Raw genomic sequence first — 831799 nt, forward strand, 5'->3', positions numbered from 1 at the left:
AAAAATGAAAGATGGAACAACAGTTACTGTCAATTGTCCGGTGATGGTTTCAGATTATAACTCGAACATGGGGTTTGAGGACAAGGCTGACATGCTGAAGTCGGTGTATGAAGTAATCCGTAAAGGTAAGAGATGGTGGTGATGTGATGGCGACTACTGTGTGTGAGTCTGTGATATCCGTAGTAGATAATGGTGTAAGATGCAGTGAAAAATGTGGCAAATGCAGAAGAGTAGTTAAAAATGGGATTCTGTGTCGTAAGTGTGATGAATGGTACCATTTTCGTTGTGCAAATATTGTAAATAGGACTGATATTGAAGAAAGTGAGTGGCTGTGTCCCGAGTGTAAACAAACTGATAGTGAGGCAGAACAACAAGAAAGAGAGACTTATGAAACTATAATTAAGATTTTAGGAGTGCTACGAGAGGACTTATGCGCTCTGAAACATGAAAATGAATGCTTAAAGGACAGAATAAAGAAACTGGAAGATAAAGAAGACATTGGAGAAGAAAGATCGCCGTGGACGGAAGTGACGCATGGCCATTTTAGGCCTAATGTTAAACATATGGGAGAAACTACGTACAACTTAAAACCGGGAAAAAACCCTTTGCAGTGCCAAAATAGATTTCAGTTATTGCAGCAAGTTCCAGAAGAAGACACACCAAGTTTTCCAAATAATTTTAAATCCAGTGGAGGTAAGAAAACCAACCGAAAGTCAAGATCGCCAAAGATTCATCTCTACGCAGACAGTCAAGGGCGGGTATGGCAGAAGGCATCAAGGATGAGCTGCAGAATCCAGAGACTGAGGTTTTAGGACTAATAAAACCAGGTGCCAAAACCGAAGACGTCCTTTCAAGTTGTGATCCTGTGTCAGAGAAGGACAATTATGTGGTGATTGTGAGTGGTACAAATGACATTGCCGCAAATGAAGGTGAGGAACTAATTACGACTCTCAGAGGTAAGATTTCCAAACTACCTGACTCAAAAGTAATTGTAGTAAATGTGCCACCCAGGTATGACCTTTTAGAGGACTCATATGTGAACAAAGCTGTACATGATGTAAATATAAAAATCAAGAGATTATGTAAGAGTTTTAGAAATGTCTATGTAGTAGATACTTTAGGTCTTGGCAGGCAAATGTTCACTAGACATGGGTTACATCTAAATGGTAATGGAAAAGCAACTCTCTGTAGACAAATTGCTACAATTATCAACAGAGATTTGCAAACTAATCGGTACTTAAGAAAACCCATACCACTAAACTGGCACATACAGGGAAACTTGCCAGAAAACCCAGACCCTTAAATCAAGGTCTATGTACAAGGATCTGGGTTCCAGGGAAGTTCTCAACTCATGAGTCAAACGTTACCCAATTGCAACAGTCAAGCTTTAGGGAGGAAGGAGGTCTGAGATTGCTCTTGGTAAACTGTCAGAGTGTAGTAAATAAACATTTAAAATTCGGTACATTGATGGAATCTTATGAGACGGATGTGGTGATAGGAGTGGAATCGTGGTTGAGAGAAGGGGTGGGTAATACAGAAGTATTTCCAGAAGGGTATACAGTCTATCGTAGAGACCGAGGAGATAAAAAAGGAGGAGGGGTATTTATTCTGGTGAAGGAAACATATTGTTCGCATGAATGGTTTACTGATGAAAGGGATGAAATATTAGGGATAAAATTAGTTTGTGATAATATGAAGGAGGTGGGAATTATAGGAACATATAGGCCTGGAAGAGAGGAAAGAGATATGGAAATATTTGAGGAAATAATAGATTATACTCATAAAAACAATAATGATACGGTAATAATTGGGGGAGATCTAAACTTGCCTGAAGTTGAATGGAATGGAGCTGCAAGTGAAGCCCATGAACAGAAACTGGCAAATAAGTTAATTTGGGAGGGAGGATTTACACAAGTAGTACAAGAACCAACTCGTCTCAATAACTTGCTAGATGTATTCTTGGTTAAACCATGGGATATTGTTGATAAAACTGAGGTAATTGAAGGAATAGGTGACCATAAGGCTGTAATAATGGATGTAGGACTCGTACCAAAAATGCTTAATAAGAGGGTCACAAAAGACAAGAAATTATACAGAAAAACTAAAGTTGATGAATTTGGGACTTACCTTAAATCACAATTCAGTTGTTGGATAAGTGAAGGGAATAATGTGGATACACTTTGGGCTAAATTTAAAGGAATAATTTGGGAAGGAGAGAAAAGATTTGTACCTGTTAAGAAGGGTAAAAAGACCTCAGACCCTGTTTATTACACAAGGGAAATAAGAAAATTAAAAAGAAAATGTAGAATAGTAAACAGGAAAATCAAAGAAGGTAGGGAGAATAGAGAAACTAGAAAACAACTAATGAGGGAACTGAATAGAGTGAAAAAGGAAGCAAAAGAGAATTATATGAATGGCATTCTTCAAGAGGGTAATGACCACAAAGGGAAATGGAAAAAGCTGTATTCATATATTAGGAATCAAAAAGGGAAAGGAATCCAAATTCCTACAATGTTGGGAGAAGGGGGTGAACACTATTGAACAGATACTGAGAAAGCAAACCTCTTTAGTAGGGAATTCCGAGATTCAGTAGAAGATTGTCAGGACTTGGAAACCGTAACAGAAGATAGAGAGGGAGAGACACAGAGGGAAACAAGAAGCTTCTCATTCACAAATGAAGATATTTTCAGAGAAATCCAACTGCTTCAGCAAGGAAAAGCAGCAGGAAGTGATCAAATTACTGGGGAGGTATTAAAGACAATGGGGTGGTATATAGTGCCTTATTTAAAATTTCTCTTTGACTATGTCATAAATAATAGTGTGATACCAAAGGAATGGAAGGAATCTATAATAATACCAATTTATAAAGGAAAGGGTGATAAAAGGAAACCAGAGAACTACAGACCAATCAGCCTGACCAGTATAGTTTGTAAAATACTGGAGAGTTTAATAGCAAAGTACATCAGAGGGATATGTGATGATAGAAATTGGTTCATGAGGAGCCAGTATGGATTTAGAAAGAAATTTTCTTGCGAGGCACAACTGGTGGGATTTCAGCAGGACATATCAGATCAGTTAGATTCAGGAGGCCAGTTAGATTGCATAGCCATAGATCTTTCCAAAGCCTTTGATAGAGCGGAACATGGAATATTATTAAAGAAATTGGAGGGAATAGGATTGGGCGTAAGGGTTATACGTTGGATAAGAACATTTCTAAATTCAAGGGTTCAGAAAGTCAAAGTAGGAAATAATATATCACAGGAAGAGAAAGTCTGGAAGGGAATTGCACAGGGTAGTATAATCGGTCCGTTACTTTTCTTAATATACGCAAATGATTTAGGGAACAATATAACATCAAAAATAAGATTGTATGCAGATGATATAATTGTTTATAGGGAAATAAATAACATTGAGGATTGTTCAGAATTACAAAGGGACCTTGACAGTATCCAGGAATGGGTTGAAGAAAATAATATGAAGATTAATGGAGCCAAATCAACTGTTACAACTTTTACAAACAGGAGCTTTAAAACTGAATTTGAATATACTTTGGATGAGGTAGTTATCCCAAAAGATGGCAAGTGCAAATACTTAGGTGTGAGATTTGAAAGTAATTTGCACTGGAAGGGTCATGTTGATGACGTTGTTGGGAAAGCATACAGATCGTTACATGTCATAATGAGGCTACTTAAAGGATGCAACAAAGAATTAAAAGAAAAACGTTACTTAAGTATGGTTCGTCCATTATTGGAATATGCAAACAGTGTTTGGGATCCTCACCAAGAATACCTAATAAAAGAACTAGATAGTGTGCAGAGGAAAGCAGCAAGGTTTGTAACAGGGGATTTCAGGAGAAAGAGTAGTGTATCAGAAATGTTAAAGGAACTTGGGTGGGAAACTTTAAGTAAGAGAAGGGAGAAAAGTAGACTTATAGGATTATATAGAGCCTATACAGGAGAAGAAGCATGGGGAGATATCCGTGAGAGGCTTCAATTGGAAAATAATTATATTGGTAGAACTGACCACAAGTACAAAATTAGAAGGAATTTTAGCAGAAGCGATTGGGGTAAATTTTCTTTCATTGTGAAGGGCGTGAAGGAGTGGAACAGTTTACCAGGGGTAGTGTTTGATCCTTTTCCAAAATCTGTACAGATATTCAAGAAGAGAATAAACAACAACAGAGATAATAAATTAAATGTTAGAGGGCATTCGACCAGTGCAGGATATTGTAAATAATAAATGTGTGTGATTAAATTAATTCCATCCCCTGGTCTAAGGAGTTTGGACAGCCAAAGTAGGGGACTGCCTGTAGGGGTGAAGTACAGTGGGGACTTCGAGGGCCCTGGGACCGCTACGGTAGCTGTGAAGGCCCTTCAGGAACTCTGAAAAGTGGTGGCAAAAGGGGCTCTGGTTAAGACGCAGCAGGTCGTTATGCTACTTGGGTTCCAAAATGGGTAAAATATAAATATGTAAATAAATTCAATGTTAATTTTAAACTTATACCAGTTGTATAGTATTATTAGAAGGAATTTCACATACCGTACTGTATATGAGTTGACTATGTTTGTAAGATATTATAAGTAGAATTTTGTAAACAATATAAATTTATTAAGGATGATGTGTGTGTTTAATAGAAAAAATTATTAGCGTAAATTGTATAATATTGTATTCTAGGAAAATTTTCTTCGTCTCCTGTTAATTTAAAATTTAGTGCTTGACAATAATGTATTTTAGTGTACCATTTGCCACCGAGGTAGACACCTCATTTGCAAATAAAGAGATTTTGATTTGATTTGATATTCTGGCACTTCGTTGGTGTATGCATTGTGAATGCTTACATCCTGTTCAAGGAGAGAAGTGAAGGTGGTGCCACACTAACTCTGAAAAATTTCCGAATGTCAGTGGTTGCGGGAATGATTGGGGCCGTATCAACTCCAGCTAGAGGCAAGAAAACCCAACGCGTGGAGAACAAATTCAAGAAGTATGTGGCACCAGAAATGCGATTCGACAAAGCTAACCACATGCCAACTAAATATAAATCACGATGCTGTGCTCATTGCAGTACTATATCAAATCCCCACCGAACCAAATGGGCATGTCTTGTATGTGACGTAGGTTTGTGCCTGAACAATGAAAGAAACTGTTTTGGCGAGTATCACAAGAAGTGCAAAAGTGCACTATCTTCCCAGTGGTTTCCTGATGAAACCACACCTGGTATGGACACCCTATATTTGTGACGAACAAACTGAGTGTGCTTTATGATTCTGTGTACCTATTGTATAGTCATCTTGTGAATAAAATAAATTTTTGAACTTTAACTTCTTTTCATGGGGCTCAAAGGGTTAAGAGGAAAATTGTCCATCTATTAAATATTAATTCATTGCATCATATGTGTAAGGAATGTGTCGATATTTTTATTGACAAATGTCTTAATGTGATGATACATTGTTTTTAAATGAGGAAAAAAGACAAATCCAACCGTAAGATTTCAGGCAGCTATGCAAAAGCTAAAAAAGTAATGCATAAATGAAAGATCAAGCCATTTCACAGCAGTCCATTTCACACCTTGTTTATATGTCTAATTTCAGTCTTTGAATAATAACCTTTTAAATAATTCTTCATTAATTTATCTAGAATTGCTTTAGCAACGTCGAAGTTAATATCTCAATACCACTGTCTTTCTAGACGTATTTATCTATTTCCGTATATACATTTCCATTGATATTTGAATTTAGCGCGGTTTGTTCATGTCAAGTCACTAGGAGCGCCACCGTCGAATTGTCTCCCATTTTAGCAAGGCGAAATCCCTAAGTGTCGTGTATTGTCTCTACTGTATTTGCAGTCACGTAGCCGAGGCCAACGAGAAAGACATAGCAACTGTTTGTTATAGCGCCTGCATCCTCGTTGGTACTTATTCTTTGAAATCTCCATAGCAACGGCCTCGTACACTAGTGGTTCGCAGCTTCTTCGAGTTTTGTGTTAAAATGGAAGAGGAATTCAATAACTTCCTACAGAAAGTAGACGAAGTTGGTAAGTGACAGCTGTGTTCACTTCTATTTCGTATCACTTCGATCAGGGATTGTGTAGCCTCTGTCGGTTGCTTTGATAGTTGTAGAAGTGGACTATTTTGATTTATTCTCAAATGACTTGGCTCGGGCAAATATGTATTGCCACTCCATACGGAACCTTAAAGATAGCCCTAATTTTCATGTCATCGATCACAACTGATCTGCGTTTTGGGCAATCGGACATGTGGCAAATTCCCTATAATTTTTTTTTTTTAACCTCGTCTTCTCTTAAATGATTTCAAAGAAGTTGGAAATTTATCGAACATCTCTCTCTTCGTAAATCATTAAAATCCGTAACTCCTCTTCCCTTAAACGAGTAATTGTCGTAGTTTGTTCTCTCTATTTCGAACGTTATCTTCATATGATGTTCTTAGAATCATTCTTTATCTTCCTAGTTTGTACCAGAGGAAAGGTAGGCCTATGCTTCTATAGTCCTAATTACGACGCCAGAACAATATTTCTCTTTCGTCATTTTACTTGTTAAGAGCATTTTATTCAACAGCTCAGTGAACTTGGAATGAGATGGCGTTTTTTTTTTTTTTTTTTTTTTAAAGCCAAGGCAACTGCATAGGGGGCCTAACTCACAAAGATAGTGGATTGGTTAATATGTTTGTCTGTGTCCGTTGTTTTGCCGGCATTGAACACTGCTACTTTCTTTGCTAACAATACTGTACATCAGTGACGTTTTCTCAGCGTGTGTAATGTTGTGATTCAACGGCAAATAAATCGAAAGAAAAATATATTAATTATTCTAATTCATTTGTTTACATGTTATGTTACATCACAGGCGTGATTTTCTTTCGTTATCGTTCGTTATTCGGCTCCATATACTGTACTTACTCTCAGTACGATCTGCAACCCTCTGCTGACCTATTGAGATGACACCAAAAAAAAAAAAGCTTCATATAACACCCTTTAGTAACTGCTTCAGACGTAGCAGCTTCGTTCTGTGGAGTACAGTACAAAGTAGCTTATGAATCATGGAATAAACCATACCATAAAGCAACTTTTACAAAACTGTGGTCCGACTGCGATTGCTACTGCTTCCGAGTTTAGCCGTTTCGAAATGCACATCCGCATGTTGGTAGCATTGGTATTGGCGTGATATACGCGACATCTACTTTTTTTAATAGGTATCTTGAAATATAGAAGGCGCGAAATATGATTGTACGAATGAGATCACTTCTTTGATTTTGGAAAAGTAATTGGGATTGGCAATTGAACATACCTGTACTTCGATATTTTCCAGATTCTACACGTTTTAATACCGCACATGGATATTTTCTCCCCGTCAACATCGTTAGGAATTATGTATACTCTAGGCATATACCTAACCTCAATTTTGGTTTATAACACCTTTTATTCTTTCCTTCTTTCTCTCTTTGCCGTTTTGGCCTACTGAGGACCACGGGGCTCGCATCTACTCTTCGGTAAAGTTGTTGCTTTCTTCTGCTTTTTCCAATACTCCTTCATTTGCTGACCAGGAGACAACTTTCTTTCCTCTGTCCGCTCAGTTCCTGTAGTATTCTTGTAACGGACGTTGGGAGAACTCCCTGTCGGATGGCTTGATGGTACAGCAGTCGGTCATGAGTTTGTCCCAGTGGGATATCTAGTTGTTCCACATCTGACTTAACTGACATATTACAAGTAATGAAAATCATTGCAAACCATATTTAAAGTATGTATCTTATAATAATTGTAAGAAATTTATTATATTAACTGACATAATCAGTCACAACTGATCTGCAATTAGGGCAGTCACCCAGGTTGCTGATTCCCTATCTGTTGTTTTCCTAGCCTTTTCTTAAATGATTGCAAAGAAATTGGAAATTTATTGAACATTTCCCTTGGTAAGTTAATCCAATCCGTAACTCCCCTTCCTATAAATGAATATTTGCCCCAATTTGTCCTCTTGAATTCCAGCTTGTAACAGATCAAACACCGAAACAAACTAAATTCTGACAAGATTAATTGTCGTTATGATCTTGCTCCTCAATGGCGATCGTAATTAACATGCCCACGAGTTACGATAAAGATGTTTAGCAACAATTGTAAGTTGGGCGCCAGGCTTCAAAATTAAATGGAATTTGAAACTGAATTATGATCTAATAAAATACTAAACTTACTTTAATGAGACTATCCCGGTCGTGAGGTATAAGGATACTAACCATTAAATACCATGTGGGAAAACATAGGGAACCTACTAAAAAGTAAATTATTTAATGATGTACGGTACAAAGAATAAAGGTTTTATTCCATAAAAGGATGAAATTACGTAACAATGAGTTATTCCCAAAATTGAAAATTACTGACTGATATTACCAATTAAAATCTACATGCGCGGACTTGCGATAACAGGGCTAACAAATGTTCACCAGAGGTTGATCTTCTCGTCGTCTGCTTCCGTGGTTGATAGTTTTTGTCCTTTCTCCAACAGCATCATCCTCGGCATCTGCTTCATGGAATGGATTCCACCCTGAATCTATCACTCCCTATTGTGCCAAGTACCAAAAACATAGTACCAGCCTTACAATATGAAATTCCAAATCAGAATTAATTGAATAGAGAGGACTGAAAACATCCAATCCTTCTATATTATATGAACTTGGCTTTCTAAATAATCTGAGTAAGTCTCACAAAGCTGATAATAGATATTGAGTGTAAGCACATCACTCAGACAGCAGAGTGACTTTCTAATAAAACTGGAGACTACCTGAGAATTGCGACTCAAGAAAGCTGGATGCAGAATATCTTCGCCACGCAGTGTAGTTCTATATATATCCTCTTCACGTTCCCACTTCCTCCCTCGATGTCATATGACATGTCGTTCCAATGAGAGCTGATGTATGTCGCCACCCTTTCGATATATAGATGTGGTGTCTGTCCTAGACAGAAAAGGCCCTCCTGATAGGAGCATGTGATGTGAGGTGATTTAGCGTCCCAACAACAAAATTATGTATCTCCCTCTTGCTGTCACGTATGTTTCCAAGAACCGTCCAAAATTAACCTGCTGTTCCTGGACTATTGCGAGACACCAAGTAGCCTGTTGGCGCAAGACCTACTGTCTTAACATTACAACGGAATATTCTAGTATATTAAAATTAAAAATTATTTCTCGTTCTTATGTACCAATTACATAAATGATGATGATGGACATTAATAGTGAATAAAATTACATATGATACATGATATATATATATATATATATACACAATTAATTCGGGTGGGCAATCAAATTATGTAAATGTTGTGGCGACCATGATATTACATTCACCCCCCTGATTCTGACCCGTGTAACACATAGTATCAGAATCACCCATAACATATCTATATATAACATAGAAAATACACTAGTGTGTCATACATCAAATCATCACTCACAGCTTGTCAAATTTACACTCCTCTTGACGTATCATACAGTTCATCTTGCACCAGTCTATCATGTGGTATCACCTCTATCTAGACCGACACACATTATTTACCCAACTTTAACATGCCAACCATGTATACATATATCTCAGCCTCCACGCTCTCAAGTGTTCAACTGTCCAACTTGCATCGAAAATCACACCTTACTTAATTACTAAAACAATACCTAAAAATACCACTATGCAACATCTCCTCTGATTTCTTCACATTGAAGTGTTCATCAGTTTTAAGATTGTCTTCACCAGATTAAAATTGCACAAGAAAAACATATAGTGCAACCACACGCTATTCAATATGTGATAGCATCATTTCACCTGGTGTCATCCAATATCAAGTGTATCCCCACACATGAATCTACAAGCACTGTTACACACATTCACCCACACGTCGTTATAACATGTCACCGTGCTACCGCAAGTCCTCTCATGACACATCTGCCTGCGATGACTCTATTTTACAAAAACAAACTTTTTTATATGGCCTTCCTATTCAGCAGGTCTGAATCATCCCTTGACATTTACTAACAAAAAAGGAAAAAAACCACCCATGGCATCAAATATGCACCGATTGACATGACTCACATGCGCAGCAGTACAGTGAGCTCACTCCAGAAAGCACACCACGCCCCACACTTGTCTACAGATATAACCCGGAAAATCCACTTCATTCATACACACAGCTGATACACAAACACTTCAAAACAATAACCAGGCTGACTTCCCGTTATCTACATTCTATATGCTCGCCTACACTTGTCACATACCTCCGCAAACTACGAATGTTGTAGGACCCAAGTAAAACATTTTCCCCGTCAGCTACTTTATAGACACAAGGTCCCAACCTCTCATGAATACTGTACGGCCCCTGCTAGAAAAGAAAGAACTCCTTGATGACTTTTTCCTCACTGCACGACTGCTTGGTACTCTCAAAAGCACAAGGTCACCTACTTAAAACTCATCCAATACCCTGCGTTTCTGCTATTTCTTACATGCCTCGCCAGATATTACGATGTTTTCTCTGCCCAACCTCAAGTAAATTTCGGTGTCCCGCTGAGGTTCCTCAGTAATGCCTAATACCCTCACCAGTTCATTTTGGGGTTTCCTACCAAAATGAACCTGTAGAGGTGTAAGTCTGGTACTATTGTGTTGAACAGCATTTATCCATGTCTCGATGAGCGATAGTTGCGCCACCCAGGCTGAATGCTTTTCGTGTACGAGAGCTCTAAACATATGGCCTAATTCACGCATGACCCGTTCACTCGTGTTACCTTGAGGATTTCTAACAGACGACTGAACATGAGTAATCCCTAAATCTTTCATAACCGACTTCCATTTTCTCGAAGTAAACTGTGGTCTGCTATCAGAAAGTATGCGACAAGGAGTACCTAGTTCAGGTATGTACTTCTCTTGGATTATATGGCTACAAGCTTTTCCTCTTGCTTTCCTCATAGCGTATAATCTGACCAACTTCGAGAATGCATCAATCATGACAAAAACATACTGAAAGCCGAATTGTCCTTTAACAAGGGGCCCAAATAAATCCACCTACCGAGTCTCCCGGTTTATCGAAACTAATGTTTGACGTGGCCCCTCCAGGTAGCGGTTCAAAATTTTGCTCCGCTGACACAGGTCACAAGTGGCCAGAAGTTTCTTGATTTCTCTGCCCATCTTGTCCCAGATAAAGTTCTGCTGGATCTCATATAGAACTTTACTTGCACCGTAATGCCCTAATTCACTATGGATAAACCATACCAATAGAACACGGAATGATTTGGGTACACATATTGACCATTTGTCTTCGCTACACCGTCTAGCTAAAAACCCATTGATTAATTTATACATGTGTCGACCGCGTATCACCATAGCTTGCTCACTTCCCAGAAGTATAGACAATAGTTCCTGATATTCATCGTCTTTTGATTGCTCTACTAACAAGTTATGCAATCTTTTCAGAGCAGGCTCATTGTCCTTGCAGAGGCACGCACAGACTAATATGCCTTCCTGTGGCTTAAGGATCTCTCCTTCTTTATACAAGTTCTGATCTCTGGACAGGAGATCAGCAAGGAGATTGTTCTTTCCTTTAATATGAGACACCGTAAAGTCATATTCCTGTAAAGCCAGTATCCACCTACTAATTCTATTTGAAGATAACTTACAAGTAGAAATCTATATATATAAAATAAGAGTTTTGTCTGTACATTGCTCAGAATTTGAAAAAAATTGTATTTCTGTATCGGTCATGTCCATAGTAACAAGAAAATGCACTTTTTACTTTTCCGTAATTTCTGTCTGTCTGTCTGTCTGTCTGTCTGTATGTACACGCATCACGAGAAAACGGTTGAAGAGAATTTAATGAAAATCGGTATGTGAAGTCGGGGGATGAGCCTCTACAATCTAGGCTATAAATCATTTTACTCGCGCTGAGTGAAATGGTAGTTTAGGGGAAGGCCTAAAATTGAATTCTCAACTATTTATGTTATTAGTGGTCTAATGAAAATCGGTATGTGAAGTCGGGGGATGAGCCTCTACAATCTAGGCTATAAATCATTTTACTCCCACTGAGTGAAATGGTAGTTTAGGGGAAGGCCTAAAATTGAATTCTCAAATATTGTTATTGGTAGTCCTATCTTGATGAAAATCGGTATGCAAAGTCAGGAAATAAGTCGCTATATTCTAGGCTGTAAATTATTTTATTCACGCTGAGTGAAATGGTAGCTTAGGGGAAGGCCTAAAATATAATTCTCAAATATTTCTTATTAGAGATGTAATGATGAATGCTACATAACTAAGGTTATATAGTATTAAATTTCCTGTTATTCATGTCTTATACATTGTTACCGTACTGACTATGATCACAAAGATATTCATGAATTTGGATTTTTGTTACTAAGTCCATATCAGCGCCGAGTAACGAGAAAATGGGTAAACAGTATTTAATGAAAATCGGTATGTAAAGTCGGAGAATAAGAAACTACAGTTTACGGTATAAAATATTTTACAAATCACAGAGTCGAAAGAAAACTAAATGTGTAGGCCTACAATATGGAAAGCTCATAAAATTGATCAACAATAACATTACATTGACCATTGTTTGTCGTGATGTGCTTTGTGTCTTCTGTTGCCCCTCATCTCCGGTAGATAGGATTACTGCTGCGTACAGAGTATTTTTTATTTGATTTACATTGCACCGACATAGATAGATTTTATGGCGACGATGGGATAGGAAAGGGCTAGGAGTGCCTTCGGCCTTAATTAAGGTACAGGCCCAGCATTTGACTGGTGTGAAAGTGGGAAACCACGGAATACCATCTTCAGCGCTGCCGGTAATGGGGTTCGAATCCACTATCTCTCGGATGCAAGCTCACAGCTGCGCACCGCTAACCACACGGTCAACTCGCCCAGTCGTACAGAGTGTAACAGTCTGCCTGAATATTGATGGGAAGTAGCTGGGGAGTTAGATAACTTTCTGCTTTAGCATGCTATTCCCCTGGTTTATAAATTTTCTGATACCACTGGTACGTCACACACTGGATCATCATAGCATTCGGGCTATTCAATCCCTACTCTGAGGCACTGATTGGAATGAACAGTGTGCATATTTAGCGGAATAATGGCAGATGAGTGTTCATGGCAATCAGCGGCCTGGTCATCCCAGCTCTGGAACTTTGGACTATCAGATTGGCACCGCAATCTAACCGCAGCACTGTTCGTTAAAAGTGATAAAACGTGCGGCTTTCCATTTGATCGAGTATTTTATATGATAGCATTGCTTTTAATCACTACATTCATACGTACGTTTTTGTAATGACGTATGTTGATTTCAGTTAGGAAAACCACAAAGTCAGTCTTTCTGAGAATCCCGTAGCGAAGCACGGGTACATCAGCTAGTAAAGGATAAAGCATGAGGGTCCATCCTTATTTCAAATTTAGTGCCCAGGACGTACATCCTAAACTTGCTAAGGGAATACACAATACTAAGAAATTCCAGTTCAGTAATAGAATATCTCTTCTCTCAGGCACTCAACCCTCTAGACGCTAAGGATATAATTCCTAAATTTCCACCTCCATCTTCTTGACATAGAGCTCCTGGCACTCCACACAGCGATGAATCAGTGAGTAAAACATATTTCCCATTCTCCGTTGGGTACTTGGGTACAACAGCCTGCCTGAATCCTTCTTTCAGCTCCCTTAATGCAGAATCATGATTTTCAGTCCATTTCCATTTACTGCCAATTTTCAAGAGTTCTCCGAATGGCTCAAGTAAATATGCATATCTCAGTACAAACCATCTAAAACAATTACATACCCCTATGTAAGACCTAAATTCGTTGATATTTCTTGGGGTACCGTACTGGTATTCAAGATTTTCTCGATTCTCGTACTCTCAGCGTTACTCCCGCTGCAGACACACGGTGTCCCAAAAATGTGACCACGCGCCTGGCAAAGACGCATTTGGAGAGTTTAAAATTAACGCCAGTGCGTTCGAGCTTCACAAAAACCCTACCCATATGGTCTAAGTGCTCTTCAAATGTGCTGGAACCTATTACAATGTCATTGATATAGACTGTGGCAAACTCATCAGTATCCTTACCTAAAGCAATATTTAATGCTCTAATCAACGCCGAGGAGGAGATTTTCATCCCATACGGTACACGAGTGAACTGGTATAAATTATACCTATGACTGAAAGCAGTGAGATGCCTATCTTCCTTTCTCAATGGTATCTGCCAGAAACTACTACTGAGATCAACCATAGAGAACCAGCTTTTCCCATGGAAACTCTGAATGAGCTCTTCAATTGTCTGAGACTTTAATTGATCTCCCTGTATCCTCTTATTCATGCATAGCTTAACACAACCATCACCTTTAGGGACAATAATAAGAGGTGGGGGTGGTGATTATTGTTTTAAGTGGAAGTACAACTGGGCAACCATCCCTTATACAATAATAAGAGGATTAGAGTTCTGACTACTTGATGACTCTATCACGCCGTCTGATAGCATACTTTGTATTTGCTCGTTTACTGCTTTGGAAAACTTGTGTGGAATGCCATACCTCGGTCCACTAAAAGGGCCACTATCCAGTACAGAAAAAGAATGCTCATACACATGAGTTCTGCCAGGTTTCCCAGAAAATACATTGACGTGTTCAAGCAACACCGCCAACAACTCATCTTGTCGTTCTTCCTCGAAGCACTCTTGCTCACAGCTTCCCATAATACGTCTTTTTGACCCTTATCAATCAACACATGACACAGAGCGAAGCTCTCACTAACTTCTTCCCTGAAGCTCTTTCTAGCTTCCTCGATAACTTGTGAAACCCTAACAACGCACCTCATGGCACAATCACCCTGTTTTCTTTGAATGTCACCCTCAAAACTGACTTTAATATGAGCCTCGTTCCACTTTAACCATAGCTTCTTTGTAATCTTAACTGTGATGAATGTGATATCAGCCAGTCACATCCCAAAATAATATTAAATACAAGATGCAGAATAACTTTTTTTTTTTTTTTTTGCTAGGGGCTTTACGTCGCACCGACACAGATAGGTCTTATGGCGACGATGGGATGGGAAACGCCTAGGAGTTGGAAGTAAGCGGCCGTGGCCTTAATTAAGGTACAGCCCCAGCATTTGCCTGGTGTGAAAATGGGAAACCACGGAAAACCATCTTCAGGGCTGCCGATAGTGGGATTCGAACCTACTATCTCCCGGATGCGAGCTCACAGCCGCGCGCCTCTACACGCACGGCCAACTCGCCCGGTGCAGAATAACTAAACATATCTGAACCATAATAGAACCAACACTATTTATAGGTAATGCCACCTGCTTACATACTTGTTTGGATTTCTTGCTAACAGCAGTGATGATATATGTGCTCTTAACTGGCATTTCCTCCACATAAATACCTCGTTGTACAAAACTCACATACCACTCATAACTAATGCATGATCTCTGACTACCTGAGTCAATAAGTGCCTGAACACCCGCCCCCCACACTTCTAACTTAACAATGGGATTAACCACTTGCTCCTGTTTATTAATATATTCCTGCTCTGGCTCAAACATTAAATCATCTCTTACATCTAGGTCATAAGATAACTCCATAACAAAACTTCGGGTTATCGGTGGATACGGCTGAAATACAGACCCTGAATTACAGCCCGTACTTAGTTTAAATGTCTTACTTGGCCCTGACAATTCGTCCCACTAGTGTTCACATTCCTGTCTGCCTGTCGGTTACCTGTTTGCTGATCCGCTCATTCTTGGTTCCCATTATTCCTAGGGTTACCTTGATTTCTATTTTCGTAGTTCAGCTGCCTATGGTTTTCCCTGTGCTCATACTGCGGAGCATAATTTTGCGCGTTCCTGTTTCTACTCTCCATATTTCCCAACCCATCAAATTTAGTGAGCAGCTGTTCCATCTCCTGAATAGTGCTATTTTTCTGCATCACCGCCGCAGTTTTTACTTGTTCAGGAAAATGCCTGAGTAGTAGCCTTACTACGTCAGTATCCGTCGCTATCCCAGCTAAATTCTGGCATATCATGATGTGAGCCAAGAAGTACTCCATCATGGATACCCCCTCATTTGCCCTAAACTTGCCAAAAACGACGCTTTCCCTCTCACGACTCTGAATTGTCTCGCTCCAGTATTTCTCTTTAAATTTACTCTGGAACTCGTTGAGGTCTTTCATACTGTTACAGTACACCACGAACCAGGATCTTGTTTCTCCCACGAAAGCACTGCTAATAATTTTCAAAACCTGCTCCCATTGAATATACCCCTCTTTTATGTTTCGCTCAAACCGCTTCTGAATAGGGTTAAGGAAGTCCAGTGGGTTGGTTTGTCTCCCGTTAAACTTTGGTAACTACTTTCTCTTACGTAATTTCCTGCATGCTTCACCCCATCATAGCTACCTTGTTTCTCTCTTATCTCTTATCGCAACTTTGCTTCTACATTATTGACTCTCTCCTCAACTTTCTTATCTCTACCTTCTATCTCACTTAACATGCTTGTCTGTTTGTTTCTTAACGCTTTAATTTCACTTTCCTGTGTTTCTACTCTCTTCTTGGTTTTATTATTTTCCTTCCCAATAACTTCTAAAAGTTCTCTTTTTGCTTTACCAACTTCTTATCCACCTCTCCCTTATGTTGTTCAGTCTTCTCTTTCTGTTCCTCTAGCCATTTATCACACTCTTTTTTAACAGCTCGCTTATTTCCTTACTATGTTCCTTCATTTTCTTGTCAGTTTCTGCTTTGTACTCCCTTAGTTCATCACATAGCTCTTTCTTAGTTTTCTCTAGGTCTACCTTAATTTCCTTCCCCTGCTGCTCTAATTTTTCATTGATTTCCTTCTTCTGATCCTTGAACTCTTTCTTTAACTCTTTAAACATAGAGTGTATAAAACCTCTTAACTCGTTGCTATTTTCTTCGGTGGTAGGGATAACCTCTGCTGCGCCTCCCACTTTATTACCCTGTGAGTCATAATATTGAGCCTGGTTATCAGTCTTATCACGAGTTACGATAAAGATGTTTAACAACAATTGCAAGTTGGGCGCCAGGCTTCAAAATTAAATGGAATTTGAAACTGAATTATGATCTAATAAATACTAAACTTACTTTAATGAGACTATCCCGGTCGTGAGGTATAAGGATACTAACAATTAAATACCATGTGGGGAAAACATAGGGAACCTACTAAAAAGTAAATTATTTAATGATGTACGGTACAAAGAATAAAGGTTTTATTCCATAAAAGGATGAAATTACGTAACAATGAGTTATTCCCAAAATTGAAAATTACCGACTGATATTACCAATTAAAATCTACATGCGCGGACTTGCGATAACAGGGCTAACTAATGTTCACCAGAGGTTGATCTTCTCGTCGTCTGCTTCCGTGGTTGATAATTTTCATCCTTTCTCCAACAGCATCATCCTCGGCATCTGCTTCATGGAATGGATTCCACCCTTAATCTACCACTCCCTATTGTGCTAAGTACCAAAAACATAGTACCAGCCTTACAATATGAAATTCCAAATCAGAATTAATTGAATAGAGAGGACTGAAAACATCCACTCCTTCTATATTATATGAACTTGGCTTTCTAAATAATCTGAGTAAGTCTCACAAAGCTGATAATAGATATTGAGTGTAAGCACATCATAAGCGATGCACTCAGATAGCAGAGTGACTCTCTAAAATACTGGTGACCTGGTGACTACCTGAGAATTGAGACTCAAGAAAGCTGGATGCAGAATACCTTAACCACGCAGTGTAGTTCTATATAAATCCTCTTTACATTCCCACTTCCTCCCTCGATGTCATATGACATGTCGTTCCAATGAGAGCTGATGTACGTCGCCACCCTTTCGATATATAGATGTAGTATCTGTCCTAGACAGAAAAGGCTCTCCTGATAGGAGCACGTGATGTGAGGTGATTTAGCATCCCAACAACAAAATTATGTATCTCCCTCTTGCTGTTGTGTACGTTTCCAAGAAATGTCCAAAATTAACCTGCCGTTCCTGGACTATGGTGAGACGCCAAGTAGCCTGTTAGCGCAAGACCTACTGTCTTAACATTACAATGGAATATTCTAGTATATTACAATTAAAAATTTTTTCTCGTTCTTATGTACCAATTACATAAATGATGATGATGGACGTTAATAGTGAATAAAATTACATACGATATATATGCACAATTAATTCAGGTGGGCAATCAAGTTATGTAAATGTCGTGGTGACCACAATATTACAAGCTTCATCTTCATATTGTGACCTTTCCTACTTTTAAAGACGCCACATTAACTTATTCGTCTACTGATGTCATTCCACGCCATCTCTCCACTGACAGCTTGGAAGATACCACTTATACTTATAAGATTACTAATTCATTTATTATTTAAACCAACTATCCAATACATTTGGGTCTTATATAATTAGCCATTAGACATATATTAGACATGTTTCGCCTTATATAGAAGGCATCTTCAGTCATTGTATCACCTCAACATTAAATCAGCACCTGATTTAAATTAAAATATAATTATTAAGACAACATTTACACACTTAAAAATAGAAGCAGTCAAAAAGAAAAGTTGGTTAACAGTTTTGGTATTATCTTGAATAACAGAAATATACTATTTACTTTTGACACAACCATTAATTAATTACAGCTAACGGCTGATATGTTTTTTTTTAAAATCTCGAGGTGATACAATGACTAAACATGCCTTCTATGAAAGGTGAAACATGTCTCATATTTTTATAATGTAATAAGAATAAAATCCTAATTATTTAAGACCCAAATGAATAGGTTGTTAAATAATAAATTAATTAGTAATATTATAAGTATAGTAATCTTCAATACGGAACTACAATGATATTTATCACTTGCAACATACCACTTCCTCGAGCAGCTCATCTCCTTTCTACCAAGTCTTCCCAGCCCAAACGTTGCAACATTTTTGTAACGTTACTCTTTTGTCGGAAATCACCCAGAACAAATCGAGCTGCTTTTCTATGTACTTTTTCCAGTTCTTGAATCAAGTAATCCTGGTGAGGGTCCCATACACTGGAACCATACTCTAGTTGGGGTCTTACCAGAGACTTATATGCCCTCTTCTTTACATCCTTACTACAACCCCTAAATACCCTCATAACCATGTGCAGAGATCTGTACCCTTTATTTCCAATCATATTTATGTGATTACCACAATGAAGATCTTTCCTTATATTAAGACCTACGTACTTACAATGGTCCCCAAAAGGAACTTTTACATCATCAACGCAGTAATTAAAACCAAGAGGCACTTTTCCTATTTGTGAAACAACCTGACTCTTAACCCTGTTTATCGTCATACCATTGCCTTCTGTCCATCTCACAACATTATTGAGGTCATTTTGCAGTTGCTCACAATCTTGTAACTTATTTATTACTCTGTACAGAATAATATCATCTGCAAAAAGCCTTATCTCTGATTCCACTTCTTTGCTCATATCATTTATATATATAAGAAAACATAAAGGTCTAATAATACTGCCTTGAGGAATTTCCCTCTTAATTATTACAGGGTCAGTTAAAGATTCACCTACCACTCTAATTCTGAGTTCTATTTTATAGAAATATAGCAACCCATTCAGTCAACTCTTTTGTCTAGTCCAATTGCACTCATTTTTGCCAGTAGTCTCCTATGATCTACTCTATCAAATGCCTTAGATAAGTCGATCACGATACACTCCATTTGATCTCCTGAATCCAGGATGTCTGCTATATCTTGCTGGAATCCTACAGTTGAGTTTCAGTGCAATTACCTTTCTTAAAACTGAACTGCCTTCTATCGAACCAGTTATTAATTTTGCAAACATGTCTAATACAATCAGAAAGAATGCCTTCCCAAAGCTTACATGCAACGCATGTCAATCTTACTGGCCTGTAATTTTCAGCTTTATGTCTTATCATCCTTTCCTTTATACACAGGGGCTACTATAGCAACTTTCCATTCATTTGGTATAGCTCCTTCATGCAAACAATAATCAAATAAGTAGGCTACTTCAGATGTGGTACTATATACCAACCCTTTGTCTTAACAGGGTGTCCACCCGTATGGAAAACCTGGGAAACAGGGAAATGTCAGGGAATTCAATAATTAACGGGAAAACCTGGAAATGTCAGGGAATTCAGGAAAAAATCTGGAAATTCATTCTTCTGCCAGATAAAATTGACATACCGTATTTATCCGTGTAATACAAACACATTTTTCAGTTTTTATAACATTAATCTAGGGCATGTCTTTTATGCCAGGAATAAATTTTAATGAAAAGTTAAAGTGTGATCTCGAATGTGAAGTAATCAATAATATCAATAGCTATATGATTGATCGATCGAATTTTCAATGTTTTGATCTGCTTACTATTGATTATTCTGTGTTGTTGGGGAATGGTGAGCTCGATGAATTAGACCTATATTGCGTTCTCGGTTTTTTCCAGTAATGTTTCCAGACTCTGAAACAGCTTCGAAAGTTCAACTGCACAGAACAAAAGTTGCATATACAATCACTCATGGTTTGGCTCTCTATTTCCATAAACAAGTTCTTGAGATGGGTAGTAAGTGCACACATTTCACCATTGGGTTTGATGAGTCACTGAATAAAGTTTCTCAGATAGGCCAAATGGATCTTGTAGTTCATTGTTTCAATCCTGATACTAATGAAGTATGCACTTCTTATTTTGATTCCATGTTTCTTGGTCACTCTATCTCTTCAGATTTGTTAAATGGTTTTTTGCAAGGACTCTATCTAAAAAAATTACAAATTTCAGTGGATGGTCCAAATGTTAATAAAAAGTTCCTTCAGGATTTTGGTAATTTATTAGATGATCTAGATGCTCCTATTTTGTTGAACATTGGATCTTGTGGCTTGCATACTGTGCATAATTCATATAAAATGGCAGTAAAAGAAACCCAGTGGCCTAGGGAGCAAACTAGACTTATAGGATTATATAGTGCCTATACAAGAGAAGAAGCATGGGGAGATATCCGTGAGAGGCTTCAGTTGGAAAATAATTATATCGGTAGGACTGACCACAAATATAAAATTAGAAGGAATTTTAGCAGAAGCGATTGGAGTAAATTTTCATTCATTGGGAAGGGTGTGAAGGAGTGGAACAGTTTACCAGGGGTAGTGTTTGATCCTTTTCCAAAATCTGTACAGATATTCAAGAAGAGAATAAACAGCAACAGAGAAAATAAATGAAGTGTTAGAGGGCATTCGACCAGTGCAGGTTATTGTAAATAAAATAAAAAAAGATGTGTGTGAATAAATTAATTCCATCCCCTGGTCTAAGGAGTTTGGACAGCCAAAGTAGGGGACTGCCTATAGGGGTGAAGTACAGTGGGGACTTCGAGGGCCCTGGGACCGCTACGGTAGCTGTGAAGGCCCTTCAGGAACTCTGAAAAGTGGTGGCAAAAGGGGCTCTGGTTCAGACGCAGCAGGTCATTATGCTACTTAGGTTCCAGAACGGGTAAAAAAAAAAAAGTAAATAAGTAAATAAATGCAGTGTAAATATTAATCTTATACCAGTTGTATAGTATCATTTGAAGTAATTCCACATACTGTATATCAGTTGACTATATTTGTAAGCAGTACAGGAGATATTATAAGTAGAATTTTGTAAACAATATAAATTTATTAAGGATGAGCTGTGTGTTTAATAGAAAACATTGTTAGCGTAAATTGTATAATATTGTATTATAGGAAAATTTTCTTCTCTTGTTAATTTAATATTTATTGCTTGACAATAATGTATTTTAGTGTACCATTTGCCACCGAGGTAGACACCTCATTTGCAAATAAAGAGATTTTGATTTGATTTGATTTGATTTGATTTGATTTGATTTGATTTGATTTGATTTGATTTGATTTGATTTGATTTGATTTGATTTGATTTGATTTGATTTGATTTGATTTGATTTGATTTGATTTTGAATATTGCAGAGTTTCTTCATGCTCTTCACTTCTTGTTTTGCTACGCTCCTGCAAGTCGTGCTGATTATATACATTATTCAGGTTCAAACGTATTTCCTTCAAAATATTGTGCTATAAGATGGCTTGAAAATTTTCAAGTCATTGAACATGCTATAGATATCCTACCTAATGTCAAAAAATATGTGGAAGGAACAAACAGAAACAAGAAAATCCCAAGCTTTAACAGCTTCAAAATAGTATCAACTTCACTTAAAGATAAGGTTCTTAAGGCCAAGTTGTCATTTTTATTATCACTTGTTGGAGATTTGGAACCATTCCTAAAAGTTTCAGACAGATTTCCCATTTGCATCACTCCTTTATGAATCTTTCATTGATGATAAATATCATGACAAGGTTTGTTAAGTCTGAGTCACTGCAGTCTTCAGAAAATCTCCTAAAACGTATTTAGACAGTAAAGAAAATCTTCTGCCTGCATCTAAAATTGACATAGGTTATGCTGCTAAAGCAGCACTTCGTGGCAATCCTGGATTAAATGATAGAGATATATTAGTGTTTTGCACAGAATGTCTAAGAGGAATGGTAGCTTTGTGCAAATAGTTACTGGAAAGGTCACTGCTGGCATATCGTTGTCATCATCTGCAGTTTCCAGCTGTTGGCCACATCTGCTCACCGCTAGCATATAAACTGACTAAATTAATTTCTTGTTTCGATCCAAGTGTAGCCAAGTAGCCTCTAAGCAGCAGACTGCTAAGGATAGCTTTAAATGCCTTTGTTGAAAACAAATGGATCTCGGGTAATGAAGCTATTCATGTAAAAAGGGAGTTCACTTCTGTTTGTGAGAATGATACTTTGAAAGAAGTGAATTCTTTGTATTCTAAAGATGAGAGGTTAGATCACTTTTGGCTTTGCACTGTTCTTCCAATAATAAATTTGAAAACAGAAAAGTTGGCTTCATTTCTCAAAATGATACTAATATTGTTTCATGGAAATGCTTCACTTGAATGTGGTTTTCCTGTTAATAAAAAAATTATAGTAGAGAACATGCTACAAGTATCCCTTGTAGCACAAAGAATAATATATGATTCTATCCCAAACCCTGCTGGAATTGAAAAGGTCTCCATTAATAAGAACATGCTCCATGCTGCAAGGAGTGCTCATGCTTTGTACGTTCAAAATCTAAAGGAGAAACGTGAAATATTGGAAGTAGAAGATTCTTTGCAAAAAATAAGAGAAAGGCCGCTTTGTTGCTGAAAGAATTAGAAAAGATGTGGAGGGTGATGGCAGAAGCTTGAGTCGTTGGTGGCTACAAAGAAGTTTCTTCACTGAAGCAGTAATGGTAATACATTTTTTAAAAAACTTAAAGTGAATTTAATCAGACTAAATTAAACTTCCAAGTTTTAATATGCACATTAATTGCTCATTTATTTTTTTGGATGTTAAGTTTTAAAAATGTATTTTAATATTACTGACACTTCCTTTATAATTATGCTTTTTTGTCATCATGTGTCAGGGAAAAAACTGGTTTTTATGTCTGGAAAACAGGGAAATGTCAGGGAATTTTAAAATCTGGATTTGGTGGACACCCTGCTTAAGTATTTTCCCCAAAACCTTATCAATTCCAGTTGCTTTTCTAGTTTTCAACTTTTGCATCTTGATGTAAATGTTATTGTTATCATAGGTAAATATTAATACTTCTTTAGTATTAGTCACCTCTGCTATCTGGACATTATCCTTGTAACCAACAATCTTTACATACTGCTGACTGAATACTTCTGCCTTTTGAAGATCCTCGCATAGACACTCCCCTTGTTCATTAATGATTCCTGGAATGTCCTTCATGGAACCTGTTTCTGCCTTAAAGTACCTATACGAACCCTTCCATTTTTCACTAAAATCTGTATGACTGCCAATTATGCTTGCATCATGTTATCCTTAGCTGACTTCTTTGCTAGATTCAATTTCCTAGTAAGTTCCTTCAATTTCTCCTTACTTCCACAGACATTTCTAAGTCTATTTCTTTCCAACCCGCACCTCCTTTTCGGTCTCTTTACTTCTCTGTTATAATATAGTGGATATTTACCATTCCTTACCACCTTTAAAGGTACAAACCTGCTTTCACATTCCTTAACAATTGCTTTAAACCCATCCCAGAGTCTGTTTACATTTTTATTTACCGTTTTCCACTGATCATAGATACTTTTTTTAAACTCCCTCTTGCTTGTTTTATCAGCCATATGGTACTGCCTAACAGTCCTAATTTTAATATCGTACCTTCCTTTCTATCACATTTATTTCTAACTATGACAAAAACAACTTCGTGATCACTAATACTATCTATTACTTCGGTTTCTCTGTAGAGCTCATCTAGTTTTACTAGCACCACTCCAGAATATTCTTCCTTCTAGTTGGTTCCATCACTTTCTGAATCAGCTGCCCTTCCCACATTAACTTGTTTGCCATTTGTTGGTCATGCTTCCTCTCATTCACATTACCTTCCTAATTAACATTTGTTAAATTGAGACACATAAAATAAATACAAATTTTAATCCAGCCTGTCAATACTTAACAATCATGCGATGTTTAAAAAAAAAACATTACAATGTGCTATTACAAGGTACTAGTTTCGGTCCTATAAGGACCATCATCAGCCTAACCAAGATACATAAGTATATACCATAGTCCTAAAACAGAGTTGTCCAGTGAGATGAAAGATGAAAGAATGGACTGGGAAAGTGGTGGAATGATATACATATAAAATGGTAATATATGAACTGTTGTAAATATAGCAAAGTTATGTTGAACAGTGATATATAAAATCTTTTGATATATGTCTCGTAAAATTACAATATTAATCAACAATTATCTCAAAATCGAATAAGAAAAGCTTTAGTTGACGAGTAGTCCAAGGTTGCACATTTAAAAGTTGGGTTATGTCTGATTTTAAACAAAGTCCAATGTTTCTATAAAGTTCTAGAAGATATGAATTCATCATTGGCGCAGAGGGAATTAGTTGTCCAATAAATCCACAACAGAGGTTAAATGTTGACAAAGCTGTTGGACATATCTTGTGGTAAATTGAAATCTGTGATACAATTGCACTCAAACTGGCAAGCTTGTTTCACATTGCGCAAGGTTCATTTGGTTCCTATTGAATTGGGATTGCTCCTTTGTAACACAGCAAGATTTCAATTTACCACAAGATATGTCCAACAGCTTTGTCAACATTTAACCTCTGTTGTGGATTTATTGGACAACTAATTCCCTCTGCGCCAATGTTGAATTCATATCTTCTAGAACTTTATAGAAACATTGGACTTTGTTTAAAATCAGACATAACCCAACTTTTAAATGTGCAACCTTGGACTATTTGTCAACTAGAGCTTTTCTTATTCGATTTTGAGACGATTGTTGATTAATATTGTAATTTTACGAGACATATATCAAAAGATTTTATTTGTCACTGTTCAACATAACTTTGCTACATTTACAACAGTTCATATATAACCATTTTATATGTATATCATTCCACCACTTTCCCAGTCCATTCTTTCATCTTTCATCTCACTGCACAACTCTGTTTTAGGACTATGGTATATACTTATGTATCTTGGCTAGGCTGATGATGGTCCTTCTAGAACCGAAACTAGTACCTTGTAATAGCACATTGTAATGTTTTTGTAAACATCGCATGATTGTTAAGTATTGAGAGGGTGGATTAAAATTTGTATTTATTTTATGTGTAATCTTAACTCAATATGGAACCAACTATGAAGTTTATAACCTTGAAAAATTGAGATCACCCGCTACAATCACATTCCTTTCCATATCGTTTCCCTAATAGCTGATTGTCTTATCAAATAATTCTGTATCAGCATCAGCGCTACCCTTTCCCGGTCTGTACACTCCAAAGACATCAAGTTACCTGTTGTCTTCAGATGTGAGCTTTATACCTAGAATTAAATGTGTGTCTTCTTTCACTTGTTTGTAGCTTACAAATTCAGGAACTCTGAAAAATGGTGGTAAAAGGGGCTCTGGTTAAGACGCAGCAGGTCGTTATGCTACTTAGGTTCCAGAATGGGTAAAGAAAAGAAAAAGTAAATAAATGCAATGTAAATTTTAATCTTATACCAGTTGTACAGTATCATTTGAAGTAATTCCACATACTGTATATCAGATGACTATATTTGTATGTAGTACAGGAGATATTATAAGTAGAATTTTGTAAACAATGTAAATGTATTAAGGATGAGCTGTGTGTTTAATAGAAAAAATCGTTAGCGTAAATTATATAATATTGTATTATAGGAAAATTTTATTCTCTTGTTAATTTAATATTTAGTGCTTGACAATAATGTATTTTAGTGTACCATTTGCCACCGAGGTAAACACCTCATTTGCAAATAAAGAGATTTTGATTTTGATTTGATTTGATTTGATTTGATTTGAATTCCTCTATCACCAGAATTAATACGCCCCCTTCTACCATTCCTATCCTATCTTTACAATACACATTCCAGTTCCATTATATCATTTTTCAGCAAATGATTCAACTCCTATTACAATATCTGGTAAGTATATTTCTGTTAAATTGCTTAATTCTATTCCTTTCTTTACAATACTTCTACGTGTTCCATTTGTTCTTAGAAGCCCTTCCTATTCCTGTTACTGTGAATATCCTGTTGGTGAGTCTTTCAGAATCCGAATGGGCCATGTGTCCATGAAAGTTCAGGCGCCATTTCCTTATAGATGTGACAATGTCCTCCTGGTGTTCATACCGTTCATCATTATGGCAGATTCTGTATATGCCTCCTTTCTCTGTGATTGGTCCTAATATCCTCCTCAGGATCTTCCTCTCTTTTAACTCCAGCTTTCTGAGTGGGCCCTTCCTGTCCACTACAAGGCACTCAGAAGCATACAGAACAGATGGTTTGATAACTGAGTTGTAGTGTCTGAGTTTGAATTTCTTGGAGAGTCACTCACGACAGGAGTGATAAGCCCTTTCAAACTTGGTACATCTGGCATCTAAGGCTAGGTTCTCACTCTGATTTGCAGAGATCCATTCTCCCAAGTACTTAACTGCAGGTACTTTTCGTATCTTAGTGTCTATGAGAGGAATTGTAGATGAGTCAAAATTCAGTCTTCTGGGTGCTGATCTTCAAACCAGTCTAAACTGCTACACTATAAAGACTGTAAGTTGTAGGTAGCCTTCTCTATATTGTTCACCAGTAGAGTGAGGTCATCGGCTAAGGCTAGGCATGGGATTATGAGGTTGTCTCTCTTGTACCCAAGCTTCAATCCAGCTCCTGGTGGTAGTATCATTCTCCATTCCCTAATGATATTTTCCAGGACACAGTTGAAGAGAATGCAGAAGAAACCATCACCCTGTCTAACTCCTGTTCTGATTGGAAAGGTTTCAGATAGTTCACCTCTGAACCAGACCTGGGACGTCGAGTTCCTCAGAGTGGCTTGAACTAATCGTAGGATCTTCTCATCCAGACTAAGTTCCCATAGTATGGAGAAAAAGGTGTTTCTATCCACAGAGTCATAAGCTTTCTGAAAATCTACTAGGACCACCACCCAGGGATGTCCACCTCGGCTTTTGTAATTGTGAACTGTCTTAAGATTGTGCAGCTGTTCTGGACAAGATCTAGTCTTATGGAAACCAGCTTGGTATTCACCTAATTGTGAGTCTAGCTGTGTGGTGACTCTATTGAGCAGGGCTACAGAGAGGATCTTGTAGGTAATTTGTAACAAGGAAATACGTCTATAATTGTTGAGGTCAGTCTTACTTCCTTTCTTCTGGAGGGGGTGAATCACAGCAGACGTCCATCCTTCGGGTAGGGACTCTGTTGTCCATATGTCCTTGTTGATTTGATAGATGCTCTGCAAGGGCTGGTCGTCTGCCTGTTTCCACATCTCTGCAACTATGCCGTCTTTGCCTGAATCCTTGTTGTTCTTCAGATCACTGATGATGTCCATTATTTCTTCTCTCGTAGGTGGTTGAGAATCAGTGTTCCTATGTGAAGGCTCATGGAAAATAAGCTTTTCTTTAGGTTCCTCTGCATTTAGTAGCTTCTGGAAATAATCTGCAAGAGTTTTGATGCAGTCTTTATTGTTCAGTTGAAATTTTCCATTTGGCCCATTAAGGATGAGGGTAGGAGCTGTGTACTGGGTCATTTGCTTCTTAAGTCCTTTGTACAGGTCTCTTGAGTTGTTTCTCTGAAAATTATTTTCAGCCTGTTGCATTAGGCTTCTGAGGTAATTTCTCTTGGCTCTGTGGATGGTGTTAGCTGTAGCTTTTCTTTGCATGAGGAAGGCTTCATAATTGGCTTCAATTTTATGTTGGTTTCACCTAGTCCAGGCTTTATGCCTTTCTTTTATAATCTCATCACACTTTATATTCCACTATGGGTGTTTGCCTTTGGTTGACCAATAGTTTCCTGAGTGGCATCCAGCAATGTCTTTTGAAAGGCAGGCCATCCTTGTTTCTCTGTATTCTTCCTGAGGGTATCTTGAAAATCACAATCCTCATTGTGCAGTTGCAGAGTGTTGAACCTGGATATCTTATGACTACTTTGGAGATTTGGTGTTTTCCTAAAGGGTTGCATGTTAATCTTGACAAGTGAAAGGTAATGATCAGAATCTATGTTGGTTCCTCGTGATACCTTGATGTTCAGTATGTCCGTATGACGTTGCCATGCTATAGCAACATAGTCTAACTGGAATTCACCAACCATAGGATTTGGACTCTTCCAGGTTTTGGCCTCTCTAGGTAGACGTTGGAAGGCTGTCGATTTTAGGACCAAGTTGTACTTGTCACAGAATTCAATGAGACGTTCTCCATTTCTGTTTGTTCTCTTATGGGCTGGATAATGGCCTACTATCTTTTGGTACTCCCACTCCTTACGGACTTGTGCGTTGAAGTCTCCCATGAGTATGATGGAATGGTGGGGAGGGATCTTATCTAGAGTTCCTTCTAAGGTGGCCCAACATTGTTCTACGTTTTCCAGGTTTGTCCGGGTTTGTGTCATTCGTGGGTGCATGGAAATTTACGATTGTAAATTTACAATCTATTACGAGACCTGAAGGATGACGAGAAGGTCCTTCCGTTAGGTGAAGTGAAATCTAAAATATGGTCAACCATTTTGTGGTGTACCGCAAACCCAGTACCAAATTGTGGGAGTGTCTTGATAACTTTTTCACCAGGTTTCCCTTGTGGATTCTGTACACTCCGGACTCTATTGTATCCTCATTGGTAAACCGAGACTCTTGTAGTGCTTTTAGGCACATCAAGCGTTTGTTTGAGCTTATCTACCTTCAGTAGGGAATTAATGTTTATTGTAGCAAAGTACTCGATGTTTCTCTTTGGTTGTCGTTTAACAGAATTAGATAGAAATGGGAAGCATGAAGGTGCAGGTTCCTCAGAATACAATGACCTGCTTGCCCCAGACTGTGTATAAACGCATTCAGCAAGTAACCTAGATAACCCCGGCCTGCAAAAAACAAACAATCTCTCCGGTGAAAGGTTGATGAGGTGATTTACCCGTAATTTAGGTGTGCTGATTTCAAATATGTAAACCGTTTTGCCTATCATGTACAGTTGTTTTGCTATTTGAAATCCAAATTTGACATATTGTTGTAATTTTGGTAGAAAACACCATAATAGAGAATATAATTATGTAATTTACTGGGATATGATGAAATTGCAATAAATATACAAACAAGTAACATGTTATTTGCTAGAATGTATGAATCTCACTACAAGAATACTATTGTTTGCTGCACTTTGATGTGAATGAACGTTGTGTTGATTTGTGTTTGTGTTCCTCAGTAGTGTTATCTTGCACTAGACACCAACAGTAATCTGACATCATGGAGACATCCCATGGGCCCTGATACTTTCATTCTATTTCTTTTAGATCCTGATGGAACTGCTCACCATGTTCCTCACTGAATGCTCCTAAATTTGCAGGAAAATAATCCAGATGACTGTGCAGGAAATATAATTTTAAGCTCATGCAGGAACCCAATTTCTGGAAGTTGTACAGCGTGGTTTCCACAATGTGTTGCTAGTTGACATCTTTAACATTACCCAAGAATTTGCTACAAACATCCTTGAATGATTCCCATGCCTGAAGCTGTGTTTCATTTATCATCGTACTGAAAGTCGGATCATACACAAGCTTCCGAATTTGGGGGCCGTCATAAACACCTTCCTTAATTTTGGCATCCAACAATCCTGGAAATTTCTGACAGAGTTACCAAAAGCAGGGACTGCCTCTATCCAAACTCTTCACATACTGCTTCATAATTCCCTATTTAATATGTAAAGGGGGCAATAACACACTTTGAGGATCGATTAATGGACAATTTACAATGTTTTTTTTTTCTCCAGACACGAATTGTTTCCTCTTGGGCCACTCGGACACTAACCAGTGGCGATCTCTGTCCCGAGAGTCCCACTCACACAGAAAACACGGGAACTTTGTATATGCTGCCCTAATATGATACCACACACTTTTAAAACACAGCACAGTAATAATCTGAGTTCATTGTAGTTCAGTTTCTGCAACACCATAGATAAATTGTGATAGTTTTCACAGAGATGTTGAATGGGCGACTGGCACTGAAGCAAGTTTATTTCCATTGTGCAGAGGAACACCTTTGAGACTTCTTTTACTGGTATCAATAAATAGATTCCAGTCCTTTTCTTGGTAAATAGTTCCAAGCCAGGGAGATTACAGCAAAACACATGTTCATCTTTGTGAACAAAAAACTGCCGGAATTCTTCCTCCCGATTTCTGTAACAATATGAATTTGTCCCAGGAAGTAAAAGATTTATCTCATTTAATCTTGATCCTAAAAGTTCACTCTTTTCTTTAGTGAGGCCTAGGTCACGCACCAAATCATTTAAGTCACACTGATTATAAAAATGTGGAGTTTATCCTCAACATCCGGTACAAAGGTATCATCATCACCATCCTCTGCACTTGAAGATGATGAAGACACACTCTCTGGTAATTGTATTGGTGGTTCTGGGACCGGAATATCAGGTCCATGTGGTATGGGGGTTATGGCAGATGGAAGGCAGGGATACACAATGTGCTTTTTGTTTTTTGTATTGAACCCGGACACTTTACATACACAAAAATAACATTCATCAAAATGATTTCTTTGTTCCCGCCAAGCCATTGGGATTCTGAATGGCATTGATGGCAACAACCCGTTGTACCATTGCTGTAGGTTTTCTACACACATTTTACACACAATATGGGGTGCAAAATACTTGTCCTGATCACCTAACTTCATGTTAAAATATGCCAAGTACAGGCTTTTTATAACTGGCGTAATATTTCGCTTCTGACCTTTAATTGTATACTGGCCACATATATAACAGAAAGAGTTGGGATTGTTCGCACATTTTTGCCTCCAAACATCACTGTCACTTGCCATTTTAACACAAACTAACTCACTTATTCACTCAATCGACTTCAAGTGCACATTGTAACTTGTAGACAAAGGAGTGACACAGATTCTCCTCTCAGACTAGGGAGAAACATGATCTTGGTGTTTTGACCTTGTCCGGCATTGCGCATGCGCGAACTGCAACTGTTCTAATTGTTCTTCCAGTGTTCCTGTATGATTATCTACTCCCCTCCAAAACAGAGCACATACAATATTTTCTCTCAGGCATATCCATACCTGTATTCCATACAACCAATCCAAACCTCAACTACAAAGATCCAATAGCATAAACATGAGACGGGCTTGTGATGAATCTGTACGTGATACGAAACAACTGGTATTATTTTTTACATAAGGACACTAAATGTAACGTGTATCACATACAATTACTTTTGCCAGAAAATCTTTGCAGGCCGGTGTAATCAGTTGATTAACAAGAGTGTACGCTTTGGATAAAATATATGGCAATAATAAGGCGGAGGAGAAAATAACTGATATGAAATGTTTAATCTGTCTGCAATGTCATTGTTACTTATAAAAGGGGTCATTATCATATTCTCACAGTTGGACTGAATAATATAAAACATATATGGTACTTTTTGTATGATCTGCCTCAGGAGAAGTTTGTATCAAGAGCTTATTTCTTTTTATGGACTGATATTACTAGCTCACTTTTACCTCATACAGAAACATCCTAATTTTATATCACTATGTACGCTTATGGTATTTTTAGGGGGAAAATAAATGTTGCTGTCCATAAGTTTTATTTGTAGGAACGTCTTTCACAAGCATGGTAGTATTTTACATTTTCCTGTTTCATTCTTGTATGTAGAAATATGGAAAAAACCCCACATTTTTACTAGTTTTTCTGTATTCTTGGGGAACCTAAAAATGTACATTCACTCATAACTTCATTTTTTTAAAACTTTCTTACAAGTAGCACTTTTCACAAGCATTATAGTCCAGTGTCAATTCACTCAACTTGTTAAAATTTAATGTTACATTATAGTGTGATTTTCTTTTGTTATCGTTTGTTGTTCTGCTCCATATACTGTAGTTATTCTCAGCACCATCCAGAACCCTCTACTAGAGATGGCACAAAAAATAACTGATTGTCCAATAATCCCAATTTTATCACAAAGAGTACATGTAAATTTTTGTTTAGTATAAATCAGATCATAACTCCGCCGTTGTCCGGTCCCAAGTCCGGAATGAGAAAGGAGGAGGGTTTGCTGGTCTGGCACCCAGCTGTAAAACTGCCAACGCCGAGTGTTGGGCGGCGGGAAATAACCTGACTCCCTAAGGGGGCCAATGGCTTCGGGCGAATGAGCCCCTTTAGGTGGGGTGATGGTCTCCACAGTGGAGGAAATGCCACTGGAATCCATTATGCAGCATCTGTTCTCCAGGTTAGGGGCGGCTGCACAAGGCGTCTGTACTCCAGAGGAGCGGCCTCATTAGCACCTCACTGGATCACATCCAGAGTTGTAATTTGGGACCTAGTCCCACACAGGTGACACCTTGACAGTCAACCATGGAAGGTCTTTTAAGGAATACTCCACCGGCTGAACCAAGAGTTCAGAGAAGGCAGCATTCGGATACGGTGGGCTGCCACCTAAAAGATACCATGAAGTCGGAGGCACAGAAATACCCCAGTACTTCATACATGAACGAGACAAAATCAAGAATCAAACCAAAGCAGATAACATACTTCTCTACACACAATATAAACTCACTCATGCAAACTGGTAAACTAAAAGTGATCACCGACATAATGGATCAACACAAAATTCTTATCATGGGACTACAGGAAATTAGAAACACTGACTAGGATGCCTTGGAATCTCAAGGGTACAGACTTTATAAAGGTATACCCGGGAAGAGAGTGATGAAGAATGTCCCACAGTTTGGAACAGGATTTTTGGTCAGCCTTAAAATAATAAACTTAGTTCAAGAATTCAAATCACAGTCTCCGCGGCTCTCAATGCTCACCTTAAAGGCATCTACTAAAATCTATACTATATTAAATGCCCATGCTCCCACTAATGATAAAAACAGCTCCTCAAAAGACCATGAGGAAACAGAAGAATTTTGGGACCTATTGGACCAGACCATAGATAACATCCCCAAACACCATGTAAAATTATTAATAGACTACTTCAACGCTCAACTAGGCAGAGAAAGAAAATACCGTTACATCATCGGTAAATGGCCATCACACAAGAAAACAAATAAAAATGGAGAGAGACTAGTTGACCTGTGTAGAAACCATAATTTAGTCTCAAAATCTACATGTTTTAAGAGGAAACCTCAAAAACTCAAAACATGAAAACACCCTGCCTAAAGGAGAATGGCAACTGGATCACATCTGCATGGACAAATGCCATCACAAAGAGATCTATAACGTCAAAGTCCTCCAAGGAATAGACACAGGTTCAGATCACTACGTAGTTAAAATTAAAATTAAACTCACTCCCCAGAGGAGACAGCAAAAACAAGCCCTTAAAACTAAAAGAAAAATAGACCCTACCCAGCTAATCAACGACAAAAATTACCAGAAAATAACTGAAAAAATAAAAATCACAGATAAACTTGAAGACATAGTACACAACCTTAAACAAATTGCAGAAGACCTGGCTCCAATTAAACCACGTAAAAAACACCAATGGTGGAACAGTGAATGTGATGAAACAGTGGAGAAAAGACATCAGGCATGGCTATTACATCAGTCCCAAAAAAAAAAAACCAGAAATATCCTATCAAAATCTAGTACAACAGAGAAAAGAAACTACCTAAGTCTTAAGAAGAATAAAAAGACGACATCATAAGGACACACTGCAGTTAATTGAAGAACAATTCAATAAAACTCAATTAAGGGACTACTACAAAACCTTCAGAAAGCAGCACCAAAAATATGAACCCCCGACCCTACTGATGAAGGATGAAACTGGTAAGCTGGCTCATAACAATAAAGACAATGCAGAAATTCTGGCTAAATATTTCAACAAGCTTTTAAATTGTGAGGAACCTACAGAACTCCTTCATTTGGACACCAGCACCCTGATAAAAGCACCACCAGAGAACATCAATCCCCCAACAGTAAAGGAAGTCTACCAAGCTCTGAATAAATTAAAAATCTACAAAGCGCCAGGAGAAGATCAGACCTTTGCGGAAATCTGGACATGTGCAGGAACATCAGCAAAAGTTGCCCTCCATCAACAACTTGTCTCTATCTGGATTAAAGAAGAACTACCAGAACACTGGACAACAGCCCTCATTCACCCACTGCACAAGAAAAGGAGACAAAACCGACCCTAATAACTACAGGGGAATCTCGCTGCTAGGCATAACATACAAAATATTTTCAATAGTCATCCTTAATAGGCTAAGTTTATAACTTGAGAAAGAACTAGGAGAATATCAAGGAGGTTTCAGACCCTGGAAGAGCTGTCCTGATCAGATCATGAGTCTTAAGTTGATAATGGACTATAACAGGAGAAGAAATAGAGATATGCTGATAACATTTGTAGATTTCAAGAAAGCTTATGATTGCATCCATAGAGAATCTCTGTTCAAAATTTTAAGACACCTTGGACTACACCCCAAATTAATAAACATGATAAAATTGAGTCTCACTAACACCAAATCAAAAGTGAAGTTTAGGGGTGAAACATCTGAGACATTTGAAATTAAAACTGGACTTACAGCAGGGAGATGGGCTCTCACCACTATTATTTAATTGTGCTCTAGAAATGGTAATGAGGGAATGGTTTAGAAAATGTCCCCCTAAAATAAAGATTGGCCGAAAAATCAAAACAAATTGCCTGGGTTTCGCTGACGATTTAGCATTACTAGCAGTGGACATAAAAGAAGCAAAAACCCAGATATCAGAACTTCAAAACATTGTGAATAAAATTGGCCTCAAAATATCATTTGAAAAAACAGAAATTATGCCCCAAAAACCAACACAACCAAAAGAAGTTACCATAAATGGTAATAAAATCAAAATAGTAACTCAATTTACGGTAAATATCTTGGAGAAATAATAAGACATAACCTAAATGAAAAAATCTCAATCCAAACAAGAACAAATAGATTAGCTAAAGCACAAAAATTAACATGGGATATCTACAAAAAGAAATGTCTATCAATAAAACACTACAACACAGTTATAAAACTGGAAGCTATATATGCAGTAGAAACACTTTTTCACCTGAATTAACAATCAAAGACTGACAGACTTCAGAAAATTGAAAGGTGGATTGGAAGAACCTGTATCAACAAAAAATATCAGAAAGATGGACAGTGGCGGTTAATACCTAACAAAGTCGTATACAAAGAGTTAGAACCCATTGCAGATACTATGCGTAAGAGGAGACTGGGATTCTTTGGACATATCATGAGGATGCAGGATTCGAGACTTCTGAAACAACTAGTACAACACAAACTCGTCTCAAAAAATACCACAACAGGATGTAAATGGATCTGAGAAGTAAGAGAGGGTCTGAAGGAAATAGGCCTTACAACAGAAGACACCACAAATAAGATAAAATTGAATACAAAACTCAAGAATACAAACCTCCACTTTACCCTTACACAAAACAAACCAACTACACACATATTTTCAACTGAGGATAGGGCACGAAGTTTGAAGTGTCTGAAGAAGTACTGGGAGGACCGCAAAGCCTGAACAATCCCTTCAAAGAGACCTGAACGACGGACTGACTAAAGTGATCCTATGTGGTCATAAAAGAAGAAGAAGAAATCAGATCATAAATTTTCCCAGATACAATAGCATTAAGAATTTAAAAATCTTGATGGAAATTGAACAACTGTAATTGTGAAGCAGTCTCAATACTCTGCTACTATCAGTTCACAAATAGCAGAAAACAGAAGCAGACATAACCTCAAGCAAAGAGTTTCTACTGCTCTACCAGCAAGGGAACAAGAGACTGCTTCTTGAAGCTTCGGGGACGAAGGAGAAGCAGTTGAAGGTGCTTCAAGAGAAAAGCAGTTTATCCCATCCCTATAGTCTACCAACCCGCTAAGGCATTGGGTCTGTTTCCAGCAACTCGGCAGCTTCACTCCTTGGAATCGCGCATACAGGCGTACATGCATCAGTACACTTGCCTCATGCTTTCTAAACCTGGTCAAGGCATTGTTTCAGTTTCCACCACTTTGTATTGATTTTTATTTTTGAATTCCACTTGAGTGTACTAGCTTATGCAATCAAGTCAGTTAAATGTTTTAATATAGATAGTGAGAGCATTATAAAACAATTATTAAACACTAGTTTTTCATCATTTTCTTGTAGTGAAATAAAAAAGGAAACAAATGATTGACAGTGGCAGACAATGCCGAGTTATTTTCAGGGCTGCCGACAATGGTTTGTTCATTTTCTCTGCTTTAGTTTAGCAATATTATACTATTACAGTAGACACTATATAAAATTTTACAATGGTGAAGTGACTGAAATGGCCAAAGTACGTATTTCACCTTTGAAAGAAAATAATAATTCTCTGCAGATTTCTCTTTTAATTCCCTGTCTTTCTATTACATTAATTTATTTCATGATCTGAATAATCTGATAAAAGAAATGGGGGGAGGAGGAATATGCAGGCTTATATTTAATCCGATAATTTCATCTATAACAACGCCTGAACTTCTGGCCAGAAAACGCAACTGCTGTACATGAGTAGGCTTACGATATGTTATTGAAGAAGCTAGGCCGGAGGCAGATACGATTTACTTTTCCTTTTGTTACGTCGCACGCACCATCATAATCGCCAACAACATTTAAGCTAGTGCAACGCAACTGCGATCTGATAAAAAAATCACATAACCGTTGGACGGGAGTTGTTTCACACTTAACTGCACAGTTCTCATCCACCTGCCTGACTGCAATGTACGTTTACAAGTAACGAATTTTATCTTGGTCTGTGGTGGAATTATTATATATAACAAATTTCGTCTTGTACGATTGAGAAGTTCCACCTTTCCACCACTTTAAAATCTTACGAATTTTCTTAGATAAAAATAACATTAATTTATTTTAAAATAAAATAATAAATTAATAATTTAAAATTAAATAATTAAAATAAAATAATAAAATTAATTAATGTTATTTTAATCTAAGAAAAATCGTAAGATTTTGAAGTGGTGGAATGGTGGAACTTCTCAAACGTAGAATTTGGAATTTCTTATATGCAACGCACTTGCCGATCAACTTACGAATGACCAACTCACAAACGACTAGCTTGTCAGATGCGTTGCCCAACTCGAATCAGATGCTCCTGCTATTTCTCTCAATTCACTACTCGTATAATTCAATTGTATTATGTCAGATTGTGATCAGGAGTTGTGTATACAACTTGTAGATGCAATGGAAAAGCATCCATGTTTATTTAGGTATAGTTTCCCTGAATACTCAATCAAGAATGCTCAGGAAAATGCATGGGAAGCTGTAGCCAAAGAAGTTGATACGAATGGTAAGTACATGACACCAATAGCGAACATTTATTACATTGTAAGTACTAGTGTTTAATATTCTTCTGCTGTGCGGTGTTTATTGTACAACGTATATATATAAAGAAATAAGAGTTTTTGTCTGTACATGGCTCAGAATTTAAAAAGATTGGTATTTGTATATTGTGAAATGGTAGCTTAGGGAAAGGCCTAAAAAGAATTCTGAAAAATCTGTTATTAGTGGCCTTGTCCATAAATGTAACATATAACAAAATTTACAGATAATACACTTTTGTAGCCAAAAGTCATGCAGAACAAACCAGGCTGCTTTCCTTGGATTTTTTCCACTTCTTGTATCAAGAAATCCTGGTGTAGGTCTCATACAATGGAACCATACTCTAATTGGTATCTTACCAGAGACTTAATATGCCCTCCCCATTAAATCTTTACTACAACCCCTAAATACCATCATAAGCATAATATATGAAGAGATCTACAACCTTTATTTACAACATTATTAATGTGATTATCCCATTGAAGTAAATCACCCTTGCAAAATCCTGGCTGCCCCACTGTTTGAAACCATTCATAAATTAGTTGTTTTATTAAGTTATTTTTCATTGGTTTCATATTTTTATTTTCTGTTTTATTGTTTCAGTTGCTCTCTGCAGGGACAACTCGAGAAACATCTCGATGGTATTTTTCGTGAAATTTGAAACCGAGTCGTCGTGGAGGCAAACGAAAGGGACTGCACTATTTGAATGGCTTGCAACAATTTTAAGTTCCCTTTGTGAAGCCACCACTATCAAATGTTACTGGAAACTTGCCTCCTATACCTAAAGAGGAAAGTGAAGCTGTCATGCAATCCTATGACATTGATGAACATGAAGAATTCATTGAAGACGAGCCTTCAGTTCTACAAGTTCTCGGGCTAATGCACAAGCTGAACATGATTGATTTTCATGAATGAAAGCATGAACCAGAAATCCTGCCTTCTTTGAAGCCTTCTGAAGTATCAGTACACAGCGGCATCATTCCGATTACATACCGCATGGTTTGCCATCCTGGAGCAGACTGACAAAATTTTGATTTGACCATCACAGGAGAGTTGTATCAGTGGACAAAGAACTTGCAATGCAACTCTCATGCAACTGTCCTAAATAAGTTGGGTTTCTGAACTAAATAGAGCTTCTATTGCATCTCCAGAAAATCATCTAGTAAGAACACACAAGAACCGATTATGTAACGGATAAGACATACATTCTACTATAGATTTCACAGTTAGCGAGACCGTCTGCCGTCTCATTAGTCAGTTGTGAACCCCGCCATAAAAATGAGAGCACTAAGCAGTTTGAAACTGTAAAAATCTTTCTCACAAGACCCACACACAAAACTGTTTTGCTACTTTCTTCAGAGTACACTTCCTGTCTTTAACTCAGTGAATTTATTTCTGCAAGAAGATGCTCCAGTCATATATCTTCTTAGGAGGAAACTTACTGGTCTTTTAACTGACCTATTGGTCAGATTTGTTCAGCCATATTCTATTTAGACACTTCAGTTTTTCATGTTTTGATTCCAACTGAATTATTTTAACGTACTCGATGAAATCATCATTCAACCATTGGTGAATAGAAATGCACACAATCTAGATTGTTTTGCCGAAAGGCATTAATCATTTCTGAACTAAAAGGGATAGGGTCCTGTATCCACAGACTTAGGTTTCGATCCCATGAACCCCATACGAAGCTTCTCTGCTAGCTTTAGGATGTCATTTCAGTGACTGATCTTCTTCCCTGTCACTTTTTGAAAATGATCTAGGAATTGATAGCTGCCAAGTCAAGAATATTATGAAATACATGAACAGGCCATCTTCATGTAGCAGATCGAACAGTATATTTTCTTCCCATTTGATCCACCACATTCACACCATATTTTGTATTGTTGTAGAAGTCTACTGTTTCGGGAATCCTTTCGGGATTAGCTTGAAGTTCAACTTCTGAGTGCAAAGTACTGTATAAAAGGACATTCTTGTTTCGTTTACCTTGATAAACTGTAAGTGTGTCATTGGAATGTTTCAGGAGAGTTGAGTCGTAAAGACTAGCTTTCATAGCCTTCACAGCTTTAGGAATTTCTCTCCTTGATCGTCTAATGGTTCCAACAATACTCGTACCATTACTTTTCAACTTCCTACGAAGTTTCACTGTTTTGAAAAATTTGTCTGTAGTCACGTTTCGCCCCTTCCTTTGAAACAACTTCATCAACTTCATTACTACACTTTCGGGAAAAGTCTTGTCACGTGGTCTGAGGTCGTCTTTTCCTAGGTAAGGAAACCCATTGCATAGAAACTTTGAGTCAACTTCCACAAGAAGCCAAAACTGAATTCCAAACTTATTTGGTTTGTTGGGCATGTACTGTAAGAATGGACACTTTATTTTGCTTGGAAAAAGCTTCTCATCAGCAGTCAGGTTTTCACCTTGAATATAAGTCAATTGACAATTTTCAATGAATTTGTTCCATACTTTTGATACTAACGCAAATTTATCAGTCTTCAAAAGTTCTGATCTTATAGTTCTGATGTCAAAATGCAAAAATCTTTGGTTTTCTTGAAAACAGTTCCTCCTCATTGTTTCACTGAAGAATGGTGGCCCCCACTTTTTAGACCAGAGTTCATCAAGTTCAGTGTTACTGGCTCCAACAACACCACGGGCATACACTAAGGCAATAAATGCCTCCAGTTTCTCTAAGCTTTCAGGATGGTGGCCCCCACTTTTTAGACCAGAGTTCATCAAGTTCAGTGTTACTGGCTCCAACAACACCACGGGCATACACTAAGGCAATAAATGCCTCCAGTTTCTCTAAGCTTTCAGTCCACAGTTCATCACCTAGAACATGTTTTGCTTTTGTTTCTGTACAGCATTTGATGTGTTTCAATATAGATCCATCAATAAAATGATGCCATGCACTTGCTACGCTGTTGTCAGAAACATGTCGCTTTAAATATGGATAAGTTTCTGGATTTTCTTTCAAGATGTTGTGACAAGCCATCCTGCCAGGTGTAGTCTTCCCAAACTCTTCTACAGTCCACTCCGTGATGCTATCTGTACCTAGTAACGTATTACTTGGTCCTGGGAGGCTTGTGTTGATGCGTCCCCTCTTATTTCCAGCGTTTCGAATTACGTTTTTTGCTGCTGTAATAGAACAATTGAAAACTTTCAGTTCTCGGCCTGCACCAGGTATAATTGCAGTCTATATGCTGAATTCAAGTACCAAAATTGAAATGTTGGCATCAAGATAACATTATTATAACTCACCTGATTGTACAATTGGGTTCTCAGCATCAACTGAATCACTGCTTTCAGAATGGTCACTTGATTGGTAGTAATCTTCGTCTGCAGCTTTTTCTCGTAGGTCTTCTACATCTTGGTCACATTCAGTTTCAGACATATCATCTGGAATGTCATGCAGTAGAGCGAGCAATTCTTCATCGGTAAGAGATGGTGGACTACGAGCCATGTTCTGTGACAAGCTGACGAAGCTGTGGAGCCAGACTGCTGAGAGAGATTAGTGGACAGTTGTCCCAAGGTCGTGATTGGCTCACGGAAAGAGATGGGGTGAGGGAGGCCTTGAAGGGGATTGTGACAGCGGGAGAATGTTCGCTACTCTCAGAGGAGAGGAGAGCTCTTGTAGCCACCTTTTGATAAATTAATAAAGAAGAGAATGAACAATTGTCGTACATAGACTATCAGAGTTTCATTGTTGTGCTTACATTATTACAGGGAGAATAATTATAAACAAATTTTATCTCAACCAGAGGAATAAGCACATGTTTTAACACATTTTATTATGGTAATCAATACAGCGGTCAAAATGACCGCTCAAGCAGTTCTAGGCATACTTGTTACCTATGTCCTGTCAAATGATGCAAAATTAATTAAATTTGATATGGATGATTCTGACCGGTGACCAGGAAAAGTCACTGAAGTCTTTGCAATATGACAAAAAATGTGGTCAAAATAAGGCTTTGAAACAGTATAGCGGTCATTTTGACCGCTCTGGTGATTCTAGTGTTAAACATTGGTTTTATGATTGTCAGTCAATGGCATTAATTATTTCTGAACTAAAAGGGATAGATCAGAGACTTCTAAGCCTGTAACGAGGAAGTAGGCAGCAGGAATAGAGAACTTCTTTGAAAGTCTGATTACAAGAAAGCACATAATATAAAAATGGCAGCCGTGTAAGGATACTGCAAGGTTGTTGCTCTGATAAATAAGTGATATTTACAGATAAAATCAGCATTTCAGATGTAAATAGTGTTGTCAATATGCCATAAGGTGATACATTTCCTTTTTACAAAAGTGAAGGTGAATTGAGAATCGTTATACTTCGTAGTGAATAACTACTCAATGTATGTACATTCAAGACAAGCTAGAATTCAATTACAGAAGTTGGACAAAGACTTCAGCCCATCGCACAGTTCGACAGAAAACTACATTTTACTAGTGCCACACTTAGACACTTTATTAGACACTTTATGTTTAGCTGATAGTGCCTGAAGATAAATTCTCAGGATCAGTGAACTTTCAGTTATGCCGTTATTAGTTATTTAAATGTGACAATAGATTACTATTAATGAACAGGCTTTTTCCCAATAATAATAATAATAATAATAATAATAATAATAATAATAATAATAATAATAATAATAATAATAATAATAATAAACCTATTTTCATTGTGCATATTACCGAGTGTTGTAATTTCAGACGAAAATAGTGTTGTAAAGACGCCATAAGGTGATACATTTTCTTTTTACAGAAGTGAAGGTGGGTTGAGAATCGTTATACTTCGTAGTGAATAACTACTCTATGTATGTACATTCAAGACAAGCTAGAATTCAATTACAGAAGTTGGACAAAGACTTCAGCCCATCGCACAGTTCGACAGAAAACTACATTTTACTAGTGCCACACTTAGACACTTTATTAGACACTTTATGTTTAGCTGATAGTGCCTGAAGATAAATTCTCAGGATCAGCGAACGTTAAGTTATGCCATTATTAGTTATTTAAATGTGACAGTAGATGATTATTAATGAACACCTATCTTCATTGATACAGAGGAACAACCATCTAACTTTGAGCAAAATGACTTCCTGTGTTCTAAAAACAAGGTGAAGATTAAGAAAGATCCACATACTATGGTTGCTGGTTCTATTTTAGAGGATGTCAATATAAAAATGGTTAAGGAGTCATGTCAGAACATGAGACAACAGAGGAGGTTCATCTCATTAATTTGCTTGTCAATAAGTATGGAGGAGCCCCTGTTCATCAAATGTGAGCCAGCATGGCCTTCGGATACAGAAGAACAACCTTCTAACTTTATTCTTCAAAACTAATAGAGCCATGATTTTAACGAGGACATTTCCGTGTTCAATTTGACATATAATAAAAGATAACCTACATGTTAGTGTCTCGGTTGAAAGTGTTATTATAAGAGCGTTCTACTTTTTCAGCACAAAATACGACTTGAAGTGTATATGATTTTTATGGGTTATGTTAAAGGAATATGTAATGTAGTTTGTTATTCTGATCGAGACGAAAGTTTTACTTTCAAACGGGGCAGTTTGCAGGAGAAAAGTGCTCCTCACAGTCAAGTGAAGGTAAAGGTTGCTGTTGCAGATCTGAGTTCAGAGGAAGTTAACACAGAACCTTGTTCTAAAGAGGACTACGATGGAGAGTGCGACAACAGTGGAGATACATCTCACGATCTGAAGAATGATGCAGTGCCAATGCATTCATGTGTTACTTGCGAGAAGATATTTAACAGAAGATATGGTTTGAAGTGTCATCTGCTAACTCATACAGCAGATAGGCTCCACCGATGTAAAATCTGCAGGAAGGCGTTCACCCAATCAAGTCATCTCAAAGCCCACCTCTTCATTCATCCAACGAGTAAACAGTTTGAATGTACAATTTGTGGAAGTACTTTCAAAACGCCTTCAAGTCCTCAAAGTCATACTAGTACGCACTTCAAGAGTAGGTCATTCCGTTGAACGATTTGCCAGCAAACTTTCAGAACAATATCTCTTCTAAGGTGACATCAAGATATACATACTCAAACCAGGGCTTTTTCTTGTTCAGTTTGTGAGAATTCCTTCTGGAATTCAGCATATCTCAGAAAACACAGTATTATGCATAATGATAATAAACCATTCAAGATAATTCAAGAATTGAGTGCAATACAAGCAACATTGATTTCATAATGTCTAGGCCTACTCATAATTAATGAAAGTGATGAACTAAATATCGAGTGTCGACCTCAAGAGTAGGAAGTGCGTTAACTAGTATTCGTTATCGAATGATCTGTTGGAGTGACATATGTTCAAAAGTGATATATTTGAGTATGGAAACCACTCACAGATCCCTTAGTGACATTTTATTTTGCAATATGATCGGCTTCATCATGCATATATCTATGCAAAGTTCAATACACATTATTTTATATTACCATGGCAGTTTGCTTATGAATGAGAATTAGGACACTTTAATTAAATTTACCTTTCCACGGCAATCTATTCTAGTCCTACCCTATAACATATATGTAGACCTACTGCTGTTGGTCCTAATGAGTCCGTGCAAAGAGAAACCATCTACGCCATCTGGTGAGACAGCTGACCATGTTGATTGTAAACTCTGTGGGAAGACCTTTACTAGAAATGGTATTAACATAAATTTGACCAGAAGTCATGCAATGTGGTCCTAAACACCTAAACAGGGTGGAGAACCAGATACCGTGATGCCCAATCCTAAATGTCCCCATTGTGAAAAAATCTGTCAGTCCGCACATGGTGTCAACATTCACATTAGTAGAGCTCATCCAAAAGTCCATCATGCGAACCGTCACCAAAAGCACAAGCATGATATTTCGCTTCACCCAGATCAATCTACCTCAACACCTAATATACAGGTTATTGATCCAGTTCATGCTGAATCTCCAAATAAGTCATTGTAAAGACAGTATAAGAATTTTAAGATGAGTTCCAAAAGGGGTGAGTGTTATAACTGCAAATAGACTATCACAGTTGATTGATAAATATATTTCCCAGAACTCTTTGGAATGCTGGCAGGATCTAATGCTTTTTGCATACATTGCTCTTCGTGTCCCCAAGAAATCTAATGGAAGCGCGCAGCTGTGAGCTCGCATCCAGGAGATAGTGAGTTCGAATCCCACTGTCGGCAGCCCTGAAGATGGTTTTCCATGGTTTCCCATTTTCACACCAGGCAAATGCTGGGGTTGTACCTTAATTCAGGCCACAGCCGCTTCCTTCCCATTCCTAGGCCTTTTCTGTCCCATCGTCGCCATAAGACCTGTCTGTGTCGGTGCGACGTAAAGCAAATAGCGTAAAGGGAATGTAATGGAAAGGCTACTTCGCTAGTTTCTAAAATATAGGAAAATATACAAGAATTCTAAAGCCTTCTAAAGTTTGTTTTATAGAAAACAGGGTAGCGGATGGGGATATTCAAGGAGTGGTTAGGATTCTTTCATCAGAAAGTGGGATAGCAGAACGCACCTGTACCACCTTCGAAACCTTGGTAGATAAACACCCTCTGCCGTCATGCCCATTGTCGTTTCCCGGTCCCCCTGATCTTAGTGACAATTATCTCAGCGTGACACCGGAATTGGTGCTTGAAGGAATAAAGAAGTTCCCTAATGGTTCTGCTTCGGGAATTGAAGGTATCCATCCTCACCATCTCAAAGATCTTACCTCTAAATCAGCTGGAGATACTGGGAGAAGACTTCTCCAATCCATCACAAAATTATGCAATTTCATTTTAAGAGGGCAACTCAGTTCTGAATTGTGCCCAAACTTTTATGTGGCCATATTAATTGCCCTTCAGAAATCTGACGGAGGCATTCGACTTATTGCTATTGGGAACACCTTTCGAAGGCAGGTTGCTAAATTATCTTGCATGGCAGTAAAAGGGACCATTAGCCAGTATCTCTATCCTCACCAACTTCGCTTCGGTATTCCAAAAGGATGTGAAACCATTATCTATTCTGCACAAACTTTTCTACATTTAACTCGTTGAGTGCCATGCGACCCCATTTGGGTATGTGAGAGTAGTAAAATTGTTGAGCTTCACGTCCCCATATGGGGTCGTACGTTCGTTCGAAATCAAGAACTGTGCGTACCCATTTGGGTGCGCAGTATACCTGTGTTTCGTATCTGTATAAAGCCTCTTCCTGCCATCTGTCAGCCATCTATTTAAGTATGGTGCATATTCCACCTTCCATTCTTCAATTTCTGTTTTGGCGCGACCCCATGTGGGTACGTCAGGCGTGCATTGTAGGGTGACAAATTTAGTGTCTATCTTGCGCACGGATTGTTTATGTTGGTATACAGTGCTGTGAGTTTAGTGTTGTGTGAGTTAATTTGCTGCTTCTATTCATTACCACTATGAGTAAATTGAGCAGTAAGAGACTTAATGAAGATAGCCTGAACGATTTGTTGAATAATTTGGACAATGATGATGTAGACGAGGAATATAGTTACAGTGACTTTGATCTCAGTACAGACGATGACATTGCTGAAAGTAGTGGCAGTGCTGAAAGTGATTTTCAAAGTGAAAATGAGGATGGGCTTTCAGTGCAGGGAACAGCTAGGAATAATGATGATAACAGCAGCAACTGGGGACCTTACATTGGTGCTCAACGTCTTTCTTTTTAAGGGGTGGAGGCACTTCACACAGGGTTGGCGAATAATTCTGAAGCCTCACCTTATGATATATATTGTTTTTTAATTACTGATGATGTAATTAATCAAATCTACAAGAAACTAACAGAAATGCTCAGCAAGTTTTGATGTCTAAGCATTTAAGCAGATCAAGCCGCCTTAATGAATGGGGTGATACAACACCTGACGAAATGAGGAAATTCCTCGGTTTGCGCGTGTGGACGGGTCTTGTGCAACTGCCATCCTTTGCCTGTTATTAGAGCGAAAAGACAATGTTCTACACGAAAGTTGCTCGTAGTGTTATGAGCAGAAACAGGTTCCAGTTACTGTTGAGATTCTGGCACTCTGCCAACAATGAGCAACATGTAGGCAGGCTGCACAAAATACAGCCGCTAGTGAATTTGTTAGGAAACCGATTTCAGGAAGTGAAGACCCCTGGATGCAATATGGTCATAGATGAATCTATGGTTCACTGGCGAGGAAGATTATCGTTCAAGCAGTATCTCCAAGGAAAGGTATTAAGATGTTCAAGTTATGTGATGATTCTGGTTACACGTATAGAATTATTATTTATGCCAAAAAAGGAACAGTCCCTGCTATGGTGTCAGAAGGTGTACTCCATCTGATGGAGCCGTACGTAGACCAGGGGCGATTTTTATGCACGGACAATTACTACATTTCGCTAGAGCTAGCGAATGAACTTCTTGATCGCAAGACATATCTTGTCGGGACATTGCGAAAATAGAAAAGGCTTCCCGAAAGAAGTGACTGCAGCAAAACTGAAGAAAAACGAGTCTAGGGCCATGGAAAGTGATAAAGGAGTCACAGTAATGAAGTGGTTTGACAAAAGAGATATGTTGATGATCTCAACTAAACACAGCAATACCATTGAAGCTACAGGAAGAACAAGTAGAAATGGTGAAGTTATAATGAAGCCTACTATGACCATAGATTATAATCATATGAAAGCTAGCATAGATTTATCTGACACCTTGTCGTCTTATCACTCTGCTCTACGCAAGACAATACGGTGGTACTACAAAGTCACAGATGATCTGGTGTACGGTACGTGTATTGTCAATGCTTTTCTCACATATCACCAGACGCACACAAAGAAGATCCAGCTTTGTGACTTTCGCTAGCAAGTGGTGATGATGATGCTCTCTCTCCCAGAAGACCCAGTCAATAGGACACCTAAGAAGGACAATCATTACTTTGAACAGCAAGATCAACTCACAGACCTAAAATGTCGCAGGTAAGTTATATTTCACACAAGTAACACTGAACATAATCAATATTTTACCATAATAAAATAGATTTATATGACCTGAAATTAATTCTCTTACAGAAGAGTTTGCGGATGCTGCAAGTGATACTATGAGCAGCACAGAAGCATGCAAGAAAGCAACAAAAGTGTCCACACTCTGCAAATCTTGCCCTGACAAGCCCTACTTGTGCGTCAACTACTTTGAACTGTACCACAAGAAGAACTGGTAAGTACTTTCAGCACTTGTTTACATTCAGGATACTACAGAAACACAATTGCACAGGTTCACACATAAGTACAAGGGACTAATGATCGAGACGTTCCTAGTCCGTAATGAAGCAGTAACTACATTCTCATATAATGTTTCCGGACAATATTTGACTGCTTCTCTTTTTTCTTAGATAACTTCTGATGCGGATGATGTGGATGACGAAGAAGTAGTGCAATTATCTCCAGTTATTGCACCAAATACTAAACAATTCCCTTTCTCTGTTATTATGTTAAGTTACGTATATATCTTTCAAATGTTATGTATAATGAATTATTTAATTTCCTTTTATATAAAATCTTGTGTTCGTGAATAAAATTTGAGATCATGTTTGTCATTTAGTTGAAGTTTGCTTTCTTGGCCATCCTACAAATCTGAAAAACCCTTCAGCAATAGCAAGCTCATAGTATGAAAAAGCTAACACGTCACTCATAATTAACGACATATAAAGCATCGCATCCCTGCAAAGGAAAGGATAAGTATGGCTGAGCATCGGGACATAAACAACTGTTCAAGTGCGACTCCGTATGGGGGCGCGTGGATGTTTCCAATTCGTAATGACCAATACGACCTCATATGGGGTCGCAATATTTTACCTAATATACATAATAAATTAACCTAATATATCATAAATATATCCTCATTTCAGCGATTACTTGCTTGGTTAAGCCTGTGAATGTTTTGGCACCAGGGAGTAACTCAATGTTATTAGCTCACGGCACTAGACAGCAATCCCAAGAATTTCGGTCTGGCACTCAACGTGTTAAATGCTACATTGAATAAAATCTTAGTAAAAATTGACTTCAGAAATGCACTTAACACCATTGATAGAGATTCCATGTTACATGCAGTACAAGATAGAATTCCTGAACGTTATGCTTTCCTGTGGCAAGTGTATAGATACCCTTCTAACTTGTATTTCGGGCCTCATATTATTTCATCACAGTCTGGGGTACAGCAAGGTGATCCAACAGGACCTTTACTTTTTAATCTTTCACTCCAGCCTGTCATCGCAGACTTGAACAGTCCTCTTAAACTATTTTATTTGGATGATGGAACCATCGGCGGTGATCCTGATACAGTTCTTATGGATCTAAAGAAAATGATCACTCGGTGTAAAAACATCGGTTTGGAAGTTAATCCGCATAAATGTGAAATCTACTTCTGTTTCGCAAGAGATGAGACAACAGTTTCTGCATTTCAAGACATTGTTCCCAGTATTCACGTTACAACAAATTCCAGTGTATCCTTGCTTGGATCACCGCTTACAGTTGAGGCCGTGGAGGAAATTGTGAAGCAAATGTAACACAATTAATGAGGCTGTATGGTGGTCTCCGAGCGATCAATTCTCACATGGTATAGTTCTTATTGAAGAACTGTATTTTTGTTCCAAAATTTAATTACTTTCTGCGGACTACACCTCTATGGTTATTTCCTTCATTCCTTGCTCAGGCTGATAATTTGACAAGAAGTTGTCTCGAGTCTCTACTAAATATACCATTTGAGGAAAATAACTGGACCCTGGCATGTTCACCAATAAGATTTGGAGGCCTCGGAATTCGTAGATTAAGTGATTTTTACATTCCCGCTTTTCTTGCTTCCGCTCATGGAGTATCAGACTTTATCAAGTCTCTGTTCTCTGATTACGGTGATAATGTCGAGATATGCCATCTGGTTGACGCAAGATTATCACTGGAATATCATGACCAATAACTTGAGACCTCCAGCATCCCAGGATTCACAAAGAAGTTGGGATATGATAAACACCCGTCAAATTTTCGATTCTTTGATTTTGTCACATCCAACAGAAATTGATCGAGCATGACATCTTGCTATCCAGAAAAAGGAAGCAGGCTCATAGCTTAAGGCTTTTCCGTCACCCAATGTGGGCACACTTATGGATAACATGTTGTTTAAAATCACAATCGGCTTATGTCTTGGTTGTAAAGTATGCTAGTCACATAAGTGCATATGTAGAGCGGAAGTTGACGTTTATGGCCACCATGCGTTAAGTTGCCCTAAGAGTGCTGGTCAATTTTCAAGACACTGTTCAATTAATGACATTATCAAAAGAGCTTTTACATCTATCGATGTCCCTTCTGTTCTAGAACCGAGTGGAATTAGTTGCACAGACGGAAAATGCCCTGATGGTCTGACTTTAGTCCCATGGAACAAAGGCAGATCTCTCCTGTGGGATACCACGTGTGTGGATACATTAGCACCATCTCATTTGCCTCACACTGGCAAGGCTGCTGGTTCTGCTGTGGAATTGGCCGTGCACAATAAAAAGGGCGAAATACAGAGCAGTAATGGACAACTACAACTTCGTGGTATTCGCAGTCAAAACGATGAGGATGTGGTGTCAAGAGGCTAAAAGTCTGATTTCAGATATTGGCAAACAACCAACAGCAATCACTGGAGACTCTTTTTCAACAGAATTCCTGAGGTAGCGGATAGGAATTGCTATTCAGTGAGGAAAGTGAGTTCTCTTAGCCTCTGTCACCTCAATTCTCCAAGTTCGTACCTACGCGTGGTGCCCCTGTTAAGCCGAGCAACTCAGTGGAAGGTTGAGTACCCAACCCCAGTGGGAAACTGTGTCGGTGAGCAGTCAGGATTTGGAGGTCAGTGGAAGGCAACGGGAAACCACCACTGAAATTATCCCAAAAACCCCATGGCTTTACTCAAATTAAAATGTTCTGGAGTTTCAAATTCCCCGTTTGGATCTCCAGGGGGAACTAGGTTGAGAGAAGCCTCAAGAAGAGTGCAATGCTGCAAGGAACAGTACTGTTTGGGAACATGGAATGTGAGATCCATGTATCAAGGAAAACTTGATGTAGTCAAAATAGAAATGGAGAGAATTGGCATCGACATATTGGGAATAAGTGAAATGAGATGGTCCGGAATGGGAGAGTTTATTTCAGATGACTGCACGGTATACTTTTCTGGACAAGACAACAACAACAGTAATGGAGTAGCCTTCATAGAGTAGGTAAAACTGTAATGGATTGCAAGTATAAAAATGATAGAAGGATGTCCATCAGATTTCAAGGTCAACCTCTCAATGCCACAGTCATTCAAGTTTATGCACCAACCACTGATGCTGAAGAGGACGTTGTTGATCAGTTCTATGAAGATTTACAAGAACAACAAAAAAGGATGTCATTTTCATAGTTGGAGACTGGAATGCCAAAGTGGGAAATCCAAATTATAGATGGTATAACAGGAAAATTTGGTCTTGGTACAACAAATGAAGCAGGGCAGAGACTCCTAGAATTCTGCCAAGACAATTTACTGATTATTACCAACACACTATTCCAGCTACCCAAACGACGTCTATACACATGGACTTTACCAAACGGCCAATATCGGAATCAAATTGATTACATAATTTGTAATAGTAGGTGGAAGAGTGCTATTCAATCAACTACAACAAGACCAGGAGCTGATTGCAGATCAGACCATGAACTATTAATTGTAAAATTCCAGTTGAAGTTGAGGAAAACAGCTAAAACCACCTCATCGTACAGATATGACCTTAGAAGAATTCCTTGTGATTATACAGTAGAAATCAGGAACAGATTTAATGCATTACAGGTAGAAGACAAAAACCCTGAAGAGCTGTGGACAGAAGTATCCTCTGCTGTCAAGGAGGCAGCAGAAAAAGACATTCCCAAGAAAAGGAATAACAAGAAGGCCAAATGGTTATCGGGTGAGGCACTGCAAATTGCAGAAGAATGAAGGAAAGCAAAAGTCAAAGAGGGTAGATCAGCAATGTTTGAATTAAATGCACAGTTTTGAAAATTAGCTAGAAGAGATAAGAATATTTTCCTAAATGATCAATGCAAGGAAGTTGAAGAAAATAGCAGAATGAGGAAGATGAGGGATCTCTACAAGAAAATTAGGGACATCAAAGGAAAATTCCAGACAAAATTTGGAATGGTAAAGATCTAACAGAAGCAGAGGACATAAAGGAAAGATGGATGGAATGTGTAGAAGATCTGTATAAAAGAAGAACTGTGTATTATTGATAATGAAGTTCATGTGCCCTTAGAACTAGAACCAGATATTTTAGAAAGTGAAGTCAAAAGGGCCCTAGAGAATACAGTTAAAAACAAAGCAAGTGGACATGATGGCATTCCAGTAGAAATGTTCAAAGTAATTGGAGATAGTGCAGTGAAAGTTTTGCATTCCATATGTCAGCAAATATGGAAAACCCAGCAGTGGTCAAAAGACTGGAAAAATTCTGTATTCATCCCAATTCCAAAGAAAGGAAATTCTAAAGAATGCTCAAATCACCGAACAATTGCACTTATCTCACATGCTAGCAAAGTCATGCTTAAAATCTTACAAAATAGACTTCGCCAGTATGCAGACCGAGAGCTACCTGAAGAACAAGCTGGATTTCGTAAAGGAAGAGGGACTAGAGATCAAATTGCCAACATCCGATGGATAATGGAGAAGGCAAGAGAATTCCAGAAAGATGTGTATGTCTGCTTTATTGATTATGCTAAAGCCTTTGACTGTGTCTATCATAATGAATTATGAAAAGTACTAAAACACACGGGAGTACCAGATCGTATCATTAACCTCATACGGAATTTATACTATGACCAAGAAGCTACGGTGAGAACCATATATGGAACAACTAAATGGGTCAAGATTCAGAAAGGAGTAAGGCAAGGCTGTATATTGTCACCTTACCTTTTCAATCTGTATGCAGAACACATTATGAGGAATGTGGGGTTAGATGAAGAAGAAAGAGGAATCAAAATAGCTGGGTTAAATATAAACAACCTGAGATATGCAGATGATACTATCTGGACTATTGTTGAATGTCAAGAAAACAAAAATTATGGCAACTACACCTGTCAATTCATGGCATGTAGGAGGAGAAAAAATGGAGGTAGTCTTCGGTTTCAACTATCTTGGCTCACAGATTTCTGCTGATGGTGACTGTAGCCATGAAATCGAAAGACGATTGCTACTTGGTAGAAAGGCAATGACCAATCTTGACAATATCTTAAGGAGTAGAGACAACATTAACAACAGAGATCCATATAGTAAGGGCTATGGTTTTCCCAGTTGTGATGTACCGATGTGAGACCTGGACCATAAGAAAATCTGAACGCTGTAGAATAGACTCCTTTGTATTGTGGTGTTGGAGGAAAATCCTTAGAGTCCCATGGACTGCGAAGAGAAAAAATAGGTCACTTTTACAGCAAATAAAACCAGAGTGTTCCTTGGATGGCCTAATCCTGAAACAAAAACTAAACTACTTTGTACACATCATGAGAAGACACAATTCATTATAAAAGACCTTAATGCTGAGGAAGATCGAAGGCACAAGGAGAAGAGGGCGGCAAAGAATGAGATGGATTGATGGCATCACAGAAGTACTAAATTCCAGCTTGGAAAATCTTTGGGAGGCAGTGCAGGATAGAAGAAATTGGCATATTTTAGTTCATGGGGTCACGGTGAATCGGAATCGACTAAACGAATAGAGAGAGGAAATGCTGCCAGCGTTATGGGCACGTTTCCTGATAACGCTCCACTGGATGAAGTCTTTTATCTTACTCCTTAGACTTTAGAGCTGGAGCGAAGTTTGAAAAAAATGATTGTTGAAATATTATTTTGTATTTATAAAATATAGGGAGCCTCCGTGGCTCAGACGGCAGCGCGTCGGCCTCTCACCGCTGGATACCGTGGTTCAAATCCCGGTCACTCCATGTGAGATTTGTGCTGGACAAAGCGGAGGTGGGACAGGTTTTTCTCCGGGTACTCCGGTTTTCCCTGTCATCTTTCATTCCAGCAACACTCTCCATTCTCATTTCATATCATCTATCAGTCATTAATAAAAATCACTTTGGGAGTGGCGACCCCATCGTACTAATAGCCTATATATGATTCATTCATTTCATTCCTGACCCGGTCAATGACTGGAAAACAGGTTGTAAGTTTTCATTTTCATTTATAAAATATAAATAATAATAATTATAAATAGAAAACACAACAGTTTATTCATGAGAGCAGGAGATTTTCCAATACCTGTGCCACATACACCTTCAACATTGACCACGCAAACGAACTTGTCACTGGTTCGGTCGTAGAGAAGCCGTACCAAATTAGCCATTTAATCGGCGATCACTGTTACACTCCTCTCTGTTGGTCTGAGAGTTTTACATTCAGTTCAAAGTCTTTCCTTCACTAATTGGGAAATTCCGACGAACACTATCAACATTTTCTATTTAGGTTACCTGTCCAGAGTACTTTGTGATGGAGCTGACATTAGACCAGGAGTCCTGCCATATTCGTAACCGTCTGGGATACCATTCTCCACACCACATAGTACCGTGTGATTTGTTCTGACTAGCGGATTTTGTCTTGTGATAATGATGGATTTGATTTTTTAAAATGGTTGTTTTTCCTTGATATTTGGTTGCTACCTTTACTTTATTCAGACGATCAATTTCTGGGTTGTCTTCAAATTGCCTCTGTAGTCTTTTAACTTCATTATGGTTAGTCATCAGCTGTTATCGCAGTTTCAGAATTCTTGATCGGAGCCTCTAATGTCTGATTTTCTGATCACTGCTGTCATTCTTACTCGTCATCTAATGTATTTCCTGTGGTTGAAGAGCTTATTTCATCATGTATTTCTTCCGAAGAAGGATCTTGTCGCTGTCTGGTCTTTCGTGGAGCTATTTTCCTGGTTTGAAGGTAATGGGGATAATTCAAAGACTAACTAGGCATGCTCTCTGGCTTCAATATATTTTTCTTTTAGTTTTATCTCCATTTGTAAAATTCAGGCTACAAACATGAGAATAATTGGATGGAATCCATTGACTACCATTGGTTGATCCTTGCCTTGATATACTGTAACGTTAAGCCAATTTTCCCAAAGTTCTTTACTTGGGGGTATTTCAGGAATCCTCACACCTAAAAAATTTGGATTTCTTGCTTTGATATACAGAGAGGAACACAACAATTCATAATTTTACAATCAGAGACCCACACGTAAATGCTCGATGCAAATGCACTGTAAAACAACAATGTGGGTACGGAGATAAGTTGGGTGCGTTAGCTGGCACCCCTAGTGGAGGTTCGTGACACTAAGTGCTCACGCTGAGAAGCATGTGAACTGCATAGCATAGAGCAGGCAGTATGAAGGATTGAGACGGTGGTGATACTAACATTACGCATTTCTAAGAATTCAGAGGTATTATAAAATGGATTTTCTTTTAACCAATCATACAATTTCCTTTTAAAATTGCTTAAAGGAGTGGACCGTGCAGAATGTGGTAATTTATTAAATAATCTTAAACAACTGATTTTATGTAAGTGAGCAGTTTTTGACAGCCTGTGAATTGGGATGTCAATGTCTGCTTCGCCCGTAGTATCATGAAGGCATATGTTTTCCCTAGTACTGCATTCATTTATGTTGTTCTTAACATATGTCAGAGAGACATAAATATACAAATTTATATTTGTCAGTGTTTAAGCTTAATGAACAGAGGTCAACAATGGTCAACTGCACCAGACCTACACATTGTGCGGACAACCTTTTTCTGTATTAGAAGAATATTATATACATAAGAAGAATGCCCCCATAATAACAGCCTCTAAGTAATGTATGACTGGAAGAGACCAAAATATGCCATCCTTAGGTAGTCACTACTAACTAAATCCCTCAATTTCCATATCAAATAGGTCACTCGTGATATATTTTTTACAAACATGATTAACATGTGTTTCCCAGATCATTTTGGCATCAATATGAAAACCCAAAAGTTTGAATGACTGACTTCCAATATCTTTGGATAAACCTAGTTTGAGAAATTGAGTTTATCCTGATTGCACAACAGCCTATTGAATGAAAACCAATTGCATTTCAGTTGCAACAGCTGCCTGCGACATCTGTTGTAAACCTGAGATGCTCTGGTGTTTTGTAATTAATCAGGGTTCCCAGCGACCTGGGAAGTCAGGGATTGTCAGGGAATTACAAAATTGTCAGGAAAAGTCAGGGAAGTTGACTCAAATTTGTAATGTGTCAGATAATTCATACTGATGACAAACTGCAACCTGTGAGTCCTTTGAAGCAAGGAAAAGTGATCAATTGATAAGGCAAGTTGAATTTTTTAAAAAATTGTACATGTTTTGGGCTATGGCAGCATTAAAACAAGATGAGTTTGTTGAAATACTGAACAGTATGTGGCAGCTCTGGCCCTACCAAGCTGTACAAGTATTTTTTTTATCCCAACAAGGTATCTTTACATTGCTGAGATAATTGTATTTGTGCTTTGATATAGTTTTTGTGTACAATTAACATGCTTTTCTTTTGTTTCAGATTAGGCCTATGCATTAGATAAAATGGCAAGAAAAATAACTTTCAACTATCAGTGGCTGGATTCAACCCTTAATCCAGAGTTGGTAGATTGGCTCAGTGATGTACCAGACAATAAATTTGAAGCCTACTGTAATGTGTGCAGAAAGATGTTTAAACTCAGCAGTATTCATTCATATAGAACTGGATCAAAACACACTCACCTTAAGAATATTAAATCAAGACAGCCATCATTGTCATCATTTTTTGTCAAACCTAGCTCTAGTTCAACAGATTTAAGAACTGTAGCTACTAGTTCAACAGAAACAAAAAGTGTAGACATTGGACATGGATATCTTGATAATGCTGCTGTCAAACCATGAGTTAGTTCAACAGAAACAGTTAAGACTGAGGCAGGGATAGCAAGTGGAAAGTCGGTACACTGTGCTACTTCTTATTTTAATAACGATGAAGTAGCCAAAGTAGAAATTTTATGGGCGTTAAAAGTTGTTCCTAGTAAATACAAGAGGAGTTCATGTGCAGATATACGTGATACATTTAAACTTATGTTCCCAGATAGTGCAATTGCATCGAAATTCACCTTTGGGGAAAGTAAGTGATTAAGTGATATCAACACTCATAAAGTGGTTTCTAGATATATTGGAACAGTTTTTTTCTGGGTCGTGCTACTGTCCAAGGTCTGCTGCGGAAATGTAATCATGGACTGCAACCTCTTCAAAGAAAAATCTTGTTGCAAGTCTTAATGGATGGGCCTAATGTGAACTTGAGCTTTCTCAGGAAGCTTGAAGTGGAAGTGGAGACAGAAAATCCTGATGAGAAAAGTTATTGAACCTGCAAGTGCGTGGTTTGCATGTGATCAGTGGAGCTGTTAAAACAGGTTTAATGACTGTAAATTGGGAGCTTAACTCATTCCTGCATAATATGTATTATTTATTCAAAGACTCAACAGCTCGCCGGGCCCAGTTTACTGCAGTGACTGGTAGTACAGTGTTCCCACTGAAGTATTGTACAGTACGGTGGCTTGAAAATGTTCATTGTCTGGAACGGGCCTTAGAAGTATTTCAACATATCAAGGCATATGTTGCAAATGCTAAGTTGCCAGAAAGTAAGTCCTGTAAAAATATTAAAGAACAAATCCAAGACCCTTTAATAAAATATAAACTAGCATTTTTCAAAACCATTTCTTTGGAATGTGAGCCTTTACTCAGGCAATTTCAAGGTAACAAACCGCTTGCTCCATTTTTGTACTCCCATCTGAATGAACTATTAAGAAGTTTGATGAATCGCTTTGTCAAGCAAAATGGCAAATGCCATTGATATTAGGAGTGTGATTTTGCTTGGATACAGGACCCAAAAAACTTAATTGAGGAAGGTAAAGTTGATGTAGGATTTAGTACAAAAAAAGTACTTAAAGAACTAAAATTGTCAGAGAGAGAAATTCTTGGTTTTAAACACGAATGTCAGAAAATATTAATGGCAGTTGTGACAAAACTGTTGGATAAGAGTTTTTTTAAATATTAATTAGTGAAAAGTCTTACGAGTTTGAACCCACATATATCAGCAACCAAGTCTTGGTCAGACCTGAATGGTACATGTCTTGGAAGTGTTGCATGAAGCTAACAGAATAACTGAAAATGTGGCTGAAAGTGCTAAAGCACAATACATGTCTCTGTGTTGTGAATCAAAGGAAGCTTTGGAAACTAAATTCAAAGAATATATCTCAATATCTGATGATAGTATGGGCTTAGATATTTTCTTTGGTGATATTTTAGCAGAAAATCAACAGTATAGTGAATGTGAGAGAATAGAGGACTACCACGACAATCAGAAAGAGGAGTCTGTTCTTTTAATATGCCCAACGATTAGGAACCTGGATATATGGGGTTATAGAATACTCGCTCTTCAGGAAAAATGGAAAACTCATCCCTGTTGGCTTAAAGAAGTGCATGAAGATCTAAAGGAAGGAGGCATAAACAGCAAAGAAATTAAAGACAAGAACCATCTTCGGTAAGAAAGTTATGGATTTGAGGGAGAATCCAAAGAGATTTCCTGCTGAACCATATGACATCTCAATGGAAGAGCAGTAGAAGAGAAGCTTGAGATTGAAGAACCTTTGACTACAATGTAAAGAAAAAGGTGTAAGTTTCTGAAAGAAAAATGGCAGGTAGTATATGTAGCCATAGCCCGTAGTTGGCTGAATCGATTTAAAAATACTGTAATAATGATAATAATAATGATGAATTCCTAGCCTCTCCATCTGAATAAAACAGTTAATCACCTAACATCTTTGCAATTTTGATACGATAGGCTAAATGAGCAAATATTTGGGGTCATCCTAAATAAAATTAATTTTGATCTTTTTTTTTCTGTTTTAGGATCTATTATAAATGGCCTGTGCTCAAAAAATCCTCAGGAATTAGAAAAAGCTAAATGTAAAGCAGATATACTCCTCAGCGATGATAAGGTTTTTGATGAAGAGAGCCTTAAAGTAAAGTTGGATAAGACAGTAATTAACAAAAGATCATCATCGGAAACTCCAGGTGGTCCAGAAATGAGTCCAGGTAATTCAGTCTTCTATATCATTAGTAGTGAAATTCAATATTTTTCATTCTTCTCTTGCAGTTGAAATGAAAGTTGTTTACTTTAAGATTATTCTATGACATAATGGTTGAGATTGAAGCACTTATAACAATGATAAGAAGGGAGGTTTTCAGCAGCAAAGCTTTGTCTCAGCGATGTTTTTTTACAGGTTCAATGTTGATTATTATGTAGATGCAATTAACTCCACTCTTCACTGGTTATGTCATAATGGAGATGTTTGTTGATGGTAATTGTTGGCCTAGAGGCAGAGATTTTAGTAAAGATGGGCTACACTTAATAGAAAAGGAACTTCTAAGTTTAGTAAACTTCTTAATAGAACAACAACAAAAATTACCAGAAAGCAACTGAAAAAATAAAAATCACAGACAAACTTGAAGACTTAGTACACAACCTTAAACAAATTGCAGAAGACCTAGCTCCAATTAAACCACGTAAAAAACACCAATGGTGGAACAGTGAATGTGATGAAACAGTGGAGAAAAGACATCAGGCATGGCTATTACATCAGTCCCAAAAGACAGAAATATCCTATCAAAAGCTAGTAAAACAGAGAAAAGAAACTACCCAAGTCTTAAGAAGAATAAAAAGACAACATCATAAGGACACCCTGCAGTTAATTGAAGAACAGTTCAGTAAAACTAAATCAAGGGACTACTACAAAACCTTCAGAAAGCAGCTCCAAAAATATGAACCCCCGACCCTACTGATGAAGGATGAAGATGGTAAGCTGGCCCATAACAATAAAGACAATGCAGAAATTCTGGCTAAACATTTCAACAAGCTTTTAAATTGTGAGGAACCTACAGAACTCCTTCATTTGGACACCAACACCCCGATAAAAACATCACCAGAAAACATCAATCCCCCCACAATAAAGGAAGTCTACCAAGCTCTGAATAAATTAAAAAACTACAAAGCGCCAGGAGAAGATCAGACCTTTGTGGAAATCTGGAAATATGCAGGAACCTCAGCAAAAGTTGCCCTCCATCAACAACTTGTCTCTATCTGGATTAAAGAAGAACTACCAGAACACTGGACAACAGCCCTCATTCATCCTCTGCACAAAAAAGGGGACAAAACCGACCCTAATAACTACAGGGGAATCTCTCTCCTAGACATAACATACAAAATATTTTCAATAATCATCCTTAATAGGATAAGTTTACAACTTGAGAAAGAACTAGGAGAATATCAAGGAGGTTTCAGACCCTGGAGGAGCTGTCCTGATCAGATCATGAGTCTTAAGTTGATAATGGACTATAACAGGAGAAGAAACAGAGATATGGTGATAACATTTGTAGATTTCAAGAAAGCTTATGATTGCATCCATAGAGAATCTCTGTTTAAAATTTTAAGACACCTTGGACTACACCCCAAATTAATAAACATGATAAAATTGACTCTCACCAATACCAAGTCAAAAGTGAAGTTTAGGGGTGAAACATCAGAGACATTTGAAATTAAAACTGGACTACGGCAGGGAGATGGGCTCTCACCACTATTATTTAACTGTGCTCTAGAAATGGTAATGAGGGAATGGTTTAGAAAATGTCCCCCCAAAATAAAGATTGGCCGAAAAATCAAAACAAATTGCCTGGGTTTTGCTGACGATTTAGCATTACTAGCAGTGGACATAAAAGAAGCAAAAACCCAGATATCAGAACTTCAAAACATTGCAAATAAAATTGGCCTCAAAATATCATTTGAAAAAACAGAAATTATGCCCCAAAAACCAACACAGCTAAAAGAAGTCACCATAAATGGTAATAAAATCAAAATAGTAACTCAGTTTAAATATCTTGGAGAAGTAATAACACATAACTTAAATGAAAAAATCTCAATCCAAGTAAGAACAAATAGATTAGCTAAAGCACAAAAATTAACATGGGATATCTACAAAAAGAAATGTCTATCAATAAATACAAAAATAAAACACTACAACACAGTTATAAAACCGGAAGCTACATATGCAGCAGAAACACTCTTTTACCTGAATAAACAATCAAAGACTGACAGACTTCAGAAAATTGAAAGGAGGATTGGAAGAACCTGTATCAACAAAAAATATCAGAAAGATGGACAGTGGCGGTTAATACCTAACAAAGTCGTGTACAAAGAGCTAGAACCCATTACAGATACTATGCGTAAGAGGAGACTGGGATTCTTTGGACATATCATGAGGATGCAGGACTCGAGACTTCTGAAACAACTAGTACAACACAATCTCGTCTCAAAAAATACCACAACAGGATGTAAATGGATCAGAGAAGTAAGAGAGGATCTGAAGGAAATAGGCCTTACAACAGAAGACACCAAAAATAAGATAAAATTGAATACAAAACTCAAGAATACAAACCTCCGCTTTACCCTTACACAAAACAAACCAACAACACGCACATTTTCAACTGAGGAAAGGGCACGAAGATCGGAGCGTCTGAAGAAGTACTGGGAGGACCGCAAAGCCCGAACAATCCCTTCAAAGAGACCTGAACGACGGACTGACTAAAGTGATCCTATGTGGTCATAAAAGAAGAAGAAGAAGAAGAAGAAGAAGAATGTCTAGTACTGTAGTATAAACTTCTCAATAGAATATCTAAAAGAATGCTCTCAAGAAACTGATTAAGTAAAACTGGGATGGGGTGGGGGGGAGGGGTTGTACATCTTAATGGTCGAAACTTCAGTGATACAGAAAATTATTTTGAAAGTACAACCCACATCGATGAGATTGAAATACTTGCACACGTCCTTAGTTCCTGCCAGCACGGTGAAACTCTGCGCATCGCTAGGCATCATCAAATAAGGACTACCATTGCCCAGGCCCTCAGAAGAACCGGATTCACCGTTCGTGAAGAGATCCATGGTTTGGCAGAGAATGGAAGCACATGAACGATCAATATAATTGCTTACAAAGACAACAATGTAGGATATATAATTGATCCAACTGCCCATTTCGAATCCTCCGCTAATCAACCTGACGATATTGATCGTGAGAAGATGAAAATATACAAGCCCGCATTTTCTTTTTACAAGGAAGAATACAAGCTAAAAAATATCGCAGTCATGGGCTTGCTAATTGGGAGTTGGGGCATGATACCCAGAAAATTCGTTGAGTTTTGCAAGGCATTCCACCTGCCAAAGTCCTTGAGTATTGATATTGGACTTTCAGCCTTGAAACCATCAATAAGTATTTTAAGAAACCACCTTCGGTGATTTGCTTTATCATTCAATAGACTTCTATGTAGTTTTCTCTGTTACACAATATCAGTTGTTATTAAGTATACTTTGCTTTTAGGCAACCTCTAAATTGAGGAAGTGTTACTATGTTTGTTCAACCCTTGTTCCGTTTCCTTACGGGGTCGGGTATAAGGTGAGATTTTAGTAAAGATGGGCTACACTTAATAGAAAAGGAACTTCTAAGTTTAATAAACTTCTTAATAGAATAATGTCTAGTACTGTAGTATAAACTTCTCAATAGAATATCTAACAGAATGCTCTCAAGAAACTAATTAAAACTGGGATGGGGGGGGGGGGGTGGAGGGGTGGTACATTTTAATGGTCGAAACTTCAGTGATACAGAAAATTATTTTGAAAGTACAACCCACATCGGAGTTAATGAGATGAAATGAATGACATGACATATGATAGTAGGGAGAGGGTGAAACCCGGTACCGGCACATAGCCTACTGTCAAATAGCACCAAGGGGTCTGCTCAAAGCTTAACGTCCCCATCCGATGGACGAATCGCCACCAACAGCGTCATATGCCCTCACTTCAAATGAGCACTGCGGAGAGGATTGGAATTTAATCCAGGCTTTTGGCACGCAATCTAGTGATCAGAAATTGTATACCACAATCTCCCCTACTCTGCCAGCCAACATTCTGATGGTGAAATTTTTTTCGACCAACGGGACTCAAACTGGCTAACCTCGGTGTCGGACGACTTCAGCGCCTTAACGATCATGGCCAACCAGCGGGCTAGAGGAAGTGTTACTTTGTAATAAATATATATTACAGCATGTAGCTACAGAATCAGTTCGCAGTGGTCAAATGCATAATCCTAGGAAAGCACCAAGGACATCATTTAACAAATTAGTTGAAAACTTCAGAGAATATTATCAAAATGTCAATGGATTTCAAAGCAAACTCACTGAACTCAGAATTTCCTCATGTTTAGTTGACTATGACTATGGTATTATTTGTAACAAACTTATATGATGAAATTAGTGATAAGCAACTAGGACTCAAGATATATTCAATTTTCATATGTACTAGATCTTTTTTATAACAAGTACGAGAGCATTCCATGGTAGTCTAATGATCTGTATTAGTAAGAATTTTAAACCTACTCTGATGCCATGCAACAGCACAAATGAACAGTTGTTTGTGTCCCTGAATTCAACACCACAAAATGAATCATTGGTGCTGTATACATTCTACACTGGTCTCCTATCCAAAAATATTTTGACCATTGCATCACTGTTGAAATCCTTACATCAAAACGTGCCGATCCTTTATTACTCCTTGTTGGAGCCTACAATCTACCCCTGGGTAACTATGCTGAGCAATCCAGTTTAGCTATAGACACATTTTAATCTCTATTTAAATCAGTTTAATTATATCTCAAATTTTCTGAATCATTTTCTTGATTTGGTTTTCAGGGAGTCCACTTCCGTTGAAGTAAAATATTGTTAGAAAAGCTAACACTTAGCATTAGAGATTTTGTTACCAGCTAATGAGATATACAATTCCTTATCTGCTGATAATTGTTACCTGTCTCAGTTCACCTGGAAGTTGATGTTTCAGAATATATCAGTTGATGAAGCAGTAGAAACGTTCTATTAAGTACTAAATTATAGTGTGGAATTTTACATCCATGAGGCCAGGATGTCATTCAAGCACAGTTTAATGTCAGCGTAGGTGACGTGATCAGATGGCCCAATAAAAAAGTAGCATCATTTCAAGATTAGCTCAAACGACAGAGGTGCCCTGAACGAGCGTAATTTATGATTGTGCGGGCGAGTTATCAAAACTGACGAGCACCAGGTTTGAAACATCTATTCAGCAGGAGTCTTCGAAACAGTCAAGTCATGAGAAGAAGTGTCTACTTATTGCATGTGTGGAGTTAGAGAAGTCAGATATTATAAGTCTTGATCATGTGTTGGGACATTTTAACACTAGTTCAATATGTTCAGACTTGACTTATTCATCATTAAAAATATTTGTAGGCATGGGGAGCCTGTAAGAACAATGCTGAGATAGCAATTTGATCATTATGCACTAACATTTCTGGGAGGAAGTGAACTCCGATAAATTCAATATTGTAGTGTCTTCCAAATTTTAGGTGGAAAGAACAATTCAATATGAACATTTACACATTTCAAGTTTATACCTGGGTGGAGTAAAGTAGATTTTCATGCAACATGAACGCCTGATAGATAGCACAGTTTCTAGTCTAGCATTGTGTACTGTGACCATATGTAGAGTTGTGATATAATATGGGCAAAGTGCGGAGCGAAAGGGAAAATCGACATAGTTACAGTGTTAGATAAGCAGTGCGTCATCACGCGGCACAAATGAGAACTGGTTTTCACGGTCACGGGGAAGCTACGACCGAGTGTTGTAAATAGTACTCGTAACTGGCAGGTTGTATTGACCCCGTTGTAATATCATGAATGAACAGAATGTTGTAGTTAGGTTTTGAACCAGCAGAAGCAGCAAGACATTAGGAGTGTGATTTCTATGCCAGGATGGAGCCACATGGACTGCACAAATTTCAGTTTTAAGATATCACTGTGAGAATGGCTGCTCACTAACAGGCAGGATTGACTAAAGATGAGTATTATATGTACAATGTCATTATGTATTTGTGCACATTTGATGATTCTTTTTGCTATACCTTTTGTGTTTCATGTTTTATTGAATAAACATGATTTCCTCAAAACTGATGTCATGCCTCAGCTTACATCATTTATAGCTAGTAGTTGACCTCGTCTTGCCCATATTAGATATATTTGTTCCCCATAAAATCCAGGGTGTAAGTTTAAAAAAAAAATATTTTGAGTAGTTTGAATTGAGCATGCCTGGGAGAAGCTGACTAGTCTCAGGTAGATTACTTTGATGGTGGAAAAAGAGGACAATATCTCTTGAAAAATTTACAATAATATTATCCAACCATGCATTATTATGTGTACGTAGCTTGTTTGTGCAAGTTAAATTTAGAGTTCTTAGTAGGTTCAGAAAATTTTTTAATTCTGCCCACCTGAATTTGCCATCTCTATGTTAAAACAGCAACTTTTACCTTAAACTTTAAACTTTTTTCCATTACTAATTCATAATCCTTAAGGAATACATAAGCATCTGCATTTGGAGATCTATAGAAACTAACAATTATGAAATTCTGATCAATCAGCTTCATACAACTAAATTCTCCCTCTAATTCCAAAACATTTTGACTTAAAATCGGTCTTTAAAAATTTAAAACACTCTCTTACTAAAATCCCAGCTCTCTCATTTTTCTTATTACTCCTACAAAATATATCTGCAACAGTATATCCATGGAGCGCAAAATATTCTACTTCATTTCAGAAAGCCAATGCTCCGATACTCAAATCACATTAACTTTCTCCGTTTGACAAATGTGTTCTAATTCTAACAACTTATTCCTAATGCAATGGAAATTCACTTGCAATATTTTGAAAGATTTACCCTTGCTAGCCTTCTTTAGGATGGCATTTACCTCCCAGCAACTACTTTTTGTATCACTCATCATTGGTGAAGATTTCTGACCTGTTTCATGTACCGGTATTTAATGAATAAGAGAATAACATACGTCAGTTTGACTACTTACTAAACTAGCGTTGATAATGGTTTGATTTGATGACCTATCTGATTTGGGCACGGATACTAGTTTTGGTTTGCACGGCTTGTTAAAATCAACATTTTCTAGTTGACTGAGCCAGCTTGAAGTACAGCTGGCTCTTTCTACTAGTTTTCCTGGTCAGTATTATAACCCAAGGGAGTTGCCTTTTTCACAGTACATATCTTATAATTAATAAAATTGAGAATAATATTTACAATCTTTCATTTACCTGAATTGTTTAGATGAAGGCCATGTTTTGTGTAACAGTGTCTCTCGAAAATTCTGCATTCATTACCTGAGTGTTAAAAAAATGTTTACAAATTTTAATAATATCTGTATTAACTTTGTCTACTTCAATGTTCACTGAGCTCGATAGCTGCAGTCGCTTAAGTGTGACCAGTATCCAGTATTCGGGAGATAGTGGGTTCAAACTCCACTGTCTGCAGCCCTGAAGATGGTTTTCAGTGATTTCCCATTTTCACACCAGGCAAATGCTAGGGCTGTACCTTAATTAAGGTCACAGCCGATTCCTTTTGAACCTAGCCCTTTCCTGTCCCCTCCTCGCCATAAGACCTATCTGTGTTGGTGCGACGTAAAGCCAATTGTAAAAAAAACTTCAATGTTCACACACAAGTCTCTACTGAAATCATGCCTGTGGGGCATGTTCACTACAAAGTTGTTAGTGAGAGTCAGCTTCCCTAGTGTATATTTCAGTTCAGAACTTACATTCTTGGCGTCGTTGTGAGCTACGTCGTTCATCTCGCCGATGATCACAACTGCATCACGAATTCTGATATTTCTCGTTGCCTGCTCCATGTTTTCCAGTACCTTCTTGATTGGGGCCCCAGAACAGATGACAGTCAAAGCTGTAATATCTTCATTGTTCCTTTATTTCGCAATTCATCTCGCCTGGCTGTCACCAAATATCAGAATGTTCGACAGTTTCACTAGTGTACTGTGTGGCATTTTAGGCCTAACTTTGCCGCGTCTCATAACTGGGTTAGTGCTATCGGTTTGGCTGTTCACCCTACAGATAAATCCTTGCGTATCGCTTACTTCCCTCAGAGCTGAAAATCTGTTTTTGGTGTCAATTAAAAAGTTTTCTTTATCTAACTGTATACTGTTCCTCCTAGAATCTTTAACAATTTGACACCACATGTTTGAGTTCACAGAGTCACCTGTGGTCAGAGTGTTTACTTTCGATTCCAGTCAATGCACCTTCTCCTTTAGGACCTCATTCTCTGCTTTTAATGATTGTAAATCCTGTTGCAGTAAAGATAGGATTACAAGTACATTATCATTACCTCCATCCTCCAAGGAATAAGACACCAGCGATTCATAGACTGTTGTAGGCCTAGGTTTGTTACTGTTATTCAAATTGCACCCACCACAGCTCACACGGGTCCAAGTATCTTCATTTACGGCATAACCAGCACCACATATTCACTCAAAATGGTACCAAATTAAACACTTTTCACACTGGATACCAGTCTTCACTTGCTTCTTGTTTACAAAACACTTATTCCCAATTATTTCACAAGAGAACCGGGAGTTACCTTCACCTACATGCTTTGCCGATGCCATCTTGAAATATAAACCATTTACAATTTCATATAATTTTTTTTTTTAATTCCACTCGATTATTCTTGATAAGGTCACATCTCTCTTTAGTAATATCATTATTGATGAGCGACATGGGATTCCTTTTGGATTGGTTAACTTATAGCAATCTTTCTTCATTCTATCAGTTCCCCTTAGATGAAGTAGAGAATCATTTTCAGATAAACTGTACTTATGCAGACATTTCAAAAAGCTTTCAGCACTGTCAATCATTATATCTTACTGCAGAAGGTTATGGAATTAATGGGCTTCTCCTCTCCTAGTTTTCATCATATCTTTAAATTTGTTAAGAAGGAAGCTCTACTTTCCAGTTTGAACTTAAGCTTTTCAGTCTGTTGAACACTAATTATAATACCTATAACAATATACTATACCGTACCTGTAAAGAAAGAAAAAAGACACTCACTATTAAATAAAGAATGACATATTTTGTTATTGAAAGAAAATTATCATTTTATGTCAAATCACACTTTCTTTTAACTGATGAAGAAGGTTCAGAAATATAGAAACATTTATGTTTAAATTCTGTTTATATCCTTCCTAATACAAAACAACAACAGCAACAACAACAACAACAACAACAACAACAATAGCACACTTCCACAAATGGCATTGAGGACACTGGAAATGCAGCAGAAAATGACCTAATGGAAAATTACCGGTAAACTAGCCAGTTCACTCAATGCTCATTTAACAACTGCCTTATATACTTTCCAAAACAATAAAAATACGTTAATATATATTGTACCCTACCAGGCTTTGAATGGAAGACCCACACATAATAATGCCTCAGCATAACCTGGTAAACAACCACGGATGAGACTATAGTGAAGAGCAGCCTGAACTGCCAACACGAGCTTCAAACCGCTTCCCTCCTACTTTCTGTGCTAGCCTCGGCAACTTGAGCACTTGGGGGATAGTTACGTTTGAAAGAAAACAAGAAAAATACTTAAGATGGAGTCTTATCTAATGTGAAAGTAGGATTTCTGGGTTCAACTATCTACTGGATACTGCTTAGCACTGCTAGAAATGACAAGAATCATACAATGGGATCACGAACACTAGTTTATTCTGAATTGTGACATAAGAGGAACAACTATACAATAAATCCTCTTCCTACGGAGGAAAAGGAAAAGAAATAAGCACTTCAAAGTAACTCGCCTGAGGGGCGTTCACTGACCTCACTTAGCATAAACTTTATTTAGCAGGAAGAAAAGGTAATATTGAGGTCTGGCGATTAACATAGTCTATCTTTCCCTTATTAATTTCGTACTTTTGTCGACCACACCGTGTAATATGAGAAAATGTCCCCTATATAATACATTCTATTCTTAGCACATAATTAGCCAGTCCCTAAAATATATAATTGATACATTAGAAAAGTATTTACATAACACAAAAGAAACACGCAGCACTGAGCACGACTTCCTGGACAATCCCTAATCTGACACCAAGACGGACAGCGTTGAACATCAGTTCTGTTTGAACTCAAAGAAATACACAGTAAACACTGACCGGGCTCCTTCAGACTGAGAGATATATATCTGAAAATCCATAGATTATCCGTGGCCTCATACTACAGGATATCGGAGGATATGTAATTATTTATTAACTACCATCTAAATCATTGTGATATTATCTCTCAACACCAGTGTTCTTAGCCTGCACCATTGAAAAACAAGACACAGTGTGAGATCCAGAGTCCCGAGCCTTTAACTTCAATAAACATGGTAGGCCGCTGTGCTACAAGGGGAGAGGAAGCGAAAGGGAAGGTCACTCCTCTATTGACCGAACGAGCTGCCATGTAGTTAGGGGCGCGCGGCTGTGAGTTTGCACCCAGGAGATAGTGGGTTCAAATCCCACTGTCGGCAGCCCTGAAGATGGTTTTCCGTGGTTACCCATTTTCACACCAGGGAAATGCCGGGGCTGTACCTTAATTTAGGCCATGGCTGCTTCCTTCCAACTCCTAGGCCTTTCTGATACCATCGTCGCCATAAGACCTATCTGTGTCAGAGCGTTGTAAAGGCACTAGCAAAAAAATCCCTCTTTTGTCTGGGTCAGCCCATTCAATGGCCGCACGGGGTTCATGGCCCTTCACAATTATAACAGCCGGTTCCCCTCTCAAGATACACATATTTCTTGCCCAATTCATTTGTTTATTTGATTTATTTCGTATTACCTCAGAATTCCCAAGAAATATTCATTTATTCTCTACTCTCTCTTCCTCCACGTTGATTATCTTGGAGCAATATAACACACTCATTTCTCCTTTCACATCTCATCGTAGACTATCTTGGGCGTTCGGCCCTCTCATTACTTCTCATATCGAGTATCCTAGTTCCTTGGACATAAGGCTATCATTATTCCTCTCTCAACCTTTCATATTTCTGTTTGCTCTTCGCAAAAATTCTGACCCCTCCTTCAAGCCTCCAGCACCTCCGCATTTCACACTGGTTATGGACAAAGAACACACCAGACAAATTTCTGGTCAAATAATCAACAATCAAGGCAAATTTGCATATTGTCCCTAACAATTTACCTAAATAACACATTTCTGTATCTCAGTCAGGACTTCTTCTTTCCTGATGTTCATGCCTTACATATCAGCTAAGCATGCATTGTCTAACTCTCCCGAGAGCTCCCCAGCATATGCGATAAACATAGTGGACATTAAATAACAACCTTAGGACATGGTATCCCTTGCTTATTAACACTACTGTTTTCACCCTGCCTTAAGGGGAACTCGAAATACTCTTCTATCTTTGTTTTCTCATACTTGCTAGGATATTATTCATATTAACAATAACTACTACTCACGAAAAACTAATCAAAAAGAAAGGAATGGTTTGTCCGCAGATTTAGCTCCCTTGAATTTACATTATCATGACAAAGAATAATAAAATGTCCATATTAGGACAAGCATTATTTACAACATTGATGTATTACAAAAGAAAAATCACATCCTGTGACCCCAGTTATGCTTTATCATGCTAAGAAATAAAATGACATCGACTCATCTGTATGATGGTCGTTTTTCCTTCCATGGCAAACCCACAGTAGAGTTTACTTCTCCATCACCTCTGCGCTGGAGACGAGTGTGTTATCCTTCAATCCTGGTCTGCAACAGTCAATCATCCTGGTTGGCTCGTTCAATTGGTACAATCTTAAAGTAATCCAAAGGGGTGTCAACTCCAGAACTCGCCACACGTTTCTCTGTCTACAACGACACACACACAGATTTTACACCAGATTTTTCCTTATGCAGGCAGGTCATTCTAATCACAAGTGGCATGCGTTCACAGTATGAGTCAAGTGGCTCATAAGGCTTAAGGAACCCGGACTCTGAAAAGCGGATTGGATACCACCAATTCATTGATATCACGTACTAATTTAGGCCGGCATTGTTCATAGCCGGCTCCCGCTATTCATTAGCAAATGATTCTAGCAGCCTACCTAATTGACGCACTGCACTGAGACACTTGCCTAGGCTCACTTGGCTATTGTTTGACTTCCTACATACAGCTCACAAGATTTTTAGAAGTCACGGCTGTGACAGACACAATATCTTTGTCTTTGTAAGCAGTCAATAGACTGGGGATGGTTTACTGTAAAAAAAAACTAACACACTGTCTTCTCTCTCAACTGCCCTCTATGAACTTTCCTCATTGAGGGCTGGGCTGGCTTATATTGTCTCCACGCCGGAAGAACGAGGGTGGAGGCTCTTCATGCTTCATTAAGAAAATCAGCTCCATTAATCACGGGAATTTAATACATTTAAAGGGTGCGCATTTTAGCCCTCGACTTTCTCTTTCACTCGAGCCAAGTGCAATCGCAATCCGATCAGCAGTTCTTACGTAATCAGGCTTCCGCCATTAATTAAATCACTCGTGTCTCTTCAATGGAGGAGCTACATTTGAGAACAATTCTTGGCTTGGGAGATGCTATACATTTACACGTGTTAGCAATATATTACAGCTGGACATCTGGTGACCTCAATTCACCCCGCGAATAAAGTATTCCATATTTTCAGTCTGGGATACGCAGAAAATTCGGCTCTATTCATTGGTGTGCCTTACATAATTTTTCTATGTCTGGATCAAGATATCATATAATTATACGCACCAAAATTCGACGTTGGCATTCGTGGAAGTTGCATAAAAAACTGGAAGTTTCTTCTGTTAGTGCAGAACCCTGAGAAACTAGGCCACACCTCTGGGCATATTAGACTTTTGTTGCGTTGCGTCGTATCTCCAAGACTGTCTACAACTTGAGAGGGCTTTTTCATGTGTGCTTGGCTTCAGCCCCACCTTTCCTTTGTTTGCCAGGCTATCTTTCGCAGGTCTGGTTCTGGCCACACGCTGCTAGAGTCCCGGGGATGTTCCTTTCGCCCATCATGCTACAAACAATGTGACATTTGAAATGATTTTAATAGGGTAGAAAGACACAGATGCTGTCAATGAGCTGTACAGGACACTACGGTTTCAATATGAAGATATAGGAGTTTTAATGCAATATGTTTATTATTAATGCTATAAATAATATTATTTTCTTTACATCCCACTAACTACTTTTATGGTTTTCGGAGATGCCGAGGTGCCGAAATTTTGTCCCACAGGTGTTCTTTTACGTGTCAGTATATCTACTGACATGAGGCTGACATATTTGAGCACCTTCAAATACCACTGGGCTGAGCCAGGATCGAACCTGCCAAGTTGTGGTCAGAAGGCCAGCGCCTCATCCGTCTGACCCGCTCATCCCGGCAATACAATATGTAAAAGGTGACGAGATCTAATTATGATGAGAGATTGGAATGCAATGGTAGGCAAAGGAACAAAAGGAAATACAGGAGGAGAATTCGGACTGGGACAAAGGAATGAAAGAGGAAGTCAGCTGGTATAATTCTGCACTGATCATAATTTAGTCCTTGCTAATACTTGGTTCAAACACCACAAGTGACAGCTGTATACATGGATGAGACCTGGAGACACTGAAGGTATCAAATAGACTTCATTATGATTAGGCAGAGATTCAGAAATCAGGTGTTGGACTGCATAACTTTTCCAGGAGAAGACGTGGATGCTGACCACAACTTGTTGGTCATGAAATGCCATCTGAAGTTGAAGAAATTGAAGAAAAGAGGGAATGCAAGGAGACGGGATCTAGACAAGTTGAAAGAAAAGAGTGTGAGGGACTGTTTCAAGGAACGTGTTGCACAAGGACTAAATGAAAAGGCTGAAGGAAACGCAGTAGAGGATGAATGGACAGTCGTGAAGATTGAAGTCTCTAGGGCTACTGAGGGAACGCTAGGAAGAAAGGAAAGAATCATCTAAGAATCAATGGATAACTCAGGTCTGGACCTGATCGATGAACGACAAAAATATAAGAGTGTAAAGAAATGAAGAGGGCAGAAACGAATACAGGCAATTAAAGAATGAAGTGGATAAAAAGTGCAGGACAACTAAGGAAGAATGGCTGAAGGAGAAGTTCAAGGATATTGAAGGTTGTGTGGTCCTAGGAAATGTAGATGCTGCATATAGGAAAATTAAGGAAATCTTTGGAGAAAGGAAAACTTAGTGTATGACTATTAAGAGCTCAGATGGAAAACCACTTGTAGTGAAAGAAGACAAGGCAGAAAAATGGCAGGAACATATCAACAGTTGTGTCAAGGTAAAGACGTAGATGATATGGTTCTGGAACAAGAAGAGGCTGTTGATGCTGATGAAATGGGAGACCAAATTTTGAGGTCAGAATTTGATAGAGCTTTGAGAGACGTAAGTAGGTACAAGGCACCTGCAATTGATGACATTCCCGCTGAATTACTGCCTGCCTTAGGAGAAACCAGAATGATGGGGTTATTCTATCTAGTGTGTAAGATGTATGAGACAGGAGAAGTGCCATCAGATTTTTGGCAGAAAGTGTTACATCTATTCCCAAGAAAACCAGTGCTGACAAATGTGAAAACTACAGCACCATTAGTTTAGTATCTTATGCCTGCAAAATTTTAACATGTATTATTTACAGAAGAATGGAATGACAAGTTGAAACTGAGTTGGGAGAAGATCAGTATGGCTTCAAAAGAAATGTTGGAACACATGAAGTAATCCTGATTTTACGTCTGATCTTTGAGAATCGAATTTAGAAGGACAAGCCCACATACATGGTATTTGTACATCATGAAAAGGCATTTGATAATGTTGATTGGACCAAGCTATTTGAAATTCTGAAGGTGATAGGGATCAAGTACAGAGAACGAAGAATGATCTACAGTCTGTATAAAAATCAGTCTGCAGTGATAAGAATCGAGGGCTTTGAAAAAGAGGCTGATACCAGAAAGGAGTGAGGCAAAGTTGCAGTTTGTCTCCCCTCCTTTTCAGTGTTTCTATAGAACAGACAGTAAAGGAAATCAAATAGGAATTTGTGAAAGGAATCACTATCCAAGGAGAGGAAATCATAACTCTGAGACTTGCTGATGATATTGTTATTTTATCTGAGACTGCAAAAGATATGGAGAAATTGCTGAATGGTTATGGACAGAGTCTTGGGTAAGGAATACAAGATGAAAATAAATAAGTCCAAAACAAATGTAATGAAGTGAAATTGAACGAAGTTAGGTGATGCAGGAAATATTAGATTAGGAAATGAGGTCTTAAAAGAAGTAGATGAATATTGTTGCTTGGGTAGTAAAATAACTAATGATGGCAGAAGTAAGGACATAAAATGCAGACTAGCACAAGCAAAGAAGGCCTTTCTTAAGAAAAGAAATTTACTCACCCTGAACATTGATATAGACATTAGAAAGATATGTTCGAAGACTTTCGTCTGGAGTGTGTCAGTGTATGGAAGTGAAACATGGACGATAACTATCTCAGAAAGAAAGAGAATAGAAGCTTTTGAAATGTGATGTTACAGAAGAATGCTGAAGGTGAGATGGATAGATCGAATCACGAATGAAGAGATACTGAATCAAATTGGTAAGCGGAGGTTGATTTGGCTAAATTTGACCAGAAGAAGAGTTGGAATGATAGCATACATCTTAAGACACCGAGGACTTGGACAGTTGGTTTTTGAGGGAAGTGTAGGCGGTAAGGATGGTAGGGGTAGATCAATGTGACAAGCAGATTAGAGCAGATGTGGGATGCAGCAGTTACATAGAAATGATAGAGCAGATGTAGGATGCAGCAGTTACATAGAAATGAAGAGATTAACATAGGATGGGTGGCATGGAGAGCTGCATCAAACCAGTCTGTGAACTAATGACTCAAACAACAATAACAATTGTAACATTAATAATAAAGCTAAAAGTACTGTTCAAAGTAGTCGCTGACATCACCAGACAAATTAGACAGTTGGCCTCACACCGATGTCAGAGCATTACACCACCTTGCACACTTTGTTGGACTAGTAAGGTAACAGAAAGCACTACTGGAGTACTTCATTAAGATAAGTTTAAACTTTCAAGTATTAAAGGGTATAAACAGAATTTAAACATAAATGTTTCTACTTTTCCAAACAGTTTTCATCAATAAAAAAAAGTGTGATTTGATAAAATCTAATGATGTTCTTTCAAGAATGAAAGTATATTAGTGTTATAATTAGTGTTCAAGAGCCAGAAAGCTTTAAAGGTGCATTATATCTTAAAAATCATGTACCAATAGTTAAATAAGGAATTATTTTTCTGAACCTATCACTGTTACTAGTGGAGTTAAGGATCTTTGTTTCCTTACTTTTTACTCTCTATGTAAATTACATCAAAAATATACTTAAGAATTTAGAATTGCCTTACATTTTAAATTAAAGTTAGCTGCCTACTTGATTGTTTAAAACTCTCAGAAACTCCCAGAATTGTATTACAAGTAGTTTACAAGCTATTATAGTTTGAAAATTGTAAATACCACCAGTTGTCTGCTCCATGTGTCAGCACTAACTTAAGAAAGAAAGTGAATTAACAAATTCTTTAGATTCTAAAGAAGAAAGAGAATTGGTCTTCAAAGGTTGTGTTCAAAATGGCGACTACCAGCTTCAGTACAAGCTTCCAGTCTGCCATCTAAAGATTGATGCACACGTTCTGGCATTTGATAAAAAATTTCAGCATAACAGCAGTAATATGTCATTTCATATCATCTGGCATAGTTGGTATGTCCTTCTAAACAGTGTCTTTTAGCTTTCCCTGTAAAGGGATCAAATTTGGTAATGGCCCGGCCGAGGTACAGATTCCTTTCATCCAGTCCAGCTATTTGGAAACATTCGGTGAAAACAAGCTGTAGTACGTCTGCACTATGCATTGGAAACCTTCATGCTGATACCACTTTCTCATTTGGGTCTGCATTTTAAGGTCTTCTAACATCTGTGGATTTGGTGTGTTAGAAGGTTGAGATACTGGTGTATTCACAAAGATGCACACAAAATGCTGTCAGTTGCGTACATTAATTCATTTATAACTTAACTTCACATTAAACACACACATCATTCGGGAGATAGTGGGTTCGAACCCTACTGTCGGCAGCCCTGAAGATGGTTTTCCATGGTTTCCTATTTTCACACCAGGCAAATGCTGGGGCTGTGCCTTAATTAAGGTCATGGCCGCTTCCTTCCCACTCCCAGCCCTTTCCTGTCCCATCGTCGCAATAAGACCTATCTGAGTCGGTGCAACGTAAAGCAACTTGTAAAATAAATACACACATCAACAAACTACCATTTTAATAACTGCGTATCATGAAGCACAAGGAGACTGCAACCACTGCATGTCAACTACCAACTCTACATATATATATATTGCCTGGCCAGGCTTCTAGAAGGATGTTACACAACATATCTTCTCGTAAATTCTAGAGTGCCTAATAGTATAGTTATAATGTAAAAAACATTCTACAACCATCTAGTGTCAAAGATGCGTTATTCTGGATGTTACAGTGTGTTGCACAATGTTACTGTGGCTGATACATCTTATATACAGGTAATAATAAATTATATACTATTAATTACAGGTTCTTACATTTACTAAACTCATATAAATATACATACAGCACATGTTTTATGACATAACCTCACAAATAATACGATCGTCTGACTACGTAAATAATAATAATAATAATAATAATAATAATAATAATAATAATAATAATAATAATAATAATATGATGTAAACACTTCATAACCATACTTCACAAGTCATAATAATAATAATAATAATTCGAGCTCGAAACTTGTATTATCTACCCATGGGTTAAAGAATATTGTTTTCAAGTTATATCAGTCTATTACACTTGCGTCAATACTTTCGAGAATTCGGTATTCCTTCTATGAAAAACCTGACGGTTCACTATTCCACACCACACATTTGAACATTTGAACTCCATGACGCTGATGATGTCCCAATTGACGAAGCCAATGGAGAATGTTTACGGACCAGTAGTGCATGTTTCGGAGGTTTACTTGGTCATAATTTGTAAATATTGCTTCATGACTAAACAAAATACATTATAGATGTAGTGTATATTTTTTCTTAATGCCCAAGTACAATAGTTAACATGATTCCTAAAATTGTTTTCATGCAGCTCTTCATGAAGAGAGATATGATATGGATGGAACTTTTGACTGCAGAGAACGCATAGTACACTTGCCTGACTCATGCCACTCCACTATGAAAGGATAGAGAAGTGTCCACGTATTCAATACCATTAGCTTGTATATTATAAACTAGGACTAGTTTCGACCCCATATATATTGGGTCATCTTTTAATATGCCAGATATAGAATATAGATGCTAGATATAGATAAGAAGGGCACCATGCTCAACATATTGGAGAACTGTCACATTCATTTAGAACAATACTTTAATCCTAACCATAATATTAATGGAATAAATGAAAAATCTAATATTCTGTTTGATATAATCATTCCTATATACACAAAGTATAAACGGAAAAAAATGACACGTTAAGTCCACCAATCAGTTCAAACCTACCTACCCACCCCTCCTCACACATCCCTCCTCCAACCCCTGCCATCATAAGCTATACTCTTGCTCCCTCTCAACAGTCAATCTGGTGTTGGTGTCCGTACCAGGTGCATGCAACTTACAAAGAACATAGGGGTGAGTCTCATATAGCCATATATTAATCTCGATTTTCTAGTTTCCCTTCTTTTCTCAATAATTTACTTCAAATTATTTCTTTTCACTTCAAACCAAATTAAAAAATAGATCACTACATCTGATGAAAAGGAGGTACCTATTCAAGTTACAAATGTTCCCCTTCAGGCTACATGAAAGTTATTACCCATATTACTATTGAACAAACATAAATTATAAATCAAGTTGGTCACCGATGCAGATAGGGATGCCATCTCGCAGATCAACCCAGGAACATTTGGTTGCTGTAGGAGTGATGACATAGTTCAGCATCAACCACAGCAGTTTTGATGTGTCATTTGGTTTATGTTTTGATGTGTTTTTTGACTTCATCAATGTTTTAAATTAGATTGTAAATTTTGACATATTAGATTGTTTAATTTATTGTTGGTTATATTGGTTATATGTGTCTTCCAATTGGAGCGTGACTGAAGATGACCCAATATATATGGGGTCAAAACTAGTCCCAGTTTTATAAGACAATATACAAGCTAATGGTATTGAATAGGTGGACCCTTCTCTACCCTTTGATAGTGATCAATTGTCAATACAGAGCATAATGAAATTCATAACTTATGATCATGCCACTTCCTCGTGTAGTTGCACGGGAACTAACGTGCGGATCTACAGCATTTACAACATTAGTTTCACCATCTTCTCCAGCCACTCATTTGTTTATAAGTGTTACACACTTTCAGTTTCGTATAATTGGTTGAAGAGGTTCACAAATAATTGTCAACATGGATGCGTATCTATTGGGATATCATTACGCACAAGAGCAAACAGTATTCTTTCTACATTCTCCATACAACATTAACATGTTGGCTTTTTCAGACTTGGTAAATACCATCTTTCACCAGTCAGTGTACTATAAAGGAAATGAACACAAGAAAATCATAGCAATTGAATAGAGCTGACAACTGTTTGTATTTACAATTTTCAAATTATGATAGCGCGTAAACTACTTGTACTAGAATCCTGAGAAGAGCACTATTGACATTCTACTTTACTATAGTTTTATTCTGTCAATGTTCAAAGCATTGCTCCATTTGAAAATTGTAACTTTATAAAATAATACACATTCTAATAATTGTTAAAACCTGTCAATGGGCTACAATTTTGAGCCCTTGGTTAGAATTAATTTCTGTGAAAACAGCACATCAACAGCACCTTCCATTTCAGAAATATTTGGGGTTCAAGCTTTTAGGTGATTCACTTTGTATAGCCAATTTGTGGACAGTGCATGATTAAACCTCTTACACCTGTCTGGAACATGTAAATTTATTTTCCTAGGAGTGGAACAATTTTAAAATGAAAAGTGTATCCAGGAATTCATAGCATTGTGATAGACTATGCAGTTTTAATGGTTGTTCTAAGGCTATACAGGGTGAATTACCTAAAACTTGCGTTCCATGGCCCACTTGAAAGAATGGCAAAATCCCTAAACAAAGGGGATTGATGTATTTAACTGCTCATTGTAAAATTTGAGCAATCACTCCCATAATGTTCATAAGTGATTACTTATTTCCTGTTCTTACTTGTACCATAACCTTACATGATATTTGTATATTCTTCTTCTCCTTCTTCTACTACTTCTACTTCATTGATTATTTATTTCCTTTCTTGTTACCTTGTGTATTTTTCCTCTTGTGTTGGAAAATGGTATTACCATTAATAAAGCATCATCATCATCATCATTCAGTAAATTCTCTCAACACTGTATACTCATTGGAGTTGATTTTTTTTTCATTTCAGTAATACAATTAGAATATCATCATCATCATCATCAATACGGATAAACCACATTTAGCCTTGATTATGTTCACTGAGGCTTGTATTGTAGTTGAAAGCAAGTACAAATTTACTCATATGCTGACCTGCTAAGCCTAACGCATCTGAGGATTTTCTTTCGGGGTTTACTCCCTTAGTCTTTGAAGATCCCTCTTCTCCACAAGGCAGTGGTTTCTCTTCTAATTTTCCCTAGAGAGGATGGGTTGCCTCATCCACCATCTTCGCCATTCCGAAGTTCTCCTCCTCTGCCTAAGATGCTGTTAAGGTCTTCACCCGTAACCCTGGGCAGGGGTTCCACGTTATACCCTGTGAGACTGGGTCCCTGCCTGAACTTAGCTCTCCTTCACACCAGCCTACTGATGTGGAGGATACCCACCCCTGCAACGTGGATGCGCCAGGCAAGAAATACTCAAGTGAAGGATAGGAAAGATGACCCTATTTCCCTTGAGCTGGCTTAATGGTTGTGTATGATGCCACAACCAGTGAATGCTTAGGTATTTGCAGATTATTGATTTGGGAAAAGGGAGAAAAGGAAGTACAAAGGAAGTTGGACATTTGAAATGAAATTCTGAAGGAGTTTGGAATGGTAATTAGTAAAAAGAAAACTGTAGTCATGCACTGTGGAAAAGAGAAAAAGTGAAGCCAAGTGAACGTAGACGGAGAACGGTTAGAGAATGTAGAATAGTTTACATACCTGGGTAGCATTATTAATGGAAGTAATGAAATCAACCCTGAAATTAATAACAGATTAAGTAAAGGTACAACAGTTTATCATCAATTCAGAGAGCTTTTATGAGATGACAAAGCACCCAAGAGAACGAAATTAACATTATATAAACAGTATTTCATACCAATTGTAACATACAGACTAGAAATGCTGGTAACTAATAAGAGACAAGATAGTATGATCCAAGCAATAGAAATGAAATTTTTAAGAACATCGGTTAAAAAGACAAGAAGAGATAGAATTCAAAATATTAAAATCAGAGAAGAGCTAAATATAGAACCGTTAGTACAGAACATACAGAAAGCAAGACTGAGATGGTTCGGACATTTTAAAAGAATGGGAAAGGAACGGGTAGCAAGAAGGGAATTGGAAAGAGAAGTTAAGGGAAAGAGACCACTTGGAAGACCGAGAAGAAGGTAGATGGATTTTTGATAATGAGACAGTCTCTCGTAGTGCATTGGCACTGCCAGTGGCTCCAAGTAGCCTATGCAGTGGCCTCCACAGTATGCGCTAGTCATGCGTCTTGGTGGGTGTGCTATTTACCATCTGATGAGCCCAACTTAGCACATTGGGGTGAAATGCTGGCAACCAGGAATGAGTTAGCTGGAAAATTTATATTGTTCAATAATGGACCAACAATATTGGTATTATAAATTTACTCATTCAGGAAAAATATTTCAGATTCCCTATGGGAATCTATATCTATATCATCTGATTGCCAGGCAGGCATCAATTTTTGATAATGAGCAAAGTCTCTCATAGTGCATTGGCACTGCCGGTGGCTCCAAGTAGCCTACACAGTGGCCTCCACGGTCTCAGATCCATATCCAGTAACATCATATTACAGTGCCATGCATTAAGGACAACCACATCAAGCATAACATAGTGGTGTAAGTGCACTCAGAATCACGCAATTACCTATCCTGTATATGTATTCATAACATAATATTTGTCATGTATATCAGGCGTAGGATTGAAAACAAAAAAGCATCTACTAATGAAACAATATACTGCTGTTGAATGTCTTCACCTACTTTTATATATTTAATTATTTACCTTGTCTCAACAATATTGTAATCAATTATGAAACTCAATAAAACTTAGCCCACTGGCCATAAATTCCCCTTCCATCTCCTTCATTTCTCACATCCTTTACCCTACTCCCTTTTCCCGCACATCTCCCCAACCCGCCCGCATCTCTTGGCCAGAGAGAGGGCGTAACCCTCTAGGTGGCTTTCTCAGACAGACAGACAGACAGACAGACAGACAGACAGACAGACGGCCTCCACAGTATGCGCTAGCCATGCGTTTTGATGGGTGTGCTATTTACCAGCTGATGAGCCCAACTTAGCACACTGGGGCAAAACGCTGGCAACCAGGAATGAGTTAGGTGGAAAATTTATAATATCCAATAACGGACCAACAATATTGGTATTGTAGTAAGTATGTAAAGGAGAGAGCATATAAGTCTCTGCTAAAACCTCAATCGAATTAGCAGTTTGTAGAAGGGAATGAATCCAAAAACTGGTTACTGAGAAAGTAAACTAAAACTTCCTACTTCTCTTATTTATTATTTCTTAACCTAGCGTTTATGAGAGTTTCTTTACATTAACCTGATCTAGAAGATCTAAAAGATCTACAAGATTCAATTCAACGTGTTGCTAGTCATGGATGTTTTTCCACAGTTAACTCATCTTTTCACAGAAGAACTTAAAAAAAGAAAGTGTATTCAAACTTTAAACTAAAACCTTTATACAAAGGTCAATTGACATAGTGATAGTAACGTCACACATGACCCCAAGTTTTAAAACATGTATTGTATTTTATATTGTGAATATTTTTTGCATATTGGCTGATGATGACGTCTAACAACGTCGAAACTGGTACCGAATAACCAAATTAAAATGTTGTAGTTCAAACTGAACAACATAATTATTTTGTATTGAAAAGGTAGACCTTTTGCAATTTATAGTGCTTTTTGTTATTCTCTTTTCAATACAGACCCAGGATGAAATTTTTAACTTTAAATGATATGGCCTACCAGGCAAAATCAAAAGCCCATTATTATAGGGGCTTAAAAATTAAGTTTGGAAAATTGGGCAAGGATATAGAATTTATTAAGCAGTGTATGGAGCATAACTTAACCCCTAATTTCTTAAAAGGCATCATAAAAAAAACATCGCGTCCCTTTTCATCAACAGAAATTCCAACAAAAAGGTAATAAACTTTGGTTAAAGAACGATTATAAGTTACTCTATAAGAAAAAGTCTTTTTTGAGTAATCATATGTACAAAGCTCACCTCGAATCCGCTTGCTTACTCACTAGGGCTCAATGGAATTTATTTCAAGACCAAGTTCACAACAAGCCATTTAATGTACTATCCCAAAACAGTTAACCTTACATAAAAAACTTGAAGCACTTATGAGAAAAACAGTCTCACTCAAATCTATCTCAAAAACAACTGAAGAACCCAGTACTTCTGACAATTCAATTAAACAATTTCATCCTCCATTAATTAATCTATGTAACACTATCTAGATGACGAGGAGAATTTCTTTCTTTCGAAAGGTCTGAATCATAATTGGCCTAATACTAATGTAACTAATATAGCTTCCAAGCTTGTTATAGAATCAGAAGTAGCCATTAATAAAATGCTGCAGGACTTTCAAGAAGTAAGACTGGCTGTAAAATGGCAATAAAATAAAATATTTACTTCTTCCAACTCTAATAACACCAATGAAGGTTTCGCGGAAAGAAAATGCATCCTCAAACTTAAAAAGAAAATCAAAGACAATCAACTCATCATTACGTAAGCAGACAAGGGAAATAGAATGGTTATCATGAACAAAACTGAGTACATTGAAAAAACAAAAAAGCTTTTTCAGCGATAGTTCTTTTTCAGTTATTAGGAAGGACCCAACTCAATCAATCCAATGTAACCTAAAACAAACATTGAAGATTACTTCTTTTCTTTTTACTGAACAAGAAGAACTTAGATTAACTGACATGAATTCCATGAAACATGAAACCCAAAAGCGCTACCAAAAATTCATAAGGCCAATGTCCCCATCTGCCCCATAATTAAAGGCCTAGCCCCTTACATAAGCTATCTCAATTTGTTCAGAATTTTCTCAAGAAACACCACAAATTTTCTTCTAACAAAGCCATCAAGAACACTATAGAATTAATTGAGAAGCTAAATAGCTTTGAACTACAACCCTACCATTCTTTGCACTCTTTTGACATTGTCAATATGTATCTGAGCATAAGAATTAACAAACTTTTTCCCATCATTGAAAAGAACCTAGACACAAACAGCCAGTTAAGTAAACTCAAAATTCTCGATTTCATGTCCGTTTTAAAATTGTTAATCTACAAAAACTACTTTAACTTTGACAATGTCATTTACAAACCTCCGGAAATTTAGACGATATTTATTTAGATTTTCTGGAGCATACGGCTGTTGAAAAAGATGACAAATTTGCAAACATACATTTGTGGGCTAGGTATGTTGATGATACCTTTATAATTCTCGATGACCGCACCATTGACCGTCAGCCACCCTTATAAATCTTAATAGTATAGAATTAAATTCACCCTAGAATCAGAAACTAACCAATCAATTAACTTCTTAGATTTAACGATAACCAGACTTCCCTCTTCCTTCTCATACTAGATTCATAGAAAACCTACCCACACAGCGACAATGATAAGGCAAGATTCATCACATCCTCAAACCTATAAATGCACCACCTATAATAGTTTGGTCGATCACGCCTTCAAAATTCCTATGACCAAATTTAATTTAAATAAAGAGTTAAACATCATTCGCTCCATCGCTAGATTTAACGGTTTTAACGAGGCATTTATTGAACGCATAATTAACAAATTCAGACATCATCCTAAATCAGCATTATAAAAAGACAAACCTAGTCCTAGTATGTTTTCAACTTTTACTTTTAATAAAGACATATACAGCATCACTAACATCTTTAAAAAACATAACGTCAATATCTCCTTCCGCACCAACAACAGAAATACGGAGATCTTGCATTATTCCACTTTAATAAACAAAACCAACCCTTTTTTTAAATCAGGAGTCTGCAGGTTTCGTTGTAATGACTGTAATTGTTCATATATCAATCAAACTGGACGGAGCATCAAAACCAAGTATGCGGAGCATATTAACACAATTAACTACAACAGGTTTTCCGCAGTGGGCCAACACATACATGATTTAAAACACTCTGGTCATACAATATCTTTAACGACCTTGCTTGTAACATGCTCCACCTGTTCAATTACGATACACTATAGATCTAGAAGATTTGATTCAGCATGTTGCTACTCACGGATGTGTTTTTCCACAACTAACTCATCTTTCCACAGAGAAACTTTAAAAAAAGTGTATTCGAACTTTAAACTAAAACCTTGATACAAAGGTCAATTGACATAGTGACTAGTAACGTCACACATGACGCCAAGTTTTAAAACATGGCAGGGACTTGCTCAAAAATCAACATTTAAGTGTTTTCATTTTCATTGCTTTACATTGACTATTAAGATCTCATCTTCTATAAATAGAGGGCCTTTGCCTTCAAGAACAATCATTTAGAATTAGAGTAGGTGAAGCTTTATCTGACCCTGTAATAATTAAGAGGGGAATTCCTCAAGCCAGTATTATTGGACCTTTATGTTTTATTATATATATAAATGATATGATTAAACAAGTGAAATCAGAGGCAAGGCTTTTTGCGGATGATGTTATTCTGTATAGAGTAATGAATAAGTTACAAGACTGTGAGCAACTGCAACATGACCTCGATAATGTTGTGAGATGGACAGCAGGCAATGGTATGTTGATAAACGGGGTTAAAAGTCAGGTTGTGACTTTCACAAATAGGAGAAGACCTCTCAGTTTTAATTACTGCGCTGATGGGGTGAAAGTTCCTTTTGGGGGATCATTGTAAGTATCTAGGTGTTAATATAAGGACAAATCTTCATTGGGGTAATCACATAAATGGGATTGTAAATAAAGGGTACAGATCTCTGCACATGGTTATGAGGGTGTTTAGGGGTTGTAGTAAGGATGTAAAGGAGAGGGCATATAAGTCTCTGGTAAGACCCCAACTAGAATATGGATCCAGCGTATGGGACCCTCACCAGGATTACTTGATTCAAGAACTGGAAAAAATCCAAATAAAAGCAGCTCAATTTGTTCTGGGTGATTTCCGACAAAAAAGTAGCGTTACAAAAATGTCTCAAAGTTTGGGCTGGGAAGAACTGAGAGAAAGAAGACAAGTTGCTCGACTAAGTGGTATGTCTATATAGAAATAATATGAATCACCACCTTATCAATACACTATTTTATTTACTACCAAACTGGTAAATAGGGTCAATACCGGTTTCGACCCCTATGGGGTCATCCTCAGTTGACACATATAAATATCTATAAAAACATCACATATAATAGTTAAAGTTTAAAATTGATGGGTCATTAGTATACTGGTAAGTACATATGCATGTATTATGGAATTTATAAGATTGTTCTATTAGAGCTATTATGTAGATTTTTTGTTTCTTTGTAAACAGTATCAAAAGTATTGTATTGGATGTGGTTCATCCGTTTGACAAAATGCTAGTGGATTGAATATGTACATTTGCTGAGAGGTACATGCTATTCTATTTTACAATTTTTGTTTTACATAATATGGGGTAAAATTATTACATTTGCACATATGTGGTGATATTAGGTACAATGTAGGGTGTTAAAGATGTAGTATTTGAATTTTCAGTATCCTGATTAAGTTTGTTCTATTAGAGCTATTATGTAGATTTTCTGTTTCTTTGTAAACAGTATCAAAAATATTGTATTGGATGTGGTTCATCCATTTGACAAAATGCTAATGGATTGAATATGTACATTTGCTGAGAGGTACATGCTATTCTATTTTAATTTTTGTTTTACATAATATGGGGTAAAATTATTACATTAGCACATATATGGTGATGTTAGGTACAATGTAGGGTGTTAAATAATAGTTACTTATTATTTAAGTAATAAGTAATAAACTAAAACCTTGATACAAAGGTCAATTGACATAGTGACTAGTAACGTCACACATGACGCCAAGTTTTAAAACATGGCAGGGACTTGCTCAAAAATCAACATTTAAGTGTTTTCATTTTCATTGCTTTACATTGACTATTAAGATCTCATCTTCTATAAATAGAGGGCCTTTGCCTTCAAGAACAATCATTTAGAATTAGAGTAGGTGAAGCTTTATCTGACCCTGTAATAATTAAGAGGTTGTATTCAACAATTACTTGATTCACAAATAGGAGAAGACAGAGAAGGCAGATTCCCTATCTGTTGCTTTCCTAGCCTTTTCCTAAATGATTTCAAAGAAATTGGAAATTTATTGAACATCTCCCTTGCTAAGTTATTCCAATCCCTAACCCACCTTCCTATAAATGAATATTTGCCCCAGTTTGTCCTCTTGAATTCCAACTTTATCTTCATATTGTGATCTTTCCTACTTTTATAAACACCATTCAAACTTATTCATCTAATGTCATTCCACGCCATCTCTCTGCTGATAGCTCGGAACATACCACTTAGTTGAGCAGCTCTTCTTCTTTCTTTCTCTCAATTCTTCCCAACCCAAACATGCAACATTTTTGTAACGCTGCTCTTTTGTTGGAAATCACCCAGAACAAATCGAGCTGCTTTTCTTTGGATTTTTTCCAGTTCTTGAATCAGGTAATCCTGGTGAGGGTCCCATACACTGGAACCATATTCTAGTTGGGATCTTACCAGAGACTTATATGCCCTCTCCTTTACATCCTTACTACAACCCCTAAACACCATCATAACCATGTGCAGAGATCTGTACCCTTTATTTACAATCCCATTTATGTGATTACCCCAATGAAGATCTTTCCTTATATTAACACTTAGATACTTACAATGATCCCCAAAAGGAACTTTCACCCCATCAATGCAGTAATTAAAACTGAGAGGACTTTTCCTATTTGTGAAACTCACAACCTGACTTTTAACCCCGTTTATCAACATACCATGCTGTCCATCTCACAACATTTTCGAGGTCACGTTGGAGTTGTATTACAATCTTGTAATTTATTTATCACTCTATAGAGAATAACATCATCCGCAAAAAGCCTTACCTCCGATTCCACTCCTTTACTCGTATCATTTATATATATAAGAAAACATAAAGGTCCGATAATACTGCCTTGAGGAATTCCCCTCTTAATTATTACAGGGTCAGATAAAGCTTCACCTACTCTAATTCTCTGAGATCTGTTTTCTAGAAATATAGCAACCCATTCAGTCACTCTTTTGTCTAGTCCAATTGCACTCATTTTTGCCAGTAGTCTCCCATGATCCACCCTATCAAATGCTTTAGACAGGTCAATCGCGATACAGTCCATTTGACCTCCAGAATCCAAGATATCTGCTATATCTTGCTGGAATCCTACAAGTTGAGCTTCAGTGGAATAACCTTTCCTAAAACCGAATTGCCTTCTATCGAACCAGTTATTAATTTCACAAACATGTCTAATATAATCAGAAAGAATGCATTTCCAAAGCTTACATACAATGCATGTCAAACTTACTGGCCTGTAATTTTCAGCTTTATGTCTACCACCCTTTCCTTTATATACAGGGGCTACTATAGCAACTCTCCATTCATCTGGTATAGCTCCTCCAACCAAACAATAATCAAATAAGTACTTCAGATATGGCACTATATCCCAACCCATTGTCTTTAGTATATCCCCAGAAATCTGATCAATTCCAGCCGCTTTTCTAGTTTTCAATTTTTGTATCTTATTGTAAATGTCATTGTTATCATATGTAAATTTTATTACTTCTTTGGCCTTAGTCTCCTCCTCTATCTCGACATCATCCTTGTGACCAACAATCGTTACATACTGCTGACTGAATACTTCCCTTTTGAAGATCCTCACATACACACTCCCCTTGTTCATTAATTATTCCTGGAATGTCCTTCTTGGAACCTGATTCTGCCTTAAAATACCTATACATACCCTTCCATTTTTCACTAAAATTTGTATGACTGCCAATTATGCTTGCCATCATGTTATCCTTAGCTGCCTTCTTTGCTAGATTCAATTTTCTAGTAAGTTCCTTCAATTTCTCCTTACTTCCACAGATATTTCTAACTCTATTTCTTTCCAGTCTGACCTCCTTCTTAGTCTCTTTATTTCTCTATTATAATAAGGTGGGTCTTTACCATTCCTTACCACCCTTAAAGGTACAAACCTGTTTTCACATTCCTCAACAATTTCTTTAAACCCATCCCAGAGTCTGTTTACATTTTTATTTACCATTTTCCACCGATCATAGTTACTTTTTAGAAACTGCCTCATGCCTGCTTTATCAGCCATATGGTACTGCCTAACAGTCCTACTTTTAAGACCTTCCTTTCTATCACTTTTATTTTTAACTACCACAAAAACAGCTTCATGATTACTAATACAATCTATTACTTCAGTTTCCCTATAGAGATCATCTGGTTTTATCAGCACAACATCCAGGATATTTTTCCCTCTGGTTGGTTCCATCACTTTCTGAATCAGCTGTCCTTCCCATATTAACTTATTTGCCATCTGTTGGTCATGCTTCCTGTTGTTCGCATTTCCTTCCCAATTGACATCTGGCAAATTCAGATCTCCCGCTACAATCACATTTCTCTCCATGTCTTTTCCCACATAGCTGACTATCCTATCAAATAATTCCGAATCCGCGTCAGTGCTACCCTTACCCGATCTGTACACTCCAAATATATCAAGTTGCCTATTATCTTTAGAAATGAGCCTTACACCTAGAATTTCATGTGTCTCATCTTTAACTTTTCGTAGCTTACAAATTCTTCTTTCACCAGAATGAACACTCCCCCTCCCACCATTCCTATCGTATCTCTACGATACACACTCCAGTGCGGTGAGAAAATTTCTGCATCCATTGTATCATTTCTCAGCCATGATTCAACTCCTATTACAATATCTGGTAAATATATATCTATTAAATTACTTAATTCTATGCCTTTCTTTACAATACTTCTACAGTTCAACACTAACAATTTTATGTCATCCCTACTTGATTTCCAGTTCCCTGTTCCCTTATCACCGCTCCCTAGGCCATCCCATTTCCCTGAATGTACCTCCCTATTACCCTTCCAAACAAATTTCCTAACTTATACGTACCACTGCGGTTTAAATGAAGGCCATCCTAGCACAGATCCCTATCTCCTACCCACCCATTAGGATCTAGAAATTTCACTCCCAGTTTCCCACATACCCACTCCATAGTCTCATTTAAATCCCCAATCACCCTCCAGTCAGTATCCCTCCTACACAGTATTCCACTAATAACAATCTCCGCTTTCTTAAACTTCACCCGTGGGCCCTTCCATTAATTTTTCTTCATTACTTCCGTTTTGTAGAAACCTTCAGGTGTCTGCTGGGCTTTCTGTCTCCTTTCTTCGAGGACAGCAGTCGATGTGGTGGTATCTGGTAGCCCGAATGTTTGTTTGATGTCTTCCAGAAAGAATGTTTCGTCTGCCATTATGTATTACTTTACAAAAGAAAATATTTATAAAATCCTCCTATCAATACAATTCAAGTCATCTGTTAGATGAAACAAAGTCTATACATGTTTCAGCCTAATCTCAAGGCCATCTTCAGTAGTAAAACGATTGTTACATAATATACAAACAAATTAAAAAACGTAATGATGTGAAGTGACAGTGATCATGATAAGTGAGTTAAAAACACATTGAGGTGCAAAGTCCTCTCGTCTAATAGATCTTGCTGGCTGTTAAATAAAACATTATGCTGAGGAGTGTAGTGAGACCGTCAATACTACGAATAAAACGTGTAACATCTGTAATGAGAAAAAAGGAATGTATGAGTGGATGAAGAACAAGTTAAAAATGATGTACGAAAAGAAAACTCATATGACTTACTTGTAACTAAAAGTTGTCGTCTCGAATGGAGATGACCTTGTCGGTCTCAAGTCACATTGACAACTAAGCCTGTGTGTGGCTTACTGTGTATCTGTGTCGATGTGGTTGGGAGGGGTAATGGAGGGGGAGGGGCAGGGAGGGAGGGACGTTGTGGTTCGTGGAAGGAGGGTGGAAGGGCGGGTCTTGTTCTAGAATGTCGGTAGTGAAACTCTTTTTTATTAATGAACTGTTCGCAGATGAGCGGGACAAAGGTTTCCAATAAAATATTTTTCTTTTCGTTGATTTCATTTAAGTTATAGAGGGATTGTTATATTGGTCGATATCTATATATATATTCTCTAGTATATTAAGTAAGGGACCTTTCTGTTCGTAATGCAGGATCTTTAAATCTTGATCAATTGTTGTGTATTTATGATTTTTCTCTCTACAATGTTCGCTCATGGCTGAGTAGCGATTATACTTTAGGGCATTAAGATGTTCGGAGTATCTTACATTGAAACTGCGGCCTGTTTGCCCAATACACGTTGAAAGACATGATTGGCATTTTAATTTGTATATTCCAGAGTTAGAAATTTTTTTGCTGTTGACAATATGAGAATTAAAAAACATTTTTGTATTGGTGTGAACGGTCTTGAAAGCTACTTTTAACTTGTGCTTTTTAAAGATGTTTGAAATAGGATATATATTATTATTATTATTATTAAAGGTAAATGTGGTGAACTTCTCTTTATGGAAAGATTGTTTTTCTAAGGTGGTCTTGGGTTTATTTCTAAATTTATTGAGAATTTTATTCACGAAAGCTTTACTGAAACCATTACCTTCGGCTATTGCATAAATGGTGTTGATTTCCTTTCTAAAATTCTTACGGGATAAAGGAACATTAAGAGCTCTGAAAATCATACTATTGTAAGCTGTCTTCTTCTGTGTCCCTGGATGTAGAGAAGTTTGATGGATTGTGTTTACTGTGTGAGTGGGCTTCCTGTAAATATTAAAAGAAATGGTTTTATTCTGATTGCGAGTAATAGTTAAATCGAGATAATTAAGGGAATTGTTGTTCTCGGATTCTATCGTAAACTTTATGTGTGGATCCAGGTTATTAAGTAATTCAAGAACGGTGTTGCTGTCAGTAATGTGAGAATCCAGGATAATAAAAGTATCATCCACATACCGAGTCCAATGTTTGATCCCATTAATTTTACCTATAATGTGAGTGTATTCAAGGAAATCTACGTAAATATCAGCGAGGATTCCCGAGGCCGGTGACCCCATAGGAAGCCCCTTCTGTTGGTATATGATGTTGTTAAAAGTAAAGAAGCCATTATTTAATGTAAACTTGAGAATCTGAATAAACTCTTCTATCTCCCCTATAGTCAATTTACTGAATTTGGAAAGATTGTTTTTTACTATTTCGATGGTTTTATTGACGGGTACATTCGTGTACATATTTTCTATGTCAAAAGAGTGAAGGGTGTAATGTTTCGGTAACGTGAGATTTTTTATTCTATTGCAGAATTCCAGGGAATTTTTAACTGAAGGAATAATGTGTTTTAAGAAAATTGTGAATAAATTGGGATATTTTATACGTCGGACTACTTCTGAAGTTAATAACGGGCCTTATGGGGACATCCGCCTTGTGAATCTTCGGTAACGCTTTCGCCGTAGGTAACTTGGGATTCATGATGATCAGTTTTGATTTTTCTACGTCATTAAACAAAAATAAAAAATTCTTAATTAAAGCTTTCAGCTCTTTTTGTATTCTATTGGTAGGATCTTTTTTTACTGCGTTAAAGTTATTATTAGTAAAGAAGAATTGTGCTTTATATACGTAGTCACTTTTCTCCATAACCACAGTAGCATTACCTTTATCTGCTTTAGTTACTATTAAATCGTTATCTTTAATTTTCTTTTTGAGATTGCGTATGTTGGTGACTTGTTCTTTATTGGGTTTACCAGAACCGGTATGTTTCTGATCGAAAGATGAAAGTAACTTTCGCTTAACTTCATATCTAACCTCATTTTGAACGTCTGTAGGTAACCTATTAATCGCCAATTCAGATTCAGCCAACGTAATGATTAAATCGTCGTGGTTGAAGGACGTGTCCCAGTTATGTTTTGGTCCCTTATTTAATATCTTGAGGTCCTTAGGATCAAGGTCAACTTGACTGAGGTTCACTACCGGCGGGTGAAAAACGTTCGATTCCGCGTGATTCTGCGTGTTTGGGGTATTACGGGGAGCTTTTATTAAGTTATTCCACTTCTTGTCAAGAGTGCTTTGTTTTTTCGATAAAACCTTATCGAGTCTATTGGTGACGTGAGCCTGAAAAGAAGTCCATTCGAGAGGACATAATAAGGTCGAAACTTCTAAATGAGTGTCGTAAAGATTATTGTTAAGAAGAGCTTTTTTCTTTTGAAGGAATTTAATTTCCTCTCTTATCCAAATTTTATCCGTTTTTCGTTGAGTCGCGCGGGTTTTAGCCGTGTCTCTATGAGTTTTCTTCATAAATTTTAAGAAATTAGGTGTGACCTCATTAGTTAAGCATTTTCTTAAAAAACATAAATCTTTACCTAATTTGGCAACCTTTATCTTCAAATTACAATATAGGTTTGCTTTCTTACTAGCCTGGATGGCGTTACCATTGCAAGTTATGAATCTCATTCCATATTGACGGTTATCACTTTACAAAAGAAAATATTTATAAAATCCTCCTATCAATACAATTCAAGTCATCTGTTAGATGAAACAAAGTCTATACATGTTTCAGCCTAATCTCAAGGCCATCTTCAGTAGTAAAACGATTGTTACATAATATACAAACAAATTAAAAAACGTAATGATGTGAAGTGACAGTGATCATGATAAGTGAGTTAAAAACACATTGAGGTGCAAAGTCCTCTCGTCTAATAGATCTTGCTGGCTGTTAAATAAAACATTATGCTGAGGAGTGTAGTGAGACCGTCAATACTACGAATAAAACGTGTAACATCTGTAATGAGAAAAAAGGAATGTATGAGTGGATGAAGAACAAGTTAAAAATGATGTACGAAAAGAAAACTCATATGACTTACTTGTAACTATCTTGTAACAATCTTTCCAAATTCAGTAAATTGACTATAGGGGAGATAGAAGAGTTTATTCAGATTCTCAAGTTTACATTAAATAATGGCTTCTTTACTTTTAACAACATCATATACCAACAGAAGGGGCTTCCTATGGGGTCACCGGCCTCGGGAATCCTCGCTGATATTTACGTAGATTTCCTTGAATACACTCACATTATAGGTAAAATTAATGGGATCAAACATTGGACTCGGTATGTGGATGATACTTTTATTATCCTGGATTCTCACATTACTGACAGCAACACCGTTCTTGAATTACTTAATAACCTGGATCCACACATAAAGTTTACGATAGAATCCGAGAACAACAATTCCCTTAATTATCTCGATTTAACTATTACTCGCAATCAGAATAAAACCATTTCTTTTAATATTTACAGGAAGCCCACTCACACAGTAAACACAATCCATCAAACTTCTCTACATCCAGGGACACAGAAGAAGACAGCTTACAATAGTATGATTTTCAGAGCTCTTAATGTTCCTTTATCCCGTAAGAATTTTAGAAAGGAAATCAACACCATTTATGCAATAGCCGAAGGTAATGGTTTCAGTAAAGCTTTCGTGAATAAAATTCTCAATAAATTTAGAAATAAACCCAAGACCACCTTAGAAAAACAATCTTTCCATAAAGAGAAGTTCACCACATTTACCTTTAATAATAATAATAATATATATCCTATTTCAAACATCTTTAAAAAGCACAAGTTAAAAGTAGCTTTCAAGACCGTTCACACCAATACAAAAATGTTTTTTAATTCTCATATTGTCAACAGCAAAAAATTTTCTAACTCTGGAATATACAAATTAAAATGCCAATCATGTCTTTCAACGTATATTGGGCAAACAGGCCGCAGTTTCAATGTAAGATACTCCGAACATCTTAATGCCCTAAAGTATAATCGCTACTCAGCCATGAGCGAACATTGTAGAGAGAAAAATCATAAATACACAACAATTGATCAAGATTTAAAGATCCTGCATTACGAACAGAAAGGTCCCTTACTTAATATACTAGAGAATATATATATAGATATCGACCAATATAACAATCCCATCTATAACTTAAATGAAATCAACGAAAAGAAAAATATTTTATTGGAAACCTTTGTCCCGCTCATCTGCGAACAGTTCATTAATAAAAAAGAGTTTCACTACCGACATTCTAGAACAAGACCCGCCCTTCCACCCTCCTTCCACGAATCACAACGTCCCTCCCTCCCTGCCCCTCCCCCTCCATTACCCCTCCCAACCACATCGACACAGATACACAGTAAGCCACACACAGGCTTAGTTGTCAATGTGACTTGAGACCGACAAGGTCATCTCCATTCGAGACGACAACTTTTAGTTACAAGTAAGTCATATGAGTTTTCTTTTCGTACATCATTTTTAACTTGTTCTTCATCCACTCATACATTCCTTTTTTCTCATTACAGATGTTACACGTTTTATTCGTAGTATTGACGGTCTCACTACACTCCTCAGCATAATGTTTTATTTAACAGCCAGCAAGATCTATTAGACGAGAGGACTTTGCACCTCAATGTGTTTTTAACTCACTTATCATGATCACTGTCACTTCACATCATTACGTTTTTTAATTTGTTTGTATATTATGTAACAATCGTTTTACTACTGAAGATGGCCTTGAGATTAGGCTGAAACATGTATAGACTTTGTTTCATCTAACAGATGACTTGAATTGTATTGATAGGAGGATTTTATAAATATTTTCTTTTGTAAAGTGATAACCGTCAATACGGAATGAGATTCATAACTTGCAATGCCATTATGTATGCCATTCGATTCTCTGTAAATATTGAGATCTGTAGGATCCGTTTCAAGTACCTGGCCTTTACATTTTCTATTCTTTTCATGTTTGCAATAGTTAGTTTGTACCATATTAAATGTATCCCATACGTAACTACTGGGGCCACTTTAAGCTTGAATAGTGCCATTGCAGTGTTTATTGAATGGTTCTGCGGTTTGGGGATCTCATACATTGCTTTGGTTGCTGCCGCTGCTTTTTCCTTTACGTGCAGTGTGAAGGTTGAGCCTGTGGTCTGCAGTGTGATACTCAGGTATTTAAATGACACGATCTCGAGTTGTTCATTTCCGTTACGGAAGACGTCATATGTTGCCAGTTTTCCTCCCCTTTTTAATTTTATAACTTTTGTCTTAGCACTGTTGATGGTTAGCAAGTTTTTATCCACCCATGCTCTGAGGTTATTGATAAGACTTGGGAGAAAGGAGATTAGCTGCTTGATTAAACAGTATCTTCCGAGCTGTCGGTGGAGAATTGGCGTGGAATGACATTAGTAGACAAATAAGTTTGAGATGTGTTTTTAAAAGTAGAAAAGATCACAATATGAAGGTAAAGTTGGAATACAAGGGGGCATATATTCATTTATAGGAAGAGAGGTTGGGATTGGAATAATTTACCAAGGGAGATGTTAAATTTCCATTTTCAAAATAAAATTTAAAAATAATAATAATAATAATAATAATAATAATAATAATAATAATAATAATAATAATAATAATAATAATCATCGTATGGCCCCAGCTACTGTGTGCAGACATTTCGATTTGACGCCATCTGGCTGTCTGCTCGTCAAGTTCGACGTTCCGTTTTACTCTAGGCCCACTAGATGGCAGACAGAGTAAACAGGATCTCTCTTGGGCATCTATGGCTGAGATTTAATGAATTTTGTCGGGTAAACACCAAATGTGTCACCAGAGATCTTTTACATGCCGACATCGTATGACATGGAGTATCGAATGGACTTTTTTCCGCCCTTCAAAAATCCGACTACCTCGGCCGGGTTTGAACCCGCTATCTTGGGATCCGGAGGCCGACACTCTACCACGGATCCACAGAGGCATAAACAACTGATGGGGAATCTGCCACCTGGGCAACAATCCTAAATGCAGATAATTGGTGATTGAAATTAAATTATTGTCCTAACTAACATAAAATCTGATATGACTGGGAAATGCACTTCAACTGCTCGCATACAGAGGCCTGCAATGAAGAGGCAGAACAAAAATCTAATGTCATATGTGAAATAATTCCATAATATTAAGAAAGACATGAAAATCTTGTTGGATAGAATATGTTAGGAACTGATTTCATCATTGCTATCAGTTAGGATTAAAATATTGTAAGATGTACTGTACGCACTAACGTTTTGTCACCTCAAATGTATAAATAATTATGTTTGAGGATGAAAGCAAGATATATCGATGGCCGAGAATGAAAGGGTTACAACCCAATATCCATGAATTTTCGGGAGAAGAGTTAAATTTTAGCAGTTTACATCACTGCCCCTCAAAAATACACTTGTTACACAATTTTTATGAAAATTGGTGTGTACATAATTCTTACATCATTTATTATAATTTGAAAATAGTTACAACTCAAAATGTACCTTTTCGAATTAAGCAAAGTGACTAATGTCAGAACATTGACAAACATTAGAAGTGCTTCCTGGCATGAATATGTTAGATTTTGTGTTGTAACACTTTCAGAGGTTGTAGAGGTCGAAATAAGCTGCTATACATTGATGGTAAAATCTCAAAAATGTATTTTTTTAGTTCTAATCCTTTCGTTCTCAACCATCAATATCTTTTCTATTCTTTATTCATTCTTTATCTGGAATGAAAAGAACATTTCAAGTTCTTGAGTATGCTTTATAAGAATACTTAGTATACACTCTAAATAAATTTTAATCATACTTTGCAGACGCATTTATGGCATACGCTGAGAAAGATGCAAAGGAACGTGCTGAAGCGAGGAGAGAAAACAAAAGAATAGCGGATGGATTCACAAAAAAGGCTAACACTGCATTCAGAGAAGGAGATTATGATAAAGCACTGGATTTGTATACTAAGGTTCAGTATGGTTTCCTTTCTCCATAAATCCTATTTTAATATCAGTAAATTATGTGCTTGCATACACACACCTGTATGTATGATATAATGTTCTAAGTGTTTGATTTCATGTTTCAACAGACAGGCTACCGGGCGAGTTGGCCATGCGGGTAGAGACGCGCGGCTGTGAGCGTGCATCTGGGGGATAGTGGGTTTGAATCCCACTGTCGGCAGCCCTGAAGATGGTTTTCCATGGTTTCCCATTTTCACACCAGGCAAATGCTGGAGCTGTACCTTAATAAGGCCACGGCCGCTTCCTTCCAAATCCTAGGCCTTTCCTATTCATCGTCGCCATAACACATATCTGTGTCGGTGCAACGTAAAGCAACTAGCAACAAACAATCAACAGACTGGAAAAACGAATAACTTATATTAACTGAGTCAACTCCACTGATACATCACAACACGTATCAACTGCAGTTCTGTGGAACACCCAGCTAACCTCGTGCAACTCTGATATAAGTTAATGCTCCGAGTCACTCAATAGCACAACAGGTATTTGCTGCCATCTTCTTGGTATTCCAGACACATATTGTGATCCGAATATAATGGAATGTTGCATCCAACTGTACTCTTAAGTCTTTTATAGGAAGTGACCTGACAACACTGAAAAAGAATGGCTTCCTTAGTAACACACTGAGGTTGAAGGCTGTATGCTGTACGTACCGTGTCATTTATTGTGAAGAACAAAGCCCACATGACGCACGATCTCTGGTTTTCGCCATTGCTACTATGATACAAACGTACTTTGTACGTTGACTGGCACTGCAGTATAAGATTTGGTTCATATAGTTCTCAAAAAAATATAGATGGCAGCAAACTACAGCTCAACACATCATATTCTTCCTTTCAAATCATGTCAGAGCTGTGTCGCTTCAATAGTAGTATGCACTAATGGTGGCTGCGCACAAACATAGACTGAATGACAGTGATTTATATCAAATGAACACATCTAACAAATCACACATAATATTTATGTACTAATCACTAAGTAGGTGTATCTCTTGTACAAACAATTTTGAATGGCCTAAGAACCAAATAAACTCAATATCAGCCATATTTTATTACTTAAGGGTAAATATTGAACTTTTTAAAACAATGAAAAACCTACTAATTTCATGTTGCCATTGATGCTTTCACGGCCCGTACTTATAGACATGATGCTGTATAGGCTTTTGGGCTTATGTCGTGTCAAGAAAATAAGGTGAAATTCTTTACGTTTCGCAGGGAACTGTGTCCTGCGTCCTCAGAAGAAATCTTGACTGTACACGAGAAAGGCTACCACTTTTCCACTTCTATTATAACTTCTAAATTTTAGAGTCATTGTTTAGGAAGCCTTTCTCGTGTACAGTCAAGATTTCTTCTGAGGACGCAGGGCACAGTTCCCTGCGAAACGTAAAGAATTTAACTTATTTTCTTGACACGGCATAAGCCCAAAGGTCTATACAGCATCATGTCTATTAATTTCAGTCCACTATTTCCATGGTAAGGATCTATCAAATGTATTGCAGTTTTTACAGATATGAAGGAGAAATTATGAACTCAAATATAGTGACATAAAAAATTACCTAAGTTCAAAACTAGTATTTAATTTTTAAATCCAAAATTAGTGAAAAACACCCAGTCTGGAGGATTATAATATAAGTACCGTATTTTCTCGCGTAATTAACACATTTTTGACGGAAAATACAGGCGAAAACTTTGGATGCATAAATTATTTGAGGAATTCAGATATTTAAAAAAATATTTACAGTTCATTTACATTTAAAAGATACATCAAATATAATATACACACAAATGGTTCAACTCATTTGCAGTTAATCGTTATTTGGCGTAAAATTCCGGCATGAAACTTTTTCTGAAAAGTTGGACACGTGGGTTTGAAGTACTGACACTGGAAAATTTTCTTGCCATTACGAGCTGACAATACGACCTGAAGTGAAATAAACGTGTACTAATAAAAGTACAATTCATGTAAGTACATAATAATGATGTGCCAGCAAAAAAAAAAAAAGAAAACTTATCCAACACAAGAAGAGCTGCGCATCGAAGGAGGGACCCCTGATATATTTCCCTAGACCTTTCGTATTCAATCTTGTATGAGTGACGTATCCATCCACCCTTGTTCTTGGATACGAACGTGGATCCCTCGCGGAAATTTTATTTTAGGCATTGGCTTTTATTTTTGATCAACATAAGGTGCAAACTTTCTGCCATCACCTATTACAGCAAGCATTGCCAAAGAGAATAGCATTGCAGTACATCATTCTTTTTCACTTCCGGTAGCACTTACGATAACACTCGATGTCTCTTTCTTATTGAGTGTTCAACTTTGTGGCATACGGAAACTTATTGGTATCTGACCTGTGGTTCCTATTTGGAAGAGCGAATATTCCTTCACTTTACGCTTTTCAGTCACAAAGCGAGATAGTCCATTTCTCTTCATAAAATTACTCATCAAGCCTTGGCTAACCTTCAAATCCTAGACACTGATTCCATGTGCAGCAGCTATTTCTCGTCCTTCAAAGTACAGCATTTCTTGAGAAACAGCATATCCAACGTTGCGTAACGAAATCATATATTTAAGCAGATCCTCCCCTACTTCCGGAAACTTGCCGCGTTTTGGTCTGCGATATGCTTTGCAAGACTTGTTGGTCGCTTGACGTGCACTTCTCTGTTACCGTGGTAGCACATGTTGCATTTGGACGCCGAATACTTGCGGCCCACTGCCCTATTCCCGTTTCATGTTTTGGCGTTAACTGATCACCACGAGTTTATATGATGCAGTATTAGTCGAATACTTGCTCACTGTGGACTAACAAACAATTTTGAGATCAGAGAAAACGCATGTCCCATACTCAAAACACTCGTAAAATATGTTTGTACCAGACTGGAAAAGAGGGTCACTAGTGACTTCTGTGCTGATTCTCTTACTAAACTAGTGCAGTGGTATTTCCTGCCGGCTGATAACAGCACGTTGCCCAGTATTTGGAATGCTCGGTTTCGTAATAGGAAGGCTTCTACCTGAGTAGTTAACATCTTTATTTCGAAACGCATCCGGAACTGCATGATGGATGTTCGAAGAAGTGGGTGCATCAAATACGTGAACATTTCTTTTTCTCCACTTTGGACCCAAAAATATTGGGGTGCATAAATTATGCAAGGGTATTAATTATGTGAGAAAATATGGTATGTATGTACATTTTACACAGTCATAATTGCAAATGATAACAGTCTTGGCATTGATGCTTTCACGGCCCGTACTTATGGGCATGATATAGGCTTTTAGGCTTATGCCGTGTCAAGAAAATAAGGTGAAATTCTTTACGTTTCACAAAGAAGTCTTCTCTTGGAGAAGTCTTCCTCGTGAAAAGTCAAGATTTTCTTCTGAAGTTGCAGAGCAAAGTTCTCTGCAAAACGTAAAGAATTTCACCTTATTTCTTGACACAGCATAAGCCCAAAAGCCTACCGGTATATCATGTCTATAACAGCCTTGATTTAACATCGGTGCATATAAGACCTGTCCTTGATTGAAGCTTGTAACTTGTGATAGTCACCAAAACTGAGGTGTATGACCATGGATAATTGTGTATTGCAAGCAATCAATTTCATGATCCTTATTGATATCTAAAGTACTTGATAAATTAAAATTACAGTATATATTTATTCCACCTTATTGATAATTGCCTTATAGTAGTACATGTTTCATTTTTATACAAACATCATCAACTACAAGTGTCCGAAGTGTGCCAAAGTCCTTTGCAAGCATAATATAAAAATCGTGTTTGGGACTGTCATAAAAATTGCTCACAGTTTAGGTCAAAGCAAGGACAAATTGTCCCCACTATTACACCCTGGGGTGTACAAACATGCTGATACATTGGTACTTGAATCAAGGAACGCCACTGAAATATCCATCTCAACCAGCCAGACAAGTCAGCAATAACTGAACATACACAATCAACTGGTCATGATGTCATGTTCCAAGATGTTTGAGCTCTTACCCACTCTAAACACTACAGGTGTAGAATTATATGGAAAGCTGTGGAAATACATAAAAATCCTAATAATTTCAGTAGGGTCACTGGCTATCACTTAAGTAATAGGTGGTTGCCAGCCATTAAGGATTTTCTCTGTCCTTCCACTATTGTTATTTTGTTGAGGTGTTAACTAAATTCATACTCTCCCCATCACTAGATGGTTCACTTTAGGCTATGTGCTGTGGGTTATACTTTCTGTTACTGTCTTACTTTTTTCCACTCCTGTGTCTTCAACCTCTTTGTAGTACATTTTTATTTCTGCCCCTCCTCCCCCCCCCCCCCTTTCATTTGCCTGACTCACACTCATTTTTCTCATTTTTTTTTCTTGTGCTACACTTTTCTTTCCATCTTCAGCTGTATTCTATTCTCCTATCCTGTTAGTCTTTTATTGCACTTAATTTCATTTTTCATTTTATTTTATGTATTATTTCTTCTACTGCATTCATCCCTGGTTCATCTGGTGACCTTGCTGTTTACTTTGCACACACATACTGAACCGTATCATACCACGGACCTTGGGCCAGTATTTAACGTCAGACTTATATCGGAGGCTAGCGACTAGGCATGAACAGGGGGATGCGAGGGAGCCAGATTTTGTGTTGTTAGACAGGCCAAATAAAGAGCTCTCAGGTGTGTCAACTGTAAGAGAGAGAATGGTGCTTGGAGCGACCAGCACAGAATGTAATATTCTGTACATCACTATAATAAATTGTTGTTGTTGTTGTTGTTGTAACCTATGGCTTTATTGGGAAATAACTCCAATACAAAATTGATAGCGCTAAACAACAGTAATGTACAAATAACATTAATAATGTACAGATGTATTAGGGAACAGAGTCTTGTTTCATCTTATTCTTGGCTGTCCAGTACAGGGCTAGTAAATTTCCTTGTTTTTTTATTAGGATTGATCCTGTGCACTGAAGTAGGTGTTTCGAGCCCATCACTGATCCAGTAATTTTTCAGATGGTACACTTTTCCATCAGGTCAAAATGACTAACGATGGCAGAACTAAGGAATACATAAAATGCAGACTAGCACAAACAAGGAAGAACTTTCTTAAGAAAAGAAATTTGCTCACTTCGAACATTGATATAGGAATTAGAAAGATGTTTTTGAAGACTAACGTCTACAGCGTGGCATTGCATGGGAAGTGAAAAATGGCCGATAACTACCTAGTTCAGAAAGAAAGAGGATAGAAGCTTTTGAAATGTGGTGTTATAGAAGAATGTTGAAGGTGAGATGGATAGAGCGAATCATGAATGAAGAGATACTGAATCAAATTGGTGAGAGGAGATCAATTAGGCTAAATTTGACCAGAAGAAGAGATAGAATGATAGGATACATCTTAAGACACCCAGGACTTGTGCAGTTGGATTTTGAGGGAAGTGTAGGTGGTAAGAATGGTAGGGATAGACCAAGGTATGAACATGGCAGGCAGATTAGAGCAGATGAAGGATGCAGCAGTTATGTAGAAATGAAAAGGATAGGGTGGCATGGAGAGCAGCATCAAACCAGTCTATGGACTGATGACTCAAACAACATATTTTGTTTCTAGCTAGATATGCAGCTAAGCAGTTATGTCCTGTTTCCAATCTGAATATTGCCACTACTCCTTTCCTCGGCTTGCTTTTATTTTTGTCCCATAGGTCATTTATTTATTTTTTCCCATTTTTTCATCGTAGTAAGTTGGGTAGTTTCTTTCTTCCATATTTCAAGGTTTTATTTTTTATTATCTTCTAATTGAGTTAGCTGCCAGACGTTTGGTTCTCATGTAGGTACTAATGCCTTTATTTGCTAGTTCATCTGCCAGTTCATTGCCTTCTACTCGTACATGTGCGGGAATCCATTGTAAAGTGATGTGTCTTTTCAAAGTTTTTAATTTTGTTAGTAGATGTCATGAATTCTTGATGAATGGGGCTTGGTATTTGAGGATACTGTTTTTATGGCAGCTAGTGAATCTGTGAGTAGGACTCATTTTTCAAATGGATTGAGACTAAAAATCAGATTTTGTAGGGCAAGATAGATGGCTTCTATTTCTCCATGGAAGTTGTTATAATATCTGCCTACTGGAGAATATTGTGAGAATAATTGGCAGAAAACTCCAGTGCCTGCTACTCTGCCATCTATTTCTGAGCCGTCTGTGAGGTCTCTTAACCAATGATCTTCAGGATATTCTTCATTTAGCATACTAAGTGCTGAGCTGCTCAGCATTACTGGGATACCATCTCTTTTTTTGAGATTATCTGGGAGAGATAGGTTAGTTTGAATGGAGGTGTAGTCCAATGGGCTTATTGGTTCAGGGGTGGCTTCAATTTTGGATGGTATACTTGGTGATTTTAAAATATTTCTACTAGTGGTTATAGGTGTTTCTTGGGTTTTTAGTCATTCCTTGTGTTTTGTTCTGGGTATCCAGTTTGCTTTTTGTGATGCTTCCATTTTAACTTTATTGCAGCTTGTTTTTGTATTTCTCTTTGTATTGGTGGGTTATCTGTATATAGTTTTAGTGCTGAGATTGATGTATTTTTAACTGTTCGTAATATTAATTTTAAGGCATTTGATTGTATTCTTTCCAGTTGTTCTAGACATGTTTTATTTCCTGTGACTATTCCCTCAATTCCATATTTACAGGTTTCACATATGTGTTATAGGTGATGTTGAGTGTGTGTTGTGTACATCCCCATTTAGTGCCTGCTAGTCTCTCATCAGGCTAATCCATTTATTTGCTTTTCCACATGTTTTCCTTACTTGGTTTTTCCAATTTAATTTGTTGTCCAGTGTCACACACAGATATTTAGTGCTGTTGCTCTTTTCTAGATAGTTGTCTTCCAGTTTGAGTTCAAACTCAGTATTTTCATGTTTAAGTGTGAAAAACTGATATACAGTTTTTGTTTTGTTGGCAATCATATTGTTCTCAGTCATCCATGAGATAAGTTCCTACAAGGCTGCATTCAAGGTTTGGTCTAGCCTTTCTTTCTGTTCATTACTTTCATTACTGACTGACATCCAGATAACAATGTCATCAGCGAACATGCTGACTTTAATACCATTGATTTTTTTAAATTTGTTTGGTAGGTCATTGATATAAAGGTTGAAAAGTGTGGTGCTAGATGTCGCTCCTTGTGGTAAACCTATTTTAGACAGTTTGTAACATGATTCCATGTCTTCCCATCTTGTTTTTATCCATCTCTGATTTAGGAATCTTTCAATAATAATAATAATAATAATAATAATAATAATAATAATAATAATAATAATAATAATAATAATAATAATAATAATAATAATAATGATAATAATAATAATAATAATAATAATAATATATAATATATATAATATAATATATATAATATAATATATATATTATAATAATAATAATTATTATTATTATAATAATTATGTTATTGCTTTTACATCCCACTAACTACTTTTATGGTTTTCAGAGACTCTGTGGTGCTGGAATTTTGTCCCGCAGAAGTTCTCTTATGTGCCAGCAAATCTGCCGACACGAGGCTGACATATTTGAGCACCTTCAAATATTACTGGACTGAGCCAGGATCGAACCTGCCAAGTTGGGGCAAAAGGCCATCACCTCAACTGTCTGAGCCACTCAGCCCAGCAGGAATCTTTCAAATCAATTCAGCATGTTCTTTCTTACTCCATAGTTTTAACTTGCTGATGAGTTTTGATCTCCAAATGGTATTGTAGGCTCCTTTAAAGTCTATAAAGACTGCTAATGTACTCTTCTGGTCATTGAAGCCTTGTTTCATGTCTTGGAAAAGTTTTGTTACTGCATTTGAGGTTGACATGTTTGTTCTGAATCCTGCTTATTCTTCAACAAGGTATTTAGTTTCTCCAATTACCAGTTTAGGTGTGCTGTTACCATTTTTTCAGATATTTTGGCGAGTATTGGAATTAGAGTTATGGGTTGGTATGACTCCATTTCATTTTCATCTTCCCCAGATTTTAGAATTGGGATGATAGTGCCTTTAGTCTAGTCTATTGGTAGGGGTAAATCATTGAGCCAAAAGACATTGCAAATTTTTAGGAGTGTTTTGCGTGCATTGGGGCTAATATTTTTTATGAATTCTGGGAAGATTTTGTCATCTCCAGGTTGTTTTTTGTTTTGTATGTTATGAATTGCTTTATCTATTTCTTCCCTGACACCTTTAATCAGGAGCTGTTAAGGTTGGACTAATGTCTGTATAATGGATATAACAAATTAATATCCAGTTCCTAAGTCACGTTATATTTAGTGCAAGTACGGTGAATGTATTCAGAGACGGATCCGTATAAATTGTCTACACAAATTCCAGAGGTCATCCAGATGTCACAGTCAGGCAGATGGCATCAAACAATGGATGGTGTAGGAATGAACCAGTAGTCTTCAGCCATGGATTCCAGTAGTACAATGATGTGCTAAACTACCACGACAGCCTGAATGGAGAGCTGCGGCAACAGAGAAACCTATATAAGCTGGAAGTAATTTTATGCATGAAATGAAAGTAGATTGCACTCAACTCAAGGTTTCTTTGTAAATAATAGATTTAATTAAGCTCACAAGGCAATTTTCATTGTGTTTCTGTAAATATGTTTAGGGCCAAAATAATGCTTAGATAGTGTATTAGCTTTGTTTGATTTTAGTTTGAATATGAGGATAACCTGTTATTTAGAGTTGATTTCCATATGATTTATGAAGGTCTATTAGTCTCCAAATGCAACACACGGTAGGTGGAAAATGGTCTCTGTTTTAATGGAGGACGGAGTACCTCGCAAGCTTTCGAACTGGGAGTCTAGTGGATAGGAGTGATTAACCAACCTAAGATTTGTGTGTGTGTGCGTGCGTGCGCGCGCGCGCGCGCGCGCGCGCGCGTGTGTGTGTGTGTGTTTTTTACAGCTGGCAAGTCGATAGCAGATGTATGTGATTTTCCCCACCGTTGTATTTAGAAGGGTCTTCCAAGTAAAGTATACTCGAGAATTGAACCAGGGACTATGGTATATATGAGGCAGAGATGCACTGAGGATATTTTGGGTAGTCCATTATTGAAAGAAAGCATAGATGTTTACCTCACAAGGTTTATATAGTCTGTGTGAGTGTGTATCCCAGACAATGATGTGTATTAAGTGATTATTTTGAATGGTCACAGTGCCAAGTTTTGTTCTGCTATGCAGGGAGCCTGTCATAATACGTGCAGGTGAATGTAAGAGTCTCAACTGTGGTTATTTGGAGAATGAGAGGGAGAGCTAGTAGGGGATGCCTGGTCCATATACAAAAAGACAGTAAGCTCACCGGACAAAAAAATTAGTCACCCCAGTGTGCACGCACAGATGGATCATTACACCTGTACAGATGGCACAGCAAATGAGTCCCGTGCTTAACCGCAAATGCACTGCCTCTACATGAGCATAAGGCAGTTGCGATCAGTGAGACATTGATGTTTCAAGACAGTGTACATCAACATGGGTAGATATATGTGACAGAGTGGCAAAATGGGGCAATAGTGTTTGGCCATACCCATGGCCACACAGTGTGTGAAGTTGCTGGATTTGTTGGTGTTTTGCAGTGGACTTTTCAGCGTGTGGTGTACTACATGTGGCCACAAAACATGACGTCAGAATTGTGGTCAGAAAAAGATCCTGACAGAGAGGGACCAGAGACGCATTTCATGGCTTGTGCAATGAACATTTGGAGTCGGTTACCTCGCAAGAGGCCATTGCTCACACAGGCATGTAAAGCTGCATGTCTTCAATCGGCTAGAAATCATCAAACGTGGACAGTAGCTGACTGGCGGAAGATAATGTGGTCTGACAAATCACGTTTTTTCAATGACGCATGTCGTCGAGTGCACCGAAGGCCAAATGAAGCATTTCATCCTGGATGTGTGCAAGGTCAAGGTCAAGCCGGAGGTAGATCTGTGATGTTTTAGGGGGTGTTTTTCATGTCATGGATTGGGCCTGTTCACAAGGTGATCACTAACATTGTTGTAACTAGAAAGACACACACACGAAATGCTGTCAATTGTGTAAAGTTTTATTTACAAATGAAATATACAGTATATCCCACATGCACACACTAATAAACTGCCATCTTGAAACAAAACACTGCTACAAAGAAGGAGGAGAAGACTGCAGCACTTGCGTGTCAATCAAGTACCAACCCAATAAAATTCACATACTTGACTTCAAACACTCGGTAACGACTTCCACTACAAGTCTCGTTAAACAACTCCACACAACTCCACACAACTCCCAAGGCTGCCGCTTTATATACGTTGCCTGGCCAGGCTTCCAGAAGAATATGACACAACATGTTTTGTCGTAATTTTGACAGTCTCAAATAACCTATTTACAATTAATGTAATTTTCTGTAACTCTCTAGCTTCAAAGATCAATCAATCAATCAATCAATCAATCAATCAATCAATCAATCAATCAATCAATCAATCAATCAATCAATCAATCAATCAATCAATCAATCAATCAGTCAATCAATCATTCATTCAATCAATACTGATCTGCATTTAGGACAGTCGCCCAGGTGGCAGATTCCCTATCTGTTGTTTTCCTAGCCTTTTCTTAAATGATTTCAAAGAAATTGGATATTTATTGAACATCTCCCTTGGTAAGTTGTTCCAATCCCTAACTCCCCTGCCTATAAACGAATATTTGCCCCAATTTGTCCTCTTGAATTCCAACTTTATCTTCATATTATCATCTTTCCTACATTTAAAGACACCACTCAAACTTATTTGTCTACTAATGCCATTCCATGCCATCTCTTCACTGACAGCTCAGATCATACAACTTAAAGTCATAGAAATACGTATTAATGTTTAGTTAATTCCACCTAAGAATGTTGTTATACCTATTCCCAAGAAAGCCGATGCTGACAGGTGTGAAAACTACCGCACCATTAGTTTAGTATCTCATGCCTGCAAAATTTTAACACGTATTATTTACAGAAGAATGGAAAAACAAGTTGAAGCTGAGTTGGGAGAAGATCAATTTGGCTTCAGAAGAAATGTAGGAACACGTGAAGCAATCGTGACTTTACGTCTGATCTTAGAATCAAGAAGGACAAGCCCACGTACATGGCATTCGTAGACCTAGAAAAGGCATTCGATAATGTTGATTGGACCAAGCTATTTATGATTCTGAAGATGATAGGGATCAGATACCGAGGACGAAGAATTATCTACAATCTGTATAAAAATCAGTCTGCGGTGATAAGAATCGAGGGCTTTGAAAAGAAAGCAGCAATCCAGAAAGGAGTGAGGCAAGGCTGCAGTTTGTCCCCTCTCATTTTCAATGTTTACATAGAACAGGCAGTAAAGGAAATCAAAGAGAAATTTGGAAAGGGAATCACAGTCCAAGGAGAGGAATTCAACCTTGAGATTTGCCAATGATGTTGTTATTTTATCTGAGACTGCAGATCATCTCGAGAAGTTGCTGAATGGTATGGATGAAGTCTTGGGTAAGGAGTACAAGATGAAAAGAAATAAGTCCAAAACAAAAGTAATGGAGTGCAGTCGAACGAAGGCAGGTGATGTAGGAAATATTAGATTAGGAAATGAAGTAGATGAATATTGTTACTTGGGTAGTAAAATAACTAATGATGGCAGAAGTAAGGAGGACATAAAATGCAGACTAGCACAAGCAAGGAAGAGCTTTCTTAAGAAAAGAAATTTGCTCACTTCAAACATTGATATCGGAATTAGAAAGATGTTTTTGAAGACTTTTGTGTGGAGCGTGGCATTATATGGAAGTGAAACATGGACGATAACTAGCTCAGAAAGAAAGAGAATAGAAGCTTTTGAAATGTGGTGTTACAGAAGAATGCTGAAGGTGAGATGGATAGATCGAATCACGAATGAAGAGATACTGAATCAAATTGGTGAGAGGAGATCGATTTGGCTAAATTTGATGAGAAGAAGAGATAGAATGATAGGACACATCTTTAAGACACCCAGGACTTGTTCAGTGGTTTTTGAAGGAAGTGTAGGTGGTAAGAACGGTAAGGGTAGACCAAGGTATGAATATGATAAACAGATTAGAGCAGATGTAGGATGCAATAGTTACGTAGAAATGAAAAGGTTAGCACAGGATAGGGTGGCATGGAGGGCTGCATCAAACCAGTCTATGGACTGATGACTCAAACAACAACAACATTCAATTCATAAAGAGTGATTTTAATTAAGAATTAAATCTTATGAAGGAAATTATAGGGACATGTTTTGCCCTTTTTTTTTAAGGACATCTTCTGCCTTAATCTCAAACCTGAAAGATAATAAATGAGGATCCTGATTGTTCTTAATTGTAGTTTTTTAAGATACATTACAAATTATAAAAGTGAGGATGATATAGGTACATGCATCAATAAATGAGCGAGAGGGATGACAGTAGTTAAGATATTCTTATAATAAAGAAAATGTCCAAATGGACCGAGATTAGTTTAATTCATAGTTAATGATTTTCATTTCCATGTTGATGATTACTTTGTTTCGAAAAATATTACAAAGGATGTTTTACCAATCAACACTGTATAAGCACAATATCTATATTTAATATCTGAGTATCAGTTTCGGTCTCCTAAGGACCATCTTTAGCTCAACATACATGAAATTACAGAAAGCATTTGACAAGCACACTTACAAACAAATACACATGCACTTGGTTAAAAAATTGGGTATTTCACTAAAATTGTCCCGTCTTAGAAGCGAAGTGAATTGTCTTTCTTGTTATGGAAATGCATTATAAAATTGCGTGTTCAAGTCAATTGAACAAATTGATATTAAATATAATGCGTGACTCTTAGACTGGAGATCTTCTGTGTTCTAGATGAAAGGTGATTTATTTGTTGGCATGTAAAATTAACATGTATCTCGGGATTTTAGTTGATGTCAAATGACCTGTTTACTGCCTCTTTGTTGTCATCAGTCCAACTGGGAAACACTCACATTTAAATATTACGTTGCTTTAAAATAGTATGTTGTTAAAGAAATATGAGGAACTGTAGATGTTTAATGTTGGTAAAATGAAAATATCTCATTAACACTTATTGTGGTACACAGGTTTGTCTATTGATTCTTGAGGGAACATACTTCATGATTATTATTATCTGCAAAGTTGAGGTAGACAGTTGTTGCATTGAAAGTAGATATCTCATGCCAGTAAGTGACTATTGTGTGGGTGTAAATGTGAGAAGAATGGAATGTCTGTAAAGAAAAGAACAGTGGGTATTAAGTACGGTGTATACATATCATTGCTTCAAGAAATGAGTTGTTATTTAACTGTACTTACTCCCTTATTTCTTGACCTCATGACCTTGTCGCTAGTTGTGTCAGATGTGCACTGTTTGCCTGTGTTGGTGTATTGCCTGTTGCAGGAAGATGATGGAGGGGGACGTGCTTGGGAGGTGGATGGTGTTATATTCGTAATTGGCTGTGAAGTTTCAGAGGTGTGAGGGGACAGGAGAGTGACCCATTAGTGAACTGTTCTCTTTGAATATGTTTTAGAGATGGAAGCGTGAACGACCTCATATAGAATGTTCATCTTATCTATTGGTTCATTTAAGTTCTGAATATTATTTACTCGTTGGTCCAATGATATGAAATGAGCCTCTGAAATATTGAGTAGGGGTCCTTTTTGGTCCTTTCATCTCAACATAATCTCAAGATTTTTGTACATTTCTTGGCATAACTGAATTAGCAACGGGAACTGATGCAGGTTCGTTTTCATTGTGAAGAAGAACACACTTCAAACTAGGCTTGGAGGCATCAGTAAAATATCTCCGGTGAGCAGGGTCATAATGTGCAACTCTTAGTTTCAGCATAACCTCCAGAACATTGTTGCAGTAAACGCTCATCAGAAATGAAGGGTATAAATTATTCTTTGCGTTCTCTGTACCAATAGTACATCATCCCTGGTGTCAACATGTTCTTTTCATGGAGTCTGGACCCAAGTAGGCTACTTCAGCAGATTCTAAGTCACTCAGCGCACTTTGTAAGAAAAATTTATGTTCTTTCTCAGCAACTTCTGGTGAGAAATCACAGTCAAAGGTAGCACCAGCCATTTTTGCCTCATCTTCAGAAGAGGAACCATCATTTAATTGTTCTGGATGATGTGGTGATGGTACATTAGCGCCATGAGAAACAGGTAGTATTGTGGATGAAATATTGCTCAGATACAAAATTGTACCTTTTTTTCCTGCTGTTAATACCCCTGACATGTACCGAACAGAAGTAGCAGTGAAAACTGTGGTCTATAGGTTGTCGCCACACCATTGGTATTCTGAATGGCAGTGCTGTTCCCTCACCGTTCACCCACTATTGGTAACTGCTCTACACAGATACTACAAACTTTATGAGGTATGAGGTTTTATCGGAACGAAACTTCCACACACATAGCAAAATATATCTGGACTGTTCTTGCAGCCACGACATGACATGTTGATATAAGATCAATATAAAGATTAACACAGTATGTCACTCATGTGACATACTACCTGTTCTCATTAGCAAATGAAGTAAAACCCAGACTGAAGCATAGAAAGCACTGCAACAGTGTAATCAGTCCAGCTCACCCTGTTACAAATATCTTCAGATGCTCTTGAATATTCTTCATCCAACATATGGAAATAAACACCTTCAATTCCTCTAAAATTCTCCGTGGTAGTATTACTTCTTTATCGTCTTCTTATATATTACCAAACATAATTAATGCTTTATTACCAAAATTATACTTTGGTAGGATAGTACTGTGTACAGCATGATTCACCCGCCTCTTCCAATGTAGTTTTATGCAACCCACAATATTCATTCTGTCCTGAAAACATCTGCCCTGCCGGTATGCTCGGACAACACATCCGGATATCTTGGTATTTACCGCCTCACCATGATAGGACGCTGTGATGTTATACTCGTATTAAGCAGTGGAAGACGTGTGTGCCTTCTAGAACTATGAACCTGACACGCCGGTGAAACACTAAATTGATATTGTGACCACAGTAAAACTAATAATACTTGCTATTAGCTTCACAGTTTGCCATGCAGAACTGTTGTGTAAATGGTAAAGGTGTGGCGATGCGGGCTTGCATGTCAAGTGGGAGGTTCGAGTCCAGAGTGAAGATTACAAATTTTTGAAATATTTGTTTAATACATACCGCACGCAATGTAAGTTCAGTATCCACTTTCATGCAAATTATGTGTGAATGAATGTGTTTGTGACCAGACATATACAGACCAGAAATAATAGGAACACAACTGCCCAGACAAAGTTTTATCACAGCAAATGCTCGATGTGCTGACCATTTTGGTTTATGCACATTCTGGCCTGGTGTCCAATAGATTGTCTTGTGCGCTGAAGCATTCCAGGTATAATTGCTCGGCAGGCGTCCTTGATGAGTTGCTGGAGCTGGTCGGGGTTTTCCGGCACTTGAGTATAAATAACCTTCTTCAAATGTCCACACAAGAAGAAGTCTAGCGGCATTAAATCCGGTGATCTGTCAGGCCAAGGAACAGGCCCTCCTCCTCCTCTCCATTTTACTGGCAGTTCCTCGTTCAGATGATTACGAACGGGCAAAGTCGAATGTGGTGGAGCTCCATTCTGTTGCAACCACATCATCAAACGATCCTGCAATGGCACATCCTCCAGTAGCAGCAGTGGGAGTTCCTGACGCAGAAAGTGCAGGTAGCCTGGGCCTGTCCAATGGCCATCAAAGAAATAAGATCCAACCAGGCAATCCCCCAAGATTCCATACCAAACATGCACTCCCCATCGTACTTGATGGGCCACCCATCGCACCCAGTGAGGATTGTCCGGACTCCAATAGTGCGTGTTGTAGCGATTGATGTTCCCATTATTGTGGAAGTGCGATTTGTCCAAAACAAGATATGTGATACGAATGCTGCATCGTTGTCCAGTCTGCCTAATGGCCACCGACAGAACTCCATTCGAGCTTCGAAATCCCGCCCATGGAGTTCTTGGTGTAGCTCAAGATGATATGGGTGAAATTTATGTTCATGCAGTATTCGCCAGACAGAGAGTTGGCTGGTGTTCACCTGTCATGCAGTTGCCCTTGTACTGATGTGTGGATTACTACGAGCTCCCTCCAGAATGGCCTCTTCTGTTTCACCTGATGTAACGGGCCTATCGCGTACTGGTGGCTGGTTGGAAATCTCGCCTGTTGTCCTTAGGCGTCTTAGGTGGAATGTCGTAGCAGCCGGGTGCTGCCTGTCGGGATACTGTTCCTGATACAGACGTAGTGCCTTACACATGTTTTGTCTTGTTTCCCCATAAATGACGAGCATGTCAACGTATTCCTCTGTGGAGAACAAGCCGAGTGACAGCAGAGATTACTGTACATTCATGCCCTAACCAGCAGAGTATGCGCAGGGCACAAGATGAATAACAGTGTCATTCTACTGTTTGAATGTGGCAAATGTGGGCCTGTGTTTATGTATTCAAACATCATACCGATGCAAAAATATTTGAACGATGCAAGATTCAAACCACCGCTGGCATATTCCGTCGTTTGCTAGGCGAACGCCTAACCACATCCGCTACGCTACACTGCTGGAAACATGCTGGTAGTACAACAAGAGCAGAGTACCTACTCCATCCGGTTTGGTGTTTAAGACATTAATTACTGCACTGTTACCTAGTTTTATGCATTAATTCCCCTCTTTGTTACACCCGGCCACGAGGCACGACACATTAACATAGTTACATGGTAAAAGGACGTTGCAACATGATTTCAAGGTGTCATGTTTTGCGAACGGATGACATAACATTTTGCTAGAGTTCAGAATCGTGTGCAAAATGTGCTCACTGAACATTAGTACCATACAGTATGCCTGCATGGGAATAGCACCCCTATAACCATGTGCACGTTAGTTGGACTGCAGCAAACAATATTGGAAGGGCTGCTGTATCCCACTGTATATTGTTTTAACATCTCTTTCTTTCTCATCACAAGCTATCTTACTTGAATCTTTATCCATTAAACTTCAGAATTTTTTTATATATATCAAACTTTAATCCTTTCTCTTCCTTACACAATATACATCTTCAAACCATTATACAATCTCTATCTCCTTTACTTCCTACCAATTATACATATAACTTCCATCAACATGTCATCACCCTGGCAACACTTTCCTTTTTATTATAAAGGAATGCACACAAGTTGTGTATATATGTTACATAAGTTACTTAAGTTTTGGTGATACATTTTACCCTGCATTTTGATTGTACACATTTTAATGAAGCACAAAAGTCTATCAAGGGTATTACTCGTTTTTCACAAGTGGTCATGTGGTAACGATCATAAGGTTGATCGCACAACTCACATATACAGTTATTCCCGGGATCGTGAAAATGCTTGTTCTTGCATACTTTGTGGTGGTACCCTTGCACAGTTATTGAGGTCACCATGTGTCGGAGGTCTTGATTCGTGTTGGTCCAGGATCTATTTACAATAGCTTCTGTAGTATAAAAGTCCAGCCAAATTTTTCTTTGTTTCTTTTGTCTTTCAAGGAACAGTTTATTCGAGTTGTCGGTGGATGGAAGTCTCATACGCAGTTCTTCTATAAAGAATGGTTCTCTTGCGAGCTCATATACTAGCCTCAACTTTGTGTGTTTCAAAACACCTAGAGCGGCTTTCAAGAATCTTGATTTAACAGCTTCCAAAGTCATTAGATCTTTTAGACTTGACTTATCCAAAATAATATCTGTTCCGTATGTTGCGATGGGAACTATTTTTGCGTTGAATAAGGCCATAGCGGTTGTTAATGATAATCTGGATAATTCTTTGATGTCAAAAATTGCTTTTGTGGCAGATGCTGCACAGGATTACACGTGTATTCTGAAAGATCTGGCGGTGGTGTGCAGACTCACTCCCAGGTATTTGAAGCTGTTGACTATCACAAGAGGTTTTGCTCCTAGATATATCCTGTCCTCTGCAGCTTCTTGACCTCCGTTCCGGAATGTCATCTGTACAGTTTTTTCGGTGTTAATTTCTATTTTGTTTTCCTGTGCCCACTTCTCAGGTTGGTTTATAACTCTTTGCAGGTTGTAGATGGAATTCGATCCAATGACCATGTCGTCCGCATATATGTAGAATTTTATATCTTACGTCTCTTGTCTAATCATCTGTACAACATTGTATGTGGCGACATTAAAGAGTAGGGGGCTTAATGGGTCTCCCTCTAGGATACTGTTGGTCTGAGTTATTGTTTTCGATGTGGTTACGCCATCTGTGACCTGAATGAAATTGGCTGTCATTTTTAATACAAAGAACTGTTATATAACATACACTCTTTAATACCTCTACATTGAATCAATAACAGCCACAATATAAAATTACACAATTATAATAATTTATAAAAAAATTCTACTTTTGTTTTTGTTTTTTACAACCAGAACCATACCATCATAAATCAAACCACAGTGTATCCCTGCACTGTTACAACTGAATGGTGCTAATCAGCAAAACCTACTATGTTGTACAGTGATGTCAACTCTAAGCTGTGAGTGTAATTATGCAGGGTTGCCGAAAGGCTGTAGGAGTTTGCACTAATAAATCAATTCAGAAAATGTATTCAAGGCAACACTTCTCCTAACAAAATAACATATGCAATGGTGTATGTGCACAAAAGAAGAAATGTCGGATTTTTTAAGTGTACCAGATTTTTAAAGAAATGTGATATGATGTGGGAAAAATAATGCCGGATCCTGTTTCAAGATGCAAAAGCCATCCCAAAAACTATACAGTATGGCGGCAATGAAACCATCGCAGGACAGTGTTATTACATTTGCTTGTGTAATGTTATTTACTATTTCTTTAGGAATTTACCATTAATAATATCATTTTCTTGTGTAGTATTAATAACTATTATTTCTTTTGGAATCTGCTTCTAATAATACTTTAAATATAATAATCAGCAAGTACAGGAAACACCTCGGATCATAGAGCTGGGGCTGGGGGCAGCCTTAACACCTGCACCTAGGAGCGTCAATAACCTAAGTCTGTCCCTGACAATATGGTCATTCCATAGAGTACTGTACTATTTCATATCAACACAGTCAAGAAAGCTGGCACGTAAAGCAGTTGCACACTGTCCGTTGTTCATCTGCTATGAAGTTCTTTTGGTTGTTCATTTGTTGTACATTGTAGTACACATGTATCTTTGGACTTTTAATCTTACATGAAATAGAGTTAATGTAACGGTCACTGGTTAACTTTATATGTTGTATTAGTCTCTCTTGCTTCAGAAAACTGGACATTCTAGTTTAATATGTTAGATTAAACCTGTGCATAGTGGAATCCTGCTACGTTCTTTCAGCGGCACTAGTTATAACACAATGTTATTACTGTGGTAGCTTTGAATTTGTGACCCTTTGATTCATAAACTTCCTAATAACATTTTTGTGATACTGGTCAGTTCTTGTTTGTGGCTTGATACTGGGCAGTAAATAATATTCTAGTACTTTTGAAAATATTTCCTAGATTTCACTTGATTTTAATATCTATTGCAGGCTATTGAGGCAAAAAGAGATAGCTGGTTGTTGTATTCGAACAGAGCTCTCACTTACTTACGACTGGGACTTTATAATCGGACCATTGAAGATTGCGATAACGTTATCAAGCTGAATGAAAAGAATATGAAAGGATGGCTCTTACAAGCTCGTGCATATCACTTACTTGGAGATTTTAGTGAAGCAGATCACTGTATAAAGGAAGCAAAAATTAGGAATCCTGGTAGTCTTGCACACATTGAAGGTGAGGTAAAATATGTGTAATATCTTTATTTATTGAATTATTATAGAATGGACCAGCCCCATGGCATTAGGTTAGCATATCTGCCACTTGCCCACAGGTTCTGGTTTCAGTTCTCAGCCTGTTCAGCGATTGTAATTGAGGCCTGAGGGCTGGAGAAGAGTTCCTTTTTTTTTTTTTTTTTTACAATTTGCTCTATGTTGATGATGATGAAGATGCTTGTTGTTTAAAGGGACTTAACATCTAGGTCACTGGCCCCACTTTATGTTGCACCGACACAGATAAGTCTTATGGCGATGAGGATAGCAAAGGGCTAGGAGTAGGAAGGAAGCAACTGTGGCCTTAATTAAAGTACAGCCTGGTGTAAAAATGGGGAACCACGAAAAACCATCCTCAGGGCTGCTGACTAGAAGTGTTCACTCAGCTGCATGCTATCAAATGAGGAGCTGTCTGATATGAGAGGCAACAGACTCGATCAAGAAAACTAAGCAGTACAGCTGGTAGGATGACATGCTAAAATCACATGGCACTCCAATAACTGCAGTTCATCTGACTGGCCAGTCCAATGCTCTTAATTGTTAGTTTGTGGCACAGGGGATCAAAGATGGGAATTTTGTTTGTTGGGACTGTTGTGGTCATGAGAACCAGAAGAGCAATATAAGAGCATCTGACTGACACTCTATTTTGCACCACTCAGGGCAAACATGGTATCTTAAGAAGTGCTGTAGAGGTGGTTAACTTGGCATGTCCAACTTTGCCAAACCATGTGCATCATGAACACTACTTCCTGCTGCATTCTGATGGCTACTGGTACTCAGTAACATTTTACTTCCTCCCATCACAAGAAAAGCCTCTTGATTCATCTGTGGTTGAAGATTCCCGAGAATGACTCTCTTCCGATCCATGAGGATGTCCGTCAGCTAGGAACAACGAGACTTACATCCCACAAACTTGTGTAAAAAACTGTACTAGAACTGACATGTATATAACTTAGTCCTTGTGGGTGGGGTTAACTTCCAATAAGTAACCAGGGGAACCTGACCCCTACAGAGCGCGTTCCCAGGTGGCGGATGCGGATAGGGGGCCCCTACAGTATGTAGGGCTGGTTGAAATAACCAATACAACCCACGGACCAACAGGTAGCCCAATTCCTGGGGGTTTTAAAATACTGGGACACCCTCTCTCCAGGGGTCATAAATAAGGAGGGCCCTTGCCTTGGGTTAAGGGTGAAGACCTCAACGGCATCTACGGCGGAGAAGATGGACTTCGGTACTGTGGAGATGGTGGAAGAGGCAACCCATCCTTCTGGGGTGTACAGATGGAACCTACTGCCTTGTAGGATGAGGAAGGCATCCTCAAAGGCTAAGGGAGTAAACCCTGAAAGAAAATCCTCTTATGCGTAAGGCCTAGAAAGTCAGCAGGAAAGTATTGAGTACAGTTGCTTTCAATAAGAAAAAGAGCCTCGGAAAGAATATTATGGACTGGACTGACACGTCCTCTCAGACAATTGTAAAGTATGATGACCGTAAGGCTGATGATATACAATATTCGGAAAGGAAACCCCAAATAAAAAAGAGACCCAAATACCGAATTGGAACTATGAACATTCTATCATTAACTGGAAAGTTAGAAGAACTCCTAGACATGATGGATAGAAGAAAAATATCAATATTGGGATTAAGTGAGATGAAATGGAAAGGGATTGGAAGTAAGACACTTCGTGGAGGTTATAAATTATACTGGAGTGGACAGGAGAAGGTAGCGAAAAATAGTGTTGGATTCTTAATTAACGAAAGGACTGATGCTACAGCTGAAGTTATCTGCAAAAGTGATAGAATCATTAAAATGTTCATGAAACTGGAGAACACTAAGCACACCGTCATACAAGTGTATGCCCCACAAACAGGCTGCAGTAAGGAAGACAAAGAGAGATTTCGGCAAGACCTGGAAGATGCAGTTAATGAGGAAAATGTTATTATTATTGGAGATCTAAATGTGCAAGTTGAGGTAGACAGACTTGGGTACGAGAACATCATTGGTCCACATGGATTTGGACAAAGGAACCCAGAAGGAGAACAACTATTAGATCTGTGCAGAAGAAATGATCTTATAATAAAAAATACATTCTTCAAAAAAAGAGACAGTCACAGAATAACAAGGTACAGTTGGGATGGCCAGTATAGAACATTGATTATGTAATCACAAATAAATATGGTGGCAGGTACATCACAGATGTAAAGGTCATCCCTAGTGAAAGCATGGACAGTGACCACAGATTGTTGGTAGTAGACTTCAAACATAAGGCAAATGAAACGCAGAAACTTATTACGAAAAAACCAAGGGTTAAAACTTGGAAGTTGCAAGAAGTCCAAATAAAGGAAGAATACAAACTAAGGATTCAACAGAGTTTGCCGAAGTGTGAAGTAACCAGCATTTATGAAGAATGGAAGGCCTTCAAAGACACCTTTGTGGGAGAAGCCAAAAACCTATGTGGAGTTACAAGTTCTATCAAAAGAAAAAAGGAGACACCATGGTGGAATGATAGAGTGAAAACAGCGGTGAAAGAAAGAAACCAAATAAAGAAGGCACTGGACAAGGAAAAACAAAAACAGGGACAAGAACGAAATGAACAAGAAATACAAAGACTTCAAGGAGTATACAGGAATAAGAAACTTGCTGTAAAGAACATTGTAAGGGAAGAAAAAGAGAAGAAATGGAATGAGTTTGCAGACAAACTGGAAGAGGACAGTAGAGGAAATATGAAATTGCTATACAGAGTAGTGAAAAACAAGCGAAGGGACCAAGAGATCATAAAAGCAATAGAACGTGATGATGGAACTCTGGCACAAGAAGAGGGAGAAATTAAACAAGAACTCAAGATCTATTTCGAAAAGCTGCTGAATGGAGATACAGAAAACATAACAACGGATAGAGGAGAGCCAAGTCGAGGAACCACAACTGAACCACCAATTACATGGCTTGAGGTTGAAAATGCGCTCAAGAGCATGAAGAAAGGAAAGGCAGTGGGCATAGATGAACAGCGCAGATATGCTGAAAGCAGCGGGAATTCCAGGAATCCAATGGCTCTACAGATTGCTCAACAAGATATGGGAGAAAAATACTATTCCTGAGGACTGGAAGATGGGCATCACTGTACCTCTGTTCAATAAAGGAAGCCGACGAAAATGTACTAATTACCGTGGTATCACACTACTGTGTCATGTCCTGAAAATATTGAAAAAAATAATAGAGACCAGAATCAGAGATAATGTTGAATCAATTTTGGAAGAAGAGCAGTATGGTTTCAGACCAGGAAGGTCAACTACAGACCTTATATTTGCAATTAGGATGCTAATGGAAAAATACTGGGAGAAGAACAAGCCTTTATTTCTAATATTTTTGGACATTGAGAAAGCATACGATAGTGTACCAAGGGAAAGAATTTGGCAATGCATGAAAGAACTTCAAGTGCGAGACAGCCTCATAGACAAAGTGAAAATGTTGTATAGTGGGAACAGAAGCTGTATTCAAGTAGGATGTGGTTTGTCGGACTGGTTTGAAACAAAGAGGGGAGTGCAGCAGGGCAGCTCATTGTCACCACTTCTATTTATTATTGTAATGGATGTAGTAATGAAATCTATTAAAAGGAAAGAACATGGAGATATCAAAGCCTTCACATTTGCAGATGATGTTGCGATCTGGAGTGACTCAGAAGAGGAATTGGGAGAGAGAATACAAAGCTGGAATGAGGAGTTTAAGAAATATGGTTTAAACATCAGCAAGACCAAGACGGTGGTGATGAAAGTGTATGGGGAAGGAGCAGAACCAATAGTCATGTTAAATGAAGCTCAACTGGACAGCGTTCCAGTTTTCATACTTAGGTAGCGTTATATCAAATGACAACCTAGCAAAACATGAGGTGAACAATCGAATCAATAAGGCAACACAATTTTACCACCAGGTAAGACACCTGCTGTGGGATGAGCAAATACCCATGAAAACAAAAATGACATTGTACAAGTCCTATTATACACCAATCTTACATACAGTCTCGAAACCCCAACACTGACCAATAGAGATAATATCAAACTTCAGGCAGCTGAAATGAAATTCCTACGCACTATGATCCAGAAAACCAGGAAAGACAGGAATGAGAAAATTAGAGAAGAAGTAGGAATAGATGATTCTCTCCTCAATAAGATTCAGATATCAAGACTGAAGTGGTTTGGTCACATGAAGAGGATGCCAGTAAACAGAACTGCAAAGAAGGAATTTGACAGAAAGGTAGAAGGAAGACAACCCATAGGAAGGCCACGAAGGAAATGGATAGATTTAGTTAAGAGCGATGTACTGCTGAGAGGTCATGATTGGAACAAGTTGGTGGAGGAAAAATGATACAAGGACAGGATGAGATGGAGGAGGCTCATATACCACACCCGGGAAACTGGAGATGGTTTAGGATGATGATGATGATGATCACACAAGTTAAATATAGATATTACACTGTAATGTACCTGTTGACGAACATATTATTTAACAAGGAATAAAGAGAGACTATTTGTTAAAATTTTTTTTTTTTTTTTTTTAGATATCTTATATTGTAATATTTATATTTAACCTGTGTGTTCAACAGACTGGAAAGCTTTTATGTTACATTTAACTGAGTCAACACTGGAAAATATGGCTTCCTTCGTAACAAAGAACTGACATCGTGCCACTTCAGTCCCAACTGCTGGTGAACAGAGTGAATATAATCTTCTCTGCCAAACAGAAACTCCTCCAAACTTGCAGGCTTCAAACCTGCTCCATGTTTCTTAGAGAAAACCTAACAACATAAGATGTAGCTTGGGAAGAACTGCTGCTGCTCTTTGTAAGTTGGGTTAGGCACTCACCTTTCTCTGACTGCACTGAAGTTCCACATACACTGGAGTAATATAGTTTTGGAATGCGTCCTTTGCACCCTCTGATCAATCCTGCTCTATTCCTGTTCTATAAAATGGCAGTAAACCGTGATTTAATTTTTTCTCCGAGTGAAATGTTCGGTAATAATATATGTATGAAGTGTAATGGAACTAATCATGGAATTAACGATAGTATAGTCTGAATGCTTCTTATGCATGCGTATTTTAGAATACATTTGGTAGCAAAGTGTCGGATCCGGTAGACGATCTCATTTCCGATAACTTCGCTTCGGACTCCCCATATTTGAGGTTTAGAATAAGATATCTGGAACTTGAACTCTCATCTAAAGATGAAATAATCAAAATGTTATCCACTGATCTAGAAAATGCTCTACCCAAGTTGAAGAACTTTAAACAAAATAATGTTGAAATGCCGAGACAATGCGAAAATGATTTTGAAGAGGTTAAGTCAAAGAATGTTAGGCCTAACTGGAAACATGTTGCATTTAAAGATTCTGTAAATAATAATTTAGTGACACAAAACAGTTTTCAGGTGTTAGAATCAAATGAGCATGAGGTAAACTTACAATATGACTCAGCTGCAATGTCGGAAAGACAAAAAAATCCCGTCAGTGACCGGTACATAAACAAGCCCATACAGTAATAGTAGGGAATTTGATGATTAAAAAATGTTGGACCCGAAGTTGAAGAGGGTATTGCGTACTGCTATCCAGGCATACAAGTGGGTCAACTTGCAGAATGTGTGAACAGTGATAGTATCAAGGAAAATCCTGACACCCTGGTTGTTCATATTGGCACAAATGACCTTCATAATTTGTCAGCACCTAGTGACATAATGGCCGAAACTGATAGACCTATTACTGCGATGAAAAGGAGGTTTCCAGCGGCAAAGCTTTGTCTCGGTGGCATATTATATCGGCACGATGTTGATTATCGCTATATATGGATGCTGTAAACTCCACTCTTTGCTGGTTAAACCGTAAAGGAGATGTCCTTTTTGTCAATGCTAATAGTTGGCTTAGAGGCAGGGGTTTTGGAAAAGATGGGCTACACCTTAACAGAAACGGAACCTCTAAGTTTGGCAAACTTCTCAATAGAATACTGTATCTAGAAGAATGCTCTCAGGAAACTAATTAAGAAAATGAGGGAGGTTGCTAATCATAATGGTGAACCGAGCTCGATAGCTGCATTCGGTTAAGTGCGGCCAGTATCCAGTATTCGGAAGATAGTAGGTTCGAACCCCACTGTCAGCAGCCCTGAAAATGGTTTTCCATGGTTTCCCATTTTCACACCAGGCAAATGCTGGGGCTGTACCTTAATTAAGGCCACGGCCGCTTCCTTCCCACTCCTAGCCCTTTCCTGTCCCATCGTCACCATAAGACCTATCTGTGTCGGTGTGACGTAAAGCAACTAGCATAATGGTGATAACTTAAGTGATAGGCCTACAGAAAATGATTTAGGAAGTATAACCTACATCAGGAATGAAATACAATATGTAGATAGGGAATCAGTTCACAGAGGTCAGATACACAATGCTAAGAAAGCATAAAGACTTTACAGGATACTATCAAAATGTAAATGGACTTCGAAGCAAACTAACTGAACTTAGAATTTCTTCATGTTTAGCTGACTACGATTTCATGATGTTAACTGAAATGAATTTAAATGATGAAATTAGTGATGAGGAACTCGGACTCGAAACACATTCAATTTTCAGATGTGATAGGTCTTCTTTAACAAATATGAAGGCATCCCATGGGGTGTAATGATCTGTATTAGCAAGAGATTTAAACCTACTCTGATACTGTGCATTAGCACAGTTGAACAGTTGTTTGTGTCCCTGATTTTTAACACCACAAAATTAATCATTGGTGCTGTATACATTCCACCCAAGTCTCCTGTCCAAAAATGTTTCGAACATCGCATTGCTGTTGAAAAAATTATGTCAAATCTCGACAACCATTTATTGCTCCTTGCTGGTGACTACAATCTACCACATCTTAATTGGATAGTAAATGAAGAAACATTTTCTAGCCTTGTGTCAGTAGGTAACCACATGGTGCAGTCCAGTTTAGTTATAGACAGATTTTCTTATCTTTGTTTAAATCAGTTTAATGCTATCCCAAATTTTCTGAATCACTTTCTTGTTTTGGTTTTCAGTAACTCCAGTTCCATTGAAGTAAATTCTAGTAATGAAAGTATTGTCCCCCTTGATAGACACCACCCAGCATTAGAGATTTCTTTACCTAAAAAAGAGCTATACAATTCCTTACCTACTGATAGGTTTTATTTTGACTTTTAAAATGGTGACTATAATGGACTAAATTATTACCTCTCACAGTTCAGCTGGTAGGTGATGTTTCAAAATGTATCAATTGACAAACCTTCTATTCAGTACTACCGGTACATTATGGCATGGAATTTTACATCCCTATACGGAATTTTAAGACTCCCAAATCCCCAAAGTGGTATAATCATAAATTGAAGTCACTAATTATTGAAAAGAAGAAAACATACAAGCAGTGCAAAATATCAGGTCTCAATAGTGATTATCAGCATTTCTTGAAATTAAGAAATGAATGCAAGTCTGAATCCAAATCTTGCTATACAAACTATGTCTCCAACTGTCAACAAAGTATTACTTCCAATCCAGAGAAATTCTGGCAGTATCTAAGTTCTAAAAGGTTATGTAATAATATTCCTTCAACAATGCATCTTAACTCTCTGGACATCACGCCGCGGTTTTCGACTGCACGCATTCTTCTTTTGTTACTCTGTCTACGATTGTTACAGGACAGATTTCTCCCTCCACTATATCTACCCCACAACCTTCCTCTAGTGTTTATAGCTAGATAGCACCCCCTAATTGTTCTTCTGTTGTCGCTGTGTATGTTTATGTGAGTGCGCGGTGCTTTCAACCGCGGGCGACTACTGCTGTTTGTTGAATTTGGTTCTAACCCTGGATGCACAACTATTCATATACACGAATTGTTTGACTGTTTACTTGTGTTGTGAGTGAAAATGGATTCCGAAGAAGTTGATATGATAAAAAAATTGATTGAGGGTGTGGAAAAGGAAAGAGAAAGACGAAGACTTCATGTGCTACCTGCTCTCTGTGCATATGCCGGGAGCCTGGTCTGTCACCTGTCAAGCCTGCAGTATGGGGACAGCAGGTGAAGATGAAGAAAATGAAGATGACCGTTTTATTATCTAAAGACACAGTCAGCTCATGAGTATACTGAAGAATGACAAATAAATTGTCTTTAGTGAACAGTATATCTCTAATTGCTGTTACCCTTCTATCTGTTGTAGCCTTGCTCTTGCCATTGGACTGTATACCTTACTTAGATCAAAAGATACATCCAGTGAAGAAAAAGAAAGGGATGACAGATGATATTCTTGAACTAATGGAACAACGAAGATTAGTAAAAAATGATGCAGAGGAATACAAAAAATCACGCCACATAAGGAAAGAAATACATGCTGCGAAAGAGAACTGGATGAAAGAACAATGTGTGGAAATGGAAATCTTTCAGTCTAAACATGATCTGTTCAATATACATAAAAAATTAAAGGAATAGCTGGTATGTACAGAAAACGTAACCTTTCTGTACTGGTTGATGCCACAAACAGGCCTATTATTAATGAAGAAGAAGTTTTAAATACTTGAGAAAATTATCTGATAGAACTTTTCTGTGATCAGAGAGGTGAGGAAATTAACCAACGAGCTAATTGTGAAAGCCCTGACATTCTTAAATCAGAAGTGCTATATACTGTGAAAGTTTCAAAAAGCAAGAAATCACCAGGTCCAGATAACATCCCTGTTGAACTTCTTAAAATGATTGATGAAGACAATATCCAATTCTTGGTAAAGTTGTTCAATACTATATATAATACTGGAGACATCCCATCTGACTGGCTGTTATCTACATTCATCACATTGCCAAAGAAGCAAAAGGCATGTAAGTGCAATGATTATAGGCTAATAAGCCTCATGAGCTACACACTTAAAGTATTCCTTCGTGTAATACATAACAGAATCAAGACTAAGTGTGACGAAACACAGTTTGGGTTCAGAAATTCTTTTGGTACAAGGGAAGCATTGTTTCCGCTAAATATCCTAATTCAGAACAGTCTACATCTACAGCATGAAGTGTTTGCTTGTTTCATTGATTTTGAAAAGGCATTTGACAGATTACAACATCCAAAACTTGTAGAACTCCTAAAGGATATAGGAGTTGACAGCAAAGATATCCGCATTATTGAAAACCTTTACTGGAGACAAAAGGCCGTTGTCAGAATCGGAAATCAAACTACAAACGAGATAGCCATCCAAAGAGGTGTTAGACAAGGTTGTGTTTTGTCTCCATTGTTATTCAACCTTTACTCGGATAAAATTTTCAAAACAGCTTTAGAAAATCAACAATATGGAATAAAAGTAAATGGTGGCCTAATTAACAACATAAGATATGCGGATGATACAGTCATCTTGTGTGACAATTTTGAAGGTCTCCAACTCCTGCTCAATAATATTAGTGCAGTAAGTGAGGAGATGGGACTAAAAATAAATGTAAACAAGACGAAGTTCATGATCTTCAGCAGACGTGCCAATGCTGAGGCAATCTTACAACTAAACAACCGACAGATTGAGAGAGTAACCACTTTTAAATATCTGGGTGCCACTGTCACTGAACAACTCGATCCCGAGAAAGAAGTGAAACAAAGGATAGCAATAGCACGAAAAATATTTACAAAAATGAAATCTTTCTTTTGCAATGACTACTTAAATTTAAAACTTAGACAGAGGATGGTCAAGTGTTATATATGGTCAGCCTTGCTATATGGTGTAGAAACATGGACTCTCAAGAATATATCAGTGAAACACTTGGAAGCCTTTGAAATGTGGATCCACCGTAGGATGCTCAGGATTTCGTGGGTTGCACGACTAACGAACCAAGAAGTACTCAGAAGAGTAAGAGCAAGAGCAAGTCGGGAACTCGTTCAAACAATAAAACTCTGGAAGATCTCTTACCTTGGCCACATCCTTAGAAATGACCGTTACCTCATCTTACAGCGGATTGTACAAGGCAAAGTACAGGGTCGAAGAGGTGTCGGGAGTAGGCGAACATCATGGCTTGGAAACATCAAAGAATGGACTGGAATTCACAGTGTTGAAAGACTTTTCCACCTAGCAAGAGATCGTACTGCATTCGCCACAGTGATCGCCAACGTCAGGGGGACCTGATACGGTACTATGAAGAAGAAGAACAAGAAGACCTTATTTATATTGCTATAACTTTGTTTTGTACATATTTTCACTGATAGTTGTAAATTACTCGTACATTGCACTGTACTTCTTTTACCAGTTTACTTTTGTGAATTCTGCGAATCTATGTTCTTCCCATTTAACTGTTTTATGATGTGTGTTAAGTAGAACATAACGGTAGTTATTGTATTATTTTAAAGCACCATTTAAATGTAAATAAATAATATTTGTATTTTTAATGATGAAAAAATGTAGCAACATAACAAAAATAAATAACAAATTGAAATACAAAAACGATATGGGATTCTTGCGCGGTCTTTTCCACCGCACACGACGACTGACGTTACACTGCCTCGCGCGACATCCCGAGGGTTTATGAAGTTACATCAGATACTGGAGACAATATTGTCAATCTTTTTGCTAAACACTTTTCATCTGTTTATTCTTCTTATCAGAATAGTAATAGTATGTCATATGATTATCCTTTTTCTGTCAATCTGCCAGTTATAAACATTAGTAAGGCAGAAAAAACAACAAACTGATATCTCTTGAATTAAAGAAAACTGTAGGACCTGATGGTGTTTCAACTTACCTGCTCAAGTACTCCTCATTTATTTTATGTGAAACACTCTTTTTATCTGTTCAACTTGTCATTAAACCAAGGTGTTTTTCCAGTGGAAAGGATTTGTTAGTCCAGTTTTCAAAAATGGTGATAAAACTGACATAAAACAATATAGACCAGTTATAATTTCTTCTCATATTTCCAAAATTTTTTACTCAATAATTCTTGACAAGATCACACCTCTCTTTAGAAACATCATCATTGATGAACAACATGGATTCTTTTCAGGACGGTCAACCTGTAGCAATCTTCTTTTATTCTATCACTTCCTCTTGGATGCAATAGAGAACCACTCTCAGGTGGACTGCATTTATACAGACTTCTCAAAAGCTTTTGACACTGTTAACCACGATATCTTGCTGCAAAAACTAACAGGTTACGGAATTAATGGGCCTCTCCTCTCCTGGTTTGAATCTATCATAAAAATTGCCTGCAGATTGTTAAAATAAGGATTCATTTTTCTGCACCTATTATTGTTACCAGTGGAGTTCCTCAAGGGTCTCACCTTGCACCCTTACATTTTACTCTCTACATAAATGACATTAAAAATATACTTAAGAATTCTCAATTGCTTTTGTTTGCTGACGATGCAAACATTCTTGTGCAAATTAACTGTCCACTTGATTGTTTAAAACTTCAAGAAGATTTACATCATCTGGAAAAGTACTGTATTCGAAATGGGTTGAAACTTGATCATGAGAAATGAAAAATAATATAGTTTTTTAAAAACAAGAAGAAAATATCACTTCAGTATAAATTTAGTAATAACAACATTCTAACTCCTGTTTTGCAAGTTAATAACTTTGGTGTTTTTTTTTTCAGTTATAACCTATCATTTAATGAACATATTGAAAATATTTGTAAGAAATCATTTAAAAGATTGGGTTTCATTACTAGATTTTCCAGAGAATTTTCAAACCTACCTACCTATCGATTGCTGTATGTATCTATGGTACGCCCTATACTAGAATACTGTACATCTGTATGCAACCCTTCTCATCAGACATCTGTCCATAGATTAGATTCAGTACAACATAAATTTCTTTGTTTATATTCATTTAGAGCAGGATTCCCATATGAAAATGTTGATTATACAGCCCTACAACAGTCCTTAAATCTGCACAGTCTGCCACAACGCCGTGAATTCCTGGATACATTCTTCATTTTTTAAATAGCTTCATTCCTTGGTGAACTGTCCACAACTCCTTGAAAATATTAACATACATGTACCAGACAGACGCATAGCCCGCCTGGTGGCCATGTTCGTTAAGGCGCTGAAGTCTAAAACGGTCTAACACCGAGGTTAGCCGGTTCGAGTCCCGTTGGTCGAAAAAATTTTCACCATCAGAATGTTGGCCGGCAGGGTAGGGGAGGTGGTGGTATACAATTTCTAATCACTAGATTGCGTGCCAAAAGCCTGGATTAAATTCCAAACCTCTCCGCAGTGCTCATATGGAGTGAGGGCATATGGCGCTGTTGATGGTGATTCGTCCGTCGGATGGGGACGTTAAGCCTTGAGCAGACCCCTTGGTGCTATTCGACAGGAGTAGGCTATGTGCTGGCACCGGGTTTCACCCTCTCCCTACTATCATATATCACGTCATTCATTTCATCTCTCATTAACTCCTCTGATGAGGTTGACGTCAGGAAGGGCATCCGGTCATAAAAAACCGCCACGACAAATTCATCTCACCTCATACCCGACCCCGTAGGGAAACGGGACAAGGGTTGGTTAAACAAACCAGACAGATGCACGAGGTTTAAGAATACAAATTGGCATAGAACTAACTATCCATTCAGTGGGCCAATTGAACGAATGTCAAGATCTCTAAACAAAGCAGACATTGATATATTTAACTGCTCATTGTCAAAATTTAGATATCACTTACATAATCTCCAGAATCAACTATTACTTTCCTGTGTATATTTCTGTACATATTTTTCTATTTATACACTACTGAACTTTCTTTTTAATGTGTTTTGTTTTATTTTTCTCTATTATTATTATTATTATTATTATTATTATTATTATTATTATTATTATTATTATTATTATTATTATTATTATTATTATTATTATTATTATTATTATTATTATTATTATTATTATTATTATTATTATTATTATTATTATTATTATTATTATTATTATTATTATTATTATTATTATTATTATTATTATTATTATTATTATTATTATTATTATTATTATTATTATTATTATTATTATTATTATTATTATTATTATTATTATTATTATTATTATTATTATTATTATTATTATTATTATTATTATTATTATTATTATTATTATTATTATTATTATTATTATTATTATTATTATTATTATTATTATTATTATTATTATTATTATTATTATTATTATTATTATTATTATTATTATTATTATTATTATTATTATTATTATTATTATTATTATTATTATTATTCCTTTTCTGTAAAGCTTGGAAGACCTGAATGTGGCTATGGCAAAAAGTTGTGGCTTGATTAGTAACATGGACTATCAACTTACGAGTAGTAACATGGATGTCAGAATTTAAATTCTCATTCATGTTATTTGTGTAGCAAAATGATCTTGGTTATTTGTAACTGTGCATTCATGCATGCATGTATGTATATTAGCTCTTGACTTAGTCCTATCTGTACATACTTATGATTATACACTATATTCCAAAAAGTAACTGAGCACCTGCGATGGTAGGTAATTTAGTACGCCCGTTGACATGCGTGGTGTCATATGCTTCAGGTCATATTTTATTATTATTGAAAATGTGCACATGCTGTGCAGAATACCATTACATTAAATTTAAATTACTTTTCTTTGCTATAAGCTATGCTGGATTTCTGTCTATTCCTACATTTTACAATCATTTTAAAAATCTCACACACATTCGTCATTTGGTTCATGAAATAATTTGTTGCAGCACACCTTATGGTGGAAACCATGGATCGCCAATCTCATCGTCACATGTCGCATATCATGATTAGCTTCCATCCAGGTCCTGTCTTGCATAGCAGATGTTGAATAGAAGTCCTCCGGTATGTTGTTTTTCTTCTCATGCAGATCGTATATAAGCTGTTTGAAGCTGGTACTAGCTGGAAGTATGAGCTTGCATCTCAGATCCTCTATTAAGAAGGTCCCCCTGGTAAGCTCATACACTAGCTTCGATCTTGCATTCTGCGGGACTCCTAAAATTTTCTTCAGGTATCTAGCCTTTACTCACTCCAATTCTTCCAGCTGTTTGTACGTGAGGTATTCTCCCACTAATTCTAGGCCATACATCAGAACAGGTAGTATCTTTAACATAAACAGGTCCATAGCTGTGCTAATTGATAGTTGTGTGATGTTTCTGATTTCATTCATAGCACTAGTGGCCGCCACTGCTCTAGATCTTATATGTAAACTGAAACTCTTTCCCGTTGTCTGAATTGTGATACCTAGATATTTAAAATTGTTAGCCCTCTTGAGTAGTTTGCTATTGCATTTGACGTTCTCTGCTTCAGTGAGTCTTCATCCTTTCCTAAATACTAACAATTTCGTTTTCTCTTTGTTTATCTGGATGTCGTTTCTCTCCGCCCATTCACATAGTGTGTTTAGCGACATATGAGAACCAGTTGACAAGGAGATGGAACAAGGTACAAAGCTATCAGACTGCGATAAGGGCATGATCGTGGGCTAGCAGGGTGACTGCAGTGAAGTTTGACAGGTTCAAATCAGCAGTAGTATTCACCCTGCGCAAGTAGAAGATGGATGGGCATTGTGCCAATGGTGCACATTCTGGGCGACCTAAAATTTCGAGTGATAGAAATTGCAGAACTCTGAAAAATGAAACTGTCGACAATAGGACACAACCGATGGCTACTATTTAACAGGAGTAAGCTATCTGTTTCCATCAGAACATTGTGCACAGAAGCCCATCAACTTGGATATTCCAGAAGAGCAGCGCCACGTAAGCCCCATATCACGAAAGACAGTAAAGCTTGGTGAATCAAGTGGTGTTTGAACTGTTGCAACTGGACACTGGAGTAGTGGAAATTGGTTCTGTGGAGTAATGAATCCAGATTCACATTGTTTTTGGCCTGGTGGACGTATATGGGCACCATGACCTTGACGTCGGTGTGGGTGCTTGTGTGCTTCTTGATCCCAAAGGCTATGCCAGCTCAGGGTTACCCATCCTGGATTGGCCTGGGTGTAGGGCCAGACTAACAAGGTGTCCCCGAGTTGCCTGTACTCTTCATTCCTTATTTTTGTTTCTAACTTTCTATCCTAACCTTAAATTTTATTTCTCTTCCTGTCTAGCCAACCTCTGCCTCAGGTAGAATAAGTTTGTATGGAGGTTTCATCCTCTCCAGTCACAAGTTTTGGGTTGTGACAAGGTGCTGCATGGCTACTGGGAGAGTAGTTCTTAGCGCCCCCCTCCAGATACCAGGCGCCCTATGGAGTATATATATATAATTTTTTTTAAATTTTTTTTTTGCTATTTGCTTTACGTCGCACCGACACAGATGTGTCTTATGGCGACAATAGGAGAGGAAAGGCCTAGGAATTGGAAGGAAGCGGCCGTGGCCTTAATTAAGGTACAGCCCCAGCATTTGCCTGGTGTGAAAATGGGAAACCATGGAAAACCATCTTCAGGGCTGCCGACAGTGGGGCTCGAACCCACTATCTCCCGATTACTGGATACTGGCCGCACTTAAGCGACTGCAGCTATTGAGCTCGGTATGGAGTATATAGCCTTGCCTTTGGTACGTCAGGGCTCTGCCGAAGGCCAACCTGCTTTTCCTGGGTATTTTGGGATCAAAATGGATTTTATGGACTCTGGTATTGATTCATCTAAGGCAGGGCCTCTCAGCAGAGTGCATGCGCTTGGTGCATGCACTGTGCACGGTGCAAAAGACGACTTCGTTTGGTTGACCAGAGTGCAGACCCCCACTCCTCGATTTGGAGCAATAGCGCGGTCTCTCTCTTTCCCTGTCTCGCTCGCACCCCCTGTCTACCTCTTCCTCACTTGCTGGGTAGCGCTCCAGATGCGAGCCGAATTGAGCCGAGCTTAGCCGAGTAGCCCAGAGACGAAGCGTTGGTCCGAGCCGTGCCGAGCGGGAGCGATGCACAGTGCACGGAGGTCTTGCACCTCTATTTGCACGCGTGAGATTTTGGGCGTTTGAGAGGCCGTGATCTAAGGCTACCAGAGTGGAAACGGCGTCTTTTAATTTTTCGGTTAAGAAACGGAAACATTTCAACTGTGTCTGACTGCTAGTCAGGAAGCTGACATGAAAACTAATGTACAAACACACAATCAACATTAAAATCTGGGATGAACTAATTGTAAAATCTGAAAAATAAATTAAGCTCTAAATTCTTAGCATCTGGAGTATGCTCATCATCCAGACTCTTTCTTGTTTTGATACTCATAGAATTGTTAGTTCCATTGCTGCTAATCATTACAATTTCAGTTTCAAAACGGGAACAGGTAAATGTTGATTCTGTAGTCAGATCATCAATCACCAAATTTACTTGAGTGGTGTTAGCAGTGTGCAAGCCACTGAATTCCACTGTAAATAACCACCAGCTGATGCAGAAGCGCTAGATGGTGTTTCCACTCGACCACCGTAAATAAAATGAAATGTTCCCATAGTGCTTGTTAAAAACATGCTGAAATGCTGTATCATGACCAAAAATATTTCAGGTTCCCCATTGGAATCACATCTATATCACCTGATGGCCAAGCAGGCATCAATTTTTGGTAATGAGACAGAGTCTCTCATAGTGCATTGGCACTGCCAGTGGCTCCAAGTAGCCTACGCAGTGGCCTCCGCTGCATGCACTAGCCATGCATCTTTGTGGGTGTGCTATGTACTAACTAATAGCCCAACTTAGCACACGGGGATGAAACACTGGCAACCAGGAATGAGTTAGCCGGAAAATTTATAATGTCCAATAACGGACCATTTATATTGGTATTATAAATTTACTCATTCTGGACATATTTCAGGTTCCCCATGGGAATCAACATCTATATCATCTGCCGGCCAAGCAGGCATCAATTTTTGGTAAGGAGACATAGTCTCTCATAGTGCATTGGCACTGCCAGTGGCTCCAAGTAGCCTATGCAGTGGCCTCCACGGTATACACTAGCCATACATCTTGGTGGGTGTGCTATGTCCCAACTGATGAGCTGAACTTAGCACACGGGGGCAAAACGCTGGCAACCAGGAATGAATTAGCTGGAAAATTTATAATCCCCAATAACAGACCATTTATATTGGTATGATCAGACCAACTTGTTTTGCCACTTACAAATATAAACATCCACAAACATTTACAATCTACAAAACATATATAGTTCTGAAGGCCACACTTCAGATTGATTATTTCATATGAGTAAGATAACTGTCCATTCTTAACCTCATTTACATGAACAAATTAGCACCATCACAGTGGAATCAATTTACCACGTGTTATAACTGTACAAAAAAACAATCACAGTCACCTCGCTATACTCTGTTAATTAAGCTATGTAACTTCAAACCCTTGGCCTACGGTTTCAACTAGCCAATCGGTTCTGTGCACAACAACACATTACCTCCACATTACACATATAAACCATCTCACACATTGTGCATTGTCTCGGAGAGTAATAAGGACAAATGAACACTATACACAGAATACACACCGGGAATGACTTGTCATAACCTCGTAATACACTTGTAATGACTCTGTAATGCCTTCATAGTCTGGTCCATAATGGTACAGTGATGACTCCACAATCCAGGTTCTTCACCACTACTCACTCCATAATGGATAAGGCAGTCACTAGATACAGTAATGGCCCTGTAAATAATACTCAACGCGTCACATTTCTTCGGCGGGGGGTTGTCCCTGAAGCCCGCTCCCCTACGTGGCAGTCGACACTAATCTATATTGCCTCCGACATGCTATTAATTCTAAGGAGAAATAGATAGCAGAGAGGAGAGGGAAATTATGTTAGAGGAGTATCTTAAGTTATAAACTTCATGGTTCTGATCCGTATTGAATTGTAATTGCAATAATTATTAAATTAATGTAGTAATGGTTCATCTTTCAATACTGTAATATGCAATATTCTAAATTACATTAATTAGGGACTAGTTTCAGCTGGAGTTGACCATCATCAGCCTTAATGTACAACATCTAATAACTAAACAAATGTACGTGCACACAATTGACATAAAACAAATGAAACAAATATATACAAATTGACATTAAAAAACTGGGATGAAATTATGAGTAAATTTGAAAATAACTAGGTTCTAAATTCTTGCATCTTGAGTATGCTCATCATCGAGACTCTTTCATGTATTAATATTCACAGAACTGTTAGTTCTAATACTGCTAATCATTACTAATTCAACTGTAAGCGGGAACTGGTAAATGTTGATCCCCTAGTTCATCACCAAATTTATTTGAGTGGTGTTAGCCATATGCACGTCATTCGATGCCGCTGTAAATAACCACTAGCTGAAGGAGAACTGTTAGATGTTGTTTCAGCATCAATCAAAGTAATAAAACGAGATGTTCTCGTAGTGCTTGTTAAATTATGCAGAAATGTTGTTGGACATTGTCAGGACGGCACATGAAGATGTGGTTAAAACAGATACATTGTGTCTGGTATAAAATTTGCAATTTATTGCGGTGCCCATGAAGTTAACCTGAATAAATGAGATTAAATTAATGAATTGAATGAGAGAATGTGTTAGTTAGATGGCATAGGTTTAATTAATACATGAAAGAGTCTCAATGATGAGCATACTCAAGATGCAAGAATTTAGAACCTAGTTATTATCAAATTTACTCATAATTTCATCCCAGTTTTTTAATGTCAATTTGTTGTAGAGGAGTATCTGCCTGTTTGCACATCAAACGCGTTACCAGGAATGGTTTATGTTGGAAAGATAGTGTTGAGACGTGGTATTAAGGGTCAGGGAAAACAACATAGGCAGAAAAAGAAAGAGCCTACATGTAAAACCTGACAAATTTTGATAGCACATATAAGGATGTGATTCTGGAAAGGTCCAGGTGATTGTGTTAGTTGAGAATAGGTATCATGCACAAGTCACACGCCATATTCTCGCCAGTCCAGTATTCAGGGGATCAATCCTCCTGGGCATTGCCATGACTAGCGCAGTCCTTGCCAGTTACTGAGTCATGCTCCAATAGCAACAAGGGTCTGCCGCATCGCTTGGCCTCCTTGGGGTCTCTCGTACCCAGTCTCCGATTCCGGAGAATGAGGCCAAGTCCACCTAGGTAGGGGCCCCAGCACCTTTCCTCAGCAGCCACATCTTTTCCCACAGTCTTCGGCCCCGCCTTAATTCCCCCATTCCCCTCCACTCCCCTCTCCTTTCCACGACCTCTCCCATTGCCCCACCCCCTCTCCCCTTGCCCTGCCTCTCTCTCCTTGTCCCGCCCCTTCCTTTTCCTTTGAATCTCACAACCGTTAGTATGAGGCACACAACAATAGGCCACACACCACATGCCACAACGAGAGATAAGTCTTATATAACCTATGCCATTTGACTAACACGCTCTCTCCTCCAATTCATTAATTTTATCTATCATTTATTCAGATTAACTTCATGGACACCGCAATGAGTTGCGAATTTATACCAGCCACAAATGAAGAATATGTTGTTTTAACCATATCGTCATGTGCTGTCCTGACAATGTCTAACAGCATTTCAGCATGACTTTAACAAGCACTACAGGAACATTTTGCGTGCGGCTGTGAGCTTGCATCCAGGAGATAGTAGGTTCGAATCCCACTATCAGCAGCCCTGAAGATGGTTTTCCATGGTTTCCCATTTTCACACCAGGCAAATGCTGGGGCTGTACCTTAATTAAGGCCACGGCCGCTTTCTTCCAACTCCTAGGCCTTTCCTATCCCATCGTCGCCATAAGACCTATCTGTGTCGGTGCGACGTAAAGCCCCTAGCAAAAAAAAAAAAAAACAGGAACATTTCATTTTATTTACTTTGATTGATGTGGAAACACCATCTAGCAGTTCTGCATCAGCTGGTGATTATTTACAGTGGCATCCAGTGGCTTGCATACTGGTAACACCACTCAAGTAAATTTGGTGATTGATGATCTGACTACAGAATCAACATTTACCAGTTCTCGATTTGCAATTGAAATTGTAATGATTACCAGTGATGGAACTAACAATTCTATGAATATTAATGCAAGAAAGAGTCTGGATGATGAGCATACTCCAGATGCTAAGAATTTAGAGCCAAATTTATTTATTTTTCAAATTTTACATGTAGTTTATCCCAGATTTTAATGTCAATTGTACATACATACATACATACATACATACATACATACATACATACATACATACATTATCATTATAGACTGTTATGCCTTTCAGTGTTCAGTCTGATAGCCTCTGTGAATTTACTAAACGTCACCACAATCCTCGATTTGCAACTAGTGTTGTGGCTTCATTTAGTTCTATACCACTTATCTTTAAATCGTTAGAAACCGAGTCTAAGCATCGTCGTCTTGGTCTACCTCTACTTCTCTTACCCTCCATATTATTCTCCTAGGTAACCTATCCTCCTCCATTCGCCTCACATGACCCCACCACCGAAGCCGGTTTATGCGTACAGCTTCATCCATCGAGTTCATTCCTAAATTAGCCTATATCTCCTCATTCCGAGTACCTTCCTGCCATTGTTCCCACCTGTTTGTACCAGCAATCATTCTTGCTACTTTCATGTCTGTTACTTCTAATTTATGAGTAAGATATCCTGAATCCACCCAGCTTTTGCTCCCGTAAAGCAAAGTTGGTCTGAAAACAGACCGATGTAAAGATAGTTTCATCTGGGAGCTAACTTCCTTCTTACAGAATACTGTTGATCGCAACTGCGAGCTCACTGCATTAGCTTTACGACACCTTGATTCAATCTCACTTACCATATTACCATCCTGGGAGAACACACAACCTAAATACTTGAAATTATCTACCTGTTCTAGCTTTGTATCACCAATCTGACGTTCAATTCTGTTGAATTTCTTACCTACTGACATCAATTTAGTCTTCGAGAGGCTAATTTTCATACCATACTCATTGCACCTATTTTCAAGTTCCAAGATATTAGACTGCAGGATTTCGGCACAATCTGCTATTAAGACCAAGTCGTCAGCACAGGCCAGACTGCTTACTACATTTCCACCTAACTGAATCCCTCCCTGCCATTTTATACCTTTCAGCAGATGATCCATGTAAACTATGAACAGCAAAGGTGAAAGATTATAGCCTTGTCTAACACCTGTAAGTACCCTGAACCAAGAACTCATTCTACCATCGATTCTCACTGAAGCCCAATTGTCAACATAAATGCCTTTGATTGATTTTAATAATCTACCTTCAATTCCATAGTCACCCAGTATGGCGAACATCTTTTCCCTTGGTACCCTGTCATATGCTTTCTCTAGATCTATGAAACGTAAACACAACTGCCTATTCCTCTCGCAGCATTTTTCAATTACCTGGCGCATACTGAAAATCTGATCCTGACAGCCTCTCTGTGGTCTGAAACCACACTGGTTTTCATCCAACTTCCTCTCAACGACTGATCGCGCCCTCCCTTCCAAGATGCCAGTGAATACTTTGCCTGGTATACTAATCAATGAGATACCTCGATAGCTGTTGCAATCCTTCCTGTTCCCTTGCTTATAGATAGGTGCAATTACTGCTTTTGTCCAATCTGAAGGTACCTTACCAACACTCCATGCTAATTTTACTACTCTATGAAGCCATTTCATCCCTGCCTTCCCACTATACTTCACCATTTCAGGTCTAATTTCATCTATTCCTGCTGCCTTATGACAATGGAGGTTATTTACTATCCTTTCCACTTCCTCAAGCATAATTTCACCAACATCATTTTCCTCCTCCCCATGAGCTTGGTTGTTCGCAACACCACCAGGATGATTTCCTTTAACATTGAGAAGATGTTCAAAATATTCCCTCCACCTCTCCGGTGATTCTCTGGGATCTATAATGAGTTCACCTGAATTACTCAAAACACTGTTCATTTCTTTTTTCCCTCTCTTCCTAAGATTCTTTATTACTGTCCAGAAAGGTTTCCCTGCTGCTTGACCTAGCCTTTCCAGGTTGTTACCAAAATATTCCCATGACTTCTTTTTGGATTCAACAACTATTTGTTTCGCTCTGTTTCTTTCATCTACGTACAAATCCCTGTCTGCCTCTGCCCTTGTTTGGAGCCATTTCTGATAAGCCTCTGGTTCACGTTTACAAGCTGCTCTCACTTCATCATTCCACCAAGATGTTCGCTTTTTCCCATCTTTACACACAGTTGTTCCTAGGCATTCCCTTGCTGTTTCTACTTGAGCATCCCTGTATGCCACCCATTCACTTTCTATATCCGGAACCTGCTTACTGTCTACTGTTTGAAACTTCTCACTAATCATATCCATGTACTTCTGTCTAATTTCCTCGTCCTGAAGGAATTTGCAGACACATTTCACTTTCTCTACCCTAGGTCTAGAGATACTTAGTTCACTACAGATCAGATAGTGGTCTGTATCATCGAAAAATCCCCGGAAAACTCGTACATTCCTAACAGATTTCCTGAATTCCAAGTCTGTTAAGATATAGTCTATTATGGATCTGGTACCCCTAGCCTCCCATGTGTAGCAGTGAATAGCCTTATGCTTGAAGAATGTTTTCGTAACAGCTAAACCCATACTAGCCCAGAAGTCCAGCAAATGTTCCCCATTCCCATTAGCTTCCATATCTTCCCCACATTTACCAATCACCCTTTCGTATCCTTCAGTTCTATTCCCAATTCTCGCATTGAAATTGCCCATTAGCACTATTCTATCCTTGCTGTTGACCCTGACCACGATGTCACTCAATGCTTCATAAAACTTGTCAACTTCATCCTCATCTGCACCCTCACATGGTGAATACACGGACACAATTCTTGTCCCAATTCCTCCAACTGACAAATCTACCCACATCATTTGCTCATATACGTGCCTAACAGAAACTATGTTGTGTGCAATGGTGTCCTGATAAAGAGCTCTACCCCATACTCTGCCCTTCCCTTTCTAACACCCGTCAAGTACACTTTATAATCTCTTATCTCTTCCTCGTTATCTCCCCTTACCCAAATATCACTTACTCCTAGCACATCCAGATGCATCCTCTTTGCTGACTCAGCCAGTTCTACTTTCTTTCTTCCATAAGCCCCATTAATATTGATAGCTCCCCATCGAATTCCATTTTTTTCGCCAAGTTGTTTCCAAGGAGTCCCTCGCCTGTCAAATGGGAGTGGGACTCTGTTACTCCCATAGGTCTGAGGCTTGCTTAAAATGTTCTGAGCTTGTAAATTCATGAAACAGGATGCTACCCTACTTGCACATAGTCCAAGTGAGGATCTCTCCTCTAACGGGTTATGGACCACCGGTGAATTGTATAGTCCTAGCCGCCTGAGCACAAGGAGGGCCATGACTCAGGATATGTCCGAGATGCCCACTCTCATTCCATAGCAACTGGTATCCCGACTCTCAGGACCACTTCCTAGGCCACTCAGCTATTGCCCATGGTTCACGAACTAGGACGTGACTACAGTAACCCACAAAAATGAACAACATGTCAATTGTATTTTTGTATATTTGTTTTTATATCAGTTTTGTGTTTGTATATTTGTTTAGTTATTAGATGTATTACATTAAGGCTGAAGATGGTCAGCCAAGGCCAAAACTAGTCCCTAGTTTAGTAATGTAATTAAAAAATATTGCATATTATAGTATTGAAAAGGTGGACCATTACGATATTAATTTAATAATTATTATTGTGATCACAACTCAATATGGATCAAATCCATGAAGTTTATATCCTATGAGCTTGGAACATACCATTTCGTTGAGCAGCTCATTTCCTTTCTCCCAAGTCTTCCCAGCCCAAACTTTGCAAAATTTTGTAACGCTAAACTTTTGTCGGAAATCACCCAGAGCAAATTGAGCTGCTTTTATTTGGATTTTTTCCTGTTCTTGAATCAAGTTATTCTGTTTCCATGAATATATGATAGCCATTCATTTAAATCATACTATGATGATTGCTCTAATTACATTACATCACTTATTTCAATTTAAGTTTAGTTTCATACCTTTATTATGTCATGCTTTAATAATCTCTTTTGAGTCACCCTCTGCGAACCAGCTCTTTCAGTGATTCACTTAGACTGTAGCACAAGTTGCTAGTTCAATATGTCTACCCTCTGTTCAAGGTCTTTCTGTCCATGTCTTTTTTCTTTTCTCCAACCCTCTATTTTCTAATTTCAGTGAACCTTCACTCTTTCCCCAATGGTAGGATTTGTATCCTTATCCTCAATTATCCCTCCACAAGTAATCCTGGTGATGGTCCCATACACTGGAACTATACTCTAGTTGGGGTCTTACCAGAGACTTACATGCTCTGTATGCCTATATGTATGTGTGGAAGAAACAATGAAAGGAAGACTAGGCAAGAGAACTTGACGAAATATGAGATCTTATATGGTAGTACCAACAATCGTGTAGCAGAATAATGGGCACCAGTGTGTCCCATGAAAGTATTGTCCAGATCATCACATCTCCCTCAAGAGCCTCTTTCTGCCCGACTGTGCATCCACTTGCCATAGTGTCCAATGAAAATCTGCATGCATGTGCTTGGCTGTTGATGTGATGAACCAGGAATCTGGATTCAATGGACCAGGCGACCTTCCTCCAATCGTCCATAGTCCAGTGGCGATGATTTTGTGCCTACCACATGTGCTGCTTTTAGTGAAGTGCAGTCAGCACTGGGTCGTCAACTCCGCAGTTCTATGTACAGCAATATTTGATGAGCCGTGTGCTGAGAAACTTTGGCCTGTTATCACCATTATACCTGTTGGTGAAATCTCAAACGGTGACCCTGCTAATAGGAATGGGAAGCGTTTGCTGGATTTCTGTGCTAGTATGAGTTTAGCAGTTATGAATATATTCTTCAAGCATAAGACTGTTCACTGCTACACATGGGAGGGTAGGGCCACCAGATCCATAACAGACTATATATTAACTGTGAATTCAGGAAATCTGTTAGGAATTTGATGAACATCTGTGGTTTGACTTGGAGAAGTACGTTCAGACTACATCACCACTGCCCAGCAGTGTATGTCAACTGGAGGACCTATTGATGCACTTGTGGTACTAGATACCTCAGAATACCTCCTACCAACTGAAGAAATAAATGACGCCTAAACCAGCTCACTGAATTGATACCTCGCCGATTGACCATGGTTCTGCGGACAAAAGGTGGTCTTGCTTCGTATTAGGTTGGTGGTTATAATGTAATGACTTCACGGTGTATAGTCATGGACATGTTCCCTACACTCCTATATGTAACTAGGTGTTCAGGCATCTTATTGAAAAAGTAATTCACTACAATGATATCATTTACTGTTGCAAAGTCAAATATTCTTCAAGCATAAGACTGTTCACTGCTACACATGGGAGGGTAGGGCTACCAGATCCATAACAGACTATATATTAACTGTGAATTCAGGAAATCTGTTAGGAATGTGCGGTTTGTCCAAGGATTTTTCCATGCTACAGACCACTATCTGATCTGTAGTGCACTAAATATCTGTAGGCATAGGCCTAGGATAGGGAAAGTAAAATCAGTCTGTAGATGAATAAAGGTAGAAAATCTCCAGGATGAGGAAATTAGACAGAAGTACAGACGTTCAAAACAATGGATAGTAAGCAGATTCAGAATATAGAAAGAGAATGAGTGGCATACAGGGATGCTGTAGTAGAAACAGCAAGGGAATGCCTAGGAACAACTGTCTGTAAAGATGGGAAAAAGGGAACATCATGGTGAAGTAGCTTTTGCAGCTGTCAGGAAAGATAGGGCTGATCAGGAGGGGGAGGGGATCAAATAAGAAGGATAGGGTCAAGGCTCTGATTATGGGGAATTCTATTGTTAGACACATGGGGAAAGTGTGCGGAGGAAAGGGAACCAGGGCAGTGTGTTATCCAGGAATTAGGTTGAGGCAGATGTTGAGGAAAGTAGAAGAGAAGGTGGTAGTGTCTCACGTTGGTACCAACAAGCAGGTATAAGTACCAACATAGTTGGGGATGTACAGGATCTGGGGTAAATGCAGCGCAGGTGAAGTTTAAGAAAGTGGCGATTGTTATCAGTGGAATACTGTGTAGGAGGGATACTAACTGGAAGGTGATTGGGGATTTAAATGAGACTATGAAGTGGGTATGTGAGAAACTGGGAATTAAATTTCTAGATCCTAATGGGTGGATAGGCAATAGAGATCTGCGTTCAGATGGCCTTCACTTAAACCGCAGTGGTACGTATAAGTTAGGCATTTTGTTTAGAAGGGTTGGGGTACATTAAGGTAAAAAAAAAAGTTAATGTTGAACTGTAGAAGTATTGTATAAAAAAGGAATAGATTTAAGTCATTTAATAGATATATACATACCAGATATTGTAATAGGAGTTGAAACATGGCTGATAAATGATATAATGGGTGCAGAAATTTTCTCACAGAAGTGGAGCGAGTATGGTAGAGATAGGATAGGAATGGCAGGAGGAGGAGTATTCATTCTGGTGAAAGAAGAATTTGTAAGTTACGAAAAAGTTAAAGAGGACAAAGATGAAATTCTAAGTGTAAGGCTCATTTCTAAAGATAGCAGGCAACTTCATGTTTTTGGAGTATACCGACCGGGAATGGGTGGAGCTGACGCTGATTCAGAAATATTTGATAATCAGCTATGTGGGAAACGATTCTTGATACTTATTACACAATTAATATAAGCAATCACTTATTTTAGCAACGGAAAAATCCGTGCTGCCATTGACGTCAGCTGTTACCTCCACAATCCACAGACAAAATCTATGTGGATGGCAACGTTAGCTGGTACTGTCTCTAATCCAATAAATTTTCCTTTTTGACACAGACGTTAATATCCATATCCCTCTCTACCAAAACAGAGAATATCCGAGAGGTTGTTAATATGATCTCACTTTTTCACATACCATCACTTTGAATTGCCTGTGTCCTACATTGCTTACATAAATGCTACATTGGTTTGGATGTATGCTACACAGATTGTTTTGTGTATTATCGCGATTGTTTTGTGCATGCTATCACCCAGTTTACCATAAACCACTGAGTATGACATACACAATAAAATGACCCTACCATATTCACAAAACAAAACAAGCCATGTTCCCCCAATGCGAGTATTCCATGGGACTGAATCCCGTATTGCACATTAAAATCTATTTACACAAAAGAAAAATGTCCGCTTTTGAATGGTCGGCTAACTTAAGAAATCAATAAAGTAAATATTAAAACATGATTAATCCGAACATTCTGACCATATCAGAAATCCATCACTAAATCACGGAAAATAAAAATAAATGGACTCAAGTCTTCCATATAAAATTAAACACAGACTTGAACAACGAACTATCACTTGCAATCACTACCAGTGGACTTTCACGAAGTCTAGATTCAAATCGACATCGATTACAAGTAAACAAAAACACATCCTGGAAAAGAAATACACTGACTGACAGAGCAAATGCAACACCAAGAAGGAGTGGTCAGAACTTTATGCCAATTGCAGGGTAGACTGACGTCACTGAGGTATGCTCATGATGTGAAATGCGCCGCTGTGCTGCGCACGTAGCGAACGATAAATGGGACACGGCGTTGGCGAATGGCCCAATTTCGTACCGTGATTTCTCAGCCAACAGTCATTGTAGAACGTGTTGTCGTGTGCCACAGGACACGTGTATAGCTAAGAATGCCAGGCCGCCGTCAACGGAGGCATTTCCAGCAGACAGACGACTTTACGAGGGGTATGGTGATCGGGCTGAGAAGGGCAGGTTGGTCGCTTCGTTAAATCGCAGCCGATACCCATAGGGATGTGTCCACGGTGCAGCGCCTGTGGCGAAGATGGTTGGCGCAGGGACATGTGGCACGTGCGAGGGGCCCAGGCGCAGCCTGAGTGACGTCAGCACGCGAGGATCGGCGCATTCGCCGCCAAGCGGTGGCAGCCCCGCACGCCACGTCAACAGCCATTCTTCAGCATGTGCAAGACACCCTGGCTGTTCCAATATCGACCAGAACAATTTCCCGTCGATTGGTTGAAGGAGGCCTGCACTCCCGGCGTCCGCTCAGAAGACTACCATTGACTCCACAGCATAGACGTGCTCGCCTAGCATGGTGCCGGGCTAGCGCGACTTGGATGAGGGAACGGCGGAACGTCGTGTTCTCCGATGAGTCACGCTTCTGTTCTGTCAGTGATAGTCACCGCAGACGAGTGTGGCGTCGGCGTGGAGAAAGGTCAAATCCGGCAGTAACTGTGGAGCGCCCTACCGCTAGACAACGCGGCATCATGGTTTGGGGCGCTATTGCGTATGATTCCACGTCACCTCCAGTGCGTATTCAAGGCACGTTAAATGCCCACCGCTACGTGCAGCATGTGCTGCGGCCGGTGGCACTCCCGTACCTTCAGGGGCTGCCCAATGCTCTGTTTCAGCAGGATAATGCCCGCCCACACACTGCTCGCATCTCCCAACAGGCTCTACGAGGTGTACAGATGCTTCCGTGGCCAGCGTACTCTCCGGATCTCTCACCAATCGAACACGTGTGGGATCTCATTGGACGCCGTTTGCAAACTCTGCCCCAGCCTCGTACGGACGACCAACTGTGGCAAATGGTTGACAGAGAATGGAGAACCATCCCTCAGGACACCATCCGCACTCTTATTGACTCTGTACCTCGACGTGTTTCTGCGTGCATCGCCGCTCGCGGTGGTCCTACATCCTACTGAGTCGATGCCGTGCGCATTGTGTAACCTGCATATCGGTTTGAAATAAACATCAATTATTCGTCTGTGCCGTCTCTGTTTTTTTCCCAACTCTCATCCCTTTCGAACCACTCCTTCTTGGTGTTGCATTTGCTCTGTCAGTCAGTGTATATCAAACACATGTATCAATAAATACAATGGCTGTAGTTAATCCGTTGTAACCCGCTATCTTAGCGAGCTGTTGATCCCTGCTGTGCTCACACGAGGTTTGAACCTGAGTCTCTGGTCGTCTCCATCCAGGGCGCTATAATGCAAAACCCTAACTAAGCTAATCATGTCTCGTACAGTAGTTACTCTCTACATTGTTTTTCGGATCAAGGCTAATGGACAGTGTGTAGTAGTTACATAAAATTTGTGTCTTATTTCACACAGTAGAACGCAACATTCTACCAGAAACGTTTTCTTAACAAGGCGAGTTCTCCTTTTTTTTCTGGCAATAAATCCTGACCCAAATCCGTTCCCCTCTCGCACCACGGCGAGACTAATTCACCACGCTCCCTATCGGCCGTCACTGAGTCAATAACATCATTAAATTTAGCTAATGCAGGGTCACCTGCTCAAATTAGCTCATTACGATCATTATGACCAATAATTATTTATTTATTTTTATTACTCAGCCAGATTATATCAAAAACTCCCTCATTATACTAGCATTTGGAATTTAACCATTCATTTCCACTCGTATCCTCATTCACACTTCCGATCGCCTTTCCTCGAAGGACAACGTCTCCTAATTTCACCCGTGTGGGTATAGATTGTGTACCTGGCATAACATTAACTTGCCATTTAAATAGATCGGCATGAAATCATCGATCAAAATATATATAAAAGAAAATAATAATAATAATACTAAAAATAATAATTATAATAATAATTATTGTACCGGGCGGTACACCTCCACGCCGCTAATTTAAAATTTGCGCCAGTTGAAACTCCTCTGCTGGAGGAAGTCTGAACTTTATATACGCTATTAATTCGCTACCTTCTCAAAAGATGTCACCACGTGGAAAATTTTGAGTTTTTGAACTGTGTCATTTTTGATGTGTTTTTGTTTTGATTGAAGTAAGAAGTGTGAACTTTCTCTTCTAGAGGACACTACTGAAGATCAACAATAGTGCACCCTAGTGCGAAGTCAAAGAACTATTTTGTTGGAGAAATTTTTATTTCAAATGTTTGTCTTTGCTAAATTTTTTTCAGTTATTGTTTAAGTTGGCTGTATACCCCTATCTTTCCCCTTGTTTTGCATTTAACCAATCCCGAATTTCTGTTATTAATTTCTGACCAATCGTAGGTATCTTCCCCCAACTTGAATATGTTGCTGTATCCTACCCAATAAAAAGTTTGTGGGAGGGTGTTTTCATTCCCCTGACACCTAGAACCTTCCGCGAGAGGATATAAACTGCTGATTTTAGGGTCTCCGGGCCACTTCTGTTCCATCTTTCAGTGTATTAAGTACATAGCAGGAGGCGGGAAGCGCCTCCTTCCTCGGCAGCGATCAACAACAAGGTAATGGCCGATTAATAACTTCTTTCTTTTTTTTTTTTTTGCTAGGGGCTTTACGTCGCGCCGACACAGATAGGTCTTATGGCGACGAAACTTCTTTCTTTGCTTGCTCAGCAGTTTAACTCTCGGGGCGGGTTCTAAGCGTTCCACCATGTAACCTTTTCCTAAATGTAACTACTCTTTTCATATATTCTCTTTTAAAGCTACATACTGGGATAGAGAGTGCTAACCCTCTCGAGCTCCCACTCATATTGTTTTGAGGTGAACTTATTTTTCTCAACCTATTCTCGTTAACGTTAAACAAATTGTTCTTTTCTTAAGTCACCTCTTTAGTATGGGATTAGCCCTGGTATTATCGGCCTAGTGCCAAGTAGGTCTTAATCAAAGTGTATTAGGAGGGCAAGTTCGCCTCCTCTCAAATTGTTATTTTAGAGGTCATTTAATTAACCTTCTTTTCATTTTATAGACCTCAGTAGATTGGGTATTTTACCCCTGTGTTTATGTCCGTTGAGGACAACTTGAAGGTGGAGTTTGGTGTGGCCTGGGAGAGGCTTAAATTTGAGAGCGAGTGGCTCTTTTGAAAATTGAGTGTTGTATGCCTCGTGGAGGCTTTTCAGTGTAATTTGGAGCTAGGGCTCCTAGGCATGAATGGGGCTTTCTGCCTCTCTGTTGAAACTTGTGTTTGGAGGTAAAACTGAGCTGATTGCCCAGGCATTGTGTTTTCAGGGCTCGAAGCCCAAATCCTGTAAATATTGTAACTACCCTTTGACTTGCTACTTTGTACCTGCCATGCTTGTTATTTCTTTGTTTTTGAAAAGAAAATATAACCTGGTTAAATTTTAATTAATTTTACTTTAGTAGCTTGAGACCCGTTCACCACCCCGCACCTTCTTTCACGCATAACTACCACAAAACACGGTAACAATAATAATAAAAATTAATTTAAATTATTAAATCCTGCCAAACCACTACCAGACCTTCTACGTGTAACCTCACTATTAGTGGAGGACAGGGGTTCAAACCTTGGCGCTTCATTCCTTGAACATCTTCAGTTACAGCCAAAACTTATATTACCATGCAACAAACTACTAATTCTACCTTTACGAACATAGTGCTGATTCTAGCCCAAGTCTTTCTTTTATACGGGCACTTGTTAATGACTCTGTCACCTTGCTAATCCCTGCGTAACTTAGGCAATTGCTCAGATGAGATCTACATCATTAATCTACATAGCAGTCTACTCCTCTTTCCCCTCAATTCCTTCTCAGCACTAAATAAACAAACTATGATAGCATGCAGATATAGCCACTAAAGGGGGCCTAGAATTCTATATACTGACATTGGACCACACCCTTCCCATATCTAATTAATTACAACAAAACGAATAAAAGGTATCCCGACCATTCTCAGCGGTTCTAGCCTATTTAATCATATTCTTACTAACCCTATCTTCCATTACTATTATTTACAAAGGGAAATACTAGCATTGGAATAGAAACATAACTTTGTACTCAACGGTTGATGTCTTCGGCCCTATCCGGAGGTTCCGGAGGCCTATCCATGTTGGATTATTCCATGGTGCCGGATCCTGGAGTCCTGGGATTCAGAAGTTCCATATCTTGTCTCGCGTAATCCATTTGAGTAGCACACGGATCACTGAAATTAGATTGTAATTTACACAATTTACCGATTTCTTGCTCACGTGTCCCCATTCACTCCTACTACTTCTTTGTCTACCCACTGACAGTTACGTGGAGATGATTATACCGGCTACCTTTCATCTAGTCTACCTCAATTGCACTGCTAAGCCGAGCATTCCCAGCATCCGCATGGTTCGGAAATTTTCTCTCCCTATCTTCTATATAGTTTAATAGTTCTGGAACACTTCTCACTGCCTGTTAATCAGTACAATAATCTGACCCTACGCTTTGTTCAGAAAATAGCGTAGATTTATACAGTTCTTTGTCAGACGTCTACCTTACCTATTTCGAATAGGTCTTCGAATACTGTGATTCTATCCCTATCAATTGTTCACTCTTACGGCTATTGATTGTTAATCTACAAGAGCGTTCCCCTACAGAAGTTCTGCATACTATCATGTAGTCATTGCTATACACAATCCTACTTCATATTTCAAGAAGTTACAGTCTACTTCGCGGTCGATATCTTAAGTACGTCTCATTATCATACTCTTACGTTGTCTATCACCAAAGTACAAGAGAAAAACACTGAAAAATTCACTCCCACTTTGTTCACTTCATATACAAAGGAGCGGCAAATCCGATAGCGAATCGGCCGTCTTTTCACGTCGAAAGCTCCTTCCCGACTGCTGCTGCTCCTTGGGAAGTGCAAAAACTTATAGGGAAACTGGTGGTAGCGGTGGCTAGCGAGTTCATCCCCCACTCTTATTTTTAGCTCTCCTGGATAAACCAGCCTGTTGACATCAGCAATACGCTAGATTGTGTGACTACTTTATGCACAAGTGCGCTATGCCATGCGGAGTTGAATATGTTCGGCGGATCCGCAGTAATTAATTAATCAGCTTGGAGGGGAAGTAGGGAGTCCCCGAAGGCATCTGGCTTTACACTAAGCGTCCGTACGCTAACCCTGTTATATAAGTTGTTTACCAACGCCTTTCGCTTGGAGAGTATTTTCTATCAGAACTCCTGACTTTATAATTCCACCAAAATTCAGCACACTGCTCTGACGGATGCAGTTTTGTTAATCAAGCCTTATTTACGCCGAAAATACATTAAATTTGGCCCGATCGCTTTGGCATCGCTGTACGCTGGCATTTGTTTTCCAATATGGAGTCGCTAAATAGTGTTCTTCTGCTCCTTCTTCGATGACGTGTGCCTAGTTCGGGGATTCTTTAAGCCACCCAGTGGGCGTGTGAGGCGCCTCTCTGGCGGGCGTCCTATTGCACAACCTGATGCTACTCCCAACATCCACACAAAGAAAGCTTGCTGCCTGGTTCCTTACCAAGCATATCACTTGAAATAAATATTAATTGTGCCGGTACGGTCACAATACGTTGGTTGTATTAAGCAAGGCTGAAAAACACATTTCTTATGAGGAATATGTCCGTACCACAGAAAACATGACTTTATAGACGAGTTGTCACAGAAACCAATGTGGTTATAACAAAGTTCAACCATAGTTACAAACAGAGGACTGTGACAGCGTTTTGTAAATTTGCAGAGGCTTGCAGAGTGAATGCTGTATCATATGTATGCCATTCTACACATTACCTAGCTCTTGTAAAACCGTCTATAGGTATTGATAATATATTTTAATTATCTTTTATTGAATGCTAAGTACGACTATACCCTCTAAATATGTACTGCACATTTGTATAAGCTCAAATCTTCTTATTTTCCTACTGCTTCTCCCTCACATGTGCGAACTCTGTCGCACATGTGGATTTTGCCCTGTTTTACGGCCGGATGCCCTTCCTGCCACCAACCCTATATGGAGGGATGTAATCAATGTTGTGTGTTTCTGTGGTGGTTGGTAGTGTAGTGTGTTGTGTGAATATGAAGAGGAGAGTGTTGGGACGGACACAAACACCCAGTCCCCGAGCCAGAAGAATTAGTCAAAAGCGATTAAAATCCTCGACCTGGCCGGGAATCGAACCCAGGACCCTTTGAACCGAAGGCCAGTTCGCTGACCATTCAGCCAACGAGTCGGACTGTATAACCTCAAATACGTATTGTGAATACATTTTACCTCAAAATCTGTGTAGTCGAAAACGGTAGATAACTCTGTAATATTCGTATATTGGGTATAATCCACTATCATTCTGGTACATATGGAGGTTTATGGAAACTTACAATAATGATTTATTATCCAGATACATGTAGAAACATTAGGAATGTTATAGACTTGTCCATGTGGTTTGTGTATATGTAACAGAATATTCGAGTTTGATCTACTCCAATTGACAGGCCAGTCGATCGATTGTTCCTTTTATGCTTGGATGTGTTCCACTTAAGAGTGTTACAAGAACATTTCCAGAAGTCAATATTTCTAGACTGTTTGTCGGTCAGTATATATATCAAGCTGAGAGGCCGTGAGGCCGGTCAGAGTGGGAGTAAGTTATCCGTGGTGGAGCCAGTGTTGGTGCTGGACTTGGGGTCAGTGTTGGACTCCATGGTGAAATCAGTGAGGTGAGTGAGTGAGTGAGTTGAGTGAGTTGAGTGAGTGAGGTGAGTGAGTGAGTGAGTTGATAATTGTATTCGTCAGATTTGACTTGATTGAGAGGGTAGTCAGTTTTGCCTTGTGATGCTAAAGTTAATAAGCAGTATATGGACTTCCTGATAATGTACTGCCAGAATCGACTGTGTGATGGTCAAGTGAATATCCATGTGAGAACTTGTTGATGTCTGTATTTGACAGAATCGAGGGAATTGCTTGAGTGTGTTTCCCTTTATAGTGTAGTGTTGTGTACAACTGTGTGTTTTCAAGGATTAGACATAGCAGCAATAAAGTAGTTTTATGCAAGGAAGTGAACACATCACGTGTTATATATATATCTACACCAAAATTAAATCACAGTGAGAACGATAAATTGGCAAGCATGACAGGACTCTTGGACTCTATTTAACTCAAAAATGAAGAACGATCAGAGGACTGTGGCGATGTTTGAACAGTTAATTTCCTTGTTTCAGGCCCAGTCTAAAAAAACTTGATGGAATAATTGAGGTCCAGTACAAAATAACCGAGACCAAGTCGTCTCAGTCCGTGGACAAAAAAAGTGCCATCTCTAGAAACCAAGGCGATCACTGACGTCGAAAAGAACGACACTTAACTGGATGGGAAGTGGTCCGAAGTGATGCATGTCGTTGTGGAGTCCGTAGTTCGAGGTCCAGTGGAGGAGGCGAGTGCCCTGCGCGAAAGTACGGCGGCTGTGGACACGAGTGAAGCTTACAAGCAGAGATGGCAGCTCCAGAGTCGTGAAGGTGGCAACTCTACGGGACAACGCGATCCCTTCCTGGGGAACATGCCGGGCCCAGTTCAAGACCAGATCGACGTCAGAAGAGGGAATCGAATATCCACTTGCCAGACTACGTGGGTAGGAGGTGGAAGTATGACCAGCTCCCAACCATATTCAACCTGCGAGGAGGTTGTGGAAGAATTCATTGGGCGCGGCAGTGTCCACCAACCGAGAGCCGGCTACAAAGTCCAGCTGCAGGAAAGGACTCAGCGTGCCGATAGAACGCCGCCGGTATTCGATGCCGAGACCAAACAATCAGGCGATGCGACGGTGGAGGGCTGCACCAGTATGACAACAAGTGCAAAGCAGCTGCAGTAAGCTCCGCGGAGCCGAGGTCCGTCCAGGGAGGATTTTCGGCATGAAACAGAACTATGAGGAGGCTCAGATGATGTACCAGGTAATGGAGGTAGTGATGAAAACACGGCAAGTAGGATCCCCTCTACGGGACAAAGAACCAATGGAGTACAAACCGACAACTGACAAAGGACAGTTCCGCCTGACCACCTGACATTCGTCCCAGCACAAAGCCATATGCTGGTAAGAACATAGAGTTCAGCACCCCGGAAGAAAGGAAACCCAACAGGGCCAAGCTCGAGACGTGCGAGCCTGTCCTGTGCATCACACTGGTGGACTACGAAGACGTGTGGGCCCTGACAGAACATAAAAGTGCGAATGAAGGAAAAGCCAGCGGAGCTTCGAGTGCCACGCGAGGACGTGCAGATCACTGCCACCAGGAACGAGGACACCGTCGACCAGAACCAGTGGATCCACTATGGGAAGGTGGTGGTCTTCGATCAAACAGCCTGGCTGTAATATGTCGATAGCGACAGCACCGACAAGAGGATTGTGCGACTGAGGGAGTCTGTGTATAGGGAAGAGAGACAAGGACTTAGATATAAGGTCACCTAGATATAATTTAAGACCTTAAGTAAGGAATGTACAGGGTAGATACTGAAGGTTTTTGCTGTATGTACACCATCCTGCACATAACCTAACTCTTGTCAAACCAAAATAAATTGCATTGAGAACAATAGCTGAAAGGCATAACGGTTTATAACGATGTATGTAGGAATTCAACCTGCTGTATGTCTGATGGATCAGACCTCGAGCTGTGGCCAGTTTCAATTAGATGATTTGAAAATGACGACCTACATTTTCTATATTGCCAGTATTTCTTATGCTCTTTTATTTAGATGTACAATTTTCTTTGTGTTTGTCCAATATATTCTGATCTACAAATTGATCTTAGACTATACTTTGTTTGTTTTGAATGCAACTCTGAAACCCTATTTTCTCAAAATTCTTCCTATCTTTTCTGATAGCTACCCATAATAAGCAATCATTACCAGTTGCTTACTGGATTTTCTTTAGTTAGACTGGATATCTCTGACGTATACTTTTCTCTGGATACCTTATTCCAAATAGAATCTGTTCATTGTTTGCTGTAGCCATTACTTACCGTTATTTCTTTAATTATATATTTCTCTTTAATCGGAACACTTTCTGCCAATGGAATGGTCAACCCCCCATTTGATCATACTCTGAAAAGCATCATGTTTATGAGCTTTAGGGTGATTGGAAGAACCGTGGATGACAGTCTAACTGCAAGTCGTGTTTCTAAAAATTGAAAACTTATTTGGTTGATGCAGTCTAAAAATTTAGAGTTGCCTTTCAGTTTCTGACCACAGAAGATAAATATCATTCACATATCATTTGTAGTCATTAGACAAAATTACAAAGATGTTACGTTAGATCATCCGGATGTCTAATGAAGAATGGAAGTAAAATATATTGCAGTATTGTTTTGTTAAAATATTTGTGATTAAAGGTGGTGGTGATGGTTACAATAAACTAAAACCTATTGAGTGTACATGGATATGAGTACATTAACACATTAAAACATATAGGCCACAGTATAAAACACTTGAAAAATTTAACAAATATGTCCATTCACTTATCTTTGCATTCTGATACATCGATGTTGGTGAATAATCAATATAATAAATTTGGATTTGGAAATTTACTGAAAATTTGTTTTTTGATATAATCCTTAAAGATATTGTCAAGTAATGGTGATAATGGTAATCACATGGCTTCTCCCGGATGTATGGTATATTTTCCTACAGAAAGGAAATAATTTTGGTCCATACCAGCAAACATAAGGTTTATCAATTCCAGTTTTTCAAAAACTGAAAGATTGTATTTACAAATATGTCCATTCACTTATCTTTGCATTCTGATACATCGATGTTGGTGAATAAACTTACATGAATTGATAAGGATTTTACAATTGAAGGTTTAATATTTTCCAGTTTTCTAATCAAATCGTGTGAATTTAGAATGGTATGTTGAGGCCTAAACTGAATATTATCTCTAAATATCTAATTTAGCTTCTTTGCCAACTTGTAAGCCAGAGCAAATAAGTAAGAAACAACAGGCCTCATCGGTATTCCCTCTTCATCATCATCATTCTTTCATGTATTAGTCCTATAGAAGAACTGTTACGGTCTATACAAAAGATTTGCATTTTCACGCTATCTCTTCCTGGGGCGTCCCAGAGATCTCTTCGCACCAGGGCAGTAGCTTATGACTGCTTTGGGTATCCTGCTTCTGTCCATCCTGTTTAGGTATTCTAGCCAATTTGTCTGTTATTCATAAATGTATTCCAATATAGGTCTGCTTATTCAGCACTTCTGTATTTCTTTTGTGTTCCCACTAAGTGACTCCTGCTGTTCGCCGCCACATTTCATTTCAATGTATAGACAAGAAAAAAGTTCCACCGATCAATACTTATTTATTGTGAATGAATTATTACACTAGTACCGGTTTCAGCCTTTCATGGCCATCATCAACTAGTATGTAACATTTGTAGTCATTAGACAAAATTACAAAGATGTTACGTTAGATCATCCGGATGTCTAATGAAGAATGGAAGTAAAATATATTGCAGTATTGTTTTGTTAAAATATTTGTGATTAAAGGTGGTGGTGATGGTTACAATAAACTAAAACCTATTGAGTGTACATGGATATGAGTACATTAACACATTAAAACATATAGGCCACAGTATAAAACACTTGAAAAATTTAACACATTAAAACATAGTATATATTTTTTTAAACATCTATTAAAATTTGAGTTCATGTTGTGTAGCATTCATTCTTCAATCTTCTTGTGGTTCTTGTGCTAGTTTAGTTGTATTAGGTGATCATAGAGAATGTTCTATGGCTGATATACTTTATATTGATGTGTTGTAAGATCTTTTGTCATTAAAATTTTTTTTTGAAAATTGAGTACTGTGCAATTCAACTATTGATGTACTCCAGTAAGTTTTATATATACTGCGAGACAGGGTTTGGTTTTGGAGCAATTGGTGGCGACACCTCTCTTGTCTATGCACATTATGTGGTTGTTATCTGTAAAGATAAGTTAATGTAAGTATAGTGTTCGTATGAAGGAATGCCTGGTGTATGTATGAAAATGTAAAGGGTACTTACTATTGTTGTTGTGGAGGTTGTGTACCAGTATGTTTGGAGACGTGCTGTGTTCTGGGGCTCATGTTAGCTGTGGGGTGGGATGTAGGTGGAGGGGAAGGAGGAGTGGCTATTGTGGAGGTAGGGGCGGGGTTAGGCTTGTGATTCGTCGGTTTGTTAGGACGTGTGTTTACTATTTTGAGATAGTCATTCTTTATTGCAGGAATGGCCTTATCAACAATGATGCTGGTTTTCTCTGTAATGTCGTTAATGTTATGATTGGGGTTAGAGTATTGGTCCAGAGAAATATAGAAATCTTCGGTTATGTTGAGCAGGGGGCCCTTAGAGTTTATGTTTAATATCGTCATGTCATTATTGATGTCTGTGAAACTATGCTTAGATTCTTCTACATGTTGACCTATTGATGAAAAATGGTTGTGTTTTACTGCATTTATGTGTTCGTTGTAGCGGATGGTGAAGTTTCTGCCTGTATGTCCAATATAACTTGTGTCACAGTCGTTACATTTGATAAGGTAGACACCTGATTGTTTGTATTTATTATTATTATTATTATTGACTGTTTTGCTGTTGTGTATAGTGTTGGTGCTGTTGTGTGTGGTTTTGAATGCTATTTTCAGGTTGTGCTTCTTAAAAATATTAGTTATAGTAGGTATTGAACCCTTTAGGTCCATATTTAGGTATACCTACCTTCCTTACCTATCAGCAAAGTTCAGGAGATCTGTCTCTTGGGTCGTATCGGGTTCTTCGTCACTTGCTGAGGTAAAGGTAGGGTTCAGTAATTCTAATCTATCTACTTTGAATGAAAGGTCTGTTTAAAATATTCCAATTTTATTCAGGAAATTCTGAAACATTCTGATATATCAACGGTATTACTGGATTTACACGTGTCCACTGGACACCACAATCATTATATTACATATAAGGTTAGAACACTGATGAGCCTTTGGCGTGTCTGCCTGATGGTCATTCTTACTAGAAACCACTGTCTCATTTTTTTTATTAAAGAAAGGAAAGTCTGGAAATCCTTAAATTCGGCTTCCATGTGAGACCACATGTACCATCATAGTGATTCGTTATGGTCCAGCCCTCGTAACACGAACTCTGGACTCTGGGTATAATTAAGGCTGTCCAATCGGTGTGTGCCACACAGTGGTCATACGACAATCGATGTGACCTGCGTCTATGTCATGGACCGACATCTAAACTTCTAAGTTACTTTAAAGTCATTGTGGATGATGACCGCAAGGAAAATGATGCTACAGTGGCATATGGCCCTAATCTAAGTCACTGAGGTTGATGACCCTTGACCATCCAAGTTTCTAAGCTGAAGGCTAAACATAATTAAGTTACATCGGTTGATGACCAAAGTTTCCACTTTACTATCCCCAGCACATTCACTGCTCAATCAATCAAAGTTAAATAATTACAACAATAGCAATGCTCACACACTTTGTGGCAGTAAAATCCATTTCCTTCGGATCTGTCCCCTTAATCGTTACTTTACCATTTAAATATTCCCCAGAAAACAAACTAAGATTTCCAGAATGCATCTCCAAGTTATTCGCTTGATTAAAGTTATTTCAAAATGCGGTTTCACTGAATTTAATAATTAAATAAATTTAAATGATTTAATGAAATCTTAAAGAACAACAATTTCTATCTCCGCGGACTCTGGTTTCTTCACAAATTCCTACGCAGCTGTGATGTAAATTCAATCCTGTGATGTTTATCTGGCTGGAAAAGAATTGTTACATAATTCATGTCCAGTTATATATCTTGTCTCATGATCTCACACTTTAAATCTAATCTAATCCTAGCCATTATTAACACTTGGATATCCTAATAATCTACGTACAAACCAAAAGCAACTCGCCATATAATTACGATGTCATATCTCGTCATAACATTTTATAATGTTTGCGCACCCCACACAGACAAACAATCATCACTACCACCGCTCTATATTTTGGACAACCCTGAATTTGGTTACTAGTACACTTTATACTCTAAGTTCGTGGTTTCAAATGTTCATTACGTCCCCAATTAAACAAATTCACAGTATCCAACAACTCGCACGTTATTCCCGGATGGACATTTCAACTAGATTCCATAATTATTTATCTCCGTCGCCACGAATGAAATCTCAATCCTACACGTAAACCACTACATGTCCTATTACAACCTGTTTCCCTTTCGATCCGCTGCGGTCTCAGCTACAAACAACCCTTCCCTGTCTGTCAATCTCGATATGGAACATCTGTTCATCATGCCTGACTGACCTCAAAGAATGAAACGTTTAACTTCGCAAAAGACTAATTACAAAATACGATATTCCTGACCAATAAAATGCACACATCAATCAGCAAAATAGATAATAAAAATTTTTGGTGCAGATTTGTCGCCGATATCTTCATAATTATAGATAATAGATCCACTGATGCAGATACTATACTAGACAAACTTAACACTTTAGACCCCCAAATTAAATTCACTAAAGAAACCGAAAATAACCGTACCTTAAATTACTTGGACTTGGCAATAACCGGACACGACAACCACTTATCTTACAAGATCTACAGGAAACCTACACACACTTTAAATACCATAAAAATGACTCCATCCTAACACATACAAAAGAGCAGCCTATTATAGCATGATATATAGAGCTTTTATTATCCCAATGACAATAGAAGATCAAAATAATGAATTAAAATTAATCCATGATATAGCCAAACATAACGGATACAGCAAAGAAATGGTCAACAAAATCATTCACAAAATAAAATCCCAACCTAAAACTAAATTAATTAAAACAGCCAAACCCAAAAAAGATTATGTCCTATTTACCTTCAACAACACCAATAATTACCTACTATAACTAATATTTTTAAGAAGCACAACCTGAAAATAGCATTCAAAATCACACACAACAGCACCAACACTATACACAACACCAAAACAGTCAATAATAATAATAATAAATACAAACAATCAGGTGTCTACCGTATCAAATGTAAGGACTGTGACACAAGTTATATTGGACATACAGGCAGAAACTTCACCATCCGCTACAACGAACACATAAATGCAGTAAAACACAACCATTTTTCATCAATAGGTCAACATGTAGAAGAATCTAAGCATAGTTTCACAGACATCAATAATGACATGACGATATTAAACATAAACTCTAAGGGCCCCCTGCTCAACATAACCGAAGATTTCTATATTTCTCTGGACCAATACGCTAACCCCAATCATAATATTAACGACATTACAGAGAAAACCAGCATCATTGTTGATAAAGCCATCCCTGCAATAAAGACTGACTATCTCAAAATAGTAAACACACGTCCTAACAAACCGACGAATCACAAGCCTAACCCCGCCCCTACCTCCACAGTAGCCACTCCTCCTTCCTCTCCACCTACATCCCTCCCCACAGCTAACATGAGCCCCAGATATACTCGTAGCAGAACACAGCAAGTCTCCAAACATACCGGTACACAACCTCCACAACAACAACAGTAAGTACTCTTTTAATTTTCATACATACACCAGGCATTCCTTCATACGAACACTATACTTACATTAACTTATCTTTACAGATAACAACCACATAACGTGCATAGACAAGAGAGGTGTTGCCACCAACTGCTCCAAAACCAAACCCTGTCTCGCAGTATATATAAAACTTACTGGAGTACATCAATAGTTGAATTGCACAGTACTCAATTTTCAAAAAAAAAATTAATGACAAGAGTTCTTACAACACATCAATATAAAGTATATCAGCCATAGAACATTCTCGATGATCACCTAATACAACTAAACTAGCACAAGAACCACAAGAAGATTGAAGAATGAATGCTACACAACATGAACTCAAATTTTAATAGACATTTTTAAAAATATATACTATGTTTTAATGTGTTATATTTTTCAAGTGTTTTATACTGTGGCCTATATGTTTTAATGTGTTTAATGTACTCATATCCATGTACACTCAATAGGTTTTAGTTTATTGTAACCATCACCACCACCTTCAATCACAAATATTTTAACCAAACAATACTGCAATATATTTTACTTCCATTCTTCATTAGACATCCGGATGATCTAACGTAACATCTTTATAATTTTGTCTAATGACTATAAATGTTATGTACTAGCTGATGATGGCCATGAAAGGCCGAAACCGGTACTAATGTAATAATTCATTCACAATAAATAAGTATTGATCGGTGGAACACTTTTCTTGTCTATACATTGAATCCAATCAATACAGAAAATTAAGCTTATAAATAACATTTCATTTCAGCTGTAGTTATTCTTCTCTCATCGCATTTCCTCAGGGTCCACGCTTCAGTTCCACAGCAAAGTACAGGTCTTGCCAACTTATTGTAGATTCTTGTACTGGTGTTATTTTGAACTAAGGATGGTCTAAAAAATTTATTGATGATTCCCAAACATCTGTTGAATTTGGAGATTTTCTCAGGTATGTCCAGTTCTTCAAATAAAGACATTTTGTAGCTGAGGTATTTAAAATCATTTACTCTTTACAAAATGTTGTTATTTAAGCAGGTCTTGCTTCTCATGCTTCCTTGCCACAGAAATTCATTCTCTTAGTTTTATCAGGAGATATTTCCATTGAGTACTTTTCTGAGACTAGGTTTAGGTTATACATTGAATACTGTAAATCATCTTCTGCTATTGCGGATGGAACCGTCTTGTTTCTCTAAATTCTCGTATGAAGGCATTCATATAGATTATGAACAGAAGAGGGAAAAGACCATAACCCTGTCTTACTCTTGTGTTTATTGTTTTCCACTCTGATACCAGGGCTGATCAACAAAGACCGAGACTGATTTTTTCTCATGTTTATTACTCCATTTCAATGTTTACATGATCTTTTTCAAAGTAGTCACTCATACTTCAATGCAATTTTTGTAGCGTCTCTGCCAGTCCTTGAACACATGCTGCAGAACATTGTGAATTGCCTCACTTTTCTTGAGTACTGCTTCAGAGTTCTCAAATCGAATGCCCCTAAGCTTTGCCTCTAGTGATGGGAATAAAAAAAAATCACAGGGTGCAAGATCAGGGCTATAAGGTTGATGCGGTACACAGGTAATGTTGAATCGAGCTAGAAACTGCATGACTTGATTTGCGACGTGAGGCCGTGCATTGTCATGATGAAGTCCCCACCCAGTCCAAGAAAGCACTGATCGTTTCTTTGCAATGTGCTTCCTCAGTGTAGCCAATACAGACGTGTAGTAACAGTAGTGTGTGGGGAAACTGCATGCTGGTAAATCATCCCATTAAGGTCAAAAAATGTGATCATCATCACTTTCCCTGCAGAAGGAACAACTTTTGCCTTTTTTGGCGATTTCCACACTGTGCTGGCTTGTTTTCATTCAGGATCATAATGATGCTTCATCTTTTCATAAGTTTCAGTGGCTGTATGGTTTAAACGAAAACAGGATTTGATTGCGCTGTACTGCTCCTCTTGCGTTACCTCCATTGTCTGGTATGCGAAATGCACGTAGCGTCTACAAAATAGAGCATTACTACCAACCTACTGATACGAGAGTGCTGCCGCCTACGGACATTATACATAAAACCCGCTCTTTTCAAATATTTAGGTTACAGATAGGAAACTATCACGGAAGCTACAGGAAAAAAATCAGTCTCAGTCTTTGTTGATCAGCCTTCGTAATTTATCGTTGACCTTTATGGAAATCAGGTTATGTTTGTAAAGGTTACTTATGTCTGTACCATCTGTTGTGGGGTGTGATCAGATATTAAAATATTAAGTAAGGTATTGCAGTTTACTTTGACAAAGGCTTTTTTGAAGTACTATCTGTTGCGGGGTGTGATCAGATATTAAAATATTAAGTAAGGTATTGTGGTTTACTTTAACAAAAGCTTTTTTGAAGTCCACAAAGGCAATGTGTGTTTCTACAATAAATTCCCTGTGTTTTTCTAGAAGGATTTTCATTGTGAAATAGTCACTGCAGCAAGATCTTCCCTTTCTGAAGCTGAATTGCTCCTCTCCCAGAATGTTTTCATAGTGTTTGTATAGTTTATTTTTAATATTTTATAACCAGAATTTAATAAACATATGCCTCTGTAGTTTTCACAATCATTTTTGTTGCCTTTCTTGAAAATGGGTATAACTATTGCTTTATTCCAGTTTTCAGGTGGGTCTTCTCCTTTCCAAATTCTATTTAGGAACTGGCCGAATCTTTCTTGGAATGATTCACATGACTATTTGAATAACTCCAAATTTAAGCCATCTTTCCCAGGTCTTTCATTGCACTTTAGTGTTTTCAGGACTGCAACTAGTCTGCCATTGTAATGCGTTCGTTGTGTTGATTGTCTGAGTGAAGTGTCTGAATAGGTGAGACATTCTGTGACCATAAATTTTAAAAGTAATTTGACCAAGTGTTGCAGGAGATTGTGTTGATTCCGAGTGTGTTTTTAGTTTCCATATTTAAATTTTTCAAAATTTTGCAAGTCTGTGGTTGAGGTCTGGTTATGTAATTTTCTAAATGGGATACAAATTCTCCCCAGTTCCTCCTATGGTATTTGTGCACTTCTCTCTTTGCAGTTGCTTGCTTTCTGTGGTATTCTATTTTATCCTCATCTTTCTTGGTACATAAGTACTTCCTGTAAGCCTCCTGTTTGTCTTTGATAATTTCTTTGATATTTTCATCCCAAATTCTGAGTCCCCTCTTCCTCTGCCATTTCGTTTTGGTGCCAAGGCTCTCTTTGTCTGCTTGTTTTAAGATGGTTGTTAGGTATTTCCATTCCTCTTCAAATTTTCTACCATTGGAGTTGATTGGGTTAACTCAGCTAGTCGTTGTTGGTAGATTAATCTAATACTAGGATCATGAAGAAGTTGTATAGTACGCGAACCTTTTCTTGAGCCCTAGTTCCCATTCATTACTATGGAGCTCAGGGCTCAAGAAAAGGTTCGCGTACTATACTTTGTAGAGAGAGGTTGTATTTGATTTTGTTGGTTTCTTCATATTGCTGTGCCATCGATGTTTTATTCTAATGGGCCTTGGAAAATTCTTGTATCTAAAACCATCTCTGCTAGTCTGATATTGCAAATAGCATAATCTAGTATTGATCTCGTTCCTCTTGCCTCCAATGTGCATTTATGGCTGTCTCTGTGATTGAAGAAAATATTCATTACCTTTAACTGATTGTAAGTGAAGTCTATTAATCTAATCCTGTTGTTGTTACAGACTTGTTTGCCAAATGTGCCAATTGACTGTCCTACTTTTGCATTACCTACTCTTGCACTGAAGTCACCCATCAATAAGAGATAATCATTCCTATTAATTTTATTCAAAACCTGTTGCAGTTTGTTGTAGAAATCTTCGTTTTTGTCTTCTTCTCCTACTACTGGGGTACAATCCAATTACAGACAGGTATTCCCTAGATATTTTCAGACGTATCTTCTGTTATTCGTTCACTCCAGAAGGTGTAATCTGTAATGGCAGATTTAAACCGTTTATGAATGATAAGCATTATTCCTGCTTGTGCTTGATTTTCCGAAGTTACGCCAGCATAAAACTGTAGGTGTGTAAGGGGTGTGCATTCCATAACCTCTCCTACCCAGATCTCAACCTCACCTGCCCATGTTGCAGTAACCTGCTTTTACGGACAAGGCTCTGGGGACCGAGTCCTGGCAGTATAACCATTCCATCTCAGTACTGAGGAAATGCAGTACAGTGCAGCTGGTTCAGAAGCTGAAAGGTGACAGACCCACCACTGACCTCCTTCTTGCCAGCAACTAGTTGGGGGGAACATTTCCTTGCTTTCAAGTCTAAAAAAGATATAATTGCAGAATGAAAAAAAAATGGTATCCCCTCTTAATGAATTTTAATGCTTCCAATTTCACTTTCAAGGTAACAAATTTCCTTGTGTTTTGTATTTTTGCCAGCAATCATAATAAATAAAAACAAAACATTGTCTGCTCGAACAAATGTAATGAATCACAACTATTTGCACAAATTATACAGTCAAAGATTCAATTGATTTATTAGAACCTGGCGTGATGTAAGTGTGGAGGGATCGATGAAGAAGGGTAGGGGTAATGCGAGACTGCGTTCAAGGTCAGTATCGTGTGTGTTGTGTTCAGCTTTTGCCTCGTATAAGGCACTCTCACTAAAAACTGACGATATATTATTTTTTAAATTCAACATTTCTTCAGAATGTGAGACCAATTTCTTATTTGATCTCCCTAGGTCTACTTTTACTTTCAAAAACAGAAAGTTTGAGTTTATACATGTACATGTGTTCCTTTTCTGGCACAGTTTAATAGCTTTGTTTACAGGTATATTTTGTCTTCCAAAACCCTTTTAATTTTATGCACTTTGACATAACTGTTTGAAAGGTTAAAGTCCCTGCCTATTCCTCTGTAACAACCTAATTGTTGCATCTGTAATAACATCATTTAATCTGTCAATAATTTTGTACCATGTAGTAATACTATACCGTTTCAAATAATAGTAGGAAGTTCCAATTATGAACAATATGTTCCTAACATCTGTTGGTACTGATCAATACACCTATTATCAGTGATTTAGTTGGGACAAAATATTTACAGGAACTCACCTTATTAATTCAGCAATTTCAAAATGGATTCGTATTAGGTGTCGAAATCAGTGGCCTCATGTTTCCGACAAGTTGTTTCATCAGCTGAACGTCTGCCCTTTCGTAGCCATGACTTGACATATGGTTGTGGGTTAAATATATGCACAGGAGGTCCAGCGCTGCTTATGAAAATAAGTCTGCTTGATCTTGCAACCAGCAGCCTCTTTCTCTTTTTTGGTGTGGATCTCATTCATGGTACTGAAAGCTCTTTCAGCTTCTGCTGAAGAGATGGGAATGGTCTGTACAGTCTTGATTAATGGCATCAGCTCCACTGGAATTTCCCTGGTCTCGACATACTTTCTAAAAGTTTTAATGTACCTCCTCTTGTCTGACACGTGGAAAAAGTCACAAAGGTTGCCAACACTCTCATCACCATAGCAGATATCCAAAGTAGAAGTGGAGGGCCAATTATTTTTGTATAGTACCTTTGAATCACTGGTAACTTTTGTCATTCTCTCATATCTCAGCTGACTAGACCTGGAACCAAGATGAGATGATGTGGACACATTTTCCATAAGCCTGTTATTTAAATTGTTCACAAGACTTCTAAAAACTGCTTTCTGTCAATTTTTACAACTTTTTTTTAGAATCATGTAATCCTATGTTTCTAAACTTTTTGTTTTTTGCTGCTTTAAGAACTGTTCTGTAGTATTCTCCAGAAGCTGAGTTATACATATATTCAAACACTTTTATAGTGCGCTTGATTGCATTTTGAGCCTCTGTCAGACTTGTCTCTCTTTTCTGCAACTATAATGACAAGAGCATCATACATAATTGCAGTATTTTCTAGAAATTCTACACATGTTAACATATTTTCTAGACCTTGGAATTTTGCCCTTTCTTTGGAGTCTTTCTCGTGGTCATTTTTGTCCTCACTAAAATGTTTTACTAGTGTACTATAGTTTTCCCAGACAGCTTTTACAGTTCTCTGGCTTGATGCTACCCATCTTATTGTAAATATTTTCCCGATCTTCTTACTTTACTCTTCGTTCCAGTGAAGCAGTACAAATGTTGAGTTCCCTTTGATTTTTGGGAGACATGCAGTATAAAGGATACAATTTGTCAAAGAAAGAATGGAAATGGTTAAAACCTGTAACTTCATTTCTTGTATCAGAAACGGCCAATTCCAAGTGATGGTTTAAACAGTGCCACATTACTATATCTGGAAATAGGTTTAAAAACTGTGCTCCGAACTCCATTTTTTCTACCTAACATTACAGAGGCCCCATCACATGCTAGACCATGGGTTTCCAAAAGGTGGCCCGCAAAGCCGTATTGTGCGGCCCACGAGAACTTTAGAAAAATGATATATATATATATATTTTTTACGAAATTTGAAGTAAACGTACCAACAAATATTTCGTAGCTCATTCAAAATATTATCCCAAGTCAGAACTAATTCATTATTTAATATTATTTCCTGTTTTTAAGTACTCACTTGATCTGAATAGATTATTTTATTTTTTTAAATGTAAAACCCTCATTCTTGCGAAAGCATATGTTTTCGTATGGATATCATTTTCACTTGCATGTATATCTTGCCACAATATAAAATTAATATTTAAACATTTGAGAATATTTTTCAAAAACTTACGTTTGAATATTGTCATACATATCTTAATGATGACATAAAAACGTTTGAATTGTCATGCAGACATATACGATGTGCAACATTCAACTGTTCCATAATTTCCAACCTGTCTAAAAATGTTTTCGTAGAAATGCATTGCCTACTTGATACAAAGAATCTTTACATTCATGAGAAACCGGTCCCAACTCCTCAGAAACTGAACTATAATCGCCAATGTTACTGAAATATATAAAAGACACTCACAGTAGAAAGTGGCTGGTCTGAAAACAATACAGAAAAAATGAGCAAACAAAGTTGATAAAGAATTAAGTCAGCCGTTCTACGAGCGACGCGCCGTATCGCACAGGGCAGGATGCGTCAAGAGCGGACGTGTGCCCCTCCACTGACCTCCATCCCCTTCACTCACGCAGCAATAGACTCGTCCGGCAATGCTTGCTGGCTATTCCTCCTGTCTCCACACACTAAGTCGCGCTTGCTTGACGTGTAGTGAAGTTTCACAAGTTACCGTACTGTCCATTTTGGAGGTTTTGTTTAGTGTTGAGTGTAAAGTGCTTGCGTCTTTTACGTAAATAAAAAATGAGCGGAAGCTCAGTGAAACGCAAAATTGAAAATGAAAACAGAATTTACAAGGAAAGCTGGGAGAGTAACTATTTAATTACTAACAACAGTAGGAAGCTTCAGTGTTTGGTTTGCATACAAATAGTGTCTGTGCCGAAGGAGTACAATGTTAAACAACAGTACTCAACAATGCACGAGAAAAAGTATGCAGCATATAAGGAAGAAGCTCGACACGCACTGGTTGCAGACTTCAAAAAGAAATTAAAACAACAAACAGGTATGTTTAGTAAAGTCTTACAAAATCAGTCGTCTTCTCTGTACGCCTCCTACGCAGTGTCGCTTGAACTTGCGAAGGAAAAAAGAAACTTCACTGAAGGCAGTCTTGTTAAAAAGTGCGCTATGGAAATGGCAAAGGCTTTTGGAGATGCTAAAATGGCTGAGAAATTTGAATCAGTGCCACTTTCCAACCAAACTGTACAGAGAAGGGTCACTGACATGTGAGAACAAGTGGAAAAAGTGTTCATTAATTTGGTTAAGGAAAGCACCTATTTCTCACTATGCTTTGATGAAAGCTCTGATCAGTCAGATGTCAGTTAGCTACTAATATTTGTACGCACAATCTTTGAAGACTTAAGTAGTAAAGAGGAGCTATTTGATGTCTGCTCTCTTCTAGGAACAACAAAAGGGAGGGACATTTATGATGCTGTTAAAAGAACTGTCGACAGAGTTGGAGGCTTCAGTAAATCTTCAGCCATTGTGACAGATGGAGCGCCAGCAATGACAGGGGTGGGATTGCTAAAAGAAAATGGCGTAACATGTCCAATGATCCACTGTTTCATTCACCAGGAAGTGTTGTGTGGGAAATCAATTAAGAAAACAGAAGTTTTTGAACTTGTGGTTACAATTATTAATATGTTAAAAGGTGGGAATCGAGCCCTTTTACATAGAAAATTCAAACAGTTTTTGCTGGAAATTGATGTAGAATATGGACACTTGCTGCTGTACAAATATGTAAGGTGGCTGAGTGCAGGGAAGTGCCTTCATTGTTTTTTTGCAATTCGCAAGGAAATCCCCAAATTTCTTAATAAATTTTTCTCGTCAGATACTTCAGAACTAGAAGAGAAAATTCAAAGCCCAGAGTTTTTAAAGCAGTTAGCTTTCCTAACTATGACAAATCACCTTAACACCCTGAACCTAAATCTTCAAGGAAGAAACCATGAGGTGTCAGATATGGTGGGAAATGTTAATGGATTTCGAAACAAATTGAAAATTTTCAAACGTTCTTTAGAAACCAATGAATTGACTAATTTCCCCTGCTGTCTACAATTAGCGGTGGAGAAGGACCAAGAAACCATACATTTTTCAGATTTCAGTTCACACATTCAAGAGATCATTGAAGAATTCAACACACCATTCAAGGAAACTGAAATTCTGAAAAGCAGTATACAACCTTACGTGAATACTCTTGGTGCTGCAATCGAGGAACAATAACCACAACTACAACTTGAGCTGTGCGATGTACAAGCCGATATGTTCTTACAGACAACACAAGAAAAGGGATCACATGTTTTTAAACTGCTACCCAGCGAAAAATACCCAAAGTTAAGATAATTTGGACTAAAAATGACTTCAATGTTTGGGAGTATGAACATATGTGAAAGTCTTTTTTCATCTATGAAATTCATTAAAAATCGTTGATGATGATGATGCTTGTAGTTTAAAGGGCCTAACATCGAGGTCATCAGCCCACATAAAAAAATCAATACAGAATTCGACTTTCAGATTCTTCCTTGCTGCATCTTTTGAGATTAGCAACGACAGAGCTGGTGGTAGATGCAGCTGATCGACCACACTACTCCCACAAAATTGTCCTTCTTTAAGTTTTGTTTTGACTACATTATTAATATCAGTTATTCTTAAGGCGTTTTTTTCTTTTTTGTCATTCGTCAAATATTAATTCAAATGAACTGTCATTGTTGGGTGCTCTTCTTCAGAATTCAATTGTCCTGGGTATAATAGTGTTAATTTTTAATTTCACTTCTTTATGCTGATGTACAATAGTGTTTTAAGCAATAAAAATTATCAAACCTTCATTTCAATTGAACTATGAACATTATTTCATACTGGCACCTCTGTTCTATTTGTAGAATTTTACGAAAATTGGCCTATTATTAAAGTGCGGCCCGCAATCATACCTAAGGTTTCCAATGTGGCCCATGAGCCCTTACTAATTGGAGACCCCTGTGCTAACCAATTAAATATTCTGCCAGAAAGTTTTCATTCATCCTATATGAAGAAATATTCTTCAATATCTCTTGAGTAATAACATCTGCTGTAGTTGATTCAAGTTGCATTAAGTCCCAGAAAAAGGAAACAACTTCAGAATTATCTGAAAGAGCACATCTCAAACATAATACTATAACAGATTTTACATTAACTGTTGTTGATTCGTCAATCATAATATTGATTCTCCTCTGATTTCTGTTATAGATTTTGCTATTTTATTTCTCATTTCCTGTAAAATGTGTTCAATAATATTAGCACAACTAAAATTTGTATGAAGAACTCGTCCCATATCTGAACCATTTAATTGTTGAAGTTCAACATAAGTCTGTAGGTCTCAAAGGGTCTATTTCTTTTTGCAATTGAGTATGCTGTTCGAAATACTCGAACGGTGGTTCCTAGGTGTTTGACATTCATAGTGTCCAAGCAACTTTCAAATATCTTTTTATTAGATTCTGATTTTTGTAACATCGTTTTCTGTGAGATTTTGAATTTTTGTGCTCAAATATTTTTTTCCGAAGGCTTGTTTATTGTTGATTAATATTATTTCCGTTGGGATGAACCTTGCATTCTTTTTTTTTTTTTTTGCTAGGGGCTTTACGTCGCACCGACACAGATAGGTCTTATGGCGACGATGGGATAGGAAAGGCTTAGGAGTTGGAAGGAAGCGGCCGTGGCCTTAATTAAGGTACAGCCCCAGCATTTGCCTGCTGTGAAAATGGGAAACCACGGAAAACCATTTTCAGGGCTGCCGATAGTGGGATTCGAACCTACTATCTCCTGGATGCAAGCTCACAGCCGCGTGCCTCTACGCACACGGCCAACTCGCCCGGTACCTTGCATTCTACCCATACTTTCATTAGCTTAAGTCCTGCCCCTTTATAAACTCCTAATCCTAATTTACTTTCCTCTTTACACATATTGCAGCCTAAATTTTTATTTTCTGCAAATAACCACTTGTTCTCTGACAACAAATAACGGTACTGAGACTCGTTCCAACAGTCTGGAAAATCTTGTTTTCGGTAGCTGGGTCTTTGAATTTCACAGTTGATGGTAGAAGGTGTAGTACCGTAACCTAGGTTCTCCCTTTAATCTGCATCACACGTTACAGCAACATTTAACCCAGGCTGTGTATTTATACTCACATCTTTAATGAAACTAATGTTCTCGGAACTCCATTCAATTTCGTTTTTACTTGAGCCATCACACACCTTTTTAGTATTCTTTGATTCTTCATCTTCATCCCCAGCATGTTTTTTTGAACCCAGCCACTTCAGTAAATTCATGGTCACACTCACAACTCACTTTCACAGACACTGGAAAACTTGGAAGGTACTACGGGGCTACTGATGTTCTTTAACTGCAGAGAGATTCCATGATATCTGCTTCACAGCAACACATTGAGCAAAACATAAAATAAAACTTGGATTCACACAACATAATGAGTGGAAGAAAGTTGTTGTGCTCACTTCCTGCTCTCCGAATCCAATAGTAGTGTAGCCAACCTTAGAGAACCAGAAAACCACCAGGAGTGTACAGTAAAAGCGACCGTATCTTATGAACATAAAACCGTAAGGTTCGATATTAGTCTGCTAGAGTACACCCATGATGTTTCAGTGCTATGTATAGACTATAAGATTATCTTACTGAATGTAAAAATGTTACGTCATTTTAAAGCGGGAAAATACCATATTTACGCGAATAATCCCCGCATATATAAAAAAAAATGAGGAACGAACTTGGGGTGCGGGTTTTATTTGCGTCAATGTTGGCAACATGCTCCTGGCTTACCTAGTTTCCAATTTTGGGTGTAGAGTTATGCTTTGTGTAACCGCAGATGGATGATGCCCCCATATGTCATATGTAAACGGAAAACAATTCTGACTTTAAATTTTAAACTGCCTTTACATTTTAAAAAATAGTATTTTACGCAGTAATTTAAATTCAAAATTTCTCCGTGTTATGATAGAATGCATCTTTCGGCACGTGCAGGGGTAGATTTCTGCACTTTCATTCACTTCCACACTTCGGTGTGTCGACAGTTTGTTTCATAGCTGCTAAGTTCGAGTGTTCTCGTAATTCTTTTGTATTTAGTATTTTAAGGAACACCACAGTATCACGTAACAGGCAGTGTGCGAAGAAGCAGAATCCGCGATCATTGGCGATTCTCCTTGGCGATGCCCACAGTTGGCGAAAAATCAATTCGTACACAACGAACAATATTGTCAATGACAATGAAAGTGCATTGGTTATTTTTATGGCTAACTCAAACTGACTTTTTAAAAAGAGATGGGTTCACTGTACTGTGTTGCAATGCAGACGGGAGCGAAAGACTTCCTCCCCTTGTCATAGGAAAGTTCAATAAGCTACGATGTTTTAAGGGCATCAGGTACTTGCCATGCAAATACAAGGCATCTAAAAATGCATACAGTACAGTAATCCAATGAATGAAGTACTTGCACAGGTGAGCCAGCATAGACTTCTCGTCTTTGAATGATTTTTTCTTTCGTTGCATGAGGTTATGTTTGTCAGTGAGTTATCCACGTGCATTATTTGAATACTGTAAATGCACCTTGTTCGATACATTTTGGAAATAATTCTTTCCCATTGCATTTGAAAGGTTTAAACTGTGAATCAATGTTAACTGCATGCAGTAACGGATCTTAGAATATTCTGTTGAAGCGGCAAGGGTTGGCATTTCTGAAGTATGAGTTGGCGGTCAATTTGAAATCATGTAATTCCAAGTCCGATTTTGCGTCCTAATGACTTTGAATTAACAAGCTTTTACCATATTGCAAAACTAACATCTGAGTTCGGCGGTGTGTCACTTTCAACTGTTTACATTGCATGAAAAGAATTATCCACCACCGGTCATGTTAATATCCGTGTAAAGAAAAGACCGCGCATGAAAAAGGTTTTAGATGTAGTATGTAACGAATTTGTAAGTAATTTAGGAGATGATACTAGTGATGGAAGAGACAACGAATCTTTCAGTCTACAGGAAATCGAGCCTACTGGAAGTTCAGATTAATGAAATACCTAGGCCTACTTGATAATTTTCCTGGCAAATACAGTATATATTACTAGCATGTGCCCGCGGCTTTGCCCGCGTTTTTTAATTGAACAGTTAGATGTTTCTAAACTATTTATTTAAAAGCAAATTAAAACATTATATTTATTAACTCACATCATTTTGACGTAAATTGCATGAAATACATTATTTTATTTTTATTATATTGTTACTTTCAATGCTTAAGATACCGGGTTGATGGATGGTACAAATAATATTAAAACCATGTAAAAGACCATGTTATATAATACAAAATATATTGTTTCCTTATAGTGCTTCAGAATCAACTATATTAATGTCCTTCTATTTGGAGGTAAGATGTATACTGTATTGTGCTTGCCTTTCGAACTCTTGAACGATCCACGTACAGTTGACAATGGCAAAAGCACCGTTTTCGAAGACGGAGTCCTACAACTTTAAGCGATTGTCCTATGTCAAAATTTCAGATCTCTGTGTGCCATAGATTTAACTGGGCTTCGCACACATACACCCAAACACTTCCGAATATTACGGGCTGAGGGCTCCTCGTGTCGCGGACTGAAAATGGCTTCCTACTCAATGGACCCGAGGAATACTACTTCGCCCGCAGCATGCTCAGTAATGATGGTGGCTTCAATAATATTCGTCATCAGTTTCAGAGCCATGTTCATTGCAGAGCATCAACAGCGTCATATGCCCTCACACCACATAAGACCAAAAACGGTTTCCTACACCCTGGGGACTGTTTCATAAAGCTATAAGTCTACAAGTTACAAATAATTTTTCATACAAGTTGTAGGAAAAAATTAATTCCTGTTTCATAAAAGCACTTGTAGGTACAAGTGAATTTATACAAGTTACAAGACTTGTCAACAAGTCAAAATTCATGTTTTGTTTCATAAAGATACTTGTAGAGTACAAGAACTTGTAGAAAATACAGTTTTTCTTACAAGTTGTTTGAGACATGTAAGGTTGATTACAAGTTAGTGTAATTTGCTGTTAAATACCCAATAATCAATTAGTTTTCAAGCTTTGTGTTTATTTTTGTGTGGAATATGGATTTGTTATATAGTAGTAGTGATAGTGATGAAGATATAGTAGGGGATGGGCAAAGACGTAAAAGAACTTTCAGAAGTAGGGTTAACATGGCTTTCACAAGCTTTTATGAATATAATGAAAGGTTTAGAATAAGTTCAGTGAAACTGGAGTCACTCCTTCAAAATGTAGGTAATCAGCTTCAACATGCAACTAACAGAAACTGTGCTCTCCCCAAAACAACAGTTACTTATAGCATTACACTGGTTAGGAAATGGAGGGCAATATCATGCAGTAGGTGATATGCATGGTGTATCAAAATCTAGTGTGTGCAGAGCAGTTCATTCAGTTGTGAATGCAGTGAATATTGTCATGTTTCCCACAGTTGTTGACTGGCCAGAGGAAACTGGCCACATTGTTCGAGAGTTCCATGCTATTGCTCGCATGCCTCAAGTATGTGGATGTATTGATGGAACACTAATAAACATTGATGCTCCTGCAGTAGGACATGAGAATGACTTCATTGATAGGCATGGGAACCATTCCATAAATTGCATGTTAGTGTGTGGACCAAATCTTAAGTTTTACTATGCAAGTGCTAACTGGCCTGGAAGTGTGCATGATGCATGTGTACTAAGAAACAGCACTCTTTCTCAACGCTTTGATGTTGGGTGGCGTCCATTTCCAGGTGCTATTCTTCTTGGTGATTCAGGGTACCCACTTAAGGAATGGCTCATTACACCTGTCTTGAATAATATAAACGACCCTGCAGTTATGCGTTTTAATAAAGCTCATAAGTCAACAAGACGTATAATTGAAAATGCTATTGGGATCTTGAAAGAGAAATTTCCACGTCTCAATCATCTTAAAGTTAACCCTACCTTTGCAGCTAATATTTTTATTTGTTGTGTTACACTTTGTAACATTTCAAGAGAACTTCAAGATCAGAATGTGATGAACATAGAACCTGCTGAAAATGAAAACGATGAACCAGATTTTGACTATGTACCACTTCCAGCAGCACATAGGCACCTACAACAACTCATTAACCATTTTGCTTAAGATTAAGGCTTACCTAAAATATTCAGTGAAATAATGTCTTGTAAAATATATAGTGAAATAATGTGATAAAAGACAGTTATTTACACAGACAAACTATTTTAATGTTATTGTTTAATTTACATGAGAAAAATAATCAAACATAGATGTAAAATCATTCATTAGCTTCTTCAGCCACTCCATTTGTTAAATAATAAACACCCTCTTCTACATCATCATCACACTTTGTAATGTCCTTTGTATAACAAGACATGGGTAGGCCCAAGTCTCTCTCAAGTTTCAAAGCCTCCAATTTTGATTTATATATTTCTATTTCTGATTTATATATTTGTATTTCTAATAGCTCATTCTGAAGGGCTATCTTCTTTCTCCTCTGAATTTCCTGGTAATCTGTGTTGTGAAGTGTAGACTCAGAGGAAATTTTCTTCCTTTTCTGACCTGAAATGTTCATAAATGGTTAGAATATTATGGTTAAAGGTTAAAATATTGTTAAAATGGTTAAATATGGTTAAAATATTAGAATGTATCTGAAATTTATAAACAAATAAGAAACATTAACTTGCCTTTGCTTGAACATGGTGTTTCATCACCAACTACTACTGGTGTTGCTTCTGCATTGTTTTCACAAGCCCTAAACTTGTTACATGGGGGATTCTTTGCCAATTATATCAATTACTATATTATCTATATCTGCCAGCTTTGATGTTTTGCCACCAGCAGAACCAGTTTTTTTTTTTTGGCATTGTCCAATTTTGCCTGTGAAATAATGGAAAATGTACATGTATAACAAATTCATATTCTGACTGTGTAATAAATATATGAATACTATTTGTCTGAAATTCAGAATATTATAAAAATTATTATGTACAAAGTTGTATACAATGATAACCTAACCTTAAAATTTAAGAGATAAGAATATAGGCCTATGTGACAATATTTTGAATACTTACAACAGTGGTTTTCTTTAGATTCTGCCACAAGACATCTCTAACATAGGTAAAATCTTTAGTATCAGGGATAAGACCCACAGATAAGGCAATATTGTGGATATTCCTCCACTCTCTAACTTTATCTTCTTTTGTGAGTGAAGAAGAGAAGGCTCCAAACAAAATTTCTTTTGCATCCCTGATTTTATTCAGGATTAAAAGTTTGTTGGCAATTTGTTGCTGTTTACTACTCATCTTTGACTCCTTTGACTCCACTTGTCTATCTCACAGAAATCAGCTGACTTGTAAGACTTGTAGTGAAAAGTACCAACCTTACAATTGTAGAAATTTTGTTTATGAAACAAAAATTTCTTACAAGTGTAGGAACATGCACTTGTAATTACAACTTGTACACTTGTAGACTTGTAGCTTTATGAAACAGGCCCCCCTGGACGTAAAATAGCTACTTGAATACCATGTTCTCTCCCTATCTTATGTACGTTGCCTAGTGACAGCGTCTCGATGCATTTAATCTTGGTGACAGCACGTTGGATTGTCATATCCCAATGCACGTTTTCCGATGGTTTTTCGTTCATAACTCACCAATGAAAGCGAAAACGAAAATTCCGGCTTCGAGGTGCATTTGGACCCCTTTCCATCTACCTATGTTCAAAATTTCAGATATCTCAGTGCTGTAGATGTTGCTGGGCATCGTGCACAGACAGACAGACAGACAGACAGACAGACAGACAGACAGACAGACAGACAGACAGGCAGGCAGACAGGCAGGCAGACACTTCCTTTTATAATTATATAGATAGCAGTGATAATGTATTTCTCAAATATGTCCAGGCAAATCAGCTATATCCGTAAATTCACAGGTTCATATTTACGTAAAGATAATGTGGACCTCGCGGAGTGATATGAAATGTTTTTTTATCCCTATGTTACTCTTTCAATGGAAGGAATTTTAGTTCATTTAATTTTTTTCAAAATGAGCCTTCCTAAAATTAGGGTGCTGGGATTATTCGCGTGAATATGGTATTTTCCGGGAGGGCGTTCCGGCTCATTCTGGTCCAACTAAACCACTGCCTATCATGAGTTGTACAGTTTTACATTGGCTCTTAGTTGATGTCAAAGTAACAAAGGTGTCATTTCCAAGACACCAGATAAAATAGGGGAAAGGTCTCGACCCCTGATACTGGGTGTACTAAAGTGCATAAATGAAAGAAATATGAAGGTAACAAAACAGAATTAACAAGTACAATGCTGCCGTAAATACTGTTCATTTATGGTGCCTTATTCTTCAAATAAGTAGATTTAAAAAATATATTTTAATCCATACTTACCTCTTTTGCAGAATACTTACAGCAATGGAAAGAAGCAGAAACCTGAATCCTAGGTTACCTGTACTACCTACATAGTGAGAAACTCTTTTAGGATCATATTACTTCTATGAATACACCATTTTGAGCTTAACATACAGTCCTGTATACAAAAATGGTAAAGAAAGAAAAAATAAATATATTTGATTGAAACATCTTACTGTATTTATGAATGAATATTTGCCTGAATATTCTACATTCCTGCTGCATGGGTGGGGCAGAGCAGTTGCCAACTCTTTTCACTGCCTAATACAGGCTTCTCAACTGCCCAGCTTGCTGGCCTTGGAGAACTCAACTGGAAGTAAGGTTTGCACTGCATGGTGTTAGAGAGGGAAGTATATTTATAATATAGGCAGTTAAGTCCCATCATAAGAGAAAATAGGAGAGGTATTGAAAGACAGAATATGCAACCAGGTAGTGAGATAGACTATGACTAAGCACTGGACTAGCTGTAGTAACATTTGCTCAAAATCAGTGAGCTGGAGATGTTTGGCAAAATACAATTTCTTTAGGACAGTTTATTTTGTAACAATAATAGAGAATAGTCTTAAGTGATGAAGTTCTCACGTAGTCATTAAACAATGTTTATTTTTAACTGTAAGCAGTATTATTATCTATACTAATATTACAAAGAGAAAACATTTGTGAGTTTTGTTTGTATGTGAAGCATAATCTTAGAAACCACAAAACCGATTTGAGGAATTCTTCCACCACTAGAAAGTTTATTTCTTCTCTATTATTAATTATTCTAGCTTATCAGCAGAGTAGGCAGTTTTAAGAAATGTAGGGTAAGCAAGATCCTTTAAAAGTGAATATGCTGCCAGAACAGTTAGATTTAAGAATGGAGCTCACCAAGTTTGGGATTTACACAACAAAATTAATTAAAATTTAACCATAGGTTGCCCAGCACAGTTCTCGTTTCTCTGTCATCAGGTAGACCGAAACTGACAAGCAGGCAGCCTAAATGGTGTCAAATCAAAATGCCTGCTGAAGTTCTCACGTAGTCATTATTATACTGGCATAGCTGTGTGAACAAATATGCCCAAATAATCACAAACTATATTTCATATAAAAAATGCCACCACCATGTACAATTCATTATCACTGGATTCATCGGTGGTTCAGAGCAACTAGCATCGTAACTAGCATTTTTCACATTTCACACAAAAGCAAATTAAAAGTTTGCAATTTCTGGCATATTGCCTAGAACGCTGACAGCCTTTACTTTCCATGGTGATTTCTGGCATACACAAACTTTTCATTTGCTTTAGTGTAAAATGTGAAAAATGCTAGTTATGATAGTATTGCTCTGAATCGTTGACATATCTTGTGCCAACAATATTTTGTCTTTATGGTGGTGGTGGTGATTATTGTTGTAAGAGGAAGTACAACTAGGCAACCATCCTCTATATGACACTGATTAGAGAGAAAAATGGAAGGGATCCGACACTTCAAAAAATGGAAGACTCCCTAAGCCGCCATCCAATATCTTGAATTCTTGTATGTCTATTCACACCTAAGAGAAGAACAGCGCTTGTCACCCATGAGCTTGGACGAATGAACATTGATATTGCTGCCTTAAGTGAAACCAGGCTGTCCAGTGAAGATAAAACTTACAGAGTTCAGCTCAGGTTACACAATCTTCAGGAAGGGAAAATATGAGGGACAACACCGCATTCATGGTGTGGGATTCGCTGTGAAGGCCATATTGGTCAATTATTATCAGCTAACTCCAACCGCTGTCAGTGAAAGAATTATGACTCTCCAAATCCCACTCTTTAGAGCCAAATCTATCACACTCATTTCCGCATATGCTCCCACCTTGGGTGCTGATGTAGAAGCTAAAGACCAATTCTACAACCTGCTGAGCACTACCATCACCAAAGTACCACCAAGAGACAAACTCTTACTATTTGGTGATTTCAATGCCAGAGTTTGTAAAGATCACCAATTATGGGGCAGTGTGATGGGAAAACATGGACTTGGCAACTGTAATGTCAATGGTCTACTGCTCCTTGGTTTGTGTGCTGAACATGAACTCTTCATTACTAATACTCAGTTCCGCCTGCCTAATCGCTACAAGTCCACTTGGATGCATCCTCGCTCAAAGCACTGGCACATCCTTGACTATATCATCACCAGGCAATGTAATAAAAAAGATGTACTTGTTACAAGGAACGCAATAAACCTCAATGACTGCTGGACAGATCATAAGCTCCTTTTTTACTGGTTGAGAATCTCAATCTGTCGCAAACCAAAAAGATCCATCCACAACCTGCCCAGAAAGAAATTCAATACTTCTAAACTTCAAATTGAATCCATTGCTACAGATTACAGAAATGCAATCTCAAACAAACTGGCTAGTCATCCAATCAGCAGTGATATTACAAATCAGGAATGGGCCATGCTTTAGAAGGTCATCACTGAATCAGCTGAGGAAACAACTGGTTTTGGGAGGAAAACGACAGGACTGGTTTGATGAAAATAATGAAGAAATTAAATGTCTGATTAATGCCGAACAGGAAGCCATCTATCCTATCTTCAAGATCTGTCTTCCAATGTGAAGAAATCACATTTCTTGAAACTTAAAGGTAAATGTCAGACACAAGGTTGGGAAATCAAGAATAACTGGTGGCAACATAAAGCTGAAGAACTGCAAAGACTATCTGATGCCTATGACCTGCAAAACTTCTATTCTGGTGTAAAGGAGATATATGGTCCAATTCGATCTCCATCAGGGTCATTGAAGATTGCTGACAACTCCACCATTTTAACTGATAGTGGAGAAATTTTAGAGCGTTGGAAGGAACATTTCTCTGTGCTTCTAAATCGTGTCTCCAATGTTGCTAAGGACTCAGCAATCCCAACAACCATGGATGGCAGTTCCCACCTACATACAGAGACTTCACCAAAGCACTCAATCAACTAAAGCCAAGAAAGGCTCCTGGTCCTGATAACATCCCTCTGGAAATGATACAAAATGGACGTATACCCTTGAAGACTAACTTTTTACACTCATCCTCTTGATTTGGGAAACTCAAGAAGTACCTGACGACTTGAAGAATGCTACCATCATCACTATCTTCAAGAAAGGCGATCGTAATGTATGTGGGAACTACTGTGGTATATTGCTTTCGTCAATCGCGCGTAAAATTCTTGCAAGAATTCTATTAAACCGGCTCTGAGTTATCTCAGAGAGGATTTTGCCTGAGTCTCAATGTGGTTTCTGAACCTCCAGAGGCACAACAGATATGATCTTCTGTGCTAGACAACTCCAGGAAAAATGCAGAGAGCAACAGCAGCCTCTGTATTTAGTTTTCTATGACCTAGAAAAAGCCTTTGATTCAATACCAAGATCTGCTATGTGGAAAGTATTGAGACATATTGGATGTCCTGAACGTTATGTGGAATTGGTTCAAGCTCTTCATGATGGCATGAGTGGACAGGTTCTTCATGGTAACTCAGTATCAGATTCGTTCCCAATCACTCATGGATTGAAACAAGACTGTGTGCTTGCTCCTACAATCTTTGCACTGTACATGGCTGCCATGCTGCTTGAATCATCTGCAAACAACTTAGGCATGGAGATTAAATTTTGTTTTGATGGAGGCCTTTTTAATCTGGCAAGACTTTGCTCACAAAGATGTATTCTGGTCACCCGGGTGACAGAACTGCAGTATGCTGATGACACTGCATCTCCTGCAGAACTACAATAGTCAGTCAACTGCTTTAAAACTGCATGTGATCGCTTTGGTCTTGCCATTAAAGCGAAAAAAAAACAAACAAAAAAAAAAACAAAAACAAAGGTACTTGCACAACCTGCCCCAGGATTAACTTTTCCTGAGTCCAGTATCTCCATCTTAGCATCTTAGACACAACACTGGAACAGGTTGATCACTTTTCATATCTTGGAAGCATCTTGTCTAAACGGTGTACCTGCGAGCAAGACGTTGATAAAAGAATTGGGGCTGCTCATGCAGCGTTCGGACAGTTAATGCACAGAGTTTTGATGAATAACGACCTAAAACTGCATACCAAACTTATGGCGTACAAAACTGTTGTCATTTCCAAGCTGCTGTATGGCTGTGGAACTTGGACACACTATCGCCGTGATATCAAAAAACTTGAGCTCTTCCACCGGCAGAAAATGAGATTCATCTTGAATATTAAGAGGAAGGACTATGTGACCAACATGGCAGTTCTCGACAAAGTGAGCTAAATAGCATTGGGCACCAATCATCGCTCATCAACTGAGATGGTTAGGCCATGTTCACCGCATGGGTGATACCAAGCTTCCCCGCCAAATTCTTTATGGTGAACTTTGTTCCAGCAGTAGACCTCATGGAGCCCCTCTTAAGTGTTTTTAAGGACTAGCTGAATGAAATACATCATGAAGACAACTGGTATAGATATACAGACACGGGAAGTATGTGCTGTGGACCGTTCACTGTGGCGGAACACTACATCCACCGCTGTCAACTTGTTTGAAACAGAACGCCGCAGACACCAAGAGGCCAAGCGACAAGCAAGAAAACTCCGTCAATTACAAACCCGCCCTCCTCCATCCATTCAGTGTGATTTGTGTGGGCGTATGTTTTATGCCAGGATTGGTCTGTTTAGTCATCGCAAGCACATCCATAAACTGAGTCGAACTGGTCAATGTATGCAGGAAGAAGTTATATATACTCGGATCGAGTTACAGGCGATGACTCAGTTGAGCAATCAATCAGGAATATAAAGAAAATAAAAATAAATTAGGGCAAAAAAAAAAAAAAACCTAGGATGACAGCCACATTCATATTCATGTAGTGTGAAAAAGAGATGACATCATCAGAGAGAAAGTAAGATCATACGAGAAGTAATGCTCGAGACTGGTAAGTGCTCAGGAGGGGATGGGAGAGATGAGTGGACAGAGGAAATAAAGGTTAGTATCAAACAGAAGGTGGGAAGAGTAGGAAAATGTTTAGGTTCAGGTCTGTCCTGGACTGAGAGACAGGCTTATTAAAAACGTAGCAGAGAGAAATAGACAGTTAGCAATGTTACTTGCACTGTACTTATTCATTAAGTACATTTCCAGTATCAACATCACCTTCATAGGTATCACTACCTCTTTTGCGTTCCTGCTATTTGGTCTGCTTACAACCCAACGATAATATCTGTGAGGACATCTTACTTTTGGAAAATGATGATAACGATGATAATGCTTGTTGTTTAAAGGGTCCTAACATCTAGGTCATTGGCTCCCAATGATACGAGATGAAATGTAAAGTTAATTAAAAATTTTAAAATTTGTCCAATGACTAGAATTTAACTTTTTTTTATGAAGAATGAATACAAATTTAAAATAATCAGTGGTTCTAATTTGCAATATATTATTTCCTTATAACGTTATATAAAAATAGATTGAAATAGATTAAGGCATTGCCTTTGAAGTGATATCATATATATCATTCAAAATAAAAGTTAATACATTAAAATACACAAACACTAAAACAAAGTCAATAGAATAAAACATAGTTAACAATATTAACTATTTGCCGTACCCCATTTAAAGGCAGATGCCCGACCGTAATTTCCGTGTTTTCTGACAGAGTCCTTTAAATTCCAATAGGCATCGCAACATATACACCATCCTTTAAAAGAAAATAACTAAAAGTCGAATGAATAAAGATATAAATGTAATTTCTTTTGCATTTCGTTCCTAAATGATTAGTGCATATAAATATGTACTTGCCCTAATTTTGAATATCCACATTTTGCTCTGGATGGTATTCCAAAAAGCACCCCATTCTGCACAGTGGTAGATCGCACTGCTTACACTTGAATGTTGTTTGTTTGCCTCTCCCAGAAGCTGCCCTATTTTACATTTGTAAACACAAAGCACACACTTTGGCACGACCAGCTATCTTCACATGAGAATGAAATAATTTAAGATGGACAGCTGATGGGTAAACTTCTTTTCATAGGATATAAACTTCATGGTTTTGATCCGTACTGAATTGTGGTCACAATAATAATTATTAAATTAATGTTGTATTTTTCAATACTACTTCTTGTTTTCGAATGGGTCTACTATGGACCACGTTAAGCATCATTCATTTACGGTTCTTCCTCTTTCGATCGGCCCAGTACTTCTTCATCCTTTTGGAGTGGGCTTCTTTACGTTCTCGTGACCAGTTGTTGCCGGTCCGTTTTTTGCTACTTTGATCTTGGAATCCCTTAATTTTGTTGATGATTTTTCTGTATTCCTGTCTGTTGTATACTACCTGCTGTGATATATTATTTTGCTCCATATCCTCCTTGACCACTTTAAGCCAGCTAGTTTGTGTCTTCCTGTTCTCCATGTATTCCAGAATTCGCTTGGCTGTTCTCTCTGGTGGCATTCTTTTAATGTGTCCGTAGAAGCAGAGTCTTCTCTTCTTGAAGGATGTTGTGATTTTTTCGGTCCTTTTGTATAGTTCCTCATTTGGTCGCAGTCTAAATTCTTGACCCACTTTCCTGGGCCCTAGTATCTTCCTCAAGATCTTCCTTTCTGTCTTTTCAATGTTTTATAGTAAGCCCTTCCTGTTCAGTGGAATACATTCGATCGCATATAGACTTTCTGGTTTGATGACAGTGTTGTAATGTCTGATTTTTGCAGTGAATGAAACTGATTTTTTATTGTAGACATTTCGACATAACTGGTATGCTGCTTCCATCTTTCTTGCCCTTTCCTGTAATGCTATTCCTGGTAGTCCTGTTGGGGTTATCCATTCCCCTAGATATTTAAACTTCTGTACTCTTTTAATTGTTCCATATTTGGTGACAATATTTTGTGTCAGATCCTTTTTGTCCTGAATCATTAGTTCCGTCTTTTCGAAGGATATCTGAAGTCCCGTCTTTACAGCAGTCTCTTGAAGTGTTTCAATTTGTACGTTGGCTGTTTCAGTGTCTTCTGCCAGTATTGCCCCATCATCTGCGAATGCTAGACAGTCAATTTTGACTCCAGATCTTCCCAGTGATATTCCATTTTCCACCCCTAATTCCATCAGTCTCTTCCTCCACTCTCTGACCACTTTTTCAAGTATAACATTAAACAGGAGTGGTGACATCCTATCCCCTTGTCGGACACCTGTTTCGATCTTGAATGGTTTTGACAACATACCCATAAACTTAACCTGTGATGTAGTGTCAGTGATGGTTTCTTTGATTAAATTTCTATATTATGCAATATTATTGAATTACATTACTAAACTAGGGACTAGTTTCGGCCTTGGCTGGTCATCTTCAGCCTTAATGTAATACATCTAATAACTAAACAAATGTAAAAACACACAACTGATATGAAAACTAATGTACAAACACACAATTAACATTAAAATCTGGGATGAACTAAGCGTAAAATCTGAAAAATAAATTAGGCTCTAAATTCTTAGCATCTGGAATATGCTCATCATCCAGACTCTTTCTTGTATTTATATTCAGAGAATTGTTAGTTCCATCACTGCTAATCAATACAATTTCAATTGCAAAACAGGAACTGGTAAATTTTGATTCGGTAGTCAGATCATCAATCACCAAATCTACTCGAGTGGTGTTAGCAATATGCAAGCCACTAGATGCCACTGTAAATAACCACCAGCTGATGCAGAACTGCTAGATGGTGTTTCTACACATCGACCAACGAAAATAAAGTGAAATGAAATGTTCCCGTAGTGCTTGTTAAAACCATGCTGAAATGCTGTTAGACATTGTCAGGACAGCAAATGAAGATATATCTAGAGAAATGAATTCAATTTTATGGGTCTGTATTGAACTTTGATTAAACCAAATAAAATAATAAGCGAGTCATTCCACCTTTTCAATACAAATTAAATATTGTTTATTAAATAAACATTAAAATATTAAAAATATTAAATAAGCTAAAATATATAATATCCAGTAACAGACCATTTATATTCGTTTTATGAAAACTAATGTACAAACACACAATTAACATTAAAATCTGGGATGAACTAAGTATAAAATCTGAAAAATAAATTAGGCTCTAAATTCTTAGATCTGGAGTATGCTCATCACCTAGATTCTTTCTTGTATTGATATGAGGCACACAACAATACACCACGCACCACATACTGCAACAAGTTGATGGACAGAGGAGATTGTTGCCTAACAACATTGTCTATCGTGAATGTGAATCAATAATATCTACAATGCGTAAAAGAAGAATTTCCTTTTTCTGTCACATATCAAGATTACCAGACACCAGGATATTGAAACAACTATTTGATTACTTTTTGAAAAATAAAATCAATAATAATTGGTTCAAAGAAGTTCAGGATGATTTGAAAGATTTGAATATAACTCAGCAACAAATCAAAGACAGAAAAGAGAAAAGGATTTTGAAGAACAAAAGCATAAGTCTCAAACTAAAAACAGTTGAACGGAAACAATGTACTATATCGGACACACAAAGGGCTTCCAGGTCGGAGAGGATGAGAAAGTTCTGGGAGAAGAAAAAGAAGAAATGAACTCAAATGTATTGATTTAAGTGCTCCAATTGGGCGTAAAATATGTAAATAATAATAAATAAACATTGCACTGCAATAATATATTTGTTCAACTCGCATTTTACTAAGACAATACTTTGCATATATGCTCAATTCAGCATCTCATCAAGATTATAAATGAATTTAAAGTGTATCTACGCTTCGCAGTGATAAGAAAAATAACATAAGACTTCTTCTCCTCTACCACAACAACACTATGCATATATGCACATTTCCACATCCCATCAAGACTGTTAATTTTGAATTGTATCTACGTTCTTGAATACGGTGAAGAATATAAACAATTTTTCATAGTGTCAAACTTATATGTTTTAAGACCAAACAGTGTTTCAAATACTTTATTCTACACGCGATATGACAGAAGATGACCTTTAAATAGGTTGAAACTAATCCCATTTAATGTTTATTTGATAAACAAAATTTGTATTGAAAATATGGAATAACTCACTTATTATTTTACATGAAGATATGGTTAAAATTGCCATGCCTCATATCAATACAAGAAAGAATCTGGGTGATGAGCATACACCAGATCTAAGAATTTAGAGCCTAATTTATTTTTCAGATTTTACACTTAGTTCCTCCCAGATTTTAATGTTAATTGTGTGTTTGTACATTAGTTTTCATAATACCAATATGAATGTCAATCATTCAATCAATCAATCAATCAATCAATCAATCAATCAATACTGATCTGCATTTAGGGCAGTCGCCCAGGTGACAGATTCCCTATCTGTTGTTTTCCTAGCCTTTTCCAAAATGATTTCAAAGAAACTGGAAATTTATTAAACGTCTCCCTTGGTAAGTTATTCCAATCCCTAACTCCCCTTCCTATATATGAATATTTGCCCCAGTTTGTCCTCTTGAATTCCAACTTTATCTTCATATTGTGATCTTTCCTACTTTTATAAACGCCACTCAAACGTATTCATCTACTAATGACATTCCACGCCATCTCTCCGCTGACAGCCTGGAACATACCACTTATTACATGTAATATTAATAAATAATGTTATTATTTCAGTCACATACCACTTAGTCGAGCAGCTCTTCTTCTTTCTCTCAATTCTTCCCATCCCAAACTTTGCAACATTTTTGTAATGCTCTTTTGTCGGAAATCGCCCAGAACAAATCGAGCTGCTTTTCTTTGGATTTTTTTCCAATTCTTGAATCAGGTAATCCTGGTGAGGGTCCCATACACTGGAACCATACTCTAGTTGGGGTCTTACCAGAGACTTATATGCCCACTCCTTTACATCCTTACTACTACCCCTAAAGACCCTCATAACCATGTGCAGAGATCTGTACCCTTTATTTACAATCCCATTTATGTGATTACCCCAATGAAGGTCTTTCCTTATATTAACTCCTAGATACTTACAATGATCCCCAACAAGAAGTTTGAGGTGAAAGAAGAGTACTAAGGTTCATTGGGTCCATCCATTGAATTCATATCACCTGGAACGAGGAGCTCATCGTTCTTCTAGATGAACGTACCAGTGATTAAAAATGTTCCTTATTACTTTCGTATGAGTGGGAATTCGTTTGAATTGTTGTCAATCTTTGAAGCAAGTTTACAGCATCAGGACACTAGGTCTTATGGTGACCGTGGGACAGGAAAGGGCTAGCAGTGGGAAGGAAGCGGCCGTGGCCTTAATTAAGGTACAGCCCCAGCATTTGCCTGGTGTGAAAATGGAAAACCACGCAAAACTGTTTTCAGGGCTGGCGACAGTTGGGTTCAAACCCACTATCTCCCGAATACTGGATAATGGCCGCACATAAGTGACTGCAGCTATCGAGCTCGGTCCAAATAAGAAAATGTTATAATGTAATTTAATTGGAAGCAGTTCTTTTGAAATGAAGACTGCTAAAAAGAAGCTTGATTAATTATTTTTCAATGACCCATGTTATTATAATATCGAATAAATAGTTAACATATAACACATATAGCCTATTAGTGTAGTTATCAACTTCTCTCTCTCTTTGGAGTTGTCCATTTCGTCAAAATTTGGAATCACTTCATGGGAAACTTCATTCCACATTTGAAGCCTTTTATTTTATTTGAATAGTCCTTCGTTAATCCCACAGAGAAGGACGATGTTGAATTTCTATTATTAATTTTTCAGTATCTATGATGATGATGCTTGTTGTTTTAAGGGGCGTAACATCGAAGGTCATCGGCCCCTACAGTATCTATGAATGGAACAGACATTTTGAAACGAAATCTTCGAACTTGTAGCTCATATGTTGACCGTCTGAACGAGCTAATCTGATTTTGTGAGCGTCCGGTCGCCCAGAGTGGAAGGCACTTCAAGGCTGGTTGACAGCAACCTGCTGTTGACGAGAGTGGAGTGGAGTGGCGCGGAAAGCAGTGGATCGTGTAAAAGGCCCTTTAAAGTCACCGCTAAAACTGATCACGCCATGAAATGATATCCGCACCCGTAACTCACATTTTAATATTAATCAAGCCCCCAGTTAATAAAACTGAGGCATCCAAAAATTAATGTTGTTAACAACTTTATCTTGTTACAACAAATCTCACGATTACTTCACGAACAGAAATTAAAGCTATAAACTGAGAACGGAATGTATACCATCTAATAGTACTTTCAAGAAACTAATTATTAGCAGTCTTTACGAAAAACATCCTGTGACAACATGTATACTAAACAATAAAAATATTGATATTCACCAAACACGTTCAATAATTTTAACAGGAATGACTAAATGATCCAGCAATGAAGAATAGAATTTGCAAAATACACAGATCCGTTCACACTGTTCAATCTATGGAACCAACTTCGAAGTGAAAGTTTCCCCTGTTACATCGTTTTCTTTCAGTATTTGTCACAGGTAACGAAAAGCTGGCAGTGTTGAGACACGGCTGAACGTTGGAGGAATTTCTGCTTCTATAAAATCAGCGTGATTTTAATACAGACTACAGAGTCCTTCAATAAAGAGGTACACGACCAACTTATAAAAAGTCGTCCCCGTGTAAGGACGTACCCTAAGGGTGTATGTGTAGCAAAGGCTTTTCAGTCTATCAAACACATAGCAAATACAATGTAAATTAAAACACTAAAAGCATATCTGTAAAACACACACTAACATACAAAGAATGACATGTTTCGTTCTACAAGAACATCCTCAGATTCTATCAAATCACTTAAAATAAGCTTATATATGTACAGTATTGTTTACGTAGCGTAAACTTGTCAAAGATAGAGAGATAAGTGATAACATGAAACAGTAATGACAAAAAATAAATTATGTACAATTATAATATAGTGAAAAACTTACGTATTTATCTAGACTGCCGATGTTAAGTCTGTTGTCACCAAACACTATTTCAGGACTGTGGTCATGGAAAGTTTGTGGTGAGCCACGCTGTGCGTGGAGAGGGGAGGGCAGGACAGGGAGGGGCCTAGTAGAACGATGTGGATCTCTCCTATTGGATGATAAAATCGGGTAGACTATAGAGTGGAGAGGGGGGGAGAGATGTAGGGCGGAGCGGCTGGAGCGCTGTGGAACTTTCCATCAACATTGGAGGGGGGGGGGGGGGGAGAGATGTTATTGACCTATTTCATGTTAATTGTACCTGTATGTAATATGGATGAATGTAATTATTATAATTTTTTATTATTTATAATAGGTGAATGAAGTACGGAACGGTATTATTATTATTATTATTATTATTATTATTATTATTATTATAATGAAAAAAGCAATCCACCTTCCGTCAACATTGGAGAGGGGAGAGAAGTTATTGACCTTTTCCATGCGAATGTACCTTTATGTGATATGGATGAATGCAAATTAATAATTTTTAGTTGAATAAAGTAAGGGACGTTATTATTATTATTATTATTATTATTATTATTATTATTATTATTATTATTATTATTATTATTATTATTATTATTATTATTTACGATAGAAGCAATTTAAGGAGTAGGTGTTGTCAGATATTATGCGAGTAGAGCAAATAGGGGGGAATTATTTAAATGTGTATTATTATTATTATTATTACTATTATTATTATTATTATTATTATTATTATTATTATTATTATTATTATTATTATTATTATTATTATTTACGATAGAAGCAATTTAAGGAGTAGGTGTTGTTAGATATTATGTGAGTAGAGCGAATAGGGGGGAATTATTTAAATGTGTATGCTCATTCAGGTTATTGGCATTAGTATTTTTTGCGACGTAAATTTCTATTGCTTCTTTTATATTCAAAGATTTACTTTTATTTTCGAAGTGTAAAATTTTTAGATCAGTGTTGATGTCTGTGAAATGGTGTGAACAGTCGTAGATGTGCTCCCCGAAGGCTGAATGCCGATTATATCTGATCGCGTTTTTGTGTTCTTTGTATCTTGTATGGAAATTACGTTTTGTTTGACCTATGTATGTGGCGTTGCAGTTAGGTTCTTGGCACTTGAGTTCATACACTCCTGACTTTGAGAAAGGGTCCTTTTTGTTTAAGTTGCACCTGCTGAAGTGTCTCTGTAGTGTGTTATTCGTTCGAAAAGCTACTTTTAAACCTTGTTTCTTGAAAATGTTAGCTACTTTGTATGTGTTATTGTTAACATAGTTGAGAACCACATAGTTTTCTTTGTCGTGTGTGGTGCTTTCCCGGCGACTTTTCTTATGTTTATTTAAAAGTTTATCCACTGTGCCTGGAGGATGGTTGTTTTCTTTCGCGATTTGTTTAATTATTTGCATTTCTTCATTGAAATCTGTTGTGCTCATTGGTATGGAAATAGCTCTATGTATCATTGTATTCAGTCCTGCTATTTTGTGTGTGTATGGGTGGTTCGAGTTGTTGTCAATAGTGTGTGACGTCTGAGTGGGCTTTCTGTATACCTTGTAAGATAGGTTGTCATTATTCCTGTTGATTGTGATGTCTAAATAGTTTATTTTCTTGTTATTTTCTGGTTCCATTGTGAAGCTGATGGATTTGTGTAAAGAATTTAGAGTGTTTAATAACTGGTCTGCATTAGTGACGTCATTATCATATATGCATATGACGTCATCCACAAATCTGCTCCAATGTAAGATTCCTTTTGAAAGCTGGCCCATTAAGAACATGTTTTCGAAGTTATTGAGAAAAATGTTTGCTATTATACCTGATAACGGTGAGCCCATGGCTAGCCCTTCTGATTGGCAATAGATTTTGTCGTTAAATGCAAAGCAATTTTGGTGTAGTGTTGTTCTAAGAAGGTTAATAATTTCTTTGGTTTCTTGTAGAGAGGTGTTTTCCTTAAGAAGGTTTTCGATAATTTTAATGGATTCATCTATTGGTATGTTGGTGTACATGTTAGTGATGTCAAAGGATATCATAGTGTGGGGAGTTTAGGATTTTTGATTATGAGGCTTTCTTTTTCTTGTTTTGTGAAAATTAAGTCTGTTTCCTTGATAACTTGATAACATCGGCAGTCTAGATAAATACGTAAGTTTTTCACTATATTATAATTGTACATAATTTATTTTTTGTCATTACTATTTCATGTTATCACTTCTCTCTCTATCTTTGACAAGTTTACGCTACGTAAACAATACTGTACATATATAAGCTTATTTTAAGTGATTTGATAGAATCTGAGGATGTTCTTGTAGAACGAAACATGTCATTCTTTGTATGTTAGTGTGTGTTTTACAGATATGCTTTTAGTGTTTTAATTTACATTGTATTTGCTATGTGTTTGATAGACTGAAAAGCCTTTGCTACATTTAACTAAGTCAACACTGGAAAACATGGCTTCATTTTTAACAAAGTACCCTAAGGGTGCAACCTTACCCTTTCTCCCCTGTAAAATTAAGGTGTTGATTTATAGTGACTTTTCTTGCTGTTGGGTCTTTTTCAGTGTCGGTAACCATACAGTTTAGGGACCCTACTTGCCGATACGACGTCTTACTGTTACCGTTAATCTGGCACGTTGGCAACGTTCAGTATCTGTTCTAGCGTGAATTGCGTGTTGCCACCGGATCAAAGAGGATAGAATAGAATAATCAATGTTTTATTGCGCACAAATGTGCATGGAAAAAAAAATAGTAATAATTCTTATGAGCAGTCGTCTGTACAGAATTTTGTTAAGGATTCTATTCTCAGTTTACACTTAAGTACGTGATAGCGTTCACAAAGTTCGCCACATCTTTTGCACCTGCAGTCCGGAATTGGCTCATGAAAGCTCGCTTTAATACACAGGCGTTGGTGAAACCCATGGACTGAGAGTCTGGTCACAACGTGTCTCAACTCATAGCCTCCTTGAGTCCAGTTGCGGTTGATCATCGCATCACACTGGTAAAAGTCCCACCATATGCTGTCTCTCTTTTGTTGAAGCTCTTGTAGGAGTTCCTTATACGCTGGAGTGGCCGGGAGCAGTAGTTTCAAACGCAGCTCTTCCACAAAGAATAATTCCCTCGACAGTTGGTATACGAGGCGTGATGGAGTGTACTTTGACAGGCAAAGTACTTTCTTTAAATAGAATGCTTTCACCTTCTCTATACTATGTAGTTGCCTCTTTCCAAGATATATCCATATATTTTCTAATCCATAGGTGGCTACAGGACTAACCTTAAGATGAAATAACTCGATGGCACATGATAGTGAGAGATGGCTCAAAGATCTGATGTCGTTAATGGATTTTATGGCAGCATTTAGTCGGTCTCTTACATGTAAAGAGAGCACGTTCCCCGGTGTTTGAAAAGTGACTCCTAGGTACTTAAAATTTGTGACTGACTTTAGTTGTTGGTCATTGATTAAGAATGTTCCCCGTTTTCCTCCTTTTCTGAAGGTCAGAGAGACAGTCTTATTTTCATTTAACCTCAGCTGGTTCTCTTCTGCCCATTTCGTAACTTTATTAAAAGTAGTCTGCAAATCTAACTGAGAAGTTGACGTCAGAACCATGTCATCTGCATACATGAGAATATTGACATTTTCTGAACCTATTCTTTGTACGATGTCAGCTGTGGCGGCAATGAAAAGCAATGGGCTTAGGGGGTCACCTTGAAGGACGCCGATGGTTTGAAGTATCGGATATGACTTGGTGATGCCATCACTAATCTCTACCCAGTTATCTGTAAGGAGATTCTTGATGATTGGGAGTAGATAACAACTAGGCCCGATGATATTTCGCAACTTCTCTAATACGATAACTCTATTGATCGTATCAAAAGCCTTAGAATAATCAATAAAGATTGCATGAAGTTTTCCCTTTGGAATTGCGAGAGCTTCATTAATATACTGTTGTAGACAATCGATTGCTTGAATGGTTGATCTTCTTCTTCTGAAGCCAAACTGGGAATCTGGGAGCTTGTCGTCTATTAATATTGTGAGGCGCTTACATACTAACTGAGTCAGTGTCTTTAAGAGAGTGCATTCCAGGGCAATTCCTCTGTACGAATTAGGGTCTGCTGTATCACCTTTGCCCTTGTACATCATTTTTATTGTGGACTTAGCCCAGCTGTCTGGTATCCTACCCTGTTGTAAACATTCATTCAATAACTGGCAGATGGATTCTTTCAACACTGGGAATATCCCTTTCAAATGTTCATTATAAATGTTATCTGGACCACACGCTTTCCCATTTTTTAGGCTGTTAACAGTTTCTTCTATTTCTTTAAGCGTAAATCTCTCTGAGTCATTCGGGATAACTGTTGGATCGACATAAAAATTGACTGGCCGCGTGTCCCTCTCCTGAAGAATTGCACGAAGGTGCGCTTCCCAGACATCCATTGGTATATTACGAGAAAACTTTGGCTGTTTAGGACGCAAAGCTTTGTAAGGGTCCTGAGTAGCCTCTTCAATTAAACGTTTTTCTTCCTTTTCCAAAAACGTCTGACGGGCTTGTTTAACTATGGCTTTATATTCTCTTCTTAAATTAGCGTAGTACTCCAGCCGTTCTTTCGTGCGCTGCAATTTTGCTGCGTGCAGGGCTGACAAAGCTGTTTTTCTTGCTTTGTAGCATGCATCTGTAAACCATGGTTTTGCTTTTCTATTGTTAATTACTGTAGGAGGTATTGCCTTCTTAAGAATTTCCTCCAGTTTTAAAGCAGCCTGATTCAGAGTCCCTTTGTTTAGTGTATCGATTATTGCTTTGTTGTCTGAATCCTCTAGTACTGTTAAGTCCAATGTTTTTCTCAACTTTAAAGGCTGTAACTTCTTACTGTGCCTCATACCGTTTATTAGCAGCGTTGTTTTCACGGGCAGATGCTTCTTCTCAGCTTCCATGATAACACTTTGACATTTGGTGGTTATACTCGAATTTATGAAGACAAGATCAAGATCAAGAATAGAATAGAGATGAAACTCAATGATAAATTTCGGTTCCAAGCCACTTGGCGCTAGTAGTTTCAGTCTCTTTTCCAAGATAGCGCCACAGTCTGCATTCTGGTGCAATACCTTAGTATTACTATCAACAGATAGCGCGGAGAATTAACATCCGGTGCAGTGACGCACATCCGGATATGCTTACGGCTCCTCCCCCCTCCTTTCCCTGCCCCTCGCCGGCCCCATCACAAAACGGCGTTAATAATGTAGTTCTACTACTTCCATGCCCAATACATTGTAATTCATATATTTTTATTTCCAAGTACTTACTACGTTGTAAATAATGATCTGATACCCCTAGTTTGTATGGCATACTATGTTACTGAGAACATAACCACACACCTCAAAGCAGCTTTAACTTCAAATGAATGATTGACACATTAACACAAAGCTGATATTATAACAAATAAGAAATCCCTTCGAAAGCAAGACAGCAGAGCACACCATATGCAAGACAATGGGGTATCACATCAATATCCAAGTACCACATGAAAATAAAAATAACAAAATTAAATGCACTGAGACAGGAAATATATAGAACTACATTAATAGAACCATTCAGCTTTCAGCCCCAGATGTGTACTCAAACAGGAAATACAGGATTTCAGGAGGACTGGCGAAGATATATTTCAAATAAACAAGCACAAGGAACTAAGATTTACAGCACAAGCACATGAGCACATGGAATTCAAACAACACAAATACTGTAGCATCATGGGAACTATCGATTAAAATCGATATAAGTTCGAACAAGGTTAATCGATAGGGTAGAGTCGAATTCGATGCAATTCAGCAATATTATCTCCACAATGCTTGACATTTTATGACTAATTAATTTGTTAGAAGTGCCCACTGATTGAGGTTAGACTTGAAATACTTGAAATACTTCACTTCGAGACAAACTGCCTTTAATTATTAACAACGCTCATTTCATGCTTACTTGCGTGCCATCTACAGAACGTGTATATAACTATTTGCACGTTATGAATGACCTCCAGCGCCATCTAGAAAAAGAGACTGAAACTACCTGAAACTAGCTACAGATTGGAACCAAAAGCCCTATTAGAGTTTCACCCCCCTGCACCGGATTGCCTTTAAAGTCACTAGCGATACATTTGCGAGAATATTTAAAGTATATTTTCTTTTTCTGTGGGATTGTAAATCTATCTGGCTAATACCAGGTAAGTAGAATTGTGGCATGTTCGGATAATGCATTTAATAACATAGTTTGCGTGAAATGATGAGCACATCATTTTATTAATTACGTTCCTATTTCGTCCCATACTTATACGAACAGAATTCGATTGGGATGTCTAAGAAGGAAGAAAAATGAGTGCATTGCAATCTTTGGTTTCGTATGAGTTATCCTATAATTGGTATGTATACAATGTCAAGAGTCTCCTTTATATGCTTGATAACGTCGGTATTTACATAACTTTAGTATGGGTACCAGGTCATGTCGGTATTGAGGGCAATGAAAAAGTAGATTGTTTTGCAAAACAAGCTTCTCGTTTTCCTGTTCTGAATACCAACAATATTGTTCCCGCTTCTGATTATGTAGTTGTTATCCGACAGGAGGCACGCCAAGAATGGCAGCATGTTTTTCGACAGACTGCACAAGTCAAAGGTAACTTCTATTATCATTTACAACCAACACTTTTAGTTAAACCTTGGTTTCTACGAGGATCTTATACTAGACGACATATTATTAATATCATCCGGTTAAGGTTTAATCATGCCCTTACACCACAATATAGATCACGTTTCCATTTAACGCAGGATACAAACTGTTTGTGTGGTACCAATATTAGTAATGGCGACTCTAACCATATTCTCTTTGAATGTCCTGAATATGCTAACCCTCGTAAAAAACTTTTAACTAATCTTCAGCGACTCAAGCAGGTTTTTCCAACCAGTGTTTCTTGTTTGCTCAGTAATCCTACCGTCGAGATTATTCGAGTGCTAAATTCGTTTCTAGATGAAGCCAATATCGTGTTATAATTCTGTCTGTCATATTGGGTGAGAATTGATCATGCTTTTGAAGGTTCCATTAGAGTGATTCCTCATAGCAATAGTGTATTACTTGTGAGTGCTATTTTGGTTTCTTCGTGTGGGTTAAGCTTTAGGCGCAGTGTGATTGCAAGCTTGGAAGTTTCCCGTCTGTGAACCGTCTGCTATAGCAAACTAGGGTTATTATGTGATATAGTGAAGATCAGTGTTTTGTGTTTTCTACTTGCAAGCTCCAGCATCAATTATTGAACTGAAGTTTTCATTATACTAGTGTTTTTACATGAGTAAGCGAGTATTGACTGGGTGAAATGTCGTGGACACAGCCCATAAGCATCAGCAAGCAAGCAAGCAAGGAAGAAAAATCTGCAAGAACTCCTCCGAAAAGGAAACCAAGGTTACGTCCTTTACAAGCATCAGGTCAAGAAATGCTTGTACATTGCTACGAGCAATTGAAACACGAAGACGACGAAGAAGGTATCAGTCGTAGTGATACGAAGCTAATGGCAAGAGTTGTGTTATTAACTGGGGTAAGTGTTCGTTTTTATCTTGTTTCTATGATAAGTTTCTGGCATAATGACAATCAGTTGAAATGGAGCAGTATTTCATTCTGAACCTAACCTAACCTGATCATGTAGGCCTAGGCCTATACCATGTCTTGTGTCGACTTCGATACGGTTTGTAGACTTAACCTTTGTGTATTCCTGTTGACGTGTATGTAATATATTTCGGTAAAACTTTACTTCTCGCAGCCCAACGTTTATAACATTATAGGGAAGTGAAAATAATGTAAATCTTACTTGAAATTCCTTTTAAAGGAGAGATGTGTTCATTGCCATGTCTAGGAACCCACCAACCCGCTCCGAGAAATATATTTACTTTTATAACCTAATAAAGAACAGTAGCCGCCATCGTCCATGGCTCAAGTAGTTTCTTGCATTCTCATTGGTCATGGTGAACGGAATGTGACGTCATTGCCATCAATGCTGATAAATACATTGCGTTACCAACCCCGGCTGAATAAAAGCACAAACAAAAAAACACCATGTAAAATTACAATGCGGCTTTAACCGTCCGGACCAATGGTCTTGTCCAGGTCTTATCCTAACCGTCCGCACGGCAAGAACCAGTCCAGACCAATCGTGTTTCCACATGAAACTAGAGGCGTAGGGCCGCTTCGCGGCTTCTAACCGTCCAGACCAATGGTCTTGTCCACGGCAAGAATCCTAACCGTCCAGACCAATCGTGTTTCCACATGAAACTAGGGGCCTAAGGCCGCTTCGCGGCTTCTAACCGTCCAGACCAATGGTCTTGTCCACGGCAAGAATCCTAACCGTCCAGACCAATCGTCTTGTCCACGGCAAGAATCCTAACCGTCCAGACCAATCGTGTTTTCACATGAAACTAGGGGCCTAAGGCCGCTTCGCGACTTCTAACCGTCCAGGCCAATGGTCTTGTCCACGGCAAGAATCCTAACCGTCCAGACCAATCGTCTTGTCCACGGCAAGAATCCTAACCGTCCAGACTAATCGTCTTGCCACTAGCTATCGAAGCACCTCACTCATTAGTTCCTCCGTACAGAGGTTGGCAGCTCTGAGCATAGCTTCACAACATCCTTCCCGAGAAGGCCGCGAGCGTGTAAACAAAAGACAGTCGTTCCGCGCGCAGCTGAATGTAGCGAGTGCTGGGCTGCGAGAAGTAAAGCATTGATTATATTTCTGTGTGTGTATTCTTACAGTGTAGTTTCGGTTTAGTCCGAAAAGTAATAGGAAATTTCAAGAAGGGAGTTGAGTTTTCTACACCAGGTAAACGCCGGAAGCGTGAACATCCAGTGACCGGCATAGACAGTTATTCTAAGGAAGCGATAGCAAGGTTTATTTATGATAAATTACATAAAGGTAAGGTGACTTCATAAGGAATCTATTGCAACATTATTTATAGAAATTGGCACGCAGGTCAGATAAGCTCCCAGAAATGTTTTGTGCATGTATTGTCATACAGCTCCTTTGAGTCCCTTGTAACTCTCTTTTTTCTTCCCACAGGAGAAGTCGTAACTGTAAGAAAGGTTTTCGACCACATGAAAGCAAATTATGACACTTATTTGTACAAGGGCTCCGAAACATCATTAAGAAGAATTTTGAAGGCCATGGGGTTTGTGTGGAGTAAAGGTGATCCCTATGCGTATGTTAGAGAAAATGAAGACATTTGTTTTAAGAGATCCTGTTTTCTGAGGGAATACATGCGTAATAAGGACAGTGAGAAACCAAAACCTGTTGTTTTCTTGGATGAGACTTGGATTTTTATGAATGGTGAATATATATGTTATATATTACATTTTATATAAAAAAAATCTTGGAATAATTTATCTTCATCAAGTGTCTTTGGTTTCAGTTGTGCATTTCTCTTTCAGGGTCACCCACATACTCCTGGAATAAACCACACAAATCTGGATATGATGTTCAAGGAGTAATTCGTCGACCTGTGTGAGGGAGGAAGAATGGTTATTGTTCATGCTGGAACGAAAGATGGCTTTGTACCTGGTATGTTCTTACTTTATTTTACTTCATTTTATTATAGTGAGGTGATCTCTCTTTACATAGTTATGAGGGTATTTAGGGTTTGTAGTACGGATGTAGGGGGGGGGGGGGCACATAAGTCTCTGATAAGACCCCAACTTAAGTACAGTTCCTGTGTATGAGACCCTCACTAGGATTACTTGATTTGAAAACTGGAAAAGTTCAAAAGACAGAAGCACGATTTGTTGTGGGTGATTTCTGACAAAAGAGTAGCGTTACAAAAATTTTGTCGGGTTTGGGCTGGGAAGACATGGGTGAAAGGAGACGAGTTGCTGGGCTAAGTGGTATGTTCCGAGCTGTCGGTGGATAGGTGGTGTGGAATGACATTGGTAGACGAATACGTTTCAGTGGTATTTTAAAAGTAGGTAAGATCACAGTACAGTGATAAAGTTGATGAAAAGTGGGGCAAATATTTGGTTTTTTTTAAGAAGGGAGTTAGGGATTGGAGTAATTTACCAAGGGAGATGTTCAATAAATTTCCAAATTCTTTGCAATTATTGAAGAAAATACTAGGCCTATCCCTGAAACTACATCTTCCACCTGGGCGACTGTCCTAAGTGCAGATCAATGGTGACTGATTGATTGAAATTGACTGGCACTAGATTGGAAGTGGCATTATAACTTACCGCTCATTGAGCTCTGTATGTGGTTTTTGATTTTGACTTCTCCACTGTTAAGGGATTTCTTGGTTATTAAAGACTTGCAGGCATTCACTTTAGGCCAATGATTAACCTTAGAGAGGTACTTCAATCAAAACTTACTCAGTGTATTTTCATATAATATTACTGGATATTTGTATCAGTAAATTACTTGTATTGTAGGCCTATTTATTATGTTTATTCTGCATTCGACAATCTCCACCTGAATCAGTGCTTGATACCTGACTGTTAAACACCTTCCAAGCTTCTTATTTCTTACTGCCTGATATAGGTTCAGTGTTCGCAGCAATTACATTTGTTCTAAGGTATTGAAATGGGTGTTTATACTTATATCTTTAATGCAAGTGATCGTGGACTTCTAATAGGCCTACTAATGGAGATACATTCATGAGAGATGTTACGATAAAGTAGTGTAAGTAGTAATTCATTGACTTCATCATCAGGTGACTTTGCTACATAGTAGTTGGTTTCACTTAAAATCGGACAGCTTTTTGTATCGTTCAACAGCAATCATATTTTTAGGGAATACTTTTTTTTAGAAGAAATAACTTCATACTAAAACTTAAAATTCTTACAGGTGCTGATTTGATATTTGCTACAAACTTGAAAAGAAATCAGGATTACCATGGTGCTATGAACAGCGAGAAATTTCAGATGTGGGTGAAAATGCAATTAATCATAGGATTAAGAAATATAGGACCCTGTGTTATTGTAATGGATAATGCACCATATCACTGTAAGCTTGTTGAGCATCAACCAACAACGAAATGGAGGAAGGATCAATTAGTGATAATTATACTTCATTGAATATTTCCTTCCACTGAATGTGGTTTAATGATGTTACAGAAATTAATTTTGATTTTTCCTTTAATTTACAGTCATGGTTAAGGCAGAATTGAGTTTCTCCACCAGAAAATGCTACAAAAGATGAGCTGCAAAGGTTGTGTAATATGAATCGAAGTCACTTAAAGAGGTACAGAAGCACGTAAACATAAGTTTAGATAATGTTGTTTACACTCGTGTATTTGACTTCATGTATGCATAACAATATTTCTCTGTTTCTTTAAAACCAGGTACATTGTTGACGAGATGCTGCACAGTGAAGGCCATACTGTCTTACGACTTCCTCCATACCACTCATTTTTCAATGCCATCGAATTTGTATGGTCTGTGGCAAAACAGTATTATAACAAAACAGTGGCTTCAAGACCTGGTCACGGATTGGACAGAGCTACAGCTGTGTGGAAAGAATCTCTTGATCAGGTAGGCCAAGTGGAAATGTTATTTACTGGATATGGGCAAGTGGAGTTTATAATATACTTGTCAGGTTGTGATACTTCAATATATCTTATAGGTGACAGCAGAGATGTGGAGAAATGAAGTGAAACACACTGAGAAGAAGATTGTCGAGTTATACAATAATGAGGTGAGAGGTCTTCCTGAAGTGGAGGAACTAGTCATTCATCATGGAAGCAGTGAATCAGAGGAGGAAGATGAAGAAGAAGAAGATGAAGAAAGAAGAGAAGCCGAGGAGTTAGCTGTACCATTGTAAGAGCCATTCCATGAGATTAAGAATGTCATAACTTTGCTCGGAAATAATACATTTCTGATTGCCCCGTCCTTTCAGATATAACGAAGTTACATTTCAAAATTGTGGGAATTGTGTATCTACATGTTACAGGGCGGTATAGATGTGCAGGTGGGGATCAGTGTCCAATCGGAGTGAAATTATCTAGAACTGCTGTGGCGCAATGTGAGGAGGAGCGGGCGAGGGGGGGGGAGAGAGGGAGACAGCACTCTGTCACCAATACACGATGTAAACATTGTACACCTGTTAAAATACTGACATAACTCAAATTTTATACACTATCTAATGGTTTTCCACAGTTCTCTGAAAGTCACAACTCACATACATACTGTATATATAGAGAGAATTACATATAAAAATACCTGTGTCCACAATAAGTAGCCCGCATATTAAATATAAATCAATTTGCTTTACGTCGCACCAACACAGATAGGTCTTATGGCGACAAAGAGGATAGAAGAGATAGGAAAGGGCTAGAAGTGGGAAGGAAGCGGCCGTGGTCTTAATTAAGGTACAGCACACGCATGTGTCTGGTGTGAAAATGGGAAACCACCGAAAACCATTTTAACGGCTGCCGACGGTAGGATTTGAACCCATCATTCCCCGAATGCAAGCTCATAGCTACGCGACCTTAAACGCACCGCCAACTAACTTGGTCATCTTTGAAAATGTCTTTTTCTATCAGCAGAGGCTTTTTTAAAATCGTCATATTTTGTATAGGCTACAGGAGATGTACAGTAGCCCACTGGTTTTCTGATTAAACATCTTTTTTTGCTAGTTGCTTAACGTCGCACCAACACAGATAGGTCTTATGGCGACGATGGGACAGGAAATAGCTAGGAGTGGGAAGGAAGCGGCCGTGGCCTTAATTAAGGTACAGCCCCAGCATTTGCCTGGTGTGAAAATGGTTTCCCACTATCAACTTTTAGGGTTTTTTTGAGACGTCGAGGTGCTGGAATTTAGTCCTGCAGGAGCTCTTTTATGTGTCAGTAAATCTACTGACACGAGGCTGAGCACCTTCAAATACCACCGCACTGAGCTCGGCCCTGCCAAGTTGGGTTCAGAAGGCCAGCGCCTCGACCGTCTGAGCCACTCAGCCAGGCGTGGAGGCTAGAGAGCTGAGTTTAAGTAATTGTCGAACATCAACTAGTTATAAAGATACTGATTGATTAAACTAATACAGTAATTAGAATAACCTAATTGCCTACCTACTTACAACCTAGGTACTTTGGAATTGTGTTCTATCTTTTTAACACTGCAAATAAATCCATGTATTGTTTAAAACTCCCTGTAAGAAGAGGACAGTGAATGCGAGTAGGTATTATTTTCAAATGAGCTGAGCTCGAGAGTCCATTATAGCATACGATTTTATCAGTGTACCATGACTCTCTATGTATTGCTTCAGAGGAAGTTCAGCTCCCCGCCGAAGTCCAGTGTACCGATAATGAACCGTGTGTGTGTTGTGTCTCACTGATCCGTGACTGCGTACGATTCTCTCAGTGTGGCATGATTCACTGTGTCTCGCTGCAGCGAAAGCTCGGCTCCCCGCCAGTGTCCAGTGTGCCGATAAGGAGCCGTGTGTGTCGCGTGGCTCACTGAGCCGTGATTGTGCATGATTTGTGTGCCGTGAGCTTGCCGTTCCTGTGAATCGATTCACTCGGACACTTGAATGAATCGATACACTGCTTCGAATCATGCACTCAGTAGCCTACACTAGTACAGGTACATAGTACATTACCATTAAGATAGATAGCATTGCAAAGTAATTCGTCTTTACCATAATAATAATAATAATAATAATAATAATAATAATAATAATAATAATAATAATAATGAGCCACACCCTCCCCATCTATCACTACATAAATCAGCGATTCAAGCAATGACTTAGTGAAATATTCACGGGGAACAATATTTGAGGCCCGGATCGTGTCGACTGGGCAAGGCACATACATAACCCTGAGCTGAAAACCCCCCCTTGTAATCAGGCAACAAGGGCAAGACTACATCTAATTGAAATAAAAGAAGAAATGGTTTAAACCAGGGGATTTATTAAATAAATATGAGAGAAAAATTAAAGCAAGAAAAGAAAATCACACAAAATAAATAGGGAAATTCATCGTAATACTGATGGACATACCTTGTTCTTTCTCACATAGTTGAAACATGGCGTGAAAACTCACTAATACTATTTAAAAAAATGATACGTAATTTAAAATGCTCACTGCTCCTCGACACATCGCTATTACAATACCAGCAGCTTCCTTTCATCATAAACTATTCAACTAGGTCGCCCGTTCTACCAAGATTCAAATATCCAAGGCACTGCATCATGTATTCATTAGGCAACTAACAATGCGAAAAGTTCGCATAACAATAAGCCGTGCCGGGGAACAAAAGGCAGATAAGAATAACGACAGATGAGACTGGGCACAGCCTCCATGGACCAATCAAAGCCAAGACAAGACCCAAAGAATACAATAGGTACGCCCATGCGCAAATATGAAACCAACATGGCGGGTACTCAAGCTGAGCATCAGCCATGAATAATAAATAAATATAGCTCTGCGCTGAAAACCAAACAAGGCGCAGAATTTGAAAGACAAATACAACAGGTCAACCGGCATATCAACCTTTCCTCTCCCACACATTCGAACTCACATGCATACCACATTCACGCACACACAATGAGGGTATCGGGAAAATAAAACACGAACGGCCGTTCAGATTTCGTGGTCAAATACAAACCATAAATTATGACTCCACGGTCATTATCAGTGGGTCTCACGTACTCAAATGTTTGCGTGCGGCGTGCAATTACACATAAGGTCAGAATTGGACATTACTTTATTCACATCACTGGCATGTTGCGCCTTGTACAACCAGGATTGGTCTCTCCTGCGGTCGAGACAAGGGGCACATCATGAGGATCACGCAGTATTAAAGCACGCAGCGCACCAAATCATAACCAAAGAGACCCTTTCTCAATCATAACAACAAGACCACAAATACATTCATTCAAAGCACATCGTATGACGGAGCGGAAAGATGTATGCCATCGACCGTAACATACGGGAATAAAACGTCACCAAATTTAAATATAAACCAACTATCACGTACCTGTGATTATCAATGGTAAAATCGAATAGCAGTTAGCGTGAAAGGTCCAGGCTTGAACACATTGAATGAATATTTGAGGCATAAAAATGCCACACCGAACATAGCGGCAGCCATTGTTAGTATCTGCCCCACATAGAACAGCAAAAGAACTCCACAGAGTAAAAATTATCGCTCAGCAAAACGAACGACCTCACAGATAAAAACATAGCGTGTGCTGCTCCCTACTGGACGTCATTAGACTGACACACAAAACTGAAGGAAGCTATTTACATAATTAAATGTCAAATCGTGGAACATGCGATAAGCATGGTTCAATAATAATAATAATAATAATAATAATAATAATCGTTTGGCCTCAGCTACCGTGTGCAGACATTTCAAGTTGATGCCATCTGGTTGTCTGCTCGTCAATTTTGACGTTCCGTTATACTCTAGGCCCACTAGATGGCAGACCGAGTAAACCGAAACTCTCTTGGGCGTCTGTGGCTGAGATTTAATTAATTTTGTCGGGTAAACACCAAATGTGTCTCCAGAGATCTTTTACATGCCGACATCGTACGACATAAAGTGTCGAATGGACTTTTTTCTACCCTTCAAAAATCCGACTACCTCTGCCGGGTTTGAACCCGCTATCTTGGGATTCGGAGGCAGTCACTCTACCACTGATCCACAGAGGCAGCTGTCTTTACCATGAAATACATCGTCGTCGTACATGACTGAATTACTATCAATAATGCCTTTGCTGGCGAGATGTAGTGTTTACAGTGCACTATGTCTTCTGTTATGGGCTATATCAAATTTGTTACTTTCATTGACCTGTCACAGTCTCATCCTTGGCTTTGACAATATGAAAGTGACTGAGGTATGAGTGATGCTAGTAATACCATTCCTTATGCAGCCAGTCCCTGTTATGAATGGTGTGAAAATATCGCTCATAGGGTCAGTTGGTGCATACATTTCAGTGGGCTTGGCAGACTGATATGTAAGAGCAACTGCTGGCTCGGTGAGGAAAGCAACGGGAAACTACCTCACTCCTCTTTTCCCTAGTACGCCTATTCTGTGACGCCTAGGCTATTTATGACAGCTGTTGGCGAAGCTGCAGAGGATCAAACCAGCCTTCGGGCTGATTACCCAACATACATACATATTTATATTAGAGAAACTGTAATGTACATGAAACCGAAATTGAGTTTAATTTCCACGATACCCAATCAAGAGTCTGTATTGGCTTGTGACAAAACCACTGTATTCTTCCGAAAACCACTGATAGGGACAGGTTTGGTTGTGATCCACCGAAAACAAATTATAATGACCGGTTAGGTAGTGATCCATCGAAAACCACTGATTGTCGCGGGGTTAGGTTAGGTTCGACAGGATTTGTAATTGAGCGACTGTTGTCATTGAAAGCAATGTCGTGACGACTGAAGGCAATAAACATAAAACTGAATCCATTGGTCTACAAAGTTTTCATTCAGTAGATACGCTAGGAACTGGCGAACCAAAACCGTACATACAAAGTTTACAGGAATCAACAAAACAGGATATTAATTCGTGGTACTCACTGTTCTTTAAAGGGAAGAAATATCCAGTCAACAATAGCTGCAGTGAACATGCTTTTTCACTATTATTGTCTGGCCCCATGGCTAAATGGTTAGCGTGTTGGCCTTTGGTCACAGGGTGTGGGTTTGATTCCCGAGAGGGTGGGGAATTTGAACCACCGTTGGTTAATTTCTCTGACACGGGGGCTGGGTGTATGTCGTCTTCATCAACATTTCACTATTATTGTGTAAAATAGAAACTTACTAGTTTTGACAAGTACAGTATGTTCAACAGCGACTCCTGAATGATGACGGGCAGGATGTCCAACGTCACTAATCTATGTTCCAGACTATTTCTACTTAAAAAATTGTATTTGTCCTCTAATGTGATTTTGCAATTTTTGCTGAATATTTATGTGGCTGAAATGAAGGTGGATTAGCTACATGGTCTCCTTTATATAGGAAGAATAAAACCCTCTTCAGGAATGCCAATCTCAAAGTCCATAGTCTTTTTAGCGTTGTCACACAGCTGAAATTCACTTTAGAGGTAATTGTAAAAAGTCATATATAGGCTCTACAGATACATAGTACATTACCAATTACATCTCGATTGCTATGAGACGCACACTGCATAGCGGTTTTGCTCTATAGATAAATCATATTATAGTGAAAAAAATTTGTTTAAAAAAAACATCTGTCTGGCATGAAGGTCCAGAAGGAAAATACTTTCATTGGAATTCTTATTTATGTGTTCACCACCCTAGTAGGTTTAAATATACCTTATAAATACTTTGTAAGACCCATTCTCGAACATGGATCTGCATGTTGGGATGCGTACAGGATGGGTTTAATAAATTCCCTAGAGAAAGTTCAAAGAAGAGCGATGCGTTTCGTAACTGGGAATAGGAGGAATACCATTAATTGGGAAAGTCTTGAATCTAGAAGAACTAGAGCTCGCCTGTGTGGTCTTTATAAGAGCTATACGGGAATGGCTGCTTGGAGTTGTATTAGGAATAGGTTAGAACCTCCCTCATACTTATCGAGAAATTATCATAGGCATAAAATTAGGGCCAGAAACCAGCACACGGATGTGGGCAAGTTTTCCTTCGTCAACAGGACCATAAGGGATTGGAATAAATTACCTGCGGCAGTCTTTGATAGATTCCCTTCTGGTATCAAGTCATTTAAGAAGACCATTTGTGTAAAATGAAAAGTAAAAGTTGTAAATTACGGGCACTGAATTTGTGATTTTCTGCTTGGTTTCGATTGTGAAACTGGGAGGCTTTTTCTTGTGGTATTCTCTTTCCAGGGAAGTGCTTGCTGTACTCATGTTTTTGTAATTGTTGTTGTTCTTGGTTAATTAACAATGTTTTTAACTTTATTTTATTATCACTTGTAACATTAAGCTAGTAGTAAGCTCAATCTATAGTTTTGTAAGCCATAGTAGCAAGTATTGGAAATAATTAAATTGTGTATGAAACTGTACATGATGCTGGATTTAGATGACTAGTAGTATTTCTTGTAATATTTTTTTCCATGGAATTCCTTTTTGTACTCGAGTTGTAGTTGTTGGGTAGTATGTTTTAACTTCATTATCACTTGTACTGTTAAGCTAGTAGTAAGTTCAATCTATAGTATTGGAATTTGTAGTGTTAAGTACTGGAAATACTTAAGTTGTGTGTGAATATGTATATAATGACACTGGATTTAGAAAGTTAAATTAGTAGTATTTCTTGCTTGTTGTAATGTTGTTGTTGTAGGGTAATTACGGTTTAACTTCACTTTATTATCACTTATAATGTTAAGCTAGTAGTAAGGTCAACCTATAATATTGTAAGCCATATTGTTAAGCACTGTAAATGCTTAAGTTGTGTGTGAATTTGTATATGATGTTGCTCGATTTAGAATATTAAACTAGCAGTAATTCTTGTTATATTTTCCTTCCATATATCTGCTTCTTGTACTCTTGTTGTTTGTTTGTTTGTTGTAGTTGGGTAATTATGTTAACTTTATTATCACATTACTGTAAGTGACCGTTGCCACCGGGATATTTCCCATTTGCAATTTATTAATACTTTATTAATAATAATAATAATAATAATAATAATAATAATGAGTGACAGGGGTTTAACGTAATTTGGAAGGAATGTTTTGCGTATGATAAATGAGTACCAGGTTAACTATTGGGGGCAAAGGCGGTCATGCGTCGAGCTAACCACTCCACCCCACCAAGTGCCAACGTTATGGCTAGTGGAAGCCTTCACCTTCCACCCTTCCAATGGCTTTCATGGTTTGTACGGAGATGACTTTGCTGTTTGCTTTTTAAATATTAGTATTCGTGTTTATTATGTTTGTTTATTCATACCCCTGCTTTGTAATTCAGTGACCATGGAATGGCTCTAAATGTTGTAAATTATATTTATATTTACTTGTATTTATTTCCTCTTTCCTTATTGCACACGTTTGTTGTTGTTATTATTATTACTACTACATATCGCTTAACATGTAAATAAACTAATATTTAATGCAGTAAATAATGCTTATCTCTTCGGATTCATTTCTTCGTTGCATATTCGTTTTGCTATGACAACATGACACCTTTATGATATAAATAAATATAAAATAAAAGTATTTCTTCCCAAACATATTTGTTATACGTGCACCAATCAGAGAACCAACTAGGGAAGTACCTACCTCTTACTAAGGTGCATAATGTTTTTGCATACATGTATAATTGAAGAATTGAAGATCCATATACAGGTAAGTGGGTCGCCCATGTGGTAGGCCTATTACGCGTCATAGGAAACTGAGTGAACTGGCTGTGCAGTTTGATCACATTGCTGTGAGCTTGGTTTCAGGAGATGGTGATGGATTCAAACCCCACAGTCGGCAGGTCTGAAGTTTTTTTACCCGCCTAGCCCTCTTTTCTATCCAATTCTTGCCTCACAACCTGTCTTCATGTGATTTAAGCCAATATATATGTAAAAATCTGGTAACGTTGTTTGACTCATAGTGCTCCTGTACATTGGTTTCTGTAATGTTGAAAGCTTGAGATACACCAACTTGTAAGCTGAAAATATGTTTAAAATGCCAAATGCCGAAAACCGTAAAAGTTCTTAGTGGGATGTAAAGCTGTTAGCATTATTATTAAAAGGAAGGACATATGTCTTATGTGGTAAGTCCTTGAACTTGCAGAAATCGCAACGGATTATACAATCTATATTACCTCCCCCCTTCCTTTAAGAATGCAGTCATAGTAATGCATACATCAGAATAAAGGCAGGAAATGTTTATAATTTAAGCGAGTGAAGGAGAGAATGTATGACTAGCTCAGGTTGGCGGATTCGAGTTCGGCGGTATTTGAAAGTGCTCAAATACGCCAGCCTCGTGTCTAGATCTACTGGTACATAAAGAACTCTTGCGGGACGAAATACTGGCACCTCGGTGTATGTGAAAACGATAGAAGTAGATAGTAGAACTAATATTCAATTCTGCAGTGAGCTTGAAAGCTGACCTAATTTCCGTTCACGTAGCTTGGCACATCAATATTCCTATATGTTTCCTGAAAACCGTGAAGATATAACCAGCCTGCAGGCTGAAAATATGCCCAATCTCACTCCTTACTGGTTACCGGTATTGAAGAGAGAAGGAAATGTTCGCGCAAAAGAAAGGGAAGTCACTGGATGTCTGGAACTTTCGAAAATCACACTGCAAAGACTTATTAAATAAATTGCATCGTTTAACACGCCCCTCTTTTCAAGAATACGGTTATACTACGCCTACTGTATATCAAAATAAAGACAGATATATGTAACATTAATTTGAGTGAGAAAGGGTGTTTATTTCCTTAATTTCTCATTGAGCGTGGAAACCGACTTAATTATGAATATCTTGATTTATTTCATCTTAGCTTTTATCATTTACTAGGGTAGGGAAACATTTATTATCGGTGTTTACATTGAGGTTAGTTTGTTATGGTTATGTCTGGTGATTTTAATATGTAAGCAGGCAGGTTGGCAGCAGTGATCAGCCATTACAAAAAAGAGAAAAGAAGAGCATCGGGCGGCGATATTTACTTTCTGGGGTATTTCGTTACGTGGCGATTACTATACGTTTGTACTGGTATCTAGCGGTGTTCGTTCGAACTGCAACAGTGCGCTACCTGGTGTTCAATCAATCAATCAATCGATACTGATCTGCATTTAGGGCAGTCGCCCAGGTGGCTACAAGACGAAGCGAAGTGCAGTTTTCAAGACATGTACATGTGAGCTTTGCAACTTTTCAACTTCGCACTTTTCACTTTTCAATTCTTGCAAAGTGCAAAGTCTTTCTGTTCCACCATGAACTAGGTTGTACTTTTCAATTTCTTCGCAAAGTGAAAAGTCTTTGCGAATGAGTGATCCGATCGAGTTTATTCCACGACCAAACTCTATAGGCCTATAATTGTCGTACCGTTAAAGTTTTTTATCATGGGAAAGACAGGTTATCATAACAAGCTGGCTGTGCTGGAAGTTGTCAAGGAGAAACGTGACATCCTTTTTTGACAACTTTAAAAGATAACCTCTCAAATGATGACACACATGAATGTTAACGAGACGAGAGTACCGTCAACACATACACACAGGACATTCACCCTTCATTAGAAATCCCGTCGCTGTATTAAGTGGATTATCAGGCCAACGTACTGTTAGGAAATATTACATTTACTATAACTTCTACGACTTTGGTAACAGTTCTGCAAATAATTGATTTTGATGCCCCATGTATTGCTGCTGCACAGTACAGCTGGGCACCATTTACTAAAAAATGTAAACATACGATATAAGAATTTGTTCTTTTTCGGAAAGGAATTTACTTCTTTATGTTTCAATAAATGACCGATCATTTCAAGAATATGGTCAGCCTCTATTGGGCTAATACGAAATCCCTGGCGAAATTCCGTCGAAGTGAGGTTATGAAAATTAATCCTGTCTTTGTACGTTCTCTTATTGGATTCTTCATCTCTGTCCTCACTTGATGCTAACAAAAGCTCACGTAGTAACGTGTTTATATCACTAAACCAAATTCTACGCCGAGAAACTATTGTCGCGGCCACCAAATTAGGCGGGTGAGGAAAACTGCGCTGTCGTCAGATATGGGAACGGCGAAACGACAGATGTTCGAGAGTAGCTTACCCCCGGGCACGGATTGGCAACGCTGATCGTGCAGTGCTGTCCAACTGAAGCCCATCCGCTCCGGGCAGTGTTGCCAACTGTACATCCTAAAATATCGCTAAATTCGTTGATGAAAGTCTCTAAAAATAGCCAAATTTTTGTCAAAGTCGCTAATAAATGTCGCTAACATAAAATTACCAGTAAACATGAATAAAATGGACATACCTATGCAGAAAAAATATTCCATCTTCATCGTCTTCCATTTCCTCCTCAGAAAACGATGTAGCCTGTGAAGTGGAAGGTTGCTGAGTTGTTGATGGAGCAGGTAATAGTTCAGCAGTTGTTGAATAAGCATTTTTAATTCCTATCTTCCTGACGACCTTCTCTGGAATTTCGTTGAAATGACAGGTTTTTCCCAGGCACATAAGCGCATTCCTGATGTGCAAGATGGATGCTGCTGTTTCGACTTTCATTCTGTTTCTCAATTTAGATTTCACAATACCAAGTTTACTAAAGAGCCTTTCTACTTCGGCATTTGAATGCGGGAGAGCCAAAACTTTCATAGCAAAAGTAGTTAGTTTCCTGAAGGGATTTTGTCTTGCCGAATCACCATACTGTAACACCTCTACCCAGAAATCTGTGGTATTTGAAACTTGACTCCATTTTATTGCGGTTAAATTACGCCACTGATTCTCAATGTGATCTATATCTGAGATACTGCAACCCATATCTTACGCTAACTCAAATATTGGGTTTTTTACAACATTCAGACAGTTTTTAATAGAAAGGAGAGCTATTTTTCTTAGGTTTTGAAAATTGTTCTGTAGTCTATTTTTTAGTTCTGTAATTAGCTTTTTTGTGAAGTTAATACTGCGGCCCCTAACCACTTCTACCTTTTCTACTGATAGAGTTTCCGCCAGTTTTTCGAACTCGTCACCCAGATAGGATTTGGGGTCCACGTAGCTATCAATCACATTTGATGGAGAAAACAGATCAAATCGAGCAGTTGGGTTTAGGATTTTCCTTCCTAAAATCTGTATACGATTCGTGAGATCATCAAGTAAACGAGTGGGGTCTGCATTTTCAGATTCAAATACTCTAATTACTTTTTGGACCTCATGCAGAATACTTTTTAGGTAAGTCATGAACAATCTGTTTGATAAATCAGAGTACATTTGGAATAACATCTCTGAAGTATAACTCTTTTCTTGTGTCCTTACTATATCGAAATGTAATTTGAGCTCATCCCACTGTTCAACAATTCGCCGCATTGTAAATTTGCTTTTAAATGCACTGTCTCTTGCTGGAATGAGCGATACAAAGGTAACTTTCACGGACAATGAAGTCAGCATACGCGGTAAAGTGTCTTCCGTAGCATGAGAAACAGCTAGCTGTATGGAATGACACACGCACCTAATCATGAGGAATATTAAACTCTTTTTTCATAAGTTCATATACCCCATTGTTCATCCCAGTGTTCACGGAAGGGTTGTCTACACCTATACCTAACAAATTAGCAGGCTTCAGTTGCTGTAAGAATATTCCTGGTGCTGTGCCATTTAGTAAGTCTAGCAAACCTAAAAATCTTGATACTATCCTTTTCATACTGGCGCTGAAGTAACGAATTATGACACCCAACAACTTGGTAACGGATATATCTGTCTCCTCATCTATTATTAAACTGTAACCCTGATCGCCAATATCAGAAACCATGTCCTCAACAAAATGTGGTGCTAGTACATATTTTATTACTTCAGTATATTTTGTTCTGTGTAAACGGAGATCTGCTGCTTTAGAACTATCGCCAAAATTTTTAACACACAGTTCTGACAAGTGATCTACAGTCAACAATGAGCAGTGCTCTGCAATAAACAATGCCAAACTTCCTTCAGTCCTAGCAGTACTTATGTTTACTTTTGCAAATGGTATTTTTTTTCTGCAGTGGTGAGGTAAACGGTCCTGATCGCATTTTATGTTTCTGAGTTTTAGAATGTTTCTTTAAACCATTATATTTAGCATACAGTTCTGTTTTACAGTAGATGCAGTAGGCTTTGGACTTACCAGAATCTACCGGTATAACCATTTAAACTGATGTTCCCAGTCTTTACGGTAGTTTTCCTGATACTTTGGCTTACCCATGGTGTTGAGCAAAAAATAAAAACACAGTTCACAAACAAGAAAATATGAAAATGAATATTTGAAATCGCACGTGTAAATTTGCGTAAATGCACCTAACAAACCATGAATGACTTCAAGAAAAAACACAGATCACAACAGAACTTATTATTATACTGATAGCTGCGAAGAGACCGATTCATTTTCTTAGCGCGCGCGCCTGAATCACCTCCGTCCGCTGTGTAATGTTACGCGTAACTAAGAGGCAAAAAATAAAAATAAAAAATAAATCGAATGACTGACTAATCTACTGCGTTAATACTGTATCAACGCTGTCTGTGCAACTTCCAGTGCCTACACATGATGTCATCCAGCAGATAAGAAGAGGAATTGCCGAAGGATGTCATAATGTGATTATAAAATCACATGAAATGATATACAAGGAAGTCAGATTGAAAAATAACCGGTCATAAACATTCACGTACTGAACTGCAGTTTATTCCGTTAAATTGATAATAATTTTATTAAACTATGAAATTCACCAGTTTTCCCTCTAAAGTGCTTGAATAATCCCCAGAAAAGTCGCTAATCGGAAAAATAAAATTTTGTCGCTAACAAGGTTCCCGAATTCCCTAGATTTAGCGACTTGTCGCTGAAGTTGGCAACAATGGCTCCGGGCCATCTTACCCGAGTAGAGATGGGGAATCTGATTCATTTTGAAGAATCGATTCACAAAAATGATTCGTTCATTCCATTAACACGTGACCGAAACTATGGACTCAGATGAACTATTCCGTTATGTTATTTATAACTGCTACTGCTTTACCAGTTACAAGAAGTGAAATGTAGGTAATCGCTAGTATTTTAACTAGAGTAATATCCTTTTTAGAGGTTACAGTCGAAAAATGCTACGCTACTGTCCAAACTTAAGAAACTACCATACGAAATTATACGACAATCGAATTTGAAATTTATAGTAGATATACGAACATTTTTGTGGTAATTCGAAAAGGATATTGACAGCAGCTCACCATCAGTTCTTTACTTTTATTTTTATTATTATTTTTTTTTTTACTGAAGAAATATTTTAAAAATATATAAAACCAAATGTAAACGTGATGACCTGACTGTGAAATAATCAACCGTGACAAAGCAACAGATAAGTTACGGTTTTTTGAACTTCGACTATTCTTAACTTTCCTTACAATTTTCAGTATGTTCGTAAGCTATACACACTACGTCACTAGATAGCAACTGTAGGCAACTCTCTGTAGTAGGCAGTGAAATAATAGGAAACAAATCTGTGCCCACTTGGGTGTAATGTCATCCTCAAATGGATCATGGTCAAATTGACAAGATTAACGGTTCATAAACAGTAAATACCGGAAGACTATGCCGGGCTGAGCGGCTCAGACAGTAGAGGCGCTGGCCTTCTGACCCCAACTTGGCAGGTTCGATCCGGCTCAGTCCGGTGGAATTTGAAGGTTCTCAAATACATCAGCTTCGTGTCGATCGATTTACTGGTTCGTAAAAGAACTCCTGCGGGACAAAATTCCGGCACCTCGGCGTCGCCGAAAACCAAAAAAGTAGTTTGTGGGACGTAACGCCAATAACATTATTATTTAATAGCCAATAAGGCATTGCGTCATCGACGTAAAGCATCCGACTGTCTTTAAAAGAATACAGTCTTCTTTACGTCGCACCGACACAGATAGGTCTTATGGCGACAATGGGATAGGAAAGGGCTATGAGTAGGAAGGAAGCAGGGCTGCCGACAGTGGAGTTAAAACTCACTATCTCCCGAGTGCAAGCTGACAGGTACGTGAACCAAACCGCGCAGCCACTTTCTCGGTGACTTATATATATATTTTTTTAGTACGGTTGCCCCTTAATATTCTGCCGCTCCTCAGAGTAACCATAGAAACCAGAAAGGCGAACGCCAAAGGGGGAAATATGGAACAATTTACGAAAATGCCTCAAAAATACTTGAGGTTATGACCTAACATTTTGCAACGACCTAGAAGTTGGATGTATATTACAGTTCCGTGAAGTGTGTGACATGAAACGACGTCATACATTCCTGTAAGGTTAGGTTAGGAGTGTTTGACTTGTGAGACTTTTAGTTCTGGTTAAATAAGAAGTAACAGAGTCGTTCTTAACATGTTGTCATTGATTCAAAAATGGCGGATTCCTGATTTGGCGAATGGCGATATGAATCAGAACGAACGAGGAACCAGGGAACGAGTTGTGGCAGCCATCTCTCGATTCAGATTTCGATTCAAAAATGAGTCGATTCATTTCGTTCACTGAATCATGATTCAATCGTTCAGTGCAATGATTCGTTCATTATGAATCACTCGTTCAGAATCTCCCCATCTCTATACCCGAGTGATTCCCTGTCAAGCAGCTGTTGAGCTCGCATCGTAAGTGCATTTAAAGATGGATAGTGAATGTGAATTGATTTGGGCTCAAGTCAAGAGAGAAGTGGCAGAGAGGACCAAGACATTCAAAATAAAGGGCGTAGAAAAACTCACGTCAGAAGCCATCGACCGTGTGACTGCTGCAGGTTGGGAAAAGTGCTTCAATCGTGCGGAAGATGTTCAGACGATTGAGCCAAGGAAATAGTAAGGGACGAAAGAAAGGAGCCATTCATCATCAGTGTAAAAGACGACTCGACAGATAGTGAGATGACTGATGACAGTGACTAAGACTGCCTTGAAGCCAGAAACCGATTCATACTTCATTGTAAACTAATGTAAACCTATTCTTTAAAGTAGTTATTTTCCTATATTACTCGGTACAATATACAGTATTCAAATATTTATAATGTAATAAAACTGATACGGATTAATATGTAATCCGAAAGTATTTACGGGGTCCTGCAGCCTGTGCTGGTGCGCGCGCCCCGAACTGCCTCAGCTAGGCGACAGTTACATGATCGCTTTCCGGGCCATTTTCCAGGAAAATTACAAGACTCACGGAAATATGTTTCAGATAAAAATATAAGTCAGGCGATTTTTTACATTTTTCCCGCAGACAAAATTTTATTGGCTGAAGAAATAAAAACTTTGCCGCTTACTGAAATTTTCAACACATGATTCTACGGATTTAAACTTACTCGTTCAAGATTTTATTTTTCATAATTATTTAAAGTGGTTTATATGGAAAATAGTTATACCACTGGAATCAGCAGTCTTTTCTGAAGCTTGTAGTATAATTTGTTTCTAACATTGTATGAAGTAACATCAGGAGCTTGAGAGAGAACAACTTGCCTCGCGCTCCGAAATGATGTGTTCAGTTAGACATTTCTTCGCCAGTTGCTACATAACCTTGGCAACAGCGTAATTTCTCTGACCCGCCTAATTTCGTGGCCGCGACAATAGTGTACATACATGTTAATTAACCCTCGCTGGTCACACTTCCTTAAATGAAACTCAAAGGTCACACTGGGGCCTGATGAACCCCAATATTTTAATGAATTCTAAATAAAAAATTTACAACATATTGCAAAATAGAATGCATGGATGGATTCAGAGACTAATTAAGAATGTTCTTAGCGATTTGTGTCATTGTTTTATAATATGAAATCGATACTACAATAAAAATAATTGTAACACTGAAATAATCTTATGTCTAATGAAGAATACTGAAAACATAATAATTGTTTGCAGTTTTCTTCAGTAATAAACAATTTACTTGTATGCACTTTGCTAACAATCACCACTGGTCTAGTAAAAGTAGCAATGTGCGTAATTAGGTTATTACATAATGTTACAGGGGTGTTCAAACTTGAGCGTTAATTCACTACAATCAATGCACAACACTGCCCGATGTTCATCGCATATCGCTCGTCGGCAAGACGAGCACATGAATTTTGTTTTCCGATCTTTTACCCGTGGACAGAAGGAGCGCCTCTGCTTACGAGCTAGTTCGTCACGTGGTGGAGTTTTGGGATTAATCTTCAAAATATCACTGATTGACAACCGAAGAGACCTGCTGAGTGTGGGTACTTCCAGACGTTCTTTTAGGAAAGATTCAATCAGTCCCGAAGCCAGATTCTTAATTCGTAATCATCTATCAAAAGTTCCCATGCTTGTAAGGGTGTTTTTACATATCTTGCAGGTCCCCTGCTCCCAGGAAAATGAGTGACAATGTGTCTTGCAACAACTCTTCCTTGTCTACCTGGTTCATCTACACTGCACAAATAACCATTCTTGCCCTTCAAGACAGAAGTATTTCTTATTCTCGCTGGTACTTCTTCATATTCTACCACACTCATTTCACTCTCCGAACTCGATTGCACAACTACAAAATCATCATGAGCATCAGAATAGTCTGTTCCAAAATCACTCACATTTTCGTCGTTATCTTCTAAAAGCACCTTACGGATATCTTCATCTGACCTAAGAGCCACACCTTGAAACGAAGACGCCATCTTCAATATTCAGTTTTACTAATCCTGAAATGAACAACACTCGTTAAATATTTCGCTCCATTCTAGTAACGAAACCAGACAGCAGAACAGGAATAATTCGAGTAAATTTCCAACTCGCATAATATATAAACTCACCCACAAAAGTCACACTGGGGTCCGACCAACCCCACGCTTGATTCAACCACCTACTAACCGGAACGCAGTTAAACAATGAAGCTGCTGGTTTGGCCTTGGCTCCACAATGGTGCCAACTTAATTTACGTAGAATGGCAAGGTCATAATTCCCGGGCTATCCAATTCGTTATGAAAATAAAGATCGCCAGGGTCTGAGGGACCCCAGTGTGACCATTGAGGGTTAACATATGAAAAGGGTATCATCTCTTTGCAAGATTTATGAAAACTTTTCACTTCATTTCTTTGCACTTTGCATTTCTGTACCAATGGAGGAACATAACAGGCTTGAAAAGTGAAAAGATTCCTATCAATCAATCAATCAATCAATCAATCAATACTGATCAGCATTTAGGGCAGTCACCCAGGAGGCAAATTCCCTATCTGTTGCTTTCCTAGCCTTTTCCTAAATGATTTCAAAGAAATTGGAAATATGTTGAACATCTCCCTTGGTAAGTTATTCCAATCCCTAACTCCTCTTCCTATAAATGAATATTTGCCCCAGTTTGTCCTCTTGAATTCCAACTTTATCTTCATATTGTGATCTTTCCTACCTTTATAAACGCCATTCAAACTTATTCGTCTACTAATGTCATTCCACGCCATCTCTCCGCTGACAGCTCGGAACATACCACTTACAAGTAACAAGTAACTATTCTCATTTTAGTTCCGTATTGAAGTTGACGTATGTTGACAATTGTATTGAACAGGTGGACTTATAATATTGTAATAATACTTGAGACATACATACCACTTAGTCGAGCAGCTCTTCTTCTTTCTCTCAATTCTTCCCAACCCAAACATTGCAAAATTTTTGTAACGCTACTCTTTTGTCGGAAATCACCCAGAACAAATCGAGCTGCTGTGCGAACTTGAATAAGAATAATCTCTATCTAAAGACGATGTTTATTAAGTAGATCTGCTTAGAAAATATACACAGGAAATGCTGTCAACAAGGTCCTGACAGCTTGCTGAGTCAAGGGAATATAGTATGGTTTCACAAGACCCTTCAATATCTCTCTCAAGACATTTCCAACGAATGTGTGACGAGCGCTTTGGAGCGTTCAGCACGGTAGGCGGGTGATAATATTTGAGCGCTCTGGAACGTTAGGGACTGCAAAGAGTTAAATAGAAAATACACTTTTATACAGTGCTGTACATGATAAAACAGGCCGCTATCCCTCATAAAAAGGATGATGAGGACTGCTGACTGCTCGTCATCTTGTAGGATGAGGGAGATGTTACTCGGAAGTTTTAGACTATGTTACAGATCGGCCAGGTTCATGCAAGGATGTGTACCACGGTACGTCAACCGCCACAAGTAAACACCGTGAAGGCTTCTCCCTTCTGTAAGTAGGGGAGCGTTGCTATACTGTTGCCAATCTGAAGACAACATAATACTACTGCTTCTCTCTGAGAAACTCAAAGGGATGTCTTACATACTTTCGTAGTTCCTTTCGTTGTTCTCAGCTTATTTGGATGAGGGTTGGTGCCACTCCATCTCCCAATGGGACATAACCAAAATTCTCAGATGAACCAATATCACTGTCTGGAACCTTGTATGGCAACGGGCAATGCGACTGCCTCTTTGGCAGCCCCATCAGCAAACTCATTTTCTGCTATACCCATATAGCTTGGGATCCACAAGAACATGATTCTGGTGCTAGCAATCCAAACACCAGGCCAGCAGGTCCTAGATCTGCTGCACCATAGAGTTTAAAGTTAAAACCTTCATAACTGTTCCGTATTGAACTGAGAATCACAATACTTAAAAGAAAGTATAGAGGTTTCATCTTTTTAATACACTGTTATTAAGTTGTACCAATATTAAGTTACAACATGTTAACTTTGAGACCGGTTTCAACACATTTAAAGTGTTATCATCAGACGATTAAGAAAACAGGGCAAAAGGACTAAATCATAAACAATTATAAACACAAATAACAAATATAAGACGTTATTCACAGTCAAAAGAGTGTACGTAGAGGAATCAACACTTTTTATGAAGAAGTAAATTCAGTTGAAGTTAATTTGTAACGTGACAGTTTTGTATATTCCTGCTGTGCTGTAATCACGTAAAAAGATGTTGAATTGATGGTAAGTAACGAGTTAAAAAGTTTGATCCAACATAAAATCTTGAGGGATGACTCGTTAAAAGATTGATCTTGAGAGATGCAGCTTGTGTACAGTTGTTGCTAAGCAAGGTCTTATAGGCATTTGTTTTATTGGCACGTTGAAGAGTGGAGAGCGACATACATGAAGTCCTAGGGTACAGTGTAGGACTTAAGTTCCTCAGTTCGATGCGGATATATGAAGTCTAAAGAAAAGGAGACTTAAATAGAAATGAAACAAGGGGAAAGAAATGTAGAACATGTTAAATTATGAGGCTCACCTGTATCAGCATGCTGTGATGATTGACATGTGTAGGGGAGGCAAAATGTGAAACAAATAAGGAAGTAAGGAATAAGTACAGGTAGGGGAGGGATAAAGGAGAGTCTGGGAGGGGATGGCAGGGAGGGGGGGTGTCTAAGGTGGGTCAGGGAGGCTTTTCGTAAGGGGCAAAGTGTATAAAACAGTTTTCAGTGATATCAAGGAGAGGGCCTCTGTTTAGGGTGCTGAGAATTTCGATATCTCGGTCTATCGTAGTGAAACTATGTTTTACGTCATGCATATGTTGCCCTACTGCCGAAAACCTGTTATATTTTATTGCATTAACATGTTCAGAGTACCGGTATCTAATTTTGAAGTTGCGACCAGTTTTTCCTATGTAAGAAAGAGTTGCAGTTAATGCATTTAAACCGGTATATGCCTGACTTTGAAAAGACATTAGTTTTGTTTATTGAATTGGAGTTATGCAATATTTTCAAGCTTCTATTGTTAGTTCGAAATGAAATTTTGGTATTATGTATTATGTTTTTGAAGATATTAGCAAAACTGTAGGCATTTTCATTGAAGGTAAAGGTGGAGTAAGCAACTGGTTTAGAATTATCTTCTAAGAGTGTTATTTTTGGATGGTATTCATAGATGCAACAAAAGAACAAATTAGAAAAATACAAAGCACCATGAATTCCTGCATTAGATTTGTGTTTTCGTTATGCTACGACATTCATGTCACACTTTATTACAAGCAACTTTCCCTGCTGAAATTTGAAGAACTCGGAAATCTTCATGTAGCCCTGTTGGTGCTCAGATCACTAACTGAGAGAACTCCCCAGTACCTGTCATCAAACTTTATATACCTTTCCTCTTTTCACCAGCATAATATACGCTCTGTTACTACACTTGTCATTTACTTTAGCAGGTCAGCTGCCTATAATCACTCATTTATTGTGACGGGAAGTAGATTATAGAACTCCATTCCAAATAACATCCGAAGTAGTAACTCACTACAGTCTTTCAAGTCTTCCTACAGAAGGTATCTCTTAGATGCATAAGCTCAGGGTGTGAATCTTGATGAGTGACTGATGGTGTGTGGATGTGTGCAGAGGTGCCAACCTTTGAAATGGCTTTTCTGTAATTCCCTTCCCCTACCCTCCGAAAAATTTTGGAGTCAAATCCAAAGCACACTCATCCCTTCTGGATAATGACACCCTCTTTGCCCTTCCCAACAACAATCTATTCTAAGATATATTCTATTACACCATAAATTTGCACATTACCAGTTAGTTCTGTCATAAAACATTCTTTGTAAATTGTTTCCCCACGCAGCAGGTACTTTTGTATGGGATTTTTCTTGTAGCATTCTTCCCCCTGCGAGGACATTTTCACCTTATGAACAATAGGCGATTCCAGTTTAGATAATTATTGTAGGCCTGAAGTCATTCTGTTTTTTCCTATTAACACTGAAAACTCTTTCTGTTGGAGACTTAATGTCAGGTACACTTAATACTGCAATAATACAAGATTACATTTTTTAGTGAATAGGAGAGTAGAGTTACTTCATTCACAATGAATTTCACGACGCTCACGGGTAGCAAAAGGAAGAGACGATCGAATAAGTATCATTGCCAACTCACAAAATTTGAAACAAAGAGAGTCGAGTACCAATGCTCGAAAAGATTTAATTATCCTTGATTCCTTATTTTTTCGTATAAATTTTATTTTCCGAATAATGTCACTTTTCTGTTATAATTTGCCCTTGGACCATAATGCCATAATCATCAGGGGAAATCCGTAATAATTACGGATAATCCGTAACAGTTAGCACCTCTGTGTGTGTAATTTAGTTAATTTTCTTTAAATTAATTTAAACTTATTTTTCATTAAATTTCATTTAGTAGTTTGACAAATGATATGTAAATATTGGTATAATTATGATGTTGCATTTATTTTGAATTTATGATACAAATTAGTTTCTTTTAAAACATTTCATATTCTCCACGGTTTTTCTGTGCAATGACGTGGTTAAGTTTATAGAGGACCATGAGTCCTAACTTTGCAACTAAGACAAAAATAAATAAATAGAAAAATAAAAATAAATATCCGCAAGGATCCCTGAAGCTGGTGACGCCATGGGAAGATTCATCTGTTGGTAAATTACATTACTGAAAGTGAAGAAATTGTTGTTCAATGTAAACTAGCAGTTTCCCGCTGGCTCCACCTGCAATGTACAAAGTATGGTGTTGTTCGCTACTATCCTCACGGATGTATTTGCAAAGTTTTGAGTTAATGAAATAAAGCACATGATCTGCTCTGGTAATAGAATGTAATATTATGTCAACAAAACACTTGAAAATACATCACACAAAGAAATTGAATTAAACATTCCTTGGAACAACACTACGTGTCGAACTGTTAAAAAGTCCTTCAAAGATCTTCGTCATGGAGACAAATGTACTCATAACTTTTCTCAGAATCTACCAATTTAAGTAGTTATTACCTCAAAAGAAAGAGCTTGATCCAATGAGTGTTCTTAGGTCAAAACAAACTCCTGTACCTCTATTAGAACCAAAGATATGCTTGCTTCAAAGAGACAAAAAATTGAAAAAAATCAAATAATTTGAGGAAGGCGGAAGTTAAGTGATTTATAGTACCTGATGACAAATTTGTGCATGAATTCCTTTCAGTAAAAAAACCCGAAGGAAATCGATGGGATAGAATGGCCGCACTGACTTTAGTTTTCATAAAGTTTTTTAATACATAGATTTAAGAATCTGAATAAATTGATCTATTTTGCCTCTACACTTATTTACTGAATTTAGAAAGATTGTTCTTAATCAATTGTACGGCGTTGTTAATGGGGACATTAGTATACATGTCAGTAATATCAAATGAATGAAGAGTGTGGTGTTTGGATAAATTAAAGTACTTAATTTTATTGCAAAATTCTACAGAATTTTTCACTGATGTATTGGCTTGAAAATGGTAGTGTGACTTAAGGAATTTGTGAATGAACTGAGATACTTCATAAGCCAAAGAAAATGTATATGACACGTAGTGGAAACCGCCAATGAAATTCAAATTTATTAAATAGTTGCACTCTCGAACGGGCTGACCTTCTAAAATTTAGCGGTCCCATTCTCAATGGTCGTGTTCAATGCTGGCTTAGCTGTGTTTGCCTCATTTTTAAATAGTCAGGTAGGTGGCAAAAAAATTGTCATTTTGAATTTTTTTTTGCTAGTTGTTTTACGTCGCACCGACACAGATAGGTCTTATGGCGATGATGGGACAGGGAATGGCTAGGAGTGGGAAGGAAGCGGCCGTGGCCTTAGTTAAGGTACAGCCCCAGCATTTGTCTGGTGTGAAAATGGGAAATCACGGGAAACCATTTTCAGGGCTGCCGATAGTGGGGTTCGAACCTACTATCTTCTGAATACTGGATACTGGCCGCACTTAAGCGACTGCAGCTATCGAGCTTGGTATTTTGAATTTTAGCTCAGTGATTTCGTCCTTGTTTTTTAATTATAACACACTGCAAGTTTTAGACTGAGGTCCACAACCTCGCCATAATCACTTATTGTTTGTTTCCGTCATGTCTCATTTGTTTTCATTCTTTTCTTCATTATGTTTTAACACAATTTTTAGCTTCAAATATGTAAAAACTCAACTTTTTTTCATTGAAGACAGCTCAAACAAGTTGATTATTACTCCACTTAATGATGGAGATGATGTATATATTGAATGGTTTTAATTCAGTCATCTCTCTTTTGTTTTTCATTCTCTTCTTCATTATGTTTTAACACATTTTTTAGCTTCAATTATGTAAAAAATCTAACTTTTTTTTTCACTGAAGATGGCTCAAATAAGTTGAAACATGTTTGAGTATTATTACTCCATCTAATGATGGAGATGTGTATGTATTGAATAGGAGGTCATATTAAATTTCCTTTGTAAAGTGAAAACCATTAATACGGAATGATTCTAATATCTTGTAAAGACCAGAGTCGCTATCTTAGAGCCAGAGAGCTCCTCACAATTGCTGAGTGAGCCTCAAACCAGTCCTCAAATCCAGGTAAAAATACCTAACCTGGTCAGGAATAGAACTCAAGGTCTCCTAGAAAGAGGCAGGTTTACTAACCATTGACCTGTCTCCTTCCCTGAGCATCAAAGCAGAAGTTCTTCAAAATCTAGAGCCATGAAGAACTTAATAAAGGCAATCTCTTCCCCGATAATCTTTTGAAGACTAGAAATTGCAAGTTAAAGAAAAAATTCCTATATTGGTTCTCTGTAGCAAAATACCATAAATATGTTTATAACTAGCTGTTACCCACTACTTCGCTTGCAAAGATTTTGTAATTTAATAAAAATTAATTGTTCCTCGGTACTGCACTAGGACATTAACTGAAAATCCCTCAAGTATAAAAACTTACTGAAAACTTGCATTTCATTTACCCCAGAACCTCTTTGTAAATCTAAGATGACCAGACTACTGGCAGACCTAAATCTGGAACATGTGACATGGAGCTCTTTTAAGTCGAAGAAAAACGTTTTCTTTATTTCTCAAGGAAATTCCAAATACCAGTTTTCATCCCTGTAACATTTTAGTTTTTGAGATATAAGTATCCTCATAAAGAGAATTCAACTCCTTCTTCACTTATTTTCGATCTCCACCTTAAGTTGATTTTCCGAAAACAAAAAGTACATGTTTCTTTATTTTTAAAGGAGATTAAAAATACCCATTTTCACGCCTGTAACATGTTAAGTTTATGAGATATACTGTAGATATACTCATTTAAAAAATTCCCCACTCCTTGGCTGAGTGTTCAGCGTTGAGTCCTTCGATTCACAGGGTTCCGGTTTCGAATCCGGGCTGGGTCAGGAATTTTAATCGTGATTAATTCTTCTGGCTCGAAGACAGGTGGTTTGTGTTTGTCCCAACAGTCTCCTCTTCTATTCACTCAACAAACCACATTACCGACCACAACAGGAATACGCAATAGTAATTACATCCCTACACATAGGGTTGGTGTCAGGAAGGGCATCCAGCCATAAAATAGCGTCAAATCCACATGTGCGACGCAGTTCGCACCCGCAACCCCACAGGTGTGAGAAAACCGGTAGAAGAAGAAGAACAACATACATTCACCTGCTTTTTTTTTTATTATTTCACCCCCTTAAATGGATTTTCCAAAAAAAAAAAAAAGTTCATTTATTTTTAAAAGAGATTCCAAGTACCAGTTTTAATGTCTGTAACATCTGAGATATATGTATCCTCATATAGAGAATTCAACTCCTTTGTCCTTCTTTTCACTCCCCCCCCCTCCTCTCGCCCCTTAAGTGGATTTTCTGAAAACAAAAATTTGTGCTTTTTTACTTTTAAAGGAGATTCCAAATACCAATTTTCATGTCTGTAACATGTTAGGTTTTTGTGATATATTGTAGGTTATCTCTCTGCTGTAAGAATACTGGAGATGATGTTGCCATGGTTACAGCAGTTCATTTCTTTATCTGATCCCTACAGCAGGGGTAGTGTGGTGCCAATATCTCCATAACAGTTGGTTTTAGGGCCTTAAAACATGGTTTTCGGGGCCATAGGGCTTACCAAGTGTTTTGTTCTTTGCGTCAAGGGGCTTAAATTGAGCTTTGTCTTGTCCTTGTACGACAAATTTGATATTTCGCCTATGTTAGCCTATTATTTTTATATCTCCCCATGTTGCCCCCCCCCCCCCTTAAATTGTTTTGAAAATAAATATAGCCTATAGCACTCAGGGATAGCGTATCTTTCTATTAGTGAAATAATTTTTAGAATCAGTCCAGTAGTTCCTGAGATTAGCCATTACATACAAACAAACTTTACCTCTAATAGTATAGACAACAGATGTATTTGTTTCTCTACTTAATACAGAAGAGGCCTAATTTAATTCCTGGTTCATAAAAACTAGCAAACTCATTCTCAAAACATGTACCATACCGTAGAACCCTGGTAATCTGAACTGACTGGGGTTGTGCTCTGGATTATCCAAAATAACACGTGATACTGAATTAGCATTATGCCACATAGAACAGCAAGCTACTACCACACTGACATGATTTTTATGCAATGCTGGTGCAATAGTGCATAATCAAACAGGTTTAGTTTCTAATGCAAAAGAAAATCACTGATTTTTCTACTTAAGTGACTTGTGTTTTCAAACAAACGTGAAAGTTACCTAAATTGAGAGGAAAATACAATATTGTTAACACAGCTTTACAAAATACTGTAAAGTGTAGTAATGATATTTTTATGCAAATGTGTTTTGTAATTATATACAAAATAAAACACAAAATTGCTTACACTATTTGTCATTTATATTTTATAGCTTGACTTCTATTTGAATTACAGTATTCTAGTATTGAATTAACAATGTACTGTACCATATTTGGATCCTATTCCACTGTTTGGATTATCTGAAATTTTGGATTTGCTGTGTCTGCATTACTGGGGCTCTACTGTAATTAGTGAATCAAATACATTATACAAGGATACACTTAATATGCAAATGACATTTTACTGTACCAATATGAGAAGGGTACTTATGCCTGCCAAGTGATACTTTATGACCATCATATTTTTAAGAATGATAAAGGTCTGAAGCAGAGACAGAAAGAAGCCCAAAAGTGCATATGGGAAAGAGGTAAATCAATATTCTAATAAAAGGGAAGAAAATGACAATTTTATTAATATCATGAGGTAATCCACTAATCATGAAGCATTTGACTTTACACCAAATATGCAGTTCACTAATGCAAGTCTCCTTCATGACCGTTAAACCGAAACAAGGCAGAATGCAGAATGATATACAAATTTTATTTGACTGATTCCAGAGACCTTTAGCAAAATCATCATGGTAATTATACTACTGAATGTTTGTCCCTCCTGCACTTAATACCATATAACACAGCCAAATGTTCTGATAAATGTATTATACAGTACTGCAACAAAGACAACGTATTACGCTATTACCGTACAACATTCCCGGACATTAATTATCACTGACACCACCACTAAGTTGCAATACCTTCACACGCACATTACACTATTTCAGCTGAAACACAACACTTCTGTCAAGCAGCGTACCAGTCTGATACGAAGATTCATCGATCTGTACCTTCCTCTAATGCTACCCGTCACAACTTTACTGCCAATCTTGCTCCACAGAAGAATCCAAATCCAGTATCAGTTGCTCAATGTTGGGCTTAGAGTTTCTATCACCCATCAGCAGGTTTGGAACACTCAATTCAAAGGGAACTCCTGAAACATAACCACAGAGTTTAAAAATCTAGATAAATAAAATAATGAAAAGATACAAGTATGATGTAAACACAAAATAATTTGTCTCTGATTATCAAACTTTACGGATAGAATGTAACTAGCCTTCACCCATACTTAAAGCAGGACAAATAGAAATTACTAGTGCAGTGACTCTTGTCAAATCACCTGTTAACAGGCATAACACAAATAATTCCTGCTGCCTGCAATGCTACTGTTGTTAAGAAGGTAAGGAGGTGCACGTTCTGTTGTTTTAAAGCAGTAGTGTGTTTGTAAACATTCTCTGATCATTTTTGTAATAGTAAATACATGTCATCTTTTTGTGAATTAAAAGGTATGAAGTATCAGATATTCTCTTATAGGGAAAGTAAGACTTCTGTATCAATGCCAGTCAACCAAATTAGATGTTCCTTCCACTCATGATTATTCCATACTGGATTTGCCTAGTGTTAGCTCCCTACGTTTTAGTGCTAGTGATAAATGCGTGGTACTAAGCTGAACCCAATACTGAAACATTCTTCTGTGGCAGTTGCTTCTCCTGAGGATCAAAGAGATCGGCGTGAACCTGTAAACAAGAAGATCGAAGAGTGGAAGGCTATGTTGGAGCATATAGAGAAGTACCCCCAAGTATGAAAGTCATTATTCACGAAGGGACCCTCAGAAAGAATACCTGAGGAGCCACTTAAACTTGAGAATTCTGGATAATGAATACAGAATGGAACATCAAAATGTTTTTTTTTGCTACGGGCTTTACGTCGCACCGACACAGATAGGTCTTATGGCGACGATGGGATAGGAAAGGCCTAGGAGTTGGAAGGAAGCGGCCGTGGCCTTAATTAAGGTACAGCCCCAGCATTTGCCTGGTGTGAAAATGGGAAACCACGGAAAACCATCTTCAGGGCTGCCGATAGTGGGAATCGAACCTACTATCTCCCGGATGCAAGCTCACAGCCGCGCGCCTCTACACGCACGGCCAACTCGCCCGGTCATCAAAATGTTAGCTCGTGTACTTATTTCAAGAGGTATTTAAGTCAAAAGGTTACTCATATAAACAATCACATGTCGATACATGCAACTCTTATTTATTGAAAATTAAGCAAAGCAATGATCCAAATGAAAAGAAACAGTTGAACATAGAATATAATCAACACAAGGAAAAGGCAGGTTTAGCCTACAAATGAGAAGATATTGAAGAAAATAAGGCAAAAGGAAACTCAACCATGAGGGTCTTAATCTTTGAATGGAGAAAGCCTTGGACACCCCTTCACTGACGGCGAATGATTCATTTAACATACGCCTCTGTTCAATGTAGAACTTGACAATCTGAGACTGCATCTCAGACGGAGGCACAAATTCACTGCTACATGTGACAGGAAGCAATTGGACATAGAGGCTCTTAAGAAATTGCAGCTGTGTTTTGAAAAACTTGAAAGCCTAGCAAAACAGAAATATTAACATGGCCTGCATGTTCTCATTATTTGTCAGCAAGAGCCGCCATATTTATTGTGTGGATCAGAAATTTCTGTTGCTTAGAATGCAATGCAGATTATGCTTACATTGAAAGGATAAAAATGACTGCCGAAATCCCAATCCCGAGGCTAGATTCAATTCGTCCAAACTGTGAGGAGCAAAATGCCATTTCAAGTTCATGAAACTAGTCAAGAAGACTTCAAATCATTTTCAAACCTTGTTCATGAACAACTGATAACAAAGACTACCAACATGGAGGGCAAGAAAGTGAACTGGCTAGAAATGAAATGGATCATGTATGAGAAAGCTTCCGAGATAACACTATTAAAAATTCACTTGATGAGAAATTCTGGGTACTTGAATGACGCCCATGCTGACGAAATGTTATGATGGTCCTTCACCCATCAATCCTCTTTAGAAGATGGATGTGCTAAGTCTTCTTCCACTAATTCACAGGGAGTGTCACAATTTTTATATACATCTGAAATCAAGCAGCAAAGAACCAGAAGATTCTGACAATGATATTGAGACAACTGAGTGATTTGTTCCCTGAAGTTGCTGAATAAATAAATACACAAGAATAAAACTTGTTCCTTTTTTGTTATATTCACAAATTTATGCCTCTTCAATTTGGAAGTCGTTGAAATACAATGAGAATTTCAGCAATCCTACAAACATTTAAAAGAGTCTCCTGGAAAATCAAGTTCTCTGACAATATTGGGTTCTGTTTCGTAACACAGAAATATAGTTATGTACAAATTCCATGTGAATGACATGGTGACTTTAGAGGTTTAATAAGTTTATTACAAAATACTGCACAGCATGTGCACTAAAGCAGTAAACATCTTTTTATTAAAGTTATAACTAATCATTGAAACTGAGTTTGATATGCAATCAGTTTTGTGGTGAATTACTGAAAGATCACTTAGTTCAACATAAATGTTGGGAGATATTGGGAGTTACTGACAAATCAATTTCTGAAGTAACATCATTAAATCATACATACATACATACATACATACATACATTATCATTATAGACTGTTATGCCTTTCAGCGTTCAGTCTGCAAGCCTCTGAGAATTTACTAAACGTCGCCACAATCCTCGATTTGCAACTAGTGTTGTGGCCTCATTTAGTTCTATACCTCTTATCTTTAAATCGTTAGAAACCGAGTCTAACCATCGTCGTCTTGGCCTCCCTCTACTTCTCTTACCCTCCATAACAGAGTCCATTATTCTCCTAGGTAACCTATCCTCCTCCATTCGCCTCACATGACCCCACCACCGAAGCCGGTTTATGCGTACAGCTTCATCCATCGAGTTCATTCCTAAATTAGCCTTTATCCCCTCATTCCGAGTACCCTCCTGCCATTGTTCCCACCTGTTTGTACCAGCAATCATTCTCGCTACTTTCATGTCTGTTACTTCTAACTTATGAATAAGATATCCTGAGTCCACCCAGCTTTCGCTCCCGTAAAGCAAAGTTGGTCTGAAAACGGACCAATGTAAAGATAGTTTCGTCTGGGAGCTGACTTCCTTCTTACAGAATACTGTTGATCGCAACTGCGAGCTCACTGCATTAGCTTTATGACACCTTGATTCAATCTCTCTTACTATATTACCATCCTGGGAGAACACACAACCTAAATACTTGAAATTATCGACCTGTTCTAGCTTTGTATCACCAATCTGACATTCGATTCTGTTGAATTTCTTACCTACTGACATCAATTTAGTCTTCGAGAGGTTAATTTTCATACCATACTCATTGCACCTATTTCCAAGTTCCAAGATATTGGACTGCAGGCTTTTGGCACAGTCTGCCATTAAGACCAAGTCGTCAGCATAGGCCAAACTGCTTACTACATTTCCACCTAACTGAATCCCTCCCTGCCATTTTATACCTTTCAGCAAATGATCCATGTAAACTACAAACAGCAAAGGTGAAAGATTACAGCCTTGTCTAACTCCTGTAAGTACCCTGAACCAAGAACTCATTCTACCATCAATTCTCACTGAAGCCCAATTGTCAACATAAATGCCTTTGATTGATTTTAATAATCTACCTTTAATTCCATAGTCCCCCAGTATGGCGAACATCTTTTCCCTCGGTACCCTGTCATATGCTTTCTCTAGATCTACGAAACATAAACACAGCTGCCTATTCCTCTCGTAGCATTTTTCAATTACCTGGCGCATACTGAAAATCTGAACCTGACAGCCTCTCTGTGGTCTGAAACCACACTAGTTTTCATCCAACTTCCTCTCAACGACTGATCGCACCCTCCCTTCCAGGATGCCAGTGAATACTTTGCCTGGTATACTAATCAATGAGATACCTCGATAGTTGTTGCAATCCTTCCTGTTCCCTTGCTTATAAATAGGTGCAATTACTGCTTTTGTCCAATCTGAAGGTACCTTACCAACACTCCACGCTAATTTTACTACTCTATGAAGCCATTTCATCCCTGCCTTCCCACTGTACTTCACCATTTCAGGTCTAATTTCATCTATTCCCGCTGCCTTATGACAATGGAGTTTATTTACTATCCTTTCAACTTCCTCAAGCATAATTTCACCAACATCATTTTCCTCCTCCCCATGAGCTTGGCTGTTTGCATCACCACCATGATGATTTCCTTTTACATTGAGAAGATGTTCAAAATATTCCCTCCACCTCTCAAGTGATTCCCTGGGATCTATTATGAGTTCACCTGAATTACTCAAAACACTGTTCATTTCCTTTTTCCCTCCCTTCCTAAGATTCTTTATTACTGTCCAGAAAGGTTTCCCTGCTGCTTGACCTAGCCTTTCCAGGTTATTACCAAAATCTTCCCATGACTTCTTTTTGGATTCAACAACTATTTGTTTCGCTCTGTTTCTTTCATCTATGTACCAATCCTTGTCTGCCTTGGCCCTTGTTTGGAGCCATTTCTGATAAGCCTTCTTTTTACGTTTACAGGCTGCTCTCACTTCATCATTCCACCAAGATGTTCGCCTTTTCGCATCTTTACACACAGTTGTTCCTAGGCATACCCTTGCTGTTTCTATTACAGCATCCCTGTATGCCACCCATTCACTTTCTATATCCTGAACCTGCTTACTGTCTACTGTTCGAAACTTCTCACTAATCATATCCATGTACTTCTGTCTAATTTCCTCGTCCTGGAGACTTTCTACCCTTATTCATTTGCAGACAGATTTCACTTTCTCTACCCTAGGCCTAGAGATACTTAGTTCACTACAGATCAGAAAAATCCACGAAAAACTCGTACATTCCTAACAGATTTCCTGAATTCAAAGTCTGTTAAGATAAAGTCTATTATGGATCTGGTACCCCTAGCCTCCCATGTGTAGCGGTGAATAGCCTTATGCTTGAAGAATGTATTCGTAACAGCTAAACCCATACTAGCACAGAAGTCCAGCAAACGCTTCCCATTCCCATTAGCTTCCATATCTTCCCCACATTTACCAATCACCCTTTCGTATCCTTCAGTTCTATTCCCAACTCTCGCATTGAAATCGCCCATTAGCACTATTCTATCCTTGCTGTTCACCCTGACCACGATGTCACTCAATGCTTCATAAAACTTGTCAACTTCATCCTCATCTGCACCCTCACATGGTGAATACACGGACACAATTCTTGTCCTAATTCCTCCCACTGACAAATCTACCCACATCATTCGCTCATTTACGTGCCTAACAGAAACTATGTTGCGTGCAATGGTATTCCTGATAAAGAGCCCTACCCCAGACTCTGCCCTTCCCTTTCTAACACCCGTCAAGTACACTTTATAATTTCCTATCTCTTCCTCATTATCTCCCCTTACCCGAATATCACTTACTCCTAGCACATCCAGATGCATCCTCTTTGCTGACTCAGCCAGTTCTACTTTCTTCCATAAGCCCCATTAATATCGATAGCTCCCCATCGAATTCCATTTCGTTCGCCAAGTTGTTTCCAAGGAGTCCCTCGCCTGTCAAATGGGATTGGGACTCCATTACTCCCACAGGTCCGAGGCTTGCTTAAAGTGTTCTGAACTCGGTAAATTCATGAAGCAGGATGCTGCCCTACTTGCACATAGTCCAAGTGAGGATCTCTCCTCTAACGGGTTATGGACCACCGGTGAATTGTATAGTCTTAGCCGTCTGAGCACAAGGAGGGCCACGACTCAGAATATGTCCGAGATGCCCACTCCCATTCCATAGCAACTGGTATCCCGACTCTCAGGACCACTTACTAGGCTACTCAGCCGTTGCCCATGGTTCACGAACTAGGACGTGACTACAGTAACCCACAAACATGAACCATTAAATCATTAATAACTATAAAATATTTCCACTGTATTTTTCATAGATTTCTCCCGAAACAATGAACATCTGATCCTATTTTGCTTCAAACACATATCATAAATAAACACAACCACAGGTCCATAAATAGAGTGTACAATTCAGAAACACATCAATAACGAATAGACTGTTTTAAATAATTTATTTAAACATGAAATTCTGAATTGAACTGCTTTACATCCCATTTCATGAGTTCATAGTCAGCTGTTCCATACTTAGTTACAGTAGCCATGTACTAAAGGAATATGTCAACCAGCACCAGTAGTATCACACTATTTTTTTTTTTTTTTTCTATTCGTCCTGCTGAAAGTGTTATATCAAAGGTTTTCAGCTCAGACTGAAAAAGCAGTAGAGGAGGATTGAAATTCTTTGTACTGTCAGCAGCACATTCATTCTTGAAATATTATATTAAGTCAGTCCATTTTCATAGAATTTATAACGAAGACACAATATCAGACATGGTTCTAGTCTATTTTCATTACTGATTATTATGTCTTACAACATTCAGAATGCAAGTATCTGTAATTTTAGCAAGCACTTTTATAATCTTCTATTCACAACCAATCACACTACAGATTCCACAGATTCCACAGTTGTAGTCAACAACAAGATTGGGTCTGAACTTTTTCTTGTCTGGTCTGCTATGTTATGTATATAGCATGTGCACCACCTTCTTGTTTACCCATTTCACAGCCCCATTACTGGAAACGAAGGTGAGTTCCCCCTTTTTCACCTTTGTGCTGCTGAGTTCCTTGGACATGAACTTCCTATTTGGTCTCACTGTACCAACAGCGTAAGTCTTATTATCCAGTAGATTTCTGAATAATGTGGGTGAACTGTACCAGTTATCTATGTCCAGTGTTCTCCAGCAACCCAAAAGCTCTCCACACATTTCCATAAATACTTTTTCACTTGAAAGTAATCCTGCTGTAGGTACTTCCCTGCCATTCTCCTTCCCAGTATAAATTCTGAAGTTCCAATAGTACCCATTATCAGATGCACACACCTTGTATATTTTGATGTAAACCTGGCTCTCTTTGATGGGTTATATTGTACGTATGAAAGCCCTTCCTTGTATTTCATCCGACTTTCATCTATAGACACTTTTTTTTCCAAGCACATAGACCTTTTGAAATCTAACTAAAAGTAAAACAAGCACAGGCTTTACTTTCCTAAGTTTATCACCAGCAGTTTCAGGGACATCAGTACATAAGTGGAGGAATTTATTTATAGATTTGAACCTCTTGAAAGGCATGGTTTCTCCAAAAATTGGAGTCTCCATAACCCTGCATTTAGACCAATTGTCTTGGAGTGAGGGCTTCTTATTTTGTGATGTTAGGATACACAGAGCAAAATGGGCCTTCATTTCATCCACAGATACAAGAAAGCAGTGTTCCTTTTCATATGACATTACCCTATTTATCTCCTTGGCAACTGATAGAAGACATTTACTTGCATAAGCATTTGTCTCTTTGGTTAGATGTTCCCAAAAGTCTGCTGTTCGAAATTCGTTCACAACTTGCGGTTCGTTAGGGCATTGTCCTAGACGCCTTTGAACAACACTATTTATTTAACCAGTTGCGATGCATGAATGATACTCTGGAGCATTACTTATGTGCTCCCAGATCCATTTCCTATTGTGTAAAAGATGATTAGAAGCCGTTGGTGTGGCATCAGATGTAGGCCTAAAATTCAGTAACACATTTGACTGCAAAACAACACTTTGTTCACCCCTACCAGCGCTCATGTCACTGTCACACAAACTACTTTCATTTCCACTAAATTCTTCGTCGCTTATTTCTACATCAATGTCACTCTCTTCTAAAAAATTCCCTTATAATTGCTTCATCACTCAACTTGGAGGCAGCCATGGTTTCACTTACGATGAGGTTACTAAGATACAGGTTATTCTTTCCAGAGAATAACGGCACAGAAGTGTTTATCGAATGCATCAATGGAATAAAACAGTGCTTCCATCTGTCAAGAGGTTACCTTACTAATATCAAATCTCTTCACAAAGGAAACAGGTTTGGAGCGGGCCCGGAAATAAACACTACGTGCGGACGGACAGATCCGTCTTTATACCGGAGTGCGGTTGAGAGCCAGGACGGAGAGATTTGTCAAAGCACCTAAAGTGGTTTAAAAACTCTGCGGCTAGGTTTCCTTCTGGAGGAAGGCCTCCTGAATGGCGCTCTCCAGCCTGACTAGATGATCGGTGGCAGATCGGTGAGAGTTAAATTATGAATAAGATGAAATTCATCAACTCTAGACCAGTGAGAGTGAAAACCACACCCATAGTTAGTCAAGAAACATCTCTCTTCCATGGCCTGCACAATTCGTGAGTATATCATCCTTTCAAATAGGTTACAGGTCATTTGTCAGGCATATTGGCCTGTAACTATCCACAAGCTGTGGATCTTTACCTGGCTTGGGAATTGGTATTATAATTCTCTCACGCCATTTAGAAGGAAACACTCCGTATCCTGTTGAGGAAGGCAAGGATATCCTTGATACCTGGTACCAGTGGAACATCATCTACATCGCTCCAAAGAGACCACTATACTCTTTCAAGCGGGTAACTAATTTTTTACCTGGTGTGCTTATCATTCAATTGAACTTCCTCACAGGCGTCTTTTAACAACCTTTACTTTTAAAATCTTGCCAAGTAAACTTAATTGTGCGACAAACTAACCCACATTTCGTCCATGTAGTACACACATATTGTGTCCCTGGAAATCCTAGTTATGCATATTCAAAATTAGACTGCTGTTCTTGATGAAATTTTGTCACATCTTTCCATTCAAAAATTTGGCAATATTTCAATATGCTTAATGCTGAGGAACCTTTCTAAGCTACTTCTCCCTCCTCAAAGCAATATAAATTTTATGAGCAGTTGGAAATTCTCCCCAACAGACACTTCTATAAACATACAGTATTTGTTGAATTCATCTAACTGTGCGATTCTTTTTAGAAAATAAAATACAGTCAAAATTACGAGGGGCGTACTATATTATTTTACACTTTATTTTTTGTACTTCCGGGTATGGTTCACATTTCATTTTTGAATGTGGTGACATGCGATGATGATGATGATGCTTGTTGTTTAAAGGGGCCTAACATCGAGGTCATCGGCCCCTAATGGTACGAAATGAAATAACAAAAAGTTCAAAAACCTGGATGGACATGAACAAACAAAAAAAAAAAACCAGTGGATCTGACTGAAAAAAGTCATAAATAATAGTATTACTGACCAAGGGACCACTTATAAAGACAATCCTGAATCGAGGATGCTTGATATCTAAAGGGGTCCAAAATCCAGGTCAAAGGGCCCTCAGAATGGTACTTATCGCTAATAAAGTAGAACCATGGTATTTGTCATGTTGGGGTACTGATCGAAAGTAGTGAAGACTCACGGTGTTCCACACATGATGGTACTACTCACAAGTATTGTACACCGTACAGGTAATGTAGACCTATGGTGTTCTTACACAATGGCACCACTCATAGCCAACGCAAACCAATGGGGTTCCTCACCTAGTGTACTAATCACGGGCGCCGGTATTCCCGTGGTGTTCCTCACATAGTGGGTACTAATCACAGGCAACGCAGACCCATGGTGTCCCTCATATAGTGGTACTAAGGACAGGCAACGCCCAGACCCGTGGTGTTGCTCACATGGGTACGACTCACGGGTACTGGAAACCCACAGTGACCCTTTCTCTGCTGCTACTAAGCACAAACCTATTGTGTACCTAACATAGTGGTACTACTCGCAAGTAAAGGCGACCCATGGTTTTCCCCGCGTGATGGTACTACTCAAAAGTATTGTCATGGTTCTCATACAATCATCCTTTGGTCGCCCCTTTTAGTCACCTCTCATGACAGACAGAGGATACCGTGGGTGTATTTTTCGTCTGCGGCCCCCACCTACAGCGGGTAGAGAGAGAGAAAAGAGAAGAAGAAAGAAGGAATCCGTCACTTCGAAAAATGAAGTAATGGACGAAGAAAGGCAAGGGCCACGAAGGGCGTGAAAATGAAACACTCCCTAGGCCTCGAATACTCTAATACCGTCGGTGTCGGAAAAGAACAAGAGTTGGCCAAGGGAGGCCGGACAGGATAGACGAAAGTGAGTAGTCTGGCACAAGTAAGTGGAAGCAATACCGGGACTCACCTAAGGGCCCCGTGGTCGCCAACCCACACTCCCAAGTTGAGAGCTCTTTGGGCCACTGTTAGTCGCCTCTTACGACAGGCAGGGGATACCGCGGGTGTACTCTACATGTGCGTCCCCCACCTGCAGGGGGTTGTGTGTTTGGTCCGTGAGAGGTATTTTATTTCCCTCAAGTCCGCCGGCAAGCCAGTTAGGACCCCCTCCTATCCGTCACCTGGGAGTATCACCTCTCCCCCTGCTACGCCAGCGTAGTAGGTTCGTGGTGGTGACATGTAACTAGTGTCTTGTTACACTGTTTGGTAGCAGCACACGCACAGGGGCCAACGAATGCACTCGTCATAGCCATTTCATAACAAGACTGTCAGCGTAGGCGCAGACAACATGCAAAGCAACCATCAAGGACAATGCTATACGACTTGATTCCTATGGAAAGAAGGCGTGTCTATTGCAGAAATTCATCAGCGCTTGGTGGCAGTCTGTGGGGAATGTGTGCTGTCATGGAAAATACAACTGGGTGGAAGGTTGGAAAACAGGGCACACATCAGTGGACAAGGGAACCAGTTCTGGAAGGAAGGTGACAGTGTCAACACCAGCCAACATTGCCCGGGTCGAATAGGCCATCCAAGGAAACAAATGCATCACATTTATGGAAATAGAGGCAGCCATGGGAATTAGCTGAAACACCCTGCAGCGGATCGTGCACGGCCACTTACGGTTGGGGAAGGTGTCATCTACATGGGTGTCTGCAGACAAAAAGCAGAGGTGTGTGGACGTGTGCAGAGAACTTTTGCAATTCCATGATCAAGATCCAGCCAATTTCATGGCTAGGCTTGTGACTGGTGATGAGACATGACCTAACACTAGCTGAGAGACCACCGCTGCCATTGATCAAATGAGGTTCACGGTGCTGCCACACCCACCATACTCTCCCGACTTGGCACCAAGTGATTACTACCTGTTCGGGAACATGAAGAAACCTCTGGGTGGTCGCTGTTTTGTGGATTTTGCAGAACTGGACACAGCTGTTAAGGCATGGGTACGCAGCACTCCGAAAGAATGGTTTCAGAAAGATCTGGAGAGACCAAAACATCGATGGCAGAAGTGCATACAGTTACAAGAGATTATGTTGAGATGGTGGACGTAAGAACTGATGTGTAATGTACTTCATTTGGGTAGAAAAAAAATAAAGTGTAAAACAATATAGTACACTCTTCGTAGTTTTAACGACTTTGATGGGACCATCAATTAACAGTCGTATAGGCGATAATCGCACATACTGCCTTTTCTTCCTATTGCTAAAAATGTTATATCTGTAAGTTTTAGGCTGCACACTCACATGGGTAATTAACAGAACAAAGTTAAAATTCAAGAATCATAAGTGAAATGAGTACTGAATATGTGGAGTGGGACTGAGAGGAACTTTTCTTCTAATGTTTATGCAGTACATACAGCAATAAGTCAGAAAAATATAAAATAATTAGTGAGGAAAGAAGTAGCAACAATGTAAATTGATCAATAATATCACACAAAGTCTTGGCTAATAAATGAGACGTTCTCTCTGTCCTTCCAAATTGTGGAAATCGTTGAGTGTGATACACCCAATTCCTTCACGATGCTGATGTTTGATTCCCTGTTTTGTAACGGCTTATTAAATGTAACTTTTCTTCAATATGAAACACTTTCTCCTTCTTTTGCAACAACTTTATAGCATTGCCTTGATTATTTAACAAACAGACTGCTTTGAAATCTACAATCTGCTGAAAAGAAGTGTTTGAAAATAAGCTTTACATAGTTGTCAGTAATCCCCAAACACGTAACAAAAAATAATCAACATTGGACGTTATATAGGATAGAGTTTGAGGGATGTTCCACCATTCAACACATTGTAAAATATATTCATTTTATTGGGCGAAGACCAGTTTCGACTCCCTTGGAGTCATCATCAGTTCTTGTTGAATATCAAATCAATGGGAATCTGATGACAAAATCATCATTAGGGTTGCCTACATACAGCTCGATTGGTTGACATAAGATATCATAATAAAAAATAATTATGTACATAAAGGCGATTGCCTGAAAACACATCAATAGGTTGCAAAACATTACCTTGAAGTGTAACGTACACGTGGTAAGCAACACCTGGAACTTAAAAAGTTCTTAGTTCTGGCTTAAACTGTATATTTTCAACACAAATATATATATATCTATATATATATATAAAAGAACTTGTCCTGACTGACTGACTGATTCATCATGGTCGAGCCTAAACTACTGGACATAAAGAAATGAAATTTTGGGGATACATTCATATTAGCATGTAGGTGCTCGCTAAGGGAGAATTTTTGGATATTCCATCGCTAACGGGGTTAGAATGCTAGAATGCTAGAAATTAAGAGGGCAGAAAAGAATACAGGTGATTAAAGAATCAAGTGGATAGAAAGTGCAAGGTAGCTAAGGAAGAATGGCTGAAGGAGAAGTGCAAGGATGTTGAAGGCTGTATGGTCCTGGGAAAGCTACATGCTGCATACAGGAAAATCAAGGAAACCTTTGGAGAAAGGAAATGTAGGTGTATGAATATTAAGAGCTCAGATGGAAAGCCACTTCTAGGGAAAGAAGACAAAGCAGAAAGATGGCAGGAGCATATCCAACAGTTGTATCAAGGTAAAGATATAGATAATTAGGTTCTGGAACATGAGGAGGCTGTTGATGCTGATGAAATGGGAGACCCAATTTTGAGGTCAGAGTTTGACAGAGCTGTGAGTGACCTCAATAGGAACAAGGCACCTGGAATTGATGACATTCCCTCTGAATTACTGACTGCCTTAGGAGAAACCAGCATGGCAAGGTTATTTCATTTAGTGTGCAAAATGTATGAGACAGGAGAAGTCCCATCTGATTTTTCGGCAGAATGTTGTTATACCTATTCCCAAGAAAGCTGGTGCTGACAGGTGTGAAAACTACCGCACCATTAGTTAAGTATCTCATGCCTGCAAAATTTTAACACGTATTATTTACAGAAGAATGGAAAAACAAGTTGAAGCTGAGTTGGGAGAAGATCAATTTGGCTTCAGAAGAAATGTAGGAACACGTGAAGCAATCCTGACTTTACGTCTAATCTTAGAGGATCAAATCAAGAAGGACAAGCCCACGTACATGGCATTCATAGATCTAGAAAAGGCATTCGATAATGTTGATTGGACCAAACTACAGTATTTATGATTCTGAATATGATAGGGATCAGATACCGAGAGCGAAGAATTATCTACAATCTGTATAAAAATCAGTCTGCAGTGATAAGAATCGAGGGCTTTGAAAAAGAAGCAGCAATCCAGAAAGGAGTGAGGCAAGGCTGCAGTTTGTCCCCTCTCCTTTTCAATGTTTACATAGAACAGGGTGTAAAGGAAATCAAAGAGAAATTTGGAAAGGGAATCACAGTCCAAGGAGAGGAAATCAAAACCTTGAAATTTGCCGATGATATTGTTATTTTATCTGAGACTGCAGATCATCTCGAGAAGTTGCTGAATGGTATGGATGAAGTCTTGGGTAAGGAGTACAAGATAAAAATAAATAAGTCCAAAACAAAAGTAATGGAGTGCAGTCGAACGAAGGCAGGTGATGTAGGAAATATTAGATTGGGAAATGAAGTCTTAAAGGAAGTAGATGAATATTGTTACTTGGGTAGTAAAATAACTAAAGATGGCAGAAGTAAGGAGGACATAAAATGCAGACTAGCACAAGCCAGGAAGAGCTTTCTTAAGAAAAGAAATTTGCTCACTTCAAACATTGATATTGGAATTAGAAAGATGTTTTTGAAGACTTTTGTGTGGAGCGTGGCATTGTATGGAAGTGAAACATGGACGATAACTAGCTCAGAAAGAAGGAGAATAGAAGCTTTTGAAATGTGGTGTTACGGAAGAATGCTGAAGGTGAGATGGATAGATCGATTCACGAATGAAGAGTTACTGAATCGAATTGGTGGGAGGAGATCGATTTGGCTAAATTTTACGAGAAGAAGAGATAGAATGGTAGGACACATCTTAAGACACCCAGGACTTGTTCAGTTGGTTTTTGAAGGAAGTGTAGGTGGTAAGAACGGTAGGGGTAGACCAAGGTATGAATATGACAAACAGATTAGAGCAGATGTAGGATGCAATAGCTACGTAGAAATGAAAAGGTTAGGACAGGATATGGGTGGCATGGAGAGCTGCATCAAACCAGTCTGTGGACTGATGACTCAAACAACACAACGGGGTTAAAGGGGGGTTAATTTTTAAAACGAGTGTATCTATATCTCAAAACTATAAAGATTTACAGATGTAAAAATTGGCATTTAGAATCACCTTTAAATATAAACAACACGAATTTTTTTGTTTTCGGAAAATCCCAACAGGAGGCGTGGAAAAGGGTGAAAAAGGGGTTGAATGCCTTTAATGAGGCTACTTATATTTCAGAAACTGAAGATATTACAGACCTGAAAATTGGTATTTGGGATCTACTTTAAAAATAAAGAAACACGTATTTTTTTGTTTTTGGAAAATCCAAATAATGGGGGGGGGGGGGTGAAAAGGGGGGCGAATTTTGAAAATGAGTGTATCTGTATCTCATAACTTTAAAAATTTACAAATGTAAAAATTGGTATTTGGAATCTCCTTTAAAAATAAAGAAACATATATTTTTTTGTTTTCGGAAAATCCTAATAGGAGGGGTGAAAATGGTAGAATGCCTTTAATGAGGATATATCTCAGAAAATGAAGATATTACAGACCTGAAAATTGGTATTTGGGATCTCCTTTAAAAATAGAGAAATATGTACTTCGTGTTTTTGGAAAATTCAAATAGTTGGGGGGGGGGGTGAACAAGGGGGTGAATTTTTAAAATGAGTGTTTCTATATCCCGAAACTTTAAAAGTTTACACATGTAAAATTGATATTTAGAATCTCCTTTAAAAATAAAGAAACATGTATTTTTTTTGTTTTCTGAAAATCCCAACAGGAGGGGTGAAAAAGGGTAAATAAGGGATTGAATGCTTTTTATGTGGACACTTATATCTCAGAAACTGAAGATATTACAGACCTGAAAATTGGTATATGGGATCACCTTTAAAAATAAAGAAAACATTTTTTTTGTTTTAGGAAAATCCAATTAATGGGGGTTAAACAGGAGTGACAAATTGGGGTTAATTTTTAGAAAGATTATATCTGCAGTATATCTCAGAAACGTAAAATGTTACAGACGTAAAAACTGATATTTGGAATCTCCTCTAAAAGTAAAGAAACATAGGTCATTTGTTTTTGGAAACTCCACTTAAGGGGAACTAAAATGGGGGCAAAATTTTAAAATGTGAATTTCTACAGTATATCTCATAAAACATGTTATAGAATTGAAAAATGGTACTTTTTATCTCTCTTAAAAATGAAGAAACTTTTTTTAGTTTTCGGAAAAACAACTTGGATGGGGGTAAAAGTGACTGAAAATGGGATTGAATTCTTTTATTTAGGATACTGATTTCTCAAAATTGAATATGTTACAGACGTGAAATTTAATATTTGGAATTTGCTTTAAAAGTAAAGAAACACGTATTCTGGGAAAATCCAATGAATTGGGGGGGGGGGGGAGGTGAAAGAATTGAAAAATTAATTTAATTAATTGTATGAGGATACTTCCATCTAATAAAAACTAAAGTTGTTACAGACGTGAAAATTGGTGTTTGGATCTCCTTTAAAAACAAAGAAAAACGCGTTTCTTTGGGGAGAGGGGGAGGAGGGGGGGGAGAATCATCTTGGGGGGCGGGAGTGAAAAGGAGTTAAACTCCTTTCATGAGGACACATATCTCAAAAACTGAAGATGTTAGAGTCATGATAATTGGTATTTAGAATATCCTTTACTATTAAAGAAACAAGTATTTTTTCCGGAAAATTCACTTAAGGGGGGTAGTGTGAAATGAAGTGAAAAAAGGTAATTATGTTTATGGGGATACTTATATCTCAAAACTGAAAGTAACAGACGTGAACATTGGTATTTGGGATCTCCTTTAAATAAAAAGAAACGCGCCTCCTTTTTATGGGGGGGGGGGGGGGGCGAGAATCAACTTAACGGCCGTGGGGTGAAAAAAGAGGTGAGACCAATTGATTTAACCGTCATAATATACAGTACTTAGCGGGACAGGTTTTTCTCCAGGTACTCCGGTTTTCCCTGTCATCATTCATTCCAGCAACACTCTCCAATGTAATTTAATTTCATTTGTCATTCATTAATCATTGCCCCAGAGGAGTGCGACAGGCCTCGGAACCCGGCACAATTCCTATCCTCGCCGCTAGGTGGGGGCTATATTTATTCCATTCCTGACCCGGTCGAATGACTGGAAACAAACTCTGGATTTTCAATGTATTTATTCTGATCAGAAACCAATCATTGTTAATCTTTCCTGCGTTCGTTTTGAAGAGCCATTTTTTCTTTTGGAGAATGTTCTTAGATTACAGTAGATTCTTCTGGCATATAAATAAAAATTTAAACACATTTGAAACGATCGGAATGAGATTGACCGTGCAATTGTTCACCTCTATAGTAAGGACAGTAATGCACGGAAGTATGTCATTCGTATCGCCAGAAATCTCGCGCACTTGCCTAACCGCGACGATGGTGCTGGTCAATTTTCAGCAATGACAATGGCAGCAGATGAATTTACCGCCAAGTAGCAGTCTTGCATCTTGCTGTGGGGTCCAGAACAACAACAACAACAACAATAATAATAATAATAATAATAATAATAATAATAATAATAATAATAATAATAATAATAATAATAATAATAATGTCTTGGACCGTCGTCAAAATTTGCGGACCGCACTGGAAATGTGTCCTGGATGGGTAATGACTACGAATGCAGTCCAGCCGTGGGTTTAGTATCGCCAAGGCACCCAAGACGACACCACGCCGGATCTCCTCAAGGATTTGATCCATATTAAAAATGCTTATAGGAAAAGATGGCAAAGATTTAGGGATCCAACTGACTGGGTGGAATACCTGGACGTAGCCCGGGAAGTACGAAATCGATTGCTGGAAAGAAAGATTGAAGAATGGGAGGAACTTTGCCGTAATCTCTCAGAAAACGAGTCAGATCGCAAATTTTGTCGGATTCTCAGAAAACGAGTCAGATTGCGAATTTCGGCGGATTATATATAAAACGTAAAGCATCCAATTACAAATTTCAGTATAATACCGTAGCAAAGCATGGGTATCTTGCTAGTCTATATATATAAAATAACTTGTCCTGACTGACTGATTCATCATTGCCGAGCCAAAACTACTCGACATAAAGACATGAAATTTTGGTGATACATTCATATTAACATGTAGGTGCTCACTAAGGGAGGATTTTCGGATATTCCATCGCTAAGGGGATGAAAAGGGGGGGAGGTGAATATTTAAAATGGCAATATCTATATCTCAAAAACTTAAAAGCTTACAGATGTAAAAATTGGTATCTGGAATCTCCTTTAAAAATAAAGAAACACGTATTTTTTGTTTTCAGAAAATCCCATTAAGGGGGGTGAAAAATGGAGAAAAAGGGGTTGAACACCTTTTATGAAGAGACTTATATCTCAAAAACTGAAGATGTTACAGACACGAAAATTGAAATTTGGATTCTCCTTTGAAAATAAAGAAACATGTACACTGACTGACAGAGCAAATGCAACACCAAGAAGGAGTGGTCAGAACTTTATGCCAATTGCAGGGTAGACTGACGTCACTAAGGTATGCTCATGATGTGAAATGCGCCGCTGTGCTGCGCACGTAGCGAACGATAAATGGGACACGGCGTTGGCGAATGGCCCACTTCGTACCGTGATTTCTCAGCCGACAGTCATTATAGAACGTGTTGTGTGCCACAGGACACGTGTATAGCTAAGAATGCCAGGCCGCCGTCAACGGAGGCATTTCCAGCAGACAGACGACTTTACGAGGGGTATGGTGATCGGGCTTAGAAGGGCAGGTTGGTCGCTTCGTCAAATCGCAGCCGATACCCATAGGGATGTGTCCACGGTGCAGCGCCTGTGGCGAAGATGGTTGGCGCAGGGACATGTGGCACGTGCGAGGGGTCCAGGCGCAGCCCGAGTGACGTCAGCACGCGAGGATCGGCGCATCCGCCGCCAAGCGGTGGCAGCCTCGCACGCCACGTCAACCGCCATTCTTCAACATGTGCAAGACACCCTGGCTGTTCCAATATCGACCAGAACAATTTCCCGTCGATTGGTTGAAGGAGGCCTGCACTCCCAGCGTCCGCTCAGAAGACTACCATTGACTCCACAGCATAGACGTGCACGCCTGGCATGGTGCCGGGCTAGAGCGACTTGGATGAGGGAATGGCGGAACGTCGTGTTCTCCGATGAGTCACGCTTCTGTTCTGTCAGTGATAGTCACCGCAGACGAGTGTGGCGTCGGCGTGGAGAAAGGTCAAATCCGGCAGTAACTGTGGAGCGCCCTACCGCTAGACAACGCGGCATCATGGTTTGGGGCGCTATTGCGTATGATTCCACGTCACCTCTAGTGCGTATTCAAGGCACGTTAAATGTCCACCGCTACGTGCAGCACGTGCTGCGGCCGGTGGCACTCCCGTACCTTCAGGGGCTGCCCAATGCTCTGTTTCAGCAGGATAATGCCCGCCCACACACTGCTCGCATCTCCCAACAGGCTCTACGAGGTGTACAGATGCTTCCGTGGCCAGCGTACTCTTCGGATCTCTCACCAATCGAACACGTGTGGGATCTCATTGGACGCCGTTTGCAAACTCTGCCCCAGCCTCGTACGGACGACCAACTGTGGCAAATGGTTGACAGAGAATGGAGAACCATCCCTCAGGACACCATCCGCACTCTTATTGACTCTGTACCTCGACGTGTTTCTGCGTGCATCGCCGCTCGCGGTGGTCCTACATCCTACTGAGTCGATGCCGTGCGCATTGTGTAACCTGCATATCGGTTTGAAATAAACATCAATTATTCGTCCGTGCCGTCTCTGTTTTTTCCCCAACTTTCATCCCTTTCGAACCACTCCTTCTTGGTGTTGCATTTGCTCTGTCAGTCAGTGTATTTTTGTGTTTTTGGACAATCCGAAGAAGAGGGGGTGAACAGGCATGACAAACGGGGTGAATTTAAAAAAAGACTATATCTGCAAATTATCTCAGACACGTAACATATCACAGATTTGAAAACTGGTATGTGGAATTTCCTGTAAAAGTAAAGAAACATATTTTTTTGGGAAAATCCACTTAAGGGGAATTGAAAAAGAGGGTGAATTTTTAAAATTAGCGTATCTACAGTATATCTCAAAAACTTAACATGTTGCAGACGTGAAAATTGGTATTTGGAATCTCCTTTAGAAATAAGGAAACACGTATTGTTTGGTTTTCGGAAAAGACCCTTAACGGCAGGGGGTTGTGATAGGTTTGAAAAATTAGTTGAATTATTTGTATGAGAATGTATATACACATACCAAAAAAATCTAAAGATGTTAAAAACGTGAAAACTGGTATTTGGAATCCGCTTTAAAAATAAGGAAACATGCAGACACGCATCTGCGGGGGAAGAATCAACTTGGTATAGGGGGAGGGGAGATGAAAACGGAGATTAATTCCTTTACGAGGATACATCTATCTAAAAAACTGAAGATGTTACAGACATGAAAATTTGTATTTGGAATTTTCTTTCAAGCTAAAGAAACAGGTAATCTTTTGTCTTTGGAAAAACCACTTAAGAGGGGTGAATGAATTAAAAAATTAGTTGAATTTTTTTGTGTGAAGATTCTTATATCTCAAAAAGTAAAAATTTTGTCCGGATCCATGGTTAAATGGTTAGCGTGCTGGCCTTTGTTCATAGGGGTCCTGGGTTTGATTCCCGGCAGGGTCGGGAATTTTAACCATCATTGGTTAATTTCCCTGGCACGGGGACTGGGGTATGTGTTGTCTTCATCATCATTTCATCATCACAATGCGCAGGTTGCCTATGGGTACCAAATCAAAAGACCTGCACCTGGCGAGCCGAATCAGTCCTGGGATTTCCCGGCACTAAAAGCCATACACAGTTACATTTTACATTATATGTCATAAACTTAACATGCTAGAGACAAGAAACTTGGTATTTGGAAAGTCTTTTAAAAATACAGGAACCTGTACCTTTTTGTTTTCGGAGAGGACACTCAACAGGGGGTGAAAAGTAGAGAAAAATAGTTGAACTATTTTTATGAGGATACTCATGTCTTAAAATCTGAAAATGTTACAGGCGTGAAAATTTATATTTGGAATCTCCTTTAAAAATAAGGAAACGTGTACTTTTGTTTTTGGAAAATACACTTAGATGGGGGTAAGGGAAGGACTAATCAAGGGGTTGAATTTGAATTCTTTTATGGGGTTACTAATGTATATCTCTAAAACTGAATATGTTACAGATGTGGGAATAGGTATTTAGAATCTCCTTTAAAAATATGACTTGAGAGAAGACTGTTTCTCGCATGTACAGTTCTATGTCGCATGGTCGTCTTAGCCCCAAAAGGTAATACAACAAACATGGTTTACAAAGAATTTCTGGGGTAAATGAAACTCAGTTTTTGGTAATGTTTTGCAACCTATTGATGTGTTTTCAGGCAATCGCCTTTATGTACATAATTTTTTATTATGATGTCTTATGTCAACCAATCGAGCTGTATGTAGGCAACCCTAACGATGACTGTTATCAGATTCTCCTTGATTTGATATTCAACAAGACCTGATGATGACTCCAAGGAGTCAAAACCGGTCTTCGCCCAATAAATTTAATATATTTTACAATGTGTTGAATGGTGGAACATCCCTCAAACTCTATCTTATTAGTTATGCGTCAACACAGAAATGAAGATTATAACCTACGATTGGACGTTGTAGTCGATACATTTTTCTGGAAATGTGATAAAAATACGCTGTTTTATATGATATGTCATAATAAGCAATGTCATTCAAAGAGATTTTTAAATACCTTGTTTATATAGGATTTAGACAGGACCGATAGATTTTGCCGTTATATACATCATTAAAAGCATCGTTGCAATAAACGGTTTCGACTTGATTTCCTGGTTGTTGAAAACACAGGATTACCTGGCAAGTTTCAGTTCTTGGTCTTCTGACACACTGAATACGTAACTTGGTGGATATATTTATGCCACATGCTTTAATTTTCAGAAATCAATTACAATAAATTCTTCACTGTTGCATTCTGTTATGATTCAATATTAACTACATAATGTCATTTTTCACGATTTCATCTGTATTACCGGTACTTGGTTTATTTTTTTAACAATGAAGTTTAAGATACACACACAACACACAAAAAAACATATTTTGTGGAAAAAATATTACTTCAGTTAACAACAGTACTGCAGACTCTCCTACAATGGATGAAGCAATAGACCAAACTTACAAACTAGTAATAAACATTTGGCCTATGGTTTCATCCAGCCACTATCAGTTCTGTGCACAACAACACATTACCTCCAGATTACACATATAAACCACCTCGCACATTGTGCATTATCTCGGAGGGGAATAAAGCAGAGCATGAATGACAAATGACATCAGAAGATGAGAAAGGATGTGACATAAGTAATATTCACTGTTTATTTTTAGATCTCATAATGCTGACAGGAGAAACATAATAAATGTATCCTTAAGGGATTTTTAACCTTCATGGCCACTTAATTCTTGATACGAAGGTCGATCAAATATAAACAGGATTTTTGTTCCTGAACATCAACAGTTGGTAGGACTGGCCCCGTACTTCTGCTACGCTTAGGCGGGACTGTTAGGAGTGGGGAGAGCGTGCTGTTAGATATTTCCCACCGTTTTGTCAGTAATGCTCACGATGTCGGAGCAACAAGTGCACCCCTCCACTGCGCATTGCATAATTATAAAATGTCTTGCTCGTGAAGGAGTTACAGTGGTGGAAATTTGCCAGAGACTGACTGCACAGTTCGGTGATCAAACAATGTCAAGGACGCGTGTGTTTGCCTGGCATAAATAGTTCAAGGACGAGAACGTGTCGAAAATCAGCAACACAATCGCCATCCTCGGATCAGCATTATAGATAAAAACATTCGTGCGGTTAAAGACATTATTGACGATGACTGACGGGCATGAGCGACATACAATCAATGCTGCTTACTACTGTGAGCTGTTGAACAAGGCGAGTGTTGCATATCGCCGCAAAAAACGAGACCAACTGATTCGCCAGGTCATCCTCCTCCATGACAATGCAAGGCCCCATACTGCAGCTCTAAATGTCTCCAAGCTACAGTAAATGCATTGGACTACAATTGATCATCCTCCTTACAGCACAAACTTATCGCCCTGCGATTTCCATTTGTTTGGACCGCTTAAAGAAGCTCTAGGAGGGCAACGATTAGAAGATGACGAGTGTGTGGAAGACTTTGTGCACAACTGGCTGATGACATGAACCTGTTCTTTTTATGATAAGGACATCAAAAAGCTGCCCATACAATGGGAAAAATGCACTTCCAAAGCAGGAAACTATGTGGAAAAACAAATTGTAATTGCCTTGTGTTTTTCAATAAATGAACTTAAATAAAAAATAAAATCCCATTTATATTTGAATGTTTATAAAGAAACTGCATACATGTTTCATTTCTGCTTCTGATCAATTGTGACAAGACCTTTTTGTTAAAATTGAGAATCTTCCTACTCTAAGTAGAACTCAGGACTTTCAAGATTCCATCTTGAGTAAAATAATTAAGTGTCGTTCTAATTGTGACTGTCAAACTCTATATGTGGTTCGACCCTTGTATAACATTTCACTTATGACAAGACTTTTTATTTATTTGAGAATCTTACAGTTCTAAGTCGAACTCAATACTTTCAAAGTTCTAACTTGAGTGAAAAGGATTGTGTTAAGTGTCGTGCTAATCATGACTTCAAGATTTTGAAATTGTGATTATTTGAAGTTTTACTCTCCAGATACTTTTAGGGGCATCATGACTCCCATCTTAAGAGTGTTTATATGTGCAATGATTTAATGATGATATGCGTATTTACGATTGCCTGTTCTCATATTTGGTTGAAGATGACGCTCACCAGCGTCAAAATTAGTTCCAAGTAAATGTTATAAATTTGGTTTAATATTAGTATTGAAAAGGTGAATTTTTAATTTTACTTATCTATCTATTATTCTTGGTTTAATATGGACTTAAAAATGAAATTCTTAAATATAAATATATTTGATCTTCCCTCGTATTAGATGGACTAGCGACTGCAGATAAAAATATAGGGATTTTACCAGTCCCTTGATATGTAACTATTTGATGATACTGAAACACAAATGGGTAATTTGTAACTTGTATAAAATATAAATAACAAAATTGAGTACCAGCTGCAAAATTGACTCTGCACAGCATGAAAGAACTCCTTCTGCCAAGGCGATGGTCATCAGACTGACGAGGCTCCAAACTTGCTTCATTACCTTACCTTCTACTATTTAACCATAAAAATAAATTTGGGTGGCATGCCAGGTTTTTCCTTACTCCACCAATAAAAGATTTACTATAAGTTTCACTACTAGAATTTACTGCTGGAAAAAAAAACACACACAGCAATAATCATCACATGATGAGACTAACTTGTTTTGACGCTTACAAAAATAAACATCCACAAACATCTACAATCTACAAATATACACAGTTCTGAAGGCCATGCTTGAGACTGATGACTTCAAATGGGTAAGACGACTGTCCATTCTTAACCTTATTTACATGAACAAAAATAGCACTATCACTGTGGAATCAATTTACCACGTGTTATAACTAAAAAAAATCCCACCTTTTCCCAATCACCTCACTATTCTCTGTTAATTAAGCCATGCAACATCACAATGTAAAATCACTACTGCGGAATTAATAAATAATGACAACCAAGTCGTATTATGTAGTAAGGAACGAACAAGTAATAAACACTTGGCCTATGTTTCAGCTAATCACAATCGGTTCTGTGCACAAAAGTACATTACCTCCAGATTACACATATAAACCACCTCACACACCGTGCATTATCTCAGAGAGGAGTAAACCAGAGCATGAATGACAAATGAACACTAAGTAGCATCTTTCACAGTATGCACACCGGGAATGACTTATCATAACCTTGTAATATATTCATGACGACTCTATAATGCCTTTGTCGTCTGTTCCAGTTCTTCGACACTACTCACTCCATAATGGATATGTACAGTAATCACTCAAAATAATGAACTCATCGCATTCGCACACATGTATATATAGACTTGCTTCACATGCTACAATCTGCAGTGCCTGCAAAAAGTCCACTGGTAGCAACACTCTAACTGAACCATCTTCAAGCGTCCCTCAGTCATTGCAAGCTCATTCAAAATCGGACCTTTCGGATTGGTTACTGAGCGACTGACATGCAAATAAGCAAACCTTCGCATTCATCCATATTGATGAATAACTATCTGTACCCCGGGTTTCCAAGCTACTTGTTGCAACACTTTCAACCAACTTCAACCGTCCTTACCGATATAGTCACTGTATCCTCATGTTGCACAATCTTCACTGCTAGGCCATGTGTACAGAATCTTACCCAAATCAAAAGTTATACAAATATAAGGATATAAATGTTTAATATTCCCTAACTAAAAATCCTTCTTGTAATGCTATGTTCTTACAGCTCAATTTTACAAACTCACATGATATTCACTACTTTTATATTACAAATTATTTTACAAAAATTTCCTAACCTAAAATCGGGAGATCATCATTTACAAATATATAAATTACACATGAACCTACAAAAAAAGAACTGGAGAGACAACACCAACAGAATGCTTCATATACTTCTGGAAGGAGTAAAAATCGAATCAGCTTCCCACTTCAAGTACCTCGGAAGCACAATCTTGAAAGACAAAACACTGTTAGGCACGAAATACTCAGCAGGACACAAAAAGCATCAAACTTCTACAGTCCAATCTGAAATCTTCACTGGGACTGCAAAATACCACAAAAAGCAAAAACAATCATGTACCATACTTACTTTGTACCAATCCTCACGTACGGTTTAGAGACATGTACCCTACTAAATAAAGACTTCAGTAGAATCCAAGCAACTGAAATGAGATTCATTAGAACCATGAACCAAACTATCAGAAAGGACAAGATCGGAAATGAAGTGAATAGGAAAATAGCTGGCATCGAGGTTCCTATCACCAGTGTCATAAAGAAATGCAGAGAATGAACAACCAGAAAATATTTTGACCTTTATCTCATAGGAAGAAAACTACAGGGAAGACCAAGAAAACACTGGAGATACAGTAGACTGTAATATGAGATGTGGAGGAGAGAGGACACAAATGGGAGGATGTACTCGAACAGAAGATGTATGAAGACAGAAGGAGGTGGCGAGCGCTTGTGCACCACATCCGGGAAACTGTAGTTGGGAAATGATGATGATGATGATGATGATTCACAAACATTTCCTAATCTAAAATCAGGAAGTTGCACTCTGTACAGTTACAATATAACTGTCCTCCACATTCATAGCTGACTGCATATTCTTATTGTTTTATTGTGAGAATGATTATCATCATCATCATCATCATCATCATCATCTACCAATCAAGTATTATTTAACGTCAAAAACATAATTGGTCCGTATTGATATAAGATTTACATTCAAAAATTAAGGGTAGGATTCTCCACCTGTTCAATACTACTTAAAATGTGATATAATTAAAATGTCACATTTTTATTGTCAATTTTTAGGTACCGGTTTTGGCATTTTTTATGTCATCATCAGCCTAGGGTTAAGCAAACAAGGACATTAAGTAAATTACATATGTATGTACACAGATAAACCTTCTCAAATACCTAGCAATTTATAATTGCATCACAACATAAAACATTTGACTGCACAAACATCTCCTAAAATATCATAATAAAGTTCTAGAAAAGAGGTAAAATTATTCTATATACAGCTCTGTGCATTTCTATCACCTGGTAATGTTAAATGCTGTAATTGTGTACAGAATTACAGTAGCCAACAAGTTTGTATAAAATCTTCTTGACTATCTAAACAGCTGATTAAAATTAGACTATTGACCTTGCAGCAATATATAAAATATTTTTTGAACGTTCTATCATGAGAGATTTTAGCATATATACATTATTAGCTAATTATTTTCAGAGTATTACTGTACAGTATAAAAGGGAAGACCATTTTACTGTCCGATGTTTGAAAAAAAAAAAATAGTTCCTCATGGATTATAATCAGAGAGCCATCATAAATAGGTAGGATTTTAAAAAAAACTTTCATGGCATGTATCTTGCTTAAATCTTACTGAAATAGCTTGACTTAGTAGAGTATAAAATAGTTTTTGAACCTATATTTCAGTAGTATATTCAAAAATGTGAGTGGACTGAGGCCGTAGGTTGACAGGTGAGATTTAATGAAAAACGATGTTTTCAGGTGGTCAAACGTAACTATGGAAAGATCTCGATTCAAACGGACCTAAAAGAATTGAATACTGTGTAAGTATGACATAAACGGATCAAGAAAGGTATTAGGCAATTTTAAGATAGAAACTCACCTCGAGCACCACGCTACCGGCGAGAAGTTAAAGAGGAACTAACAAGCGAAACTGCCGAGCGGTGTGTCAGGCAACAAGCCGCACGCATCAGCGGGGAATAGGGGGCGTGCCCGGGAGGGGGAGTGGAGGTCGCAGGCACAGGCGAGTAAGGGTCGGGGGGCGTGGATTTCGGTAGGGGTAATACGCCAGCATATTGCAAACTGTTTTATGTATTGGTTGATCGTTTGGAATTTTAAGCTTGCTGAAAAGAGTATATCAAATAGGATAGTAGTCCTGATATTTACCGAGTAACTAACATATTTAAAAAAACACACACACTAAAATCGCCTTTAAAACCAACAACAGAAATCTTGACACATTCCATAATTCTAGGCATGTCAACCTTCCCAACCCTTTCGATAAGTCAGGTGTGTACAGATTTCACTGTAATGACTGTTCCAGCGTTTATATTGGGCAAACAGGGAGATCCTTCAAAATCAGATATAACGAACACGTTAATGCCATTAAATACAAAAGATTCTCAGCAATAGGACAGCATACACACGATTACAAACACAGCTTTTACGGTATCAACAATGATTTAGATATCATCGAAATAATGAATAAAGGGCTTCTTTTAGACCAGTACTACAACCCTAATTTTAATCTTAATGAATTGTCCGAAAAACCTACTATCCTATTTGATATACTAATTTCAGTTATTAAAGTTTAAAATTCCAAAAGATCAACCAATATACCAGGTGGCTCCCGGACACCGTACTTTCTACTTATAAATGTCCGGCATGCATAAGTAATGTGTGGGGTGTCTACCAACTGATTTTAACAGGGGAACTACTGCCAGCGGGCAGGTTACGTCAGAATATGAAGAGATAAGAAACAGAGTCACACTCTCAGCATGTTACTCAGCGCTGCCGGTCGAATACATCCCTTGCATTCGTAAACGTCGTTTTCGACCGCATAGTTCTAGGCTGGTGTATGGTACAGCCGCACTATATTTGCTGTCTGCATATCGGCAATGGCTAGTGTGATCAGCAGCGGTGAATACATAGACATTATTTTAATCTGGACAATCTGGTCGGAATGCAACAGAAGCTCCAAACAGACGTACACTTTCTACACACATATTTCGCCGAACAGTATTCGTTTTTGTTCCATGCAATCATCTGTTTTATCGAGTTGAATGTCTACACGTGTCTAAATTAATAAGTTATTAGATTTCATTTACTGCATCTTTGGCGTGTCTACAAACAGTAGCGGCAGTTAGGGGGTGGGGTGAGGAGGGACAGTCGCTCCCACCCGCACTTTGTAGAGTAAATATGACATATATTCCATTTTAGCCAGCTGGAACTAGGAATTATTTTTAAAAAGCTATTTGTAAAAGCCTTGTTGTCTTATATGCTAAATCTTTCCTTTATTGTATAGTGCTACGACAAGTAGTGGAGACGTTGCATTTGCTGTGAGGAAGGGTAGTAGGGGTACACATTTTTGCCGAGGTCGTGGCCATGGAGTTATAATTCACCCGCTTGCCGTGCGCATTCGTCAGTCTGGCAGTCTCTTTATTGTCTGTTAGTTTCTTAGTGTGTATTCAAATACTAAATGATTATTAATTGCATAATCATGCCGTACATCTATGTAATTGTACAGGGCGATCTGGCCGTGGGGTTACAGGCGTGCAGTTGTGAGCTTGCACTCGGGAGATAGTGGTTTCGAATCCCATTGTTGACACCACTGAAGATGGTTTTCCGTGGTATCCAGTTTTCATACCAGGCAAACGCTGAGGCTGTACCCTGTCTTCAGGGCTGCTGACAGTGGGGTTCGAAACTACTATCTCCAAAGTGCAAACTCAGAGCTACACGCCCGTAACCCCACCGCCACCTCGCCCGGTATAATTACATAGAAGTACAGCATGATTATGCTATTAAAAATAATTTAGTATTTGAATACTCACTAAGAAACTAACAGACACTAAAGAGACTGCCAGATTGATGAATGTGCGCGACAAGTGGGTGAATTATAACTCAGTGGCCACGACCTCGGCAAACAATATATACCCCTACTACCCTTCCTCACAGCACAGGCAAAGTCTCCATTACTTGCCGTAGTGCTGTACAAATTGGTTAGCGGCGACGAACAGCATTTTGTGCGTATTTCCGTCAATAATTATGTTAATAATTAAATAAAATAAACGAAGGAATTAGCAGATAAGATAACAAGGTTTGTATAAACAGCTTTTTAAAATAATTCCTAGTTCCAGCTGGCTAAAGTGGAATGAAAATGTAATGTGTACTCCACAGAGTGGTGGTGAGGGGGGGGGGGAGAGAGCGACTGTCCCTCCTCGCCGCACCCCCTAATCGCCGCTACTGTTTGTAGACACGCCAAAGGTGTAGAAAAGGAAATCTAATAACTTATTTATTATACACGTGTAGACATTCCACTCGATGGAAGAGTTGCATGTATGAAACAAAAACTAATACTGTTCGGTGAAGTACGTATGTAAAAGGCATACGTCTGTTTGGAGCTTCTGTTGCATTTCGACCAGATTGTCCAGATTAAAATAATGTCTGTGTATTCACCGCTGCTGATCACATTAGCTACTGCCGATATGCAGACAGCAAATATAGTGTGACTATAGCATACACCAGCCTAGAACTATGCGGTCGAAAACGATGTTTACTAATGCAAGGGGTGCATTTGACCGGCAGCGCTGAGTAACATGCTGCGAGTGTGACTCTGTTTCTTATCTCTTCATATTCTGATGTAACCTGCCCGCTGGCAGTAGTTCTCCTGTTAAAATCAGTTGGTAGACACCCCACACATCACTTATGCATGCGGGACATTTATAAGTAGAAAGTACGGCGTCCGTGAGCCACCTGGTATAAAACAGTTTGCAATACGCTGGCGTATTACCTCTACCGGAATCCACGCCCCCCCCCCCCCAACCCTTATTCGCCTGTTCCTGCGACCTCCCCTCCCCCTCCCCCTACCAGGCACGCCCCGATTCCCCGCTGATGCGTGCGGCTTGTTGCCTGACACACCACTCGGCAGTTTCGCTTGTTAGTTCCTCTCTAACTTCTCGCTGGTAATGTGGTGCTCGAGGTGAGTTTCTATCTTAAAATTACCTAATACCTTTCTTGATCCCTTTACGTCATACTTACACAGTGTTCAATTTCTTTTAGGTCCGTTTGTCGGATCTGGTAAATGCAGCACGGGTGAAGTTTAAGAAAGCGGAGATTGTTATTAGTGGAATACTGTGTAGGAGGGATACTGACTGGAGGGTGATTGGGGATTTAAATGAGACTATGGAGTGGGTATGTGGGAAACTGGGAGTGAAATTTCTAGATCCTAATGGGTGGGTAGGAGAAAGGGATCTGCGCTCGGATGGCCTTCATTTAAACCGCAGTGGTACGTATAACTTAGGAAATTTGTTTGGAAGGGTAATAGGGAGGTACATTCAGGGAAACGGGATGGCCTAGGGAGCGGTGATAAGGGAACAGGGAACTGGAAATCAAGTAGGGATCACATAAAATTGTTAGTGTTGAACTGTAGAAGTATTGTAAAGAAAGGAATAGAATTAAGTAATTTAATAGATATATATTACCAGATATTGTAATAGGAGTTGAATCATGGCTGAGAAATGATATAATGGATGCAGAAATTTTCTCACGGCACTGGAGTGTGTATCGTAGAGATAGGATAGGAAAGGTGGGAGGGGGAGTTTTCATTCTGGTGAAAGAAGAATTTGTAAGCTACGAAAAAGTTAAAGATGAGACACATGAAATTCTAGGTGTAAGGCTCATTTCTAAAGATAATAGGCAACTTGATATATATGGAGTGTACAGATCGGGAAAGGGTAGCACTGATGCGGATTCGGAATTATTTGATAGGATAGTCAGCTATGTGGGAAACGACATGGAAAGAAATGTGATTGTAGCGGGAGATCTGAATTTGCCAGATGTCAATTGGGAAGGAAATGCGAACGACAGGAAGCATGACCAACAAATGGCAAATAAGTTAATATGGGAAGGACAGCTGATTCAGAAAGTGATGGAACCAACCAGAGGGAAAAATATTTTGGATGTGGTGCTGAGAAAACCAGATGAGCTATATAGGGAAACTGAAGTAATAGATGGTATTAGTGATCATGAAGCTGTTTTTGTGGTAGTTAAAAATAAATGTGATAGAAAGGAAGGTCTTAAAAGTAGGACTGTTAGGCAGTACCATATGGCCGATAAAGCAGGTATGAGGCAGTTTCTGAAAAGTAACTATGATCGGTGGAAAATGGTAAATAAAAATGTAAACAGACTCTGGGATGGGTTTAAAGAAATTGTTGATGAATGCGAAAACAGGTTTGTACCTTTAAGGGTGGTAAGGAATGGTAAAGACCCACCTTATTATAATAGAGAAATAAAGAGACTAAGAAGGAGGTGCAGACTGGAAAGAAATAGAGTTAGAAATGGCTGTGGAAGTAAGGAGAAATTGAAGGAACTTACTAGAAAATTGAATCTAGCAAAGAAGGCAGCTAAGGATAACACGATGGCAAGCATAATTGGCAGTCATACAAATTTTAGTGAAAAATCGAAGGGTATGTATAGGTATTTTAAGGCAGAAACAGGTTCCAAGAAGGACATTCCAGGAATAATTAATGAACAAGGGGAGTGTGTATGTGAGGATCTTCAAAAGGCAGAAGTATTCAGTCAGCAATATGTAAAGATTGTTGGTTACAAGGATAATGTCGAGATAGAGGAAGAGACTAAGGCCAAAGAAGTAATAAAATTTACGTATGATAACAATGACATTTACAATAAGATACAAAAGGTGAAAACTAGAAAAGCGGCTGGAATTGATCAGATTTCTGGGGATATACTAAAGACAATGGGTTGGGATATAGTGCCATATCTGAAGTACTTATTTGATTATTGTTTGGCCGAAGGAGCTATACCAGATGAATGGAGAGTTGCTATAGTAGCCCCCGTGTATAAAGGAAAGGGTGATAGACATAAAGCTGAAAATTACAGGCCAGTAAGTTTGACATGCATTGTATGTAAGCTTTGGGAAGGCATTCTTTCTGATTATATTAGACATGTTTGTGAAATTAATAACTGGTTCGATAGAAGGCAATTCGGTTTTAGGAAAGGTTATTCCACTGAAGCTCAACTTGTAGGATTCCAGCAAGATATAGCAGATATCTTGGATTCTGGAGGTCAAATGGACTGTATCGTGATTGACATGTCTAAAGCATTTGATAGGGTGGATCATGGGAGACTACTGGCAAAAATGAGTGCAATTGGACTAGACAAAAGAGTGACTGAATGGGTTGCTATATTTCTAGAAAATAGATCTCAGAGAGTTAGAGTAGGTGAAGCTTTGTCTGACCCTGTAATAGTTGAGAGGGGAGTTCCTCAGGGCAGTGTTATCGGACCTTTATGTTTTCTTATATATATAAATGATATGAGTAAAGGAGTGGAATCGGAGGCAAGACTTTTTGCGGATGATGTTATTCTCTATAGAGTGATAAATAAGTTACAAGATTGTGAGCAACTGCAACGTGACCTCGAAAATGTTGTGAGATGGACAGCAGGCAATGGTATGTTGATAAACGGGGTTAAAAGTCAGGTTGTGAGTTTCACAAATAAGAAAAGTCCTCTCAGTTTTAATTACTGCGTTGATGGGGTGAAAGTTCCTTTTGGGGATCATTGTAAGTATCTAGGTGTTAATATAAGGAAAGATCTTTATTGGGGTAATCACATAAATGGGATTGTAAATAAAGGGTACCGATCTCTGCACATGGTTATGAGGGTGTTTAGGGGTTGTAGTAAGGATGTAAAGGAGAGGGCATATAAGTCTCTGGTAAGACCCCAACTAGAGTATGGTTCCAGTGTATGGGACCCTCACCAGGATTACCTGATTCAAGAACTGGAAAAAATCCAAAGAAAAGCAGCTCGATTTGTTCTGGGTGATTTCCGACAAAAGAGTAGCGTTACAAAAATGTTGCAATGTTTGGGTTGGGAAGAATTGAGAGAAAGAAGAAGAGGTGCTCGACTAAGTGGTATGTTCCGAGCTGTCAGCGGAGAGATGGCGTGGAATGACATTAGTAGACGAATAGGTTTGAATGGCGTCTATAAAAGTAGGAAAGATCACAATATGAAGATAAAGTTGGAATTCAAGAGGACAAACTGGGGCAAATATTCATTTATAGGAAGGGGAGTTAGGGATTGGAATAACTTACCAAGGGAGATGTTCAATAAATTTCCAATTTCTTTGAAATCATTTCGGAAAAGGCTAGGAAAGCAACAGATAGGGAATCTGCCACCTGGGCGACTGCCCTAAATGCAGATCAGTATTGACTGATTGGTTGATCAAGATCTTTCCAGAGTTACGTTTGACCACCTGAAAACATTGTTTTTCATGAAATCTCACCTGTCAACCTACGGCCTCAGTCCACTCACATTTTTGAATATACTACTGAAATATAGGTTCAAAAACTATTTTATACCCTACTAAGTCAAGCTATTTCAGTAAGATTTAAGCAAGATACATGCCATGAAAGTTTTTTTAAAAATCCTACCTATTTATGATGGCGCTCTGATTATAATCCATGAGGAACTATTTATTTTTTTCAAACATCGGACAATAAAATGGTCTTCCCTTTTATACTGTATAGTAATAGTAATCGAATGGGTATCTGTTGAGAGACCAGACTAACGAATGGTTCATCGAAAGGGGGGTAGCAGCCTTTCGGTAGTTGCAAGGGCGGCAGTCTAGATCATTGACTGATACGGCCTTGTAATAATACTCAACATGGCTTAGCTGTGTTGATACTGCTACACGGCTGAAAGCAACGGGAAACTACAGCCGTAACCACCTCCCGAGGACATGCAGCTCTCTCTGTATGAATGTTGTACTGATGATGGCTTCCTCCCGGGTAAAATATTCCGGAGGTAAACTAGTCCCCCATTCGGATCTCCGGGTGGGGACTACACGAGAGGGGGCGATCATCAGGAAGATGGATACCGACATTCTGCGAGTCGGAGCGTGGAATGTTAGAAGTTTGAATCGTTGTGGTAGGTTAGAGAATCTGAAAAGGGAGATGGATAGGCTAAAGTTAGATGTAGTTGGTATAAGTGAAGTACGTTGGCAGGAAGAACAGGATTTTTGGTCAGGCGACTACCGAATTATCAACACGAAAGCAAACAGGGGTAATGCAGGAGTTGGTTTAATAATGAATAAGAAAATAGGGCAGCGGATAAGCTACTACGACCAGCATAGTGAAAGAATTATTGTCGCCAAGATAGACACCAAACCAATGCCCACCACAATAGTGCAGGTCTATATGCCTACTAGTTCTGCGGATGATGAAGAAATTGAAAGAATATATGAGGAGATAGAAGATTTAATACAATATGTCAAAGGTGACAAGAATCTAATTGTGATGGGAGACTGGAACGCAGTGGTAGGACAAGGAAGAGAAGGTAGCACAGTAGGAGAATTTGGATTGGGACAAAGGAACGAAAGAGGAAGTCGGCTGGTTGAATTCTGCACTGACCATAATTTAGTCCTCGCCAATACTTGGTTCAAACACCACAAACGACGGCTGTATACGTGGACGAGACCTGGAGACACTGGAAGGTATCAAATAGACTTCATTATGATTAGGCAGAGATTCAGAAACCAGGTGTTGGATTGCAAAACTTTCCCAGGAGCAGACGTGGACTCTGACCACAACTTGTTGGTCATGAAATGCCATCTGAAATTGAAGAAATTGAAGAAAGGAAAGAATGCAAAAAGATGGGATCTAGACAAGTTGAAAGAAAAGAGTGTGATGGATTGTTTCAAGGAACATGTTGCACAAGGACTAAATGAAAAGGCTGAAGGAAACACAGTAGAGGAAGAGTGGAGAGTCATGAAAAATGAAGTCAGTAGGGCTGCTGAAGAAATGTTAGGAAGGAAGAAAAGATCAACTAAGAATCAGTGGATAACTCAGGAGATACTAGACCTGATTGATGAACGACGAAAATACAAGAATGCTAGAAATGAAGAGGGCAGAAAAGAATACAGGCGATTAAAGAATGAAGTGGATAGAAAGTGCAAGGTAGCTAAGGAAGAATGGCTGAAGGAGAAGTGCAAGGATGTCGAAGGCTGTATGGTCCTGGGAAAGCTAGATGCTGCATACAGGAAAATCAAGGAAACCTTTGGAGAAAGGAAATCTAGGTGTATGAATATTAAGAGCTCAGATGGAAAGCCACTTCTAGGGAAAGATGAAAAAGCAGAAAGATGGCAGGAGCATATCCAACAGTTGTATCAAGGTAACGATGAAGATAATTTCGTTTTGGAACATGAAGAGGCTGTTGATGCTGATGAAATGGGAGACCCAATTTTGAGGTCAGAGTTTGACAGAGCTGTGAGTGACCTAAATAGGAACAAGGCACCTGGAATTGATGATATTCCCGCTGAATTACTGACTGCCTTAGGAGAAACCAGCATGGTAAGGTTATTTCATTTAGTGTGCAAGATGTATGAGACAGGAGAAGTCCCATCCGATTTTCAGCAGAATGTTGTTATACCTATTCCCAAGAAAGCCGGTGCTGACAGGTGTGAAAACTACCGCACTATTAGTTTAGTATCTCATGCCTGCAAAATTTTAACACATATTATTTACAGAAGAATGGAAAAACAAGTTGAAGCCGAGTTGGGGGAAGATCAATTTGGCTTCAGAAGAAATGTAGGAACACGTGAAGCAATTCTGACTTTACGTCTGATCTTAGAGGATCGAATCAAGAAGGACAAGCCCACGTACATGGCATTCGTAGATCTAGAAAAGGCATTCGATAATGTTGATTGGACCAGGCTATTTATGATTCTGAAGATGATAGGGATCAGATACCGAGAACGAAGAATTATCTACAACCTGTATAAAAATCAGTCTGCAGTGATAAGAATCGAGGGCTTTGAAAAAGAAGCAGCAATCCAGAAAGGAGTGAGGCAAGGCTGCAGTTTGTCCCCTCTCCTTTTCAATGTTTACATAGAACAGGCAGTAAAGGAAATCAAAGAGAAATTTGGAAAGGGAATCACAGTCCAAGGAGAGGAAATCAAAACCTTGAGATCTGCCGATGATATTGTTATTTTATCTGAGACTGCAGAAGATCTCGAGAAGTTGCTGAATGGTATGGATGAAGTCTTAGGTAAGGAGTACAAGATGAAAATAAATAAGTCCAAAACAAAAGTAATGGAGTGCAGTCGAACGAAGGCAGGTGATGTAGGGAATATTAGGTTAGGAAACGAAGTCTTAAAGGAAGTAGATGAATATTGTTACTTGGGTAGTAAAATAACCAACGATGGCAGAAGTAAGGAGGACATAAAATGCAGACTAGCACAAGCAAGGAAGAGCTTTCTTAAGAAAAGAAATTTGCTCACTTCAAACATTGATATCGGAATTAGAAAGATGTTTTTGAAGACTTTTGTGTGGAGCGTGGCATTGTATGGAAGTGAAACATGGACGATAACTAGCTCAGAAAGAAAGAGAATAGAAGCTTTTGAAATGTGGTGTTACAAAAGAATGCTGAAGGTGAGATGGATAGATCGAATCACGAATGAAGAGATACTGAATCGAATTTGTGAGAGGAGATCGATTTGGCTAAATTTGACGAGAAGAAGAGATAGAATGATAGGACACATCTTAAGACACCCAGGACTTGTTCAGTTGGTTTTTGAAGGAAGTGTAGGTGGCAAGAACGGTAGGGGTAGACCAAGGTATGAATATGACAAACAGATTAGAGCAGATGTAGGATGCAATAGCTACGTAGAAATGAAAAGGTTAGCACAGGATAGGGTAGCATGGAGAGCTGCATCAAACCAGTCCATGGACTGATGACTCAAACAACAGTAGTACTCTAAAAATAATTAGCTAATAATGTATATATGCTAAAATCTCTCATGATAGAACGTTCAAAAAAGATTTTATATATTGCTCCAAGGTCAATAGTCTAATTTTAATCAGCTGTTTAGATAGTCAAGAAGATTTTATACAAACTTGTTGGCTACTGTAATTCTATATATAATTACAGCATTTAACATTACCAGGTGATAGAAAAGCACGGAGCTGTATATAGAATAATTTTACCTCTTTTCTAGAACTTTATTATGATATTTGTAGGAGATGTTTGTGCAGTCAAATGTTTTATGTTGTGACGCAATTATAAATTGCTAGGTATTTGAGAAGGTTGATCTATGTACATACCTATGTAATTTACTCAATGTCCTTGTTCGCTTAACCCTAGGCTGATGATAGCATAAAAAATGCCAAAACCGGTACCTAAAAATTGACAATAAAAATGTGACATTTTAATTATATCACATTTTAAGTAGTATTGAACAGGTGGAGAATCCTACCCTTTATCTTTGAATGTAAATCAAGTATTAGGCCAGGTGGCCTGTTACGGTCTCAATCCATCTTTTAGCTGAACGTCCAATAAATTGGGGCCCCTAGGTTGGTATCATATGATCTTCCTTGGGACTCATTCATGAAGCATTCTGTTGATGTGGTCTCTCCATTCTTTTTTGTAGGTTTGTGTGTTATTTAATACACAGTCTGTCTTTAGTTCCTTCATCACATATTGGTTCCTTTTGTGGTCCCAACATGTGTATCCTGTTGCACATTTGATAAATTTAATCAGAGCAGCAATAATCCTGGTTTCATCTTGTCTCGTGATTGTCCATGCTCCATTTCCATATGTGAAAATTGGTCTAGCTAGTATTTTGTAGACTCGTAATCTTGTATCTCTTTGCACTAAAGATGGTTTCATTATTGAGTTTTGTTATTGAGTTTGGTTTTGTTGAACTTTGCTATCTTATTAGAAATATCTACATCATTGTCGAATGACAAGGAGTAGCCAAAGTAATTGATGGGGTTGACTTGTCCTAACAGTTTGTTGTCAAGATAGATCTTACCCAAATTGGTTCTTTATCCCCGACAGCAAGTACTTTTGTATTCCCTGTGGATATTTCCATGTCATATTCGGTGACTGTTCTATTGATATGATGTATGGAGCGTTGTAAATCTTCCTCTGTGCTGGCAAAGAGTACTTGGTCATCAGAATATACAAGCGTGTCTAATTTTAGGTATGTGTAATAGTGTCACCTGGTGTGGATGAAGTGAGTGTCGAAATGATATAGGCAGCAGGAAACCATGGACTTCACTGGCTATTCAGTTATAAGTACCATCTGAAAGGACAAAAAGATTCCAGAAGATTGGACAAAAGACATTATAATTCCTCTCTTCAAAAAGGGAAGCAGGCATAAACTACAGAGGAATTACACTCCTGTCTCAAGGATTAACGCTGATGGAACTTATCATTCGATAAGATTCCAGAAGATTGGGCAAAGTCCATTATAGTTCCCCTGTTCAAAAAGAGAAGCAGGCATAAACTACAGAGGAATTACATTTCAGTCTCGTGGATTAAAGCTGATGGAGAAAATCATTGACAAATGGTTAAGGAGCATCACTAAACCTCAGTAGAAGAAGAACAATATGCATTCCGGGGTAATAGAACAACTACAGATCTCATCATAACGAAATCTCTTATCAGAAAAGTGAAAATGCTCTATATATTGACTGTCAGAAGTGTGCTCATATAGAGAGTGGATATTCGGATTGGTATGTCACAACTAAAGCAGTGCAAGAAGGCAGTGCTTTGTCACCATTGTTACAACATTGTAATGGATGAAACCATTAAGAGGGTGAAACAACAGAATTCTGGAAACTATTTCAGGTATTTGCTTTTGCAGAGGATGTAGTGATATGGGGCTGCAGAGTCAAAGTACAACAGAAACTAAACACCTGCAACTACCAATCAGTCCTATCAAAATAGTAGCAATGAAAGTGAGCAGGCAATGAGGACATATGAACGTTATGCTGGATGGAAATAAATTAGAAGTTGATTATTTCCAATACCTTGGCAGTATTGTAACTCAAGATGGCCAAAGCTTAGCTGAAATCACCAACAGAGTTCAGAAAGGAGCCCATTTTTATGACCAAGTCAAGAACTTCCTTTGGGACAGTCAAGTGTCTTTGGTATCTAACGAAGACTCTGTATCAGGCCTACTTTGTACCAATAACACCATTTGGACTGGAAACTTATACCATCAACAGAAGGGATAATAGCAAACATTCCTGAGGCCAATGCTTCAGAAAACAAGACAAGATCAGAAATGAAATGATCCAAAAAGACACCGAAATGGAACCACTTTGTGCAACTCTTGCAACATCAAGATTGAAATGGTTTGGTCACTCTAAGAGAATGGATTCAAAGAGAGTAGCAAGGGAATGGTTTGAAAGGGACCTGGAGAGTAAATGACCTACAAGCAGGCCAAGGACAATATGGATATCGCAAATAAAAGAAGATCTGCAAGAAAGTGGCATAGAATGGTGTTACGTTGAAGAGAAAGGAATGTACCTATGCAGATGGAAATGGAAAGTGCTCTTACACCATACCGGGAAACTGGAGACGGTTAAATGACAATGACGATGATCTAATTTCAGGTGTCTGTTGATTGTGATACTACTGTGGGGGAGATGTGAAGAAAAATTCATGGATACGATAAAAAGCAGGGAGGATAGGCCACAACTTTATTGTACCTCTCTGCTTGTTTCCATGGAGGAATTGTATCATTAACCCTGACTGCAATTAAGTCTTTTGGACATAATTTTGATAATGCTTCAATCAACAGTTGTGGTACTTCATCGTTATGTAAGATATTTATTAATTCTGCTCTGTTTAGTCTGTCAAAGGCCTTTTTTGAAGTCCACAAATAATATGTGTGTGGATATATCGAATTCTATATGCTTCTCTATTAAAATTTTGAGAGAAATTTCTTCACCGATCGGGTTTGAGAGTAGTGTTTATATAGCTCATTTTTGATGAAATTAGTGAATATCTTATAGCCTGAGTTAAGGAGACTTATTCCTCTATAATTTTTGCAGTTTTAAAGAACACGTTTCTTATGACTAGGTACTACAAATGCACTCTGACAGCTTGCAGGAGGATTTCCACCTTGGCAATTCTGTATAACAAGCGAAGGAACCTACAATTAAAGCTTTCTCTGCATATCTGAATACTTCTAAGGTCAGACAATCTTCCCCTGGTGATTTGTTTCATTTCAGCTCCCGAAGAACTGCATGTTACTGTCTGATGTTTGGGATGTTGTGGCTATTTTGTGTGATGCCCACGGGTCGTGAAAAAACTGGAGCCATGTGTGCTGCGAGATAGGATTTATTCTAACATTTTCTCTGGTGTTATTATCCAGGTGCTTTAGGATTTTGTTTGTGGCTGTGGCCTGTAGAGATCTGCTTTCATGTGAAGTAAGAATTCATTCTCTGAGATTTTTCGTAGTTTCCCGACTTCACGCTTGGCAAGGGGCTTTTTATGGCGTGTCATCATTCCACTGTCACAGACTTTCCTTGTTCCTTTTCTTTTTGTTCCCATAATTATGCTATAATGTGAGATGCAGCTCTCCTTCCAAATAGGTGACACAGCAAACTTCTGATCTGGGAATGCTAGGACGAATGTCAAGATAAAACATTTGGGCTTTGAGAAACTACAGATTGCATCAAGTGTGGCGATTTATAGATCCATTTGTAGAGAAAGTGTTTGAAGGCCCTCATTATATGGCTCAGAAATAAGACTGGGTGGCAGGACGATGGATAGAATGCTCTGTTAGCAACCAGTTGGCATTTGATCTTCAATGACATACAACACTTAAAAGTACCAAATATACAATCAATCATTTATAAATATAATAGTTAAAAATACAGAATAAACAAATAAGCACTAACATAAATAGTTAAAAGTATTAAAGTAAATATACAAAGTGGACACATGTTATTGGGATGTTTTTTGTTTTGTTTTGCTATTTGCTTTACGTCGCACTGACGGAGATAGGTCTTATGGCGACGATGCGATAGGAAAGGCCTAGGAAGTGGAAGGAAGCGGCCGTGGCCTTAATTAAGGTACAGCCCTGGCATTTGCCTGGTGTAAAAATGGGAAACCATGGAAAACCATCTTCAGGGCTGCCGACAAGTGGGGCTCGAACCCACCATCTCCCAATTACTGGATACTGGCCGTACTTTAGCGACTGCAGCTATCAAGCTCGGTATTAAGATGTGAAGAAGAGGTGTTAACACTTCTGGGGAGTACTCTGCAGGAGTGAGTAGTGACAATCAGAACTGGATGTCCAGAGATACCAACCAGCTGATGGCTTCTTGGTAGCTGCATGCAAGTCATGATTGTTTCCCACAAATCTCCTCGGCGGGCAAATGTAGACTAGACTCCCCATGATGCACCCTGGGCAATGTGATATAGGTGCTTTAGGATATAAATGGTCTATACATCAGGCTGCTGGATATCGCAGCAATTTAGAGGATACACTTTACCGGGCGAGTTGGCCGTGCGCGTAGAGGCGCGCGGCTGTGAGCTTGCATCCGGGAGATAGTAGGTTCGAATTCCACTATCGGCAGCCCTGAAGATGGTTTTCCGTGGTTTCCCATTTTCACACCAAGCAAATGCTGGGGCTGTACCTTAATTAAGGCCACGGCCGCTTCCTTCCAACTCCTAGGCCTTTCCCATCCCATCGTCGCCATAAGACCTATCTGTGTCGGTGCGACGTAAAGCCCTTAGCAAAAAAAAAAAAAAAAAAAAAAAGAGAGGATACACTTTAACCTTCTTTAATGATTTGGTTGAGCAGCAATGTTAACCAGCAATGAGTATTTCATCACTGTGAGTGCCACTACTGCTCTTCAGCAAGATTGTCTGGGCCAGTGGCTTTTCCTTGCTTCACTTGCTTCAAACCAGTCTTAACTTCGGAGATGGTTGATTTGTTTGATGGCATGGGGTAATTCCTCAGTTAAGATCTTTTTATAGTAACTTTGGCAGCATTTTCTTGTTTTTTTTTTTTTTTTTTTCCCCAGTCAAGTAACAAATCGCTTGTTTCTTCACTGATGCTATAGATATATTGGATGGCCTCTGTTTTATGATGAGTTGGTAGATACTGCAGTCGTCTTTGTGTTGTCTAGTTTCTCACATAGCTCTGCATACCGTTTTTTTCACAGAGAGACAATTGTTTCATCTCCCTATGAGCTGCTCTTAGGCATTATAACAAGTCAGTGTTCTCTCATTGAGAAATTCATGATATAACAGTTTCCTTATGTGCATCGCATCTTTGACATCAATAATCCAAGAATGGTACATCAGGCTTTATAAGCAGCCTCTTTCACATTTGTCTAACTGTCTTCAACTGTGGTAATGGGCAGTATTATCATTTGTGCTGGGATCTCAGTCTCCTTTCTCTGAAGTGCCAGAATTTAATCCTCATTGGTTTCATTCATGTTTCATGTTCGGTTTTTTGTAGCCTGACTTGTAACTTGCAGATAATTAGTTGGTGTTGTGTTGCAATTGTTTTGTATGATATTAATTTTGGATCTAGCTTGTATTTCTGATCTGGACTTTAGACTAGGATGTAGTTGTACGTTGCCCTTGTGCTGCTGCAGTATCCGATTAAATGCGAATTACGCTTTCTGAAACAGGATATGGTGATACAGATTCTGTATGTCTACGTAATTGAGGCTTCAACTCACCACTGTTGTTCTTTTCTCTGCATCCTTGTCGGTCACGGACTGTATGATTTTCCCACCTATGTCTACCTTGTCCACTGCAATTGCTAGCAACAAGCTAGTCCTCTGGAGGTACAGTGAAACCTTGTTAGTGTGTTCCTCATTAACAGGTTTTCCCACTTCATGTCGTAAATTCAAAGTCCTGATTCTCATTGTATTAAATCTATATAAAAATACCTCATCACGTCATGAATTTTCGCTATTACCGCTTAGTACAATCACATTTTTCCTAGCCCTAAAAATGTTATTTGTCATTCCTTGTGGAAGGATCGTGATTTCTAACTTGGGTAAGAGCCCTTGCCACAGTTGCGTGATTATGGGAAAAGGCCTTGAATTCTTGAACTTCACAGGATAAATTGCACCTATGAGGAGCAAGCCATTAGCCTCAGAAATGCTCAGTTTTGCTTGCTGGTTAGCAGTGAAACTGCAGAATAACATAAGGTGCCTGTTTGTGCTTGTATTTCACACTCCATTCAGAAGTTAGAAGTGTATTTCGTGTTTAGTAGTACGGTTGTCGCGTGATAGTCTACATCTGGAACATAAAATCGTGTGAAATTGACTACCATGGTGCATATTTGTCTTGTGATAGCCTAATTATGGATATGGAAAAAGTTGTCAAATTCCTTACTAATCAAGACAAAATTAAAGTCTTGTCAGCAAAGTTGACTGGCACCCAAAATCTCTTTAAGCGTGCATAGCTGGCGAGAACGTTGAAACTCGCACCTTTCAGTTTCGGCTCGGATCAGTTGAAGTTTTGTTTGATTCAAAATGGCAGCCATTCTGTTGCAGTTGCACATGGCCGTGTATAACCTCCAATTCACTGTTTAAGTATGTGACATTTGTTTTAGAAAGAGTGTGATCTGCAATAATACTTTGATAGTTTTATGGGCCCCATTCAAATATTTTCATATTTGTTGTTTGGTGTTTTTAACACTTTTCAATGCATTATTGTTATTTTACAAGCCCCTACGTTTTCATATTTGTTCTCTCGTGTTTTCTCACATCTTTTAATACTCTCTTCTCATAGAGTTGTATTTGGTGTTTCAATATCCCTGTTGGATAGTTTTTAATCGTGTAGTATGTTTTCTCACTTAACACATTTATTTTCCTTGTCCCCTGCAGAAACGTCTTAACGAGGTTTAACTGTACTTCATTTTGAGGATTACCTGGAAGGCATTTTGGTTCTTGCAGCACATAGTCATAGGTGCTAAAGAAGTGGATTCCTCTTCTGTATGCGAAGTATATGATTGCTCCTCATATGACCAGACTTCAGAGACAGAACTGCTGATTTTAGCTATTCATCATCATCATAGGCATTTATTCGTCAAACAAATATAAATATGTGTTTCGGAATGTCAGTTGTGTTTTCTCAAGTGGCTGATTAGCCCAATTCTAGACCCACAGACTCTTACAATGACAACTACTACAACTATATTAAAGCCATATAGCCAAGCATTAAATGTTGTAAGATGTCTTCCTGCTCCAATATTTCCTGCACTCCACATCTCTTCTTAAATTTCTGATGTTGAATGATGTAAGACAGGATGCAGGGAGCCTAACTTGTTGAACAGTTTATTTCCATGTAACAGCAACCCTTGCATATTTTTTAAGTTAACTGGGTCTTGCAGACACTCCCTGTGGGTGGGGGCGGTAGAATAATACCCATGGTACCACCTACCTGTTGTAAGAGGTGACTAAAAGAGGCACCAGGGGCTCTGAACTTGAGAGCGTGTGTTGGCGACCACGGGGACCTTAGCCGAGTCCTGGCATTGCTTCTACTTACTTGTGCCAGGGTTACTTTCATCTATCCTATCCAACCTACCATGGTAACTATTGTTCTTTTCCAACCCCGACAGTATTAGGGTGTTCGAGGCCTAGGTTAGTCTTTCATTTTCACGTCCTTCATGGCTCCTGTCTTTCTTTGGCCGATATCTTCATTTTTCAAAGTGTTGGATCCCTCAGATAAATGTTAATAGAGGATGGTTGCCCTGTTGTATTTCCTCTTAAAACAATAATCACCACCACCACCTCTTGCACACACACACACACACACTCATACAGGAGACACCCTAGCCACTGACCAAAATAATTTAGACAGCATGCCACAGATATGTTAACACTAGCTGATGTACCCGTGCTTCGCTATGGAATTCTACAATGTATACAGAATTCTACGTTAGGTAGTGTACATGTTGTGAGTACGACTGTATTAAATTGCATAGCTCTTAACGTTACCCTTGAAATGCGATGGGGAAGTCACTAAACGTCTCTTCCTATGTGAAGACTGGGCTAGGGAATTTTCCTTGTAATGGCAGGCCCTCAGTCACAACCAAGTTGGGGAGTTTTCATTATAATGGCAGACACTCACTCTCCACTTGCCTTTTTACATCCTCGGAAAGACTGTCTTAGTGGTTTTACCAACTGAAATCAACATATGTCATTACAATAACGCCAGTAGGAATGTTGCGATTTAAAGCAATGCTGTCATATGAAATACTCGATCAAACGAAAAACCACACTCTTTCTCACTTTTGACGAACAGTAGTACGCTGCCAATCAAACAGTCCAATGTTCCAGAGCTGTAATGACCAGGCCGCAGAAAGCTGTGAACACTCCTCTGTCATTATTCTGTTAAAGGTGCACACAGCTCATTCTGATCAGTGCCTCAAGAGTAGGGACTGAATAGCTGGAATGCCATGATGAACCAGTGTGTTACGTACCAGCAGTATAAGAAAATGTATGAATCAGAGGAATCGTACGCTAGAGAAGAAAGTTATCTAACTCCCCTGCTATTTCCCGTCAATATTTAAGCAGGCTGTTATACTCTGTATGCAGCAGTAATCCCCTCTATCGGAGATGAGTCGCAGCATAAGAGACAAAGAACATCACAACAAACAAGGGTCAACGTAATGTTATTATTGATCAACAAATTGTATGAGCTTTCGATATTGTAGGCCTTCACATTTAGTTTCTTCCGACTCTGAAATACCACTCTTATCACAGTCGGCATGGTAAAACTGAATAAAACATAAATGATCGGAAATTGTATTCTCTATGAATTCTGTTATATAGCAGTTGTCGATAGGGCCAATAACATGGGTACTGTATTTAAAAATTACATTTTAGGTGCCTTCCCCTGAACTACCATTTCACCCAGGATGAATAAAATTGTTTATAGCTTACACCGTAGTTTCTTATTCCCCGACTCTACATACCAATGTACATTAAATTCTGTTTACCTATTTTCTCGTGGCTCAGCGCTGATATGGACTTAAGACACAAAAATACAAATTCATGAATATCTCTGTTATCATAGCTGGGACGGTAAAAATCTATAAGACATAAATGATCGGAAATTTAATTCTATGTAACTTTAGTTATGCAGTATTTATCGATAGGACCATTAATAACATGAATATTTGAGAATTAATTCTAGGCCTTTCCCTAAAACTACCATTTTGCTCAGTGTGAATACAATGATTTATAGGCTAGATTGTAGTGGCTTATTCCCCGATGAGTTTTGTAGCTGAGTACAAAAAATATGTAGAAATTTGTTTCGCCTCTTCTGCTTCACTGCAGAAGTCCTCCTTACAATTTCTAATCACTAGATTGTGTACCAAAGGCCTGGATTCAATTCCACTCTCTCTGCAGTGTTCATACAGTGTGTGGTCATATGCCATTGTTGATTGTGATTCATCCAACGGGTGGAGAAGTTAAGTCTTGAGCAGACCCCTAGGTGCTATTCGACAGGAGTAGGCTAGGTGCCCGTACTGGGTTTCACCCCCTCCCTCCCTACTATCATATATCACATTTTTCATTTCATTTCATTCACTCCTCGGTCTGGCTCCATGGCTAAATGGTTAGTGAGCTGGCCTTTGGTCCAGGGGATCCCAGGTTTGATTCCCAGCCAGATTGGGGATTTTAACCTTCGTTGATTCATTCCGATGGATTGGGGTGTGTGCCGTCATTATCATTAGAATTCATCGTAGACAGGGCCTCATCCTCACAGATGCGCAGGTCGCCTTCATGGCATCAACTTGAAAGACCTGTGTCAGGCCTCTTCGGAGGTCACATGCCATTATTATTATTATTATTATTATTATTATTATTATTCAATTCTCTGAGGAAGCTGGTGTCAGGAAGGGCATCTGGTTGTAAAAAGTCACTATGAAGATTCATCTCACTCCATACCCGACCCCGTAGAGAAAGGGGACAGGGGTTAGACACACACTGTTTATATGTCAACTAAGGTTAGGTTGAAGGAAGAATCCCACCTTCCAATACTTATTTGTTTTTTGCTGTTAGTCTATGTAATTTTAAAACATATTCCAGCTTAAAATCTAGTTACATTATATAAGATGTTACATGTTAGGAACAAAACATGTACTTTTTAAAATAATATAATTAGATTTTAAGCTGGAATAGGTTTTAAAATGACATAGACTGGCAGTAAAAAACAAATAAATATTGGAAGGTGGGATTCTTCCTTCAACCTAACGTTAATTGAGTTGATGCCAATATGGGGCAAAAATGAGATTTATAAATTGTAATTAAATTGTATACATATTTTTACGTGTTTCGTTCCTAATGCAGAACATCGTCAGCTAAAAAAAAAAAAGGTACAGAAATGTAATGTAATGTAATGTAATTTGCATATTACATCAAGTAAATTACAATTCACTCAAGGAGAACTTTGTTCAGAGCAAAATTGATTCAGAGAGAGACTGTTCTCTTCTTGCACTTCATTACATGATATGTAACACACTGTTCATTGCACAATACACATATACACTCCTGGCTGGCCCGGCGGTAGGATTTCTTGGCTGTAATGTATTCTCATCATATATACTACATAAATTGTCTACCTGTTCTCCTGCTTCATCGCCTATCATCATTGGCTGCCTGCTGCTACGTTTATTTCAACATTAACGTTGACATGTGATTCATTCTCCAAATTCTACTTTGTCTCCTCGGCCTGCTCGGTGTGTACTGTGCATGTGTTTACTCCCTACCCTGCCCTGTTCTACGTCACTGGCTACGTCACAGATCTTTCTCGATCTTCCTCGCCCCTCTTTTCAATCCGCTATGAATGAATGTGCTAGCCCCAGCTTGGCAGTCAGGAATCAAGCGAGGAATACTGTGTGTGGAGAGAGCATTGACCTTAATGCGACTCGTCCACGCGTACTTATCTCTTCTTGTCAAACTGGAACATCTCACGTGTCAACGCTGGGCTGGGATAGCAAAATTATTTCTACCTTATAAGTTCTACTGGAACTCTCTACTCATTTGCCCTTCAGGCAACACATGTACAGTAGTATAAACTTTATGCCATTTTTTTCAAGGCTTAGTGTGTTCTTTCCTTTTATAAGAGAACTTTGCTCTTAAACAAATAAACTTGGACTTGCGTCCTGCTTGACATTACGTGTGGGCAAGAACTGGAAAGACGAACAATAAGTGTTTCTAGGGAACAAAATGCAACTCACACTGGTGTACAACAAGTTAAGCAGCCAGACTCTTCCTTCCTATTCCCTCGCCCATCTCACATTATTCTCCCGTTTGGTCAATAATCTTATTATTAATTCATTTTGTATTTTTCTTGTTGTTAAAGTTTTGATTGATGGTTGTTGTTTAAAGGGGCTTAACATCTAGGTCATTGGTCCCTAATAATATGAAATGAAATGACAAATTAAAAACCCAAAATCCTCCACTGACCACAATTCAAAACATGAGGACGATGGATGGATGGATGGACGGATGGATGGATATGAATTTAAAACGATCAGTGGAACTGACCCACAGTGCCTCACATGCACAGAAGCTGGCGTAAAACAATAGTATTACTGACTAAGGGACTGCTTCTATAGCATGATACTGAATCGATGATGCTTGTAGTCGAAAGGAGTCCAAACTCCAAGTCATCGGCCCCTCATAATAGTACTTATTGCTAGAAAAGTAGAACCATGGTATTTGTCATGTTGCAGTACTAATCAAGAGTAGCGTAGACTCGCGGTATTCCACACATTATGGTACTACTCACAGGTAATGAAATTCGCACATGTATTACAGACCTACTGTGTTTCGCACATTGCGGCGCCATTTACAGGCAACGCAAACCTATGGTGTTCATCACCTAAGTGTACTAACCACAGGGACTCGTACTATCCCGTGGCGTTCCTCATATAGTGGGTGCTAATCAAAGACAAGCCAGAACCATGGGTTCCGTCATCTCATGGTGTCGCTCATATAGTGCTACTAATTACAGGTACTGTAAAAGCCGCCACACTCTCGTTTGCTACTAATCACAAACCTATTTGGTACCTAACATAGTGGTACTACGCGCAAGGAAAAGCGACACATGGTGTTCCCCGCGTGGTGGTAGTAACCACAAGGAGTTTCATGGTTCTAATTGGATCATCCCTTGGTCGCCCCTTTTAGTCGCCTCTTTCGACAGGCAGGGGATACTGTGGGTGTATTCTTCGTCTGCGTCCCCCACCCACATGAGGTTGTTAAAGTTTTACGAATAACCCTGGTGGTTTCCATTTCTACGGTGGCCTATAAGAGGATTGAATGTGGAAAGCTATTTTTTATATAAGCCTTTTTATTGTGTTAATGCCATGGCTTATGAACATTTGTGATAACATTTTGTGGCTGATCTAATCAATCAATCAATCAATCAATCAATCAATCAATCAATCAATCAATCAATCAATCAATCAATCAATACCTATCTGCATTTAGGGCAGTCGCCCAGGTGGCAGATTCCCTATCAGTTGTTTTCCTAGCCTTTTCTCAAATGATTGCAAATAAATCGAAAATTTATTGAACATCTCCCTTGGTAAGTTATTCCAATCCCTAACTCCCCTTCCTATAAACGAATATTTGCTCCAATTTCCCAACTTTATCTTCATATTGTGATCTTTCCTACTTTTAAAGACACCACTCAAACTTATTCGTCTACTGATGTCATTCCACGCCATATCTCCAATGACAGCTTGGAACACATACCACTTAGTCGAGCAGCTCATCTCCTTTCTCTCAAGTCTTCCCAGCCCAAACTTTGCAACATTTTTGTAACGCTACTCTTTTATCGGAAATCATCCAGATCAAATCGAGCTGTGGATTTTTTCCAGTTCTTGAATCAAGTAATCCTGGTGAGGGTTCCATACACTGGAACCATACGATCTATTTTATGTTTTATTCTACCTATTGTTGAACTTCTAAAGAATGAACATATACTCTGCTGTTAGCCTTGTTGTTATGAAAAGTGTGCTTATTCTAATTTTTCCCTCACATTTCCTCTCTTTAACTGTACCTACCACAGATAATGCTCTGGAATCCCAGCACTGCTTCGTGGTACTATGCTGAGTATTTGGGTGTATGGTTCGATCTCAAAATACAAGTTTGGTGCGCACTTTCTGACGAAACCTATTTGAAAGTGCCTTGCGGGCCTGGTAGTTTCATGTTATTCTTCACAAGATAAAATCGACTTGGTTTCATTCTCTCACTAGATAATAAAATAAATATTCTTTCTAACTTGACGGGGCTTTGGGATCGATATCTCATGGTCTCAGTGACGTTAACAAACATTGTGTGTTCTCTCTTTGCCTTAACCCATTAGTGCACAGCGTCCAAAAAATCGGACGTTATAAAAAATAAAACTGTGTGATATTTATGCACGGTTTGAAGCCTGCAATACTTTCTTGTGCTTCAGAAAGGCTGTAGCCAACAAGAACCAAGAATACATCATTCTTTATCCTTACCATTCATTGTTCAATCACACTAATTGCAAGGATGGCAGCAAGATAGTACAGAATTTTGTGGAACAGTTGAGATTTTTATATATGAATTAACAAATATTTCCAATAATTGTATACAATGGAACACTTGTTGACACTCCTATGAATCTACTGGCACACAAAGATGTCAATTATGTCTTATTATTGACGCAACAGAGGCATATAAATATAGTTGTCCTGAAAATCGGACGCTATGCACAGGGAGTCCTACTGTCTCAGACATTTGTATTCCCATACTAGTTTGAATGTAAGTAAAATATTGGAAGTTTTGGAGAAAGAACTGACATTTGGAGAGGAGCAGCATATCAGCATACCTTCTGATGACGGGTGTGAAATTGTTGATAATAATGACAGACGAGTATGAGGGTAATCTAAATTACGCTGGTACAAACCTACTTCTGAGTTAATGCGAAGAGCAAATTGCTTCAACAAAATATGAAAAAGGGAAGGCTAGGTCCATTTCTATTCAAAGTATTCATGAATGTTTACAGATGGAACGGAAAAAGGAAGCTGTCATATGAAAATAAAGAGAGTCGTACATAAGATTGGGCCAGTACCCCTGTTTTTGATATCCCTGATAGAACATTCAAAAGCATTAGTAGGTCAAATTGTAACACAAAAGAAGCAACTCCAAAGTGGACAAGATCACAATCTACATCTCATTTGGTCACTGTTTTCCTGTCCCCCCGCCATCAGATGATGCGCAAAATTGTGAAATTCCATTACACTTCTTTCTCTGCCAGTGGCTATAGGACACCTTTCCACCTTTCCAAATGTATACAGCAATGTAAAATGAAAGGCTGATGTAATTTGGACTTGGAGGAAGTGTAGTCCTGTCTCTCATTGATGCAGGTGGAACTGAATCAAACATGGCGCATACAATATTCCTTGACAACTATTTTACATTCCTGAAATTGGTAAGACAATCAGCTTCAAAGGGAATAAGTGCAACAGGGACATTGCAAGAAAATCAGACAGAGAAGTGCCCCCTTCAAAGAAAGGCAGACAAGAAAAAGAAGAAGGGGATCATACAACTGCAGGAGTTTTGGTGGTGCGTTGCTGGTGCACTGGAATGACAACAGTGTTGTCACTGCTGGTACAATGCTGGTACAAACTACAAACAGATGGAGAGAAGCAGGTGGTCCAGTGGAAAAAAAAAAAAATTGTCTCTACCACAATGAAAGCTTTTGTAGTCCTACAGTGGCACCCGAAGAGTGGATCAGCATAATCAGTTTGGACGTCACCTGAAATGCTTCTGTGGATATCATCATCAGTAAATACATAACCGTAAATAGCATATACAGTATTGTGATAAGTCTTTAGTGGAAATTGTAGATCTACTTTACAGTCTAAATTGGATAAGGTAATCCAACTCTCTAACACTACCTAGCTTGCAACATTATTGTACAATATAATGCTGAGTAACTAGTGTTGTTGTACCGACCTGAGTGCATAGCGCCCGATATAATGGACGGCCTTTATAAATAAAACTATCACTTGTATGAACTTTCTGATTGTTGGAATGTGTTTCTGCACTTATTAAGAGTGGGAAATGTAGCTAAATTGAAAAAAAAAACCCACACAAAAGAACTTTATGCAGGCATTTGTAGTCTTAAATCCTCTATCAAGAAGGTTTCCGGGCTAAAACATATACGTACCAGGATCGGGTGAATTTAGATACCCCTAGGACTCTTTTAAGGTACCTCGGTTTCATGCTTTCCAGTTCTCGTAGCTGTTTACGTGATAGGTACGCCCATATTACTTTTAATCCGTATGTGAGTATTGGTAGCACTTTGACCTGCCTCCAGTGACATTCTGTGCAGATGTTTGATTTCACTTATGCTCCAAGTGCAGCAGCTAGTCTATTCTATATGTGTACTGAGAAGGTCGTCCTGGAGACTTGTAGTGTGATCCCTATACATGTGAACGGGTTTTTCGGTGTTAATGTATGTCCCCCACGTACAATGTAGTCCCCTTTAAAAATATTCAAGACTCTATAGACCTGAAATTATCAATTCTTATGCTCTTTAACCTTTGCACCTAAACACGTATATTAAAGGAAAATATTGGATCAAAAAATTAATGAAACTATTGATAAAAAAAGGTTTCTGACCATTATTATTATATTGAGAAGACTTGCTTGGACTGAAAATAACAGAACGCAAAATTGACTAGCACACACAGTTTACAGAGGGAAGGGGAGACTATTATTATAATGCCATAAATCCTTATATTTTATTATCAAAAGAAAGGCAAACATACAAAAAGATAATTTTCAACAGCATGCCTATATACGAAGTCCTAACAGACTTATGAATGTGTTCCACTGGAAAGCGAATACTTGGTTGTATCAGCAGAAAAATTCTAGAAGGGAAACTTGAATTTTAAGGCCGAATAGTATTACAAGAAGTTTTCTTGAAGATAATATTTATGTTAAAGGAAACATACATAATAAAAGCTGGAATTACTACATGTAACACTGTGTAAATAGTGAGCAAGCACATTCCAGACTTTCAGCCATACTCAGACAAAAATAGCAAATATCAGTCTCACCTTGCTTTTGATAGAATAAAATATATGCATTGCTGTAATCTTCTTCCTGAGGTCTCTGCTTAATCACAGCTTCATCGTTATAATAATGCCATTCATTTGTTCGGGGGTTTTTACTATATGCAGTATAGTGACCAGCCGAAGATCCTGGAATAAGAAAAAAAAATTATACATCCTTACTGAATATAGTAAAACATCTCCTTATGGGCACTCCTTGAATACAGACAGATTTTATACCCCAACTGAAATAATATACAATATACTATAATGATAAGAAGATAAAGGTTTCAAAGTAGTGCTGTGTACCTGCTAGCCCAGTCACCTAGCTCTTCAGTATTGTCAGCTGGAAGCAGGTGAATAAAGAGAGTCATAAAATGTTGCCTGACTGATGAGTCTGATATCTGGTTACCATGATCAATTCGACAAATACTGCATGGTGTAGTCGACAAACAAGCCTGACTGACTGTTTTTAGGGAACTTGGTAATGCAGTACTGTATATTTATAACTAATTATATTATTACAGAGTAAACATCGCAAACTTTAAATACCGATAACTTACTTTAGGCCTAATTTCACAATATTTTCCTATCTTTTGATCCTTTTCAATTCAAAGTTTTAAAGCAATATACTGTATTTAAAATTGAAGTTCAATTTCATGCAAAGAGTGGAGGCATGCATGATGTACGTTATGGGGATGGGCAGACTGGGACAGTCAGTTATTCTGAAACATTAGGAGTTTGAGGTGAAGTGTTCTGGTACAGTGTGCCAGCACACAGCACTGTAACTGCGCGGTAGAGAGAACTGCACGAGGCAACTTGACATGTTCCGCGTTAGCGGGAATGTGCCTGTACCAGATGTGATGTGTGTAGTTACGGCCAGCTAAAAGCTGCAAGGAACAGTCAGAACACTGAAATTTGCGCCTAATGATCACAGTTAAAGGCAGCTTTTAGGTTAATTTTTTTTCTGTCAATATGAAATACTCATAACACAATTACAACTTACCAAGGGAGATGTTCAATAAATTTCCAATTTCTTTGAAATCATTTAGGAAAAGGCTAGGAAAGCAACAGATAGGGAATCTGCCACCTGGGCGACTGCCCTAAATGCAGATCAGTATTGATTGATTGATTGATTGATACAATGGCAGTACAGATGTTTAAAAGTAACTATTCAAGGATATTTTCACCAGTTGAATGTATCAGCCTGCACTGTGTGTAATTAGGGCCCGGATAAAAATTCACGGCACTTGAAAAAGCAGTCAGAACTCTGAAATACGCACCCAAAAAATCATGTCTAAATGTTGTTTTAGGATAAGAATGCTTTCATGTTATTGTTATTTTCACCAATTAAAAATATACTTGCACAATTGAAGAAACATTTGTCAATATTCTATTTACGTACACAGTATACAATGGAACATTAAAAAAAAAAAAACATACAAGCAGAATATGAAAATAAAAACTGTGGGATGAAGTTTGAAAATGTCTCATCATCGTGCCGGTTGAAGATCCCTTTGCAGACAAAATAGAGGAACATAAACTGCATTTCACTCTATCCGGTTTTATTCCAGTAAAATAAGTCCTAAACAGGACTCCGGTGCGACATTATGCAAAGTTTACCGTCCTTAGTACGGTAGGCCTATATATTACTAGGCTTCAATGAATACACTCTTACAAAACAGTTGAAAACAAAACAGAACACATTAAGTTATTCGCATGTACCGAAGGCCAGTTACTGGTGCAATGAAACTCACAGAACAAAGAGGATATGATAGAACACAGTACACTCCAGCACGCGGCGGCACACTGCCGGTATCGACAGTCAGGTAGTAGATTCACAACTAAGTATTTTTTATTTTCCACCTTGTCGATACACTAAATTTCTTAAGGCAACTTATTGGTCAAAAGTGGTACATGTTTCATATATTATAAACATGAATTTTTCATCTAAACAGTGTTATGTGGCTGAAGATGTTTATAATATATGAAACATGTACAACTTTTAACCAATAAGTTGCCTTAAGCAATTTAGTGTATCGACAAGGTGGAAAATAAAAAAAAATACTTAGTTGTGAATCTGTGTAAGTGCGATACGGACCATGAAGCTGATTTTATGTAAGTCAGGTAGTAGGCGAGGGGCGAAGGGCAGTGCAGTGGCGCTTCTGACAGATTAGCGAGTCACTGTTGTGATTTTGCTTGCTACATAGTAAATTTACAGTTAGATTAGGCAATCTATCTCCCAGTGAAGAATACCTTCCAGATATAGACAAATTGTTATTTGTCAACAATGTCTGTACTCATAAATTAGAGGTTTCACTGTAAGAATATATTAAAGAGTTTGAAATATTAATCTGACTAGTTATTTTAGTACTAGAATTGATTTTTTTTTTTTGATCTGAAGAGGGTGCCTTGAAAGAAAATGTGATTGATTTGATCTCTACTTAATGTGTGCTTTTACATCTTTTAAGACTACTCATCCAATTAAATTTAAAATTCACGTAAACATATTAACTCGAACCCACAAATAAATAAACAATAAATGTTTTAAGGAAAACAGACAACAATGAGACCAAGATACATGGTGACAGGTGAGAAGAGGTGGAAAAAGTTAAGTGGGGAGGGGCGAAAGAATGTACTTGTTCCAACCTAGCTGTATTATGATTACTGTTATGCTTTACTATGTTCAGTCTGGAAGCCTCTGTGAGTGAACCATGTGCCTACAAAACCCTATATTTGCATTGAGCAGTGTGTCTTTGTCTAGTTCTTACCATAAAATCAGCAAAGAACTCATTTCAACAAAGAAAAAAAGCAAGCTTGTAATTTTACATGACTGTTGATATCGTAAACACAGCCACAGGACCTCCCATTTTTTTGTTATCCTATACACAAGAAAGTTACTTTTCTTTTCAAAATTCCCACATGAATAGGCTGAAATTCCACTGCAATGGACAATTTGGCCACTGTAACTTCACAGAATTTTCAACAAGAAAAATATCGAGCCAAAATTGGCGAGTACTTGCACACCCTTTTCATATTACATTTCTTTGATTATATGAAACAAGAAGGTATTTTTAATACTTTGCAAATATTTCATTTCTTTAATGCATAAAGACTAATTTTCACATTTTAATACCTAAATATCCATTTCCTAGTTATTACAGGAAACCAAATGTTTTTCTGTTGGCAATCAGACTATAGTGAAAAGTGATGGCAGAATGAGTTTGTGCTTCAAATTAGCAGTGAGTCATGTTTGCTCATATAGTGTCGGGGATGAAGTGAGATGAAATTATATGGCAAGAAAACTACCATATCCATGTCCAATGTGAAACCTAAGAAGAGTGAATGTCAGTTAGGGAATACAAACTTGGAACAGACGAATCTTTGCAAGTACTTAGGATGCGGTTTTCCCCAGATATAGTACATAGATACATACATACATCTTCATTATAGACTACCGAGCAAGTTGGTCGTGTGGTTAGGATTGTGTAGTCGTGAGCTTGCATTTGGGAGATAGTGGGTTAGAACCCCACAGCTGGCAATTCTGAAGATGATTTTCTGTGGTTTCCCATTTTCACACCATGCAAATGCTGGAGCTGTATCTTAATTAATGCCACGGCTGCTTCCTTCCCATTCCTACCTATCGTTGCCATAAGACCTATCTGTGTCGGTGTGACATAAAGCAAAGTGAAAAAAATAATTATAATATAGACTGTCATGCCCTTCAGCATTCAGTCTGCAAGCCTCTGTGAATTTACTAAATGCCTCCACAATCCTCTATTTGTACCTATTTGTTTAGTTCCATAACACTTATCTTTAAATAAATAGAAATTGAGTCTAACCATCATTGTCCTGGTCTCTCTCTACTTCTTTTGCCCTCCATGACCAAGTCCATTATTCTCCTAGCTAACCTATATTCCTCCACTCACACCACATGACCCCTTTACCAAAGCCGGTTTACAGGTATAATTTCATCAAACAAGTTCATTTGTAACTTAGCCTTTATCTCCTAATTCTGAATACCCTCCTGCCATTGTTCCCATGTGTTTGTCTCAGCGATCATTCTCACTACTTTCATGTCTGTCACTTCTAACTTATGAATAAGATAACCTATGTCTACCCAGATTTCACTCCTGAACAGCAAAGTTGGTCTAAAAACAGACCAGTGTAAAGATAGTTTCACCCAGGAGCTGACTTGTTTCTTACAGAATAGTGTTGATCGCAACTGCAAGCTCACTCCATTAGCTTTGCTGTATCTTGATTCAATCTTTCTTACTACACTACCATCCTGGGAGAACGCACATGCTGAATACGTGAAATGATCTATCAAACACAGAAAGGCAAACCAGTCTCTAATGAAGATGCTTATGATCATTCCCTTAATAAAAACGCTGCTAGCTAGGAACAAATATGTTTGTTCTCCAGTTTACTCTTTACATCTCTCCGCATCTACCACCATGTATCTTGGTCTCATTGTAAATCTCTTTTGGTTGTCACAGACATAGCTCGGAATTGAGGGAACTCGGCATACTTCAGAAGAGAGATGTCACTAGGTGCTAGCCACAATGCTGGAGGAAAATCTAGTGTAAGTAACCATTTGGATAAATCAAATGAAGTCCCTGTTGATCCTAAGAAATCACTGTGTGTTTTTGATTTGCTTTTGTTTTTCATTGATCAAGAAGTGTGGACATTCTCTAACAGATGTCTCTACCAAAAACTATGGTAATACACTCTGGTGCAATGGAACGAACTCTCTTGAAGAAATTTTGTATTCATAAGTTTTGTCTTTACTAAATTTTGTTCTGTCATTGGTGGGTTGGCAATATTAAGTTTTCTTTCCGCCTGTTTTGAATTTAACCAATCCTAAATTTCTGTAATTAATTTCCCACCAATAAGGTGCTTCTTCATTGCCTTGTGAACAAGTTTTTGCTGTCAACCAATAAAAATTGAGTGGGTGTGTCTACTCATTCCTGAAAGGTCTCAAATTTTCCGCGAGGGTATAAAAACTGCTGATTTTCTTGTCTCCGGGCCACTCTTATAACATCTTTCTCAGTGTGTGAATATGTAGCAGGGGGCGGGAAGCGCTTCGTTCTTCAGGCAGCAGTTCTTCAATAAGGTAATGGCCTTTTAACATCTGTATTTCTTGCTAGCTCAGCAGTTTAACTCTCGGGGAGGGTTCAAAACCTTTACCCTTTCCACTCGAATTATTTGTAAGTCCTGATTTCTCCCTACTCGTATTTATTTCTGTCAGCATTCTTCATTTTTTTAAACCTTGTATTAAGTACTGGTTTTAACAATATATACAGGAAGGAACTACAAAATTAATTAATTTATGGTATTTACAATGCACAAAATAATGTTTTTCACTTTCTTAACGGTATGCCTCGAGTGTGTGGAAGCGTTCAAAGCAAATGCCTGGATGGAGCCCTGGTTGCTTCTCACAGGTTTTACAGAAGTGGACTGTCTCTCTCCTCCCTCCAACAACTTTCCTGTCACTGCAAACCTTGCAATCTTTAGTTTTTCCTTCAGGATGGGGGTACAGCAGGTGTAGCTTGCCATTCAGCCTCACTTCTACATCCGTTGAGGAAGGTCTTCCCCTTTTCCTGCTCTGTGTATTCCGCACATTTCCTACAAGTTGTCTTACCAAGTTTTTCCTGAACTTCAGATGGGTGATTCCATTGTTACCTTCTTTGAAGAGTAGGAAGGCATTCACTATTGTGATCTCCAGAAGCCAGAAGAACATTTTTCTCCACCACTTCACTGATTTACGTGTGAATGGGTATGAGCTAGCATAGTGGTCAGAAAGATCAACGCCCCCATGTATTGATTATAAGCACATACGACTTTAGGTTTCTCTACAATTTCCTCGACACCTTGACGTCTTATTCTTTGCACAGGCTGAGTGGAATCGTCATAGAAAGTAGACAGCATAGCAATAATTCGCTTGTCCTTCCAAACCAAGCAAGAAGTGTTGTCTGTTCGGAGTGCAATAATGTCATGTTGTTTCATTCTCTTTGTTGCGGCTTTTCTCACTTGTAATGGCAGACCTCTCCTATTTACCATTACAGTGCCTGTAATATGGACCTTTAGTTTCAGTAGCTCAGCTGCAAGGTCGTAACTGGTATAGAACCGGTCCGTAAAGACATGAAACCCAGTTTCGTTGGTGGCTTGCAAAACTTTTGTAACCAAATGAATAACTATCCTGCAAGTGAAGGGTAAATCTTGCCTAACAAGTGATTGTGTGGTTATTGAACCATAATATGGTTCAATAGCACATACGTATCCGGTACTCGAGTCTGACAGTACATAAATACGGAGTCCCCACTTTGTTGGTTTCTGCTTATTGTAACACTTGAACATGACACGACCCTTGAAGCCTACAGTGCTTTCATCAACACTCAGATTCTTTCCTGGAATGAAGTGTTCCCTGAATTTCGTGTCCAGGTACGACACTATATTTCTGACCTTCGAACCTCTAGATTGTGGGCCTGCCCTGTCAGCATCAGGGGAAGAAAGATGGAGATTCCAGAATATCTGTAGAAATCTGTCTCGAGAGAACACATCTTTGTAGAACACCTGCTTATCCAACCAGCATACCTGCCAACTTTACAAAACTAAAAATCAGGAGATTTTGATTTTTAAATCAGGAAAAATCAGGAGAAATCAGGAGATACAATTGGTCAAAATTGCTTATTCTACATGTCTTGCGCAACACAGTACTACGATATATTTATAACACTTATTGTCTCAAAGCCCGACTGTTGCTATACGAGGCTACAAGGCTAAAAATTATACATCTCTATTCCCTCACAGGAAGTGCGTGAGTGGGATGATCGGTCTCTGATAAGCCTACTGAAAATAGTATGAACTCATGCTCCAGATGTGTGAATCAGTCATGCACTTAGATGCCATTACTTAGCAAATGCATAGATTAATATATTGCATCAAGCACCCGCGCAATTATGCGAAGCGCAATGCTATTTGGATCAAATAACTAGCTGATGTACCCGTGCTTCACTATGGAGTTCTCAGGAAGACTGTCCTTATAGTTTTCCCAACTGAAGTCAACATCTCATTACAACGACGCCAGTATGAATGTCGTGATTAAAAGCAATGATTTCATACGAAATATTCGATAAAATGAAAACAGCACATTTTCTCACTTTTAGCGAAAGGTACTACAGTGTCAATCTAACAGTTCAAAGTTTCAGAGCTAGAATGACCAGGCTGCAGACAGCCGCAAACACTCTTGTGTAATTATTCTGTTTAAGTGTGCACACTGCTCATTCAAATCACTACCTCCGAGTAGGGATCGAATAGCTGGAATACTATGATGATCCAGTGTGTAACGTACCAGTAGTATCAGAAAATTTATGAACCAGAAGAATGCCATGCTAAAGAAGAGAGATCTAACTCCCCACTCCCCAGCTTCTTCCCGCCAGTATTCAGGCAGGCTGTTATACTTGAAACCCAGCAGTAATCCCGTCTATCGTAGATAAATGGCAGCAGAATACACAAAGCACATCACAACAAACAATGGTCAATGTAATGCTATTGTTGATCAATTTTATGAGCTTTCTATATTGGAGGCCTTCACATTTAGTTTTCTTCTGAATCTGTGATATTAGAGCATCTAATGTAAAGTGAGTCGTCCTTTCTTTCATGACTCCCTCTTGTGGTATTATTCAAGCGATCGTTCCTTCATGACTTTCTTCATTATTATAATCTTCAAAATTTAATCACCATCATCACCAATATTATTGTAGTCAGAACAGTAAAACTGAATAAGCAAATTATCACAAAAATAATTTATTCTATTATTACCACCTATTCAATACAAGCCACGTGCTTCGTGGATGAAATCTACATAATACTATATACACTTCTCAGGGACATGTTTCGCCCCTTGTTAACGGCATCATCAGCCTGTAGGTAACCTTAAGGTCAAATATCTGAAACATTATCTATTCATATATGGATTACAATGAAAAGTATGTTACACATTAATCCATGTATGAATAGATAATGTTTCAGACATATGAACTTAAGGTTACCTAAAGGTTGATGATGCCCTTAACAAGGGGCAAAAAATGTCCCTGAGAAGTGTAAGTTATACGAATCAATCATGAGAAGTGTGTCTTGCAAAACTGAATAAGACAAATAATCGGAAATTGCATTCTCTGTAACTTTTGTTATGTAGTATTTTTCAATATGACCACTAAGATAGATAATTTTTTTAAAAAAATTGGCACCTTCCCCTAAACTACCATTTCGAACAGAGTGAATAAAATTATTTATAGCATAGACTGTAGTTCCTTATTCCCTGACTTTACACACAATTCTATTCACCCATTTTCTCGTACATCGGCGCTGATATGGACTTAGAAAAAAAAAAACTAAATTCATGAATATCTCTGTTATCACAGCCGGTACGGTAAAAATGTATAAGACATAAATGATAGGAAATTTAATAATATATAACTTTAGTTATGTAGTATTTATCATTAGGGCCAATAATAACAAATATTTGAGAATTAAATTTTAGGCCTTCCCCTAAACTACCATTTCACTCAGCGCGAATAACATTATTTATGGCCTAGATTGTAGCAACTTATTCCCCGACGTTATATACCGATTTTCATTAAATTCTCTTCAGCCGTTTTCTCGTGATGAGCCTGCGCACGTACAGACAGACAGACAGACAGAAATTACGGAAAATTAAAACTTATTTCTCCTTGTTAATATGGCCACGACCGGTACGGAAATATCATTCTTTTTAAATTCTGAGCAATGTACAGACAAAACATTTTATTTATATTGAGATAAATTAAAATTAGTCAGAATTGTCTCCAAATGGCTTCTAAAATCTCTAGAAAAGTCACCCGTCGTTATCATTGAAATTATGTCACTATATTACTAAGAAAGCGACTAGTCTCTAGAATCGACCAAAGAGGATGGAATCAACTAGACTGACGTGAACGAACACGAACATCACACGAGAACGAGAGATTGACAATCGATATGCGCGTCGCGATATACAGGTTTCAATAAACATCGCACATTCGCGCACATTTCTCGCATTAATAAACTTCGATATTTCGTTTGAAAGCGGCCATTGAGCGAAGGACTTCCGGCCACTGACGTAAAAAAGCTGAAATGGAGGGATTTGAAAACAAATGTTTGAAGTTCACCAAAAAATCGGGAGAAAAGATAGAATATTCGGGAGGCGGGAAAAACTGTCGAAAATCGGGAGTCTCCCGCCTGAATCGGGAAAGTTGGCAGGTATGAACCAGTCTTCACTAAAATAATCCTGCATTTCTGCCTTACTGTTCATCCCCATGTTGATAATTACACCAATAAATGCCTTCAGCTCTTCTGAAGTCACAGCTTTCCAAGAAAACCAGATGGATCTCTTCTGTAGTGGCGTATTTTGCTGTATTTTCATTTCGGCAAATTTGTTCGTCTCATGGACAATAGAGGTTAGCAACTGATCAGTAAAAAATAGCTGCCAGTATTCTAGTTCTATTTTAGGTCTATTGCCACACGTTATGAATCCACTCACTATCCTGAAAGGAAATTTGGGTAATCCTGCATCACCAGTTCTCCACGATCTCCAAGGTATATTTGAAGTCAGCACTGTATGACTGGGACCGGGACGAGTCATAATACTACCGCCTCCTCTATGATTTCTTGCGACACCGATATCGATATCATCACTTGAATCACTAATGGATATATCACTTTCATCGCCAGATTCAAAATTTTCGTCACTTCCATGGTCACTATCAACAAAATCAGCCGAAATAGACGCAAGAATCTCAGCTTCGGTCAGACTGTGCGCCGCCATGTTGCTTCACGCGACTGCTTTCCATTGTCAAGGAAACGGAGCAATTTTGCCGAGCAAAGAGAAACTAAAACACTCGTATTTTGTTTCTTTCGGTTTCCGGAAGGGACCAGCACTTACGAAACGAAGTACAAAAGTCCTGGCTTGCCAGGTAACCTAGCAATGAGCGGCGAAACATTGTGTCGACTCAGGGTCGACACACGCGCTATAACGCTAAGTGACGGCTGTCGACCTCAGGTCGACACACGAGCGGAAAGGGTTAATATGTAACCCATCTCTTTAAAATGTAAATCCCTTTTAACTCTATGTAAAAACTACAATCTCTTTAACTGTAAAGCGGGGATAGAGAGTGCTTTACCCTCTCGAGCTCCTCTTCATTTTTGAATTTGAGGTGACTATGTTTTCATAACCGTTTTTCTCTTCCTTTTTAATGTGTTAAATTTATCTTGTATACTAGTCACCTCCATAGATTGGGATTAGCCCCTGTGTGATCGGCCTAGCACCACTTAGGTTTAAAAATGTGTATTTAGGAGTGCAAGTTCACGCCTCCAGTCCTCTCTGTACTTTGGGCCAGTAACTTAACCTGTTGTTTTTTTCTTTTTCTTCATGCGAAGGCCCTGTAGGTTGGGTACAAGATACCCCTGTTTCACTGTAAGTGTGCCTTGAGGGCAGTTAGGAGTAAAGTTTGTTGTGGCCTTTGATAGGCTTGTAAAATTGAGAGCAGGTCAGCTCTTTCTGGTATATTGGAAGGTGCCTCTAGGAGGCTTGACATTACTAAGCGGGAGCAAGAGCTCCATGTAATTAGGGGTTTTCTGCCCTTTGGTATTTTGTGGTTGTGAGCTGAGAGCTCAGAGATTGTAAAAGGTGGGGCTTGAAGCCCAGATCATTAATTTGTCTCTAAATCCTTGCTTTTCTGCTCTTGTACCTGATTGACTTGTTAAGTTTTCAAATTCTATGTAAACTTTTGTTAACTCTTGTTGTCTATTGAAAATATAACCTTTATTTAAGTTTTAAATTCATCTTTCGGACTTGTAGTTAGACCCATTCCAGCCCGCACCTTCTTTCACCTCTGGCTTCCACGGATAACTCCGTAACAATAATAATAATAATAACAATAATAATAACAACAACAATCACACAACCTATCATACGTCATCATACACACGAAACAATCACACAAAACAATCAGCGGTATTCAACAGGTAATCTCTACATGCAGTCTTAAATTTCGATATTGAGTTTGAGTACCTGACAGCAGCTGGGAGTGAATTCCAAAGTCGTGACCCAGCCACAACGAAGGATCTGTTATATATCGAAGAGTGATTGACGGGAATAGCGAGGGAAGTGCCAGATCTAGTGTTACAATTATGGAATGAGGATAATAAATGGAATTTTGAAGAGATGTATTTGGGTAGATTTTCCTTCTGAGTTCGATATATCACCATAAGTACGTGGAATTTCCGTCGCCTCTCGGGTTTCAGCCAGGAATGAAATGTGTAGCTAGGGGTTATGTGAGCATCGTAACTCAAGTTAAAAACAAATCGAAGACCAGAGTTCAATGCTCGTTGAAGTTTCATAGTTTGTTCATGGGTTGCATAATGAGGACAATGTAGCAGGAGTCAAGTGTTGGTAGTATCAAAGTTTGGAGTAGTTTTATCTTTACGTCTTGTGGCAAGATGTCCTTAGGTCGTTCCAGAGGGTGTAGCGTCGCATACATTTTTCTACATATATTTCTTACGTGTGCAGACCAGTCAAGAGTTTCAGTCAGGGTCATACCTAGGTTCTTCACTTCCTTACTGAACGGGATTACGGTGGCATTTAGTGTCACGGAGGAATAGCATAATTTTCATACATGATGTTTAATAATTTCTGAGAACCAATAATAATTGTTTGAGTTTTTTTGGGGTTGAGGAGGAGAGAGTTTTCACTGGCGTATACACCGAGTTGTTGAAGGTCGGAGTTAATATCTCTTATTGCATTCGATATATCATTTATATTAACGTGGCAGTAAATTTGGAAGCCGTCGGCAAAGAGTGATATCTATTATACTTTATTTTAGAGGAGATATCATTTATATAGAGGACAAACAAAAGAGGACCAAGAACAGAACCTTGGGGGGTTCCTGCCTTCTGGAGTCGCCACTGAGAAGCAGTATCTTGTACTGTAACACGTTGCATACGATCTGTAAGATATGCAGTGAAACATTTTAAAGCAACATTACCAAAAAACGATTTGAGCTTCGTCAGCAATGTCTGGATGTTTATCATGTCAAAAGCACTGCTGAAGTCAAGGAGTGTGAGTATTGTCACTTGCCTTTTGTGCATTGCTTGTCTGATGTCCTCAGTCACTTTGAGTAAGGCAGTGGCTGTGCTATGACCCTTCTTGAAGCCAGATTGCAGGGGGTCAAGAAGAGAGTGAGCCTAAAGGTATTCCAATATTTGCGCATGTACCAATCGTTCTAACGCTTTGAGAGCACATAATGTGGTTTGGTAGTAAGGTGAATTTTTTTAAAATTTTGCAGAAGTCTACTGAATTTTTTAAAGGGGATTTATTGTTAAACCTGTAATGCCTTTTCAGAAAATATTGGATATATTTTGAGGTTTTATATGTCGGACTATTTCTACAGTTGATGATTGGGCGTATGGGTGTGTTTTTCTCATGTAATTTAGGCAATGCTCTGGCTGTGGGGTTTTTGAGTTCATAAGGATTATGTTGTTCTTGTTCATTGAGGAAAAATGTGGAATTCTTTAATAGTGTTTTTAAATTTCATTAGATTCTTATTGTGGGCTCTTTATTGACTATTGTGAAAGTCTCATTTGTGAAAAATTCTTCTGTTTTTTTAATGCAATCTTTCTTATCTATTAGAACCGTAGTCCCTCTTTCATCGGCTTTAGTTACTATTAAGTTGTTATCTTTTATTTTGTTTTTTACCTCTTTAAAATTAATTTTGAATGACTGAGAACAGCGTTTTTATTTGAGCCTTCAATTAGAGTTGGACGTTTCTTTTTTATGTCATATCTAGTGTCATTTTATAATTCGATAGGGAGTTTTGAAATATTTGCCTCGACTTCTGCTATGGTGGTGATAACATAGTTTTCTATTTGTATACTAGGCCAATTGTGTTTTAAACCTTTACCTAAAAGTTCCATTTTGTTTTCTAAGAAGCTTGTGTTCGTCAAGTTAACTACGGCAGGAGAGTTGTTGAAAGAAGGAATCCTTTTCTTTCAGTGTATGAGTGCTTGTAGTTGATTTTCTTTTAAGTGAGCCAGTTTTTTATCTAATGTGAACTGTTTCCTGCTTAGGATATCATTTAATTTATAATCAACATGTAATTAAAATGAATTCCATTCTATAGTGTTCACATATTGAGACACCGATAAGTGTAGTTTGTACACAATAAGTGTAGTTTGTATTGTAACTTTAAGAGTGACTTCTTCTTATAGAAAGTTTTTATTTTGACCTTAAGCCACATTTCATTAGTTTTGTCTTGGGTTTTTAATAAGTTATGAGCTGATAAGATTCTCCTTTGGACATGTCTCAAGAATCTTGGTACTAGTTTTAGTCTTGGACATTCTTTTAGGAAGGCTATATCTTTACTTAAACTGCTAATCTTAACCTTCAGGTTGAGAAATTTATTTAACATATAATAGGCCTGGTTGGCTTTTACGTTATACATTATAATTCTCATGTTAGGTCCGTATTGAAATGTGCATAAATACAAAGTATGTTACAAGTGTTATTTTTAATATCCACCTATTCAATACAAAGAGATCTAGTAAGTTAAGAATTAAATCTTATTATAAAATGTTACAAGGGACATGTTTTGCCCATATTAAGGGCATCATCAGCCTCAAACTCAAACCTGTACGGTGAATAATCTTGGGTGTTAGAGGGATTTTTAAAGCTTTGTAGAAATAGAAATAGTAGAAATAGTCTGACATATAAAACCTCAAAATATATCCACTATTCTCTAATAAGGCATTACCGGTTTAACAATAAATCCCCTTTAAAAATTCAATAGACTTCTGAAAAATTAAAAAAAAAAATCCCCTTACTACCAAACCACATTATGTGCTCTTCCCACATTACTAATATGTATTCTAATGTAGCAACAAGGGAAACTGTAAATATTATTAAAAACAACCTCGCAAAACACAGCAACCTCAGCAAACTTGAATTAGAAGACTTCATAAAAATCCTAAATTTTGTGCTAAAAAACAACTATTTCACTTTTAATGGTAAAATTTACCACCAAGATGGTCTAGCTACGGGAGACCCCTTATCAGGTGTCTTAGCCGACATCTATTTGGATTCTTTAGAACATCATAAATAATAAATAAAATGAAAGGCCTTAGGTTATGGCTTCGGTATGTAGATGGCACATTCGTAATAATCAATAAAGATCTCAATAATAGTACCGATATTTTAAATTACAGTATTTAAACAACCGAGACCAAAATATTAAATTCACCAAGGAAAATAAAGTCAGTGGATCCTTACATTTCCTAGATCTCACAGTAACTCATATTAATGGCAACTCTGATTTTCAAATTTACAGAAAACCTACTCACACCCCATTAACAATCAAAAATACTTCTTTACATCCTAACTCCCATAAATTGGCCACTTTTCACAGTTTAACTTACAGAGCTTTAAAAATCCCTCTAACACCCATACAGGTTTGAATTTGAGGCTGATGATGCCCTTAATATGGGCGAAACATGTCCCTTATAACATTTTATAATAAGATTAGCTGATGTACCCGTGCTTCGCTACGGAATTCTACATTGTATACAGAATTCTAGTGTACACGTTGTGGGCAAGATTGTATTAAATTGCATAGCTCTTAACGTTACCCTAGAAACACGATGGGGAAGTCACCTAACATCTTTTCTCATATGAAAACTGAGTTTTCACTGTAATGGTAGACATTAACTCTCCACCTGCCTTTTTACATCCTCAGAAAGACTGTCTTAGTGGTTTTCCCAACTGAAATGAACATACAGTACAATGACGTCAGTAGGAATGGCGCTATTAAGAGCAATGCTTTCACATGAAATACTCGATCAAATGAAACATCACACATTTTCTCACTTTTAACGAACAGGACTATACTGCTGATCTAACAGTCCAAATTTCTGGAGCTGGAATGACCGAGCCTCAGACAGCCGTGATTCGTGAACACACTTCGTCTTTTTTCGGCGGGGGGGGGGGGGGGGAGGGTCGAATAGTGGAGACTCCCAGGGCAGAAACTATGCCCTTTTACTAATCTCTTTCCTAGGAGTACCCGATGAGTCGGAAAATATCAATTCACTACACTGGCGGCGGAAAAATCTATCTGACTTGGAAGCAAATTTTTCCTCCAAGCCAGAGGAGAAACTCCCTCTTCACTGATAATTTGGATTAAAATGAATGTAGAATTAATAAAAGTGAAGAGGGAGAAGCTTTTCTGAAGAAATGGCTCTTTTCAGGGTTGGATTTTGAGTTATTTAGTGAACAGTGGTGGTATAATTTGTTATACTACTACTACTACTACTACTACTACTACTACTACTACTACTGCTGCTACTACTGTACTACTGACGTGCTGCTATTGAATGGCTGGTGTTGTTTACAGTAGTGCTCCGCGTATTTGCTTAGTTAAGTGGTGTTTTAAAGGCTGTGTATGGATAAAGTATATTGCGATTATATGTGGAAGGGCTGCCCTTCAGAACACGGTATTATCTCTCTTTGATGAGCTAAAGAGGCATCCGTTTTCTGACAAGGTAAATAGGTCATTTATATTCCTTTAAATGATTTAAGGTTATGTTCTCAAAGAGAAAAGAGAGTAGAGGTACTGAGAATAGCAATGTCAAATCCAAAGAGGTTGAAATAGATGTAGAAAACCAAAGAGATACTATGTTGGATGAGGAGCTGGACGTAACCATGGAACTACAGAGTACGAAGACTACAAACCAAAGAGTAGGATTAGAAGAGATGCGACTAGAAATTGATAAGTTAGTCAAGTATAGTGAAGACTTATTAGCATTAGTTAAGATGACTCCTAATACCAAAGCGGAGATAAAGAAAGGTATTAAAGAAATGGGACAAATGGCAGAAATCATTCGTAGTCGTTCGTGGGAATGGGAACAATTTGATGTGAATGAAGATCCAAAGGCTAGGAGTGATTTGGAACAGGGCACTACCTCCAGTAAGAAAATAACCCGTGATGTTGGGACACAGGCGCAATTCAGTGACAGAGTGCTAGATATAGAGCAGACCCTGTTGGAAGCTACGTGCTTTGACGAGTTTGCAAAGCTATTGGATAAGGAATGGCCTGACTGTGTTTACAGTAACACGCACATCATCTCTGGAAATATAGGGAAATTGACTGATTGGGATATATCAATGGTTGTAAATCCCAAACATCTTACAGAGGAGGATGGAATTATGAGAAGCATGAAGAATATGCATACATAAATCTCTGACTTGCTGAACTCTAATCTGGAGGAAGGTAAGACGGAATTCCTGCGCACTGTTACGCAAACCTACACGAGTCGAGGAGGAGAGCGGGAGAAGCTGCGATATGTGTATGTAATACTATATTCATTTAATCAGGATGGAGTAAATGACCTGCAGAGCCTGTATTCATGTCTCACCCACTGGAGAGAGACAATTGAGACTCATGCAAGAAAGAAGGTGCTGATAACTATCCCGGATACCCTTGATCGGAATTATATAAGGAAAATCTTGGAATGGATGTTTCGTAAGAGTGATATTGAAATAGGGTGCTTGGAATCGGGCAAAACAAAGGTACAACAGGCTGTTTCTGTGGGATTAACATCGAAAAAGAAATCCTTAAATGATAATACTCAGGAAACAGTTATGTGCAAAGCTGCGGGCAAAACGTACGCCAAATTGCTTAAAACATTAAAGGAAGGAGTAAACATCGAAAAAATTGGCGTTAAAATAAAACGAATAAGGAAAACAGCAAAGGATGACCTTATACTTACTGTAGAAGGCAAAGGAAAGGCTGACGTATTACAACATGAGATAACTAAAAACGTCAAGGAAATAGAGGTTTCAACAAAAAGGAAGGAGACAACAATTCTAGTGTACGGTATGGATCCGGATTTAAATGAAAACTATCTTAGAGCAGCACTCTCCTTAAAAGCTGCTGTTGAAGAATCTCAGATCAATATTACGTCCGTAAGACCGGGGAGGTTCAGAAATCTGAATGCTATCGTAATCTTGCCAACGTAACCATAGAAAATACTGTTAAAAAAAAGAAAATAAATGTGGGATGGACAACCTGTATGGTGAAGGAAAGAGTTACAGTTGCAAGGTGTTTTAAATGTCTTGGATTTGGACATAAAGTGCCACACTGCGACGTTAACCCCTCAGCGCCGACCTCTATACGTGGTATAGACCCTCTTTTCTTCTGTAGCCGCCGACCTCTATACGTGGTATAGACCCATACATGGTTTCAAATTTACAGCTATAGCGCGAAGAGTTTTGGAGTTATTGATATGCAAATTGTTTTGCTTCCAAGAAGACATTTTCGGGTTTATCAGTGTTGTAAATAAGAATTGAAAATCGTTATAATGTAGTTGTTTTTACGAGGTTAAACATCTATCAGGTAAGTCTGAGCACCATTCTCTGCTTTTTTTAAAAATTCTGTTTGCTTCATTCTTTCCCACAGAATAAAATAAAGAAATGATGATCTGAGAAGTTTGTCTTTTCGCGTGATATTCTTTGCTCTATTTGTTCATTGAGAGTGCGGTTTATTTATTATATTGTCTTTATTTCTCGCCTTGTAATATTTTCGTAACTATCCACGAGCGCTCTGTGTAGGCATGAGTTAGTGCTGCTTTCTGTCTTACGATACGAGAACCAGTTGTTCATGGTATATATCTCGCTTGAAAGACGATGTCTCAACCTTTCATCGGGAATATGTATCGAGTTGATTTGTTTCGTCATAAATGTTATTCCCCTCATTCAATTTCGTCCTGCTGCTTTCGGTCTCGCTGCATCTTCATCAGTCCATGTCACGCACTGCTCTCAGCCGTCGTTTGAATGACAGTAACGTGCTTGAAATATTGTATAATTCAGATGAAAGTTTAGTCGGAAGTAGTAGTGACAGTATGAGCAGCACTGATATTGAAATAGATGATGTGACAGTGGTAAATCATGACAGTGACGATAAGGAGGAAACAGTACTTGGAAATTTCGTGTAGGAGACTATAGATAATTATACAGGTCAAAGGGAAGTTTTCAGCAGTGAATTATGATACCTAAATTCTCTAATAATATGCACACAGGTCACAGAGATAAATATTGAGCAATTACCTTATCGGGTTCAGCTGGTGAAAGGTTTGTTTATAAAATACGCTAGCTCGAGCGGGGAAAGAAATATTCAAGGCCGGCGCGCATCAGATAATACAGTTCCAAGGTTGCAGGAAAGATATTTTATCAGGAAATTACCACCAAAGGGTGAGAAATCCAAACCTCAGAGACGTTGTATCGTGTGTTCAAAACATGACGAAAAGAAGACGTCAGTGTACTGCTGCCAGGAGAGTGACATGGGTCTCCATCTCGAAGAGTGCTTCGAACACTATAACACGGAACTAAATTACTAACGAAATGTGAAACAATTATGTAATTATCTGCTTGCTTGTTGCTTGTTGTTTTAAGGTGCCTAACATCGAAGGTCATCGGCCCTGTAATTATCTGCATGTACTTAGTTCTGTCATAAGGAATTCCAAATTTCGTGAATATCGGGCTACTATTATACTTGTAGTAACACTTTAAGTGAATCAATGTATTTCCGTCGTGCGTACTTGAAATCTCATCCGGCCGCGGGGTAGGAAGCTCTTTAAATGGCTGCGACGCTGAGGGGTTAAGGATGACCGGTCACGGAGCTGTCTAAATTGTGGACAAGAAGGCCATTTGGCGAAGGATTGTGGGAACATTTCGTTTTGCACCATGTGTCAAGTGGAGGGCCACAGCTCAGATCAAATGAAATGCCCTACTTACAGGAAGCTAATATTAGAGGCAAGGAAGTTGAATGTAAACGACCAATAATGGACATACTGCAGGCGAATCTCATGAGGAAATCCGACAGTCATGACATTATGTATGCGACAGCCTTGGAAAAGAAAGTAGACTTAGTGCTTGTTAGCAAGCCAAACAGAAGGCGAGTAGCTGAAGGTGGTTGGTTCACGGACAAAATATGTGATGTAGCTGCATATTTTTTAAATGAGAAGTTAGAGGTGCTAAGCATAAGGGCAGAAGAAGGATATTTGTGTATTCAACTTCAGCAATATCAGATTTATTGTTGTTATATCTCTCCTAACATCCCTTTTGATATTTTCAAAGCTGAAGTAGATGTAATAGTTCAGGACTGTATGGCGTCATCATTCTCGGAGACCTAAATGTCAAGTCGCCTCTGTGGGGGGCACCAATTGCAGATCGTAGGGGAGAATATTGGGCAGAATGGATAGCGACCCTAGACTTGATGGTTCATAACACTGGAATCTTACCATCTTTTTCCAGAGGGAACTCAAGAGTCTTTCATAGACGTCACCTGCCCAACGCAGGGTATAGCATCATTCATTGTTGAATGGGAAGTTATGGAAGATGAATCTCTCAGCGACCATCGTTTTATTTATTTTCAAGTTAAAGGATCGAAGAAGCTTAATGATATCATGAAAACGGTGTGGAACTATAATTGGGAAACTTTTAAAATTGCAATCGAGTGGATGTCACAAACTGTAGATACAGTGTAACATACTCTAAAAGATGTAACTGCTATTCTTAAAGATGCTTGTAGGACCAGCCGATTGAGGGGATCAACAAAATATAAAACACGAGTCCCTTACTGGTGGAAAAATGAAATAGACATGCAAAGGAAAGACTGCAATCGCAAGAGACGAATTCTTACAAGATCTAGGAAAAAAATCAGCCAGATCAACTTAATACAATTAGAAGCTGACTATAAGGCATCAAAGAGGCAACTAATGAAGCTAATAAAGGATTCTAAGAGAAATCTCTGGCAAAAGCTATGCGAAGATCTAGACAGTGATATCTGGGGGGCGGGATATAAGATAGTGACCGGTCGAATAATCAACAGGGTACCAGTTCAGCTCCCAGCTGATAGAAGGAAAGCCATAGCAATGGAGTTGTTCCCTTGTACTAATGACAGACTTGAAACGGAATCAGATTTTTGTGTTGCAGAACCGTTTACTGTGGTTGAGTTACAAGAGGTAGCATGCAATATGAAGACTGGTAAGAAGCCATCAAGTATGCAGTTGAGGTGGCACCTGGTTGGATCTTATCAGTCTTCAATGATTTATTAACAGCGTGAATTCCCCGATGAGTGGAAAGTAGCCAAGTTAGTGCTGTTATTGAAGGCAGGGAAACTATCATTAGATCCATCAGCATACAGGCCACTTTGCTTATTAAACACCTTGAGCAAACTTTACGAAGGATTGATTAAAACTAGACTGGAGAAAGAACTTGAACAACAGGGAGGACTTTCTTCGAACCAGTTTGGATTTACAAAGGGTAGAACCACAACCCAAGCTATTGAGAGGGTGATTCAAATACAGGCAGAAAGCAGTGAGAAATGGGCTGCCTTGATAACGCTAGATGTCAAAAATGCTTTTAACACTGCTTCTTGGAGCATTATTTTGAGAGAACTTCGTAGGATGAACATTTCTCGGTATCTACAACAAATAATCATTAAGTACTTCAAAGGACGAAGAATACGATTTCATGATTTAGAAGACCTTGAAATGAGTGCTGGTGTTCCACAGGGATCTGTCCTAGGTGTCTTACGCCTGCAGCTGACAAAAGGGACAACATCAAATGGTTATGCAGATGACCTTGCAATAGTGGTAATAGCAGAGAATGTAGAAGAACTGACCTTCCGAGTAAATGAATCACTGAGACGAGTTAACCTTTGGATGGTAAATAATAAATTGAGATTGGCTCCACATAAGACTGAGGCTGTAATTTTGAAAGGTTCCAGGAATTGGAAAAATGTCCGTTTCTTATTAAATGATACAGTGATTTTCCCAGGGAGGTCTGTATGATACCTTGGGGTTCTTATTGACAGGAATTGCACATATGGTGCACATGTGAAGGCAGTAACCCAAAAGGCAAAGAAGAAGGCATCGGCATTAGCCAGACTTATGCCTAACATCGGGGGGACCAAGAACAGTTAAGAAACAGATTATGTGCTCTGCAGTATATTCCATTTTACTTTATGCTGCACCTATCTGGCACAATGCACTCAGGAGGAAGATTCACCGAAGAGCTATGGAAAGAGTACAGAGGAAAATGCTGCTCAGAGTTACCTGTGCATATCGAATGTTTCGACAGCAGCTTTACAAGTTGTAGCTGCCAGAATTCCCATTGACCTCCTCGTTGTAGAGAGAAAACTTTGGCATGAAAGGGGTGCGACTATATCTGCTGAAGAAAAGAAAGCCTTGAGGAACCAACTCTTACTAGACTGGCAAGACCGATGGGATGGCACAACCGATGTTGGCCAATGGACAAAAAAGCTAATACTCGACATAGGAGCCTGGCTTAAATGTAGACATCGGCAGGTAGATTACTATCTGTCGCAGATCCTGACAGGACATGGAAGATTCGGCGTATATGCCAATGAAGATGGGAAAGACGCAGGGAGATGGTTGTCGCTACTGTTCTGAAGTCCAGCTCCATGGCTAAATGGTTAGAGTACTGGCCTTTGGTCACAGGGGTCCCGGGTTCTATTCCCGGCAGGGTCGGGAATTTTAACCACCATTGGTTAATTTCACTGGCACGGGGGCTGGGTGTATGTGTCGTCTTCATCATCATCATTTCATCCTCATCATGACGCGCAGGTCGCCTACGGGAGTCAAATCAAAAGACCTGCACCTGGCGAGCCGAACATGTCCTCGGACACTACCGGCACCAAAAGCCATACGCTATTGCATTGCATTGCATTACTGTTCTGAAATAAAATGCTGCTCAGAGTTACCTGTGCATATCGAACTGTTTTGACAGCAGCTTTACAAGTTGTAGCTGCCAGTATTCCCATTGACCTCCTCGTTGTAGAGAGAAAACTTTGGTATGAAAGGGGTGCGACTATATCTGCTGAAGAAAAGAAAGCCTTGAGGAACCAACTCTTACTCTTATAAAATTGTTTATAGCTTAGACTGTAGTTTCTTATTCCCCGAATCTATATACCAATTTTCATTACATTCTGTTAACCCATTTTCTCATGGCTCGGCGTCGATATGGACTTAGCAACAAAAATACAAATTCATGAATATCTGTGTTATCATAGCCGATACGGTAAAATGTATAAGACATAAATGGTCGGAAATTTAATTCTATGTAACTTTGGTTATATAATATTTATCAATACAACCACTAATAATATAAATATTTGATAATTAAATTTATGGCCTTCCACTAAACTACCATTTCACTCAGCGCGAATAAAATTATTTCCAGCCTAGATTGTAGCGACTTATTCCCCAACTTTGCATACCAATTTTTATTAAGATAGGACCACTAAACTTTTGTTATGTAGTACTTTTCGATAGTACCAAAAGCATGGGTATTTAAAAATTAAATTTTAGGCACCTTCCCCTGCTGCTGCTGCTACTACGTCAGCCTGTGCCTTAAGTATGCACACTGCTCATTCAAAACAGCATGTTAGAGTAGGGATCGAATAACTGGAATACTATGAAGAACCAGTGTGTTATCTACCAGCTGTATCAGAAAATGTATGAACCAGTGGAATGGCATGCTAAAGAAGAAAGTTTTCTAACTCCCCGGCTATTTCCCGCCAATATTCAGTCAGGCTATTATACTCAGTACGCAGCAGTAGTCCCATCTATCGGAGTTGAGAGGCAGCATAAGAGACAAATAACATCACAACAAACAATGGCCAATGTAATGTTATTGTTGATCAATGTTATGCGCTTTCGATATCGCAGGCCTTCACATTTAGTTTTCTTCTGACTCTGAAATACCGCTCTTATCATAGTCCGTTTGGTGAAACTGAATAAAACATAAATGATCGGAAATTGTATTCTTTGTAACTTTCGTTATGTAGTACTTTTCGATAGTACCAAAAGCATGGGTATTTAAAAATTAAATTTTAGGCACCTTCCCCTAAACTACAATTTCATCCAAGGGGAATAAAACTGTTTATAGCTTAGACTGTAGTTTCTTATTCCCCGACTCTATATATCGATTTTCATTACATTCTGTTAACCCATTTTCTCATGGCTCGGCGTCGATATGGACTTAGCAACAAAAATACAAATTCATGAATATCTGTGTTATCATAGCCGATACGGTAAAATGTATAAGACATAAATGGTCGGAAATTTAATTCTAAATAACTTTGGTTATATAATATTTATCGATACAACCACTAATAATATAAATATTTGATAATTAAATTTAAGGCCTTCCACTAAACTACCATTTCACTCAGCGCGAATAAAATTATTTCCAGCCTAGATTGTAGCGACTTATTCTCCAACTTTGCATACCAATTTTTATTAAGATAGAACCACTAATAATTTAAATATTTGAAAATTAAATATCCGGCCTTCCCCTAAACTACAATTTCTATCAGCGTGAATAAAATTATTTATGGCTCAGATTGTAGCGACTTATTCCCCGACTTTGCACACCAATTTTCATTAAATTCTCTTTAGCCGTTTTCTAATGATACATGTACATACATACATACATACATACATACATACATACATACATACATACAGACAGACAGACAGACAGACAGACAGACAGACAGACAGACAGACAGACAGACAGACAGACAGACAGACAGACAGACAGACAGACAGACAGACAGACAGACAGACAGACAGACAGACATTACAGAAAAGTAAAAAGTGCATTTCCTTGTTACCGTGGACATGATCGATACAGAAATATCATTCTTTTCAAATTCTGAGCAATGTACAGACAAAACTCTTATTTTATATATATAGATTTAATTTGTAATTTACTAGATCTCTTTGTATTGAATAGGTGGATATTAAAAATAACACTTGTAACATACTTTGTATTTACGTAAATTTCAATACGGACCTTACATGAGAATTATAACGTGTAATAATGTGAAGTTTGACTTAATAAATGGCAAACTGCCCTCTATGTTTGGTTTAGAGACCATATCTTGAGCAATCTGTATTGAAGCAGCTCCTTCACAGTCAAAAACCTGTACTATATTTTTCACTACCTGGAAATTTTCACAATATACAAACACACATTTAAACATGTGCCCAAGGGTGTGATTGTATTGTGGTGGTAACGCGATGTCCGGAGCTTCTGCTTTGAATTGTACAACTTGTGAGGGGGCTTTTAAGAAAACCTTTTTAACGTTTGCCACAAACCTGTCTACAATGGGATAATTCGCTCGCACTTCTTCACAAACCCTATGTAGACCATGTGTTAGGCACGTGACACATACCAGTTTAGAATAAAGTGCCTTCAATAAATTACCTACTCATAGCTTATATGGAGCCATGTCTTAAAAATGAAAGCACATTATCGTGTTTTATGCCGTCAGGCCACAGAAGAAACATAGAACTGTCAAACAATTTGGATATTGTCAAGTAATTGGCCTTTTCTAACACTTCAGCAGTCAATAAAAATATTTCACGTAGTCTATCCAATTCCAATCACAATGCTGCTATATAGCGCCCCACAGCATCAGTTGTCTCATCGATAAAAATTCACAGAATCCTCCCACCAGTACCACAGATCATTTTATTTAATGTGTCTTTGTAGTACTGTAGTAAATAAATCTTACATAATGTCGACTCGTCTGGAATTTCTTGGTTTGTGTGTTTTACCAAAAATGCATGTAATTTTGGATTAGAGAGTTTAAATAGTGGAATATTTGCTGAGAACAACACATTGCACAACTCCTTACTAAACTTTGAAGACTTGGTGGGTTATACCAATATATATGGTCCGTTATTGGACATTATAAATTTTCCAGCTAATTCATTCCTGGTTGCCAGCTTTTCACCCCAGTGTGCTAAGTTGGGCTCATCAGTTGGTAAATAGCACACCCACCAAGATGCATGGCTAGTGCATACCGTGGAGGCCAATGTATCCCTATGGGAATCAACATCTGTATCATCTGATGGCCAGGCAGGCATCAATTTTTGGTAATGAGATAGACTCTCATAGTGCATTGGCACTGCCGGTGGCTCCAAGTAGCCTACACAGTGGCCGTCACGGTATGCACTAGCCATGTGTCTTGGTGGGTGTGCTATTTACCAACTGATGAGCCCAACTTAGCACACTGGGGCGAAATGCTAGCAACCAGGAATGAGTTAGTTGGAAAATTTATAATGTCCAATAACGGACCATTTATATTGGTATTATAAATTTATTCATTCGGGACAAATATTTCAGGTTCCCTATGGGAATCAATATCTATATCATATGATGGCCAGGCAGGCATCAATTTTCGGTAAAAGAGACAAAGTCTCTCATAGTGCAATGGCACTGGCGGTGGCTCCAAGTAGCCTACGCAGTGGCCTCCACGGTATGCACTAGCCGTGTGTCTTGGTGGGTGTGCTATTTACCAACTAATGAGCCCAACTTAGCACACTGGGGTGAAACGCTGGCAACCAGGAATGAGTTAGCTGGAAAATTTATAATGTCCAATAACGGACCATTTATATTGGTACTATAAATTTACTCATTCGGGACAAATATTTCACGTTTCCTATGGGAATCAACATCTATATCATCGACTTGGTGGATGTCAAAGCAAAAGTAGGTAGCAAGCATTGAACTGCAGCTTTCTTTGATGAACACTCAAGAGCACGCACATGCTTCTTGCGACCAATATGCTGCGTCACAGTATGTCTTTCAGCTGACACTATGGTTTCGCACAGTTTACAATATAGCATGCTTCCATCAGTAGAAAACAACCACACTTATCACCAAACTTGGCTACTATTTGTTTTAAATGAACTAACACGAGTGGTTTAATTTTTGGCATTTTCAAATTAGAACTTGAATGCTTCCCAGTACTGCAGGCTATCAACTGAGTGAAACTGAGGTAATACTATTCACGGAAAATCCATACCTCTCCCTTCCACTCTAACCTTTACAGCTGTTGGTGTCAGAGAAGTCTTGGTGACTCCAGATAACATTCCAATAATTTCAATCCCCAAATAACTTGTTTCTTAGAAAAGTGAGTAAAGTCTGGATCATGAAAGAAGAACAGTGACAGTTGTCAACCATTCCTGAGAGCGAAACAATTGCTCCGCTCACCTCAACATTGCACCACAGACATTTTAGGCCTGTACTTGTGCAGCCATCTACTGTAAACTTACGGGTTGTAAAACATTTCCACCAACAGTTACTGTGTTAGCAAAATAATAATATAATGAAATGTTTTTCTTCCAATATTTGTCCAACTACTAGTTAAGGCTTTCAGATGTAATTTCATAAAATAAGATGTTAACAGAACAAAGGGGACAAAATTACCTAAAGAGACAAAATTCTCCAAAATCAAAGAAAATGCTCTAGAAATCAGCGGATGCTACCATTCCATGCTCTGACGTTTGCTCTCTGGTTCGAAGTGGTAAACCCATGCTTCATGTCCAGTGATGATCCATTTTAGAAACGTTTCACCTTCGTTAGCATGACGGTCGAGTAGGTACTGACAGATTCTTCTCACACAATTTTGCTTCTGCTCTTCATTGAATTGTTTTGGAACCCATCTGTTATGCATGATTTCATATGCAGAACCATGACTAATGTGCATATGGTTTGCCACGTCATCAACAGCCACTCATCTGTTATTCAGGATCATATCACGCACTTGTTCAATATTAGCATCATTTAGGCTGCAAACGGACGCCCAGATCTTTCCTCATCCTACACGCTTGTGTAACCCCTTTTGAACTGTTCAATCTACTGGTAAACACTTTGCTGAGGCAAGTCACTGTCCCCGTGTGTGTGTACGTTCAGTCTGCAGACTGAAGGCTGGTTGGGAGGCATCACTAAAGAGGCGTACTGGGGAAATTGGGAGCGAGGTAGTTTCCCATTGCTTTCCTCACAGAGCCAGAAGTTGCTATTACATATCACTCTACCAAGCCCACTGAAATGCATGCACCAACCAACCCTATGAGCAACATTTTCATACCATTCATAACAGGGACTGGCTGCATAAGGAATGCCATTACTAGCATCGCTCATACCTCAGTCACTTTCATATTATCAAAGCCAAGGATAAAACAGAGACAGATCAATGAAAGTAACAAAATTGCTCTAGCCCGTATTGTGCTGAAAGTCTTCTATAAATTTCTGCTCCTGGTACACCCTCAGACTACAAAAAACAGATAACAGAACACTGTTCTTCCTTGGTTTAAACAGGAAGTGGCGCGGACATGTTTACGACGCAACAGCGCAAGCTGGACTGATCTAATAACGCTGAAACCCACCACAGACGTAGACAACGGTGCCATCTAGCGGCTGGTAAGCACACAATGCCATAGTGCCAACATAAAGACAATTAGAGCAAAATTGCAGAGACTTATTGACTTGCCTATGTATAGTTGTAACTGAGTAACAATGAACAGAGTTTGTAAATATTGGAGCACTGCACCTGACCACTCAATATAAAGATACCATGTCATCAACATACGGGCCCTACTTATAATGTCTAGAAGAGCTGTAGTTCAGAATGTACGAGAGAGGTAAATACTACGTATCACAGAAAGAAAGAAAGAAAGAAACAAAAGAAAGAAAGAAAGAAAGAAAGAAAGAAAGTGGTGAATCTCACGGAAAACAACAATGGCTTTGAGAAAGGACTAATATTTTTTACAATTTGTTTTACATTGCACCGACACAGAGAGGTCTTATGACAACGACGGGAGAGGAATGAGCTAGGAGTGGGAAGAAAGTGGCCATGGCTATAATTAAGGTACAGCCCCAGCATTATCCTGGTGTGAAAATGGGAAACCATAGAAAACCATCTTCAGGGCTGCCGACAGTGGAGTTCAAACCCACTATCTTCCGAACGCAAGCTCACAGCTGCGCGACCCTAACCACACGGCCAACCTGCTCGGTAAAGGACTATACTTGTAAATTGTTAATAAAGGACTATAATACTAATATAGTTGGTCCGTTATTGGACATTAAAATTTTTCCAGCTAACTCATTCCTGGTTGCCAGCGTTTCGGCCCAGTGTGCCAAGTTGGGCTCATCAGTTGGTAAATAGCACACCTACCAAGATGCATGGCTAGTGCATACCACTGAAGCCACTGCGTAGGCTACTTGGAACCACCGGCAGTGCCACTGCACTATGAGAGATGCCTGCCTGGCTATCAGATGATATAAATGTTGATTCCCAAAGAGAACCTGAAATATGGAAACGCTGGCAATCAGGAATGAGTTAGCTGGAAAATGTATAATGTCCATATTTCAGGTTCCATATGGGAATCAACATTTATATCATCGGTAAAGAACTATTCAAACTGTAATGTGGCACATACAGGGTTTGAGGAATAAATTCAAGGAAGTGGTATCAGCGGTTGAGAAACAGCAAGCAAACATTCTAGTTTTGACAGAAACGAAGAAGAAAGGTAGTAACTCATTAGCATGTTGGCTTTTTGCCCAGGTTCGATTCCCAACCAGGTTGGGAATTTCAACCTGAACTGGTTGATCCTACTGGGGATCAGGTGTTTGTGCAATCTTTTACAAAAGATGTCATCCTATGGGTAAGGCCCTATCCTCACAGATGCGCTGGTCACCTAAGGACGTCAAACTGGACCAGGTCTCTCTGGATGACAAACGTCATTATTATTATTACTATAGTTGTAATCTGGAATCTGAAGCAACAAGTAGGATGGATTAAGGAAATTACAGAAGATATGGACGATTTGTTAAACAAAACAGAAAATTTAATGAAACTGAGCAACATTAAAATAAGATTTAAACCAAAAATAGACAAAGAACATACAATGAAAAGGGTATTTATAGATGAGGAACAACGGAAAAGATCAGATCGAATGAAAATCTACTGGGCAATTTGGAAAGAAAACTTATTGAAGAAGATAACCAGAAAATGTTTGACTGACATGATCCAATGAGGTCAAAAAAGCAGACGAAGAAGCAGAAGTAGAAGAAGTTGAAATTATTTTATTACTGGCTATTTCAGTATTTATTGCTTTATTACAATAATTACAAGTGATATTAATCATTTCTCCACGTTACCATATTATTTTGTTCAATTTTTTCTGTTCTATATTTTAATTCTCTGTAAGTAGGGCTAAATGTATTTAATGGCAATGTATTCTGTGTAAGTAGGGCTAAATGTATTTAATGGCAATGTATTGTGATTCTTTTGAAATTACTGGAAATGTATAAATGTTCTTTTTTATGCACCTTTGAATGCTTTCCTAATTGAGAAAATTATGAAATGGTCTTTATTCCTCCAGTCTGTGTACTTGCTACATACAACATCCACTTGTTTTGATCGCTTAAAATATAGTAGACAAGGTGCTGAAGTGGACTCAAATATGGCAGTGCAACAGCCAATCTATATTCTTCTTTTTAGCTCGTTCCTTTTCTCAAATTGGTCCAGCCATTGGACGAATTGAAATTTTCATTGTCAAGAATGTTCACCACTGTACGTGCCTTTATCCTTCCAAAGAGCACACCATCAACTGGAATGCCTGCAGCTCTTGGCGTTATAAATCAACCTTTCACTATTTTTTTCCAATTCCTTGTATTTGAAATATGATGTATATCTGGACTTTGATCCTTATGATAAAGCACTTGATGTTATGCTTTCTCTGTTTTTTACCATTGTATTCAGAGTGGATACAGAAAGCGGCAACACATGTCCTGTGCCATGTGTGTTCCATGGAACAAATAAACTTTTTCCGAGATGCGAACCTTCTCTTCCATAGTGAATGTTTTCTTTTCCTTCTTTTTTTTCCATTATTAGCCAGAAAATCAAACATCAACAATAAAGCAATAACAAAGAAGGATTAACAAATATGTATGAACATAAACAAATAACACGAAAAGGAGGTCATGGCAAATTACTTGGGCCGCTCGACTCAGATAACAAAAACAAAAAAAAAGTAAAAAATAACAAAAATAATGCGATGAATCAATAAGTTTAAGAACTCCAACATCAAAAGCAAGAGTAAAACAATAACCATGAAATAATTTACTCAGGCAAGACGAATGCTGAATGATTTGATAATTTCACGAATGTACACCAATGTAGTTTCTCAAAGAAAGAACGTTCGCGGGTTACGTGTCACTGCATGCCTACACATGAGGGAAAGCAGAAGTCCCTCAAAGTTATTTGATTTGGTTATCACGCCGTGGTTACTCGAAGTCTGTTAGGTTAGCTGTGATGCCACTTTGCTTAGATTTTTGCCCCTCTTGAACAGACTGGCATGGCCTAAATGGCAGGAAGCATAAAATGTTGCAGACATATATTTCAGGATTTTAAAATGTTGCGAGCATAGGAAATATGAGGGAACCAACAAAAAATGTAAATGACAGGAAAAAATACAGCAATGTGAAAGAAGGGTAATACTGAATTACTACCACAAATATTCTAATGTTTTCCATTAGTATGGTTTACAGATTTTCTTTCCCTCATAAATCTATTACAGTGGCCAGTCTTTAGGTCGTAAGTGAGGTTCTTTTATTCAAATAGGTTTCTTGTAATTCAGTATTCTAAAATGCTAATAGACTCCTTCGGAACTCAATTCTGTAATATTTAGTTACCCAAGCTTAGCATAACTGTTCAGGATAATAATACTTTCATGCCAAAAGATGCAGTATGATGAATGAGAGAATATGGCCATCACCTCATACTGGATAACAACTGGTCTCAAATTATGGCAATTACTGTAGATATAAAACATACTAAGAGATAGAAAAGTCTACAGACTGTAGTAATTTTAGGATAGAGTGTGTACAACTGAACTGCATAAAGTGAACCACTGTATTCAGAAATACCATGAGTTAAAATACCATGAGTATTGTTATACGAAACAGGATTTTTGTTCCTGAACATCAACAGTTGGTAGGACTGGCCCCGTGCTTCTGCTATGCTTAGGCGGGACTGTTAGAAGTGAGGAGAGTGTAGTTAGATATTTCCTGCTGTTTTGTCAGTAACGCTCATGATGTCAGAGCAACAGGAGCACCTCTCCACTGCGCAACGCATAATTATAAAATTTCTTGCTCATGACGGAGTTACAGCAGCGGAAATTTGCCAGAGACTGACTGCACAGTTCGGTGATCAAACATTGTCAAGGACGCGTGTGTTTTGTATGGTATAAAAAGTTCAAGAAAGGATGAGAACATGTGGAAAATCAGCAACACGATCGCCGTCCTCGGACCAGCATTACAGACGAAAACATTCGTGCGGTTAAAGACATTATTGACGACGATTGACGGGCATGAGTGACGCACAATCAATGCTGCTTACTACAGTGAGCTGTTGAACAAGGCGAGGGTTGCATATCGCCACAAAAGATGAGACCAACCAACTCGACAGGTCATCCTCCTCAAGGACAATGTGTGGCCCCATACTGCAGCTCTAAGGGCCGGTTGCATAAACCATTTGATCTTGGATCAGAGACGAAATTGATCTCAGTTTCAAGCTAAACTCGGATATTTTGTTGTATAAACGTTAATATGAGACCAGTTCGCGCTGAACTAGGATTAACTTTGACTGGAGAAATTTCTCTGATTAAACTCTTTGCTCTCAGTTTAAGGAGTTGTTTTCTATTCGAGATACAAGAACAGCTGATTGTGAACATACTATTACATTTGTTGTTACGATAAATCATAAGAAAATACACAAAAGACTAGGCTAATACATTGTCAGCTATAGTTGTTGCCCGTATACAAGCTATATTACGCTTCGTATAATGCAATGGAACATAATTCTACAACATAACCTCTATGAATTGCTTAAGTTCGTGTTTTACAGATGTCTGATTACTGGGATATGGATGGTTATTCAGTTAAGTTGTTAGTTGTCAATCTCAAATAACATTATGGACCGTTCAAGATAGAACAGCGTCAGCATCCTTTGATATAATGCTATTTCTTTCTTTTTTAATCTGTTTACCCGCCAGGGTTGGTTTCTCCCTCGAACTCAGCGAGGGATCCACCTCTACCGCCTCAAGGGCAGTGTCCTGGAGTGTGGGATATTGGGTCAGGGGATCCATCTGGGGAGAATGGCAAGTAACTTGCCCAGGCGGCCTCACCCGCTATGCTGAACATGGGCCTTGCGGGTAATGGGAAGATTGGAAACGATAGACAAGTAAGATGGAGTGGCCATGGCCTTAGGTTAGGTACCATCCCGGCATTTGCCTGGAGGAGAAGTGGGGAAACCACAGAAAACCACTTCCAGGATAGCTGAGGTGGGAATCGAACCCACCTCTACTCATTTGACCTCCCGAGGCTGAGTGGACCCAGTTCCAGCCCTCGTACCACTTTTCAAATTTCGCGGTAGTGCTGGAATCGAACCCGGGTCTCCGGGGGTGGCTGTTAATCACACTAACCACTACACCACAGAGGCGGACGATAATGCTATTAACTTTGTTTTTAAAAACGGAACTGCACTGTTTTCTGCACTTAGCTTTAAATCTACAAACATTACGAGTTCAGCACTGTGATTTTTCTGAAAATAAATCCAAGTACTTCTCAACAAAATGTAATGTATTCAAACATGCTTCATTTGCCAACTGGGGACTGCTCTGATCGGTTCGCGCTACGTAAGAAACTTGAGCTAGTTATTGACATGCAGAGTTGCTTCACCTTTTCCTGACAGCTACGTATTCGCTCTGCCGACCTCATAAAAGCACTATGACCAAATTTATGATTTAAAACCTCTTTAAGTTAACATCGCTGTGGGTAACAGGTACCGTAAAGGAAAAACAGACATGCGATGAGTTCTATGTCACAACATTTTTATCCTGACGTGATAACTACACAAGACCAAACGAGCCATAACTGCAACTGGGAAATTACCCCTTCTTAATACAATAGATTCTTCAAATGAATAAAAAATAAAAAAAAGAATGGCCACAAAGGTCGTGAAAATGAAAGACTCACTAGGCTTTGCAAACCTAATACGGTGGGGGTCGGAAAAAAAACAAAACAAAAAAAAAAAAAACAACACAAGGGTTAACTGAGGGAAGTCGGATATCCGTTTTCCATTCATCTGTGTTCGCTGCAAGAAAAGTGTATGAAGAAATTCCAGTACATGCTGAAAACGATGTGCATTTATTGACAGTCAAGGCCAACTCAATTCAACCTGTATTATCCAAGGGGCAAAGCAATTTCATATTTCATTTGTTGACAGTCAAGGCCAAGTCGATCCCACCATTTAAGTATTATCCAACAGACAAACCTATTTCGTATTTAATTTGTTTTGCAGTGTTGCAACGTCTTGTGAACTCCAATTACATTTGAACTCCACATGTGTAAACCAAGTTCAGGTTTATACAACGCGACAAAGTCGTAATCTCAGTTCATTTTTGGAACTAAGTTCTAAATTGATCTCCAGTCAGATGCCTTTATGCAAACGAGCCTAAATGTCTCGAAACTATAGGAAATGCACTGGACTACACTTGATCATCCTCCTTACAACCCGGACATATCGCCTTGCGATTTCCATTTGTCCAGACTTCTTAAAGAAGTTCTAGGAGGGCAACGATTTCAAAATCAAAAGCTCTTTATTTGCAAATGAGGTGTCTACCTCGGTGGCAAATGGTACACTAAAATACATTATTGTCAAGCACTAAATATTAAATTAACAAGAGAAGAAAATTTTCCTATAATACAATATTATACAATTTACGCTAACAATTTATTCTATTAAACACACAGCTCATCCTTAATGAATTTATATTTTTTACAAAATTATACTTAAAATATCTCCTGTACTACTTACAAATATAGTCAACTGATATACAGTATGTGGAATTACTTCTAATGATACTATACAACTGGTATAAGATTAAAATTTACATTGCATTTATTTACTTTTCTTTTACCCATTCTGGAACCTAAGTAGCATAACGACCTGCTGCGTCTTAACCAGAGCCCCTTTTGCCACCACTTTTCAGAGTTCCTGAAGGGCCTTCACAGCTGCCATAGCAGTCCCAGGGCCCTCGAAGTCCCCACTGTACTTCACCCCCACAGGCAGTCCCCTACTTTGGCTGTCCAAACTCCTTAGACCAGGGGATGGAATTAATATATTCACACACATTTTTTAAAAATTTACAACAACCTGCACTGGTCGAATGCCTTCTAACACTTCATTTAATTTTCTCTGTTGCTGTTTATTCTCTTCTTGAATATCTGTACAGATTTTGGAAAAGGATTAAACACTACCCCTGGTAAACTGTTCCACTCCTTCACACCCTTCCCAATGAATGAAAATTTACCCCAATCGCTTCTGCTAAAATTCCTTCTAATTTTATATTTGTGGTCAGTCCTGCCGATATAATTATTTTCCAACTGAAGCTTCTCACGGATATCTCCCCATGCTTCTTCACTTGTATAGGCTCTATATAATCCTATAAGTCTAGTTTTCTCCCTTCTCTTACTTAAAGTTTCCCACCCAAGCTCGTTTAACATTTCTGATACACTACTCTTTCTCCTGAAGATGATGAGTGTGGAAGACTTCATGCGCAATTGGCTAGTGACACAACCCTGTTCTTTTTACGATGAGGGCATCAAAAAGCTGCCCATACGCTGGGACAAATGCATTTCCAAAGCAGGAAACTATGTGGAAAAATAAATTGTGACTGCCTTGTGTATTTCAATAAACGAATTTAAATAAAAAATAAAATACCGTTTATATTTTGATCCCCCATCCTAACAAATGTTACTGGCTTCCATGAGTATTATTTCTGGGACGTTGTGAACTTGAAATCAAATCAACTTACTTTATTTGCAAATTGTTTTCATTTTTACCTATTTTGCTACCTAACATGAATAACGACCTGCTGTGTCTTAACCAGAGCCCTTGGTGCCAAATAGTACATAAAAATGCATTATTCTCAACAACTACATTTTAAGTTAAAAAGAAAAGAAGATTTTTCCCCCCTAAAATACAGTATTATACAATTTACATATACATTTTTTCCTATTAAACACACAGCTCATCCTAAATAAATTTATATTATTTACAAAATTCTACTCATAATACCTTCTGTACTTACACACATAATCAACTCATATACAGTATGTGGAATCATTTCAAAAAATACTATACAATATTGCTATAAGATTTAAATGTACATTGTTTTCATTTTTACCTATTTTGCTACCTAACGTGAATAACGACCTGCTGTGTCTTAACCAGAGCCCTTTTTGCCACTGCCTTTCAGAGTTCCCAAAGGGCCTTCACAGCTACCGTAGCAGTCCCAGGGCCCTCAAAGTCCCCACTGTACTTCAACCCTACAGGCAGTCCCCTACTTCAGCTGTCAAGTCTCCATACACAAGAGGATGGAATTAATTTAATCACAAAATTCTTTGTTACAGTAACCTGCACAGGTCGAATGCCTTCGTAAAATTTCTTTTCTCTGTTGCCGTTTATTCTTTTCTTACCGGGCTAGTTGACCGTGCGGTTAGAGGCGCGCGGCTGTGAACTTGCATCTGGGAGATAGTGGATTTGAATACCACTGTCGGAAGCCCTGGAGATGGTTTCCCATGGTTTCCCGTTTTCACACCAGGCAAATGCTGGGGCTGTGCCTTAATTAAGGCCAAGGCTGCTTCCTTCCGGCTCCTAGACCTTTTCTATCCCATCGTTGCCATAAGACCTATCTGTGTCGGTGCGACGTAAAGCAAAAAAAGAAAAATCCCAGGTAAATTGTTCCACTCCTTCAATCATTTCTCCTGAAACCCAGTGTAATTTTATACTTGTGATCAGCCCTGCCGATATAATTATTTTCCAACTGAAGCCCCTCACGGATTTCTCCCCATACTTCCTCTCCTGTACAGGCTCTATATAATCCTATAAGTCTAGTTTTCTCCACTTAAAGCCACCCACCCAAGTTTCTGTAAAATTTCTGATACACTACTTTTTCTCCTGAAATCTCCTGTTACAAATCTTGCTGCTTTCCTCTGCACACCAACTATTTCTTTTATTCGGTATTCCTGGTAAGGATCCCAAACACAGTTTGCATATTCCAATAATGGACGAACCATACTTAAGTAACTTTTCTCTTTTAATTCTTTGTTGCATCCTTTAAGTAGCCTCATAATAATAATAATAATAATAATAATAATAATAATAATAATAATAATAATCGTATGGCCTCAGCTACCGTGTGCAGACATTTCAATTTGACGCCATCTGGCTGTCTGCTCGTCAATTTCGACGTTCCGTTTTACTCTAGGCAGATCGAGTAAACCGAAACTCTCTTGGGCGTCTATGGCTGAGATTTAATTTGTCGGGTAAACACCAAATGTGTCACCAGAGATCTTTTACATGCCGACATCGCACGACATGGAGTGTCGAATGGACTTTTTTCCGCCCTTCAAAAATCCGACTACCTCTGCCGGGTTTGAACCCGCTATCTTGGGATCCGGAGGCCGACACTCTACCGCTGATCCACAGAGGCAGTAGCCTCATAATGATATGTAACTATCTGTATGCTTTCCCAACAATGTCATCAACATGACCATTCCAGTGCAAATTACTTTCAAATCTCACACCTAAGTGTTTGCACTTGCAATCTTTTGAGACAATTACCTCATCTAAATTACCTCATTTAAATTCAGTATTTAAGCTCCTGTTTGTAAATGTTGTGACAATTGATTTGCCTTCATTAATCATATTATTCTCTTCAACCCATTGTTGGATACTGTCAAGGTCCCTTCGTATTTCTGTACAATCCTCAATATTATTAATTTCCCTATAAACAATTATGTCATGTGTATACAATCTTCTTTTTGATGTTACATTGTTCCTTAAATCATTTGCATATATTAAGAATAGTAATGGGCCGATTTTACTACCCTGTGGAATTCCCTTCCAAACTTTCTCTTGAATATCATCAAGGAACAGCACTGACGTCTTACCAGGTACAGAAAAAGTGAACCATCGTTTTACCCAACTGCTGATATAATGATCACAACTGCAGGAGTATCTAGGTTTATGTGGAATCTGAATCACACAGGTGCAGCTTTTGATATAAAATACTGCACATACGTTGACCAGGCTTTGAACTCCCACCATCCAAGTGAGAAGCTAGGGATGAATTAATTTGGCTATCATACCCCTGTAACTGTCAGGTCATGTACATCCTGCCACCGTATGCGACAGTAGAGGGTACTACCTGCAACTGTCTGGCTGAGGGTTGGGCGGCCGTTACCAAACCTGACAAACTAAGGGAGAACCAATGGCTATGGGCAGAGGAGTTCACCCTTAGGGGGCTTGTTAAAGCCTTTGTGTAGGAAATGACACACAAATTCAACAGGAAGCTGCTGCCTTGCAGATGTGGCAGGGGACTGCTAAAGGCTTAGGGAAATAACCCTGACAGAAAATATTCTCTAATGTTAGGCCTAGCAAGTCAGTTAGAGAGTAATTGCAATCGCTTTCAAGACAAATACGAGCCTCGGATCGAAGAACTCAAGACAGCGACAACAACTAGGTGCGTATGACGGCTTACAGCCTGAAGCTTCACCAGCTATGAAACCCAAATCAAGACCCAGTTGCTGGATTGGAACATTGAATATTCTAACACTGATGAATAGAACTGAAGAAATAGTTGATATAACAGAAAGAGGAAAATTCTTATCATGGGGATGAATGAAACCAAATGGAAGGCAACAGGAATAAGACACCTCTGTCTAGACAATAAACTATAACTGGTCTGGAAATAATTTGGAGTCAAGAAATGGAGTGGGCTTTATACTTCATAAAGATATTGATGTTTGTAGCCAGATTGAATTATCGGTGACAGAATTATTAAAGTGTCAGTAAATTGGAATGGAGACAAATATCATATAATCCAGGTCTATGTTCCACAATCAGGATGTTCAAATGAAGAAAAAGAAGCCTTCCTGTCCAACTTGGAAGAACATATGGATTGTGAAAATTTGGTAGTAATGGGAGATTTTAATGCTCATGGTCAGATCAGACAGACTGGGCTATGAATCCTCTCTGGGTCCTCATGGAATGGGGAATAGAACGACAGAGGGCGAACATCTTCTAGATCTTTGTATGGGGAACAGTATGGTTGTAAGCAACACTTGGTTCAAGAAAAGGGACATGCATAAGATCACAAGATATAGTTGGGACGATCAATATGGAACTGTGATTGATTATATCAACCAAGAAGTTTGGAAGATTGTAAATGATGTGAAAGTAATTCCTTGTGAAAATTTGGATGGAGACCACAGACTGTTGGTTGCAGATATCACAAAGAGAAGACCTCCTAAAGTCTACAACAAAAGAACACCAAAAACAAAAACTTGGAGACTTTCTGAACCAAGGGAGAAGGAAATGTTTCGAGAAAATGTTCAGAAGAAGTTAATAAAAGATGATCTGAGATCTGCAAATGAGGAATGGGATAACCTGAGGAGAGTATTGATGAAGACAGCTGAGAGAGTATGTGGAAGGCAGAGACAAATAGGAAAATCCAAAGGAACAGCATGGTGGAATGAGGATGTAAAAGCGGCCGTCAAAGCTAGAAATGGCGCAAGAAGAGCTTTGTACCATGCCAGAGTGCGAGTGTCTATCACCACTTCTCTTCATTACTATAATGGATAAGGTTACAAAAGCAATGAAAAATGAAGGATCAGACAACAAATGTACTTATATTTGCTTGTATTTTACAGAGAAAAAAAGATTACAAGTCAAAAGAACAGTTGACAATGAGAAAAGGAAATGCACAGATCTTGCCAATAGAATAGGGCAAGACAAACACAAGAAGCTCCTGCATAGTATTGTTAAAAACAAAAGAAATGATAATGAAATGAACACAGTAGAGCCCCCAAACGGAGAGGTAACTAGAAATGAAAATGAAATATTACATGAGTTTAGCAGATATTTCAATCACTTACTGAACTGTAAAACAACTGATGACACACAAGATGACCCTCTAAACCCTATAAATTATAATGTAGAAAGTTTGAGCTGGCTGGAAGTGGACACAGCAATATGTAACATGAAAAACAATAAGTCTGCAGGATTGGACGAGTTCAGTGTGGACAGGATCAAAGCATTTGGAGAATCTGGAATACAATCGCTGTACGGTGTACTAAATAAAATTTGGGAAGAAAATGAAATACCAGTGACTGAAGGCAAGGAGTGATTATTTCACTATTTAAGAAAGGTGACTGAAAAAAGTGTAACAACTGTAGAGACATAAACCTTCTATCTCTTACGTTAAAAATATATGAGACCATCATGGAGAGAAAAATCATAGAGGCGCGTGGCTGTGAGCTTGCATCCGGGAGATAGTAGGTTCGAATCCTACTATCGGCAGCCCTGAAGATGGTTTTCCGTGGTTTCCCATTTTCACACCAGGCAAATGCTGGGGCTGTACCTTAATTAAGGCCACGGCCGCTTCCTTCCAACTCCTAGGCCTTTCCTATCCCATCGTCGCCATAAGACCTATCTGTGTCGGTGCGACGTAAAGCCCCTAGCAAAAAAAAAAAAAAAAATCAGAAAATTTGTTGAACCTAAACTTGAGGAAGAACAACATGGATTTAGAGCGAACATATCAACGCTAGACCTCATTTCTTCAACAGGAATGTTCTTGGAAAATACTGGGATAAGAATAGAACAGTTATAGTTGTATTCTTAGATACTGAGAAAGCATATGATCATGTACCACATAAGCACACATGGGAATGTCTGAGATGTAAAGAAGTGCCAGATGAGATTATAGCTCGAGAGAAACAACTATACTGAGAGACAAAGAGCTGTGTGCAAATTCAAGGAGGCAGGTCAAACTGTTTTGAAACCAAGAGCGGAGTCCAACATGGAAGTTGTCTATCACCACTTTTCTTCATTACTATAATGGATGAGATTATAAAAGCAGTGAAAATGAAGGATCAGACAACAAATGCACTTGTATATGCTGATGATGTTATGCTATGGGGTGAGACAGAAGCAGAAGTTCAAGCTAAACAAGATCTTTGGCAAGAAGAATTTGAAAGAATGGGAATGATCATCAGCCAAACTAAAACCGTCGGTTTAGTGATGAGTTGAAATCCTGAAGCAGTCCACCTGCGAGTGCAAAATGAAGAAGTAGACGTTATCAATAACTTCAAATACTTAGCGAGCTTCATTTCTTCTGACAATACCATAAACCAAGAAATAGGCAATAGAATACAAGATGCATCAAAATTCTAGCACTCCGTTCGTCAATTACTTTGGGATGACTTATTTCTCCAAGCTTGCAAGCTCACGCTGAACAAAACATATTTTGTACCAATTCTAACATACAGACTGGAAGCAGTAATGTTGACAAGATCTGCACAAAGTCTCCTACAGGCCACTGAAATGAAGTTCCTTCAGTCATGTCTCCAAAAGACAAGGAGAGACAAAATAAGAAATGAAAGTATTCGGCAACAATTTGGATTGGATAGGAGCCTGTTGAAAACGTTAGAATTAAGCAGATTACGATTGTATGGACATATGAGAAGGATGGCTTCAATAAGGACCCCAAGAGCATACTATGAAAGGAATGTTGTTGGTAAAAGGCCCTGAGGGAGGCCTCGTGACAGCTGGGAAAAGCAAATTTTCAAAGACCTTGCCAAACGTGATGTAAATTGGCAGCAAAAGGTAGAACATCATCTGTGGATGGACGGGACGAACTGAAAGAGGCTCGTAAACATCCGCACCCAGCTTGCTGGAGCGGAAAATCGATGATGATGATGATGATCATGCCCCTGCAAGGTATACTATATAGCAGCTTGGAAGACTTTTTTTTTGCTATTTGCTTTACACTGCTCCGACATAGATAGGTCTCATGGCGACAATGGGACAGGAAAGGCCTAGGAATTGGAAGGAAGCGGCCGTGGCCTTAATTAAGGTGCAGCCCCAGCATTTGCCTAGTATGAAAATGGGGAAACCTCAGAAAACCATCTTCAGGGCTGCCGACAGTGGGTTTGAACCCACTATCTCCCGGATGCGAGCTCACAGCTGCGCACTCCTAACCGCACGGCTAACTTGCCCAGTGCTTGGAAGTCTATAATTGTGAATATTGCTTTTAAAAATATCAGTGAACATTAATCTCAACTACAATCAATCAATCAATCAATCAATCAATCAATCAATCAATCAATCAATCAATCAATCAATCAATCAATCAATCAATCAATCAACCAACCAACCAACCAACCAACCAACCAACCAAATTTAGGGCTGTCACCAAGATGGCAGATTCCCTATCAATTGTTCACCTAGTACTTTCTTAAATGATTTCAAAGAACTTGGAAATTTCTCAAACATTTACCTTGATAAATTATTTCATTCCCTAATTCCTCTTGCTATAATTAAATATATGCCCCAGTTTGCCCTATTGAATTCCAACTTTTCTTCATGTCATGATTATTCCTACCTTCAAAAATTCCACTCAAGCTTATTCATCTACTACTGTCACTCCACGTTATCTCTCCAATTACAAGTCTGAACATCATGCTTAGTTGAGCAACTCATCATCTCCTTACTTCGAAGTCTTCCCAGCTCAAAGTTTGCAAAATTTTTGTAATACTATTCGTTTAACAATCACAATTATAATTTTGTAAGACATCACCCACAACTCCACAGCAAACACACTGCATTCAAAGGGAAGGAGCATTGCCAATACCTTAGAAAACGCCGGATAACATGTTGGCAGGGCACTGAAAAATTGTAATATGTATTACACGCTAGACACTGGAACATTTTATTGCTGCGACTTTCGCAAACTGTGATAAAATAACTTTCTCTAATGTTTAAATCACGTTTATACAACAACTTCCAGTATTTTAAATTGAAAATATCCTTGCATAAAACCTTGAATTTCAAACGAAGCTGCAAAATGTTAATTTTGCCATGAAATAACTGCAAATTCTGGAGCAAATCAACAAAAGCACAAAAAATGTACAAATTTAATAAATAATAATACCGAGCAAGTGGCTGTGGCACGTAGCTGTCAGCTTGCATTCGGGAGATAATGGGTTCGAACCCCACTGTCGGCAGCCTTGAAGATGGTTTTCAGTGGTTTTCCATTTTCATACCAGGCAAATGCTTGGGCTGTACGTTAATTAAGACCACGGTCGCTTCTTTCCCACTCCTAGCTATTTCCTACCCAATCGTTGCCATAAGACATATCTGTGCCAGTGCGACATTAAGAAAATTGTAAAAGTAAATAAATAAATAAATAAATAAATAAATAAATAAATAAATAAATAAATAAATAAATAATAGAAACAAATCTCAATTTTGGACATCTACTCACGATACCAGAAAATGGGATCATTACGAGAATTACAGGAAAGTTATGGAAAAGTAAGAGAAACATTTGATGGATTACAGAATTCAAGGAAGATATGAGGGAACTACAAATTACAATAGAAGATTTAACAAACAAACCAGACAAAATCAAGAAACTTAGAAACAAACTACTGTAGACTACAAATGAACAACAACGGACAGACAATGGAACGGGTAATTTCAGACGAGGAAAGAAAATTAAGATCTGAGAGAATGAAGAAATAATGGACTGACAGAAAACTGAAATGAATGAATGAATGAATAAATAAATAAATAAATAAATAAATAAATAAATAAATAAATAAATAAATAAATAAATAAATAAATAATAAAATTACCCTTGACATGGAAGAAGTTCGTGCACAGTTCACCAGTCTCCAAAAAATTGCCCCAAAAATAGTATTACAAATATCCTTAGAGAAAACTGAGATAATACCCATTAAACCCCTAGCATAAATGAAGTCTTCATAAATGATAAAACAATTAGCATAGTTCTACAATTTAAGTATCTCAGAGAAATCATCGCACACAACTTAAACGAGAAAGAAACATAGATAAAACTGGACTAACAAAACGAAAAAAGCCCAATTTCTAATCCGGTCAATGTATAATCAGAAACATCTGTTAATAAACACTAAGGTCCAACACTATAAAACCATAACTCTCCCAGAAGCCACTTATGCTTGTGAAACCCTGTTCCAAATTAAAAACAAAAGAAGAACTGATCAGCTCTTCAAAATTGAAATAAGAATTTCAAAACCTGTATAAATAAAAAAATACCCGGTCTGTGACAAACCCAATACCGAAAGAAAACATCAACCATGTATCCAGGGCCGTCGCGTGGTATGTAGGCGCCCAAGACAAGGCTTAAATCAGCGCCCCCCCCCCGGTAAAACTCGTAATTTTGTTAGTTCCAGTTTTGGTTTGGAGGGATGATACCTTAGCTCTTTAGAGCCACTTCATTATCCACCACCTATGGACCCACCATGTTGTGGACTGGAAAAATAGGTAGCTATTATAAATAATAGCATCACGGACCACTCACCCTCCACTACATATCTGATATACATATACCAAGATTTGATTTATTTATATGCAAAATACAGTCTTTGATTTTTCATTATTTGTTCTTGTCTTTGGTACTCTTTTTTTGTCTTCTATATACAAACTTCAAACAATGAAAGGCATTCGCGTGGCCTTTGCATGAACAAATGTTGTCAGAATTTCTCTAAAGTCTTAAGTTTTATGCAGTGTCGTTTTCTATTGCTAGAATGGCGAGAGAGTTCAGCTTTTCCTGTGTCATTGGAGAGCGAAAATAAGTTTTTATAAGCTTAAGCTTACTAAGGCTTCGTTCGGCACTAGCAACTGTCACGGGTATTGTTATTTTTTTATTTTTTTTCCTAGGGGCTTTACGTCGCACCGACACAGATAGGTCTTATGGCGACGATGGGATAGGAAAGGCCTAGGAGTTGGAAGGAAGCGGCCGTGGCCTTAATTAAGATACAGCCCCAGCATTTGCCTGGTGTGAAAATGGGAAACCACGGAAAACCATTTTCAGGGCTGCCGATAGTGGGATTCGAACCTACTATCTCCCGGATGCAAGCTCACAGCCGCGCGCCTCTACGCGCACGGCCAACTCGCCCGGCGGTATTGTTAGTAACACTCTTAATGCAGTCCACAAGTTTGTAAACAAATCCTTACTGTTTGTGATTTTGATCATACGCAATACTTCTTTTGGTGTGACTGTGTTCTTTCCACGATACAAAATCGAACTTACATGTAAAAGTTCAAGATACAGTTCAATGCCGTTGATGTCATGCAATTTGGTTGTTTTGTCAGTTAAATGTCTTTCAAGGTCCAAACAACTTTGTTTTAGATCTTATTTTTCTGGAAGTTGAGCAACATTACCCAAAAATCCCCACACTTGTTGGTGTTCTTTCAATGCAGTTGACCTCCTCTTAAGTAAGTTCAAAACTTTATCCACTAATGGATAAAAAACTTCTCTCATAAAGGTTTCTTCAGGTGACGATTGCACTTCCTCAGAAGACTCATACAAAAAAAATCGTGTTTTCGTTTACAAATCCTTTTCTCGGGAGAAACAGGTTCGATACCAAGTTCAGAAGATTTAGCGGAGATTACTGCATCCACATATCCATTCTCTCTAAATCTGTTTTAAAACTCCAAACGCTTATTGAACTTTTCAGAACAGTCACTGATGTCTACCTCTTTCCCTTGAATACTTTTACTGATCAAATTAACTTCAAAAAGAATGTCATTCCACAAGATCAAAGTTACGATTAAGGAAAAGTCTTCCATCTGATTATTCAAAGATTGAGCTTCAGAAGCTGTTTGGGGGTCATCAATTTTGTCGCCTAACACAATCAATGCATCCCTAACTTCCACGTATTGGTATCTAACAGCCGGAACAGCACTTGTGCGAGATTCCCAACACGTTTCACACACTTGCTTTAAAGGAAGTATGGTAGCTTATTACACACCAGCACTTTGTTGAACTAGAGAAGATGGTAAAGAGGCATTGTAAAATACTGAATAAAATGAAGACTTAAATGATGATTTTGCTCCATCAGCAATTACTAGGTTTAGGCTATGGCACCCACAAGGAATGAACACAGCCAAAGGGAAGTTGGCCAGTACACCGGCTTGAATTCTATTATGTACACCTGCCATGTTGGCGCCGTTATCGTATCCTTGACCACGACCGTTTGTCTTGTTCAAACCACACTCTTAATTTTTTTTGAACAGCAAGTCAGCAAGAGCTTCTCCAGTGGTTTCTTTGGCAACTCGATAGGCTACAAAGCTTTCATCAACTTTGATCTTCCCATCACCATCTTCAGTGATGTAGCGAATCGTTAATGAAACTTGCTCCTTGTGACTTATGTGTGGAGTACAATCAAGGATAATGGAAAAATATCTGGCTTCCTTTATTTTTGTCAAGATACTTTGCTTTACTGAGTCACCTAGTATAGTTATTAGCTCATTTTGTATTGACACACTTAATAAATTAAATTGTGTTTCTTTGTTAGTTATACGTCTAGCGTTCCATTACTACATTATCAAATTTTCGTAAAAGTTGCACAAGTCCAAGAAAGTTTCCATTATTTTTTGTGAAAACTTTGGAAGATGACCCCCATAAAGCCATATTGTGCTCTGCTAGATATAATGTAATTTCCACTAACCGTCACAAAATTCTTCTGAACGCTGACTCTCAGTTTCAATTTGCTTCATGATGTGCTGGTTGGTTGATGTGTCTCCTTTAATACTTTTTCTGCTTCAAACCATGTAGCCATATTTTTTAAATGGTCTGGTGACAACTCATGGGGTTTTAAACGGTCTGCCAAATTTTTCTAGTTGTTAAAACCCATTGCTTGACCAAAATGTGACTTTGATGAAGAATTAAACAATCTACAACAGAAACAGTAGACAGAATCTGATTTTTTTCTGAATAAATCAACAATCGCCTTGATATTTTTTCTCCATTTTCCAAAAAATGATACCGAAATTGGTTTGAAAAGTGCCTATCTTCATAATTTTTTGGGTAATCATGGCCTTCTTTAGAATATTCAGTCGGCCCTTTCAAAACAAACTCATCAGGCTGAATGTGCATAATATGCGCTGGCCACGTTGTAGGATCTAAAGTAATCACCGGCACCTGCTCCGATTTGGAATTAAATTCAATTTCAGTTTCAGTGTCTGTTGACAGTTCTATCACTCTTTTATTGCCATTATCACTATCACGATCACTGTGGTCATGATCGCTTTTAACGGTATCATCAGTAGGGGAAGGTACAGGTACAAATTCTGTGTCTTTGGCCTCTTGACTGCTACTTTATGAGGAGGAACTACAGCTAGGTGCAGACGTACTGGTCGCAGCCACGGCAACATTTTGTGTTGTTTTAAAAAAATAGTTAGTTTTGGCACTTTACTTAACAAAGCCTCATTCACTAACTCACTTTACTTGTACAACTTTCTCCTTTGCGCCTCTGATAACTTTTTCGACATAATTCTTGAGTTTTCCCACTAATCACTATCACTATGCACTTCACAACAACATTGTTCAGTATTCATAAAGCTTGTAACGCACGGAAGAATAGACTATTAGCAATTGGCGTAACAGCGACGGTGTGTCTATATCAATGTCACTATAAACACAAGTAACCAAGACAAGTGTAAACCGTGTCCGACGCGCACTGCGGGTGGGGAGGGGTGTTGATGTTGACTCGCCGGCGCCGATGAGCCACGATCCTACTCCCACCCTCACCACCTGCTACCACAGTGGACAGCGCTGCTCAGTATACATAGATACTACAGTACATTATGCATAGAGAGAATTTGTGTGCACTCAGCCATGCATCCATTGTATTATTATATAACATAGCGACCAATACAGTCGTCTATAGAATTAGACTACAAATGCATAAAATATATTTTTTTACCCACGGCGGCGCCCCCCCCCCCGATCGCGGTGCCCAAGGCGACCGCGTCGGTCGCCCCACCCATGTGACGGCCCTGCATGTATCATAGGCAGAACACAATCGAAGTTAGCAGAAATATAAGTGTGGTGGTAACATACAAATAAAACAACGGGCCGTGAATTCCAGGCAGAACAAACGAAAACCTATGTAAAATTGGACCCGATACAAAAGCCCTTCCCCCCAAAACACCCAAACTGCTAGAATATTAAATAAACCAAAGCCTAGGGAAAGATCACAGAGTATAGTAATCAATAGGACGATAAAATAATGAATGTGTCTCGAGTGAGACAAGTATAAACAAGGAAAAATACTCACAGAAGCACTTTAGCACAATATTTAAATATCTGGCTTTTACAACCTGACAATGTGAACTCGCAGGTTTCACTCATGTATTTCAAATAATGGTAGACAAAGTCAACACTCTGTCTCGGTGTATTATTGTACCCCATATCAGGTTTTGTAGAATGAACACGAGGATGTGAAACATACGGAAAACATTTTAAAATGAATTCACAATGAACCAATATTACAAAGGTCCCAAGAAAAAATCCACCCACACTAACAATTGAAGATCACGGAATTCCTTTAGAATCTCAAAGGAGAAGAGAGGAAAATGGTGATGTATTACGAGACCTTAACAAAAAATAAAGGAAGGGAGGATGCCCTACCTATAGAACAAAGCATGGAGCCCTTCCTGACACAAAAGGGAAAATATAATTATCATGCCGCCTTGGATAAATTAAAAAGATACGCACATAAAATGCACAATCAAGACGGGAGAGAAATAACGCCTAGATTTAAAAAAACAAACAAACAAAGAAAGCGAGAGTCCCCTAACCATGTGTGTGCACAAAACATACACTCAGAGCCAGCAATAAAATGGAAAAGGTGTATTAATATAAACCACATTCATGAGCTAGGCACAAGCTCACGATTTAGAAACAGTATATAGAGGGAAAGGGCCCACATAACACATCGCAGACATCAATGTCATTTAAAAGACATCCACATAATCTAGATAAAATCACCGATACCGCTGTCACCACAATATATCTCATCAAAATAAAATTTTCTCCAGCAAACAGATTCAAGAAGCAGCAAGTCACTCCATAAATGTAATGAGATAAAATTTAAAACAGGCTTGAAACTCATGCACAAAGTTTCCTGGCAGAAAGAAAAGACTAGGCACCACGTAAGGCTCACGAGGAACATCATCACAGCCATACAATAGTAAATCGTACACAAATTGTTAGGGAAACACATAAAAATATGAACGCAACAGGAATGCAAAAATTATACACCTGAACAGATTCAGCTTGGAATAAAACATAGAAATGTATTAACAGTCTTATGAGGTGACACAATAACCAAGAAAAGAAAAATGTCATAGCACAGAATATATAAATGCAGAAAGGAAATGAAACACAACTTATGGTATTACCACTACATAAGCTGGTCAAAGTCAAGATATCTGTGACACCCAGCCCATCAGAGCATTTTAAAATGGAAAAATATCTGATAATAAATAAAGAGGATCATCCTCCCAATAAAGAACTCCATCTTGTTCATAGGAGGGCAGAAAGGCAACAACCAAAGAAAGTAAAATTAAACAGGGAAAGGAAAATAATCTGATACAAAAGACCAGAGCACTGGTGACATCTAACATCTGGGAAAAGTATTACTAAACCAATGGAATACACTGACGTTAACAAGGAAAATAAAAGAGGCTGATATGAACTATATGTAAAAGGAAGACGAGCCCAGCATGCAAAACATACAGACAGTGACTGGGACTCAGTACAGCTCGAAGGGGACTGGAGAATCCTTCCCAATGAAACTCTCTATTGGGAGACTGACCCAATCATCAGCACAATAAAAAAATAAAAGTATCTAGTATTTCTTTCACATCTTGCACCTGCACTATTTTACAACAACTGGTGATGAGAAATCTTGGAAAGAAGAGAGGACAACGGATCTATGAAATTCAGAAAGATCTTGAAGTATGGACTCAAGACCGCAGATGCACAGGACAAAAATAAATTAACACTCTTCTTAAAACTCACAAATTTTCTGCAGAAATTACACATAGGAGGGCTACAGAGATTTCAGACAGTGAGAAAATTATGATCGGAATGAATGAAAAAGTACTGGGCAGATCGCATTAACTGAAGAGTACAACCTGCAAAGAGAAAGTGAACATGGAACAACTGAAGTGGTCCAATGTGGCCAATATTAATAATAAATGTCTGACCCTGCAGAAACTGTTAAGTTGGCAATAAAACACAACCCTATTTAAAAACCAACTTTTGTTCCAATCTGAGTGAAAGTGCAACTATCAATGGTACGAAAGAATTGCAAAGTATTGTAATGGTCATAGCGTCCGCCATGCCAACTGGCAGTGGGCCCGGCCCGGCACCGTATAGACCCACCCCTTACGCTTCAACTGCGCCAATCACTAGCAGCACTTAAGTGTTAGGCCAGCACCACTCGCCGCGGTCCCGTAACAGAGGAGTATGGAAATGACTCCACGATTAATCTGGAGTGTTCCATCTCGCGAGATTCCTGGAGCCATCCAGCATCCGGACTATTGTCGAGGGCCAGCGCAGATATATAAGAGAGGAACAACCTGCCTGGAGTTAGTGAGAGACTGAGTTAGAAGTTGGTGTGGTTCAGTCATGAGCGACTAACAGTATAGTGAAGTATGTGAACTGCCGTGATTATCGGACTAGTGAGCTACAGTGCCGACTGTAAGCGAAGGAGAGAACATGTAGCCGTGCGATGCGGTACCTTGTGTGTGAGTGTAAAACTGTGTAGTGTGAGAACAAGCGAGAAACGAAGGGAGAGAGAGCGTGCGAACTGCGTAAGTGTGTGTTATGACCAAAAGTTGTGTGTAGTCTTGTGTAGTTTAGTGCCTAGCTAATAAATCTTAGTATTGAAGCTACCAGTCTAGTGTTAATTGATCCTACTACCCCGCCAACTCGTTACAACTGGTGTCAGAATCGGGATCGACTGGTAGTAGTAATTTCGTAACTAGGAATTTCTAGTGAATCGTAAAATGGATAGCGAACAGTTTCAGGCTCTCCTCAGTAAGCTCACCAAACTCTCATCCAAACAAGATGAAATCAAGAGCGAACTGAAACTGGAATTAAATGAACTTAAGGATGGACAAGGTAAATTATGACATGAAATGCGGTCTCTCGAAAGAAAATTAAAGAGTGACATTATGCAGAGGACATACAGGAACTGGTTGAAAAAACAGATCAAAGAAATACCGCAGGATGTGGAGTCAGGGGTTCGAGACCTGAAAGAAGAAGTAAGTGCCCTGAATACGAGAGTGACAGCCATGGAGACTCGTGCTAGGGCCACCCGCAGCGACAGCGGCTCCAGCACCGGGAAAGTAAAACCCCCGCGCTTCGACGGGACAACATCTTGGCGGACCTTCCGGGCCCAAGGGCCCAATTCGAGACCGTGGGCAGGCACAACAGTTGGACATCGGAGGAAAGGGCCGTGTACCTAATTGCTGCACTGCAAGGACCAGCAGCGGAAGTACTACACAGCCTTCAGCAGGGTGCCACTTACAACGAGATCGTTAGAGCGCTCGACAGCCGGTACGGTGACCACCAGTTGGCAGCCGCATACCGAGTCCAGCTAAGGAAGACGACCCAGCGCGCTAATGAGACGCTGCAAGAATTCGCGCAAGATGCGGAGCAGCTAGCCCACAAGGCTCTGGATCGGCTGCCTCTGGACCACATTCAGCGGGAGGCAGCCTATACATTGATTGATGGGCTCCACGACGCTGAGATCCGTCAAAAGCTGACGCTCAGCAGGAAGCACGACCTCAGAGAGGCCCCGACGTTAGCCCTGAGGGTGGAGGCAGTGAAGGGAACAGTGGCACTGTCACCAAGAATACATGAGAAGCAATGATGCGCCAGAGACCTGCGCCGTTACAGGAGAACGACGCACGCCACCGCTGAGACGCCGACGCACCAATGGGATCACCTGTTGGAATTGCGGTGAGCATGGCCACCTGCGGAGGAACTGCAGCATGGAGGCGGCCGCTGATCAGGGAAACGAGTAAGGGCCGACAAGGAGAGGGACTCGTTGGCACCGTCATTACCGTCCCCTCGTTTTACGCTAAATGTGGTCACCGAGTGGAGCGACGACAGCTTGATCGCCGACGGGTGGCTTGGAGACAGGCTGTGCCGAGTCACGATAGACACGGGAGAGGCATTGACCATCGCCAGGTCGGACATTGCTGAGGGACAACCAGAGAGGGAACCCCACCGCCCTTATCTGCTGCGAACGGCCTCAGGAGACACCATCCCTGTCTTGAAGGAGGCGTTACTTCAACTGACGCTGGGACAACGCCTACGAGTCTGGGCCTTCGTCGTCGCCATCATGGATAAGGTCATCGTGGGCCTAGACGCGCTGCGGAAATACGAGGTGACTGTCGACGTGGGACGACGTGTATTGTGGCTCGGCAAACACGAGGTAATGCTGCGACGCCCAGGGATGCAACCTCGAGTAGCGCGGTTAATGTTGGCCAGCGACGAAGTGATACCAGCCAACAGCGAGGTGATGGTTACGGCACGGTTAAAGGAATCCATACAAGGGGACAGCGTGCTCGTGGAACCCAGTTCGCCGACCACCAAACAAGGACTCTACCTGGCCAGGATGCTCGTTCCGGCACGAATACTGAATTTGACGTCACGGGAGCAGAGGGTACCCAGCGGGACAGAGCTTGGGACTTGTGAACCAGTCATGTGCATCGTGCCAGTGGACGACGAAGACGCACAGACCCTGGAAGCAGGTGAAGGATTGGATAAGCTCCGGAAGATTATATCCGATGCCCGGAAACATTTAGAGGCGAGACAGCTCAGGGAGGTTAAGGAACTAATCCATGAGTTTCAGGACATTTTCACTGCTACCGGAGGTGACTACGGAAAAACGGACAGAGTGTACCAACGCATTAACACCGGCGCCGCCGCTCCAATCCGATAGCCACCTCGTAGAGTACCCCTGGTGAAGAAGGTGGAAATCGACTAGATGCTAGATGACATGAAGCAGCGGGGAGTCATCGAGGAGTCGAACAGCCCATGGTCATCGCCAGTCGTCCTGGTGAAGAAAAAGAACGGTGAACTCCGTTTCTGCGCCGATTACCGGAAGTTAAACGACGTCATGAAGAAGGACTGTTTCCCGTTACCGCGGATAGATGACACCCTGGACACATTATCTGGAGCCCAGTGGTTTTCGACTTTGCAAGTAGCGCTCCATCCGGAAGACAAGGAGAAGACGGCATTCTCAACCGGCCAAGGGCTCTACAATTTCACCGTGATGCCCTTCGGCCTCTGCAACACGCCGGCGACTTTCGAGCGACTAATGGAGGCCGTGCTGAGAGGGCTAACTCACGACGCTTGTCTCGTGTACCTGGATGACATAATTATTGTGGGACGCACGTTCAAAGAGCACGTGGAGAACCTGCGGAAAGTGTTTGAAAGGCTAAGTGGGGCTCACCTAAAGTTAAATCCCGGAAAATGCCAGCTGTTCCAGAAGGAGGTCCGCTACCTGGGCCACATTGTGACATCAGAGGGAGTAGCCATGGATCCGGAGAAGTTAGAAGCTGTCAGGGACTGGCCGGTGCCGAAGGACAAGCGAGAACTACGGAGTTTTCTTGGCCTTTGCACGTATTATCGCAGATTTATAGCTGGCTACGCAGACATCTCAAAGCCTCTTACATGGCTCTTTTAAGGTCCATGTCTTACATGCATACAGCACCAAGGGACACATTATAAGCTGCTACAGGGTGAGTTTTAATTTTTGAAGAGCATTGCAGTCCTCAGTAAATTCTGGAAAGCAAAGTAACACCTGTTCCCAGGTCCCACCCTTGCCTTTATTTCCTTGCTGACGTTGTTGTCCTCAGTAATAAGGGCTCTCAGGTACTTACACTGCACTACTATCTCATACGTCACCTGCACATTCCAGTCTTATCACGCTGTGGAAAGTCTCGACTGTTCACCATGTACTTAGTTTTGTCCTTGTTGACCCGCAAGCCCAGATGTTGTGATCCCTTGCTCATGTGTTGCAGAGCTTCTGTCAGGTAGTGTACACTACTCCCAAGCAGGACAACATCGTCCAAGAAAGGCCAAGTACTGGACGGTTCTGTTAAAAATGGTACCTCTTGGGTTCAATGGTATTCTATGTATAACATGTTCCAGACAGAGGTTAACCCTTTGAAGTATACAAGGAAACTGCTGCTTACATGTTTATTTGGGACCAACTTAAATTATGAAATAATTTGTTTTGAAGGAAACATCCCCATTTCCGAAAAAATGATTGGGACATATATGTCCCTATGTAAGTTAAAGGTAACAAATTGGCAGGATTTCAGGAAAAGTAAATTGCTAATTTAAGGGTATATACTGTATTTATTATTCACTATTTCTATACATATCATTCACTAAATATCTCAACAATAAAGTTTTAGGCATGGTATTCTTGGAAGCAGTTCTGTCCTGCAACAAAGCAAAGATGAACATTACAGATTGAGCAGAGATTATTAGTGCGATTTTCTTATTCCTTTCTTGTACAATTCACACATCGTTTCCAGTTTTTGGCTTGTGTCCTGCAGTGTTCTGGTGTTTTACAATCTACACCTCTTTCTGGTGTTTACCATGGAGTAATGACCTTCTCCTGCCGATCAATCCCAGAGCGATACACTAGCGGAACTCCAGTGAAGTCAATAGTATTTCTGAATTTTGGCCAATATCCTTGCAAAGTCTGAGGTACACTACACATGAATTATTCACTACAAAGTCTGTCAGATCAAAGAAAAGTCTGACGTAGTAGTTAATTTTCGCAGTGCGGTCAATTTTGTAACATTTTTTTATTCACGACATCTACACCCCTACACATTTGTTATACTTAGTAACCATAACAGGACAAGGAACGATAACTGAATCAGAGGAACGCTGCATGCACCGTTTTACAGTAGTTACCTGAAGTAGTGAAATGAAATTGAACATTAGGTACACTGGCTTATTGTCCATCCACCTGAGGCAGGACATGCAATTACTAGTCAGAGAGTGAATATCCCCTCTCTTCATAACTTTGATCACCGGGAAATTTTTGGCATTTTTTTGTTCGTTATACACATCATTTCACAAGCTTTCAAATTTTTTCCGCAGGAATAAATTGTAGATTAGGCGAGCTGAAGAAGTTGTCCATATACATTTCACAGTCGTGATTCAATATCTTCACAATGAAGAGTTGGTCTTCATTGAAGGTGAGAGAGTCTTCATCATCACTGGTCTCAGCTTCCAGAGACTGAATTACTTCTTCATCCATTATAAGGAATTCACAATGTCTGGACATTTTATGGAACACAGTAACAAATATTTCATACATCTCTTCTGTATAGTTTTCAGTACTGTGATATAGTTCTTCAGGTAGGAAGTGCAAATTTAGAAAACAGAAATTACCAGCCTTATGAGTTTATCATCAGATTTATCTCTTGGTATAAGTATGAACACATACATTCAGTACATACATGCATTACACACTTATATTGATAAATCTTAAAAAGGATACAGTTACTTACCTTTATGGTACACAGGGACACCGCTGTCCCAATGAGTAATTTTAGGTGCAATTAACTGAATTATAGGTGTATTATCTTGAAAATAATTGAAATACAGTCTCACAAGACCGTTAGTTGTACAATGATCAACCTTAGTGTTAACAGTAGAACCAACAGTGAACCGTGACTCAAGAATGATGCACTTCAAGTAGATCGAATAATGCATAATTTCAGTTGTATGTAAAACATAATTATGAATCAATATAGTCAACAAAAGTGACTGATATATTAAATATGAGACTTCAGCATCACATCATTCACCAAGCTGATTAATTTACTGTAATATGTGAACTTTAAATGAAATAAAGCTTGGGACACATATGTACCTTGTACCTCAAAGGGTTAAACAGAGTGGTTGATAATATGCTGCTTCACCTCAACCCTTTCTTCACTTCAAACTCCCTGGAGAGGTGCCCCTGAATCTTCACTTTGGCCCTGGTACTCCTGCCAGTCATCAGGATCAGGTTGGTGATCTTCAATGGCACCTGCATCTCTTCCAACACCTGCTGCAACTTTGACCTGTCCATGCAGTAGCCTCCTTCTAGACAACGTAGTGCTGGTGAATGTTGACAATGTTCTCACGACACTTTTCAAGGAGGACCATAGCGATAGTATGTGGTCTGTTGCACCGGAACCCACACTGGCGGTCTTCCAACTGCATCTCTGCAAAGAGCCTGAGTCTCCTAGCCCAGCACCTTCAAAAAGATTTTGCAGACCACACTAAGTGGCGAGATTCCTCGGAAGTTGCTCACACTGTCTTGTCGCCCTTCTTGTAGATGGACAGATAAGCGCTGAGCCCAAGTCCCTTGGCATCTCCTTGTTTTCCCCTTAATTTCGAATCAGGGTGTGCATGGTATCTACAAGCCCTTCTCCTCCATACTTGAACTGCTCTGTTGGCAGGCCGTCCTCTCCTGGCGCTCTGTTATTGTGTACGAGGTCGATTGCCTCCTTCACCTTATTCCTCATCACTTCGGGGATTGCCTCATGCTCGTTGTCAACTGCTCCTGATAAGGTACCCTTGCCTCCGCTTTCTTGGCATTCAGGAGCTCTTCGAAATGTTCTAGCCATCAAAACAGGTTTTTCTCCTCCTCTTCAACCAAAAGACTCCTCTTGTTGTTGCAGTATGTTGTTTTGGTTGCTATCAGTTGTTAAGGATGCTATGTGGAAACGTTGACTGTGAACAAGTTTTTTCTATTTTGCAGTAACATTCTTTCTGATAAGCACTATCGTCTTTAGAAGGCTAATTTTTTCCAAAGATTTATTTTGTAAATTAAAATACCCTTTTCAGCCATCTCCTAATGTATGAAAATACTGAGTTTGAAGTATTCTGAAAATACCAAATTGTTTGTTTAAAACAACTGATTTTACCATTTCAATACCAGTTTTTGGGTTCCAAAGTCAGTGAAAAATTCCAATATCTACATATTACTTGCATAGGAGAGACAGTAGTGTATTTGTAAGTACTCTTGTTAATGGCTGACATACAGAAATATTGAATACATGTACTTATCTTAAGTTACTTACCTCCAAAGTGACATACACATGCATATAGATTGTAGGGAAGTGACGTGCCATGCTGCAAAATGGATGCTGGGGTTACACTCAAACCAGAGATGGGAAATGTCACTTTATTTTCTAGTTTGAGGCTCACACATTCATGAAATATAAACCTAGAGGAAAGAAATTAATTCAATTAATCCATGAAAAATACCAACGAATACACATGAACAGTTAGACTACTCTTATCAGAGTTATACACTATCATTTAAAAAATGAAGACATATTTAGAAAGAAAAATATTATGCACTAAGCAATAAACTGTCCATCTTCAATGGAAGGCTATTATGTATTTCAGCATTCAGCCTGCAAACCTCTTTGAATGAATTAGCACCTCCACAACTTCTATTTGCATACACCACTATTGCCTCCACTACTTCTTACATCTCTTACCTTGAAATCGTAACAATCACTTTAAACATCATATACAAGTCTCCTTCTGTTTCCCTTAACCTCCATGACTGATCTATTACAGCTCTGGGTTATGGATCTTCCTATATTTGGCTCAATGACATCACCATTAAAGCTGGTTCATACACAAAGCTTTATAAATCAAGTTCAACTTAGCCTTTGGTCTCCTCATTCTGAGTGCCCTCCTGCCATTATTCTCACCTGTTTTTGTACCAGCAATTATTCTTGCTATTTTTTTGTCTGTTACCTATGAATAAGATATCTTGGGTTGACCTAGCCTTCACTTCTATAAAGCAAAGTCAGTCTGAAAACAGAGCAATGTATGGGTAGTATCCATTGTTGGTTGCGCTAGTGAGTGGTTGGCTGTTCCAAGAGCTCTGTATTATCTTAGTGATAAAGTAGTTAATAATTGTAGAAATTTAGCAAATTTGCATTTGATATGTCTTAATGATGCGATATCACAACTTGATGACGGACATGACTGTTGCATGCGTTACCATTTCCAACAATACAAAATCATCTGACCAATCGGTAATAGGCTTGGAAAGTGCCAACTTCAATTAATGAAATACATTTGCAAAAATTAAAAGGCTCTTCATAACATCTTGCCCCCCTTGAAAGGAGTTCTTTCAACTAATTATTGTAATCTTACACCTATTGTAAAAATACTTATTCTTAACATATGCATTAATACAAAACTCTATACATACATATTTTTATCATTAAAAGAAAATAATATTGAAATTATATCTTTGATGAAAAATAACACTAAGTTTAAGATATCACAGGAAATCTTGAATTCAGTTCTCCTTGTCATCCATCCCCTTCAATGGGAAGAGGGCATATTTTCTTGATGCTTCGGGTGAAAGTTCCACCAGCCGTCTGAACGGTGACAACCCTCACCTCACCATCTCGTCCAGGGTGAACTTGAACTATCCTACCTCTGGGCCATTCTAGAGGAGGGATGTTGTCCTCAATTAATAGCACCAAAGAATCAACATCAATACGTCGAATGGTATCATGCCACTTGACACGTTTTTGCAATTCCTGCAAGTATTCTCGCTGCCATCTCTGCCACAACCGCTGCCGAATTTTCTGCAAGTGCTGCCAACGTGACAAGCGGTTATCGTGTTCTCTCAACAAATCCCTTTGCACGGGTTGCACGATCGAGTCACTTAGAAGAAAATGTGCTGGTGTTAAGACTTCTAAATCATTTGGATCATTTGGCAAGGGAGTAAGGGGACGTGAATTTAATACAGCCTCTATACCGCAAAGAATAATGTAGGTTTTTTCGAAAGTTAGTACGCGTCCCTATGTTCAGTCAGCAAATGTCTTTTCATCATCTTTACAGCTGCTTCCCACAATCCCCCAAAGTGGGGTGACCGGGGAGGAATGAAACTCCACTGTATCTGCTGCTGGGCGAGTGAGGAGGTAATGGTCGTTGACCCCTTTTCCAAAAAGTACTGGATATCTTGTAGTGCGTTGGCTGCTCCAATGAAATTCTTCCCATTATCAGAGAAAAGCTGCTTGCACAAACCTCTTCTCGCCGTAAAGCGTTGCAGTGCAGCTAAGAAAGCTTCGCTCGTTAGCTCCGACGCTAACTCCAAATGCACTGCCTTGGTACTGAAGCATGTAAATACAGATATGTAACTCTTGTAAGTATGAATGCGGCCTCTTCTGTGGCTTTCTCTTACAGATATTGGACCTGCATAGTCCACTCCTGTGGTAACAAAGGGTCGAACAACTAACGTAACCCTTTCTTTTGGTAAATCTGCCATGCGTACCTCTGGAACTGTAGGATGGTAACAAAAGCACTTCAGACACTTCTTGACAATCCTTTTCGCTTCTCTTCTGCCGCTGATAGGCCAATATCGTTGTCGAGTTGCATGTAGCAGTTGCTCTGGGGGACAATGCTTCAGATGACGATGTTCATTTTCCATGATCATTTTGGTGATGTGATGATTTGCTGGTAGAAGCACAGGATGTCTCTGTTCTGATGTTAGCTCCGAAAAACGAAGCCTTCCTCCAACCTTAATCAATCTGTCACTACCCAGAAACGGACTGAGTGACTTTAGAGAACTCTTCTTTGGGAGGTTTTGATTATTAATTAAGCAATGTTGTACTTGAGGGAATGCTTCTTACTGTGTCCATTTGACTACATGTTTCTCAGCTTTACAAGTTTCTTGTATTTCTAGTGAACCCTTTTTCCTTTCTGGTGGTTTGAGTTTGCAATTATAAATGAATCTTTGACAATATGCTACTATACGGCATAATTTCGGAAATGATGAGAATTTATTCAGTAGAATGCTGGTTGATGTTACTGTCAACGTAACTGCTGTGACCTTCAGCTCTGGTAGTTCTGTTTCAAATTCTTCTGAATGCTCTGGTTGTTGACGTTGTGTGCGAAGCCAAGAAGGTCCACTCCACCACAGCTTTTTATCTTCGAGTTCTGCTGAAGTAATTCCTCTTGAGAGAAGATCAGCTGGATTTTCAGTCGAAGGAACATGCTTCCAGGTGGTTGCAGCAGTGGCTTCTTGAATCTTTGCAATCCTGTTTGCCACAAATGTCTTCAACAGCCTTGGCTCAGTGTTGATCCATCCCAAAACAATTGTACTGCCACTCCATAATCTGATCTGATCAATTTTTTCTTTCAAAGCACTCACTGTTGTTTTGACAAGTTGTGCAAGAAGAAGGGCTGCCTCCAATTCGAGTCTTGGCAACAAAATGGTTTTTAAAGGAGCTACTTTCATCTTCGCTCAAAGTAAACTGGAAATGTAGAGACCACTTTGCGTTTGACAAACTGCATAAATGCATGCTCTAAAAGCCTTCTCTGAAGCATCACTAAATCCAAACAAATCAAACGAGCCAGAGTAATTCCCAGGATTTATGTTTCTCATAATTCTGATGTTGTTCAGTTTTTCTAATGACGTATAATACTCGTTCCAAAACTGAAGGTGCTCTCGAGACAATGGCTGATCCCATTCAAATCCATCTACCCATAAGTGTTGCATCAACAACTTCCCTTTGATCAGTACTGGACCCACGAGTCCTAGTAGATCAAAAATCTGTGCGATTTTGGAGGCGACTTCTCTTTTGGATCTTGGTGACTGGTTTGCCAGCTCAACTCGAAACTGAAGGCAATCTTGTGCCAGAGGAGTCCAAGAGTCTAACTAGCTTCACCTTTGTCTAAAACCAGTAAAATCCCTTCGTCGCTTTTGCCCTCCAAATCCTGCAAGATCTCTTTGCTGTTGGACCTCCATTTCCTCAAATGCATTCCACCACTCGAGTATATTTTGTATTTGCCACCGTAGCCGGATCACGGCTTCTAGAATGTCTCCTCCACTTAAGCAGTCATCCATATAAAAATCATCGTGAATAGCCTTTGCTGCTGCTGGAAATTCATTTTCATGAAGAGTAGCCAATTCATTTAGGCATCTCATGGCATGGTAAGATGCTGATGCTGTTCCATATGTTATTGTATTCAAGTGATAGATCCTCACAGGGGCTGAAGATTCCTCTTTCCACAAAATCTGCTGGAATGCTTGATCTTCAGGACGGATGAGGATTTGCCGAAACATCTTTTCCACATCTGCTGTCATGACGTACTTATGGCTGCGAAATCTAAGTACAATGTGAAAAAGATCTCGCTGTAAATTAGGTCCTGTCATAAGCTTATCATTGAGTGATGTCCCGAGTGATGTTTTTGCCGAGGCATCAAAAACCACTCTGACCTTTGTGGCGTCACTATCTGGACATACCACTGGTTGATGGGGTATGAAGTATGAATTTGGTACATCTTGATTTTGGTTTGTTTCAATCAAGCTCATATGTCCTAGTTTTTCATATTCATGCATGAAATCTGTATAAGCAGTCTTGAGTTCAGGGTGTCTGCTTAATCTCTTGACTTCGTCGCCATAAGACCTATCTGTGTCGGTGCGACGTATAGCCCCTAGCAAAAGAATAAAAATAAATCTCTTGACTAATGATTACAGTCTCTTTAGTGCGTGTATTCTTGATTCTCCGAGGATGACATCTGGCTTAATAGGGAGCCTTACGATGAATCTACCTGTTGTATCTCTCGAAACGGTGTCCGTGAACTGTCTTTCACATATTCATTCTTCTGATGTGTAATGTTGAATCTCCGGAATTGCTTCTTGTTTCCAAAATTTCTCCATCTGATCTGATAATTGTTGATTGCTAATTTTCATGCATGTTGTTGATCCTTGTTTGTTCTCAAAAACTTTACCGCCTATAATCCAGCCTAATCGGTTGTTTTGCAGAGCTGGTTGTCCTTCAGCTTCATTCTAGGGTGGACCTCTGACTATTTTCCAATAAAGTCCTGCACCAATTAACATAACCATGTCTCCAGGCTTGTTGAATGTGGGATCTACCAAGCGAATGTCCTTTGGAATAATAATCTTGCCCTTCTTGATCTCCAACTGTGGCAATCGTCCCGTTATAGTTGGCAAAACTAGGAATTCTGCTTCCACCTCAAATCCGTCATTCCTTGAAGCGAGGTGTACTCTCGTGATCCTTTTTGTTTCCACTTTGGAACAATCTACTCCAATGATCTGTGTGTTTGTCTTGACATTCGGTAAACCAAGTTTCTTATACAGACCTTCCTTTATTAGATTTGACTGAGATCCCGGATCCAGTAAGGCTCGGCATGTCATTCTTCTTCCGTGAACATCTTTCACATCAATTAAAGCTGTTGACAAAAGTATTGGTGATGTTATTCCTTTCGCCATGCTCACATTGAGTGAAGCAGGTGAATGCTAAGATTCGACACACAGGTTTATGGGCACTTGATTTTCTGTAACATTTTGTTTCTGTTTGTCATCTTGCTCAGCATGTAAAAGTGTGTTGTGAAGAAGTCCACATTTCTTGCATTTTGATCCTCTGCAATTTCTTGCAATATGTCCTGGTTTCAAACAGTTATGACACTGTCCTTTTTCTCGAAGCAGTTTTCTTCTGTCTTCAACTGATTGTTTAATTAATTCTTCACATGTAAAAATGGGGTGACTTCCACCACACAGATTACAGCTTGCCTGAGACGTCGTCATAACAACTTTCTTGCTAGGTTGTCTGTCCTTCGGATTTGCCTTAGTGTTCAATGCCTTGGTTTTGTTATGATTTAAAAGCATATATGATTGGGAACTCTCAGTTAAAAATTTCAAGAAATCATCCAATGTTGGCATCTTGTCTGGAGTGTTGCCTTTCACCTTTTCCTGCCAGTCTCTTTGCTCAATGAAATCCAGCTGCTTCTTTGCTAGATGAATAACCAATGTATCCCAATATCAAATCAAAATCTCTTGATTTGCAAAGGAGGTGTCTACCTTGGTGGCAAATGGTACACTGAAATACATTATTGTCAAGCACTGAATATTGAATTAACAAGAGAAGAAAATTTTTCTATAATACAATATTACACAATTTATGCTAACAATTTTTTCTATTAAACACAAAGCTCAGCCTTAATAAATTTATATTGTTTACAAAATTCTACTTATAATATCTCCTGTACTACTTACAAATATAGTCAACTGATATACAGTATGTGGAATTACTTCAAATGATACTATACAACTGGTATAAGATTAATATTTACATTGCATTTATTTACTTTTTTTTTTTTTTTTTACCCATTCTGGAACCTAAGTAGCATAACGACCTGCTGCGTCTTAACCAGAGCCCCTTTTGCCACCACTTTTCAGAGTTCCTGAAGGGCCTTCACAGCTACCGTAGCAGTCCCAGGGCCCTCGAAGTCCCCTCTGTACTTCACCCCTACAGGCAGTCCCCTACTTTGGCTATCCAAACTCCTTAGACCAGGGGATGGAATTAATTTATTAACACACACATTTTTTAAAATTTACAATAACCTGCACTGGTCGAATGCCCTCTAACACTTCATTTATTTTCTCTGTTGCTGTTTATTCTCTTCTTGAATATCTGTACAGATTTTGGAAAAGGATCAAACACTACCCCTGGTAAACTGTTCCACTCCTTCACACCCTTCCCAATGAATGAAAATTTACCCCAATCGCTTCTGCTAAAATTCCTTCTAATTTTATATTTGTGGTCAGTCCTGCTGATATAAATATTTTCCAACTGAAGCCTCTCACGGATATCTCCCCATGCTTCTTCTCTTGTATAGGCTATATATAATCCTATAAGTCTAGTTTTCTCCCTTCTCTTACTTAAAGTTTCCCACCCAAGTTCCTTTAACATTTCTGATACACTACTCTTTCTCCTGAAATCCCCTGTTACAAATCTTGCTGCTTTCCTCTGCACACTATCTATTTCTTTTATTAGGTTTTCTTGGTGAGGATCCCAAACACTGTTTGCATATTCCAATAATGGATGAACCATACTCAAGTAACTTTTTTCTTTTAATTCTTTGTTGCATCCTTTAAGTAGCCTCATTATGACATGTAACGATCTGTATGCTTTCGCAACAATGTCATCAACATGACCCTTCCAGTGCAAATTACTTTCAAATCTCACACCTAAGTATTTGCACTTGCCATCTATTGGGATAACTACCTCATCCAAAGTATATTCAAATTCAGTTTTAAAGCTCCTGTTTGTAAAAGTTGTAACAGTTGATTTGCCCCCATTAACCTTCATATTATTTTCTTCAACCCATTGTTGGATACTTTCAAGGTCCCTTTGTAATTCTGAACAATCCTCAATGTTGTTTATTTCCCTATAAACAATTATGTCATCTGCATACAATCTTATTTTTGATGTTATATTGTTCCCTAAATCATTTGCGTATATTAAGAAAAGTAACGGACCGATTATACTACCCTGTGCAATTCCCTTCCAAACTTTCTCTTCCTGAGATACATTATTTCCTACTTTGACTTTCTGAACCCTTGAATTTAGAAATGATTTTATCCAACGTGTAACCCTTACGTCCAATCCTATTCCCTACAATTTCTTTAATAATATTCCATGTTCCACTCTATGAAAGGCTTTGGAAAGATCTATGGCTATGCAATCTAACTGACCTCCTGAATTCAATTGATCTGATATGTCCTGCTGAAATCCCACCAGTTGTGCCTCACAAGAAAATTTCTAAATCGATACTGGCTCCTCATGAACCAATTTTTATCATCACATATCCCTCTGATGTACTTTGATATTAAACTCTCCAGTATTTTACAAACTATACTGGTCAGGCTGATTGGTCTGTAGTTCTCTGGTTTCCTTTTATCACCCTTTCCTTTATAAATTGGTATTATTATAGATTCCTTCCATTCCTTTGGTATTACACTATTATTTATGACATAGTCAAAGAGAAATTTTAAATAAGGCACTATGTACCACCCCATTGTCTTTAATACCTCCCCAGTAATTTAATCACTTCCTGCTGCTTTTCCTTGCTGAAGCAGTTGGATTTCTCTGAAAATATCTTCATTTGTGAACGAGAAGCTTCTTGTTTCCCTCTGTGTCTCTCCCTCTCTATCTTCTGTTTAAATTTCCAACTCTTGACAATCGTCTACTGAATCTCTGAATTCCCTACTAAATAGGTTTGCTTTCTCAGTATCTGTTAAATAGTGTTCACCCCCTTCTCCCACCATTGTAGGAATTTGGATTCATTTTCCTTTTTGATTCTTGATATATGAATACAGCTTTTTCCATTTCCCTTTGTGGTCATTACCCTCTTGAAGTATGCCATTCATATAATTCTCTTTTGCTTCCTTTTTCACTGTATTCAGTTCTCTCATTAGCTGTTTTCTAGTTTCTCTACTCTCCCTACCCTCTTTGATTTTCCTGTTTACTATTCTACATTTTCTTTTTAATTTTCTTATTTCCCTTGTATAATAAACAGGGTGTGAGGTCATTTTACCCTTCTTAACAGGTACAAATCTCTTCTCTCCTTCCCAAATGATTCCTTTAAACTTAGCCCAAAGTGTATCCACGTTACTCCCTTCACTTATCCAACAACTGAATTGTGATTTAAGGTAAGTCCCAAATTCATCAACTTTAGTTTTTCTGTACAATTTCTTGTCTTGTGTAACCCTCTTATTAAGCCTTTTTGGTACGAGTTCTACATCCATTATTACAGCCTTATGGTCTCCTATTCCTTCGATTACCTCAGTTTTATCAACAATTTCCCATGGTTTAAAAAAGAATACATCTAGTAAGTTCTTGAGACGAGTCGGTTCTTGTACTACTTGTGTAAATCCTCCCTCCCAAATTAACTTATTTGCCAGTTTCTGTTCATGGGCTTCACTTGCAGCTCCATTCCATTCAACTTCAGGTAAGTTTAGATCTCCCCCAATTATTACCATATCATTATTATTGTTTTTATGAGTATAATCTATTATTTTCTCAATTATTTCCATGTCTCTTTCCTCTCTTCCAGGCCTGTATGTTGCTATAATTCCCACCTCCTTCATATTATCGCGAACTAATTTTATCAGTAATATTTCATCCCTTTCATCGGTAAACCATTCATGTGAACAGTAAGTTTCCTTCACCAGAATAAACCCCCCCCCCTTTTTATCTCCTCGGTCTCTACGATAGACTGTGTACCCTTCTGGAAATACTTCTCTATTACTCACCCCTTCTTTCAACCACGATTCCACTCCTATCACCACATCTGTCTCATATGATTCCATTAATGTACCGAATTTTAATTGTTTATTTACTACACTTTGACAGTTTACCAAGAGCAATATCAGACCCCCTTCCTCCCTAAAACTTGACTGTTGCAATTGGGTAACTTGAAATTCCTTACTTTCCTGGGTTTCATTTTCTAGTTGACTGAGCCAGCTTGAAGTACAGCTGGCTCTTTCTACTAGTTTTCCTGGTCAGTATTATAACTCAAGGGAGTTGCCTGTTTTACAGTACATATCTTACGATTAATAAAATCTAGAACGATATTTGCTATCTTTCGTTTACCTGAATTGTTTAGATGGAGGCCATGTTTTGTATAACAGTATCTCTCAAAACTGCTGCATTCAATAACCTGAGTATTCCGAAAATGTTTACAAATTTTAACAATATCTGTATTGACCTTGTCCACATCAATGTTCACACACGAGTTTCTACTCAAATCATGCCTGTGGGGCACGTTCACTACAAAGACATTAGTGTGGGTCAGCCTCCCCAGTGTATGTTTAAGGGACACTGGGACTGAAATTTTGGCGAAATATATGTAAAATATTGATTTTCGACTTTTTCCATATTAATACACCCCTAACCCCCGCGGATCAGATAGCAGTGTTTTCATCCAAATTCCTCCATATTTAAAGCTCTAGTATAGCTTTTAAATGCCTGGCGTGCAGTCCTTTAAATGCCCACTTTCGTTCGACTTACGATCAGCACACATTAGTGGTGTATTCAAGCAGATTTCACGATTTCATTTCATAAGAATAATTCAAAAAGGCCTCCTACATCTGTCGGTCTGCATTTTGCTGCTTTCTAGTGGAGGAAGTAGGCACTTTTACTACGAAAACTATATAAGAACTACAAAAGTTTGAAAAATCTGAATGAAAATTACAGGTGGTGGTGTGGCCTTGCATAATATATTGAGTAAATTTTTATGCCTATTTTCAAAGACAGTGATTACTTATTAAAGAAATATTTATTAGTTTCAACATTATTTATGACTATTTCCGTACATACCATGTGCAAATCCTGTTTGTTTACAAACAAGTTGTTTTCCAGTTTGATTGTGTTGAGGTATGCGAGTATTTTCTACTTTTGTTTGGTGTTGTTCTGTGGTGAAATGCATACAATAAGTTCTCGGTGGCGTAAGCCAAAATCCAAAAATAGGAGAAAACAAGAAATTTCTTTGAGATTCTCAGCTGGCAATACAGGTTATGAGCATTGTCCATTATTTTAAAAAATTCCTTTTTTCTCTGTTTCACTTTTTCAGACATTCAAAATGTTACACGCATCATAAATCTTATGATATTGCTTTCAAAATTAGCATGTATTATCTTCATTGCATTGACTATAAACCTGCGGATCGATTTTTGGATTGCACTTTTGGTCTGGCTGCAAAAAAATTTCAAACTTAAAAAATTGAAGATTTTTTGTAGATTAAAAACTTGGATATGAAAAAAAATTATTTCATACTCATTAATGAAATTCAAAAAAAGAATCCGTAGGTTTCTTCCAATTGTATTAATGCAATAGAATATTACCTAAAAGTTACACTATCTTGATTGGTTTAATGCGGCAGACCTTTATAAATATTGAATAATTTGCACATGAAAATGTATAAAATAATTAATATCTCAAGAACTAATCAACTTGCAATGCTCAAATTTACCACAGTGGTTTATGTTATGACTATTCATAAGCATACAAAATTTCAAAGCTGAACCTCAGTTTATATAGAATTTGGAAATTTCAGTCCCAGTGTCCCTTAAGTTGTGATCTTACATTCTTGGCGTCGTCGTGAGCTACGTCGTTCGTCCCACCGATGATAAGCACTGCATCGCTGCTCCCGAAGTTCCTAGTTGCTGCTTCTACGTTTTCCAGAACAATGCTGATAGAAGCTCCTGGATATATTTCTCCGGTTGCTGCTATACTCTCGTCGCTAATCACTCCCGCAATTCCCCTTCCTTGGCTATCACCAAACACAGCTACCTTCGCTGATTTAGGCCTAACTGGGTCTTGAATCTGACTTCTAGGCCTAAATTTTAAACTCGGCACGGCAACGGCAGCGGATCGCGATGATTTGGTATCACGCGCGTGATCACTTTCTTCCAGAATTAAATTATTTAGGGCAGAAAACGTATTTCTGATGTTTATTTCTAGAAATTCAGTTGTAGATTTCTTAGCCGGCCATCCACGAACTACTTGACACCACGTGCTCGAGTTTGTTACTGGTACCGGTATATCACTCGAAGGGTCAGTCCCAAATTCTAGCGATCGCAGTCTTTCTTTTAATTCATGATTTTCAACTTTAAGAGTCTCATTGTCCTTTTTTAGAAGGTTTATAATTTCTAATACACTAAAATAAATCTTGAAATCTTGTCTTTACTTCTTTGTATGTACGTAACATCGAATCGTACTTGCCTGATTACTGATTTATGCTGCACTCCGTTGAAGTTGTTGGCCTCAGCGGTCTGATTTTCATTATGAACGAGAATGCAATATCCGTGAATGTTTCCACGAATTCGAGATGTGTTGTATTTTTACTCCGGTGCTTAACCTCAATTGCGACGCATTGTTTTCACTTCTGCATTTCACATTTCATGATCTTGCTTGTATTGAACATCTCAGGTTATTGAGAGCCGTGCTGTTGGGCGCCAATGTTTGTTTTTGATTTTGAAGTAAAGGAACTTGGTGCCTTCTATACTTTATTGCATTTGATATGTCTTAATGATGCGATATCACAACTTGATGACGGACTCATCTGACCAATCGGTAACAGGCTTGGAAAGTGCCAACTTCAATTAACGAAATAGATTTGCAAAAATTAAAAGTCTCTTCATAACAGTGTTTGTTTGTAGTAATCTGTGATTAGTAGTATTTATTTACAATTTTCACACCGAGTAGTTCTGTAGGCGTTCGTTAGATTACAACCGGTAATTTAGGACTGCGTGAAAGAAGAAATATCTCTTTCTTTTTAATATTATTATTAAAATATCAGTAGGTTCGTTAATAAAATACTTACAAAGACGGGATATTAAAAAGAGTCGTAACTTCGGCAGCGGTTATAGTCTATTAGTGCAGGCATTTGAAAGGGTATTTCAAATAGCAGTTCAACGGTTCCACCTATCATGAAGGTAATAACTTCTTTAAATAACGCAATATTGTAGTAAATTTTTTTAAAAGAAAGGATTTCAACAGAATATACAGCATTTCACTAGCGAAATATTTAACAGTCATATTATTATTTATTATTGTCGCTCTTCGTATTCAAATATTGGCATTGTTGGCTACAGTCATGAACAAAAGGTGTAGTGTATCAAGAAAATATAAATAAGATCAGCTGATTCATTTGTAGTTCTGAGTAGGCAGTTATAGTATCCATAATTTATATTTCACACCCTCGATCTTTCAGTATTTATGAGCGGATAGCTAATAATCAAGTTTCCACATCCCAATAATTGCAATTCAAGTCCCTGGCATAGTTTAGACAGAAATACTTTTGAGAAATTATTGTAAACAACCTCATATTTTTCAGCATTTAAGGACACTTTTAATCTCCATCCCGCGGAGTAGGGAAAATAATAGTAATCCACCATCTGTAATAATCACATAACCACATTTCAGTTGAGAATTGTAGTGTTTAGACAGTATCTTGCCTGTTATATTCATGTGTATTTTTGTGCAAACGGCAGGTTTCATTTCTATTACAGCACAGTAGGATAAAGTAGTACTAATATTAAATCTGTCTACGTGTTTAACTTTGTTGGTAATCTTTCAGTACCGGTATTGTTGGTAATCTTTGAGTACCGGTAGTTCTTGCGAATATCTAATTTAGGCCTAATCGGAATTTTCATTTCTATTTGTACTTAATGGCTTTTCTGGAAGGACCTAGTGTTTACAGTGCGATATGTCTGCTGGTGTGGGCTAGAACAATTTTGTTACTTTCAATGATCTGCCTCAGCTTTATCCTTGGTTTTGACAAAATGAAAGTGACTGAGGTATGAGTGATGCTAGTAATGCCATTCCTTATGCAGTCAGTCCCTGCTATGAATGGTGTGAAAATGTTACTCATAGGGTCGGTTGGTGCATGCATTTCAGTGGGCATGGCAGACTGATATGTAATAGCAACTTCTGGATCGGTGAGGAAAGCAACGGGTTACTACGTCACTCCTCACTTCCCTAGTACACCTCTTCAGTGATGCCTAGGCCATCTATGACAGCTGATGGCGGAGCTGTTGAGGATTCAACCAGCCTTCGGGCTGAGGACTAAACATACATACATTTGTGCTTAGTAATAACCTATTGTAATTAGGATCCGCCTGAACGTAGTTTAAACATTATTGTAGTGTAGCATAGTAACTTATTAGAAATTAGAGTGCCTATTTTATTATTTGAGTAGTTTTGCAAATTTTGAACTTTAATGGTAATTTTCTTTTCTGTTTGAGCTTGGTAATAACCTGTTGTAATTAGAATACGTCTGAACGTAGTTTAAAATACTGTAGTGTATTGTAGTATCTGAACTTAGTCTGAATGTAGTTTAAAATTATTGTAGTGTATTACAGAGATGCCAACCTTTGAAATGGGTTTCCAGTAATTCCCCCACCCTCTAATCAAAAAAGTTTGAGTCAAATTCAAGCATGCTCTTCTCCTCTTGATAACGACACGCCCTTCTCGACAGCAACGTGTTCTAAAGTATATAACATTACACAATAAAATTTGCTCATCATCTGTTAGTACTGTGAAATAAAATACTTTTTAGCTTATTTCGCACTCAGCAGCTGCTTTTCTGTGTAGGTTTTCTTGAAGCATTCTTCCCCACTGCGATGATATTTTTGTCTTCTGGACCATGAGCGATTCCACTGTAGGTATGTGCTTAATGTAAGCCTGAATACTGTCTAATTTTTCCTATCAACACTGAAAACTCCTGTAGAAAAGTTACTGTGAGGTACACTTAATACAGTACTGCAAATACATTACCTAAGGTTCTATAATGGACAAGAGAAGGTTAGAGCTCCTACACTCGCAATTAATTTCACAACACTCATGGGTAGCAAAAGTAACAGATGATCGAATAAGTTTAGTTGCCGACTCACAAGCATTTTATTTTTGTTATTAACATTTTGGCATTTGGTCTGTAAGACCATGCTGCCAGCTCTGTACATTTATAAAACAGGAAGGTCAAAGAGCAACATCTTTACAACTCACAAGCATTGAAAAGAGGAAGGTTGAGCAGTATGCTCAAAAGAATTGAACGTTTTTCTTCGTTCCTTCTTTTCGCAGAAATTTATTTTTTCGTGTTAATGTTGCTTTTCCTTAATAATTTTCCCTCCGACAGTAATACCGTAATCGTGAGGTAAAATCCGTAATAATTACGGACAATCCATAATTGATGGCACCTCTGGTATTATAATATCTTATTAGAAAATAGTGTGTTTATTCTATTACAGTGAAATACTTGTGTAGTATAGTACCGTATCTGTGGTATCTGTAGTAACTCTCTTGCTAGAATCCTGTTATAGTAATTAGGGTAGACATAACTGCAGTTAAGAATTATGTCATTCTTGTGGATTGTTATCTGTTTCCAGTAATTAACAGCAATTTTCATCCCGTTAGGGTGTTGTAGGAATAAAAAATCGTACAATTAAGTAATATTGTAGTCTAGTAGTAGCCTATATTAATTAAATTATCGTAATTTGATCTTTGTGAACTATCCTAGACAATATTTCTTTCCTTTCATTTTTGTTTTGCACAGAATAACTTATCTTATTTTTCCTTTTCTTATCATTATTCAGTAAAGAATGGCTGATGAGTGCAAGTGTAGGAACTGTGGGTGTGGCCGGGCATTAAGGAGTATGAGGGAGGAGTTGGAGAGCTTGAGGGAGATAATTAGGATTCTCTAAGAGGACAGGATGGAAAGTAGGCCTCCCTCAAACAATGTACAGGATACAGTAGGTGTAAAAGAGGGATGGGAAGGAAAGAGGGGAATTGTAGACGACAGGTGGTCTAATGTTTTAAGGGGAAGGAGATTGCAGTCTAAGGGCTTCATTCAGGATCAGAATTCAGGACAGGTGTCTGTGAGAAATCGGTACGAGTCACTGCATGTAGAACAACCGAGGGAAGATGAGGAACAAGGAACTGTTGCTGAGAAGTGTGGAAGTAGGAGAAAGGGAAGAGGTAAGAAAGGGAAATGTGGTGTAGTGGATAGGAAAAGACAGGTGGAACAGGGTCAGGGGATGGAGAAAAGGGAAGAGTAAGAGCTACTGCAGCTGTCAGGAAAGATAGGGCTGACCAGGAGGGGAGGGGATCAAATGATGTGGGTAGGGTTGAGGCTCTGGTCATGGGGGATTCCGTCGTTAGACATGTCGGGGAAGTATGTGGAGGAAAGGGTACCAGGGTAGAGTGTTACCCAGGAATTTGGTTAAGGCAGATGTTGAGGAAAGTAGAAGAGGAGAGAAGGGAAAGGAGAAGGAGGTAGTGTTTCACGTTGGTACTAACAACGTAAGACAAACAGGTATAAGTACCAACATAGTTGGGGATGTGTGGGACCTGGTAAATGCAGCATGGGTGAGGTTTAAGGAAGTGGAGATTGTTATCAGTGGAATACTGTGTAGGAGGGATACTGACTGGAAGGTGATTGAGGATTTAAATGAGACTATGGAGTGGGTATGTGGGAAACTGGGAGTGAAATTTCTAGATCCTAACGGGTGGGTAGCAGATAGGGATCTGCGCTCAGATGGCCTTCACTTAAAGCACAATGGTACATATAAGTTAGGAAATTTGTTTAGAAGGGTTTTAGGGAGGTACATTCAGGGAAACAGGGTGACCTGGGGAGCGGTGTTAAGGCAACAGGGAACTGGAAATCAAGTAGGGATGACATAAAAATGTTAGTGCTCTCCTGTAGAAGTATGGTAAAGAAAAGAATAGAATTAAGTAATAGATATATACTTACCCGATTTTCTCATGGAACTGGAGGGTGTATTATAGAGATAGGATAGGAATGGTAGGAGGGGGAGTATCCCTTCTGGTGAAAGAGGAATTTGTAAGCTACGGAAAAGTTAAAGATGACAAGCATGAAATTCTAGGAGTAAGGCTCATCTCTAAAGATATAAAGATAATAATAGGCAACTTGATGTCTTTGGATTGTATAGACCAGCAAAGGGTAGCGCAGACTCTGATTCAGAATTATTTGATAAGATAATCAGCTATGTGGGAAACGATACGGAAAGAAACATGATTGTAGTGGGTGATCTCAATTTACCAAATGTCAATTGGGAAGGTAATGTGATTGACAGGAAGCATGACCAGCAAATGGCAAGTAAGTTAATATGGGAAGGGCATCTGATTCAAAAAGTGATGGAAACAACTAAAGGGAAGAATATTCTGGATGTGGTGCTGGTAAAACCAGATGAGCTCTATAGAGAAACCAAAGTAATATGTGGTATTAGTGATCACGAAGCTGTTTTTGTGGTAGTTAAAAATAAATCTGAAAGAAAGGAAGATATTCAAATCAGGAGTATTAGGAAGTACCGGCTGATAAAACAGGCATGAGGGAGTTTTTAATAAGTAACTATGATCAGTGGAAAATAGTAAATAAAAATGTAAACAGACTTTGGAATGGGTTAAAGCAATTGTTGAGGAATGTGAAAACAGGTTTGTACCTTTAAAGGTGGTAAGGAATGGTAAAGATCCACTATATTATAACAGAGAGGTAAAGAGACCAAGAAGGAGGTATAGGTTGGGAAGAAATAGAGTTAGAAATGGCTGTGGAAGTAAGGAGAAATTAAAGGAACTTACTAGGAAATTATCTTGAATAAGGGTATGCTAGTGTACCATTTTAATTGTCAGATTAAACAACAGTGAAGTTTTACAATGCTGAAGGCCGTTAATGAATGTCTGACGAAGTTTGAAAAACGCATGTCTGATTTTGAAGTTCGCTTGGAGCAAGCCATGGCTGCTGGTGCGGCAAGTGCTGCTAAGCCTAGCAACACTTCAACTGGTCTTGCATCAGACTATGAGGCCTTCTGAGAAATTATATCTCTGGAATTATGTGACATAAAGAAAGAGGAAGGCCAGCTACAAGAACGTTTAGATTGGCAGGATAATACAGCAGAAGGAACTGCCTCCTCCTTCACAGTGTGAGACACCAAGCTAGGATACCTATGCTGGGGTGTTGGAAACTTTGAGAAGCAAGCTGAACGTTCAATTGTCTATGGACAGCATAGATTGGTGTCACAGACTGGGCCATATGAAGAGGACGACAGCTGAGGTGGTGTCTGCGGGGAATAGAACTACTATTATTATTAAATTCCTTCAGTACCATGAACGAAACCGCGTCTGGCTTGCCACGTGAGCTCTAAGGTACTAAGCTGCTCATCATGGAATCCCTGACGTTCTCAAGGAATGAAGTACTAAATAAAGCACAGGACTTGTGTAGTTTGCACAGGTTTCAATGCAGGATTGCCGCATTATTGTTAATCTAGGTGGATTATCGGAGTGTAAAACTGTTGCAATGTGTCTTCACAATATTATTGTTTCTATTAGGTTTATTATGTCTGTGTTTGTGGTTTGTGTGTGATATGATGTGTAAACAGTCAGCGGTCCATTTCATCAAGATATCCAGGTAAGATTTCTGTCTTATTTCAAGCATGCTCATTAGCCAGCTAATTACGGGACCACCCTCTGACAGTAACCGTAGCTCTAACAATAGCACTCCATCCCAGGCCATTGATGCCGGTAGCTTTCTGAATCAAAACTTTCATTGTATCCTAACGCTCTACAGTGTTGCCATTTGAAAAGCCTAAGCTTCCTCACACACTTGGATGAAATTAAGGGTATATTTAACAAAAAAAAAAAAAAAAAAAAAAGTGTCCATGTGATAGGTATCAGTGAAAGTTGGTCGTCTCCCTCAGTTCCAAATAGTATGGTTCATCTCGATGGCTATAATCTCTATCGTCATGATCGCACCTATAAGAGGGGTGGAGGTCTCACTCTTTATTGTAGAGATACTGAAGTCAGAATTCATATTCGTTGAAGTAATTGCAAATGGAGAGAAAACACTTATCGGAGTAGTTTATCGACGACCTAAAATATCTCATATTACCGAATTTGAGATGTATCTCCTTAATTTACTATCAGCGTATGAACATATTATAATATTAGGGATTGTCGCCATAAGACGTATTTGTGTCGGTGTGACGTAAATCAAACAGAAAAAAGAAAAAATAATAATAATAAAAAAAAGGGGGGGCTTCAACATTAATTTTCTTATCAAGACCTATGACACTAACAAATTAGAAGACCTGTTTTTGTCATGTGTATACTGCTAACTACATTTTGCATACCTTAACTGATCTTTAAGTGACTCATAACCCTCGGAAATTTGTAATTCATGGACTAATTTCAGTACCGACCGTGTCCACTCATGACGTTATATTTCTTGCTTACTCGCTTTGTATTCCAAAATATAAACCTAGATATGTAATGTGCAGGAATTTAAAAGACATCAACACGAATCAGTTAAGGCATGATGCCTACAGTCTTGCATGCATGACATTTTAAATCTACAAGATAATGACAGAAAAATTAGTAAATGTACATCACTAATACATAGCTTATATAACAAACATGCATCAAAGAGACATATGAGTGTGTCCCGGAAACCTAACCCATGGCTAACCAATGAAGTTAAAAACATGATGTCTCAGCGTGATGCTATTTTTCAGTGCCACAAATACACTTGTGACCAAACTGACTATGAAAATTATAGAATAATTAGGAATAAACAAATGATTTGTAACCTTAAATTTAAATTATGTTTGTGAATCAGTAAGCGACTTAAATACAGCTAGTGCCAGTAGCATCTCTTGAGTTATGGGCATGGGAAGAACGAGGGAAAAGAACCAGATATCAGACATTACACTTGATGAGCTGAACGCGTATTTAATGGAAAACAGGATTTAGTCTAATCCGCTTAACAGACAACATACAGATAACAGCCTCAAAATCACCCCTGCTTTACCTTTCGTACAGTCAGCACTAATGAAGTTAAGAAAGTCCTGTACTCTATTAAATCCAAGGTGAGTGGGGTCGATGATATTCCTATCACTTTTATACACAATATCATTGGTGCTGTTCTTCCCATTCTCACCCATATTTGAAATTATTGTCATAAGAATGGCACACTACCAACAATTTGGAAGTTAGCTAATGTAATTCCACTTCTTAAGAACCCAGGTTCGAAATTTCTATCTGATTACCGTCAAATTTCTATTCCTCCTGCCCTCTTCAAAGCTCTAGAATGTTTGATACATGTTCAAATACAGGAATACCTGCACTCTCACTCCCTTCTGGATCTGCTGCAGTCTGGCTTCAAGAAAGGCCATAGTACAGCAACTGCCTTACTTAACCCTCTACTGCATGAATTATTTTTCGTTTTCGTTTGGTGAAGAAAATATCAAGCTTTAATGTTCAACATACGTTCAGTGTATTAGATGTACCAGCAATTCTTAACTGGGGCTAATAGCTTAACACTCATATGTGATGTGGATTGCCATAGTTGAATATATATATGACTAGCTGATGTACCCGTGCTTCGCTACGGGATTCTCAGGAAGACTGACTTTGTGGTTTTCCTAACTGAAATCAACATAGGTCGATAGCTGCAGTCGCTTAAGTGCGGCCAGTATCCAGTAATCGGAAGATCGTGGGTTCGAGTCCCACCGTCGGCAGCCTTGAAGATAGTTTTCCGTGGTTTCCCATTTTCACACCAGGCAAATGCCGGGACTGTACCATAATTAAGGCCACGGCCGCTTCCTTCCACCTCCTAGGCATTTCTTATCCCATCGTCGCCATAAGACCTATCTGTGTCAGTGCGACGTAAAGCAAAAAAAAAAAAAAAAAAAAAAAAAAAACAAAAACACAACGTAAGTATGAATGTAGCGATTAAAAGCAATGCTATCATATAAAATACTCGATCAAATGGAAAGCCTATAATGATCCAGTGTGTTACGTACCAGTAGTATCAGAAAATTTATAAACCAGGGGAATGGCATGCTAAAGAAGAAAGTTATCTAACTCACCAGCTACTTCCCATCAATATTCAGGCAGGCTGTTACACTCTGTCCGACTGGGCGAGTTGACCGTGTGGTTAGCGGTGCGCAGCTGTAAGCTTGCATCCGAGAGATAGTGGATTCGAACCCCATTGTCGGCAGTGCTGAAGATGATATTCCGTGGTTTACCACTTTCACACCAGTCAAATGTTGGGCCTGTACCTTAATTAAGGCCTAAGTCACTCCTAGCCCTTTCCTATCCCATCGTCGCCATAAAACCTATCTATGTCAGTGCGACGGAAATCAAATAAAAAGTACTCTGTACGCAACAGTAATCCTATCTACCGGAGATGAGGGGCAACAGAAGACACAAAGCACATCACGACAAACAATGGTCAATGTAATGTCATTGTTGATCAGTGTTATGAGCTTTCTATATTGTAGGCCTACACATTTAGATTTCTTTCGACTCTGTGATTTATAAAATATTTTATACCGTAAACTGTAGTTTCTTATTCTCCGACTTTACATAGCGATTTTCATTAAATACTGTTTACCCATTTTCTCGTTACTCTGCGCTGATATGGACTTAGTAACAAAAATTCAAATTCATGAATATCTTGGTGATCATAGCCAGTACGGTAACAATGTATAAGACATGAATAATAGTAAATTTAATACTATATAACCTTAGTTATCTAGCATTCATCGACTACACTTCTAATAAGAAATATTTGAGAATTACATTTTAGGCCTTCCCCTAAACTACCATTTCACTCAGCGTGAATAAAATAATTTACAGCCTAGACTATAGCGACTTATTTCCTGGCTTTGCATACCGATTTTTATCAAGATAGGACTACTAATAACAACAATATTTGAGAATTAAATTTTAGGCCTTCCCCTAAACTACCATTTTTCTCAGCGTGAATACAATTATTGACAGCCTAGATTGTAGCAATTTATTCCCCAACTTTGCATACCCATTTTCTTTAAAATACGACCACTAATAACATAAATAGTTGAGAATTCAATTTTAGGCCTTCCCCTAAACTACCATTTCACTCAGCGTGGGTAAAATGATTTATAGCCTAGATTGTAGCGGCTCATCCCCCGACTTCACATACCGATTTTCATTAGACCACTAATAACATAAATAGTTGTGAATTCAATTTTAGGCCTTCCCCTAAACTACCATTTCACTCAGCGTGAGTAAAATGATTTATAGCCTAGATTGTAGAGGCTCGTCCCCCGACTTCACATACCGATTTTCATTAAATTCTCTTCAACCGTTTTCTCGTGATGCGTGTACATACATACATACATACATACATACATACATACATACATACATACATACATACATACATACAGACAGACAGACAGAGACAGACAGACAGACAGAAATTACGGAAAAGTAAAAAATGCATTTTCTTGTTACTATGGACATGACCGATACAGAAATACCATTATTTTCAAATTCTGAGCAATGTACAGACAAAACTTTTATTTTATATATATAGATATATAGATTTTTCACGATTTTACGCTAAGCTTTTAACATTCAAAGACCGAACATTACTACCTACTGGCCATGGGTACGTACTGCAAGGCGCAAGTACAACTTGCAGAACCGTAGGTCGGTAATGTCTTTGAGGTTGAGCCAGAGGTACTCCTGAAGCCTGTGGTAATGTGATGGGGAGGGCCCACGTAAAATAAACGGTGGTTGGTTCGAGTGGATGTTGACGGGGTGGAAGGAGTACCTTTGGTTACAGGGCTGTTTTGTCTTATGTTAAGTGTAAAAAAAAAACAAGGCATCACTGGGATATGTGCTTAATTGATTGTACAGTTGGAGGTGTGCTGTAAAACTACCTCTGTCTACAATATTTATCCATTTATACAGGTGAAAAGTTATTTGTTGCCTAATGGCAACAGTATGCAGTAGAGGGTTAAAGTGACTGACGACATCAGACAAGCAATGGACGAAAGACAAGTGACTATACTCACACAACTCTCCTCTTTGTCTTCTATGTTAATGATATCTCCTCTAAAATAAAGTATAATAGATATCATGTCTTTGTTGATGACCTCCAAATTTACTGCTATGTCAATATAAATGAAATATCAAATGCAAAAAGAGATATTAACTCCGACCTTCAACAACTCAGTGTGTACACCAGTGAAAACTCTCTCCTCCTGAACCGCAAAAGACTCAATCATAATCAGTTCTCAGAAATTAAACATCATGTATAAAATTGATGCTATTCCTCCGGTAACATTAAATGCAACCATAATCCCATTCAGTACAGACGTGAAGAACTAGGTATGAGCCTGACTGAAACTCTTCACTGGTCCACAACGTAAGAAATACATACAGAAAGATGCACGCGATGCTACCCCTCTGAAATGACATAAGGACATTTTGCCACAACACATAAAGATAAAACTTCTCCAAACTTTGATACTACCAATACCCAACTACGGCAACATTGTCCTCGTTGATGCGAATCGTGAACAAACTAGGAAGCTTCAACGAGCATTGAACTCTGGTCTTCGATTTGCTTTTAACTTGAGTTATGATGCTCGCATAACCCCTAGCTACACTGGCTGAAACCCGACAGGCGATGGAAGTTCCATATACTTACATTGATATATCGAACTCTGAAGGAAAATCTAACCAAATACATTTCTTCAAAGTTCCATTTATTATCCTCATTCCATAATTGTAACACTAGATCTGGCATTTCCCTTGCTTTTCTCATCAACCACTTTTCAATGTATAATATATCCTTGTTGTGGCTGGGTCAAGTACTTTGGAATTCACTTCCAGCTGCTGCCAGGAACTCAGTCAATATAAAAATTTAAGACTGTATATAGAGATTACCTGTTGAATACCGCTGATGTTTTGTGTGATTGGTGGTGTGTTATAGGATATGTGACTGTGGTAGGTAGCTAGTAACAATGCCATTTTACCGCAGCTGAAGAACACTGTTGTTTTTTTAAATAAATATTAGGTTGTTATTATTATTATTTTATTGTTATAATGTAAATGTGCATAATATTTAGCTTTTAACTCATGTACATAGATCACAATTTATGACCATACTAGTATTTCCATTACATTATTATGTACTGTGCTCTGTTTATACAATGCTTAAATTTTTCAGTTTGTATGTTCATTTTGACTTTTCTCTTTCTTTTTAAATTTCATGCTCCAGATTTCTTATTATTTTTAATTTGTTGAGCTTTGCTTTCTTTCTTCATTATATATTCTCCAAATCTGTTATTTAGCTTATTTTTGATTTTATAATAGAATAGAACATATTTTAGGTATTTGTATTATATTGTAATTTACGAGGTTACGGGTAATAGAGGGCCACCAGCCGTAATGTTGCATCTGCTAAGGTCAAACAAACAAACAAACAAACAAACAAACAAACAAACAAACAAACAAACAAACAAACAAACACCAAATAAATAAATAAATTTAAAAAATAAAACAAACATCATTTATAGACAGTATTGTATTAAATCTATGTTTTCATATATTATTTCAGTTTCTTCATCATCCGCTGAACTAGTAGGCATACACATCTGCACTATTGTGATGGGCATTGGCTTGGTATTTATCTTGACAACAATAATACGTTCACTATGCTGGTCTTAGTAACTTACCTGCTGCCCTATTTTCTTATTCATTATTAAATCAAACCCTGCAACCCCCCCCCCCCCCCCCCCCCCGCCTTGTGTTAATAATTATGTACTTAGCTGATCAAAAATCCTGCTCCTCTTGCAAAGTTATGGCTCATGGCCACATTATTAACAATACATATATTAAAAATTGTACTATTCTATTATAAAATCAAAGATAACCAATTACATCTAACTTTAGTCTATCCATTTTCCTCTTCAGATTCTCTAACCTACCACAACAATTCAAACTTTAAACTCGCAGAATGTCAATATTCATCTTCCTGATGATTGCCCCCCCCCCACGGCCAACTCGAAGTTCCGGCCTGCTACACATGACAATTCCATAGTGATGACGTCAGTTTTTTACTGCAGCGATACATAGGCACGAGTCTTGTTTACATGGTGGTTTCGTAGCCCGTTGTTGTTATTTCAACGTTATTAGAAGTGTTCGTTCGTGTTTAAAAGTCATAACTGTATGAAAATGCATCAGTAAAGGATGTATTTTCAGCAATAGTATGTGTTAAATACTATAGAATTCTAATCTGAGCAGCCTGATGTTAGGAAGTATTGCTAGGTTATGTGATAGGTTAAGTGTACCCAATGAGCTATTATGAATTGTCTAAAGTACTCTAAAGTTTATCATTTAATTATGATTATTACTATAATGTGTTAGTGTAGTGTATGCTCCTCTTTGTAAAATGGGACGAACGTGTAGAGTGCCTGGATGTAGGCCTAAATCCAATTACCGTTCAAATTAGGAGGTGGCTCTCTCAACATTTGCGTTTCCTAGCTGTGCCAACTATATTTCCTGGGCAGCCGTCATATATGTCTCAACCAACACCTGCCAAACGAAAATCGCCAGAAGAAGGAGACAAGATATCAAATTATGAGGACTTGTTGAGTAAGTTAACAACCCTAATGTACTTGAATTTTCTACCAAAATTGATTCATTTTAGAGACAACAGTTCGCCTACTGAGCATTAAATGATTTGTTATGGAGGGCTACATGTTAATTCCGGCCTTGATATCTGATTCAAAGATGTATGTTTAAACAGTGGAAATCGTAGGGATCTTTCTTTCAATGATTTGATAATGGAAGTTGAAAAACCTGGTAATTTCTGTGACAAGTGTGGGTGTGAGCTGCAGAGTTAATGAGTGTTGTGTCGAAGATTTATCATATCATGGCCAATATTTTTCCTAACTGTCATTCATATATAATTAATAGCATTATGTGCTCAAATAAGTGTAATGTGTAATATAAGGGCATTTTAGAGACAGCAACAGTTTGCTGAGTGACCATCATACTACTTTTCAAATTGTGAAAAATTACACATTAACTCAGACCTTGATATCTCATTCAGTGGTAATTGTAGGGATGTTTCATTCAATGTTTTGATAATGAAAGTTCAAATATCCGGTAATTTCTGTGAAAAGTGTGGGTGTGTGCTGCAGAGTTAATGAGTGTCCAAGATCTATCATATCCTGTTGGTAGCAGGCCTCTATATATCAAGATGGCCGTGCCCCCCCCTCTCGTGTAGTCACCACCCAGAGATCCGAATGGGAGGCCATTTTACCCAGGAGGAAGTCATCATCAGTATGTAACTTCATTCATGCAGAGAGAGCTGCATGTCCTTGGGAGTTAGTTACGGCTGCAGTTTCCCGTTCTTTTCGGCCACGTAGGAGTATCAACAAAGCTAAGCTATGTAAGCTATATTATTACAAGGCCATAGTAGTCAATCATCCAGACTGCTGCACTTGCAACTTCCAAAAGGCTGCTACCATCCTTTCGATGAACCATTCGCTAGTCTGGTCTCTTGACAGATACCCATCCGATATTGTTGCATCTATGGCTCTGCTTCAGTGGGACGCACAAGCCTCCCCATCATAGCAAGGTCACACCGTTCACAGGCACTATAAATAGAATTATTCAGTTGCACGAACAGACTGGCTCAATTTGACCAAAGAAAAGTGAAACTGTTTGTTGTGTTTGTTTGTCCAAACTCTGTCCCGTTTCTACGGGGTCGGGTATGAGGTGAGGTAAGATGAATCTGTCGTGGCGGGTTTTTATGACCAGATGCCCTTCCTGACGTCAACCTCATCAGAGGAGTTAATGAGATGAAATGAATGACGTGATATATGATACTAGGAAGGGAGAGGGTGAAACCTGGTGCTGGCATGTAGCATAATCCTCATTCAAAGATAAAGGGTAGGATTCTTCACCTGTTCAATACTACTTAAAATGTGATATAATTAAAATGTCACATTTTTATTGTCAATTTTTAGGTACCGGTTTCGGCATTTTTTTATGCCATCATCAGCCTAGGGTTAAGCAAACAAGGACATTGAGTAAATTACATATGTATGTACACAGATAAACCTTCTCAAATACCTAGCAATTTATAATTGCGTCAAACATAAAACATTTGCCTGCACAAATATCTCCTATATATATCATAATAAAGTTCTAGAAAAGAGATAAAATTATTCTATATACAGCTCTGTGCTTTTCTATCACCTGGTAATGTTAAATGCTGTAATTGTGTATAGAATTATAGTAGACAACAAGTTTGTGTAAAATCTTCTTTCTTGACTATCTACACAGCTGATTAAAATTAGACTAATTGACCTTGGAGCAATATATAAAATCTCTTCGAACATTCTATCATGAGAGATTTAAGCATATATACATTATTAGCTAATTTTTTTCAGAGTATTACTATATAGTATAAAAGGAAAGACCATTTTATTGTCCGATGTTTGTAAAAAATAGTTCCTCATGGATTATAATCAGAGAGCCATCATAAATTGGTCGGATTTTTAGAATCAAGTGAAAAACTTTCATGGCATGTATCTTGCTTAAATCTTACTGAAATAGCTTGACTTAGTAGGGTATAAAATGGTTTTTGAATCTATATTTCAGTAGTATATTTAAAAATGTGAGTGGACTGAGGCCATAGGTTTACAGTTGAGATTTCATGAAAAACGATGTTTTCAGGTGGTCAAACGTAACTACGGAAAGATCACGATTCAAACGGACCTAAAAGAAATTGAATACTGTGTAAGTATGACATAAACGGATCAAGAAAGGTATTAGGGAATTTTAAGATAGAAACTCACCTTAAGCACCACATTACCGGCGAGAAGTTAAAGAGGAACTGGCGAGCGAAACTGCCGAGCGGTGTGTCAGGCAACATGCCGCAAGCATCAGCGGGGAATCGGGGCGTGCCCGGTAGGGGGAGGGGGAGTGGAGGTCGCAGGGACAGGCGAGTAAGGGTCGGGGGGACGAGGATTCCGGTAGGGGTAATATGCCAGCATGTTGCAAACTGTTTTATCTTTTGGTTGATCTTTTGGAATTTTAAGCTTGTTAATAACTGAAATGAGTATATCAAATAGGATAGTAGGTTTTTCGGACAGTTCATTAAGATTAAAATTAGGGTTGTAGTACTGGTCCAAAGAATGAAGCACTGCTCTGTTAGGCCTAAAAGAAGCCCTTTATTCATTATTTTGATGATATCTAAATCATTGTTGATGCCGTAAAAGCTGTGTTTGTAATCATGCGTAGGCTGCCCTATTGCTGAGAATCTTTTGTATTTAATGGCATTAATGTGTTCGTTATATCTGATTTTGAAGGATCTCCCTGTTTGCCCAATATAAACGCTGGAACAGTCATTACAGTGAAATCTGTACACACCTGACTTATCGAAAGGGTTGGGAAGGTTGACACGGTTAGAATTATGGAATGTATCAAGATTTCTGTTGTTGATTTTAAAGGTGATTTTAGTGTTTTTCTTTTTGAATATGTTAGTTACTTGGTAAATATCAGGGCTAAATGTAAAGGTTGCATATGTTACCGATTTCGTTTTTTCTGTAAATTGGTTTTGGGTCGGTGTTTAAACTTGCATATTATACGTTCTATAAAACCATGATTAAAACCATTGTGAAGTGCAATACTACGTATAGTATTAAATTCTTTCTTAAGATCTGCTTTTGACATGGGAATATTGTAGGCACGGTGCACTAAACCGTCTAGAGAATGGTCAGTATGAAGTTACACTACCATTGAAACAGAATCATCAATCATTAGGGAGGTCCTTTGACAATGCAAAATCAAAGTTTTTGATATTGGAACGGAAATTAAACTACCTTATGGCAAGGTTGCAAACGTACAAGTCATGCTCACTTCATACAGACACATTGTATCAACTAATGGAGCGATTCTGGGCTGTAGAGGATATTTCATGTAGAACACTTACTCAGGAAGAGAAAGCTTGTGAAGCCCACTTCCAACACACAAGAAGTCTAGAGAATGGTCAGTATGAAGTTACACTACCATTGAAACAGAATCATCAATCATTAGGGAGGTCCTTTGACAATGCAAAATCAAAGTTTTTGATATTGGAACGGAAATTAAACTACCACCCAAAGATGAAGGAAAGGTATTGCATCACGAAGAACACTAGTATAGCCAGGATCTGAAAGTGGAATTAAAAAGCCGAGTATGAGAATGAAAAAATGAGGTAGAGGTTGAAGATAGTATTAGAAGTAACAAAATACTACTCATGCCCTCTTTCCTCCAGCCTTATGCTTGTGTAGATCAGGTTGGGTCGGTGTTGACCTCCACACTGACTGGCAATCGTTCTGATATTGCGTTGGGTGGGAGAAACGGCGGGTGAGGGGAGGGAGAGTGAGTGGAAGTATGGGAGGACGGAGCAGTAATGTGTGTTGAGATAGATTTAATTGAGCTTTGCTTAAAATCTTTCTCAATTATTGTGTCAACCACGATGTTAGTTTTTTTCTTGGATTTCGTTAAGATTATGGATGGGATATGATTTTTGATCGATGTTTATGTAAATGTTTTAAAAAATGTTCAATGAAGTTCCCTTTTTGGTTATATGTAGGATATTTAGATCTTTATCTATGATGGAAAATGAGTGATTGTGATCTTTCATGTGTTCACTCATAAAAGAAACTCTTTTGTATTTAGCTGCATTAACAGTTCTATGTAACAGATATGCAAGTCTCTCCCAGTCTGTCCGATATAGCTGGCGTTGTACTGGTTACACATCAATTTGTAGATCCCTGATTGCAAATGTTTGTTGGATCTTTTTTTTTTTTCTAGGGGCTTTACGTCGCACCAACACAGATAGGTCTTATGGCGACGATGGGATAGGAAAGGCCTAGGAGTTGGAAGGAAGCGGCCGTGGCCTTAATTAAGGTACAGCCCCAGCATTTGCCTGGTGTGAAAATGGGAAACCACGGAAAACCATTTTCAGGGCTGCCGATAGTTGGATTCGAACCTACTATCTCGCGGATGCAAGCTCACAGCCGCATGCCTCTACACGCACGGCCAACTCGCCTGGTTTTGTTGGATCTGTTAAGTGTGTTTGTGTTATATAAAAGTTTAGAAGTAGTGTTGTTGGTTCTAAAGATGACATTGAGGTTGTTTTTAAAACATGTTTGAGATTTGGTGTATGTTATTTCTGTTGAAAGTGAAGGTGACAAAGTCAGTATTCTCTTTCTGTTGTTTTTTAAGTGTGGTGGTGGGTTTATTTTTTATCTTATTGAGAATTCTGTCAACAAAAATACTGTTGAACCCATTAAAGTGTGCTAAAATGTGGATGCTGTTAATTTCTTTCTTGAAAGCTTTCTTGGACATGGAATGCTCAAGGTTCTATATATCATGCTATAAAAAGAGGCTTTTTTGTGGGAGCCAGGGTGCAGTGAATCTTGTCTGATCATGTTGGCTGCTTGGGTGAGTTTTCTGAAGATTTCAAATTTTAGATGGTTGTCACTTCTCCTAATTTTAAGATCTAGAAAATTTAAGGATCTATCTGTTTCAGATTCAACTCTAAATTTTATGTAGGGGTCACAAGTATTTAGATTATTGAGGAGGGTTGTACTGTCAGTGATACGTTGATCAATAATGGTGAAAATGTCATCCACGTATCTCGATCAATGGAATATACCTGGTAAATTATTGAGTATCTTGGTTTTTTCCAGATTGTCGATATACATTTCTACTAAAATTCCAGAAATAGGGGATCCCACATGAAGTCGTTTTTGCAGATAAATTGTGTTATTAAATGTATAATAACTTTTATTAAGAACAAACTTCAAAATATGTAAAAATTCTGTTATTTCAAGTTTACTTAAAAGGTTATGTTTGTTTAGGTTGTCTTTAACTAGGTTAATTGTTGCAGCTATGGGAATGTTGGTGAACATATTCGTAATATTGAACAAGTGCATAGTATGATTAGGATTTAATAGGAGTTTGTGATGATACTAAAATCTACAGAATTTTTGACAGAGGTTCTGTTGGAAAATGTATAATATTTGGCCAAGAATTTATGTATGAATCGAGAAACATTGTAAGTCGGACCACTTTTGAAATTAATGATTGGCCTGATTGGAACATTGGTCTTATGAATCTTTGGTAAAGATCTAGCAGTAGGGAGTTCTCGATTCATTAAAATAAGTTTGGAAACTTCTTGTTCACTGAAAAGGGTTACAATATTATTTAAAATTCCTTTAAAGCTTGCTTGAATTTTATTGGTGGGATCTTTAGTTACGATGGAGAAACTCTTATCGGAAAAGAAAAGCTCTGTTTTACCAATATAACCATTCTTATTCATTAGAACCGTGGTTGTCTCTGCTTTTGTGACTATTACGTCGTTATTTTTGATTTTTTTCTTTCAATTTTAAAATGTGTTTAGTTGGGACGTTGGTTTTTTTCCGCACATTTTTCTGTGAATGAATTTGCAGTTTTTTCTTTATTTCATATTTTTCATAGCGTAATGCTGATGGCCAATTCTGATTCCACTACGGTTTTGATTATGTTACTTTTATTAAGAAAGTTAATCCAGTTATGTTTAGATCCCTTGCTGAGGATCTCTAAGTCAATCTCATTCAAATTTAAATTCATAAGGTTCATAACTGGTGAATGAAAATCATGGTTGACTTCTTGTTTATGTTTTCTAAAAAGGGTGCAGAATTGTTGGTTTTCAAATTGTTGTGTTTTTTTGAAATAATTTGAAATAGTCTTAGGTTAACATGTTTTTGAAAAGAATCCCATTCCAATGGAGCTAAGGAAAGAGGAGCTGCTAAATGATCATCGTATAGTTTTGCACAGAGACAAGACCTCTTTTTATAAAGAAACTTAATTTGTCTCATACGTAATGTTTTGACTTTGGATTGCGTTTTTCATTCCCAACTTGTGCTTTTGCATTTGTTGAGATTGACACTTAAGAATTTTGGGGTTAGGTTATCTTTGAGACACTGTTTTAAAAAGCAACTTTGATTTTAATATTTAAAAACAAATTTGCTTTTTCATATGCCTGGTTAGCATTATCATTAGAAGTAATAAACTTCATCCCGGTTCTGTATTGACTTCAAATCCGAGTTAAAACACAGTCAACAAATGCAATGGGAGTTTATGTTAAAATGTATATATAGTAGCTTCAATATTAAAAATATATTCAACAAGTACAATGGAACTGTTAAAAACATACATGGAATCATACTTGGACAAAATAAGTTGATAGTGTGGGTTCAAACGTATTTAGTACAAATATTACTAGGCTGGAGGAAATACCGTACTTAAAAAAACTAGTGAAGACAGTTACATGTTCTAAACTGTCATATTTCTGGAAAACTGAGTGATGTTTATAAAAGATGCATTGTATTGCATCACAAAGAACACAAGTATAGCCAGGATCTGAAAGTAGGAATAAAAAGCCGAGTATGAGAACGAAAAAATGAGGTAGAGGTTAAAGATAGTATTAAGAGTCGCAAAATATTACTCACGTCCTCTTTCCTCCAGCCTTATGCTTGTGTAGATCAGATGTACCGCATGACTTTGACGCATGTTTTCATTGCGTGCGTCATACCGATGAAACTATTCACAAATTTGTGTGATGTCATCAGAGCTGCATAAGGCTTGTAGCCACTTCGAAGTAGAATCGTTGTTCTTCACTGACGAATTAGGTTGGGGGGTCTTGTATGCAAAATTTATTATTTTCATTTTCTTGGTCTTGAAAAGCCAAGGAGGGTCTAATACACGAGGGGGTCTAACACACGACTGCGTAGAAGGGGAGCAGACAGTGGATCACATTGCATATGAGTGTCCTTTGCGTGCTTATAGAGGCTCTATAGAGGACTTACACTGTGTCTCAAGCGAAGCTCTTTTCTGGCTCTCAACTTTTGACATGGATCTTTAGTTATGAACTTGAGATGGTAGTTGTACATATCGTATATAATATTGTATTCATTTAATGATAAATAAATAAATAAATAAATAAATATTGTCTACCAAGTAGAGCAGTATTGCAAATGAGTATGTTTATCATAGTTGGAGAACGACTGTTGAAACTGATCCTAGTCGACAACTATAGGTGAAACATACTTCCTAAGTTATATTTTTCAGACATAGAAGTCAATTAATTGTTAACCAAAGGTAGGGTTGCCAAAATTCTGCACCTAAAAATACAGAAATTTTTATTTTTCCAAAATTCACGCAAATTATTTTTTGGAAACTCATAAAAAATGATTTGCAATGTTTCTGAGTTCCCATGTGCTTATGTCTCTATGGCCACCAAATGCAATTGAAAATTGTGAATTACAAACAGTGCACATAACCTCATCTTCATTCCCACTTTCATCATTTCTATTTCACTTTAGAAATGTTCCTTTTCTCAGTTGAGAAGACACATTTCCTCTTCGACATTTTAAGAACTTGTTATATACACACGCACGCACAGAATATCAAAATCTTTGCCAAAGAAGAAAGAATTAAAGGAATTATGAACTTTGATGTTAAAATCCACAGTGTAGTATCTGCGGTTGCTTAAGTGCAGCCAGTATCCAGTATTTGGGAGATAGTGGTTTCGAACACCACTGTTGGCAGCCCTGGAGATGGTTTCCGTAGTTTCCATTTTCCCAACAGACAAATGCTGGGGCTGTACCTAAATTAAGGCCATATCCGCTTCCTTCCCACTTCTAGCCCTCTCCTGTCCCATCGTTACCACAAGACCTATCTGTGTCGGTGCGATATGTAAAAAAAAAAAGAAAAGAAAAAAAAAAAAAAGGAATATTTTGAACATTATGGGGAGGAGGAAAATGATGTTGGTGAAATTATGCTTGAAGAAGTGGAAAGGATGGTAAATAAACTCCATTGTCATAAGGCAGCAGGAATAGATGAAATTAGACCTGAAATGGTGAAGTATAGTGGGAAGACAGGGATAAAATGGCTTCATAGAGTAGTAAAATTAGCATGGAGTGTTGGTAAGGTACCTTCAGATTGGGCAAAAGCAGTAATTGCACCTGTCTATAAGCAAGGGAACAGGAAGGATTGCAACAACTATCGAGGTATCTCACTGTTTAGTATACCAGGCAAAGTATTCACTGGCATCTTGGAAGGGAGGGTGCGATCAGTCGTTGAGAGGAAGCTGGATGAAAATCAGTGTGGTTTCAGACCTCAGAGAGGCTGTCAGGATCAGATTTTCAGTATGCGCTAGGTAATTGAAAAATGCTACGAGAGGAATAGGCAGTTGTGTTTATGTTTTGTAGATCTAGAGAAAGCATATGACAGGGTACCGAGGGAAAAGATGTTCGCCATACTGGGGGACTATGGAATTAAAGGCAGATTATTAAAAGCAATCAAAGGCATTTATGTTGACAATTGGGCTTCAGTGAGAATTGATGGTAGAATGAGTTCTTGGTTCAGGGTACTTACAGGGGTTAGACAAGGCTGTAATCTTTCACCTTTGCTGTTTGTAGTTTACATGGATCATCTGCTGAAAGGTATAAAATGGCAGGGAGGGTTTCACTTGGTTGGAAATGTAGTAAGCATCTGGCCTATGCTGATGACTTGGTCTTAATGGCAGATTGTGCCGAAAGCCTACAGTCTAATATCGTGGAACTTGAAAATAGGTGCAATGAGTATGGTATGAAAATTAGCCTCTTGAAGACTAAATTGATGTCAGTAGGTAAGAAATTCAACAGAATTGAATGTCAGATTGGTGATACAAAGCTAGAACAGGTCGATAATTTCAAGTATTTAGGTTGTGTTTTCTCCCAGGATGGTAATATAGTAGGCGAGATTGAATCAAGGTGTCGTAAAGCTAATGCAGTGAGCTCGCAGCTGCGATCAACAGTATTCTGTAAAAAGGAAGTCAGCTCCCAGACGAAACTATCTTTACATTGGTCTGTTTTCAGACCAACTTAGCTTTACGGGAGCGAAAGCTGGGTGGACTCAGGATATCTTATTCATAAGTTGGAAGTAACAGACATGAAAAGAGCAAGAACGAGTGCTGGTACAAACAGGTGGGAACAATGGCAGGAGGGTACACGGAATGAGAAGATAAAGGCTAATTTAGGAATGAACTCGATGGATGAAGCTGTACGCATAAACCGTCTTCGGTGCTGGGGTCGTGTGAGGCGAATGGAGGAGGATAGGTTACTTAGGAGAATAATGGACTCTGCTATGGAGGGTAAGAGAAGTAGAGGTAGACCACGATGACGATGGTTAGACTCGGTTTCTAACGACTTAAAGATAAGAGGTATAGAACTAAATGAGGCCACAACACTAGTTGCAAATCGAGGATTGTGGTGACGTTTAGTAAATTCACAGAGGCTTGTAGACTGAACGCTGAAAGGCATAACAGTCTATAATGATAATGTATGTATGTATGTATGCAACCGGTGCACATAAAGTTATGCCGTCTAATAACTGAAACCAAGTAATCTTTTGACTTCCTTCCTAGATCCTGATGTATCCCAACAAGAAAATACGGACATTGTGTAATTTTAAAAAAGTACAATATGGACATGGACACTTGCCTTAAAATACAAACTGTCCATACAAAATATGAACGTCTGGCAACCCTAACCAATGGAGTTATTTTATTAAATCTAATTATTCATTTCATATTTCATGCTTTTCTTCTGTTTACATTAATGACAGTTGGAATGAGAGTACAATGTTTCTGAAAAATTCAAACGTACGGTTTCAGCTGGCTTACTCTGTATTGGAAGTATTTTATAATAGTAATGCTATTGGTTTTACGTCCTACTGACAACTTTGACATTTTTTTTTTTTGAGACACTGAAGTGCCAGAATTTTGTCCTGCAGGAGTTCTTTAATGTACCAGTAAAGCTACAGACACAAGACTGGCGTACTTGAGCACCTTCAAATACCACCCGACTGAGGCAGGGATGAACCTGCCAACTTGATGGAAGTATTTTATTCTTAAGAGCAAGCAGGTAGTTATTGAATTCATGGATGACAGTGACTAGGAGGCTGGGCTGAGCAGAATATGATCCAGGACTGATTAGGTTGTAGGGGAAAATAAAGAAAGAAAGAAAGGAGAGACAGGCAATTTATACACTGATTTATGAACAAAGTATAATGGCTCCTTTTCAAAGAAAATTTTATGTTCATTAAAAAAAATGAATTATACACTCACCTTTTAAGGTAAACTATCAAGAAATCAGGATAACGCCATACAGACAAAGTCTTTGTAGCACACTGATTCTTCTGACAAACAGGACAATACCAAGGATTATGCTCATCCAACTGCTCACTGTAAGAAAAAATTTAAAAGAAAATGATTGAAGATCCAATAATTGAGAAAGAGTTATCATGTTTGTTAACTCATGTTAATGGCTACGAATATCTTTGGTTGTCAAACCTTTCCTCCTCCTCCTCTCTCTCTCTCTCTCTCTCTCTCTTTTAGGCAAATGTATCATCTGATAAATTTCATTATTGTAATGTTTATGGAGGTTTATATAGTTATAATTATTTTGATCAAAGTTTGAGAAAGATAACATGGAACTTGAAATAAGATATTAAGCATATGGCTGAGTGAATATGGGAAATTTTATAGAAAACCCTTTTTAAGACAGTTGTCATATCCCTCAAGTTTAGCACTCACATCTAGCTTCCCAGTTCTGATGATGATGATGATTGTTGTTGTTGTTTAAAGGGGCCTAACAGCTAGGTCATCGGTCCCTAATGGTACAAGGTGAATGAAACGAAAATTAATTTCAAAATGTATACACTGACTAGAATCTAAAACGAATTTTCAAAAAATGATTGTGAAACAAAAGAATCAGTGGATCTAATTCACAAGCCTTCATTACTGGGATAATACTCACTATCTAAAGGGGTCCAAAATCCAGGTCACCGGTCCCTCATAATGGTACTAATCACTGGTAAAGCATAACCATGGTGTTCCTCCTATAGTGGTACTAATCACAGGTAACGTAAACTCATGGTGTTTCTCGCATGGTGGTCCTAATCACAGGTAATGATGACTCACGGTCACATACAATGGCACCACTCATAGGTAACACAAACCTATGGTGTTTCGACATAAGGGTACTACTCACAAGCAACACAGATTCGTGGTGTTCATGACATAGTGGGACTAATCACAGGCGCCAGTATTCCTGTAGTGTTCCTCACTTAGTGGAACTAATCGCAGGCCATGCGTATTCATAGTGTTGCTCACATAGTGGTACTAATCATAGACAATGCAGGCCCTAGACCCATGGTGACACATTAGGGCAACACAAACCCAGGCTGTTCCTCACATAATGGCACTACTCTCGAGCAATGCAGACCCATGGTTTTACTCACATAGTGGTACTGATCATGGGTGCCAGCCAAACCTATGGTGTTTCTCGCTTAGTGGTACTAATCACAGGCAATGCAGACCCATGGTGTTTCTCATAAAGTAGTTCTACTTACAGGTAACGCAGGCCCATTCTGAACACAGTGGAACCGACCGGTGGAATACACATGATGATACTTATCACAAACAATCCTCAGACCTGTAGAGTTTCTCGCATAATGGTACTGCTCCTATGTAACATAGACCAATGGTATTCCTTGCAAGGCGGTACTAGTCACAAGTAACGTCGACCCATGGTATTCCACACATAATGGTACTAATCACAAGTAGTCTCATGGTTCTAATGTCATTATCGCTTGGTCGCCCCTTTTAGTTACCTCTTATGACACACAGGGGATACCGTGGGTGTATTCTTCGTCTGCATCCTCTACCCACAGGGGGTCTTTCCAGTTCTGTCCTGGTGCTTCTCAGCATGCTCAACATTTTATTGAACTGATTATTTTATCAGTAAGCTCACTAAGATATAGATGGTAATATATTTAATAGATATTAAAATTCTTGAACACACCAAGTCATTGTTCCCTCCAATATTTATTAAAATGAAAGTTTTGACCGATGGAGATTTTAAAATAATGAATAATATGTACATCTGAACAGGGATAGTGTTGCTCACATAGTGGTACTAATCACAGACAATGTAATATGCACACTGCCAGATTTGTTGTAGTCATTTCATCAGAGCTATGATAGCTTTATATTGCCACAGCAGCAAAAGCAGCTTCTCTAGTTTGGCAGGTAGTAACAAAGTGAACTGTAATGGAACTGATATAGTCAGTCATCGCACAATTCATATAACAGTTAATCAAATACTAAAGCAGAGGTCTTCAATTATTTTTCCCTGGGGTCTGGTTTGATGGTTGTTGTCGGCTGCAACTTGTATCCGAGTATAAATATTTTTCAGTAGATAACATTTTCACACTCTCAGTGCTTTGTGAATATGTTTCATATGACTTAGTAGCCCAATCTTGGCATGAAAAATACGTCCACACAAATGAAATGAAATGGCTGGGAGAGGGCGGAGCTGAGCTTGGCCGAGTTTTGATGGTGGTTGTTTAGCCTCCTCACCTTCAAACACAATAACTGATGTAGAAACGGCCTTGAGTGTTGATTCCAGCTGTCTTCATAGTATAATTTAGCTGGTCCTTGAAAAGCTTCGGAGGGGCTCCACAAAGTCTTGTGTCGGAGCAGAGTTCATCATACAAGAGTTGACGAGAAAGCCTGGTATCACTCCTGTGATGGATGTGTCCTATCCATCTGAGACAATGGCCAATGATGGTAGCCTCAATGATTATAGCATGCGCTTTCTCAAGAACCGCAAGGCCAGTGACACAGCCTTTCCATTTGATGATCAGGATGGATCTCAATTTTTTGCAGATGGAAGTGCTCTAATTTTTTGATATCTCGTCGCTAGAGGGTCCTAGTTTCACAACTGTACAGCAGTGTCAATAGCACTGTACAGTAAACCATGTTCTGGGTATGCACTGTAAGGTCTTGTTCATCAAGAAACAATGGGATGAATGTCCAAATGATGAGTGGACAGCACCAATTCTCCTATCCACATCTTGTGGACAGTTAGCATTTGTTGAGAGGATACTTCCTAGATATAAAATAGGGTCGACCTCCTTGAGTGTAGTATCCGCAATGGAGATTTTGAAAGCTGGGAGGTTCAAACCAGGTAAAGATTGAGCGAGCACTTTGATTTTCTGAGACCAAAACAACTGCAAGCACTCTTAGAAACAATTAACTGACTGCTGCATTCCCTCGGGTGAGAGAGCAGGTGCTGCAGTGTCATCTGCCTATTACAATTCCGTAATGGAGGTAATCTTAGTGAGCTTTTGGGAGCAAAGTCTAGCCAGATTGAACAGACCCACATCAAAGCATTATCAGACCTTTACATCTTTGTTGTTTGTATATATTCGATATAGTATGGCAGCCATGTAAAGAGCAAAGAGTGTTGGAGCAAGCACACATCCTTCTTTCAATAGATGGGTGATATTTTCCTATGTTAAGAAGATGAGAGTAAGAAGTCTGGTCTTGAGGTAGGCCTCTACTTTGAATCAATTCCAGAGAAATGTTGTCTGGGCCAGGAGTCTTGTCAGGTTTCAGTTTAATGAGAGAGACATTAAATTTCTTGAATGTTGGCAGGTGGTTGAGGAGTAGAGGGACGTCGTTGATAAAACCTTCAGAAGCATTTGAAATCCGAATGAGAAGAGTGGAGAAATGTTCTTCCTAACGTTCTAGGATTTCTTTCTATCAGTAATAGCAGTAGCATTACCAGCAGCTTTCAGTGTCCTGGAGGAGGAGTGAGTTGGACCATATAACTCTTTTATTCCTGCATGGAAGCTTTGCAGGTCTCAGGCATCAGACATACTTTGTAGTTAATGAGCTTTCTGGTGCCACCAGTTGTTTTATATCTCTCTTGTTTGTCCCTGCCATTTACGCTTGAGTTACAGGAAATGCGCTTTCTTTGCATCTGGAGATGGATTCTGAAGTAGGGATAGATGAGCTTCTCGTTTAGCATTGTTGACATACAAAATTTCTTTGTTGTTGTTATCAATCCACTCATCTTATCTTTTGCTCAAAACCAATAGTTTTCTCAGCTGATTCTGTGATTACTTTCCACAATGTTGCCCATTCCTGTTCTACTTTTTAGTGCTGCAAGTATGCAAGTATGTCAGAGATCGTAATGTGGAAATTTATGGCAGTGGATCCATCTTGAAATTTAGATCTATCGAACTTCTGCCTGGATGGGATTCGAAGATGCCTCACTGATTTACGAAGACTGATCCCGAGTCTTGTAATCCATCCAGCAATCATCATTTCTAGCTGTCCTGGCGATGAGGACATTGTTCTTATCACACTGTTGGGTGATGATGTAATCAAAGATGTGCCAGTGGTTAAAGTGTGGGTGCATCCATGTGGTCTTGAAGCAACACGGTAGGCAAAACTTGTGTATCAAAGTGATATGGTGGGCAAAACTGTATATAGTTATGAAAACTTCATGTTCAGTACATAGACTAAGAAGCAGCAATCCATTGGCATTCTACCGAGTCCCTACTTGCACATCACTGTTTTCCATAGCAGATTATCCTTCTCAACTCTAGCACTGAAGTCACCTAATAGGAACAGTTTATCTTTAGTTGGCATTTTGGAGATGGTTGTGGAACGCAAGTTATAAACTTTAATCGGCATCTAATGTTGGAGAATAACCAGAGATGAGAGTCATGGAATTAAGTGGTATATGAAGAATCACAAGTCTTTCACTAATTGCAGTTGGGGAAAATGGGTGATCATTAACTACATTTGTCTTCACGGCAAATCCATCATCATGAATACAATGCTTTCCCTACTCCTTACCCTTCTAAATGATGGTACATCCTGAGCTGGACTCAATAACTTTGCCTTCACTGGATAATCTGGTTTCAGTCAAGGCAGCTACATCAGCATTCAGTCTAGAAAGCTTGTGGGGAACAAGAGCTGTTTTTCTTTTAGGTTTGTCATTCCCTTTCATGTCAAGTAGTGTTTGAATATTCAATGTTGCCATTATAATTTGTTTTCCTTGAAAATATGGGCCGCAAATGGGTGACCCGCTGGGTGCGGTCACCTAGCCAAACAAAAGTGTGACCTCCGATATTCAGCCCACCTTTCCTGGAGCCTTCCCTGTTTGGGGTGGGCAACGGTGATCCTAAATAGGCCTGACTAAACACAGGTACAGGACTGAATTCCCAAATAGTCACAATTCTTAGAAAGACGGCCATTGCACACCTGTTGCTAACGTGCAGGTCCAAACTGAAGGCTTCAAGTCTGACCCGAAAACCTGCCTTTATTGTCCTTATTCCATTGCCGTTGGACTTGGAGTGAAAGGAGACAGTTGAAGTGTCACTAGCATGGATTTATTTTTGGTAGATCGCAGCTTGGCAGGAACTTACCCCCACGCTACGATTTTAGAATCATTCGCCACAGCACATATGCACGAGACATGTGGAGCCAAACACTGAAAATGCAACGAACTGCTGCTGACTTGAGAAAAACCATTTTCTCTTCTGCTTCAATATAGTTGGTCCCTTATTGGACATATAAATTTTCCAGCTAACTCATTCCTGGTTGCCAGAGTTTTACCACAGTGTGCTAAATTGGGCTTATCAGTTTGTAAATAGTACACCTACCAAGATGCATGGCTAGTGCGTACCACGGAGGCCACTACGTAAGCTACTTGGAGCCACCGGCAGTGCCAATGCACTATGAGAGACTTTGACTCATTTGCAAAAACTGATGCCTGTCTGGCCATCAGATCTGCTAAACTGGGCTCATCAGTTGGTAAATAGCACACCTACCAAGACGCATGGCTAGTGCACACTGGGGCGAAATGCTGGCAACCAGGAATGAGTTAGTTGGAAAATTTATAGGGCCAACTGCAGAAACAGTGTTTAGACGATGTCTATGGTTAAACAATGTCTAAGTATGGCTGCTGCATTGCAGAGATGTTATTTATTACTTAGACACTGTCTAAAACCGATGTTCAACCGGGCATGTTTAAACACTGCTGAGAACACTGTTTAACCACAAATGGGAGGAATGAATCACAATCAGAAGTTATGTACCATGAAACATGTAATTTGTATTATCATGATGAGATGATTCTGAGAAGAAACGTTAGTCCGACGACCTCTTTGTGGGTCTTCCACTGCAAAATCTCAGCAATTCATTTGAAATGTATGAGTAGGTACAGCTTAAAATAAGATTTTGCTATTCAAAGGATTTGTTTATTGAGACTGACAAAGGGACAGTCCGGTAACTGTCAACTTGATTACAATTCTTGTCAACCAATATATTTTATTATACATGAGATAATTTCCATGGAATTATAGGTCACGTCGACTACATAGATGTCAGAATTACTTGTCTCAATAGTCAGAGGGCTGTCACGTACATCAACCGAGAGGGATTCACGTCATTTACTGCCAAGTAAGGACACATAATAGTGACAGCTAAAAAGTAGGGTGTATGTGGTTTTTTTTATAATTGTCGCGCTAATTCAGAAAAGTTTTCGGCAACTATGAGATAGGAAAAAGCAAGTGATGGTGATGGTGGTGATTATTGTTTAAAGAGGAGAACTGGAGAAGAAGAGCTGTGGCCATAATAACAGCCCTAGTACTTGCCTGGTGTAAAAAAAAAGGAAACTATGGAAAACAATCTTCAGGGCTGCCAATGATGCATTTCGAACCTATGATCTTCAGAATGCAAGCTACATCTATATGGCCCATACAGCATGTTCGGATACACAGTAGTATTGTTTCATCTTCCCTTCGTCAAAGCTATTTAAGACTATGTTATACTCACGGTAACAACACTATAATAAAAGCTACATTTCCACGTGCGGTGGTGTGTCGCTTCAGTGTCGATAATATTATGAAAGTTAATTTCCATCGAAAGCGATATTCTTATCTGCAGGCAAGTCATGCTCATGCGTAGCCATGTTTGAGTAATGTGTAGGAAAGAAACAGCTGACTAGCGTTCGGTACGTGCACCAATGAATTTCATTGGTTGCGACAAGCAAAGACTTAAGTGAAAGATACTTCTATCTCCATTTTGGAACCAATACTGAAACTTTAAACGATGTCTAATTAAACACCGGCTGAACATTGTTTATGCAATGGAAGACCATATAAAATTTAGACGTTGTCTAAGGATTAAAACTACTCATTGTTTCAGCAATCAGCCCATAATGTCCAATAAAAGACCTACTAAATTGGTATTACAAATTTACACATTCAGTACAAATATTTCAGGTTCCCTATAGGGATCAACATCTATATAATCTGATGGCAACCAGTGGAATGTTTACATATAATACATTCACATACAAACAAAATTTTAGATCAAGGATACCGTACTTTTTTAAAAATGGCGCCCGGTAATGACGACGTAGTGTTTTATCCTCCGAGTAAATTAACTGTAAAATGTGACGAAAAGTGCGGAAAATGTCGAAGATTAGTGAAAAATGGAATCTTGTGTGATTCATGTGATCGATGGTGGCATTATAAGTGTGGAAATTGCCCTAGAGATGTAAAAACTAATGAAAATGTTTACTGGATTTGCAAGCAGTGTGTTCAGAATGTAGTTGGCGACGGCGTTGACGATGAAGCACCGAAAACAATCGATGAGGAATATAAAAGTGCATTAGAAATTATAAACATTCTACAAAAGGACAATGAGACCCTTAAAGTTGAAAATCAAGAATTAAAAGAAAGACTGCGATCGCTAGAATTTGGGACTAACCATTCTTCGAGTGATATACCAGTACCAGTAACAAACTCGAGCACGTGGTGTCAAGTAGTTCATGGATGGCCGGCTAAGAAGAAATCTACAAATGAATTTCCGGAAATAAACATCAGAAATAGGTTTTCTGCCCTAAATAATTTAATTCTGGAAGAAAGTGATCACGCACGATACCAAATCATCGCGATCCGCTGCCGTTGCCGTGCCGACGTTAAAATTTAGGCCTAGATTTCAGATTCAAGACCCAGTTAGGCCTAAATCAGCAAAGGTAGCTGTGTTTGGTGATAGCCAAGGAAGGGGAATTGCGGGAGTGATAAACGACGAGAATATAGCAACAACCGGTGAAATATATCCAGGAGATTCTATCAGCAGTGTCCTGGAAAACGTACAAGAAGCAACAAGGAACTTCAGGAGCGGCGATGCAGTGCTTATCACCGGCGGGACGAACGACGTAGCTCACGACGACGCCAAGAATGTAAGATCACAACTTAAACATACACTAGGGAAGCTGACCCACACTAATGTCTTTGTAGTGAACGTGCCCCACAGGCATGATTTGATTAGAGACTCGTGTGTGAACATTGAAGTGGACAAGGTCAATACAGATATTGTTAAAATTTGTAAACATTTTCGGAATACTCAGGTTATTGAATGCAGCAGTTTTGAGAGATACTGTTATACAAAACATGGCCTCCATCTAAACAAATCAGGTAAACAAAAGATAGCAAATATCGTTCTAGATTTTATTAATCGTAAGATATGTACTGTAAAACAGGCAACTCCCTTGAGTTATAATACTGACCAGGAAAACTAGTAGAAAGAAACCCAGGAAAGTAAGAAATTTCAACCTACCCAATTGCAACAGTCAAGTTTTAGGGAGGAAGGGGGTCTGAGACTGCTCTTGGTAAACTGTCAAAGTGTAGTAAATAAACAACTAAAATTCGGTACATTAATGGAATCATATGAGACAGATGTGGTGATAGGAGTGGAATCGTGGTTGAGAGAAGGGGTGAGTAATAGAGAAGTATTTCCAGAAGGGTAGACAGTCTATCGTAGAGACCGAGGAGATAAAAAGGGAGGGGGAGGTGTTTATTCTGGTGAAGGAAACTTATTGTTCACATGAATGGTTTACCGATGAAAGGGATGAAATATTAGGGATAAAATTAGTTTGTGATAATATGAAGGAGGTGAGAATTATAGGAGCATACAGGCCTGGAAGAGAGGAAAGAGACATGGAAATATTTGAGAAAATAATAGATCATACTCATAAAAACAACAATAATGATATGGTAAAAATTGGGGGGAGATCTAAATTTGCCTGAAGTTGAATGGAATGGAGCTGCAAGTGAAGCCCATGAACAGAAACTGGCAAATAAGTTAATTTGGGAGGGAGGATTTACACAAGTAGTACAAGAACCGACTCGTCTCAATAACTTACTAGATGTATTCTTGGTTAAACCATGGGAAATTGTTAATAAAACTGAGGTAATCGAAGGAATAGGAGATCATAAGGCTGTAATAATGGATGTAGGACTCGTACCAAAAAGGCTTAATAAGAGGGTTACACAAGACAAGAAATTGTACAGAAAAACTAAAGTTGATGAATTTGGGACTTACCTTAAATCACAATTCAGTTGTTGGATAAGTGAAGGGAGTAACGTGGATACACTTTGGGCTAAATTTAAAGGAATCATTTGGGAAGGAGAGAAGAGATTTGTACCTGTTAAGAAGGGTAAAATGACCTCAGACCCTGTTTATTATACAAGGGAAATGAGAAAATTAAAAAGAAAATGTAGAATAGTAAACAGGAAAATCAAAGAGGGTAGGGAGAGTAGAGAAACTAGAAAACAGCTAATGAGGGAACTGAATAGAGTGAAAAAGGAAGCAAAAGAGACGTATATGAATGGCATACTTCAAGAGGGTAATGATCACAAAGGGAACTGGAAAAAGCTGTATTCTTATATCAGGAATCAAAAAGGAAAAGGAATACAAATTCCTACAATGGTGGGAGAAGGGGGTGAACACTATTTAAGAGATACTGAGAAAGCAAACCTATTTAGTAGGGAATTCAGAGATTCAGCAGATGATTGTCAGGAGTTGGAAACCGAAACAGAAGATAGAGAGGGAGAGACACAGAGGGAAACAAGAAGCTTCTCATTCACAAATGAAGATATTTTCAGAGAAATCCAACTGCTTCAGCAAGGAAAAGCAGCAGGAAGTGATTAAATTACTGGGGAGGTATTAAAGACAATGGGGTGGTACATAGTGCCTTATTTAAAATTTCTCTTTGACTATGCCATAAATAATAGTGTAATACCAAAGGAATGGAAGGAATCTATAATAATACCAATTTATAAAGGAAAGGGTGATAAAAGGAAACCAGAGAACTACAGACCAATCAGCCTGACCAGTATAGCTTGTAAAATACTGGAGAGTTTAATATCAAAGTACATCAGAATGATATGTGATGATAAAAATTGGTTCATGAGGAGCTAGTATGGATTTAGAAAGAAATTTTCTTGTGAGGCACAACTGGTGGGATTTCAGCAGGATATATCAGATCAATTGGATTCAGGAAGTCAGTTAGATTGCATAGCCATAGATCTATCCAAAGCCTTTGATAGAGTGGAACATGATATATTATTAAAGAAATTGGAGGGAATAGGATTGGATGTAAGGGTTACACGTTGGATAAAAACATTTCTAAATTCAAGGGTACAGAAAGTCAAAGTAGGAAATAATGTATTGCAGGAAGAGAAAGTTTGGAAGGGAATTGCACAGGATAGTATAATTGGTCCGTTACTTTTCTTTTTTTTCTCTCTTTTTTTTGCTATGGGCTTTACATCGCACCGACACAGATAGGTCTTATGGCGACGACGTTACTTTTCTTAATATACGCAAATGATTTAGGGAACAATATAACATCAAAAATAAGATTGTATGCAGATGACATAATTGTTTATAGGGAAATAAATAACATTGAGGATTGTTCAGAATTACAAAGGGACCTTGAAAGTACCCAACAATGGGTTGAAGAAAATAATATGAAGGTTAAGGGAGGCAAATCAACTGTTACAACTTTTACAAACAGGAGCTTTAAAACTGAATATGAATATACTTTGGATGAGGTAGTTATCCCAAAAGATGGCAAGTGCAAATACTTAGGTGTGAGATTTGAAAGTAATTTGCACTGGAAGAGTCATGTTGATGACATTGTTGGGAAAGCATACAGATCGTTACATGTCATAATGAGGCTACTTAAAGGATGCAATAAAGAATTAAAAGAAAAAAGTTACTGAAGTATGGTTCGTCCATTATTGGAATATGCAAACAGTGTTTGGGATCCTCACCAAGAATACCTAATAAAAGAAATAGATAGTGTGCAGAGGAAAGCAGCAAGATTTGTAACAGGGGATTTCAGGAGAAAGAGTAGTGTATCAGAAATGTTAAAGGAACTTGGGTGGGAAACTTTAAGTAAGAGAAGGGAGAACACTAGACTTATAGGATTATATAGAGCCTATACAGGAGAAGAAGCATGGGGAGATAGCCATGAGAGGCTTCAGTTGGAAAATAATTATATCGGCAGGACAGACCACAAATATAAAATTAGAAGGAATTTTAGCAGAAGCGATTGGGGTAAATTTTCATTCATTGGGAAGGGTGTGAAGGAGTGGAACAGTTTACCAGGGGTAGTGTTTGATCCTTTTCCAAAATCTGTACAGATATTCAAGAAGAGCAACAGAAAAAATAAATGAAGTGTTAGAGGGCATTCGACCAGTGCAGGTTATTGTAAAAAATAAAAAAATGTGTGTGATTAAATTAATTTCATCCCCTGGTCTAAGGAGTTGGACAGCCAAAGTAGGGGACTGCCTGTAGGGGTGAAGTACAGAGGGCCTGGGACCGCTACGGTAGTTGTGAAGGCCCTTCAGGAACTCTGAAAATTGGTGGCAAAAGGGGCTCTGGTTAAGATGCAGCAGGTCGTTATGCTACTTAGGTTCCAGAATGGGTTAAAAAAAAAAGTAAATAAATGCAATGTAAAGATTAATCTTATACCAGTTGTATAGTATCATTTGAAGTAATTCCACATACTGTATATCAGTTGACTATATTTGTAAGTAGTACAGGAGATATTATAAGTAGAATTTTGTAAACAATATAAATTTATTAAGAATGAGCAGTGTGTTTAATAGAAAAAATTGTTAGCGTAAATTGTATTGTATTATAGGAAAATTTTCTTCTATTGTTAATTTAATATTTAGTGCTTGACAATAATGTATTTTAGTGTACCATTTGCCACCGAGGTAGACACCTCATTTGCAAATAAAGAGATTTTGATTTTTGATTTGATTTGATTTTAAATTTAATGATTTAATGATCATATTATGCACGTTTGAAATATACAATTCACCCACCAAACCTCATCACTGGGAGAAGCGGCATGTCTTAACTCGTGAAATCTTCCCAAGTTTGGAATACAAAGTATTCCAGCAATCGTTAAGCCATTCCTCAAGTGATCATTAGAATATCTAGATCTGAAATTATTTTCATAAAATTCATATAAAATTTATGGTTCACGGTGTGGGTTACTGTAGTCATGTCCTAGTTCTTGAACCATGGGCAACGGCTGAGTGGCCTAGTAAGTGGTCCTGAGAGTTGGGATACCAGCTGCTATGGAATGGGAGTGGGCATCTTGGACATATTGAGTCATGGCCTTCCTTGTGCTCAGGAGGCTAGGGCTATACAATCCACCTGTGGTCCCTAACCTGTTAGAGAAGAGATCTCACTTGGACAATGTGTAAGTAGGGTAGCATCCTGCTTCATGAATTTATCAAGCTCAGAACATTTTGAGCAAGCCTCGGACCTATGGGAATAACGAGTCCCACTCCCGTTTAACAGGTGAGGGACTCCTTGGAAACAACTTGGCGAACAAAATGGAATTCGATTGGGAGCTATCAATATTAATGGGGCTTACGGAAATAAGAAAGTAGAACTGGCTGAGTCAGCAAAGAGGATGCATCTGGATGTGCTAGGTATAAGTGATATTTGGGTAAGGGGAGATAACGAGGAAGAGCTAGGAGATTATAAAGTGTACTTAACAGGTGTAAAAAAGGGAAGGGCAGAGTCTGAGGTAGGGCTGTTCATCAGGAATACTATTGGACGCAACATAGTTTCTGTTAGGCACATAAACGAGCGAATGATGTGGGTAGATTTGGCAGTTGGAGGAATTAAGACTAGAATTGTCTCAGTGTATTCACCATGTGAGGGTGCAGATGAGGATGAAATTGACAAGTTTTATGAAGCATTGAGTGACATCGTAGTCAGGGTCAACAGCAAGGATAGGATAACGCTAATGGGCGATTTCAATGCGAGAGCTGGAAATAGAACTGAAGGATACAAAAGGGTGATTGGTAAATGTGGGGAAGATATGGAAGCTAATGGGAATAGGAAGCGTTTGCTGGACTTTTGTGCTAGTATGGGTTTAGCTGTTACGAATACATTCTTCAAGCATAAGGTTATTCACTGCTACACATGGGAGGCTAGGGGTACCAGATCCATAATAGACTATATCTTAACTGACTTCGAATTCAGGAAATCTGTTAGGAATGTATGTTTTTTTTTTGGATTTTTCGATGAAACAGACTACTGAGAAAATGAAATGGCATATGGCTTTTAGTGCCGGGAGTGTCCAAGGACAAGTTCGGCTCACCAGATGCAGGTGTTTTGATTTCACTCCCGTAGGTGACCTGCACGTTGTGATGAGGATGAAATGATGATGAAGATGACACATACACCCAGCCCCCGTGCCAGCGAAATTAACCAATTAAGGTTAAAATTCCCGACCCTGTCGGGAATTGAACCCTGGACCTTTGTGACCAAAGGCCAGCACACTAACCATTTAGCCATGGAGCTGGACAACAAACCACTATCTGATCTGTAGTGAACTAAGAGTCGCTAGGCCTAGGATAGAGAAAGTGAAATCTGTCTGTAGCCCTGAAGATGGTTTTCCGTGGTTTCCCATTTTCACACCAGGCAAATGCTGGGGCTGTACCTTAATTAAGGCCACGGCCGCTTCCTTCCAACTCCTAGGCCTTTCCCATCCCATCGTCGCCATAAGACCTATCTGTGTCGGTGCGACGTAAAGCCCCTAGCAAAAAAAAAAAAAAAAAAAAAAAAAAAAAAAAAAAAAAAAAAAAAATCTGTCTGTAAGCGCATCAGGATAAAAAATCTCCAGGATGAGGAAATTAGGCAGAAGTACATGGATATAATTAGTAAAAAGTTCCGAACAATGGACAGTAAGCAGGTTCAGGATATCGAAAGAGAATGGGTGGCATACAGGGATGCTGTAGTAGCAACAGCAAGGGAATGCCTAGGAACAACTGTGTAAAGATGGGAAAAAGCGAACATCTTGTTGGAATGATGAAGTGAGAGCAGCTTGTAAACGTGAACCAGAGGCTTATCAGAAATGGCTCCAAACAAGGGCTGATGCAGACAGGGAATTTTACAAAGACGAAAGAAACAGAGCGAAACAAATAGTTGCTGAATCTAAAAAGAAGTCCTGGGAAGATTTTGGTAATAACTTGGGAAGGCTAGGTCAAGCAGCAGGGAAACTTTTCTGGGCAGTAAAGAATAATCTTAGGAAGAGAGGGAGAAAGGAAATGAACAGTGTTTTGGGTCTTTCAGGTGAACTCATAACAGATCCCAGGGAATCACTGGACAGGTGGAGGGAATATTTTGAAAATCTTCTCAACGTAAAATGAAATCTTCATGGTGGTGTCACGAACGGAGCTCATAGGGAGGAGGAAAATAATGTTGGTGGCATTATGCTTGAGGAAGTGGAAAGGATGGTAAATAAACTCCATTGTCATAAAGCAGCAGAAATAGATGAAATTAAACCTGAAATGGTGAAGTATAGTGGGAAGGCAGGGATGAAACGGCTTCATAGAGTAGTAAGATTAGCATGCAGTGTTGGTAAGGTACCTTTGGATTGGACAAAAGCAGTAATTGCACCTATCTATAAGCAAGGGAATAGGAAGGATTGCAAAAACTATCGAGGTATCTCATTGATTAGTGTACCAGGCAAAGTCCTTCACTGGCACCTTGGAAGGGAGGGTGCGATCAGTCGTTGAGAGGAAGTTGGATGAAAACCAGTGTAGTATCAGACCATAAAGAGGCTGTCGGGATCAGATTTTCAGTATGCACCAGGTAACTGAAAAATTCTACGAGAGGAATAGACAGTTATGTTTATGTTTCGTAGATCTACAGAAAGCACGACAGGGTACCGAGGGAAAATATGTTCACCATACTGGGGGACTATGGAATTAAGGGTAGATTATTAAAATCAAAGGCATTTATGTTGACAAATGGGCTGCAGTGAGAATTGATGGTAGAATAAGTTTTTGGTTCAGGGTACTTACAGGGGTTAGACAAGGCTGTAATCTTCCACCTTTGTTGTTCAAAGTTTACATGGATCATCTGCTGAAAGGTATAAAGTGGCAGGGAGGGATTCAGTTAGGTGGAAATGTAGTAAGCAGTCCGGCCTATGCTGATGACTTGGTCTTAATGGCAGATTGTGCCGAAAGCCTGCAGTATAATATCTTGCAACCTGACAATAGGTGCAATGAGTATGGTATGAAAATTAGTCTTTCAAAGACTAAATTGATGTCAGCAGGTAAGAAATCTGAGAGAACTGAATGTCAGATTGGTAATACAAAGCTGCAGCAGGTAGATAATTTCAAGTATTTAGGATGTGTGTTCTCCCAGAATGGTAATATAGTAAGTGAGATTGAATCAAGGCGCAGTAAAGCTAATGCAGTGAGCTCGCAGTTGCGATCAACAGTATTCTGCTCCTGGACCAAATTACCTTTACATCGGTCTGTTTTCAGACCAACTTTGCTTTACGGGAGCGAAAGTTGGGTGGACTCAGGATATCTTATTCATAAGTTGGAAATAACAGACATGAAAAGAGCAAGAATGAGTGCTGGTACAAACAGGTGGGAACAATGGCAGGAGTGTACTTGGAATGAGGAGATAAAGACTAAGTTAGGAATTAACTCGATGGATGAAGCTGTATGCACAAACTGGCTTTGGTGGTGGGGTCATGTGAGGCGAATGGAGGAGGATAGGTTACCTAGGAGAATAATTGACTCAGTTATGGAGGGTAAGAGAAGTAGAGGGAGACCAAGATGACCATGGTTAGACTCAGTTTCTAACGATTTAAAGATAAGAGGTATAGAAGTAAATGAGGCCACAGCACTAGTTGCAAATAGAGGATTGTGGCAACATTTAGTATATTTACAGAGGCTTGCCGACTGAGCGCTGAAAGGCATAACAGTCTATAATGATGATGTATGTATGTATTCATATTGGAAAACATACATTCAAACACAAATGTTGACCCGAAGATTGTGGGCATATATTTTGAAAACTTGAGCAAGTTTGGGTATGAAGGTTTATCAAGAGAAAGCCAAAATGACACATCAACTTTCTATGCCTTTTCTTCTGCAGCTCTAGCATTTCCATCTGTAACTCTGCTTTGGTACATTATTCTCCTTGAGAATCAACAGAAAATTGTTTTTCCACAGTCTGAAAATTGTTTTCTAATTTGTTGAAGAGCATAATTCCATAATTCCATTGTGCAGTAAGTTGTTCCCTGAGTTGTTTCATGTTAAAAAGTACAGAATGGTTAATATTTTATGTGAGAGATCACTGACACACACACAACCTACCTTGAAGAACTTGGTGCCATGCACACAGATCTTTCCTCACAACACTGTCGCAAATCACAACATTAATATTTTGATCTCAAATATGATGTACCAGGCCCCTCATATCTCCCACCATGCTACGAGCATCAACTGCTGCTACCGACAACAGGTTTTTCCATTTCATTTCATGTATGTCTTCGCATGATTGTGTTCAATAGCCTCGAAGCCAAGGTATTCTTCCACAAATTGAATACAAATATATACACACACAATTAAGCAGCACAGTCAGTTCTATCTGAAGATTTGTCCAGAACAAAAAGAGTACACAGAAGTATCACTTATTTCCTGCTTGAGTTTACAGTAGTATGAACATCAGTTCTACCCTGTACACATTCGCAGCAGTAGACAACAGTATACTTTTCAAGGCTTGAACCATTGTTGCATCACTTGGAAAGATTGTGTTGACTATTTCAACAAGACACCCCTTCACACTTTCAGAGATGGCAAATGATTCCTTCTTTTTCTTATTCCTGTCTTAAATTCAGGATACTTGAAATGATGCACATGTTGCCTTCTCTTAATCTGTGGTAACTCATCTCATGCATTGTTGACCGGCCCCTAATGAAACTTTCAACTTTTAACTGCTGAAATGCTGCTTTAAATTCCCACTCTTAATCAAGCAATAGTTTGAGTGCATATTAACACATTTGTTTTGCACCTGTACATTCAGGCAAAACTAAGAATTAGAGTTTTCGTACAGGTTTGAAGGTACAATTTTCAGATCCACTTTATATCTCTTGTTGCCTACTCATGACAAACAAGTTCACAAAACTTAGACTGATGTATAAACAACACATTATTTTTTAATTTGTGTACGAAGCAAGCAACAGCTAACTACTAACTGAGGCAGGGAAGAGACTGCAGACTAGAGAAAAACCAAGAAAAACTCACTGTCATCTTTGGAGCAAACAGAAAACCTGTTAAATCGGATATCTTCAAAATATGGTGCTGCCATCTGTGGAGCAAATATTGTTCTTGGACAGGGGATGTATGAGTCATACATTATGCTATATATATTTTCACCAATTTTAATTGTGATTTTTTCCTTTCTTTCTAACTCTTCATATTGTATAAACGGCACAGGTTCAGGCAACTGTCATCAGGATGCAGATCCGGACTGGAGTCCACCATTTGAAGATCCCTGTTCTAAAGTATTGAAGAAAGATATTACATTTTGAAAGAGGAAAAGTTTGATAATATTGGTATTATTAAAATAAAAACTGTCAACCTCTGCAGACAAAACAAAAGCATGGCAGGCACTGTATTCAACTTGAAACATTATTTAAAGGTTACATGTGTTTGAAAAAATGAAAATCACCTTTCGCTGAAAGCTTGTATGCAGTCGTAGAGAGAAAGGGGATCACGACATCTGAGATCACGCATGCTAGGATGTTCCACAGTGCTCGAAGTATCGCTAACCATCTCAGTAAGTCTTACAGCTAGGGTGTCCCCTGTCTGCAGTATTACTTCACCTTTAGGAGACACCTGGCAGCCACGGCAGTGCATGGTATAAATACAACGTGAACAATGGTAGCCCTGTAACATTAAAGAACAGAACATTTTACAAAATTGTGAACAGGCTGTTTTTCATGCCAAGACCATAGCAACAAGAGTGAACAGGACAACTATCCAGTGGAACCTTACGCTAAAGGGAGAGAAAATTGAATGTGGGGAAGCCTTCAATTACCTGGGAAGTACAATATCAAGTGATGGAAGTACCAAACTAGAAGTGCAGAACAGAGTAAGAAAAGGATCCAAGTTCTTCCACCAAATACAGGAGCTAGTATGGGATATGGGAGTCCTTGTGAGAGCCAAACAGACCATGTTTAAAACCTTTTTCCGGCCTTTCATGATATACAGCCTGGAGTGCTACATAATTAAAATATTTACTTCTTTTTTCTTTTTTTTTCTTTTTCTTTTTACAATTTGCTTTAAGCCGCTAACACAGATAGTTCTTATGGCGATGACGGGATTTGAAAGGGCTAGGAATGGGAAGCGGCCATGGCCTTAATTGCGGTTCAATCTCAGAATTTGCCTGGTGTGGACATGGAAAACCACGGAAAACAATTTTCAGGGCTGCAGACAGTGGGGTTTGAATCCATTATCTTCTGAATGTCGGTTGACAGCTACATGACCCAAGGCATGCAGCCAGTCGCCTGGTTATAATTAACAAAGGAGATTTGAGAAAATTACAAGCATGTGAAATTAAGTTTCTTCCAGCAACCATTCAGAAAACTAGATCAGAGAAAATTAGGAATGAGAATATCAGTAAAGAGATGCAGCTGGGCCTGTCAATGGCAGAAAGAATGAGTGCCGACGGCTGAAGTAGTTTGGACATGTAAAGAGGGTGAGGGAGAGCAGAACACCAAGACAATATTTTGATAGCAATATACGGGGAAAAAGGATCAACTGGATCAGATCAAATAAGACCTGACAACTAGAGGAGAAAATTAGGAAACTATAATAAGACAAGAAGTATATCTAGACAGAGCAAAATGGAGGCAAACTGGTCATAAACATCCTACCCAGCTCGCTGGAAGGATACAAAGATGACGATGACAACGAGAAATTATATACTAAACAAGCAGGATTCAAGCCATTATTGTAATATATTCAAGCAGACTATATTAATTTATAACAAGACACAGGAAAAACATACAACAAATTTGCTAATGAAAACAAAAAGGCCTTCCTGAGGGACCCATTTATGTGCTGTCAAACTTACAATCCAACAGCTAATAAATATACATTTATGGGTCATTATATAAGAAATTATAATTATGGGTGGTCATAATATGATAGGAAATACACAACAAAACCCCAAATATTATTAAAACAGCACCAAAACATTATGAAGTGAGGAATGAAATTGTTGAAGAAAGGCTTGTAGTTTATGATGTGTTCTACTGGGAAAGTGAGTTTAACCCTCTTAGTGCCACACCTATTTACAGTGGGTATGCTAAGAATGCTATCCACTTTACGACCAAATTGCAAGGCTGAACCACGATTCTCCTAATTCTAAATCCAGATAATTGATTATTGTCCCAAATTGCTCAGAAAGTTTGACTGTATTGATATTGATAGCAAATAATACCAACTAAGGTCACATTTGGTGAAGAAAATGATTTTTCCTGGGAAATTAGCATGGAACAGATTATATTTTTCAAGTTCAGACCTATATAAGTTACCTGAAATACTCACCTAAGAAAGATGTGTCAGAATGTCTTAAGGCGGCTACACACATTACTGTATAACTGTGCGATTTCACTGCACCAACCGAACTGCGGACATTTATCTCACGTGTGGATGGTAAATCGTTGCAGTTATTTCTGCTTGCACAGTTCGTCGGAGCAAGTTCATTTTTCTAACCAATAAAACTGTGTCGATTGGGTTTGCACAGTTTTATCGCAACGTGTAGACCGTGGCGACTGCCCATGGCTCAGTTCAGGTGAGTCACTCGTTAAGATAGTGCGCGCTACAAGTTTTCATAACATGTCTCAGGAAGACCAAAGCGGATATTGTGAGCATTTAGAAGCTTTCATTGAATGCTATAGAAATGGATCTTGTCTCTGGCAGACGAAGTCTAAAGATTATCACAATCGGAACAGAAAAGACGCCACCTACAGTGAAAAATATAAATTAATTGACTGCAAAGCCAACAGAGACGTAGTTGTAAAAAAAAGATTAATAATCTTAAGACTTCTTATAAAAAGGAGTTAAACGAAGTTAAACAATCTAAAATAACGGGGTCAGGCACTGACGAGATATACACTCCGCGCTTGTGGTACTTTCATCTATTCTTATGTGAACAACACATACTACATGTAACGCTAAGAATAATTTTCTCGTAAAATCAACGTTAAGGTGTCTACACACGTTACTGTATAACTGTGCGAAAGCGATAACTGGAATGTATTATCTGCAGCTGTCTTGGAGTCTCTTCCCCTAAATATAAGATGCTTAAAGAAAATTCTGCAATATCCTGTAAATTTCCACGTGACAGTTGTATTTCCAATGTTACGCCCTTCCGGGAATTGAACCCGGGACCCCTCTGACCAAAGGCCAGCACGCTAACCATTTAGCCATGGAACTGGACTGAACAGGACTAACGTGCTGTTATTCTGTAGTACAAAGCGTAACTTATTTAATAAATTTACGACCGAGCTCAATAGCTGCAGTCGCTTAAGTGCGGCCAGAATCCAGTATTTGGAAGATAGTAGGTTTGAACCCCACTGTCAGCAGCCCTGAAAATGGTTTTCCGTGGTTTCCCATTTTCACACCAGGCAAATGCTGGGGCTGTACCTTAATTAAGGCCACGGCCGATTCCTTCCCACTCCTAGCCTTTCCCTGTCCCATCGTCACCATAAGACCTATCTGTGTCGGTGCGACTTAAAAGAAAAAAAATTACGTGCCAATATTGCTTTCTCTGTAGTAGCCAATCTTTAAACCACACGCTGCTTGTCTTCTTTTGCTTCTTCATTATACACACACACAGGCCCAACACCGCTAGTATGTCATCATCGTCCGTCGATGACAGGTTGCTTTGATAAATGTCTGATGAGAACTGTCGATCGACGCAGTTATCTGTACCGTGTGGAGGCTATAGGGTTTTCAGTTTTACTGCGCAGTTCATCGTTGCAGTTAAATCGCACAGTTATACCGTAACATGTGTAGCCGCCTTTATGATGTGTACTTCTCGTAGTCAGATCTAAAAGAAACCCGGGATATTCTGCCTAGTATTTATTGAATTTTTTAAAACACAATTATAAGAAAATCAATCATGTACGTTTTTACACTTTTTCAGTCACTACCACTTTTAACACTTGTGGACCCCCGAGCATAATGGGTGGAACCCCCGTTTGTACTTTGCCCACTGTAAATTGGATCTCTTTATTACTGGTCCACCGTCTTTCTTGCTTCACACAGCAAATCGTTTTAGGTTATGTCCCGGAAGTTTTTCCAGTAGCACTCCGGGAGGACTTCGATCTATCGGATATTGTGCTGGAGACAAGAGGTTCTTTTCTGGCATCCACTCATTTTTGAAATCAAGAATAAAGGAAGATATAAATTTTAACCTCATCATTTTCTTGGTAGAGGAGTTTTCCTTATAGATAATATATGCATTTAGCACCATTCTCGCGAAAATTGAAAAGACAACTTTCTTCCAAAACTTCAGTGTTCTGTACTCATCTAGGTAAGTGTATAGCATCATATCCGAACCATCAACACCCTGAATAAATTTGTTGTACTGGTGTATAATTGTTGGTTCCGTTACCTCCTTAGGAGGTCTGTTCTTTCTTGGTTTAGTGGCAGTTTTGCTTTCGACAATGAAATGCATAGACAAGAGCAAAACTGGATGTTTTTAAAGATTTTTCTCTCAATAGCTAGCTAGCAGGATCTTGTCCTTTCTAAAGTACCTAGCCTCACCAATAGCAAATTTACCTTTCAGTTCTGAAGGAATATCCTTCCTGTTTCGCCGAGAGTACCTGTGAAGTATGTGCCCTTAGAAAACAAAATGTCGGGCCAGACTAATCGTAGTAAAGAAATTGACCATTACCACATGATAGCCCTTCATTAGGTAGTTGCCTATCGCCAGTAATTTAGTCACAACAAGAAATGCTAGTCCATGTTTATGTATATTTTTCTTATTGACATTGCTCTTTGCTCCACGGTAGCAGAAGAAATCCAAACAATAAAGTGACGGATTGGATACGAAATACGTTTCACGTTGCAAGGCGGGACATGCTTTGATATACATACAATTTGTTGGTTGTTTTGATCTACCTTTTCAATACAAAATAGTTTGTGTTGCTAGGTCGTAATGTTACAACACTAATTTACCGGGACACGTTTCGCTTTATTCTCAAGCATCATCAGCCTATACAATTGTCTCAAGGTTTGATGCTTGAGAATAAAGCGAAACATGTCCCGGTAAATTAGTGTAGTAACATTACGACCTAGCAACACAAACTATTTTGTATTGAAAAGGTGGATCAAAACAACCAACAAATTGTATGTATATCATAGCATCATAAGGGCAGAAGAAATCCAAACAATAAAGTGACGGATTGGATACGAAATACGTTTCGCGTTGCAAGGCGGGACATGCTTTGATATACATACAATTTGTTGGTTGTTTTGATCTACCTTTTCAATACAAAATAGTTTGTGTTGCTAGGTCGTAATGTTACAACACTAATTTACCGGGACATGTTTCGCTTTATTCTCAAGCATCATCAGCCTATACAATTGTCTCAAGGTTTGATGCTTGAGAATAAAGTGAAACATGTCCCGGTAAATTAGTGTTGTAACATTACGACCTAGCAACACAAACTATTTTGTATTGAAAAGGTGGATCAAAACAACCAACAAATTGTATGTATATCATAGCATAGTTCAATACGGGTTTAATCATGAGATTAGTTACATGTAATGGGACATGCTTTGCCGCCGCCGCCGCCGCCGCCACCACCACCATCGTTATCCTCATTCCCAGGACCGTCATTTGCTCCATCATAAGTTTGGAATCCTCCAAGCTCTCAGATATATTCGCAGCATTTACTTGCGTAGTTCCCGCCATAACCTCACTACTGTCACTGTCCGAGTCATTATTCTCAGAATCACTCCCATTAAAGGGTGAAGTGTTCAAATAGCCTACTCCACTAATTCGTCATTGTTCGCGAACACATCATCGTCACTATCATGCCTTGCTGCCATTTTCACTAGCCACTCAGCGGCACTTCATAAAACATACACCAATTTCAAACACTGATAAAACCCGAACAAACAAACATACTGACAATCTGCATGTAATAATGAAAAGTCTGTGCATTTATTACCCTACAAAAACCAGTTTTTTCAGCCATCAATGAAACAATACTCAATAATTAGTGTTTATTAAGGCACTAGCGAGAAGAACGCAATTGCACTCCTGGCAATTTTAGCGGGAGTCGGGAGGAACGCAATCACGCTCCTTGGCACTCTAGGGTTTAATATCATCATCTATCAAATAACATTCTGAATGTCAGGGGACTTAATAGATTCCCAAAAGCTCTCTTTAATGTGCTGAAAAAAAGGTCAAAGAGTTTACATTTTAATACCTTAAAAAAAAGCAGGACTGAAGCTGCTATGTTGGAAACAGAATGCTAGCTAACCAACAGTACCAAAACGTGCAATGTACATTGATGTATCCATAATGACGCACACAAAATGCTGTCAGTTGCATACACTAGTTTATTTACAAATCATTACACAAATTATATTTACTATACGCGAACTTTTTCTTGAGCCCGATTTTTACGGGGTGTGGGGTAAGGAGGGAGCGCTGACGGTTCCGGTTATACTGCCAACTGGATGGAAATGAAATCTGAATTGAATCGATAATATGATTGATCGATATGAATTTTCTAAACATTTATTATCTTACGCCAACAACTCTGTCACACATACATTATTTAACATTATATAACATTTCTCGATGCGAATCTTGTTCCTAGCATGAATTATATAGTTTGGCTTTGCTGTGTAAACAACATCAGTACTAGTTCGTAAAGTGTACGCCAGATGTCACATAGCGATACATAGTTTGTGTTTCAAAGCTTGCCAATATGGATGTCGAAGATAACCGAGGTCTACCGATTCAGCACTAGAGAGCTCAGAGCTCAAGAAAAGGTTCGCGTATAGTACATCCCCTACACACACACACACACTAATAAACTGCCATCATGAAACAAAACACTACTATGAAAGAGTAAGAAGAGACTGCAGCAAATGAATGTCAACTACCAACCCAACAAAACCAATTCACATACTTGACTTCAACTACATGGCTAACACGACTTCCACACAAGTCTCATCAAAACAACTCCTGGTAAACATCAAGACTGCTTCATTTTATATGTTGCCTGCTCAGGCTTCTAGAATGATACAACACAACATATTTTCTCATAAATTCTAGAGTGCCCAATAGCCTAGTTATAATGTAAAGAACTTTCCACAACTATCTAGTGCCAAATATATGTTATTCTGGATATTACAGTGTGTTGCAAAATACTGCAGTGGATTATACGTCATATATACAGGTAATATTAAATTATATTCTATTAATTACGTGTTCTTACATTAAATAAACTCATATTAATACATATATAAAGCAGATGTTGCATGACACAATCTCACAAATAATACAATCGTCCGTACATAACTATGTAAATAATAATAATACCAATTATTAATAGATGTAAACACTTCATAGCCATACCTCACAACTTTTAATAATAATAATAATAATAATAATAATAATAATAATAATAATAATAATAATAATAATAATAATAATAATAATAATAATAATAATAATTGTACCGGAGGTACACCCGCTCTGTGGATCTAAATTAAACGCCTTTGAGAAGGCCATCTATAACTTGGTCATTAAACTAATTGGTACAAGAAGTTTGGTCATTTTCTGACAGAGGTCTCTACTGTCAACTTAGGTGTTCCTCTGATGAGATGGTAGACAATAAAAATTAAAGATATTTTTTTTTTTTATTCATTACAGTAGAAAACTGAATTTTTTGTAAAATTTTATTTTTAATTTTTATTATATATATAATCTTCCTGCAACACCTGCAGGTTGCCCAATGGCAAAGAGTACATTAACAACAATGATGGAAGTAGATACAGTAGATAATGCGAGCGTATGATGTTAAGTGTAGGCAAACGAGTGAGGCACGTCAAACATTTATTTGAGGTTCGCAAGCATGGATCTTGAAGATCATGATGGACTTCTTGAGTGTGGTAATCGCGATGTTATAGATGAAATCTCTATTCAGCCCAAAGGTATTGCAGAAGTTGACAAAAAATGTAGGTATGGTTCCTTGAGCACCTAACATCAAGCCAATTACAGAGATGGATGAGAGCTTGTATTTTTGCTTATAGAAGTCTACCATTCCTTCATAAATTCTTCTTTTTTTTTTTCTGCATCGACCTCTTCTGGCTGGTTTTCGTTTGTCTCAAATCTAATTGTTGGATCTATGATGAAGCCTTCAGAACAGGGTGGCTTAAAAGCAATTATGTCAATGCGTCGGTTGCTTTCTCTGTTGGAGAGAACGTGTACTTCTTCACAGACGTTATAACTTTGTCCTCTCAAAGTGTTAGCTATCATAGATCTGGCTACATTATGGCGTGAGCTGCATAGTAATTCACCATGTGGACAGGCTCCCCAGGACACTTCTATCTCTTCCCGCCAACTTAATAGTTCAACCAATAAGAATATTTTTGATATTAATTAAATTAACCAATAGGAATTGTGGGTACGTCAGGGCCTTGGTCCAGAGAACTCTGGAACCTTCCTCTCCGCTATAAAAGCTGAAGCCATTCAGGCCCTGTTGTCTAAGTGATCGCTCCAGTCCAGAGGGTCAGAGTGTACTCATAGAGGAGGCGGGGCTGGCTCGTCCATCTCCGCAAGGCCCATCAGCTCAACGTAATGGCAGACTGTTTGTAAACATGTAATAGCCTCAGATAGTTAGTTTGAGGGGAACGTTTCAAATTTATAGTAATGTACCTTTTATTTTCTCAATGTAAATTTCAAACTTTAAATGTAAATTTTAAATAAGTCTGCAGACTCTAGTGGAACCAAGGGAGTAAAGAGTGGTACCCTCTTGTATTCCCCTTCAACTTAGTATAGAGGTGACTATGTTTTCGTAAAACTCGTAATTTTGTAACTTAGACATTTTTCTTTTCATTTGTCAGCTCCCTAGTATAGGCTTAACCTCTGTAACATTGGGCCATTTCGGTCAGTAACTTAAACCTTTTGTTTTTTCCATAGGACATGTAGAAAGGGTACTTGTTACCCCTGTTACAGTCAATTTCATTCTTTTCCTTTTAAGGTAAATCAGACTGTTGAGCATATCAGACAGCGTCTACTGTTTGTTTCTGTTAAATGTAGATTGTGCCTTTGATAGGCCTGAAGCGTGAATATTTTAGAGAATAGTCTCCTAAAGTGTAAATTTGTAGATCAAAGACACTCTTCCTACTGATGTAAAAATTGGGAGATCCGTCTCCTTGACTGTTGGTTGAAAGGAGCAGTAGAGCTCATGTAAAATTTGTAACAAGGGAGCTTCATGCTCAGGTTGTTAAATGGTTGTTAGTTGATTACTCTGATTTTTTCTAATATTGTTACCCAAGCTCACAAGCTAGACCTTGTACCTGAATTTTGTTATGTGCTTAGCAAAGTGTAAAGTGTGAAAAGAAAAGAAAAAAGAGAAAAGAAATATAGCTCAAATTTTAAAGTTTTAAATTAATCTTTTGACTTTTGTATATCCATCCATTCAGGCCCACACCTTCTTTCACCTCTGTCCACCATGGTATCCCCGCAATAATAATAATAATAATAATAATAATAATAATAATAATAATAATAATAATAATAATAATAATAATAATAATAATAATAATTATTATTATTATTATTATTATTATTCTTATTCAAGCTTGATATTGGCATTATTTACCCATGGGTTAAAGAATATTGCTTTCATGTTACATTAGTCTATTACACTTGCACAAACACGAGTTCAACACTGAATTTGATGGCAACTTTAAAAAAAGTACCCATAAACATTCAGAATAAAACGTTAAATGCATTTTCATGCATAATTTACCCTGATATGGAAATACCGTGGTTTACAGAGGTGTAAGAAGGTGCGAGCATGAATGGGTGGACAGAGAAAAGATGAAATCTTAATTTAAAACTCTAAAATCTGAAATATTTCTTTCCTTTTTTTTCTTTTCATATTTTAAACTTTGTCAAACAATAACAAATAACAGTTGGAGAGACAGAAAGGGAGCTCTTTGCTCCACACAATTACCTAGGAGACATTTCTCCAAAATTTACAAGATTCAAGCCTTTCCTAGGTACAGTCTTTTACATCAGTGAAAATACAACCAGTTTCCACTGTCTTATTAGCTCGACAGTCTAAGTTACATTTAAATAAGAATAGTTAAACATTAACCGAGGTAATAAGTGCCCATTCTACCTGGCCTTAGGGGGAAAAAAAAAAGAAGAAAAAAAAAGAAAAAGACAGAATTTAATATGCTGGCCGTAACCAAAATGTTAGGAGGCAAACACTTGCACACCTTTGAAGTTCATTTGAAAATTCTTAAAACCCTATGTGGGCTAATGGCCCAAAGTTACAGAGGCTAGGCCTACACTATGGAGGTGACTACATGGAGAGAAAATTTCAAATTACAAAAGGAAGAGATAAATTTTAAAGTTTACGAAATCATAGTCATCCCAATTCCAAGTTGAATAGGAATTAAAGGAGGGTTCACACTCTTTATTCCCAAGTTAGAATAAAGTCCTTAGACTTACTTGAAAATTTGCATGGAGAGATTGAAATTTACATTATGAAAGAATTTTGAAACCTTCCCCTATGACATGATTAAAATATGTCTGCCATTACCTTGAGCTGGTGGACCTTCCGACGATGGACGAGACTTGCCCCCTGCCTCTGACACTCTCTAAACCTCTTGACTGGAGTGATGGGAAAACCACAATTACCACATGGCCCAAAAGGTCCCAGCTTTTATAGCGGAGAAGAAGATTCCAGAACTTTCTGGGCTGACGCCTGTACACACCTACAATTTTGATTGGTTACCAAATTAAATACCGGAAATTCCGGATTGGCTAAAATTTTATGCAGGCGGGAAGAGATAGAAGTGCTAGTAACCGCAGAACACCAAAAACATTCTACAAATTATTCCATTTAGAAAACTTATGAATACAAAAATTCTCTTGAAAATTAATTGTCCATCCCCCACTAGATGGGGCACATAAGTCGACAGTAGAGATATCTGACGATAAATGTTCAAACTTCTTCCGTTTGAAGTACATGATACAGATGGCCTTCTAAGAGGCGCTCAGTTTAAATGAACGGGGTTGGTGTACCTCCAATACACACCTATTTACAAAAAAAGCATAAAAGATGTGAAAAATGAACACAAAAAAGAAAATTAAATTTGTTCTATATTCTTCTTCTGGTGCCTTCTCGATGAAGATTGGTGACCATCATGGAGTAATTACTCTTTTTTTTTTTATGATTCCTCTATCAGGGTTGTCATATTGTGGACACTGAAAAACTGTCAGAGGTCCTGCACCTTCTGCCTTGTCAACATTTCCCTTCTATAGTCTAGCTCAGAACAAGACAATCTCTCCTATCCCCTTCTCTAAGTAAGAGTACCTGCAAGTCACATAATAAAATCTGGATTACAACCCTGCTAAGCAGGGGACAGTGTAAACAGTCTGAAGGACACTCCACTCCTACACATTTGGCAATGCTGTATATCTGTCGTAAAACAGGGAGGAGGTGGAAGTTCACAGTTCCAGGAAATGGTCATTATGTTCTCAGCCAAACTATATCTTAGCTTCTATCATTAGTTGTACGAGGGCCGTTCAATATATAATGCAATACATTTTATTTCTCGGCCAATTTCAATTTTTTTTAAAATTGGGACATCTACGAATATTCCCGTTCCATAGAATTTCATTAATTTCGTCTTAGGGTGGGCGTACCTCTTTGCAAGACCAACATGCAAAAATGGGCCATGCTTCCAGCTGATGGACACGCATCCTGCGAGTGTGGTGTAACACAAGATCCGAACCACCTGCTCAGCTGTCCCCTACTAGAACATCCCTGCACTATACAGGACCTGATCGAGGCGAACAACAAGGCCATCGGAGTTGCTACATTTTGGAAATGCTGACCGGACACGGAATGATGATGAATTTCTGATAGGCGGCAGCGCTGTAACTAACCTTCAAAATGGGATCTGTAACAGAGGTTCATACCAAACAGAGAGCAGTTATAGTGTTTCTTTTGACGGAAAACCAGGGCATCACAGATATTCATAGCCGGTTGCAGAATGCCTACGGACGCGTGGCAGTGGACAAAAGCACAGTGAGTCGTTGGGCGAGGCGTGTTTCATCATCACAAGAAGGTCGAGCAATCCTGTTTGATCTCCTGCGTGCCGGCCGGCGGCACACAGCTGTGACACCTGCAAAGTTGGAACAAACGGACGCCCTTATTCGAGGTGATTGACGGATTACAGTCAAACACCTCGCTGCTGAATTTGACGTCTTTGTTGGTAGTGCTGACACACTTATCCGCCAGTTGGAGAACATAAAGAGCAAAGAAGAAGCATCTGTGTGGAATTGCTTGCTTGTTACGAGGCAGAAGGTGACAGTTTAATAAAAATATTGTTATTTGCTTTACGTCCCACTAACTACTTTTACGGTTTCTGGAGACGCCGATGAGCTGGAATTTAGACCCGCACAAGTTCTTTTTACGTGCCAGTAAATCTACCGACACGAGGCTGACGTATTAGAGAACCTTCAAATACCACTGGACTGAGCCAGGATTGAACCTGCCAAGTTGGGGTGAGAAGGCCAGTGCCTCAATCGTCTGAGCCACTCAGCTCGCCAAAGGTGACAATTTCTTGTCAAACATTGTCACAGGTGATGAAACACTGATTCATCATTTCAAACTGGAAACAAAACGGCAATCCACCGAATTTTTTTAATATTGTCTTTACGTCGCACCGACACAGATAGGTCTTATGCTGACGATGGGATAGGAAAAGCCCAGGAATGGGAAGGGAGCAGTTATGGCCTTAATTAGGTACAGCCCCAGCATTTGCCTGGTGTGAAAATGGGAAACCGTACAAAACCATCTCCAGGGCTGCCGACAGTGGGGCTCGAACCCACTATCTTCCGGATGCAAGCTCACAGTCGCGCACCTCTAACCGCACGACGAACTCGCCCTGTAATCCGTGGAGTGGAGCCACACCAACTCTCCCACGAAGAAAAAGTTCAAAACCGTACCCTCACCTGGCAAAGTTATGGCTACGGTCTTCTGGAACTCTGAAGGGGTTATTTTGTTCGTTGTCCTCCCTTGTGGTGAGACAATCAACTATGAAGTGCATTGTGCTACTCTAAGGAAATTGAAGAAATTACTTCAGCATTTTCGTAGCCATAAAAAAAGCAAGCAAACTTCTCTTTCTCCACGACAACGCAAGACTTCACACCAGTCTGAGCTCCAGACAGGAGCTCTCAAAACTTCAGTGGACTGTTCTTCCTCATCCACCCTACAGCCCAGATCTCGTGCCTTCTGACTTCCATCTATTTGGCTCAATAAAGGATGCACTATGTCGATGATGGGGAAGTTATCGATGCAGCTCCAACATCGACCACTCGAGTGGTACCATGCAGGTGCACCGGTCATCACATTACAATGGCGTAAGGGTGTAGCATTGAACGGAGATTATGTTGAAAAATAGGGTATTGTACAAAAAGGATTGGGGAATAACATGGTTTATTTGAATCCTCAATAAAACCAACCTGCTTCTAGAAAAAAAGTGTTGCATTATATGCTGAACTCCCATCGTACTAAGCTGTAATTGTCATTTCAGAAGACATGACCAAAATAGGTTGCTTTCCTGCATTTTCGGCTTAGCAAGATTTCCCGTAATGACTGAATACCTCCTTATTGGTGATATGGTCTACCCATGAGGTCTTGAACATCCTGAGATACATAGAAAGGTCAAAAACATGTACTGACGAAGCCTTTAGTGTTAAGCCCTCAACACCACAAAGCACCACCGTTAACACATAACACTTCATGACATTCTAATGAGTTTTGGATAGGAAGTGATGGCTGCACATAAGATAAGATAATTTGAGAAACACACCTCTAACATTGTTGATTCTGGTTTTAATTTTTATGCCTTGATCTCATTCTTGTGTTAGCTAACATTTAACGCACTTGAAATGTGACACCCTTTCAACAGTGTTTCTGCCCAGGGTGACAGCAGTGTTGTTGATTTTCTGCTAGCTAACTGCCAAGAATTTGTATCCTGAATGTTTCTTTTTAGGCCAGACCTTGTTTAAAAGGAATTGAAAGCTAATTTGTCAGCCAGTATCACAGTGTTATCTGCTTAAACAGTTGTGTTTATTCACTTCCCATTGACCTCCATACCAAACAGCTTAGAAAAACAGTGGTTAATCCTAAACAACTTCAACTAACTTGCAATATTTGGTGCCCTAACACAACTAAGAGCACTGGTACTGTAACATTACAGGCTAATATAATTTTATGCATTGGTATGTTTGACAGTTTAAATGGACTTATTTTTAACCAACTCGGTTGTCATCAGACATCATAACTAGCATTGTGCTCAGATTCTTATCTAGTTCTGTCATTGGTGTTACTGGTGATTTGGATGGCATAACACGTACTGAACTGTCTTGCAAGGTGTTAAGTGATATGCAATAACAGAACAAACTGACCTCTAGCACCTGCCATATAAATGCACATGTTGTCCTCTTTATTTATCCCCTAAACATACAGTAGTTCTTACTGCTGGCAGGAAACAGATTGTGCATTCCAGTGCATGGCAGCATTTCAGCACCTGACATTACTGACACACTCGCAGTACCTTTTCTTACAAATGCAACACGATGTACACTGGTGTCTGATCGGTGTTATCTGTTTGTGACAACAGACATTATTTCCTTTCATATATTTTGATCACATACTAACTTAACAAACCCAAAAACCCCATAGCACAAGAGCCCAAAGGGCAATGGCCTACCAAGCAACAGCTACTCAGCCCAAAGACTTACAGATTATGAGGTGTCATGTGGATGGCACGACAAATCCTCTTGGCCATTATTCTTGGTCTTAAGGTCGGGGTCACTACATCACCATCACACAGCTCAATTGTCATCACTAGAGCCTGGAAGTTAGGCAAAATGCCTATTTCATCTGAGTGGATACATTAAAGTGTCACATAGAGACAAACATGTTTCCGCACTTTTGGAAATGGTAAAACCAGTTATTATTTTGCCTTTTTTGCCTATTTAGCATACATAGCCTATTTGATAGTTTAATACATTTTTTGCCTTTTATAAAAGTTGTTGTGGATATTTTCTGCTGTTATTTATGTATTAAAATTAATCAATGGAAAGAAAAATATATAATTCCAATGTACTGTATTAGTAATAAATAAAAATGTAATAATGAAAAACAAATCATTTTAACATAATAAAAAAAATATTTACACAAACAATATTTTCATATTATATGAATCTCTACTGAAAACTCCACAAGCCAAATGGTCGAAGGGGTTTCCCGATCCTGTCCCTGCTACGTAAAATTAAGTGATGTGATGATTATTGCTTTAAAAGGAAGAATAACTTGGTAACCATCCTCTACTACCACTTATCAGAAGGAAAATGGAAGCGGTCCTATACTTATAAAAATGAAGCTATCAGCAAAAGAAAGGGAAGGACCACGAAGAGAGTGAAAATGAAAGACTCCCTAGGCTTTGCAAATCTAATACCGCTGGGGTCGGAAAAGAAAAAGAGTTGTCCAAGCAAGGTCGGTCAGGAAAGGTAAGATTGAGGAACCCGACAAGGGTAAGTGGAAGCCACGCCAGACTCGGCTAGGACTGCCAACCCACACTCCCAAGTTGAGAGGCCCTGGTCCCCCTTTTAGTGGTCTCCCCTTACGGCAGACAGGGGATACCGTTGCTGTTATTCTGTCATCCCCACTCACAGGGGGATGTAAGATTAAGTTCTAAAATGTGATGAAGATGTGTGTTACATAGCTTACTTTCACGCATCTTTATTATTTTAGTGCCCATTTATGTCATTATTAATGCCTATCTTAATTATTTTACTGCCTATTTCCTAAATGTTAAGTACTTATTCGCCTGCCTATTTTAGCAAAAATAAATGCCTGAACTTCCAGACTTTGAAGCAGCCCTCATATTTGGGTAGAACTGCCTGACCTGGCTGTGGTTTGAAGCCGGGGCCACCAGGCACTGCTACCCTGACATTGCGAGGCCAGCGTAAATGTTAAATTGAAGGTACAAGTAATCCACCAATCAGTCATTAGGAAAAGAATTTTATAAAACCCACAACCCATAAATTTTCAAACATACTTCACCATTCTCGTGTAACTTGTAGCTACATAATATGTTTACTTTCTGTACAAGTAAAACATCAGACTCTTCAGGATTATACAAAGTACACTGATGAGTGATTGAATTAGAGATAGCTATAATTTAGGCAAAATGGTGCTGTGGTTGGTCTGGTGAGTGTAACAGTAGAGCATGGCACACGATTGCGATGTCATCAGACACAGATCCCAGGGAATCACTGGAGAGGTGGAGGGAATATTTTGAACAGCTTCTCAACATAAAATGAAATCTTCGTGGTGGTGTTGCGAACAGCCAAGCTCAATGGGGAGGAAGAACATGGTGTTGGTGAAATTACGCTTGAGGAAGTGGAAAGGATGGTAAATAAACTCCATTGTCATAAAGGAGCAGGAATATATGAAATCAGACCTGAAATGGTGAAGTATAGTGGGAAGGCAGGGATGAAATAGCTTCATAGAGTAGTAAGGTTAGCATGGAGTGTTGGTAAGGTACCTTCAGATTGGACAAAAGCAGTAATTGCACCTATCTATAAGCAAGGCAACAAGAAGGATTGCAACAACTATCGAGGTATCTCAATGATTAGTGTACCAGGCAAGGTATTCACTGGCATCTTGGAAGGGAGGGTGCGATCAGTAATTGAAAGTTGGATGAAAACCAGTGTGGTTTCAGATCACAGAGGGGCTGTCATGATCAGATTTTCAGTATGCGCCAGATAATTGAAAAATGCTACGAGAAGAATAGGCAGTTGTGTTTATGTTTTGTAGATCTAGAGAAAGCATATGATAGGGTACCGAGGGAAAAGATGTTCATCGTACTGGGGGACTATGGAATTAAAGATAGATTATTAAAAGCAATCAAAGGCATTTATGTTGACAATTGGGCTTCAGTAAGAATTGATGGTAGAATGAGTTCTTGGTTCAGGGTACTTACAGGGGTTAGACAAGGCTGTAATCTTTCACCTGTGCTGTTCGTAGTTTACATGGATCATCTGCTGAAAGGTATAAATTGGCAAGGAGGGATTCAGTTAGGTGGAAATGTAGTAAGCAGTCTGGCCTATGCTGACGACTTGGCCTTAATGGCAGATTGTGCCGAAAGCTTGCAGTCTAATATCTTGGAACATGAAAATAGGTGCAATGAGTATGGTATGAAAATTAGCCTTTCGAAGACTGAATTGATGTCAGTAGGTAAGAAATTCAACAGAATTGAATGTCAGATTGGTGATACAAAGGTAGAACAGATCGATAGTTTCAAGTATTTATGTTGTGTGTTCTCCCAGGATGGTAATACAGTAAGTCAAATTGAATCAAGGTGTAGTAAAGCTAATGCAGTGAGCTCGCAGTTGCGTTCAACAGTATTCAGTAAGAAGGAAGTCAGCTCCCAGACGAAACTATCTTTACGTCAGTCTGTTTTCAGACCTACTTTGCTTTCCGGGAGCGAAAATTGGGTGGACTCAGGATATTTTATTCAAAAGTTAGAAGTAACAGACATGAAAGTAGCGAGAATGATTGCTGGTAAAAACAGGTGGAAACAATGGCAGGAGGGTACTCGGAATGAGGAGATAAAGGCTAAGTTAGGAATGAACTCGATGGATGAAGCTGTACCCATAAACCGGCTTCGGTGGTGGGGTTATGTGAGGTGGATGGAAGAGGATAGGTTACCTAGGAGAATAATGGACTCTGTTATGGAGGGTAAGAGGAGGGAGACCAAGACGACGATGGTTAGACTAAGTTTCTAACGATTTAAAGATAAGAGGTATAGAATTAAATGAGGCCACAGCACTACTTGCAAATAGAGGATTGTGGCAATGTTTAGTAAATCCACAGAAGCTTGCAGACTGAACGCTGAAAGGCATAACAGTCTTTAATGATAATATATGTATGTAATGTATGTTTTTTTCTGATTATGGCTGAAGATGACCCAATATAAGAGGGTCAAAACTAGTTCCAATATTTAATAAAGATAATAACATAAATCTAATTGGTATTGAATTGGTGGATAGTTTTGCAGTTTGTGATAGTTTGCATAATATGTCGATCATGTTCAAGCAATTTTTTATACTTTGATGATTGCTCCTAGTTTGTTTCTGGTAGTATATACAATTTGTTGATAGGATGCATGATGGTACCAGAACTGTTTACAGTAGTCACCCTGGAGAGACAGTCATCTCTGAGATGGACCATTTTCACCAATCCTCTACTCCATTGAAGAAGAGGCAGGTTGTCATCCTTGATGAGCACAAGATCGCCAGGATGTAAGTTAGGATGCTCTTGTGCGCACTTGTAACGTTGTTGAAGTGTGCTGAGGTAGTCCTTATACCATGTTTGGTTATAATCTTTTATTTCTAGTGTTGGAACATTATATTTTGACCTCAAGTTACTCTTCAGTTTTGAACAATGTGCTCTAGTGATAGGCTAACTTTCTGTCATGCTCTCGTCATTAACAATTGAAATCTTTTTCGTGGTGAGAACTTCTTGTTGATAGTTCTTTTGCGCTTTTCTAGCCTCTCATTAAATATCTTGAGTCCAGGCTGGATACTCTCTATACTTCCCAGGAATTCATCGCTTGATAACTCAGTATGTTCCTTTTTGACAATATTTTTCTACACCTGTTATGTAAATTTGAGGCTGGACCTGCTAGTTTATTAGTGGTAATGTTTATTGAAAAATGCTACCATGGCAACTAATTAACATTACAACAGTTGAAAAGATAAATGAAATCACACACAAAATATTTTCTTCAACTCACCGCATATTTAGCCAAATTAACATCACAACTGTCGAAGGGGTAAGTAATCTTCTCATACATCGTTTTTTCTTCGTTCTCTCCTTCTCCTTTAATTTTATTCCTTAACATTTCACTCTCCTCTTATTTCAGACATAACACCACAAGCTCTACTCAACTTCGCACATTTTCCTTTCGACTTTTAATACAAGAAGCTACAACCACGTCTACCAGCTAATTATAAATATAGCTACGTTTTCTGACAAGTACCTGTCCTCGCTCTTAAGTGCATCAAGAAGTTTGTCGTCTTATCTTTTCATATAAGATCAACAACTTCAACAGACAAACAACTTTGGATTTTACCTCATCTTTAACCAAATTAACATAACTGTCGAAGGGACATAACACTACCGAACACTTTGAGTCTGCTGCATTAATTACAACGCCATTGAAACCTAAGTGCTTTTATCGTTACATGGATGACACATTTTCGGTCTGGCCACATGGAAGGGTAACATTAAATGAATTTTTGGAACACCTAAATTCCATTAACAGTAAGATCAAATTCACGATGAAAGTAGAAAATGAAGGTAAATACCTTTTCTTGATGTGCTAGTATACAAGAAGAATGATGGTACACTAGGCCATGCAATGTACAGGAAACCTACACATTCTGAAAGATACCTTCATAAGTCCTCACATCACCACCCATGCCAAAAAGCAGCTCTCCTTCGAACGTTATTTATTAGGGTGAATAATGTTGCAGACGCTGATAACCGCTCGAGTGCATTAAGAGAACTGACAACATCCATGAAGAATAACGGCTATACGTCAGGAGACAGCACGAGCTGTGAAGATCAAGGAGCCTAACAGGGATATTACCAACCAGGACTACAGTAAAAAGAAGGAAGTATTCCTTCCTTACGCGGCAGGTATAACTGACAGAATAGGGTGCATTCTTAGGAAGCACAATATAATTCCAGTTTTCACCACAGACCAGAAGCTCAAATCCCTGTTTCGACAAAAAAAAACCCCACCATCCTGAAACACCGGGCGTGTATGAAGTTCCATGTGGTTGTGGTTGCTCATATATTGGCATGATTAAAAGGCTTGTCAGTACTAGGGTGAAAGAACACATTAGGTCGGTAAAGAATGTTGCTCTTACATCCTCCACGGAGAATGCCATAAGCCAGTCTGCCATAGCAGAACATTTCTATAGTACAGACCATGAAATCCTCTTCACCTGGCGAAGGTCATCGCGCCTGTAAAAGACTTCTATGCTCAAGTGGTAAGAGAAGTTGCGCCCAAATAACATCAACAGGGAAGACGGCTTCAAGTTATCATATACATGGAGACCTGTAACTGCAGAAATACATGCATAACACCACCATGGAACAGCGGGGGCGCTCACAAAACCGTCGACAGAGGGCGGTGAAGAAGATCCTTGAGACCTTTTAGTAGGGTAGGCCGTGGATAGTACGGCCATAACTTCCACGTTCCTTTGAATTTCTCTGCTCACTGTCGGAAGCAGAATTTAACTTGCCCTGATGAAGGCCAATGCAATTTGGCTGAGAGCTCGGCTTCATTAAATAAACATAGTGGCTTTAATCCAGTAATCATTTATTTATTTACGTTAATAAAATATGATCTTTATGGATTAACGTGTGACATAAATTAAATGTGTGAGTTAAGATCTCATAAAGATAATCAAGTGTTAGATTAAACTAAATTTGTTGAGATCAGAGTGATAACAGATAAAAAGAATTTAAGGTGAGAATTTAGCTCTGTTAATGAATAATTAACGCATAATATAGAAATGATCACTAAAAATTTTAAGATGATGAAGTGAATTAATAACGGCTAATTTTTGGAACTATTTTTGAGTACATAACTGGTAGATTCTGCACATCGTGTAAATATTGAGAATCTAAATAATAGGCATAGATTGGTCATCAATCACATGAAGTGATTTCCTTATTTTGAGTATTATTTGCATTAGTCTAGTCATGTATACCAGAGCTAATTGTTTTTGTCATTAAATAGAGATGACCAGTATTAAAATCAAGTTACAAATGATTTATTGAGAAGTAGGGATTTTTGTCACCTAATGTAAGATTTTCAGTCTAAATTACAGGCTAAGTTTTGTTTTTTTCTGGTTCATTCCAGACTTAACCCGGGTTTTCTGCCATCATCAAAAATATGTTGTAAAACTTCACTGAATAGAAAAGTGAGTGATTCAAAGAATAGCATAACACAAGCGACCATTCATTTTAATTTACAATTAAAAATGTGTGAAGTACTTATTTTTATAAACAAATGTCAGCCTTGTTTTTAACTTGTGTTTATTTTTGTGCCATCGTCAGCCCTATCCTATGCCTCTAATAAGTGAACAGCCCGCAAACGAATGGTCCACCTCGGGATCTCTTGCGTTGCTCGCTGAGTTAGTCAGGGAAAATAGCTCTCTCTCTCTCTCTACTTTTCTTTCAAGGAGGAAACATATATATTGTTCCGTTCGTTTGCAGCTTTACTAGCCAAGGATGTACACAAATATGCTCATAGATGGCAGAAGCTGTTCTTTCAACACTACTGATGAGGAAAATTTCCTCAGTATCTTGTAATATTTTTTCTCCTGTTCAAAACTAAATAATTTCCTACACAGTATGTCGCTGCCCTCTATCTGTTTCCTAGACTCCTGCTACCTTACTTAACTGATCATTCAAACCTAAATAATTTCAATAATCATATGACAATGGGGTTTGAGCCAACTATCTCTCAAATCCAAACTTGCAACTACACAACCCATACCGGCTAGCCAACTCACATGGTAAAATGTACCTCCGCACTGTACCAATGAAAACACAACTTTAAAAAATAAAATTAAAATTTATGATAACTTACTTGACCATCAACAAACAAAATTGAATAGGGCACTTTATATGGAATCAACTGGTCCACAGCCTCATAGAGATCTTGACCTGACAGCCGGTTTGGAAGGCGAACAAGTTTTGGGTGTCCAAATAACTTCATTGTTTTGCGATTGTTGTTTCCATCACCCTCTGTATCAAGTCTGAACACCACAGGTACATTGAGAAGCCTGGAAAAGAATTCACAAACATAATATACTTGAACCATTATTTCTCCACACTATTTATTGGTGCTGCAATATACAGGTAACTGTGGCAAAATTTGTAACAGACAATCAGTGCTATCAGAGTGAAAGAACATACGGGATGCCCTAGCGTGCTTACATTATACAGTCTACAATAAAAGAACACGTTAATATAGTTGTGATAAGAAAGGATTACAGACAAAATTTCAAATCGAATATTAGGATTGAAGATTTCTGCTTCACCTATTGGCTGATTAATTAGAATTATATTGGTACAACAATTGCTTATGTTACTATAAAGACAATGAACCTCTTCATTAAACATTGAATTATTTCAATTAAAGAAGAGTGGGTAGGAGATTAATCTTGTAATATTAGGCAGTATCTCCCATATAATGTTACCAGTATAGATAAATATATTGATTCTTGTCAATTTTTGCATAAAACATCTGCTGGAGTACCCCCCCTTGTTAATTAGGATCAAGTGTTGTCTCCACAAGTATATACGTATTGTCAGCAAGACTATCATTGAATAATAGGTTCACATTAACCAAATGCAAGGACAATTTTACGTTAAGGAAAGATTTTTTGAAGTGTATTTTAAATGTAACAAGAAGAAACGGATGGTGATTTTCTGTTCTTAAGACTCTGATCACTAGTTCTAAGCATCAATTTTTATTTCAAGTGCACTCTGTGAATGCTTGTTAAGTTTTAGGAATTTTAAATGCTTTTGACTATTCTATATTATCCGTTATGTCTACTTTAATCTAAACTATTAACAAGCAGCTGAAGATGTATTTCATGGGATGAAATATGTACGGATAATTTTGATCATGAAATTTAATCACAAAGTGTGATTAGAATTGTATTGAAAAGGTGGAAATCTTCAAGCCTTTTATTTTAGAGTATCTCACAGTCAATATGGAACAATTATGAAGTTTGCAACTTGTAATAAGTGGTGTGTTCCAAGCTGTCAATGGAGAGATGGCATGGATTGACATTAGTAGACGAATAAGTTTGAGTGGTGTTTTTTAAAGTAGGAAAGACCATAATATGAAGATAAAGTTGGTATTCGTAATAATAATGTTATTTGATTTACGTCCCACTAACTATTCTTAAGGTCTTCGGAGATGCCGAGGTGCCGGAATTTAGTCCCGCAGGAGTTATTTAACGTGCCTGTAAATCTACCGACACGAGGCTGTCGTATTTGAGCACCTTCAAATACCACCGGACTGAGCCAGGATCGAACCTGCCAAGTTGGGGTTAGAAGGCCACCGCCTTAACCGTCTGAGCCACTCAGCCTGGCAAGTTGGTATTCAAGAGGACAAATTGGGGCAAATATTTGTTTATAGGCAGGGGAGTTAGGGATCAGAATAATTTACCACGGGAGATGTTCAATAAAATTCCAAATTCTTTGTAACTATTTAGGAAAAGACTAGGTAAACAACAGATAGGGAATCTGCCACCTGGACGAATGTCATAAATGCAGATCAGTGATGACTGACTGAGCATTCAGACTGCTATTAGCTGTACATTCTGGTAGACCCATTATTATTTTGAAAAATGTATTACTAATTACATCTAGTTCCTTGTTATCTACAGTGAAACCTCGGAATGCGAGTAACTTGGTCTACGAGTGTTTTGCAAGACGAGCAAACATCTATATATATAAAATAAGAGTTTTGTCTGTACATTGCTCAGAATTTGAAAAGAATGGTATTTCTGTATCGGTCATGTCCACAGTAACTAGGAAATGCACTTTTTACTTTTCCGTAATTTCTGTCTGTATGTATGTATGTACGTACACGCTTCACGAGAAAACGGCTGAAGGAAATTTAATGAAAATCGGAATGTAAAGTTGGGTGATGAACCACTACAATCTAGGCTGTAATTTTTTTTTATTCATGCTGAGTGAAATGGTAGTTTAGGTGAAGGCCTGGAATTTAATTCTCAAATATTTATGTTATTAGTGGTCATACCTTAATGAAAGTCGGTATGTGAAGTCCGGGAATAAGTCGCTACAATATAGGCTATAAATAATCTTATTCACGCTGAGAGAAATGGCAGTTTAGGAGAAGGCCTAAAATTTATTTCTCAAATATTTGTGTTATAGTGGTCCTATCGACAAATACTACATAATTAAAGTTATATAGTATTAAATTTCTGATCATTTATGTCTTACACAATTTTACAGCACCAGCTATTATAACAGTGGTATTAATGAATTTTGATTTTTGTTGTTAAGTCCATATCGGCGCCGAGCCATGAGAAAATGGGTAAACAGAATTTAATGAAAATCGGTATGCAAAGTCGGAGAATAAGGAACTACAGTCTACACTATAAATAATTTTGTAAGATGCCCTAATATCACAGTTGAAAGAAAACTAAATGTGAAGTCCTACAATACAGAAAGCTCATAACATTGATCAACAATAACATTACACTGACCATTGTTTGTTGGAATGTGCTTTTTGTCCCTGTTAAAACTCATCTCTGATAGATGGGATTACTGCTGTATACCGAGTTTTTAAAAATTTTCTTTATGTCGCACCGACACAGATAGGTCTTATGGCAACGATGGGATAGGAAAAGGGCTAGGAGTGGAAAGGAAGCAGCCCTGGCCTTAATTATGGTACAGCCCCAGCATTTGCCTGGTGTGAAAATGGGAGACCACGGAAAACCATCTTCAGGGCTGTCGACAGTAGGGTTCGAACCCACTACCTCCCGGATGCAAGCTCATAACTGCGTGCCCCTAACAGCACGGCCAATTGGCCTGGTCGTGCCGAGTTTAACAGCCTGCCTGAATATTGGCGGGAAGTAGATCGGGAGTTGGACAACTTTCTTTGTTAGCATGCCATTCCCCTGGTTTGTAAATTTTCTGATATTACTGGTACGTAACACGCTGGTTCATCGTGGCATTCGAGCTACTCAATCCCTCCTCTGATTGGTTTGAGCAGTGTGCATATTTAACGGAATAATGACAGAGAAGTGTTCACGGATGTCTGCAGCCTGGTCATTCCAGCACTGGAAATTTGGACTGTTAGATCAGCACCGTAGTAGGCCTATTGTTCGTTAAAGTGAGAACATGTGTGGTTTTTCATTTGATCGAGTTTTTTGTATGATAACATTACTTTAATTAATACATTCCTACTGAAGTGTTTGTACTGGCCTTAAATTGATTTCAGTTAGGAAAACCACGAAGACAAGTCTTTCTGAGAATCCCGTAGCACGGGTACATCAGCTAGTTTTAAATAAATTGTAACTTGATAAGCGAGAGGGGTTCTGCAATACGAGCGTCAGGTGTGCCTATGTTTTCCCCTCTCCTGTGCATTTGTTGAATGGATGAACGAGGTCTTTGGTCCTGTAGTGAAGAACTACCTTTCAGAAAATAATCTGCCGCTCAAAGTCTTGCTGGTTATGGACAATACTCCAGCTCATCCTCCAGGCCTTGAGACCTTGAGGCCGACTTACTGGAGGAATTCAAGTTCGTTAATGTTAAGTTCTTTCCTCCCAACACTACTCCACTACTCCAGCCTATGGATCAGCAAGTCATTTCAAACTTCAAGAAGCTATACACCAAAGCACTATTTCAGCGATGCTTCGAAGTGACCGAAGGAACAAACCTTACCCTCCGAGAGTTTGGGAGGAATCACTTCCCCATTGTGAACTGCCTGAAGATCATCGATAAAGCCTGGGACGGAGTCACCAAGAGAACTCTCGCTTCTGCCTGGGGAAAGCTGTGGTCTGACTGGGTTCTCGGAAGTGACTTTGAGGGGATTGTTGGTGACAACGAGCCGCCGATTGTCGATGAAATTGTGTCCTTAGGGAAGACTATGGAACTGGAGGCGAATGATGTGGACATTCAAGAGCTGGTGGAAGAACATAGCCAGGAACTGATCACCAACGAACAGATGGACCTGCATCGCGAACAACAGGAGGAGGTTATGAAGGAGATCTCGTCCGGGGAAGGGGAGAAGGAAAATCAATGGAATCTCTCACTTCAACTGAGATTCGAGACAAGTGCAAATGTGGTAAAGGGTACACAATTTTGTAGAAAAAAAGTGCCCGAATAAGGCTGTAGCAGTGCGAGCGATGAATCAGTTCAATGACAATGCAATGTCACATTTTTGTGAAATACTCAAAAGAGGCAAAAGCAACAGTCATTGGACAAGTTCCTCGTTAAAGTTGCACGAAAAGAAACAATCCCAGCGAGCCAACAGATAGCACTGATTCCGTTAGTGAAATTCATGCTACACAGTAACTCTTCTCATGTCATCTTTCGTCTCCCTCGCAGCAACTATGATTCTATTGTAAGTGCACTTTAATTTCTTTTATGTTATATTTTGTTTTGGAAATGGTATGTGAATAAATATTTTTGTATTGTGGACAAATTATCCGCGTTTCAATTGTTTCTTATGGGAAAAATTGCTTTTATATATGAGCGGTTTGGATCACAAGCATGTTGCCGGAACGAATTATGCTAGAAATCTAAGGTTCCACTGTACTTCAATACCCCATATTTCTACCCTATGCAATGCTCTTGATATCACAAGAGCCTTTAAAATATTTTTATGTAACTTTTATTATTTCCTTTCCAGACATACCGTGCTAGATAGAGCGGCCAACCCTTTCATTTTAGCTTGTCTTACCTGTTGTTTCCACATTCCATTTGATGTTATAATTCCTAAACAATCTATTTTATTGACCACTTCAACTACCCATCCATCAAGATATTACAAACACTGAACATCAATGACTGAAATCAAGGAAACCACCTTGGCGTACAGCAACAGATCTTGAAAGAACCTCTTTTCATGTTAACAGTTTATGGAAAGCCCAGTGGAATCAGTCTTCAGTAGTCAACAAACATCTAGTTGAGAACCCTTCTAAACGTGTACAAGGATTTGATCTTCCAAGGCGACAGTGGAGAATCATCAATCGGATAAGAACTGGGACAAGGCAGATGTGGTTATATAATGTGCAAATGGGGTTGGACTAGCTCTGCAAATTGTGACTGTGGTGCCCCTTTTCAGTCAACCACATTGTTGCTGACCGCCCAATTTGAGCTTTCAAAGGACATTCACCGCACATCAGATGAAGCAGTTGATGGGATTTATCCTGAAACTATATATGTGTACATATATTCATCATACAATAAATAAATAAATAAATAAATAAATAAATAAATAAATAAATAAATAAATAAATAAATAAATAAATAAATAAATAAATGAATGAATGAATGAATGAATGAATGAATGAATGAATGAATGAATGAATGAATGAATGAATGAATGAATGAATGAATGAATGAATGAATGAATGAATGAATGAATGAATGAATAAATAAATAAATAAATAAATAAATAAATAAATAAATAAATAAATAAATAAATAAATAAATAAATAAATAAATAAATAAATAAATAAATAAATAAATAAATAAATAAATAAATAAATAAATAAATAAATAAATAAATAAATAAATAAATAAATAAATAAATAAATAAATAAATAAACAAATAAATAAACAAATAAATAAATAATTTTATTTGATACCACTATTCTAACCAGCCTCACAGTCCGTCTGTTGACTGAATCAAAAGCTTTTTGTAGGTCTATAGCTGTAACATACTCTACAACCTTTCCTTTTTATGTGAAAATGAAATGAAAACCTACAACCTGTTTTCCAGTCATTAACAGGGTTAGGGATGGAATGAATGAAGCAGATATAGGCCATTAGTACGATGGGGTCGCCACTCCCAAAGTGATTTATTAATGACTGATAGATGCTATGAAATGAGAATGGAGAGTGTTGATGGAATGAAAGACGACAGGGAAAACCGGAGTACCCGGAGAAAAACCTGTCCCGCCTCCGCTTTGTCCAGCACAAATCTCACATGGAGCGACTGGGATTTGAACCACGGTATCCAGCGGTGAGAGGTCGACGCGCTACCGTCTGAGCCACGGAGGCTTTCCTTTTTATGTATTTATCAATATTGTTTTAACTGGCTGTTGTTCTCATTCCTTTCCTGAATCCCGAATGGTAAATGGAATGTACAGAGTAATCCTCTACCCATTATCCACATATATATCTTGCTGAGTGTACCTTGTCTCTATTTTCTTCACAAATCTTCACAAGTAGTGGCCAGTTTTCAATGTAATATTGAAGGCAGTCAGACAATGTACTTAGTCAAACTTCTTGAGGCAGGATTAATGATTGCCCTTCTTCACTCCAAAATTTTACATTTGCAAAATGATTATTCCAGAAGTCTTTCACAATTTCTACTACATGTTCCTTTATGTTTGAGGTGCCCTTACTAAGATCCTGTGAGAGGATATTCAAAATATGAGCAGAGCAGCCATATGTAATTACATCAATATCTTCCGTTTCTCTGAGAGCACCCCTAATTTTTGCCATATTGTTTCCATTATTTGTAATGAAGCTTCTCACATTACACTTTAATTCACTCTCACAACTTTTCACTCAACTTGTTGCAAGTTCAATTAAGTAGTCATGTCTGTGGGGATGCCCAGACATATCAACTGTGTTGGACAGATGTACATTCCCGTTTTCACTAGTTACTGTAACACACTTAATAGGCTCATTATGCACATTTGACCATCCATCAAAGCTCAGATCTCTCTTGTTTTGAAGCTGAAGGTGAAACTACTGGATCTTTCTCTGAATTTTGATCTTCACTGCCAGATGTTGCAGTAAATAGAGATAAATAGAAATAAACAGGCCATTATGGTCAACATTATTATTAATAAAGATGTTGCAGTACCATCATTTCTTCCACGATCATCATTTGTGCTGGTATATTTCTGAATACTTAAATTTAATTTATTTATCAAACACAATGTATACAATAAAGTTTTTCACCACTCTGTCATTTCTGTGATTAGAGATTGAGGTCTGTTTACACATTCCACTAAATGGTATTTAGAGCATGGATTATTGCATTTCTTGCAGATGCAATCCTCCTTGGCTTCATGGAATGCCTCATTCTGGCAGATCCTTCCATGAAACCTGTGGACAGTGAATTATTATTATTATTATTATTTTTTTTTTCAAGTTGCTTTACGTCGCAGTGACACAGATAGGTCTTATTGCGACGATGGGACAGGAAAGGGCTAGGAGTGGGAAGGAAGCGGCCGTGGCCTTAATTAAGGTACAGCCCCAGCATTTGCCTGATGTGAAAATGGGAAACCACGGAAAACCATCTTCAGGGCTGCCGACAGTGGGGTTCGAACTCCCTATCTCCCGAATACTGGATACTGGCCGCACTTAAGCGACTGCAGCTATCGAGCTCGGTACAGTGAATTGTGTATATAGATGTCGAAGTTTGAAATTCGGTCCCTTCCAAATTTCTGACTTCATTGCATCAGTCTCCATTATTTCTTGGGGTATCTCGTCGGCTTTTTTCCGTCTCTCCTTGATGATAGTTTTATATGCCTGCGTTTCCGGTAGATCAAAAATGTGCTTTATGTCTCCCATGAAGAAGGTTTCCTGCGCTATTTTAGAGGCGTAGCTACTTCTTGAGAATTTTGATATCGAGAGAGCTCTCTTAATAAATCTCGCTTTGACGCTTTCTAGCTTCCTAAGGTTGTTCACCGTCAAGTAAGGCCAAATTAATTGAATACCATATGTGGCAGTTGGCATAACTTTAATTTTGAATAGTTTCATCGTTGTTGATAGGGATAGGTTTTGGAGTTTGGGGATGTCATATGAGACTTTTGTTGCTGCCGTAGCTCGCTCCTGTAACTAATCCCTGCAGTTCTAAACCACATGGTTCGCATTTAGCTTTTATGCCTTTTCCACTTGAAGTGGAAAGTTTTTTAAATTCTCCCCATACTGGATCGAGTTTTTGGCCTGGATTACTATTTCTTGCAACACTTAACACTTTTATAAGTACAATACAGCACATTCAATAAAGCAACTCTTCTGTTAGAAAATTACTACTTAACTCTATCTCAAAAAATACACATGGGAAATGAGTTGGAACAGCCTACCTTTCCTTAAAAGATTCTAAATACTTTATATGTTTAAATTAATGTTATTTCTAGAGCTTAACCAGCGTTTCATCTTAGGTCTGACACTAGACTCATCAGAGCTCTATTGGTGGAAGAATATCTAATTCCCTCCTTGGGAACTTAGAATTTCCATTTGGAATTGCTGGGCAGGCAATGGTTCCATTGTGGAGTTTTATCTCCCGTATGCAGTTGTCAGACTGTGCCTCTTATATAAGGCTTCTGATGGGTTCACCTGCATACAACCCAGCGTCAGTGGGTAGGGTCTGACACATCCCACTCTGATTTCTAGAGCTGTCAATTGATTAAAAAATTTTATCAGTTAACCGAATGCCTGTATTCGAATAATCAAATTTTAATCGGGCTCACACAGTATATAAGTTTGAGAAATATATCTGACACATATTTTGATACTGTAATTCGATAATGCTAGGACGCCCCCCACAAGGAACGCGCGTCGGCCTCGCTTGACCACTGTGACAAATGGACAAGGGTGGAACCAGCTAAAGAAGCTAGCTCAATGCAAATAACATTTACATATCACCCACCCTCTACATTGGGACTCTTACTGGAAGCAGTCACGAACTAGCAGCAATGCAGAAAGAATGGAAAGTGGACATTGCATGTGTGTAAGAAACACATTGGAAAGGCCAGAAATCTTGTGACATCGGAGATGGCCATAAACTGATCTACCATGGTACATCCAACAGGAATGATGTTGCCATCATCGTCTGCGCCAGCCTGCGAGATCGAGTTGCTGAGTTTCAGCGCTACTCAGACAGCCTTATGTCAAAGGAAAAGGAACAGTTTTGGCAGGAGCTCCAAGACAATGTTTCAGCGTGTCTTCAAGACGAGTTTCTACTTCTCTGTTGTGATCTTAATGGGCATGTTGGTCACACCAAGGATGGTTATAGCTGCCATGGTGGTAATGGCTACAGTATCCAAAATGGTGATGGTACTCAAAATTTGGGTTTTGCAGAGGCAAATGGCATGGTTATTGGCAACACATTTTCAAAAACCACATCAACCACCTTATCACCTACACTAGTGTAATTATAGCAGCCAAATTGACTTTATCCTTGTTCAACGCTGTGATCTCAGATTAGTATTAGATATAAAGGTCATACCATCTGACTGTGTAGCCCCTCAACATAAGCTGCTCACGGCAGACTTATGGATCTGTAAACATCGTAGAAGTGGAGGAATAAATGCCCCCTAAAAGATCAAGTGGTGGAAGCTTAGACCAGAAGGAGACCCTAGCAGACAATGTAAATTTTCCTCCCATCGACCTGAATGCGATTGACAGCATGTGGACCACATTCTGCAAATCTGTCACTGCAACCGCCACAGCAACCTTGGGTACAACAAAACCTAGTTTCCACCGTATTGACAAGCAAACACGGTTATGGATGGCCCAAATCCAAGAAAAGGTGCATGATAAGAAGAAAGCATATAGAAACTGGGTTTCAGAAAAGACTTCAGAGAGCAGGGAAAGATATGTCATAGCCAAACGTAAGGCTAAGAAAGATGTCTGTGAAGCTAGGTGCAGGAGAGAAAACTATCTTCCATCTGGCCAAAGCTAGAACAAAGTCTGCACAGGATACTGAGCACATGTGCATAAAAGGCAAAGATGATCAGAGATTACAAGACAAACAGAACATCATCAAACGTCTGCAACAACACTTTGAAGAGATTTTCAACAATGAGTTCCCACATCCGCCTATTCCAGAAAGTAATCCAACAGCAGGTCCTATCTCACACATCACACCAGAGGAAGTCACCAACCCCATCAGGAGTATGAAGAACCAAAAAGCGCCAGGACCCGATGATCTTCCGGCAGACCTCTGGAAATTGAAGGAATTAAAAGAACCTGCGATCACCTGGCTGAATGCCATAGCTGACTCTGGCTCTGTTCCCAGTGATTGGGCTATAAGCATCATTGTGCTTATCTTTAAGCAAAAAGGTAACCCAGCAGAATGTGCAAATTATCGTCCAATTTGCCTCCTGTTACATACAACGAAGAATTTTGAGAGAATCCTTGATCGACGACCGAGTGATATTGTCAGAATTAGTACCAACCAGTGCAGATTCATCAAGGGCGCTGGAACAACCGATGCCATCTTTGCTGCCAGAATGCTCATTGAGAAGCATCGAGAGAAACAACGGCCACTGCATACTGATCTTGAAAAGACTTTTGACAGTGTTCCACATCGTGTGACCTGGTATGCATTTCGTAACCAGGGTATACCAGAAAAGCTTATCAATTGGATCAAAATGCATTACACACAACACCACAAGTCATGTACGTTAAGCTGTTGGCATCTCGGAGAGCTTCCCAGTGAAAGTCGGTGTACACCAAGGCTCCGCATTGTCCCCATTGCTCTTTGTTCTTGTCATGGACACAATAACATGGGGCCTGCAGAGGAGTGTCCCTTGGACTCTCTTATACGCAGATGATGTCGCACTTGCTGATACCACCAGAAGTGGATTGCAGCATCAAGTTGAAGATTACAACAGCTGTCTCTCACAGTACGGTCTTAGACTGAATAAAAAGACGATCAGATACGTGGAAACCATCCCAAGGAACGGCTCAATTCAAGTTGATGGAGAGATCTTAATGAAGACAGTAATCTTTAGGTATCTAGGATCTTGCCTACAAACTGATTGTGGGATACGTGATGAAGTGCGAAGTAGGATTCAGGCAGCTTGGATAAGATGGAGGGAAGTCACAGATGTTCTCTGCGACAAAAGGATGCCACTACATCTGAAGTCCAAAATATACCGCATGGTAGTATGTCCTCTTGCTTTATACAGTGTTGAATGACAACCAGCTGACAAAGCTACAGAGCACCAATTACACACAATGGAAATGAGCATGTTCCGCTGGTTGATGGGCATCACACTCCTGCATCATGTCAAAAACGGCACCACCCACCAGCAAATGGCACTGCACCCATCACTAAGAAGGCATGGAAAAATGTCTCCAATGGTATGGTCACGTCTTGCGTGTTGCACCTGGAACAGTAGCCAATTTCACCCATACCTTTGAAATTAAGGGGCAACGGCCATGCGGATGTCCAAAGAAGCGCTGGCATGACACAGTGAATGTGGATGTGAAGACTCTGGACTTAAGACCACACGATGCCCAAGACCGTGCAAAATGGTCAGCCAAGATTAGAACTGCGGACCCTGCACAAGCGGGAAAACACTAGGAAGAAGAAGAAGAAGAAGAAGAGAAGAAATTAATATGCTTTAAAGTAGAAGATATCTCTCTTTTTTTTTTTTCAAATTTTCATTGTATAGGTGGCATGAAAATAATAAAATAACTAAAAAGCAGTTAATATTGATTATTTAATGATACAACAGTTTGAAACTGTGAAGTTGACACGTTACTTACAGTCCAGATCCAGGACTTCAGACAGGTCAGTACATTGACACGTTCAAAACTACGGGCCGCCCATCTCTTAGTACAATATTTCCAGCATCAATGAACTCCTCCTCGCAAGGAACTGGAGTAGTTGGAATGCAAAGCAATTTTTGTTTTGTTTCGCTATGCATGCAAGATGTGGAAGCTGGACGAATGTATTTTCCACCATTGCATTGGGTCTGCTAAGTCATCTTCTAGTTCCACCAACGACTTGTAGACTGCAATCCCCATTGCAAGTGATGCCGAAGTCGAAATCGAAATGGCATGGCCAGAATCTTGTTCGTCTTCATCAGTTTCAAAATTCAGTTTCCTCTTCTTGTGTCATTGTTCTACTTGCATCCACGTTTCTCTCCAAAATTATTTTCTCGGTCCTACTTTTTAATACATCTTAAGATATTTAAATCTAGGATCGGGAGTAGTACCTTCCTGGTATGTCTTTGGATTACACCAATCACTTATCCTAGACATTAAATCCTCTGCAAGAGTCATTTTCGATTTAAATCTAGGATTGATGTACGAGCAAAGTAAAGATAATTTCAAGTGCGTTACTGCAGGCAATACAACATTACCTGTCATATTTGCTACAACCACGGAGGGCTGATATTCCTAAACAATAATTTTTTCCCCTCTATCATCTGCCATTCAATTGTTGTTAAGAGTTCTGATATTAAAGCAGTGGGTCGAGAGGACCCTTTTAGCTTTCATGAGACTCTCGAACATGAAATGTGTGTTTATTCCATCGGGTAACTATGTTCTGTTTTAATTTACATCCATCAAGGTCTTGTTTTTTAAATTTTTATCAAGCTGATTTTCTAGATAAGGGCTGTGTTTAAAATATCACACTATTTGCCTGCACTTTGAAAGTAATGTTTCGATAGCAGCATCCTTGATAGCTTTATTAAAACTTAATTGTAGAATTTAGGCTGTACACCAAAAATTGTTGTAGTTTGCTCTTTTAACTCCCAGAAGGGTATTTCTTGCATTTCCGTGCAAACAGCGACAACTTCATGTTCCAACCTTTATTCAAGAACTACATTTTAAAATTCTTCTAAGCAGTTAGCGTCATTGTGGTGTTCTGTAACACAATTAACTTGTAATTTTGAATTACGGTTATTCCCAATTTGAATCAATCCAGTGAGCTATAGCCTCCAAGTAGCTACGGTTAGACACAGAAGACAAGAAATCCCCTTTGAGAATAACAAATTCTCCTTGTTTCAGTTCATCTAATCATTTTGGTCATTCTACGTCATACTATTTGTCTTCTTTATGTTTTTTATTTTGTTACTGTGTCTTGAAGGAAAATGGTAAGTATAAGATTTGAGAGCTTTCCGTGAAACCTCTTCAAGACCATGATCAGAGACAATGTTGATTGGCCTACTGTCCTGCACAATCCACTTCACTAGTCCTTAATGACAGTCTATTCAAGTGCCTTTCGCACATCCTACCCGTTATGCCTCCTGACTGTTTTGTAAAGGTCCACAAATATGCAATAGCCTGACCGATATTTTCTTTCCAATAGTTTGTAAAAGAAATGGTCATAACCCTCATTTTAGAAGAAAGCAATTAAGGTGGTATTATTGCTTTTACCTTTCTGAAAGAAAGATATGAACATCAGCTTACTTGAATGACCCCCCCCCCCCCCACACACACACACACACACACAAAAAAAAAAAAAATTCCTTCAACAGAATACTGTTTTAATCAGTTTGCTTGATCGGTTAAGCACACTGACTGGTTAATCAGATTTAGATTAATCAGTTAAATCGACATCTCTATTTATTTCCACATAAACGTTACAAGTATGTCATCTAATGCTGTTTAGCTTCATTTTTCACTTCAAAAACTAGTTGTTTCAATTCTTAATCGTGACTCGTGCATTAAAGTCAACCACGGGAAGAACCATGGCTATGTTCATTTAGTTAACATCCGATCCACGTGCGGGAAGAGCCCTCTGTTTATTGGTATGTGATGGAGTTCTTGTTGTGCTAGTGAATTTGCTTATTATTATGAGTTTCTTTCTTGTTAATATTTAGTAATTTTTAAGTTGGTATTCAGCCGTGCTAGTGAATTTGTTATTATTATGAGTTTCTTTCTTGTTAATATTTAGTAATTTTTAATTAAGTTGGTAGTCAGCCTTTCTTTTGGTGTTCAGGAATTAGTTAACTGTTGTACGTGAAACATTTCATTTGATTTTACTTTAAATTTCAAGTTTATGTTGTGTTGTTGTCAACTGGTGCAAAACTGATATGTACTACACTCGCCACTAATGGGGTTTAAATAAACAACCTCAACTGTCATTCACAGATCGCTCAATCTTAATATAAAAAATATTTCCGTATGAGATGACGGCATGTAAATAATTAGGTCTACAGCTATTGAAATCACTGAATATCCTGAGCTGTGATAATTGCTTTTACTACAAAACCTCAATTTTCATTCACTATTTGCCTTATCTTATTACCATGCATAATATTTTTACCTGAGTTTGACAAAGGCATGCTATAATTAGGCCTTTCTAACTAGTGATGTTTATTCAGACTTAACCACTGCTTCCTCTTAATCTCAATTTACATCCATCTTAGTTCTTTCTTATTATCACACAGAATATTTAAGAATACTGAAGACCCAGTGAGTTGGCCATGCAGTTAGGGGCGCAAAGATGTGAGCTTGCATTCAGGAGAGAGTAGGTTCAAACCCTAGTGTGGGTAGCCCTGAAGATGGTTTTGCGTGGTTTCATGTTCACATCAGGCAAACGCTGGGGCTATACCTTAATCAAGGCCATGGCCACTTCCTTCCCACTCCTAGCCCTTTCCTCTCCCATCGTCACCATAAGACCTAACTATTAAATAAGGTTTAGGTTGGAGGAAGAATCCCACCTTCCAATACTCATTTTCTTTCTATGGATACTCTATGTGATCACAAACACATTCCAGTTTAAATTCTAGTTAAATGACTAAAACAGTACATGTTTCGCTCCTCTGATTTGGAACATCTTCACCTAAAAACGTTATAACGATACAAAAATTGGTACTAGGGTTCTGCAGACCGGAACAGGGAGTTGTTCCAGAACATTAAGAGCTTGAGGTGGAGTGTTTCGGTATAGTGTGCCGGCACACGGCACTGTAACTGCACAGTAGAGAAAACTTTGTGAGGCAACACGACATGCTCCGCGTCAGCTGGAATGTGCCTGTACCGAACATGCTGTGTGTAGTGCGCCACGGAACACAGGACTGTAACTGAGCCCTAGAGAGAACTTCGTGAGGCAAGATGACATGCTCTGCGTCAGCAGGAATGTCCAGCTGTACCAGACATGCTGTGTGTAGTTACGGCCAGCGTAAAGGATCAGTCGGAACACTGAAATTCGTGCCAAATAATAACGTTTAAAGGCTGCTTTTAGGAAATTTTTTCGGTCAATATGAAATACACATAACACGGTCACAATGGCAGTACAGGTGTTTAAAAGTAACTAATCCAAGGATATTTTCACCGATTGAATGTATAAGCCTATATTGTGAGTAATTAGGGCCAGGATAAAACTTCACGGCACGTGAAAAAGCATCATTATCTATAAGTTTCATTTCCGTATTTATTGATTACACGTATATGGACAAGAAAGAAATTCCACCTATTAATACTATTTATTGTAAAGTAGACTTATATCAGTACTGGTTTCGACTGTATACAGTCATCATCAGCTGACAGAGAAAATATTACATCCATTAGGCATGGGTACATGTTACAAAGATACCGTCATCCATTACCGCATCCGAATGTCTAATGGGGTTGTGAGTTAGATGTTATCATCATTTCATTTGTGATTACGTGAGGTTAAAATTGTTTCTGAGATTAAAATATGGTAGTAAAAAGCTTAACTAAACTTAAAATAAATTGTACATGCACATTAAATGCATTAAAAACACAGAAAACATGTATATAAAAAACACTTTGTGAATTTATAAGTTTGTGACTTCCCCTTCGGAGAACAATCATTGAACGAGAAATGCAACCATGCAAGCTAAGGGCGCCAATCTTTAAGTTGATGACTTAAAGATAAAAATTTATAATCAAGCTTGGACGGACTCTTATCACAGGGGTGGGGTGAAAGTGCACTAATCATTAAGCAGGAGAATTAGAAATCAAAAGGCTAATTAAGGCAGATTGATTAAAGTGAACTAGAAAAATACTATTTATTATATTGAATATAAATGACGACGGTTTAACGAGAACTGAATTTAAAATAGAAAATGAATTTAACAAAAAGTTGAATGACTCTACTTCGCGAAAACTTACAATATTTTTAACTTGCTTGCTCACCATGTAGTCTTGTTCTGCTGGTCCTTGGAAAGCTTCCATCCTTGTGGCTGGGACATCACCGGTCGTCTTTGAGATTTCTTCATCTGCAGCTAAGTACCATTCCTGCCTTGCCAATTGCATCAACCACTAATTGGAAGATGGCTTCGACACTAACACTCCCTATTATGCTCTATCCCATATATTGGAGATGAGCCCTAAGTCATAGTTAGAAAAACCTCCTTGGGTTATTTGGAGAGGATACTCAATTAATAATCCTTCCAACTTTACTGAAAATGTGCCCTGAAGTTTCATTTCTATCTAGTTTAATACTACCTATTGTCTTAGACTGGTACAAACCGGTCTAGTAGCCGAGCTGTACGTACTTCCTGATGAGAGTGGCTATACACCCCTCATTCAGAAATTCCTAAGTACCACGTCGTGGTACCGAAGTAATTAATGTAGAAGTGATAAACTATCACACTAGTCCACTATGGTACAACAACCATAAGACAAGTTCTCAGACCTACAGTGATATACAAGATCGAAGAATCAAGAAGATTAATAATAACGAATGCAGAAGACGAATGCAGAATCGAGAAGAATAAAGAAGCCAAGAGCTCCAACACGCCCTTTTATAACCTTCTCTGGCGCTAATTACAGGTCGCTACACGTGGTCCAATCAGATGACACGTCTCTCCCCACTCCAGATATTAGAGTTGATGGGTCTTAACCAAGATATCAACTGTTCTTCTATTAGCCCTTTCACTCAGTATCCATGGCAACATGACGCTCCTTTGAAAATATAGGCGATGATCAGTTTGAATTATTCTGGTCGAAATACGGTAGTTGTCGTTACAGCGCTTGAACACGTGCTTACTTTTCCCAGAATTTGATGTCTAAATTTGTCCTTCCTTCTTCCTCGGTGATGTGGCAAGATAGAGGAAATCTACTGCAAGTTAATTTTAAACGAATGTCGCAAGAATCTAAGTGAATATTAGGATATTCAGCCCTCGTTTACAAGTCGTAGTTACAAAGTAATGAAATGATGGTGAGCAAATGATTAAACATGAATTATAATAAAATTACATACCAAGATAAATATCATGACGTTAAATTCCTGAATTAATTACACATAATAAAATTAACATAATTACACTGTGACGTCTGGAACGTTACAAGTTCATGTCATGCATGTTCTTTCTTCAGGCTGCCTCATTGGGTTCTTGTGCGCCTATGTTTATGTTGATTGATTTTGAGCTTGTAACAGTTCTTGAGGATGTTCTATTTGACTAAGAAATGTATTCATATATGCTTGTAACAAAAACACAAGTCACTGAGTGGTCAAATATTGTGGGTAGAGATAATATGTAGCTCAGCTGTGAACGTGCATTAAAAAATTTGAAGCGGATGATAAACTCTTGATTTTTAGATTTGGTTGAATATAGGTTTCTGGTGGTGACCTCTTCCTTGTCTATATCTGTGTACCGGAGCTATAGTTATCTGTGAAAGATAAACTAGTATGAGTAAAGTATAAGTTTGAAGGAATGCCTGAAGTTGTGTACGAAAGTAAATTGTACTTACTGCTGTTGTTGTTGTGGTTGGGTGATGTTCTGTTTGGGAGCTCGTTGCGCACTGTTGCGTGTACGCCTAGGACTTATGTTTGCTGTAGTGAGAGGTATGGATGGAGGGGTAGGGGGAGTGGCTATTGTGGGGGTAGGGGTGGAGCTGGGCTTGTCATTCGTCGGTCTTCTGGGGCGTGCTATGTTCTGTTTATTTACTATTTTGTGGTAACCATTTTTTAGGGCGGGAATAGCTTTATTGAAGATGATATTGGTTTTCTCCGTGATGTCATTAATATTGTAATTAGGATTAGCATATTGGTCTAGGGAAATGTAGAAATCTTCAGTTATGTTAAGCAGGGGGCCCTTAGAATTTATGTTTAATACACTGACTGACAGTGACAATGCAACACCAAGGAGGAGTGGTTCGAAAGGGATGAAAGTTGGGGAAAAAACAGAGACGGCATGGACGAATAATTGATGTTTATTTCAAACCGATATGCAGGTTACACAATGCGCACGGCATCGACTCAGTAGGCTGTAGGACCACCGCGAGCGGCGATGCACGCAGAAACACGTAGAGGTACAGAGTCAATAAGAGTGCGGATGGTTCCCCATTCTCTGTCAACCATTTGCCACAGTTGGTCGTCCGTACGAGGCTGGGGCAGAGTTTGCAAACGGCGTCCAATGAGATCCCACACGTGTTCGATTGGTGAGAGATCCGGAGAGTACGCTGGCCACGGAAGCATCTGTACACCTCGTAGAGCCTGTTGGGAGATGCGAGCAGTGTGTGGGCGGTGGGCGGGCATTATCCTGCTGAAACAGAGCATTGGGCAGCCCCTGAAGGTACGGGAGTGCCACTGGCCGCAGCACATGCTGCACGTAGCGGTGGGCATTTAACGTGCCTTGAATACGCACTAGAGGTGACGTGGAGTCATACGCAATAGCGCCCCAAACCATGATGCCGCGTTGTCTAGCGGTAGGGCGCTCCACAGTTACTGCCGGATTTGACCTTTCTCCACGCCGACGCCACACTCGTCTGCGGTGACTATCACTGACAGAACAGAAGCGTGACTCATCGGAGAACACGACGTTCCGCCATTCCCTCATCCAAGTCGCTCTAGCCCGGCTCCATGCCAGGCGTGCACGTCTATGCTGTGGAGTCAATGGTAGTCTTCTGAGCGGACGCCGGGAGTGCAGGCCTCCTTCAACCAATCGACGGGAAATTGTTCTGGTCGATATTGGAACAGCCAGGGTGTCTTGCACATGCTGAAGAATGGCGGTTGACGTGGCGTGCGGGGATGCCACCGCTTGGCGGCGAATGCGCCGATCCTCACGTGCTGACGTCACTCGGGCTGCGCCTGGACCCCTCGCACGTGCCACATGTCCCTGCGCCAACCATCTTCGCCACAGGCGCTGCACCGTGGACACATCCCTATGGGTATCGGCTGCGATTTGACGAAGCGACCAACCTGCCCTTCTCAGCCCGATCACCATACCCCTTGTAAAGTCGTCTGTCTGCTGGAAATGCCTCCGTTGACGGCGGCCTGGCATTCTTAGCTATACACGTGTCCTGTGGCACACGACAACGCATTCTACAATGACTGTCGCCTGAGAAATCATGGTACGAAGTGGGCCATTCGCCAACGCCATGTCCCATTTATCGTTCGCTACGTGCGCAGCACAGCGGCGCATTTCACATCATGAGCATACCTCAGTGACGTCAGTCTACCCTGCAATTGGCATAAAGTTCTGACCACTCCTTCTTGGTGTTACATTTGCTCTGTCAGTCAGTGCATTTTCATATCATTCTCGATGTCCGTAAACCTGTGTTTGAATTCTTCTATATGCTGACCTATTGATGAAAAGTGGTTATGTTTTATTGCACTTAAATGTTCGTTGTAGAGTATTATGAAGTTTCTGCCTGTACGTCCAATATAACTTGTTTCGCAATTGTTGGATTTAATACGGTAAACTCCTGATTGGTTGTATTTATTGTTGTTGTTAACTGTCCTGGCGTTATGTATAATGTTGGTGCTGTTGTGTGTGGTTTTAAATGCTATTTTCAGGTTGTACTTTTTAAAAACATTAGTAAACAAGGTAAATATGGCGTAATCTTTCTTGGGTTTGTCTATTTTTGTTAAATTGGTTTTGGGTTGGAACTTAATCTTATGAATGATTTTGCTGACCATTTCTTTACTGCATCCATTGTATTTGGCTATATCGTAGATTAATTGTAGTTCATTATTTAGATCTTCTGTTGTCATTGGTATGTTGAAGGCTCTGTATACCATACTATAGTAAGCTGCTCTTTTATGTGTGTTGGGGTGGATGGAATCAATTTTTATGGTATTTGGGGTATGTGTGGGTTTTCTGTAGATTTTGTAAGATAAATGGTTTTCATGTCTGGTTATTGTTAGGTCCAAGTAATTTAAGGTGCAGTTATTCTCAGTCTCTTTAGTGAATTTTATCTGGGGATACAATGTGTTGAGTTTGTCTAATATGGTGTTTGCGTCGGTGGATCTGTTGTCGATGTTTATAAAAATATCGTCAACAAATCTGCACCAGAAGAATATGTTTTCTATATTATTGATTGATGTATATTCTAGGTGATCTATATAAATTGTACTAATTGTATCATTAGAATTCTCTCAAGCTCACGCATTACATGTAAAATGTCCATTATGAGGTTAATGTGATGTATCAGTTGAAAAAAATTAGCAGAAGGTGAATTATATCCTTTTTCCATGGATATGACATTAAATAAATAAAAACCGACATCTACTCATTTTCTGCCATACGCAATGAATTTCATCCTCTGTACGTCATGACTGATGCATTTCAAAGAGTGGCAAGTTCAATCAATCAATCAATCAATCAATCAATCAATCAATCAATCAATCAATCAATCAATCAATCAATCAATCAATCAATCAATCAATCAATTTAGGGCTGCCATCCAAGTGGCAGATTAAGTATCAGTTGTTTACCTAGTATTTTCTTATTTCAAAGAAGTTGGAAATACATCGAATTGGTTCAGATTGGAAAATTATTCCAGTCCGTAATTCTTCTTCCTATAAATCAATATTTGTTTCAGAAATATATTTATTAGAAATACATTTATGTGAATGACCTTTCTATTACAGTGATCTCCCTAGGACCTTTCTAATGGGCCCAGCCGTTTTCACTGACCACACAGCTATCATAACCTAAATATGTGATAGTTACATAATATTTCAAGTTACTTTATGTCCCACTGACACAGACAATGGGATAGGAAAGGCCTAGGAGTGGAAAGTAAGCAGCTGTGGCCCTAATTAAGGTACAGCCTTTGCCTGATGTGAGAATGGGATACCACTGAAAACCATCTTCAGGGCTGCTGACAGTGGAAAATTTGAACCCACTATCTGCCGAATGCAAGATCACAGCCGCACGCTCCTAACTGCATGGCCTACTCAGTCGGTTTACGTAATATTAATACACGAGTCATTGGTGTTCCGAATTAAAATTTAAGTACTGTAAAACTTCATTTAAATGAAAAATCTTTGTTACTGTCAGCATAATTGCACGATTTATATCGGAGTTTAAATGTAGCTTATCACGTAGTGTCGTGCATGAGCGGTGTCTGGATAAGCTTGGAATCGCATGCGAGCACTCGATTTTGCGGGACGTAACAAACCGTCTGGCACTCCACAGAAACCGAGTGTTTATGAATGAGCAGTGGAACACTAGAAGTTCAAAATACCCTGTTATGTTTTTTACATAACATCATTAAAATAATTCAGTTTTGCAGTTAATGTTTACCTACTTAATAATATTGTTAATCCCTTGAAGGGAATACATTTAAATTTTATCATATTCATTTTTTATGTAATATTACCCGCCTACCTACTCATTCCTGCCACCCAGTTGACGAAAATTTCTGGGGAGAACACTATATTACCATACGCTTTTAAATTTAAATGCCAACTTCGTTCAAGAAATTTATTAGAAACATAACCCTGTCACGAATTTCAAATCTCTCATAACAATAATTCGCCTAACTGTATTGTACCTGTTTCACTTCAGATAATCTTTGTCTCTCAACAGCAGAATCGATTTGAAATCTCTGGTGTCATATGCATTTTCGTATAAAGCACATTATTAACACTATGCGCCCGGCGGTAGTAATATTACTACCACGCGGCGTGTGCCTGAGTGCCACTGTTAGTAATGAATACTACTACCATGAAATTTGAAATTCAGTCAATCGAAAGCTATTCATGTTACCGAATTAGTTTTTGTTTTAACGTGTTGTCGATTTCCTTTACTATTGATAGTTGGTGTTATCGATCAATAGTGATTGGTGGTACAACCTTGGGACAAAGTTTCGTAGCCATGTGCGCTCAGCTAGATCTTACCTAATTGTTGACATATGTACTCCTCCCATGCTCAGGTTCGATAAGCTCACATTTATGCGCACGTGTTCTAATGATGGATTACCGGTATATGACTTCACAGATTTAGAATGAAAGTCTAGTGAGTCAGTAGTCTGCAATCATCTCTCAAGTAGTTGATTGATACTGTATATCGAGATATGGATTCCGGACCTAGTACAAGTAAAGGAAATCCTACGCTTGCATACAGCCCACAGATAAGTGAACAGATTATTACGGAACTTGTAAACGATTCGGATTCTGATCTGTATGAAAGTGATTGTGAACAATAAAATGAAAATCTACAAGCCCCTCACAGGATGATGAATCATCAGATTCATCACCAGAAGAACCAGTCGCAAAAAGACGAAGGGAAGTGAGAAGCACGCGAACACAATGGAAACAAGATATTCCTCATGTGAACAGGCCCAATTTTTCTTCCCTTATTGAAATTTTGTGAACGTTTGGCAAATGATTTGGTGAGTAGTGTTGCTACTGAAATTACTGAAGAATCACGAGCATCATCTGCGGGAAGGCTAGTATGTAGAGATTATTTTCCACACAGAATAACATTGCAGTGGGCTTGGAGAAGGAAGGACACTCGCAGCGTACGTTCAAGGTTTGCTACAACGAGTCCAAACACAACACCGACAGAAATGTGAAGAAAATGACGACCATATATTGCCGTAAATATGATGTAGGTCTTTGCATAGGAGAATGTTTTGAGTGTTACCATACCAAAGCTAGGTATTGGGAATAACAATGTGTAATTCTGTTGTTCAGTGACGGAAAACTATCGAACATTTCTGAGTGAATTAGAAATTCAAATACGTGAACAATAAGGATAACAGAATGTACCAATACTGTAGCCTGATATTATTTCCAATACTGAAGGTACGCGTTTTTGAATTGATTTCATGTGATAGTCAACTTTTTCTAGAATATGTATATAAATTTGTTATTAATACTGCAAAAACTGACAAAACTGTGATTTATTCTGACGGTTTAAATCACGCCGGCACAGGGTAGGGACGCTATCTTGACTCGGCGGGCTCATAGTGTTAACAGTCCAGGGTCCGAAATCGTGGGGGGGGGGGGGGATGGGAGGGTTTCCCCCCCACCGATGATTTTATCTCAAAGGTTCCCCCCCACTAAAATTGTCCAGGGGGGGATTGTTTCATTATAAAATGAGGAAAATGTAACCCATATATTACTGCAATCAATGTATTTTACTGTGTATATTTTCATAAAAACATCAACAATAAAACAAATAAGTTAGAAATAACAGGATGACTGCCAGACCTTGAGCAATAAAACAACGCAGCAGTGACAACTCCGCACATGCAGCCTATTTTTCATGCTTCAGTCTGGCAAGTCTATCTGAAACCTGGGAATAATTTTCCATTGAACATCATTCTTGTTATAACAACGGAATTCAAACAAAAACATTTTAAATTTACATTTTTAAGGGGAGGGGGTAATTTACTTTGAAAGGAATTATATACCCCTATATACTGTTTGAGGTAAACACTAGTAGTTAAGCCCTACGATCCTTCTCCCCCCCCACCATTTCTTCCCGATTTTGCACCCTGGTTCACGTATTGTAAATGACAGTATTCTATATCAGTTGATACCTTGTCCTCTAATTTAAGAAAGAATATAACATTCACAGATAAAATAAATAGCTTTATCACTTTTGTAACTTTTTATAACCTTACTTTTAATAACCTCAATAGGTATAGTAATTGGGAAATGATGATGATGATGATGATACTTGTTATTTAAAGGGGCCTAACATCTAGGTCATCTGCTGCTAATGGTACAAAATCATCTGTAATTGGAGAATTAATAACTCTGCTGATGATAAATAAACAAATTAAATCAAATCAAATCGAAATGAGACAAAATGAATTGACAAATTAAAACTCCAAAATCCTCCACTGACCAGAATTCAAAATGTGAGGACAATGAATGAATGGATATGAATTTAAAACAATCAGTGGATCCGACAGGCAATGTCTCACATTCAAAGAAACTATTACTGACGTGAAATAATAGTATTACTGACCAAGGGACTGCGTCTATAGCATAATACTGAATCGATGATGCTTTTAGTCTAAAGGGGTCCAAAATCCAAGTCATCAGACCCTCATAATGGTACTTATCGCTATGAAAGTAGAACCAAGGTATTTGTCATGTTGCGGTACACACAAAAGTAGCGCAGACTTTCGGTATTCCACACAGTATGGTACTACTCACACGTAATGAAATTAATGTAATGAATGTAATAGAGACCCATGGTGTTTTGCACATTGCGGCACCATTTACAGGCAACGCAAACCTATGGTGTTCATCATGTAAGTGTACTAACCACAGGGACTCACGCTATCCCATGGTGTTCCTCATATAGTGGGTACTAATCATAGGCAAGCCAGAACCATGGTGTCGCTCATATAGTGGTACTGTAAAAGCCGGCACCATACTCTTTTGCTACTAATCGCAAACCTATCTGGTACCTAACATAGTGGTACTACGTGGAAGTAAAAGCGACCCATGGTGTTCCCCGCATGGTGGTACTAATCACAAGTAGCTTCATGGTTCTAATTCAATCATCCCTTGGTCGCCACTTTTAGTGACCTCTTACGACAGGCAGGGGATACCGTGGGTGGATTCTTCATCTGCGGCCCCCACCCACAGGCGGTTGTGTGTTTGGGCCGTGAGAGGTATTTTATTTCCCTCGACTCCGCTGGCAAGCCGGTTAGGACCCTCCTATCCGCCACCTGGGATGCGCCAGCGTAGTAGGTTCGTGGAATTGGGAAATGTACTAGGATGGGCACCAACACAGAGTTTTGGCCTTATCCGAAAATAATAGCTCATCAAGTACACGGAAAACATCCTCTCTAATGACAAATTTATCCTCAAATGTTTTAATGCACCCTAATGAATTATTTGTAACTATGAAATCATTATAATTCATTAAGTACACTTGATCTGAATGCGAGTGCAGCTGCTTTAATGTGAATTACATCCAGGCACACAATATGACAGTTCTAATATATCATATTAGTTTTAAAAGCCAAATTTCAATAAAAACTTCACTACACTAATCTTTCCTAATCAAATCAAACCAACAGAAAGAACTAAACTGATGCTTTGCACATGTTCATGCTCACGAACAAATCGAATGTGGCACCATTTTTGTTACCCCTGGTCGTTTCCGAGGCATTCCCATTTCTTGTTTCACTAAAATATGTATATTGTAGTTTAATATTATTTCCCTTGGGGTTTGCCTCTGGTAGTTCTGTATCACTTGAGGTACGCTAGACTTTGGATAACCTGTAAATTGCATTGTATTACTGCATTGGTAACTAGATGTATAGTTGTTTTGAAATTTGAATTTTCGCTGCTACGAAATAAGCTATGGATACCACTGAACTTATAGCTCGTAACTTCAAACGTATTTGTAAGATTATTTTGTAAATAATATTTTTCAAATCTAAGGATCACGGGGATTTATTTCGGAATCCGCTATCTAAGCCATGTCCATGCCTTTGGTAGGTTCCCAGCCCTTCCATCTTCCCGTTTTGTCGTTCACAAGTTGGCCCTACTGATAGTTACGTACTTGTTTTGTTGGAGATCCGCGTAATGCTAGCTACTGTTTTTCCGAGTGTGTAGTGTTTTCTTATATTGTGTATTGTACTCTCACCTTCCCCTTTTAACTGTGTTTGTGCCTCGTTTGGTGTTACCCCTGTAGGAGAGGTAACATTTGGTAGCAGAACTGCTACCAAAATGCTACCTCAGACTGCTACCAAAATGCTACCTCGACAAACGGGAAGATGGAAGGGCTGGGAAACTACCAAAGGCATGGACATGGCTTAGATAGCGGGTTCCGAAATAAATCCCCGTGATCCTTAGATTTGAAAAATATTATTTACAAAATAATCTTACAAATACATTCTAAGTTACGAGCTACAAGTTCAGTGGTATCCATAGCTTTTTTTGTAGCAGTGTAAATTCAAATTTCAAAACAACTATACATCTAGTTACCAATGTAGTTGTACAATGCAATATATAGTGATGTGAAAAAGGTTATCCAAAACTTAGCGTACCTAAGGTGATACAGAACTACCAGAGGCAACCCCCAAGGGAAATAATGTTAAACTACAATACACATATTTTAGTGAAACAAGAAATGGGAATGCCTCGGAAACGAACAGGTAAGTCCAGCTGAAAAACTAAGGCGTCATAAGTAACTAATTTGGTGAATCTAGGCAAGGTTAGGACAGACTCCTGTATGAAAAGCAAAACGGAACATTACGGAAATTTTAGCAGGAACGGAATTCAAGAGTGCTTACCCGAGGAGAGTGCCATCCCGGAAACCCGGGGACGTCATCCAGATAGGCTGCTCGCAGACAGATAGACCAAGACCGATAGATTTCAGGATACAGAATTAATTCGAACACTGCCTCGCTCACTATATATAGGAATTACTGACCTTGGAGGCAGCCAATCTGCGTGCACGTGTTCCCTATCGCCACCTAGATTCACCAATCACAACCTTACTTTCGATCGCGAACTTTGACTAACATTCTAGAATACGCATGATCACGAAAGTCGTATTTTTCCAGAATAGACAGAACACATTTTCTAGAACACATACCAACAAAGTAACACACCCTGTACAAAAGTTATGTAACTTTCTGGATCTTTCCAGGAACTATAGACAGAATTCTACTATTTACATATGCCTATGTTACAACATTATACAGTACAGGTTAGGTCAATAAAAATAAAACATCATATTGTATTTTACAAACAAAGACTTCAAAAAAAAAAAAAAACATTCTGCTCGCATTACATAGTTCACTTGTAACAATTTTAGCTGATATCGATAGCTGCATTAAGGTCTGATTTATTGTAGTTGGTCTTGGTTCTAGTGAAGACAAGTAACTACTATGCTAGGTTTTTTCTTTTTGCTACTTATTTAACATCGCACTAACACAGCAAAGGTTTCTGGCAATGGAAAGATGGGAAAGGGTTAGGAATGGGAAGGTAGCGGCTGTATTTAAGGTACTGCCCCAGCATTTGTCTAGTGTGAAAATGGGGAAACCACTGAAAACCATCTTTAGGGTTGCCAGCGGTACAGCCAGCTCTCTTGGTACTATGCTAGTCAATCGAGCGTCTACATATTGCTTGTGCCAACTGACTTATGAGCCACCCTGCATATCTGATGTTAATCTAGCAGAAGAAATATTGCAAAACTGTGCAGGAAGTGGAAAACAAACATTTTAAAAATGTACAAGCATCACATCTGAACATTCCTACAGAATAAGTTCAAATTAATCTTGATCTAGATATACAGTATGTCACTTTCCTATTTGTACACAATCCATTTTGTTATAAAGCGTTCCATGTGCCTACATAGTTATGGAAATTATTGATTTATACTAGTGTGTCGTGAATACAATAACAAGACGTAAACACTCAATGCACAAATTTTTTGTGAGTGCAAAGAATTTGTGTTTACATACATAAAAACTGCATACACTCCAAAACTTCACGTCAGTTTGTTATTCATATACAGTAGAGTCTCGATTATCCGACGTAAACGGGACCTGGAGTACGTCGGATCACCGAAAATGTCGGATAATACAGAATAACTTTGAAAATGAACTAAAACAAACTTCTTCTTCTTCTTCTTCCATGGCACTACAGCCCTTGAAGGGCCTTGGCCTACCAAGTGATCGCTGCTCAGCCCGAAGGCCTGCAGATTACGAGGTGTCGTGAGGTCAGCACGACGAATCCTCTCGGTCGTTATTCTTGGCTTTCTAGACCGGGGCCGCTATCTCACCGTCAGATAGCTCCTCAATTCTAATCACGTAGGCTGAGTGGACCTCGAACCAGCCCTCAGGTCCAGGTAAAAATCCCTGACCTGGCCGGGAATCGAACCCGGGACCTCCGGGTGAGAGGCAGGCACGCTACCCCTACACCATGGGGCCGGCAACTAAAACAAACAGGAAGGCTAAAATAATGACATATTTTACGATGCTCTATTTATTGAATTACCAATTCAATTGTACAGTATTAAACGAAAACTTTCCAGATGTCTTACGAAAAGAAACTTTTCTCCACAGATATTAAGCTACCTAATACCGTACCGTTTTTGCCACCGATCACGCCACCCAGCACTGGCAGGAAAATTAGGGTCCCCTTCATTAAAATCCTTCTGGAAATACACAGTCTTTTCCCGCAGAATGGTGCCAGATATTGGCAGGCCCTTTTCCCGGTGTTGAGATACCAAAGAAATAGTGCTTCACTTACTTTTTCGTACTGACATTTTTTCATTGTTTTTCTCTGCTCTGGTAGAGCACAACTTTTCAATTTCTTCCCTCTGTTTTTTCCAGTCTCCCACTGTAACACGTCCAACACCATAATATGAAGCCACATTTTGAAGAATTTCCCCTTTGTCCAGTCTCTTTAATGCACTCAGTTTGTGTTCCATAGAAACAGTCACTTTCTTCCATTTACTCGCCATACTCACAGAGGATATGAAAATTATAACATCCGCACCGAACCAATACTACAATGACTGAAGACTCACTGCACCTGTCCTTGAGAAAAACCCAGTCCTACCGCCAGCGTTCAGGCCAGTGCTTGCCCCATGGTCGCACCCTCCACAGCGGGTGTGCCTGAATTTAGTCTCCACCAAAAGTTGAAATTAAGTCTAACAGTGTCGGATAACACGGAATGTCGGATAAGCGAAGGTCGGATGAGCGAGACTCTACTGTACTAGTATAGAAGGCATCATCTGACAACTGAATGGGGCATACGTAAGTAGGTGTGGTGTGAGGAGAGGTGTTGCTGGTTGTCTTCGTCTTAGACTTGTGAGAGTGCTGGTAGAAATGGGAAAGGGTAAAGAGCCTGGCTATGAGTTGAAACAGACAATTGTCAAGATCACTTGAGGGTACTCCCTGTGAACAATAGGACTCAAGGTGAAGAAAAGTCATGCCAATGCTCAATATGTTGATAAACTTAACCATAATAGGTTGATATGGTTGTTTGATCCTGTATGACTTGTCTGAATCTATTACAGAACTATAAGTACTCCAAAGCTGCGGGCAGAGCTGGAAGCTGCTACTGGGAAGAAAATGCGTACTCAGACGGTCTGGCGGGTTTTACATCAACACGGTTACTATGTCCGTGTACCAAGAAAGAAGTCCTATGTTAGTAAGAATGAACTGTGCTGCAAGACTGCTCTTTGTGAAAGAACGTGTAAACAAGGGCTGGAGTTTTGGAGTAATGTCATGTGGTCGACGAAACTAAAATCGACCTGTTCAGTTCCGATGGTGCCCACGGGGTGTGGAGAAAGACTAATACGGACAACGATGTGGCCAATACAATTCCCACAGTGAAACACGGAGGTGGATCGGTTATGATGTGGGGGTGTATCTCAGCATAAGGTGTAGGGAATATACAATTTATTGAAGGCACGATGGACAAAGTAGTATATAATATTAATTTGAAAAACGATGTTAAACAAAGTGCTGAAAAATTGGGAATGCTACCGACCTACATGTTTCAACAGGATAACGACCCCAAACATACCGCTGCTCTGAACAAGGAGTGGTTAATTTGGAACATTCCAAAACAAAAACACCTCCCCCGTCTGCTGACTTAACTCCATTGAATATTTATGGGCATTTCTGAACCTTCACAGTAAAAAGGTTTCATCCTAAGATGCGTTAAAATGAGTGGTGACTCACGAATGGTACAGTATCGGCCATGAAACGTATGCAAGGCTAGTAAATTTCATGCAGCGTAGGTGTCAAGATGTCATTAAAGCCAAGGGTTACTCCACAAAGTACTAGGATTGGTGCTGTGGTTCATTTCATTCATATGTTTAGCTGAAGAACTGGCATCTGTATGAATAACACTGTGATGTAGAAAGAGGTCATGTTCTGTTATATTCTTGAGTATTTTGTATTATATGTTGTTATAAATATTATTTTAGTATGGCATTTAAAGAAATCTACCAGAAATAAATTTCTTAAAAGACAATTACTATAACATCCATTTGAATGTCCAAAATATACTGCTCTTATCGCAACATGAAACTGTATGAATGAGAAATTGACATACTGTAGGCTGCTACGTTAATGATCAATCAATTTCTGACAGTCTGAAATATCGCCTATTGTGTAACCCTGGACACCAGATTGGAAGCATGAATTTCCTGCGCAACATAATAACGGGCTTAAAAGAAAATCTCAAATGAAATGGTTGAACGATTTTCCTTGGTTAGCTCATAGTGACCAAATGGTGCATACTATTGATTCTGTGCATTATTCAGCAAATGCTGGGCTGAGTGGCTCAGACGGTTGAGGCGCTGGCCTTCTGACCCCAACCTGGAAGGTTTGATCCTGGCTCAGTCCGGTGGTATTTGAAGGTGTTCAAATATGTCAGCCTTGTGTCAGTAGATTTATTGGCATGTAAAAGAACTCCTTTGGGACTAAATTCCGGCACCTCGGCGTCTCCAAAAACTGGAAAAGTAGATAGTGGGATGTAAAGCCAATAACATTATTATTATTATTATTATTATTATTATTATTCGGCAAATGTGATGGGACAGGGGAGCATGGTAGGAGTTACCAAAGTCTTGCAGATTTTCTTGACCTAGGTCCATGTTTGTATTATAATAAAGGTTTATTGTATCTTCCTCATCACTGGAGATATTGTGGTCATCAATGATTTCTGAGAAGATAGTGCCATCTACATTCCTGAGCTCGATGACTGGAAAGTTTATAGGGGGCATGCTTGAATTTCTTATGGGATCTCTTCTGTAATAACTCTCTGCACACAATGCCTCACAAATGCATAACCGTATCACAAATGTGTTTAAATAAATCAAGGATGTAAGGCTTTTATCATTGTATAATTTCATGAAAACTATGTGGAAACTACTGTACATGCTTGTTGCATGATAATGTTTAAAAAGTATGCCTTAAAAATAAATACACTTTGCTTAGTGATGTATTTAATTACAAATGAGCCTACATGTCTTACCTGCACAAAGGTACAACCCCTACTAAGCCAAGAGGGGAAAATGCGCATCCAGGGTTGGGAGGCAGCCCATGCGTTTTTTCCAGCATTCTAGCCATGCTCGCTGTCAAATACTCTTCGATATTCAAATGTAGGGATAATCCCACCACAGTCTTAATTACAGCCCGAATGACTAACAACAAAATGAAGCAAGGACTATGCTCATTTCTTTTTAATACCTACATAAATGCCACTTGCTTCATATTCACTGGACACAAGACATTACATCACCATGTTAATGAAGATTTTAACAATTCTGTGCTTGAAGTGAAACTTACCACCAGAGATTCTGTGAAGGAAAAGTCTGTCTATGTGACAATATAATCATGCCGTAGTTTGAAAATACTGCACATGCAGTGCAAAAATAGTTCTGTATTCTGCATTAAATTATAATACTGTTACTTGACTGGCAAAAATACTCATGACTGAAATAACTGGGAAATTTTCTCATTACTTACCTCACTGTTGGCTTGAAGTCACCAACTTTATCCAGAGGTATAAATTCTGTTTCTGGTGAAACAGTGACACCACAAACAGGACAGTTCAGCTTATCCCCACCATAGTGCCGGCAAGATGTCTACAGAAAAACAAAGAAAGGAAACAATTAACTTAAATTTCTAGAACAATAAATTCAGTCTGATACTTCTAAATGGATTAAATGGTTGTTTACATCAGTGTACCACAACCAGTGTGCCCCAACAAAGATGCAAACTTTCATCTATTACCCTATTGTAAGTAACTGTCAAGTTTTATTTCTTAATTTTATCCCAGTTACAATGTTTCATGAACTTGTATTTCATTCTTTGATGCTGCACAGATTAAGTAGGATGATGCTTAAACATTCTTTGTTCAATGCCATGATTTTTTATGTTTTGAAAGAAATTAATTGTAAATTATTTACTCACATTTACTGTGATACAGAGTGTAGCCATAAGGTATGGCCAAACTTTCAGGACACATAGAAGACAAAAACGTTATATGGACATGGGTCTAGAAAGGTTTTATTTCCATGTTAGAACTCATTTTCTACAACTCTACATGCACTCACTGACAAAAAAAAAAGCAAAACACAACGTTTTTCAGACTAAATTTAATGTTAGTCCATTTGAAACCTTGTATAAATTAAATGTTTTGTCATTACAACAATATGACAATGTATAGCAAGTTAATTAATGAGCCCATTTGAGAAATTTCAGCACAATCATTGATAAACATTACTGATCATGGTAATCATAACACCAATACTGCCGTTTCCTGCCCTTTGACAAGAATAACCACAAACAGCTGTCAGAAGGTGTATTGCTGTGAATTCTCGTGCTGCTTATTTTTGTGGACATTATGGCTTGTCTACAACAGTTAGTCTCGCTTCTAAGTCAGGTTATAATGGCTCTTTCACCTGAAAACGCAGCAAGGGCCATAGCATTAGTGGCAGATGGGCGCAGCAGAGTCCTGTACAGCAGCCCAGCCCATGAGCTGCTTCGGCAATAGACAGCAATGGACTTTAGAAGGCTCGAACATAAGAAGCCCGTGACGTCATCACACGAGTCGAGCCAGACAGCGCTATGTCGTTCGTAGGTGGTGAACCAAGGAGAGCGCTGTGGTAGTGCTACAGGCTGACTGCTGTACCGCTTGTCGGCAGAGTGATATGCATTACCGTCGAGCAGAGATAAATCAATTTTGTTGCGGTATTCTATTTGACTTCTCCATCTATCCTGTTTTTGGAAATGAATGCGGACTGTGGCTTCAAAAGAAAAGAAACCTTGGCAAGAAAACGTGAAGTAAAGGAAAAACTAGAAATCAGACAATACAAGACTTCTGAAACGGATCCGAACATCAAAAGTCGTATTTGGTCGGTATTCATGCCTGTAGTTGACAGTGATGGGAAAGATGTTCAATTTGTGTACTGAACGATCTGAATAAGGCGTGTATGAATGACGAACACTGCAATCTTCCCGGGTCATCACCCTTCACACTATGCCATAATTTTCCAAAGTAATGAAGTTTGCTTTGTGGGCTGATGTTGAAGGTGGTCCTATTCCAATAGATGAGCTGGACAGATATTTAAACCAAAATTGTGTAATGGAAGAATATATAGCTCCTGATTGGAGGACAAATGGACAAAACAATCCAAACTTCACCAGATCGCCAAGAAAGTACTATGTATGCGTCAAGTTCAGCTTCAGAGGGAAAATTCAGTTCAGTGACCTTCATTCTCAACGCAGGGCGGTCTCTTCTGCACCCAGAGAATATTGATGCGCTTCTTTCTATTCACAGTAACTCCACCACCATTAATCAATGACCAATAAACTACATACACCAACTAAGTAAAATCCGTAAGTAAAATACAGGTTTTTTCATGTCGGTTTAGTTTGTATTTTAGTCCATTTTGAGTTTAACACCCGAGAGAGGCCCCTTGAATATGCACCCCATGTGGGTGGGGGCGGTAGAATAGCACCCACGGCATTCCCTGCCTTTCGTAAGAGGCGACTAAAATGGGCCTCAGTGACTCTTAACTTGGGATTGTGAATTAGCGACCATGGGGCCCGTTTCTGAGTCCCGACATTGCTTCCACTTACTTGTGCCAGGCTCCTCACTTTCATCTATCCAACCCAACTCGCTTGGTCAACTCTTGTTCTTTTCCGACCCAGACGGTATTAGGGCATTCAAGGCCTAGAGTCTTTAATTTTCACGCCCTTTGTGGCCTTGCCTTTCTTTGGCCGATAACTTCATTTTTGGAAGAGTTGGATCCCTTTCATTTTCTCTCCCTGATTAGCGTTAACAGGGGATGGTTGCCCGGCTGTACCCCCTCTTAAAACAATAATCACCACCACTACCTTGAATATGCTTTGTATTATTTAAATTCATTTTCAGTTAACTTGATGTCAATTGCAGACGAATATTAGAGTTTCTAATGGAGTTTCCGTTTGTGTTCTATTATTATTATTATTATTATTTCAGTGCAGGAGGGATCTTTATCGTTTTATTTCAAACTGCGATTCCTTACTTTAAAATTTGTAATTAGCATACAGGAATTCGTACAGAGAGCGATCCGCTTAAAAGTGTGAAGTGAACATTTCGTTGTACACGGTGCATGCGTTATTGCGAAGAAGTAGTCAAGGTAGACTATTCAGCCCGCCCAGAGCAATGGACTGTGGTGGGCTGAGTAAGACCAGTGCTGTGGGCCAGTAAGCGGCCGCGTCAGAAGAGTACGACACTGCATGGGCTGGGCTGCTGGAGTCCATGGGTTTACGAGTGTTGTGCTGTGGGTCTCACTAAGGATTCTGGGGCGCAGTATACGCTATGTAGCAGACGTTACAGGCATGTCTTGTTCTAACATGTACAAAACTGTTAAAAGGTACAGAGAGGACAATATCTACATCAGGAGTTCTGGTTCTGGTCGTAGGAGAAGCACTACTGAGCGTGATGATCGCTTGCTTTCTCGTAATGCAAGTTCTTCATGATCGATATACAACAGCTATGGAGGCCAAAAATCGTTTGCAGCAAGTACGGGGCACGAACATCAGTGAAAGGACAGTAAAAAGGAGGTCATATGAAGTGGACTGAAAGTCACAGGACCTCTGCTTACACATGAGTACTGCGCCTCTTGGGTGCAATTCGCCAACACTCATCGAAACTGGACTGTTTAGCAGTGGAGCTCAGTGCTGTTCATGGATGAATCCAGATTCTGTCTGAGGGCACTGGATGGGAGAGAGCATGGGGAAGATCTGGGAAATTATCCTCTTTTTTTTTTTTTTTTTTTTTTGCAAGTTGCTTTAAGTTGCACCGACACAGACAGGTCTTATGGCGACGATGGGACAGGAAGGAACTAGGAGTAGAATGGAAGCGGCCGTGGCCTTAATTAGGTACAGCCCCAGCATCTGCCTGGTGTGAAAATGGGAAACCACGGAAAACCCATCTTCAGGGCTGCCAACAGTGGGGTTCGAATCCACTATCTCCCGAATACTGGATACTGGCCGCAATTAAACGACTGCAGCTATCGAGCTCGGTGAAACATTATTCACCCTGCACTTTCTCTGCAAGGACACCGTACAATGGAGACTCTGTGGTGGTCTGGGCTGGGATTGCCACTGATGCACGCATGGAGCTTGTGTTCATTGAGAATGGAAGTTTGACAGCCCACCAATACATCGCAGAGATTTTAGTGGATAACGTGATGCCTTTTGCACCTGTCATCAGCCAGAATTTTATCCTGATGCATGACAATGCTCGCCCACACCTTGCCATTTGTGTACTTGAGTAAATGGACAAAGTTGAAATTGAGCACATGGTGTGACTTGCTCATAGTCCCGGCCTACACCCGATAGAGCATGTCTGGGATATGCTTGGACGACGTGCTAGGAGTCATTCCCCTGACATACTGGCTCAACTTCAGGCAGCACTCCAGGCAGAATGTGAGCCCATACCATGAGAGAACACTCAACATTGCATCCTGAGCATGCCTGATCAAATCATAGCTGTAACTGCGGCTAGAGATGGTAATACCCGTTACTGAGGCAATGGAAATGTGTTCAAAACATGTGGACAACTGGACTGCATACGAAACTGTGCAGTGCTCCATGTTTTGACATTTCTAAATTTGTGTTGGTGGACTGTTGTGATTGTCACGATCAACAACCTTTATCAATTATTGCGCTCAAACTTCTCAAATGGGCGAGTTAACTTATGATACATTGCCATATATTTGTAATGTCATAATATTAGATTTTTTATCATGTTTTAAAATGCACTAACATTAAATTTTGTTTGAAATACGTGGTGTTTCGCTTTTTTTGCTGGTAAGTGTAGTACATTAAGCATGGGAAACACACAGAAACAGAACATGCCAGCATACTACATGAAACTCTTTCTTACATGATGTTCAAAAAGCCCTCTATTAGAATTGATACATGCATCAATCAGCCATTGCAGAGATACATCAGTGCATCCAGGCTGATGCATGTATGAGGGAGGATCAAATATAAACAGGATTTTATTTTTTATTTAAAGTTATTTATTGAAAAACACAAGGCAATTACAATTTATTTTTTCATATAGTTTCCTGCTTTGGAAATGCATTTGTCCCAGCGTATGGGCAGCTTTTTGTTGCCCTCATCGTAAAAAGAACAGGGTCGTGTCACCAGCCAGTTGCGTACAAAGTCTTCCAAACACTCGTCATCTTCAAATTGTTGCCCTCCTAGAGCTTCTTTAAGCAGTCCGAACAAATGGAAATTGCAGGGCGATAAGTTCGGGCTGTAAGGAGGATGATCAAGTGTAGTCCAGTGCATTTCCTGTAGCCTGGAGACATTTAGAGCTGAAGTATGGGGCAGCGCTAATGTATCCACAATGACGCACACAAAATGCTGTCAACTTGCGTACACAGATTTATTTACAATTACAAATTAAACAAACATAACCTTAATCACTGTATCACAAACAAAACACTTCACTCTGAGAACATCAACAAAGCTGCCATTTCAACAACTGCCTATCACTTCAACATGGAGACTGCAACCACTGCATGTCAACTACCAACTTTACTAAACCAAGTCTCTTACAAAACAATAACTCGTCGTTATCATCAAGACCACCTCCTTATATATGTGCCTGGCTGGGCTTCTAGAAAGATACATTTTCTCGTGAATTCTAGAGTGCATAACAACATGATTATAACGTACAGAATATTCTACCATATTCTAGTGTCAGAGATACGTCATTCTGGATGTTACAGTGTGTTTCATAGTTCTGTAGCGGATTACACATCATATACAGGTAATAATAATTTATATAATATTAATTTACAGGTATTTATATTAACTGAACTCATATAAATATTTATGTACAGCACATGTTTCATGACATAACCTCACAATACGATCATATTGTATGAACATATGATGTAATAATAATACTAACTGGACATAAACACTTCACAGCTATACATTACAAATAATAATAATAATAATAATAATAATAATAATAATAATAATAATAATAATAATAATAATAATAATAATAATCTCAACGGAATCTACAGCGGAGAAGTTGAACTTCGGAACGGTGGAGATTGCGGAAGAGGCAGCCCAGTACTCAGGGAATAGTATGAGTACACTATTTATCAGCAGCGTTTGTCTCCCATGTTAGGGGCGGCTGCAAGGTGCTTGGTCAACAGTCTCGAAGGCGGAAGAGGAATATTAACTCCCACCGGCAATGAGAGCGGAAGAACCTAGTGGAGTAAACCATGAAAAAATAATCATTTCGGACTAACAATCTGATCTTACTTTGGAAGCTAATGCCTTCCTTCACAAATAACAATTTCATTCGCAAGATGGAAATGTTGCTGAAAGAAAGCACTACCCCAGGTGGCAGCTCGGCAGAGAAATCCACCATTGCACTATGCAATGCAACGGGACCTAGGATTCTGATGAGTCTCAACATCTGCGAGAAAGACAAGTCAGAGCGTCTTGAATCACCTTCCAAACTCAAATTCAAGAAGAACTATTTCATTGGAACAATAAACATCAACTCACTTACCAGAGTCGGAAAACAAAAAGAACTAGAAAAGCTTTTGGAAAAAAATCAACTCCAGATCCTAGCTGTGCAAGAGACAAGATTCCTGGAAGAATACATCATAGACATCAACCAATAGAGAATATTCAAAAGAAAGCCGGCGATTAGAACAACCACCAACATGCCTCTGCTCGGAACCTGCTTCTACATAAACAAGAAGATAGTAAACAATGTCACAGACTTTACATCAAAATCTGAAAGATTGTCTCTACTAACTATTAAATACAAGAATAAGAGGTACACTCTCTCATCAACTGTCATGCCCCGATCAATGAAGACAACAAGAAGATCCTACAGAAAGTTGATGACTTCCGAGATCTTCTGGAAACTGAAATCACCCGGATACCCAAGAGCAACATAAAAATCATGCTGGGAGACTTCAACGTACAGATTGGGAAGGAACAAAAGTACAGAGATATCATAGGAGAATATCCAGCACATAAGAGGACAAACAAGAATAGGGAAAGGCTCATTGGACTCTGCAAAGCTTTTCAGATGAAACTTATGTCAACACACTTCAAGAAACTCCCGAGAAAATCAAAGACATGGGTATCTCCGAATCCCGAACTAGGGGAATTCCAATTGGATCACGTAGCGATAACAAGGAAAAACTCAAAGGAGGTGATGAACGTCAAAGTGACTAGGGATGGTGAATTTGATTCAGACCACTATCTCTCCAAAGTTAAAGTCCGTTTTCTCCCAATAGGACAAAAGAGATACCCACCTAAAATAATGAGATACAACACAAACAAAATGAACATTACTGAAGACAATCATTAGAAACTTCAGGGACGAAATCCGGACCAGCAGAAAGGGGAACTGGCAAGAACTATGCATGGGAATCAATGAAGCCGCAAAGAAAACACTCGGACAGGCTAGGAGGAAAAGGGAAATATGGTGGAATGAAGAGTGCAAGGAGGCTCTCAGGGAGAGGTCTGAGAAATGGAGAAAATGGAAATGCTCCAGAGGAAAGGAACACGTGGAACAATTCAGGCAACAGAGGAAAGAAATATCCAGGATATTTTGAAGGCTAAACGATCATTTGAAAGAGCTCAACCGGAAGAGATCCAGACCGACTTTGTCAAGAACAATTCCAGAGACTTTTATCAGACCTTCAAGAGAAAACTCAAAGGATACCAAGCGCCAAGTTTGAGCTTCAGAAACGAACAGGGTAAAATCGGACTGAACAACCAAGAAAACTGTGAGATATGAGCCAGATATTTCCACACTCTCTTGAATTGTCCTTCCTCAATCTCTAAACTAGAATTTCGAGACATACCAGAGAACTCAGAAGATGACGAACCACCAACAAAGGAAGAAGTCGAGGAAGCTCTTGATAACCTCAAAAACAACAGGGCAAGTGGAGAGGACTCAATAACGGCAGAAATGTTGAAATGGGCAGAACCGGAAATCTAGATGATCTTCACAAAATCATCAAGGAAATCTGGGAGAAGGAAACAATCCCAGAAGAATGGAAAACAGCACTTATCGATCCGCTGCATAAGAAAGGGGACAAGCAGGATGTCAACAACTATAGGGGCGTGTCCCTCCTCCCGATTGCCTATAAAATTCTCTCAAAACTGCTTCTTAATAGAACTGAAGCAAATCTGGACCAACAACTAGGGGAATACCAAGCAGGGTTTAGGAAAGGCTGCTCCTGTATCGAACAAATATTCAACCTGAAGTCAATCCTCCGCCACAGAATGTTGAGTGGTAAGAAAACTGTGCTGTCATGTATACACTTCAAAAAAGCCTTCGATTCGGTGGACAGAGAGACTTTGGATAAGATCATTAGGGAATTTGGAGTCAAAACCGAACTGGCAAATATAATCAAAGAGACCCTAAGAGGCACAACGTCCAAGGCAAAATTCTTCGGGCATCTCTCACAATTATTTGAAATCAAGACAGCCGTGAGGCAAGGGGATGGACTATCCCCACTCCTATTCAACTGTGTCCTAGAAAAGATAGTGAGAATATGGAACTCAGAACTTGAACATCAAGGGATAATCCCGATCTGTCTAAGGAGAAAATCAGGTGGGATTAAAGTCAACTGCTTGGCTTTTGCTGACGACTTTCCTATACTATCAGAAAGTCCAGAGGTCGCAACCATCCAGATTAACCTATTGGAAAGAATCGCCCGCCAAACAGGACTGAGGATCTCAGCAGAAAAGACCAAATTCACAACGAACATCAAAGATGGACCAAAATTCCTGGAAACAGAAATAGGATAGATAGAAAGGGTCAAGAAGTTCAAGTACCTTGGTGAGATGATACAGGAAAATGAACTAGAAAAAGCTGCAGTGGAAGATCGGATCTCAAAAATGGAGAGAGCATACGCCTTGACAAAAAACGTCTACAATAAGAAGTGCTTATCTTGGAATTCCAAATTAAAACATTACAACACCATGGTCAAAACAGAATGTCCGTATGCCCCTGAAAGCCTGTCCATGAACTACAAGCTGGAGAAGCTAGAGGCCCTGGAAAGAAGAATCATCAGAAAAATTATGGGAGCTGTCCAAACTGAAAGCGGATGGAAACTTCAGAGTAACAAAGAAGTTTATCAGAAGGTGGAAAGAATCTCAGAGACCATGAAGAAAAGGAGGCTGGAGTTTCTTGGACATCTATACAGAATGAACGCAAACAGACTTACCACACATATATTTGATTACTTCTGGAGAAAAAAAGACCACTAGAGCATGCATTCAGGAAACGAAGAAGGATATGGAAAGGTTAAGCATCTTGGAAGACCAGTGTTAGAAAGGAATACGTTTAGGAACACACTAAAGAATTTGGAAGGTGTTCAAGCCGCAGGAAGAACTAGGAAGACCGGAAGAGCCTGGACAGATGAACAATGGAAGCAGGCCAGCGAACGCATGAAGGAGTATTGGACACAGAGAAAACTCTGCATGAAGAGAAAGAAATGAAGTTGTAGCATGATCCTTAGTGGTCCATTCACTTGAAAAAAAAATGCCCATTTTCCACATGTTCTGGTCCTTCCTTGAATTTTTTATGCCAGCAAACACACATGAATGTTTGATCACCGAATTGTGCAGTCAATCTCTGGCAAATTTCTGCTACTGTAACTCCTTCATGAGCAAGAAATGATATAATTATGCGTTGCGCAGAGGAGGGGTGCACCTGTGATCCGACATCATGAGCTTTACTGACGAAACGGCGAGAATTATCTAACAGCAAGTTCACTCCCCTCCTAACGGTCCCACCTAAGCATAGCAGAAGAGAGGAGCCAGTCCTACAAACTGCTGATGTTCAGGAACAAAAATCAGCTTATATTTGATCGACCTTCATATCAATGCAAACGGAGGGCATTTTGAACATTTCATGGAAGAGTTTCATGTTGTATGCTGGTACATTCTGTTCCTGTGTGTTTTCATGATTTATGTACTATGCAGAGTTATAGAAAATGAGTTTTTTTTTTTTTTACAATTTGCTTAACATCGCACCGACACAATTAGGTCTTATGGCAACGATGGGATTGGAAAGGTCTAGGAGTGGGATGGAAGTGACTGTAGCCTTACTTAAGGTACACCCCCAGTATTTGCTTGGTTTGAAAATGGGAAACCAAAATGAGTTCTAACATGGAATTAAAGCATTTCTGGATCAATGCCATATTTCCTTTTCAAATGTGTGAGGAATGTGTCCTGAAAATTTGGCTGTACCTTATTGTTACACTTTGTATTGTAGTTTTGCTTATTGATATATCTGATATTGTTATGCATTTTCTTTGTTACACCTGCCACATGTTTGGTGTATATACTTTCCTCTGATAGTTAATGGGATTAGTAAAACTTTGTCTTTTATTATTTATTTATTTTTCTTTTGTTGTTTCATATCTCTGTTTGTCACTGCTTCTTGAATATTTAATTTTCTTTTCTGGTGCCAATGCACTCACACGATTATTTCTGTTCTATCACAACTGTGCAGAGGTGTACGAGGTTTGTCCGGAAAATACGTATAAAAGTTGAATAATAACTTTATTTGACAATTATTCAGGTATTACAATATGGTCTCCTTCAAAGTACTCTCCCTGAGACAAGATGCACTTCTGCCAACGCCATTTCCACTGTTGATAACATTGTTGAAAGTCTTCAGTTGTGATGCTGTTCAGTTGCCGTGTCGTTTCTCCCTTGATGGCTTCCACATCACCCAAGTGCCGCCCCCGAAGCACCATTTTGCATTTCGGGAACAGGAAGAAGTCACAAGGGGCTAAATCGGGTGAATAAGGCGGGTGTGGTCTGTCACGGTGATTGAGCTTCGGGCCAAAAACTCACGCACAACGAGCGACGTGTGAGCGGGCGCATTGTCGTGATGAAGGATCCACCTGCCCCCTTGTGCCAAATCCGGTCGAACTCGGGCCACACGAGCTCTGAGACTTGATGTTGATGCGCTGTTCCTCAATCAGAGAGAGCTCCATACCGACGGCAGGTGAAAATGGGTAACTTTCAACAAGCAGCCGCATACTGCTACTGACACGCAGAGCTCTCCAACTCGAACTGAGCGTTGAGAAGATTGGCGACAACAGCAGTGCCACCTGGCGGCGCCTCCACGATACGTGATACGTCACCCCGACGGATTTATACGTATTTTCTGGACAAACCTCGTACAGTGACAATGAAGACATGAAGAAGGAAATCAACAGCACACGTAAGTTCACACTTCAGACCGATGAGATCACTGCAGTTAGCAGTCATGCACAACTTCTTACCAAGATTCAGTGCAGAGATGCACATTTAATTGCAACTAATTTCCTTTCTTTTAATAAATAAAAAAAATATAACCAAACAAGGCACTGTCCAAGAAATATTTTATGTAAATAATGAATGCGTGGCCCATACTGAATTAAAGTGAAGGACTATGTTAATGTTTGTACACACATTCAACACAGAAGGCTTCTACAACATGAAATGTAAAAGAATTTGTAGCTACAAAATAACAACAACAACAATGATATGGACTCAACTACCATGTGCAGGCATTTTAATTCAAGGTTATGTGAGCTGCCTGCAGGTCACTTTCGACAATCTGTTTTATTCTATCAGATGGTAGAGAAAATTGGATCACTACTGGTAGGCTATGACTGAGTTTTTAATAAATTTTGCTGGATAAACATCAAATGTATCACCAGAGATTTTTAAGGTGCACATACTGTACAACATGGAGTGTTGAATGGAATTTTCTCTACCCTTCAAATATCTGACTACTTCTGTTGGATTTGAACTCGCAATCTTGCGATCTGGAAGTTAACACTGTACCACTGATCCACAGAGGAAGCTTGTAGTTAAGTCTTAGCCAACTCCTCTGGAAGTTATGCTGGATGAAGTAGAAAATGTTGGGAACATCATCAAATGGCAGCCCTTAAATTTGTAGCTTCATTTTATATCAGGAAATGGGATAAGAACACACGACACTCCTACTTCAAAACAGAAATACAGTGGTCATTACGAGGATAACTGGACCGATGACCTAGATGTCAGGCCCCTTTAAACAACAAGGATCAGAAAGATAAGTAGTCCCCTGCCTCAAACAAGGCCCCATCAGCATTGCTCTGAATGCACTGCAGCCTATCTGCGGAATCAGCAGCAGTCCATAACTCCCGTGTTCTTTTTTTTATATAATCCCAGGAATGAGCCTGTATTTAACTGTTTTGGTTCAATGGTTGTATTCCCAAATACGTTGTACCTCTTGCAGGCTATAGCCTCACATGTACAAATTGTATTCCCAGTCTAGAGAGCCACGAATAACGGCCATGAGGATTCGTCGTGCTGACCACACAACCACTCATAATCTGCAGCCTTCAGGCTGAGCAGCAGTCGTTTGGTAGGCTATGGCCCTTTGGGGCTGTTGCGCCATGGAGTTTGGTTTGTACATATTATAGGATGGATTGTTTCTAACACCTTCCTTTATAAACTGCATTCTAGGTTGTTGTTCAAAATTCACATTTCAATTAAGCATTTCTTCACAGGTGCATGTCCTGAAGGAGTGCTGCTAAAAATCTTAACTGAGTTCTACTGCATTTATTTCTTTACCATATGATGCATGCAAGGCAATAAAAATACATTTATAAAATTTGTAACTTACAGTATTAGGACCATATTTTCATATTTACATTGAAAGGTTTGTAATCCAAGTGATTGTCTCAGAAGTTGGTGAGTGGATGAGAAGCTAAGGGGATTTAATCCAAAGAAACGCAATACGAGTGTAGAAGGCACTCCTGCATGATATGGTTGATAGTGCACCAGTTCAAGCCATACTGAATTCTGTTCAATCTGGACCAGACAGACTGAAACCAGCTAATCTCGTGGAAGGGTCACTGATTTGAATGAGGCCACGAAGCGATGAGTTCAACCAGTCATTTGGAGAAAGTATAAAATGGTTCAACTTTTCAATACTATTAAATAAGAAATGCAAGTTTACACTACTATTTAATTAAAATTGGTACCGGTTTCGACATGCATTTTTGGTCATCATCAGCCGATCACAATTAAGTGTAAAACAATATAAAGATAAATAAATTGCGAAGTATAAAGAATTTTGTAGGTTGCTGTTAGTGAAGCACTAAAATCTTTAGGGAGTAGTGTGTGTTGAAATATAGTCAATCACAAATAAGATGATAAGTTATGAATTTCATACTATTGAATAGTATTAAATAGGTGGACCCTTCCTACCCTTTGATAGTAACAAATAAGATGCACAGGGAGATGCATGGAGCTGTATAGTGGAATTTAAATGAAGAGTGTTGACACTTACCCCTTCGACCGCTGAGATGTTAGCTTACGTTGAGAGTTTTAGAGTAACTGGCAGTCGCCGAGCTCTTACTATGTGTGTTGTATTTTTGAAGCCTTGGTGGAGGGGGGTTTGCTTCCATAGAAACAATCTTCCGTTTCCTCACCATACTCACAGAGGATATGAAAACTATAACATCCACACTCAACCAATACTACAATGAACAATGACTGAAGACTCGCTGCACCTGTTCTTGAGAGAGAGAGAGAGAGAGAGAGAGGGGAAAAAAAAAAAATCAGTTCTACCGCCAGCGGTCAGGCCAGTGTTTGTCCCACGGTCGCACTCTTCACACCGGGTGCCCCTGAATTTAGTCTGCACCAAAAGTTCAAATTAAGTCTACCATTGTCAGATAACACAGAATGTCAGATAAGCGAAGGTTGGATGAGTGAGACTCTACTGTATATATATATACATATAAGAAATCATGAAGGTCCAATAATACTGCCTTGAGGAATTCCCCTCCTAATTATTACTGGGTAAGATAAAGCTTCGCCTATAATTCTCTGAGATCTATTTTTCTAGAAATATAGCAACCCATTCAGTCACTCTTTTGTCTAGTCCAATTGCACTCATTTTTGCCAGTAGTCTCCCAAGATCTACCCTATCAAATGCCCTACATAGGTCAATCGCGATACAGTCCATTTGACCTCCTGAATCCAAGATATATGCTATATCTTGCTGGAATCCTACAAGTTGATCTTCAGTGGAATAACATTCCCTAAAACCGAAGTGCCTTCTATCGAACCAGTTATTAATTTTGCAAACATGTCTAATTTAATCAGAAAGAATGCCTTCACAAAGCTTACATGCAACACACGTAAAACTCACTGGCCTGTAATTTTCAGCTTTATGTCAATCACCCTTTCCTTTATACACAGGGGCTACTATAGTAACACTCCATTAATTTGGTATAGCTCCTTCAACCAAACAATAATCAAATAAGTACTTCAGATATGGTACTATATCCCAACCCGTTGTCTTTAGCATAATATCCCCAGAAATCTTATCATTTCCAGCCACTTTTCTAGTTTTCAACTTTTGTATCTTATTGTAAATGTCATTGTTATCATATGTAAATTTTAATACTTCTTTAGCATTAGTCACCTCCTCTATCTGGACATTATTCTTGTAACCAACAATCTTTACATACTGCTGACTGAATACTTCTGGCTCATGAAGATCCTCACATACGCACTATCCTTGGTCATTTATTATTCCTGGAATGTCCTTCTTGGAACCTGTCTCTGCCTTGAAGTACCTATACATACCCTTCCATTTTTCACCAGAATTTGTATGACTGCCAATTATGCTTGCCATCATGTTATCCTTAGCTGCTTCTTTGCTAGACTCAATTTCCTAGTAAGTTCCTTCAATTTCTTTTTACTTCCACAGCCATTTCTAACTCTATTTCTTTCCAATCTGCATCTCCTTTTTAGACTCTTAGTCTCTCTATTTCTTCCTCAAACCAAGGCTTTGTTACTAAAATATTACATATGCACAAATTCAAATGTACAGCCCCTTAAAAAAAAACGTTTCTTGCATGTGGTAATCCAACTGAGAATGGTTCACACACTCCTGAAAATTGTTTGGCTGTATAGTTAATATCATCTGATTACTCTGGGCAATGATATGATTGAATGTAAGGCATTCAAGTTCACATTAGCTCTAATTAATCAGGTAAATTAAGACCTACATATGTCACTGGTAATTAGGTTTATTCGTCCAAGTTCAGAAGTAAGATACACAGCAGGCTGCTTCATACCTGTGCCAGGTGGTTTAGACGGCTGAGGTAGAGGTAAACGCAGATAGATCGAAACATTGTGAGTTTCATTCTCGTCCAGGAGACATTTGTTTTTATTTGTGCATTTTAAAGAAACATTTCACACATTAACCTGATAGATGTCATTACAAGTTACTGCTTATAATTAAGTACATAATCTTAGTTATTTCATTCCTTTATGTCTATTATGAAACATGAATAGATCTGGTGTTCATGCTAGTGATATCAAAGGGAATACCATAATACAGTTTACTATCTACAGCCTGATTGCATTGTATGTTGGTATATGGCCGTTGTACTGTGTTTACAACCACTGTTCCTATAATGCCGGAACTTGTGGAACAGTAGGTCAGGCATGCTGGCGCTTGTGTAGGCTAGTTTTCAAATCAAAAAATAAAAATATCTTAATTTGCAAATGAGGTGTCTACCTTGGTGGCAAATGGTACACTAAAATACATTATTGTCAAGCACTAAATATTAAATTAACAACAGAAGAAAATTTTCCTATAATACAATATTATACAATTTATGCTAACAATGTTTTCTATTAAACACACAGCTCATCCTTAATAAATTTATATTGTTTACAAAATTATACTTATAATATCACCTGTACTACTTACAAATACTGTATAGTCAACTGATATACAGTATGTGAAATTACTTCAAATGATACTATACAACTGGTATAAGATTAATATTTACATTGCATTTACATTTTATTGTTTATTTTTACCCGTTCTGGAACCTAAGTAGCATATCGACCTGCTGCGTCTTAACCAAAGCCCCTTTTGCCACCACTTTTCAGAGTTCCTGAAGGGCCTTCACAGCTACCATAGTGGTCCCAGGGCCCTCGAAGTCCCCATTGTACTACACCCCTAAAGGCAGTCCCCTACTTTGGCTGTCCAAAGCCCTTAGACCACGGGATGGAATTAATTTAATCACACACACATTTTTTTTATTTACAATAACCTGCACTGGTCGAATGCCCTCTAACACTTCATTTATTTTCTCTGTTGCTGTTTATTCTCTTCTTGAATATCTGTACAGATTTTGGAAAAGGATCAAACACTACCCCTGGTAAACTGTCCCACTCCTTCACACCCTTCCCAATGAATGAAAATTTACCCCAGTCGCTTCTGCTAAAATTCCTTCTAATTTTATATTTGTGGTCAGTCCTGCCGATATAATTATTTTCCAACTGAAGCCTCGCACGGATATCTCCCCATGCTTCTTCTCTTGTATAGGCTCTATATAATCCTATAAGTCTATTCTCCCTTCTCTTACTTAAAGTTTCCCACCCAAGTTCCTTTAACATTTCTGATACACTACTCTTTCTCCTGAAATCCCCTGTTACAAATCTTGCTGCTTTCCTCTGCACACTATCTATTTCTTTTATTAGGTATTCTTGGTGAGGATCCCAAACACTGTTTGCATATTCCAATAATGGACGAACAATACTCAAGTAACTTTTTTCTTTTACTTTGTTGCATCCTTTAAGTAGCCTCATTATGACATGTAACGATCTGTATGCTTTCCCAACAACATCATCAACATGACCCTTCCAGTGCAAATTACTTTCAAATCTCACACCTAAGTATTTGCACTTGCCATCTTTTGGGATAACTACCTCGTCCAAAGTATATTCAAATTCAGTTTTAAAGCTCCTGTTTGTAAAAGTTGTAACAGTTGATTTGCCTCCATTAACCTTCATATTATCTTCAACCCATTGTTGGATACTTTCAAGGTCCCTTTGTAATTCTGAACAATCCTCAATGTTGTTTATTACCTATAAACAATTACGTCATCTGCATACAATCTTATTTTTGATGTTATATTGTTCCCTAAATAATTTGCGTATATTAAGAAAAGTAACGGAGCAATTATAGTACCCTGTACAATTCCCTTCCAATTATTTCCTACTTTGACTTTCTGAACCCCTGAATTTAGAAATGTTTTTATCCAAAGTGTAACCCTTACATCCAATCCTATTCCCTCCAATTTCTTTAATACTATTCCGTGTTCCACTCTATCAAAGGCTTTGGAAAGATCTATGGCTATGCAATCTAACTGACCTCCTGAATCCAATTGATCTGATATGTCCTGCTGAAATCCCACCAGTTGTGCCTCACAAGAAAATTTCTAAATCCATACTGGCTCCTCATGAACCAATTTTTATCATCACATATCCCTCTGATGTACTTTGATATTAAACTCTCCAGTATTTTACAAGCTATACTGGTCAGGCTGATTGGTCTGTAGTTCTCTGGTTTCCTTTTATCACCCTATCTTTTATAAATTGGTATTATAATAGATTCCTTCCATTCCTTTGGTATTACACTATTATTTATGACATAGTCAAAGAGAAATTTTAAATAAGGCACTATGTACCACCCCATTGTCTTTAATACCTCCCCAGTAATTTGATCACTTCCTGCTGCTTTTCCTTGCTGAAGCAGTTGGATTTCTCTGAAAATATCTTCATTTGTGAATGAGAAGCTAATTGTTTCCCTCTGTGTCTCTCCCTCTCTACCTTCTGTTTTGGTTTCCAACTCATGACAATCATCTACTGAATCTCTGAATTCCCTACTAAATAGGTTTGCTTTCTCAGTATCTGTTAAATAGAGTTCACCCTCTTCTCCCACAATTGTAGGAATTTGGATTCCTTTTCGATTCCTGATATATGAATACAGCTTTTTCCATTTCCCTTTGTGGTCATTACCCTCTTGAAGTATGCCATTCATATAATTCTCTTTTGCTTCCTTTTTCACTCTATTCAGTTCCCTCATTAGCTGTTTTCTAGTTTCTCTACTCTACCTACCCTCTTTGATTTTCCTGTTTACTATTCTACATTTTCTTTTTAATTTTCTTATTTCCCTTGTATAATAAACAGGGTCTGAGGTCATTTTACCCTTCTTAACAGGTATAAATCTCTTCTCTCCTTCCCAAATGATTCCTTTAAATTTAGCCCAAAGTGTATCCACGTTACTCCCTTCACTTATCCAACAACTGAATTGTGATTTAAGGTAAGTCCCAAATTCATCAACTTTAGTTTTTCTATACAATTTCTTGTCTTGTGTAGCCCTCTTATTAAGCCTTTTTGGTACGAGTCCTACATCCATTATTACAGCCTTATGGTCTCCTATTCCTTCAATTACCTGAGTTTTATTAACAATTTCCCATGGTTTAACCAAGAATACATCTAGTAAGTTCTTGAGACGAGTCGGTTCTTGTACTACTTGTGTAAATCCTCCCTCCCAAATTAACTTATTTGCCAGTTTCTGTTCATGGGCTTCACTAGCAGCTCCATTCCATTTAACTTCAGGCAAATTTAGATCTCCCCCAATTATTACCATATCATTATTATTGTTTTTATGAGTATAATCTATTATTTTCTCAAATATTTCCATGTCTCTTTCCTCTCTTCCAGGCCTGTATGTTCCTATAATTCCCACCTCCTTCATATTATCACAAACTAATTTTATCCCTAATATTTCATCCCTTTCATCGGTAAACCATTCATGTGAACAATACCTTCACCAGAATAAACACCCGCCCCCCTCCCTTTTTTATCTCCTCGGTCTCTACGATAGACTGTCTACCCTTCTGGAAATACTTCTCTATTACTCACCCCTTCTCTCAAGCACGATTCCACTCCTATCACCACATCAGTCTCATAAGATTCCATCAATGTACTGAATTGTAATTGTTTATTTACTACACTTTGACAGTTTACCAAGAGCAATCTCCGACTCCCTTCCTCCCTAAAACTTGACTGTTGCAATTGGGTAACTTGAAATTCCTTAATATCCTGAGTTTCATTTCCTAGTTGACTGAGCCAGCTTGAAGTACAGCTGGTTCTTTCTACTAGTTTTCCTGGTCAGTATTATAACTCAAGGGAGTTACCTGTTTTACAGTACATATCTTAAGATTAATAAAATCTAGAACAATATTTGCTATCTTTCGTTTACCTGAACTGTTTAGATTGGGGCCATGTTTTGTATAACAGTATCTCTCAAAACTGCTGCATTCAATAACCTGAGTATTCCAAAAATGTTTACAAATTTTAACAATATCTGTATTAACTTTGTCCACTTCAATGTTCACACACGAGTCTCTACGCAAATCATGCCTGAGGGGCACGTTCACTACAAAGACGTTAGTGTGGGTCAGCCTCCCCAGTGTATGTTTAAGTTGTGATCTTACTTTCTTGGCGTCGTCGTGAGCTACGTCGTTCGTCCCACCGATGATAAGCACTGCATCGCCGCTCCCGACGTTCCTAGTTGCTTCTTCTACGTTTTCCAGGACACTGCTGATAGAAGCTCCTGGATATATTTCTCCGGTTGCTGTTATATTCTCGTCGTTAATCACTCCCGCAATTCCCCTTCCTTGGCTATCACCAAACACAGCTACCTTTGCTGATTTAGGCCTAACTGGGTCTTGAATCTGAAATCTAGGCCTAAATTTTAAACTCGGCACGGCAACGGCAGCGGATCGCGATGATTTGGTATCACGCGCGCGATCGTTGTCTTCCAGAATTAAATTATTTAGGACAGAAAACCTATTCCTGGTGTTTATTTCCGGAAATTCAGTTGTACATTTCTTCTTAGCCGGCCATCCACGAAGTACTTGAGACCACGTGCTCGAGTTTGTTACTGGTACCGGTATATTACTCGAAGAATGGTCAGTCCCAAATTCTAGCGATCGCAGTCTTTCTTTTAATTCTTGATTTTCAACTTTAAGAGTCTCATTGTCCTTTTATAGAATGTTTATAATTTCTAACGCACTTTTATATTCCTCATCGATTGTTTTCGGTGCTTCATCGTCAACGCCGTCGCCAACTACAACATTCCGAACACACTGCTCACAAATCCAGTCAACATTTTCATTAATTTTTACGTCTCTGGGGCAATTTCCGCACTTATAATGCCACCATCGATCACATGAATCACACAACATTCCATTTTTCACTAATCTTCGACATTTTCCGCACTTTTCGTCACATTTTACAGTTAATTTACTCGGAGGATAAAACACTACGTCGTCATTACCGGGTGCCATTTTAGCAACAGAAGCTCTGGATGTTACTACTTCTACTGCTGGGCGATGGGCCAGACTTTATTGGGAACAATCTCAAGAAGCAAAGAGGCATTCTACAGGGCACCCACACATCTCTACTAGAGAACAAAATGAGGCCCTCCCAGCAGCAACCCTAGAGGATACTCCTTTCCTCTCAGCTGTTTCACCGAAGGCTTTGTCTTGCTTTTCTTGTACAGGGGCGCGATTCCAAAATTACATATCTGCCAGGAAGGTCCATTTGACTGAGGACGACATAAATGATCACTTTGCATAGGCTGAATGTGGAAAGATGTACTCTCCAGTGATTAAATCACATTTTCCTGTGGAGATATGAAGCAGACCTGTATATAGCGTGAACTGAACACCAGGTATGATAATAAATACACTGCTACCTCTAAGAGAAGTGGATGTTTTAGCGTTCATTGCTGGGGTTGGTTTACCTCACATGGTCAGAATTCCGGGAACTCTCAACGCCGAGATTTATGAACAGCTTTTGAGTCTCTGGTTGATTCCAGCATTAGACGTAATTTATCCTCAAGGACAGCATGTTAGCTTCCAGCAGGATAATCATCCAGTTTATACCTCAAAAGCAGTTCAGTGATGGTTATAATAATAATAATAATAATTTTTTGCTATCTGTTTAACATCCCAGTGGCACAGACACGTCTTATGGCGATAATGGGATAGGAAAAGAAGCGACAGTGACCTTATTTAAGGTACAGCCTGATGTTAAAATGGGAAACCAAGAAAAACCATCTTGAGGGTTGCTGACAGTGCAGTTAAACCATTTCCCGAATGCAAGCTCACAGCTACATGACCCAAACCGCATAGCCAACTTGCTCGGTCAGCAATGGTTTGCTTCATAAGCAAGGATCAAGGTGATACCTTGCCCTCCAAATAGTCCTGACCTGAACCGCAATGAGAATGTCTGGGGTCTAATCAAGAGTGTGGTAACACCTTCATGATCCGAGCTCAAAAGAAGAGCTGTGGACAATGGTGCTCAACCTTCGGGAAGAACTAGCCCTTCAGTAGAGGTTCTATAGGCTCTCATTGCTCCTATGCCCAAATGACTTTGAACGGTCATAGAGCATAACGGTCAGTAAACCCGATACTGATTTGAATTTGTTTATTTTATTTGCAGATTAATACTATTACGACTACTTAAAGCACTACCACCATTTAAACACAGGCTAGGTATCAAATCCAATGGGCTAGCAGCTCCTGAAAGTATCAAGATTTCTTGCGTAAACCTGCCATTACGACTTGGCCAAAACTTTTAAACTTAGGAATTTCATTTTTGTCCGTATTGAACTGAGAAAGGATGATAGGAAAACTTAAAACGGTCCACCTTGTCAATACAAAATGTTATAGTTTATTTATAACATGTATTTGTACTTGGAACTAGTTTCAACGCTGATCTGCGTCATCATCAGCCAAAATGTGGGAATAGGCAAGCATGCAAGCATTTATATTACACAAGGCGTTACATTAAACAATACACATCTTACAAGGAGATAAAAACAGGGGCGAGTATAGAAACAAATGAATCGTTGAGAAAACGAAAGTTATACATATTAAAAATAACCTTAACCACACATCCTTGCAGTGCGAAAGTGTTCTTCTTGAATGATTCCTGAATATAAAACACACGTGCACACATTTCTGAAGAGCCAGCAGGCAGGACAACGTAAAGTGAAACCTTAAGAGTTCTCATTTTTCTATGTTCTGACTAACTAATGAAGTCTCCCTTGAGTTCCTGATAAACATACAAAACAGGAAATTTTCTTTCACTCTCAACAATAGTTATAAAGACCAACGGTAAAATTTCATTTTAAATATTGTGCAGAGACATGAAAGCATGATTTTGAACATGATATAACTCTTTCATATAACCCAGTTTTTTTACACAAGGTGTTACATTAAATAATACACATCTTACGAGGAGATAAAAACAGGGACGAATGTAGAAACACATGCATCGTTGAGAAAGCAAAGTTATACATATTAAAAATAAGCTTAACCACACAACTTGTCCTCCTTCCACTCCTCCTCCCCTACCGCTCCTCCCCTCTCCCCTCCTAATCCAACAACGGCCGCTCCCCAGACCTAAACTATCCAACACGCTCTGTTCCTCTTCATCTTGCGCCATAGCTTTACCGCCTCATGTCCCGCAATAAACATCATAGAAACCTGCCCCCACCCTACACGTAACGCTGCAACAATACACCACAAATACTGGCACAGTCATCCTCCAAACTCTCAACAACGTATTCCTTAATACCTATTTTATATTCTTGTCGAGCTGAATACCGGACCTGTGAAGATTATTTTGTGCATCTACAGAATGGTGTGTTAATGAAGCTATGTAATATAGAGAGAGACTTTCAAAGGTGGTTAAATGAAGAAAATATATCATGTTCAAGATCATGCTTTCACATCTCTGCACAGTATTTAAAATACAATTTACCGTTGGTCTTTTATAGCTATTGTTGAGAGTTAAGGAGAATTTCCTGTTGTGTATGTTTATCAGGAACTCAAGGGAAACTTCACTAGTTAGTCGGAACATAGAAAGAATGATGAACTCTTCTCAGAAGAACTCTTAAGGTTTCACCTTACTTTTTCCTGCCTGCTGGCTCTTTAGAAATGTGTGCGCGTGCGTCTTGTATTCAGGAATCACTCAAGGCAAATATTTTCGCACTGCAAGTTGTGTGGTTAAGCTTATTTTTAATATGTATAACTTTGCTTTCTCAACGATGCATGTGTTTCTACATTCGTCCCTGTTTTTATCTCCTCGTAAGATGTGTATTATTTAATGTAACACCTGTGTAAAAAAACTGGGTTATATGAAAGAGTTATATCATGTTCAAAATCATGCTTTCATGTCTCTGCACAATATTTAAAATGAAATTTTACCGTTGGTCTTTATAACTATTGTTGAGAGTGAAAGAAAATTTCCTGTTTTGTATGTTTATCAGGAACTCAAGGGAGACTTCATTAGTTAGTCAGAACATAGAAAAATGAGAACTCTTAAGGTTTCACTTTACGTTGTCCTGCCTGCTGGCTCTTCAGAAATGTGTGCATGTGTGTTTTATATTCAGGAATCATTCAAGAAGAACACTTTCGCACTGCAAGGATGTGTGGTTACGGTTATTTTTAATATGTATAACTTTCGTTTTCTCAACGATGATTCATTTGTTTCTATACTCGCCCCTGTTTTTATCTCCTTGTAAGATGTGTATTGTTTAATGTAACGCCTTGTGTAATATAAATGCTTGCATGCTTGCCTATTCCCACATTTTGGCTGATGATGACGCAGATCAGCGTTGAAACTAGTTCCAAGTACAAATACATGTTATAAATAAACTATAACATTTTGTATTGAAAAGGTGGACCGTTTTAAGTTTTCCTATCATCCTTGGCCAAAACAGTCATTAAGAGTGTTCTCATTCATTTCTTTTTGAGCAACTCTAATTCTTGAAGGAGAAAACAAAAATCACCTTTCCTCAATAAACAGGTTTCATTAAAAATGATATTACCTAGTATTTGAAATCTCTTACATCAATCATTAAATATAAAAATTAGTAATGTAAGTACAAAAAGAATGCCAACAAAGGAGAGTATAGATAATAAGTAGAGAGAGAGATGATTTGAAGATTGCTGCCCACTCCTTAGCTGATATACTTACTTCAATACAGGATTCACACAGGATACAGCTGCAAGAAACATGACGTCGCAGATCAGAATCCATTTCTTCCAGGCATATAGCACAACTTTTCCAACCATCTCCTTGCTCTGCTGGACTAGAAATTGTAGCAGTGGAGACAGGTTCACAGTCATCTTCCATTAAGGGTCCAATAAAATTTTGTACAGGACGTCGATTATGACTACTTAAATCACCACCACCATTTAAACACAGGCTAGGTGTCAAATCCAATGGGCTAGCAGCTCCTGAACGCTGAAATCATTTGATACAAATTATGAGACTATAAACTGATGTTAAATATTTTATTACCACAGCACTATGACAAAATAATTCAACAGAAAGCAGACAATATCTCTTAATGTTAAACTACTATTCAGACCAGAAGGAACAACAATAATAATAATAATCCCGTAGGAGTTCTTTAACATGCCAGAAGCCAATGACATAAAAGTTTTCCATTCTAATAACTCTCACAATGCTGTCACCGAGACTGGCAATTCAGAAGGATATTTTATGTTCAACTGTCCAACAGCTCAGAATAATTATTTCTTGTAGTTTACTGTAGTGTACTGTAGTAGTGTATTCTCCCAGGATGGTAGTATAGAAAGTGAGATTCAATCAAAGCGCAGCAAAGCTAATGCAGTGGGCTTGCTGCTGCAATCAAGAGTAGGCTATACTGTAAGAAAGAAGGCAGCCCCCGGTCCGTTTTCAGACCAACTTTGCTTTACGGGAGTGAACACTACGTGGACTGAGAACATTTTGCTAAGTCAGAAGTAAAAGTCATAGAAGTAGCGAGAATGATCACTGGTACAAAAACAATTGCAGGAGGGTACTTGGAATGAAGAGATAAAGGCTAAGTTAGGAGTGAACTCGATGGATAAAGTGGTAAACATAAACTGGCTTCGTTGGTGGGGTCTTGTGAGGTGAATGGAGAAGGATCAGTTACTTAAGAGAATAATGGACTAACCACAGAGGGTAAGAAAAGTAGAGGGAAATCATGAGAACGATAGACTCAGTGTCTATTTATGTAACCCTTTCCAACGGATATCTTTGACTCACTATGTGGCGAAACCACGAGTAATAATTTGCTTGTAGGAACAGTTGTGGGGTACCTTCACTAAATAATTTATTTTGTAAAAACTGCTCAAGTTATCTCCTTGAAATTTTGCAAGATAAATGAATATACCATGCTAATTCTAAAATGATGCAAAGATCTTACCTAATTACACACAGGAACCCCGAATTCAGTTTGGAACATCAAGAAGCATCCAACACAGCACAAGGTAATGTCACGTTGCTTGCTCTTAAAGGCAGACTGAATTGCTCTACCGGATGGGGCTCTTCTTTTCTTGTTCATGCAGAGAACACAGGACTTCACTCTCTTTTATGGTTTTCGGAGACACCAAGGTATCGGAATTTTGTCCCGAAGGAGATCTTTTACGTGCCAGTAAATCTACTGACACTAGGCTGACATATTTGAGCACCTTCAAATACCACCAGACTGAGCCAGGATCGAACCTGCCAAGTTGGGGTCAGAAGGCCAGTGCGTCAACCATCTGAGCGACACTCCCAGCGGAAGTAAAAAGTCCTTATAGTGATTTTCCTTCTTTCCCAAGTAAACAGTAGCCTCCAAAACATAGCCCCCAGGTGTTGCTAAAATCCACACTTTGAGACCACATTTAGTGGGCTTTTTAGGAAGATACTGGTTCAAAACAGTCTTCCCTTGAAGCCAATTTTAACTTCATCACTGGAAATTCTACATCCTGGTCTTAATTTTTCTTAAATTTTTACATTTCTTACATTCTGAAGACAATTAGACTCTAAATCTGCCAATTTCTTTACATCTTTGGGGCCCGTCAGATGAGGATGTTTACAGAGCAAGTCATACTGCCTCTCAGACATACAATTACTAACTATATTACACTGAATGAGGTTGGAAGAAAAATAATATCTTTATCAGGCAGCTGGAATACTTAAAACAAATTGCATGGCACAACAGCCCTGAAGGGCCATAGCCCACCAAGTGACCGCTGCTCAGCCCGAAGGCCTGCGGATTGCGAGGTGTCGTGTGGTCAGCACGACGAATCCTCTCGGCTGTTATTCTTGGCTTTCTAGACCGGGGCCGCCATCTCACCGTCAGATAGCTCCTTCATTGAAATCACGTAGGCTGAGTGGACCTCGAACCAGCCCTCAGATGCAAGCAAAAATCCCTGACCCGGCTGGAAATCGAACCCGGGGCCTCCGGGTAAGAAGCAGGCACACTATCCCTACATCACGAGGCCAGCAGGCAGCTGGTATATCCCCATATAAATAAGAATACCTATAAAAGCTTTCATTTCTTCAGGCATTGTGTTTTCCCAATCTGTATTATTGAGCTACTTTATCTCTAGTAAGTCACATGTAAGTTAGTAGTCTCAGCTAATTTTGAGAAGAAAAAAACACCACCAATTATGTCCTCAAAATATTAAAATTCGTTGCTACCAGTTGAAAGATTATGCACAGGTCCATAGCCCAAAAGAAAATTAGCTAGGGGATTGAAACTAATATTGTTTGTCCAAGTAAGCCTAATAGTTTGATCAGGGACAGTACCTGAATGAGCATCTCCCATCCCATCCAATGCATTTTGAGTTCCTTCAGGTTCATCTTCTTCACCAACTGCTTCCACATCACTTTCACTATCCTCACTACAAATTTCAAACTCCCTATCACTGCACTTGTCAACAGACTGATCCAATTCATAACAAATATAGTCTTCATTCAACTCGCTATATACAGCCATGTTGCTACGATGTGTTTACATTCAGCCAGCTCTCTGTTCTTTCTAAGATAACCTATACAAAAAGGCAGTATTTTAGCAAGCTGGGCAGGTCATTTGTATCTAGGAAGCATGGAGAATTCACTGGTGGCAAGAAATTATATGTTTGACCCACAGATGGCAGAGGAAGAAAGTCTGAAACTCGAGTACTCTCTATTACGCAAACCATGGGAGACAACTTGCGAGTCCGGTATGCTTTACTGCACTACCTGCGGGAAAGAGTTAAAGATAAGAGAAATGGAACTAAACGAGGCCACAGGGCTAGTTATGAACAGATGATTGTTGAGGTACTTAGTACATAGGCTTGCAGACTGAATACTGAAAGGCATAACAGTCTATAATGAAGAAGTATATATGTATGTATTGTACCCGTATATTTAGGCATAATTTGAATTAAAGAGGTGATCACCGTGCGAGCGTAATTTAATTCAGTCAGTAGGTCATTTGTAACACCTGTAGTGAAGGACAGATTCATATAACCTTGAAGCAAGCCGCTTATGAACTCACAGCTGCACGTCTGTGTGTGGAGACTTGACCTTTTTCTTATTGGTTACTGCATGCCATATGACAGGGGCGACGAGTGAACATTTTCAAAGCTAACACCACCTGGTGAGTTCCAGAACTCTCCACAAGACCAGTTTTGAACTAATAATATTTTACAAAGATGAGAATAAATTCTACAATAGGTTTTTAACTAATCCCACCTTCTAGGCTGTGAAATAATAAAAGCCATGTGTAATCGACGCTAATTCTGCACTTTATTCCACTCACTCTACTTTATTCTACTTGGATATATTATTCTACAACTGCTCTGCTACTGCTATTATCTATGTTACAGCAAGTTTCTCCACGAGGTGACAAGCTTGTCTGCTGCACGTCAAACTGTTTCTACAAGGTGGACAGCCAATGTTCAATGCCTAGAATTTTTCATGTAGCTGTCTTTCAAAAGAACACTTTATTTTGTATTCTGAAAAACACAGCAATTAAATCATTAATTTTAAAACACATGTCAGCAGCCCTGAAGATGGTTTTCCATGGTTTCCCATTTTCACACCAGGCAAAAGCTAGGGCTGTACCTAAATTAAGGCCATAGCCGCTCCCTTCCACACTCCTAGCCCTTACCTGTCCCATCATTGCCATAAGACCTATCTGTGTCAGTGTGACATTAAGCAGATTGTAAAAATAAAACGTGTTGTGAATAATTCAACTTAAGCCTCAATTTAAGTAATTAAACCTGGTTGGACATTTATGAGGTGTTTTAGTTTCATTGTGAGAAGAAACCTATAATTTCAAGTAAGCTTGCACTATTACAAGAAACAAGGATTCATCATGCTGCTTAGAAGAGGAACCTCTACAACCTTCTTGGTGCACCCATCAACGGACCTTTCAACTGGGATGTGCCACTAAAGGGAAAGATGCCACCAGACTCTAAAGTGGATACATCATGAGCTGTGGCCAGCCTGACTAAGTCAACTTCCAATGTTAAAATGTAAGTACCTTTTGGTAAATATTACTTTCCTTTTCAGTAGAACTTAATAAGATCCTCTTCCTTGCAACAGTATTTTCTATTATTTTAGTGTAGTTAGAGAATCTTTTCACTTCCAATCTAATTATTGGTGTTGGTAGATTTTGTGTGTGATTGAAGTAGTTCTGTCCATGGAAAATGTGTGGATATTGTCTCTCTTCAGTTATTTAATGTCATTTCAGCATTGTGTAATAATAATACTAATAATCATATGTTAAAAATCATAGACCACTTCGTTTAAACTTAACATTTAACAGGTTGAATCAGAAAGTATAAGATGCATTTCTTTTGTGAATCTGTGTGGATTATGACCCCATATTTCACTTTATTTCATTGTAGATGGATAGATTATCATCTTGCTATTTTTCCCATGAATTAATGGTTAAAATTATGGCATGAAAAAAAAGAAATGATAAAAATAAGGACCGTAACGGGATAATTCGGGAAGATTATTTATTTATTTGGTGTATGATGAATAATGACAACCTATAAACTATTTACACAACCAGTGAAAGATAAGTACAAAGTATACTAATTATCATATCTATACAGTCAAAGCAATTAACAAAGTTTGAAAGAACAAGAAGAAAACACAATATATCTACATCACTACCTACCTATCACTCTGACAGTTCATATATACACATTGAGTGCGAGTGATGCACATCTCACTAAACGTGAATGTCCAAACCCGCCAACCGCTTCACTGCTTCAGGTGTTGCTGAGTTGAGTTCTTCCATGGTGACAGTGAAAGCATGGAGTGGACATTCCTGCACTACATGTTTCATTGTTTGGCGAACCTCCCCACAGTCACAGTATGGAGAAACTGACCAGCCCCAGGTTTGTAAGGTAGATGCTATTCTACCTACTCCACATCTCATGCAATTTAGTCTACTACAGATGCGGCGCGGCAGATCGAAGCCTGCCAGTTCTGTGATTATTAATAGCCACTATTGCACGAGGTGGGGATAAAGACCACTCTGTTGACCATTTAGAGGTGGAGCTGAAGTCGCTGGATGTTATCTTCACGGCAGTCTTCCAAGCAGGCTGGCGAGACTTAAGGCGTGTGCATTTCTGATATCCTCATAAACAGGCAGATGTTCATTCTTCAGCATTCTGGTCCATAGCTGAAAAAGGGCCTCCTGTCTCCTGATATGTGGAGGTACTATATTGCTGAGTACCGGTAACCATTGGATCGGTGTAGCACGAAGTGTACCAGTTATGATTGCATGGTTTGGCGAAGTTGTAAATCTACTAGCTGTGTGTGAGCACTATTAAGCCAGCCACCAGAGCAGTATTCTGCTGCAGAATAGACCAAGGCCAAAGATGTTGTCCGTAATGTGTTTCCATCCGCTCGACAAGAAGTTCCAGCCAGTCGTTGGAGAATATTATTATGACTTTTTAGTTTGTTGGCAGTTTTCTGCAGATGATTTTTGTACGTAAGAGACCAATTCTATGTTACTCCTAAGTAACTGGGATTGGCACAATATTGCAGTTCATGACCCTTGAAGAATACCCTTGGATGGAAATCCGCTTCTGCGTTCAGATAGAATGTAGATGCCACTATTTTCTGTGGGTTGGGATGAAGATACCATCTTTGAAAGTAGTCAACCAACAGTTCAAGATCTCGATTAAGAACTATTTCAGCTTCTGTGAAGTTGGGTCATTGAATTGTAAGGTAAATATCGTCCGTATATATGAACTTTCGGGACACTGTTTCAGGCATGTCGTGGATGTATGTGTCGAAGAGAGTAGGAGATAGAACTGACCCTTGAGGCAGACTATTGTTGACTTTGTGGAATTTGCTTCTGTTGTGTTCTGAGTGAACTTTAAATAGTCGGTTGCTTAACATTCTGTCAATTAGTGTTGTAATTTTTATGCAAGTAACAGCTTTAATCAGTTTAAGCATATGACCTTCCCTCCAGACTGTGTCATATGCAGCTGTAAGATCTAGAAGACAGAGACACTTTTTAATTTCTTCTCAAAACCAACCTCCAAATATGTTGTCAAGGACAGTACTTGGTCATTAGTCATGGCCGGGTCGGAATCCTGCTTGATCAACTGGAAGGGATGCTTCAATGGCCGGTGCTATTCGGTTCAGAATCAGTCTTTCTAATAACTTGTAGGTGATGCAGAGTAGAGCTGTAGGTCGAATTCATGATGACTCAGACATAGAAAAAGAAGAAAAATTTCAATATTTGATCCAATATACTGTTGAAGGAAGTAGGGCTAGGGAGGTGGTAACTAGTTTCCCTCCAACAGCTAAAAATTATGATAGTGCAGTTCAGTGTCTCAAAAGTAGATTTGGAAAAGAAGAATTACTCGTAGAATTTTACGTTCGCGAACTACTTGGACTTGTGATTCAAAATGTTTCTTCAACACAAAGACTAACTCTCCTAAAGCTCTATGATCGCTTAGAATCCCACCTTCGATCCCTTGAATCTCTGGGCATGACTGCTAACAAGTGCGCAGCTTTGTGGGAGAGTTGGATCCTTTCGTGGTTTCAGAAGGGCAATAATTTTTTACTTCTTGAAGATTGGTGGAAGTCTTCCTGACTGAAGTGTGGAACTGAAGAATGCATTGAGCCATCTTCTTGTAGCTGCACCACAGCTTTTTAGTAGTTCTGGGTAGATTCCATCTTGTCCTGCAGCTTTGCCATTTCAGAGTGATTTTAATCCCTCGTCGACCTCTTGTGATGTGAAAGATTGTGAATAGGCAACGTACGGTTGGGTTTCTTGTTTTGCCTGTTTACGCTCAGTTTTAACCCCTTCCATGGTCAGTTAATGTTACATCCAGAGACTAAATGGAATGCACCCACCAGATTTTGTAGCTCTTTGGTTTTGAGAACAGTTTTGTTTTGTACAAGAAAGAATGATGTAAATAAAGTTTTAAGTTTGTGGAAAATAATAAAAGTCATCACCTGTGATGAATTCCGTTATATCGGGTAGATTTTCGGGTTCGACGTAACATTAGTGGCGACCGTGACAGGACGTGAACAAAGCAGTAATTTGAAATGGATAAGTTGCTTAAATCACAAAAACCAATACGTGCGATGTTCACGAAAACATACGATGCGGTGATGGCGGAAACAGACCCCAACAAGGTAAGATTGCATTTTACTAAACTAGAACGACTAGAAAATGAACTGAAGGATGCCGATGAGAAAATATTAGAACTGCTTCTCGACGACAGTGACGAAGAACGATACACAAATGAATACGATAAAGCGAATGAATATCGTGATAAAGTAGATGAAGCTCGTCAGAGAATGGAGTGTGTTGTATTATTCAACATACAACTGAAGGAAATCAAATATCGAGTGATGGTTTCGTAGGTTTCTCACAGAAAAAGCTCAAACTGCCAAAAATCGAACCGAAAATTTTCCGGAGAGGTTAGGGGCTGGTTAGGGTTTTGGAGTCAGTTCCGTTGAATTCATGACGACTCAGACATAGAAAAAGAAGATAAATTTCAATATTTGATCCAATGTACTGTTGAAGGAAGTAGGGCTAGGGAGGTGGTAACTAGTTTCCCTCCAACAGCTAAAAATTATGATAGTGCAGTTCAGTGTCTTAAAAGTAGATTCGGAAAAGAAGAATTACTCGTAAAATTTTATGTTCGTGAACTATTGGACTTGTGATTCAAAATGTTTCTTCAACACAACGACTAACTCTCCTAAAGCTCTACGATCGCTTAGAATCCCACCTTCGATCCCTTGAATCTCTGGGCATGACTGCTGACAAGTGCGCAGCATTCTTGTTTCCGGTAGTTGAGTCATCTCTACCAGAAGACTTGTTGAGAATATGGCTTAGAAATTTGTCCATCACCCTGTTAGTGACTCTAAGGAGGATTTATACTGTGACAAACTCTTGCAACTGATTTTATTCCTCCAGAATGAAGTGGAAGATGAACAGAGGGTTTAATACAGCAAATCAGAAGCCTACAAAGCAGAAACCTAGGTTAAACGAAATGGAAAACATGGCCACTGCTAGTAGTCTGTTCACAGGAGACATTAAAGATCTTGGAAATGTATGTGAATTCTGCAGAAAATCTCATGAGAGCAAAGAGTGCTTCAAGGCGCAGAAGATGACTCTAGTGGAAAGAAAGAATATTTTGATGAAAGCAGGGTATTGTTTTCAGTGCTTGAGACCTGGTCATGTTGCCAAGATCTGTAAGGGTAATGTAATGTGTCACTTCTGTGGAAAGAAACATGTTGTTCTAATGTGCCCAACATTACCTTCAAATATTTCCAAGGAAAATGTGGAAGAAACACAAGACGAAAAGGAAGGTGCCAGTGCTACCTTAGGTAACCAAAACTGTAGTCAGGATGTTCTTCTGCACACCTTGTTGGTGAAGATCACAGGAAGAAAAGGGGATCAGGTAGTAAGAGCACTCATAGATAGTGGATCACAACGATCATATATATTAAAGAAACTGGTAGATACCATCGGACTGGAACCGTCAGGATCTGAAAACATGATTCGTGCTCTGTTTGGAGGAACTGAATCAAAAGAGTATCTACATTTTAATTATCAAATACAGTTGAGCAGTTTAGATGGCAGGTACACATGTAAGATCCCTGTATTGGATCAACCGATTATTTGTGGTACTGTCCCTAGAATCCAAAGTGGTCCTTGGGTGAAAGAACTCGAAAAAAATAGAATCTTTCTCTCTGATTCTGGAGAAGGGACGCCTGAAGTTGAACTTCTTTTAGGAGCGGACACCTACGGAACACTTCTCACTGGAAGAATAAAAAACCTGAAATGTGGACCAGTGGCTGTTGAGACTCGACTTGGGTGGGTTGTTATGGGGAGGCTATCTCTGAACAGTCTCTCAGACTCGTCCAGTAGGGTGGTATCGTCGATGTTGACTTTAAACACTGCAATCACTGATTTATGGAAGTTGGACACCCTGGGAATTAGGGATCCTGCTGAGAAGACATCGAAGAAAGAAATAGAAATGGCTACCTTGGATAATTTTAAGACGACTGTCTCAATCGACGAGGATGGCCGTTACGAAGTCCATGTACCATGGAATGAGTATCTGAGGAGCTCCGCGACAATTTGGAAATTGCTGAGGAGAGGTGCAGGACGACAACTAATAAACTGTTGAGTGGCAACAAGTATCAGGAATACAATGTTGTGTTTCAGGATTGGCTTCAAGAAGGGGTGACTGAAGAGGTACCCTTTCAAGACCTTGAAAATAAAGGTCACTATTTACCTCACAGAGGTGTATTCAAAGAAAATTCAACCACACCGTTAAGACCCGTATTTGATGCTTCTTGTAGAGGAAGGAAAGTCCATCTCTGAATGAGTGCCTGGAGAAAGGACCAAATCTGCTGGAACAAATTCCACCTATTCTGATCAGGTTTCGCCGTCGTGAAATTGAAGTAATTTCGGTCATAAAAAGGGCCTTTCTGCAAATTTCTGTTGTTCCTTCAGACAGAGATTTCTTGAGATTCCTATGGTGGGAGGATTCCTCCATGAAAAAATTCAAGATATTCCGACATCGACGAGTTGTATTTGGGCTCAAGTGTAGTCCATTCTTGTTGGGTGCTGTTCTTGATCTCCATTTAGAAAAGAGTCCTCCTGAACTGCAAGAAACAGCACAACTATTAAAAAGCTCATTCTATGTCGACAACTGCGTAACATCCCTTGATTCAGAGGAGGAAACGACCCAATTTGTTGAGAAATCTATGAAACTACTTTCAGGAGCCAGATTTGAACTACGTGGCTGGGAATGCACCTCAAAGGGAAAAGAGAATACGTTTGAGAAGATTTCTCCTGTTCTTGGATTATTATGGGACAAGGAAGAAGATGTACTGTACTGTGATGTGAGGCCTCAAGATGAGACTGGATGTGTTACACGAAGAAAAAACTTGTCATCTGCTCAGAGGATTTTTGATCCCATTGGTTTTTCATGTCCTCTGAACTTATTCCCTAAACTTCTCATTCAGGATAGCTGGAATTCAAAGATGGGGTGGGATGATCCATTGCCAGAGGATGTACAGAAGAAGTTTAGAAAATGGGAAGCTGAAGTTTGGCAAATTTCTGAAGTGAAAATACAGAGACATTTTGTAGTAAGCAGGTCTGAACAAACCTGGAGTTTACATACATTTTGTGATGCCAGCCGGAGTGCTTATGCTGCAGCTGTCTTCATACGAAGCTGTACCGGTACTGAAGAGATTGTTTCTGTTCAGCTGATCATGGCAAAGACAAGAGTTTCACCACTGAAGGAAATTTCGATGCCGCGATTGGAGCTCCTGGCATGTTTGTATTGGTAGTCGACTAGCAAACTTGGTCAGAGAAAGTCTGAACTTGAACGTCTCCGAGTTTTATTGGATGGACTCTTCAGCGACATTGTATTGGATCAAGAGAGATGAGTCATGGGGAGTATTTGTGAACAATCATGTGAAGGAGATTAGATCTCTGACGAGACAAGAAGACTGGAGGCATGTTCCTGGGGAGCAGAATCCAGCTGACCTTCCATCTCGAGGTTGTTCCGTAGAAGTCCTTATAGACTCCAAATGGTGGGAGGGTCATCACTGGTTGAAGTTGGCAGAAGGGGAATGGCCAACATCAGAGGTCAATGTGGATGATGACATCATCAAACAAGAGAGAAGAAAAATATCTCCATCACTGATCAATTCCTCAGCGGAGAATGGAGATGCCTGGTATTTAAGAAGATTTTCCAAGTTTTCTCAAATTATCAGGCCCATTCAACGTTTGTACCCATTGGAGATTACTTCATCGCAGGATACCTTACAAGTGGAAGATGATGGAGATAATGAGCAAGAAAGTGTTACTTCTGCTGTAAAAGATGAAGTGAAAACGAAAAAAGGACGTTTGGTGAAACTCCCTGTACGACATAGGAAGTTTTGTGATAAGTTCTTGTCTTGTTAAAACTGTGTATGCGAAATGATTGTCAGATTCTTTTATTGGTTCATTTTGGTTTTCTGTTAACAGGGGAGTAAAGAAAACCAAAAGGTGGGAGGTATGTTACATCCAGAGACTAAATAGAATGCACCCACCAGATTTTGAACTCTTTGGTTTTGAGAACAGTTTTGTTTTGTACAAGAAAGAACGATGTAAATAAAGTTTTAAGTTTGTGGAAAATAATAAAAGTCATCACCTGTGTAACTATCTGACGAATTCCGTTATATCATGTAGATTTTCGGGTTCGACATAACAGTTTATTCCTTGTTGTTTTAGAGGTAGAAATGAGGTGATTTGCTATTGTTTCTATCTTGATTGGCGAATGTTGCTTTGGTGGTAAGGATGTGGAATCTAATTTCCGAATAATAAGTTACCATGCTTTTCTGCTAAAATGGGTGAAATTAATGCCTTTTACAGTTTTAACCCACTTCTCTTTTCTAGCAAGATCAAGTGACTGTAGTAAATCTGTTGCTTTCTTGTGGCTACTATTTTCTTCGAATTCCTTACTCAATCTGCTGGACTCTTCACTCCATCCCAGTATATAGTCTTTACGGAATCCTCTAGGAATACATGTTTTTGCTGCTGATTTTATTAAGCCAGCAAACCTCACGTAGTTCTCTGGGACAGGTTTAAACCATCTGATGTTGGTATCAGTCGACTTGGCATAAGCATCCCAGTCTGCTTTCTGAAAGTTCCAGCAAGGTGTGGGTATAGATTGTATAACTGGGATCTGAATTCCTATTTGGTAGATTATGGGTCTATGCTGGCTGTGTAGGAAGTTATTGAGCACTTGTCTCCTAACATGGCTAGATGGTGACAAAACTGTGCGAGACAAAGCAAAGGTCTGGTGTGTAGTCACATTTCCAACAGCCAGAATGAAATGTTCCCTTGTCTTTGGGGTCATATATCAGTGCAAGGTTGTTTACTTCAGCCTATTCTGAGACCTTAGTTCCATTTTCATCGTCTTGCTTATAGCCCCACGATGTGTAGTGGCTGTTGAAATCTCAAGGATGGTGTTATTTTGAGAGGATATTATGGAAATGGGATCAGGCCATGTTTCATTGGGTGGCTTGTAAATATTCGTTACCATGACGCCTTCTATTTGTACTGAGGTGGAGAAATAGGTTGGATGATTGCTTGCTGGTAAGGTACTGTAGTTGCAAATGTTATTTCTAATGTAAGTAGCAATTCCATATTTAGCATGATTGTGAGCTGTTATCATTTTGAATCCTGTTATCTTTCCCCTTGCCAATAACTGTTCAGTGAGTTTCCTGTAGTACGGCAATGTCAACTGAATACTTCTGTAAAATGCTTAATAAATACTCACTCTTGGCTCTACTAATGCCTTCGATGTTAAAATGGCAGATGTTGATCTGTGGGCCAATGATTGAGTGTTAATAATTTGATGTTGTAAGCTAGGATGTTCCTTTAAGAAGAGAATGGTGCTCAAGGGAAATGGCATAGCCTTATTAAGTGATAGGATGAGATGTTAACCCAATATTGGTGATAATTGTAGAAGCTGCATCATATATTGGATCATGGATATTCTATTACTGAGCACGTGTGAGTTGCAATGAACCGACCTGTTCAGTTTAAACTTTCTGTGCACACTTAATCAAAACTTAATAACCCCAAGCGAGGTTTCGCTTATTTAATTAGTTTTATGGAATTAACATGAAATTGAAGCCATTGTTACGTCTTCTATGACGTGCCACATGGATGAAGATAGATGGAATAGATCTTTTCAATACCTTCAAGTGATTATTTCTCTTATTGTTTGATCAAAATTCAGATCAAGGGTGATATAAATTCCAGAAGTTTGATGAAGTTAAGGTCTTCAACAAATGATGAAGTAAACCCACAGATATAAAAACCATGCCTAAAATAAATGACAGACTACCACACGATTTAAATAAAATGTTAATCAACACGTACCTTGTGTGTGTGTGTGTGTGTGTGTGTGTGTGTGTGTGTGTGTGTGTATTATTTGAAGGTATATTTCTGTAATTATTCATGCCATTTCTGTTGTGAATTTGGTTTGAGCTCCTCACATTCTGCCATGAGGAAGACTTGATTTAACGTTGTACAGTATTTCTGTTAGAGATGTCTTTAATAATTTTTGTACTGTTAATAATTATGAATTTAAGTAAAGTTAGTTAGGATTTATCAACAGATCGTAATAAGTTCACTCGACATAGGCAAATCAACAGAATCAGCAGATTAAAATGTAATACATTAAGAAAGATTAAGAACAGATAAAGAGAGAATTAATTTAAACAGTTACAGATTATGTAAAATGGATTAAATCAAACCAATAATCCAAATTCAGATCGGGTTATTATACAGAAAATTAAGAAATGAAGAAGCCAAAAAACAGAGATTATTTAAATAATTTAACACAGATAGGAGTCATGCTTTGATAGATACTGAGGAATAACATTTAAGATAATCAAATCAATTCTAAAGAGTGTTTAATCTTCGAGGAATAATGTTACCTTTTAACATGAGGAAACAGATGAGTTAGTCAAGTGAAGGACTTAAAGTAATTCATTAGTCCATTAATGATTAAATTATGCCAAAAGTGGTAGAATTTTCTAAGTGAAATTTTGAAGACTGAACTTAAAAAATCAGTTGAGAAGGATTATTTAAAGATTACCATGGATAATAACCAATTATGACGTTAATTCATATCATAAATGACTTAATCTAGTGAAAGATAGATTAGAATTTACTTTAAGCTGTGTAAGTTTATTGTAAATAATTTAATTTAATTCAAGTGTTAGAATTCAGGAGTTTAGGTAATCCAGTTAAGAAATTTACTTAATTCTTCAAGGACCGGGCAAGTTAGCCATGCGGTTAGGGGCACACAGCTGTGAGCTTGCATCCAGGAGATAGTGGGTTTGAATCCCACTGTCGGCAGCCCTGAAGATGCTTTTCCATGGTTTTCCATTTTCACACCAGGCAAATGCTTGGGCTGTACCTTAATTAAGGCCACGGCCGCTTTGCCATAAAACATATCTGTGTTGGTGAACATAAAGCCACTAGCAAAAAAGTTCTTCAAGGATTTTTATAGTCTACCGGTACTCCCACTTGTTTGTTATTAATTGGACAGAGGAATTAATGGGATATATATTTTTCTCCTTGCAGTGTATTGCCCCAATCATTCCATATCTTTGAAGGACAAAGAAGAATACCTTGAAATGTTATAAAATTTATGATGTAATTTTAGAGAGTGTGAATTTCAATTGAAAGGGCTTTTGAAAGAACTGAACATCAGCAAGAAAGATAAGCCTGTAAATTGTTACTTTCACAAGTTTCCAGAGTATTTTGTATCATTTGCCAGACACCTTCCGAATCCCTCCACATCTAAAAATCCCTCAAATATTGAATCATTGCCAACACAAACAGTCCACCTCTGGATTCTATTCGCCGACTGGGCACTTTGTAGTTTAGGATCAGTATGTTGTATATATGTATGTGTGTCTGTAGTTTACTTTTTTATCAAAAGTAAGCACACCAGACAAAGAATTGGGGCATTCAGAGCACAATTCAAGTCCAGTTTTGGTCATACTGGAGATACTTCAGCTCCAAGTACTACACCTGAAGCTGCTTTCAGAGTATAGAAGATTCATGTCCAGATACTGTAAAAATCTCTTATAGGATTAGCAATACTGTTGAACATGGAGGGAAGCAGTCTTTTGTTCGGAGCACAATGGGAATAAGTCCATTAAAATTTGCATGGTTTGTTCTGTTGGTATGCCAGCTTTAATTAAGAAGGATTGATGATGATGAGTGATTCATATGCTTATACTAATGATAAGGCATTGGAATATCAGCCTTCTAGCTCAGGTAATCTAATAATTGTTTAGTGAAGAAATCCAGTAGGAAAATATCAAATATTTACACACAAAATGATTGGAAGGATATCGTTAGATAAGCAAAGAAAGCGTCCCCCCAGATTTGAGGTCACTGAAATGAAATTCACAGATTTCTTATCGGCCATAAGCTTGGAGAATTCATTAACAAACAGAAAAAAAAAAAAGAAAAAAGTTTATGGTTATGATTTCTACTGGCTGACTATAACATGGTTACATTGTGAAAGAGAATCTACTTTTACCCTGATGTTTAAGCAAACTCTGTATTCTAATGTGCAATCTGATGAAGCTGATTTAAGGAAGAAGTCACCCAGACATTACATGACACGCTTTTGTAACATCCAGCAGATCCCTCTTTATATCCAACGTCGCCCAGTAACAAAAGCGAAGAAAAAGGACGTGGCAGATTTACTGCCATACATTCTGCTTGGGTATCAACATTTCTTCAAGAACCTACCATGTAACAGACTCACGAGAACTTCCTTGGCTTCCAAGAGTAATAAAACACAAGAGAATTCATTTTTCTTTGAATCTAAATTGTATGAGATAAGTTCCTGTTTGGAAATAATTATTATAAGCAGAGATACAGAACAAATATTATTATTATTATTCCAGAAAGGTTCTTTCTTTACTCCTTCCTTAATAACACCAAAAAATCAAGAATAAATACAAAAATACAACTGCAATACATTCAGAGCACAAAAGAATCAAGTCCATAATTTTATATTTCCACTCCAGATACAACGTAAAACCACTGAAATGTACCCTTCTATAATATGAGAATGTATTATACAGAGTATCTCCTACCATTCAAATGTTTTAAAACACTGTAAGCTTTTCTCTGTAATTAAATATTGAGCAAAAACTTTGTTCATTTTTCTCTAAACTGTCATATTGTGACTTCATTCCCTTGTGTTCTGACTGCCCCAATTAGACCTCTCGTGGAGAATACGTACTGTGTTAGTCACTGCCACAGGTTCCTGTCACATCGTGGTCCAGTGAGCCAAAAATCTGGTCATCAGGTACGTGTCCCACACTACTTGTGGCAGTAATACTGATTGGTGGATGTGTACTTAGTGTCTTGGAGGATATGGCCAGTGTTCTCCCTACAACCTTTTTAATGAGCGGAGCGCCCTGCACTTTTTACAGACTGCCCGGCTAACACAACCTAGATATGTGCCAGTTACATAATATTGATATATATTTGAGCAGTTCGGAGTTCCAAATTTAAATACTGCAAAACTGTTTATTTAAATGACAAATCTTCAATATTGTCAGAATAAATGCATCAATTACATCGGAGTTTAAATGTTTAACTTGACTACCACATTGTGTCATTCGCAAGTGGTGCCTGGATTAGTGTGGAATTGCATGCAATTCCGCATGACGTCACAAACCCGTATGGTACTCCACAGCAATGAAATGGTAAGCCCCCGTGTTACATGATTATGAAGAAATAGCTGAACACTAGAAGTTCAAACTACACTGTTATGTCTTGTTTGTGATAACACTAAAATAGTTCAATTTTGCAGTTAATATTTACCTGCCTGACATTATTAATGACCTGAGGAGAATAAACTAAAATTTTATTGCATCAATTTTTTATGCCTTATTTCCCACATCCCATTCCTGACACCCGGCTGACAAAAATTTCTGGGGAGAACACTGAGGGAATAACAAGGATGTTATGGACCAACAGAAAAAAAGTATGATTGAATTTGGGTAGTTAAAAGGACTCAGGGTAAAGGAGCTGACTGATTTTGCCGGTGTGTCACACAAATGAGTGTTTAGGTAGTAGAAGGAATCACAGTGCACACCAAACTAGCGCAATACAGCCTGACAAGATAAAGTAAAACCCTAATGGGTGGATAACGTGAGTGCTAGTTATCCAAAGAAGTGAAAGAGAAAACAGATCAGCTGGGAAGGGAGATAATGTTACAGCGTATCCACCAAATTCAGATTTTAAAATTCCCTAACATTTCCTTGTTTTGCAGACATAAAAACCATTTTGTTCCCGACACACAACTAAAAATAAAATTAGAAATTAAGTTTTCAGCTATGACAGTAATACTGAAATGCATTCTGAAAACTTAACATCCAAAAAATAAATGCGCAATTAATGTGCATATTAAATTTCAAAACTTGAAGTTGAATTTAGTATAATTCACTTTGAGATTTTAAAAAGTGATTACCATTACTGCTTCAGTGAGGAAATTTCTTCATCTATAGCCACCAAAGACTGTCGAACTTCTGCCATCACCCTCCTCATCTTTTTTTGGCAAAAATCCAGCCCTTGTTACACACTGTTTCTAACATTCCAAGGAAGTAGAAATTAAGGAAGTCTTACTTGGAATGAGTGTCAGAGGAGAGATGTGTTCATTGCAATGTCTAGGAACCCACCATCCTGTCCCCAGAAGTACATTTACTTTTATAACCTAACTAGCTGATGTACCCGTGCTTTGCTACGGAATTCTATGTTGTATACAGAATTCTAGGTTAGGTAGTGTACACCTTGTAAGACTGTATTATATTGCATAGCTCTTAATGTTACCCTAGAAACGTGACGGGGAAGTCACCAAACATATTTTCTCATATGAAGACCGGATTAGGGAATGTTCATTGTAACCATCAGTTACAATCAGGTTGAGGAGTTTTCATTATAATTGCAGACACTCACTTTCCACCTGCTTTTTTACATCCTCAGAAAGACTGTCTTAGTGGTTTTCCCAAGTTAAATGAACATAGGTCATTACAATGACGTCAGCAGGAATGGCATGATTAAAAGCAATATAAAATACTCAATCAAATGAAAAACCACGCATTTTCTCACTTTTAACGAACAGTACTACGCTGCCGATCTAACCGTCCAAAGTTCAAGAGCTGGAATGACCAAGCCGCAGACAGCCGTGATCCGTGAACACGCTTCGTCTTTTTTTGGCCGGGGGGGGGGGGGGAGGGATTTTCTCACTTTTAACGAAGAGTGCTACACTGCCGATCTAACAGTTCAAAGTTCCAGAGCTGGAATGACAAAGCCGCAGACAGCTGTGATCCGTGAACAAGCTTTGTCTTTTTTCGGCGGTGGGGGGGGGTCCAATAGTGGAGAGCCCCAGGGCAAATCTATGCCCTTTTACGAACCTGTTTCCTAGGAGTACCCGATGAGTCTGAAAATCTCATTTCACTACATCTTTCTGATTTGGAGGCAAATTTTTCCAGAGGAGAAAACACCTCTTCACTGCTAATTTGGAATAAAATTAATGTAGAATTTAATAAAAGTGAAAAGGAAGATGCTTTTCTTAAGAAACGGCTCTTTTCAGGGTTAAATGTTGAATTATTTAGTCAATTGTGGTGCTTTAATTTGAAATAGACCTAAATTGTAATTCTAGACCAGGTCATACTACTATTACTAAGTGAGCCTCTGCCAAATGTGCACATTGTTCATTCAAAACAGCGCGTCAGGCTAGGGATCGAATAGCTGGAATACTATGATGAACCAGTGTGTTACGTACCAGCAGTATCAGACAATGTATGAACCAGAGGAATGGCATGATAAGAAAAAAGTTTTCTAAATCCCCAGCTATTTCCCGCCAACATACAGTCAGGCTGTTATACTCGGTACGCAACAGTAATCCCATCTATCGGAGTTGAGGGCAACATAAGAGGCAAAGAACATCACAAAAAACAATGGTCAATGTAATATTATTGTTGATCAATGTTATGCGTTTTCGATATTGTAGGCTTTCATATTTAGTTTTCTTCCGACTCTGAAATACCATTCTTATCATAGTCGGTACGGTAAAGCTGAATAAAACATAAATGATCGGAAATTGTATTCTCTATAACTTTTGATATGTAGTACTTTTCTATAGAACCAATAACATAGGTATTTAAAAATTGAATTTTAGGCGCCTACCCATAAACTACCGTTTAGTTCAAGGTCAGTAAAATTGTTTATAGCTTAGACTATTGTTTCTTCTTCCCCAACTCTACATACCGATTTTCATTAAATTCTCTTAATCCATTTTCTCGTGGCTCGGCGTTGATATGGACTTGACAACAAAAATCAAAATTCATGAATATCTGTATTATCATAGCAGGTACGGTAAAAATGTATAAGATATAAATTATCTGAAATTTAATTCTATGTAACTTTAGTTATGCAGTATTTATCGACCACTAAAAAAATAAATATTTGAGAATTTAATTTTAGGCCTTCCCCTAAACTACCATTTCACTCAGCGTGAATGAAATGATTTATAGCCTAGATTATAGTGGCTCATCCCCCGACTTTACATACCGATTTTCATTAAATTCTCTTCAGCCGTTATCTCGTGATGCGTGTACAGACAGACAGACAGACAGACAGACAGACAGACAGACAGACAGACAGACAGACAGACAGACAGACAGACAGACAGACAGACAGACAGACAGACAGACAGACAGACAGACAGACAGACAGACAGACATTACTGAAAAGTAAAAAGTGCATTTCCTTGTTACTGTGGACATGACCGATACAGAAATACCATTCTTTTCAAGTTCTGAGCAATGTACAGACAAAACTCTTATTTTATATACTGTATATAGATGTAAAGTTCAACCAGTTCTTGTCATCCCTTTTACGTTATTTGAAAAAAGAACATTCGAATAGTGAAGTTACAAAAAAAAGTTACCACAACAAAGACTGTCACGTATGACTCACTTCTTCTTATTCTTCTTCTCATTCTTCTTCTTCTCAATCTAGCGGTCCCTTTCTCGATTATTGTTTCATAATGTTGGCTGGTGTCTTGCCTTCTTATAAAGGGTCGGAAGGGCCGCGATATAAAATTGAGAAGCTGTGTTAGGTAGAAGACAGATGCATAGTAAACTGTAAGTGATCTAGTAGAAACCGTCAATGAAGTTCTAATGGTGTTTAGCAGGTGGTTGTCCTCTCAAATGACCTGCGCCATTATAATAAGGCAAGACACCAGCCAACATTATGAAACAATAATCAAGAAAGGGACCGCTAGATTGAGAAGATATTGAGAATGCTGCTGTTTCTAAAGCTTTAAATTTCATTGGTGTTTTTTCCTTGTCACACGCTTTTCGCCTGCACGTCATATCAGGCTTGGTTTCTCAAAAATGTTTGCTCCCACTCCCCTCCTGACCAATTTAATGTGATGGGTTTCTACAAGGATGATTTTTGACAGTGATTTCAACCTGTTTTGTTATTGTTACTAAACAACATTTTGTAAACTATGAGGTCCACAACCTCACCATGTGCTACTATTGTTCATTTCCATCTGCATCATTTGTTTTTTCATTCCTGTGTTGTCTTAGGTTAACACAGTTCTTAGTTCCAATTATTATTTTAAATTAACACCTTTTCACTGAATTTTGTCGCAGTGAGTTGTTTTTTGCTCCGCATATTGATGTAAATATTGTATATTTGTGCTAATTTTGTTTCTGTCTAGGCTCTCTTTTGTTTGTTTTTTCATTTGCTCCTTCATTATGTTTTTTAGCATTTTTTCAACTTATATTATGTAAATTATTTCAAACTCCCCTCATTTTTCACTGAAGATGGCTCAAACGAGCTGAAACATGTTTGAATTTGTTTACTCCGTCTAATGACGGAATATTTATTGTATTGAATTAGGAGGATACTCTAATTTTTCACCTTTGTAAAGTACTGTCTACTGTTCGAAACTTCTCACTAATCATATCCATGTACTTCTGTCTAATTTCCTCGCCCTGGAGATTTTCTACCCTTATTCATTTGCAGGCAGATAACACTTTCTCTACCCCAGGCCTAGAGATACTTAGTTCACTACAGATCAGATAGTGGTCAGTATCATCGAAAAATCCCCGGAAAACTCGTACATTCCTAACAGATTTCCTGAATTCGAAGTCGGTTAATGTATAGTCCATTATGGGTCTGGTACCCCTAGCCTCCCATGTGTAGCGGTGAATAGCCTTATGCTTGAGGAATATATTCGTAACTGCTAAACCCATACTAGCACAGAAGTCCAGCAAACGCTTCCCATTCCCATTAGCTTCCATATCTTCCCCACATTTACCAATCACCCTTTCATATCCTTCAGTTCTATTCCAAACTCTCTCATTGAAATCTCCCATTAGCACTATTCTATCCTTGCTGTTGACCCTGACCACGATGTTACTCAATGCTTCATAAAACTTGTCAACTTCATCCTCATCTACACCCTCACATGGTGAATACACAGAGACAATTCTAGTCCTAATTCCTCCAACTGACAAATCTACCCACATCATTCGCTCATTTACTTGCCTAACAGAAATTATGTTGCGTGCAATGGTATTCCTGATAAAGAGCCCTACGCCAGACTCTGCCCTTCCCATTCTAACACCCGTCAAGTACACTTTATAATCTCCTATATCTTCCTCGTTATCTCCCCTTACCCGAATATCACTTACTCCTAGCACATCCAGATGCATCCTCTTTGCTGACTAAGCCAGTTCTACTTTCTTTCTTCCATAAGCCCTATTAATATTGATAGCTCCCCATCGAATTCCATTTTGTTCACCAAACTGTTTCCAAGGAGTCCCTCGCCTGTCAAATGAGAGTGGGACTCCGTTACTCCCATAGGTCCGAGGCTTGCTTAAAATGTTCTGAGCTCAGTAAATTCATGAAGCAGGATGCTACCCTACATGCACATAATCCAAGTGAGGATCTCTCCTCTAAGGGGTTATGGACCATGGGTGAATTGTATAGTCCTAGCCACCTGAGCACAAAGAGGGCCATGACTCAGAATATGTCCGAGATGCCAACTCCCATTCCATAGCAACTGGTATTCCGACTCTCAGGACCACTTACTAGGCCACTCAGCCGTTGCCCATGGTTCATGAATTAGGATGTGACTACAATAACCCGCACCATGAACCATGATTATACAATTGCAAAATAATTTGGTATTTGACTATACACTATGAAAGTAACAGACACCAGACAGAAATACACCGACACATTTACTGAGTGAGACTGCGAGATTGATGAATGTGCGCGGCAAGAGGGTAAATTATACCTCAGTGTTCGTGACCTTGGACAAATATATACCACTGCTACCTTTCCTTACAGCACCTGCTACACGCTGCTGCGCTGTATGAATCAGCTAGATGCAATGAACGACATTTTGTGCGTATTTCCATTATTTTTCTGAATACTTAAAGAAATGAAAGGAAAGGGCGTATGGCTTTTAGTGCCGGGAGTGTCCGAGGACATGTTAGGCTTGCCAAATTCAGGTTTTTTGATTCGACTCCCGTAGGCGACCTGCGCGTCGTGATAAGGATGACATGATGAAGACAACACAAACACCCAGCCCCCATGCCAGCGGAATTTAAAAAATGATGGTTAAAATTCCTGGCCCTGCCGGGAATTGAACCCGGGACCCCTGTAACCAAAGGCCAGCACGCTGACCATTTAGCCATCGAGATTAAAAAAATTAAAGGAAGGAATTAGCTGAAAAACAATAGGGATTATACCAATTCATTTTTTTAAATATAATTTCTAGTTTAAGACGATATTTAATAACTAGGGCCCGGATTTCTGGGTTTTAACCTATTTTTTTCCTCGCTATTTAATTCACAAATTTTGATATATTTGTTCATTTCACACTTCCTGGAGCAGAATATGTGAATTTCATTGCACCTAAAAAAACCTATACGAGGGGTTGACACCTAAAATAACCTAAATAGCTGTTTTACCTTCTTCAAATAAAGAATGTCATTTTCCCTGCATTGTAAAATTAATTCCACTGCAATTACAAGCAGTAGGTTGGAGATAGTTCATGTTACTACCATTAAATGCAGCACATCCCATGCTTCCCACTACATGTGTGACATCTGGTGGCTTCTTGATGCATCTGATAGGTCAGGAGGAATGTAAACAGTTTCGCCTCCAGTTGTCCATAGAGAGTACAGCCAGCAGAGTGTGTGGTGACTGGTTCCTGCAGTATTTTCTAACCGTAATTGTTGTATAGCGAAACAATGCCTAAATCGTACTTATTGAGAAAATGGATTGCTACAGATGGACACTTCACTACAGACGGTCGAGTAGTCGTCTGTCAGGCATGCTCCAAAGAAGTAAGTTTCCCGTAACTGATCTAAAACCCGCATTGCAATACTTTAGCTCGCTTACTGAAAAGTACTTAGTTTTGGATTCTTTATTTCAGGTTAAATGTGAGCAGAAATCCCATCTTGAGCAGCATAAATCTGCAGCTGCTCACATGGCTAGGAGAAATAAGTCCAGCAACAACAGTAAGCAAACGTTTATTTTTTCCACAATTGGCAAGTCTGAAGATAACTTTAACTTTCGCCTATGTCTGGCGTTGGTGTCTGCAAACCTCCCATGGAACGTGCTAAGTAACCTGACCAAGAAAACATTCTTAGGGGATATCAGTGGCCGCAGTATACCTAATCCATCCACTTTAAGGAAGAATTATTTGCATCCTGTTTACCAGAAGACATTAGATGAAATAAGAGATGATATAGGCGATCACTATATTTGGTGTTCTGTCGATGAAACATCTGACAGTTGCAGTCGCTTCATTGTGAATGTGGTAGTAGGTAAGCTGGATCAAAATGAACCAGGCAACGCTCATCTAATTCTTTGTAAAGAAATAGAACAAACTAACAACAGCACAATAGCCTGCGCTGTGAGGGATCCTTTACGCATATTGTGGCCAGCAGAGAATCAAGATGGTAAGTTCCTTTTGTTAGTGACAGACAGTGCTGCCTACATGTTGAAGGCAGGGCAGGTTCTAGAGTCCTTCCACCCGAGCATGCTACACGTTACGTGCTTGGCCCACGGCTTGCACCGCCTTGCGGAGGAGATTAGAAGCAACTTCAGTGACGTCAACAGCGTGGTTTCTTCAGTCAAGAAAGTTTCCCCAAAGCCCCAACACGTATACAGTTGTTTAACCTTCCAGCAGGCGCGTGGGCGGCAATTTGGCTGCCTTTTGGGGAAAATCACAAGATTGTGCCATTCATGGACAACTAGACAGGCGGGACCCCCGGTTATTCTTTAATTACTCATCTTTACGCGAGACAGCGTTTTCATACTTTTTCCAGTCGGTACCGATCAGCCGCTGTTCAGCTTCTAAGTGGTACCTGCCCTTGTCGTTCGAGTCAGGCGGCCAGTCTGCCGCCACGCCCAAATGAAACATGTAAGTAAATATATTTCGTTCATGTGTGCGCGCGTGAGAGAGGAATGTTTTCTCTTATGCATAGTGTTAAAATATATTTATATTTTGATGTTTGCTTAGTTTTCTGTTTGGTTCACCCCTTTTTCCTATTGTTTCTCTTCAATAATATTGACGTAATTATGTCTTATTACGCGTTTCAGGGCACGATACAATGATCCTGATTCTATTCTCTGAATTCTTGATGAATTGGAAGAAGAAGAAACGAATGAAGGAGAAGATGTTTGGGACGATCCTAATGATATTGATTTCAAACCCGAAGTTATCGAAACGGACAGTAGTGACTTTGAAGTTGAGATGGACAGGGCTGATGATGTAAGCGATGACGACCGTGATGGCAGCACCCTACGTTTCTGCATTGGAGACATTATAGGCAAAAAAATCCCATAGGAAGTAGTACAAAAAGAAAAGCAAAGAACTTGATAAAAACAAGCTCGCCAGTGTAAAACTGAACTAGAATGCTTTTTCACCATAATAAATTCAAATAGGGTCTATGAAATTGTTAGACATACACATACGTTTATTGACAGGGTAAAAGTGCAACATGCAGAAGGTCGAGAGAGATTTTGGAGAAACAACAAGATCGGAAATTTTAGCTCTTTTAGGTGCCTTGTTCATGATAGCCGTGAAAGGAGTAAACCGCACAAACTTATTGGAATTGTTTACTACCAACGGAACGGGAATGATAAAACTGCGGGCTAACTTCAGTGAACGTCACTTTCGATTACTGTTAAGAAGTCTTTGATTTGATGACGTAAAAGAAAGGGCGGCCATTTAGCCACCGCGCGCCTGCCTGGGAGATCCAGGTATGCGCACCCGCTGGAAGGTTAAAGAGAAACTACCAACAACACCTCTTCCACCTGAGCCGATACTTACCCGCTGGGGAACTTGGCTGTCTGCTGCTATTTACTAAGCTGAGCACCTAGAAGAAATTTAAAATGTCGTCAATGACTTGGATGAAACAGAAGCTTCCTGCATCGCAAAGGCCAAGAAATCGCTAGAGTGCCCGACCCTCGTCGCTTCCCTAGCATATATTAAGACACATTTTTGTTTTATACCAGAAGCTATTCTCCAGTTGGAAAGTGCAACCATGCCACTCAAAGATTCCCTGGATATCATTGGCAATGTTTCCAGAAGTGAAAGACCTGGGCCACTGAGAGTGGCATGTTCTTCGAAGCTGCAGAAGATTCTTCAACACAATCCCAGGTTTGAAGATATGAAAGTCATCAATTCAGTATTACAGGGTGAAAAGTATTCAGGAAAATTACCCCTACAATCTAATGCATTAGCATCTATGTACTACACTCCAATGACGTCATGTTCCATTGAAAGACCTTTTTCGTCATATAAGAATGTGTTACGTGACAACAGGAAATCATTTACGCCAGACAATTTGGGTATGTACGTTGTTATTTACTGCAATGCCAAAAAATAACTTACAAAGGAAACAGTACAGTGTATTCTCTGTGTATTTTTATGAATATGACAATGTAAACTTTTGTGAAATAAGTACATAAATAAATTTTACAGAACTACGAAAACCAAAAAAATATTGCTAACTGGAGGCAAAAACTTAAAATAACCTATTTTAAGAATTCAAAAAACCCAAAGTGAAGGTTTATGCCACCTAAAAATATGGGCCCCATTAATAACTCTTGGGTTCTTCCTTCTCTCGAAACTTAAAATAGGCCAGGTGGCTAATCGCCACTACTGGTTGGAATGAGTGGTATTCTTGGAAGTAGTAAGTATTCACCTTTATGAGATCCAATTAGAATTGTTGCTTCAATTAGAATGTTCATCAATTTTTTGACTACTACGTGTGCCATTGCATAACTTTGGCTGAGTTATGTTTTGGAGTAATATAATAAATTGGCACTCCAATTTTCAAATTCAGAATGTGTGACAGTAATTCGGGAACATCGAGAGAATTAAGAAATTCTGTTGGATAATTCACTACTTCACTTTGGTTCATCATGGAGTCTGTTGAGTTGTAACGTGCAAATGATAACTACGTCTTTCTTACAACACTTTATTACTACTACACACAAAACAAAAGGGAATCTACAAGCGTAAAACTCCACTTAGTTACTAGTCTGTCCGGTAGGTGTCGTTTGCTTGTACATTCAAACCTCAACATCCTCCCCACCCTGGTCGATTTCGAGAGGAATCACCAGTTGCACCGGTCGGCTGATTCTTGAACCATCTGGCAGGCGCAGGATGGCTGTCCTAACTCGGCCGTCTCTTCCCTGAAGAACTTCGTCGACTCGGGCTCTTTTCCACATATGGCTAGGCAGGACGTCTTCTTGTAAGAGGGCAACATCTCCTACTCGAAGTCTCGGATGTTTACCAGTTGGAGACTTGACCTCATGGTAGTTCCGCAGCTGAAGGAGGTATTCCTTTTTCCACCTTCGCCAAAAGTCTTCAACCATTTTCATCTTCGTGCGAAATTTCCTTGTAAGGTCTTTCTTATTTACTGGCTCAGGTCCAACTGGAATTGTAGTGAGTTTCTCGCTGTTGAGGAAATGTGAGGGTGTTAACACTTCAGAGTTACTTTCGTCTTGAACAATGGGACGTGAATTCAGGGTGGCTTCAATGCTGATTAGAACTGTGCGGAGACCCTCTTCATCGACCTGTAAGCGACCTAGAACCTTTCTAAGGCAGTGCTTAGTGGAGCCAATAATTCTCTCCCACCTTCCTCCCCACCAAGCCGCCCGTGGAGCTATAAACTTCCACGTCACATTGTGATGTGCCATATATTCATGAGTCTTCGGACTGCTGAGCACGTCTGAGAGTTGGAGTTCTCTGTTCGCTGCTTGGAATGTTTGGGCATTGTCGGTATATATAGTGTGTGGGACACCTCGTCGTCCTACGAAGCATTGAAAGGCCATTAAGAATCTGTCGGTTGTTAAGTCCGCTGAGAGTTCCAGGTGTATAGCTCTCACAGTTGCACACGTGAACAGAACGATGTAAACCTTCTTGGTCGTGTTCTCTGACTTGACATAGAGTGGGCCTGCGAAGTCGATTCCGGTCACAGTAAATGGTCGATTAGGACGGACGCGATCTAAAGGCAATGGGGCTTCTACCTCCTCACACCTTTTCTTGTGGGATATTTTGCACGGCAGGCATCCATGCAACACCCTTTTGATGATTTGGCGGGCTCGTAGAATCCAAAATTCATTGCGAAGTTCCGTGAGTATTATGCGTACGCCCAAGTGATGGAGTCTGATATGGGTCTGCCGAATTAGCAGGTGCGTGAAAGTGTGCGATCCATCCAAAAGCACTGGGTGTTTCTCAGCATTTGTCAAGTCTGCAAACTGTAGGCGGCGACCAAGACGAATAATACCATCTTGTAAGCAGGGATTGAATCGCAAAATCTTGGATGATTTTGGCAACTGATGATTTTTCTTCAAGGCTGCCAGTTCAGCAGTGAAGCATTCCTCTTGAACCTGACGTATCCAATACACTCTGGCATTTTCGATACCTTCGGCAGTTAAATAATTTCCGCTGCCCTTTTGTTTCTTCTTCATACACGTAACAAAACGTAGGACCCATGCGGTAACGTGTAATAACTTCCAGTACGAACTGAAACGTGACGCGAGGAGCAATGGTTCTGGAGCTGTGGCTACTAGGACTTGAGACGTCTTCTTTTCTTCTAGCAGAGTCATGTCCGGGACAGTGACGTCACGGGGCCAGGAGTTTGGATGTTCGGCAAGCCAAGAAGGTCCTTGCCACCATGAATCCCTTGAAGCTAGATCTTGGGCTGTAATTCCTCTGGAGAGGCAATCAGCAGGATTGTCGATGCCGGGGCAGTGTCTCCACTGACTGGACACGGTATATGTCTGAATTTCTGTCACACGGTTGCAGACAAAGGTCTTCCAGCGGTTTGGATTGTTGCGGATCCATCCTAATGTGAAGGTTGAGTCACTCCATAAGGTGGCACAAGAGGACTCAACTCCAGTCTCTTGGCAAAAGTAGTGAAGAAGACGGGATCCAAGCAAGGCTGCAAGCAATTCCAGTCTGGGGATTGTGACTTTCTTCACGGGCGATAATCGGTTTTTACTGCAAACCAGCGTGACGGAAGAAGTGTTTTTGGAAGTCATCCGAACGTACAGCGCAGCACCATATGCCCTTTCGGAAGCATCACAAAACACGTGCACGGATAAATCGTCGTTAAATTTAGATATACCAATCCATCTTGGAATGCGGATGGAAGACAAATACGGCAGGTTAGATGTCCAAGCTTGACACCTCTGGCTTAGGACAGTTGGGAGAATTTCATCCCATTGCAGTCCTTTGCACCAAGTGTCTTGGAAGAGGATCTTGCCGGTGATCAGGACGGGGGAAAACAGATATAGAGGGTCGTAAATTCTGGCAGTAACTTGCAGAAGGGTGCGTTTAGTTGCTGGCTGGTCAAGTAGTACGGCGGTCATATCGTCTGGAGTTGCGAAGAGGTAGTCAGATTCCGTATTCCAATTAACACCAAGGACTCGTGTTTCCGATTTCACCTCTCGACCTTCTGCTCTCCAGATGGCTCTCAGTGGCTCTGAATTTGTAAACCATTTTGACAAAGGAAGTTTGATGTGTCGAAGTCGTACATAAAGGTACAACCATCCAGGAGTGCTGCTGCAGTGGGATATTTCTCCTGATGCAGTGTAACCAGTTCTCGTAGAGTAGTGGACAGAAGGAAGGGGCTGCAGGTAAGTCCAAACGGTAATCGAGTGAAGCGATACGTTATGACGTCCCTGGTGATCTGGTACGTGCCATCAGTGGTGGTTTGGACTCTGTACCACAGGAATCTTGTGAGATCTCTGTCGTTTTCATCTAGGGATAGCTGTAGAAAGGCTTGACTTCCATCGCAGACAATGGCACTTGGACGCATTCGAAAACGGAGCAACGTCGCTAGAATTTCAGGCAGCAGATGTGGTCCCATCTCTAGGGCATCATTTAATGCTGGTTGGCCTCGTTCATGAGAAGAGGCATCGAACACGATCCTCCATTTTATGCCCTCTCTCTTTTGCTTCTTCACAGCGTGATGTGGTAAGTAGAAGACGTTTCCGGGAGTCTCATACGTCGGAGCTATTTCTACTTGTCCCTTAGCTATGTAGTCCAACATGTGCGTGTGGTACATAGTTTGGAAGTCCACATCTTGATCCAATCGTTTCTCAAGGCTCTGAAATCTTTTCTCAGCTGTTGACCGGTTATCAGACAAGACGATGTCCTTTTTTCTTGGAAGTGATACAACTCTTCTTCCGTCTAGGATCCGGTGTGTCTCATGAAATTTGTGAAGGATAGCGGCATCTGTATCGTTCAGTGTCCTGTCTTGTGTATCGCGAATGTCAATTGTTTCCAGATCCCAGAATCTTCGCATGGTTTCTGCAGATATCTCACTATTAGTGACTGAGACGTGGTGCGTCGTAACCTGATTTACTGAAGCTCCAGACCGGTTTCCCATTAGTACCCAGCCGAAGACTGTAGGTAGCAGTACGAGGGAAGGCGTGATTGACATCGGTTGTTCCAGTTTTACAATTTTCCAATAATGGTCCACGCCGATTAGTATTTCAATATAGTATAGATAAGAAATGTGTTTTTCCACCAATCAATACACAATTTATTTTAATAGATTAAACTGGTACCGGTTTCGGCTCTTTAACGGCCATCATCAGCTAGTACATGATTTGTTTCAGCCATTAGACAATTCACAAGTTGTTATTGTATTAGGCATCCGGATGTCTAATGGGGGATGGAAATGTATACAATAGCATATAATTAAAATATCAGTAGTCAGGGTAAAAAGTTACAAATTAGAACATGAGTATGTAAAACATATTAAAACACACAGGCCACAAGAGCTTTAGCGGAAGGCAGGCCGGGGTTCATATTAATTAATCTCGTTTTTTCTTGGTCTGTAAACAGGAAGCTCTCCCCAAAATCCATAAGACCGGCGTCCCCATACGCCCCATCATCAACTATAGACCTAGCCCATTATATAAATTGGCCCAATTCATACAAAAATTTCTTAGTAAAAACTATAAATTTCAGTCGAAAAAATCCGTAAAAAACACCATCGAACTAATCGAAAAACTGAATAAATTTGATATACTACCATTTCACACCCTTCACTCATTCGATATTAATAACATGTATCCCAGTATCAACACCAAAAAACTCTTTCCCATAATACAAAAAAAAACCTAAAAACATATAGTGGGCTAAGTAAACTAGAGATCCAAGACTTCATGCAGGTCCTAAAACTCGTTATACATAACAACTATTTCGCATTTGACAAATGCATTTACCAACAAGATGGACTGGCTATGGGGTCGCCAGCCTCAGGAATTTTGGCTGAAATTTACATAGATTTCCTAGAAGACACTGCAATTAATACCAATAACACTTTTTCAAATATACACTTCTGGTCTAGATATGTCGATGATACTCTGGTCATTCTAGATGACAGAACGGTTAATGCAGCTACCACCCTTAATAACTTAAACAAGATTGATACTAACATAAAATTTACATTAGAATCCGAGTCCAATAACTCGATCAATTTTTTAGACCTTACAATTAAAAGACTTCCTTCTTCTTTAGAATACAATATCTACAGAAAACCAACCCAAACAGCGACTACTATCAGAAATGACTCCACACATCCACACGCACATAAATGCGCCACTTACTATAGTATGGTAGACCGTGCACTAAAAATACCGTTATCCAAGGAAAACCTAAAGAAGGAATTGAACACCATTCGTGCCATTGCTAAATTCAACGGTTATAACACCTCATTCATAGAACGCATCATTAACAAATGTAAACATAGACTAAAGACAACATTAACCAAAGAAAGACCTAACCCTGCCCTATTCGCCACCTTCACCTTTAACGAAAACATACACAGTGTAACGAACGTTTTCAAGAAACATAATATTAAAATTTCTTACAGAACCAGCAATAGAAACATAGATATAGTTCACAATTCCAAATCAGTTAACAGGTCTGACATTTACGCAAAGTCAGGCGTTTACAGTTTTCAATGCAATAACTGTTTTTCCTCATACATCGGACAGACCGGGCGCAGCTTCAAAGTTAGATACTTAGAACACGTCAATGCCATCAGATATAATAGATTTTCCGCAATAGGCCAACACATACATGACTTAAAGCATAATTTTACTACCATAGAACAAGACCTAGAAATTCCCAAAAACATAAATAAAGGCCCTTTACTCGACGTTACGGAGAACTGTTTTATTCACCTAGACCAATTTTTTAACCCTAATTTAAATCTTAACGAAATCTCAGAAAAATCCAATATCCTTTTCGACTTCCTAATCGAAGTCTTTAGAGGTATAAAAACCACGGGAGGAAAATCGATCTTTCACGCTCTCCACAGCACTCTTTTACGTCCCACACCACTACCACTTCGCCCTCCTGACCCGCCTTAAACTCCGCCTCCCTACCCCTCTCCTCTCCACTTCCCCTCCCTCCCCCTCCCCTTTCCACTCCTCTCACTCTACCTTTGCTACCCAGTCACACCCATCTCACTTGTCCACAACTCTTCTCACACTATACACACAGCACGCTGAACAAGGTGAGTCTCATATCCTATCATCCTTGGCCGCGACTCCATTTAGACTTCCATTTCACTAACTTAGTTTTTCTTTCCTTTCTTTTAAGACTCACCACCCTTGTTGAGCTGAGACTAATTTGAAGATCAACCTTATTCAATCGCTAACATCAGGTGTCCCGGCCTCGACTAAATCTTTTTGTTGGTATTGCCAACCTCACATAACAACGGACCTGGACTTATGTATCTTAATTGAACATCAGAAGAGTAGACAATTTTACTACATTGTTTTTACTACATCATTTTATTATCACATTCAGACTTTTATGTTCAAAGCATCAGATCAATTTTATGCACAATACTTACCCATCAAACTACTACGCTTTTATGTGTCACATCACATCATCATATTTTACTCAATTTCTTCTAGCCTTTAAGGAGAAAAGCAGTCTATCATTTGTATTCAGCCATGCAAGAGTTATTAATGCATTTTTATGATATGTACTTTGCCCATTTGTGATTTTTGTAGCTGATGATGATGCAATAAACGTCAAAACCGGTTCTAATAATTTAATAAATAATATGTTGTGAACATCTTATACAACACGTTTTGTATTGAAAAGGTTGAACCTTCCTTGATATTTTAATTGTGAAGCAAGCTTGTGTTGTTGATATTCAGTGCAAGACAAGTAAAGAGATCAGTATTAAACACTCATCACGGTCACACTTCTTGTGTAAGTTCTAGTTTACATCCAACTTGAAGAATGCATAAATTCACGAATATTGATTAAGATGTAAAAACCTCAAAAAAAGTTTATAAGGGCTTGCTGTTCAATATTTTTGAAAACTGTTTCATCCACCTGGATCAAAACTTTGATGATGATGATGATGATGATGATGCTTGCTGTTTAAAGGGGCCTAACATTGAAGGTCATCGGCCCCTAATCAAAACTTTAATCCCAATTTCAACCTTAATGAGATATCAGAAAAAGCAATTCCTATTTTCAATAAGAACAAATTAGCATATTTACTCGTGTATTGGACCTCCTTGGCTTTTAGAGATGAACAAAATGAAAAAAAAAAATAATAATCTGACATACAAACGTAATAATACAGAACAGAATTATTCCGCTTTGAAGCGGGTACAAAACACGCGTCGAATTCATGCGGTACACATGCATTTCATAGTTAAGAAATGTCCGCCTCTGTAGCGTAGGCCTGCTGCAGCTCTGATTACGTCACACAAATTTTTTGATTTAATTATGCCATTAAGGGTTCTTGTGTTGTAAGAAATACTGCAGCGTAAGAGCTAGTAGACAATTTAGAAGACCATTAGCTGCTTTTCAACAGGATCAACAAATAAAGCAAGGATTTGGCCTTAAAACAAACACTCTGAAAGAAAATTCATGGTAATATGCACAGAAATATCATTGAAAGGGTAGCTGCTTCAAACCATGTGAATCAACAGCTGGAAAATAATTTCTGTGAGCTGAGAACCGAGGTCAGTGAGTGAACCTGACTATTTCTTATACCACTGTAGAATGTATGCAGTAAACTATGTTACTGTGAAGTACCTAGGATACCGGCTAACCCAAGAATGTAGAGATCAATACCAAAAGCCACAGGATTTAATATGAATAAGGATGGATATTTGACACAAATTAATTTACACATCAACAGTGCAATAATGAAGATATGATTAAATACAACCGACTAGCACATGATAATTGAAGGAATATGTGAGTAGATTAACTATAATAAAAACTTACTTGATTATCACCTTCCTGTTCAGTAGAGCTGACTCTTTTACATATACTACTTTCCAATTCCAATGAAGAAGTGACCGGAGATGGTAACAACTCAAAAGCATAAATACTACGATTTATATCATTTACATAGCGTAGAAGAGAGTTGTCATCCTAAAAATAAAGAAATATATCAATCAGTAATCTGCAAAAAAATTTACAAATTGTTTAGCAAAACAAGAAGATATTGATGAAAAATTTACAATTACCTGATGAAGAACAGTGTCTCCTTTCTGTACTTAAAGAATTAGGTCTAGTCAACAAAACAACACCTCATTAGGGAAACTCTCACTAATACATTTTCCAAAGTCAAATTCAAGGGAGAATTGTTGGCTCCTTTTGAGATCAAAACTGGTGTCCGACAGGGTGACGGACTGTCCCCATACTGTTCAATTGTGCCTTGGAGAAGGTAGTCAGAGAATGGGGTAAGACAACCAGTGGTGGAATTCGATTGGGATTGGTAAACAAGGATATCAAGATCAAATGTTTAGCTTTCGCAGACGACATGGCCTTACTAGCTGAGACGTGGGAGGAAGCGAAGGAGCAGTCCTTCAAACTGCTGAAACAAGCAGAGAAGGTAGGTCTCAAAATTGCCTTCGGAAAGACCAAAATAATAACCACCATTAAGAATCCTCCAAAATATTTGAAAGTGGGGGAACAAAAAAATAGAGATTGTCACAGATAACACATACCTTGGCGAATGGATCAGTTGGAATGGACTTGAGAAGAAAGCTATGGAATCTCGATAAACCAAAATAGAAACAGCCTTCCAAGTTATGAAAGACACCTATAACAAAAAATTCCTCTCCCGGAATCCCAAGATCAGATATTATAATACAATAGTCAAGCCTGAAGCCCTTTATGCTGCAGAAACACTGTCTATAACTAAATATGGTCCGATAGAAAAGCTGGAGATAAGGAAAGGAAAATACTACGAAAACTTCTAGGCCTCAAATTCCATAACAACGAACTTTCACACATCAGCAATGAGACCCTGTATAGGAAAACAGAAAGGATTTCAGACACAGTAAGGAAAAGGAGAATTGACATTCTATGATGATGATGATGATGATGATGATGATGATGATGATGCTTGTTGTTTAAAGGGGCCTAACGAGGTCATCAGCCCCTAATGGTGTGAAATGAAATGACAAATTAAAAGTTCAAAATCATCCAGTGACCAAAATAAAAAAATGTCATGAAGAATGAATGGATGGACATGAAGTTAAAACAATCAGTGGATCCGACTCAAAAAACTATCATAAATAATAGTACTTCTGACCAAGGGACCACTTCTAAAGCACAATCCTGAATCGAGGATGCTTGATGTCTAAAGGGGTCCAAAATCCAGGTCAAAGGCCCCTCAGAATGGTACTTATTGCTAGTAAAATAGAGCCATGGTATGTGTCATGTTGGGGTACTAATCAAAAGGAGCGAAGACCCACGGTGTTCCACACATGAGGGTACTACTCACAAGTATTGTACGTCGTACAGGTAATTCTGACCTATGGTGTTTCTCACACAATGCCGCCACTTATAGCCAATGCAAACCGATGGGGTTCCTCACCTAGGTGTACTAATCACGGGAGCCGGTATTCCCATGGTGTTCCTCACATAGTGGATACTAATCACAGGCAATGCAGATCCATGGTGTTGCTCATGTAGTGGTACTAATCACAGGCAACGCCCAGACCGTGGTGTTCCTCACATGGGTACAACTCACGGGTTCTGGAAACCCACAGTCCACCCCCACTGCTGCTACTAAGCACAAACCTATTTCGTACCTAATATAGTGGTACTACTCGCAAGTAAAGGCGACCCATGGTGTTTCCCACGTGATGGTACTAATCAAAAGTAGTTTCATGGTTCTAAGACAATCGTCCCTTGGTCGCCCCTTTTAGTCGCCTCTCACGACAGGCAGGGGATACCGTGGGTGTATTTTCCTTCTGCGCCCCCCACCCACAGGGGGTAGAGAGAGAGAGAGAGAGAAAAGAAGAAAAAGAAGGGATCCGTCACTTCGAAAAATGAAGTAATGGACGAAGAAAGGCAAGGGCCACGAAGGGTGTGAAAATGAAAAACTCCCTACGCCTCGAATGCTCTAATACCGTTGGGGTCAGAAAAGAAAAAGAGTTGACCAAGGGAGGTCGGGCAGGATAGACAAAAGTGAGGAGCCTGGCACAAGTAAGTGGAAGCAATGCCAAGACTCAGCTAAGGGGCCCGTGGTCGCCAATCCACACTCCCAAGTTGAGAGTCCCTTGGGCCCCTTTCAGTCGCCTTGTACGACAGGCAGGGAATACCGTGGGTGTATTCTACATGTGCGTCCCCCACCTGCAGGGGGTAGTGTGTTTGGTCCGCGAGAGGTATTTTATTTCCCTCAAGTCCGCCGGCAAGCCGGTTACGACCCCCCTATCCGCCACCTGGGATGTGCAACATGGGAGTATCACCTCTCCCCCTGCTACGCCAGCGTAGTAGGTTCGTTGCACATCCTAAGAATGGATGCGAAAAGGATAACTAAAAGAATGCCTGGAAGGCCTTACATCTAATTATTTCCAGAATAAGAAAACCAAGCCAAATTGGTTTAAGGAAACTGAGAAAGACCTATGAGAGTTCCAAATTACAGAAGAGATGCTTGTAGGTGGATCTGCGAAGAAAATAACCAAAGATAAAATAAAGAGTTTTCAGGACAGGGTGAAGCCCAAACGACTATACAGAATTTCTGAAGAAGAGAGGAAGGCAAGATCTGAAAGGATGAAAAAATACTGGGACAGGAAAACATAACTCACTAACCATTGATAGATCTATCGTATTTCAAAGTGAGTGAAACAAGAAGAAGAACAGAGTAGCTACTGTTGGATTTTTTATTATGGACACTCAAGTTTAAGCTTTAATTACAAATGAACCTATAGTCCTATTTCAAAATGAGTTATATCAATATTTTCCTTCTTTAATTCTGCTTTAGAGCATCTAAAACAAGTGTTTGTTTTTATAGTTCATTAATTCTTTGTTATTTGTGCTTGTAGGAAGTACTGTCCGGGTTTTTGGCTTCTTCTCTAGGAACCGCTCACTTAAAAATATATACATGGAAAACTACTTGTCTGACGGTAATGAAATTTTTGTATGTTACAGCCACATGTATTCGCAGTTAACTTTTTAATCACCCCCAAAAATGTTCTTAACATTTTTCTAAAGCAACTTTTTCTCAGCCCAGGGTAAACGTACAACATGATACTTGGGTTTGTTTTGAAGCACTCAGTCATTGCTATCAGAAACTACAACCACTGTAACCTTACAGTGTGATACTGAATTTATGAAGCATTATAATGATGAGAGATTGTGTGTGCACTGGACCATGCGATTAACAGTGTGCGGGGTGATGAAGCTACATAGAATCTCCCAGAACAGCCTGTGTTCTGATGTTAGCCACATGACTTCACGATGTCTCCAAGAGGCGAACTTAGAATAGTAATGAGTGCTATTTGTCTCCTTCAAAGTGAGGTGGAAATGTAGAGGACACAGGTTTCCTGTGTACCAGAAAGTGGCAGATTGTCTTGGATTATAATCCAATGATAATTATCATTGTCGTCAGAGACTAGGAGCCGCTTCAAAGGAGAATGATAAGAAATATATCTTCCAGGTCAAGAAAGAAGCAGTGTTTGAGGCCGGGACGTTGGAAAATCCAATTTGATGATTTTACTTTGGCCACAATATGAGGAAATATATGCAATTTTTACATTAATAAGGCATTCCCCACAATTAAAAGCCTCCGCCTAAACTGTCAGAATATATGAGGGATTTTCCTGATATGTCAATTTCTATGCTTTTGAAACTCTGGAAACAACGTAAAAACACACGCTAAGAAAATGGAAGACTACCAATGGGCAAAAGATGGACTGTCTGAAAATGTTGCTCATTTTTAGAGCCAGTCATAATCAACATAAATGACAGCAGTTCTGATTCATCAGAACATAGTGATTTTTCAGACGAAGAATATTGCTGGAATTAAATTTTGTAAAGATATGTAAATAATGTAAATAGTAATGTAAATAACCCTTGTAAAAATTGTACAGTGTGTGACATTTCTAAATTAGGAAGCCAACCATTTTTAAACCTGCAACTGAATGCTCAAAGTCCTTATGATAAAAGGTGATGGAAAGTGGAATTTGTACGAGGAAGTAAAATCAAAGTTTGAAAGTAAACAAAAAGCTGTGTTTGTTGCACGCTGTGTTTACTACAGAACGTGGCAACACTGTACCCGACTTCATCATCCCACCCGTTGTTAATCACGCAGTTCAGTGCGCACACAATTTCCCATCAATATAACTTCATAAATTCAGTACCACATTGTAAGGTTACAGTGGTTATAGTTTCTGATAACCACAATTGAGAGCTTCAAAACAAGCCCAAGTTCCCCCTTGTACGTTTATCTTGGGTTGAGAAACTGTTACTGTAGACAAATTATAAGAATTTTCTTTGGGATGGTTGAAAAAGAGTGTCATTTGAGTACTACATCACAAATACATGTGGCTATCTTATATAAAAATTTCACTACCATCAGACAAGTAGTTTTCCATGCATATAATTTTAAGCAAGCGGTTCCTAGAGAAGAAGCCAAAAACCCAAATAATATTTGCTAGAACCACAAATAAAAAATTATTAATGAACTTCAAAATCTCTAATGCAGAATTAAACAAGGGAAATATTGGTATAATTTATTTTGCAATATGCCTATCAGTTCATTAGTAAATAAAACCTAAACTCGAGTGTCCATAATTAAAAAATCTCACAGTAGTGGACTGTACAATAATAGCATATTTCTCCAAATCCAAGATGACGACTTTTTTTCTCAGAATCTCGTGAAGACCGGTCAGGTCAGGAATATCCTCCTACCGCATGTGAGAGTAGATGGTATAACCTGCGACTGTCTGGCCGAGGGTCAGGCGGCCATTACCAAACCTGACAACCAGAAGGGGGACCAACGGCTACGGGCGGAGGAGTTCCCCTTTTGGAGGCCAGATGAGGCCTTTGTGCAGGAAATAGCACATAAATTCATCAGAAATTGGCAGTCAATGGCTACAAAGGCAGAAGAAGTATCCTTGTAAACACCTCAACGGCGGAGTAGGCAGAGGAACTGCGAACCACAAACTGCTGCCTTGCAGATAGGGAGAGGACCCCAAAGGCTAAGGGAAGATACCTTGATAGAAAACGGGCTGGCGTGCTAGCTTCTGTAGGGCTAATAACCCATGTGGAGCGAAATGAACTATTCAGAGAAACACGAGAGGAGCCGGACGGATAACAAGGGAACAACCTGGCACAAAAAGGTATATGAGAACTGGTACTTGGAATGTGACCTTGCTGTCAGGGAAGGAGGTAGAAATAGTCGAAGAAATGGAAAAGTACAAGCTTGCCATACTTGGAGTCAGTGAAACTAAAGAGAAAAGGTAATGGCCAAATAAATGTGGATAAGGGACATGTAATGAGATACTCAGGAGTCAGCAGGAATGAACGGGCAAAAGAAGGAGTGGCCATCATTATGTCCAAAGCAGTGGAAAACAAAGTGACAGGATGGGAACCTATTAATCCAGGCTTATCACAGTGGATGTGGAACTAGAAGGAACTATTACGCTAGTGCAGGTCTATGCCTCCACTGAAGATGTTCAAGAAGTAGATAAGGAGCAATTTTATGTTCAAAATGCAAAAAGCTATAGACAAAGCCAGGGAAAGAAGTAGACATGTTATTGTGATGGGGGACTGGAATGCTAGGATTGGAAATAGGTTACGTCGAGGACATGGATGTATGGGCCAACATGGAGCAGAACGTACCATCAATACCAGTGGTGAAAGAATATTGGAATTCTGTATTGATAATGAGCTAAGGATTTGGCAACACCCTTTTCCCCCCATAAAAGTATCCATAAAATAACTTTTGAGGCAGTAGGCCGAGGAGCAAAGAGTTGTATTGACTACTTTTGTTACACTAAGAACATGACTTACGCAGCACTAGATGTAAGGGTCTTCTGCAGTGCAGAAATGAGTACAGAACATCGGCTTCTGGTTATGAAAACAAGGTTCAACGCTACACCCACACCCTCTCATCTTCGATTTGAGAAAATACGAATTTCTGCATTTACAGAGGAAGAGGTAAGGCAGAATTATGTTCAGAAGTTGGGGGGAAAACTTCAGGAAACAAAAAGAGAAGAACCTGAGAGAGGTTGGAACTTAGAAGAGAGATGGAGGGAATTTAAGACGAATATTATCAAAGTAGCAGAAGAGGTCTGTAGAAAAAGTACAGTAAACACACGAAGGAAACGAACAAAGTGGTGGTCTGAGGAAGTCAAGGAAGGTGTAAGGAGGATAAAGGTAGCTTGGAAGGAGTACATGAGAACAAGAAGGGTAGAGGACTGGAGGAATTATGTTGAAGCATGTAATGAAGCTAAGCGGCAAGTACAAGATGCAAAAGAAAGGAACTGGCAGGAATTTGGTGAGGAAATGGAATAAGAAGACAGAAATAATCAGAAGTTTTGGAAGATACTAAGATCCCTTCAAAGCAAAACTGGAAAGAGAATCAGAAACATTAAAGACAGGAACCAGAAGATCCAAACGAGGCCACGGGACACCCTTGATACATGGAGCACGTACTATGAGGATGTGTTCCGCTCAGACCAGAATCCACAAGACGACACCAGTAACGGGACAGAAGAAGAACTAGAAGAAGGGGAGACAATTATGCAGAGTGAAGTAAGAGAGGCTGTCACTGAAATGAAGGTGGGCAAGGCAGCTGGTTGGGATGGAATTTCACCGGAATTGATAAAGTATGGAGGAGAGGCTGTGGTGAAATGGATGACAAGGATATGCCAACAAGCACGGAGCATTCAGAAGATTCCAAAGGATTGGAAGAAGGGCAGTACTCTGGACTGTGCAAACTATCGAGCAATTTGTCTTTCCAGTGTAGCCGGAAAGATATACTCGGAGACAAGAAGTAGAGGAAAAGTTGGAAGAAGAACAGTGTGCTTTCAGGCCAAGTCAACAAACATACGACCATATATACACACTAAGAACCGTTATAGAGAAACGACTTAGTCGAGGGAAGGATGTTCTAGCTGCATTTGTCGACCTAAAGGCCGCATTTGACTCGGTCCCCAGGGAACAGCTTTGGGCAGCACTTGAAGACGAAAAGGTAACCAAGACTCTCTTATGCTGCATTAGGAGCATGTACAATAGAGTCCAAGGAGTGGTGAGAATGGCTGATGAATGCTCTAGGGAATTTGAAATGGTGAAGGGAGTAAAACAGGGTGATAGCTTGAGCCCTCTTATCTTTGTGATCTCCATGAACCAAGTCATTAAGCAGTGTAAAAGAAGAACTAAAAGAATTAAGGTTGGCAACTGGAACATGAGACCAATATATGTCCAATCCTTGGTCTATCAAGACAACATTCTGATTTTGGCTGGGAAAGAGGAGGATCTCCAACAAGCTCTTACTGAAGGGGCTTATGCCTTCCAGGGCTGTGAGGTGGAAATTCTCACCCCTACTAAAAACCAATCACACTATTAGGTATGCTTTATTTAGTGAACATATTTTCATTATCTTATCCTTGCTTTATCTTTGTAATTTTGATTTTTTATTACATCTTGCATGGTACCATTCTTCTTCAAAAGTTGCAGGCACTTAGGCATTCCAATGAATCACAACAGTTTTAGTAGACACTGTAACTAATGTACACTGTGAAGTTCTTCGTTCATCTAGAAAATTATTTTATTTGGTGACAGTTTAGTATAAGAAGACTATAATGTAATGAACAAACTGTATGAAGTCGTTTTCTACTGTGCAATGTAAAAAAATAAAATAAAATAAAAACTTTTCTTCATCCTGCATCTACATGTGTTATCAAGTACAATTGCTGAAGTCCTACAATAAGGACGAAACATGTACTGTACTTAAAAATGTGCGATTCATACATGTTAATAATATTAGTAGTAATAGGAATAATAATTTAAAGATTTTGAAAATCTGACTGGTACTGAATAAGGTGGAACCACAATCATTTCCTGTTGAGGTCATTTTATGAAACAAATGGTATCCAGAGTATCAGTGGACTGCATGATATACTAACAATGACAAATATTATTCTCTCAGGTGTATTTGTACCTATTATTATTATTATTATTATTATTATTATTATTATTATTATTATTATTATTATTATTGGTGTTATTTACTTTATGTCCCACCAACTACTTTTTATGATTTTTGGAGATATGAGGTGCCAGAATTTAGCCCTGCAGGAGTTCTTTTACGTGCCAGTAAATCTACCAACACGAGGCTGACATATTTGGGCACCTTGAAATACCACCGGACTGGGCCAGGATCGAACCTGCCAAGTTGGGGTCAGAAGGCCAGCGCCTCAACTGTCTGAGCCACTCAGCCTGGCCCTTACTATTATTATTATTATATATATATTGCGAATGAGCCCATTAGGACTACGCAAAGTACTTAGAGACAGGCATTTGCCTTTCTTTGTGCCCACACTTCCTTCATTCGTTTGCTGTGTGCTTCTTTTCTCTCTTGAGACCATGTTGTTCCGGTCTTCTTTTTTGGTTTTTCCTCTTGGTCAACTTGCCATTTATGAACTTTGGTTCTGAAGATAACCCGGCTTTGGATGTCTTCAGGTGTAATTCCTGCCAGTTTGAGATCTGTTTTAATTTCGCCAATCCATTTTATTGTGTCCGTTTTAGCTTTACTTCGGTTTTCATAAAATTCAACTATTTGCTTGGTAAGTCTATCTGGGTTCATCCTTTTTATATGTCCAAAGAATCTTAATCTGCGTTTTCTGATGTCGCTGTGAATGTTAGAAAATTGTTTGATTTCCTGTTTCCCTCTAAGGCGGTACTGTTCATCTACGAGTTTTGGGCCTAAAATTTTTCTAATGATCTTGCGTTCCTTTTTCTGAATATTTTCTAGATCAGTTTTCCTGTTCAAAATTAGTGTCTCTGATCCATAGAGGCATTCTGGTTTAATAACTGTATTATAGTGTCTTAGTTTAGCATGCTTGGAGAGACACTTTTTGTTATAGATATTTTGGGTGAGTCTATACGCAGTTTCCATTTTTTGGCATCTAACTTCATTGGCTTTTGTTTCCATTCCATTCTCCTGAATTATTTCACCGAGATATTTGAATTGCCGGACCCGTTTTATTTTGCCATATTTCGTCTCCATGAATTTAGGGGCTTCTTTGCTGCAGGTCATGTATTCAGTTTTTTCAAACGATATTATTATTATTATTATTATTATTATTATTATTATTATTTGATGACTCTTATTAATTGTATTCACTCCGCTGCGGGTTAAAGGTAATGTGAACAATGCACATATTTATTTTGGATAAATACGTATTTTTCATATTTTAAGGTTATTTTCTCACTCATTTAAAATCATTTTTTTCAAGGATGTTTACGCCATTTTTCGACATTTATTAGGTCGTGTTGATATAGATGTTGATTCCCATAGGGAATCTGAAATATTTGTCCTGAATGAGCAAATTTACAATACCAATATAAATGGTCCGTTATTGGACATTATAAATTTTCCAGCTAGCTCATTCTTGGTTGCCAGCGTTTCGCCCTCGTGTGCTAGGGTGGGCTCATCAGTTGGTACCTAGCACACCTACCAATACGCTGGCTAGTGCATACCGTGGAGGCCACTGCGTAGGCTAACTGGAGCCACCGGCAGTGCCAATGCACTAAGAGACTTTGTCTCATCACTAAAAATTGATGCCTGCTTGGCCATCAGATGATATAGATGTTGATTCCCATAGGGAATCTGAAATATTTGTCCTGAATGAGCAAATTTACAATACCAATATAAATGGTCCGTTATTGGACATTATAAATTTTCCAGCTAGCTCATTCTTGGTTGGCAGCGTTTCGCCCTCGTGTGCTAGGGTGGGCTCATCAGTTGGTACCTATGGGAATCAACATCTATATCATATCTATATCATCTGATGGCCAAGCAGGCATCAATTTTTAGTGATGAGACAAAGTCTCTTAGTGCATTGGCACTGCCGGTGGCTCCAGTTAGCCTACGCAGTGGCCTCCACGGTATGCACTAGCCAGCGTATTGGTAGGTGTGCTAGGTACCAACTGATGAGCCCACCCTAGCACACGAGGGCGAAACGCTGCCAACCAAGAATGAGCTAGCTGGAAAATTTATAATGTCCAATAACGGACCATTTATATTGGTATTGTAAATTTGCTCATTCAGGACAAATATTTCAGATTCCCTATGGGAATCAACATCTATATCATCTGATGGCCAAGCAGGCATCAATTTTTAGTGATGAGACAAAGTCTCTTAGTGCATTGGCACTGCCGGTGGCTCCAGTTAGCCTACGCAGTGGCCTCCACGGTATGCACTAGCCAGCGTATTGGTAGGTGTGCTAGGTACCAACTGATGAGCCCACCCTAGCACACGAGGGCGAAACGCTGCCAACCAAGAATGAGCTAGCTGGAAAATTTATAATGTCCAATAACGGACCATTTATATTGGTATTGTAAATTTGCTCATTCAGGACAAATATTTCAGATTCCCTATGGGAATCAACATCTATATCATCTGATGGCCAAGCAGGCATCAATTTTTAGTGATGAGACAAAGTCTCTTAGTGCATTGGCACTGCCGGTGGCTCCAGTTAGCCTACGCAGTGGCCTCCACGGTATGCACTAGCCAGCGTATTGGTAGGTGTGCTAGGTACCAACTGATGAGCCCACCCTAGCACACGAGGGCGAAACGCTGGCAACCAAGAATGAGCTAGCTGGAAAATTTATAATGTCCAATAACGGACCATTTATATTGGTATTTATTAGGTCATCAAAATCTGGGCCCTGGTCATAACAAAGATGAATTTTCTCTGGAAATAAAATAATTTTTTGTGGCTATTACAGCCTGGTGCAACCCTCGCACACCACACCCTCCAATGAGTGTGGACAGCATGTTAGTGTGTTGGCTATAGAACTGTGTAGAGCGTGGCGTTGCAGGAATGTTGTGTATAGCAAAAACACCCAAAGTTAAAAGAATTAAGTATTCAGAATTCAAATCCCTGTCAGCTGACCAGAAATCAAACCAGAGACCACAATGTTTAAAAGCCAAGATACTGACCAGTAAGCCACAGAGCCAGACCAATTAATAGGGTAAAGTAAAGTATGGTAAACTTCTCTCGGTGAATACCGATGAAATTATTAGTTTAGTTTTTAGACTTACTAGCTTATTTATTATTTAGCTTGTGAAGAATACCATGAGTCCATTTGGAAACCTAAACTACAGTCTCTTCTAGATTGCCAGTGAAATGAAATGATATGGCGTACGGCTTTTAGTGCCGGGAGTGTCCGAGGACATGTTTGGCTTGCCAGATGCAGGTCTTTTGATTTCACACCCATAGGCGACCTGTGCGTCGTGATGAGGATGAAATGATGATGAAGACGACACATACACTCAGCCCCTGTGCCAGCAAAATTAACCAATTATGATTAAAATTCCCGACCCTGCAGGGAATCGAACCCGGGACCCCTGTGACTATTTAGCCCTGGAGCTGGACTAGTTTGCCAGTATTTGTCCCACTTAGTGGCTTCATTCTCTCCAATTGATTTGGTTGTGGGTCATGCCATTATGCAGTATGTTGGCTCATTGTTGTTGCTTACAGTACATCGTCTTTTTGCGTCTTCCACGAATTTTCTCCTGGATTGACACAACATTAGATCAGTGTTTGATGTTCAAGTACAAAACATGGTCTAACCTAGTGATGCTAACAGCCATCTGAGTATTATTCTCCACAACGCAAAGTCTATGTTCTACCTCTTTGCTAGCTGCCCAACATTCCGTACCATAAGAGTGCAACATAGATTTTATATTTGAGATGGACTTTTATCTGTTAACTCTAGGTTTAACATTGTGCCTTTTTATCCAGACTGTGCTAATCCAAGTAATGACCTCTTTAGCACATTGCCCATCATCAGCAATAGTACATCCAAGATAAATGAATTTGGTAAAGCATGGCAGATCCTCAGTATCAACCCAAATTTGTCAATTTCATTCAAGCCCTACAACATAATGCATTTGGTTTTCATTACTATCAGGTGCAGGTCATACATACTAAGACAATCAACCATTCCTGGGTTTGACATTCTGACATGCTCCTGCAGAACCTTGGATAGAGCTTATGGCACATACTTTTATTGCTGAAGACAATACTGCTAGTAGAAATAAAGTTTAACACAACATGCGAAGTAACTGCTGCATTTTCTATTTTTCATTTCTTTTTTAAAGAAAAGATAGTCCTGAAGTATGTATAGTGTTCGTACATTGCCACCTGCTGACAGTTTTACACACCACAGGGAGTCATAACTTGTAAGACGGTGTGGTGATCGCAAGGCCAAGCTAAGTCTGGCATCACTGTCCTTCAGTTGTACCAGACTCCTCTTTTTCATCCTTTTTTAATCCATCCTTTGTTAATTTTTGTTTCCTTCTGATCCTGGCAGTACAGAATTATATTTACAATATCTGTGGAAAAAAATGAAATAACGTATGGCTTTTAGTGCCGGGAGTGACCAAGGACAAGTTTGGCTTGCCAAATGCAGGTTTTCTGATTTGATGCCCGTATGCGACATGCGCATCGTGATGAGGATGAAATGATGATGAAGACGTCACATACACCCAGCCTAAATGCCAGCGAAATTAACCAATTATGGTTAAAATTCTCGACCCTGCCAGGAATCGAACCCGGGACTCCTGTGACCAAAGGCCGGCATGCTAACAATTTAGCCATGGAGCCGGACAATGTTTGTGGAGATTCATTTTCTTTCCTTTCATGGCTTTCTCCTTTCATTAAATACAAACCTTACTCACAATAATGATATTTGCTTTATGCCCCACTAACTACTTTTACGGTTTTTGGAGACGCTGAGGTGGCGGAATTTATTCTCGCAGAAGTTTTTTTTTTACGTGCCAGTAAACCTACTGACACAAGGCTGACATATTTTGAGCACCTTCAAACACCATCGGACTGAGTCAGGATCAAACCTGCCTAGTTGGGGCCAGAAGGCCAGTGACTCAACCGTCCGAGCCACTCAGCCTGGCACAAACTTTACTCTTGAAGGGATCTTTCCCTAGTTATTGCAATAAGAATTTATCATTTTGAAGAGAAATGGAAATCTTATGCTAAGCTCACAGGTCAAGGACCACAGGCCCAAAGTAACTGCACATCAATCACTTCTCTGCTGGGCCGAGTGGCGCAGATGGTAGAAGCACTGGCCTTCTGAGCCCCACTTGGTGAATTCAGTATTGGCTCAATCTGGAGGTATTTAAAGGGGGTCAAATATGACAGCTTTGTGTTGGTAGATTTACTGGCAAAGAAAAGAATTCCTGCAGAACAAAACTCCGGCATCTCAGCATTTCTGGAAACCATAACAGTAGATGGTGGGACGTAAAAACAATAAAATTATTATTAATTTCTTGAACATTCATTGAGTAAAAAACCACAGCAGTAGAACCAAGCTTTTGGATTATTAGGCCATATGCCTTTCCAGTGTTTCAACCATGCTGCACACGCACACGGCCTAACAACCCAGACACTTGGGTCTATTGCAATGATTTTTCAACCAGTGGCTGTTAAAAATCTTTTATTGGTATTTTTTGAGTGGATTTCTTAGATAAATACAAAACTAGACCACTCAAACAAAATTCTTTATTACAAAACCCCAGTTTTCTGTATAAGAAGTCAGATGATGATGATAGTATTTTAACTTCAGGAAGAAAAGAAAAAACAGACAGAATAATGAGATACTTGATTTAGGCCCAGTTTCATATCCCCTCAAGCTTTGAATCTGAAACATTCTTGGTCTTCTATTCTGCATGAAAGCTAAAATAATTTGCATTTTCCTGTCACTAAAAATGCTTTTTTCAGATAACAGGGTAACTCCTCAGAATAGTTTTTTGTTTGTTTGTTCACATACCTTTAGTGACATACTTTGCTTCAACATTTTGTTGTGCTCAGTTCGGTAACTATAAAATGGGTACATTACAAGATCAACATACACCTGGAGTTAGTATTTTACTTCCATATTTATCAGCTTTTTCACACAGCTTTGGAAAATTATGCTCTGTCTGCTTACTTCAAAACAGCTCTATTAGTCCTTTTTACAGCTTTGGAAACATTTCTTTTTTAAAATATATTGCATATGATCTTTATGCTCGGAGAATGGATCATTGTGTGTGATTTCTTTGGAGGCATTTCCATTCTACAAAGAACTGATGTTTTGTTTAAAAAACCACACACATACAAGACCTGACTCTGATGGCATTTCACTGATCACATACATTGACAACACTATTGCTAAGACATTTCCCTGAATTCTGTAAAGAAGTGACTGTATTGCTCATGCTAAGGTAACACAATTTATAATGAGTAGCTCCCCTCGATGCCATTGGTAATTACTCATCATATGGCAAATACCTGAGTTTTTCATAATAGAAAAGAGTTTGAAGAAATTTGAAGTATATCACAGGACATTTCAGAAACATAACAAATTGGAAAATAAGAAGAAAATCCTCACAAAAATACAAACATCTCAGACCTAATTAAATGCTTACCAGAACTCTTGCTATATGACTGTCCAACACTTCAGCAAGTGCAATGTTCTTAGGTCCATTTTCTCCTAATCTCAACAGAACTTGTTCCTTTAAGGATTTAACTCTATCTTGCTTGTTCAAGGTGACTAAATACTTTGTGGAACTACTTGAAGTAGCAGGTACAAACGTAACACCTAAACAAAAGGGATAAAAAGGTTAGTTTGAGGTTTGATATGGAACACATTTCTGCTACACAAATCATAAGATATTCTCACAAGGTAAAATCCTCTTTTCTATCAATCAATCAATCAATCAATCAATCAATCAATCAATCAATCAATCAATCAATCAATCAATCAATCAATCAATCAATCAATCAATCAATCAATCAATCAATCAATCAATCAAACAAATAAATAAATAAATAAATAAATAAATAAATAAATAAATGCAGAAAAGTTCATTTATAGATTTCTCAGGGTCTCAGAAACAAAAAAGAGTGTACATATAGAAAATGCAACAACTTGATTTTACAGTACAAAAATTCAAATGCCACATTGTTGTAATTTTAAAGAATGCATTTCCATTTAAATAGCTGATACTTTCACAGAGTTAGGGGCTCATAAAGTTTAACCTTTTGAACTCCATTACCCTTAGCATATGCTTCCTGCTTCACTCCTAATTAATTTCTGCACTATGAACAGCTGTAGGATGTGAACAATGCAAAAGAATCTAACACAAAATATAAGTATGTTACATGAATATATTTACAATTAGGCACACAAAATACATTAATCCTTGTAGGTTTTCACTGTGTGGTACTTTTCAAAACAGTTTTCTGGGTGGAGACAGGTTTTCTCGAACATGTTTTGCAGTAGTAAACTGTTTCCTTTCTACCACCTTTCCTGCTCCTGTTTGAACAGACAACACAGTCTTTATGTTGTCTTTATGCATCTTGTTGATGATGTGCAGTTTACCATTCAAACGTTCTTCAACATCAGAAGTAGATGGTCTTCCTCGCTTTTGACCTTTGTTGCGTACTTCGCCAACCAACTCGCTGATCACCTGTTTTCGGAAGGTTTTATGTGACGGAATCTCCATGCGATTCGTGATGCAGTAATCTTTACAGAGCAAAAAGCTGTTGACTATTGGCACTTCCAATAGCCAGAAGTACAATTTCCGCCACCATTTCAAGCTTATCACTACAAAAGCGTAGCTCGATGTGTAGCAGTCCGAGTGATCAACGCCTCACGTATGTGACGTGTAGTCAACAATTACGTTTGGTTTCCCTAATTGTTCTAATTGTTCAACACAGTTTCTCTTCTTTCTGACAATAACTGTGGTTGAATTGTTTCCAGATGTTGAAAGCATCAGTACTGTGCGCTTGTCATGCCATCCCAGAACCATCATTGTGTCTGTACGTAAGCACTTGACTTCATGCTTCTTTAGGCGCAGAATTTTCTTCCGGATCCCATTTGGCAAGTGCTTGCGATTCGGTTGAATTGTTCCAGTGATATGGATCTTTTGCTTCAGTAATTCATCAGCCAGAGTAACACCTGTATAGAGACGATCAGTGTAGACATGGTACCCAGACTGACCTGTTGCATTTGTAACATTAGCAACTAACTGAAGCACGATTATTTCTGTGAAAGCTAAGCCTGGTTGAATCAAAAATTGTAGTTGCAGAACCGTAGTAAGGGATAAGACTACACACATATTCATTTGTAGAATCAGATATTATGTAAACTCTCAGTCCCCATTTAGTAGGCTTCTGTGGATTGTACATCTTGAATAACACATGGCCTCTGAAAGACACTGTTGATTCATAAGCTGCTAGATATTTATGTGGTGCATACACTTCCAAGAACTTTTCACTGATATAGTCCAAAACGTACTTGACTTTGCTAATTCGACACCTAACTTGAGGATTCAAATGGATTGCTGAATCTGGAGCAGAAACATGCAGAGCCCAGAATATCTAAAAAAATCTTTTGCGGCTAAAACAGTCTACAAAAAAACTGGATGATTCTAACCAACCTCTTGAAAAGAAATCCTGCATTCTGCCGTTTTACTGCATTGCCACATACAGTAAAACTCCATGGAAAGCCTTCATTTCGTTTACGGTAACATCAGTCCAACCCCACCAAGCCGAATGACTTGTAAGTGGTGTCACTTTCTGAATTTTGACTTTAGCATATCTGTTGGTCTCGTTGGCAATTTGCTTGAATAACTCGTCGCTAAAAATAAGTTGAAAAAATCCGTAAGGTGTTGAGGGATTGTTCCTACTTGATGCTTTGTATCCACAAATTGTTTCACTGAATGAGAATGCAGGTAAATCAGGATCGACAGCTTTCCACTCACGCCATGGGTATGGAGGAGAATCACCACCTCTGGTTTCATTATCACTATCACTTTGTTCACTTTCACTTACATTATTCACTAATAAATCATCCAAGTCAGTTGTTGGTTCATCATCGTCACTATCAAATCGTTGGTTCATCATCGTCACTATCAAATCAAAAACTCTTTATGTGCAAATGAGGTGTCTACCTTGGTGGCAAATGGTACACTAAAATACATTATGGTCAAGCACTAAATTTTAGATTAACAAGAAAATGTTCCTAGAATACAATATTATACAATTTACGCTAACAATTTTTTCTATTAAACACACAGCTCATCCTTAATAAATTTATATTGTTTACAAAATTCTACTTATAATATCTCCTGCACTTACAAATATAGTCAACTCATATACAGTATGTGGAATTACTTCAAATAATACTACACAACTGGTATTCGATTAAAATTTACATTGCATTTATTTACTTATTTATTTTTTACCCATTTTGGAACCTAAGTAGCATAACGACCTGCTGTGTCTTAACCAGAGCCTCCTTTTGCCACCACTTTTCAGAGTGCCTGAAGGGCCTTCACAGCTACCGTAGCGGTCCCAGGGCCCTCGAAGTCCCCACTGTACTTCACCCCTACAGGCAGTCCCCTACTTCGGCTGTCCAAACTCCTTAGACCAGGGGATGGAATTAATTTATTCACACACATTTTTATTTACAGAAACCTGCACTGGTCGAATGCCCTCTAACATTTCATTTATTTTCTGCATTCACTGTCCACTAACTGTCCTAAAATATCCAGTTCCGTGAGTGAAGACGAAGCAGAAGCCATGTTTACATTCAAATAACAACATCTGTGAACTTACATAAACATTAGAGAATAACAGAGCTTAAAAAAGTTACCACAATTCCTGCAAACTACTGTAAATAGGAAAATGTGTTCTCTCAGAGACCATTACATAGCTCTACAATACCAGAACACGGCACAATCGTCATACGAGCGCTGAAAGTACGAGATATTGTCATGTCGAGTGGAGCTCGACATCAGAGTGCAAAAATTAAATAACTGGAAATGAGGTTCAACCTATTCAATACTCAAAAGAAAGAAACGTAGCAATCACATTTCTATTTAAATGGGACCGGTTTCGACCTTAGTCTAGGTCATCATCAGCCATAAAAACATGTAAAATGTTTATGAATGTTGGAGGTCGGTTTCACACTCTGTTAGGCACAAAGACACGAAACCACATTCTGTCCTGCACAAAGTCACGACACTACTAATCAACATACGAAGATCAAAAAGGCTTGAATTCGCAAGAACTTATCTGGAGTACGGGTGCTCATTCAGTTGTACTAATTGGCGTCGTATATTTTATATACGTACTTGGCTTCCCGCAGCCGTGACAGGTTCTGGACCTTCAAAACGTTCTCCACTCTACTTTGGTGTTTGGCCGCAGCGCGTGACCTTGAGTGTGCCACGCTGGTCACCGGGAGCTGGCGGCTTTCTACTTCAGATCTGTTCGTCTGGGAATTCAAGCCTTTTTGATCTTCGTATGTTGATTAGTAGTGTCGTGACTTTGTGCAGGACAGAATGTGGTTTCGTGTCTTTGTGCCTAACAGAGTGTGAAACCGACCTCCAACATTCATAAACATTTTACATGTTTTTATGGCTGATGATGACCTAGACTAAGGTCGAAACCGGTCCCATTTAAATAGAAATGTAATTGCTACGTTTCTTTCTTTTGAGTATTGAATAGGTTGAACCTCATTTCCAGTTATTTAATTTTTAACATCAATAATTTCAATACGGAACAATGAAATTTTTATCTTTAAATCAGAGTGCAAGTCTAATATTTCAATGTCAAACCGCACTCGACATAGGAGTGCAAAAGATTAACATTAGAAATGGCATGGCATGGTTCACGGCGACTAGAAAAAATTGCTGCACCCTTCCCTCGATTCTTGAGAACTTTGCCCCACTCATTTCTCAGTTCGTATTTCTTTCTAAAGAGATTAGTAAATTTTATGGTCATAGACAACAGCACATGCAATATTATCATGATTATATGTGCATGTCTTTTTATTTGTTATTATTGTATTTGAATACCGAGTCTGTGTGCTCATGTTCAGCGCCGTTATCCGGAACAGATACCGGTACCCTAAAAGTAAATGTTTGCTAATGACTAAATCGCTTCTGGTGTATTAAATTCTGTATTTAATGATGGATATCTATTAACAAAAATTATATTAGAGGAAATGGTTGTGGAAGCTGGATTCTGGTGCACTGCAACACTTGAAAGTCTCAATACTGTTCAAGTAAAAAATAGTGAATATAAGTGAATGGAAAATATGAGAAAGAAGAGGAAAAACCGCTGTAAGTACCTTGAACCAAGAACTCATTCTACCATCAATTCTCACTGCAGCCCAATTAACTGTCTGTTCCTTTCATAATGTGTTTCAATTACCTGGCACATACTGAAAATCTCATTCTGTCAGCCCCACTGTGGTCTGAAACCACACTGGTTTTCATCCAACTTCCTCTCAACCACTGATCGCACTCTCTCTTCCAAGATGCCAGTGAACACTTTGCCTGGTACACAGATCAATGAAATACTTCAATAGTTGTTCTAATCCTTCCTCTTCCGTTGCTTATAGATAGGTTGTCGTGCGGCCGAGCGATGTGTCGCTGGTCATTTGGTGTGGGAGCAACATGGGTGGTCTTGGAGAATACTAAGAGAGAACAGTGACTGAATTCCCCTCTCCAGATTTATATATATATATATATATATATTGCTTTCTTATATACAATATTTACACAATCTGATGATTCTTTGAGGTAGCATGGAAATCACATTGCTCTTCAATAAATTTCTCTATCAGTTACTATACTGCCAATATCTATAGTCTTCTTAGGGCCTGTACTACGACAGCCAGATAAAAGTGCGGTTTAAATTTATGTTGCAGTTTGCACATTTATCTGGAAGTTCGGTTGGAAACGCGTACTACGACTTCCGTTTATGTGCAATCTGGGAGAATATTCTCGAGGTTAGCTATGTCGAAGTTGTAGAGGCAGTTAACGCTCTTATCTGGGGCTTCGCTCCTATCGGGGACGCTACTGTAAAGAATCAACATGGCTACACAACAAGATGAATCTACATCTGCATGATGCTGTACGAAATTAAGTTGTTACAATGTAATCTATGTACATATTTATAAAGTATGTCATGCTTCCTGTTCAACTATAACAGAATTCTTTAAAGATTTCCCAAGCTAGCAAGTTGTTGCTATTGGCTATATCAGTTGCACACAAGCAGTCAACAGCTAGCTTCATGTGTAACCGTGGTCGTTAGGGCGTCACCGTTTGCTGTTATGCAGTGTGATATAGATGTTGATTCCCATAGGGAATCTGAAATATTTGTCCTGAATGAGCAAATTTATAATACCAATATAAATGGTCCGTTATTGGACATTATAAATTTTCCAGCTAGCTCATTCTTGGTTGCCAGCGTTTCGCCCTCGTGTGCTAGGGTGGGCTCATCAGTTGGTACCTAGCACACCTACCAATACGCTGGCTAGTGCATACCGTGGAGGCCACTGCGTAGGCTAACTGGAGCCACCGGCAGTGCCAATGCACTAAGAGACTTTGTCTCATCACTAAAAATTGATGCCTGCTTGGCCATCAGATGATATAGATGTTGATTCCCATAGGGAATCTGAAATATTTGTCCTGAATGAGCAAATTTATAATACCAATATAAATGGTCCGTTATTGGACATTATAAATTTTCCAGCTAGCTCATTCTTTGCTCATTCAGGACAAATATTTCAGATTCCCTATGGGAATCAACATCTATATCATCTGATGGCCAAGCAGGCATCAATTTTTAGTGATGAGACAAAGTCTCTTAGTGCATTGGCACTGCCGGTGGCTCCAGTTAGCCTACGCAGTGGCCTCCACGGTATGCACTAGCCAGCGTATTGGTAGGTGTGCTAGGTACCAACTGATGAGCCCACCCTAGCACACGAGGGCGAAACGCTGGCAACCAAGAATGAGCTAGCTGGAAAATTTATAATGTCCAATAACGGACCATTTATATTGGTATTATAAATTTGCTCATTCAGGACAAATATTTCAGATTCCCTATGGGAATCAACATCTATATCATCTGATGGCCAAGCAGGCATCAATTTTTAGTGATGAGACAAAGTCTCTTAGTGCATTGGCACTGCCGGTGGCTCCAGTTAGCCTACGCAGTGGCCTCCACGGTATGCACTAGCCAGCGTATTGGTAGGTGTGCTAGGTACCAACTGATGAGCCCACCCTAGCACACGAGGGCGAAACGCTGGCAACCAAGAATGAGCTAGCTGGAAAATTTATAATGTCCAATAACGGACCATTTATATTGGTATTATAAATTTGCTCATTCAGGACAAATATTTCAGATTCCCTATGGGAATCAACATCTATATCATCTGATGGCCAAGCAGGCATCAATTTTTAGTGATGAGACAAAGTCTCTTAGTGCATTGGCACTGCCGGTGGCTCCAGTTAGCCTACGCAGTGGCCTCCACGGTATGCACTAGCCAGCGTATTGGTAGGTGTGCTAGGTACCAACTGATGAGCCCACCCTAGCACACGAGGGCGAAACGCTGGCAACCAAGAATGAGCTAGCTGGAAAATTTATAATGTCCAATAACGGACCATTTATATTGGTGTTATGCAGTGTTTCGTGGGTTCGAGTCCGAAGAGTCAAATATTTTTTTACCTTCTAAATGCTATTCGGTAGGGTACTAGAGGTGATAGTACACATTTCCTAATCATTAAAATGCGTGTCAAAAGTGTGGGTTCTATTCCAAATCCATCCGCGACGCACATAAGGACTAAAGGTATATGACGTTGTTCATGGCGATTCGTCCGTCGAATGAGGATGTTAAGGTTATATTTCTTTTACTTCATAACAACTTGCTACTAAAGCATTTACACTAAAGTGGGATAAATGCTTTTTTTTAAATTTATTTTTATTATTATTATTATTATTGATATATACAGTCGTATCAGCACACACGTTTTTAAAACATAACCGGTTTTCGGACACTAAGGTCCATCATCAGTGTTAATATTTAAATTTAATTTCACATAAGTGTGTCGTCAAAATGAGTTAAAAATGAGTTTAAATTTGTAGCCCTGTCAACAGGGCTACAAATTTAAACTCATTTTTAACTCATTTTGACGACACACTTATGTGAAATTAAATTTAAATATTAACACTGATGATGGACCTTAGTGTCCGAAAACCGGTTATGTTTTAAAAACGTGTGTGCTGATACGACTGTATATATCAATAATAATAATAAAATAATTACATCAGCACTGTCAAAATGGCTTTGATATTTTATAAGGATAAATGCTTGCCAGTTACTATTCTCACATGGTATTGAAAAGAAAGAAACTAACTACTTATTCAATGAGCAAACAATAAATTGAATTAATAATAAAATGAATGATCCTACGCTGCATCAGTGCTATTAATTACGAATATAAACTTTACTTTCGCCGTAACGCGCATCCTTGTAAATAGTACAATACTAGACAAAAATGTTACATAACCTGAATCTTAACTTTCGCGTCCAGGTTACATTTTCAGTCTTTTTATTTTCTATAACAGTTTCAGTTTCATTATATAGTTAATTAATTTTAACATTCCTCGTATGTGTATATTTCAGTCCTAATTCTGTTTTTGACCTGAATTTCCACATTATTGCTTAATAAGATTCTGATATTGGATTCTAGTGATACAATTTCAAACGGAATAGAGCTAAACAAACGAAAACACCAGGGAACACGTATACCACCGCGCTAAATTTCACTATATTTTCAGTAACCTTATTACCAACCCAATAGAAATGTTACTACATCTTCCGCATTACAATACCGTCGTTAAAATCCGTTGGTACTACGCAAAAAAATATTTAACTTCTAGTTTGCAAAACTGCAGCCTACATATCTGGCTGTTTACCTGACAGTCGTAGTACAGGCCCTTAAGCTGTAACATATCTCTCGTGTCTCTACTTACTGGCTTCTGAAGTTACTGGAGTACAAGCTCGACTAAACCGTGACGTCTATCCTCCTTGTTACACAGCGCTTCCTTACACTGCTGGTCGATATGACCGTCGGCCTCACTGCTCTGGGTCCTCGCTGCACTGCCCCTACTACTACTCTGCCATCACTGTCCGCCTTATCTCCTCTAACTACTCCCTTATACTCAGTGAGCAGGCTAATTGTTATTGCCCAATAGCGGTGTCTTTCTTAACGCTGCTGTAAAGCCATCTCTGTTTACAGTTCCCAGACCTTGCCTGTCCCGCTTTCATGTCTGTATTTACTCCTTATGAGCAATTCCTGATTTCACTCTCAGACTGTCACAAACATGTTTTCCATGCGCCTGTACAATTATATACATAGATGTTTCATATTGCTTATCAGCTTTCCCTGTACAATTCCATTCTGGTCACAAATATGTAGGTTACGTAAACCTCATCCGGTTTCGTCAACTCTCTGCTCAATGTTGGCCGGGGTTCGGTCGATGGACAGAACACCTCCCCCCTTGGGGAAAATGTTGACATGGCAATGCAAATGTTTTGCCATCTCCATTTATACAACTCTTTTATACATGTGATAGCTTTTGTAGTTTACATTTTTATACATGTTACATTTTGGCAGTTTACATTTTATACCTACATATTGTTTACATAAAAGAATGATTATACAGTAAAACCTCGTTAATTCGAAGTCGTTGGGACTCAAAAATCGGACTTCAAATTACGTGATTTCGAATTAACCGCCAATTCACAATTCAGAAGTACCAAGCCTTGCCGCGTTATAAAATATTCTAAGGCACGTTACTGCATGCAGTTAACCTTAATTCACAGTTTATACCTTTCAAATGCCATGAAAAAAGAACTATTTCCAAAATGTATCCAAGAAGGTGCATTTACAGTATTCAAATAATGCACTGGGATATCTCACTGGTAAACATAATGGGCCGATGACCTTCGATGTTAGGCCCCTTAAAACAACAAGCAAACAAGCAGGTAAACATAACCTCACGCAACGAAAGAAAGAAAAAAAGCATGATTCTAAGACGAGGAGAAATCTATGCCGGCTCCCATGTGCAAGTGCTTTATTAATTGGATTACTATACTGTATGCATTTTAGATGCCTTGTATTTACACAAAAAGTACCCGATGCCCTTAAAATCGAACTTTGCTATGACTCTATCCTTGTACGATTTCCCGCCATGGCACTTCTCTCGTACTTCAGAAATGTAAACACTTGCCGCGTCACAAAGTATTCTAAGACCCATTAATACATGCAATAACCTCGATTCACAGTTTAAACCTTTCAAATGCTATGGAAAAAACTATTTCCGAAATGTATCCAACAAGGTGCATTTACAATGTTCAAACAATGCACTTGGATAAATCACTGACAAACATAACCTCACGCAATGAAAGAAAAAGAAAAATCACACAATTCAAAGAAGAGGATAAATTATGCCGGTTCTCCTGTGATAATGCACTATTTTTTGGATTTCTGTACTGTTTGCATTTTTATTATAGATGCTTTGTACTGGCATGGAAAGTGCCCGACGCTCTTAAAACATTGTGGCTTATCGAATTTCCTATGACGAGGGGATCAAGTATTTCGCTTCCATGTGCATTGCAACGCACTACTATGACCCCCATCCCTCACACTTGTACGATTTCCCGGCTGGCAATTTCTCCTTTAAAACCATAAGACCGTTTGGGCTCGCATTAAAATAAAGCAATGCAGTTTCACCGGCAATGACAATATTGTTCGGTGCCTACGAATTTATTATATGAGCCACGTTTTTTCGTCAACTGTCAGCATCGCCAGTGTTCGCGGATTCTGTTTTCCCGCAAAATGCCTGTTGTGTGATATTACGGCGTTCCTTAAAAGGTTGAATACAAAAGAATTCCAATTTTATTCAACTTAGCAATCATGAAGCGCATTGTAGACCCACCAAAGTGAGTGTAAGTGCGGAAAGCTACCCCTCCACGTTCTGGAACGCGCGTTCTATTATGATGCAGAGCGGATAAATTTTGAGTTGAAATTACTCTGTAACATAGTATTGTTTTAAAATGTAAAGGCAGTTTCGAATTAAAAGTCTGAATTTCGGTAATGGGGCCGACATTGTACTTTGAATTACGGATTATCCGTATTTCAAATTAAAACAATTGAAATAACATGCAAAACTGTATCTCATGTTTCCGGGAACGAGAGCTTCTTCGAATTAGGAGGGATTTTGAATTAACCGATTTCGAATTATCGAGGTTCTACTGTATTTGTTTTAAATTCTTTCAAATTCTTTATTTCTGTAATACATATTGTGCCCTTTTCAAGGCAACAACTGCGGTGATCTCTTCCTTCTTCTTTGCGCCGGCTGCTCCTGTAATAGATGACATGTAAATAATACTCACCGCTGCATGTAGACTTTTCTTCCTCAGTCGTGCCCGTCCGTTATCCCCGGAGAGGCCACCCGCTGATCAAGGAGTGAGGAAATGAAAAGAAGGGGGGTAAACTAACTAAAATGACGGTACCCAAGACTGAATTAAAATTTAAATAAAAGACTGATTTATTAAATAAAATGCAAAATGCTAAAAAATGAACGTAAGCTGAACTACTGAAAATGTAAACAAAATGAAATAAATGAGACTAATAAAATTAAAGATTGAGGATCTGCCTTACAAACATCATTATCTGCCTAATAAACTGACTGAAGGTCAAACACCTTAATTAAAATTATTCCAAACTCAGCTGACACTGTCCTCAAGTTAATAACATGACTCAATTTAAAACTCTGGTCAGAAAGACCACCTTCTTGGAACACAGAATTACATTACGGAGAAAATATCTCTCAAAATACTTTTGAAGTCATAGAATCATAATAAAGTAATTTAAATTTGTTACGTCATCAATCCACTGACTCATAGGAGTTATCAAATATTAAACACATGTGGCTCATTTGGTAAAATACCCAAATTTAAATAAATCATGGACTGCACTAACCAAGTGTATCACATAAGGAATAATTCGAAGAAAAACAGCCATGAACATCACACTTCATTCCTCCATAACCTTTGTCTTATTCACCACCTCATGATTAAACAAAATAAATTATTGAAACATCAATCTGAGTGTATCCAACCACTCATCTAAATTTTAAACTTTACTTGCATACCTGTGATAGACTGGACTTCTTAAGAATAAACCAAAATTTAGGCCAAGTGCCTGATGTTAACATTTCAAATGATAGCGATCCTTGTACATTACAATTTCTATTGAATTTGCCGCTGACTGCATTTCATTATCAACTCATATTTGTGGTACCACCACTAGATGGAGGCAGATGCCATCTTGTTTATCTCGTTCATTGCGGCAGTTTATACAATTTATTTATTTAAGGATCGCTTCATTTCAAAATAAAATGTAGTGGATTTTAAAAGGAAAGTTTGGTAATTACTTAAATGCCTGGTATGAGCATACCACTACTATAGTTTCGACTGTGACATAATCGATGATCCATAAACCTAACATCTGAGATCTTATTTACATCATTACATTTAATTAACGGAGAAACACTGCTCCGACAAAGAGAATACAGAAATCAAAACTAGCCTATCTACACCTATCTATTTACATCAAATCAAATATAAATACTTCACATACGCTTACGTCCTACAAATGAACGGTAAAAAGTACAATCAGAATGAAAAACAAATAAACAAAACTAGATCCCACCATCGCGGCCTACTGGAAATTAATAAGGATGGAAGTGCGCAAAATAAAATCGGAGTCTCCAGAAAAATATACCCCGCTGCGAGTAGCAAAAAAATAAACATTGTGAATTTGACGGCAATCTGTAACCTCAGACGATAAATGTCTGGACATGATACCATTTAACCTTTACAGACAAATTACTGTTATTTCACGTCATCCGTGACTCTACATGATTATTCAAAACACATTGACTCATCGCTCTGCTCACATTGTACACTGGCTAGCATTAATTTTGCCGAGCATCTACTTTCCCTGGAATTATTTAACAAATATAGGCTTCTGCCTACCATCATAACCCATGTCGTAACACATTTAACACTCGTGGTTAAATTCTTCATTTCACATTTCTATTTACTCATTAATTCTCGACGTCATTATTATTCATTATTCTCACAATACAGCCTCGCTCGTATCCGGCGGCCAAAATATCTGTCGTGCGCATTACGACTTCTTACGACAATTCATGACATGGTCCAAATATCATATTTCCATTATCAACGTAAATCATCAGGGATATTAATCATCTAGCTCGATCTCTCGATCATTCTCTGCTTAACATATCACAAAAATCTCAGATCTGACTCATCAATGGCACTCACTGCTTCTTAAAATAAAAAAAAAGTGACGAGATTGCCTCTCAAAACACAGATGTTGAAACATGCGTAACCGCAACTACACAGAAATAAATACTCGCGTCTACCAAAATCGTCGCAAAATACACGGGATAGGTACAATCAAAACCGGTCATCTGAAGGATGACTCCACAAATAAAACAAACTGAAATGCGCAAACATAGCAAAAATAAACATTGAAATCATCGCGGCGGCGTCTACAAGATCAAAACTCCAACAAAATGTGACTCAAAAACCCACGATCTAAATAACACGATGAATAATAATAATAAAACGGCATTACACTCAATAGATCAAATATCATAGCTGCCTAACTGTCAAAGTGACATACTACAGAAATAAACCAACGACACGCAAACAAACATCTACCTAAACAAAGTGCACAAATAATCCTAGCTGAAAGTGCAACATTAACATTATTATTATTATTATTATTATTATTATTATATTATATTTATTATTATTATTATAGTTATAGTTATCAACCGTGAATTATTTACAATCCTACCTAATACTCTAAACTACATTGATCATCGATTTGTCACTGTCCTACATATTTATTTACATTATTTATCGATGCTCATACCTGTGTGATGGAGGCAGTGTTGGCTCACCCTCCGGCTTCGGTCATGGTGAAATTAGAATTCCATCTTCAAGCTGATGTGGTATTCCAGATTTTTACACACGCAAATTTGACACATTTTTGCCATGCCGTGACACACGTTTATATTAGCATAAAACACTCGCATTTCTCTCACTCCAGTGAAAGTTAGATGATACCACTGCAGACTCCTGTACCTGTTGTGTAGTTGGACGGTCGTCTCGCTATCTACCTGGAAATCACCTGCTGGTCTGCTCGCCGGTCTCTCAGCTTTGTTTACACTGCAGCTTACAGAACATTAACCCCACGGGACATAACTGTTTCCTCAAGGTTTACTACTGCGGCCTGCATTGAAGAAAGTCAATCTCCTCCCTGTCTGTCTTTACTCGTTTCTGGCCGTAAATATCTCGCTTGTTAAAACAGTTTATTGAATGGTAGAAGCAAGCTAAAATACAGTTTATGTTGTGGAGAAAATTTTATGCTGATATCACATGTAACACTACCCGCTGGGTAGAGATGTTTTTATGTAAATATGCTGAAAACATGGACTTGTTCCTCTCTACTCGTAATGTGAGTTTAATTAAGTTGAAAGTGTAGCCCTTGCCTGTTCTCTCTGCATTTACAGTAAAAGTTTGTTAAAGTGTTCATTTCAGAAAATGTTGCTCTCCCAAGTAAATAATACAAGGCTTTCTCAAAATGCCTACAAGTGTCTCTAATAGCTTTCTTACCAGCCAAAAGTAAAGCTGACTAAATGAATTAGCTGACACACTCTGTCACTCTGTCAAACGTAGATACACTGAGAATATTGAAGTAACACTAAGACACACAGAATCACTGCCAAGACTCAACAAAACAACTGAGAATTCTGAAGACACATCGAGAGTACTCAAAACAACAGAATTCCAGAAACACACTGAGAATTCAACCCTCTGGTCGCTGGGTTTTGTAAAGAGTCCTCCCACCACCTGGAAAATAGTTCCGTGGAAGGGATGTGGCGTAATAATCTAGTCCTCGGGAGCGCTTTATCGTACATCCGTAGGTTATACTTTTCAAAATTTATATGCAGAACTTCCTAAATTTTGTCTGACTCACATGTGATATTGCGCCGCGGGAAATGATCACAGGATAATCCACACGACGGCGCGCGTCACTGGTGTTATTTTCTTCCGGTGGATGGCTCCATCCCGCCATGACAGCTCATTCTTCTAGGTCCTCTTACTCCTCCGTGTGAAGTTAAATTTTATTAATTAGGCACTAATTAACCACAGATTCGCACTGATAATTCACCAAATATTATAAAGAAATCAGGACACTGTTTTTCGCTACCACACCGGGCTTCAGATCGCGAAATACTGACTGTAGATTTCCCACTGTGACAGTTCATTCAAATTTAGAATTTTCTGATTGGCTGAGACTTTCGCGCTCTTCCAAACGTGGGTACTTCCACTTCCTCCCAAGGATTGGCGGTTATTGTCGTTGTCCCTTCTGTCCTAGCTAAGTAGGTCAGGCCTCAACGCGTGCTTTTCTCGTGAGAACCAAACAGCAAGTCGCCATTCCTAGGCGGTGTCATAAAATTTATTGGAAGGAACCCTTAAGTTGGTTTACAAGTTGGTCGTGCTTAGAGAAGAGTTTCATGGATACTTCTTGCCGTCTGACTGGCGCCAGAAAGTTCCTTTGTGACTGCTAGTTTCCCAGCCTACTGTGGTATCTCATATGCGAAATATTCAACTTTTAATTGTAAATTAATTAGGCAAATTCGCTTATGGGTGCAATATAATTACACTTATAGTACATATAATTACATTTAGTAAAGCTTTGTTCTCTGTGTTTTGATGCTTAGTCTATTAGTGGATGATGGGTTTACTCATACAATATCCACAATTCATCTTGCTCACTTGCAGGTTGAGTTAATGACACTACACTGTCACTTTCTTCCTTCTTTACAGTTACACATCCGGCTGTATACATCACTTCAATTTCACGTCCAGCACTTGGCGTACTAAGTTTATGAAGTAGTCCAGCGTGAGAACTCGTGTTTACAAAGGTTTGTTTAAAACATATTTTTGCACAACACTCATCAATTCCTTGACATTTCTCATAAAATTTGTATGCTTTGCAACATTTACAACAAATACAGCACATTAATGGTATTAGTATACCTATGCCTAAATACTGTAAAAAGTTTGTGCAATATTCTCTGGCATTTTTCCTAATTCTTCTTCTTCTTCTTCTTCTTCTTCTTCTTCTTCTTCTTCTTCTTCTTCTTCTTCTTCTTCTTCTTCAGGTAACCTTTCTACCTCATCAACTCTACGAGTTGCATATTTAAGATCTGATACACAAGTTAATATATTTACTAGAGGTAACTTATTGTTAAGATGAAGTTTTAACGTATCCACACAGATGCACACGAGATGCTGTCAGTTGGTACAATTATATTTTCACATATATTTACAAATTAATAGGTATACATTTAACCTTAATCACTGTATCACAAAACAAAAAAACTTCACTTGTAGAATATCAACAAAGCTGCCATCTTTAAACAGTTGACAACTGACACCGAGTACCACAGAGGTTACACTTTGATACACGGTTGAAAACAGATGACTACTGATCAATTCAACATGGAGACTGCCTAACTTGGCATGTCAGCCACATGCTACTAAACAATAACTTCCAAACCACAACTAACAGTAACTGTAACTCCACCGTCAAGATCATCTCCTTATATAGGTGCCTGGCCGGGCGTCTAGGAAGTTACGTTACAAAAATAGCTACCTTCTTGAATATTCCAGACTGTACAATACATAGATTACAATGTATAGAATATTCTCAATTGTTCTTGTGCATATTATCATTCAGGAAGTTACAGTGCGTTTCACAATTACAGATTACAATTTATATATACGGGTAAGAATAAATTATAATATTAATTTACAGGTATTTACATGAACGGAACTGATATCAATGTCTAGGTACAACACATGTTCATGACATAACCTCACACACAATACGATCATTCAACTATGTAAATAATACTACTAATTGGCGCAGAGGGTGTCTGTCTTGCTTGAGGTCCAATATTTCTGATACAGAAATTCAATGTAGATATAACAATGCAACATTCTTATAATATAATGGATTCTTGCTGTAGTGTGAAGAAAATTCCCAATACAAGTTGGAACCAACTTTCCATTGAATTGAATACTATTCGCGGTATAGCAAAATTCAATGGCTTCGGTAGCCACTTTATAGAAAGTATTATCAATAAACATAAATTTCATCCGAAAACAACACTTGAAAGAACTACCTAAATACGAATTCTTTCCCACTTTCACTTTTAATAACGAAATTCATAAGATCACTAATAGCCCGCCTGGTGGCCATGATCGTTAAGGCGCTGAAGTCTAAAACGGTCTAACACCGAGGTTAGCCGGTTCGAGTCCCGTTGGTCGAAAAAAATTTCACCATCAGAATGTTGGCCGGCAGGGTAGGGGAGGTGGTGGTATACAATTTCTAATCACTAGATTGCGTGCCAAAAGCCTGGATTAAATTCCAAACCTCTCCGCAGTGCTCATATGGAGTGAGGGCATATGACGCTGTTGATGGTGATTCGTCCGTCGGATGGGGACGTTAAGCCTTGAGCAGACCCCTTGGTGCTATTCGACAGGAGTAGGCTATGTGCCGGCACCGGGTTTCACCCTCTCCCTACTATCATATATCACGTCATTCATTTCATCTCCCATTAACTCCTCTGATGAGGTTGACGTCAGGAAGGGCATCCGGTCATAAAAAACCGCCACGACAAATTCATCACACCTCATACCCGACCCCGTAGGGAAACGGGACAAGGGTTGGACAAACAAACATAAGATCACTAATATTTTCAAGAAAAAAGGCATAAAAATAGCATTCAAAACCAATAATAACAGTACACACATCCTACATAACACATCACACATCAACAAATCAAATCAATCAAATCGAAATCTCTTTATTTGCAAATGAGGTGTCTACCTCGGTGGCAAATGGTACACTAAAATACATTATTGTCAAGCACTAAATATTAAATTAACAAGAGAAGAAAATTTTCCTATAATACAATATTATACAATCTACACTAACAATTTTTTCTATTAAACACACAGCTCATCCTTAATAAATTTATATTGTTTACAAAATTCTACTTATAATATCTCCTGTACTACTTACAAATATAGTCAACTGATATACAGTATGTGGAATTACTTCAAATGATACTAAATAACTGGTATAAGATTAAACTTTACATTGCATTTATTTACTTTTTATTTTTTTAATTTTTTATTTTTACCCATTCTGGAACCTAAGTAGCATAACGACCTGCTGTGTCTTAACTAAAGCTCCTTTTGCCACCACTTTTCAGAGTTCCTGAAGGGCCTTCACAGCTACCGTAGCGATCCCAGGGCCCTTGAAGTCCCCACTGTACTTCACCCCTACAGGCAGTCCCCTACTTTGGCTGTTCAAACTCCTTAGACCAGGGGATGGAATTAATTTATTCACTCACATTTTTTTAATTTACAATAACCTGCGCTGGTTGAATGCCCTCTAACACTTCATTTATTTTCTCTGTTGCTGTTTATTCTCTTCTTGAATATCTGTACAGATTTTGGAAAAGGATCAAACACTACCCCTGGTAAACTGTTCCACTCCTTCACACCCTTCCCAATGAATGAAAATTTACCCCAATCGCTTCTGCTAAAATTCCTTCTAATTTTATATTTGTGGTCTGTCCTGCCGATATAATTATTTTCCAACTGAAGCCTCTCACGGATATCTCCCCATGCTTCTTCTCTTGTATAGGCTCTATATAATCCTATAAGTCTAGTTTTCTCCCTTCTCTTACTTAAAGCTTCCCACCCAAGTTCCTTTAACATTTCTGATACACTACTCTTTCTCCTGAAATCCCCTGTTACAAATCTTGCTGCTTTCCTCTGCACACTATCTATTTCTTTTATTAGGTATTCTTGGTGAGGATCCCAAACACTGTTTGCATATTCCAATAATGGACGAACCATACTTAAGTAACTTTTTTTTCTTTTAATTCTTTATTGCATTCTTTAAGTAGCCTCATCATTGTAAAAGTTGTATGATAACTATTTTTAAAGTCTGATTGTAATTGACGTAAATAAAAATTATATATATATGATTAAAATATGCCCTTGTTAGTGAATACTCTAAAATTGCACTTTAAAAAAGTAATATGCCGGTTGAATGCAAGTCCAAATGCTTCTGTTGAGTTCTAAAATTCCGAGTGCATCTTCAGGGGGTGAACTGAAAGTTGAACACTGGTGCAGAGCGTGTATATATATATTTTTGTCACTCATCAGTATAACATTATTTTATCTATAACAGTTCAACAATCCACCATTTTATATGTACATTATCACATCACATACACAGTTCATTCTTTTAAATTTTACTTCCACAATGTAATTCTGACTTAGGACTTCGACAAATCCTTAAGTGTATCTTAGTTAGGCTAATGATGCCCATATAGGGTCGAAACTAGTCCCTTGATAATATATTGTAATGTATTTATAGACATTGCAATTATTGTACAGTACTGAGTAGGTGGAATAAACTTTGTAAATTACATGTGACAACTTAAGATGCCGTACACATTGTCCAAGCTACCTGGCTTTGAACTGCCATGCAAGATCTGGTCGGTTTTTAACCAAATAAAAAAATCACACTAGCAGGTGTGCCGATTTCCTGCACAAGTGGAAGAAAACAACTCCAAGTTGTGACTGTGGTGCTGAAAAGCAGACGGTTCACCGTGTGGTCCAAGAATGTCCTCTGAGAGCTTGCCTTGGCGATCCAACAGAGTTCCTAGTTATGACGGAGGGATCAACAAACTACATTCGTGGCCTGGATATTAGTTTATAATTTAATTATGAGATAATTATAAATATTAATTTTAGTGATGTAGCCACATGCTAAATAAATAAACCACTGTAATTCTCAATATGTCAATTATGTATGAATTAAATATTTCTTGTATTATTTCATGATACTTTATTACAATCACATGAAATTTCAACCTCATATGTCAAACAGTTTCAGAGAAATTAATACTTTTGTTTTCAGGTATTAACCCTCATTTAACCCTTGACTCACTGGAACACCTTGCCACCAAGGCCCCACACCGCTGGCTGCGCAGAAGCGTCTGACTGGGGAAGATATGTCCATGCGCGTTGTGGCTACTCTTACCACTACTCTTATACCTTCATCTCCTTCACACAATATAAATAACATTTGTTTGAGCGCCAGTTGCTTTTTTAAGAAAAACAACAAAATTCGGTAGAGCATACCTCTTATATCAATTATCTCAAGGCGTGAGGTGATAAACTCACATATCTGGCAATATACAGGGATATGGATCAGGACAATATTAAATTACTGTTGCATTTCCACAATTGAGGATTGTACATGGAACTGGAATCACTTATTATAATTAAAATAAAACTGAGTTTATGACTATAATTTACGTCACAATGAACAATCATTGACGTCTTTTAATTTAACAAAAGAAATATATCGTGAGATTTGCGGTACTAAGAAAAGGAAAATTTAATCTAAACAAAAAAAGCTATTGGCATAAACTTGAAATGAGATGTGATATCGCCGCTGATTACACTCTTCTTCATGTTCTGAATGCATAACATGTCTGATGCTTTAATTACCTGTTGTCTGCATACACCGCTGTTGAACTTGAAATTCTTGGGAAAACCTGTGAGCTGAAGTCGTGAGCCGTCTGCTGTTATCTTCTTATATAACAAGGAGTTGGCCTACATACCATGTACGCGTGTAGGGAGTTCCAATGTAATTACGTCCACTCAATATATTATAAATAATTGGAAAATATTATTGAAACATCTTGTGAAGTCCATCCTCACAAGAAGATGATGTTTCTTTATCAGCATAGTACCCGTCTCTGCTCGGATACAACCACCACTTGTAGACCTCCTCGATGATTATTACCAGACCTCTTGAAAACACAACTCTTAGCTCTGACCATCACACTAAGACCACTTCTTCCATTTGATACATCAGACTGTTACATATGATCTGCACAATATGACCTGAACGATATGAACTGAGTACTATCAACTGAGTACCTCTCCCCACCGTAGCATCGACTTATATCACCTCGCGATGACGACTCATCTCCCTACTCACTGTTCATCCCTTCCACTTCCACATACAGTAGCTGGCGAATACTGACACTTGGTCGCAATCACGTGCCCACGCACTGATGTCATCAGTCACGCGTTGTCTAAGCGTACACAAGCGGATCGAGGATGACTATGCTGAATGCGTCACTGGGAAATCTACTTGCACACAATATTCCCAGTTAAACATAGCCTCGATTGCAAAATACTATGCCAGCTCATCTAGCCAAAGTTACAAGCCACAGCATGACAATATGAAACCAACAAATCTCACTTACTACAATACAGAATAATTACAAACATATTCACTTAACCTATGATGAAATACAATAATATCCGTGATACCTAATTATTACAGTCTAAATGATGAGAAACAGAATATATAAAATCTAATGAATCGGGTTAATAATAATAATAATAATAATAATAATAATAATAATAATAATAATAATAATAATAATAATAATAATAATAATAAATACTGAATGGAATCTGTAACCCTGTTGTACGGTTACAGAGTACCGCCATGCTGTGGGCACTCCTCAGCTTTATGAGGATAGTGAAGTATGGAATTTATGCATTAAGTTACATTTCGCACACATGGAAACATCTGCCTAGTAAATTAATGACAGCCTACACTGACTACCATGGTCACACGCAATAAATATGTATAATATCAAGACTGTGGTAATATTAAAAGATTCTTCTGTATATAAACTGAACAATCTACACAAATCCTTTGGATAGCCCATAGGTGGCACACACACAAAAATTTTAAACACCTTTATCAGACTTAATAAGAATACTGAAAAATACAGTACTACAAAAATAAATAGGTATATAATAATAAACACATATTTGAAGTTCAGTCCCTGAAAACAGAAAAAAGAAACAGTATATATAGGCCAAGCAGTACCTCAAAAATGATCATGTCGCTCACTTTAATATAAGGGTCATGTTTGTAACTGATATGTTTGAAGATTCAGAACAGATACATGTAATTGAAACCCAGGCTCTACATTTTAGCTTTATTGAAAATATGAAGACATGTATGATTACATATCGTGAGACAAGAATTGCCTGTCTCTCAGAAGACTGGATAACGCATTAATTAAATATTTACAAACTCCTGTACCCAGAGGTGCCAACCTTTGAAGTGGATTATCAGTAATCGCCCTCCGCCCCCGAGAAGAATTTCGAGTCGAGTCCAAAGCATGCTCCTTCCTTGTCGATAATGACACCCCCTTTGTCCTTCTCCCTAGCAATCTATTCGAAAGTATACCATATTACACAATAACATGTGCACACAACCTGTCAGTTCTGTGATAGCTTGTTTCTCACGCAGCAGCTGCTTTTCAGCGTAGTTTTTCTTTAAGCATCCTTCCCACTGTGATGGTATTTTCGTCCTCTGAACCATAAGCGATTCCAGTGCTGATGTGCTTAATGTAGGCCTTACTTCTTTCCAGGTACACTTAACACAGCAAATACGACATTACTGAAGGATTTATAGTGGAGAAGGGCAGCGCCTGAGCTCCTTCATTCACAATGAATTTTACAGCGCTTGTGGGTAGCAAAGGAAGTCACGATCGAATAAGTATCGTTGCCAACTCACAAGCATTGAAACGAGGACGATTTAGGAGAAAGGCTCGAAAGGATTGAAAATTTTTCCTTTTATTTTTACCGTTCAAAATTATTTTTTCGTGATGTCTGCTTTTCCGTAATAATTTCCCCATTGACCGTAATTCCGTAATCGTGAGGTGAAATCCGTAATTATTACGGACAATCCGTAATAGTTGGCACCTCTGTGTACCGATTAGTAAACTTTTCAATTGAAAAGGTGGACACAATAATTTTAATCTTGAAAGAGTTTACTTATTGTATCTTCAATACGGAACAAAATGAGATTAGTCCTGTACCGATAGCAATAATCTTAAATATTAACAGGAGGGAAACCTGTGAAATAAAATCTTTCTATGAAAGGTACATAGCTTATGATTCCTCTCTGATAAGTAATTACAGCAAATTTTACTCAATTCTCTGAACAGATTTCTTAAAATGTACATGACTGCAGAAATCTTCCTAAAAACAATCAAATACATGTTTTGTCATTTTCTGAATATGAAATGCCAGCTCCACGGTGTAGGGGTAAGGTTCCTACCTCTTACCCGAAGGCCCCAGGTTCAATCCCTGGCCTGGTCAGAGATCTGAGGGCTGGCTCGAGGTACACTCAGCCTACGTGATTACAATTTCGGAGCTATCCGGCGGTGAGATAACGATTTATAATAATATAAGAAATTTCTTTTAACTCAACCTATTCAATACAGTACAAGATGTTAACATATTAGTTAAACATCATTAAAAATAGTTGAGACATGTTTTGGCCCTAGCTGTGGGGCATCATCAGTCATATCAAATACCTCAAAATTCTACCAGACGTCTGGTTGGAAATTATAAAAATACATAAAAATGCATGAGTGAATACATTAAAAAACATTTACAAGATCTTATCATTAACAAAATATCAAATTGATTAAAAAATGTGACACTAGTGAACACGTTGATGAATTTTCACTCAAAACAAGGCCGTCATAAGTACAGTATTGACAATAATGGTAGTTAAAGTCTTATCTGATGCTGAGTTCGAAGACAGTTTAAAATTTATATATAAATGTTGAGAATGAATGCAGAATACAAATAATTACAATTTACTGTACACATATTTTACATTGTAAGATAATGTGGAAAAGCATTCCAAATTTGTATTAATTTCCATGAAGACAAAAAAAAAAAATTTTTTTGACCTCAATATTACGGTCCTGGTGCAGTCTAATCAGAAATGGCTTCAAGATGTGAAATTTTGTATGTGATTTATGACCAGCTCATGTAAAAATGTTGCATTACGTCATAATTCAACTTCGATGTCTATGTTGACTAAATTGTAGACTCAAACAAAATAGTTTGTCGAAGTATCCATGGGCTAATCACCACCGTTGGACACTCTCTATGAAGACGGAGTGCCTAGCGCATGTAAACAACAGTTGATATTTGATTCAAAATGAACCATGTTGAAAAAAGTTAAAATAATGGCTTGAATGAGGGCGGTTGAAATATCATTAAATCTTCCCAATTGACTAGTGTTTTTAAATTTTTCCGTGAGTTTATGTTGTTGAAGTATGGGATTTCATGTGATATAGATGTTGATTCCCATAGGGAATCTGAAATATTTGTTCCGAATGAGTAAATTTATAATACCAATATAAATGGTCCGTTATTGGACATTATAAATTTTCCAGCTAACTCATTCCTGGTTGCCAGCGTTTCGCCCTCGTGTGCTAGGCTGGGCTCATCAGTTGGTACCTAGCACACCTACCAAGACGCTGGCTAGTGCATACCGTGGAGGCCACTGCGTAGGCTAATTGTATCCACCGGCAGTGCCAATGCACTATGAGACACTTTGTCCCATTATCAAAAATTGATGCCTGCCTGGCCATCAGATGATATAGATGTTGATTCCCATAGGGAATCTGAAATATTTGTTCCGAATGAGTAAATTTATAATACCAATATAAATGGTCCGTTATTGGACATTATAAATTTTCCAGCTAACTCATTCCTGGTTGCCAGCGTTTCGCCCTCGTGTGCTAGGCTGGGCTCATCAGTTGGTACCTAGCACACCTACCAAGACGCTGGCTAGTGCATACCGTGGAGGCCACTGCGTAGGCTAATTGTATCCACCGGCAGTGCCAATGCACTATGAGACACTTTGTCCCATTATCAAAAATTGATGCCTGCCTGGCCATCAGATGATAAAGATGTTGATTCCCATAGGGAATTTGAAATATTTGTTCCGAATGAGTAAATTTATAATACCAATATAAATGGTCCGTTATTGGACATTATAAATTTTCCAGCTAACTCATTCCTAGTTGCCAGCGTTTCGCCCTCGTGTGCACTGCCGGTGGATACAATTAGCCTACGCAGTGGCCTCCACGGTATGCTCTAGCCGGCGTCTTGGTAGGTGTGCTAGGTACCAACTGATGAGCCCAGCCTAGCACACGAGGGCGAAACGCTGGCAACTAGGAATGAGTTAGCTGGAAAATTTATAATGTCCAATAACGGACCATTTATATTGGTATTATAAATTTACTCATTCGGAACAAATATTTCAGATTCCCCATGGGAATCAACATCTATATCATCTGATGGCCAGGCAGGCATCAATTTTTGATAATGGGACAAAGTGTCTCATAGTGCATTGGCACTGCCGGTGGATACAATTAGCCTACACAGTGGCCTCCACGGTATGCACTAGCCAGCGTCTTGGTAGGTGTGCTAGGTACCAACTGATGAGCCCAGCCTAGCACACGAGGGCGAAACGCTGGCAACCAGGAATGAGTTAGCTGGAAAATTTACAATGTCCAATAACGGACCATTTATATTGGTAGTATGGGATTTCAGTTTTATTGGTTGAATGGGCAACAGTCAAAACATTGTGCGATGTAATTAATGTTGAGCTGTCTTACGTATGTGAAAATCTGAAAGGAAGGATAAGTCCTTAATTAGTTGAGTGAAATGACGGGAAAAGAGAATGAATGAATGTGTTGAAGAATTGAGACTGTGAAATTAAAACTTACCTTAAGTGTTGTTGGATTGTTACCTTATTGCTAAGAAGTTTGTGAAGCACTGGCTGTCACTAACGTCTTGCTCCTCGTATTGTACGTGTGACGTCTTGGTGGAGGGGAATGGGCCGGGGAATGGGCCTGAGAAGGCGGGGCTGTGGGCCTGTAATTGGTGCATGGGAAGGAGTTGTGTGTATTGAAGGAAGAATAGGGGCATGATAAGTTGAACGGCTTAGTGGGGGTGCTTGAAGAGGTTGTTTTGAGAACGTCAACTAGTCTTTTGTCTTTCAGATTTAACTTCTTGAACGAAATTATTAATTGCTCATAAAGAGGGTTTCGGTTGTCTATTGGATCATTTAAGATTTTATTACTGTTGTATTTTTGGTCCAAGAAAATGTACAAATTTTCAAACTCAGACATGAGTCAGCCTTTATCTAGTCTTTTTAAAATTTGGAGATCTTGTTTGATTGTGGTGAAACTGTGTCCTGTGTCCTTCATATGGATGCTCATTGATGAGTGTTTGTTGTGTTTCTGGGCATTCAAATGTTCTGCATATCTAGTTGTGAAGCTGCTTCTGGTTTGACCGATGTACGAACTATTGCACTCAGCGCAGTTCAGTCTGTAAATGACGGAACCCAAAAATTTATTGTTGTCCAAGTTTATCTTGTTGTGGTTGAAGAATAACTTTTGATTTGAATTTTGGGTCTTAAAGGCTATCTTAATATCATGTTTCCTTAAAGGGGTAGCGATTTGATGTATGATGGGATTAGTATAGGTAAAGGTTGCGTACTTTGATTTGTTTTTTTTCCATTGGGGAGAGGTTTGTGGTCAATTTCAATTTCACTTTACTCATTATTTTATGTACGATTGAGAGATTGTATCCATTGAAACTAGCTATTTCTTTTATGGTATTTATTTCTTTTCTCAAGTTGGCAGTTGACATCGGAATTTTTAGCACCCTGTACACTAAACTGTAAAATGAGGCTTGTTTGTGTGACTGTGGGTGAAGAGAATTTTGTTTTATGGTTGTAGGAGTGAACAAAGGTTTTCTATAAATTTGGAAATCGGAACTGTTTAAGATCCTGGTAATTGTAATGTCGAGAAAATTGATTAAATTATTGTCCTCGTCCTCTTTGGTGAACTTGATGCAGTTGTCTAGGCTATTTAAGTAGGTTAGTATGTCTTCACTATTGTTGCAACTTTTATCTATTATTGCTAATGTGTCATTGACATAGCGTAGCCAAAGACACAATCCATTAATGTTATTTGTTATTTTATTATTTTCGAGATTATCCATGTAAATTTTGGCGAGTATTCCCGAGATGGGATCTCCCATGGCTAGACCTTCTTGTTTGTATATCTTGTTGTTGAAAGTGAAATAATTATTATGAAGAACGAAATTTAGCAATTTTAAGCATTCTTCTATTTCTAATAGACTTAAGGTGGTGTGTTTGGAAAGATTATTTCGTATGATTTCTATAGTTTCCTTAGCGGAAATGTTAGAGTACATGTTGGTAATGTCGAAAGAATACATTATGTGGTTAGGTTGTAAATTAAATTTATTTAAGGTTTCGCATAGTTCTATTGTGTTTTTTATAGGGTGTTTGTTGTGGAATGTAAAATGTTTCTTGAGAAATTTCTGGAATTGTGAAGTTTTCTATGTCGGACTATTTCGGCTATTTATGATGGGTCGAATGGGAACGTCCTTTTTATGTATTTTTGGCAATGATCTGACAGTGGGTAATTTGGGATTCATGTTGATGAGTTTTTGATATTCGTGTTCGTTAAATAAGAACTTAGCATCAAATGAGACTTTAACTACCATTATTGTCAATACTGTACATATGACGGCCTTGTTTTGAGTGAAAATTCATCTTGTTCACTAGTGTAACATTTTTAAATTAATTTGATATTTTGTTAATGATAAGATCTTGTAAATGTTTTTTAATGTATTCACTCATGCAACATATTTTTATAATTTCCAACCAGATGTCTGGTAGAATTTTGAGCTATTTGATATGACTGATGATGCACCACAGCAAGGGGCGAAACATGTCTCAACTATTTTTAACGATGTTTAACTAATATGTTAACAACTTGTACTGTATTGAATAGGTTGAGTTATAATAAATTTCTTATATTATTATAAATTAAGATTCTTTCAATACGGAGAAAATGATTTTCATTACTTGTAGTGGTGAGATAACGGCCAAGAGGATTTGTCGTGCTGACCACACGACACCTCGTAATCTGCAGCCCTTCAGGTTGAGCAGCAGTTGCTTGGTAGGCCATAGCCTTTCGGCCTATTGTGTCATGGGGTTTGGTTTGGTTTGGTTTGGTTTGGATATGAAATAACGTAATTGGATGAGTAGAAGTTAAATGATCATTTCTGTGTGGTTTAGATTTAGTTAAATGCTGCCTGACATTCGTTACACTGTTGCTAGTGTGCCTCTATTAAGTATATCATAAAATGAGTGTCTTGGGTTAGTTTGAGTTTCTCTGAGTGGTTTAGGCTTAAGTAAGAATGTTATAATTTAAGATGCAAAACCCTCCTCATAATATTATTTTCTTAAACTGCTTTTACAAACTCAAATTGAATTAACATTTTCTGAGCACAAATTTGAAAGTGGGTTCTAATTTGTTCATAATATGAGCACCATGATTTACACCAGAAAGAACATAAATGAAGCTGAAAGTAAAGCTCTTGCAAAAAGATTAATATCATAGGCGAACAGTTATTTTGATTAGTGTTTTCTAATGCAGACAAGGACTGACAAGATTGTAATGAGCTTTATTTAGAATTTATATCGTCAGATTTTTCTGCAATAGCGTATTAACAATTGTATTATTTTATTATAAAGCAAGTTTGACAAATGGAGAACTTAAGACATCTATACTAATAAATCATTTTTAGATAACTGATAATAATTTGAAGCAATACCTTACCCTAAAATGAAAATGGTTTTAACAAGCTTCATCAATCATATCTTATGGATTCCAAGCTCTGGTTTATCAAATTTGTAATACCAGTACACAGTCTGTATGAAAAATACGTAGTCTTTTTCAGAACAAGTGTTTAGTTCTGAACAATTATCCTCGACGAACTGGAAAAAGGCAAACAAGAAAAAGAAGAAGAAAAGGCCTAAACATTCTAAATTTTATGTGTTCTCTGAATCAACCAGTCTATAACCTGCTTAGTTCTCCATTATGTTAATTGAAAGTTATTTTATAACAGTTCAGTTTCTAGTCACATGTGAAAAGAAATACCAGATCCCTTCTGATAACAATCTGTGCAAATTAAGGTTGCTCACGAATTCGCCCTCGTGAATATCTTTCCATTCCGCACGTGAGGCCTAACTTTAGGCCTAAAATTGCCGATCAATTTAACTACCGTAATATATCACCTCCCACATTCCTTGAAAATATTTGACAGTATATTATCACTCCGTCACATACAATACTAAAACAGATCCATTAACAGGCATGATTCAAATCGAAAACATGCAAGGGACTGTAAACATTACCATGTGCTAGCCATGCATTCAAAGCTAAAGCGCCTGCCTACAACATTACGATGCGCAAAAGTGTTCAATATTCCGCATAGTGCCAATGCGCTCTGTGAGTCTAGATAAGTAATATTCCAGTCTTCGCTTGCCACCTGCCAGGCGGTCTTATGCGCCGTGATCATTCATACACAGACGTCTGCCAGGCGGTCTATGTACAGGCAGCCTTCTGCAACTATTTCAAGGCTTCTGTCCACAGATGGCATGACATGCAGTATACTGCTTAAAAACTGAGAAACTGCTTTCTCTCTTGAAGTCAGAATGAACATTGTAGATTACATTACACCGCAGGCAATCGGTCTCAAAGTAGAGTGATTTCCCGTGTGGTAGTCAGCAGAAATGGCTCGCCGTAGCAAACCTCGTATTTACGAGCAATGAAACTGAGCGTATATTACAGGATAGCGGAAGTGAATTATGGCAATAATTTAACTTCAGAAAGTGATACAGGTTTATTTTCTAGCAGAAGTAGCATGACAAAAAGTTTCACTGAAAGTGAGGACAAGTTTGAATGTGACAGTGATGATGAAGCCCAGCCTGCCCCGCAGAAGACAAAGAATGTGAAGGAAGATGGCTGGCATTGAAATAAAACAGGTGTTAAACCATTCAAATAAAGTTTTACAGGACATTCTGGAATAAATCCCACCAAAAACAGGAACCTCCCTCTATACCCCTCCCCCCTTTCCTCTATACACTTTTCAACACATAATTCATGACTCTTTATGATATGAAAATGCTACCGAAACAAACTGTTTTGCTAATGCAATTTTTTCAAAAAAACCTACCTTGCCCAGTATGAGTTGATGGTTTCCCACCATCAGATGAAATCAAGGGTTATTTTGCTTCATGTAGGGATGGGTCCAGTTAGTTCATTTGCTCGAACTAGTTCATTAGATACCGTTCATAGCCTTGAGTTGTTCAAATGAACGAGGTAGTTCATGGCGTGATATAGGCCTAGAAACAGCCCTCGCAGCACTTCGTTCAAATGAACTAGTTAGTTTATTATGAGCACGAACAGAAAACAGCTACACAATGCTTCTGCCTGCCTGCCTAAGTAAAGAAATGGTATCTAAGAGACGGAGAGACATATAAGCTTTCTAATTTTGTAGAACTCCTTTTCCCCCATTTGAGAAGTGTGAGTGATGTGCTGTCACGTGACCATTAGCACGTCACACCATTGGCCATTTTTGTGCAAGATGTTTATTGTCGTTCAAATGAACGAGGTAGTTCATTTGTGCTGTCTGCATGGAAACATCTCTCGCGACACCTCGTTCAATGAACAAAGTCGTTCAAATGAACGAGGTAGTTCATTTGTGCTGTCTACATGGAAAGAGCTCACGCGACATGTCGTTTAAATGAACGAGGTAGATTATTATGAGCATCTTAGTAACAGCATAGCGGCGCGAATTAGTACGTATATTTTACGATAGCTGGTGCTTGCTTAGGTCTTAATACGAACGACAAACCATATAGCCTTCAACCGCACTGCACCTCTTTCGCTATTTAAAGCTCGGCGGTTCGAGGGGTGTATGAATCAGCTGTTTGAGAGAGAAGAAGCGATTTACCTGTTTTATCTACGGGAAAACACTTCTCTAAGATGATAATTGTCCTTTTTAGCTGTTAAAGAGCTGGGGAAGACGAATCCTGTGGAAACTTCCTGTTGATAAGGAATGTTCCTGAATAATTAACTAATATTACAATGTTAGATATAAGTCTATACAAGTATTTACTCTATAAAACCAATGTTTTTCCTTATGCCTGACACTGCACTCATCAGAGTGGGATGTGTCAGGCCCTACCTACTGACGGTAGGATGTATGCAGGTGTTTTATCAGAAGCCCATTAACTTATTATATGCTCTATTGGTGTGTAAAATCTAATTCTCTTAATATTTCCATTAATATTACATTGTAATAAGGGGAGTAATGACTGAAATTATGAACTTCTATAGTTTTCTGTCGATACCACCTAATTTTAACCACTACTACATTCATCTCATTTTAGACATCATTTCACACGGAGCAGGACAGATAGTAACTGAGAATAAGAATCGTCTCACAGGAATAGGAAAAAGGGTTGAGCAGCTATGATTTTATAACAGTAATATCTGAACTGTTTTACGGCCCCCATTTATTGTTACGGTTTCCATGGAGGTCGAGGTGCCGAAATTCTATGCCGCAGGAGTTCTTTTACATGCCAGTAAATCTTCTGACAAGAGGCTGTCATATTTGGGCACTTTGAAATTTATGAGCATTTTCTATGTGGTATGAACAATTTTAACATATGTTGTTATTTTAGTTGATTATCTTTCTATGCCAATACACTCATCTCAAGATAATCTATGCGTACTGAATACAGTACCGTAGTCTTGCGTCTGTTACCATGTGATAACATGATTTTGCCACTCCGCTCCAAGTGTGTGTGATTTCGTTGTGCCTCATATTGTTGACATTGATTGTTTTGTGTGTAGACAAAGTATTTATTTACCAGTGCCCATGTATAATTCCCACAACTGTCATGTATTATAGAACGCTTAGAGTACGTAAGTGCCAGACTATAAAAACGTTTTTATTTTTTTGTAATGTTTTAAGAGGTAAACCAGCGATATTATCACCCCATTGTGTGTATTGTGGACCGTATTTTGCATAAAACCAGACTCGAACAAACGCAAGCTCATTTATAGCAAGCAGGCAAAGACCGGTACAACATTTTGCGAACTTGGAATTTGATTGTCGTCTTTCAGAGCTCCTAGTACGAACAGCAAACAAGTACCCAATGCACAGCGCCGCCGCCAGTTGAGAAGTGTGAGAGGAGATGTGCTGTCATGTGATCATTAACACGGCATGCCATTGGCCATTTATGTGCGAGCTTATTTTGTCGTTCCAATGAACGAAGTAGTTTAAATGAACGAGGTAGTTCATTTGTGCTGTCTTCATAGAACCAGTTCTCGCGCCACTTCGTTCAATGAACGAGGCACCAGCTAGTACATACATTTTACAATAGATGATGCTTGCTTAGGTCTTCGTCCTCTAACATGCTGTATGCTTGCGTGAACGACCCGTTCAAATTCTTTGAACGAACTCGTACTAGTTCAAATGAGAGAGTCGTTCAAATGATCTAGTTCATGAACGACCCAACTCTAGCTTCATGTATTCTCTTGGCTCAAGTAAGAAAACCCAACTTACAATCATTAAGGGTCCATCCGAAACTTTACACTCACTTTTTCTCTGAAGTCATGCCTAATAAATATTAGGAGAAGATTGTGTTACAACCAATTCAGTCCACAGAAAAGGGCCCGATTTGGCATAAAATCTATAAAATTTGTGAGTCTGACAGTGGATACTGTCTGGGATTTTCTATTTATACAGGGGAAAAAACTCAACCCAAGCAAAAGCAACTAAATGTTGTCAAGTGAGGCTATAGTCATGTAACTTATGGAACCATATCTTGAGAAGCGGCACCCAATTTATGTTGATAACTGGTATACTTCAGCCTCCCTGTTCTTAAATTTGTCTTCCGAAAAAACAAATGCAGTAGGTACAGTGAGTGTCAATAGAAAAAACATGCCACAAGAGTTCAGGTTGGGGAAAATGTAGAAGGGGGACACCATGTTAGCGTATTCACACAAGATCATGGCACTGAAAAGGATGGACAGGAAAGCTGTCACTGTTCTATCCATTTGCTATGATATGGAGGAAATGATAGGCACACAAAAACAAGATAGAAAAACTAATACTGTAATCTCAAAGCCAAATGTAATAATAGATTAGAACAACTGCATGAATGATATAGATAAACACGATCAGCAGCTGTCATCTTTCCCTGTAATGTGTAGGTATGCTAAGAGATATAAGCATATATTCTTTTATCTAATGGATGTTGCAATATTCAAAGAAAGAAACAGCACTTCACAGAATTTAGAGTCCTCCTAGCAGAACAAATCCTTGAGTGTGTTGTGCTTCCTGACTATCCAAAATGGGGCAGACCACAAAAGGGCACTTCACCTGTTTCACTAGACAGCTCAGTGGGCACACTTTGCAAGGTTTATACCCCCAAACCCTAAAAAAGAGATTCCATAACGTGACTGTGTTGTATGCAAGGCTGGCAAGAAGAAAAAAACCAGTTGAACGAGATATGAGTGTGAAAAGTGCTTGGTGGCTTTACATTTCCTAGAGTGTTTTAAGGTGCTTCACACCTCTAAAAACTTTTAGTGTTCTTCAGGTTGCAGTTCATCATTGCATCAAACACAGGTATGATTAAAATTCCAGTATGATGCAGGTTACATGTATAAAACTAGTTGTGTAAAACTATATGTTATGTATGAAAAAATGGTATATACACACATTGTCAGCTTGTTACAATTAGTATGCTAATGGATTAAGGGTTGGAAGGTTTTCTAAATTTGTCATATCTGGCATCTAGTATATAAGGAAGCAATAATTGAGTGAAATTTCAACTTTGTGAACGGCTTTGGAGTAATTAATATTTTGGTTTTCTGGGTTTTCCCCTGTTTCAGCCCTTAGAGCTGGAATTTTTTGAAACCTTTCCTTACTTCATTGTAGTAGAAATGTATCCCCAGTATTTCTTTATATCCAGTAGCTTTGCCTGGACATAAAAATAATTCAACTTCTTTTTTCAGTCCTTTTAACCCTCTCCCCCCCCCTCCCCCAGAGGATCTTTTGAAAACAATAGAATGGGTGATATGAATAAAAATGAGATGTAACTCGGAGACAAGTCTCGAAGGAGGATTGAGACGGAAGTCACTTGCGAGACAGAACTCATCATGTATATGAATAAAGTTTGTTTCTCGCTAACGAGACTTGTCTCCTTCCGCTTGACACTGGTTCTGGTATCTGTCAGCTGACGAGTGAATTAACAATCAGAGAGCTACGAAGAGTGGTTTTGTTGGAACAGATGAAAGTGTTAGATTTAAAAGCGAAAAAGATTGAAAAGCGACAGTGTATTCTCGAAAAAAAACAGAACTCATTTCAGTGCAAAAGCAGATTTTGCAACTGCAAATGGAAAGTATTTTACATCAAAGGGAGAAAAGAGCACAACAAACAAGTACAACCAAAATGGAACACCCACCGATATTTTTTCATTTAGAATAGTTCTTGACAGACTTTTCTTCTTCTTCAGTTATGTTTCACTTGGGAGCCTATTCTACCTATCAATATTCAGTAATCACTAGTTCTTATTTCACTTCTTTCTAGGCTTACATAAACGTAGTGGCTCGTACACTTTGTATACTTGAACCCCAGCTTAGGAGCGACATTTAAGGTTTCTTTTCTTGTAAGTTTCCTTCAAGATATTGTGTAAGAAGTTACATTGTATTTATCATCACATTTAGGATCCACATACAAATGCATAATTTTCTGCGGTCATTGAAAGTCATTCAAACACTTTTTAAACACGCTTTGTAATTCATTCTTCACGAATATGAGGAGTTTATTGATCATACCTGTGCATAGCTAGGGGTGTTTCTGCATATAATGTACTTTTTCTACAATTTGTTTCACGTCGTACCGACATAGATAGGTCTTATGGCGACGATGGGACAGGTTTAGGAGTGGGATGGAAGCGACCGTGGCCTTAAGGTACAGTCCCAGCATTTGCCTGGTGTGAAAATGGGAAACCATGGAAAACGATATTCAGGGTTCCCCACAGTGGGGCTTGAACCCACTACCTCCCGGATGTAAGCCCACAGCCGCGCGCCCCTAACCACACGGCCAACTCACCTGGTATATAATATACAACCAATACCTATATACTGTTGCATAAACTGTCTAAATTTCACACTTTCAAAACATAGAAATAATACAAAATGCTATCCATATTCATTAACGAATATAACTAACAAGGGAGTTGTTTGATTTGGACCGGACAAATTGCAATGAAACTTAGTAACATGCTGAGCTATAGACATACGGAACTCAATGGTGATAACCGTTCTGCCGTGAAATAACATTTTCGTACCGGTATTTATTGACAGTAAATTTTTGCTCCAGTTGTACATGGAACGTGGTGTGTAGATGGCAGCGATTTTAATGAAACATGGTAGGATGATCAATTAAGACATCAGAACATCGCTGCATGATTGACGTTGTTATATAGGTTACCCGCAGTGTGACAAAATGAATCACTCTCAACAAGAATCCGAAAGTTTAAGGCTATTTATAGCATGCAAGTTTATATACAAATGACGAGGATTTCATATTACATATTTTAGCTTCAATTGTAAACGACAAAGAAGTATTAAAAGCCTAATATTTTGAAATATTCATATCCTGTGCATGTTAGTAAAATGGGTTTGACGAGCAAGACATTCTGTTCATGTTGTCAACCGGGCGAGTTGGCCATGCGCGTAGAGGCGCGCGGCTGTGAGCTTGCATCCGGGAGATAGTAGGTTCGAATCCCACTATCGGCAGCCCTGAAAATGGTTTTCCGTGGTTTCCCATTTTCACACCAGGCAAATGCTGGGGCTGTACCTTAATTAAGGCCACGGCCGCTTCCTTCCATCTCCTAGGCCTTTCCTATCCCATCGTCGCCATAAGACCTATCTGTGTCGGTGCGACGTAAAGCCCATAGCATGTTGTCAAAATCTAATTTTCACTCTATAGCGCACTGTTTAATGTAACTTTAATATAGAACTATCAGTGCATTTCTACAGAGCATACGCGAGGTCAATACAGCTGCAAACCACCCCGCTGTTCTTTAGCAATTAATTATAACGTCATTGATTTTATGACAAAGTGAATATCAGCAATAAATTTAAGACAGGTAGATTGACAATTCATGGAAGTTTCATCGAAATTTGTCTGATCCAAACCAAATGCTTCCCTTGTAGTATGCGGCGCAGGTGAGATTTTGGTGCGATGGTTGAGAAAGAGCAGCACTCATAGAGGCAGCAAACCATTGGCCGAATGACGTCATTATGCGAATCTGTTAAATGTTGTGAAACCAGTTACAGCATATTTTTTCAAGGGCACGAGCTGCCGGTTGAAACTTTTAAATAAAGTTAGAAACAGTGCAATTGAAAAAGGCATGGGCAGGGAATTTTACGGCACTTAAACATAAATGGGATAGCTTACACCAGGACCAAAGATACTCGCACATTCGTTCAATACCATTTGGCCAACATGTGATAAGAGAGCGATAATTTTCAGACTTGAAAAAATATCCTTCCAGATATCAAAATGTGAATAATAATAATAATAATAATAATAATAATAGGTAATAATTTCGTGTGGCTATTTCTAGCCTGGTACAACCCTTGTAAGGCAGACCCTCCGACGAGGATAGGTGTCATCTGCCGTGTTATTGTAGTGGAGGATAGCGTTGTGTGTGAGTTGCAGGAATGTTGAGGATTTAGGTTAAAATCTCTGACCCGACAGCGAATCGAACACGGGGGCCCCCTGAACCGAAAAGTACCACGCTGACCATTCAGCTAAGGAGCAGGACAAAGTGAATAATGAAAGCCTTGAATAATTGTAGGTCATATCTTAAACATAGCTATGTTTTGTTTCGGCCTTTTCCGTGATTGTGAATTAATTTCATTTATAAAATGTTAGTCGTATTTTGTGAATAGAAAAAATGTTAACGTACAGAAAAAATCACAAATGTAGAATAGATTAAGAATAATTAAATTAATTTAATAATTACTAAGAAAATTATCAGAATTGTATGTTGCACGGTTTTGCATATTTCTGGTTTGATTTTGAACATCTTAGACTTTATGATGCATGTAAATCCTATCGCAAATGGCTATCATCGTCATCATCTTTATCATTATTGTTATATGAATATCTCGTGTATTGGCTCTAGAAAATGTGCTAATCATTCCACATTTTCTTTCCGGTAACGGTAGAGATCTTTATAATCATGTTCGAGAGAATTTCTACGTGCTTTATAAATTTTTCTTCTCCGTTGTAAAACCATCATAAACTTCGCCATCACGTTTTCAGCCTGATTCTATTGGCTTGAGTCACCTTTTGGGCTGTCTCAAGAAATTCTGAGACCAGTCTCCATTCAGAGAGACTAAACTCCAGTTTATTCATATACATTTGGAGATGTGTCTCCGGGAGAATCCGCTAATGAGCTGTGTCTCAAGGAGCAAAGGTCACTGCTGAAACATCGCTTTTTTATTCTTATACATTTGAGACATATGAGACAAGAGATACGCCTCCGGTTTATTCATATCACCCATTATGTGTTTCTTAATTTTTAAAGGAGATTCCAAATGTGAATTTTCACGTCTGTAACATTTTCAGTTTTTGAGAAGTATCCTCATAGAAAGAATTCAACCGCTTTTTCACTTCTTTTCACCCCCCTTAAGTGGATTTCCTAAAACAAAAGAATACAAGTTTCTTTATTTTTAAAGGAGATTCCAAATACCAATTTTCACCTCTGTAAAGTTTTTGAGGTATAGATATACTCATTTAAACAATTCACCCGCTTAGTGATGGAATATCGAAGAATCTCTCCTTAGTGAGCACTTACACTGTAATATAAACGTATCCCCAAAATTTAATTTCTTTATGTCCAGTAGTTTTTGTTCAGCAATGATGAATCAGTCAGGACATGTTATTTTATATATTGCACCAGGAACGCTGGTCCAGCATTAGAGTTTAAGTATTTCTAACTTAACATACGCGCCGCACACCAACAGACCAGCTGGTGAAAGCAAGCATGTGTGAGTGACGTAGGAGCCAGTCCCGGCTCGCCAAGGCTAAGTCGCATCATCCATAGAACCTTCCAAACCTTCTATTATAAATAATTCGTATAGGAATTAAAATACAAATATAATAATAACATCACCGTATACACCATTTTAATATCTCCAATACCACCAAGTTTCATGAAAATCCAACTCAGATTAAGGAAAATATTGAAAGAAATGAAACAGCTGAAATCTCCGCAACTTTGGTATAAAAGAGGCGCGAGAATTCAACACGACACAGTCTTGTCCCACAGTCGAACCAGGATGGTTGGCTGATGGAAGTTCGTGCCGCCACGTGACAGTACGGAATCGGAATTTACAGCTGACTATACAAAATTATGGTGAAAAGTAACTGAAACATTTCAATAGTCTTGCGAACTTAGAATTTCGAACAGTGCATTAGAACTTGTATTTTCTCCGGTGGTAAATATCTCAGTATGATTGCAATATTTCTGCAGATAGCGAACTTATGCTATTGAACAGTGCATTAGGACTTGTATTCAAAACGATTGAAATATTTCTGCAGATTGCGTACTTAAGACTTGTATTCAAAATGATCAAAATATTTCTGCTGATAGCAAACTTAGAACATTGAACAGTGCATTAGGACTTGTATTATTTAAGTGAAATCTGAATGTTAGGAAACATCAAAACTTCACGTGTGAATTAACTTGTAATTTCACGGTATCTTTAGATGAACCCAGGACATTAATGAAACGGAACTAATTTTCACTATCAAAGTATTATACAGCTTTACCAGTGTGATTATTCATAAACAGGGCAGTGTGAGTGAACTCCTGCATTAATAGTCTAATAGTGCTACTAATTTCACATGTAAAGTATTGGATTCCTTCTACAAAAGTGAAGTAATTGCCATTCATAGTGCCACCACAGTGCTAAATAAATTTTGTAAATACATGCAAAGCAATCATAAAGCAGTAGAACTCTACAAATAATTGTGTTATATTCTTGGAACGATAAAAGCTTAAGTGAACTATTTGTGAACAATATCATAATTTGTGCCACGTGTCACATATGTTAAAAAAGAATGGGGGTTTGATTCTGTTGACATTTGGCCACATGAAAGTTATTTTCTTTATTTTCTCAAGTGACCAGTTTATTTGCCTTAAAACATTTGTGTCAATATCAATGACATTCAATACGGCTTTTTTGCATTTACTTTCTTATCCTTTCATGGAAATGATTAAAGTGAGTTCAGAAATCACACCTCAGACTAATACGTCCAATATGTACAAGGGCTTGAATGCGTGTGTTCGTGCGCTATCCTTCGAAGTGAGTGATCTTGGCGAACGAAACTCCCAGACCTCCAAGATCTTCAAGAATTTCTAGAACTTTCAGAATTTCTAGAGCTTCCCTTGTTGGAGTGGACATGATTCCATGGTGCCAAGAGCTGATCCACGGTGAGGACAAGAGGAGTAGCAGAGTAACGCGGGACATCGCCAGCCACATGACGGAGAAAGGTCATGCCCAATCCACCATCTACTGTACTGAGGTGATATGAACTTGAATTTCACAATAAAATTTTTAAAAAATTTTTAGAACTTCATTCAAAGCACATCCTCTCACTCTCTGTACCACTCCAATTTAATGTGCTGTACACGCCCTGCGTACCCTGTCATGCTCTTCAAGCATAAAGTACGGGCATTGACTGAACTTATTCTTCGTGTCATTTAGACGCTCGATTCAAAGTATTTTTGCAAGTTGCTTTACGTCACACCGACACAGATAGGTCTTATGGCGATGATGGGGCAGGAAAGGGCTAGCAGTGGGAAGGAAGCGGCCGTGGCCTTAATTAAGGTACAGCCCCAACATTTGCCTGATGTGAAGATAGGAAAAACCATATTCAGGGCTGCCGACAGTGGGGTTCGAACCCGCTATCTCCCAAATACTGGATGCTGGCCGCACTTAAGCGACTGCAGCTATCAAGCTCGGTCGATTCAAAGGGCCAGCTGACGGGAAACGAGTGACGTAAGCCACGCTCAGCCGTCACTCCACATCAACCGATTCCTTTCCATATTTAATAACTCCCAAAATAATTAAGCTACAGCAATTTAAACAACATCCCGTGCGCCATCATTTACTTCACAACATATCAAAATGTCATTGCAATCCGACTAAGGATATAGAAATTATTCAGTAGATTATAAATTGATGCAAGATACATGAAGTAGCCCACCAGCTACAGCATTTGAGTATATAAGAGGGCCAGTTAATGCTCAAATTATCTCATTCGTGATCCAGAGTTCTGCTTGGCAGGCTAGCTGCTGGACATTACGCTGATCGACGCAATGTCTTAGGATGAGTTAAGAATTACAACGAACGCAGAATTTCTACGAGTGAAATTTATACTTAAACTCTTTGCACAAACACTGTGTCACGGACTTGTAATATTTTCTGGTGAGTTAGAAGTTGTACCTGATCAACCGTATGACAAATTCTAAAAATTTCTTCTTGTGAAATAACTTTAACTTCATTTACATTCCTTGAGTCACGAACGTTGATTATTTCTTCTTGTGAACCAACATTAACTTCGTCTATATTTCTTGGGTGATGAACTTATGTCAAAGTTAATCTCTTTCATAAGATGCCACTGAACATTTACAATTGTGATTATTATACTCCATACGGCTCTACTTCTAAATTGACATTTTGGCTGATTTTGGCTCTGTCTGGCGGTTATGCGCTGAAGCATAGACATCCAACCAATCCCAAGCTGTCATTCATATCGATTTATATCGGCAGAGCACGATCTCGAAGCCTAGTTGCCAACTCTAATATTTACATTCACCACGTGGTTAATCTATCTTGCTCAGCGTGTATGCTATTCGGTACGGTTCGCGATCTTTTGAATTTTCCTTCAGTAATTAGTGTGTTTTTCACATTTTTGGAGGATTCCAGCGACTCTGAGATCAATGGAGTGTTCCCTTTGTAGGCCATAACCTCCTTTCTGTGCCAGCCATTAGCGGTGAGTGATGTGTTATTTCCTCATTCTCTTTTATTCTTAATAATATATTATCTTTTAGTGTCAGATGTTGCTAGTAAGTGTAGTTTTTGTGAATTTGTTTTCAATCCATATTCATCAGGGCTGTTTACTGCGGTCGTATTGCATCAGCTGTTCTCGTGGGTGTAGAGCGCTGGCAACAGAGGAAAGGCGATGCTCATCTGTTTTGCGAAACTTCAATTTAGAAGTAAGGCCGTGCGGAGTATAGGGAACACACATTAACTTCCCATCACCATGAGTGAATGTTAATGTGGCTGTAAGTAGTATTGACTGAACTTATATTTCGTGTCATTTATACGCTCAATTCAAAGAACCAGTGCATAGTAGAACTCAGTACACAAATTACTTCATGTAACATAAACTTACAGTACATTCTTTTGTGTTATTCAGCAGTGTTCCCGCTTGTGAATAAACCCTTTATTTCTGTAAATATCTGTAAATAAGTGAAATTGAAACTTTCCTACGTGACGAGTCGTTGCAAGTTCAATCTCATTAACATTTGAACACAATCAATTTCATTATTCACTTTGCTAATAATCTCCAGTGACAATATTAGTGAAAAACAATCAGTTTCTTTTACACAAGTTAAATTAGGATTCGTGTTACAAAGAAAACATCTGATCTGGTGGTATCCGGGGGACTTATAATTTAAGACTCGTCTAATAATACTTCTTCTTCTACCGCTTTTCCCACACCTGTGGGTTCGTGGGTGCAAACTGTGTCACACATGTGGATTTGGCCCTATTTTACGGCCAGATGCCCTTCCTGATGCCAACCCCATATGGAGGGATGTAATCACTATTGCATATTTCTGTGATGGCGGTTGAGAATCGCAGGAAAGCCTGGAGAGACTGGAGCATTAAGAAGAACCTGGAAAAATGGGAAGTTTTCCTATGAGTAAGGAAGGAAACAGCCAGAACCATAAGATGGACCAAAAGACAGAGGATGAAGTAGGAATTGGATGAAATTGAAAACAACTTCAGGAAAAACAATAGTAGAGACTTTTTTGGGAAATTCAAAAAGAGCCTGAGTGGATATAAAGGCAGAGAACTCTTTATAAGAGATAAGAATGGGGATCTGGCAGTTAGTGCGAAGGAGAACTGTAGGATACTTGCAGAATACTTTCATGACCTGTTAAACTGTGAACCACCTGAAGAAGAGCTGGAGCTGGGGACAAACACAGAAGAGAGAGAGTCATGTCCTCCAACTAGAGATGAGGTCGCACAGGCCATAAGCGATCTAAAGAATAACAAAGCAACCGGAGAAGATGGAATATCAGCTGAGATGATTAAGTGGGGAGGTGACAAGGCAGTAGACAACATGACCAACATCATCGGCCAGATTTGGAGAACAAAGAAGTTACCAGAAGGATGGAAGAATGCGATCATAATACCAATACATAAGAAGGGGGACAAGAGGGATGCAAACAACTATAGAGGAATTTCGCTACTAGAGATTGGCTATAAGGTGTTGTCGAAAGTCCTGCTCAATAGACTGGAAGAACAGTTAGAAAGTACAATTGGAGACTACCAAGCAGGATTTAGGAAGGGAAGAGGATGCATAGAACAGATATTTATACTGAAACAACTGATAGAACATAGGGCCATAAAGAACAAAAAAACGGTGGTAACCTTTGTAGATTTCACTAAGGCATATGACTCCATCGACAGACAAACTCTTGGAAGAATCCTGAAGAACAGAGGATTAGATGGCACTACACATGAACTCATAATGGAAATTCTATCAGACACAAAGGCAAGGGTGAGATTCAGAGGAGTACTCTCTGAAGAATTTGATATCAACACTGGTGTCAAACAAGGAGATGGATTATCACCAATGTTGTTCAACATAGCTCTGGATGAAGTCATCAGACAGTGGAGAACAATGAATGAGACAATGGGAATACCAAAGACGCATGTTGGGGACAAAAAGGACAATAGGGCCCAAGTAGATTGTCTAGCCTTTGCGGACGACATAGCTATAGTAAGTGAGACAGAAGAAGATGCAAAGACACAACTCAACAACTTAAGCAATATAGCCGGAAGGGTAGGACTGAGGATCGCCTACAACAAGACAAAGACATTGAATACCACTGAGGATTGGACAACACCGGAAGGCACCGTGCAAAAGGTGGACAAATTCAAGTACCTAGGAGAAGTTATAACAGGAAGGAATAGGAGTAATGAGGGAATAACAGAGAGGATAAAGAAGATGCGATCAGCCTTCTGTATGACCAGAGATATATACAGTAAAAAGAATATATCTACAGACGCAAAGATCAGACATTACAAGGCAACGGTGAGAAATGCTGTATTATATGCTGCTGAGACAATAGCACTAGGAAGAAATGGTGCGGAACAACTAGAGAAAGAAGAGAGAAAAATATTGAGGAAAATACTAGGCCCTAAGAGAGGAGGTGAGAGATGGATGAGGAGACCCAGGGAAGAACTATACCGGAACATGAGGACAATCTCAGAAGAAATCAGACTGAAAAGAGCACGGTTTGCGGGACATGTAATCAGGATGAATATGGATAGACTGACGAAAAGAGTATGGGAAACAACAGCGAGGACACGAGGAAAGACAGGAACCAAGTGGGTAGTTGAACTCCGGAAAGATTGGTCAGAATTGGGGATCAAGGTGGAAGAAAAGGAAAATTGGAAAAGCAAGTACATACCGACTAATATGCCAGAGATCAATGATAGGGATGGATACAGGAAAAGGATTGAGAGTCACCAGTGGAGTAGACAAGAGAAGAGGATACTGAATATCTCGGAAGAAGAGCGGGAGAGAAGAAGAGAAAGGATGAAGAGGTTCTGGGAGGAGAAGAAGAAAATGCAATCCGTGAAGGAGCTGTCCGTGGTCCTACAGAGGCCGTAACGCAAGAAGAAGAAGAAGAAGATATTTCTGTGATGGTTGGTAGTGTAGTGTGTTGTCTGAATATGAATAAGAGTCGTCTAGTAATCCACGAGCGAAAGTGAATTCCGCGACGAGACGACCTAGAACTTCAAGAAGTTCCATCGAGAATTCCAGGAGTGGTCCCATGGTGCTGATACGAGATCCACGGTGAGAGCAGCCCAGGGGACATAGTTATATGGGGATGACACCACCTGTGGAAATCAAGGAGGACAACACGCCAGACCAGCAGCACTTGTAAAAGGTGATATAATACTGAGCTTATGAATAAACTCAGAACTTTGAAAATAACACGAAACATTGAACTAACCTCTCTCTCTGTACCCACACCAAATACTGTGCCGTGCACACCCTACGTATTCATCTTACGCTCCTAAAGCTAGCCGTTAAAGTAAAGGCTTTCCTGGTACAATATCGATAATACTAAGCGATCGCATTTCGTTTTGCCCAGGATGGAAATTCCTTTCCTGGCCAGGATTGAAGCAACTTGCTTGATCTAATACAGTACACCCCACTCTTTTCCTGCCTGGCCGGTCAAACAGTAGTAAGCAGTACAGGCAGTGGAAATGGAGATGCCCGGTGCTAATAAAAATTGGCAGGCTCGTTCCAGCTTTTGCAAGTGAAAGAATTTTTTAGGGAATGATACTCTCTAATGAGGATAATTAATCGACCATGGGGGAAGTATCCTATGAGATAATTAACAAACCATTAGTGAGGGACAATGAACAGTTGAAAGTTCATTACCAGGATTGTCAGCCCAGTGGGCTAAAACAAGAATTTTGAGAATAATTTGTTAAATATATAAACATTTAAGCTTTTGAAGTAAGACAATGACCAAAAAGGCTTTATTGGACCACCAATTTTAAAAAATGCTCTGCAATGTCCCCACAAATTCATCAATTTATCACAAAACATGCCTAGTGTTGGCAAACAGCCTACTCCCATCGAATAACAAGGGGTCTGTCCAATGGCTGAATCACAATCATCAACATGATATAACCTCACTCCGTATAGACACTGTGGAGAGATTTAGAACTGAACCCAAACGTTTTGGAATGCAATCTAGGGATAAGGAATTGCATACCATCATCTCTTCTAGGCTGCCAGCAAACACTCTGATGGTGAAATATTTTTCCAACAATGGGACTCAAACCAGCTAACCCAGTGTCAGGCCATAAAGGCTTGACACTGTAACAATCAAGGCCACCTGTAGGTGCTTTTAGCAAGGTTAATAATAACATAACACATTTAACCCACGAGAACTCGCACTGATATTTTTTCACCAGAACTCGCGCACGGTCTTTTCGACCGCACAGAATCCATGGGCCATTATTTAATGCACAAATTATTTTTTCGAATACAATACACCAAAATGTCATATCATAGTTTTATTACACAAATGTATGTCTAATCAGCTGAGAAAATATTCTACAAGACACAAAATAAAGATATATTCATTTCAATTGACTACTTTGAACATCTGTCCGTCAGAACTTATGGCTACCGATGTTTAAAAATTGAACTCTGGAAATGTAAAATGCAAACAGTAATAAACATTAAAGAATGAAAACCCACTCAAGTCCCAATGCACCAGTCATTAGTAATTTTCATCACCTATGGCTGCTTCAAAACAAATCTCGGAACTTAACACTGAGTGCAATACAGGAAAACCGTTCAGTACTTGCCAGATCTCACAAATGCTGAAGAATTTAGTCATCATCCCCCTTCTCCTGCACGATTTCAACACTTTTCTCCGTGCACTGGACACATGATGGCCATGTATGCTCTTTACATATGAAACGTGAACATGAAACACATTTAGTTTTGGTTTTCCGATTCTTCTTTCTGTCACAATAAGCAACAGCGATCAGTGTCTGTCTGATTTACAGTTTGGTGACGTTGGTTCCCTTTTTCAATACCCAAAATGCTACGCAAACGTATCTTTACAGAACACAAACAAAAGAACAACGCCAAACGCAAGGCCTTGCGCGCGGTGGAAAAGACCGCAACTTCCGTCGAGGTCAGAGTTTCTTCCTCCCGGTAACAATGGACAACAAATTTAGATTAACTGTTACTGCACTAGCGTTGTCAACTCTCCAGCGAGGGATAAGAGAAGCAAGAGCAAGACGAGATGTAAGTTCATTGCAGATTACAAGTGAATAAATGAATGTGCGGTCGAAAAGACCACGCGGCGAGGCCTCGCGGGTTAACAAACATACATCACTACTCTATGCAAGGCATTGGGAACAGTAAGGACACACTGGTTATGTAAATTTTTCTGAGATATTTTTGTTCAGAATTCAGTAGTTTTAAGAGGTGAAATTACTGAGTACCAGCTCCTTCTCTTGGTGTATATTTTGTTCTTACTTTTCACAATGCCATACACTAAAATATAAAATGTAACTCACAAATCTGTCGCTCCATGGCATGAGGTAAAGGGACAGAGAGGTACATGAAGGGTTCATATGTCACCGACACATGTTTACAAGATGAGCACACCACCTAGAATACACAAGAGTTTGTTAATACAACATTATGATAAACATGTACATTGATAAAGATTAGTGACTGAATGAAGCCAGTTAGCTTCCAAATTCCAAAATTAAGCTGTATATATTCTCATTCTCATTTTAAAGTAAACCCTGATTTAATGTAACTCCAAGTTATCTATGGGATAAGACAGTAGATCTTGCAGCCATATCAAAGCACAGATGAGAGAATACTTATTTAAACCTTCAATGAAAATATCAAAAATGTATTGTACTTAACAAAGGAATAAATACAGGTTAGACATGTCAAATACTCCTAGTAAAATACAAGAATATACAATGTCAAGGCAAGACTAGGAAATTAGTAAACAATCTCACATTTTGTTCTTTCTAGACGTGATATCAATTTCCTGCAGATTTGTGTAACAATTTGTCAACCACAGATCATGTGAAGGATTTCGATTTTGATCAAAAGTATATATTGTAATATTTCCCCATTAAAAAAACCAGGTTCCTTTTGTGCAATGGTGAGACACATATTCAGCAATAATTTTGATTAGAGGGCACAGAAAACTGTAATAAAGAATGTAGAACCTATGCAACAATGAAAATCACATCATAAAATAAAATCTGGAAACGATACATAACCAAAAAAGATGGAGTATGAGCAGTATTTTTTCAAATCAAAGGATCCAGTAAGTGCCCTTAAAATAGTGTATAACTGAATCACTCACCAATATATCATAATACTTGTCATGGCACACTAACGTAATGAAGTTTTACATTGCTGAAAAATGGCTAGTTAACACTGTTATTGTAACGTGTTGGCAGAATAGATAAATAAATAAACATAATGACTGGTAGTGTTCACTCTAAGGCTTATTAACTAACTCTAATAATTACTTACACAAATACTCAGGAACACCATCATGCTAGTCTGTGCCCCCCTCCATCTCTCTCTTTCTAGTCTCACTGTTCTGAAGTTTATAAACTAGAACAATCACAGCACAGTTATAAAACCTTTCAAACTTCCCAATGTAAAATTACATTACTCCGTACCGCACACATCACATAAACTCCGATTCAACCCAGCTCTAAATGTACTGTTACCTGATTCTAAACCAGGTTTCCTGCTGTTATGTCACATCATCATCATCTTACGTATGGTTAGCGGGCAGATCTTGCTGGAACAATCCACTGATCTGTGATTGGCTAAGTGAAAGTGTTTACTCTACCTCCCCTCTCTTCTCCACTCCACGTCTGCTTGCGCTATTTAAGCCAAGAGCTATGACCTCCAAACTGGGTCATGATCCAAGAGCTGGAGAGAAGGGAGAGACCGTGCTGGCATAGCACACCACTGTGCAACCAGGAACTTTGCCATGCAAGTACAAGGACTTCTTCATGCCAACCATGAGGTATGAGAAAAGGGCGTAAGATCTTCAACCCACGTGCTGCCATGTTCAACTTTAGTCAAACGGCGGTCACACACCGTCCGCTGCCATATTCAACTTTAGTCTCCACGGCTTCAGAATGTAATTAATAAATGATGCCGGGTTCAACTTGAGTCGAAAAAGAGAGAACATAGTGTTTGCACTGCTTGTGTACTGGGCCATGTTTTGAAAATTGATATATTTTAAACCATTAAAATGACTAATTTCACGTGCTGATGGGTATGTCTTTGATGAAATGAATCACTACCACAGATTTATCACAAAAACAACTTAAAATGTTTCATGTTTTGTTTCTGCATTGTATTTCTGTAGTGTTTAAATATTTATCTCGATCAATAGAAAGCCCAGTTTGCTTTGTAATTCAGGAAATGGAAGAAAGCAGAACTCAAAGGTTACAAAAGTATTTTCTAAATTGTATAATTTTTTAAATAATTTGTATTGCTTTTCTTGCCATCTATATACATCAGTTTTTTCATAGTCACATATCTTCCAATGTTAATTCTTAGTTTTGTAGGGTATTTCTGTGAAGAGGAACATCAGTTATCATCAAAATTTACCACAAAATACACTTCCCCCATTTTGTTAAATCTTATAGTGTAATCCTGCAGTGTCAATATTATTTTCAATGCTTTTTTTAATAGTTATTTGAGGAGAAAATCACATTATTTGAGTTTAAAATATTAATTTTTACATTGCTTAGTTCCATATTTTCTAAGTAAATTGTAAGAACTTTGTATAATCGGTATTGCATTTTTCGCAGTGTATCTACAGTGTATTTTCCATGGTGTCACATTGTATTGTAGAGTATTTCCAAAAATAATCAGTTACCATTACTTTACCACAAAAATACATTTTGTAATTTTTCCACATTTTGTTTATTTTCACAGTGTACTCCCACAAAAACCGTATTTACTAGCTTATTAGACCCCCCCGTTTTGCCCACTTTTACATTCAAAAAAGTAGGGCGGTCCAATATGCGATAACCTCAAATTTTGTGCAGTGAGCATGTGAATTCTAGGCTATAAAATGTACACATAAACATTTTATACTATTCTTTAACAAACTTATGAATGTATTCTGACTTGTACTGGCTATTTTCGTTAGAAGGCAGTATTTCTAAATTTAAAAAGACAATAAATGGTGAAAACATGACTTTTGGGCCTACATGTATATTAAATATAGTCAGTTTTACTTACTCTTATATCACGTCGTTCATTTCATCTGATTAACTCTTCTAACGAGGATGACGCCAGGAAAAGGCATGCAGTCGTAAAAATTCACTATGAAGATTCGTCTCACTTCAAACTCGACCCGATTCGAGAAACGGGAAAAGGGTATCGTATTACGCAATGTTAATAAATATAGCTTAATGGCCAGTCATTTGTCTCTGTCAGTTGAGCAGAAGGCCTACCACAAAGTAAACCTGATCACCGATTTAGTTTCAATTATCGTCGTCTCGTGCCGCCAACTTTCCTGCTACTGGCGTGTCGTCATTCCAAAAGACGTCATCTTCACTGCCATGCAATATCATCGAGAGCATTCAAGATCACATCTTTTAGAATCTTTAAAAAATACCATAGTTTTGTTCCCAACTATAGAGTCCAAACAGTATGAATCTATTCACAAATAGTTACTGGAGACGATCTCTGTTATTCACAGTTTGTGTATGTGTAGCAGACGCCACCCCTTCCAAATAAAGCCATGTTGTAGAAAGCATACCAACCCACCAGCTGATAACTAGTGTATGTTTCGAGTTATACTTTCAAATGTAATAAATAAATTAGTGACTGGAAACATTCTTTGGATAACTGCGGCTGCTGACAGCCAAACCTTTATTTTTAAAGTACACTTCATGCTTGTTCTCTACATTTATCACACCAGGATTTACCTAAGCAGCTGTAATTGAGAGAAGAGAGACCGCATTGTTTAGGTTAGGTATTCTGTCAAGTGTCCAGATAGTGCCAGAAGTTCCATTATGGAAAGATTAAAAATAAATAACAGGAAACTTGCCAACTTATCTACAGGTGTGGTGGGCAGTAATGCGTTTTATTAGCATAATGTTTAATTTCATATGTTCGTTGTCTCCATTTTTTTTATCAACGCAGTTTGTTTTGTTTGATGTCTCCGAAAATTGTAGACGTAGTTAGAGGGGATGTAAAATCAATAACATTATTATTATTATTATTATTATTATTATTATTATTATTATTATTATTATTATTATTTGTTAGGTACATTGGCAAGTAAAACAACCGTTATGATTGGAAACTTTTTTTTTTTCACGGTTTAAACCTACTTCTCTCCAAAAATTATCTATATTGGCCCGAGTTACGAGAAATTAAACAATCACTTTCTTAAAGATCTCGCCTGCTATTGTATATTATAGCAACAATCATGAATATTTCTTAATTAAAGTAAATTTGTTTTCTCATCCTGAGGTGGTGCAAGATTTTTAGGCATGTCCCCAATGAAAGAGAGTCGCATGTACCATTTTTACTGCATATCAACCTTCCTGCAATTCTTAAATCTCTGGCAGTTCAGTACCAGGAAACAAAACTCCGGCCTCCGAGAACAGCAGCTAATTGTGCCAACGTTTATGCTGGCGGACATTCTTAACTACAAAACACAGATATTACAAGATATTATAATCATTCCATATTGACGGTTTTTACTTTACACATGAAAAATATTTCAATGTATCCTCCTTTCAATACATACAAAATGCACTAAGAAAGTTTTGCAATAGGCAAAAATGGTTGGCTGGACACCCCTGTTATGGTGAGGGATGAAAAGAAGGGCGAAAACCGGTCTAAAAGACAGCAAGGTGCGACCTTCACATCAGTTGTTACCAAGCAGTGGGATTGGAAGCAAGTTAAGATGTCAGTGTGGTCTAAAGGTGAATATCGCGCAATTATCCGCTACAATTTTGCTCGTGGATTAACTGTTGACTAGTGCCTGGAGAAAATGCCTCCTGTGCTGGGGAAAGACTGTCCACATCGGACAACAATTTTCCGCTGGTACAAGGAGTTCCAGAGGGGAATTTTCGGGGTTGAAGACGATCCTCGTTCTGGGCGACTGTCTGAATCAGTGACTGAGGATAACATTGAAGCTGGAAAATGTTGCAGCAAGAGAGGCGGTTGACAGATCGGCAGGTAAAAGAGGCCCTCCACATCCCTGCACCAGCTCTTCATTCAATCCTACATGACCATCTCCATGTTAGAAAGGTTTGTTCCCTTGGGTTCAAGGGTTCACTTTCAGAGGAACAAAGGGCACATCGAGTGAAATGGTGCCGAAAAATGCTAAAACTTCACGTAACATCAATAGCATTGTTACAGGTGACGAAACTTGGCTTTATTATTACGATGTCCCAACAAAATCCCAGAACACGGTGTGGCTGAAGATGAGGGTACTCCTGTGACTGTGCGAAAGTCGAGGTCAGTGAAGAAAAGGATGATTTCAGTATTCTTCACTAAATGGGGCATCCTGATTCAGGTTGTGCTAGAAACACAAAGGACAGTTACTGCAAAGTGGTACTGTGAGACTTGTCTGCCTCAGAGGTCATCCAGGCTCTCAAGCATCTCCGTCCAAGGCCACGGCTCAACACTTGGCTCCGACTGACTGATTGATTGATGTTTGTTGTTTAAAGGGGCCTAACATCGAGGTCACTGGCCCCTAATGGTACGAAATGAGATGAAATGAAATGACAACTTAAAAGTTCAAAATCCTCCACTGACCAGAATTCAAAGCATGAGGACGAAGAATGAATGGATAGACTGATATGAATTTAAAACGATCAGTGGATCCGACCCACACTGCCTCACATGCGCAGAAGCTGGCACAAAACAATAGTATTACTGACCAAGGGACTGCTTCTATAGCATGATGCTGAATCAATTATGATAGTCGAAACGGGTCCAAAATCCAGGTCATCAGCCCCTCATATTGGTATTTATCACTAGGAAAGTAGAACCATGCTATGTGTAATGTTGCGGTACAAATCAAAAGTAGTGGAGACTCGCGGTATTCCACACATTATGGTACTATTCACAGGTAGTGTAATGTGCACATGTAACACAGACCTACGGTGTTTCGCACATTGCGACGCTATTTGCAGGCAACGCAAACCTATAAAGGCAACACAAACATATGGCGTTCCTTACGTAAGTGGACTAACCACAGGGACTCGTACTATCCCGTGGAATTCCTCACACAGTGGGAACTGAGCACAGGTAAGGCAGAACCATGGTGTCACTAATCTCATGGTGTCGCTCATATAGGGGTACGAATCACAGGTACTGTAGGACCCACCTCCTGATTCACACACTGTCGCTACAAATCACAAACCTATTGCGTACCTAACATAGTGGTACTACGCGCAAGTAAATGCAACCCATGGTGTTCTCTGCATGATGGTACTAATTACAAGTAGTTTCATGGTTCTAATTGGATCATCCCTTGGTCGGCCCTTTTAGTCGCCTCTTAAGACAAGGCAGGGGATACCGTAGGTTAATTCTTCGTCTGCCTCCCCCACCCACAGGGGGTGTGTGTTTGGTCCAAGAGAGGTATTTTATTTCCCTCAAGTTCGCCAGTAAGGACCTCCCTATCTGCCACCTGGGACGCGCCACGTGGGAGTATCACCACTCCCCCAGCTACGCCAGCATAGCAGGTTCGTGGTACTTGGCTCTTGGATCACGACAATTCTCCAGCACATCGTGCTAATGTAACAATGGGTTTTTTTGCCAGATCAGGGTTGACTGTGCTTGATCACCCTCCATACGGTCCTGATCTTGCCCCATGTGACTTCGCACTCTTCCCAGAAGTGAAGATGAAGCTGAAAGGGCGGCGTTTTGCACCCGATGAGGAGCTTTTGGCAGCATGGGATCAAGAGTGTGAAAATGTAACCGAAGAAAAGTGGCAGAGTTGGTTCAGTGACTGGTTTTGACGTATGGAGAAGTGTATTGAGTGTGGTGGAATTTATTTTGAAAAAGTCTAAAGCGTTCACTCACACTGCAAAACTTTCCTAGTGCCCTTTGTACAAACATAATTCCATCAATAGATGGAGTAATAAAATTCAAACATGTTTCGACTCGTTTGACCCATCTTCAGTGAAATAAGTGGGGTTTAAGTTATTTACATAATACAAGCTAAAAAATGCTAAAAACAATGAAGGAACAAATGAAAAACAAAAGAGACATAACAATACAATATACAACATTTCCATCATTAGATGGAATTCAACAAATTTGTCTGAACGAGTTATCTATTGCTTCATGGCGTTGGCAAACGCACATGCCTAATCACCCAAAAGCTGGTTCTATCCCTGTGATCGTAAGATCTGCGGCTATGAAAACCATTTTTAGTATTGTATCTCCATGGGGAGAACAGATTTTTGAAAACGGAGAATTCGCTTCTCCTTTAATAATAATGTTATTTGCTTTACGTCCCACTAACTACTTTTTAAGGTCTTTGGAGACACCAAGATGCCGGAATTTAGTCCCGCAGGAGTTCTTTTACGTGCCAGTAAATCTACCGACACGGGGCTGTCGTATTTGAGCACCTTCAAATACCACCGGACTGAGCCAGGATCGAACCTGCCAAGTTGGGGTTAGAAGGTCAGCGCCTTAACTGTCTGAGCCACTGAGCCCAGCGTGCTTCTCCTTTAGCAGGTTAGCAATCCCTATTTGCTAACATGGCGGGAACACGCGGTTGGTCTGCCACTGAAGTCAAATAAAAATTAAAAATTTATTTAGTCAACCTATTCAATACATAAATAAAGATTTTAATTAAGAAATTAAATCTTGAATAAAATTATAGGGACATGTTTCGCCCTTTAATTAAGGGCATCTTCAGCCTTAATCTCAATCTGAAAGGTAATTAATCACGTACCTGATTGTATTAAAATTACATATGAAAGCGAGGATGCTGTTGGAAATGTGCTTCAAATGGTGAGCAAATGGTTAACAATAGTTATGATATTCTTAAAATGAAGCCTTAATAAAGTCTTAAAAAACAAATAGTCATAAATTTATACACTTTCTTGAATGTCCTTGTTTAAAAATTGGTAACAAATTGTATACTGGTAGAGATCGGGCCAGCTAGGAAGACGTCTGGCAGCGCATGCACACTTTGGACTATCCCGCGTAGCGCATCCCCTCCTAACAGAGCTCCTGCTACAAGGACAGTTGAGTGCATAAGTTTACACTCAGCTGTCGCGCGGTGCTTTCTAATTTTTCACTGTGTAGTAACTGTGGTTAGTGGTGGTATACGTTAGGGCTATCTGTGACAGTATGGAAGGCGTTAAAAGTAGCCTGCATCGTAAGGTGCTAAAGAGTCAGACTCGTGCAGCAATCTTGAACGTTATAGACTTTATGGAACGAGAGGCAATGGAAGAAAAGTTTGTGATAGATTGTAGGAACGTGCAGGAAAGAGTAGCAGCAGCTGTTGGAGTGTCAGAAAGTTCTGTGGCACGATTAAGAGCGAAAAACGAAAAGCGATAGAATTAAGAACAACCTATGACTAGTCTGTTTGAAACACCAAACAAAAACAGAATGCGCACAAAGAATATTACTGGACTGGACGACTTTGACGGAAGGTGCCGTACGTTGTATTGTTAACAATTTTGGTTTAGATGAAAAATGTTTACCTACAGTTTCAAAAATTCGTGCAAAGTTAGATAAAGACTTAAAGTTCAAAGGATCTAATACTAGTGTCAAGCGAATCCTTCGATCATTAGGATTTCAATGGAAAAAACTAACATTAACAAGCACATCCTAATGGTAAAACATGACATAAAATACAAAAGATTTGTTTATTTGATAATAAATTGCCCAGTATCGGGCGGAAGATAGGCCTATAATGTATACTGATAAAACCTATGTACATAAGTCTCATGTATCCAGCAAAGGCTGGTCTGGATTTCAATATCCCGTATGTCAGCTCCCATGTCAAAAGGAAAAAGACTTTATAGTTTGTTGTACATGCTGGCGGGGAAATGGGTTTCATTGAGAACTGTCTGCTAATCTGGAAGTCTGGCAGCAAGAGTGGCGACTGCCACGATGACATGAATAAAGACAATTTCTTTTTTTTAAGTGGGTGAAATATATGCTTATTCCTAATCTTCTACCTCCCAGTGTTCTCGTGGTAGACTACGCGTCATATCACAACAAGGAAGTAGATCGTGCTCCAACCTCCAGCTCACGTGAAGTGACGATGATCTCCTGGCTAGTGAATAGAAACATTCCACACCGTGAGACGATGTAAAAACAGGAGCTTTATGAGCTTATCAAATTGCACAAGCCGGCACACAAAACCTACGTCCTAGATGAACTCATGGATCAGTGCGGACACTCGGTCCTTCAACTGCTCCCATAGCACCCTGAATTAAACAGTATTGAAATAATGTGGGCAAAAGTGAAGAACTGGGTAGCTTCTCACAACGTCACCTTCACTACTTAAAGATAAAAATTTCATTAATCCGTATTGAAAAGTATTACAGTTAAAATTGAAATAATAAATAAAGAGGTTCAACCTATTCAATACAAAAGGATAAGAAATGCAGTGATTACATTCTTATTTAATAATAAGTAGAAGTGGTACCGGTTTCGACACTAGTCCAGGTCATCATCAGCCGATTAAAACATAAAAAAACAATGCATAGGAAAAATAAAATAAAAGATCAAGTTCACTCCGGATCAGTAGAAGAGGCGATGTAAAAATGACGGGGGGTAGACACTGTAAAATTCAGAAGAAGTAAAAGGTAAGTCACTTAAAAGAAACAGTGCGTAATTTTCTGAACAGCAGTATGGCACATGCAGTGTTAGGCAAAGTCTTATAATGTTTATGAAAAGCTCATTTAACCGTTCTCCGCTTTTCATAAACATTATAAGACTTTTAAAGATAAAAATTTCATTGTTCCGTATTGAAAGTATTAACGTTAAAAATTAAATAATTGAAAAAGAGGTTCAACCTATTCAATACATAAGAGAAAGAAATGTAGTGATTACATTATTATTTAATAGTAACTATAAATGGGACCGGTTTCGACCCTAGTCCAGGTCATCGTCAGCCATAAAAATATGTAAAACATGTAAAACAATGCATATGAAAAAGAAAAAGTTTCAGTGAACTCTGGATCGGTATAAGATGAAACATAAATTAACGATGGGGGTAGAAATTGTGAGTCACTTAAAAGAAAACAGTACGTAATATTAAGAATGGTAGTATGGCACACGCAAAGATAGGTGAAGTCTCACAATGTTTATGAATATTGGAGAACGGTCAAATGGGTCAGTTTCCACACTCTGTCAGGCACAAAGTCACAACACTATTAAACAACATATGAAGATCATAAATAACTTGAAGTCGCAGATGAATAATTTGTAGAAGCGAACCGCCAGCTCACGGTGATCAGCGCGGCACATTCAAGGTCATACGCTGCGGTCTCGAACGCCAAAGTAGAATGGAGAATATCCTGAAGGTCCAGTATGTAGGCATGTCTGTAATTTACAGCTGGAGGGGAATTCCACTAACTGAAAATCTGCTGAGTGTTACTTGTCAGTTATAAAAAATATTTCGTGTCAACAGTACGTCACCACAACACTGAGTGAGAAGGGGAAGTCAGCGTTCCCGCTCCCACGGATCTGCTTTCTCACTCGCACACTTCCCCTTACCGGGTGTCTTCTTAGCTGGCCCGATCTCTAATTTTATAAGAACGTAAATTGTTATGTTACACCTTGTAAAGTGGCGCCCTGCGGACGTTGAGAGCGTTAGAATAATGATAAAAGAAAAACATGTAGTTGATAATTCCAAATGGAGTATTAAGACATATTAAAGCTAGTAAAGAGACGTTACCTTTGCTCACTTCAAGTGAAGTTTATAATAAACAAGTAAAGTGGGGCCTTGTGATGGTTGAGGGTGCTAGATAAAATTATCGGGTTTTGAATAGTTCAAGCGTCAGTATAATGGTGACGAATGTAGTTAATAACTCCGAGTGGAGTTTTAACACAATTTAAAAAAAAATAGTAAAGAGACGTTTCTGCTGCTCAGCTCAAGTGGGGTTTATAATAATATAAAAAAGGTTAGACTGTTGTAACTCTAGTGCAAAGAGGTAAAACTGTAGTCTTCTAAAAGCACGAGTGAAGAAGAGTGCTTGATGGTAAGCAGCTGAGTTAAATATTAGCTGGAAGGAGCGATTGTAGTCTCTTGTATATAGTCGAAAGGGAAAGGGAAAGGGAAAAAACAACTATTTTACTTTTAATGGTAAAATTTACCATGAAGATGGCTAAGCCATGGGAGATCCCTTATCCGGCATCTTAGTCGACATCTATTTAGATTCTTTAGAACATGATAAAAATATCTACCAATATAAAAGACCTTAACTTGTGGCTTCGATATGTAGATGACACTTTCATAATTATTGATAAAGAACTCAATAACAGTACTGATATTTTAAATTTTTTAAACAACTTGGACCAAAATATAAAATTTACTAAAGAAAACAAAGTCAACGGATCTTTAAATTTCCTAGACATCACAGTAACACGTAATAATGATAATTTTGACTTCCAAATTTATAGGAAACCTACTCACCTCAGCAACAATAAAAAAAATACTTCACTACATCCAAAAACCCATAAACTACCTACCTTTCACAGCTTAATTTACAGAGCCTTTAAAATCCCTCTATCACCTAACAACCTAAAAACTAAACTCACTTATATAAAAAACTTAGCAAAAAATAATGGGTATAAACTAGAAACAATTAACAATTTAATCAACAAAATCAAACTCAAATTAACAACAAAACTCATCCCTGACAAACCCAAAAAGAATAAGTTTATTACTTTCACATACAACAAACCAGACATTTACCAAATTTCAAACCCCATAAAAAAACTAAAAAAAAACAAAACTCCTGCATAACCTTTAGAACTTCCAATACTAACCAAAAATTATTCTTCGATCACAATACAATCAATTCATACAACAACTTTTACACAGGCTCAGGCATTTACAGACTTGCATGCACACAATGTGGCGCCTCTTATATTGGTCAAACAGGCCGAAGCTTTCAAACTAGGTACTTAGAACATTTTAATGCCATCAAACACAACAAATTCTCAGCTATGAGTTCCCATATGAAAGAAACAGGACATCATTTCACCACTATAGATCAAGACCTAACAATTATTAAAAAAGTAAGTAAAGGAAGATTAATGAATGAATTAGAAAATAGAAAACATCTATATATATTTAGACCAATACTATAACAAAAATCTAAACCTCAATGATATAGTTGAAGTAAAAAACCCATTATACGAAATTTTACCAAAATTACTGCAATCACTAAATTTAAATCAACATAACATTCTAAATAATATTAAATTATTATCTTCCAAGTCCCCATTAATTTCAAAAAACACAACACCTACTCTGTCAGTACCCACAATCCCACCACTAAGTTACCACAACACATAAACTTAAAACCCCACCTAACCTCCCACCTCCCATATTCTCTCACCATTATAATACCAGAAGCACAAATAACAATTATCAAACCACTGATTAACTCTATAATCTCATACATTTAATACATAATTCTCCTCCTTATTGCAGACCTCAAACCAAAGTCTCCATTATTTATTTTATTTATTTACAGAGTTTACGCCCACATTGGAGCACTTAAATCAGACTACAACAAATTTGTCTTCCTTTTCTTCTCCCAAAAAGTCTTGAGTCTGGTTGACCTGGCTGCCCTCTCCGCATCCGTTATAACATATTGTTTCCTCCGTACAGTGGTCAGAGGAAGCCTGATGCACTTATTCTTCAAAATACTTTTCTCACCTCTGTTTTCTATGGTTTGCATGGTAATATTCAACTCCTCCATATCACTTTGGACTTCTTTAAACCAATTGTTTTTTTATTTACTATTCCAAAAGTAATTAAGTAATTGTTTTAAAACTCTGTTATCACTTAGTCGAAATATATGACAAAAAAAGGCAATTCTTCTTTTTCTCATCGTGTCTGTGATGGACTCACTTTCCCGATAGATAACCTCATTCGGCAACAATCTCCACTGTCCATCCACCTGATGTTTCTTGTTTATGATCGTCCTGAGTATCCTTCGATCAACTCGTTGTAAGCATTCCAAAGTCTCCATATATATTTAAAAAACAAACAAGAAAAGCTACTTACTTTCAAACACACTTCCTCACTCTCACTTGCTTTGAAAGGACTAATCTTACCTTTTCACGAGAGAAAAAAAGAGAGGAAAAAAAAAAAAAACAACAACAACAGTTACTTACCATCAAACACTCTTACATGCTTTAAAAGGATTAAACTTACCTTTGTACAACAACAACAACAACAAATATCTTTGCTTCGCCAAACTATTAATACTACAATTTGATTTCTTATACCCTCAACCCTTTACTTTACCGAACACCTTTTAGTTATACTAAATGAGTTCTTATAGAACTTTATAATTATAGATGTTTACTGTCACACTTTCCCTCGCTCCCGCACCGTAGTTCGAGAAGAAGGCTAATTTCTCTCCTCTCAAAGGATTAACTATAGGCTGGATCTAACTTTTATTTGAAATATACTTGATACTGATGATATTGTATCTCTTTGTATTGTTCTAAGAATTTAACTCTTTTCTCGCTACCCGCCGCGACCAATAACTTATAAACTTGACACACCGCTTCAACCCTCTCTTCCATTAATCTCACATCATCTGTAACACCAGTAACTTAAATATCAGTCATTTCAACGCTACCTTAGCAACTATTTAACACTATTACAATTAAAAATAAATGAAATTACACACAACGTTTTCTCTCCAACTCAGTTGGTGGTGTTGGTGATTATTGTTTTAAGAGGAAGTACAACTAGGCAACCATCCTCTATATAACACTAATCAGAGGGAAAATGGAAGGGATCCGACATTCCAAAAATGAAGATATCGGCCAAAGGTAGACGAGGGCCACGAAGGGCGTGAAAACAAAAGACTCCCTAGCCCTCGCAAACCTAATAGCGTCGGGGTCGGGAAAGAACAAGAGTTGACCAAGAGAGATCGGATAGGATAGATCAAAGTGAGGAGCCTGGCACAAGTAAGAGGAAGCAATGCCAGGACTCAGCTGAGAGCCCTGTGGTCGCCAACCCACGCTCCAATGTTCAGAGCCCATGAGGCCCCTTTTAGTCGCCTCTTACGACAGGCAGGGGATACCGTGGGTGTTATTCTACTGCCCCCACCCACAGGGGGATCTCTCCAACTCATCTTTACGTTAACCAATTTCAACATTAAAAAAGAGGTACACACTTCGATTTCTCTTTGAACTATCCTTTCATTCAAATTCATTCTTTAACACGTATTTCTCCTATTGTTACAGACTTCAAACCTAATTTCCCTTTCGACTATATACAAGAGATTACAATCGCTCCTTCCAGCTAATATTTAACACAGCTGCTTACCATCAAGCACTCTTCTTCACTCGTGCTTTTAGACGACTACAGTTTTACCTCTTTGCACTAGTTACAACAGTCTAACCATTTTTATATTCTTATAAACCCCACTTGTGCTAAGCAGCAGAAACGTCTCTTTACTAATTTTTTAAAAATTGTGTTAAAACTCCACTCGGAGTTATTAACTACATTCTTCATCATTATCCTGATGCTTGAACTATTCAAAACCCGATAATTTTATCTAAAACCCTCAACCATCACAAGGCCCTGCTTTACTTGTTTATTATAAACTTCAATTGAAGTGAGCAACAGTAACGTCTCTTTACTAGCTTTAATATGTCTTAATACTCGATTTGGAATTATCAACTACATTTTTTCTTTTATCATTATTCTAACGCCCTCAACCTCCACAGGGCGCCACTTTACAAAGTTTAACGTAACAATTTACGTTCTTATAAAATTACCAGTATACAATTTGTTACCAATCTTTTAAACAAGGACATTCAAGAAAGTGTATACATTTACGACTATTTGTTTTTAAGACTTTATTAAGGCTTCATTTTAAGAATATCATAACTATTGTTAACCATTTGCTCACCATTTGAAGCACATTTCCAACATCATCCTCACTTTCATATGTAATTTTAATACAATCAGGTACCTGATTAATTACCTTTCAGATTGAGATTAAGGCTGAAGATGCCCTTAATTAAAGGTGAAACATGTCCCTATAATTTTATTCAAGATTTAATTTAATTAAAATCTCTATTTATGTATTGAATAGGTGGAATAAATAAATTTTTATTTTTATTTGACTTCATTGTACATTTCAATACGGACCAAAACATGAGAATTATAACATGTAATGTAAAAGCCAACCAGGCATACCATATGTTAAACAAATATCTCAATCTGAAAGTTAAGATCAGCAGTTTAATTAAAGACGTGGCCTTTTTAAAAGAATGTCTTAAGACTAAAATTGGTACCAAAATTTTTGGAACATGTCCAAAGGAAAAACTTGTATTCTCCTTATTAAATAAAACCCAAAACAAGACCAATGAAATTTGGCTTAAAAACGAAAATAAAACACTCTACAGAGAGAAATCCCTTTTAAACTTACAACTATACAGACTACACTTATCAGTGTCTCAATATGTAGCCCCTATAGAATGGAATTCATTTCAATTACATATAGATTACAAATTAAATATCATCCTAAATAAGAAACAAATAAAGTTAGATAAAAAACTCGCCTTTTTAAAAGAAAATCAACTACAGTCACCTAAAAGGCAAGAAGACAGAAACAAAAAGACTCCTTCTTTCAACAACACACCCGCCGTAATTAACTTAACAAGTACGATCTTTTCAGATAAATAATTAGAATTCTTAAATAAAGGATTAAAACATAATTGACCTAGTATACATAAAGAAATCGATTTCATCAACACCATAGCAGAGGTTGAGACGAATATCTCTAAACTACCTTTGGAATTACAAAATGATACTAGACATGAAATAAAAAAGAAACTACCAACATTAACTGAGGAATTAAATAAAAATACTAATCTTAACCATACTAATTATAGACATAGAAAACAAAATAAAAGAGAATATAATTATAACTAAAGCTGACAAGGGGGAAACTACCGTTTTATTAAATAAAAAGGACTATACAGTGGAGTCCCGCTCAACCGACCTTCGCTTATCCGACATTCCGTGCTATCCGACACTGGTAGGCTTAATTTGAACTTTAGGTGGATGCAATTCTGGGACATCCGGTATGGAGGGTGCGACCGTGGGACAACCACTAGCAGTCATGCGGTAGGGCCGGGTTTTTCTCAAGGACAGGTACAGCGAGTTTTCAGTCATTGTTCACTGTAGTATTGGTTTGGTTTTCATATTCACTGTGAGTATGGCGAGTAAATGGAAAAAGTGATTGTTTCTGTGCAAGACAAGTTGAGTGGGGTAAGGAAACTGGACAAAAGGGAAACTCTTTGAAAAGTGCCTTCAGGTTATGGTGTTGGACGTGTTACAGTGGGAGACTGGAAAAATAAGTGGGAAGAAATTGAAAACTGGTGCTCTACTAGAGCAACACGTGACGCACTGAAAATTAGAAAAACAATTAAAAGTGTGAGTACGAAAAGAGAAGCTCTATTTCTCTGGTTCACTCAAAACCGGGAAAAAGGCCTGTCAATATCTGGCCCCATTCTGCACGAAATGGCGGTTTATTTCCAAAAGGAGTTTAATGAAGGGGACCCTAATTTTACTGCCAGTGCTGGGTGGCATGATCGGTGGAAAAAACGGTACAGCATCGGGCAGCTTAATATCTGTGGAGAAAAACTGTCAGCTAAATCCGATGAGGTTGTAAAATTTAAAAGGGAATTTCAAGAAATAATTATTGCTGAAGGATTAACCAGTGATCAGATTTTTAATTGTGATGAGACTGGGCTGAATTTACAGATGCTGCCATCAAAACTCCGCAGCCCAAGCCAAGACGTCTGCACCTGGCTACAAACGTAGTGACGAAAGACATACTGTTCCTGCGTGTAGTAATATTACTGGGAAAATAAAAGCAAAATTGCTTATGATCGATAAAGCAAAGAAGCCTAGGACATTTAAAAACATTTCTGTTCATGTTCCTCCCTCCTCACGTAATTTCATAATGCCACCAATAGACCAAGGTGTGCTGGAAACTTTAAAGAGGAAATATCGGCGGAAACTCCTTTCTTCCCTGATAGATAAAACGGACAATCGCAACGACATGATAGAAAAGTTAAAACGAAACAACATTAAAGACGTGGCATACTGGATAGCACGCAGTCTTGGGAAGAAGTTGAAACAACGAGATTGGAAAGTCTTGGAACATATTGTTGAGTGAGGTTGAACATCGAGAGGAGGTGGTACAAGAAGACATGGAAAACATTGTTTCCTTACTGAATTGCATTCCTGGTTGTGAGCATGCTACGACTCAACATGTAAGTGGTGTGCACAAGAACAGCTGTTTGAACTAACTTACTGTGATATTATTGATTTTGTGAATGCTAACAAAAATGAGGATGAAGAAGAAGAATGAGGCATTGCAGAAAAAAAGGTAGAAACGATGACTCACAGTGAAGGATTCTCGTTGATGGCTGGATCTCGCACCAAGAAAACGTGAATTAGCAGGGAAGCAGACATTGTTGACAACTTTATTTTCGTAAGACATTTGGAATGTGTTTGTTCAACACTGCATCTACTGTACAATTGAATTGATAAGTCAACAAACAGAGTACTGTAAAACATATTAATACAGTATAGCCTTCCTGTTTGTTTCAGTTCATTTTCAAAGTTTTTCTGTATTATCCGACATTTTCGGTGATCCGACATACTCCAGGTCCCATTTAGGTCGGATAATCGAGACTCCACTGTATAAAAAAAACTGAAGATTTTTTCACAAACGAAACTTACACTATAGTTAATAAAGATCCCACAATAAGAATCCAACAAAATTTAAAAACATTATTAAAAAACTCTACATTTCCATTAAATGAACAAGAACAGCAAAAACTAATCCTTATGAACCGTAATACTCCCACAGCAAGAGCCTTACCTAAATGACATAAGAAAGATATACCTATACGTCCAATCATCAATTGCAAAAATAGTCCAACATATAAAACCTCAAAATATATCCACAACTTTCTCAAAAAAACATTTACATTTTTAACAATAAATCCCCAATAAAAAATTCTGTTGATTTTTGTAATATTTTAAAAGAATTCACCTTATTACCCAACTACACTATGTGCTCTTTCAATATTACTAACGTAATATTGACGTACCAGTCAATGAAACTATAAAAATTATCAAAAACAACCTCACTAAACACAGTAAACTTAGCAAGCTCGAATTAGAAGAATTCTTAAGACTCCTAAACTTTGTTCTAAAAAAACAACTATTGTACTTTTAATGGTAAAATTTACCATCAAGATGGCCTAGCCATGGGAGATCCCTTATCCGGCATCTTAGCCGACACCTATTTAGATTCTTTGGAACATGATAAAATTTCTACTAATATAAAAGGCCTTAACTTGTGGCTTCGATATGTAGATGACACTTTCGTAATTATTGATAAAGAACTCAATAACAGTACTGATATTTTAAATTTTTTAAACAACTTGGACCAAAATATAAATTTTACTAAAGAAGACGAAGTCAACGGATCTTTAAATTTCCTAGACATCACAGTAACACGTAATAATGATAATTTTGACTTCCAAATTTATAGGAAACCTACTCACACTTCAACAACAATAAAAAAAAAAAAAACTTCACTACATCCAAAAACCCATAAACTGGCTACCTTTCACAGCTTAATTTACAGAGCCTTTAAAATCCCTCTATCACCTAAAAACCTAAAAACTAAACTCACTTATATAAAAAACTTAGCAAAAAATAATGGGTATAAACTAGAAACAATTAACAATTTAATCAACAAAATCAAACTCAAATTAACAACAAAACTCATCCCTGACAAACCCAAAAAGAATAAGTTTATTACTTTCACATACAACAAACCAGACAATTACCAAATTTCAAACCCCATTTAAAAAAAAAACTTCCAACAATAACCAAAAATTATTCTTCAATCACAATACAATCAATTCATACAACAATTTTTCCACAGGCTCAAGCATTTACAGACTCGCATGCACACGATGTGGCACCTCTTATATTGGTCAAACAAGCCGAAGCTTTCAAACTAGGTACTTAGAACATTTTAATGCCATCAAACACAACAAATTCTCAGCTATGAGTTCCCATAAGAAAGAAACAGGACATCATTTCACCACTATAGATCAAGACCTAACAATTATTAAAAAAGTAAGTAAAGGAAGATTAATGAATGAATTAGAAAATAGAAAACATCTATATATATTTAGACCAATACTATAACAAAAATCTAAACCTCAATGATATAGCTGAAGTAAAAAACCCATTATACGAAATTTTACCAAAATTACTGCAATCACTAAATTTAAATCAACATAACATTCTAAATAATATTAAATTATTATCTTCCAAGACCCCATTAATTTCAAAAAACACAACTCCTACTCTGTCAGTACCCACAATCCCACCACTACCACAACACACAAACTTAAAGCCCCATCTAACCCCCCACCTCCACCAATTCCACCCTCCCATATCCTCTCACCATTATAATACAAGAAGCACAAACAATTATCAAACCACTAACTAACTCTATAATCTCATACATTTAATACATAATTCTCCTCCTTATTGCAGACCTCAAACCAAAGTCTCCACATGTGTATTTAAAAAACAAAAAAGAAAAGCTACTTACTTTCAAACACACTTCCTCACTCTCACTTGCTTTGAAAGGACTAAACTTACTTTACACAAAAAAACAAAACAAAAACAACAGCTACTTACCATCAAACACTCTTACATGCTTTAAAAGGACTAAACTTACCTTTTCACAACAAGGGAAAAAAAATTTCTGCTTCGCCAAACTATTAATACTACAATTTGATTTCTTATATCCTCAACCCTTTACAGAACACCTTTTAGTGATATTAACAGAGTTCTTATAGAACTTTATAATTATAGATGTTTACTGTCACACTTTCCCTCGCTCCTGCACCGTAATTCGAGAAGAAGGCTAATTTATCTCCTCACAAAGGATTAACTATACGCTGGATCTAACTTTTATGTGAAATACACTTGATACTGATGATATCATTTCTCTTTATATTGTTCTAAGAATTTAACTCTTTTCTCGCTACCCGCCACGACCAATAACTTATAAACTTGACACACCGCTTCAACCCTCTCCTCCATTAATCTCACATCATCTGTAACACCAGTAACTTAAATATCAGTCATTTCAACGCTACCATAGTAACTATTTAACACTATTACAATTAAAAATAAATGAAATTACACACAACGTTTTCTCTCCAACTCATCTTTACGTTAACGAATCTCAACATTAATAAAGAGGTACACACTTCGATTTCTCTTTGAACTATCCTTTCATTCAAATTCATTCTTTAACACGTAATTCTCCTATTGTTACAGACTTCAAACCTAATTTCCCTTTCGACTATATACAAGAGACTACAATCGCTCCTTCCAGCTAATATTTAACACAGCTGATTACCATCAAGCACTCTTCTTCACTCGTGCTTTTAGAAGACTACAGTTTTACCTCTTTGCACTAGAGTTACAACAGTCTTAACCATTTTTATATTCTTATAAACCCTACTTGTGCTAAGCAGCAGAAATGTCTCTTTACTAATTTTTTAAAAATTGTGTTAAAACTCCACTCGGAGTTATTAACTACATTCTTCATCATTATCCTGATGCTTGAACTATTCAAAACCCGATAATTTTATCTAACACCCTCAACCATCACAAGGCCCTGCTTTACTTGTTGATTATAAACTTCACTCGAAGTGAGTAACGGTAACGTCTCTTTACTAGCTTTAATATGTCTTAATACTCGATTTGGAATTATCAACTACATTTTTTTCTTTTATCATTATTCTAATGCCCTCAACCTCCACAGGGCGCCACTTTACAAAGTTTAACGTAACAATTTACGTTCTTATAAAATTACCAGTATACAATTTGTTACCAATTTTTTAAACAAGGGCATTCAAGAAAGTGTATAAATTTACAACCATTTATTTTTAAGACTTTATTAAGGCTTCATTTTAAGAATATCATAACTATTGTTAACCATTTGCTCACCATTTGAAGCACATTTCCAACATCATCCTCAATTTCATATCTAATTTTAATACAATCAGGTACCTGATTAATTACTTTTCAGATTGAGATTAAAGCTGAAGATGCCCTTAATTAAAGGGCGAAACATGCCCCTATAATTTTATTCAAGATTTAATTTCTTAATTAAAATCTCTATTTATGTATTGAATAGGTGGAATAAATAAATTTTTATTTTTATTTGACTTCATTGTACATTTCAATAAGGACCAAAACATGAGAATTATAACATGTAATGGTCTGTCACTGCTAAGCAGTGTCTTGGAGGGGCGTGCCAAACCAGCTGATGAGTCTGAATGGCACATCTGGGCGAAACTCTGCAAACACACAAGGCTTAACCTCCCAAAAGCTGGTTCTATTCCTGTGATCGTAAGATCTGCAACCGTGAAAGCCATTTTTAGAATTTTATGTTTGTTTACCTGATTTTTGGATTTTTTTCTGTCTTGCAAGATTTCTTCAATTATACCAATTTCCTGAAGATCTTTGTTTATTTCTGTAAGCCAGTTGTGATTTTTTTAGAGATACTACGAGTTTTAGTATATTCTTTGTTAGCCTAATGTTATTCATCTTGATCAGGTGACCATAGAATTTTAATCTTTTTTCTCTAATGGTGTCTGTGATTGTTTCTGTTACTTGATAGATTTCCTGTGATTTCCTTTTGATCCGAATACCATTTTTGCATTTAGGTCCTAGAATTTTCCTGAGAATTTTCCTCTTTTTTTTTCGTTGTTTTTAATTTGTGATCTGGAACCAATTATCAGAGTTTCTGATGCATAAAGGGCTTCTGGTTTGACAACTGTATAGTATTGTCCTAATTTTGCGTTTTGAGATATTGATTTTTTGTTGTATCTGCTCCAGACAATTTTGTGTGCATTTTTTGTAATTTTGTAATTCTTTCTTTGTTTGCTTGCTGATTTATCCCATTTGGTTGTATAATTTTGCCTAGGTATTTGAACTTACCTACTTGGGCAATTTTCCCATATGTAGTGATTAGCGGATGGTTGTTAAATCCTGATTTTGTACCTTTCATATACTTTGACTTTGCATATGAAATTTGCAGACCCATTCTTGCCACTATTTCATGAAGTTTTTCTACGGACTGGAGTGCTTCTTGTTTGTTGGTGGGGAGGATGGTCAAGTCATCTGCAAAGGTGAGGCAATCAAGGTGAATTTTGTTTTATTATTATTTTTATTATTATTATTATTAACTGAATATCATTACTTTTTGTATTCAATTCAATCATCGATTTTTGTTATTTAATAACTTACCACCCACACCAAATAATTTCATTAATTATGTATTATATAATATTATGATTGGTCATATATGTGCATTAGAATTAAGGGTAAAAACTTGTATAAATGCTGAGATTTGTTGAAGAAAATAAGATGTTAAACTGTAACTCAGAAACTGGCATAGCTATGCAAGGCAGGTATTTATAGAAAGAAGCGTGGGCAAGGTCGCACATGACATCACGAGGCTAACAGTTACACTAACAAGAAGCGGGAAAATTTTAAACAAAGCGTTCCCACGTGAGATGTAGATCGGAGTCACTACTAGCTGGCTCGACGATATACTTCGAGAGGGGGAGATTTGTAGTAGAAGCCATGTGACTACGAAAGGTGTTGTGAGTACTACGAAAAGTGTTATAAGGGCTTGTATACCTTGGAGAGCGGACCCATACCAACTGCCTAATACCTACATTCTTAAATCGCAGCCTGATTTATTAATTTTGGATATTTACTGGTCTTACACAGCTTTCATGTCATGGTGAAGAAGCTGTTAGAGAGAATTAAGACTATGCGCGGTACCACTAGTCCAGTAAATGACAAATATAATAAGCAGGGCATGTAACAGCCAATGGATCTGGCAAATCTTTTCACTGACGAGTCCAAGGCTAGTTTGTGCAGTGGCATTACGTCATCAACATGAAATTATCATCAGGACTGGTTCAACGAGATTCAATTACATAAGCAGAAAAACTGTCTGTGTGCCACAGCTAAGGTCATTGATGTCAACAACCAGAGGAAAGTCCAAGCAGCGTCCCGAGGCCGTCTAAGATATGATTTACAATTTTACACCGAAACAGATAACTCTTATGCAACGATGGGAAATGAAAGGGCTATGAGCAGGAAGGAAGCGGCCCAGGCCTTAATTAAAGTACAGCCCCACCATTTGCTCGGTGTGGAAATGGGAAACAACAGAAAACTGCCTTCAGGACTGCCGACATTGGGGTACGAACCCACTATCTCCCGAGAAAAAGAGAGAAAAGCATGACGTAATCCTAAACTAAAGGTGGAAATCTAACCACTTTATCCTCTTCCAAAACCTGTACCATGGTATGTTTTCAAGTAACCTATTAGGGCAAACATTTGCAAAATACATAAGAGTCACACTCTACGTAACTGCTGCTTTTATTAGTTACTGACATCCATTCATTTCTAAAGTATCTGAATATCTGTTTAATGGGTATTGATCAATTTAATAGCTGTAATCACAAGAGCAGAATGAGGGTAGATCTATAGATCATAGTCATGCACAACAGTGTGGTTACTAAGTTACTATTTTTTCATAACAACCAGAGTGTCTCCACAAAGTTTTTTTTTCTTCTATTAGCTTTACGTCACACTGACACAGACAGGTCTTATGGCGATGATGGGACAGGAAAGGGCTAGGACTGGGAAGGAAGCGGCCGTGGCTTTAAGTAAGGTGCAGCTCCAGCATTTGTCTGACGTGAAAATGGGAAACCAAGGATAACCATCTTCAGGGCTGCCGACAGGGGGGTTCGAACCCACTATCTCCCGAATACTGGATACTGGCCGCATTTAAGCGACTGCAGCTATCAAGCTCGGTTCACAAAGTAGGGCATGTTTCTATTTGTACATTGGGTACATCACAGTACCTCAAGAATTATCTCAAGATCCTCCCTCATATCATAATTTATCATCTGAATCTCCCAACCCACAAAGACATTCAATTTCTTCTCAGTCAATAATATGATCCCACTCTACTAACGGAACATTGCGTTACTGATGGTATCGAAACCAAACTCTAATTTCTCAGTCCCACAATACCTCACAACATTTTCCACCATGAAAACTGTATGGAACCATGCCCATGGCATCTCAAGATACAATTAATCATTCATTAAGGTTTCACATCATTAAACAATCCTTGAATCAAGTGCCACAACTAGTCGACACTGATCCTACAAGTGTAGTAATTTGTCTATTTTTAGTCAGAAAATTTTTGAAAATTGACTTGGCTCCCTTTCACAGCTTATTAGTATTCTTTCATCTAAAACTACTCCATACTTAACAAATTTTTGGGACGAGAATATGATTAAATTTCAAGATTGGATTACACAATTATTTTCATCCATATGAAGTTTGATTCCAACTCAGCCAAGAATTTATTCGAAGGCATCAGAGACCTCAAAAGCTTGCACATGATTATTTGGATTAAATTATCACATATAGTGATTTTTTTCTTTTCTTTTGCTAGTTGCTTTACATTGCACCGACAAAGACAGGTCTTATGGCGATATTGGGATAGCAAAGGGCTAGGAGTGGGAAGGAAGCACCCGCGGCCTTAATTACGGTACAGCCCCAGCATTTACCTGGTGTGAAAATGGGAAACCATGGAAAACCATCTTCAGGGCTGCCGACAGTACGATTTGAACCTACTACCTGTCGGATGCAAGCTCACAGCTGCGCGACTCTAACTGCACGGCCAACTTGCCCGGTACAGAAAAGATCAGAATGAATGAAAAGCAACTGGGCAATTCACAAAGAAGACCTATTAAAGAAGATGACCAAAAAATTGAGTGGTCTTCTTTCTGTGGACCATCGATGGACACTCTGGGAATTAGCCAAAGAGGTTGGTCTCAGCCATCAAACAGTGTAGCACATAATGATGAAATGTCTTAACATGAGGAAAATTGCATCCTGCCAGGTTCCACATCAACTCGCCGACATACAGAAATGGCACCAATTATGCACTGGATGGTATCTACCTGGATGATACTGCAACAAAGAAGACGCATTTCTGCAGCGTATTGTAAAGACCGATGAGAGCACAAGCCTACGAGCCTAAATTAATGCGTCAATCGAATGAATGGCATCACCCAGATTCGCCACGTCCACAAAAATTTTGAAAGGAACCCAGTTAAGTGAAGCTTACGCTGACTGTGGGATACGACGAGAGTGTTATTCTTATGCTACTATGCCTCAAGGACAAAATCGTCAACAGCAGCCATTACATAAAATCAGCTTCATGGTCCGTATCGCACTTTAAGAGATTCACAACTAAGTATTTTCCACCTTGTCGATACATTAATTGCTTAAGGCAACTTATTGGTTAAAAGTGGTACATGTTTGTATATTATTAACATCTTCAGCCACATAACACTGTTTAGATGAAAAATTCATATATTGACAAAGTATCAATGCTTGAGAGGAGTAACGCAACTGTACTATTATTGAGTTAAAGAAATTATGTTAGGGGGTGGTTTCATTATTTGGGTTTGATCCCTTTTTTAAAAGCCACCTTTCGTTCACCTTTAAATTTTTTGTTACTATTTGGAATTTTACGTCCTACTTGATTTTCTTTTGTTCGTACATGATACCCTATTATTGTTTGATCTTGTTTTGGATTGGTGGCTGCTTGTTATTTTAGCCTGTTTATGTTGCCATGGTGATGTTTATGGAATGAGGATTGTTGATTGTTATGTGACCCGGTTGGGTGTAATTGATTTCCCTGGAAAGGATTTAGAATTTTGTGTAGTAATTACATGTTCATTTTCCCTCTTATGATAATTTGCGTATTTACTTCTATCATCTGTGTTAATTCTCTTCCGCTTTCGTGTGTGGCCTTAATAACCTATAATTTTTCTATCTTGGGATTGTGACTAAACTTGTTGCTTGTGGAATCTCCCGAGACGAAACTCCACCCTAAAGAAGGATTTCTAAATTGTGGAAAAGAAACATTTAAAATTTGTAAGATAACACAAGTTGAGTAAGAATAAGCGTCACTAAAGGTGACAAAACGTATACTTAATCTACTACAATTATTATTATTTTAACCTTGTTCTAGTTAATTTACCTAGGTTGACTGGCCGTAAGTTTGTGATTAATTGAAAACTACAGTAATCTAAAGTTATTTATTTCACAACAGAGGCAGTAATTTTGTTGTTAACTTCGCTTATGAAACCTTACTGAATTAAAACTATTTTATTTTTTATAATGAAAAGGGATTTTTTTCTTTAAGTTAACTCTTACCAGTTTCATACCACACCAGGATTTACTTCCATTCACGGATTTTTGGTAGCCCCTGATCTATCTGAGGTAAGTGTTTCTTGCTTGTTTTTTCTTTAATGTTGTATTTTGAGGGCATTTCTGCGCTTCCTTATCTATTTTGACTTGTACTAGCTCATATATGGTAGTGGCCGGTGCACTGTAAGTGGTATTCCAAAACAGTATAGTCAAAATGTAAGAAATCTTGGTATAATATCTGACGAACATCTGTCCCGGTCTGCCCAAACTATATCTGTGGGTAGAAAAATATATGGAATGCTACACTGTCTCAGTAAATTCAAATTCACTTTCCCTTTTAAACTAAAGAAAATTCTTGTTGAATCACTCGCATTAGCTCATTTTGATTATTGCAATATACTGTAGTTTACAACAACCTAGGATTGAGGAAGGAAATTACAGTGTGCTCAGAATGCTTGCGTAAGATTTATCTGTGGACTACGCTGACCATGTCACACCGCCTTACACACGGCTCGGGTGGCTTCGCCTGCAAGAACGGCGCACATTTCATACTCTTTGCTTTTTGCATAATATTCTTAAAACTTCTCAACCAGCCTATTTCGTGATCGCATCAAGCTCATCTCCACAGACCGTAACAAAAATACCCAATCCTGCAGCACCATGCTTTTATCCCTTCCTGTACACAGAACAGCAATCTACACAAAATCATTCATTGTTACTGCAGCCCGACAATGGAATCTCTTACCAGGGGACATCAGAAACATGTCCAACAGCTCAGCTTTTAAACATGCATGTGTCAAAATACTAGGTAAACATGCATGAATCATCAAGTTTTGAACTGAAAACACCTCCTCCTACTGCCTGTTCATCATTATTTTCCTCTTCCTTTCACAGATCTTCTTCTTCTTCTTCTTCTTCTTCTTACTAATCCTTCTCTTCCCCTTTCAACTGAAGCCAATATCTTGGTATACTGTAGAAATGTGTATATTTTCTAAACTTTCTTTTAAGTAGTAGTTATAGAACTCATTATTCATATATTTTTAATGTACTCTACATACAATATCTATTATATAGATGATATGATTTGTTGTTTTAAGTGTGATTATTTTATTAATACTATTACTGTTATTTTTGTTAATATTGTTATCATATTATTGTCAACAATAACAGTAATTATTAACAGCATTCTAGGTTAAGACTGGTTAAGTGTAAGAAAGAAAGTACATCCCTAACTTTGCCAGAATAAATAAAACATATTATTATTGTTATTATTTCTTCAATCAATCAATCAATCAATCAATCAATCAATCAATCAATCAATCAATCAATCAATCAATCAATCAATCAATCAATCAATACTGATCTGCATTTAGGACAGTCGCCCAGGTGGCAGATTCCCTATCTGTTGTTCTCCTAGCCTCATTTTAAAAGATTTTGAAGAAATTTGATATTTATTGAACATCTCCCTTGGTAAGTTGTTTCAATCCCTAACTCCCCTTCCTATAAACGAATATTTGTCCCAATTCGTTCTCTTGAATTCCAATTTTATCTTCATATTGCGATCTTTCCTATTTTTAAAGACACCACTCAAACTTATTCGTCTACTAATGTCATTCCACACCATCTCTCCACTGACAGCTAGGAACATACCACTTATTACATATAATTATTCTCATGTTTAGACCCATATTGAAATTTGCTATAATTTGCATACAAATTTGTATTTTTTTTAATTTTTCTATTCCACCTATTAAATTCAATTGATTTTGTGTTGTTAGAAATTCATATTACTACAACAATACATAAAAAGGGACATGTTTCGCTCAGTTTCGAGCATCCTCAGCCTTTATAACTTATCTCAAAGTTAAGACCTGTCATTGTTAATTTGTTTATAACTAATTTGTACTTAATTATGATTCTAAAAACTACGTGGTAAAATACGTGAACATAAGCATTTATAAATACAATGGACAGTTTAAAAATTAAAAATGAGAGTGCTAAAATTGGGATATACGTTGATTCTAATAACACTGACGTCCAAAACACAGTAATAACTTCCAAATAATGAGATTTGGCTAAAATTCTCAAGTTCTTTGTTTTTTAAAATAATTGTTAGTTGACTTATTGTATTAAAATTTGAGTCTTAAATTCTGTTAAAACTCACTATTGTCTAAAGCTTAAAATCTTAGATGCGTGTCAAAGAGATTGGAAATATTCTGCATCATGTATTGGTTTGAGGCACGCTTCTGTAATTTATTAGTTGTAAACGGTAAAATCAACTAATTGGTAGTTTCCTCGAACTGGTCTTGATTTGACGAGCAGATTTTACATTGGAAGCAGTTCGTTTTTATGAGAGCTTGGTCAAAAGGGACGTCAATCTGAGATCTTGAAATGTTGATATGTTTTCCTTTTTCAAACTACTGTATTTAAATGATGGTGCGTCTGTAACAAATGAAATTACGTGATAATGTTGTGTGTTAATGTGCTTTCACAGTGATTGTATTGGTATGCGTCACTTACCCCTTTGACTGCTACTACAATGCCTCGCGATGCTTGTTACATTACGGTGACTGCTTGCTTTCGTGTTTCTGGTTCTTGTGTTATATGTATGAAGAAGCTGTTGTGAAGGGCGAGTAGGGGACTTAGGGGAAGAAACAGTGGGCGAGGCATTAAACGTTGACGTATCATGTGGCGAAGAGTCTTTATGCATTGTCAAGGTGGCAGTAGGGGAGGAAACGGTAGGCGGGGCATTGGACCTTGGCGTATTGTATGGAGGGGAGTCTTTATGCGTTATCAAAGTAGTAATTGTGTCTATTTTTGTGGTGGGAGTTTTCAGATTAAATGTCTTAAAGAATTTACTATTATCTGATTTGAAAGTTTGCGGTAATAATGGCAATTGCTCTATTAACGGACTCTTTATTTCGATCGCGTCATTCAGGTTTTCTTCCTTATTAAAATATTGGTCCAAATGAATATAAATATTCTCAAACTCAGTCATTAACTTCCCTTTTTCAGTCCTTTTGATTATTTTGAGGTCTCTGTCAATTGTGGTGGTCTCGAAAGCCAAGAATTAACGGCTGAGAGGATTCGTCGTGCTGACCACACGACACCTCGTAATCTGCAGGTCTTCCGGCTGAGCAGCGGTCGCTTGGTAGGCCAAGGCCCTTCAAGGGCTGTAGTGCCACGGGGTTTGGTTTGTTTTGTCTATTGTGGTATATTGATGACCGGTTTCTTTCATGTGGTTACTCATTGCAGAATATTTGTTATGCTTTAAAGCATTAAAGTGTTCCATGTATCTGGTAAGAAAGCTGCGGCCAGTTTGGCCAACATATGAAAAATTACATCATGTGGAGGGGAGTCTTTATGCGTTATCAAAGTAGTAATTGTGTCTATTTTTGTGGTGGGAGTTTTCAGATTAAATGTCTTAAAGAATTTACTATTATCTGATTTGAAAGTTTGCAGTAATATTGGCAATTGCTCTATTAACGGACTCTTTACTATTTTGTGATTAAAGAATAAGTTTTTATTGCTGTTGTGTGTCTTGAAAGGTATTTGCATATTCCATTTTTCAATGGGTTTGCTATTTGATGAATCGCTGGACTGGTGTAAGTAAAAGTTGAGTATTTTGATTTTTTAGTCTTTTCCGGGGTAAGATTTGTGGCTAATTTGAGTTTTACTTTATTGATGATTCGATTTATCATCTCTATTTTGTATCCATTGACTAGTGCTAGTTGTTTTATGAAATTTAAGTCCCTTGTTAAATTCGCGGGTGATAAGGGTATTTTGAAAGCTCTGTAGACCATGCTGAAAAAGGTTGCCTGTTTGTGGGATTTCGGGTGAACCGAATAATTTCTTATTGTTACGGAAGTATGTGTCGGCTTTCTGAATATTTGAAAATCGAATTTAGAATTTGTGCGTGTTACGTTAATGTCCAAGAAGTTTAATGAACTGTCTTTTTCATCTTCTTTAGTGAATTTTATGTAACGGTCAATATTATTTTAAAAAATCTAAGATTTTTTCGCTGTTATTTTTCTGGTTATCTATTATTACGAACGTGTCAACTACAAATCTTAGCCAAGGGCAAAGCCCTTCTATATTAGGTTTAATTTTTCTATGTTCCATGTTGTCCATGCAAATATCGGCCAATATCCCCGAGCTGGGGTCACCCAGAAGCCAAACTCAAACTGGTGGTAAATTTTGTTATTAAATGTGAGACAGTTGTTATTTAACACAAATTTAAGTAATTTAATGAATTCATCTATCTCGAGCTTACTTAACTCTTTCCAGTCTAACTACGAGCATAGCTCGCAGTAGCCGAAATTACGCTCAGGCCGCGCTGCGGGCTTAGCCCGTAGTAAGGTTTGACAATTCACTAAAAATCGAGAACAAGCTATGCACGCATTCTGGTGGTTACATCGTGTTTCTTCAAGTATTATTTACGAGAGTATTTAAGCAGATAGCAGAATAAATACTACTAAAATTAAAATTAAACAAGAATGCCATTAAATAATCATGATACCACTATTCTAAAATTATTTAATGTTAAGATATATACATATGGTACAGTTTTGGGGTTAAGGGGGTTATTTTCAAATATTACATTGACTGAGGCTGGAATCGGATACAGTTCTTAGAGTTAATCAAGAATCACTGATATTCAGATGTCAAGTTATCTGTGTTAAATGCCACTATTATGTCCAACGGTTTATGAGATCTTTGAATTGCATTGTTGTGTTGAAAATATTACGGGGGGTGTCGTGTTCCTTAGAATAAGAGGTTCAGCAACAAGTTCACGGACACATAGCTTATACTCAGTCTATATCACTGCTGAAAAATATGTTAGTGAGTGCCACTATTCTAAAAAATACTTAATATTAAGATATATACATATGGTACAGTTATGGGGTTGAAGGGTTTTACACTGGCCCCATGATTATTTCACATATTACAAAAGTTCGTTTGCTGAGGTTGAAATAGGATACAATTCTTAGGGTTTATGGAGAATCATTGACATACTGGTGTCAGGTTCAGATATCCAATGTTAAATGCCAGTACCATGTCCAACAGTTATTCAAGGTGCATTGTTGGGCCGCAAATATGCGGGGACGTCATGTTCATTAGAATAAGAGGTTTAATAACCTGTTTACAGATACTTAGATCTTACTCAGTCTATATCAATGATAAAAAACAGGCTAGTTTATATTAGACTTCCTTATTGAGTTTTACGTTGCTGTGCGTGACATATTGAAATCAGTGGAAGCTAGTTGTGGGTGCTCCTCTCTTCATACTTGTGTTCCCTCATGTAATTTTTTAAAAAATCTGAAAAAGAAGAAAAGGGAGGTAGGTGTTAAAATAACTGATAGAGAGTGCCTGTTAAATAGGTTGTATATACGGTATGTGTGTGTGTTACGTGTGAGCTGGCACACTCTATCAGTTATTCTAATACCTTACCTCCCTTTTCTTCTTTCTCAGATTTTTTAAAAAATTACATGAGGGAACACAAGTATGAAGAGAGGAGCACCCACAACTAGCTTCCACTGATTTCAATATGTCACGCACAGCAACGTAAAACTCAATAAGGAAGTCTAATATAAACTAGCCTGTTTTTTATCATTGATATAGACTGAGTAAGAGCTAAGTATCTGTAAACAGGTTATTAAACCTCTTATTCTAATGAACATGACGTCCCCGCATATTTGCGGCCCAACAATGCACCTTGAATAACCGTTGGACATGGTACTGGCATTTAACATTGGATATCTGAGCCTGACACCAGTATGTCAATGATTCTCCATAAACCCTAAGAATTGTATCCTATTTCAACCTCAGCAAACGGAACTTTTGTAATATGTGGTAATCATGGGGCCAGTGTAAAACCCTTCAACCCCATAACTGTACCATATGTATATATCTTAATATTAAGTATATTTTAGAATAGTGGCACTCACTAACATATTTTTCAGCAGTGATATAGACTGAGTATAAGCTATGTGTCCGTGAACTGGTTGCTGAACCTCTTATTCTAAGGAACCACCCCCGTAATATTTTCAGCACAACAATGCAATTCAAAGATCTCATAAACCGTTGGACATAACAGTGGCATTTAACACAGATAACTTGACATCTGAATATCAGTGATTCTTGATTAACTCAAGAACTGTATCCGATTCCAGCCTCAGTCAATGCAATATTTGAAAATAACCCCCTTAACCCCAAAACTGTACCATATGTATATATCATAACATTAAGTAATTTTAGAATACTGGTATCATGTCTATTTAATGGCATTCTTGTTTAATTTTAATTTTAGTAGTATTTATTCTGTAGTCGCTATTAAGTAGGTTCTCTAGCAGCTGAAGATGACCTATTTACGGGTCGAAACCGGTACTGTTTTTATGTAAATAATATTGACACTATGTAAAATAAAGTACTGATTAGGTGGAGAACTCATCCTTCATACTTGTACTTAAACTATCAATACGGAGCATGAAACTAATAGATTATATTATAAGTTTATGTGCAAATGAACATATTATTGACATATGAACTTGAAACAACCTCTTACATTTCATTATGATTGGAGTTTGTTTTACAGCCTAGCACATGTTCCCACGTATTTCAAATTTGCGTGAATGTGCAAGATTGTCTACATATTAGTAAAGTTGTCTGTTTGGAAGACTGTATTTTCTCTTTCTCAGAAGTCTTTTGTGGTAAATGGAACAATATTTTTACATTTGAGTAACTTTTGACAAAATGTATCAATTAAAATAAAATTTCATAAGAGCTCCCATTTTCATTATTGAAATTATTACTATTATTATGAAAAATTGTTATTATTATATTGTACTTATTACTGTTGTTGTTTTGTAATTGCAATGCACATTTTATATTAGCAAAATAGGGTAAATATAACAGTATTTCAGAAAACTGTACTTGTTTAGTTATCCGTCTGATCTTTTTTCCATTCGCAAAACATGGTATAATAAATAAACAATTTTAAAATCGGAAGTGATAGCTGACATAATACAAACACTGTTTTTCAAACCTAGATGCTCAAACAAGCACAAATAAAAAAGAATCATGCAAATATCTGCTACAGGTACAGAGATATAATGTTTTAAATATCCTTAAAAATGCCCAGTCCAGAAGGTTTGTTAGGGATATTAAGGCCCAGACTGGAATGGGTTAAGTTGCTATGCTTGGAGAGGTTTGAATTAATAATTTCCACAGTTTCCTTAATAGGGATGTTTGAATACATATTAGCAATGTCAAACGAGCTCATCCTATGGTGGGGTTGTAAGTTGAACTTCTTTAGTTTTTTGCAGAATTATATTGAATTTTTAATTGAAGAAGTATTGTAAAATTTATAATGTTTTTTTTTTAAGAAATTGATGTATAAATTTTGACGTTTTATATGTTGGGCTCTTCCTATTGTTTATAATTGATCGAATGGATGTGTTATTTTTGTGTATCTTGGGTAGTGCCTTAGCCTTAGGTATTATTGGGTTCATATTAACCATTTTTTGTTATTCTTGTTCATTAAATAAACAAGTTGAATTTTTAAGGCTTGTTTTTAGACTTCGTTGAATTCTAGGGACCGGGTCTTTATTCACTACAGTGTAAGAATTGTTAGAGAACAACTCTTTGGTTTTTTTGATGTAGTCGCTTTTATTTACTAGAACTATTGTTTCGCCTTTATCCGCCTTAGTTACAATCACATTGTTATCCCTTATTTTTGTTTTTAATTCCCTTATTTGTTTCAAGAGGGCCTGGTTAGAGTTGGTTTTCATTTCTTTTACTAAATTTGGGAGTTTCTTTTTTACTTCAAATTGAATATAATTTAGTATTTCTGCCGGCAATTTCCCTATATTTAATTCCAATTCCACTATTTTCATATGGGCCAGATATGTGGATGACACATTCGTCATTATGGATGAATTAATCAAGAACGCGGACTCCACTCTTCAAGACCTGAATAGTATTGACCCATACATTAAATTCACACTAGAGTCAGAAATCAATCAAACAATCAATTTTCTAGATATAACCATTACCAGAAATATCTCTGGTCTGTCTTACAAAATCTACAGGAAACATACACAAACTGTTAACACAATCCACAAAGATTCCATACATCCCCTAACGCACAAACGTGCAGCATATAACAGCATGGTCTATCGAGCTTTTGCCATACCCATGACAAAGAAAGATCTTAATAATGAACTTAACACCATAAGGGCAAATGCCAAGTTCAATGGGTACAACAGGCATTTTATAGAACAAATAATCAACAAATATAGGTACCAGCCTAAAACCATACTCATACAAGGAAAAGAAAAAGCTCCTATGTCAACCACCTTCACTTACAATAACTACGTCCACAAAATCACCAACCTTTTCCGGAAACACAATGTAAGAATTTAATTCAAAACTAACAATAGAACCTCCGAAATTTTACAAAACTCTGCATCAATCAATACCCCCCAATATTTACTCCAAATCTGAAATATACAGACTAAAATGTAATGAATGCAGCAGCTCTTACGTGGGTCAAACGGGACGTAACTTTATGATTAGATATTCAGAACATGTCAACGCAATGAGGCACAATAAGTTTTCCGCCATGGGTCAACATATGCATGACACTAATCACAAATTTACCGACATCGAACAAGATATGCAAGTTCTTCAAACAGCAAATAAGGGACCCGTCATGAATATTATCGAAAGTTGTTGCATCAACTGTGTTCAATACTTCAACCCCAATTATAATTTAAACGAAATTTACGCAAAACCCAATATCCTTTTCGATCTTTTAATCAATTGGCTTAAAAATATCAGACTATCGAAAAACAGTTCGATTTTCTAAGTAATCCGTAATACACACTCCTATCAATTAGCCCCACTACCCCATCCTTCCGCCCCGCCTTAGTTCCGTTCCCCCGCAGTGCCCTCCCTCCTTCCTTCCCCTCGCCTCCTTTACCCCTGCCTACCTTAGCTATCACACACACATTTTCCGGCTCCGTCTGTGTAACAACCACATTCAACATGCTGTTCAAGGTGAGTCAATCATCATTTAATGATTCTTATGATTCTAGTAACTTCCATACATTGCTTCCAACATCTAACTTGGCTAATTTCTTCAGGTTTAAATAGAAGTGGGAATTCATCTCTATTTATATCACGATCTTACATGATCATATTAAACTTCCCTGGAACCACCTAATGTCAAGTGAATAAGTGTCACCCATATAGACCATAAAACAGCACAAATTCACTTACCCTGGATGTACACAGACTGGACTATATAACAAATTGCTGGAATTTTAAGAATTTTATATTACAGCAATCAACTGTAACATAATTTTAACTAATCTCATGTATCATTACAGTAATGTATTTTATAATGTGTTTTAGATGTTTTAGGCATATGTGATGCTGTCCTCATTTATAATCCTATTTTCTGTTAATTTCAACTGAAACCATTCTTTTGGAGTGCTGCATACCCATGCCTTGACAGCTGTGTCCATATGATTGTTTAATTTGTACTTAAGGCTGATGATGGCACATAGATGCCAAAACTAGTACCATTTAACATGTGACTGAATCACAATAAAATGTCATTGTATTGAATAAGTGGACCTTGAAAGAAATTTTAATTTGCTGTAATGTGGGACTAACACAACAAAAAATGATTTTATCAAATGCAGATTTCAAATTGCATGCAATAATGCAGAATACTTACAGTACTTTTAAACTGGCCCTGGAAAGAGTCGACAATGATGCTCTGATTGAGATTAATGTGCTTCTCCCAGTGTTTGTCAGCTTCTAGTTCATCTGGAATATGTGACACTGTACCCGAACCTCCAGCTTGGTCAGAATCCATGGAATCTTCTTCAACATCGAAGTCCCTCAGTTTACGTTCACACTCCATTCTGTAGTTTTTCTCCTGTTCTTCCAACTTCATGCGTTTAATATTGTTGAAACACTTACAATCTGGAGAAGTTTCTGGAGATTCAAAATGCAAATTTGTTTCCTTTATTCTCTTAACACTCACCGTCTTATTGTCGAAGTTATGAAATTCAGTTAGGTTAGGGTTTTCAAGAGGATCTCGTCTCCGCACATTATCATGCTTGGGGAACTTATCCGAATCAAACCGTATCTCGTTGTTAGCTTCTGGTTCGGTAACAAGTACATTCACATTTGATGTTTTTGCATCTTTAAGGATGTCTTGCAACCCACAGAAACGTTTAGTTACATTATTAAGCCTGCTCGCTACAATATTCTTCTCCATGCTTGAATCTGTGCTAACACTCTGGAAGTCTTTCTTAAAATAGTTTGGGAACACACTGTTATTACTAACACTGTCTGATGTCTGGTTGCAAATAAAATGAGAGTCTCCACTATCCTCTACTGTGGTTGATTCAAGCTCCTTTTCTTTCTGCTTCTCGAAACAAGGAATGTCTCTGAATGATGTTATATCTTCTGGAATTGTTTTTAAGCGGAATACACTTCGACTTTCTACAGAGCTTTCAGAGCTATGAGAAGATGATGAATGGCTGCATCTTAGACTATCCAATGAAGTGGTCTGAAAAATGAAAGAACAATTTATGCCATACAAAATAAAGGCACAGAAAATCAAAGTATGTAATGGAAAGGAACAAATTAGCATCAAAGCAAGTCATAAAGAGACAGACAGAAACATGAAAAGGAACACATAACAGGATAAACACAATGGGAAGTCAGTATGAGAAGAGGGAGTAATAGAAAGTTCTGCATTAATTTCTTCTCAACCTCCATCGAGCTCGTTTCTGCTTCCTAACTTCATCAGGAGAGTGGGCATCACCACTTATAGCGAGGTCATCTTGACAGATCTTCAGTCTTGACGGGGGAAAAGTGTACGATAAGAAGAAAGACAATTAATACAGAAAAAGGGAGAAGACATAAGATGAATAAACACTGGTGGTAAAAGACAGTAAGGAAGGACCAATGCAGGAAGAGGAAAGGGTCCCAACAGGTCAATACACTTAATGGCAAGAAACAAAGAAGTATCAAATCAAGTAATTTATTTATCCTATTATGTGATCATTTTCATACACCTATCACCCTTCATATGACTTTAATTGCTATACTAAGTTGAGCAAATAAATTCCAAAATTAATTTTTAATTTTCCCCAAGATACAAAGCTGATACAGTGAATGTTGGTTACTGTAGTTAGTATAAAATACTTTCCTTTTCCTGTTTTTCATTGACCAGTTGCTTGTAAAATCTTACCAATGATCTAACATAAAAATGGGGCTATTATGTAGCAAAAATATTATATACAGTATGGCAGTCCACCATCAACCACTTATTTTAAACCCAGACATTTCTAATGCGTTGATCTAGTATATGTTATACACATTAGTGAAAAATGTCTATCTCATCGTCGTTGGCTGCTACTCATTTTTGACAGCATTGAGTGATAGTGGATTTAAGTTGAAATTTTTCATCTGCAACATTGATATTCTACATTACATTGATGTTAGGCTTCCTAAACCAGAATATGAGATCACAGGTGTTTACTTACATGGGAACGATATGATAAAACAACTATAATGATAAATGCACACAGCTTCATTATACAATAAAAAAACTGCCTAAACCAGATTCTGTCTTAAACAGACTTTTCTGTAGTCACATTAAGATATATGGCACTTTATGCAGCCTAAAACAGAACCTGTCGAACATGGAAACGGACTGATATTTCTAGTCTTGCGAGACAAAATTCTGTGAATAAAACAAAACTCCTGTGAATGTAATGTTATATATGTAATACATGCAACAGAAATGGAAAGCAAGTAATTCTACCATGCAACTGATTTCTGTTGTTATTTTTATACTGTAATTAAAGAAGAATGGCTTATTTCCTTCAATCCTAAAATGAAGCTGGAGAATCCTAAAATGGAGGAGTCTTCTTTGGACAATGCTACCTGCCATCTAGACTTGAATCTTTCTATTGTAGGATTAGTCTGGTTTCCTGCTAATACAACAGCCCGTTTGCAGGCTATAGATCAAGGCAAAATTTACTGCATGAAAAGTTCATGATGCAATCTTTAATGACAAGAGCTGATGACTGAACTGGCAAAATCATTAACAGTCCTTGATGCAATTCAGTGGATAGGCATAGCAGTAAAATCTGTGAAGCCTGAAACTATCTAAAAATGTTTCAGAAATGCAGGATTTTCATCCACTGATGACGTCGTCATCGTCACAGAATAATGGAGAAGGCATAGTCAACGACAAAAATAGACTATGTTCGATGATTGGAGAGTATGTGGAAAATGTAATCAATATTGATAGAAATGTTTTCACACATGGTGACACTGAATCTGAAATTGATTAAATTCCTACTGGATCAGATACTGAAGAAGCTGCTGTTGGTGAAACTACCACTCCCTCTGTGCATACATATACTGAAGCACTGCAGTCTGTTCTGCAATTGGAAGGATTTGCATCAGCTGCAAACAATTCCAAGCTGCTACTGAGTCTTTCATTGCCAAAAACTATAATTGAGACTGATCTAGTATTGGGAAAAGTTATGAAGCAATACAGCAATGGAGAAATTTGGAAAAAAAATAGTGTACCGAAGCAAAGTTTTATTGTTCTGCAGTAGATATTATGGTAATTATCTTTTAGTTTTTTTTTAAGTTGTGTAGACTTTACTTTCACAAATGCTTTTTTTTATTTTAAAACATTTTTAGGTTTAATTTAACTTCTTTTAGAGTTTTAAGTTATTTTCCCAGTGTTTTTAAAAAACCATTAATCTTTGTGCACTATGTATTCTTTGCCTGAAGGCAAAGATATTAAAGATATTCAAATAAAACACATACAGTAGTACAGTACTTGCATGCTATGTAACATTTGTTCCTCTCAAAGAAATTTCTCCATATTCTGTTTTTTGATACATGAATTGAAATAGGTATCAAATATTGGTTACCGTCCACAAAACGGACCCTCTTAAAACGGAAATATTTTCTGGTCCCTAAACATTCCAGTTTAGACAGGTTTTACTGTAGAATTTATGCCTTTCAGCATTCACTCTGAAAGCCTCTGTCAACTAAGTGCCTCTATAATCCTCAATTTGCAACTAGCTCTCTGTGGTCTTGTTTAGTAGCACACCTCCTTTCTTTTACTTTTTTGCTATTTGTTTTATGTCATACCAGCACAGGCTGATTTATGGCAAGAATGAGATAGGAAAGCGCTAGAATTGGGAAGGAAGCAAACATTGGCCTCAATTAAGGCTACATACATTTCATTCCACAGCCTTGTTACGGTTTTTAAAACATTCTAATACTTATTACAAGCTTTAAATTCAGAATTGTTGTAGTGTTCAACAAGTTCTTTAGCTCTGGCCTGCATCACTGGCCTGGGAAATTATGGAAAACAGCTTCAGGGCTGCCGGTAGTGGCGTTCGAGACCAACATCTTCCAAATGCAAGCTCAAAACTACGTGATCGACACTATGCCGCCGACTTGCCCAGTTCTACACCTCTTATCGTTGTCATTAAAAACTAAGTCTAACCATCGCTACCCTCTGCTTCTTTTACCCTCCATGGCCGAGTCCATTCTTTCCCTAGGTAACCTATTCTCCTTTATTCACATCACATGACCCAACCAGTGAGGACTGTTTATGTGTACAGCTTCATTCAACAAATTTAGTCTCAACAGACAAATAATTTCTTCTTGGTTTATGGTCTGGGTATGGTTCGTGGTAGAGGTTACTATAGTCACATCCTAGTTCGTGCACCATGGGCAACAGCCGAGTGGTCTAGAAAGTGGTCCTGAGAATCGGGCTACCAAATGCTATGGAATAAGACAACCCTTCTATTCCTGTTGGTCTTATATCCACTAGTTCAGCAAATAAACTAGATCCTTTCCTGTAACAGAATTACCTGAAGCATACAAGAAACGAACCCTTGAACTTGGTCTCATAAGAGCAATACATCACCATTAGCCAGTCTGCCAGATCTCCAGAATTGGCCCTTTAAGAGCAATGCCTCACCATTAGCCTCTGCACCAGCTCTCCATAGTTAATCCCAATGATGAAAAAACAAGACCACCCCTCCCAGAAACAGAATTAGGTGAAGCATACAAGAATCAACCACTTGAACTCAAGCTGAAGATCGAAGTAGAGCCACTCTCAGTTCAAGCATATAAAAATCAAACCCTTAAAGTCAACCTCAGAGAGCGCACACTACTTCAGCTGGGGGTTGAACTTGAGCTCAATAAGACCTATAGGTCCTATGTTACAAGTTGCAAGACCCTGAGGTAGCTCTCCACAGTAGACCCATAAGAGCAATGTATAGCAGCCATCGTCAACAGTAGCCTTTGAGTTAGTTCCCCAAAGTTAGCCTAATAAGACTGATACATCCTAAGTTACAATTTGTGAGTCCCATAGGCAGCTATCCACAGAGATATTCTCAGAAGAGCAATGTACCATCACAAGTGAGTGCCCTAGGTTTCATCTTTACTCCCTACTAATACTAGTAGACTATATCATAACTAAAGGGAGGATTCATATACATTAAAAATAGGAAAATATGTAGGCATCTATGCACTAAAAACCAGGAATATATGCACTCCTACATGCACTATCGCATACTCTGCAAAATACTTGTTTTTCCTCTATGTATACTGTTGGTTCTCCAAATATCTACTGCTTAAGCAGAATACGTGCACCTGCTTTTTTCTTGCATGTTATAAATCTCATTCCATATTGGTGGTTAACACTTTACAAATAAAAAAGTCTTATATAATCCTTCTTCTTTGGTTGGTTTTTGAGCAAAGTGTAGGCACTAAGAACATAGCGATGGCTCTGGCGAGTTCGCAATCACTGAACAGGCTTACCAACGTCGACGCATTATCCACAGACAATGAATAACCCAAAAGAGGAGTGGCAATGATGAAAGATACATTAGAGCTACAAATTAATGGTCTGGATTTGTTAGGTCCGGGTAGTGTCAAGACCAGGGGAACAAAGAAAATAGTGGCATCATTTAGTTTCAGGCTGTCTCGCTTTGAATTCTTTTATATAAGAATACTTTATGGGGCGGGTGGGTCGGTCCCTGACAAGCATCCAGGAAGAATCTCTCTCCTTGCTGCTATTTCAGGTATTATAAAACATTATATTTCTATGATTCCAACATCCAAACCAAATACCAAGAAGCCACCGATAAAGTTACACATTATCAAGCTCTTGTTAATATTGTCAAATGTTTTTTTTTTGCTACTTGCTTTACGTCGCACCGACACAGATAGGTCTTATGGCGACGATGGGATGGGAAAGGCCCAGGAGTTGGAAGGAAGCGGCCGTGGCCTTAATTAAGGTACAGCCCCAGCATTTGCCTGGTGTGAAAATGGGAAACCACGGAAAACCATTTTCAGGGCTGCCGACAGTGGGGCTCAAACCCACGATCTCCCGGATGCAAGCTCACAGCCGCGCGCCTCTACGCGCACGGCCAACTCGCCCGGTATTGTCAAATGTCAACAACAATTCATTGTACAGGCTTCTGGTGGCAAATGGAATATTTACATATTCATTTCTTTGCACTGTTGTACCAATTTGAATACCATTATACAATATATATACTGTGCCATTTCACCGTTCTATATTTGCGTCAGCAGGAACAAAAATGGCGTTCAAACCATTAAAAGGTCAATGTGAAAGCAACTAACATCGGTATGAGCCGAAATGATAATCCTTTCAACCGGTAGTCACCGAAAGAACCATTCTTAGAAGGCTGTGAGAAAAGAATGACAGAAGCAGATTATTTAAACTAATTATTTAAAAAAAAGAGACTTCCATTAGAACATTCGACACAATTCAGCACTACGGCAAGTAAGACGGAGTCGAGCAAAGAAATAAGCCAGCTTATCTGATTTTAAGATCAACTATTGACGGAGAATAAAATCCGCGGCAGCCCGCTCAACGTCAACTGCATAGATTGAAATAACTGCGCGAAATTTAAAGACCAGCAAAAAGGAATCATCAAGTCTGGTACAACTAATACGTCACGGCTGGACTTGGAAGTTTTATATTTGTCTGATACTGCACATCGTAGAGAGCAGAGTCCAACTAGCTGTCAAGTGCATTTCTAAGAAGCACGGAAAATTCGCATTCACTCGGCAAGCGAGAGAGTTTACAAATAGTAGCACAGTTAGAACTGTTATAGCAAAACTAGACGGCCCAGAGCACATTTATTCTGATATCATAGGCAGTACGAAACGAAGATAAACTGCAACATGACAACATTAACTAATACATTGTATTATTCTGTTCCTAATGTACCAGAGACCACTATGATGTTCTAAACGACCAAGGCAGAGACTACTCCGACTATGGTGGCGCTTTACGAGGTTGATGACCCAGGAGGATTGGAAATCAGCTGAGAAGACGAGATGGACCCGATTACCTAAAGCACAACCATGGAGCGAGGCCTACCATTCCCGATGACCAACTGCGAGATGGCAAACAGGGCCCAGTAAGCAAAGTTAAGTCCCCATATGAGTCGTTTTTCGTAAGTAGAAACCTTTATTTTTTGGCTATGTGTGATATGATTTGTGACATTGTGCGTGCGTATATAATATTGAAGTGTAATTACATGGATGTAGGTATTCATCTGAAGTTACTGTTAATCCCATATATAGGCGTAAAATACCAGTGAAAGCCGTTCGCAAATTTATCAATGTGGTGTGAGAGAGAGTAATAGATATTTTTAATCGTTATCAGTGAAGTGTTAGAGTATAATATGAATGTCAATATACATGTGTAATGGCTTTATCGGAATAGCAAGCTTGGAGATCGTATTTAGGGAATGTTTACGACGAAGTATAGTAGTACAGCTTAGTATTGTGACACTTTTCTTTGATACTATGACGGTAAGGATAATGTTTTTTATATGTGTAAGTTATGGCACATATGCAGCGTATTTAATGAGATGGGTGCTTGAGATGCATTGATATGGATATTACGTGATATTTGAAGTGATAAATGGTGAATGAAGTAATAATATAAGCGGATGTTAAGTTGTGATGGTGATATTTATTTTTATTTGAGAGGTTGGTCATAGTAGTCTTCTGAGAGATGATAGTATGTGTAAATTACGCATGCTAAGGTATATATTGAAACGTACTGTTTTCAATTGCTGTTTGTATTCCCAGATACACAAAATAGGTTAGGATACGATCTCAATGCCATCAATACAGAGTTGTTTGAGTATGTAGGATCATCAGATGGGCCAAGAGGCTAATAACGATAATATTTGGGCCTTCACTGAGTTATTTATGACCATTTTCAAGTACTCTCACACATGGTAACCTAATTCCTGATTTTATGGGAACAGTTTGACACATCACTGGTGACTTAGTCATTCGTATATGGATTTTTAGATGAAGGTAGAGTCTTCTAATATGCCAATTTTTCCACTTATGGTATAATTTGTCAGAAAGTTAATTAAATACACTTGGCAATGCTACATTCAGCCAGATACGCACTTAAATTGAATTTTAACCATGGATTAAGATAATAATTAAGTGAATTAACCACATAAGCCATATGATAGAATTAATTTGAAATCAATTACGACTTAGAGTGGACCTGAATTTGCTTATATGGAGATCAGATCTTATGAAACATGAAAAAAATCAAGCAAACTTCCAAACATACGAGTTAACTGAAGTCCTCAGAAAACAGACATTGCTTTCCCATACGATTTTCTACTGTGTATGGACACAGATGTTAAGTTTAGCAAAGTGACATTCGTTTCACCGGTCATATGTGAGTTAAAGGTTAAATGATAGAATTTTAAGTAACTTTGAAGAGCAATTCAGCTCAGTGAGGATTCCAGATCTTAATGAATTATTTGGCTATTTTCACTGCGTTCTACATTCTATTTTAAAACTATAATCTGAAATGATGTATATAGTAGGGAGTATAATTTTCTTTTCATTTTTAACCAATTGGATGCATCTAATTATTTCAACTCTATTTAATATGTTTCACTTGATTTATATATTTTAATTTTTCAATTGATTCTGCGAACATTACTTAACTATGACTTAGTATTTCAACAGGCCAGGGTTAGTGAATCGATGATTAAGGCCTAGATTTCAACTACTTGTTACGGGTTTTTCCAAACCTATTTTTCTTTATTTCAATGTAATTGCAACTGATGGAGATGTTTATAGCATTGTGAAACTATCTACGTTGTACGAGGCATTTCTTTTTATCGATATCTTAGATGACATTTACTTTATATTTAGACTGAATAGTCAATAAAAGCTGAGTAGTGAAATTATATAATTCTTTTTTTTTTTTTTTTTTTTGCTAGGGGCTTTACGTCGCACCGACACAGATAGGTCTTATGGCGACGATGGGATAGGAAAGGCTTAGGAGTGGGAAGGAAGCGGCCGTGGCCTTAATTAAGGTACAGCCCCAGCATTTGCCTGGTGTGAAAATGGGGAAACCACGGAAAACCATTTTCAGAGCTGCCGATAGTGGGATTCAAACCTACTATCTCCCGGATGCAAGCTCATATAATTCTTTTAATGCCTACTTAGTATAAGAACTAGATGTAAGACTGTAATGACTCATTTTCTGATTGCGATTTCGTTAGCAACACGTACGAATCACTTGAAACATTGTAGTAACCTGAAATTTGCGATTAATTATGGCGACATGCGAGTATGGTATCCGACTGATAGCGTGTTGGAGACATCCTTCTGCGTAGGTTGAGATTTACCATAGGCCATCGGCGTACTTTCTCAAGCGGAACCCACAACCCAGCAACATTAATCAGATAGAATTATTTATCAAGAGCTAGTCTGGATCTCATGTATCCTCACCTGGACGCGGGAACGGTGCAATACATATATATGTTATTGTATAAAAAATAATAATAATAAAAACTCCAAATTATACATTTATATGAATATTGTTATTTGGGTAGTAAAATAACTATTGATGGCTGAAGTTAGGGAGGACGTAAAATGTAGATTAGCACAAGTATGGAAGGCCATTCTTAAGAAAATAAATTTGCTCATGTCAAACATTGATATAGGAATTAGAGAGATATTTCTGAAGACTTTCATCTGGAACAGGGCATTGTATGGAAGTGAAATATGAACGATAATTAACTCAGGAAGACAGAGAATAAAAGTTTTTGAAATGTGGTGTTACACAAGAATGCTGAAGGTGAGATGGGTAGATCGATCACAAATGAAGAGATACTGAATCAAAATGGTGAGAGGAGATCAATTTGACTAAATTTGATGAGGAGAGAGAATGATAGGACACATCTTCAGACACCCTGGACTTGCTTGGTTGGTTTTTTGAGGGAAATGTAGGTAGTAAGAACGGTAGGTATTGTCCCCTTCAAAAGTGGTAAAAATCATTTAAGGGAGAATATTTTATTTCTACTGTGAATTGGAACATTATTTCGTGAACCAGGAAGGGAGTTTTAGCACGTTGAGTCGACTAGAACCAGTTACCAGGTGTATGGAAATCCCAGCTAAGAGCGAGCGAGAGGGAACGAGCAGATACCGCTAGCCAGGTGACCTTCAAATCAGCCGTGAATACCACGTGATCAGGCGAAATGTGTGTCTAATGCTCGATCGATACTAGCAAAGTTATATGACGTCTGACTATGGCAGCCAATCAGGTGATAAATTTCGTGTGAAGTTAATGAAGTGACCAATCGTGTATAATGAAAAGACGCACCCCTGTCTTAAGACGGTGAATTATGGATTTTCCTAAGGAAACTTTACTCTGAATTTTCTACCTCTGAACGCGACGAGTGGGGATTTATTCTGACTTCAACTACAGACGTGAAAAGACGCACTTTGCTCACTGGAGAACTTCGTCTTATTTAGAGCTTCCAACATGTTACAGATAGCAGTTCAGACATTCACAGATTCTATTTACAATTAACTGAAGATATTAAAAGATAAGTTGCTTTTCCATCTCGTCAAACAGCGGTGTGTGTTTTGGACTTGTCTCAGACTTAATTTTCAGTTTCAGCTTTCGCAAGAACTTCTACAGAGGAGATTATTGGTTCGAGTGCAAGTCAGGATGCCTGTCTTCCTACGATATGAATGGTGTGGTTTCCAGCGCGCCAGCATGTCCTCAATGAACGAGTAGAATGTGAAGCAGCTCAGACGGGCGAGACCAGGATCGATGGTGCGTAACGCGGTAATGCACTAGGTCATCAGCCCGAGTTCTACGATCGACAGTCACCACCAAGTAATATTTAAACACTGTTATTCTTTCTTCCTATTTGTAAAATGTAAAGTGTAATGATATAGCCTCTACTTATTTGCTTAGAAGAATTTCTATTAGTTAGAATTTTTTCCGCCTCTTCTTTCTTGGTGAAGGTAGTTTGGGATGATGAGTGTGTGTATTTTGAACCTATTAGCTTGTTTTGAGTGAATGTCATCGAGAAATGTTTCAACTGTCCCGAGTTCATTGTGGCAGGAGAAATAAAAGTAATACGACCTCAACGTTAAACTAGGATTATTTGAATAATTTTTATGCTTGAATTGAGATCAGATGGGACAGTAATTTCGTGGATTCCATTATATCAGAGTTCATTCCTCGATTATACGACGTATAGGTTGGATTCCGAGCGCGATAGATTCATCTGAGATATTGTTGTGCAGTAGCTTCCGCATGTATGATCTTGCGCGGCCAGGGATAATAATAATAATAATAAAAATAAAAATAAATTAACCTAATTATCACGTAAAGGAACACCTAAGGTCATGAGCGTAATAATAATTATTATTGAATAAGGTTGATGTGCGCTCATTTGTATTAATTTAGGCCTGGGAAATGGCAGTATCTGACCGATACATTTATATATATTTTTGCTGTGCTATTATAATTATTTGACTGGTAGATGGATATTATAGAATTTAGCAGATAAGTTGTGCATCCATTATTGAGTCAATTTAAGAAGAAAATATGTTACCTGACATAATTTCTTCGTTGTGAGCGCAGATTAATTGAGAGCCACAATTATGGTGGGAAGGTAAAAATAAATATCGCAGCTCATGAACCGCATGCGCGTAATGTTAATTCTGACCTGTGTTTAGGCAATTTTGTCGATGATTTTCGGATGATTTTTTGCTCGTAAATTTTCCCTGAACATCGTCGTATGACTGAATTCTTCAATAAAGTGATAATCATTGCTCTATCACATCTCAAGTTGATGAGAGGAAGTCTCCACGATATTGTCATCATGAGAATATTTTCCCTGACTTTGAATAAACATGAAAATAATAATCAAGGGCTAGCATTTGTGTAAATATGTATATAATATTTCCGTGTATCTTTGTGTGAATGTAGTGTGTGTGATTTGTCTGTGTTTTGCTCATTGTAATTTTACAGTCCATATTTGTGATGATGCTCTTCGCTGTTTCGTGGATTTTTGGCCAATTTTATGCCAACTTCAGTGGTTCACTATTTAACAGAATATAAACCTTTAATGAATTTTATTCATTTTTAAGGAAGAATAGGGTCTTAACTAGCGAATACATATAAATAAGTATAGGCCATGTCAGTGGATTGAATTCACAAAATAGAAGTTGTAAGCGTGACATAACTAATTATTTTCAATCAATGGGTAAATGTAGGTTAACATGATGTCAAATTCCAAATTATTGTGTGAAGATCAACTACTGAATAATTATGAAAGGGAATTTATTAACTAGTTTAAAGGTTAAGAAAGACGATTCAACCATAATTTCATGGGAGACAATTTTTTATTTAATTTTTAGAAAGGAGTGAAAATGATCATTTTCAAACTCGATTTAAATGAAGTCCATTGAGGAAGGAAATTTTATTTTCAAATCATTTAATTATTAATGGAAGAGATAATATCAAATTAATTATTATTAATCATTTAATTAATTTTCAACTAAAATCTAAATATTATATTTACAGACTCAGGCATTTGCTGTTCCATTTATCGATGGAGTGTCCATGTTGGTAACGACATAAAAGAAGATGAGTCATATGAAAGTTCCTAGATTTTGTAAATTATTTGTAGAATTTGAGGAGAGCAGTAGTTGTAATAAATGTGTGAAACCTATTTAGCTTTCTTTCATTTGCCACTAGTTCATCATCTATCCCTGCACTTAAAATTTTCGCACAGCCGATAAGCGAACGATCTACCCCAGGAGATCCTCGCTCACCGGCCGAGCTGAGCCCGGCGTGACGGGTGCAGTATAGACCAAGGTAAGTATATGACAAGCAGATTAAAACAGATGTAGGATGTAGTAATTACATAGAAATTATAAGTTTAATAATGTTATTTGCTTTGCGCCCCACTAACTACTTTTACAGTCTTCGGAGACACTGAGGTGCCAGAATTTAGTCCCGCAGGAGTTCTTTTACATGCCAGCAAATCTACCGACACGAGGCTGTCGTATTTGAGAACCTTCAAATACCATCGGACTGAGCCAGGATCGAACCTGCCAAGTTGGGGTTAGAATGCCAGTGCCTTAACCGTCTGAGCCACTCAGCCCAGCAATGAAAAGTTTAGAACAGGATAGGAGGGCATGGAGAGCTACATTAAACCAGTCTATGAACTGCTTACTCAAAAAAACAACATGCACATGTCAAGAATATGTGCACTGTATATTGTACCTGTCAATAATGGTCTTTATTAGGAGGAAGGAAGGAAGGAAGGAAGGAAGGAAGGAAGGAAGGAAGGAAGAAAATTTTATTTACAAGGAAATTTATGCATATCGTCGTTCAATCTAGTCCAGACGAACTGCTGTGATCTGACCTTGACCGAGGAAACTTGGTGAGCAAATAAGCACTAGCAAGGGGGAAGTTTATTTCTTCTATTTTTCCAACGCTTGTGATGGACAACGCTATAAACAACATGACTTCGACAAGAGGGCGAATTGCAAGTGCACGACTTCATTACAGAACGGAAGATATTCTAGAATTCTTCATGGCCAAACTGATGAACCAACGACCATTCAGACACCCGTGTGAACCAATATAAATTAATTCCGAAGTTAACACCTATCCATATGCAGCGAGGGGACATCTGCAAATTCTCTTTTTTTCTTTACTTACTTGGATATGCTTATTGATTGGAAACTCATACTTGGAATTATTCTGAGAGAAATATCATATTCAACTGGAAACAATGGAGAGTGAACTAAAGCCCAAACTGCAACCAAGGCTAGGGCAGTGTCAGCAGTGATAGACTTTTGCTGGAATGAACTCGGCCCATCCAAAGGCAAACTGTCTGCGTGCTGTACTTATAATTATCCTCCAAGCCTGTGTAAGGAGCGAAAGTGAATTAATAATAATTTAGTGCATTTTTATCACCACTGGAAGAGATATGTTAAGCATGATTTAAGAGGAACAATTACATGTGTTTAAATCTGGTTGTACACATTTTAAAGCTTCATCTACCCAACCAAAGAAACTACGAGGACATCGACATTACTTCAGCATGGGACAACCAACACATAGCAAACCACGGATCTACATCAGAAATATCCAATGAGGGATGTAATCATCACCACCTCAGACTAAACAGAAGTTACGCTGCCATGACTATGATATTTCACAACCGACCACATGGGAAAGGACATCCGATATCATGCGAGTCCAGCATAGGGAATCGACCGTCCTCAAATAAATGTAAGTAATTTTTCATGTAATCAACCTTTCATTTCAGTAGATCATAGTATGATCTTCTTCTTAAAGTTGATACACTACAGTCCTGTTAATCCGAAAGTCCAGTTAATCCGATCTGAAATATTAAATTTTAAAAAATTCTCCATCATCATCATCATTATCATCATCATTTCCCTTTATCCAGCTGTAGCCAGGTAGGGGCAAATATGGTTCCTCTCCACTTTCTTCGGTCTTTCCACCACTCCTCCTCCAACACTGTGTCCCAGTCCAGGTTTCTTTCTACAATACTGCGTTGGATTGTATCCTTCCATCTCAATTGTGGTCGTCCACGGCCTCTCCTTCCTTGCATTTGCATTTCCATCACCTTTTTTGGCATTCTTTCGTCACTCCTTCTCCTTATTGAAATGAAATAATATTATTGGATGAAGATTTACTTGCATTTTAGTAGTCATATTTTACTAGAATAACTAAATGTACACATAATTACACATCATAAACCATCAATCACTGGTCATTTATCTTTATGAAGTCTGTTAGTTTCTTTTGCCGTAGTAATTGGAACTTACTCGAAGATACAGTGTTAAACCAGCGTCTCATATACATCACATCAGTGGGCGTACCAGCGGAGTGTTGCTCAATGTAGCGTATGGCAAGTTCTAAGGTGGTCACGGCATCTGAATGTGACACTAGTTGTTCATTGTGGTCTTCTTCGTCGACACTCAATTCCTCATCAACTCTAGATTCTTTCTCCACCATAGCTACTATTTCTTTGTCTGTTTGTAATTGATGACAGTCAGCTTCCATCCCAGAGCTAATGTTATTTTCATTGTTGTTATCTCCCCTACAGGTTCTTAACTACCCTATTGTAATTTTATACGGTATTTTATTAATGTAACTGCTAAACAATGGCCATTTCAAATTACAGTATGTACTGTACTGTATTGTAGAAACTATTTTCCTCAGACAGTTGAGGCACTGGCCTCCTGACCCCAACATGGCCTGGCTCATTCCGGTGGTATTTGAAGGTGCTCAAATACGTCAGCCTCATGTAAGTAGATTTACTGGCACATAAAAGAACTCCTGCGGGAGAAAATCCTGACACCTAGGCATCTTCATAAACCGTAAAAGTAGTTAGCGGGACGTAGAAACAATAACATTATTATTAGAAAATATTTTCCGGTTAATCCGAAAATTTCGTAATCCGAACAGACTCCGGTCCCAATTAGTTGGGATTAACAAGACCCTACTGTATTTCTATTAAATTAGTAGTAGAATTGATATATTTTTCATTTCAAACTTTTACTAGTTGCTGGTAGAATAAAGGCATGAATGCTGTAGTTCTATTTTAGAAATGGAGTGCAAATTGCAATCTTCAACCTTGATAATCTTCAAACATTGTGGCATATAATAATAAATAATTGCTGACAATTAACTGATTGTTGATTATTTTGATAATTTTGAGTTAATTGCATCCAACTATGAGTTGAGATGAGTTTAATGGGTCAATTCCAGGAGTTAAAACATGAATCTTCAAATGTCAATCAATGAGTACGGAATAATAATCACATAATAATGCTGAATGAAGCAGAAACTGAGAATCAGGAACAGTTAAAATAATAATCTGTTGAGCAAATAAATGAGTAAAATGTTGTAAAATATACTAATGATGCGAAAGGGACTCGATTCAAACTGTAGGAAAATACGGTATGGCGGTGGTCCATTTTTATTGAATTTGGAGCAGATATTGAATGTACTGTAGTGAATGATATTAACGAGCGTATGTTGCAATTGATACAAACATTAGCTTATTGGAATTAATAATCATTCCGTAGGAGGCTCAACAATCAATGACAAATAAGGTAGCTATAAATTCTGATTAGTGTAGTAGAAGTATTTCTTCTTCTGATTTATTCCCAAAGTCATGCTCTTTTTGAATGAGAATGATAGAACGATGAAGTTATTTTCTCACTGTTTATCACCAACTCAAATAGTTTTTTGAGTACCTTGAATTGGAATGGAATGTTAATTAAGGTCATCTACGATTTATTTTGTAACTAGTGAAATAAAAATCCATGTTATAAAAATAATGCCAGTAGATTATCACATAAAAAAACTGCAAATGAACGTGCGCATGGGTATTTTTATTTTTAAAGATTGGATTTATGCTTGTGGAACATTTTCTGATTTCATTTATTGCCATGTGTTAATCATGAAGGGAAACCTGAACTTCACACGTTCTGTCGTGGTGGAAGGATCAGATTCTGGTCGAACTCAGGACATACCTGATAGTGAAAAGGAATTATTTGTGTTCTATTTGCCAACGTAATTCATTATTGCTAACAGATGATTTTTGAACCAGAAAATCAGATCATATTATAATTTATTGAGAAAAGAAAGCCAATAAAACTAAAAATTTGTAAAAGCCAAATATACTGTCAAATAATTAACTGAATGGAAATGAAGAAGAAAGTGAAGTAATTCACTTATTCTAGGAATACAGTAATAATCAATCTGCAGGGCTAAAATTTTTAATAATAATGAAAGAGATGATTAACAGTAATCAATCCCTAGTAAAGCAGATAGTGAACGATAGGTTTATTAAACCTCAACTAAGTGATGAAATAAATTCATAATTAATTCTTCAGAATTAATATTATTTTTAACAATTCTCCAGAATAAAACTGATTATAGTCTTAAATAATGATTAATAATAACAACCAAAATAATCACACTACGAAAGAATTCATTAAATAATCAATTAATGAGATTAATTATGAGCCAGTTATAAATGGAAGCTTCATAGGTGTAAATAATATAAATATTGGCAAAAAATATGGCTTCCGATTGAGATAGCTAAATAAAATTCAGGAATTATTGAGCTATCTCAATCGGAAGCCATATTTTTAGCCATGCTAGCCTGGGAGGGCATATATAGCAAGTGGAGCTGCAATTCTCCGCCAGTACATCGGCACTTCATTGTGCTTATCACATGTATAGCTTGCAGTGGTGTCGATACCAGTGTGCTAGCCGGCCACTATCTTGGGAAGGTGCGGTATCCAACTGATGAGCCCATGCCGCACTGGACCGAAACACTGGTAATTTTTGACAATAGAGCTTCCTGAATATAAATATTGTACATAAAGTGGTAATTAAGTAGAAATTAGGATATGTAATGGTGATTTCACAATTTGTAGGGTTGTACAGAATAGTAGTTTGAGAACCACATGGTCAATTAAGATTTAATCCCAACATAGAATTGAATCATTCGTTGTTGAAAGGCACTAAGTCCACATTTTTGACAATTTTATTTTACAGCGATTTTGCGATATAAGAAGCAACATGCATGTTTGGGTATTGAAAGGAACAATGTCCTGGCAGTGCATGTGCTATTACCACAGCCATCAGGTTAGTCATTCCGTGTTGAAAGGAACTTAGTCCTGCCGTTAGTGCGTTTCAACACGGAATGTCTACCAGCACCAACCAACATATGCAGAGAGCGCTGCTGTGTCTCAAATGTCAAGATTGGTGCGCTTGTTTCATTTGTTTACATATGTACCATTTCATTGCCCTGGTTATTTAGAATCGCGATATTAAAATCGTCGTTTTGCCGTGAATAGCGATAAAGTGTCGGAAATCATGCGGCAGAAAATACGACTTGTAATATACAGACGTGCAGAATTAAATAGGCCATAAATATCTTGGAAGAAAGTGCAGACATGTGGAATCCAAATGGCCGTGATTTAGATGAATGCAGTGACTTTTAATTAGAAGAAACAACAATAGGAATGGGTGAACATCGCATGAAGTCACCAGGAAGAGATTTACGAATGAATTGATATGCAACTAGAACAGAAGATTTAAAAGGGATACTTCCTAAATTTTTGTAAAACCAGATTGCATTATAAAGTTATGACAATATATTTTTCGTAATCATAACGGAAATCCAAAGCGGAGTATCCAAAAAAAAAAAAAAAAAAAAAAAAAAAAAAAAAAAAAAAAAAAAAAAAAGGAATAAACGAAGTAAATAGTGGGGCGCAGGTTCCGAGTAAACTAGAGTATCAAAGCGAAAATCGATCAATTAATGTATCTAGTGAAGACACGGCAACATTGAAGATACCTCTTAAGATAATTAAAATTAAAATATTGACGTTTGCCACATCATAACCTACTCTGCTCAACATAAGTATAGTTTAAGGAAGATATACGAGTAGCATGGTTGTCAAGCTAATGATGTCTTCAAATATGTGTTTTATGCATGTCTTCGAGAGCTACGTGATGACCGGCTAGACTGAAGATGGGACGAGAGTCTGACGGTAACCCGGCAACCATTCCTATGGACCCGAGGATCGTGGCCGCAGCCCGGTCATGATGCAGCGATAACCCGGAGATGAACGTCCTAGGAGAACCAGGAAGCAGCCATCTCAGTCCAGAAACGCAGATGGATTAAGTTAAATTTCACAAATTTCTTTTCTTAAATTGTAGTTATATGTATATCATTTGATATCAAGTTGTCGATGGTGATTGTACAAGAGCTAGGTCGATATATCTTCGAGAGGTGATCGCAATATCGAGTTTCAGCGCGAATGTACCAATGTTGATGTTTAACTGATGGATTTAGGTAATCTTCCAAAACTAATAAACACTCCCATGTGTAGGAAAGATAACACTCGCAAATGATGTGCTTCGCTTGCAATGTTTAGCTTTCTTTCAAAGAATATTGCCGTACATAATGTGAAATGAGATATTTTAAACGAGAATATGTAGTATTTTGAATTGTAGGTTAACGTGCAGATACGACGTCAACTTCTACCTAATGTAAATAGATACAGGCTTAATATCTTCGTACTTTGATAAGAGAAGTATGCGTCGATATAAATGATAGTTGTTGATCCATATAATATGAATTCTGATGAGATATTGAATATAGTGAATTGAGCGGTACTTTGAAAAGAATTAATGATGTTTATATTCGCGGTGAGCTCATATACGTCGGAAATATTGAGGTAAGACTTGTGAATGTTATAAATAATATATGCATTGAGATATTAGGCGTGGAATTCTGATTAATACGACGACGAATAAGGAATTGATGTCCGTTTATTTCAAACAGTTACGGATCAGGATATATTTGACGCATATAGCGATATGTAATATGGCTTGTCTTATTATTTGAGTTATTGACATTTGGTTAGTGAACTTGCAGATTGGTAATAATGTACGATCCTCAAAAATAACCCTAGATAACCTATAGTAGAGCATAATGATGGCATTTTCTAAGAAAATTTTACATGTTACTCAATATTTAAAATGACTTAAGTGGGAACAGTAAATCATTGACGGTAGTGTCTTCATACTGTTATGTTATTGCTATTTGCGAGTGTGGAAGTTTCATCAACGGTAGCCCTTGACCATTAGCACTCAGTGATTGTATTTATAAAGCATTTCGACCTTAATTTGACCTAGACATAAACTTGTTGAGATTTTTCTGAAGAATTATTACATATTTCTTAGGGAATATTTTGAATATGTCCAAGTATGATCAAACATATATACGTATATATCTATATATATATATATATATATATTATGTTCATTGGTATATCAGCCTAGGTAGCAATTGAAACTACACATGTGAAACATTGCTTACTCCATCTACGTTATTAATGATACAGTCACAAAAATGAAATAATGTTAGGATGAGACACCAAAAAGAAGCATTCTTTAAATACATGGCCGAACAAACCTTTCAATAATTACGTACATATGTAGAACATAATATTATGTAATCATTTAAGATCTTGATAAAAGTTAATAACAAGTTAGAATTTGATATTTAAGGAGAATTTGAGAGTTCTATTCCCAGATAATTTCATGTTAGTTCATTCTTAATATAACAGTTCGTTAATTATGAATTAGCCAGAAGGAATCATAGAATTATTTTATGGTAGTTTAGTGGACTGAACATTTTAATTTTTTTTATATATGAGACTGAGGAGATGTAGGAGGTAATCCATGTCAGGTCAGGAGAGCTTCCTGAAATAATACAATTCCACTTCACAATTGTTTATCAGAGTAGACGAGACCGTGGATGTTGAAAAAAAAAATATTAGTAATGTGAAAGGTAAACCAATAATTAGAGTGATACCTTCAAGTCAATATTTTTTTAAATTTTTGTTGAGATACCTACATGTACATAAGAATCATTTAAATAACAACTTATCCTTAAATCAAAAATAATTTTTGAATAAAATTAGTATTTAAGAATTTAACTTATTAATATTATTTATAGGTTATAAGAATAATTTAAGGTAATTTCATATGGAAATGATGGAATTTAAGATTGGTCGTATTTTGAATTATTGACCTGTTAGTCAGGCAAACATGATGGATATATTTGAGGTGTGTATCTCAGTCGGATTCACGTTAAAAAAAATACAACATTTTAGTTTGAAATAGGATAATCCCTGAGTTGTATGGCATAGCTAGCTGGAGATTTTCTTGAACGCCGGCGTGTAGTTGATTGGAAGAAAGAATGACTCCCATACGTAAAAAAAGAAGAAAGACGCCGTGGGACTCAAAACATGGCGCAAGGTAAATTTTCCTTCGACGCGGCGCAAGAAAAAGTTGCCGTCCACCGTGGTTCCAAAAATAAGTTTTGGGGTTCAACGAAAATTGTCATCAACAGTAGGGCTTGAAAAGGAGATTGACACCCCAGTCAAGAGTAAGTCGGTTCAAGAAAACTTGGAGCACAACAGTGGAGCAAGACTGAGAACACCCAGCACAGTTACAAAATGAATGTAGGGCGCATCAAGAAAAATCAATGCCCACCAATGAGGCAAGACTGAGAAAGAGGCGTAGCATGACCAAGAGAAAGAATAATTAAGAGAACTTGATGTACAATTGTGAAGTAAGGCTGAGAGGAAGAAGAAAATGATTAGAATTGGACATTTATGATTGAGATCAAGGGAAGAGAAGCACAGTAGAACATAAATTATTTCACGCTACAACATAGAAGAAAGAGAGAAAAGAAGGGCAAATCAAGAATCAAGCGAGAAGATATGCAGATGCATATGGGAGCGGAAGAAGAGATAGATAATAATGATAAGTTACGATAATAATTTGAATAATTGATAGGTTAAGTTGATTGATAATATTAATTCAGATTATGATAGGATTTTATATTAAGATAGAGATGGTTAATAGGATAATAATTTAAGAATTACCAAGAATGCTTCTTTTTGAGTGTCATGAGTGACTGGGATAGTAGGATGGTTGGTTTATAGGGGAAGTCAGACTGTCAGTCCTAAATTAGATTGAAATATTGATACAATTATTGTGTTTGTAATCTATACATATATAGAGAAATAGGAACCTTAGCAAAACTTAATAAATCAAATATTAAAATGTCTAATATAAGTCAGTTGCGCTTGCAATTCGAGGAGTATCAGAAGGAGCAGGAAGAAAGATTACAGGAAAAGGATGAGGAGATAGAGAAGATAACCGAGGAGTTAGAGAAGGCGAAAGAAGAGCAGAAAGGAATAGTAGAAATATTGAAAGAGATGAGTAGAAAACAAGAAGACAATCAACAACAGATGATGAGAAAACAAGAAGAGATAAAAAAGAGGCAACTACAACAATTATTTGGAAAATTTCAAGAAGAGTACCAACAGAAACAAGAAGAACTCCAGCGAAACCAGATGGAAGAGATAAGAAAAATGGAAGAGAGGCAGAAGGAGATGATGAAAACAGAAATTGGTAAAATCGGAAGAGAAGTTTTCGAAATAAAAACCGAATTAAACGATCTTCGAACCGAAATGAGGAAATTGGATGAAGACAAAGAAAGAGTAAAAGAAGAACCGACGGAGAATCAAGAAACGATCCAAACCTTAAGAGAGGAAGAGATTGAGAAGCAACAAGGAATCGTCGAAGAAGTCATGGATGAAATGGAAGAAGAAGGACGGAAGGAACATCAGGAATCCATTGAAGGAACGAGAGGAGAAAATGAGAAACAACAAGAAGCATTACATGAAGAAACAGAGAAGCAGGAGGAGAAGAAAGAAGAAATGAATGAAAAGCGGGAAGACAAATTACAGAAGGTCGTAGAACAACCGCAGAAGAAACGACTGAAGTTTTTCGAGGAAGAAAGAAGAAGAGGAAGACCAGAAGAATCAGATATACGAGAAGAATGGCGGCGGAAGCAGCTAAAACAAATTAGTAGAATGGAAGAGAAACAGAGGAAAAGAAGAAAAGTGGAAATCGAAATAATTCGAGCAGAAATTTTGCAAATGCAGAACGAGATAGATATGAACCAAACCGACATGCAATGTCAAGAAGAAATATTCAAAACTGACATGATACTGACGAAGCAATTCATAAGAGGACTAGAGACTATTATGGAAACATATCAAGTACGTTACCGTGAAGCAGATGAACCAAATCCGAAGGTCAAAATGAAAACGAGACAGACGGAAAACAACCTCAAGCTGAGTCGGATACTTCCGAAAGAAAAAGAAAAATATTGATTCTGGAATTGAGCCTTGGAATGAATTATATAGCAAAATTGGAAGTTGGTATATCCTACAAACTGAGTCTCGTGATTGAAAATTTGAAAAAATTTATACAACGCATCAAGCATGAAACCGTTATGAAGAAGATGGAGAATAGAATGTACAATGCTTCATTAGAACTATGCAGGACACTATAATATAAACAGGTCATTGAAAGCTCCATTTATATACAGAAATGAAATGGAAATAAATATACTGCGAGCAGTACATTTATTTGTCTGTAGTAGGGAAGAAAAATGTACCATTTCATTGCCCTGGTTATTTAGAATCGCGATATTAAAATCGTCGTTTTGCCGTGAATAGCGATAAAGTGTCGGAAATCATGCGGCAGAAAATACGACTTGTAATATACAGACGTGCAGAATTAAATAGGCCATGAATATCTTGGAAGAAAGTGCAGACATGTGGAATCCAAATGGCCGTGATTTAGATGAATGCAGTGACTTTTAATTGGAAGAAACAACAATAGGAGTGGGTGAACATCGCATGAAGTCACCAGGAAGAGATTTACGAATGAATTGATATGCAACTAGAACAGAAGATTTAAAAGGGATACTTCCTAAATTTTTGTAAAACCAGATTGCATTATAAAGTTATGACAATATATTTTTCGTAATCGTAACGGAAATCCAAATGGAAGTATAAAAAATAAAAAAAAAAAAAAAAAAAGGGAATAAACGAAGTAAATAGTGGGGCGCAGGTTCCGAGTAAACTAGAGTATCAAAGCGAAAATCGATCAATTAATGTATCTAGTGAAGACACGGCAACATTGAAGATACCTCTTAAGATAATTAAAATTAAAATATTGACGTTTCGCCACATCATAACCTACTCTGCTCAACATAAGTATAGTTTAAGGAAGATATACGAGTAGCATGGTTGTCAAGCTAATGATGTCTTCAAATATGTGTTTTATGCATGTCTTCGAGAGCTACGTGATGACCGGCTAGACTGAAGATGGACGAGAGTCTGACGGTAACCCGCCAACCATTCCTACGGACCCGAGGATCGTGGCCGCAGCCCGGTCATGATGCAGCGATAACCCGGAGATGAACGTCCTAGGAGAACCAGGAAGCAGCCATCCCAGTCCAGAAACGCAGATGGATTAAGTTAAATTTCACAAATTTCTTTTCTTAAATTGTAGTTATATGTATATCATTTGATATCAAGTTGTCGATGGTGATTGTACAAGAGCTAGGTCGATATATCTTCGAGAGGTGATCGCAATATCGAGTTTCAGCGCGAATGTACCAATGTTGATGTTTAACTGATGGATTTAGGTAATCTTCCAAAACTAATAAACACTCCCATGTGTAGGAAAGATAACACTCGCAAATGATGTGCTTCGCTTGCAATGTTTAGCTTTCTTTCAAAGAATATTGCCGTACATAATGTGAAATGAGATATTTCAAACGAGAATATGTAGTATTTTGAATTGTAGGTTAACGTGCGGATACGACGTCAACTTCTACCTAATGTAAATAGATACAGGCTTAATATCTTCGTACTTTGATAAGAGAAGTATGCGTCGATATAAATGATAGTTGTTGATCCATATAATATGAATTCTGATGAGATATTGAATATAGTGAATTGAGCGGTACTTTGAAAAGAATTAATGATGTTTATATTCGCGGTGAGCTCATATACGTCGGAAATATTGAGGTAAGACTTGTGAATGTTATAAATAATATATGCATTGAGATATTAGGCGTGGAATTCTGATTAATACGACGACGAATAAGGAATTGATGTCCGTTTATTTCAAACAGTTACGGATCAGGATATATTTGACGCATATAGCGATATGTAATATGGCTTGTCTTATTATTTGAGTTATTGACATTTGGTTAGTGAACTTGCAGATTGGTAATAATGTACGATCCTCAAAAATAACCCTAGATAACCTATAGTAGAGCATAATGACGGCATTTTCTAAGAAAATTTTACATGTTACTCAATATTTAAAATGACTTAAGTGGGAACAGTAAATCATTGACGGTAGTGTCTTCATACTGTTATGTTATTGCTATTTGCGAGTGTGGAAGTTTCATCAACGATAGCCCTTGACCATTAGCACTCAGTGATTGTATTTACAGAGGTGCCAACTATTACGGATTGTCCGTAATGATTACGGAGTTCACCTCACGATAACGGAATTACGGACAAAGGGAAAATTATTACGGAAAAGCTGACATTATAAGAAAAATAATGTTTTACGGAAAAAGGAAAAGAAGGAAAATAGGCTCGAACGGATTGTACATTTCTCCTAATCGTCCTCGTTTCAATGCTTGTGAGTTGGCAAGGATACTTATTCCATCGTGACTTGCTTTTGTTATCCGTAAGCGTTGTAAAATTCATTGTGAATGAAGGAGCTCAGGCACTGCTCTTCCTTACTATAAATCATTCAATGATGTATTTGCTGTGTTAATTGTACCTGACAGTTGACAGAAAGAAGTGAGGCCTACATTAAGCACATCTGCACTGGAATCGCTTATGGTTCAGAAGACGAAAATGTCATCAGAGTGTGAAGGATGTTTCAAGAAAAACTACACTGAAAAGCAGCTGCTTCGTGAGAAACAAGGTACAAGGAAAGTTTTATAACAGAACTAACAGGTTGTGTGCAAATGTTATTGTGTAATATGATATACTTTTGAATGGATTGCTAGAGGGAGGGACAAAAAGGGTGCCTTTATCGAGAAGGGAGGAGCACGCTATGGACTTGACTCGAAATTTTTCTCTGGGACGGAGGGCGATTACTAATAATCCAGTTCAAAGGTTGGCACCTCTGTATTTATATAGCATTTCGACCTTAATTTGACCTAGACATAAACTTGTTGAGATTTTTCTGAAGAATTATTACATATTTCTTAGGGAATATTTTGAATATGTCCAAGTATGATCAAACATATATACGTATATATATATTTTTTATGTTCATTGGTATATCAGCCTAGGTAGCAATTGAAAGCTACACATGTGAAACATTGCTTAATCCATCTACGTTATTAAGGATACAGTCACAAACATGAAATAATGTTAGGATGAGACACCAAAAAGAAGCATTCTTTAAATACATGGCCGAACAAACCTTACAATAATTACGTACATATGTAGAACATAATATTATGTAATCATTTAAGATCTTGATAAAAGTTAATAACAAGTTAGAATTTGATATTTAAGGAGGAATTGAGAGTTCTATTCCCAGATAATTTCATGTTAGTTCATTCTTAATATAACAGTTCGTTAATTTTGAATTAGCCAGAAGGAATCATAGAATTATTTTATGGTAGTTTAGTGGACTGAACATTTTAATTTTTTTTTATATATGAGACTGAGGAGATGTAGGAGGTAATCCATGTCAGGTCAGGAGAGCTTCCTGAAATAATACAATTCCACTTCACAATTGTTTATCAGAGTAGACGAGACCGTGGATGTTGAAAAAAATAATATTAATAATGTGAAATGTAAACCAATTAGAGTGATACCTTCAAGTCAATATTTTTTTTAAATTTTTGATGAGATACCTACATGTACATAAGAATCATTTAAATGACAACTTATCCTTAAATCAAAAATAATTTTTGAATAAAATTAGTATTTAAGAATTTAACTTATTAATATTATTTATAGGTTATAAGAATAATTTAAGGTAATTTTATATGGAAATGATGGAATTTAAGATTGGTCGTATTTTGAATTATTGACCTGTTAGTCAGGCAAACATGATGGATATATTTGAGGTGCGTGTCTCAGTCGGATTCACGTTAAAAAAAAAAATACAACATTTTAGTTTGAAATAGGATAATCCCTGAGTTGTATGGAATAGCTAGCTGGAGATTTTCTTGAACGCCGGCATGTAGTTGATTGGAAGAAAGAATGACTCCCATACGTAAAAAAAGAAGAAAGACGCCGCGGGAATCAAAACATGGCGCAAGGTAAATTTTCCTTCGACGCGGCGCAAGAAAAAGTTGCCGTCCACCGTGGTTCCAAAAATAAGTTTTGGGGTTCAACGAAAATTGTCATCAACAGTAGGGCTTAAAAAGGAGATTGACACCCCAGTCAAGAGTAAGTCGGTTCACATAGATGTTGAATGTTGTTACTGACAATATATCCTGTGTGTTTGTTGTGCTCTGCATATTATTAATCTTCTTCTTGCAGTGTTCTTAAAGATATTTTCATCACGGACAATGAAGTTATGGTAAGAAAGAAACGTAAACGCAAAGAAGAAAATTATGCCAGAAATAAAGTAAAGCGATCAAGGGTAAAGGGTACTGCATATACAAGCTATGCAGGAAAGGAAGTTCCTCAGGAAAGTATTGGACCTCCCTGCAGGTATGATGGAAATTATCGTTTTTACCTAAATATTATCTGTTCAACCATTTCACTTCCATAAAAGGGATTCGAATAATTATTGATAAGGAAGTTGTGATTACTTAATGGATGTCTGATAAATAATTTACCTAGGAAACTTTTTTTTTTTTCAGGTGCAAGCGTCACTGCTTCAATTTATTGCAAGAAGAGAGGCTGCAGATATTTAGTGCTTTCTACGATTATGAAACCAAAAATGAACAGGATATCCACTTACAGGGACTTATTGAATGGCATCCCATCAAACGGCGAAGACCTAGGGCTGTTAATCAAGACGGAGAACAATCAAAAGTGGAACGTGAATCAGCATAAATATATTTTGTTCTCAGAAATCAGGAGCGTCTGTACGAATGCATTCATTAGTTTACACAGAGTAACGCAGAAGCGTGTATTAAGGATTGCTAAGTAGTTGGTGAAAGGCGAATGCTCAGTGGACAAGAGAGGATTCAATAAGAAGACGCATGCTATATCACGTGAAATCTGCACTGAAATTCGGGACCACATTCTCACGTTTCCAGTCACAACTTCTCATTATGGGGATAACGAAGTAAATTATATGGATGCAAGGCTGAACCTTAAAAATATGCATGATTTATTTTGCGAGGAACATCCTAATCTTGAAAAGTAAAATATTTCAATAAGAACAGATTTGGTAGACCAGAAATAGATGTGTGCAGTATCTGCAAAGAACTTCAAGTCAAAATGAAGTCTCCGGACTTATCACAAAATGTTAAATTAGCAGCAGCAAGTCAGCTAAATATTCACAAGCCCAGAAGTTACAAATTGTATTCTTCTATGAAATCATGCTCAGAATCCTGCCAGTCTGATGATACAATCAGTATTGCCTTTGACTACATTCAAAATTTACCTCTACCCCATATACCTGTTCAGGAAATATTCTACCTAAGGCACATGTATTTACGATACACAACCTCCAAGACAATTGTTCCAATGTATACATGTATCATGAGGGGCAGGCCAAGAAAGGGGCCAATGAAGTGTGCACACTCATATTGGACTATCTCACCAACAAGATTAAACCAGGCACGAAGAAACTTCACTTGTACTCAGATGCGTCTCCAGGCCAAAATAGGAATCATTCATTTATTCGTTTCTGCATGGGCTTGGTCGAAGATAAACGATTCGAGAAAATTATTCACTGCTTCCCTATTAGAGGTCATTCCATCCTGCCTTGTGACAGGAATTCTGGTGTTTTCAAGAAACAAATTAAGTGCTGCGACAGAATCTATACTACAAAAGAATACTGTACAATCATTGCTAATGCAAAAAGGGATGTTACAATAAAACTGGTGGAAGGAACTGTCATCATTGATGTGGATGCGTGGTGACCTAAGCATTATAGGAAAATATATCTAAGTGATGAATCAACAGGGAAGAACATTCGTAGAAGTGCGAAGGTGGTGTTTGCTCCTGCATCGTTTTCCAAGTTCCAGTATTCTGCAGATCATCCTGGCAGAGTGATTGCTCATCCCTTCATTGGGAGCAAAGTCCATCACACATTCCATTTGGCTCAGCCTGGGCCAAGAAAGAGTTCTCTTATGAATCAGTTGATGAAAGCCTACGAGAAAGGACGAGTACCAATCAAATCAACGAAAAAGGATGATCTCTAGAAGGTTTATCGTTATGTCACGATTTCTGAGGCGAGTAAAGCATTCTCTGATGAATTACTAGAATGGCCGTCTCAGTGAAAAAGGTTTATCTGTCTTTTCTAGCAGTATTAATTGTTTTATTAATATGCTTTTGTTCTTCAATATCTGTGACTACAGTACAGCTGTTTTATTAATGATGGGTTTATATAAGCATACCGCATAAAAAATAATAAACAATTCTGTGTGTTGTTTGAAGAAAATAACAGTTATTCCATTTAACTTACCTTTTATTTTCATGCTTGCATATACAGTAAAACCTCGTTAATTTGAAGTCATTGGGACGCTAAAATCGGACTTCGAATTACGTGATTTCGAATTAACCGCCAACACGTACTTCGGAAATGCCAACCCTTGCGGCGTCACAATATATTCTGACCCGTTACTGCATGCAATTAACCTTGATTCATAGTTTAAAGCTCTCAAATGTCATGGAAAAAACTATTTCCATAATGTATCCAACAAGGTGCATTTACAGTATTCAAATAATGCACTTGGATAACTCACCGGCAAACGTAACCTTATGCAATGAAATCAAAAGAAAGAAAACATGATTCAAAGACAAGGAGAAATCTATATTGGCTCCCATGTGCAAGTGCTTCATTCATTGGATTACTGAACTGTATGCATTTTAGATGCCTTGTGCAAGGTGCATTTACAGTATTCAAATAATGCACTTGGATAACTCACCGGCAAACGTAACCTTATGCAATGAAATCAAAAGAAAGAAAACATGATTCAAAGACAAGGAGAAATCTATATTGGCTCCCATGTGCAAGTGCTTCATTCATTGGATTACTGAACTGTATGCATTTTAGATGCCTTGTGCTTGCACGGAATGTACCCGATGCCCTTAAAACATCGCGGCTTATCGAACTTTCCTATGACAAGGGGAGCAATGAGAATGGAGGGGAGAAAGTCTCTCGCTTCCGTCCACATTACAACAGTACAGGGACTATTCTGTACTTGTACGATTTCCCACCTTGGCACTTCTAAAAGACCCATTAATGAATGCAATCACCTTGATTCTCAGTTTAAACTTTTCAAATGCCATGGAAAACACTATTTCAGAAATTTATCCGACAAGGGGCATTTACATTATTCAATAATGCTCTTGTATAAAACAATGACAAACATAACCTCATGCAATAAAAGGAAGAAAAACACGAATCAAAGACGAGGAAAAATTATGCTGGCTTCCCTGTGCAAATGCTTTATCTTTTGGATTACTGTACTGTCTGCATTTTTAGATGCCTTGTACTGGCATCCGTGGTGTAGGGGTAGCGTGCGTGCTTCTTACCAAGAGGCCCCGGGTTCGATTCCCGGCCAGGTCAGGGATTTTTACCTGGACCTAAGGGCTGGTTTGAGGTCCACTCAGCCTACGTGATTAGAATTGAGGAGCTATCTGACGGTGAGATGGCAGCCCTCGTCTAGAAAGCCAAGAATAACGGCCGAGAGGATTCGTCGTGCTGACCACACGACACCTCATAATCTGCAGGCCTTTGGGCTGAGCAGCGGTCGCTTGGTAGGCCAAGGCCCTTCAAGGGCTGTCGTGCTATGGGGTTTGGTTTGGCTTTTTTGTACTGGCATGGAAAGTGCCTGACGACCTTAAAACATCGTGGCTTTTCGAACTTTCCTATGACGGGAAGAAAGTCTCTGCTTCATTGTGCAGTGTGCACTGCATAGCAACACAGTACATTTGCTGGCTGGCAATTCTCTACTTTAAAACCATAAGTCCATTTGGCCTCAGCCTCAGCAGTTTCATTGGCATTGACAATATTGTTTGGTGCGTACGAATTGATTATAGGCTATAAGCCACGCTTTTTTGCCAATTGCTGTTGGCATCGCCAGTGTTCACAGATTCTAACTCTCCGCACTCTGCCTGCTACGTGATATTGTGGCTTTCCTAATAACGCCGAATACAAAATAATTACGATTCTGCTCGAACATAGCAGATATGAAGCACACTGTAGACACGCCGAAGTAGGTGAAAGTGCACAAAGTTACCCATGCACATTCTGGTAGACACGTTCTTTATGACGCGGAGAAATTTTGAATTTACATTACTCTGCAAAATACTTTTTTTTTAATATAAAGGAAGTTTCGAATTACAAGTCTGAATTTGGTAACGGGACCGTCATTGTTCTTCGAATTACGATTATCCGTATTTTGAATTAAACGATTTAAATAACATGCAAAATCATACCTCATGTTTCCGGGATCGAGAGCTGCTTCGAATTAGGCGAGATTTTGAATTAACCGATTTCGAATTATCGAGGTTCTACTGTACATATATTCATTTAGAAATAAATGAAATAAACCAATATCGTAAATGTTATTGCTCGCTTACAGGTTCTGTTCGTACCATGTTGAAAGGAACTAAGTCCAATTACGTACTTTGTCAGTAAAAGTGTTAGTAACATACGGAACAATACAATTTTTACTTTATTATATCGGTGTGTGTGTGTGTGCACTTTACAAGTACAAACAATTATGTCTCAAATTACAATACAAGAGCAGAAGAACGTTTTTTGTATTTATATCACAACTTTAAAATTTGGACATGGTGCCTTTCAATAACGAGCTATTCAACTGAACAATTTTGGAGATAGTTTAACTGCCAAGATAATTTATCATGAGTAATGGAACAGAATTATGAGGATCCTAATGACATTTAGACTCCAGAAGGAGAATTTTCAAGCAATAAGCTTTATTTAGCTGATTTTGTGTCAAAGCTATGTAGGATTAAATAATGTATTATGGGAATAATTTGCAAGTACTCCATTCAGTGAATATATTTTTTGGTTAACTTTCAGTTAATCTTACATCTTCAAGGTGGAAACCAAGGAAGAAGAGAAACGAAAGGCTTATTTCATTAAGTTTTTATTGTAAAAGTCATAAAGACGTGAGATTTCTAATTTTGTTAAAATTAGTTCAAGCCAATAGTACATTAAAAAGGAAACTGTTTAATGTGTTAACTTTATTCAATAAAAGTCCACCATTGTTTGTAATTAATTTATTATTTAGCCACAAGCCTATCCTACCACATCCCCTTTTGTTAAAAACTTTAATTAAATGCCTCAAAAAAGTTATGTTGGCCACACGAACATTCGACACTGGCATACCTCATGTTCACTGACTGACCCCGGAAAAGGGGGCAATGCATATGTTTCTTATGGGCGTATTAAATCCTGAAACGAATAAAACATGCAAATATGCCAGAATCTGCCCTCTAATCATAACCAACTTTCAATTCAGGAAATCTGCTAAGAATGTGCGGGTATTACAGAGATTTTTTGATGATACAAGACCACTATCTGATCTGTAGTGAACTAAGTCTCCCTATGACTAGGAAAGAGAAAGTGAAATCTGTCCATAGACAAATAAGGGTACATAATCTCCAGGAAGAGGAAATTAGGCAGAAGTACATGGATATGATCAGTGTAAAGTTCCAAACAATAGACAGTAAGCAAATACAGGGATGCTATAGTAGAAACTGCAAAGAATACCTAGGGAACAACTGTGTGTAAAGATGGGAAAAGTGAACATCTTACATCTACTTTACGTCACACCGACACAGAAGGTCTTATGGCAATAATGGGATAGGAAAGGGCTAGGTTTGGGAAGAAAGCAACTGTGGCCTTCATTAAGGTTCAGCACCAGCATTTGCCTAGTGTGCAAATGGGAAATCACAGAAAACCATATTCAGGGTTGCAGGGCCGATGACCTTATTTGTTAGGCCCCTTTAAACAACAAGCATCATCATCAGGGCTGCCGATGGTGAGATTCAAATCCCCTGTCTCTCAAATGCAAGCTAATAGCTACTATCTAATGTGTCATCAGAGAGGTCTGCTTAGTATCATAGTCATCAGAGAGGTCTGCTTAGTAGCATAATCTCCAGAAATCCCTTCAACAGAATATTATTGCATACAAGGGACAATTAGGCAATGAGCTAAAGCTCCAGTGTGAGGCTATTAAGGCTTTAGGTTGTTTTAGCCTGGACGTTAAGTTGCGTTCTCCATGATGCAACATGTGGGAGAACATAGTTGAAAAAATTCACATCAGAGGGCACACTCATTCTGAATATTCTTCTGAAAGAGAAATAAACATCTGCAGGCAGGCAACTGAGAAAATAAAATATAATTAGAATCAACGGATATATATACGCATTCCCCATCGACCAAGCGACCTGTAGCCGCAGATCTCGCCGCATCGTCCACCAAACAGGTTAATATGTTGGAGTCCACATATAGTATACCAGCATGATAATTGACATTACTTGAGACGTATCTTTAAGTGTTTATTATTTTTACAGTAAACAATTTCATAAGTAGCATTCCCTACATTTGAAACTGTTGTGCATATGCTCCTAATAAACATTACTGCACATGAAACTGCTCTGCAGTGGACAATAAATACACTTCACAGTTTTTAATTAATGTTGAGGCTACCTCAATTAATGATTTCATCTTGCCACAGTAGACAGCCTAATGAATTATAGTAGTTTTAAATTTATCGCGCTCCCATTGAATCTAAAGTAACATTTCCTCCTGTAAAATTAAACTGTTTTGTTAAAATCTACTATCTGAAATAGTTGTTGAAATTTGAATTCACTTTTTTTTTTCTTTTCTTTCATGTACCCAGAATATTCTCTGATCTCTTTTCCTCCCATTCCCTTAATTTTCTGCCTTCTCACACAAGAATGCTAGCACTATCAGACTGTCCATTGTGTGCTTTAAGTGTCCCTAGAATTCCATTCGATTCCGTTGTGCTAGATGTCAGCAGTCGAGTGGAAATTTCAATGGTTTGGTTTGATCCTACTAGGTGAGAGCAAGTCTGTAAAGTGAACAACTAGTGTGACCGAGTGGTGAGAGCAGAGAGAGTGTAAATTGGTGTAAGTGTGTGTACTGTATATAAGTTGTGGTCTTGGTGTGTCTGTGTAGTGTGTGTAAGCATTTAGTAGTTAATTAATCCTAGTGTAAACGCTACCAACTAATTGTGTCTTTATTTACCTACCAACCTTCACGTTACAATATAAGAAATCTACATACATACATACATACATACATACATACATACATACATACATACATACATACATTATCATTATAGACTGTTATGCCTTTCAGCGTTCAGTCTGCAAGCCTCTGTGAATTTACTAAACGTCGCCACAATCCTCTTTGCAACTAGTGCTGTGGCCTCATTTAGTTCTATATCCCTTATCTTTAAATCATTAGAAACAGAGTCTAACCATCGTCGCCTTGGTCTCCCTCGACTTCTCTTACCCTCCACAGCAGAGTCCATTATTCTCCTAGGTAACTTATCCTCCTCCATTCGCCTCACATGACCCCACCACCAAAGCCGGTTTATGCGTACAGCTTCATCCATCAAGTTCATTCCTAAATTAGCCTTTATTTCCTCATTCCAAGTACCCTCCTGCCATTGTTCCCCCCTGTTTGTACAAGCAATCATTCTTGCTACTTTCATGCCTGTTAGTTCTAACTTATGAATAAGATATCCAGAGTCCACCAAGCGTTTGCTCCCATAAAGCAAAGTTGGTCTGAAAACAGACCAATGTAAAGACAGTTTGGTCTGGGTGCTGACCTCCTTCTTACAGAATACTGTTGATCGCGACTGCGAGCTCACTGCATTAGCTTTACTACAACTCGATTCAATCTCACTTACTATATTACCATCCTGGGAGAACACACAACCTAAATACTTGAAATTATCTACCGGTTCTAGCTTTGTATCACCAATCTGACATTCAATTCTGTTGAATTTCTTACCTACTGACATTAATGTCTTCGAGAGGCTAATTTTCATACCATACTCATTGCATCTATTTTCAAGTTCCAAGCAGGCTTTCGGCACAATCTGCCATTAAGACCAAGTCGTCAGCACAGGCCAGACTGCTTACTATATTTCCATATAACTGAATCACTCCCTGCCAATTTATACCTTTCAGCAAATGATCCGTGTAAACTACAAACAGCAAAGGTGAAAGATTACAGCCTTGTATAACCCCTGTAAGTACCCTGAACCAAGAACTCATTCTACCATCAATTCTCACTGAAGCCCAATTGTAAACATCAATGCCTTTGATTTTAATAATCTACATTTAATTCCATAGTCCCCCAGTATGGCGTACATCTTTTCCCTTGGTACCCTGTCAAATCCTTCCTCTAGATCTACGAAACATCACCACAACTGCCTATTCCTCTTGTAGCATTTTTCAATTACCTGCCTGCCGCATACTGAAAATCTGATCCTGACAGCCCCTCTGTGGTCTGAAACCACATTGTTTTTCATCCAACTTCCTCTCAACGAATAATCGCACCCTCCCTTCCAAGATGCCAGTGAATACTTTGCCTGGTTTACTAATCAATGCTAGTTGCTTTACGTCGCACCGACACAGATAGGTCTTATGGCGACGATGGGACAGGAAAGAGCTAGGAGTGGGAAGGAATCGGCCGTGGCCTTAATTAAGGTACAGCCCCAGCATTTGCCTGGTGTGAAAATGGGAAAACACGGAAAACCATTTTCAGGGCTGCCGACAGTGGGGTTCGAACCTACTATCTCCCGAATACTGGATACTGGCCGCACTTAAGCGGAGTTATGACTGAATTTGAAAACTTCTACAATTTACATGCTATTGGAACCAAATTTTATGTACACATGTATTGTAATACAGTTAGACCCTGTACTAAATTTTAGCTGTGTATGTACCTTGGTTCTGAAGTTATTATTTTTTTTGTCATTTAAAATGCACTCATGCGGAAAAGTCCCTTGCGATGAAGTTTTTGTCTGATGAAGCTAAAAATTTGCTGAAATGTAGCTCTTGCATACAGAAACAAAAGTTATAAACGGTTTTGTTATCAGAGTTATAGTTTTCCTTCCAGAAATTCTGAAATCTTCATTAAATTTTTTATTTAAAAATTCACAGCATGACCCAAATTCTACATCAGGAAATCAATAGAAAAAACCAGTCCATGTCAAAACCTATGATAACTTCCCATCCTAGCACATATAAGAGTAGACTCACCAAGTTTCATTCATTTCAGGTCACAATTGTGTCGCAAGGAGCATTTTTAAGACACAAATACATGAGAAAAAACAAATGTGAGAAAAATGCATAAGAAAATCAACTCACTTTAGAACTGTCCTGCAGCATACGTTGCACCTTCAGACCTCCTAAATCTTTCTTCTGTTGATATTTTTACCAGTTTGTGATGTTTTCTCTCCTTTTTGTGTTGTTCACTGGTCCTCTTCCTGCTCCGAGCTACACGACGGTTGTCTTGTGATTTACACAATGACTGGGTGGTTGAAGAAAGAAGTGAATTCCTGATGGCATGAAGTGTCTCAGCTGTCTTGTAGTGTCCCATGTTGAACTCTGAGACTGCCCTGAGTATACCTAGTTCAAGTTTTGACTTGGAAATAAATACTTCCTTCGGACACTTAGACCAAACCATGCTGTGAAGTGACTCGTTGGCATTCTGGGTCTTACCAGCACAACAACGTCGCAACATTTCATCTGAAGCCAGTCGCTGATATACTGGTGCAATCTTGGTCACAACAGATGGCCTAAGCTTGCAAGTCATTCGACTATGACTGTCAACTGGTTTCCCCTCTGCCTGCTGTCTATTAAAGAAGCACCAAGAATCGACACCTTTGGGGCAAGTTATATGCTGAGGGTTGAGATCTGTTGACATGCAATGTCTAAGGGTAGAATAAATTGCCCTCTTCATTTTAGCCACATCTGGGATGTTGTTGACTATGGCATGTCTGAAATAATGCCCAAGCTTGGTCATGGTGGTTTCCGTCAAGCTGCCCTCTTTCCGCCCACCTAGTGTTTCACCCTTTGCCTTCCAATCTCTAACAGTATTGCGAAGAGCAGTGCCAAGGTGTTTTGATACATGATTAATGCACTCTTCCTTTACTATGGTGATACCTGGTCCATATACTTGAATCTGATTTAAATGAACATGAGTCTTAGCATCCCCATCTGACAACATGGTAGTGTAGCGGAACCCCTTGCCAAGTGACCTCCTCCACAGAATCTCTCCAATATCTTTTTCCATAGCATTGGAGGACCCACAATAATTCTTTTCACACTCACTAGAATTGTTATGACCTTCATACCATATATCAAATTCTGAACTATGTTTTCCCAAGTCCCTTTCAGCTACCACACACTTCTGACAGTACTTTGACAGCACATGGTAATCTAGCACAATACCAGTCTGAATGTCAATAGCAAACCCTACTCCATAGTTGGATGTGTGACCACGTTTATGCCAGCTCGCATCATATGATACACAAATATCTAATATTTCATTGTCATTAGCTCCATGAGAACTGCGTACAACTTGTGCAGCCATATCTAGTACTTCTTTCCTCATTAATTTTCCCTCATCAATTAAAAGTTTCAGGTGGGCTGAAAAAGGCCTAGGTCCTAAAGTGTTCATGCCCATACCAACTGAGAACTTTTCCAACCCTCGTTGACCCTTACCTAGAGTGCTAAATGTCTCAACCATAGCATTGTTGACATGGAAAGCAGGCCTCTGTGAATTATTATTTTTCACTCTTGGAGAACTATATACATTTGCAGAAACATAATCACAATTTCTGCATTTAACAATAATTTTAGAGGAAAAACCATGGCTTTCTCTAAATTGAATGAAAATTGACTTGGTTCGACACTCACCACATAGTAGTTCTTTCACAAGTTCACTCCACACATCACTATGTACTAAGGTGTAATTTACAGGCGCAACATTAGAACATTTAGAGGTAGGGTAAGAATCAGAAAATGAGTCAATTTTTCTTTCTGAAACAGTAATAACTGGAGGTGGTAAGGTACTAGAAACAGGAACCTCCTCACTAGGCCTAAATGGAGCTGTACATGGCTTTACCTCCTGACATTTCCTTGCTGAATATCTCAATTTTGCAGCCAGACTTCTCCTAGAAGGGCGTTTCTTTTCTGACCTATAAGAAGTTCTGGGCCCTTTATCCATCATAACACAGGATGTTTGCCTAACCTAACAAAGTATATAACTACCAATACACTCGAAACAAAGCACTATCTCGTTATATACACTGAATTTAAAATATTAACACTATATATACACAGTAAAATGAACTTCGGTACTGCTTTTCACTGGATAAATAATTTTATCACTCAGGAATAAGATTTCTCGAGCAAAATGTATACAAATTAAAACAAGAACATGCGTCCACAACGCGATGTAAATAAATACTAACTGAAAAATGTAAACAAAGATAGAAGAGAAAATATGCAACCTTGAAAATACACTTGTGTGGCTCAAATAAATCTACTCTTGTTTTGCAACACATTTTTAGTTCCCTTTGCTGGACTAGTAAATTATTTCTCTTATTTTAGTATTTATTTTGACTACGTAGTAAACAAATGAAAGGAGACTGCGTAGCTGAGTGTCTGTCGTCCTCAGAGGGAAATGTTTCGCGCAATATTCAAAATTCCGAACAAACAACTCAACAACAACGAAGACTGTGACGTCTCAGTAGAAAGAGGGCGTGGACCGGACATTAAATCCCACGCGCTCTCCCTTTAAATAGCCGCTGGGAGGTTTAAAAATGGCGCTGGAAGGAAATTTATAACATTTTCTGATAGAGAAAACATGGAGCTAATTTTTAAGCACAAAACTCAAAAAGTGATTTTTCGACATAAATTCCACAAATTTCAGTCATAACCCCCCTTAAGCGACTGCAGCTATCGAGACTAATCAATGAGTTACCTCGATAGTTGTTGCAATCCTTTCTGTTCCCTTGCTTATAGATAGGTGCAATTACTGCTTTTGTCCAATCTGAAGGTACCTTACCAACACGCCATGCTAATCTTACTACTCTATGAAGCCATTTCATCCCTGCCTTCCCACTATACTTCACCATTTCAGGTATAATTTCACCTATTCCTGCTGCTTTATGACAATGGAGTTTATTTACCATCCTTTCCACTTCTTCAAGCGTAATTTCACCAGCATAATATTCCTCCTCCTCATGTGCTTGGCTGTTCGCAACACGATCAGGAAGATTTCCTTTTACATTGAGAAGATGTTCAAAACATTCCCTCCACCCCTCCAATGATTCTCTGGGATCTATTATGAGTTCACCTGAATCATTCAGAACACTGTTCCATTTCCTTTTTCCCTCCCTTCCTAAGATTCTTTATTACTGTTCAGAAAGGTTTCCCTGCTGCTTGACCTAGCCTTTCTAGGTTATTACCAAAATCTTTCCACAACTTTTTTGGATTCAACAACTATTTGTTTCGCTCCGTTTCTTTCATCTACGTACAATTCCCTATCTGCCTTGGCCTTTGTTTGGAGCCATTTCTGATAAGCCTTCTTTTTATGTTTACAAGCTGCTCTCACTTCATCATTCCACCAAGATGTTCGCCTTTTTCCATCTTTACACACAGCTGTTCCTAGGCATTCCCTTGCTGTTTCTACTACAGCATCCTTGTATGCCACCCACTCTCTTTCTATATCCTGAACCTGCTTACTGTCTACTGTCTGAAACTTCTCACTAATCATATCTACGTACTTCTGTCTAATTTCCTCGTCCTGGAGATTTTCTACCTTATTCGTTTGCAGACAGATTTCACTTTCTCTATCTTAGGCCTAGAGATACTTAGTTTACTACAGATCAGATAGTGGTCTGTATCATCGAAAAATCCTCGGAAAACTCGTACATTCCTAACAGATTTCCTGAATTCGAAGTCGGTTAAGATATAGTCTATTATGGATCTGGTACCTCTAGCCTCCCATGTGTAGCGGTGAATAGCCTTATGCTTGAAGAATATATTTGTAACTGCTAAGCCCATACTAGAACAGAAGTCCAGCAAACGCTTCCCATTCCCATTATCTTCCATATCTTCCCCTTTCATATACTTCAGTTCTATTCCCAACTCTCGTATTGAAATCGCCCATTAGCACTATCCTATACTTGCTGTTGACCCTGACCATGATGTCACTTAAAGCTTCATAAAACTTGTCAACTTCATCCTCATCTGCACCCTCACATGGTGAATATACTGAGACAATTATCGTCCTAATTCCTCCAACTGCCAAATCTACCCACATCATTCGCTCATTTACGTGCCTAACCAAAACTATGTTGCGTACAATGGTATTCCTGATAAAGAGCCCTACCCCATACTCTGCCCTTCCCTTTTTAACACCCGTCAAGTACACTTTATAATCTCCTATCTCTTCCTCGTTATCTCCCCATACCTGAATATCACTTACTCCTAGCACATCCAAACGCATCCTCCTTGCTAACTCAGCTAGTTCTACTTTCTTTCTTCCATAAGCCCCATTAATACTGATAGCTCCCCATCAAATTCCATTTTGTTCGCCAAGTTGTTTCCAAGGAGTCCCTCGCCTGTCAAATGGGAGTGGGACTCTGTTACTCCCATAGGTCCGAGGCTTGCTTAAAATGTTCTGAGCTCGGTCGATTCATGAAGCAGGATGCTGCCCTACTTGCACATAGTCCAAGTGAGGATCTCTCCTCTAATGGGTTATGGACCACCGGTGGATTGTATAGTCCTAGTCGCCTGAGCACAAGGAGGGCCAGGACTCAGAATATGTCCGAGATGCCCACTCCCATTCCATACCAACTGGTATCCCGACTCTCAGGACCACTTACTAGGCCACTCAGCCGTTGCCCATGGTTCACAAACTAGGACGTGACTACAGTAACCCACACCATGAACCACAGAAATCTACATGTATATTTAAACAAAAGCCTTAGAATTATTACTTTCCTTGCAGGTTTCAACAGAGGTGATTTTCATGATTCCCTAAGTTAAACTTTATACGTTGTAGATTTGCTCAGCCTCAATGGCTTTGCTATTTTTAGTCGTCTAACCTTCATTTCAAACTGTACTCTAGGATGAAGGGAAACTGTGATGTTAATAATGGAAAAATCAATCCTTTGTTACTTAAGAATGCATTACTAGAAATGTAACCTTAGTATAAGATTGTAGTGCACAGGATATTCTCTTATATCACAGGGTGTCCTGTAGGTGCTCATTATTTTATTGTTATATATTTTCCCAACTAATCAATTATGTAACCAATTGCCTTTATGAATTTTACTTGTTTCATTACTATGTAATGAGTTGTCTATTATCTAATTATATCAACTACAAAAAATAATTTGGAACTTTATATCATGAAGACTGACTGGAAATCCCAAGTCATCTATTTTCTTGTAATGAATTAAAACTGAAAATTATCTTATTTGCTAACCTTCACATTGCTTGAACCTTTAGGACAGTTTTTGTAAAAAATCTATATAGTACTAACTCAGAAAAATTAGCATTTAATTTAGATTGAGGGTGAATAAATTAGGTATAGCAACCAATTAAAACTTGTTCCACTGAAAACAAATTTCATATTTTAAGTCTGAACAAATACAGAAACAGTAACTGAATTAATAATGGCACTACGAGAGTAGAATTTATTATGGAAGGACTCAACAGCAAAGAAAATAAACTGAAACACTGCAACACAAACCTGGCTTGTCAAATCATGGTCTAAAAGGAGTTTCTGAGGCATTTCCTTCTCATCCAGAATATCTCCTGTACTATGAGGTGTAGCAGGATCAGTAGAACCATCTGAGAGAATGCTCTTGCAGCTGGATGCATTCAGCTCTTCATGCAAATTATCAAGAAGCAGAGCTAAGAATTCTTGACAGTCATGCTGGAAAAAGACCAAGAAATAAATTAAAAAAAGATAAACAACAGAATCCAGTTACATCATCATGGAAAGATGGAAATAAAAGAGCTGGTAAAGAAGTACAACCAATTCTCAGACATGGTACACACATTCTAGAATAGGACCACAGAAGGAACTTTCGGCATTTTGAGCCTTCATCAATCTAACTGAAAGAAAAAACCAGGGTTTTTTTTCTTCTACTCATATTGCCTCTAAAAATCATTAATTCATTCATTATTTCTCCATTTCCACCGCAAGCTTGACAGTTGTTATTTCATTTAGGGAACAGGGATATCTTTCATTTATCAGAGTGTGTAGACCAGTACATAGCCAATGTTATAGTGAGGTCTATTGTACTGCATGTATCAGTTAGGTCAGTTATACTGTAGGAGAGAGCATGCAATTTATACTGTGTATTTATAAACTAGTAAGATAGGAGTGAATATCCAATGAATCTGTAACCTGTAGGGCATGCATTCCCAAGTGGCGGATAGGAAGCCTCACGGATAAGACAGCTGGTTTTGAATATTGTCCAACAGAATCTGTTGATCAAAAGTCAGCTCGATTCCCAGCAGCTTACAATGCTGGGACACCCTCCCTCTACAGATCTTAAATACACAAAGTCTGAGGGCTCAGGGTTATGAGGGCAAACATCTTACAGTTTACTTGGAGGAGAAGATGAACTCTAGTATGGCAAGTGAAGTGGAGAGGGTGAAATACATTTTCTGAATAGGGCCTGTATTGCAGTGCAGTCCACAAAGAAAAGATCCCAGTTAGAAGTGACCTAAAACTTTGCAGACAGTAGTTCTAAAATTCTTGACAACATTCTATGTGGAGGAATGGCATCCCCGGTAAGGGACACATTGCCAAGGCTTGACTAATGGAAGAAATGTGGGAAGATTCCTATCTCATAGAAAAACAAGCCAGCTTTACACGTTCCTTCTAGCACCACATCTATTGTATTGTATTTATTCTTGAACATAACAGGCGTTCAGCCCCAAATATATGTTCACAATAAAAAACAACTTACAAAACCAGGAAAAAGGAACAAAGAAAAATAAAACAACATGAGACTCTTAGGGCATGCCATGAGGTCCATCAGATACTCCAGAAACGTGACACTCCCTAGGGAGGATCACCACAGAAGTCATCCTCAGTCCCTACATGCCATGCCCATCGACCCCGCTGGATGAAAAATAAATAAAATAAATAAACTACTGTTGTCCGGCCATGTCATCATCCCTGATGAGAAAAAGACCGCCCTCCCATGACGACACAACCGGCCCTATCCGTGGGGCCCGAAAGACACCCCCAACCATCCCTACCAGATGACAGTGCAGCTTTCTCACCATTCCATTAGTGGTCGACCTTGTGAGGGTGTAACCACTCTCCTACTGTACCCTGTCTCTCTCCTCCTCGTTCCGCATATATATCTTTTATTTCTAAGTGGTAGGCCCGTCCTACGCCTCCTCTTCTGGGAATGTCCTGCTCTCTCTTACCAACTACTCCTTACTATCCTTTACTGTACATAAATCGTGAGAAAACTGCACCTGTCCAAATCTAAAACAACAACAACAACAACAACAACAACAATAATAATAACAATAATAATAATAATAATAATAATAATAATAATAATAATAATAATAATAATAATAATAATAATAATAATAATAATAATAATAATCTACTAATAATACCAAACTGGAGCTCTACATACTAATTGGCTACTTGAACTAAATACTCATTAACTACCCTAACCTACTAGATATATCAGATACAAGATCATTTTTGCTGCAGGAGTCACCGACTCCTCGTTACAGCACACTCATCACATGTCCTTATGCAGTCAGCAACTTGTGTCACATTCATTGTTCCCTAACCTACTCCTGTACAATTCCAAAACAACGATAGTTAGCAATTACATTCAATCCTGCCATATCACAAACAATAAGTCCACTACCGTAGCACCACATCTAGACAATACAATGATACAAGACACTTGAGAGAAGATCCACTGATAGCTGTGCAGTGTGGGGAAAATGATACGAGTGGGAAGAAATCGTGAGACCTCGGATCCAGGTATAAATTAATATACAATGATACTCACAGAACAAAAAACAGCACTGGAAGTGTATCTGCAAAGTGCAATGGCTCTGTCTCCAAAGTCCAGTAGTATAATGACCACTAGACGAAGATTGTCTATGTCATAGATGGCAGAAAACACAACTTCTTTCTTCAGCACCTATGCCCTGCAAACAGGTCTACCTGCAACGACCAAAGATGCCTTCCTGGCAGTTCTTGAAGAAAAACTGCCTAAGTGGCTCAAGAAGAAATATACTTTATTGTTACCAGTGGTCTTAACACATCAGATGTCCATACTGATAAAGATATGGAGAGAAGAACAGTGACGGTCAGAAAATTCTTGATTGTGCAGAAACACATGATCTGGTCATCAACAACCCCTGGTTAATACATTTCCCAAAAGTATACTCTCAAGTACCCAATACGGATCTAATTATGAAATTCAATATGCGTAATGATAAGGAAGAAATTTGATATCCCTGTTTAGGTCCCCTCCCCTTATTATTGCTTCACCACTACATACTAATCAAATAATATAAAGCCTAGTGCAGAGGTGTAAGCTCAAACTGGTGTGCGGGCCATATGACCTAATAGTGGACCACTGATCGAAACAAGAAATTTCAACGTGGAATATAGGCCCATATATTTTATTGAAACTGATGTAATATAAATGTAACTTAGAATCACCAAGAAAGATGGCCATACAGTTTGGGTCACATAGCATTTGGGAGATAGTATGTTTGAAACCCACTGTCAACAACAATATGGTTCTCTGTGGTTTTATCATTTTCACACCTGGTATTCACATTAATTAAGGCTATGGTCACTTGGTCACTTCCTTCCCAGTCCTAGCCCTTTCCCATCCCATCATTGCCATAAAACATATCTGTGTCAGTGTGATACAAAACGACTGAATGATATACAAAAATAATATATGAACAATGAGACAGACGAGGGCATACAATTTTAAAAATTTACTCTGGCAAGTAGGAAGTCTGGCATAACTTCTGGTCTATGTTCTAAATCTGGTGAAATATTTCGGCTTGATGCATCTCGTATAAAACTTATCGAAAGTTCATCTGTAAACTGACTTCTTAATTTGGATTTGTTCAGCTTTAAGAAGAAAAAAAGAAATCAAATATATGTGCAACCGCTCACTGAAGGTATCTTAGAGTAAACTACCATGCTGCCTGCTACAGAGCCTTGTTTTCTAGGAACAAGCATATTACCTCTGATGGTAGATGACATAACTGATTTCATTCAATTATTTGAATCAAGCGTTGTTCTGTGCAGTATTAGATAAATTGATTACTAATACCTGCCAAAAAAAAAAAAAAAAAAAAAACTAGGTAGGGTGGGTTGTGATAGTTTGGGTACAAAGGAGTAAATTGAAAAAAACAATTTACTGAATAAAGCTTAATTTAATCTTCATACGCACACCAATTTAATATATATTGTCTACTTTGTGGCATTATAAAGCCATACAATTTATTTCCCTATAACATGAACGGGACTTGTTAAATCTGCTTTGCAAGTATTATTGTGCTGAGGGTGGTCATTTATTAATATTTAATATCATCCACCAGCAACAATGAATATTATCAGTTGAAATCATTTATTTGGGACTAGTTGCATGGAGTGCTAAACTTGAGGCCATTGCGCATATCATCTTTCGGCAAGGCGGCACGTTTGGCCTCTCTGCACTTGGGATTTGAGAGCCAGCACTTGGACAAGAGATAGCCTCATCTGACAGTCAATAAAGGCAAGCCACACACATGGATTATGCGACTGATTTCTACACAGATCCACGCTAGGATCTTCTCTTTGATTCAGTCAAAATGATGCTATTGTGTGGCTTTTTATTCTGGTAAGATGTGTGGTCCTTATTTTAATAGACTGTGTGTGTTGAGCTAGTTCTCGGTGTATTCACTTCTGGGATAGGTAAGTACATTTTTCTTGGGGTGTAATGACACTTTGTAATATGCTACGTAATATTATTTCTGCACTGTTCATCAATTCTGACTACCAGAGTGATTTAAAAACACTCAACAAGTGATTCTCTATTCATATATATGGCTTTGGTGTTGAAGTAACCAAACTGTTAACTTGGTATGCTAGTAAGCTGTGATATGTATTTTTCTGGTAAGCAAAACTGACTAACCTAAGAGTTTATGCTAAACATACATTTGTTAAGCCTGGCTTCCAGCAGTTTCACCCCAATTGGCGGAACTCCCATTCTCTTACAAACTATCCACTTCATTGCTGTATCGATAATGTAATCTAATCAATATAAGAAAATATTTCCACCTAATCGATACCCTTCTTTTATTTAGCCTTTGGCTACTTATAAAAATAACAGGACATGTTTCGATCGCTTTGCGACCATCATCAGCTGCATACACAAAAGCTTAGACAAAACAGCATTAAACAATCACATAGGTAAATCTTTGTTGACTTTGAAAGAGTAATGTTAGTAAAGGACATATGGGTTGGAGGGGGGGGGTGTTACAAGGACGTTAAACTTAAAATGAAAAATACTATCTACTGTATGAGCTAAAATGTCTTTGGTATCATTTTGGTCCCGAAGGCTTGATAAAAACACTTGTTTAAAAAACTAAACATTTTTGGTGTTGTGATCCTGAAGAAATGTTTTTTGCTGAAGAGTGCTTCTTCTTTGCTTGACTTTTAGTTTTCTTCCTCGTCACTTTGTACTGTACTTTAAAGGCTGATCCTCTTGTTTATCCTTTTCTAAATGGAAAGGGTGTATCCGCTGTTGGTTGAATTAAAAATTGAGTCGTATGCGTGAACAAACGTCTATGTTACCTTCCCTACATTTTGAGAAAAACGGCAATAAAGATGACTGTTGACCGCGGGACATGCCTACGCGACAGAATGTAACATAGACTTTTGTTCCGTAAACCAACAGCTTCGAAGTGCACGCGCTCACTCATTCGCAAATAATGGACGCATACAGAGGAGAATAGTGTTATTTTAAAGTTTTAGCCTAATTATAATGATCTGATGCGTACAAATACTATTCCATTAAATATAAAACATAACTGAACACGTTTCTTTGCAGTGGTTAATATTTTCTTAGAAAGTAAATACTGTGCTCTTCATTCTGGTACTTCACCACAATAATTTGCACTTCTTTATAAATTTGAAAATGTATAAAACATATATTCAAACTGGTATACACAGAAAAAAAATCAATAATAGCAACACTGTAAGTTATATTATTTTTTCAACTCACTCGTAGTTTATATTCTGATGTTATTCTGCTTTTAGGTTTACATAGAAACTATGATACTCCTCCTTCAAGTATTTCACCATATCCTGAAGATCCTTCTTTTTCTCCTTCGTAATCGGCAGATCATCTGGATACAAAGGAAGAAGGTCAAAAATTGAAAATGTCTCACCAATGATGACATTTCTTGGTGTCACAACTGAATAATATTGGAATTATATTATTGTGTTGTGCGATTTTCTAACGTATACACCACTAGTGCGATTTTCTAACGTATACACCACTAGGCTCATCTTTAGTAAATTTTATCCACATAGCCTCCGTGATTTTTAGTTCCATATTCTTCACGATACCCCTGGTCAATGGTTCAAAACTTTTGAAGTCATTTCTGTCCATCTCTACTATTTCATAGTTTCTTGAAATAAAAGATTCTCCTATCACATACTTCCATTCAGAAGGAACGTGGACTGTAGAAACCTTTTTCTGTTTTTCAATTAATGCGAAGTCTCTGTCACATGGTAGGAAGCTGTGTCCCGAACAGAGAAATTTTTGATGAACTTCATCAAAAAGTCCTGAAGTAACAAATTTCTTAAATAGTACAAGATGTAGCCAGTTATTATTTTGTCCTACGCATCGATCGGACCACACAGTAAGTTTTCTGCTCTGCAAACTGCTTGGTTACAAGTTGTCAGTGATGTGTTTTAGTAAACATGATGCTATTTCTGTCGATCCCCTCTTCCCAATTGTTTCATTCCAGAGATAGAAAGTTACTTTATTTCGTCCCATGTCATGTATAGCAAAATTGTAGGAATAAAGCTGGTGTTGGTGGTGGTGGTGATTATTGTTTTAAGAGGAAGTACAACTAGGCAACCATCCTCTATATAACACTAATCAGAGGGGAAAAAGGGAAGGGATCCAACACTTCGAAAAATGAAGATATCGGCCAACGGAAGACAAGGGCCACGAAGGGCATGAAAATGAAAGACTCCCTAGCCCTCGCAAACCTAATAGCGTCGGGGTTGGAAAAGAACAAGAGTTGACCAAGGGAGGTCGGATAGGATAGATGAAAGTGAGGAGCCTGGCACAAGTAAGTGGAAGCAATGCCAGGACGCAGCTAAGGGCCCCGTGGTTGCCAACCCACGCTCCAAAGTTCAGAGCCCCTGGGGCCCCTTTTAGTCGCCTCTTACGACAGGCAGGGGATACCGTGGGTGTTATTCTACCGCCCACACCCACAGGGGGAAAGCTGGTGTTGGTAGTACATGGATGAATGGGTGAGTGTAGGGCAGAACAGAACTTGTTGCAGATAGACACAAAGCACAGTTACATTTTCATTCCTTTCGGCAATTTCACCATCGTTGTGCATGGCTTTATACGCTTGATCGACTTTGTAATGGTGCAGCATACTATCAGTCTGTATTTTTTCCGCTCTTCTTCCGTTTGAGCAGCTTGAAGTTTGTTAAACAATAAGTCACAGTATTTACAAGTGTCACTTCGTGGAGAGCCAATTTTCAGATTCATTTCATAAAAGGTTGATTGATAGTACGTAAGGCTAACTTCAACATCAGGGTGCTTTGATTTAAAGGCTCTGTACATTTTATCTAAGGTTAAATCAGGTGACAGGTACTCTTTCTCAGTTTTGTGTCGAGAATAATGACTGGGCTGCCTAGGGAAGCTGTTTATATGTTCTGTAACTTTGTTTTTGATTTCATCTGTAATACAGTGAGGACGACTGAAATGCTAGCCCCTCTAGTCTTTAGGAACACTGACCCCGTCTTTCATATTTCTCTGGAGAGTTTGGATACGTCCATGCGAAATTGAAAATGGTGCATAAGGGTAGTTTTACAAACTTGCAGAGAGCCTAATCTGTAACGAAATGTAGCTTTTTTTTTTTTTTTTTTTTGAGAAGTTGCATCTGTTAATTCTTTCCTTCGTCTGTTAGGTTCCTCTAAGTCAATACATTTCATTAAATAAAGAGTCTGTTCATCATAAGATAATTTATAAAAGTCCAGGAAATAGGACAGTTTTAATTCACAACTCAATTCTTTACACCCAGACCTCCTACATTTACAATCGAAATTATCTGTTGGTTTCTTATGTTCTTCTACATGCTTACCTCTTTTACTGATGTAAGCTTTCCCACTGTCCCTTAATTGTTTACGTTTCACATCTTTCCACTCACTGGGGTCACTTTTCCTTATCCTGCATCTGTTTTTCGTCAATTTGTGTACACTGCTTGGGGATAACAGTACATTACGATCACTACTATCGTCTGATTGCATGACTATGGTGTCGATGATAAACTAAATAAACTCAGTAATATAAGACTGAACACACCAAAACAATCTCCGTACTAGAATGTGTTCATTACATTGCATTCAATTTGTGATAATGTCGAGCGCTCGCGCGGGAAACGATGTAACATAGACTTTTGTTCCATTATTTTTCAAGTGCATTTCTCGTCACAATTTCTGTTGAGATATGCTCGAACTACCTGCAAATACAGATCCAGGGCACATCATAGATGTTTGTTCCGTGAATATCTCAAATGCCACAAAAATGTAACATAGACGTTTGTTCGCGCATACGACTCAATTGTATTCATATACATATCAGGTTGGATAGCTTGTTATACGATCTGTAACCGGCAGAAAAAAATATGCGTCTATTAGTTGAAATCGCCTGGGGAAGTGTTGTCTAAGGAAATTGTTTAGAATAAAGGAAATTGATTGAGAAATTTTGAATTTACCCCTGTCCATATCACTTCCTTTACTTCCCGCAATTATGGGTGTGGATCCAATTCTGCTGTCTTCGACCTTATGTAATAGCGGTGTGATGTGGTCAGTATGCTAGCTTGATAGCTTGATTAGGAGGGGGGAGGGGAAGTGAGGACGTGTCGTCATTTGTTTTTCACACGAGGAGGTGGCTTCTGTCTGTGACATAGTGGCTTTGTGCTTGCTTGTTACAACTGCTGGGCGTGTTTGATTCCTACCTAATAACTCCATGTATCTCAGTATACGTTTGTATAAGGGATTTATTTGTTCATTTGTCTCATTGAAGTTCTTGTCCTTATTTTCTAAACTATTCATCAGTCTCCCTTTATTTAGTCTGTTAATAATTACCAGGCCTTGTTTGATATCTGTAAATTTATGACCTGTCTCTTTCATATGTACTCCCATTGCAGAAAACCTTCTACGTTTTTCTGCATTGACCTTATTGCAAAGTTCCGTCCATACTGCACGACGTATGTGGCCTTGCACTGGTTGCAAATCAACTTATAAATTCCTGAACCCTGGAAACATTCTTCTGTGTTCCTATTAACCATGTTGTGGTTGAAAAACCTGTGCTTAGTGTTATTGTTTGTTGAAAACTCTACCTTGATGTCGTATTTCTTAAATAAATTGGTAATTACATAAATGTCAGGATTGTTATAGGTGAACCTCACGTACTATTTTGTTTGCTCTGACTGTTTTATTAAATTTGTTTGTTGTTTACATTTCCGTTTAGTAATTAACCCGTTAATAGTTTTAAGACTAAAGCCATTAAAGAAGGCCTGTTGTCGGATGAAAGCAAGTTCTTTATTCCTCTCTTTGTTGGTTAACGGAATTTCGAATGCCCTATTAATAAAGCTATAATACGCAGATTATTTTCTGTGAGTTGGGATGTAGAGAGTTGTTATGAATCGTGGTTGGAGAAAAGGTAGGCTTCCTATGTATTCCAAAGTAAAATTGGTTCCCTTTCTAGTTGTTGTAACGTCTAAAAAAGTTGATCGAACCATTTTTCTCTTCTTCAATAGTAAATTGTATATTAGGATCTAAGGTGTTCAGGACAGGGGTAAGTTCAAAACTTCTCAATCAATTTCCATTATTCTAAACAATTTCCTTAGACAACACTTCCCCAGGCGATTTTAACTAATAGATGCATATTTCTTTCTGCCGGTTACAGATCGTTCAACAAGCTATCCAACCTGATATGTTTACGAATACAATTTTTAATTCAACCAGCAGCGGATACACCCTTTCCACTTAGAAAAGGATAAACAAGAGGATCAGCCTTTATAGTACAGTACAAAGTGATGAGAAGGAAAACTAGAAGTCAAGTAAAGAAGAAGCACACTTCATCAAAAAACATTTCTTCAGGATCACAACACCAAAAATGTTTAGTTTTTTAAACAAGTGTTTTTATCAAGCCTTCGGGACCAAAATGATACCAAAGACATTTTAGCTCATACAGTAGATAGTATTTTTAATTCATTTTTAAGTTTAACGTCCTTGTAAAATACCCCCCCCCCCCGCACACTACCTCTCCCCCCCCCCCCAACCCATATGTCCTTTACTAACATTACTTTTTTAAAGTCAACAAAGATTTACCTATGTGATTGTTTAATGCTGTTTTGTCTAAGCTTTTGTGTATGCGCTGATGATGGTCGCAAAGCGATCGAAACATGTCCTGTTATTCTTAATGTTTTTATAAGTAGTCAAAGGCTAAATAAAAGAAGGGTAACGATTAGGTGGAAATATTTTCTCATATTGATTAGATTACATTATCGATACGGCAATGAAGTGGACAGTTTGTAATACGAACACTAACCAGGCAGGAAACATCGCGAATACCTATCTAAAACTTGATGCTTGTTGTTTTAAGGGGCCTAACATCGAAGGTCATCGGCCCCCTATCTAAAACTAAAGGTGAAAAGCAACAGTAAGCAAAAACATAGCATTTCTTAAAGAATGTCTAAAAAACGACTTAATACCTGAATTTCTAAAAGGGATTCAAAAGAAAAAATTACACTCAGAATTTCAACCAGCAACACAGAAAATGGTTAACCAAACTTGGTTAAAAAGGGAGATAAAATTCCTGAATTAACTTGAAATAACAAATCACGTAGTTCAACCTATTCAATACAAGTAAATAAGAAATGTAGTGTTACATTCTTATTTAATTATAAGTGGAAGCAGTACTGGTGTCGACCCCTATCTGGGTCATCATCAGCTGAATAAAAATGCAATAACAATGAATTTCTTATTTAATTATAAGTGGAAGCGGTACTGGTTTCGACCCCTATCTGGGTCATCATCAGCTGAATAAAAATGCAACAACAATGCATAGGTAAATAAGAAATTAGAGGATGAGTCTTTCACAAAAACAGTTGAAGAAGCAATATAAGATAATGGGGATTAGCACTGCTCGATTTTAAATCGTAAAATCTAGAAGAAGTAGAAGGTCAGTCACTTATATGAAGTAAGGCGCAATCTTTTGAATAGTAGCACAACACACGCAAAGTTCGGCACTGTGTCTCAAAATGTTTACGAGAAGAGGTGAACAGTTAAGTGAGCCAGCCTGCATATACTATCAGGCGCGAATTCACAACACAATTTAATAAATATGAAGTCCCAAAATTATGTAGAAGCCGAAGACGAGTCGCTACATTGAAGCAAAATGCTAGCTCCTGAAAATCAGCGCAACATACTCAACGTCCGGCACTGTGCTTTCAAATGCCGATGGAACTCGGTGAATAGCTTAATGATCCAGCCTGTAATTGTTTCGGTTGCAAAAATGTATATATATAAATAATACAATTTAATATAATTGAAGTATGTTACTAGGATCTTGTAAATTCGTTAGAACAGTTGACGTAAAAAAAAAAAAAAATTGTGAAGAGAAAAATGGTAAAAAGCGCAATACCAGAAACAAATGAAAAATGCATATGCACAGTGCGCTACTTCTTAAAGATAAGAATGCAGGTCGTAATTGAGGTAGTCCAAGGCAGCGCAAGGCAAGAGTTTAAATTTGAATGTTGCAAAGACCCAAAATGCAGGTGGCACTATAGTGTACTAGTATACAGTTCAATTCGGAAAGTAGGGTGTTTTTTCCTTTTTTTTTTTCCGAGAGGAGAGGCGAAAAGAAAAGATAGTGTAAGTTAATAAAGGAGGAGGATTAGTAGATAAGAGAAGATTAAAAGGATTGGAAGTTAAAACAGGATGGGAAAGGACAGGATAGGGAAATAAAGGAGGGGTAGTTTAGGGTGGGTTAGGAGGGTGGGTTATTGGAGGTAGAAAACATGGGTAGAAACCTGTGTAAGGCATGGAAAATTGAATTCGGGTTTAGAAATTTAGAATTTTGGAGAAGATGAATTAGGAAGTCAAACAAGATATTGGGTTTTTCAGAAATGTCGTTAAAAACCCAAAAAATAACCAACAAAATTCGGTTGAAAAACGAAATCCGTTTCTTATACAAGAAAAAATCATTTTTAAATAACAGATTATATGAAACACACATAGAAATTGCTAATCTTCTCCCAAGTGCACAATGGAACCTCTTCCTAACTCAAGTTGATAATAAATTATTTCATGAATTATCAATTAAGCAACAAACCCTTGAGAAAAAACTCAACATTCTAAAGAACAATTCTTCTTCACATAAATATCATATCAAGAACATAAACACACCTTCCATAACCATGGAACAATTCCATCCTCCTATTGTCAATTCATCTAAAACAACTCTGAGTGACGATGAAAACTTAATTCTTTCAAGGGACCTCAAACACAATTGGCCCAACCTCAATACTCTCAATATAGCCAACAATTTAATAATTGAATCTGAAATAGCCATAAACGCAATTTACCCTACCCTGTGAACCTATTTTGAACTGGCAATATCGCCGTAGAAAATCTTAATCTTTCTATATGTCTAAGCGGATGGTTTCCCTCGTACTACTACGTGCTTTGGTGATACTCATCGAACTTATTTATATTTCTTATTGTGGACTAATGGCAACGTCTTTGGATTATCGCATTTCTGAATTGTACGGACTGTTTCATTTCTCTTCTAATAAGTGCTGCAATCTTCCGCTAGACACCCACAAAAGGTTTCCCCTCCCCAAGCGCTCTTCTACCTATCAGAGCGCGGCTACTTCCTGATGGAGAAAACCTCGCCATTTTGACCCCCGTCTGTACGGATTGGGAAGTCATGGCATGCGGTTGTGCTAATTGGATTCTTAAGATGTTGGCGTCATGTTGGAGTATAGACCCCGGCTAAGGGTCTTGAGATGTGGGTTTTAAACCCAAATTACTTTGTTTCCTGCATCGTCCTATTATGATACTTTTCAACTAATTCTGACCAGGGAAACCAAACTCATCAGCAAGCATCTGTAAGTATGTGAGGAACTAGCTCATCATGCCTGAGCGTCAGCTTCACCCAAGTAAGTGGTTTCATCATTTGGCAAGTTATATCCTGTGATTATGAAACTGCAAGGAAATTCGTGTGATTCGTGTCTTGAAAATTAACTCTTTCAAGGTGGAATTTCGTGAAAATAATTATTTTGGAAATTACTAAGCGGACGGACGTGTGGTTAATTCTAATAATATATCAAAATTATTGGTATGTAAAGACTACGAAAATAAGGAAATCCTTTTTAAATTAACTATCATTTTCACCCGTTAATGAACTTCATTGATCATGTAAATTCAAAATGTGTCGGGCACTTAGTGCCCTTTATACTGCGTGAGGTTCCGCAGAAGCATATAATTCTGGTTTCCTTGGTTTAAAAAAAAAACCTTGCTTCTATTTTTCTGGTATTTTAAACTTTTGTGTTTCCTGATTTTATTTTTTGTTTCTTGCCTTTGTTGTGCCTTGTACCATGATTGGTTTGCGGGCGTATGTTTTCGTTGCTATGGTAACGATTTGCCTTTGGGAGCATGATGGTGATTGTTGCCTGTGGGTTTTGCGTGTTTATTGTGGAGCCTGAGTTTACTTAAGAATTTTCGATTTATGTGGAAGATTTCTTTGCTCCTCACTTGATCTCTTACGGTTTTCTTCCTTTTCCCCCTGTTTATCTGTGTGTGATTTCCGGTCGCTAATCTTATTTGACCCCTCGTAGTTTATTTATTGGGCTAGAGTTCTATGCTCCTGCGAAGCCTCCTCTTATTAAGAAAGTTCAATGAAACTCGTTAATTGAGTGGCTTTCCCTAGGTTTAATACGTTAGTTTTAATTTCATTTTAGTAAGTCTAACAAAGGGGCCCCGTTTAAACCTTCTGTGAACAATTTAAGTTTTAATTCGAATCATTTTCTGTTTTTATGGTAATGTTATCAAAGTGTACTATTTCTGGTAATGGATTTAGTGTCTTTAATTTGTACAATTTTCTGTTTTTAAGTTAATGATTTCCATCAGTATCATTTTCTGAAAAGGACTACGTTTTTCAGTTTCATCCGTGTATTTTCTATTATTCACTAATTGTTTTTTTGAACTACTTAAAATTCTTTTATTCCCTCAGATAGGACGATGTTCTTTTGGTTTCATGTTAAGTTTTCATTCTTTAATTAAAAGTTTATTTGATTGAAACCAGTGTCTCCTTTTATTATCTGTGTGGTTCAGCGCCGAAACAAGGAATTTTTATCCATTTCCTCTGGGAGTTTTATTTGGGCCTTGCTGGGTAAGTAACTGTTGGATGTAATTTTCCTATCCTTGTGACTGATTTCCTTAATTTGTTTAATAAACATTGTTTATTTAACACCGGTTTATAGGTAGTACCGACCGGTGCATGTTTGCTAACCGCTAGTGTAGTGACTTACTGCGCTGGTGGTTTAGTAAAGTGGTAGCAGAAAGCTCTGGTTGTCTTTTTTTTTCTTGAGGGCGCTGCTAACCATTGTCCTCCTTTCCCCTTTTTTTTCCCCTGGTTAATTGTACTTGTGATGGCGTTGAAGCGCTGGATTATGAAGGATGACTGTGTATGGTAATTATATGCATAATTGTGAAAAGAAATGCATTCATCTTGTTTAAAGGTATTACCTTTTGTTTCATGTGATTATCTTCATGGAGTTCTGTATCTTTCGCCTTCGTGGTGTTTTGGTGTTTCGGGTCATGTGTACAGTTGGTAGCTCTCCTCTACCAGCTGTTTGGTTCCGGTGTAGCTGCTTCCTCGTTTCCTGCTTCTCAGGTGACCTGTATCTTTTCCTCTCTTGTTTCTTCATAAATTGGTGAGTACGGCATTATTGATTTAATTTGGAATTTGGTGTATTATTGTAAACCTTGAAACTGTTGCTAGTATTTATATTTGGACACAAATCGATTGAGCTTGGGCTTTGAGCATGCTACGGTTTGCAGTGTGCTCTCCGTGATTCGTGTGACATATCTGTTTTGATATTTTAAAAACAACGTGTGTGTTCTCTATACTACTTCGGTGTGCATTAATTGTAATTTCTACTTGGTAAGCTCGTGTGATTTTATTCTCCGTGTGAAGTGCAGTTGGTTTTTGGTTTAAAGTGTGATGTGATAGTTCGTGATCTGGGAACGCTTTATTATATTATTTGTCCTAGCATTGTGTTTTGATTCCCAGATTTAGTGTGGTGATTATAATTAGTGTTGTTTCCTGGCCTGTGTATTTGTCAAGGTGTGTACCAACATTTTATATGAGAAACTACTGTTTCTTAGTGTGTTCTGCTGTACTAGTACTGTCGTGTGAACGGAAATTTTACTTAACCTAAATTTAGGCCTAAGCATCGTGTGTCATTCATTTGTGCCACTGGTATTGTGCCATCATATATCGGAAATTATCTTCTCCTAGCATCGTTATTACCTGGTGCCACGTATTTTAATTGTTTCTGGTGTAGTGTGATTTCCCTGGCGGTCGTGTTTTCCGTGCCCTTTGTGCATATTTATGTATAAAATCGACCTTGGGCTTGCTCGTACGGTTTTCATGCTAGCTCTGATTTTTCTAAATTAAGTGAAACCTAACCGGTGGTGAATTATTTATGCTGGTTTTGGATTTAATACGCTCTATTGTGTATCAGTAACCTTGGCCTGGCAACCTTATTTAACCATTATTGTTTTACGTTTTCATGCAGTGTCTTGTAGCCAGTTACGTCATTTACTGGTGTGATAGCTTGGCAAGCCTGTAATGCCTGTATTAACCTGTGTAGCATCTGTTTTGATTATTTATGGCCTGTTGATGTGATGGCTCTGCTTTTGTTGCGTGTTTGCTGATCTGTGCTAGCTGTGAGGTTGGGGTTTGCAAAATTGCATGAATGAAGTATTTCATTTTTACCCTGTCTCGCGGTTGGTATGGATTGGCGAACTGCTGGGCAGAGGTTTGAGTCATTCACCCACCTCGTCCTTAATATTATGTGTTATGGGGAAAGCATTGGTTACGGTTGTATACGGTTAACTTGTGAACCTTTTACCTGCGATGTATGTGATAATGTGCTGTTGGAAACTACCTTTGGCCTAATTGATATCGTTCTTATGCTCGCCTTGCTTCCTTTGAAAATTTATTGAGATCTACTGTTGAAAATTGTTTGGTAACCTTTCTGGGCTACTTGGGGTTCGGTCATGCTTTCTAGTAGTGTCATCTTAACTTGATTTTGAAATTATATCTCCTGTATGATTTTTTCTGGAGTTCTGGGGGCTGTCGTTGGTGATGTGTTCGTGTGCCTGCTGGGCGATTGCTGGCCTATGCTGATTGTGGGACTGGTGTTCGCCTATGGCATGAATATGTACTATTCTTACCCTGTCTCGCTGTTGGTGTGGGCTGGTGAGTTGGTCAGGGGTCACTCGAGTTATTTCACCAAGGATTCTGTTTGTATGAGGTTATTGTGTAGGCGTTCGTTGTTGTTGAATTCTGTCAGGCCGTAACGGTGTGGATGCCTTGTTGACCATGTGTCTGGACCTATTAAGGTCTTTACTAGTTCATCTGTCCTGGTTATTGGTTGCTGGTAGTCTTCTATTTCTAACGGGTACCGTGCTCTCTTATTAATTTAACCTGTTCCATTGTTGTAGTGTGGTCACTTAGTGTGTGGCTTTCCTCAAGTTTCTGGCTCATACATTTTGGTCTTGCTTTAGTAAACTTATGATTTCTGAAAAAGGTTGTCCTGTTAACCTCCTTGCGGTTAGGTCTGGTTCATGTGTGGATATTCTTAGGTAGCTAGTAGTTTCTTGTATGGTTTGTGGTACTCTGTCATGGTCATTGTGTTAATGGAATTCCTATGTTGTGAAAATTTATAACCTATTTGTATTTTATTGCATTCCATTTTGAGTTGTGGATTCCATCGGCCTCCCTACCATTTCTACTGTGTTGGATTGCTGTTGAGCTAATGTGATCTGTAGCCTGAGGATGGAAAAGCCTCTTAACCTAATAGGATTGGGTGCAGATCGGTGTTGGGTGATGATATTGGTACCAAGTATTTGTTGTTTGGGGTTTATATTTCAGGGTGGGCATGATAGTTTCGCAGCATGTCGTTGAGGGTTCTAAGTGTCCCTTTTTCCCTATCGGGGTCTGGCGCATGCATGTTGGAGCTAGTCATGGTTATTTTATGGTTTCTGCGTTGTGTTGTTGGCTCATTATGACATGTCAGGTATGGACTGGTTGTTGGTCTTATTATAGTACCTTGTGTCTTCGTAGATTTGGAAATACCCTTCGGTGTGGGTCTACTGCTCTGATGGAATAACTTTAACTTGTGTCATGTAACTTGTTGGTTTGGTGTGTCCTGGTTTCTTCGCTTTTGGTCTCACTGCATTACCTATTGATCTGACGTTATCTTGTGTTCTTTTGGTACTTCTTGTTAAAGCTCAGTTAATGTTCACCTGTCACTCCTTGACCTTTTTTTCTCTTCAGTGGATCTAGTTTGTCTTTTGACAAGGTTGTTTGGTCATCTTGCCGTTCTATGGGATTATTAATCTGGTATGGGACGGATTGTTAGTTCCTGGGCGGTACCGAAGTCGCCCAACTGTTAGATTATGGGGTCTGTATGTTGTGTTCCTTTATTCTTCATTATCGTTGAGCATTTGCTAACGACCTGCCATCTTTTCTGCCATGTATATTTTATTTTACCTTGTTTCCTGGTTGTATGGAAAGGTACCTGCTTAGCGGTAATGCGGCAGTATGAATCTGCGGATGTCATATATTATTAGTCCGGCTAGCTCCGAGGTCTTGTAAAAGACAACCGGTAGTTTAGGTTGCGTAGGTCATTGCTCTAATTTCCTGATGGTCACTTGGTTTGAGGTGGATTTCATCGCCTTTTCTTACTTAATCAGGTGTCCTGCGTGAAAGCATGTTGTTGTGAATTCTATGAAGTTTGAGGTTTTGTGACTTCGGATTGGTTTTCCCTACTGAATTTCTTTCATCCATTTTCTATTCCGTTATTCCTATGGTGTTATCGAAGCAACCATTATGTATTTAATATTATCCATCCCAAAATTAATCTTGGCTTGGTATTGTTGTCGCTTGTTCGGTTGTTGATGACAAACTTTTGCGCACCTCACCATCTTATTGAATCAGAAGTCTCCTTCCGTACTGCCAACGTTATCTTGTCTCGAAGACTTTTCCTCTAACCCTAGGATATTTTCATTTTCCTAAACTTGCCGTAGGTGAGTGATATTCTTGAGTTGAAATTCTGTTTCCTCTCAGTTCTGTTATTCAATCAGGTAATGTGTTGTGATTGGGAATGTTGAACCAATAATGGGTGCAAATTTTACTTGATGTCTGTGATAATGTCTTGAGAAATTTTAAAATGCATTAATTGCTCACCGAGCGGTAGTATTGAGGTGGTTTTGTTCTAATAATTTGAAATTAAGTGTACCTTCGGAATGTCCGCTCCTGTAATGTGTTATGGTTAGGAATTTTGTACCTCTGAAAATACCGGGGCTTATTTTATGTTCACTGTGATGTGGTTGGTCGTGACCTGGTTTGGTAAGTACATGCGATGTATGCCTTAACTTTATGTATTACCTAGTTAAGTGTTCTGTAAGGTACTGTTATTTAACTTGAGGTTGTGGATTTTTAATATATTGTGGTGATGTTAACGGGTAATGGACTTCCGTTATGTGGTGAATCTGAACCTGATTATTACATTGCTCATTGAAATTGGTGTCAAAGTTTCTATTTTCTAAATCTTGAACGTGTGCACGTATTTTAAGTGTTGTTCATTCTGTATGGGTGGTATTTGTCGAATTGCTCATGTTTGTGCGGTTTACTCATGTACTGCTCCGTCGGCAAACCGATACTCTTAAGTGGTATGCTCTGGCCCTGACTCAGTCGATTGTAGTTGAGATTTTAAATTTAGTTGACAGTTGGATCTTAGTATCCGTCGGAACGTAGTCACCAATTTAGCCCATCTTTTCTCTGTTTTCCTTCTTTGCTCTTTTGCGGTTATGGTAAATTTTAATTATGTTAATGAAACAAGAGGCTGCATTTCTTGATAATCTAGAGAATATTTATTTCCTAACCTGTAATAAAGTACTTAATCTTAATATTCTTTAAACGGGTGAATTGTAATATGTAACAGGCTTTACTGGAAGCGCGCTGCCTAAAGAGTGTAAATTCAGCTAAACCTAGCTGTTTTAAATGTTAGGTAAATGGAATCCTGGTTGAGGGAAGCGTGATCTCTTTACTAAACTCTTGCCACCACAAACTTGAACTGAAGTGAGGATGGTGATATTAATATGACTCAAGGTCGGTGTGTTATTGTTATGCATACATGAAGTCGTCATTTGTGGTCTCTATCTAATGTGGACTTGATTTGAAAATTAGCTTACTTCTTGACCACTAAACTGAACTGGAAGCTATATCAGTGAATACACTAGGCTTCGGGGGGAGAGGGCTGTTACGGTGTAACGCAATTTACCCTACCCTGTGAACCTATTTTGAACTGGCAATATCGCCGTAGAAAATCTTAATCTTTCTATATGTCTAAGCGGATGGTTTCCCTCGTACTACTACGTGCTTTGGTGATACTCATCGAACTTATTTATATTTCTTATTGTGGACTGATGGCAACGTCTTTGGATTATCGCATTTCTGAATTGTACTGACTGTTTCATTTCTCTTCTAATAAGTGCTGCAATCTTCCGCTAGACACCCACAAAAGGTTTCCCCTCCCCAAGCGCTCTTCTACCTATCAGAGCGCGGCTACTTCCTGATGGAGAAAACCTCGCCATTTTGACCCCCGTCTGTACGGATTGGGAAGTCATGGCATGCGGTTGTGCTAATTGGATTCTTAAGATGTTGGCGTCATGTTGGAGTATAGACCCCGGCTAAGGGTCTTGAGATGTGGGTTTTAAACCCAAATTACTTTGTTTCCTGCATCGTCCTATTATGATACTTTTCAACTAATTCTGACCAGGGAAACCAAACTCATCAGCAAGCATCTGTAAGTATGTGAGGAACTAGCTCATCATGCCTGAGCGTCAGCTTCACCCAAGTAAGTGGTTTCATCATTTGGCAAGTTATATCCTGTGATTATGAAACTGCAAGGAAATTCGTGTGATTCGTGTCTTGAAAATTAACTCTTTCAAGGTGGAATTTCGTGAAAATAATTATTTTGGAAATTACTAAGCGGACGGACGTGTGGTTAATTCTAATAATATATCAAAATTATTGGTATGTAAAGACTACGAAAATAAGGAAATCCTCTTTAAATTAACTATCATTTTCACCCGTTAATGAACTTCATTGATCATGTAAATTCAAAATGTGTCGGGCACTTAGTGGCCTTTATACTGCGTGAGGTTCCGCAGAAGCATATAATTCTGGTTTCCTTGGTTTAAAAAAAAAAAACCTTGCTTCTATTTTTCTGGTATTTTAAACTTTTGTGTTTCCTGATTTTATTTTTTGTTTCTTGCCTTTGTTGTGCCTTGTACCATGATTGGTTTGCGGGCGTATGTTTTCGTTGCTATGGTAACGATTTGCCTTTGGGAGCATGATGGTGATTGTTGCCTGTGGGTTTTGCGTGTTTATTGTGGAGCCTGAGTTTACTTAAGAATTTTCGATTTATGTGGAAGATTTCTTTGCTCCTCACTTGATCTCTTACGGTTTTCTTCCTTTTCCCCCTGTTTATCTGTGTGTGATTTCCGGTCGCTAATCTTATTTGACCCCTCGTAGTTTATTTATTGGGCTAGAGTTCTATGCTCCTGCGAAGCCTCCTCTTATTAAGAAAGTTCAATGAAACTCGTTAATTGAGTGGCTTTCCCTAGGTTTAATACGTTAGTTTTAATTTCATTTTAGTAAGTCTAACAAAGGGGCCCCGTTTAAACCTTCTGTGAACAATTTAAGTTTTAATTCGAATCATTTTCTGTTTTTATGGTAATGTTATCAAAGTGTACTATTTCTGGTAATGGATTTAGTGTCTTTAATTTGTACAATTTTCTGTTTTTAAGTTAATGATTTCCATCAGTATCATTTTCTGAAAAGGACTACGTTTTTCAGTTTCATCCGTGTATTTTCTATTATTCACTAATTGTTTTTTTGAACTACTTAAAATTCTTTTATTCCCTCAGATAGGACGATGTTCTTTTGGTTTCATGTTAAGTTTTCATTCTTTAATTAAAAGTTTATTTGATTGAAACCAGTGTCTCCTTTTATTATCTGTGTGGTTCAGCGCCGAAACAAGGAATTTTTATCCATTTCCTCTGGGAGTTTTATTTGGGCCTTGCTGGGTAAGTAACTGTTGGATGTAATTTTCCTATCCTTGTGACTGATTTCCTTAATTTGTTTAATAAACATTGTTTATTTAACACCGGTTTATAGGTAGTACCGACCGGTGCATGTTTGCTAACCGCTAGTGTAGTGACTTACTGCGCTGGTGGTTTAATAAAATGCCGACAGAAGAACAAGATGAAATCAGATATGAAGTAAAAAAGAAAACTTGAAAAAATCTTCATTAATAATAACAAAAACACTTCCCTAAATAATAATAATAATAATAATAATAATAATAATAATAATAATAATAATAATAAAAAGTTCATTGGCACACTCAACATACAGACTCTGGCTAAAACAGGCAAACTCAAGATTGTGACTGATACCTGTGACAAGTTTAGAATTCTTATTCTTGCAGTTCAAGAAACGTGATTTCGTGATTACGATCACTTTGATTCCGGTGGATATCGAATATATAAGGGGAGGCCTGCAACTAAACTCGCAAATAGTAATTTACATATTTTGGGCACTGCATTCCTAGTACATAACAGCATACAGAACTCGGTGATAAATTTTACATCACCTTCGGAACGTCTCTCTCTACTCACGGTTAAATGTGCTAACAAAGCCTACACACTGGTTAATGCACATGCTCCAGTGAACAGTGAAACTGACAAAAACAAAACTGAGAAGTTTTGGTTGCAACTCGAACGAGCACTCGCCAAGATACCTCAGCATCACGTTAAAATTCTCCTTGGGGACTTCAATGCACAAATCGGCAGGGAACGAGAATACAGAAGCATCATTGGGTGCTTTTCAGCACATAAGAAGACTAATGCCAATGGACATCGCCTAATCAACATATGTAGAATGGCTAACCTCCAAATAATGTCCACACACTTTAAGAAACCTCCGTGGAAAATGACCACTTGGAAATCACCAATCAACTACATAGGTGAATACCAGATTGATCACGTAGCCATCACAAGAAAATACTCTCCTGAAATCATGAATGTGCGAGTTCGCAAGGGTTACGTAGAGTCCGACCACCATCTTTCACAAATCAAAGTCCGCTTCAGACCTAACCGGAAAAGTTATCAGAAACCTAAAATACCACGCACTGATCCAGAATACTTAAAAGATCATGCACAGGAATTCATGGAATCAATGCAGACTAACACAGAAACATGGAACACCCTTCTTGCAACCATTCAAGACTCAGCGAAGAAACTTGGCCAACCTCCACGAAAACGTAAACACAGGTGGTGGACTGCCGATTGCGATAGAGCTCTGGAATCCCGCATGCAAGCCTGGAAGAATTGGCATAGTCACCAAACACCAGAAAATTGGAGTAACTTCATAGAAATACAGAAGCGAACAGCCAAAACTATTAGACGAGTTGAATGGTGTTATGCATCACATGACCAAGCGCCAAAAGTAGATTTTGAGATATTGACACAAACGCAAAATCCTTTGTATTAATTCATATTTCCTTTTAAATGTGAGGTATTATATACCAAAATGAAGATAAGAACATAAATTTTCTTCTTAATGAATTCAATTTGGGGATATTTGAAGTATATCATCGTAATCTGAGAAAATGGCGCTTGATCACTTGATGCTTTATTGCGCTTACATTAATGTTTGTTTTGCATAACTTGACCAACAAATAAAATTGTCAGTTAGTGTTAGATTTGACTTTTAAAAAATTCAGTGCAGTGTAAACTATGGTACCTGTTAACTGATTGTACTGCTTATTTAAATACAGGATTGAATTATACATAACAGCATACAACATGACATAGAAAAATCATGAATTTTAGAATATACAGTAATAGAGATATTACACTGCTACCAAGCTTGATAGCAGCTGTCGCTTAAGTGCGGCCAGTTTCCAGTATTCGGGTGATAGTAGGTTCGAACCCCACTGTCGGCAGCCCTGAAAATTGTTTTCTGTGGTTTCCCATTTTCACACCAGGCAAATTCTGAGGCTGTACCTTAATTAAGGCCATGGCCGCTTCTTTCCCACTCCTAGTCTTTTCCTGTCCCATCGTCGCCATATGACGTATCTCTGTCTGTGCGACGTAAAGCAACTGGCAAAAAAATACACTGCTAGATCATAATATTAAGGCATCATAAACACACAGTTCCTCCAAGTGTAATATAATGAAGGATTTTATGAATTTTCGAGTTCAAAATCCATATTTCCACAATTGAACCCATCTATATCATCGTGTATTCTATTAGCTGCATGATAGAGCACAGGTCATTCACTTTTGCTTCTGAAACTGGTTTTGCATTGGGCCATAACAGAGTGAGCAGACCATGTAGAGCTGATCCATTTTCATTCTGAAGCCGCGACCAACAGTAGATTTCTTCAACTTCAACAGTACATTCTGCATCAAAGTGCATTTTGAAGAAAATGCTAAAAGGTTTATCTTTCTTCAACTGTATTTCTCGCACATGCAGCCAGTTTACCTTCTCACTGTGTGCCTGCTTCCTGTTTAAAAGTGTGCTTCTCCAGATGAACTGTACTATGAAAATATGGTCTGGTCATTCTGTCCACAACAAGCAGGTCTTCTTTCGGCACATTTATGTAGGCAGTGCTGTAATTTGAAAGCACGTTCTACATCTCCAAAGTCGCTGTCGTTAGGGAGAAGCTATGGCCTGGAAATAAAAAAAATTGTGTAATCTTTTCAATATTAGGACGTTGTTCCAAAACTGTTTTCAGAAGTTGAACAATCTTTATATTACGATTCTGGCCTCCACAAGAGTATGACTTCTTTGGCGTTGTGCAGGATCCAATCTCCTGAGCCCCTCGTCCTGCTTCTCCTACCAACCAGACATAACAATGATCTTTCCCACTGTGAATCCTTAACCACAACTGGGGCTTGTAAAAAACCACATCTGTGGAAATACGGGACAATGGCAGTGTTTTTTTTTTTTCAAGGCCAAAACGAAACCTTTCAATATTTCATCCAATTTTGATTTTTCCATATCGGAGGATTTTAGGTCCCGGGCGTATGCCACAGGGAAGAAAACCTGTGCGGGAATCTTCTACGCGGGAATTGACATTTAGCATCGCACGACCAAGCGACTGCACGCTTGTTGTGTGGTCATTTGATGCTTAATTCAGACTCAGAAATGGTGGTTGGTCACTTGATGCAAAACTTCAATTTAATGATTGAGAGGTTGGCGTTTGGTCAAAATTCATTTCCCGCGAAATCATATTGAGAATTAAAGTTCAAACAATAATCTATGTAACGTTTACACCTTTAGCTAACAGATGGTGCAATAAACTAAAAAAGTATATTTTGGCGCTTGGTCAATTGATGCATAACACCATCCAGTTAAACGTACCTACCACCTCAATAGATTGTCGGAAATCGATTACGATTTCAAAAGGAACAACACTCGAAATTTCTATAGAACTTTTAGAGAAGAACTGACTGACTATAAACCCCCTAGTATTTGTTTTCGTCGCATCGATGGAACACTTGAGCCGAATACAAAAGCCAACTGTGACATCTTAAAGCAGTACTTTGAGGCATTACATAACTGTGAACCTCCTGCCGAAAAACGGCAATTCAGCATATCCACCCCAAACCATGACTCACTTCCACCAACACATGACGAGATACAGAATATTGTATTAAATCTGAAAAACAACAAAGCACCAGGAGAAGATGGTGTAACTGCCGAGATGCTCAGGATCGGAGGTGAGGTCATTATTGACCGATTACAAGCCATCATTGCGGATATATGGGAGAGCGAAATCATACCTGCAGAGTGGACAGCTGCTTTAATTCATCCTCTACACAAAAAGAGTGACAAGACAGATCCGAACAATTACCGAGGTATCTCTCTCCTCTCAATTGCTTACAAAGTATTCTCTCGTGCTCTCCGTACCAGATTAGAACAACAGATAGAATGGAAGATTGGATAATACCAGGCGGGCTTCAGACCTCACCGATCGTGTGCAGAACAGATCTGGAACCTCAAGATGATTCTCCAACATCGCCAATCAATTCGAACAGTGGTCACTTTTGTTGACTTTAAAAAAGCTTACGACTCGATTGACCATGCCACCCTATTAGATGTACTTCATGAATATGGTGTTGACAACAAAACAACGAAGTTAATCCAACAGACTTTAACTAACACAACTTCTAAAGTGAAATTCATGGGCGAAATCTCCGAATCATTTGAGATACGAACAGGCGTGAGGCAGGGTGATGGATTATCTCCACTGCTGTTCAATCTTGTACTAGATAAGATCATTAGAACATGGGAGAAAGAAGTACACGGGATAAATATGGGAACAAGAGATAAGCAAATCAATATTAAGTGTCTTGCCTTTGCTGACGACCTAGCAAAAATCACCTGCACTCCTGAGGAAGCCAGAACCGCTCTTGAGAAACTGCATGAGATTGCTATTAAGACTGCCCTCCAAATATCATATGAGAAAACACAATACATGGACTCCAAGAACACCAGTGTTGAATCACTTGGGACCAAATATGGCAATATCACACGAGTTAAACATTTCAAGTACTTAGGTGAAATTATCGGAAGCACTGGTAACGACAGGATAGCCAACAAAACCCGTGCCGAAAAATTACGTAAAGCCTACACAGTCACCTGGAATATCTACAATAAGAAATCCCTTTCCATCCAAGCCAAGCTGCGTCACTACCATACAGTAGTTCTTCCTGAAGCACTCTACGCGATTGAAACATCAACAATGACCATCAATATCAATGGCATCGAGAAAATGGAACGGCAAATACTTAGGAAAATATTTGGACCAAAGTTCCAAGATGGAATATGGATGTGAAAAGGCTCGGAAGAACTCTACTCGCTGACCGAAAGATTCACTTCAATCGCCCGGAAAAGACGTATGCAATTCTACGGACATCTAGCACGAATGGACGACTCGCGACTGACAATAAAATCTTCCTCATTATCAGCGGAACCCGACAAAATAAAGTACGGTGGCTTGCTGACACTCAAAACGATCTCGCAGAAGTCGGCGTTGAACCACTGACAACTACACGGGCTACATTTATACACAAAATTAACTTGCGCAGCTTTGAAACCAGACAATGTACAAGAAACTTGAAACTCCAGGAGGCATGGACTCAAGAAAGACGACAGACTCACAGTGCGAGGATGAAGAAGTTTTGGGAGGATAAGAGAAACAAGAAGAAGAATGCTAACTAATGGTTCTACGTGCTCCTTAGAGGGCCTAACGCATATATAATAATAATAATAATAATAATAATAATAACAACAACAACAACAATAATAATAATTCTTGTTTCGTTTCGGCCAACTAAGGACCACGTCATTTCAACTGTTTCCCTTGAGCTTTAATGTTGGTCCAATATTCCTTCATTCATATACGGTGTTGCTCCTTTCACTCTTTCATCCATGCCTTTACAGTTTTCATCTTCGGCTTTGGTTGGAAACTCAGATGTTCTTGGAGTTTTTTCTTAAGTGGGACATGTTCCTGGATATCTCCAAAAGAGATCCCAATCTCCTGCAGATCTTTCTGTACCTCACTGAACCATGCTCCCTTTGCCTTTTTCTCTTGGAGGAAAGTGAAAATGCAGTTGGTTAACCATGTTGAATTAATTCAGGCCATGTGTCCATAAAAAGTAATCCTCCTTTTTCGCATCACATCGGTTATTTTCTCCACATGCGAGTACAACTCCTGGTTGTGCCATCTCCTAAACTCGCCGTTGTCCTTGACTGGACCTAAGATTTTTCTCAAAATCTTTCTTTCCTTGGCCTCCAATTTCTCCATCATGCCTTTTTTGTTCATGGCGAGACATTCCGCTGCATATAGAGCCTCTGGCCGGATGACAGTGCAATAGTGTTTGATTTTTGCATTCAGAGATATAGATCTTTTGTTAAAGACATGTTTAGTCAGATGGTAAGCCATTTCCATTTTTTATTCATGCGTGAAGAAAAGGCTTCTTTTTCAGACATGTTAGGTTCTATCCATTCACCAAGATACTTAAATTTTTCAACTCGCTTGACTTTTCCATGAGTCCCTTCTAGCTCACTTGGTGCCAGTATGATGTTTATAATGAATTTCGTTTTCTCAAAGCAGATTTGGAGGCCCGCCTTCAGCTTGTGTTTGAAGCTGGTTGATCTGCTTCGTAGACACATTCAAGGAATCAGCGAAAACTGCAAGATCGTCTGCAAATGCTAGACAGTCAATTGAAAGGTTCTTGTTCTTGTGGCCTAGTCTGACTCCGCTTTCGACTCCTTCATAACTCATTTCTCTGCGCCATTACGGATCACTTTCTCAAGAACGCAGTTGAACAACAGAGGTGAGAGATCGCCTCCTTGCCTAACTCCTGTACATATTTCAAAGGCATCTGAAGTCTCTCCTCTAAACTTCACTTTTGAGATGGTGTTGGTGAGAGTCTGTTGGATGATCACTTGTTTTACCGTCCAAGCTAAATTCCTTTAAGTTCTGAAATAAGGTAGTTCTATCAATTGAATCACAGGCCTTCTTAAAGTCAATGAATGTTACTACAAAAGGCTTGCTCCTTAGTTTAATATATGAAATGACAGATTTCAGATTCATAATCTGCTCCACACATGACCGTCCTTTCCTGAAACCTCGCTGGTAATCACCCAGCTCTGGATCTAGCTGTTCTCCCGACCTGATATGAAGAGCTTTAGAGAGAATTTGGTAGGTTATAAGTACAAGGGCGATGCCGCAATAGTTGTTAACATCCAAAATAATAAAAAAAATAAAATAATAATAATAATAATAATAATAATAATAATAATAATAATAATAATAATAATAATAATAATAATAATTGAATTAATGACAATAAACACATTTTAGATCTTAAAAAGGAAATCAATGACAATAATCTCATCATTACCAAATCTGATAACGGCAACACCACTGTCATAATGGAAAAACTGACTACATAGCTAAAACTAAAGATTTCTTCAACAACTCTTCTTTTTCTATAGTAAAAAAAAAAACCCGACCACTAAAATCCAATGCCTGCTAAAACAAACCTTAAAAAACACTTCCTTTCTCCTCACAGATCAAGAGAAAACTAAATTAATAAACACTGCCAAAGCCCTTCCCAAAGCTAACATTCCCATCCACCCAATAATCAATTACAGACCCAGTCCCTTATATAATACTTCTAAATTGATCCAAACATTTTTACTAAAAAATTATCGATTTTTATCCAACAAATCTATCAAAAACACTTCTGAATTAATCGACAAATTAAAGAACTTTGACACCCAACCCAATTTTTCTCTCCATTCTTTTGACATCATAAACATGTATCCTAGTATTCCAATTTCCAAATTATTCCCCATAATAAACAACAACTTGAACAAATTCAGTAATTTGAGTAAACTAGAAATTCAAGACTTCATGTCAATCTTAAAATTGGTTCTCAACAATAATTATTTCACCTTTGATAACACTATTTACCAACAAGATGGTTTAGCTATGGGCTCACCAGCTTCAGGCATTCTAGCCAAAATATACCTTTATTTCTTAGAAAACACAAAAATTAATAATAATAATTTCTCTAATATCCTCTTTTGGGCCAGATATGTTGATGACACATTAGTAATATTAAATGAAGAATCAACCAACACAGCCTCTACACTTCTTCTTAACAACATTGACTCTAACATTAAATTCACCCTTGAATCAGAACACAACAAAACTCTTAATTTTCTAGACTTAACTATAACTAGACATCCTTCTTCTTTAACTTACAAAATTTTCAGAAAACCAACCCAAATAGCAACCACAATACGACAAGATTCTTCACACCCTCAAGCACATAAACGTGTTACTTATAACAGCCTAATTTTTCATGCCTTCAACACTCCTGTGTCTAAAAAAGATTTAAATAACGAATTGAACACCATCCATACTATCGCTAAATTTAAGGGCTTTAACAACTCTTTCATAAACCGTATCATCAACAAATTCAAGCACCGTCTTAAAACTATGTTATCAAAAGACAAAACCAAACCCACTGCATTTTCCTCTTTTACTTTCACTCAAGATGCTTATAAAATAACTAATGTTCTTAAAAAACACAACATGAAAATTTCTTTTAGAACCAATAACAGAAATCTTGATATATTACACAACTCTAAATCACTAAATAAATCTAATGCTTTTTCTAAATCTGAAGTATACAGATTCAAATGTAACAACTGCAGCTCCTCGTACATCGGACAAACTGGCTGCAACTTTAACATCAGATACTCCGAACATATCAACGCCATTAAATACAACAGATTCTGTGCTATAGGACCACACATACAAGACTCCAAGCATAATTTCACCAATATTGAAAAAGACATAAAAATACTTAAAATCATCAACAGAGGCCCCCTTCTAAACACTACTGAAAATTGTTTTATTCACCTTGACCAATACTTCAACCCTAATTTCAATTTAAACGACATTTCTGAAAAACGCAATATCCTATTTGACTTTTTAATGCCAAGTGTTTTGTCTTTGTACATTTTGCTTCAATAAGTGTGTATTTCATCCAATTTTTTTCAGACAGAAACAGGTCTGTCAAGTCCAAGAACGCTCTTAGAGAGCCAAGGTTTCATATCATTATAAGTGTTAATGTCGTGTTTGTATATAATTTCAACCAGTACGTGTGTTTCCAGTGTTCCCTGTTCCATGAACACAAGACAGTTAGAGCCAAAACTGGGAACTTTTTAAGTTCCACGTTCTGTTTGCCAAGTGTACATTGCATTTCAAGGTAATGTGTAGCAACCCATTGATGTGTTTCCATGCAATCACCTATAAGTACATGGTTTTTCATTATGATGATTGTTATCAGATTGCCCTTGATACGATTTTCACCAAGAACTGATGATGACTCCAAGGGAGTCGAAACCGGTCTCCTTATAATTTAATATATTTTTACAATGTGTTGAATGGTGGAACATCCCTCAAACTCTATCTTATTAGTTAAATGTCAACACGGAAATGAAGATCATAAGCTACGAATGGCAAAGTTGTCGAGTGATCTGAAAGTAATGTATTATTCCACACAGCCCAAGTCTTTCAACAGCAGTCCTAGTAGTTACACCAATGCAGGCATTATCATCATTTTTTTTTTTTTTTTTTTGCTAGTGGCTTTATGTCGCACCGACACAGATAGGTCTTATGGCAATGATCATCATCATCATCAGTACTAGCCTAAAAATTTGTTATATCAAAACAGTGTGTGATCACTTCCCACAGAGCCAAATCTATCCGTATCATTCATTTTAACAGAAACAACGTGTGCTATGGCTTGGCCTGATGAACAGTCCCACCCCACACTCTACCCTACCCCTTTGAACACCCCTTTGTAACAACTCATGATCTCCTATATCTTCCACATTTTCTCCCCTTACCTGAACATAATTCTCTCTTATTTATTTATTTATCGTGTCAGAAGTACAAAGTAAGAGAGACAAAAATTAAACCAAAAAATTTTTAACATTGGTTGACCAAAAATTGGCCACGACAAGCGCATTTGGAGTTGCTCTCATTAGATCTTTAATGGTACAAGTGGCTGGAGAAGATGGACACAGTAGAAGATGTTCGTTAGTCTGCTTAGTACCACACTTGCAGTAAACTGTCTCCACAGGAAGGCCCCATTTCTGTAGGTTGGTCTTGCATCTCGTGGTACTGGAGCGTAATCGATTGAGAGCTTTCCATGTTGTCCACTTTTCAGAATGTCCAGGAGGAAGTTCTTCCTTTGGAACCATCCATTCTCTCAAATGTTGACATTTTTCCCGCCACATTGAGATTCTTGCTTGTTGTGGAGTTAAGAGCTTCAGTGGTTGTCAAGAAGCTCTTTCTTGATTTCAACCTAGGATGTGCTGGTTGACAGGCATACAAAGGATGGGCTTCCATAGTCATAGCCTTGCTTTTCTCATGCCTAGCAGCAATCTCACGTCGGATTTCAGGTGGTGCTATACCAGCGAGACAGTGGAGTTTATCTATGGGAGTAGGTCTTAAACAACCTGTGATAATACGGCAGGTGTCATTTAGTGCTACATCTATGTTTTTGGCATGGCTGGACTTATGCCACACGGAGCAAGCATACTCAGCAGTGGAGTAGCACAGTGCTAGCGCGCTTGTTCTCACAGTGCAAGGGTGAGCTCCCCAGGTGGTGCCTCGAAGTTTCCGCACTATGTTGTTTCTGGCAGACACTTTTTGTTTCACGTTTAGGCAATGTTTCTTATACGTAAGCGTACGGTCCAGAATCACTCCCAGATATTTTGGAGTCGAACAGTGTTGAAGAGGGATTCCTTCCCAGGTGATTTGTAAGGTTTTAGCTGCTTTTTTGTTATTGAGATGAAATACACAGCTATGAGTTTTGGCAGGATTTGGCTTCAAATCGTTTTCATTGTAGTAGTTGATAAATTCTTTCAGAGCTTTGGATAAAGTCTGTTCTACCTTTTCAAAACAGTTGGCCTGAGCAGTGACTGCACAATCATCAGCATAGATAAAACTCTGGGTACCTTCAGGTAGAGGCTGATCATTAGTATAGATGTTGAATAACAGTGGTGCGAGCACACTGCCTTGCGGTAACCCATTCTTCTGTGTTCTCCATCTGCTTCTTTTTCCCTGAAATTCCACAAAGAATCTTCGGTTTTGAAGAATATTTTTAATGTTGCACATTAGATGGAAGTCTTTGGTGATGTCATACAATTTTGTTAGAAGAAGCCGATGGTTGACTGTGTCATAAGCTGCAGAAAGATCAATGAAGACAGCGCCTGTAATGAGCCGATTCTCAAAGCCATCCTCAATATGCTGTGCCAAGTTTAATACCTGTGATGTGCAACTTTTTCCTTCTCGGAATCCAGCTTGCTGTGGTATAAGAGACGACTCCACCTTTCCTATCAGTCGCTCAAGAATGAGCCTCTCCAGGACCTTGTACAGGTGACAGAGCAAGGAAATAGGCCTATAGCTTTTAGGATCCAGCCGATCTTTGCCTGGTTTAGGGATAGCAATGACTCTAGCCTTCCGCCAGATTTTGGGAATCTTGCATTCTTGGACACAGATATTCATTAATTCCAGTAGCCAACGCCTCGTAACAGGACCAAAATTTTTGATTTGCTCTACTCGAATGTCGTCTAGTCCAGCTGCTTTTCCCAATTTGCACTTCCTCAGTGCTGATTCCAGTTCATCTTCAGTAAATGGTGGAGATAGTATGTTGCTCTCTTGGTTTGGCTTCCGTGTTATTGGTTTCTTATCTAGCTTTCTAGATCGGGTTGATTTTCCATTTACTAGCAACTGATGGGCAATTTGATCTGCCTATCCAGACAAATCCTTTCTGCTAACTTGGGCAACTCTACTTTCTTTCTTTCTTTCTTTCCTTCTTTCTTTCTTCCATAAGCCCCATTAATGTGGGGAAAATGTTTTATCTATAATCAAAATTTTTTTTACAATGATTAAAATGGCAATATTAATAAAAACATTCTAATAATAAACAATACCAATAAATATAATGTATAAAACAGCAAATATCCATCAGTACTAACTGAACTGGGGATTAAAATGATTTGCTGGTCGTGGACATCGAATCTCGGTGTTCAGTAACTGTGTACAACTCATGAGTACCTTGAGACCACTAAAACGGCTTATTTCCAAAACAAAAATATTCTCTTTCTCAGCACTTTAAACTGGATTCTACCACACATCAGTCAACAAACCGTCCAGTCCAAACGGTTTTACAGTTTAATCTGAAACAAACAGAAAGATCAGGGAAAAAAATCTCACTCACTTGTCTGTAATCTTTGAATTGGGGATGGTTATACCCCAAGGCCTCCTTGAACTCAGTTGGCTGAATGATGCTGTATTGCCCACTCCATACTTTATGCAGCAAAGCACAAAACTGGTCTGTGAGAGAATGAACCAATCCCTTTTCTCGAGGGTAACGTCCCAGAAAGAAATGAACTAAAGGTGGAGTGGCTACCAGGCATTGTAGTCCAGCCCCCATGAAACAAGTGTTACCCAGGTTCCTCAGTCCACACACACCTGGGCTTGCTGAAGCATCTACAAAAGATGAAAATTAATATACAGACTGTTTACACCATAGAAAGGCAAATGGTAGAATACAGGTAAAATGATCGGTCCAGTCCGAAATTGGCAATTTCTAATTCAGCTCCAGATATCATACCTGGATTCTTTTACTGTAATCAATACCAAATTTTGAAATCACATACTTATTTGGCAATACATTTTTAAAAAATGCTCTCCAGTAATGGTGAGAATAGGCTGTACTGATTAAACTTTACATTAGAAGAATTCTTTAACCTCTTAACCGGGCATGAAAAGTTAATTTGTCTACCATTCGTTGTTAAGCAATCGTGTAATGACGATTTTAACTCGCCTAGAGCCTTCAAAAATTGTTTTCTGCTGGGCGGGACGTGTTATCTCGTCTCTTATTGTTGTTGAGTAGTTCCATGATCGCTTTATACATGTCAGTCCAGACTTGCTGCGCCACAGTGCACAGTAATATTTCATTTTATTTTCTTCCATACAAAATGGCTAAGCACGCTCATTTGGATGATGAAACTATTCCTCATCTCACTGATTCAGATGATGAATTAGATGACAACTCTTTGGATAGCAAAGATTAGCACAAGTGGTGAAAGTGACAGTGAACTTGCTTCTGAAAATGAAGAAGGAGAAGATATTAGCTTGCCTACAACAAGTGATGCAGACACTTCGCACTGGCATAGGCAAGGTAATCCTTGTGCTCCTTTTATGTTTGTTTCGGATAGTAAAATAAATTTTTGAAGCAGTTGCAAGAAGTCAAAGAAAAATACTGAGTTATAGCTTGAATTAACAAATGCAAATCAAGAGCAACCACCATTTGCAAAAATCAAATGATCATAAATATGTCTGTTGGTCGTGGCCAGTCATCAACAGCTTCTAATTTCATATGACCGCCAGCCATAAGACATAAAATGTACGGCTGCTAGATAACACTGTATGACCATCGATCCATACCTTACATCACAGCCTGCAAGACTTACACTTCCATCATACCTTTTGTGATGCTAACTTCCATAATGCAAATTTTCAGATGACCACCAGCCATGAGACGTATGTATGTCAAAACGGGCAGGCTGAATAACTCGTCTTCCATGAAGGCATGCACACGTAATGGGTGATACGAGTTCCTTTGTCATTTGCGGAAGCATAATGGGCATGACAAGGTAACTTGTCACCCACATTACGATAATAGGCGTGACGAATTAACTCATTAACTCAAAATATATTCCCCGCTACGAATGTTCGTTTCTCAGTGGAAACTCTCCGGTTAAGAGGTTAAGTAATTTTGGAATTCTATATAGCTAACACTATATCTGCCCTTGAAAATGTGATAATAAGGACTTTCATAACACTGATAAGTCACAAATATTCTTTCTTCACATCACATTCATACAAATTTGGCAATACTAAATTTTCCTACTATAGAGAAAATTTTGTTTCGATACTTTTATTTTGTCACACGTCAGTCCTGCTGCGCTGAAAACCTCTAGGAGAAAGCTATAGTTGATGATTCATAAACTGACTTAATCAGTCAGTTCTTGCAACTTGGATTCTTGCTTATCTCTCACAACATTCAACATAGAAATGTTATATAAAACCTGTCATACATTATTCCCTTCCTATGTTCTTCTGCATTGTTACACTAAATGTTTAAAATGTTAATTATTCTTCATTAAGATTTAGCTCAATTATACTTTTTCCACTTATACTTTTCTATGGTCTCTAAAAATGATTAAATTTATTTCATATTACACCCTTGTGCTGGAAAAAATGATGATAGTTTGATAAGAACAGAGGAAGGACTCAGAGATGAAATGAAAAGGTACTTCAGCATATTTTAAAATGGAGATGGAGATACAGCCACCAACCACCACCACCTGTAAAATAGATGAAATCCAGAAAAAATAACTCCCATTAACATGAAATGAAGTCAAAACAGCACTAGAGAACATGTGAACTGGTTAAATCCTTGGGCATCGATGATCTTGACTCATATGATAAAACCAGCTGGAATATCAGGCTTAAATAGGCCATACAGAGAGCTCTGGGAAGAGAACTAAACTCAGAAGATTGGAGAAAAGGAATCATCAACCCACTGTTTAAAAAGGGTAACAGATAGAAATGTGGAAACTAAAGAGGTAAAATGTTGTCGCACACCTTGAAGCTGTTGGAAAAGATCATCGAAATGAGACTTAGGATGATAGCGGAACCTTTGCTTGAGGAAGAACAACATAGATTCAAGAAAGATTGCAGTATAATGGATCTCATTTTTACCATAAGAATGTTTAAAGAAAAGTACCGGGAACATGGAAAAACTCTTGTGATTACCTTTTTGGACTTTGAAAAGGCCTACAACAGTGTCCCTCAGAAGATAATCTGGGAATGTCTGGAAGACCAAAAGGTGCCAAACTACCTGACCGACAATGTAAAGATGCTATACCAGAATTGCTACAGCTGTGTACAGATTGACAGTCGACAATGGAAATGATTTGAAGCAAAGAGAGGTGTCCAACAAGGATGTGCCTTATTACCACTCTTGCTCATAATATTAATGGACAAGATCATACATTGTATTAAGAAAATGGACAGCAAACCAAATGCCCCAGTATTTGCTGATGATGTGTTGTTATGGGGAAAAATAAAAGATAAACTACAGAAACAAATGAGTGGAGCAATATGTTCAATAACTCTGAGCTATAGATGAGTAAAATGAAAACTGCAGAAATGACCAGCAACAGGAAAGGAACAAACTCAAACCTATTTTTGGAAATAAGGAAATTAGCATAAGTTTCTTACTTGAAGTACCTGAGAAGCATAGTCTCCAAAGAAAACACTGCCAAGCAGAAATACTCAGCAGGACACAGAAAGAAAGCAAAAATATCCTTGTACTACACCTACTTCGTACCTATTCTCACATATGGTTTGGAGACAAGTGCTCTACTAAACAATGATTACAGAAGAATTCAAACATCAGAAATGAGATTCATTAGAACTATGAATCAAACTTCTCAAAAGGACAAAATAGGAATTAAAAAATTAAGAGGGCAGCTGGCACTGACGTTCCTACTATCAGTGTAATACAGAAGAGCAAGAGAGACCTGCCAGAAAATACCTCAACCTTACTGCCCAAGAAGAACGCCAAGGAGACTAAGGAAATGCTGGATGGAGACAGTGAAATCAGATATAGAGGGGAGAGGTCTCAGATGGGAAGATGTCCTATAACGGAAGATTTACTGGTATGCAGACAGGAAAAGATGGCAAGCACTTGTACACCACCTTTAGGAAACTGGAGTTGGGAAATGCTGCTGCTGCTGAAAAAGAGGTTGATGATTACATGCGCTAGCTTCTTTATTTCTAAGAAAATATTAACAAATACACTCAACTATTTTAACTCTAGTCTGAAGTCATCCCCTTCATGAAGTGCTGGGCTAAGTGGTTTATGACGTACAGAGCCCAAGTTAGGAGGGCTCAAACCTGGCTCAGTCTGATGATGTTTCAGCGAGCTCAAACAGGCCAGCTTCGTGTCGGTAAATTAACCAAGACAAAATTCTGGCATCTCGACGACTTCACAAACCAAAAAAGAGTTAGTGCGATGTAAAAATCTGTTGCTATTATTTTCTGAACAGTTTTGCAATTTAAAAATGCAGTTGTAATAGAAAACGTTCATTTCTTCACTTGTACATTTTCTCATTTATATGCTACTAGCTGTCGCACCTGGCTTCATTCAGTCTAATGGTTAAAAAAGGCTCCAGATTTTAAAAAGTCCTCTGACTTATAAAATAGCAATCTTGTCCAATTATATTGAATTTCAAAATTGTAGGTCACAACAGGGTCATATCAAAATAATTAAAGTAAGAATGATCTAACAGGGGAAAGAAAATCATAACAGGCTGAGGTAATGAACTGTGACAACAAAGAACAAAGATCCTATTTATACATTAAGCCCAGGCGCACACTGAGAAGCAGTTGGCCGCAGAGCAGAGTAGAGCAGAGCAGGACAGCGCGAGGCTGACGAAACTGCGAAGTGCATGTGAGCACACATTTCCACGCAGGTTCTCGTCGCTTTTCAGAAAGAATATGTTTTCTTCAGACTCTGTGATATTGGGGCATCCTGCGTAAATAGGCTCCCTTTTCTTATTCTTCAAGCATTTGTGATTTTTTGTCACTTTGATATCATCTTAACAATTTTCCTTGTGCTGATGACCATGTGGTTGTTCACCTTGAGATAATACCGATGAAAACCACCATCATCGTCAGTTTACAAGACTAAACAATATTTCCATGCTAGCGATGTACGGCGCTCAGCAAAAAAGTCTAAATTCACTTTATGTTGCACCGACACAGATAGGTCTTACGGCGACGATGAGATAGGAAACGGATAGGATTGGGAAGGAAGCGACCGTGCTCTTAATTAACGTACAGCCCCAGCATTTGCTTGGTATAAAACTGGGAAACCACGGAAAACCATCTTCAGGGTTGCCGACGGTGCGGTTCAAACCCACTATCTCCTGAATGCAAGCTCATAGCAAGGCGACCCTAATCACACGGCCAATTTGCTGGTAAATTCACTAATAGGTATCTCTGTTATCATAGCCAGTACGATAAAACAGTAGAAGACATAAATGATTGGAAATTGTTATGTAGTATTCATTAATAGGATGAGAGAGAGGGGCAGGGAGAAAACGTTTATTTACAAATATACAACTAGATTTTCGTCTAGTTAATACAAGACCCAATATACTAAAATCAATCAACACTGACAATCTGTTGTGAACGCATTTTCATATATTTGACAAGAATTTTTTTTTTCCGTGCTTGTTTCTTCACATAAATGCAATGGTGGATGACAACCACGGAGTCGGCGATGATGCTCTCCATAATCAACATTAGATCTTGACGTGAAATACCCAACTTGGTCCATGGATTGTTACACAGATATTTGAGAATTAAATTTTAGGCCTTCCCCTAAACTACCATTTTACCTAGCATGAATAAAATTATTTATAGCCTAGACTGTAGGGCCTAATTTCCTGAATTTGTATACCAAATTCATTAAATTTGGTTCTGCCATTTTCTCGTGATGCATGTACATACATACATACTACATACATAACGGAAATTAAAATTGAAAACTGCATTGTAGTCCACATAGTACAAAACATGGTGAGACCGAACGGCTGAGGTAATTTTCTCCTCCATTTCTTAATTAACTACGTGACACGTGCGTAGGAAACTGTGTTTCGAAGACTGCGCGTGGAAGACAGAAGTACGTGTACAACCGGCCTGCTCTGCTCTGTCCTGCACTGTCTGTCAACTTGTGATGGTGCAATGATTTGTGTGGATTACAAAAATCTGCTCTGTGCTGCTTTAGCTGCTTTGCATGCGTCCCAATGTGTACCCGGCCTAATGGGTCTATGATGAATGAAAGTTAGTTAAATGAGCAATATGAAGCTGTCTGATAAAACATAGAAAAATGTCTGATCGTGTTGCTGTAATGAGACATCTGCACGTAAAAACAAATTGATAGTACTGGCGTAAATGAGGCAACTGCTGAGGCAACTGCTGATGCAAGTGTAATAGACTAGTATAACTTCGAAACAATTCTCCAACCCATGGGTAAATAATGGAAATATCAATTATTATTATTATTATGACTTGTGAGGTGTGGCTATGAAGTTGTTTATATCTATTATTATTATTATTATTATTATGTATGTAGTTATGTCCAGACTTTATATATAAAATAAGAGTTTTGTTTGTACACTGCTGAGAATTTGAAAATAATAGTATTTCTGTATCGGTCATGTCCATAGTAACAAGGAAATGCACTTTTTACTTTTCCGTAATTTCTGTCTGTCTGTATGTATGTACACGTATCACAAGAAAACGCCTGAAGAGAATTTAATGAAAATCGGTATGTATAGTCAGGGGATAAGCCACTACAATCTAGGCTATAAATTATTTTACACACGCTGAGTGAAATGGTAGTTTAGGGAAAGGCCTAAAATATAATTCTCGAACATGTATATTATTACTGGTCCCATCAATAAATACTACATAACGAAAGTTATATAGAATTAAATTTCCTATCATCTATGTCATACATTGTTACCGTACTGGCTTCGATAACATAGATATTCGTGAATTTGTATTTTTGTTGCCTAGTCTACATCAACGCCGAGCTACGAGAAAATGGATGAACAGAATTGAATGAAAATCGACATATGGAGTCGGGGAATAAGAAACTACAGTCTAAGCTATAAACAATTTTATTCACCCTAGATGAAATTGTAGTTTAGGGGAAGGCGCTTAAAATTTAATTTTTAAATACCCATGTTATTGGTCTTACACAAAGTACTACATAACAAAAGTTATAGAGAATACAATTTCCGACCATTTAAGTTTTATTTAGTTTTACCGTACAGACTATAATTAGAGTAGTATGTCAGAGTCAGAAGAAAACTAAATGTGAAGGCCTACAATACTGAAAGCACGTAACATTGATCAACAATAACATTACACTGACCATTGTTTGTGGTGATGTTCTTTGTCTCTTATGTCGCCACTCAACTCCGATAGATGGGATTACTGCTGCATATCGAGTATAACAGCCTGACTGAATATTGGCGGGAAATAGTTGGAGGGTTAGAAAACTTTCTTCTCTAGCATGCCATTCCTCTGGTTCATACATTTTCTGATACTGCTGGTAAGTAACAGACTGGTTCATCATAGTATTCCAGATATTTAATCCCTACTCTGAAGCGCTGTTTTGAATGAGCAGTGGTGCACACTTAAGGCAGACGCTGTCCGACTCGTTGTCTGAATGGTCAGCGTACTGGCCTTCGGTTCAGAGGGTCCCGGGTTCGATTCCCGGTCGGGTCGGGAAATTTAACCTTCATTGGTTAATTCCAATGGCCCGGGGGCTGGGTGTTTGTGCTGTCCCTAATATCCCTGCAACTCACACACCACACATAACACTATCCTCCACCACAATCACACGCAGTTACCTACACATGGCAGATACCGCCCACCCTCGTTGGAGGGTCTGCCTTACAAGGGCAGCACTCGGCTAGAAATAGCCACACGAAATTAAAATTAAAAAGGCAGACGCTCACTTAGTAGTAGTAGTAGTAGTAGTAGTAGTAGTAGTAGTAGTAGTAGTATGACCTGGTGTAGAATTACAATTGAGGACTAATCCAAATTATTGCACCACGAAATAACTCAAAATTCAACACTGAAAAGAGCCGTTTCTTAAGAAAATCTTCTTCCTCTCCACTTTTATCAGAGGGAGAGGAGGAGGAAAAATTTGTCTCCAAGTCAGATAGATTTTTCCGCTGCCTATGTAGTGAACTGAGATATTTGACCGAGCATTTCATATGAAAGCTTTGCTTTTAATCGCGCCATTCTTACTGACGTCAATGTAATGACCTATGTTCATTTCAGTTGGGAGAACTACTAAGACAGTCTTTCTGAGTATGTAAAAAGGCAGGTGGAGAGCGAGTGTCTGCCATTAAAGTGAAAACTCCCCACCTGATTGTGACTGATGGGAGGCAAGGGCCTACCTTTACAATAAAAATTCCGTAACCCTGTCTTCATATGAGAAGAGACGTTTAGTGACTTCCCCGTCGCGTTTCTAGGGTAACGTTAAGTGCTATGCAATTTAATACAATCTTGCTCACAACGTGTACACTACCTAACCTAGAATACTGTATACAATGCAGAATTCTGTAGTGAAGCACAGGTGCATCAGTTAGTTTGGTATAAATAATGATTGTATTATTTTTGAGGTTATGTCATGAAACATCTGCTGTATGCATATTAATATGAGAATATTTAATGTAAGAACACATAATTACATACATACATTATCATTATAGACTGTTATGCCTTTCAGCGTTCAGTCTGCAAGCCTCTGTGAATTTACTAAACGTCGCCACAATCATTGATTTGCAACTAGTGTTGTGGCCTCATTTAGTTCTATACCTCATATCTTTAAATCGTTAGAAACCGAGTCTAACCATCGTCGTCTTGGTCTACCTCTACTTCTCTTACCCTCCATAGCAGAGTCCATTATTCTCCTAGGTAACTTATCCTCCTCCATTCGCCTCACATGACCCCACCACCGAAGCCGGTTTATGCGTACAGCTTCATCCATCGAGTTCATTCCTAAATTAGCCTTTATCTCCAAAATTCTGAGTACCCTCCTGCCATTGTTCCCACCTGTTTGTACCAGCAATCATTCTTGGTACTTTCATGTCTGTTACTTCTAACTTATGAATAAGATATCCTGAGTCCACCCAGCTTTCGCTCCCGTAAATCAAAGTTGGTCTGAAAACAGACCGATGTAAAGATAGTTTCGTCTGGGAGCTGACTTCCTTCTTACAGAATACAGTCGATCGCAGCTGCGAGCTCACTGCATTAGCTTTACGGCACCTTGATTCAATCTCACTTACTATATTTCCATCCTGGGAGAACACACAACCTAAATACTTGAAATTATCGACCTGTTCTAGCTTTGCATCACCAATCTGACATTCAATTCTGTTGAATTTCTTACCTACTGACATCACTTTAGTCTTCGAGAGGCTAATTTTCATACCATACTCATTGCACCTATTTTCAAGTTCCACGATATTAGACTGTAGGCCTTCGGCACAATCTGCCATTAAGACCAAGTCGTCAGCATAGGCCAGACTGCTTACTACATCTCCACCTAATTGAATCCCTCCCTGCCATTTTATACCTTTCAGCAGATGATTCATGTAAACTACAAACAGCAAAGGTGAAAGATTACAGCCTTGACTAACCCCTGTAAGTACCCTGAACCAAGAACTCATTCTACCATCAATTCTCACTGAAGCCCAATTGTCAACATAAATGCCTTTGATTGCTTTTAATAAACTGCCTTTAATTCCATAGTCCCCCAGTATGGCGAACATCTTTTCCCTCGGTACCCTGTCATATGCTTTCTCTAGATCTACGAAACATAAACACAACTGCCTATTCCTCTCGTAGCATTTTTCAATTACCTGGCGCATACTGAAAATCTGATCCTGACAGCCTCTCTGTGGTCTGAAACCACACTGGTTTTCATCCAACTTCCTTTCAACGACTGATCGCACCCTTCCTTCCAAGATGCCAGTGAATACTTTGCCTGGTATACTAATCAGTGAGATACCTCGATAGTTGTTGCAATCCTTCCTGTTCGCTTGCTTGTAGATAGGTGCAATTACTGCTTTTGCCCAATCTGAAGGTACCTTACCAACACTCCACGCTAATTTTACTACTCTATGAAGCCATTTCATTCCTGCCTTCCCACTATACACCATTTCAGGTATAATTTCATCTATTCCTGCTGCCTTATGACAATGGAGTTTATTTACCATCCTTTCCACTTCCTCAAGCATAATTTCACCAACATCATTTTCCTCCTCGCCTTGAGCTTCGCTGTTCACAACACTACCAGGATGATTTCCTTTCACATTGAGAAGATGTTCAAAATATTCCCTCCACCTCTCCAGTGATTCCCTGGGATCTATTATGAGTTCACCTGAATTACTCAAAACACTGTTCATTTCTTTTTTCCCTCCCTTCCTAAGATTCTTTATTACTGTCCAGAAAGGTTTCCCTGCTGCTTGACCTAGCCTTTCCAGGTTGTTACCAAAATCTTCCCACGACTTCTTTTTGGATTCAACAATTATTTGTTTCGCTCTGTTTCTTTCATCTACATACAACTCCCTATCTGTCCCGGCCCTTGTTTGGAGCCATTTCTTATAAGCCTTCTTTTTACGTTTACAAGCTGCTCTCAGTTCATCATTCCACCAAGATGTTCGCCTTTTCCCATCTTTACACACAGTTGTTCCAAGGCATTCCCTGGCTGTTTCTACTACAGCATCCCTGTATGCCACCCATTCACTTTCTATATCCTGAACCTGCTTAGTGTCTACTGTTCGAAACTTCTCACTAATCATATCCATGTACTTCCGTCTAATTTCCTCGTCCTGGAGATTTTCTAGCCTTATTCGTTTGCAGACAGATTTCACTTTCTCTACCTTAGGCCTAGAGATACTTAGTTCACTACAGATCAGATAGTGGTCTGTATCATCGAAAAATTCCCGGAAAACTCGTACATTCCTAACAGATTTCCTGAATTCCAAGTCTGTTAAGATATAGTCTATTATGGATCTGGTACCCCTAGCCTCCCATGTGTAGCGGTGAATAGCCTTGTACTTGAAGAATGTATTCGTAACAGCTAAACCCATACTAGCACAGAAGTCCAGCAAACGCTTCCCATTCCCATTAGCTTCCATATCTTCCCCACATTTACCAATCACCCTTTCGTATCCTTCAGTTCTATTCCCAACTCTCGCATTGAAATCGCCCATTAGCACTATTCTATCCTTGCTGTTTACCCTGACTACGATGTCACTCAATGCTTCATAAAACTTGTCAACTTCATCCTCATCTGCACCCTCACATGGTGAATACACGGACACAATTCTAGTCCTAATTCCTCCAACTGACAAATCTACCCACATCATTCGCTCATTTACGTGCCTAACAGAAACTATGTTCCGTGCAATGCTATTCCTGATAAAGAGCCCTACCCCAGACTCTGCCCTTCCCTTTCTAACACCCGTCAAGTACACTTTATAATCTCCTATCTCTTCCTCGTTATCTCCCCTTACCCGAATATCACTTACACCTAGCACATCCTCTTTGCTGACTCAGCCAGTTCTACTTTCTTTCTTCCATAAGCCCCATTAATATTGATAGCTCCCTATCGAATTCCATTTTGTTCGCCAAGTTGTTTCCAAGGAGTCCCTCGCCTGTCAAATGGGAGTGGGACTCTGTTACTCCCATAGGTCCGAGGCTTGCTTAAAATGTTCTGAGCTCGGTCGATTCATGAAGCAGGATGCTGCCCTACTTGCACATAGTCCAAGTGAGGATCTCTCCTCTAATGGGTTATGGACCACCGGTGGATTGTATAGTCCTAGTCGCCTGAGCACAAGGAGGGCCAGGACTCAGAATATGTCCGAGATGCCCACTCCCATTCCATAGCAACTGGTATCCCGACTCTCAGGACCACTTACTAGGCTACTCAGCCGTTGCCCATGGTTCACGAACTAGGACGTGACTACAGTAACCCACAAACATGAACCATGAACACATAATTAATAGTATATAATCTATTATTACCTGTATACGAGTATATGATGTATAAATCCAATGCAATGTTGTGCAACTCAAGGTAATAGTCCAGGACAACGTATCTGCAGAACTAGAGAGTTACAGAAAATTCCACTCATTGTAAATAGGCTAGTGGAGACTCTCGAAATCACAAGAAAACATGTTGTGCAATATTCTTCTAGAAGCCTGGGCAGGCAATCTATATTAAGAGGAATCTTGAGGGTTGAGGAGAACTGTTTTAGTGAGAATTATGAGGGCAAGTTATTATTCAAGTTTGTGAATTTGTTACGTTGGTAGTTGGTTGACATGCTAGTGTTGCAGTCTCCAGCCTTATTCTTATTCTTTGTAGTAGTGTTTTGTTTCAAGATGGCAGTTTATTAGTACATCTGTGTAGAATATGTAAATATAAATTGTAAATAAAATAGTATACACAATTGACAGCATTTTTTGTGCGCGTCTTTGTGGTAACAACACTGCCAGCTTCTTCCATAAAGACAATGAGCTGCAACAACACACAATAAAGCTTTCATACATACATTAATGTGTATTACTTCTAGAGAAAGTCTACCATAATTCCAACCCCTTGTCCACGTCGTAGGAGATGGGCAACGTTGGAAGTAGGGGAATGCCTGTAAGGGTGAAGTACAGAGGGGACCTTGTGTGCCCCGGGACCGCTACGGTAGCTGTGAAGGCCTTACAAGAACCCTGAAAATAGCGGGTAACGTGGCTCTGGTGAAGCTACTGCCTTGTAGTATAAGGAGTTCATTCTACAATTGCTAATGGAAGAAACCCTAACAGAAAGTCAGCACGCCTAGATGCTATAGGAGGCAGTCCCTCCACTGGGCTTTGGGTGCTGTGGGCTAATAACTTACACACCCGAGAATCAAGTATTACAGAAACACATACAAAAGTAAACCGGACGGATATCTCAATGATAACTTTTGGAATGAAAACTCGGACTCAAATTGGTTTCTGGAATGTGCGAACAATGTGCATTCCAAAAGAGACTCTTGAATGGAATCCAGAAGGGGCTAGAAGAAGAGAGAGACCAAGGATAACGAGGCGTCGAACAGTGGAAGCGGAGGCGGTGTCAGTTGGGAAGTCCTGGAAGAAAATCAAAACTGTAGCAGCAAATCGAGTCAGACGGAGAGCTCTTGTATGTGCCCTATGCTCCACCCAGGAGTAATAGGAATTAAGTCAAGTAAGTAAGTCACTTCTACAGAAACTACACCCGGGCGACTGAAGTGGGACATGGATGATGATGAAGACTTCCACAGAAGAAATTTATTTCACATAAGTTTCTTTGACTTTGAAGATGTTTGATATAGCATGCTATTTGATATTACATGAAGAGGGCCATGACCTATGCTAATACTAGGTTTTTCCCTTCTATTTCTCAGCCCTGTAAATAGTAAAAGCAACACTTATGTGATTTTCACAATCATTATGGTGATATGAGTATGGAAATGTGGATCCAGTAACCAAGAGCTTCTCAGCAGATTAATACTCATTTGTAAATAGCAAAAGCAACACTATGAAGCTGCTCACAATCATTATCGTGATAAGTTTATGGAAATGTGGATACAATAACCATAAGAGTATCTTGGCCGATTAACACTGTCTATGAATTTTAAAAAAAATTGATATCTCCGCAGATTAACGCTAGTTAGAAATTGGCCTTGTAAATGGTGAATTTTTTTGGTGCTATTCACAATCATTGTACTGATAAAAGAATGAAAATGGATCCAGAAACAATAAGTATCTCAGCAGATTAACGCTAGCTATGAGTTTAAAATGTTTGAACAGAATCTTGGCCTTGCCTATACTCATGCACGTGCCTCCTTCAAACACCAGGTCTGTATTCTAGAACCGTTGAGCTGAAATTGCCATGGTTGGTTTTAGGGCATTAAAACACGGTTTTCAGTGCCCTGTAAGGGTTGACCAACTTTTGAATTTCATGTCGTGAGGCTTGTACGACAGTTGCATACGATCAATTTCATTGAGATTCCATACTGAAGTTTACAATGGAATAGAAAAATGGTAATATATTTGTCCACCTACTGTAGTCAATAAAACTACATTTATGTACAATTTTATACTACAAAATCATTACACAACTAAGCCATGTTTTGGCCTCTCTGGGCCATTTTCAGCTACATTAGACAATATAAATGGACAAAATGCACATAATCTTTAAATAAGAATCAGAATGTTACATCATAATTCTTACATTTTTAAGTAATAAAAGGTTCACATATTAAAATGTTCTCTTTTAAAAACATCATGAGAAAAATGAGCTGAAAAATACAATTCAATTCTTAACCCTAAGAGAAAATGACCTGAGATCAGACCGGCATCAGATTGTATATGCTTATCTAGGATCAAATAATCAAAGTTCAGTTTTGATCACAATTCATGTGTCAGCATTTCTAACAAAGAGGGGGAAAGGAAAGTGGATCTATTCAATACCAGTTAAATAAAGTCTAACTATCGTTATTAAATGTTGGGACTAGTTTCCACCCTGTTATTTGAGTCATCTTCAGCCTTAATCACAAGATGAAAAAAAGTAAAAATAATTTTACAAGCAATACAATCACCAATGATACACCAAAATTGGCAAGTTTTAGACTTGTTTATAAAATACGCTGATGAGCACATGTAAGTCGTAGTTGAGTTGTAGTTGTTTACATATACATCTGGAATTAAATGGGGTAACTTATCCTTGTTGTGAATAAAGTCTTGAAGTAAAACAGTACATTAGAATGAAAACACAATCACAATATTTAAAAAAAAAAAAAAAACCACATTAAAAGCCTCTTCCAGTATTACGTAGATATTATAATGAATAATATTATTATGTTATTGGCTTTACGTCCCACTAACTACTTATTAACGGTTTTCGGAGACGCCGTGGTACAAAAATTTCATCCCACAGAGTTCTTGTACATGCCAGTATATCTACCAACATGAGGCTGACGTATTTGAGAACCTTCAAATACCACCGGGCTGAGTCAGGATCGAACCTGCCAAGTTGGGGTCAGAAGGCCAGTGCCACTACCGTCTGAGCTACTCTGCCTGGCACGTAGATATGTTTATAAGCTGTGATTGTGGCCAACCTTCAGTAATGGAAAAGGCACTACAAGAAGAAGCTTACACATACTACTAGCAATTTAGTGTAATGTTCAAAGGGGACATTCACAATCTGAATAATAAGTAAGTGGCCTTCCGATCAAGATGGAGTGATCCGTCAATTGTGTACAAAGTGAATATCTGGGAAAAGGAAAGTGAAAGGTTGGGAGAATTGAGAAAATTAGAATGGAAACAACAAGAAAGAATAGAGGATTGTATAAGACTCACCCCTTGGTGCTTCTATGCTAGTGTGTGAACACAAAGACCAATACTAAAACTGATCATTCAAAGAGAGCAGAGACATGTCTTAAGATGGTGGGGAGTGAGGAAGGAGTGAGTGAGGAGGGGAAGGTAAGGGACGAAATTGTAGAATTATTCACCCTACCTGTTTTCCATGTCCTGCTAGTGTCTGAGTCATGGTTAACTGATAATAGCCAGTCTTCTTTGTGTCATCTTGAAGGCGCTTCTACGAAACGATCACACTCACAAACGGGGTGGAGGGGTATGTGGCTATTTCCTAACCATCCTCAAACCTAAGTTGTTAGGTCATTCACCAGGCAGGTATGAATGAAAACCAGAATACATGTTCGTAGAAATAACAACGAACGGGATTAAAGCCCTTGTAGGAGTAGTTTACAAACCTCTGAATACAGGTCACTTAGAAGATTTTGAAGCTGAATTAACTAAACTACTGCCAGACTATCCTCACACAATAATTATGGGAGACTTCAATACGGACTTAACTGACGCAACTTCTTCCAAATCCACACGACTCAAAACACTGTTTCAAGCTTATAATATGGAAATCTTACCTCTCTCTCCGACTACCATACATCTCATTCGCACACACTATTAGATCTTATAGTTACCAGCAACTTAGGCAGAGTTCTCAATGTTGGTCAAACCTCTGTACCTGGTATATGTGCACATGACGCAATATACATCTCATACTGAAACCCTCCCAGATGTGTATCACCTATCAACCATAGAAAAATATAAATAAAGATAGACTCTTAGAGGACGCAGGCAAAATACCCTGACATGATATAACAAACTATAATAATCTAGACAACAAGACTGACTTCTTCAATAGCAAAGTAACGGAACTATTTGACAAGCATGCCCCAAAGCAGCGAGCGAGAATATCGAAAGGATCCTCCCCGTTGTTAAATGATGAAATCAGACAACTAATGAAACAAAGAGACTGCGCTCACAGACAGTACAAAAATGACCCTACCGTACAAAACTTTGACGAATATAGGAAGTTACGAAATAAAACAACACAACAAATACAAAATGCTAAACTGCGACACGCTTACAGTTTAATTACGCCTGACGTTAGAACAGCCCCATCATTTGCCTGGTGTGAAGATGGGTAACCAAGCAAAACCATCTTCAGGGCTGCTGACAGTGGGGTTCGAACCCGCAATCATCCGGATGCAAGGAAGAAAAGGAGAAATGTTGGGAAGTGTAGCAACAAAATTGAGCAAGATAGTTGAGGAAATCAGAAACTATTATACAGAGTAATAATACTGAAAAGAATAAATCAAGAAAAATCAAGGCATTAGAGAGAGAAGATGGATCCATAATACATGACTAAAAGTGTCTTCAGAAAGTGATGGCAAAGTATTTTGAAAAACTTTATAATAAGGATGACTGTTCGGAGGAAGGGGTCGATAACATGGTTGGAACTTGAAAGGGCAGTGAAAGCAATGAATAAAGGTAAAGCAAGTGGAAAAGACGAATTCAATGCTGATATGATTAAGGCAGCAGGAAGCATTGGACTACAGTGGCTATACCGAGCCCTGAATGCCATTTGGAAGGATGAAAGGATACCTGAATGTTGGCAACAAGGAAGCATTGTACCACTGTTCAAAAAGGGAAATAGGAAGAAATGTCAACATTATAGAGGTATAACCCTATTACCACAGGGCTAAAAATAATGGAGAAAGTCGTAGCAAAAAGACTGAGGGAGATAACAGAAACAGTTAGAGGAAGAACAATATGGCTTTAGACTGAACAGATCAAATAGACTTCATATTTTCAGTGCGAACGATAATGGACAAACATCTGAAAAGGAACAACGAAAAAATATTCATATTTTTGGATTTGGAAAAACCTTATGATACAGTAAAGAGAAAACATGTATGGGAATACCTACTGAAAAGGAATGTACCAAAATCATTAATTAACAAGATAAAAATATTGTAACATGAGAGTAAAAGCAGAGTAGAAGTGGGGAGTGGTGACTCTGAAACATTTTATACAAAAAAAGGTCTCAAGCAAGATAATGCACTGTCACCATTATTGTTTATTATACTGATGGATGAAATCATAAAACGTGTAAAACAGAGTATCAGTAGTGATGAAGTGAATGCTTTGGTATTTGCAGATAATGTGGTGATTTGGAGAAAGGGAGGAAAGGAGGTACAAAGGAAACTGGACATTTGGAAAGAAAATCTGGAGGAGTTTGGAATGGTAATAACTAAAAAGAAAACTGTAGTCATGCACTGTGGAAAAGAAAAGCCAAGTGAACATAGACAGAGAATGGTTAGAGAATGTAGAACAGTTTACGTAACAGTATAAGTAGTATTTTGATCATTCAGAGAAAAAGGCATTTAAACATCTTAACACTCATATAAAGCATGCTATTTGTAGTTATACCACCTATCACTAGAGCGCAGAATATTACCGCTATCACTTGCATCTTTGCTGGTGAAAGGATACATTCTTCCATTGTTACATCCTGCACTAAATAATTTTTTTTAAATGTATTATTGCTAGTTGCTTTATGTCGCACCGACACAGATAGGTCTTACGGCAATGATGGGACAGGAAAGGCCTAGGAAAGGGAAGGAAGCAGCCGTGGCCTTCTGGTGTGAAAATGGGAAACCACAGAAAACCATCTTCAGAGCTGCCAACAGTGGGGTTCGAACCCATTATCTCCCGGATGCGAGCTCACAGCTGCGTGCTCCTAACTGCACGGCCCATTTTTTTAAATGCCACTTATACCGTTATGGTTTTCATCCATTCATATCCGGGTAGCATTATTAAAGGAAGTAATGAAATCAATCCTGAAATTAATAACAGACTAAGTAAAGGTGCAACATTTTATCATCAAGTCAGAGAGTTTTTATGGGATGACAATGTACCCAAGAGAACAAAATTAGTATTATATAAACAGTATTTCATACCAACTGTAACATACAGACTAGAAATGCTGGTAACTAATAAGATAAAAGATAGTTAAGATCCAAGCAGGAGAAGTGAAATTTTTAAGAACATTGGTTAAAAAGACAAGAGATAGAATTAAAAATATTAAAATCAGTGAGAGCTAAATATAGAACCGTTAGTACAGAAGATACAGAAAGCAAGATTGAGATGGTTCGGACATGTAAAAAGAATGGGAAAGGAACGGGTAGCAAGAAGGGAATTGGAAAGACAAGTTAAGGGAAAGAGACCACTTGGAAGACCAAAAAGAAGGTGGATGAATTAGATTCAGAAGGACATTAGAGAAGCTGGATTGGATGTGGTGGAAGCAATGGAGCAGGAAAAGTGGAAGAACAGAAAGGAGTGGAGGAGGCCTGCTAACCACAGCCGGGCGACTGGAGGGGACATTGATGATGATGATAATGAAGATGAAGGTACTGCCTAATAGTCCTATTTTATTATTTTTATTCTATTTGCTGTACGTCACACCAACACAGAGAGGTCCTACGGCGACGATGGGACAGGAAAGGCCTAGGAGTGGGAAGGAAGCGGCCATGACCTTAATTAAGGTACAGCCCCATCATTTGCCTGGTGTGAAAATGGGTAACCAATCAAAACCATCTCCAGGGCTGCCGACAGTGGGGTTCGAACCCACTATCTCCCGGATACAAGCTCACAGCTGTGCGACCCTAACCACACAGCCAAGTCGCCCATTAGTTCTAATTTTAATACCTCCCTTTCTTTCACATTTATTTTTAACTATGATAAAAACAGCTTCATGATCACTAATGCCATCTATTACTTCAGTTTCTCTATAGAGCTCATCTGGTTTTACCAGCACCACATCCAGAATATTCTTCCCTATAGTTGGCTCCATCACTTTCTGAATCACCTGCCCTTCCCATATTAACTTATTTGCCATTTGTTGGTCATGCTTCCTGACGTTCGCATTACCTTCTCAATTGACATTTGGTAAAGTGAGATCACCCGCTACTATCACGTTCCTTTCCATATAGTTTCCCACATAGCTAATTATCTTATCAAATAATTCTGAATCACATAAGGGTTCAAGAAGTGAAGCGTGTTAATAAAATTAATGGTCTTGGTATTATTTTTAGCAATCAAAAGGTCAATCTTTCAATGAGCACGTGTTAAATATTGTTAACAAGGCATTTAAACCGTTAGGCTTCCTCAAAAAAAATTGCAAGAGTTTTAAATCTGTTGTCCCACTGAAAACCCTGCATTTCTCGCTTGTACGATCTAGTCTAGAGTACTGCTCTGAAATGGGAACCCCTAGCAGCAATACTTGGTTCATGCCTTAGAGCAAGTACAGATCAGATTCTCGGATCAGTAAAAAGTGTTTGGGTATCAAGCTGTCGTCGTGTTCCTACTTCTTGTGTTATATGTATGGGGCGAATGTGGTGGAGGGCGAGTAGGTGGGAAAGGAGAAGGAACTGTGGGCAGAGCATTGGGTACTGACAAAACGTGAGAAGGACAAGTAGGGGACGTAGGGGAAGGGGGTGTGGGCTGGGTCAACATCAACAAATACAACTCCCACTTTCAACATACATCGAGACCCCCCTCCACAAGTTAAGCCAGAATCCAATACCTGGCCCACACCCCCATCCCCTACTGTCCTCGGTCGGAGGCAGGCAACACTATGCCTAGGCACAGTTTAGAATTGTAGTGTAGGTATTTTTTTAGAAAATATCTTGCTTGCTTTGTTGTTGTGAATCCTTGTGTAGTAGAAAAAATATCTCTCTAGGAATTTAATTCTAACTACATTTTAATTGTTTCAGTTAACCTGTTGTAATTAGTATAGGCTTAACCCTTTAGTGCCCACATTTTCACCCTGCTTATCCCCAGGTTTCAACCTATTATTTAAGGAAAAACTGAAACAGAGAGTACTGTTTCAGAAAAAGTTAAATATAATAAAACTATTGATCATGGTGAATTAAAATTTTCAACAATATTTTCAGTTTGGGGAATAGATGAAAGTCTGATGGTGCCAAATCAGGTGAATAACATGGATGTGGCAACAATTCGTATCCCACTTCATGAAGTTTTGCCATGGCAATAACACTTGTGTGCGGCGGAGCGTTGTCCTGATGAAAGATAACCTTTTTCCTTGCCAAACCAGGCCTTGTTTCGCGTATCTTTTTCTCTAGTTGGTCTAGGAGGTTTGCATAGTATTGCCCCGTAATTATTTGGCCAGTAGGAAGATAATCTATCAGCAGAATGCCTTTTGCATCCCAGAAAACTGAGGCCATGACCTTTCCAGCCGAACGCACTGCCTTTGCTTTCTTTGGTGGTGGTGAATCAGCATGTTTCCACTGCTTTGACTGCTGTTTTGTCTCTGGGGTATAGTAGTGGACCCAAGTTTCATCTGTAGTCACAAACCGGCGCTAGAAATCTTGTTGGTTGCACTGAAAATGGGCCAGACATTGTTCTGACATTTCCAATCTGGTGTGTTTATTGTCCAATGTCAAGAGCCGCGGCACCCATCTTGCAGATAATTTTTTCATACCCAATTCTTCGGTTAAAATATAATATTCCCATTCAGAACATACTGGGGGACTCTGCTCCTTCATTTCCAACTATTGCAAAGTGGAAGGTTGTTGGTTCAAACCTCCACCCCACCACCCTACTGCTGATACTCGACACAGAGGTAGGATAAAATAATAAAATTTCTACTAATATAAAAGGGGCCCTGTTTCATAAAACATCTTTCACTAATATTATTAGTAAGAAACCAATAATATTAACTAATAATATTAGTATTATGTTTCATAAAATTATTAGCTAATAATATTAGTTATTAGTTTATGAGTCAAAATTATTAGTAGATGTTCCTAATAATATTAGTAAATTGTTTCATAGACAGCATGACTAATAAAAGTTACTCATATTATTAGAATTATTTCCATGAGTGTATTTTGACTCATAATTCATATTATTAGTGAAACCAAAGTGAGCAGTATTTTAATACTTTGGCATAAAATCATGAAGATCACTGAAATGGTCGACTCTGATTCAAATAGTGATAAGGAACGAGTGTAGGTATTCACCGTTCAATAAATGTTACATCAAAAACAGCCTATACTGACATGTAACAAACATATGAATAGAGGTATAATGGGAGATTTAGGTTAGATTACATTGCTTTTGAGTATTTGCTTGATGGGATTGGTAGGTAATAGAACGTTCCACTGTAAGGAATGAAGCATAACCTTAAAATAGCAACATCGCATTGCACTCCACCAGTTGGTAGTGATACACAGTATCATTGTGTTTCTCTAGAGCAGTTCTGCTCGGACACTCCAAGTATCTTTTAAAATCTTGACTTATATCACCAGTAAACCAAGACGATGCTGGTGATGATTGTTTTAAGAGGAAGTAGGCCACAACTAGGCAACCATCATCTATAATAACCTCCACAACTTTCTCAAAAAACATTAATTTTTTAACAATAAAACCCCCAAAAAAATTCTGTTGATTTTTGTGATATTTTAAAAGAATTCACCTTATTACCCAACCACACTATGGGCTCTTTCGATATTACTAACATGTATTCTAACGTACCAGTCAACGAAACTGTAAATATTATCAAAAACAACCTCACTAAACACATTAAACTTAGCAAACTTGAATTAGAAGAATTCTTAAGACTCCTAAACTTTGTTCTAAAAAACAACTATTTTACATCTAATGGTAAAATTTACCATCAAGATGGCCTAGCCATGGGAGATCCCTTATCCGGCATCTTAGCCGACATCTATTTAGATTCTTTAGAACATTATTTGTCACAGTCTTCAGTAGGGATGTCTTCTGAAAGTCGGCATGAATTTCCTTTGCTTTCATACCTTTCTTTACAAAGTATTTAATAGTATTTATTATAGGTTTTATATGTTGGACTATTTCTGCAATTGATGATTGGACGTATAGGTATATCTTTTTTTATGTAATTTAGGTAAAGCTCTTGCTGTGGGAGTATTAGGGTTAATAGCTGCTCGAATCTCAGTTTTTTCCATTGTCACAAATCACTACGCGGGAACAACAACAAAGAGTCGTCACTACCACACTCCTGCAGCTAGAGCACTGACGCGCCACGTGTTCACTCACAAAGGATGTGTGATTCTTGCGCGGGAACCTTGTTGCTCTGGCACTGACATCTAGTGGTGATTCCGAGAACTTTTCAAACCGTCCTCGTAAGTCAAATAAGCTCATAATAATAAAAAAAAGGACTAATTTCACCATTGTTTAACACACCCAACACAATTAATTTATCAAACATTAAATTTTATGAAACTAGAAATGAATATATTGAACAAAGGAGCGAAGTCCAAAAATATAGATCTTCTACCTATTGATCTTATATCCATCTTCTTAAATACACACCTCTTTATAACAAACTTAATTAGTTTGATATTAGTAAACTATTTATATCTCACTTTAATCGTAATTGTAAAATTCACAAATATATTCCAAGGCCCTTTACGACAAAAATTTATTTAAAATTGCTAATAATGCCCTAGTAGATTTACCAGCTCCTTCCAATATTTCTGCTTGATGAAATTTTGGTTCTCTCCTCGGATTATGTTTAATAATCCAAATTGTTCCAACCAATACAAAACAGAAGACGTAACAAACACAATAGCAGAAACAGAATTCAATATACAGAAACTGCCGATAGAAACACAGAACAATGTTAAATTTTAAATAAAAAAGAAACTCCCAAATTTAATAAAAGAAATGAAAACCGATTCCAATCAGGCCCTATCTAAGCAAATTAAGGATTTAAAAACCAAAATAAAAGTTAATAATGTAATTGTCACCAAGGCAGATAACAGCGAAACAATAGTACTTGTAAATAAAGATGACTACATTAAGAAAACTGAAGAGTTTTTCTCAGATAACTCCTATACTGTTGTGAACAAAGATCCAATCCCCACAAATCAAAGAAGTTTAAAATCTATCCTTAAAAATTATAATTTTCTATTCAAAGAACAAGAACAACAGAAAATGATAAACATGAACCCAAAAATACCAAAGGCAAAAGCTCTACCGAAATACATAAAAACAACATCCCCATTCGATCAATCATAAAAAGCATGAATGGTATGTCAAAATTTATATACCAGTTTCTAAAAAAACATTACAGATTTAATAATACTTCTTCAGTCAAAAAATCGATAGAATACTTCAAAAATTAAATAAGTTCAACCTGCAACCCCATCATATAATAATCTCTGTTGATATCACTAACATGTACTCTAACATACCTATCAATGAAACAGTCAAAATAATTGAATCCAATTTATCCAAACATAGCATTTTAAGTAAAATAGAAATAGTCAAATTTATTAAATTACCCAAATTTGTATTGAATAACAACTACTTCTCATTGAATAACAAAATCTATCACCAATTAAGCTTGGCTATGGGGGACCCCAGCTCAGAGATATTGGCTGATATTTATATGGCTAACATGGAAGAATCTAAAATTAAAGCAAATATAGAAGGGCTATGTCTTTGGTTGAGGTACGTAGATGATACGTTTGTGATAATAGACCACCAAAAAATACAGTATAAAAATTCTAGAATTTTTAAAGATTGCATAAAATTCACCAAGGAGGACGAAAACAACGGTTCACATTGAATTACCTGGATATAAACTTAACATGTACAGACTTTGGATTCGATTTCCAGATATATAGAAAACCGACACACACCCCAATTGCAATAAAAAATGATTCCTTTCATCCGAAATCCCATAAACAGGCATCCTTTTTCAGCCTAGTCAATAGAGCCTTCAAAATATCTTTATCAGCAGTTAATTTAATGAAAGAACTCAGATTTATAAAAGAACTAGCACTGATTAATGGTTAAAAAAAAGAAACAATTAATCGAATCATTAACAAAGTAAAACTTAAACTGGCCACTAATCTTACTCCAGAGAAAACTAAAAAAATAAAATATGCTACTTTCACCTACACTATTTCTGCGATTCACCGAATTACAAATCTTTTGAAAAAAATGAGATTTACAAATAGCATTCAAGACAGTTAACACTAACAGAAATATATTTTTCAATCATAATACAGATAATGCAAATAAAGATGGATATCGGGGTACTGGAATACATAGATTAACATGCACACAGTACAAATTTTCAGATGTTGGCCAGGCTGGGCATAGTTTTATCGCAAGATATATGGAACACTATAATGCATTAAAACATAATAAGTATTCTGCAATGGCTAACCACATAAGAGAGACCGGCCATCAATTTAGTACAATAGATAGGGAACTCAAGATAATAAAAAGAACTGAAAAAGGAAAGTTAATGACCGAATATGAAAACATTCATAATTATTTAGATCAGTACTTCAATAAGGAGAAAACCTAAACAATGCAATCAAAATAAAAAGCCAATTAATAGAACAATTACCAAAATTGCTACAAGGTTTCAAATCAGATCACAGTAAAATTTTTTTAAATTTTCAACAATAAACCTTCCAATACGTCAACAAATACAACTCCCACTCTGGATATGCATGAAGACACCCGTCCACAAGTTAAGCCAGCATCCAATACCTGGCCCACACCCCCTTCCCCTACTTGTCCTCTTCAGTTCCTTCTCCTTTCCCAACTACTCGCCCTCCACCACACCCAAACCATACGTATAAGACGAGAAGAAAGAACATGATGACAAATAGTCTCAGTACTGCAACAAGCACAGCTAGGCACTAAATCATCAAATAAAAAGGAATAAGTGGTGTTTCAACCTTAAGAATCTATAAAAACAATTACAAACCATCACACTCATAACATTCTTTTGTTACAGACATATTCATCCATAACGTTGTAGTAAACAGCAAACCAACAACTAAGTAACAAATATTCGTGTCCCTTTTAACCACGCTTCAATAACAAACAGACCCGTAAAAATTGGCCGACTCAAATTAGTTGGGGATTGGTGAAGACTACAAGTATGACGCATACAACAAACTACAAACCTCCAATGATCCATCTTTTAATAATGGTGTAATTCTCACCTAACGAGAATATATTGCAAGTTTAATCTAAGTCATTAATCTTCATATGAACACTTATACTTTGATAAATAACTTAACACTAGCAGTGTTAGAAAAAAACAGGACTTTTTTTTAGCCACATCTTACAATTTAATTGACACATTACTGTGACTTGGACATCAATTTCCTGCGATTAACGTCTAGTCTATTATAGACCCATTTTAATTGTTACTTCTTCCTGTTTACTTTTTACATAATAATGATATCTTATTGTGTAATAACATTTTAATGAACAAATAATTTTAAAATAAGGTTTAATGTAATGACTCAACCCTTAGATAATCGTACAAATTGGTTGAAGAAGCTCGACACAACGAGCGAAACATGTCCCATTTAATGTTTGTATTGTAGTAAATGTCCTCTTAGAGACAATCTATATATTAAATTTTTTTTATGAAAACTAAAGTCAGTCAATCCGGCCATTCTATCCAGTCGATTTCCTTCATTTTTTCTTAACTGAAAGGTATTCATGCACAGATTTGTCATCAGGTACTATAAATCACCTAACTCCTGCCTTCCTCAAATTATTTGATTTTTTCAATATTTCGTCTCTTTGAAGCAATCATATCTTTGGTTCTAATTGAGGTATGGAGTTCATTTTGCCCAAAGAACACTCCGCGGATCATGTTCTTTCATTTCAGCTCTAAACAATTCAAATTGGTTGATTCTGAGGAAAGTTATGAGTGCACATTCAATTTGACGCCTCATTTCTTCATTTTTTCTCATTGAAGCAATCCTATCTTTCGTTCTAATTGAGGCGCACAGTTCATTTTGGTCCAAAAACACTCAGTGGATCATGCGCTTTCTTATGAGGCAATATCTACTTAAATTGGTAGATTCTGAGAAAAGTTATGAGTACATTTGCCTCCATGACAAAGATCTTTGAAGGACTTTTTAACAGTTCGGCACGTAGTGCTGTTCCAAGGAACGTTTAATTCAATTTCTTTGTGTGGTGTATTTTCTTGTTGACTTAATGTTACATTCTATTACCACAGGCCTCATGTGCTTTATTTCATTAACTCGAAACTTTGCAAATACATCCGTGAGGATAGTAACGAACAACACCATACTTTGTACATTGTGGGCAGAGCCAGCGGGAAACTGCTAGTAAACAATTGATGGATTGAATAAGGTTGGTATAAAAAAAAGAATTTGTAACTATTAGTAGTAAGTTCAATACGGGTAAAAACATGAAATTTGTCTTAGGCAACATACCACTTAAGTCAAATAAATATTAAAGTTTAATTATTCCACCTATTCAATACATAAAAAGAGATTTTAATAAAGAATTAAATCTGTAAATAAATTTATAGGGACATGTTTCACCCTTTAATTAAGGGCATCTTCAGCCTTAATCACAATCTGACAGATAATTAATCAGGTACCTGATTGTAATTAAATTACATATGAATGTGAAGACGATGTTGGAAATATGCTTCAAATGGTGAGCGAAATGGTTGACAATAGTTATGATATTCTTAAAATGAAGCTTTAATGAAGTCTAATATACAAATAGTTGTAAATTTATACACTTTCTTGAATGTCCTTGTTTAAAATTGGTAACAAATTGTGTACTGGTAGTTTTATAAGAATGTAAATTTTGTAAAGTGGCATCCTGTGGAGGTTGAGGACATTAGAGAAAACTTTTGGATCCGAAACAGATCGAATGTCACAATAATAATAAAAATGTAGTTGATAATTCCAAATGGAGTATTAATACATATTAAAGCTAGTAAAGAGACGTTTCCGTTGCTCACTTCAAGTGAGGTTTATAATAAATTGTTACGTTGAAACAAGTAAAGCGGGGTCGATTGATGGTTGAGGGTGTTAGAGAAAATGTGTCGGCTGTTAAACAGTTCAAACATCAGGATAATTATGAAGAATGTAGTAAATAACTCCGAGTGGAGTTTAAACACAGTTTTTTTTTAAATTTTGTAAATAGACATTTCTGCTGCTCACTTCAAGTGGGGTTTATAATAATATAAAAAATTGTCAGACTGTTGTAACTCTCGTGTGAAGAGATGAAACTGTAGTCTTCTAGAAGCACGATGAAGAAGAGTGCTCGATGGTAAGTAGCTGTGTTAAATATTAGCTGGAAGGAGAGACTGTAGCCTCTTGTATTATTAAAGAACTCTTCATTTTTACTAATTGAACTAGAACAGCAAAAACTAATCCTTATGAACCCTAATACTCCCACAGCAAGAGCTTTACCTAAATTGCATAAGAAAGATATACCTATACATCCAATCATCAATTGCAGAAATAGTCCAACATATACCACCTCAAAATATATCCACAACTTTCTCAAAAAACATTATTTGTTTAACAATAAATCCCCCCAAAAAAATTATGTTGATTTTTGTAATATTTTAACAGAATTCACCTTATTACCCAACCACACTCTGTGCTCTTTCGATATTACTAACATGTATTCGAACGTACCAGTCAACAAAACTGTAAATATTATCAAAAACAACCTCACTAAACACATTAAACTTAGCAAACTTGAATTAGAAGAATTCTTAAGACTCCTAAACTTTGTTCTAAAAAACAACTGTTTTACATTTAATGGTAAAATTTACCATCAAGATGGCCTAGCCATGGGAGATCCCTTATCCGGCATCTTAGCCGACATCTATTTAAATTCTTTAGAACACAATAAAATCTCTACTAATATAAAAGGCCTTTTTGTGGCTTCGATATGTAGATGACACATTCATAATTATTGATAAAGAACTCAATAACAGTACTGATGTTTTAAATTTTTTAAACAACTTGGACCAAAATATAAAGTGTACTAAAGAAGACAAAATCAACAGATCCTTAAATTTCTTAGACATCACAGTAACACGTAATAATGATAACTTTGACTTCCAAATTTATAGGAAACTTACTCACACCTCAACAACAATAAAAAATACTTCATTAGGCTACATCCAAAATCCCATAGAAACAACTAGAAACAATTAACAATATAATCAACAAAATCAAACTCATATTAACAACAAGACTCATCCCTGACAAACCCAAAAAGAATAAGTTTATTACTTTCACATACAACAATCCAGACATTTACTAAATTTCAAACCCCATAAAAAACCAAAACACTTGCATATCCTTTAAAACATCCAACACTAACCAAAAATTATTCTTCAATCACAACACAATCAATTCAAACAACAACATTTACACAGGTTCAGGCATATACAGACTCGCATGCACACAATGTGGTGCCTCTTACATTGGTCAAACTGGCTGAAGCTTTCAAACTAGGTACTTGGAACATTTTAATGCCATCAAACACAACAAATTCTCAGCTATGAGTTCCCATATGAAAGAAACAGGACATCATTTCATCACTATAGATCAAGACCTCACAATTATTAAAAAGTAGGTAAAGGAAAATTAATGAATGAATTAGAAAACATCTATATATTTTTAGACCAATACTATAACAAAAACCTAAACCTCAATGATATATTGGAAGTAAAAAACCCATTATACAAAATTTTACCAAAATTACTGCAATCACTAAATTTAAATCAACATAACATTCTAAATTATATTAAATTATTAGCTTTCGAGTCCCCATTAATTTCAAAAAACACAATTCCTGCCCTACCCGTACCCACAATCCCACCACTATCAACAACACACAAACTTAACACCCCACCTAACCCCCCACCTCCACCACCCATATTCTCACACCGTTATAATACCAGAAGCACAGTAACAAGTATCAAACTACTGCTTAACTCTATAATCTCATACTTTTAATACTTTATTCTCCTCCTTATTACAAACTTCAAACCAAAATCTTTGTATTAAAAAACAAAAAACATAGCTACTTATCACTGAACACTCTTCCTCACTCTTACATGCTTTGAAAGGACTAAACTTACCTTTTCAAAAAAAAAAAAAAAACACATTTGGAATAATCATAAAATCTTTCCCTCATAATTATTCTAATTTCAAGTCGTTTAAGATTTAGTTTGATATCCTACACTCTCATTCCTTTGCTCAACGCCTTTTAGCGGAATTAACTGTTCCCACAGAATTATATTGTTATAGCTACTTACAACACAACTACTCGCCATATAGCACACTTCCTCTATTATACATACTTTAAGAAGATTACAGAACTTACAAAAAAAAAAAATTATTTGCTTCTCCAGACTATTAACGCTACAATTTGATTTCTTATACCCTCAACCCTTTACAGGACACCTTTTAACGAAATTAACTGAGTTCTTATAGAACTTTATAATTATGGATGTTTACTGTCACACTTGCCTTCGCTCCCGCATCGTAGTTCGAGAGGAAGGCTAATTTATCTCCTCACAAAAGATTGACATAGACTAGACCTAACTTTTATTTAAAATCCACTTGATACTGATGATATCGTTTCTCCTTATCTTGCTCTAAGAATTGAACTCGTTTCCCGCTACCCGCCACGGCCAATAGCATATGAACCTGGCACACCGCTTCAACCCTCTCCTCCATCAATCTCACATCTGTAACACTAGCAACTTAAATATCAGTCATTTCAACGCTACCATAGCAACTATTTAACACTATTACAACTGAAAATAAATGAAATTACACACAACGTTTTCTCTCCAACTCTTCTTTACGTCAACCAATTTCAACATTAATAAAGAGGTAAGTGATTTTACACACTTCGATTTCTCTTTAAACTCTCCTTTCATTCAAATTCATTCTTTAACACGTAAATCTCCTATTGTTACAGACTTCAAACCAAATTTCCCTTTCAACTCTATACAATTGGCTTTACGTTGCACAGACACAGATAGGTCTTACGGCGACAATGAGACAGGAAAGGGCTGGGCCTGGGAAGGAAGCAGCCATGGCCTTAATTAAGCTACAGCCCACACAGCAGAGGGTCTGCCTTACAAGGGCTGCACTTGGCTAGAAATAGCCACAACAAAATTAAATTAAGCTACAGCCTCAGCATATGCCTGGTGTGAAAATGGGAAACCACGGAAAACCATCTTCAGGGCTGCCAACCGTGGGGCTTGAACCCACTATCCCCCGAATACTGGATATTGGTCGCACTTAAGCGAGTGCAGCTATCGAGCTTGGTTAAATATCAGTAAACGAATAAGTTTGAGTGGTGTCTTTAAAAGTAAGAATGATCACAATATGAAGATAACGCTGGAATTCAAGAGAACAAATTGGGGCAAATATTCGTTTATAGGAAGTGGAGTAGTTAGGGATTGGAATAACTTACCAAGGGAGATGTTCAATAAATTTCCAATTTCTTTGCAATCATTTAAGAAAAGGCTAGGAAAACAGATAGGGAATCTGCAACCTGGGTGACTGCCCTAAATGGAGGTCAGAAGTGATTGATTGATTGATTGAATAAGCAGTCTGTAAAATGAAAATGGGGAAGGCACCAGGAGTGGAAAAAATCAGTATGGAAATGATAAAGGCTGATGGACAACGAGCTGGAATATAATACATAAAGTGGATATAGCAGCTCGATTAGCGCTCCGGTCGGAGGCAGGCAACACTATGCCTAGGCACAGTTTAGAATTGTAGTGTAGGTATTTTTTTAGAAAATATCTTGCTTGCTTTGTTGTTGTGAATCCTTGTGTAGTAGAAAAAATATCTCTCTAGGAATTTAATTCTAACTACATTTCAATTGTTTCAGTTAACCTGTTGTAATTAGTATAGGCTTAACCCTTTAGTGCCCACATTTTCACCCTGCTTATCCCCAGGTTTCAACCTATTATTTAAGGAAAAACTGAAACAGAGAGTACTGTTTCAGAAAAAGTTAAATATAATAAAACTATTGACCATGGTGAATTAAAATTTTCAACAATATAAAATAATATACCATCACATCCATTTCTCTATTCAAAGAGTCATAAGGTTGTTGGTTCAAACCTCCACCCCACCACCCTACTGCTGATACTCGACACAGAGGTAGGATGCATTTGTCACAGTCTCGTGTTGTCTGAATCCCTCTAAAACAATAATCACATGATTTTTGAAGTGGAATGATGCCCATGTATATAAGATCTTATTTCATCTGGGCAAGTGTCTTCCCATTCTGTATCTATTTTACTGGAATTAGCATGTTCGAATGCTGCATTGATATATATGCAATAGTCTATGTCACTGAGTAGTTTGTCTCCTCCTAACATACATAAAAAACAATCTGTTTCTTGTAATACTCTTTCCAAATTATGGACAGGTTCAACATCATCCATGTAATCATTTGAAGTAACGAAACGAAATGTTTGTGCTACCTGAATTGCCGTGGCATCGCCATCAATTCCGATCATATCAAAATCTGTTTTCACCTATATGACTGTTATCACTAAAATTATCTTCGTTGATATGTTATCTGCTCACTAAAACTTCACCTCCACCCCTACTCATCGATTCTATGTCACTTTCTTCGCCTATATTCACAGCTCAGTTTCAATATCCGCAGTAATAAATCCCGCCGGGTTTACAAATGAAACAGCTGACCCGCGCTCGCAGAAGTTCAAGACCGTTGGCTAGACAATGTCAAGACAGATAATCACTCTTCTTTTATTTTCTGAGCGTGTTTATAAATGCCTTATGTACACTTCACTGCTGAAAAAAAATACAAAACTACCGCACAGATCGCTGACGTGTGCAGATAACACAGCCGGGCGCTTTCGGGTGCTATGGTCCAGAAGGCAAGGTGAACAGTCAGGCGCTTTCGGGCACTAAGGACGGGAAAGGGTTGAGCACAGACACTTTATCAGGTAATAATAATAATAATAACAATAATAACAATAATAATAATAATATTTTCGTTTACTGCCATTAGAGACCACATTAGGTAACAGTTACATGTTTCTGGAAGCCTTCTTCACAGCCCAAAACTTCAACATTCTTCTATTTTTTTTTTTTGCTAGGGGCTTTACGTCGCACCGACACAAATAGGTCTTATGACGACGATGGGATAGGAAAGGCTTAGGAGTGGGAAGGAAGGGGCCGTGGCCTTAATTAAGGTACAGCCCCAGCATTAGCCTGGTATGAAAATGGGAAACCACGGAAAACCATTTTCAGGGCTGCCGATAGTGGGATTCGAACCTACTATCTCCTGGATGCAAGCTCACAGCCGCGCACCTCTACGCGCACGGCCAACTTGCCCGGTCAGCATCCTTCCTCTGGCAGCCTGTCTTCTTTCTTCCGTCCACCCACAGTTAAGTTTTGGTTCGTCATGGAATCCCTGGAATTTGTCGATCACTGACCTAAACTTTGTTCGGTTTGAGATGTCTTCTGAATTTAGTTACACCTGTTTGAGATCCTTTCTCACCTCCCTGAACCATCTGTACGACACTTTACGCCTACTGTCTAGTATTGTGAAAATCCTTTTTGTTCATCTCCTTTCATGCATTCTAAATAAACGCCCATAGAATTTAAGTCTCCATTTTCTCATGGACTCAACCTTTCATTGTCACGGTAAAGTTCTTCCCTTCCTCACAACCTTTACTGTCCGTCCATAATCTTTGGACCCATTATTTTGTGAAGGATATAAATAATAATAATAATAATAATAATAACAACAACAACCGACTACTTTGAAAATCTTATCAACTGTGAAAATGCAAGTTGAAAAAATGACATTTAACATCCCAACAAATATCAATCCCGACTCACAGCCGCCAAAATTCAAAAAAAAGAAAAGATCACATCGAGCCTTAAAAACAACAAACCATCAGGAGAACGTCGGATCACAGCCGAACTTTGGAAGAATGCCAACAAGAAAGCAATAGAATCCCAAAAAAAAAAAAATTTTTTTGAAGACATCTGGGTCAAAGAAAGAATTGCAGAATAATGGAAGATGGCTCTTATCCACCCAATCCACAAGAAGGGTGATAAAATGATCCCCAACAACTACAGAGACATATCACTTCTGGATATGCACTACATATAAGACACTCACAAAGGCCTTACTTAATAGAACAGATCCACAGTGAGATCATCAATTGGGAGAATACCAAGCAGAATTCAGAAAGGGGAGATCTTGTCCAGAACCAATCTTGAACCATAAAAATCTTATAGCATACCAGAAATCTAGGGCAAAAACGTAAGTCATCACCTTTCTTGACTTATAAAAGGCGTATGACTCACTAGACCGGGAAAACCTCCTTTCTGTACTCAAATAATTTGGTATGGATAACAAAACAACAAACATCATCCAAGAAACTCTTACTAATATATTTTCCAAAGTCAAATTCATGGGACAATTGTCGGGTCCTTTTGAGACCAAAACTAGTGTCTGACAGGGTGACGGAGTGTCCCCCATACTGTTCAATTGTGCCTTGGAGAAGGTAGTCAGAGAATGGGATAAGACAACCAATGGTGGAATTCGATTGGGATCAGTAAACAAGGGTATAAAGATCAAACGTTTAGCTTTTGCAGACGACATGGCCGTAATAGCTGAAGCGTGGGAGGCAGCCAAGGAGCAGTCCAACGAACTGCAGAAGCAAGCAGAGAAGATAGGTCTCAAAATCGCCTTTGGAAAAACCAAAATAATAACCAACATTAAGAATCCTCCAAAATATTTGAAAGTGGGAGAACAAAAAAAAAATAGAGATTGTCAAAAATTTCAAATACCTTGGTGAATGGATCTGTTGGAATGGTCTTGAGAAGAAAGCAATGTAATCTCAACGAACCAAAATAGAAACAGCCTTTCCAGCTTACGAAAGACACTTATAACAAAAACATTCCTCTCCTGGAATTCCCAGATCAGACATTATAACATAGTAGTAAAACCTGAAGCCCTTTATGGTTCTGATGATTATGATGCTTATTGTTTAAAGGGGCCTAGGATATAGGTCATCGGCCCTTAATGGTATGAAATGGAATGACAAATTAAAAGTCCAAAATCCTCCACTGACCAGAATTCAAAACGTGAGGACAAAGAATGAATGGATGGATATGAATCTAAAACAATCAGTGGATTCGACCCGCAATGCCTCACATTCACAGAAACTGATGTGAAACAATAGTATTACTGACCAAGGGACTGCGTCTATAGCATAATACTGAATCGATGATGCTTTTAGTCTAAAAGGGTCCAAAATCCAAGTCATCGGCCCTTCATAATGGTCGAACCATGGTATTTGTCATGTTGCAGTACTAATCAAAAGTAGCGTAGGCTTGTAGCATTCCAAAGTATGGTACTACTCACAGGTAATGAAATTCACACATTGAATACAGACTTATGGTGTTTTGGACATTGCGACACCATTTACAGGCATCGCAAACCTATGGTGTTCATCACATACGTGTACTAACCACAGGGACCCGCACTATCCCGTAGTGTTCCTCATACAGTGGGTACTAATCATAGGCAACCCAGAACCATGGTATCACTCCTAAAGTGGTACTAATCACAGGTACTGTAGATGCTGGCATTGCACTCTGTTGCTACTAATCACAAACCTATTTGGTACTTAACATAGTGGTACTACGCGCAAGTAAAAGCGACCCATGGTGTTCCTTGCAGGGTGGTACTAATCACAAGTAGTTTCATGGTTCTAATACAATCATCCCTTAGTCACCCCTTTTAACACTAGATTTACTGCAGTGGTCAAAATGACTGTTTTCAGTTTTGTTTTCTCTATCACTCTCATTATACGGTTAGAACATACAAACCCTTTGGTGGCTTTTATTGATATTAAGTGTACCTTTTGGCATATGGCTTCAAAAACCCGTAACCCTGTTAATTATCTTGTTAGTCTCTAGGTTGTCCGTGAAAATATTAGCAAGAATGCCCAAAATCAGGTCACCCATTACAAAGCCCTTTTGATGGTAAATTTTTTTATTAAATGTAAAAAAATTATTATTTAGAACTAATTTCAGAAGATTAATAAAGTCATCTATTTCAAATTTACTCAAGTTATTCTGTTTTGAAAGATTAGTTTTAATGATACTAATAGTTTCATTTATAGGTATATTCGAATACATGTTTGTGATGTCATACAAAACCATTATATGATTGTGGTGTAACTTATATTTAGATAGTTTTTCACAAAAATCAACAGAACGTTTCACATAGGCATGGTAACCCGTAACTCCTTTCTAGTTAGCGCTAGGAGGTCATATACCTACTTTTACCGGACGATCATTTTGACCGGTATTTCAGTAGCTACCCATCAGACTTTTGTGGCATTCATTTAGAATGGGATATCATTCTAACAAGCTGTTACAGTGTAACAGTATCGAACAGAACTTATTGTTGTGCTGCAATGGGACAACAGTTGGCTCTTTTCAAACAGTGATACAAGTACACTGACAGGAAAATATAGTCAGTATTTGTTCAGTAATGAAAGGTGTGCAATTGTAACAAGCCGTCAGTTATCGCGTTCAGTCACTACAAACATTCATACTAGATTTCCCAATTGTTTGTAATTACCCTGAAGAAACATGTTCTCGCGTAGTCTGCAAATGCATGCCAAAATTCTGAAGCATAAGCATATAATCTCCCCATCACAATCAAGCGATGAAGCTGGGACTGATTTAGACCTCGATAATTGCGAAGACGTGCATAACTTGACAAACGGAAATAGTATGGATAGTGATTCTAGTTGCGTCGAGACTGCAAAATTTCCATGTGAACATGAAATCACACAGCAGCCTTCGACCTCAAAGGTTAGGGAACTACCCGCCAAATGGCGACGCACAAACGCTAGCAAAGTAGTTGATGACAAAGGTAAGCCTATTTGAAGTTAGTCATTTTGTATTTACGTAATTCTGTGCACAATGTAAGAAAGTTTGGTATTATATTTTGCAGATGAAGGAAACACTAGGGAAGATAATGAAATTACTAGCAAGGAGCACAATATCAACTACAGAAGGCCAAGCATACGCTGTGGTAGAGATCGGGCCAGCTAGGAAGACATCCGGTGAGGGGAAGTGTGCAAGTGAGAAAGCAGAGCCGTGGGAGCGAAAACGCTGACTTCCCCTTCTCGCTCAGTGTTGTGGCGACATACAGTTGACCCGAAATATTTGTTATAACCGCCATGTAACACTCCACAGATTTTCAGTTAGTGGAATTCCCTTCCAGCTGTAAATTACAGACATACCTAGCCAAAATGAATGTATTTAGAAGTGTTACAGATAATAGATTTAAGGAGTTAGAACATAATTTAACCTCTTATTATAGTAGCTGTCAAAATCGTTTTCGTATATCAATTTGCGTAGTTCTTATTTTAAATTACAATTTGACATAACATTAACTTTCGACGCTGAAAATGTGCAGTGTAGAATATGGTTTGCTATAACACCAGGCTTCATAACCTGAGCCATGTCATGTAAAATAACTCAATAATATTAATAATAATAAGATAATATACGTGAAACAAAAACAATCATAAAAGTCTGGGATTTGCAGATGACATAGTCATACTTAGCAATAATACACAGGAGGCAAAGGAAGCACTGGAACACTTGCATGAAATAGCTGCCAAAACAGGTCTACAGATGTCTTACGAGAAGACCCAATACATGGAACGACAGAACAACAATGTGCACACCATGCATACTGTATATGGATCCGTAAAAAGAGTAGAAAAAATTAAATATTTAGGGGAATACATACAAATAGGAGGATCAAACAAGGCATCTAAGAACGAACAGAAAAACTCCAGAAAGCATACACACTCACAAGGTCACATTATAATAAGTAGAGCCCGGATTTCCATGCAAATGCATGTTTTTAAATAAGCTAGCTACACTTCTCAAACTTTGCAAATATTCGTTTTACGGCTTAACAATTACAAATAACCGTTCTTTTTCCGTGCATGTTTGCATGTTTTGGCATTTTTCGGAGAAAATTCATGCATAATGCATATTTGGAACATTTTGGATTTAATAGCGCATATTTGGACGTTTAATATTGCATAATATGACTTTTATTCTGACTTTGACGCATATATATTGTAAACTTGCATCATAGTGCATTTTCTGTATGTTAGTTTGCAGAATTTGGGACAATTTTTCACGTTGTAGGCTACAGTATGTCTATTACTGAGACAGAGAGAATGTATTCCTGGCATCCTACGTGACAACCATAGTTAGTAGCCTACATACCGTACAGGTCCTACAGTATAATGCAATTAACCAAACACTTTCTTATCTGTTGCTTGAGTAAACAATGACGTAAGTCGGAAGGCCCCACGTCGAAATCTAATTCTTAGGAATAAGGTGTCCCAGTTTTACAGCTGTACATTGCTATAAATTGAACCGTAAATTGTGCATTGATCATTGACGGCTCATTTTTCGTCTGTTAGACGAACAAAAGAAACCTTGTATCGCACTTCTGTGGCGCCGCGTTACTGGGATAGCAGCTTACAAATTCCGGTTTTTCATTGAACCCTCTACCGTTGTTATCCTGGAGTGTCCTACCAGGAACTCAATCGTCACACGTCTGTGTTATCGCAGCAAGCAATCGTTACCACTTATTGAGGACATTCAAAGAAGCAGCTGCCACAGATAGAGATAAGTTGAACAAACTAATTCGCTCAAATCCTGATTTTGAATTCGTCAAGCTTATAAAAGACGTATTGTGGTGAAAATGCAAAAGACGAACAATTTGACCTCACTTTGTCCAAATGTCTTCATTGAATTATGCATCTATCACTTCTCGTGACGTAAAAAGATCATTTTCTGTGCTTAGGCATGTGCTGAATGATAAACGGATGAGCTTAAATCAAGACAATTTGGAGAAATTAGGGTAGTTTTTGTTCATGTTTCAAAAGGAACTGAATTTTGATAGAGCATATTTTCCAGTTTATTGTGCATGTTTTGTCATATGATAGTGCATAAATGCATGCATATTTTGAGATTTGATAGTGCATGGAAATCCGGGCTCTAATAATAAGAAAAATATATCAAGACAGGCCAAACTTAGACACTACAAAACAGTCGTATTACCAGAAGCATCGTATACATCAGAAACGACCACAATTGCAGCACCAGGCATCATAGAGACAGAAAAAATAGAACATAAAATTCTCAGAAAAATATTTGGACCAATACACAGAGATGGCATATGGATGAAACGACCTACTGAAGAGCTGTACCAGCACACTGACAGACTCACAGACATGATCAGGAAATGCAGACTAACTTTTTATGGGCACATACAGAGAATGGACAGAAACAGACTTACAAAGAAAATCTTTGATGTAGTAAACAGTTCAAGCAAGAAAACAAATTGGTATCATGAAAGGAAGACTTAAGGCAGGTGGGGATCAACAGGCAAATGATAGGACACAGAAAATAATTCAGAAACAAAATTAGGAATACAAGATTTATAGTAAATGAGAAGAAGAAGAAGACAGGAACATTGTGGACAGAACAAAGGAAACAGGAGCACAGCCAAAGGATGAAGAGATTTTGGAAGAGAAGAGGAAGAAGAGAAAGAAGTGAAAATTGTGTCATCATGAGATATTCGAGTTCAAACACTGTCCATAAGGGCAAAAATTATATGAATGAATGAAGATAATATACATCAAGAATGAAACACACTACAAGAAAATTGAAAAACTCTCAGATACAATGCGAAGAAGGATATTTTTTAATGGTCATCTTCTTCTCAGAATGAACTCTAATAGGTCAACCAAATCCTTGACTTCTTCCGTAACCCAAAACAAAACAAAACTGGTTTAAAGAAACTGAAAAAGACCTGGTAGAATTAAAAAATACAGAAAATTCACTATTCGGTCGAACAGCTAAAGTAATAACTAAAGAAAAAAAATATAAGGTTCCAAAACAAATCTACATTAAAAGCCAAACCTATTATCTCGGAAGATGAGCGGAAACGAAGATCAGAAAGAATGAAGAAATACTGGGCACTAAGAAAAGAAAAACACACAGGAAAAGAATTGATTCAATGTACCCCAAAGAGGGTGAAATAATAATAATAATAATAATAATAATAATAATAATAATAATAATAATAATAATAATAATAATAATAATAATAATAATAATAATAATAATAATAATAATAATAATAATAATAATAATAATAATAATAATAATAATAATAATAATAATAATAATAATAATAATAATAATAATAATAATAATAATAATAATAATAATAATAATAATAATAATAATAATAATAATAATAATAATAATAATAATAATAATAATAATAATAATAATAATAATAATAATAATAATAATAATAATAATAATAATAATAATAATAATAATAATAATAATAATAATAATAATAATAATAATAATAATAATAATAATATGAACACCCCAGCTTCACTTACAATGTCATTCTCCACAAATGAGGAAAAGATCGTTCTATGGAAAAAGAAACCTCTTCATGGGCGGTATCCAAATGAGTTAAATCAGCCATATATCGACAAACAAGCGTCGCATGAGTGGCTGACACATTCGGATATATACCCAGAAACAGAGAGCTTCATGTTCGCCATACAAGATCAAGTCATTGCCACAAGGAACTACAGAAAGCATATACTACATGATCCGTCTGTCTATTCAGATCTGTGCCGACGATGTAATACATCTCCAGAAACCATCCAGCACATAACCTCAGGTTGTCAATTAATGGCAAACACAGACTACAATTATAGACATGACCAAATTGCAAAAATCATTCACCAGAAATTAGCCCGACAAAGTAACCTAATCCTTTGTACCACAGCATGTTGGAAGTACAAACCCCAATCAGTCTTGGAAAGTGAAAATTACAAAATTTACTGGGATAGAAGTATAATCACTGATAAAACTATTACCTGCAATAGACCAGATATAACTTTTGTAGATTAAAAACAAAAAAAACTGCTTCATAATTGACATAGCATGCCCTAATACTCATAATCTTCAATCAACACATACAGAGAAGATTTCAAAATACACAGATCTGCCACAGAGATAAAAACCATGTGGAAACTCAACAATGTTACCATACTTCCAGTAGTGATTGGATGTAATGGTATTATACCAAAGACACTACACAGGAGCATTGAAGCCCTTAATCTCCACCCTCTCACTTACAGAGAATTACAAAAAGCAGCAATCCTGGCCACTTGCCATATAGTAAGAAAGTTTATTGGCATGAACCATTCACCATACACAGAGGACTAATGAAAATCGTCCACTAAAAATTTTGGCCGTTTGTATGTAGTAAATATCTCAAAAATATCTGTCAGCAATGTTAAGTATATACCGATATGTATGAAGCATATGTGCGTATGTACCAAATAGTACTTCTTCCATGCACATTGTACCGAAGAAGCTCATAAACCCAATTATAAAATTGTGAATAATAATAATAATAATAATAATAATAATAATAATAATAATAATAATAATAATAATAATAATAACAATAATAATAATGACAACAACAACAACAACAACAACAATAATAATAATAATAATAATAATAATAATAATAAGTACTTTTGCTATAAGGCGAGAAAGCAGTGTTAGACTATATCGTCTGTCCCTAGCTCCTTAATGTCAATATTTTGTTGCTCTCTTGTGAGATACGAAATGTGACTTAACGATATGACATATAATTATATAATTGTTCTCAGGTACAGAAAAAAATTCATAAAAAGAAACACCATAAAGGGTCTCTACATGCTGAGCCAAAGGCAACAATGTATGTATACAAAGATAACTTGAATTGTACTTGAAATAATAAAATAATTACACCATATTCACAAAATTAGCACATACTTGTTTCATAATGTCCACTACAGCTCTTGAATTCCAATGAGTCCTCCATCATCACTTCTGTCGTCATCACTGGATGACATGCTGTCGGCTCCCAGCGGGATCGCAAAGGACTCTATAATGTCAAATGGTTCCTCATCCCTCATGAAGTCTTTCTCCACTTTCTTTGTGTGTTCACATTTACGCTTCTAGTCTTTGGCGGATATTGACGCGAATTTCTGTTTAGCGAGTTTCCGTACGTCGTCAATAGTGAAGGTGACGTTGTGAGAAACTACCCAGTTCTTCACTTTTGCCCACATTATTTCAATGCTGTTTAATTCAGGGTGATATGGGGGCAGTCGAAGGACCAAGTGTCCGTACTGTTCCATGAGTAGGACGTAGGTTTTGTGTGCCGGCTTGTGCAATTTGATAAGCTCATAAAGCTCATGTTTGTACATCGTCTCATGGTGTGGAATGTCCCTATTCACTAGCCATCCCTCTGTGGGTGGGGGTGGTGGAATAACACCCACGGTATCCCCTGCCTGTCGTAAGAGGCGACTAAGAAGAGCCCCAGGGGCTCTGAACTTTGGAATGTGGGTTGGCGACCATGGGGACCTTAGCTGAATCCTGGCATTACTTCCACTTACGTGTGCCAGGCTCCTCACTTTCATCTATCCTATCTGACCTCACTTGGTCAACTCTTGTTGTTTTTTTTCCCGACCCCGACGCTATTAGGTTTGCGAGGGCTAGGGAGTCTTTCATGTTCACGCCCTTCGTGGCCCTTGTCTTCCTTTGGCCGATACCTTCATTTTCTAAGTGTCGGACCCCTTCCATTCATTCTCTCTGATTAGTGTTATATAGAGGATGGTTGCCCAGTTGTACTTCCTCTTAAAACAATAATCACCACCACCACCATTCACTAGCTAGGAGATCATCGTCACTTTATGTGAGCTGGAAGTTGGAACACGTTCTACCTCCTTGTTGTGATATGATGCGTAGTCAATCACGAGAACACTGCGAGGTGGAAGATTAGGAATAAGCATATGTTTCACACTCTTAAAAAATTGTCACTATTCCTGTCATCGTGGTGGTCGCCACTCTTGCTGCTAGACTTCTAGATTAGCAGACAGTTCTCGGTGAAACCCATTTCACTGCCAGCATGTACAGCTATAAGTATTTTTCCTTTTGACATGGGCGCTGATATACTGGATATTGAATTATCAGACCAGCCTTTGCTGGATACATGGGACGTTGTATATAGGTTTCATCCGTGTAGACTATAGACCTATCCTCCGCCCGATACTGGGCAATTTTTTCCTTCAAATAAACAAATCTTTTGTATTTTATGTCATGTTTTTCCATTAGGATGCGCTTGTTAGTGTTAGTCTGTTTCCAATGATATCCTAATGATCGAAAGATTCGCTAGACACTAGTATTGGATCCTTTGAAATTTAAGTCTTTAACTAACTTTGCACAAATTTTTGAAACTGTAGGTAAACATTTTTCATCTAAATAAAAATTGTTAACAATACGACGTACGGCACCTTCATTAAAGTCGTCCAGTCCAGTAAAATTCTTTGTGCGCATTCTGTTTTTGTTTGGTGTTTCAAACAGACTATCCATAGGTTTTCCTAAGCCTATCGCTTTTCGTTTTTCGCTCTTAATCCGTGTCACAGAACTTTCTGACACTCCAACAGATGCTGCTACTCTTTTCTGCACTTTATTACAATCTATCACAAACTTTTCTTCCACTGCCTCCCTTTCCATAAAGCCTATAATGTTCAGAATTGCTGCACGAGTCTGACTCTTAGCACCTTATGATGCAGGCTACTTTTAACGCCTTCCATACTGTCACACATAGGCCTAACGCACACCATCACTAACCACAGATACTACACAATGAGAAATAGAGAGGAGCGCGCGACAGCTGAATGTAAACTAATGCACTGAACTGTCCTTATAGCAGGAGCTCTGTTAGGAGGGGATGCGCTACGTGGGATAGTCCAAAGTGCGCATGCGCTCCCAGAAGTCTTCCTAGCTGGCCCGATCTCTAAGTCAACATATGGGCATGGTCAGCACATGATGGTCGGCGAGGAAGAAGTCGCTTTGGATGGAACAGTGCAGACTCTTGTTGATCTACAAAGCCTGCCAGGCCATCGAGGATAGCAAAATGTACTAAGGGAAGTCCGAAGTCCCACATGACATGCAAAACGCCACATTGAAGGAACTTGTGCCGCTACAGCTTGTCGTCTTTTTATTGACGAATCCAAGCTGCACCACATCGAATGATATACTGAGGTTGGAGCCCACGAAGTTCTGTACAATCCCATCTTCACCCTGAGGCAATTAATGGAAAAGAGTTGGGAATATCTGGGCATGATATTCATAGGTATGATAGGCATATGATAGTGTTCCCATGGAAAAGCTGTGGGGAAACCATGGTCAAAAAGAGACTGGGTACACAAACTGTAGAAATGGTGCAAGCAATGCACAAAAACTGTATCAGCAGTGTACAGACCCCATTTGGAAAGACAGGATGGTTTAGAAATGAAACTGGACTAAGACAGGGGAGTGTGCAGTCAACTCTTTTGTTTCTAAATGATATGGACGAAATTGTAAAGGAGACAAAGGAAGCATATGGGAATAGGCAGATGAAGTTATTACCATTTGCAAACGATATTATGGTCTGGGGAACAAACAGCAAAGAAGTACAAGGACAACTTGATGTAATGAACAAGAAAATTGAAAAGTATGGTACGAAAATCAGCGCAGAGAAAAGCAAGACCATGATGATATTAAGAGGAGAAAGACAAGGGAAAGGCACTGTGAAAATTGGTGGCCATAACCTTGAAATTGTTGACTGTTTCAAATACCTAGGGAGTGAATTAATGCAGAATACAAGGCTGGACATGGAGATTAGCAAGAGGATGCAACAGGGATGCATTCTACCAGAGTGTAAAAAACCTTGCCTGGAATAAGGAAGTACCAAGAAAGTGTAAAGAGGTAATGTACAAAATGTATTATGCATCCATTATGACCTATGTGGCTGAGACCTGGACAATGACAAGTAGGGAGGAAAGTAGAATTCAATCCAGTGAAATGAAGTACCTCAGTAGTACGATAGCTGGGCTGAGTGGCTCAGACGGTTAAGGCGCTGGCCTTCTGACCCCAACTTGGCAGGTTCGATCCTGGCTCAGTCTGGTGGTATTTGAAGGTGCTCAAATACCTCAGCCTCGTGTCGGTAGATTTACTGGCACGTAAAAGAACTCCTGCGGGACTAAATTCCGGCACCTCGGCGTCTCCGAAAACCGTAAAAGAGTAGTTAGTGGGACGTAAAACAAATAACATTATTATTATTATTAGCAGTACGATAGGAAAGACAGATTAAGAAATGAAGATGTGAGAAAGGAGGTTGAAATGGAAAACCCAAATGAGAGAATTGATAGGAGTAAACTAAGATGGTTTGGATATGTAAAGAGGATAAAGGAGAAAATATCAAAACAGATGATGGATATAAAGTTCGAGGGAATGAGAGTGAGGAGACCAAGAACAAGCTGGATCGATTCAGTAAAGAAGGGTGTAAGAAGAAGAAACCTGGACTGGGACAAAATGATGGAAAAGGAATGGTGGAAAAAGGGGAAAGATGGAGAAGTGCCCCGGCCTGGCAGGAGCTGGATAAGGGGAAAGGAAGAGGAAGATGATATACAGAAGACAGATTTCTGTCATGTCCCATGCAGAATGTTTAACTGTGGTTTGTCTGGATACAGACAAATAAATAGATCACCAATGGTCTAATATCAATTAGGTTCTGGAAAATTATGTATATTAGTTCATGACTGTAGAAAAAGAGCAAAAGTGCATGCTGGTACTCTGCAATGTAGTCTAGGCAGCACTATCGAACAGAAGTTTTACTGGTAATTCACGTCTTCTCCACTTCACAAGTACAAAGTTTACACTTACCTTTCACATCCTCTTGAGTATGCGATTCTGTATTGAATAATGTTCCTAAATCTGATTCAGAAAATGAGCCGTTTTCATTGGAGGTAGTCACTGGATCCAAACATGTAAGGTCATCAAAGCCTCCAGGAGGTGGTAATGGTATGGGGAAGTCAGCTGCTGGAGGTGTAGCCAGACTGTTCTCATCAGCCCTAAAAACACAAAATTTTAAACATTATATTGAGACAAATACTTAGAGAAAAGGAATAGCAACAGCACCTTTCCAAGCATAAGTGATTCAAGATCAGTGACGAAAAATCATCTGAAATCTCTTGATCACATACCAATTAAAACAAACAACCGAGTTATTTAAAGACCAACTGCCCAAATGTGAAGTAGGAACAAGTGAAGAGGAATGTCATAGATTTAAGAAAATCCTGGTGGACACTGCAGTCAATACTGTTGGCAAAACAAGTAACAGAGTAAGAGAAAAAGAAACCCCATGGTGGAATGAATGTCTGAACAGCAATAAAGGTGAGAAATGAAATGAGGAAACTAAGAAATATAGAATGTCAGAGAGATGTGGCAAGGAATGAAGATAAGTTAGAACTCAGTCAGCTGTACAAAGCCCTGAAGCTTAACCCATTAATGCCCAGAAAATATTTTTTTCGAGTTTTCTTGTACTTTTTTCAACATCATTACATCTATAACCGATCCTTGAAGCAAGAATACTTAAAAAATCTGAATATTTCAATTTTAAGGACCATTTTTTTGGCGTATGATATATCATACTCTGGGCAGTAGGGGGTAACATATTACACCAAATATAGTTATGATTTACTAAGAACAAAAATAATTTATTGCAACATAAATTAGAACTAAAAACAGAATGCTGATCTTATAGATGGAACTTAAATAATTCAGAACCCTCTGGGGCAAGGAATACTCATGGGGAAAGTCCCTACTCTCCACCTATCATATAATGTGTTAGCATGACCTGAAGCGAATTTTGAAGCCTACTGTTGTTTTTGTAATACAACAGAAACTTATTAGTAACAGTAACCACAGAAAACATCGTATTGTTTGTTTTCATGATTCTCTCCATCACGATTTAGTAATCACTTCATCATATGGAACTGAACAAAGCACTGGAGTGAACTTACTGACACTCCACTCTTGAACGCATGATGGTTCTGGCACATCTCTCTCTGTAAACTTCACTGACTTCTTAAGCTCTTTGTTTACCCAATTTCTTTCTTTCCTTACTTTTTCTTGTGGATTCTTGGATTTATTCCATTCGGAAGATACATCAATGGATTCTGTAATTGTAGGAGCCTTCTGTAGTGGTACTTGATTCTCATCAGCTGCAGTAAATACTCTCTGAATTTTCAAAAATGCATACATCGAGTCACTCTTCTAAGCCACACAGAGTTTTCTTTACCCTCTGACCTCGATTTCCTGCCGAACTACGCCCTTCCCTACATCCCAAGCTGTAGCACAATCATCATCATCACTAGGCCCATCGTCTTGATCACTGTCATTGCTATTGTCGTATCCCGGCCAACAGGTGAGACGCCGAGCGGTGAGTGGAATCACCTGATGGCTAACAACAGTACTAAAAACGAAAGGGATATAAGATGGTAATTTATAGGCGTTAGGTAAGTTGGTTGTTAAGAGTTGAAACTCATATGATTTCCTATATATGTGCGTATATTGACAGATGATGTACAAAGAATATACACGTACAATTGAAGTCGGTCACGTATTGTGACGTACTGGAACTAGCCTTCCTCAGAACGGCTACTCCAAGTAAATGCAAGTGGACTCTAAAGCATTAGAGTCCCACTGAAATGCTAAGCGATGTTAAAAACAGAGTATCGTGAAATCTCACAGAGATTCCTCAAGCTTTAAGTTGCCAACTACGATAAAACCCAGAAGAACTCGGGCTTAAGTCGAGAATCAAAGTATGAATGGTGAATACCAAGTGTTAGCACCACCATTCAACCTGATCTACTAAGAAATATTCTAAGTAGCGAGACCGCTTGGAGAATTGATCGCAACTCTCTAACGTGAGCGGAAGGCAAGGCTCCCAAGGCGAAGACTAATGCAATAAGACGCTTGTTCCTTCAATTACATACGTATTTAAAGGGACTAGCAATATGATATGAGGGTCTCCCCTCCTCTCAGATAAAGCCTTACTGGCTTACTATTGGTGCTACCACCTCCCCCATGTATCTCAAATCCCACACTGTGCACGTGGCAATATTTATTAACATGAACTTGACTTCTCGCCCTTAAACCTATGCTCATAAAATAACTCCCCCATTTCTAATACTTGTCATCATAAACATGACACTGCGTCCCGTTTCACTTAATTGGGTCGCCCATTAATTTTAAGTATGGTATCCTTCAAACTACCCCCATTTGCTTGCCATCTCCAGACGACAGGACGTGACTTTTTAGATTTGTCCGTATCGACTTCCTCGTGAGACCTCTTGACCTCACACAACTCTGTTTTTAACTGTCATTCTATATCACCCCCAACACATGGCTGCTCCGACAGCAAGGCCAATGGATTGAGTTACCAAAATAATCACTATGTATTACTTATGTGCTGCTACTTGATGAAGGTTCGTGTCCCTGGACATGACACCTCCCCCCTTAGGAAAGAAACTAGTTGCCACACATGCAACTGGTTTCCACCTGAGTACACGTACATACAGGGTTAATTACCGCATGTACCTTACATAGCACATTACATTTTAGCAATATTACATTACATTTCATAGATACACTTCAACTTATTACATTTTGACATTAATACAATTCTCTTTACCCTTCATACAATTAATGTTCATAATACATTTCACATTACAATTAACATATTTTTTCACAGTAAACCATATTGCATTAATACATTTCATTTCATATATTCCACAGTACATGTAGTACTTAATATAACACAGTTTAGATTTAACATCTAATAGATATCAATTTATATGTTTCACAGTACATATAACATTTCATTTTTTTTTATTTCACAGTACTGATATAACTCATTTACATTTTACATTTCACATTTTTCATTTCACATTTTACAGTGATTAATACATATCAATTTATATATGTCACAGTACATATAACACTTCATTTTTTTTTTCATTTTACAGTACTTAATATCACTCATTTACATTTCACATTTTTTCATTTCACATTTCACAGTAATTAACACATATCAATTTATATGCTTCACAGTACATACAACTTTACCTTCCAGCCTTCTCTGGTCGGTTTTTACTTCCGTACCAAACTCTTGGAATGGCCGGCTTCGAGATTGCATTAGCAACTCGGTTCCCCTGACTATACTTCTTGAGTAAGTCTTACAAACTTGTGCAGTCACTGCTGACACATTATCCGTACCAAACTCATAGGAATGGACGCTTGGACCGTGCCTCTCTCGACACGTCCGAACTGTGCCTCCTTAGGCCAGTCTCACAAATTTTTGTGCAGTCATTACTGACACATAACCCGTACCAAACTCATAGGAATGGACGCTTGGGTCTTGCCTCCCTCGACAAGCCCGAACTGTGCCTTCTTAGGCCAGTCTCACAAATTCTTGTGCAGCTATTACTGACATTACCCGTACCAAACTCATAGGAATGGACGCTTGGGTCTTGCCTCCCTCGACAAGCCCGAACTGTGCCTCCTTAGGCCAGTCTCATGAAATTTTACCTTAACATAAGGTTGCCTGTTCGACTCTGCCCCTTGGCAAGTCTTTTTTTTCGTACTTTAACAATTTTAAAGTTACATTTGTTACATTACAGCCTTAACACTGTCTTACTAGTGATTCATTACTTATACAATGGTCATTGAAATTTTTACTTTACTAATGTGGTTATGTTCCCTCTTTATTGCCTCCTTGGCTCTCTGATGAGAGACCTTTCATTAAGCTCTATACTGGAAGTAGTAAGATCTGTCATACTTCTACCCCTGCGCTCATTTACGCGCTTACCTCTTACATACTCCTGTCTATCAAAATGCACTGTGACGTCCTCGTCTGAACAATGTGAGTTAGGACTATTAATTATAGTTTGGCGGATACATACCTTTCCGCAACACTCATCTCCTAGCTCTGACAGTTTATGAGTAAGTCTAAATCTTTTGCAACATCTTTTGCAAAAACAGCAGGAACATAATAATAACAAAATAACAGCAATTGTTCCTCCACCTATATAAGACAGAAAATTCAACTTATCCAATTTATGATTTTGCTTTAATTCATCCTCCTGTTCAAGTATTAATTTTTCAACTGCCTCTACTTTATGACTTGCTAATTTTAATTCCTCTGCATGGTGAAGCACATTTACCAACGGTATCTTTCCTTCATCCTGCAATTGACTCAATTTAGTGTTAATTCCTAAATGATCGCAACAGTCATACTGTAACAATAGATCAGGTACAAACCCTTGATCTTTGGTACTATTTGTTTTAATTACATTTGAAGATTGAATTTTTGATTTTGGCCCAAAGGCCGTACATCTATTAAACATTGTTATTATTCCTGTACCTGTTAACTTAGCATCACTTGTGTGCAACTCTTGACATACTACTGTTATTTTTACCTCCTGTGGAGCGATATAAATCCATTTATTTTCTCTTAAGGGAAACCACATTACTTCTTGTACTCTAATTACATTTTTTTGACAATCTTGTGGCATAACCTGTGCCCCTGTCAACAATTTTACTACACATTCCTCATGTGAATGAGCTAGTTTGATAGCAACTCTTGTTTGCATACCTTAAGTTTATCATTCAACCGCTTACAATTATTAATTTGATTTTCAGTTAACATTACATAATTTTGCCTGTTCTGGTCCAAAAGAATAAATTCATTTTCACTATTAATAAAAACAAAGTTTTCTACCTCACCATTCACTCTTGTTGGGAATGGTATAACCTTAATAAGATCATATTTTACCTTATCTACCAGAGGTACCTTTACAATGTAACCAAGTATTTCTTTAGTAATGAACACTTCAATCTCTGCTATTCTAGTTATTAAATAGCCATAAGCCAGTCTCAACTCAACAGGTAATGTCATTCCTGGTGGGAAATTATTCTGTGCCTTTGAAAACGACTTTATTATATCACTAGGACTTATAATCTGAGGTTGTAAGACTCCCTTTTGAGCCAACATTATTCCATTTAACAGAATCTCATAATGATCTTTTAATTGCGCTAAGAATCCTTGCGTGTCAATGAAATGCCTATTGACCGCGATTTCAATCTCCGTTCTCCTAAATGCGCTTTCTATTTGCTCAGTCTCATCCTTCAGATATCCCCGTATTGTTGCTATATTATCGCTTAATTCTTTTTCGTTCTTAGCGACGTCATACAATGAGCTATTCATTGATTGTAACGTACTTTTTACTACAATCATCTGTTCTTTCGCGACTTTTAACATCGACAAATTCTCTGATTCAAGATCCTTAATGTGACTTTGATAATAGGCTGCATCTTGCGAATCTAAGGTTCCGAATAAAATTTTAGCAATACTTCCTACAAAATTAAGAACTCCTCGCTTCATTCTATTCTGATCTGAATTTTCCTTCTCCTCAGTCTTAGTTGTTTGTCTTATTAATTCACGCAAATTTTGAGTTTTATTTAATTGCATAATTAAAAGCTTTACCTCATTCTCACACGTATATGTTAAATTTACTTCCAGTTCTGAACACAATCTCATGGTTCTCTGAATGTATTTCTTACCAACATTATACGCATCATTTAACGCTTCTAAATTTACATAAGTTACTACCTTCCATTCAGTGTTATAGAGTTGAACTTCACCTAGCTTGTCGAAATAAACCCCTGGGGTGGATTCATATGGTTGGAGCTGGAAATCAATTGCCTTTCCTCCTTTCGTAAATATCGCCATCACTGCGATCGCCGCTGTTATCAGCGCCATTGACCTGCAAGTAACAGATTTGTGTTACCTTGCGTTGCCTATAATTTATTACTGATTGTTCACAATGTATTTACATACAATTTTCCTTCTCATTTAAATATATAACTTTAATCGGTTACTGTGTACTGTAACGCGCTTCCCTCGCTTATTCATATTCAAAACGCAGTTCACTCCTGAAACTTCCTGTACTGTGTACGGGCCAACAAAGTTTGGACTTAATTTTTTGCTACGGCCTCGCCTTACTGAATCATTTCTTAAAAGAACTTGGTCTCCTATCTTAAACGTTACTTCGTTTATTCTTGTATCATACTGGACTTTATTTTTCAACTTGGTTTCTATTAGAGTTTTACGTGCTACCTCGTGACTTTCTCTAAGCCTTCGAGCTAATTCCTCCACATAGCTTTCGTGTTCATTATAATTCTTCTCGTTTGGTTTTCTCTGCAATGTCCCTGGTATATTCGCCTTTCTTCCAAATACTAATTCAAATGGTGTGAAATTAGTTGACGTACTTTTCGTTGTATTGTATACGAAAGTTGCCATTGAAATGAACTTATCCCAATCGTCTTGGGTTCCACATACATAGTGTCTCAAAAATTCAGCTAATACTGCATGAGACCTCTCTAAACTCCCGTTTGACTGTGGCCTAAATGCGGCAGTATGAATCTTCCTAATATTTAATAATCTACATAATTTCTTCATTACTTCGCTCAAAAAGTTGCTACCTTGGTCAGTTAATATTACACTTGGTATTCCAAATGTTCGTACTACATTGTCCATCAATGCCCTTGCAATTGTCTCTGCTTCTTGATTTTTCATTGGCACTGCTACTAAGTACTTCGATAACTGATCTTGACACGTTAAAATAAATTTGTTTCCGTCGAGTGTAAGTGGAAGTGGTCCAACCACATCTAACGCTATTTTCTCAAACACAATCTGCGGTGTGTCTGTGATAACCATACTCGCCTTCGTATCTGGCTTCGTAAACTTATTAGTTTGACATGAATGACATGATCGAATGTATTGCTCTACATCTTTCTTCATTCCTGGCCACTCAATATAATCTTTTAACCTAGCATACGTGCGTGTAATGCCTTGGTGTCCTCCAACTAAAGATGCATGAAATTCTTTCATAATCTCTTTCTTTTCATCCTCTGTTAATTTCTCTGTGAATTTCTCATCTGTTTCCATTTCTGAAACTTCTTCTTGTTCAACCTCATCTAATTTGTGTATTCTGCTCAGTGCGTCTGCATTTGTATTTAACTTTCCTTGTTTATAAACAACATCGAAATCGTATTCTGCTAACTTCAATCTAAATTTTAGCAATCTTGAGGTTGGATCTTGCACATTAAATACCCATTTAAATGGTTTATGATCCGTCACTACAGTGAACTTTCGTCCTAAGACATACGGTCTAAAATACTTTACTGCAAATACAATTCCTAACATTTCCTTTTCTGTTGTTGAATAATTTCTTTCTGCCTTATTCAATACTCTAGATATGTATGCTACTGGCAAATCGCTTCCTACCTTCCCTTGCGACAATACTGCGCCTAACGCTTCGTTGCTTGCATCGGTTGTTACAATAAACGGCTTCTCGAAATCTGGATATTGTAAAATCGGATACGTTATCAACTTATTCTTTAAAGTCTGAAATGCTTCCTCTTGTTTAGTTTCCCATTTATAGTCTACTTCTTTCTTTAAAAGTTCATACAGTGGTTTAGCAATTTTGCTATAATCTGGTATAAAACGTCTGTAATATCCCGATAATCCCAAAAATCCCTTAAGTTGTTTCGTGGTCGTGGGTTGAGAAAATCTCTCTTAACTTCCCCAAAACGTCGATCATTTTACTATTATTATTATTATTATTATTATTATTATTATTTTACTGAATCTCAAAATAATCATATAATTTAATTTCATTTAATAAACATTTAATTCACTTTACTTCCGCTAATACATTTGTCATTAATCTCATGAACGTCACTGACATACGTTTATATTCAAAATTCCGATCTAATGCTGAAAATACGTTTTTTTGTGTAATCTAATTAGCATAAACACTCAGTTCCATTTACTCCACTAATTAATCTCATGAACGTCATTTGCATACATTTATATCAAATGCTTATCTAATACCGAAAATGTGATCTTTTCAATATCTTTTTCTCTGCTTCAGCTTGATAATAGCTACTGGCTAAATCAATTGTCGAGAAATAATTCGCCTTCCCTAGCGAGTCAATTAATTCTGTAGTACCTGGTATAGGGTACATGTTACCGATCGTAATCTCGTTTAATTTTCTATCTAAATAAAATCTATCATTACATTCTGAACATATTTCAAATATCCTTTCTCTATCACACCTTAGCATATGATCTGCCCTAATTAGTTCGATTAATCTTCGAGTTCTCGATTGTGAACATTTCTGTGCGTCACTTTTTTCTACTTTCATTACGTGCGCAATTTCGTCTTGTCCTATGTTATACATAGTTTCCGTTCTCGGACGTACTTTTATTACTTTAGCTTCTCTAATTTCTATTTGATGTTTATCACCATTTACTTCTATGAATTCCTCCGTGAAATTAATTACAGAATCTTTCAATAAATCTCTACCTATCAATCCGTCTTGTGACAGCTGAAATTCATCATCTACTACATGCAATTTGCATTGAGATGTTCCCAAAGTTACCTTCGCGGTTCCACACGTGAATAGTGTTCCTTTGCTAACTCCTAGCAATTTTAATCTATCACTTGTATCTATCTTTATTTCCTTCGGTACGCATTGTTTCTTTATTACACTTATTTCTGAGCCTGTATCGATTAAAAATCGAAAAGGTCCGTGTACATCATTTATAGATAGTAAAACTGTCCCTTCATTGTTATTACACTTATTGTGTACTTGGCCTATGTGAACACTTTTAGGACCTATAACCGGCCTTGCGTCATGATCCTGTTCTAGTTTTCCGCCTGCTTGTTCTCGTAACCTTTACCCTTGTAATTAGTGAATTGCTGCGGTTTACTACTTTTACAATTTTTCTCTACATGCCCTGTTCTCTTACAACGTTTACAAACTATTACTCTGCACTCTCGTGAATAGTGCCCTTCTTTATTACAATTGTAACACGTTATTGCCTTAACTTCTTTTGGTCGCATTTTAAGAAAACATGAGGATGCCGAATGTCCTTTCTTATTGCAATTACTACAATATTTATCTCTCCTAACTGATTCACCGTGCTTTTCCTTACTTGAGAGTACGGCCGACTCTTCTTGGGCCGCTACCTCAACTGCTAAACCGAAATCATCCGTAATGTTCCTACTACGGACAATCGTTTGAATGCTTTTATCAATTAATCCTTGTACAAAACATGATATCCCTAACTCTCCTATTAAATTCGCTCTATGAACTTTTGCCTCCGGTTCGACTCTTGCCGTGGCAACTTCTTTAAGTTCGCTTACCATTGCATCCATTCTCGAACCCCAAGCTATTACAGATTCATCTTTATTTTGCTGTGCTTTAAACATTTTACATGCGTAGTGATCAATAGTCCTACGCTCTCCATAATTTTCAAACAAAGCTGCCTTCGCTTTTGGCCAGCTCGTTACATCCTGTCTTACTAATAACTTGCTTCTAGCTTCACCCGTTATTCTGGTAAGAACATATTTAAAAACAGCGGATGTTCATCTGGTTGAACAAATTCTATTGCTGAATCTACATTTGCACAGAACTCTTTCAACCTACTCCGATTTCTCCCGTCAAAAGGATCTCCGATTAACTTGAACGCTTGATTGATATTAATATAATTGTTATCTGAATTATCACTGGCACTTCCCACTTCAGAATTAGACATACTGATTTTGAGTTTGGCTTACCTTACAATATTTGGTCTTCTACTGCGTGCTGATGGTGAGCTGACGACGTGCAGGTACGCCGGGTCGATTGCGTCTTCCTTCCTTGGACTCCTATGAATCCCTCTGCTACTCCGTGGGCCAGCCCTTGCGCCTTCTTGGTTCTGCTCTCTGTCTGCTTACGGACTTCTTCTTCCTCCTGCCGACCGCCCCTCAGTCTACTAGGATAGACAGCCGCTGGACTTCTTCTTTCTCCTTCGGACCGCCCCTCAGTCTACTAGGATAGACAGCCTCCGGACTTCTTCTTCTTTCTTCCGACCGCCCCTCAGTCTACTAGGATAGACAGCCGCTTAGGAAACCACCAACGCCTGGTTAAGAGTTAAACAACCCTGGATGGACGTCGAACTCAGGACCAACCCCACAAAACTGACACCAGTTTTTCTTCTCCTGTCGTATCCCGGCCAACAGGTGAGACGCCGAGCGGTGAGTGGAATCACCTGATGGCTAACAACAGTACTAAAAACGAAAGGGATATAAGATGGTAATTTATAGGCGTTAGGTAAGTTGGTTGTTAAGAGTTGAAACTCATATGATTTCCTATATATGTGCGTATATTGACAGATGATGTACAAAGAATATACACGTACAATTGAAGTCGGTCACGTATTGTGACGTACTGGAACTAGCCTTCCTCAGAACGGCTACTCCAAGTAAATGCAAGTGGACTCTAAAGCATTAGAGTCCCACTGAAATGCTAAGCGATGTTAAAAACAGAGTATCGTGAAATCTCACAGAGATTCCTCAAGCTTTAAGTTGCCAACTACGATAAAACCCAGAAGAACTCGGGCTTAAGTCGAGAATCAAAGTATGAATGGTGAATACCAAGTGTTAGCACCACCGTTCAACCTGATCTACTAAGAAATATTCTAAGTAGCGAGACCGCTTGGAGAATTGATCGCAACTCTCTAACGTGAGCGGAAGGCAAGGCTCCCAAGGCGAAGACTAATGCAATAAGACGCTTGTTCCTTCAATTACATACGTATTTAAAGGGACTAGCAATATGATATGAGGGTCTCCCCTCCTCTCAGATAAAGCCTTACTGGCTTACTATTGGTGCTACCACCTCCCCCATGTATCTCAAATCCCACACTGTGCACGTGGCAATATTTATTAACATGAACTTGACTTCTCGCCCTTAAACCTATGCTCATAAAATAACTCCCCCATTTCTAATACTTGTCATCATAAACATGACACTGCGTCCCGTTTCACTTAATTGGGTCGCCCATTAATTTTAAGTATGGTATCCTTCAAACTACCCCCATTTGCTTGCCATCTCCAGACGACAGGACGTGACTTTTTAGATTTGTCCGTATCGACTTCCTCGTGAGACCTCTTGACCTCACACAACTCTGTTTTTAACTGTCATTCTATATCACCCCCAACACATGGCTGCTCCGACAGCAAGGCCAATGGATTGAGTTACCAAAATAATCACTATGTATTACTTATGTGCTGCTACTTGATGAAGGTTCGTGTCCCTGGACATGACACTATCAACAGCTCCCGTAGGCACTAATCATATTTCATCTGCTTTTGAAAACAGGTCATCATCACAATCACCATTTTCTAAGCTGTCCAGAATGTTCAGAATGGCCCCCCCATCTGAAACTGAAAAATTTCATCTTGCGAATGCCCAGCGTATGATATTTCATACGTTAAAAGATATTTGTGTTTGAATGCCATCTCGATCAGTGAAGATAGTAACTATCATACGAGGTCAAATCCTCATACTATTCCCGTAACAAATATACTGAAATATGATTAGTTTTTCATAGCTCAATTCCACAATAATTATAAATACTCACCTGTGCGTTATTTTTGTCAGCCTGCTGCGCTACCCGCACTTTCTTGCCAACTATCATCGTAACAGGAGGAAAACAACAATGCCATTAGCTAGGAAGCATTATTTGCGTCCCTGATGCGCTAAATGATACCTTTAAAAATTGCAAAACAGTCACGGTGACTTAGATATAACGCAATTTGGAAAGCACGTTTTGCGTATGATATATCATACAGTGGGCATTAGTGGGTTAAAGTGAAAAGAATCATTTCTAATGAGAAAGAGAAAACCTGGACTGAATTTGCATAGAAACAAGAAGAGGACAGCAAGAACAACACAAAACTATTATATCAAATGGATAACCATAAGTATGAAAAACAACTATTAAGGATTAAATACCCTGGAGAAAGAAGATGGAAACATCACTCAAAATGGCAGAGATGAGATGGGATAGTACAGTGGACTCTGGTTAATTTCGATATTGGATAATACAAATAAAAGTTTATTCCCCTTGAAATTCCTATTCTAGACAGTTCAAAAAAATCATATTTAATTTGAATTTTCAAAACTTAAATTTGGATAATTCGAAGTCAGGATTTTTTTGCAAGTTACTTTTGTAATGGTTCCACAAATTGAAGCTTCAAATAATTCACAAGAATTCTCTATTTTTATTGTAGCTTCCTAGTCATGATCAGGCAGTCGCTACTGTTTAAAAACTTAACCTTTTTCTCAGCAACTGTCAATGACTGTAGGATCGCATGGTATTGATCATCGCTTGCCTACGGACATCCACACTTGACCACTGGAAATCTTCCCCTTCCCGAAGTTTTCAACCTTGGAATGTAAACAAACAAATGCAAACTGTTTACATAAAGCAGGTTTCAAAAATAAAGAAACCAATGCAGAAATTGTTCCAGACGAAATAGAAATGCGTGTGGAACCTGAGCGATAGCAAGAAGTACTGACTATTATCAGTTATGATGTGTATTTATCTGATGGTACTGAAGGGGCAATGTATGGAGATCTAACAGGAGACTACTGTATATTCTGCAAGAAGTACTACAAAATTTCAATCCATCCAATGATGAAGAGGAGAACAATCATGACATTATAGAAGAACCTATAACTTACTGACCACATCTCAAGCTTTCAAAATGGTAGGAAGTTTAAGAAGATTTGTTGAAGCTCAGTCAAATATTTATGATGAGGCATTTCAAGCTTTAAAAGAAAGTGAGAATTTCCTCTATCATGAAAACTAAACTAACCCAAACAAACAAAAAATCACTAACTTTTTAAAGTTAGTAATGGAATTTGTGTATTGTCACATATGTTAATTGCGTGTAAATACTGTTGTTTTACTAGTGTTTATACAGTATATTTTTGTGTGAAAACTTTCAACTACATTACTGGACAACATGGCAGCTGTTAAGGTATGGTAGAATGCATAATACTGTAATAATAATTATTCTTTAAAATGAATCATTAAATTTTATGTATTTATCCAGTACTGTACTGTATTTTCGTTAAAACAGTCATACTTGGTTAATTCAAACTTTTTCCTGATTCCTCTTGGAGTTTGAATTAAAAAGAGTCTACTGTATTCTGAAAAATTATATAATGGTGAACATTTAAATGAAACAGAACAGCAGACCATGGCAAAAGAAAATATTGAAAATGTGGAACCCCCTATAACAGGGATGGCGAACCTATGCCACACGTGTCATTAGGTGACACGCGAACACAATTTTGGTGGCACACCACATGGACATATTAACATTTTTATGTATGTTTTGTACTATAGACTATACATATCTTGTTCATCGTATAGTCATAGTGTTTTAGGTTTAAGAAATAAATACCGAAAATCTAAATTCTAGTTCCATTCAAACATGCATTATGGCAACACTACAACACTGATATGTCCGGAAGTCGCCGACGAGCCATTCGCTCACCCACATCAGTGAATTAGTGAAGTTTGGCTTGTGTGTGGTTGCCAGCATCGCGTAATTATTCTTAGTGAGTAACTGTTTATTGTGAACTTTGTAAGACAAATAGTTGCCAATAAATTATCCCAATTTTGAAATTTGGAGAAACTACCACACTTTATTTCAAAACCTCATACTGCACAAATGAGTTTTTTTTTTTTTTTTTTGAGTGGTTAGATATTGATAGTTTAGAAATGGAGTTGACTGAATTTTAAGAAAGCATGTATGGGTGAAAAAGTTCGTACAACTTGATGAAGCATTAGTGAAAATCGAGTGTGCTGTTGATGGTGGATACTCTCTCCAGGAGGCGGAGAATTTAATACTTGAACAGCCTCCCACAAAAGTTTCGGCCATGAAAAATCTTGTTACAGCGCTACTTACTTTGTTTGGCAAAATACCACCATGAAACATGCAATCACATGTATCTGGTATTTTACAATATAACATATTATGAAACATAATTTGGAATTAGGGATGGAAGTCTGTGGTAGCGGTGGCGAGTGGGGGGCGGGAGTTGTATCCATTACAAATGAAAATAACAAGTGGCACAGTAGACAGTTGGGAATAATAATCCAGACCTATAATGGCACATTAGTTGGAAAAGGTTCGCCATCCCTGCCCTATAACATGGATGGAAGTGAAAAATGCCCTAAAGAAGATTAAGTAAAGCCAAAGCAACAGGCACAGATGAGGTAAGCAAGGAAGTGATCAAGGCTGCTGGAGTGCAAGGAATGCAATGGTTGTTTAGAGTCCTAAATGCCATTTGGAAAGAAGAAAACTACCCAAAGACTGGACTAAAGGAGTCATTGTCCTTTTATCTAAGAAAGGAAACAGACGGAAACCCAGCAACTACAGGGACATCACTCTTCTGTCTTGTGGACTCAAAATAAAGGAACAAATCATAGAACAGAGATTAAGAACCATTTCTGAATTACGGCTTGAAGAGGAGCAGTATGGTTTTAGAAGGAATAAGGCAACAACAGATCTAACATTTTCTGTAAGGATGAACGTGGAGAAGCACTGGGGGAAAAAAAAAAAAACATGTCATCTTCATTTTCCTAGATTATGAGAAGGCTTATGACAGTGTACAGAGACAAAAGTCTGAGAATGCCTTGAGAATAGATCTATAATAGGTGTTTTAATTAATGAAGTCAAAATACTGCATGAACATTGCCAGAGTTATGTCCAAATAGGCAACAGATATTCAGAGAGGTTTGAGACTAGGCACGGTGTACAACAAGGCAGCAGACTATGGCTACTTTTATTCGTCACTGTAATGGATAAAATAATTGGAACAAGTACATCAGTTCTTCATCTTTGGAAATCCCTAGTAGAGAAAACTCCTTTGGGATAGCAAGTTCAAAATTAATACTCTACAGAAGCTTCTTTGAACCGGTTACTACATATAGTCTAGAAACCTGCATACAAACCAGCAGAAATATCAGTAAACCACAAGCAGTGGAAATTAAGTTCCTTAGTAAGAAAAATGAAGAGGGACAAAACAAGACACTACAAGATACACCATCCTGACCAACTAAAACCAGCCTAAAATGGTTTGGCCATCTCAAAAGAATGGACCCACAAAGAACAGCTACAGTGTGGTTTGAGAAGGAACGCAAATGCAAAAGATCACGAGGTCGACCAATGAAAAGGTGCATCGATAAGATTAGAAATGATCTAGCTGGGCGAGGTCTGAAGTTGCGGCAGGTTATGGACAGAAATAAGTGGAGCGCACTCATTCACCGCACCCTGGAAACTGGAGTTGGTTCAAGATGATGAAGATGATGATGGAAGGTATTATTTCAAAATGAAAACAACAATGACTATTGTTTAGAGGGGCCTGGCTTCTAGGTCATCAGCCTCTAATGGCATCATATAAGATTGTTATTTAAAAATGACCTACTGACTTACAGATATATACACTAACATCACAAAAGGTTAAAATCAAATTTAAAGCTTATATCTAGCAGAATAGACCTAAATGAAGTCTTTCATACTTTCATTGTTCCTTTAATGATTCTCAGCTTCAATAGAGGGGTGGTCTACCATTCCTCCTCCCAATGAGATACCGGTATTAACAAATACTGAAAACGTATATCACTGGCTGAAACCTTGTAAGACAACGCAGACAATGTGACTACCTCTTCGGCAATGTTATCAGCTAACTCTTCCCCCACTATACCAACCAATCGAGGATACGTTGCACCGGGGGATATTGCGGGAAGCATGCAAATTGCAACAAACTCAAATAGCCGGTGTAAACAAGTTAATGCAGGCCTTCATTGACAAGTGCATACTGCAAGCCTCCAAGATGACAGAACTCTACAGTGTGCACCCTACACGTTTCAGGTAGAGAAAAGAGATACCGGTTACCACCCACAATGAATGAACTGCCCATCTTCCCTCGAGCCATCCGCATAAGGTACATGTAATCCTGGATACCATCTTACAACAGACTTGAACAGCCCACCTGTTCTTCTTATTTAGACATTCCCAGCCCTGGTCAATGAACCGAGCCTTCAGTGTTCCAATGTCTAAAAAAGACCTCAAAAATGAGTTGAACACTATTTGTAATATAGCTAAATCCAATGGATACAACAGTGTCTTTATAGAAAAAATAATCAATAAGTATAAATACCGCCCTTATACCACCTTGAAAAAAGATAAGAAAAACAACTCCTCCCTTTCTATCTTTACCTTCGACGAACAAATCTACCAAGTCACCAACATATTTAAAAAGCACGATGTAAAAGTAGTTTTCAAAACAAACAATAGGAACGCACGTCTTACATAATGCCACATCCATAAACAAGTTCAATAGTTATTCAAAATCAGGAGTAAACAAGATCACTTGCAACAGTTGTAATTCTTCTTACATCGGACAGACCGGGAGAAATTATAATATAAGGTACTCGGAACATGTCAATGCCCTGAAATACAATAAATTTTCAGCTGTAGGACAGCATATGCATAACTGTAATCACAAATTCACAGACATAAAACAAGATATGGAAATTCTCAAAATCATCAACAAAGGACCCCTCCTTAACACTACCGAAAGCTGCTTCATACATTTAGATCAATTTCAACCCAAATCGTAATCTTAATGAAATTTCAGAAAAGCCAAATATCCTTTGGACCTTCTAATTCCCATTTTCAGAAACGTCAAACCAACAAGTCATGATTCAGTTTTTCATAATATTCACAGCACCTTTCTCCCACATCTTTCAGCCCTGCCTTACTTTCCACCCTCCCCCTCTCCTTCACCTCCCCTACCTCATGCCTTGCCCGCCCCATCCTTTTCATTTGAATCTCACAACAGTTAGTCTGAAGCACACGCAACAATAGGCAACACGCCACATGCCTGCCGTATTTAGAGGTAAGTCTCATATAACCTGTGCCATCTAACTAACACGCACTCTCATTTAGTTCATTAATTTAATTTTATCTAATTTATTCAGGTTAACTTCATGGGCACCTCAAGAAGTTAAATGCACCTACAATTGTAAATACCAGAGGACACTGAAAGGCTGAATAGGTATAGCAGTGGTGTAATGTGAGTCACGCTCATTAGTAACATGAGTCACGATTACTAATCAAACAATAATATAGTTGTTCTCAAAATATATGTTGTTTCTTTATATGACATTGTATATTAATGTCTATAGTACACTATGTTCAGAAATGATCATTATGAAATCATTAACAGAGCAGAGTTTAGCAAAAATCAGAAATACTGCTTGATGGTATGTCAAACCCATGTAACATGACTCACAGAACTTTAAAAAATTGTAGAAAAATTTAAAAAATAGATATATTTCTTAAAGTGCCTGAAAACAAGTAAGCAATCTATAGGGTACTTAATAACCATGGAATCAAAGTTACACAGTTACTTGTTTGTGAACTATGTAAATTTAATTTAGAGTATAAGCTCTCCAAATGTAACATGAGTCACGTGGATTGACCCATATTGTGAATGTTTCTTTCCGCTGTATTTTCCAAGTATGAAGTTACCGACTTCAAAAGCCATATCACAGGGTGGATTTTGGTCATCTGCTTCGATTTTGTAGTCTGTATGTAGAGAGTCTATGGTAGTACTTTCAGAATAATATTTTCTAGCCTGAACTATATATTTTTTTAATGGCTCCACACGATGAATATCATGTGTTCCTGGTAGTGGACAGAAATGTACTTTGGTCAAAGTCCACAAAAAGAAGACCGACCAATGGCGTGATGTGGGTATTCTTGTTTAGAAACTTCGTATGCGTCTTGCATTGTGATGCACATGAATATTTTCTGTCCTTTACGGAAATAAAATCTCTTGCTCAAGGAGATGGCCAACTGATATCCGGATTGAGAAATTTTAGAACTTCTTGATTTGGAGGTTGCGCTTGCCGGAGGTAGATGAACTTACACCAAATTTTACACTCAGTGCAAAAACACCTTCCCGTTTCTTCTGCGGACTCACTGATAAAGCCTGCTCCGAATGCTTCACAGCTTCCCCCAATGTTTGTTTGCATTTATAACCAAACGTTGGCGTACTCGACTCTGCAATCGATGTTGATGATGGTTGTGTTGTTGGATTTGTAGAACAGGAAGTAACTGTTGATAAGCCCTGAAGTTTTTCCTAAGCTGTGTGTTTCTTCACCGATTATTCTCGTACCTGTTGGCGGCGTACGCATAACTGGACAGGTGTCATCTTCTCGCAATACCATTTACAACGTTCCTTGTGAGTAAGCGGCATTATTAAATATCACCTGAGTGTGAACACCGATTGCTATTCTAAACGACGTCCTTTACAAGTGAGTGTGATGCAAAAAACTAAATCCTGTGGGCAGCGTGTTGCAGCAGCGGGGAACTTCCCAGTCGCCTGCTTGTAAGAATGCCGTAAACATGCAACGTATTTTACTATCACCTTCGTATAAATCCATTTGATAAACGAACGGTATAGCACCTTGAAAGGGTGTGCAGTATTGGCTTTGCACATTTTTATTCAAAATGAGCCAAGCACTTTTCGTCTACAAAAACTTTTATAACTTTTTTGCCGCGTGTTTACACGGCCTGCAACAATAAATTCGTCACTTTATTACACCTTATACAAATGGTTAATAACCTAAATAAGTACTTTACTGCGAAGAGAAAGAGCATTAGAATTAACATTTACTATAGTTATTTTCATAACTTTTCATCATAATAAACAGGAATTCCTAAAACTATTGAGAAATATCAAATGAATTTAGCCTGTACATAAAGGTTCAATTAAGCACACAATTAAAAACTGAAAGACATCAATAAATTCATACTATCAGTTGTCATAATTTAACTTTCAAGTAGGTAGCATTAAGAAACCAGAAAACAAATGTCTAATTTCAGTCTCTTTCACCACTGTCCCATCGTGCCAGCCCCCTCGCAGAATACCACTACCCATCTCAAAGAAATTCTTCTGCCCTACCCCTCTTCCCTATCCTACTGCCCTACGATCAGCACATGTCAATACGCAGAGCATTGTCCCACATTTCTCAGAATTCTCTGCCAGGCTGAGTGGTTCAGACGGTTAAGGCGCTGGCCTTCTAACCCCAACTTGGCAGGTTCGATCCTGGCTCAGTCCGGTGGTATTTGAAGGTGCTCAAATACGACAGCCTCGTGTCGGTAGATTTACCGGCACATAAAAGAACTCCTGCAGGACTAAATTCCGGCACCTCCGAAGACCTTAAAAGTAGTTAGTGGGACGTAAAGCAAATAACATTATTATTATTATTATCAGAATTCTCTGAAATATTTTCAACCTGTAATCTGCATGCTATAATGATTTCAGAGTCATGGCTGCTTCAGTCTATCCCTTCAGCACTAGTTAAGCCTGGAGGGGCAGAATATTCATACGTGATGATTTGAAATACAAGGTAATATTTAAATCGCCAAGTGAATACCCTCACAGACCGGAGTTCTTGTTCGTAGAAATTGAAATTCGTTGTACGAAGTGTTTACTCTGTGTAGTGTATCTCCGACCGAAGACTGGAAACACGATGGATCTAGAGGAAGTCCTACAGGATTTGGAAACACAACGGACCTAGAGGAAGCCCTACAGGATTTAATATCCAGGTATGAACATATGATTTTAATGGGAGACAAACACTGACCTGACAAATGAAACTATTGAGACTAGGCGACTAACATGCATGTTTGAATCGATTAATATGACAATTCTGCCCTTACAACCCACACACCATGTTGCAACCTCGCACACACTCCTCGACCTAATCATTGTAAACAATAAATACCGTATATTGTCACATGGACAGATGCCTGTGCCAGGCCTTTCCCATCATGATATGATTTACGCTGCATACACTTTGAAGTGTCCAAAATATAAGCCTATGATAATCACATACAGAGATTTCAAAAATTTGAACAAAGAAGCCCTGATTGAGGACACTCTTTTTTTTTTTTTTTTTTTTGCTAGTTGCTTTACGTCTCAGCGACACAGACAGGTCTTATGGCGATGATGGGACAGGAAAGGGCTAGGAGTGGGAAGGAAGCGGCCAAGGCCTTAATTACGGTACAGCCCCAGCATTTGCCTGGTGTGAAAATGGGAAACCACGGAAAACCATTTTCAGGGCTGCCGACAGTGGAGTTAGAACCTACTATCTCCCGAATACTGGATACTGGCCGCACTTAAGCGACTACAGCTATCGAGCTTGGTGAGGACACTCTGAGCACACCATGGCACACAGTTCAGCATATAAAGGACACTGACAACAAAGATTCTCATTTTAACAAACTTCTCTTAACTTTATACGATAGACATGCCCCATTAAGTACTGCTCGAGTAAAGCGACCCCCTAACCCTTGGCTCAATCAAGAAATTTGTGATCAAATGAAAGACAGAGACGCAGCCTATAGTTACTATGTGAAACATCCAGCAAAATAAAATTTTGAGAATTATAAAAGACTCCGAAATAAAACAATGCAAATGATAAGAAACGCTAAAATACGCTACTCATACGAAATTTTAAACACACATTACTCTGCTGTCGTAGGAAAACTCTCCACGATATAAGTCTGAATAAAACAAAGGATAGTAACTGTAATGTACCACTGGACAATTTGAATGATTACTTTAGCTCAAGAAACGTCCAGACCAACGGAAATACCAAGAGAGCCACTATTGACAGAATATCTTTAAAGGAAAAGCATGGTAGAGAAACATTCTACTTCTCTCATGTGACTCCAGATGATGTAAAGAGCACCCTCAATGACATAAAATCAGGGTCTACTGGACACAACGGAATAAGCCTGTCCCTTTTAAGAAAAATTCTAGGCATCATTCTTTCTACAATAACCCACATCATTAACACCTCTCTTATAACGGGAATCTTTCCTAAGAACTGGAAAAATGCCATCATCCGACCCTTGCTGAAAAATAGCACGTCCATAACCCTTGACTATTACCGCCCTGTTAGTATCCTCCCTGTACTAGGTAAAGTACTGGAGAAACTAGTACACAAACAACAGACTATCTCTTACATCATAACTTACTCGACAGATATCAATCAGGGTTTAGACTGAATTACAGTACCAACACAACATTAGTAAATGTAACTTAACGACATTCAGCTAACAATGGATAACGGACAAATGACAATTCTAATTCTTCTCAACCTTACAAAGGCATTTGACTGTGTAGACAACGACATTTTACTACCCAAATTAGAAATGATGAAATTTTCTAATAATGTATTTATGCTGGGTATGTTCCTATCCCAGTGGACATAAACAATGTGTGTCAGTGGGAGACAATATGTCTAGATGGCAAAATACTGAAATGGGGGTAGCATAGGGTGGGATGTTATCACCCCTTCTGTTCTCCCTATACATGAATGACCTATCAGAACAACTGACGAACTGTAAATATCACTTATACACAGACGACATCCAATTGTATATTCATACCAAGCCAAATGGCATACAAGAAGCAACCATGAAATTAAACGAAGACCTATTTAACATTAACGAATGGACTAGTAGCCACTGCCTGAAGGTAAACCCATTAAAATCGCAAGCCATCATAATAGGATCTAAAAAAGGCGCATGCCAAGTTAGAAAGCATCAATATACCGGCTATATAACACTGAAAGACTCCATTAAGAACCTTGTAATAATTTTTAATAAGTATTTAAGCTGATCAGAGCACGTAACAAAAATTTGTCAACATGTATTTGGTTCATTACATTTAGGCCTACTCTACAAACTGAGGGACTTTCTACCTGTCAAAACCAGGAAACTGCTCGTTCAAGGACTAATACTAGCAATATTTGATTACGGTTATGTAGTCTATAATAACATAAGTTGTTCACTTGGTTCTAAACTTCAATGGGTGCATATTGCCTGAATTCAATTCACTCTAAATGTTCCGCTCCATTCCCACATTAGCCCATTCCACCATCAGCTGTCCTGGTGAAGATTATGTGATAGACGCATCATGCTGTTTCTCTTCTGCACAAAATACTGCGAGCAGGTAAACCAGATTACCTGAGAATAGATTTCAACTACCTTTCTCCCTCAGGTAGAACACACTTAAGGTCATCAATAAGATCCCTGCTGTCCATCCCCATTCACCACAGTAGTATGTGTAACAACTCGTTTGTACCGGGGGACCATACATTCCTGGAATTCTCTCCTGGCTAAAATTAGAGACATAAGCAACCTAAAGCTATTCAGAAGAATGTGCTGGAAATTTTACCTACATTCAGAATAATTTACTCTAAAAAGCACCCTCAAATGTTAGATTAAGTCAAATGAATAAAATGTAAATGTAACGTTAGTAACATTATAGTTGACAATTTTCGAGATATAGTTTTAATAATAGTAAATACTATAAATACATTTTAAAATGTTAAAATTATTTTTAGGATACTTAACATTTCAGTTAAATTGTAAATGCACATGCTCCAGTTAAGGCAATGTATCGGTGAAATTTGGTGAAAATTGTGAAAAAAATCCATTTTTAGTTTTTTACGTTCTCATAATGTTTATACCTTGTACTTTATTTCTGAGCTTTGTTTTAAATATCAGCCATTTAAAGCCCTTAGTGGCCATTTAAATGACCCGGTGCAAGTGGGCGTTGCCGCCCATCGACACTATTCTCATGAATATCTTTTGTTTTTCGAAGATTTTGAATTTAGCGTGCAGGTTGAATGTAAGAAATTTTGTTGCTGTGGGTCTTTATGTTGGCTATTCTGATGGATTATCGATATATCCAGTGGAATTGGCGCTTATTTCGAGGATGGGGCTTGTCCATGTGTTGAATGTAAACAAAGAGTTGTGATCTCACGTTTTGTGTTTATCATTCGTGTTTTAGGCCTCCTCTGCTTTTCTGTAATTTCTTAAATGTTACATTTGTAATAAGTGTATTATAAATGATCCATAAACAGTAACAGTATCTACTTAGTGCAAGCAGCTTAGTTTTTGAGGTTGGGATTTGTGAGGTTGTGTTGTTATCAGTGTACATAATGGGCAGAAGAATTGAGACTTGTCGTCGCCGGAAGAAACGACCTAGTAAAGTGCTGGATAAAGTGAAACAATGACATTTCTAACAGGAATAAGAATGTAAGTACTATTTTACAAGATCAAGTAGGGGAAGTTAAAATCTCCACACCAAATATTGTGCCCGGGGAATGCATAATGTAATTTGGGCTAAGTATACGAAGGAAGTGTTTATGTCAAATAAAGAACTGGAGATTGCTGTAACATCAGCAATTGAAGACATGGATGGAAGAAGGGCGTAACTCAAAAAACACTCTTTTGAGATAAATGAGTTTAAAGAATTACAACATCAAACACTTTTCACAGAAATACAAAATTGTGGTATATTATACTTAACTACATTCTTGATTATTTCATAATATGTACATCAAAAATATTTATACATTTTTTGGTTTGTTGTCAATTTTGTATTTTGGAGTTACGCCCTTATTCCATTTTCAAGAAACATTTTCATTGAATTAATGTTTTTTACATTGTTGGAAGCATGTAGACAAGTTTTACAGGTTAGAACATTTGACAGGGCACAACATATTATTAGGGGAGTCACTATATCGAGAATTTCCTACTCCCACAGATTCAGCTCTCCGGAAAATATTTTCAAACCATGCACGTGCACCTGCGCGTACAAAGCTTACTAAATCTTTAACAACTTTTAATTTTCTGGGTTCAATACCTACACGAGGGACTGGAAAGCTATCCAAATTATCTTACAGACCATATATCCTTCAATAACTGAAACTTGTCATGAAACGTAATATTATAATTCTGCCTTCCTGATACAGTTCCTTCAGGAGAGTGACATAATATGACATACTTTGGAATTGAAAACTGAAGTCCTTTTGTTTATGGTGTTGCAAATGACAGTGGGCTGAGAACGGCAGATCATTCTGATAGTAAGGATTTAGTATCCGAATCATGTGAGGTTTCATTTGGTAAATATTCACTGTCATCTGCTGAAATATCAGATGTTTCTCCTCCTGACAATACTCCTGCGTCAGCTGTTTCGAGTCTGATGAGTGATAATTGCTGGATCGCCCTAAGTCAGCATTGGAGCGTATTTTAATTCGGACATGAGTAATATTTGGAAGAACGGCGCAACTCAATATAGCACATCACATGCCATCTATTGACACTACCGATAAGCCATTTAGGTAGTATCTAAAAGAGCCTCCAAGGAACGTATATACGCAATTTACCGAATAACGCCACAACCTGACTTAAGCCCTTCTTCCATCCATGTCTTCAATTGCTGAATTCAGCATGGGTTGTGAAGCAAGTGAGAAACTAAAAGTAAGTGTTAGGAGCGTTAAAGTTAGCAGCTCAGGACAGAAAATTAGTGTAATGAGGGACAAGCGTAGAATTGACCACAGTGGAGTATCTGGCCGACAAGGGTTCAAAACAGCCCGAAGGAAACTAAAACTCTCTAAACTGCTAATGAGGCCAGGAAGAAAGCAGCAGAGGGTCCAACATATGGTTCTGGGGAGTTTTAAGTCAACTAGTTTCAGGTATTGGACTATTGTTCATCTCTAAAATTTCAATCTCTTTTTCCTCAGAATTTATTTTCCAGCACTTTTCAAGATTCAAAATGCTCCTCATGCCACAGTTTTCAATCAATCTACTTGAAACTTTTAGGATAGTTTCAGATACAACATAATAACAAACTGATGTGCAAATTTTAAAATACATGCATTAGTTCAGTGGCAATCTAGTTTTTTCTCATCATGATCATCATAAACATACATACACATACATACATACATTATCATTATAGACTGTTATGCCTTTCAGCGTTCAGTCTGCAAGCCTCTGAGAATTTACTAAACGTCGCCACAATCCTCGATTTGCAACTAGTGTTGTGGCTTCATTTAATTCTATACCTCTTATCTTTAGATCGTTAGAAACCGAGTCTAACCATCGTCGTCTTGGTCTCCCTCTACTTCTCTTACCCTCCATAACAGAGTCCAATATTCTCCTAGGTAACCTATCCTCTTCCATTCGCCTCACATGACCCCACCACCGAAGCCGGTTTATGTGTACAGCTTCATCCATCGAGTTCATTCCTAAATTAGCCTTTATCTCCTCATTCCGAGTACCCTCCTGCCATTGTTCCCACCTGTTTGTACCAACAATCATTCTTGCTACTTTCATGTCTGTTACTTCTAACTTATGAATAAGATATCCTGAATCCATCCAGCTTTCGCTCCCGTAAAGCAAAGTTGGTCTGAAAACAGGCCAATGTAAAGATAGTTTCGTCTGGGAGCTGACTTCCTTCTTACAGAATACTGTTGATCGCAACTGCGAGCTCACTGCATTAGCTTTACTACACCTTGATTCAATCTCACTTACTATATTACCATCCTGGGAGAACACACAACCTAAATACTTGAAATTATCGACCTGTTCTAGCTTTGTATCACCAATCTGACATTCAATTCTGTTGAATTTCTTACCTACTGACATCAATTTAGTCTTCGAGAGGCTAATTTTCATATCGTACTCATTGCACCTATTTTCAAGTTCCAAGATATTAGATTGCAGGCTTTCGGCACAGTCTGCCATTACGACCAAGTCGTCAGCATAGGCCAAACTGCTTACTACATTTCCACCTAACTGAATCCCTCCCTGCCATTTTATACCTTTCAGCAGATGATCCATGTAAACTACGAACAGCAAAGGTGAAAGATTACAGCCTTGTCTAACTCCTGTAAGTACCCTGAACCAAGAACTCATTCTACCATCAATTCTCACTGAAGCCCAATTGTCAACATAAATGCCTTTGATTGATTTTAATAATCTACCTTTAATCCATAGTCCCCCAGTGTGGCGAACATCTTTTCCCTCGGTACCCTGTCATATGCTTTCTCTAGATCTACGAAACATAAACACAACTTCCTATTCCTCTCGTAGCATTTTTCAATTACCTGGCGCATACTGAAAATCTGATCCTGACAGCCTCTCTGTGGTCTGAAACCACACTGGTTTTCATCCAACTTCCTCTCAACGACTGATCGCACCCTCCCTTCCAAGATGCCAGTGAATACTTTGCCTGGTACACTAATCAATGAGATAACTCGATAGTTGTTGCAATCCTTCCTGTTCCCTTGCTTATAGACAGGTGCAATTACTGCTTTTGTCCTATCTGAAGGTACCTTACCAACACTCCACGCTAATTTTACTACTCTATGAAGCCATTTCATCCCTGCCTTCCCACTATACTTAACCATTTCAGGTCTAATTTCATCTATTCCTGCTGCCTTATGACAATGGAGTTTATTTACTATCCTTTCCACTTCCTCAAGCATAATTTCACCAACATCATTTTCCTCCTCCCCATGAGCTTGGCTGTTTGCAACACCACCAGGATGATTTCCTTTTACATTGAGAAGATGTTCAAAATATTCCCTCCACCTCTCCAGTGATTCCCTGGGATCTATTATGAGTTCACCTAAATTACTCAAAACACTGTTCATTTCCTTTTTCCCTCCCTTCCTAAGATTCTTTATTACTGTCCAGAAAGGTTTCCCTGCTGCTTGACCTAGCCTTTCCAGGTTATTACCAAAATCTTCCCATGACTTCTTTTTGGATTCAACAACTATTTGTTTCGCTCTGTTTCATCTACGTACAACTCCCTGTCTGCCTCGGCCCTTGTTTGGAGCCATTCCTGATAAGCCTTCTTTTTACGTTTACAGGCTGCTCTCACTTCATCATTCCACCAAGATGTTCGCCTTTTCCCATCTTTACACACAGTTGTTCCTAGGCATTCCCTTGCTGTTTCTACTACAGCATCCCTGTATGCCACCCATTCACTTTCTATATCCTGAACCTGCTTACTGTCTACTGTTCGAAACTTCTCACTAATCATATCCATGTACTTCTGTCTAATTTCCTCGTCCTGGAGATTTTCTACTCTTATTCGTTTGCAGACAGATTTCACTTTCTCTACCCTAGGCCTAGAGATACTTAGTTCACTACAGATCAGATAGTGGTCTGTATCATCGAAAAATCCGTGAAAAACTCGTACATTCCTAACAGATTTCCTGAATTCAAAGTCCGTTAAGATATAGTCTATTATGGATCTGGTGCCCCTAGCCTCCCATGTGTAGCGGTGAATAGCTTTATGCTTGAAGAATGTATTCGTAACAGCTAAACCCATACTAGCACAGAAGTCCAGCAAACGCTTCCCATTCCCATTAGCTTCCATATCTTCCCCACATTTACCAATCACCCTTTCGTATCCATCAGTTCTATTCCCAACTCTCGCATTGAAATTGCCCATTAGCACTATTCTATCCTTGCTGTTCACCCTGACCACGATGTCACTCAATGCTTCATAAAACTTGTCAACTTCATCCTCATCTGCACCCTCACATGGTGAATACACAGACACAATTCTTGTCCTAATTCCTCCCACTGACAAATCTACCCACATCATTCGCTCATTTACGTGCCTAACAAAAACTATGTTCTGTGCAATGGTATTCCTGATAAAGAGCCCTACCCCAGACTCTGCCCTTCCCTTTCTAACACCCATCAAGTACACTTTATAATCTCCTATCTCTTCCTCATTATCTCCCCTTACCCGAATATCACTTACTCCTAGCACATCCAGATGCATCCTCTTTGCTGACTCAGCCAGTTCTACTTTCTTCCATAAGCCCCATTAATATTGAGAGCTCCCCATCGAATTCCATTTCGTTCGCCAAATTGTTTCCAAGGAGTCCCTCGCCTGTCAAATGGGAGTGGGACTCCATTACTCCCATATGTCCGAGGCTTGCTTAAAGTGTTCTGAGCTCGGTAAATTCATGAAGCAGGAAGCTGCCCTACTTGCACATAGTCCAAGTGAGGATCTCTCCTCTACCGGGTTATGGACCACCAGTGAATTGTATAGTCCTAGCCGCCTGAGCACAAGGAGGGCCACGACTCAGAATATGTCCGAGATGCCCACTCCCATTCCATAGCAACTGGTATCCCGACTCTCAGGACCACTTACTAGGCCACTCAGCCGTTGCCCATGGTTCTTAAACTAGGACGTGACTACAGTAATCCACAAACATGAACCATGATCATCATAAAATATATTTAAAAAGTTAAGCCTATGTGAAATAATTTGTTCCTTTCAGTGTAATTAAAATTTGTCAAAACTCACACATCACTTCTTTTATATTGGTCTTTTAAAACCAAGATTAAATTTTAAGCTAGATCTATTGAGCTGTTTGGCATGAGGAGCATTTTATAAATACATCGAAAATTGTTAAAAATATTGATAAATTTATGAATATCTCAAAAACTGTTATTGTTAGAAACTTGGAACTTTGTATGTTGTATCATGCTGATACTGATATTAAATGATCAAAATTCTAAGGTGATAGGATGAAAACTGTAGATTTTAGGATTTTCACAGATGCATTGCCTTAATGATAATAAGAACAACCCTAAAAAGGTCCAAAGTTTCTGGCAGATGCTAGTAGACGAGATCAGTAAGATCTCCAGTCACCATGTCAAAATCCTCGTAGGTGACTTCAGCGTTCAACTGGGAAAAGAACGACAGTACCAAGATATACTGGGGCCTTACACAGCACATAGACGAACAAACACCAACGGCAAGCGCTTAATTGAACTGTGTAGGTTATATCAGTTGAAGATCATGTCCACAGTTTTCCCCAGAAAGGCAAAATACCAGACCACATGGCAGTCACCGAACGCAGCAGCTATAGGATCATTTCAAATCGATCATGTTGCAATCAGTGTAAAATGCAGGAAAGAGATCATGAATGTCAAGAGTTCGTAAGGTTGGAATGTTGATTCTGACCATTTCTTCACACAAATAAAGACCAGATTACTGCCCAAACGAAAAGATACCTTCTACCACAATTCCACCAAGGACTGATCCCCAATTCCTGTCGTAGAATAAAGAACATTTTGCAACTGACATCTTGCAAAAAAGATATGAAAGACTGGAACCAACTGAAGTCCATCATATGCGACACAACGAATAACCTCGGACAACCTCGAAGGAAGAGACGACATAGATGGTGGAATACTGAATGCGATCTTGCAGTTGAGGAGCGCGCTGCAGCCTGGACGAAGTGGTACTCGATTAAACGAAAGGAAGACTGGGAGAATTTCAGAATGATGCGGGAACTGTCGAGTACGACCATCAGACATCAGATCGGTCAAGACTGGAGAAGTTAGGTGAAGAATTCAAAATGTACAACACTAGAAACTTTTAATGGGCCTTCAAAGAGGAACTCTCTGGGTATAACCCACAATGCCTTTACTTCAAGTTGCTAATGCCATCGGACATCTTAAGAACTGCAAGGCACCCGGGGAAGATGGCATCATAGCAGAAGCCCTAAAAGCAGGTTGAAATAAGATCACAGAAGCCATACATCAGATCTTGGTCGACTGCTGGGAGACTGGCAGGATCCCTGATGACTGGAAATCAGCTATCATACACCCTTTACATAAGAAAGGTGACCGCAGTGATGTCAACAACTACCGAGTTATCAAGGATTTTACTGGGCAATGTGGAAAGCCAACGTGATAGAATGATTGGTAAATATCAAGGAGGATTTCGGCGTGGACGGTCCTGTACCGAGCAGATCTTCAACCTAAAAACCATTTGCCAACTAAAACAAGTAAGGAGTATGAACATCGCTGTGGTTTTAATCGACTTCAAAAAAGCCAGACACTCTTCTCCGTACTGCAAGAACGAGGTGTCGATTACAACACACGCACCCTAATCCAACAGACTCGTACGGATACAACATCTAAGATGAAGTTCAGGGGAGAACTATCTTCGAGTTTCAAATAAAAACTGGGGTACGACAAGGTGATGGCCTCTCACCCATTCTGTTTAATCTACTGCTAGATAAAGTCATCAAGAACTGGGAATGTACAATGAAGAGTCTAGAAATGAAACCAGTTGCCATTGGAGCCGGGACCCAATAGATTGAGATCAGATGCCTAGCATTCGCAGATGACAATGCAATCCTAACCAACAACTCTACAGATGCTGTTATTGCTATCAAAGCCCTGCACGAGATAGCGGTGAAGACAGGATTACAGATATCGTACAACAAAACCAAATACTTTGAGACTCGGCATCCCGGAAACGCCCCTTCGACGACCATACATGGAACAATTGGGAGAGTCAATCGCTTCCACTATCTTGGTGAATGGGTCCACCCCAATGGTAGAGATGGTACATCCATCTTAGAAAGATGTAACAAACTCAATGCAGCGTACCAACTATCCCACAACCATTATAATAAGAAGTGCATTTCGAAAAATACTAACTGTTGTCAGACCACAGTTTCTGTACGCCTCAGAGACCCTCCCGATGAACAAAAAAGGCACTATGGATGATCTAGATAAAGCCGAAAGACGTATCCTCAGGAAAATTCATGGACCAAGATTGCTCCCAGATGGAACCTACAGACTTAAATCGAACTCTGAGCTGTATCGGCAGTTAAAATCAGCCAATACCAGCATGCGACGTAGGAGGCTTAAGTTCTACGGACACCTACAACGAATGGACAGCAACAGGCTTACCAAGGAGATCTTCTCTTTGGTTAAAAGCTACAAGATTAGAAGCTTGTGGCTTAATGAAGTACAGAAGGACTTGGATTCAGCTGGAATTTCAGACACTGATACAGCAGATCATTCCAAATTTTGTGCAATGGTACAGTCTTGGACCCCACTACCAGAGTCCCTAGAAGTCGGAAGCCCCTTTCACAGGAGAGAAAGGAGAAATTAGCAGCAGGGCTCAAGAGATATTGGGAACGAAGAAGAGCATCGAGGAAGAACTAGTCATCAGCGCTCCTTAGCGGGCTTAAATCAACGATAATAATTTCAGTTAAATTACATTCCATGTTAATTTTAAATATTAAACTTAAGTTTACGTAGTTATAATGTTCAATGCATTATGTTTTTGCAGGTGCACAATTATATGGTTTGGCATAATAGCAGGCTTCATAGCCTGAGCCCTGCCATGTACAGAAAGAAGTTAATAAATAATTAATATATTATAAAATTAATAAAATGTCATGTTTTATCTATCATAAAAACAAATTGTTGAGTTTTATTTTAAACTTTACTTTTTCCTACTTGGGTGGACTATTCTCTGGAATTAGCCAGTAGTTTCTGCAGCTGTCAGGAAAGATAGTGCTGACCAGGAGGGGAGGGGATCAAATAAGTTGGGTGGGGTTGAGGCTCTGGTCATGGGGGATTCCATTGTTAGACATGTGAGGAAAGTGTGTGGAGGAAAGGGAACCTGGTAGAGTGTTATCCAGGAGTTAGGAAGTGAGCTGGAAGCCAGCAGTCTATCACACCCTACACCCAGCTGAGTTAACAAGTTCTATATGATCATTGCCTGGTGTGGAGAGGTTGCCAAACCACTTTCTTCATGTCGAGTGTAGTGGACGATTTGACAATTCCGGCTACAGTAGATGTAGTAAATCCTGTAAGCCATTAATAAACCCCGGGCGGCCGCTGGAGAGTAGTGGTGTGAGGCGAGGTCATCATGTTTTGTCCCCAAGTATATCTGGATGAATAGATCCAACACAACGGAGTGGATAAAGAGGCAAACAAGGCAAGGGCCATAAAATTAGATCTGGCCTACAATCTAACACAAAACAGGTATAACAAACGTGCAACATCCTACAAGGCCACAATCCGACATAACTCGATAATAAAACCAGAACCTAGACATTAAGTGTTTATTTTGACTTTGCTGGCAGGATGTAGTGTTTACAGTGCACTATTTCTTCTGGCATAGGCTAGAATAAATTTGTTACTTTCTTTAAGCTGTCTCAGCCTCGTCCTTGGCTTATTGGAAAGGTGGTTTTTAAATAAATTTGTTTGAAACTTTTACATTCTGTACTCCAATACGGCTGTCATAATGAGACTCATAACGTGTAATATGAAAGTGGCTGAGGTATGAGCGATTCTAGTATGCAGCCAGTCCCTGTTATGAATGGTGTGAAAATATCGCTCATAGGGTTGGCCGGTGCATGCATTTCAATGGGCTTAGCAGACTGATATTTGTAATGTTTTGTATTCGGATATAAGTGTAGAAACCACCGGGACAGGCGAGCACGGGCTCCGCAGCTGTGGACCATGCGTCTGTGTGACATCCTGGGTGATGGCATTGAGAGGTTGATATTTACAGTAATAACAGGTAATTCAAAAGGAGATTGATCACCTGTATATTTCGGCTACTTGACACAACGTATAAATATAATACAGATCAAGCATAGCAAATCAACGGGCGACTAGATAGGGTTAAACTTTAATAATGGCTTGTAATGGAGAGGTTTACAGTGCGGCTAACATGACGTAACTAGATCATGCCCAAGGCTAGTTAAAAGAACATGACAGAATACGAGATACATCCAGCTAGTGATCAAACCATTGGTCTGGATTGGTTAGGTCTGGCTAGTGACAACCCAATGATCTGAATTGGTTAGGTCCAGTTAGGGGTGAAACCACAGGTCTGGATTGGTTAGGTCCAGTTAGTGACAAGACCATTGGGCTGGGGGCGTAAGCCCGCAGGTTAGGGCCAAAGCAGCCAGCAGCCCTCTAGCATCCCCTGGGACAATATTGGCTAGTGACAAGACCATTGTAATCCATGGAAAACCACTGATATTGACAGGTTAGATTGTGATCCACCAAAAACCACTGATAGTGATAGGTTACGTTGTGATCCACTGAAAAGCACTGATGGTGACAGGGTTATGTTAGGTTTAGGTTCAGTTATATGGAACAGAATTTCTAACTGCCTGACTGTTGTCATTGAAACTACTGTTGGTGGCAATGACTGAAGGAAATAAACATAAAAATGTAATCAAATATTGGTCTATCAAAGTGTTGTCCAGTAGATACGCCAGGAACTGGCAAACGAACACCATACATGCATACATATGTACATAGGGCCTACATAATTTACAGCAATCAGTAAAATAGGATATTAATATACAGTACTCACCATTCTTTCAAAGAAAAGAAAGAGACTATTCAGTCAACTACAGTTGCAGTGAACTTGGTTTTTCACTATTATTGTTTAAAGTAAGAGCTTACTATTTTTGACTAGCACAGTATCCTGTCAAACACATGCAAACAGACAGAATGTTAAACAGCGACTCCTGAACGATGGACAGGATGTCCAACCAATATATGTTCCGGACTATTTCTATTTTAAAATTTTGAATATGTCCTCTACTGTGAGTTTGCAACTTTTGTTGAATATATATGTGGCTGAAATGAAGGAGGATAAGCTACATGGTCTCCTTTATAGGAGAAAATTGTCGTGCTAATGAAACTCGTGATCTGGGTTTCATGTACTTTTTATCGCTTCTCAAACTTATGTTAATAACAATTCAGTCACATACAGCAGCAACATCTTTCGTGGTAAATGCTAATTACTTTGCAATCCCATCTGTTTTAATGGTAATGTACACCAATATACACGACTTCTAAATCCTTATCTGTCAAGTGACATATGAGCAGAGTGCTAAAGCTAACAGACTGCAGACTTTGAGATTTGCGATTCAAGTTGACCCGCTGCCAGGAATTTAAAGTTAAATTGTGTAAAATCTAAATATATAAACTGTAAATAAATGTAAAACAGGATAATAGGAGACAGGTGGAGTGAAGGGCGCAAAAGAAGAGTAAAGAGATAAAAGTCAATCAGTTAAAAATATTCACTAATTTTAGTTCTCATTATTAATTCAGCCCGGCTGTCAAGATTTTCACACCCGCGCAACGACTGTCGTTTGACTTTCACACCCACGAAACGATTGTTGTTTGTTTACATGCTCACAGCCTTCTCAGGAAGGATGTTGTCAAACGGTGCTCAGCGCTGACAACCTCTGTACTTACGAACTAATGAGTAAGTGGTGTTTTGATAGTTGGAGAGACAAGCAAAGGGGAATCTGGGGGTGTAAGCCCCTAGATTAGAAACCGCGAAGCGGCCCTAGGCCTTTAGTTTTGTGTGGAAACACGATTGGTCTGGACTGGTTCTTGCCATGTGGACGGTTAGGTTAGGACCTGGACAAGACCACTGCTCTGGAGTGATTCTTGCCATGCGGATGGTTAGGATAGGACCTGGACAACACCAGTGATATAGGGACAAGCAAAGGGACTCTGGGGCCGTTAGCCTCCAAGTTAGAAGTCATGAAGCGGCCTTAGGCCTCCATTTTTGTGTGAAAACACGATTGGTCTGGACTGGTTCTTGCCATGCAGGTTAGGATAGGACCTGAACAAGACCATTGGTCGGGGTTGGTAACGGATTATGATTAACATTATTCACGAGAACAAGATCACGTGCCTCTTCACATTGACCAATAGGAATGGAAGTAGCTACTTCAGAAATGAAAATGGCATGTAACAGTCTTTATTAAGTTATAAAAGTAAATGTACTTCTTCGGGCGGGATGGTGGGTTCCTGGATATCGCAATGAACACATCTCTCCTCTGAGATGCTCTCCAAGTAAGATTTCATTAATTTCTACTTAATATAACATTACAAATAAGATGACAGCCGGGCTGAAGTAATATCGGTACCCGGTTCTCCCCACCCGAAACACCTACTACCCAGGCAGGTCATAGATGTGCTGGCGCATTCTGGCATTGATACTGTAATTGGAAATCCAACATCTTTTGGTGTCATAGTAACGTTTATGATTTCTGGATAAATAAATAAATTTCTGTCCTGCTCTTTCCTTGTAGAAAACTAAATAATCTTTTTTTCCCATGTGCATCCTTCAAAACCCAACTGAACGAGTTCTAGATGTCTTAAGATAACGTCACATCTATATCCATGTATGGTAAAATTCTGCTCAACAACTTGATTAATCACCAACAATGTTTCTTTCTTAAAGACAAACCTTGTTGTTTTATGCGAATGTTGACATTACAGTCACAGCCACGAGGACCTCTAGTTTTATATGGAATTTGAACCACAGGAATGTAACATTTCATTTCAAGAATTCCTCGTGCATTGAACAGGAGGATTATTTATAACAATGTCTAAAGGCATTAAAATGTTTACTACAAGAAAGTGTATTACAGGAACGCTCTACTGCTAAGTTACCAAGGAAGTAAACATACACAATGACGTATTCCAACAGTCCAAACAAGACAAGAGTTATTTCAGCTGATTTACATACCATGTATTCTCAATTCCCATATCTTCAAGTGAATGACTGACTGACTCAGAAGCATCAGTAGGAAGATCAAGAGTATTTTCTTCACGATTACTCAAAACATTTTCACCCAAATTATCAAATGTGTCATTCAATGGAAGATCAGTAAATCCATTCAACTGATTTGCATCATATGCAGCATCACTGCTTGATGGAGAAGCACAGATATTGAAAATTGAAGTATCCTGATCCATTCAAACAGTATACACAAAACCTAGGACAAAAATAAGGAATCACAATTAATAGTTAATTATTTGATAATTTCAATAATGGACAATATTTTAAAAGTAAAAAATTAAAAATAACGCAGCATAACGAAGTAGATTCTGTTACACATTCACTCTAATAACCTCAACCACTGCAAATGTTTATATTTAAAGACTGTGGAATACTTGTACAGTATCGCTAACTATTTCCTCCACAACTCTGTTCGACAACAGAGTAGAATGACACAATAAGCGGCTTGCCGTGATGATTCTAAAACTCATACGAAACATTTATAAACTGGAACATGTAAATACAATCACGGTATTACCGAAAACTAGTCTATGCCTCCAATGAAACTCTACCAATGAATATCAAAATAACAAACAGGCGGCCGAAACATAAGCTTTCCTATCAATATTTACATATACGCCCAACAAATCGTTACAATAACAAACAGATACAGACGACAAGAAAAGTACACTAACCTGCAGCAACGTGCATTACGTGCATCTGAGTTACTAATTCATAACAGTTCAAAGAGATTCCATATGAGCAGTCAAGAAGGGAAACAGAAATTCTTCCGATCTATAAGACAAGAATCAAATCCAGTTGTATTTGTAACAAAAAAAAAAAGTATTATACGTAAAAATTAAAATCACAAAAACTCCCGCTAACTCTTCATGCGGATATAAAGAAAAGACACAATCTATTCTCCAAATAATACTGTTTGCAACGCTCTCAATTATGCGGTAGAAAAAAATCTTTATTGCGTCGGTGCAATAAAATTCCTCCCAGATATTTGCCCTTTTCTCCTTCCTATCATTTAGGGGTTTTCTGAAGCTTTGGTTGTTGGTAGATGCAATCTTAATTTAAGATCCTCGATGAAGAAAGTTTCCTTTGTAAGTTTGTAAACTAATCCTGTAGGAGTAAATTTTGAAACGGCTAGTGTCCTGTTCAAGAAACTTGCTTTTACACGATCTAATGTTTCGAGATCTCTGGATGTAAGGTGTGACCAAATTAAGTGTTTGCCGTATGTTACGATCGGTGCTATTTTTGCGTGAAATAAGAATAACGCTGTATTAATGTAATAGATTGGTGATATCTTCAATACTACGAATAGCTGCTATTGCTCTTTCCTTTATATGTATTCTAAATGACGTTCTGGTTGTTGATGTATTCCTAAATATTTGAAATGATTTAGAATTTCTCATTTCTGAAAAGTATGTTATCTGATTTGGCTAATCTTCCACCCTTTCTAAAGACCATCTGTGCCGTCTTGGCAATGATAAATAAGGAATAGACTCAAACCAACTACGCTCTTAGGCACACAGTGACTCGGTTTGCTGTGCATGGATTTCATCATCGTATATGTAAAATAAAGTCTTTTCATTTACCGGATGAACACTGCTTTTGTGAATTTTGTGATAAACAATGTGGGAGATATCACCTACAGGACTGCTTGAAAAGAACAAAATCTATAGTGAGATACAGTGAAGAAAATTAATCTGTATATGTATTTATTGGCCATTGGCTGCAATAAATCTATTATTATTAAAAAATTCTTCACACTCAGTCTCCTCGAGCAAGACCGGCTACATTATCTCAAAGACCGACAAAAATGTCTCATGAATAAATGTCTACTACCAGGAGAAGTGCCAAATGAGAGAAACAGTCCACAGTAATAATGTCTCATAAAGGGAAGGGAAATACAACAGACTCAAACGCCCTAGAAAAAAATTTACTCAAGATCTTGACGAAGTTCCTGTGCGAAGGTCTCACAAACATAACAGACGGCAAACACACCAGCCTACCAGTTGGGGTTTAGAAAGGTAAGAACCACTATTCAAGCAAAGCAGTCCCTTCAAGCTGATATAAATTAGAAACAACGTTAGCCCATCGAAGGGGAAAATTGCATGTTATCTTTATTGACTACGGTATTCTAAACAATTCGACACATCAAATAGAACCATCTTCTTGACGCGGCTGATAAATACTATAGGACCAGGACACTATTTGATGCCCATTCTAAAAAATCTACCCACAAACAATCGGGTGGAGTTTAGCGGCGGAATAGAAATATCGACCCCCACACACCAGACAGTGAGAGTCCTGCAAGAAGATCCATTATGCCCATTACTATTCATAACAGCCATATCGACATAACCAGAACTACTCACCATGATAACGTCAACTTAGATACCGTATGTACGCAGACGACATGACATTAATCTCTGCATCGGACAGTGATTTACAAATATCGCTCAACTAGCTAGTGGACTGGGCAAAAAGTCAACGAGCAGGAACGAAACAAAAAAGACAGTATCAATGACATTTAGAAAAGGAGGGAAGTGGAGCATCTGCTGCATTGGCCACATTCAGTTAAAGGAAGTTAATAGCTTCAAGTATTTGGGAGTCTCCTTTCTGATCTAGGCAAGTGCCTTCATTCTTCATAAAAAACGACAGGCTGAACGCAGCAAAATGGCCAATAAACATCAAGATTATAAACAAAATTTATCTCGAATCAGCCTTGCAATTATTTAAACTGAAAATAGACCCCGTAGGCACGTACGGTTTAGAAGGAGTATGGATACTATAACCTTCCAATGAATGTTGGATTGGAGTCGGTGAAGACATTGGAAGCTTATGGTGAAAATAAAATTCAATGAAATCATATGTCCGATCATTATTCGTCCAAGTGTATCAGAAACCCAAATAACTCGCTCGATTAAATGAACAACAGGCAAGGGATTGAAGGAATGGGCAAAAATGATAAGCTATGAAACCCGTGGTATCTCGTTAAGTTACGGTGGGTAATAATAATGTCGTGGCACGTAATACAGAATTAAGTAAATATCGCAGTTTCCTTTGCCGACGTAAACGATTATGTAAGAGTACTCCATATTAAGAAGCCAGGTCTTTAATTGTCAAAATCAGATGGAGAGCTAGGAAATACGGAGAAATCTTTTAAAAGCAAACCGTCCGTTATTATTGTAACCTGGTATTAGATTTTGTTTCAAAATAAGAGAAGTATATAGTTCTGTTGGAAACTTAGAGGATATCAGAAGTGTTGCACACGCATCGGAAATATATTAGATGAGAAGCTAGATTGTAATACAAAGTTGTCAATTGTAATAAAAAATAACGTTTGTAAAAGAAACAAGATACGTACCAGTATCTACTTTCTCTTGAATAATAAGGCAAGTGTTGTACAAGAATATTGTGAATGATATTAATGCATGTAACTCTATTCTAATAGTTTATTACGAGTTTCAGGTATGATGAGACTAAGGAATATTGGAGATGGTTATGAAATGGTTATGAAACCCAGCATGTCGTGCTAAAATTATGTAACGGTCTCAAAAGACCCGATGAGAACTGAGATGGACACCGATGGTTAAAGTCTCAATACTAGAAGATGAGAGGTGTCTTCATCATGAAGGCAACGAATAATAAGTACCGGTACTCTGAGTCAATGTTTCATTATCCCGCTATGTAGCTGCTTTTAAGTAGAGTAGTGTGTTGTTTTAAATATCAGAATTGTGACATCCTAAGTACACAACTTTAAGACAACCGTTTTATTCATCAATCATTGCTTACTATGGATAGGAATATTGTAAGATTCAAGATTCAAGATACCCGTCTCCCTTAATCTCTAAAATCATAGATTAGGGAGAGGGTATTATTTATTGTAATCGTTTCATAATTTCATAATTTGTGATACATGCCGTATACAAAATTAGAAGGAGTAACTTAAATAACTATTGTGAATTGTGTTAATAATTGGTACATGCGATGAATGTTCATATAAAGCAGGTGCTTAGAGATTGAACAGAGAAAGAATAATATAAACTGAATGTTGGAGTTCCATTCATATATAGCATTATGGCAGAAATAAACCAAAACGTATATTTATAGTGATATCTTTTCAGATTATCAAAGATAATATTGCCTTTGCAGGCTGTTAAGAAAAGAGAGAAAACTGAAATTATTACTCGACAATAAATGAAACTAGTAGAACTACTGTAACGAGGTAGTTCCATGCTATCTCTTAAGCCTATGTACCTAATGGCTCTAGACTTCAACGGAGTTATATTGTCTAGGTTACCTTAGGCACAATTCGGTTCCTGGCTGATATGTATCACATCCTTTCCTTCCTTCAGTTTCCTGCTCCACCTTCCCCTAATAATGTTAAATAATTTTGAAATTCTATCCGGATGCATCCATTCTCTGTTCAATAACTTTACAATTGTATACAACTGATTTTCGTTCTCAATTTTCTTTACATCCTCATCGTCTATGAATTTTTCTCGTATTTCCTTTGTCATAGGGCAATCTTTTATAAGGTGTGCCCATCCCATCTCTTCAGAGCATATTAAACATTTATTTTCATCCCTGTTCCTTCTATATGCTTTATTTTTATGTATCCCCATTAACCACCATATTATACCCCTCATTCTCTTTTTTGTTATAAACTCTACATTTATTCTCATTCTCCCATTTATATTACAAAATTCTTCTAATGACCTCTTACTTCTACATTGTGCATCAATGTCTTGTTTTTCAATACCCTTAATTCTTAGAACTATGTTTTTTTTACATATTTTCCACTTCTCTATACATTCTTTTTCCCAGTAACATCCCATTTTTTCCCAGTAACATGCCATTCCAATCGTTTCTAAAATATTCCGTACCCCATCCACCCAGTATCCTTGGTTCTGATGTTTCATTTGGTGTTGATATGCTATCTGTAAAATTTCGCCCCCTTCTCGCAACTTCATTCTCAACCAATACTTTATTATCCTTTTAATAATGTCCACTCGCAGACTTATATCTTTGCATATCATTCTCACTCCAGAATTAGCTGTACAGCTGCGTAGACCCATAATTATTTTCCCAAATCTACTCGTAATTTATCAAGTGAATCAACCCTTTCTTCAACTCCCCAAATTTCCGCTCCGTACAATACTCTAGATTTAACTACTGCATTAAAAACATTTTTATACACTCTGTAGTCTGTGTTGGGCATCTTCTTCTCCAGTATGCTAATGGCTGACAGTGCACTCATGCCTTTTAGCTTTGATCTTTTTATTTGCTCTGACCATTTTCCATTTCCACTTAAAATCATACCCAAGTATTCTACTTTCTTGACAACTTCGAACCTCGTCTCGTCCATTCACCATTTTTCATTCTTTGATAATTTATGTCCTTTTTTGCACACCATTACCTTGGTTTTCTGTACATTGATTTTTAAATTCCATTCTCGACAGTAATTTACCACCACATTTATACTACCCTGCATACTAGTGGGTGTCAAAGTGAGCAGAAGGATGCCGTCAGCAAAAATGAGGCCCGGAATATCCCGGTTCTCAAGACTTGGGTAAATCCCTGCCTCGAAGCCTTTCGATTGAAAGATATCACTTATAAAGAGTAGAAACAGTACTGGTGACAACTTACAACCCTGTTTTAATCATACATTAGATAATATTTCTCCAAATACTACGTCCTCCTTAGTTTTTAATGCGCACCTTACTTCTGAATATATATTTTCAACGGCTGTTATCATATTCTGGGACACCCCTATCCCTCTCATCTTGGCCACGACCGCCCCTCTGCTCACAGAATCAAATGCTTTCTCCAAATCAATAGTAGTAATGTATACTTTTCCTCCTTTCTTTTTTACATACTTATCTATTATTGTTTTCACTACAAACATATTATCTGTTGTCCTCATCCTTTCTCTAAAACCTGCTTGCAGCCTCTCCAGAATCAATTCCCCCTCTGCCCACTTCATTATCCTTTTTGCTAACACACCTGTATATATTTTACTTAATGTATCTAGCAACGTTATACCCCTGTAGTTGTTAGGGTTATTTTTATCTCCCTTCTTCTTATAGATTGAGCAGATCACTCCCTCTTGCCAAGATTTTGGGAACTCACCTCCTTCAAATATTTTGTTAAATAGTTTCGCCATACTTTCTGGATATCCTTATTCTGCGCCAGCTGCTTCCAAAATTCGTTAGTGATACCCGAAATCGCTCCTGATTTGCCTTTCCTGGCTTTCCCTAGTACCTCCCTTATTTCTTCTTTCGATATTTCCTTGTCTAATGCCGGCACAGTACAACCTAGCCCTACCGATAAACCGGTATCGTTTAATCTCGGTCTCCATATATCTTCAGCCTCTAATAGTTTCTTATAGTGCTCCACCCAGATAGCCTGACTTATTACCGTCTGCCGCGGCAGCTTCCGCATTCCACAAATCCCCTTAATTGTACTCCATACTTTTCTACTATCATTCTGTTTTGCATTGCTCTTTAATTCGACAACTCTCTACTCCTGCCATTCGGACTTAGTTGCATACAGTAATTCCCTATATTCTCTTCTCAAGTTACAGAATCCCATCCTATGGTTTTCTCCCCCATGCTTTCGAAACTCCTTCAATGCTTTCATCACTTCATCCTTTTTATGTCTGCATTCGTCATTGTACCAGCCTTTTCCTATTATATTCTGCCCCTCCTTTATCCTCATCTTCTCCCCTGCCATCTTTACAGAATTTTCAATTATTTTAACTGCTGTACTCGTTTGGTTAATCTCGATCATTGAATCTATTCCAGCTTTCACTATCTGTCCTATTTCTCCATCATAATAATTCATAAACTCGTTTTTTAGCTCCTCTCTCCACCTATATTTAGTGACTATCGTTTCTTTGTATTTTATCATATTGCTTGTTGGTGTCTTACCCTCTCTAACTTTTATTCTGACAATAATTGGGAGATGATGTGACTCACCCCATTCCTTAACCTCCATACTTTTAATCACAGGCAACGCATTCCTGGAGCATAACGTCAAGTCTATGCTACTACCCCCTGTTTCCATTATGTATGTCAGGTTCCCTAATTCGTCGCCATGTCACCATCCATTCAAAATATATAGTTCTATCGTACCACATAGCTCTAGCAACTTTTCTCCATTTTTATTACAACCCTTATCCTGGCTCACTCTCTTTTTTACATAAACAGCTTCTGTCTCCTTGTCGTACACCGGCTTCTGGTCTGCAACTCTCGCATTGAAATCTCCCATTATTAGAATGCCTGTATCCTCAAAAATATTTTGTACTCTATTGATTTCTAATGCCAACTCATCAAAGAAAACCCTTTTCGCAAATGGCGAGGTTCAGGAGGGTTGTAGACAAAACCAATACATAAGTCTAACTCATTCTCATCATACATCTTTATTCTGACCCACATCATTTCCTCCATTTCTGATTCTATCTGAATTATTCTAGCTTGCAAATCCTCCCTAACCATCACCATTATCTCACCCGGGTATCTGCCCCTTTCGGTTCGTCTCTCTTTTGACTTATAGTAGACTGTGAACTCTCCTATTTCTATAACAGTTTTCGGTAGAATCCAGGTTTCCACACATGCGAGAATATGCAAGCTATGTAATAACTCTTTAAAAGCTTCATTCTGTAACTTACTCCTAAGGCCTTCAATATTGTTACACCTTACTCTTATCTCTAGTTATGTCTTTCTCCCCTGTCCCTCACTCTGGCTGATCTTCTTGGACCTCGTAATCCTTGCTACACCTAGATCTTCAGAGTTCTCATCTAGAGTGTTAACACCTTCTCTATCAAGGCCACCCTCATTTACATTACCTTTTCTGAGCAAGAAGTCCTTGATACTCACACGTCTGCGTTTCGGTGTTGCTTCTTTCATAGAGTCCGCACTCAGCTGCCGCTGAAAGTCGCCTGGACTGCCTTCGCTATTCGTTGTCTCAGCATCTGTTACTTTCTCTCTCTCTGCCCTTGTTGCTTCGCTAGCTGGTTGTCCCTCACTGCTCCGCATTCTGCTGGTCTCAGCTGCCTCGTACGTTCACCTTCCTCCTCGGCCAATGTACTCGCTGTATTATACATATTCTTTAGCTGCTCTACCCCCCCCCAGTCCTCGTCCAGTTGCTGTCCCCCACCACGAATTTGTTGCGCCTTATGTAGGCCCTTAATCCTTCACGTCTAGCTTTCCCTAGGTGAAACTGTAGCATTTTCTGGTTCCTGAGGGCTTCTTTTTCCATCTCCTGTTTGACCCATATGTTCTCACCTTTCAACCGGCTTGTACTATGCAGAATCTTTCTCACTAGTAGGTTTGATACAAATCTCACTCTCACTGGTCTCTTGCCTTTTGCTTTCCCCCATTCCCTGTAGTTCTTCTATATCGGCCTCTCTGCAGCTAATCTTCATCTTCTCGTTAATTAGCTCCAGCACTTTGAATACCAGGTCTTCTTTAGTGTTCTCTGGTAGCCCATATATAAAAATATTTTTCTTTCGGGTTTCCTCTTGTCTTTTTTTCTCCTGCCATCTCAACTCTTTTATCTCTTCCTCCATTCTCCTCACCTTATCCCTCAAACTTGATATTTCTTTATTATTTTGGACCGCCTTTTCTGTCACTTTTCCTATCTCCTCTTTCACCATTTCTCGTACATCACTAGATTGCTCTCGTAATAACTCTCTCATTTGTTCAGTTTGGACCACACTAAATTCCCTTATCTTCTCCATGTCTTCCCAACCAACCACATTCTCATGATCAGGTCCAGGGTTCATCTCGACCCCTCCAATAACCAACAACACTGTCATCACTGATGCAGCCATCAAAATTGAGATCAAACTCACCTGCTGTCCGGTTCTGCCACTCATATTGCATCTCGTATTCCTGCCTCTACCGTGCCAACGACCTATCGTCGCCCGGTACAATTCTATTGAAATCCCCATGTCAGCACTCACTCACTCAACAACCTTCCTCTTCGCTTGCACGATTACAACTGGGAATATTGTAAGTTGCAGTGTGAATGATTCTGAATTATGATATATCGTACGTTATGTCGTGTGAATCTAAGCGGTCACATGCAAATATTTTGCAGATAGATTTAGGCATGGATTATACCCATGTTAATATAGTGTCATTATGAAGAAATGTCAGTTTAATTCATGGTTTCGAATATATGCTAGAAGGAGTCGGTAATAACAGGTGCGTGATTTAAAATAATCTACGGTCGTATTCTTATGTTAAACGTGATGTTCGCGAATGAAATTGCGATGTTGTTGCGATGATATGATGTTAATAATGATGTTAAGATGTATAGTCTTCGTAATGTGAAGTGACTAAGTATATTTTTAATGAAATGAGAATTCGTGAGCATAACATGTGAGTAATATGATGAAGGGTTTATTGTGATAGGGTCGTCGAAATATGTAAATGATTATTGTTATATGGATCGTCGTGAATGTGTCATTGGGATTATGCATTTTATAGAATGATGCTATGTAGAGGTCCTGGTGAGATTTATTGTAGTAGATATTGAATTAGTCGTGTGTATGGATTTGATTTTTCTTAAATGAATGGTAATCACTTAGGCATAAGGCGATAGTTGCAATGATATTTCGAGGCATTTCGAGAACACTCGCAGTATGATCATCTAAAATGTATTAATTAAATACAGTGTAGGTGACTGTGCACAATATTGGAATGACACAAGATCTTCACGAATTAATGATACTATATAGTTGAGAACCATGTCACAAAATGGAATGTGCGACCTTCATTTATATATGGTGAGTAGATTAATTTTTCTTGCTAGCTAAATTTCTTCTTATAAACTAATGAGTTGCCGCTTAGAGCTGATGTAGTTTTTACAGGTTGCTTTCACGGAGGACACCAGAGTTGCAGAGTCATCGTAGTTTTGAAACCATTGTAGTTGATGATGATTATGTTTTCAAATGTCCATTATTTAGGTGCAGATGAGGATGGAGCTCAGAAGAGGTCAATTTCATTTCCTATTTGTTCAGTGTTATTATTTGAAGAATTACGATGTTGTCTTCTGTTATTCGATCATTTTCTTGACCTAAACGATAATGATGAGCGGAGGTTACCGATGCGTTCAAGTTGTTAGATAGATTTTTGACAAAATAAGCGATGATTTAAACATAATAACGGGATGTTGAGACATTTATTTGATTCAGTGAATAGGTGTGCCAAGCCAACAAGAATCAATGATTTTAACCATCAATTTGAAGATGAATGTGGTGAATGGTGGACTTATTTTTAAATTTTAAGCCTTCAGCATTGTGATATTGACTTTACTTTGATTATTCTGATTAATTTGAAGTTGTTATTGATGTTGTGAACGAAATGTTGACAAGAGTCAGAAGATAAGATTGTTTCCTTTTAGTAACATAACGTTCAATCAGTTCCAACATCCGTTTGTGTTTCTTTTTATTTTCCTTAGCATTGTAGCTGATATTTTAAACTTTTTTTTAAGTCATTAAACGGAAAATCCTTCCATGAAAAAATATATTTTCGGTGTTCTCATTTGATGGTGTAAGGTACGTCAAGATGATAGCCTAGATTAAGATATTAATTAGCAATCGTCTTCTCACGTCAGTCGAATCAACTTAAATCCAACCATACGATTCTGTGACCCAACTCAATGAACCTTCACGTTCCTTGATTGGAACCTCTTGTATCTGCGCGCGACACGGACCGAGGCGTAACTTTAACATCAAGAACCCTGAACTTAGAGATGCATGAAAGGTCACAATACATCTTAAAAAAGGAGAGTCTTGAAAAGTTAATGAAAGTGAAGGTCACTATAACGATTGTCTATATCAAATTACTGGAAACTCTGCCTTATCTCTTTCGACCCTGCATTCACCGGCTGCAATCTAAACTCTACTGGGTGAGTACAACACCACCTAAAGAAAAAGACCTGCACTCTATGTTCAGGGGCAAGGTGAACGTTGCCTGATACATAATACAGAATTCCCTTTTAATCTTTAGGATGAGTATACTTTGTTTTCATTGCGGATGGATCACTAAGAAATTACATTCACTTCTTTGATGGCATTATTATCTGATTAATCTCATTTTTGGTCCGTATTGACAACGGTGATCACATTCAATTTTACAAAGAATACATTTATTATTCACCTATTCAATACCTACAATACCACGTTTTGTGTTGTGATTACATAATCATAAAAGATTAAAAGTTGTGGACATGTTTTGCCCTTCTTATTGGGCATCATCAGCACTTTAGTTAATCCTAAAACAAACAATTTTTTAAAGAATGATTAAATTATTGATTATGAAAAATGAGATGAGATATATTGTGATTTTAATTTATTTCCCTTTGAATTAGTAGTTAAGAAATTTGACATGGGAAGTACGAGCACATGATAAAATTATTGTAGTATATTTTACAATATTGTCTAAAAAATTATTTGTAATAAGAAGTTTTTAAAATCGGCATGTGTCTGGAACTGAAATGGATCCTTTTCTTAGTAAAAGTCAGTAATATTTGACGCGGTCGCTGCTAAGTAGATCAGAGGATGAATATTGTTTTAAATTATACGTTCCAACTGTTGAATTTAGGTTAAGAAGAAACAAATGGAGTTTCTTCGTTGAGCTGAATTGATTTAAGATATACTCTGGCGTAATTGTTGAAACGGAGTATAAGTTGAAGTATTATCTGTGTTTGAAAGTTGTGTTGATTTTCGCATATAAGTGTAGTCTTCCAGATGTTGTAGGAATCTCGATGGAATAGAATGTTGTTAAATCAAATGCCGTGTGAGTATCTATCTTGTTTTTTAGCAGCGTTGGTCTGACTCGTGGTATTGTAGGTGTTGAATAGGTGAATAATAAATGTATACTTTGTAAAATTGAATTTGATTATTATCTGATATCACTCATAAAACATCATAACCAATGCTTTCATGTCCTATAATGACGTCATTCAAAAATGTATGCAATATTTAGTAATAAATGCATTGCAGCTAATTAACATATACAAAGATTAAACAAAAATCATTCAATGCAGAAGCTAATTAGAGGAGTTTTCCTTCCTGCACATCTCAGTACGCGATAACGATCACACTGCTTCCCGCACAAAGCACACATGCAACCCTCATTTGACGAGCGATTCTTCGTCGTAGAGCATAGTTTGAAAGGAAAACCCTGCACTGCTAGTCTTTTTGTTACGTGCCGTAACTCGTAGTTAGCTTCCTTCCATTTGTCGTTGACCATCGCTTCCGTGCTGTAGAAGTCCAGCCAGATTTCCGATTTCTTTCTGTGATGTTCGCAAAATAATCTTTGGTATGCTGGAATTGATGGGAGAGAGAAGTTTTCCCATATTTCCTCCCAAAACATCACTTCCCTAGTTAGCTCATACACCAGTCTCGAAGAGATAAATTTGGACAAACATAGGTCTCTGTTTACAATTGTTGCTTTTATCTTCACATCGTTTAAGTTTCTTACTAACAGATGCTGCCAGATACTGGAGATGCCATAGGTTATTACAGGTGCTATTTTCATTCTGAATAACACTGTCTGAAGAGATATTTTATATAAATATTCGATATCATTAATAGCTATCAATGCTGCTGGCAATATTTGTTTGATATGCACTTTGAAAGTGGGTCCTTGTATTTGTACTGTTATTCCAAGGTACGGTATCGTATTTCAATTTATTCACACTGGTTAGTGGTTCTCTATTGAAATATATCGCATCACTTGCTACATGTCTGCCACCTTTCCTAAAGGTCATAGTCATGGATTTACTTCTGTTTACACGAAGGTCATTTATTTTAGCCAATTCTACGAGCCGATCAACTGCTAACAGTCTCTTCGAGACTGGTGTATGAGCTAACTAGGGAAATGATATTTTGGGAGGAAATATGGGACAACTTCTCTCTCCCACCACTTCCAGCATACCAAAGATTATTTCGCGAACATCACAGAAAGAAATCGGAAATCTGGCTGAGGTGTGTGAGGTAATCTAGTATTAGAGGTTGGTTGGAACGCGTATACATTGTAGCAAAACGTAGGATACGGGAGCCAACATAGATAGAGGTTGCTATTGATTCTGGAAAATTAACGAGATGGGGGAACGTGGTGGCCTGTTGGAAACGAACCTTTTATAGCTATTGCTGATCCCCTCTTCCGCAGTCTTTGGAGGTGATCTGGGTGATGGAGGGTGTATCCAAAAGGATGGGTTGGGTTCGGGAGCGGAGCAAAGTTTCGTTGAGTAGGGGTGTGTGAACTGGGTTCTGTTGGATGAGAGTCTGAAAGTAGAGATTCGTGGTTGAATAGAACTGGATATTTAGGAATAGAATGAGGATGGAAGGACAGGAAGCCACACGTTAGGGTCGACAATCCATCAAACAAGCGTCTACAAACGGGTGAATTGACAATGGGAGTTTAGGCCTGAGTGAGTTGTGACAAAATCGACGTTTAAAGTCTGATTGGCCGCTGCTTGCAGGTGAGAGTCCGGCTCCATGGCTAAATGGTTAGCGTGCTGGCCTTTGGCCACAGGGGTCTCGGGTTCGATTCCCGGTAGGGTCGGGAATTTTAACCATAATTGGTTAATTTTGCTGGCACGGGGGCTGAGTGTATGTGTCGCCTTCATCATCATTTCATCCTCATCACAACGCGCAGGTCGCCTATGGGAGTCAAGTCAAAAGACCTGCATCAGGCGAGCTGAACTTGTCCTCGGACACTCCCGGCACTAAAAGTCATACGCCATTTCATTGCAGATGAGAGAGGACTAATGGTCGGTAATATGGGAATATATTGAGGAGGGTAAGTGTGGTGAAGCGAGTGATATCTTTGATGACGGGAGGAGAGAATTGTGAACGAGTGAGATCTGTAGATGGCAGTGGCATGCGGTAGTTTTGAAAAGTGTGTATGCTGTCCAAAGTAGGACGTACTAATTACCGGACGTAGGAAGTATAATTTACCGTACATCATTATATAAAGGAATGTAACCAAGCTGTAACTATGTAGAATTACCTATGTGTAATCTCATGAAAATTGAAGGACTTCTAACCAGAACGCACGGTATCATGTCAAATCTTTGGCTTTTCAGGAAACACAAAATAACTAGTGACATCACATCTATAGATTTAAAAATTGATATCATTTTTAAAGCTGCAATTAACTTATTGAGATGTATAGAAATAGTTTATTTATTCCCAATGACAATCAGTAAAAAAAGGAAAACACACGTGTCATTGTTGCGTTTTTGTCTAAAAATTGTTATTTTAATCAGTTTCCTACATCAAAGTGCACAGATTAGTAGAAATCACGTCTATTTCACGTATCACCCGTCACTATTCAGTTAGAAAACTCTTTGATCTCTTATGTATGTATCAGAAACATCTCTGTCCTGTTACACTTTTCACCCTTCAGCATAGAAGCCAACTTGAAATACCTCTGACACTATTGCAACCGTATCACGCATATTACATTGTACACATAGGCCTATCAAAAATGATAGTAACTTATTTGCTACGTTTTTGTGAGTTCTTTTATTGTCCACTGTATGCTCTACTACTAACAAAACTATGCATTAAGTCCCTCCACAAGATTTTTGGTTGATTTGAGTCTACTTGAAGGTGAAATCGAGTCGTCTCTCTTGTTTTGTGAATGTTGTGATGACATTATCATAAAATGTGTCTGTGCTTTTCAGTTGGTGCAGAACTTCCTTTTCTATAGACAGAACTGCCAACCCTGAAAGCCTCTCTTGACTCTGTGTTGACCTCTGATAAGTTTTAATCCTCCTAAGAGCTGAAAATGATCTTTCAACTGACGCTGTTGTGCTTGGAACAGTTACTATAAGTACTCCCAATTTATACACTTCAGGCAGGGTTGTATCTAATCGTTTGCTTTTCAGGGAACACACTAACTGATGAGAGTATTGACCATAAAATTCATCAAATGAATACGGCACAGTAAGTTCATTCTTCAATCGGATAAAATCAAACAAGTCTTTATAGGAGACTTTAATATTTTCAAAAGCGGAATGAGGAAAATTAGCTTTGTACGCTTCATACTTCAGAGGATCCAACAAGGAAGTAAACTGTAATTGGTTTAATGACCCAAATCGTTCGTCTAATTGTACAATAATGTAGTCAAAAATAGAGTGGTAAAGGCATTTCCTTGATATTATTGTATCTTCTTCCTGGCATTGTCGTTTAGTTGGTAGAGAGTCTCCGCCACCATGATAGACCAGAGTCTCGGCCCAAATTATGTCGCACTTATTCCTGAGGTTTAGTATCTCTCTTTTGATTTCCTGAACTTTCTGGGATCAATATAGGACGTCTAAATGCTCGGATTGAAGGATATTGAAAAGGATATCAGTGAAGGTAAAAATGTTGCCAATAAACAGTAACAAAAAGGAAGTTTCAGTGCAGGTTAGAAATTTCATGAAACCTTGTGCCCCTACTACTTTTTCACTGTCCCAGTTTGAGCTTTCATCTAAAACATTTCGAAAGAATTCAAGGAATGAAGTGCGATGTTCTTTCACTGTGTGAACAAGACGAGATGAAAAATTCCACCGTGTTGGAGCATTTCTAGGCATCCTTTTTCGGTAAATTCTTTTAGTCCATGAGATCGTTTAGAGGACTTGTGAAAAATTATTCTAATCCCGTTAAGGTCTGAAAAAATATTCTACATTCCTTGATACAGGAAAATGACTGTGACAAAATAAGATTAAGCTTGTGACTAAAGCAATTGATGAATATGGCCTTCGGAAAGAGTTCCTGTACTTTGGTTCTTAGTCCACTCGTGTGGCCGGCCATCACAGCTGCTCCGTCGAACGTTTGTGCAACCAACCTGTAGTTTAATTCAAACTCAGTAACGATGTTTTTCACATGTGCAAGCAAACCACTGTCTGTTCGATCTGCGCTAACATCAGTGAAAAAAATGAACCTTTCGTGAACTTTACCACTTTCAGAATCAACGTATCCCAGAGTGAGACAAATTCATAATGTCTGAAGTCTCGTCAAGAGGAATGGCAGCAAAAATAGCGTGTTTTATTTCTGACTTCACTTTTTCCAAAACTACATCACTGACAGCCCTTATTAAGTCATTTTGTATCCTGTTTGAAGTTCCGCGAAACACGGTCGATGTTTCTAGGTGTGTACTTAACGTCGCATCGTAGGTGGCGAGTAAGTTCAATGCACCCAAATAAGCACCTTTGTTCAAAGAATCTTCACCCTCAGAATGTCCTCGGAGTGGTAATTCGTGAGTAGCTAAAAAACACACAACATCAATCAATCGCTTGAGCACCTCTCTGTTTTTCCGAACGGTCTCATTATATTGTACAGTTCTTGCAAGCAATTGAGCATCAAGCTGAATATCAATTCTAGATTTTCCAAACGTTCTCAGCTGTAACAGTGCAGAAATGTGTGGCTGCGATTTCTCATGCTTTTGAATGGCATTGTACAAGTTACTCAGATCATCATAACCAGTGTCAGACCAAACAGTTCTTTTTCTTACAAAGAGTAAACATGGTCAGCAAAACAGTTTATTAAATTTGGAACTTCCAGCAATCCATTCTGTTTTACTGTACTGTGAAGTTTGGAAATGACGAACGTACTCTTGACTTTTGTTTTTATGCGTCCCTTTAAGGTTGGGCATATCTGGAGAAGGTTTTCCAGATTGAACAATTTCTAGTTTCTCACAGAAGCTCCTAAAACGAAACGGTTTGTCCAACAGTTGTTCAATCACACAAATAGAGTCAGACGTCGCAAATATTACGATAGTTGAAACTAATAAGAAATTACCGTATAGTTCACTAAATACTTCTACGTAAATACACAATTACGCACTCACGACACAGCACTGTCTACGTTGCATGCTATTATTATGAAAATCATTAGAACGTACACTCCTACAAACACGCCACATGGTCCACAACAAGGCTGGTACCTACTAGTAGACAAGATTTTCTCACAGCGTTATATTTAGGAAAAAGCTAATTTTCAATTCTAAAATGAACTGGATATCCGTACTTTTAAAACGTTCTTCACTCCTGTCAGTTATCACTCGCAAGAGCTGTTTCAGCAATAAGCCAAATCACAATAAATAAACGTATCATAAACCCGCACAAAGTTGTTTCACACTGCTACACCATGCGATCAAGCCGGGCAGCGTTGAGTTGTCGGCTTACCAAGCTCACTTACTGGCGCGGTTACTACGCATGCGTCACCTTGAGCTCAACGCTGGGCGAGCCAAGCGGTAGGAGTGTCGCGTACCCTCGCTAATGCAGAAATTCATACTGCAGAATACATTTACTGCATACTGCAGAAAACCGTACTGCAGCAACTGCTGTCATTTAAAAAAAGTATTGCCAACTGACAAGATAAAACTAATTGTTGCAATTTACAGTTGCATTACTGCTTACTTTGCTTCACAAGTCCAACGGGTAAGCCCGGCTTAGTCTGCATACCCACAATGCACACTACTGGTAGATGGATCCACGGCACTGACGGTGGCGATGAGTTCGGGTCAGTTGTCATGGGGAGGAGGAAAACTTACAGAGGCAAGGAAAGGTGGGAAGTGACTCATCAAACATGTTGCAGTGATGATGTTGTGTATGTTGTGTAGTGTAGTGTTGTTTTGTGTTGTGTTGTGTTGTGTTGGATCATTTCCGGGTAGGATGTTGCTGTGAACGGTGTCAACAAATAGGTGTGCGTGCAATGCAGTCTGAAGTTTTGTAGACGTTTTACTTTAGATATGATTCACAATGTAGAGATTGAGCCAGGGGTGCATTTGAGGGCTCCACCCAGTGGTGCTGGCTATAGACTGAATCACGTGTGGGCAGAATTCTTCAGTATCTTCGGTGGTGGAGACCAGCACCCGCACCATGAAGGTCAGCCCGTAGCTTTCTGAATTCGGAAAATTGTCCAGGCGGGAGCGCCATCGGTGTTAATTTCCGCCTGGATCTCAGTCTGGAATATACGGGCCGACCTCTCTGATGACACAGCTGAAGAGACTATGTCGGGTGGAGAGGGAATATTTTTTGTTTGGGCTGTGAAAGAATTTTAAATGGGTAAGTGGAGCCCGGTTTGTGGGCACCTACGGAGTTCGAAAGGCGGCTGGCGGCTTTTACATAACTGACTTTGATGATGTATCCACGGTTGGTAGGCCTGATGTCTGCGATGTCTCCGCGGCGAAAATTGAAGCGGAGAAGAGTCCGGAAAATCTTCTGACATGAGCGGAAGTTAGGAGATGTGTTCGGGAGGAGAAAACTGGACAGCTTGGGGTGATATTGGGGGAACGGGAATTGGTGACAAGGCGATGGGTTCCGGAGAAGGGTGTGCGTTGCCTTAGCAAGTGAATGCGCGTTGCTGCCTTGCTTGCGCGCGTGTCTCTTTGCGGTCTACAACAGGAAAAAAGGTTTCAATTTTCAGCAGTCCCACAGCTTCATTCACCATGCAACACTCTTTAACATACAGTACAAGTAAATTAATCAGATGTGATTTAAAAAATTAATACAGCGGCTATGTAGTGTAGGGAGGGTTGAGATCATCACCTGAAGGGCTTGGGGGTCTATTCCCGGCCAGGTTAGAAATTTTAACCTGCATATAAGGGCTGGTTCATGGTGTGGGTTACTGTAGTCACGACCTAGTTCGTGAACCATGGGAAACGGCTGAGTGGCCGAGTAAGTGGTCTTGAGTGTCGGGATACCACTTGCTATGGAATGGGAGTGGGCATCTCGGACATATTCTGAGTCATGGCCCTCCTTGTGCTCAGGCGGCTAGGACTATACAATCCATCGGAGGTCCATAACCTGTTAGAGGAGACATCCTCACTTGGACTATGTGTAAGCAGGGTTGCATCCTGCTTCATGAACTTACCGAGCTTAGAACGAACTACGTAACCTCGGACCTATGGGAGTAACGGAGTCCCACTCCCATTTGACAGGCGGGGGACTCCTTGGAAACAACTTGGCGAACGAAATGGGATTCGATGGGGAGCTATCAATATTAATCAGGCTTATGGAAGAAAGAAAGTAGAAATGGCTGAGTCAGCTAAGAGGATGAATCTGGATGTGCTAGGAGTAAGTGATATTTAAGGGGGAGATAAGGAGGAAGAGATAGGAGATTATAAAATGTACTTGACGGGGGTTAGAAAGGGAAGGGCAGAGTAAGGGGTAGGGCTGTTTATCAGGAATACCATTGCACGCAACATAGTTTCTGTTAGGCACGTAAATGAGCGAATGATGTGGGTAGATTTGTCAGTTGGAAGAATTAGGACGAGCATTGTCTCAGTGTATTCACCATGTGAGGGTGCATGTGAGGATGAAGTTCACAAATTTTATGAAGCATTGAGTGACATCGTGGTCCGGGTCAACAGCAAGGATAGAATAGTGTTAATGGGCGATTTCAATGCGAGAGTTGGAAATAGAACTCAAGGATACAAAAGGGTGATTGGTAAATGTGGGGAAGATATAGAAGCTAATGGGAATGGGAAGCGTTTGTTGGACTTTTGTGCTAGTATGGGTTTAGCAGTTATCGATACATTTAAATTTAGACATGAAATGGTGAAGTATAGTGGGAAGGCAGGGATGAAATGGCTTCATAGAGTAGTAAGATTAGCGTGGAGTGTTGGTAAGGTACCTTTAGATTGGACAAAAGCAGCAATTGCTCCTGTCTATAAGCAAGGGAACAGGAAGGATTGCAACAACTATCGAGGTATCTCATTGATTAGTATACTAGGCAAAGTATGCACTGGCATCTTCGAAGGGAAGGTGCGATCAATGGTTGAGAGGAAGTTGGATGAAAACCAGTGTGGTTTCTGACCACAGAGAGGCTGTCAGGATTAGATTTTCAGTGTACGCCAGGTAATTGAAAAATGCTACGAGAGGAATAGGCAGTTGTGTTTATGTTTCGTTGATCTAGAAAGCTTATGATAGGGTACCGAGGGAAAAGATGTTCGCCATACTGGGGGACTATGGAATTAAAGGTAGATTATTAAAAGGAATCAAAGGCATTTATGTTGACAATAGGGCTTCAGTGAGAATTGATGGTAGAATGAGTTCTTGGTTCAGGGTACGTACAGGGGTTATACAAGGGTGTTATCTTTCACCTTTGCTGTTCGTAGTTTACATGGATCATCTGCTGAAAAGTATAAAATGGTATGGAGGGATTCAATTAGCTGGAAATGTAGTAAGCAGTCTGGCCTATGCTGACGACTTGGTCTTAATGGCAGATTGTGCCGAAAGCCTGCAGTCTAATATCTTGGAACTTGAAAATGGGCGCAATGAGTATGGTATGAAAATTAGCGTCTCGAAGACTAAATTGATGTCAGTAGGTAAGAAATTCAACGGAATTGAATGTCAGATTGGTGATACAAACCTAGCACAGGTCGATAATTTCAAGTATGTAGGTTGTTTGTTCTCCCAGGATGGTAATATAGTAAGTGAGATTGAATCAAGGTGTAGTAAAGCTAATTCAGTAATCTCGCAGTTGTGATCAACAGTATTCTGTAAGAAGGAAGTCAGTTCCCAGACGAAACTATCTTTACATCGATCTGTTTTCAAACCAACGTTGCTTTACGGGAGAGAAAGCTGGGTGGATTCAGAGTATCTTATTCATAAGTTAGAACTAACAGACATGAAAGTAGCAAGGATGATTGCTGGTACAAACAGGTGGGAACAATGGCAGGAGGGTATGCGGAATGAGGGGATAAAGGCTAATTTAGGAATGAACTCAATGGATGAAGCTCTTCGCATAAATTGGCGTCGGTGTTGTGTTCGTGTGAGGCGAATGGAGGACGATAGGTTACCTAGGAGAATAATGGACTCTGCTATGGAGCGTAAGAGAAGTAGAGGGATACCATTATGACGATGGTTAGACTCAGTTTCTAACGATTTAAAGATAATAGCTGTAGAACTAAATGAGGCCGCAGCACTAGTTGCGAATAGAGGACTGTGGCGACGTTTAGTAAATTCACAGAGGCTTGCAGACTGAATGCTGAAAGGCATAACAGTCTATAATGATAACAGTACTACTTGAGCAACCGGACAGTGTGGACATGTGGTAAGGCGAGTGCAGTATAACATGATTGGTATTGAGCAATATCGTGCGGCGATCGGCGGCTGGCAGAGCAGGCAGAAGAAGGCGAAGGGAAATGAGGCGGACAGGGGAGAACTGAGGAAGATTGGCGAAGCTATACTGGCAGCAATGGTGGTAACTATGCTATTAATTATAGAGAGAGTGGAGATAAATCCAGGCCCTGACATGAGCTGGGAAGACTGGGATAGAATCAGAGGACTGATAGGAGATGCCGTAAAACATATACTGGAGAAGCACTGGTGAAGGAATTGAGAAAGGAACAAGCCAAGGGTTTTGAAGATATGAAGGTATGGATCAAAGAGCAGTGGGGAGTTACGGAAAAAAGAATAGAGGATAACGAGAGAACAACGGGAGTGCTAAAAGAGCAGGTGAAAAATCTGGAGAAGGAAGTGGCGTCCCTGAAGAATGAACTCGGACTTGTTAATCAATAAAAGACGAAGAAGTGTGTGTATATATCTATGTATTACAGGAAAATCGAAATGAAGATAAAATGAAGCTTATATATAAAGTGGTGGACCTCGTCCAAAATCAGCTGAAAACTAACTTCAGTGAAGTAGACATTGACGACTTAGAAAGAGTAGGAAAAGTGAAATGCAGGAGACCAGTGTAAGTGAAGCTGATATCAACCTTAATGGCGGACATAGTGATTAAAAAACGCTAGAAATTTACAAGGTGAAAAGATATGGATAAACAGAAACTTGGGAAGAGAAGGAGTTGAGAATAGGAAAATCTTGCGAAAGCATTTAGGCCGAGCCAGACATCAAGGCCTTAAAGCATTTATTAAGGCCCAAAGGCGGGTGGTAACGAACGATATCTAGTGGCGTGTTTGGTCCGTAGCAAAGCTAAAAGGTATGGAAGAAGAGATGAAACGAAGAGGAACGAACGAAGCGGCCAAAAGACAGACAGGAAGACGCCAAATAGGAGGGAGGAAACGTGGTAACAATGGTTGAAGCGATGAGACAAGAGAACAGTGCAGTGCAAGGTAGTGTGAGTGGAAGGTCAAATGTGCAGGTTCAGGAAGTGTTATCAGATCGTGTTCCGAAAGGAAAAGAGGTTTCATTGATTGCTGACCTCGGGGGTGACAAGAAAGAGAGAGACATTATGACTAAGAGGAGGAGCAGGAGCTTGAAAGATCTGTGGGGGGAAAAGGAATAAAGATTTAGAAGATACAGAGAGGAAGGACAACGATAAAGTGTACAAGAATGATGGAAGTGAGGTAGAAGCTGAGAACGAGAGAGTGACGAGGAGTAACAATAAAGAGGGTGGTTCAGAGGGTACGGAAAAAAGCCGTAACTAGGCTGGAAGATAGGCTTTGTTAATATTGAAGGTGTGTTGAGTAAAACGGGCAATATGCAAGTAAAAAATTTAATAGAAAGCTTTGATATTGTAGCGCTTTTGGAAACATGGCTAGAAATAGGCAGGGAGATAACTTGGGAAGGATTTACGGTGAGGCACAAGTCAGGGAAGAGATTGAGTAAAATGGGCCGTGTGCCAGGAAGAATAGTCGTGCTAAATAAAGAAGAATTGAACGAACGTATAGAGTATATTGAGAGTGGCATTGAAGGTGTGATAGGATAAGATTTAACATGGGGAGAGAGGCAGGGAGAGAGAAACATGTATGTTTGGCCTTTGCCTACTGTCACTCCAAGGAATCTCCATATGCAAATGATAACTTCTTCGAGAAGTTGTTATTGGAAATTAATATCTTTAGAGGGAGGTATGAGGAGGACGGAATATTGTTATTTGAAGACTGGAATGCCAGAATAAGCGAGCGAATCCTGAGGTATAGTAAGGAAGAAGAATCGATAGTAGGATCAGGAAGAAGTAGTAACGATAAGGTGATTAATAATTACGGTAGAAAACTTTTAGAATTCTGCGAAGTCGAGAATTTCTGCATTTTGAACGGTTATTGGGAGGGGGACAGAGAAGGAAAAATGACATATATATAACTGAACAGAGGGGGAGCGTTATAGATTTAGTAATGAGTTCAGAGGACCTGCTAGATAACATCCAAAGCATAATGGTGGAGGATTGGAACGAATCGAACCACGCCCCGGTATGGGTGAGTTTGGTAAGGAGAGAGGAAACCAAAGACGTAGAGAGGAATAGTACTATGGAGGGAGAGAATGGTTACATTAAATATATATGGACAGAGAATTCAAAAGGAGAGCTAGATGCATTTGTGGAAAAGGAGATACAGTTAAATAGAATTGGCTGGGAAAGGGCGCTGATGGAAAATAACATGGACAGAACGCTCGAGCTGTTAGAATACCCTATAAGGAGAGTGACAAGGGCAGTTGAACACAGCAGAAGAAAAACAGCAGAAGTGGATGGCTAGTATGATAGAGAATGTGAGGTTTGTAGAAGAGCAGCGCTAGGAGCATTAAAAGAGTACAGAGCAAAAGAAGGAACAAAGATCGTGAAGCATTTTGTAGATCGAGGAAAGAGTATAAGAGGAAAATTGCGGAGGAGAAGAAGAAGAATAAGTGGTTGAAGGACCAATCAGAGCTAATAAATAAGGAATGCAGTATGAATCGGACTGAAAATAATTGCGAGAGAATAAATATGATAAATAAAGGAGGGAAGGATCCAAAGAAAATGAATATTGACTATGTAAAATGGGTGACATATTTTAGCGAGCTATTAGGAGGAGGGGACGATTGGGAGTATAAGGAAAGAAGGCAGGCCGTGTGGTCTAACGTGGAAGTAAGCATCCACGAACTAGATAGGGATATCACGATAGAAGAATTTAAGGAGGTGATTAGGAATCTGAAGATAAAATCAGCGGGGGGAGGGGGGAGGAGTGGTATTATTAATGTATGCTGGAAAAAAAGTAAATACGGTCAGATGGTAGAAGAAATTGTAAATCTATTCAACAGAATTTTCAACGGAGGAAAGGTACCGAAGGAATGGGAATATGGGATAATATGCCCAATATACAAAAAGAAAGGAAATAGAAATTTACCCAATAACTACCGAGGTATAACCCTGTTAGACTCACTGAGCAAATTTTACACAGGTGTCTTAGCCAATAGACTAAGAGACTGGGCTGAAAACAACGGCATAATCTCTAAATACCAGGGAGGTTTCAGGAGGGGGTGGCATACGATAGATAATATCATGATTTTGAAAATACTAGCGGAGAAATACATTGTGCGGGAAAAAGGAAGCTTATTTCTAGTAGCAGTAGATTTTGAGAAAGTGTTCGACACGGTGAGCAGAAAGGCGTTAATAGAAAAACTAGGGAGGCTGGGAGTCTCTAGGAAAATGATACGTGCGGTAGAGGAGCTGTATCAAAGAGTATATAGTAGCGTCAAACTAGAGAACAATTTAATAAGCAAACCGATAGAGTGCAAGCAGGGCCTCAAACAAGGGTGTAAATTATCGCCCATATTATTTATACTATTTATAAATGATATATTGGATGAGCATGGAGAGGGTAGGTGGGCTGTACCGGCAGTGGGTAATATAGAGATCCCAGGACTGATTTTTTGCTGATGATATTCTGTTAACGACGCTGACCAGGGGTGGACTGAAGAAAAGTCTGGATAAATTAGTAGATTATGCAAATAAGTGGTCGCTGAAAATTAACTATAATAAAACAAAGGTGATGATTTTAAGTAGAAGAAGGAGGGTAAAAGGTAAAGGGATGGTGGATACAAGGGGCAAGAATAGAGGAAGTAGACAGATTAGAATATTTAGGAATGATACTGAATAGAAAAGGAGGTTGGGATGACCGCATAAGGAGATGCAAGATGAGGGGTTTACAGCCCTTGCAGTTATAAAAATTCTAGTCGCCAAATACCCAGGAGCAAGATATAAAATACTTAGGCTAATACTAAAATCTCTGGTCCTAAGCAGAGCTCTATGTGGGGTTGAACTGTGGGGATTAGAAAAGTAAAGGGATAGCATGAATCAAATAATATTTAAGTTCAGCAAGGCTGTTATGAGGCTGCCGCAATGTACAGCTAATGTGGGGCCGCTAATCTTATGTGGAGAGTTTATAGAGTTGGACTATGTCAAAAGGGTTTTAAACTATTGGACTTGACTAAGACGTGGAAGCGGCGGCATTCTATTGCAGGAAATATATAGATGTGAACTGGAAGGAATGTATGATGAGGGTTGGCTAGCAAAAAATCAAAAGTTATGTTGAGGAACTGGGTATGGGATATATTTGGCGAGATGGATGGAAAGGGAGCAATAGCAGAATGCAGTGGGCCCTAACAATGAGAATTAAGGTCATACAGATCCAGAAATGTTTGGAAGAATGTAGGGAAGGGCCTTCGCTTAGCCTATTCTACAAGGTATACCAGTTCTCCAAATTAAGTATAAGATTTGGGGACGGAAGATTAAAGGGTGGGTTACTATGATGGCTGATGGGGATGCATAGAAATAAAGGGTGGAATAGGAGCTGGAAGAGCTCTCAGTTTATACTATGTGAGGCTGGACATGATGACTTACATTGTGGTTGTATAGGAACAGAGAAATTAAGGGCAAAATTCTTAAATGCTAAGCAGCAAAAAATGTGTAGACAAAGAGATGAACAAAAATACAGTATGGATAGCAAACCAGTGGAGGAATGGCAATGGCTTGAATACGTTCTTATGCTCAATGAGAAAACAATGTCTCAGAGAAATACGAGGTAGTATATGATGTAATGGCATGGAATGTAAATAGTGAAGTATCCAGCATAAATAGGACAGAAAGAGATTGGCACTCAGTACTTTAGAGGCTAAGACAACGTCAGCATGTAGTAATAATTTCATTATACATGCATGTAGTAATAATTTCATTATACATGCTGACAGGGTAGGAGGTAGAAGTAGGTTCACATGGTTGCGACATCTTGCTTTTTATTATTATATGCCTTAACCTTACGTTAACTATTTTATTCTATCATGCCATTTTAATTTGCCAATTGCCATTGTTAGCTCATATGATGTTTGCCGAAATGGCATGGCCACTGGACCTCCGTGAAGTAGTTGTTCAAGGATATAGATATAGAATTTAATATAATTTAATTTATTTTACTTATTTTGTTTTATTTTAATTTTTAACATGATGTGAATAAGAACATGTATTGGGAGGAAGCCTGTTATGTTCAGCAATAAATACTAGTTAGTTAGTTTAGTCAAAACTATTTAGTCAACTATAATGACAATGTACGTATGTATGTATCTAAGGGATTGTACGTTGCCGGGAGTTCGATTCCCTGGTCAGGTTAGGAATTTTTCTGAGTAGTCTTCTCCTCTAGGCAAATTCTGGGGATATTATCTAACTTAAGACAACGGCCTGCATATCGTAAGAGGCTACTAAGAGGAAGAACAAGTAAAGAATATGTACCTTGTTCGCCACTGTAGTGGTTACCTGATACACCTGGAGCCCCACGTTCTATTCCCGACTCTGCTACGAAAGATGGTACGAGGGCATGTGTACCTTGTCCGCCTGTATAGTGGTTACCTTCTAACCCTTCGATTCCCGGCTCTGCTAGAAAGCGTAGTACGAGGTCAGGAACGTAGTTCGCTCATCCTTAGGAGGTTAACTGAGTAAAGATTGGTTCGATTCCTACCAAGTGTGCCCGTTGCATTTTCTGACGTGTTCCAAAATGGCGTCAAGTAGAGGTATGGACCGCACAGGCCGGAATTGTATGAAAAGAATCTTAAGTTAGAAGTTTATAGGTGACCATGTCCAAGTTGGAACATACAATGTTAAAAGGCTGTGAGGTGAGAACAGAACAGCATCAAATGAATTGTCTCGAAAACAAGTAAAATATATTATTATCACACTTACAAAATTGTAGAGACAGGGACCAGACGTGTATCAATTCAGCTGCGACGGAAGAGGAGAATAATTGCCACGGTAGTCGAAATTACGGAGATATTACCCTTGGTAAACGAGAAAACACGGCGTAATACTTGTTATTCGACAATGAAAAGTGTAATCGCGGTGTGAAACACGAAAATTTTATTCAAAAACTTTCACCAGTTGGACCGATACGAAGTAAAACGACACATCGAAGCTCATCACAAACAGTGCTTAAAGAAGAGAAAAATATACAGAAATCATTTCCTGAGAAGAAAAATTGAGATATAATTAAGCCTTCGATAAAAGAAATAAGATCGAAGACACTGAACCAAGTGTAAAATATTTGATTGACCGAACTGATAAGAAAGACATAAGGATATTGAGAAGAGATTATTATTTTAAGAAACTTTAAAAATGAACGATTACTCGTTGGAATTCTTGGATTTTATTACTAGCTCAAGAATGAAGAAGCAGATGTCTTGCTAATTTCGAGGTGGACCGACCTGGAGATGAATATGAATCGGCCAGTAGATCAGACCTGTTGAGTGGAAAGACTTCAGCCTTTCCATAGACCACAGCCAGCCGAGGACCAGTGATGTGACGCGGAGAGCTACAGGAGACGCCGTACTTGCTGAATGACGAGCTAAGTTTGCTAGATATTAGTTCTTAATTAAGCTAGACATAATTATCTAATATAATTTAAATTAAGTGTGAAATATTTAAGAAGTGAAATGACTCAGTGAAGTGATACATTTGAATTATACCATACTAAGTTATGACAAGATCGATATCTTGAAAGAAGTGGCTATACACATGTCGAGTGGATTATGATAGCAAATGAGAATATGGTTATTTGCTAGAAGGAATGTAGATTATCACACAGCTGGATATGAGTATCTGCGTGCACTAGATTTCATTAATGGGTTTTGTGAAGCCATTCGTTCTAAGATAGCGTCATTATGGGATGATATAGAGAGGAATTATGATTTATACGAGTTATTCCTTGTCGAATTACGTCATAAAATGGAATTACGAAGTGTTAGAGGTTAAGCATTATCCTATGAGAATAAAGATGATCCAAATAAGTGAATACAATTGCAACGGATTTTTATACGTCTTAATAGATGTGCTTATTTATGAGGAGGTTATGATATATTGTAATAGTAAATATGGTACTTGGATGAGCATGAGAAACGCGGGGCGTGTACCGTTCTGCTTGAAGTGCTTACAGAGGGAGAGGGTTTTTCTTTGAAAACATTAAGTTTTTCTGAATTTATTAATAAGTTCAAAATTATATCACCTCTGTACAGAAGAAATAGCGGGCAGTGTTCTTTCCTCGTCCTAGGGTTGGCGATGTCCTGGAATTCCGGCTGCTCCTCCTCTCTGCACCATTGAACCATCATACCTCCCTCGATGGAAGTTCTTGAAGATCTCGAATTTCTAGAAGATCCGTGCGGTGTAGAAGTAACGGCGTTGAAACAGACCATGTAAATGATAAACGTGAACTAACACCGTTAAGCCTTGGACGTGTTAATGCGAAAGGCGGCTTCTGCACAGATGAGAAAAGAATACAGTAACGGTTTCAACAAGGTTTATAACACATAAGAACTGTAACTGAAGAATTATCACGCGGTATAATGTCACTGAAATATATCCCGTGTTATGTTCATTAATCATTTGAAATGAATTCTATGCGGCAAAATGTCACTAAGTTCGAATAAGCACACAAGTTTAACTCTCGGAAATTAAACTCGTAAAGTGAATAGCCACTAGAAACTTGTCGTCGAATGTCAATAAAGTCAACCTAATAAATAGCCACCTAAAGTTTGTGATACTTGACATAATCTGAAGTTATACCACACGACATATTTCTTAGTCTGAACACTGTTCAATGTAATCAATTGGATTGAAATGAAATAAGAATCTTTCACTCGTGAAGTTAATCTTGTTCACGCATGTTAATGAAAAATAAGGTGAGGTTGATCATTTATCAACAGTCCTTAGTTCGAATGTTCATAGAATTGAAAATGCACAGTTCAAATACATAATCTACAATCCATCATCTGCAACATATTTACACAGTTTAGAGAATTATCTCCACGCGAAATTGTAAGTTAGTAACGTAGTCACCATGTTCAAGTTAATTCTGTACTCAATCACTTGTTAATGTTTGCCACTTGAGGAATTCGAAGTTAAAGCACAGTCACGTCAATGAAATTTCCCGAAATATTCAATCACTTTGTAAGTAGCAAAGACTGTTCCAAATCCTATCACTGTCAACAACATTAACTTTGAATTATGAGCACTTGGAAAAATAATTGCCTGTCTTAGACATTCATTCAGAATAAACAATCACTTGAAAATATTAAGAGTTTGATGAAGCACAATTTATGTCGCTCTCCGTTGTAGCAGAATTCTATCATTCACGAGTTCAAGAAAATTGTGTAAGTCCACACTCGACGTTACGGAGTTAAAGTCCAGGACTCGACGAAATATGACAATCACTTTATGTCGTATCGCAGTCCTCACGAGCCGACCGCTCGCTGCTAGCCGCACGAACTCTACTGCGATACACACTGGTCTGCTAAGGTAAGCAGCTCTCCATTTATACCCGATCCACGCCAAAATATGCCTTCACATCTCACTCCACAACTTCGTCGTCTCTCGTCGGATTTCTATCAAACCTTGCAGGAATGAAGATAAAATATTGGGCTACGTGATGATGTGGTTGATTTTGTCTAGTTATTATCGTGGGTAAAGTTATTAACCGAAGAAACTCAAGGAACATTCCATAGTGATCTAGGCTCTCTCCGTGTTACGGGGAGGCATGCTGTGACGTCATTCCGCTCTACGTCACACACAGCTGTTGCTCGCTGTTCCAGTCTGTCTTCCGCTGCTGGGCCGGCGCGTAATGCGAAGTTTTAAATTTAATTACGGGGACTTTGTTCCGTACCGCTGTTCCCGGTACAATATGAAAAGTGGTTATGTTGTTGGTTTAATTGAGTTGATTGAGCGATATATAATCGAGAATGGATTTATATGAATCGATTGGAGTAAAGTAATAGGAAGATATGTTTCAATAAGACGTAAACATGGATGCGAAATGTTTATATATTCAGATGTGGATCAAATATGTGAAGCAAGTACATTGAAAGAGGTACATTGAGGGAATAACATAATACAAGGTGTGAATGACAAACCCATATGCGTAGATGAGAATAAATGGTTTCCACATTGTCAAATACAGCTATTGTTGTAGAGAAATACTTATAGCAAATGACATATTGTGGTAATGCACGTAATGGAAGATGAAATGAGTGTGTAGCTTTATTGAATAACATAGATAGATAATATAGAGATATCATAATTGAAAGTTAGAGGAGTCGCTTAGATAAACTTGTCATGATAATATAAGCTTCGTGAAGGATCAAATGCATATCGAGAGGAAATTAATAAGGTTAATTAAGAACTATTTTAGTTAGGAATGTGATATTGATTATTTTATATTTTGAAAGATGATTCATGATTATTTTATATATATACGTAAATATGATAGACTAGGATGATAGGTGCCGAGATTTTGGAACCATAGCACGTCATTCAACAAAACCATCTATATACAAGCGACCGATACGAAAGTAATTCAGATTGCAAGATTTTAAAGAAAATGTTTGGAAATGAATTGAATGTTATGATAGTCAGAGACACGAATGATAAACTTTCTTTCAATTTAATAATTAGTTTAATAATGTAATTGATTAATTGAATGTTTTTCATACCAGATGAAATGTAATAAGATATTAGCTCATGTCAGGAATGAAATCCAATTTTCTTTTGAAAGCCAGCGCTGACTTAAATGAGATACATGTATATGATAAATGATTTTATGACATACTTGGAAGAATATCAGCATATTCTACGTTCTCTTTTCTTTCATATTCAATTAGCTTAATAAATTTCTTCTTATGAGTTATTTTTAAATGAGTGAATATGTGATTTGTTGATATTAGATGTATGTTAACTTAGTTTTTAAGTTGTTGTTCATGCGATTTACTGTGAGACATGCAGTGATTTTTTATCAATGCGATAGGATGGAGTCGTTCATCCAGAGATTTATATGTCGCGTGCGATCCGAGTCTTTTATCTGAATTCACGTTAATCTAAACCATTTTACGAAGATTTACCCTGAGAAGACAACCAGCTTCTGGGATATTTTTACGTGTGTCGTACCTGGACGCGGGATAGGCGCACAAGTTGTAGACAGATAACGTCGAGGTAACGGAATTTTGTCCCGCACGAGTTCTTTAACGTGTTCGTGAATTTACCGTTACAAAGCAGTTGTATTTAAGCGCCTTTAGAATAAGCCAGTTTTAATCTGCTAAAGTTGTAGACAGATAACGTCGAGGTAACATAATTTTGTCCCGCAAGAGTTCTTTAACGTGTTAGTAAAATTCACCGTTACAAGGTTGTTTAATTTGTGCGCCTTTAGAATTATGCAGGATCGAATCTGCCAAGTTGTAGACAGATAACATCGAGGTGACGGCATTTTTCCCGCAGGAATTCTTTAATGTATTAGTAAACTTATCATGACATCAGTGCCGGATTTAGGTGTTTGCGGGCCCTGGGCTATTTAAAAATGTGAGGCCCCTTCTTCGTAACATCACGTAAGGGTAGCTTACTGAAGTTGTTATAGAACTACTTCCCCTTAAATTGATGAATATGGACGTGTTGAAATAGACTACAATTTTTCTCTATTTTTCATGTTAATATTTCATAATGTCAACACATATTTTACCTTTGTCTTATCATCACTATCAAATCGAAATACAAAACAGAACTTACGTTTTTCGGCACCACTAGGATATTTCCTATCCATTTTAGAAGAATGTTACAGTTGTAACTTACGAATGGTTCAATATTCAGAGGTGAACTGGAAGTTCTCTTCCTGATGCAAAGATATAGTAGGGCCTATAGCATGCGCATTCCACCGTGCTTCCCTTGTCCCCTCCCGCTCACTTCCTAGACCTCTTGCCCCCTTCCCCCTCTGCCCGTACTCGCAAGCTGACAGATTTAAATTTTCGGCAACAATAACCTTTACAACAATTACAGTGCGTAAGTAGCGAGGATTCGTATCTCCGGACGGTAACTGATTCTAGCAGTGATGAAATATTAACGCCGACAGCTGATAAGAAGGAAGGAAGAGTGCATGTTCGATATTTTGCGAGCGTAAATATTCATATACATCCACGAAGGTGGAGCAGCAGGCCTTTTTACACAATTTCAGGTTCGGCCAAGGGCCGGGGCCCCTTGGCACTCGGGGCCCGGGGCTGCAGCCCCTTTAGCCCCCCCCCCCCGTTAATCCGGCCCTGCATGACATAATTATAAAATCAATACATTACATAATATTACATAATTACAAACTTGATGTATTTAAGCACCTTCAGAATAAGCCAGGATCGAATCTTGAATGTTGTTGACAGATAACGTCGTGGTAACAAAATTTTTCCAGCAGGAGTTCTTTAACGCATTAGTAAATCTACAGTTACAAGGCTGTTGTATTTGAGCACCTTTAGAGTGAGCTAGGATCGAATCTGCCAGGTTATAGCCAGATAACGTCTTCGTGACGGAATTTTGTCATAAAAGTGTTCTTTAGCGTATTAGTAAATTTTCCGTAACGAAGCTGTTGTATTTAAGCACCTTTAGAATGAGCCAGGATCGAATCTGCCAAGTTGTAGACAGAGAACGTCGAGGTAACGGAATTTTGTCCCGCAGGAGTTCTTTAACGTGTTAGTAAATTTACCGTTACAAGGCTGTTGTATTTACGCACCTTTAGAATGGGCCAGGATCGAATCTGCCAAGTTATAGTCAGATAATGTCGTGGTGACGGAATTCCGTCCCACAAGAGTTCCTTAACGTGTTATAAATTTACCATTACAAGACTGTTGTATGTAAGCAAATACAATAGAGACAATACACGGCACTTCCGGATTTAGCTTTGTTAAAGTGGGAGACAATTCGCAAGTTGCGCTACTAGTGGCGTGACCTGGAAATTCGCGCTAATTTCAAATATCAATGGAAATGTATATACGGAAATGGATAAATAAATTACGTCTAGAAAGAAAGTGTTAATAAAATATTAACTTCATAGTTGCTAAAGCAATTCTGGATAAATGAATGAAGTATAATTTAACAGTTTATTGTTTAAAGACTGAAATTAGACATATAATCAAGATGTGAAATGGACTGCTATGAAAGGGTTTGATCTTTCATTTATGCATTATATTTTTAGCTTTAGCATACCTGCCTGAACTTTCACGGCTAGATTGGTCTTTTTTCTCATTTAAGAGCATTGTATCATCACATTAGGACACTTGTCAATAAAAATATCGGTACATTCCTTACACACATGATTCAATAAATTTACATTTAAGAGCTGGACAATTTTCCTTTTAACGTGAAGCCTACTAACAGAAAGAAAATCTATAAATTTCACCGCAAAAGCATTCAGAATTTCCCTACAAGCAATACTTGCCAACAAGAAAAACAAGCATTCAATAAAAAGAAAAGTCTACTGACATCTACAATCATATTGCTAACAATACGGAATGGATTTATAAAACATAAAATACATATGGAGCGTCGCTCGGAAGTATAGACCGTCAGAAAGACTTGGAAGGATATTAAAAAAGACTTCCCTCTAAATATCTACGTAAAGTGCTACATAATTAAAATGGTATGTTTGCTGCTCAGCCTTCAGGTCACTCCTTGCTTTGGATCGGACGGTCCCATCCTGTTTAAGCCGCCATTGTAGTGGGCGTAGGATGTTCAGATATCAGTTCCGTCTTCCCTTTGGTCCAGCTGCTGTTCTTCATTGTCGCGCCCTCGTCCTACATAGGTTGCTCCTGAGGCTGCGTTTCCGGAATATCTCGTGCAACGATGTCTCGTCGGTAGCCTTGTGACACTATACAATTATGGTCACCTTATGAGCTATGTAGGCTATGCCTTTGCTGGCAGGACCTAGTGTTTACAGTGCAATATGTCTTCTGGTATAGGCTAGGGCAATTTTGTTACTTTCATAAATCTGTCTCTGGCTTATCCTTGGCTTTGACAATATGAAAGTGATTGAGGTATGAGCGATGCTAGTAATGCCAATCCTTATGCAGCCAGTCCCTGTTATGAATGGTGTGAACATGTTGTTCATAGTGTCGGTTGGTGTATGCATTTCAGTGTGCTTGGCTGGTCAGTTGTGATTCCTTGCACTGAACTTGATTCTTCCCCTGTTCATGCGGGCTAGGGTTAGATTTTCTACTATTGTTCGAGCTTGGCCATATTTTCTGGGCCTCTACTTTGTATTCTTGACGTTAGTTCAGATCTGTTGTGACTTTATCACTTGGCTCAATTGTGTTCCTTTTCAATTTTTTGATGACACTTCCGTCACACTACTTTTAACCGTGAAGCTGGATATTGGAAACTACCTCACTCCTCATTTCCCTAGTACGCCTTTTCAGTGATGCCTACGCCATCTATGACAGCTGATGGCAGAGCTGTTGAGGATCCCACCAGCGGAATCGCTGACGGACTGAACATACACACATACATATGAGCTATGTGTAACTGAACTCCTGAGTTTGTGCGGCTACTATAGCATCCTAGAATTTGTACTTGTATTAAAATTAGGTGCTAACATTATCTATCTCTCCCTCTGCTCACAGTTCATGGGTCTACCCGTTCGTTCGCGCCGTGGTCGCCTGACAGGACATTTCCCGTACTGCCGATTAACACTGTTCTGTATTTCCAGTACACGATTTGGACCTCGACGTCGGTCAAGCACACGTTTGTCACTTTATGCGGTGAACAATAGCCTTCCACCGTCGCACATGCTCCGATGGACTCGACTCTGAAATGATAACCCTGATTAAGAATAACTGTTTCTCTGATTATATTTTTATTACCAGTTCAGATGACTGCGTTTCCCAGACTTGAGATTCAGAGTGCCTAAACAACTCTCTGACCCGAGGTAAATTGATATCTAAATATTAACACAATGTAACAGCGTCTCAATACGTCTCTCTGTAAATACGAACGTCACCAGTCAATAAGTAGAGTGTACACGTGAGACGTCCAAAGAAACACGAACTAGCGTGCCGACTCACAAGTACGAGAGTCTGACAATCTGTGAACGAGAAAAAAACTGTTCGGCGAATGAAGCTAAGACTGATAGTACCGTATTAAAATTCTGATGTCGATAAGACTACGAATGCGATTACGATACCACTAAGGATTAAAGAGTGCCTTTCCCTGTCCTGCGCGGCTAAATTTATCAACTCGGTTCTCTCCCTCCAGTATATTCTTCATTTTGGTTTCTCTTGGCCTTAACCAATCCTACAGGAATAATTTACATGACGCTTTTTCTCATTGGCTGGTCAGTTGTGATTCCTTGCACTGAACTTGATTCTTCCCCTGTTCATGCGGGCTAGGGTTAGATTTTCTACTATTGTTCGAGCTTGGCCATATTTTCTGGGCCTCTACTTTGTATTCTTGACGTTAGTTCAGATCTGTTGTGACTTTATCACTTGGCTCAATTTCGTTCCTTTTCAATTTTTTGATGACACTTCCGTCACACTACTTTTAACAGTGAAGGTGGATATTGAGTGTATTGTTTCCTCCTGGTCAATTGTCTTTCCTCGCCTCCAACTTGCTTGTTGTTCTTCCCGGTCAGTCCTCGAGACAATTTATGGCAGGGTTGGCATTTTAACTCCTCGTCGAAAACACTTGCACGTCAACCCCGGGCTCTCTCTCCGTTCACTGTATAAGATTTATTTCCTTGTCCCTTCTTTACAAAATAAATATAATTCATGCCAAGATACGCTTTCAATGAGCTCGTATTGAAAACGGGCGCAGTATCATCACATTAGGACACTTGTCAATAAAAATATCGGCACATTCCTTACACACATGATTCAATACATTTACATTTAAGAGCTGGACAATTTTCCTTTTAACTTGAAGCCTACTAACAGAAAGAAAATCTATAAATTTCACCGCAAAAACATTCAGAATTTCCCTACAAGCAATACTTGCCATTAAAATAGGGTAGAGCAAATTTGCATCATCATGTTATTTCAACAAAACATGTACATTTCTTAAATCACCCACATTTTCTTCAGTGCTTGACAACGCATTACGGCATTCCAAATGGGGTAACTTGGAACACAACCAGCTACACACATATGCATATGCATTTTCCTGAATTAAATCAAAACCCACAGATCACACCTATAACAACACATCGGTATTGAAGTTTGTCTTTTTTTTTTGCTAGGGGCTTTACGTCGCACCGACACAGATAGGTCTTATGGCGACGATGGGATAGGAAAGGCCTAGGAGTTGGAAGGAAGCGGCCGTGGCCTTAATTAAGGTACAGCCCCAGCATTTGCCTGGTGGGAAAATGGGAAACCACGGAAAACCATCTTCAGGGCTGCCGATAGTGGGATTCGAACCTACTATCTCCCGGATGCAAGCTCACAGCCGCGCGCCTATACGCGCTCGGCCAACTCGCCCGGTGGTATTGAAGTTTAAGTGCTGCACTAATACAATAAAATAAGCTTATTATATTTTAAGCCAGTTAAAATATTGGTCGCGCAGATCAAAAGTTTAGGAAGTACTATAAAAATCTCTTTGTAACTGGACGAATATATATGCAAACACAGTATTTACTTACATTTTCTTGTCACGAGGGAAACGGAAGAAAGACCGCGAATCCTTTTGCACTTCATATTTATTGCAACCAAATATCTTTCCACTCATATTGACAGGAGATATAAAGTAATGACACACGCTTTTATTTACGTATGTCAACTTAATGCAAACGCATAAATAACGCCAAAAACTTTACAAACAAATACACGTGCTCTTATAACAGAATCAGTAACTTCAGGTCACTCCAGAGCTCTAATCGCTGTCCTTCGATATCTCGCAGAGTGTCGCGTATTGTCTCTACTGTATTTGATTTAAACACCTTTAGAATAAGACAGGATCGAATTTGCCAAGTTGTAGACAGATAACGTCGAGGTGACGGAAATTTTTGCAAGATGCTTTACGTCGCACCAACACAGATAGGTCTTATGGTGGCGATGGGATAGGAAAGGACTAGGAGTGCGAAGGAAGCGTCCGTGGCCTTAATTAAGGTACAGCCCCAGCATTTGCCTGGTGTGAAAATGGGAAAATACGGAAACCATCTTCAGAGCTGCCGACAGTGGGGCTCGAACCCACTATCTCCCGAATACTGGATACTGGCCACACTTAAGCGACTGCAGCTATGAAGCTCGGTGACGGAATTTTGTCCCGCAAGAGTTCTTTAACGTGTTAGTAAATTTACCGTTACAAGACTGTTGTATTTCATCACCTTTAGAATGAGCCAGGATCGAATCTGCCAAGTTGTAGACACATAACGTCGTGGTGACGGAATTTTGTCCCCCAGAAGTTCTTTAACATGTTAGTAAATTTGCCGTTACAAGGCTGTTATATTTGTGCACCACCAAATATCATTATAATGAGCTAGGATCCAATCTGTTAAGATTAGAAGGACAGCGCAGTCTAAGCCGCTCAGCCTGTCAAAAGTAATTAGTGGGATATAAAACCAGTTATTAACATTACACCGCGCGAGTTACACAAGTTAGAGACTGGCTACCCATCTACTATCCCAAGCAAATGCGACTGTAAATAAACAGCGATAATACCAAGCAAATGCTGTAATAGGTGCATAACAATTTTTATCCGACTCCCTTTGCAGAATGTTCAACGTTGATACCAAGAAAATGCTATGACTGCATCAAGCAAATTCCGGGGACTGAAACTTCTTGGTAAATCAATGGTAATCATAACAAGCAAGATTCAGATTTTTTTCAAAGTAAAACGTTTGCAAGTCAGAATAAATAGGGTTATCTGACCGTAAAACTAGGTTCATGATAGGGAAACTAACATTTTAAAACATATCTGATATTTTATTTTATTCTAATTCTCTGTACTATATGGAATCGGTACTCAACGTAAGGTAGAAACAGTGAAGTGATGTACTTGTTTGGAAATGCGGAGTCAGAACATCCGTTCGAGGTAGCAGCGTGCAGACAAAGGTGGCGAGACTCTTTCAAGCGTTAACCTCTTAAGACTTGGAGTTGAACTTCGAACAAGAAAGCAGGTACCGGTATAAGACTTCATAAGTATACTTCAAACATGATGTTTGATACCCGGGCTGTAGGCCTAACGTTACGCTGACCACGAGTTAACCTCTCAGACTTGGTTTTGAACTTGGAACAAAAAAGCGGCTATAAGACTTCATACATATGCTTTTAAACATGAAGTTCGATACCAGGGATGCAGGCCTAACGTTACGCTGACCACGCATTAAACTCTCAAGGCTTGGAGTTGGACGACAAACAAGAAAGTGACTATAATGCTTTATACGTTTGCTTTTAAATGTGAAGTTCGATACCCTGGCTGCACGTCTAACGTCACGCTGACTACGCGTTAACCTAACTTATCCTCCTAGACCTTTGAATTGAACAAGATAGCCCGTTTTTTCGAACACACTATCTTTCTCTGATATAAGCTTACAGCCGCACGCCCCTAACCGCACGGAATGCAACTAGAGAGAATGTCCAGTACCTCGCCCCCTAGGTGGTTCTCACCTGCTATGCAGAACAGGGAGTATGTAGGGGGATAGGAAACGTAAACAACATTAATAAATGCTGTTATAGATTGAGCTACAGATATTGGCATTGTTGGCTACAGTCTGTGAACAAAGGGTGTAGTGTAGCAAGAAAATATAAATGAAAAACAACTGATTCTTGTATTCCGATCATTTGTAGTTCTGTGTAGGCAGTTAAAGTATCCGTAATTTATATTTCACACCCTCGACATTTCAGTATTTATGAGAGGTTAGCTAATAATCAAGTTCCTACTTTCCAATAATTGCAATTCAAGTCCCTGGCGTAGTTTAGACAGAAATACTTTTGAGAAATTATTGTAAACAACCTCATATTTTTCAGCATTTAAGGACACTTTTATTCTCCGTCCCGCGGAGTAGGGAAAATAATAGTAATCCACCATCTGTAAAGATCATATAACCGCACTCCAGTTGAGAATTGTAGTGTAGATACGGTATATTAGATGGTATCTTGCCTGTTATATTCGTGTGTATTTTTGTGCAAACGGCAGGTTTCATTTCTATTACAGCATAGTAGGACAAAGTAGTACTAATATTAATCTGTATACGTGTTTAACTTTGTTGGTAATCTTTGAGTACCTATCGGTAGTTCTTGCGAATATCTAAATTTAGGACTAATTGGAATTTTCATTTCTATTTGTGCTTAGTAAGAAGCTAGGATACCCTACATCTGAACGTAGTTTTAACATTATTGTAGTGTAGTGTACTAACTTATTAGAAATTAGAGTGCCTATTCTATAAATTTGAGTAGTTTTGCGAATTTCGAACTTTAATGATAATTTTATTTTCTGTTTTTTCTTGGTAATAACCTGTTGTAATTAGAATACGTCTGAACGTAGTTTAAAATTATTGTAGTGTATTATAGCATCTTATTAGAAAGTAGTGTGTTTATTCTATTACTGTGAAATATTTGTATAGTGTAGTACCGTTTCTGTGGTATCTGGAGTAAATCTCTTACTAAAAATTCTGTTGTTGTAATTAGGGTAGACTTAACTGCAGTTAAGAATTGAGTAATTCTTGTGTATTATTCTCTGTTTCCAGTAATTAACAGCAATTTTCATCGTGTTAGCGTGTTGTAGGAATAAAAATAGCACAATTAAGTAGTATTGTAGTGTAGTAGTAGCCTATATTAAATAACTCACTTTCGTGTGATCTTTGTGAACTAACCTAGACAATTTTCTTTCCTTTCTTTTTTATTTTGCACAGAATAAGAAATCTTATTTTTCCTTTTCTTTTCATTATTTAGTAAAAAATGGCTAAACAGTGCGAGTGTAGGAACTGTGGGTGTGGCCAGGCATTAAGGAGTATGAGGGAGGAGTTGGAGAGCTTGAGGGAGATAATTAGGATTCTCTCAGAGGACAGGAAGGAAAGTAGGCCTCCAAACACTGTACAGGATACGTACAGTAGGTGTAATAGAGGGATTGGAAGGAAAGGGGGGAATTGTGGAAGACAGGTGGTCTAATGTTTTAAGGGGAAAGAGATTGCAGGCTAAGGTCTCTATTCAGGATCAAAATTCCGGACAGGTGACGGTGAGAAATCGGTACGAATCACTGCAGGTAGAACAACCGAAGGCAGATGAAGAACAGGGAATTGTTGCCGAGAAGTTTGGAAGTTGGAGAAAGGGAAAAGGTAGGAAAGGGAAATGTGGAGTAGTGGATAGGAAAAGATAGGTGGAACAGGGTCATGGGATGGAGAAAAGGGAGTAGGAAGTAGCTTCTGTAGCTGTCAGGAAAGATAGGACTGACCAGGAGGGAAGGGGATCAAATGACGTGGGTAGGGTTGGGGCTCTGGTCATGGGGGATTCCATTTTTAGACATGTGGGCAAAGTGTGTGGAGGAAAGAGTACCAAAGTAGAATGTTATCCAGGAATTCAGTTAAGGCAGATGTTGAGGAAAGTAGAAGAGAAGGAGGAGGGAAAGGAGAAGGTGGTAGTGTTTCACGTTGGTACTAACAACGTAAGACAAGCAGGTATAAGTACAACATAGTTGGGGATGTGTGGGATCTGGTAAATGCAGCACGGGTGAATTTTAAGGAAGCGGAGATTGTTATCAGTGGAATACTGTGTAGGAGGGATACTGACCGGAAGGTGATTGGGGATTTAAATGAGACTATGGAGTGGGTATGTGGGAAACTTGGAGTGAAATTTCTAGATGCTAATGGGTGGGTAGGAGATAGGGATCTGCGCTCAGATGGCCTTCACTTAAACCGCAGTGGTACATATAAGTTAGGAAATTTGTTTAGAAGGGTTATAGGGAGGTACATTCAGGGAAACAGGGTGGCCTGGGGAGCGGTGTTAAGGGAACAGGGAACTGGAAATCAAGTAGGGATGACATAAAAATGTTAGTGCTCAACTGTAGATGTATTGTAAAGAAAGGAATAGAATTAATTTAATAGATATATACAAACCAGATATTGTAATAGGAGTTGAATCATGGCTGAGAAATGATATAATGGATGCAGACATTTTCTCACGGCACTGGAGTGTGTATCGTAGAGATAGGATAGGAATGGTATGAGGGGGAGTATTCATTCTCGTGAAAGAAGAACTTGTAAGCTACGAAAATTTTAAAGATGACAAGCACAAAATTCTAGGGGTAAGGCTCATTTCTAAAGATAACAGGCAACTTGATGTCTTTGGAATGTACAGACCAGGAAAGGGTAGCGCAGATGCTGTTTCTGAATTATTTGATAAGATAATCAGCTATGTGGGAAACGTTAAGGAATGGAACGTGATCGTAGTGGGTGATCTCAATTTACCAAATGTCAATTGAAAAGGTAATGCAAATGGCAGGAAGCATGACAAACAAATGGCAAATAAGTTAGTATGGGAAGGGCACCTGAATCAGAAAGCGATGGAATCAACTAGAGGGAAGACTATTCTGGATGTGGTGCAGGTAAAACCAGATGAGCGCTCTAGAGAAACCGAAGTAATAGATGGTATTAGTGATCACGGAGCTTTTTTGTGGTAATTAAAAATAAATGTTAAAGAAAGGAAGAGATTAAAATGAGGACTGTTAGGCAGTACCATATGGCTGATAAAACAGGCATGAGGAAGTTTTTAATAACTATGATCGGTGGAAAACGGTAAATAAAAATGTAAACAGACTCTGGGATGGGTTTAAAGCAATTGTTGAGGAATGTGAAAATAGGTTTGTACATTTAAAGATGGTAAGGACTGGTAAAGATCCACTATATTATAACAGAGAAGTAAAGAGACTAAGAAGGAGGTGCAGGTTGGAAAGAAATAGAGTTAGAAATGGCTGTGGAAGTAAGGAGAAATTGAAGGAACTTACTAGGAAATTGAATCTAGCAAAGAAGTCAGCTAAGGATAACATGATGGCAAACATAATTGGTGGCCACACTAATTTTAGTGAATCGTCGTCACAAGACCTATCTGTGTCGGTGCGACGTAAAACAACTAGCAAAAAAAATTAGTGAAAAATGGAAGAGTATGTGTAGGTACTTTAAGGCAGAAACAGGTTCCAAGAAGGACATTCCAGGAATCATTAATGAACAAGGGGAGTGTGTATGTGAGGATCTTCAAAAGACAGAAGTATTCAGTCAGCAGTATGTAAAGATGGTTGGTTACAAGCTTAATGTCCAGATAGGGGAGGTGACTAATACTAAAGAAGTATTAATATTTACCTATGGCAGCAATGACTATTACAGTAAGATACAAGAGTTGAAAACTAGAAAAGCCGCTGGAATTGATAAGATTTCTTGGGATATACTAAAGACAATGGGTTGGGATATAGTACCATATCTGAAGTACTTGTTTGATTATTGTTTGCATGAAGGAACTTTACAAATGAATGGAGAGTTGATATAGAACCCCCTGTATATAAAGGAAAGGGTTTTAGACATAAAGCTGAAAATTACAGGCCAGTCAGTTTGACATGCATACTATGAAATTGAATCTAGCAATAAAAAGTCAGTTAAGGACAACATGATGGCAAGAATAATTGACGGATATAAAATTAATTAGTGAAAAATGGAACGGTATGCGTAGGTACTTTAAGGGAGAAACGGGTTAAAAGAAGGGCATTCCAAGAATCATTAATGAACCAAGGGAGTGTGTATGTGAGGATCTTCAAAAGGCAGAATTCAGACAGCAATGTGTAAAGACAAGGTTACAAGGATAATGTCCAGATAGAGGAGGTGACCAACACTAAAGAATATTAAAATTTGTCTGTGATAGCAATGGCATTTACAGTAAGATACAAAAGTTAAAAAGTAGGAAAGCAGCTGGAATTGTTAAGGTTTGGGGGGATATACTAAAGACAATGGGTTGGTATATAGTACCATATCTGAAGTATTTGTTTGGTTATTGTTGTATAAAGAAGCTATATCAAATGATTGGAGAGTTGCTATAGTAAGCTTTGGTAAAGAATTCTTTCTGATTATATCAGACATGTTTAAGAAATTAATAACTGGTTTGATTGAAGGCAGTTCGGGTTTAGGAAAGGTTATTCCACTGAAGCTCAACTTGTAGGAATTCAGCAAGAATAGCAGATATCCTTAATTCAGGAGGTCAAATGGTCTGTATCGCGATTGACCTAACTAAGGCATTTGATAGGGTAGACTACTGGCAAAAAAGAGTGCAATTGGTCTAGATAAAGGAGTGGCCTAATGGGTGGCTCTATTTCTAAAAAACAGAACTCAGAGAATTAGAGTAGGCGAAGCTTTATCTGACCCCGTAATATTTAAGAGGGGAATTCCTCAAGGCATTATTATTGGACCGCTGTGTTTTCTTATATATATCAATGATATGAATAAAGAAGTGGAATCGGAGATAATGCTTTTTGCAGATGATGTTATTCTGTACAGAGCAATAAATAACGTAGAAGATTCTGGGTAACTGAAAAATGACCTCGATAATGTTGTGAGATGGTCAGTAGGCAATGGTATGGTGATAAACGGGTTAAATGTCAGGTTGTGCGTTTCACAAATAGGAAAAGTCTTTTCTGCTTTAATTACAGCGTTAATTGGGTGAAAGTTACTTTTGGGGATCATTGTGAGTACCTAGGGAAAGATCTTCATTTGGGGTAATCAAATAAACATGATTGTAAATAAAAGGTACATATCTCTGCACATGGTTATGAGGGTGTTGAGGGGTTGTATTAAGCTTGTAAAGGGGAGGGTATATAAACCTCTGGTAGGACCACAAATAGAGTTTGTTTCCAGTGTATGGGAGCTTCATCAGGATTACTTGATTCAAGAACTGGAAAAGAAAAACAAAGATAAGCAGCTCGATTTGCTCTGGATGATTCCCGACAAAAGAGTAGCGTTTTAAAAATGTTGGACTGGGAAGACTTGGGAGAAAGGAGACGAGCTGCTGGACTAAGTGGTATGTTCCGAGCTGTCAGTGGAGGGATGGCGTGGAATGATATCTGTAGATAAATACGTTTGAATTGTGTCTTTAAAAGTAGGAAAGGTCACAATATGAAGATAAAGCTGGAATTCAAGAGGACAAATTGGGACTAATATTTGTTTATAGGAAGGGGAGTTAGGGATTGGAATAACTTACCAAGGGAGATGTTTAATGCATTTCGAATTTCTTTGCAATCAATTAAGGAAAGGCTAGGAATTCAACTGATAGGGAATATCCCACCTCGGCGTCTGCCCGAAATGGAGATCAGTATCGACTGATTGATTGATTGATTGATTGATCGATCGATTGATTGATTGATTGATTGATTGATTGATTGATTGATTGATTGATTGATTGATTGATTGATTGATTGATTGATGAAATCGAATTTAGAAGAAAGTAAGGAGGTGTGGACGGAATTTCTAAAAGATTTATATGGTTATCAAGCTGATCATGGAGCAATGATACCGGAGAAAGAGCAGGGCTGTGACGAAACCTCCAGGGGACCGAGGATAGAAAATGGGAAGTGAAGAATGCAATCCACGACCTAAAGGAAAGGAAAGCGGTGGGCTGTGACCAGACATTATCTGAAGCATTGAAGGCTTTAGGAAATGGAGGAATAGTCAGATTGACCAATATTTTGAGCACAATATACGACACAGGCATTTGGCCAGAAGATCTTCTTAATAATAATAATAATAATAATAATAATAATAATAATAATAATAATAATAATAATAATAATAATAGCCTAGTGTTATTTGCTTTACATCCCACTAACTACCCTTTTACGGTTTTCGGAGACGCCGAGGTTAAGGAATTTAGTCCCGCAGGAGTTCTTTTACGTGCCAGTAAATCTACCGACACGAGGCTGACGTTTTTGAGCATCTTCAAATACCACCTGACTGAGCCAGGATCGAAACTGCCAAGTTGGGGTCAGAAGGCCAGCGTCTTAACCGTCTGGGCCACTCAGCACGGCGAAGATCTTCTTAAGACCATTACGGTTCCCTTACCGAATAAATGTAATGCAAAACAATGTAAAGACTATAGAACAGTTAGTTTGATCTGTCATGTTACTAAGGCAGTGACAAAAATAGTAATGGTGCAGGCTCGGAGAAGGAAGGATGCAGATTACCAACTTGTCCGTGAAGGATCCAAAGTAGAGGTGGTGGTTGAATTTAAATATCTTGACGTACATCTAGCCAACAGGAATGAGGATATGGTAGAAATACAGGCAAGAATTCAAGCTGCCAATAGAGCATACTTCACAGTACTACCTCTTTTCAGAAGTGGAGATATAAACCAGAGCCTAAACGTTATGCTATCCAAAACCCTCATTCGCAGTATAGTGCTGTAGGGAAGTGATACGTGGACCCTCCCAAAGAAAGCCGTGGAGTAGTTAGATTCCTTCGAAAGGAAAACACTGAGGAGACTTTATGGACACATATGCGTACAAGGGGAATCTAGAATTAGATATAACAATGAACTATAATCCCTGTATGGGGAGGCACCCTGTCGCATGTCATTCGAATTAAGGGACTTAAATGGGCAGGTCATCAAATTAGGATGGAAGAAAACCGAATCCCAAAGAAGGTATTCTTAGGAGACTTTGGAGGAGGAAGGCCTGTGGGAAGGCCACGTAACAGATGGGAAGATGGTGTCCTTCAGGACGCAGTACACACCCTCAAGATCCGGAACTGGAGAGTTGCTGCGCGAGATCGACAACTTTGGCGGAGAGCAAGAGGGAAGGCCATGACCCGAAAACGGGCCGTCGCACCACAGGTTAGATAAGACAAAGAGAGTGCTGGGAATAATAGAAAATAAAAATATGGGAGATGACGAGTTTGGTTTTAGAAAGGGGAGAGGAACCATATATGCAATTGGATGCCTAAGGATGATTGCAAAAAAAAAAAAATGTTAGAAGTGAATAGGGAAATGTATATATGTTTCATTCATTGGGAATAAGCGTTTGACAAAGTGAACTGGTGTATTCTGATAAGGATTCTGAAATATATTTGACAGGAACCAATAAATAAATAAATAAATAAATAAATAAATAAATAAATAAATAAATAAATAAATAAATAAATAAATAAATAAATAAATAAATAAATAAATAAATAAATAAATAAATAAATAAATAAATAAATAAATAAATACTCATCTGCATTTACGGCAGATTCCCTATTTGTTGTTTTCCTAGCCTTTTCTTAAATGATTACAAAGAAATCAGAAATTTACTGAAATTTCCCTTGGTAATTTATTCCAATCCTTACCTCTCCTTACTATAAACGAATATTTGCCCCTATTTGTCCTCTTGAACTCCAACTTTACCTTCATATTGTGATCTTTCCTACTTTTAAAGACACCACTCAAACTTATTCGCCTGCTAATATCATTCCACGCCATCCCTCCACTGACAGCTCGGAACATACCATTTAGTAGAGCAGCTCGTCTCCTTTCTCCCTAGTCTTCCCAACCCAAACTTTGCAACATTTTTGTAACGCTACTCTTTTGTTGGAAATCACCCAGAACAAATGGAGCTGCTTTTCTTTGGGCTTTTTCCAGTTCTTGAATCGAGTAATCCTGGCGAGGGTCCCATACATTGGAATTGCACTCTATTTTGTTTTTTACCAGGGACTTATATGCCATCTCTTTGACATCCTTACTACAGTCTCTAAACAGCCTCATAACCATGTGCTCTGATCTGTACCCTTTATTTACAATCCTTTTTTGTGTGATTACCTCAATGAAGATATTTCCTTATATTAACACCTAGGTACTTACAATGATTCACAAAAGGAATTTTCACGCTATCAACGCAGTAATTAAAACTGAGAGGACTTTTCCTATTTGTGAAACTCACAACCTGACTTTTAACCCGGTTTATCATCATACCATTGCCTACTCTCCATTTCACAACCTTATCTAGGTCATTTTGAAGTTGCTTATTTATTACTCTATACAGAATATCATCATCCGCAAAAGGCCTTACCTCTGATTCCACTTCTTTACTCATACAAACTGTGTCTGAAAAGTTCGGTGAATGGTCGCCTAGGTTTTACACCGTCCTAGTTCGGACGATGCGTTCGTGCATACGCATTGCTAGACATGTCACCAAGTGCCCCTATCGGTCAACTCAACACAGGTAAACGGACTTGAACGCTGCAACACGTCGCACGGAGTCAGTGTGAGGATTCGTGTCATTGCACAATGGAGCAACGCATTAACATGAAGTTTTGGTTCCACCTAGGCAAAATGGCAACGCAAACACACGCAATGATAGTGCAAGTTTACCATGCTCAAGCAGTGAGTAAAAAGTGCCTTTTGACTGGTTTAAACGCTTTCGAGATGGAAAGGAAAGTGTTGAGGACGAGGCGCGTCTGGGTCGACCAACCATAAGTACATCTCCAGACAACATCGAGAGAGTGCGACTGATGCTTGCGAATGATCGGCGACTGTCCTTACGAATTATAGCAGATGAAGTGGTTGTAGGCAAGGACAGTGTAATGACCATTGTTCACGAACACTTGAAAAAGCGGAAGATTTGTGCCCGGTTTGTACCACACAACCTGACCGACAAGCAGTAGCGAACTCGGATGGAAACGTTGGGAGATTTCATTGACGTTTGTGACCAAACTCCGGAGGTGTTGAAAACCATCTTATAGAAGACGAGTCTTGGTGCTACCAGTATGATCCGGAGATCAAGAGACAATCAATGGCGTGGTGTTCAGCGTCTTCTCCGCCTCCCAAGAAAAGTGTGTGCACAAAGTCCAAGATTAAGACAATGGTGATCGCTTTTTTCGACAGCAATGGTGTCATTCATAATGAATTTGTACCTCAGGGTACACCTGTCAACGCGGAATTCTACGAGGGAGTTTTAAAACGGCTACTGCAACGCATCAGACGGGTTCGACCTGAACTCTACATGAGAGGACAGTGGAAGCTCCTCCACGACAATGCCCATCCGCGCATCGCGATCCGCGTAACCCAGTTTCTCGCTGAACGCCAGGTGACTGTTCTTCAACACCCCCCCCCCCCGTTTTCTCCGGATTTGGCGCCGGGAGATTTTTTGTTCCCCCGTCTTAAATTAGCCCTGAAAGGCCACCGGTTCGACAGTGTAGCAGGTATCCTACAACGCGTGACAAGGGTTCTCCGGGAGATTCAAAGAATAGTTTGCTGCCAGCTTCCAGCAGCTTTACAGTCGATCTCAAAAGCGTGTTGTAGCTAACGGAGATTACTTTGAAGGCCAGTAAAGGAGTTTTGTGTATAACTTACGTTGTCTTTATTTCATTAGACCATTCACCGAACTTTTCAAACACAGGTTGTATCATTTATATATATAAGTAGGCGGACATGAGGTCTCAACAAACCTGGGGATTTCTACCTAGGATTTTAGTTGCGTATTTTAGTAAGAGGTTTCCGAATGCTTTCGGTTTTTCAAACATTGATAAACCCATCAGGCCATATACGGCCAACATATCGTTAAAGGATAACGCAGCGCCGATTTTTTACAAGTTCTATAAGATTCCATGCGCATTTCTCACTGAGTGTGACAAAGAGTTAGATAGGCTAGAGGAGCAAGGTGTTGTAACCAAAATACCATTTTGAGAATGGGCTAGCCCGATTGTGTGCATTCCTAAAACGAAAGGGAAAGTCCACAACTGCGTAGATCTAAAAACGACATTGAACCCTCAAATACAGCTGGACCTGTACCAGGGGTACATCTTTTCCCGCTACTTATTCTGCGCACGCGTTCTCTATGGCAATCTATGTCAGTGAACACGAACTTTTAAAAACGTTCAAAAACATTCTCCTTCGACGGTTAGATGGCTCTGCCATGTATTTTCTAGCGACATCTAATGGCTAGACGCAAACTAATTGCTGAAGATATTTTGTTGTTGTGAACCATTTTCCTGGGGTTTGTTTTTAATGTACCGAAGTTGTCAACACTTCACATGGGTCCTTCTCTACTGTAATCTGCCTATCACGTGCTTGTAACTATGTTCTCTAGCCAATCAAACCTGGGGTGTGTATGGAAATTCAGCCTGTAAGCGCTTGGAACTGACCCCTACGGAAATATTTAAGGAGACCACTTTAGAGATGTCTTGTCTGATTTGGTCCAGTTCTTGAGAGTGTGACTTTACGGAAACCAGAGAGGACTTGGGGCAGGGCGCGGTCGGCTTGAAGAAGATCAAGCGCAACAACGTAATGGCAGGATATACCTAAACATGTGGTCATGCTTGGGGGTAGTTCGAGTGGAAAGTTTCAGCAATTTCCCTAATATCTAACGTGTAATTTTTCTGTTTTTGCTGTAATGCAGGAACTTCTGCGCAATCTTCGGACTCTATTTCTATTCCCTGCCGGGAAACATTTAATGTAAGGGAGCACGAGTTGTGACCCTCAGGTCTTTCCCCTTCAACTTTTGAGCTCGGTGACTAAAGTTTACAACCTCTAAATTTTGAAAATCTTGTTCCGGCTTTAAAATCCTCCCCCTTTAGGCATCCTTTTTAGTATGGTATTAGCCTCTGCATCATTGAGCCTTAAGCCCTCGTAGGTTCTCGTCTCTTCAAGAATGTTCGTTAGGGAGAGCTGGTGTTTTGCCTCATTGCCTTATGTTAATGGTCTGTTGTGTGTACATTTCCTTTTGATATAAACGCCTTGTAGTATGGGTAATTATGCTCAAGTTTATTCTTTATATTTCTTAAAGTAACCGTATCTACGTTTTAGTTCACTTTGGGAACAGTACTCAAACTAATTGTGGAACCTTGTAATAGATAAGCCCACCATGGGTAAACCAGTGTATAAACACTTTTAAGATAATACTTTGTAATTTTTGATGACTACCAATAAATATAATCAATAAAATATCATAAAATATATCATAAATGAAAATATTCAAAAACTTCATAAAATACATGAAATAAATTAATTTTACTCTAAATAATGTATCGAAATGTCCGTAATATGGGCGCCGGAGTTCACCAGAATGGATCCCTCGAATTTTGATAGAGCATGAAAAACTTTATATCCCAGGGCGTGTACATAATGCTGCGTACTGGTACATCTGCTGCAGGCCTTACCTAACCTCCTGAAAACGACTAAATAAGTAGGAACTACACCTAGGTTCATCAATAACTCCACTGATTCTAAAATAACTAACTATATTCTTAACAAAATCCGTGCATGAGCACCTCATCATCATACAACATTGTACATATAATACACACATAAAATATTGCTGGAAGACTCCATATTTACAACAACAACAATAATGAAAACCGTGGGAAAACGAAAGCGAGAACTAAGCTACCATTTGTAGATAGTCCGATGAACAATGTACATGGATGAAGATAAATACCCTTGACTGTCTCTATATCAATTCGACTTACCGATTCTCATAATCGGCAGTTATCACGTCACACAGATACTGTACCTTGTAATACTGTGTTCACATATTTTAACACTTGTAAAGATATATACATTTTAGTAACACACGCTTGTCGATCCTCAACATAATTTATGGAAAGTATAAGATAGCTTTCACCAACATATAATGCTAGACCTCCACAAGTACAACAACACTTAATGCGTACGCCCTCCACAATTTGTTGATCAGTCACTTTCCACGAACATAACAAGATTACGCTCCACGAACAGTCCATTGCAGCCGTATCACTCCAGTACCGTGTATCAGCACTACTTCTTTCTCGTACAGTATGTCAGTTGTAGTTCTAGTAGTAGTGGTTGGTTGTAGTTGTCTTCCTTCTCGTTCCTTTACAATCTCACTGGTTCCCGTCGTTTGATCAACCTTTATGGACATCAGCATTCCCCTCCTCTCAGATGATACGTCTGGATTGGTGCTTGCCAGCCAATCATGAGTGAACCTCTTGTCAAGACCATGCCCTGAACTTCTCCTTGCTCCCAAGAGATAAACAAACTCTGGGGTTTATTACATGAGTCAACGAACTTCCCTAATACAACAACAAGCTCATCTCATCAGGCTGGGATATATACATGACTCATGGAATTTCCCGACACAAGTACATCACAACAAACACTGGGGTAGCCACATGACTCATCCAAATTACCAGAGTTATTAAAGCAATGTTTTCCCACTCGTGCAAAACAAATTACTCATACTTACATATGTGGATATCTTCCAGCTTACAAATATAAATGGTAAAATATACAAATGAAATACTGATAATAATAATAATAATACATCGAATACTGACAATAATATCTCTAACTTCTACATATAATTCGGGGGTGTGATATATGTACTATCACATAACGTCCCCTTGGTGAATCGATGATATCACATATTATGATTCACTATAAAACAGAACTTCATAGATAACCTTATAATGACATAACTGAACACTTAATTTACTGTAATAATGATATATACATTGCGTCTACTGCATTGTAATCGCACACACGAAATACAATTTGTTCAAACAATAATAATAATAATAGTAATAATATGGCTATATACACACAGCTCTGATTGTTTCATGTACCATTGAACACAATCCCTTCTTGCTACTGTACACATAACTCTTAATTGATAATATATACATCCAAGGTACAGATCCTATCTCTTATATCTGCGAAGGCTATAGATATTAAATGTCCCAAGGACCTTGTTGTCAGTAGTTAGGAGCCTATAAGCACACTTGCCTATTCTACTGTCCACAGTATACGGACCCTGATATAAATGGAAAAAAACTATACATAAACTTAACATTGGCATCGATAGACGGGGAATGCGTACCGCAATACAAACTAACTAGGTCTAGAATACACTCTATCTCACACACAAACATTCATACCATCCAATCACACAAGTATCATACAAACTTTCATTCGGAACATTCATAAAAAAGAAATCCCTCTTTCTGAAATGCGCAGGAATCTCACAATGTTTACTCTTCCACAAACTCATAATTAATGCAAGCAAACAAATCACATACTTTTTCATACATTGCACATCGATATCATTCAGCACGTCATTCAACTCATTCACCCAACTCTCAGCCTTAAATAAAACATTACACACTCGCTTGGATAGACTTTCCTTCGTCTCACGCACACTTCCATTCTCACTCACGTTCACTCTATTACTGGAATTCTTACCATAATACACCTCGAAATTGCTGCCATTACTAATTAATGACCCAACAATTAATCCATCTTCACCACATTCCTTATCAGCTCCTACTTGCACCACTTTCATGCCAACAACACTGCTACTTTCAACTCTCTTATCAGAAGTTTCATTAATCTTAAAGTCACCATTTTCACACATAATGGACCTAACTTTACTCTCCTCACGTACACTTAAATCGACAAAAACATCCTCATGATGTATATTCTGTGAACACTCTTCACTCACAAAACAACCTTCATCAACTTCACAAAAAAAATTCACTTTCAATTTCAGAAACTTCCACAAGATTATCGATTGCATCACCGCTATTACCGTCACCACTAGCACAAAGTAAGACATCCGACACATCTTTCTTACTTTCATCACGCCCCCTATTCTCAAAATCTCCATGAACACATAACTCATGGCCATACAATAATTCCTTTTTCACGTCTACCTCATAACTTACCTGTTTCATCGCGTGAATAGGAATTTCGGTATCGGACTGCCTATCTGACCCAACTAAGAAGTCCGATTCCGATTTTAATTACTTGACGTGGACTGTTCACTATTATCATGTCTCTGCACTTGATCTGGAGGTCTTTGATCCGTACGCCCCTACTTTCTAATTCCCCTTGATTAGCTCTTCTGCCATAATATTCCTGGTGATTACCTCCTTGATTAGAGTGTCTGTTTCCCCTTCCGGAATTACCATCCTGATTCCCTTGCCTAGAATGACTGAAATTCTGATTATTCCTATCTCCCGCAACCTGATTACCTTGTCTCCCATTATCCCCGTAATTCCTACCTTCACTTTGCCTAGTCCTCCCTTGCCCTTCCAAAGCATTAAACCTCTCTAACAGCTGCTCTAATTCTTTAATCGTAACAATATTCTGAATACATGCAGCTAATCCGACCTTCTCAGGAAAATGCCTCAACATCTGGTGGACTGTATCTCTCTCCGATGCTAGACCTCAAATATTCTGGCTGATCAGAACATGCGCCAAGAAATACTCCGTCATAGACACACCTTCCTGAGGTTTTTACTTGCCAAATAGCACGCGATCTCTTTCCCTTCCCTGAATAGCTTCACTCCAAAATTTAGAAATAAATTTCTCCCTAAATTCCTCCAAACTCGAAATACCCTTGAAACCAAGATCTCGCTTCTCCAACAAATGCAACATCCAACAGCTCATCAACCATACTCCACTCAATCAAACCATCGTCAAGATTCTTGGAAAACCGTTTCTCCACTTCAAGAATTCCATCGGATTAAACTGCTGACCATTAAACTTGGGCAATTCAGAGTCCTTCGTAAAAGATACGTACCTATTGCATATATTGCTACCTACTTGGATTTGACTGATCTCCTGCCTTAACTTTGCATGACATGCTTTAATTCCTTCTTCAACTACCATTCTGGCATTTCCTTCTACTGAATTGAGGTCTTTCTCCAATTTCTCAGTCTTTTCATCTATTCGCTTCGCTAAAACATTCTGGCTGGTTTTAATTCTATCTATTTCTTCGACTTTATCTTCCACTATTTTTATTCTCTTATCACATTCCTTGCTGTTTTCAACAAATTCCTTCCTAACTACATTAAATCGGCATTCGATTTTCTCAGTCAATTCCAAGCGTTGAGATTCTATCTTATTATTGACTTCCTGAATTTCCCTGCTTTGATGGTCAAACTTCTGGTTTAATTAATCTATTCTACCATTCACAGCACTACTTAAACTATCAATTTTACTAGATGATTCAACACTCACTGAATTTAATTCCTTACTCTGATTCTCAATCTTACTGGACAGTTCCGTACTAACTGAATTTAATTCACTATTAATAGTGTATATTTCATTACTTAAAAACTCAATTCACTCTTCAACTCTTTACTCTGACTATCAATCTTGCTAGACAATTCAACCTTATTATTATCGATTTTACTGGACAATTCAACATTATTATTATTATCGATTTTACTGGACAATTCAACATTATTATTATCGATTTTACTGGACAATTCATCACTCTTACTATTAGAAACAACACTCTGATTATCGATTTTACTGTTAACAGCATTTAATTCACCCTTCAACTCATTAAGTAGCGATTTAAGGATATTGAACTTTGAAGCCTCGCCTTGATCCCCTACATTCTGAGTTTGAGACGGGTTACTCGGTTCCTCACCTACCGTTGCCGATTGATCTTTCCTACTATCCGCCATTTCGCTATTCTCACTTAAATTAGATAAACTCGATGTGGTGGAATTCTTTTGACTTCTCTTATCCTGATTCATAGTACAAGCTACTTTAACAACCTCCCTATTTCTCAGTCTTATAATACTCGACTCGCTACAACATTTCTTCATACTCCAAAATACACATGAAACATATGAAACACTTCACTGACATAGTTTGTAGAATTCCATCCACACCTGACAAGTGCATCTACGCTTATAAGCCTAACAGATGTACCAATCATTCAGCCACACGTTGGGAAGCCAATTGTAACTGTTTGATGACTACCAATAAATATAATCAATAAAATATCATAAAATATATCATAAATGAAAATATTCAAAAACTTCATAAAATACATGAAATAAATTAATTTTACTCTAAATAATGTATCGAAATGTCCGTAATATGGGCGCCAGAGTTCACCAGAATGGATCCCTCGAATTTTGATAGAGCATGATAAACTTTATTTCCCAGGGCGTGTACATAATGCTGCGTACTGGTACATCTGCTGCAGGCCTTACCTAACCTCCTGAAAACGACTAAATAAGTAGGAACTACACCTAGGTTCATCAATAACTCCACTGATTCTAAAATAGCTAACTATATTCTTAACAAAATCCGTGCATGAGCACCTCATCATCATACAACATTGTACATATAATACACACATAAAATATTGCTGGAAGACTCCATATTTACAACAACAACAATAATGAAAACCGTGGGAAAACGAAAGCGAGAACTAAGCTACCATTTGTAGATAGTCCGATGAACAATGTACATGGATGAAGATAAATACCCTTGACTGTCTCTATATCAATTCGACTTACCGATTCTCATAATCGGCAGTTATCACGTCACACAGATACTGTACCTTGTAATACTGTGTTCACATATTTTAACACTTGTAAAGATATATACATTTTAGTAACACACGCTTGTCGATCCTCAACATAATTTATGGAAAGTATAAGATAGCTTTCACCAACATATAATGCTAGACCTCCACAAGTACAACAACACTTAATGCGTACGCCCTCCACAATTTGTTGATCAGTCACTTTCCACGAACATAACAAGATTACGCTCCACGAACAGTCCATTGCAGCCGTATCACTCCAGTACCGTGTATCAGCACTACTTCTTTCTCGTACAGTATGTCAGTTGTAGTTCTAGTAGTAGTGGTTGGTTGTAGTTGTCTTCCTTCTCGTTCCTTTACAATCTCACTGGTTCCCGCCTTTTGATCAACATTTATGGACATCAGCATTCCCCTCCTCTCAGATGATACGTCTGGATTGGTGCTTGCCAGCCAATCATGAGTGAACCTCTTGTCAAGACCATGCCCTGAACTTCTCCTTGCTACCAGAGATAAACAAACTCTGGGGTTTATTACATGAATCAACGAACTTCCCTAATATAAGAACAAGCTCATCTCATCAGGCTGGGATATATACATGACTCATGGAATTTCCCGACACAAGTACATCACAACAAACACTGGGGTAGCCACATGACTCATCCAAATTACCAGAGTTATTAAAGCAATGTTTTCCCACTCGTGCAAAACAAATTACTCATACTTACATATGTGGATATCTTCAGCTTACAAATATAAATGGCAAAATATACAAATGAAATAATAATAATAATAATAATAACAATAAATCGAATACTGACAATAATATCTCTAACTTTTACATATAATTCGGGGGTGTGATATATGTACTATCACAGCTTGTCAAGTCAATTATGTCCCGTAAACATAAAACTTTATCCACCGACCAACGTCTGGCGGACTGCTTATTGTATTACAGATCTGCACCCTCGTCAGTTACAGGAGTATCATCTATGTACCATCAACAGGATCCCCTGACAGTCATGAGCCCATTTATCAATACGTTTCTACTAGCAAAAATGAGTGCAATTGGACTAGACAAAAGAGTGACTGAAGGTGTTGCTATATTTCTAGAAAATAGATCTCAGATAATTAGAATAAGCGAGGCAATATTATTGGCCATTATATAAAGAAGTGGAATCAGAGACAAGGCTCTTTGCGGACGTTACAACATTGTGAGCAACTGCAAAATGACCTCGAAAATGTTGAGAGATGACAGCAGGCAATGGTATTGTCCCGTTACGTAGACAAACTCGCAACCACTACGATAACGGCACTAACATTAATGAAACAAACTAGCTGGTACACAAATGAGCTAGTTTCAAAGGCAAAACAGGAAGCGTAATCAGACACCCTCGGAGAACATCAGCAAAATTAAACAAGAAAGAAACTTACCTCAAGAAATAGAAGGGTGTCACATCAAAACCCGTGGAAAATGAAAGCGTACCTGGTACCAAATTACCAATTAATTAAAAGAAGAACAACATATTCTTTGATAAGTAGATAAATAGGTTTTATTTAGTAAATGAAAATTTGTAAAATATTAGGAAGGGAAAGCCGTCAACCCAGGAAAAATTAAAAATGTTAAAATTAAGTTGAATTAACAAACCAAGGAAAAATATAACGTAAAATATATCGTGGTCGACCACCGGAAAAGAAAATGAATTATTTCATAACACAAATTAGGCCTCAGCATACCAGTGACAAGGTAAAAAAAATAACATCAGTTCACTATTAACCATTGAAAAACCTTTCGAACCACGGAGTTCTCACCGAGAGTCCAGATAATATGAACACAACGACTCTTCACACCGGTAGCAATTAATAACTGGAGATTTAAAATAAAACTGCCCCAATCCGGGCACAAAGTTTCATGAAGGTAAGGGAAAATCAAACAATAATTACAATCATTACATCACGACGGAAGAGTCAGAGAAATCAACCAACATCATCCACCAACGTTTTTTACCAGCAATTTCAATAATCATCCGTTGTCATAGTAACACACCAACGCCATGTACAAAGCATGACCAAAGGTACCCACGGAAACAGAAGCCCAAAAGAAAAAAAACAAGGGGAAAAGCATAATATTACACGAAAAGAAGCAAGAATAAACAAAGAAAATTTAAAGCAAGAGCGAGAAAGGTTTAGTAAACTTACCTTCCTCTTGGTTAGAACTCAAATGGTTTTAAACTCATCCTACTAGGGGTGATTTGATAAATTTAATAATTTAGACTTTACAAGGTCTTCAAAAATTTTCTACATGAGAAAGTAGATAACTTCACCCCAGTTTCATTTGTAGAATATTTTACCAATAACTCGAAACGTTACATTGGAAGATAATAACACAATTTTTTTTAAGAGCCGAAATCGTTTCATTGACAGTAATTTAGAGTCCCATTCACCACATAATAGATTTTCAAATTGATGAAAGCCGAACGGAGATACATTTCTTAAAGGTGCCGAAAAGTTCCGTTGGATTGAGTTGACGCTATAGCGCCATTTTAATACTTACATCCTTGATGATGAGGCCACGCCGAAAATTAAAATAAACGTACAGACTGGTGACGTTCCCTCTTCGGTAATTAACCAAAATTAAAGCATATTGAGGGCGACAGAGGAATCCCTCTCATAATTTCCTTCACCCAACGTCCATGATGTACACAGAAAACCTCTCACTCCTGAGAGACGCCGAACACAGGTCCTTCTCCAACAACACGCCACTCAATAATGGCCGCTCTCACGCACCACAAGAATCGGCGAGGAACCGCATTCGTAATAGAGAGCTGTAATTGGTCAAGGGGCGGAGCATCGTAGTACAAGTACTCCGTATAGAGGTCACCAGATACAAGGTCCATTACTTCTCGTAGTTTCAATGAAGAATAATGAGCGCGAGGCTCTAAGTACATGTGTTTTAAATAAAACTTGAAGTAGTAAGGAACAGAATGGAAGATAATACAAGGAAAGGTAGAGTTTGCATGACACTGATTTCAATGCCGTTTAGGCCACATCTAAAACGTTGGGAGGAGGAGAAGTAAAATAATGACATCTCGATGTCAGGTATGATGATAAACTGGATAAAAGGTCAGATTGTGAGTTTCATAAATAGGAAAATTCCTCTCCGTCTTAATTACTGCGGTGATGGGGTGAATGTACCTTATCACTGTAAGTACCTAGGTGCTAATATAAGGAAAGATCTTCATTGGAGTAATCATAAAAATGGGATTTGTTAAAAAGGGTACAGATCTCTCCACATGGTTATGAAAATGTTTAAGGGTTGTAGTAAGGATGTAAACGAGAGGGCATATAAGTCTCAGGCAAGACCCCTACTAGAGTATCATTCCAGTGTTTGGGACCCTCAGCAGGATTGCTTGATGCAAGAAATGGAAAAATATCAAGAAAAGCAGCTCGAATTGTTCTGGGTGATTTCCGAAAAAAGCGTAGGGTTTCAAAAGTGTTGCGATGTTTGGATTGGGAAGACTTGGGAGAAAGGAGGCGAGCTGCTCGACTAAGTCGTATATTCAGAGCTATCAGTGGAGAGATGGCGTGGAATGACATTAGCAGACTAATAAGTTTGAGTGGTGTCTTTTAAAGTAGGGAAGATCACAATGTGAAGATAAAGTTGGTATTCAAGACGCCAAATTGGGGCAAATAATGGTTTATGCGAAGGGGTTAGGGATTAGAAGAACTTACCAAGGAGATGTTCAATAAATTTCAAACATCCTTGAAATCATTTAAGAAAAGGCAAGGAACACAACAGATAGGGAGTCTGCCACCTGGGTGTCTGCCCTAAATGCAGATCAGTAGTGATTGATTTTAACATCAAAAACATGGTTTTCTAAGTAGCCGGAATGCTGGTATTGGCTAACACGAAAATATAACGTACATGTTATACCAATGGCGGTAATTTTACATAATAAATGTAACATAATGGGGAAAACCCCTTCACCACGTATTAAAACGCTTTGCCAACAACTACCAATCGTCTGTAATGAACTAGAATCACATTTATTCCAATGGAATAGATGAACAAACCCACTGTAATAGAGAACAACAAGCTGATAATTTAGAAATGTCTCTTAGTCAAAATTTTCACTAGGCTGCAAGACAGAACTGGAATAAGTATATCACGCCGGAACATTTTACTTGGACAAATAAATCCAAGTTGTCTGGGGCCACGGATATACAATGTGGACGTGATCAGTGGCAACCAGAATACCCTGGAGAAAAGGCTGTTCACATGACTCATTAACAATTATTACAATGTAGATAAACTTATAAATTTGCTTTATAATATTTAAATCAACAAGCACACGATTCCCCTCTACTGAGAAACCAACCTTCTCCTTAACACATGTCTATCATTTCCAGCTTCCTGTTTATTATACCAAATGCAGAAAAACATTTTATAAAATTACCGTAGTACAGTATCACCAAAATGATAATGGAGTAAAAGATATTCACTAGATACCATGATATACATAACCTAGCTATTGTATTTTTGAAGCCCACACACAAGTTTACCTTATGTGGGATTCACACTGTATCTTTTAATACCTCTGTATGTATATGTGAAGTATTGATCGTGAATAAAAATGTTCTTTAAAAGTTGTCTTTTCAATCAATCAATCAATCAATCAATCAATCAATCAATCAATCAATCCTGATCTGCATTTAGGGCAGTCGTCCAGGTGGCAGATTCCCTATCTGTTGTTTTCCTAGCCCTTTTTTAAAATGATTTCAATGACATTGGAAATTTATTGAACATCTCCCTTGGTAAGTTATTCTAATCCCTAACTCCCCTTCCTATAAATGAATATTTGCCCCAATTTGTCCTCTTGTATTCCAACTTTATCTTCATATTGTGACCTTTCCTTTCGTACTTTTAAAGATGCCACTCAAACTTATTCGTCTACTAATGTCATTCCACGCCATTTCTTCGCTGACAGTACGGAACATACCACTCAGTCGAGCAGCTCGTCTCCTTTCTCCCAGTTCTTCCCAGCTCAAACTTTGCAACATTTTTGTAACGCTACTCTTTTGTCGGAGATCACCCAGAACAAATCGAGCTGCTTTTCTTTGGATTTTTTCCAGTTTTTGAATCAAGTAATCCTGGTGAGGGTCCCATACACTGGAACCATACTCTAGTTGCGGTCTTACCAGAAGCTTACAAGCCCTCTCCTTTACATCCTTACTACAACCGCTAAACACCCTCATAACCATGTGCAGAAATCTGTATCCTTTATTTACAATCCCATTGATGTGATTACCCCAATGAAGATCTTTCCTTATGTTAACACCCAGATACTTACAATGATCCCCAATTAACTTTCACACCATCAACGCAGTAATTAAAACTGAGAGGACTTTGCCTATTTGTGAAACTCACTACCTGACGTTTAACCCCGTTTATCATCATAACATTGCCTACTGTCCATCTCACAAAATTATCGAGGTCATTTTGCCGTTGCTCACAATCTTGTAATTTGTTTATTACCTACTCTATAGAGAATAACATCATCCGCAAAATGCCTTACCTCTGATTCCACTCCATGTCACTTCACTGGATGATGAAAATACAAGGTAAAATTGTTAGAATGGTATTTACAATATAATTCTGAATGCTTAATAATTCATTAAGATTTTAAGGCAAGCACAGTTTCTTATAAAATACATTTGCATCTAAATCACTCGACACTTTGAAGCACATAGACACCGACGGAACATCATCATATCAGTTATCATCTATCTAAATGAGTTTTTTTTTTTTTTGAGGAAAATTACATCTTGTTGGTTCGGTTGCCGCAGAATGCAGCACTGCCACAGTAGTTTTCTTCGGCTTCCTCCAGGAGTTGTATAATTACTTTTCTGTATCAACGTACAGGTGGAATATTTTGGAGCAATTCTTATATTTAAAAAAAAAAAGGTACGCCAGTGGTAAAATCTTTATCAGAGATCAGATGGTCCGCAAGAGCAGACGTTATCAGAGCTTTGATAAAAGGTTATGAAGAAATATGACAATCATTGAGGCAGCTATCTGAAGACTCCAGTGTAAAACCTGCTTGTAGACTTGAGGCACACAACCTTGAAACTAAATTTTAGAATTTCGAGACCACTTTTCTGTTAGTTCAATCAATCAATCAATCAATCAATCAATCAATCAATCAATCAATCAATCAATCAATCAATCAATCAATCAATCAATCAATCAATCAATCAATCAATCAAAAATGATCTGCATTTAGGACAGTCGCCTTTCGAAAGAGTTGACAAGTATTCTAAAAACTTGCAGTATGAAAATCTTAATCTTGAGGGAGGAGTAAACAATTGAAAGCCCTGGAAGAATTCATCAAAGCGAAAAGGGATGACTTTGACATATATGAGCAATCTGCTTTGAAAATAGGTGAATGTGATGTTCCAAGCTACTCGAGGGTAAGAAAACGGCAAATATTTGCAGATGAAACACGTGGGATTGAAGGAGACCTAGATGCAAGAACACATTTCAAAAATAATCTATTCCTTAAAACAATGGACCCACTTACAGGAAACTTAGCAAGAAGGAAAGAAGCATATGAAGTCATAGCTTCCAGATTTCAAGTGTTACCTCTACTACTGACTTGCTCATCCGAATCATCAGAAGTGAAGAACGCTGCTTTGAAACTTAGTTCGCTGTCCCCTGAAGATATCAGTCAAGATTTTGTAAAGGAGTGTGTACACTTTCAAATGTATGTTGAAGTCGAGAGATTCCAAAACTTGCCTAGTATGTTCTTACATTAAGCAAAACAATTTGTCAAGTACTTTTCCCAACCTTGAAATTGTAATTAGGATGTTTTTGACCTTACCAATAACCAAATGTAACTTACTGCAGAAAGGGATTTTTCAGTTTGAAGCAGAGTAAAAAATGCTAAGAGGGCAACTCTTCTTAATGAAAAGTTAAGCACATTAGTCCTCATGTGCACTGAAAAGGATTTAACTTTGAAAATCAACTTTGATGAAATCGTTCAAGAGTTTGCTAGAAAAAAATCAAGGAAAAAATTATTTTATGTAAAGTATAGAAATACAAGTCCGCGTCTGTGGTGTAGTGGTTAGTGTGATTAGCTGCCACCCCCGGAGGTCCGGGTTCGATTCCAGGCTCTGCCACGAAATTTGAAAAGCTGTACGAGGGCTGGAACGGGGTCCACTCAGCCTCGGGAGGTCAACTGAGTAGAGGTGGGTTCGATTCCTAACTCAGCCATCCTCGAAGTGGTTTTCCGTGGTTTCCCACTTCTCCTCCAGGCAAATGCCGGGATGGTATCTTACTTAAGGCCACGGCCGCTTCCTTCCCTCTTCCTTGTCTATCCCTTCCAATCTTCCCATCCCCCCGCAAGGCCCCTGTCCAGCATAGCAGGTGAGGCCGCCTGGGCGAGGTACTGGTCATCCTCCCCAATTGTATCCCCGACTCAGAGTCTGAAGCTCCGGGACACTGCCCTTGCGGCGGTAGAGGTGGGATCCCTCGCTGAGTTCGAGGGAAAAACCGACCCTGGAGGGTAAGCATATTAAGATAGATAAACAAGTAGCCTATAAACAAAACTTTTATTTTTAAATGTGATAGAAATAAATTACAATAAATTAATGATAATTTATGTGTGTCTGTCCGACTCGTTGGCTCAACGGTCAGTGTACTGGCCTTCGGTTCAGAGGGTTCCGGGTACGATTCCCGGACGGGTCGGGGATTGTAACCTTAATTGGTTAATTCCAATGGCACGGGGGCTGGGTGTATGTGTTGTCTTCACCATCATTTCATCCTCATCACGACGAGCAGGTCGCCTACAGGTGTCAAATAGAAAGAGACCTGCACCTGGCGAGCCGAACCGTCCTGGGATATCCCGGCACTAAATGTCATACAACATTTAATTTAATTTAATTTCGTTTATATGTGTCTTGTTTCTAAAATTACTTACTTACACACAAACTATCAAACTGAAACAACGGATTTTTAAATAAAAATTAAATCAGCCTGATTCTTATTTGGCTGTTACCTTTATTTGGCTTGATAATTTAATTATGAGAATTAACTTTATTTTCATAATGTGCTGTTTTAAAACTCATCATCTTGAAGACTGTAATCTTTAATTTGTAAACAAGTTTTTTTAGAGGAACAGTAAAACGAGCGGGGACGGCGGATAAATATTGTTCTCCCAGGGCACTACCTACTTAAAATCAGGGCCTGGGCATAGAGAAATATTATACAACTTCTTCTCATCAGAGGTTACCATGTGACGAAGCATGTAAAACTGTGGTGATAAGTATCTATTAAATTTAAAAATTATTTATGTCAGACTGGGTATCTGGCCTTTTGAGCTCAAGTTGGCAGATTAGATCGTAAGTAAGTCCAGTGGTATTTGAAGGTTCTCGAACAGGCCAGCGTCGCATTGGTAATTTAGTGGCACGTAAAAGAACACCTATTGGACAAAATTTCAACATCTCCAAAAGCATCAAAAGTACTTAGTGGGACATAAAACAAAAGACCATTATTATAAAATTGCTTATAATGTGTTATTATAGTGGGACAATAAAAGTTAATTACAATTTACCTAATTGCAGAAGAAATATATAAACAACCAACCATAACCAATCAGTCACTACTGATCTCCATTTAGGGCAGTCGCCCAGGTGGCAGATTCCCTATCTGTTGTTTTCCTAGCCCTTTTTTAAAATGATTTCAATGACATTGGAAATTTATTGAACATCTCCCTTGGTAAGTTATTCTAATCCCTAACTCCCCTTCCTATAAATGAATATTTGCCCCAATTTGTCCTCTTGTATTCCAACTTTATCTTCATATTGTGACCTTTCCTTTCGTACTTTTAAAGATGCCACTCAAACTTATTCGTCTACTAATGTCATTCCACGCCATTTCTTCGCTGACAGTACGGAACATACCACTCAGTCGAGCAGCTCGTCTCCTTTCTCCCAGTTCTTCCCAGCTCAAACTTTGCAACATTTTTGTAACGCTACTCTTTTGTCGGAGATCACCCAGAACAAATCGAGCTGCTTTTCTTTGGATTTTTTCCAGTTCCTGAATCAAGTAATCCTGGTGAGGGTCCCATACACTGGAACCATACTCTAGTTGGGGTCTCACCAGAGACAAATATGCTCTCTCCTTTACATCCTTACTACAAGCCCTAAATACTCTCATAACCACGTGCAGAGATCAGTACCCTTTATTTACAATCATATTTATGTGGTTACCCCAATGAAGATCTTTCCTTACATTTATACCTAGGTAGTTACAATGATCCTCAAAGGGAACTTCCACCCCATCAACGCAGTAATTAAAACTGAGAGGACTTTTCATATTTGTGAAACTCACAACCTGACTTTTATCCCCGTTTATCATCATACCATTGCCTACTGTCCATCTCATAACACTATCAAGGTCATTTTGCAGTTGCTCACAATCTTGTAATTTATTTATTAGTCTGTACAGAATAACATCATCTGCGAAAAGCCTTATCTTTGATTCCACTTCTTTACACATATCATTGATATATAAGAAAACATAAAGGTCCAATAGTACTGCCTTGAGGAATTCCCCTCTTAATTATTACAGGGACACCTACTCTAATTTTCTGAGTTCTATTTTCTAGAAACAGAGCCACCCATTCAGTCACTCTTTTGTTAAGTCCAATTGCACTCATTTTTGCCAGTTGTCTCCCATGATCTACCCTATCAAATGCCTTAGACAGATCAATCGCGATACAGTCCAATTGACCTCCTGAATCCAGGATATCTGCTATATCTTGCAGGAATCCTACAAGTTGGGCTTCAGTGGAATAACCTTTCCTAAACCCAAACTGCCTTGTATCAAACATGTTATTAATTTCGCAAACATGTCTTATATAATCAGGAAGAACGCTTTCCCTAAGCTTACATACAATGCATGTCAAACTGACTGGCCTGTAATTTTCAGCTTTATGTCTATCACCCTTTCCTTTATATACAGGGGCTACTATAGCAACTCTCCATTCATTTGGTAAAGTTCCTTCCTGCAAACAATAATCAAATAAGTACTTCAGATATGGTACTATATCCCAACCCATTGTCTTTAGTATATCCCCCAAAACCTTATCAATTCCAGCTGCTTTTCTAGTTTTCAACTGTAAATGTCATTGCTGTCATAGTTAAATTTTAATACTTCTTTAGTATTGTTGTTCTACCTGCAGAGACTCGTACCTATTTCTCACCGACACCTGTCCTGAATTCTGATCATGAATTTTGATCCAGAATGGAGCCCTTAGCCTGCAATCTCCTTCCCCTCAAAACATTAGACCACCTGTCTTCTACAATCCCCCCCTTTCCTTCCCATCCCTCTATTACACCTACTGTATCCTGTACATTGTTTGAGGGAGGCCTACTTTCCTTCCTGTACTTTGATAGAATCCTAATTATTTCCCTCAAGCTCTCCAACTCCTCCCTCATACTCCTTAATGCTTGGCCACACCCACAGTTCCTACACTCGCACTCCTTAGCCATTCTTTATTAAATAATAAAAAGGAAAGGGAAATTAAGATCACTTATTCTGTGCAAAATTAAAATGAAAGGAAAGAAATATTGTCTAGGTTAGTTCACAAAGATCACACAACAGTACGCTAATTAATATATGCTACTACTACACTACAATACTACTTAATTGTACTATTTTTATTCCTACAACACGCTAACACGATGAAAATTGCTGTTAATTACTGGAAACAGAAAATAATACAAAAGAATTACACGATTCTTAACTGCAGTTGAGTCTACCCTAATTACAATAACAGAATTCTAGTAAGAGAGTTACCGGTACTACAGATACCACAGAAACGATACTATACTACACAAATATTTCACAGTAATAGAATAAAAACACCACGGTATTTTCTAGTAAGATACTATAATACACTGCAATCAATATAAACTACGTTCAGACTAAGTACAGATACTACAATACACTACAATAATTTTTAAACTACGTTCAGACGTATTCTAATTACAACAGGTTATTACCAAGCACAAACAGAAGCGAAAATTACCATTAAAGTTCGAAATGTGCAAAACTACTCAAAATTACAGAATAGGCACTCTAATTTCTAATAAGTTACTATACTATACTACAATAATGTTAAAACTACATTCAGACGTATCCTAGCGTATTACTGAGCAGAAATAGAAATGAAAATTCCAATTAGGCCTAAATTAGATATTCGCAAGAACTGCCGGTAGGTACTCAAAGATTACCAACAAAGTTAAACACGTAGACGATTAATATTAGTACGGTACTACTTTGTCCTACTTTGCTGTAATAGAAATGAAACCTGCCGTTTGCACAAAAATACACACGAATATAACAGGCAAGATACTATCTAATATACCGTATTTACACTACAATTCTCAACTGAAATGTTGTTATGTGATCTTTACAGACGGTGGATTACTATTATTTTCCCCACTCCGCAGGACGGAGAATAAAAGTGTCCTTAAATGCTGAAAAATATGAGGTTGTTTACAATAATTTCTCAAAAGTATGTCTGTCTAAACTACGCCAGGGACTTTAATTTTAAACTGATGGTAGTTGAATAATTTATTCTCTTGAGTAATTACCTATTCTTTTACAATCTCTCTACTAAAATAGCTCTAAGGACATTTTCATCCTATGTATTTATCCTAACTTGGCGTGTGTCTTTTCACGAATACCATACTGTTTAATAAACTGAGTAAAAGTTTATAAATATTAGTTTATTGAGTTATGTTCATGGAGAAATCACAATGAATGGATAAAAAACTACACCAGGTCAACATTCTGTACAAGGGTGCGAAATCAGAAAGAAATGGTGGGAAGAATCATAGTTCCTACCTACTAGTGTTTATTTCAGGAAGTACCTGGTGGGGGAGGGGTTATATAATTCCCCTGTAAGTAAATTAACCTCTCTCCCATAAAAATGTACATTTTAAATCTTTTTCTTTGAATTCTGTTTACTATAACAAGAATGGTAAACATTAGAAAGATATTCCAATTGGCTGAGGAGTTCATGAGAGACTATCCCTTTCTGAAGTAAGGTCAGACGAGATGCGATTTGTCCTGATTTATTGCCTTATATATGGAACCGTCTTCTACCAGGGCTATTTGCTGACTAAACAATTTTTCAGTGTGTATACTCCTTAAGTGAATATTGTTGTATTGGCTACCTATCGGAAACACACTGTCTCCAAGAAATACAGGAGTGGTGTAAGCATGAGCTACTTAAAGCGATGACAAGGGAAAGGGCTTCAAGTAAGAGTTACATTTTGGCTCGGGTTTCATACGTCAGAGTGAAACACGAACAATTGGCTATGTTGTTTTATTGCTCAAGGTCTGACAGTGAGACTGAACAGGTTGTCAGGGCTTCCAAGGTAAGAACGGGAGGGCAGCACTGGATAAGGTGTTCGATACTCTGTTCCTCTACACCACAGTCTCACACTGCTGAGCTGATCTAGCCCTACTTATGCCAGAAGTGGTTACAGCAGCAGTGACCAGTCCTAACTAAGCTGTTGAGGGAGCACCAAAGATTTGCTTTTAAAGTTACAATTTACTTTACGTCGCACAAACACACACAGAAAGGTCTTAAAGCGACGATGGGAGAGGGAAGAGATAGGAGTGGGAAGGAAGCAACTGTACCCTCAAGTTAAAGGCCGAGCATTTGCCTGGTGTGAAATTGGGAAACCACGGAAAATAATCCTCAGGGCTGCAGACTTCGCGGTTCGAATCCACTATCTCCCGAATGCACGCTGACAAGTATCGATACGTGGTTCACATTGCACAGCCATTAGCTCGGTACCAATGCTTTCTTGAGAGGTCATAACTCTTTGGCTTTTTTGCAAGATCCAATGCTTTCGTAGATCACTTAACCTTCCAGCTTTGATTTGAAGCGATCCCTTTCGCACATCTATTAAACGGGACAGTTCCATCTAATGGTTTAATGTTCTTATCTAATCTTTAGCTCCAAACAGTCTGCGAGGTGCATCAACCACTTCTCGAAGATATTTCTTCTATATTAATTACAGCTTCGTTTCTTACTGCTGAACTGTTTATTTAAAAGGCCCTCAGGAATTTACCTATGGATGGATGGATGGATGGATGGATGGATGGACGGACGGATGGATGGATTGGTTTTGCAGTAAAACAACTGTTTAAATTAATTAGCCCATCCTTATCAAAATAAATTGTTTATTCGCCTCAAATCACTAATACAGATTAAAATGTAAATTACAGATAGTTATTTTCATTTATACTTGTGGATATATGGCCGTTTCAAATTTATGGCGCATTATCCATTGTGAAATGTGAAAATGTAAATGATCTACTTCAGAGCGACTGAGTAGGTATCGAGCCAGCGCGCGAGCAATCGACTTCAGTCAGCATTCGTTGACCATGCTGACGACTGTACTATGTTACATGCTCGGTTGTCTAGGTTGTTGTATGTTACTAATGTGTAATAGCTTATTATATAAATATGGAAGCAATCATGTTGTTTACAGTATACCATTATACCGTGTGCTTCAATCCACCCTTCCAATGTAGTTTTATGCAACCCAACTAACGTGCGACATGGCTATTCCCCTGCAGGCGTACTGTAGGCTATGGTACTGACGTCCAGTGAGCACATTTTGCACACAATTCTGAACCCTATCAACAGGTTATATCGTCCGCTCGCAAAACCCTGCCTCGTGACCAGGTGTATCGAAGAGGGCAATCGTGATGATGATGATGATGATTGTTGTTTAAAGGGGTTAACATCTAGGTCATCGGCCCCTACGAGGGGAATCAGTGCATAAAACTAGGTATCAGTGCAGTAGAGGCGGACAAAGGTGAATTGCGACGAGATAAATACGTAGGAAGTGTCAGCCTGCTTATTCGGTTTCAGAGGACGCGTGACGTTACTCATATTATTCGGTGAATACTCGTACCACTTGTTCTGTGGTAACTCTCAGTCCGTACTCATTGTTTGTGGACAGTGACTGTTGTCAGTGTATCGGTGCTGCCAGTCCGATATTAATGAAGTTTGAGCGAGTGTATTTGTTGTGCCAGTAATGTAAGTGAGGGATAGACTGTGGACAGTATCAATTCGATCGAACACGTACTATCATCAGTCTGTAGGGCTATGTGGTAATAGCTCGATAAATATCACCAAGTGCATCAAGATGGATGGCACTTTATGTCAGACTGGGCGAGTTGGCCTTGCGGTTAGGAGCACGGAGCTGTGAGCTTTCATCTTGGAGATAGTGGCTTCCAACCCCACTGTCGGTAGCAATAAAAACAATTTTTCGTGAATTCCCATATTCACACCAGGCAAATGCTTGGGCTGTACCTTAATTAGGCCACAGCCACTTCCTTCCCACGCCTAGGCCTTTCCTACCCCATCGTCGCCACAAGACCTATCTGTGTCGGCGCGATGCAAAGCAACATTGTAAAAACCAACAACAACTACTTTATATCATTGGTGACTAAAAGCGTATTATGCACGAGTGAGGATAATACAACGTGAGTTTGCAGACACCTTCGCAGGGAGGTCGAACCGAGGATGGTTCTGGAGTACCAGAACATGAGACTTCAGATCATGGCATGGCATGGAAGCAGGAAGCTATGGGTGTTAGTAACCATCTAGTCTAAAGGTGGTAAGAAAGGGGAGAATAATATGTTGTATTAGGGTTGTTCTGATTTTTACAGAAAATCTTGTATCTTTTTGAATATATAGGCTAGATATATTAGAATCAAACAGTTAATTAAATGTATTTATGGTAGCGTTGTAAGCATGCTCCCACCATTTTCTAACGTTTGTAGGGGGTGGTTGGTAAGGCCCAATCATAAGAGTACCAGTTTTGCAGCTCAGTGAACTCGATCTGAGTAGAATATTTTATACTCTACCACTTATTATTATTATTATTATTATTATTATTATTATTATTATTATTATTATTATTATTATTATTATTATTATTATTATTATTATTATTATTATTATTATTATTATTATTATTATTAATTGAGTGATTCTATGGTGACCTTTGGCGCCCATTTGGCTGTATTTTCGGCAAATTATAAATTATTGGTTTTATTTATTTATTTATTTATTTATTTATTTATTTATTTATTTATTTATTTATTTATTTATTTATTTATTTATTTATTGTTCCCCTTAATGAGAGCGATTGAACTTGAACACATAAAGTCATTTTCGGGCGGTTTTCCTCTTTACTTCCCAAAATCCCGCCATCCTCTCTGAACGTTTCCCATTTTATTTCGGCACTCGTTACGGTCCTCGAAATTCTCTATGTTGATCTGTTGTAGGTCCCTCTGAAACTCTTTTAACTATTTCGTACCGCATTTACTCTTTGTTACGATGTTGAGTATTTTTTTTTTTTTTTTGCCGTTCTGGAGTTGTCCATTCTGTAAATCTGTGTTTAAAACTTTGCTCGGCGTTTTCTGATTTCATCCGTAATGGTGTTTATATTTTCATAGAGGTCGTTCTGCGATCCCTTCATCCAGATGCCATTTGTCTTGACTGCCCCATAAATCTTCCGAAGAATTTTTCGTTCCTGTTTTTCTATGTACTTAATTTTAGAATGACCGTCGATCACCATTGTTTCTGATGCATAGGTTGCTTCTGGAAGAATTACTGTTTTGTAGTGTCGTAATTTTGTATCTATCCAAATACTTTTCTTGTTGTAGTGAGCCCACGTTAGCTTGTTGGCCTTCTGTAGCTTGATAATTCTTTGTTCATTGGCGATCGGGATTAGTCCAGAGGACTGTACAGTTTCACCAAGGTATTTAAAGGGAATTTATTTTTTGGGTGGCTTTCCACATACTGGGTCTTCTCATAAAATATTTTTAGTCCAGTTTTATGCGCAACCAATCACATCTATCTTGTATCTATTTAATTACCCAATGGAACTTGGGGATGTGTCGGACCTGAGCCCAGAGATCTCTAGAATCTACCTCTTGGGTATAAAAACTGGTACATTTTCGACCAGGTGGTCTTATTCATCGCTCCATTCTAGTGTGAGTGTTTATAAAGGAGGTGGGTAGCCTCGTCCATCGCCGAGTAATCCAACAGCTCCAGGTAATGGCAGTCCTATTTAAATGATAGTCTTTGAAAGCTAGCTCGAGGGAAAGGTTTCCAGCCTTTACTAATTTAATTTTCTAAAATGTAAACTTCAAACAAGTCAGCCGAAATCAGGGAATAGAAAGTGTGATACCCTCTCGCGTTCCCTATCAACTTGATTTTGAGGAGACTATGATTTCGTAACCTGTTTCTGTTTGAAATCTTGTAATTTAAATTTTCTCTCTATCTAGTCACCTCGGTAATTTAGGCTTAGCCTCTGTAACTTCGGACCGAAAGCCCAAATAGGGTTTTAACTTTTAATTGCAAATTTCAAGGAGTGCAAGTGTCCGCCTCCATATCATTTTGATTTTTGGGCCAGTAACTTTAACCTGCCGTTTTCCACAAAGGCCCGGTAGAATGGGTATTCGATACCCCTATGAAATTAAATTTCATTCTTTTATGTTAAGAGGTTAGACTGTTGAGTGTCTAAGACAGTGAATACTGTTTGAATTGTAAAATGTAGATTGTGCCTTTGATAGGCCTGGACCTTTCTGGCACTAGGTTTCCAAGTGTAAAATTTTAATAGAGCAAAGACGCTCCTTCTCTGCAATGGTCAAATGGTGCCTTTGAAAGGCCGGTGTGGTATAATGTTCAGTGTGTAGTCTCCTAGATCATTTTGTGGAGCAAAAAGTGCTCTTGAAATATTGCGTATCTTGAATACTATGTAAAAGAAATTGAGAGGTTCGTCTCCTTGACTGGTTTCTTTAAAGGAGCCGCAGCGCTCATGGAGAATGTATAATCAGGGAGCTTCAAGGTCAAGGTTTTTGTTATTCGATATTCTAAAACTGTTACTCTATCTTATGTACTTTTGTACCTGAATTATAAAGTTTGTCTTTAGAAAAAAGATAACCGAGAAAAGAAACATAACACTCATTTTAATTAATCTTTTGACTGTCTTAGACCCATTCATGCCCTCACCTTCTTTCACCTCTGTCCTCAATGGTAATCGCGGAACAATACGTACCGTAATAAAATATGATTATATTTAGAATCCAATCTATCTCACACAAAAACATTCATCCTATCCAATCACACAAGAATCATACAAGGTTTCATTAGGAACATTCATAACAAAGATCATATAAAAAATCTCTATTTCTGAAATGCGCAAGAATCTCACTAGGTTTTCTTTTCCACAAACCCATTGTTAACGCAGGCAAACAGACCACGTTCTTTTTCACACATATCACATCGATATCATTCAACACGACATTCAAATCATTTACACAACTCTCAGCATTACATAGAACATTACACATTCGCTCTAATAGACTTCCTTTCATCTCACGCACATTTCCATTCTCAATGTCCTTAAACATTCCCAACACACACACACACAATCTGTTACACAACTATTACTCACAAAATCTTCAAACCCCGAATCACCATACAATTTACCACCCTTCCGATGAATCCCCTTAAGCACAAAATTAGACCTACAATCCGCTTCAAACAACTTTTCACAAACAACGGTCTTAGTTAACTCGCACTTATCAAACATATCTACTTCAAGTACCTCAAGCTCATTCACACCACACTTAGCACACTTTCCGTCACTCACGCTCACCCTATTACTGAAATCATCACCATAATTCACTTCGAAATCACTATCATTACTACTTAATGCCCCAACAATTAATCCATCTTCATCATCTTCCATACCATCTCCTACTCGCACTACTTTCATGCCAACAACACTGCTACTCTCGACTCTCTTACCAGAAGTTTAATTCATCTCAAAGTCACCATTTTCGCACAGAATCGACCTAACATTAATCTTCTCACGTACACTTAAATCAACAAAACATCCTAATTATGATGTATACTCCATAAACACTCCTCACTTACTAAACAACCTTTATCACCTTCACGAAAAACTTAACTTTCAATTTCAGAAACTTCCTCAAGATTATCGATCGCAACACTCCTATTACCACCACCACTACCACAAAGTAAGTCACCCGACACATCTTCCTTGCTTTCATCACGCCCCTTATACTCAAAATCTCTCTGATAATCGATTTCACTCTATAATTTATCAAATACTTTATGTCCCCCTTAACACTTTACCCCTCTCATCGATCTTACTGGACAATTAATCAAATTTACTGTTAAAACATTTAATTCACCCTTCAACTCTTTAGTCTGACTATCAATCTTTTTATTGATTTCACTGAAAAACTGATTACATAGCGATTTAAGCATACTCAGAGTTAAAGCCTCTCCTTGAACTCCCACATGCTGAGTCTGAGACGGGTTACTCGATTCCTCACCTATCTTTGCCGATTGATCTATACTACTATTAGCCATTTTGCTGCTCTCACTTAAATGAGAAAGAATCAATGTGGCGGAATTCTTTTGACCTCTCTTATCCTGATTCATAGTATCAACAACTTCAACAACCTCTCTTATCCTCAATTTTATAGTACCCAACTCGCTAAAACATTTCTTCATACTCCAAAATACATACCACGTACATATAAAACACTTCACTGATACAGTTTTTCGAATTCCATCCACACAAAACAAGTGTTCCTACGCTTATACGCCTAACAGATGTACCAATCATTCAGCCCCACGTTGGGCGCCATTTGTAATATAATTAAAATAGCAATAAGAATAATGAAAATAATGAATCATTGCAATATGATTAAAATAATAAAATATAGATAAAATAATCGCCTCACGCTTGGGCATAAATTGTAATCTAATTCAAAATATATGAGTAAACTAGCTATATTACCCAGCGCTGCCCGAGTATTTTATTGACTGTTAAGTATTTTATTACCTGTTAATTATGTGTGAATATAATTTTTTGTAGATTTCGGTATTGTGACGTTGACTAATTAAGGACTATTTTGTAGTTTAGAAGTTATTGTTATGTGTTTAATTTCAAGTCTTATAGATCATTTTGTTTCACCTTAATTAAACTAATCTCGGCAAGTTTAGATATTTTCTTCACTACTTTTCGCCATGCCTGCGCAGTTGAAATGGTACTTAAACGGCATCCAGGGTGCCACAATACAATTCAGCGACCGCGAAAACTATGGATTCGACGCTAATATTGGTCGTTTTCGATTATTCTTGCGTGTCATTCCCTCCTTTAGATTTGCTAAAAGGTGTTTTACTCCTCCAGTATCTTTTCTAGATAGAAATCGTATTTGTACGAAGTTTTGTTGAGAACTATTCTGGAAGGTACTATACACACATACATCTACCATTTTGGTAATTTCCTCTTTCACACCTTTTACTTTTAGGATTTGAATCACCAGTTTCAAGTGTTTTATAAGTTTTTTCATTGTGACGTTGATTGATTGATTTGTTATGCTTTTGCAAATTTGTAAATTTAGAAATATTATTATGTGTATAATTGTACGTTCTAGCTTAAGATTATTTTGTTTCGCCTTAAAGTATTTCCTAGTGGTAGCCCAGATATTCTGGGAAGTAGTTGATCCTTCCAAATAAATAATAAAAATAAGTTTTAACGAAATGTATTTACGCGTCGCATTATAGATATGATGTACACGATCCCAACTGTCAGTGTGACTGTCATTAGCCGATCGACACCAAAAACTGTGTAAAAACTTTAATCTCCATGAATTTGGACATTTTCTTTATCACCCATTCTGAATCACCATGCCGATGGGTGAACTTGGACTTAAACGACATCCGGCGTGACACTATTCATCTCAGTGATCCCATAAACTATGGATTCGACACTAATATCGGCTGTTTTCGATTATTTTACACGTCACCCCCTCCCCCAAGGGTGTCTTATCCCTACAGTGTCTTTTAGAGATAGTAAGGCTCCTTACACACTACACGGTTTCGACCGTAAGGCGAAAAAACCGTACGGCGACATTCCTTTAGTGGCGTGAAGAAGAGCATAAGACCGTTCACATTACACGGCACGGCAGCCGTGTTTTGCCACTGGAATGGACGGCTGCCGTTGACTCAGTGGCGCACACAGCTAAATGCGTGCTTTCACACTGCACGGTTTTTTAATCGTACGGCAGCTCTCTTGCAGCTGTAGAGGAGATAACGCGAGGGTATCTAGACACAAGTTACACATATTAGTATCGTATTATTTTATTGTTTTACTTTGTTGTTAAAATGTTCAGTCACCGGGCGAGTTGGCCGTGCGATTAGGAGCGCGCAGCTGTAACCTTGCATCGTGGAGATAGTGGGTTCGAACCCCACTGTCGTCAGCCCTTGAAGATGGTTTTCCGTGGTTTCCCATTTCCACACCAGGCAAAGGCTGTGGCTGTACCTTAGTTAAGGCCACAATCGCTTCCTTCCCATTCCTAGGCCTTTCCTATCCCATCGTCACCATAAGACCTTTCTGTGTCGGTGAGACGTAAAGCATATTATTAAAAAATAAATATATACCCCTGATACCCTTCCTCACAGCACATCGAAAGCCTCCACTACTTGCTGTGGTGCTATACAAATAGGTTAGCCGCGACGAACGACTTTTTGCGTACTTCCACAATAGTTTTGTTGATAATAAAATAAAATAAAGTATTAGCTGATAAGGCAACGGGGCTTGTAATAATGGGCTTTTAAAAAATAATTTCTAGTTTCACCCGGCTCAAATGGAATAAAAATGTAATGTTTTCTCCACAAAGTGGAGATCGGAATGTGACAAGAAATGCCTGGCGTTAAGTTTACTTAGAATTGAAACCATATTTTGACGTAATTGAAGACAAAGAAAAATGCGTTTGGTGAGTGTATTTTCAGTTATACAATATTATTACATATACAGAGTTACAAAAATATACTTATGATGAAATTATAAAATTTCACTTTTAGCCAGAATATACTAATATGAGGAAATCATCCTATTGTTAAAATGACTCTTGTATGACTAGCACCCAGACATGCACTGAGCTTTCCACGGCAAAAAACCCGTTGCAGTGTGAAAGCAACATCTCCACGGCAAAGAGCCGTACGGTCGAAACCGTGTAGTGTGAAAGGAGCCTAACTCATATCCGTACCGAGTTTGGTTGAGAACTGTGATAGAGTTTGACCTTCAACTTAAAGGCATCCGGAGTGTCAGTATTTATTTAAACGACCCCAAAAACTATGGATTCGGCAATATGTATTAATCGTTTTCGATTATTTTTTAGTATCCTCCCCTCCGCCAGAGGTGCTAGGGGTGTCTTACCCCACGTAATTTTTTCCAGATAGTATAGTAAGTCATGTGTGCACCAATTTTAGCTGAGAGCTATGCTGAAATATAACACATACATCCATAGTCTCGGTCATTTTAAACATTTCTTTTTTTCAACCCTTCTCAACCTCCATTTTTTTTCTGCTAGTTGTTTTACGTCGCACCGACACAGATAGGTGTTATGGCGACGATGGGACAGGAAAGGGCTAGGAGTGGGAAGGTAGCGGCCGTGGCCTTAATTAAGGTACAGCCCCAGCATTTGCCCGGTGTGAAAATGGGAAACCACAGAAAACCATTTTCAGGGCTGCCGACAGTGGGGTTCGAACCTAATATCTCCCGAATACTGGATAATGGCCGCACATAAGCGACTGCAGCTATCGAGCTCGGTACCTCCATTCTGACTGGGCCTGAACTATGACTTAAATGGCATCCAAAGTGTGACGGTGTTGGAGGAGTCCTGCCCCCACAGTCATTCTTGTTTGTTTGTTTGTTTGTTTGTTTGTTTGAAAGCTTGGTTATTTTGGATATTTTCTTTTTCACCATTCTCACCCCCATGACGATTCGGGTGAACTTGGACTTAAACGAAACCTGGAGTGTCACTATTCATCTCAGCGACGCCGAAAACTATGGATTCTACTTTAATATTGGTCGTTTTATATTACTTTTTTACTTCATCCCATTTCCACTCCCGCTCAAACGGGTGCACACACATAAATCCATAAACTGGGTAGTTTTGGACTTCAGCCTTTCTCACCCCCATACCGATGGGGACTGAACTTGGACTTAAACGACATGCGAAGTATCACTGTTCATCTCAGCGACCCCGAAACCTATGGTTTCGAAGTTTCAATTATTCTTATATATGCCACACCCTCGCAACCACAACCCCTAAGGGTGGCTTACCCAAAGTGCATTTTCCGAGACAGTCATGTGTAGCAGAATCTCTCCTTTGCTTAGCCTACATTTACGCACGTGCCTACTTCAAACACGAGATCTGTATTCTACTGCAGAATCCTTGAGCTGACGTTGCCATCGTTACTGCTGGTCATATCTTCATCCATTTCCTAGAGCGGGGAAGTGTGATGCCAATATCTCCAAAACGGGCCTTATCGAGTTTTGTTCTACACGTCGTGATTCTCAAAATGAGCTTTGTGTCGTCCTTGTGCGGCAAATTGAATATTTCGCCTATGTTAGCCTATGTTAATGTGCCAAAGGGCCTAAATATAGAGAATGGAGATGGATGTTAAAATTTCTTGTAGTGTCCTAAAAGTTAAGTATACAACATTTGATTCAAATTCGTCGAACGGTATGGATTTGTATAAGGTACAGACACACAGCCAGACATTCTGCTTTATATATATAAATAACTGAATAAATTAAATAAATTCAATTAATAAAAATAATTAGCGAAAATGTCCTTAGTATGGGCGCCAGAGTTCACCAGAATGGATCCCTCGAATTTTGATAGAGCATGATAAATCCTTCTTTCCCGGGGCGTGTGCATAATGCTGAGTACTGGTACATCTGCTTTAGGCCTTACCTAACCTTCTGAAAACGACTAAATAGGTAGGAACTGCACCTAGGTTCATCAATAACTCCACTGATTCGAAAATAACAAACTGTATTCTAAATAACATCCGTGCATAAGCACCTCATCAGCACACAAAAATATACGTAATATACACTCACACACTACCACTGGAAGTCTCCATATTTATAACAAAAACAATAAAAACAGTGGGAAACAAAAAGCGAGGACCAAGCTATCATTTGTAGTTCGTCTGTTGAAAGTTCATTACAAAGCATATATATGTGGATGAATACACTTCACTGTTTCTGTGTATCAACACAACTTGCATATTCTCATAAGTGGCACTTATTATATCACGCAGATACTGTATCTTTATAATACTGTGTTCACTGACTCTAACACTTGGTTTAAAGATACATTCACTTGAGCAACACACGTTTGCTGTTCTAGAACATAAATTATGGAAAGTCTGAAATACAGCACTCCATAGCTCTCCCCAACATGTAATACCAAGCCGCCACACCAAGTGCCTTAAGCACTCTACAGTTGTAGGTTATTACCGCACTTCACAAACATAATCAGACCACGTTACACAAAAGTTACGTCTCCTCCCCTCCGCTGTTTGAAGTCAAGTCCTGTCCCTTACAGTCTCTTCTCGCCGTTTGGTCACATGCCTATATAGACCTCAGCTTCCCCCTTCTATTATATGAAATGAAATAGCATATGGCTTTTAGTGCCGGGAGTGTCCGAGGACATGTTCGGCTCGCCAAGTGCAGGTCTTTTGATTTGACTCCCCTAGGCGACCTTCGCGTCGTGATGAGGATGAAATGATGATGAAGACGACACATAAACCCAGCCCCCGTTCCAGAAAAATTAACCAATGATGATTAAAATTCCCGAACCTGCCGGGAATCGAACCCGGGACCCTTCTGACCAAAGGCCAGCACGCTAACCATTTAGCGATGGAGCCGGACTTCTCTTACATGATACGTCTAGATTGATCCTGGCCATCCAATCGGGAGTAGATCCTCTTGTCAAGACCACGCACTGAACCTCATCCGTGTCACAAGACAATAACAAGGCCACCTCATCGGACTCTGGGATGCCCGCATGACTATAAGAACATCAAAAGACTTTTGGGTGTTCCACATGACTCATACGAACTTTCCAAGTTGGAAATAACACTGTTTTCCCATCCGTTTGTACAAAACAATTTACGCATATCACATATGGAGACCTTCCAGTTTAAATAAATAAGAACAAATATACAAATGAAATAATAATAATAATAATAATAATAATAATAATAATAATAATAATAATAATAATAATAATAATAATAACTCTCACTTTTGAATACAGTGTGAGGGTATGATACATGTACTGTCACAAATAAGCCTGTAGTAAGAGAATATTACGCTCAGACCTTTCCTGTTTCAGGTGTGGGAAACCCTTTCCCTCTCCTTCAAAGAAAAGTTTTGACAAAAGGGACGTAAACTGAGCCTAATTCCAAATTGGCAAAATAAAAAAAGGAAGAAGGAAAAAGAGAGTCGGGGTAAGGCCGAATTCGACACATTAAAGTTTTCGTGGTTTTAAGAGACTACAACAGTATAGTTGCCCGGAGATATCACTATTCTTTGAGGTATTATGTTGGCCTTAGTGAACGAATACTTATACCTGCGTATTCCTTCGAGACACGTGTATAATTGTGTAATCATATGTGTATAATCATCTTTCCTAACTGAGATTATCCTTTATCGTAATTTTAGTTATAGTTGTGCGCGCACATTTATCTGTAAGTCTTGACCCTTCTGTAAAAAGAGTGCCCCTTGCTTGATCACCAAGGAAAGGACTCGTTTTCCAAGGGGTGGTGGCATTGTTGTGCCGCACTTCATTATCTCCATATCTTGCTTGTGTATTTTATAGGTATCACATTCTTTACGATATTATAGGTCAGTCTGTTATGGATGTTTAGTATTCTCTATGCCAGACTTGACTTGTAGTTCGCCCCGATTAGACAGATGGCACCTCATGTAACAGAGAATTGCTAAAGCATGTCTTTCTAGTTTACCTTGAATTCGAGTTATCCCCGGTCATCTGACAATAATACGTTTGGAGAAAAGATGGAGACGTTGACCTGCAAGATGGCTTTCGTTTCATACAAATGGTTCTATAAAATATTGAAAAGTTATTTTAAATGGCTCTCTATGTGTAGAGTCGTGAATATGACTATTTCAATTTCGAGGTATTTATCCTACTTATCCTTTCTTGGCTTGCCATAGTTATGCTAATTCGTTGACTGAGAGATCCCTTGTTTAATGTATTATTCTCTATAATTGTGCTCCAGACTTATTTCACCGTCCTTTTCTTCTCATGTCTGCTTATATGTACTCGTTCCTGCAATAGAGCGGAAGGTGGCACCGATCCGATTATTTTGTGTGAGTGATGAGTTTGCTTATTACTTTGATTGGAGACCTTTTAATTCTCTGTATCTTTGACGTTTTGTCTCAAGCTTATATTCTGCTTTGTGGTTTAACACTGATACCGCACGATTCATGATCGCCTAGATGTGCGATATGAATACGTGTTATGCGGCGTGCAAGTTATATACATTATGTGTTTAGACTGGGTGGGCCAGGCCTCTTTGCGGCCACCCAGGTTTCTGATCTGTGCACTCAGATCAAGCTCATGAGCCGTTGTCTGAATCATGTCATGTTGTTACGATTTTTGTCGTAACGTGTTGTAACCGTACAACAGGGTTACAGATTCCATTCTGTATTTATTATTATTATTATTATTATTATTATTAACCTGATTCATTAGATTTTATATATTCTGTTTCTCATCATTTAGACTGTAATAATTAGGTATCACGTATATTATTGTATTTCATCATAGGTTAAGTGAATATGTTTGTAATTATTCTGTATGGTAGTAAGTGAGATTTGTTGGTTTCATATTGTCATGCTGTGGCTTGTAACTTTGGCTAGATGAGCTGGCATAGTATTTTGCAATCGAGGCTATGTTTAACTGGGAATGTTGTGTACAAGGAGATTTCCCGGTGACGCATTCGGTATAGTCATTCTCGGACCGCTTGGGTACGCTTAGACGACACATGACTGATGACATCAGTGCGTGGACACGTGATTGCGACCAAGTGTCAGTATTCGCTAGCTACTGTATGTGGAAGTGGAAGGGATGAACAGTGAGTGGGGAGATGAGTCGTCATCGCGAGGTGATATAAGGTGATGCTACGATAGGGAGAGGTACTCAGTTCATATCGTTCAGATCATAGGTAACAGTCAGATGTATCAAATGGAAGAAGTGGTCTTAGTGTGATGGTCAGAGCTAAGAGTTGTGTTTGAAGAGGTAATCATCGAGGAAGTCTACAAGTGGTGCTTGTATCCGAGCAGAGACGGGTACTATGATGATAAAGAAACATCATCTTCTTGTGAGGATGGACTTCACAAGATGTTTCAATAATATTTTCCAATTATTTAAAATATATTGAGTGGACGTAATTACATTGGAGCTCCCTACACGCGTACATGGTATGTAGGCCAACTCCTTGTTATATAAGAAGATTACAACAGACGGCTCCCGATTTCAGCTCACAGGTTTTCCCAAGAATTTCAAGTTCAACAGCGGTGTATGCAGACAACAGGTAATTAAAGCATCAGACATGTTATGCATTCATAACATGAAGAAGAGTGTAATCAGCGGCGATATCACATCTCACTTCAAGTTCATGCCAATAGCTTTTTTTGTTTAGATTAAATTTTCCTTTTCTTTGTACCGCAAATCTCACGATATATTTCTTTTGTTAAATTAAAAGACGTAAATGATTGTTCATTGTGACGTAAATTTAGTCATAAACTCAGTTTTATTTTTAATTATAATAAGTGATTCCAGTTCCATGTACAATCCTCAATTGTGGAAATGCAACAGTAATTTAATATTGTCCTGATCCATATCCCTGTATATTGCCAGATATGTGAGTTTATCACCTCACGCCTTGAGATAATTGATATAAGAGGTATGCTCTACCGAATTTTGTTGTTTTTCTTAAAAAAGCAACTGGCGCTCAAACAAATGTTATGTATATTGTGTGAAGGAAATGTAAGTATAAGAGTAGTGGTCGGAGTAGCCACAGTGTCTTGCTTTATATTTTTATACTCTGTGGGTGTAGAGTGGTTATCGGACCTGTGTTACTTTTCAGTGTCTTATGGATATGTGTTTTTTGTCATTAATCTTATTTTATCTTGCTACTGTTTCCGGCTTCCTCAGCCGATTAATATGCTTATTTCGGTATTTTGCTCTCATTTTACTTGCTTTGAAGCCTCCGTGGATCAGGCGGCAGCGCGCCGGCCTCTCACCGCTGGATACCGTGGTTCAAATCCCGGTCACTACATGTGAGATTTGTGCCAGACAAAGCGGATGCGAGACAGGTTTTTCTCCAGGTACTCCGGCTTTCCCTGTCATCTTTCATTCCAGAAACACTCTCCATTAACATTTCATTTCATCTGTCAGTCATTTATCATTGCCCCAGAGGAGTGCGGCAGGCTTCGACAGCCGGCACAATTCCTATCCTCGCCGCTAGATGGGGGCTTCATTCATTCAACTCCTGACCCGGTCGAATGACTGGAAACAGGCTGTGGATTTTCATTTTCATTCATTTACTTGCTTTCTAATTCATGCTTTTTGTTTCTTCAACTATGGCAACTCCTTTCTTACCCTCTTGTATCTCATATTTGTTTACTTTTCTGCCATTCTCGATTCACTGGCGTCTTTGATTTGTGGGGATGTAATCTCTATGGGGATTGTCGAAAGTTATATTTTATAAAACCTTGACGTAATCTGGGGAACTATTGGATCTTATTGTGTGAAAGCTGTTACTTTCACCTCGAAATAGTAAATGGTCCCATTTTAAGAAAGTAAAACTTTGAATCAGATACAAAGAAAACAGACTGATAAGTCGAGTAATTTTTACTGTGGTTGGAGTATCGTTACCCATTATGTAGGTAAGCATTTGACTCCCTGTATCCCCATTAATTGGTTTTTATGCTGATCTTCAGACCGTTTCCCTTTGCTTTTTTATGTTAATAAATTTAATTCATTTGGATTGACCTCAGCTCCACGTTATTGTCTCTCTGTTTTGGGGACATGCCTTTTACACGTTGTTCATTAGTCTAAAAGGCATGGGTTCAGATCCTGGCAGTTATTAGCCAGTTTCGACCGATCCAAAAAAGGTACGTAGTATACTGCCAAACATCTTCCACGCAGTTATGCGGTTGTCTATTGCCTGATCACAAATTGCGTTCCACCAGCGATGATTCCTGGTGCGAGGAGTTCGTCCTACTTTCATGACTTCACCAATTTTCTTTGTTATTTTCTGTCAGTCTGTTGAAATGGCGTATGGCTTTCAGCGCCGGGAGTGTCCGAGGACACGTTCAGCTCGCCCGGTGCAGGTTTTCGATTTGACTCCCGTAGGCGACCTGCGCGTCGTGGTGAGGATGAAATGATGATGAAGACAACACATACACCCAGCCCCCGTGCCAGCGAAATTAA

The 831799-nt window shown here is 38.4% G+C and overlaps 2 protein-coding genes across 4 annotated transcripts; one reads left to right on the forward strand and one right to left on the reverse strand.

The window, feature by feature from the left end:
* Positions 1-5875: 5875 nt before the first annotated feature.
* LOC136879135 (tetratricopeptide repeat protein 12) lies at positions 5876-178706 on the forward strand. Its single transcript, XM_067152890.2, has 5 exons — positions 5876-6030; positions 58895-59080; positions 97132-97280; positions 116894-117137; positions 176416-178706. Exons 1-5 carry the CDS (start codon positions 5985-5987, stop codon positions 176448-176450), a joined length of 660 nt encoding a protein of 219 aa, XP_067008991.1. The 5' UTR covers positions 5876-5984; the 3' UTR covers positions 176451-178706.
* Positions 178707-225763: 47057 nt separating this feature from the next.
* On the reverse strand, positions 225764-748786 carry LOC136858382 (uncharacterized). Of its 3 annotated transcripts, none has more exons than XM_067137884.2 (17): positions 748754-748786; positions 748026-748275; positions 712701-712888; positions 668111-668382; positions 635348-635533; positions 594227-595069; positions 558419-558512; positions 512539-512711; positions 497868-498017; positions 464149-464418; positions 440695-440813; positions 409199-409394; positions 387900-388117; positions 370308-370424; positions 335039-335184; positions 279015-279158; positions 225764-226361 (listed from the first exon to the last, which is right to left on the reverse strand). In XM_067137884.2, the coding sequence occupies exons 2-17, from the start codon at positions 748253-748255 to the stop codon at positions 226246-226248; spliced, it is 3462 nt and encodes a 1153-aa protein (XP_066993985.2). In that variant the 5' UTR covers positions 748256-748275; positions 748754-748786; the 3' UTR covers positions 225764-226245. The 3 variants fall into 3 exon arrangements, with proteins under 3 accessions (XP_066993985.2, XP_066993986.2, XP_066993987.2); XM_067137885.2 differs by lacking the exon at positions 748754-748786 and adding an exon at positions 748597-748719; XM_067137886.2 differs by lacking the exon at positions 748754-748786 and adding an exon at positions 748403-748588.
* Between the last annotated feature and the right edge of the window lie 83013 nt (positions 748787-831799).

Source organism: Anabrus simplex, chromosome 1 (genome assembly GCF_040414725.1).
Source record: "Anabrus simplex isolate iqAnaSimp1 chromosome 1, ASM4041472v1, whole genome shotgun sequence".
NCBI classification, from domain to species: Eukaryota; Metazoa; Arthropoda; class Insecta; order Orthoptera; family Tettigoniidae; genus Anabrus; species Anabrus simplex.

Coding starts and splice junctions, on each gene's coding strand:
- LOC136879135 (XM_067152890.2), top strand. CDS start 5,985: ATGGAAGAGGAATTCAATAACTTCCTACAGAAAGTAGACGAAGTTG. Junction 97,281..116,893: donor CACTGGATTTGTATACTAAG/GTTCAGTATGGT, acceptor TATCTATTGCAG/GCTATTGAGGCAAAAAGAGA. Junction 117,138..176,415: donor TAGTCTTGCACACATTGAAG/GTGAGGTAAAAT, acceptor CCTCTTTTGCAG/AATACTTACAGCAATGGAAA.
- LOC136858382 (XM_067137884.2), bottom strand. CDS start 748,255: ATGGATCAGGATACTTCAATTTTCAATATCTGTGCTTCTCCATCAAGC. Junction 440,814..464,148: donor TGTGTGAATCCTGTATTGAA/GTAAGTATATCA, acceptor GTTTTTCTGTAG/ACATCTTGCCGGCACTATGG. Junction 370,425..387,899: donor ATACAAGCTTTCAGCGAAAG/GTGATTTTCATT, acceptor TTTTTCTTACAG/TGAGCAGTTGGATGAGCATA.